Below are 1,153,433 nucleotides of genomic sequence, written 5' to 3' on the forward strand. Positions count from 1 at the left end.
CCCGATCACTCAAAATCTTTTTCACTCTATTTTTCCACCTCCAATTTGGTCTCCCACTTCTCGTTCCCTCCACTTCTGACACGTATATCTTCTTTGCCAATCTCTCCTCACTCATTCTCTCCATGTGACCAAACCATTTCAATACACCCTCTTCTGCTCTCTCAACCACACTCTTTTTATTACCACACATCTCTCTTACCCTTTCATTATTTACTCGATCAAACCACCTCACACTACATATTGTCCTCAAAAATCTCATTTCCCATACATCCACCCTTCTCCGCACAATTCTATCTATAGTCCACGCCTCGCAACCATATAACATTGTTGGAACCACTATTCCTTCAAACATACCCATTTTTGCTTTCTGAGATAATGTTCTAGCCTCCCACACATTTTTCAACGCTCCCAGAACTTTTGCCCCTCCCCCACCCCATGACTCACTTTCGCTCCCATGGTTCCATCCGCTGCCAAATCCAGTCTCAGATATCATCAGCGAACAACAACTGACTCACTTCCCAAGCTCTCTCGTCTACAACAGACTGCATACTTGCCCCCTCTCTCCAAAACTTTTGCATTCACCTCCCTAACATACCCATCTATAAACAAATTAAACAACAATGGAGACATCACGCACCCCTGCCGCAAACCGACATTCACTGAGAACCAATCACTTAACTCTCTTCCTACTTGTACACATGCCTTACATCCTCAATTAAAACTTTTCACTGCTTCTAACAACTTACCTCCCACACCATATATTATTAATTCCTTCCACAGAGCATCTCTATCAACTCTATCATATGCCTTCTCCAGATCCATAAATGCTACATACAAATCCATTTGTTTTTCTAAGAATTTCTCACATACATTCTTCAAAGCAAACACCTGATCCACACATCCTCTGCCACTTCTGAAACCACACTGCTCTTCCCCAATCTGATGCTCTGTACATGCCTTCACCCTCTCAATCAGTACCCTCCCATATAATTTCCCAGGAATACTCAACAAAATTTATACCTCTATAATTTGAGCACTTGCCTTTATCCCCTTTGCCTTTGTACAATGGCACTAAGCATACATTCCGCCAATCCTCAGACACCTCACCATGAGTCATACATACATTAAATAACCTTACCAACCAGTAAACAATACAGTCACCCCCTTTTTTTAATAAATTCCGCTGCAATACCATCCAAACCCGCTGCCTTGCCAGCTTTCATCTACAAACCGTTTAATACCTCTTCTCTGTTTACCAAATCATTCTCCCAAACCCTATCACCTCACGCACCACCTCGACCAAAACACCCTATATCTGCCACTCTATCATCTAACACATTCAACAAACCTTCAAAATACTCACTCCATCTTCTCACATCAACACTACTTGTTATCACCTCCCCGTTAACCCCCTTCACCGATGTTCCCATTTGTTCTCTTGTCTTACGCACTTTAATTTACCTCCTTCCAAAACATCTTTTTATTCTCCCTAAAATTTAATGATACTCTCACCCCAACTCTCATTTGCCCTCTTTTTCACCTCTTGCACCTTTCTCTTGACCTCCTGTCTCTTTCTTTTATACATCTCCCACTCATGTGCATAGTTTCCCTGCAAAAATCGTCCAAATGCCTCTCCCTTCTCTTTCACTAATAATCTTACTTCTTATCCCACCACTCACTACCCTTTCTGATCTGCCCACCTCCCACGCTTCTCATGTCACAAGCATCTTTTGTGCATGCCATCACTGCTTCCCTAAATACATCCCATTCCTCCCCCACTTCCCTTACGTCCTTTGCTCTCACCTTTTTCCACTCTGCACTCAGTCTCTCCTGATACTTCCTCACACAAGTCTCCTTCCCAAGCTCACTTACTCTCATCACTCTCTTCACCCCAACATTCTCTCATCTTTTCTGAAAACCTCTACAAATCTTCACCTTCGCCTCCACAAGATAATGATCAGACATCCCTTCAGTTGCACCTCTCAGGACATTAACATCCAAAAGTCTCTCTTTCGCGCGCCTATCAATTAACACATAATCCAATAACGCGCTCTGGCCATCTCTCCTACTTACATACGTATATTAATGTATGTCTCTCTTTTGAAACTAGATATTCCCTAATCAGCAGTCCTTTTTCAGCACACAAATCTACAAGCTCTTCACCATTTCCATTTACAACACTGAACACCCCATGTACACCAATTATTCCCTCAATTGCCACATTACTCACCTTTGCATTCAAATCACCCATCACCATAACCCGGTCTCGTGCATCAAGACTACTAATACACTCACTTAGCTGCTCCCACAACACTTGCCTCTCATGATGTTTCATCTCATGCCCAGGTGCATATGCACCAATATATATATATATATATATATATATATATATATATATATATATATATATATATATATATATATATATATATATATATACGAATAAAGTGCTTATGAACGCGCACCTTCACAGAACATACAAATCTCCAAAAGCCAGGATCGATTCCGGGACCCCTATACCTCAGGCGGGAATGCTACCCCTAGGATATGGCCCATATCCTCGCGGGGTATTCCCGCCTGTGGCACATGGTTCCCGGGTTCGATACTGGCTGCTGGAGGTTTGTATGATATATATATATATATATATATATATATATATATGTGTGTGTGTGTGTGTGTGTGTGTGTGTGTGTGTGTGTGTGTGTGGAGAACAGTTCCACCTTCCTTATGTCTAGTCTCCATAGTTGTGATGATGTCTTTGTGTAACCTTTCCCCATGTTCTTCGCTCACACTATCATGGTTAGAATTATGTGGAGACTTCAAACGGGGATAAAGGAAGTGAATTTTCAGACTCATATTTCAGCCGTTTTTTTTTTTCCAAATATGTTGAGCATTTTATTGTCTTATGTTTTTGTAGTTGGGGTATTCGTAATTACCCAGAATGTTTGGTTCACACTTCTGAATGCAGCCTGCTTCTTTCTCTGCTGCGTGTATCGCTCCTCCAAACTGGTCATCCAGTGTTATCTTTTTGATTTGCGGCCCAACAAAGTTGCCTTCTTTTCCTTTTTTCACAGGTAAGTTTTGGAAATTAATGGCAACTGTATCTAAAACAGTTTTATATTTCGTCCAGTGTTTTGACAAACTTGTTTCATCAACCCCAGCTTTATGTAGAGTGACGGTAATATAAAACTCAATTTGGGCCAATCATCTTTTTCGTGAATGATATTCTCTGAACCTGGAAGAGATATGTTTCTAGTGTGCCATTCCCCGTTTTTCCAGAGTAGATTTCTCGCCCCACAGTCCCACTGCCATGAGAATCTTGGCGTTTCCATGTACCCAGGCTGCTGACCAAACTTTTTAAATTTACACACACACAAACACACACACACACACACACAGTCAGTTGATGGCTACTGTATCCAACCATTTCCAAAAATCAGCTGCAGATTCCCAGAGACCTCCTCCAGACGCACTAAATGTACAACAAACACAGAATCATCTTTATTGCCATTGTGGAGAGGAAGGCATTCCTTTCAGACCAATTCCTTTTCACGTCCTACAATGCATGTACTCAACTTGGTTTGAATTAAAAGAAAGAAGCTTAAAAGACCTGAACCCTGTTTGCATGATATGTGTCGATGATTGTAGACCATATGTAGGTGATATGTATTTCTCAGTAAGATGTGTCATGAGAAAAACGATTTTTTTCTTTTATTCTGTACCCCTGGTATGGTAGGAATCCCTATAGTATCTTGAAACATTTTTTGTTGTATTCCAGTGAATTATCTATACCATAACTCTCGGGTCCTTTTACGAGATCAACGAGATTCTTCTCAAGTTTGTCACTTGCAGGCGGAGTCCGGTAACTCCATGTGTTTGGTTAATGGTCAATGAGTCTCATTAGAAGAAATGTCATCCTAACTTGTTTATTTCGACGTATCTAAACCCGCGAATGACAGACACCTTTGCAATGATGCCGAGCATTTATGAAGGTAGAATAAGCTTAAGGATAAATTTGAAGACACCTGCCCAGTAGAGGTGTTGTGGAGATAAGGCTATACGAGTGGACAACTCTCCCTCATACTGTAGGAAGTGCTATTTACAAACTTGAGCCTAATTTCTTAATTTTTTTTCTTCATTTCAAAAAAAGAAGATTGGTTTGATCACATCTGTATTTTCTGGTGTTTATGATTGTAAGTATAGGAAACATGTTTGTTTAAAGGAACTACACTCTCTCTCTCTCTCTCTCTCTCTCTCTCTCTCTCTCTCTCTCTCTCTCTCTCTCTCTCTCTCTCTCTCTCTGTATATATATATATATATATATATATATATATATATATATATATATATATATATATATATATATACATATATATATATCTTCATGTCTTCATGTGAGGAGATAGTCTGTCAAAAGGTGTCTGCGCTAAATTTGCTCTGACTATTTTAAGTATATTCTACAGATAATGAAGAATTGTCTTAAGTATTATTATTCATATTTGAGGACGATCGTTTACTTCCCTGTCAAATAGACTATATATAGGTCAGCATATTATGAGTTTGATATATATTCCCCAGAAAGTAAACAGAAAAACCAGACATTTCTGAGGAGACACAATGAGATGTAAATATTTAATGGCGATATATATTGAAAGGCAAACGTAGTTCCTGTTATTTCAATTTCGTCTAGGAAATTTATCAATATTGTATTTTTTCAATATTATTTGTACACAGTTAAGAATGTTTATAAAGGCATAGTTTACTTTTTGAAGAGTGTATATCTGTACCCTCAGTATTATTGGAACCAAACAAACAAGGTGAAGGGATTTCATTGTTAAAATAGTGTAAGTCAAGCTCCAAATTTGCTGCTGATAACTGGGACTGTATGTGTGCCCATTTATTGCTGATATGACTCTCATGAGTTAGGCAGTCATGAGAAACATGTTATCAAAAGAACAAGGAAGGATATTTAGGCACTCACGTCTGTCATTACGGGATGTAAATTCATTCTAGGCAGTACTTATTTTGCCGATATGTGGGTACCGGTAGGTCATACGGTATTATGCTAGTACTGCGTGTTGCAGTTCTGATGAAAGATGTCATGTGCCTTTGGCACCAGCTATTTTCCACTGTCGTCTTCATTGTGTTGGTTGTCATAGTAACTACAGTAGTTCATGATTGATTGTCTGGTGTGATGTCAGTTGGCCTCCGCATGGTTTACAGCCGGAGAAATTGAGTAATTTTGTTCTCCAATGCTGATACAGCTGTGAAAGATATTGATAACTGTGGGAGAGCATGATATTGAGCAGTGTATTTTATAGTTCCATATTATGGCAAGAGTATATGGGTTAAATAATGTAAGAGTAAGGGTGATTTGCCACTTTACCTCTGTATTGCTATAAGCTTTGAATAATGAGTGTTCTTACTTTGCACTATTAATTTTAAGTTTAAAAAACATAAGTTGTGGAGCATAATTAGAAAACTGCATCTTATTGGAGTGATGACAATAATTGTAAATGTTACGTATATCAGAGAAACTGTATCATTAGATGTTTGAGGATATGAAATCTGGGTTGTTAGAAAACTGAAATCACTCCAAAAGGATAATTTTCTGATGCACCCAATGAAGGTGAAGGAAAAAATGAAGTATCAGTTTAAGAGCACCATAGAAATAACTTATGCATTTGGATTAAGAAGTACATTAATGGACTCTTTTATTCTAGTTAAAAGTGATCTAGACTAGGGGAGTATGACCTGTTACATTATTGTTCTCATGAAAAGTATTAGAAGGGCTGTGATGATCAAGAAAAATGTGCAGCAAAGCTTTGTGAAACACTAGTATAAATCAATTGAACATATTAAAACCTCACATAACATCATGTAGAGGCTGAGATTTACCTTAGTATTTGATATCATACACATAATATTCCTGAAATATGTATCATTGTCAGCTTTCTGCTATATTGGTAGCATATTCTTGTAGGAGGAAAACTGAATATATTTAGGGAACAAAACTCCCTGCACCTTAGTACGAATGACATCATGACAATTTCCCAGGTAGCACCAAAATATAGATTTCAGTTGCTCAGGGTAATTAGATGATAATTCTTATGAAGTGTTTCCCTCTCATTTATCCCATATGTCCCCCCACACATACACAAACACTCTGTATTTTAATAGAAAATTTAATGCTCCCTCCAGATGATGTTCCCCAGTCTAAACTATTTCTTCTGAGTAGGTCAGACATGAATTTCTTCAAAATCCATGCATTGCTTCGGGTGTTTCCCTTAACTAATATGTTGCAAAAAAAGAGTGAGGAGAGTGAGGAAGGATTTAATTCCACAGTTAGGTTTCCTTTCCAAACATGTGACTGGTTTTCAAGTTGTAATAGTTAGGGTGAAAATATTGCATCTGATTTATTTGCATTAAAAGAATATATATATATATATATATATATATATATATATATATATATAGGGGATAGGGGATTAAGAATACTTCCCACGTATTCCCTGCGTGTCGTAGAAGGCGACTAAAAGGGGAGGGAGCGGGGGGCTGGAAATCCTCCCCTCTCGGTTTTTTTTTTTTTTTCAAAAGAAGGAACAGAGAATTGGGCCAGGTGAGGGTATTCCCTCAAAGGCCCAGTCCTCTGTTCTTAACGCTACCTCGCTAATGCGGGAAATGGCGAATAGTTTGAAAGAAAAGAAAGAAATATATATATATGTATATATATATATATATATATATATATATATATATATATATATATATATATATTTTTTTTTTTTTTTTTTTTTTTTTCATACTATCCGCTATTTCCCGCGATAGCGAGGTAGCGTTAAGAACAGAGGACTGGGCCTTTGAGGGAATATCCTCACCTGGACCTCTTCTCTGTTCCTTCTTTTGGAAAATTAAAAAAAAAGAAAAAAAAAAAAAAAAAAAAAAAAAAACGAGAGGGGAGGATTTCCAGCCCCCAGCTCCCTTCCCTTTTAGTCGCCTTCTACGACACGCAGGGAATACGTGGGAAGTATTCTTTCTCCCCTATCCCCAGGGATATTATATATATATATATATATATATATATATATATATATATATATATATATATTTTTTTTTTTTATTTTTTTTTTATACTTTGTCGCTGTCTCCCGCGTCTGCGAGGTAGCGCAAGGAAACAGACGAAAGAAATGGCCCAACCCCCCCCCCCCCATACACATGTACATACACATGTCCACACACGTGTATACATACCTACACAGCTTTCCATGGTCCACCCCAGACGCCTCACATGCCTTGATTCACTCCACTGACAGCACGTCAACCCCTGTATACCACATCGCTCCAATTCACTCTATTCCTTGCCCTCCTTACACCCTCCTGCATGTTCAGGCCCCGATCACACAAAATCTTTTTCACTCCATCTTTCCACCTCCAATTTGGTCTCCCTCTTCTCCTCGTTCCCTCCACCTCCGACACATATATCCTCTTGGTCAATCTTTCCTCACTCATTCTCTCCATGTGCCCAAACCATTTCAAAACACCCTCTTCTGCTCTCTCAACCACGCTCTTTTTATTTCCACACATCTCTCTTACCCTTACGTTACTTACTCGATCAAACCACCTCACACCACACATTGTCCTCAAACATCTCATTTCCAGCACATCCATCCTCCTGCGCACAACTCTATCCATAGCCCACGCCTCGCAACCATACAACATTGTTGGAACCACTATTCCTTCAAACATACCCATTTTTGCTTTCCGAGATAATGTTCTCGACTTCCACACATTTTTCAAGGCTCCCAAAATTTTCGCCCCCTCCCCCACCCTATGATCCACTTCCGCTTCCATGGTTCCATCCGCTGACAGATCCACTCCCAGATATCTAAAACACTTCACTTCCTCCAGTTTTTCTCCATTCAAACTTACCTCCCAATTGACTTGACCCTCAACCCTACTGTACCTAATAACCTTGCTCTTATTCACATTTACTCTTAACTTTCTTCTTCCACACACTTTACCAAACTCAGTCACCAGCTTCTGCAGTTTCTCACATGAATCAGCCACCAGCGCTGTATCATCAGCGAACAACAACTGACTCACTTCCCAGGCTCTCTCATCCCCAACAGACTTCATATTTGCCCCTCTTTCCAGGACTCTTGCATTCACCTCCCTAACAACCCCATCCATAAACAAATTAAACAACCATGGAGACATCACACACCCCTGCCGCAAACCTACATTCACTGAGAACCAATCACTTTCCTCTCTTCCTACACGTACACATGCCTTACATCCTCGATAAAAACTTTTCACTGCTTCTAACAACTTGCCTCCCACACCATATATTCTTAATACCTTCCACAGAGCATCTCTATCTATATATATATATTTTTTGCCGCTGTCTCCTGCGTTTGCGAGGTAGCGCAAGGAAACAGATGAAAGAAATGGCCCAACCCCCCTCCATACACATGTATATACATACGTCCACACACACAAATATACATACCTACACAGCTTTCCATGGTTTACCCCAGACGCTTCACATGCCCTGATTCAATCCACTGACAGCACGTCAACCCCGGTATACCACATCGATCCAATTCACTCTATTCCTTGCCCTCCTTTCACCCTCCTGCATGTTCAGGCCCCGATCACACAAAATCTTTTTCACTCCTTCTTTCCACCTCCAATTTGATCTCCCACTTCTCCTTGTTCCCTCCACCTCCGACACATATATCCTCTTGGTCAATCTTTCCTCACTCATTCTCTCCATGTGCCCAAACCATTTCAAAACACCCTCTTCTGCTCTCTCAACCATGCTCTTTTTATTTCCACACATCTCTCTTACCCTTACGTTACTTACTCGATCAAACCACCTCACACCACACATTGTCCTCAAACATCTCATTTCCAGCACATCCATCCTCCTGGGCACAACTCTATCCATAGCCCACGCCTCGCAACCATACAACATTGTTGGAACCACTATTCCTTCAAACATACCCATTTTTGCTTTCCGAGATAATGTTCTCGACTTCCACACATTCTTCAACGCTCCCAGGATTTTCGCCCCCTCCCCCACCTTATGATTCACTTACGCTTCCATGGTTCCATCCGCTGCCAGATCCACTCCCAGATATCTAAAACACTTTACTTCCTCTAGTTTTTCTCCATTCAAACTTACCTCCCAATTGACTTGACCCTCAACCCTACTGTACCTAATAACCTTGGTCTTATTCACATTTACTCTTAACTTTCTTCTTTCACACACTTTACTAAACTCAGTCACCAGCTTCTGCAGTTTCTCACATGAATCAGCCACCAGCGCTGTATCATCAGCGAACAACAACTGACTCACTTCCCAAGCTCTCTCATCCCCAACAGACTTCATACTTGCCCCTCTTTCCAAAACTCTTGCATTCACCTCCCTAACAACCCCATCCATAAACAAATTAAACAACCATGGAGACATCACACACCTAAACCTCAGCTCCCTTTCCACATCCAGGCCCCACAGAACTTTCCATCATTTATGCATTATTACATGACAGGTAGAGACTGAGTGTGAACGAATGTGGCCTTTGTTGTCTTTTCCTTGTGCTACCTCGCGCCCATGAGGGGGGGAGGTGGTTGTTATTTCGTGTGTGGCGAGGTGGCGATAAGAATGAATAAAGGCAGACATTATGAATTATGTACATGTGTATATATGTATATGTCTGTGTGTGTATATATATGTATACGTTGAGATGTATAGGTATGTATATTTGCGTGTGTGGACGTGTATGTATATACATGTGTATGTGGGTGGGTTGGGCCATTCTTTCATCTGTTTCCTTGCACTACCTTGCTAACGCAGGAGACAGCGACAAAGCAAAATAAATATAAATAAATATTTATTATTTATATATATGGGGAGAAAGAATATTTCCCACACATTCGCCACGTGTCGTCGAAGGCAACTAAAGGAGATGTGAGTGGGGGGCTAGAAACCCTCCCCTACTTGTATTTTAACATTCTAAAAGAGGAAACAGAAGAAGGGGTCATGCGGGGAGTGCTCATCCTCTTCGAAGGCTCAGACTGGGGTGTCTAAATGTGTGTTGATGTAACCAAGATGAGAAAAAAGGAGAGATAGGTAGTATGTTTTGAGGAAAGGAACCTGGATGTTTTGGGTCTGAGTGAAACGAAGCTCAAGGGTAAAGGGGAAGAGTGATTTGGGAATGTCTTGGTAGTAACGCCAGGTTTGGTGACAGGCCAAGAGCAAAGAAGGAGTAGCACTTCTCCTGAAACAGGAGTGGTGGGAGTATGTGATAGAGTGTAAGAAAGTAAACTCTAGATTGATATGGGTAAAACTGAAAGTGGATGGAGAGAGATGGGTGTTTATTGGTGCACATGCACCTGGGCATGAGAAGAATGATCATGAGAGGCAAGTGTTTTGAGCACGAGACTGGGTTATAGTGATGGGTGATTTGAATACAAAGGTGAGTAATGTGGCAGTTGAGGGAATAATTGGTGTACATGGTGTATTCAGTATTGTAAATGGAAATGATGAAGAGCTTGTAGTTTGTGTTCTGAAAAAGGACTGGTGATTGGGAATACCTAGTTTAAAAAGAGAAATACATAAGTATTCGTATGTAAGTAGGAAAGATGGTCAGAGAGCATTATTGGATTACGTGTTAATTGATAGGCATACGAAAGAGACAATTTTGGATGGTAATGTGCTGAGAGGTGCAACTGGAGGGATGTTTGATGACTATCTTGTGGAGGCGAAGGTGAAGATTTGTAGAGGTTCTTAGAAAAGAAGAATGTTGGGGTGAAGAGAGTGGTGAGAGTAAGTGAGCTTGTGAAGGAGACTTGTGTGAGGAAGTACCAGGAGAGATTGAGTGCAGAATAGAAAAAGGTGAGAGCAAAGGATATAAGGGGAGTGGGGGAGGAATGTGATGTATTTAGTGGTGATGGCTTGCGCAAAAGATGCTTGTGGCATGAGAAGCGTGGGAGGTGGGCAGATTAGAAAGGCTAGTGAGTGTTGGGATGAAGTAAGATTATTAGTGAAAGAGAAGAGAGAGGCATTTGAACAATTTTTGCATGGAAATAGTGCAAATGAGTGGGAGATGTATAAAAGAAAGAGGCAGGAGGTCAAGAGAAAGGTACAAGAGGTGAAAAAGAGGGCAAATGAGATTTGGGGTGAGAGAGTATCATTAGATTTTAGGGAGAATAAAAAGATGTTTTGGAAGGAGGTAAATAAAGTGTGTAAGACGAGAACAAGTGGGAAGATTGGTGAAGGGGGCTAATGGGGAGGTGATAACAAGTAGTGGTGATGTGAGAAGGAGATGGAGAGAGTATTTTGAAGGTTCTTTGAATGTGTTTGATGATAGAGTGGCAGATATAGGGTGTTTTGGTCGAGGTGGTGTGCAAAGTGAGAGGGTTAGGGAGATTTATTTGGTAAACAGAGGAGAGATAGTAAAAGGTTTGCAGAAGATGAAAGCTGGTAAGGCAGCGGGTTTGGATGGTATTGCAGTGGAATTTATTAAAAAAGGGGGTGACTGTGTTGTTCACTGGTTTGTAAGGATAATGTATGTATGATTCATGGTGAGGTGCCTGAGGATTGGTGGAATGCTTACATAGTGCCACTGTGCAAAGGCAAAGGGGATAAAGGTGAGTGCTCAAATTACAGAGGTATAAGTTTGTTGAGTATTCCTGGTAATTTATATGGGAGGATATTGATTGGGAAGGTGAAGGCATGTACAGAGCTTCAGATTGGGGAAGAGCACTGTGGTTTCAGAAGTGGTAGAGGATGTGTGGCTCAGGTGTTTGTTTTGAAGAATGTATATGAGAAATACTTAGAAAAGCAAATGGATTTGTATGTAGCATTTATGGATCTGGAGAAGGCATATGATAAGAGTTGATATAGATGCTCTGTGGAAGGTATTAAAAATACATGGTGTGGGAAACAAGTTGGTAGAAGCAGTGAAAAGTTTTTATCGAGGATATAAGGCATGTGTACGAGTAGGAAGAGAGGAAAGTGATTGGTTCTCAGTGAATGTCGGTTTGTGGCATGAGTGCGTGATGTCTCCATGGTTGTTTAATTTGTTTATGGATGGGGTTGCTAGGGAGGTGAATGCAAAAGTTTTGGAGAGAGGGGCAAGTTTGCAGTCTGTTGTGGATGAGAGAGCTTGGGAAGTGAGTCATTTGTTGTTCGCTGATGATACAGCACTGGCAGCTGATTCGTGTGAGAAACTGCAGAAGCTGGTGACTGAGTTTGGTAAAGTGTGTGAGAGAAGAAAGCGGAGAGTAAATGTGAATAAGTGCAAGGTTATTAGGTACAGTAGGGTTGAGGGACAAGTCAATTGGGAGTTAAGTTTGAATGAAGAAAAACTGGAGGAGGCGAAGTGTTTTAGATGTCTGGGAGTGGGTTTGGCAGCGGATGGAACCATGGAAGCGGAAGTGTGTTACTGGGTGGGGGAGGGGATGAGAGTTCTGGGAGTGTTGAAAGATGTATGGAAGTTGAGAACATTATCTTGGAAAGCTGAAATTGGTATGCTTGAAGGAATAGTGGTTTCAGCAATGTTATATGGTTGCAAGGCGTGGGCTATACATAGAGTTGTGCGGAGGAGGGTGGATGTGTTGGAAATGAGATGTTTCAGGACAATATGTGGTGTGAGGTGGTTTGATCAAGCAAGTAATGAAAGGGTAGAGAGATGTGTGGTAATAAAAGGAATGTGGTTGTAAGAGCAGAGGAGGGTATTTTGTAATGGTTGGTCACATGGAGAGAATGAGTGAGGAAAGATTGACCAAGAGGATATATGTGTCAGAGGTGGAGGGAATGAGGAGAAGTGGGAGATCAAATTGAAGGTGGAAGGATGGAGTGAAAAAGATTTTAGGCAATCGGGGCCTGAACATGCAGGACGGTGAAAGGTGTGCAAGGAATAGAGTGAATTGGAACAATATGGTTTACCAGGGTTGACGTGCTGTCAGTGGATTGAATCAGGGCATGCGAAGCGTCTGGGGTAAGCCATGGAAAGTTTTGTTGGGCCTGGATGTGGAAAGGGAGCTGTGGTTTCGGTGCATTATACATGACAGCTGGAGACTGAGTGTGAACGAATGTGGCCTTTGTTGTCTTTCCCTAGTGCTACCTCACACGCATGCGGGGGGAGGGGGTTGTCATTTCATGTGTGGTGGGGTGGCGACGGGAATGAATAGGGGCAGCAAGTATGATTCATGTACATGTGTATATATGTATATGTCCGCATATTTATGTATATGTATACGTTGAAATGTATAGGTATGTATATATGGTGTGTAGACGTGTATATATATAATGTGTGTGTGGGTGGGTGGGGCCATTCTTTCGTCTGTTTCCTTGTGCTGCCTCGCTAACATGGGAGACAGCGACATAGCATGATAAAAGGAATTATTTATTTATTTATTATACTTTATCGCATCAGTGATGTAGCACTAGAAAACAGACGAAGAATGACCCCTCCACTCATGTATACTTATATATACATAAACGCCCATAAATGCACATATACATGCATATACATATCAACATATACATGCACATACACATGCACAGAAACACATTCGTGTACATATTCATACTTGCTTGCCTTCCTCCATTCCTGGCACTATCCCACCCTGCAGGAAGCAGCATTGTTGCTCCCCTGCTTTAATAATGACACAAAGATCATTGAAGGCATTTCTGTTATTATCTTCCTTTTATACCTGTGGTTCCCAACCTTTGTTTTTCCAATACCCCTTTTCAAGAAGCAATGGTGGATGATTCCCTCCTCCCCCCAAAAAAAATCAAGTAGAGTTTACTTCAATTATACCATCTGTTAGATTTCAGAGGCAGTCTTTTACAAAGCCTTCCATGCCTGATGTTCCAGTATGATGTTACTTTTGAGTGTAAGTTGGCAACCATATCCTCCTGGATTTTCTAGCCGTAGATGTTGGTATATCTCTCCCATCTGCACTTCAGGGAGCATAGCCTTAGAGATTGCAGATGTTCCCAGTAATTTAGTTCCTCTACCATATTCATATGGGCTGTGAAAGATTTCCAAATGCTTTCTAATTCTGCAGTTTCACCTGCCTTGTAATATGATGGTAGAACATAGCAATATTTAGTCCATGAAAGAACTAATGCCTTGAATAATACAATTTGTTCTTCCACGCTTGTCTTTAAAGGTGCAGGATCTATCCCACCATCCTTTTGTAGGAGGCAGTTGTTGTTTTGTTGTGTTCAGTGAAGGTTAGGTCATTAGACATTATTTCAATGTCTTTCACATTTTTCAGTTGATTTATCATAGTGTAATTGTCTGTAAGTAGGAGAGATGGCCAGAGAGCGTTATTGGATTACGTATTAATTGACAGGCGTGCGAAAGAGAGACTTTTGGATGTTAATGTGCTGAGAGGTGCAACTGGAGGGATGTCTGATCATTATCTTGTGGAGGCTAAGGTGAAGATTTGTATGGGTTTTCAGAAAAGAAGAGTGAATGTTGGGGTGAAGAGGGTGGTGAGAGTAAGTGAGCTTGGGAAGGAGACCTGTGTGAGGAAGTACCAGGAGAGACTGAGTACAGAATGGAAAAAGGTGAGAACAATGGAAGTAAGGGGAGTGGGGGAGGAATGGGATGTATTTAGGGAATCAGTGATGGATTGCGCAAAACATGCTTGTGGCATGAGAAGAGTGGGAGGCGGGTTGATTAGAAAGGGTAGTGAGTGGTGGGATGAAGAAGTAAGAGTATTAGTGAAAGAGAAGAGAGAGGCATTTGGACGATTTTTGCAGGGAAAAAATGCAATTGAGGGGGAGATGTATAAAAGAAAGAGACAGGAGGTCAAGAGAAAGGTGCAAGAGGTGAAAAAAAGGGCAAATGAGAGTTGGGGTGAGAGAGTATCATTAAATTTTAGGGAGAATAAAAAGATGTTCTGGAAGGAGGTAAATAAAGTGCGTAAGACAAGGGAGCAAATGGGAACTTCAGTGAAGGGCGCAAATGGGGAGGTGATAACAAGTAGTGGTGATGTGAGAAGGAGATAGAGTGAGTATTTTGAAGTTTTGTTGAATGTGTTTGATGATAGAGTGGCAGATATAGGGTGTTTTGGTCGAGGTGGTGTGCAAAGTGAGAGGGTTAGGGAAAATGATTTGGTAAACAGAGAAGAGGTAGTAAAAGCTTTGCGGAAGATGAAAGCCGGCAAGGCAGCAGGTTTGGATGGTATTGCAGTGGAATTTATTAAAAAAGGGGGTGACTGTATTGTTGACTGGTTGGTAAGGTTATTTAATGTATGTATGACTCATGGTGAGGTGCCTGAGGATTGGCAGAATGCGTGCATAGTGCCATTGTACAAAGGCAAAGGGGATAAGAGTGAGTGCTCAAATTACAGAGGTATAAGTTTGTTGAGTATTCCTGGTAAATTATATGGGAGGGTATTGATTGAGAGGGTGAAGGCATGTACAGAGCATCAGATTGGGGAAGAGCAGTGTGGTTTCAGAAGTGGTAGAGGATGTGTGGATCAGGTGTTTGCTTTGAAGAATGTATGTGAGAAATACTTAGAAAAGCAAATGGATTTGTATGTAGCATTTATGGATCTGGAGAAGGCATACGATAGAGTTGATAGAGATGCTCTGTGGAAGGTATTAAGAATATATGGTGTGGGAGGAAAGTTGTTAGAAGCAGTGAAAAGTTTTTATCGAGGATGTAAGGCATGTGTACGTGTAGGAAGAGAGGAAAGTGATTGGTTCTCAGTGAATGTAGGTTTGCGGCAGGGGTGTGTGATGTCTCCATGGTTGTTTAATTTGTTTATGGATGGGGTTGTTAGGGAGGTAAATGCAAGAGTTTTGGAAAGAGGGGCAAGTATGAAGTCTGTTGGGGATGAGAGAGCTTGGGAAGTGAGTCAGTTGTTGTTCGCTGATGATACAGCGCTGGTGGCTGATTCATGTGAGAAACTGCAAAAGCTGGTGACTGAGTTTGGTAAAGTGTGTGGAAGAAGAAAGTTAAGAGTAAATGTGAATAAGAGCAAGGTTATTAGGTACAGTAGGGTTGAGGGTCAAGTCAATTGGGAGGTGAGTTTGAATGGAGAAAAACTGGAGGAAGTGAAGTGTTTTAGATATCTGGGAGTGGATCTGGCAGCGGATGGAACCATGGAAGCGGAAGTGGGTCATAGGGTGGGGGAGGGGGCGAAAATTCTGGGGGCCTTGAAGAATGTGTGGAAGTCGAGAACATTATCTCGGAAAGCAAAAATGGGTATGTTTGAAGGAATAGTGGTTCCAACAATGTTGTATGGTTGCGAGGCGTGGGCTATGGATAGAGTTGTGCGCAGGAGGATGGATGTGCTGGAAATGAGATGTTTGAGGACAATGTGTGGTGTGAGGTGGTTTGATCGAGTGAGTAACGTAAGGGTAAGAGAGATGTGTGGAAATAAAAAGAGCGTGGTTGAGAGAGCAGAAGAGGGTGTTTTGAAGTGGTTTGGGCACATGGAGAGAATGAGTGAGGAAAGATTGACCAAGAGGATATATGTGTCGGAGGTGGAGGGAACGAGGAGAAGAGGGAGACCAAATTGGAGGTGGAAAGATGGAGTGAAAAAGATTTTGTGTGATCGGGGCGTGAACATGCAGGAGGGTGAAAGGAGGGCAAGGAATAGAGTGAATTGGAGCGATGTGGTATACCGGGGTTGACGTGCTGTCAGTGGATTGAATCAAGGCATGTGAAGCGTCTGGGGTAAACCATGGAAAGCTGTGTAGGTATGTATATTTGCGTGTGTGGACGTATGTATATACATGTGTATGGGGGGGGGTTGGGCCATTTCTTTCGTCTGTTTCCTTGCGCTACCTCGCAAACGCGGGAGACAGCGACAAAGTATAATAAAAAAAAATAAATAATAATTGTCTTTATGGTATTTGTAATGTTTTTGATTTCCTTATTTTTTCCATACCAGAGGAGTTCAAACTTATCCCATTGAAAAGTTTGTTGTTTTCAGTTCCCCAGTAAAAGACTTCATTTTTGTCTGTTTTTAGCCTTTTAGCTTTCTTTTTTATTTATGTCTGTTTTTGGCCTTTCAGCTTTCTTTTTCATTTATGTCTGTTTTTAGCCTTTCAACTTTCTTTATTGATGTGATTTTCAAACTTATTCTTGTATTATCTCAAAAGATGATATGAAGGTGTTGCTCATGCATGTGTCATCGTCAGATATGATAATGAGCACTAGGAGAGATGCAAGTAGTTTTATTTGGGACTGAGCTTTTTAGTCTGGAGGCACTGGGGATGGCATGGTGCACAAACTATGTTGTAATCTGTTTTTGAAGAAATATATATTCATCACCCAAATTTTTCTGGGTATTTTCATCTTTCTTATTTTGTGTGCTATGTCACCACAGTCACATTTGTCGGGCTTTTGCATAGCGTGTGTAAATCATGTAAGCATTTTGTCAGTTTTTCAAAGCTTCAATAATCCTTTCATATTGGTCAAGAACTTAAAGAGGGAAGATATACTGCTCTAAAACTATGTCATCCTAGTTTACATAAATTGTTTGGCTCCATAGCTTCAGTCAATTTGCCTCTTTGGACACTTTTAAAGATTTTTATATTGTGTTAATGATATCAGTCAATAGGTTTTGAGACTGCTTTGTTTCCACCTCTGCATCCAAGTAAGTACAAGGTGGTGGTGATGGGAATTAAAGCCTCAGGATGAGTACAACATAGCAGGAAATGAATTACAGAATTCTGCATATAAAACAGATTTGCAGGTAAACTTGTGCCTAGTTTATTGCTGAGTACTCATTAGGAGAATTATGAAAGATGCAAACTGTCTGCTGACAAATATACGAATCACATTCAATTATATGGACAAGGACATGCTTGTAAAATATTGATCAAAATTGTAGTATGCCTCAAATGTTGTCACCATGACCAAAGAAGCACAAAGATCTGATTGAGTGGGTACAGAGAAATGCAGCAAAAATGGCCCTTGTTTTAGGAGAATTGAGCTAAAATGAGAGGCTGAGGGAAACAAAGCTATCCCATGGGTAAGGATGAGAGGGGGTTGTCTGATGACAGCCTTTAAGATTTAAATCAGGGATGAGAATGACCAGGAAAACGCTCTTCAAGAAATGCAGCCCAGAGGCCAAAAAAAAAAAAAAAAAAAAAAAAAAAAAAAAAAAAAAGGTTATTTTACAGGATTTTAAAAATTACGTTTTAAATGGTAGGGGTGGAAATATACTAACCAATGAAGCAATGAATGCGGGTTTTAAACCCTAGTTTGGGATAGAAGTTTGGAGATGGGGGGCCCCATGAGTGTAGAACTTTTTCCCCGTAGCATGAATGGTTTTACAAATTCACTTTTTTGTTTAGTACTTATATTGACAATATTAAAACTTTGAGAGCCCAAAGATAAAAGTTTACCCCATTAAATTTTAAATGATCTAACAACCCGGGACAAGTGCAGGGCGGGAAAGTTTTTGCTTCTCTTTTGTTGGGACCTTGCAAACTGCTGAGTTACTGGAGAACAAACAAAAATTTTGGGCCCTGTGTACACAAGCAGGAAAAATGTAAGCATAGTGTCAATAATAAAATGTGGGGCTTTTAGTTCATACCACTAAAATTAAAGCTATGTCATATCAAAAAAATGTGTTAAATTGAGGGTAACTAAAAAGACGGTGATGGATAAACAATTTTTACCGCAAATTGCAACACTTTGCAAACAGGCTATTTCCAGTGCCCCATGGTAAAACAGTTCTCTTTTTAAAGGGAACTAAACTTCATCCTTTCTGTTCTTATTTCTGTCTAGCTTGACACATGCAAAAGTCATCATTTCAATTTTTGCTGGTGATACGTGAATAAGTAATTTGTGTTTTCCGTAAAAAACCCAAAAAGGGTGGAAGATATAAAAAAAATGTCTGTTTCTAGAAAGCAGCAAAAAGGAAATTTGGAGCCAATAACCAACTTGATAAAGAAAATTTTGTAAGTTCCTTACAGAAAAAGGACTTATGCATCAAAGGAGCTGAGTATGAAGATATATTTCTGAAAAATGCAGATGAACCTTAAATTTTTGGTATCTACAAATTAATAGAGTCGTTACCCGTCGTTTGTCATTAATAGTTGAAAAAGGGGATTGTTCAAGACAAAAAAAAAATGGCAACATTTTTAAAACCTTCCCTTTTTTTACTGTATTTTTCAATTGAAGATGCAGCTCATGTGCTGCCATTTCCATTTTTAAGAAAAAAAAGTTTTTGAGTGTTGACATAAAAGGGAAGATTATTTGCACTAAATGGAATGACAGGAGAAAAAACATTTAAACCCCGATAGTTTATCAGGGACAGTAAAAGAGGCGAAAAAAGGAAAAGTAATCCCTTGTGCTGTTTTCAATGTTTTACTTTTACAGGGGAAAGGGTTCTGAAGAAATTTAAGCTTTTTTAAAATAACACCCATTTTCAAAAAGAGTAATTTAAAAACCCGCCAAAAAATTATTGTCCCGTTAGCCCAAAGCTGCTTTGGTTTAAAATTCTGGAAAAACCCTCATTTGGGGTAAGACTGTCACCCCTTTAGAGGATGTACTTGATAAAAAATTTTCATCATGGTTTTTGTGAAATTGTTCAGACTGACAATGTTTTGATTTTTATTGTTTCATCAACAAATGTAATAAAATAAACAGTTATCCCCCCTATTAGATTTTTTAAAAAGCATTTATAAAATTCCACCCCCAGGTTATGACTGGGGTAATTACTCATATAGATGGGGTTGTACTCCTTGGTTGGTTTTGGGAGATTGACTGTAAAAAAAGAATGGATTTTTGGTTTTTGCTTTTGAACGTTTTGACATAACAAGTGGTAACCAAAAAGTATTTTAAAAGCAAAAAGGGGGATGGGGAAAAAGACTTCGGGGCGTAATCTCTGGGGATCGAGAGCCAAGTAATCATTGCACAGAAGCAGTTGAAAGGGTGAAAAAAATTTTTTTGGGTTTATTATTAGGGAGGAGTGGTGGGGTGAAAAAAGTAGTTATTAGTGAAAAGAGAAGGGGCATTTGGCAATTTTTGAGGGAAAAAAAGAAAATTTGGGGGGGTGTATAAAAGAAAGAGACAGGAGGTCAAGAAGGGAAAAAGGGGAAAGGGAAAAAGAGGGAAATGAGAGTTGGGGTGAGAGATATCATTAAATTTTAGGGAGAAAAAAAAGAGGGTTTGGAAGGAGGTAAATAAAGTGCTTAAGAAAGGGGGCAAATGGGAATTCAGTGAAGGGGCTAATGGGGGGTGATAACAAGTAGGGTGATGGAGAAGGAGATAGAGTGAGTATTTTGAAGTTTTGTTGAATGTGTTTGATGATAGAGTGGCAGATATAGGGTGTTTTGGTCGAGGTGGTGTGCAAAGTGAGAGGGTTAGGGAAAATGATTTGGTAAACAGAGAAGAGGTAGTAAAAGCTTTGCGGAAGATGAAAGCCGGCAAGGCAGCAGGTTTGGATGGTATTGCAGTGGAATTTATTAAAAAAGGGGGTGACTGTATTGTTGACTGGTTGGTAAGGTTATTTAATGTATGTATGACTCATGGTGAGGTGCCTGAGGATTGGCAGAATGCGTGCATAGTGCCATTGTACAAAGGCAAAGGGGATAAGAGTGAGTGCTCAAATTACAGAGGTATAAGTTTGTTGAGTATTCCTGGTAAATTATATGGGAGGGTATTGATTGAGAGGGTGAAGGCATGTACAGAGCATCAGATTGGGGAAGAGCAGTGTGGTTTCAGAAGTGGTAGAGGATATGTGGATCAGGTGTTTGCTTTGAAGAATGTATGTGAGAAATACTTAGAAAAGCAAATGGATTTGTATGTAGCATTTATGGATCTGGAGAAGGCATACGATAGAGTTGATAGAGATGCTCTGTGGAAGGTATTAAGAATATATGGTGTGGGAGGAAAGTTGTTAGAAGCAGTGAAAAGTTTTTATCGAGGATGTAAGGCATGTGTACGTGTAGGAAGAGAGGAAAGTGATTGGTTCTCAGTGAATGTAGGTTTGCGGCAGGGGTGTGTGATGTCTCCATGGTTGTTTAATTTGTTTATGGATGGGGTTGTTAGGGAGGTAAATGCAAGAGTTTTGGAAAGAGGGGCAAGTATGAAGTCTGTTGGGGATGAGAGAGCTTGGGAAGTGAGTCAGTTGTTGTTCGCTGATGATACAGCGCTGGTGGCTGATTCATGTGAGAAACTGCAAAAGCTGGTGACTGAGTTTGGTAAAGTGTGTGGAAGAAGAAAGTTAAGAGTAAATGTGAATAAGAGCAAGGTTATTAGGTACAGTAGGGTTGAGGGTCAAGTCAATTGGGAGGTGAGTTTGAATGGAGAAAAACTGGAGGAAGTGAAGTGTTTTAGATATCTGGGAGTGGATCTGGCAGCGGATGGAACCATGGAAGCGGAAGTGGGTCATAGGGTGGGGGAGGGGGCGAAAATTCTGGGGGCCTTGAAGAATGTGTGGAAGTCAGAGAACATTATCTCGGAAAGCAAAAATGGGTATGTTTGAAGGTATAGTGGTTCCAACAATGTTGTATGGTTGCGAGGCGTGGGCTATGGATAGAGTTGTGCGCAGGAGGATGGATGTGCTGGAAATGAGATGTTTGAGGACAATGTGTGGTGTGAGGTGGTTTGATCGAGTGAGTAACGTAAGGGTAAGAGAGATGTGTGGAAATAAAAAGAGCGTGGTTGAGAGAGCAGAAGAGGGTGTTTTGAAGTGGTTTGGGCACATGGAGAGAATGAGTGAGGAAAGATTGACCAAGAGGATATATGTGTCGGAGGTGGAGGGAACGAGGAGAAGAGGGAGACCAAATTGGAGGTGGAAAGATGGAGTGAAAAAGATTTTGTGTGATCGGGGCGTGAACATGCAGGAGGGTGAAAGGAGGGCAAGGAATAGAGTGAATTGGAGCGATGTGGTATACCGGGGTTGACGTGCTGTCAGTGGATTGAATCAAGGCATGTGAAGCGTCTGGGATAAACCATGGAAAGCTGTGTAGGTATGTATATTTGCGTGTGTGGACGTATGTATATACATGTGTATGGGGGGGGGTTGGGCCATTTCTTTCGTCTGTTTCCTTGCGCTACCTCGCAAACGCGGGAGACAGCGACAAAGTATAATAAAAAAAATAAATAATAATTGTCTTTATGGTATTTGTAATGTTTTTGATTTCCTTATTTTTTCCATACCAGAGGAGTTCAAACTTATCCCATTGAAAAGTTTGTTGTTTTCAGTTCCCCAGTAAAAGACTTCATTTTTGTCTGTTTTTAGCCTTTTAGCTTTCTTTTTTATTTATGTCTGTTTTTGGCCTTTCAGCTTTCTTTTTCATTTATGTCTGTTTTTAGCCTTTCAACTTTCTTTATTGATGTGATTTTCAAACTTATTCTTGTATTATCTCAAAAGATGATATGAAGGTGTTGCTCATGCATGTGTCATCGTCAGATATGATAATGAGCACTAGGAGAGATGCAAGTAGTTTTATTTGGGACTGAGCTTTTTAGTCTGGAGGCACTGGGGATGGCATGGTGCACAACTATGTTGTAATCTGTTTTTGAAGAAATATATATTCATCACCCAATTTTTCTGGGTATTTTCATCTTTCTTATTTTGTGTGCTATGTCACCACAGTCACATTTGTCAGGGCTTTTGCATAGCGTGTGTAAATCATGTAAGCATTTTGTCAGTTTTTCAAAGCTTCAATAATCCTTTCATATTGGTCAAGAAACTTAAAGAGGGAAGATATACTGCTCTAAAACTATGTCATCCTAGTTTACATAAATTGTTTGGCTCCATAGCTTCAGTCAATTTGCCTCTTTGGACACTTTTAAAGATTTTTATATTGTGTTAATGATATCAGTCAATAGGTTTTGAGACTGCTTTGTTTCCACCTCTGCATCCAAGTAAGTACAAGGTGGTGGTGATGGGAATTAAAGGCCTCAGGATGAGTACAACATAGCAGGAAATGAATTACAGAATTCTGCATATAAAACAGATTTGCAGGTAAACCTTGTGCCTAGTTTATTGCCTGAGCTACTCATTAGGAGAATTATGAAAGATGCAAACTGTCTGCTGACAAATATAAGAATCACATTCAATTATATGGACAAGGACATGCTTGTAAAATAATTGATCAAAATTGTAGTATGCCTCGAGTGTTGTCACCATGACCAAAGAAGCACAAAGATCTGATTGAGTGGGTACAGAGAAATGCAGCTAAAATGGTCCTTGATTTAGGAGAATTGAGCTACAATGAGAGGCTGAGGGAAACAAAGCTATCCACCATGGAGTAGAGATGAGAGGGGGTTGATCTGATGACAGCCTTTAAGATTCTAAATCAGCTGGATGAGAATGACCAGGAACAGCTCTTCAAGAAATGCAGCACTAGAGGCCATAAAAAAAGGTTATTTTACAGGATTTTAAGAATTACTGATTTAATGGTAGGGTGATGGAATATACTAACCAATGAAGCAATGAATGCTGGTTTTAAAGCCTACGTGTTAGGATAGAAAGTTTGGAGATGAGGGCCCCATGAGTGTAGAACTATGTCTCCGTACTGCATGAATAGGTATTTACACACATTCACTCTTCTTGATAGTACTTATATTGCACAATATTAAAACATTTTGAGAGTCCCAAGATATAAGTTTACAACCATTATGGAATTAAATGATCTACACAACCCAGGACAAGTTGCAGGGCTGGAAGTTCTGCTTCTCTGTTGCTTGACCTCTGACAAAACTGCTGAGTTACTGGAGAACAAACAAAATGTTGGCCTGATGTACACAAGCAGGAAAAATGTAAGCATAGTGTCAAATCACATAAAATGTAGGCATAGTGTCATACCACATAAAATGTAAGCATAGTGTCATATCACATAAAATGTGTTAAATTGAGGGTAACTAGAAAGACTGGATGATGGATAAACAATTTTTACCAGCAAATTGCAACACTTTGCAAATCAGGCTATTTCCAGTGCCTCCATGGTAAAACAGTTCTCTCTCTCTAAGGAACTGAACTTCATCCTTTCTGTTCTTCATTCTCATGTCTAGCATTGACACATGCACAAGTCATCATTTCACATTCTTTGCTGGTGATACGTGGATAAGTAATTTGTCGTTTTCCAGTGAAAAACCAAAAGGGTGGAACGATATAAAGAAATGTCTGTTATCTGAGAAAGCAGCACATAAGAAATTTAGGAGACCAATAACCAACTTGATAAAGTAAATTTTGTAAGTCTCCTTACAGAAACCAAGAGACTTATGCATCAAAGTGAGCATGAGTATGAAGCATATATTGCTGAAAGTAGCAGATGAAACCTTAAGTTTTCTGGATATCCTACAAGTAATAGAGTCGTTACCCAGTCAGTTAGTCCATTAATAGTTGAAAATGGTGACTTGCTTCAAGACAACAAAGAATGGCAAACATTTTAAATCACTTCCTTTCTCATCTGTATTTACAATTGAAGATGCAGCTCATGTGCTGAATCCATTTCCATTGTTAAGAAAGGAAAAGTTTTGTGACGTGTTGACATAAGAGGTTAAGATTATATTAGCACTAAATGGAATGACAGGAGATAAAACATTAAGCCCAGATAGTTTATCCAGGGACAGTAAAAGAGGCAGAAAATGAGAAGAGATAATCCCTTGCCTGCTGTTTTCAATGTCACTTGCTACAGGGAAGGTTCCTGAAGAATTGAAGCTTTTTAATATAACACCCATTTTCAAAAAAGAGTAATAAAACTCTGCCAAAAAATTATTGTCCAGTTAGCCTAACGTCTGCTGTTGGTAAACTTCTGGAAACCATCATTTGGGATAAGACTGTCACCCATTTAGAGGACTGATACTTGATAAAAGATTTTCATCATGGTTTTTGATGAAATTGTTCATGACTGACAATGTTCTTGATTTTTTATTGATATCATCAACAAGTGTAATAAAAGTAAACAGTTATCCCACCTATCTAGATTTTCAAAAAGCATTTTATAAAGTTCCATACCCAGAGGTTACTGACTGTGGGTAAGTTACATCATATAGATGGGGTTGTACTCCCTTGGTTAGGATATTGGTAGATTGACTGTAAACAAAGACATGTGATTAATGGTTAAGCTTTAGAACGGTTAGACATAACAAGTGGTAAGCCAAAAGTATTTGAACTGCAAAAGGGAGATGAGGAAAAAGACTTCGGGGCAGTAATCTCTGGTGATCGAGAGCCAAGTAATCATTGCACAGAAGCAGTTGAAAGGGTGAACAAAATTTTTGGATTTATTATTAGGTAGTGAGTGGTGGGATGAAGAAGTATGATTATTAGTGAAAGAGAAGAGAGAGGCATTTGGACGATTTTTGCAGGGAAAAAATGAAATTGAGTGGGAGATGTATAAAAGAAAGAGACAGGAGGTCAAGAGAAAGGTGCAAGAGGTGAAAAAGAGGGCAAATGAGAGTTGGGGTGAGAGAGTATCATTAAATTTTAGGGAGAATAAAAAGAGGTTCTGGAAGGAGGTAAATAAAGTGCTTAAGACAAGGGAGCAAATGGGAACTTCAGTGAAGGGCGCTAATGGGGAGGTGATAACAAGTAGTGGTGATGTGAGAAGGAGATGGAGTGAGTATTTTGAAGGTTCGTTGAATGTGTTTGATGATAGAGTGGCAGATATAGGGTGTTTTGGTCGAGGTGGTGTGCAAAGTGAGAGGGTTAGGGAAAATGATTTGGTAAACAGAGAAGAGGTAGTAAAAGCTTTGCGGAAGATGAAAGCCGGCAAGGCAGCAGGTTTGGATGGTATTGCAGTGGAATTTATTAAGAAAGGGGGTGACTGTATTGTTGACTGGTTGGTAAGGTTATTTAATGTATGTATGACTCATGGTGAGGTGCTTGACGATTGGCGAAATGCGTGCATAGTGCCATTGTACAAAGGCAAAGGGGATAAGAGTGAGTGCTCAAATACAGAGGTATAAGTTTGTTAAGGATGTAAGGCATGTGTACGTGTAGGAAGAGAGGAAAGTGATTGGTTCTCAGTGAATGTAGGTTTGTGGCAGGGGTGTGTGATGTCTCCATGGTTGTTTGATTTGTTTATGGATGGGGTTGTTAGGGAGGTAAATGCAAGAGTTTTGGAAAGAGGGGCAAGTATGAAGTCTGTTGGGGATGAGAGAGCTTGGGAAGTGAGTCAGTTGTTGTTCGCTGATGATACAGCGCTGGTGGCTGATTCATGTGAGAAACTGCAGAAGCTGGTGACTGAGTTTGGTAAAGTGTGTGGAAGAAGAAAGTTAAGAGTGAATGTGAATAAGAGCAAGGTTATTAGGTACAGTAGGGTTGAGGGTCAAGTCAATTGGGAGGTGAGTTTGAATGGAGAAAAACTGGAGGAAGTGAAGTGTTTTAGATATCTGGGAGTGGATCTGGCAGCGGATGGAACCATGGAAGCGGAAGTGGATCATAGGGTGGGGGAGGGGGCGAAAATTCTGGGGGCCTTGAAGAATGTGTGGAAGTCGAGAACATTATCTCGGAAAGCAAAAATGGGTATGTTTGAAGGAATAGTGGTTCCAACAATGTTGTATGGTTGCGAGGCGTTGGCTATGGATAGAGTTGTGCGCAGGAGGATGGATGTGCTGGAAATGAGATGTTTGAGGACAATGTGTGGTGTGAGGTGGTTTGATCGAGTGAGTAACGTAAGGGTAAGAGAGATGTGTGGAAATAAAAAGAGTGTGGTTGAGAGAGCAGAAGAGGGTGTTTTGAAGTGGTTTGGGCACATGGAGAGGATGAGTGAGGAAAGATTGACCAAGAGGATATATGTGTCGGAGGTGGAGGGAACGAGGAGAAGAGGGAGACCAAATTGGAGGTGGAAAGATGGAGTGAAAAAGATTTTGTGTGATCGGGGCGTGAACATGCAGGAGGGTGAAAGGAGGGCAAGGAATAGAGTGAATTGGAGCGATGTGGTATACCGGGGTTGACGTGCTGTCAGTGGATTGAATCAAGGCATGTGAAGCGTCTGGGGTAAACCATGGAAAGCTGTGTAGGTATGTATATTTGCGTGTGTGGACGTATGTATATACATGTGTATGGGGGGGGTTGGGCCATTTCTTTCGTCTGTTTCCTTGCGCTACCTCGCAAACGCGGGAGACAGCGACAAAGTATAATAATAATGATAAAAAGTTTGTTGAATATTCCTGGTAAATTATATGGGAGGGTATTGATTGAGAGGGTGAAGGCATGTACAGAGCATCAGATTGGGGAAGAGCAGTGTGGTTTTCAGGAGTGGTAGAGGATATGTGGATCAGGTGTTTGCTTTGAAGAATGTATGTGAGAAATACTTAGAAAAGCAATTGGATTTGTATGTAGCATTTATGGATCTGGAGAAGGCATATGATAGAGTTGATAGAGATGGTCTGTGGAAGGTATTAAGAATATATGGTGTGGGAGGCAAGTTGTTAGAAGCAGTGAAAAGTTTTTATCGAGGATGTAAGGCATGTTTACGTGTAGGAAGAGAGGAAAGTGATTGGTTCTCAGTGAATGTAGGTTTGCAGCAGGGGTGTGTGATGTCTCCATGGTTGTTTAATTTGTTTATGGATGGGGTTGTTAGGGAGGTGAATGCAAGAGTTTTGGAAAGAGGGGCAAGTATGAAGTCTGTTGTGAATGAGAGAGCTTGGGAAGTGAGTCAGTTGTTGTTCGCTGATGATACAGCGCTGGTGGCTGATTCATGTGAGAAACTGCAGAAGCTGGTGACTGAGTTTGGTAAAGTGTGTGAAAGAAGAAAGTTAAGAGTAAGTGTGAATAAGAGCAAGGTTATTAGGTACAGTAGGGTTGAGGGTCAAGTCAATTGGGAGGTAAGTTTGAATGGAAAAAAACTGGAGGAAGTAAAGTGTTTTAGGTATCTGGGAGTGGATCTGGCAGCAGATGGAACCATGGAAGCGGAAGTAAATCATAGGGTGGGGGAGGGGGCGAAAATCCTGGGAGCCTTGAAGAATGTGTGGAAGTCGAGAACATTATCTCGGAAAGCAAAAATGGGTATGTTTGAAGGAATAGTGGTTCCAACAATGTTGTATGGTTGCGAGGTGTGGGCTATGGATAGAGTTGTGCACAGGAGGGTGGATGTGCTGGAAATGAGATGTTTGAGGACAATGTGTGGTGTGAGGTGGTTTGATCGAGTAAGTAATGTAAGGGTAAGAGAGATGTGTGGAAATAAACAGAGCGTGGTTGAGAGAGCAGAAGAGGGTGTTTTGAAATGGTTTGGGCACATGGAGAGAATGAGTGAGAAAAGATTGACCAAGAGGATATATGTGTCGGAGGTGGAGGGAACGAGGAGAAGTGGGAGACCAAATTGGAGGTGAAAAGATGGAGTGAAAAAGATTTTGAGTGATCGGGGCCTGAACATGCAGAAGGGTGAAAGGCGGGCAAGGAATAGAGTGAATTGGATTGATGTGGTACACTGGGGTTGACGTGCTGTCAGTGGATTGAATCAGGGCATGTGAAGCGTCTGGGGTAAACCATGGAAAGTTTTGTGGGGCCTGGATGTGGAAAGGGAGCTGTGGTTTCGGGCATTATTGCATGACAGCTAGAGACTGAGTGTGAACGAATGGGGCCTTTGTTGTCTTTTCCTAGCGCTACCTTGCACACATGAGGGGGGAGGGGGATGGTATTCCATGTGTGGCTAGGTGGCGATGGGAATGAATAAAGGCAGACAGTGTGAATTGTGTGCATGGGTATATATGTATGTGTCTGTGTGTGTATATATATGTGTACATTGAGATGTATAGGTATGTATATTTGCGTGTGTGGACGTGTATGTATATACATGTGTATGGGGGTGGGTTGGGCCATTTCTTTCGTCTGTTTCCTTGCGCTACTTCGCAAACGCGGGAGACAGCGACATAGCAAAAAAAAAAAAAAAGTATTAGGACTATTGAATTTAAGTCCTGGAAAATTATTCTTTTTCTCTATAAGTCACTGATGCATCCCCATCTTGAATCTTGCCTTTAATTTTGGTTACCCTTCTTGAAAAGAGACATAAATAGAAAGGACAGAGTACAAGGGCGAGCTACCAAGGTGATTCCTGGACTGAGAAACAAATCCTTTGTGAGCCCAGTAAATGACTTGAATCTAATTAGTTTAAAAAGAAGGTTAAGAGATGAACTGATGCAGACATTCATAATTTTGCAAGGCTTCAAGTATCTTGATCTAATGAACTACTTAATGATAGATTTGTCTGATTTCACTTGTAATTATGGCTATAAAATTTTGGGCAAATGTTTTACCTCAAATGATGCAAAGTATTTTTTCTTCCACAAGAGTGTTGATATATGAAGTGATTTACCAAATATAGTGTTTGAAAGTAGTATCATAGATATGTTTCAGAATAGATGCAATATTTTGTTTCAAATTCATGGCAGAAACTATTTGCTAAATGAAAAGTTTACTGTATTTTTGTATTGCAATTATGTGTCTTTTTACTTTTTCTACATAGATCTATGATTTTCATATCTCTTCCTATATCACAAACGTCCTTGATGGGACCTAGTGGTCTGTTTCTGTTTGAATTCCTTTATATTCTTCTGTATTTACACTTCGTAGGTGATTGTCTAGACCCCATAAAATCTCTAGAGCAGTTCGTGGGATTTGCAGACAATATATTTCACAGTTATGGAACTTGAATAGCAAGCTGTTCTATCTTATTGAACATACTGAACCATTTTGCAGCAATAAAACAATGAAAGTTGTAAATGATACTTGTGCTGAAAGGTAGAGTATTACTGTACTGATTACTATTTCCAAGATATTGTTTTTGTGAGTTGTAGTCTCATAATGTTTTGAATTAATTGAATTAACTAGTTCATAAAGTCACTGTATTGAGACCCTTCCCACTGGTGACAAGGATGGTTTGTATCAAATGTGACTCTTTTTCAGGGGGTGTGAACAAGAGTCCAAGATGACAGATGGAATGTTATCATTATCCTGGAATAATCATAGTACTACTTTCTGCCATACTCTGGCCTCACTCAGAGCTAAGGTAAAGTAACATGGATGCATTATTCAATTTTTTTTATTTACTTATGTTTATATCACATACCTTCAGTATATTTCCACACCTTTCTCAGGAGACTTAATACAGATAATTAGAACATCTTGCCAGAAACTCAGATGATATAAGGATGTTGTAGGCAGACTTACAAGCTGAATATTCATATCTGTGTAACTAACTGCCATGGAGCGTATTGTAAATAGATTGGACAAAAATATATACTGCCTAACCAGGTATCTAGAACGGTCATATAGTGTATGGCAAGGAGAAATCAGAAATGTGTAGAATAACTACAGAAAAATTTAAAAGAAAACTTGTCACCTGGTTGAAATCAGTCACAGATGAACCAAGAATTGATTACGGCAGTATGTGGTGTTAGGAGGTTTGATCAAGTAAGTAATGAAAGGGTAAGAGTGTAGTTGAGAGAGCAGAAATGGTTTGGACATATGGAGAGAATGAATGAGGAAAGATTGATAAAGAGGATATATATGTCAGAGGTGGAAGGAACAAGGAGAAGCAGGAGACCAAATTGGAGGTGTAAGGATGGATTGAAAAAGATTTAGAGCGATTGGAGCCTGAACATACAGGAGGGTGAGAGGCATGCAAGGAATAGAGTGAATTGGAATAGTATGGTATTCTGGGGTTGATGGGCTGTCAGTGGACTGAACCAGGGCATGTGAAACGTCTGGGGTAAACCATGAAAAGGTCTGTGAGGCCCAGATGTGGAAAGGAAGCTGTGGTTCCGGTGCATTACACATGACAGCTAGAGATTGAGTGTGAATGAATGTGGCCTTTTTTTGTCTGTTTTTTTGGCGCTACCTCTCTGAAGCAGGGTGTAGCAGTGCAGGGTAGTGCCTGGAATGGATGAAAGCAAGCAAATATGAATATGTACAAGTGTATAAAAGAAGGAACAGAGAAGAGGTCCAGGTGAGGATATTCCCTCAAAGGCCCAGTCCTCTGTTCTTAACGCTACCTCGCTATCGCGGGAAATAGCGAATAGTATGAAAAAAAAAAAAAAAAAAGTGTGTATGGGTATCTTTAGCAATGAATCTTGTTAGAGTCTATAAGTAAGAAATACAAAGAAGTTGTAATAATTTGCAGAGGCCTAATGATCGGATTGCACATTGCAGTTGATTTAAATGGAACTAATTAGTTAGATTCCACAGGCCAAAAAATAAGCATAATCTGTTCTAAAACTGCTTTAATGAGCACTAAATGTACAGGCTTACATCAACAAATACTGTAAATTAACACAATAAAGGAAAAAGCGAATGACAGTTCAACTTATGGCACATAATGAATCTTTAAACACAGAACTACTGGTAGTTTAGTCCTTTTTCCCTTCAGGTATATAATCTTACTTTTCAGCAGAGAACTTATCAAACATTTTGTCTTTCTTAAAGCATATCATCAATACCAAACCATATTTTTCAATGCCAAACAGAGTTGCATTATCAAATTCCTATGAATTTGACAATGGAAAATATCAGGTGTAAACCATGAGATGAAGTTAGTGTGAAAGTTTTCTCATGGCATGAGCAGGAATTACCCTCCAAGTGCACTGACCTAGAGATTCATGTGCTGTGATTGCCGACACTTAGCTTCAGATTATGAAAATTTTACCATTAGATATAGATAAAAGGTATAATAGCTGTACCCATGAATTTGTAAATGTGAATTTGAATTTTGTGAATTATTGTGACTCCACTGTAACATGTAAGTACAGGAGGTTAGAGAAATAGAATTAAAGTTTCAGTATATATTGATATTACTCATATCAGTTTACTGAACTTATAGTTTTTCTTTAAGTATGTACCTGATTTATAAATAGAAATTGGAAGATCTAAAGATGTGTGTGTTTATAAGTTTGACTAGAAGCATTAGAGGTCACTGTTTCAGCAACCTCAGGTTATTCTAGATATTTATGAGGGTCTCATAAAGTTTTATTTCTTTCTTCCTAACAGGAGAGGTACACAGATGTGACTTTGGCTTGTGAAGGCAAGTTTTATCCAGTTCATAAGTTAGTGTTATCAACATGTAGTGAATATTTTGAGAATGTGTTTGAACACACACCCTGCAAGCATCCAGTGATTGTATTAAGGGATGTCCAGTGTGATGAACTGGAGGCCCTTCTTAGTTACATGTATGCTGGTGTTGTGAGTGTTGCACAGACTGACTTGTCCCGACTGATTAAAGTGGCAGAGTTACTTGAAATTAAGGGTTTGGCAGTACCAGATGAACCACCCAATAGCAGTAAAACAGCATCATATAACCAGCGACTTAGTGATGATAGATCTAGTCCACATGTAAGAAGTAGACATTCCCATGGCTCTAATAGTGAGAGAAGTAGCCCATATCAAAAGACAAAACAATCACACATTTCTAATGATGACAGACTAAGTCCTCATCCAAAGCGACGAAGAAAAATGGAAAGTGAAACATCATCTCATGAAGATCCACAGTCAGCTAATAATTCTTCATCTAAAGGCACTTCACAATCAGTGGATGGTGAACATTTGGAAGAAGATCAGAGTGCATGGACTGAAGGGCATGATACCAGACAAAGGAGTGAAACAGAGTCAGAGGAGAGAACAGACTATCAGTCTGCCACTCGGGAATCTCTCTCTACCAAAGTTCAGGTTTGTATATAAGCTGTAGTTCCTTGTAAAGCTTGAGTGAAGGAATCCAGTATTAGTGCCTTCATCTGTTTCTAATCCCCATACTTTTACCCAGCTCACCCTCTTCTTGTTTTTCCCTAAGTCTACTGCCATGTACCTCAGTTTAGGCAGTCCTAAGGTCTTTGATTTACTCTTGTTATTTTTAACCAAGGAAGTAGTACTTGCTTCTTGCATGTGGTGGCCAAGCCAGCTGACAGAATTTTTATTGGGAGTCAGCCACTGCATTAAATCATCAGCTTATAGTCATAGTCATGTGGAATTGAAGCCAATAAATGAAGAGTATGCATTCTCTAACATGATGTAGATATTGGAAAAGAAATGTGATATCCTATAGAGAGAAAAGGGAAAGGTATTTTTTCAGAGTATAATTTTTCATCCTTAAACCAGAACATTGCATCATTCATTGTTTTATGATTAACAGCAGCCTGCAGAGCTCCCTTTCCTACAAGGGTTTTGAGCATACATGCCTTGACTAATGTATGCTATCTTACCAACCACTGCATCAAGTTTCAAGTATCCATGGTTTTCCATGGCATCATCAAAATTTTATATCTGCACTATGCAACTTACTTGTCCCTCAGCCCTACTGAAACTAATAACCTTGCTCTTATTCACATTTGCTTTCAACTTTCTCCTTTCACACACTTATACAAACTAGTCACCAACTTCTGCAGTTTCTCTCCCGAATCAGCCACTAGAGCTGTGTCATCGACGAACAACAACTAACTCACTTCCCAAGCCTTCCCATCCCAACAAACTGCATACTCAGTCTTGCTCCAAAACTCTTGCATTCATCTCTCTACTTACCCCATCCATATACAGATTAAACAACCATGGGGACATCACACATCCCTGCCACAGAACAACATTCACTGGGAAGCAATCACTTTCCTCTCTTACCTTACATCCTTGGTAAAAACTTTTCACTGCTTCTAGCAACTTGCCTCCCACACCATATACTCTAAAGACCTGCCACAAAGCATTTATATCAACCCTGTCATATGCCTTCTCCAGATCCATAAATGCTACATACTATAAACAGGTGTAAATAGCATATATCCTGTAGTAAGAAATGTTTGTAATTCAGACTTCTGATGATTGAAAGAATGCAAATTTAGCAGACTATATATAGCCCATAGAAGGTATTGTGCTGCGGTTTATGTGCCTGATTGATGGGGAAGAAATACCCTAGTATTAAAATACATAGTTTAGCAGAATCATTCCTTGTGGTTGAAAGAAATAACACCACACAAATAAGATTTTCTGAAAATTATTAGTACTTCCAATAATTCACAGTAACTTGGAAGGAGTGCAAAAATCACAAGAAAGGTGGGAATCTGAATTCAGACTAATATTGAAAGAAAAAAATCCCCTTTCTGCTAGCTATAATGCAAGTGATAAGGAGGATACAAATTCATGGACTTCCATTCTTTATAAATATCGTGTGTAGCAAATTGTTATTCATATATATAGGGATGAACGCTCAACTTTGCTGCCCTTTTCATGTTTTTGGCATATAATCTCATTCATTACCTAAAAGAATGAAATTTGGTACTCAAGTCTTCACATACATCTAATTTCATTTGCTAGCACCTCTTGGGCAGCTCTCATTATGGGTATATCAAAACAGGTACTTTCCTAAGAAATATAGGAATCCAAGTCGGGTGACATTACAGGGTAATGTATTCGACTGATGGACCTATTTGCATCCTCTGGTTTGAGGGTAACTAGTGTGGGCTGTAATTAGAAGTTTCAGCATGCAACTATGTCTTTTCTTGCTCCATCACCTCTTTCTTATGTAATATCTTATATCCTGTTAAAGTTTATGCAACTTGTCTCCAAGGTAATATTTCCCTTCCATTGCATTATTTTGCTGCCTCATTGTTACCTTCATGGTAATATTTGTACTTTTTAGAACTTTTCCTCTACATACTCTGCTATTCTAGTTTTTCCTACACTGAACCCAGTTTTGCTCCATTTCTTCCTCTGGTACTTAGTCCTTTATATTAAAGGACTTGAGGAAGATGTCTTTCTATTTCCATCTTGAATTTGCCATCAACATTATTAAGTGCATTATTCTTTTAAAATTACTAGTCTTCTGTCTCAGTCTTGGATTCTTGTAGCGGTTCTAACTCCGCTCTGCCCACTTGTGATCATGTGCCTCAGTACAGGTAGAAATAGAACTAGAGATAGGAAGACAGTCCTATTGTTGCCTTCAGGGCTGGTTAATATGGTGTCATTGTAGAGGCAGCAGAGAACTTTGAAAAGTTCTTTAATTTAAAACAGAGGGCTCCCAAACTCCTCTCCCTGATCTTATGATAGGGTTTACTTAAGAGTCTCTGTCCAAGAGAATATTCTTAAATTTCCTGTGGTCTTGGAACTGGTAGGAGGATATGAGGTATGAATGAAGATTCCTCCTACTATTATGAATGATGGAGGAATGCTGTGTTTTAAAGTTCATATTGTTATCACAAGCAGCTTTGGTGAAAATTCACTATCGACCATCAAAATTAACAATAACAACCAATGACATTTTGTGTATCCCTAAGTTTTTTCACGCTTAAGTCATTTTGAAAAGTAAATTGGATTATTTTTAAGATAATTTACTGTGGTAAACCTGGTCTTTTACATCATGGATGTAACTCATTGTGTCATTAATCATTTTTGAAGAAAGTTTTAATCAGTGAAAATATCAAAGGTCGATACTGAAAAATCATCCATCTCTTTGAAGTGTTTAGGGAGAGTTTATTTGTTAACCCCTGAAGGTTCAGTGACTGTTGGGGCAGTACAAAATTGATACATTGGAGAGTGTGTGTGTACAGTTTTGTGATAATGTAGATGTTGAAAATAGTGACTGCACTTACCACTGAATTCCTCATTAGGCCAGTAGTAAATGCTGTTGATGTGCAATGAAAATGCCCCTGTTTAGTACCCAGTTGCATAGGATATATTCTCAGATTGGTAACAGAGCAGAGCAAGCATTGACTGCATGTAATTTAAGCCTTAGAGTGACAGAATTACATAAATGACTAATTCAGTACAGAGTGATCAGATATCATGTTTGTAAAGGACGCTGCATTTTAAGATGTTTTACAAAATAACCAACAGTTCATAGTGAAGGCATAGACTGATTAGGCCAAATGAGGCAGTTAGCAGTGGATGGTGCAGGTTCAGAGTGACTAAAAGCCCGATGCTACAATCTCCAAAGTGACTTACCAACTCCTTTTGTACATTCATATGTTTTAGAAGTAATGCAGTAACTCAGTTTAAGGTGTTCAATGGTGCTTTTAGCTCTGCATGTACTTGTAACTTAGTGTTTCTTATATGGTGTACATTGCAGAAAGATTGTAATCTGTATAGGGCTTTTCTTAATTCAAAGTTAATTTCTCATGTACAGCATGATTGCATATATTTATCACATCATACTTTATGATCCACTTTATAAATGAAGAATGTAAAAGACTTTTCTTGAGATCCAGAGGCTACAGGAAGCTAATCATGGTTCTCATTCTCTATTCACCTTAATAGGTGTATGAAACCAGACATTCCATGCATATGATACATCCATTTTGCATATATCATCCAAATGTATATCCTGTACATTATTTATATTTATTTTTATTTATTTTCCTTTGTCGCTGTCTCCTGCGTTTGCGAGGTAGCGCAAGGAAACAGACGAAAGAAATGGCCCAACCCACCCCCATACACATGTATATACATACACGTCCACACACGCAGATATACATACCTATACATCTCAATGTACACATATATGTACACACACAGACATATACATATATACACATGTAAATAATTCATACTGTCTGCCTTTATTTATTCCCATCGCCACCTCGCCACACATGGAATAACATCCCCCTCCCCCCTCATGTGTGCGAGGTAGCGCTAGCAAAAGACAACAAAGGCCCCATTCGTTCACACTCAGTCTCTAGTTGTCATGTAATAATGCACCGAAACCACAGCTCCCTTTCCACATCCAGGCCCCACAGAACTTTCCATGGTTTACCCCAGACGCTTCACATGCCCTGATTCAATCCATTGACAGCACGTCGACCCCGGCATACCACATCGATCCAATTCACTCTATTCCTTGCCCGCCTTTCACCCTCCTGCATGTTCAGACCCCGATCACTCGAAATCTTTTTCACTCCATCTTTCCACCTCCAATTTGGTCTCCCACTTCTCCTCGTTCCCTCCACCTCCGACACATATATCCTCTTGGTCAATCTTTCCTCACTTATTCTCTCCATGTGCCCAAACCATTTCAAAACACCCTCTTCTGCTCTCTCAACCACGCTCTTTTTATTTCCACACATCTCTCTTACCCTTACATTACTTACTCGATCAAACCACCTCACAGCACATATTGTCCTCAAACATCTCATTTCCAGCACATCCACCCTCCTGTGCACAACTCTATCCATAGCCCACGCCTCGCAACCATACAACATTGTTGGAGCCACTATACCTTCAAACATAGCCATTTTTGCTTTCCGAGATAATGTTCTCGACTTCCAGACATTCTTCAAGGCTCCCAGGATTTTCGCCTCCTCCCCCACCCTATGATTGATTTCCACTTCCATGGTTCCATCCGCTGCCAGATCCACTCCCAGATATCTAAAACACTTTACTTCCTCCAGTTTTTCTCCATTCAAACTTACCTCCCAATTGACTTGACCCTAAACCCTACTGTACCTAATATATATATATATATATATATATATATATATATATATATATATATATATATATATATTTATAAGTATGAAGTCTGTTGGGGATGAGAGAGCTTGGGAAGTGAGTCAGTTGTTGTTCGCTGATGATACAGCGCTGGTGGCTGATTCATGTGAGAAACTGCAGAAGCTGGTGACTGAGTTTGGTAAAGTGTGTGAAAGAAGAAAGTTAAGAGTAAATGTGAATAAGAGCAAGGTTATTAGGTACAGTAGGGTTGAGGGTCAAGTCAATTGGGAGGTGAGTTTGAATGGAGAAAAACTGGAGGAAGTGAAGTGTTTTAGATATCTGGGAGTGGATCTGGCAGCGGATGGAACTATGGAAGCGGAAGTGGATCATAGGGTGGGGGAGGGGGCGAAAATTCTGGGAGCCTTGAAGAATGTGTGGAAGTCGAGAACATTATCTCGGAAAGCAAAAATGGGTATGTTTGAAGGAATAGTGGTTCCAACAATGTTGTATGGTTGCGAGGTGTGGACTATGGATAGAGTTGTGCGCAGGAGGATGGATGTGCTGGAAATGAGATCTTTGAGGACAATGTGTGGTGTGAGGTGGTTTGATCGAGTAAGTAACGTAAGGGTAAGAGAGATGTGTGGAAATAAAAAGAGCGTGGTTGAGAGAGCAGAAGAGGGTGTTTTGAAATGGTTTGGTCACATGGAGAGAATGAGTGAGGAAAGATTGACCAAGAGGATATATGTGTCGGAGGTGGAGGGAACGAGGAGAAGAGGGAGACCAAATTGGAGGTGGAAAGATGGAGTGAAAAAGATTTTGTGTGATCGGGGCCTGAACATGCAGGAGGGTGAAAGGAGGGCAAAGAATAGAGTGAATTGGAGCGATGTGGTATACCGGGGTTGACGTGCTGTCAGTGGATTGAATCAAGGCATGTGTATGGGGGTGGGTTGGGCCATTTCTTTCGTCTGTTTCCTTGCGCTACCTCGCAAACGCGGGAGACAGCGACAAAGCAAAAAAAAAAAAAAAAAAAAAAAAAAATATATATATATATATATATATATATATATATATATATATTTTTTTATACTTTGTCGCTGTCTCCCGCATTTGCGAGGTAGCGCAAGGAAACAGACGAAAGAAATGGCCCAACCCCCCCCATACACATGTATATACATACGTCCACACACGCAAATATACATACCTACACAGCTTTCCATGGTTTACCCCAGACGCTTCACATGCCTTGATTCAATCCACTGACAGCACGTCAACCCCGGTATACCACATCGCTCCAATTCACTCTATTCCTTGCCCTCCTTTCACCCTCCTGCATGTTCAGGCCCCAATCACACAAAATCTTTTTCACTCCATCTTTCCACCTCCAATTTGGTCTCCCTCTTCTCCTCGTTCCCTCCACCTCCGACACATATATCCTCTTGGTCAATCTTTCCTCACTCATTCTCTCCATGTGCCCAAACCACTTCAAAACACCCTCTTCTGCTCTCTCAACCACGCTCTTTTTATTTCCACACATCTCTCTTACCCTTACGTTACTCACTCGATCAAACCACCTCACACCACACATTGTCCTCAAACATCTCATTTCCAGCACATCCATCCTCCTGCGCACAACTCTATCCATAGCCCACGCCTCGCAACCATACAACATTGTTGGAACCACTATTCCTTCAAACATACCCATTTTTGCTTTCCGAGATAATGTTCTCGACTTCCACACATTCTTCAAGGCCCCCAGAATTTTGGCCCCCTCCCCCACCCTATGATCCACTTCTGCTTCCATGGTTCCATCCGCTGCCAGATCCACTTGATATAGGTATTAAGAATATATGGTGTGGGAGGCAAGTTGTTAGAAGCAGTGAAAAGTTTTTATCGAGGATGTAAGGCATGTGTACGTGTAGGAAGAGAGGAAAGTGATTAGTTCTCAGTGAATGTAGGTTTGCGGCAGGGGTGTGTGATGTCTCCACGGTTGTTTAATTTGTTTATGGATGGGGTTGTTAGGGAGGTAAATGCAAGAGTTTTGGAAAGAGGGGCAAGTATCAAGTCTGTTGGGGATGAGAGAGCTTGGGAAGTGAGTCAGTTGTTGTTCGCTGATGATACAGCGCTGGTGGCTGATTCATGTGAGAAACTGCAGAAGCTGGTTACTGAGTTTGGTAAAGTGTGTGAAAGAAGAAAGTTAAGAGTAAATGTGAATAAGAGCAAGGTAATTAGGTACAGTAGGGTTGAGGGTCAAGTCAATTGGGAGGTAAGTTTGAATGGAGAAAAACTGGAGGAAGTAAAGTGTTTTAGATATCTGGGAGTGGATCTGGCAGCGGATGGAACCATGGAAGCGGAAGTAGATCATAGGGTGGGGGAGGGAGCGAAAATCCTGGGAGCCTTGAAGAATGTCTGGGAGTCGAGAACATTATCTCGGAAAGCAAAAATGGGTATGTTTGAAGGAATAGTGGTTCCAACAATGTTGTATGTTTGCGAGGCATGGGCTATGGATAGAGTTGTGCGCAGGAGGATGGATGTGCTGGAAATGAGATGTTTGAGGACAATGTGTGGTGTGAGGTGGTTTGATCGAGTAAGTAACGTAAGGGTAAGAGAGATGTGTGGATATAAAGAGCGTGGTTGAGAGAGCAGAAGAGGGTGTTTTGAAATGTTTTGGGCACATGGAGAGAATGAGTGAGGAAAGATTGACCAAGAGGATATATGTGTCGGAGGTGGAGGGAATGAGGAGAATTGGGAGACCAAATTGGAGGTGGAAAGATGGAGTGAAAAAGATTTTGTGTGATCGGGGCCTGAACATGCAGGAGGGTGAAAGGAGGGCAAGGAATAGAGTGAATTGGATCGATGTGGTATACCCGGGTTGACGTGCTGTCAGTGGATTGAATCAGGGCATGTGAAGGGTCTGGGTTAAACCATGGAAAGCTGTGTAGGTATGTATATTTGCGTGTGTGGACGTATGTATATACATGTGTATGTTGGTGGGTTGGGCCATTTCTTTCGTCTGTTTCCTTGCACTACCTCGCAAACGCGGGAGACAGCGACAAAGCAAAAAAAAAAAGAAAAAAGAAAAAAAAAAAATATATATATATATTTGCGAGGTAGCGCAAGGAAACAGACGAAAGAAATGGCAAAACATCCAAAAGAGAGACTTTTGGATGTTAATGTGATGAGAGGTGCAACTGGAGGGATGTCTGATCATTATCTTGTGGAGGCTAAGGTGAAGATTTGTATGGGTTTTCAGAAAAGAAGAGTGAATGTTGGGGTGAAGAGGGTGGTGAGAGTAAGTGAGCTTGGGAAGGAGACTTGTGTGAGGAAGTACCAGGAGAGACTGAGTACAGAATGGAAAAAGGTGAGAACAGTGGAAGTAAGGGGAGTGGGGGAGGAATGGGATGTATTTAGGGAATCAGTGATGGCTTGCGCAAAAGATGCTTGTGGCATGAGAAGAGTGGGAGGTGGGTTGATTAGAAAGGGTAGTGAGTGGTGGGATGAAGAAGTAAGATTATTAGTGAAAGAGAAGAGAGAGGCATTTGGACGATTTTTGCAGGGAAAAAATGCAATTGAGGGGGATATGTATAAAAGTAAGAGACAGGAGGTCAAGAGAAAGGTGCAAGGGGTGAAAAAGAGGGCAAATGAGAGTTGGGGTGAGAGAGTATCATTAAATTTTAGGGAGAATAAAAAGATGTTCTGGCAGGAGGTAAATAAAGTGCATAAGACAAGGGAGCAAATGGGAACTTCAGTGAAGGGCGCAAATGGGGAGGTGATAACAAGTAGTGGTGATGTGAGAAGGAGATGGAGTGAGTATTTTGAAGGTTTGTTGAATGTGTTTGATGGTAGAGTGGCAGATGTAGGGTGTTTTGGTCGAGGTGGTGTGCAAAGTGAGAGGGTTAGGGAAAATGATTTGGTAAACAGAGAAGAAAGATGAAAGCCGGCAAGGCAGCAGGTTTGGATGGTATTGCAGTGGAATTTATTAAAAAAGGGGTGACTGTATTATTGACTGGTTGGTAAGGTTATTTAATGTATGTATGACTCATGGTGAGGTGCCTGAGGATTGGCGGAATGCGTGCATAGTGCCATTGTACAAAGGCAAAGGGGATAAGAGTGAGTGCTCAAATTACAGAGGTATAAGTTTGTTGAGTATTCCTGGTAAATTTTATGGGAGGGTATTGATTGAGAGGGTGAAGGCATGTACAGAGCATCAGATTGGGGAAGAGCAGTGTGGTTTCAGAAGTGGTAGAGGCTGTGTGGATCAGGTGTTTGCTTTGAAGAATGTATGTGAGAAATACTTAGAAAAGGAAATGGATTTGTATGTAGCATTTATGGATCTGGAGAAGGCATATGATAGAGTTGATAGAGATGGTCTGTGGAAGGTATTAAGAATATATGGTGTGGGAGGCAAGTTGTTAGAAGCAGTGAAAAGTTTTTATCGAGGATGTAAGGCATGTGTACGTGTAGGAAGAGAGGAAAGTGATTGGTTCTCAGTGAATGTCGGTTTGCGGCAGGGGTGTGTGATGTCTCCATGGTTGTTTAATTTGTTTATGGATGGGTTGTTAGGGAGGTAAATGCAAGAGTTTTGGAAAGAGGGGCAAGTATGCAGTCTGTTGGGGATGAGAGAGCTTGGGAAGTGAGTCAGTTGTTGTTCGCTGATGATACAGCGCTGGTGGCTGATTCATGTGAGAAACTGCAGAAGCTGGTGACTGAGTTTGGTAAAGTGTGTGAAAGAAGAAAGTTAAGAGTAAATGTGAATAAGAGCAAGGTTATTAGGTACAGTAGGGTTGAGGGTCAAGTCAATTGGGAGGTAAGTTTGAATGGAGAAAAACTGGAGGAAGTAAAGTGTTTTAGATATCTGGGAGTGGATCTGGCAGCGGATGGAACCATGGAAGGGGAAGTGGATCATAGGGTGGGGGAGGGGGCGAAAATCCTGGGAGCCTTGAAGAATGTGTGGAAGTTGAGAACATTATCTCGGAAAGCAAAAATGGGTATGTTTGAAGGAATAGTGGTTCCAACAATGTTGTATGGTTGCGAGGCGTGGGCTATGGATAGACTTGTGCGCAGGAGGATGGATGTGCTGGAAATGAGATGTTTGAGGACAATGTGTAGTGTGAGGTGGTTTGATCGAGTAAGTAACGTAAGGGTAAGAGAGATGTGTGGAAATAAAAAGAGCGTGGTTGAGAGAGCAGAAGAGGGTGTTTTGAAATGGTTTGGGCACATGGAGAGAATGAGTGAGGAAAGATTGACCAAGAGGATATATGTGTCGGAGGTGGAGGGAACGAGGAGAAGTAGGAGACCAAATTGGAGGTGGAAAGATGGAGTGAAAAAGATTTTGTGTGGTCGGGGCCTGAACATGCAGGAGGGTGAAAGGAGGGCAAGGAATAGAGTGAATTGGATCGATGTGGTATACCGGGGTTGACGTGCTGTCAGTGGATTGAATCAGGGCATGTGAAGGGTCTGGGGTAAACCATGGAAAGCTGTGTAGGTATGTATATTTGCGTGTGTGGACGTATGTATATACATTTGTATGGGGGGGGGTTGGGCCATTTCTTTCGTCTGTTTCCAATTCACTCTATTCCTTGCCCGCCTTTCACCCTCCTGCATGTTCAGGCCCCGATCACTCAAAATCTTTTTCACTCCATCTTTCCACCTCCAATTTGGTCTCCCACTTCTCCTCATTCCCTCCACCTCTGACACGTATATACTCTTTGTCAATCTTTCCTCACTCATTCTCTCCATGTGACCAAACCATTTCAAAATACCCTCTTCTGCTCTCTCAACCACACTCTTTTTATTACCATGCATCTTTCTTACCCTTTCATTTCTTACTCACTCAAACTACCTTACACCACATATTGTCCTCAAACATCTCATTTCCAGCACATCCACCCTCCTCCGCACAACTCTATCTATAGCCCACGCCTTGCAACCATATAACATTGTTGGAGCCACTATTCCTTTAAACATACCCACTTTTGCTTTCCAAGATAATGTTCTCACCTTCCACACATTCTTCCACGCTCCCAGAACTTTCACCCCCTCCCCCACCCTATGACTTACTTCAGCTTCTATGGTTCCATCCGTTGCCAAATCCACTCTCAGATATCTAAAACACTTCACTTCCGCCAGTTTTTCTCCATTCAAACTTACCTGCCAATTGACTTGTCCCTCAACCCTACTGTACCTAATAACCTTGCTCTTATTCACATTTACTCTCAGCTTTCTTCTTTCACACACCTTACCAAACTCAGTCAACAGCTTCTGCAGTTTCTCACACAAATCGTCCACCAGCGCTGTATCATCAGCGAACAATAATTGACTCGCTTCCCAAGCTCTCTCATCCACAACAAACTGCATACTTGCCCCTCTCTCCAAAACTCTTACATTCACCTCCCTAACAACCCCATCCATAAACAAATTAAACAACCATGGAGACATCACGCACCCCTGCTGCAAACTGACATTAAAGAGAACCAATCACTCCTCTCTTCCTACTCATACACAAGCCTTACATCCTCAATAAAAACTTTTCACTGCTTCTAACAACTTGCCTCTCACACCATATATTCTTAATACCTTCCACAGAGCATCTCTATGAACTCTCTCATATGCCTTCTCCAGATCCACAAATGCTACATACAAATCCATTTGCATTTCTAAGTATTTCTCACATACATTCTTCAGAGGAAACACCTGATCCACACATTCTCTACCAATTCTGAAGCCACACTGCTCTTTCCCAATCTGATGCTCTGTACATGCCTTCACCCTCTCAATTCATACCCTCCCATATAAATTCCCATGAATACTCAACAAACTTATACCTCTGTAATTTGAGCGCTTACGTTTATCCCCTTTGCCTTTGTACAATGGAACTATGCAAGCATTCCGCCAGTCCTCAGGCACCTCACTATCAGTCATACATACATTAAATAACCTTATCAACCAGTCAACAACTCATTCACCCCCTTTTTTAATAATTTGCACTGAAATAGCATCCAAACCCGCTGCCTTGCCGGCTTTCATCTTCCGCAAAGCTTTTACTACCTCTTCTCTGTTTACCAAATCATTCTCCCTAACCCTCTCACTTTGCACACCTCCTCGACCAAAACACCCTATATCTGCCACTCTATCATCAAACACATTCAACAAACCTTCAAAATACTCACTCCATCTCCTTCTCACATCACCACTACTTGTTATTATCACCTGATCTTCCCATTTGTTCCCTTGTCTTATGCCTTTTATTTACCTCACTGCTTCCATAAATATATCCCATTCCTCCCCCACTCCCCTTACGTCCTTTGTTCTCACCTTTTTACATTTTGTACTCAGTCTCTCCTGGTACTTCCTCACACAAGTCTCCTTCCCAAGCTCACTTACTCTCACCCCAACATTCTCTCTTCTTTTCTGAAAACCTTTACAAATCTTCACATTCACCTCCACAAGATAATGATCAGACATCTTTCCATTTGCACCTATAAGCACATTAACATCCAAAACTCTCTCTTTCGCGTGCCTATCAATTAACACGTAATGCAGTAACGCTCTCTGACCATCTCTTCTACTTACATGCGTATACTTATGTGTATCTCTCTTTTTAATCCAGGTATTCCCAGTCACCAGTCTTTTCAGTGCACAAATCTACAAGCTCTTCACTGTCTTTTTATTCAAACATCTTTTTCTTCTCCCTAGAATTTAATTATACTCTCTCACCCCAACTCTCATTTGCCCTCTTTTTCACCTCTTGCTCCTTTCTCTTGACCTCCTGCCTTTTTCTTTTAAACTTGTCCCAGTCATTTGCACTGTTTCCCTGCAAAAATCGTCCAAATACCTCTCTCTTGTCTTTCACTAATAATCTTACCTCTTCATCCCACCACTCACTACCCTTTCTAATCAACCCACCTCCCATGCTTCTCATGCCACAAGCATCTTTTGCACAAGCCATCACTGCTTCCCTAAATGCATCCCATTCCTCCCCCACTCCCCTTACGTCCTTTGCTCTCACCTTTTTCTATTCTGCACTCAGTCTCTCCTGGTACTTCCTCACAAAAGTCTCCTTCCCAAGTTCACTTACTCTCTCCACTTTCTTCACCCCAACACTCTCTTCTTTTGTGAAAACCTCTACAAAGCTTCACTTTTGCCTTCACAAGAGAATGATCAGACATCCCTCCAGTTGCACCTCTCAGCACACTAACATCCAAAAGTCTCTCTTTCACGCTCCTAACGACACATAATCCAGTAACGCTCTCTGACCATCTCTCGTATTTACATACGTATACTTGTGTATATCTCTCTTTTTAAACCAGGTATTCCCAATCACCAGTCCTTTTTCAGCTCTTCACCATTTCCATTTACAACACTAAACACTCCATGCACACCCATTATTCCCTCAACTGCCACATTACTCACCTTTGCATTCAAATCATCCATCACTATAACCTGGTCTTGTGCATCAAAGCTACTGACACACTCACTCAGCTTCTCCCAAAACACTTGCCTTTCATTATCTTTCTTCTCATGCCCAGGTGCACAGGCACCAATAATCACCCATCTCTTTCCATGCCCTTTCAGTTTTACCCATATCAATCTAGAGTTTACTTTCTTACACTCTATCACATACTTCCACCACTCCTTTTTCAGTATTGCTACTCCTTCCCTTGCTCTTGTCCTCTCACCAACCCCTGACTTTACTCCCAAGACATTCCCAAACCACTCTTTCCCTTTACCCTTGAGCTTCGTTTCACTCAAAGCCAAAACATCCAGGTTCCTTTCCTCAAACATACTACCTATCTGTCCTTTTTTCTCATCTTGGTTACATCCACACACATTTAGACACCCCAATCTGAGCCTTCGAGGAGGATGAGCACTCCCCGTGCAACTCTTTCTTCTGTTTTCCCTTTCAGAAAGTTAAAATACAAGGAGGGGAGGGTTTTTAGTTCCCCCGACACCTGTCCCCTTTAGTTGCCTTCTACAACATGTGAGGAATGCTTGGGAAGTATTCTTTCTCCCCTTTCCCCATGGATAGGGGATGTATATACATATACATATTTTTTTTTTTTTTTTTTTTTTGCTTTGTCGCTGTCCCCCACGTTTGCGAGCTAGCGCAAGGAAACAGACGAAAGAAATGGCCCAACCCACCCCCATACACATGTATATACATACGTCCACACACGCAAATATACATACCTACACAGCTTTCCATGGTTTACCCCAGACGCTTCACATGCCTTGATTCAATCCACTGACAGCACGTCAACCCCAGTATACCACATCGCTCCAATTCACTCTATTCCTTGCCCTCCTTTCACCCTCCTGCATGTTCAGGCCCCGATCACACAAAATCTTTTTCACTCCATCTTTCCACCTCCAATTTGGTCTCCCTCTTCTCCTCGTTCCCTCCACCTCCGACACATATATCCTATTGGTCAATCTTTCCTCACTCATTCTCTCCATGTGCCCAAACCATTTCAAAACACCCTCTTCTGCTCTCTCAACCATGCTCTTTTTATTTCCACACATCTCTCTTACCCTTACGTTACTTACTCGATCAAACCACCTCACACCACACATTGTCCTCAAACATCTCATTTCCAGCACATCCATCCTCCTGCGCACAACTCTATCCATAGCCCACGCCTCGCAACCATACAACATTGTTGGAACCACTATTCCTTCAAACATACCCATTTTTGCTTTCCGAGATAATGTTCTCGACTTCCACACATTCTTCAAGGCTCCCAGAATTTTCGCCCCCTCCCCCACCCTATGATCCACTTCCCCTTCCATGGTTCCATCCGCTGCCAGATCCACTCCCAGATATCTAAAACACTTCACTTCCTCCAGTTTTTCTCCATTCAAACTCACCTCCCAATTGACTTGACCCTCAACCCTACTGTACCTAATAACCTTGCTCTTATTCACATTTACTCTTAACTTTCTTCTTTCACACACTTTACCAAACTCAGTCACCAGCTTCTGCAGTTTCTCACATGAATCAGCCACCAGCGCTGTATCATCAGCAAACAGCAACTGACTCACTTCCCAAGCTCTCTCATCCCCAACAGACTTCATACTTGCCCCTCTTTCCAAAACTCTTGCATTCACCTCCCTAACAACCCCATCCATAAACAAATTAAACAACCATGGAGACATATATTTATATTTATTATTTTGTTTTTTTGTTGTCTCCCGCGTTAGCGAGGTAGCGCAAGGAAACAGACGAAAGATTGGCCCAACCCACCCACATACACATGTATATACTTACATGTCCACACACACAAATATACATATCTATACATCTGAACGTATACATATATATTTATACACACACAGACATATACATATATACACATGTACATAGTTCATACTGTCTGCCTTTATTCATTCCCATTGCCACCCCACCACACATGAAATAACAACCCCCTCCCCCCTCATGTGCGCGAGGTAGCGCTAGGAATAGACAACAAAGGCCACATTCGTTCACACTCGGTCTCTAGCTGTCATGTAATAATGCACTGAAACCACAGCTCCCTTTCCACACCCAGGCCCCACCAAACTTAGGCCCCGATCACTCGAAATCTTTTTCACTCCATCTTTCCACCTCCAATTTGATCTCCCACTTCTCCTCATTCCCTCCACCTCTGACACATATCCTCCTGATCAATATTTCCTCACTCATTCTCTCCATGTGACCAAACCATTTCAAAACACCCTCTTCTGCTCTCTCAACCACACTCTTTTTATTACCACAGATCTCTCTTACCCTATTATTACTTACTCGATCAAACCACCTCACACCACACATTGTCCTCAAACATCTCATTTCCAGCACATCCACCTTCCTCCGTACAACCTTATCTATAGCCCACGCCTCACAACCATATAACATACATATACATAGACATATACATATGTACACGTGTACCTATTCACTTGCGTACTTCATCCATTCCCATCGCCACTTTGCTACACATGAAATAGCATCCCCACCACGAGATAGTACTAGGAAAAGACAAAAAGGCCACATTCGTTCACACTCAGTCTCGAGATGTCATATGTAATGCACCGAAACCACAGCTCCCTTTCCACATCCAGACCTCACAAGACGTTTTATGGTTTTCCCCAGACACTTCATATGCATTGGTTCAATCCATTGACAGCACGTCAACCTCAATATACCATATTGTTACAATTCACTCTGTTCATTGCATGCCTTTCACCCTCTTGTATGTTCAGGCCCTGATCACTCAAAATCTTTTTCACTCAATTCTTCCACCTCCAATTTGGTCTCCCGCTTCTCCTCGTTCCCTCTGACACATATATCCTCTTTGTCAGTCTTTCCTCACTCATTCTCTCTATGTCCCCAAACCATTTCAACTCATCTTCTTCTGCTCTCTCAACCACACACTTTTTATTACCACACATCTCTCTTACCCTTTCATTAATTGCTTGATCAAACCACCTCACACCACATATTGTCCTCAAACATTTCATTTCCAACACATCCACCTTCCTCTGCAGAACCCCATCTATAGCCCATGCCTTGCAACCATTTAACATTGTTGGAACCACTACTCCTTCAAACATACCTATTTTTGCTTTCCGGGATAATGTTCTCGCCTTCCACACATTTTTCATCGCTGTCAGAACCTTCACCCTCTCCCCCACCCTGTTACTCGCTTCCGCTTCCATGGCAGAGTGAAATGAAGCTCGAGGGTAAAGGGGAAAAGTGGTTTGGGAAAGTCTTTGGAGTAAAGTCAGGATTTGGTAAAACTGAAAGTGGATGGAGAGAAATAGGTGATTATTGGTGTTTATGCACCTGGTCATGAGAAGAAAGATCATGAGAAGCAAATTTTTGGGAGCAGCTGAGTGAGCGTGTCTGCAGCTTTGATGCACGAGACTGGGTTTTGATGATGGGTGACTTGAATACGAAGGTGAGTCATTACTCACAGTTTAGGGTACAATTTGTGTACATGGGGGTGTTCAGTGAAGTATGTTTCTTGACAAAATATGTAAGCGTTCACTATTTCCTGCATGATGTGCTTTGAAAAGAAGAAACCTTGTTATGCTGTAAGATAAGATGATGACATACATGAAAAAAAATGATGTTGAATAGATGAAGTGAAAGATCTACAGGTGAAATATGAAGAGCATGTAGGTAAGAAAAAACTCTTGTGTTAAGCTTTTATTTGTAAATGAGAATCTTTGTCTTTGGTTTTTGTAAGTTGGTGGAGTTGCTAGCTCTTAAGTAACAGTCTTGGAGGAACCAGTAATGGCTTAAATGCAGCAAACATCCTTGAAAAATAGGTGGAATGTATTTAACATCTGGTTCCTGCCTTTGATCAAGGTGCCATATAAGTAGTGAAAATTTATATCTTAGATAAGTAACTGTGCCCAAAAATAAAAGAATAACCTTGGAGTTTTGATGTTGCAAGGTCTTTGGTGAATATGACAATGTAAGTTTCTTCCTCCTGAAGAATGGTAGGATGGATCCTGCAGACTTTCAAGACAAGAGAGGAAAACCATTCATACTCTTCAAGGCAGTGATTCTCTCGCAAATAGGATACTACAGTGTGATAAAATTATTTACAAGGCAGGCAGATTTGCCAAATTAGAAAGTGTTCAGAGATCTTTCATGGCCCATACCGATGTGGTAAAGGAATTGAATTACTAGAAACAAATGAAATCATTGAGGCTGCACTCCCTTGGGAATATCATTATATGCTCTGGAAATTCCTAGAAAGCATGGTCCCCAACCTACTTTCAGAATAATTCCCTTCTGGCACACCAGGCATGGAAGACAGTAAAATACTACCTCAAAAATCAAGAGGCAAAATATGAACAAAAAGAGAGAACACCTCAAACATCTGGGGCTCAAGATTCCATTGCATTACTTGTAACCATAATAAATACATGGGATGCACAGCAGAGAAATTTAGGAAGGCCAAGGACAAGTACAATATTTACAAAGTATTTGAGACCAGCGAGGCTTTTGTGGCTTTGCGGGCCTGGGGGCCATGGCTTCCAATGGCTTGGTTTAACACTGACTCAACCCAACAGCTAGGGCCCAGCCTGGGCTCAAACTTGGACCCTTGAAGGCTGCTCCAAGGTAACTGTCCAAGATGGTCACTCTTGCCAAAAACATTCATTTCTATCTGTTAACTTTTACATTGCAGTCTTCTCTGAAAAACTTTCAGTTTGAACAAAACTTGGAAGGAATTGCCCAAAGGTGGTACATTTTCAGAATTGTGTCCATTGATCCGGACAAGATGGCCACTCTTAGTAACAATAGTCCTCATATGTTCTTAAGATTTTTCACATTTCAAACCAGTCCTCTGAAACTACTGGGGCCAGTTTGAACCATACATGGTAATGATGGTTTTTGGATGGTCCCATTTCAAAATTATGTTTGTAGACTCTGTGTACCATCTGAGATGGCCGCCATTACTAAAAGTATCATTGTCCATCTGTTACATTTTCATTTTTCAGTTTTCTTTGGAACTACTTTGCCAATTTGAACCAATATTAATGTTGGTGCTTCTAGGGTGGTTTCCTTTTATAAGTGCCACATGACTTAAACCACCCTCCAAGATGGCCAGTGTTATTGAGAAAGTATGTTGTCTCTCCTTTACCTTTTCTTATTACAATTTCCATTTGTTAACATTTTTCATCATATCTTTTCCTTTGAAACTCGTGGTCCAGTTTGATCCAGTCTTGACAGGGATGATCCTTGGGTGATCATGTTTCAGATTTGTGTCAAGTGACCCGATCCACCATCTAAGATATCTAACTTTACTAAGAATAGAAATTTTTCACATAAGTATCACTTCTTTTTTTGGGAAGAATTCCTTAAATTTGGAGTATCTCCAAACAATAATGAGTTGTTTAACCTTTTTTTATTTGTGGTTTTCATCTTTATTCAGATTAGACCTGTTTTGGCAAAAATTCAGTTGCAAATCTTTTTTGAAACCACAGAGTTATCAGGGATGGTTCTTGGCCTTTTTCAAAATTGTGGTCAGTGATCTCTACTGTTACCATGATGAAAGCTGTTTCCATGAATAAGAACTTTATTTTCTTCAAGATAGCTTGAACCTTTGAGTTTCAGAGCAGAATTAGCTCAGATTTCAACTGTAGCTAAAGAATAGTAAGTTATGCACTGTGCATGTCTTTGTGTGAGACTTACAGTTTTGGCAGTGTTGAAAATGGGGCCTTTTTTGTAATAATTTCACTGAAAAATCTTTTCATCTGAAGCCATAGTGCCTATTTTAGATGAACTTGGCAGGGATATTTCTTGTGTGGTCCATATTTTAAAGTCTGGCAACTCTTATCATCCAATTTGGTTACTCTTGCGAGAAATTGACTTTTTTGCAATACTCAGGATTTATTTGTGATAGGAAAAGTTACCTCAAATTTGAACTGTAGCTACATGATTATGAGTTGTTTTTTAGTATAATTTTTTTGTGAATACATGATTTTTATTGGTTTTCTTGATACTGAAAATTGGTCATAGTATAACACAAGTTTGAAAACTGATACAGGCTCATTTGAACCTGTTGTTATGATGTCTGCACCTTATCATATTAATTACTTGGTTTCTGTCCTTCTGCCTTTCATCCACCCCATCAAGATTTTCATGCGGGCTGTCTTGGAAACTTGGTTTTGCTTTCACTCTTCAGCTTTTAAACATTCCACCTCGCAACTTTCTGTATCTCGTCTCCTCAACCTCAGCCAATTTAAGTTAAGTGCTATTCTACCTTTTAAAACATTTGTATGATCTGATAACCTTTGATACGATCCCCTCATAGACCTATAGTTTGCTCTCTTTTCATTTTATTCTTTCTTCATAAAAGGTTATTAGTCTTGCTCCTCTCTGCTTTAACATTCTTAGTAGTTAAACCACATGTATCTGTCTATATCCATTTGCTTAAAACAGCTTCTAAAAATTTCCTCTTTGGGGTTCAATCCCTCATTTATTCTTTCCAATCCTCTTTTGAAGAAATCTTGAATTTCCTCTGTCATTGCATAGGGCTTAAGCATATGTTACACTGGCACTAAAACTGACTTGAGACTTGTAATTGATAGCTTAGATTCCCTATATTCTTCCAAATCTAAGTACCACTTAACTTACAACATCCTTTACATGACATGGCTATTCTCTTTCTTTCATACTTGATCACCATTTCCCACGTTAACAAGATAGTGCCAGGAACAGATGAAGAAAGGCCACATCCGCTCCTATCTATTCTCTAGTTGTTTTGTGTAATACATCAAAACCACAGCTCCTTATCCACAACCAAGTCCCACAGGCCTTTCCATGGTTTACCCTGGACACTTCACATTTCCTGGTTGAGTCCTCTGACAGCACATTGACCTTTGTATACTACATCATTCCAGTTCACTCTACCCTGTGCACACCTTTCACCCTCCTGCATGTTCAGGCCCTGATTGCTCAAAATCTTTTTCATTCCATCTTTCCATTTCCAATTTGGTGTCACCATTCTCCTTGTTCCCTCCACTTCTGATGCATGCATCTTCTTTGCAACCTTTTCTCACTCATTTTATATGTCCAAACCAATGCAGTACACCCTCCTCAGCTTTCTCAACCAAACTCTTTTCATTCACCTCTATTTTACCCTTTCATTGCTCACTTGACCATTCCACCTCACATAACGTATTGTTTACAAACATTTTATGTTCAATACACCCACCCTCCTCTGCACAGTCTTGTCTATAACCCATACCTTATATCTATAGGTACACCACCGATTTTCTGGCACTCTTGGTTCCAAAGTCTTGCCGGATTAACCATTTTGTTGGACCAACCATGGTCACATAATGATAATTCATCAACACACCTCTAGCCCACTAATTTCCCATGTGTCCAAAGTATACCATGGACTGCTAGAAATTTAAATTTTACAAATATCAGATGTAGATTAAATAATGAACTACAGGTATTTGTACTCCATCACTCCGACGCTGTCGAAACCATTCCATCATCACTCAGTCGTGCTCAGTACTCTTACCATCTTTCATAGTTTTTCTAATCGTCATTTGCTTCTTGGAATTGCTGTCTGCATAGAATTGACACCATGTCTGACACTCTCATATGTCTTAGAAGCCATAGCTAGGGTTAAATTTAAGCAAAATAAACTAAGAATCTCACAGAATTGCGGTATCATCACAAACAAGTGCAGTGTAAATAATGTAAATGAGCGTGCCCTACACACAACGCCATCTGTGACCACCCAGTAAACTAGTCTGGTGGCTGCAATAATTTCAGTTTCCCTCACATAATTTTGTCCAGACTAAAGGCGGTGCCGAACCATCAGTTGCCAGAAATTCGATGGTGTACCTGTATATGATAACTTGTATATGATAATATTGTGACTATTGTACCTTCAAATATACCCATTTTTGCCCTCCCAGATAACAATCTCTCTTTCCTTTAATTTATGTGTTCCCTCTTCACCCACCATATGACTCAATTCCACTTCCATGGTTCCATTCACTGCCATGTCCACTCTCTGGTATCTAAGACACTTCACTTCCTCCATTTTCTCTCCATTAAAACTCACACCCCAGCTAAGTTGTCCCTTAACTCTGCTAAACCTGATAACCTTGCTTTCATTCACATGTACTCTCAGTTTCCTCCTTTCACACACCCTTCTAATCTCAGTCACCAACTTCTGCAGTTTCACACTTGAATCTACCACAAGTGCTCTGTCCTCACCAAACACCATCTGACTGACTTCTCCAGCCTTTTCATCCCTCATGGACAATATACTTGCCTTCTATCCAAGACCTCCCTTACCACCCCATCCAGAAACAAATGTGACATCACAAATCCCTGCCACAGACTAATCTTCACTTAGAAGCATTCACTCTCCTCTTTTCATACTCATACACATGCCTTACACCCTTGATAAATATTTCTCACAGCTTCTAGCAGCTTTCCTCTCATGACGTATGTTCTTAAGACCCTCCACAAGGCTTAAATGCTACAAACAAATCCACCTGTTTCTCTACGTGTTTCTTACACACATTCTTCAATGTGGACACCTTATCCATACATCCTGTACCACTTCTTAAACTGTACTGTTCTTCCCCGAGCTGATGCTTTGTACATGCCCTCACTCTCTCAATTACTGCCATCCCATACAACTTACCAGGTATGCTCAGCAAGCTTACACTTCTGTCGTTTTCATGCTTACCTTTATCCCCCCCTTCCCATCTTGTATGCAGTGGCACTATACGTTGATTCCATCAATCCTTAGGCACCTCACCATACATACACTGAAAATCCAGTCTATTCATACACCAACAGAGTCACTTCATTTCATATAAAATTCAAAAACAGTACCATCTACTCCAGGTGCCTTATCATATTTCTTCTGTTGTAAGGCTTTCACCACCTCTTCTTTCTTCAGTAAACCACTCACCATGACTCTCTCACTTTGTGTACCAAGCTGACTCAGACAACCTTTATCTGCCTCCCTATCATCAGACACATTTGACATTCCTTCAAAATACTCATCTCCTCACTTCATCACTACCTTTACCACTTCCTCATGAATAAACAACATAGGAGACCAGAAGAAAATGAGATAGAAGGCAAGAATGGGGATTTGTGTGCAGAACAAAATATGTCAGGCTAAGTAGCATTGCCCTCATTTAGTTCCATTTATTTTCTTGGAAGCATCTCTTCCCCCATGTACCCTAGATTAGGGCAGCATGCAGTATTTCCCAGATATATAAATGCTAATATAGCTAAAGACTTTTTGGAGAGAAAATACATGATTATTATTGTCTGAGATTATTATTTGTAAATCTAATGTTAGGAGAAGTATCTTTGGTAAAAACTAGGTGTAAGATGCAAAAGAAGCATTTTGAAATCATATGATTACTATGTTTATCAAAAAACTAAGGAAAGTTTCATTTTAGGTTACAGTTGATGAATCTCTAGTCAAAGAGGAAGTTATAGACGACCTAAGAGACGGTCACAATGACTCATCGGAACCTGGCCACAACTATGATGGCATGACAGGAGACTCATCTGGTGGGGGTCAAGACTCAATTGGTCTTGTGGCACCAAAGTATGATCACTTGCCTCCCGACCCAGAGATGCTTGTACCACCAGGACATGGTCAACCGCCTCCCCTCCATGAGGCTGTCATTGAAGCCTTAGCAGGACCTTCAGGAATGCAGGCAGTGAGTTACACTATTGTTGTTTTATTGCAGTATAGTAGGTACATGTATATAAAAATTTAATTCCCTTCCGTTTTTTATTGTAACATAATCATCATTTGTATTCCTGGACTCTACACCATTAACAAGAAGTCACCTTTGTTGAGCCTTTTCATTGTCAGTGGACAGAAAGGATTACAGTCTTGCTGATGATATCCTTGCATTAAATGAGTACTATACCCTTACTCCTTTGAGAAGTGCAGCCTTCAAACTACAGGAGCCTGTTAACAGTGGTTTTTGGGCTATAATAGTAGTAAATAAGCTAGTTCCTCAGTTTATATCAGAAGCTCATAACTTTTTCCAAGTGTTTTAGAAAGAAAGGAGTCATAGCAAAATGGACAGGGAGAAAGAATTCTACTCTGTATTGCCCATGTGTCATAAAAAAGTGACTAGAGGGGGCAGCAAGGGATTGCTGCACACCCTTTCCTTGTATTTCAATTACTTAAAGAGGAAACAGAAAAAAGAGTCAGGCAGAGAGTGCTCATCCTTCTTGAAAATTCACACTAGGGTGTCTGAATATGTGTGGATGTAACCAAGATGAGGAGAGGAGAGATAGTTAGTATGTTTAAGGAAAGAAACCTGGATGTTCTGGCTCTGAGTGAAACTAAGCTCAAGGATAGATGGAAGAATGGTTTCGGAATATCTTGGGAGTAAAATCAGGGGTTGGTGAGAGGACAGGAGCTAAGGAAGGAATAGCACTGCTCCTGAAGCAGGAGTTGTGGGAGTTTGTGATAGAGTGTAAGAAAGTAAATTCTAGATTAATGTGGGTAAAACTGAAAGTGGATGGAGAGAGATGGGTGATTATTGGTGCCTATGCACCTGGTCATGAGAAGAAAGATCATGAGAGGCAAGTGTTTTGGGAGCAGCTGAGTGAGTGTGTCAGCAGCTTTGATGCATGGGACCAGGTTTTAGTGATGGGTGATTTAAATGTGAAGGTGAATAATGTGGCAGTTGAGGGTATAATTGGTGTACATGTGATGTTCAGTGCTGTAAATGGAAATGGTGAAGAGCTTGAGGATTTTTTTTTTTTTTTTTTTCCAAAAAGAAGAAACAGAGAAGGGGGCCAGGTGAGGATATTCCCTCAAAGGCCCGGTCCTCATCCTCTGTTCTTAACGCTACCTCGCTAATGCGGGAAATGGCGATTAGTATAAAAAAAAAAACAAAAAAACATAAGTGTATGTATGTGAGTAGGAGACATGGTCAAAAGGCATTATTGGATTATGTGTTAATTGATAGGCATGAAAAAGAGAGACTTATATTAATGTGCTGAGAGGGGCAGCTGAAGGGATGTCTGATCACTATCTTGTGGAGGTGAAAGTGAAGATTTGTGAAGGTTTTCAAAAAAGAAGAGAAAATGGTTGGGAGAAGAGAGTGGTGAGAGTAAGTGAGCTTGGAAAAGAAACTTGTGTGAGGAAATACCAGGAGAGATTGAGTGTAGAATGGCAAAAGGTGAGAGTAAATGATGTGAGGGGAGTTGGTGAGGAATGGGATGTATTTAGGGAAGCATTGATGGCTTGTGCAAAAGATGCATGTGGCATGAGAAAGGTGGGAGGTGGGCAGATTAGAAAGAATAGTGGGTGGTGGGATGAAGAAGTAAAGTTGTTAGTGAAAGAGAGAGAGGCATTTGGATGATACTTGCATGGAAAGAGTGAAAATGACTGGGAGATATATAAAACAAAGTGGCAGAAGTTCATGAGAAAGGTGCAGGGGTTGAAAAAGAGGGCAAATGAGAGTTGGGGTGAGAGAATGTCACTAAACTCTAGGGAGAATAAAAGATGTTTAGGGAAGAGATAAATAAAGTGTGTATGACAAGAGAACAAGTGGGAACATCGGTGAAGGGGGCAAGTGGGGAAGTGAAAACAAGTAGAGGTGAAGTGAGAAGGAGATGGGGGTGAGTATTTTGAAGGTTTGTTGAGTGTGTTTGTTGATAGAGAGGCAAGTATAGGATATTTTGGATGGGGTGGTGTGCGAAGTGGGTCAGGGAGAATGGTTTAGTTAGGAGAGAAGAGGCAGTGAAAGCTTTGTGGAAGATGAAATCCAGAAAGGTCACGGGTTTTAATGGTATTGCAGTGGAATTTATAAAAATGGGGGTGACTGTGTCGTTGATTGGTTGGTAAGGATATACTCAGTGTATGTATGGACCATAGTGAAGTGCCTGAGGATTGGTGAATGCATTCATAGTGCCATTGTACAGAGGCACAGGGAATAAAGGTGACTGTTCAGACTACAAAGGCATAAGTTTGTTGAGCATTCCTGAGAAATCATATGGAAGGGTATTGATTCAAAGGGTGAAGGCATGTACAGAGTTTCAGATTGGGGAAGAGTGGTGTGGTTTCAGAAGTGGTAGAGGATGTGTGGATCAGGTGTTTACTTTGTAGAATGTCTGTGAGAAATATTTAGAAAAACAGATGGATTTGTATGTAGCATTTATGGATCTGGTTTATAGAGATGCTTTGTGGAAGGTCTTAAGAGTATATGGTGTGTGAAGTTAGTTGCTGGAAGCAGTGAAAAGTTTTTACCAAGGATGTAAGGCATATGTACGAGTTGGAAGAGAGGAGAGTGATTGGTTCCCAGTGAATGTCGGTTTACGGCAGGGGTGTATGATGTCCATATGGTTGTTTAATTTGTTTATGGGTGGGGTGGTTAGGGAGGTAAATGCAAGAGTTTTGGAGAGGGAGGTAAGTATGCAGTCTATTGGGGATGAGAGGGCTTGAGAAGTAAGTCAGTTGTTGTTTGCCGATGTTACAGCTCAAGTGGCTGATTCGAGTGAGAAACTGCAGAAGTTGATGACTGAGTTTTGGAAAAGCATGTGAAAGGAGAAAGTTGAGAGTAAATGTGAATTAGAGCAAGGTTATTAGGTTCATTAAGGTTGAGGAACAAGTTGATTGGTATGTAAGATTAAATGGAGAAAAATTGGAGGAATTGAAGTGTTTTAGTTATCTGGGAGTGGACTTAGGAGCAGATGGAACCATGGGAGCAGAAGTGAGTCACAGGGTGGGGAGGGAGTGAAGTTTCTTGGGGGCAATGAAGAATGTGTGAAAGGAGAGAACCTTATCTTGGAGAGGAAAAATGGGTATGTTTGAAGGAATAGTAGTTTCAACAATTTTTTGTTGGTTACAAGGCATGGGCTGCAGATTGGGTTGTATAGAGGAGGGTGGATTTGTTGGAAGTGGAATGTTTGAGGACAATATGTGGCGTGAGGAGGTTTGATAGAGTAAGTAATGAAAGGGTAAGAGAGATGTTTGGAAATAAAAAGAATGTGTTTTAGAGAGTAGAAGAGGGTGTGTTGAAATGGTTTGGACATATGGAGAAAATGAGTGAGGAAAAATTGACAAAGAGGTGGAGGGAACAAGGAGAAGTGGGAGACCAAATTGGAGGTGGAGTGAAATACGGACCTGAACATACATGAGGGTGGGAGGTGTGCAAGGAAAAGGGTGAATTGGAATGATGCGGTATACCAGGGTCGACGTGCTGTCAGTGGAATGAAACGGCATGTGAAGCATCTGGGGTAAACCATGGAAAGGTCTGTGGGGCCTGGATGTGGACAACAAGCTGTGGTTTCAGTGCATTACATGTGACAGCTAGAGACTGGGTGTGAATGAATGTCACCTTTTTTGTATGTTTTCCTGGCACCACCTCGCTAAATTCAGGGGGTACCAATGCTGCTTTCTTGGGGTGGAGTAGTGACATGAATGGATCAGTTCAAGCAAGTATGAATATGTACTTGTGTATGTATGTATATGTCTTTGTGTATATATATATATATATATATATATATATATATATATATATATATATGTTTTTATGTTTTTATCGAGGATATAAGGCATGTGTACGTGTAGGAAGAGAGGAAAGTGATTGGTTTCTCAGTGAATGTAGGTTTGTGGCAGGGGTGTGTGATGTCTCCATGGTTGTTTAATTTGTTTATAGATGGGGTTGTTAGGGAGGTGAATGCAAGAGTTTGGGAAAGAGGGGCAAGTATGAAGTCTGTTGTGGATGAGAGAGCTTGGGAAGTGAATCAGTTGTTGTTCGCTGATGATACAGCGCTGGTGTCTGATTCATGTGAGAAACTGCAGAAGCTGGTGACTGAGTTTGCTAAAGTGTGTGAAAGAAGAAAGTTAAGAGTAATTGTGAATAAGAGCAAGGTTATTAGGTACAGTAGGGTTGAGGGTCAAGTCAATTGGGAGGTAAGTTTGAATGGAGAAAAACTGGAGGAAGTAAAGTGTTTTAGAGATCTGGGAGTGGATCTGGCAGCGGATGGAACCATGGAAGCGGAAGTGGATCATAGGGTGGGGGAGGGGGCGGAAATCCTGGGAGCCTTGAAGAATGTGTGGAAGTCGAGAACATTATCTCGGAAAGCAAAAATGGGTATGTTTGAAGGAATAGTGGTTCCAACAATATTGTATGGTTGTGAGGCGTGGGCTATGGATAGAGTTGTGCGCAGGAGGATGGATGTGCTGGAAATGAGATGTTTGAGGACAATTTGTGGTGTGAGGTGGTTTGATCGAGTAAGTAACGTAAGGGTAAGAGAGATGTGTGGAAATAAAAAGAGCGTGGTTGAGAGAGCAGCTTTCCATGGTTTACCCCAGACGCTTCACATGCCCTGATCCAATCCACTGACAACACGTCAACCCCGGTATACCACATCGATCCAATTCACTCTATTCCTTGCCCTCCTTTCACCCTCCTGCATGTTCAGGCCCCGATCACACAAAATCTTTTTCACTCCATCTTTCCACCTCCAATTTGGTCTCCCACTTCTCCTTGTTCCCTCCACCTCCGACACATATATCCTCTTGGTCAATCTTTCCTCACTCATTCTCTCCATGTGCCCAAACCATTTCAAAACACCCTCTAATGCTCTCTCAACCACGCTCTTTTTATTACCCTTACATTACTTACTCGATCAAACCACCTCACACCACATATTGTCCTCAAACATCACATTTCCAGCACATCCACCCTCCTGCGCACAACTCTATCCATAGCCCATGCCTTGCAACCATACAACATTATTGGAACCACTATTCCTTCAAACATACCCATTTTTGCTTTCCGAGGTAATGTTTTCGACTTCCACACATTCTTCAAGGCTCCCACAATTTTCGCCCCCTCCCCCACTCTATGATTCACTTCCGCTTCCATTGTTCCATCCACTGCCAAATCCATTCCCAGATATCTAAAACACTTTACTTCCTCCAGTTTTTCTCCATTCAAACTTACCTCCCAATTTACTTGACCCTCAACCCTACCGTACGTAATAACCTTACTCTTATTCACATTCACTCTCAACTTTCTTCTTTCTCACACTTTACCAAACTCAGTCACCAGCTTCTGCAGTTTCTCCCATGAATCAGCCACCAGCACTGTATCATCAGCAAATAACGACTGACTCACTTCCCCAGCTCTCTCATCCACAATAGACTGCATACTTGTCCCTCTTTCCAAAACTCTTGCATTCACCTTCCTAACAACCCCATCCATAAACAAATTAAACAACCATGGAGACATCACACACCCCTGCCGCAAACCTACATTCACTGAGAACCAATCACTTTCCTCTCTTCCTACACGTACACATGCCTTACATCCTCGATAAAAACTTTTCACTGCTTCTAACAACTTGCCTCCCACACCATATATCCTTAATACCTTCCCCAGAGCATCTCTATCACCTCTGTCCTATGCCTTCTCCAGATCCATAAATGCTACATACAAATCCATTTGCTTTTCTAAGTATTTCTCACATGCATTCTTCAAAGCAACACCTGATCCACACATCCTCTACCACTTCTGAAACCACACTGCTCTTCCTCAATCTGATGCTCTGTACATGCCTTCACCCTCTCAATCAATACCCTCCCATATAATTTACCAGGAATACTCAACAAACTTGTACCTCTGTAATTTGAGCACTCACTCTTATCCCCTTTGCCTTTGTACAATGGCACTATGCACGCATTCCGCCAATCCTCAGGCACCTCACCATGAATCATACATATATTAAATAACCTTACCAACCAGTCAACAATACAGTCACCCCGTTTTTTAATAAATTCCACTGCAGTACCATGCAAACCCGCTGCCTTGCCGGCTTTCATCTTCCGCAAAGCTTTTACTACCTCTTCTCTGTTTACCAAATCATTTTCCCTAACCCACTCACTTTGCACACCACCTCAACCAAAACACCCTATATCTGCCACTTTATCATCAAATACATTCAACAAACCTTCAAAATACTCACTCCATCTCCTTCTCACATCACCACTACTTGTTATCACCTCCCCATTGGCCCCCTTCACTGAAGTTTCCATTTGCTCCCTTGTCTTATGCACTTTTTTTACCTCCTTCCAAAACATCTTTTTATTCCCCCTAAAATTTAAAGATACTCTCTCACCCTAACTCTCATTTGCCCTCTTTTTCACCTCCTCCACCTTTCTCTTGACCTCCTGCCTCTTTCTTGTATACATCTTCCACTCATTTGCATTATTTCCCTGCAAAAATTGTCCAAATGCCTCTCTCTTCTCTTTCACAAATAATCTTATTTCTTCATCCCACCACTCACTACACTTTCTAATCTGCCCACCTCCCACGCTTCTCATGCCACAAGCATCTTTTCTGCAAGCCATTACTGCTTCCCTAAATACATCCCATTCCTCCCCCACTCCCCTTACGTCCTTTGTTCTCACCTTTTTCCATTCTGTAATCAGTCTCACCTGGTACTTCCTCGCACAAGCCTTTTTCCCAAGCTCACTTACTCTCACCGCTCTCTTCACCCCAACATTCTCTCTTCTTTTCTGAAAACCTCTACAAATCTTCCCCTTCGCCTCCACAAGATAATGATCAGACATCCCTCCAGTTGCACCTTTCAGCACATTAACATCCAAAAGTCTCTCTTTCGCGCGCCTATCAATTAACACATAACCCAATAATGCTATCTGGCCATCTCTCCTACTTACATACATATACTTATGTATATCTCTCTTTTTAAACCAGGTATTCCCAATCACCAGTCCTTTTTTAGCACATAAATCTACAAGCCTGGGGTTAGGGGAGAAAGAGTACTTCCCACGCATTCCTCTCGTGTCGTAGAAGGCGACTAAAGGGGATGGGAGCGGGGGGCCAGAAACCCTCCCCTCCTTGTATTTTGACTTTGTAAAAGGGGAAACAGAAGAAGGAGTCACGCGAGGAGTGCTCATCCTCCTCGAAGGCTCAGATTGAGGTGTCTAAATGTGTGTGGATGTAACCAAGATGAGAAAAAAGGAGAGATAGGTAGTATGTTTGAGGAAAGAAACTTGGATGTTTTGGCTCTGAGTGAAACGAAGCTCAAGGGTAAAGGGGAAGAGTGGTTTGCGAATGTCTTGGGAGTAAAGTCAGGGGTTAGTGAGAGGACAAGAGCAAGGGAAGGAGTAGCAGTACTCCTGAATCAGGAGTTGTGGGAGTATGTGATAGAGTGTAAGAAAGTAAACTGTAGATTGATATGGGTAAAACTGAAAGTTGATGGAGAGACATGGGTGATTATTGGTGCATATGCACCTGGGCATGAGAAGAAAGATCATGAGAGGCAAGTGTTGTGGGAGCAGTTGAATGAGTGTGTTAGTGGTTTTGATGCACAAGACCGGGTTATAGTGATGGGTGATTTGAATGCAAAGGTGAATAATGTGGCAGTTGAGGGAATAATTGGTATACATGGAGTGTTCAGTGTTGTAAATAGAAATGGTGAAGAGCTTGTAGATTTATGTGCTGAAAAAGGACTGGTGATTGGGAATAACTGGTTTAAAATGCGAGATATACATAAGTATACGTATGTAAGTAGGAGAGATGGCCAGAGAGCATTATTGGTTTACGTGTTAATTAATAGACGCACGAAAGAGAGACTTTTGGATGTTAATGTGCTGAGAGGTGCAACTGGAGGGATGTCTGATCATTATCTTGTGGAGGCGAAGGTGAAGGTTTGTGGGGGTTTTCAGAAAAGAAGAGAGAATGTTGGGGTGAAGAGAGTGGTGAGAGTAAGTGAGCTTGGGAAGGAGACGTGTGTTAGGAAGTACCAGGAGAGACTGAGTACAGAATGGAAAAAGGTGAGAACAAAGGAGGTAAGGGGAGTGGGGGAGGAATGGGATGTATTTAGGGAAGCAGTGATGGCTTGCGCAAAAGATGCTTGTGGCATGAGAAGCATGGGAGGTAGGTTGATTAGAAAAGGTAGTGAGTGGTGGGATGAAGAAGTAAGATTATTAGTGAAAGAGAAGAGAGAGGCATTTGGACAATTTTTGCAGGGGAAAAATACAAATGAGTGGGAGAGGTATAAAAGAAAGAGGCAGGAGGTCAAGAGAAAGGTGCAAGAGGTGAAAAAGAGGGCAAATGAGAGTTGCGGTGACAGAGTATCATTAAATTTTAGGGAGAATAAAAAGATGTTCTGGAAGGAGGTAAATAAAGTGCATAAGACAAGGGAGCAAATGGGAATTTCAGTGAAGGGCGCAAATGGGGAGGTGATAACAAGTAGTGGTGATGTGAGAAGGAGATGGAGTGAGTATTTTGAAGGTTTGTTGAATGTGTTTGATGATAGAGTGGCAGATATAGGGTGTTTTGGTCGAGGTGGTGTGCAAAGTGAGAGGGTTAGGAAAATGATCTGGTAAATAGAGAAGAGGTAGTAAAAGCTTTACGGAAGATCAAAGCCGGCAAGGCAGCAGGTTTGGATGGTATTGCAGTGGAATTTATTAAAAAAGGGGGTGACTGTATTGTTGACTGGTTGGTAAGTTTATTTAATGTATGTATGATTCATGGTGAGGTGCCTGAGGATTGGTGGAATGCTTGCATAGTGCCATTGTACAAAGGCAAAGGGGATAAGAGTGAGTGATCAAATTACAGAGGTAAAGTTTGTTGAGTATTCCTGGTAAATTATATGGGAGGGTATTGATTGAGAGAGTGAAGGCATGTACAGAGCATCAGATTGGGGAAGAGCGTTGTGGTTTCAGAAGTGGTAGAGGATGTGTGGATCAGGTGTTTGCTTTGAAGAATGTATGTGAGAAATACTTAGAAAAGCAAGTGGATCTGTATGTAGCATTTATGGATCTGGAGAAGGCATATGATAGAGTTGATAGAGATGCTCTGTGGAAGGTATTAAGAATATATGGTGTGGGAGGCAAGTTGTTAGAAGTAGTGAAAAGTTTTTATCGAGGATGTAAGGCATGTGTATGTGTAGGAAGAGAGGAAAGTGATTGGTTCTCAGTGAATGTAGGTTTGCGGCAGGGGTGTGTGATGTCTCCATGGTTGTTTAATTTGTTTATGGATGGGGTTGTTAGGGAGGTGAATGCAAGAGTTTTGGAAAGAGGGGTAAGTATGCAGTCTGTTGTGGATGAGAGAACTTGGGAAGTGAGTCAGTTGTTGTTCGCTGATGATACAGCGCTGGTGGCTGATTCATGTAAGAAACTGCAGAAGCTGGTGACTGAGTTTGGTAAAGTGTGTGAAAGAAGAAAGTTGAGAGTAAATGTGAATAAGAGCAAGGTTATTAGGTACAGTAGGGTTGAGGGTCAAGTCAATTGGGAGGTAAGTTTGAATGGAGAGAAACTGGAGGAAGTAAAGTGTTTTAGATATCTGGGAGTGGATCTGGCAGCGGATGGAACCATGGAAGCGGAAGTGAATTATACGGTGGGGGAGGGAGCGAAAATTCTGGGAGCCTTGAAGAATGTTTGGAAGTCGAGAACATTATCTCGGAAAGCAAAAATGGGTATGTTTGAGGGAATATTGGTTCCAACAATGTTGTATGGTTGTGAGGCGTGGGCTATGGATAGAGTTGTGCGCAGGAGGGTGGATGTGCTGGAAATGAGATGTTTGAGGACAATATGTGGTGTGAGGTGGTTTGATCGAGTCAGTAATATAAGGGTAAGAGAGATGTGTGGAAATAAAAAGAGTGTGGTTGAGAGAGCATTAGAGGGTGTTTTGAAATGGTTTGGTCACATGGATAGAGGGTGTTTTGAAATGGTTTGGTCACATGGAGAGAATGAGTGAGGAAAGATTGACAAAGAGGATATATGTGTCAGTGGTGGAAGGAATGAGAAGTGGGAGCCCAAATTGGAGGTGGAAAGATGGAGTGAAAAAGATTTTGAGTGATCGGGGCCTGAACATGCAGGAGGGTGAAAGGCGTGCGAGAAATAGAGTGAATTGGAACGTAGTGGTATACCAGAGTCGATGTGCTGTCAGTGGATTGAACCAGGGCATGTGAAGCATCTGGGGTAAACCATGTAAAGTTCTGTGGGCCCTGGATGTGGAAAGGGAGCTGTGGTTTCAGTGCATTATTACATGACAGCTAGAGAATGAGTGTAAACGAATGTGGCCTTTGTTGTCTTTTCCTAGCACTACCTCGCACACGAGGGGGGAGGGGTTGTTATTTCATGTGTGGCGAGGTGGCGATGAGAATGAATAAAGGCAGACAGGGTGAATTATATACATGTGTATATATGTATATGTCTGTGTGTGTATATATATGTATATGTTGAGATGTATAGGTATGTATATTTGCGTTTGTGGACGTGTATGTATATACATGTGTATGTGGGTGGGTTGGGCCATTCTTTCGTCTGTTTCCTTACGCTACCTCGCTAACATGGAAGACAGTGACAAAGCAAAATAGATAATAAATAAATATAGGGATAGGGGAGAAAGAATACTTCCCACACATTCCTCATGTGTCGTAGAAGGCGACTAAAGGGGATGGGAGCGGGGGGCTGGAAACCCTCCCCTCCTTGTATTTTAGCTTTCTAAAAGGGGAAACAGAAGGAGTCACGCGGGGAGTGCTCATCCTCCTCGAAGGCTCAGATTGGGGTGTCTAAATGTGTGTGGATGTAACCAAGATGTGAAAAAAGGAGAGATACATGTTTGAGAAAGGAACCTGGATGTTTTGGCTCTGAGTGAAACGATGCTCAAAGGTAAAGGGGAAGAGTGGTTTGGGAATGTCTCGGGAGTAAAGTTAGGGGTTACTGAGAGGACAAGAGCAAGGGAAAGAGTAGCACTACTCATGAAACAGGAGTGGTGGGAGTACGTGATAGAGTGTAAGAAAGTAAACTCTCGATTGATATGGGTAAAACTGAAAGTGGATGGAGATAGATGGGTGATTATTGGTGCATATGCACTTGGTCATGAGAAGAAAGATCATGAGAGGCAAATGTTTTGGGAGCAGCTGAGTGAGTGTGTTAGTAGTTTTGATGCACGAGACCAGGTTATAGTAATGGGTGATTTGAATGCAAAGGTGAGTAATGTGGCAGTTGAGGGAATAATTGGTGTACATGGGGTGTTCAGTGTTGTAAATGGAAATGGTGAAGAGCTTGTAGATTTATGTGCTGAAAAAGGACTGGTGATTGGGAATACCTGGTTTAAAAAAAAAAGAGACATACTTAAGTATATGTATGTAAGTAGGAGAGATGGCCAGAGACCGTTATTGGATTACGTGTTAATTGATAGGCACACGAAAGAGAGACTTTTGGATGTTAATGTGCTGAGAGGTGCAACTGGAGGGATGTCTGCTCATTATCTTGTGGAGGCGAAGGTGAAGATTTGTAAAGGTTTTCAGAAAAGAAGAGAGAATATTGGTGTGGAAAGAGTGGTGAGAGTAAGTGAACTTGGGAAGGAGACTTGTGTGAGGAAGTACCAGGAGAGACTGAGTACAGATTGGAAAAAGGTGAGAACAAAGGATGTAAGGGGAGTGGTGGAGGAATGGGATGTATTCAGGGAAGCAGTGATATCTTGCCCAAATTATGCTTGTGGCATGAGAAGCGTGGGAAGTGGGAAGATTAGAAAGGGTAGTGAGTGATGGGATGAAGAAGTAAGAATATTAGTGAAAGAGAAGAGAGAGGCATTTGGACGATTTTTGCAAGGAAATAATGCAAATGAGTGGGAGATATATAAAAGAGGCAGGAAGTCAAGAGAAGGGTGCAAGAGGTGAAAAAGAGGGCAAATGAGAGTTGGGGTGAGAGAGTATCATCAAATTTTAGGGAGAATAAAAAGATGTTTTGGAAGGTGGTAAATAAAGTGCATAAGACAAGGGAACAAATGGGAACTTAAGTGAAGAGGGCAAGTGGGGAAGTGATAAAAAGTAGTGGTGATGTGAGAAGGAGATGGAGTGAGTATTTTGAAGGTTTGTTGAAAGTGTTTGATGATAGAGTGGCAGATATAGGGTGTTTTGGTCGATGTGGTGTGCAAAGTCAGAGGCTTAGTAAAAATGATTGGGTAAACAGAGAAGAGGTAGTAAAAGCTTTGCGTCAGATGAAAGCCGGTAAGGCAGCGGGTTTAGATGGTATTGCAGTGGAATTTGTTAAAAAAGGGGGGTGACTGTATTGTTCACTGGTTGGTAAGGTTATTTAATATATGTATGACTCATGTTTAGGTGCCTGTGGATTGGCGGAATGCTTGCATAGTGCCATTGCACAAAGGCAAAGGGGATAAAAGTGAGTGCTCAAATTACAGAAATATAAGTTTGTGGAGTATTCCTGGGAAATTATATGGGAGGGTATTGATTGAGGGGGTGAAGGTATGTACAGAGCATCAGATTGGGGAAGAGCAGTGTGGTTTCAGAAGTGGTAGAGGATGTGTGGATCAGGTGTTTGCTTTGAAGAATGTATGTGAGAAATACTTAGAAAAGCAAATGGATTTGTATGTAGCATTTATGGATCTAGAGAAGGCATATGATAGAGTTGATAGAGATGCTCTGTGGAAGGTACTAAGAATATATGGTGTGGGAGGCAAGTTGTGAGAAGCAGTGAAAAGTTTTTATCGAGGATGTAAGGCATGTGTACATGTAGGAAGAGAGGAAAGTGATTGGTTCTCAGTGAATGTAGGTTTGCGGCAGGGGTGTGTGATGTCTCCATGGTTGTTTAATTTGTTTATGGATGGGGTTGTTAGGGAGGTGAATGCAAGAGTTTTGGAAAGAGGGGCAAGTATGCAGTCTGTTGGGGATGAGAAAGCTTGGGAAGTGAGTCAGTTGTTGTTCGCTGATGATACAGCGCTGGTGGCTGATTCATGTGAGAAACTGCAGGAGCTGGTGACTGAGTTTGGTAAAGTGTGTGAAAGAAGAGAGTTAAGAGTAAATGTGAATAAGAGCATGGTTATTAGGTACAGTAGGGTTGAGGGTCAAGTCAATTGGGAGGTAAGTTTGAATGGAGAAACACTGGAGGAAGTAAAGTGTTTTAGATATCTGGGAGTGGATCTGGCAGCGAATGGAACCATGGAAGTGGAAGTGAATCATAGGGTGGGGTAGGGGGCGAAAATCCTGGGAGCCTTGAAGAATGTGTGGAAGTCGAGAACATTATCTCGGAAAGCAAAAATGGGTATGTTTGAAGGAGTAGTGGTTCCAACAATGTTGTATGGTTGCGAGGCGTGGGCTATGGATAGAGTTGTGCGCAAGAGGGTGGATGTGCTGGAAATGAGATGTTTGAGGACAATATGTGGTGTGAGGTGGTTTGATCAAGTAAGTAATGTAAGGGTAAGAGAGATGTGTGGAAATAAGAAGAGCATGGTTGAGAGAGCAGAAGAGGGTGGTTTGAAATGGTTTGGGCACATGGAGAGAATGAGTGAGGAAAGATTGACCAAGAGGATATATGTGTCGGAGGTGGAGGGAATGAGGAGAAGTGGGAGACCAAATTGGAGGTGGAAAGATGGAGTGAAAAAGATTTTGAGTGATTGGGGCCTGAACATGCAGGAAGGTGAAAGGTGGGCAAGGAATAGAGTGAATTGGATCGATGTGGTATGGTGGGGTCGACGAGCTGTCAATGGATTGAATCAGGGCATGTGAAGCGTCTGGGGTAAACCATGGAAAGTTCTGTGGGGCCTTGATGTGGAAAGGGAGCTGTGGTTTCGGGCATTATTGCATGACAGCTAGAGACTGAGTGTGAATGAATGGGGCCTTTGTTTTCTTTTCCTAGCGCTACCTCACACACATGAGGGGGGAGGGGGATGTTATTCCATGTGTGGCGAGGTGGCGATGGGAATGAATAAAGGCAGACAGTGTGAATTGTGTGCATGTGTATATATATGTATATGTATGTGTGTGTATATATATGTGTACATTGAGATGTATGGGTATGTACATTTGCGTGTGTGGACGTGTACGTATATACTTGTGTATGGGGGTGGGTTGGGCCATCTCTTTCGTCTATTTCCTTGCGCTACCTCGCAAAGGCGGGAGACAGCGACAAAGCAAAATAATAATAATAATAATTTCATAGGAATACTCAACAAACTTATACCTCTGTAATTTGAGCACTCACCTTTGTCCCCTTTGCCTTTGTACAATGGCACTATGCAAGCATTCCGCCAATCCTCAGGCACCTCACCATGAATCATACATACATTAAATAACCTTACCAACCAGTCAACAATACAGTCACCCCCTTTTTTAATAAATTCTACTGCAATGCCATCCAAACCCACTGCCTTGCCAGTTTTCATCTTCCGCAAAGCTTTTACTACCTTTACTGTGTTTACCAAATCATCCTCCCTAACCCTCTCACTTTGCACACCACCTTGACCAAAACACCCTATATCTGCCACTCTATCATCAAACACATTCAACAAACCTTCAAAATACTCACTGCATCTCCTCACATTACCAGTACTTGTTATCACCTCCTCATTAGCCCCCTTCACTGAAGTTCCCATTTGATCCCTTGTCTTACGCACTTTATTTACCTCCTTCCAAAACATCTTTTTATTCTCCCTAAAATTTAATGATACACTCTCACCCCAACTCTCATTTCACCTCTTGCACCTTTCTCTTGACCTCCTACCTCTTTCTTTTATACATCTCCCACTCATTTGCATTATTAATATTTATATATTATATATAAGTATTTATATATAGATTTATATATTTATTACTATGAGTCCACGGGGAAAATGAAACACGAAAAGTCTTCGTGTTTCATTTTCCCCTTGGACTCATAGGATTATATATTTATGTAAATTTATATAAATTTATATATAGATTTATATACAAGTTTATATATAAATATTTATATATAATTTATATATTTATACATTTTTTTTTTTTTTTTTTTTTTTTTTTTTTTTTTTATACTTTGTCGCTGTCTCCCGCGTTTGCGAGGTAGCGCAAGGAAACAGACGAAAGAAATGGCCCAACCCCCCCCATACACATGTACATACACACGTCCACACACGCAAATATACATACCTACACAGCTTTCCATGGTTTACCCCAGACGCTTCACATGCCTTGATTCAATCCACTGACAGCACGTCAACCCCTGTATACCACATGACTCCAATTCACTCTATTCCTTGCCCTCCTTTCACCCTCCTGCATGTTCAGGCCCCGATCACACAAAATCTCTTTCACTCCATCTTTCCACCTCCAATTTGGTCTCCCTCTTCTCCTCGTTCCCTCCACCTCCGACACATATATCCTCTTGGTCAATCTCTCCCCACCCATTCCCTCCATGCGCCCAAACCATTTCAAAACACCCTCTTCTGCTCTCTCAACCACGCTCTTTTTATTTCCACACATCTCTCTTACCCTTACGTTACTTACTCGATCAAACCACCTCACACCACACATTGTCCTCAAACATCTCATTTCCAGCACATCCATCCTCCTGCGCACAACTCTATCCATAGCCCACGCCTCGCAACCATACAACATTGTTGGAACCACCATTCCCTCAAACATACCCATTTTCGCTTTCCGAGATAATGTTCTCGACTCCCACACATTTTTCAAGGCTCCCAAAATTTTCGCCCCCTCCCCCACCCTATGATCCACTTCCGCTTCCATGGTTCCATCCGCTGACAGATCCACTCCCAGATATCCAAAACACCTCACTTCCTCCAGCTTTTCTCCATTCAAACTCACCTCCCAATTGACTTGACCCTCACCCCCACTGTACCCAACAACCTTGCTCTTATTCACATTCACTCTCAACTCTCCCCCTTCACACACTTTACCAAACTCAGTCACCAGCTTCTGCAGTTTCTCACATGAATCAGCCACCAGCGCTGTATCATCAGCGAACAACAACTGACTCACTTCCCAAGCTCTCTCACCCCCAACAGACTTCATACTTGCCCCTCTTTCCAGGACTCTTGCATTTACCTCCCTTACAACCCCATCCATAAACAAATTAAACAACCACGGAGACATCACACACCCCTGCCGCAAACCTACATTCACTGAGAACCAATCACTTTCCTCTCTTCCTACACGTACACATGCCTTACATCCTCGATAAAAACTTTTCACTGCTTCCAACAACTTGCCTCCCACACCATACATTCTTAATACCTTCCACAGAGCATCTCTATCAACTCTATCATATGCCTTCTCCAGATCCATAAATGCTACATACAAATCCATTTGCTTTTCTAAGTATTTCTCACATACATTCTTCAAAGCAAACACCTGATCCACACATCCTCTACCACTTCTGAAACCGCACTGCTCTTCCCCAATCTGATGCTCTGTACATGCCTTCACCCTCTCAATCAATACCCTCCCATATAATTTACCAGGAATACTCAACAAACTTATACCTCTGTAATTTGAGCACTCACTCTTATCCCCTTTGCCTTTGTACAATGGCACTATGCACGCATTCCGCCAATCCTCAGGCACCTCACCATGAGTCATACATACATTAAATATATATTTATATATATATATATATATATATATATATATATATATATATATATATATATATATATATATATATATATATATATATATATATATATTTGATGATGCAGTGGCAGATATAGGGTGTTTTGGTCGAGGTGATGTGCAAAGTGAGAGGGTTAGAGAGAATGATTTGGTAAACAGAGAAGAGTTAGTAAAAGCTTAGCAGAAGATGAAAGCTGGCAAGGCGGTGGATTTGGATGTCATGTATAATGCACCGAAAACCGCAGCTCCCTTTCCACATCCAGGTCCCACAGAACTTTCCATGGTTTACCCCAGAAGCTTCACATGCCTTGCTTCAATCCATTGACAGCACGTCAACCCCGGTATACCACATCGTTCCAATTCACTCTATTCCTTGCACGTGTTTTACCCTCCTGCATGTTCAGGTCCTGATCACTCAAAATCTTTTTCACTCCATCTTTCCACTTCCAGTATGGTCTCCCACTTCTAGTTCCCTCCACCTCTGACACATATATCCTCTTGGTCAATCTTTCCTCACTCATTCTCTCCATGTGACCAAACCATTTCAGAACACCCTCTTCTGCTGTCTCAACCACATTCTTTTTATTACCACACATCTCTCTTATCCTTTCATTACTTACTCGTTCAAACCACCTCACACCACATATTGTCCTCAAACATCTAATTTCCAGCACATCCACCCTCCTCCACACAACTCTCTCTATAGCCCACGCCTCGCAACCATATAATATTGTCGGAACCACTATTCCTTCAGACATACCCATTTTTGCTTTACGAGATAACATTCTCGCCTTCCACACATTTTTCATCGCTCTCAGAACTTTCGCCCCCTCTCCCACCCTATGACTCACTTCCACTTCCATGGTTCCATCCACTGCCAAATCCACTCCCAGATATCTAAAACACTTCACTTCCTCCAGTGTTTCTCCATTCAAATGTACCTCCCAATTGACTTGTCCCTCAACCCTACTGTACGTAATATCCTTGCTCTTCTTCACATTTACTCTCAGCTTTCTTCTCTCACACACTTTACCAAACTCAGTCACCAGCTTCTGCAGTTTCTCACCTGAATCAGCCTCCAGCGCTGTATCATCAACGAACAGCAACTGACTCACTTCCCAAGCTCTCTCATCCACAACAGATTGCATACTTGCCCCTCTCTCTAAAACTCTTGCATTCACCTCCCTAACAACCCCATCCATAAACAAATTAAACAACCATGGAGACATCACACACCCCTGCCACAAACCGACATCACTGAGAACCAATCATTTTCCCCTCTTCCTACTCTTACATATGCCTTACATCATCGATAAAATCTTTTGTACTGCTTCTAGCAACTTACCTCCCACATCATATACTCGTAATATCTTCCACAGAGCATCTCTATCATATGCCTTCTCCAGATCCATAAATGCTACATACAAATCCATTTGCTTTTCTAAGTATTTCTCACATACATTCTTCAAAGCAAACACCTGATCCACACATCCTCTACCACTTCTGAAAGCACACTGCTCTCCCCCAATCTGTTGCTCTGTACATGCCTTCACCCTCTCAGTCAATACCCTCCCATATATGAGTGTGTTGGCAGCTTTGATGCACGAGACTATGTTATAGTGATGGGCAATTGGAATGCAAAGGTGAGTAATGTGGCAGTTGGGGGTATAATTGGTATACATGGGTTGTTCAGTATTGTAAATGGAAATGGTGAAGAGCTTGTAGATTTGTGTGCTTAAAAAGGACTAGTGATTGGGAATTCCTGGTTTAAAGAGAGATATACATAAGTATGTAAGTAGGAGAGATGGCCAGAGAGCGTTATTGGATTATTATGTGTTAATTTTTAGGCGCATGAAAGAGAGACTTTTGGATGTTAATGTGCTGAGAGGTGCAACTGGAGGGATGTCTGATCATCATCTTGTGGGGGCAAAGGTGAAGATATGTAGAGATTTTCAGAAAAGAGGAGAGAATGGGGTGAAGAGAGTGGTAAGAGTAAGTGAACTTGGAAAGGAGAGTTGTGTGAGGAACTACCAGGAGAGATTGAGTGCAGAATGGAAAAAGGTGAGAACAATTGACATAATAGGAGTGGGGGAGGAATGGGATGTATTTAGGGAAGCAGTGATGGCTGGTGCAAAAGATGCCTGTGTCATGAGAAAAGTGGGAGGTGGTCAGATTACAAAGGGTAGTGATTGGTGGGATGAATAAGTAAGATTATTAGTGAAAGAGAAGAGAGAGGCATTTGGCTGATTTTTGCAGAGAAATAGTGCAGATCAGTGGGAGATGTATAAAAGAAAGAGGCAAGAGGTCAGAAGAAAGGTGCAAGAGGTGAAAAAGAGGGCAAATGAGAATTGGGATGAGAGAGCATCGTTAAATTTTAGGGAGAATAAGATGTTTTGGAAGGAGGTTAATAAAGTGCATAAGACAAGAGAACAAATGGAATATCGGTGAAGGGGGCAAATGGGTAGGTAGTAATAAGTAGTGGTGATGTGAGAAGGAGATGGAGTGAGTATTTGTGGTGATGTGAGAAGGAGATGGAGTGAGTATTGTGAAGGTTTGCTGAATGTGTTAGGTGATAGAGTGGCACATATAGGGTGTTTTGGTTGAGGTGGTGTGTGAAGTGAGAGGGTCATGGAGATTGATTTCGTAAACAGAGAAGAGGTTGTGGAAGATAAGAGCCAGCAAGGCAGCGGGTTTGGATAGTATTGCTGTGGGGGAGACTGTGTTGTTGACTGGTTGGTGAGGATATTCATTGTATGTATGGTTCATGGAAGTGCCTGAGGATTGGCAGAATGCTTGCATAGTGCCATTGTAAAAAGGCAGAGGGATAAAGGTGAGTATTCAAATTACAGAGGTATAAGTTTGTTGAGTATTCCATAAGTTTGTTGAGTATTCCTGGGAAATTATATGGGAGATCATTGATAGAGAGGGTGAAGGCATGTACAGAGCATCAGATTGGGGAAGATCAGTGTGGTTTCAGAAGTGGTAGAGGATGTGTGGATCAGGTGTTTGCTTTGAAGAATGTATGGGAAAAATACTTAGAAAAACAGATGGATTTTTTTGTAGCGTTTATGGATCTGGAGAAGGCATATGATAGAGTTGATAGAGATGCTTTGTGGAAGGTAGTAAGAGTATATGGTGTGGGAAGTAAGTTGCTAGAAGCAGTGAAAAGTCTTTATCAAGGATTTAAGGCATGTGTACGGGTAGGAAGAGAGGAAAGTGATTGGTTCCTAGTGAATGTCATTTTGCGGCAGGTGTGCATGATGTCTCCATGGTTGTTTAATTTGTTTATGGATGGGGTTGTTAGGGAGGTGAATGCAAGAGTTTTGGAGAGAGGAGCAAGTATGCAGCCTGTTGTGGATGAGAGGGCTTGGGAAGTGAATCACTTGTTGTTCTCTGATGATACAGCACTGGTGGCTGACTTGTGTGAGAAACTACAGAAGTTGGTGACTGAGTTTGGTAAAGTGTGTGAAGGAAGAAAGCTGAGAGTAAATGTGAATAAGAGCAAGGTTATTAGGTACAGTAGGGTTGAGGGACAAGTCAATTGGGAGGTAAGTTTGAATGGAGAAATACTGGAGGAAGTAAAGTGTTTTAGAAATCTGGGAGCAGATTTAGTAGCGGATGGAACCATGGAAGCGGAAGCAAGTCACAGGGTGGGGAGGGGGGCGAAGGTTCTGGGAGCGTTGAAGAATGTGTGGAAGGCAAGGATGTTATCTCGGAAAGCAAAAATGATCATGTTTGAATGAATAGTGGTTCCAACAATGTTATATGGTTGTGAGGGAAGGGCTATAGATATGGTTGTGCGGAGGAGGGTGGATGTGTTGGAAATGAAATGTTTGAGGATAATATGTGTTGTGAGGTGGTTTGGTCAAGTAAGTAATGAAAGGGTAAGAGAGATGTGTGGTGATAAAATGAGTGTGGTTGAGAGAGCAGAAGAGGGTGTATTGAAATGGTTTGGTCAACATGGAGAGAATGAGTGACGAAAGATTGACAAAGAGGATACATGCATCAGAGGTGGAGGGAACGAGGAGAAGTGGGAGACCAAATTGGAGGTGGAAGGATGGAGTGAAAAAGATTTTGAGCGATCGGGGCCTGAACATACAGAACAGTGAAAGGTTGCAAGGAATAGAGTGCATTGGAATGATATGGTATACCCAGTCGACGTGCTGTCAATGGATTGAATCAGGGCATGTGAAGCGTATGGGGTAAACCATGGAAAGTTTTATGGGGCCTGGATGTGGAAAGGGAATTATACATGACAGCTAGAGACTGAGTGTGAACGAATGTGGCCTTTGTTGTCTTTTCCTAGCGCTACCTTGCACACATGTGGGGCGAGGGGGGGGCGGGGAGTGTCATTTCATGTTTGGCGGGGTGGCGGCAGGAATGGATGAATGCAGCATGTATAGATATGTACATGTGTATACATGTGTATGTCTCTGTATGTATATGTATGTATATGTTGAAATGTATAGGTATGTATATTTGCGTGTGTGGACGTATGTATATACATGTGTATGGGGGTGGGTTGGGCCATTTCTTTCGTCTGTTTCCTTGCGCTACCTCGCAAACGCGGGAGACAGCGACAAAGCAAAAAAAAAAAAAAAAAATTATTTATTCATTATATATATATATATATATATATATATATATATATATATATATATATATATATATATATATATCTTCTGGAAGGAGGTAAATAAAGTGCGTAAGACAAGGGAGCAAATGGGAACTTCAGTGAAGGGCGCAAATGGGGAGGTGATAACAAGTAGTGGTGATGTGAGAAGGAGATGGAGTGAGTATTTTGAAGGTTTGTTGAATGTGTTTGATGATAGAGTGGCAGATATAGGGTCTTTTGGTCGAGGTGGTGTGCAAAGTGAGAGGGTTAGGGAAAATGATTTGGTAAACAGAGAAGAGGTAGTGAAAGCTTTGCGGAAGATGAAAGCCGGCAAGGCAGCAGGTTTGGATGGTATTGCAGTGGAATTTATAAAAAAAAGGGGGTGACTGTATTGTTGACTGGTTGGTAAGGTTATTTAATGTATGTATGACTCATGGTGAGGTGCCTGAGGATTGGTGGAATGCGTGCATAGTGCCATTGTACAAAGGCAAAGGAGATAAGAGTGAGTGCTCAAATTACAGAGGTATAAGTTTGTTGAGTATTCCTGGTAAATTATATGGGAGGGTATTGATTGAGAGGGTGAAGGCATGCACAGAGCATCAGATTGGGGAAGAGCAGTGTGGTTTCAGAAGTGGTAGAGGATGTGTGGATCAGGTGTTTGCTTTGAAGAATGTATGTGAGAAATACGTAGAAAAGCAAATGGATTTGTATGTAGCATTTATGGATCTGGAGAAGGCATATGATAGAGTTGATAGAGATGCTCTGTGGAAGGTATTAAGAATATATGGTGTGGGAGGAAAGTTGTTAGAAGCAGTGAAAAGTTTTTATCGAGGATGTAAGGCATGTGTACGTGTAGGAAGAGAGGAAAGTGATTGGTTCTCAGTGAATGTAGGTTTGCGGCAGGGGTGTGTGATGTCTCCATGGTTGTTTAATTTGTTTATGGATGGGGTTGTTAGGGAGGTAAATGCAAGAGTTTTGGAAAGAGGGGCAAGTATGAAGTCTGTTGGGGATGAGAGAGCTTGGGAAATGAGTCAGTTGTTGTTCGCTGATGATACAGCGCTGGTGGCTGATTCATGTGAGAAACTGCAGAAGCTGGTGACTGAGTTTGGTAAAGTGTGTGGAAGAAGAAAGTTAAGAGTAAATGTGAATAAGAGCAAGGTTATTAAGTACAGTAGGGTTGAGGGTCAAGTCAATTGGGAGGTGAGTTTGAATGGAGAAAAGCTGGAGGAAGTGAAGTGTTTTAGATATCTGGGAGTGGATCTGGCAGCGGATGGAACCATGGAAGCGGAAGTGGATCATAGGGTGGGGGAGGGGGCGAAAATTCTGGGGGCCTTGAAGAATGTGTGGAAGTCGAGAACATTATCTCGGAAAGCAAAAATGGGTATGTTTGAAGGAATAGTGGTTCCAATAATGTTGTATGGTTGCGAGGCGTGGGCTATGGATAGAGTTGTGCGCAGGAGGATGGATGTGCTGGAAATGAGATGTTTGAGGACAATGAGTGGTGTGAGGTGGTTTGATCGAGTCAGAAATATAAGGGTAGAGAGAGTGTGTGGAAATAAAAAGAGGTGGTTGCGAGTAGCATAGAGGGTGTTGTTTTGAAATGGTTTTGGGTCACATGGATAGAGGGTGTTTTGAAATGGTTTGGTCACATGGAGAGAATGGTGGATGAAAGATTTGACAAAGAGGATATATTGTCAGTGGTGGAAGAATGAGAAGTTGGAGCCCAAATAGGAGGTGAAAGATGGAGTGGAAAACGATTTTGGAGGATCGTGGCCATGAACATGCAGAGGGTGAAAGGCGTGCGAGAAAATAGAGTAATTGGAACGAAGTGGAAAACCAGAGTCGATGTGCTGTCATGGATTGAACCAGGGCATGTGAAACATCTTGGTAACCCATGTATAATTTCTGTGGGCCTGGATGTGGAAAGGGAGCTGTGGTTATCAGTGCAATTATTACAAGACAGGCTAGAGAATATTGTAAACGAATGTGGCCTTTGTTGTCTTTTGACCTAGCACTACCTCGCAACCACAGGGGGGGAGGGGTTTTTGTTATTTCATGTGTGTCGAGGTGGCGATGGAGAATGAATAAATGCAGACAGGGTGAATTATTAATACATGTGTATATATGTATAAGTCTGTTTGTGTTATATATATGTATAAATGTTGAGATGTATCGGTTATGTAATTTTGCGTTTGTGGACGTGTATGTAAATACATGTGTAGTGGGTGGGTTGGGCAATCTTTCGTTCTGTTTCCTTACGCTACCTCGCTAACAAAGGAATACAGTGACAAAGCAAAATAGATAATAAATAAATATAGGGATAGGGAGAAAGAAATACTTCCCACACATATCCCCTCATTGTCGTAGAAGGCGAATAAAGGGGATGGGAGCGGGGGGCTTGAAACCCTCCACTCCTTGTATTTTTAAGCTTTCTAAAAAGGGGAAACAAAGGAGCACGCGGGGATGCTCATCCTCCTCGAAGGCTCAGATTGGGTGTCTAAATGTTGTGGATGTAACAAAGATGTGAAAAAAGGAGAGATTACATGTTTGAGAAAGGAACCTGTATGTTTTTGGCTCTGAGTGAATACGATGCTACAAAAGGTAAAGGGGGAATAGTGGTTTGGGAATGTCTCGGGAGTAAAGTTTAGGGGTTACTGAAGACATGAGCAAGGGAAAGAGTAGCACTGAAACACATGAAACAGAGTGTGGGAGTACGTGAGAGATGTAAGAAAGTAAACTCTGATTGATAATGGGTAAAACTGAAAGTGGATGGAGATAGGATGGGTGATTATTGGTAGCATATGCACTTGGTCATGAAAAAAGATCATGAGAGGCAAATGTTTTGGGAGCAGCTGGTGAGTGTGTTAGTAGTTTTGATGCCACGAGACCAGGTTAAAGTAATGGGTGATTTGAAAATGCAAAGTTGAGTAATGTTGGCAGATTGAAGGGAACAATTGTGTTAACATGGGGTGTTCAGTGTTGTAAATGGAAATGGTGAAGAGCTTGTAGATTTATGTGCTGAAAAGGACTGTGGATTGGGAATACCTGGTTTAAAAAAAAAAAGAGACATACTAAGCTATATGTAATGTAAGTAGGAGAGAGGGCCAAAGACCGTATTGGATACTGTTAATTGATAGTCAACCGAAAGAGAGACCTTTTGGATGTTAAATGTGCTGAGATGTGTCAACTGAGGGATGTCTGCTCATTATCTTGTGGAGGCGAGTGAAGATTGTAAAGGTTTTCAAAAAGAAGAAGAAAATTGTGTGGAAAAGATTGGTGAGCAGTACAGTGACTTGGGAAGGAGACTTGTGTGAGGAAAGTACCAGAGAGACTTGAGGTACAGATTGGAAAAAGGTGAGAACAAAGGATGTAAGGTGAAGTGGTGGAGAATGGGATGTATTCAGGGAAGCCGTGATACTTGCCCCAAATTATGCTTGTGTCATGAGACGCGTGGGAAGTGGGAAGATAGAAAGGTTGTGAGTGATGGGATGAAGAAGTAAGAATAATAGTGAAGAGAAGATAGAGGCATTTGGACGATTTTTGCAAGGAAATAATGCAAATGAGGTGGTAGATATATACAAGAGGCAGAAGTCCAAGAAAGGGTGGCAAAGAGGTGAAAAAGAGGGCAAATGAGAGTTGGGTGAAGAAGAGTATCATCAAATTTTAGGGAGAATAAAAAGATGTTTAGGAAGGTGGTAAATAAAGTGCATAAGACAAGGAACAAATGGGAACTTAAGTGAATAGGGCAAGTGGGGAAGTGATAATAAAGTATTGGTGATAGTGTAGAAGGAGATGGAGTGAGTATTTTGAAGTTTGTTGAAATTGTTTGATGAGATGAGTGCAGATATAGGGTGTTTTGGTCGATGTGGTGTGCAAAGTCAGGAGCCTAGTAAAAATGATTGGGTAAACAGAGAAGAGGTAGTAAAAGCTTGCGTCAGATGAATAGCTCAGGTAAGGCAGAGCGGGTTTAGATGATTGCCAGTGGAATTGTTAAAAAAGGGGGTGACTGTAGTGGTTTTCACGTGTTGGTAAGGTTATTTAATATATGTTATGACTCATTTTAGGTGCCTGTGTATTGGCGGAATGCTTGCACATAGTGCCATTGCACAAAGGCAAAGGGGATAAAAGAGTGGCTCAAATTGACAGAAATATAAGTTTGTGAGTATTCCTGGAAAATTATATGGGAGGGTATTGATTGAGGGGTTGAAGTATGTACCAAGCATCAGATTGGGGAAGAGCAATGTGTTTTTCAGAAGTGGGGTAAGGATGTGGTTGGATCAGGTGTTTGCTTTAGAAGAATGTATGATGAGAATACATAGAAAAGCAAATGGATTTGTATGTAGCATTTATTGATACTGAGAGAAGGCATAATGATAAGTTGTTAAGAGATTCACTGTGGAAGTAACTAAGAATATACGTGGTGTGGGAGGCAAGTTGTGAGAATCCAGTGAAAAGATTTTATGAGGATGTAAGGCATGTGTAATGTAGGAAGAGAGGACAGTGATTGGTTTTTCTCAGTGAAAGTTAGGTTTGCGGCAGGGTTGTGTGATGTCCCATGGTTTGTTTAATTGTTTATGGAAGGGGTTTTTAGGAGGTGAATGCAAGAGTTTTGGAAAGAGGGGCAATTAGCAGTCTGGTTGGGGATTGAGAAAGCTTGGGAAGTGAGTCAGATTGTTGTTCGCTGATATACAAGCGCTGTGGCGATTCTTGTGAGAAACTGCAGGAGCTGTTTGACTGAGTTTGGTAAAGTGTGTGAAAGAAGAGAGTCAAAGAGTAAATGGAATAAGAGCATGGTTTAATAGGTACAGTAGGGTTGGGTTCAAGTCAATTGTAGGTAAGTTTGAAAGGTAAACACTGGAGAAGTAAAGTGTTTTAGATATCTGGGAGTGGAGTCTGGCAGCGAATGGAACCATGGAAGTTGAAGTGAATCATAGGCGGGGTAGGGTGGGGCGAAAATCCTGGGACCTTGAAGAATGTGTGGAAGTCGAGAACATTATCTCGGAAACAAAATGGGTAATCGTTTTGAAGGAGTAGTGGTTCAACATGTTTGTCTGGTTGCGAGCTGGGCTATGGATAGATTTGTGCGCAAGAGGGTGGATGTGCTTTAAATGAAGGGGTTTGAGTACCATATGTGGTGTGGAGGTGTTTGATCAAGTAAGTAATGTAAGGGGGGGGTAAGAGAGATGTGTGGAAATAAGAAGAGCATGGGTTGAGGAGAGCATAAGAGGGTGTTTTGAAATGGGTTGGGCACATGGAGAGAATGAGTGAGGAAAGATTGACCTAAAGAGGATATAAGTGTCAGAGGTGAGGGAATGAGGAGAAGTGGGAGACCAAATTGGAGGTGGGAAAGATGGAGTTTTTGAAAAAAAAAAAAAAAGGAAAATTTTAGTGATTGGGGCCTGAACATGCAGGAAGGTGAAAGGTGGGCAAGGGAATAGAGTGTATTGGATCGAATGTGGTATGGGGGTGGGGTCGACCGAGCTGTCTATGGATTGAATCAGGGCATGTGAAGCGTTGGGTAAACCAATGAAAGTCAGTGGGGGCCTTGATGTGGAAAGGGAGCTGTGGTTTCGGGCATTATTGCATACAATGCTAGAGACTGAGAGTGAATGAATGGGCCTATTGGTTTCTTTTCCTAGCGCTACCCTCACCACTACAAATTGTTTTTGAGGGGAGGGATGTTATTCCATGTGTGGCGAGGTGGCATGGGAATGAATAAAGGCAGACAGTGTGAATTGGTGTGCATGTGGTTTAATATGTATATTTATGTGGAGTATATCTATTGTTAACATTGAGATGTATGGGTATGTACATTTGCTTGTGAGGAAGTGTACTATATACTTGTGTATAGGGTGGGTTGGGGCATCTCGTTTCGTCTATTTCCTTGCGCTAACCAACTCGCAACATGCGGGAGACAGCGACAAAGCAAAATTAGTAATAATAATAATTATTCATAGGAATAACTCAACAAACTTTATAACCTCTGTAATTTGAGCACACACCTTTGATCCCCTTTGCCTTACGTACAATGGCACTATGCAAGCATTCCGCCATCCTCAGGCACCTCACCATGAATCATACAATACATAAATAACCTTACAACCAGTCACCAATACAGTCACCCCCTTTTTTATAAATCCCTACTGCAAATGCATCCAAACCCACTGCCCTAGCCATTTTCATCTCCGCAAGCTTTTTCTTACCTTTACTGTGTTTACCAAATCATCCCTCCCAAACCCTCCTTCACATTGCACACCACCTTGACCAAAACACCCTATATCCGCCACTCTAATCATCAAACAACATTCAAAACAAACTTCAAAATACTTCACTGCATCGTCTCCTCACTTACCAGTACTTGTTATCACCTCCTCATTAGCCCCCTTTCACTGAAGTTCCCATTTGATCCCTTGTCTTACGCATTTATTTACCTCCTTCCAAAACATCTTTTTATTCTCCTAAAATTTAATGATAGACATCACACCCCAACTCTCATTTCACCTCTGCAACCTTTCTCTTAGAACCTCCAACCTCTTTCTTTTATACATCTCCCACTCATTTAGCATTATTAATATTTATATATTATATATAAGTCATTATATATAGATTTATATATTTATTACTATGAGTCCACTGGGAAAATGAAACACGAAAAGTCTTCGTGTTTCATTTTCCCCTTGGACTCATAGGATTATAATTTTTGTAAATTTATATAAATATATAATAGTTTAAATACAAGTTAATATATAAATATTTATCTATACTTTATAATATTTAACATTTTTTTTTTTTTTTTTTTTTTTTTTTTTTTTTTATACTTTGTCGCTGTCCCCTGCATTAGCGAGGTAGCGCAAGGAAACAGACGAAGAAATTGCCCAACCACCCCCCCCATACACATGTACAACACACTTCCACAACACATCAAAATATAACATACCTACACAGCTTTCCATGTTTATACCCCAGACGCTTCACATGCTGATTCAAATCCACTGACAGCACGTCAACCCCTGTATACCACATGACTCCAATACGCTATTCCTTGCCCTCCTTTCACACCCTCCTGCATGGTTCCAGGGCCCCCGATCACAACAAGAATCCTCTTTCACTCCATCTTACCACCATCCAATTATGGTCCTCCCTCTTCTCCTCGATCCCTCCACCGCCGACACATAATAACCACTTGGTCAATTCTCTCCCACCCATTACCCTCCATACGCCCAAACCATTTCAAAACACCCTCTTCTGCTCTCACAACCACCTCTTTTTATATTCACACATCTACTCTTACCCATACTTTACTATATCTCCGATCAAACCACCTCACACCACACATTTCCACAAAACATCTATTTCCAGCACAACCTTCGCATCCTCGCGCACAACTCAATCCATAGCCCCCGCCTCGCCAACCTACAACATAGTTAGGAAACCAAACCATTCCCACAAACATACCCATTTTCACGCGTTGTCTCCGATATAATGTTCTCGACTACCCAACAACATTTTTCCAAGGCTCCCAAATTTTTCGCCCCCCCTCCCCCACTATTACCACTTCCGCTTCCATGGTTCCATCCGCATGACAGATCCACTCCCCGATATTCAAACCACCTCCCTTTCCTCCAGCTTTTCTCCAGTCAACTCACCTCCCAATTGACTGGAACCCTCACCACCCACAGTACCCCAACAACCCTTGCTCTTATTCACATTCCACTCTCAACTCTCTTGCCCCTTCACACACTTTACCAAACCAGATCACCACTTCTGCATTTTCTTCACAGAAATCAGCCACAGCGCTGTATCATCAGCGAACAACAACTGACTCACTTCCCAAGCTCTCTCAACCCCCAACAGACTCATTACTTGCCCCTCTTATCCAGGACTCTTCATTTAACCTCCCTTACAAAAACCCCATCCAAAACAAATTAAACAACCACGGAGACATCACACACCCCTGCCTGCAAACCATAATTCAACATTCAATGAGACCAATACTTACCTCTGCTTCCTACACGTAAACCATGCTTACAATCCTCGATAAAAACATTTCACTGCTTCCAACAACTTGCCTCCCACACCATACATTCTTAATAAACCTACCACAGAGCAATCTCATCAACTCTATCATATGCCTTCATCCAGATCACGCCCATAAATGCTACATACAAATCCATTTGCTTTTCTAAGTATTTCTCACATACATCTTCAAGCAAAAACCATATCCACCCATCCCTACCACTTCTGTGAAACCGCACTGCTCTTCCCTCAATCTGATGCTCTGTACATGCCTACACCCTCTCAATCAATACCTCCCATAATAATTTACCAGGAATACCAACAAACATATACCTCTGAATTTTGAGCACTCACTCTTATCCCCTATTGCTTTGTACAATGGCACTATGCACGCATTCCGCCAATCCTCAGGCACCCACCATGAGTCCTACATACATTAAATATATATTATATATATAAATATATATATATATATAAATATATATATATATATATAGATATTACATAAATATATATATATATATAATAGATAATATATTTGATGAGGCATGGCAGATATAGGTGTTTTGGTCGCGGTGATGTGCAAAGTGAGAGGGGTTATAGAGAATGTTTGTAAACAGAGAAGAGTTAGTAAAAGCTTAGCAGAAGATGAAAGCTGGCAAAGGCGGTGGATTTGGATGTCATAGTAATAATGCACCGAAAACCGCAGCTCACCCTTCCAACATCCAGGTCCCACAAACTTTCCATGGTTGACCCCAGAACTACACGATGCCATTGCTTTCAATCCATTGCAGCACGTCAACCCCGGTATACCACATCGTTCCTATTTCACTCTATTCCTTGCAACCGGTTTTACCTCCTGCAATTTCAGGTCCTGATCACTCAAAATCTTTTTCACTCCATCTTTCCACTTCCAGTAATGGTCTCCCACTCTAGTTCCTCTCGGCACCATCTGACAACATATATTCCTCTTGGTCAATCTTTCCTCACTCATCTCATCCATGAGACCAAACCATTTCAGAACAATACCCTCTTCCTGCTGTCTCAACCACAGTCTTTTTATTACCGACACATCTCTCTTATCCTTTCATACTTACTCAGTGTCAAACCACCACACACCAACATATTGTCCTCAAACATCTATTTCCAGCACACGTCGACCCTCCTCCACACAACTCCTCTATAGCCCAACCGCCTCGCAACCATATAATCAGTTTCGAACCACTATTCCTTCAGACAACCCATTTTTTGCTTTATTACGAGATAACATCTCGGCCTGTCCACACACATTTTTCATCGCTCTCAGAACTTTCCATCGCCCCCTCTCCCACCCTATGAACTCACTTCTCACATTCATGTTTCCATCCACTGCCAAATCCACTTCCATATATCTAAAACACTCACTTCCTCCATGTTTCTCCATTCAAAGTAACTATCCAATTGACTTGTCCCTCAACCCTACTGTAACGTAATATCCTTGCTCCTTCTCACATTTACTCTCAGCTTTCTACTCTCACAAACACTTTACCAAACTCATCACCAGCTTCTGCATTTTTCTCACCTGAATCAGCCTCTCACGCTGTATCACATCAACGTACAGCAACTGACTCACTTCCCAAGCTCTCCTCATCCACAACAGATTTGCATATCCTTGCCCTCTCTCTAAAACTCTTGCATTCAACTCTCCCTAACACCCCAGCTCATAAACAAATTAAACAACCAATGGAGACATCACAAACACCCCTGGCAATCAAACCGACATCACTGAGAACCAATCATTTTCCCCTTCTCCTGGACTCTTACATAGCCTTACATACATCGATAAAATCTTTTGTACTGCTTCTAGCAACTTACCTCCCACATCATATCCATCGAAATATCTCCACAGAGCCTCTCTATCATATGCCTTCTCCAAGATCCCATAAATGCTACAGACAAATTCCATTTGATTCTAAGTATTTCTCACATACATTCTTCAAAGCAAACACCTGATCCACACATCCTCTACCACTTCTGAAAGCACACTTGTCTCACCCCAATCTGTTTGCTCTGTACATGCCTTCACCCTCACAGTCAAAACCCCACATATATGAGTAGTGTTGGCAGCTTTGATGCACGAGAACTAATTTTTATAGTGAGGGGCAATTGGAATGCAAAAGGTGAGAATGTGGCAGTTGGGGTATAATTGTTATACCATGGGTTGATCATTATTGTAAATGGAAATGGTGAAGAGCTTGTAGATTTAGTGTGCTTAAAAAGGACTAGTGATTGGAATTCCTGTTTTAAAGAGAATAATACTACAGATGTAAGTAGGAGAGTTGCCATAGAGCGTTATTGATTAATTATGTGTTAATTTTTAGGCGCATGAAAGAGAGACTTTTGGATTGTTAATGTGCTGGAGAGGTGCATCTGGAGGGATGTTCTGATCATCATCTTGTGGGGGCAAAGGTGAAAGATAAGTAGAGAATTTCAGAAAAGAGGAGAGAATGGGGTGAAGATAGTGGTAAGATTAAGTGAACTTGGAAAGGAGATTGTGGTGAGGAACTCACCAGGAGAGATTGAGTGCAGAATGGAAAAAGGTGAGAACAATTGACATAATAGGAGTGGGGGAGGAATGGGATGTATTTAGGGAAGCAGTGATGGCTGGTGCCAAAGATGCCTGTTCATGAAACAGAGGGTAGGTGTCAGATTACAAAGGGTAGTGATTGGTGGGATGCATAATAAGATATTATTAAAGAGAAAGAGAGAGGCATTTGGCTGATTTTGCAGAGAATATGCATATCAGTGGAGGGTATAAAAGAAAGAGTCAAGAGGGTTTCAAGAAGAAAGGGAGCAAAGAGGTGAAAAAGAGGGCAAATGAGAATTGGTGAGAGAGCACATCGTTAAATTTAAGGGAGAATAAGATGTTTTGGAAGGAAGGGGTTAAAAAGTGCATAAGACAAGAGAACATATGGAATATCGGTGAAGGGGGCAATGGGTAGGTAGTAATAAGTAGTGGTGATGTGATAAGGAGATGGAGGTGAGTATTTGTTGGTGATGTACAAGGAGATGGAGTGAGTATTGATAAGGTTTGCTAATGTGTTAGGTGATAAGTGGCCCATTATATGGTGTATTGGTTGAGGTGGTGTGTGAAAGTGAGAGGGTCAATGAGAATGATTTTCGTAAACAGAGAAAGGTTGTGGAAGATAAGAGCCAGCCAGGCAAGCGGGATAGGATAGTATTGCTTGTGGGGGATGAACTGTGTTGTTGACTGGTTGGTGAGGATATTCATTGTATGTATGGTTCATGGAAGCTGCCAGAGGATTGGCAAGAATGCATGCATAGTGCCATTGTAAAAGCAGAGGGATAAAGGGAGATATTCAAATTACAGAGGTATAAGTTTGTTGAGTATTCCATAAGTTTGTTGAGTATTCCAGGGAAATTATATGGGAATCCATTTTGATCGAGAGGGTAAGGCATGTACAGAGCATGCAGATTGGGGAAGATCAGTGTTGGTTTCAGAAGTGGTAGAGGATGTGTGGATCAGTGTTTGCTTTGAAGAAAGTATGGGAAACAAATACTAAAAAACAGATGGATTTTTTTGTAGCGTTATGGATCTGGAGAAGGCATATGATAGAGTTTAATAGAAAGATCTTTGTGGAAGGTAGTAAAGTATATGGTGTGGGAAGTAATTGCTAGAAGCAGTGAAAAGTCTTTATCAAGGATTTAAGGCATGTGTAAGGGTATGAAGAGAGGAAAAGGTGATTGGTTCCTAGTGAATGTCATTTTGCGTCAGTGTGCATGATGTCTCCATGGTTGTTTAATTTGTTTATGGATTGGGGTGTTAGGGAGGTGAATGCAAGATTTTTGAGAGAGGAGCAAGTATGCACCTGTTGTGGATGAGAGGGCTTGGGAAGTGATTCACTTGTTGTTCTCTGATGATACACACTGGTGGCTGACTTGTGTTAGGAACTACAGAATGGGGGGTGACTGAGTTTGGTAAAGTGTGTGAAGGAAGAAAGCTGAGAGTAAATGTGAATAAGAGCAAGGTTATTAGTACAGTAGAGGTTGAGGGACAAGTCATTGGTATGTAAGTTTGAATTGAGAAATACTGAGGAAGTAAATGTATATAGAAACTCTGGGAGCAGATTTAGTAGCGATGGAACCTGAAGCGAAACAAGTCACAGGGTGGGGAGGGGGCGAGAGGTTCTGGTAGCGTTAAGAATTGTGGAAGGCAAGGATGTTATCCGGAAAGCAAAAATGATTCATGTTTGAATGATATAGTGGTTCCAACAATGTTATTATGGTTGTGAGGGAAGGGCAATAGATAATGGTTTGCGGAGGAGGGTGGATTGCTGGAAATGAATGTTTGAGATAAAATGTGTTGTGAGGTGGTTGGTCAAGTAAGTAATGAAAGGGAAGAGAGATGTGTGGTGAAAAAATGAGTGTGGTTGAGGAGGAGCATAAGAGCGGTGTAATTGAAATGGTTTGGTCAACATGGAGAAATGAGTGACGAAAGATTGACCAAAGAGGATTCATGCATCAGCAGGTGAGGGAACGAGGAGAAGTGGAGACCAAATTGGGAGTGGAAGTATGTAAGTGAAAAAGATTTTGAGCGATCGGGGCCTGAACATACAGAACAGTGAAAGGTTGCAAGGAATAGAGTGCATTGGAATGTATGGATAATCCCAGTCGACGTGCTGTCCAATGGATTGAATCAGGGCATGAGAAGCCGAATGGGGTAAACCAATGGAAAGTTTTATGGGGCCGGATGTGGAAAGGGAATTATACATGACACTAGAGACTGAGTGTGAACGAATGTGGCCTTTGTTGTCTTTTCCTAGCGCTACCATTGCACACATGTGGGGCGTAGGGTGGGCTGGGAGTGTCATTTCATGTTTGGCGGGGGGGCGCAGAAATGGATGAATGCAGCATGTTAGAGATAATTAACATGTGTATACATGTGTATGTCTCTGTAGTATAAGTATGTATAATGTTGAAATTGTATAGGTATGTTAATTTCGTGTGTGGACGTATGTATATACATGTGTATGGGGTGGTTGGGCCATTTCTTTCGTCTGTTTCCTTGCGCTACCTCGCAAACCGCGGGAGACACGACAAAGAAAAACAAAAAAAAAAAAAATTATTTATTCATTATATATAAACATATATATATATATATATATATATTATAATATATATTATATATATATATATACTAAATATATGTTCTGGAAGGAGGTAAATAAAGTGGCGTAAGACAAGGGAGGCAAATGGGAACTTCAGTGAAGGGCGCATATGGGGAGGTTGATACAAGTAGTGGTGATGTGAGAAGGAAATGGAAGTGAGTATTTTGAAGGTTTGTTGAATGTGTTAGATGATAGAGTGGCAGATATAGGTCTTTTGGTCATGAGGTGTGTGTCAAAGTGAGGAGGGTTAGGAAAATGATTTGGTAAACAGAGAAGAGGTAGTGATAGCTTTGGCGGAAGATGAAAGCCCGGCAAGGCAGCAGGTTTGGATGGTATTGATTTGCAGGTGGAATTTATAGAAAAAAAAGGGGTGACCTGTAATGTTGACTGGTTGGTAAGGTTATTTCAATGTATGTATGACTCATGGTGAGGTGCCTGAGGATTGGTGGAATGCGTGCATAGTGCCATTTAACACAGGCAAAGGAGATAAGAGTGAGTGCTCAAATTACAGAGGTATAAAGTTTTTTGAGTATTTCCAGTAAATTATATTGGAGGGTAATTGATTGAGAGGGTGAATGCTTCACAGAGCCATCAGATTGGGAAGAGATTGTGGTTACTGAAGTGGTAGAGGATGTGTGGAGATCAGGTGGTTCTGCTTGAAGAATGTATGTGAAAATAACGTAGAAAACGCAAAATGGAGTTTGTTATGTAGCATTTTATGGATCCGGAGAAGGCATATGAAGAGTTGATAGAGAGGCTCTGGGAAGGAATTAAGAAATATGGTGTGGGAGAAAGTTGTTAGAAGCATTGAAAAGTTTTTAATCAGAGGATGTAAGGCATGTGTATGTGTAGGAAGAGAGGAAAGTGATTGGTTCTCAGTGAATGTAGGTTTGCGGCAGGGGTGTGTGATGTCTCCATGGTTGTTTAATTTGTTTATGGATGGGGTTGTTAGGGAGGTGAATGCAAGAGTTTTGGAAAGAGGGGTAAGTATGCAGTCTGTTGTGGATGAGAGAACTTGGGAAGTGAGTCAGTTGTTGTTCGCTGATGATACAGCGCTGGTGGCTGATTCATGTAAGAAACTGCAGAAGCTGGTGACTGAGTTTGGTAAAGTGTGTGAAAGAAGAAAGTTGAGAGTAAATGTGAATAAGAGCAAGGTTATTAGGTACAGTAGGGTTGAGGGTCAAGTCAATTGGGAGGTAAGTTTGAATGGAGAGAAACTGGAGGAAGTAAAGTGTTTTAGATATCTGGGAGTGGATCTGGCAGCGGATGGAACCATGGAAGCGGAAGTGAATCATACGGTGGGGGAGGGAGCGAAAATTCTGGGAGCCTTGAAGAATGTTTGGAAGTCGAGAACATTATCTCAGAAAGCAAAAATGGGTATGTTTGAGGGAATATTGGTTCCAACAATGTTGTATGGTTGTGAGGCGTGGGCTATGGATAGAGTTGTGCGCAGGAGGGTGGATGTGCTAGAAATGAGATGTTTGAGGACAATATGTGGTGTGAGGTGGTTTGATCGAGTCAGTAATATAAGGGTAAGAGAGATGTGTGGAAATAAAAAGAGTGTGGTTGAGAGAGCATTAGAGGGTGTTTTGAAATGGTTTGGTCACATGGATAGAGGGTGTTTTGAAATGGTTTGGTCACATGGAGAGAATGAGTGAGGAAAGATTGACAAAGAGGATATATGTGTCAGTGGTGGAAGGAATGAGAAGTGGGAGCCCAAATTGGAGGTGGAAAGATGGAGTGAAAAAGATTTTGAGTGATCGGGGCCTGAACATGCAGGAGGGTGAAAGGCGTGCGAGAAATAGAGTGAATTGGAACGTAGTGGTATACCAGAGTCGATGTGCTGTCAATGGATTGAACCAGGGCATGTGAAGCATCTGGGGTAAACCATGTAAAGTTCTGTGGGCCCTGGATGTGGAAAGGGAGCTGTGGTTTCAGTGCATTATTACATGACAGCTAGAGAATGAGTGTAAACGAATGTGGCCTTTGTTGTCTTTTCCTAGCACTACCTCGCACACATGAGGGGGGAGGGGTTGTTATTTCATGTGTGGCGAGGTGGCGATGAGAATGAATAAAGGCAGACAGGGTGAATTATATACATGTGTATATATGTATATGTCTGTGTGTGTATATATATGTATATGTTGAGATGTATAGGTATGTATATTTGCGTTTGTGGACGTGTATGTATATACATGTGTATGTGGGTGGGTTGGGCCATTCTTTCGTCTGTTTCCTTACGCTACCTCGCTAACATGGAAGACAGTGACAAAGCAAAATAGATAATAAATAAATATAGGGATAGGGGAGAAAGAATACTTCCCACGCATTCCTCATGTGTCGTAGAAGGCGACTAAAGGGGATGGGAGCGGGGGGCTGGAAACCCTCCCCTCCTTGTATTTTAGCTTTCTAAAAGGGGAAACAGAAGGAGTCACGCGGGGAGTGCTCATCCTCCTCGAAGGCTCAGATTGGGGTGTCTAAATGTGTGTGGATGTAACCAAAATGTGAAAAAAGGAGAGATACATGTTTGAGAAAGGAACCTGGATGTTTTGGCTCTGAGTGAAACGATGCTCAAAGGTAAAGGGGAAGAGTGGTTTGGGAATGTCTCGGGAGTAAAGTTAGGGGTTACTGAGAGGACAAGAGCAAGGGAAAGAGTAGCACTACTCATGAAACAGGAGTGGTGGGAGTACGTGATAGAGTGTAAGAAAGTAAACTCTCGATTGATATGGGTAAAACTGAAAGTGGATGGAGATAGATGGGTGATTATTGGTGCATATGCACTTGGTCATGAGAAGAAAGATCATGAGAGGCAAATGTTTTGGGAGCAGCTGAGTGAGTGTGTTAGTAGTTTTGATGCACGAGACCAGGTTATAGTAATGGGTGATTTGAATGCAAAGGTGAGTAATGTGGCAGTTGAGGGAATAATTGGTGTACATGGGGTGTTCAGTGTTGTAAATGGAAATGGTGAAGAGCTTGTAGATTTATGTGCTGAAAAAGGACTGGTGATTGGGAATACCTGGTTTAAAAAAAAAAGAGACATACTTAAGTATATGTATGTAAGTAGGAGAGATGGCCAGAGACCGTTATTGGATTACGTGTTAATTGATAGGCACACGAAAGAGAGACTTTTGGATGTTAATGTGCTGAGCGGTGCAACTGGAGGGATGTCTGCTCATTATCTTGTGGAGGCGAAGGTGAAGATTTGTAAAGGTTTTCAGAAAAGAAGAGAGAATATTGGTGTGGAAAGAGTGGTGAGAGTAAGTGAACTTGGGAAGGAGACTTGTGTGAGGAAGTACCAGGAGAGACTGAGTACAGATTGGAAAAAGGTGAGAACAAAGGATGTAAGGGGAGTGGTGGAGGAATGGGATGTATTCAGGGAAGCAGTGATATCTTGCCCAAATTATGCTTGTGGCATGAGAAGCGTGGGAAGTGGGAAGATTAGAAAGGGTAGTGAGTGATGGGATGAAGAAGTAAGAATATTAGTGAAAGAGAAGAGAGAGGCATTTGGACGATTTTTGCAAGGAAATAATGCAAATGAGTGGGAGATATATAAAAGAAAGAGGCAGGAAGTCAAGAGAAGGGTGCAAGAGGTGAAAAAGAGGGCAAATGAGAGTTGGGGTGAGAGAGTATCATCAAATTTTAGGGAGAATAAAAAGATGTTTTGGAAGGTGGTAAATAAAGTGCATAAGACAAGGGAACAAATGGGAACTTAAGTGAAGAGGGCAAGTGGGGAAGTGATAAAAAGTAGTGGTGATGTGAGAAGGAGATGGAGTGAGTATTTTGAAGGTTTGTTGAAAGTGTTTGATGATAGAGTGGCAGATATAGGGTGTTTTGGTCGATGTGGTGTGCAAAGTCAGAGGCTTAGTAAAAATGATTGGGTAAACAGAGAAGAGGTAGTAAAAGCTTTGCGTCAGATGAAAGCCGGTAAGGCAGCGGGTTTAGATGGTATTGCAGTGGAATTTGTTAAAAAAGGGGGGTGACTGTATTGTTCACTGGTTGGTAAGGTTATTTAATATATGTATGACTCATGGTTAGGTGCCTGTGGATTGGCGGAATGCTTGCATAGTGCCATTGCACAAAGGCAAAGGGGATAAAAGTGAGTGCTCAAATTACAGAAGTATAAGTTTGTGGAGTATTCCTGGGAAATTATATGGGAGGGTATTGATTGAGGGGGTGAAGGTATGTACAGAGCATCAGATTGGGGAAGAGCAGTGTGGTTTCAGAAGTGGTAGAGGATGTGTGGATCAGGTGTTTGCTTTGAAGAATGTATGTGAGAAATACTTAGAAAAGCAAATGGATTTGTATGTAGCATTTATGGATCTAGAGAAGGCATATGATAGAGTTGATAGAGATGCTCTGTGGAAGGTACTAAGAATATATGGTGTGGGAGGCAAGTTGTGAGAAGCAGTGAAAAGTTTTTATCGAGGATGTAAGGCATGTGTACGTGTAGGAAGAGAGGAAAGTGATTGGTTCTCAGTGAATGTAGGTTTGCGGCAGGGGTGTGTGATGTCTCCATGGTTGTTTAATTTGTTTATGGATGGGGTTGTTAGGGAGGTGAATGCAAGAGTTTTGGAAAGAGGGGCAAGTATGCAGTCTGTTGGGGATGAGAAAGCTTGGGAAGTGAGTCAGTTGTTGTTCGCTGATGATACAGCGCTGGTGGCTGATTCATGTGAGAAACTGCAGGAGCTGGTGACTGAGTTTGGTAAAGTGTGTGAAAGAAGAAAGTTAAGAGTAAATGTGAATAAGAGCATGGTTATTAGGTACAGTAGGGTTGAGGGTCAAGTCAATTGGGAGGTAAGTTTGAATGGAGAAACACTGGAGGAAGTAAAGTGTTTTAGATATCTGGGAGTGGATCTGGCAGCGAATGGAACCATGGAAGTGGAAGTGAATCATAGGGTGGGGTAGGGGGCGAAAATCCTGGGAGCCTTGAAGAATGTCTGGAAGTCGAGAACATTATCTCGGAAAGCAAAAATGGGTATGTTTGAAGGAGTAGTGGTTCCAACAATGTTGTATGGTTGCGAGGCGTGGGCTATGGATAGAGTTGTGCGCAAGAGGGTGGATGTGCTGGAAATGAGATGTTTGAGGACAATATGTGGTGTGAGGTGGTTTGATCGAGTAAGTAATGTAAGGGTAAGAGAGATGTGTGGAAATAAGAAGAGCATGGTTGAGAGAGCAGAAGAGGGTGGTTTGAAATGGTTTGGGCACATGGAGAGAATGAGTGAGGAAAGATTGACCAAGAGGATATATGTGTCGGAGGTGGAGGGAATGAGGAGAAGTGGGAGACCAAATTGGAGGTGGAAAGATGGAGTGAAAAAGATTTTGAGTGATCGGGGCCTGAACATGCAGGAAGGTGAAAGGTGGGCAAGGAATAGAGTGAATTGGATCGATGTGGTATGGTGGGGTCGACGAGCTGTCAATGGATTGAATCAGGGCATGTGAAGCGTCTGGGGTAAACCATGGAAAGTTCTGTGGGGCCTTGATGTGGAAAGGGAGCTGTGGTTTCGGGCATTATTGCATGACAGCTAGAGACTGAGTGTGAATGAATGGGGCCTTTGTTTTCTTTTCCTAGCGCTACCTCACACACATGAGGGGGGAGGGGGATGTTATTCCATGTGTGGCGAGGTGGCGATGGGAATGAATAAAGGCAGACAGTGTGAATTGTGTGCATGTGTATATATATGTATATGTATGTGTGTGTATATATATGTGTACATTGAGATGTATGGGTATGTACATTTGCGTGTGTGGACGTGTACGTATATACTTGTGTATGGGGGTGGGTTGGGCCATCTCTTTCGTCTATTTCCTTGCGCTACCTCGCAAAGGCGGGAGACAGCGACAAAGCAAAATAATAATGATAATAATTTCATAGGAATACTCAACAAACTTATACCTCTGTAATTTGAGCACTCACCTTTGTCCCCTTTGCCTTTGTACAATGGCACTATGCAAGCATTCCGCCAATCCTCAGGCACCTCACCATGAATCATACATACATTAAATAACCTTACCAACCAGTCAACAATACAGTCACCCCCTTTTTTAATAAATTCTACTGCAATGCCATCCAAACCCACTGCCTTGCCAGTTTTCATCTTCCGCAAAGCTTTTACTACCTTTACTGTGTTTACCAAATCATCCTCCCTAACCCTCTCACTTTGCACACCACCTTGACCAAAACACCCTATATCTGCCACTCTATCATCAAACACATTCAACAAACCTTCAAAATACTCACTGCATCTCCTCACATTACCAGTACTTGTTATCACCTCCTCATTAGCCCCCTTCACTGAAGTTCCCATTTGATCCCTTGTCTTACGCACTTTATTTACCTCCTTCCAAAACATCTTTTTATTCTCCCTAAAATTTAATGATACACTCTCACCCCAACTCTCATTTCACCTCTTGCACCTTTCTCTTGACCTCCTACCTCTTTCTTTTATACATCTCCCACTCATTTGCATTATTAATATTTATATATTATATATAAATATTTATATATAGATTTATATATTTATTCCTATGAGTCCACGGGGAAAATGAAACACGAAAAGTCTTCGTGTTTCATTTTCCCCTTGGACTCATAGGATTATATATTTATGTAAATTTATATAAATTTATATATAGATTTATATACAAGTTTATATATAAATATTTATATATCATTTATATATTTATACATATATATTTATATTTGATGATGCAGTGGCAGATATAGGGTGTTTTGGTCGAGGTGATGTGCAAAGTGAGAGGGTTAGAGAGAATGATTTGGTAAACAGAGAAGAGTTAGTAAAAGCTTAGCAGAAGATGAAAGCTGGCAAGGCGGTGGATTTGGATGTCATGTATAATGCACCGAAAACCGCAGCTCCCTTTCCACATCCAGGTCCCACAGAACTTTCCATGGTTTACCCCAGAAGCTTCTTATGCCTTGCTTCAATCCATTGACAGCACGTCAACCCCGGTATACCACATCGTTCCAATTCACTCTATTCCTTGCACGTGTTTTACCCTCCTGCATGTTCAGGTCCTGATCACTCAAAATCTTTTTCACTCCATCTTTCCACTTCCAGTATGGTCTCCCACTTCTAGTTCCCTCCACCTCTGACACATATATCCTCTTGGTCAATCTTTCCTCACTCATTCTCTCCATGTGACCAAACCATTTCAGAACACCCTCTTCTGCTGTCTCAACCACATTCTTTTTATTACCACACATCTCTCTTATCCTTTCATTACTTACTCGTTCAAACCACCTCACACCACATATTGTCCTCAAACATCTAATTTCCAGCACATCCACCCTCCTCCACACAACTCTCTCTATAGCCCACGCCTCGCAACCATATAATATTGTCGGAACCACTATTCCTTCAGACATACCCATTTTTGCTTTACGAGATAACATTCTCGCCTTCCACACATTTTTCATCGCTCTCAGAACTTTCGCCCCCTCTCCCACCCTATGACTCACTTCCACTTCCATGGTTCCATCCACTGCCAAATCCACTCCCAGATATCTAAAACACTTCACTTCCTCCAGTGTTTCTCTATTCAAATGTACCTCCCAATTGACTTGTCCCTCAACCCTACTGTACGTAATATCCTTGCTCTTCTTCACATTTACTCTCAGCTTTCTTCTCTCACACACTTTACCAAACTCAGTCACCAGCTTCTGCAGTTTCTCACCTGAATCAGCCTCCAGCGCTGTATCATCAACGAACAGCAACTGACTCACTTCCCAAGCTCTCTCATCCACAACAGATTGCATACTTGCCCCTCTCTCCAAAACTCTTGCATTCACCTCCCTAACAACCCCATCCATAAACAAATTAAACAACCATGGAGACATCACACACCCCTGCCACAAACCGACATCACTGAGAACCAATCATTTTCCCCTCTTCCTACTCTTACATATGCCTTACATCATCGATAAAATCTTTTGTACTGCTTCTAGCAACTTACCTCCCACATCATATACTCGTAATATCTTCCACAGAGCATCTCTATCATATGCCTTCTCCAGATCCATAAATGCTACATACAAATCCATTTGCTTTTCTAAGTATTTCTCACATACATTCTTCAAAGCAAACACCTGATCCACACATCCTCTACCACTTCTGAAAGCACACTGCTCTCCCCCAATCTGTTGCTCTGTACATGCCTTCACCCTCTCAGTCAATACCCTCCCATATATGAGTGTGTTGGCAGCTTTGATGCACGAGACTATGTTATAGTGATGGGCAATTGGAATGCAAAGGTGAGTAATGTGGCAGTTGGGGGTATAATTGGTATACATGGGTTGTTCAGTATTGTAAATGGAAATGGTGAAGAGCTTGTAGATTTGTGTGCTTAAAAAGGACTAGTGATTGGGAATACCTGGTTTAAAGAGAGATATACATAAGTATGTAAGTAGGAGAGATGGCCAGAGAGCGTTATTGGATTATTATGTGTTAATTTTTAGGCGCATGAAAGAGAGACTTTTGGATGTTAATGTGCTGAGAGGTGCAACTGGAGGGATGTCTGATCATCATCTTGTGGAGGCAAAGGTGAAGATATGTAGAGATTTTCAGAAAAGAGGAGAGAATGGGGTGAAGAGAGTGGTAAGAGTAAGTGAACTTGGAAAGGAGAGTTGTGTGAGGAACTACCAGGAGAGATTGAGTGCAGAATGGAAAAAGGTGAGAACAATTGACGTAATAGGAGTGGGGGAGGAATGGGATGTATTTAGGGAAGCAGTGATGGCTGGTGCAAAAGATGCCTGTGTCATGAGAAAAGTGGGAGGTGGTCAGATTACAAAGGGTAGTGATTGGTGGGATGAATAAGTAAGATTATTAGTGAAAGAGAAGAGAGAGGCATTTGGCTGATTTATGCAGAGAAATAGTGCAGATCAGTGGGAGATGTATAAAAGAAAGAGGCAAGAGGTCAGAAGAAAGGTGCAAGAGGTGAAAAAGAGGGCAAATGAGAATTGGGATGAGAGAGCATCGTTAAATTTTAGGGAGAATAAGATGTTTTGGAAGGAGGTTAATAAAGTGCATAAGACAAGAGAACAAATGGAATATCGGTGAAGGGGGCAAATGGGTAGGTAGTAACAAGTAGTGGTGATGTGAGAAGGAGATGGAGTGAGTATTGTGAAGGTTTGCTGAATGTGTTAGGTGATAGAGTGGCACATATAGGGTGTTTTGGTTGAGGTGGTGTGTGAAGTGAGAGGGTCATGGAGATTGATTTCGTAAACAGAGAAGAGGTTGTGGAAGATAAGAGCCAGCAAGGCAGCGGGTTTGGATAGTATTGCTGTGGGGGAGACTGTGTTGTTGACTGGTTGGTGAGGATATTCATTGTATGTATGGTTCATGGAAGTGCCTGAGGATTGGCAGAATGCTTGCATAGTGCCATTGTAAAAAGGCAGAGGGATAAAGGTGAGTATTCAAATTACAGAGGTATAAGTTTGTTGAGTATTCCATAAGTTTGTTGAGTATTCCTGGGAAATTATATGGGAGATCATTGATAGAGAGGGTGAAGGCATGTACAGAGCGTCAGATTGGGGAAGATCAGTGTGGTTTCAGAAGTGGTAGAGGATGTGTGGATCAGGTGTTTGCTTTGAAGAATGTATGGGAAAAATACTTAGAAAAACAGATGGATTTTTTTGTAGCGTTTATGGATCTGGAGAAGGCATATGATAGAGTTGATAGAGATGCTTTGTGGAAGGTAGTAAGAGTATATGGTGTGGGAAGTAAGTTGCAAGAAGCAGTGAAAAGTCTTTATCAAGGATTTAAGGCATGTGTACGGGTAGGAAGAGAGGAAAGTGATTGGTTCCTAGTGAATGTCATTTTGCGGCAGGTGTGCATGATGTCTCCATGGTTGTTTAATTTGTTTATGGATGGGGTTGTTAGGGAGGTGAATGCAAGAGTTTTGGAGAGAGGAGCAAGTATGCAGCCTGTTGTGGATGAGAGGGCTTGGGAAGTGAATCACTTGTTGTTCTCTGATGATACAGCACTGGTGGCTGACTTGTGTGAGAAACTACAGAAGTTGGTGACTGAGTTTGGTAAAGTGTGTGAAGGAAGAAAGCTGAGAGTAAATGTGAATAAGAGCAAGGTTATTAGGTACAGTAGGGTTGAGGGACAAGTCAATTGGGAGGTAAGTTTGAATGGAGAAATACTGGAGGAAGTAAAGTGTTTTAGAAATCTGGGAGCAGATTTAGTAGCGGATGGAACCATGGAAGCGGAAGCAAGTCACAGGGTGGGGAGGGGGCGAAGGTTCTGGGAGCGTTGAAGAATGTGTGGAAGGCAAGGATGTTATCTCGGAAAGCAAAAATGATCATGTTTGAATGAATAGTGGTTCCAACAATGTTATATGGTTGTGAGGGAAGGGCTATAGATATGGTTGTGCGGAGGAGGGTGGATGTGTTGGAAATGAAATGTTTGAGGATAATATGTGTTGTGAGGTGGTTTGGTCAAGTAAGTAATGAAAGGGTAAGAGAGATGTGTGGTGATAAAATGAGTGTGGTTGAGAGAGCAGAAGAGGGTGTATTGAAATGGTTTGGTCAACATGGAGAGAATGAGTGACGAAAGATTGACAAAGAGGATACATGCATCAGAGGTGGAGGGAACGAGGAGAAGTGGGAGACCAAATTGGAGGTGGAAGGATGGAGTGAAAAAGATTTTGAGCGATCGGGGCCTGAACATACAGAACAGTGAAAGGTTGCAAGGAATAGAGTGCATTGGAATGATATGGTATACCCAGTCGACGTGCTGTCAATGGATTGAATCAGGGCATGTGAAGCGTATGGGGTAAACCATGGAAAGTTTTATGGGGCCTGGATGTGGAAAGGGAATTATACATGACAGCTAGAGACTGAGTGTGAACGAATGTGGCCTTTGTTGTCTTTTCCTAGCGCTACCTTGCACACATGTGGGGCGAGGGGGGGCGGGGAGTGTCATTTCATGTTTGGCGGGGTGGCGGCAGGAATGGATGAATGCAGCATGTATAGATATGTACATGTGTATACATGTGTATGTCTCTGTATGTATATGTATGTATATGTTGAAATGTATAGGTATGTATATTTGCGTGTGTGGACGTATGTATATACATGTGTATGGGGGTGGGTTGGGCCATTTCTTTCGTCTGTTTCCTTGCGCTACCTCGCAAACGCGGGAGACAGCGACAAAGCAAAAAAAAAAAAAAAAAATTATTTATTCATTATATATATATATATATATATATATATATATATATATATATATATATATATATATATATGTTCTGGAAGGAGGTAAATAAAGTGCGTAAGACAAGGGAGCAAATGGGAACTTCAGTGAAGGGCGCAAATGGGGAGGTGATAACAAGTAGTGGTGATGTGAGAAGGAGATGGAGTGAGTATTTGAAGGTTTGTTGAATGTGTTTGATGATAGAGTGGCAGATATAGGGTCTTTTGGTCGAGGTGGTGTGCAAAGTGAGAGGGTTAGGGAAAATGATTTGGTAAACAGAGAAGAGGTAGTGAAAGCTTTGCGGAAGATGAAAGCCGGCAAGGCAGCAGGTTTGGATGGTATTGCAGTGGAATTTATAAAAAAAAGGGGGTGACTGTATTGTTGACTGGTTGGTAAGGTTATTTAATGTATGTATGACTCATGGTGAGGTGCCTGAGGATTGGTGGAATGCGTGCATAGTGCCATTGTACAAAGGCAAAGGAGATAAGAGTGAGTGCTCAAATTACAGAGGTATAAGTTTGTTGAGTATTCCTGGTAAATTATATGGGAGGGTATTGATTGAGAGGGTGAAGGCATGCACAGAGCATCAGATTGGGGAAGAGCAGTGTGGTTTCAGAAGTGGTAGAGGATGTGTGGATCAGGTGTTTGCTTTGAAGAATGTATGTGAGAAATACTTAGAAAAGCAAATGGATTTGTATGTAGCATTTATGGATCTGGAGAAGGCATATGATAGAGTTGATAGAGATGCTCTGTGGAAGGTATTAAGAATATATGGTGTGGGAGGAAAGTTGTTAGAAGCAGTGAAAAGTTTTTATCGAGGATGTAAGGCATGTGTACGTGTAGGAAGAGAGGAAAGTGATTGGTTCTCAGTGAATGTAGGTTTGCGGCAGGGGTGTGTGATGTCTCCATGGTTGTTTAATTTGTTTATGGATGGGGTTGTTAGGGAGGTAAATGCAAGAGTTTTGGAAAGAGGGGCAAGTATGAAGTCTGTTGGGGATGAGAGAGCTTGGGAAGTGAGTCAGTTGTTGTTCGCTGATGATACAGCGCTGGTGGCTGATTCATGTGAGAAACTGCAGAAGCTGGTGACTGAGTTTGGTAAAGTGTGTGGAAGAAGAAAGTTAAGAGTAAATGTGAATAAGAGCAAGGTTATTAGGTACAGTAGGGTTGAGGGTCAAGTCAATTGGGAGGTGAGTTTGAATGGAGAAAAGCTGGAGGAAGTGAAGTGTTTTAGATATCTGGGAGTGGATCTGGCAGCGGATGGAACCATGGAAGCGGAAGTGGATCATAGGGTGGGGGAGGGGGCGAAAATTCTGGGGGCCTTGAAGAATGTGTGGAAGTCGAGAACATTATCTCGGAAAGCAAAAATGGGTATGTTTGAAGGAATAGTGGTTCCAATAATGTTGTATGGTTGCGAGGCGTGGGCTATGGATAGAGTTGTGCGCAGGAGGATGGATGTGCTGGAAATGAGATGTTTGAGGACAATGAGTGGTGTGAGGTGGTTTGATCGAGTGAGTAACGTAAGGGTAAGAGAGATGTGTGGAAATAAAAAGAGCGTGGTTGAGAGAGCAGAAGAGGGTGTTTTGAAGTGGTTTGGGCACATGGAGAGAATGAGTGAGGAAAGATTGACCAAGAGGATATATGTGTCGGAGGTGGAGGGAACGAGGAGAAGAGGGAGACCAAATTGGAGGTGGAAAGATGGAGTGAAAAAGATTTTGTGTGATCGGGGCCTGAACATGCAGGAGGGTGAAAGGAGGGCATGGAATAGAGTGAATTGGAGCGATGTGGTATACCAGGGTTGACGTGCTGTCAGTGGATTGAATCAGGGCATGTGAAGCGTCTGGGGTAAACCATGGAAAGCTGTGTAGGTGTGTATATTTGCGTGTGTGGACGTATGTATATACATGTGTATGGGGGGGGGGTTGGGCCATTTCTTTCATCTGTTTCCTTGCGCTACCTCGCAAACGTGGGAGACAGCGACAAAGTATAATAAAATATAAATAAATGTGTGTGTGTGTGTGTGTGTGTGTGTATGTTTAACAACTGGATCTTTCTTCGTCTCTTTCTTGGCCCTGCCTCACTAATATAGGAAATGGCAATCATGTATTATTATTATGTTATTATACTTGATTGCCGTTTCCCATGTCAGTAAGATAGCGTCAGGAAACATACGAAGAATGGCCCATCCACTTATATACACACATATATACATAAATGCCCATACGCACACATATAAATACATATACATTTCAACACATACATATACATACATGCAAGTACACAGACATATACATAGATACACATGTACATATTCATGCTTGATTGCCTTCACCCATTCCTGGCACTAACTCGCCCTACAGGAAACAGCATTGTTATCCTCTGCTTCAGTGAGGTAGTGCCAGGAAAATAGACAAATAAGGCCACATTCGTTCGCACTCAGTCTCTAGTTGCCATGATGTATAATGCACCAAAACCACAGCTCCCTACCCACATCCAGGCCTCACAGACCTTTCCATGGTTTACCCCAGACATTTCCCATATCCTAGTTCAGTCCATTGATGGCACATCAACACCATTATACCAATTCATTCCAATTCACTCCATATATATACATATATATTCCATACTTGACTGCTGTTTCCTGCTTGAGCAAAGATGAGAGTAAATGTGAATAAAAGGAAGGTTGTTTGGTTTAGTAAGGAAGAGGGACAGGTTAGTTGGGATTTGAATTTGAATGGAGATAATTTGGAGGAAGCGAAGTGTTGTAGATACCTGGAAGTGGAGGTGTTGGGAAATGCAGTGGTTGTTGGGATTGGTGAGGGAGGTCAAAGGCTTTGGCAGCATTAAAGAATGTGTGAAAAGAATGTTCATTATCAGGGAGGGCAAATTGGTCATGTTTAGATGTATAGTAATCCCAACAGTGCTGTATGGATCTAAAGCTTGGGCTATAGATGAGAATATGTTAAGGAGGGTAGATCAGATATTTCCATTGAAGAATGTGTGTGAGAAGTACTTCAAGAAAAAGAAGGATTTGTATGTGGCATTTACAGATCTGGAGAAAGGACTCTACAGAGTTGAGAGATGTTTTGTGGTAGGTCTTACAAATATATGGTATGTTATTAGTAATTGTGATTGATGGGGAGAGAGCTTTACACTCGTGTTGCCCTATCTTCTTAAACTTGAGTGCATGTGCATGTTTGGTGGGGGAGTCATTTGTTGTTTGCCAATAATACATGCAGTGTTGCTAATGGATCAGTTAGAAAATTGTAGAAACTGATGTCTGATTGTAGGAGGGTGTGCAAGAGGTGAAAGATGAGAGTAAATGTAAATTAAAGCAGAGTTATTAGAGATCTTGGGGGAAGTAGAGTGTTTTAGATGATTTGGAGTGGATTTAGCAACAAATGGATCCCTGGGAGGTAAATTGAACCATGGGGTGGGTGAGGGGGCAAAGCTCTTGGCCATTTTGAGGAATGTGTGGAAAGAGAGGTTACAGTCTTTATGGGGTAAGATGGGTATGTTTGATGGTATAGTAGTTCTGTCATTGCTGTATGGATGAAATGCATAGGCCTTAACAAAAAATATGGATAGGATGAATGTGTTTGAAATTAGATGTTTGATGACAAAATTTGATGTGAGGGGTGTTGATCAAATAAGAAATGATAGGGTAGGGAAGAGATGTGGCAGCAAGAACAGAATATATGAGAGCACTGAGGAGGCTTTGCAGAAATAGTTTGGACGTATGGAGAGAATGAGGGAGGAAAGGATGACTGAGAGAGTATACATGTCAGAAAAGGATGGAAGAAGGAAAAGGAGGAAACTTAGTAGATGGAAGGATGAAGTGGAAGATGCTTTGAAGGCTCAAGGCCTGAATATACAGGATGATGTGAGACATGTGAGGGCTAGAACAAATTTGATCACTGGGGGTTACAGGGAATGATGTGCTGCCACTGGGTTGAACTACGGCATTTGAAGTGACCTGGGGGCAACCGCAGAATGGTTTGTGGGGCTTGGTTTTGGATGGGAGCTCTGGTTTCAGTGAAAGCCAGAGACTAGATCTGAGTGAATGAAACCATTTCTTTGTCTGTTCCTTGCCCTACCTTGCTGACAAGGGAATGGCAAACATGTATAAAAAGAAAAAAAAAATCTTTGATAGCACTGGGCTGCACCAATACATCAAAACAAACAAGATGGCTCTCAGGCAGGCACCAAGAGCATCCTAATTTGTGACTGGTGAGATTATCAACTACACTAGCTCGCTCAGAATCTTGCAAGTGATCAGAAACTTTGAACATATTTTGAGTAGAATTCTTATCAGGATGCTGTATTATCGGCTTAAGATAATTTAGTACACCAAGATTTGTCATTGAAAACGTTTTGTAGAATTTTGTAGTATTTATTTTATTATACCTGATCGCTGTCTTCTTTGTCAGTGAGGTAGTGCCAGGAAACAGACAAAGAATGGCATTTCCCACTTATATATGCATAAATGCCCATATATGCACATACACATACATATACCTATCAACATATACACATATACTTACATTTACATACACATATCAAACACATATACACATGTATGTGTTCATACTTGCTTACCTTCATCCATGCCTGACGTCACCCCACCCCATAGGAAACAGCATCGTTACCCCTTGCTTCAGCAAGGTAGCACCAGGGAAACAGACAAAAATGGCCACATTTGTTCACTCTCAGTCTCTATCTGTATATGTAATGCACAGAAACCACAGCTCCCTATCCACATCCAGGCCTCACAGACCTTTCCATGGTTTAACCCAGTTGTTTCACATGCCCTGGTTCAGCCCACTGACAGCACATCGACCCTAGTATACCACATCGTTCCAATTCACTCTATTCTTTGCACGTCTCTCACCCTCCTGTATGTTCAGGCCCCGATCGCTTGCAATCTCTTTCACTCCATCTTTCCACCTCCAGTTTGGTCTCCTACTTCTCCTTGTTCCCTCCACTTCTGACACATGTATCCTCTTTGTCAATCTTTCCTCACTCATTCTCTCCATATGTTCAAACCATTTCAACACACTCTCTTCTGCCTCTCAACCACACTCCTTTTATTTCTACACATCTCTCTTACCCTTTCATTACTTACTCTATTAAACCACCTAACACCTTTCATTTCCAGTACATCCACCTTCCTTAGTACAACCCTAGCTATAGCCCATGCCTTGCAACCAATACAACATTGTTGGAACTACTTTGCCTTCAGACATACCCATTTTTGCTTTCCGAGATAATGTACTCTCCCTCCACACATTCTTCATAGCTACCAAAACCTTTGCTCCCTCCTCCACCCTGTGACTCACTTCCACTTCCATGGTTCCATTTGCTGCCAAGCCCACTCTCAGATATCTGAAACACTTCACTTCCTCCAATTTTTCTCCATTCAAAGTTACATCCTAATTAGCCTGTCCCTCAACCTTACTGAACCGTAATAACCTTGCTGTTATTCACAGTTACTGTCAACTTTCTCCTTCACACACTTTTCCAAACTCACTCACCAACTTCTACAGTTTCTCACTCAAATCAGCCATCAAAACTGTATCATCAGTGAAGAACAACCGACTCACTTCCCTGGCCCTCTCATCCCCAATGAAATGGGTGTCTGTGGGAAAATTGTGCCTCGATTCACATGTTTTGGGTTTGAGAAAGGCTTTTCATGGACAGAACCCTTTCATGAATTTGGGTCTATCTGTATTTACTTGTGCATCTTGGAACCTTGCAACCCCTCTCAGCAAGGTATATCTCTGCATAGATTGAGAAAATTCATTCTTTTTTCTAGGACTTTATGCTAAAACACATGGTGTTAGGAAGGTTTCACCTACCTTAACCTTCCTCAGAATCCTTTAGTTGGAGGAAATCAAGAAAAGGTGCCTTTGACCTTCATATGTCACCTTCATTGAGTAGTACTGCAGTTTAAATATTGCAAATCTAATGCTTGTGGTTGTGGGTATTCCTTTCAAGAGAGAGTTTCCTATGTGCTTGCAAATCACCTTTGAATTTATTGATATTTACTTTTGGGTTTAGTCTCATCTAAAAGTTCCCTTAACCCTCCTCTTTCACATGTGTATGCTCTCATGCTTGTGAGACGGACCACTGGGGAGAAATGTGTAGGTTTTGAAAGTGGAAAAAATGCATAGATGAGAAATGTAAGTTTTGAAGATGGAAAAAACTGTAGAGGAGAGAACCATGGGTTTTGAAAATGGAAACCTTTTGTCTTTAAGATGTCCCAGAGTGTTTTTTTAATTTCTCGTTTGTTTTCCATGCCTTACTTTTATCCCTTTTTAAGAAAATCTTTTCTTTGTACCATCTTTGACAGCTTTTGGGTTGATGCCTGTATGCTGCTGATTCTGAGCTGCTAGTGGCTAGCACTAAGTGGATCAATGACATTATTGTGATCTTTGATTGGCCAAAGGTGTGCTTAAAACAAGTGAGCAACCACAGTCTTGGTTGTGTGGTTAGTGAAAGATGGGGAAGACTTGTCCCTTCTCACTAGAAATACTGAGGATTGGTTAACCTTAATCATGATTTTATATAGGATATCTTAGATAATATGTCATATTCAGTTTTTCAGTTTTCAAAACCTACATCTTTTTATGTCTCATATGTTTGTTTTAGTATTTCTATTGGAGATTTTTATACTTTTGTTGTTGAAATTCTTAAGCTTTGTGCTGATTGTTTCATGGTGAGTTTGCTCTGGCAGTGCATGTTTTTGCTGCAATGGTAGTCCCCATCTTAAAGCCAAACTACTCTAGTAATTTGTATAACTAATGAAATTAAAAGAATGTCTTCCCAGGTTTATATAATTTTCAGAACATGTTTTGGGGAATAATGCAAGAACAGTGCAGTGAGTTAAATAAGCAAGATCAAATGAGGATTGAGGGTCCTCACCTGACCAACCCATGCCAGATTCCTCTAATTAGGTTTTACACCTGACCTTCCAGTACCTTAGTAACATGACCTCACATGTGAGGTCATGGGGTGTAGGTTTAGAATGGTTCTGCTATCAGACATTCAAATTGTATGCCATTTGATTTCTTAAAGAGTTCAGAATCCATAATGTCTATCAGTACCAGTAATTGTTGTTTCATGTTTCTCATTTAAGGCACTCATCTTCCTTTCTCTTACTTTCTATTCTTTCCAACATCATTTTTCAACTTGTGTCTACTTCCTAAGCCAGTATCTTTTTCATACATTGTTATTAAATGATGATTGCTTTTCTTAGGGTGTTGTTAAAACAGTATCCAGAATTCTTCAGTTGTTGCTATTGGACCCTTAGAATGCAAGATATGGAAATATAAATGGAATGTTTAAGAAGAAAGCTATAGATTTCAGAGACTGAAGTCCTAAATTGGAATGATTTTATGTTTTCCAGTGGCCTGGTGGGGGTGACATGGCCAGGCGGCTGACCCTTGGAGAAGGCTTTGGTGGTGAGGGCAGTCAGGACATGACTTCTCTGCCCTTGGGTCAGCCCGGTACGCAGGCACACCAGCTGGTGAGTGTTGTCTTCATTTTTAACAAGAAGTGGCTATTTAGGGGAAGAGAATTGTATTAATTTCATTTCTATCTTGCAGTAAGATTTATGTATATACTAAGAATTAAAGTTGATGTATTTTTTGTGAGAATTAAGTAAATGTTTAGTGAATTACAGGTATGAGGGATGAAATTCAGTAAGGTTGGTAGCAGGAAAGTACATACTGGATACTGAGGTATTTGAAGAAGAGTCAGAAGTGCCTTTAATCCCCTAATGAATGCGAAAACTTGATTATGGAATGTGTAAAAGGCTTATATGAAGAAGTGATTATTCTAGCTTTGCAGTTTCAGAAATGGAACTGGTGGTTTTTAGAGCAGGGGTTGGGAAAAAAAATTAAAGCATTAATAGATAGTATGAGAAATGTTATATTACTTAAGAGAGGTAAAGAGGGAAGTATATAAAGAGTGGAAGTATATGAAGTCAGGAATTATATTCTGGAGCTTCAAAGAATACATGCATAGATATATTTGGCAAGCTGTTCAAAGTGATGATTTACCGATTACAAGTTAGAGTGGAAAGTCATATATAGATCACACAAGGGTTGGATAGATTAGGTGAATATGTTTATAACAATGAAATGGCAAGCATGGTTCAAACATTCCACCACACAGTATGGAAAAAATTAGTAAGTAAATGAAATAGAAAAATAAGAAAAATCCTCTATGAAATGATAGATTAGCATCCAAAGGTACTGATCATGAGGTAACGCCAGGAAACAGACCTAGAAAGACCCATCCACTCTCAGATATGTACACATATACACACATACATGCACTTGTATTCATTTATATTTATTATGCTTCCCATGTATTCCCTTCATGTCATACAAGGCGACTAAAGGGGATGGGACTGGGTGGCTAGAAACGCTCCCCATCTTGTAGGTAAATTTCTAAAAGGAGAAAGTTGAGAGTAAATGTGAATAAGAGCAAGATTATTAGGTTCAGTAAGGTTAAGGGACAAGTTGATTGGGATGTAACTGTGAATGGAGCTGTGGTTTCGGTGCATTACACATGACAGCTAGAGACTTGAGTATGAATGAATGTGGCCTTTGTTGTCTTTTCCTAGTGGTACCGTGTGTGCACAGGGGGGAGGGGGATGCTGTTTCATGTGTGGGGGGGTGGCGACGGGAATGAACGAAGACAGCAAGTATGAATTTGTGCATGTGTATATATGTATATGTCTTTGTATGTATATGTATGTATACATTGAAATGTATAGGTGTGTATATGTGCCTGTGTGAACGTGTATGTGGGTAGGTTGGGCCATTCTTTCGTCTGTTTCCTTGCGCTACCTCACTAACATGGGAGACAGCGACTAAGTATAATACATAGAAATAAAAAACTTTGAATGGAGAAAAATTGGAGGAAGTGAAGTGTTTTAGATATCTGGGAGTGGACTTAGCAGTAAATGGAACCAGAAAACTGGGGATGGGGAGAAAGAATACTTCCCACGCATTCCCCATGTGTCGTAGAAGGCGACTGAAAGGGGACGGAGCGGTGGGCTGGAAATCCTCCCCTCTCGCTTTTAATTTTCCAAAAGGAGGAAAAGAGAAGGAGGCCAAGTGAGGATTTTCCTCAAAGGCTCAGTCCTCTGTTCTTATCGCTACCTTGCCAACGCAGGAGATGGTGAATAGTATGAAAAAGAAAAAAAAAAAAAAAAAATATATATATATATATATATATATATATATATATATTTTTTTTTTTTTTTTCATACTATTCGCCATTTCCCGCGATAGCGAGGTAGCGTTAAGAACAGAGGACTGGGCCTTTGAGGGAATATCCTCAATTGGCCCTCTTCTCTGTTCCTTCTTTTGGGAAAAAAAAAAAAAATATATATATATATATATATATATATATATATATATATATATATATATATATATATATATATATATATATATATATATATATATATATATTTTTTTTTTTTTCTTTGCTTTGTCGCTGTCTCCCGCGTTTGCGAGGTAGCGCAAGGAAACAGACGAAAGAAATGGCCCAACCCACCCCCATACACATGTATATACATACGTCCACACACGCAAATATACATACCTACACAGCTTTCCATGGTTTACCCCAGACGCCTCACATGCCCTGATTCAATCCGCTGACAGCACGTCAACCCCGGTATACCACATCGCTCCAATTCACTCTATTCCTTGCCCTCCTTTCACCCTCCTGCATGTTCAGGCCCCGATCACACAAAATCTTTTTCACTCCATCTTTCCACCTCCAATTTGGTCTCCCTCTTCTCCTCGTTCCCTCCACCTCCGACACATATATCCTCTTCGTCAATCTTTCCTCACTCATTCTCTCCATGTGCCCAAACCATTTCAAAACACCCTCTTCTGCTCTCTCAACCACGCTCTTTTTATTTCCACACATCTCTCTTACCCTTACGTTACTTACTCGATCAAACCACCTCACGCCACACATTGTCCTCATACATCTCATTTCCAGCTCATCCAACCTCCTGCGCACAACTCTATCCATAGCCCACGCCTCACAACCATACAACATTGTTGGAACCACTATTCCTTCAAACATACCCATTTTTGCTTTCCGAGATAATGTTCTCGACTTCCACACATTCTTCAAGGCTCCCAGAATTTTCGCCCCCTCCCCCACCCTATGATCCACTTCCGCTTCCATGGTTCCATCCGGTGCCAGATCCACTCCCAGATATCTAAAACACTTCACTTCCTCCAGTTTTTCTCCATTCAAACTCACCTCCCAATTGACTTGACCCTCAACCCTACTGTACCTAATAACCTTGCTCTTATTCACATTTACTCTTAACTTTCTTTTTTCACACACTTTACCAAACTCAGTCACCAGCTTCTGCAGTTTCTCACATGAATCAGCCACCAGCACTGTATCATCAGCGAACAACAACTGACTCACTTCCCAAGCTCTCTCATCCCCAACAGACTTCATACTTGCCCCTCTTTCCAAAACTCTTGCATTCACCTCTCTAACAACCCCATCCATAAACAAATTAAACAACCATGGAGACATCACACACCCCTGCCGCAAACCTACATTCACTGAGAACCAATCACTTTCCTCTCTTCCTACACGTACACATGCCTTACACCCTCGATAAAAACTTTTCACTGCTTCTAACAACTTGCCTCCCACACCATATATTCTTAATACCTTCCACAGAGCATCTCTATCAACTCTATCATATGCCTTCTCCAGATCCATAAATGCTACATACAAATCCATTTGCTTTTCTAAGTATTTCTCACATACATTCTTCAAAGCAAACACCTGATCCACACATCCTCTACCACTTCTGAAACCACACTGCTCTTCCCCAATCTGATGCTCTGTACATGCCTTCACCCTCTCAATCAATATCCTCCCATATAATTTACCAGGAATACTCAACAAACTTATACCTCTGTAATTTGAGCACTCACTCTTATCCCCTTTGCCTTAGTACAATGGCACTATGCACGCATTCCGCCAATCCTCAGGCACCTCACCATGAGTCATACATACATTAAATAACCTTACCAACCAGTCAACAATACAGTCACCCCCTTTTTTAATAAATTCCACTGCAGTACCATCCAAACCTGCTGCCTTACCGGCTTTCATCTTCCGCAAAGCTTTTACTACCTCTTCTCTGTTTACCAAATCATTTTCCCTAACCCTCTCACTTTGCACACCACCTCGACCAAAACACCCTATATCTGCCACTCTATCATCAAACACATTCAACAAACCTTCAAAATACTCACTCCATCTCCTTCTCAAATCACCACTACTTGTTATCACCTCCCCATTTGCGCCCTTCACTGAAGTTCCCATTTGCTCCCTTGTCTTACGCACTTTATTTACCTCCTTCCAGAACATCTTTTTATTCTCCCTAAAATATTTTATTTATTTATTTATTTTGCTTTGTCGCTGTCTCCCGCGTTTGCGAGGTAGCGCAAGGAAACAGACGAAAGAAATGGCCCAACCCACCCCCATACACATGTATATACATACACATCCACACACGCAAATATACATACCTATACATCTCAATGTACACATATATATACACACACAGACACATACATATATACCCATGCACACAATTCACACTGTCTGCCTTTATTCATTCCCATCGCCACCTCGCCACACATGGAAATACCATCCCCCTCCCCCCTCATGTGTGCGAGGTAGCACTAGGAAAAGACAACAAAGGCCTCATTCGTTCACACTCAGTCTCTAGCTTTCAAGCAATAATGCCCGAAACCACAGCTCCTTTTCCACATCCAGGCCCCACAGAACTTTCCATGGTTTACCCCAGATGCTTCACATGCCCTGATTCAATCCACTGACAGCACGTCAACCCAGGTATACCACATCGATCCAATTCACTCTATTCCTTGCCCTCCTTTCACCCTCCTGCATGTTCTGGCCCCGATCACTCAAAATCTTTTTCACTCCATCTTTCCACCTCCAATTTGGTCTCCCACTTCTCCTCGTTCCCTCCACCTCTGACACATATATCCTCTTGGTCAATCTTTCCTCACTCATCCTCTCCATGTGCCCAAACCATTTCAAAACACCCTCTTATGCTCTCTCAAACCTCGCTCTTTTTTTTTTCCCCACACATCTCTCTTTCCCTTACATTACTTACTCGATTAAACACTCACACCACCAATTGGGAGGTGAGTTTGAATGGAGAAAATGGAGAAGTGAAGTGTTTTGATATCTGGGAGTGAATCTGGCACCGGATGGAACTTGGAAGCGGAAGTGGATAATAAGGTGGGGTGAAGGTGGGCGAAATTCTTGGAAGCCTTGAAGAATGTGTGGAAGTCGAGAACATTATCGGAAAGCAAAAAAGGGTATGTTTGAAGGAATTGTGGTTCAACAATGTTGTACGGTTGCAAGGCGTTGGGCAAAGGAATAGAGTTATTCTTGTGCGCAGGAAGGAAGGATGGATGTGCTGGAAATGAGATTTTTTGAGGACAATATGTGGTGTGAGGTGTATGCTCGAGTAAGTAACGTTAAGGGGTAAGAGAGATGTGTGGAATAAAAAGAACGTGTTGAGAGAGCCAGAAGAGGGTGTTTTGAAATGGTTCGGCACATGGAGAGAATGAGTGCAGGAAAGACTGACAAGAGAATATATTGTGTTGGAGGTGGAGGGGAAACGAGAGAAGAGGAGGACCAAATTGGAGGTGGAAAGATGGAGTAAAAAAAGATTTTGTGTACCGCGGGCCTGTACATGAGGAGGTGAAAGTGAGGGCTAGGAAATAGAGTGAACTTGGATCGACTGAGGTTTACCGGGGTTCGACGTGCTGAATGTCTGTGGATTGAATAAGGGCATGGTGAAACGGTTGGGTGTAAACAATGGAAAGCTGTGTAGGTATGTTTATTTGGTGTGTGTGGACGTTATGTATTTTCTGTGTATGGGGGTGGGTTGGGCCACATCTTCATCGGTTTCCTGGTACCCCCCCGCTACTCGCAAATGCGGGAGACAGTGACAAAGCAAAAAAAAAAAAAAAATATTATATATATATATATATATATATATATATATAATAAAATAAAAATATATTATATATATATTTTTTTTTCTACTTTGTCGCTGTCTCCGGCAATTTGCGAGGATAGCGAAAGGAAACAGAACGAAAGAATGGTCCAACCCACCCCCCTACCACAAGTATATACATAAAGTCCACACACGCAATATACTACCTACACAGCTTTCCATGGTTTACCCCGAGCTTAACTGCCTTGATTCAATCCACTGACAGCACGTCAAAACCCCGGGATAACACATCGCTCAATTCACTCCTATTTCCTTGCACTCCTTTCTCCATCATGCATGTTCAGGCCCCGATCACACAAAATCTTTTTTACTCCATATTTCCACCTAATTTGGTCTCCCTCTTCCCTCGTTCCATCCACCTCCGCACATATTTCATCTTGGTCAATCTTTCCTCACTCATTCTTTCATGTGCCCAAACCAATTCAAAACAACACTCTTCTGACTCTCTCAACCACGCTCTTTATATTTCCCACACATCTTTAACCCTTTACTTTACTCACTCGATTCAAACCCACCTCACACCACACATTGTCCTCAAACATCTCATTTCCAGCACATCCATCCTCTGGCACAACTCTATCCATAGGCCCAGGCCTCGCAACCGGCATAAACCATTGTAGGAACCATATTCCTTCAAACATTTACCCATATCTAATATATATTATTTTGGAACAACAAGATGGGTGATGTTTGAACGGAATAGTGGTTCCAACATTTGTTATTATGGTGTGAGGCATGGGATATATATAGTGTGTGCGGAGGAGGGTAGATGTGCTGGAAATGAGATTGCTTTGTGAGTAGTGACAATATGTGGTGTTGAGGTGGTTTGATCAAGTAAAGTTAATGAAAGGTGTTGAGACGCGGATGGTGTGGTAATAACAAGAGTGTGGTGAGAGAGCAGAAGAGGGTGTTTTGAAATGGTTTGGGGTCACTGGAGAGAAATGGAGTGGGGAAAGATTGACAAAGAGGATTATGTTTCAGAGAGTGGAGGGAAGAGGAGAAGTGGTGAGAACCAAATTGAGAGGTGGAAAAGATCAAGTGAAAAGAATTGAGGTGATCGGGGCTTGAACATGAGGAGGGTGTAGGGCTTGCAAGGATAGAGAGAATAGGACGATTGTGGTACACCAGGGTCGACGTGCTGTCAGTGGAATGATCCAGGGGATGTGAAGCGTCTGGGGGTAACCAGGTAAAGTTAGTGGTGGCTCCTGGATGTGGAAAGGGAGCTGTGGTTTTGGTGCATTATGCATGCACCCCTATAGACTGAGTGTGATGGAATGTGGGGCATTTGTTGTCTTTTTCCTACGCGCTACGTGCACACATGTGGGGGGATGGGGTTTTAATTTCATGTGTGGCGACGGTGGCGATGGGAATAATAAAGGCGACTTTATGAATTATGTAAATGTGTATATTTGTCATAGTGTGTGTTATATTATATATGTGTTACAATTGAGATGTATTAGTATGTATTATTTGCGTTGTGTGGACAATGTATGTATTTACATGGGTATGGGGTGGGTTGGGCCACGCGGTAGACAGCGACAAGGCAAAAATAAATATATAAATAATGACTATATATAGATATAATATATATAATATATATATATATATATATTATATATATATATTTTATAGATATAGATAGATATGATAGGAACGTAGAAAGTAAATTCTCGATTAATATGGGTAAAATTGAATAGTTTGATGGAGAGAGGTGGGTGATTATTGGTTGAATATGCACTGGGCATGAGAGAAGAAAAGATCATGAGAGGCAAGTTTTTGGGAGCTGCTGAATGAGTGTTGTTAGCGGTTTTGATTTTGATGCACGAGGGACACGGGGTTATAGTGATGGGTGATTTGAAAAGCAAAGGTGAGTAATGTGGCAGTTGAGGGATAATTGGTATGAATGGGGTAGTTCAGTTGTTTGTTAAATGGAAATGTGAGAGCTTGTAGATTTATGTGCTGGAAAAAGGATGTTTGATTGGAATACCTGGTTTAAAAAGCGAGATTACATAAGTATACTTATGTAAGTAGGAGAGATGGCCAGAGAGCGTTATTGGATTACGTGTTAATTGACAGGCGTGCGAAAGAGAGACTTTTGGATGTTAATGTGCTGAGAGGTGCAACTGGAGGGATGTCTGATCATTATCTTGTGGAGGCTAAGGTGAAGATTAGTATGGGTTTTCAGAAAAGAGGAGTGAATGTTGGGGTGAAGAAGGTGGTGAGAGTAAGTGAGCTTGGGAAGGAGACCTGTGTGGGGAAGTACCAGGAGAGACTGTGTACAGAATGGAAAAAGGTGAGAACAATGGAAGTAAGGGGAGTGGGGGAGGAATGGGATGTATTTAGGGAATCAGTGATGGATTGCGCAAAAGATGCTTGTGGCATGAGAAGAGTGGGAGGTGGGCTGTTTAGAAAGGGTAGTGAGTGGTGGGATGAAGAAGTAAGAGTATTAGTGAAAGAGAAGAGAGAGGCATTTGGACGATTTTTGCAGGGAAAAAATGCAATTGAGTGGGAGAAGTATAAAAGAAAGAGACAGGAGGTCAAGAGAAAGGTGCAAGAGGTGAAAAAAAGGGCAAATGAGAGTTGGGGTGAGAGACTATCAGTAAATTTTAGGGAGAATAAAAAGATGTTCTGGAAGGAGGTAAATAGGGTGCGTAAGACAAGGGAGCAAATGGGAACTTCAGTGAAGGGCGTAAATGGGGAGGTGATAACAAGTAGTGGTGATGTGAGAAGGAGATGGAATGAGTATTTTGAAGGTTTGTTGAATGTGTCTGATGACAGAGTGGCAGATATAGGGTGTTTTGGTCGAGGTGGTGTGCAAAGTGAGAGGGTTAGGGAAAATGATTTGGTAAACAGAGAAGAGGTAGTAAAAGCTTTGCGGAAGATGAAAGCCGGCAAGGCAGCAGGTTTGGATGGTATTGCAGTGGAATTTATTAAAAAAGGGGGTGACTGTATTGTTGACTGGTTGGTAAGGTTATTTAATGTATGTATGACTCATGGTGAGGTGCCTGAGGATTGGCGGAATGCGTGCATAGTGCCATTGTACAAAGGCAAAGGGGATAAGAGTGAGTGCTCAAATTACAGAGGTATAAGTTTGTTGAGTATTCCTGGTAAATTATATGGGAGGGTATTGATTGAGAGGGTGAAGGCATGTACAGAGCATCAGATTGGGGAAGAGCAGTGCGGTTTCAGAAGTGGTAGAGGATGTGTGGATCAGGTGTTTGCTTTGAAGAATGTATGTGAGAAATACTTAGAAAAGCAAATGGATTTGTATGTAGCATTTATGGATCTGGAGAAGGCATATGATAGAGTTGATAGAGATGCTCTGTGGAAGGTATTAAGAATATATGGTGTGGGAGGCAAGTTGTTAGAAGCAGTGAAAAGTTTTTATCGAGGATGTAAGGCATGTGTACGTGTAGGAAGAGAGGAAAGTGATTGGTTCTCAGTGAATGTAGGTTTGCGGCAGGGGTGTGTGATGTCTCCATGGTTGTTTAATTTGTTTATGGATGGGGTTGTTAGGGAGGTAAATGCAAGAGTCCTGGAAAGAGGGGCAAGTATGAAGTCTGTTGGGGATGAGAGAGCTTGGGAAGTGAGTCAGTTGTTGTTCGCTGATGATACAGCGCTGGTGGCTGATTCATGTGAGAAACTGCAGAAGCTGGTGACTGAGTTTGGTAAAGTGTGTGGAAGAAGAAAGTTAAGAGTAAATGTGAATAAGAGCAAGGTTATTAGGTACAGTAGGGTTGAGGGTCAAGTCAATTGGGAGGTGAGTTTGAATGGAGAAAAACTGGAGGAAGTGAAGTGTTTTAGATATCTGGGAGTGGATCTGTCAGCGGATGGAACCATGGAAGCGGAAGTGGATCATAGGGTGGGGGAGGGGGCGAAAATTTTGGGAGCCTTGAAAAATGTGTGGAAGTCGAGAACATTATCTCGGAAAGCAAAAATGGGTATGTTTGAAGGAATAGTGGTTCCAACAATGTTGTATGGTTGCGAGGCGTGGGCTATGGATAGAGTTGTGCGCAGGAGGATGGATGTGCTGGAAATGAGATGTTTGAGGACAATGTGTGGTGTGAGGTGGTTTGATCGAGTAAGTAACGTAAGGGTAAGAGAGATGTGTGGAAATAAAAAGAGCGTGGTTGAGAGAGCAGAAGAGGGTGTTTTGAAATGGTTTGGGCACATGGAGAGAATGAGTGAGGAAAGATTGACCAAGAGGATATATGTGTCGGAGGTGGAGGGAACGAGGAGAAGAGGGAGACCAAATTGGAGGTGGAAAGATGGAGTGAAAAAGATTTTGTGTGATCGGGGCCTGAACATGCAGGAGGGTGAAAGGAGGGCAAGGAATAGAGTGAATTGGAGCGATGTGGTATACAGGGGTTGACGTGCTGTCAGTGGATTGAATCAAGGCATGTGAAGCGTCTGGGGTAAACCATGGAAAGCTGTGTAGGTATGTATATTTGCGTGTGTGGACGTGTGTATGTACATGTGTATGGGGGGGGGTTGGGCCATTTCTTTCGTCTGTTTCCTTGCGCTACCTCGCAAACGCGGGAGACAGCGACAAAGTATAAAAAAAAAAAAAAAAATATATATATATATATATATATATATATATATATAATATATATGGCCAGAGAGCGATATTGATTATGTGTTAATTGATAGGCGCGTGATTGAAAGTGAGACCTTTTGGGATGTTTAAAATGCTGAGAGGTGCACTGGAGGGAATGAGGATTTTGAAGGTTTTTGAATGTGTTTGATGATAGCAGGTGGCAGGATATAGGGTTTTTTGGGGTAAGGTGATTTAATGTATGTATGACTCATGTGAACGGTACCTGAGGATTTCGAATGGTTGCATAGTGCCATTGTACAAAGGCCAAGGGGGATAAAGGTTGAGTGCTCAAATTACAGAGGTTAAGATTGGTTGGAGTATTCTGGAAATTTTATGGAGAGGTATTGATGAACAGGGTGAAGGTTATGTACAGATTATGGAAAGAGCAGTGTGGTTTCAGAAGCAGTAGAGGGATATGTGGATCAGGTGTATTGCTTTTGAAAAATGTCGATATGTGAAAAAACATAGAAAGGCAATGGGATTAGTATATAGCATTATGGATATGAAGAAGGCAGTATGGTAGAGTTGATAGAAATGCTCTGTGGAAGGTTATTAATAGTATATGGTCGTGGGAGGCAAGTTGTTAGAAGCAATGAAAAGTTTTTATCGAGGATGTAAGGCATTTGTACGAGTAGGAGAGGGGAAAAAGTGATTGGTTCTCAGTGGAATGTAGGTTTGTTTTTTTTTTTTTTTTCTTTTTTTTTTTGTTTTTTTATTTTACGGCGGGGAGTGCATGATGTCTCCATGGTTGTTTAATTTGTTATGGCTGGGGTTGTTAGGGAGGTGAATGTAAGAGTTTTGGAGCGGGGGCAAGTATGGCAGTCTGTTGTGGTTGGTCGAGAGCTTAGGAAGTGAAATCAGTTGTTGTTCGGCTTGTGATACAGTGCTGGTGACTGATTAGGGTGAGAAACTGCAGAAGCTGGTGACTGACGTTTGATAAAGTGTTGTGAAAGAAGAAAGCCGAGAGTAAATCTGAAATTTCGTTAAGGACAAGGTTGTTAGTATGGTTAGGGTTGAAGGAAAGTCAATGTGAGGTATTTTTGAATGGAGAAAATAACCTTGGGGAAGTGAAGTTGATTTAGATAATCTGGGAAGTGGATTTTTTGGCAGTGGATGGAACGCATGGAAGCGGAAGTGAGTCATAGGTGGGGGAGGGCAAAAAGGTCTGGAGTGTTGAAAATAATGTTGTGGAAGAGAGGAAGAGACAAGTTATCTTGGAAGCCAAAAAAATGGTCTATGGTGAAAGGTATTGTGGATTCAACATGTGTTATATGGTTGCGAGGCGTGGGTTATAGATTGACTGTGCGAGAGTGGGGACATGCTGGATATGAGCTATTTGAGGTTTAATTTGTTTGGTGTGAGCGGGTTTGATCGAGTAAGTAATGAAGGGTAAGAGAGATGCAGGAGAGTGAATGATGCATGGAAATAGGGGTTTGTCATTTCATGTGTGGCGGTGGTGGCTAAAGGAATGAATAATGGCAGACATTATGAATTAAGTACATGTTTATATATGTATATGTCTGTGTGTGTATATATGTATGGTTGAGACGTATTGGTATGTGTATGTGCGTGTGAGGCGTGTTGTATGTATATAAATGTGTATGTGGTGGGCTAGGCCAATCTTTCATCTACTTCCTTGCGCTACCTCGCTAACGCAGGGACAGCGAATAAGTATAATAATTAATGAATAATATATATATGGAGGGGAGGAAAAGAATACTTCCACCCATTCCTGATGTGTCGTAGAAGGCTATAAAGGGGACGGGAGAGGGGGGATGGAAAGCCCTCCCATGCTTGTATTTTAACTTTCTAAAAAGGGGAAACAGAAGTTGACACGGGGAAGTGCTCTCCTCCTCGAAGGTCAGATTGGGGGGGTCTAAATGTGTGGGGATGTAAACCAAGATGAGAAAAAAAGGGGAGATAGGGTAGATATTTCGAGGACGAGGAACCTGGATGTTTTGGTTCTGAGTGACGATGCTCAGGGTAAAGGGGAAGAGTGGTTTGGGAATGTCATGGGAGTAATCAGGGGTTAGTGAGTGGACAAGAGCAAGGGAAGATAGTAGCATACTCATGAAACAGGAGTGGTGGGAATTTATGATGAGTGTAAAGAAAGTAAACAATAGATTGATATGGGTAAAAACTGAAAGTGGGAATGGAGAGAGATGGGTGATTATTGGTGCATTATGCACCTGGGCTGAGAAGAAAGATCATGAGAGGCATGATGTGTTTTGGGAGCAACTGAATGAGTGTCGTTTGTAGTTTTGATGCAGGAGTCCAGGTGTTAGTGAAGGGTGATTTGTAATGCTAGGTCTGTAATTTAGCAATTTTAGGGGGGAATGAATTGGGTCATGGGGTGTTCCAGTAATAGAAATGGTGAAATGCTTGTAGTGGGGGGGATTATGTGCCTGAAATAGGACTGTGTGATTGGGATATAACTGGGGTAATAAGAAGATGTGTACTGTAGGTTAAGTATGTATGGTGGGAGTTGTGTAGTGTGCGGTTGTGGGATTTCTGGGTATTTGTCAGGCATGAATGATTGTGGTACGGGGGGTAGGTTGGGGAGGTGTGTGGCTTCGGGGGTGGGTGGGAGGGGATGGTGGGGTGGGGTGGCGTAGGTGTTGTGGGGGTTGGAGGGGGATGTTTTGTTGAGTGTTGGGGGGGGGGTTGTGTGGGGGGAGTTGGTTGGGTGAGGGGGTTGGGGTTATGAGGCGTTTTGGAGGGTTCGAGGTAGGGAGTTTGTCGCAAAGAATGAGATGGTTAGGTGATTTGAAAGACGGAGTTTCAGTAGAGAGGAGTAGGGGGTAGGAAAGGGAGTAGGCATGTAGAGGGTATAGGCATGCGTAGGAACGAAATACGTAGTAGGGTAGGATAGATAGTGATTAAAGGTGGAAGAGGGAAAGAGTCAAGGGGTGACATTATTGAGAGCGAAGGTTAGGAGAGAGAGGAGTAGAGCTAGTGTAGTGTAGCGCTGAGGTAGAAAGATTGGAGGAGGGGTGTATAGTAATAAGGAGGACTAACATAAGAGACCGAGAGAGTTTAAGAAAGGTAGAAGTCGGAAATAGCGGTAAGAGAGGATGGTCAGGAGCTAGGGAGAGAAGTTAGTAGGCTTTTTTTAGGGGTAGTAGACAGACAGGAGTAGGGGCGAGTAGAGTAATAGGCAGGAAAAGAGTTGCAGTGGTGCTGGATACGAGGGGAGGGGAGGAAAGGAGGTTGAGTGCGTAGGAGGGGGGCAGAAGGAGAACGGGCAGTAAGGATTAGGTTCGAAGCAGGGTTGAGAGCGGACGAGTGTAGTTGTTTGAGAGAGAGTGGGTAAGAAGGGGGTAGGTTTGAGATTGGAGGAGTTTGAAGTACGAAAGAGGAAGCGGAGCGGAGGTGGGTGGGTGAAGGTAGATCAGAGGAAGACGAACGGTAAGACGAGGAGGGAAGGAGGAGTAACAATAAGATGAGGGAGGTAGGTAAGTGCAGAGAGGAGAGGGGGAGATTCGGTCAGAGAGAGAGGAAGAGAGCAAGAGGGGCGGAGAGGGAGTTCAGTAGAGCATTTATAGACGGAGTAGAAGGGAGAAAGGTTAGGCGTGGTGCGACGGGCGGAAGCTAGAAGTAAGGGGTCGTAATAATTCAGGAAGGAGCGGGTAGGATAGGGGAAGTAGGGGGGTCTCAAAGAGTTAGAGTATAGGAAGAGAGGCTGCAGGGGGAGGGTAATAGTGTTATAGGGAATGAGGTAGAGGTTGGAGGAGGAGAGGATAGCAGGGGTAGAAAAGAGTGGGGGGAATATTCAGACGAGGATTAAGGGTGTTGAGGTAGCGGGGTAGGTGTAATAGGAAGAAATATGCGCATAGAAGATTTGTGGCGACGTTAGTGATAGTATTATGAGAGAAGAAAAGCGTAGAAGTGAGTGAGAGTTGTAGGGGGCGTAGTCCGTGGGAATAACTAAGGGTGCAGAGGATAGGATAGGATTAAGTGCCTGCGTTCTTAGACATAATAAAATTGGGGGAGTTGCTCTTGATCTCTACCGATTAGGGCTTCTTATGCTTGAGTGCTTATTGAGACGAGTCGATTCTTGATAATATACTCTTCCTCGGACTATAAGAATAATCTGCCTTTCTTCTCTTGATTCGTATCTATTCTCACTGTCTGGTCTATTTATTACCTTTATATTTATTGCTCCTCAATATCTGCTACTGTCTCTAGATTGTGGTATCTTCTCTATTCTTTCTTTATATTTTCATTTGTCTGAATTACCTTTACTATCTCCCATTCCGCTCCCTTACTAATTCCTTAATTACACCTTCTTCTCTTCTGACTTTATTCTTATGACTCGTTTTCCATTGTATATTGCTTCGCTTCTGCTATTATTTCTTTAGGCTTTATTGTCTGCTAGACGCGCTCAGCACTGACCATTCCTGGTCCTATTCTTTTAATTATTCTTACTTCACGTTTACCTTATGTATCTTTCCTTATACTTGGTGCCTAGGGTCGGCGTACTTGCTTATTGGGGAGATGTATAGGTTCCAGAATAGGCGCGGGAGGAAGAGGATAGGATAAGACGATTATGATACGAGTATAGTTAGTGGGTGAAGGGATTTGTACAGGTAGATTGAGCTTAGCGAGACGAGTAAGTCGAGAGTCAGTTGAAGAAAGGAGATTAGATTTGTGAGGTGTAGGAGGGTAGGATTATAGAGGAGTGTTAGGAAAGGGAGGCGGTGGACGTGTAGTTTGATTAAGGAGCAAAAAAAGGTTTAGAGCGCCGCGGTGGTGACGAGGTAGGGATGTTGGAGTTGACGAGTCGAGAAAGTTGAAGATGATATGTATTAGCAGAACAGAGTTGTAGCGGGAGGGAAGGTGAGTATAAAAAGCGGCGGAGTAGCCGCGGAGAGGAGGTAATAAGCTCGAAGCACAGAGTGGAAGAGGGGAAGATCGGTAGACGCAGGCGTTAGATAGTGTTAAGTTGCTGAGGTATTAGGCGGAATATGAAGAAAGTGAGATCGAGAAAGGACGTAGAATAGGAGGGCCGCGAAGGGAAGACTTCATATAGGCTCTAGACCATGTATAGTGACCAAGGGATCTTAGGCAGTACTGACTCGAGACTTTATAGCGAAAGCTAAGTGACTCTTGCCTCTACTCTGTCTTACTTCTGCCCTATGTTTCTCTGTCTTTTCTTGTATTCCTTATTTATATTACGTCTCTTGCTCGTACTTCCTATTTACAGTACGTAATTTTTTGCTCTCATAGTGTAGATTCGAACTCGATTTACGTCGCTCGCTATCTAAATGATTTCGTTAAATGGACGCTTTATGCGATTCTTATAGATGGGTTACAGAACTGGCGCTTGAGGCTTTCAGAATGTCCTGCGTCGATTTGCCTGGCTCGGCTACTTATTGTTCTTGTGTAGAGCTTATAGTGGATAGTAAGGTTAAGAAGAGCAGAGTGTGAGAGCAGTCAATTGGTAGATAGACATGGATTCGTTAGTAGTAAGTGTTTGGTTAAGTCGGAACGAGGCGAGTGAAAGGAGTCGCAGGGGGTCGGGACTGGAAGTCATTAGTATCAGAAAGTAGTCGAGTAAATAGTATAAGTTGTGTAGGGAGTCAGTGCGAGGAAGATGCGTCTAGGGACGGAGCGTGGCAGAGTGGGAAGGATAGAGGATTAGTAGATAGTTTGTTATGACTGAACAGAGAGAGTTCAAGTAGTGAGAGTAGGGAAAATCAGGAGAGGCGTACAGAGAAGAGAGTCTACGGAGAGGGGGGAAAAGGAGGAAGAGGTAGACGGGAAGTAGAGGCGGAACAGGGAGGGGGAGGAATAGGGAGGGAGGGGAAGTGTAAGAGGTCGGGGAGGTATAGTAGACGAGGTCGGTAAAAGGAGGGAGGAGGAAGGGAGGTGGTCTGAGGAGTTGAGTAGAAGGGGAAGGGTATAGGGAAGGGTAGGGGTGGAGGATAGGGTTTAGGGTTAGAGGATAGGAGGCGAGGGGGGTCGAGTTGAGCTAGGATGGTTGAGTGGAGAGAAGGAGGTAGAGAGGGCGGGAGAGAGAGCGGAGGGCGAGTAGTAGGATTAGCCTGGGTTAGGGTTGAGTAGTAGACGGTTAAGTATAGTAGGAACGTTTAGGGAGAGAAGACTGTTGTAGGTAATTGATAGGATTGTAAGGTAGATGTACGTGAGGTAGCTGGGGCGGAAGGGGGTCTTGGACGTGGGTAGAGAGGTGAAATTAGAGAAGTAGTAAGAAGGCGGAGACGGCGCAGGGGAGCGTAAGACGTTCGCGTAGGCGGTGCGCCAGGTATATCGAAGAAGTTTGTGGTCGGAGTTAGAGTAGGATCTTTATACGTTTTTTTCATTCGTAATAGAGGCTTGTATTTCCTGGTGAGTAACTTAAGGCCGCTCTCGAGATTATGTTATCAGAGAGAGTATTTCAGGAAAGGTAGTCGGGAAAGTGAGTTGCGCGGCCTAGAATATTTTAGGGAGCCGGCATCGGCGCTCTCTAGTTACGACGTGCGGGGTCTGACGTGGTACGGGCAGAGCTCTCGGCGGTAAGCTCGGGGGTCGATGGAACTTATGATCCGTATTGAGACAGTGGCAGAAAAGGTAGGCGGACTACAGCGGTAGTGAAGGGAGGAAGTGAGAGTAGATAGCAGCAAGGGGTATTGATGTAGGGGGGGGAGGAGCGTTAGAGATTGCTTCTAGAGGAAATATTTCGAAGGTATGTAAGCCGCTAGCGAGGAGGTCTTGTCGAAACAGGGTTCCGACGGGTCTATAGAGTGTGATCGAGTCGAGAAGGCGGCAGAGGCGGAGGTGTGTGAGGAGTCGTACTGTTGAGCGGCAGGAGGAGTTCGCTTAGCGTAGGTAGAGAGTGAAGCAGGAGTGAGTAGCTCGAGGGATGGATATCGGGTTGTAGGTAGGGAGGTCAGATAGAAGTGCTACGGTCAGGAGTAAGAAGACATTGTGGGGAGTGGAGACTGTATATTGGGATAAGCACTGCTTTCGGACGATGACTTTCCGGTGTAAGCTGCGTAGACCTTGTAAGGCGCTGGGTCGGATTGTCTGCTCTCTTCCATATCATCTGTGTACGTTCCCTTTACTTGAAATTCGTGAGTGTGTCATCTATTGATTCATGCTCTTGTTCTTGCTTGACTCCCTCTGCCTTATACGATTTTCTTTTTTTTCGGCTCATGCTTGATTGTCTTTCTACTACTATATTGGGTGCTTGTGTCTTCTGTATCTAGATCATTGCATTCCGATTGCCCCTTCAGTCTGATCTCCTTGCTTTCTTATAGTCGATAATAGCTTGAAACATTCTACTTACTCGAATGATTGCGTACTGTGCCCAAATATATGCACTCGAAGAGTATGCGGACGTGAGGGATGGAGGTGTATCAGCGTCTATCGAGGTACTGCGGGTTGATGAGCGAGGCTGTTATTGATGGGCTCTTTTGGGGGGCGAAGGGCATAGCGGGCGATAGGGAGGGGGCGGTAGATTGACAGGGGGTGAGAGGGAGGAGAGGGCCGAGCAGGATTAGGGAAAAAGACGGATACAGTCGGTATGAGAGGTAGGGAGTGGGAGGGGGTGCGATTTAGGGGCGGAGGAAGGGAGTACATGGAGGAGCAATCTATGTCGAGGCGATAGGTTCGAGGGAGTGAGCGTAGTGATAGAGAGGGGACGGGAGGAGAGGAGAAGGGACACGGGTAGGTGGGAGATAGACGGGCAGAAGGTAGGCGAGAGGATGAAGGAGGGAGAGCGTGTGGGGCTGCAGAGGGGGGTGTGCGTGCGAGAGGGGAGAGCGGGGAGATAGGGAATTTGATAGAGTCCGAGATGGTAAGTTGTGAAGGGCGATGGAGAAGGGGAGTGGTAGTAGGTATAGCAAAGACAGAAGGGTGTAGGTGTATAGAGATTGTAGGGTACTCGAGGAGAGGACCGAGCGTCGGGCTTACGAGATGGAGACGTGGGCGTATAGGAAAAGTTTTACCGACGCTCGTAGGTGACGTAGCCTACATTACACGACTCCAATCTATCGATTAGATTATTCGAAGGGTTCTTCTTGCTCCTATGCCTCTTAATTGGTTCGTTATAATGAGCTTATCTATCTTGACGCTTACTTCTTGTTCTTTCTCTTTATCTGTTCTTTTCTACTCATATCCTGTCGTACTCCCTTTCTTACTTCCAATCTTGTTAACTTTTGATCTATTTTCTTGTATTATTCTTCTGTTTTCCTTCCTCTCTTGTGCATCTCTTCCTCCCTTCTCCTTGTGCTTGTGAGACTGCTTTCTACTTTTAACTTCCCCCCTTACTGCTTCTGTCTCATCTCCCACTCTCTTCTTCTCCTTACCCATCACCTGCTCTCTTCCACTCTTGATCAAATCTTAACTTTCTTCGCTTCATTGTTGATGAGGAAGTTTACCAGGAGAGACTGAGGCAGGAAGGAAAAAAGGTGAACGGCAAAGGAATAAGGGGGATGTGGGTGAGGAATGGAGGGTGAATTTATGGGAAGCATGATTTGGCTTGTGCAAAGATGTTCTGGATGAGAAGATGGAGGTGGGTAGATTGATGTGTTTTGCATGGGAATAGTGGCAATGATTTGGGGAGATGTCTAAAGAAGCTGGATGGAGGTCAAGAGAAAGGTGCACGAGGTAAAAAGAGGGCAATGAGAGCTGGGGTAAGAGGATATCATTTAATTTTAGGGAGAGAGGTATGAAAGATGTTTTAGGGTAAGGAGGTAATTAAAGTGAGTAAATCAAGAGAAACAAAGGGGAACAGCGGTGAAGGGGGCAATGGGAAGGGAGCGGGGGGGGGGGGGGGGGTCAATACAAGTGTGGTGATGTAAGGAGATGGAGTGGTATTTGAGGTTTGTTGAATGTGTCTAGTGTAGAGTGGCAGTTAAAGGGTGATTTGGTCGAGGTGGGTGTGCAAAGTGAGTGGGTCAGGGAGAGTGGTTTGGTAAACAGAGAAGAGGTAGTGGAAAGCTTTGCGGAAGATGAAGCTGCAACGCGGGCATGTTTGGATGGTATTGCAGAGTTTTTTTTTTTTTTTTTTTTTTTTTGTCTCCTCGTTTGCGAGGTAGCGCATGGAAAACAGGACGAAAGATTTGGGGCCCACCCCCCCCCATACACATGTATATAATATGTCCACACATGCAAATATACATACCTACAAGCTTTCCATGGTTTACCAGGACACTTCACATGCCCTGATTCAATCATGACAGCACTTTAAACCCCCGGTATACCAACATCGATCTATTCACTTATTTCCTTGCCTCCTTCACCCTCTGCATGTTAGGCCCCGATAAAACAAAATTTTTTCACTCCATCTTCTCCACCTCCAATTTGGTCGCCCATTCTCCTTCGTTCACTCCACTCAAAACAAATTTCCTCTTGGTCCATCTATCCTACACTTTTCTCATGTGCCCAAACATTCAAAACACCCTCTTCGCTTCTCAACCACGCTCTTTTTATTTCCACAAATCTCTCTTACCCTTACGTTACTTACTCAATCAAACCACATCACACACACATTGTCCTCAAAATCTCTTTCCGGCACATCCATTCCTCCTGCGCACAACTCTATCATTAGCCCAGCCTTGCAAAACCATACAAAAACATTGTTTGAACATATTTCTTTAAACGTATCCATTTTTGTTACCAAGAAATGTTTGACTTCACACATTCTTCAAGGCTCCAAGGATTTCGCCCCCCCCCCACCTTGATCACTTCCCTTCATGTTCCATCCGCTGCCAATCCACTCCAGATATCTAAAACAGTCACTTTCTCCCGTTTTCTCCATTCAAACATACCTCCAATTGACTTGTCCTCAACCCTACTGTACCTATAACTTACTTTATAACAGTTACTCTGCTTTCTTCTTTAAACACTTACAAACTCGTCACCAGCTTCTGCAGGTTCTCTCACATGAAGCAGCCACAGCGGCAGTATCTCAGCGAACATAATGGACTCACTTCCAGCTCTATCATCCCCACAGTCTTCATACTTGCCCTTTTCCAAAATCTTGCATTTACCTCCTACCAACCCGTCATAAAGCAAAATATAACAACCATGGATGACATCACACACCGCCGCAACTACATTCACTGGAGAACTAATCACTTTTTTTCTTCTACACGTACAGCCATGCTTACATCTCAATAAAAACTTTTCACTGCTTCTAACATATCTGCCTCCACCCATATATTCTTAATACTTCCACTAGAGCATCTTATCAATTATCATAAGCCTTCTCAGTCATAAATGCTACATACAAATCCATTAGCTTTTCTAAGTATTTTACATACATTCTTCAAAGAAAACCCTGGTCCACAAATCTTACCACACTGAAAACAACTTGCTCTTCCCAATTGATGCTCTTGTACATGCCTTCACCTTCCATCAAATCAAATCCACTCTTTAAATTGAGAAATACTCAAACAATCTCGCCGCTCATTCTGTAGGCACTCATCTTATCCCCTTTTTCCTTTGACCTGGCACTATGCAACATTCCGCCAATCCTCAGGCACCTCTCATGGTCATACATACATTAAACCTTACAACCAGTCAATAATACAGTCACCCCCTTTTTTTAAAAATTTCCACTGTGACTGTGTCTGTTGACTGGTGGTAAGGTTATTTAATGTTGTATGACTCATGCTGTGAGGTGCATGAGATTGCGGAATGCTTGGATGTGCCATTGTACAAAAGGCATAGGGGATAAAGGTTAGTGCTCAAATTGCAGGGTATAAGTTTGTTGAGTCTTCCTGGGGAATATGATATGGAGGGTATTGATTTGAGAAGAGAAAGCATGTACGGAGCATCAGATTGGGGAAGAGCAGCATGGTTTCAGAAGTGGTAGAGGATGTGTGGTGTCAGGTTGTTTGCTTTGAGGAATGATGTGAGAAAATATATTTAGAAAAGCAAATGGATTTGTATGTTAGCATTTAATGGATTGGAGAAGAATAGGCATATGATAGAGTTGACAGAGATGACTCTAATGAAGGTATTGAGAATATTTGGTGTGGGAGGCAAGTTTTTAGAAGCAGTGAAAAGTTTTTATCAAGGATGTAAAGCATGTGTACGAGTTAGGAAGAGAGGAAAGTGATTGGTTTTTAGTGAATGTTGGTTTTATGGGCAGGGGTGTGTGAGTCTCCATGGTTGTTTAATTTGTTTATGGATGGGGTTGCTTAGGAGGTGAATGCAAGAGTTTATGGAGGAGAGTGCAAGGATGCAGACTGTGTGGATGTAGAGCTGGGGAGTAAGTTGTTGGTCGCTGATGATTTACTGCGTTGGTGGCTTGATTCGGGTGAGGAAATGCAGAAGTGGTGACTGATTTTGGTAAAGTGTTGTGGGAAGAAGAATGCAAGAGAGTAAACTGTAATAAGAGTAGGCTATTAGGTACAGTAGGGTTGAGGGACAAGTCAATTGGGAGGTATGTTTGATGATGGAGGAATAACTGCGAGAAATGAAGTGTTTCTAGATATTCTGGGAGTGGATTTGCAGCGGATGGACCCATGGAAGCGGAAAAGTGAGTACAGGGGAGGGTGGGGGCGAAAGTTTGGGAGCGTTGAAAAATGTTGGCAAGTCGAGAACATTATCTCGGAAAGCAAAAATGGGTATGTTTGAAGGATATGGTAGAGTGGTTCAACAATGTTATGTGGTTGTGTGTGGGAGGGTGGAGGTGTTGTAAATGAGATGTTTGGGACAAATGTGGTGTGAGAGTGATTTATCGAGTAAGTATAAATAGGGTAAGAGAGATGTGTGGTAATAAAAAGAGTATGTGAGAGAGAGTAGAGGAGGTGTATTGAAATGTATTGGATTTTCACATGGAGAGATGAGTGAGGAAAGATTGACATAGAGATGTAAGTGTCAAAGGTGGAGGGAGAATGAGAAGTGGGAGACCAAATTGGAGGTGGAAGGTTGAAGTGCAAAAGATTCTGAGTGATCGCGGCCTGATGAACATGCAGTAGGTGAAAGGCGTGCAAGGAATAGATGTGAAATTGGAACAATGTGGTTTACCGGGTGTCGACATGGTGCCTGGGGGGATGTCAGTGCATTGAAGTAGGGCATGTGGAGCATTTGGGTAAACCATGGAAAGTTCTGTGGGGCCTGGATGTGAAAAGGGAGCTGTTGGTTTCAGTGCATTATAATGACAGTTAGAGACTGAGGTCGTGAACAATGTGGCCTTTGTTGTATTTTCTAGAACTACCTCGCAAGCATGCGGGGGGGGGGCGGGTTTGTTATTTTATGGTTGGGGTGGTGGACAGTATGATAAAGGCAGAAAGTATGAATCATGGTTCATGTGTATTTGTATATGTCTTTGTATGTATATATATATTATGTGTTATAAGTTGGACATGTATAGGTATGTATATATGCAATGTGTGGATGTGTTGTGTATTAATGAGTATGTGGGTGGGTTGGCCATTCTTTCAATCTGTTTCCTTGCGCTACCTCACTACCACGGGAGACAGCCACAAAGGATAATAAAAATAACTAATAGAATAAAATATTTTTTCTTTTTATACATATTCGCCATTTCCCTTGTCAGCGAGGTAGCATTGAGAAAAGAGGACTGAGCCTAAAAGGGAAAATCTTCACATGGCCCCTTCTCTATTCCTCTTTTGGTAAAAAGTATAAAAATAGAGGGGAGGTTTCAGTTTCACACCTCCAATTGAGTTGCCCTTTTCTCAACATGCTGGGAGTACATGGGAAGTATTCTTTCTCCCTATCCCCTGAGATAATATATATATATAATATATATAATGATATATATATATATATTTTTTATATATATATAGATAATATACTATAATATATATTATCCCTGGGATAGGGGATTAAGAATACCTTCCCGTATTCCCAGCGTGTCATAGAGGCGACTAACGGGGAGGGAGCGGGGGGCTGGAAAAACCTCCCCTCTCGTTTTTTTTTTTCTTTTTTTTTTCAAAAGAAGGAATAGAGAATAGGCCAGGCCGAGGGTATTCCCTCAAAGGCCCAGTCTCTGTTCTTACCGCTACCTCGCCTAATGCGGGAAATGGCGAATAGTTTGAAAGAAAAAGTGAGTCGTTGTTGTTCGCGGATGATCTAGCGCTGGTGGCTGATTCATGTGAGAAAAATGCAGAAGCTGGCTTGATGAGTATGGTAAAGTGTGTGTGGAAGAAGAAAGTTAAGAGTAATGTGAATAAGAGCTAGGTTATTAGGTACAGAAGGGTTGAGGGTCAAGTCATTGGGAGGTAGTTTGAATGGGAAGAAAACTGGAGGAAGTGAAGTGTTTGAGATTTCTGGGAGTGGATCTGGTCAGCGGATGGAACCCCTGGAAGCGGAAGTGGGGTCATAGGGTGGGGGAGGGGGCGAAAAATTTTGGGGCCTTGAAAAATGTGTGGATTGTCGAGAACATTATCTCTGGAAAGCAAAAAAAGGGGTATGTTTGAAGGAATAGTGGTTCCAACAATGTTGTATGGTTGCGAGGCGTGGGCTATGGGTAGAGTTTGTGCAGGAGGATGGATGTGCTGGAAATGAGATGTTTGAGGACAATGTGTGGTGTGAGGTGGTTTGATCGAGTAAGTAACGTAAGGGTAAGAGAGATGTGTGGAAATAAAAAGAGCGTGATTGAGAGAGCAGAAGAGGGTGTTTTGAAATGGTTTGGGCACATGGAGAGAATGAGTGAGGAAAGATTGACCAAGAGGATATTTGTGTCGGAGGTGGAGGGAACGAGGAGAAGTGGGAGACCAAATTGGAGGTGGAAAGATGGAGTGAAAAAGATTTTGTGTGATCGGGGCCTGAACATGCAGGAGGGTGAAAGGAGGGCAAGGAATAGAGTGAATTGGATCGATGAGGTTTACCGGGGTTGACGTGCTGTCAGTGGATTGAATCAGGGCATGTGAAGCGTCTGGGGTAAACCATGGAAAGCTGTGTAGGTATGTATATTTGCGTGTGTGGATGTATGTATTTATATGTGTATGGGGGTGGGTTGGGCCACTTCTTTCGTCTGTTTCCTTGCGCTACCTCGCAAATGCGGGAGACAGTGACAAAGCAAAAAAAAAAAAAAAATATATATATATATATATATATATATATATATATATATATATATATATATATATAATAAAAATAAATATATATATATATTTTTTTTTTATACTTTGTCGCTGTCTCCCGCGTTTGCGAGGTAGCGCAAGGAAACAGACGAAAGAAATGGCCCAACCCACCCCCCCATACACATGTATATACATACGTCCACACACGCAAATATACATACCTACACAGCTTTCCATGGTTTACCCCAGACGCTTCACATGCCTTGATTCAATCCACTGACAGCACGTCAACCCCGGTATACCACATCGCTCCAATTCACTCTATTCCTTGCCCTCCTTTCACCCTCCTGCATGTTCAGGCCCCGATCACACAAAATCTTTTTCACTCCATCTTTCCACCTCCAATTTGGTCTCCCTCTTCTCCTCGTTCCCTCCACCTCCGACACATATATCCTCTTGGTCAATCTTTCCTCACTCATTCTCTCCATGTGCCCAAACCACTTCAAAACACCCTCTTCTGCTCTCTCAACCACGCTCTTTTTATTTCCACACATCTCTCTTACCCTTACGTTACTCACTCGATCAAACCACCTCACACCACACATTGTCCTCAAACATCTCATTTCCAGCACATCCATCCTCCTGCGCACAACTCTATCCATAGCCCACGCCTCGCAACCATACAACATTGTTGGAACCACTATTCCTTCAAACATACCCATATCTATATATATATTATTTTGGAAAACAAAGATGGGTATGTTTGAAGGAATAGTGGTTCCAACAATGTTATATGGTTGTGAGGCATGGGCTATATATAGAGTTGTGCGGAGGAGGGTAGATGTGCTGGAAATGAGATGTTTGAGGACAATATGTGGTGTGAGGTGGTTTGATCAAGTAAGTAATGAAAGGGTGAGAGGGATGTGTGGTAATAACAAGAGTGTGGTTGAGAGAGCAGAAGAGGGTGTTTTGAAATGGTTTGGTCACATGGAGAGAATGAGTGGGGAAAGATTGACAAAGAGGATATATGTTTCAGAGGTGGAGGGAACGAGGAGAAGTGGGAGACCAAATTGGAGGTGGAAAGATGAAGTGAAAAAGAATTTGAGTGATCGGGGCTTGAACATGCAGGAGGGTGAAGGGCTTGCAAGGAATAGAGTGAATTGGAACGATGTGGTACACCAGGGTCGACGTGCTGTCAGTGGACTGAACCAGGGGATGTGAAGCGTCTGGGGTAAACCAGGGAAAGTTTTGTGGGGCCTGGATGTGGAAAGGGAGCTGTGGTTTTGGTGCATTATGCATGACAGCTAGAGACTGAGTGTGAAGGAATGTGGCATTTGTTGTCTTTTCCTAGCGCTACCTTGCACACATGTGGGGGGAGGGGGTTTTCATTTCATGTGTGGCGAGGTGGCGATGGGAATAAATAAAGGCAGACAGTATGAATTATGTACATGTGTATATATGTCTGTGTGTGTATATATATATATATATGTGTACATTGAGATGTATAGGTATGTATATTTGCGTGTGTGGACGTGTATGTATATACATGTGTATGGGGGTGGGTTGGGCCACGCGGTAGACAGCGACAAGGCAAAATAAATATATAAATAAATGAATATATATATATATATATATATATATATATATATATATATATATATATATATATATATATATATAGATAGATAGATAGAATGTAAGAAAGTAAATTCTCGATTAATATGGGTAAAATTGAAAGTTGATGGAGAGAGGTGGGTGATTATTGGTGCATATGCACCTGGGCATGAGAAGAAAGATCATGAGAGGCAAGTGTTTTGGGAGCAGCTGAATGAGTGTGTTAGCGGTTTTGATGCACGAGACCGGGTTATAGTGATGGGTGATTTGAATGCAAAGGTGAGTAATGTGGCAGTTGAGGGAATAATTGGTATGCATGGGGTGTTCAGTGTTGTAAATGGAAATGGTGAAGAGCTTGTAGATTTATGTGCTGAAAAAGGACTGATGATTGGGAATACCTGGTTTAAAAAGTGAGATATACATAAGTATACTTATGTAAGTAGGAGAGATGGCCAGAGAGCGTTATTGGATTACGTGTTAATTGACAGGCGTGCGAAAGAGAGACTTTTGGATGTTAATGTGCTGAGAGGTGCAGCTGGAGGGATGTCTGATCATTATCTTGTGGAGGCTAAGGTGAAGATTAGTATGGGTTTTCAGAAAAGAGGAGTGAATGTTGGGGTGAAGAAGGTGGTGAGAGTAAGTGAGCTTGGGAAGGAGACCTGTGTGGGGAAGTACCAGGAGAGACTGTGTACAGAATGGAAAAAGGTGAGAACAATGGAAGTAAGGGGAGTGGGGGAGGAATGGGATGTATTTAGGGAATCAGTGATGGATTGCGCAAAAGATGCTTGTGGCATGAGAAGAGTGGGAGGTGGGCTGTTTAGAAAGGGTAGTGAGTGGTGGGATGAAGAAGTAAGAGTATTAGTGAAAGAGAAGAGAGAGGCATTTGGACGATTTTTGCAGGGAAAAAATGCAATTGAGTGGGAGAAGTATAAAAGAAAGAGACAGGAGGTCAAGAGAAAGGTGCAAGAGGTGAAAAAAAGGGCAAATGAGAGTTGGGGTGAGAGACTATCAGTAAATTTTAGGGAGAATAAAAAGATGTTCTGGAAGGAGGTAAATAGGGTGCGTAAGACAAGGGAGCAAATGGGAACTTCAGTGAAGGGCGTAAATGGGGAGGTGATAACAAGTAGTGGTGATGTGAGAAGGAGATGGAATGAGTATTTTGAAGGTTTGTTGAATGTGTCTGATGACAGAGTGGCAGATATAGGGTGTTTTGGTCGAGGTGGTGTGCAAAGTGAGAGGGTTAGGGAAAATGATTTGGTAAACAGAGAAGAGGTAGTAAAAGCTTTGCGGAAGATGAAAGCCGGCAAGGCAGCAGGTTTGGATGGTATTGCAGTGGAATTTATAAAAAAAGGGGGTGACTGTATTGTTGACTGGTTGGTAAGGTTATTTAATGTATGTATGACTCATGGTGAGGTGCCTGAGGATTGGCGGAATGCGTGCATAGTGCCATTGTACAAAGGCAAAGGGGATAAGAGTGAGTGCTCAAATTACAGAGGTATAAGTTTGTTGAGTATTCCTGGTAAATTATATGGGAGGGTATTGATTGAGAGGGTGAAGGCATGTACAGAGCATCAGATTGGGGAAGAGCAGTGCGGTTTCAGAAGTGGTAGAGGATGTGTGGATCAGGTGTTTGCTTTGAAGAATGTATGTGAGAAATACTTAGAAAAGCAAATGGATTTGTATGTAGCATTTATGGATCTGGAGAAGGCATATGATAGAGTTGATAGAGATGCTCTGTGGAAGGTATTAAGAATATATGGTGTGGGAGGCAAGTTGTTAGAAGCAGTGAAAAGTTTTTATCGAGGATGTAAGGCATGTGTACGTGTAGGAAGAGAGGAAAGTGATTGGTTCTCAGTGAATGTAGGTTTGCGGCAGGGGTGTGTGATGTCTCCATGGTTGTTTAATTTGTTTATGGATGGGGTTGTTAGGGAGGTAAATGCAAGAGTCCTGGAAAGAGGGGCAAGTATGAAGTCTGTTGGGGATGAGAGAGCTTGGGAAGTGAGTCAGTTGTTGTTCGCTGATGATACAGCGCTGGTGGCTGATTCATGTGAGAAACTGCAGAAGCTGGTGACTGAGTTTGGTAAAGTGTGTGGAAGAAGAAAGTTAAGAGTAAATGTGAATAAGAGCAAGGTTATTAGGTACAGTAGGGTTGAGGGTCAAGTCAATTGGGAGGTGAGTTTGAATGGAGAAAAACTGGAGGAAGTGAAGTGTTTTAGATATCTGGGAGTGGATCTGTCAGCGGATGGAACCATGGAAGCGGAAGTGGATCATAGGGTGGGGGAGGGGGCGAAAATTTTGGGAGCCTTGAAAAATGTGTGGAAGTCGAGAACATTATCTCGGAAAGCAAAAATGGGTATGTTTGAAGGAATAGTGGTTCCAACAATGTTGTATGGTTGCGAGGCGTGGGCTATGGATAGAGTTGTGCGCAGGAGGATGGATGTGCTGGAAATGAGATGTTTGAGGACAATGTGTGGTGTGAGGTGGTTTGATCGAGTAAGTAACGTAAGGGTAAGAGAGATGTGTGGAAATAAAAAGAGCGTGGTTGAGAGAGCAGAAGAGGGTGTTTTGAAATGGTTTGGGCACATGGAGAGAATGAGTGAGGAAAGATTGACCAAGAGGATATATGTGTCGGAGGTGGAGGGAACGAGGAGAAGAGGGAGACCAAATTGGAGGTGGAAAGATGGAGTGAAAAAGATTTTGTGTGATCGGGGCCTGAACATGCAGGAGGGTGTAAGGAGGGCAAGGACTAGAGTGAATTGGAGCGATGTGGTATACAGGGGTTGACGTGCTGTCAGTGGAGTGAATCAAGGCATGTGAAGCGTCTGGGGTAAACCATGGAAAGCTGTGTAGGTATGTATATTTGCGTGTGTGGACGTGTGTATGTACATGTGTATGGGGGGGGGGGTTGGGCCATTTCTTTCGTCTGTTTCCTTGCGCTACCTCGCAAACGTGGGAGACAGCGACAAAGTATAAAAAAAAAAAAAAAAAAATATATATATATATATATATATATATATATATATATATATATATATATATGGCCAGAGAGCGTTATTTGATTATGTGTTAATTGATAGGCGCGTGAAAGTGAGACTTTTGGATGTTAAAGTGCTGAGAGGTGCCACTGGAGGGAATGAGTATTTTGAAGGTTTTTGAATGTGTTTGATGATAGAGTGGCAGATATAGGGTGTTTTGGTAAGGTTATTTAATGTATGTATGACTCATGGTGAGGTACCTGAGGATTTTCGGAATGGTTGCATAGTGCCATTGTACAAAGGCAAGGGGGATAAAGGTGAGTGCTCAAATTACAGAGGTATAAGTTTGTTGAGTATTCCTGGGAAATTTTATGGGAGAGTATTGATTGACAGGGTGAAGGTATGTACAGATTAGGGAAGAGCAGTGTGGTTTCAGAAGCAGTAGAGGATATGTGGATCAGGTGTTTGCTTTGAAAAATGTATGTGAAAAATACTTAGAAAGGCAAATGGATTTGTATATAGCATTTATGGATCTGAAGAAGGCATATGGTAGAGTTGATAGAAATGCTCTGTGGAAGGTATTAATAGTATATGGTGTGGGAGGCAAGTTGTTAGAAGCACTGAAAAGTTTTTATCGAGGATGTAAGGCATTTGTACGAGTAGGAAGAGAGGAAAGTGATTGGTTCTCAGTGAATGTTGGTTTGCGGCGGGGGTGCATGATGTCTCCATGGTTGTTTAATTTGTTAATGGATGGGGTTGTTAGGGAGGTGAATGTAAGAGTTTTGGAGAGAGGGGCAAGTATGCAGTCTGTTGTGGATGAGAGAGCTAGGGAAGTGAATCAGTTGTTGTTCGCTGATGATACAGTGCTGGTGACTGATTCGGGTGAGAAACTGCAGAAGCTGGTGACTGAGTTTGATAAAGTGTGTGAAAGAAGAAAGCCGAGAGTAAATGTGAATAAGAGCAAGGTTGTTAGGTATGGTAGGGTTGAAGGACAAGTCAATTGTGAGGTAAGTTTGAATGGAGAAAACCTTGGGGAAGTGAAGTGTTTTAGATATCTGGGAGTGGATTTGGCAGTGGATGGAACCATGGAAGCGGAAGTGAGTCATAGGGTGGGGGAGGGGCAAAAGGTCTGGGAGTGTTGAAAAATGTGTGGAAGGCGAGAAAGTTATCTTGGAAAGCAAAAATGGTCCTATGTGAAGGAATAGTGGTTCCAACAGTGTTATATGGTTGCGAGGCGTGGGTTATAGATAGACTTGTGCGGAGGACATGCTGGAAATGAGATATTTGAGGATAATATGTGGTGTGAGGTGGTTTGATCGAGTAAGTAATGAAAGGGTAAGAGAGATGCAGGAGAGTGAAAGGCATGCAAGGAATAAGGGGTTGTCATTTCATGTGTGGCGGGGTGGCAACAGGAATGAATAATGGCAGACATTATGAATTATGTACATGTTTATATATGTATATGTCTCTGTGTGTGTATATATGTATAGGTTGAGACGTATAGGTATGTGTATGTGCGTGTGTGGACGTGTATGTATATATATGTGTATGTGGGTGGGCTAGGCCATTCTTTCATCTACTTCCTTGCGCTACCTCGCTAACGCAGGAGACAGCGAAAAAGTATAATAAAATAAATGAATAATATATATATGGAGGGGAGAAAGAATACTTCCCACCCATTCCTGATGTGTCGTAGAAGGCGACTAAAGGGGACGGGAGCAGGGGGGCTGGAAGCCCTCCCCTGCTTGTATTTTAACTTCCTAAAAGGGGAAACAGAAGTTGTCACGCGGGAAGTGCTCATCCTCCTCGAAGGCTCAGATTGGGGTGTCTAAATGTGTGTGGATGTAACCAAGATGAGAAAAAAGGGGAGATAGGTAGCATATTTGAGGAGAGGAACCTGGATGTTTTGGTTCTGAGTGAAACGAAGCTCAAGGGTAAAGGGGAAGAGTGGTTTGGGAATGTCATGGGAGTAAAGTCAGGGGTTAGTGAGAGGACAAGAGCAAGGGAAGGAGTAGCACTACTCCTGAAACAGGAGTGGTGGGAATATATGATAGAGTGTAAGAAAGTAAACAATAGATTGATATGGGTAAAACTGAAAGTGGATGGAGAGAGATGGGTGATTATTGGTGCATATGCACCTGGGCATGAGAAGAAAGATCATGAGAGGCAAGTGTTTTGGGAGCAGCTGAATGAGTGTGTTAGTAGTTTTGATGCAGGAGACCAGGTTATAGTGATGGGTGATTTGAATGCTAAGGTCAGTAATATAGCAATTTAGGGAATAATTGGTGTACATGGGGTGTTCAGTAAATAGAAATGGTGAAAAGCTTGTAGATTTATGTGCTGAAAAAGGACTGGTGATTGGGAATACCTGGTTTAAAAAGAGAGATATACATAAGTATACGTATGTAAGTAGGAGAGATAGACAGAGAGCGTTATTGGATTACATGTTAATTGACAGGCGCATGAAAGAGAGACTTTTGGACGTTAATGTTCTGAGAGATGCAACTGGAGGGATGTCTGATCATTATTTTGTGGAGGCGAAGGTGAAGATTTGTGGAAGTTTTCAGAAAAGAAGAGAGAATGTTGGGGTGAAGAGAGTGGTGAGAGTAAGTGAGCTTGGGAAGGGGACTTGTGAGAGGAAGTACCAGGAGAGACTGAGTGCAGAATGGAAAAAGGTGAACGCAAAGGAATAAGGGGAGTGGGTGAGGAATGGGGTGAATTTAGGGAAGCAATGATGGCTTGTGCAAAAGATGCTTCTGGCATGAGAAGCATGGGAGGTGGGTAGATTAGATGTGTTTTGCAGGGAAATAGTGCAAATGACTTGGAGATGTATAAAAGAAAGCTGGAGGAGGTCAAGAGAAAGGTGCAAGAGGTTAAAAAGAGGGCAAATGAGAGTTGGGGTAAGAGGATATCATTTAATTTTAGGGAGAATAGAAAGATGTTTTGGAAGGAGGTAATTAAAGTGCGTAAAACAAGAGAACAAAGGGGAACAGCGGTGAAGGGGGCTAATGGGGAGGCAATAACAAGTAGTGGTGATGTAAGGAGATGGAGTGAGTATTTTGAAGGTTTGTTGAATGTGTTAGATGATAGAGTGGCAGATAAAGGGTGTTTTGGTCGAGGTGGTGTGCAAAGTGAGAGGGTCAGGGAGAGTGGTTTGGTAAACAGAGAAGAGGTAGTGAAAGCTTTGCGGAAGATGAAAGCTGGCAAGCCGGCAGGTTTGGATGGTATTGCAGAGTTTTTTTTTTTTTTTTTTTTTTTTTTTTTTTTGTCTCCCGCGTTTGCGAGGTAGCGCAAGGAAACAGACGAAAGATATGGCCCAACCCACCCCCATACACATGTATATACATATGTCCACACATGCAAATATACATACCTACACAGCTTTCCATGGTTTACCCCAGACACTTCACATGCCCTGATTCAATCCACTGACAGCACTTCGACCCCGGTATACCACATCGATCCAATTCACTCTATTCCTTGCCCTCCTTTCACCCTCCTGCATGTTCAGGCCCCGATCACACAAAATCTTTTTCACTCCATCTTTCCACCTCCAATTTGGTCTCCCACTTCTCCTCGTTCCCTCCACCTCCAACACATATATCCTCTTGGTCAATCTTTCCTCACTCATTCTCTCCATGTGCCCAAACCATTTCAAAACACCCTCTTCTGCTCTCTCAACCACGCTCTTTTTATTTCCACACATCTCTCTTACCCTTACGTTACTTACTCAATCAAACCACCTCACACCACACATTGTCCTCAAACATCTCATTTCCAGCACATCCATCCTCCTGCGCACAACTCTATCCATAGCCCACGCCTTGCAACCATACAACATTGTTGGAACCACTATTCCTTCAAACATACCCATTTTTGCTTTCCAAGACAATGTTCTCGACTTCCACACATTCTTCAAGGCTCCCAGGATTTTCGCCCCCTCCCCCACCCTATGATCCACTTCCGCTTCCATGGTTCCATCCGCTGCCAAATCCACTCCCAGATATCTAAAACACTTCACTTTCTCCAGTTTTCCTCCATTCAAACTTACCTCCCAATTGACTTGTCCCTCAACCCTACTGTACCTAATAACCTTACTCTTATTCACAGTTACTCTCTGCTTTCTTCTTTCACACACTTTACCAAACTCAGTCACCAGCTTCTGCAGTTTCTCACATGAATCAGCCACCAGCGCTGTATCATCAGCGAACAACAACTGACTCACTTCCCAAGCTCTCTCATCCCTAACAGACTTCATACTTGCCCCTCTTTCCAAAACTCTTGCATTTACCTCCCTAACAACCCCGTCCATAAACAAATTAAACAACCATGGAGACATCACACACCCCTGCCGCAAACCTACATTCACTGAGAACTAATCACTTTCCTCTCTTCCTACACGTACACATGCCTTACATCCTCAATAAAAACTTTTCACTGCTTCTAACAACTTGCCTCCCACACCATATATTCTTAATACCTTCCACAGAGCATCTCTATCAACTCTATCATAAGCCTTCTCCAGATCCATAAATGCTACATACAAATCCATTTGCTTTTCTAAGTATTTCTCACATACATTCTTCAAAGCAAACCCCTGGTCCACACATCCTCTACCACCTCTGAAACCACACTGCTCTTCCCCAATCTGATGCTCTGTACATGCCTTCACCCTCTCAATCAATACCCTCCCATATAATTTGCCAGGAATACTCAACAAACTTATACCTCTGTAGAGCACTCACTCTTATCCCCTTTGCCTTTGTACAATGGCACTATGCACACATTCCGCCAATCCTCAGGCACCTCACCATGAGTCATACATACATTAAATAACCTTACCAACCAGTCAATAATACAGTCACCCCCTTTTTTAATAAATTCCACTGTGACTGTGTTGTTGACTGGTTGGTAAGGTTATTTAATGTTTGTATGACTCATGGTGAGGTGCCTGAGGATTGGCGGAATGCTTGCATAGTGCCATTGTACAAAGGCATAGGGGATAAAGGTTAGTGCTCAAATTGCAGAGGTATAAGTTTGTTGAGTATTCCTGGGAAATGATATGGGAGGGTATTGATTGAGAATGAGAAAGCATGTACGGAGCATCAGATTGGGGAAGAGCAGCATGGTTTCAGAAGTGGTAGAGGATGTGTGGGTCAGGTGTTTGCTTTGAGGAATGTATGTGAGAAATATTTAGAAAAGCAAATGGATTTGTATGTAGCATTTATGGATCTGGAGAAGGCATATGATAGAGTTGACAGAGATGCTCTATGGAAGGTATTGAGAATATTTGGTGTGGGAGGCAAGTTTTTAGAAGCAGTGAAAAGTTTTTATCAAGGATGTAAAGCATGTGTACGCGTAGGAAGAGAGGAAAGTGATTGGTTTTTAGTGAATGTTGGTTTTTGGCAGGGGTGTGTGATGTCTCCATGGTTGTTTAATTTGTTTATGGATGGGGTTGTTAGGGAGGTGAATGCAAGAGTTTTGGAGAGAGGGCAAGTATGCAGACTGTTGTGGATGAGAGAGCTTGGGAAGTAAGTTGTTGTTCGCTGATGATACTGCGCTGGTGGCTGATTCGGGTGAGAAAATGCAGAAGCTGGTGACTGATTTTGGTAAAGTGTGTGAAAGAAGAAAGCAGAGAGTAACTGTGAATAAGAGTAAGGTTATTAGGTACAGTAGGGTTGAGGGACAAGTCAATTGGGAGGTAAGTTTGAATGGAGGAAAACTGGAGAAAGTGAAGTGTTTTAGATATCTGGGAGTGGATTTGGCAGCGGATGGAACCATGGAAGCGGAAGTGAGTCACAGGGTGAGGGAGGGGGCGAAAGTTCTGGGAGCGTTGAAAAATGTATGGAAGGCGAGAACATTATCTCGGAAAGCAAAAATGGGTATGTTTGAAGGAATGGTGGTTCCAACAATGTTATGTGGTTGTGTGGAGGAGGGTGGATGTGTTGGAAATGAGATGTTTGAGGACAAATGTGGTGTGAGGTGATTTTATCGAGTAAGTAATAATAGGGTAAGAGAGATGTGTGGTAATAAAAAGAGTATGGCTGAGAGAGTAGAGGAGGGTGTATTGAAATGGTTTGGTCACATGGAGAGAATGAGTGAGGAAAGATTGACAAAGAGGATGTATGTGTCAAAGGTGGAGGGAATGAGAAGTGGGAGACCAAATTGGAGGTGGAAGGATGAAGTGCAAAAGATTCTGAGTGATCGGGGCCTGAACATGCAGTAGGGTGAAAGGCGTGCAAGGAATAGAGTGAATTGGAACAATGTGGTTTACCTGGGGTCGACATGCTGTCAGTGCATTGAAGTAGGGCATGTGGAGCATCTTGGGTAAACCATGGAAAGTTCTGTGGGGCCTGGATGTGAAAAGGGAGCTGTGGTTTCAGTGCATTATACATGACAGTTAGAGACTGAGTGTGAACGAATGTGGCCTTTGTTGTATTTTCCTAGCACTACCTCGCAAGCATGCGGGGGGGGGTGGGTTGTTATTTTATGTGTTGGGGTGGTGACAGGAATGGATAAAGGCAGCAAGTATGAATCATGTTCATGTGTATATATGTATATGTCTTTGTATGTATATATATATATATGTGTATACGTTGAAATGTATAGGTATGTATATATGCATGTGTGGATGTGTATGTGTATACATGTGTATGTGGGTGGGTTGGGCCATTCTTTCATCTGTTTCCTTGCGCTACCTCACTAACACGGGAGACAGCCACAAAGTATAATAAATAACTAAATAGAATAAAAATATATTTTCTTTTTATACATATTCGCCATTTCCCTTGTCAGCGAGGTAGCATTGAGAACAGAGGACTGAGCCTAAAAGGGAAAATCTTCACATGGCCCCCTTCTCTATTCCTTCTTTTGGGAAAGTAAAAACTAGAGGGGAGGATTTCCAGTTTCCCAGCCCCTCCCCATTTAGTTGCCTTTTTCAACATGCTGGGAGTACATGGGAAGTATTCTTTCTCCCCTATCCCCAGAGATAATATATATATATATATATATATATATATATATATATATATATATATATATATATATATATATATATATTATCCCTGGGGATAGGGGATTAAGAATACTTCCCACGTATTCCCTGCGTGTCATAGAAGGCGACTAAAAGGGGAGGGAGCGGGGGGCTGGAAATCCTCCCCTCTCGTTTTTTTTTTTTTCTTTTTTTTTTCAAAAGAAGGAATAGAGAATTGGGCCAGGCGAGGGTATTCCCTCAAAGGCCCAGTCCTCTGTTCTTAACGCTACCTCGCTAATGCGGGAAATGGCGAATAGTTTGAAAGAAAAAAGTGAGTCAGTTGTTGTTCGCTGATGATACAGCGCTGGTGGCTGATTCATGTGAGAAACTGCAGAAGCTGGTGACTGAGTTTGGTAAAGTGTGTGGAAGAAGAAAGTTAAGAGTAAATGTGAATAAGAGCAAGGTTATTAGGTACAGAAGGGTTGAGGGTCAAGTCAATTGGGAGGTAAGTTTGAATGGAGAAAAACTGGAGGAAGTGAAGTGTTTTAGATATCTGGGAGTGGATCTGTCAGCGGATGGAACCATGGAAGCGGAAGTGGATCATAGGGTGGGGGAGGGGGCGAAAATTTTGGGAGCCTTGAAAAATGTGTGGAAGTCGAGAACATTATCTCGGAAAGCAAAAATGGGTATGTTTGAAGGAATAGTGGTTCCAACAATGTTGTATGGTTGTGAGGCGTGGGCTATGGATAGAGTTGTGCGCAGGAGGATGGATGTGCTGGAAATGAGATGTTTGAGGACAATGTGTGGTGTGAGGTGGTTTGATCGAGTAAGTAACGTAAGGGTAAGAGAGATGTGTGGAAATAAAAAGAGCGTGGTTGAGAGAGCAGAAGAGGGTGTTTTGAAATGGTTTGGGCACATGGAGAGAATGAGTGAGGAAAGATTGACCAAGAGGATATATGTGTCGGAGGTGGAGGGAACGAGGAGAAGAGGGAGACCAAATTGGAGGTGGAAAGATGGAGTGAAAAAGATTTTGTGTGATCAGGGGCCTGAACATGCAGGAGGGTGTAAGGAGGGCAAGGAATAGAGTGAATTGGAGCGATGTGGTATACAGGGGTTGACGTGCTGTCAGTGGAGTGAATCAAGGCATGTGAGGCGTCTGGGGTGGACCATGGAAAGCTGTGTAGGTATGTATATTTGCGTGTGTGGACATGTGTATGTACATGTGTATGGGGGGGGTTGGGCCATTTCTTTCGTCTGTTTCCTTCCGCTACCTCGCAAACGCGGGAGACAGCGACAAAGTATATAAAAAAAAAAAAAATATATATATATATATATATATATATATATATATATATATATATATATATATATATATATATATATATATATATATCTTTATTTATTTATTTATTTTGCTTTGTAGCTGTCTCCCGCGTTTGCGAGGTAGCGCAAGGAAACAGACGAAAGAAATGGCCAAACCCACCCCCATACACATGTATATACAAACACGTCCACACACGCAAATATACATACCTATACATCTCAATGTACACATATATATACACACACAGACACATACATATATACCCATGCACACAATTTACACTGTCTGCCTTTATTCATTCCCATCGCCACCTCGCCACACATGGAATACCATCCCCCTCCGCCCTCATGTGTGCGGGGTAGCGCTAGGAAAAGACAACAAAGGCCTCATTCGTTCACACTCAGTCTCTAGCTGTCATGCAATAATGCGCGAAACCACAGCTCCCTTTCCACATCCAGGCCCCACACAGCTTTCCATGGTTTACCCCAGACGCTTCACATGCCCTGATTCAATCCACTGACAGCACGTCAACCCCGGTATACCACATCGATCCAATTCACTCTATTCCTTGCCCGCCTTTCACCCTCCTGCATGTTCATGCCCCAATCACTCAAAATCTTTTTCACTCCATCTTTCCACCTCCAATTTGGTCTCCCACTTCTCCTCGTTCCCTCCACCTCCGACTCATATATCCTCTTGGTCAATCTTTCCTCACTCATTCTCTCCATGTGCCCAAACCATTTCAAAACACCCTCTTCTGCTCTCACAACCACGCTCTTTTTATTTCCACACTTCTCTCTTACCCTTACATTACTTACTCGATCAAACCACCTCACACCACACATTTTCCTCAAACATCTCATTTCCAGCACATCCACCCTCCTGCGCACAACTCTATCCATAGCCCACGCCTCGCAACCGTACATCATTGTTGGAACCACTATCCCTTCAAACATACCCATTTTTGCTTTCCGAGATAATGTTCTTGACTTCCACACATTCTTCAAGGCTCCCAGGATTTTTGCCCCCTCCCCCACCCTATGATTCACTTCCGCTTCCATGGTTCCATATATATATATATATATATATATATATATATATATACTATTCACTACTTCCCGCGTTAGCGTTAAGAACAGAGGACTGAGCTTTTGAGGAAATATCCTCACTTGGCCCCCCTCCTATGTTCCTTCTTGTAGAAAGCTAAAAACAGGAGGGGAGGATTTCCAGCCCCTCGCTTTCTTCTCTTTAAGTTGCCTTCTGCCAAATGCATGGAGTATGTGCTTGCACTTAACATGAAATCAAACCTTTAGTGATGATAATCCCAATGAAGATGCAACAACAGATTTACAACGTGCAGATTAAATCCGGTTCTAAGTATTATAATGAATAACCTTCTCAAAGTTGGGAGGATAGACTTTATGGAGTTCAGTATAGAATGTAGACTGGCTAATAAGTCCATATATTTTAGAAGTAAGCTTATTGTTTCACTCAAATTACGCATAAATGCCTGCAAGCATCTTTCTGTGAGAGAGATGATTATCAATTTCCTAAACTTCATGCACTTGTTTCTGCTTTACAAATGTCCATTTCTTTTGATCTCTAGTTTTAATCCTAGTATGATCAGAAGGAAATCTTTTTCACTCCATCCTTCCACCTCTGACACCTCTGACACATCCACCCTCTTCCGCACAACTCTATCTATAGCCCATGCCTTGCATGTGAAGCATCTAGGGTAAACCAGAGGAGGAGGGTGGATATGTTGGAAATGAGATGTTTGAGGACAATTTGTGGTGTGAGGTGGTTTCATCGAGTAAGTAATGAAAGGGTAAGAGAGATGTGTGGTAATAAAAAGAATGTGGTTGAGAGAGCAGAAAAGGGTGTATTGAAATGGTTTGGTCACATGGAGAGAATGAGTGAGGAAAGATTGACAAAGAGGATATATGTGTCATAGGTGGGAGGAACGAGAAGTGGGAAACCAGATTGGAGGTAGAAGGATGGAGTGAAAAAGATTTTGAGCGAATGGGACCTGAACATACAAGGGGGGTGAAAGGCAAGCAAGGAACAGAGTGAATTGTGATATTCCAGGGTTGACGTGTTGTCACTGGATTGAAGCAGGGCATGTGAAGTGTCTGGGGTAAACCATGGAAAGTTTTGTGGGGCCTGGATGTGGAAAGGGAGCTGTGGTTTCAGTGCATTGCACATGACAGCTAGAGACTGAGTGTGAATGACTGTGGCCTTTGCTGTGTGGGTGGAAGGGGGTGCCATTTCATGTGTGGCGGGGTGGCAGCGGGAATGTATGAAGGCAGCGTGTATGAATATTACATGTGTATATATGTATATGTATGTATACGTTGAATTGTATACATGTATGTGCATGTTTGGGTGTTTATGCATATACATGTGTATGTGGGTGGGTTAGGCCATTCTTTTGTCTGTTTCCTTGTGCTACCTCGCTAATGCGGGAGACAGCAACAAAGGGGAAACAGAAGAAGGAGTCATGCTGGAAGTGCTCATCCTCCTTGAAGGCTCAGATTGGGGTGTCTAAATGTGTGTGGATGTAACCAAGATGAGAAGAAAGGAGAAGTAGCTAGTATGTGTGAGAAAAGGAACCTAGATGTTTTGGCTCTGAGTGAAATGAATCTCACGGGTAAAGTTGAAGAGTGGTTTGGGAATGTCTTGGGAGTAAGGCCAGGGGTTGATGAGAGGAGTTGTGGGAGTATGTAATAGAGATTAAGAGAGTATCGGTAAAACTGAAACTGGATGGAGAGAGATGGGTGATTATTGGTGCATATGCACCTGGGCATGAGAAAAAAAGATCATGAGAGGTAAGTGTTTTGGGAGCAGCTGAGTGAGTGTGTTCGCAGCTTTGATGCACAAGACCAGGTTATAGTGATGGGTGATTTGAATGCAAAGTGGGTAATGTGATAGTTGAGGGTATAATTGGTGTACATGGGGTGTTCAGTGTTGTAAATGGAAATGGTGAAGATCTTGTGGATTTTTGTCCTGAAAAAGGACTAGTGATTGGGAATACCTGGTTTAAAAAGAGACATACATAAGTATATGTATATGAGTAGAAGAGATGGCCAGAGAGCATTATTTGATTACATATTAATTGATAGGCTTGTAAAAGAGAAACTTTTGGATGTTAATTTGCTGAGAGGGGCAGCTGGAGTGATGTCTGATCATTATCTTATGGAGGCAAAGGTGAAGATTTGTAGAGGTTTTCAGAAAAGAAGAGAGAATGCTGGGGAGAAAAGAGTGGTGAGAAAAAGTGAGCTTGGAAAGGAATCTTGTGTGAGGAAGTACCAGGAGAGACTGAGTGCAGAATATGGATCATGGTGAAGTGCCTGAGAATTGGCAGAATGCATGCATAGTGCCATTGTGCAAAGGCAAAGGGGATAAAGATGAGTGTTCAAATTACAGAAGCATAAGTTTGTTGAGTATTCCTGGGAAATTATATGGGATGGTATTGATTGAGAGGGCAGAGGTATGTACAGAACATCAGACTGGGAAAGAGCTGTATGGTTTCAGAAGTGGTAGAGAATGTATGTGAGAAATACTTAGAGTAACAGAGGGATTTATATGTAGCATTTATGGATGTAGAGAAGGCATATGATAGGGTTGATGGAGGTGCTTTGTGGAAGGTATTAAGAGTATATGGTAAGATGGGTAAGTTGCAGTGAAAAGTTTTTACCAAGGATGTAAGGCATTTGTATGAGTAGGAAGAGAGGAAAGTGATTGGTACCCAGTGATTGTCAGTTTGCGGCTGGGATGTGTGATGTCTCCACGAGTGTTTAATTTGTTTATGGATGGATGGTTAGGGAGGTGAATGCAAGAGTTTTGGAGAATGGAGCAAGAATGCAGTCTGTTTTGGATGAGAGGGCTTGGGAAGTGTCAGTTGTTGTTCGCTGATGATACAGCGCTGGTGACTCATTCGGATGAGAAAGTGCAGAAGTTGGTGACTGAGTTTGGTAAAGTGTGTGAACAAAGAAAGTTGAGAGTAAATGTGAATATTAGTAAGGTTATTAGGCTCAGTAGGGTTTAGGGACAAGTTAATTGGGAGGTAAGTTTGAATGGAGAATAACTGGAGGAAGCAAAGTGTTTTAGTTATCTGGGAGTGAATTTAGCAGCAAATGGAACTATGGAAGCAGAAGTGAGTCACAGGGTGGGGAAGGGGACGAGGGTTCTAGGAGTGTTGAAGGATGTGTGGAAGGCAAGAATGTTATCTTGGAGAGCAAAACTGGGTATGTTTGAGGGAATATTGGTTCCAACAATGTTATGCGGTTACGAGGCATGTGCTATAGATAGGGTTGTGTGTAGGAGGGTGGATGTGTTGGAAATGAAATGTTTGAGGACAGTATGTGGTTTGAGGTGGTTTGATTAAGTAATGAAAGGGTATGAGAGATGTGTGGTTATAAAGAGTGTGGTGGAGAGAGCAGAAGAGGGTGTGTTGAAATGGTTTGGACATATGGAGAGAATGAGTGAGGAAAGATTGACAGAAAGTATGTGTGCCCGAGGTGGAGGGAAGAAAGAGAAGCGGGAGACCAAATTGGAGATGGATGGATGGAGTGAAAAAGATTTTGAGCAGTCGGGGCCTAAACATAGAGGAGGGTGAAAAGTGTGCAAGAACAGAGTGAATTGGAACGATGTGGTATACCGGGGTCAATGTGCTGTCAGTGGATTGAACCAGGGCATGTGAAACATCTGCAGTAAACCTGGAAAGGTCTGTGGGACCTGGAATATATATATATCTACTTGTATATATATATATATATATATATATGAATGTGAATAAGAGCAAGGTTATTAGGTACAGTAGGGTTGAGGGTGAAGTCAATTGGGAGGTAAGTTTGAATGGAGAAAAACTGGAGGAAGTAAAGTGTTTTAGATATCTGGGAGTGGATCTGGCAGCGGATGGAACCATGGAAGCGGAAGTGAATCATAGGGTGGGGAGGGGGCGAAAATCCTGGGAGCCGTGAAGAATGTGTGGAAGTCGAGAACATTATCTCGGAAAGCAAAAATGGGTATGTTTGAAGGAATAGTGGTTCCAACAATGTTGTATGGTTGCAAGGTGTGGGCTATGGATAGAGTTGTGCGCAGGAAGATGGATGTGCTGGAAATGAGATGTTTGAGGACAATGTGTGGTGTGAGGTGGTTTGATTGAGTAAGTAACGTAAGGGTAAGAGAGATGTGTGGAAATAAAAAGAGCGTGGTTGAGAGAGCAGAAGAGGATGTTTTGAAATGGTTTGGGCACATGGAGAGAACGAGTGAGGAAAGATTGACCAAGAGGATATATGTGTCGGAGGTGGAGGGAACGAGGAGAGGTGGGAGACCTAATTGGAGGTGGAAAGATGGAGTGAAAAAGATTTTGTGTGATCGGGGCCTGAACATGCAGGAGGGTGAAAGGCGGGCAAGGAATAGAGTAATTGGATCGATATGGTATACCGGGGTTGACGTGCTGTCAGTGGATTGAATCAGGGCATGTGAAGCGTCTGGGGTAAACCATGGAAAGCTGTGTAGGTATATATATTTGCGTGTGTGGACGTATGTATATACATGTGTATGGGGGTGGGTTGGGCCATTTCTTTCGTCTGTTTCCTTGCGCTACCTCGCAAACTCGGGAGACAGCGACAGAAAAAAAAAAAAAAAATATATATATATATATATATATATATATATATATATATATATATATATATATATATATTTATTTATTTATTTTGCTTTGTCGCTGTCTCCCGTGTTTGCGAGGTAGTGCAAGGAAACAGACGAAAGAAATGGCCCAACCCACCCCCATACACATGTATATACATACACGTCCACACACGCAAATATACATATCTATACATCTCAGTGTACACATATATATACACACACAGACACATACATATATATACCCATGCACACAATTCACACTGTCTGCCTTTATTCATTCCCATCGCCACCTCGCCACACATGGAATACCATCCCCCTCCCCCCTCATGTGTGCGAGATAGCGCTAGGAAAAGACAACAAAGGCCCCATTCGTTCACACTCAGTCTCTAGCTGTCATGCAATAATGCCCGAAACCACAGCTCCCTTTCCACATCCAGGCCCCACACAACTTTCCATGGTTTACCCCAGACGCTTCACATGCCCTGATTCAATCCACTGACAGCACGTCAACCCTGGTATACCACATCGATCCAATTCACTCTATTCCTTGCCCACCTTTCACCCTCCTGCATGTTCAGGCCCCGATCACTCAAAATTTTTTCCACTCCATCTTTCCACCTCCAATTTGGTCTCCCACTTCTCCTCTTTCCCTCCACCTCCGACACATATATCCTCTTGGTCAATCTTTCGTCATTCATTCTCTTCATGTGCCCAAACCATTTCAAAACACCCTCTTCTGCTCTCTCAACCATGCTCTTTTTATTTCCACACATCTCTCTTACCCTTACATTACTTACTCGATCAAACCACCTCACACCACACATTGTCCTCAAACATCTCATTTCCAGCACATCCACCCTCCTGCGCACAACTCTATCCATAGCCCACGCCTTGCAACCATACAACATTGTTGGAACCACTATTCCTTCAAACATACCCATTTTTGCTTTCCGAGATAATGTTCTTGACTTCCACACATTCTTCAAGGCTCCCGGGATTTTCGCCCCCTCCCCCACCCTATGATTCACTTCCGCTTCCATGGTTCCATCCGCTGCCAGATCCACTACCAGATATCTAAAACACTTTACTTCCTCCAGTTTTTCTCCATTCAAACTTACCTCCCAATTGACTTGACCCTCAACCCTACTGTACCTAATAACCTTGCTCTTATTCACATTTACTCTTAACTTTCTTCTTTCACACACTTTACCAAACTCAGTCACCAGCTTCTGCAGTTTCTCACATAAATCAGCCACCAGTGCTGTATCATCAGCGAACAACAACTGACTCACTTCCCAAGCTCTCTCATCCACAACAGACTTCATACTTGCCCCTATTTCCAAAACTCTTGCATTCACCTCCCTAACAACCCCATCCATAAACAAATTAAACAACCATGGAGACATCACACACCCCTGCCGCAAACCTACATTCACTGAGAACCAATCGCTTTCTCTCTTCCTACATGTACACATGAAATAACAACCCCCTCCCCCCACGTGTGTGCGAGGTAGCGCTAGGAAAGACAACAAAGGCCACATTCGTTCACATTCAGTCTCTAGCTGTCATGTATAATGCATCGAAACCACAGCTCCTTATCCACATCCAGGCCCCACAGAACTTTCCATGATTTACCCCAGACGCTTCTCACGCCCTGGTTCAACCCATTAACAGCACGTCGACCCCAGTATACCACATTGTTTCAATTCACTCTATTCCTTGCATACCTGTCACCCTCCTGCATGTTCAGGTCCCGATCAGTTAAAATCTTTTTCACTCCATCTTTCCACCTCCAGCTTGGTCTCCCACTATTCCTCATTCCCTCCACCTCTGACACATATATCCTCTTGGTCAATCTTTCCTCACTCATTTTCTTCATGTGACCAAACCATTTCAATACACCCTCTTCTACTCTCTCAGCCACACTCTTTTAATTACCACACATCTCTCTCACCCTTACATTACTTGCTAGATCAAACCACCTCACACCACATATTGTCCTCAAACATCTCATTTCCAACACACCCACCCTCCTCTGCACAACCCTATCTATAGCCCATGCCTCACAACCATATAGCATTGTTAGAACCACTATTACTTCAAACATACCCATTTTTGCTCTCCGAGATAATGTTCTCGCCTTCCACATATTCTTCAACGTTCTCAGAACCTTCACCCCCTCTCCCACCCTGTGACTCACTTCCGCTTCCATGGTTCCATCTGCTGCTAAATCCACTCCCAGATATCTAAGACACTTCATTTCCTCCAGTTTTTCTCAATTCAAACTTACCTTCCAATTAACTTGTCCCTCAACCCCACTGAACCTAATTACCTTACTCTTATTCACATTTACTCTCAGCTTTTGAAAAAAGAGAAAAATAATACAATAATACTGGAGAATACGATACAGGGTAATAGATAGAATACAAGAATACTGTCGTTGCATTATTATATCTATTAGCACTTACTAGAGATTATTATTTGATAGATGATGTTCATGTGTGATTACCCTGGGGGTCTATAGCCATAATTTAAGTAAAACCCCTTAATTCAGACATTAATGACCCAACTAGGCCAATGGACTGCCAAGCATACTTGGACTACTCACTTTCTTGTAGGCTAAGGAAAAGCCAATAATCTCTTACATTTAATACCGAAACAGAATGACATAGGTACTCATAACCTGACAATTAAATATGCATAAGCATGCAGTGATTGAAATCTTAATATTTAACTGGTTGCAACACTACTAACATAATCATTATACATGAGTCCATGGACTCCATCCTACTAAGACCATATCTAACTACTCACAGTATCAAAAATGATGTGGCATGCATCCTAACACAAATGCTAATAGTAAATAACATCCTAATTCTTGTCCTCTGGTGCTGAAAGTTCACTTGATTGTGTAACACATGGTCTTAGTAGGATTTTTAGTAGCTAGACGGCAGTCAGGTCTTTGTGCGTGAGTGTGTCTTGCCAAGCAATGGCCCCACGTCCTCCACATCAGGTCAGTCCATCCATGCTCGCATTTCATACAACACCGTTGTCAGTCATGCCAGAAGCACATCCTTAATCTTCACACATGCTGCACAGGACACACCAGCTGCTTTCCACACCCATCGTGCAGCCCAGTTGGAATCAAATTTGTCATTGTCTCTTGTAGACACATTATTGGCTCCTTACCCTCACAGCGGGGGAGCCATACACACTGTATAAAGACACCTTTTGTAACAAATCGAGGTGTTAGCGTAAAGATCAGTGTGTTAGCTTACCAGGATTTCTTAGTGGATGTTCAATGCTATGCTCCCTAGGCTGGGTAACACGTAGGGTGCTGAACTGCCCCTTGAGCTGGGTAACGTCTTCAGTGATATAGGCTGTTGAACTGATCCCCTGAGCTGGGTACCTCTCTCTCTCAAATGGCATAGACAGTACTGAATTGACCTGTCACAACTGCATCTCGTCTGTATAATATGACTTGAAATCTTGGGTTGCCAAGGAGATCATTTCAGTTTCCCTGGTTAATTACTTGGCTGTGTCACTTTGTCAGTTTCCCACTTCACTTTTTCACTTCCACACTCGATACATTTGTGAGGTGACCTTATTACTGTCTGTACTTAATCAAGCACCGTAAATAATAAACTTTTGCACATGGAGTAATCCTACATGGAAACTGCTATGATGACATGTCCCATACAATTTGACTTCTATAATTACCCTACAGCTATACTCATGATACATGCTACGGGTTATTTTATGTACTAATTTCTTATATTATTCCTACAATATGATACTTTGTTCCTTTCTTGTTAAACAATATTAGAAGAAAGCCCATATGTGGCCTCTCTCTCTCTCTCTCTCTCTCTCTGGAGGGATGTGATGAGGAGTCAGTAGGTGGCTGTCAGCCACTTGCTGTTGACCCGGGCCACCGATGAACACTGTGTGGTTGCCAATGTATGATCACCCTCCTCCATATAGTGACTCTAGTAATAATGTATATTCTTAATTGTGAGATATGATATTCTCAACATATCAAAGAACAACTTGGAGTCAAAGATACTATACAGATTAGATAGATATGACAACCCTTGGCTCACTGTCGACCATCTGCTCAGTTGTTGACTCCATCTCTGTTTGTTTTGCTTGATAACGACATGGCTGTGCGATAACTTTAAGTACGCAGTCAGACCTCGCCTTGTCCAACTATTCTGTTCTCTTACATATATACAGTAAACCCTCGATTTGATGGACTCGGATATAATAAATTTCAGAAGCAATGAAAAAATAATGTACAGTAAAGTAGTTAATAATAATTTGAAAAATCTCAAATGCTGCACCATGCACATTTCGTATCACACTTCTTTTTGGTAGCATTAGGTAGACTTACTTTGTTTCGGTCTCAATCTTCCTTAAGCTATCGTGCTTGAGGCAGACTGTTTGTATAGTGTGTTTCTGTTATTTCAGAATTGTAACTTTATTTATTGACTAATTTTGCAATCCGTACAATTCAAAATGGCATCATGTGATTGTAAGAGATGCAATGAAAGCAGGTAGTCCATCCTCACTATATTATAGAGAAGTATCCTTTCACAGGAGAGGGATGGCATCACGTCTATCTTGGTGTGAGTCCTGCTTCCAACTGCGAGCATTCCCATGCTGCTGGGTGCCTGCCACCCAACTATCGTACCACACATTAAACCCTACAGTGATGAGGAGTGAAAAGAAAGTGTGGCATAGAAATATGTTACATTCGATTTAATGGATTTCGGCAAAAACAGACACCCCTTCCTCCCATTATTCCGTAAAATCAAGGATTTCCTGCTCATCCTCCTCGAAGGTTCAGACCGGGAGTGTCTGAATGTGTGTGGGCATACCAAGATGAGAAGAAAGGAGAGATAGGTAGTATGTTTGGGGAAAGAAGGCTGAATGTTCTGGCTCTGAGTGAAACCAAGCTCAAGGGTAACGGGGAAGAGTGGTTTGGGAAAGTCTTTGGAGTAAAGTCAGGAGTTAGTGAGAGGACAAGAGCTAAGGAAGGAGTAGCGCTACTCCTGAAGCAGGAGTTGTGGGAGTATGTGATAGAGTGGAAGAAAGTAAATTCTAGATTGATGTAGGTAATACTGAAAGTGGATGGCGAGAGATGGGTGATTATTGGTGCTTATGCACCTGGTCATAAGAAGGATCATGAGAGGCAAGTGTTTTGGGAGCAGCTGAGTGAGTGTGTTAGCAGCTTTGATGCACGAGACCAGGGTTATAGTGATGGGTGATTTAAGTGTGAAGGTGAGTAATGTGGCAGTTGAGGGTACAATTGTTGTACATAGGATATTCAGTGTTGTAAATGGAAATGGTGAAGTGCCTGTGGATTTGTGTGATGAAAGAAAACAGGTGATTGGGAATACCTGGTTTAAAACAGAGATATACATAATTATATGTATGTGAGTAAGAAAGATGGTCAAAAGGTCATTATTGGATTACATGTTAATTGATAGGCACGTAAAAGAGATACTTTTGGATGCTGATATCCTGAGGGGGGGCAGCTGGTGGAATGTCCGATCACTATCTTGTGGAGGCGAAGGTGAAGATTTGTAGAGGTTTTCAAAAAAAGAAGAGAGTATCTTGGGGAGAAGAGAGTAAGTGAGCTTGTAAAGGAGACTTGTGTGAGGAAGTACCAGGAGAGATTGAGTGTAGAATGGCAAAAGGTGAAAGCAAATGACATGAGGGGAGAGGTGAGGAATGGGATGTATTTACAGAAGCAGTGATAGCATGTGCAAAAGATGCATTTAGTATGAGAAAAGTGGGAAGTGTGCAGATTAGAAAGGATAGTGAGTGGTGGGATGAAAAAGTAAGGTTGTTAGTGAAAGTTAAAAGAAAGGTGTTTGGACGATACTTGCAAGGAGGGAGTGCAAAAGACTGGGACAAATATAAAAGAAAGTGGCAGAAGGTCAAGAGATAGGTGCAAGGGTTGGAAAAGAGGGCAAATGAGAGTTGGGGTCAGAGAGTATTATTAAATTTTAGGGAAAATATAAAGGTATTTTGGAAGGAGGTAAATAATGTGTAAGACAAGAGAACAAATTGGAACATCAGTTAAGGGGGTATGTGGGGAGGTAGTGATGAAGTAAGAAGTAGATGAAATGAGTATTTTGAAGGTTTGTTGAATGTGCCTGATGATAGAGTGGCAGATATAGGGTGTTTTGGTCTGGGTGGTGTGCGATGTGAGAGGGTCAGAGAGCAATGGTATGGTAAAGAGAGAAGGGGTAGTGAAAGCTTTGCAGAAGATGAAATCCGGCAAGGCAGTGGGTTTGGATGGTATTGCAGTAGAATTTATTGATAAAGGGGGTGACTGTGTTGTTGATTGGTTGGTAAGGATATTCATTGTATGTATGGAAAATGGTGAAGTGCCTAACGATTGGCAGAATACATGCATATTGCCATTGTACAGAGGCAAAGGGGATAAAAGGGAGTGTTCAAACTACAGAGCCATAAGTTTGCTGAGTATTCCTGGGAAATTTTATGGGAGGGTATTGATTGAGAGGGTGAGGGCATGTACAGAGCATCAGACTGGGGAATAGCAGTGTGGTTTCAGAAGTGGTAGAGGATGTGTGGAGCAGGTATTTGCTTTGAATATGTGTGAGAAATACTTAGAAAAACTGATGGATTTGTATGTAGCATTTATGGACCAGGAGAAGGCATATGATAGGGTTGATAGAGATGCTTTGTGGAAGGTCTTAAGAGTATATGGTGTGGGAGGTAAGTTACTAGAAGCAGGGAAAAGTTACCGAGGATGTAAGGCCATGGTTGTTTAAATTGTTTATGGTTGGGGTGGTTAGGAAGGTAAATGCAAGAGTTTTGGAGAGAGGGGCGAGTATGCAGTCTGTTGTAGATGAGAGGGCTTGGGAAGTGAGTCAGTTGTTGTTTGCCGATGATACAGCTGTAGTTGCTGATTCAGCTGATTCAAGTGAAAAACTGCAAAAGTTGGTGACTGAGTTTGGAAAAGTGTGTAATAGGAGAAAGTTGAGAGTTAATGTGAAGAAGAGCCTGGTTATTAGTTTCAGTAGGGTTGAGGGAAAAGTTAATTGGGATGTATATTTGAATGGTGAAAAATTGGAGGATATGAAATGTTTTAGATATCTGGGAGTGGCCTTATCAGTGTATGGAACCATGGAAGCGGAAGTGAGTCACATGGTGGGGAGGGGGCGAAGGTGCTGGGAGTGATGAACAATGTGTGGAAGAAGAGAACATTATCTTGGAGAGCAAAAATAGGTATGTTTGAAGGAATAGCAGTTCCAACAATGTTATATGGTTGCGAGGCTTGGGCTATAGATAGGGTTGTGTGGAGGAGGTTGGATGTGTTGGAAATGAGATGTTTGAGAACAGTATGTGGTGTGAGGTGGTTTGATTGAGTAAGTAATGAAAGGGTAAAAGAGATGTATGGTAATAAAAAGAGTGTGGATGAGAGAGCAGAGTGGGGTGTGATGAAATGGTTTGGGCATATGGAGAGAATGAGTGACGAAAGATTGACAAAGAGGATATATGTTTCAGAAGTGGAGGGAACAAGGAGAAGCGGAAGACCAAATTGAAAGTGGAAGGATGGAGTGAAAAAGGTTTTAAGAGATTAGGGCCTGAACATACAGGAGGGTGAGAGGTGTGCAAGGAATAGAGTGAATTGGAACAGTGTAGTATACCGGAGTTGACATGCTGTCAGTGGACTGAACCAGGGCATGTGAAACATTCGGGATAAACCATGGAAAGTTCTGTGGGGCCTGGATGTGGAAAGGGAGCTGTGGTTTCGGTGCATTACACATGACAGCTAGAGACTGAGTGTGAACGGATGTGGCCTTTTCTGTCTGTTTTCTTAGCGCAACCTTGCTGAAGCAGAGGGTAGCAATGCTGTTTCCTGTGGGGCTGGGTTGCGGCAGGAATTGATGAAGGTAGGCAAGTATGAATATGTACATGTATATATATATATATATATATATATATATGTATCTTTTCTTTCTTTCATACTATTCGCCATTTCCCGCGTTAGCGAGGTAGCGCTAAGAACAGAGGACTGGACCTTTGAGGGAATATCCTCACCTGGTCCCCATCTCTGTTCCTTCTTTTGGAAAAAAAAAAAACAAAAAAAAAACAAGAGGGGAGGATTTCCAGCCGCCCGCTCCCTTCCCTTTTAGTCGCCTTCTACGACATGCAGGGAATGCGTGGGAAGTATTCTTTCTCCCCCATCCCCAGGGATATATATATATATATATATATATATATATTTATATATATATATTTATATATATATATTTAATTTTCTAAAAGGGGATAGGGGAGAAAGAATGCTTCCCGCGTGTTCCCTGCTTGTCGTAGAAGGCGACTAAAAGGGGGGGAGCGGGGGGCTGGAAATCCTCCCCTCTCGTTTTTTTTTTTTTTTTTTTTTTTTTTTTTCCAAAAGAAGGAACAGAGAATTGGGCCAGGTGAGGGTATTCCCTCAAAGGCCCAGTCCTCTGTTCTTAACGCTACCTCACTAATGCGGGAAATGGCGAATAGTTTGAAAGAAAAAAGATATATCTCATTCTCTCCATGTGACCAAACCATTTCAAAACACCCTCTTCTGCTCTCTCAACCACGCTCTTTTTATTTCCACACATCTCTCTTACCCTTACGTTACTTACTCGATCACACCACCTCACACCACACATTGTCCTCAAACATCTCATTTCCAGCACATCCATCCTCCTGCGCACAACTCTATCCATAGCCCACGCCTCGCAACCATACAACATTGTTGGAACCACTATTCCTTCAAACATACCCATTTTTGCTTTCCGAGATAATGTTCTCGACTTCCACACATTCTTCAAGGCTCCCAGAATTTTCGCCCCCTCCCCCACCCTATGATCCACTTCCGCTTCCATGGTTCCATCCGCTGCCAGATCCACTCCCAGATATCTAAAACACTTCACTTCCTCCATGGAGAGAATGAGTGAGGAAAGATTGACCAAGAGGATATATGTGTCGGAGGTGGAGGGAACGAGGAGAAGAGGGAGACCAAATTGGAGGTGGAAAGATGGAGTGAAAAAGATTTTGTGTGATCGGGGCCTGAACATGCAGGAGGGTGAAAGGAGGGCAAGGAATAGAGTGAATTGGAGCGATGTGGTATACCGGGGTTGACGTGCTGTCAGTGGATTGAATCAAGGCATGTGAAGCGTCTGGGGTAAACCATGGAGGGCTGTGTAGGTATGTATATTTGCGTGTGGACGTATGTATATACATGTGTATGGGGGTGGGTTGGGCCATTTCTTTCATCTTTTTCCTTGCGCTACCTCGCAAACGCGGGAGACAGCGACAAAGCAAAAAAAAAAAAAAAATATATATATATATATATATATATATATATATATATATATAATATATCCCTGGGGATAGGGGATTAAGAATACTTCCCACGTATTCCCTGCGTGTCGTAGAAGGCGACTAAAAGGGGAGGGAGTGGGGGGCTGGAAATCCTCCCCTCTCGTTTTTTTTTTTTAATTTTCCAAAAGAAGGAACAGAGAATTGGGCCAGGTGAGGGTATTTCCCTCAAAGGCCCAGTCCTCTGTTCTTAATGCTACCTTGCTAATGCGGGAAATGGCGAATAGTTTAAAAAAAAAAAAAAGATATATATATATATATATATATATATATATATATATATATATATATATATATATATATGGGGCAAATGGGGAGGTGATAACAAGTAGTGGTGATGTGAGAAGGAGATGGAGTGAGTATTTTGAAGGTTTGTTGAATGTGTTTGATGATAGAGTGGCAGATGTGGGGTGTCTTGGTCGAGGTGGTGTGCAAAGTGAGAGGGTTAGGGAAAATGATTTGGTAAATAGAGAAGAGGTAGTAAAAGCTTTACGGAAGATGAAAGCCGGCAAAGCAGCAGGTTTGGATGGCATGGCAGTGGAATTTATTAAAAAAGGGGGTGACTGTATTGTTGACTGGTTGGTAAGGTTATTTAATTTATGTATGATTCATGGTGAGGTGCCTGAGGATTGGCGGAATGCTTGCATAGTGCCACTGTACAAAGGCAAAGGGGATAAGAGTGAGTGCTCAAATTACAGAGGTATAAGTTTGTTGAGTATCCCTGGTAAATTATATGGGAGGGTATTGATTGAGAGGGTGAAGGCATGTACAGAGCGTCAGATTGGGGAAGAGCAGTGTGGTTTCAGAAGTGGTAGAGGATGTGTGGATCAGGTGTTTGCTTTGAAGAATGTATGCGAGAAATACTTCGAAAAACAAATGAATTTGTATGTAGCACTTATGGATCTGGAGAAGGCATATGATAGAGTTGATAGAGATGCTCTGTGGAAGGTATTAAGAATATATGGTGTGGGAGGCAAGTTGTTAGAAGTAGTGAAAAGTTTTTATAGATGATGTAAGGCATGTGTTCATGTAGGAAGAGAGGAAAGTGATTGGTTCTCAGTGAATGTAGGTTTGTGGCAGGGGTGTGTGATGTCTCCATGGTTGTTTAATTTGTTTATGGATGGTGTTGTTAGGGAGGTGAATGCAAGAGTTTTGGAAAGAGGGGCAAGTATGCAGTCTGTTGTGGATGAGAGAGCTTGGGAAGTGAGTCACTTGTTGTTCACTGATGATACAGCGCTGGTGGCTGATTCATGTAAGAAACTGCAGAAGCTGGTGACTGAGTTTGGTAAAGTGTGTGAAAGAAGAAAGTTAAGAGTGAATGTGAATAAGAGCAAGGTTATTAGGTACAGTAGGGTTGAGGGTCAAGTAAATTGGGAGGTAAGTTTGAATGGAGAAAAGCTGGAGGAAGTGAAGTGTTTTAGATATCTGGGAGTGGATCTGGCAGCGGATGGAACCATGGAAGCGGAAGTGAATCATAGGGTGGGGGAGGGGGTGAAAATCCTGGGAGCCTTGAAGAATGTGTGGAAGTCGAGAACATTATCTCGGAAAGCAAAAATGGGTATGTTTGAAGGAATAGTGGTTCCAACAATGTTGTATGGTTGCGAGGCGTGGGCTATGGATAGAGTTGTGCGCAGGAGGGTGGATGTGCTGGAAATGAGATGTTTGAGGACAATATGTGGTGTGAGGTGGTTTGATCGAGTAAGTAATGTAAGGGTGAGAGAGATGTGTGGAAATAAGAAGAGTGTGATTGAGAGAGCAGAAGAGGATGTTTTGAAATGGTTTGGGCATATGGAGAGAATGAGTGGGGAAAGATTGACCAAGAGGATATATGTGTCAGAGGTGGAGGGAACGAGGAGAAGTGGGAGACCAAATTGGAGGTGGAAAGATGGAGTGAAAAAGATTTTGAGTGATCGGGGCCTGAACATGCAGGAGGGTGAAAGGCGGGCAAGGAATAGAGTGAATTGGATTGATGTGGTATACCGGGGTCGACGTGCTGTCAATGGATTGAACCAGGGCATGTGAAGCGTCTGGGGTAAACCATGGAAAGTTGTGTGGGGCCTGGATGTGGAAAGGGAGCTGTGGTTTCGGTGCATTATTGCTTGACAGCTAGAGACTGAGTTTGAACGAATGGGGCCTTTGTTGTCTTTTCCTAGCGCTACCTCGCACACATGAGGGGGAAGGGGGATGTTATTCCATGTGTGGCGAGGTGGCGATGGGAATGAATAAAGGCAGACAGTGTGAATTGTGGGCATGTGTATATATGTATGTGTCTGTGTGTGTGTGTATATATATGTGTACATTGAGATGTATGGGTATGTATATTTGCGTGTGTGGACGTGTATGTATCATTGTGTATGGGGATGGGTTGGGCCATTTCTTTTGTCTGTTTCCTTGTGCTACCTCGCAAACGCGGGAGACAGCGACAAAGCAAATGAAAAAAAAATTATATATATATATATATATATATATATATATATATATATATATATATATATATATATATATATATATATATATATATATATTTTTTTTTTTTTTTTTTTTTTTGCTTTGTCGCTGTCTCCCGCGTTTGCGAGGCAGCGCAGAGAAACAGACGAAAGAAATGGCCCAACCCACCCCCACACACATGTATATACATACGTTCACACACGCAAAATATACATACCTACACAGCTTTCCATGGTTTACCCCAGACGCTTCACATGCCCCAATTCAATCCACTGACTGCACGTCAACCTCGGTATACCACATCACTCCAATTCACTCTATTCCTTGCCCTCCTTTCACTCTCCTGCATGTTCAGGCCCCGATCACTCAAAATCTTTTTCACTCCATCTTTCCACCTCCAATTTGGTCTCCCACTTCTCGTTCCCTCCACCTCCGACACATATATCCTCTTGGTCAATCTTTCCTCACTCACTCTCTCCATATGCCCAAACCATATATATATATATGGGAGACAGCGACAAAAAAAAAAAAAATATATATATATATATATATATATATATATATATATATATATATATATATATATATATATATACCTCGCAAACGCGGGAGACAGCGACAAAGTATAAAAAAAAAAATATATATATATTTATTTATTTATTTATTTATTTATTTATTTTGCCCATGCCTCGCAACCATACAAAATTGTTGGAACCACTATTCCTTCAAACATAGCCATTTTTGCTTTCCGAGATAATGTTCTCGACTTCCTCACATTTTTGCTCTCCGAGATAATGTTCTCGACTTCCACACATTCTTCAAGGCTCCCAGGATTTTTGCCCCCTCCCCCACCCTATGATTCACTTCTGCTTCCATGTTTCCATCCACTGCCAGATCCACTCCCAGATATCTAAAACACTTTACTTCCTCCAATTTTTCTCCATTCAAACTTACCTCCCAATTTACTTGACCCTCAACCCTACTGTACCTAATAACCTTGCTCTTATTCACATTTACTCTTAACTTTCTTCTTTCACACACTTTACCAACCTCAGTCACCAGCTTCTGCAGTTTCTCACATAAATCAGCCACCAGCGCTGTATCATCAGTGAACAGCAACTGACTCACTTCCCAAGCTCCCTCATCCACAACAGACTTCATACTTGCCCCTCTTTCCAAAACTCTTGCATTCACCTCCCTAACAATCCCATCCATAAACAAATTAAACAACCATGGAGACATCACACACCCCCGCCGCAAACCTACATTCACTGAGAACCAATCACTTTCCTCTCTTCCTACACGTACACATGCCTTACATCCTTGATAAAAACTTTTCACTGCTTCCAACAACTTGCCTCCCACACCATATATTCTTAATACCTTCCACAGAGCATCTCTATCAACTCTATCATATGTCTTCTCCAGATCCATAAGTGCTACATACAAATCCATTTGCTTTTCTAAGTATTTCTCACATACATTCTTCAAAGCAAACACCTGATCCACACATCCTCTACCACTTCTGAAACCACAACGCTCTTTCCCAATCTGATGCTCTGTATGTGCCTTCACCCTCTCAATCAATACCCTCCCATATAATTTACCAGGAATACTCAACAAACTTATACCTCTGTAATTTGAGCACTCACTCTTATCCCCTTTGCCTTTGTACAATGGCACTATGCACGCATTCCGCCAATCCTCAGGCACCTCACCATGAGTCATACATACATTAAATAACCTTACCAACCAGTCAACAATACAGTCACCCCCTTTTTTAATAAATTCCACTGCAGTACCATCCAAACCTGCTGCCTTGCTGGCTTTCATCTTCCGCAAAGCTTTTACTACCTCTTCTCTGTTTACCAAATCATTTTCCTTAACCCTCTCACTTTGCACACCACCTTGACCAAAACACCCTATATCTGCCACTCTGTCATCAAACACATTCAACAAACCTGCAAAATACTCAATCCATCTCCTTCTCACATCACCACTATATATATATATATGGTGCGGGGGACGGCGACAGGGCAAAGTGAATAAATAGATAAATATATATAGGGGAGAAAGAATACTTCCCACATATTCCCTGCATGTCGTAGAAGGCGACTAAAAGGGAAGGGAGCGGGGGGCTGGAAATCCTCCCCTCACATTTTTTTTTTAAATTTTCCAAAAGAAGGAACAGAGAAGGGGGCCATATGAGGATATTCCCTCAAAGGCCCAGTCCTTTGTTCTTAACGCTACCTCGCTAATGCGGGAAATGGCGAATAGTATGAAAAAAAAAAAAAAATATATATATATATATATATATATATATATATATATATATATATATATATATATATATTTTTTTTTTTTTTTGGCTTTGTCGCTGTCTCCCGCGTTTGCGAGGTAGCGCAAGGAAACAGACGAAAGAAATGGCCCAACCCACCCCCATACACATTTATATACATACGTCCACGCACGCAAATATACATACCTACACAGCTTTCCATGGTTTACCCCAGACGCTTCACGTGCCCTGATTCAATCCATTGACACCACGTCAACCCCGGTATACCACATCGATCCAATTCACTCTATTCCTTGCCCTCCTTTCACCCTCCTGCATGTTCAGGCCCCGATCACACAAAATCTTTTTCACTCCATCTTTCCACCTCCAATTTGGTCTCCCACTTCTCCTCGTTCCCTCCACCTCCGACACATATATCCTCTTGGTCAATCTTTCCTCACTCATTCCCTCCATGTGCCCAAACCATATATATATATATTATATATGGGAGACAGCGACAAAAAAAAAAAAAAATATATATATAATATAATATATATATATAATATATATATAATATATATATAATATTATATATATATATATATATATATATATACCTCGCAAACGCGGGAGACAGCGACAAAGTATAAAAAAAAAAAAAAATATATATATATTTATTTATTTATTTATTATTTATTTATTTTGCCCATGCCTCGCAACCATACAACATTGTTGGAACCACTATTCCTTCAAACATAGCCATTTTTGCTTTCCGAGATAATGTTCTCGACTTCCTCACATTTTTGCTCTCCGAGATAATGTTCTCGACTTCCACACATTCTTCAAGGCTCCCAGGATTTTTGCCCCCTCCCCCACCCTATGATTCACCTTCTGCTTCCATGGTTCCATCCGCTGCCAGATCCACTCCCAGATATCTAAAACACTTTACTTCCTCCAATTTTTCTCCATTCAAACTTACCTCGCCAATTTACTTGACCTCAACCCCTACTGTACAAATAACCTTGCTCTTATTCACATTTACTCTTAACTTTCTTCTTTCACACACTTTACCAACCTTCAGTCACCAGCTTCTGCAGTTTCTCACAAATAAATCAGCCACCAGCGCTAATCATCATGAACAGCAACTGACTCACTTCCCAAGCTCCCTCATCCACCAACAGACTTATACTTGCCCCTCTTTCCAAAAACTCTTGCATTCACCTCCCTAACAATCCCATCCATAAACAAATTAAACAACCATGGAGACATCACACACCCCCGCCGCAAACCTACATTCACTGAGAACCAATCACTTTCCTCTCTTCCTTACACGTACACATGCCTTACATCCTTGATAAAAACTTTTCATGCTTTCCAACAACTTGCTCCCACACCATATATTCTTATACCTTCACAGAGCATCACTATCAACTCTATCATATGTCTTCTCCAGATCCATAAGTGCCAACATACAAATCCATTTGCTTTTCTAAGTATTTCTCACATACATTCTTCAAAGCAAACACCTGATCCACACATCCTCTACCACTTCTGAAACCACAACGCTTCTTTCCCAATCTGATGCTTCAGTTATGTGCCTTCAACCCTCTCAATCAATACCCTCCCATATAATTTACCAGAATACTCAACAAACTTATACCTCTGTAATTTGAGCACTCACTCTTATCCCCTTTGCCTTTGTACAATGGCACTATGCACGCATTCCGCCAATCCTCAGGCACCTCACCATGAGTCATACATACATTAAATAACCTTACCAACCAGTCAACAATACAGTCACCCCCTTTTTTAATAAATTCCACTGCAGTACCATCCAAACCTGCTGCCTTGCTGGCTTTCATCTTCCGCAAAGCTTGTACTGCCTCTTCTCTGTTTACCAAATCATTTTCCTTAACCCTCTCACTTTGCACACCACCTTGACCAAAACACCCTATATCTGCCACTAAAGTAATTGCATTCTGTCATCTAATCACATTCACAAACCTGCAAAATACTCAATCCATCTCCTCTCACAATCACCAACTATATATATATATATGGTGCGGGGGACGGCGACAGGGCAAAGTGAATAAATAGATAAATATATATAGGGGAGAAAGAATACTTCCCACATATCCCTGCATGTCGTAGAAGGCGACTAAAAGGGAAGGGAGCGGGGGGCTGGAAATCCTCCCCTCTCGTTTTTTTTTTTTTTTCCAAAAGAAGGAACAGAGAAGGGGGCCATATGAGGATATTCCCTCAAAGGCCCAGTCCTCTGTTCTTAATGCTACCTCGCTAATGCGGGAAATGGCGAATAGTATGAAAAAAAAAAAAAAAATATAATATATATATATATATATATATAAATATAAATATATATATATATAAATATATATAATAAATATATTTTTTTTTTTTTTTTTTTTGGCTTTGTCGCTGTCTCCCGCGTTTGCGAGGTAGCCGCAAGGAAACAGACGAAAGAAATGGCCCAACCCACCCCCATACACATTTATATACATACGTCCACGCACGCAAAATATACATACCTACAGACCTTTCCATGATTTACCTTAGACACTTCACATGCCCTGGTTCAGTCCATTGACAGCTCGTTGACCCCAGTATACCACATTGTTCCAATTCCCTGTATTCCTTGCACGCCTCTCACCCTCCTGTATGTTCAGGCCCCTATTGCTCAAAATCTTTTACTTTTCATCCTTCCACCTCCAATTTGGTCTCGCGCTTCTCCTTCTTCCCTCTACTTCTGACATATATATCCTCTTTGTCAATTTCTCCTCACTCATTCTCTTCTTATGTCCATAACATTTCAACACACCCTCTTCTGCTCTCAACCTCTCTTTTTCTTTCCACACATCTGTCTTACCTTCTCATTACTTAGTCAAACCACCTCACAACACATATTGTCCTTGATCATTTCATTTCCAGTACATCCACCGTGCTCTGTATGACCCTATCCATAGCCCATGCCTCATAACCACATAATATTGTTGGAACTACTATTCCTTCAAACATACCCAATTTTCCTCTCCGAGATAGTGTTCTCTCCTTCCTCTCAGCAAATTTTCCTTTTCCTTGTTTGTCTTGGCCTTCCCCTCCTTTATGGAAAACCTTTTCTCCATATTTTGTAAGTACCTTGGGTTGGTGCCATGAATCTGAGGATTGTGAGCTCTGAATGGCTAAGAGTGGGTGGTTCAGTGACATTGAGTTGATGGCGGTTGCTCATTGGCTGAGAGCAGGCCCATCATTCAGACAAAATCTTTGGTGATTCAAGGACTGACTGCAAAGAGGGTTGGAATGTTCCTGAATTCTATATTTCCAGAATGTCTCATTGCTTACAAAACACTACCATAGAGGGATAGGTTTTCAGCTTTTGAAACATACATTTTATATTTTTTAAGTCACTTCTGTTGCACATCCACCCTCACCACCCTGATGATTTTACCCCCAAGGTATTTGAATTCTGCTGTTTCTAATTGTATATGCTGGTTGAATCATATATTCAATAGTATCTGCTGATTAAATCGTATATTTCAAAATACTTGATTTCTTCCAAGTACCATCACCTCAGACTTCATTTAATTAATTTTTATGCCTTTGTCATTTTGTCATGTATTTATGCTGCTTCATGTAGAGATTCTGTTCTCAGTTTCCTGAGACAAATATCATCTGCATATGCATGAATTGTAGTTTGTGGTTCATGGTGTTGGTTTACATTATTGATGACTATATGTAAGTTAAGAATAGTAGTGGTTACAGTAAACTGCTTTTTCACTGGTTATATTGAAGCAATGTTTCATTTTAGAGAAAAGGTGTATTAGCTTTACTTAAGCAGAGAATATAAATACACCTTTTGAAAATGTAAATCATTTTGATATAACTAGTAGGGTGAAACAGGGTAGTGTAATGTTCCACCCTGCTATTCATAACATATTCAGATAAGATAATCAAAAATGTAAATCAGTGCAAACAAAAGAAATCACCGTTCACAAGTTGATGTTTGCCACAAAGAAGCAAATAGAGAATGTTTTCAAGTAGTAATAGAAGTATGGGAGAGATTATGAATGACTGTGGATTAAAAATTGACAAGATCAAGTCTAAGGTTATGGTATTTGGGAAAAATCAAGAAGTTTTAACACATTAAATCAGTAGACACTCCCACAAACAACAGAATTCCAATCCCTTGGAATCAGATCATCAGCCATGGGAGGGAAGGAGAGAAAGAGAGAGAGAGAACAGTTTAAGCATTCAGGTCCTGAAACTGGAGACAAGTGAAGCAGATAGCCCAAATAAAATACCACTATAAACAGGGAAGTCACTGTAACCATAATGAGGGCAAGTGTGCAAATGAGGCTTTGGAACCACAACATCGTATTTTCTATATGCATAAGGTCTCAAAGAAAGACAGTAGTGAAACAGTACTACAATATTGTAAGGTGGCCTAGTATTAGGCTGAAAGGGAAAATTGCTCATTAAAGCACTACAGGCGAAAAAAAAATTCAGGACTTTTCACTCTCAAAGATAAGAGAGCTTGCAACTTTTTCCATATATACGATTCAGAAGGAGAATAGGGGGTCACTCAACCCAATTCATGGTTTCACTTGAGTTCTTGGGGCAAGTATATAGCAGAGTTCTTTTGCATTGGGAATGGATCTGACATGAACAACAAACCTCATGATTAGCATGAAAGGGGCTAGTTGGGCACAGTTAGCCCCAGCAGAAATTTGTTCTTAATGTCTTTGCTTATGGGATTAGACCCTGTAAGGATGAAATTACCATTAAAATTAAAAGATCATATACATAAAATTGGAAAACATTGTAAGCATCTAGTGCCTTAAACTTTTTATGTGATTACCTTCAAGTGCAAGAAAGATTATGGTTTGTCCATTAGTGAACATCATAAAGTTTTTGATTAATATGGTTTAATGATTGTCTTATATAAACATGAACTGTTTACTCCTTCAGATGATGGACATCCGAATATTCTAATCATTGTATCATATAGACATGAACTGTTTACTCCTTCAGATGATGGACATCCAAATGTTTTAATAATTGTCTGTCTCGTGTAAACGTGAACTGTTTACTCCTTCAGATGATGAACATTGGCCAATTTGCTATGCTGGATTTGTGCTCAGATTGATGGATCCAATTTAAAGTTGACATACCTATGATAGTATAATTGATAATCAAATTTAATCAGCAACAGGTTTTGCATTATTGTGCATTTTAAAAGCAGAAGAATCTGTTGGTCATTTAATGGTTATGTAAACATAGCCTCATATTTCTATGGGTTTGAGAACATAGTTACCTGTTTTGCTTCCACTGTTGTCTCACTAATGAACTTTTACAAATTAAGAAATGAATTAGGAACAGCTGTAGTGACATGAGTGCTGGCAAGATTACCTACAAATTGAGCCAAGATAGGAAGATTTTCAGAAAGCATGAGAATCATTGCCAGGAAATTTATAGGCAAAGCCCAGCTTGATTATACATTCAAAAACTTGACCCAGTAATAACAATCAGGAGCTCAGAACATAGGGAGTGATAAGCGCTACTCTGGTAAATACAGCACATAGAAAGCAGCATTGGTGTCACATTTAGCATTACTGATCACACGTATGCAAGGGCTGTCCAGGGTCGAGTCGACATGAGTTTGAATCCTGGTTACGGTAGCTGGTCCACAGTCAACTTTGCAGTTTGTCCTCTTGGGTTGGTCAGTGAATTTGGCACCCAATTTAGGCTAAGGTATATACAGTTACTATACCATTTATTCGGAAAGTTTTGGACCAGAAGCAACCCGGATTTCAGGATTTTCCAATTTTTTGGAAAACGGTCTAATATATAAGTAGAATATGAAATAATGAAAAATAAATATCAAAATTATATTGGAAAAGATACAGATTGAAATCCTTCTAAAGGGGTCTATTTGACCTTTATTAATCCCTTTTGAATTCTTAAGATATAGAATATCATGTAAATTGTAGAATTAAAAATTTAAGATATACAGTGAAAATGAATTAAGAAAAATAAAGAATGAAATTGTTTTTACCACGTAGCTTCAAATATACCTCTTGAAAAACAGGGTCTGTTTAATCAGTTACTATACCATTTATTTGGAAAGCTTTGGACCAGAAGCGACCCGGATTTCAGGATTTTCCAATTTTTTGGAAAACGGTCTAATATATAAGTAGAATATGAAATAATGAAAAATAAAGATCAAAATTATATTGGAAAAGATGCAGATTGAAATCCATCTAAAGGGGTCTATTTGACCTTTATTAATCCCTTTTAAATTCTTAAAATATAGAATACTGTGTAAATTGTAGAATTTAAAGTTTAAGATATACAGTGAAAATGAATGAAGAAAAATAAAGAATGAATTTTTTTTAACACATAGCTTCAAATATACCTCTTGAAAAACAGGGTCTGTTTGATCAGTATTAATCCACTGATCTTCATCTGTAGACAGTTTAACATCTGGGGTGACAGGTACAGGAAGAGAAGAAACACAGGTATTGGAAGTCTAAGTTTAAGGCTCAGGCTGAACTTCACTCGAAAGTTTTTAATTGCTCTTTGCAAACATGTCCTGCAGATTCTGTTGTTTCATATACTTTGGTTTTTCTTTGATTAAAACCTCTTGTATTTCATAAATCAATATTATATGCTGCTCACTGATAAAATTCTTTTGCTCCAATCCCCAAGTCAGTTCCTTCATCAGACTGATGCACCTGTCTATAGACACTTTCTCTTCTTCTTTCAGTGCACTGGCCTCACCTTCATCATCATCACTCTCATCATATTTGTTCTTATCTGCATTCATTACCATGTCTACAATTTTACTGTCTGAGCTGGAGTGTCATTGTCAGTGTTTATACACTTCTGTATAGCACTTTCATCAAGTGACATGGCTACTTGACATGACGAACCTTTTGCATATTCCAGTAAATTCTTCACTATTTTTTTTTCTCTCCAGACATACAAAAACCACAAACATCAGGTTCATCATTATCATCACCTCCAAAAAATAAGGTGGATGGCCATAGTTTATGCCAACTGTGTATCAAAATATCCTTGGGTATATTGTCCCAGGACTTTGCAGCAGTCCAAAGTATGCCTTTAATAACAAATGCTTTCTGTAATATTGAATGTTTTCTGAAATGCTTCTATCCCTTTACCTTTCATGTATATCTCTAGCATTTTTGCAGAAATACGTCCATGTATCTGTACTTGAATACACAAAGAATGCCTTGGTTTACTCGCTGAATTGGGAGGCAAGTAAACAGCACGTGTTGTCCTTGATTCATACTTCAGCAAGAGGGTGTGCCGAACAATTACCAAGCAATAGAATAATTTTGCAGTCATTAGGTAGTCCCACCGATTTACAATGATCCTTGGCTTCAGGCACAAAGTTCTGTAGAAACCACTTGTTGAAAATCCTTCTTGTGATCCAAGCCTGCTTATTTCTCATATAAATCACAGGAAACACCCTGACACCCTTAAATGCTCTAGGATTCTGACTCTTCCCAACAGAGAGTAATTTGCACTTATGGATGCCGGCTGCATTCGAACATCTAAGAATCGTGTCGTTCCTTAGAATCCTTACACCCTGCTGATACTGGATCATCTGGTGTTGCATACGTTTTCCTTGGTATGTAATGCCAGAATAAAGCAGTTTTATCTGCATTGTACGTCTGTTCAGCTGACAGTCCCTCATCTGAAATCAACTTGGCAAATTCACCTAAATACGCCTCTGCAGTTTCGTGGTCTGCAGAAGCCTTTTCTCCACTTACCTTCAGTCTGTGAAAGCCATGTCTTTGTTTAGATCTATTGAATCACCTAGCAGAATATTCACATGGAGTTGTCAAATTTAATTCTTCATGAAAACATTTAGCTTGGGCTGATATAATGGAATGATTAAGTGGAAACTTTTCACTCTGATGCTGCCTAATCCTGTCAAGGAACACTTCATCCACATCTACACTCTTTGACTGGTGTAAAGTTTTTCAGTTGTCCATTCATTTAGTTACATCACTGTCACCGTAGAAATTAAGTATTTGTTCCTTCTGTTTCTTGATATCATAATTAGTAGATATACCAATACCATACTCCTCACTTAAATGCCACACTGAAGCACCTGTATCGAGTCTCTTCCGTAACTTAACTTTCTTTGATATACTGAGTGCAATATGTTTCCATTTTGGTTGTCCACTAGCAAATTGCCTTTCTTTTGGCCTTTTAGATATGGTATTATCTATGATAAACTGGGACAAATGATCTTGAATTTGTAGAGAGGGACAAGTGTCCACAGTGGCTGTCCTTCTTGAATTGCTGTGTGGCGTGTGCACCATGTCATATCAAAGCACAGTGACCGAGTGACGAACTACTACAAAGCCTGCCACATTCAAAACTAGCCAGTATCAAAAATATCCAGATTTCTGGAACTTCTGGGTTCTGGAATCTGGATGAATGGCTTGGTGTGTATATATATCTATATTGGAAAGGATCACAATTTTGTGCGTGATCAAGTATGTTTTCATGAGTCCATTGGGAAAATGAAATACGATAAGTTCCCAAGTGCACTCGTGTAATAATCACATCATCAGGGGAGAGACAAGAGAGAAATATAACAGTCAGTTTACTGAATGGCGTCCTAGCTACATCTCTTCGCTGTATATCAACTGACTGTTATATTTCTCTCGTGTCTCCCCTGATGATGTGATTATTACATGAAAGTGCACCTGGGAACTTACTGTGTTTCATTTTCCCCTTGGATTCATAAGAATATATTTATATATGCAAGACTTGTGGAGAGAGGGGCAAGTATGTAGGGGATGAGAGGGCCTGGTAAGTAAGTAAGTTGTTGTTCACTGATGATACAATGCTGGTGGCTGATTTGAATGAGAAACTACAGAAGTTGGTGACTGAATTTCAAAAAGTGTGAGAAAAGAGAAAGTTGAGAGTGAATGTGAATAAGAGCAAGGTTATTAGGTTCAGCAGGATTGAAGGTCAAGTCATTTAGGAGGTAAGTTTGAATGGAGAAAAATTAGAGGAAGTGGAGTGTTTTAGGTATCTGGGAGTGGACTTAGCAGCAGAAGGAACCATGGAAGTGGAAGTGAATCATAGTGAGTGGTAGGGGGCAAAGGTTCTGGGAGCGATGAAGAATGTGTGGAAGGAGTGAACGTTATCTCGGAGAGCAGAAATGGGTGTGTTTGAAGGCATAGTAATTCCAGCGATATTATATGGTTGCAAGGCATGGGCTATAGATAGGGTTGTACAGAGGAGGGAGGATGTGTTGGAAATGAAATGTTTGAGGACAATATGTAGTGTGAAATGGTTTAATCGAGTAAGTAATGAAAAGGTAAGAGAAATATGTGGAAATAAAAAGTTTGGTTGAGAGAGCAGAAGAGGGTGTGTTGAAATGGTTTGGACATATGGAGAGAATAAGTGAGGAAAGATTGACAAAGAGGATATATGTGTCAAAGGTGGAAGGAAAAAGGAAAAGTGGGAGACCAAATTGGAGGTGAAGGGATGGTGTGAAAAAGATTTTAAGCGATCGGGGCCTGAACATACAGGAGGGAGAGAGGTGTGCAAGGAATAGAGTGAATTGGAATGATGTGGTATACCGGGGTCGATATGGTGTCAGTGGATTGAACCGGGGCATGTGAAGCATATGGAGTAAACTATGGAAAGGTCTGTGGATCCTGGATGTGGATGAGGAGCTGTGGTTTTGGTGCATTACACATGACAACTAGAGACTGAGTGTGGCCTTTTTTGTCTGTTTTCCTGGTGCTACCTTGCTGAAACAGGGATAGCGATGCTGTTGCCTGTTGGGCGGGCTAGTGCAGGCAAGTATGAATATGTACACGTGTATATATGTGTATGTCTGTGTATGCATATGTATATATATGTTTGTGTGTATATGTTTTGTATATATACATGTGTATTTATATGTATAAGTATAGGCATTTATGTATATATATATATATTTATATGTATATGAGTGGATGGGTTGTTCTTCACCTGTTTCAAGGTGCCACCTAGCTGATGCAGGAAACTGCAGTCATGTATAATATATGAAATATATATAAATACAGTAAACCCCTAATTTAATGGATCCTGATATAACGGATTTTGGATTTAATGGACAAATGATATTACAGTACATTGATTAGTAATTTTAAAAATTTGAGAAGTAAAAAATCTCAAATGCTGCACCGTGCACATTTCATATGCACTTGTTTTTGGTAGCATGGAGTAGACTCACTTTGTTTTGGTCTTGGTCTGCCTCAGTCTATCTTGTGGTCTGTTTGTATACAGTGCTTTTGTTATTTCAGAATTGTGACTCTCTTTATTACACGATTTTGCTATCCTTACAATTCAAAATGGCATCAAGTGACTGTAAGAGGTGCATGGAAAGCAGGTAGTCCATCCTCACTTTATTATAAAGAAGTAGACTTTTGCAGGAGAGGGGTGGCATCACCTCTATCTTGGTGTAACTCCTTCCTCAACTACCCAGCGAGCATTCCCATGCTGCTGGGTGCCACACACTAAACCTTACAGTGATAATGGAGTTAAAAGAAAGCACGTGAACTTAAGTGTGGCATAAGAATTGGTCACATTTGATTAAACAGATTTTTCTCTGTAACAGACTCCCCTTCCCCCTGTTAGTCTCATAAATCAAGGGTTTATTGTACAGAATGGAAAAAGGTGAGAACAAAGGAGTGGGGAAGAATGGGATGTATTTAGGGAAGCAGTGATGGCTTGCGCAAAAGATGCTTGTGGCTTGAGAAGAGTGGGAGGTGGGCAGATTAGAAAGGGTAGTGAGTGGTGGGATGAAGAAATCAGATTATTAGTGAAAGAGAAGAGAGAGGCATTTGAACAATTTTTGCAGGAAAATAATGCAAATGAGTGGGAGATGTATAAAAGAAAGAGGCAGGAGGTCAAGAGAAAGGTGCAAGAGGTGAAAAAGAGGGCGAATGAGAGAGTATCATTAAATATCAGGGAGAATAAAAAGATGTTTTGGAAGGAGGTAAATAAAGTGTGTAAGACAAGGGAACAAATGAGAACATCAGTGAAGGGGGCTAATGGGGAGGTGATAACAAGTAGCGGTAATGTGAGAAGGAGATGGAGTAAGTATTTTGCAGGTTTGTTGAATGTGTTTGATGATAGAGTGGCAGATATAGGGTGTTTTGGTCGAGGTGGTGTGCAGAGTGAGAGGGTTAGGGAGAATGATTTGACCGGTAGTAAAAGCTTTGCGGAAGATGAAAGCCGGCAAGGCAGTGGTTTTGGATGGTATTGCAGTGGAATTTATTAAAAAAGGGGTGACTTTATTGTTGACTGGATGGTAAGGCTATTTAATGTATGTATGACTCATGGTGAGGTGCCTGAGGATTAGCAGAATGCTTGCATAGTGCCGTTGTACAAAGGCAAAGGGGATAAAAGTGAGTGCTCAAATTACAGAGGTATAAGTTTGAGTATTCCTGGGAAATTATATGGGAGGGTATTGTTTTAGAGGGTAAAGGCATGTAGAGAGTATCAGATTGGGGAAGAGCAGTGTGGTTTCACAAGTGCAGAGGATGTGTGGATCAGGTGTTTATGTTGAAAAATGTATGTGAGAAATACTTAGAAAAGCAAATGGATTTGTATGTAGCATTTATGAATCTGGAGAAGGCATATGATGGAGTTGATAGAGATGCTCTGTGGAAGGTATTAAGAATATATGGTGTGGGAGGCAAGTTGTTAGAAGCAGTGAAAAGTTTTTTTTGAGGATGTAAGGCATGTGTACGTGTAGGAAGAGAGGAAAGTGATTAGTTCTCAGTGAATGTTAGTTTGCAGCAGGGGTGTGTGATGTCTCCATGGTTGTTTGATTTGTTTATGGATGAGGTTGTTAGGGAGGTGAATGCAAGAGTTTTGGAAAGAGGGGCAAGTATGAAGTCTATTGTGGATGAGAGAGCTTGGGAAGTGAGTCAGTTGTTGTTCGCTGAAGATACAACACTGGTGGCTGATTCGCGTGAGAAACTGCAGAAGATGGTGACTGAGTTTGGTAAAGTGTGTGAAAGAAGAAAGCTGAGAGCAAATGTGAATAAGAGCAAGGTTATTAGGTACAGTAGGGTTGAGGGACAAGTCAATTGGGAGGTGAGTTTGAATGGAGAAGAACTGGAGGAAGTGAAGTGTTTTAGATATCTGGGAGTGGATTTGGCTGCAGATGGAACCATGGAAGCAGAAGTGAATCATAGGGTGGGAGAGGGGGCGAAAATCCTGGGAGCCTTGAAGAATGTGTGGAAGTCGAGAACATTATCTCGGAAAGCAAAAATGGGTATGTTTGAAGGAATAGTGGTTCCAACAATGTTGTATGGTTGCGAGGCGTGGGCTAGGGATAGAGCTGTGCGCAGGAGGGTGGATGTGCTGGAAATGAGATGTTTGAGGACAATATGTGATGTGAGGTGGTTTGATCGAGTAAGTAATGTAAGGGTAAGAGAGATGTGTGGAAATAAAAAGAGTATGGTTGAGAGAGCAGAAGAGGGTTATTGAAATGGTTTGGTCACATGGAGAGAATGAGTGAGGAAAGATTGACCGAGAGGATATATGTGTCGGAGGTGGAGGGAACGAGGAGAAGTGGGAGACCAAATTGGAGGTGGAGAGATGGAGTGAAAAAGGTTGTGAGTGATCAGGGCCTGAACATGCAGGAGGATGAAAAGCGGGCAAGGAATAGAATGAATTGGATCGATGTCGTATACTGGGGTCGACGTGCTGTCAGTGGATTGAATCAGGGCATGTGAAGCATCTGGGGTAAACCATGGAAAGTTGTGTGGGGCCTGGATGTGGAAAGGGAGCTGTAGTTTTGGGCATTATTACATGACAGCTAGAGACTGAGTGTGAATGAATGGGGCCTTTGTTGTCTTTTCCTAGCGCTACCTCGCACACATGAGGGGGGAGGGGGATGTTATTCCATGTGTGGCGAGGTGGCGATGGGAATAAATAAAGGCAGACAGTATGAATTATGTACATGTGTATATATGTATATGTCTGTGTGTGTATATATATGTGTACATTGAGATGTATAGGTATGTATGTTTGTGTGTGTGGACGTGTATGTATATACATGTGTATGTGGGTGGGTTGGGCCATTTCTTTCGTCTGTTTCCTTGCGCTACCTCGCAAATGCGGGAGACAGCGACAAAGCAAAATAAAAAAATAATATATATATATATATATATATATATATATATATATATATATATATATATATATATATATATATATATATGTATATATATATATATATATATTTTTTTTTTTTGCTTTGTCGCTGTCTCCCGCGTTTGCGAGGTAGCGCAAGGAAACAGACGAAAGAAATGGCCCAACCCACCCCCATACACATGTATATACATACGTCCACACACGCAAATATACATACCTACACAGCTTTCTATGGTTTACCCCAGATGCTTCACATGCCCTGATTCAATCCACTGACAGCATGTCAACCCCGGTATACCACATCGATCCAATTCACTCTATTCCTTGCCCTCCTTTCACCCCCCTGTATGTTCAGGCCCTGATCACACAAAATCTTTTTCACTCCATCTTTCCACCTCCAATTTGGTCTCCCACTTCGCCTCGTTCCCTCCACCTCCGACACATATATCCTCTTGGTCAATCTTTCCTCACTCATTCTCTCCATGTGCCCAAACCATTTCAAAACACCCTCTTCTGCTCTCTCAACCACGCTCTTTTTATTTCCACACATCTCTCTTACCCTTACGTTACTTACTCGATCAAACCACCTCACACCACACATTTTCCTCAAACATCTCATTTCCAGCACATCCATCCTCCTGCGCACATCTCTATCCATAGCCCACGCCTCGCAACCATACAACATTGTTGGAACCACTATTCCTTCAAACATCCCCATTTTTGCTTTCCGAGATAATGTTCTCGACTTCCACACATTTTTCAAGGCTCCCAGAATTTTCGCCCCCTCCCCCACCCTATGATCCACTTCCGCTTCCATGGTTCCATCCGCTGACAGATCCACTCCCAGATATCTAAAACACTTCACTTCCTCCAGTTTTTCTCCATTCAAACTCACCTCCCAATTGACTTGACCCTCACCCCTACTGTACCTAATAACCTTGCTCTTATTCACATTTACTCTTAACTTTCTTCTTCACACACTTTACCAAACTCAGTCACCAGCTTCTGCAGTTTCTCACATGAATCAGCCACCAGCGCTGTATCATCAGCGAACAACAACTGACTCACTTCCCAAGCTCTCTCATCCCCAACAGACTTCATACTTGCCCCTCTTTCCAGGACTCTTGCATTTACCTCCCTAACAACCCCATCCATAAACAAATTAAACAACCATGGAGACATCACACACCCCTGCCGCAAACCTACATTCACTGAGAACCAATCACTTTCCTCTCTTCCTACACGTACACATGCCTTACATCCTCGATAAAAACTTTTCACTGCTTCTAACAACTTGCCTCCCACACCATATATTCTTAATACCTTCCACAGAGCATCTCTATCAACTCTATCATATGCCTTCTCCAGATCCATAAATGCTACATACAAATCCATTTGCTTTTCTAAGTATTTCTCACATACATTCTTCAAAGCAAACACCTGATCCACACATCCTCTACCACTTCTGAAACCGCACTGCTCTTCCCCAATCTGATGCTCTGTACATGCCTTCACCCTCTCAATCAATACCCTCCCATATAATTTACCAGGAATACTCAACAAACTTATACCTCTGTAATTTGAGCACTCACTCTTATCCCCTTTGCCTTTGTACAATGGCACTATGCACGCATTCCGCCAATCCTCAGGCACCTCACCATGAGTCATACATACATTAAATAACCTTACCAACCAGTCAACAATACAGTCACCCCCTTTTTTAATAAATTCCACTGCAATACCATCCAAACCTGCTGCCTTGCCGGCTTTCATCTTCCGCAAAGCTTTTACTACCTCTTCTCTGTTTACCAAATCATTTTCCCTAACCCTCTCACTTTGCACACCACCTCGACCAAAACTCCCTATATCTGCCACTCTATCATTGTCCTCAAACATCTCATTTTCAGCACATCCATCCTCCTGCGCACAACTCTATCCATAGCCCACGCCTCGCAACCATACAACATTGTTGGAACCACTATTCCTTCAAACATACCCATTTTTGCTTTCCGAGATAATGCTCTCGACTTCCACACATTCTTCAAGGCTCCCAGGATTTTCGCCCCCTCCCCCACCCTATGATCCACTTCTGCTTCCATGGTTCCATCCGCTGCCAGATCCACTCCCAGATATCTAAACCACTTTACTTCCTCCAGTTTTTCTCCATTCAAACTTACCTCCCAATTGACTTGACCCTCAACCCTACTGTACCTAATAACCTTGCTCTTATTCACATTTACTCTTAACTTCTTCTTTCACACACTTTACCAAACTCAGTCACCAGCTTCTGCAGTTTCTCACATGAATCAGCCACCAGCGCTGTATCATCAGCGAACAACAACTGACTCACTTCCCAAGGTCTCTCATCCCCAACAGACTTCATACTTGCCCCTCTTTCCAAAACTCTTGCATTCACCTCCCTAACAACCCCATCCATAAACAAATTAAACAACCATGGAGACATCACACACCTCTGCCGCAAACCTACATTCACTGAGAACCAATCACTTTCCTCTCTTCCTACACATACACATGCCTTACATCCTCGATAAAAACTTTTCACTGCTTCTAACAACTTGCCTCCCACACCATATATTCTTAATACCTTCCACAGAGCATCTCTATCAACTCTATCATATGCTTTCTCCAGATCCATAAATGCTACATACAAATCCATTTGCTTTTCTAAGTATTTCTCACATACATTCTTCAAAGCAAACACCTGATCCACACATCCTCTACCACTTCTGAAACCACACTGCTCTTCCCCAATCTGATGCTCTGTACATGCCTTCACCCTCTCAATCAATACCCTCCCATATAATTTACCAGGAATACTCAACAAACTTATACCTCTGTAATTTGAGCACTCACTCTTATCCCCTTTGCCTTTGTGCAATGGCACTATGCACGCATTCCGCCAATCCTCAGGCACCTCACCATGAGTCATACATACATTAAATAACCTTACCAACCAGCCAATAACACAGTCACCCCCTTTTTTGATAAATTCCACGGCAATACCATCCAAACCTGCTGCCTTGCCGGCTGTCATCTTCCGCAAAGCTTTTACTACCCCTTCTTTGTTTACCAAATCATTTTCCCTAACCCTCTCACTTTGCACACCACCTCGACCAAAACTCCCTATATCTGCCACTCTATCATCAAACACATTCAACAAACCTTCAAAATACTCACTCCATCTCCTTCTCACATCACCACTACTTGTTATCACCTCCCCATTTGCGCCCTTCACTGAAGTTCCCATTTGCTCCCTTGTCTTACGCACTTTATTTACCTCCTTCCAGAACCTCTTTTTATTCTCCCTAAAATTTAATGATACTCTCTTACCCCAACTTTCATTTGCCCTCTTTTTCACCTCTTGCACCTTTCTCTTGACCTCCTGTCTCTTTCTTTTATACATCTTCCACTCAATTGCATTTTTTCCCTGCAAAAATCATCCAAATGCCTCTCTCTTCTCTTTCACTAATAATCTTACTTCTTCATCCCACCACTCACTACCCTTTCTAATCAACCCACCTCCCACTCTTCTCATGCCACAAGCATCTTTTGTGCAATCCATCACTGATTCCCTAAATACATCTCATTCCTCCCCCACTCCCCTTACTTCCATTGTTCTCACCTTTTTCCATTCTGTACTCAGTCTCTCCTGGTACTTCCTCACACAAGTCTCCTTCCCAAGCTCACTTACTCTCACCACCCTCTTCACCCCAACATTCACTCTTCTTTTCTGAAAACCCATGCAAATCTTCACCTTATCCTCCACAAGATAATGATCAGACATCCCTCCAGTTGCACCTCTCAGCACATTAACATCCAACAGTCTCTCTCGCGCGCCTGTCAATTAACACGTAATCCAATAATGCTCTCTGGCCATCTCTCCTACTTACATATGTATACTTATGTATATCTCGCTTTTTAAACCAGGTATTCCCAATCACCAGTCCTTTTTCAGCACATAAATCTACAAGCTCTTCACCATTTCCATTTACAACACTGAACACCCCATGTATACCATATATATATATATATATATATATATATATATATATATATATATATATATATATATATATGTATATATATATGTGGTGGGATGAAGAAGTAAGAGTATTAGTGAAAGAGAAGAGAGAGGCATTTGGACGATTTTTGCAGGGAAAAAATGCAATTGAGTGGGAGAAGTATAAAAGAAAGAGACAGGAGGTCAAGAGAAAGGTGCAAGAGGTGAAAAAATGAGAGTTGGGGTGAGAGACTATCAGTAAATTTTAGGGAGAATAAAAAGATGTTCTGGAAGGAGGTAAATAGGGTGCGTAAGACAAGGGAGCAAATGGGAACTTCAGTGAAGGGCGTAAATGGGGAGGTGATAACAAGTAGCGGTGATGTGAGAAGGAGATGGAATGAGTATTTTGAAGGTTTGTTGAATGTGTCTGATGACAGAGTGGCAGATATAGGGTGTTTTGGTCGAGGTGGTGTGCAAAGTGAGAGGGTTAGGGAAAATGATTTGGTAAACAGAGAAGAGGTAGTAAAAGCTTTGCGGAAGATGAAAGCCGGCAAGGCAGCAGGTTTGGATGGTATTGCAGTGGAATTTATTAAAAAAGGGGGTGACTGTATTGTTGACTGGTTGGTAAGGTTATTTAATGTATGTATGACTCATGGTGAGGTGCCTGAGGATTGGCGGAATGCGTGCATAGTGCCATTGTACAAAGGCAAAGGGGATAAGAGTGAGTGCTCAAATTACAGAGGTATAAGTTTGTTGAGTATTCCTGGTAAATTATATGGGAGGGTATTGATTGAGAGGGTGAAGGCATGTACAGAGCATCAGATTGGGGAAGAGCAGTGCGGTTTCAGAAGTGGTAGAGGATGTGTGGATCAGGTGTTTGCTTTGAAGAATGTATGTGAGAAATACTTAGAAAAGCAAATGGATTTGTATGTAGCATTTATGGATCTGGAGAAGGCATATGATAGAGCTGATAGAGATGCTCTGTGGAAGGTATTAAGAATATATGGTGTGGGAGGCAAGTTGTTAGAAGCAGTGAAAAGTTTTTATCGAGGATGTAAGGCATGTGTACGTGTAGGAAGAGAGGAAAGTGATTGGTTCTCAGTGAATGTAGGTTTGCGGCAGGGGTGTGTGATGTCTCCATGGTTGTTTAATTTGTTTATGGATGGGGTTGTTAGGGAGGTGAATGCAAGAGTTTTGGAAAGAGGGGCAAGTATGAAGTCTGTTGGGGATGAGAGAGCTTGGGAAGTGAGTCAGTTGTTGTTCGCTGATGATACAGCGCTGGTGGCTGATTCATGTGAGAAACTGCAGAAGCTGGTGACTGAGTTTGGTAAAGTGTGTGAAGAAGAAAGTTAAGAGTAAATGTGAATAAGAGCAAGGTTATTAGGTACAGTAGGGGTGAGGGTCAAGTCAATTGGGAGGTGAGTTTGAATGGAGAAAAACTGGAGGAAGTGAAGTGTTTTAGATATCTGGGAGTGGATCTGTCAGCGGATGGAACCATGGAAGCGGAAGTGGATCATAGGGTGGGGGAGGGGGCGAAAATTTTGGGAGCCTTGAAAAATGTGTGGAAGTCGAGAACGTTATCTCGGAAAGCAAAAATGGGTATGTTTGAAGGAATAGTGGTTCCAACAATGTTGTATGGTTGCGAGGCGTGGGCTATGGATAGAGATGTGCGCAGGAGGATGGATGTGCTGGAAATGAGATGTTTGAGGAAAATGTGTGGTGTGAGGTGGTTTGATCGAGTAAGTAACGTAAGGGTAAGAGAGATGTGTGGAAATAAAAAGAGCGTGGTTGAGAGAGCAGAAGAGGGTGTTTTGAAGTGGTTTGGGCACATGGAGAGAATGAGTGAGGAAAGATTGACCAAGAGGATATATGTGTCGGAGGTGGAGGGAACGAGGAGAAGAGGGAGACCAAATTGGAGGTGGAAAGATGGAGTGAAAAAGATTTTGTGTGATCGGGGCCTGAACATGCAGGAGGGTGAAAGGAGGGCAAGGAATAGAGTGAATTGGAGCGATGTGGTATACAGGGGTTGACGTGCTGTCAGTGGATTGAATCAAGGCATGTGAAGCGTCTGGGGTAAACCATGGAAAGCTGTGTAGGTATGTATATTTGCGTGTGTGGACGTGTGTATGTACATGTGTATGGGGGGGGGGGGTTGGGCCATTTCTTTCGTCTGTTTCCTTGCGCTACCTCGCAAACGCGGGAGACAGCGACAAAGTATAAAAAAAAAAAAATATATATATATATGTATACGCGGGAGACAGCGACAAAGCAAAATATAATAAATGAATAAATATAATACTTAATCACTGCGTCAGCGAGGTAGCACAAGGAAACAAACAAAGAATGGCCCAACCACCCACATACACATATATATACATAAACGCCCATACATGCACATATACGTGCACAGACATATACATATATACAAATGTACATATTCATACTTGCTGCCTTCACCCATTCCCATCACCACCGCACCGCACACAAAATAGCTTTCCCCCCTCCTCCTCCTCCCCCAGCAAGGTAGTGCCAGGAAAAGACAAAAAAGGCTGCATTCTTTCACACATATTCTCTGGCTGTCATGTGTAATGCATATCCAGACCCCACAGACCTTTCCATGGTTTACCCTGTATAGCAAAAGTGAAATAACTGCTATGGCATTCAGTTGCCCATGCCATCTCTGGTAGCATAAAAAAGATACTCTGTGAGTCATATATTGTTTTAAAAGCAACACAACCAGATGTGTCAACCCCTGTAAATTCTTTGCCACTTGATGTCCCTCATTAGGTATACCATGACATTTCTTTTATGAAACATGGAAACTTTATTTTAGACTTATCACATCTCCATAGGTCATTTATCATTGAAAGACATTACTCAACTTGTAAGAATATATGTAACGAATTAGTAAGGAGAGAATGACTTAAACCAAGAATTTGATTTAGTTAATTGGGAATGCATAAAGACAGCCTAAAGTGTAAGGACACAGTGAATTGTATAATTGCATCCTTTCACTTTGACTTTTTTCTTGCAAGCCAGTCTTTATCCCAGAAAGCTGAAAAATGTATAGGGCTACATACATAAATATATGCATATTTATGGTATTATGTAAATATTATTAAATTATTCATTAGATGAAAAAAGAAAATGTATACCAGATAGCTATTGAAAATTTTTATTATGAATTCAGTGTACATTTGTGATGTTACTTCTGCATTCACAACAGGGTAGCTGTAGCTGAGTCTTCTTAAAGTATTTCAATCACTCACAAATTTGTCAAAGCTTCAGCAGCAGATTTTAAACTTGTTAAAAAGTGTATACATAAATCAAGTTTGCTAGATTTTCAGTTTAGAGGAAACAGAGTTTCTTAAGATCATAGCAGTTGTGTTGAGAGTTATACTGATGATCTTTTGAATATTTGAATCCCCAAAATTGCCTCTTCTTTGTTACCACAGTAGCACTTGGCATTATGGAGATAGCCCATGTAACTTTGCTTTTGCTTCTTAAATGCTTTCAGTAGATTTTAGATTTTCTTCTATTAATTCATTATGCTAACTTGCTGTCCATTCTTTTGAAAAAATATCTTCTTATTTCACAATGTACAAGTAAGATTATATGTAAAGTTTATGTTAGCAATATGCTCATTCAGAAATATGTATTTTTTTTTATGCTATACCATCATTAAGTCCAGCATTGCTTGACACTTGACATATGTTGTAATCACAACAGATACTTGAATATTGGGATACTCACACTTCCCGTCAGTTTCTCATAATAATTACCACACATGGTTAAGTGTGGAGTGTTTAAAGTAGTCATCTAATGTTGTTGATTATTTTGTCATATATACGTATTATCACTGCACAGAGTCACTTCTGGTTACATACAGTAAGTGTTAGCTGTGCAGTTATGGGGTCAACATACATTATTTGCACTTATAGTCACCAAACATCTTTGCGTTATATGATATTGGCGTTTATCTGATGGATGTCTCTCTGGTTGTATAATGCTGTCCATAGTTGGATAATATGCTTTTGTAAACATTATTTAGTGTCAAGTGCAGGGTTAGAGCAAGTAGCATCAACACGGTGTTCAGTCTTAGGTTATCCACTTTGGAAATCATCACACTTTGTTATATATGTTTACATATTAATAAGTTTTTGCAAAAATTGGAATAAAATATTGAGTGAAAGAATTAGTGTTTTACCTAGAGATATAGAATGTGCCATGCATAGATTTGAGCCTACCACAGCATAGTACCTGCATTTGTTTGTGATGCTATTTACCACGCTATTCAATGCATTACTGAGGAAATTTTTCTGTAATTGATATGACAGAAACAAATCAGGAAACAAATATTTAGAAGCGTATATTGACTGTCATCTGACTGTCATCCTGAATAAGTACTGATGTTATATATATGATCCTCTGTTCAACTTAATGGTGGAGTCAAAAAGATTTTTTTTTTGTAAAGCAGACTGTGAAAAATCATAATGTAACATTATGAACACTCATGTTTCTGTGGTCATGTTTCCCTTGAGCCACATTTTTGTATCTTATGACTCATGTTACTTGGTCTTCTGTTTGCATTTAGGAAACTTTGAGAATACTGTGGCTGACCTTGTCAGTGTTTTACTCCAGTGGTTCAAATGATGTCGTATTGTCCTCATCTAGCTTTGTAATTACATCATTCAGACATTTTGTATCATCCAGCAAACAGTGAATCTTCTAACTAACACGTCTTAAATTTATCCTTTATGTATTCTATTATTTGCGATATTTTAATTATATATTTTTTCTGCCATGATTATTAAAAGAATATCTATTTGTTGCTCTTATCAGTCCATTACCTCTGTTGTAGGTATGTGATTAAATTACTCTTTCTAATATTATCCTGTAGATTCCAGCAAAATAGAATGCAAGTATTTATTTTATGTATGACTTTTATCTTCAAAATATTGTCTCAGCATCCTCATTTTGGGGGGACCTCATGAAGTTGAGCATTCTCAGTTAACCCCTACACTAGCCATTGCATTCCTGGCCAGTTACTGGGATTTTCAGTTATATTTCAAAGAGATGTTATCTCCAAGTTTATTTACATGAATATTAAACTCTTTCACTAACTGAGTTTCTACACTGCACAGTTGATTCTTGCCAGATTTTTGGATGCCTTAATATGCAGTGCGTTTTAGGCTATTAAGCATTTTTTTTTTGGGGTAGGAGGAGGTTAGGGTAAAGTTTGTGTTTCTTTATTGTTTTTCTGTTCTTTGTGCCCTGTCTTATGAGCATGAGAGATCTCCAGGATATTCCTCAGGAAAACAGGACTCAGACATTCAAAACTGCAGTGTTTTAGGTAAGAAAGCACAGGCTTTCCCCAACCCTTTGCTATCCACCCAACCAAAGTATCAGCAGTTAGCTCATTTTGGGCCAACTCTCAGCCAATTAGTGATAATCACAGAGATGACATCATTGACTTGGTCATTTCGAGATACCAAAGAGCTTAGAATTTTCTGAAGTTTAGAATTCTCTTGGATCGAATACTGACAAAAAATCCTTTTCCATACCTTGGGTCAGTAATCTTTTTCTTTCCTTTTTTTATAGTATAAAATCTCCTTTGGCTTCCCCCATATATCTTAGCTTCCTTACTGGTCTGTCTTAGGAGACTTTAACCTACCAATTAAATGGAGACATGCAGGAAATAACCTCGTAGTGGAAAATACACTGGAAGCAGCTCAGATAAACAGCTGCAAAGCAGAGTTATTCAGACCATGTGAAAAGGTCTCCCAAAGCCAACAAAATACAAAACCAGTCAGAGGAAATAACATTCTGGACTTAAGCTTCACAAAGTAATATGGACCTAATATGTGATATGAGTATCTTAAACACTCTATAACCTGATCACAACCTGATTGAAGTAAATACAAGCTTGGATGCTAAACCACCAAATCGGAACACACAAAACAGAGGAGGTGTTTTCAGTAACTTCAGTTTTAATAATAACCAGATAAACTAGGAGGATTTGATCAGTGAGAAACCCTGCTGAGTACCAAAACTTATTTCTAATTTTACTTTGTCGCTGTCTCCTGCATTAGCGAGGTAGCACAAGGAAACAGACGAAAGAATGGCCCATCCCACCCACATACACATGTATATACATACACGTCCACACACGCACATATACATACCTATACATCTCAATGTGTACATATATATACACACACAGACATATACATATATACACACGTACATAATTCATACTGTCTGCCCTTATTCATTCCTGTCGCCACCCCGCCACACATGAAATAACAAACCCCTCCCCCCTTATCTGCGCGAGGTAGCGCTAGGAAAAGACAACAAAGGCCACATTCATTCACACTCAATCTCTAGCCGTCATGTATAATGCACTGAAACCATAGCTCCCTTTCCACATCCAGGCTCAGCAGAACTTTCACTGGTTTACTCCAGACTCTTCATATGCCCTGGTTTAATCCATTGACAGCACGTCGACCCTGGTATACTACATCGTTCCAAAACAGGGGAAGAAATTGTAAATGACATGACCACTTTGGTACTCCAAACATGCAACAGACATATACCAGGGAGAGGAAAGCACTAAAGGTGTAAGCTAGAACAAGGAAGACGAACACTTAATTGGAGGCAAAAAAGATTTCTTTCTTTATATGTTAGCTGAGATGGCACAGGCAGCTGAGGTCCAAATCAAGGCAATCTTATGTATTCCCTGCAAGTCATGGAGGGCAACTAAAGGGGGTGGGAGCCGGTGGCTGGAAAACCTCCCTCCCTTGTATTTCAATTTCTAAAAGGGGAAACAGAAGGATTCTAGTGGAAAGTGTTCAACCTCCTCGAAGGCTCACATTGGGGTGTCTAAATGTGCGTGGATGTCACCAAGATGAGAAGAAAGGAGAGATAGGTAGTAAGTTTGAGGAAAGAAACCTGGATATTCTGGCTCTGAGTGAAACGAAGCTCAAGTGGAAAGGGGAAGAGTGGTTTGGGAATGTCTTGGGAGTAGATAAAGTCAGGGGTTGGTGAGAGGACAAGAGCTAAGGAAGGAGTAGCACTACTCCTGAAGCAAGAGTTGTAGGGGTATGTAATAGAGTGTAAGAAAGTAAATTTTAGATTGATATGGGTAAAACTGAAAGTGGATGGAGAGAGATGGGTGATTACTGGTGCTTATGCACCTGGTCTTGAGAGGAAAGATCATGAGAGGCAAGTGTTTTGGGAGCAGCTTTGATGCATGAGACCGGGTTTTAGTGATAGGTGTTATAAATGTGAAGGTGAGTAATGTGGCATTTGAGGGTATAATTGCTGTACATGGGGTATTCAGTGTTGTGAATAGAAATGGTGAAGAGCTTGTGGATTTCTGTGCTGAAAAAGGACTGGTGATTGGGAATACCTGGTTTAAAAAGAGATATACATAAGTATACGAATGCGAGTAGGAGAGATGGTTAAAGGGTGTTATTAGATTGTGTGTTAATTGATAGTTGTGTGAAAGAGAGACTTTTTGATGTTAATGTGCAGCTGGTGGGATGTCTGATCACTGTCTTGTGGAGGTGAAGGTGAAGATTTGTAGAGGTTTTCAAAAAAGAAGAGAGAATGTAGGGGAGAAGAGAGTGGTGAGAGTAAGTGAGCTTGGAAAGGAGACTTGTGTGAGGAAGTACCAGGAGAGATTGAGTGTAGAATGTGAAAACGTGAGAGCAAATAACATGAGAGTGGGTGAGGAATGGGATGTACTTAGGGAAGCAGTGATGGCATGTGCTAAAGGTGCATGCAACATGAGAAAGGTGGGAGGTGGGCAGATGAGAGAGGGTAGTGAGTGGTGGGGTGAAGAAGTAAAGTTGTTAGTGAAAGAGAAAAGAGAGGCATTTGGATGATACTTTCAAGAAATGAGTGCAAATGACTGGGAGATTTATGAAAGAAAGTGGGAAGAGGTCAAGAGAAAGGTGCAAGCATTGAAAAAAGAGGGCAAATGAGAGTTGAGATGAGAGAGTATCAGTAGACATTAGGGAAGATAAAAAGATATTTTAGGAGGAGGTTAAAACATGCGTAAGACAAGAGAACAAATGGGAACATTGGTGAAAGGGGCAGGGGGGCTAAGTATTAACAGGTAAGGATGAAGTGAGGAGATGGAGTGAGTATTTTGAAGGTTTGTTGAATGTGTTTGATGATAGAGTAGCAGATGTAGAGTGTTTTGGTCGGGATGGTGTGCAAAGTGAGAGGATCAGGGAGAAAGGTTCGGTTAAGATAGAAGAGATCATGAAAGCTTTGTGGAAGATGAAATCTGGCAAGGAGGCGAGTTTGGATGGTATTGCAGTAGAATTCATTAAGAAAGGGGGTGACTGTGTTTTTAATTGGTTGATAAGGATATTCAATATATGTATCGATCATGGTGAAGTGCCTGAGGATTGGAGGAATGCATGGATATTGCCATTGTACAGAGGCAAAGGGGATAAAGGTGAGTGTTCAAACTACAGAGGCATAAGTTTATTGAGTTTTCCTGGGGAAATTATGTGAAAGGTATTAATTGAGAAGGTGAAGGCATGCACAGAGCATCAGAATGGGGAAGAGCAGTATGATTTCAGAAGTTGTAGAGGATGTGTGGATCAGGTGTTTGCTTTGAAGAATGTATTTGGGAAATACTTAGAAAAACAGACGGATTTATATGTAGCATTTATGGATCTGGAGAAGGCATATGATAGGGTTGATAGGATGCTTTGTGGAAGGTTTTTAGAGCTTATGATGTGAGAGGTAGGTTGATAGAAGCAGTTAAAAGTTTTTACCAAGGATGTAAGGCATTTGTACAAGTGAGGAGAGAGGAGAATAAATAGTTCCCAGTGAATGTCAAGTTTGCAGCAAGGATGTGTGATGTCCCCATGGTTGTTTAATATGTTTATGGATGGGCTGATTAGAGAGGTAAATGAAAGTGTTTTGGAGAGAGGGATGAGTATGCAGTCCATTGGGGATGAAAGGGCCTGGGAAGTGAGTCAGTTGTTGTTGGCCAATGATACAGCTCTGGTGGCTGATTCAAGTGTGAAACTGCAGAAGTCAGTGACTGAGTTTGGAAAAGTGTGTGACAGGAGAAAGACAAGAGTATATATGAATAAGAGCAAGGTTGATAGGTTCAGTAGGGTTGAGGGACAGTTGACTGGGGTGTAAGTTTGTATGGAGGAAGAGTTGGGGTTAAGAGAGTATCAGGGAGAATGGTTTGGTTAAGAGAGAAGAGGTGATTAAAGACTTGCGGAAGATGAAATCCTGCAAGGTGGTGGATTTGGATGGTATCACCGTTGAATTTATTAAGAAAGGGGGTAACCGTGTTGTTGATTTATATTCATACTTGCTTGCCTTCATCTGTTCCTGTTGCTACCCCATTCTACAAGAAACAGCATCGTTAGGGTTGTATGGAGGAGGGTGGATGTGTTGGAAATGAAATGTTTGAGGACAATATGTGGTGTGAGGTGGTTTAATCGAGCAAGTAATGAAAGGCTAAGAGAGATGTGTGGAAAGAAAGAGTGTGGTTGAGAGGGCAGAGGAGGGTGTCTTGAAATGGTTTGGACATATGGAGAGAATGAGTGAGGAAAGGTTGAAAAAGAGGATATATGTGTTAGAAGTGGAGGAAACAAAGAGAAGTGGGAGACCAAATTGGAGGTGGAAGGAGGGAATGAAATAGATTTTGAGTGATTGGGGCCTGAACATTCAGGAGGGTCAGAGGTGTGCAAGGATTAAAGTGAATTGGAGTGATGTGTTATACTGGGGTTGACATGCTGTCAGTAGACTGAACCAGGGCATGTGAAATGCCTTAGGTAAACCATGGAAAGGTCTATGGAGCCTGGATGTGGAAAGGGAGCTATGGTTTCAGTGCATTACACATAACAGTTAGAGACTGAGTATGAATGAATGTGGCCTTTTTTTCTTTTTTCCTGGCACTACCTCGCTGAAGCAGGGGGCTGCGATGCTGTTTCCTGTGGGTTTGGGTGGCGCCAGGAATGGATGAAAGCAAGCAAGTAAGAATATGTATAGTGTATATATTCATATGTTCATGTATATATATATATATATATATATATATATATATATATATATATATATATATATATATATATATATATATATATATTTATTTTATTTTATTTATTTATTTTTTTTTATTTTGCTTTGTCGCTGTCTCCCGCGTTTGCGAGGTAGCGCAAGGAAACAGACGAAAGAAATGGCACAACCCACCCCCATACACAGTCTACACACACACACACGCCCACACACGCAAATATACATACCTATACATCTCAATGTACACATATATATACACACACAAACACATACATATATACCCATGCACACAATTCACACTGCCTGCCCCTATTCATTCCCATCGCCACCTCGCCACACATGGAATACCATCCCCCTCCCCCCTCATGTGTGCAAGGTAGCACTAGGAAAAGACAACAAAGGCTCCATTCGTTCACACTCAGTCTCCAGCTGTCACGCAATAATGCCCAAAACCACAGCTCCCTTTCCACATCCAGGCCCCACACAACTTTCCATGGTTTACCCCAGACGCTTCACATGCCCTGATTCAATCCACTGACAGCACGTCAACCCCAGTATACCACATCGATCCAATTCACTCTATTCCTTGCCCGCCTTTCACCCTCCTGCATGTTCAGGCCCCGATCACTCAAAATCTTTTTCACTCCATCTTTCCACCTCCAATTTGGTCTCCCACTTCTCCTCGTTCCCTCCACCTCCGACACATATATCCTCTTGGTCAATCTTTACTCACTCATTCTCTCCATGTGCCCAAACCATTTCAAAACACCCTCTTCTGCTCTCTCACCCACACTCTTTTTATTTCCACACATCTCTCTTACCCTTATGTTACTTACTCGATCAAACCACCTCACACCACACATTGTCCTCAAACATCTCATTTCCAGCACATCCACCCTCCTGCGCACAACTCTATCCATAGCCCACGCCTCGCAACCATACAACATTGTTGGAACCACTATTCCTTCAAACATACCCATTTTTGCTTTCCGAGATAATGTTCTTGACTTCCACACATTCTTCAAGGCTCCCAGGATTTTCACCCCCTCCCCCACCCTATGATCCACTTCCGCTTCCATGGTTCCATCCGCTGCCAGATCCACTCCCAGATATCTAAACCACTTTACTTCCTCCAGTTTTTCTCCATTCAAACTTACCTCCCAATTGACTTGACCCTCAACCCTACTGTACCTAATAACCTTGCTCTTATTCACATTTACTCTTAACTTTCTTCTTTCACACACTTTACCAAACTCGGTCACCAGCTTCTGCAGTTTCTCACATGAATCAGCCACCAGCACTGTATCATCAGCGAACAACAACTGACTCACTTCCCAAGCTCTCTCATCCACAACAGACTGCATACTTGCCCCTCTTTCCAAAACTCTTGCATTCACCTCCCTAACAACCCCATCCATAAACAAATTAAACAACCATGGAGACATCACACACCCCTGCCGCAAACCTACATTCACTGAGAACCAATCACTTTCCTCTCTTCCTACACATACACATGCCTTACATCCTCGATAAAAACTTTTCACTGCTTCTAACAACTTGCCTCCCACACCATATATTCTTAATACCTTCCACAGAGCATCTCTATCAACTCTATCATATGCCTTCTCCAGATCCATAAATGCTACATACAAATCCATTTGCTTTTCTAAGTATTTCTCACATACATTCTTCAAAGCAAACACCTGATCCACACATCCTCTACCACTTCTGAAACCACACTGCTCTTCCCCAATCTGATGCTCTGTACATGCCTTCACCCTCTCAATCAATACCCTCCCATATAACTTACCAGGAATACTCAACAAACTTATACCTCTATAATTTGAGCACTCACTCTTATCCCCTTTGCCTTTGTACAATGTCACTATGCACGCATTCCGCCAATCCTCAGGCACCTCACTGTGAGTCATACATACATTGAATAACCTTACCAACCAGTCAATAATACAGTCACCCCCATTTTTAATAAATTCCACTGCTATATTCAGCTAAAAAAATGCTCTAGAATTTGTCAGGTGTGAAAACGAGTATAGAAAATTCTTTGAAATCTTCATTGAAGGGAGTCAGAACATGTATAACATTAGATGTAAATGGATGGAAGAGAAGGTTGAGAAAGAGACATGGTTCATTAAAGAATGCCAAAAATAAAGTGATCAAAGATGTACTCTGAAGGAGATAAAAAACAACATTAGAACTGGTTAGCATGAAAGACATGAATAAGAGAACAAGTAATGAGTACTGCAAGATATGAAAAGGGGAACAGAAAGGACAAAATAGGGTTTTCTTTGCTATTCTCTGAACACATCCAGCGCTGTGGGGACATATACTTGTTTGACTATTGAAAGTTTACGGTTCATATGTTAAAAGTGTAAATATTTAATGCCCTTTGGAAAAATTTAGGGTGTAACAGAATTCAATTTCTGAGGGGGTCAACCCCCTTAAGAAATATTCTGGATGGGTTTCACCGTGCTATCTCAACTGCTCTTTCCTGAATCCCTTCAGTTAGATCTTTGTACTTCTTTAAGGGTGTTACCAGACTTGAAAGGCATAATCCAGTTTTGGTCTGTGTTGCTAATAGCATATCAGAAATTTTCCTGTCCATATACTTAAATGGGGTTGTAATTTTTACTAGCCTACAGCTTCTTTCTTTTATTGTCCTTTAGATTTGTAGCCTCAGCACTATAACAGACTTGGCTTGAACAGGTGACTGTATTGTTTCGTCTTATGAATAAGCATCTGCTGACCTTGCATGTTTTATTATGGTCAAAGGGAGTGAAGTTTCATGGATATAATCCCACCCTTTTTAACTGAGTTTTAATCCCATGTGAATAAGTGCTCTTGCTAATGCTCGTAGGGTTTTACCTTTTGTAGATAGATAATTTTCAGTCCTCAAAACCTATGCTTTATGTTGACATACAGATCAAAACAAAATTTTCTTGAAATTCTTTCTTCATATGAAAAAACTTTACTCCAATTTTCATTTGTTTGACTAGAAACTCTTTTGCAGTTTTTTGCCCCCAGCTGCTATGGTTGGGACATACAGTGTACCTGTTGTTCCTATGGGTTTATCTGTGTAACTGTGTTTGGGTTTGTGGTCAGATTTGTTTTTGTCCTCATGTTAGACAGTGTTGACCATACATTGATCAGTTTTTAAGGGGATTACATTGTTGCTGCTAGGACATCTATGTCTCTCGACACATTCCAAGTGGATATAGGTACTCAAGTATACCCATTTGCTTTTGTGGGTGGGGAGGAAAGTATTGAGATAACAGGATATAAAGTAATGGAAGCCTCTTTTGGGTTTGTTAGTTATGCATAAGTTATGTAACTTAGTTGTACTCATTTATGTTATCAAGGCTCCAGTCTTTTAACTAACGGAAGACATATGTACAATCATTGCAAAGTAAAGTTATATCCATCTTAAAACTAGCATTATGTTATATATTTCAAACTATACCATGCATATTAAGGTGAATTTTGATGAAGTGAAATGTGCATATTTTCATTTTGTCTAACCTGAAAAATAGATTCCACTTATGGTTCACATAGTAGAAATTGTATTTTGAAAGGCTGAATATTTTTGTTAGACTTGCTGATTGTGACTGAAAGCAGAGATAGAAGTGAACTAGTAATGATAATTGAGGAGTTGATCGAAATTAGATGAATTGGATGAAAATTTAGTTGAAATTACATTTTCTGAGGTAAGTACCCTCAGGAGGTGAAAAATGGAAAGTTACTGGTGAAAAATGGAAAGGTACCAGAGTATGATAAATTACCTGTATAGTTCATTAAAGCAGCTGGTCTAGGCACAATGAAATGGCTTAGGCTTATATTCAGCACTTCATGGTAATAAGTAATGACACGCTCATATTTGCAAAAAGCTATTATTTCTGCAGTCTCTAAGAAAGGAGAATAGCACAACTGCAGAATTACAGAGGAGCTATTTATTTTCATATCCACGGAGATGGCCAGAGAGTGTTATTGGATTACGTGCTAATTGATAGGCGCGTGAAAGAGAGACTTTTGGATGTTAATGTGCTGATAGGTGCAACTGGAGGGATGTCTGATCATTATCGTGTAGAAGCAAAGGTGAAGATTTGTAGAGGTTTTTAGAAAAGAAGAGAGAATGTTAGGGTGAACAGAGTGGTGAGAGTAAGTGAGCTTGGGAAGGAGATTTGTGTAAGGAAGTACCAGGAGAGACTGAGTACAGAATGGAAAAAGGTGAGAACAAAGGAGGTAAGAGGAGTGGGGGAGGAATGGGATGAATTTAGGGAAGCAGTGATGGCTTGCGCAAAAGATGCTTGTGGCATGAGAAGCATGGGAGGTGGGCAGATTAGAAAGGGTAATGAGTAGTGGGATGAAGAAGTAAGATTATTAGTGAAAGAGAAGAGAGAGTCATTTGGACAATTTTTGCAGGGAAATAATGCAAATGAGTGGGAGATGTATAAAAGAAAGAGGCTGTAGGTCAAGAGAAAGGTGCTAGAGGTGAAAAAGAGGGCAAATGAGAGTTGGGGTGAGAGAGTATCATGAAATTTTATGGAGAATAAAAAGATGCTTTGGAAGGAGGTGAATAAAGTGCGTAAGACAAGGGAACAAATGGGAACTTCAGTGAAGTGGGCTAATGGGGAGGTGATAACAAGTAGTGGTGATGTGAGAAGGAGATGGAGTGAGTATTTTGAAGGTTTGTTAAATGTGTTTGATGATAGAGTGGCAGATATATGGTGTTTTGGTCGAGGTGGTGTGCAAAGTGAGAGGGTTAGGGAGAATGATTTGGTAAACAGAGAAGAGGCAGTAAAAGCTTTATGGAAGACGAAAGCCAGCAAGGCAGCGGGTATGGATGATATTGCAGTGGAATTTATCAAAAAAGGGGATGACTGTATTGTTGACTTGTTAGTAAGGTTATTTAATGTATGTATGACTCATGGTGAGGTGCCTGAGGATTGGCAGAATGCTTGCATAGTGCCATTGTACAAAGGCAAAGGGGATAAAAGTGAGTGCTTAAATTACAGAGGTATAAGTTTGTTTAGTGTTCCTGGTAAATTATATGGGAGGGTATTGATTGAGAGGGTGAAGGCATGTAGAGAGCATCAGATTAGGGAAGAGCAGTGTGGTTTCAGAAGTGGTAGAGGATGTGTGGATCAGGTGTTTGCTTTGAAGAATGTATGTGAGAAATACTTAGAAAAGCAAATGGATTTGTAAGAGGATGTATGGATCAGGTGTTTGCTTTGAAGAATGTATGTGAGAAATACTTAGAAAAGCAAATGGATTTGTATGTAGCGTTTATGGATCTGGAGAAGGCATATGATAGGGTTGATAGAGATGCCCTGTGGAAGGTATTAAGAATATATGGTGTGAGAAGCAAGTTGTTAGAAGCAGTGAAAAGCTTTTATCGAGGATGTAAGGCATGCATACGTGTAGGAAGAGAGGAAAGTGATTGGTTCTCAGTGAATGTAGGTTTGCGGCAGGGACGTGTGATGTCTCCATGGTTGTTTAATTTGTTTATGGATGGGGTTGTTAGGGAGGTGAATGCAAGAGTTTTGGAAAGAGGGGCAAGTATGCAGTCTGTTGTGGATGAGAGAGCTTGGGAAGTGTCAGTTGTTGTTCGCTGAAGATACAGCACTGGTGGCTGATTTGTGTGAGAAACTGCAGAAGCTGGTGACTGAGTTTGGTAAAGTGTGTGAAAGAAGAAAGCTGAGAGTAAATGTGTATAAAAGCAAGGTTATTAGGTACAGTAGGGTTGAGGGTCAAGTCAATTGGGAGGTAAGTTTGAGTGGAGAAAAAGTGGAGGAAGTGAAGTGTTTTAGATATCTGGGAGTGGATTTGGCAGTGGATGGAACCATGGAAGTGGAAGTGAATCATAGGGTGGCGGAGGTGGCAAAAGTTCTTGGAGCTTTGAAGAATGTGTGAAAGTTGAGAACATTATCTCGGAAAGCAAAAATGGGTATGTTTGAAGGAATAGTGGTTCCAACAATGTTATATGGTTGTGAGGCGTGGGCTGTAGATAGAGTTGTGCGCAGGAGGGTGGATGTGCTGGAAATGAGATGTTTGAGGACAATATGTGGTGTGAGGTGGTTTGATTGAGTAAGTGATAATAGGGTAAGAGATATTGTGTGGTAATGAAAAGAGTGTGGTTGAGAGAGCAGAAGAGGGTGTTTTGAAATGGTTTGGTCACATGGAGAGAATGAGTGGGGAAAGATTGACCAAGAGGATATGTGTCAGGGGTGGAGGGAACGAGGAGAAGTGGGAGACCAAATTAGATGTGGAAAGATGGAGTGAAAAAGATTTTGAGTGATCGGGGCCTGAACATGCAGGAGGGTGAAATGTGTGCAAGGAATAGAGTGAATTGGAACGATGTGGTATACCTGGGTCGACATGCTGTCAATGGATTGAACCAGGGCATGTGAAGCATCTGGGGTAAACCATGGAAAGTTGTGTGGGGCCTGGATGTGGAAAGGGAGCTGTGGTTTTGGTGCATTATACATGACAGCCAGAGACTGTGTGTGAATGAATGTGGCCTTTGTTGTCTTTTCCTAGCGCTACCTCGCGCACATGCTGGGGGAGGGGGTTGTTATTTCATGTGTAGTGGGATGGCGATAGGAATGAATATAGGCAGACATTATGAATTATGTACATGTGTATATATGTATATGTCTGTGTGAGTATATATATGTATACGTTGAGATGTATAGGTATGTATATTTACGTGTGTGGATGTGGATGTATATACATGTGTATGTGGGTGGGTTGGGCCATTTTTTCGTCTATTTCCTTGTGCTACCTCGCTAACGCGGGAGACAGCGACAAAGTGAAAAAAAAAATATACTGAAGATGAGTCAATGAATGTTAGAACACTGATAAAGAGTGCAAGTACAAGATGATGGGTTAATAAGCTGCCAACATAGTCTTCAATCCAGTAGAGGACCAGTTGATTTAGCTTTTCCCATTAGAACTGTATTTGAAAAATGTTGGGAATGGAACAAGTAGCTTTAATAGAATTAGAAAGAGCTTTTGATAGGATTATTAGAAATAAAATCTGGAGGACATTAGAGAGCTTGGGAAGTGAGTCAGTTGTTGTTCGCTGATGATACAGCGCTGGTGGCGGATTCATGTGAGAAACTGCAGAAGCTGGTGACGGAGTTTGGTAAAGTGTGTGGAAGAAGAAAGTTAAGAGTAAATGTGAATAAGAGCAAGGTTATTAGGTACAGTAGGGTTGAGGGTCAAGTCAATTGGGAGGTGAGTTTGAATGGAGAAAAACTGGAGGAAGTGAAGTGTTTTAGATATCTGGGAGTGGATCTGTCAGCGGATGGAACCATGGAAGCGGAAGTGGATCATAGGGTGGGGGAGGGGGCGAAAATTTTGGGAGCCTTGAAAAATGTGTGGAAGTCGAGAACATTATCCCGGAAAGCAAAAATGGGTATGTTTGAAGGAATAGTAGTTCCAACAATGTTGTATGGTTGCGAGGCGTGGGCTATGGATAGAGTTGTGCGCAGGAGGATGGATGTGCTGGAAATGAGATGTTTGAGGACAATGTGTGGTGTGAGGTGGTTTGATCGAGTAAGTAACGTAAGGGTAAGAGAGATGTGTGGAAATAAAAAGAGCGTGGTTGAGAGAGCAGAAGAGGGTGTTTTGAAATGGTTTGGGCACATGGAGAGAATGAGTGAGGAAAGATTGACCAAGAGGATATATGTGTCGGAGGTGGAGGGAACGAGGAGAAGAGGGAGACCAAATTGGAGGTGGAAAGATGGAGTGAAAAGGATTTTGTGTGATCGGGGCCTGAACATGCAGGAGGGTGAAAGGAGGGCAAGGAATAGAGTGAATTGGAGCGATGTGGTATACAGGGGTTGACGTGCTGTCAGTGGATTGAATCAAGGCATGTGAAGCGTCCGGGGTAAACCATGGAAAGCTGTGTAGGTATGTATATTTGCGTGTGTGGACGTGTGTATGTACATGTGTATGGGGGGGGTTGGGCCATTTCTTTCGTCTGTTTCCTTGCGCTACCTCGCAAACGCGGGAGACAGCGACAAAGTATAAAAAAAAAAAAAAAAAAAAAAAAAAAAAATTAGAAAACTTTCACTGTGGAATAGAAATGAAATTAATGAGAGCAATGAAAAGTATGTACAATCATAAACAGTGTTGAGTCAAATATAGAGAGATTGACAGTAAGTAGTTTGAAGTAAAACCTTGAGTCAAAGAAGAATATGATTCCATCTTTAATTTATCATATATTTTTTTTTTTTTTTTTTTCCGCTGTCTCCCGCGTTTGCGAGGTAGCGCAAGGAAACAGACGAAAGAAATGGCCCAACCCACCCCCATACACATGTATATACATACGTCCACACATGCAAATATACATACCTACACAGCTTTCCATGGTTTACCCCAGACGCTTCACATGCCTTGATTCAATCCACTGCCAGCACGTCAACCCCGGTATACCACATCGCTCCAAATCACTCTATTCCTTGCCCTCCTTTCACCCTCCTGCATGTTCAGGCCCCGATCACACAAAATCTTTTTCACTCCATCTTTCCACCTCCAATTTGGTCTCCCTCTTCTCCTCGTTCCCTCCACCTCCGACACATATATTCTCTTGGTCAATCTTTCCTCACTCATTCTCTCCATGTGCCCAAACCATTTCAAAACACCCTCTTCTGCTCTCTCAACCACGCTCTTTTTATTTCCACACATCTCTCTTACCCTTACGTTACTTACTCGATCAAACCACCTCACACCACATATTGTCCTCAAACATCTCATTTCCGGCACATCCACCCTCCTGCGCACACTCTATCCATAGCCCACGCCTCGCAACCATACAACATTGTTGGAACCACTATTCCTTCAAACATACCCATTTTTGCTTTCCGAGATAATGTTCTCGCTTCCACACATTCTTCAAGGCTCCCAGAATTTTCGCCCCTCCCCCACCCTATGATCCACTTCCACTTCCATGGTTCCATCCGCTGCCAGATCCACTCCCAGATATCTAAAACACTTCACTTCCTCCAGTTTTTCTCCATTCAAACTCACCTCCCAGTTGACTTGACCCTCAACCCTACTCTACCTAATAACCTTGCTCTTATTCACATTTACTCTTAACTTTCTTCTTTCACACACTTTACCAAACTCAGTCACCAGCTTCTGCAGTTTCTCACATGAATCAGCCACCAGCGCTGTATCATCAGCGAACAACAACTGACTCACTTCCCAAGCTCTCTCATCCCCAACAGACTTCATACTTGCCCCTCTTTCCAAAACTTTTGCATTCACCTCCCTAAGAACCCCATCCATAAACAAATTAAACAACCATGGAGACATCACACACCCCTGCCGCAAACCTACATTCACTGAGAACCAATCACTTTCCTCTCTTCCTACACGTACACATGCCTTACATCCTCGATAAAAACTTTTCACTGCTTCTAACAACTTGCCTCCCACACCATATCATTCTTAATACCTTCCACAGAGCATCTCTATCAACTCTATCATATGCCTTCTCCAGATCCATAAATGCTACATACAAATCCATTTGCTTTTCTAAGTATTTCTCACATACATTCTTCAAAGCAAACACCTGATCCACACATCCTCTACCACTTCTGAAACCACACTGCTCTTCCCCAATCTGATGCTCTGTGCATGCCTTCACCCTCTCAATCAATACCCTCCCATATAATTTACCAGGAATACTCAACAAACTTATACCTCTGTAATTTGAGCACTCACTCTTATCCCCTTTGCCTTTGTACAATGGCACTATGCACGCATTCCGCCAGTATGGATAAATATTTGAAATATGCATGGGTGAAGATGAAGAAATAAGTTCACCATATGCTAATGATGTAGCTGTTATAACTGAAACTTAAGTAGACTTATATGATGCACTGGATAGGTGGGCAGTTTGTTTGAACAGAATCTAAGAAAATTAGTAGAAGTGAAATGGAAATAATGACCACCAGTAGAAACATAGGTGAGAGTGTATGGAAGACCACCAGCTGCAGCAGTTGAGTAATTTCAAATATTTATGATGAAACTCATCAGCAAATGAAAATAGACAACAGAGTTTTTAAATGCAATTTAAACTTCACTATGCTATACCCAGTACTGAAAGATAGAGATGTACCATTCATATGCAAAACATTCTTTCCCTTTCCTAAGACCCATTTCTGTTTATGGATCAGAAGCATGGTCACTCAAGACAAAAATAAGTCCAAGATCCAGGCTGCTGAAAAGAGAGCACTGAGGTTAATCAGAGACAAGATAAGAAAGCAAGATCAAAGAGGATGTTACAGCCATATTGGAAATAAATGAAATGAACAGGCTAAAATGGTATGGTCATGCACAAAGAATGGAAGACAAGATACGCCACTCCCTTCATGCAGATGTCGCGCAGAACATCCCAGGATGAAATGGACTGAGGACATCAAAAGCTAGCTCTAAAGAAAAGGGAATACACTGAAGGAAGTTGAAGAAAACAAAGAGGACAGGAGCAAGTGAAGAAGATTGACTGGGAGGCTGTTGACGGACAGACTTTATTTACCCATGTTGAGAAAGGTGAAAAACTTCTAAAAGAATCACATTTTGATAAAGTGATCAATTGACTATTTGTGTTCTCAATTAAAATGCACCCTGTTCATTACTTGTAAACATAAGATGCACAGAAATATATAAACATAGTTAATCTTCATGATACATCATTAATCTATATGCTTATAAAGTTGACTGCAGAAGTTAGAGACTGAAATATCAAAATGACATGAATATCTCCTCTGCAAAGGTAACTAATAGCAACCAAATAAAAGATGGCAGGCAACCACCAGTGAGGGAGATACTATTCCCATATATTAGGAGGGTTAGTTATGGCGGTGCAGTGAGCCAACACTGGAGCGAATGTCACATTTTCTCCCTTGACCAGGTTTCTGTGTTTCATGTGTGCTTCACCTACACATGGGTTGCTGGAACTCAGTCCGCAAGCACATACCGCCTTCATATCATGCATAACTTTTGATACTCATATACTGTATGGAAGAACATACAAAGTATGTTTCTTCAGCACTGTGTTGAGAAGAGTTGAGCTGTTCTTGGGGTTATGTTGACTGACATCAAGAGACTGGGATCCACTTCACCTCCACCAACATGGCTCTTGGACTTGGCTGTTTCTCTTTCCACCTCTACAACATTTGTGGTCTGAGAATCAACTTCCCCCTCTTGAATACTGGTACTCTGTTTCGTCACCTTATCTCTCTGAAACCCAGCTGGCCAAGGATGCCTCTCCACTTCACTATCACATCTCTAACAAAAATCTTTACCAACTTTTCCACTCCAAGTAGTGTCTGTGCTTAATGTAGTACAAAAATACAATTGCTTGCCTCATGGATTTGGATTCTCCCAATTTCAGAGCTACCTGGTTAAAATTTCTTTAGCATCTATATCGATACTTTTATGGTTTGTTTATTTTCCCTTCATTTTCTCCAATTATGTACAACTCACCAAGTATTTAGTTATCTTGCCATGAAGCATTGTTTTCTTTGTATCCATCTGAATCAACTAATTAAACACCAAACTTATGTTTTAAATTGTCAAGATCATTCCTTTTACATACTCAACATCTTTATACACACCTGAACCCTCCAACTGTAGGTGCAATATTTGTGTCCCCTGAGGGGACTTTCAATTAATACTTAGAGCTAGGCTTGTTCACACCCATTTCCCCTTACTCAGAACACCAACTCTGGCTGGCTTTTTGGATGGCTCAGTGGCCTTCCATGCACAGCTTTTGTACAGATAAGTATCACTTAAGGAATAGTTGTGCCACAGATTTATTTAATAATTGTATGGGCTTGGAATTCCACTGACCGAGGTAACACTGAACTTAGTGACTAGTTACAAGTGATGCAGTACGTACAAAAAATGAATCTTCAAAAGGGTTTTCCCTCTGTAAAATGACAGATTGGCATTCAAGAGACAGTACACAGAAAGTTATATTAATAGCTCTGCATTAGCCTGGTCCATTGCTGAGTGAGGAGTGGCAGCAAGTGTGGGTGAAACACCATACAGCTCCCAGTATGGGAGGACGTGGAGATGATTTTTTCTTTCTATTCACCTTGTTTACAGTTCCCAGTATGGGAGGATGTGGGGATGATTTTTCTTTTTATTTACCTTGTTTACAAACTGTACCATACATGATGCGTATATCCCCTCCTCCTACTAATCATCTCTACCTTCAACCAACAATGCCAGGCCACAAAAAGCAGCATCAGTTTTCAGAATTGGTAAGTATCCCATAGTAAAACTATGATTACTATTCTTAGGTTCTGTTTTGGTGTCTAGATTGTTTGAGCTGGCTGACTACCCATAGTAAATACTTGGAAAAAGTTGATGCTAATTAGATTGGGATTTTGGGTCATAATTCTGCTAGAGTACTTCTCAGTTACAGCCTGGGTTTTTGAGTAGATGATATTTACATTGAAATGTATCTTAGCTCTTAACATAAGGGATCCTTGAGAAAATTGAAATGTTGAATGAGAGTTCACTGCATGAACTCCTTTTTAAGAAGATATATTGTTGAATAAGTGAGTCATACCTTTACTGACTTTCCTTGGGACCATCATTGCTTTTTGGCTTGGATGCCACTATCCATACCAATCATACAGTGAAGCTCATTGTGACTGAGATAGAGTACTATGAGTCTTCTTTTGATAAATCATCTCCTAATCATGGTTTCATAGCCCTTGCTCTCATGGCTGTTGCAATAAGGACACAGTATATCAGGCCTTGAAGTTTCTTTTCTTGTGAATCTTATTTCTCTTTCCTTTCTGTTTGGAATCATTACAGAACTGTTCTCTGTAGTGTCAAACATGCCTTGATAATAAATCATGCTGGTTTGACTTCAACTGATTAATCTCTCTGGTCCTTACCCAAAAGTTTCTCAATAGCTTCTGCCATTGTACCTTTTGTTTTCTTTTCTGATCTTATCTGATCAATATATTGTTAACTCTCCAGCTGATAAAGCCACTCTTTTTATCCCTTTATTTTCCTTTAACTACTTTAGATGTTTCCACTCCTAGTCCTTCCCCAACTTCCTCCCTTGTGCAGGATCTTCCAGGTACTATTCAAACTTCAAGTGAGTAAGGCTTACAGCCCTGAAGGTATATTCCCTCATGTGCAAATAAAGTGCCCCTCTGAGCTAGCTCCAATCGTTCCTTATCGTTTGTCTGTCTGAAAATTCAAATTCTTGAAAGAATTACTTGGTGCAGTCTATCCCAAAGAGAGAAGATTATTTTAACTTTCTATCACTGCATTGCTCTCACTACCTTTTTCTCCAAAGTCTTTGAGATTCTTAACTCTCACTTTCTATAACACTTACAATTTCATTCCCTTCTTTCAAATCAGCAGTTTAGTTTTTGTAGTCCAAAGTCCTTTGATGGTCATCTCTGTGTCTCACCTCAGATCTTCCTCTCTCTGGATATTGGTGTATTTTTTCTCATGGCCCATGACATCTCCAAATCATTTGACAGTGCAACAGAAGCCCTTGCTTTCTAAACTTTCTTACCTTGGCTATTCTTCTTCTCACTTCTCTTTAATAAATGGCTTTCTTTCTACTTGTTCCATCACAGTAGACATTGTAGAAGCAACTTCTCCCTCTTTTGCAACACTTTGTGGTGTCCCTAAGTGTTCTGTCCTATCATTTACCCTCTTTCTTATCTCTGTGTATGATTTCTCTCAACTTCAACCCCTGTTCAGTATTAAACCTGTGTGTCTACATGCTTGAGCTCACTTTCCCTCCAGTTCTTATTCTGGTATTCATTCTTTTTCTCAAAATAAACATGATTTCTATCAATTTGGTCCTTTGCAGCATATGGGAATTGGGAAGCATTAACCTTGATAATTTCAGTCATGCAAAATTATGACTCATGCTTATATCTTTTTCTAAGTCTTGTTTCCTATTCCATTAAAACCTCTGTTATCTTTATATGAGACAACAGAATGTTCAAAACATGTTTTTCAATTTTGGTTGGTAAAGAAATATAAAAATATTTCAAATCACAACAATCAGTGTACTCACCCTCCCAGTTTATTGTAGCATTAGTGATTGTTTACCATCTCTAATGTGTTGTGTGCTGATCATAAACATTTGTTTATTTTGTGCACCTTAGATTACTTTTAGAGACATTGGCCCCTTTTTAGCATTGTCACTTATTGCATAACTTCTCCATGAAGCCATCTATATTTTGCACGAATTGCCTTGAAATGAAAATGGAATTGTGCAAGAGACTGGTTAAAGGCGAGTCTAAGGTGGCGCTTATGAAGGAGGAGCTGTGCAAGAGGCTGATTAAGGGCAAATCCAAGGTGACACTTGTGAAGGACTTTACAGTCATTTGTGCATTTGCTTGCTTATATTGATATATTATCTATGCAAAATATTTACAGATATGTAAGATATTTTCAAATATGATTTCTGAATGATTTGATGTATTAAAAAACTTTGAATAACGAGATTTTATCTAAAACTGCTGAATCTCCTAAATATTTTGTGTAAAAGAAGTTTTACTGTATTGAATTTCAAAACACTGTGATTTAGTCTTGCATTAATATAAACATGTGCTGAACATAACTGTATCATCTATACTGGTGACCCACTGTAATGGATATTACAAAATCTGTTTCCCCAAAGCTGGAGATGTTGTGTAGGTGCCACAGTTTTTTTCTTTGCTGATGGATGTTTCATATTTAGAGGGGTCTCATTTTCCTTAGTATGGAGTCCTGCTTGCTTATCTTGGGTGTCTCTTCCTTCATCTTCTTATATGGCTTATGAAACAGAAGCTTTTTGTTTCATTAACACTCCTGCTATAATCTGTTTTCAGTCGTCCCTTTTCATTTGGCATCATATTGCTTGCCTTTCTCTGTTCTCCATGTATTATTTTAGCCACTATTCCCATAAGCTTTTTGATTGTCTTAGCTGCATTGGCAACCACTTCCCATAGTCCTGTGTAGAGGCCAGCCATGCAAGGATTGACTTATATGGTACCTCCATGTTTTCTCAAACAGAAAAGCTGTGGAATTCTCCTCTATCTTTCTTCTTTTTCTCTCATTCTATAACTTTTTCATCCTGAAGTCAGGCCTACGAACATTCGAGGAGTTCAAACTCATTTTGTTGTATACTATTTTTGTCATGCCTTTCATTTTTCCATTCATCTGAGATGGCTATAGTTTAGGCATGTTTTTGCCTGTACCTTGTCAGCTACTATAGAAAAAATTATTACAGTTTCTTTAATAATTATGTGACTAACCTGAGAGATTTTTATGTTTTATGTAGTTTGTATGTTTGCAGCAATAAAGGATTAGAAAATGTATTTATTTTGTACAAGTTGAAGTAGACTTAGTGATAAGTCAAAGAACTGATGGAGTTCTGTACAAATATTTTATTTTTTTATTTTATTATACTTTGTCGCTGTCTCCCGCGTTTGCGAGGTAGCGCAAGGAAACAGACGAAAGAAATGGCCCAACCCCCCCCCCATACACATGTATATACATACGTCCACACACACAAATATACATACCTACACAGCTTTCCATGGTTTACCCCAGACGCTTCACATGCCTTGATTCAATCCACTGACAGCACGTCAACCCCGGTATACCACATCGCTCCAATTCACTCTATTCCTTGCCCTCCTTTCACCCTCCTGCATGTTCAGGCCCCGATCACACAAAATCTTTTTCACTCCATCTTTCCACCTCCAATTTGGTCTCCCTCTTCTCCTCGTTCCCTCCACCTCCGACACATATATCCTCTTGGTCAATCTTTCCTCACTCATTCTCTCCATGTGCCCAAACCACTTCAAAACACCTCTTCTGCTCTCTCAACCACGCTCTTTTTATTTCCACACATCTCTCTTACCCTTACGTTACTCACTCGATCAAACCACCTCACACCACACATTGTCCTCAAACATCTCATTTCCAGCACATCCATCCTCCTGCGCACAACTCTATCCATAGCCCACGCCTCGCAACCATACAACATTGTTGGAACCACTATTCCTTCAAACATACCCATTTTTGCTTTCCGAGATAATGTTCTCGACTTCCACAAATTCTTCAAGGCCCCCAGAATTTTCGCCCCCTCCCCCACCCTATGATCCACTTTCGCTTCCATGGTTCCATCTGCTGCCAGATCCACTCCCAGATATCTAAAACACTTCACTTCCTCCAGTTTTTCTCCATTCAAACTCACCTCCCAATTCTGTACAAATATTTTTGAAAATATACTTATGGCCAGCAGAATGTTATATACATATTTTCATTATGTATTTAAAAGATCTTCAAGAGTTTTATATTAATCTGTTAGCGGCTGCAAGAGGATGTGCTAAATGTACTTGAAATAAGTGCTGTACTGATTCATACAGCTGAAAAATTTTAGTCAGCAACTCATGATACTTTTTGTAATAATTTTTGATGGCCACCATATCTCTTGTACATCTCCAGTATGTAGTGAACAGATTAACATAGTTTTGATTCAGCTCATTGGTACTATTAAGAAAAGTTGAGTTGGTGTTTTCAGATTGAAAGTAATATATAATAATGTTGATGTTGGCGATTAATGATAAAGGGTTAGAATTCTGGTATTGTTTAAGGAAGAGTGCATCTAATATTGCTGGAGTCATGGAAACAAAGCTTACTGAAGAGATGACTTCTCTCTCTTCTTCACAAAAGGGCACATATAGTATGGAGGGCAAGAGAAGGCAAAGGAGGGGAAGGATTGGCCTTCTTGATAAAAATTAGCCTCAAGTTTCAGTAATTGTTCAAGGATGGCCTGTTCAGACAATACATAATGAGGAGAGTAAGTATAGATGTTATTGCATTTTCCTCAAAAAAATTTTAACTGTCAAGAACAAATATATTGATGACAATGAAGGAACAATTAGGACGATACATGAAACAGGAAAATACATTTCTCAGAGATGGTAATGATAATGGAGTATAAGTTTTAAAGAGGTAAAACGTATCCATGATCATTACTCATATGATCATGGATACTGAGATGATTATATATGATACACCAGTTGGAAAAAGTGATCACATATTAGTCTGGTTTAGCTATGCAGTGAGTGAAGATTTTAAAAGTGCAGAGTTAAGACAAAAAGGAGAGAGAATCATGGCAACTATGCAAACCTTAACAATTTCTTTAATAACATACGTTACAAAATGGATTTCAGTCACGAGGAACCAGGCAGGGCCTTGTGATGAAAGGTGCTTTGAAATTTATGATGAAAGAGTGGAAATGTGGATTCCTCAGGCCTCAGATACAAAGAGAATGTTAAGATAAGGGAAGATTTGTTCGGTAAAAGATGTCTGAAACAGAGGAGCTTTGAGCTGTGCAGTGGGAAAGACACAAGTGGCATTCCAGCCAGCCAGCATTTATAAAGTATAAGAGAGCAAGGAATGAGAACTTTAAAACTTTTCACAGTGGAAGACACTATAGTCTCAACACCAGTGGTGATTGTGCATTATTTTATTTTTATTTTCTATTATACCTAGTCGCTGTTTCCCGTGTCAGTGATATGGTGTTTGGAAACAGATGAAAAATGGCCCATCCCCTCATATACATGTATTTTTTTATTTTATTATACTTTGTTGCTGAAAGAATGGCCCATCCCACCCACATACACATGTATATACATACACTTCCACACACGCACATGTGCATACCTATACATTTCAACGTATACATATATATACATACACAGACATATACCTATATACACATGTACATAATTCATACTTGCTGCTTTTATTCATTCACTTTGCCACCCCGTCACACTTGAAATGACACCCCCCTCCCCCCACACGTGCGCGAGGTAGTGCTAGGAAAAGACAACAAAGGCCACATTCGTTCACACAGTTTTTAGCTGTCATGTATAATGCAGAAAAACCACAGCTCCATTTCCACATCCAGGCCCCACAAAACTTTCCATGGTTTACCCCAGACGCTTCACATACCCTGGTTCAATCCATTGACAGCATGTCAACCCTGGTATACCACATGGTTCCAATTCACTGTTCCTTGCATGCCTTTCACCCTCCTGCATGTTCAGGCCCCGATTGCTTAAAATCTTTTTCACTCCATCCTTCCACTTCCAGTTTGGTCTCCCACTTCTCCTCGTTCCCTTCACCTCTGATACATATATCCTCTACGTCAATCTTTCCTCACTCATTCTCTCCATGTGACCAAACCATTTCAACACACCCTCTTCTGCTCTCTCAACCACACTCTTTTTATTACCACACATCTCTCTTACCCTTTCATTACTTACTCTGTCAAACCACCTCACACCACATATTGTCCTCAAACATCTCATTTTCAACACATCCAACACTCCTTCAAACAACCCTATCTATAGCCCATGCCTCGCAACCACATAACATTGTTGGAACCACCATTCCCTCAAACACACCCATTTTTGCTTTCCGAGATAATGTTCTCGCCTTCCACACATTCCTCAATGCTCCCAGAACCTTTGCCCCCTCCCCGCCCTGTGACTCACTTCTGCTTCTATGGTTCCATCTGCTGCCAAATCCACTCCCAGATATCTAAAACACTTCACTTCCTCCAGTTTTTCTCCATTCAAAATTACCTCCCAATTGACTTGTCCCTCAACCGTACTGTACCTAATAACCTTGTTCTTTTCCACAAATTTTCAGCTTTCTTCTTTCAAACTACCAAACTCAGTCACCAGCTTCTGCAGTTTCTCACCTGAATCAGCCACCAGCGCTGTGTCATCAGCGAACAACAACTGACTCACTTCCCAAGCCCTCTCATTCACAACAGACTGCATACTTGCCCCTCTCTCCAAAACTCTTGCATTCACCTCCCTAACAACCCCATCCATAAACAAATTAAACAACCATGGAGACATCACACACCCCTGCTGCAAACCAGCAGAGGATTTGTGGATCAGATGTTTGCTTTGAAGAATGTATGTGAGAAATACTTAGAAAAACAGATGGATTTGTATTTAGCATTTATGGATCTGGAGAAGGCATATGATAGAGTTGATCTGTGGAAGGTATTAAGAGTGTATGGTGTGGATTGGCGAGTTGCTTGAAGCGGTGAAAAGTTTTTATCGAGGTTGTAAGGCATGTGTACGAGTAGGAAGAGAGGAAAGTGATTGGTTCCCAGTGAATACATGCATATATACATATATAGACATTGGTGAAAGGGGCAAATGGGGAGTTAATAACAAGTAGTGGTGAAGAGAGAGGGAGATGGAGTGAGTATTTTGAAGGTTTGTTGAATGTGTTTGATGATAGAGTGGCAGATATAGGGTGTTTTGGTCGAGGTGATGTGCAAAGTGAAAGGGTCAGGGAGAATGATTTGGTAAACAAAGAAGAGGTAGTGAAAGCTTTGCGGAAGATGGAAGCCAGCAAGGCGACTGGTTTAGATGGTATTGCAGTGGAATTTATTAAAAAAGGGGTGACTGTGTTGTTGACTGGATGGTACAGATATTCATTGTATGTATGGTTCATGGTGAAGTGCCTGAGGATTGGTGAAATGCATGCATAGTTCCATTATACAGAGGCAAAGAGGATAAAGGTGATTGTTCAAATTTCAGTGGTATAAGTTTATTGAGTATTCCTGGGAAATTATATGGTAGGGTATAGATTGAGAGGGTTAAGGCATGCACAGAACATCAGGTTGGGGAAGAGCAGTGTGGTTTCAGAAGTGGTAGAGGATGTGTGGATCAGGTGTTTGCTTTGAAGAATGTATGTGAGAAATACTTAGAAAAACAGATGGATTTGTATGTAGCATTTATGGATCTGGATAAGGCATATGATGGAGTTGATAGAGATGCTTTGTGGAAGGAATTAAGAGTATATGGTGTAAGAGATAAGTTGCTAGAAGCAGTGAAAAGTTTTTATCAAGGATGTAAGGCATGTATACGAGTAGGAAGAGAGGAAAGTGATTGGTTCCCAGTGAATGTCGGTTTGCAGCTGGGGTAAGTGATGGCTCCATGGTTGTTTAATTTGTTTATGGATGGGGTTGTTAGTGAGGTGAATGCAAGAGCTTTGGAGAGAGGGGCAAGTATGCAGTCTGTTGTGGATTAGAGGGCTTGTGAAGTGTTGGTTGTTGTTCGCTGATGATACATCGCTGGTGGCTGATTTGTGTGAGAAACTGCAGAAACTGGTGACTGAGTTTGGTAAAGTGTGTGAAAGAAGAAAGCTGAGGGTAAATGTGAATAAGAGCAAGGTTATTAGGTTTAGCAGGGTTGAGGGACAAGTCAATTAGGAGGTAAGTTTGAATGGAGAATCCTGGAGGAAGTGAAGTGTTTTGAATATCAGAGTGGATTTGGCAAGTATGCAGTCTGTTGTGGATGATAGGGCCTGGAACACAAGTCAGTTGTTGTTTGCTGATGATACAGCTCTGGTGGCTGATTTGGGTATGAAACTGCAATGGTTGGTAACTGAGTTTGGTAAAGTGTGTGAAAGGAGAAAGTTGACAGTAAATGCAAATAAGAGCAAAGTTATTAGATTCAGTAGGATTGAGGGACAAGTTAATTGGGAGGTAAGTTTGAAAGGAGAAAAACTGGAGGAATTGAAGTGTTTTAGGTATCGGAGTGGATTTGGCAGCGGATGGAACCATGGAAGTGGAAGTGAGTCATAGGGTGGAGAAGGGGGCAAAGGTTCTGGGAGCGATGAAGAATATATGGAAGGTGAGAACGTTATCTCGGAAAGCAAAAATGGGTATGTTTGAAGGAATAGTGGTTCCAACAATGTTATATGGTTATGAGGCTTGGGCTATAGATAGGGTTGTGCAGAGGAGGGCGGATGTGCTGGAAATGAGATGTTTGTGGGCAATATGTGGTGTGAGGTGGTTTAAGTAATGAAAGGGTAAGAGAGATGTGTGGAAATAAAAAGAGTGTGGTTGAGAGAGCAGAAGAGGGTGTACTGAAATGGTTTGGTCATATGGAGAGAATGAGTGAGGAAAGATTGACAAAGAGGATATATGTGTTAGAGGTGGAGGGAACGAGGAGAAATGAGAGACCAAATTGGAGGTGGAAAGATGGAGTGAAAAAGATTTTGAGTGATTGGGGCCTGAACACACAGGAAGGTGAAAGGCATGCAAGGAATAGAGTGAATTGGAACGATGTGGTATACCACGGTTGATGTGTTGTCAATGCATTGAACCAGGGGTACACCATGGAATGTTTTGTTGGGCCTGGATGTGGAAAGGGAGCGGTGGTTTCGGTGCATTACACATGATAGCTAAAGACTGTGAGTGAATGAATGTGGCCTTTGTTGTCTTTTCCTAGCACTACCTCGCCTGCACACAGGGGGAGGGGGGGTGCCATTTCATGTGTGGCAGTGTGGCGGCGGGAATGGATGAAGGCAGTATGTATGAATATGTACATGTGTATATGTGTATATGTCTGTGTATGTATATGTATGTACACGTTGAAATGTATAGATATGTATATGTGCATGAGTGGGCATTTATGTATATATATGTGTATGTGGGTGGGTTGGGCCATTCTTTCGTCTGTTTCCTTGTGCTAACACGGGAGACATTGATTTTTTTTTTTTTTTTTTTTTTTGCCGCTGTCTCCCGCATTTGCGAGGTAGCGCAAGGAAACAGACGAAAGAAATGGCCCAACCCACCCCCATACACATGTATATACATACGTCCACACACGCAAATATACATACCTACACAGCTTTCCATAGTTTACCCCAGATGCTTCACATGCCTTGATTCAATCCACTGACAGCACGTCAACCCCGGTATACCACATCGCTCCAATTCACTCTATTCCTTGCCCTCCTTTCACCCTCCTGCATGTTCAGGCCCCGATCACACAAAATCTTTTTCACTTCATCTTTCCACCTCCAATTTGGTCTCCCTCTTCTCCTCGTTCCCTCCACCTCCGACCATATATTCTCTTGGTCAGTCTTTCCTCACTCATTCTCTCCATGTGCCCGAACCATTTCAAAACACCCTCTTCTGCTCTCTCAACCACGCTCTTTTTATTTCCACACATCTCTCTTACCCTTACGTTACTTACTCGATCAAACCACCTCACACCACACATTGTCCTCAAACATCTCATTTCCAGCACATCCATCCTCCTGCGCACAACTCTATCCATAGCCCACGCCTCGCAACCATACAACATTGTTGGAACCACTATTCCTTCAAACATACCCATTTTTGCTTTCCGAGATAATGTTCTCAACTTCCACACATTCTTCAAGGCTCCCAGAATTTTCACCCCCTCCCCCACCCTATGATCCACTTCCGCTTCCATGGTTCCATCCGCTGCCAGATCCACTCCCAGATATCTAAAACACTTCACTTCCTCCAGTTTTTCTCCATTCAAACTCACCTCCCAATTGACTTGACCCTCAACCCTACTGTACCTAATAACCTTGCTCTTATTCACATTTACTCTTAACTTTCTTCTTTCACACACTTTACCAAACTCAGTCACCAGCTTCTGCAGTTTTTCACATGAATCAGCCACCAGCGCTGTATCATCAGCGAACAACAACTGACTCACTTCCCAAGCTCTCTCATCCCCAACAGACTTCATACTTGCCCCTCTTTCCAAAACTTTTGCATTCACCTCCCTAAGAACCCCATCCATAAACAAATTAAACAACCATGGAGACATCACACACCCCTGCCGCAAACCTACATTCACTGAGAACCAATCACTTTCCTCTCTTCCTACACGTACACATGCCTTACATCCTCGATAAAAACTTTTCACTGCTTCTAACAACTTGCCTCCCACACCATATATTCTTAATACCTTCCACAGAGCATCTCTATCAACTCTATCATATGCCTTCTCCAGATCCATAAATGCTACATACAAATCCATCATTGATAAAGTATAATAATGATAATAATGAGTACATACATTATTCATATACTATATGCATAGTACCATTGTACAAAGGCAAAGGAGATAAAGGTGAGTGTTCATACTACAGAGGCATAGGTTTGTTGAGTATTCCAGGGAAATTTTATGGGAGGGTATTGATTGAGAGGGTGAAGGCATATACAGAGCATCAGACTGGGAAAAACCAGTGTGGCTTCTGAAGTAGTAAAGTATGTGTGGATCAGGTGTTTGCTTTAAAGAATGTATGTGAAAAATACTTGGAAAAATAGATGGATTTGTATGTAGCATTTATGGATCTGGAGAAGGCATATGTTAGGGTTGATAGAAATTCTTTGTGGAAGATTTTAAGAGTGTATGGTGTGAGAGGTAAGTTGATAGAAGCAGTAAAATGTTTTTACCAGAGATATAAGGCATGTTTACGAGTACTAAGAGAGGAGAGTGAATAGTTTCCAGTGAATGTCTGTTTGTGGCAGGGGTGTGTGATGTCCCCATGGTTGTTAAATTTGTTTATAGATGGGTTGGTTAGGGGGGTAAATGCACGAGTTTTGGAGAGAGGTGCGAGTATGCAGTGTGTTGTGGATGAGAGGGCCTGGGAAGTGAGTTGATTATTGTTTGTCGAAGATACAGCTCTAGTGGCTGATTCATGTGAGAAACTTGAGAAACTGTGGAGGTTGGTGACTAAGTTTGGAAAAGTGTGTGAAAGGAGTAAGTTGAGAGTAAATGTGAGTAAGAGCAAGGTTATTAGGTTCATTAGGGTTGAGGGACAAGTTAAATGGGATGGAAGGTTAATGGAGAAAAGTAGAGGAAATGAAGTGTTTTAGATATCTGGAAGTGAACTTAGCAGTGGCTGGAACCATGGATGCAGAAGTGGGTCACAGGGTGGGGAAGGAAGCGATGAAGAATGTGAGGAAGGAGAGAATGTTATCTCAGAACAAAAATGGGTATGTTTGAAGGAGTAGTGGTTCCAACATTGTTATATGGTTGTGAGACAAGGGCTATAGATAAGGTTGTATGGAGGAGGGTGGATGTGTTGGAAATTAAATGTTTGAGGACAATATGTGGTGTGAGGTGGTTTGATCGAGTAAGTAATGTAAGGGTAAGAGAGATGTGTGGAAATAAAAAGAGTGTGGTTGAGAGAGCAAAAGAGGGTGTGTTGAAATGGTTTGGACATATGGAAAAAATGAGTGAGGAATGATTGACAAAGAGGATATATGTGTCAGAGATGGAGGGAACAAGGAGATGCGGGAGACCTAATTGGATCTGGAAGGATGGAATGAAAAAGATTTTGAGTGATCAGTGCCTGAACATACAGGAGGATGAGAGGCACGTTGAGAATAGAGTTGATTGGAACAATGTGATATGCTGGGGTCAACGTGCTTTCAGTGGACTGAATCAGGGCATGTGAAGTGTCCGGGGGAAACCATGGAAAGGTCTGTGGGGCCTGGATGTGCATAGGGAGCTGTGGTCTCGGTGCATTAAACATGACAGTTAGAGTGTGAGTGTGAACGAATGTGGCTTTTTTGTCTGTTTCCTGCCCTTGCCTCAAAATCTTTTTCACTCCATCTTTCCACCTCTTATTTGGTGTACTGCCTCTTGTTCCCTCCACCTCTGACACATATATCCTCTTTGTCAATCTTTCCTCACTCATTCTCTCCATATGTCCAAACCATTTCATCACACCTTCTTCTGCTCTTTCAACTACACTCTTTTTATTACCCTACATCTCCCTTACCCTTTCATTACGTACTCGATCAAATCACCTTGCACCACATATTGTCCTCAAAAATTTTATATACAACACATCCACCCTTCTCTGAACAACCCAATCTATAGCCTGCGCCTCACAACCATATAACATTGTTGGTACTACTGTTCTTTCAAACATTACCAGTTTTGCTCTCTGAGATAACGTTCTCTCCTTCCATACATTCTTCATCGCTCCCAGAACCTTCACCCCCTCTCCCAGCCTGTGACTCACCTCTGCTTCCATGGATCCATCCCCTGCTAAGTCCACTCCCAGACATCTAAAACACTTCACTTCCTCCAATTTTCCTCCTTTCAAACTTACCTTCCAATTAACTTGTCCCTCAACCCTACTGAATCTAATAACTTTGCTCTTATTCTCATTTACTGTCAACTTTCTCCTTTCACACACATAACCAAACTCAGTCACCAACTTTGCAGTTTCATGCCCAAATCAGCCATCAGAGCTGTATCATCGGCAAACAACAACTGACTTGTGTCCCAGGCCCTATCATCCACAACAGATTGCATACTCGCCCCTCTTTCCAAAACTCTTTCATTTACCTCCCTAACAACCTCATCCATAAACAAATTAAACAACCATAGGGACATTACACACCCCTGCTGCAAACAGACATTCACTGGGAACCAATCACTCTTCTCTCTTCCTACTCATACACATGCCTTACATCCTTGGTAAAAACTTTTCACTGCTTCTAGCACCTTACCTCCCACACCATATATAAAGCATCTCTATCGACCCTATCATATTCCTTCTCCAGATCCATAAATGCCACATACAAATCCATCTGTTTTTCTAGATATTTCTCACATACATTGTTCAAAGCAAACACCTGATCCACACATCCTCTACCACTTCTGAAACCACACTGCTCTCCCCCAGTCTGATGCTCCGTACATGCCTTTACCCTCTCAATCAATGCCCTCCCATATAAAATCCCTGGAATACTCATCAAACCTATGCCTCTGTAGTTTGAACACTCACCTTTATCTCCTTTGCCTATGTACACTGGTACTATGCATGCATTCCGTCAGTCCTTGATCAAGGCCTCAACTGCCTGTGCTTTCTCATCTAACATAAAAAAATGAAAAAAGTGTATGGCAGAGAAGAAAATTTGTGTGATGTCCTTTGAAGTAACTGTGGTGTTTGAAGTATAAGTATTATCTTGTTTGTTTGCCTATCATTTTCTTACAGTTCTCATCCATAGTTCAGAACAGCTTTTGTCATTATATGTCAGCATGAAATAGTTTCAGGTGATACACTTTATTATCTTGTACTTGAGCAAAGGTGTTGAGAAATTTTAAGGAAAAGATCATCAACATATTGAAGCCATCGTTGCTTGATATTGGTAATTCAATCTATTTATGTGCTGCCACTACAAAAATGTATATTTGACAATGTGTCATTACCCTTCTGTCTCAGTATTTGTGAGCATAATCTAAACATGATAATACACACCAGAAAGTTTTTCTGACACTGTAGTTACCCCCTGTTGAGGTGATAAAGTGATTAGATTATGGGATACATTTTTTTTTTTTTTTTTTTGCTTTGTCGCTGTCTCCCGCGTTTGCGAGGTAGCGCAAGGAAACAGACGAAAGAAATGGCCCAACCCACCCCCATACACATGTATATACATACGTCCACACACGCAAATATACATACCTACACAGCTTTCCATGGTTTACCCCAGACGCTTCACATGCCTTGATTCAATCCACTGACAGCACGTCAACCCCGGTATACCACATCGCTCCAATTCACTCTATTCCTTGCCCTCCTTTCACCCTCCTGCATGTTCAGGCCCCGATCACACAAAATCTTTTTCACTCCATCTTTCCACCTCCAATTTGGTCTCCCTCTTCTCCTCGTTCCCTCCACCTCCGACACATATATCCTCTTGGTCAATCTTTCCTCACTCATTCTCTCCATGTGACCAAACCATTTCAAAACACCCTCTTCTGCTCTCTCAACCACGCTCTTTTTATTTTCCCCACTCTCTCTTACCCTTTTTTTATTACTCGATCAAACCCCTCACACCACCAGTCCTCAAACATCTCATTTTCCCCACATCCATCCCCTGCGCACAACTCTATCCATAGTCCCCGCCTCGCAACCATACACATTGTTGGAACCCCTATTCCTTCAAAAATACCCATTTTTGCTTTCCGAATAATGTTCTCGACTTCCACACATTCTTCAAGGCTCCTGAATTTTCACCCCCTCCCCCACCCTATGATCCACTTCCTCTTCCATGGTTCCATCCGCTGCCAGATCCACTCCCAGATATCTAAAACACTTCACTTCCTCCAGTTTTTCTCCATTCAAACTCACCTCCCAATTGACTTGACCCTCATCCGATCTGTACCTTATAACCTTGCTCTTATTCACATTTACTGTAAACATACTTGTTGTGAACTTCTTCAGTCTTTCAAATGTATCAGTTCCTCTGAAATAAAAGTTTGAAAGACTGCTTTCTTTCATTATATATCTAAGAGTACACAGGCTTGCAGATCAGTTAATTCCATCTGTTACATATAAGTTGAATCTTCTTTTAACACTTCATATGGGTTCTGTAACATTATGTCCTTTCCATGTTTAAGGCAATTGTTTTATCTTTTCTTGAAATTTCTTTGCAGTGCAATTAGCATTTTATTGTTTTTTTTTTTTTTGATTTTTTGTTTCTCAGCTTTTTACTTGTATGATTCGTTAAAGAAAAATTATCAAAATATTTTTTCTCATGAATTAATACTAAGCATTTGAATTTCAGGAAAATACATGATTTATGCTGGATGAGCAGTCCTAAGAAAAGGTGCATGGGTGGGTGGATGGGAGGAGGTCCCTAGAAGGCACACAACTGCCTCCAGGCAGCTTAAGTGAATCATCTTTTGTCTGTTTGCCATACAGTGCATGTAAAAATCAATTTGTGGTGGGTAAAGTATGTGTGTAGATTGATGCTTATAGCACCATGCTCCATAACTTTAGACTGATGATCATAGCATGAAAAGGATTAACACAAATACAAAAGACTTCATATTAATGATAAATGGAGATATTACAGTCATATTAACTAAACTTATCCAGAAATAATTGTTACCTTTTAGAAATAATTTATCAATAACTGCTAATTAATATAAAACTAGAAATGTGACCACATTGAAAAATCCCCAGCTGGTAAACACAAAATTTCTGCACATTTCACACTGCTATTTAGTGTACCTTGATTTTTATAGTATGAAGAAATAAGAGAAAATTACTTGAAAGAGTAGAACTAAAATGGCTTAATATTTTGAAGCCAAAAATGTAATCAATCTTGAGAATACATGGTGCAGTAAAAGTAAAACATCTCAAATTACATAGTTAGTTAGTATGATCTTTGGGTTAAGTGTTATTAGAAAGAGTATTAACCTCAAGCTCTCTGTTTCTAACACATAATTTACAGATGTCAGTAAAGTTCATAAGTAAGGAAGTCTTTCCCCTCTTGATGAAGTTTGTTCACAAATGTGTATGCTGCCATTTACTGTAAACATACTTGTTGTGAACTTCTTCAGTCTTTCAAATGTATCAGTTCCTCTGAAATAAAAGTTTGAAAGACTGCTTTCTTTCATTATATATCTAAGAGTACACAGGCTTGCAGATCAGTTAATTCCATCTGTTACATATAAGTTGAATCTTCTTTTAACACTTCATATGGGTTCTGTAACATTATGTCCTTTCCATGTTTAAGGCAATTGTTTTATCTTTTCTTGAAATTTCTTTGCAGTGCAATTAGCATTTTATTGTTTTTTTTTTTTGTAATTCCTAATATCATTATAAATATAACTTATACATGCTAGAAAATTTTATGCAGACAGAATAGATGGCTACCCCCTGCGGAGTTGATAAAATGTTTAGATTCAGGGGCAGTTGATTGCACAGTTTTGCATGATTTTTGAATTCTAAGCATAACTCAACATGATAGAAATTTCATAATTATATCCTGTAGGTGATATGCTGATTAGATTTTAGGGCATGTAATTGCATAAATTAGCGTGTCAATTTGGGAAAGCTAATTTTGTGGCAAATTGTTGGTAGCACAGCAAAGTAGCAATAATACATGACAGAAACTTCATATTTACACTAAAGCTATCCCTTATGAAGATGACAAACTGATTACATTAGGGGCATGTAATTGCATTGTTTTTGGAAATTAATTAGATTTTTTCTGTTGAATTGTTACATCTAAGGGATATTGAATGATGGTAGTTCATATTTATAGCATATATGTACAAAGGCAAAGGGGATAAGAGTGAGTGCTCAAATTACAGAGGTATAAGTTTGTTGAGTATTCCTGGGATATTAGATGGGAGGGTATTGATTGAGAGGGTGAAGGCATGTACAGAGCATCAGATTGGGGAAGTGCAGTGTGGTTTCAGAAGTGGTAGAGGATGTGTGGATCAGGTGTTTGCTTTGAAGAATGTATGTGAGAAATACTTAGAAAAGCAGATGGATTTGTATGTAGCATTTATGGATCTGGAGAAGGCATATGATAGAGTTGATAGAGATGCTCTGTGGAAGGTATTAAGAATATATGGTGTGGGGGCAAGTTGTTAGAAGCAGTGAAAAGTTTGTATTGAGGATGTAAGGCATGTGTACATGTAGGAAGAGAGGAAAGTGATTGGTTCTCAGTGAATGTTGGTTTGTGGCAGGATGCGTGATGTCTCCATGGTTGTTTAATTTGTTTATGGATGAGGTTGTTGGGGAGATGAATGCAAGAGTTTTGGAGAGAGGGGCAAGTATGCAGTCTGTTGTGGATGAGAGAGCTTGGGAAGTGAGTCAGTTGTTGTTCGCTGATGATACAGCGCTGGTGACTGATTCGAGTGCGAAACTGCAGAAGCTAGTGAGTGAGTTTGGTAAAGTGTGTGAAAGAAGAAAGCTGAGAGTAAATGTGAATAAGAGCAAGGTTCTTAGGTACAGTAGGGTTGAGGGACAAGTCAATTGGGAGGTAAGTTTGAATGGAGAAAAACTGGAGGAAGTGAAGTGTTTTAGATATCTGGTAGTGGATTTGGCAGCGGATGTAACCATGGAAGCGGAAGTGAATCATAGGGTGGGGAAGGGGGCGAAAGTTCTGGGAGCGTTAAAGAATGTGTGGAAGTCGAGAATATTATCTCGGAAAGCAAAAATGTGTATGTTTGAAGGAATAGTGGTTCCAACAATGTTATATGATTGCGAGGCATGGGCTATAGATAGAGTTGTACAGAGGAGGGTGGATGTGCTGGAAATGAGATGTTTGAGGACAATTTGTGCTGTGAGGTGGTTTGATTGAGTAAATGATAAAAGGGTAAGAGAGATTGTGTGGTAATAAAAAAAGTGTGGCTGAGAGAGCAGAAGAGGGTGTTTTGAAATGGTTTGGTCACATGGAGAGAATGAGTGGGGAAAGATTGACCAAGAGGATATATGTGTCGGAGGTGGAGGGAACGAGGAGAAGTGGGAGACCAAATTGGAGGTGGAAAGATGGAGTGAAAAAGATTTTGTGTGATCGGGGCCTGAACATGCAGGAGGGTGAAAGGAGGGCAAAGAATAGAGTGAATTGGATCGATGTGGTATACCGGGCTTGACGTGCTGTCAGTGGATTGAATCAAGGCATGTGTATGGGGGTGGGTTGGGCCATTCTTTCGTCTGTTTCCTTGCGCTACCTCGCTTCGCGGAAGGACAGCGTCAAAGGAAAATAAATAAATATAATATATCAACATATACATTTACATACAGAGACATATACATACATACGCATGTACATATTCATTACTTGCTCTCCATCCTTTCCTTTCGTTACCCCACCCCACAGGAAAACAGCATTGCTATCCATTGCTTCAGTGAAGTAGCACCAGGGAATAGACAAAATAGGTCACAATCGTTTCACACTCTGTCTCTAGCTGTCATGTAATAATGCTCCGAAACCATAGCTCCCTTCACCCTCTCAATCAATGCCCTCCCATATAAAATCCCTGGAATACTCATCAAACCTATGCCTCTGTAGTTTGAACACTCACCTTTATCTCCTTTGCCTATGTACACTGGTACTATGCATGCATTCCGTCAGTCCTTGATCAAGGCCTCAACTGCCTGTGCTTTCTCATCTAACATAAAAAAATGAAAAAAGTGTATGGCAGAGAGGAAAAATTTGTGTGATGTCCTTTGAAGTAACTGTGGTGTTTGAAGTATAAGTATTATCTTGTTTGTTTGCCTATCATTTTCTTACAGTTCTCATCCATAGTTCAGAACAGCTTTTGTCATTATATGTCAGCATGAAATAGTTTCAGGTGATACACTTTATTATCTTGTACTTGAGCAAAGGTGTTGAGAAATTTTAAGGAAAAGATCATCAACATATTGAAGCCATCGTTGCTTGATATTGGTAATTCAATCTATTTATGTGCTGCCACTACAAAAATGTATATTTGACAATGTGTCATTACCCTTCTGTCTCAGTATTTGTGAGCATAATCTAAACATGATAATACACACCAGAAAGTTTTTCTGACACTGTAGTTACCCCCTGTTGAGGTGATAAAGTGATTAGATTATGGGATACATTTTTTTTTTTTTTTTTTATCGAAGATATAAGGCATGTGTACGTGTAGGAAGAGAGGAAAGTGATTGGTTCTCAGTGAATGTAGGGTCACGGCAGGGGTGTGTGATGTCTCCATGGTTGTTTAATTTGTTTATGGATGAGGTTGTTGGGGAGATGAATGCAAGAGTTTTGGAGAGAGGGGCAAGTATGCAGTCTGTTGTGGATGAGAGAGCTTGGGAAGTGAGTCAATTGTTGTTTGCTGATGATACAGCGCTGGTGGCTGATTCATGTGAGAAACTGCAGAAGCTGGTGACTGAGTTTGGTAAAGTGTGTGAAAGAAGAAAGCTGAGAGTAAATGTGAATAAGAGCAAGGTTCTTAGGTACACTAGGGTTGAGGGAAACATCAATTGGGAGGTAAGTTTTAATGGAGAAAAACTGGAGGAAGTGAAGTGTTTTAGATATCTGGAGTGGTTTTGGCAGCAGATGTAACCATGGAAGCGGAAGTGGATCATAGGGTGGGGGAGGGGGCGAAAATTCTGGGAGCCTTGAAGAATGTGTGGAAGTCGAGAACATTATCTCGGAAAGCAAAAATGGGTATGTTTGAAGGAATAGTGGTTCCAACAATGTTATATGGTTGCCAGGCGTGGGCTATGGATAGAGTTGTGCGCAGGAGGATGGATGTGCTGGAAATGAGATGTTTGAGAACAATATTTGGTGTGAGGTGGTTTGATCGAGTGAGTAACGTAAGGGTAAGAGAGATTGTGTGGTAATAAAAAAAGTGTGGTTGAGAGAGCAGAAGAGGGTGTTTTGAAATGGTTTGGTCACATGGAGAGAATGAGTGGGGAAAGATTGACCAAGAGGATATATGTGTCGGAGGTGGAGGGAACGAGGAGAAGTGGGAGACCAAATTGGAGGTGGAAAGATGGAGTGAAAAAGATTTTGTGTGATCGGGGCCTGAACATGCAGGAGGGTGAAAAGCGTGCAAGGAATAGGGTGAATTGGAAAGATATGGTTATACCGGGGTCGACATGCTATCAATGCATTGAACCAGGGCTTGTGAAGCATCTGGGGTAAAACCATGGAAAGTGGTTCCTGGATGTGGAAAGGAAGCTGTGGTTTCGGTGCATTATTACATGACAGCAAGAGACTGAGTGTGAAGGAATGTGGCCTTTGTTGTCTTTTCCTAGTTCTACCTCACACACATGAGGGGGTAGGGGTTATTATTTCATGTTTGGTGATGGGAATGAATAATGGAGACAGTATTAATTATGTACATGTGTGTATATGTATATGTCTGTGTGTGTATATATATGTTTACGTTGAGATGTATAGGTATGTATGTATGCCGTGTGTGGATGTGTGTGTGTATACATGTGTATGTGAGTGGGTTGGGCCATTTCTTTCGTCTGTTTCCTTGCGCTACCTCGCAAACGCGGGAGACAGCGGCAAAAAAAAAAAAAAATATATATATATATAATATATATATTATAAGTTGAGATGTATAGGTATGTATGTATGCCGTGTGTGGATGTGTGTGTGTATACATGTGTATGTGAGTGGGTTGGGCCATTTCTTTCGTCTGTTTCCTTGCGCTACCTCGCTTCGCGGAAGGACAGCGTCAAAGGAAAATAAATAAATATAATATATCAACATATACATTTACATACAGAGACATATACATACATACGCATGTACATATTCATTACTTGCTCTCCATCCTTTCCTTTCGTTACCCCACCCCACAGGAAAACAGCATTGCTATCCATTGCTTCAGTGAAGTAGCACCAGGGAATAGACAAAATAGGCCACTTTCGTTCACACTCAGTCTCTAGCTGTCATGTAATAATGCTCCGAAACCATAGCTCCCTTCACCCTCTCAATCAATACCCTCCCACATAATTTGAGCACCCACTCTTATCCCCTTTGCCTTTGTACAATGGCTCTATGCAAGCATTCTGCCCATCCTCAGGCACCTCACATACATTGAATAACCTTACCAACCAGTCAACAATACAGTCACCCCCTTTTTTAATAGATTCCTCTGCATTACCATCCAAACCCGCTGCCTTGCCGGCTTTCATCATCTGCAAAGCTTTTACTACTTCTCTGTTTACCAAATCGTTCTCCCTAAACCTCTCACTGTGCACACCACCTCGACCAAAATACCATATATCTGCCACTCTGTTATCAAACACATTCAACAAACCTTCAAAATACTCCATCTCCTTCTCACATCACCACTACTTGTTATCACCTCCCCATTAGCCCCCTTCACTGAAGTTCCCATTTGTTTATTTACCTCCTTCCAAAACATCTTTTTATTCTCCCTAAAATTTAATGATACTCTCTCACCCCAACTCTCATTTGCCCTCTTTTTCACCTCTTGCATCTTTCTCTTGACCTCCTCTTTCTTTTATACATTTTCCAGTCATTCGCATTTTTTCCCTGCAAAAATCATCCAAATGCCTCTCTCTTCTCTTTCACTAATAATCTTATTTCTTCATCCCAATCACCAGTCCTTTTTCAGCACATAAATCTACAAGCTCCTCACCATTTCCATTTATAACACTTAACACCCCATGTATACCAATTATTCCATCAACTGCAACATTACTCACCTTTGCATTCAAATCACCCATCACTATAACCCAGTCTTGTGCCTCAAAACCACTAACACACTCATTCAGCTGCTCCCAAAACACTTGCCTCTCATGATCTTTCTTCTCATGCTCAGGTGCATATGCACCAATAATCACCCATCTCTCTCCATCAACTTTCAGTTTTACCCATATCAATCTAGAGTTTACTCTCTTACACTCTATCACATACTCCCATCACTCCTGTTTCAGGAGTAGTGCTACTCCCTCCCTTGCTCTTGTGCTCTCACTAACCCCTGACTTTACTCCTAAGACATTCCCAAACCACTCTTCCCCTTTACCCTTGAGCTTCATTTCACTCAGAGCCAAAACATCCTGGTTCCTCTCCTCAAACATACTACCTATCTGTCCTTTTTCTCATCTTGGTTACATCCACACACATTTAGACACCCCAATCTGAGCCTTCGAGGAAGATGAGCACTCCCCGCTTGACTCCTTCTTCTGTTTCCCCTTTTAGAAAGTTAAAATACAAGGAGGGGAGGGTTTCTAGCCCCCCACTCCCATCCCCTTTAGTTGCCTTCTACGACACGTGAGGAATGCGTGGGAAGTATTCTTTCTCCCCTATCCCTAGGGATAATATATATATATATATATATATATATATATATATATATATTATCCCTGGGGATAGGGGAGAAAGAATACTTCCCACGTATTCCCTGCGTGTCGTAGAAGGCGACTAAAAGGGGAGGGAGCGGGGGGCTGGAAATCCTCCCCTCTCACTTTTTTTTTTTTTTTTTTTTTTTTTAATTTTCCAAAAGAGGGAACAGAGAAGGGGCCCAGGTGAGGATATTCCCTCAAGGGCCTAGTCCTCTGTTCTCAACGCTACCTCGCTAATGCGGGAAATGGCGAATAGTATGAAAGAAAGAAAAATATATATATATATATATATATATATATATATATATTATAGGAGATGGAGTGAGTATTTTGAAGGTTTGTTGAATGTGTTTGATGATAGAGTGGCAGATATAGGGTGTTTTGGTCGAGGTGGTGTGCAAAGTGAGAGGGTTAGGGAAAATGATTTGGTAAACAGAGAAGAGGTAGTAAAAGCTTTGCGGAAGATGAAAGCCGGCAAGGCAGCAGGTTTGGATGGTATTGCAGTGGAATTTATTAAAAAAGGGGGTGACTGTATTATTGACTGGTTGGTAAGATTATTTAATGTATGTATGACTCATGTATGCCGGCAAGGCAGCAGGTTTGGATGGTATTGCAGTGGAATTTATTAAAAAAGGGGGTGACTGTATTATTGACTGGTTGGTAAGGTTATTTAATGTATGTATGACTCATGGTGAGGTGCCTGAGGATTGGCGGAATCCGTGCATAGTGCCATTGTACAAAGGCAAAGGGGATAAGAGTGAGTGCTCAAATTACAGAGGTATAAGTTTGTTGAGTATTCCTGGTAAATTATATGGGAGGGTATTGATTGAGAGGGTGAAGGCATGCACAGAGCATCAGATTGGGGAAGAGCAGTGTGGTTTCAGAAGTGGTAGAGGATGTGTGGATCAGGTGTTTGCTTTGAAGAATGTATGTGAGAAATACTTTGAAAAGCAGATGGATTTGTATGTAGCATTTATGGATCTGGAGAAGGCATATCATAAAGTTGATAGAGATGCTCTGTGGAAGGTATTAAGAATATATGGTGTGAGAGGCAAGTTGTTAGAAGCAGTGAAAAGTTTTTATCGAAGATATAAGGCATGTGTACGTGTAGGAAGAGAGGAAAGTGATTGGTTCTCAGTGAATGTAGGGTCACGGCAGGGGTGTGTGATGTCTCCATGGTTGTTTAATTTGTTTATGGATGGGGTTGTTAGGGAGGTGAATGCAAGAGTTTTGGAAAGAGGGGCAAGTATGAAGTCTGTTGGGGATGAGAGAGCTTGGGAAGTGAGTCAGTTGTTGTTCGCTGATGATACAGCGCTGGTGGCTGATTCATGTGAGAAACTGCAGAAGCTGGTGACTGAGTTTGGTAAAGTGTGTTAAAGAAGAAAGTTAAGAGTAAATGTGAATAAGAGCAAGGTTATTAGGTACAGTAAGGTTGAGGGTCAATTCAATTGGGAGGTGAGTTTGAATGGAGAAAAACTGGAGGAAGTGAAGTGTTTTAGATATCTGGGAGTGGATCTGGCAGCGGATGGAACCATGGAAGCGGAAGTGGATCATAGGGTGGGGGAGGGGGCGAAAATTCTGGGAGCCTTGAAGAATGTGTGGAAGTCGAGAACATTATCTCGGAAAGCAAAAATGGGTATGTTTGAAGGAATAGTGGTTCCAACAATGTTGTATGGTTGCGAGGCGTGGACTATGGATAGAGTTGTGCGCAGGAGGATGGATGTGCTGGAAATGAGATGTTTGAGGACAATGTGTGGTGTGAGGTGGTTTGATCGAGTGAGTAACGTAAGGGTAAGAGAGATGTGTGGAAATAAAAAGAGCGTGGTTGAGAGAGCAGAAGAGGGTGTTTTGAAATGGTTTGGTCACATGGAGAGAATGAGTGAGGAAAGATTGACCAAGAGGATATATGTGTCGGAGGTGGAGGGAACGAGGAGAAGAGGGAGACCAAATTGGAGGTGGAAAGATGGAGTGAAAAAGATTTTGTGTGATCGGGGCCTGAACATGCAGGAGGGTGAAAGGAGGGCAAAGAATAGAGTGAATTGGATCGATGTGGTATACCGGGCTTGACGTGCTGTCAGTGGATTGAATCAAGGCATGTGTATGGGGGTGGGTTGGGCCATTTCTTTCGTCTGTTTCCTTGCGCTACCTCGCAAACGCGGGAGACAGCGGCAAAAAAAAAAAAAAAAAAAATATATATATATATATATATATATATATATATATACATATGAAAAATGGAAGAAATAATTTAGAAAACTGAAACTTCTAGCTTAAAATGAAATGAAAAAAAATGAATGTCACATAATGGTTCAACCTCTGGCTATGGAAAAGGGAAATGTATAGTTTATTTACACAAACGTCAATAGTAGTTTTCATCAATTTTACCACTGTATCATACTGCCTCGTCCACTTCTCTTATCATGAAACCGGAATATTGGCTTATGATGTTTCACAATTGTCTTCATTACACAAAGTACAACCATATCTTGGATACATGAGGATATATTCATTCATTCATTTACTTTTGTTTTGCTTTGTCGCTGTCTCCCTTGTTAGCAAGGTAGCGCAAGGAAACAGGCAAAAGAATGGCCCAACCCACTCACATGCACATGTATATACATACACGTCCACACACACAAATATACATACCTATACATCTCAGCGTATGAATATATACACACACACAGACATATACATATATACACATGTACCTAATTCATACTGTCTGCCTTTATTCATTCGCATCGCCACCACGCCACACATCAAATAACAACCCCTTCCCCTCGCATGTGCGCGAGGTAGCACTAGGAAAAGACGACAAAGGCCACATTCATTCACACTCAGTCTCTAGCTGTCATGTATAATGCACCGAAACCACAGCTCCCTTTTCCACATCCAGTCCTCACAGAACTTCCATGGTTTACCCCAGACGCTTCACATGCCTTGGTTCAATCCATTGACAGCATGTCAACCCCGGTATACCACATCATTCCAATTCATTCTATTCCTTGCATGCCTTTCACCCTCCTGCATGTTCAGGCCCCAATCACTCAAAATCTTTTTCACTCCATCTTTCCACCTCCAATTTGGTTTCCCACTTCTCATTCCCTCCACCTCTGACACATATATCCTCTTGATCAATCTTCCTCACTCATTCTCTCCATGTGACCAAACCATTTCAAAACACCCTCTTCAGCTCTCTCACCTCACTCATTCTCTCCATGTGACCAAACCATTTCAAAACACCCTCTTCTGCTCTCTCAACCACACTCTTTTTATTACCACACATCTCTCTTACCCTAATATTACTTACTCGATCAAACCACCTCACATCACATTTCCTCAAACATCTCATTTCCAGCACATCCACCCTCCTCTGCACCTCTCTATCTATAGTCCACGCCTCTCAACCACATAACATTTTGGAACCACTATTCCTTCAAACATACCCATTTTTGCTTTCCGAGATAATGTTCTCAACTTCAACACTCCCAGAACTTTTGCCCCCTCCCCCACCCTCTAATTCACCTCCACTTCCATGGTTCCATCCGCTGCCAAATCCACTCCCAGATATCTAAAACACTTCACTTCCTCCAGTTTTTTACTATTCAAACTTACCTCCCAATTGACTTGTCCCTCAACCCTGCTGTACCTAATAACCTTGCTATTCCCCCCTGCGCTGTCGTATATATATATAGAAAGGGTAGTGAGTGGTGGGATGAAGAAGTAACATTATTAGTAAAAGAGAAGAGAGGCATTTGGATGATTTTTGCAGGAAAATGATGCAAATGACTGGAAGATGTATAGAAGAAAGAGGCAGGAGGTCAAGAGAAAGCTGCAAGATGTGAAAAAGAGGGCAAATGAGAGTTGAGGTAAGAGAGTATCAATGAATTTTAGGGAGAATAAAAAGATGTTTTGGAAGGAGGTAAATAAAGTGCGTAAGACAAGGGAACAAATGGGAACTTCAGTGAAGGGGGCTAATGGGGAGGTGATAACAAGTAGTGGTGATGTGAGAAGGAGATGGAGTGAGTATTTTGAAGGTTTGTTGAATGTGTTTGATGATAGAGTGGCAGGTATAGGGTGTTTTGATCGAGGTGGTGTGCAAATTGAGAGGGTAAGGGAAAATGATTTGGTAAACAGAGAAGAGGTAGTAAAAGCTTTGTGGAAGATGAAAGCCGGCAAGGCAGCGGATATGGATGGTATTGCAGTGGAATTTATTAAAAAAGTGGTGACTGTATTGTTGAATGGTTGGTAAGGTTATTTGATGTATGTATGACTCATGGTGAGGTGCCTGAGGATTGGCAGAATGCTTGCATAGTGCCATTGTACAAAGGCAGAGGGGATAAAAGTGAGTGCTCAAATTACAGAGGTATAAGTTTGTTGAGTATTCCTGGTAAATTATATGGGAGGGTATTGATTGAGAGGGTGAAGGCATGTACAGATTGGGGAAGAGCAGTGTGGTTTCAGAAGTGGTAGAGGATGTGTGGATCAGGTGTTTGCTTTGAAGAATGCATGTGAGAAATGCTTAGAAAAGCAAATGGATTTGTATGTAGCATTTATGGATCTGGAGAAGGCATATGATAGAGTTGATAGAGATGCTCTGTGGAAGGTATTAAGAATATATGGTGTGGGAGGCAAGTTGTTAGAAGCAGTGAAAAGTTTTTATCGAGGATGTAAGGCATGTTTACGTGTAGGAAGTGAGGAAAGTGATTGGTTCTCAGTGAATGTAGGTTTGCGGCAGGGGTGTGTGATGTCTCTATGGTTGTTTAATTTGTTTATGGATGGGGTTGTAAGGGAGGTGAGTACAAGAGTTTTGGAGAGAGGGGCAAGTATGCAGTCTGTTGTGGATGAGAGAGCTTGGGAAGTGAGTCAATTGTTGTTTGCTGATGATACAGCGCTGGTGGCTGATTCATGTGAGAAACTGCAGAAGCTGGTGACTGAGTTTGGTAAAGTGTGTGAAAGAAGAAAGTTGAGAGTGAATGTGAATAAGAGCAAGGTTCTTAGGTACACTAGGGTTGAGGGAAACATCAATTGGGAGGTAAGTTTTAATGGAGAAAAACTGGAGGGAGTGAAGTGTTTTAGATATCTGGGAGTGGTTTTGGCAGCAGATGGAATCGTGGAAGCGGAAGTGAATCATAGGGTTGGGGAGGGGGCGATGTGTGGAAGTCGAGAACATTATCTCGGAAAGCAAAAGTGGGTATGTTTGAAGGAATAGTGGTTCCAACAATGTTATATGGTTGCCAGGCGTGGGCTATGGATAGAGTTGTGCGGAGGAGGGTGGATGTGCTGGAAATGAGATGTTTGAGAACAATATTTGGTGTGAGGTGGTTTGATCAAGTGAGTAATGATAGGGTAAGAGAGGTGTGTGGTAATAAAAAGAGTGTGGTTGAGAGAGCAGAAGAGGGTGTTTTGAAATGGTTTGGTCACATGGAGAGAATGAGTGGGGAAAGATTGACTAAGAGGATATATGTGTCAGAGGTGGAGGGAACGAGGAGAAGTGGGAGACCAAATTGGATGTGGAAGGATGCAGTGAAAAAGATTTTGAGTGATCAGGGCCTGAACATGCAGGAGGGTGAAAAGCGTGCAAGGAATAGGGTGAATTGGAAAGATATGGTATACCGGGGTCGACATGCTATCAATGCATTGAACCAGGGCTTGTGAAGCATCTGGGGTAAACCATGGAAAGTGGTTCCTGGATGTGGAAAGGAAGCTGTGGTTTCGGTGCATTATTACATGACAGCAAGAGACTGAGTGTGAAGGAATGTGGCCTTTGTTGTCTTTTCCTAGTTCTACCTCACACACATGAGGGGGTAGGGGTTATTATTTCATGTTTGGTGATGGGAATGAATAAAGGCAGACAGTATTAATTATGTACATGTGTGTATATGTATATGTCTGTGTGTGTATATATATGTATACGTTGAGATGTATAGGTATGTATGTATGCGTGTGTGGATGTGTGTGTGTATACATGTGTATGTGAGTGGGTTGGGCCATTCTTTCGTCTGTTTCCTTGCGCTACCTCGCTTACGCGGAAGACAGCGTCAAAGGAAAATAAATAAATATAAATATATCAACATATACATTTACATACAGAGACATATACATACATACGCATGTACATATTCATTACTTGCTCTCCATCCTTTCCTTTCGTTACCCCACCCCACAGGAAAACAGCATTGCTATCCATTGCTTCAGTGAAGTAGCACCAGGGAATAGACAAAATAGGTCACAATCGTTCACACTCTGTCTCTAGCTGTCTTGTGTAATGAACTGAAACCATAGCTCCCTATCTACATAAAAAAACTAAACATTTTGAACAGCCATTTTATTTTGAAACACCTTTTGGTCATTGATTTTGAAAATGATGTACAAAAATTTTGACATTTTTTCATACAACTTAAAACAGGACCATTGTTAGTTTAGGAAAATTATATTATCTACCATATTGGCCAATTTTGTATGAGCAAGTTACTTTGATTTTTGTTTCTCAGCTTTTTACTTGTATGATTCGTTAAAGAAAAATTATCAAAATATTTTTTCTCATGAATTAATACTAAGCATTTGAATTTCAGGAAAAATACATGATATGCTGGACTGAGCAGTCCTAAGAAAAGGTGCATGGGTGGGTGGATGGGAGGAGGTCCCTAGAAAAGGCACACAACTGCCTCCAGGCAGCTTAAGTGACTCATCTTTTGTCTGTTTGCCATACAGTGCATGTAAAAATCAATTTGTGGTGGGTAAAGTATGTGTGTAGATTGATGCTTATAGCACCATGCTCCATAACTTTAGACTGATGATCATAGCATGAAAAGGATTAACACAAATACAAAAGACTTCATATTAATGATAAATGGAGATATTACAGTCATATTAACTAAACTTATCCAGAAATAATTGTTACCTTTTAGAAATAATTTATCAATAACTGCTAATTAATATAAAACTAGAAATGTGACCACATTGAAAAATCCCCAGCTGGTAAACACAAAATTTCTGCACATTTCACACTGCTATTTAGTGTACCTTGATTTTTATAGTATGAAGAAATAAGAGAAAATTACTTGAAAGAGTAGAACTAAAATGGCTTAATATTTTGAAGCCAAAAATGTAATCAATCTTGAGAATACATGGTGCAGTAAAAGTAAAACATCTCAAATTACATAGTTAGTTAGTATGATCTTTGGGGTTAAGTGTTATTAGAAAGAGTATTAACCTCAAGCTCTCTGTTTCTAACACATAATTTACAGATGTCAGGTAAATGTTCATAAGTAAGGAAGTCTTTCCCCTCTTGATGAAGTTTGTTCACAAATGTGTATGCTGCCATTTACTGTAAACATACTTGTTGTGAACTTCTTCAGTCTTTCAAATGTATCAGTTCCTCTGAAATAAAAGTTTGAAAGACTGCTTTCTTTCATTATATATCTAAGAGTACACAGGCTTGCAGATCAGTTAATTCCATCTGTTACATATAAGTTGAATCTTCTTTTAACACTTCATATGGGTTCTGTAACATTATGTCCTTTCCATGTTTAAGGCAATTGTTTTATCTTTTCTTGAAATTTCTTTGCAGTGCAATTAGCATTTTATTGTTTTTTCCACATGTAACTTAGAATTCATTTTCTTGCTAGATATGACATTTTTATATTGAGAGGATTATGTAAAATTAATTTTACTTACCTGCTTCACAAAAATATTTATCTTGACCATAAAGGTATTCCTGTCAACATATATGTCGGACATCAGTTTCCCTTTACCCTGTAACATTAGGTTCAGATTAATCAAATGCTCTGTTGCATCACTTAGGAAAGCCAAATCCCAAATTCTATGTCCATTAGAAAATGTTTCATGACCTCTTTCTTTCTAATTGAGAAAGGTGTTAGTATCATGACGAAGAGCAAAAAATCATTTGAGGACCTTCCTCTGCTAAACCATCTAACTGGCATGATGTAAATGGTGCCTGTAGTTTGCACCTGTCTCAGACAAAAATGTTGGAAGTGATTGTCATGCAGCCCATGATACCTGATGAAATTCCTGCATGATACAGTACCACTCATCACATTATTCCCACCATAAAAATTACTGCCTGATGATGGGTGATGCAGAGAGCACTGCATTTGATTTTGGTATTGATTAATGAATTCTTGTAACTAAACCAGTTTTACTTGCTAACATATTTCTTGCACCATCAGTTGTCACACATTCAGTTGCACCCAGCTCATGATGAGCTTTTTTTCCAGATAATTACACCTTAAGAATAAGATTTCTGCAGTTGTAGTGCCTCTCAAACTCTTAAGTGTGCACATATAACTTAATTCTAGGTATAATCTATACCCCTCACAAAACTCTGTAATTGAAGATTGTCTATATATTATTGCTCTCATCCACTGCTAGAGAGAAATACAGGCACCTCTCAGTTTATGAGATAATTACATTTGTGGTAATGGGTAGGTAAATCAAAGATACATAAATCAAACAATGGAGATAATGGAGATTAGGGAGTTTCATTATTGATAAGACAGTACTGAATTACACCAGTGAAAAACCACAGTACACATGTACAAGGAAGTATTAAGCACTATGATACATATACTGGATGATGAATTCAATGAAAGCAGAAAATAAACTTAATTCCAACACTTGCATTTACTGCTGTTCCTGAAATGCTTGCTAGTGCTAATTGAGAGGGAGGAGGTGAATGGTGGAGTTCCTGGGGAAAGGGTTCATTTGGGTGAGATGATGTAGTTTGCGAAGGTGGTGGTGATGGTCAAGTGGGTTCAGCTTTTACATCTCTAGATGTTGATGGCTGGCCCTCTTTATGATTGTCCTTTTTCTGCAAAAAGAAATATTGTGTTGTCTGTTTGGCTTTCATTGTCTTCTCATAGAATTTTTTACAGTCCTTGATTTCAGCTAGGACATTTTGGGCCACCTTTGAACTGCTTTCTATGTTTGGGTCATCCTTGTCAGATATAGTGAGAGCAATGTCAGTGTAGTGAAATGCTTCAACTAACCACTTGTTAGTGACAGAACACACTTGTTCGACCTCCCTCTCTTCTGCTACCTCCTCTTTCTGGTGTTCTATCTCCTCCTGGAGAAGGTCATTCAAATGCCTCTTCCTTGTGCAATTCTTGCAACTACTCCATATCACCCTCCTTAACTTCCTCAAAGCCAGTTTTTTTTTGCCATTTCCACAGTGTGTGCATATGTTCTTGATACATAGATGATAACATCAAAACCCTGAAATCCATGAAGAAACTAAGGACAGAGCTTCCCCCACATTCCGTTCTTACAAACACTGATGACTCCCTTCCAGGTCTCACTGATGATCATGATGGGATCCCTGAAGGTGAAGGTCATTCTTTGCCCTCATGAGCCTTGCAGACGTTCTCCTTAAATAGTAGGCTTTGAAAGTAGATATCATCCCCTGGTCCATGAGCTGGATTTGAGATGTAGTGTTGGGCAGAAGAATGTTTTCTCTAAGGTCCTGTATTAAAGGTGGATGGACAGGGGCATTATAGATAACAAGCCAAAACTTGAAAATTATACATCCCTTCACACAGTACCCCTTCAGCTTTAGATGTAGCTTTGTAGAAAAATAATCACTGAAAATTTTGCCTGTTATCTACCCCATTGAATTAGAATAATCATAAGCAGACAAAAATTGTTGCTCATATCCCTTAAGATCCCTTGGATTTTCTGAATGGTAGGCCATTAATGGTGTGAGCTTGCAACCCTCTTTGGCATTGCACCTCCCTAGCAGTGTAAGGCATTCCTAGGTAGCTATGAATCCTGGTGCAGTCTTCTCTTCAAAGTAGACGTATGTTCTCAAAATCGTTATTCTTCGAAAATAATCTGGTCTTACATCCATTAAAAATTTGCTTAGGAGAATAACTGCCTTTCTTGATAATGGTTTTGAGTGTTCCCAGGAAATTTTTGGCAGCAACAGTATCAGCAGAAGCAGCCTCACCAGTCATCTTGATATTGTGATAATTGTAGTGTTTCCAAAAATTTGTGAACTAACCAGAACTTGCTTGAAATGTCTTCAGTGCTCCTTCCTCTACTACCAAGTCATTGAATATGGTACGGGCCTTTGCTTGCATTACAAGCAGGCTGTTGGGAACATTTTTATAAGTTAAGTATTCGATCCAAATGCTCATCATTCATTCCATTCTTTCCATGATTGAACTTTGAGAATAATAGGTCTCAGATGCAATCATTAATATACCAATCTTGGCACTCTTCTTGGTATTCTTCTCATTATCACAAATAATCCTTAAGGTAGATTCAATAAGTTCAAGTGCAGACTTCATATCAGCTGTTTGTTTATCTCTCATAGCATTTGAGCACCGTCATCTTAATCACAGTGGTGATGCCCTCACACCTATTAGCACCACTGGTACCGGAAGAACTTAAAGGATGCTTTGGCAGCATGATGCAAGTAGCAAAAAGACATGCATCATGCAGTATCGTGCAGCACTAAATGCTGTAGCATTTTTTGACTGCAGACCGTATCTACGCACAGAGGACTGCAATGTTGGAAGCTGCATACCCATTCCACATATGTGCACTTCTTGTATGGCACTGGCAATGCCACACCGTTGTGGTGCCAGCCCAGTGATGATCAAATTATTCCAAACATAAGTCTATTTAGATTAAAAGAAAAGTGTAAATGAACCATGCACATTATTCTAAAAATGGCATAAATCAAACATGCATAAATCAAGAGGTCCCTGTATTCACTATTTTTCTCCTTGTTAGTGAGTGTGCTGTGTAGCTTTCCTTCCTTGTTTTCAGCATGCCTGGTGATTGTAGATGCAGATAATTTGCAATCCTGATTCAAAATACCTTTTCAAGGTACATATCGTCTTTACTTTTCTCCTTATAATTCTTCACAAGCTCCCTATCAGTGATTGGTCTCTCACTTTCAACAGTGTATGTAGCCATATGATAACTAACTCACACAGGAAACAAGGTTTCTTTGACACACTTTTTAAGAATCTCTCTGTAGAAACAGATTTTTTAATGGAAGCTATCTTCTTCATTCACACCTCTCCTTGAAATTGTTGTTCTTGTCATGAGATGTGTTGAATACCCCTTGAATAAGGCATTTTCAAGGCACTTGAAATGATAATTACTTCTATCATTGAATTCACTATGATTTTCTCAAATTTTTGTGCTTATTCAGAGTAGAATTTTTTTTTGCAGGTATCTGTTTTTTAAACTAGCTTGAAAAAAAATATGTTGTTAATCCTTCTTAGGCAAAGAGTATATAGTCATTGTAAATAAGTTTAATGACAATATCATCATTGATTTGTGAAAAGTAGTGTAATTAAAGAGATGTGTGACATGACATAATTTTTCAGTTTTTCAGAACAAAAACTATTTAGCTCTGGAAGTATATATGTTAGCTTTTTTAATTGGAAATAAAATTAGGCATATATGGGGTAACATTTTGTATCAGTAAACTTGTCAGTAACTGCTTGTTCAGCCTTGAATTTTTTTGTATGAAAAAGTGTAATTGGGTCCTTTTCCTATTAACCAAACTCTTAATTTTGCTAAAAAAAATTATGGGTAATTGACTTTAATTTTTGAATATGCTTTTTAATTTGGTCTGAAATGTTTTCTTGGTAACTATATTTACATTTTCTTTAATTCACCACATTTATATACAGTAATTCAGTATTTGTGATCACCTTTAAAACTGTAGGATTGATAACCATGTAGCTAACTGAAGTCATTGGAATCCTAAGCCCAAACAATCCACAATGAAGTTTTCTTTTTGTTTATTACTGCAGTAGAAAATTAAAATCAACTCGACTGTGTTACAATAATTGTATGAATTGTAACTGATGGTGCAGCATGCCATTGATTCACAAGTTCAGCCAGAAGCACAATCATCATTAGTAAATCATTGAATGAATAAACTGAATGAAATACATTGGAAGTAGTGGGAAGAATCAGAGAATATTAGATGAGTAGAAAGTTCTCTACCTTGATATTGACTCCAATTAGCACTGGATAAATTCATGAACTTCAATATATGTCATCCCTCCCTGTAGATTTTTCTTTCCTCTTAGTTCAACCTACTTCCTTTTACCTGCACCAGTTTTCTAATCTGTCTTACTGCCAGTGATGATAGGTTAATTGTACAGCCAACAAAACCCTAAACCAGTTGTTTAGGTAATTTTGGTGGGGGATGTTGTGCTATTTCCCTTCTGAAACTTTACCCTCTCCTTCATTGTTCCAATGCCTTTCATGTTAGGGACATTGTAATACACCTTGATACTTTTCTCCTCCCCTGAATCTCATTCTGCTTTTTTCTTTTCTGCTTATAATCATTGCACAACTGTTCCTCATATAGTTCAGCATGCCTTCATATGAAGAAAGTGTACTGATTTAACCTCTTCTTCATCTGATGATGTTTTCTGGTCATTAACCAAAAGCATCTGCAATAACCACTGCAGTTTATCCTTCCATCGTTTCTGACTTGATCATTCTGTAGTCACTTTGTTTGCCATCTTACTTTCCTCTGACTTTACTCTGAATGATTTCACATCTAGTCCCACCTCTTACCACTGAATGTGTACCCTCTTTTATATTCTTCTTATGCATGGTCTTCCAAATACACTCCTAGTTATAATAGTTCAAGGCATACTTCCCAATGTCATACCTCCTTTATCCCCAAAGGAAGTGTGTCTCTGAGTTAGATCTGATTCTTTCTTGTAAATCGTTCCTTTTGCCTAAAAAGATGCATACTTTCTCTTCCTAGGAGTATGCTTTGGTGCACTGTGGTCTAACCCTTTTTACCTAATGTCCCATCAGTCTCACTTCCACTGTCTCCAAAGTCTTTGAAACTCCCCTCAACTCTTACCTTCTCAAACACTGAGATCATCTTTCACTTTCAGATCACCAACATGGGTTTAACAGTGCAAATTGTGCTGGTGACCTTCTCACTGTTGTGACCCACATTTGTTCCTCCTTTCTTAGGAATTTTGATGAATCTTTTGTCATGATCCTCAACATCTTCAAAGCACTTGACAGGGCTTATCATGTCATTGCCTTCCAAATTTCCTTCCTTTGGCTTTTCTGGTTCTTTTGTATTGACACAAACTTTCTTGTCCCAACCCACCCACATACTCATGTATATACATACACGCCCACATACGCAAATATACATACCTATACATCTCAACGTATACATATGTATACAAACACAGACATATACATATATACACATATACATAATTCATGCTGTCTGCCTTTATTCATTCCCATCGCCATCCCGCCACACATGAAATTACAACCCCCTCCCCCCTCATGTGCGCGAGGTAGCGCTAGGAAGACAACAAAGGCCCCATTCATTCACACTCAGTCTCTAGCTGTCATGTAATAATGCACCGAAACCACAGCTCCCTTTCCACATCCAGGCCCCACAGAACTTTCCATGGTTTACTCCAGACACTTCACATGCCCTGGTTCAATCCATTGACAGCACGTTGACCCCGGTATACCACATAGTTCCAATTCTCTCAATTCCTTGCATGCCTTTCACCCTCCTGTATGTTCAGGCCCCGATCACTAAAAATCTTTTTCACTCCATCTTTCCACCTCCAATTTGGTTTCCCACTTCTCATTCCCTCCACCTCTGACACATATATCCTAGGATCTTGGTCAGTCTTTCCTCTTTCATTCTCTCCATGTAACCAAACCATTTCAAAACACCCTCTTCTGCTCTCTCAACCACACTCTTTTTATTACCACACATCTCTCTTACCCTATTATTACTTACTCGATCAAACCGCCTGACACCACATATTGTCCCTCCTGTGCACAACTCTATCCATAGCCCATGTCTTGCAACCATACAACATTGTTGGGACCACTATTCCTTCAAACATACCCATTTTTGCTTTCCGAGATAATGTTCTCAACTTCCACACATTCTTCAAGGCTCCCAGAATTTTTACCCCCTCCCCCACCCTATGATTCACTTCTGCTTCCATGGTTCCATCCGCTGCCAAAGCCACTCCCAGATATCTAAAACACTTCACTTCCTCCAGTTTTTCTCCATTCAAACTTACCTCCCAATAGACTTGACCCTCAACCCTACTGTACCTAATAACCTTGCGCTTACTCACATTTACTCTCAACTTTCTTCTTTCACACACTTTACCAAACTCAGTCACCAGCTTCTGCAGTTTCTCACATGAATCAGTCACCAGCGCTGTATCATCAGCGAACAACAACTGACCCACTTCCCAAGCTCTCTAATCCACAACAGACTGCATACTTGCCCCTCTTTCCAAAACCCTTGCATTCACCTCCCTAACAACCCCATCCATATACAAATAAAACAACCATGGAGACATCACACACCCCTGCTGCAAACCTACATTCACTGAGAACCAATCACTTTCCTATCTTCCTACTTGTACACATGCCTTACATCCTTGATAAAAACTTTTCACTGCTTCTAACAACTTGCCTCCCACACCATATATTCTTAGTACCTTCCACAGAGCATCTCTATCAACTCTATCATATGCCTTCTCCAGATCCATAAATGCTACATACAAATCCATTTGCTTTTGTAAGTATTTCTCACATGAATTCTTCAAAGCAAACACCTGATCCACACATCCTCTACCACTTCTGAAACCACACTGCTCTTCCCCAATCTGATGCTCTGTACATGCCTTCACCCTCTCAGTCAATACCCTCCCATATAATTTCTCAGGAATACTCAACAAACATATACCTTTAATTTGAGCACTCACTCTTATCCCCTTTGCCTTTGTACAATGGAACTATGCACGCATTCTGCCAATCCTCAGGTACCTCACCATGAATCATACATACATTAAATAACATTACCAACCAGTCAACAATACAGTCACCCCCTTTTTTTGATAAATTCCATTGCAATGCCATCCAAACCCGCTTCCTTGCCGGCTTTCATCTTCCGCAAAGCTTTTACTACCTCTTCTCTGTTTACCAAATCATCCTCCCTAACCCTCTCACTTTGCACACCACCTTGACCAAAAACACCCTATATCTGCCACTCTATCATCAAACACATTCAGCAAACCTTCAAAATACTCACTCCATCTCCTTCTCACATCACCACTACTTGTTGTCACCTCCCCATTAGCCCCCTTCACTGAAGTTCCCATTTGTTCCTTTGTCTTACGCACTTTATTTACCTCCTTCCAGAACATCTTTTTATTCTCCCTGAAATTTAATGATACTCTCTCACCCCAACTCTCATTTGCCCTCTTTTTCACCTCTTGCACCTTTCTCTTGACCTCCTGCCTTTTTCTTTTATACATCTCCCACTCATTTGCAGTATTTCCCAGCAAAAATCATCCAAGTGCCTCTCTCTTCTTTCTCACTAATAATCTTACTTCTTCATCCCACCACTCACCACCCTTTCTAATCTGCCCACCTCCCACGCTTCTCATGCCACATGCATCTTTTGCGCAAGCCATCACTGCTTACCTAAATACATCCCATTCCTCCCCCACTCCCCTTACGTCCTTTGTTTTCACCTTTTTCCATTCTGTATACAGTCTCTCCTGGTACTTCCTCACACAAGTCTCCTTCCCAACATCATATATATATATATATATATATATATATATATATATATATATATTCCTATGAGTCCATGGGGAAAATGAAACACGAAAAGTTCCCAAGTGCACTTTTGTGTAATAAGCATATCATCAGCGGAGACACAAGAGAGAAATATAACAGTCAGTTGATGTACATCGAAGAGATGAAGCTAGGACGCCATTTGAAAACATGTGATTGTCCAAAACATATATATATATATATATATATATATATATATATATATATATATATATATGTATATATATATATTTTTTTTTTTTTTTTTTTTTCTCTCCATTCAAACTTACCTCCCAATTGACTTGACCCTCAACCCTACTGTACCTAATAACCTTGCTCTTATTCACATTTACTCTTAACTTTCTTCTTTCACACACTTTACCAAACTCAGTCACCAGCTTCTGCAGTTTCTCACATGAATCAGCCACCAGTGCTGTATCATCAGCGAACAACAACTGACTCACTTCCCAAGCTCTCTCATCCACAACAGACTTCATACTTGTCCCTCTTTCCAAAACTCTTGCATTCACCTCCCTAACAACCCCATCCATAAACAAATTGAACAACCATGGAGACATCACACACCCCTGCCGCAAACCTACATTCACTGAGAACCAATCACTTTCCTCTCTTCTTACACGTACACATGCCTTACATCCTTGATAAAAACTTTTCACTGCTTCTAACAACTTGCCTCCCACACCATATATTCTTAATACCTTCCACAGAGCATCTCTATCAACTCTATCATATGCCTTCTCCAGATCCATAAATGCTACATACAAATCCATTTGCTTTTCTAAGTATTTCTCACATACATTCTTCAAAGCAAACACCTGATCCACACATCCTCTACCACTTCTGAAACCACACTGCTCTTCCCCAGTCTGATGCTCTGTACATGCCTTCACCCTCTCAATCAGTACCCTCCCATATAATTTACCAGGAATACTCAACAAACTTATACCTCTGAAATTTGAGCACTCACTCTTATCCCCTTGCCTTTGTACAATGGCACTATGCACGCATTCCGCCAATCCTCAGGCACCTCACCATGAGTCATACATACATTAGATAACCTTACCAACCAGTCAATAATACAGTCACCCCCTTTTTTAATAAATTCCACTGCAATACCATCCAAACCTGCTGCCTTGCCGGCTTTCATCTTCCGCAAAGCTTTTACTACCTCTTCTCTGTTTACCAAATCATTTTCCCTAACCCTCTCACTTTGCACACAACCTCAACCAAAACACCCTATATCTGCCACTCTATCATCAAACACATTCAACAAATCTTCAAAATACTCACTCCATCTCTTTCTCACATCACCACTACTTGTTATCACCTCCCCATTTGCGCCCTTCACTGAAATTCCCATTTGCTCCCTTGTCTTACGCACTTTATTTACCTCCTTCCAGAACATCTTTTTATTCTCCCTAAAATTTAGTGATACTCTCTCACCCCAACTCTCATTTGCCCTCTTTTTCACCTCTTGCACCTTTCTCTTGACCTCCTGTCTCTTTCTTTTATACATCTCCCACTCAATTGCATTTTTTCCCTGCAAAAATCGTCCAAATGCCTCTCTCTTCTCTTTCACTAATAATCTTACTTCTTCATCCCACCACTCACTACCCTTTCTAATCAACCCACCTCCCACTCTTCTCATGCCACAAGCATCTTTTGCGCAATCCATCACTAATTCCCTAAATACATCCCATTCCTCCCCCACTCCCCTTACTTCCATTGTTCTCACCTTTTTCCTTTCTGTACTCAGTCTCTCCTGGTACTTCCTCACACAAGTCTCCTTCCCAAGCTCACTTACTCTCACCACCCTCTTCACCCCAACATTCACTCTTCTTTTCTGAAAACCCATACAAATCTTCACCTTAGCCTCCACAAGATAATGATCAGACATCCCTCCAGTTGCACCTCTCAGCACATTAACATCCAAAAGTCTCTCTTTTGTGCGCCTGTCAATTAACACATAATCCAGTAACGGTCTCTGGCCATCTCTCCTATTTACATACGTATACTTATGTATATCTCGCTTTTTAAACCAGGTATTCCCAATCACCAGTCCTTTTTCAGCACATAAATCTACAAGCTCTTCACCATTTCCATTTACAACACTGAACACCCCATGTATACCAATTATTCCCTCAACTGCCACATTACTTACCATTGCATTCAAATCACCCATCACTATAACCTGGTCTCGTGCATCAAAACCACTAACACACTCATTCAGCTGCTCCCAAAACACTTGCCTCTCATGATCTTTCTTCTCATGCCCAGGTGCATATGCACCAATAATCACCCATCTCTCTCCATCAACTTTCAGTTTTACCCATATTAATCGAGGATTTACTTTCTTACGTTCTATCACATACTCCCACAACTCCTGTTTCAGGAGTACTGCTACTCCTTCCCTTGCTCTTGTCCTCTCACTAACCCCTGACTTTACTCCCAAGACATTCCCAAACCACTCTTCCCCTTTACCCTTGAGCTTCGTTTCACTCAGAGCCAAAACATCCAGGTTCCTTTCCTCAAACATACTACCTATCTCTCCTTTTTTCACATCTTGGTTACATCCACACACATTTAGACACCCCAGTCTGAGCCTTCGAGGAGGATGAGCACTCCCTGCGTGACTCCTTCTTCTGTTTCCCATTTTAGAAAGTTAGAAAATACAAGGAGGGGAGGATTTCTGGCCCCCCCGCTCCCGTCCCCTCTAGTCGCCTTCTACAACACGCGAGGAATGCGTGGGAAGTATTCTTTCACCCCTATCCCCGGGGATAATATACATATATATGCATATATATATATATATATACATATACACATACATACGCACATATACACACATACACACATATACATATATATACATATGAAAAATGTAAGAAATAATTTAGAAAACTGAAACTTCTAGCTTGAAATGAAATGAAAAAAATGAATGTCACATAATGGTTCAACCTCTGGCTATGGAACAAAAAAAAAATTTATTTTGCTTTGTCGCTGTCTCCCGCGTTTGCGAGGTAGCGCAAGGAAACAGACGAAAGAAATGGCCCAACCCACTCCCAAACACATGTATATACACACACGTCCACACACGCAAATATACATACCTATACATCTCAATGTATACATATATATACACACACAGACACGTACATATATACCCATGCACACAATTCACACTGTCTGCCTTTATTCATTCCCATCGCCACCCCGCCACACATGGAATACCATCCCCCTCCACCCTCATGTGTGCGGGGTAGCGCTAGGAAAAGACAACAAAGGCCTCATTCGTTCACACTCAGTCTCTAGCTGTCATGCAATAATGCCCGAAACCACAGCTCCCTTTCCACATCCAGGCCCAACACAGCTTACCATGGTTTACCCCAGACGCTTCACATGCCCCGATTCAATCCACTGACAGCACGTCAACCCCGGTATACCACATCGATCCAATTCACTCTATTCCTATATATATATACGAGTGGATGGATCATTCTCCATCTGTTTCCTGGTGCTACCTTGCAAACATGGGAAACAGTGATCAAGTATGATAAAAAGTACCAGGAGCAATTTTAGAATGGCAAAAGGTGAGAGCAAATGACATGGGGGGGAGTGGGTGAGGAATGGTATGTATTTTGGGAAGCATTGATTGCATGTACAAAACATGCGTGTGGCATGAGAAAAGTGGGAGGTGGGCAGATTAGAAAGAGTAGTGAGTGATGGAATGAGGAGGTGAAGTTGTTAATGAAAAAGAAAAGAGAGGCGTTTGGATGATACTTACAAGGAAGGAGTGCAAATGATTGGGAGATGTATAAAAGAAAGTAGCAGGAAATCAAGAGGAAGGTGCAAGGTTGAAAAAGAGGGCAGATGAGAGTAGGGATGATAGAGTATTATTAAATTTGTGGGAGAATAAAAAGATGTTTTGGAAGGAGCTAAATAACTTGCAAATGACAAGAGAACAAATGGAGGCATTAGTGAAGGGAGAAGTAATAACAGGTGGTGATAAAGTGAGGAGATGGAGTGAGTATTTTGAAGGTTTGTTGAATGTGTTTGATTATAGAGTGGCAGATGTAAGGTGTTTTGGTTGGGGTGGTGTGCAAAGTGAGAGGTTCAGGGAGAATGGTTTGATTAAGAGAGAAGAGGTAATGAAAGCCATGCAGAAGATGAAATTCAGCAAGTTGGCAGGTTTAGATGATATTGCAATTGAATTTATTAAGGAAGGGGGTGACGGTGTTGTTGATTGGTTGGTAGGGATATTCAATGTATATATGGATCATGTTGAAGTGCCTGAGGAGTGGCAGAAAGCTTATATAGTGCCAGTGTACAAAGGTAAAGGGGAAAAAGGTGTGTTCAAACTACAGAGGCATAAGTTTGTTGAGTATCCCTGGAAAATTGTATTGGAGGGTATTGATTGAGAGGGTGAAGGCATGTACAGAGCATCAGATTGGGGAGGAGTAGTGTGGTTTCAGAAGTGGTAGAGGATGTGTGGATTAGGTGTTTGCTTTGAAGAATGTATGTGAGAAATACTTAGAAAAACAGATGGATTTGTGTATGGCATTTATGGATCTGGAGAAGATATATGATAGTGTTGATAGAGATGCTTTGTGGAAGGTCTTAAAAGTATATGGTGTGAGAGGTAAGTAGCTAGAAACAGTGAAAAGTTTTTATCGAGGATGTAAGGAATGTGTACGAGTAGGAGGAGAGGAGAGTGACTGGTTCCCAGTGAATGTCGGTCTGCGGCAGGGGTGTGTGATGTCTCCATGGTTGTTTGATTTTTTTATGGATGGGGTGGTTAGGGAAGTAAATGCAAGAAATTTGGAAAGAGGGGCAAGTATGCAGTCTGTTGTGGATGAGAGGGCCTGGGAAGTGAGTTTGGAAAAGTGTGTGAGAGGAGAAAGTTGAGAGTAAATGTGAATAAGAGCAAGTCTGTTAGATTTATTAGGGTTGAGGGACAAGTTAATTGGGAGGTAAGTTTGAATGGAGGAAATTTCCAGGAAGTGAAGTGTATTAGATATCTTGGGGTGGACTTGGCAGTAAATGGAACCTTGGAAGTGTAAGTGCATCACAGGATGGGGGAGAGGGTGAAGGTTCTGGGAGCAATGAAGAATGTGTGGAAGGAGAGAACATTATCTCAGAGAGCTAAAATGGGTGAGTTTGAAGGAATAGCAGTTTCTACAATATTATATGGTTGTGAGGCATGGGCTATAGATAGGGTTGTACGGAGGAGGGTAGATGTGTTGGAAATGAAATGTTTGAGGATATGTGGTGTGAGGTGATTTGATAGGGTAAATGATGTAAGAGAGATGTGTGGTAATAAAAAGAGTGTGACTGAGAGAGCAGAAGAGGGTGTGTTGTAATAGTTTGGATGTATGGAGAGAATAAGTGAGGTAAGGTTGACAAAGAGGATATATTGTGTCAGAGGTGGAGGGAACAAGGAGAAGCAGGAGACCAAGTTGGAGGTGGAAGGATGGAGTGAAAAAGATTTTGAGCGATCGGGGCCTGAACCTACAGGTGAGTGAGAGGTGTGTAAGGAATAGATTGAATCAGTACCATGTGGTATACCACGGTTGACATGTCAGTGGACTGAAACAGGGCATGTAAAACGCTTAGAGTAAAGCTGTCTGGGATAGCTTTCCTTCCACCTATCCATCAGCTAGAGTGGAATCATCAGCATTCCACCTTACTGCAAGAATTGAATCATAGTGTTCCACCTTATAAATGTTTCTGCTGTCATCACCTCTTTTCTACCATCCGTTTCCACTGGATGAGATATTGCTGTCCCCTCTCTGATCTGCAGGTATTACTTCAGCCACTGTTCTTGTGAGCTGTCTGTGTGTGTGTGTGTGTGTGTGTGTGTGTGTGTGTGTGTGTGTGTGTGTGTGTGTGTGTGTCCCAGCTGCTGCTTTCTTTAATGTCTGTGTGGAGATCAGCCCCTTGAGGATAAACCTGCATGATACATCCTTTTCTCATGAGCAAAGCTCAGGAATTCTTTTCCTTCTTTCATCTTTCCTTGTGCCTATGAGCTTTTCATCTGTGAGAGTGACTTATACAAACACCCATGAAGTTCAGATTAATTCCTAAGTTCTTTTATCTCATACTCTACATTTTTCCTTTCATGTAAGATGGCCAAGATTAGGGCATATGTTAGTCTGTTTCATGTTATCTGCTGTAAGAAAAAATTAATGATACTCATGACACTTGCCAGATGCTTCTGGTAGTATTGTACAAGGGTACCTAGTGACAGCACTAGGATCCCATTCCTTTATCAAGGAATAAAGTATTGAAATTGAATTGAATTGAAAACATATGAGAGAAACAATACCCAAAGTTCTGCCTTTGATTAAGTATCGATGGGAAACAAATATATACATCATGGGTGCAGTTGAAACCCTCAGCCACACAGAGGTTAAAAGACACAGATACTAGCTTCCTAGTTTTTTTTACCTGTGTTCCAACCTCAACTCGCTGTGAGTGACATGGACTTGAATCTGTCTCTGCTCTGATGATGTGATGATTGTATCTAGGGAGGGATAAATGTATACTCCACGAGTCAGATTCAAACCATGGAAAGGAGCCAACTTGGCCATGTGGTGGTTAAAAGACACTGGAATTAGTTTATCAATGTTTTCCCCACATATCAACCTTTTCTAAGTGGGGATGACCTGGACTTTGATATATCTCAGCCCGATTTTTGTGACATATTCATTTATGGAAAGACAAATGGAGTATTCACCTCAGGTTGTATTCAAACCGTCAGAGGGGCATCCAGCCACCTGAAGCCCACACAGGTTGAAAAACACAGGCATGTTCCCCAACATCAACTCAACTGATTTTGGTGTGACACAGACTTTAATCTGTAGCACTCTCAATGGTGTGACAAATGTATCGGGGTCACAGTAGATTAAAGTTCATGTTACCCTCTAATGAGCTGAGGTTGGGACATAGGAAAAACACTGGGGAAGTAGTGCCTGTGTCATTTGACCACAGTGTGGCCGTGGGGGTTGGTTGCACCTCCCAGGGTTTGAATCTGACCAGTGATGTATGTACATTTGTCTTTCATTCATACATTTGTTACACTGTTGTAGCTGAGATAGATTGAGGTCCATTTCATTCCCGCCAAGTTGAGGTTGGGACACAGGAAAACTCTGGGAAACTAATGTCTGTGTCATTAACCTTTGTTTGACTTAGGTAGCCAGACACCTCCTCTAGGGTTTAAATCTGTCAGTTTTGGTGGTTGAATTCAAAGGTGAAAGTCACAAGTAATATTCTTAAGGGGGTATAAAACTCATGTGGTGTAGCAATAGTGTTCCTGACCATGATGCATTCATGGGCCACTCATGGTCGAGCACATAGATTCACATCCTAGTTACAGCAGTCAGTCCACAGTCAACTCAGCTGTTCATCCACCCTTAGGGGTTGGTTGATAAAATGGGTGCCTGGCTCAGGCTGATTCAAGTAAGAGACTGCAGAAGTTGGTGATTGAGTTTGGAAAAGTTTGTGAAAGGAGAAAGTTGAGAGTAAATGTGAATAAGAGCAATGTTATTAGGTTCAGTAGGGTTGACAAGCAAGTTAATTTGGATGTAAGTTTGAAAAGAGAAAAATTTGAGGAAATGAAGTCTTTTAAATATGTGGGAGTGGACTTAGCATCGAATGGAACCATGGAAGTGAGTCACAGGGTGGGGGAGGGGGCAAAGGTTGTGGGAGCAATGAAGAAAGTGTGGAAGGAGAGAATATTATCTCGGAAAGCAAAAATGGGTATGTTTGAAGAAATAGTAGGTCCAACAATATTATATGGCTGGAGAGGCATGGGCTATAGATAGGGATGTGCAGAGGAGGGTGGATGTGTTGGAAATGAAATATTTGAGGACAATATGTGGTGAGAGATTGTTTGATTGAGTAAGTAATGTAAGGGCAAGAGAGATGTGTGGAAATAAAAAGAGTGTGGTTGAGAGAGCAGAAGAGGGTGTTTTGAAATGGTTTGGACATATGGAGAGAATGAGTGAGGAAAGATTGACAAAGAGGATATATATATGTCAGAGGTGGAGGGAACAAGGAGAAGCGGGAGACCAAATTGAAGTTGGAAGGATGGAGTGAAAAAGATTTTGAGTGATCAGGGCCTGAACACATAGGAGAGTGAGAGGTGTGCAAGGAATAGAGTGAATTGGAACGATGTGGTATACCGGGGTTGATGTGCTGTCGATGGACTGAACCATGGAAAGGTCTGTGGGGCCTGGATGTGGATAGGGAGCTGTGGCTTTGGTGCATTACACATGACATCTAGAGACTTGAGTGTGAACAAATGTGGCCTTTTTTAGTCTGTTTTCCTGACGATACCTCACTGAAGCATGGTGTAGCGATGCTGTTTCCTATGGGGCAGGGTAGTGCCAGGAATGGATGAAGGCAAGCAAGTATGAATATGTACATGTGTTTATATGTATATATCTGTGTATGTGCATGTATATGTATGTGTGTATATGTTAATACACCGCTTGAATTGAAGTAACTTTGTTTCAGCGTCATTTCAGGAATTAATATTTTAGATGGTTCCCACCTTTAAGAAAGAAGGGTAAATTTTCTTAATTTCAGAAAATTTTAATTGTACCCCAGAAAGAAAGTTAAAATGGAACAAGAAGTTGGAATTTTGTTTATGAATTTTATTTTGCATTTGCAGTGAATACAGATACTTCTTTACAATATAAAGAGACTTCCTAACTCGTAAAAGAAAATCTGCTGATTGAAGAACAGAAATTATGAAAGCAGGTTTGGATGGTATTGCAGTGGAATTTATTAAAAAAGGGGGTGACTGTATTGTTGACTGGTTGGTAAGGTTATTTAATGTATGTATGACTCATGGTGAGGTGCCTGAGGATTGGCGGAACGCGTGCATAGTGCCATTGTACAAAGGCAAAGGGGATAAGAGTGAGTGCTCAAATTACAGAGGTATAAGTTTGTTGAGTATTCCTGGTAAATTATATGGGAGGGTATTGATTGAGAGGGTGAAGGCATGTACAGAGCATCAGATTGGGGAAGAGCAGTGTGGTTTCAGAAGTGGTAGAGGATGTGTGGATCAGGTGTTTGCTTTGAAGAATGTATGTGAGAAATACTTAGAAAAGCAAATGGATTTGTATGTAGCATTTATGGATCTGAAGAAGGCATATCATAAAGTTGATAGAGATGCTCTGTGGAAGGTATTAAGAATATATGGTGTGGGAGGCAAGTTGTTAGAAGCAGTGAAAAGTTTTTTATCGAGGATGTAAGGCATGTGTACGTGTAGGAAGAGAGGAAAGTTATTGGTTCTCAGTGAATGTAGGTTTGCGGCAGGGGTGTGTGATGTCTCCATGGTTGTTTAATTTGTTTATGGATGGGGTTGTTAGGGAGGTGAATGCAAGAGTTTTGGAAAGAGGGGCAAGTATGAAGTCTGTTGTGGACTTGTGGGAAGTGAGTCAGTTGTTGTTCGCTGATGATACAGTGCTGGTGGCTGATTCATGTGAGAAACTGCAGAAGCTGGTGACTGAGTTTGGTAAAGTGTGTGAAAGAAGAAAGTTAAGAGTAAATGTGAATAAGAGCAAAGTTATTAGATACAGTAGGGTTGAGGGTCAAGTCAATTGGGAGGTAAGTTTGAATGGAGAAAAACTGGAGGAAGTAAAGTGTTTTAGATATCTGGGAGTGGATCTGGCAGCGGATGGAACCATGGAAGCGGAAGTGAATCATAGGGTGGGGGAGGGGGCGAAAATCCTGGGAGCCTTGAAGAATGTGTGGAAGTCGGGAACATTATCTCAGAAAGCAAAAGTGGGTATGTTTGAAGGAATAGTGGTTCCAACAATGTTGTATGGTTGCGAGGTGGGGGCTATGGATAGAGTTGTGCGCAGGAGGGTGGATGTGCTGGAAATGAGATGTTTGAGGACAATGTGTGGTGTGAGGTGGTTTGATCGAGTAAGTAATGTAAGGGTAAGAGAGATATGTGGAATTAAAAAGAGCGTGGTTGAGAGAGCAGAAGAGGGTGTTTTGAAATGGTTTGGGCACATGGAGAGAATGAGTGAGGAAAGATTGACCAAGAGGATATATGTGTCGGAGGTGGAGGGAACGAGGAGAAGTGGGAGACCAAATTGGAGGTGGAAAGATAGAGTGAAAAAGATTTTGTGTGATTGGGGCCTGAACATGCAGGAGGGTGAAAGGCGTGCAAGGAATAGAGTGAATTGGATCGATGTGGTATACCGGGGTTGACGTGCTGTCAGTGGATTGAATCAGGGCATGTGAAGCGTCTGGGGTAAACCATGGAAAGTTGTGTGGGGCCTGGATGTGGAAAGGGAGCTGTGGTTTCGGGGATTATTGCGTGGCAGCTAGAGACTGAGTGTGAACGAATGGGGCCTTTGTTGTCTTTTCCTAGTGCTACCTCGCACACATGAGGGGGGAGGGGGATGGTATTCCATGTGTGGCGAGGTGGCGATGGGAGTGAATGGGGGCAGACAGTGTGAATTGTGTGCATAGGTATATATGTATGTGTCTGTGTGTGTATATATATGTGTACATTGAGATGTATAGGTAATTTTATTTGCGTGTGTGGACATGTGTGTGTGTATACATTGTGTATGGGGGTGGGTTGGGCCATTTCTTTCGTCTGTTTCCTTGCGCTACCTCGCAAACGCGGGAGACAGCGACAAAGCAAAATAAATAAATAAATAAAATAATGTTTATAAAGATCCACATATTAAAAGGGTGACCTGTCACTCCTTTTCAATACTCATTATCGTAGTTCTTCTCCAGTCCATATCTCATTTGGGATTCTAACTTAGCTCTAATCCCTGCCTTTTTATCAACTTTGCCCCTTCTTTATCCATCAGGAATCTTTCAGATATGAGACCCATTCCTTCCCCATTGTCAGTCAGTGATTATTGGAATAGTTTGATTTGCACTTTTTATGAACTCTTACCTGCAAGAAATTACAGCCTTTTGAGATTTTCTGGATGATCCTTCATTTCATAAGCAATAGCATATGGTCTTATTTAAAATGTCAGAAAGGCCACCACTATCATGTCTTGAATCTTGAACTCTTAAACATATCACATATCATAATCAATGCATTTTTTGTATAATTTTCCTTGAAGAGACAATGAATGTTGCTACATACAGGTTTCCCCCTCTTTAAATGAATTTAAGGCTAAAAGACTTAACACCAAAAATTTAATATAAGCGATTTGGTTCTGAATTCAGCAGTTTAAGAGAGCAAAGCTAGCATATTGTTTCAAAATTTGTGCCTTGCATCTCTGTACAGCAAACAGAAGGCACTACAAATGATGCAAGAAGCATTTATTTAAGTGGAGTTTTTTTCTATGATTTTAAAGGCATAGCAGGATCTCATTCTCTGAAGTGACCAGATTACACTTATTGAGTTTTTAAGGTGTGCAGAAGATGGATGGCAGGTATGCAGCCCATTTGGATGTCTACCGCACAATACTAAACTCCAGTTTACTTGCTGTACTTATTTCTCCAAAGAAAGGAGCTGAAAAATAAGACCATGACTGACTGTCAGACTTCAGTTTACCAAACTGCACATTTATAATTGTGTAGAGTAGAGCAGTCAAGATTAAAGAGTCTGTTGCCCTGTCAGCTTCACCATAGGTGGAAATAACAATCAATGTAACAGCCACAGTAAAAAACAGTTTAATTGAGAAATTGGAGAAAGTGACTCTGCCACTGCTATTGAATGACCATCTATCCACTCCCTTAATGCTCCATTTTATACTACATGACAATCATCACTCATCCTGTGCATGAGAAAAACCAGCCTGTTTGGTGAGTATTCATTTATGATTTAAATTGCAGTGAATTATATTACCTAATATTGATGTCACTATATGTGTTTGCTATGTCAGTTAGTGAAGAGGTAGTGTATAGTATTGGGCCTTGGAAAGGATCTGGAACATGTCTTCCTTTGTTCTATGTTTTGAGTGTTTTGTTTTGAACAAATTTGTTTTGAACACAATTTTCCAGGAACACAACCCAAATTTAAAGTTGGGGAGACCTGTATTGCCAAAATTTGTTCTCTTGCTAGTATTAGGGAATACTAAAGGTAACACACAGGATATTGAAATCAAATAGTGCTGTACATAGTAATATGATAGTGACATATAGGCGGTGTATCGTTGTGTACCTCATACTTAGCAATGGCTTTGGTTTGAAATATAACAAAGTTGGTTTGCATACAGTGATCACACTACATGTAACTTGGGTTGAACATTATGTGCATTCTGTTAAAAGTAGAAAGAATACTTTAGAAGTACTGATCACTAAGAACTTTGTGTTGCAATGGCAAGATTTAAAGATGCTTCAGTCTGCAGCCCTTCCTCTTCTTATCCAATAAGCTATTTCCTTTATTTGAAGCATAGTGGCCCAACCAAAATCTTTTGTCAGTGTGATAAGTTTACATCTCACTTGCATTTATTTCCTGTGAATAATGTGCCTATATTAAATACAGTGATATCATAACTTGGTAAGTGTAGATATGTTTTATAGGTTTAGTTTTGATTAATCTAGACTTGAATGTCAGTTAATTTTCCGGTATGTCAAGTGTAGTAAGCGAGATATCTCCACAGGTGGGACTGGGCAGCAGGGATCAGAGGACTGGTGGAGGAGATGCCCCTAAGAAGAGGCACCAGTGCCCCTACTGTGTCTACTCCACTGCTAGAAAAGACCATTTGAAAAAGCACATACGTACTCACACTGGGGAGAAACCATTTGCATGTGCACACTGCCCATACCGCTCCTCACAGAAATATAACTTAAAGAGTCATGAGTTTACTCATAAATTTTGAAATATTTTGAAAGTGAAATTGTGATATATATCAGTATTATTTTTGAAAATCAAATGGCATGAAATCTCTAGCCTTTATGGAAAGAAGAAGAGGCCATATGTTAGATATAGATTTATATTTATCAGTATTCAGAATATTTCTAGTAATGAGATAACTTGCATATCTGTTTCTTCAGTCAGACTGGCTATGTTACAAATTTACCTGGGTTTGGTTTACTCAGGGTTGCTCAATTCCATTCCAAAAGCTATCCAATAGCTGCATATGGTATTACTTGGGTATGAAAATATGGCGTGATTGCTGTACAGTACTGTTATTATACTGTAGTCATTGAGATTGGATAATCATATATAGAAGTCTAATGAACTAGTTTTATTTCTTAGTTACTTTCTTTGTAGATTTTTGGAATAGAGATATGATATTCCACTAACAGCACTCTCTCTTTTGTGAAATATTTCTGCTTATAATGAGAGATCACCCAAACAAATTTTTTGCAATGTAGTGTTTGTGTAATAAGTATTTTTGATTACTTATTTGTCTTGCACAGGGAGGGAGTTTTACACACATAGGGCCCCATCTTTTAGACATTCACAACTATCATACAACTTCTTCGATTTATGTATGTTGTCTGCATTATCCATGCCCTCAGTCATCCTTTTCCATCCATTAACCTCTCCCATACTATAAAAGCACTTCTTTCCATCTTTTATAACAAGATTTTTGCTAAATTTCATATTATGTTCTGTGGTTGATCTATCCCTACATCTTTCGAGGAACTATTTTAAAATGTTATAGATTATGATAAGTTCACCCCTAGTGTTTCACTCTTGTGTGAGTGTTTGTGTGTGTGTGTGTGTGTGTGTGTGTGTGTGTGTGTGTGTGTGATTGCTGTTTTTGTGTTATGAGGAGAGAGTTTTACACTTGTGTAACTGGGAGAGAGTTTTATGCTCGTGTTACATGTGTGCACGTGTGTGTGATTGCATATTGTATGTACTGTATAGGGAGAGATTTTGACACTTATAGGGCCCCATTTCTTTAACTGTTTATCTCATACAACTTATTTCTGTATGCTGTCTGCAGTGACCATGTCTTCAGTCAGTTTATTCCATTCATCCACCATTTTGATAATATAAAAGTACTTCCTTACATCTTTTTGGTCATGTTATTTGCTTAATTTTGTGATATAACTTCTGGGTGTTCTACCCCTATGTCCCTCATAGAACTATCACTGTCTTGGTTGAGATTTTTTTGTGCCTCTCTTCTTTCTTCCTTGATAGTCAAATGTAAAGTCTCTAACATTTCCCTGTAACTCAGCTCTCTCAATTCTGGTACCTTCTTTCTTACCTCTTTATACTTCAATAGGTATGCTGACCAGACTTGAGTAGCATAGTTTCGTTTTGCCACATTTTTTATGTCAACTGCTTGTTGAACATTCCTTACCCATGAACTTGAATGCGATTCTGATATTTGCCAGCAGATAACTGGTCTCCTGAACTCTTCTTCTGAGGTGACTCTGGTGACAGGTTAGGGACACTGTTGTCTCCCAAGTCATTCTCACACAGATTCCTACAGCTTGTTTCTTATTGAATGAGTGTGTATGTGGTATAATTACATATTTGTTCCTACTTCTACTGTACTGGGAGGGAGTTTTACATTTGTGGGGTCCCAGTTCTTGAACATTCTCTACCATGATACAACTTTTAAGATTTCTATATGCTTTCAGCTTTTACCATGTCTTGATTTATTTTCTTCCATTCCTCCAAAACTCTTATGATATAAAAGTACTTTTTCACATCTCTTTTTATTAAGTTTCGAGTTTGATTTCATGTTATGTCCTCAGTTCTTCCATCCATACATATCTCAAAAAACGGTACACTGTCTGCATTATCACTCTGCTTTAAAATCTTAAAGATTGTAATTGGGTTACCCCTCACTCTTTTCTTCCAAGATAGGCAAATTTATGGCCTCTACCTTTCCCTGTAATTCAGCTGTCTAGATTCTGGTACAGTATTTGCTGCTATCCTTTGGACATTTTCTGTTAGTTACTTGAGTTTTTTTTTAGGTTCATTGACCAAACTTGAGAAGCATAATTTAGTTTTAGCTTATGTATAATGTGCTGAATGTTTTATCCATGAATATGATTGAATTTATGATATTTGCTAGCAGGTAGTTGGATCAATTTCTTTAACTATCTTCTTAAGGTGTGGCTGGCTCTGGCAATAGCTTGGGGGGATGTCCACTCTCAAGTCTGACAAATATGATTTTCCTGCAAACATATGGGTATACAGGTTGAACCTCTTTTATTTGGCAACCTTGGGACCTGTCCATTGCCGGATCACAGAAAATGCTGGAAAACAAAAATTGACCCCTAAGGGCACCCCCTATGCAAACATATCTCTGACCCCTAGTCTTGCCAGCTCAGTCCACATACATATTGTTGTGACCAAAGGCAGAACAAAGCTTAAATCAGGAAATAATACAACCATTAATGCTTCCAAACAAGGTTTTTTTTTACTGATATATCAAATTACATCAGAAGTATCCCCAGATGGAGACTCCTCAGTATCTTGGGCAAGGGTTTTTCGTAGCATATGATGTCAATACAGGGTAGATTTGTCAGCATTATACACTTATTCCGCTGCTACTAACTGTGCATATTTACCCACAAACTTTGTCTTAACTCTGTGATCAGTAGTTAATATAATGAATGGCCATAAGTTGGTAGTTGGCTTTGGTTGACTCTTGTTACTATTGTTGTTTTATTGATATTGTCAAGGCACCCAGCCTGCGCTGCGTCAGTCCCAGCCAGGCATCTGGCTCATACACTCTCTCTCTCGCCCTGTACATGTTGCTGTTGGTTGATTAATAGAGAATTAGAGTTTTTATCGATTCTTGTAATATGACTGTACACTGCAAGTTTTCATGTCAGCACCTTGCTTTTCACTGCACACACTGTGTATTGAAATTACATGTCTCTGTTTAAACTTATATAACCATCCTAGCAGATATTCACAGTCATAGTCTAGCTTTAGTTCTCTATGAAAAACTTTGGCCTGCTCGATAAGCATCTCCCCAGAAATGCTTACACCCTCATTACGTGGGAGTTTAAATTGATTTATATGTGCACTGCCCAGTTCTGTACTCCTAGCACCTTTCAAACCTTCCCAAAACTTTAAAGTTTTCTGGCTTTCATTTTATGCAAAAAAATAAGTGTAAGAAACTGATTAGCTTGGCTGTAGTGTGAACAGATTTTGGTGCCATAGCATTGCTAACATCACTGCCCTGGTGGCAGATCCACAAATTAACAGCAGCAGATTCAAAATGTGCCAGACCACAGAGTGCTGGATTAGGGAGGTACAACCTGTACTGATAAACTGTGCTCTATGATATTCATACAGTAATTCTTTCCACCTTTATGAGGCTTATGCAGCAATCAGGAAACCAGCCAGTTCCACTTATCAGAACTGCAGTTCATAATGTGTAATGATGTTGTGTGCGTGTGTGTATGAGAGTGCAGAGCAGTTGAGTCGTAAGTGCTTGGTATCTTCATAGTGGTTGCATTGTTGGCATGAAGGGTCTTGGGATGTGGTAAAACAGTATTTGTTGTGTTGTTGGAATGGGTGTTGTCTAGAGTGTAGACAGGAAATTATGAGTCATATTTATCTGGGGAACGTTACCTTTAATGGGTGTATGTCTAATGGGTAGGTCATAAAGTGTTGTAAAGTTGATGTTAGCTATTTGTTACTTATGGGGAGGGAGTTTTACAATTGTTGAAATAAAAAATACCATTTCTTGAACCTCTGCTATTATACAAGTTCTTGAATTCATATACTTATACTGTCTTTATTGAACCATGTCCTCACTCATTCAGTTCCATTCATCCACTACTGTCAAATAATGGAAGTATTTCTTTTTGTAACAATTTGCTTGCATAGTTTAATGTTGTGTCCTCCAGTTCCTCTATACTTACATTTCTCAAAGAACTGTTCACTGTCCTTATCATTGATCTGTTGTAAAAGTTTAGATACCATGATCAGGTCACCCATCATTCTTCTTTCTTCCAAGGTTGGCAAATTTAAAGCCTCTACACTTCCCATGTAACTTAGCTCTCTTAATTCTGGTACCGTCTTAGTTGCCCTTCCCTGCACCTTCTTTATTAGCTCTTTGTGCAACTTTATGTAAGGTGACCAAACTTGTGTCTTCATCTTGTGCAGAAGATGCAGGGCAATTGAGTAGTAAATGCTTGTTGTCTGCTTTATGGTAGTTATATCATGGACAAAAAGTGTCATGGAGTATGTTGAAATGTTGTTTGTAGTGTTATAGTGAAGGATGATGTCCAGAGCATAAGCAGGAGAGTTAGAATCTGCAGAAGTTGGTGACTGAGTTTGGAAAAGTGTGTGAAAGGAGAAAGTTAAGAGTAAATGTGAATGAGAGCAAGGTTATTAGGTTCAGGAGGGTTGTAGAACAAATCAAATTGGGATGTGAGTTTGAGTGGAGAAAAATTGGGAAGTAAAGTGTTTTAGATATCTGGGAGTGGACTTAGCAGTGAATGAAACCATGGAAGCAGAAGTGAGTCACAGGGTGAGGGAGGGAGCAAATGTTCTGGGAGCGATGAAGAATGTGTGGAAGGAGAGAACATTATCTTGGAGAGCAAAAATGGGTATGTTTGAAGGATTGGTAGTTCCAACAATATTATATGGTTGCGAGGTATAGGCTGTAGATAAGGTCGTATGGGGGAGGGTGGATGTGTTGGAAATGAAATATTTGAGGGCAGTATGTGGTGTGCAGTGGTTGGATCAAGTCTGTAATAAAAGGCAGTAAAAAAGGTGTGGTTGAGAGAGCAGAAGACGGTGTGTTGAAATGGTTTGGTCATATAGAGAGAATGAGTGAGGAATGATTGACTAAGAGGATATATATGTCAGAGGTGGATGGAACACAGAGGAGCGGGAGGCCAAATTGGAGGTGGAAGGATGGTGAAAAAGATTTTGAGTGATCAGGGCCTGACCACCAGGAGGGTTAGAGGTGTGCTAGGAATAAAGTGAATTGGAATGATGTGGTATACTGGGGTCGAAGTGCTGTCATTGGACTGAACCAGGGCATGAGAAACATCTGGGATAAACCATGGAAAGGTTGATGTGGCCTGGATGTGGGTGGGGAGCTGTGGTTTTGGTGCATTACACATGACAACTAGAGACTGAGTGTGAAAGAATGTGGCCTTTTTTGTCTGTTTTCCTGGTGCTACCTCACTGAAGAAGGGGGTAGCTATGCTATTTCCTGTTGGGCGGGGTAGTGCCAGAAATGGATGAAGGCAAGCAAGTATGAATATGTACATATGTGTGTGTTTGTAAATATATATATATATATATATATATATATTTTTTTTTTTTTTTTTTTTTTTTTTTCCATACTATTCGCCATTTCCCGCGATAGCGAGGTAGCGTTAAGAACAGAGGACTGGGCCTTTTTTGGAATATCCTCACCTGGCCCCCTCTGTTCCTTCTTTTGGAAAATTAAAAAAAAAAAAAAAAAAAGAGAGAGGGGAGGATTTCCAGCCCCCCGCTCCCTCCCCTTTTAGTCGCCTTCTACGACACGCAGGGAATACGTGGGATGTATTCTTAATCCCCTATCCCCAGGGATATATATATATATATATATATATATATATATTCCCTGGGGATAGGGGAGAAAGAATACTTCCCACGTATTCCCTGCGTGTCGTAGAAGGCGACTAAAAGGGGAGGGAGCGGGGGGCTGGAAATCCTCCCCTCTCGTTTTTTTTTTTTTTTTAATATTCCAAAAGAAGGAACAGAGAATTGGGCCAGGTGAGGGTATTCCCTCAAAGGCCCAGTCCTCTGTTCTTAACACTACCTCACTAATGCGGGAAATGGCGAATAGTTTGAAAGAAAGAAAAGATATATATATATATATATATATATATATATATATATATATATATATATATATATATATATATATATATATATATATATATATATATATATGATCCACTTCCGCTTCCATGGTTCCATCCGCTGCCAGATCCACTCCCAGATATCTAAAACACTTTACTTCCTCCAGTTTTTCTCCATTCAAACTTACCTTCCAGTTGACTTGACCCTCAACCCTACTGTACCTAATTACCTTGCTCTTATTCACATTTACTCTTAACTTTCTTCTTTCACACACTTTACCAAACTCAGTCACCAGCTTCTGCAGTTTCTCACATGAATCAGCCACCAGCGCTGTATCATCAGCGAACAACAACTGACTCACTTCCCAAGCTCTCTCATCCCCAACAGACTTCATACTTGCCCCTCTTTCCAGGACTCTTGCATTTACCTCCCTAACAACCCCATCCATAAACAAATTAAACAACCATGGAGACATCACACACCCCTGCCGCAAACCTACATTCACTGAGAACCAATCACTTTCCTCTCTTCCTACACGTACACATGCCTTACATCCTCGATAAAAACTTTTCACTGCTTCTAACAACTTGCCTCCCACACCATATATTCTTAATACTTTCCACAGAGCATCTCTATCAACTTTATGATATGCCTTCTCCAGATCCATAAATGCTACATACAAATCCATTTGCTTTTCTAAGTATTTCTCACATACATTCTTCAGAGCAAACACCTGATCCACACATCCTCTACCACTTCTGAAACCACACTGCTCTTCCCCAATCTGATGCTCTGTACATGCCTTCACCCTCTCAATCAATACCCTCCCATATAATTTACCAGGAATACTCAACAAATACTCAACACATTCTGCCAATCCTCAGGCACCTCACCATGAGTCATACATACATTAAATAACCTTACCAACCAGTCAATAATACAGTCACCCCCTTTTTTAATAAATTCCACTGCAATACCATCCAAACCTGCTGCCTTGCCGGCTTTCATCTTCTGCAAAGCTTTTACTACCTCTTCTCTGTTTACCAAATCATTTTCCCTAACCCTCTCACTTTGCACCCCACCTCGACCAAAACACCCTATATCTGCCACTCTATCATCAACCACATTCAACAAACTTTCAAAATACTCACTCCATATCCTTCTCACATCACTACTACTTGTTATCACCTCCCCATTTGCACCCTTCACTGAAGTTCCCATTTGCTCCCTTGTCTTACGCACTTTATTTACCTCCTTCCAGAACATCTTTTTATTCTCCCTAAAATTTAATGATGCTCTCTCACCCCAACTCTCATTTGCCCTCTTTTTCACCTCTTGCACCTTTCTCTTGACCTCCTGTCTCTTTCTTTTATACATCTCCCACTCAATTGCATTTTTTCCCTGCAAAAATCGTCCAAATGCCTCTCTCTTCTCTTTCACTAATAATCTTACTTCTTCATCCCACCACTCACTACCCTTTCTAATCAACCCACCTCCCACTCTTCTCATGCCACAAGCATCTTTTGCGCAATCCATCACTGATTCCCTAAATACATCCCATTCATATATATATGAGATGTTTGAGGACAATGTGGGGTGTGAGGTGGTTTGATCGAGTAAGTAATGTAAGGTTAGGAGAGATGTGTGGAAATAAAAAGAGCGTGGTTGAGAGAGCAGAAGAGGGTGTTTTGAAATGGTTTGGGCACATGGAGAGAATGAGTGTGGAAAGCTTGACCAAGAGGATATATGTGTTGGAGGTGGAGGGAACGAGGAGAAGTGGGAGACCAAATTGGAGGTGGAAAGAAGGAGTGAAAAAGATTTTGTGTGATCGGGGCCTGAACATGCAGGGGGGTGAAAGGAGGGCAAGGAATAGAGTGAATTGGATCGATGTGGTATACCGGGGTTGACGTGCTGTCAGTGGATTGAATCAGGGCATGTGAAGCGTCTGGGGTAAACCAGGGAAAGTTGTGTGGGGTCTGGATGTGGAAAGGGAGCTGTGATTTCGGGCATTATTGCATGACAACTAGAGACTGAGTGTGAACGAATGGGGCCTTTGTTGTCTTTTCCTAGTGCTACCTCGCACACATGAGGGGGTAGGGGGATGGTATTCCATGTGTGGCGAGGTGGCGATGGGAATGAATAAAGGCAGACAGTGTGAATTGTGAGCATGGGTATATATGTATGTGTCTGTGTGTGTATATATATGTGTACATTGAGATGTATAGGTATGTATATTTGCGTGTGTGGACGTGTATGTATATACATTGTGTATGGGGTTGGGTTGGGCCATTTCTTTCGTCTGTTTCCTTGCGCTACCTCGCAAACGCGGGAGACAGCGACAAAGCAGAATAAATATAGATATATCACTGGGGATAGGGGAGAAAGAATACTTCCCATGCATTCCTCACGTGTCGTAGAAGGCGACTAAAGGGGACGGGAGAGGGGAGCTGGAAACCCTCCCCTCCTTGTATTTTAACTTTCTAAAAGGGGAAACAGAAGGAGTCATGCGGGGAGTGCTCATCCTCCTCAAAGGCTCAGATTAAGGTGTCTAAATGTGTGTGGATGTAACCAAGATGAGAAAAAAGGAAAGATAGATAGTATGTTTGAGGAAAGGAACCTGGATGTTTTGGCTCTGAGTGAAACGAAGCTCAAGGGTAAAGGGGAAGAGTGGTTTGGGAATGTCTTGGGAGTAAAGTCTAGGGTTAGTGAGAGGACAAGAGCAAGGGAAGGAGTAACACTACTCCTGAAAAAGGAGTGGCGGGAGTATGTGATAGAGTGTAAGAAAGTAAACTCTAGATTGATATGGTTAAAACTGAAAGTGGATGGAGAGAGATGGGTGATTATTGGTGCATATGCACCTGGGTATGAGAAGAAAGATCATGAGAGGCAAGTGTTTTGGGACCAGCTGAGTGAGTATGTTAGTAGTTTTGATGCACGAGACCGGGTTATAGTGATGGGTGATTTGAATGCAAAGGGGAGTAATGTGGCAGTTGAGGGAATGATTGGTGTACATGGGGTGTTCAGTTTTGTAAATGTAATTGGTGAAGAGCTTGTAGATTTATGTACTGAAGAAGGACTGGTGATTGGGAATACCTGGTTAAAAAGAGAGATATACATAAGTATACGTATGTAAGTAGGAGAAATGGCCAGAGGGTGTTATTGGATTATGTGTTAATTGATAGGCGTGCGAAAGAGAGACTTTTGGATGTTAATGTGCTGAGAGGTGCAACTGGAGGGATGTCTGATCATTATCTTGTGGAGGCGAAGGTGAAGATTTGTAGGTGTTTTCAGAAAAGAAGAGAGAATGTTGGGGTGAAGAGGGTGGTGAGAGTAAGTGAGCTTGGGAAGGAGACTTGTGTGAGGAAGTACCATAAGAGACTGAGTACAGAATGGGAAAAGTTGAGAACAAAGGACGTAAGGGGAGTGGGTGAGGAATGGGATGTATTTAGGGAAGCAGTGATGGCTTGTGCAAAAAATGCTTGTGGCATGAGAAGCATGGGAGGTGGGCAGATTAGAAAGGGTAGTGAGTGGTGGGATGAAGAAGTAAGATAATTACTGAAAGAGAAGAGAGAGGCATTTGGATGATTTTTGCAGGGAAATAATGCAAATGAGTCGGAGATGTATAAAAGAAGGAGGCAGGAGGTCAAGAAAAAGGTGCAAGAGGTGAAAAAGAGGGCAAATGAGAGATGGGGTGAGAGAGTATCATGAAATTTTAGGGAGAATAAAAGATGTTTTGGAGGGAGGTAAATAAAGTGCATAAGACAAGGGAGCAAATGGGAACTTCAGTGAAGGGGGCTAATGGGGAGGTGATAACAAGTAGTGGTAATGTGAGAAGGAGATGGAGTGAGTATTTTGAAGGTTTGTTGAATGTGTTTGATGATAGAGTGGCGGATATAGGGTGTTTTGGTCGAGGTGGTGTGCAGAGTGAGAGGGTTAGGGAGAATGATTTGGTAAACAGAGAAGAGGTAGTAAAAGCTTTGTGGAAGATGAAAGCTGGCAAGGCAGTGGGTTTGGATGGTATTGCAGTGGAATTTCTCAAAAAAGGGGGTGACTGTATTGCTGACTGGTTGGTAAGGTTTTGTAATGTATGTATGACTCATGGTGAGGTGCCTGAGGATTGGTGGAATGCTTGCATAGTGCCATTGTACAAAGGCAAAGGGGATAAGAGTGAGTGCTCAAACTACAGAGGTATAAGTTTGTTGAGTATTCCTGGTAAATTATATGGGAGGGTATTGATTGAGAGGGTGAAGGCATGTACAGAGCATCAGATTGGGGAAGAGCAGTGTGGTTTCAGAAGTGGTAGAGGATGTGTGGATCAGGTGTTTGCTTTGAAGAATGTATGTGAGAAATACTTAGAAAAGCAAATGGGAAAAGCAAATGGATTTGTATGTAGCATTTATGGATCTGGAGAAGGCATATGATAAAGTTGATGGAGATGCTCTGTGGAAGGTATTAAGAATATATGGTGTGGGAGGCAAGTTGATAGAAGCAATGAAAAGTTTTTATCGAGGATGTAAGGCATGTTTACGTGTAGGAAGAGAGGAAAGTGATTGGTTCTCAGTGAATGTAGGTGTGCGGCAGGGGTGTGTGATGTCTCCATGGTTGTTTAATTTGTTTATGGATGGGGTTGTTAGGGAGGTGAATGCAAGAGTTTTGGAAAGAGGGGCAAGTATGCAGTCTGTTGTGGATGAGAGAGCTTGGGAAGTGAGTCAGTTGTTTGCTGATGGTACAACGCTGGTGGCTGATTCATGTGAGAAACTACAGAAGCTGGTGACTGAGTTTGGTAAAGTGTGTGAAAGAAGAGAGCTGAGAGTAAATGTGAATAAGAACAAGGTTATTAGGTACAGTAGGGTTGAGGGACAAGTCACTTGGGAGGTGAGTTTGAATGGAGAAAAACTGGAGGAAGTAAAGTGTTTTAGATATCTGGGAGTGGATTTGTCAGCGGATGGAACCATGGAAATGGAAGTGAATCATAGGGTGGGGGAGGGGGCAAAAGTTCTGGGAGCGTTGAAGAATGTGTGGAAGTCGAGAACATTATCTCGGAAAGCAAAAATGGGTATGTTTGAAGGAATAGTGGTTCCAACAATGTTATATGGTTGCGAGGCATGGGCTATAGATACAGTTGTGTGGAGGAGGGTGGATGTGCTGGAAATGAGATGTTTGAGGACAATGTGTGGTGTGAGGTGGTTTGATTGAGTAAGTAACGTAAGGGTAAGAGAGATGTGTGGAAATAAAAAGAGCGTGGTTGAGAGAGCAGAAGAGGGTGTTTTGAAATGGTTTGGGCATATGGAGAGAATGAGTGAGGAAAGATTGACCAAGAGGATATATGTGTCGGAGTTGGAGGGAACGAGGAGAAGTGGGAGACCAAATTGGAGGTGGAAAGATGGAGTGAAAAAGATTTTGAGTGATCGGGGCCTGAACATGCAGGAGGGTGAAAGGAGGGCAAGGAATAGAGTGAATTGGATCGATGTGGTATAGCGGGGTTGATGTGCTGTCAGTGGATTGAATCAGGGCATGCGAAGCGTCTGGGGTAAACCATGGAAAGCTGTGTTGGTATGTATATTTGCGTGTGTGGACGTGTATGTATATACATGTGTATGGGGGTGGGTTGGGCCATTTCTTTCGTCTGTTTCCTTGCGCTACCTCGCAAATGCGGGAGACAACGACAAAGCAAAAAAAGAAAAAAAAATATATATATATATTTATATGCAAGTGAGTCAGTTTTTGTTCGCTGATGATACAGCGGTGGTGGCTGATTCATGTGAGAAACTGCAGAAACTGGTGACTGAGTTTGGTAAAGTGTATGAAAGAGGAAAGTTAAGAGTAAATGTGAATAAGAGCAAGGTTATTAGGTACAGTAGGGTTGAGGGTCAAGTCAATTGGGAGGTAAATTTGAATGGAGAAAAACTGGAGGATGTAAAATGTTTTAGATATCTGGGAGTGGATCTTGCCGCGGATGGAACCATGGAAGCGGAAGTGAATCATAGGGTGGGGGAGGGGGCGAAAGTTCTGGGAGCCTTGAAGAATGTGTGGAATTCAAGAACATTATCTCGGAAAGCAAAAATAGGTATGTTTGAAGGAATAGTGGTTCCAACAATGTTGTATGGCTGCGAGGCGTGGGCTATGGATAGAGTTGTGCGCAGGAGGGTGGATGTGCTGGAAATGAGATGTTTTAGGACATTATGTGGTGTGAGGTGGTTTGATCGAGTAAGTTATTTAAGGGTAAGAGAGATGTATGGAAGTAAAAAGAGTGTGGTTGAGAGAGCAGAAGAGGGTGTTTTGAAATGGTTTGGTCATATGGAGAAAATGAGTGAGGAAAGATTGACCAAGAGGATATATGTGTCAGAGGTGGAGGGAACGAGGAGAAGTGGGAGACCAAATTGGATGTGGAAAGATGGAGTGAAAAAGATTTTGTGTGATCGGGGCCTGAACATGCAGGAGGGTGAAAGGCGTGCAAGGTATAGAGTGAATTGGAACGATATGGTATACCGGGGTCGACGTGCTATCAATGGATTGAATCAGGGCATGTGAAGCGTCTGGGGTAAACCATGGAAAGTTGTGTGGGGCCTGGATGTGGAAAGCGAGCTGTGATTTCGGTGCATTATTACATGACAGCTAGAGACTGAGTGTGAACGAATGGGGCCTTTGTTGTCTTTTCCCAGCGCTACCTTGCACACATGAGGGGGAAGGGGGTTGTTATTCCATATGTGGCTGGGTGGCAATGAGAATAAATAAAGGCAGACAGTATGAATTATGTACATGTGTATATTTGTGTATGTCTGTGTGTGTATATATATGTGTACATTGAGATGTATAGGTATGTATATTTGCGTGTGTGGACATGTATGTATATACATGTGTATGTGGGTAGGTTGGGCCTTTCTTTCGTCTGTTTCCTTGCGCTACCTCGCTAACGCGGGAGACAGCGACAAAGCAAAATAAATAAGTGAATAAATGAATAATATATATATATATATATATATATATATATATATATATATATATATATATATATATATATATATATATATATATATATATATATATTTCTTTTTCAGGCCCCGATCACACAAAATCTTTTTCACTCCATCTTTCCACCTCCAATTTGGTCTCCCTCTTGTCCTCGTTCCCTCCACCTCCGACACATATATCCTCTTGGTCAATCTTTCCTCACTCATTCTCTCCATGTGCCCAAACCACTTCAAAACACCCTCTTCTGCTCTCTCAACCACGCTCTTTTTATTTCCACACATCTCTCTTACCCTTACGTTACTCACTCAATCAAACCACCTCACACCACACATTGTCCTCAAACATCTCATTTCCAGCACATCCATCCTCCTGCGCACAACTCTATCCATAGCCCACGCCTCGCAACCATACAACATTGTTGGAACCACTATTTCTTCAAACATACCCATTTTTGCTTTCCGAGATAATGTTCTCGACTTCCACACATTCTTCAAGGCCCCCAGAATTTTCGCCCCCTCCCCCACCCTATGATCCACTTCCGCTTCCATGGTTCCATCCGCTGCCAGATCCACTCCCAGATATCTAAAACACTTCACTTCCTCCAGTTTTTCTCCATTCAAACTCACCTCCCAATTGACTTGACCCTCCACCCTACTGTACCTAATAACCTTGCTCTTATTCACATTTACTCTTAACTTTCTTCTTACACACACTTTACCAAACTCAGTCACCAGCTTCTGCAGTTTCTCACATGAATCAGCCACCAGCGCTGTATCATCAGCGAACAACAACTGACTCACTTCCCAAGCTCTCTCATCCCCAACAGACTTCATACTTGCCCCTCTTTCCAAAACTCTTGCATTCACCTCCCTAACAACCCCATCCATAAACAAATTAAACAACCATGGAGGCATCACACACCCCTGCCACAAACCTACATTCACTGAGAACCAATCACTTTCCTCTCTTCCTACACGTACACATGCCTTACATCCTCGATAAAAACTTTTCACTGCTTCTAACAACTTTCCTCCCACACCATATATTCTTAATACCTTCCACAGAGCATCTCTATCAACTCTATCATATGCCTTCTCCAGATCCATAAATGCTACATACAAATCCATTTGCTTTTCTAAGTATTTCTCACATACATTCTTCAAAGCAAACACCTGATCCACACATCCTCTACCACTTCTGAAACCATACTGCTCTTCCCCAATCTGATGCTCTGTGTGATCGGGGCCTGAACATGCAGGAGGGTGAAAGGAGGGCAAGGAATAGAGTGAATTGGAGCGATGTGGTATACCGGGGTTGACGTGCTGTCAGTGGAGTGAATCAAGGCATGTGAAGCGTCTGGGGTAAACCATGGAAAACTGTGTAGGTATGTATATTTGCGTGTGTGGACGTATGTATATACATGTGTATGGGGGGGGTTGGGCCATTTCTTTCGTCTGTTTCCTTGCGCTACCTTGCAAACGCGGGAGACAGCGACAAAGTATAATGAAAAAAAATATAATATATATATATATATATATATTTTTTTTATTTGCTTTGTTGCTGTCTCCCGCATTTGCGAGGTAGCGCAAGGAAACAGACGAAAGAAATATATATATATATATATATATATATATATATATATATATATATATATATATATATATATATATATAGACAATTTTCTTTTTTATTTTGTTTGCCATTTCCTGAATCAGCAAGTAATGCCAAGAACAGTCGAAAGGTAACATTTTTTCACATCCATTCTCTAGCTGTCTTATGTAATGCATTGAAACCACAGCTCCCTACCCACAACCAGATCCCAATGTTCTTTCCATGGTTCACCTCGGTGGTTCACATTCCCTGGTTCAGTCCATTGACAGCATGTCCACCCCTGTATACCACATCATTCCAATCCACTCTGTTCCATTTTCACCTTTCACCCTCAAGCATGTTCAAGTCCCAATCACTCAAAATCTTTTTCACTCCATCCATCCATCTCAAATTTGGTCTCTGTTCCTTCCGTTTCTGACTCATGTAACCTCTTTGTTGGCCTTTCCCCACTCATTCTATCCCTATATTCAGAACATTTCAGCACATTGTCTTCAGCTGTCTCAACGACACTCCTTATATAACCACACCTCTTTCTTACCCTTTTATTTCTCAGTCAGACCACCTCACAGTATATATTGCCCCTAAGCTCTTCATTTCCAACTCATCCACCCTCTGCATGTCTTTATCTGTAGCCCATGCCTCATATCTGTATAATATTTTTTGGACTACTATACCTTCAAACATATCCATTTTTGCTATCCCAGATAACAATCTCTTTTATCACACATTCTTCAGTTCTACTAGAACCTTTGCCTCCTTACCCACCCTATACCATTTTCCATTCCCCATGGTTAAAATTCACTCCCTCTTCCCACTCCTGGGCATTAAAAACATCACTTCACCCAGTTTTTCTCCATTCAAACTCACCCCAATATAACCTGTCCTTAACTCTGCTAAACCTAATAATTTTTTTTTACTAACATTTAGTCTCAGATTCCTCCCTTCACATAACCTTCCAAACTCAGTCAGCAACTTCTGCAGTTTGTCACGGAAAGGGCCCCACCGTGCTGTATCACCAGCAAAAACAACTGACTCACTTCCCAAGCTCTCTCATCCCAACAGACTTCATACTTGCCCCTCTTTCCAAAACTCTTGCATTTACCTCCCTAACAACCCCATCCATAAACAAATTAAACAACCATGGAGACATCACACACCCCTGCCGCAAACCTACATTCACTGAGAACCAATCACTTTCCTCTCTTCCTACACGTACACATGCCTTACATCCTCGATAAAAACTTTTCACTGCTTCTAACAACTTGCCTCCCACACCATATATTCTTAATACCTTCCACAGAGCATCTCTATCAACTCTATCATATGCCTTCTCCAGATCCATAAATGCTACATACAAATCCATTTGCTTTTCTAAGTATTTCTCACATACATTCTTCAAAGCAAACACCTGATCCACACATCCTCTCCCACTTCTGAAACCACACTGCTCTTCCCCAATCTGATGCTCTGTACATGCCTTCACCCTCTCAATCAATACCCTCCCATATAATTTACCAGGAATACTCAACAAACTTATACCTCTGTAATTTGAGCACTCACTCTTATCCCCTTTGCCTTTGTACAATGGCACTATGCAAGCATTCCGCCAATCCTCAGGCACCTCACCATGAGTCATACATACATTAAATAACCTTACCAACCAGTCAACAATACAGTCACCCCCTTTTTTAATAAATTCCACTGCAATACCATCCAAACCTGCTGCCTTGCCGGCTTTCATCTTCCGCAAAGCTTTTACTACCTCTTCTCTGTTTACCAAATCATTTTCCCTAACCCTCTCACTTTGCACACCACCTCGACCCAAACACCCTATATCTGCCACTCTGTCATCAGACACATTCAACAAACCTTCAAAATACTCATTCCATCTCCTTCTCACATCACCACTACTTGTTATCACCTCCCCATTTACGCCCTTCACTGAAGTTCCCATTTGCTCCCTTGTCTTACGCACCCTATTTACCTCCTTCCAGAACATCTTTTTATTCTCCCTAAAATTTACTGATAGTCTCTCACCCCAACTCTCATTTGCCCTTTTTTTCACCTCTTGCACCTTTCTCTTGACCTCCTGTCTCTTTCTTTTATACTTCTCCCACTCAATTGCATTTTTTCCCTGCAAAAATCGTCCAAATGCCTCTCTCTTCTCTTTCACTAATACTCTTACTTCTTCATCCCACCACTCACTACCCTTTCTAAACAGCCCACCTCCCACTCTTCTCATGCCACAAGCATCTTTTGCGCAATCCATCACTGATTCCCTAAATACATCCCATTCCTCCCCCACTCCCCTTACTTCCATTGTGCTCACCTTTTTCCATTCTGTACACAGTCTCTCCTGATACTTCTTCACACAGGTCTCCTTCCCAAGCTCACTTACTCTCACCACCTTCTTCACCCCAACATTCACTCTTCTTTTCTGAAAACCCATACTAATCTTCACCTTAGCCTCCACAAGATAATGATCAGACATCCCTCCAGTTGCACCTCTCAGCACATTGACATCCAAAAGTCTCTCTTTCGCACGCCTGTCCATTAACACGTAATCCAATAACGCTCTCTGGCCATCTCTCCTACTTACATAAGTATACTTATGTATATCTCGCTTTTTAAACCAGGTATTCCCGATCATCAGTCCTTTTTCAGCACATAAATCTACAAGCTCTTCACCATTTCCATTTACAGCACTGAACACCCCATGCATACCAATTATTCCCTCAACTGCCACATTACTCACCTTTGCATTCAAATCACCCATCACTATAACCCGGTCTCGTGCATCAAAACCGCTAACACACTCATTTAGCTGTTCCCAAAACACTTGCCTCTCATGATCTTTCTTCTCATGCCCAGGTGCATATGCACCAATAATCACCCACCTCTCTCCATCAACTTTCAATTTTACCCATATTAATCGAGAATTTACTTTCTTACATTCTATGACATACTCCCACAACTCCTGTTTCAGGAGTATTGCTACTCCTTCCCTTGCTCTTGTCCTCTCACTAACCCCTGACTTCACTCCCCAGACATTTCCAAACCACTCTTCCCCTTTACCCTTGAGCTTCGTTTCACTCAGAGCCAAAACATCCAGGTTCCTTTCCTCAAACATACTACCTATCTCTCCTTTTTTCACATCTTGGTTACATCCACACACATTTAGGCATCCCACTCTGAGCCTTCGAGGAGGATGAGCACTCCCCGCGTGACTCCTTCTTCTGTTTCCCATTTTAGAAAGTTAATACAAGGAGGGGAGGATTATATATATATATATATATATATATATATATATATATATATATATATATATATATATATATATATATATATATATATGTCTCTCTCTCTCTCTCTCTCTCTCTCTCTCTCTCTCTCTCTCTCTCTCTCTCTCTCTCTCTCTCTCTCTCTCTCTCTTTCTCTCTCAGTATTATTGCATTACTTACAAATTGATTAGCTTGCTGAAGAGAGACTCTTGTATATGAACTTTCTGCGAGGGGCAGCTGGTGGGATGTCTTTGAGGGTGAAGATTTGTAGAAGTTTTCAAAAAATAGGAAAAAGCATGTATGATGTGACTGGTGAAAATAAGTGGGCTTAGAAAAGAAATCTGTGGGAAGAATTATTTGGAGAGACTGCGTGTAGAATGGTAGAAGATTAGGGTAAGTGAAGCTAGGAGAGTGGGTGAAGAATGGAAGGTAATAGGGAAGCATTGCTGGCATATGTGAGAGAAGCAAGTGGTAACGTAAGTTGGGAGGTGGGTAGGTGTGAAAGGGTAATGAGTGGTGGGATGAAAAGGTAAAGTTGCTAATGAAAGAGAAGAGTGAGGTATGTGGGTGGTACTTACAGGGAAGGTGTGCAAATGAATGGGGGTTTATGAGGGAAAGCTGCAGGAGGTCAAGAGGAAGATGCAGGGCTTGAGAAAGAGTGTACAAATGAGGGTGTGGGTGAGTGAGTATCAGTAAACTTCAAGGAGAATAAAAACTTTTGGAAGAACGATATCAGTTTGAAAAAATAGGAGAACAAGTGAGAACATTGGTCAAGGGAGCAAATAGGGAATTGGTGAAGGGGTGAGGAGGAGATGGGATGATTGCTGAATGTGTTTGGTGATAGGGTGGCAGATGTAGGGTGCTTAGGCCAAGGAGGTATGCAAAGTGAGAGAGTCATGGCAAGTGGTTTGGTGAAGAAAGAAAAGGTGGTGAAAGATGTGAATGATGGAATGTGGCATAGCACCTGGAGTGGATTGTATTGCAGTTGAATTTCTTTAGAAAGAGGTTGACTTTATTGTTTATTGGTTAGTTGGGATTTTCAATGTATGTATGGATCATGGAGAAATGCATAAGGATTGGCAGAATGCATGTATGGCCGTTGTATAAAGGCAACAGGAACAAAGGTGAGTTGAGTGTTCAAACAACAGAGGTACTTGTTGATTTCTATGGGAGAGTGGTGATTGAGAGGGTGATGGCATGTCCAGAGCATCATATTGCAAAGAAACAGTGCAATTTCAGAAGTGGTAGAGGATGTATGGATCAGGCATTTTCCTTAAAGAATGCAAGTTTAAGAAAGAGAAAAAGAAGGATTTATATGTGTCATTTTATGAATCTGGAGAAGGCATATGATAGGGTTGATAGAGATGCCTTGTGGAAGGCCTTATCACTATATGGTGTGGGAAGAAATCTGCTGGAAGCAGGGAGTAAGTATTTTTCAAGGGTGTCTGGCATGTGTATGAGTAGGAAGAGGGGACTTTGAGTGGTTCCAGATGAAGGGTGGTCTGTAGCAGGGGTGTGTTATATCACCATGTCTATTTGATTTTTAATGGATGGTACGGTGAAGAGGTAAAGGCTGCAAGGGTCCTGGATAGGTGAGTATGCAGTGTGTAGGGATGAAAGGGTCTGGGAAGTGAGTCAGTCATTGTTAGCTGGTGAGACATCAGTGGATGGGAGATTCAAATGAGAAATTGCAGAAGTTGGTGACTGAATTTGGAGGAGTGTATAGAAGGAGGAAGTCGAGAGTAAATGTGAATAAAGATAGTGTTATTAGATTTAGCAGGGTAGAGGGACAAATTAGTTAGGGTGTAAGGATGAATGGAAAACAATTGGAGAAAATTAAATACTTTAGATACTTGGAAGTGGGTGTGGCAGGAAATTGACCTATGGAAGCAGGAGTCATAGGGTAGGTGAGGTGGTGACTGTTCTAGGAACATTTAAGAGTGTTTGGAAAGAGAGGTCATTATCTTGGATGGCAAAAATGGGTATGTTTGATGGTATAGTAATCCTAACGATGCTGAATATACGTGAGGCATGAGCTATAGATGCAGATGTATGGAAGAGGTTGGATTTGTTGAAAATTTGATGTTTATGGGCTGTATATGGTGTGAGGTGGTTTGATTAAGTAATAAAGGACATGAGAGAATTTTGGTAATAAGAAGAGTATAACTGAGAAAACTGAAGAGGGTGTGCTGAAATGGTTTGGACATATGGAGAAAATGAATGAAGAGAAGTTGATAAAGAGGATATATGTTTCAGAAGTGGAGGGGACAAAGAGAAGGGGAGAACAAACTGGAGATGGAAGGACAGAGTGAAAAACATTTTAACTGGTTGGGGAATGGACATGCAGGAGGGTGAAAGGCATGCATGGGATAGAGTAAAGTGGGACAAAGTAGTGTATAGGGGTGCAAGTGCTGTCAGTTGACTAATCCAGGGTGTGTGAAGTGGCCGATAGAAACAATGTGAAGGTCTGTGAGGCCTGGTTGTGGATAGGGGGCTGCAGATTGCACATGAAGGCTAAAGAATGGATGTGAGTGAATGCGAACTTTCTTTGTGTGTCCGTGGCGCTTCCCTGCTATTGCGGGAAGCAGGCAGACAATTACAAGTATATATATGTGAATTTGTATTTAATTTGCCAAGTAGATGTTTTTTTAAGTTAAATCTTCCTCAGTGATAAAACTTAATATGTTTAGTCACTGTTATTTTCATATCACTTTGCAATTGATAATATGTTACTAATAGAACAAGAGTTAGTTAATAGACATAGGGTGAGATTGAATCATGTACCAGTACCTGAAAGTAGTTCTTTTATAGATTGTTAAGTTAATTATTTAATTTATGAGAATTATTGTAATGAAAAGCTGTTATGTATAAAGTATTAGGTCTCTTAAATGTTTTGCATATGGTATCCATCCAGTAGTACAATCCTTTTAGTGTGTAGCATATACCATCCAGCCATTGGTGAAGTTTTAATGCCAGTGCATAAACCTCTCTGTTTAAAGATTGCCATGTGTAGTGCATCTTTTCCATATTGATAGACACAGGAATAGATTCAGGATTTCTCAAACATGAATACTTGTAAAATGTAACACAGGTAGAATATAAAGAAAGAACTGTATTTTTGAAAACATAAACTCCCAAAATTTGTCCTTCAGTGCATTCAGAATTACCATTAACTTAGAGCATGAGGTTCCAGAGTTGACTGCTGTTTTTATCTTGTGATACCATAGCCCACACCACCATTCTGACTGTCTCAAAAGATAATAGCAAAGTTCCAATCTTTTCCATATTATTTGTGTGATATTTTCTTGACTTTTACCCTGACAGTGAAATATAAAAAGTGTAGATGTTATGATGCTTGGAATAGTGTTGTGAAGAAGCACACTCTGCTTGAAATTGTCTGGAAAGTGGAAAACCTTTTGAGTAAGATGAAGATGAGGTACTGCATCACTTGAATGAGTCATATGAGGTTGGTAACACAACTGCATATGATATTGTGTGGCACAATGAAAAGTTGTTAAAATTCTAAACAGAGTAAATCTTGTAAGGGCATTGTAGACATTGATAAGTGTGTTGGAGTTGAAAAAGGAAGGATTGTGGGTTATTATTGTATAATAATTTCAGTCAATGTTTCTTGAATGTTTTATATGGTATATATATTTATATATTACAAACAAATAACATTCAGAACCTGCAATATGTATACAGACCACTCTGTAAAGGTTGTGGGATACTCTGCCCACAATTTAGGGCCTATATTTATAAGATCTGTAAAACTCCAAACTTCCCACTTTGCTTGCTTCCAAGGATCATGGATTTTCAATATTCTACCTGGACATATGTAAGGTAAAGTTTTTCTCATATTATCTAGAATTGGTGATATGTTAATGTACTGCCATATTTTTAAAGTATTTATAGTTAAATGTAGTATTTTACTGTAAGATGAAATGATTAGCCATAAAATGAATGATCATTTTTTTATCAAATAACATCTACTTTAAAGTAGAATTGAAAGTACAAGATGACTAAATATATATGATTTTATTTAGTAAATGGAACTTGTACTAACCACTTATTTTATGCATAATAAGAAGTGGTTAGATGAAACTGGAAAGAGTATGTTTCACATCTTTTAGCAGAATGACTGAATGTTGTATCAGAGTAGAATTTTAAGTCTTACTGGAAGGAACTCTTTTAACTGTGGATGTTGTTAATTTGTTATGGAAACATGACCAAATGGCTGTAAATTATGACTTTTTCTGTTCAGTGGAAATATATGTCATTTTTGCTATGATGATGTTAGAAATAAATGAGAATCATACCAAGTTTTGGGATATCGATAGTACCTTGTATTTGTAACACTCACAAAAATGATAGATACACCAAGAGATATTTTTGTAGTTCACAAATGATTCATCAGTTACCGTATCTTCCTTAGGCATTAAATAAGCTTGAGCCATGATTTACCATTACTTTAACAGTTCAGTTTTCAGTTCAGTTCATTGACAGCATGTCTACCCTGGTATACCACATAGTTTCAGTTCATTCTATTCCTTGCACCCCTCTCACCCTCATCCATGTTCAGGCCCTAATCACTCAAAATCTTTTTCATTCCATCTTGCCACCTCCAATTTGGGCTCCTGCTTCTTGTTCCCTCTGCCTCTGACACATATATCCTCATTGTCAACCTTTCCCCACTCATTCTCTCCGTATATCCAAACCATTTCAACACACCCTCTTCTGCTCTCTCAACCACACTCTTTTTACTTCCACACATCTCTCTTACCCTTACATTACTTAGTCAAACCACCTCACAGCACATATTGTCCTCAAACATTTCATTTCCAACACATCCACCCTCCTCTGTACAACCCTCTCTTTAGCCGATGTCTTGCAATCATATAACATTGTTGGAACTACTATTCCTTCAAACAACCCATTTTCACTCTCTGAGATAATGTTCTCTCTTTTCACACATTCTTCATTGCTCCCAGAACCTAACCCCCTCCCCTATGACTCACTTCCACTTCCATGATTCCATTTGCTGCTAAGTCCCATCCCAGATATCTAAAACACTTCACTTCCTTCAATTTTTCTCCATTCAAACTCACATCCCAACTAACTTGTCCCTTAATCTTGCTGAACCTAATAACCTTGCTCTTTTTCGCATTTACTCTCAACTTTCTCCTTTCACACACTTTTCCAAACTCAGTCACAAGCATGTGCAGTTTCTCACTTGAACCAGCCACCAGTGCTTTATCATCGGCAAACAACTCACTTCCCAGGCCCTCTCATCCCAACGGACTGCATACTCACCCCTCTCTCCAAAACTCATGCATTTACCTCCCAAACCACTCCATTCATAAACAAATTAAATATCCAAGGGGAAATCACTCTCCTCTCTTCCCACTTGTACACAAGCCTTATGCCCTTGATGAAAAACTCTCTGCTTCTAGTGGCTTACCTCCCACACCATAACTCATAAGACCTTCCAGAAAGCATCTCTATCCACCTGTCATATACCTTCTCCAGATCCATAAATGCCACATACAGATCCACCTCTTTCTGTGAATATTTCTCACACATTCTTCAAAGAAAACACCTGATCCACACATCCTCTACCACTTCTGAAACCACACTGTTCCTCCCCAGTCTGATGCTCTGTACATGCCTTCACCCTCTCAGTCAGTATCTTCCCATACAATTTTGTAGGAATACTCATCAAACTTATGCCTCTGTAGTTTGAACACTCACCTTCATCCCCTTTGCCTTTGTACAAAGGCACTATACATGCATTCTGCCAATCCTCAGGCACTTCACCATGTTCCATATGTGCATTGACTATCCTTACCAACCAATTAACAACACAGTCACCCCTTTTCTTAATAAATTCGACTGCAGTACTATCTAATCATGCCACCTTGCCAGATTTCATCTTATGAAAGGCTTTCACCAACTCTTCTCTCTTCACCAAACCACTCTTCCTTGACTCTCTCACTTCACACACCACCCCTATCAAAACACCCTACATCTGCCACTCTTATCATCATACATATTCAACAAACCTTCATAATACTCACTCCATCTCCCCCTCACTTCATCACCACCTTTTATCACTTGTGTGTGTGTGTGTGTAGGGTTAGGAGAGAAAGAATTTTATCACTGTATTCATTGCTTAACGTAGAAGATGATTAGATGGGGCAGGAATGAGGGGCTGGTCCCCCCTATGTATTTCAGTTTTAAGAGAAGGAACAGAAAGAACCAAGCAGAGGGTGCTTATCCTCCTTGAAGGCTGAGGCTGGGGTGTCTAAATGTTTGTGAATGTAACCAAGATGAGAAGAGAGGAGAGTTAGGCAATATGTTTAAGGAAAGAAATCTGAATGTTCTGGCTCTGAGTGAAACAGAGCTCAAGGGTAGAGGGGAAGAATGAACTGAAATGTCGTAGGAGTAAAGTCATGGGTAGGTGAGAGAACATGAGCTAAGGAAGGAGTAGCGCTACTCCTGAAGCAGAATTAGTGGGAGTGTGTAATATAGTGTAAGGAGGTAAATTCTAGAGTGATATTGATAAAAATGAAAGTGGATGGCAAGAGATGGGTGATTATTCATTCTTATGTATCTGGCCTTGAGAAGAAGGATATTAATGAGAGGTTTTGGGAGCAGCTAAATGAGTGTGTCAGCAGTTGAGATGTAAGATTTGAATGTGATTTAAATGTGATTTAAATGTGAAGGTAAGTAATGCAGCAGTTGAAAGTATAATAGGGACACATGGGGTATTCACTGTTGAAAATGGTGAACAGCATGTTGAGTTGTGTGCTGAAAAAGGAATGGTGATTAGGAATACCTGGTTTAGAAAGAGAGGTATACACAAGTACATGTATGTGAGTAGGAGAGATGGTCAGTGGGCAGTATTGGATTATATATTAATTGATAGGCATGTGAAAGAAAGACTTTTGGTTTTGGGAACATCGGTAAAAGGGGCAAGTAGTGAGGTTATAACAGGTTGTGAAGAAATGAGGAGATGCAATGAATATTTTGAGGTTTTGTTAAATGTGTTTGATGATAGAGTGGTAGATATAGGTTGTTTTGGTTGGGGTGGTGTGCAGTGAGAGGGACAGTGAGAATAGTTTGTCAAGTGGAGAAGAGGTAGTGAAAGCTATGCAGAAGATGAAATTCAGGAAGGTGGTGGCTTTGGATTGTATTCCAGTGGAATTTATTAAAAAAGGGGGTGACTGTGTTGTTGACTGATTGGTAAAGATATTCATTGTATGTATGGATTGTGGTGAAGTACCTGAGGATTGGCAGAATGCATGCATAGTGCCATTTTACAAAGGCAAAGGGGATAGAGGTGAGTCTTCAAACTGCAGAGGCATAAGTTTATTGAATACTCCTGGGAAATTATATGGGAGGGTATTGATTGAGAGGGTAAAGGCATGTATAGAGCATCGGATTGGGGAAGAGCAGTGTGGTTTCAGAAGTGGTAGAGGATGTGTGGACCAGGTGTTTTCTTTGAAGAATGTATGTGAGAAATACTTAGAAAAGCAGATGAAGTTGTATGTACCATTTATGAATCTGGAGAAAGCATATGATAGGGCTGATAGAGATGTTTTGTGGAAGGTTTTAAGAGTATATGGTATGGGAGGTAAGTAGCTAGAAGCTGTGAAAGTTTTTTCAAGGATGTAACACATGTGTACTAATAGGAAGAGAGGAGAGTGATTGGTTTCCTGTGAATGTTAGTTTGTGCCAGGGGTATGTGTTGTCCCCATGGTTGTTTGATTTGTTTATGGGATGGTTAGGGTGAAATGCAAGAGTTTTGGAGAGAGGTGTGAGTATGCACTTTGTTAGGGATTAGAGGGCCTGGGAAGCGAGTCACTTGTTGTTTGCTGATGATACAGCCCTGATGGCTGATTCGGGTGAGAAACTGCAGAAGCTGGTGACTGTGTTTGGTAGTGTGTGTGAAAGGAGAAAGTTGAGAGTAAATGTGAATAAGAGCAAGGCTATTAGGGTCAATAGAGTTGAGGGACAACATGATTGGGAGGTAAGTTTGAATAGACAAAATTGGAGGAAATTAAGTGCTTTAGATATCTGGGAGTGGACTTAGCAGTAGATGGAACCATGGAAGCGGAAATAAGTCACAGGTTGGGGGAGGGAGCGAAGGTTCTCGGAGTGATGAAGAATGTGTGGAAGGAGACAACATTTTCTTGGAGAGCAAAAGTGGATATATTTGAAGGAATAGTAATTCCAACAATGTGATATGGTTTAGGGGCATGAGCTATAGATAGGGTTGTACAGAGGAAGTTGGATGTGTTGGAAATGAAATGTGTGAGGACAACATGTGGTGTGAGGTGGTTTGATCGAGTAAGTAATGAAAGGGTAAGAAAAGAGACATGTGGTTTTAAAAAGAGTGTGGTTGAGAGAGCTGAAGAGGGTGTGTTGAAATGGTATGGACATATGGAGAGAATGAGTGGGGTAAGGTTGACAAAGAGGATATATGTGTCAGAGGTGGAGAGAACAAGGTGAAGTGGGAGACCAAATTGGTGATGGAAGGATGGAGTGTAAAAGATTTTCAGCAATCAGGGCCTCAACATACAGGAGGGTGAAAGGTATGCAAGGAATAGAGTGAATTGGAATGATGTGGTATACCGGGGTCAACTTGCTGTCACTGGATTGAACCAGGGCATGTGAAGCATCCGAGGTTAACAATGGAAATGTCTGTGAGGCCTTGATGTTGATAGGGAGCTGTGGTTTTGGTGCATTGCACATGACACCTAGAGACTGAGTGTGAACGAATGTGGCCTTTGTCGTCTTTTCCTAGCGCTACCTTGTGCACATGCAGGGGTAGGGGGCTGCCATTTCATATGTAGCGGAGTGGTGGTGGGAATGGATGAAGGCAGCATGTTTGAATGTATATATATGTATATGTCTGTGTATGTATACATTGAAATGTATAGGTATGTATATATGTGTGTGTGGGCGTTTATGTATATACATGTGTTTGTTGATGGGTAGGGCCATTCTTTCATTTGTTTCCTTGCGCTACCTCACTAATGCGGGAGACAGCGACAAAGTATAATAATGATATTTATTTTATATATGATTAATCGCTGTCTCCCGCATTACCAAGGTAGCGCATGGAAACATATGAGGAGTGGCCCAACCCACCCACATACACATGTATATACATAATCGCCCACACATGCACATATACATACATATACATTTCAACATATGCATACATATACATGCACAGACATATACATATATACGCATATACATATTCATACTTGCTGCCTTCATCCATTTCTGTTGCCACCCTGCCACACAAGAAATAGAATTTATTTTATATTTCATATTTTATATTTATTTTATATATACTTAATCGCTGTCTCCCGCATTACCAAGGTAGCACATGGAAACATACACGGAATGGCCCAACCCACCCACATACACATGTATATACATAAACGCCCACACACACACATATACATACGTATACATTTCAACATATGCATACATATACGTGCACAGACATATACATATATACGCATGTACATATTCATACTTGCTGCCCTCATCCATTCCTGATGCCACCCTGCCACACATGAAATAGTGCCAGGTAGCACTAGAAAAAGACAATAAAGGCTACATTTGTTTACACTCAGTCTCCAGCTAACATGTGAAATGCACTGAAACCACAGCTCCCTTTCCACATCCAGTCCCCACAGACCTTTTCATGGTTTACCCCAGACACTTCACATGCCCTGGTTTAATTCATTGACAGCATGTCAACCCCGGTATACTACTGCGTTCCAGTTCACTCTATTAATTGCACGCCTTTCACCCTCCTGTATGTTCAGGCCCCGATCCCTCAAAATCTTTTTCACTCCATTGTTTCCACCTCCAATTTGGTCTCCCACTTCTCGTTGTCCCCTCCATCTCTGACACATATATCTTTTTTGTCAATCTTTCCTCACTCATTCTCTCAATGTGTCCAAACCATTTTAACACACCCTCTTCCGCTCTCTCAACCACACTCTTTTTATTTCCGCACATCCCTCTTACCCTTTCATTACTTAATCAAACCACCTCACACCACATATTGTCCTCAAACATTTAATTTCCAACACATCCAACCTCCTCTGCACAACCATATCTATAGCCCATGCCTCGCAACTATATTACATTGATGGAACCACTATTCCTTCAAACATACCCATTTTTGCTCTGAGATAATGTTCTTACCTTCCACACATTCTTCAACACTCCCAAAACTTTCGCTCCCTTCCCCACCATGTGACTCGATTCCGCTTCCATGGTTCCATCCGCTGCTAGATCCACTCCCAGATATCTAAAACACTTCACTTCCTCCAGTTTTTCTCCATTCAAACTTACCTCCAAATTAACTTGCCCATCAACCCTACTGAACCTAGTAGCCTTGCTCTTTTTCACATTTACTCTCATCTTTCTCCTTTCAAACACTCTACCGAACTCAGTCACCAACTTCTGCAGTTTCTCACACGAATCAAACACCAGGGATGTATCATCAGCAAACAACAACTTACACACTTCCCATGCCCTCTCATCCACAGCAGACTGCATACTTGCCCCTTTCTCCATAATTCTTGCATTCACTTCCTTAACCACCCCATCCATAAGCAAATTAAACAACCATGGAGACATTACCCACTCCTGCTGCAAACCAATATTCGCTAGGAACCAGTCACTTTCCTCTCTTCCTACTCATACACATGCCTTACATCCTTGGTAAAAACTTTTCACTGCTTCTAGCAACTTACCTGCCACACCATATACTCTTAATACCTTCCACAAAGCATCTCTATCAACCCTATCTTATGCCTTCTCCAGATCCGTAAACGCTACATACAAATCCATCTGTTTTTCTAAGTATTTCTCATACATTCTTCAAAGCAAACACCTGATCACACATCCTCTACCACTTCTGAAACCACACTGCTCTTCTCCAATCTGATGATCTATACATGCTTTTACCCTCTCAATCAATACCCTCCCATATAATTTCCAAGGAATACTCAACAAACTTATGCCTCTGCAATTTGAACACTCACCTTTATCCCTTTTGCCTTTGTCCAATGGCAGTATGCATGCATTATGCCAATCCATTTTGTACATTTATTTATTTATTATTCTTAGTTGCTGTCTCTTGCGTTAGCGAGGTAGTGTAAGGAAACAGACGAAAGAATGTCCCAACCCACCCACATACACATGTATATACATGAATGCCCACACACGCAGTTATACATACCTATACATTTCAACAAATAAATACATATACGTACACAGAGATAAGCATATATGCACTTGTACATATTCATACTTGTTGCCTTCATCCATTCCCATCGCCACCCCACCACACATGAAAAACAGCACCCCCCTCTCTCCGCTTGCATGAGGTAGCACTAGGAAAAGACAACAAAGACCACATTCGTTCACACTCAGTCTCTATCTGTCAAGTGTAATGCACCAAAACCATAGCTATCTTTCCACATCCAGGCCCCACAAAACTTTCCATGGATTACCCCAGACACTTCACATGCCCTAGTCCAATCCATTGACAGCACGTCAACACTGGTATACCACATTGATCCATTTCACTCTATTCCTCACATACCTTTCACCCTCCTGTATGTTCAGTCTCCAATCGCTCCAAATCTTTTTCACTCCATCCTCCCACCTCCAGTTTGGTCTCCCACTTCTGCTCGTTCCCTCCACCTCTGACACATACATCCTCTTTGTCAATTTTTCCTCACTCATTCTCTCTATGTGACTAAACCATTTCAATACACCCTCTTCTGCTCTCTCAACCACTCTTTTTATTGTCACACATCTCTTTTGCCCTTTCATTACTTACTCGATCAAACCACCTCACACCACATATTGTCCTGAAATATTTCAATTCCAACACATCCACCCTCCTCTGCACAACCCTATCTATAGCCCATGCCTTGCAACCATATAACATTGTTGGAACCAATATTCCCTCAAATATACCGAATTTTGCTGTCCAAGATAACATTCTCGCCTTCCACATATTCTTCAATGCTCCTCTATCCTTCGCTCCCTCCCCCATCCTGTGACTCACTTCTGCTTCCATGGTTCCATCCAGTGCTAAATCTTCTTCCAGATATCTAAAACACTTCACTTCCTCCAGTTTTCTCCATTCAAACTTACCATCCAGTTAACTTGTCCCTCAACCCTACTCAACCTAATAACCTTGCTCTTATTCACATTTACTCTCAGATTTCTTCTTTCACACACTTTACCAAACTCAGTCACCAACTTCTGTAGTTTCTCACCAGAATCAGCCACCAGTGCTGTATCATCAGCAAACAACAGCTGCCTCACTTCCCAAGCCTTTTCATCCACAACAGACTGCATACTTGCCCCTCTCTCCAAAACTCTTGCATTTACCACCCTAACAACCCCATCCATAAACAAATTAAACAACCATGGAGAAATCACGCATCCCTGCTGCAATCCAACTTTCACTGAGAACCAATCACTTTCCTCTCTTCCTACTCGTGCACATGCCTTACATCCTTGATAAAAACTTTTCAATGCTTCTAGCAGCTTACCTCCCACACCATATGCTCTTAATACCTTCCACAAAACATCTCTGTCCATAAATGCTACATACAAATCCATCTGTTTTTCTAAGTATTTCTCACAAACATTCTTCAAGGCAAACACCTGATCCACACATCCTCTACCACTTCTGAAACAACACTACTCTTCAACAATGTGATGCTCCATACATGCCTTTACTCTCCCAATCAATGCCCTCCCATATAATTTCCCAGGAATACTCAACAAGCTTTATACCTCTGTAATTTGAACACTCACCTTTATCCATACATACATTGAATATCTGCACCAACCAGTCAACAACACAGTCACCCCCTTTTTTAATAAATTCCACTGCAATACCATCCAAACCTGCTGCCTTGCCAGCTTTCATCTTCTACAGAGCTTTCATTACCTCCTCTCTGTTTACCAAACCATTTTCCCCTGACCCTCTCACTTCGCACTCCACCACAACCAAAACACCCTATATCTGCCACTCTATCATCAAACACATTCAACAAACCTTCAAAATACTCACTCCATCTCCTCACTTCAACACTACTTGTTATTACCTCCCCATTTGCCCCCTTCAACTATGTTCCCATTTTGTTTTCTTGTTTTACGCACTTTATTTATCTCCTTCCAAAACACCTTTTTTTTTTTTTTTTTCAAACTATTTGCCATTTCTCGCAGTAGCGAGGTAGTGGTAAGAACAGAGGACTGGGCCTTTGGGGGAATATCCCCACCTAGCCCCCTTCTCTGTTCCTTCTTTTGGGAAAAAAAAGAAAAAAAAAAAGAAAAAAAAACATCTTTTTATTCTCCATAAAATTTAATGATACTCACTCACCCCAACTCTCATTTACTCACTTTTTCACCTCTTACACCTTTCTCTTGACATCTTGCCTCTTTCTTTTATACATCTCCCAGTCATTTGCACTGCTTCCCTGCAAAAATCATCCAAATGCCTCTCTCTTCTCTTTTACTAACAATCTTTCTTTCTTCAACCCACCACTCACTACCCTTTCTAATCTGCCCACCTCTCACCTTTCTCATGCTACAAGCATCTTTTGTGCAAGCCATCACTGTTTCCCTAAATACATCCCATTCCTCTCCCACTCCCCTTATGTTATTTGCTCTCACCTTCTTCCATTCTGCACTCAATCTCTCCTGGTACTTCCTCACACAAGTCTCCTTTCCAAGCTAACTTACTCTCACCCCTCTCTTACCCCAACATTCTCTCTTCTTTTCTGAAAACCTTTACAAATCTTCACTTTCACCTCCACAAGATAATGATCAGACATCCCTCCAGTTGCCCCTCTCAGCACATTAACATCCGAAAGTCTTTCTTTCATGCTCCTATCAATTAACACGTAATCCAATAACGCTCTCTGGCCATCTCTCCTACTTACATACGTATACTTATGTATATCTCTCTTTTTAAACCAGGTATTCCCAACCACCAGTCCTTTTTCAGCACACAAATCTCCAAGCTCTTCACCATTTCCATTTACAACACTGAACACCCCATGTACACCAATTATACCCTCAACTGTCACATTACTCACCTTTGCATTCAAATAACCCAGTCTCTTGCATCAAAGCTGCTAACATACTCACTCAACTGCTTCCAAAACACTTGCCTCTCATGATCTTTCCTCTCATGACCAGTTGCATAGGCACTAATAATGACCCATCTCTCTCCATCCACTATCAGTTTTACCCATATCAATCTAGAGTTTACTTTCTTACACTCTATCTTAACTCCCACAATTCCTGCTTCAGGAGTAGTGCTACTCCTTCCTTTGCTCTTGTCCTCTCACCAACTCCTGTTCACTCCCAAGACATTCCCATACCACTCATCCCCTTTACTCTTAAGCTTCGTTTCACTCAGAACCAGAAATATCCAGGTTCCTTTCCTCAAACATACTACTTGTCTCCTTTTTTCTCATCTTGGTTACATCCACACACATTTAAACACCCAAATCTGAGCCATCGGGGAGGATGAGCACTCCCCGCATGACTCCTTCTTATGTTTCCCCTTTTAGAAAGTTAAAGTACAAGGAGGGAAGGGTTTCTAGCCCCCCGCTCCCGTCCCCTTTAATTGCCTTCTACAACACGCGGGGAATGTGTGGGAAGTATTCTTTCTCCCCTATCCCCAGGGATATCATTATGTACATAAATATATATATATATTTTTTTTCCTCTTACATATTTGCCATTTCCTATTTTGATGAAGTAACATCAAAAACAGATGACTTAGTATTAGAGGGGAAAATCTTCACTTGGCCCCTTTCTCTTGTTTCTTCTTTTGGGAATGGAAACCACAAGGGGAGGATGTGTAGCCCCCTGCTCCCAGGAGTTAGTGTGAGGGTGCAAGCTAAGATAGGGATAGCTCAGCTACTGAAGGAATTGTGGGAGTGTGTTTAGGAATGTAAGTGAACCTCAGACTGATATGGGTAGAAATGAAAGTGGATCATGAGAGGTGGGTTATCATTAGTGGTGATGCACCTGGAAATAACAGGGTTAAGGAAGAGAAGCTAGTGATTTGGGAGAGGTGTGTGAGTGTATCAGCAGTTTGGTTGTGAGGGATGAGTATTAGTGCTAGAGATTTTAGTGCAAAAGTAGGTAATGTTGCACTTCAAGATATAATTAGGAGGCATGAGGTATTCATTGTTGAGTGAAAATGGTCAGCTTATGGAGTTGGTTGCTGAAAAAGGACTGGCAACTGGAAATACCTGGTTTGAAAAGAGAGATACATAAGTATACATGAGTGAGTAAGAGTGATGGAAAGCAGGCATTATTGGAGAGACTCTTGAGGAATACCAAGGAATTCAAAGTGTAGCTGACCAGTGGGCCCTGTTGAAGCTGTTTGTGATAGTGGAAGATATCAGAAACTGCATAGTAGTGTGGTAAAAGTAAAAAGGCATACAGATGATTCAAGGAGGAAATCCTTCCTAATGTTCATGTGACTAAAGAGGTGCAAATAATGTTAGTCATGAACTTGTAGTGAAATGTGCTTTAAATCTGCTTTAGAACTTATCTATGGTGCTGCTTTCAACCATTCCATATGTTAACACTCTTGTGTACCTCACCTGATTTGAGGAAACACCTTGGCCCACAAGTTTGCATCCATTACTACAAGTGAAATCGGATGAAGATTGAGATTGTCACCTTTTAGCCTTCACTTTTCTTTGCTAAAGAAATTTAAGTCATTTAATTGGTTCTCATAGGATTTGTTTCTTAGTCTGGAAATCATATTGTTAGCTCAGTGCCTTACTTCATTCTGTGTATATCTTTTCAAATTGGATGATCAAAACTAAACACAATATTCAAGATAGGACGGACAAGTCAGTGAATTGAGTTTGAAATCACTACCCATGAATCCAAGAATTTTGTTTACTCTTTTTACTGCTTCTAAGCACTGCTTAGTTGGCTTTAGGTCCCCAAATATTATCAAACCAGTCATTTTCCTCATTTACCTTTTGCAGTTCAACAGAATTTATATGGTAATTTATCTTTTTGTTTTTATTTCTGATGTATATACCTTCACACTTATCGATATCAAAATTCATTTGCCAATCTGAAGCTGTGGACGTTCAGGTTCAGTTGTAGATTTATTTCCCAGTTTAGAATCAACTACAAATTTTGGTAACTTACAATCCAACCTGTTATTAGTGTCATTTATGTATATGTAAAAGAGAAATGGTCCCAAGATTGACCGTGTAGCACCCCACTTGAACATCTAACCATTCTAAGGCAAAACCATTAATCACTACTCTTTGTTTATGGCAATTCTACCAATTTCATATCCACCAAAGTAAAATCCTGTCAATACCAAATGACTTTGATGCAGAATTTTATTTAATGCTTTTTGAAATTCTGCATAGATGACATCAGCTGCTTTACTTTCATCTAACATGCTGATTATGTCATGAAAGAAAGTAAGCAGATCCGTCAGACATGAGTAATTTTGTCAAAAACCATGCTGAGAATTGTTTGTTAAGTGGTGGTGTTGTAATAGGTTACAGTTTTGTCTCAAATGATAGTTTCCATAAATTTCCCAACTGCAGACTGTAAGTTATTTGGACAGTAATTTCCAGGCTGTGAATTATTACCTTTTTTGAATACTTGTGTTACCTTAGCAAAGATCCATTTCTCTAGAACTTTCCCTGTTGCAAGTGACTCATTGAGAAGAGGATTCAGAGCCTAATTATTGCATTTTTTGACTCTCATTCTCCTTGGATAAAACTTATCAGGGCTTGCCGTTTTGTTTACTTTCATTCTGTTTGTTGCTGATAGTATTTCATCAGCATTTATGTCAGTATATTGGAGCACATTCTATTTTTTTATTCCTTGGATGTGAATATGCAGAGAGGAGCAGATGGTGGGGTCTAATCATTACTTGGTGGTGGCAGATGCGTAAATTTATAGGGGCTTTAGGAAAAACCAGGCCAAAAATGAAAGAATTGCCGCAACCATCGTCGAGTAGTTAGCTGAGGGTGAGGAGGACTAGTGCTTTTCACCAGAGATACTGAGGGATGGAAGGGCTTAACCCCAATTTTCATAGAGATATCCTATAGAATGTCTGGCATACCCATGTGACACTACCCTAGATGGAAAGTTTTTGATTCCTGAAAACTATATTTTTTTAAGATCAGTGTTAAAAGCAATTTCATTATTAGTCCATCACTTCGCACTTCCACAGGTTATTTTCCCAACATTTGGTTTAGATAAAGTGTGTATAGCTACAGATTTCAGTGCCTTTAATTTTTTAACACTGTGATATATTGACCAATTATCTGACCAAATTTTTATGTCAGTCTAGGTCTCTGCACTGCCTTGTTAATTGTTGCAGATCACCAGTTAGATTTTCCATAATTTGTAACTACTTATTGTTTTGGTTGCTTCTTAGACTTTAATCCAATCACATGCACATGTATCAGTACCATGGGGTTAGCTTTCTACAAAACATGATATATGAAAGATGATACTGTTTAGAGCTCTAATCCACTTAGTTTACATAAGTAGTTTTCAGAAGTTTTCCTAGATAATTTTTAAGTCCTAGAATGAAGATGATCAAATTGATTGTAAGATGTACTCCAGTAGGTGATAGAGGGAAAAGGTGTGGATAAATTCATATTTTGATTTAGCTGAAGTATGTAAAACAGAAAAAGAAAAGTAACAGTAGTGGAAGATGAAATGATTGTAGTTTTGAGTCATTTGAAGGGAAAGGATGGAAAGGGAACTGTAAGTGGAGAGAATCAGTTTGATTTGTGTATGGAGTACAGTTTGTATATGACTTGCTATCATTACAGGGATAGATTAGATACTACAGATACATAGTTTGTTGATGGAAACAACAGAAATTTTTACAAGAAGAGAGACAAGTGTTTTAAGTGACTGCGTCTTCAGTTTTGAGACGAGATTGGGTATTAGTGATGGGCGATTTGAATTTGAAAGGTGAGAATGTGTAAGTTGACAGTATGGTTATGGAGCAAAGGGTATTTAGTGATATGTATGGAAATGATTAACAGCGTGTGTAGTTGTGTGCTGAAAAAAGACTGATGGTTGGGAATACTTGATTTAAAAAGAGGACATACATAAATATACATAGGTGATTAAGAAAGATAGGAAGAGGTAATTCTTGAATATTATACTAATTGATTGAGCAAAAGAGGGATTCATGGATGTGAGTATGCTGAGAGGGGCAGCTGGTGGAATGGTTTATCAGTACTAGATGGAGATGAGAGTGAATATTTCTTGAGGCTTTAGAGGAAGAGGAAATGATATTGGTGAGAAGAGAGTGGTAAAAGTAAGTGAGCTTAGAATAAAGGTTTTTGTGAAGAGCTGCCATGAGAGACTGAGTGTAGAATGGCAAGAGATGTAAGGTATAAGTAAAAGAAAGTATGGGAGTGGGTGAGAAATGGAAAGCATTTAGGGAATCAGTGATGTAGGGGACAAATGGGGAAGGGAATGGAGTGATTGCTTTGAAGGATTGTTGAATATGTTTGATTATAGGATGGCAGATGTGGGTTGTTTTCGTCAGAGAGGTATACAAAGTGAGATAACTATGGGATGTGGTGTGGTGAAAAGGGAGGAAATAGTGAAATCTTTGTATAAGATGAAATGTGGTAAGGCAGCTACAGTGAATGGTATTGTAATTGAAATCTTAAGAAAGGGGGTGACTGTGTTGTTGATTGTTTAGTTACAATTTTCATTGTATTTATGGATCATTATGGAGTGCCTGAGGACTGGTTGAATGGCTGTATAGTGCCACTGTATCAAGGCAGGGGAGATGAAGGTGAATATTCAAATTACAGAGGTGTAAGTTTTTTGGTGTCGTTGTTAAGTTATACAGAAGATTGTTGATGGTGATGGAGGGATTGTTGGCATGAATAGAGCATCAGATTAGGGAAGGACAATGTGGTTTTAGAAATAAGAGGATTTGTGGACCAAGCATTCACTTTAGATAATGTGTGCAAGAAATACTTTGAGAAATACAAAGACTTGTATATGGTGTTTATGGATACGGAGAATGTGTATGATGTAGATGCTATGCAGAAGGTGATGTGAATATTTGGTGTGGAAGGAAAGCTGCTAGATGCAGTGAAAAGTTTTCACAAAGCATGTGTGTGTGTGTGTGTGTGTGGAAGAGAGGAAACTGAGTGGTTCCAGTTGAGGGTGGGTTTGCATCACGGGTGTTTGAATTTGCCATGGCTGTTTAATTTGTTTATGGTTGGGGTGATGAGAAAGGAGAAAGCATTGGTCTTGGAGAAAGAAGCAGTAATGCAGTTTGGGGGGAATTTGAGTCTGTTGCTGCTTGATGATGACAAGGTGTTGGTTACAGGTTCAAGTAAGAAACTGGAGAAGCTGGTGTCTTTAAAAGGAGAAAGTTCCAAGTAAATGTGAATAAAGGCAATGTTATTAGGTTTAGCAGTGAAGTGAAACAGGTTATTTTGGAGTGTTACTTTGAATATGCAAAACTTGGAGGAAGTGGAGTGTTCCAGATACATGCGGATGGACAATGCAGTGAATGGAACTATAAGAGCTGAAGTGAGCCAGAGGTAGGTGAGGAGGTAAACATCCTGGGATCATTAAGGAATATCTGGAGACAGGTCACTGTCTTTAAGGGCAAAGATGAGTATGTTTGATGGTATAGTAGTCCCATCAGTGATGTATGGATGTGAGGCGTGGGCCTAAGGCAGATGTGTAAGGAGAGCATGGAAGTGTTAGAAATGAAATGTTTTAGGACAGTATGCATTTGAGACAAACTGATTGAATGAAAAGTGATAGGCTACAAGAGAGATGTGGTGGCAAGAGAAGTATGTGTGAGAGAGCTGAAGAGACTGTACTGAAATGGTTTCGACATATGGAGAGGATGAGTGAGGCGAGAATGACTAATAAGAGGGTATACATGTCAGAAGTGGAGGGAACAAAGATGAACAAAAAGAAGGTGGAAGGATGAAGTGAAAGATGCTTTGAAATAGAGTTGACTGAATCCATGTTGTTTATGGGGGACAACATGTAATTGGGTTGAGCCAGGGTATATGAAGCTGTCAGGGGAACCACAGAAAGTTTTTTAGGTACCTTGTTGTAGATATTGGACTCTGATTTCAGTGCCTCATGCATGAAAAATAAATGAGGCTATTTCTTCAGCTGTTCCTGGCACTTCCTTGTTGATGCAGGAAATGGCAGCTATGTATGAGAAAAAAATACTCTTGAGTGTACCAGCTTAGTTGCATGTGAGAGTAGTGATTGACAGGGTGGTTGTATGCACTGAACATCAGACTGGGGAGGAACAATTTGGTCTCAGGAATGGTAGAGGATATGTGTGTAAGGTGTTTGCTTTGAAGAATGTGTATGAGAAAGAGAAACAGAGGGATTTACATTTGGCTTGTATGGATCTGGGGAAAGCTTCTGATAGGGTTGATAGAGATAGTCTGTGAAAGATATTATGAATATATGGTGTGGGAGGAAAGCATTTAGAATCAGTCAGGAGTTTTTATCAAGAGTGTAAGGCATGTGTACTTGTAGATAGAGAGGAGGGTGAGTAGTTCCAGGTGAAGGTGCGTCATCGACGGGTGTGTGATATCACCATGGCTGTTTAATCTGTTTATGGATAGGGTGGTGAGGGAAGTGAGTGCAAGGGTTTTAAAGATGGGTAGGTATGTAGTCTGTTTGTGTGGGGGTGCTAGGAAGGTGAATCAGTTATTGTGATGACATGGCGATAGCAGATTCAAACGAGAAGCTGCAGAAATTGGTTTCTGAATTTGTGAGAGTGTGAAATTTAGAAAGTTGAGAGTAAATATAAATAAAAGCAAGGTCATTAGCTTTAGCACTGGAGAGAGACAGGTTAGTTGATGTGTAAGTCTGAATGGAGAAAACTTGGAAGACGTACAGTGTTTTCAGTACCTGGAAATGGACGTGGCGGCAAGTGAAACCATGGAAGCTGAAGTGAGTTATAGGGAGGTGAGAGGAAAAAGGTCCTGGGAACATTGAGGATTGTGTGAGAAGAGAGCTCATTATCAGGGAGGGTGAAAATGGACATGTTGGAAGATATAGTTGTCTTGATGGTGTTGTATGAACATAAGGCATGGGCTTTAAATGAGAATGAATGGAAGAGTGTGAATGTATCAGAAATGAAGTGTACAAGGACAACAGGTTGATTAAGATAGGGTTGTAGCAATAAGAGGAGCATGGTTGACAGAGCAAAAGAGATTTGCTGAAATGGTTTGGACTGATGGAGAGAGTCAGTGAGGAGAGGTTGACAAAGAGGATGTATATATCATAAGGAGGAGAAGGGAAAGACTGATTTGGAGATGGAAGGATGGGATGGAGGTTTTGAGTTCCAGGGCTTGAATATGCAGAAGGATGTAAGGCCTACATGAAATGGAGTGAATTGGAGGAATATGGAATGCAGGGGCTGATGCAGTATCAGTGGATTGAACCAGGGTATATGAAGCAGCTGGGGGAAACCCCAAAAAGGTCTCGGCCTGGTTGTGAATGGGGCTGTGGTTCTGATGTATTACACATGTTAGCTGAATGAGACCAGTTATTTGCATGTACCTGGTTCATCCTCAGTAAGATGAGTTATGGCAAACAAGTGTGAAGTGAAAATTGTTTTAGACGGCTTGTCTCTATATATGATTTCTCTTTAACCTTCAGCCTTATTCACTCTAATATTGAGGATTCTACTTAACACACAAAAACCCTTTTTCTCTCCCCTCATTTACATGTTCTCTTTCTGGCATTGAACTCCTTTCCTCCCTTGATTTGGACCTGTGCATCACTCGAAGTGGGGAAGCAGTAACCTAGTTAAATTCAATGGTGCTAAAATGCAGTATTCCCCTATATCCCCTTTAAAGTGTCACTTGTCCCATTTCAAAAAACCATAATTAATTGCTCTAATGACATAAGCTTGGGCATAGTCTTATCCTGCACTCTGTTCAGGAAACCCCACATAATCAGCTTCTCAGAGTTTGCTTCCTAACAGTTGGGTATGTTGTATAGGTGCCTATTATTTTTCTCATGGGCAGCAATTTTATATCTATAGGGGTTTTATTTGCATCAGTATGGAGTACAGGTACACCACTGAATTTCTGGCAATTGATGGTTTGGCACCTCCTTTATTCTGGACAAAATTACATGAGGGAACTTGAAATTACTGTGGCCAAACTTATTTACATTCTTTACACTGCACTTGTTAGTGGTGATATTGCAATTCTGTGAGATTCTTACCTTATGTTGCTTAAATTTAACCTTATCTATGGCTTCTAAGACATATGAGAGTGTCAGTCTTGGTGTCAAACGTAAACACCATTCCACATCAATCCAAGATAAAGTAGAACTGTTAAGAAAAATGGACTGTGGTGTTTCGGTGCATAAGCTGTGTGGCATCTACAGTATTGGCTCATCAACTGTTTATGATATAAAGAAGCAAAGGGAGAAAATATTGAAATTCTATGCAAGCAGCGATTCCAAGAAGCAAATGATGATTAGAAAAACTGTGAAAGATGGTAGGAGTACTGAGCACAATCGAGTGATTATGGAATGGTTTTGGCAGCGTTGGAGTGATGGAGTGGACTTGTCAGGTAGCATGATAATGGACCAGGCTAAGTTGTTCCATAAAGAACTTAAATTACAACATGAGCGTGACTATAGTGAACAATGGCTTCAAAGATTCAAGAAGCATTATGGAATTTCCATGAATAAAGTGTGCAGAGAAAAGCGGTTTGCAAACTATGAAGAAGCTGCTGAGTGTGTGGACGAATTTTTTAAACTTGTAGCTGATGAGCACTCCAGTCCTGAGCAGGTGTATAATGCAGATGAAACTGCATTATTCTTGTGATGCACACCTAGGAAAACACTAACAACAGAGGACGAAGAAGACCCCACAGGATTCAAACAATCTAAGGACAGACTTACCATCTTATGGTACTCAAACATTTAATATTCATTTAATTTAAATTTCTAGCAGTCCATGGTATACTTTAGACTCATGTGCAATGTATAATTAGTGGGTTAGAGGTGTGTTGATGAATTATAATTACGTGACCATGGTTGGTCCGGCAAAATGGTTAATCCGGTAAGGCTTTGGAACCAAGAGTGCTGGAAAATTGGTGGAGTACCTGTCCTACTTATATATCTTGGATGGTTCTTCATTCACCTCTCACTTAGAAGGAGAGGAATCAAAAGCCTTCCATATTTTCCCCAACAGCTCAGCTCTGATTGCTCTGATTTTGTTGCCCCTTTTCTTGCTTTATAATTATTCTTTTGGCCACTGCACCTAAGAACTGTCCTTATGTGTCCTTGTCGCCAAGGCTTGGGCCACAGACAGGCATATGGCTGCTGCTTACTTTAGTTTTGCATGGGAACTGGCCACAAGAGAATTGAGCATTATGATACTCCTTTCTTTCCTTGGAAGCAAAGTTTTGGAATTTTCATCCTTCTTTCATGTTTATTCTTCCTATGAATTATAATCTTTTTACCTTTAAGTGTCACATCTGCAAACATATGCAGAGCCATGATCAATTTCATTTTTTTCATAGTCTTTTTGTTTTCATGTAAGATGGCCTTGAGTGAGGTATGTTTTATCAATGCCATGTCAGTCACTGTAAAGAAAAATAGAAAAAGTGAAGGAGAGAGAAGAATGAACATTTTAGAAGTAATAAGTTAAAATTCAGAGAAATATGAGAAGGCATTTTGCCAAGCATGCATATATATATATATATTTTTGTGTTGCCTTTGGCAGTCTTTGAACAGAATACATTTAGTTCTTAATTGTTGTGTATGCCATACAACCTGTTGTGGTTTTCCTGTTAGACCATGTGTTTATCTCTATATGTATCTACTTTTTTCTATCAATGAATCTAGCACATAAGCATGATATTCATATAGAATCATTTCTAAATGCAACAATTGCACAACAACAGTGGGTGTGTAGTAATTTGTCACTGCTTTAAGATTATTCAGATTAATGAGAAATTAGATACATGGCATGTTAGCACGTACAAAATTTTAATTAATTTTTCATAGCACATACCTGCATACTCTGTTGTCTAAGAACCAACAGTAGTAAGTGGAATAGGAATAATTTCTCATGTCTGTAAAGAATTGGTGGTCAGTTTCCTGAGGGATGATGGGATGGTTGTTTGTAGTGACCAAGCAGTTTCAAAGGATTTTGCATGAATTATCCAGCTCTCACTATTTGAACATTGATCATGTAGAACTAGGTATAGATATCTTAACAACTGAACAGTATTGTATGTTAAGAACTGCTGTATATATTTTTTAAATAGTTCACTCTAATATTGAATTAGAACTCTACAGCAATCATATCTTTATACGTATTTTCCACAGTTTTAAAGGATTTGAAATTAGCATTCTCATCATCTTTACTATTGAAATTCCACATTTTAAAGTTAGCATTAGCAGTGATAGTGTAAACTGACTTGTGGTAGTGATTAAGGTGGCACCTGTTCCTCACAGGTGGAGTATGTTGGCCAGGGGGCCAGTAGAAGAGGACTCACCAGCAAGAGGCATCAGTGCCCCTACTGTTCCTACAACACTTCTAAGAAAGGGCACTTAACAGAGCATGTTCGAACTCACACTGGAGAGAAGCCATATGCCTGCTCACTCTGTCCTTTAAAGTTCTCTCAGAAGATGAATTTTAAGAGACATTTCCGTATTCACACTGGAGAAAAACCATATAAATGTGTTCAATGCCCTTATCAGTCTTCTCAAGGAACATCTTTAAAGAAACATATTTTTAACTACCATAAATCCACAAGCATATTTAATGTCCCTGTTGACTGATTTTTATGATAGGGTAAAATCTACAAATACTGAGATCTGTACTGTATTTAGTATGGAAGTGAGAATTTTAACCAAGTTTATGGAAAGTTTACTGAATAGAAAAAGCTCAAAATATTGCTGTAGGGTCATTAGAGAAACAAACAGGTAGCTTAGGATAGCAGGGCTGTAAGTCTACCCCAGTGAAATGATTATTCCTGCCATATGCTGTCTTTAAGGATAAGGGATGTGGATCCTAACTATGCAAATTCATTACCACTAAATTTGCAAGTCTAAAGAGATTTGATTCACCTTGTGTAATTGAGAAGAGAGTGTTTGAAAATAGGTAGAAGTATGAATGATAGTGTACTTCAGTAAAATAATGGTAAACACCTGATTATGGTGTTGGTCGTCCAAGATGAGCGGTACTAATTAGCCATCTTCTTCACTTCTATTGGCACCCTAAAGTTTTCTATGCATTTTATGTTTTGAGGTTCATTACATAAGCTCCTGTATCTGTTTGAAACACAATTAGGGATTACTATACTGTATCAATGAATTTTTTAATAATGTGTGATATGTATGTTTAGAAGTCTTTATTATCGTACATTATGTTGCTTTTTCCCTGCATTTATTGTATGGTAGCACATAAAGAATCTTCTTCAAGCATTTTGAATGCCAAGTGTTTCCACACTTTGGGTATTGGGTATTCAGATACTTTACTCAAAGCACTTGCTGAAGAATTTTGCACATTGATTTGAGTATCATTAGAGTGAAGCAATTACCACTTGCCTTTCAAAGAAATAAGAATTCACAGGTAAATGAAGGTTGCCTCAAGAAGTGTCAGTTAGGGTTCATCCCATGCAGAGGTTATTGTTACAGGAATATAAGCATTTTTCCCCTCTTCCTTCAAGACAACCTCTTCTTGAAGTCCAGGGTTCAACCGTACCTGTTCTGAGGTCATTCAGGCAAGGGATCAGGCACATCAGGCTTGGACAAATTCTCCTTCCTTCAACTCCCATTCAGCATTTATCACAATCTATAATTGAGGTGAATACAATAAACATGAGGCAAAGAATGGCTTTATTCAAAGGAATTGCAATAATCCCTCTTTCTGGTCTTTACCTATGTGCATTACATATGTCACTCTACCTTTCCTTCACTTTTCCATTCTAACAGTACTGTAGATGTCTCTCACATAGACAAAACAACTGTCTGTGGTTCCTGTTTCTCCTGTACGTCTTCCTTGGATGATTCTAACATTTCTTCACTAACATTACTAATCCAATGCCTCTTCCTGTAATCTCTTTTTGAACCATCCAAAAAATTCTTCTCTCTATGGACACAAGCAAGGTTATTGACCTGATGCTTCCATTCCCTTGTACTGAAAGTGTGCCTCTGAATTTTCACTTGTGCTTACTCATCTTTTCAGTTTTTCATTAGAAACCAGAACTTTTCCTTAGTCTTGGAAGCAGACACTGGTGCATCCCATTTGACATCTACCATTTCCTAAGTCTTTGAATCCCTCCTCAGTTCCCATATCCTCTGATGACTTGAATCTATTAGTCTTCTTTCTGATCATAAGGTAAGATCCACTGGTGATATTCTTTCCTATCTTGCTAATATCTGGTTATCATCCCTGAAAGATTTTGGGGAATGCTGTGTTGTTGCCATTGATATATTCAAAGCTGTTGATAGGGTGTGGCATCGGGGTGGAGACTATTTTGCTGTGTGGCCACCTCCTACATGGAAGAGAGTGGGCATCAGAGATATAGATAGATAGAAGCCAGAATTAGAATTTTAGAATTTTCTTCTCAAGTGTGGTCGCTACACCTAAAAAAAGCACAAAAAGCTAATAGAAAAGGTCCAGAAGAGGGGAACAAAACTGGAACAGAACCGGGAGAATTAAATTACAGGGAAAGGCTAAAGGCTTTAAGCTTCCTAACTTACAAGAGAGAAGAGTGAGGAATGACATGGTCACAACTTGTAAGTTTTTTTTAATAGATCAGTGACATGGACAGTGAACAGTTCTTTGAGAAGTGTAAGGATAGAGCAACCAGAAGACATAACATGAAACTGAGCAAGAAATTTGTTAAAAAAAGGATTCCAAAAAGTACTATTATAGTACAGGAACCTCTTGATATATGCATGTTTGGCTTATGCTATTTGCAGAATGAATTGCATGGTCCATTTACATCTTTATTTAATTTACATGGGATTATTTTTGGAATAACATAGTCGTTATTAGTCTAGCAGTGTAGTGATCTGGCATTGCTGGCACTTTGCAAGAAGCCCACATATAGGCACAGAGTGATACAGTTAGAGAATTTTTTACCACAGTATAAGATATAATGCATGTATTTTGTCTCTTGCATCATGCCACCAAAGCGTCTTATAAGTTTTTCTGGTACCATTGGTGCTAAGAAGCGAAAGGCCACCACCAATGATGTTAAGATGGATGTGCTCAAATGTTGTGAGAAGATCCTGGATGATTAGGCACTTAAAATCTTCAGAAATGGCAGGCAAATAGGCAAGAGAAACAGCTGAAATAGGCAAAAGTAGGCAACATAAAACCAAAAAAGGCATTAAATGTTTTACTTGATATGATTATAGAAATATTATGTATAGTATTACAACACATTTAGTAAAATAAATGATAGTTAACCATTCAACTTGTGCAAAATTGTAAATTGTTACAGCTGTACACTTGAAATCACTCTCATTGTTGTTAGGGGTCCCTGACATGCGCCAGGTCAGATGAGCTGAGTACCTTGTAAACACAGGTTGGTTACTCCTTTAACTTCTGTGTTTCCTTGTTTATGTTATGTTTTGCCAATCTTACTGATAAGTTAGAATTGTGGATAAGGTTTTCATAATGTTGGTTTTTCTGCTAGATGTGTATCTTGGCATGAGAGTAAGTGCTGTTGTTTATAGCTGTGCATGTTTTGTTACAGGATGTAACGGCAGTGCTATTGTTTGTGCAATAAAACTACAAGTCCTGTTATGCAGTTGGTTTGCTTCAGTTTATTGCACATATGATTTCTAAGAGGTCATGGAATGGTTTTTATGCCTTGACCGCTTTGATGTGGATCCAGACTCCCATACTGCTGTTAAGGATTGGAACCACTGCCTCAAGACGTCTACAAACTTTACCCTGGCTGTGCAAAAAAACTTCTCCCACGGAAGATTAGACCTGTTCTCTCAGACTACATTGCTTCATAAGTGTATGACTAGATAATGGACTGTGATATGTATGAAAAAATTGAGAAGGCCTTGACAGGATTGTATGTGATACCCAAAAATTAAATATTCATCATACATTTTCTCGCCACTCATAGACAAGAACCAGATGAGTCTCTTGACTAGTTTCTCCTGGAGTAGAAGCTCCTCTCTAAGGACTGCCAAGTTAAAGCTAATGGGCTAGCCTCAGGTCCAGTACATCACCAACTACTAGAAAACAAAGCCTTAAACTCATAGACTGCATATAAGCAGACCTGCACACTGGAAATGGCCCAGAAACATTCTGCCTCTTATTCTTTTGCTAAACCTATAAATGCTGCAGTGCCTCAATCACTGAGTCATGTGGATGATTTTGAAATCACAGAAAAGAAAGTTAATACAGTTTCTGCTGCTACAACCAGTGCTTTCTGTGTTTACAACCAGCACCCCTGCAGTCAGTGTCCCTTTAGGGAGGAGATGTATTTGAAATGTGAGAAAAAGGGGCATTAATGTTAAGGTATGGTGATAGGTGAAACAGTCAAATAGTCCCCTCATCTCGGAACACTGTGCCTCAATGCTTGCTACTTTAGCTGGAGCCACACCTTCATGCCTTGATAAATCTGTATGCCGTTTGAAAATCAACAGGATTCCTGTTGATGCTCTTATTGACACTGGTAGTTCAGAAAACTTTGTGCAGGATTACACAGTGAAACTGAACAAGTCAACCATACATTCTGACAAGGGAGAAGTTTCAGTGGCCGATGTATCACTTTCCTTGAAAATCTTTGGTCAGTGTACTATGGACATAGAGCTGCAAGGAGAAACTTACCATGGTGTTAAGCTCAAGGTGTTACCCAGCTTGTGTAGTGATGTGATTTTAGGTCACGAATTGTTACAAGATCATTCTGCACTGGAAGTGGCATTCAGAGGAGAAAGCTATATCTGCTACACTAACTCAGAATTGTTGTCCTGTGGCATTCTTCTCTCGTACTCTTTCTAATAGTGAATAGAAGCATTCTTTTGTAGAGAAAGAAACATATGCTGCAGTAGAAGACCTTAGGAATTGGAAATGCGTTCTTGTTGGACATCATTTCAAGCTTATTACAAATCAGTGCAGTGTAAAATTTATGTTCGACTAATCTGCTAACAAAATTAAAAATGACTAGATAGCAAGATAGCACATCTTGCTATCACTATGATATTGTGTACCAGCCAGGTGAAGAAAATATACCAGCAGTTGCCCTCTCATATGTGTGTGTGATGTTTCTACTACAGATAAACTTAGGGAAGTACATGAAAACCTTTGCCATTCTGGAATGTCTCAAATGGTGCTTTTTGTCCGTGGTCAGAATCACTGCATCTTGTCAAGTATATTCTGAAGTCAAACCTCATTTCCACAAGGTGGACTCTGACCAAGGTATGACGTCGATTCCTGTACCCTCAGTAGAATTGAAGCTATCTGTAGGGAGGAGGATAGTGTGTTTAATATAGACCTGTGAGACCATTTTAGTCATGATAGATCTCTATGCTAGGGACAGCCTTCACTTGAATGGAATACGGAAAGCCTACCTTGGGAGAGTACTTGATGAAAATATTAGGCATTTTTTTTTAATTGAGGTTAACTACTCAGAAGAGCAAATCACTTTCTTGCTAATGAAGGAAATAGGAGAGTGGGGGAGGATGAGGGTGTAGCTGAGGAAGGTGGGTTGTTGTAGAGGGAATGTGAGTGTGAATAGGATCTGAGGGACAAAGTGTCCAGTTTGACCTCTATAATGGTAGTAGTAGAGGATGGATGGGACCTCGGTGGTAGGGATCCTCAGGGAGTAGCAATAACTTCACAGGCAAAGTAAGGTCAAGTAGGGTCAGTTGGGGACAACTCAGGCAGTATAAGTAACATGTTAGTACAGCTACAGGTAAACTCGCTGGTAACTTTTAGGAACAAGGCTGGTAGGGTCCAGTGTGGGGAGGGTCACAGTAAGGCAGCAAACCCAAAACAGATGGAGAACAATCTCTCTCCCACTGCTGCACATGCAGACAATGACAGTGATACTTCAAACATGCATACTGACAGTGAAAAAAAAAAAAGGCAAATCCATTCCAGGAATCAGCTCCAGGGAATATAAGTTTGATATACACAAACACCTGGAGCATCATCACAGATCATGATGAACTTATATCCTATGCAGTTAATGAAGAACCAAACATATTGCAATATCAGAAACAAGGGTAAACTCTGAGAATAAATACTTAATCACCGAGTTAGCAATACCCAGATACAAACTATTATGAAAGGTATCATATACAGGGTAGATGGTGGAGTTTTGATTTACATTGATAACAGTCTAAGTGCTCTTTAGATAAGCAAAGTGGACACACACATGTATGACTCTATATTACCATTACTGACAAGTTCAAAAGTAAACTACGTCTTGGCTTTATTTACAGGCCTCTTAAGCAAAAAGATCATGATAATATGTACAGTGAAATCAAAGCTATAGTAAAGAGTAAAAAGGTTATGATAGAAGGAAACTTCAACAGTCCAAACATAAATTGGAACATGTTAACAAGTGACTTTGAGGGAACGAACTAATAGAACTAATTGAAGATGCTTTTCTAGAAGGGTTAATTAAAAAACCAACTAGAGGTAAAAACCATTCTTGAACTTGTCCTCACCAGTGACATAAATTAAATCAACTCTTGCAAAGTAGTCGAGAGTTTGTCAAACTGCAATCACCATTTGATTAGATTAGGGATAAATTTAGATTATGAAATAAAGGACAACAAACTCCTGATCCCAGATTACAGTTCAGCAAATTTTGCAAACATTAGACATGAAATTTGCAGTTCTCATCAGACAAAACTTCTTTAAGTTCACACAATAGAGGAAATTGGAATAATTCTAAAAATAGACACTCAAGATTGAAAATAAACATATTCCATAAATTACAAAGAGAACTTGCAATATTTCAAAACCGTCATGGATGAACAGGAGAATAGGACTAATTTCCCAAAAGAAAACACATATAAGAAATTAAATCAATTGGAACTGATGAAAATCATCAAGAATAATTCAAATTCCAAAGGGAATGTAAGAAGGTCATAAGACAGAGTCAACATGAGGAAGGGAAAAGAATTTCCTAGAAAGTTAAGAATAATCATAAGGAATTCTTCAAATATAGAAGACAAAGGAAGGCAGTAAAAGAAGGAATCAAGCCATTGCAAAACGAACATGACACACTAATTTATTCCTTTAACTCTGTATTCACAAATGAAGAAATATCTCAAATAGTGCAACCTGTGAAAATGTTTCAAGGATCTGATGAAGAAGAGTTGAAGGTTAGAGAAATAAAGAGCTCTGAAGTACTTAAATACATTGACCAGTTAAATTCTAACAAATCCAATGGCCCAGATAACTTAGCTTTATGATTTTTAAAAGAGGTTTGGAGACAGATGATATACCCCATAACAAAAAATTCAAATCTCTATCGGATGGTCAGGTACCAGCTGACTGGAAACTAACAGTTGTTACTCTTATATATTAAAAAGGAGACTGAAAGTATGCCTTGAACTACCACCCAATTAGCTTTATGTTAGTGGTGGGTAAAACGATGGAAAAAATAATACGGGATAAAATTGTCACATTTCCAGAACACAGAATTATCACAGAATTATATCAAACAACCAACACAGTTTCTGCAATAGGAGACTTTTTAATGTTAGTTATCAGAATTGGGATGAAAAAGTACTGTCTGATGTAGTATATATTGATTTCCAAAAGGCTTTTGATAAAGTACTTCACGAGAGACTTGTGCATAGAGTCAAAGCAGATGGAATCAGTGAAAAACTCTGTACATGGATCAGAGACTGGCTCACTGGAAGAAAGCAGTGTGTAGTGTTTGATGGCGAAGCCTCAGATTGGCTAGACTTAACAAGTGGTGTGCTACAGGGGTCAGTCTGAAGCCCAATTCTTTTCATAATATACATTAATGGCCTAGAACTTGGTCTCATATCTAAGATTTCCAAATTTGTTGACAATACTAATCTAGGAGGTAGAGCTGTAAAGAGCAGGGACTGCAAAATTATTCAAAGAGATCTTAACTTACTAGCAGAGTGGTCAGACAGATGGCAAATGAAGTTTAATTCTGACAAGTGTAGTTATGCACTTTGGAGACAAGAATATACTTCACGACTACAAACTATTTGGAAACTCTAACTAAACTAAATAAAGAAAAGGACCTTAGAGTTGTCATTAGCAACACTGAAGTATGCTAAACAATGTCAAGCAGCAAGTAAAAAAGGGAACCAAATGGTAGCCTTCATAGCCAGGAACAAAGATTACAAGACACCAGAAACAGTTCTCACACTTTACAGTTCTTTAGTAAGATCACACCTTGAACATGAAGTCCAGTTTTGGCCCCCAAACTATACAAAAGACATGGAAAAATTAGAGCAAGTTCAAAGATGCACCACAAAATTTATCCCTTCCCTTAAATATCTACCTTAAAAAACGTAGACCACAGCAACTTAATTTAAGTGTTCAAAATTTTGAACAAGTTCGATAAAGTAAATCACAAACATCTTTGAAATACAAGAAAATACAATTACCAGGACATATGGAATAAAACTCAAGCTAAAAGATGTAGTATGGATGTGTTTTTTGCTTATTCTCTGCTCTTTGTGAATGTGTAAGAAAATAATCGCCTATCAGTAGCATCTAGATTCAGTCAGGAATGGGGGTGATATCAAACAACCACAGATTGTCCACATAGGCAGCTGACATTGTGAGACCTTATCTTTCTAATGGTTCAGTATTACAGAAACTTCGTTTCATGTGCAAAATTATAAAGATATTGTATACATTACCTTCAGGCTGTGTGTATAAGTTGTACATGAAACAAGAATGGATTTTGTGTTTAGACTTAGGTGCCATCTCCATGATATCTCATTATCTGTTATCCATCATGACAGCTGTGGAAAACAGGATAGTATGGAAACAAACAAGTTAGAGTTGAGGCATACATACCTCAACGTTTTGACCATCCAACATTCCTCAGGAGATACTTATTCCAGCATTCAGTGAGACTGTGTTCCCTAGCAAGTGATGGTCACCTAGTTGGCCACCTTGGCATGTCACTTCCTGATTGGATAGGTTGTCCTGCTGCCTTCATCCATTCACAGCGATCTCCAATGCCTGACTTGACCAGCAGATGAACCCAGACCTTGTGTTAAAATTGCTTTTAATCCCTTCATCTAGGTAAGCTCTCACAATATCACTGAACGGTTTGTTACTTGCCTGTACTTGCCTTGGCATTGACCGTTTAGTGATAGTATGTAAGAACTTACCTAGAGGAAGGGATCAAGAACAATGTTAACACAAGGTCTGGGTTTATTTGCTGATCGCATCAGGCAGTGGAGATTGCTGTGAATGAGTGGAGGCAGCAGGACAAGTCGTCCAATCATAGAGCAACACACCAAGGCGTCCGCCAAATGCTGGAATCAGTATCTCCTGAGGAAGACTGTTGAACGGTCAAAATGTTGAGGTATGTCTCAACTCTAACCTGTTTGTTTCCATACCATCATGTTTTCCACAGATCTCATTATGTATAAGCAAATTATTTCAAAATCAGAAAAAAATCCAAAATTCAAAACACTTCTGGTCCCAGGCATTTTGGATAAGGGATACTCAACCTGTACTGTACTTGGTAACCTGACCTTCTTCATGCATCCTGGATATGTATCTTTATGGGCACACCGCTAAGTGTACTGTTTGCTGCTTTGTTATCATCCTGTTATTGACTTTTATGATATGATTCCTGGAAAACCCAGTCCAGTCTTATGATGCTCCAGACAACCAAATGTTCACCTATTCACTGTTCTACATATCATGTAAATTTACAACCAATAAATCTTTCATGTGATGTAGTCCTCCAGTTTTCAAAAAAGTAATCTCATAAGTCTAGGATATTTGGTCAGTGTCCAGTCTGAAAAAGTATATTTACCTCAGTTTTCTACATAGTGCTAAAAACAAATATTTTTGACTATGTAACCAGTAAGCTGATCTTAATCTCAAGAAGATAAACCAAAAGTACAGATTTTTAAAAACATCATTTAGATACAGTGTCATTTGTCAGATATGAGAACGAGAGACAGTAGAGGTGCAAGTATAGTTCCTTGGGGAACTGAGATTTTTACCTTAGGGCATTGAATATGTCCTGTGGGTACTGTTACAGCAGGATTATACCTCAAGAGAATGTGGAATGATAATGAGAGAGAGGAAAACATTACTAAGGAAGTAAGATTACAAGTTTAAATTTTGGGGTGTAAGATTTAGTGATGGCTAATCCCTTAATATTCTATACTGTTATCCTTTCCTATGCTCAAGTTGTTTAGAAATATATTTATTCACTTATAGTTTTAAAGATATTTTTAGAACAATGAGCAAAGTCACTTGGTAGTATATTTTGTCCACTACTTTATAGATGGCCCAGCACTGTGCTAAAAAGTGCGAAAGTTAGGCCTAAGTGTCAAGGAAGTTGCCACTGCACATGTTTTGTTATTCATTTTAAGTACATTAGAGTATTGATTACTGACAGTTGTTATGTTTTAGGCAATTAATCTTTTCTTGTTATAATCACTGATAATTTATCAACTCTAGAAAAGCTTATAGAATTATAAGCCACACAGTCAGATGCAGTGTTGTCAGGGTCAGGCAGGCACTGGCAACACTACTTCCACGTTTGCTAGAAAATCTTTTCCTAATTTATCACAGTCATCTCTTGATGCCTTAAGAGTCTGTCCAAAAAATCAGTCTTCATGTGGTCAAAAGACACGACATCATTGTCAAATGATTCAGGATCATCTTCACCTTCATCCTATAAACCTATTTAAAAGCTGATCAGTCTACCTTCCTGGGAAATTTAAGCAAATGTGCTCTCATTAGCATAGCTGGAGGACAGACTACAAAGGAAAGGGATTATTGTGTGCTACTACCATAGCCACCATCCAGACTCAGTGCATGGTCCTGAAATTATGGAGTAAATATCCATTCAGAGGCACCACCCAGCATGTGTGAATATCTGTGAAGAGATACTGAGGGGATAAAAGAAGTTGAATTTGTAGTTGGATTTATTTTGAAAGGGTGTATAGCATCATGGAAAAGTGATTATGTGCTTGATATTGAAACAAAGGTAGTCATTCTGTGTTCTGTTTAAACAGAATATAAATGATTTAAGCGGAAGTGAATCATAGGGTGGGAGAGGGGGCGAAAATCCTGGGAGCCTTGAAGAATGAGTGGAAGTCGAGAACATTATCTCCGAAAGCAAAAATGGGTATGTTTGAAGGAATAGTGGTTCCAACAATGTTGTATGGTTGCGAGGCATGGGCTATGGATAGAGTAGTGCGCAGGAGGGTGGATGTGCTGGAAATGAGATGTTTGAGGACTATATGTGGTGTGAGGTGGTTTGATCGAGTAAGTAATGTAAGGGTAAGAGAGATGTGTGGAAATAAGAAGAGCGTGGTTGAGAGAGCAGAAGAGGGTGTTTTGAAATGGTTTGGGCACATGGAGAGAATGAGTGAGGAAAGATTGACAGAGAGGATATATGTGTCGGAGGTGGAGGGAATGAGGAGAAGTGGGAGACCAAATTGGAGGTGGTAAGATGGAGTGAAAAAGATTTTGAGTGATCGGGGCCTGAACATGCAGGAGGGTGAAAGGCGGGCAAGGAATAGAGTGAATTGGATCGAAGTGGTATACCGGAGTCGACATGCTGTCAGTGGATTGAATCAGGGCATGTGAAGCGTCTGGGGTAAACCATGGAAAGTTGTGTGGGGCCTGGATGTGGAAAGGGAGCTTTGGTTTAGGGCATTATTGTATGACAGCTAGAGAATGAGTGTGAACAAATGGGGCCTTTGTTGTCTTTTCCTAGTGCTACCTCGCACACATGAGGGGGGAGGGGGATGTTATTCCATGTGTGGCGAGGTGGCGATGGGAATGAATAAAGGCAGACAGTGTGAATTGTGTGCATGTGTATATATGTATATGTCTGTGTGTGTATATATATGTGTACATTGAGATGTATGGGTATGTATATTTGTGTCTGGGGACATGTATGTATATACATGTGTATGTGGGTGGGTTGTGCCATTTCTTTCGTCTGTTTCCTTGCACTACCTCGCAAACGTGGGAGACAGTGACAAAGCCAAATGAATAAATAAATGATAAATGATTGTATGAATTAAGAAAGAATGACTTCATAGTACAGTGAGCAAAGTTGATGGCGAGATTATAATGAATTTTGTTGAAAAAATGACCAACAGTTTCGTAGGTGGTAATCAGGGCAGGTTTTGGAACAGAAGAGAATTAATAAACAGGATATTTTGCCCTTTGAGAGATAGATTAGAAAATTCTAAGATAAAGAATGCAATGGGTGCTCCATGATAGATGAATTATGATAGGAAAGGACTTTGTGAAGTTCCATTACTGTAGTGCGAATGGAAAACTTTCTTATGTTGTTGAAAGATGTTATAAAGGAAGAGTGCATGTGTGAGAGTAATTGGTGATATGAATAAGTGGTTTACAATGAATACAAGGGTTTGAATTGTACAGTTTTACCATTGAGGTTAATTGCTTTAGTGTGAGTGAATTCGGGGTGATATCAGTCTTAAGCTGAACCATGGCAGACCAGAATGGAAAATATCGCATTAAAGTATTAAGTCAGAGTAGGAGTACAATAGCTTGATACTTTGATTTATGATGTATGTAAGAGGATGATGATATTGAATTAAGTAAGCATAAGTAAGAGAAAAAATTCTGCGAGCAACATTCCACTGGGAAAACATAACCCAATAATGGTCATCTTGGGAAAAAGAAAATATTGTGAGAAAAAGAATGAATAAATCGATCAAAGCTCCTTATGTGTTTGTGAACCTAGATCTACAAGGTAGAAGAGTTGTAGAAATATGGAAAGACAATAAAAAAGATCATTTTAAAGCTTCACTGATTGAGGAAAGAAAGAGTTTACATGATGGCCAGTCCTGAGTGGCTGGTCTCCACATTGAAAGTATAGGAAACGGCAGCCAGGCATGAGCCATGGGTCCAAGTCTCAGAGACAGGAACGCTTGCAGGTGGCTCACCATAGCAGTTTTGAAATAAATGCAAGTAGAACAAGGAGTGGGCAGAAACATAACTGCAGATAGAAGGGGATGGATGGAGAGAGGTGGTACTGGGAAATTGATGAGACAGAATGCTTTTAATTCCACTCTAGCTGATACTGAAACAAAGGAAAAATTCATCCCAAGTTTGTGAGCAGTGGTCTATATTGAGGTACATAACATCCCTATAGATATGAAATAGCTGCTTAATTGAAAATGATTATCACACCCATACCATACCCTAAGCTTCTGGAAAGATTTTGTAATTTTGATTACATGAGGTATCCAGAGTAGAATAAAGGACATGGTTATGCCAGTCATGTTTATGTTATTATAGGAATGAATTATGGTGTTTTAGAATCTACTCAAAAATTAATGACATTTGGAAACAGATTTAGATAGAAATTCCATTCTAGCATTATTGAAGTTACCCAGGATACTGCTTCTCCATTCTGAAATGCTGTATAGGGCTGAATTAAGAGAGATATGTATGTTGTGAAAAAGAAAATAAGCACTTGAGTGAAGAGGGAAAATTAATTGAAGTATGTGGATTAGAATCATTAACATAGGAGAGAATAGGGTAAGATCTTTTATGGAGTGAAGAAAGAGAGGCAGCAGTAGGATAATACAATGAGGGACACCACTCTTGGTAAAATAAAAGGGAAAATTCACCACATCATTAAGTACTGCAGTGGACTGACTAAAGAGGAGGCTGTACATTAGAAAATGAAGAGGATAGAAAAAGCCAATGAAAGGAAGTTTAGAAAGGATAAGCTTATGCTATGCTCTGCCGATTGCTTTGGAGATGTTGAGAGCCACTACAAAAGACTCACCAAAATCCTTGTGAGAGAAAGATCAGAGATGAGTCATGTGGGAAAGAAAATCACCAGGAGACCATTTACTGTAAAAACCGTATTGGCAACCAGAGAGAAGGAAATAGGATTATAAGTGCTTGGGAAAGTGAGAGTTAAGGAAAGTTTTGAACATGTTTTAGTTTGTTTCCCTTCATAGATTCATTGGTGAGGACTTGCAGACACTGGATACACTGAGGACGGACATTCCCCGATCTCTCTCTCAGCTCAGTGAAGCCATATTTCAGAAATTCAGGCTTATACTGCAATTATTGTTTGCATTGAGCCATCGTTCCAACAATGTTATATGGTTGCGAGGCATAGGCTCTAGATAGGGTTGTATGGAGGAGGCTGGGTGTGTTGGAAATAAAATTTTTGAGGACAATATGTAGTGTGAGGTGGTTTGATCGAGTAAGTAATGAAAGGGTAAGAGAGATGTGTGTGGAAATAAAAAGAGTGTAAGGACAGGGATAAGTGGAGATCCTTTTGCCATGGCCACCCATTATTGGGAGTTCCTGGAGGGAACAGACGTCAGAGATACAGATAGATACATACATAGATCACAGCAAGATCAGAGGCACACTCCCCTTGGACTTGAGGAGGTATGCCATATGGGCCATGTTCCTTTTCTACTTGAAGGTAGGAAAGTGCTTGCAATACCCTATATAAGGAAAATAAAGGAAAAAGCAAGATTCAGTGGCAGGAGGTAGGGGAAGAGGATTAGATGCAATATCATCCAAAGTAGATTGAAAGGAGCATAAGGTAACAAAAAGTGCATCTATGCATTGGAGAATTAGCTATAGATTTATAAGGTTAGAAGAGATAAGGAAAGGTAGAATTACAGGAGATGCTTTTGGTTAATAGTGATGTAAATATATTGGAAGAGTAAGTCAAATCAACATGCTTGGTTTTATTTATTTATTTTTTTGTATTTTACTTTGTCACTGTCTCCCACGTTAGTGAGGTAGCGCAAGGAAACAGACGAAAGAATGGCCCAACCCACCCACATACACATGTACATACGTACATGTCCACACATGCACATATACATACCTATACATCTCAACGTATACATATATATACACACACAGACATATACATACATACACATGTACATAATTCATACTGTCTGCCCTTATTCATTCCCGTCGCCACCCCACCACACATGAATTGACAACCCCCTCCCCCACATGTGCACGAGGTAGTGCCAGGAAAAGACAACAAAGGCCACATTCATTCACGCTCAGTCTCTAGCTGCCATGTATAATGCACCGAAACCACAGCTCCCTTTCCACATACAGGCCCCACAAAACTTTCCATGGTTTACCCCAGACGCTTCACATGCCCTGGTTCAATCCATTGACAGCACGTCGACCCCGGTATACCACATCATTCCAATTCACTCTGTCACTTGCATGCCTTTCACCCTCCTGCATGTTCAGGCTCCGATCACTCAAAATCTTTTTCACTCCATCTTTCCACCTCCAATTTAGTCTCCCACTTCTCCTCGCTCCCTCCACCTCTGACACATATATCCTCTTGGTCAATGTTTCCTCACTCGTTCTCTTCATATGACCAAACCATTTCAAAACACCCTCCTCTACTCTCTCAACCACACTCTTGTTATTACCACACATCTCTCTTACCCTTTCATTGCTTACTTGATCAAACCACCTCACACCACATATTGCCCTCAAACATCTCATTTTCAGCACATCCACCCTCCTCCGCACAACTCTATCCACAGCCCATGCCTCGCAACCATATAACATTCTTGGAACCACTATTCCTTCAAACATACCTATTTTTGCCTTCCAAGATAACGTTCTCAACTTCCACACATTCCTCAACGCTCCCAGAACTTTTGCCCCCTCCCCCACCCTATGATTCACTTCCATTTCCATGGTTCCAACCACTGCCAAATCCGCTCGCAGATATCTAAAACACTTCACTTCTTCCAGTTTTTCTCCATTCAAACTTACCTCCCAATTCACTTGTCCCTCAACCCTACAGTACCTAATAACCTTGCTCTTATTCACATTTACTCTCAGCTTTCTTCTTTCACTCACTTTACCAAACTCAGTCACCAGCTTCTGCAGTTTCTCACCTGAAACAGCCACCAGCACTGTATCATCAGCAAACAACAACTGACTCACTTCCCAAGCTCTCTCATCCACAACAGACTGCATACTTGCCCCTCTTTCCAAAACTCTTGCATTTACCTCCCTAACAACCCCATCCATAAACAAATTAAACAACCATGGAGACATCACGCACCCCTGCCACAAACCAACATTCACTGAGAACCAATCACTTTCCTCTCTTCCTATTCGTACACATGCCTTACATCCTCGATAAAAACTTTTCACTGCTTCTAACAACTTGCCTCCCACACCATATATTCTTAATACCTTCCACAGAGAATCTCTATCAACTCTATGATATGCCTACTCCAGATCCATAAATGCTACATACAAATCCATTTACTTTTCAAAGTATTTCTTGCATACACTTTTTAAAGCAAACACCTGATCCACACATCCTCTACCACTTCTGAAACCAGCAAACACCTAATCCATACATTGTCTATCACTTCTGAAACCACACTGCTCTTCCCCAGTCTCATGCTCTGTACATGCCTTCACATCAATACCCTCCCATATAATTTCCCAGGAATACTCAATAAACTTATACCTCTGTAATTTGAGCACTCACTTTTATCCCCTTTGCCTTTGTACAACAGCACTATGCAAGCATTCCGCCAATTCTCAGGCACCCTCACCATAAGTCATACATACGTTAAATAACCGTACCAACCAGTCAACAATACAGTCACCCCCTTTTTTTATTTTAACAAATTCCACTGCAGTGCCATCCAAACCTGCTGCCTTGCCAGCTTTCATCTTCCACAAAGCTTTTATTACCTCTTCTCTGTTTACGAAATCATTTTCCCTAACCCTCTCACTTTGCACACCACCTCGACCAAAACACCCCATATCTGTCATTCTATCATCAAACACATTCAACAAGCCTTCAAAATACTCACTCCATCTCCTCACACCACCACTACTTTTTATCACCTCCCCATTTGCCCCCTTCACTGATGTTCCCATTTGTTCCCTTGTACCACGCACCCCACCCACCTCCTTCATAAACATCTCTTTACCCTTCCCAAAACCCAACGACATTATCTCACCTCAACTCTCATTTACCCCGCCTTTCACCTTCCGCACCCCTCTCTTGACCTCCTGCCTCTCCCCACTAAACATCTCCCTGTCACCTGCACCATTTCCCCGCAAAAACCATCCAAATGCCTCTCTCTTCTCTTTCACTAACAATTCCACTTCTTCATCCCACCACTCTCTACCCTTTCCAGTCTGCCCACCTCCCATGCTTCTTATGCCACAAGCATCCCTTGCGAAGCCACCACCACTTCCCCAAATATATCTCATTCCTCCCCAACTCCCCCTACTTCACCTGTTCTCACCCCTTTCCATTCCATACTCAGTCTCTCCTGGTTCTTCCTCACACAAGTCTCCTTCCCAAGCTCACCCACTCTCACCACTCTCTTCACCCCAACATTCTCTCTTCCCTCCTGAAAACCTCTACATATCTTCACCTTTGCCTCCACACGATAATGATCAAACATCCCTCCAGTTGCCCCTCTCAGCACATTAACATCCAAAAGTCTCTCTTTCACATGCCTATCAATTAACAGGTAATCCAATAACACTCTCTGGCCATCTCTCCTACTCACATACGTATACTTATGTATATCTCTCTTTTTAAACCAGGGATTCCCAATCACCAGTCCTTTTTCAGCACATAAATCTACAAGCTCTTCACCATTTCCATTTACGACACTGAACACCCCATGTACACCAATTATTCTCTCAACTGTCACATTAATCACCTTTGCATTCATATCACCCATCACTATAACCTGGCCTTGTGCATCGACACTACTAACACACTCACACAGCTGCTCCCAAAACACTTGCCTCTCATGATCTTTCTTCTCATGCCCAGGTGCATATGCACCTATAATCACCCATCTCTCTCCATCCACTTTCAGTTTTACCCATATCAATCTAGAGTTTACTTTCTTACACTCTATCACATACTCCCACCACTCCTGTTTCAGGAGTAGTGCTACTCCTTCCCTTGCTCTTGTCTTCTCACTAACCCCTGACTTTTCTCCCAAGACATTCCCAAACCACTCTTCCCTTTTACCCTTGAGCTTCGTTTCACTCAAAGCCAAAACATCCAGGTTCCTTTCCTCAAACATGCTACCTATCTCTCCTTTTTCTCATCATGGTTACATCCACACACATTTGACACCCCAATCTGAGCGTTTGAGGAGGATGAGCACTCCCTGCATCACTCCTTCTGTTTTCCCTTTTAGAAAGTTAAAATACAAGGAGGGGAGGGTTTCTAGCCCCCCCGCTCCCATCCTCTTTAGTCGCCTTTTACGACACGTGAGGAATGCGTGGGAAGTATTCTTTCTTCCCTATCCCCAAGGGAACAAATGGGAACATCAGTGAAGGGGGCAAATGGGGAGATGATAACAAGATGGGTGATGTAAGAAGATGGAGTGAGTATTTTGAAGGTTTGTTGAATGTGTTTGATGATAGAGTGGCAGATATAGGGTGTTTTGGTCGAGGTGGTGTGCAAAGTGAGAGGGTGAGGGAGAATGATTTGGTAAACAGAGAAGAGGTAGTAAAAGCTTTGCAGAAGATGAAAGCCGGCAAGGCAGTGGGTTTGGATGTTATTGCAGTGGAATTTATTAGAAAAAAGGGGATGACTGTATGTTAACTGGTTGGTAAGGTTATTTAATGTATGTATGACTCATGGTGAGGTGCCTGAGGATTGGCAGAATGCTTGCATGCAAGGTGCCATTGTACAAAGGCAGAGGGGATAAAAGTGAGTGCTCAAATTACAGAGGTATAAGTTTATTGAGTACTCCTGGGAAATTATATGGGAGGGTATTGATGTGAAGGCATGTACAGAGCATGAGACTGGGGAAGAGCAGTGTGGTTTCAGAAGTGGTAGAGGATGTGTGGATTAGGTGTTTGCTGGTTTCAGAAGTGGTAGAGGATGTGTGGATCATGTGTTTGCTTTAAAAAGTGGTATAAGTTTGTTGAGTATTCCTGGGAAATTATATAAGAGGGTATTGATTGAGAGGGTGAAGGCATGTACAGAGCATCAGGTTGGGGAAGAGCAGTGTGGTTTCAGAAGTGGTAGAGGATGTGTGGATCAGGTGTTTGCTTTGAAGAATGTATGTGAGAAATACTTAGAAAAGCAAATGGATTTGTATGTAGCACTTATGGATCTAGAGAAGGCATATGATAGAGTTGATAGAGATGCTCTGTGGAAGGTATTAAGAATATATGGTATGGAAGGCAAGTTGTTAGAAGCAATGAAAAGTTTTTCTCGAGGATGCAAGGCATGTGTATGTGTAGGAAGAGAGGAAAGTAATTGGTTCTCAGTGAATGTTGGTTTGTGACAGGGGTGCGTGATGTCTCCATGGTTGTTTAATTTGTTTATGGATGGGGTTGTTAGGGAGGTGAATGCAAGAGTTTTGGAGAGAGGAGCAAGTATGCAGTCTGTTGTGGATGAGAGAGCTTGGGAAGTGAGTCAGTTGTTGTTTGCTGATGATACAGTGCTGGTGGCTGTTTCAGGTGAGAAACTGCAGAAGCTGGTGAAAGTGTGTGAAAGAAGAAAGCTGAGAGTAAATGTGAATAAGAGCAAGGTTATTAGGTACAGTAGGGTTGAGGGACAAGTCAACTGGGAGGTAAGTTTGAATGGAGAAAAACTGGAGGAAGTGAAGTGTTTTAGATATCTGGGAGTGGATTTGGCAGTGGATGGAACCATGGAAATAGAAGTGAATCATAGTGTGAGGGAAGGGACGAAAGTTCTGGGAGTGTTGAGGAATGTGTGGAAGTTGAGAATGTCATCTTGGAAAGCAAAAATGGGTATGTTTGAAGGAATAGTGGTTCCAACAATGTTATATGGTTGCAAGGCATGGGCTATAGATAGAGTTGTGCAGAGGAGGGTGGATGTGTTGGAAATGAGATGTTTGCTGACAATATGTGGTGTGAAGTTTGATCAAGTAAGTAATGAAAGGGTAAGAGAGATGTGTGGTAATAAAAAGAGTGTGGTTGAGAGAGCAGAAGAGGGTGTTTTGAAATGGTTTGGTCACATGGAGAGAATGAGTGAGGAAAGATTGACAAAGAGGATGTATGTGTTCGAGGTTGAGAGAACGAGAAGTGGGAGACCAAATTAGAGATGGAGTGAAAAAGATTTTGAGTGATCAGGGCCTGAACATGCAGGAGGGTGAAAGGTGTGCAAGGAATAAAGTGAATTGGAATGATGTGGTATACCAGGGTCGACATGTTGTCAATGGATTGAACCAGGGCATGTGAAATGTCTGGGGTAAACCATGGGGGGCTAGAAATATTCCTCTCTCATTTTTTTTTAATTTTCCAAAGGAAGAAACAAGGGGGTGCTGGGTGAGGATGTTCCCTCAAAAGCCCAGTCCTCTGTTCTTAACGCCACCTCGCTAACGCGGGAAATGGCGAATAGTTTGAAAGGAAAAAAGAATATATATACATTTTTTTTCACACCATTTGCCATTTCCCGCGTTAGTGAGGTAGCGTTAAGAACAGAGGACTGGGCCCTTGAGGGAATATCCTCACCTGGCCCCATTCTCTGTTCCTTCTTTTGGAAAATTAAAAAAAGAACGAGAGGGGAGGATTTCCAGCCCCCTGCTCCCTTCCCTTTTAGTCGCCTTCTACGACATGCAGGGAATACGTGGGAAGTATTCTTTCTCCCCTACCCCCAGGGATAAGTATAATTGTAAGTATAAGTATATATATGAGGGGGGAGGGGGATGGTATTCCATGTGTGGTGAGGTGGCGATGGGAATGAATAAAGGCAGACAGTGTGAATTGTGTGCATGGGTATATATGTATGTGTCTGTGTGTGTATATATATGTGTACATTGAGATGTATAGGTATGCATATTTGCATGTGTGGACGTGTATGTATATACATGTGTATGGGGGTGGGTTGGGCCATTTCTTTCGTCTGTTTTCTTGCGCTGCCTCGCAAACGCGGGAGACAACGACAAAGCAAAATAAATAGAAAATGAATATATATATATATATATCGCTCCAATTCACTCTATTCTTTGCCCTCCTTTCACCCTCCTGCATGTTCAGGCCCTGATCACACAAAATCTTTTTCACTCCATCTTTCCACCTCCAATTTGGTCTCCCTCTTCTCCTCATTCCCTCCACCTCCGACACATATATCCTCTTGGTCAATCTTTCCTCACTCATTCTCTCCATGTGACCAAACCATTTCAAAACACCCTCTTCTGCTCTCTCAACCACGCTCTTTTTATTTTCACACATCTCTCTTACCCTTACGTTACTTACTCGATCAAACCACCTCACACCACACATTGTCCTCAAACATCTCATTTCCAGCACATCCATCCTCCTGCGCACAACTCTATCCATAGTCCACGCCTCGCAACCATACAACATTGTTGGAACCACTATTCCTTCAAACATACCCATTTTTGCTTTCCGAGATAATGTTCTCGACTTCCACACATTCTTCAAGGCTCCCAGAATTTTCGCCCCCTCCCCACCCTATGATCCACTTCCGCTTCCATGGTTCCATCCGCTGCCAGATCCACTCCCAGATATCTAAAACACTTCACTTCCTCCAGTTTTTCTCCATTCAAACTCACCTCCCAATTGAATTGACCCTCAACCCTACTGTACCTAATAACCTTGCTCTTATTCACATTTACTCTTAACTTTCTTCTTTCACACACTTTACCAAACTCAGTCACCAGCTTCTGCAGTTTCTCACATGAATCAGCCACCAGCGCTGTATCATCAGCGAACAACAACTGACTCACTTCCCAAGCTCTCTCATCCCCAACAGACTTCATACTTGCCCCTCTTTCCAAAACTCTTGCATTCACCTCCCTAACAACCCCATCCATAAACAAATTAAACAACCATGGAGACATCACACACCCCTGCCGCAAACCTACATTCACTGAGAACCAATCACTTTCCTCTCTTCCTACACGTACACATGCCTTACATCCTCGATAAAAACTTTTCACTGCTTCTAACAACTTGCCTCCCACACCATATATTCTTAATACCTTCCACAGAGCATCTCTATCAACTCTATCATATGCCTTCTCCAGATCCATAAATGCTACATACAAATCCATTTGCTTTTCTAAGTATTTCTCACATACATTCTTCAAAGCAAACACCTGATCCACACATCCTCTACCACTTCTGAATCCACACTGCTCTTCCCCAATCTGATGCTCTGTACATGCCTTCACCCTCTCAATCAATATGCTCCCATATAATTTGCCAGGAATACTCAGCAAACTTATACCTCTGTAATTTGAGCACTCACTCTTATCCCCTTTGCCTTTGTACAATGGCACTATGCACGCATTCCGCCAATCCTCATGCACCTCACCATGAGTCATACATACATTAAATAACCTTACCAACCAGTCAACAATACAGTCACCCCCTTTTTTAAATAAATTCCACTGCAATACCATCCATATGTATACATTCAGTAAGTGAGTACATAAGTAAGTAAGTAAGTGAGCTTGGAAAGGAGATTTGTGTGAGGGAGTACTAGGAGAGATTGAGTGCAGAATGGCAAAAGGTGAGAGCAAATGACATAAGGGTAGTGTGGGAGGAATGGGATGTATTCAAGGAAGCAGTGATGGCTTGCGAAAAAGATGTCTGTGGCATGAGAAAGGTGGGAGGTGGGCAGATTAGAAAGGGTGGTGAGTGGTGGGATGAAGTATGATTGTTAGTGAAAGAAGAGAGAGAGATGCATTTGGACAATTTTTGCAGGGAAGTAGTGCAAATGATTGGGAGATGTATAAAAGAATGAGGCACAAGGTTAAGAGAAAGGTGCAAGAGGTGAAAAAGAGGGCAAATGAGAACTGTGGTGAGAGAGTATCATTAAATTTTAGGGAGAATAAAAAGATGTTTTATCTCTAGGGATAGGGGAGAAAAAAGACTCCCCTCGTATTCCCTGTGTGTTGTAGAAGGCAACTAAAGGGGGCGGGAGTGGGGGCTAGAAACCCTCCCCTCCTTGTATTTTAACTTTCTAAAAGGGGAAACAGAAGAAGGAGTCAAACAAGGAGTGCTCATCCTCCTCAAAGGCTCAGATTAGGGTGTCTAAATGTGTGCGGATGTAACCAAGATGAGAAAAAGGAGAGATAAGCAGCATGTTTTAGAGAGGAACCTTGATGTTTTGGCTTTGAGTGAAACGAAGCTCAAAGGTAAAGGGAAAGAGTGGTTTGGGAATGCCTTGAGAGAAAAGTCAGTGGTTGGTGAGAGGACAAGAGCAAAGGAAGAACTAGCACTACTGAAGCATGAGTTGTGGGAGTATGTGATAGAGTGTAAGAAAGTAAACTCTAGATTGATATGGGTAAAACTGAAATGGATAGAGAGAGATGGGTGATTATTGGTGCCTATGCACCTATTCATGAGAAGAAAGACCATGAGGGGTAAGTGTTGTGGGAGCAGCAGAGTGAGTGTGTTAGCAGCTTTGATACACGAGACCAAGTTATAGTGATGGGTGATTTGAATATAAAAGTGAGTAATGTGGCAGTTGAGGGTATGATTGGTGTACATGAGGTGTTCAGTGTTGTAAATGGAAATGGTAAAGAGCATGTAGATTTGTGTTCTAATAAGGGACTGATGATTAGGAATGCCTGGTTTAAAAAGAGAGATATACATAAGAGTACGTATGTAAGTAGGAGAGATGGCTAGAAAGCATTATTGGATTATGTATTAATTGATAACGTGTGGAAGAGAGGCTTTTGGATGCTAATGTGTTGAGAGGGGCAACTGGAGGGATGTCTGATCATTATCTTGTGGAGGCGAAGGTGAAGATTTGTAGAGGTTTTCAGAAAAGAAGAATGTTGGGGTGAAGAGAGTGGTGAGAGTAAGTGAGCTTGGAAAGTAGACTTGTGTAAGGAATTACTAGGAGAGATTGAGTGCAGAATGGCAAAAGTTGAGAGCAAATGACGTAAGGGGAGTGGGGGAGGAATGAGATGCATTTAGGGAAGCAGTGATGGCTTGTGCAAAAGATGCATGTGGCATGGGAAAGGTGAGAAGTGGGCAGATTAGAAAGGTTAGTGAGTGGTGGGATGAAGAAGTAAGATTATTAGTGAAAGAGAAGAGAGAGGCATTTGGATGATTTTTGCAGGAAAGTAGTGCAAATGATTGGGAGATGTATAAAAGAAAGCGGCAGGAGGTCAAGAGAAATATGCAAGAGGTGAAAAAGAGGGTAAATGAGAGTTGTGGTGAGAGAGTATCATTAAATTTTAGGGATAATAAAAAGATGTTTTATCCCTAGGGATAAGATAGAAAAAATATTCCAAACATATTCCCCATGTGTCGTAGAAGGTGACTAAAGGGGGCGGGAATGAGGGCTAGAAACCCTCCCCTCCTTGTATTTTAAGTTTCTAAAAGGGGAAACAGAAGGAGTCATGCGAGAAGTGCTCATTCTCCTTGAAGGCTCAGATTGGGGTGTTTCAATGTGTGTGGGTGTAACCAAGATGAGAAAAAAGGAGAGATAGGTATTATTCTTGAGAGAAGAACCTGGATGTTTTGGATCTGAGTGAAATGAAGCTCAAGGGTAAAGGGGATGAATGGTTTGGGAATGTTTGAGGAGTGAAGTCAGGGGTTGGTGAAAGGACAAGAGCAAAGGAAGGAGTAGCTCTACTCCTGAAGCAGTTGTGGGAGCATGTGATAGAGTGTAAGATCTAGATCGATATGGGTTAAAGTGGATGGAGAGGGATGGGTGATTATTGGTGCCTATGCACCTGGTCATGAGAAGAAGGACCATGATAGGCAAGTGTTGTGGGAGCAGCCGAGTGAGTGTGTTAGCAGCTTTGATGCACGAGACTGGGTTATAGTGATGGGTGATTTGAATATAAAGGTGAGTAATGTGGCAGTTGAAGGTATGATTGGTGTACATGGGGTGTTCAGTGTTGTAGATGGAAATGGTGAAGAGCTTGTAGATTTGTGTGCTGAAAAAGGACTGGTGGTTGGGAATACTTGGTGTAAAAAGAGAGATATACATAAGTATATGTATGTAAGTAAGAGAGATGGCCAGAGAGCATTGTTGGATTATGTGTTAATTGATAGATGTGTGAAAGAGAGACTTTTGGATGCTAATGTGTTGAGAGGGGCAACTGGAGGGATGTCTGATCATTATCTTGTGGAGGCAAAGATCTGTTGAGGTTTCCAGAAAAGAAGAGGAAATGTTGGGGTGAAGAGAGTGGTGAGAGTAAGTGAGCTTGGAAAGGAGACTTGTGTGAGGGAGTACCAGGAGAGATTTAGTGCAGAATGGCAAAAGGTGAGAGCAAATAATGTAAGGGTAGTGGGGGAGGAATGGGATGCATATAGAGAAACAGTGATGGCTTGCACAAATGATGCTTGCAGCATGAGAAAGGTGGGAGGTGGGCAGATTAGAAAGGGTAGTGAGTGGTGGGATGAAGAAGTAAGATTGTTAGTGAAAGAGAAAAGAGAGGCATATGTAAGTAGGAGAACGTTATTGGACCATGTGTTAATTGATAGGCATGTGAAAGAGAGACTTTTCAATGCTAAGGTGCTTAGAGGGGCTGCTGGAGGGATGTCTGATCGTTATCTTGTGGAGATAAAGGTGAAGATTTATTGAGGTTTTGAGAAGAGAAGAGAAAATGTTGGGGTGAAGAGAGTGGTGAGAGTAAGTGAGCTTGGAAAGGAGACTTGCTTGTGTGAGGAAGAACCAGGAGGGATTGAGTGCAGAATGGCAAAAGGTGAGAGCAAATGATGTAAGGGGAGTGGGGGAGGAATGGGATGTATTTAGGGAAACAGTGATGGCTTGCATAAAAGATGCTTGTAGCATGAGAAAGGTGGGGGAGGGCAGATTAGAGAGGGTAGTGAGTGGTGAGATGAAGAAATAAGATTGCTAGTGAAAGAAAAGAGAGAGGCATTTGGACAATTTTTGCAGGGAAGTAGTGCAAATGACTGGGAGATGTATAAACAAAAGAGGCAGGAGGTCAAGAGAGAGGTGCAAGAGGTGATAAAGAGGGCAAATGAGAGTTAGGGAGAGCAAGTATCATTAAATTTTAGGGAGAATAAAAAGATGATTTGGAAGGAGGTAAATAAAGTGCGTAAGACGAGAACAAATAGGAACGTTGGTGAAGGGGGCTAATGGGGAGGTGATATCAAGTAATGGTGAAGTGAGAAGGAGATAGAGTAATTATTTTGAAGGTTTGTTGAATGTGTTTGATGATAGAGTGGCAGATATAGGGTGTTTTGGTTGAGGTGGTGTGTGAAGTGAGAGGGTCAGGGAGGATGTTTTGGTAAACAGAGGAGAGGTAGTGAAAGCTTTGCGGAAGATGAAAGCTGGCAAGGCGGTGGGTTTGGATGGTATTGCAGTGGAATTTATTGAAAACAGGGGGTGACTGTGTTGTTGATTGGTTGGTAAGGATATTCAGTGTATGTATGGATCATGGTGAAGTGCCTGAGGATTGGGGAAATACATGCATAGTGCCATTGTACAAAGGCAAAGGGGATAAAAGTGAATGTTCAAATTACAGAGGTATAAGTTTGTTGAGTATTCTTGGGAAATTATATGGGAGGGTATTGATTGAGAGAGTAAAGGCATGTACAAAGCATCAGATTGGGAAAGAGCATTGTGGTTTCAGACGTGGTAGAGAATGTGTGGATCAGATGTTTGCTTTAAAGTATGTATGTGAGAAACACTTAGAAAAACAGATGGATTTGTATGTAGCATTTATGGATCTAGAGAAGGCATATGATAGGGTGGATTGAGATGCTTTGTGGAAGGTTTTAAGGGTATATGGTGTGGGAGGTAAGTTGATAGAAGCAGTGAAATATTTTTAACCAAGGATGTAAGGCATGTGTACGAGTAGGAGGAGAGGAAAGTGATCGGTTCCCAGTGAGAGTCGGTTTGAGGCAGGGGTGCATGATGTCTCCATGGCTGTTTAATTTGTTTATGGGTGGGGTTGTTACGGAGGTGAATGCAAGAGTTTTGGAGAGAGGAGCAGATATGAAGTTTGTTGGGGATGAGAGGGCTTGGGAGATGAGTCAGTTGTTGTTCGCTGATGATACAGTACTGGTGGTTGATTCAGGTGAGAAACTGCAGAAGTGGGTGACTGAATTTGGTAAAGTGTGTGAAAGAAGAAAGTTGAGTGTAAATGTGAATAAGAGCAAGGTTATTAGATTTAGTAGGGTTGAGGGACAAGTTAATTGGGAGGTAAGTTTGAATGGAGAAAAACTGGAGGAAGTGAAGTGTTTTAGATATCTGTGAGTGGACTTAGCAGCAGATGAAACCATGGAAGCGAAGGTGAGTCACAGTGTGGGGGAGGGGTAAAGGTTCTGGGAGCATTGAAAAATGTGTGGAAGGCAAGAACCTTAGAGTGCAAAAATGGGTATGTTTGAGGAAATTGTGGTTCAAACAATGTTATATGGTTGCGAGGCATGGGCTATAGATAGGGTTGTGCGGAGGAGGGTGGGTGTGTTGGAAACGAAATGTTTGAGGACAATATGTGGTGTGAGGTGGTTTGATCGAGTAAGTAATGAAAGGGTAAGAGAGATGTGTGGTAATAAAAAGAGTGTGGTTGAGAGAGTAGAAGAGGGTGTGTTTAAATGGTTTGGACACATGGAGAGAATGAGTGAGGAAAGATTGACGAAGAGGATATATGTGTTAGAGGTGGAGGGAAGAAGGAGAAGCAGGAGACCAAATTGGAGGTGGAAGGATCGTAGCCTGAACATACAGGAGGGTGAAAGGTATGCAAGGAATAGAGTGATTAGGTATGTAAGGAATAGAGTGATTTGGAATGATTCGATATAACAGGGTTGAAGTGCTGTAAATGGATCAACTCTGTAATTTGAACATTCACTTTTATATCAACTGACTTATATTTCTCTCTTGTGTCTCCCCTGATGATGTGATTATTACACGAAAGTGCACTTGGGAACTTATCGTGTTTCATTTTTCTTGTGGACTCATAGGAATATCTTGATCACGCACAAAATTGTGATCCTTTCCAATATATATATATATATATATATATATATATATATATATATATATATATATATATATATATATATATAAACACACATATATATATATATATATATGTGTTTGATGATAGAGTGGCAGATATAGGGTGTTTTGGTCGAGGTGGTGTGCAAAGTGCGAGGGTTAGGGAAAATGTTTTGGTAAACAGAGAAGAGGTAGTAAAAGCTTTGCGGAAGATGAAAGCTGGCAAGGCAGCAGGTTTGGATGGTATTGCAGTGGAATTTATTAAAAAAGGGGGTGACTTTATTGTTGACTGGTTGGTAAGGTTATTTAATGTATGTATGTATGTATGTATGTATGACTTAGAAAAGCAAATGGATTTGTATGTAGCATTTATGGATCTGGAGAAGGCATATGATAGAGTTGATAGAGATGCTCTGTGGAAGGTATTAAGAATATATGGTGTGGGAGGAAAGTTGTTAGAAGCAGTGAAAAGTTTTTATCGAGGATGTAAGGCATGTGTACGTGTAGGAAGAGAGGAAAGTGATTGGTTCTCAGTGAATGTAGGTTTGCGGCAGGGGTGTTTGATGTCTCCATGGTTGTTTAATTTGTTTATGGATGGGGTTGTTAGGGAGGTGAATGCAAGAGTTTTGGAAAGAGGGGCAAGTATGAAGTCTGTTGGGGATGAGAGAGCTTGGGAAGTGAGTCAGTTGTTGTTCGCTGATGATACAGCGCTGGTGGCTGATTCATGTGAGAAACTGCAGAAGCTGGTGACTGAGTTTGGTAAAGTGTGTGAAAGAAGAAAGTTAAGAGTAAATGTGAATAAGAGCAAGGTTATTAGGTACAGTAGGGTTGAGGGTCAAGTCAATTGGGAGGTGAGTTTGAATGGAGAAAAACTGGAGGAAGTGAAGTGTTTTAGATATCTGGGAGTGGATCTGTCAGCGGATGGAACCATGGAAGCGGAAGTGGATCATAGGGTGGGGGAGGGGGCGAAAATTCTGGGAGCCTTGAAGAATGTGTGGAAGTCGAGAACATTATCTCGGAAAGCAAAAATGGGTATGTTTGAAGGAATAGTGGTTCCAACAATGTTGTATGGTTGCGAGGCGTGGGCTATGGATAGAGTTGTGCGCAGGAGGATGGATGTGCTGGAAATGAGATGTTTGAGGACAATGTGTGGTGTGAGGTGGTTTGATCGAGTAAGTAACGTAAGGGTAAGAGAGATGTGTGGAAATAAAAAGAGCGTGGTTGAGAGAGCAGAAGAGGGTGTTTTGAAATGGTTCGGGCACATGGAGAGAATGAGTGAGGAAAGATTGACCAAGAGAATATATGTGTCGGAGGTGGAGGGAACGAGGAGAAGAGGGAGACCAAATTGGAGGTGGAAAGATGGAGTGAAAAAGATTTTGTGTGATCGGGGCATGAACATGCAGGAGGGTGAAAGGAGGGCAAGGAATAGAGTGAATTGGAGTGATGTGGTATACCGGGGTTGACGTGCTGTCAGTGGATTGAATCAAGGCATGTGAAGCGTCTGGGGTAAACCATGGAAAGCTGTGTAGGTATGTATATTTGCGTGTGTGGACGTATGTATATACATGTGTATGGGGGTGGGTTGGGCCATTTCTTTCGTCTGTTTCCTTGCGCTACCTCGCAAATGCGGGAGACAGCGACAAAGCAAAAAAAAAAAAAAAAAGACTCATGGTGAGGTGCCTGAGGATTGGCGGAATGCGTGCATAGTGCCATTGTACAAAGGCAAAGGAGATAAGAGTGAGTGCTCAAATTACAGGGGTATAAGTTTGTTGAGTATTCCTGGCAAATTATATGGGAGGGTATTGATTGAGAGGGTGAAGGCATGTACAGAGCATCAGATTGGGGAAGAGCAGTGTGGTTTCAGAAGTGGTAGAGGATGTGTGGATCAGGTGTTTGCTTTGAAGAATGTATGTGAGAAATACTTAGAAAAGCAAATGGATTTGTATGTAGCATTTATGGATCTGGAGAAGGCATATGATAGAGTTGATAGAGATGCTCTGTGGAAGGTATTAAGAATATATGGTGTGGGAGGCAAGTTGTTAGAAGCAGTGAAAAGTTTTTATCGAGGATGTAAGGCATGTGTACGTGTAGGAAGAGAGGAAAGTGATTGGTTCTCAGTGAATGTAGGTTTGCGGCAGGGGTGTGTGATGTCTCCATGGTTGTTTAATTTGTTTATGGATGGGGTTGTTAGGGAGGTGAATGCAAGAGTTTTGGAAAGAGGGGCAAGTATGAAGTCTGTTGGGGATGAGAGAGCTTGGGAAGTGAGTCAGTTGTTGTTCGCTGATGATACAGCGCTGGTGGCTGATTCATGTGAGAAACTGCAGAAGCTGGTGACTGAGTTTGGTAAAGTGTGTGAAAGAAGAAAGTTAAGAGTAAATGTAAATAAGAGCAAGGTTATTAGGTACAGTAGGGTTGAGGGTCAAGTCAATTGGGAGGTGAGTTTGAATGGAGAAAAACTGGAGGAAGTGAAGTGTTTTAGATATCTGGGAGTGGATCTGGCAGCGGATGGAAACATGGAAGCGGAAATGGATCATAGGGTGGGGGAGGGGGCGAAAATTCTGGGAGCCTTGAAGAATGTGTGGAAGTCGAGAACATTATCTCGGAAAGCAAAAATGGGTATGTTTGAAGGAATAGTGGTTCCAACAATGTTGTATGGTTGCGAGGCGTGGACTATGGATAGAGTTGTGCACAGGAGGATGGATGTGCTGGAAATGAGATGTTTGAGGACAATGTGTGGTGTGAGGTGGTTTGATCGAGTAAGTAACGTAAGGGTAAGAGAGATGTGTGGAAATAAAAAGAGCGTGGTTGAGAGAGCAGAAGAGGGTGTTTTGAAATGGTTTGGTCACATGGAGAGAATGAGTGAGGAAAGATTGACCAAGAGGATATATGTGTCGGAGGTGGAGGGAACGAGGAGAAGAGGGAGACCAAATTGGAGGTGGAAAGATGGAGTGAAAAAGATTTTGTGTGATCGGGGCCTGAACATGCAGGAGGGTGAAAGGAGGGCAAGGAATAGAGTGAATTGGAGTGATGTGGTATACCGGGGTTGACGTGCTGTCAGTGGATTGAATCAAGGCATGTGAAGCGTCTGGGGTAAACCATGGAAAGCTGTGTAGGTATGTATATTTGCGTGTGTGGACGTATGTATATACATGTGTATGGGGGTGGGTTGGGCCATTTCTTTCGTCTGTTTCCTTGCGCTACCTCGCAAACGCGGGAGACAGCGACAAAGCAAAAAAAAAAAAAAAAAAAAAATATATATATATATATATATATATATATATATATATATATATATATAAAAAAAAAAATATATTATTATACTTTGTCGCTGTCTCCCGCGTTTGCGAGGTAGCGCAAGGAAACAGACGAAAGAAATGGCCCAACCCCCCCCCATACACATGTATATACATACGTCCACACACGCAAATATACATACCTACACAGCTTTCCATGGTATACCCCAGACGCTTCACATGCCCCGATTCAATCCACTGACAGCACATCAACCCCGGTATACCACATCGCTCCAATTCACTCTATTCCTTGCCCTCCTTTCACCCTCCTGCATGTTCAGGCCCCGATCACACAAAATCCTTTTCACTCCATCCTTCCACCTCCAATTTGGTCTCCCTCTTCTCCTTGTTCCCTTCACCTCCGACACATATATCTTCTTGGTCAATCTCTCCTCACTCATCCTCTCCATGTCCCCAAACCACTTCAAAACACCCTCTTCTGCTCTCTCAACCACGCTCTTTTTATTACCACACATCTCTCTTACCCTTACGTTACTCACTCGATCAAACCACCTCACACCACACATTGTCCTCAAAAATCTCATTTCCAGCACATCCATCCTCCTGCGCACAACTCTATCCATAGCCCACGCCTCGCAACCATACAACATTGTTGGAACCACTATTCCTTCAAACATACCCATTTTTGCTTTCCGAGATAATATATATATATATATATATATATATATATATATATATATATATATATATATATATATATATATATAGGTATATATAGGTATATATGTATATACCTACCTCACAAACGTGGGAGACAGCGACAAAGCAAAATAATAATAATGGATATATATATATATATATATATATATATATATATATATATATATATATATATATATATATATATATATATATATATATTGTACAGTATCCCTGGGGATAGGGGATTAAGAATACTTCCCACATATTCCCTGCGTGTCGTAGAAGGCGACTAAAAGGGGAGGGAGCGGGGGGCTGGAAATCCTCCTCTCTTGTTTTGTTTTTTTTAATCCTCCAAAAGAAGGAACAGATGGGGCCAGGTGAGGATATTCCAAAAAAGGCCCAGTCCTCTGTTCTTAACGCTACCTCGCTAATGTGGGAAATGGCGAATAGTTTAGAAAAAAAAATATATATTGTACAAAGGCAAAGGGGACAAAGGTGAGTGCTTAGATTACAGAGGTATAAGTTTCTTGAGTATTCCTGGGAAATTATATGGGAGGGTACTGATTGAGAGGGTGAAGGCATGTACAGAGCATCAGATTGGGAAAGAGCAGTGTGGTTTCAGAAGTGGTAGAGGATGTGTGGATCTGGTGTTTGCTTTGAAGAATGTATGTGAGAAATACTTAGAAAAGCAAATGGATTTGTATGTAGCATTTATGGATCTAGAGAAGGTATATGATAGAGTTGATAGAGATGCTCTGTGGAAGGTATTAAGAATATATGGTGTGGGAGGCAAGTTGTTAGAAGCAGTGAAAAGTTTTTATCGAGGATGTAAGGCATGTGTACGAATAGGAAGAGAGGAAAGTGATTGGTTCTTAGTGAATGTAGGTTTGCGGCAGGGGTGTGTGATTTCTCCATGGTTGTTTAATTTGTTTATGGATGGGGTTGTTAGGGAGGTGAATGCAAGAGTTTTGGAAAGAGGGGCATGTATGCAGTCTGTTGTGGATGAGAGAGCTTGGTAGGTGAGTCAGTTGTTGTTCGCTGATGCTACAGCGCTGGTGGCTGATTCATGTGAGAAACTGCAGAAGCTGGTGACTGAGTTTGGTAAAGTGTGTGAAAGAAGAAAGTTAAGAGTAAATGTGAGTAAGAGCAAGGTTATTAGGTACAGTAGGGTTGAGGGTCAAATCAATTGGGATGTAAGTTTGAATGGAGAAAAACTGGAGGAAGTGAAGTGTTTTAGATATCTGGGAGTGGATTTGGCAGCGGATGGAACCATGGAAGCGGAAGTGAATCATAGGGTGGGGGAGGGGGCAAAAATTCTGGGAGTGTTGAAGAATGTTTAGAAGTCGAGAACATTATCTCGGAATGCAAAAATGGGTATGGCAAAAATGGTATGTTTGAAGGAATAGTGGTTCCAACAATGCTGTATGGTTGGAGGCGTGGGCTATGGATAGAGTTTTGTGGAGGAGCTTGGAGGTGCTGGAAATGAGATGTTTGAGGACAATATGTGGTGTGAGGTGGTTTGATCAAGTAAGTAATAATATGGTAAGAGAGATGTGTGGTAATAAAAAGAGTGTGGTTGAGAGAGCTGAAGAGGGTGTTTTGAAATGGTTTGGTCACATGGAGAGAATGAGTGAGGAGAGATTGACCAAGAGGATATATGTATCTGAGGTGGAGAGAACGAGGAGAAGTGGGAGACCTAATTGGAGGTGGAAAGATGGAGTGAAAAAGGTTTTGTGTGATCGGGGCCTGAACATGCAGGAGGGTGAAAGGCGTGCAAGGAATAGAGTGAATTGGAATGATGTGGTAATCTGGGGTTGACGTGCTGTCAATGGATTGAACCAGGGCATGTGAAGCGTCTGGGGTAAACCATGGAAAGTTCTGTGGGGCCTGGATTTGGAAAGGGAGCTGTGGTTTTGGTGCATTATTACATGACAGCTGGAGACTGAGTGTGAACGAATGGGACCTTTGTTGTCATCCTAGTGCTACCTCGCGCACAGGAGGGGAGAGGGAGTTGTTATTTCATGTGTGGCGGGGTGGCTATGGGAATGAATAAAGGCAGACAGTATGTATTATGTACATGTGTATATATGTATATGTCTGCGTGTGTTTATATATGTATACGTTGAGATGTATAGGTATGTATATTTGCGTGTGTGGACTGTATGTATATACATGTGTATGTTGGTGGGTTGGGCCATACTTTCGTCTGTTTCCTTGCGCTACCACGCTAACGCGAGAGACAGCGATAAAGCAAAATAGATAATGAAAATAAATATATATATATGCTTGTATGGGTGTTTATGTATATGCATGTGTACGTGGATGGGTTGGGCCATTCTTTCGTTTGTTTTCTTGCTCTACCACGCTGACGCCAGAGACGGCGATGAAGTATGATAATGAAAAAAAGAGTATACTTTCACATACATATACATGTATACATCTGTAAATATTCATACTTGCTCACTTTCAACCTTTCACAATACCATCCTGCCCCACAGGAAACAGCACAAATGCATGAAGGGAAAGAAAAATGACAACATATACATTCTCATCTATACCCCAACACCTGAATGCTTCCCCTTGCATCAGGAAGGTAATTTCAGGAAACACAAAGGTGTACCTGACTTTACAAAGGCAGCTTTGCAGTGACTCCAAGCAGAAATGAAAGTCAGGTAGGATTCAGGGTAAGGGAAGAGTTTCGTAGCCCAATACATTTTGTGCTTAATGTGACTAGCATCATAGTAGGAAACTTCAAACCTTGATTAATAATGAAAGTTATGGTACATGGTGTGATGTAGGACTCCTTTCCAGCCAAATTAACCTCTGCTATATGGTTAGCACAGCTGTAGGTATTTTGGCCGGTGGAGCAGTACCCATCCCAAGGAAAGTCAATAAAGAAGCTGTGCAGTGATGACTGCTGAGATCTAAAGTGCCAGAGTTGGCATTTCAAGAGGAGATGGGGATGGGCAAGTTCAAATGGAAGTGCAAAGGATCTTTGTTTTTAAGGGGATAGTTATTTGTAGCATTGTAACAGAGCAAAGGGAAAATTGAAAGTTGTTGATGAGTTAGATATTTTGGAGTGATGATAAACCCTTTGAGTGCTGAGGCTGTATATGTATATCCTTATGTCTTTCCCATGTTCAAATAGTTCCATGCTTTCTAGAGGCTGGAAAGTCCTCAAGTATTAGATAATCATAGATCACCCATGCACAAATTTCGAAGAAGGTCCCATCTTGCTAATCCACGGTGAGATGGACAAGATTTTGTCTGCTCGGTTGATAATGACACTCAGCTGATTTGGACATAACAAGCGACCATAAGGAATGATTTTGAACATAATATTATAGGAAGACTCAATCAGTCTCAGACCTCTAGTTAAAGGAAAATTAGAGCTGAGAATAATGCACAGGGTAACGGTACATGCAGAGTGTAAATGATGGTGGTACATGCTTGCTCTGAATAGCTGTGGATGTTTATTCTTTCTTTTTACCTATATCTTTTATGCCTATTTCTTCTGAAGACTCCCTTTAAGGGGTGGCCATGGCAAAAGTCTCCACTTATCCCTGTCTGTTTAAATGGTTCAAAATCCTCTTTTTTTCCATATTGCTGAGACACCTCTTTTGCCCCAACAATAACTTGAAGGATCACAGAAGATGACCATGGGGAAATAAAAGTTAAAAGGGGAGTCACACAAAGGAGAAAAATTAAGGTGTAGAAAATACTATGATGAATATAGTTTGAATGTAGAGTGTGCAAGAAGCTTGAATAATATATTACTCTTCTGTCCCTCATGTAATGTATGGATTTGAAATGGTAATTTTTTTCTAGATCCAGAGAAGCATGTTGTGAGAGAAGTAAAGAATAGATATTTTCAGAGCATACAGTAAAGACTCCAGTAACCACATTAATTGGTGTGCAAAGAGTGTGCAGCAGCAGCTAAGAGAGCGATTCTTCCCAGGGGCTTGCAATAGAAAAATAATGTTTAATGAATTACATTAGAATTCACTTGTTTGCATGATGAGATAGATTACCTTATATTTTTTACTCAAATAGGAAAATGCTTGAAGAAGAGTACAGCTGCAAGAAAATACGTACACATTAGTACAAAAAGAAATGTGAAATACTGTCCTGTATATATACTGTATACTTACCAGTACTCTGTATATACTGTGTACTCACCGGTATTATCATATTAAGAACTTGAACTGAACTGTGAGACATGGAAGAAAAGGACATTAGATTAACTGTAATCTAGTAAAGTTTGAGTGATTTTGACCAAACCTGCTTACTCATTCTTGTCACAGATTGATGGCTACATGAATTGATTAGTGACTTAACAGAGGTGTGGCTTAAGGAGAACTTCTGTTGGTGGAATACATTAAGTAGGTAAAGATTAATGTGAAAAAGATACCATGTGGTAAAGGATGTGAAGAAATTGATAGAAAGATGCTTAGAGAAAAGCCTTTTTAGATGAAAATAACCACACAGGACATGAGAAATGGTAATTTGGTGATGAAAATATATGAATGTATGTATGTATGGTAATGCAAGAAAATGGACAGAAGCAGTGAGTTAATTGCTTAGGGCAAAAAAGTACATATTTCAGATAAGAATACAAATGGAATCACATTTGATCATTTGCAGTGGAAGCATTTTGTATGAGAATGGCATGAATGGAGTTGTTAATCTCTTCAGCTAACATATCAGCTTGATTTTAAGATGAAGCATGTATGCACTTGTATTAGTATGGAAACCTTTGTTCATTTCAGCACTTATGTATTAGTGATGTAATAGGCTGAATGCTCTTTATCCACCAAATATGAATGGGAGCAAGTATTTAGATAAATAGATGTATTGAATAGAATGAAATGCCAGCTACTCTTACTTAGTATGTTGCACTTATTCAGGACAGAGATTCACATAACAGATTTATGAAGTTGTGTTTTAAGTTACAGTTTTCTGGATTTCTATTGTTGAGGGAGGCCAGTTCTCAAGCAAATTTTCTTGTGGAAAGGGATTCTTAATAGAAATAGAACATATATTCCTTACTATCCAATGTAAAGATTATCTCTAGACTCATGTTTTGAAAGTTTAATATATACTGTAGATTGTTTTGGACAGTAAATGAAATGTGCGTCCCCAACAGGTAGGGACGGACAGTGATGGTCCAAGGACTGACGGGGAAGGAGTCTCAGGAGCTGGGCTGGATCTCATTGGCAAAAAGAAGATAAAAAAGTGTCCATACTGTACATACACTACAACTAGACTTTCCCATATGATTAATCACAATCGCACCCACACTGGTGAGAAGCCATACTCTTGCCCCATGTGCTTTTTTCAGACATGCAGGAGTGATAATCTAAGGAGGCATATTCGCAATCATGCTCGTGAAAAGCCATACGTTTGCTGTCAGTGCCCCTTAAGTTTTACCACAAAAGGTAATCTCAGTAAGCATCTTCGAACCCATGCTGTTCAAAATCCATTTTACTGTCCCCACTGCCAGTATCATTGTCCAACTCTGGAAATTTATAAGGAGCATATTTGTACTCACACGAGTTAGATGATATCTGTCATATGAATAGAGTTTTCTTTTTAGTTGTTATATTGTGTATAATAAAGAATTTATTTGTATATAGTGGCCTTCAATTTTTCCATTTGTAAATATGAGATTTGTTCTGAGGGAGATGAAGCAAAGGAAATTAGCCACAGCTATCATTTATTACAGAAGGTTTTGAAAGATAGATAGGTTGCAAGAGATATACTACTGAACATTATCACCTAAAAAGCTATCTTATAATTTTATAGTCATTCACTTTATCTATGCTAGAATATGATTAATCAGTAAGTAACAGATTATGACAACCTGTGCATTAAACTGAAAGTTTCTTTTATACCAAAAAATGAATGTATATAATCCAACTGAGTCCTATTTGAAACATTGAAACATTGATTGTATGTAACAGGAAAAATATGCAGCATTGATGGTGGAGGAGGGAAAGGCTAGACATAAATATTAGGGTAGAGTGGATTTAGAATTACATATTTCTTCTTTCATATTCACTAATACAGTTATTCCTGGCTTTTAGATAATGATACACTTCTTTATATAGGTTGCAGGAATTTATCAGAATCGCTACACAGTAATATGTAGTATCACATTGTAACTGGTGAATACTGCAGTTGTACTCAACCAGATTAGACTTCATGATGGTGCCTCTCATCATCTTCAAATAATTTGGTGTGATACTCAAATATGCAACCTCTTTAGTGTTAGGTGCCACCAGTAGCTTTCTGTATATCATTGGGCATGCTTGCAGAAATTGCATAAACTTGTAATCACAAGAAAATTACCATTAGAGAGTAGGAACAATAGCCCAATATGATTAAGAGAAATGCAGAATGGCACCGTATAGATTATCATGTGAACACAGAGGTGTCAGTTCTGTATTGAGAATGAATCTGAAAAAGGAAGTTTTATAGTTTTTCCATTTTACCCCAAAGTCTGTTAAAATGAGTTTGGTTTTATAAGGGACTTACTTACTGACTTTGTATATTTGTCATGATACTCTTTTTTTTGTGCTGTTTACGCTGCACTTAGATTCTTTTTGTATTGGAATTCAGATTCCAAAACCTTAATGTTGAAATTTTTTGCTTTTAGCTTTGTGTAGAAATAACACAAGCCAAGTCATAAGCATTTCCTTTGGCTCAAATGTATATCGCATCATTATTACTCTTAGACTTCTCCTTCCTCTACACAATCAGGGGATTATGCATTTAAAAAGCATTTCAGTTTCTAAAAGATGGAACAAAAGGAGTCAAACAGGGAGTGCTCATCTTCCACAAAGGCTCAGGCTGAGTTGTCTAAATGTGTGTAGATGTAACCAAAATGAGCAGAGATGAGAGAGGTAGTATGTTTAAGGCAAGAGACCTGGATGTTCTAGCTCAGACTGAAACAAAGCTGAAGGATAAAGGGGAAGAATGGTTTGGAAATGTGTCTGGAACAAAGTTGGGTCGTTGAGAGAACAAGAGCCAAGTTAGGAGTAGCACTAATCCTGAAGCAAGAGTTATGGGAGTGTGTGAAAGAGAGTAAAGGAGTAAGTTCTAGTCTGATGTGGGTAAGAATGAAAGTGGATGGGAGGAGATGTGTGATTATTAGCACTTATTCACCAGGTCATGATAAGAAAGATCATGAGGAGCTAAGTGCTTTGGAGTAGCTGAGTAAGTAAGTCAGCAGTTTTGATGTAAGAGATAAGGTTTTAGTGATTGGTGATTTGAATGTGATGGTAAGTAATGTGGGGGTTAAGGATGTGATTGGGGTGTATGGAGTACTTAGCTTTATGAATGAAAATGAAAAAGGACAAGTAATAGGAAATACCAGGTTTGAAAATAGGGACATATACAAGTAATACGTATGTGAATCTGAGAGATGATTAGCGGGTATAATTGAATTACATTTTAATTGATACAAGAGCAAAAGAGAGACTTTAGGATTGAAATGTGTTGAGAGGGGCAGCTGGTGGGATGTCTGATCATTATCTTTTAGAGATGAGGGTGAAGATTTGTAGTTCTTGAAAAAGAGATAACACAGTCAGTGAGAAGAGAGGGGTGAGAGTAAGTGGGCTTAGAAAAGACTTGTGTGAAGCAGTAGCAGAAGAGTTTGAGCATAGAATGGCAAAAGGTGAGAGTAAATGAAGCATGGGGAGTAGTTGAGGTATGGGAGGTATTTAGGGAAGTGGTGATGGCATGTGTGAGAAATGCATGTGGCATGTGAAAGGTGATAAGATTGGAGGATTTGGAAGGGTACTGAGTGGTGGGATGCAAAAGCAAAGCTCATAGTGAAAGAAGAAAGAGAATTTGGGTATTTTTTAGAGGGAAGGAGTGCAAATGATTGAGGGATGTATAAGAGAAAGTAGGAGGATGTCAAAAGGAAGGTGAAGTGGTTGAAAAAGGACTAATAAGAGGATATTTTGAAAGGTTATTAATGTAAAAAAAAAATAGGAACATTGGTGAAGGGGGCAAAAGGGGAAGTGTTAATAGGTAGTGATGATGTGAGGAGGAGATGGAGTGAGTATTTTGAAGGACTGCTGAATGTGTTTGATGATAGGATGGCAAATGTAATGTGTCTGGGTCAGGGTGATATGCAAAGGGAGAGAGTCAAGGAGAATGGTTTGATGAAGAGAGGAGGTAGTGAAAGCCATGCTTAAGATTAATTGTGGCAAGGCAGCTTGGGTGGTTGGTATTGTAGTTGAATATATTAAGAAAGGAGATGACTGTGTTGCTGAATATTTGGTAAGAATATTCACTATATGTATGGATCATGGTGACATGCTTGAGGATTGGCTGAATGCATGTATAGTGCCATTGTATAAAGGCAAATGGGATAAAGATAACTGTTCCAACTACAGAGGTGTAACCTGTTGAGTGTACCTGGTAAGTTGTATGGATGGGTATTGATTGAGAGGATGAAGTTATGTACAGAGCATCAGATTTGGGAGGAAGAGTGTGGTTTCAGAAGTGATAGAGGAAGTGTGGATCAGGTGTTTGCTTTAAGGAATGTGTGAGAAATACTTTAAAAACTGATGGATTTAGATGTAGCATTTATGGATTTGGATAAAGCATATGATAGGGTTGATAGAGATGTCTTGTGGAAGACCTTAAGAGTATATAGTTTGGGAGGAAAGATGCTACAAGCATTGGGAAGTTTTTATCAAGGGTGTAGGAGGTGTACAATTAGGAAGAGAGAAGAGTGAATTGTTCCAAGTGAAGATTGGTCAGCAGCAGGGTGTGTGATTTCACCATGGTTGTTTTATTTGTTTATGAATGGAATGATGAGGGATGTAAATGTGAGAATCTTGTAGTGAGGGGAGAGTATGCAGTCAGTGAGGGATAAGAGGGCCTGGGAAGTGAGTCAGTTGTTGTTTGCTGATGATACAGCACTGGTAGGAGATTCAAGTGAGAAACTGCAGTTGGTGACTGAAATTGGAAGAGTATGTGAAAGGAGCAAGTTGAGAGTAAATGTGAATAAAAGCAAGGTTAAGTTTAGCAGGTTTGAGAAACAGTTTAGTTGTGGTGTGAGTTTGAATGAAGAAAATTTGGAGGAAATGAAGTGTTTTAGATACCTGGGAGTGGATATAGCAGCAAATTGAACCACAGTAACAGAATTGAGTCAGAATGGATGAGATGGTGAAAGGTTTAGGAGTGCTGAATATTGTAAGGAAAGAGAGAATGTTATTTGGGAGGTTAAAAATAGATATGTTTGAAGTTATGATAGTCCAAACAATATTATATGGGTGTGAGGCTTGGGTTATAGATAAGGCTATGCAAGGTGGATGAATTGTGTTTGAAATTAAATGTTTGAGGACAATATGTGGTGTGAGGTGTTTTGCTCAGATGAGTAATGAAAGGGTAAGAGAGATGTGTGGCAATAAAAAGAGCTTGGTTGAGAGAGTTGATCAAAGAGGATGTGCTGAAATGGTTTGGACATATGGAGAGAATAATTGAGGGATGGTTGACAAAGAGGATATATGTATCAGAAGTGGATGGAACATGGAGAACAGGGAAACCAAATTAGAGGTGGAAATGATGGAATGAAAAAGATTTTGAGTGATCAGGGCCTGAACATGCAGGAGGATGAAAGGCACCCAAGGGATAGAGTGAAATGGGATGATGTACTGTCAATGGACAGAACCAGAGTATATAAAGCATCTGGGGTTAACCATGGAAAGATCTCTGGGGCCTGGTTGTGGATAGGGAGCTGGAGTTTCAGTGCATTACAAATGACAGTTAGGGAATGGGTGTGAGTGGATGTGGCCTTTCTTCGTCTGTTCATGACACTGCATCACTATCACAGGGAACAATGATCAAGTATGGAAAAAAAGGATAACTGATTCCCAGTTGCATGTTGAGATGCTCTCTCCAGTTTACTCTTAAAGAAGAGCCCAACTTAGAAAGGTGGAATGAGAGATAAAGTAAGGTCATTAGAAACTATTGTCAGGTGAATTATCTCTTGATAGTCATTCACACTCTTCTGAAGAAACTATTGTCAGGTGAATTATCCGTTGATAGTCATTCACAGTCCTCTGACTTCAAAGTGACAGAGAAATTTGTTAAGAAATATTAGAGCTAGTGTTGTTCATACAGCTGCATACCATCTCTTTCTTTTGGTGCCTAGTGAGTTACACTTGTAGGTAGACTGAATAGTGGGATGCAATAGGTAATATTACATTAATTTCGACAGCCATACTAAACTTAAGAAACAGATCTTACATTGCTGACAGTCTTTAAGTTCAGGATATGAAGCACACTCTTGTACCCAGTATAATCACCTCCTAGAAGAACACTGTGTGATTTTTTTCTTTTGCATTTTCCAGAAAGAAACCTAGAAGCTAGTGACAGCAGTTGAGAGTTTGTGTATAAGGAAAGAATTAAGAGCAAATGTGAACAAAAGTTAGTTAATGAGATGCAGGAGAAGATGAGATAGGTTAGTTTGAATATAAGTCTGGATGAGGAAGATTTGGAGGTAAGGAAGTGCTTTAGGTGTCTGGAAGTGGATAGCAGTGAACTGAACTATGGGGGCTAAAGTGAATCATAGGTTCGGAGTGGAGCTAAGATTCTGGGTGCATTAAGGAGTGTGTGGAAAGAGAGGTCACAGTTTGTAAGGGCAAAAATGGATATTTTTGAAGATAAAATAGTTCCAACATTGGTGAATGATACAAGTCTTGGGCCCTGAATACAAAAGAACAGAATGGGGACTTGTTAAAAATGATGTGCCCAAGGACAGGTTGTGGCATGAGGTAGGTTGAATATGTATAGATAGACAGTGTAAGAGTAAAGTGTGGAATGTAGTCTGATTGAGAAAGCTGACCAGGTCTGCTGAAATTATTCGGACAGATGAAGGATATGAGCGAGTAAAGATGAAGAAGACCTTTGTGTCAGATGTGTCGAGAGGAAGAGGTAGTGGGAGAACAAGCAGGAAAGAGAAGGCTAGATTGAAGGAGACATAGGAGTATTGGGGCTGGAACATTAAGGAGAGTGGTAGGCATGCATGGAATTGAATGAATTTAATTGATGTGATGTATAGGGGTGATATGCTGTCAGTGGGCTGAACTAGGGCATGTGGAGTGATCAAAGTAAACCTTTGAAATCTGTGGAACTTGATTGTGGATAGCAGGCTCTGGTTGTGGTGCATTATACATACATGATATCTGAGAATATCTGAGAAGTGTTGATTAGGTAATTGTTCATCTGTTCCTAACACTTCCTTTCTTAGGCAAGAGAAGCAATTGTGCATTATAAGAAAACAAGCTTCATCTTGTAGGATCTGTGCAAGAGCTGCTTATTCCAGCAGTGCTGCAACTATTTAATAACACCAAAAAATCAGAAAACATCAACTATGGCACCCCACTTGGGAAGTGTGATCATGTAGTCTTTGAATTTGAGTATGGATAGTGAAGGAATAATAGTAGAATCAGAAAGGAACCTTGACAATAAGAGATGAATGTGAAGAAATTATGCTGAGGTAGTACTTGATAGGCAGCCACCAACAAGGGAAGTATACTGCCAGCACTACCTGCCTGGGTATCGGGAGGGTTAGTGCCGGTTGCATAGTGAGCCAGCACTTTAGGTTGTCAAGTTGCACTCCTCTGACTTGGGTAGCTGTCTTTTCTTTCTGTCTCATCCACATATGGACTGCTGACATTGTATTCTTGAGCATGCAGTCTCTCTTTGTCACATGAAACACTTGACAATACTTAACTCACACAGTCATTCTTCATAACTAGATTTTCCTACAGGAAGCACTATGCGTTAGCCCTTTCTTTTGGCAAAATGGCTGGAGCAAGAGTTAGAAGTAGGTAGGAACATTAGGTAGGAGCATTAGTTGGACACATTAGGTAGAAGTGATAGGTTGGTACATTAGACAAGAACATTAGGTAAAATTGTTGGAAGGAACATGAGGTAGGAGCCTCTGGAAATATTGTGTTAGAGTTGCCCTCTGCCGGTGGCCTGTTAAGGGTGAGGCACTAAAGGCTAAGTAATGGCACTTGAGTTCACCAGTTATGAACTCTTTTGCTTTGGTCACCCCCCTTCAGGGAGTTCCCAGAGGGAATGGGCATCAGAGATATTGATAGATAGATAGGTATGCAGTGCTAAACATCTTTTTGTGGACCCTTAATTAGGACACAGAATTCAATATTCGTTGTGGAGAACAGTGTTACAAGAGGTTCTGTGAAGTACTTAAGGAGTCTGTAGTTAAGTACCAATTGTAGCTAGAGGGACAGATCAAAGAAGATACAAATCTTGATCTCCAGACATCAAAAGGTTTGAATCTTGACAGTTGAGTTTTATCTCATTCAACATTGTTTTTGGTGCTCAGATAAAGGTTTGATTGGAGTTCAGATGGTGACAGGTGTCTTATTAGCTCCCTCTGCTGTAGAGCCTACCTATGCTGATGCATCAAAGTGACACCATTGGCTAAAGAAATTTGTGGTCTTTAGTTGATAGTAAAAATTTGGCCTTCCTTATTCATTAATTATAGTTAAGAAGAGGTGTTTAAGATTGCAGAGGTTCTTGGCATACATCAAGAAAACATTGACAACCATAAATGTAGATAAAAGAATACTTTGCCCTCTGATGCAGTATAGAATAAAGTGCCCACAAAAAACATTGTGCGCCTCCCCATACATTTTCAAAAGCAATGTCACATCTACATTTAAGTACTGTGTATTTCTTTGGCCTTGATTAAAATCTGCAGACATCTGGGCATGGACTTGGCAAGGTTTCTGGTGTACTCTAAGTCCATGTTCTGGGTCCATTGGGTCTTGATCTCTTGAATGAGGTGAGGCAATGATGAGATGTTGTCGGAAGCAGCCACCTGATCTTGTGTTTTGGGCACCCAGTGAGCGTAGAAATCTCACATGTACCCACATTTTTTTGCTTCCAGGCAAAAAGTATTTAGCTAATATGATGTCAGATAGTGTTAGTTCAAAAAACTTAGCACATTTGACTTGGTAAAGATCTTTGAGAGAGAAACATAAAGACATTTGTCAAGCAAAGGCAAATCAAAATAACAAGAGGTAAAACTACAGTACACAGTGATGAGTGTATTTTGTTGTGAATGATTCCATGACAAGCTAGAAAACTTTGCTCAACATGGAATACACTGTTGCAAGTGTCAGTTCCAAAATCACTTTGCAGCTGTTTGAAAAACTAAGTCATTGAAGTTAAGGTGATTCAAGGTCATAATCTGTTTTGAGAGAACCCTGGTTGATATGTTTTTATTTTGCCGTTTGAAAAACTAAGTCATCAAACTTAAGGTGACTCAAGATCGTAATCCGTCTTGTGAGAATCCTGGTTAATATGTTCTTCTTTTGTGCACTTTGTGTCCAGCAAGCATAGCTATTTGTATATGCTCTCACCAGAACTTTTTACGTAAAGACCTAGGGTTTTAACATTTACAGATATCCAGGAGAAACTACATCCAGTAAGCCAGACGATGATTTGTGTTACTAAAACAGTCTTATTTGATTCCATCCATATCTCTCTCTGCCAGGTACTGGTCTTAATCTTTTGGGCAGAGACTGTTTACAAAAACTTAAAGTGGTCATTGGTGTATCATGTTGACTAATGGTTTTCCTAAATATGTTCTGAAAATTTCTTAAGTGAAGCATAGACAAAGTGTACTGAATAATGATCTACTTTGTATCCTAAGTTTTGTAAGCCTTAACCTGTACCACATATTTTGGGATTTAGTGTTGAAAAGGAACTAATTAACCTAAAAAATGAAGATATAATGAAATCTGCTGGGTTTTCCAATTGAACAGCACCTCATGTGCTGGTTTTATATCCAAACGATGAATTGATTATAGGTCTATGGAGCACAACACATAATTGTAAATCATGCACTTTCAGTTGATCCAAGTTCAAAAAATCCATTTTCTTATGGAACTGTATATGTATCATTACTGTCTCTCAGTCTTATATTTGATGTAAATGCAAATGCAAATTGTAGTTTCATATGATCCTTTGCAGACAGTATCAGAATAAGTAGAGAATTCTCTTCAGTAGCAAACAATGAAAAACTATTGACACAAGTCTTATGTTGTGGTGGGCTTTTGGTAAAAAGATGCTTTTTGATGGTTAAAAGAGTCAACTTTTCCATAGAGGAGGAAAGAAATTAGAAAGTGTGGAGTACCAAACAAAAACAAACTATATATATTGGAAGGGCAATGTAAAAGACAATAGAGTAATGATATTTGATGACCTTACATCAAGAAAACATAACAAAACAGTGGTTTACTCTTTCAAAAGGGTTTCATGCTGGATTTTAAGGACCTTCAAACCCAGGGAGCTGAAATGGAGGAGGATGTTCTACAGGTACTTATAATGACACTCTTCTGAATAGAATACCGCTATATGTTACCATCACATTTCAGGATAGGTAAAATTCAGGAGTTGAGAATATTCGGAGATCTTTCACAGCCCTCATTGTTGCTGCTAAGAACTTAATCTGCATGATACAACTGAAGGCACTGAGGCTGTTTTCTCTTAAATGCAGACAGGAGATATGTATTATAATGTACCCTTGGAAAATCTTGGAAGGTAGGGTTCCTAATCTGCTTTTGAAAAATTCTCAGACAGCACAACAGGTGTTGTAGACTAAACTTTCACCACCAGAATTGAAAGATGCAATAAGTAAGATTAGAGAAAAATGATCATGCTGGTCCCAAAATTGTGTAACTCATTGCTTGAAACCATAAGAAATGCTGTGGACCATTTAGTGGAGAAATTCAAGGGCTGTGACATGTATCTACTAAAGATGAACCAGATCAACCAGGATGTGGAAGTTATGTAGATCTTCATTCCGTAGCGAACAACAGCCTGAATGGGCAGAGGACTAGTATGACAGCATGGTTGTGGACTGAGCTGTACGTGATCTGAGAAAGCCAGTACAAGGTAAGGATTTTCAAAGTCACTGCAAGATAGGGTAAGTTATAACCAAACAGTTAGATTCACACCTAATGCACCAACCCACACCCTACTTATGAAGTGACTTCTGACCCAATCCAAAGACATCCCATCTCCAAAAGAACATGTAAACTTTCTCTTGAGACACTAATAACAAATTATTCATATTCCTAAACAGGAACTTATGAAAACCCTCACAAAATCCATAAAGAAACAACTGCTCACCCACCATTCATTCCCACTGGTACAAGCAGTGCAATGAAATCAGTATAGGACTTTCCTACAATAAGCCCCAGCATAACAAACTTTTTCATAAAACACTTTAGCCCTATTATAATCCAGATGCTTAAAGATATCTTCAACCACTCTTGGGTACTCAAAACTTCCCTAACACCTGGAATCTCTGCAACGCAGTACCACTCCTAGAACACTCTAAGCCACTGAACTCTCCCTCTTCCTATTGTTCGATATCACTTCTGTCTGGATTCAATATCCACACTCTTTAAAAAACAGATCCACAATAGGATCATGCAAAGTACCCTGCTCCCATGTATGCAACTTGGCTTATGGCCTACTCTCACATACACAACATGGCTTTAGACCCAATTATTTCACCATCACAAAACATATTGTAGAAGACTTCAATCAAAAACAATCCTCTCCCACGCATTCCTCACGTGTCATAAAAGGTGACTAAAGGGGACGTGAGCAGGGGGGCTGGAAACCCTCCCCTCCTTGTATTTTAACTTTCTAAAAGGGGAAACAGAAGGAGGAGTCACGCGGGGAGTGCTCATCCTCCTCAAAGGCTCAGATTGGGGTGTCTAAATGTGTGTGGATGTAACCAAGATGAGAAAAAAAGGAGAGATAGGTAGTATGTTTGAGGAAAGGAACCTGGATGTTTTGGCTCTGAAGCTCAAGGGTAAAGGGGAAGAGTGATTTGGGAATGTCTTGGGAGTAAAGTCAGGGGTTAGTGAGAGGACAAGAACAAGGGAAGGAGTAGCACTACCCCTGAAACAGGAGTGGTGGGAGTATGTGATAGAGTGTAAGGAAATAAACTCTAGATTGATATGGGTAAAACTGAAAGTGGATGGAGAGAGATGGATTATTGGTGCATATGCACCTGGACATGAGAAGAAAGATCATGAGAGGCAAGTGTTTTGGGAGCAGCTGAGTGAGTGTGTTAGTAGTTTTGATGCATGAGACTGGGTTATAGTGATGGGTGATTTGAATGCAAAGGTGAGTAATGTGGCAGTTAAGGGAATAATTGGTGTACATGGGGTGTTCAGTGTAGTAAATGGAAATGGTGAAGAGCTTGTAGATTTATGTGCTGAAAAAGGACTGGTGATAGGGAATACCTGGTTTAAAAAGAGAGAAATACATAAGTATACATATGTAAGTAGGAGAGATGGCCAAAGGGTGTTATTGGATTACATGTTAATTGATAGGCATGCGAAAGAGACTTTTGGATGTTAATGTGCTGAGAGGTGCAACTGGAGGGGTGTCTGATCATTATCTTGTGGAGGCAAAGGTGAAGATTTGTAGAGGTTTTCAGGAGGGAAGAGAGAATGTTGGGGTGAAAAGAGTGGTGAGAGTAAGTGAGCTTGGGAAGGAGACTTGTGTGAGGAAGTACCAGGAGAGACTGAGTACAGAATGGAAAAAGGTGAGAACAATGGAAGTAAGGGGAGTGGGGGAGGAATGGGGTGTATTTAGGGAAGCAGTGATGGCTTGTGCTGAAGATGCTTGTGGCATGAGAAGCGTGGAAGGTGGGCAGATTAGAAAGGGTAGTGAGTGGTGGGATGAAGAAGTAAGATTATTAGTGAAAGTGAAGAGAGAGGCATTTGGATGATTTTTGCAGGGAAATAATGCAAATGAGTGGGAGATGTATAAAAGAAAGAGGCAGGAGGTCAAGAGAAAGGTGCAAGAGGTGAAAAAGAGGGCAAATGAGAGTTGGGGTGAGAGAGTATCTTTAAATTCTAGGGAGAATAAAAAGATGTTTTGGAAGGAGGTAAATAAAGTGCGTAAGACAAGGGAACAAATGGGAACTTCAGTGAAGGGGGCTAATGGGGAGGTGATAACAAGTAGTGGTGATGTGAGAAGGAGATGGAGTGAGTATTTTGAAGGTTTGTTGAATCTGTTTAATGATAGAGTGGCAGATATAAGGTGTTTTGGTCAAGGTGGTGTGCAAAGTGAGAGGGTTAGGGAGAATGATTTGGTAAACAGAGAAGAGGTAGTAAAAGCATTGTGGAAGATGAAAGCCGGCAAGACAGCTGGTTTGGATGGTATTGCAGTGGAATTTATTAAAAAAGGGGGTGACTGTATTGTTGACTGATTGGTAAGGTTATTTAATGTATGTATGATTCATGGTGAGGTACCTGAGGATGGACGGATTGCTTGTATAGTGTCATTGTACAAAGGCAAAGGGGATAAAAGTGAGTGCTCAAATTACAGAGGTATAAGTTTGTTGAGTATTCCTGGTAAATTATATGGGAGGGTATTGATTGAGAGGGTGAAAGCATGTACAGAGCATCAGATTGGGGAAGAGCAGTGTGGTTTCAGAAGTGGTAGAGGATGTGTGGATGAGGTGTTTGCTTTGAAGAATGTATGTGAGAAATACTTAGAAAAGCAAATGGATTTGTATGTAGCATTTATGGATCTGGAGAAGGCATATGATGAGAGTTGATTGAGATGCTCTGTGGAAGGTATTAAGAATATATGGTGTGGGAGGCAAGTTGTTAGAAGCAGTGAAAAGGTTTTATTGAAGATGTAAGGCATGTGTACGTGTAGGAAGAGAGGAAAGTGATTGGTTCTCAATGAATATAGGTTTGTGGCAAGGGTGTGTGATGTCTCGATGGTTGTTTAATTTGTTTGTGGATGGGGTTGTTAGGGAGGTGAATGCGAGAGTTTTGGAAAGAGGGGCAAGTATGCAGTCTGTTGTGGATAAGAGGACTTGGGAAGTGAGTCACTTGTTGTTCGCTGATGATACAGTGCTGGTGGCTGATTCGTGTGAGAAACTGCAGAAGCTGGTGACTGAGTCTGGTGAAGTGTGTGAAAGAAGAAAGTTAAGAGTAAATGTGAATAAGAGCAAGGTTATTAGGTACAGCAGGGTTGAGGGACAAGTCCATTGGGAGGTAAGTTTGAATGGAGAAAAACTGGAGGAAGTAAAGTGTTTTAGATATCTGGGAGTGGCTTTGGCAGTGGATGGAACCATGGAAGCAGAAGTGAATCATAGGGTGGGGGAGGGGGCGAAACTTCTGGGAGCGTTGAAGAATGTGTGGAAGTCAAGAACATTATCTCAGAAAGCTAAAATGGGTATGTTTGAAGGAATAGTGGTTCCAACAATGTTATATGGTTGCGAGGCGTGGGCTATAGATAAGAGTTGTGCAGAGGAGGGTGGATGTGCTATACATGAGATGTTTGAGGACAATATGTGGTGTGAGGTGGTTTGATCGAGTAAGTAATGTAAAGGTAAGAGAGATGTGTGGTAATAAAAAGAGTGTGGTTGAGAGAGCAGAAGAGGGTATTTTGAAATGGTTTGGTCACGTGGAGAGAATGAAGAGGAAAGATTGACCAAGAGGATATATGTGTCAGAGGTGGAGGGAGCGAGGAGAAGTGGGAGACCAAATTGGAGGTGGAAAGATGGAGTGAAAAAGATTTTGAGTGATCAGGGCCTGAACGTGCAGGAGGGTGAAAGGTGTGCAAGGAATAGAGTGAATTGGAACGATGTGGTATACCGGGGTCGACGTGCTGTCAATGGATTGAATCAGGGCATGTGAAGCATCTAGGGTAAAGTTCTGTGGCGCCTGGATGTGGAAAGGGAGCTGTGGTTTCGGTGCATTATTACATGACAGCTAGAGACTGAGTGTGAACGAATGTGGCCTTTGTTGTCCTTTCCTAGTGCTACCTCGCAGACATGAGGGAGGAGGGGGTTGTTATTTCATGTGTGGCAGGGTGGCGATGGGAATGAATAAAGGCAGACTATGAATTATGTACATATGTATATATGTATATGCCTGTGTGTGTATATATATGTATACGTTGAGATGTATAGGTATGTATATTTGCGTGTGTGGACGTGTATGTATATACATGTGTATGTGGGTGGGTTGGGCCATTCTTTTGTCTGTTTCCTTGCGCTATCTCGCTAACCTGGGAGACAGCGACAAAGCAAAATAAATGAATATAAATAGATATCAACAAATCATCTGATGCTCCCCCGACACATCTTTACACAAAAAATAGTTGACACCACTGTCCATGAAAAATATTACTTAAAGTGGTTGACCGGATTCATAACCAGATGCCATACCAGAGTTGCTCACAATGGCTTTGCCTCTAAAACCCTTCAGCTCTACAACAAAGTTCTGTTTGTCCTGTTTTAAGGTGAAGGCTCGGATGTCTGAATGTATGAGGATGTAACCTGGATAAAGAGAGAGAGATAGTTTGTGTGTTTGGGGAAAGAAATTTTGCTTAAGGGGAAAGTGTTAGCTTTGGAATGTCCAAGGGGTAAGGTCTTCAGGTTAGTATGAAGGCAAGAGCAAAGGAAAAGGGTGGCACCTCTGCCAAAGAAGGAGTTGTGGGAATATGTGAGAGTGTAAGGAAGTGACCTTCAGACCGATGTGGCTGGAAATGAAAATGGACAGGGTTGTGGGTGACTGTTAATGCTTATGCATTTGGTAGTGACAGGGGCAAGGAACAGAGATGAATGTGTTAGAAGCTGAGTAAATAATCAAGTATGAGTGATGGGTGATTTGAATATAAGAGAGGAAAAATTGGCAGTTAGGATATAACTAGGGGTATGAGTTACCCACTTTGAATGAAAAATTGTACTGTGGCACAGTTGAATGTACAATTAGGGGAATTAGTGTACTCATTTATATTCACCTTACATGAAAGTGATGAACAGCTTTTGGAGATGTGTACAGAAGGACTGGTGATAGAGAATACTTGGTTTAGAAAAGGGAATATATAAGTATACATGGGTGAGTAGGGTTGGGGGTCAATGGGAATTTTTGGAGTATGTACTGATTGATAGATGTGCAAAGGAGAGAATTTTGGGTGTGAATGTGCTGAGAGGGGGATAGGATGTCTGATCACTCTTGATGGAGGCAAAGGTGAAAGCTTGTAGAGGCATTTGGAAAAGAGGAAATAATATAGGTGGGAAAAGGATGGTAAAAGTGAGTGAACATGTTTGAGGAGATACCAAGAGAGATTAGGTGAAGAATGGCAGAAGGTGAGAATACATGGTTTGTAAAAGGGAATGTATAAGTATACACAGGTGAGTAGCATTGGGTTTGATGGGAATTTTTGGATTATGTCTTGTTTAATAGGTGTGCAAAGGGAGAATTTTGGATGTGAATGTCCTGAGAGAGGGATGGGATGTCTGATCACTACTTGATGGAGGCAAGGATGAAAGCTTGTAAAAGCTTTTTGAAAAGAGGAAAAGGATGGTGAAAGTGAGTGAGCATGTGTGGGGAGATACCAGGAGAGATTGGGTGGAGAATGGCAGAAGGTGAGAATAAGCAAAACCAGAGGTGTGGGTGAGGAATGGAAAGTATTTAGGAAAGTCTTTGGCATGAGAAGTCTGTTTCTTGGCACTTCCTTCTTGATGCAAGGGGCGGCAATGCTGTTTCCTGTGGGCCAGGGTGGCACTGTGAATGGATGAAGGTGAGCAAGTATGAATATGTACATGTGTATATATGCATATGTATGTATGTATATATATTTATTTATGTTTAAGCATATATTACTATATTATGCTTTGTTGCTGTCTACCACGTTAGTGAGGTAGCGCAAGGAAAAGGATGAAAGAATGGCCCAACCCACCCACATAGACATGTATATACATACACGTCCACACACACACATATACATACCTATATATTTCAACGTATACATATATATATACATACACAGAAACATACACATATACAAATGTAAATGATTCATACTTGCTGCCTTTATTAATTTCCGTCGCCACCCCGCCACACATGAAATGACACCCTCCTCCCCCCCATACATGTGTGAGGTAGTGCCAGGAAAAGACAACAAAGGCCAGATTCATTCACACTCAGTCTCTAGCTGTCATGTGTAATGCACCGAACCCACAGCTACCTTTCCACATCCAGGCCCCACAGAACTTTCCATGGTTTACCCAGACGCTTCACATGCCCTGGTTCAATCCATTGACAGCATGTCGACCCCAGTATACCACATCATTCCAAATCACTCTATTCCTTGCACACCTTTCACCCTCCTGCATGTTCATGCCCCAATCACTCAAAATCTTTATCACTCCATCTTTCCACCCCCAATTTGGTCTCCCACTTCTCCTCGTCCCCTCTACCTCTGACACACATATCCTGTTGGTCACTCTTTCCTCACTCATTCTCACCATGTGACCAAACCATTTCAAAACACCATCTTCTGCTCTCTCAACCACACTCTTTTTATTACCACACATCTCTTACCCTATTATTACTTACCCGATCAAGCCTTCTCACATCACATATTGTCCTCAAACATTTCATTTCCAGCACATCCACCCTCCTCCGCACAACTCTATCCATAGCCCATGCCCCGCAACCATATAACATTGTTAGAACTACTATTCCTTCAAACATACCCATTTTTGCTTTCCGAGATAATGTTCTCGACTTTTACACATTCTTCAAGGCTCCCAGAATTTTCGCCCCCTCCCCCACCCTATGATTCACTTCCACTTCCATGGTTCCATCCACTGCCAAATCCACTCCCAGATATCTAAAACACTTTACTTTCTCCAGTTTTTCTCCATTCAAACTTATCTCCCAATTGACTTGTCCCTCAACCCTACTGTACTTAATAACCTTGCTCTTATTAACATTTATTCTCAGCAGCTTTCTTCTTTCACACACTTTACCAAACTCAGTCACCAGCTTCTGCAGTTTCTCACACGAATCATCCACCAGTGCTGTATCATCAGTGAACAACATCTGACTCACTTACCAAGCTCTCTCATCCACAACAGACTGCATACTTGCCCCCCTTTCCAAAACTCTTGTATTCACCTCCCAAACAACCCCATCCATAAACAAATTAAACAACCATGGAGACATAACAAACCCCCTGCCGCAAACCAATATTCACTGAGAACCAATCACTTTCCTCTCTTCCTACATGTACACACACACACACACACACACACACATATATATATATATATATATATATATATATATATATATATATATATATATATATATATATATATATATATATATATATATATATATATATTTTTTTTTTTTTTTTTTTATACTTTGTCGCTGTCTCCCGCGTTTGCGAGGTAGCGCAAGGAAACAGACGAAAGAAATGGCCCCCCCCCATACACATGTACACACACACGTCCACACACGCAAATATACATACCTACACAGCTTTCCATGGTTTACCCCAGACGCTTCACATGCCTTGATTCACTCCACTGACAGCACGTCAACCCCTGTATACCACATCGCTCCAATTCACTCTATTCCTTGCCCTCCTTACACCCTCCTGCATGTTCAGGCCCCGATCACACAAAATCTTTTTCACTCCATCTTTCCACCTCCAATTTGGTCTCCCTCTTCTCCTCGTTCCCTCCACCTCCGACACATATATCCTCTTGGTCAATCTTTCCTCACTCATTCTCTCCATGTGCCCAAACCATTTCAAAACACCCTCTTCTGCTCTCTCAACCACGCTCTTTTTATTTCCACACATCTCTCTCACCCTTACGTTACTTACTCGATCAAACCACCTCACACCACACATTGTCCTCAAACATCTCATTTCCAGCACATCCATCCTCCTGCGCACAACTCCATCCACAGCCCACGCCTCGCAACCATACAACATTGTTGGAACCACTATTCCTTCAAACATACCCATTTTTGCTTTCCGAGATAATGTTCTCGACTTCCACACATTTTTCAAGGCTCCCAAAATTTTCGCCCCCTCCCCCACCCTATGATCCACTTCCGCTTCCATGGTTCCATCCGCTGACAGATCCACTCCCAGATATCTAAAACACTTCACTTCCTCCAGTTTTTCTCCATTCAAACTCACCTCCCAATTGACTTGACCCTCAACCCTACTGTACCTAATAACCTTGCTCTTATTCACATTCACTCTTAACTTTCTTCTTCCACACACTTTACCAAACTCAGTCACCAGCTTCTGCAGTTTCTCACATGAATCAGCCACCAGCGCTGTATCATCAGCGAACAACAACTGACTCACTTCCCAAGCTCTCTCATCCCCAACAGACTTCATACTTGCCCCTCTTTCCAGGACTCTTGCATTTACCTCCCTAACAACCCCATCCATAAACAAATTAAACAACCATGGAGACATCACACACCCCTGCCGCAAACCTACATTCACTGAGAACCAATCACTTTCCTCTCTTCCTACACGTACACATGCCTTACATCCTCGATAAAAACTTTTCACTGCTTCTAACAACTTGCCTCCCACACCATATATTCTTAATACCTTCCACAGAGCATCTCTATCAACTCTATCATATGCCTTCTCCAGATCCATAAATGCTACATACAAATCCATTTGCTTTTCTAAGTATTTTTCACATACATTCTTCAAAGCAAACACCTGATCCACACATCCTCTACCACTTCTGAAACCGCACTGCTCTTCCCCAATCTGATGCTCTGTACATGCCTTCACCCTCTCAATCAATATCCTCCCATATAATTTACCAGGAATACTCAACAAACTTATACCTCTGTAATTTGAGCACTCACTCTTATCCCCTTTGCCTTTGTACAATGGCACTATGCACGCATTCCGCCAATCCTCAGGCACCTCACCATGAGTCATACATACATTAAATAACCTTACCAACCAGTCAGCAATACAGTCACCCCCTTTTTTAATAAATTCCACTGCAATACCATCCAAACCTGCTGCCTTGCCGGCTTTCATCTTCCGCAAAGCTCTTCTCTGTTTACCAAATCAATTTCCCTAACCCTCTCACTTTGCACACCACCTCGACCAAAACACCCTATATCTGCCACTCTGTCATCAGACACATTCAACAAACCTTCAAAATACTCATTCCATCTCCTTCTCACATCACCACTACTTGTTATCACCTCCCCATTTACGCCCTTCACTGAAGTTCCCATTTGCTCCCTTGTCTTACGCACCCTATTTACCTCCTTCCAGAACATCTTTTTATTCTCCCTAAAATTTACTGATAGTCTCTCACCCCAACTCTCATTTGCCCTTTTTTTTCACCTCTTGCACCTTTCTCTTGACCTGTCTCTTTCTTTTATACTTCTCCCACTCAATTGCATTTTTTCCCCTGCAAAAATCGTCCAAATGCCTCTCTCTTCTCTTTCACTAATACTCTTACTTCTTCATCCCACCACTCACTACCCTTTCTAAACAGCCCACCTCCCACTCTTCTCATGCCACAAGCATCTTTTGCGCAATCCATCACTGATTCCCTAAATACATCCCATTCCTCCCCCACTCCCCTTACTTCCATTGTTCTCACCTTTTTCCATTCTGTACACAGTCTCTCCTGGTACTTCCCCACACAGGTCTCCTTCCCAAGCTCACTTACTCTCACCACCTTCTTCACCCCAACATTCACTCCTCTTTATATGTATATATATATATATATATATATATATATATATATATATATATATATATATGGTGATGGTAAATTATATGGGAGGGTATTGATTGAGAGGGTGAAGGCATGTACAGAGCATCAGATTGGGGAAGAGCAGTGTGGTTTCAGAAGTGGTAGAGGATGTGTGGATCAGGTGTTTGCTTTGAAGAATGTATGTGAGAAATACTTAGAAAAGCAAATGGATTTGTATGTAGCATTTATGGATCTGGAGAAGGCATATGATAGAGTTGATAGAGATGCTCTGTGGAAGGTATTAAGAATATATGGTGTGGGAGGCAAGTTGTTAGAAGCAGTGAAAAGTTTTTATCGAGGATGTAAGGCATGTGTACGTGTAGGAAGAGAGGAAAGTGATTGGTTCTCAGTGAATGTAGGTTTGCGGCAGGGGTGTGTGATGTCTCCATGGTTGTTTAATTTGTTTATGGATGGGGTTGTTAGGGAGGTAAATGCAAGAGTCTTGGAAAGAGGGGCAAGTATGAAGTCTGTTGGGGATGAGAGAGCTTGGGAAGTGAGTCAGTTGTTGTTCGCTGATGATACAGCGCTGGTGGCGGATTCATGTGAGAAACTGCAGAAGCTGGTGACGGAGTTTGGTAAAGTGTGTGGAAGAAGAAAGTTAAGAGTAAATGTGAAAAAGAGCAAGGTTATTAGGTACAGTAGGGTTGAGGGTCAAGTCAATTGGGAGGTGAGTTTGAATGGAGAAAAACTGGAGGAAGTGAAGTGTTTTAGATATCTGGGAGTGGATCTGTCAGCGGATGGAACCATGGAAGCGGAAGGGGATCATAGGGTGGGGGAGGGGGCGAAAATTTTGGGAGCCTTGAAAAATGTGTGGAAGTCGAGAACATTATCCCGGAAAGCAAAAATGGGTATGTTTGAAGGAATAGTGGTTCCAACAATGTTGTATGGTTGCGAGGCGTGGGCTATGGATGGAGTTGTGCGCAGGAGGATGGATGTGCTGGAAATGAGATGTTTGAGGACAATGTGTGGTGTGAGGTGGTTTGATCGAGTAAGTAACGTAAGGGTAAGAGAGATGTGTGGAAATAAAAAGAGCGTGGTTGAGAGAGCAGAAGAGGGTATTTTGAAGTGGTTTGGGCACATGGAGAGAATGAGTGAGGAAAGATTGACCAAGAGGATATATGTGTCGGAGGTGGAGGGAATGAGGAGAAGAGGGAGACCAAATTGGAGGTGGAAAGATGGAGTGAAAAGGATTTTGTGTGATCGGGGCCTGAACATGCAGGAGGGTGAAAGGAGGGCAAGGAATAGAGTGAATTGGAGCGATGTGGTATACAGGGGTTGACGTGCTGTCAGTGGATTGAATCAAGGCATGTGAAGCGTCCGGGGTAAACCATGGAAAGCTGTGTAGGTATGTATATTTGCGTGTGTGGACGTGTGTATGTACATGTGTATGGGGGGGGTGGGGCCATTTCTTTCGTCTGTTTCATTGCGCTACCTCGCAAACGCGGGAGACAGCGACGAGGTATAAAAAAAAAAAAAATATATATATATATATATATATATATATATATATATATATATATATATATATACATTTGGACGATTTTTGCAGGGAAAAAATGCAATTGAGTGGGAGATGTATAAAAGAAAGAGACAGGAGGTCAAGAGAAAGGTGCAAGAGGTGAAAAAGAGGGCAAATGAGAGTTGGGGTGCGAGAGTATCATTAAATTTTAGGGAGAAAAAAAGATGTTCTGGAAGGAGGTAAATAAAGTGCGTAAGACAAGGGAGCAAATGGGAACTTTAGTGAAGGGCGAAAATGGGGAGGTGATAACAAGTAGTGGTGATGTGAGAAGGAGATGGAGTGAGTATTTTGAAGGTTTGTTGAATGTGCTTGATGATAGAGTGGCAGATATAGGGTGTTTTGGTCGAAGTGGTGTGCAAAGTGAGAGGGTTAGGGAAAATGATTTGGTAAACAGAGAATAGGTAGTAAAAGCTTTGCGGAAGATGAAAGCCGGCAAGGCAGTAGGTTTGGATGTTATTGCAGTGGAATTTATTAAAAAAGGGGGTGACTGTATTATTGACTGGTTGGTAAGGGTATTTAATGTATGTATGACTCATGGTGAGGTGCCTGAGGATTGGCGGAATGCGTGCATAGTGCCATTGTACAAAGGCAAAGGGGATAAGAGTGAGTGCTCAAATTACAAAGGTATAAGTTTGTTGAGTATTCCTGGTAAATTATATGGGAGGGTATTGATTGAGAGGGTGAAGGCATGTACAGAGCATCAGATTGGGGAAGAGCAGTGTGGTTTCAGAAGTGGTAGAGGATGTGTGGATCAGGTGTTTGCTTTGAAGAATGTATGTGAGAAATACTTAGAAAAGCAAATGGATTTGTATGTAGCATTTATGGATCTGGAGAAGGCATATGATAGAGTTGATAGAGATGCTCTCTGGAAGGTATTAAGAATATATGGTGTCGGAGGCAAGTTGTTAGAAGCAGTGAAAAGTTTTTATCGAGGATGTAAGGCATGTGTACGTGTAGGAAGAGAGGAAAGTGATTGGTTCTCAGTGAATGTAGGATTGCGGCAGAGGTGTGTGATGTCTCGATGGTTGTTTAATTTGTTTATGGATGGGGTTGTTAGGGAGGTGAATGCAAGAGTTTTGGAAAGAGGGGCAAGTATGAAGTCTGTTGGGGATGAGAGAGCTTGGGAAGTGAGTCAGTTGTTGTTCGCTGATGATACAGCACTGGTGGCTGATTCATGTGAGAAACTGCAGAAGCTGGTGACTGAGTTTGGTGAAGTGTGTGAAAGAAGAAAGTTAAGAGTAAATGTGAATAAGAGCAAGGTTATTAGGTACAGTAGGGTTGAGGGTCAAGTCAATTGGGAGGTAAGTTTGAATGGAGAAAAACTGGAGGAAGTAAAGTGTTTTAGATATCTGGGAGTGGATCTGGCAGCGGATGGAACCATGGAAGCAGAAGTGGATCATAGGGTGGGGGAGGGGGCGAAAATCCTGGGAGCCTTGAAGAATGTGTGGAAGTCGAGAACATTATCTCGGAAAGCAAAAATTGGTATGTTTGAAGGAATAGTGGTTCGAACAATGTTGTATGGCTGCGAGGCGTGGGCTATGGATAGAGTTGTGCGCAGGAGGATGGATGTGCTGGAAATGAGATGTTTGAGGACAATGTGTGGTGTGAGGTGGTTTGATCGAGTAAGTAACGTAAGGGTAAGAGAGATGTGTGGTAATAAAAAGAGCGTGGTTGAGAGAGAAGAAGAGGGTGTTTTGAAATGGTTTGGGCACATGGAGAGAATGAGTGAGGAAAGATTGACCAAGAGGATATATGTGTCGGAGGTGGAGGGAACAAGGAGAAGTGGGAGACCAAATTGGAGGTGGAAAGATGGAGTGAAAAAGATTTTGTGTGATCGGGGCCTGAACATGCAGGAGGGTGAAAGGCGGGCAAGGAATAGAGTGAATTGGATCGATGTGGTATACCGGGGTTGACGTGCTGTCAGTGGATTTAATCAGGGCATGTGAAGCGTCTGGGGTAAACCATGGAAAGCTGTGTAGGTATGTATATTTGCGTGTGTGGACGTATGTATATACATGTGTATGGGGGTGGGTTGGGCCATTTCTTTCGTCTGTTTCCTTGCGCTACCTCGCAAACGTGGGAGACAGCGACAAAGCAAAAAAAAAAAAAAAAAAAAAAAAATATATATATATATATATTCTTTTCTTTCTTTCAAACTATTCGCCATTTCCCGCATTAGCGAGGTAGCATTAAGAACAGAGGACTGGGCCTTTGAGGGAATACCCTCACCTGGCCCCCTTCTCTGTTCCTTCTTTTGGAAAAAAAAAAAAAAAAAAAAACGAGAGGGGAGGATTTCCAGCCCCCCGCTCCCTCCCCTTTTAGTCGCCTTCTACGACACGCAGGGAATACGTGGGAAGTATTCTTTCTCCCAGGGCCAGGTGAGGATATTCCCTCAAAGGCCCAGTCCTCTGTTCTTAACGCTACCTCGCTATCGCGGGAAATGGCGAATATTTATATATATATATATATATATATATATATATATATATATATATATATATATATATATATATGTATATATATATATATATTCACATCTACTCTTAACTTTCTTCTTTCACACACTTTACCAAACTCAGTCACCAGCTTCTGCAGTTTCTCACATGAATCAGCCACCAGTGCTGTATCATCAGCGAACAACAACTGACTCACTTCCCAAGCTCTCTCATCCCCAACAGACTTCATACTTGCCCCTCTTTCCAAAACTCTTGCATTCACCTCCCTAACAACCCCATCCATAAACAAATTAAACAACCATGGAGACATCACACACCCCTGCCGCAAACCTACATTCACCGAGAACCAATCACTTTCCTCTCTTCCTACACGTACACATGCCTTACATCCTCGATAAAAACTTTTCACTGTTTCTAACAACTTGCCTCCCACACCATATATTCTTAATACCTTCCAGAGAGCATCTCTATCAACTCTATCATATGCCTTCTCCAGATCCATAAATGCTACATACAAATCCATTTGCATTTCTAAGTATTTCTTACATACATTCTTCAAAGCAAACACCTGATCCACACATCCTCTACCACTTCTGAAACCACACAGCTCTTCCGTAATCTGATGCTCTGTACATGCCTTCACCCTGTCAATCAATACCCTCCCATATAATTTTCCAGGAATACTCAACAAACTTATACCTCTGAAATTTGAGCACTCACTCTTATCCCCTTTGCCTTTGTACAATGGCACTATGCATGCATTCCGCCAATCCTCAGGCACCTCACCATGAGTCATACATACATTAAATAACCTTACCAACCAGTCAGTAATACAGTCACCCCCTTTTTTAATAAATTCCACTACAATACCATCCAAACCTGCTGCCTTGCCGGCTTTCATCTTCCGCAAAGCTTTTACTACCTCTTCTCTGTTTACCAAATCATTTTCCCTAACCCTCTCACTTTGCACACCACCTCAACCAAAACACCCTATATCTGCCACTCTATCATCATATATATATATATATATATATATATATATATATATATATATATATATATATATATATACTCTGGGAAATTTTATGGGGGTGTATTGATTGTATTGTAACTTTCTAAAAGAAGAAACAGAAGAAAGGAGTCATGCGGGGAGTGCTCTTCCTCCTCGAACGCTCAGATTGGGGTGTCAGAATGTGTGTGGATGTAACCAAGATGAGAAAAAAGGGGAGATATGTAGCATATTTGAGGAGAGAATCCTGGATGTTTTGGCTCTTGAGTGAAATGAATCTCAAGTGTAAAGTGGAGAGTGATTTGGGAATGTCTTGGGAGTAAAGTCAGGGGTTAGTGAGAGGACAAGAACAAGGGAAGGAGTAGCACTACTCCTGAAACAGGAGTGGTGGGAGTATATGATAGAGTGTAAGAAAGTAAATTCTAGATATGGGCAAAACTGAAAGTTGATTGAAAGAGATGGGTGATTATTGGTGCATATGCACCTGGGCATGAGAAGAAAGATCATGAGAGACAAGTGTTTTTGGAGCAGCTGCGTGAGTGTGTTAGTAGTTTTGATGCCTGAGACCGGGTTATAGTGATTGGTGATTTGAATGCAAAGGTGAGTAATGTGGCAATTGAGGGAATAATTGGTGTACATGGGGTGTTCAGTGTTGTAAATGAAAATGGTGAAGAGCTTGTAGATTTATGTGCTGAAAAAGGACTGGTGATTGGGAATACCTGGTTTGAAAAGAGAGATATACATAAGTATATGTATGTAAGTAGGAGAGATGGCCAGAGAGCTTTATTGGATTACGTGTTAATTGATAGGCGCGCGAAAGAGAGACTTTTGGATGTTAATGTGCTGAGAGGTGCAACTGGAGGGATGTCTGATCATTATCTTGTGGAGGCGAAGTGAAGATTTGTAGAGGTTTTCAGGAGGGAAGAGAGAATGTTGGGGTGAAAAGAGTGGTGAGAGTAAGTGAGCTTGGGAAGGAGACTTGTGTGAAGAAGTATCAGGAGAGACTGAGTACAGAATGGAAAAAGTTGAGAACAAAGGACGTAAGGGGAGTGGGTGAGGAATGGGATGTATTTAGGGAAGCAGTGATAGCTTGCGCAAAAGATGCTTGTGGCATGAGAAGCGTGGGAGGTGGGCAGATTAGAAAGGGTAGTGAGTGGTGGGATGAAGAAGTAAGATTATTAGTGAAAGAGAAGAGAGAGGCATTTGGATGATTTTTGTAAGGAAATAATGCAAATGAGTGAGAGATGTATAAAAGAAAGAGGCAGGAGGTCAAGAGAAAGGTGCAAGAGGTGAAAAAGAGGGCAGATGAGAGATGGGGTGAGAGAGTATCATTAAATTTTAGGGAGAATAAAAAGATGTTTTGAAAAGAGGTAAATAAAGTGCGTAAGACGAGGGAACAAATGGAAACTTCAGTGAAGACGGCTAATGGGGAGGTGATAACAAGTAGTGGTGATGTGAGAAGATGGAGTGAGTATTTTGAAGGTTTGTTGAATGTGTTTGATGATAGTGTGGCAGATATAGGGTGTTTTGGTCGAAGTGGTGTGCAAAGTGAGAGGGTTAGGGTAAATGATTTGGTAAACAGGGAAGAGGTAGTAAAAGCTTTGCGGAAGATGAAAGCTGGCAAGGTAGCTGGTTTGGATGGTATTGCAGTGGAATTTATTAAAAAGAGGGTGACTGTATTGTTGACTGGTTGATAAAGATATTTAATGTATGTATGACTCATGGTGAGGTGCCTGAGCATTGGCGGAATGCTTGCATAGTGCCATTGTACAAAGCAAAGGGGATAAAAGTGAGTGCTCAAATTACAGAGGTATAAGTTTATTGAGTATTCCTGGTAACTTATATAGGAGGGTACTGATTGAGAGGGTGAAGGCATGTACAGAGCAACAGATTGGGGAAGAGCAGTGTGGTTTCAGAAGTGGTAGAGGATGTGTGGATCAGGTGTTTGCTTTGAAGAATGTATGTGAGAAATACTTAGAAAAGCAAATGGATTTGTATGTAGCATTTATGGATCTAGAGAAGGCATATGATAGAGTTGATAGAGATGCTCTATGGAAGGTATTAAGAATATATGGTGTGGCAGGCAAGTTGTTAGAAGCAGTGAAAAGTTTTTATTGAGGATGTAAGGCATGTGTACGTGTAGGCAGAGAGGAAAGTGATTGGTTCTCAGTGAATGTAGGTTTGTGGCAGGGGTGTGTAATGTCTCCTTGGTTGTTTAATTTGTTTATGGATGGGGTTGTTAGGTAGGTGAATGCAAGAGTTTTGGAAAGATGGGCAAGTATGCAGTCTGTTGTGGATGAGAGAGCTTGGGAAGTGAGTCAGTTGTTGTTCGCTGATGATACAGCGCTGGTGGCTGATTCTTGTTAGAAACTGCAGAAGCTGGTGACTGAGTTTGGTAAAGTGTGTGAAAGAAGAAAGTTCAGAGTAAATGTGAATAAGAGTAAGGTTATTAGGTGCTGTAGGGTTGAAGGTCAAGTTAATTGGGAGGTAAGTTTGAATGGAGAAAAACTGGAGGAAGTGAAGTGTTTTAGATATCTAGGAGTGGATTTGGCAGCGGATGGAACCATGGAATCAAAAGTGAATCATAGGGTGGGGGAGGGGGCGAAAATTCTGGGAGCCTTGAAGAATGTGTGGAAGTCGAGAACATTATCTCGGAAAGCAAAAATGGGTATGTTTGAAGGAATAGTGGTTCCAACAATGTTATATTGTTGTGGGGCGTGGGCTATGGATAGAGTTGTGTGGAGGAGGGTGGATGTTTTGGAAATGAGATGTTTGAGGACAATATGTGGTGTGAGGTGGTTTGATCAAGTAAGTAATGATAGGGTAAGAGAGATGTGTGGTAATAAAAAGAGTGTGGTTGAGAGAGCAGAGGAGGGTGTTTTGAAATTGTTTGGTCACATGGAGAGAATGAGTGAGGAAAGATTGACCAATAGGATATATGTGTCAGAGGTGGAGGGAACGAGGATAAGTGGGAGACCAAATTGGAGGTGGAAAGATGGAGTGAAAAAGATTTTGAGTGATCGGGGCCTGAACATGCAAGAGGGTGAGAGGTATGCAAGGAATAGAGTGTTTTGGAACGTTGTGGTATACCAGGGTCGATGTGCTGTCAGTGGATTGAACCAGGGCATGTGAAGCGTCTGGGGTAAACCATGGAAAGTTCTGTGGGGCCTAGATGTGGAAAGGGAGCTGTGGTTCCGGTGCATTATTACATGACAGCTAGAGACTGAGTGTGAACGAATGTGTCCTTTGTTGTCTTTTCTTAGCGCTACCTCGCACACATGAGGGCGGAGGGGGTTGTTATTCCATGTGTGGCGAGATGGCGATGGGAATGAATAAAGGCAGACAGTATGAATTTTGCACATGTGTATATTTGTATATATCTGTGTGTGTATATATATGTGTACATTGAGATGTATAGGTATGTATATTTGCGTGTGTGGACGTGTATGTATATACATGTGTATGTGGGTGGGTTGGGCCATTCTTTCGTCTGTTTCCTTGTGCTACCTCACTAACGCGGGAGACAGCGACAGAGCAAAATATATAAATGAATATAGTATTGATTGAGAGGGTGAAGGCATGTATATAGTATCAGACTAAGGAAGAGCAGTGTGGTTTCAGAAGTGGTAGAGGATATGTGAATCAGGTGTTTGCTTTGAAGAATGTATGTGAGAAATACTTGGAAAAGCAAATGGATTTGTCTGTAGCATTTATGGATCTGGAGAAGGCACATGATAGAGTTGATAGAGATGCTCCGCGGAAGGTATTAAGAATATATGGTGTGGGAGGCAAGTTGTTAGAAGCAGTGAAAAGTTTTTATCGAGGATGTAATGTATGTGTACGAGTAGGAAGAGAGGAAAGTGATTGGTTCTCAGTGAATGTTGGTTTGTGTCAAGGGTGTGTGATGTATCCATGGTTGTTTAATTTGTTTATGGATGGGGTTGTTAGGTAGGTGAATGCAAGATTTATGGAAAGAGGGGAAGTATGCAGTCTGTTGCAGAAGAGAGAGCTTGGGAAGTGAGTCAGTTGTTGTTCGCTGATGATACATTGCTGGTAGCTTATTTGTGTGAGAAACTGCAGAAGCTGGTGACGGAGTTTGGTAAAGTGTATGAAAGAAGAAAGTTAAGAGTAAATGTGAATAAGAGCAAGGTTATTAGGTACAGTAGGGTTGAGGGTCAAGTCAATTGGGAGGTAAGTTTGAATGGAGAAAAACTGGAGGAAGTGAGGTGTTTTAGATATCTGGTAGTGGATTTGGCAGCGGATGGGACCACAGACGTGGAAGTGAGTCATAGGGTGGGGGAGGGGGCGAACATTCTGGGATTGTTGAAAAATATGTGGAAGGCGAGAACATTATCCCAGAAAGCAAAAATGGGTATGTTTGATGGAGTGGTGGTTCCAACAATGTTATGTGGTTGCGAGGCGTGGGCTATAGATAGAGCTGTGCGGAGAAGGGTGGATGTGCTGGAAATGAGATGTTTGAGGACCATATGTGGTGTGAGGAGGTTTGATGAAGTAAGTAATGAAAGGGTAAGAGAGATGTGTGGTAATCAAAAGAGTGTGGTTGAGAGAGGGTGTTTTGAAATGGTTTGGTCACATGGAGAGAATGAGTGAGGAAAGATTGACAAAGAGGATGTATGTTTCAGAGGTGGAGGGAATGAAGGGAAGTGGGAGACCAAATTGGAGGTGGAAAGATGAAGTGAAAAAGATTTTGAGTGATCGGGGCCTGAACATGCAAGAGGGTGAAAGGCGTGCAAGAAATAGAGTGAATTGGGATGATGTGGTATATCGGGGTCGATGTGCTGTCAATGTATTGAACCAGGGCATGTGAAGCGTCTGGAGTAAACCATGGACAGTTTTGTGGGGCCTGGATGTGGAAAGGGAGCTGTGGTTTCGGTGCATTATATATGACAGCTAGAGACTGAGTGTGAACGAATGTGGCCTTTGTTGTCTTTTCCTAGTGCTACTTCGCACACATGAGGGGGGAGGGGATTGTCATTTCAAGTGTGGTGAGGTGGCGATGAGAATGAATAAGGGTAGTGAGTGTGAATTATTTTCATGTATATATATATATATATATATATATATATATATATATATATATATATATATATATATATTTTTTTTTTTTTCTTTTTTGCTTTGTCGCTGTCTCCCGCGTTTGCGAGGTAGCGCAAGGAAACAGACGAAAGAAATGGCCCAACCCACCCCCATACACATGTATATAAATACGTCCACACACGCAAATATACATACCTACACAGCTTTCCATGGTTTACCCCAGACGCTTCACATGCCCTGATTCAATCCACTGACAGCACATCGATCCAATTCACTCTATTCCTTGCCCTCCTTTCACCCTCCTGCATGTTCAGGCCCTGATCACACAAAATCTTTTTCACTCCATCTTTCCACCTCCAATTTGGTCTCCCACTTCTCCTCGTTCCCTCCACCTCCGACACATATATCCTCTTGGTCAATCTTTCCTCACTCATTCTCTCCATGTGCCCAAACCATTTCAAAACACCCTCTTCTGCTCTCTCAACCACGCTCTTTTTATTTCCACACATCTCTCTTACCCTTACGTTACTTACTCGATCAAACCACCTCACACCACACATTGTCCTCAAACATCTCATTTCCAGCACATCCATCCTCCTGCGCACAACTCTATCCATAGCCCACGCCTCGCAACCATACAACATTGTTGGAACCACTATTCCTTCAAACATACCAATTTTTGCTTTCCGAGATAATGTTCTCGACTTCCACACACTCTTCAAGGCTCCCAGGATTTTCGCCCCCTCCCCCACCCTATGATCCACTTCCGCTTCCCTGGTTCCATCCGCTGCCAGATCCACTCCCAGATATCTAAAACACTTTACTTCCTCCAGATTTTCTCCATTCAAACTTACCTCCCAATTGACTTGACCCTCAACCCTACTGTACCTAATTACCTTGCTCTTATTCACATTTACTCTTAACTTTCTTCTTTCACACACTTTACCAAACTCAGTCACCAGCTTCTGCAGTTTCTCACATGAATCAGCCACCAGCGCTGTATCATCAGCGAACAACAACTGACTCACTTCCCAAGCTCTCTCGTCCCCAACAGACTTCATACTTGCCCCTCTTTCCAAAACTCTTGCATTCACCTCCCTAACAACCCCATCCATAAACAAATTAAACAGCCATGGAGACATCACACACCCCTGCCGCAAACCTACATTCACTGAGAACCAATCAATTTCCTCTCTTCCTACACGTACACATGCCTTACATCCTCGATAAAAACTTTTCACTGCTTCTAACAATTGCCTCCCACACCATATATTCTTAATACCTTCCACAGAGCATCTCTATCAACTCTATCATATGCCTTCTCCAGATCCATAAATGCTACATACAAATCCATTTGCTTTTCTAAGTATTTCTCACATACATTCTTCAAAGCAAACACCTGATCCACACATCCTCTACCACTTCTGAAACCACACTGCTCTTCCCCAATCTGATGCTCTGTACATGCCTTCACCCTCTCAATCAATACCCTCCCATATAATTTACCAGGAATACTCAACAAACTTATACCTCTGTAATTTGAGCACTCACTCTTATCCCCTTTGCCTTTGTACAGTGGCACTATGCACGCATTCCGCCAATCCTCAGGCACCTCAACATGAGTCACACATACATTAAATAACCTTACCAACCAGTCAATAATACAGTCACCCCCTTTTTCAATAAATTCCACTGCAATACCATCCAAACCTGCTGTCTTGCTGGCTTTCATCTTCCGCAAAGCTTTTACTACCTCTTCTCTGTTTACCAAATCATTTTCCCTAACCCTCTCACTTTGCACACAACCTCGACCAAAACACCCTATATCTGCCACTCTATCATCAAACACATTCAACAAACCTTCAAAATACTCACTCCATCTCCTTCTCACTACACCACTACTTGTTATCACCTCCCCATTCGCGCCCTTCACTGAAGTTCCCATTTGCTCCCTTGTCTTACACACTTTATTTACCTCCTTCCAGAACATCTTTTTATTCTCCCTAAAATTTAATGATACTCTCTCACCCCAACTCTCATTTGCCCTCTTTTTTACCTCTTGCACCTTTCTCTTGACCTCCTGTCTCTTTCTTTTATACATCTCCCACTCAATTGCATTTTTTCCCTGCAAAAATCGTCCAAATGCCTCTCTCTTCTCTTTCACTAATAAACTTACTTCTTCATCCCACCACTCACTACCCTTTCTAATCAACCCACCTCCCACTCTTCTCATGCCACAAGCATCTTTTGCGCAATCCATCACTGATTCCCTAAATACATCCCATTCCTCCCCCACTCCCCTTACTTCCATTGTTCTCACCTTTTTCCATTCTGTACTCAGTCTCTCATGGTACTTCCTCACACAAGTCTCCTTCCCAAGCTCACTTACTCTCACCACCCTCTTCACCCCAACATTCACTCTTCTTTTCTGAAAACCCATACAAATCTTCACCTTAGCCTCCACAAGATAATGATCAGACATCCCTCCAGTTGCACCTCTCAGCACATTAACATCCAAAAGTCTCTCTTTCGCGCGCCTTTCAATTATCACGTAATCCAATAACGGTCTCTGGCCATCTCTCCTACTTACATACATATACTTATGTATATCTCACTTTTTAAACCATTTATTCCCAATCACCAGTCCTTTTTCAGCACATAAATCTACAAGCTCTTCACCATTTCCATTTACAACACTGAACACCCCATGTATACCAATTATTCCCTCAACTACCACATTATTCACCTTTGCATTCAAATCACCCATCACTATAACCCGGTCTCGTGCATCAAAACCACTAACACACTCATTCAGCTGCTCCCAAAACACTTGCCTCTCATGATCTTTCTTCTCATGCCCAGGTGCATATGCACCAATAATCACCCATCTCTCTCCATCAACTTTCAGTTTTACCCATATATATATATGTATATATATATGTATATATATATATATATATATATATATATATATATATATATATATATATATATATGTATATGTCTGTGTGTGTATATATATGTATAAGTTGAGATGTATGGGTAGGTGTATGTGCGTGTGTGGACGTGTATGTATATACATGTGTATGTGGGTGGGGTGGGCCATTCTTTCGTCTGTTTCCTTGCGGAACCTCACTAATGCGGGAGACAGCGACAAAATATAATAAAAATATATATATATATATATATATATATATATATATATATATATATATATATATATGTGTGTGTGTGTGTGTGTGTGTGTTTATGTGTAGGAAGAGAGGAAAGTGATTGGTTCTCAGTGAATGTAGGTTTGCGGCAGGGGTGTGTGATGTCTCCATGGTTGTTTAATTTGTTTATGGATGGGGTTGTTAGGGAGGTGAATGCAAGAGTTTTGGAAAGAGGGGCAAGTATGAAGTCTGTTGGGGATTAGAGAGCTTGGGAAGTGAGTCAGTTGTTGTTTGCTGATGATACAGCGCTGGTGGCTGATTCATGTGAGAAACTGCAGAAGCTGGTGACTGAGTTTGGAAAAGTGTGTGAAAGAAGAAAGTTAAGAGTAAATGTGAATAAGAGCAAGGTAATTAGGTACAGTAGGGTTGAGGGTCAAGTCAATTGGGAGGTAAGTTTGAATGGAGAAAAACTTTTTTTTTTCTTTCAAACTATTCGCCATTTCCCGCATTAGCGAGGTAGCGTTAAGAACAGAGGACTGGGCCTTTGAGGGAATACCCTCACCTGGCCCAATTCTCTGTTCCTTCTTTTGAAAAAAAAAAAACGAGAGGGGAGGATTTCCAGCCCCCCGCTCCCTCCCCTTTTAGTCGCTTTCTACGACACGCAGGGAATACGTGGGAAGTATTCTTAATCCCCTATCCCCAGGGATATATATATATATATATATATATATATATATATATATATATATATATATATATATATTCCTATGAGTCCATTGGGAAAAAGCAAACATGATAAGTTCCCAAGTGGACTTTCATGTAATAATCACATCATCAGGGGAGACACAAGAGAGAAATATAACGGTCATTTGATATGCATCGAAGAGAGAAAGCTAGGACGCCATTTGGTAAACATGCGATTGTCCAAGACAGACAGCGAGTGTTCATAAACTTATCTTTTTACAAATTTGATGAATCGCATGTTTACCGAATGGCGTCTTAGCTTCGTCTCTTCAATGTATATGAACTGACTATTATTTCTCTTGTGTCTCCCTTGATGATGTGATTATTAGACGAATATGCACTTTGGAACTTATCGTGTTTCATTTTCCCCATTAGCGAGGTAGCATAAGGAAACAGACGAAAGAATGGCCCAATCCCCCCACATACACATGTATATACATACACATCCACACATGCACATATACATACCTATACATCTCAACGTATACATATATACACACGCACAGACATATACATATATACACATGTACATAATTCATACTGTCTGCCCCTTTTTCATTCCCGTCGCCACCCCACCACACATGAAATAACAACCCCCTCCACCCGGCATTTGTGTGAAGTAGCACTAGGAAAAGACAACAGAGGCCACATTCGTTCACACTCAGTCTCTAGCTGTCATGTATAATGCACTGAAACCACAGCTCCCTTTCCACATCCAGGCCACACAGAACTTTCCATGGTTTACCCCAGACGCTTCACATGCCCTAGTTCAATCCAATGACAGCACATCGACCCCGGTATACCATATCGTTCCAATTCACTCTGTTCCTTGCATGCCTTTCACCTTCCTGCATGTTCAGGCCCCTATCACTCAAAATCTTTTTCATTCCATCTTTCCTCCTCCAATTTGGTCTTCCACTTCTCATTCCCTCCACCTCTGATGCATATATCCTCTTCGTCAATCTTTCCTCATTCATTCTCTCCATGTGACCAAACCATCTTAAAACACCCTCTTCTGCTCTCTCAACAACACTCTTTTTATTACCACACATCTCTCTTGCTCTTTCATTACTTGCTCGATCAAACCACCTCACACCACATATTGTCCTCAAACATCTCATTTCCAGCACATCCACCCTCCTGCGCACAACTCTATCTGTAGCCCACACCTCGCAACCATATATCATTGTTGGAACACTATTCCTTCAAACATACCCATTTTTACTTTCCAAGATAACATTGTCGACTTCCACACATTCTTCAACACTCCCAGAACTTTCGCGCCCCCCCCCCCACCCTATGGTTCACCTCTTCCATGGTTCCATCCGTTGGCAAAGCCACTCCCAGATATCTAAAACACTTCACTTCCTCCAGTTTTTTACAATTCAAACTTGCCTCCCAATTGACTTGTCCCTCATCCCTACTGTACCTAATAACCTTTCTCTTATTCACATTTACTCTCAGCTTTCTTCTTTCACACACTTTACCAAACTTAGTTACCAGCTTATGCAGTTTCTCACCCGAATCAGCCACCAGTGCTGTATCATCAGCGAACAACAACTGACTCACTTCCCAAGCTCTCTCATCCACAACAGACTGCATACTTGCCCCTCTTTCCAAAAGTCTTGCATTCTCCTCCTTAACAACCCCATCCATAAACAAATTAAACAACCATGGAGACATCACATACCCCTGCCGGAAACCAACATTCACTGAGAAACAATCACTTTCTTCTCTTCCTACACGTACACATGCCTTACATCCTCGATAAAAACTTTTCATTGCTTCTAACAACTTGCCTCCCACACCATATATTCTTAATACCTTCCACAGACCATCTCTATTAACGTTATCATATGCCATCTCCAGATCCATAAATGCTCTATACAAATCCATTTGCTTTTCTAAGTATTTCTCACATACATTCTTCAAAGCAAACACCTGTTCCACACATCCTCTACCACTTCTGAAACCACACTGCTCTTCCCCAATCTGATGCTCTGTACATGCCTTCACCCTCTTAATAAATACCCTCCCATATAACCACTACTTGTTATCACCTCCCTATTACCCCCTTCACTGATGTTCCCATTTGTTCCCTTGTCTTATGCACTTTATTTACCTCCTTCCAAAACATCTTTTTATTCTCCTGAAATTTAATGATACTCTCTCACCCCAACTCTCATTTGCCATCTATTTCACCTCTTGCACCTTTCTCTTGACCTCCTGCCTCTTTGTTTTATACATCTCCCACTCATTTGCATTATTTCCCTGCAAAAACCGTCTGAATGCCTCTCCTTTTTCTTTTACTAATAATCTTACTTCTTCATCCCACCACTCACTACCCCTTTGTAATCTGCCCATGTCCCACACTTCTCATGCCACAAGCATCTTTTGCACAAGCCATCACTGCTTCCCTAAATACTTCCCATTCCTCCCCCATTCCCCTTACATCCTTTGTTCTCACCTTTTTCCATTCTGTACTCAGTCTCTCCTGATACTTCCTCACACAAGTCTCCTTCCCAAGTTCACTTACTCTTACCACTCTCTTCACCCCAACATTCTCTCTTCTCTTCTCTTCTGGAAACCTCTACAAATCTTCACTTTTGCCTCCACAAGATAATGATCAGACATCCCTCCAGTTACACCTCTCAGCACATTAACATCCAAAAGTCTCTCTATCAATTAACAAGTAATCCAATAATGCTCTCTGGCCATCTCTCCTACTTACATACGAATACTTATGTATATCTCTCTTTTTAAACCAGGTATTCCCAATCAGCAGTCCTTTTTCAGCACATAAATCTACAAGCTCTTCACCATTTCCATTTACAACACTTAACACCCCATGTGCACCAATTATTTCCTCAACTGCCACATTACTCACCTTTGTATTCGAATCACCAGTCACTATAACCCGGTCTCGTGCATCAAAACTACTAACACACTCACTCAGCTGCTCCCAAATCACTTGCCTCTCATGATCTTTCTTCTCATGCCCAGGTGCATATGTACCAATAATCACCAATCTCTCTCCATCCACTTTCAGTTTTATCCATATCAATCTAGAGTTCACTTTCATACACTCTATCACATACTCCCACCACTCCTTTTTCATGAGTAGTGCTACTCTTTCCCTTGCTCTCGTTCTCTCACTAACCCCTGACTTTACTCCCAAGACATTTCCAAACCACTCTTCCCCCTTACCCTTGAGCTCCGTTTCACTCAGAGCCAAAACATCCAGTTTCCTTTCCTCAAACATACTACCTATCTCTCCTTTTTTGTCACCTTGGTTACCTCCACACACATTTAGACACCCCAATCTGAGTGTTCGAGGAGGATGAGCACTCCCCACGTGACTCCTTCTTCTGGTTCCCCTTTTAGAAAGTTGAAATACAAGGAGGGGAGGGTTTCTAGCCCCCCCGCTCCCGTCCCCTTTAGTCGCCTTCTGTGACACGTGATGAATATGTGGGAAGTATTCTTTCTCCCCAGTATAAGTTTGTTAAGTATTCCTGGTAAATTATATGGGAGGATATTGATTGAGAGGGTGAAGGCATGTACAGAGCATCAGATTGGGGAAGAGCAGTGTGGTTTCAGAAGTGGTAGAGGATGTGTGGATCAGGTGTTTGCTTTGAAGAATGTATGTGAGAAATACTTAGAAAAGCAAATGGATTTGTATGTAGCATTTATGGATCTGGAGAAGGCATATGATAGAGTTGATAGAGATGCTCTGTGGAAGGTATTAAGAATATATGGTGTGGGAGGCAAGTTGTTAGAAGCAGTGAAAAGTTTTTATCGAGGATGTAAGGCATGTGTACGTGTAGGAAGAGAGGAAAGTGATTGGTTCTCAGTGAATGTAGGTTTGCGGCAGGGGTGTGTGATGTCTCCATGTATTCCCCAGTGTCATAGAAGATGATTAAAAAAGTGCAGATGCTGGGCTGGTATCCCTCCCTTTTTCAATTTTTAAAAGAGAAAACAGGAGTCAAGCAGCAAGTGCTCATCCTCCTTGAAGGTTGAGATTGGGGTGTCTGAATGTGTGTGGATGTAACCAATATGAGAAGAAATGAGAGGTAGGTATGTTTGAGGAAAGAAACCTGGATGTTCTGGCTCTGAGTGAAATGAAGCTCCAAGATAAAGGGAAAGTATGATTTGAAAACATCTTAGAAGTAAAGTCAAGGGTCGGGGAGAGGACAAAAGCTAAGGGAGGAGTAGCACTACTCCTTTAACAGGAGTTGTAGGAGTGTGTGATAGAGTTTACGAAAATGATTTCTAGATTGATATGGGTAAAACTGAAAGTGGATGGCATGAGATGGGTGATTATTTTTATTGGTTTTTAAGCACCTGGTTATGAGAAGAAAGATCATGAGAGGCGAGTGCTTTGGGAACAGCTGAGTTAGTGTCAGTAGTTTTGGTGAGCAAGACTGGGTATTAGTGATGGGTGATTTGAATGCGGTGAGTAATGTGGCAGTTGAGGATATAATTGGTTCACATGGGGTATTCAGTGTTGTGAATGGAAATGGTGAAGAGCTTGTGGATTTGTATGCTGATAAAAGATTGTTGATTGGCGATACCTGGTTTAAAAAGAGAGATGTACACAAGTATACATATGTGAGTAGGAGAGATGGTCAACAGGCATTATTAGATTATGTACTAAGAGACTTTTGGATGTAAATGTCCTGAGAGGGGTATCTGTAGGGATGTCTGATCACTATCTTGTAGGGGCGAAGATGAAGATTTGTAGAGGTTTTCAAAAGATAAGAGAGAATGTCTGGGAGAAGAGAGTGGGAAGAGTAAGTGAGCTTAGAAATGAGAGTGTGTGAAGAAATACCATGAGAGATTAGGTGCAGAATGGCAGAAGGTGAGAGCAAATGAAGTGAGGGAAGTGGGTGAGGAATGGGATGTATTTAGAAAAGCAGTGATGGCATGTGCAAGAGATGCATGTGCATGAGAGAGGTGGAGGTTGGGTAGATTAGTAAGGGTAGTGATTGGTGGGATGAAGAAGTAGGTAAAGAGGAAGGTGCAAGGGTTGAAAATGAGGGCAAATGAGAGTTGGGGTGAGAGAGTGTCATTAAACTGTAGGGAGAATTAAAAGATGTTTTGGAAGGAGGTGAATAATGTGAGAAAGACAAGAGAACAAATGGGAACATCAGTGAAGGGGGGAACTGATAACAGGTAGTGATGAAGTGAGGAGGAGATGGAGTGAGTATTTTGAAGGTTTGCTGAATGTCTTTGTTGATAGAGTGGCAGATGTAGGGTGTTTTGGTCAGGGTGGTGTATGAAGGGAAAAGGTCAGGGAGGGTGGTTTGATGAAGAGAAAAGAGGTGGTGAAAGCCTTGTGGGAGATAAAATTTGGTAAGGCGGCAGGATTAGATGGTATTGCAGCTGAATTTATCAAGAATGGGGATGAGTGTGTTGTTGATTGGTTGATAAGGATGTATATTGTATGTATGGATCATGGTGAAGTGCCTGAGGATTGGCAGAATGCATGTATAGTGCCATTGTACAAAGGTAAAGGGGATAAAAGTGTGTTCAGACTACAGAGGCATAAGTTTGTTGCGTATACTTGGAAAATTGTATGGGAGGGTATTGATTGAAAGGGTGAAGGCATGCATAGAGCATCATACTGGGGAGGAGCAATGTGGTTTCAAAAGTGGTAGAGGATGTGTGGATCAGGCGTTTACTTTGAAGAATGTGTGTGAGAAATACTTAGAAAAACAGATGGATTTCTATGGCATTTATGGATCTGGAGACGGCATATGATGGGGTTGATAGAGATGCTTTTTAGAAAGTCTTAAGTTATAGTATGTGGGAGATAAGCTGCTAGAAGCAATGACATGTATTTATTATGTTACGAGTAGGAAGAGAAAAGAGTGATTGGATATCAGAGGAGGTTGGTCTGTGGCAGGAGTGTGTGATGTCTCCATGGTTGTTTAATTTGTTTATAGAAGGGGTGGTTAGGGAGGTAAATGGAGAGGTTTTGAAGAGAGGGGCATGTATGCAGCCTGTTGGGGATGAGAGGGCCTGGGAAGTGAGTCAGTTGTTGTTTGCCAATTATACAGCACTGGTGGCTGATTTAAGTGAGAATCTGCAGTAGTTTGTGGCTGAGTTTGGAAAAGTGTGTGAAACGAGAAAGTTGAGAGTAAATTGAATAAAACCAAGGTTATTAGGTTCAGGAGGGTTGAGGGACAAGTCAATTGGGATGTAAGTTTGGTTGAAGAAAAACTGACGGAAGTTAAGTGTTTTAGATATCTGGCAAACAAATTGGTGGAAGTGAAGTTTTTAATTATGTGTGAATGGAGTTAGCAGTAGGTGGAACCATGGAAGTGGACGTGAGTCATAGGGTAGAGGGAGGGTGGCAAAGGTTTTGGGAGCAATGAAGAATGTGTGAAAAGAGATAATGTAATCTCAGAGCAAAAGTGGGTATGTTTGAAGGAATAGTGGTTCTAACAATACTATATGGTTGTGAGGCATGGGCTGTAGATAGGGTTGTGCAGAGGAGGGTGGATGTGTTGGAAATGAAATGTTTGAGGACAATATGTGGTGTGAAGTGGTTTAATCAAGTTAGTAATGAAAGGGTAAGAGAAATATATGATCATAATAAGAGTGTGGTTAAGAGTGCAGAAAGGGGCGTGTTGAACTGGTTTGAACATACAGAGAGAATGAGTGAGAAAAGGTTGACAAAAAGGATATTTGTGTCAGAGGTAGAGGGAACAAGAAGTGGAAGACCAAATTAGAGGTGGAAGGATGGAAAGAAAAAGATTTTTAGCGATTAGACTTGAACATGCAGGAGGGTGAAAGGCGTACATGGAATAGAGTGAATTGGAATGATGTGGTATACTGAGGTCAATGGGCCATCAGTGGACTGAACCAGGGCATGTGTAACATCTGGGGTAAACCATGGAAAGGTCTGAGGGGACTGGATGTGGATAGGGAGCTGTGGTTTCAGTGGATTACACTTTCTTGTTGATGCAGGGGGGTGACAATGCTGTTTCCTGTGTGGCAGGGTGGCAGTGAGAATGGATGAAGGTGAGCAAGTAATTAACTTCAGCCGTGAGTCTGATTATAGAAAAGAGAGCTCTCTGAAAAGGAAATATCCTTTAGACAGGTTTGAGAGATTGTGTACAGGGGATAATAGGATTGACTTTTAAGAGAGTTTGACCTAGGTATACAGGAGAGAAAGATATTACAGAGCAGGTGAAAAGTATATATAGCATGGTAAGTAAATTGATAAAAAGTAAAGGTAGAGGTGAAGCTGAATTAATCTAATGTGCATATAAGCTATGAAAATGGTTATGTCCATGATGAGTTAATGTTCAGTTGTATAATGGTAAAGGAATTAAAAAGATTGTAAGAGGAGTAAGTCTTCATAGTGTAGTTGGCAAGATATGTATTGACTTTTTTTGATAGTGTGAAAAACAAGGGAGAAGAATTATAATTGTTAGTGATGTCCAGTAAAGATTGTGATGAGAAATGATAAGTTGAGGTTAGTTTCATGCAAGAGAGAAGAATTTAAGATGCAGCAAGAGTTTTGGTAGAGGGAATGAATTTAAGTATAGACCATTCTTGAAGCTTGCATGATGGGGTGCTTTTTTTCCAACTCTGATACAGTATATGGATATGAAACTCTTGTTTTCCTGTATCCAGATGGGTAAATAATAAAAGCAATAAAGATGGATGACATGTTGTGTAGCTGGAATTAAGAGAACAGACAGGGGAAAGAACGAAAATATAACAAAGGTTTATGATACAAAGAAATGATTAGGAAGAAGCATGTATGGAAACCTTTTAAGATAGCATAATCTAATAGGATGCAAGGCAAAGGATGGGTTCAGAAAGAGTTATCTTCATTATCTCTATTTCCAGTCACATGAGTTGGGTGAAATGCTTGCAGGCAATCACTTTTTCTAGGATTATTTATGCAGGTCAGGTGTGCTAAGCTAAGGTAGTGAAAGCTTTGCGGAAGATGAAAGCCGGCAAGGCAGCGGGTTTGGATGGTATTGCAGTGGAATTTATTAAAAAAGGGGGTGACTGTATTGTTGACTGGTTGGTAAGGTTATTTAATGTATGTATGACTCATGGTGAGGTGCCTGAGGATTGGCGGAATGCGTGCATAGTGCCATTGTACAAAGGCAAAGGGGATAAGAGTGAGTGCTCAAATTACAGAGGTATAAGTTTGTTGAGTATTCCTGGTAAATTATATGGGAGGGTATTGATTGAGAGGGTGAAGGCATGTACAGAGCATCAGATTGGGGAAGAGCAGTGTGGTTTCAGAAGTGGTAGAGGATGTGTGGATCAGGTGTTTGCTTTGAAGAATGTATGTGAGAAATACTTAGAAAAGCAAATGGATTTGTATGTAGCATTTATGGATCTGGAGAAGGCATATGATAGAGTTGATAGAGATGCTCTGTGGAAGGTATTAAGAATATATGGTGTGGGAGGCAAGTTGTTAGAAGCAGTGAAAAGTTTTTATCGAGGATGTAAGGCATGTGTACGTGTAGGAAGAGAGGAAAGTGATTGGTTCTCAGTGAATGTAGGTTTGCGGCAGGGGTGTGTGATGTCTCCATGGTTGTTTAATTTGTTTATGGATGGGGTTGTTAGGGAGGTAAATGCAAGAGTTTTGGAAAGAGGGGCAAGTATGAAGTCTGTTGGGGATGAGAGAGCTTGGGAAGTGAGTCAGTTGTTGTTCGCTGATGATACAGCGCTGGTGGCTGATTCATGTGAGAAACTGCAGAAGCTGGTGACTGAGTTTGGAAAAGTGTGTGGAAGAAGAAAGTTAAGAGTAAATGTGAATAAGAGCAAGGTTATTAGGTACAGTAGGGTTGAGGGTCAAGTCAATTGGGAGGTGAGTTTGAATGGAGAAAAACTGGAGGAAGTGAAGTGTTTTAGATATCTGGGAGTGGATCTGGCAGCGGATGGAACCATGGAAGCGGAAGTGGATCATAGGGTGGGGGAGGGGGCGAAAATTCTGGGGGCCTTGAAGAATGTGTGGAAGTCGAGAACATTATCTCGGAAAGCAAAAATGGGTATGTTTGAAGGAATAGTGGTTCCAACAATGTTGTATGGTTGCGAGGCGTGGGCTATGGATAGAGTTGTGCGCAGGAGGATGGATGTGCTGGAAATGAGATGTTTGAGGACAATGTGTGGTGTGAGGTGGTTTGATCGAGTGAGTAACGTAAGGGTAAGAGAGATGTGTGGAAATAAAAAGAGGGTGGTTGAGAGAGCAGAAGAGGGTGTTTTGAAGTGGTTTGGGCACATGGAGAGGATGAGTGAGGAAAGATTGACCAAGAGGATATATGTGTCGGAGGTGGAGGGAACAAGGAGAAGAGGGAGACCAAATTGGAGGTGGAAAGATGGAGTGAAAAAGATTTTGTGTGATTGGGGCCTGAACATGCAGGAGGGTGAAAGGAGGGCAAGGAATAGAGTGAATTGGAGCGATGTGGTATACCGGGGTTGACGTGCTGTCAGTGGATTGAAGCAGGGCATGTGAAGCGTCTGGGGTAAACCATGGAAAGCTGTGTAGGTATGTATATTTGCGTGTGTGGACGTATGTATATGCATGTGTATGGGGGGGTTGGGCCATTTCTTTCGTCTGTTTCCTTGCGCTACCTCGCAAACGCGGGAGACAGCGACAAAGTATAATATAAAAAAAAAAAGGTGTGCTAAGCCTCAACCCAGCAGGGTGGCTAAGGATAGGGATGTCCTATTCTTGGATGCTTTAGCTACTTTACCACCAAAGAAGATTTATGATGATATAATTGAATGGACTAAGATCAGAGGTAGACCATGGAATAGAAATGCAAATTCAGTGGGTGAAACAGATCATTAAAGGCACTTCAGGAGAGGATGCTGCTGTATTGACTTTTGACTGAATGTAATGTAGTTGTTTTGTTTTTAAAAGTGGACATATAGACAAATCATTTTGGTATGGGAAGAACATAATTAAGTAATGCTTATGTAAGCATGGAAGTCAGTGTTGTTCATTTTAGCACACTGGACTTAACTCCATACCTCCTCGATTAAGTTTCATTTCCAACCCTAGGAATCTCACAATTTTCAAATCGTATAAAAGATGTTCTTAACCTTACAGTTTCAAAGATAATCATAAGAAATGAAAACAAAATCATTTCAGAAATGTGTTTTGAATACCACTATCACTGTGATAATGTGTAGAAGTTTTGTAGTTGTGGCAGTGCAATGCCTTAGAAATTGTGAGAGTAGGGCATAAGTGTTAAGTGCAGTTGCCACTACATATATTTTGTTGTTTGTTTTACTCACATGCAAAATGATCACTGATTATGACTATGTTTCATTGTGTATGATGTCATTTCATGTCATAATCAGTGTAATTCAATAACTTTTTTTTTCACAAAAGGAGATTCATAAAAGTTTGCAAAATTACTAGCTGCGCTAGTCACATGCTGTGTTGTCAAGGTCAGATGGGTGCTAACAACACTACCTCTTCTTTTGCAAGAAACACCTCTTGCCAAAGCTTGGTCAGCTTTCAATGTTGTAAGGGTCAGTCTCCATAAAATTACTCTCCACACAATCCAAAGATCATCATCAAGTAATTCAGGATCATCTTCCATCTGGTCCTCTAAATGTAACTAAAAGCCATTCAGTTTCCTTCTTAGAAAACTTAAAAGAATGCATTGTCATTGTCAGGGGCAGTGGGTGACTGACTCTAGGGAGAAATTTTCACACACTACCAACTCAAGAACCACTCAGACTGGCAGATGGTCTTGAAGTAGAGGTGTGAAACTCAATGTGTATATTTTCATCTAGAAGATTTGCTTGCCTCACTTAGATATACATCCGGAGAAGTAGGGAGTTAAAGCAAAAGATCAAGAAATTATTTTACAGTGTCAGTGTGGAGACCAGTGTTCCTAAGTACTTTATATGAGATATAAGTTGAGGGTATGTCTGAGCAGAGTGAGAGACTGCACATACTTGATCTACCATATAGATGGGAATGGGGTGAAGGGTGACACAAAGATAAACAGCTGTTTATAAGAAAAGATAGATTTCTGTTACTTAGTTGTGAACAAAGGAAGTTCAGAGTCTGATTTATCTAAACAGTTCAGAAAGTATATCCATAGACACTACAGTAACAGCAAAATCAGAAGTGTTAACAGGGAAACAACTGCCAAATCATATTTTAAGACATCCAGTATTGAACAGAAACTTCATCATAGTTTTTGGTTGTAAATGTGGGTAATCTCCATAAGCATGACAGATACCTAGCATTTTAACAATTTTGGAGAACCACTGTCGAACATCTAGTCATCCTTAAAACTTGGGCAAACAAAATGATGATGAATATATTGTCATTTTGTTAAAAAATTCACAAGAAATATTTTTCCACAGTTCTTTTTGTATTATTGCTTTGATCATGTGCAAGATGTTTCCTATTCTCTTCATGAGTAGTGTGTGTGTGTGTGGTGGCTTGGAGGCAAGTGAAGACTCAACCCGTATTTTTAGACCATCCTCAGTGCTGGTCACATTGTCGCCTGAAAAATGCCTCTGTAGTGCCTCGTTGGCATTTTCTTACTGTTTTGTGTATTTCTGTAACGAGAGTTATTATTCTCAGTACCTCTAAGACTGAGAAGAGTGAGAAGAAAGGCAAGAATATTTAGAAAATATTGAAGGAAGCATCAGATAAAGTGATGTTAGGGGTTTCATCTTTATTTTCTCTCCCTTTCTCTTAAATTCAGTGTCACTTGTGCAGAATATTATAGAACAACCTATTACAGACAAATACATGTGAAAAGGATTTATGACTTAAAGCAACTGCAATATACACTAGTTTGTAAGCATTTATACATGAACATGTAACTATGGTGGCCAGTGGGTTCAACTTGGGTGTGGCCCGTGAGGTGCCTCTCATGGTTCACTAATGTTAAGCATCAGACACAAGTAGTTAGTGACACTAACAATTACTTTGGCCAACTGTGGAATCTGGATCATTAATCCACAAACTATGGAATATTTCTTTGAAGTTACTTAGTGACTGACAGCAAAACATGCTTTATGGTCAGTTGGCTCTGCATACAGAAATGAAGTTCAAACATGACCCCTCTTTAATTAACCAACACCTGATATCAATAAATACTGTTTGAGGTATTTGGTTCCTGTACACTGTAATCTTCAACTTTTATGATGACTCTAAGTAAGATTGGCATTTCCTGTAGGTAAGAATGGCATATGAAGATGAGATGACTGACTGTGTTGGAGCCCCAAGAATGAACAATGACCTTGCCATCAACAGCAAGAAGAACCAGTGTCCCTTCTGTGCATACATCACTAATAGAACATGGTACATGAAAAAGCATATGCTCACTCATACCGGAGAACGGCCATATGCTTGTCCACACTGTCCATATCAGGCATCAAGAAAGGATAGTTTGAAAATTCACCTTCGGATTCACACTGGTGAAAAGCCATATCTGTGCCCTCATTGTTCATATCGTAGCGTTAAAAAGAATAATTTAGATAGACATATTCAAACCCATGTAAATAAAGTCCAATGTTCTTCCTAGTCCAACTGTTATACTGTACCATCTTTTCTGTTTTCACTCAAGTAATTTCTGGAAACCTTCCTCTTCCTCGTTTTCCTCACTCAAATTTTCTGTGTAGAAAAGAGAATTCCTTTTTTTCATATGATTCTTTAATGAAATTTAAGATTCCTGCATATTTACTTAAAGTTCTTTTTGGAATTTTTCATTCTCGAGAGTATTGATAAGTGCCTTGGAGAGTTTTGTAAGTGGTTAATTAATATGTAGACAGTGTTTCAATAGCAAGGTAACAGTTTGCATATATGTATCATACATTTATGTCAATAAAACAGGAATTCTTGCTGAGAAGTTTACCATTTGGGTGGAAATCGTTCAGTAAAATGACTCATCAATTTCCTGTGATATGTGCAAGACTTATTTAAATTCAAATTTTTCATAATCCAGGAAATTGTGTATCATAAAATGACTGATATTTTTGATGTTTAATAACCATAAATTTTTCAATTTTAGTAAGATTGTTTTTACTGATGTCCTTCACACAGCACCACAAAAATATGTTGAGCTTTGAAATACTTGAAAAGTAAGGGGGCTACTTATCATCCTACCCTGAAATTGCCCTACGTATTTTAAAACATTTAGATTTATTCACATTAACAATGCTTTTGGTGTATAACTGTTTCTTCTACTTTTTATCCACAACTAGGGTTGCAGGATGTCTGTTATGTACAATTAACATTCATTATTCTGTAGAATGCTTATACTTTGCATTTTTTGGAAACAGGGAGTAATCATGCCAACATGATACTACAAACTTGAAAAAATTCTTGGTTTTACAACAATTTAATCTGATGAGCCATTTCTCCACATTTTGATATATTTTGGTGTCTTTATCATTAAATGTAAATGGGATATTTTTCTGACCATGAAATTGTCTGAAACATCTCTAATAAGTTAGAATCTCTGTAATCTATAATTTGAGACAGTGAAATGTTTAAAACATCATATGCTTTATGGTTTCGGTTGGCAATCCTTAATATCAGAAACAAAGTGGAAAACTAAAAAAGATGTAAAAATATTTCACATCATGCATGCACCACATCACAATGATTAGTGTATTCATCACCCTGAGTTTTGTGGTGCTGGTCCTTGTTTACCATCTCCTATGAGCTTTCAATTGCAGTTTTATGTGCTGGTCTTGCACATTTGTGTATTTTGTGCACCTTGATTACTATTTTGGATAGTGGCTCTTTTCAAGCATCATTAGCATTTAGGTGGTAGCTCCTCAAAGCCATGTATGTTTCACACAGAGGGTAAGAGGAACATCTGATGTCTCAAAAAGATGATGGACTTGTGCATGAAATTCAGTGTCATATATGCTTGCATATATTATTTCCTGTATGTAAGATACTTACAAATAGGTGAAATATTTTAAGATATTACAATTTCAGAATTTTGTAATGTAATGTTTAATTTGTTTATGGATGGGGTTGTTAGGGAGATGAATGCAAGAGTTTTGGAAAGAGGGGCAAGTATGAAGTCTGTTGGGGATGAGAGAGCTTGGGAAGTGAGTCAGTTGTTGTTCGCTGATGATACAGCACTGGTGGCTGATTCATGTGAGAAACTGCAGAAGCTGGTGACTGAGTTTGGTAAAGTGTGTGAAAGAAGAAAGTTAAGAGTAAATGTGAATAAGAGCAAGGTTATTAGGTACAGTAGGGTTGAGGGTCAAGTCAATTGGGAGGTAAGTTTGAATGGAGAAAAACTGGAGGAAGTAAAGTGTTTTAGATATCTGGGAGTGGATCTGGCAGCGGATGGAACCATGGAAGCGGAAGTGGATCATAGGGTGGGGGAGGGGGCGAAAATTCTGGGAGCCTTGAAGAATGTGTGGAAGTCGAGAACATTATCTCGGAAAGCAAAAATTGGTATGTTTGAAGGAATAGTGGTTCCAACAATGTTGTATGGTTGCGAGGCGTGGGCTATGGATAGAGTTGTGCGCAGGAGGATGGATGTGCTGGAAATGAGATGTTTGAGGACAATGTGTGGTGTGAGGTGGTTTGATCGAGTAAGTAACGTAAGGGTAAGAGAGATGTGTGGAAATAAAAAGAGGGTGGTTGAGAGAGCAGAAGAGGGTGTTTTGAAATGGTTTGGGCACATGGAGAGAATGAGTGAGGAAAGATTGACCAAGAGGATATATGTGTTGGAGGTGGAGGGAACGAGGAGAAGTGGGAGACCAAATTGGAGGTGGAAAGATGGAGTGAAAAAGATTTTGTGTGATCGGGGCCTGAACATGCAGGAGGGTGAAAGGAGGGCAAGGAATAGAGTGAATTGGATCGATGTGGTATACCGGGGTTGACGTGCTGTCAGTGGATTGAATCAGGGCATGTGAAGCGTCTGGGGTAAACCATGGAAAGCTGTGTAGGTATGTATATTTGCGTGTGTGGACGTATGTATATACATGTGTATGGGGGTGGGTTGGGCCATTTCTTTCGTCTATTTCCTTGCGCTACCTCGCAAACGTGGGAGACAGCGACAAAGCAAAAAAAAAAAAAAAATAAGAAAACCTCGAATAATTGGAAAATTTGGTATCCAAAACATCAGATTTCCCAAGCATTTCAAATGATAGAGGTTTTACTGTACACTGTGAAATTTGTGTGGAGAAAGATTCAAGCTACATTTTAGGCATTTGCTGGTTATATCTCCATTTGCGATAGTTCTGTTCAGTTTAAACTTGCCCACTGATGTCACTTTGGACTTTATTCAAGATATTTTCTTACCAGAATGGCTTATAGTAAACCTCACCTTAACACTCTCGCAATCCCTTGCCACAGCTTGCATCATTTCATAAACTTGTACATACATTCCAGCAAAATGTTTTGCATCATTTAAATTAAGAATTCATTGATAAAAATTTTGAATCATTATATTCCACACAATATTCAAATGGCACACCATGTATTCAAGAGGATCAATATAGATGTTTTGCAGGGCCTCATTAGGAAGTGAAGTACAATTATTAGGTATGCTGGTGATATAATTAGTGTTGGTGATGATGGTGGAGCAATTGGTGGTGTATTGGTTGTAAAATCATTGCTAGTGATATTGGTAATGTTATGGTGGGGATGTTGGAGATTGAGTGGTGATGATGTTGGTGTTGTTGGTGAAGTTAGTTTGGTGATAGAGATGGAGTGGAATTTTTCCAAATTGTTTGAGAAATAACATGAAACTGTTTATAATGCAAATTTTTTTGTACCATATGGTAGGAATTTTATGTACAAATATATATAAATGTGAAAAAAGTTATTGTACATTGAAAACAGCATAAAGATTCATATTGTATAAAATCATGCAACACACACCTCTAGCCCATCTACCTTTAGTTCACTATGGTGTAGGTTGGAGCATCAACCTCTAGAACTCATGAGTTATAAGTAATGAATGCTGTCCTTTGTGACACCATATAATAGATGTGTTACTCCAATGTAAACTACATTGCTTTTTTCAAACTTCTGATGCAGACATACAGGCATGTATCTTATGAATGGTCTGAAATGGAAAGAAAATTGCTTATAAGTATACATTTATGATACTTCAAAAGCTTTACATTTTTGTCTGAGACACCATATAGTAAGTCAGTCACGTTTCCCAAATTTCCAGTTGGGTAATGTTTTACATTATTTTTATTATGTAATGGATATGATATATAGGTTAGATACCTTACCTGAGGATTGGCATTATGCTTGTATAATGCCACTGTAGAATGGCAGAGGGGATAAAAGTGAATGTTCAGATTACAGAAGTATTAGTTTCATGGGTGTTCCTGGTAAGTTGCATAGGAGAATAGTGACTGAGAGGGTGGTGGCATGCATCGATCTTTAGACTGAGGAGGAGTAATTTGACTTCAGGAGTTGTAGAGAATGTATGAATTACATGTTTGCTCAGAAGAATATGCATGATAAATACTTAGAGAGAAACAGAGGGATTTGTATTTGGCATTTATTGGTCTGAAGAAAGCTTATGGTGGGGTTGATACAGATGCTTTGTGATAGGTGTTACAAAGTGGATCTGTGGCAGAGGTGTGATGTCACCATGGCTGTTTAATTCATCCATGGATAGGGTGGTAGGGTGGCATATGCAAGGGTTTTGAAGAGTAGAATTGCTCTGAAGGTTTTCAGGGATGAGGGGTCCTGGGATGTGAGTCAGTTGTTGTTTGCTGATTATAAGGCACTGGTGGCAGATTTATATGAAAAACTTCAGAAGTTGGTGTCTGAATTTTTGAGAGTGTGTGAAAAGAAAAAGTTTAGTGTGGTAGGCTGGCATATGCAAGGGTTTTGAAGAGAGGAGTTGGTCTGTTGGTTTTCAGGGATGAGAGGTCCTAGGATGTGAGTCAGTTGTTGTTTGCTGATTATAAGGCACTGGTGGCAGATTTATATGAAAAACTTCAGAAGTTGGTGTCTGAGTTTTTGAGAGTGTGTGAAAAGAGAAAGTTTAGTGTGATTGTGAGTAAAAGCAAGATTATTGGGCTTACCAGTAGAGACAGACAAATTAATGGGAATGTGAGTTTGTGTAAAGAGAATTTGGAGGAAATGGGATGTTTTAGTTGCCTGGGAGTGGACATGGCAGCAAATGGGACAATGGAAGCTGATGTGAGCCATAGGGTGGATATGGGGACTAAAGTCCTATGCACAGTGAGGTTTGTGTGGAAAGAGAGGTCATTGTTAGTGAGGGCAAAGATGGGTATGTTTGATGGAAGAGTGGTCCCCACAGTGATGTATGGATGCAAGGCATGGGATGTAAATAAGAAAGTGCAGAAGAGGGAGAATGTGTTGGAAATGAACAGGCCTAAGCTTGCATGGCAACCGATGAGTTTGAAAAAATGTGCTGTACATGGTCTAAAAATGGGTAACATGTAGAAACATTACTTGTGTTGTAACCATCAAGAATGAATAGGTAACTGAACTAAGATTGTATCTAGTTATTTGTTTTCTGTTTGTACTGCACAGGGAGTTTTACTCTTTTGGGGTTCTGTCTCTTGAACCATCTCTTCTTTCATACAGCTTTTTCAATATCTATATGCTGTCTGCATTTGCTATTTCCTCATTCGGTTTATTCCTTTCATTCACCCCACATATATCATAGAATTACTTCTAACTGGTATGTACATGGAGTCAACTGGTGTTTTGGGTGGCCAGTAACAAAATAAAACACATTGATTCATACTCTTAAGTACATTTTTTTATGGTAAAGTATAGTACTTAAAGACAAACATATGAAACATTAATTTGTGTATTTTCTTCATTATCTTCATATAGATAAAAGTATAGGACTGCATATATCTCATCTCTTAAGAGAACATCAGATACCAACAGTGATAATATGAATTACTATTATTATTATTTTGTTCATACTTGATTGCTATTTCCTGTGTTAGCAAGGTAGCGCCAGATACAGATGAAGAAAAGCCGTGTCCATTCACATCCATTCTCTAGCTGTCACATGTAATGCATGGAAAAAACAGCTTCTTGTATTTTTGTTTCTGAAAGACTGAACTATTATATTTATTTATTCATTATACTTTGTCGCTGTCTCCCGCATTAGCTAGGTAGTGCAAGGAAACAGACGAAAGAATTGCCCAACCCACCCACATACTTATGTATATACATAAACGCCCACACATGCACATATATATACCTATACATTTCAATGTATACATACATACACATACACAGACATATACATATATACACATGTACATATTCATACTTGCTGCCTTCATCCATTCCTGTTGCCACCCAGCCACACATGAAATGGCACCCCCTTCCAGCCGCGCACGTGTGAGGTAGCGCTAGGAAAAGACAACAGAGGCCACATTCATTCACACTTACTCTCTAGCTGTCATATGTAATGCACTGAAACCACAGCTCCCTTTCCACATCCAGGCCCCACAAAACTTTCCATGGTTTACCCGAGACGCTTCACATGCCCTGGTTCAATCCAATGACAGCACGTTGACCTCGGTATACCACATCGTTCCAATTCACTCTATTCCTTGCACGCCTTTCACCTTCGTGTATGCTCACGCCCCAATTGCTTATAATCTTTTTCACTCCATCCTTCCACCTCCAATTTGGTCTCCCACTTCTCCTTGTTCCCTCCACTTCTCACACATATATATTCTCTTTGTCAATCTTTCCTCACTCATTCTCTCCATGTGACCAAACCATTTCAGTATACCCTTTTCTGCTCTCTCAATCATTTTCTTTTCATTACCACACATCTCTCTTACCCTTTCATTACTTACTCAATCAAACCACCTCACGCCACATATCGTCCTCAAACATTTTATTTCCAACACATCCACCCTTCTCTGCACAACCTTATCTATAGCCCATGCCTTGCAACCATATAACATTGTTGGAACCACTATTCCTTCGAACATACACATTTTTGCTCTCCGAGATAACTTTCTCACCTTCCACACATTCTTCAATGCTCCCAGAACCTTCGCCCCCTCCCCCACCTTGTGACTCACTTCCGCTTCCATGGTTCCATTGGCTGCTAAATTAAGATATCTAAAATACTTCTCTTCCTCCAGTTTTTCTCCATCCACACTTACCTCCCAATTGACTTGTCCTTCAACCCTACTGAACGTAATAACCTTGCTCTTATTCACATTTACTCTCAGCTTTCTTCTTTCACACATTTTACCAAACTCAGTCACCAACTTCTGTAGTTTCTCACCAGAATCAGCCACCAGCACTGTATCATCAGCGAACAACAGCTAACTCACTTCCCAAGCCCTCTCATCCACAACAGACTGCATACTTGCCCCTCTTTCCAAAACTCTTGCATTCACCTCCCTAACAACCCCATCCATAAACAAATTAAACAACCATGGAGACGTCACGCACCCCTGTAGCAAACTGACATTCACTGGGAACCAGTCACTTTCTTCTCTTCCTACTCGTACACATGCCTTACATCCTTGATAAAACTTTTCACTGCTTCTAGCAACCTACCTCTCACACCATATTCTCTTAATACCTTCCAAAGAGCATCTCTATCAACTCTATCATATGCCTTCTCCAGATCCATAAATGCTACATACAAATCCATCTGTTTTTCTAAGTATTTCTCACATACATTCTTTAAAGCAAACACCTGATCCGCACATCCTCTACTACTTCTGAAACCACACTGCTCTTCCCAAATCTGATGCTCTGTACATACCTTCACCCGCTTAATCAATACCCTCCCATATAATTTCCCAGGAATACTCGATAAACTTATACCTCTGTGACTTGAGCACTCACCTTTATCCCCTTTGCCTTTATACAATGGCACTATGCAAGCATTCCACCAATCCTCAGGCTCTTCACCATGAACCATACATACATTGAATATTCTCACCAACCAGTCAACAACATCGTCACCCCCTTTTATAATAAATTCCACTTCAATACCATCCAAACCCGCTGCCTTGCCAGCTTTCATCTTCCCCAAAGCTTTCACTACTCTTCTCTCTTTACCAAACCATTCTTCCTGACCCTCTCACTTTACACATCACCTCATCCAAAAAACCCTATATCTGCCACTCTTATCATCAAACACATTCAACAAACCTTCAAAGTACTGACTCCATCTCCTTCTCACTTCACCACTACTTGTTATTACCTCCCCATTAGCCCCCTTCACCAATTTTTCTATTAGTTCTCTTGTCTTACGCACTTTATTTACCTCCCTCCAAAACATCTTTTTATTCTCCCTAGAATTTAACGATACTCTCACACCCCAACTCTCATTTGCCCTCTTTTTCACCTCTTACACCTTTCTCTAGACCTCCTGTCTCTTTCTTTTATACATCTCCCAGTCATTTGCACTATTTCCCAGCAAAAATCATCCAAATGCCTCTCTTTTCTCTTTCACTAACAATCTTACTTCTTCTTCCCACCACTCACTACCCTTTCTAATCTGCCCACCTCTCACCTTTCTTATGCCACATGCATCTTTTGCACAAGCCATCACTGCTTCCCTAAGTATATCACATTATTCCCCCACTCCCCTTGCATCATTTGCTCTCACCTTTTTCCATTCTGCACTCAATCTCTCCTGGTACTTCCTCACACAAGTCTCCTTTCCAAGCCCACTTACTCTCACCACTCTCTTCACCCCAACATTCTCTCTTCCCTTCTGAAAACCTCTACAAATCTTCACCTTCGCCTCCACAAGATAATGATCAGACATTCCTCCAGTTGCCCCTCTCATCACATTAACATCCAAAAGTCTTTCTTTCATGTGCCTATCAATTAACACGTAATCCAATAAAGCTTTCTGGCCATGTCTCCTACTTACATACGTATTCTTATGTACATCTCTCTTTTTAAACCAGGTATTCCCAATCACCACTCCTTTTTCAGCACAAATGTACAAGCTCTTCACCATTTCCATTTACAACACTGAACACTCCATGTACATCAACTATACCCTCAACTGCCTCATTACTCACCTTTGCATTCAAATCACCCAAACCCAGTCTCGTGCATCAAAGCTGTTAACACACTTACTCAGCTGCTCCCAAAACTATTGCCTCTGATGATCTTTCTTCTCATGACAGGTGCATAGGCACCAATAATCAGCAATCTCTCTCCATCCACTTTCAGTTTTACCCATATCAATCTAGAGGTTTACTTTCTTACTATCACATACACCCACAACTCTTGCTTCAGGAGTAGTGCTACCTCTTTCCTTTGCTCTTGGCCTCTCACCAACCCTTGACTTTACTCCCAAGACATTCCCAAACCACTCTTCCCCTTTAACCTTGAGCGTTGTTTCACTCATAGCCAAAACATCCAGGTTCCTTTCCTCAAACATACTACCTATCTCTCCTTTTTTCTCATCTTGGTTATGTTCACACACATTTAGACACCCCAATCTGAGCCTTCAAGGAGGATGTGTACTCCCCGCATGACTCCTTCTTCTGTTTCCCCTTTTAGAAAGTTAAAGTACAAGGAGGGGAGGGTTTCTAGCCCTTGCTCCTGTCCCCTTTAATTGACTTCTATGGCATGCAGGGAATGCGTGGGAAGTATTCTTTCTCCCCTATCCCCAGGGATAATTATCATTATAATTATTATTATTATCATTATTATTATTATCATTATTATTATTTGTTATTATTATTATTATTATTATTATTATGGTGACTGAGTTTGGTAAAGTATGTGAAAGAAGAAAGCTGAGAGTAAAAGTGAACAAGAGCAAGGTTATTAGGTACAGTAGGGTTGAGGAGGAAGTCAACTGGGAGGTAAGTTTGAATAGAGAAAAACTGGATTAAATGAAGTGTTGTAGATATCTGGGAGTGGATTTGGCAGCGGATGGAACCATGGAAGTGGAGGTGAGTCACAGGGTGGGGGAGGGGGCGAAAGTTCTGGGAGTGTTGAAAAATGTGTGGAAGGCGAGAACATTGTCTCGGAGAGCAAAAATGGATATATTTGAAGGAATAGTGGTTCCAACTATGTTATATGGTTGTGAGGCGTGGGCTATAGATAGAGGATGGTGGATGTGTTGGAAATGAGATGTTTGAGGACAATATGTGGTGTGAGGTGGTTTGATCAAGTAAGTAATGAAAGAGTAAGAGAGATGTGTGGTAATAGAAAGAGTGTGGTGAAGAGAGCAGAAGAGGGTATTTTGAAATGGTTTGGTCACATGGAGAGAATGAGTAAGGAAAGATTGACCAAGAGTATACATGTGTCAGAGGTGGAGGGAATGAGGAGAAGTGGGAGACCAAATTGGAGGTGGAAAGATGGAGTGAAAAAGATTTTGAGTGATCGGGCCATGAACATACAGGAGTGTGAAAGGTGTGTAAGGAATAGAGTGAATTGGAATGATGTGGTATACCGGGGTTGACGTGCTGTCAATGGGTTGAACTAGGGCATGTGAAGCGTCTGGGGTAAACCATAGAAAGTTTTGTGGGGTCTGGATGTGGAAAGGGAGCTGTGGTTTCTTTGCATTACACATGACAGCTAGAGACTGAGTGTGAACGAATGTGGCCTTTGTTGTCTCTTCTTAGCGCTACCTCGCATGTGTGTGGGGGGGAAGGTGGTTGCCATTTCATGTATGGTGAGGTGGCGATGGGAATGGATGAAGGCAGCAAGTATGAGTATGTACATGTGTATATATGTATATGTCTGTGTATGTATATGTATGTATACGTTGAAATTTATAGGTACGTATATGTGCATGTGTGGGGGTTTATGTATATACATGTGTATGTGGGTGGGTTGGGCCATTCTTTCGTCTGTTTCCTTGTGCTACCTCGCTAATGCGGGAGACAGCGACAAAGTATAATAGAGTCATTTTTTATTCATTTTTTTATCATCTAACACATTAAACAAAACCTTCAAAATACTCACTCCATCTCCTTCTTACATCACCACTACTTGTTATTACCTCGAACAGAATAAGTAGAATAAATAATTTTCAAATTTTGTTTCTAGCATGCATGAAAATTTATTGCATTTGCCTCACCAAAGCATTGATTCATCTCTCATTTTATTGAGTATATGGACAAAAAAAGCCCTAATATGCCAGTCAGTCCATGATGACAAAATGCAAGTGCCAGATTTAAGTCAGTTAAAGGATCTTTATTGTATTGCATACTATATTAGATTGATTCAAAAACAAAAGGGGCACAAATGATGTCCTTGGAAATGACAACTAGTTAAACAAAGTGCATTTCAAATATTTTATAATTGTTTTTTACTTCTAACGTTTACCTTGTTTTCGTTTAAAATTCAGATTCCAGTTGATATGAATTTGGATTTTCGAGTAGGACATGCATCAAGTGAATTAATATTGTATTATGATTTTTTTATACATCTTGTCACACTGGATAATGCAAGGATGTATACATGTGAAAGGATTATGCGAGGATATGGTCTTCATCTGCTCCCATACAGGGATGATAGAATTGATTAGTCCATATTCAGTTTGTTGGTAGATTTTGAACATCCCTGACTTGTATCACATTATTTCATGTGATTAACTTATGTATGTAGTATTTTTATGGTAATGAATCTTTATATACAAATCATAAATTTTGAAAAACTGTTCTTTCCCTTGATAATTTGCTTTTAAACAAATTACACTACTGTCTATCATCCAACAATTTTGGGGCCAAGCAGTCGCCAGGGTATGGGTATCAACATTATCAATGGGACATGATAGTGAAGCCTGTGGAATTTTATATTCCTAATAGATAAGTTGATAAAAGTCTTAAAGAACATTAGAAATGTAATTCTTTACCTACTGCCAGAAGTACTTAATCATACTTGAGTATGTTGATAGATGGTGCCAGAAATTTGAGAAAAATAAGGAATGACCAGGATTCATTCAACTTAGAGACTTCGACAGGTTCAGACTTGGTCACACATTTGATTTACTTTTTTACTGTGTGTGCAGGATATTTTCAAGTATTCTAAAAACATTTCTCCAAATGTTTGTTATTACAATTTATTATGAAAATTTTCTTAATAAAATGACATTCACCAGAACTTAATGAAACATTGTTTACATATGTACCCTTTGATTCATGTTGCTTTGTTGCCAGGCATGTGAGGTATTCCAGGAATACGGTCAAGTGTGTGTTTTGAAGTTTGTGGTATTTTTAGATGTTATTTTTTCCATAAAAAGAATATGATTACTGAGGGTCTTCATAATTAATAACAATATCTGTCATTTATCAAGAGCACCACAGCTTCACAAATTATTACGTAATGTTAGGATGCAGAGCTCGTTTAGGAGACTGATCAGTGTATAGAAAAAAATTGAAGCTGTAATATCTGTTAACATTGATTGGAGGTAGGAGGTAGTAGTTGGTAGGCAGCCTACAACCAGGGAGGTATATTTCCATTACTACCTACCTGGGTATTGGGAGAGTTAGTGACGGCTGTGTAGTGAGCCAGCACTTCAGTGGTTGTCAAGTTGCACTCCTTTGACCTGGATAGCTGTATTTTTTTCTACCTCACCCACTCATGGACTACTGACATTCTATCCACAAACATGCAATCTCTCCTTGTCCTTCATAACACTTGACAACTCACATGGCCCATTCTTTGAGACTCTAGATTTTCCCATGGTAAGCACTCTGGGTTAACCCTGCCTTATAGCAAAATGGTAGGAGCAATAGATAGACGTAGTAGACAGGAACATTCAGGCAAGAGAATTAGGTGTAAGTGGTTGGTTGGAACATTAGTCAGGAGCATTAGTTAGACTTAGTCAGTGGGAACATTGGGTAGGAGCCTCCACAAACACTGCACTAGAGTTGCCCTTTGCCAGTGTCCTGTTAAAGGTGAGGCACTGAAGACCAAGAAGTGGCACTGAAGTGCACTAGTTATGGAGACTGTTGCTGTGGCCATCCCCTTAAGGGAGTACCAGTTATATACAGGGTTCAGAGGTAAAGATGAATAGATAGGTGATTGGGATGCTACTATAGGCATTAACAGCCAAAGGTGGGCACCTGGTCCTCAAAAAGGACCAATGGTCCCGGTCCCTGTCCTTGACTCAAAATGGATCAATGATCCCGGCCACGGTCCTTCCTGAACAAGGGAACTAGGACCAACTTAGTCCTCAGTCCTTTCATTTATTATAAGTGAAGAATATTCATTTGAAATAAAACACAAGCTACCAAATGAAAACACTGGTACAAGTAATATAAGTAGTGATTCATAGTATTTGATACAAGTAACTACAATAACTGGCTGTCACTCAACCTTGATCTTTTCAGCTAGAGAACTTCATTCCCCAAAGACAAGAGCTGCTCTATGGTGACACTGGAAGGGATAGATGGTATTGAACCTCATGAGTAACTCTTTCACTGCTGGGATTGGGAATGTGTATTGTTGAGGATGAAGGGTTTCAAAAGCCTCTCGCTGAGAAATGTTTCCACCAACTTAGTCCCAATTTCTTTGCTTTATTCCCCTCCCTTGTAGACAGCCCCAATGAGGTCCTCATCCTGGTCATTCTCACCCTCACTGCTGCTGGGTTCCTTAGCCAAGTCTGTCAGAATCTTTTCCATCATAATCACCATCTGCTTCCTTATCTTGGCTGTGATCTCCTCGACATCATTCATGACTTTGTCCTCCAACAGTCTCACTCAGTCCAATTTCAAGTGAGGGTGTAGTGCAGCTGCCAGGATGAAGTCCATGTCCTCAAAAACGGGACCAAACCTGCTTTTGATACCATTCCAGACTGAAACTACCAGTGGCTGACACATCTTGACATCAGGCCTTTCCTTCATCTCCTTCAGCATTTTGAGAGAGATGGCCAAGGTGGGCAGAAGTGCCCCCACGTAGGCTTTGTCCTTCCTTTGCTTGGTGTACAATACCTTACAGACTGGTTGCATCACCTCAAGATACTCTTTGAAAAAGCAAATATCAGCTGAAAGAAAACCAGTAAATAATTTAGTCCTGTACTTAAATCTTTTAGTTTTTATATCGTGATGTATACTTCTAAGTTTTAATATTCATTCCTTTTGAAAGAGAAAAGTAAAATGCAGTATAAAAGAAAAGTAATGGATGGTGAGTTCCTCAAGGCTTGGTCAGTGTCGGAGGTGGCCACTACATTCATGATGTGGATGGCACACTTTGTGTGTTTTAACAGGACACATTAGAATCTTCCATGGAACTGGCTGAAAATAAATGTTAGATTTATTGAATTAGTATGTTTGAGTGAAAATGAAATACTTCACATGACTTGTAAAAAGTGAAAGAAATCAAGAAATAATCAATAATGCCCATTAACCTTCCAATACCAATGCCAGATCCTTAACCTGAACATCCAGATATTCGATCTGCCCCACACCATCTTCTACCTCTTCCTGGACCTCCTTAGGCAACTCCTCATTTGTTTTGCTAAAGACACTGCACAGTGAAACACAATTAACATACTTTTTTATTCATTGATGTAGAAAAATGAAAAAGTGGTGTTGCCTCTTCTCATCAAACCTTACAAAGTTTATTAAAAGATATAATGATATAAGATTATTAGTGAAAGAGAAGAGAAAGGCATTTGGACGATTTTTGCAGGGAGAAAATGCAAATGAGTGGGAGATGTATAAAAGAAAGAGGCAGGAGGTCAAGAGAAAGGTGCAAGAGGTGAAAAAGAGGGCAAATGAGAGTTGGGGTGAGAGAGTATCATTAAATTTTAGGGAGAATAAAAAGATGTTTTGGAAGGAGGTAAATAAAGTGCATAAGACAAGGGAGCAAATGGGAACTTCAGTGAAGGGGGCTAATGGGGAGGTGATAACAAGTAGTGGTGATGTGAGAAGGAGATGGAGTGAGTATTTTGAAGGTTTGTTGAATGTGTTTGATGATAGAGTGGCAGATATAGGGTGTTTTGGTCGAGGTGGTGTGCAAAGTGAAAGGGTTAGGGAAAATGATTTGGTAAACAAAGAAGAGGTAGTAAAAGCTTTGCGGAAGATGAAAGCCGGCATGCGGAAGATGAAAGCCAGCAAGGCAACAGGTTTGGATGGTATTGCAGTGGAATTTATTAAAAAAGGGGGTGACTGTATTGTTGACTGGTTGGTAAGGTTATTTAATGTATGTATGACTCATGGTGAGGTGCCTGAGGATTGGCGGAATGCGTGCATAGTGCCATTGTACAAAGGCAAAGGGGATAAGAGTGAGTGCTCAAATTACAGAGGTATAAGTTTGTTGAGTATTCCTGGTAAATTATATGGGAGTGTATTGATTGAGAGGGTGAAGGCATGTACAGAGCATCAGATTGGGGAGGAGCAGTGTGGTTTCAGAAGTGGTAGAGGATGTGTGGATGAGGTGTTTGCTTTGAAGAATGTATGTGAGAAATACTTAAAAAAGCAAATGGATTTGTATGTAGCATTTATGGATCTGGAGAAGACATATGATAGAGTTGATAGAGATGCTCTGTGGAAGGTATTAAGAATATATGGTGTGGGAGGCAAGTTAGAAGCAGTGAAAAGTTTTTATCGAGGATGTAAGGCATGTGTATGTGTAGGAAGAGAGGAAAGTGATTGGTTCTCAGTGAATGTAGGTTTGCGGTAGGGGTGTGTGATGTCTCAATGGTTGTTTAATTTGTTTATGGATGGGGTTGTTAGGGAGGTGAAAGCAAGAGTTTTGGAAAGAGGAGCAAGTATGCAGTCTGTTGTGGATGAGAGTGCTTGGGAAGTGAGTCAGTTGTTGTTCGCTGATACAGCGCTGGTGGCTGATTCATGTGAGAAACTGCAGAAGCTGGTGACTGAGTTTGGTAAAGTGTGTGAAAGAAGAAAGATAAGAGTAAATGTGGATAAGAGCAAGGTTATTAGGTACAGTAGGGTTGAGGGTCAAGTCAATTGGGAGGTAAGTTTGAATGGAGAAAAACTGGAGGAAGTAAAGTGTTTTAGATATCTGGGAGTGGATTTGGCAGGGGATGGAACCATGGAAGCAAAAGTGAATCATAGGGTGGGGAAGGGAGCGAAAATTCTGGGAGCCTTGAAGAATGTTTGGAAGTCGAGAACATTATCTCGGAAAGCAAAAATGGGTATGTTTGAAGGAATAGTGGTTCCAACAACGTTGTATGGCTGCGAGGCGTGGGCTATGGATAGGGTTGTGCATAGGAGGGTGGATGTGCTGGAAATGAGATGTTTGAGGACAGTATGTGGTGTGAAGTGGTTTGATCAAGTAAGTAATGTAAGGGTAAGAGAGATGTGTGGAAATAAAAAGAGTGTGGTTGAGAGAGCAGAAGAGGTTGTTTTGAAATGGTTTGGTCACATGAAGAGAATGAGTGAGGAAAGATTGACCAAGAGGATATATGTGTCAGAGGTGGAGGGAATGAGGAGAAGTGGGAGACCAAATTGGAGGTGGAAAGATGGAGTGAAAAAGATTTTGAGTGATCGGGGCCTGAACATGCAGGAGGGTGAAAGGCGTGCAAGCAATAGAGTGAATTGGAACGATGTGGTATACTGGGGTCGACGTGCTGTCAATGGATTGAATCAGGGCATGTGAAGCGTCTGGGGTAAACCATGGAAAATTCTGTGGGGCCTGGATGTGGAAAGGGAGCTGTGGTTTCGGTGCATTATTACATGACATCTAGAGACTGAGTGTGAACGAATGTGGCCTTTGTTGTCTTTTCCTAGCGCTACCTCACACACATGAGGGGGGAGGGGGTTTTTAGGCCATGTGTGGTGAGGTGGCAATGGGAATAAATAATGGCAGAAAGTATGAATTATGTACATGTGTATATATGAATATGTCTGTGTGTGTATATATATGTGTACATTGAGATGTATAGGTATGTATATTTGTGTGTGTGGACGTGTATGCATATACATGTGTATGTGGGCGGGTTGGGTCATTCTTTTGTCTGTTTCCTTGTGCTACCTCACTGATGCAGGAGATGGCGACAAAGCAAAATAAATAAAAATAAATAATGAATAATACACATGTTTTCTGATGTACATTCATTTGTCACTCAAAACATATATTTAATCATATATTTAACCTCAATAACTAGAACTATCCCTGGGGATAGGGGAGAAAGAATACTTCCCACGTATTCCCTGCGTGTCATAGAAGGCGACTAAAAGGGGAAGGAGCGGGGGGCTGGAAATCCTCCCCCCTTTTTTTTTTTTTAATTTTCCAAAAGAAGGACAGAGAAGGGGGCCAGGTGAGGATATTCCCTCAGAGGCCCAGTCCTCTGTTCTTAACGCTACCTTGCTAACACGGGAAATGGCGAATAGTTTGAAAGAAAGAAAGAAAGAACTAGAACGTGCATTCACAAGCGCTTATATCAATATGTTTAATGTGACCCTGAATCTCAATGCCTGCAAGGATAAAATAGCCAAAAAAATACCTGTCTTCGGTATGCTTAGTAAGCATCTGCCTAGACATTACATGTTGACCTTAAACACAGGTGCTGATGAAGTCCTTCCACAAATCAGAGTCGGTGATGTCAAGTAGTAACATGTCCACAAAGAAAATGATTAACTAATTGAAAAGGAATACAAGTTTATTATGTTTCATCATTAGTGACTGACATAAAGACTTTTAGACAAAGTTGAAAGAGTGTTAGTTAACTTTACTGACCTCTCCTGTATAGTTGGCTAAACCATAGTCCTCTGCCTCTTGTCGCTCAGGTGCTCCAGACAGTCACTTGGCCGCTTCTGCCTTTTCTAGATTGCCACCACATCCTTGATGCACAGGTCAAACTGGTTCTGAACGTGAGATTGGCATCTGAAGACATGTTGTTTGAGGTTGTTTTGGCTCTTGTTGCTTGCCGAGAGTAAGTTCTTATTTGGCAGACACAGCAAGCACCTGTATTCCAGGTTCTACTCACCCTTTGGACCCATGTATTCAAAATATTTATTCAGGTACGGCCAAGGGTTACTGGGCTCAGTTTTTCCGCTAGGAGCTCCAGTTTCTTGACTTGAGGTTGAAGCACTAACAACACTAGATTCTCCTTCACCTTCAGGCATAGAAACACATTTGATTTCAGTCTCAGTTTCTTTCTGAATCTTCTTGATGAAACAAGATATCGTCTTTTTCCAAATAATCTTTAATCACACCAGAATAGTTCAAAAAGACACTGTATGAAAGGTTACTGTATTGAGTTGAGTTTGTTATACTTAAGTTTATTGTGGTGAAAACTTGGAGTCAAAAAAAAAGGGGAACTGACAAGGAATGAAGAATGTCGGACCATCTGGAATTTATTAGAAATAGACTGTCGGTCCCCATTCCAGTTCTAACTGGGGAAAAGGACTGACTTTCCAGGTCATGGTCCTCATAATGAACCGAATTCCAGGGATTCAGTCTTTTTGGAACTCAGTCCTGCCCACCTTTGTTAACATCTGTATATTTTGCCTCAAGGTAGAGTGGCTGATTCAAGAATTTTGATAATACATGTAACCCACCTGCAGTGAAGAGAAAAGAAATACTGCAGCATGAACAGCCCAACTGCAATGAATTCAGCTTTACCAAATATATACAGAGAAGAGAAGATCGGACAAAGTAAAAAGAGGTCTTGATATGACTGTTGTTGTGGGAAATGAAGCACATTAAATCTATGTGTGTAAGGGTCTGAGGATCAACATGATACTCAGCCTATCTCATAAACTCCAGTTAAGGGGAATAATTGAAAAAGGTTGTTACAATTTTATCTGTTTTGTGTTTCAAGATTATGTATCTGGGTGTAGGTCACAATACTGTGCTTGTGATGAGAGACAGATAAGTAAAGAGGCCCATAATCTGTCTGTAGAGCAGTGGCAGTACACTCAGTATGCTAGGGGTTCATTTCTCCTTGTGGCTGCTGGTTCGAGATTTAGATACATAAAGGATGTTATAGCTGATGTTAGAGATAGGAAAAGGCAGTGAATCTTGATCAAAGTTATACTTAGGATGATAATGAGTGGTTTAGGGGATATAAAAGATGTAGACAAAGGAATGTCTGCACCTGGCTGAAACCCTTACCTTTTCATCTCTACCTGTATGGGATCTACTTACTACTAATTTGTCATATTCAACGGATATGAATTTCTCCATTCTTTTGCATTATTGAAAGTTGGATCCCCTTTCCTTGTCTATAGATGTTACAGTAAACCCTCTGTTATCTATAATTCAAGCCAACTAACCAATGTATTTTTTTTATTTTGAGTATCAACCCTCTATTATCTGAAAAAAATAGAAAAATTTGATTCTTTGAAATATATCAAACTGCATTCACACGAAACCACAGCAATTAGTATACTCACCACCATGTGTTTTGTGCCACTGATTATTGTTTACCATTTTCCATGTGCTTTCTAGCATGGAGTTGTGCCCTGGTTGCATATTTGTGTGTCTTGTGCACCCTGGATTACTATTGTGGACACTGGCCCCTTTTAAGCATTGCAAGCAATTTCCTGACAGCTCCTCAAATTAGCTGTCTTTCATGAAGCATCTTAAGCCTTGAGAAGAAGATAGAGTTGTGCAAGTTGTGATTAAGAGTAAGTCCAGGGCAGCACTTATGAAGGACTTTTATGTTATTAGCTTACATATACTAATATTTCCTCTTTGTAAAACATTAGAAAATTATTATTATTATATTATTATACTTTGTCACTGTTTTCAGAAAAGAAGAGTGAATGTTGGGGTGAAGAGGGTGGTGAGAGTAAGTGAGCTTGGGAAGGAGACTTGTGTGAGGAAGTACCAGGAGAGACTGAGTACAGAATGGAAAAAAGTGAGAACAATGGAAGTAAGGGGAGTGGGGGAGGAATGGGATGTATTTAGGGAATCAGTGATGGATTGCGCAAAAGATGCTTGTGGCATGAGAAGAGTGGGAGGTGGGTTGATTAGAAAGGGTAGTGAGTGGTGGGATGAAGAAGTAAGAGTATTAGTGAAAGAGAAGAGAGAGACATTTGGACGATTTTTGCAGGGAAAAAATGCAGTTGAGTGGGAGACGTATAAAAGAGAGACAGGAGGTCAAGAGAAAGGTGCAAGAGGTGAAAAAAAGGGCAAATGAGAGTTGGGGTGAGAGAGTATCATTAAATTTTAGGGAGAATAAAAAGATGTTCTGGAAGGAGGTAAATAAAGTGCGTAAGACAAGGGAGCAAATGGGAACTTCAGTGAAGGGCGCAAATGGGGAGGTGATAACAAGTAGTGGTGATGTGAGAAGGAGATGGAGTGAGTATTTTGAAGGTTTGTTGAATGTGTTTGATGATAGAGTGGCAGATATAGGGTGTTTTGGTCGAGGTGGTGTGCAAAGTGAGAGGGTTAGGGAAAATGATTTGGTAAACAGAGAAGAGGTAGTAAAAGCTTTGCGGAAGATGAAAGCCGGCAAGGCAGCAGGTTTGGATGGTATTGCAGTGGAATTTATTAAAAAAGGGGGTGACTGTATTGTTGACTGGTTGGTAAGGTTATTTAATGTATGTATGACTCACGGTGAGGTGCCTGAGGATTGGCGGAATGCGTGCATAGTGCCATTGTACAAAGGCAAAGGGGATAAGAGTGAGTGCTCAAATTACAGAGGTATAAGTTTGTTGAGTATTCCTGGTAAATTATATGGGAGGGTATTGATTGAGAGGGTGAAGGCATGTACAGAGCATCAGATTGGGGAAGAGCAGTGTGGTTCCAGAAGTGGTAGAGGATGTGTGGATCAGGTGTTTGCTTTGAAGAATGTATGTGAGAAATACTTAGAAAAGCAAATGGATTTGTATGTAGCATTTATGGATCTGGAGAAGGCATATGATAGAGTTGATAGAGATGCTCTGTGGAAGGTATTAAGAATATATGGTGTGGGAGGCAAGTTGTTAGAAGCAGTGAAAAGTTTTTATCGAGGATGTAAGGCATGTGTACGTGTAGGAAGAGAGGAAAGTGATTGGTTCTCAGTGAATGTAGGTTTGCGGCAGGGGTGTGTGATGTCTCCATGGTTGTTTAATTTGTTTATGGATGGGGTTGTTAGGGAGGTGAATGCAAGAGTTTTGGAAAGAGGGGCAAGTATGAAGTCTGTTGGGGATGAGAGAGCTTGGGAAGTGAGTCAGTTGTTGTTCGCTGATGATACAGCGCTGGTGGCTGATTCATGTGAGAAACTGCAGAAGCTGGTGACTGAGTTTGGTAAAGTGTGTGAAAGAAGAGAGTTAAGAGTAAATGTGAATAAGAGCAAGGTTATTAGGTACAGTAGGGTTGAGGGTCAAGTCAATTAGGAGGTGAGTTTGAATGGAGAAAAACTGGAGGAAGTGAAGTGTTTTAGATATCTGGGAGTGGATCTGGCAGCGGATGGAACCATGGAAGCGGAAGTGGATCATAGGGTGGGGGAGGGGGCGAAAATTCTGGGAGCCTTGAAGAATGTGTGGAAGTCGAGAACATTATCTCGGAAAGCAAAAATGGGTATGTTTGAAGGAATAGTGGTTCCAACAATGTTGTATGGTTGCGAGGTGTGGGCTATGGATAGAGTTGTGCACAGGAGGATGGATGTGCTGGAAATGAGATGTTTGAGGACAGTGTGTGGTGTGAGGTGGTTTGATCGAGTAAGTAACGTAAGGGTAAAAGAAATGTGTGGAAATAAAAAGAGCGTGGTTGAGAGAGCAGAAGAGGGTGTTTTGAAATGGTTTGGGCACATGGAGAGAATGAGTGAGGAAAGATTGACCAAGAGGATATATGTGTCGGAGGTGGAGGGAACGAGGAGAAGAGGAAGACCAAATTGGAGGTGGAAAGATGGAGTGAAAAAGATTTTGTGTGATCGGGGCCTGAACATGCAGGAGGGTGAAAGGAGGGCAAGGAATAGAGTGAATTGGAGCGATGTGGTATACCGGGGTTGACGTGCTGTCAGTGGATTGAATCGGGGCATGTGAAGCGTCTGGGGTAAACCATGGAAAGCTGTGTAGGTATGTATATTTGCGTGTGTGGACGTATGTATATACATGTGTATGGGGGTGGGTTGGGCCATTTCTTTCGTCTGTTTCCTTGCGCTACCTCGCAAATGCGGGAGACAGCGACAAAGCAAAAAAAAAAAAAAAAAAAAAACTTTGTCACTGTCTCCTGCATTAGTGAGGTAGCACAAGGAAACAGACAAAAGAATGGCCCAACCCACCCACATACACATGTATATACATACATGTCCACACACGCACATATACATACCTATATATTTCAACATATACACTTAAATACATACACAGACATATATATACACATGTACATAATTCATACTTGCTGCCTTTATTCATTCCCGTCGCCACCCCGCCACATGTGAAATGACAACCCACTCCCCCGCATGCACGTGAGGTAGCGCTAGGAAAAGACAACAAAAGCCACATTCATTCACACTCAGTCTCTAGCTGTCATGTATAATGCACCTGAAACCATAGCTCCCTTTCCACATCCAGGCCCCACTAAACTTTCTATTGTTTACCGCAGACACTTCACATGCCCTGGTTCAATCTATTGACAGCACATCGACCCTAACATACCACATCATTCCAATTCACTCTATTTCTTTCATGCCTTTCACCCTCCTGCATGTTCAGGCCCCAATCGCTCAAAATCTTTTTCACTCCATCTTTTCACCTCCAATTTGGTCTCCCACTTCTCCTCGTTCCCTCCACCTCTGACACATATATCCTCTTTGTCAATCTTTCCTCACTCATTCTCTCCATGTGACCAAACCATTTCAAAACACCCTCTTCTGCTCTCTCAACCACACTCTTTTTTTTACCTCACATCTCTCTTACCCTTTCATTACTTACTCGATCAAACCACCTCACACCACATATTTTCCTCAAACATCTCATTTCCAACATATCCATCCTCCTCTGCACAACCCTATCTATAGCCCACACCTCACAACCATATAACATTGTTGGAACCACTATTCCTTCAAACATACCCATTTTTGCTTTCCGAGATAATGTTCTCGACTTCCACACATTCTTCAATGCTCCCAGAACCTTCACCCCCTCCCCCACCCTGTGACTCACTTCCACTTCCATGGTTCTATCTGTTGCCAAATCCACTCCCAGATATCTAAAACACTTCACTTCCAGTTTTCTCCATTCAAACTTACCTCCCAGTTGACTTGTCCCTTAACCCTACAGTACCTAATAACCGTGCTCTTATTCACATTTACTCTCAGCTTTCTTCTCTCACACATTTTACCAAACTCAGTCACCAGCTTCTGCAGTTTCTCACCCGAATCATCCAACAGCGCTGTATCATCAGCGAACAACAACTGACTCACTTCCCAAGCTCTCTCATCCGCAACAGACTGCATACTTGCCCCTCTCTCCAAAACTCTTGCATTCACCTCCCTAACAACCCCACCATAAACAAATTAAACAACCATGGAGACATCATGCACCCCTGCTGCAAACCGACATTCACTGAGAACCAATCACTTTCCTCTCTTCCTACTCGTACACATGCCTTACATCCTTGATAAAAACTTTTCACTGCTTCTAACAACTTGCCTCCCACACCATATATTTTTAATACCTGCCACAGATCATTTCTATGAACTCTATCACATGCTTTCTCCAGATCCATAAATGCTACATACAAATCCATTTGCTTTTCTAAGTATTTCTCACAAAAGTTCTTCAAAGCAAACACCTGACCCACACATCCTCTACCACTTCTGAAACCACACTGCTCTTCCCCAATCTGATGCTCTGTACATGCCTTCACCCTCTCAGTCAATACCCTCCCATATAATTTCCCAGGTATTCTCAACAAACTTATACCTCTGTAATTTGGGCATTCACTCCTATCCCCTTTGCCTTTGTACAATGGCACTATGCCTGCATTCAGCCAATTCTAAGGCACCTCACCATGAGTCATACACACATTAAATATCCTTACTAACCAGTCAACAACACAGTCACCCCTTTTTTGATAAATTCCACTGCAATGCCATCCAAAACCGCTACTTGCCAGCTTTCATCTTCTACAAAGCTCTTACTACCTCTTCTCTGTTTACCAAATCATTTTCCCTAACCCTCTCACTTTGCACACCACCTCGACCAAAACACCCTATATCTGCCACTCCATCATCTAACACATTCAACAAACCTCCAAAATACTCACTCCATCCCCTTCTCACATCACCACTACTTGTTATCACCTCCCCATTAGCCCCCTTCACCAATGTTTCCATTTGTTCCCTTGTCTTACGCACTTTATTTACCCTTTTCCAAAGCATCTTTTAATTCTCAATAATATTTAATGATAATCTCTCACCCCAGCTCTCATTTGCTCTCTTTTTCGCCTCTTGCACCTTTCTCTTGACCTCCTGCCTCATTCTTTTATACATCTCCCAGTCATTTGCACTATTTCCCTACAAAACTCGTCCAAATGCCTCTCTCTTCTTTCCCTAATAATCTTACTTCTTCATCCCACCACTCACTACCCTTTCTAATCTGCCCACCTCCCACACTTCTCATGCCACAAGCATCTTTTGCACAAGCCATCACTACTTCCCTAAATACATCCCATTTCTCCCCCACTCCCCTTACGTCCTTTGCTCTCACCTTTTTCCATTCTGCACTAAGTCTCTCCTGGTACTTCCTCACACAAGTCTCCTTCCCAAGCTCACTTACTCTCACCACCCTCTTCACCCCAACATTCTCTCCTCTTTTCTGAAAACCTCTACAAATCTTCACCTTCACCTCCAAAGGATAATGATCAGACATCCCTCCAGTTGCACCTCTCAGCATATTAACATCCAAAAGTCTCTCTTTCACATGCCTATCAATCAACAAATAATCCAATAACACTCTGGCAATCTCTCCTACTTACATACATATACTTATGTATATCTCTCTTTTTAAATCTGGCATTCTCAATCACCAGTCCTTTTTCAGCACACAAATCTATAAGCTCTTCGCCATTTCCATTTACAACACTGAACACCCCATTATTCCCTCAACTGCCACATTAATCACCTTTGCATTCAAATCACCCATTTTCTAGAACCCAGTCTTGTGCATGAAAACTACATACACACTCACTCAGCTGCTCCCAAAACACCTGCCTCTCATGATTCTTCTCATGCCCAGGTGCATATGCACCAATAATCACCTATCTCTCTCCATCCACTTTCAGTTTTACCCATATCAGTCTTGAGTCTACTTTCTTACACTCTATCACATACTCCCACCACTCCTGTTTCAGGAGTAGTGCTACTCCTTCCCTTGCTCTTGTCCTCTCACCAACCCCTGACTTTACTCCCAAAACATTCCCAAACCACTCTTCTCCTTTACCCTTGAGCTTCGTTTCACTCAGAGCCAAAACATCCAGGTTCCTTTCCTCAAACATATGTAGAATATTTTTGAATATCAGAATTTTTAGATTTAATTGATTTGTTAAAATTCTTTGAATAACTGAAATTCTTTTATCTGGAATGGCTGATTCCTCCAAGGATTTCATATAGAGGTATTACTGTAGTTTGATTTTTGCTTAGAGTTTGTTGCTTGCATTCCTATGTCTTTAATTTGACCATACAAAACAAGTGTTCCTCTGTTTTCCACTGTGTTGGATTTTGAATTGTGGCAAATAATCAAAGATGTAAGTAATTATTTTAAGTGAATACATGATGGAAAACGTTAGGCACCAAGATCTCAACCATATCATGGAAAAAATAACATTAGATGTGTTGAGGCTGATATAAGTGATAGTAATAGTAATGATAATAATAGTAATAGTAATGATAATAATAGTAATAATAATAATGATAATGATAATAATAATAATAATATTATAATAATAATAATAATAATAATAATACGTTTATATATATACATGTGTATGTGGGTGGGTTGGGCCATTCTTTCATCTGTTTCCTTGCGCTACCTCGCTGATGCGGGAGACAGGGACAAAGTATAATGAAATATAATAAATGATAATAATAATAATAATGATAGTGATTGATTATTATGATGATGATTATGATTATAATAAAGGCATGCATAGGATAGAGAGAACTGGAACAATTAGGTATACAGGGCTCAAGAAGCTGTCAGTGAACTGATGCAAGGCATATGAAGGAGCTGGGGTTCTGTGGAACCTGGCTGTTAGTGGTTTTGGACATGACAGCTAGAGAATGGATGTAAGTGAATGAAGCATTTTTTCATTTGTTGCTGGCACTAGGTTGCTTACATGGGAAATGGTGAACATGTATAAAATAAGAAGAAATAGTAATAATGATGATAATAATGATAGTAATTATTATTATTGTTATTACCATTATTATTGTCATTATTATGTTTTATTATTATTATTTTTCATTATACTTTGTCGCTGTCTCCCACGTTAGTGAGGTAGCGCAAGGAAACAGATGAAAGAATGGCCCAACACACCCACATACACATGTATATACATACACGCCCACACGCACACATATACATACCTATACATTTCAATGTATACATACATATACATACATAGACAAGTACATATATACACATATACATATTCATACTTGCTGCTCTCAGCCATTCCCATCGCTACCCAGCCACACACATTATTATTATATGATAGAGTTGATAGAGATGCTCTGTGGAAGGTATTAAGAATATATGGTGTGGGAGGCAAGTTGTTAGAAGCAGTGAAAAGTTTTTATCGAGGATGTAAGGCATGTGTATGTGTAGGAAGAGAGGAAAGTGATTGGTTCTCAGTGAATGTAGGTTTGCGGCAGGGGTGTGTGATGTCTCCATGGTTGTTTAATTTGTTTATGGATGGGGTTGTTAGGGAGGTGAATGCAAGAGTTTTGGAAAGAGGGGCAAGTATGAAGTCTGTTGGGGATGAGAGAGCTTGGGAAGTGAGTCAGTTGTTGTTCGCTGATGATACAGCGCTGGTGGCTGATTCATGTGAGAAACTGCAGAAGCTGGTGACTGAGTTTGGTAAAGTGTGTGAAAGAAGAAAGTTAAGAGTAAATGTGAATAAGAGCAAGGTTATTAGGTACAGTAAGGTTGAGGGTCAAGTCAATTGGGAGGTAAGTTTGAATGGAGAAAAACTGGAGGAAGTAAAGTGTTTTAGATATCTGGGAGTGGATCTGGCAGCGGATGGAACCATGGAAGCGGAAGTGGATCATAGGGTGGGGGAGGGGGCGAAAATCCTGGGAGCCTTGAAGAATGTGTGGAAGTCGAGAACATTATCTCGGAAAGCAAAAATGGGTATGTTTGAAGGAATAGTGGTTCCAACAATGTTGTATGGTTGCGAGGTGTGGGCTATGGATGGAGTTGTGCGCAGGAGGATGGATGTGCTGGAAATGAGATGTTTGAGGTCAATGTGTGGTGTGAGGTGGTTTGATCGAGTAAGTAACGTAAGGGTAAGAGAGATGTGTGGAAATAAAAGGAGCGTGGTTGAGAGAGCAGAAGAGGGTGTTTTGAAATGGTTTCGGCACATGGAGAGAATGAGTGAGGAAAGATTGACCAAGAGGATATATGTGTCGGAGGTGGAGGGAACGAGGAGAAGTGGGAGACCAAATTGGAGGTGGAAAGATGGAGTGAAAAAGATTTTGTGTGATCGGGGCCTGAACATGCAGGAGGGTGAAAGGAGGGCAAGGAATAGAGTGAATTGGATCGATGTGGTATACCGGGGTTGACGTGCTGTCAGTGGATTGAATCAGGGCATGTGAAGCGTCTGGGGTAAACCATGGAAAGCTGTGTAGGTATGTATATTTGCGTGTGTGGACGTATGTATATACATGTGTATGGGGGTGGGTTGGGCCATTTCTTTCGTCTGTTTCCTTGCGCTTCCTCGCAAACATGGGAGACCGCGACAAAAAAAAGAAAGAAAAAAATTATTATTATTCTCTTTCTTTCAAACTATTCGCCATTTCCCGCATTAGCAAGGTAGCATTAAGAACAGAGGACTGGGCCTCTGAGGGAATATTATTATTATTATTATTATTATTATTATTATTATTATTATTATTATTATTATTATTATTGTTGTTGTTGGTAAAGTGTGTGAAAGAAGAAAGTTAAGAGTAAATGTGAATAAGAGCAAGGTTATTAGGTACAGTAGGGTTGAGGGTCAATTCAATTGGGAGGTGAGTTTGAATGGAGAAAAACTGGAGGAAGTGAAGTGTTTTAGATATCTGGGAGTGGATCTGGCAGCGGATGGAACCATGGAAGCAGAAGTGGATCATAGGGTGGGGGAGGGGGCGAAAATTCTGGGAGCCTTGAAGAATGTGTGGAAGTCGAGAACATTATCTCGGAAAGCAAAAATGGGTATGTTTGAAGGAATAGTGGTTCCAACAATGTTGTATGGTTGTGAGGCGTGGACTATGGATAGAGTTGTGCGCAGGAGGATGGATGTCCTGGAAATGAGATGTTTGAGGACAATGTGTGGTGTGAGGTGGTTTGATCGAGTAAGTAACGTAAGGGTAAGAGAGATGTGTGGAAATAAAAAGAGCGTGGTTGAGAGAGCAGAAGAGGGTGTTTTGAAATGGTTTGGTCACATGGTGAGAATGAGTGAGGAAAGATTGACCAAGAGGATATATGTGTCGGAGGTGGAGGGAACGAGGAGAAGAGGGAGACCAAATTGGAGGTGGAAAGATGGAGTGAAAAAGATTTTGTGTGATCGGGGCCTGAACATGCAGGAGGGTAAAAGGAGGGCAAAGAATAGAGTGAATTGGATCGATGTGGTATACCGGGGTTGACGTGCTGTCAGTGGATTGAATCAAGGCATGTGTATGGGGGTGGGTTGGGCCATTTCTTTCGTCTGTTTCCTTGCGCTACCTCGCAAACGCGGGTGACAGCGACAAAGCAAAAAAAAAAAAAAAAAAAATTATATTATTATTATTATTATTATTATTATTATTATTATTATCATTATTATTATTATTATTATTATTATTATTATCATTATTATTATTATCATTATTATTATCATTATTATTATTATTATTATTGCCCCTGGGATGGAGGAGAAGAATTCAACCTCCATATTCCCAGTGTGGTATAGAAGGCAAAGAAAGGGAGTGGGGGAAAGAATCAGAAGCTCCTCTTCTCATCATGTATTTCAGTTTCTAAATGATGAAGCAGAAGGAAGAACCAAGCAGGGAGTGTTCATCCTCCTCCAATGTGTGTGGATGGAACCAAGATCAAAAGACAGGAGAGATAGGAATATGTTTGAGGAAAGGAACTTGGATATTCTGGCTGTGAGTGAAACAGAGCTGCGGGAAAGAATGGTTTGGAAATGTTTCAGGCGTAAAGTCAGGGGTTGTTGTGAGGATAAGAGGCAAGGAAGAGGTAGCACTACTGCTGAAGCAGTTGTAAGAATTTGAAAGAGTAAAAGGAAGTGAACTCTAGACTGATGTGGGTAAAAATGAAAGTAGATTGTGAGAGATGGGTGATTATTAATGCTCATGTACCTGGCCATAAAAAGAATCTTGAGAGGTAAGTGTTTTGAGAGCATCTGAGTTAGGGTGTCAGGAATTTTGATGCAAGATACCAAATATTGATGATAGGTGATTTAAATGTAAAGGTTAGTGGCAGTTGAGGGTACAGTTGGAAATGATAATGGTGAAAAGTTTGTAGAATTATGTGCTGAGAACAGGCTGTGGATACAGAATACCTGGATTAAGAAGAGAGACATACACAAGTATATATATGTGAGTAGGAAAGATGGTTAGCAGGCATTATTGAATTACATACTAAATGATAGGTGTGCAAAAGTGAGATTTAGATGTGAATGTGCTGAGATGGGCAGCTGGTAGGGTGTCTTATTACTACCTTGTGGAGGCCATGATCAAGATTTGTTGGTGTTTTTGGAAAAGAGAAAATGATGTGGATGAGAAGGGAGTGGTGAAAGTAAGTAAGCCACGAAAAGAGACGTGTTAAACAATACCTGGAGAAATTGAGTGTAGAATTGCAAAAGGAGAGAGTGAATGAAGCTAGGGGAACGGGTGAAGAATGGGAGATATTAGGGGAAGCAGTGCTAGTGTGTGCAAGAGGAACATGTTGTATGCATAAGATAGCAGTAGCTAGGTTAGAAAGGGTAGTGAGTGGTGGGATAATGAAGTAGATTTGCTACTGGAAGAGAGAAGATAGGTATATAGGCAGTACTTGCAGGGAAGAAGTGCAGATTATTGGCGTAGTAGTTAGCGTTTCTGACCATGACACATTCCTGGGCTGCCCAGGGTTGGATGTATAGATGATGTGTGTGGCTACCTCAGGTCATTACTGTGTGAGAACCTCAGGTCATCATGGTGTGAGAACCTCAGGTCATCATTTTGGGAGAACCTAAGGTCATCACTGTTTGAGAAGTGCAGGTCATCACTGTGTAGAAATCTTAGATCATCACTGTGTGAGAACCTCAGGTCATCACTGTGTTAGAATCTTAGGTCATCACTGTTTGGGGACCTCAGGTCATCACTGCATTAGAACCTCAGGTCATCACACTGTGGGAACCTCAGATCATTACTGTCTGGGGACCTCAGGTCATCACTTTGTTAGAACCTCAGGTCATCACACTATGGGAACCTCAGATCATTACTGTGTGGGGACCTCAGGTCATCACTGTGTGAGATCCTCAGGTCATCACTGTGTGGGAACCTCAGGTCATCCCTGTGTGAGAACCTCATGTCATCACTGTGTGAGAACCTCTGGTCAACACTGTGGGAATCCAGCTGTTCCTCCACCCTGAGAGGTCAGCTGATAAAATGGGTAACTGGCTCAGGCTTGTGTATATAGCATTAAAGGGATGGCTTTGATTAGGGCCTTAGCTGCCTGTGCCATCTCAGCTAACAGAAAAAGAAATTAAGAGAAAGCAATAGGAAGTCAAGAGGAAGGTGCCAGAGTTGAAAAAGAGGGCAAATGAGAGTTGGGGGTCAAGTGAGTATTAATAATTTAAGGAAAAATAAGATTTTTGGAAGTTTAAAAGCGTGTAAATACAAGAGAACAAGAGGGAACACCAGTGAAGAATGGGGAAGTGATAACAGGTATTGATGAAATGAATAGGAGATGGAGTGAGTATTTTGAAGGACTGTTGAATGTGTTTGATGATTGAGTGGTAGATATGGGTGTTTGGGTTGGGGTGTTCTGTAAAGTGAGAGAAACATGGAGAGTGGTTTGATGAAGAGAGAAGAGGTGTTGAAGGCTTTGCATGAGATGAAATGTGGCAAAGGGGCTGGAGTGTATGTTATTGCAGTTGAAATTTTAAGAAAGGGGTGACTGTGTTTTTGATTGGTTAGTTAGGATTTTCAGTGCAAGTCTGTATCATGGTAAGGTGCCTGAGGATTGGCAGAATGCATGTATAGTGCCACTGTATAAAGGCAAGGGGTACAAAGGTGAGTATTCATTCTACAGAGGTATAAATTGTTGAGTATACCTGGTATGTTGTATAGGAGAGTGATGATTGAGAGGGTGAAGGCAGGTACAGAGCATCAGATTTGAGTGGAGTGATATGGTTTTAGAATTGACTGGATGTGTGCATAAGGTATTTGACTTAAAGATTGTGTATAAAAAATACTTAGAAGACAAGACATTTTGTATGTGGCATTCATGGATCAGGAGAAAGCATATGATAAGGTTAATAGAGATGCCTTGTGGAAGGTCCTGAAAATATATGGCGTGGGAGGAAAGCTGCTAGAAGTAGTGAGAAGTTAAGAGTAGGAGGAGAAGAGAGTGAGTGCTTCCAAGTGAAGGCTAGTCTGTAGCAGTGGTGTGTGATATCACCATGGCTGTTTGATTTATTTATGGATGGAGATGGCGATGGAGGTAAATGAAAGAGTCTTGGAGGGGGATGACTATCCTCTCTTTAGGGGATGAAAGGGTCTAGAAAGTAAGTTCATTGTTGTTTGTGATGTCACAGCACTGATGGTATATTCAATAGAGAGACTACAGAATTTGGTGATTGAGTCTGGGAGACTCTGTGAAAGGAGGAAGTTGAGAATAAATATGAATGAAAGCAAGTTTATTTGGTTTAATAGGGTGGAGGGACAGGTTGTTTAGGGTGTGAGTTTGACTGCAGAAAATTTAAAGGAAGTGGAGTGTTTTAGATACCTGAGAGTGAACATGGCAGCAAATGGAACCACGGAAGTGGAAATGAATCACAGGGTGGGTAAGGGGGAGAAAGTTCCAGTAGCATTGAAGAATGTGTGGAAAGAAAGGTTATTATATGGGAGAGTGAAAATGGGTATGTTTGAAGGCATAACAGTCCCAACAATGATGTATGAATGTGAGGCATGGGCCATACTGTAAATGAGGATGTGTGGAGGAGGGTGGAAGTGTTGAAGATCAAATGTTTGAGGACAATATGTGGTGTGAGGTGATTTGATCAAGTTAGTATTAAAAGGATAAGAGAGAGTTGTGACAATAAAAAGAGAGTGGTTGAGAGAGCTGAAGATGATGTGCTGAAATAGTGCTAAATATTTGGAGAGAATAGTGAAGAGATATTGATAAAGAGGATGTATGTGTCAGAAGTGGAGGGGATAAGAAGGGTGAAACCCAGTTGGAGATGGAAGGATGGAGTGAGAAAGATTTTGAGTGATTGGGGCCTGATCATGAAGAGAGGTGAAAGGCATGCTCGGGATAAAGTGAATTAGAACAATGTGGCATATAGGGGTCAGCATGCTATCAATGAACTGAAACAGTATAGGGAAATTATAGAAAGGTCTATGGGGCTAGGTTTTGGATAGGAGGTTGTTTTGTCAGTGTAATGCACATGACAGCAATAAAATGGATATGAGCAAATTTGGCCCTTCTTTGCCTGTTCCTGGCACTACCATACTAACATAGAAAGCAGCAATAAAGTTGGAAAAACATAATGATGATAATAATGATTTCATATTCATTTATTCATTATACTTGATCGCCTCTTCCCGCATCAGTGAGGTGGCACCAGGAGACAAATGAAGAAGGACCCATCCACTCATATACACATGTATATATACATAAACGCCCATACACATACATATACATATCAACATATACACATATACATACATATACATACCATACAGATTTGCTTTGCTTTGTCGCTGTCTCCCACATTAGCGAGGTAGCTTAAGGAAACAGACGAAAGAATGGCCCAACCCATCCACATACACATGTATATACACACGTCCACACACGCAAATATACATACCTATACATCTCAACATATACATATATATACACACACAGACATATATACACATGTACATAATTCATACTGTCTGCCTTTATTCATTCCCATCACCACCTCGCCACACATGAAATAACAACCCCCTCCCCCTCATGTGTGCAAGATAGCGCCAGGAAAAGACAACAAAGGCCACATTCGTTCTCACTCAGTCTCTAGCTGTCTTGTAATAATGCACCGAAACCACAGCTCCCTTTCCACATCCAGGCCCCACAGAATTTTCCATGGTTTACCCCAGATGCTTCACATGCCCTGGTTCAATCCATTGACAGCACGTCGACCCCTGGTATACCACATCGTTCCAATTCACTCTATTCCTTGCACGCCTTTCACCCTCCTGCATGTTCAGGCCCCGATCACTCAAAATCTTTTTCACTCCATCTTTCCACCTCCAATTTAGTCTCCCACTTCTCCTCGTTCCCTCCACCTCTGACACATATATCCTCTTGGTCAGTCTTTCCTCACTCAATCTCTCCATGTGACCAAACCATTTCAAAACACCCTCTTCTGCCCTCTCAACCACACTCTTTTTATTACCACACATCTCTCTTACCCTATTATTACTTACTCGATCAAACCCCCTTACACCACATATTGTCCTAAAACATCTCATTTCCAGCACATCCACCCTCCTCCGCACAACTCTATCTATAGCTCACGCCTTGCAACCATATAACATTGTTGAAATCACTATTCCTTCAAACATACCCATTTTTGCTTTCCGAGATAACGTTCTCGACTTCCACACATTCTTCAACGCTTCCAGAACTTTCGCCCCCTCCCCCATCCTATGATTCACTTCCGCTCCCATGGTTCCATCTGCTGCCAAATCCACTCCCAGATATTTAAAACACTTCACTTCCTCCAGTTTTTCTCCATTCAAACCTACCTCCCAATTGACTTGACCCTCAACCCTACTGTACCTAATAACCTTGCTCTTATTCACATTTACTCTCAACTTTCTTCTTTCACTGACTTTACCAAACTCAGTCACCAGCTTCTGCAGTTTCTCACATGAATCAGCCACCAGCACTGTATCATCAGCGAACAACAACTGACTCACCTCCCAAGCTCTCTCATCCACAACAGACTGCATACTTTCCCCTCTTTCCAAAACTCTTGCATTACCCTCCCTTACAACCCGATTCATAAACAGATCAAATATACATATAATCACGTACATATTCATACTTGCTTGCCCTCAATCCATTTCATTCCCAACATCAGAAAAACAAACAAAAAAGGCCACACTCGTTCACACTCAGTCTCTAGCTGTTATGTGTAATGTGCCAAGACCACAGCTCCCTATCTACATCCAGGCCCCACAGACCTTTCCATGATTTACCCCAGATGGTTCACATGCCCTGGTTCAGTCCATTGACAGCATGTCAACCCCACTGTAGTACATTGTTCCACTTCACTCTATCCCTTGCATGCGCTTCACCCTCCTGTATGTTCAGGCCCCAATCACTCAAAATCTTTTTCTTTCCATCTTCCATCTCCTATTTGGTCTCCCTACTCTCCTTGTTTGCTCCACTTCTGACACATATATCCACTTTGTCAACCTTCCCTTACTAATTTTTTCTGTATGTCCAAACCATTTCAGTACATCCATGTCCATCCTCTTCTGCTCTCTCAACCACACTTGGGGAAGAGGAGTGTGGTTTCAGAAGTGGTAGAGGATGTGTGGTTCAGGTGTTTGCTTTGAAGAATGTATGTGAGAAATACTTAGAAAAACAAATGGATTTGTATGTAGCATTTATGAATCTGGAGAAAGCATATGATAGAGTTGATAGGGATGCTCTGTGGAAGGTATTAAGAATATATGGTGTGAGAGGCAAGTTGCTAGAGGCAGTGAAAGTTTTTCTCGAGGATGTAAGGCATGGGTATGAGTAGGAAGACAGGAAAGTGATTGGCTCTCAGTGAATATCGGTTTGCGGCAGGGGTGCGTGATGTCTCCATGGCAGTTTAATTTGTTTATGGATGGGGTTGTTAGGGAGGTGAATGCAAGAGTTTTGGAGAGAGGAGCAAGTATGCAGTCTGTTGTGGATGAGAGAGCTTTGGAAGTGAGTCAGTTGTTGTTCGCTGATGATACAGTGCTGGTGGCTGATTATGGTGAGAAACTGCAGAAGCTGGTGACTGAGTTTGATAAAGTGTGTGAAAGAAGAAAGCTGAGAGTAAGTGTGAATAAGAGCAAGCTTATTAGGTACAGTAGGGTTAAGGGACAAGTCAATTAGGAGATAAGTTTGAATGGAGAAAAACTGGAGGAAGTGAAGTGTTTTAGATATCTGGGAGTGGATTTGGCAGCAGATGGAACCATGGAAGTGGAAGTGAGCCACAGGGTGGGGGAGGGGGGGAAAAGTTCTGGGAGCGTTGAAAAATGTATGGAAGGCTAGAACATTATCTTGGAAACCAAAAATGGGTATGTTTGAAGGAATAGTGATTCCAACAATGTTATATGGTTGTGAGGCATGGGCTATAGATAGAGTCGTGCGGAGGAGGGTGGATGTGTTGGAAACAAGATGTTTGAGGACAGTATGTGGTGTAAGGTGGTTTGATCAAGTAAGTAATGAAAGGGTAAGAGAGATGTGTGGTAATAAAAAGAGTTTGGTAGAGAGAGCAGAAGAGGGTGTTTTGAAATGGTTTGGTCACATGGAGAGAATGAGTGAGGAAAAATTGACAAAGAAGATATATGTGTCAGAGGTGGAGGGAACGAGAAGTGGGGGACCAAATTGGAGGTGGAAGGACGGAGTGAAAAAGATTTTGAGTGATCGGGGCCTGAACATGCAGGAGGGTGAAAGGCGTGCAAGGAATAGAGTGAATTGGAACGATGTGGTATACCGGGGTGGACGTGCTGTCAATGGATTGACCCAGGGCATGTGAAGCATTTGGGGTACACCATGGAAAGTTTTTTGGGGCCTGGATGTGGAAAGGGAGCTATGGTTTCGGTGCATTATACATGACAGCTAGAGACTGAGTGTGAACGAATGTGGCCTTTGTTGTCTTTTTCTAGTGCTACCTTGTGCACATACGGGGGAAGGGGGTTGTCATTTCATGTGTGGCAGGGTGGCAATGGGAATGAATAAAGACAGCAAGTATGAATTATGTACATGTGTATACATGTATATGTCTGTGTATGTATATATGTATATGTTGAAATATATAGGTATGTATATGTGCGTGTGTGGACGTGTATGTACATACATGTTTATGGGGGTGGGTTGGGCCATTCTTTCGTCTGTTTCCTTGCGCTACCTCACAAATATGGGAGACAGCGACTAAGTATAATGATAAAAAAAACATTTCTTACTCTTTCATGACTTATTTGATCAAACCATTTCATGCCACTTATTGTCTTCAAACATTTCCTTTCCAACACATCCACCCTCCTCTGCATAGCCTTATCTAGAGCTCGTGCCTTGTGTCCATATGATATTGTTAGGACTAGTATTCCTTCAAATATACCCATTTTTGCCCTCCCAGATATCAGTCTCCACATATTCTTTAGCCGTCCCTGAACTTTTGCCTCCACTCTTACCCCATGACTCACTTCCACTTCCATAGTTCCATTTACTGCCATGTCCATTCCCGGGTATCTAAAACAATTCACTTCCTCCAATTTTTCTCCCTTTAGTGTTCCTGACCTTGATCCATTCATGGGTTGCCCAGGGTCAAGCGCATAGGTTCGAATCCTGGTTACAGCAATCAGTTCACAGTCAACCCAGCTGTTCATCCATCCCTATGGGTTGGAAACAGAAGGAGTCATGCAGGGAGTGCCCATCCTCCTCGAAGGCTCAGTGGGGTGTCTGAATGTGTGTGGATGTAACCAAGATGAGAAAAAAAGGAAAGATAGGTAGTATTTTTGAGGAAAGTAACCTGGATGTTCTGGCTATGAGTGAAATGAAGCTCAAAGGTAAAGGGAAAGAACGATTTGGAAAAGTCTTGGGAGAGAAGTCAGGGATTGATGAGAGGATAAGAGCTAAGGAAGGAGTAGCACTACTCCTGACGCAGGAATTGTGGGAGTGTGTGATAGAGTGGAAGAAAGTATGTTACCATTACTTCCCAGCAAGGTATTGGGAGGGTTAGTGATAGCTGCTCAATATGCCAATACTTTAGTAGTTGTCAAGTTGCACTCCTTTGATGCAGGTAGCTGTCTTTTCTCTCTGCCTCATCCACACTTGGACTCCTGGGAATGTTTACACAAACATTTAATCTTTCCATGTCACACACTACGCTTGACATCAATTAACTCACACAACTAATTCTTTCTTAATCAGATTTTCCTGTGAAGAGTGCTATGCACTAACCCCTCCTTTTGGTGAAGTGGTAGGAGCAGTAGATAGAAGTAGTAGATAGGAACATTAGACAAGAGCATTGGGTAGAAATATCAGGTAGAAGTAGTAGGTAGGAGCATTGGTTGGGAGCATTAGGTAGAGATAGTTGGTAGGAACATTAGGTAGGAGACTCTGAAAACAGTACATCAGAATTAACCTCTGCCAGTTAAGGGTGAGACACTAAAGGCTGAGATGCAGCACTGGAGCCCAACAGCTATGGAAACTATTTTACCATAGCCATCCTGTTGAGGGAGTTCCTAAAAGAAATAGGTGTAAAAGATATATATAGATAGATAGAAGCCAATGTCATATCTTCCTCCAGCAGTTCTCATTTCTGTTTGACCCCATGTCAAAGTTAAAAAAAAATTAGATCACTTTTTTGTTCATTGCAATAGTTTGTATTATCATCCTCCCATAGTATAATCCTTATTGCCCATGCCACGTGGCATATGGCAGTAGCATTTCAATTGGGGGATGACATGGGTGATTATCCCTTTGAGCTATATAAAGCAAAATAAACTGACTCAATTGTAAATATGATTTATATGTTTGTATGGTTATTTTACACTTTTGATCCCTCAAAAGGAAAAGTAAACATACATATATGCATATTTGAATGTAGCAGTGATATACATCAGTGACCAATGAAAAAACTATGTACATTTCACCACCTTTCTAAAATGTTATCATGTGTTCATAATAAAAAAAACTCCATGCATCATATTAATTTATTTCACTGAACAACACTCTTTTGTTTACTGCTATCAGCTGTTTCATCTTATCATATATCATAAATTTATTTCTCTTCAGTAATGGCTATTACTCTCATGATAAATATACTTTTGTACAACAACTATATCTAATTTTAAGATAATTAGACTAATACAAGTATACTTATCATCTAAAGAGTCCTAGACTCTCAAAGATATAGCATGTTCTTATGTATTTTGAGGTTTCCATCATTATCTTGGTGAGTTCATAATTCACCCCTTTGACCAAATCCTAGATACACATCTGCCATGTGGTGATCTTTGCACTACTGGTTCTAGCAGTCTTTCCGCTAGTGATGATTTGCACACTTCTGGTGATAACATCAGCATCAATGCCCAAAGTGGTATTTGGCATTGTTAAGCAAATTTAGAAATTGTTTTGGAAGTTGGAATTTTCATTATCCCCAGTATGATGTACTGGTCATGCTGAACATACAAAATCCCTTCACACGGTATCATTAGTCTTTGATGTTTGAGTTATATTTGTTCTTTCAGGGTTTTGTTCTTCCTATTCCTCTCTGTATCTGTGTCTAAGCTTGTGATAGCTTCTTGCCCTCTCATGTCACTTTCCAGTTTTCTCTCCTCCATACCTGAGATGGTGTCTCTTATGACTGCTTGTATACTTCCCATAGTATCGTTTCCCATAGTATTTCGTGTCTCACTTTTCAATGCTGGGTCAGATTCTATGGTGCATTCCAGAGCACCTTCTGTTACAATATTTCCCATCTCTGTATCTATGTTTGCATTTGTGATGGTAGGATAAGTTCGTTATCCATTATTCACTGAATGATGGTAACAGTTTGGTAAATTTTTTTCTGTTGGGTATGGGAGAGTTCTTGACAGTACTTTTACATGAATCAAAGAATGTAGTACCTGCAGGACATATCAAAAATATGTAGTCTTCTCGAAGTGCGCTTCTGACTATTTTTACTTTCGTAGAGCTTATATTTGCATAAGGAAAGTTAAATATTTCCTGGCAAATCAAACATGTAATGCCTTGATTATGTCCTTTGGGAGTATACTTATACATAAAACAGTTATCTGTCACATTTCTTGTCCTTTCGATGTGTGCCTTCTCTTCTTACTCTCTCCTATGTTATGTTTCCAACTAAATTTTTCAATTATTACAGTAGTATTTATTACAAAGAATACAAAGTAATAGAAAAGAATTCAAACAGCAACAGATCTTTGAGTTCTTTTAAGGCTGTTTGTAATAGTGGATCAATCAGAAACTGACAGATTAGTGAGGACTGGGCAAAATCTGCTCTTTTAATTACTTCAGTTGTCTTCCTCTCTAATATGTTTATTACTTCCCTCCTTTCCTCTCTGATATATCATTTCACCTCTTTCTTCCTCTTTCAATCTTTCTCAATGGTTCCCAAGGCACTGTTGATCACCACAAATGACCAGGTTGCACTTCAATCTTCTTTAAGTCTTTCTCTTACTTTATTGAATGCCATCCCTCTACTTCCTGAGCTGATCTTGTATCTGACATCAAGATGTCCTTGGCTGTCTATTCTCTTAACTAATGAATCTTCATCAGGATTACCACATCAGTGGCAGTATTTGTGCACTAAACAATACAAAATCACCTCTTTCTCACCTCATGGGTCTCGAGTCTCCCAGCCTTGATGCCATCTGGCGTATAACCTTTCTTCATAAGACATCGTCCGTGTGTTTCATTTATTTCCTTCTCATTTCCTCCTACTATATTTAACTCTTCAACTAATTTAACTTCATGTGTCATGGTGTTCCTTTCCTCATATCAGTATGCTAAAGTCCTCTACACATGGTCTTTCATTGTACTCCACAAAGATTGGTGTGGCTCCGCTCAAGATGATCTTCATTTGAATAAGGTCCATTCTTTTTCCTTCCCTAATGATCTGGAACAGTTCATTAGATTCTCAACATGAGTTCATGGTCATCTTAGTCACTCCTCTAATACTTTACTCTTTTTCGCACTATAGATTCACTATTTCTGCTCCCTTGGGTTCTTTAAATCAGAGCCAAACACAATTCACATTCAAAACTGGGCTTGTCATATCCACCGTATATCCCTTTTTGAAAACAAAGGAATTCAAACAGCAACAGACCAATGGGTCCTAATAAGTAGCTGGTATAAGAGATCACAAACTCATAGAGTAGCGTAGTAAGAGTAGAAAGACACACATATTTCAAAGAGAAAACACGTAAACTTTTCATGCAACTAAGAAGGTGCAAATAATGTCAGTCATAAGTCTGAAGCAAAGTGTTTATCAGATCTTACTTAAAAGTGTATATGATAATTCTTTCAACCATTCTAACTGGTGAATCATTCTACATGTTAAAAGTCCTGTTCAAAAAAATTTACTTCACCTCATTTGAGGTAAAACATTTGCCCATGAGCTTTTTGTCCAATACTACAAGTAAAGTCAGATGAATCGATCCTTAAGTGGCTTGTTAGTTCGAGTTAATGGTAGCCTTTGATGATTTTGAATACCTGTATTAGACCACCGCTTAATTGTTTCTTTTCAAAGAAAATAGATTTAAGTTGTTTAGTCAGCTCTCATAAGACTTGTTTCTCATTCCAGGAATCACCTTGGTAGTTCACCTTTGTACTCACTGTTCTATCTGTCTGTCTTTTTAATTTGGGTGACCAAAATTACACACAATATTCAAATTGGGGATGCATCGATGACTTGAAAGGGGTGAGAATAATTTCCCTGGCCTTAGATTTGATAGCCCTATAAATCCAAGAATTTTGTTCACCCTTTTTACTACTCCTGTGCACTGCTTACTTGGCTGTAGGTCTTTTTCCTCATTTACTGTTTGTAGTTCAAGAGAATTCATACTGTAGCTTGCCCATTCATTTTTGCTACTGTACCAATGTGTAAAATTTTGCACATATTGATATCAAGATTCACATTCCATTTGTGAGCCCACTCCATTAGTTCCTGTATGTCTATTTGAAATTGCAGGCATTCAGTTTGTGTTGTAGATTTATTTCTCATCTTGGCACTGTCTGTGAATTTCAATATCTTACCATGCAGCCCAGTATCAAAATAATTGATATATATGAGAAAGAGAACAAGTCCCAAAACGGATCCCTGTGGCACACCAATTGTTACTTCTAACCATTATGAGGCTTGACCATTAATCACTACATTTGTTTGTGGCTAGTTGACCAATTTCCTAACCATTGAAGTACACCCTTATTTATACGTGTGACAACTTTGGTTTGTAACCTTTGATGTGGAACTTTATTGAATTCTTTTTGAAAATCTAAATAGGTGACAGCTTTTGCTTTACTTTCATCATATATGTTGATTATATTGTCAAAAAATCAGGCAGATTTGTCATACTTGAGGGATTTTATTTGAAACCATTTTCATGGAATCTTTTATCAAGTAATGGTCCTCTGAATGGTCAATAATCTTATCTCAAATGATGGTTTTCATAAATTCACCAGCTACAGATGTAAAGCCCATTTTTTTAAGTGGTAATTTCCTATCTATCTATCTATATCTCTGACACCCATTCCCTCCACTATTCATTAACATTACAGTATCATCCCAGATTTACCTGTCAAAAGCAATGCAAAGATTGGTAAAATTTGCAAGTCTAAGATATGGTACTTTTTCATGAAACATGTTTACCAGTATTACAGGCAATGTTGAAAGTTAACTCAAAAGTAATTTGCTGGTGATTACTTGTACCAAACTTTTCTCCAACTAGCCTTGTTTGTAGCGAGAACTAAATCTAACATTCTCATTGCATGTAAATTTCTCAGCTAATTGTATTATGTACTGTCAAGCAAATTTATATAGAACCCATGCCCAGAGCTACTGGAAAAGGATTCTCTCATATTAACTAATGGCTTTGATATGGGCTCAGTGGTCTTCCGTGCAATTATTCAACAACAAATTTCCTTGAGACTAGCACTTATTCACAGGCCAGGATGCCTCTAGATGTGCACATGTATAACAGGGACAAAGTTCAACATCCCCTCTAAATCTTTATCCCTTCAGTCATACTTGACTGAATTTTCTTTAGTGTTATCACGAGGACAGAGTGTATCAAGCTATTCATGTCTTCCTTTCTCTTGGATCTCATTCCATGTTCTTTTCTGCTTAGAAGCACTACAAAGTTAAAGGGCCAAATACACTTTTGATAACTATGCTGTGTTATTTGTGTTATTCATCAAATGGTAACTCTTCTTGTCTTAAACCAAGAGCATCTCCAACAACTGTAATTCATCCTTTCTTACTTCTTTTTTAACTGTGAGTTCATGGTTAACCCTCCAATTAATAAAGTAGATCTTTCTGACACCCATCGTTCATCTAACTACTTTAGTTGATTCCCTATCTTGTCCTTTACCCCTTCCCTACCTCCTCCTGCTGACTGTATGTCCCCTTCTTCTTGGACATGCTTTGGTCCAGACCATTGCTAAGAAGCGAGAATGTTATAGCCCTTCTGTTGCCTCACTGCTCTAATTTCTGCAGTGTCCAAGGTTTTCAAAACTCTCAACTCACTTTCTTAACACTCAGAATCTCATTCCCTTCCTTCAGATCACCAGTAAAGCTTACCTAGTGTAGAGGTTACCTCTTATTTTTTCTCCTGTTTCTTTCACTTTTAGTTCTTCTTTCATATGGTTATTGATGAACCTTTTGTAAAAGTCCTTGACATCTTTAAAGCATGTGTCATGTCATGGTATAGCACAAGAATTTGGTTTCTAAACTTTCCTCCTTTAGCTTCTCTGCTTCTTTCTGTGTACTGATATTTAGTTTCCCTTCTGGTCATTCCGTTGCAGTGCTGGTTGATGGAATGTCTTTTCCCCATTATCCTGTCAGCACTTATGCACACCTCTGTTCTCTTGCCTATGGGCTTTTTCCTCTCTATATTGATTTATTTTTCTTTGCCTCTAACCCTGTTTACTCTTATATTGATTCCACTCTCCAAACTTTTAATTCATTCTCCTCACTCCAGTGTTCACTCCTTTTCTAATACTTAACATATTCCCTCTCTTAACTCTAAGTTTTCAATAGCAATCCATATATGAATTTTTTTTTTCATCCTATCAAGGTTTTCATAAACAATTTGTGTTTGATCAATCACAAACCATGAAAAATTCAGTTTACATGTTTATATATATATATATATATATATATATATATATATATATATATATATATATGTATATATATATATATATATACTATATGGGAGGGTATTGATTGAGAGGGTGAAGGCATGTACAGAGCATCAGATTGGGGAAGAGCAGTGCGGTTTCAGAAGTGGTAGAGGATGTGTGGATCAGGTGTTTGCTTTGAAGAATGTATGTGAGAAATACTTAGAAAAGCAAATGGATTTGTATGTAGCATTTATGGATCTGGAGAAGGCATATGATAGAGTTGATAGAGATGCTCTGTGGAAGGTATTAAGAATATATGGTGTGGGAGGCAAGTTGTTAGAAGCAGTGAAAAGTTTTTATCGAGGATGTAAGGCATGTGTACGTGTAGGAAGAGAGGAAAGTGATTGGTTCTCAGTGAATGTAGGTTTGCGGCAGGGGTGTGTGATGTCTCCATGGTTGTTTAATTTGTTTATGGATGGGGTTGTTAGGGAGGTAAATGCAAGAGTCCTGGAAAGAGGGGCAAGTATGAAGTCTGTTGGGGATGAGAGAGCTTGGGAAGTGAGTCAGTTGTTGTTCGCTGATGATACAGCGCTGGTGGCTGATTCATGTGAGAAACTGCAGAAGCTGGTGACTGAGTTTGGTAAAGTGTGTGGAAGAAGAAAGTTAAGAGTAAATGTGAATAAGAGCAAGGTTATTAGGTACAGTAGGGTTGAGGGTCAAGTCAATTGGGAGGTGAGTTTGAATGGAGAAAAACTGGAGGAAGTGAAGTGTTTTAGATATCTGGGAGTGGATCTGTCAGCGGATGGAACCATGGAAGCGGAAGTGGATCATAGGGTGGGGGAGGGGGCGAAAATTTTGGGAGCCTTGAAAAATGTGTGGAAGTCGAGAACATTATCTCGGAAAGCAAAAATGGGTATGTTTGAAGGAATAGTGGTTCCAACAATGTTGTATGGTTGCGAGGCGTGGGCTATGGATAGAGTTGTGCGCAGGAGGATGGATGTGCTGGAAATGAGATGTTTGAGGACAATGTGTGGTGTGAGGTGGTTTGATCGAGTAAGTAACGTAAGGGTAAGAGAGATGTGTGGAAATAAAAAGAGCGTGGTTGAGAGAGCAGAAGAGGGTGTTTTGAAATGGTTTGGGCACATGGAGAAAATGAGTGAGGAAAGATTGACCAAGAGGATATATGTGTCGGAGGTGGAGGGAACGAAGAGAAGAGGGAGACCAAATTGGAGGTGGAAAGATGGAGTGAAAAAGATTTTGTGTGATCGGGGCCTGAACATGCAGGAGGGTGAAAGGAGGGCAAGGAATAGAGTGAATTGGAGCGATGTGGTATACAGGGGTTGACGTGCTGTCAGTGGATTGAATCAAGGCATGTGAAGCGTCTGCTGTAAACCATGGAAAGCTGTGTAGGTATGTATATTTGCGTGTGTGGACGTGTGTATGTACGTGTGTATGGGGGTTGGGCCATTTCTTTCGTCTGTTTCCTCGCGCTACCTCGCAAACGCGGGAGACAGCGACAAAGTATAAAAAAAAAAAAAAAAAAAAAAAAAAAATATATATATATATATATATATATATATATATATATATATATATTTATTTATTTATTTATATATATATATATATATATATATATATATATATATATATATATATATATATATATATATATATATATATGGGAGGGTATTGATTGAGAGGGTGAAGGCATGTACAGAGCATCAGATTGGGGAAGAGCAGTGTGGTTTCAGAAGTGGTAGAGGATGTGTGGATCAGGTGTTTGCTTTGAAGAATGTATGTGAGAAATACTTAGAAAAGCAAATGGATTTATATGTAGCATTTATGGATCTGGAGAAGGCATATGATAGAGTTGATAGAGAAGCTCTGTGGAAGGTATTAAGAATATATGGCGTGGGAGGCAAGTTGTTAGAAGCAGTGAAAAGTTTTTATCGAGGATGTAAGGCATGTGTACGTGTGGGAAGAGAGGAAAGTGATTGGTTCTCAGTGAATGTAGGTTTGCGGCAGGGGTGTGTGATGTCTCCATGGTTGTTTAATTTGTTTATGGATGGGGTTGTTAGGGAGGTGAATGCAAGAGTTTTGGAAAGAGGGGCAAGTATGAAGTCTGTTGGGGATGAGAGAGCTTGGGAAGTGAGTCAGTTGTTGTTCGCTGATGATACAGCGCTGGTGGCTGATTCATGTGAGAAACTGCAGAAGCTGGTGACTGAGTTTGGTAAAGTGTGTGAAAGAAGAAAAATGTGAATAAGAGCAAGGTAATTAGGTACAGAAGGGTTGAGGGTCAAGTCAATTGGGAGGTAAGTTTGAATGGAGAAAAACTGGAGGAAGTAAAGTGTTTTAGATATCTGGGAGTGGATCTGGCAGCGGATGGAACCATGGAAGTGGAAGTGGATCATAGGGTGGGGGAGGGGGCGAAAATCCTGGGAGCCTTGAAGAATGTGTGGAAGTCGAGAACATTATCTCGGAAAGCAAAAATGGGTATGTTTGAAGGAATAGTGGTTCCAACAATGTTGTATGGTTGTGAGGCGTGGGCTATGGATAGAGTTGTGCGCAGGAGGATGGATGTGCTGGAAATGAGATGTTTGAGGACAATGTGTGGTGTGAGGTGGTTTGATCGAGTAAGTAACGTAAGGGTAAGAGAGATGTGTGGAAATAAAAAGAACGTGGTTGAGAGAGCAGAAGAGGGTGTTTTGAAATGTTTGGGCACATGGAGAGAATGAGTGAGGAAAGATTGACCAAGAGGATATATGTGTCGGAGGTGGAGGGAATGAGGAGAAGTGGGAGACCAAATTGGAGGTGGAAAGATGGAGTGAAAAAGATTTTGTGTGATCGGAGCCTGAACATGCAGGAGGGTGAAAGGAGGGCGAGGAATAGAGTGAATTGGATCGATGTGGTATACCGGGCTTGACGTGCTGTCAGTGGATTGAATCAGGGCATGTGAAGCGTCTGGGGTAAACTTCCTCCAGTTTTTCTCCATTCAAACTCACCTCCCAATTGACTTGACCCTCAACCCTACTGTACCTAATAACCTTGCTCTTATTCACATTTACTCATAACTTTCTTCTTCCACACACTTTACCAAACTCAGTCACCAGCTTCTGCAGTTTCTCACATGAATCAGCCACCAGCGCTGTATCATCAGCGAACAACAACTGACTCACTTCCCAAGCTCTGTCATCCCCAACAGACTTCATACTTGCCCCTCTTTCCAAAACTCTTGCATTTACCTCCCTAACAACCCCATCCATAAACAAATTAAACAACCATGGAGACATCTCACACCCCTGCCGCAAACCTACATTCACTGAGAACCAATCACTTTCCTCTCTTCCTACACGTACACATGCCTTACATCCTCGATAAAAACTTTTTACTGCTTCTAACAACTTTCCTCCCACACCATATATTCTTAATACCTTCCACAGAGCATCTCTATCAACTCTATCATATGCCTTCTCCAGATCCATAAATGCTACATACAAATCCATTTGCTTTTCTAAGAGAAGAGGTAGTGAAAGCTTTGCGGAAGATGAAAGCCGGCAAGGCAGCAGGTTTGGATGGTATTGCAGTGGAATTTATTAAAAAAGGGGGTGACTGTATTGTTGACTGGTTGGTAAGGTTATTTAATGTATGTATGACTCATGGTGAGGTGCCTGAGGATTGGCGGAATGCGTGCATAGTGCCATTGTACAAAGGCAAAGGGGATAAGAGTGAGTGCTCAAATTACAGAGGTATAAGTTTGTTGAGTATTCCTGGTAAATTATATGGGAGGGTATTGATTGAGAGGGTGAAGGCATGTACAGAGCATCAGATTGGGGAAGAGCAGTGTGGTTTCAGAAGTGGTAGAGGATGTGTGGATCAGGTGTTTGCTTTGAAGAATATATATATATATATATATATATATATATATATATATATATATATATATATATATATATATATATATATATATATATTTTTTTTTATACTTTGTCGCTGTCTCCCGCGTTTGCGAGGTAGCGTAAGATATATATATATATATATATATATATATATATATATATATATATATATATATATTATCCCTGGGGATAGGGGAGAAAGAATACTTCCCACGTATTCCCTGCGTGTCGTAGAAGGCGACTAAAAGGGAAGGGAGCGGGGGGCTGGAAATCCTCCCCTCTCGTTTTTTTTTTTTCCAAAGGAAGGAACAGAGAAGGGGGCTGGATGAGGATGTTTCCTCAGAGGCCCAGTCCTCTGTTCTTAACGCTACCTCGCTGACGCGGGAAATGGCGGATAGTATGAAAGAAAGAAGATATATATATATATATATATATATATATATATATATATATATATATATATATATATATATATCAAAACAGTTTTGCTCATACATTTGGCAGCAGATCACATCTCCCTACCACCCATCTTTCCCCAAGGTTGTTCATTACTTTCTTGTTTTTGCTTATTTCTTCTATAATTGTAAGTTTATATACAAATGTTTTTGCATTAATTATTGTATCAACAATAATTAAGTAGATTTCTTGCAGCATACGTAATTCTACATATGATTATTATGTTTTCAATTCTTTTCAACTAATGATATAATGTAGAATTACTTCATTTCCATAAATATTCACTGAAAACAAATTCAAAATGAACTTTTTTTTTTTTTTGTTGGGGAGGGGATGGCAATATGTGCAACTCAGGACCATGAGACTAATTTGGACTTTTGTAGCATCTCTTAATGGGAAACAGTAACCAAGCCAGATTCAACACTGCAGTACTCTATTGAAGTGTCCTACATCTCTTTATGAGTGTCACTTGTTTTATACTGTCAGATTTCAAAATGCTATAATTCATCCTTGAAATAACAAATGTGTTACCCATAGCTATATCCCCAATTTTATCGTGGAGATTCCACACAATGAACTTCACAAAACATGCTTCCCAGAAGCTGGGGATGTTATACATGTGTTACTTTTATTTTTCTTTTGAGCAGCTATTCAATATGCACAGGATCTCACCTACCCAGGAAGAGTGAAATCAAAAGCATTTTGCATTCATAACCCTTCTGCTTTCACCCTTCTTCAACCATCCCTTCCTGTCCACTGTAAATGTTGCTTCTCCCTTTCTGTTTTACTGAGATTATTTTGGCTGGTACTGTTGTGAGTTGTCATCGTGTTTCTCAGCCCATAAGACTGATGGCATGCAATTGTCTGCTTCTTCTGAATGGAGACAAGCCACTTGAAAACTGACTGCTATGATACCTCCATCTTTCCTCATACAGCAAAATGCTGAAGTTCACTCTGTAGATTTCATATTTTTCTTTTCTCATAACCTTTCCACCCTCAACTCTTTGGTCTACAAATACCTTAGGAATTGAAATTAATCCCAGTTACATTTTTCCTGTTTTATATCAATTTTTGGATGAGTTGCATAAACTCAGCTTCAGTTACTATACAGCTGTTTCATGTGATATCTACTAATGTTTTTGATAGGAAAACATTTCTTGTCACAGTAGTTACCACTGAATTAACAAGCCCCTTGGTATTTTCCAAGTGGCCAATGTGATATTGATTATTAGAAGGTTTAAGAAAACAGTATTATATATGCTTGGACATGCTGATTAAAAATGAGAACTTTGTAGAAAGCTCTAAATCAGTTTTAGGTCCAGTGTAACAGCTGACTGAAAGAATCTTCCTTTGCATTGAAAACATTTTGTAATAGAAATTGATTATTTTAAAGGAAATCAAATGGAAGTGTTTATTCCAAACTGTTGAAGCTGAGTTTTTCTGATTGTCTGAAGGTTTTGGACCATGAGTAATGTAAAAATCTCCTACAGGTGGGACTGGAGCTCAGCGATCATTGGAGAGAGGAAATAAGACCCACACAAGCTGGTCACAGTGTTCCCATCGTCACCACTCACAAGGAACAATCAATTAATTCATGTGTCTTAAATCAGTCATTTGATGATGTAAAAAAGACAGTTTTTTATCAGAAAGTTAAAAAAGCATACTCATGTCCTTACTGTTCATTTCGTGCTTCCCATAATTACTTGTTGAAGTATCACATACGTACTCATACAGGTGAAAAGCCATATGCTTGCCACCAGTGTTCTCAAAGTTTTGCTACAAAGAGTACTCTTAGAACACATATCATGACACATACTGGTGAAAGACCATACTCTTGCAGTCTCTGTTCATGGAGTTTTTCTCGCAATAGCACTCTAAAATCTCATATGATGACCCATACAGGTGAGAAACCATACTCATGTGATCAGTGTTCATACCGGTGTGCACAAAAGAGTGATTTAAAGAAGCATTGCTTCACACACAGCAAGTAAAAGCTCTAGCTTTTGAAACTATATAACTAATACAGAACATAAAAATTTGACATTTAAATGTTAATTGAAAAAGAGAAACTACAAATTAAACTTTTTATGCATATTCATATTTTGATTGGAATGATCTTTGTATGGATAGTGTTGGTTTATGCAAATGATTTATTAATGAGTTGATAGTTAAAACATTTCTGTAGACTAATACATAAGGAGATGGGATTGAAGATGTATGAGTTCATAAAATTTTGACAGGCAGGAGTGTCATTAGTAGCTGAAAATATACTAACACAGGGTAATTAGGATGCTTATAAAATTTATGAAGAATATAGTATGATATACATGTATCTCTAATGTCATAGATTTGAGAGAAAAGATTTTATTGACTTAATGTCATGTTATCATATCAGGTTCAAACTGTGATCCTGTCATACTCAAGCATTCAAAATGTGAACACTGAAATTCTTTCACGCATATAAGGTAACAGTCTCCATCATTAATGAATGATGACATCCCAAGTGTGACTCTTAAGCTTTCATCCCTGAGTTGTTGAGGTGCTCAGCTTGATTATGAAATGTTTCAAAAAAAGAGAAATGCTGGTGAAGTATGTTATGTAGTGATACTGAAACCTTAGCATGGTATAGGACAAATGTCAGAAAATTAGTTTTGTATCAGCCATAATGGATATACTGCAAGCCTCAAGTACCTTGATGTCATATCAAAATGAGCCTCTCAAGACACCTGGTGGTGCAAAAGACCAATTTCTCCCTGAAAACAAAAAGAGCCCTCCATCTATCAGTATCCTATATAAAAAGAAATGAAGTTTAATCTCTATGAACAACCATTTCTTCTTAAAGAGGGAGTGAGTGATAAAAAGAGAGAGCTTTGCCCTTTTTTGGAAATTATAATAACCTGTGAGTACTCCCATCATCAGTACCTCATGACAGATCACCTTTTGCAAACTGCTACCTGCCGCTATCAAGGGAACACATTGTGTAATGAGTTGAAATCCAGATTTAGCAAACCCAAACTTCTGGAACTGTAAGAAAGTAAAAATGGAAAAAATAAATTTTTGCTGGCTGGCCCCTTCTTTAGAAGAAAAAGTCATTTTAGATCTAATTCAATTTTTTTCCTAACAGGAGTCAACCAGTGAACAAGGAAATGAGAGCATACCCAATTTAGAGCTGATGGGAATTTTAGGATCTTACTGTGGATATAGAGTAGTGAACAGTGGGCTTGAAAAAGATGCCTGCCAGACCCTCACATGCCATACGAGGAGTGCCTTGCAGTTCCAGACCTGGTCGAGGGTAAATAAAAGTGCTGGCCCAGATCTACAGCCCTTTAACATTAATCTCTTCCAAAAAGAAGTTCCTAAGACATGCTAAAAAGGAAGCCATCTTTCTGATATCATGGTCATTGGCTTTCAAGACAAATGGAAACTTCAGGATGTTTTTTTGTGTGGCATTGTCTCTTGTTGACCTAGGAAGTTTAGAGGTTAGAGAGAGAGAAAAGGATTATCTAGAGATGCCATCTGTGGAACCCACACAGGTTTTGAAAAAGCTTACTGGACAGAGATTGTGATGAATGTCCTTGTCATGTCCTTGTCTTTCCACTTGGAAATAACGATGCCTGGTTATTATTCATGAAGACTGAGAAGGTTGTTGTGATGAAACATGTAATGAATCATATGTACTTTATGTCCTAAAGCTGGAGTGAAGAGAAACAAGGACTATTGAAGTGAATCTATGATAGGAAAACTGGAAAAGAAAATTTTAGATTGTAGAGGATCTAGAATGAGGTAACTCTCAAATCTGGAACTTGGGGTCATCACTAAAGAAAAAAACAATGATTTGTCAGCTGTCCCACTGGTAAGATCAGCTTCATACTTACATGAATGGAGGTTTTGTGGTGCAGAAGTATCATTGTTTAAGGTATTGAGTAGTGTACCCTTGTTATGCAGGAGAGCAGCAAGAAAGTAAAAGGCACATGCCCTCTGAAATAGTGACTTGTGGCTCTGTTTTTACAAAATTATTAGAAGGGCCAACAAATTATTTATCTTCATGGCTTTTAGAGGTTCTGATATACTGAGCATGGTACTTGGCTATAAAGTTTTCTTACTGGGATTCTATAGCCAGAGAAGAGAAATTCTATACTTAAAATGTCCGAGACTGAGTATTTATACCTGGTATGGCCATCAGAGTTTGAGTAACTGGAGTAAAATTGGGCTGGATTTGAGCAGTGTTGAAGATGGTGAAGAATCAAGACCATGGCCTCCAGAAGAGTGATATTAGTATTACTTATGCCAAAATAAACCTAGAGAGAGGGTGTCTGTATTATGGTTTAGAAATCTTTTATTTGAAATGTGTATACCAGAAACACAGCATTGCATTTGGTGATGAAGTCTACCTGAGGAGAGATGCCTGGGGTAATGACCAATCTGAAAATTGTTTTCTCCTAATGCTGCATTTTAAACAGTGTCTTGGACGTGGACAGAGCATCAGCTCACCTGTGTTCTGGGAGCATTGAGGAATGTGTGGTAGGTGAGAATGTTATCTCGGAGAGCAAGAATGGGTATGTTTGAAGGAATAGTGATTCCAACAATGTTATACGATTGCAAGGCATGGGGAATAGATAAGGTTGTGTGGAAGAGGGTGGATGTGTTGGAAATGAAACATTTGAAGACAATATGTGGTTTGAGGTGGTTTGATCGAGTAAGTAATGAAAGGGTAAGAGAGATGTGTGGTAATAAAAAGAGTGTGGTTGAGAGAGCAGAAGAGGGTGTATTGAAATGGTTTGGTCACATGGAAAGAATGAGTGAGGAAAGATTGACAAAGAGGATACATGTGTGGAGGGAACAAGAAGTGGGAGACCAAATTGGAGGTGGAGGGATGGAGTGAAAAAGATTTTGAGCGATCGGGGCCTTAACATACAGGAGGGTGAAAGGCATGCAAGGAATAGAGTGAATTGGAATGATGTGCTGTCAATGGATTGAACCAGAGCATGTGAAGTGTCTGGAGTAAACCATGGAAAGTTTTGTGGGGCTTGGATGTGGAAAGGGAGCTGTGGTTTCGGTGCATTACACATGACAGTTAGAGACTGAGTGTGAACAAATATGGCCTTTGTTGTCTTTTCCTAGCGCTACCTCACGTGCGCATGGGCATTGGGGTGTGACATTTCATGTGTGGTGAGGTGGCAATAGAAATGGATAAAGGCAGCAAATATGAATATGTACATGTGTATGTATATGTCTGTGTATGTATATGTGTGTATATGTCTGTGTATGTATATGTATGTATATGTTGAAATGTATAGGTACGTATATGGGCGTTTATGTATATACATATGTATGTAGATGGGTTAGGCCATTCTTTCATCTGTTCCTTGCGCTACCTCGCTAATGCGGAAGACAGCGACTAAGTTTAATAAATGAATAAATGCACATATACATACATACATTTACATACACAGACATATACATATATACACATGTACATATTCATACTTCCTGCCTTCATCCATTTTCGTTGCCACCCTGCCACACATAAAATAGCATCCCTCCTCCAGTGAGGTAGCACCGGGAACAAACAAAATGGTCACATTCATTCACACTCAGTCTCAACCTGTCATGTGTAATGCACTGAAACCACAGTGCTCTTTCAACATCCAGGCCCCACAGACCTTTCCATGGTTTACCCCAGACATTTCACATGCCCTGGTTCAGTCCATTGACAGCAAATCAACCCCGGTATACCATGTTGTTCCAGTTCAATCTATTCCTTGCATGCCTTTCACCCTCTTGTATGTTCAGGCCCCAATTGCTCAAAATCTTTTTTTACTTCATCCTTCCACCTCCAATTTAGTCTTCCATTTCTTCTTCTTCCCTCCACCTCAGACACATATATCCTCTTTGTCAATCTTTCCTCACTCATTCTCTTCATGTGTCCAAATCATTTCAACACACCCTCTTCTGCTCTCTCAACCACACTCTTTTTATTACCATACATCTCTCGTACCCTTTCATTACTTACTCAATCAAACCATCTCACACCACATATTGTCCTCAAACATTTCATTTCCAACACATCCACCCTCCTCTGCGCAACCATATATATAACCCATGCCTTGCAACCATATAACTTTGTTGGAATCACTATTCCTTCAAACTTCCCATTTTTGCTCTCCAGGATAATGTTCTTGCTTTCCATAAATTCTTCAACGCTCCTAGAACCTACGCCCCCTCCTTCACCCTGTGACTCACTTCCACTTCCATGCTTCCATCTGCTGCTGAGTCCACTCCCAGATATCTAAAACACTTCATTTCTTCTAGTTTTTCTCCATTCAACCTTACCTCCCAATTAACTAGTCCCTCAACCCTACTGAACCTAATAACCTAATATATATATATATATATATATATTCCCTGGGGATAGGGGAGAAAGAATACTTCCCACGTATTCCCTGCGTGTCGTAGAAGGCGACTAAAAGGGAAGGGAGCGGGGGGCTGGAAATCCTCCCCTCTCGTTTTTTTTTTTTCCAAAAGAAGGAACAGAGAAGAGGTCCAGGTGAGGATATTCCCTCAAAGGCCCAGTCCTCTGCTCTTAACGCTACCTCGCTATCGCGGGAAATAGCGAATAGTATGAAAAAAAAAAAAAAAAAAAAAAAAATATATATATATATATATATATATATATATATATATATATATATATATATATATATATATATATATATATATATATATATATATCCCTGGGGATAGGGGAGAAAGAATGCTTCCCACATATTCCCTGCGTGTTGTAGAACGCAACTAAAAGGGGAGGGAGCAGATTGCTGGAAATCCTCCCATCTTGTTTTTTTCAATTTTCCAAAAGGAACAGAGAAGGGGGCCAGGTGAGGATATTCCCTCAAAGGCCCAGTCCTCTGTTCTTAATGCTACCTCGCTAACTCGGGAAATGGCGCATAGTATGAAGAAAAAAAAAAAGAGGATATATGTGTCGGAGGTGGAGGGAACGAGGAGAAGTGGGAGACCAAATTGGAGGTGGAAAGATGGAATGAAAAAGATTTTGAGTGATCGGGGCCTGAACATGCAGGAGGGTGAAAGGTGGGCAAGGAATAGAGTGAATAGGATCAATGTGGTATACTGGGGTCGACATGCTGTCAATGGATTGAATCAGGGCATGTGTAGTGTCTGGGATAAACCATGGAATGTTCTGTGGGGCCCGGATGTGGAGAGGGAGCTGTGGTTTCGGGCATTATTACATGACAGCTAGAGACTGAGTGTGAACGAATGGGGCATTGTTGTCTTTTCCTAGCGCTACCTCGCACACATGAGGGGGGAGGGGGATGTTATTCCATGTGTGGCAAGGTGGCGATGGGAATAAGTAAAGGCAGACTATGAATTATGTACATGTGTATATATGTATATGTTTGTGTGTGCATATATATATATATATATATATATATATATATATATATATATATACACATTGAGATGTATAGGTATGTATATTTGCGTGTGTGGATGTGTATGTATATACATGCATATGGGGATGGGTTGGGCCATTTCTTTCGTCTGTTTCCTTGCGTTACCTCGCAAACACGGGAGACAGCGACAAAGCAAAATAAAAATTAAAAATTCTTTCTTCTTTCTTTCATACTATTCGCCATTTCCCGCATTAGCGAGGTAGCGTTGAGAACAGAGGACTGGGCCCTTGAGGGAATATCCTCACCTGGGCCCCTTCTCTGTTCCCTCTTTTGGAAAATTAAAAAAAAAAGTGAGAGGGGAGGATTTCCAGCCCCCCGCTCCCTCCCCTTTTAGTCGCCTTCTACGACACGCAGGGAATACGTGGGAAGTATTCTTTCTCCCCTATCCCCATACGCAAATATACATACCTACACAGCTTTCCATGGTTTACCCCAGACGCTTCACATGCCTTGATTCAATCCACTGACAGCACGTCAACCCCGGTATACCACATCGCTCCAATTCACTCTATTCCTTGCCCTCCTTTCACCCTCCTGCATGTTCAGGCCCCGATCACACAAAATCTTTTTCACTCCATCTTTCCACCTCCAGTTTGGTCTCCCTCTTCTCCTCGTTCCCTCCACCTCCGACACATATATCCTCTTGGTCAATCTTTCCTCACTCATTCTCTCCATGTGCCCAAACCATTTCAAAACACCCTCTTCTGCTCTCTCAACCACGCTCTTTTTATTTCCACACATCTCTCTCACCCTTCCTTTACTTACTCGATCAAACCACCTCACACCACACATTGTCCTCAAACATCTCATTTCCAGCACATCCATCCTCCTGCGCACAACTCTATCCATAGCCCACGCCTCGCAACCATACAACATCGTTGGAACCACTATTCCTTCAAACATACCCATTTTTGCTTTCCGAGATAATGTTCTCGACTTCCACACATTCTTCAAGGCTCCCAGAATTTTCGCCCCCTCCCCCACCCTATGATCCACTTCCGCTTCCATGGTTCCATCCGGTGCCAGATCCACTCCCAGATATCTAAAACACTTCACTTCCTCCAGTTTTTCTCCATTCAAACTCACCTCCCAATTGACTTGACCCTCAACCCTACTGTACCTAATAACCTTGCTCTTATTCACATTTACTCTTAACTTTCTTCTTTCACACACTTTACCAAACTCAGTCACCATATATATATATATATATACTTAGAAAAGCAAATGGATTTGCATGCAGCACCCATGGATCTGGAGAAGGCCCATGATAGAGTTGATAAAGATGCTCTGTATATATATATATATATATATATATATATATATATATATATATATATATATATATATATATATGGGGATAGGGGAGAAAGAATACTTCCCATGTATTCCTTGCATGTTGTAGAAGGCAACTAGATGGGGCAGGAGTGGGGGCTGGAAACCCTTCCCCTTCCTTGTATTTAAATTTCTAAAAGGGGAACCAGAAGCAGTCAAGCGGGAAATGCTCATCCTCCTCGAAGGCTCAGACTGGGGTGTCTAAACGTGTGTGGATGTAACCAAGATGAGAAGAAAGGAGAGATAGGTAGTATGTTTAAGGAAAGAAACCTGGATGTTTTGGCTCTGAGTGAAACGAAGCTCAAGGGTTAAGGGGAAGATTGGTTTGGGAATGTCTTGGGAGTAAAGTCAGAGATTGGTGAGAGGACTAGAGCAAAGGAAAAAGTAGCACTACTCCTGAAGCAGGAGTTGTCGGGGTGTGTGATAGAGAGTAAGAAAGTAAATTCTAGACTGATGTGGGTAAAACTGAAAGTGGATGGAGAAGTGGGTGATTATTGGTGCCCGGTATGTCTGAGAAGGGGAAACGGATTTCGTGGCTCTGAAAAACACAGCTATAAGGGAATAATGGTTGGGGAATGTCTTGGGGGTAAATTTGAAGGTAATAACTAAGGAAGGGGTAGCAGCGATGCTTACGCGCCTGTAGATGAGAGGAGTTTAGTAGAGAGACGAGTGTTTTATGGGAAGATGAGTCAGTGTGCTAAGGTTTTTTTTTTTTTTCTAAGGATCATGTGTTAGTGATACATGATCTGAATGCAAAAGTGAACATTGTGGCAGGTGGTGGTTTGTATTGGGAAGCAAGGGCTACCCTCCATTGTGAATAAGAATGGTGAACAGCAGCTTGTGTAGTTGTGTGACGAAGAAAAGGCTGGTGATTGGGAATACCAGGAGATAAAAGAGGTATATACTGAACTCTAAGAGTGAGTGCTCAAATTACAGAGGTATAAGTTTGTTGAGTATTCCTGGTAAATTATATGGGAGGGTATTGATTGAGAGGGTGAAGGCATGTACAGAGCATCAGATTGGGGAAGAGCAGTGCGGTTTCAGAAGTGGTAGAGGATGTGTGGATCAGGTGTTTGCTTTGAAGAATGTATGTGAGAAATACTTAGAAAAGCAAATGGATTTGTATGTAGCATTTATGGATCTGGAGAAGGCATATGATAGAGTTGATAGAGATGCTCTGTGGAAGGTATTAAGAATATATGGTGTGGGAGGCAAGTTGTTAGAAGCAGTGAAAAGTTTTTATCGAGGATGTAAGGCATGTGTACGTGTAGGAAGAGAGGAAAGTGATTGGTTCTCAGTGAATGTAGGTTTGCGGCAGGGGTGTGTGATGTCTCCATGGTTGTTTAATTTGTTTATGGATAGGGTTGTTAGGGAGGTAAATGCAAGAGTCCTGGAAAGAGGGGCAAGTATGAAGTCTGTTGGGGATGAGAGAGCTTGGGAAGTGAGTCAGTTGTTGTTCGCTGATGATACAGCGCTGGTGGCTGATTCATGTGAGAAACTGCAGAAGCTGGTGACTGAGTTTGGTAAAGTGTGTGGAAGAAGAAAGTTAAGAGCAAATGTGAATAAGAGCAAGGTTATTAGGTACAGTAGGGTTGAGGGTCAAGTCAATTGGGAGGTGAGTTTGAATGGAGAAAAACTGAAGGAAGTGAAGTGTTTTAGATATCTGGGAGTGGATCTGTCAGCGGATGGAACCATGGAAGCGGAAGTGGATCATAGGGTGGGGGAGGGGGCGAAAATTTTGGGAGCCTTGAAAAATGTGTGGAAGTCGAGAACATTATCTCGGAAAGCAAAAATGGGTATGTTTGAAGGAATAGTGGTTCCAACAATGTTGTATGGTTGCGAGGCGTGGGCTATGGATAGAGTTGTGCGCAGGAGGATGGATGTGCTGGAAATGAGATGTTTGAGGACAATGTGTGGTGTGAGGTGGTTTGATCGAGTAAGTAACGTAAGGGTAAGAGAGATGTGTGGAAATAAAAAGAGCGTGGTTGAGAGAGCAGAAGAGGGTGTTTTGAAATGGTTTGGGCACATGGAGAGAATGAGTGAGGAAAGATTGACCAAGAGGATATATGTGTCGGAGGTGGAGGGAACGAGGAGAAGAGGGAGACCAAATTGGAGGTGGAAAGATGGAGTGAAAAAGATTTTGTGTGATCGGGGCCTGAACATGCAGGAGGGTGAAAGGAGGGCAAGGAATAGAGTGAATTGGAGCGATGTGGTATACAGGGGTTGACGTGCTGTCAGTGGAGTGAATCAAGGCATGTGAAGCGTCTGGGGTAAACCATGGAAAGCTGTGTAGGTATGTATATTTGCGTGTGTGGACGTGTGTATGTACATGTGTATGGGGGGGGGGGGGGGTTGGGCCATTTCTTTCGTCTGTTTCCTTGCGCTACCTCGCAGGCGCGGGAGACAGCGACAAAGTATAAAAAAAAAAAAAAAAAAAAAATACTGAACTCTACATGGGTAAGTAGGAAAGATGGGAAGCGGGCATTATTTGACTGTGTAGTTATGGACAGGCGTGCAGTGGGAAGATACTTTAATGTGAATATTTTGAGAGAGGCAGTCTGGTAGGATGGCTTGTGTGGCGGTGTGAGGTGAAGGTTGGGAAGAGATTTAGGAAAAAGCAGGGAGTATGGAGAAGGGGGGGGGGTAATTGTCCCTTCCTTGAGCTATACATTGTGCAGTACTGTACTGTGAAATAGAGATTATGATAATAATTAAAAGCTTTTACCATTAATCTAAGCCTTTTCGTCCATCCGAAGGAAGAATAAATGGACGAGTGTGTTTGCGGAAGTGTACTTGTGCGTCACGCTGGACATAATTTGCTTGGTTTGTTTCCTCACCTTCCCTGTACACTGATCATATTTCTATGAAGGAACTTTGTCTTTTGGCAAAAGTCGAGTATTTTCTTTCATTGAACATTACTTCCTTAATAAGAATGATCGGGTGTTTTATATTATCAAAGATTACAATTGCGGTAATTTAGTAAATTGGTGGACAGTCTCCATACATGATATTTCTCGTTTGGAAATTTGACAGTTATTACTAATGAACTATAATATCGAAATAACTCAGAAGGTGGTAACTTATCTCTTATATATAATGGTGTCGTAATATTACTTTATAGTAGAAAATAATTACAAGTTCTTTTCAAGTATATTAAGTCGACCTACATAATTACAGTGTTTATTCCTTGACAATGATGTTACTATCTTTAATATGACATAAGATGACCCTGCAGGGGTCAAGGGTCAACCCTGGTACACTACTGCTCCTCCCATTCGTTCGCCGCCTGGGTGAACCTCTGTCATTATAAGACTACCTTGTGCCGTTCCTAGATCAATATCATTCATTTGTCAGATAAGAAAGCTTGAAGACACTTGGTATTGAGTTTTATGGCGTTGGATAATGGCGTAAACTACCAGTTTGATGGTCAAACTACCGGGATGACAGTGACCCCTTTAGTTCTCGTCTCTCCTCAGTGCGAGTAAGACGTAGACTTTTTGTGTGTGTGTGCAGAGTCACTCATTCCTCTTCCAGTGTAATACATGATGATGGCGAACAAGGAAGTAACATTAACCTTAAATTTAAGTGATAATAGTAGTGACTCGTGTTTGAGGAGAGGAACACGTAATTATGCCGGCTACCATGTTAAAGACTTGAGCCAGCCACACGGGGAAAATTACAGTGCAAGTGATTTATTTATTTGAAAACACCTGGGATTTGATGTTGTTTAGAAAATATGATTATACTTCAGATAATGTGATGTGTTTTTGGTGAAAGATCCAGTAAATGGCTCGTGTGATCGAGTTAAGAAAGTGTAAATAATGAATACAAGTGTGCTGGTGTGGTGAGGAGGAGCAGGTCAGGGTGGCCTGGTTATAATGGCCATAACCTCACACCGTTACCCACGGCTCATGTCACGCCTCACTCATCGTGACCTCACACCGCTACCCACGGCTCATGTCACGCCTCACTCATCATGACCTTCACCCCCGCTACCCACGGCTCATGTCACGCCTTACTCATCATGACCTCACCCCCGTTACCCACGGCCCATGTCACGCCTCATCCATCATGACCTCACCCCGTTACCCACGGCTCATGTCACGCCCCACTCATCATGACCTCACCCCGTTACCCACAGCTCATGTCACGCCTCACTCATCATGACCTCACCCCCGTTACCCACGGCCCATGTCACGCCTCATTCATCATGACCTCACCCCGTTACCCACGGCTCATGTCACGCCCCACTCATCATGACCTCACCCCGTTACCCACAGCTCGTGTCACGCCTCACTCATCACGACCTCACACCGCTACCCACGGCTCATGTCACGCCTCACTCATCATGACCTCACACCGCCACCCACGGCTTATGTCACGCCCTCACTCATCATGACAAGGTGATGTGAAACTGGAAAAAGTTTCAAACCTAACCTAAACAAAACCAAACAAAACAAAACAAAACCAAACCAAAGCTAACCAAACCTAACCTAACATAACCAAACCAAACCAAATCTAACCTAACCAAACCAAAGCTAATCTAACCAAATCAAATCAAACCAAAGGTAAACTGACCAAACTAAGCAAAATAAACCAAACCAAAGGTAACGTAACAAAACCATACCAAACCTAACCTAACCTAACATAACCTAACCTTACCTAACCATACAACCTAACTTAACTTAATTTACGCACTCAGTGTTCCTAGTAAAGCCAGCATTAGAAAAAACTATAAGTCTGAAATGTCAATTCATTCACCGACATGTACTTGGGTTTAGGTAGAGTGGAAAGTGAGAATTGAAGACCAGGAAACATCAAAGAGTATACTGAAACGTCACACGATATGGTGAAATATTAGCAAAATTCTTTGATTGGTGAACAGAGAGATCGAAATCTTAGAAAGTTTTTCACAGTGCTAATCATTCCAAGTCTCATCACCTTAAGGTGACTGATGACCTCTTTATCCCTGAACCTGGCAGGTGATTGAAGGTAAGCGACATGATTATTTATTTAGTTTGTATAGTTTATTTGGAGCAACATATTGTATTGAATGATACTGAATGTGAGGCAAAAAGGATTCAATGTTTTAAGGAAAATGAGTTAATCTGAAAGTGGGTAATACACTGGTCAAATATCAACAGAGTTTAAAAATAACTTCATCCTATCTCCTTAGTATCTATATTGATGTAGAAATATTATATATATATATATATATATATATATATATATATATATATATATATATATATATATATATATATATATGTTAGTCATATTTGTTGTCTGTTTGTTGACATCTCATGCCATGTTGGTGGTATATTTTTATTAGAGTATAACATATATTTGTACTAGAATATTCAACAATATTGTATATCTTCCTGAAAGGTTATGTTAGGTTGTCATATGTTCTGTTAATTTTGTATAAGTACATTACTTACCGTTCCTTAAGTAACCTTGTTTCCTTGTTTTTTAACACTTTATCAGTAAAATTATCAGTATAACAATTGTGCAGCAGAGTCAGTTATTGTAGAACAAATTATGTATGTTAATTTCACATGATGAGTGAATTAATTTATCTACATTACAATTGCGAATTATCAATAAATATTTTGAGGTAAGTGACACACTACTAGAAAACGATTTCAGCAACCCAAACTGAGGTTAAAAATATATGAAAAACTTACATGCTTTGGTTTGATGCCCTTTTAAAAAAGGAAGTTGAAAAGTTAGATTGAGAGCAAGGAACATAAATGTAAGGAGGCTTACAGTATATATTTAAGTTTTTATATTTATATAACGAAATTGCATTTTTTTGTTTTTGTTTGGCAAATCGAATAATGAAAAATGCAATAATGCAAAATGAAAATCTAGCTTGCTAACAATGTCACAGCTGATATTAAGCATAAAAAGCCCATTCAAACGTTCCTGTCCCATAGTTGCATGGTGATCATTCTTTACCTGCTTCATCATTTTGAAGATACATTCACTTGAAGCCACAGATGCAGGTAGACTGAAAAAATATGCTATGCAGTTGTGATATTAGGACATATGCCAGTTAGTGTGAGTTCAAGTATTTCTTGAAGAACTTGTGGATTTCAATCCAGTTTGACGTTTCTGAATATATTCACATGAAGAAGACTGATTTGTCGCAGTTATTGTGATATATCCTTATTGTATTTTGTTGAAATTGTTCACCTGCAGAAAAAGACCATTACTCAGATTCTTTAATTATCAAAGGAATCCAAAGAGGTTACAAAAAGTTAGCAGTGCAAAAATGTAATTCCTGATCTTGTGGAGTCATTATTGACTAAAGAAGGTATTGACGTTTTAGTGCTGCTTGGCATGTAATTCAGTAGGTAAAGCAGGTAAAAGTCTTACTATTAGCTTTCACTACTTCAGGGTTGAATCCCATTGTTCACAAACTTTTGAATGATATTGAGAAGTCTTTCATTGTTGTCTCAACCTCAAAGGTAGTATTGCATGCTTCAAATATTAGATTATTTTGATGGATCATCGTAAGTAGCTTTAACCATGATGATGACATGAGAATGCATTCATGTGTAGATGTACTTCTGTACAGACTAAAGTTCAATTTGGGTCTGAGTAATAAGATTGAGATTTTTTTTTTTTTTTTTATACCTCGTCGCTGTCTCCCGCGGTTGCGAGGTAGCGCAAGGAAACAGACGAAAGAAATGGCCCAACCCCCCCATACACATGTACATACACACGTCCACACACGCAAATGCCTTGATTCAATCCACTGACAGCACGTCAACCCCTGTATACCACATCGCTCCAATTCACTCTATTCCTTGCCCTCCTTTCACCCTCCTGCATGTTCAGGCCCCGATCACACAAAATCCTTTTCACTCCATCTTTCCACCTCCAATTTGGTCTCCCTCTTCTCCTCGTTCCCTCCACCTCCGACACATATATCCTCTTGGTCAATCTTTCCTCACTCATTCTCTCCATGTGCCCAAACCATTTCAAAACACCCTCTTCTGCTCTCCCAACCACGCTCTTTTTATTTCCACACATCTCTCTTACCCTTACGTTACTTACTCGATCAAACCACCTCACACCACACATTGTCCTCAAACATCTCATTTCCAGCACCTCCATCCTCCTGCGCACAACTCTATCCATAGCCCACGCCTCGCAACCATACAACATTGTTGGAACCACTATTCCTTCAAACATACCCATTTTTGCTTTCCGAGATAATGTTCTCGACTTCCACACATTTTTCAAGGCTCCCAAAATTTTCGCCCCCTCCCCCACCCTATGATCCACTTCCGCTTCCATGGTTCCATCCGCTGACAGATCCACTCCCAGATATCTAAAACACTTCACTTCCTCCAGTTTTTCTCCATTCAAACTCACCTCCCAATTGACTTGACCCTCAACCCTACTGTACCTAATAACCTTGCTCTTATTCACATTTACTCTTAACTTTCTTCTTCCACACACTTTACCAAACTCCGTCACCAGCTTCTGCAGTTTCTCACATGAATCAGCCACCAGCGCTGTATCATCAGCGAACAACAACTGACTCACTTCCCAAGCTCTCTCATCCCCAACAGACTTCATACTTGCCCCTCTTTCCAAGACTCTTGCATTTACCTCCCTAACAACCCCATCCATAAACAAATTAAACAACCATGGAGACATCACACACCCCTGCCGCAAACCTACATTCACTGAGAACCAATCACTTTCCTCTCTTCCTACACGTACACATGCCTTACATCCTCGATAAAAACTTTTCACTGCTTCTAACAACTTGCCTCCCACACCATATATTCTTAATACCTTCCACAGAGCATCTCTATCAACTCTATCATATGCCTTCTCCAGATCCATAAATGCTACATACAAATCCATTTGCTTTTCTAAGTATTTCTTACATACATTCTTCAAAGCAAACACCTGATCCACACATCCTCTACCACTTCTGAAACCACACTGCTCTTCCCCAATCTGATGCTCTGTACCTGCCTTCACCCTCTCAATCAATACCCTCCCATATAATTTACCAGGAATACTCAACAAACTTATACCTCTGTAATTTGAGCACTCACTCTTATCCCCTTTGCCTTTGTACAATGGCACTGTGCACGCATTCCGCCAATCCTCAGGCACCTCACCATGAGTCATACATACATTAAATAACCTTACCAACCAGTCAACAATACAGTCACCCCCTTTTTTAATAAATTCCACTGCAATACCATCCAAACCTGCTGCCTTGCCGGCTTTCATCTTCCGCAAAGCTTTTACTACCTCTTCTCTGTTTACCAAATCATTTTCCCTAACCCTCTCACTTCGCACACCACCTCGACCAAAACACCCTATATCTGCCACTCTGTCATCAGACACATTCAACAAACCTTCAAAATACTCATTCCATCTCCTTCTCACATCACCACTACTTGTTATCACCTCCCCATTTACGCTCTTCACTGAAGTTCCCATTTGCTCCCTTGTCTTACGCACCCTATTTACCTCCTTCCAGAACATCTTTTTATTCTCCCTAAAATTTACTGATAGTCTCTCACCCCAACTCTCATTTGCCCTTTTTTTCACCTCTTGCACCTTTCTCTTGACCTCCTGTCTCTTTCTTTTATACTTCTCCCACTCAATTGCATTTTTTCCCTGCAAAAATCGTCCAAATGCCTCTCTCTTCTCTTTCACTAATACTCTTACTTCTTCTACCCACCACTCACTACCCTTTCTAAACAGCCCACCTCCCACTCTTCTCATGCCACAAGCATCTTTCGCGCAATCCATCACTGATTCCCTAAATACATCCCATTCCTCCCCCACTCCCCTTACTTCCATTGTTCTCACCTTTTTCCATTCTGTACACAGTCTCTCCTGATACTTCCTCACACAGGTCTCCTTCCCAAGCTCACTTACTCTCACCACCTTCTTCACCCCAACATTCACTCTTCTTTTCTAAAAAAGGAAGTTGAAAAGTTAGATTGAGAGCAAGGAACATAAATGTAAGGAGGCTTACAGTATATATTTAAGTTTTTATATTTATATAACGAAATTGCATTTTTTTGTTTTTGTTTGGCAAATCGAATAATGAAAAATGCAATAATGCAAAATGAAAATCTAGCTTGCTAACAATGTCACAGCTGATATTAAGCATAAAAAGCCCATTCAAACGTTCCTGTCCCATAGTTGCATGGTGATCATTCTTTACCTGCTTCATCATTTTGAAGATACATTCACTTGAAGCCACAGATGCAGGTAGACTGAAAAAATATGCTATGCAGTTGTGATATTAGGACATATGCCAGTTAGTGTGAGTTCAAGTATTTCTTGAAGAACTTGTGGATTTCAATCCAGTTTGACGTTTCTGAATATATTCACATGAAGAAGACTGATTTGTCGCAGTTATTGTGATATATCCTTATTGTATTTTGTTGAAATTGTTCACCTGCAGAAAAAGACCATTACTCAGATTCTTTAATTATCAAAGGAATCCAAAGAGGTTACAAAAAGTTAGCAGTGCAAAAATGTAATTCCTGATCTTGTGGAGTCATTATTGACTAAAGAAGGTATTGACGTTTTAGTGCTGCTTGGCATGTAATTCAGTAGGTAAAGCAGGTAAAAGTCTTACTATTAGCTTTCACTACTTCAGGGTTGAATCCCATTGTTCACAAACTTTTGAATGATATTGAGAAGTCTTTCATTGTTGTCTCAACCTCAAAGGTAGTATTGCATGCTTCAAATATTAGATTATTTTGATGGATCATCGTAAGTAGCTTTAACCATGATGATGACATGAGAATGCATTCATGTGTAGATGTACTTCTGTACAGACTAAAGTTCAATTTGGGTCTGAGTAATAAGATTGAGATTTATGATCATTTAAGACCTTTCTCAGTAAACAAAATTGCTACAAAACTGATTTAATGCCATTGAGCTATGCAGATCATATAATTGTGGACTTACTATGAGGTGAAACAGGAAGATATTGCTATAGAATTTCCTGTCTTTGTGGGCTACTGCTAAAGAGATTATACATTTGTTGAACAGTTAAAGGGAATTGCCTTCTTGCATGATTTAGCACATCCAACGCCTTCAAGATTTATTGTATGGTTTCCGCATCCAGAGAAGATGCATTTTGAATTTTGCTCAAGCAGAACTGGTTGTAAAAACAACAAACATGTTATCTTTACAGATGGGTTTGATGAATTTCATAATGAATCCTATGACTACAGTTGTCTTGATGGGGTTGGAAGGAGTAAATGATAGATGCATTTCTTAGTCAAGGTAAATGCTTGATATAGTAATGTTTGGAAGCAGTATACATTATGTTGTATACTTTGTTTTATGTTCATTGATTATTTTTTTCATACGTAATCACTGCTTCCTGTGTCAGCGAGGTAGTGCCAGGAAACAGATGAAGAAAGGCCTACCATTCACAAAGAGGGGCAAGTATGCAGTCTGTTGTGGATGAGAGCTTGGGAAGTGAGTCAGTTGTTGTTTGCTGATGATACAATGCTGGTGGCTGATTCGGGTGAGCAACTGCAGAAGCTGGTGACTGAGCTTGGTAAAGTGTGTGAAAGAATAAAGCTGAGAGTAAATGTGGTTATTAGATACAGTAGGGTTGAGGGACAAGTCAGTTGGGAGGTAAGTCTGAATGGAGAAAAACTGGAGGAAGTGAAGTGTTTTAGATATCTGGGAGTGGATTTGGCAGCGGATGGAACCATAGAAGCGGAAGTGAATCATAGGGTGGGGGAGGGGGTGAAAGTTCTGGGAGCGTTGAAAAATGTATGGAAGTCGAGAACGTTATCTTGGAAAGCAAAAATGGGTATGTTTGAAGGATAGTGGTTCCAACAGTGTTGTGAGGCGTGGGCCATAGATAGAGTTGTGTGGAGGAGGGTGGGTGTGCTGGAAATGAGATATTTGAGGACAATATTTGGTGTGAGGTGGTTTGATCAAGTAAGTAATGAAAGGGTAAGAGATATGTGTGGAATGAAAAGAGTGTGGTTGAGAGAGCAGAAGAGGGTGTTTTGAAATGGTTTGGTCACATGGAGAGAATGAGTGAGGAAAGATTGACAAAGAGGATATATGTGTCAGAGGTGGAGGGAGCGAGGAGAAGTGGGAGACCAAATTGGAGGTGGAAAGATGGAGTGAAAAAGATTTTGAGTGATCGGGGCCTGAACATGCAGGAGGGTGAAAGGCGTGCAAGGAATAGAGTGAACTGGAATGGTGTGGTATACCGGGGTGGACGTGCTGTCAATGGATTGAACCAGGGCATGTGAAGCGTCTGGGGTAAATCATGGAAAGTTCTGTGGGGCCTGGATGTGGAAAGGGAGCTATGGTTTCGGTGCATCATTACATAACAGCTAGAGACTGAGTGTGAACAAATGTGGCCTTTGTTGTCTTTTCCTAGCGCTACCTCGCGCACTTGAGGTGGGAGGGGGTTGTTATTTCATGTGTGGCGGGGTGGTGACGGGGATGAATAAAGACAGACAGTATGAATTATGTACATGTATATATATGTATATGTCTGTGTGTATATATATATATATATATATATATATATGTATATGTTGAGATGTATAGGTATGTATATTTGCGTGTGTGGATGTGTATGTATATACATGTCTATGTGGGTGGGTTGGGCCATTTCTTTTGTATGTTTCCTTGCGCCACCTCGCTAACGCGGGAGACAGCAACAAAGCAAAATGATAATATATGTTATCCCTGGGGATAGGGGAGAAAGAATATTTCCCACGCATTCCTCACGTGTCGTAAAAGACGACTAAAGGGGACGGGAGCGGGCGGCTGGAAACCCTCCCCTCCTTGTATTTTAACTTTCTGAAAGGGGAAGCAGAAGAAGGAGTCACACGGGGAGTGCTCATCCTCCTCGAAGGCTCAGATTGGGGTGTCTAAATGTGTGTGGATGTAACCAAGATGAGAAAAAAGGAGAGATAGGTAGTATGTTTGAGGAAAGGAACCTGCATGTTTTGGCTCTGAGTGAAACAAAGCTCAAGGGTAAAAGGGAAGAGTGGTTTGGGAATGTCTTGGGAGTAAAGTCAGGGGTTAGTGAGAGGACAAGAGCAAGGGAAGGAGTAGCACTGCTCCTAAAACAGGAGTGGTGGGAGTATGTGATAGTGTAAGAAAGTAAACTCTAGATTGATATAGGTAAAACTGAAAGTGGATGGAGAGAGATGGGTGATTGTTGTTACATATGCACCTGGACATGAGAAGAAAGATCATGAGAGGCAAGTGTTTTGGGAGCAGATGAGTGAGTGTGTTAGTAGTTTTGATGAACGAGACTGGGTTATAGTGATTGGTGATTTGAATGCAAAGGGGAATAATGTGGCAGTTGAGGGAATAATTGGTGTACATGGGATGTTCAGTGTTGTAAATGGAAATGGTGAAGGGCTTGTAGATTTATGTGCTGAAAAAGGACTAGTGATAGGGAATACCTGGTTTAAAAAGAGAGATATACTTAAATACATGTGTGTAAGTAGGAGAGATGGCCAGAGAGCATTATTGGATCATGTGTTAATTGATAGGCATGCGAAAGAGAGACTTTTGGATGTTAATGTGCTGAGAGGTGCAACTGGAGGGATGTTTGATCATTATCTTGTGGAGGCAGAGATGAAAAAGAGGGCAAATGAGAGTTGGGGTGAGAGAGTATCATTAAATTTCAGGGAGAATAAAAAGATGTTTTGGAAGGATGTAAATAAAGTGCATAAGACAAGGGAACAAATGGGAATTTCAGTGAAGGGGGCTAATGTGGAGGTGATAACAAAGTGGTGATGTGAGAAGGAGATGGAGTGAGTATTTTGAAGGTTTGTTGAATGTGTTTCATGATAGAGTGACAGATGTAGGGTGTTTTGGTCGAGGTGGTGTGCAAAGTGAGAGGGTTAGGGAGAATGATTTGGTAAACAGATAAGAGGTAGTAAAAGCTTTGCGGAAGATGAAAGCTGGCAAGGTGGTGGGTTTGGATGGTATTGCAGTGGAATTTTTTAAAAAAGGGGGTGACTGTATTGATGACTGGTTGGTAAGGTTATTTAATGTATGTATGACTCATGGTGAGGTGCCTGAGGATAGTGGAATGCTTGCATAGTGCCATTTTACAAAGGCAAAAGGGATAAGAGTGAGTGCTTAAATTTCAGAGGTATAAGTTTGTCAAGTATTCCTGGAAAATTATATGGGAGGGTATTGGTTGAAAGGGTGAAGGCATGTACAGAGCATCAGATTGGGGAAGAGCAGTGTGGTTTCAGAAGTGGTAGATGATATGTGGATCAGGTGTTTGCTCTGAAGAATGTATGTGAGAAATACTTAGAAAAGCAAATGGATTTGTATGTAGCATTTATAGATCTGGAGAAGGCATATGATAGAGTTGATAGAGATGCTCTGTGGAAGGTATTAAGAATATATGGTGTGGGAGGCAAGTTGTTAGAAGCAGTGAAAAAAAGTTTTTATCAAGGATGTAAGGCATGTGTACAAGTAGGAAGAGAGGAAAGTGATTGGTTCTCAGTGAATGTAGGTTTACAGCAGGGATGTGTGATGTTTCCATGGTTGTTTAATTTGTTTATGGATGGGGTTGTTAGGGAGGTGAATGCAAGAGTTTTGGAAAGAGGGCAAGTAAGCAGTCTGTTGTGGATGAGAGAGCTTGGGAAGTGAGTCACTTGTTTGCTGATGATACATTTGCTGGTAGCTGATTCGTGTGAGAAACTGCAGAAGCTTGTGAGTGAGTTTGGTAAAGTGTGTGAAGGAAGAAAGCTGAGAGTAAATGTGAATAAGAGCAAGGCTATTAGGTACAGTAGGGTTGAGGGACAAGTCAATTGGGAGGTAAGTTTGAATGGAGAAAAACTGGAGGAAGTGAAGTGTTTTAGATATCTGGGAGTGGATCTGGCAGCGGATGGAACCATGGAAGCGGAAGTAAATCCCATGGAGGGTGGGGGAGGGGGTGAAGGTTCTGGGAGTGTTGAAGAATGTGTGGAAGTCGAGAACATTGTCTCGGAGAGCAAAAATGGGTATGTTTGAAGGATAGTGGTTCCAACAATGTTATTTGGTTGCGAGGCGTGGGCTATAGATAGAGTTGTGCAGAGGAGGGTGGATGTGCTGGAAATGAGATGTTTGAGGACAATATGTGGTGTGAGGTGGTTTGATCGAGTAAGTGATGAAAGGGTAAGAGAGATGTGTGGTAATAAAAAGAGTGTGGTTGAGAGAGCAGAAGAGGGTGTTTTGAAATGGTTTGGTCACATGGAGAGAATGAGTGAGGAAAGATTGACCAAGAGGATATATATGTCAGAGGTGGAGGGAACGAGGAGAAGTGGGAGACGAAATTGGAGGTGGAAAGATGGAGTGAAAAAGATTTTGAGTGATTAGGGCCTGAACATGCAGGAGGGTGAAAGGAGGGCAAGGAATAGAGTGAATTGGATCGATGTGGTATACTTGGGTTGACGTGCTGTCAGTGGATTGAATCAGGGCATGTGAAGCGTCTGGGGTAAACCATGGAAAGCTGTGTAGGTATGTATATTTGCGTGTGTGTGGACGTATGTATATACATGTGTATGGGGTGGGTTGGGCCATTTCTTTCGTCTGTTTCCTTGCGCTACCTCGCAAACGCGGGACACAGCGACAAAGCAAAAAAAAAAAAATATATATATATATATATATATATATATATATATATATATATATTTTTTTTTTTGCTTTGTCGCTGTCTCCCGCGTTTGCGAGATAGCGCAAGGAAACAGACGAAAGAAATGGCCCAACCCACCCCCATACACATGTATATGCATACACGTCCACACACGCAAATATACATACCTACACAGCTTTCCATGGTTTACCCCAGACGCTTCACATGCCCTGATTCAATCCACTGACAGCACGTCAACCCAAGTATACCACATCGATCCAATTCACTCTATTCCTTGCCCTCCTTTCACCCTCCTGCATGTTCAGGCCCCGATCACACAAAATCTTTTTCACTCCATCTTTCCACCTCCAATTTGGTCTCCCACTTCTCGTTCCCTCCACCTCCGACACATATATCCTCTTGGTCAATCTTTCCTCACTCATTCTCTCCATGTGCCCAAACCATTTCAAAACACCCTCTTCTGCTCTCTCAACCACGTTCTTTTTATTCCCACACACCTCTCTTACCCTTACGTTACTCACTCGATCAAACCACCTCACACCACACATTGTCCTCAAACATCTCATTTCCAGCACATCCACCCTCCTGCGCACAACTCTATCCATAGCCCATGCCTCGCAACCATACAACATTGTTGGAACCACTATTCCTTCAAACATACCCATTTTTGCTTTCCGAGATGATGTTCTCGACTTCCACACATTCTTCAAGGCTCCCAGGATTTTCGCCCCCTCCCCCACCCTATGATCCACTTCCGCTTCCATGGTTCCATCCGCTGCCAGATCCACTCCCAGATATCTAAAACACTTTACTTCCTCCAGTTTTTCTCCATTCAAACTTACCTCCCAATTGACTTGACCCTCAACCCTACTGTACCTAATAACCTTGCTCTTATTCACATTTACTCTTAACTTTCTTCTTCCACACACTTTACCAAACTCAGTCACCAGCTTCTGCAGTTTCTCACATGAATCAGCCACCAGCGCTGTATCATCAGCGAACAACAATATATTTTTTTTTTGTCACTGTCTCCCGCGTTTGCGAGGTAGCACAAGGAAACAGACGAAAGAAATGGCCCAACCCACCCCCATTCTTGGTGCTACCCCACCCCAGAGGAATCAGCATCGATACCCCCTGCTTCAGCAAGGTAGTGCCAGGAAAACAGACCAAAAAGGCCACATTCATTCACACTCAGTCTTTAGCTGTAATGCACCAAAACCACAGCTCCCTGTCCACATCCAGACCCCACAGACCTTTCCATGGTTTATCCCAGATGCTTCACATGCCCTGGTTCATTCCTTTGACAGCACATTGACCCCGATATACCACATCATTCCAATTCTCTTTATTCCTTGCACACCTCTCACCCTCCTGTAGTTCAGGTCCTGATCGCTCAAAATCTTTTTCAGTCCATCCTTCCACCTCCAAAGTGGTCTCCCGCCTCTCCTTGTTCCCTCCACCTTTAACACATATATCCTCTTTGTCAATCTTTCCTCTCTCATTCTCTCCATATGTCCAAACCATTTCAACACACCCTCTTCTGCTCTCAAAACCACACTTAATTTCCACACATCTCTCTTACCCTTTCATTATCTACTCAATCAAACCACCTCACACCAAATATTGTCATCAAACATTTAATTTCCAACACATCCACCCTCCTCTGTACAACCCTATCTATAGCCCATGCCTTGCAACCATATAACTTTGTGGGAACTACTATTACGTTAAACATACCCATTTTTGCTTTCTGAGATAACATTCTCTCCTTCCACACGTTCTTTATTGCTTCCAGAACCTTTGCCCCCTCCCCCACCCTGTGACTCACTTCTGCTTCCATGCTTCCAGCTGCTTAGATAAACAAGTGAAAAATTTTAAGCCCCTTCGAACCCAAGGCCTGGGCCAAATGTCTTCCCCCCTTCCATGGTTTCTGACCTGTTTTGGTTTCTATACCCCTTGACCCCAGTGTAAGGAATTGCATACCCACTCTCAGTGGTGACAGTTTTTTCTTTCTTAGAATGCACTCTGTATTTCTATATAAATAAGTCTTACTAAACTTATGCAGTTTTTTGAATAAACCTTATGCGTCAAAGTAGAAGTATTCTTAAACAATACAGCCTATTGGCATTATACTGTTACCCATCTGAATGTGTGTCACTTTCCCCTTGGTGGTTCAGGAACTCCTCATCAGGAACCACTGCCTTTTATTATCAGAATTCATCATGCCACATGATTGTGTACAGGCATTTGATTTCCAGCACATCAACCCTCTTCTATTATTTTGCATTCAAGGCCCAAGATTCTCATACACAACACTGTTGGGACTACTGTACCATCAAACATATCTGCTGCTTTACCACCCTGTCACGATACCACCTTACTCTTGCACCACCCAGATGCTGCAGAAACAGGGTCAAGGTGGACTCTTCTTGAAACAAGATGTTTTTTGACTTTTTCTTCATCTGATAATAATACAGCCTTGCCAAGGTTTAGTGTAGGATTGTATGGAGGGGCTACAGGAGCCTTTGCTCCCTAAGCTAGATAGTGTATGATAAACTTCATGATTATGATATATTTTTACATTTATTCTAACCCCTCTAGTTCCTTGAAAGGAAATGTGAATGTACTTGTTTTTTGTTTTGCTGATTCGCATGCTGCAAATTAAGTACATGTCCATTTCTTCACCTTCCCAAAACCTTAACATTTTTATGATTACAAAACATATTCTGTATGCAAATACATGGTAATATCTTTCATCAGGCAAAACTTTCTTGAATTTCTTTCATCAAACAAAACTCTCATGATTATTGTTGTCAGGTGTTTCATGTTATTACTTACTATAAATTTACTTTCTTTTAGAAATGATATTCAGACTCATACTACACTTACTTCTCTGTAACATTTTTATTCAGTTTGATAAGAAATTGACCAATACTAGTGATTAACATCCATTTGAATCGAATGTTACTTAGATTTTAAACCTACAGTGTGGTCTTATTTATCACTGTTGTTTTAATCTTTTCAGCAATATTTGGCAAATTTGTATCCCCCTAACATACCATGGTTACATGCCTGGAAAAGAGGGAATGATATGGTTGGGAAGAGAGATGTGAAACTGAATGAACTGAATGTCTGTGAGAAGAGATACCATGAGACTGATTGTATAATGGTAATAGGGTAAAAGTAAATGAAGTTAGGGGAGTGGATGAGAAATAGGATGTTTTCAGGGAAGCACTGCTTACATGTATGAGAAGTGTGTGGCATGTGGGTGGAAGAAAGGGTAGTGAGAGTTGGGATGATGAATTTAGAATTCTTTGAGAAAGAGAAAGGAGAGGTGTATATGCATTATTTGCAGAGAATGGGTGCAATTGCTTTGTTGATATGCAAGAGAAAGTAGTAAGAGTACATGGGCTGGAAAAGAGGCAAATGAAAGTTAGGGTAGTGAGTATGAGCAAATTTTAGGGAGAATAAGGAAGTTTCAGGAAGAGGTTGATAGTGTGAGATGAAGTAGATAAAATGGGAACATCATTAAAATGGGCAAATGGAAAAGTGGTGACAGGCAGAAAAGAGAGGGAGAGTCGATAGAGTGAATACTTTGAAGGATTGTTAAATGTGCTCAGTGCTAGAGTGGCAGATGTGGGATGTTTTAGAGGTGGAGGTATGTGAAGTAATAGTCATGGAAAGTGGCTTGATGAAAAGAGGAAGAGGTGTTGAAAGTGTTGTGAAAGATGATATGCAGAAAATTGGGTGGAGTGGATGGGATTGTACTTGAAATTCTTTAAATAAATGGGGAGATTGTATTGCTGGCTGTTATGTTAGGATATTCCGTGTATGTGTGGCTCATGGTGAGGTGCCTGAGGATTGGGATTATGTATGTATAGTGCCATTGTATAAAGGCATGGGGGAAAAGTGAATGTTCAAATTGCAGAGGTACAAATTTGTTGAGTGTATCTGGTCAGTTGTATGGGAGGATAGTGATTGAGAGGATGGTGGCATGCAGAGAGTGTTCTTTGAAGAATGTATGAAAGAAATACATAGAGAAACAAAAGGACTTGTAATGGTATTTATGGATCTGAAGAAGCATATGATAGGGTCAATAGAAATGCCTTGTGGAAGGTTTTGCAAATACAGGTGCACCACCGATTTTCTGGCATTCTTGGTTCCAAAGCCTTGCCGGATCTACCATTTTGCTGGACCAACCATGGTCACGTGATAATGATTCATCAACACACCTCTTACCCACTAATTATACATCTCCCATGTGTCTAAAGTATACCATGGACTGCTAAAAATTTTAATTAAACATATTGATTGTAAGTTAGTAGATAAATGAAGTACATTATACACCTGCTCAGGACTGAGGTGCTCTTCAGCTACGAGTTTCGCAAATTTGTCCATATACTCAGCAGCTCCTTTGTGGTTTGCAGATCGCTTTTCTCTGCACACTTTATTCATGGAAATTCCATAATGCTTCTTGAATCTTTGAAGCCATCCTTCACTATAGTCACACTCATGTTGTAATTTAAGTTCTTTATGGAACAAATTAACGTTGTCCATTGTCATGCTACCTGACAAGTCTATTCCATCATTCCGATGCTGTCGAAACCATTCCATTATCACTCGATTGTGCTCAGTACTCTTACCATCTTTTATAGTTTTTCTAATCATCATTTGCTTATTGGAATCAGTGTCTGCATAGAATTTCAATATTTTCTCCCTTTGCTTCTTTGTCATAAATAGTTGATGAACCAACACTATAGATGTCACACATCTTACGCACCAAAACACCACGGTCCATTTTTTCAACAGTTGTACTTTATCTTGAGTCGATATGGACTGGTGATTATATTTGACACCATTACTGACACTCTCATGTCTTAGAAGCCATAGCTAGGGTTAGATTTAAGCAAAATAAGCTAAGAATCTCACAGAATTGCGGTATCACCACCAACAAATGCAGTGTAAAGAATGTAAATAAGCGCGCCCTACACACAACGCCATCTGTGGCTGCAGTAATTTCAAGTTCCCTCAAGTAATTTTGTCTCGACTAAAGGAGGTACCGAACCATCTGTTCCTGGAAATTTGGTGGTGTTCTTTTATATGGGATGGAAGGAAAACTGGCAGAAGTAGTGAAAAATTTATCAAGAAGGTAAAGTGTGTATGCAAGTAGGAAGAGAGGAGGGATTTGTGCTTCCAGATAAGGATTGGTCTGCACTGGTGTTGTGATTATTACCATGATTGTTTGATTTGTTTATGGATGAGGTGGTAAGGGTCTTAGAAAGAGGAGAAGGTTTGCAGGCTGTTGGGGTTGGGCGTCCTTGGAGGTGAGTCAGTCGTTTTTTGCTGATGACATGGCACTGGTGGCAGATTTCAAGTGTGAAATTGTAGAAGCTGATATCTGAGTTTGAGAGGATATGTGACAGGAAAAAGATTTATGTAAATGTAAGAGCAAAGTTATTAGGTTTGGCAGTGCAGTGTGACAAGTTACTGGAGCATGTGTTTGAACAGAGGGAACTTGAAGGAAGTGGGTGGTTTTAGATACCTGTGAGATGATTTGGTGGTGAATGGAACTGTGGAGTTGAGGCAAGCCATAGGGTGGATGAAGAGGCAAAGGTTCTGGGTGCATTGAGGGATGTGTGGAAAGAGAGATCAATGTTTTTAAGGGCTGAGATGGTTATGCTTCATGGTATATTAGTACCATTAGTGCCTGTGTGGATGTGAGGCATGGGCCTTTGGCAGAAATGTAAAAAAGAGGATGTATGTATTAGAAATGAAATGTTTAAGGAGGCTATGTGGTGTGAAAAGGTTGATCTATAGTAAATGGTAGGTAAGAGCGCTGTGTTGTTGTAAGATGAATTTGTGCATACCTAAGAGACCTTACGATGAGATTTTGTCATGGTGGTAGGGCTACTCTGTTGCACCTACCACTTGACTTGTATGTGATGAAGTATGTTTCTCTCAACTGCCCAGCCTCATTTCCTCACTTGTCCTGTGTGTTGTATAATTCTAGTTTTTCAGAAGCTACTCTTCTGGTGTACTTGTTTGTTTTATGTTCTACGGGTGTAATTAATTTTTATACATTCTATTGGTATTGTCTTCAACCATGAGTCTACTCTTCCTTTGAATGTTTCTGTTGTCACTTTGTATAAATATCTTAGATCATCCACTGCTGCATCGAATAATCATTCTAGCTTACTTGGGTATTCATGCATTTTTGTTATAAGTATTTTTGGTATGTGTCTAGGAATTAATTGACTGAATGATTCTATATCCTCCTTTTCTTGTTGAAAGGATAATGATTATATATGCATTTGGTTTCATCACTTTCCATGCCATGTAAAACTTTTTTTTTTTTTTTATACTTTGTCGCTGTCTCCCGCGTTTGCGAGGTAGCGCAAGGAAACAGACGAAAGAAATGGCCCAACCCCCCCCATACACATGTATAAACATACGTCCACACACGCAAATATACATACCTACACAGCTTTCCATGGTTTACCCCAGGCGCTTCACATGCCTTGATTCAATCCACTGACAGCACGTCAGCCCCGGTATACCACATCGCTCCAATTCACTCTATTCCTTGCCCTCCTTTCACCCTCCTGCATGTTCAGGCCCCGATCACACAAAATCTTTTTCACTCCATCTTTCCACCTCCAGTTTGGTCTCCCTCTTCTCCTCGTTCCCTCCACCTCCGACACATATATCCTCTTGGTCAATCTTTCCTCACTCATCCTCTCCATGTGCCCAAACCACTTCAAAACACCCTCTTCTGCTCTCTCAACCACGCTCTTTTTATTTCCACACATCTCTCTTACCCTTATGTTACTCACTCGATCAAACCACCTCACACCACACATTGTCCTCAAACATCTCATTTCCAGCACATCCATCCTCCTGCGCACAACTCTATCCATAGCCCACGCCTCGCAACCATACAACATTGTTGGAACCACTATTCCTTCAAACATACCCATTTTTGCTTTCCGAGATAATGTTCTCGACTTCCACACATTCTTCAAGGCCCCCAGAATTTTCGCCCCCTCCCCCACCCTATGATCCACTTCCGCTTCCATGGTTCCATCCGCTGCCAGATCCACTCCCAGATATCTAAAACACTTCACTTCCTCCAGTTTTTCTCCATTCAAACTCACCTCCCAATTGACTTGATCCTCAACCCTACTGTACCTAATAACCTTGCTCTTATTCACATTTACTCTTAACTTTCTTCTTCCACACACTTTACCAAACTCAGTCACCAGCTTCTGCAGTTTCACACATGAATCAGCCACCAGTGCTGTGTCATCAGCGAACAACAACTGACTCACTTCCCAAGCTCTCTCATCCCCAACAGACTTCATACTTGCCCCTCTTTCCAAAACTCTTGCATTTGCCTCCCTAACAACTTATGGTATGTAATATTTTTCTCTTGCCTAAAATTGTCACGATGTGTCTTCAACTTAAGCTGTTGATCTAAGATTGTACCTACTGCTGGTTCTGTTGAAGGCCATCAAGTTTGACATTTACTAAGAATTTTTAATGGATTTCCTCCAATATTTATAGCCTGCTGTAAAATTTTTATGGAAAGTTGGAGAACTGATGAAAGTGAAAAACCACTTATAAGGTTCAGGTTTATGAAATACTAAGCTTGTTCGCATAATTTTTGAGGAGGTACAAGACACTGCTGAGTAGCGGAAATGGCAGGTACAGTTTGTCAAGGAAGAGATGTTGCTGTTTTCGGTATGATTTGTCCAAACAGTGGTATCTGGCGAATACGTCTTAAGGATGGTGTGTGGGTGGGAGCCTTGCTAGTACTGAGTTAGCACCCAGTGGGCTGGATCCTATTGTAAAATGATGGTATATTAACAAACTCCTGACTAGAATATTTTGCTGCCTACTCATTCTCTGGCATTCCCTCAAGTTTTTACAAGAAAAGGCTTCTAGTTAGGTGATAAGAAATAAAAGAGCTATATCCCAGTCCCATGCTTTAAAGACAAAGGAGATGCATGCAGAAAGAAAGGAGAGCCAGCCTGAGATGATACAGCAACACAAACAGATAGCCCTTACTTCAAGGTGTAGAATATGCTTCACGTGGCTCGTTTCCTTGTTTAGAAGTTGTTTTACTTGTAGAACAATTTATGAAAGGCATTTGTTGCTCTGAAATGATTATTGATTGAATAAACTTTGATAGAAGTTTGCAGTTATTCATTTGACATTTGTTTAAGTGCTTTCCATCATCATGCCTCAAGACAGTGAATTTGGATGATATTTGTTTTCCATATTCAGGAAAGAGATTGCAAAAAGGTAGTGAGTGTGAATACTGCATTGGTACATATTCTATATGCGATACTCAGTTCAGCTTAACATTTAATGTATACCTATTCATTTTGTTGTCTGATTTATACTCCACAAATTATTCCTGAATGTCCATGAGTGATATTGTTATGTCAGATTGTTTTATTTGAAGATATGCTAAGATTTTGAGTAAATGATTTGCTCATACAATATTCAAATAAAAAACTGCTATAGCAGTTTAAGATTAATTAGTTTCGCAGAATTGCATTCCATCTTAAAAAACTAAAGCAAAACATATTGAGTGTTAGTTGCTAGTTGTCACTACTATTTGAAAGTTTATAGAGATGGTGACATCATTTTCCTAATTGATGGTACATCTTATCATTTTTAAAGTAGGTACATCAACTTTCTATTTCTTGAAGATGCCTTTATCAATGCCACCCAAAACACAAACATTGTTTGTTCCATTGGCTGCATGATCTTTGTTATCAAGCTTTTTTCAATATGGTTGTACTTCACAGCTTTAAAAAATCCATCATCATTACACCTTTGAAAAGTTACAAGATTTGAATATAAGCAAACAATTGTACCTTGGAGTTTACTGTAATATAGCCATCCCCAGCATCATATTTACTGTAATATTGTTTGAATCATCCAACAGCACACTAGATTTACTACTGCCAATGTAATTAATTTAATCATCTTTAAAATGAACTAAGATATTGTTTGTTATCTCTGTACACTTCTTTCTACATATCTTCATTTATGAACACATATTCGCGTCAGAAAAATTACTCTTATATTGATCAACCAAATGATAACAGTTACATATTGCACAATGAGAACTTTAGGATGATTTAATACTTGCTGAGGTCATGTGTCTCTTCTTTAAGTAAAACTGAGACCTTATATCAACATTTAATGTTGCTGTGGGCACAGATATTGTACATTTTTGGGGGGATCTGTGCCTTGCCAGATCAGAGTGTTTCGTACTTATTTCACACTTACAGTATTTGCAGTTTATTTTACTGGAATCAGTAGGCACTACAACAAGCCACTTCATAAATCATTCACCCAACAGCCATTCTTTTCTAAACTTATGTTTATACTGTTTAATCTTCCCCATCCTTAGCCCTGTAAATTGTTTAGATTCTTGTTGGAAAAATAGTTAGAATGCTTTAAAGCTCATATGTTCAAATTTAGTAATGAATGAATTTTCTAGTGTAATTTAAGGTCCTTATTTGAATCTGACACTCAAATTTTCCACAAATTACATTTATTGTATACAGTTGGGTTAGGTTAAGAGTGATTATAAAGATGTTTGGGGAAAGTTTGAAGGCCAGATTTGAATAAAGCACACTGAACTACACTAGAAAAATTTATTTATTACTAGAGATAAACAAATATCCTATAAAGCATCTTAGGGTTTCTTGAAAAGTTGAAAATAGAAGCTGAATGTTTCCTAAGAAGTAGACTGAAGTAGTCTGACATATTTGAAGGCCAAAAGAAGGCCCTCGTGAAGCACTGATCATTGAAATTTTACTTCATCACCTGAAAGTGTCAGTCTTCTACCATGATGCTGATTATAAAAGGTGGCAGCACCAGCCCAAACCCATCCTACAGCATGTTCAGTGAAGGTGATAGGCAAGAAGACTAGTTCTAGAGTAAGGTTAGGAATGGACCATGTCTGAAGTATTATTTGAAAATGAAGTAACACCTAAGTAGTCATGAATCCTGCTAAGGTCCCAAGAGAAGGACAGCTCTAGCATAGCTCAAGGTATACAACAAGCTGTTATGTTGTGCTTAATCCCAAAGAAAAGTGAAATTCATTTATCAATCTTCTAGTAGAAGGATAAGTAGCTGGATGGGCAGTGTACCATTTCTGTGTGCCAAAAATTGAATCTAAGCTGATGGTCATAATTCTGTAACTGCTGACTTTGCCAACAAGGAGTGTTTTGGAAAGTCACTATAAAGGGACTTAGTTTTTGGTCAGTGAAGGAAAAGCATCATGCATCCTTAGTGGGTGATGTTGATGATGGGAAAGGTTTGTTTGGCCAGAATTTAATGTGTCATTTGGGCTTTTAACTCGATCAAACCCAATTCTGATCATTGAGAAAACTGAGACAACATCCATGCTTTAATTCTGAGAACTGGTACTAGAACTGCAGAACTGTTATTGTTTCATCACAGCCACATCTTACAACATGATTATGTAAAGAGTTGTGCTTGGCAGAGCTTTATGTCCCTTGCCAGCTCTGAGCTAGAGGGAATGTGCTCACCTGTTGTACTTTTTTGAGTGAGATTTGGTAGAGAATCCAATTGCTCTTTGCTTGGGGTAACAAATCTTGCTGTTGGATGAGTTGTAGAGAAGATTTCTTTAATGCATGGCTCATAGATAGTATCGTGATTAGGCATTATTTTTGTGGTATCCTGTGGCAGTTCCCTAGTATACATTTTCAGGGCATTGATGACCATTCAGGTGGTTCTATTACTGTACTCAGAAATATGAAGTTGGGGGCAAAAATAGAAAAAAGAAATACAGGCCAAGTAAAGATTCTTTCTCAGCTTGAGAATTAGGATGAGACTCGACACTATTTATAAAGTTGAGCAATGTGAGCAAATAGGAATGGGGAACAGTACAAAGTGATCAGTGTGTTGAAAAGGAAGCTCATTTATAAGGAAGGTGAGAAATCATCATAGAAAACAAACCCAAATAAAACACACCCCTCCCCAGCGGTTGAAAGCACACAAACTGGTGGAGAGATGAAACATCCTCAAACAAAATACTGCTGTGAAAAGAGAAAATATTAGATAAGTCGATATGAATTGAAGATGAACCTTTTTGAAAGAAAATGGTTCTGGCTACAAAATCTTAGGCACAGTAATGTTATGGAATATAATGGCTAGGGAATGGAACTGTCCAAAGAGGAAAATGGATTGATTCATAAACTCTTAGGCATAGGAATTCTTTGGAATTTAGAAGAGGAATTGCTTTAGTTCAGCATAGGAACCATTAGGCAAGAGAATTACCCAAATGTGAACCACTGGGCTAGGGTGTTGTCTGAAGGATGACAGCTAGGTAGATTGTATACTAGATACATTATGTATACCTTACCAAATGCTTTAAAGCAAGTATGAAAGAAAAACACTTATACCACCAGCAAGATAAAGGTGACATAATACAGAAGACAAATTTTCACTCAGACTTGTATTGCAAGGGATTTTGTACTTCAAAGTGAATATTTTAGATATCAAGGCCATTTAAAGTAATAGCAGACAGACACATGAATTAAATCTTAAATTTCAGATTTCCATTTTTATTTAAATCTTTGCTGAGCAAAAAGGCTTATGGGATCAGTAGGAATTACAAATAGAAATGAATGGTAGACATGAGGTCACAATTTTAACTATGACTCAGAAAACCTTAGGAAACAGAAGTAGATGGAGCAAGGTATGGGTGAGAAAGGTGAGGCAGAATGGTCTGGACTGTCACCTGTCTGTGCATTCTCCACCTCTACACATCCCACCTCAGCCTAATGTAAATCAGTTTATTCTGTGTAAGTACATTATTATATGATATTTATTGTATGCATAAGTATATATTAAAGACAAATACATGTGTGTATATATAATTGTTTGCAGTAATAATGATAATGGTGTATGTGTGAAAGGTATCCATGAAATAGAAATATACATCTAAGAAATTACTTGTCTATTTGTTTTATTTTGAAAGGTATTCTTACAATTTAAAAACACATCTTTGGTGTAAATATACACAGCCTGAGTGAATTCTTTGCAGGTGGACCCCAGGTTGAAATAATTGCACTTCCTCATCGTAAATACTGTACTTGTGAAGGTGTTCAGTAAAATAGAGAGAGAATATTGTCTCTCTCAATGCAGATTTCATTTCATTCAAAAGAGTTTTTGAATACAGTTTTAAATGCTGACAAGATCAGAGAGTATGCTACAAGGGGACAAACAAAACTTTTTTGGATAAAAAGATATGAACAGCTAAAGCAAGAAATCTGAAAGGAAGGTAACCAAAGCTTCCAGCATATGTTGCTCTGATTGCACCCTGCAACAGTGGCCCCAAAATAAAAGTAGCAGAAATGAAAAAAGATGCCCTTGAACATGATTCCTTGGGTGAAAATGTACTGTAGGACACATTCATTCATGTTTTTCATGCCATAGATGAGTTTAAAATAAACAAGTTCAGTTGATTATGTTTTACCAAAAAATTGATGTGCAGTTCTGACTTGAATGGATAATCTCAACGTTATGCACACTTACATTTGATACTGTGGATATTACAGTGAATCATGGAAAGCACACCCTATCATCTGTCAGTTTGCTTATGATGCCTATTGTGTGAGGTCCTTCTCTTCTCTTTGGTCAGCCAAAAGGACTGCTAACAAAAAAGTTCCATGAATCAGTTAGACTCACTCTTAGCCAAGATTACATCAAGAGTGGGGAATCCACTGATGAAGTAAAAAAAATTATTGGCTGTGAGTGAAAGATCAAAATCGAAAGTTAGTTGCAATACCTCTGACAAGTGATCCCATGGTTTATTGCCTAAGTTAACATAAACAGTCTGAAATGGAGCAGTCAGAATGATAAAATCACCTACATTTAGCTAAAGTGAACCAGAAAATGTTGTGATGAGTGCAAGTTATGTTTTAAAGATAAAAGTATATTGGAGTAGACAATCGCCATAACTCACGGGGAGAGTGAAAGAACATCTCAAGCTCTTTATCTCTATTTTTCAAGATATTTTCAAGGGACATGACACAGAAACAGCACAGAATTATGTAAACAAAGTGGGGAACAAGGTCTCTTGCTTGATCCACAAATTTCTAAAGAACATGACCTCAGACATTTCCTCACATGATGTCTTGATGTGTCAAGTTTTGGAACAAGTGTAGACCTTTGTTCTTAAGATACTGGTGGGTCAAGCAAGGACCCATGATCTCCATTTATATTTTCTACATAAACCTTTGTAGTGTCTTCATGTCATTTCATCAGAGAGGTCTCCATAGTGATAATAATAATATTAATGATATTGATAATAATAATAATAATAATAATAATAATAATAATAATGATTATTATTTATTTTATTATACTTTGTCGCTGTCTCCCGCGTTAGCTAGGTAGTGCAAGGAAAGACGAAAGAATGGCCCAACCCACCCACGTACACATACATATACATACACGTCCACACACAGACATATACATGCCTATACATTTCAATGTATACATATATATACATACACAGACATATACATGTATACACATGTACATAATTCATACTGTCTGCCTTCATTCATTCCTGTCACCACCCTGCCACACATGAAATGACAACCCCTTCCCCTGCATGGGCGTGAGGTAGCACAAGGAAAAGACAACAAAGGCCACATTTGTTCACACTCAGTCTCTAGCTGTCATGTAAAATGCACCGAAACCACAGCTCCCTTTCCAAATCCAGGCCTCACAAAACTTTCCATGGTTTACCCCAGATACTTCACATGACCTGGTTCAATCCATTGACAGTACGTCAACCCTGGTATACCGCATTGTTCCAATTCGCTCTATTCCTTGCACGCCTTTCACCCTCCTGCATGTTCAGGCCTAGATTGCTCAAAACCTTTTTCACTCCATCCTTCCACCTCCAATTTGGTCTCCCACTTCTCCTCGTTCCCTCTACCTCTGACACATATATCCTCTTTGTCAATCTTTCCTCGCTCATTCTCTCCATGTGACCAAACCATTTCAAAACACCCTCTTCTGCTCTCTCAACCACTCTTTTTATTACCACACATCTCTCTTACCCTCTCTTATACCACATATTGCTTCAACATCTGATTTCCAACACATCCACCCTCCTCCGCACAACTCTATCTATAGCCCTCGCCTCACAACCATATAACATTGTTGGAACCTCTTTTCCTTCAAACATACCCATTTTTGCTTTCCGAGATAATGTTCTTGCCTTCCACACATTTCTCAATGCTTCCAGAACTTTCGCCTCCTCCCCCAACCTGTGACTCACTTCTGCTTCCATGGTTCCATCCGCTGCCAAATCCTATCCAAGATATCTAAAACACTTCACTTCCTCCAGTTTTTCTCCATTCAAACTTACCTCCCAAATGACTTGTCCCTCAACCCTACCGTACCTAATAACCTTGCTTTTATTCACATTTACTCTCAGCTTTCATCTTTCACACACTTTACCACTCAGTCACCAGCTTCTGCAGTTTCTCACCGGAATCAGCCACCTGTGCTGTATCATCAGCGAACAACAACTTACTTTCCAAGCCCTCTCATCCACAACAGACTGCTTACTTGCCCCTCTCTCCAAAAATCTTGCATTCACCTACCTAACAACCCCATCCATAAGCAAATTAAACAACCATGGAGACATCACACATCAATGCCGCAAACCGACGTTCACTGAGAACCAGTCAATTTCCTCTCTTCCTACTCGTACACATGACTTACATCCTCGATAAAAACTTTTCACTGCTTCTAGCAACTTCCCTCCCATACCATATATTCTTAATACCTTCCACAGAGCATCTCTATCAACTCTATCATATGACTTTGCGAGATCCATAAATGCTGCATACAAATCCATTTGCTTTTCTAAGTATTTCTCACATACATTCTTCAAAGCAAACACCTGATCCACACATCCTCTACCACTTCTGAAACCACACTGCTCTTCCCCAATCTGATGCTCTGTACGTGCTTTCACCCTCTCAGTCAATACCCTCCCATAGAATTTCCCAGGAATACTCAAATAACTTATACCTCTGTAATTTGAGCACTCACCTTTATTCCCCTTGCCTTTGTGCAATGGCACTATGCATGCATTCCACCAATCCTCAGGCACCTCACCATGAGTCATACATACATTAAATATCCTTACCAACCAGTCAACACAGTCACCCCCTTTTTTTGATAAATTCCTCTGCAGTACCATCCATACCCACTTCCTTGTTGGCTTTCATCTTCTGCAAAGCTTTAACTACCTCTTCTCTATTTACCAAATCATTCTCCCTAACCCTCTCACTTTGCACACCACCTCGACCAAAACACCCTATATCTGCCACTCAGTCATCTAACACATTCAACAAACCTTCAAAATACTCACTCCATCTCCTTCTCACATCACCACTACTTGTTATCACCTCCCCATTACCCCCCTTCACCAATGTTCCCTTTTGTTCTCGTCTTACGCACTTTATTTACCTCCTTCCAAAACATCTTTTTATTCTCCCTAAAGTTTAATGATACACTCTCACCCCAACTCTCATTTGCCCTCTTTTTCACCTCTTGCACCTTTCTTTTGACCTCCTGCCTCTTTCTTTTATACATTTGCATTATTTCCCTGCAATAATTGTCCGAATTTACCCTCTTATCTCTTTCACTAATAATCTTACTTCTTCATCCCACCACTCACTACCCTTTCTAATCTGCCACCTCCCATACTTCTCATGCCACAAGCATCTTTTGCATAAGCCATCACTGCTTCCCTAGATACATCCCATTCCTCCCCCACTCCCCTTATATCCTTTACTCTCACCTTTTTCCATTCTGCACTTCTTGTGCCATTTCCCCTGAAGAAATCTCAGAGGCAACTTTGGGAAGATGTATTTTGATTTTTTATGTGAGTTATGAGTATTCTTCAAGTAAGTTGTCTTCTGTAATTGTGACCACCATCAGAGTGATCACAGGCATATCCAGATTAAACTCAACATGAAATTACCTGCAGAAAACTAGGTAAGAATAGTATATGTAGAACATTAAGATCTCCCACACTCACTGAACATCATTTAGTCAAGTTGAAAGCTACCTGTGTTTGCGAATATTCTGTTTATCTGTCAATCTTTTAATCATTACTTTGTTTCCAATTAAATGGATTGGTCACACAACATCTGCAACATCACTCACACTCATCCTCAACTCATTTCCAGTGTGCTCAAGTAAAATATGGACTTCGTCACTTATAAAAGTGCTTCTTACTTTTTCACTTTGCCATTTGATTTTTTCACTTTTGACCAAAGTATCTATTCATATTACTTTCTTAAGCAAACCTTAAACAAAATACTTCCTCTGCATTTGATCCTAGGTAATCCTCAAAAACCACCTGGAATATCCCTAGACTAATCATTTCTCTTTACATCTATCCATCTCTTCTGTGTGAGATGCCATTAATCTTGGCCCATGTGGATCTTGGCTCATCCTTATCATTGATACAGCTATCATTAACTTATGAAACAGTGACTGATAATTTTTCTTATGATTTATTTAACTTTTGAAGGAAAGCACTTGTTCATATAAGATTTACAGATAAGTGAAATGTTGGATAGATAGATTTTAACCCAGCAATCACAGCACACTTTTGCCATTAATATTATTACTTTTGAGAGACCAGTGATGATTGATAGAACTTGTGAACTCTGTAAAAGAATGTGTTATCTAAGTAAGTCATGAATAGGGATTTGTAGGTAGTGGTATCAGGAGGTCAGTGACATCTGCTTAGTGAGCCAGCAGTTTATTGGTTGTCAAGTTGCACACCTCTGACTCAGGTAGCCATCTTTTTTTTTCTGCCTCACTAACATGTTGACCACTGGCATTCTGTCCACAAAAATACAATCTCTTGTCATATGTAACACTTGACAACACTTAACTCACTAAGCTCATTCTTCGTAACTACAGATTTTCCTTTGGTGAGCACTGTGTGCTAGTCCTGCCTTTTGTCAAAATGGTAGGAGCAGTAGTTAGAAGTAGTAGGTAGGAACAATTAGGCTAGAGCATTACATGGAAGTAGTCATTAGGAACATGCAAACACTGCACTTGTCTTGCCATAGCCAGTGGTCTATTAAGGTTGAGGCACTAAAGGGTTAGTTGCAGCTCTGGAGTTCTTTAGTATTGGAGAGTCTGTTGCCATGGCCACCCCTTTAAGGGAGTTCCAATTGGAACAAGTGTCAGAGATAAAGAATAGGAATTTGATCTTGCAAATTTAAGTGGGAGTGTCCATGTCTTCAGAACCACTTTACTTCTCCACTAATACTGTCATGATTTCACCTTGGTCTGGCCTACTCTCGTAATTTTTTAAAAGGTGAGCTTAAACACCACTGTTTTCTCCACTAATCTTTACTGTATTGTCAAGCTCTCTAATTTACATATCTCAAATGGCCATCATTTGTTGCACAACATTCTGTTTGAATTGGTAGTCAGAATTATTAGTACTTTATCACCAACTTCAAATTACTCTTTTCTCTCCGTTTTGTTGTAGCGATGCTTATACTGCTATGAAAAGTTCAGTTGATTTTCTGTACCTTATTTCAGGTCCTCAAGACTGCTCTAAAGATTAGTTACATATTCATAACCATTTTGTAACTCCTTTCTGCCCTGTCAGCCGTAAACAACTCTTTCAAAAGCTGTATGGTCCCATTCACAGTACTCTTACACCATCTAATTTATCTATATGTATATCTCTGATGCTTGTTCCCTCACAGAACTCTGGTCAAGGAGTTTGCCAAGGTAAAAGTCTCCACTTATCCCTGGCCGTATCTTCCTCCCTTTCATGTACCCTTCCTTGCATTCTTCCTCCATTTCTCTCCCAGTACCCATTACCTTTATTTTCCCATGTCACAAGCAGTCTCCCTCTCTCATCAACCTCTTTAATCATACTGTCATACACTCTACTTGTAAACTTCCCATCTTGCATTTTTTCCATGTGTGTAATCCACCTCAAAGAATTATGTTTTACCCACTCTACCACATTTCAGTTAATTTTCTCTGTATTCCCTACCATACCAAAAATCTCATACACCTCCTTATTTCTTTCTTCATTCCATAGCACATGCTTCTCTTAATTAACTCATTTCCTCAGTTGGATTCTTGACCTCTGCGACTCATTCATGTCCATGTTTTGGTTTCATAGGTCAAGGTTGGGAGGACTGTGCTGTTCCTTAATCCTTTCTTTGCATCCATGCTTACACCACCCTTCATTATTCCATTAAGGGACCCAGTGACTTTTCTATCCTAAACTGCCATCTCCCTTATCTCTTCTTCCATATCACCAAACTTACCTAAGATAATGTCACCTCTGCCTATTCCGGTCTATCTCCCCCCATATCTATAACACTGTACACTTTCTTCTTTCACTTTATAGGGCCTTGCAAAATCCGCACTCTCATTATGTTTACTTTCAAACACTATTACTTTACTTTTACTTTCATTGCATTTATCTTCAATCACCACTTATACTCATCACAAAATACACAGCTTTGTGCAACTTTTCTTCACTCTCAGCAAACAATATAGAATCATCTCTAAAAAGGACTAGTTACCATCACTTTCTATCCATGCACCCCTTTTTTGCTAGTTTTGCTTTTTATCTATGCAGTCACTCCATCCATACATATATATTTTAACTTTCTAAAAGGGGAACAGAAGAAGAAGTCACGCAGGGAGTGCTCATCCTCCCCAAAGGCTTAGATTGGGGTGTCTAAATGTGTGTGGATGTAACCAATGAGAAAAAAGGAGAGATTGGTAGTATGTTTGAGGAAAGAAACCTGGATGTTTTGGCTCTGAGTGAAACGAAACTCAAGGATAAAGGGGAAGAGTGGTTTGGGAATGTTTGGGGAGTAAAGTCAGGGGTTGATGAGAGGACAAGAGCAAAGGAAGGAGTAGCACTACTTTTGAAACAGGAGTTGTGGGAGTATGTGATAGAGTGTAAGAAAGTAAACTCTAGATTGATATAGGTAAAACTGAAAGTGGATGGAGAGAGATGGGTGATTATTAGGGCCTGTGCACGTGGGCATGAGAAGAAAGATCATGAGAGGCAAGTGTTTTGGGAGCAGATGAGTGAGTGTGTTAGCAGTTTTGATGCACGAGACCGGGTTATAGTGATGGGTGATTTGAATGCAAAGGTGAGTAATGTGGCAGTTGAGGGTATAATTGGTGTACATGGGGTGTTCAGTGTTGTAAATGGAGATGGTGAAGAGCTGGTAGATTTATGTGCTGAAAAAGGACTGGTGATTGGGAATACCTAGTTTAAAAAGAGAGATATACATAAGTATACATATGTAAGTAGGAGAGATGGCCAGTGAGCATAATTGGATTACCTGTTATATGATAGGCATGTGAAAGAGAGACTTCGGGATGTTAATGTGCTGAGAGGTGCAACTGGAGGGATGTCTGATCATCATCTTGTGGAGGCAAGGTGAAGATTTGTATGGGTTTTCAGAAAAGAAGAGAGAATGTTGGGGTGAAGAGAGTGGTGAGAGTAAGTGAGCTTGGGAAGGAGACTTGTGTGAGGAAGTACCAGGAGAGACTGAGCGCAGAATGGAAAAAGGTGAGAGCAAAGAACGTAAGGGGAGTGGGGAGGAATGGGATGTATTTAGGGAAGCAGTGATGGCTTGTGCAAATGATGTTTGTGGCATGAGAAAGGTGGGAGGTGGGCAGATTAGAAAGGGTAGTGAGTGGTGGGATGGAGAAGTAAAATTATTAGTGAAAGAGAAGAGAGAGGCATTTGGATGATTTTTGCCGGGAAATAGTGCAAATGAGTGGGAGATGTATAAAAGAAAGAGGCAGGAGGTCTAGAGAAAGGTGTAAGAGGTGAAAAAGAGAGCAAATGAGAGTTGGGGTGAGAGAATATCGTCAAAATTTTAGGGAAAATAAAAAGTGTTTTGGAAGGAGGTAAATAAAGTGTGTAAGACAAGAGAACAGATGGGAACATCGGTGAAGGGGGCTAATGGGGAGGTAATAACAAATAATGTTGATGTGAGAAGGAGATGGAGTGAGTATTTTGAAGGTTTGTTGAATGTGTTTGATGATAGAGTGGCAGATATAGGGTGTTTTGGCTGGGGTGGTGTGCAAAGTGAGAGGGTCAGGGAGAGTGATTTGGTAAACAGAGAAGAGGTACTGAAAACTTTGCGGAAGATGAAAGCTGGCAAGGCAGCAGGTTTAGATGGTATTGCAGTGGAATAATTATAAGAAGGGGGTGATTGTGTTGTTGACTGGTTGTTGAGGATATTCAGTGTATGTATGGCTGATGGTGAGGTGCCTGAGGATTGGTGGAATGCATGCATAGTGCCATTGTACAAAGGCAGAGGGGATAAGGTGAGTGCTCAAGTTATAGAGGTATAAGTTTGTTGAGTATTCCTGGGAAATTATATGGGAGGGTATTGATTGAGAGGGTGAAGGCATGTACAGAGCATCAGATTGGGGAAGAGCAGTGTGGTTTCAGAAGTGGTAGAGGATGTGTGGATCATGTGTATGCTTTGAAGAATGCATGTGAGAAATACTTAGAAAAATGGACTTGTATGTAGCATTTATGGATCTGGCAAAGGCCTATGATAGAGTTGATAGAGAGCCTCTGTGGAAGGTATTAAGAGTATATGGTGTGGGAGGCAAGTTGCTAGAAGCAGTGAAAAGTTTTTATCAAGTATGTAAGGCATGTGTACGAGTAGGGAGAGAGGAAAGTGGTTGGTTCTCAGTGAATGTCGCTTTGCGGCAGGGTTGCGTGATGTCTTCATGGTTGTTTAATTGTTTATGGATGGGGTTGTCAGGGAGGTGAATGCAAGAGTTTTGGAGAGAGGGGCAAGTATGCAGTCTGTTGTGAATGAGAGAGCTTGGGAAGTGAGTCAGTTGTTGTTCGCTGATGATACAGCGCTGGTAGCTGATTCGGGTGAGAAACTGCAGAAGCTGGTGACTGAGTTTGGTAAGTGTGTGAAAGAAGAAAGCTGAGAGTAAATGTGAATAAGAGCAAGGTTATTAGATACAGTAGGGTTGAGGGACAAGTCAATTGGGAGGTAAGTTTGAATGGAGAAAAACGGGAGTTAGTGAAGTGTTTTAGATATCTGGGAGTGGATTTGGCAGTGGCTGGAACCATGGAAGCGGAAGTGAGTCACAGGGTAGGGGAGGGGGCGAAAGTTCTGGAAGTGTTGAAAAATGTGTGGAAGGTGAGAACATTATCTTGGAAAGCAAAAATGGGTATATTTGAAGGAATAGTGTTCCAACAATGTTATATGGTTGCAAGGTGTGGACTATAGATAGGGTTGTGCAGAGGAGGGTGGATGTGCTGGAAATGAGATGTTTAAGGACAATATGTGGTGTGAGGTGGTTTGATGGAGTAAGTAATGAAAGGTGTAAAAGAGATATGTGGTGATAAAAGGAGCATGGTTGAGAGAGCAGAAGAGGATGTTTTGAAATGGTTTGGTCACATGGAGAGAATGAGTGAGGAAAGATTGACCAAGAGGATATATGTGTTAGAGGTGGTGGGAACGAGAAGTGGGAGACCAAACTGGAGGTGGAAAGATGGAGTGAAAAAGATTTTGAGCAACCGGGGCCTGAACATATAGGAGGGTGAAAGGCATGCATGGAATAGAGTGAATTGGAACGATGTGGTATACCGGGGTCGACATGCTGTCAATGGATTAAACCAGGGCATGTGAAGCTTCTGGGGTAAACCATGGAAAGTTTGTGAAGCCTGAATTTTGAAAGGGAGCTGTGGTTTTGGTGCATTACACTTGACAGCTACAGAATGAGTGTGAATGAATGTGGCCTTTGTTCTCTTTTCCTAGCACTTCCTCGTGTGCATGGGGGAGGAGGGGGGAGACATTTTTTTCATGTGTGGTGGGATGGCGACAGGAATGGATGAAGGTAGCAAGTATGGATGTATACATGTGTATATATGTATGAGTCTGTTTATGTATATGTATGTATATGCTAAAATTATAGGTATGTATATATGCGTGTGTGGGTGTTTATGTATATACATGTGTATGTGGGTGGGTTGGGTCGTTCTTTCATTTATTTCCTTGTGCTTCCTCGCTAATGTGGGAGACAGCGACCAAGTACAATAAAAATAAAACAGCATATATGTATAATTATTTTACTTTGATGCTGTCTCCCACATGAGCGAGGTAGCACAGGTAAATAGACGAAAGAATGGCCCAAGCCACCCACATACACATGTATCTACATAAATGCCCACACATGCACATATACATACCTATACATATCAACATATACATACATATACATAGACATATACATATATATACATGTACATACTCATACATGCTGCCTTCATCCATTCCTGTCACGGGAGACAGCGACAAAGCAAAATAAATAAGATAAATAGAATATATATATTATATATTATTATACTTATTATATTATTATACTTATTATTATATTATTATGTGGGTGTTTTGGTCGAGGTGGTGTGCAAAGTGAGAGGGTTAGGGAAAATGATTTGGTAAACAGAGAAGAGGTAGTAAAAGCTTTGCAGAAGATGAAAGCCGGCAAGGCAGCAGGTTTGGATGGTATTGCAGTGGAATTTATTAAAAAAGGGGGTGACTGTATTGTTGACTGGTTGGTAAGATTATTTAATGTATGTATGACTCATGGTGAGGTGCCTGAGGATTGGCAAGTTGTTAGAAGCAGTGAAAAGTTTTTATCGAGGATGCAAGGCATGTGTAGGTGTAGGTAGAGAGGAAAGTGATTGGTTCTCAGTGAATGTAGGTTTGCGGCAGGGGTGTGTGATGTCTCCATGGTTGTTTAATTTGTTTATGGATGGGGTTGTTAGGGAGGTAAATGCAAGAGTTTTGGAAAGAGGGGCAAGTATGAAGTCTGTTGGGGATGAGAGAGCTTGGGAAGTGAGTCAGTTGTTGTTCGCTGATGATACAGCGCTGGTGGCTGATTCATGTGAGAAACTGCAGAAGCTGGTGACTGAGTTTGGAAAAGTGTGTGGAAGAAGAAAGTTAAGAGTAAATGTGAATAAGAGCAAGGTTATTAGGTACAGTAGGGTTGAGGGTCAAGTCAATTGGGAGGTGAGTTTGAATGGAGAAAAACTGGAGGAAGTGAAGTGTTTTAGATATCTGGGAGTGGATCTGGCAGCGGATGGAACCATGGAAGCGGAAGTGGATCATAGGGTGGGGGAGGGGGCGAAAATCCTGGGGGCCTTGAAGAATGTGTGGAAGTCGAGAACATTATCTCGGAAAGCAAAAATGGGCATGTTTGAAGGAATAGTGGTTCCAACAATGTTGTATGGTTGTGAGGCGTGGGCTATGGATAGAGTTGTGCACAGGAGGATGGATGTGCTGGAAATGAGATGTTTGAGGACAGTGTGTGGTGTGATGTGGTTTGATCGAGTGAGTAACGTAAGGGTAAGAGAGATGTGTGGAAATAAAAAGAGCGTGGTTGAGAGAGCAGAAGAGGGTGTTTTGAAGTGGTTTGGGCATATGGAGAGGATGAGTGAGGAAAGATTGACCAAGAGGATATATGTGTCGGAGGTGGAGGGAACAAGGAGAAGAGGGAGACCAAATTGGAGGTGGAAAGATGGAGTGAAAAAGATTTTGTGTGATCGGGGCCTGAACATGAAAGAGGGTGAAAGGAGGGCAAGGAATAGAGTGGATTGGAGCGATGTGGTATACCGGGGTTGACGTGCTGTCAGTGGATTGAATCAGGGCATGTGAGGCGTCTGGGGTAAACCATGGAAAGCTGTGTAGGTATGTATATTTGTGTGTGTGGACGTATGTATATACATGTGTATGGGGGGGGGGTTGGGCCATTTCTTTCGTCTGTTTCCTTGCGCTACCTCGCAAACGCGGGAGACAGCGACAAAGTATAATAAAAAAAAAAAAATACTTATACTTTGTCGCTGTCTCCCGCGTTAGTGAGGGAGCGCAAGGAAACACAAGAAAGAATGGCCCAACCGGCCCACATACACATGTATATACATACACTTCCACACACACACATATACATACCTATACATTTCAATGTATACACATATATACATACACAGACATATACATATATACACATGTACATAATTCTTACTTGCTGCCTTTATTCATTCCCGTCACCACCCTGCTAAACATGAAATGACGACCCCCTTCCCCAGCATGCGCATGAGGTAGCGCTAGGAAAAGACAACAAAGGCCACATTCGTTCACACTCAGTCTCTAGCTGTCATGTATAATGCACTGAAACCACAGCTCCCTTTCCACATCCAGACCCCACAAAACTTTCCACGGTTTTCCCCAGACACTTCACATGCCCTGGCTCAATCCATTAACAGCATGTCGACCCTGGTATACCACATTGTTCCAATTTACTTTATTCCTTGCATGCCTTTTATCCTCCTGTATGGTTAGGCCCTGATTACTCAAAGTCTTTTCAGCCCATCTTTCCACCTCCAATTTGGTCTCCCACTTCTCGTTCCCTTCACCTCTGACACATATATCCTCTTTATCAATCTTTCCTCACTCATTCTCTCCATGTGACTAAACCATTTCAAAACACCCTCTTTTGCTATCTCAACCTCACTCTTTTTATTACCACACACCTCTCTTACCCTTTCATTACTTACTTGATCAAACCACCTCACACCACATATTGTCCTCAAACATCTCATTTCCAATACATCCACCCTCCTCCGCACAACTCTATCCATGGCCCACACCTTGCAACCATATAACATTGTTGGAACCACTATTCTTTCAAACATGCCCATTTTATCTTTCCGAAATAATGTTCTCACCTTCCACACATTTTTCAAGGCTCCCAGAACCTTCGTCCCCTCCCCCACTCCATGACTCACTTCCACTTCCATGGTTCCATCCGCTGCCAAATCCACTCTGATATTTAAAACACTTCACCAACTCCTGTTTTTCTCCATTCAAACTTACCTCCCAGTTGACTTGTCCCTCAACCCTACTGTACCTAACATCTCTACTCTTATTCACATCTACTCTCAGCATTCTTCTTTCACACACTTTGACAAACTCAGTCACCAGATTATGCAGTTTCTCACCCAAGTCAGCCACCAGCTCTGTATCATCAGCAAACAACCACTGGCTCACTTCCCAAGCTCTCTCATCCACAACAGACTGCATGCTTGCCCCCCCTTTCCAAAACTCTTGCATTCACCTCCCTAACAACCCCATCCATAAACAAATTAAACAACCATGGAGACATCATGCACCCCTGCCGCAAACCTACATTCACTTAGAACCAATCACTTTCCTCTCTCCCTACACCTACACATGCCTTACATCCTCGATAAAAACTTTTCACTGCTTCTAACAACTTACCTCCCACACCATATATTCTTAATACCTTCCACAGAGCATCTCTATCAACGCTATCATATGCCTTCTCCAGATCCATAAATGCTACATACAAATCCATTTGCTTTTCTAAGTATTTCTCACATACATTTTTCAAAGCAAACACCTGATCCACACATCCTCTATCACTTCTAAAACCACACTGCTCTTCCCCTATCTGATGCTCTGTACATGCCTTCACCCTCTCAATCAATACCCTCCCTTATAATTTCCCAGGAATACTCAACAAACTTATACCTCTGTAATTTTAGCACTCACTCTTATCGCCTTTGCCTTTGTACAATGGCACTATGCAAGCATTCCGCCAATCCTCAGGCACCTCATCATGAGTCATACATACATTAAATAACCTTACCAACCAGTCAACAATACAGTCACCCCCTTTTTTAATAGATTCCACTGCAATACCATCCAAACCTGCTGCCTTGCTGTCTTTCATCTTCTGCAAAGCTTTTACTACCTCTTATCTGTTTACCAAATCATTCTCCCTAACCCTCTCACTTTGCACACCACCTCGACCAAAGCACCTTATATCTGCCACTCTATCATCAAACTCTTTCAACAAACCTTCAAAATACTCTCTCCATCTCTTTCTCACATCACCACTACTTGTTATCACTTCCCCATCAGCCTCCTTCACTGATGTTCCCATTTGTTCCCTTGTCTTATGCACTTTATTCACCTCCTTCCAAAGCATCTTTTTATTCTCCCTAGAATTTTATGATACTCTCTCACCCCAACTATCATTTGCCCTCTTCTTCGCCTTTTGCACCTTTCTCTTGACCTCCTGCCTCTTTTTTTTTTACAGCTCCCAGTCATTTGCATTATTTTCTTGCAGAAATCATCTAAATGCCTCTCTCTTCTCTTTCACTAATAATCTTATTTCTTCATCCCACCACTCACTACCCTTTCTAATCTGCCCACCTCCCACGCTTCTCATGCAACAAGCATCTTTTGCACAAGCCATCACTGCTTCCCTTAATACATCCCATTCCTCCCCCACTCCCCTTACCTCCTTTGTTCTCACTTTTTTCAATTCTGTACTCAGTCTCTCCTGGTACTTCCTCACACAAGTCTCCTTCCCAAGCTCACTTACTCTCACCACTCTCTTCACCCCAACATTCTCTCTTCTTTTCTGAAAACCTCTACAAATCTTCACCTTCGCCTCCACAAGATAATGATCAGACATCCTCCAGTTGCACCTCTCAGCACATTAACATCCAAAAGTCTCTTTTTCGCAGACCTATGAATTAACACGTAATCCAATAACGCTCTCTGGCCATCTCTCCTACTTACATACGTATACTTATGTATATCTCTCTTTTTAAACCAGGTATTTCCAATCACCAGTCCTTTTTCAGCACATAGATTCACAAGCTCTTCACCATTTCCATTTACAACACTGAACACACCATGTACACCAATTATTCCCTCAACTGCCACATTACTCACCTTTGCATTCAAATCACCCATCACTATAACCTGGTCTCATGCATCAAAACTACTAACACACTCGCTCAGCTGCTTCCAAAACACTTGTCTCTCATGATCTTTCTTCTCATGCCCAGGTGCATATGCACCAATAATCACCCATCTCTCTCCATCCACTTTCAGTTTTACCCATATCAATCTAGAGTTTACTTTCTTACACTCTATCACATACTCCCAGGAGTAGTGCTACTCCTTCTCTTGTTCTTGTCCTCTCACTAACCCCTGACTTTACTCCCAAGACATTCCCAAACCACTCCTCCCCTTTACCCTTGAGCTTCGTTTCACTCAGAGCCAAAACATGCAGGTTCCTTTCCTCAAACATACTACCTATCTCTCCTTTTTTCTCATCTTGTTTACATCCTCACACATTTAGATACCCCAATCTGAGCCTTCAAGGAGGATGAGCACTCCCCGCATGACTTCTTCTGCTGCCACTTTTAGAAATTTAAAATACAAGGAGGGGAGGGTTTCTAGCCCCCCGCTCCCGTCTCCTTTAGTCGCCTACGACATGTGAGGAATGTGTGGGAAGCATTCTTTCTCCCCTATCCCCAGGGATAACTTGCTTTTTTTATGACATGGAATCACTGTTTTGTACAGTATATAAACTTTATGGCTGTGATATATTCCCTCACAGTTGTCAATGAATTTATAGTAGTTTGGTAATGCACAAGATGGAAAGATATATGTGTAAATATTTTTTCATTTCCCTGAATACAGAAATAGATGACTGTTAGGAAGCACTTTCATGCACTTTTCCCTGCAAATGTATTGAATTTAGGATAGAACCAGGAATTCTTTTATATTTTGATTTATACCATAACAATCTGTGTGCTTGTATTTGAGGTTCACTTGCAAAATCATCTTCATAGATTACAGTCACTGTGCAATATATTTCCTAGCAGTTGACTTGTATTTATCCATTCAGTCTCAACTTTATGTTTCAGAGAGATATTGTCACAGTTATGAGACAATGTCACAGTTATGATTTGGGAGAGGTTGTTAGGTTTGAAATCATGAAATGGCACCTCCACAGTTGAATACTTTCCATTTTTTTAAATTTTAAGATGAGCTTTACTCTGTGTACATTGACTTGCTTGAAGATAATCATTCGTCGTAAAGGAAGATTTTGAAACTTCCCATTCATGAAGTTCAATGGAAAAATTTGCTTTTGGCATAAAGAAAGCCTGTTAATCAAGGTTTGTTGATTTTTGTCTTGGTTCAGATGGCATAGGAATTGGGAATTCTTTACATTTTTCATAATTTCTAGCAGTATTGAGTTGTGTATGCATTGGCAGTACCTTCTTAAATGATCAGCCTTCCAGTCCTTTAAGACTGAGTATAAGACTATATTCTGGAATAGTACAATTTAGAAAGTTGCACATGACAAAATGCACCTAATTAATGGTAGAGATATATCTACTATGGTATATTACATGCCATTTATAGTTAAGGGTTCAGCTGTATTCACAACAGTAAGTTTATTTATACAATAATCGAATAAAAAATATATCTCCCTTCTGTTTTTTACCTGACCCTGAATAGAAAGACAGTCACCATTATCAAAAGCTCACATTCAGGATATTTAGTGTTACCAAAGTCTAGCGATAGATTAACAGCTGAGATTACAATGAACCGTATTTGCACTGTATTACATTTCATAATACACAATTTAAGATGGTGTGCAGCTGCATAATGCTTTTCCCTATTTACAAAATGTAATATTAGCCCCATTTAAAGACATTAGCATAGATATTTTTAGCTGTAATGACCGTCAGTAATGTAAACATTTCCAACAGGTAAGGCTGAAGGGCAGCGATCATAGGACGCTCAGAGTAGGACCTGCAGGGACCAGGCAGAATATAACCAGCACTTCCACCAAGAAGTTGTTTCAGTGCCCTTACTGTGCTTATCAATCAGATAAGAATATAAAGAGGCATATTCGTAGTCATATTGGTGAAAAGGCTCATCCGTGTCCATATTGTTCATACCGTGCTGCTCAAAGGAGCCAGTTGAAAAACCACTTGCGTACACATACAGGAGAAAAACCATATTCTTGCCATCTTTGTTCTCAGAGCTTTGCCTTGAGTGGTACCTTAAAGTCTCATATCATGACACACACAGGTGAGAAGCCATATGCTTGCCACCTCTGCCCTCAGACTTTTGCTCGACATAGCACTCTAAAATCTCATATTTTGACTCATACTGGTGAGAAACCATATGCCTGTGAACACTGTCCATATCGATGCTCTCAAAGAATTGAAATGAAGAAGCATATATCTACCCACATAAAATAAATTTTCACATATTCAACATGAAACCAGCTTGAGTATGAATTATATATTTATGCTGTTATACTAGGTTATGTCACTTGTGTAAACTGAATAAGAATGGAAGGAAAGAGAAAAGACGAGAAAGGAGAGAGAACATAAATACAGTCCATTATAAGAATCAAAGCTACAAACGCAAGGAATTTCGTATAATGTGACTATATGTACTTGTATGCACATTTACGACAGCTTAAGCTGTATTCTCAGAATGTACCAGTAAAGCATAAACTTGTAAATGTTGATTTTATGAAATGATAGTGTCAAGCAAACAGCTAATTTTCTTGTTTAAATGGAATAGGAAATACAGTTGCTAGTTAAGTGATAAAGTCACTGATGTTGATGTGCTTTCTTGTATTGTGTTCAGGATTTGTTTCAGAGGATTAAGTATTTTTTACAGGAATAGATTATTGCTGTAGAATGTAGATAATTGACAGTACATATATAGCATAAATGCAAATGAAAAAAAAGTGCAAATACAAGTCATGTTTTATGATATATGTAAAACTGAGGTATGCTTTTCGTTGTTGGCAAAGGGTTTTATTGCACAATGCACATTGCTCATATACCTCTAACCTTTTTAAGGATATATGAAGGAAGATGTAGTTCATGAAGCACTGTGCTTAATTGAAGTAAATGATTAATAGGAAAACCTGATGATTTTGATATGCATAGGAAATGAAGATTGTACAATAAATAGTTTAATTCGTAAGTGTGTTATGAATACTCTTTTTGCAGAAATTTACAAATCCAGACAACAATTAGTATAGTCTTAAAACCACTTAATATTATTCCTTCTCTTGCTTATGCATGATTGCACTAAATTCCTTTCACACTTTTTCTTCCCTGAGCTTTAAACTGTTGTAGTTTTTGCAAATTTTTTCAGTTTCGTTTTTGCATTTCCAAAGTTGCCAGTCATAATAACAGTACCAAATATTCTTCATCTTTAGATGAACCTCACCAAAATAATGAACATTGTTTTTGTCCACACATTATTGATTGTTACAATGCACTTGCTATATAGATTTATCAGCTTTTTTCCCATCATTCCATGAAAAAAAAGAATTGCAACATAAACCATATTATAGAGTAGGTAACAAGATGATTAAGCATTGACCTACATCGAATGTCCTATGTTAAGGACTTTCAGTTAATACATTGGTTGAAATGATGTTATTAAAGAAAGTTCTACTTCCCATAAGATACAGTGTCATAAGATGGTCTTGCTCCTAAGTACAAAATTCAGTGATTGCTACTCAAAATAGTTTAGTATGAAGACGGGTTATGGCTATGGTTGGAGATAAAGCAGACCTCTGAGTTTTGGAGCTTTGTAGAAAAGGGTGCCAGTCCTTGATAAAACTCATACTAAGTGGTAATGTGTGTAAGCCCTTCCCTAAGTAGATGGTGATGAAATTCACCGGATAAATGGGTAGGTATTTTTATTTATATTGTACATTTATGAAGAATTTCATGAAAATAAGGTTTGATGTCTGCTTGCTTATAGTGCAAATACTGTTGACATTGATTTTAGATATGAATGACTCAATATTTTGTGTTTTACTATACAAGAAACTTCATTCAGCCCATTTGATAACTAGATAACAAGAATGGTATAATCATTAAACTCCTTTATAGTTTTTCTATCACTTATATTGGTGGGATTTTAACATCATTAGGAATGATGTACATACATTGTACTATGTAGACCTTTAAATGAAATTACTGTATGGATTGTACAAGCATGTTAGTGTTAGCTTCATAGTTACTCTATGATATTAAAAGTATTGTAAGTGAAGAATTAGTTTTTACTTCCTTTGTTGTACCCATTGTTATGATAATGGTACAGACTAAAAAGGATCAAACATCAGAAGTCCAAAAAAAAATTTGTAGGTTATATTTACCCCAAAAAACACATATGTAAGTTGAAAAACTTTCCCTCTGTATGGAAAATGATTGGATAGAGTATTTTTCTATTATTTCAATTTGATTTACAAATATTGTGACATTTTGTAAATATTTTTAATGAGGAAAATAGCATAAGAGAAGGTTACTCTGTTGTCATATTGGTATTGGTGTGGTAACCTACACCAGTTTTACTCATTGGACAGCAAGTTGAATTTTGATGTTACTTTTTTCAAGTACACTTAAAAACTTGGAAAAATTAAAACATAGCATAGTCCAGTTCACAGACATTGTGGATGTTTAATGATATACCCATATTAATGGTTCTGTGAGCTTGAAGGGTGATGTACCATACTAATTGGTCTGTGAGCTTGTAATATTTGGTTTTCATTTTGAATATTCATGCCAGCAAAACTCTTTCCCTTTTACACTTGTCTTGTTTCAGTGGAATGCATGAAAACTGAGATATTCCTTTTGATTATATGCTGCCACTTAGTCTACCTTGCTGTTAAGTTGGGTTAAGGCCTGGATACAATCTACTGTCATGCATTTGTTTCTGTCACTTTGTCTATATACTCAGATTTGAGTTGTACTTTCTAAGCTGCTAATTGTCACCTAAAAATGTAACTTTTATTATCACACTCAAATCTTAGACATGTAATGGAAAATAAGTAATTTAATACCCTTTTTACTGTCTAGTACAAGCTATTTTTGTGAAATTCTTGGATCAGTGGATGGAGTCTGAAGAGTCCTGGTTTCCATTACATGTTTATTCTGATTAGGAATATTAATGCATTAATTTAGGAATTGTGGCTACAAATGATTAGTTGCTCAGACATACATGGGAGAATTGGTGAATTTCCATATCATGGCTGTGAGGGTATTTTTTTGTTTCATCAAACAAGAGCCCAGTTAATGAATGTAATATAATTCAGCTTCAGGCTTTGAGTTGCCATCAAGAAAGCACATGGTCTTTTCTGCAGTGTTGAGAAATAATATACCCTGTACTATGATTTAGGAAATTCACTTATAAGTACGGTATTTTTTCATTTATTTGACAATAATGACTCATTTAGTATATTAGGAAGCAACATTGACAAATATGGTAAGGAATTATTAATTCTGTTCTGGGATCAGTAAGTTCACGTGGTCTGTGTGGCACTCACTATCATTACAGCTTCATTGTGGCAGTTAGCAGTCAGAGATTATCTTTTATTTATTAATTTGTTTTGCTTAACCTCTAGTAGTTACATGTATTGGGAGAAATATTGGAAAATGGCCCCGCTGTTGATGGATGATAGCCAATCAAAGCATTCGTATTATGACTACATTAGAAGCATATCATTTGGGACCTATCTTTGAGAACTAAAGATCAATAACATTTTCATGGAATTTCTTCCCCACCTAGTGAATGGTTACATTTGACATTGCATTCATTTCTGTATATAGATTTTTAGAATTTTCAGAAAAAGCTTATGGAAGTTCCTGCCAGATGAGATGTTGCACACAAAACATCCAGTGATGATTTAATTTGCCACATACATCCTGTTTATCTGTCATTCATCAAAACCTCCACCCTCATTTTACATTGGTGGACTAGGTGTATACAGTTATTCACTTCTATTATAACATCCTCAACGTATGTCCAACAAGTAAAAGTGAAACATGAATTTCCATGCAAATATTACCACTGATTACTTTTTCACCAGCACACTAGGTTCATTCACGTGAGACCAAAATCTCCATTTATGCAGGGATTTCACATAAATTAGTTCCAGTGCACTCAAAAAAAGACCTCTGGCTTCTTTATCAGACATATCTTCAATTTAGATAAGTTATCTCACCACATTATCTTATCTCTTTTCCAGTCACCTTTTCTTGTAACTTCATCAATGCTACTATTGAACATGTTTTTCTGACAAGTCCATTATCTATCATATGTTCTTCCTGACCATACCATCTTTACAAGATTTCCAACTGTACATCTTTCTGTTAGTTTCATCATGCCACATATCCTATCCATACTTTCATTCTTTATGTGTCATCCTAATTTCAAGTATGCTCCACAGTTTATTTTCATCTATAGCTGTGATTTTTGCCTTATCCTGACCTATAGAAAATTGGGCTTCATATTCGTACATCAAAGTTCAGACAGATACTTCTTTCCATAAATTTCTTGCATATTCAACTCTCAGATTCTCAATGTTTACAGTTGCTTTCATTGTGCTTCTACATTTTGTCACTTGCATGGTTCTGCTATGAATTTCAGTTTATCCTCTTACCATCCTCATTGAACTTCACTTGCAGACACCTAAACTCATCCACTGGATAATGTGATGCATGTACTTTATTTTTCTTCTGTAAAGCTTTCCCTATATCCTACCTTATAAAAATTTGGTCTGCATGCCCTCTTACCTTCCTAACTTCGTTTTATGCTTCAACCATGTACTGCAGTCAGTCACAGTTATTTACCATACACATTGTTAACTAAGCTTACAAGATATATTCTTCTGTTATTTGCAGTCACCTTAATGTTTATTTCCATACACAGGAATAGTTACTGCCTTCATGCACTCATCAGGTTTAGATCAACAAATTAGTTAATGGCTAAAGAGGTATATTAGTAGATGAATAGTAACTAAATGAATAAATAGAAAATAAATGATAAATGGATCAGTTGGAAAGGAAAGCTTGATGGACATCTTAGAAGTTTCATATGATTGATATTAAGAGAAATAGAAGACATCAAATATTGAATAGGTATTGCTTCAAAGACATCAAATATTGAATAGGTATTGCTTCAAAGAAAATAAAGGCCAACCCAAATGGTGATAAGCAAAGCTCTGTCAAAAAGATAAAACACTGTTATGGTCTCTTTTGATAAAACTTTCAGGCAATACACCAAAACCTGTCAGAGATAAGTTAACCAAAGAATTACATCCTCTCCATGATGACTGGAAATGGATTTTTTTTTTTTAGTTCAATAAAGCATCTGTGATACGTGAGAAAGGGATCGTAAAGGGCTAAACATTAAGAGTGATTTTGTAAGTCATCATGAGAGGAAAGATAATGCTTTAACATCATCTGCCGAGCATCAGATATCCCAGACTGTGAGCTACAAAGCCTGAGATGAATGATATGGACCTCAGTGATAGCAACAGAAGTAGGATCAAGTTAATTTTAGGACCAAGTTAATTTTAGAATTTATTTAGGACGACATGGGAATAAATGAAGAAATGGACAAGCATACACAGAAAGAAATGAGAAGTGTTGCCTTATCAAAAAACAAAAAAATGGATCACTAAATGGCATGTTGTTGGGGTGGGGGACATAAAAATACTCTGCCTTACTTTATGGTTTTATTTTAACTTTGAGCATTTATATGCAATAGATTTAGTCCTGTCTGCAGCCAGTTCAGCTGAAAACAAAAGTAGGTGTTCAGATACCTTAAAAAAAGAAGCATTTTGCAAATGTTTGTCCAGCCATAGTTTAAAAGCTAGTTATGATGTTTATAATTTGGTACTCTAATGCCTTTTTTTTTTTTTTATTGGACTATACTTTTTATATAATGCTTTTTGAGTGAGTAGGAAATGAAATTTTACATAAATTTGAAAAACAACAAACACAAGCATCAAAAGAATAATCTGGATATTACATGATGTTGATTGAAAAAAAGGATTTGTTCAGTTTTATCAAAAATATGATATTATTTTAGTGAAAAAAGTGATGACATTACTTGTATACAATGGAGTTTTAGGGATTTAAAGGTGCAGAAACGTTTTTGAGAAAGTGAGGCTTTCCACTTAAACCAAATTTTCTTTTATCTATAGTGCACAGTGCACAGTGCCTGGAGCTTCAGAGGCCCCTCCACAGCTCTGGAACCCCATGGTGTAAGGAACTGGCATCACTAATTAGATTATCTCTGAATGAACCCCATCAAAATTTGATGTTATCAGCAGTGAGAGTAGGCATAGGCATGAACAAAATGTAGGTTGTGATATAATACCTATTTAATGTTCATTGTCCTGTTTTGCATGGTATTTTGAGTATACCTGCAAGCTCTTCAACTGCTTTTAACAGAATTTTTTTCCCTTGCTGAAGCCTTTTAACATTGAAAATGTTTGTTATTTAATGCCATTTCCCATAAGGGAAATGTTGCTTTCATTTAGACTGGGACTTTTTTTGGTCATTGTTGGTAATTATATGATGCATCTTTGAAATGCTTCCTCACTCAGAGTTAAGACATTCCCTTGTTGTTTTGCCACATTTGATGAGTAATGTTTCTTGATTCATTCCTTTCCATATATATTGAATATATATTTGCTAAACACAAATCCACAGTGGTGCCTGTTGTTTCCTGGTGGTTTAGGATCTGTGTCATTGTACCACAGATGTGTTGTGATATGATTGCAGTGTCTTTAAGATGATGGCAGTGCATATGAAATTTATGTAGATATGTGTGTATAATACGTACAGAAAGGTTCCCCACCAATAGATGGTTTCTTATCTATTTCCATCTTTGGTGTGATAAGTTGAAATCTCCTGATGAGTTAGAATTTGAGACTGGATTTCTATGGTTGTTGAGAAGAGATTCTGTATCCTTTAGATACTCATATCATTTGCTTAGACTACCTGTGGCATATAGATGAGTTAAGTTTTCAGTTTGATAGTTAAGGCTTCTCACATTGTTTGAAGATTGAACAGTTCAGCTGTTATATCCAAATATTTTATATACCACTCCATTCCCCATATGTTATTCCTATTCTGTCAATATTGCTTAGGTTGTAATTAGGAATCCATAGATTACAGCACTATGCATGTAGTCATATGAGATTTCATGATGGCTGCAGATAGTATATGTATTTGCTTGTCAGTAAGCTACTCATGGATTTAATTTTATCTGATGTAAATATTTTGAATCCCTTTATGCTGGTAAATGTAAGATGTTTGATATTTTGCTTCTAAGCCAGTTGAAGGAATTCTTAAATTCCTTAAACAGATACATACCTTTTCAATAGGAGTTTTTCAAGTCCAGGCAAGTGGAAAAATATTTCTCATATGAAATGAAAAGAACATTGTACGATAATATGAAAACATCAAAGAAAATGATATAGACCTCGCCTTACCCATTGTGAAATAACAAACTTGTGGTGGGAGCATATTTGATAATACAGTGATAACTTGTACACATTCTAGTGCTCACAACCTGTCTTGCACATTTGGAAATGTTGCCACTTTTTATATTGTTTTGAAACAAAGAACACCTATTTTCTAATGTTACAATTTATGCAATCATTCTGCTGTATTTATTCATGAGTCTTCCAAGGTGAGTGGTGTTGGAACTACTCTCAAGCCTTCTGATCTTTCCTACCTCTTTCTTTGTATACATTTTACATATTTTTTCTTCATAAAGCACTTCTTTTCTAGTATATTGAATCATTGTGTAGCTTTGGAAGATGTGGGACAAGTTTCCATGGTCTGTGACCTTAAATGATAGTATATGTCATGGGTGTAGTGTAGTGTGCAGATGTGGATGGCACTGCAGTTAAATTTCCTGAGAAAGGGGGTGACGTGTGTTGTTGATTGATTAGTTAGGACTTTTATTGTATGTATAGATCATAATGAGGTGCTTGAGGATTGGCAGCATGCATGTGTCGTACCATATAAAGGCAATGGGAGACAAAGCTGAATGTTAAACCTACAAAGGTATAAGTTTGTTGAGTGAACATGGTAACCTGTATGGAAGAGTAGTGATTGATGCTCTGCCATGTGCAGAGCATCAGAATGGGGAGGGAAAATGTGGTTTCAGAAGTGTTAGAGAATTTGTGGATCAGGTTTTTGCTTTAAAGAATGTGTGAGAGGAATACTTTGAGAAAGGGAAGGATCTGTAGGTCACATTTATGGATCTGGGGAAAGCATTTCATAGGGTTGATAGAAATGCTTTGTGGAAGGTCTTAGGAACATACAATTTGGGAGGAAACTGCTAAAATCAATGATAGATTTCAATCAGTGTTGTAATGCATGTGTATGAATAGGAAGAAAGGAAAATGCATGGTTCCAAGTGAAGGTTGTTATGTGGCAGGGGTATGTAATGTCACCATGGTCCTGTAATTTGTTTATGGATGGTCTGATAAGAGGGGTAAATTCAAGAGTGTTGGAGAGAGGGGAAATAATGCAGTCTGTAGGGTATGAGGGGCCTGGGTAGTGAGTTAATTGTTGTTTGCAGATCAAACATCACTAGTGGCAGATTCATATGAGAAACTTCAGAAGTTGGTGTATGAGTTTACATAAATGTGTGAAAGGAGGAAGTTGAGAAGAAAATAAAAGTAAGGTTATTAGATTTGATAGGATAGAGGGACAAGTTAGGTGGATTACAAACTTGAATGGAAAAAAAATGGAGAAAGTGAAGTTTTTTAGTTAACTATGAGTGGACATGGCAGCAAAAGGAACCATGGCAGTGAGTCATAGGTTTGGTGAAGAGAAAAAGGTTTTGGGAGCATTGAAGAATGTGTAGAGAGTTCATTTTCTGGGAAGGTGAAAATGGGTACCATTGAAGGTATAGTAGTCCAACAATGATGTATGGATTTGAGGGATGGGGTGTAGATGAAGATGTGCAGAGGAGGGTTGATAAGTTGGAAATGAAATGTTTGAGTATATGTAGTGTGAGATGGTTTGGTTGAGAAAGTAATGATGAAGTAAGGAAGAGGTGTGGTATTAAAAAGAGCATGGTTGAGATATATACATATCTATTTATTTATCATATTTAATCGCTGTTTCCTGCATCAGCGAGGTAGTGCAAGGAAACAGACGAAGAATGGCCCAACCACTCATATACACATATATGTATATACACAAAAAGCCCATACATGTGCATATACATACTTATACATTTCAGCATATACATATACATACACAGACATATATATATACACATGTACATATTCATACTTGCAGCCTTCATCCATTCCCATTGCCACCCCACCACACAGAAAATAGCCCCCCCTCCTCCTGCAAGGTAGTGCCAGGAAAAGACAAAAAGGCCACATTTGTTCACACTCAGTTTCTAGCTGTCTTGTGTAATGCACCAAAACCACAGCTCCCTTTCCTCATCCATGCCCCACAGACCTTTCCATAGTTTGCCCCAGACACTTCATATGCCCTGGTTCAATCCATTGACAGCACATCCATCCCGGTATACCACATCGTTCCAATTCACTCTATTCCTTGCACTCCTTTCACCCTCCAGTATGTTCAGGCCCCGATTGCTCAAAATTTTTTTCACTCCATCCTTCCACCTCCAATTTGGTCTCCTGCTTCTCCTTCTTCCCATCACCTCTGACACGTATATCCTCTTTGTCTATATTTCCTCACTCATTCTCTCCATGTGTCCAACCCATTTTAACACACCCTCTTCTGCTCTCTCAACCACATTCTTTTTATTACCACACATCTCTCTCACCCTTACGTTACTTACTCGTTCAAATCACCTCACACCACACATCGTCCTCAAACATTTCTTTTCCAATACATCCACCCTCCTCCGCACAACCGTATCTATAGCCCATGCCTCACAACCATATAACATTGTTGGAACCATTATTCCTTCAAACATATCCATTTTTGCTCTCCAAGATAATGTTCTCGACTTCCACACATTCTTCAATGCTCCCAGAACCTTCACCCCCACCCTGTAACTCACTTCCGCTTCCATGGTTCCATCTGCTGCTAAAGCCACTCCCAGATATCTAAAACACTTCACTTCCTCCAGTTTTTCTCCATTCAACCTTACCTCTCAATTAACTTGTCCATCTACCCTACTGAACTTAATAACCTTGCTCTTATTCGCATTTACTCTCAACTTTCCCTTTTCACACACTTTACCAAACTCAGTCACCAACCTCTGCAGTTTCCCACCTGAATCAGCCACTAGTGGTGTATCATCAGCAAACAACAACTGACTCACTTCCCAAGCCCCCTCATCCACAACAGCCTGCATACTTGCTCCTCTCTCCAAAACTCTTGCATTCACCTCTATAACCACCCCATCCATAAATAAATTAAACAGCCATGTAGACACCACACACCCCTGCCACAAACTGACATTCACTGGGAACCAATCACTTTCCTCTCTTCCTACTCGTGCACATGTTGTACATCCTTAGTAAAAACTTTTCACGGCTTCTGGCAACTTACTTCCCACACCATATGCTCTTAAAACCTTCCGCAAAGCATCTCTATCAACCCTATCATAAGCTTTCTCCAGATCCATAAATGCTACATACAAATCCATATGTTTTTCTAAGTATTTCTCATACATTCTTCAAAGCAAACACATGATCCACGCATCCTCCACCACTTCCGAAACCATGCTGCTCTTCCTCAATCTAATGCTCTGTACATACCTTTACCCTCACAATCAATACCCTCCCATATAATTTCCCAGGAATACTCAACAAATTTATACCTCTGTAATTTGAATACTTGCCTTTATCCCCTTTGCCTTTGTACAGTGGCACCATGCATGCATTCCGCCAATCCTCAGGCACTTCACCATGATCCATACATATATTGAATATCCTTACCAACCAATTAACAATACAGTCACCCCCTTTTTTCATAAATTCACTGCAGTACCACCACTGCAGTACCATCCAAACCCGCCACCTTGCCGGCTTTCATCTTCTGCAAAGCTCTCACTATCTTTACTATGTTTACCAAACCATTCTCCCTGACCCTCTCACTTTGCACATCTCTCTGTCCAGTACAACCTATATCTGCCACTTTATCATCAAACATTCAATGAACCTAAAAATACTCTCCATCTCTCTCTCTTTTCATCACTACTTGTTATTTCCTCCCCATTTGCCCCCTTCACTGATATTCCCTTTTGTTCTCTTGTCCTATGCATGTTATTTACCTCCTTCCAAAACGTCTTTTTATTCTTTCTAAAATTTGATGATGCTCTCTCACCCCAACTCTCATTTTTCCTCTTTTTCACCTCTTGCACCTTTCTCTTGACCTCCTGCCGCTTTCTTTTATACATCTCCCAGTCATATGTACTACTTCCTTTCAAAAATCGTCCAAATGCCTCTCTCTTTTCTTTCACTAACAACCTTACTTCTTCATCCCATCACTCACTTCCCTATCTAATGTGCCCACCTCCCACCTTTCTCATGCCACATGCATCTTTTGTGCAAGACATCACTGCTTCCCAAGATACATCCCGTTCCTCCCCCACTCTCCTCATGTCATTTGCTCTCACCTTTTGCCATTCTACACTCAATCTCTCCTGGTACTTTCTCATGCAAGTCTCCTTTCCAAGCTCATTTACTCTCACCACTCACTTCACCCCAAAATTCTCTCTTCTGTTCTGAACACCTCTACATATCTTCACCTTCGCTTCCACTAGATAGTGATCAGACATCCCTCCACTTGCACCTCTCAGCACATTAACATCCAAACGTCTCTCTTTTACATGCCTATCAATTAACACATAATCCAATAACGCCCTTTGACCATCTCCCCTACTCACATATGTATACTTTTGTATATCTCTAAACCAGGTTTTCCCAATCACCAGTCCTTTTTCAGCACACAAATCCACAAGCTCTTTACCATTTCCATTTACAACTCTGAACACCCCATGTAAGCCAGTTATACCCTCAACTACCACATTACTCACCTTTGCATTCAAATCACCCATCATTATAACCTGTTCTTGTACATCAAAGCTTCTAACACACTCACTCAGCTGCTCCCAAAACACTTGCCTCATGATCTTTCTTCTCATGACCAACTGCATAAGCACCAATAATCACCCATCTCTCTCCATCCGCTTTCAGTTTTACCCATATCAATCTAGAGTTTACTTTCTTACACTATCACATGTTCCCACAACTGCTTCAGGAGGAGTGCTTCTCCTTCCTTTCCTCTTGTCCTCTCACTAACCCCTGACTTTACTCCTAAGACATTTCCAAACCACTCTTCGTCTTTACCCTTGAGCTTTGTTTCACTCAGAGCAAAAACATCCAGGTTCCTTTCCTCAAACCTACTACCTGTCTCTCTTATCTTCACCCCAATCTGAGCCTTCGTGGAGGATAAGCACTCCCTGCTTGACAACTTCTGTTTTTCCTTTTAGAAATTTAAATATATATATATATATTATATATATATATATATATATATATATATATATATATTTTTCTTTCTTCTTTTAAACTATTCGCCATTTCCCGCGTTAGCGAGGTAGCGTTAGGAACAGAGGACTGGGCCTTTTTTGGAATATCCTCACCTGGCCCCCTCTGTTCCTTCTTTTGGGGAAAAAAAAAAAAAAAAAAAAACGAGAGGGGAGGATTTCCAGCCCCCCGCTCCCTCCCCTTTTAGTCGCCTTCTACGACACGCAGGGAATACGTGGGAAGTATTCTTAATCCCCTATCCCCAGGGATATATATATATATATATATATATATATATATATATATATATATATATATATATATATATAATTTTTTTTTTTTTTCTTTTGCTTTGTCGCTGTCTCCCGCGTTTGCGAGGTAGCGCAAGGAAACAGACGAAAGAAATGGCCCAACCCACCCCCATACACATGCCTTGATTCAATCCACTGACAGCACGTCAACCCCGGTATACCACATCGCTCCAATTCACTCTATTCTTTGCCCTCCTTTCACCCTCCTGCATGTTCAGGCCCCGATCACACAAAATCTTTTTCACTCCATCTTTCCACCTCCAATTTGGTCTCCCTCTTCTCCTCGTTCCCTCCACCTCCGACACATATATCCTCTTGGTCAATCTTTCCTCACTCATTCTCTCCATGTGACCAAACCATTTCAAAACACCCTCTTCTGCTCTCTCAACCATGCTCTTTTTATTTCCACATATCTCTCTTACCCTTACGTTACTTACTCGATCAAACCACCTCACACCACACATCGTCCTCAAACATCTCATTTCCAGCACATCCATCCTCCTGCGCACAACTCTATCCATAGTCCACGCCTCGCAACCATACAACATTGTTGGAACCACTATTCCTTCAAACATACCCATTTTTGCTTTCCGAGATAATGTTCTCGACTTCCACACATTCTTCAAGGCTCCCAGAATTTTCGCCCCCTCCCCCACCCTATGATCCACTTCCGCTTCCATGGTTCCATCCGCTGCCAGATCCACTCCCAGATATCTAAAACACTTCACTTCCTCCAGTTTTTCTCCATTCAAACTCACCTCCCAATTGACTTGACCCTCAACCCTACTGTACCTAATAACCTTGCTCTTATTCACATTTACTCTTAACTTTCTTCTTCCACACACTTTACCAAACTCAGTCACCAGCTTCTGCAGTTTCTCACATGAATCAGCCACCAGCGCTGTATCATCAGCGAACAACAACTGACTCACTTCCCAAGCTCTCTCATCCCCAACAGACTTCATACTTGCCCCTCTTTCCAAAACTCTTGCATTCACCTCCCTAACAACCCCATCCATAAACAAATTAACCATGGAGACATCACACACCCCTGCCGCAAACCTACATTCACTGAGAACCAATCACTTTCCTCTCTTCCTACACGTACACATGCCTTACATCCTCGATAAAAACTTTTCACTGCTTCTAACAACTTGCCTCCCACACCATATATTCTTAATACCTTCCACAGAGCATCTCTATCAACTTTATGATATGCCTTCTCCAGATCCATAAATGCTACATACAAATCCATTTGCTTTTCTAAGTATTTCTCACATATATTCTTCAAAGCAAACACCTGATCCACACATCCTCTACCACTTCTGAAACCACACTGCTCTTCCCCAATCTGATGCTCTGTACATGCCTTCACCCTCTCAATCAATACCCTCCCATATAATTTACCAGGAATACTCAACAAACTTATACCTCTGTAATTTGAGCACTCACTCTTATCCCCTTTGCCTTTGTACAATGGCACTATGCACGCATTCTGCCAATCCTCAGGCACCTCACCATGAGTCATACATACATTAAATAATCTTACCAACCAGTCAACAATACAGTCACCCCCTTTTTTAATAAATTCCACTGCAATACCATCCAAACCTGCTGCCTTGCCGGCTTTCATCTTCTGCAAAGCTTTTACTACCTCTTCTCTGTTTACCAAATCATTTTCCCTAACCCTCTCACTTTGCACACCACCTCGACCAAAACACCCTATATCTGCCACTCTATCATCAAACACATTCAACAAACCTTCAAATTACTCACTCCATCTCCTTCTCACATCACCACTGCTTGTTATCACCTCCCCATTTGCGCCCTTCACTGAAGTTCCCATTTGCTCCCTTGTCTTACGCACTTTATTTACCTCCTTCCAGAACATCTTTTTATTCTCCCTAAAATTTAATGATACTCTCTCACCCCAACTCTCATTTGCCCTTTTTTTCACCTCTTGCACCTTTCTCTTGACCTCCTGTCTCTTTCTTTTATACGTCTCCCACTCAATTGCATTTTTTCCCTGCAAAAATCGTCCAAATGCCTCTCTCTTCTCTTTCACTAATACTCTTACTTCTTCATCCCACCACTCACTACCCTTTCTAATCAACCCACCTCCCACTCTTCTCATGCCACAAGCATCTTTTGTGCAATCCATCACTGATTCCCTAAATACATCCCATTCCTCCCCCACTCCCCTTACTTCCATTGTTCTCACCTTTTTCCATTCTGTACTCAGTCTCTCCTGGTACTTCCTCACACAAGTCTCCTTCCCAAGCTCACTTACTCTCACCACCCTCTTCACCCCAGCATTCACTCTTCTTTTCTGACAACCCATACAAATCTTCACCTTAGCCTCCACAAGATAATGATCAGGCATCCCTCCAGTTGCACCTCTCAGCACAGTAACATCCAAAAGTCTCTCTTTCGCACGCCTGTCAATTAACACGTAATCCAATAACGCTCTCTGGCCATCTCTCCTACTTACATAAGTATACTTATGTATATCTCGCTTTTTAAACCAGGTATTCCCAATCACCAGTCCTTTTTCAGCACATAAATCTACAAGCTCTTCACCATTTCCATTTACAACACTGAACACCCCATGTATACCAATTATTCCCTCAACTGCCACATTACTCACCTTTGCATTCAAATCACCCATCACTATAACCCGGTCTCGTGCATCAAAACCACTAACACACTCATTCAGCTGCTCCCAAAACACTTGCCTCTCATGATCTTTCTTCTCATGCCCAGGTGCATATGCACCAATAATCACCCATCTCTCTCCATCAACTTTCAGTTTTACCCATATTAATCGAGAATTTACTTTCTTACATTCTATCACATACTCCCACAACTCATGTTTCAGGAGTACTGCTACTCCTTCCCTTGCTCTTGTCCTCTCACTAACCCCTGACTTTACTCCCCAGACATTCCCAAACCACTCTTCCCCTTTACCCTTGAGCTTCGTTTCACTCAGAGCCAAAACATCCAGGTTCCTTTCCTCAAACATACTACCTATCTCTCGTTTTTTCACATCTTGGTTACATCCACACACATTTAGGCACCCCAATCTGAGCCTTCGAGGAGGGTGAGCACTCCCCGCGTGACTCCTTCTTCTGTTTCCCATTTTAGAAAGTTAAAAAATACAAGGAGGGGAGGATTTCTGGCCCCCCGCTCCCATCAATATGTATATCTATATGTATATATATATTTTTTTTTTTTTATACTTTGTCGCTGTCTCCCGTGTTTGCGAGGTAGCGCAAGGAAACAGACGAAAGAAATGGCCCAACCCCCCCCCATAGACATGTATATACATACGTCCACACATGCAAATATACATACCTACACAGCTTTCCATGGTTTACCCCAGACGCTTCACATGCCTTGATTGAATCCACTGACAGCACGTCATCCCCGGTATACCACATCGCTCCAATTCACTCTATTCCTTGCCCTCCTTTCACCCTCCTGCATGTTCAGGCCCCGATCACACAAAATCTTTTTCACTCCATCTTTCCACCTCCAATTTGGTCTCCCTCTTCTCCTTGTTCCCTCCACCTCCGACACATATATCCTCTTGGTCAATCTTTCCTCACTCATCCTCTCCATGTGCCCAAACCACTTCAAAACACCCTCTTCTGCTCTCTCAACCACGCTCTTTTTATTTCCACACATCTCTCTTACCCTTACGTTACTCACTCGATCAAACCACCTCACACCACACATTGTCCTCAAACATCTCATTTCCAGCACATCCATCCTCCTGCGCACAACTCTATCCATAGCCCACGCCTCGCAACCATACAACATTGTTGGAACCACTATTCCTTCAAACATACCCATTTTTGCTTTCCGAGATAATGTTCTCGACTTCCACACATTCTTCAAGGCCCCCAGAATTTTCGCCCCCTCCCCCACCCTATGATCCACTTCCGCTTCCATGGTTCCATCCGCTGCCAGATCCACTCCCAGATATCTAAAACACTTCACTTCCTCCAGTTTTTCTCCATTCAAACTCACCTCCCAATTGACTTGACCCTCAACCCTACTGTACCTAATAACCTTGCTCTTATTCACATTTACTCTTAACTTTCTTCTTCCACACACTTTACCAAACTCAGTCACCAGCTTCTACAGTTTCACACATGAATCAGCCACTAGCGCTGTGTCATCAGCGAACAACAACTGACTCACTTCCCAAGCTCTCTCATCCCCAAAAGACTTCATACTTGCCCCTCTTTCCAATATATATATATATATATATATATATATATATATATATATATATATATATATATATATATATATATATTTTTTTTGCTTTGTCCGCTGTCTCCCGCGTTTGCGAGGTAGCGCAAGGAAACAGACGAAAGAAATGGCCCAACCCACCCCCATACACATGCCTTGATTCAATCCACTGACAGCACGTCAACCCCAGTATACCACATCGCTCCAATTCACTCTATTCTTTGCCCTCCTTTCACCCTCCTGCATGTTCAGGCCCCGATCACACAAAATCTTTTTCACTCCATCTTTCCACCTCCAATTTGGTCTCCCTCTTCTCCTCTTTCCCTCCACCTCCGACACATATATCCTCTTGGTCAATCTCTCCTCACTCATTCTCTCCATGTGACCAAACCATTTCAAAACACCCTCTTCTGCTCTCTCAACCACGCTCTTTTTATTTCCACACATCTCTCTTACCCTTACGTTACTTACTCGATCAAACCACCTCACAACACACATTGTCCTCAAACATCTCATTTCCAGCACATCCATCCTCCTGCGCACAACTCTATCCATAGTCCACGCCTCACAACCATACAACATTGCTGGAACCACTATTCCTTCAAACATACCCATTTTTGCTTTCCGAGATAATGTTCTCGACTTCCACACATTCTTCAAGGCTCCCAGAATTTTCGCCCCCTCCCCCACCCTATGATCCACTTCCGCTTCCATGGTTCCATCCGCTGCCAGATCCACTCCCAGATATCTAAAGCATATCTATAGATATATATTTTTTTTTTTTTTTTTTTTTTTTTATACTCTGTCGCTGTCTCCCGCGTTTGCGAGGTAGCGCAAGGAAACAGACGAAAGAAATGGCCCACCCCCCCCCCCCCCATACACATGTACATACACACGTCCAGACACGCAAATATACATACCTACACAGCTTTCCATGGTTTACCCCAGACGCTTCACATGCCTTGCTTCAATCCACTGACAGCACGTCAACCCCTGTATACCACATGACTCCAATTCACTCTATTTCTTGCCCTCCTTTCACCCTCCTGCATGTTCAGGCCCCGATCACACAAAATCTTTTTCACTCCATCTTTCCACCTCCAATTTGGTCTCCCTCTTCTCCTCGTTCCCTCCACCTCCGACACATATATCCTCTTGGTCAATCTCTCCTCACTCATTCTCTCCATGTGCCCAAACCATTTCAAAACACCCTCTTCTGCTCTCTCGACCACGCTCTTTTTATTTCCACACATCTCTCTTACCCTTACGTTACTTACTCGATCAAACCACCTCACACCACACATTGTCCTCAAACATCTCATTTCCAGCACATCCATCCTCCTGCGCACATCTCCATCCATAGCCCACGCCTCGCAACCATACAGCATTGTTGGAACCACTATTCCCTCAAACATACCCATTTTTGCTTTCCGAGATAATGTTCTCGACTTCCACACATTTTTCAAGGCTCCCAAAATTTTCGCCCCCTCCCCCACCCTATGATCCACTTCCGCTTCCATGGTTCCATCCGCTGACAGATCCACTCCCAGATATCTAAAACACTTCACTTCCTCCAGTTTTTCTCCATTCAAACTCACCTCCCAATTGACTTGACCCTCACCCCTACTGTACCTAATAACCTTGCTCTTATTCACATTTACTCTCAACTTTCTTCTTCCACACACTTTACCAAACTCAGTCACCAGCTTCTGCAGTTTCTCACATGAATCAGCCACCAGCGCTGTATCATCAGCGAACAACAATTGACTCACTTCCCAAGCTCTCTCATCCCCAACAGACCTCATACTTGCCCCTCTTTCCAGGACTCTTGCATTTACCTCCTTTACAACCCCATCCATAAACAAATTAAACAACCATGGAGACATCACACACCCCTGCCGCAAACCTACATTGTTTTTTTTAACTTCTAAAATGGGAAACAGAAGAAGAAGTCACGTGGGGAGTGATCATCTTCCTCGAAGGCCTCAGAACTGGGTTGTCTAATTGTGTTGGATGTAACCAAGATAATGAAAAAGGAGAGATAGTAGTAGGTTAGAGGAAAGGAACCTGAATGATTTTGGCTCTGAGAGAAAAACGAAGTCTCAAGTGGAAAAGGAATGAGTGGGTATTGGGAATGTCTTGGGAGTAACAGTCAGGGTGTTATTGAGAGACAAGAATAAGGGAAGGAGTTAGCAGGTACTCCTGAAAACAGGAGTTTGTCGATATTGATAGAATGTAAAAAAAGTAAATACTTTCTCGATTGAATGGGTAAAACTGAAAGTTGATTGAGAGAGATGGGTGATTATCGGTGCCTAAGCACCTGGCAAGAGACGAAAGATAAGAGAAGCAATTGTTTTGGAGCAGCTGAATGAGTGTGTTAGTGGTTTTTGATGCAACGATCCCGGTTTAAAGTGATGCGTGATTTGAATGCAAGGGTTATTAAATTGTGGCATTGAGTGGTAATAATTTGTAAACATGTGGTGTACATGTTGTAAAATTAATGGTGAAGAGCTTGTAGATTTATGTGCTGAATAAAGAAGGACTCTGTGATTGGGAAATACCTAACCTGGTTTTAAACACAGAATACCATAAGTATACTTATGTAATTAGATAGAAGAGCCAGGAGCTTATTGGATTACGTGTTAATTGACAAGCGCGCGAAAGAGAGAACTTTTGGATATTAATGCTCTGAGAGGTGCAACTTGAGGGATGCTGATCATTATCTTGTGGGAAGCAAAGGTGAAATTTGTATGGGTTTTCAGAAAAAAGAGGTGAATGTTGGGGTGAAGAAGGTGGGGGAGAGTAAGTGAACTTGGGAAGGAGACTTGTGTGAGGAAGTACAGAATGGAAAACTGTGATAACAAGGAAGTAAGGAGAAGTGGGGGAGGAATGGGATGATTTAGGGAAGCAGTGGATGGCTCTTGCGCAAAAGATCTGAGCATGAGAAGAGTGGGAGTGGGTTGATAAGAAAGGTAGTGAGTGTTGGGATAATGAAGTAAGATTATTAGTGGAAAGAGAAGAGAGAGGCATTTGGAACTATTTTTTTTGCAGGGAAAAAATGCAATTGAGTGGGATAATGAATAAAAGAAAGAGACAGGAAGTCCAAGAGAAAGGTGCAAGATGTGAAAAAGGGGGCAAATGAGATTTGGGGTGAGAGAGTATCATTAATTTATTTAGGAGAATAAAAAGATGTTCTGGAAAGGATGTAAATAAAGTGCTTAAGAACAGGGGAGCAAATGGGAACTTCAGTGAAGGGCGCAAATGGAGGTGATAACAAGTAGTGGTGAAGTGAGAAGGAGAGGAGGAGTATTTGAAGGTTTGTTGAATGTGTTTGATGATAAGGAGTGGCAGATATAGTGTGTTTTTTGGTCGAGGTGGTGAGCGCCAAGTGAGAGGGTTGGGAAAATGATTTGTAAAACAGAGAAGATGTAGTAAAAGCATTGCGTAAGATGAAAGCCGCAAGCATCAGGTTTGGATGTTAATGCAGTGTGAAATATATTAAAAAGGGGGTGACTGTATAATTGACTTGTTGGTAAGGTTATTTAATGTATGTTATGCTCATGGTGAGTGCGAAGAATTGGTGCGGAAATGCGTGCATAGTGCCATTGTACAAAGGCAAAGGGGAATAAAGAGAGTGCTCAAATTACAGAGTATAAGTTTGTTGAGTATATCCTGAAAATTATATGGGATGTATTGAACTGAGAGGTGAAGGCATGTACAGAGCATCAGATTGGGGAAGAGCAGTGTGGTTTCAGAAGTGGTAAGGATGTGTGGATCAGGTGTTTTTGCTTTGAAGAATTTGTGGAAATACTTAGAAAAGCAAATGGATTTGTATGTAGCATTTATGGATCTGGAGAAGGCATAAGATAGAGTTGAATAGAGATTGCTCCTGTTGGAGGGTATAACTAATATATGTGTGGAGGCAAGTTGTTAGAAGCAATTGAAAAGTTTTTATCGAGTATGTAAGGCATGTGTACGAGTGGAAGAAAGGAAAGTGATTGGTTCTCAGTGAATGTAGGTTTGCGGCAGGGGTGTGAGATGTCTCCATTGATGTTTAATAATTTTTATTGATGGGGTTGTTAGGGAGGTGAATGACAGAGAGTTTTGGAAAGAGGGTCAAGTATGGAAGTCTGTTTTTGGGAAGAGAGAGCTTTGGAAGAGAGACAGTTGTTGTTCACATGATAAAAAGTGCTGGTGGCTGATTCATGTGAGAATCTGCAGAATCTTGTGACTAGATATTGGTAAAGTGGTGTGAAGAAGAAAGTTAAGAGTGAAATGTGAAACAAAGAGCAAGGTTATTAGGTACAGAGGGTTGATGGTCAAAGTCAATGGGGGTAAGTATTTAAAGAATAAAAACTGGAGGAAAAGTAAAGTTGTTTTAGATATCTGGGAGTGGATCTGGCAGAGCGTGATGAAGCCCATGGAAGCTGAAGTGGATCATAGGGTGGGGGAGGTGGCGAAAATAACCCTGAGCCTTGAAGGATGTGAGTAAGTGAGAAACATTATCTCGTAAAGCAAAAAAGGTATGTTTGAAGGAAAGTGGTTCCAACACTTTTGTATGGTTTTGTGAGTCGTGGGCTATGGATAAGTTGTGCGCAGAAAAGGATGTGCTGGAAATGGAGATTGTTGTGACAAGTGTGGTGTGCGGTGGTTTGATCGAGTAAGAACGTCAGGGGTAAGAGAGATGTGTGAAAAAAAAAGAGTCGTGGTTGATAGAGCAGAATATGGAGTTTTGAAATGGTTTGGGGCACATGGAGAGAAAGAGTAAGGAAAGATTGACCAAGCGAAGTATATGATTTCGGAGGTGGAGGGAACGATGAGAATGGGAGACCAAATTGGAGGTGGGAAAGGAATGGAGTGAAAAAGATTTTGTGTGATCGGGGCCGAACAGCAGAGAGGGTGAAAGGAGGGCAAAAGGGAAAAGAGTAATTGGATCGATTTGTTACTGGGTTTGACGATCTGTCATTGGAAAAACAGGGCATGTGAAGCGTCGGGTAAACCATGGAAAGCTGTGTAGGTATGTATAATTGCGAGTGTGGACGTTAATTATATTTACATGTTTAAGTGGGTGGAATTGGGGCCATTTCTTACGTCTTGTTTCCTGCGCTGCCTCGCAACCTAGCGTGGCGACAGCGGCAAAAAAATATATATACATATATATAATATATATATATATATATATATAAAAATATATATATATATATATATATATATAGTATATATATATATAAATAAATAATAATAATATATATATATATAAATAATATAATATATAACAGACATTTATGTAATTATTTTATTTTGCTTTGGTCGCTTGCCTCCCCCGCGTTAGCAAAGGTAGCACAAGGAAAGGTGCTCATGTGGTATACCGGTTGAAACAAGTGCTGTTGGTGGATTGAATCAAGGCAATGTGAAGCGTCCTGGGGCAAACCATGGAAAGCTTTGGTAGGTATGTATATTATGCAGTGTGGACTAATGTATATAACCTGAGTATGGGGGGTTGGGCCATTTCTTCCGTCTGTTTTCCTTTCCATTGCGCTACCCTCTCAAACCGCGGGAGACAGCGACAAAGTATAATAAAAAAAAAAAAAATATAGATATATATATACTTATATATATACACACAACAACACACGACACACAAATACATATATACACATGAACATTTCCATGGTTTACCCCAGACGCTTCACATAGCCTTGCTTCAATCCACTGACAGCACGTCAACCCCTGTATACCAAAATGACTCCAATTCACTCTATTTCTTGCCCTCCTTTCACCCTCCTGCATGTTCAGGCCCCGATCACACCAAAATCTTTTTCACTCCATCTTTCCACCTCCAATTTGGTCTCCCTCTTCTCCTCGTTCCCTCCACCTCCGACACATATATCCTCTTGGTCAATCTCTCCTCACTCATTCTCTCCATGTGCCCAAACCATTTCAAAACACCCTCTTCTGCTCTCTCGACCACGCTCTTTTTATTTCCACACATCTCTCTTACCCTTACGTTACTTACTCGATCAAACCACCTCACACCACACATTGTCCTCAAACATCTCATTTCCAGCACATCCATCCTCCTGCGCACATCTCCATCCATAGCCCACGCCTCGCAACCATACAGCATTGTTGGAACCACTATTCCCTCAAACATACCCATTTTTGCTTTCCGAGATAATGTTCTCGACTTCCACACATTTTTCAAGGCTCCCAAAATTTTCGCCCCCTCCCCCACCCTATGATCCACTTCCGCTTCCATGGTTCCATCCGCTGACAGATCCACTCCCAGATATCTAAAACACTTCACTTCCTCCAGTTTTTCTCCATTCAAACTCACCTCCCAATTGACTTGACCCTCACCCCTACTGTACCTAATAACCTTGCTCTTATTCACATTTACTCTCAACTTTCTTCTTCCACACACTTTACCAAACTCAGTCACCAGCTTCTGCAGTTTCTCACATGAATCAGCCACCAGCGCTGTATCATCAGCGAACAACAATTGACTCACTTCCCAAGCTCTCTCATCCCCAACAGACCTCATACTTGCCCCTCTTTCCAGGACTCTTGCATTTACCTCCTTTACAACCCCATCCATAAACAAATTAAACAACCATGGAGACATCACACACCCCTGCCGCAAACCTACATTCACTGAGAACCAATCACTTTCCTCTCTTCCTACACGTACACATGCCCCACATCCTCGATAAAAACTTTTCACTGCTTCTAACAACTTGCCTCCCACACCATATATTCTTAATACCTTCCACAGAGCATCTCTATCAACTCTATCATATGCCTTCTCCAGATCCATAAATGCTACATACAAATCCATTTGCTTTTCTAAGTATTTCTCACATACATTCTTCAAAGCAAACACCTGATCCACACATCCTCTACCACTTCTGAAACCGCACTGCTCTTCCCCAATCTGATGCCCTGTACATGCCTTCACCCTCTCAATCAATACCCTCCCATATAATTTACCAGGAATACTCAACAAACTTATACCTCTGTAATTTGAGCACTCACTCTTATCCCCTTTGCCTTTGTACAATGGCACTATGCACGCATTCCGCCAATCCTCAGGCACCTCACCATGAGTCATACATACATTAAATAACCTTACCAACCAGTCAACAATACAGTCACCCCCTTTCTTAATAAATTCCACTGCAATACCATCCAAACCTGCTGCCTTGCCGGCTTTCATCTTCCGCAAAGCTTTTACTACCTCTTCTCTGTTTATCAAATCATTTTCCCTAACCCTCTCACTTTGCACACCACCTCGACCAAAACACCCTATATCTGCCACTCTGTCATCAGACACATTCAACAAACCTTCAAAATACTCACTCCATCTCCTTCTCACATCACCGCTACTTGTTATCACCTCCCCATTTACGCCCTTCACTGAAGTTCCCATTTGCTCCCTTGTCTTACGCACCCTATTTACCTCCTTCCAGAACATCTTTTTATTCTCCCTAAAATTTACTGATAGTCTCTCACCCCAACTCTCATTTGCCCTTTTTTTCACCTCTTGCACCTTTCTCTTGACCTCCTGTCTCTTTCTTTTATACTTCTCCCACTCAATTGCATTTTCTCCCTGCAAAAATCGTCCAAATGCCTCTCTCTTCTCTTTCACTAATACTCTTACTTCTTCATCCCACCACTCACTACCCTTTCTAAACAGCCCACCTCCCACTCTTCTCATGCCACAAGCATCTTTTGCGCAATCCATCACTGATTCCCTAAATATATATTATTCCTGGGGATAAGGGAGAAAGAATACTTCCCACGTATTCCCTGCGTGTCGTAGAAGGCAACTAAAAGGGGAGGGAGCTGGTGGCTGGAAATCCTCCCCTCTCTTTTTTTTTAATTTTCCAAAAGAAGGGACAAAGAGGGCCAGGTGAGGATATTCCCTCAAAGGCCCAGTCCTTTGTTCTTAACACTACCTCGCTGACGCAGGCATTGGCGAATAGTATGAAAGAAAGAAAAGAAATATATATATATATATATATATATATATATATATATATATATATATTTTTTTTTTTTTTTTTTTTTTGCTTTGTCGCTGTCTCCCGCGTTTGCGAGGTAGCGCAATGAAACAGACGAAAGAAATGGCCCAACCCACCCCCATACACATGCCTTGATTCAATCCACTGACAGCACGTCAACCCCGGTATACCACATCGCTCCAATTCACTCTATTCTTTACCCTCCTTTCACCCTATTGCATGTTCAGGCCCCGATCACACAAAATCTTTTTCACTCCATCTTTCCACCTCCAATTTGGTCTCCCTCTTCTCCTCGTTCCCTCCACCTCCGACACATATATCCTCTTGGTCAATCTCTCCTCACTCATTCTCTCCATGTGACCAAACCATTTCAAAACACCCTCTTCTGCTCTCTCAACCACGCTCTTTTTATTTCCACACATCTCTCTTACCCTTACGTTACTTACTCGATCAAACCACCTCACACCACACATTGTCCTCAAACATCTCATTTCCAGCACATCCATCCTCCTGCGCACAACTCTATCCATAGTCCACGCCTCGCAACCATACAACATTGTTGGAACCACTATTTCTTCAAACATACCCATTTTTGCTTTCCGAGATAATGTTCTCGACTTCCACACATTCTTCAAGGCTCCCAGAATTTTCGCCCCCTCCCCCACCCTATGATCCACTTCCGCTTCCATGGTTCCATCCGCTGCCAGATCCACTCCCAGATATCTAAAACACTTCACTTCCTCCAGTTTTTCTCCATTCAAACTCACCTCCCAATTGACTTGACCCTCAACCCTACTGTACCTAATAACCTTGCTCTTATTCACATTTACTCTTAACTTTCTTCTTTCACATACTTTGCCAAACTCAGTCACCAGCTTCTGCAGTTTCTCACATGAATCAGCCAACAGCGCTGTATCATCAGCGAACAACAACTGACTCACTTCCCAAGCTCTCTCATCCCCAACAGACTTCATACTTGCCCCTCTTTCCAAAACTCTTGCATTCACCTCCCTAACAACCCCATCCATAAACAAATTAAACAACCATGGAGACATCACACACCCCTGCCGCAAACCTACATTTCTTACATTTTTCATATGTATATATATGTATATGTGTGTGTGTGTGTATATGTGCGTATGTGTATATGTATATATATATATGCATATATATGTATATTATCCCTGGGGATAGGGGTGAAAGAATACTTCCCACGCATTCCTCGCGTGTCGTAGAAGGCGACTAGAGGGGATGGGAGCGGGGGGCCAGAAATCCTCCCCTCCTTGTATTTTTTAACTTTCTAAAATGGGAAACAGAAGAAGGAGTCACGTGGGGAGTGCTCATCTTCCTCGAAGGCTCAGACTGGGGTGTCTAAATGTGTGTGGATGTAACCAAGATATGAAAAAAGGAGAGATAGGTAGTATGTTTGAGGAAAGGAACCTGAATGTTTTGGCTCTGAGTGAAACGAAGCTCAAGGGTAAAGGGAAGAGTGGTTTGGGAATGTCTTGGGAGTAAAGTCAGGGGTTAGTGAGAGGACAAGAATAAGGGAAGGAGTAGCAGTACTCCTGAAACAGGAGTTGTAGGAGTATGTGATAGAATGTAAGAAAGTAAATTCTCGATTGATATGGGTAAAACTGAAAGTTGATGGAGAGAGATGGGTGATTATTGGTGCATATGCACCTGGGCATGAGAAGAAAGATCATGAGAAGCAAGTGTTTTGGGAGCAGCTGAATGAGTGTGTTAGTGGTTTTGATGCACGAGCCGGGTTATAGTGATGGGTGATTTGAATGCAAAGGTGAGTAATGTGGCAGTTGAGGGAATAATTGGTATACATGGGGTGTTCAGTGTTGTAAAAGGAAATGGTGAAGAGCTTGTAGATTTATGTGCTGAAAAAGGACTGGTGATTGGGAATACCTGGTTTAAAAAGCGAGATATACATAAGTATACTTATGTAAGTAGGAGAGATGGCCAGAGAGCGTTATTGGATTACGTGTTAATTGACAGGCGCGCGAAAGAGAGACTTTTGGATATTAATGCGCTGAGAGGTGCAACTGGAGGGATGTCTGATCATTATCTTGTGGAAGCTAAGGTGAAGATTTGTATGGGTTTTCAGAAAAGAAGAGTGAATGTTGGGGTGAAGAGGGTGGTGAGAGTAAGTGAGCTTGGGAAGGAGACTTGTGTGAGGAAGTACAGAATGGAAAAAGGTGAGAACAATGGAAGTAAGGAGAGTGGGGGAGGAATGGGATGTATTTAGGGAAGCAGTGATGGCTTGCGCAAAAGATGCTTGTGGCATGAGAAGAGTGGGAGGTGGGTTGATTAGAAAGGGTAGTGAGTGGTGGGATGAAGAAGTAAGATTATTAGTGAAAGAGAAGAGAGAGGCATTTGGACGATTTTTGCAGGGAAAAAATGCAATTGAGTGGGAGATGTATAAAAGAAAGAGACAGGAGGTCAAGAGAAAGGTGCAAGAGGTGAAAAAGAGGGCAAATGAGAGTTGGGGTGAGAGAGTATCATTAATTTTTAGGGAGAATAAAAAGATGTTCTGGAAGGAGGTAAATAAAGTGCGTAAGACAGGGGAGCAAATGGGAACTTCAGTGAAGGGCGCAAATGGGGAGGTGATAACAAGTAGTGGTGATGTGAGAAGGAGATGGAGTGAGTATTTTGAAGGTTTGTTGAATGTGTTTGATGATAGAGTGGCAGATATAGGGTGTTTTGGTCGAGGTGGTGTGCAAAGTGAGAGGGTTAGGGAAAATGATTTGGTAAACAGAGAAGAGGTAGTAAAAGCTTTGCGGAAGATGAAAGCCGGCAAGGCAGCAGGTTTGGATGGTATTGCAGTGGAATTTATTAAAAAAGGGGGTGACTGTATTATTGACTGGTTGGTAAGGTTATTTAATGTATGTATGACTCATGGTGAGGTGCCTGAAGATTGGCGGAATGCGTGCATAGTGCCATTGTACAAAGGCAAAGGGGATAAGAGTGAGTGCTCAAATTACAGAGGTATAAGTTTGTTGAGTATTCCTGGTAAATTATATGGGAGGGTATTGATTGAGAGGGTGAAGGCATGTACAGAGCATCAGATTGGGGAAGAGCAGTGTGGTTTCAGAAGTGGTAGAGGATGTGTGGATCAGGTGTTTGCTTTGAAGAATGTGTGTGAGAAATACTTAGAAAAGCAAATGGATTTGTATGTAGCATTTATGGATCTGGAGAAGGCATATGATAGAGTTGATAGAGATGCTCTGTGGAGGGTATTAAGAATATATGGTGTGGGAGGCAAGTTGTTAGAAGCAATGAAAAGTTTTTATCGAGGATGTAAGGCATGTGTACGTGTAGGAAGAAAGGAAAGTGATTGGTTCTCAGTGAATGTAGGTTTGCGGCAGGGGTGTGTGATGTCTCCATGGTTGTTTAATTTGTTTATGGATGGGGTTGTTAGGGAGGTGAATGCAAGAGTTTTGGAAAGAGGGGCAAGTATGAAGTCTGTTGGGGATGAGAGAGCTTGGGAAGTGAGTCAGTTGTTGTTCACTGATGATACAGTGCTGGTGGCTGATTCATGTGAGAAACTGCAGAAGCTGGTGACTGAGTTTGGTAAAGTGTGTGAAAGAAGAAAGTTAAGAGTAAATGTGAATAAGAGCAAGGTTATTAGGTACAGTAGGGTTGAGGGTCAAGTCAATTGGGAGGTAAGTTTTAATGAAGAAAAACTGGAGGAAGTAAAGTGTTTTAGATATCTGGGAGTGGATCTGGCAGCGGATGGAACCATGGAAGCGGAAGTGGATCATAGGGTGGGGGAGGGGGCGAAAATCCTGGGAGCCTTGAAGAATGTGTGGAAGTCGAGAACATTATCTCGGAAAGCAAAAATGGGTATGTTTGAAGGAATAGTGGTTCCAACAATGTTGTATGGTTGTGAGGCGTGGGCTATGGATAGAGTTGTGCGCAGGAGAATGGATGTGCTGGAAATGAGATGTTTGAGGACAATGTGTGGTGTGAGGTGGTTTGATCGAGTAAGTAACGTAAGGGTAAGAGAGATGTGTGGAAATAAAAAGAGCGTGGTTGAGAGAGCAGAAGAGGGTGTTTTGAAATGGTTTGGGCACATGGAGAGAATGAGTAAGGAAAGATTGACCAAGAGGATATATGTGTCGGAGGTGGAGGGAACGAGGAGAAGTGGGAGACCAAATTGGAGGTGGAAAGATGGAGTGAAAAAGATTTTGTGTGATCGGGGCCTGAACATGCAGGAGGGTGAAAGGAGGGCAAGGAATAGAGTGAATTGGATCGATGTGGTATACTGGGGTTGACGTGCTGTCATTGGATTGAATCAGGGCATGTGAAGCGTCTGGGGTAAACCATGGAAAGCTGTGTAGGTATGTATATTTGCGTGTGTGGACGTATGTATATACATGTGTATGGGGGTGGGTTGGGCCATTTCTTTCGTCTGTTTCCTTGCGCTGCCTCGCAAACGCGGGAGACAGCGGCAAAAAATATATATACATATATATATATATATATATATATATATATATATATATATATATATATATATATATATATATGTATATATATATATATATATATATATATATATATATATATATATATATATATATATACAGACATTTATGTATTTATTTATTTTGCTTTGTCGCTGCCTCCCGCGTTAGCAAGGTAGCACAAGGAAAGGTAGCTCATGTGGTATACCGGGGTTGACGTGCTGTTGGTGGATTGAATCAAGGCATGTGAAGCGTCTGGGGCAAACCATGGAAAGCTGTGTAGGTATGTATATATGCGTGTGTGGACGTATGTATATACATGTGTATGGGGGGGGTTGGGCCATTTCTTTCGTCTGTTTCCTTGCGCTACCTCGCAAACGCGGGAGACAGCGACAAAGTATAATAAAAAAAAAAAAAATATATATATATATATATATATATACACACACACACACACACATACATATATACACATGTACATAATTCTTACTCTCTGCCTTTATTCATTCCCATCGCCATCCCTGCCACACATGAAATAACAACCCACGCGGTAGTGATAGGAAAAGTCAACAAAGGCCACATTCCTTCACACTCAGTCTCTAGCTGTCATCTAATAATGCACCGAAACCACAGCTCCCTTTCTACATTCAGGCCCCACAGAACTTTCCATGGTTTACCCCAGATGCTTCACATACCCTGGTTCAATGCACTGACAGCACGTCGACTCCGGTATACCACATCGTTCCAATTCACTCTATTCCTTGCACGCCTTTCACCCTCCTACATGTTCAGGTCCCGATCACTCAAAATCTTTTTCACTCCATCTTTCCACCTCCAATTTGGTCTCCCACTTCTCCAAGTTCCCTCCACCTCTGACACATATATCCTCTTTGTCACTCTTCCCTCGCTCATTCTCTCCATGTGACCAAACTGTTTCAAAACACTCTCTTCTGTTCTCTCAACCACACTCTTTTTATTATTACACATCTCTCTTGCCTTATTATTACTTACTCGATCAAACCACCTCACCACATATTGTCCTCAAACATCTCATTTCCAGCACATCCATCCTCCTCCGCAGAACTCTATCCATAGCCCACGCCTCGCAACCATATAACATTGTTGGAACCACTATTCCTTCAAACATAGCCATTTTTGTTTTCGGAGATAATGTTCTCAACTTCCACACATTTTTCAACGCTCCTAGAACTTTTGCCCCCTCCCCCGTCCTATGATTCACTTCCACCTCCATGGTTCCATCCGCTGCCAAATCCACTCTCAGATAGGTAAAACACTTCACATCCTCCAGTTTTTCTCCATTCAAACTTACCTCCCAACTGATTTGTCCCTCAACCCTACTATACCAATAACCTTTCTCTTATTCACATTTACTCTCAGCTTTCTTCTTTCACACACTTTACCAAACTCAGTCACCAGCTTCTGCAGTTTCTCACATGAATCAGCCACCAGTGCTGTATCATCAGCGAACAACAACTGACTCACTTCCTAAGCTCTCTCATCCACAGCCGACTGCATACTTGCCCCTCATTTCAAAACTCTTGCATTCACCTCCCTAACAACCCCATCGATAAACAAATTAAACAGCCATGGAGATATCACGCACCCCTGCCGCAAACCTACATTCACTGAGAACCAATCACTTTCCTCTCTTCCTACACGTACATGTGCCTTACATCCTCGATAAAAACTTTTCACTGCTTCTAACAACTTGCCTCCCACACCATATATTCTTAATACCTTCCACAGAGCATCTCTATCAACTCTTATCATATGCCTTCTCCAGATCCATAAATGCTACATACAAATCCATTTACTTTTCTAAGTATTTCTCACACACATTCTTCAAAGCAAACACCTGATCCATGCATCCTCTACCACTTCTAAACCACACTGCTCTTCCCCAATCTGATGCTCTGTACATGCCTTCACCCTCTCAATCAATACCCTCCCATATAATTTCCCGGGAATACTCAACAGACTTATACCTCTGTAATTTGAGCACTCACTTTTATCCCCTTTGCCTTTGTACAATGGCACTATGCAAGCATTCTTCCAATCCTCAGGCACCTCACCATGAGTCATACATACATTAAATAACCTTACCAACCAGTAAACAGTACAGTCACCCCCTTTTTTGATAAATTCCACTGCAATACCATCCAAACCCGCTGCCTTGCTGGCTTTCATCTTCTGCAAAGCTTTTACTGCCTCTTCTCTGTTTACCAAATCATTTTCCCTAACCCTTTCAATTTGCACACCACCTCGACCAAAACACCCTATATCTGCCACTCTATCATCAAACACATTCAACAAACCTTCAAAATACTCACTCCATCTCCTTCTCACATCACCACTACTTGTTATCACCTCCCCATTAGCCCCCTTCACTGAAGTTCCCATTTGTTCCCTTGTCTTACGCACTCTATTTACCTCCTTCCAAAACATCTTTTTATCCTCTCTAAAATTTAATGATACTCTCATCCCAACTCTCATTTGCCCTCTTTTTCACCTCTTGCTCTTTTCTCTTGACCTCCTGCCTCTTTCTCTTATACATCTCCCACTCATTTGCATTATTTCCTTGCAAAAATCATCCAAATGCCTCTCTCTTCTGTTTCACTAATAATCTTACTTCTTCATCCTACCACTCACTACCCTTTCTAATCTGCCCACCTCCCACTCTTCTCATGCCACAAGCATCTTTTGCGCAAGCCATCACTGCTTCCCTAAATACATCCCATTCCTCCCCCACTTCCCTTACCTCCTTTGTTCTCACCTTTTTCTATTCCGTACTCAGTCTCTCTTGGTATCCTCACACAAGTCTCCTTCCCAAGCTTAGCTACTCTCACCACTCTTTTCACCCCAACATTCTCTCTTCTTTTCTGGAAACCTCTACAAATCTTCACCTTCGCCTCCACAAGATAATGATCAGACATCCCTGCAGTTGCACCCCTCAGCACATTAACATCCAAAAGTCTCTCTTTCGCATGCCTGTGAATTAACACGTAATCCAATAACGCTCTCTGGCCTTCTCTCCGACTTACAAACGTATACTTATGTATATCTCTCATTTTAAACCAGGTATTCCCAATCATCAGTCCTTTTTCAGCACATACATCTACAAGGTCTTCACCATTACCATTTACAACACTGAACACCCCATGTACACCAATTATTCCCTCCACTGCCACATTACTCACCTTTGCATTCAAATTACCCATCACTATAACCTGGTCTTGTGCATCAAAGCTACTAACACACTTACTCAGCTGCTCCCAAAACATTTGCCTCTCCTGATCTTTCTTCTCATGCCCAGGTGCATATTCACCAATGATCACCTATCTCTCTCCATCAACTTTCAGTTTTACCCATATCAATCTAGAGTTTTCTTTCTTACACTCTATCACATACTCCCACCACTCCTGTTTCAGGAGTAGTGCTACTCCTTCCCTTGCACTTGTCCTCTCACTAACCCCTAACTTTACACCCAAGACATTCCCAAACCACTCTTCCCCTTAACCCTTGAGCTTCGTTTCCTCAAGAGCCAAAACATCCAGGTTTCTTTCCTCAAACATACTACCTATATCTCCTTTTTTCTCATCTTGGTTACATCCACACACATTTAGACACCCCAATCTGAGCCTTTGAGGAGGATGAGCACTCCCCGCATGACTCCTTCTTCTGTTTCCCCTTTCAGAAAGTTAGAATACAAGGAGGGGAGGGTTTCCAGCCCCCCGCTCCCGTCCCCTTTAGTTGCCTTCTACGACACGTGAGGAATACGTGGGAAGTATTCTTTCTCCCCTATCATCAGGGAGATATATATATATATATATATATATATATATATATATATATATATATATATATATATATATATATATATATACATACACAGAAATGGCCAGACATGCACATAAACATATACTTATCATACACAGACATATACATATATACACATGTACATTTTCCTATTTGCTTGCCTTCATCCACTCCTGGCATTACAAAGCCCCTCAGGAAAGAGCATCACTACCTCCTGCTTCAGCGAGGTAGCGCTATGAATACAAACAAAAATGGCCACATTCGTTAACACTCAGTGTCTAGCTGTCATGTGTAATGCACCAAAACCAAAGCTCCCTATCCACATCCAGGTCCCATAGACCTTTTCAGGCTTCACCTCAGATGTTTCACATGCCCTGGTTAAGTCCATTGACAGCACTTCGACCCTGATATACCACATTCTTCCAATTCACTCTATCCGTGCACACCTCTTACCTTCTTGTATGTTCAGGTCTCGATCACTCAAAATCTTTCACAGTCCATACTTCCACCTCCAGTTTGGTCTTCTGCTTCTCTTTGTTCCCCACACCTCCAATGCATATATCCTCTTCGTCAACCTTTCCTCACTCATCCTCTCAATATGTCCAAACCATTTCAATACACCCTCTTCTGCTCTCTCAACCACACTCTTTTTATTACCACACATCTTTCTTACCTTTCATTACCTCCTTAATCAAACAACCTCACACCACATGTTGTTCTCAGACATTTAATTTCCAACACATCTACCTTCCTCCATACAACCCTATCTATCTCCCTTGCCTCGCAACCATATGATATTGTTGGAACTACTATTCTTTCAAACATACCCATTTTTGCTCTCTGAAATAACATTCTTTCCACACATTCTTCATCACTCCCAGAACCTTCGCCCCCTCCCCCACCCTGTGACTCACTTCTGCTTCCATGGATCCAATCGCTGCTAAGTTCACTCCCAGATATCTAAAATATACTTCACTTCTTCCAATTTTTCTCCATTCAAACTTACATCCCAATTATCTTGTCCCTTAACCCTACTGAACCTAATAGCCTTACTCTTGTTCACATTTACTCTCAACTTTCTCCTTTCACACACTTTTCCTGAGTCAGGTACCAACTTTTGTAGTTTCTCACTTGAATCAGCCACCAGTGCTGTATCATTGGTGAACAACAACTGACTCACTTCCCAGGCCCTTTCATCCCCAGCAGACTGCATACTTGACTCTATCTCCAAAGCTTTTGCATTTACCTTGCTAACCACTCCATCCATAAACAAATTAAACAACCGTGGAGACATCACTCACCCGTCACAGTCAACCTTCATTTGGAACCAGTCACTCTCCTCTCTTCCAACTCATACACATGCCTTACATCCTCGGTAAAACTTTTCACCGCTTCTAGGAACTTACCTCCCTCACCATATACTCTTAAAACCTTCCACAAAGCATCTCTATCAACCCTATCATATGCCTTTTCCAGATCCATAAATGCCACATACAAATCTGTCTGTTTTTCTGAGTATTTCTCACACATTCTTCAAAGCAAACACCTGATCCACACATCCTTTACCACTTCTGAAACTTCACTGCTCCTCCCTAATCTGATGCTCTGTACATGCCTTTACTCTCTCAATCAATACCCTTCCATATGATTTTCCAGGAATACTCGACAAGCTTATGCCTCTGTAGTTTGAACACTCACTTTTTTCCCCCTTTGCCTTTGTACATTGGCACTATACATGCATTCTGCCAATCCTCAAGCACTACACCATAATCCATACATCCATTGAATATCCTTACCAGAAAGTCAATAACATAGTCACCCCCTTTCTTAATACATTCAACTGCACTACCATCCAAATCCACTATCTTGCTGGATTTCATCATCCGCAAGGCTTTCACCACCTGTTCCGTCTTGACCAAACCATTCTCCCAGACCCTTCTCATTTCACACACCACCCTTACCAAAACACCCCACATTTGCCACTCAGTCATCAAACACATTCAACAAACCTTCAAAATACTCACTCCATCTCACTTCTTCACTACCTGTTATCACTTCCCTCCTTGTCCCCTTCACCGATGTTTCCATTTGTTCTCTTGTCTTTTGCACTTTATTTACTTCCTTCCAAAACATCTTTTTATTCTTTCTAAAGTTTATTGATACTCTCTCACCCCAACTCTCATTTGCCCTCTTATTCAACTCTTGCACCTTCCTCTTGACCTCCTGCCACTTTTTTCTTGATGGATTTCTCAGTCATTTGCACTCCTCCCTTGTGAATGTTGTTGAAACACCTCTTTTTTCTCATTCACTTACTTCTTCATTCCACCACTCACTACCCTTTCTATTCTGCTCTTCTCTCACCTTTCTCGTGCCACAAGCATCTTTTGCACATGCCATCACTGCTTCCCCAAATATCTCCCATTCCTCATGTTTATTAGGGCTTCAGCTGCCTGTGCCATCTCAGCTTAAAGAAAAAAAGGCATCCATTTGTGTCCTCATATTACATTTCCCATATGAACATGCATTCCTTAGGTCTCCAACATAGAAAAAAGAAAATGATGGCATGCATTTATGGCCTTCTCATATTACATTTACCTTATGAATATGCATTCCTTAGGTCTCCAACTCTTAATCCAGACATGAGCAAAAGGGGTAGCAATACTATAGTCCTTGAGTTAGGTTTGCTGTCTTGGATACACCACCTTTCAGATGTCAGAGAATCTTGAAATTAATTTCCAGAGAAAAGTTTCTTTTAGTGTTTTCTTTTTAAGAAAGTAGGCATTCCAGTAACTTATTTCTTCTTAACGTGGTTAGATAGCGTGCATTACTGATTTTTATGTAAGAAATGCAAGCATTTATACTCTAGTCCCTTTAGGAATACAAACAGTCAGCAGAAACAGTGCAAATGAAGTCAAGTTGTGTATTTAAAAGCCATTAAAGATGTATGTTTTTCATATTATGGATTTGGATAGATATATTACATTATATTTTCTGCTCTTTTGCTAGCTTTTATGACTAAATAACGTAAGCACTCCCAACAGGTAAGGATGGCTCGTGGAGATCATAGGACGGGCAAGTTAGGAGTTGCGAGAGACAAGCCACGACTCCCCAGCGGCCACATGAGACAGAAGCCATTTTATTGTTCTTTATGCCCCTATGAGATGTTAAATGACTCAAGAAAGAGTTACCATTGTCCTCACATTGGAAGCAAGCCTTATTCTTGTCCCTATTGTCCATTTCGTGCCTCCCACAATAGTAAAATCCAGTGCCATCTACGTACACATACAGGAGAGAAACCTTATGCTTGCCACCTGTGTCCTTCACGATTTGCTAAAAAGGGAAATCTTAAAACCCATATTAGAACTCATACAGGAGAAAAACCTTATGCATGTCCACATTGTCAGTACTGTTGTGCTCATAAGAGTGACTTGAAAAAGCACATTGTTGTTCATACTAGATAAACTCATCTATGTAATTTTTGAAATTTATTCAGAGTTTTGATGAGTTACTGTGGTAGAGTATATCCATCAGCTGCTGTATTGTACTAATACTCACAGTAAATACATCATTATTGAAAAGGATTATTGAAGCAGAGCAAAATTTTAAAGAATTAAGAGGATAGGATGACAGAAAAAGTGGAAAAGAGAAAGAACTGTTTAATCTTTTTGTTAATAATTCAGTTCTAAAGCAGTATAGAGAAGTAAAGCAGTTAGTGTTAATTCCCTCAGATAAATTTGTAAGTCTTTCATGTTTCAGCAGTCGTCTCTCTACAAGTTTTCAGTTTGCTATATTATGTTAAGTCTCATACCTTCAATAACTGACATCTTTTATGCCTCTTTTTTTAACTTGTGTGATTGTACCCCTCTCAAGTGAGGAGGGTTATCATGTTTCAGGATCTTTCACATGTAAGACTTACTGCAGCAGACAATACTTGCCAGTCATTACATTTATCAGTTCCAATTTCATGCTGCATCTCTAAGAAAATACTTCACAATACATAAATGATACTTTTTAGGAATGATGATCATAACTGCAAGCAAATTAAAGTTCACTGATTTTAAGCTTTAAAAGAACTAATTAGTTTATATTAGATATGTTACATTTGAATGAACAAGTTGTTGCAAACAGTCATGTTAGTATTTCTCCAAGACTTTTTTCATGGTATGGTATGAGAAGGTCAGGAATGTTTATTATAGTGCTTTTCATTTCAGTTTATTGGTTTAATTGATTAACTATACTCTTGTTTATTTATTTATTTGTTTATACTTTCTGGGGAGGGAACTACTACTTGTTCTTTCTATTTAGATTTGTCCTGTCATATATAATTCAAAAGAAACTCCTAACAGTGAAGATCTGAACAGCGTTAGTCAGTTTTAGTGGAGCAGTGGTTTTGTGAATAGAGAATTCATTGTCTTACCTTTCACTTGTAACCTCATATACAAACAATGTTTGTAGTATGAGGTGTACAGTTTTGTTCTGTATATGGAAATGTTTTAATGACTGTACTCAAATCTACATCTATTGAAAGTAGTGGTAAGAACATTAGTACATGCCTAGTTAAGAGAAATTCTTTTCATAGGTGTTCTCTCTGTTTACACTCTGTTTGTATGTAAAAGAGAATATAAAGCATGAAGATCAAGATTTTGAGACCCTTAGAAAAAGAAAAAAATAGAATGATAATAGCAGTTCTCTTACATGTGGTCATTGCAGTGTATGATGAAAATGGTGCATGGGTAAAAAGATTCCTTTCAAGAACTGAAATGATGGAAGACCATTTTTGCATAGCAAATAGCTTGGTTAGGAAGCTGCTGTGTATTATGGTGTGATTTATCCATTTTACTTGCTCCTTACAGCAGAATTGTTTACTTATGAAAAGTAGCAGTTTTCTCAGAGGATATAATATATAAAAATGATGCAATTTTATTCAAGGAGAGATATAAGCAAGGTGTGAGGAGAGTAATGTCACTGGTTTACCCAACACCTGTGTATCTGTCTATCTGCTAATTTTATAGATGTTCCTGTGTACATGGGGTAGATCAGATGCATTAAAACTTTTGTAATTATACATCTCTTATGTCCAGCATACTGAAGTGAGCAAGAGCTTCTGTGGTAATATTAACTCTTGAGTTTTTCACTTTGAACATTGTTGATTTTTCATGTAAGACTAACATTTTCTGTTACACCTTCACCCTTGCACACAAATCTCTATTTTATTAGGCCAAAAAGCATTCACTGTCATCTTCATATTAAATACCTTGAGCCCTTAGGCATGTCACATGCTGTGTCTGTCCACATCTTTTATGGTTTACCTCCTCTTGTATTTTCAGCCATACTTCTCATAGACATTTTGCACAGCCATAGTCTGCTGTACAGTCTGTTACTGTATTATCATCCAAGGAAAAGGTTTTGCTTTATTTGTCTTTATAATGGTTTCTTAGCACCACATATGTTTCTCATATTCTGATTTAATCAACTATTGTAATTCCAGATGCATTATGTAAATTGCTTATTGCAGATATTCTTTATTTCTCTTCTTTGTTGGTTTTCCATAAGAAATGGTATATCTCTCATTTTTTTTTCTTCTAATGCCCTCATCTAACCAGTGGGAAGTATAAGCATTAGTGATGATGTTACTAACCTGCTCACTCCAGGGGACTTATCTACCCAGCTGCTTAGAATTCCCTTAGATTATTTGAAGACTGAATGTACTACAGATATAGATTTTTTCCTCCATTTCTCACCTTTCCATGGATCAATGTAATTTCATAGTTTTGTAATGGTATGATGTACTGTAAGTATGCTTTGGTCAGATTTATAGATACACAATGTAGTTTATGCTTATTATTGTGTTATGAGCAGTTATTGTTGCCCATTTACTGTTGGCCCTCCCATGATTGCTGATGTTTATCTTCCTTCCTTCCTACATGATTGGTTTTTCCTTGTGTTTGGATTGTTTTTTCTGGTTCATTTGGAGGCTTAAGTTTATGGTCCCCATGCAAGGAAGTTTCTTTTTTGTATGGATTAGAATAATGTTATGTTTTAAAGTGAAACACTGATTCAAATACCGTTTAAATGTTATTTCGGGCTCAAGTGTTAAATGGCTAAGCCTCCATTATCCTTGATTCATTACATGAGACCTCATTTGACATTTAGGTAGACAGCCCCCACAATGTGGTTCTTGGGGAGGAGAGTGGCAGATTCATGGGAACTATCTTTTCAGAGCCAAGATGTTGGGAACAACTTGTAGATGAAGAAAACCCACTTAGTCACAGTAGGTAGGTTGATCCTTTTGCCTGTGATATCTGGCAAGTCCCATACCACGACTGGGGGGATGTGAACTATCTTAAGAACTCGGAAATTCAAATAACCTCGAGCAGGGCCAAAGTTTTTTAAATGAGGACTATATAGAGGAATTTTTTTGTGGGGCATCTTTTGTTGTGGTACCTGCCCCCTTTTGAGTCCTTCTTGTTGGCTGAATGACATCATCACACTCTCCCAAGGCTCTTTTTAGGGACAAAGACTGAAACTGAAGGAATTTTTTTTTCTTTTTAAGGCTCTTTTAGTGCTGTTGAATAAAGATAAATGAGTATGCTCTTATGTCAGGCATTATTGTCTGTCTAGTCCAAACTGTTTAGTGTTGCTAACTGTATGGTTTGCCTAGCACCAAGGAACCCCATGTGACATGAATTTATCATGTCAGCTTCTTAAACGACTAAATCCCCAGAGAGATATTTGCCATGTTGAAAGTGGGTTTCAGCACTTTGTTTTGGTGGCACACTTTTTGAACAGTTGCTAGTTCCTCAATTTACCTTGGTATGAAAGGTTGGATCTTTTGAGACTCCACTATATGAAATAAGGGCAGTAAGATTAGATTTCTCCTTGTTCATAGATTGATCAATGTTGGATACAAGATTTTGGGTTTAAAACTTTAGGTTTCTCTCAATTTGAGAAAACAGTTGAACCTGCCCTTACTTTGTCCAAGAAAAAGGTAAATCTTTACCACGTTAAAACCCTCCAATGGTCCCAGTGTAGAAATTTTATATATCTGTAGTTCCTTCTTCACAGCTACAAGGCCTATGAAGTTATGTTCTTTGTTCTTTCTTTATAATTGGAGAAAATTTTGGGGCCCCTCTTTCAGTTTAAGAGCTCCTTTCAGGTCATGGTAAATCATAAAGTTTGAAAACTCTGACTGATACTTCATGTAACAAGATGTCATTGGCTGAATGTGTTCTTGAGACTTGTTCTGCTTGGAGAAGAGCTCCTGTTTCAGGGAGACTAATTGCTACTGGATTGTTATTAAGTTAAACATCAAAATATGAAGAGAGAGGTTTTACTTTATGTCACATTCACTCTTCCACTATTATGATCCTGAAAATGAATCTTGTTTGATTCTCTTCTGAGTAGTTGCTCCGTTTATACAAGGGATTGATTTACACATACATACATATACATATCAACATATACACATATACATACACATACAAAGACATATACACATATACACATATACATTTTCATACTTGCTTGCCTTCATCCATTCCTGGCACTACCTCTCCCCACAGGAAAAAGCATCGCTTCCCCCTGCTTCAGAGAGGTAGCACCAGGAAAACAGACAAAAATAGGCCACATTCGTCCTCACTCAGTCTCTAGCTGTTATGAGTAATGTACCGAAACCACAGCTCCCTATCCACATCCAAGCCCTACAGACCTTTCCTCGGTTTACCCCAGACATTTCACATGCCCTGGTTCAATCCATTGACAGCATGTTGACCCTGGTATACGCTTATTTCTTGCACACCTCTCACCCTCCTCTCTGTTCATTCCCTGATCTTTTTTACTCCATCCTTCTGCCTCCAATTTGGTCTCCTGCTTCTTATTCCCTCCACCTCTGACATATATCCTCTTTGTCAACCCTTCCTCACTCATTCTCTCCATATGTCCAAGCCATTTCAACACATCCTCTTCTGCTCTCTCAACCACACTCTTTTTATTTCCACACATCTCTCTTACCCTTTCATTACTTACTTGATCAAACCACCTCACACCACATTTTGTCCTCAGACATTTCATGTCCTCCCTGTACAGCCCTATCTATATCTCATATAGATAGGGCTGTGGATAGGGAGCTGTGGATTTGGTGCATTACGCATGACAGCTTTGTGAACGAATGTGGCCTTTTTTGTCTATTTTCCTGGCGCTATATCGCTGAAGCATGAGGTAGCAATGCTGTTTCCTGTGGGGTGGAGTAGCACCAAGAATGGATGAAGGCAAGCAAGTATGATTATGTACATGTATATATGTATATGTTTATGTAAGTGTATATGTCTGTGTATGTGTATGTATATGTTGATGTGTATATGTGTACGTATGTATATGTGCGTGTACAGGCGTTTATGTATATATGTGTATATGAATGGATGTGCCATTCTTCGTGTTTCCTGGCGCTACCTTGCTGATGCAGGAAACAGTGATAAAGTATAGTTAATAGCTAATAGATGATATATATATAGTGGGGCAGTTGGGGATGGTAGTGATGAAGAGAGGAGATGGAGTAAGTCTTTTGAAGGTTTGTTAAATGTTTGATGATAAAGTGGCAGATATAGGGGCTTTGGTTAGGATGGTGTGCAAAGTGAGAGGGACAGGTAGAATGGTTTGGTATAGAGAGAAGAGGTAGTGAGAGCTTTGTGGAAGAATAAATCCGGCAAGGCAGCGGGTTTGGATGGTATTGCAGTGGAATTATTAAGAAAGGGGGTGACTGTGTTGTTGATTGGTTGGTAAGGATATTCATTGTATGTATTTGACCATGGTGAAGTGCCTGAGAGTTGGCAGAATGCATGCATAGTGTCATTGTACAAAGGCAAAGGAGATAAAGGCGAGTGTTCAAACTACAGAGGCATAAGGTTATTGAGTATTCTTGGGAAATTATATGGGAGGGTATTGATTGAGAAGGTAAAGGCATGTACAGAGTATCAGACTGGGGAAGAGCTATGTGGTGTCAGATGTGGTAGAGGGTGTGTGGATCAGGTGTTTGCCGTGAAGAATGTATGTGAGAAATACTTAGAAAAACAGATGGATTTGTATGTAGCATTTATGGATCTGGAGAAGGCATATGATAGAGTTGATAGAGATGCTCTGTGGAAGGTATTGAGAGTATATGGTATTGGAGGTAAGTTGCTAGAAGCAGTGAAAAGTTTTTATCGATGATGTAAGGCATGTGTACGTGTAGGAAGAGAGGAAAGTGATTGGTTCCCAGTGAATGTCGGTTTGTGGCAGGGGTGCGTGATGTCTCCATGGTTTAATTTGCTTATGGATGGGTTTGTTAGAGAGGTGAGTGCAAGAGTTTTGGAGAAAGGGGGCAAGTAAGCAGTCTGTTGTGGATGATAGGGCTTAGGAAGTGAGTGAGTTGATGTTCACTGATGATACAGCGCTGGTAGCTGATTTGGGGGAGAAACTTTAGGAGCTGGTGACTGAGTTTGTTAAAGTGTGTGAAAGAAGAAAGCTGAGAGTAAATGTGAATAAGAGCAAGGTTATTAGGTTCAGTAGGGTTGAGGGGCAAGTTGATAGGGAGGTAAGTTTGAAACAAGAAACACTGGAGGAAGTGAAGTGTTTTAGATATCTGGGAGTGGATTTAGCAGCTGATGGAACCATGGAAGCGGAAGAGAGTCACAGGGTGAGGGAGGGGGCGAAGGTTCTGGGAGCGTTGAAGAATGTGTGGAAGGTGAGAATGTTATCTTGGAAAGCAAAAATGGCTATGTTCGAAGGAATAGTGGTTCCAACAGTGTTATATGGTTGCAAGGCATGGGCTATAGATAGGGTTGTGGGGAGGAAGGTGGATGTGTTGGAAGTGAGATATTTGAGGATATTATGTGGTGTGAGGTGGTTTGATTGAGTAAGTAATGAAAGGGTAAGAGAGATGTGTGGTAATAAAAAGCATGTGGTTGAGAGCAGAAGAGGATGTGTTGAAGTGGTTTGGACATATGGAGAGAATGAGTGAAGAATGATTGAGAAATAGGATATATGTGTCAGAGGTGGAGGGAGCAAGGAGAAGCAGGAGACCAAATTGGAGGTGGAAGGATAGAATGAAAAAGATTTTGAGCAATCAGGGCCTGAACACACAGGAGGGTGATACGTGTGCAAAAAATAGAGTGAATTGGAATGATGTGGTGTACCGGGGTTGATGTGCTATCAGTGGACTGAACTAAGGCATGTGAAATGTCTGGGGTTAACCTTAGAAAGGTCTGTGGGGCTTGGATGTGGATAAGGAGCCGAGTTTTTGGTGCATTACACATGACAACTAGAGACTGAGTGTGAATGAATGTGGCCTTTTTTTGTCTGTTTTCCTGGAGCTGCCTCGCTGAAGCAGGGGGTAGCGATGCTGTTTCCTGTGGGATGGGATAGCGCTAGGAATGGATGAAGGCAGGCAAGTATGAATATGTACATGTGTATATATGTATATGTGTATATGTTGATACATTTATATATGTATATTGCATTTATAGGCATTTATGTATACAAATGTGTATATGGGTGGATGGGCTATTCTTCATCTGTTTCCCAGGGCTACCTCACTGATGAAGGAAACGGCTATCAAGTATAATTAATAAATAGATAAAAATGTATATACGTACATACAGTGAAGGTCATTCTGCTGCAGGGGTGTGTGATGTCACCATGGTTGTTTAATTTGTTTGTGGATGGTGTGGTTAGGGAGGTAAATGCAAGAGTTTTGAAGGGAGGGATGAGTATGCAGTCTGTTGGGGATGAGAGGGCCTGGGAAGTGAGTTAGTTGTTGTTTGCTGATGATACAGCACTTGTGGCTGATTCAAGTGAGAAACTGTAGAAGTTGGTAACTGAGTTTGGAAAAGTGTGTGAAAGGAGAAAGTTGAGAGTAAATGTGAATAAGAACAAGGTTATTAGGTTCAGCAGGATTGAGGGACAAGTTACTTGGGATGTGAGTTTTGAATGGAGAAAAATTGGAGGAAGTGAAGTATTTTAGATATCTGGGAGTGGACTTGGCAGCAGATGGGACATGGAAGTGGGAGCGAGTCATAGGTTGGGGGAGAGGGCGAAGGTTCTGGGAGCAATGAAGAATGTGTGGAAAGAGAGAATGTTATCTCAGAGAGCAAAGATGAGTATGTTTGAATGAATAGTAGTTCCAACAATATTATATGGTTTAGAAGCATGGGCTGTAGATAAGGTTGTATGAAAGAGAGTGGATGTATCGGAAATGAAATGTTTGGATGTTTGGGGAGAGTATGTGGAGTGAGGTGGTTTGATCAGGTAAGTTATGAAAGGGTAAGAGAGATGTGTGGTAATAAAAAGCGTTTGGTTGAGGGAGCAGAAGAGGGTGTGTTGAAATGATTTGAACGTATGGAGAGGATAAGTGAGGAAAGGTTGACATAGAGGATATATGTGTAAGAAGTGGAGGGAACAAGGAGAAGTGAGACCACCAGATTGGAGGTGAAAAGATGGAGTGAAAAAGATTTCGAGCAATTGGGGCCTGAGCATGCTGGAGGGTGAGAGGCATGCAAAGGAATAGAGTGAATTGGAACGATGTTGTATACCATGGTTGATGTGCTGCCAATGGATTGAACCAGGGCATGTGAAACGCGTGAGGTAAACCATGGAAAGGTCTGTGGGGCCTGGATATGGTTAGGGAGCTGTGGTTTTGGTGCATTACACATGACATCTAGAGACTGTGAACGAATGTGGCCTTTTTTGTCTTTTTCGGGTGCTATCTTGCTGATGCAGGGGGTGACGATGTTGTTTCCTGTGGAGTGGGATGGCACCGGAAATGGATGAAGGCCAGCAAGTATGAGTATGTACAAGTTTATATATGTATAGGTCTGTGTATGTATATGTATATTTCTTTCGTACTATTCGCCATTTCCCGTGTTAGCGAGGTAGCGTTAAGAGCAGAGGACTGGGCCTTTGAGGGAATATCCTCACCTGGCCCCCTTCTCTGTTCCTTCTTTTGGAAAATTTAAAAAAAACGAGAGGGGAGGATTTCCAGCCACCCGCTCCCTCCCCTTTAAGTCGCCTTCTACGACACGCAGGGAATACGTGGGAAGCATTCTTTCTCCCCTATCCCCTATATGTTGGTATGTATATAAATGTGCATGTATATGTATATGTATGTGTATGGACGAAGGTTCTAGGAGCATTGAAGAATGTGTGGAAGGCGAGAACTTTATCTCTGAGAATAAGAATTGGTATGTTTGAAGGAATAGTGGTTCTAACAATGTTATTTGGTTGCAAGACATGGGCTGTAGATAAGATTATGTGAAGGAGGGTGGTTGTGTTGGAAATGAAATGTTTGAGGACAATGATGAAATGATGTGGTATACCGGGGTCGACATGCTGTCAATGGATTGAACCAGGGCATGTGAAGCATCTGGGGTAAACCATGGAAAAGTCCATGGGGCCTTGATGTGGAAAGGGAGCTGTGATTTTGGTGCATTACATGTGACAGCTAGAGACTGAGTTTGAATGAATGTGGCCTTTTTGTCATTCCCTGGTGATACCTCACTTGGGTGGGGGATTGCCGTTTCGTGTGTGGCGGGGATGTGATGGGAATGGATGAAGGCAGCAAGTATGAATATGTACATGTGTATATATGTATATGTCTGTATAAGATTGTTAGTGAAAGAGAAGAGAGAGGTGTTAGGATTATTTTTGCAGGGAAGTAGTGCAAATGATTGGGAGATGTATAAAAGAAAGCAGCAGGAGGTCAAGAGAAAGGTGCAAGAGGTGAAAAAGAGGGCAAATGAGAGTTAGGGTGAGAGAGTATCATTAAATTCAAGGGAGAATAAAAATATATTTTGGAAGGAGGTAAATAAAGTCTGTAAGACAAGAGAACAAATGGGAACATTGGTGAAGGGGCAATTGGGGAGGTAATAACAAGTAATAATGAAGTGAGAAGGAGATGGAGTGAATTTTTTTGAAGGTTTGTTGAATGTGTTTGATGATAGACTGGCAGATGCAGGGTGTTTTGGTCAGGGTGGTGTGCGAAGTGAGAGGGTCAGGGAGAGTGGTTTGGTGAACATAGAAGAGGTAGTGAAAGCTTTGTGGAAGATGAAAGCCGGCAAGGTGGTGGTTAGGATGGTATTGCAGTGGAATTTATAAAAAAGGGTTGACTTTGTTGTTGATTGGTTGGTAAGGATATTCATTGTATGTATGGATCATGGTGAAGTGCCTGAGGATTGGTGAAATGCATGCAAAGTACCATTGTACAAAGGCAAAGGGGATAAAGGAGAGTGTTTAAATTACAGTGGCATAAGTTTGTTGAGTATTATTGGGAAACTATATTGGAGGGTATTGATTGAGTGGGTGAAGGCATGTAGAGAGCATCAGATTGGGGAAGAAGAGTGTGGTTTCAGAAGTGGTTGAGGATATGTGGATCAGGTGTTTGCGCTGAAGAATGTATGTGAGAAATACTTAGAAAAAAGATGGATTTGTATGTGGCATTTATGGATCTGGAAAAGGCATATAATAGAGATGCTTTGTGGAAGGTAAGTTGCAAGAAGCAGTGAAAAGTTTTTATTGAGGATATAAGGCATGTGTACGAGTAGGAAGAGAGGAAAATGATTGGTTCCCAGTGAATGTCGGTTTACGGCAGGGGTGCATGATGTCTCCATGGTTGTTTAATTTCTTTATGGATAGGGTGATTAGGGAGGTGAATGCAAGGGTTTTGGAGAGAGGGGCAAGTATGTAGTCTGCTGTGGTTGAGAGAGCTTGGGAAGTGAGTCAGTTGTTCTTCACTGATGATACTGCACTGGTGGTTGATTCAGGTGAGAAACTGCAGAAGTTGGTGACTGAGTTTGGTAAAGTGTATGAAAGAAGAAAGTTGAGAGTAAATGTGAATAAGAGCAAGGTTATTAGGTTCAGTAGGGTTGAGGGACAAGTTAATTGGGAGACAAGTTTGAATAGTGAAAAACTAGAGGAAGTGAAGTGTTTTAGATATCTGGGAGTAGACTTAGCAGCAGATGAAACCATGGAGGCGGAAGTGAATCATAGGGTGGGAGAGGTGGAGAAGGCCTGGGAGTGTTGAAGACTGTGTAGAAGGTGAGAATGTTATCTTGGAGAGGAGAAATGGGTATGTTTGAAGGAATTGTGGTTCCAACAATGTTATGTGGTTGCGAGGCATGGGCTACAGATAGTGTTGCACGGAGGAGGGTGGATGTGTTGGCAATTAAATGTTTGAGGACAATATGTGGTGTGAGGTGGTTTGATTGAGTAAGTAATGAATGGGTAAGAGAGATGTGTGGTAATAGAATGAGTTTGGTTGAGAGAGCAGAAGAGGGTGTGTTGAAATGGTTTGGACACATGGAGAGAATGAGTGAAGAAAGATTGACAAAGAGGATATATGTGTCAGAGGTGGGGGGAAGAAGGAGAAGTGGGAGACCAAATTGGAGGTGGAAGGATGGAGTGAAAAAGATTTTGAGTGATTGGGGCCTGAACATACAGGAGGGTGAAAGGCGTGCAAGGAATAGAGTGAATTGGAGTGATGTGGTATACCAGGGTCGATGTGCTGACAGTGGATTAAACCAGGGCATGTGAAGCTTCTGGTGTAAACCATGGAAAGTTGTGTGGGACCTGGATGTGGAAAGGGACCTATGGTTTTGGTGCATTACACATGACAGCTATAGACTGGGTGTGAACAAATGTGGCCTCTTTTGTCTGTTCCTGGTGCTGCCTCACTGGAGGGGAGGTGGGGGGGTGGGTGGGGGACAGTATTTCATGTGTGGTGAGGTGGTGACAGGAATGGATGAAGGCAGCAAGTATGGATATGTACATGTGTATGTGCTCATATGATTTGTATGTAGCATTTATAGATCTGGAGAAGGCATATGATAAAGTTGATAGAGATGCTCTGTGGAAGGGATTAAGAATATATGATGTGGGAGGCAAGTTGTTAGAAGCAGTGAAAAGTTTTTACCGAGGATGTAAGGCTTGTGTATGAGTAGGAAGAGAGGAAAGAGATTGGTTCTCAGTGAATGTTGGTTTGCGGCAGGGGTGCGTGATGTCTCCATGGTTGTTTAATTTGTTTATGGATGGGGTTGTTAGGGAGGTGAATGCAAGAGTTTTGGAAAGAGGGGCAAGTATGCAGTCTGTTGTGGGTGGGAGAGCTTGGGAAGTGAGTCAGTTGTTGTTCGCTGATGATACAGCGCTGGTGGCTGATTCAGATGAGAGACTGCAGAAGCTGATGACTGAGTTTGGTAAAGTGAGTGAAAGAAGAAAGCTGAGAGTGAATGTGAATAAGAGCAAGGTTATTAGGCACAGTAGGGTTGAGGGTCAAGTCAATTGGGAGATAAGTTTGAATGGAGAAAAACTGGAGGAAGTGAAGTGTTTTAGATATCTGGGAGTGGATATAGCAGCTGATGGAACCATGGAAGTTGAAGTGAGTCATAGGGTGGTGGAGGGGGCGAAAGTTCTGGGAGCGCTGAAAAATGTGTGGAAGTCGAGAACATTTTCTTGGAAAGCAAAAATGGGTATGTTTGAAGGAATAGTGGTTCCAACAATGCTATATGATTGCGAGGCATGGGTTATAGATAGAGTTGTGCGGAGGAGGGTGGATGTGCTGAAAATGAGATGTTTGAGGACAATATGTGGTGTGAGGTGGTTTGATTGAGTAAGTAATGAAAGGGTAAGAGAGATGTGTGGTAATAAAAAGAGTGTGGTTGATAGAGCAGAAGAGGGTGTTTTGAAATGGTTTGGTAACATGGAGAGAATGAGTGAGGAAAGATTGACCAAGAGGATATATGTGTCAGAGGTGAAGGGAACGAGGAGAAGTGGGAGACTAAATTGGAGGTGGAAGGATGGAGTGAAAAAGATTTTGAGTGATTGGGGCCTGAACATGCAGGAGGATGAAAGGCGTGCAACAAATAGAGTGAATTGGAACGATGTGGTATACTGGGGTCGACGTGGTGTCAATGGATTGAACCAGGGCATTTGAAGCGTCTGGGGTAAACCATGGAAAGTTGTGTGGGGCCTGGATGTGGAAAGGGAGCTGTGGTTTTGGTGCATTATACATGACAGCCATAGACTGAGTGTGAACGAATGTGACCTTTGTTGTCTTTTTCCTGACAATACCTCGCGTGCATGTGGGGGGAGGGTGTTGTCATTTCATATATGGCGTGGTGGTGATGGGAATGAATAAAGGCAGCAAGTATGAATTATATACATGTGTATATATGTATATGTGTGTATGTATATATATATATATATATATATATATATATATATATATATATATATATATATATATGTATATGTTGAAATGTATAGGTATGTATTTGTGCGTGTGTGGACATGTATGTATATACATGTGTATGTGGGTGGGTTGGGCCATTCTTTCATCTGCTTCCTTGCGCTACCTCGCTAACATTGGAGACAGCGACAAAGTATAATGAATAAATAAATAAATGTATATATTGGAAAGGATCACAATTTTCCACATCATCAAGCATATCCTTATGAGTCCAGTGGAAAAATGAAACATAAGTTCCTAAGTGCACTTTAGTGTAATAATTGCATCATCAAGGGAGATACAAGAAAGAAATGTAATAGTCAGTTGATATACAATGAAGAGACAAAGCTAGGACACCATTTGGTAAAAAAGTGTTTTGGTCAAGGTGGTTTGTGAAGTGAGAGGGTCTGAGAGAATGATTTGGTAAAAGAGAAGAGGTAGTGAAAGCTTTACGGGTGATGAAAGCCGGCAAGGCGATGGGTTTGGATGGTATTGCAGTGGAATTTATTAAAAAAGGGGATGACTGTATTGTTGACTGGTTGGTGAGGATATTCAGTGTATGTATGGTTCATGGTGAAGTGCTGAGGATTGGCGGAATGCATGCATAGTGCCATTTTACAAAGGCAAAGGGGATAAAGGTGAGTGCTCAAATTACAGAGGTATAAGTTTGTCGAGTATTCCTGGGAAATCATATGGTAGGGTATTGATTGAGAGGGTGAAGGCATGTACAGAGCATCAGATTGGGGAATAGCAGTGTGGTTTCAGAAGTGGTGGAGGATGTGTGGATCAGGTGTTTGCTTTGAAGAATATATGTGAGAAATACTTAGAAAAACAGATGGATTTTTATGTTGCATTTCTGGATCTGGAGAAGGCATATGATAGAGTTGATAGAGATGCTCTGTGGAAGGTATTAAGAGTATATGGTGTGGGAGGTAAGTTGCTAGAAGCAGTGAAAAGCTTTCATCGAGGATGTAAGGCATGTGTACGAGTAGGAAGAGAGAAAAGTGATTGGTTCCCAGTGAGTGTTGGTTTGCAGCAGGGGTGCGCGCTGTCTCCATGGTTGTTTAATTTGTTTGTGGATGGGGCTGTTAGGGAGGTGAATCCAAGGGTTTTGGAAAGAGGGGCAAGTATGCAGTCTGTTGTGGATGAGAGGGCTTGGGAAGTGAGTCAGTTGTTGTTTGCTGATGATACAGTGCTGGTGGCTGATTCTGGTGAGTAACTGCAGAAGCTGGTGACTGAGTTTGGTAAAGTGTGTGAAAGAAGAAATTGAGAGTAGATGTGAATAAGAGCAAGGTTATTAGGTTCAGTAGGGTTGAGGGACAAGTCAGTTGGGAGGTAAGTTTGAATGGAGAAAAACTGAAGGAAGTGAAGTGTTTTAGATATCTGTGAGTGGATTTGGCAGCGGATGGAACCATGGAAGTGGAAGTGAGTCACAGGGTTGGGGAGGGGGCGAAGGTTCTGGGAGCATTGAAGAATGTGTGGAAGGTGAGAATGTTATTTGGGAGAGCAAAAATGGGTATGTTTGATGGAATAGTGGTTCCAACAATGTTATATGGTTGTGAGGCATGGGCTATGGATAGGGTTGTGTGGAGGAGAGTGAATGTGTTGGAAATGAGATGTTTGAGGACAATATGTGGTGAGGTGGTTTGACCGAGTAAGTAATGAAAGGGTAAAAGAGATGTGTGGTAATAAAAAGAGAGAGCAGAAGAGGGTGTATTGAAATGGTTTGGTCACATGGAGAGAATGAGCGAGGAAAGATTGACAAAGAGGATATATGTGTCAGAGATGGAGGGAACGAGAAGTGGGAGACCAAATTGGAAATGGAAGGATGGAGTGAAAAAGATTTTGAACGATCGGGGCCTGAACATACAGGAGGGTGAAAGGAGTGCAAGGAATAGAGTGAACTGGAACGATTTGGTATACTGTGGTTGATGTGATGTCAATGGATTGATGCTTCACATGGCCTGGTTCAATCCATTGACAGCACGTCAACCCCGGTATACCACATCGTTCCAATTCACTCTATTCCTTCTACTCCTTTCACTCTCCTGTATGTTCAGGCCCCGATTGCTCAAAATCTTTTTCACTCCATCCTTCCATTTCCAATTTGGTCTCCCACTTCTCCTCGTTTCCTCCATCTCTGACACATATATCCTCTTTGTCAATCTTTCCTCGCTCATTCTCTCCATGTGACCAAACTGTTTCAATACACCCTCTTCTGCTCTCTCAACCACACTCTTTTTATTACCACATATCCCTCTTACTCTTTCATTACTTACTTGATCAAACCACCTCACACCACATATTGTCCTCAAACATCTCATTTCCAACACATCCACCCTCCTCCGCACAACCCTATCTATAGCCCATGCCTCATAACCATATAACATTGTTTTAACCACTATTCCTTCAAACATACCCATTTTTGCTTTCTGAGATAATGTTCTCACCTTCCACACATTTAACGAGATAATGTTCTCACCTTCCACACATTTTTCAACACTCCCAGAACATTTGGCCCCTCCCCCACCCTGTGACTCACTTCTGCTTCCATGGTTCCATCCGATGCCAAATCCACTCACAGATATCTAAAAAACTTCACTTCCTCCAGTTTTTCTCTTATGTAAACATACCTTCCAATTGACTTGTCCCTCAACCCTACTGTACCTAATAACCTTGCTCTTATTCACATTTACTCTCAGCTTTCTTCTTTCACACACTTTACAATACTCAGTCACCAGCTTCTGCAGTTTCTCACTCGAATCAGCCACCAGCACTGTATCATCAGCGAACAACAACTGACTCACTTCCCAAGCCCTCTCATCCACAACAGACTGCATATTTGCTCCTCTCTCCAAAACTCTTGCATTCACCTCCCTAACAACCCCGTCCATAAACAAAAACAAATTGAACAACCATGGAGACATCCTGCACCCCTTCCACAAACCGACATTCACTGAGAACCGATCATTTTCTTCTCTTCCTACTCATACACATCCCTTACATCCTCAATAAAAACTTTTCACTGCTTCCACATCTTACCTCCCACACCATGTACTCTTAATACCTTCCAAAGAGCATCTCTATCAACTCTATCATATTCCTTCTCCAGATCCATAAATGCTACATACAAATCCATTTGTTTTTCTAAGTATTTCTCACATACATTCTTTAAAGCAAACTCCTGATCCACACATCCTCTACCACTTCTGAAACCACACTGCTCTTCCCCAATCTGATTCTCTGTACATGCCTTCACCCACTCAGTCAATACCCTCCCATATAATTTCCCAGGAATACTCAACAAACTTATACCTCTGTAATTAGAACACTCACCTTTATCCCCTTTGCCTTTGTATTATGGCACTATGCATGCATTCTGCCAATCCTCAGGCACATCACCATGAGCCATACATACACTGAATATCATCACCAACCAGTCAACAAAACAGTCACCCCCTTTTTTAATCAATTCCACTGCAATACCATCCAAACCCGCTGCCTTGCCGGCTTTCATCTTCCGCAAAGCTTTTACTACCTCTTCTCTGTTTACCATGTCATTCTCCCTGACCCTATCAATTTGCACACCACGTCGACCAAAACACCCTATATCTGCCACTCTATCATCTAACACATTCAGCAAACCTTCAAAATACTCACTCCATATCCTTCTCACACCACCACTTGTTATTACTTCCCCATTACCACCCTTCACCGATGTTCCCATTTGTTCTCTTGTCTTACGCACTTTATTTACCTCCTTCCAGAACATCTTTTTATTCTCCCTAAAATTTAATGATACTCTCTCACCCCAACTCTCATTTGCCGCCTTTTTCACCTCTTGCACCTTTCTCTTGACTTGTCTCTTTCTTTTATACATCTCCCGGTCATTTGCACTATTTCCCTGCAAAAATCGTCCATATGCCTCTCTCTTCTCTTTCACTAATAATCTTACTTCTTCATCCCACCACTCACTACCCTCTCTAATCTGCCCACCTTCCATGCATCTCATGCCACAAGCATCTTTTGCGCAAGCCATCACTGCTTCCCTAAATACATCCCATTCCTCCCCACTCCCCTTATGTCCTTTGCTCTCACCTTTTTCCATTCTGCACCTAGTCTCTCCTGGTACTTCCTCACACAAGTCTCCTTTCCAAGCTCACTTACTCTCACCACTCTCTTCACTCCAAAATTCTCTATTCTTTTCTGAAAAGCTCTACAAATATTCACCTTCACCCCACAAGATAATGATCAGACATCCCTGCAGTTGCACTTCTCAGCACATTAACATCCAAAAGTCTCTCTTTCACGCGTTTACCAATTAACACGTAATCCAATAACACTCTCTGGCCATCTCTCCTACTTACATACATATGCTTTTGTATATCTCTCTTTTAAATCCACTTTTATACACAGTTATATACATACGAGCAGATACACATACATTTACATATAAACATATATACTCTAATACATACACATATATACACTTATACATACACATATATACACTTGTACATATTCATACTTGCTTGCTTTCATCCATTACTGGCATCACCCCTCTCCATAGGAAACAGCTTCGCCACACCCTGCATCAATGAGGTAATGCCAGGATAACAGACAAGAAAAGGCCCTATTCATTTGCACTCAATCTCTAGCTGGCAGGTGTAATGCACTGAAGCCACACTTCCCTATCCACATCCAGGCCCCTCTCACCTTTTCATGATTTACCCCAGACGTTTCACATGCCCTGATTCAGTCCATTGACAGCACGTCGACCCTGGTACATATACATATGTATATAAACACCCACACACACATACAGACATATGCAAGTACTTCTTGATTTATATGCTAATCATGGTTTTGTAAATAGTCATGTAAATAAAAAATGCCTGAATCAAAGAATGTTGATAGTGGAGATTATCCAGTTTTGTTGTTTAATGAGACAGTACTGAGTATCATACCACTGAAAAGCTACAGTCTATATGTGCCAGGAAATGAATGTTACTATGATACACATGCTGTACAATTAATTCTAGTAGATAACAGCAGAAAATAAAAAACTTAATTCTAAGACTTACAGCTTTTCTTGAGTTGCTTACTGGTGCTGATGGAGAAAGAGGAGGTGGTAAGTGGAGGGGACCAGATGAGGAAGGGTTCATATGGGTTGGATGACAGTTGGCAAAGTTGGTAGTGATAATCCAGTGTGCTTAGCTATTGTCACAAGATGTTGATGACAGGCTTAAACCATTAATGGTCTAAGCCTGCATTCACCTTTGGAGTTGCCCCTCCACTAGCAGTGTGAGATGATACTTGACAGCTTTGAATCATGGTGCAGTCTTCCCTTCATGGGAAATGTACATTCTTGAAGGCTTTCTCTTCCATAATGATCTGGTCTTGTCCCCATTAAAAATATACGTAGGAGAATAACTGCCTTTTTTGATAATGATGTTGAGGGCTCCCAGGAAATTTTTGGCAGGAATGACATTAGCGGAGACGGCTGTACCAGTCATCTTGATCTTGTGGTAATTATAGTGTTTCCTAAAATTTGCAAACCAACCATAACTTGCTTAATGTGTCATTGGTGCTACTCTTTCTGGTGCCAAGTCATCACATATACTCCTGGCCTTTGCTTGTATCACAAGTATGTTGATGGCAACATTTTCATGAGTCTGGTATATGATCTGTGTTCAACATTCCTTCCATTATTTCCAACATTAACTTTAGAAATACAAGGTCTAAGATGTACTGTTAATGCTTCTTTCTTGGCTTTCTCCTTGAACTTCTCTGCATCATCACCAATGGTCGATAAAGTAGATTCACTAAGTCTAAGGGCATGTTCACATAAGCTATTTGTTCATCTGTCTCATATATATGAGCACATTCATCTTAACTTTAGTGATGGCCTTACCCTTCTTAGCACCACTAGTACCAGGAGAACTTAATAGGTGGTTTGATGGCATAATGCATGGGACAAAACACATGCAGCATTTGGTACAGTATAGTGCAGCACAAAATACTGGAGCATTCATGAATGTAGACTGTGTCTACGTACTGAGAATTGAAAGATGGGAAGCTGCTCATTGATGTGACCCATAAGTTCTCTACTCTTCTTGCACAGTGCTGACAACTTTACATCATTGCACTGTGAGCTCAACAATGAAATTGTTATCCAGATTTAAGCCAACTTAGATTTAAAAAGGGTGTGAATAGACTTTGTGTGTTATTCTAAAGATGGCACAAATCAGATGCACATAAATCAAAAATTCCTTGTACTCGCATAACTGAATGACTCTCAAATACCCACACAGATAACAGATTTAGTACTTTTTCTCATTATACACTAATATTGATGCAATGAATTGAATTTTTGACCTTTAAACTATGTAAGACATACTGTTCAAACTTAAAATCAAGAGAATATTCCACTTATGAGTGAAGATATAGTGAAAAGTAGTCTTGATATGATGGCTGTTTTGAAATAGAAATCGCCTCTGTAGCTTGATATCTATAAACCTAAACATGAGTTTCCAGAATTTCTTAAATCACAAACTTTCTAAAAATGTGTAATTTAGAAAATGCTTACAAACACTCTAAACTACTTGCAGAGTACTATGCTTTTGATTCTGGCATTCCTCTACTTTTTATGGTTCCACTAGTCTTCCTCGTATGCCAGTGCTTAATTTTTCTCTTAGAATATTTGTGTACTTTCTGACATCTTGATTCCTAGAAGGTTCAAATTATGGATAACATAGTTTATATGGTTCTAAAGATACATTCCATAGATTTGGTTTTAATCTTGCATGAGCTTTTCAGACAATCCCTACTGACCATAAACTTTCTAAATACAATCCATTTCTAACCTGGGTGGCCTTTCACCATTCACATATAGACAAGAAAGCTTCGCCTAGGTTATCTTTAAAGGCATGGAAGCTTGACATCACAAATAACAAAGACATGATAACTTTCTTAAGCAATAAATACATCACTTAGAAAGACATCAGTAATAACAAACACACCGCCTTGGCTTCTCCAGTGCTCATTCATTTTCTGTTTTCATTTAGAATTTGACTCCTGGAAAGTTTGGCGGTCAAGTAGGAAAAAATGAAAGTGTGGTAAGTCAGCATCATTGTGGATATATCAAAAGTTTTGAAAAAGTTTGGCATCAGACTTTTTTCAGACGTTTTCCCCCAAAAACTTTCATTTGGCTGTCTTAATCCCCTCTACCCCTGGATCTTCTCTTTCCTAATTGTAGTGTCTGTGAAGTGTTAAGTGTTAAATACATCTCTTTGATAACTACTTTCCATTACCACAGGAGTTCTTCTGGAATTTTTATCTGATAATCTGATAAAGATAAAGACCCTACAAACACATTTGAAGCTTAGGACAATCTCTTTATTTACCCTGCTTAGTACCTCTTTACCAACACCCTCAGCAAGTACCTTGATACATTTTTCTTGACTTTTGTTCACAGCCAATACTGTGATGAATCAAACTTCTTTACATTTGAGGTATATAGAACCCAAGTACTAATTACTGATTATGGAAAGTTTTGAACTATCTGATCCAGAACATGACTCTGATTGCAGACTCTCTACCCACAATAACATTCTAGAACTAACATTAAACTGCATTTATCACACAGCTTTAAACTTGCTAAAAATACTTGTGAAAGACCTAGCTTTCTTTTTGCTACCCATTCTATCTTGCATCTTCCCATATGTTCATTCTTCCCAGAAATACTGTTCTTACATATGGGGAAATGTATCCAAATCCTCTTAGCCATTGCAAAATCCAGTTCATGGCTGTTCACTTTACAGATGACCGAACTTTAACTTCAAGCCTTTCAGCCTTTCATATTCACTGTTCTTTAGCCTCTCTTTGGTTTCACAGTTGGGCCTTCATATGAAATTTAGTCCATTATGTCTAGGTACTTGCAGTTTCAGTTCTTGTCATCTGTGTATTATTGATATCCTTTGCATGCAAACAATATCATCTCTTTTCATTACTTATTTCCTACAATTCCCATCACTGGAACTCCCTTCCTGTTCCAAGTGTTTCCTTCCTTAAATAACTGCAACTTTTCACCTGAGAAGTGTGTATAATTCTTGTGTTGTCTCATCTTCAGTGAAAAGCAAAGCAAAGTGATCTTTTACAAGATGAACAAAGTATATCACAATGAGTGTACTATAGTTATGTGCCTCTTTGCTACTTTTTTGATGAAAATGAAAATGATGAACAAGAAATTTTGTTTTCATAAGCAAAAGGTTGATAGTCTCTCACACACACCCAACTACACACACACAGAAAAAAGTCTGAAGAAATTTTCATTTGTGACTATCATGAACTAGAGTACTTTGGTTTGCAAGTTTTTAATTAGCACAACGTGCATCTCCAAACCTACCAATTTGAGAATCACTTCTATAAAACTTTTAACTTCCAGAGATTGTACTAATGTTTATCTCAGAGGTGTATATGCTGTTTTACTGTCCTGGGTTTTTCAGTTCTTGTAGTGAAGACTTTTTTTAATGAGAACTCTTTTAGGGTGTGATGAACTGCTGTTAATAGCTATACAAAGTTGAGTGGCTGTAACCAATACAGATTTAATACAAAATAAGAATTATGTCCTCTGTACTATGGAATATTCATCAGTGTGTTTTGCATAGATTTCATATTTTTAGCAATGTTACATATATCAAAGTCTCTAATATGTTTCAAAAGATATGATTTTTTCCTTGAGCTACTAATGAATATGTGCTTGAGCAAGCCCCGTACTCTTACATAGAACTGTAAAAAAAGCATGAATTAATGACTAAAATTAAGCACATCAGCTGTTGTAGATTAAATTCATTCACCACGGTTTCCTACAGGTTTTGGTGGAGAGTGGTGTCGAGATGCCAGTCGTGGGAGGACCCATTGCAACTGGAAACGCTGGGGCAGGTGGCAAAGGTTACCAATGCCATCACTGCTCTTATACAACACTCAGAAAATATGACCTCACCAGACATATGCGTACTCACACAGGAGAAAAGCCTTGGTCCTGTCCACACTGTAACCATCAGTTTGCTTTGAAACATAACCTAAAGAGTCACCTTCGCACTCATAAAAGAGAAAATCCATTATTTCTGTAGCAAGAAACCTCAAAGATCAGGAAAGTTATAGAAGTATGAGCAATGATATAGTTATCTGTTATTAATGTTGAATTTTATTTTAAGTGTAATTTTCTGACATGGTAATCCTTATGATTTCGTTCAGGGTACATTAAACAGGTGAAAGACAAATGTACTAAATGGTATAGATTGTGTCAATTGGCTTTTAACTGAGACATAATATGTTAAAGATATATCAAATTACACAGAACTATAGCATAATTGATGTGTGTGACAAATTGGTGTATAATTTGGAAGAATAAAAACTGTAGGTATATGGCTTTATAAGCACTGTTTATGTAATAGGATTTTAATTTGAAAATGATAAGCACAGATAGAGGATATGTGAATATATGGGCCATGGCATTGTTTTAAAGAATTTTTGTGGGAAATACTTAGAAAAACAAAAGGGTTTGTATGTGTCATTTATGGATGTGGTGGAAGCATGTAATAAAGATGCTTTGTGGAACGTATTACAGTTATATGATGTGGGAGGAAAGCTACTAGCAGCAGTGAAGAGTTTCTATCGAGAGATTAAGGTGTGTGTATGAGTAGAAAGAGAGGAGGCTGAGTGGTTCCAGTTGAAGATGAGTCTGCAGCAGAAGTGTGTGATGGCTTTTAATTTGTTTATAGATGGTTTGGTGAGGGGTGAATGCAAAGGTCTTGGAGGGAGGGTTAGGTCAGCAGTCTATTGGATGTGGGCTGCCTGGGAGGTGAGTCATCCCTGGTGGCAGTTTTGGGTGAGAAGCTGTAAAAGTTGAAATCTGTATTTGAGAGAATGAATGAAAAGGGAAAGCTGAGAGTAATTGTGAATGAGTAAGGTTATAGAGTTTAACAGTGGAGAGAGACAGGTTGGATGGAGTCTGTGTTTGAATGAAGAGAACCTGGAGGACGTTTTGGTGTTAGGAGTAATTATGGCAGTGGATGGAACCATGGGAGCTTATGTAAAGTATAGGGTGGAGGAGGGGCTAAGGTCATGGGCACATTGAGTGCTTGCAAAGAGAGGCCACCATCTGAGAACCAAGATGGGTATGTTTAATGGTATAGTCATCCCATAGTGTTGTAAGGAAATGCGGCATGGGCTCTAGATAAAAAGTATGGAGGAGGGTGGACATGTTGGAAATGTTTGAGCTCAAATTTTGATGTGAGGGACTGATTGATTAAGAAATTATATGGTAAAAGAGAGGTGTGATATCAAGATGTGTATGAGAGAATGTGATATGACCAGATAGAATAAAGAAGTGATGGGGTATATGAAAGATTTAGTATGGCTGGGAATGCAAGGGAAATGAATTATGGAGTGGTAGAATGGATGAGGTTTGGGTGTGTGGAAAGAATGTAAGTTGAGAAATTTACAAGGAGAGTGTATGATAGTATGATTGAAAGGGTTGGTGTGAGAGGAAGAACACCTGTGACTCGAGAAAATTGAGTGGAAAAGTTCATAAGGGAGAGAAATGCACGGAATGGTCTGTGGAATTGGATCAAGTGGAAACTCTTTTGCCATGGTCACCCACTTGGTAGGAATTCCCTGAAGGAACAGGCATCAGAGATATAGATAGGTAGTTGAATAGGATTTGCTGAAGTGATTTGGACGTATAGGGATGATGATGAAGAGACTATACATGTCATAAGTGAAGGGAACAAAGAGAAAGGGAAAACTGAGTAGAAGGAATGATGAAAATGAAAGTTGTTTTGAGTAGCTTGGGCCTGAACATACTGGAGGGTGTGAGGCATGCATAGGACTGAACAGAATAGAATGGTGTAGTATACAAGGGAAGACATATTAGGGCATTTGAAGTGGTCATGGGGAGAGGTCTTTGGGGCTTATCTGTGAATTGGGGTTTTGTATTCAGTGCCTTATGCATGACAGCTTGAGAGTGGATGTGAGCGAATGAGGCTTGTGCTACCTTGCATACAAGGAATAGAGTGAATTGGAACGATGTGGTATACTGGAGTTGACATGCTGTCAATGGATTGAACCAGGGCATTGATTGAGGGTATTGATTGAGAGGGTGAAGGCATGTACAGAGCATCAGATTGGGGAAAAACAGTGTGGTTTCAGAAGTGGTAGAGGATGTGTGGATCAGGTGTTTGCTTTGAAGAATGTATGTGAGAAATACTTAGAAAAGCAAATGGATTTGTATGTAGCATTTATGGATCTGTAGAAGGCATATGATAGAGTTGATAGAGATGCTCTGTGGAAGGTATTAAGAATATATGGTGTGGGAGGCAGATTGTTAGAAGCAGTGAAAAGTTTTTATCGAGGATGTAAGGCATGTGTATGTGTAGGAAGAGAGCAAAGTGATATGTTCTCAGTGAATGTTGGTTTGCGGCAGGGGTGCTGATGTCTCCATGGTTGTTTAATTTGTTTATGGATGGGGTTGTTAGGGAGGTGAATGCAAGAGTTTTGGAAAGAGGGGCAAGTATGCAGTCTGTTGTGGATGAGAGAGTTTATGAAGTGAGTCAGTTGTTGTTCGCTGATGATACAGCGCTGGTGGCTGATTCTGGTGAGAAACTGCAGAAGCTGGTGACCGAGTTTGGTAAAGTGTGTGAAAGAAGAAAGCTGAGAGTAAATGTGAATAAGAGCAAGGTTATTAGGTACAGTAGGGTTGAGGGACAAGTCAATTGGGAGGTAAGTTTGAATGGAGAAAAGCTGGAGGAAGTGAAGTGTTTTAGATATCTGTGAGTGGATTTGGCAGTGGATGGAACCATGGAAGCGGAAGTGAATCATAGGGTGGAGGAGGGGGCAAAAGTTCTGGGAGTGTTGAAGAATGTGTGGAAGTCGAGAACATTATCTTGGAGAGCAAAAATGGGTGTGTTTGAAGGAATAGAGGTTCCAACAATGTTATATGGTTGCGAGGCGTGGGCTACAGATAGTTGTGCAGAGGAGGGTGGATGGGCTGGAAATGAGATGTTTGAGGACAATATGTGGTGTGAGGTGATTTGATCAAGTAAGTAATAAAAGGGTAAGAGAGATGTGAGATAATAAAGAGTGTGGTTGAGAGAGCAGAGGAGAGTGTTTTGAAATGGTTTGGTCACATGGAGAGAATGAGTGAGGAAAGATTGACAAAGAGGATGTATGTGTCAGAGGTAGAGGGAACGAGAAGTGGGAGACCAAATTGGAGGTGGAAAGATGGAGTGAAAAAGATTTTGAGCGATTGGGGCCTGAATATGCAGGAGGGTGTAGGGCATGCAAGGAATAGAGTGAATTGGAACGATGTGGTATACCGGGGTCGATGTGCTGTCAGTGGATTGAACCAGGGCATGTGAAGCATCTGGGGTAAACCATGGAAAGTTTTGTGGAGCCTGGATGTGGAAAGGGAACTGTGGTGTTGGTGCATTAGACATGACAGCTAGAGACTGAGTGTGAACAAATGTGGCCTTTGTTGTCTTTTCCTAGCGCTACCTCATGCACATGCGGGGGGAGGGGATTGTTATTTCATGTGTGGCGGGGTGGCAAAGGGAATGAATAAGGGCAGACAGTATGAATTATGTACATGTGTATATATGTAGATGTCTGTATGTGTATATATATATATGTATGTATACATATGTTGAGGTAAGTTTGAATGGAGAAAAACTGGAGGAAGTGAAGTGTTTTAGATATCTGGGAGTGGATCTGTCAGCGGATGGAACCATGGAAGCGGAAGTGGATCATAGGGTGGGGGAGGGGGCGAAAATTTTGGGAGCCTTGAAAAATGTGTGGAAGTCGAGAACATTATCTCGGAAAGCAAAAATGGGTATGTTTGAAGGAATAGTGGTTCCAACAATGTTGTATGGTTGCGAGGCGTGGGCTATGGATAGAGTTGTGCGCAGGAGGATGGATGTGCTGGAAATGAGATGTTTGAGGACAATGTGTGGTGTGAGGTGGTTTGATCGAGTAAGTAACGTAAGGGTAAGAGAGATGTGTGGAAATAAAAAGAGCGTGGTTGAGAGAGCAGAAGAGGGTGTTTTGAAATGGTTTGGGCACATGGAGAGAATGAGTGAGGAAAGATTGACCAAGAGGATATGTGTCGGAGGTGGAGGGAACGAGGAGAAGAGGGAGACCAAATTGGAGGTGGAAAGATGGAGTGAAAAAGATTTTGTGTGATCGGGGCCTGAACATGCAGGAGGGTGTAAGGAGGGCAAGGAATAGAGTGAATTGGAGCGATGTGGTATACAGGGGTTGACGTGCTGTCAGTGGAGTGAATCAAGGCATGTGAGGCGTCTGGGGTGGACCATGGAAAGCTGTGTAGGTATGTATACACGTGTGTGGACATGTGTATGTACATGTGTATGGGGGGGGGGGGTTGGGCCATTTCTTTCGTCTGTTTCCTTGCGCTACCTCGCAGACGCGGGAGACAGCGACAAAGTATAAAAAAAAAAAAAAAAAAAAAAAAAAACATATGTTGAGATGTATAGGTATGTATATGTGCGTATGTGGACGTGTATGTATATACATGTGTATGTGGGTGGGTTAGGCCATTCTTTCATCTGTTTCCTTGCGCTACCTCGCTAACATGGGAGACAGTGACAAAGTATAATAAATAAAAATAAAAAAGATGTATATTTAATTTTTTTTCTCATTACTTACTTGTTTCCTGCATTAGCCTGGAAGCACCAGGGACACACAAAGAAAGGCAGCATCCACCCACCTACAATTTCTAGCTGTTATATGGAATGTGCTGAAAAAAATTTCCCTATCCTCAACAAGGCCCCACATACCTTTCTGTGGTTTACCTCAAAAGTTTCACATGCCCCGATTCAGTCCATTGACCGCACATTGACCTCTGGTATCCCACATTATTCCATTTTACTCTCCTATGCACACCTTTCACTCTTCTGCATCATTAGGTGCTGATCATTCAAAACCTTTTATGCTACATCTTTCCATCTCTGGTTTGGTCAGCCCCTTCAACTTGTTCCCTCCACTTCTGACACATATATTCTCATGTTATCCTTTCATCACTCATTCTCTCCATTTGTCCAAACCATTTCTGCACACCCTCTTAAGCTTTCTCAACCACATTCCATTTATTACCACACCTCTCTCTTACCCTTTCATTATGTTTTCGATCAAACCACCTCACACCATGCATTGTCCTTAGAATTTCCTTTTCAGCATATCCACCTTCCTCCACACATTCTCATTTATAGCCTGTGCCTTTCATCTATATGATATTGATATTGATGGAGCTGCTATACCTTTAAACACCCATTTTTGCCCTCAGTGGGAGGTATCTCTCTCCACACATTATTCAGTGCTCCCAGAACTTTCGCCCACATACTACCCTGTGACACGCTTCCACTTTCTTGGTTCCATTTGCTACCATGTCCACTCCCAGGTATCCAAAACACTTCACTTTCTCCAATTTTCTCCATTCAAACTCATAATCCAACTAATGTGTCCCTCAACCCTGCTAAATCCACTAACCTTGCTTCTGTTCTTATTTGCTCTGAACTTCCTCCTTACACACACTTCCAGCTTTCACCAACTTTTGCAGTTTCTCATTCAAATCCTCCATCATTGCTGTATCATCAGCAAACAACAACTGGCTCACTTCTCAGGCCCTCTCATCCTTCACAGTCCAAAGCAAAAAAAAAAATATATATATATATAGATCCCTGGGGATAGGGGATTAAGAGTACTTCCCACGTATTCCCTGCGTGTCGTAGAAGGCGACTAAAAGGGGAGGGAGCGGGGGGCTGGAAATCCTCCCCTCTCGGTTTTTTTTTAATTTTCCAAAAGAAGGAACAGAGAATTGGGCCAGGTGAGGGTATTCCCTCAAAGGCCCAGTCCTCTGTTCTTAACGCTACCTCGCTAATGCGGGAAATGGCGAATAGTTTGAAAGAAAAAGAAAAAGATATATATATATATATATATATATATATATATATATATATATATATATATATATATATATATATATATTTTTTTTTTTTTTTTTTCATACCATTCGCCATCTCCCGCATCAGTGAGGTAGCGTTGAGAACAGAGGACTGGGCCCTTGAGGGAATATCCTCACCTGGGCCCCTTCTCTGTTCCCTCTTTTGGAAAAAAAAAAAAAAAAAAAAAAAAAAAAAAAAGTGAGAGGGGAGGATTTCCAGCCCCCCGCTCCCTCCCCTTTTAGTTGCCTTCTATGACACGCAGGGAATACGTGGGAAGTATTCTTTCTCCCCTATCCCCAGGGATAATATTGGAATATATATATATATATATATATATATATATATATATATATATATATATATATATTTTTTTCATACTATTCGCTATTTCCCGCGATAGCGAGGTAGCGTTAAGAACAGAGGACTGGGCCTTTGAGGGAATATCCTCACCTGGCCCTCTTCTCTGTTCCCTCTTTTGGAAAATTAAAAAAAAAAAAAAAACGAGAGGGGAGGATTTCCAGCCCCCCGCTCCCTTCCCTTTTAGTCGCCTTCTACGACACGCAGGGAATACGTGGGAAGTATTCTTTCTCCCCTATCCCCTATATATATATATATATATAGATATATATACATTTTTATTTCATCCCTGTTTCCTGCGTTAGTGAGGTAGCACGAGGAAACAGATAAAGACACATCTACTCACATACACATGTATTGCAAGAGGTCACAGTGGTGCATATGATCTAGTATGTGGTGATAATCATGAGGAAAATGAGACACGATAAGCTCCCAAGTGCACTTTTGTGTAATGATCACATCGTCAGGGGAGATACAAGGCTGAGATAGAAAAGTTAGAACAGTCACTTGATATACAAGAAAGAGATGCAGCTAAGAAGCCATTGGTAAACAAGTATTACCAGATGGTGGTGTTCAGGTTGGTGGTGTTTGGGTTGAGGTGTTCGGGTTGGTGGTGTTTGGGTTTGGGTGTTCAAGTTGGTGGTGTTCAGTTCTGGCATTGTGTCTGTCATGATATTTTATTACGTGGACAGGAAAGGGAACTGTTCATATATTTTGCATGCGACAAAGCCAGCCACTTTGTGCTGATCATCACTAGTAATAATATTACAATTCTTTGTGTATTTGATAATAGAAGATTCACTATTTCTCGTGGTAAAGGAGTTACAGTTAATAACTGAATTAGTGTTACTCCAGTCAATACAATGGTCATAATTTTTAACATGATTAAACAAAGCATTTGATTCTGTAACTGTAATTTTGCATTTTGGAAAAGTACAGTAGATTATTTGATGATAATGTGAACATTTATAAAGGTGTAATGTATGCCAGTTTGTAATATTCAGCTGCTCCAGATTGTCCAAAAAGATTCATCAGTGCTATTAACAATTTGAAGAAAGATAATGAAGTACGTATAACTAAACTGATAAGGCTAACACAGTCGTGATCATAGAGAATGTTAATTATTTTTCAAATATGAAATATCTTTTATTTGATGATACAACAAACTTTAAGCTCAGTAGAAATCCCTTAGTAGCTGTTAATTCTCACTTTGATAGAGAACTGAAGTTGTTGTTGAAAGATAATGATTCTCTCATAAAAAGATTTTCCAATTCATTGCCATATATGTATGGACTTAACAAACACATAAGCCAGACTTTCCAGCAAGACCCATAGTGAGTTCAGAGGGCTCAGTCACATATAGATTATCAAGATGGATAGTTTTTTTTTATTAAGCCCACTGGTTGGTAATATATCAAAATTCGTTATCATGAACAATGTAGATTTAGTTAACAAGCTTAACGATATCCATGTTGCTTTTGATTTCAAACTGGTAAGTTTTGATGTTTCATCTTTGTTCACAAAGGTTCTAGTTGTTAACCTCTTAGAATATTTGGTTGATTTCGTAGATAATCTTGTTTTATCTGTTTCAAGTTCTGTCTGTTGAATTGACAAAATTGTGTCTAAAAGACTGTTTATTTCAGTTTAATGGAGAATATTATGCTCAGAAATTTGATAAGGTGATGGGTAACTCTCTTTTACCAGTATTAAGTATTATTTACATAGAATTTTTGAAACAAAATTACTAAGGGATATCTTACCCTCTAGAGCAATTTGGTTTAGGTATGTAGAGGATGTTCTTTGTGTATGGCCAACAAACAAAACTTTACAAACATTTCTCCCTTTATTTAACAGTTTAGTACCTTCTGTCAAATTTACTGTGGTAGTGGAAAATAATTGTATGTTACCATTTTTTGATTGTATGGTCCTCAGGGATAAAATCTTTTTTGATTGCATTATCCACAGGGATAAAAACATTTTAAAGTTTAGCATATATAGAAAACCCACCAATGTGTGTTCTTATATTCATTATTACTCAGCTCAACATGATAGTTAAACTATTGTTATTCCAGTTGATGTTCCTTTCGGCATTACATATATGTTGCCTGGAATTTATTGATGATGAGTTTTAAAAGATATATTCTATTGGATCCAAGTTAAAGTATCTTAGATCTTTTATTGATAAATCCTTTAAGTTGGCAAAGAAATAATTTTATAGAGTTAAAACCAAACCTCTCCTTGATACCAAGAATTTTTGAATTCTCCCTTTTTGTGATAGTTTTACATTATTTCTCAGGTTGCATAAATCCTTTAGTGTAAATGTAGCCTTCAGCAATATCAATACTTCAAAGAAGATATTAGTATAAAACTTGCCAGAAAATTGTAATGTTTAATGTTTAGTGTTGTAATGTGTTTTATAATGGGCAGACTGGTAAGGATCTTTATGTTAGGCTTAAGCAAAATAAGTATAGTATAAGAATAGGACAAGAATCAAATTCTTTGTTTAATCATAATAGAAATTATGAACACAGTATTGGCTGGAGTAACGCTAATTAAGTTATTAACTGTAACTCCTTTTCCACAAGAAATATCATTCAATCTTTTATTATTAGATAGAAAAAAAATTGTAACAATGTCAGTGAAAGTTAATACAAACTGGATAGCTTTGTCGTAGGCAAAATTTGTAAACTTCCCTTTCCTGTCCACATAGTATGGTTTTATGACAGTCATGATGCCAAACCTGAACAACACCATCCTGTAATACTTGTTTACCAATGGCATCTTAGCTACATCTCTTCCATGTATATCAGCTGACTGTCCTATGTCTTCTATCTTGTTCTTGTATCTCCCCTAATGATGTGACCATTACATGAAAGTGGCCTGGTGAACATATGTTTCATTATCCTCATGGCTATCAGCAAATGCCTATATATATATGTGCATGAGAAAGATGGGACATGGGCAGATTAGAAAGGGTAGTCAGTGGTGGGATGAAGAAGTAAGATTATTAGTGAAAGAGAGGAGATAGGCATTTGGACGTTTTTTGAAGGGAAATAATGCGAATGACTGGGAGATGTATAAAAGAAGGAGGCAGGAGGTCAAGAGAAAGGTGCAAGAGGTGAAGAAGAGGGCAAATGAGAATTGAGGTGAGAGAGTATGATTAAATTTTAGGGAGAATAAAAAGATGTTTTGGAAGGAGGTAAATGAAGTGTGTAAGACAGGAGAACAAATGGGAACATTGGTGAAGGGGGCTGATGGGGAGGTAATAACAAGTAGTGGTAATGTGAGAAGGAGATGGAGTAAGTATTTTGAAGGTTTGTTGAATGTGTTAGATCATAGAGCAGCAGATATAGGGTGTTTTGGTTGAGGTAGTGTGTGAAGTAAGAGGGTCAGGGAGAATGGTTTGGTAAACAGAGAAGAGGTAGTGAAAGCTTTGCAGAAAATGAAAGCCGGCAAGGCGGCGGGTTTGGACGGTATTACAGTGGAATTTATTAAAATAGGGGGTGACTGTGTTGTTGATTGGTTGGTGAGGATATTCATTGTATGTATGGCTCATGATGAAGAACCTGAGGATCGGTGGAATGCATGCATAGTGCCATTGCACAAAGGCAAAAGGGATAAAGTTGAGTGTTCAAATTACAGAGGTATAAGTGTGTTGAGTATTCCTGAGAAATTTTATGGGAGGGTATTGATTGAGAGGGTGAAGGCATGTACAGAGCATCAGATTGGGGAAGAGCAGTGTGGTTTCAGAAGTGGTAGAGAATGTGTGGATCAGGTGTTTGCTTTGAAGAATGTATGTGAGAAATACTTAGAAAACCAGATGGATTTGTATATAGCATTTATGGATCTGGAGAAGGCATATGATAGAGTTGATAGAGATGCTCTGTGGAAGGTATTAAGAGTATATGGTGTGGGAGGCAAGTTGCTGGAAGCAGTGAGAAGTTTTTATCGAGGATGTAAGACATGTGTATGAGTAGGAAGAGAGCAAAGTGGTTGGTTCTCAGTGAATGTTGGTTTGTGGCAGGGGAATGCGATGTCTCCATAGTTGTTTAATTTGTTTATGGATGGGGTTGTTAGGGAGGTGAATGCAAGAGTTTTGGAAAGAGGGGCAAGTATGCAGTCTGTTGTGGATGAGAGAGCTTGGGAAGTGAGTCAGTTGTTGTTCGCTGATGATACAGCACTGGTGGCTGATTCTGGTGAGAAACTGCTGACGCTGGTGACTGAGTTTGGTAAAGTGTGTGAAAGAAGATGACTGAGAGTAAATGTGAATAAGAGCAAGGTTATTATGTACAGTAGGGTTGAGGGTCAAGTCAATTGGGAGGTAAGTTTGAATGGAGAAAAACTTAGGGAAGTGAGTGTTTTAGATATCTGTGAGTGGATTTAGCAGAAGCAGGAGCAGAAGTGAGTCACAGGGTGGGGGAGGTTGCAAAGGTTCTTGGAGCATTGAGGAATGTGTGGAAGGTGAGAATGTTATCTTGGGGAGCAAAAATGGATATGTTTGAAGGAATAGAGGTTCCAACAATGTTATATGGTTGTGAGGCATGGGCGATAGATAGGGTTGTGCGGAGGGTGGTGGATGTGTTGGGAATGAGATGTTTGAGGACAATATATGGTGTGAGGTGGTTGGATAGAGTAAGTAATGAAAGGGTAAGAGAGATGTGTGGTAATAAAAAGAGTGTGGTTGAGAGAGCAGAAGAGGGTGTATTGAAATGGCTTGGTCACATGGAGAGAATGAGTGAGGAAAGATTGGCAAAGAGGATATATGTGTCAAAGGTGGAAGGATGGAGTGAAAAAGATTTTGAGTGATCGGGGCCTGAACATGCAGGAGGGTGAAAGGCATGCAAGGAATAGAGTGAATTAGAATGATGTGGTATACCGGGTTCGACTTGCTGTCAACAGGTTGAACCAGGGCATGCGAAGAGTCTGGGGTAAACCATGGAGTGTTGTGGGGCCTGGATGTAGAAAGGGAGCTATGGTTTCGGTGCATTAGACATGACAGCTAGAGACTGAGTGTGAACGAATGTGTGGCCTTTGTAGTCTTTTCCTAGCGCTACCTTGCGTGCGTGCGGGGGGGAGGGGATGTCATTTCTTTTCCTACCACTACCTTGCACGCATGCGGGGGGAGAGGGGTGTCATTTATGTGTTGCAGGGTGGCGACGGGAATGAATAAAGGCAGCAAGTATGAATTATTTACATGTGTATATATGTATATTTCTGTGTATGTATATATGTGTAAAAGTTGAAATGTATAGGTATGTATATGTGTGTGTGTGGACATGTATGTATATACATGTGTATGTGGGTGGGTTAGGCCAATCTTTCGTTTGTTTTGTCAGTTTCCTTGCACTCTCTTGCTTACGCAGGAGACAACGACAAAGTATAATAAGAATAAATGAATAAATGAATAGATACATAAATGGCATCCCAGCTTTGTATCTTGGATGTATATCAACTGACTGTTATATTTCTCTCTTCTGTCTCCCCTGATGATGTGATTATTACACAAAAGTGCACGTGGGAACTTATCGTGTTTCACTTTCCCCGTGGACTCGTAGGAATATATATATATATATATATATATATATATATATATATATATATATATATATATATATATATATATATATATTTTTTTTTTTTTTTTTTTTTTTTGCTTTGTCGCTGTCTCCCGCGTTTGCGAGGTAGCACAAGGAAACAGACAAAAGAAATGGCCCAACCCACCCCCATACACATGTATATACATACGTCCACACACGCAAATATACATACCTACACAGCTTTCCATGGTTTACCCCAGACACTTCACATGCCCCGATTCAATCCTATGACAGCACGTCAACCCCGGTATACCACATCGCTCCAATTCACTCTATTCCTTGCCCTCCTTTCACCCTTCTGCATGTTCAGGCCCCGATCACACAAAATCTTTTTCACTCCATCTTTCCACCTCCAATTTGGTCTCTCTCTTCTCCTCGTTCCCTCCACCTCCGACACATATATCCTCTTGGTCAATCTTTCCTCACTCATTCTCTCCATGTGCCCAAACCATTTCAAAACACCCTCTTCTGCTCTCTCAACCACGCTCTTTTTATTTCCACACATCTCTCTTACCCTTACGTTACTTACTCGATCAAACCACCTCACACCACACACTGTCCTCAAACATCTCATTTCCAGCACATCCATCCTCCTGCGCACAACTCTATCCATAGCCCACGCCTCGCAACCATACAACATTGTTGGAACCACTATTCCTTCAAACATACCCATTTTTGCTTTCCGAGATAATGTTCTCGACTTCCACACATTCTTCAAGGCTCCCAGAATTTTTCGCCCCCTCCCCCACCCTATGATCCACTTCCGCTTCCATGGTTCCATCCGCTGCCAGATCCACTCCCAGATATCTAAAACACTTCACTTCCTCCAGTTTTTCTCCATTCAAACTCACCTCCCAATTGACTTGACCCTCAACCCTACTGTACCTAATAACCTTGCTCTTATTCACATTTACTCTTAACTTTCTTCTTTCACACACTTTACCAAACTCAGTCACCAGCTTCTGCAGTTTCTCACATGAATCAGCCACCAGCGCTGTATCATCAGCGAACAACAACTGACTCACTTCCCAAGCTCTCTCATCCCCAACAGACTTCATACTTGCCCCTCTTTCCAAAACTCTTGCATTCACCTCCCTAACAACCCCATCCATAAACAAATTAAACAACCATGGAGACATCACACACCCCTGCCGTAAACCTACATTCACTGAGAACCAATCACTTTCCTCTCTTCCTACGCGTACACATGCCTTACATCCTCGATAAAAACTTTTCACTGCTTCTAACAACTTGCCTCCCACACCATATATTCTTAATACCTTCCACAGAGCATCTCTATCAACTCTATCATATGCCTTCTCCAGATCCATAAATGCTACATACAAATCCATTTGCTTTTCTAAGTATTTCTCACATACATTCTTCAAAGCAAACACCTGATCCACACATCCTCTACCACTTCTGAAACCACACTGCTCTTCCCCAATCTGATGCTCTGTACATGCCTTCACCCTCTCAATCAATACCCTCCCATATAATTTACCAGGAATACTCAACAAACTTATACCTCTGTAATTTGAGCACTCACTCTTATATATATATATATATATATATATATATATATATATATATATATATATATATGGGAGCGGGGGGGCTGGAAATCCTCCCCTCTCGGTTTTTTTTTTTTTTTTTCAATTTTCCAAAAGAAGGAACAGAGAATTGGGCCAGGTGAGGGTATTCCCTCAAAGGCCCAGTCCTCTGTTCTTAACGCTACCTCGCTAATGCGGGAAATGGCGAATAGTTTGAAAGAAAAATATATATATATATATTTTCGCTTTGTCGCTGTCTCCCGCGTTTGCGAGGTAGCGCAAGGAAACAGACGAAAGAAATAGCCCAACCCACCCCATACACATGTATATACATACGTCCACACACGCAAATATACATACCTACACAGCTTTCCATGTTTTACCCCAGACGCTTCACATGCCCTGATTCAATCCACTGACAGCACGTCAACCCTGGTATACCACATCGATCCAATTCACTCTATTCCTTGCCCTCCTTTCACCCTCCTGCACGTTCAGGCCCCGATCACACAAAATCTTTTTCACTACATCTTTCCACCTCCAATTTGGTCTCCCACTTCTCCTCGTTCCCTCCACCTCCGACACATATATCCTCTTGGTCAATCTTTCCTCACTCATTCTCTCCATGTGCCCAAACCATTTCAAAACACCCTCTTCTGCTCTCTCAACCACGCTCTTTTTATTTCCACACATCTCTCTTACCCTTACGATACTTACTCGATCAAACCACCTCACACCACACATTGTCCTCAAACATCTCATTTCCAGCACATCCATCCTCCTGCGCACAACTCTATCCATAGCCCACGCCTCGCAACCATACAACATTGTTGGAACCACAATTCCTTCAAACATAGCCATTTTTGCTTTCCGAGATAATGTTCTCGACTTCCACACATTCTTCAAGGCTCCCAGAATTTTCGCCCCCTCCCCCACCCTATGATCCACTTCCGCTTCCATGGTTCCATCCGCTGCCAGATCCACTCCCAGATATCTAAAACACTTTACTTCCTCCAGTTTTGCTCCATTCAAACTTACCTCCCAATTGACTTGACCCTCAACCCTACTGTACCTAATAACCTTGCTCTTATTCACATTTACTCTTAACTTTCTTCTTTCACGCACTTTACCAAACTCAGTCACCAGCTTCTGCAGTTTCTCACATGAATCAGCCACCAGCGCTGTATCATCAGCGAACAACAACTGACTCACTTCCCAAGCTCTCTCATCCCCAACAGACTTCATACTTGCCCCTCTTTCCAAAACTCTTGCATTTACCTCCCTAACAACCCCATCCATAAACAAATTAAACAACCATGGAGACATCACACACCCCTGCCGCAAACCTACATTCACTGAGAACCAGTCACTTTCCTCTCTACCTACACCTACACATGCCTTGCATCCTTGATAAAAACTTTTCACTGCTTCTAACAACTTGCCTCCCACACCATATATTCTTAATACCTTCCACAGAGCATCTCTGTCAACTCTATCATATGCCTTCTCCAGATCCATAAATGCTACATACAACTATATTTACTTTTCTAAGTATTTCTCACATACATTCTTCAAAGCAAACACCTGATCCACACATCCTCTACCACTTCTGAAACCACACTGCTCTTCCCCAATCTGATGCTCTGTACATGCCTTCACCCTCTCAATCAATACCCTCCCATATAATTTACCAGGAATACTCAACAAACTTATACCTCTGTAATTTGAGCACTCACTCTTATCCCCTTTGCCTTTGTACAATGGCACTATGCACACATTCTGCCAATCCTCAGGCACCTCACCATGAGTCATACATTAAATAACCTTACCAACCAGTCAATAATACAGTCACCCCCTTTTTTAATATATTCCATTACAATACCATCCAAACCTGCTGCCTTGCCGGCTTTCATCTTCTGCAAAGCTTTTACTACCTCTTCTCTGTTTACCAAATCATTTTCCCTAACTCTCTCACTTTGCACACCACCTCGACCAAAACACCCTATATCTGCCACTCTATCATCAAGCACATTCAACAAACCTTCAAAATACTCACTCCATCTCCTTCTCACATCACCACTACTTGCTATCACCTCCCCATTTGCGCCCTTCACTGAAGTTCCCATTTGCTCCCTTGTCTTACGCACTTTATTTACCTCCTTCCAGAACATCTTTTTATTCTCCCTAAAATTTAATGATACTCTCTCACCCCAACTCTCATTTGCCCTCTTTTTCACCTCTTGCACCTTTCTCTTGACCTCCTGTCTCTTTCTTTTATACATCTCCCACTCAATTTCATTTTTTCCCTGCAAAAATCGTTCAAATGCCTCTCTCATCTCTTTCACTAATAATCTTACTTCTTCATCCCACCACTCACTACCCTTTCTAATCAACCCACCTCCCACGCTTCTCATGCCACAAGCATCTTTTGTGCAATCCATCACTGATTCCCTAAATACATCCCATTCCTCCCCCACTCCACTTACTTCCATTAATCTCACCTTTTTCCATTCTGTACTCAGTCTCTCCTGGTACTTCCTCACACAAGTCTCCTTCCCAAGCTCACTTACTCTCACCACCCTCTTCACCCCAACATTCACTCTTCTTTTCTGAAAACCCATACAAATCTTCACCTTAGCCTTCACAAGATAATGATCAGACATCCCTCCAGTTGCCACCTCTCAGCACATTAACATCCAAAAGTCTCTCTTTCGCGCGCGTGTCAATTAACACGTAATCCAATAACGCTCTCTGGCCAACTCTCCTACTTACATATGTATACTTATGTATATCTCGCATTTTAAACCAAGTATTCCCCATCACCAGTCCTTTTTCAGCACATAAATCTACAAGCTCTTCACCATTTCCATTTACAACACTGAACACCCCATGTATACCAATTATTCCCTCAACTGCCACATTACTCACCTTTGCATTCAAATCACCCATCACTATAACCCGGTCTCGTGCATCAAAACCACTAACACACTCATTCAGCTGCTCCCAAAACACTTGCCTCTCATGATCTTTCTTTTCATGCCCAGGTGCATATGCACCAATAATCACCCATCTCTCTCCATCAACTTTCAGTTTTACCCATATTAATCGAGAATTTACTTTCTTATATTCTATCACATACTCCCACAACTCCTGTTTCAGGAGTAGTGCTACTCCTTCCCTTGCTCTTGTCCTCTCACTAACCCCTGACTTTACTCCCAAGACATTCCCAAACCACTCTTCCCCTTTACCCTTGAGCTTCGTTTCACTCAGAGCCAAAACATCCAGGTTCCTTTCCTCAAACATACTACCTATCTCTCGTTTTTTCACATCTTGGTTACATCCACACACATTTAGACACCCCAGTCTGAGCCTTCGAGGAGGATGAGCACTCCCCGCATGACTCCTTCTTCTGTTTCCCATTTTAGAAAGTTAAAAAATACAAGGAGGGGAGGATTTCTGGCCCCCCGCTCCCGTCCCCTCTAGTCGCCTTCTATATATATATATATATATATATATATATATATATATATATATATATATATATTTTCTTTTTTTCATACTATTCGCTATTTCCCGCGATAGCGAGGTAGCGTTAAGAACAGAGGACTATAATTACAGAGGTATAAGTTTGTTGAGTATTCCTGGTAAATTATATGGGAGGGTACTGATTGAGAGGGTGAAGGCATGTACAGAGCATCAGATTGGGGAAGAGCAGTGTGGTTTCAGAAGTGGTAGAGGATGTGTGGATCAGGTGTTTGCTTTGAAGAATGTATGTGAGAAATACTTAGAAAAGCAAATGGATTTGTATGTAGCATTTATGGATCTGGAGAAGGCATATGATAGAGTTGATAGAGATGCTCTGTGGAAGGTATTAAGAATATATGGTGTGGGAGGCAAGTTGTTAGAAGCAGTGAAAAGTTTTTATCGAGGATGTAAGGCATGTGTACGTGTAGGAAGAGAGGAAAGTGATTGGTTCTCAGTGAATGTAGGTTTGCGGCAGGGGTGTGTGATGTCTCCATGGTTGTTTAATTTGTTTATGGATGGGGTTGTTAGGGAGGTAAATGCAAGAGTTTTGGAAAGAGGGGCAAGTATGAAGTCTGTTGGGGATGAGAGAGCTTGGGAAGTGAGTCAGTTGTTGTTCGCTGATGATACAGCGCTGGTGGCGGATACATGTGAGAAACTGCAGAAGCTGGTGACGGAGTTTGGTAAAGTGTGTGGAAGAAGAAAGTTAAGAGTAAATGTGAATAAGAGCAAGGTTATTAGGTACAGTAGGGTTGAGGGTCAAGTCAATTGGGAGGTGAGTTTGAATGGAGAAAAACTGGAGGAAGTGAAGTGTTTTAGATATCTGGGAGTGGATCTGTCAGCGGATGGAACCATGGAAGCGGAAGTGGATCATAGGGTGGGGGAGGGGGCGAAAATTTTGGGAGCCTTGAAAAATGTGTGGAAGTCGAGAACATTATTCCGGAAAGCAAAAATGGGTATGTTTGAAGGAATAGTGGTTCCAACAATGTTGTATGGTTGCGAGGCGTGGGCTATGGATAGAGTTGTGCGCAGGAGGATGGATGTGCTAGAAATGAGATGCTTGAGGACAATGTGTGGTGTGAGGTGGTTTGATCGAGTAAGTAACGTAAGGGTAAGAGAGATGTGTGGAAATAAAAAGAGCGTGGTTGAGAGAGCAGAAGAGGGTGTTTTGAAATGGTTTGGGCACATGGAGAGAATGAGTGAGGAAAGATTGACCAAGAGGATATATGTGTCGGAGGTGGAGGGAACGAGGAGAAGAGAGAGACCAAATTGGAGGTGGAAAGATGGAGTGAAAAGGATTTTGTGTGATCGGGGCCTGAACATGCAGGAGGGTGAAAGGAGGGCAAGAAATAGAGCGAATTGGAGTGATGTGGTATACAGGGGTTGACGTGCTGTCAGTGGATTGAACCAAGGCATGTGAAGCGTCCGGGGTAAACCATGGAAAGCTGTGTAGGTATGTATATTTGCGTGTGTGGACGTGTGTATGTACATGTGTATGGGTGGGGGTTGGGCCATTTCTTTCGTCTGTTTCCTTGCGCTACCTCGCAAACGCGGGAGACAGCGACAAAGTATAAAGAAAAAAAAAAATATATATATATATATATATATATATATATATATATATATATATATATATATATATAAGGTTCGGCTCAGATTGGGGTGTCTAAAAGTGTGTGGATGTAACCAAGATGTGAAAAAAGGAGAGATAGGTAGTATGTTTGAGGAAAGGAACCTGGATATTTTGGCTCTGAGTGAAACGAAGCTCAAGGGTAAAGGGGAAGATTGGTTTGGGAATGTCTTGGGAGTAAAGTCAGGGGTTAGTGAGAGGACAGGAGCAAGGGAAGAATAGCACTACTCCTGAAACAGGAGTTGTGGGAGTATGTGATAGAATGTAAGAAAGTGAATTCTCGATTAATATGGGTAAAACTGAAAGTTGATGGAGAGAGATGGGTGATTATTGGTGCATATGCACCTGGGCATGAGAAGAAAGATCATGAGAGGCAAGTGTTTTGGGAGCAGCTGAATGAGTGGGTTAGTGGTTTTGATGAACAAGACTGGGTTATAGTGAAGGGTGATTTGAATGCAAAGTTGAATAATGTGGCAGTTGAGGGAATAATTGGTATACATGGGGTGTTCAGTGTTGTAAATGGAAATGGTGAAGAGCTTGTAGATTTATGTGCTGAAAAAGGACTGGTGATTGGGAATACCTGGTTTAAAAAGCGAGATATACATAAGTATACATATGTAAGTAGGAGAGATGGCCAGAGAGCGTTATTGGATGATGTGTTAATTGACAGGCGCGCAAAAGAGAGACTTTTGGATGATAATGTGCTAAGAGGTGCAACTGGAGGGATGTCTGATCATTATCTTGTGGAGGCGAAGGCGAAGATTTGTATGGGTTTCCAGAAAAGAAGAGAGAATGTTGGGGTGAAGAGGATGGTGAGAGTAAGTGAGCTTGGAAAGGAGACTTGTGTGAGGAAGTACCAGGAGAGACTGAGTAGGAATGGGATGTATTTAGGGAAGCAGTGATGGATTGCACAAAAGATGCTTGTGGCATGAGAAGCGTAGGAGGTGGGTTGATTAGAAAGGGTAGTGAGTGATGGGATGAAGAAGTAAGATTATTAGTGAAAGAGAAGAGAGAGGCATTTGGACGATTTTTGCAGGGAAAAATGCAAATGAGTGGGAGATGTATAAAAGAAAGAGGCAGGAGGTCAAGAGAAAGATGCAAGAGGTGAAAAAGAGGGCAAATGAGAGTTGGGGTGAGAGAGTATCATTAAATTTTAGGGAGAACAAAAAGATGCTTTTGAAGGAGGTAAATAAAGTGCGTAAGACAAGGGAGCAAATGGGAACTTCAGTGAAGGGCGCAAATGGGGAGGTGATAACAAGTAGTGGTGATGTGAGAAGGAGATGGAGTGAGTATTTCGAAGGTTGGTTGAATGTGTTTGATGATAGAGTGGCAGATATAGGGTGTTTTGGTCGAGGTGGTGTGCAAAGTGAGAGGGTTAGGGAAAATGATTTGGTAAACAGAGAAGAGGTAGTGAAAGCTTTGCGGAAGATGAAAGCCGGCAAGGCAGCAGGTTTGGATGGTATTGCAGTGGAATTTATTAAAAAAGGGGGTGACTGTATTGTTGACTGGTTGGTAAGGTTATTTAATGTATGTATGACTCATGGTGAGGTGCCTGAGGATTGGCAGAATGTGTGCATAGTGCCATTGTACAAAGGCAAAGGGGATAAGAGTGAGTGCTCAAATTACAGAGGTATAAGTTTGTTGAGTATTCCTGGTAAATTATATGGGAGGGTATTGATTGAGAGGGTGAAGGCATGTACAGAGCATCAGATTGGGGAAGAGCAGTGTGGTTTCAGAAGTGGTAGAGGATGTGTGGATCAGGTGTTTGCTTTGAAGAATGTATGTGAGAAATACTTAGAAAAGCAAATGGATTTGTATGTAGCATTTATGGATCTGGAGAAGGCATATGATAGAGTTGATAGAGATGCACTGTGGAAGGTATTAAGAATATATGGTGTGGGAGGAAAGTTGTTAGAAGCAGTGAAAAGTTTTTATCGAGGATGTAAGGCATGTGTACGTGTAGGAAGAGAGGAAAGTGATTGGTTCTCAGTGAATGTAGGTTTGCGGCAGGGGTGTGTGATGTCTCCATGGTTGTTTAATTTGTTTATGGATGGGGTTGTTAGAGAGGTAAATGCAAGAGTTTTGGAAAGAGGGGCAAGTATGAAGTCTGTTGGGGATGAGAGAGCTTGGGAAGTGAGTCAGTTGTTGTTCGCTGATGACACAGCGCTGGTGGCTGATTCATGTGTGAAACTGCAGAAGCTGGTGACTGAGTTTGGTAAAGTGTGTGGAAGAAGAAAGTTAAGAGTAAATGTGAATAAGAGCAAGGTTATTAGGTACAGTAGGGTTGAGGGTCAAGTCAATTGGGAGGTGAGTTTGAATGGAGAAAAACTGGAGGAAGTGAAGTGTTTTAGATATCTGGGAGTGGATCTGTCAGCGGATGGAACCATGGAAGCGGAAGTGGATCATAGGGTGGGGGAGGGGGCGAAAATTCTGGGGGCCTTCAAGAATGTGTGGAAGTCGAGAACATTATCTCGGAAAGCAAAAATGGGTATGTTTGAAGGAATAGTGGTTCCAACAATGTTGTATGGTTGCGAGGCGTGGGCTACGGATAGCGTTGTGCGCAGGAGGATGGATGTGCTGGAAATGAGATGTTTGAGGACAATGTGTGGTGTGAGGTAGTTTGATCGAGTGAGTAACGTAAGAGTAAGAGAGATGTGTGGAGATAAAAAGAGCGTGGTTGAGAGAGCAGAAGAGGGTGTTTTGAAGTGGTTTGGGCACATGGAGAGGATGAGTGAGGAAAGATTGACCAAGAGGATATATGTGTCGGAGGTGGAGGGAACAAGGAGAAGAGGGAGACCAAATTGGAGGTGGAAAGATGGAGTGAAAAAGATTTTGTATGATCGGGGCCTGAACATGCATGAGAAGCGTAGGAGGTGGGTTGATTAGAAAGGGTAGTGAGTGATGGGATGAAGAAGTAAGATTATTAGTGAAAGAGAAGAGAGAGGCATTTGGACGATTTTTGCAGGGAAAAATGCAAATGAGTGGGAGATGTATAAAAGAAAGAGGCAGGAGGTCAAGAGAAAGATGCAAGAGGTGAAAAAGAGGGCAAATGAGAGTTGGGGTGAGAGAGTATCATTAAATTTTAGGGAGAATAAAAAGATGCTTTGGAAGGAGGTAAATAAAGTGCGTAAGACAAGGGAGCAAATGGGAACTTCAGTGAAGGGGGCTAATGGGGAGGTGATAACAAGTAGTGGTGATGTGAGAAGGAGGTGGAGTGAGTATTTTGAAGGTTTGTTGAATGTGTTTGATGATAGAGTGGCAGATATAGGGTGTTTTGGTCGAGGTGGTGTGCAAAGTGAGAGGGTTTGGGAAAATGATTTGGTAAACGGAGAAGAGGTAGTAAAAGCTTTGCAGAAGATGAAAGCCGGTAAGGCAGGAGTTTTGGATGGTATTGCAGTGGAATTTATTAAAAAAGGGGGTGACTGTATTGTTGACTGGTTGGTAAGGTTATTTAATGTATGTATGATTCATGGTGAGGTGCCTGAGGATTGGCGGAATGCTTGCATAGTGCCATTGTACAAAGGCAAAGGGGATAAGAGTGAGTGCTGAAATTACAGAGGTATAAGTTTGTTGAGTATTCCTGGTAAATTATATGGGAGGGTATTCAAACTTACCTCCCAAGTCTCAACCACGCTCTTTTTATTTCCACACATCTGTCTTACCCTTACATTACTCACTCGATCAAACCACCTCACACCACACATTGTCCTCAAACATCTCATTTCCAGCACATCCATCCTCCTGCGAACAACTCTATCCATAGCCCACGCCTCGCAACCATACAACATTGTTGGAACCACTATTCCTTCAAACATACCCATTTTTGCTTTCCGAGATAATGTTCTCGACTTCCACACATTCTTCAAGGCCCCCAGAATTTTCGCCCCCTCCCCCACCCTATGATCCACTTCCGCTTCCATGGTTCCATCCGCTGCCAGATCCACTCCCAGATATCTAAAACACTTCACTTCCTCCAGTTTTTCTCCATTCAAACTCACCTCCCAATTGACTTGACCCTCAACCATACTGTACCTAATAACCTTGCTCTTATTCACATTTACTCTTAACTTTCTTCTTCCACACACTTTACCAAACTCAGTCACCAGCTTCTGCAGTTTCTCACATGAATCAGCCACCAGCGCTGTGTCATCAGTGAACAACAACTGACTCACTTCCCAAGCTCTCTCATCCCCAACAGACTTCATACTTGCCCCTCTTTCCAAAACTCTTGCATTTACCTCCCTAACAACCCCATCCATAAACAAATTAAACAACCATGGAGACATCACACACCCCTGCCGCAAACCTACATTCACTGAGAACCAATCACTTTCCTCTCTTCCTACACGTACACATGCCTTACATCCTCGATAAAAACTTTTTTTATATATATATATATATATATATATATATATATATATATATATATATATATATATATATATATATATATATATATATTCATATAAAAGTTCCCAAGTGCACTTCTGTGTAATAATCACATCATCAGGAGAGACAGAAGAGAAAGAGAAATATAAGTCAGTTGATGTACATCGAAGAGATGAAGCTAAGACGCCATTTGGTTGATAGAGATGGTTGTATATGGTATTATGAGTATGTGGTGTGGGAGACGAGTTGCTAGAAGCAGTGAAAAGTTTTTACCAAGGGTGCACGGCATGTGTACGAGTAGGAAGAGAAGAAAGTGATTGGTTCCCAGTAAATGTTGGTTTGTGGAAGGGGTGCGTGATGTCTTCATGGTTGTTTAATTTGTTTTGGATGGGATGGCTAGGGAGGTGAATACAAGAGTTTTGGAGAGAGGGGCAAGTATGCAGTCTATTGTGGATGAGTGGGCTTGGGAAGTGAGTCAGTTGTTGTTTGTTGATGATACAGAGCTGGTGGCTGATTCAGGTGAGAAACTATTGAAGTTGGTAGCTAAGTTTGGTAAAGTGTGTGAAAGAAAGAAGTTGAGAGTAAATGTGAATAAGAGCAAGGTTATTAGGTTCAGTAGGGTTGAGGGACAAGTTAATTGGGAGATAAGTTTGAACGGGGAAAACTGGAGGAAGCGAAGTGTTTTAGATATCTGGGAATGGACTTAGCAGCAAATGGAACCATGGAAGTGGAAGTGAGTCACAGGGTGGGGGAGGGTGCGAAGGCTCTGGGAGCATTGAAGAATGTGTGTAATGTGAGAATGTTATCTCGGAGAGGAAAAATGGGTATGTTTGAAGGAATAGTGTTTCCAACAATGTTATATGGTTGCGAGGCATAGGCTATAGATAGGGTTGTGCTGAGAGTGGATGTGTTGGAAATGAGATGTTTGAGGACAGTATGTGGTGTGAGGTGGTTTGCTTGAGTAAGTAATGAACGGGTAAGAGAGATGTGTGGTAATAAAAAGAGTGTGGTTGAGAGAGCAGAAAAGGGTGTGTTGAAAAGGTTTGGTCGCATGGAGAGAATGAGTAAGGAAAGATTGACAGAGAGGATATATGTGTCAGAGGTGGAGGGAACGAGAAGTGGGAGACCAAATTGGCGGTGGAAGGATGGAAGGATGGAGTGAAAAGATTTTGAGTGATTAGGGCCTAAACATACAGGAGGGTGAAAGGTGTGCAAGGAATAGAGTGAATTGGAACGATGTGAATATACCAGGGTCGACGTGCTGTCATCAGATTGAACCAGGGCATGTGAAGCGTCTAGGGTAAACAATGGAAAATTTTGTGGGGCCTGGATGTGGAAAGGGAGCTGTGGTTTCAGTGCATTAGACATGACAGCTAGAGACTGACTGTGAAGAAATCTGACCTTTTTGTCTTATCCTTGGACTACCTTATGTGCGCATGGGGGGGTTGACACAAATGGATGATGGCAGCAAGTACGAATATGTACATGTGTATATATGTATATGTCTGTGTATGCATGTATATGTATACATTGAAATGTATAGGTATATATATATGTGTGTGTGTGAGTGTCTATGTATATACATAAGTATGTGGTTAGGTCTAGGCTCTTTTTTCGCCTGTTTCCTTGCGCTATGTCGCTAACGCAGGAGACCAATTAAGTATAATAATGAATATATAATATTTATAGTTATTTTGCTTTGTTGCTGTCTCCCGCGTTTATGAGGTAGCGCAAGGAAACAGACGAAAGAAATGGCCCAGCCCACCCCCATACACATGCATATAGATACACGTCCACACATGCAAATATTCATACCTATACATCTCAATGTACACATATATATACACACACAGTACATATATATATATATATATATATTTATTTATTTATATATTTTGCTTTGTCGCTGTCTCCCGTGTTTGCGAGGTAGCACAAGGAAACAGACGAAAAAATGGCCCAACCCACCCCCATACACATGTATATACATACACGTCCACACACGCAAATATACATACCTATACATCTCAATGTACACATATATATACACACACACAGACATATACATATATACACATGTACATAATTCATACTGTCTGCCTTTATTCATTCCCATTGCCACCCCGCCACGCATGAAATAACAACCCCCTCCCCCTTATTTGCGCGAGGTAATGCTGGGAAAAGACAACAAAAGCGACATTCGTTCACACTCAGTCTCTAGCTGTCATGTAGTAATGCACCAAAACCACAGCTCCCTTTCCACATCCAGGCCCCACGGAACTTTCCATGGTTTACCCCAGACGCTTCACATGCCCTGATTCAATCCATTGACAGCATGTCGATCCCAGTATACCACATCGTTCCAATTCACTCTATTCCTTGCATGCCTTTCTTTCTCTTGCATGTTCAGGCCCCGATCACTCAAAATCTTTTTCACTCCATCTTTCCACCTCCAATTTGGTCTCCCACTTCTCGTTCCCTCCACCTCCGACACATATATCCTCTTGGTCAATCTTTCCTCACTCATTCTCTCCATGTGACCAAACCATTTCAAAACACCCTCTTTTGCTCTCTCAACCACAATCTTTTATTCTCTCCATGTGACCAAACCATTTCAAAACACCCTCTTTTGCTCTCTCAACCACAATCTTTTTATTACCACACATCTCTCTTACCCTATTATTACTTACTCGATCAAACCACCTCACACCACATATTGTCCTCAAACACCTCATTTCCAGAACATGCACCCTCCTCCGCGCAACTCTATCCATAGCCCACGCCTCGCAACCATATAACATTGTTGGAACCACTATTCCTTCAAACATACTCATTTTTGCTTTCCGAGATAATGTTCTTGACTTCTACACATTCTTAAACGCTCCCAGAACTTTCGCCCCCTCCCTCACCCTATGATTCACTCCCACTTCCATGGTTCCATTCGCTGCCAAATCCACCCACAGATATCTAAAACACTTCACTTCCTCCAGTTTTTCTCCATTCAAACTTGCCTCCCAATTGACTATTCCCTCAACCCTACTGTACCCAATAACCTTACTCTTATTCACATTTACTCTCTGCTCTCTTCTTTCACACACTTTACCAAACTCAGTCACCAGCTTCTGCAGTTTCTCACCAGAATCAGCCACCAGCGCTGTATCATCAGCAAACAACAACTGACTCGCTTCCCAAGCTCTCATCCACAACAGACTGCATACTTGCCCCTCTTTCCAAAACTCTTGCATTCACCTTCCTAACAACCCCACCCATAAACAAACTAAACGACCATGGAGACATCACACATCCCTGCTGCAAACCTACATTCACTGAGAACCAATCACTCTCCTGTCTTCCTACACGTACACATTCCTTACATCCTTGATAAAAACTTTTCACTGCTTTGTGGAAGATGAAAGCCGGCAAGGCAGTGGGTTTGGATGGTATTGCAGTGGAATTCATTATAAAAGGGGGTGACTGTATTGTTGACTGGTTGGTAAGGTTATTTAATGTATGTATGACTCATGGTGAGGTGCCTGAGGATTGGTGGAATGCTTGCATAGTGCCATTGTACAAAGGCAAAGGGGATAAAGGTGAGTGCTCAAATCACAGAGGTATAAGTTTGTTGAGTTTTCCTGGTAAATTCTATGGGAGGGTATTGATTGAGAGTATGAAGGCATGTACAGAGCATCAGATTAGGGAAGAGCAGTGTGGTTTCAGAAGTGGTAGAGGATGTGTGGATCAGGTGTTTGCTTTTAAGAATGTATGTGAGAAATACTTAGAAAAGCAAATGGATTTGTATGTAGCATTTATTGATCTGGAGAAGGCATATGATAGTGTTAATAGAGATGCTCTGTGGAAGGTATTAAGAATATATGATGTGGGAGGCAAGTTGTTAGAAGCAGTGAAAAGTTTTTATCGAGGATGTAATGCATTTGTACAAGTAGGAAGAGCGCAAAGTGATTGGTTCTCAGTGAATGTTGGTTTGTGGCAGGGGTGCATGATTTCTCCATGGTTGTTTAATTTGTTTATGGATGGGGTTGTTAGGGAGGTGAATGCAAGAGTTTTAAGAGCGGCAAGTATGCAGTCTGCTGTGGATGAGAGAGCTTGGGAAGTGAGTCAGTTGTTGTTTGCTGATGATACAGCAGTGGTGGCTGATTCGTTTGAGAAACTGCAGAAGCTGGAGACTGAGTCTGGTAAAGTGTGTGAAAGAAGAAAGCTTAGAGTAAATGTGAATAAGAGCAAGGTTATTAGGTACAGTAGGGTTGAGGGACAAGTCAATTGGGAGGTAAGTATGAATGGAGAAAAACTGGAGGAAGTGAAGTGTTTTAGGTATCTGGGAGTGGATTTGGCAGCGGATGGAACTATGGAAGTAGAAGTGAATCGTAGAGTGGGGGAGGGGGCAAAAGTTCTGGGAGCACTGAAAAATGTATGGAAGTCGAGAACATTATCTCGGAAAGCAAAAATGGGTATGTTTGAAGGAATAGAGGTTCTAACAATGTTATATGGTAGCGAGACATGGGCTATGGATAGAGTTGTGCGGAGTAGGGTGGATGTGCTGGAAATGAGATGTTTGAGGACAATATGTGGTGTGAAGTGGTTTGATTGAATAAGTAATGAAAGGGGAGGAGATATGTGTGGTAATAAAAAAAGTGTGATTGAGAGAGCAGAAGAGGGTGTTTTGAAATGGTTTGGTCACAAGGAGAGAATGAGTGAGGAAAGATTGACAAAGAGGATATATGCGTCAGAGGTGGAGGGGACGAGGAGAAGTGGGAGACCAAATTGGAGGTGGAACGATGTAGTGAAAGATATTCGTAGTGATCGGGGCCTGAACATGCAGGAGGGTGAAAGGCGTGCAAGGAGTAGAATGAATTGAAACAATGTGGTATACCGGGGTCGATGTGCTGTCAGTTGATTGAACCAAGCCATGTGAAGCATCTAGGGTAAACCATGGAAAGTTTTGTGGGGCCTGGATGTGGAAAGGGAGCTGTGGTTTCAGTGCATTATACACGACAGCTATAGACTGAGTGTGAACGAATGTGGCCTTTGTTGTCTTTTCCTAGTGCTATCTCGCGCACATGCGGGGAGGGGGTTGTCATTTCATGTGTGGCGGAGTGGCGACAGGAATGAATAAGGGCAGACAGTATGAATTATGTACATGTGTATGTATGCATATGTCCGTGTGTGTGTATATATACATGTATACGTTGAGATGGAAAGGTATGTATATGTGCCTGTGTGGACGTGTATGTATATAAATGTGTATATGGGTGGGAGACAGCGACAAAAGTATAATGAAATAGAATAGAAGGCGACTAAAGGGGGCGGAATCGGGGGGCTGGAAACCCTCCCTTCCTTGTATTTTACCTTTCTAAAAGGGGAAACAGAAGAAGGAGTCATGCAGGGAGTGCTTGTCCTCGTGGAAGGCTTAGATTGGGGTGCCTAAATGTGTGTGGATGGAACCAAGATGAGAAAAAAGGAGAGATAGGTAGTATGTTTGAGGAAAGGAACCTGGATGTTTTGGCTCTGAGTGAAACGAAGCTCAAGGGTAAAGGGGAAGAGTGGTTTGGGAATGTCTTGGGAGTAAAGTCAGGGGTTAGTGAGAGAAGAGCAAGGGAAGGGGTAGCACTACTCCTGAAACTGGAGTGGTGGGAGTATATGATAGAGTGTAAGAAAGTAAACTCTAGATTGATATGGGTAAAACTGAAAGTGGTTGGAGAGAGATGGGTGATTATTGGTGCATATGCACCTGGGCATGAGAAGAAAGATCATCATGAGAGGCAAGTGTTGTGGGAGCAGGTGAGTGAGTGTGTTAGTAGTTTTGTTGCATGAGACTGGATTATAGTGATGGGTGATTTGAATGCAAAGGTGAGTAATGTGGTAGTTGAGGGAATAATTGGTATACATTGGGTGTTCATTGTTGTAAATGGAAATGGTGAAGAGCTTGTAGGTTTGTGCTGAAAAAGGACTGGTGATTAGGAATACCTGGTATGGGAAGAGAGATATACATAAGTATATGTATGTAAGTAGGAGAGATGGCCAGAGAGCGTTATTGGATTACGTGTTAATTGATAGGCGCGCGAAAGAGAGACTTTTGGATGTTAATGTGCTGAGAGGTGCAACTGGAGGGATGTCTGATCATTATTTTGTGGAGGCGAAGGTGAAGATTTGTAGAGATTTTCAGAAAAGAAGAGAGAATGTTGAGGTGAAGAGAGTGGTGAGAGTAAGTGAGCTTGGGAAAGGGTAGTGAGTGGAGGGATGAAGAAGTAAGATTATTAGTGAAAGAGAAGAGAGAGACATATGGACGATTTTTGCAGAGAAATAATGCAAATGAGGGGGAGATGTATAAAAGAAAGAGGCAGGAGGTCAAGAGAAGGGTGCAAGAGGCAAAAAAGAGGGCAAATGAGAGTTGGGGTGAGAGAGTATCATTAAATTTTAGGGAGAAAAAAAAGATGTTTTGGAAGGAGGTAAATAAAGTGCGTAAGACAAGGGAACAAATGGGAACTTCAGTGAAGGGGGCTAATGGGGAGGTAATAACAAGTAGTGGTGATGTGAGAAGGAGATGGAGTGAGTATTTTGAAGGTTTGTTGAATGTGTTTGATGATAGGGTGGCAGATATATGGTGTTTTGGTCGAGGTGGTGTGGAAAGTGAAAGGGTTAAGGAGAGTGATTTAGTAAACAGAGAAGAGGTAGTAAAAGCTTTGCGGAAGATGAAAGCCGGCAAGGCAGCGGGTTTGGATGGTATTGCAGTGGAATTTATTAAAATATGGCTTGACTGTATTGTTGACTGGTTGGTAAGGTTGTTTAATGTATGTATGACTCATGGTGAGCTGCCTGAGGACTGGCGGAATGCTTGCATTTTGCCATTGTGCAAAGGCAAAGGCGATAATAGTGAGTGCTCAAATTACAGAGGTATAAGTTTGTTGAGTATTCCTGGGAAATTATATGGGAAGGTATTGATTGAGAGGGTGAAGGCATCAGATTGAGGAAGAGCAGTGTGGTTTCAGAAGTGGTAGAGGATGTGTGGATCAGGTGTTTGCTTTGAAAAATGCATGTGAGAAATACTTGGAAAAGCATAAGGATTTTATGTAGCATTTATGGATCTGGAGAAGGCATATGATAGAGCTGATAGAGATGCTCTGTGGAAGGTATTAAGAGTATATGGTGTGGGAGGCAAGTTGTTAGAAGCAGTAAAAAGTTTTCATCGAGGATGTAAGGCAGGTGTACGTGTAGGAAGAGAGGGAAGTGATTGGTTCTCATTGAATGTTGGTTTGCAGCAGGGGTGTGTGATGTCTCAATTGTCGTTTGATTGGTTTTTGGATGGGCTGTTAGGGAGGTGAATACAAGAGTTTTGGAAAGAGGGGCAAGTATGTAGTCTGTTGTGGATGAGAGAGCTTTGGGGGTGAGTCAGTTGTTATTCGCTGATGATACAGCGCTGTTGGCTTATTCCTGTGAGAAACTGCAGAAGCTGGTGACTGAGTTTGGTAAAGTATGTGAAAGAAGAAAGCTGAGCGTAAATGTGAATAAGAGTAAGGTTATTAGGTACAGTAGGGTTGAGGGACAAGTCAATTGGTAGGTAAATTTGAATGGAGAAAAACTGGAGGAAGTGAAATGTTTTAGCTATCCGGGAGTGGATTTGGTAGCGGATGGAACCATGGAAGCGGAAGTGAATCATAGGGTGGGGGAGGTTGCAAAAGTTCTGGGAGCGTTGAAAAATGTGTGGAAGTCGAGAACATTATCTCGGAATGCAAAAGTGGGTATGTTTGAAGGAATAGGGGTTCCAACAATGTTATATGGTTGCGAGGTGTGAGCTATAGATAGAGTTGTGCGGAGGAGGATGGATGTGCTGGAAATGAGACATTTGAGGATAATATGTGGTGTGAGGTGGTTTGATCGAGTAAGTAATAATAAGGAAAGAGAGATGTGCGGTAATAAAAAGAGTGTGATTGAGAGAGCAGAATAGGGTGTTTTGAAATGGTTTCGTCACATGGAGAGAATGAGTGAGGAAAGATTGACCAAGAGGATATATGCGTCAGAGGTGATGGGAACGAGGAGAAGTGGGAGACTAAATTGGAGGTGGAAAGATGGAGTGAAACAAATTTTGAGTGATCGGGGCCTGAACATGCAGGAGGTTGAAAGGTGTGCAAGGAATAGAGTGAATTGGAATAATGTGGTATACCGGGGTCAACGTGCTGTCAATGGATTGAACCAGGGTATGTGAAGCGTCTGGGGTAAACCATGGAAAGTTCTGTGGGGCCTGGATGTGGAAAGGGAGCTGTGTTTTAAGTGCATTATACATGACAGCTAGAGACTGAGTGTGAACGAATGTGGCCTTTGTTGTCTTTTCCTAGGGCTACCTTGTGCACATGCAGGGGGAGGGAGTTGTTGTTTCATGAGTGGCTGGGTGGTAATGGAAATGAATAAAGGCAGACAGTATGAATTATGTATATGTGTATATATGTATATGTCAGTGTGTGTATATATACATGTATATGTTGAGATGTATAGGTATGTATATTTGCGTTTGTGGACGTGTATGTATATACTGTGTATGTGGGTAGCTTGGGCCATTCTTTCGCCTGTTTCCATGTGCTACCTCGTTAACGCTGGAGAGAGTGACAAAGTAAATAAAGAAAAGATATATATATATATATATATATATATATATATATATATATATTTTTTTTTTATTTTGTAGTATACTTAATTGCCATCTGCATTAGCGAGGTAGCGCAAGGAAAAAGATGAAAGAATGGCCTTACCCACCCACTTACACATGTATATACATAGACTCCCACACACACATAATACATACCTATACATTTCAACGTATACACACATATTCATACATAGACATATACATACATACATATGTACATGTTCATACTTGTTGCCTTCATCCATTCTCGTTTCCACCCCGCCACACATGAAATAGCACACAACCTCTCCCCCCTGTGGGGTAGCACTAGAAAAAGACAAAACAGGCCACATTTGTTCATACTTAGTCTCAAGCTGTCATGTGTAATGCACCGAAACCATAGCTCCCTTTCAACATCCAGGCCTCACAAAAATTTCCATGGTTTACCCCAGATGCCTCACATGCCCTTGTTCAATCCATTGACAGCACATCAACCCCGGTATACCACATCGTTCTGATTAACTCCATTCCTTGCACGCCTTTCACCCTCCTTTATTTTCAGGCCCTGATCACTCAAAATCCTTTTCACTCCTTCCTTCCACCTCCAATTTGGTCTCCTGCTTCCCCTCATCCCCTCTACCTCTGACACATATATCCTCTTGGGCAATCTTTCCTCACACATTCTGTCCATGTGTCCAAACCATTTCAACACACCCTCTTCTGCTCTCTCAACCACACACTCTTTATAACCACACATCTCCTTTACCCTTTCATTACTTCCTTGATCACATAATTCAATAATTCCCTTTGCTATTTCTCCTACTCACATAAGTATACTTATGTATATTATATATATTATATATATTAAGAATATATGGTGTGGGAGGCAAGTTGTTAGAAGCAGTGAAAAGTTTTTATCGAGGATGTAAGGCATGTGTACGTGTAGGAAGAGAGGAAAGTGATTGGTTCTCAGTGAATGTAGGTTTGCGGCAGGGGTGTGTGATGTCTCCATGTTTGTTTAATTTGTTTATGGATGGGGTTGTTAGGGAGGTGAATGCAAGAGTTTTGGAAAGAGGGGCAAGTATGAAGTCTGTTGGGGATGAGAGAGCTTGGGAAGTGAGTCAGTTGTTGTTCGCTGATGATACAGCGCTGGTGGCTGATTCATGTGAGAAACTGCAGAAGCTGATGACTGAGTTTGGTAAAGTGTGTGAAAGAAGAAAGTTAAGAGTAAATGTGAATAAGAGCAAGGTTATTAGGTACAGAAGGGTTGAGGGTCAAGTCAATTGGGAGGTAAGTTTGAATGGAGAAAAACTGGAGGAAGTAAAGTGTTTTAGATATCTGGGAGTGGATCTGGCAGCGGATGGAACCATGGAAGCGGAAGTGGATCATAGGGTGGGGGAGGGGGCGAAAATCCTGGGAGCCTTGAAGAATGTGTGGAAGTCAAGAACATTATCTCGGAAAGCAAAAATGGGTATGTTTGAAGGAATAGTGGTTCCAACAATGTTGTATGATTGTGAGGCGTGGGCTTTGGATAGAGTTGTGCGCAGGAGGATGGATGTGCTGGAAATGAGATGTTTGAGGACAATGTGTGGTGTGAGGTGGTTTGATCGAGTAAGTAACGTAAGGGTAAGAGAGATGTGTGGAAATAAAAAGAGCGTGGTTGAGAGAGCAGAAGAGGGTGTTTTGAAATGGTTTGGGCACATGGAGAGAATGAGTTAGGAAAGATTGACCAAGAGGATATATGTGTCGGAGGTGGAGGGAACGAGGAGAAGTGGGAGACCAAATTGGAGGTGGAAAGATGGAGTGAAAAAGATTTTGTGGGATCGGGGCTTGAACATGCAGGAGGGTGAAAGGAGGGCAAGGAATAGAGTGAATTGGATCGATGTGGTATACTGGGGTTGACGTGCTGTCAGTGGATTGAATCAGGGCATGTGAAGCGTCTGGGGTAAACCATGGAAAGCTCTTTAGGTATGTATATTTGCGTGTGTGGACATATGTATATACATGTGTATGGGGGTGGGTTGGGCCATTTCTTTCGTCTGTTTCCTTGCGCTACCTCGCAAACGTGGGAGACAGCAACAAAGCAAAAAAAAAGAAGAAAAAAAAAAAATCTTTCTATTAAACCAGGTATTCCCTATCACCATTCCTTTTTCCGCACAAATCCACAAGCTCTTCACCATTTTCATTTACAACACTAAATACCCATGTACAACAATTATACCCTCAAGTGCCACATGACCCACCTTTGCATTTAAATCACCCATCACTATAACCTGGTCTCGTGCATCAAAGCTGCAATCACAGTCACTCAGCTGCTCCCAAAACACTTGCCTCTCATGATCTTTCTTCTCATGACCAGATGCATAAGCACCAATAATCACCCATCTCTCTCCATCCACTTTCAGTTTTACCCATATCAATCTAGAGTTTACTTTATTACACTCTATCACATACTTCCACAACTCTTGCTTCAGGAGTAGTGCTACTCCTTCCTTTGTTCTTGTTCTCTCACCAACCCCTGACTTTACTCCCAAGACATTCCCAAACCACTCTTCCCCTTTACCCTTGAACTTCATTTCACTCAGTGCCAAGACATCCAGGTTCCTTTCCTCAAACATACTACCTATGTGTAGATAACTGACAAACTGGACAAAAGTTTGACAAAGAGAATCATAGAACTTGTCTAACTTTAGAAATCACTTAATGTCCAATGGTTCTCTGGTGGATGTGGATGAATATGGATAACTGCTGAACTGGGGTGAAGCAGAAGTATTGTATAAAGGGGAAAGAGACATATGAGGAAGGAGTTAGTAACTTCCCCACATTAGCACGAAAGGTTTTAGTAACATAGGAAATGATATCATGAGCTGGTCATGAATGGTGACAAAGATTGTAGTGAATGAGGAGAGAAAAGCCAGCAAGTCAGGTGAGCTTCTCAGACAACAGTTTTTCAAGGCATCCAACTTGGTGATAAACACCTGCTTGTTTATATAGACCTACATCCCCAATTGTTTTACAATTTCTGAAGAAAACTTTTGTAAGTCGACACATTCATTAAATAAATCTCATGTTACCTTTGTTTTTTCTTTACAACCCTGTCCTCCATATTTAACCATGGAAGTGAACACAACAATATATGGACCTCTATGGTGTAGTGGTCAGTGTTCCTGATTGCAATGCATTCATGGGCTGCCCAGGGCCAAGCAAAAAGGTTTAAATCCTTGTTGTAGTAGTATGTCCTCAGTCAGCCCAGCTGTTCTTCCATCCCTAGGGGTTGGTCAATAAATGAAGTGGATACCTGGCTCAGGCAAGGATATATTGACTGGTTGGTGAGAATATTCAGTGTATGTATGGCTCATGGTGAAGTGCCTGAGGATTGGTGGAATGCATGCATAGTGCCATTGTACAAAGTCAAAGGGGATAAAGGTGAGTGTTCAAATTACAGAGGTATAAGTTTGTTGAGTATTATTAGGAAATTATATAAGAGGTTATTTATTGAGAGGGTGAAGGCATGTACAGAGCATCAGACTGGGGAAGAGCAGTGTGGTTTCAGAAGTGGTAGAGGATGTGTGGATCAGGTGTTTACTGTGGAGAATATATGTGAGAAATACTTTGAAAAACAGATGGATTTGTAAGTAGCATTTATGGATCTGGAGAAGGCATATGACAGAATTGATAGAGATGCTCTGTGGAAGGTATTGAGGGTATATAGTGTGGAAGGTAAGTTGATGGAAGCAGTGAAAAGTTTTTATCGAGGATGTAAGGCATTTGTACAAGTAGGAAGAGAGGAAAGTGACTGGTTCCCAGTGAATGTTGGTTTGCAGCAGGGGTGCATGATGTCTCCTTGGTTGTTTAATTTGTTTATGGATGGGGTTGTTAGGTGAATGCAAGAGTTTTGGAGAGAGGTGCAAGTATGCAGTCTGTTGTGGATGAGAGGGATTTAGCAGCAGATGGAACCATGGAAGCAGAAGTGAGTCACAGGGTTGGGGAGGGGGGTGAAGGTTCTGGGGGCGTTGAAGAATGTGTAGAAAGCGAGAATGTTATCTCGGAGAGCAAAAACCCTATCTATAGCCCATACCTCACAACCATATAACATTGTTGGAACCACTATTCCTTCAAACATACCCATTTTTGCTCTGCAAGATAATGTTCTCGCCTTCCACACATTCTGCAACACCTGATCCACACATCCTCTACCACTTCTGAAACCACACAGCTCTTCCCCAATCTGATGCTCTATACATGCCTTTACCCTCTCAATCAATACCCTCCCATATAATTTCCCAGGAATACTCAACAAACTTATACCCCTGTAATTAGAGCAATCACTCTTATCCCCTTTACCTTTGTAGAAGCTGGTAACTGAGTTTCGTAAATTGTATGAAAGAAGAAAGCTGAGCGTAAATGTGAATAAGAGTAAGGTTATTAGGTACAGTAGGGTTGAGGGAAAAGTCATTTGGGAGATAAGTTTGTATGGAGAAAAACTGGAGGAAGTGAAGTGTTTTAGATATCTGGGAGTGGATTTGGCAGTGGATGGAACCATGGAAGTGGAAGTGAGTCATAGGGTGGGGGAGGGGGCAAAAGTTCTGAGAGTGTTGATAAATGTGTGGAAGTCGAGAACATTATCTTGGAAAGCAAAAGTGGGTATGTTTGAAGGAATATTGGTTCCAACAATGTTATATGGTTGCAAGGCGTGGGCTATAGATAGAGTTTTGCGGAGGAGGTTGGATGTGCTGGAAATGAGATGTTTGGAGATGTTTGAAGACAATATGTGGTGTGAGGTGGTTTGATCGAGTAAGTAATGAAAGGGTAAAAGAGATGTGTGGTAATAAAAAGAGTGTGGTTGAGAGAGCAGAAGAGGTTGTTTTGAAATGGTTTGGTCACATGGAGAGAAAGAGTGAGGAAAGATTGACAAAGAGGTTATATGTGTCAGAGTGGAGAGAACGAGAAGTGGGAGACCAAATTGGAGGTGGAAAGATGGAGTGAAAAAGATTTTTAATTGATCAAGGCCTGAACATGCAGGAGGGTGAATGGTGTGCAAGGAATAGAGTGAACTGGAATGATGTGGTATACCGGGGTCGACTTGCTGTCGATGATTGAACCAGGGCATGTGAAGCGTCTGGGGTAAACCATGGAAAGTTGTGTGGGGCCTGGATGTGGAAAGGGAGCTGTGGTTTCTGTGCATTATACATGACAGCTAGAGACTGTGTGAACGAATGGGGCCTTTGTTGTCTTTTCCTAGCGCAACCTCGCGCATATGCGGGGGAGGGGGGGGGGTTATTTCATGTGTGGCGGGGTGGCGACGGGAATGAATAAGGGCAGACACTATGAATTATGTACATGGGTATATATGTATGTCTGTGTGTGTATATATATGTATACGTTGAGATGTATAGGTATGTATATGTGCGTTTGTGGACGTCGATGTACATACATATGTATGTGGGTGGGTTGAGCCATTCTTTTGTCTGTGTCCTTGCGCTGCCTCTCTAACGCAGGAGACAGCGACAAAGTATGATGATAATAATAATGATAATAATAATGATAATAATAATGATAATAATAATAATAATAATTATGATAATAATAATAGTTATATATATATATATATATATATATATATATATATATATATATATATATATATATATATATAGCAAGGTTATTAGGTTTAGTAGGGTTGAGGGATAAATTAATTGGGATGTAAGTTTGAATGGAGGAAAATTGGAGGAAGTAAAGTGTTTTAGGCATCTGGGAGTGGACTTAGCAGCGGATGGAACCATGGAAGTGGAAGTGAGTCACAGGATGGGGGAGGGGGCAAAGGTTGTGGGAGCGATGAGGAATGTATGGAAGGAGAGAACGGTATCTCAGAGAGCAAAAATGGGTATGTTTGAAGGAATAGTGGTTCCAACAATGTTATATGGTTGCGAGGCGTGGGCTATAGATAGAGTTGTGCGGAGGAGGATGGATGTGTTGGAAATGAAATGTTTGAGGGCAATATGTGGTGTGAGGTGGTTTGATCAGGTACGAAATGAAAGGGTAAGAGAGATGTGTGGAAATAAAAAGAGTGTGGTTGAGAGAGCAGAAGAGGGTGTGTTGAAATGGTTTGGACATATGTAGAGAATGAGTGAGGGAAGATTGACAAAGAGGATATATGTGTCAGAGGTGAAGGGAACAAGGAGAAGCGGGAGACCGAACTGGAGGTGGAAGGATGAAGTGAAAAAGACTTTAAGCGATCGGGGCCTGAACTTCAGGAGGATGAGAGGTATGCAAGGCATAGAGTGATTTGGAGCTATGTGGTATACCGGGATCGACGCGCTGTCAATAGACTGAACCGGGCATGTGAAGCGTCTGGGGTAAACCATGGAAAGTTTTGTGGGGCAGGATGAGGAAAGGGAGCTGTGGTTTGGTGTATTACACGACAGCTAGAGACTGAGCGTGAAGGAATATGGCCTTTTTTTGTTTTCCTGGCGCTACCTTGCTGAAGCAGGGGGTAGCGGTGATATTTCCTGTGTGGCGGGGTGGCGATAGGAATGGAGGAAGGCAAGCAAGTGTGAATATGTACTTTCTTACCTTTATCCATTCGTGTCGCAACCCCACCCCACAGGAAAACAGCATCACTGTCCCCTGCTTCATTGAGGCAGCGCCAGGAATACAGACATAAAGGCCCAATTCGTTACATTCAGTCTCTTGCTGTTATGTGTAATGCACCAAAACCACAGCTTCCTATCCACACCCAGGCTCCACAGACCTTTCTATGGTTTACCCTAGATGCTTCACTTGCCCTAGTTCAGTCCATCGAGAGCACGTTGACCCCGGTATACCACTTTGTTCCAATTCACCCTATTCCTTGCATACCTCTCACCCCCCCCTCCCCCCATGTATGTTCAGGCCCTGATCGCTCGATGTCTTTTTCACTCCATCCATCCACCTCCAATTTGGTCTCCCACTTCTCCTTCCCTCCACCTCTGACACATATATCCTCTTTGTCAATCTTTCCTCACTCATTCTCTCCATGTGACCAAACCATTTCATCACACCCTCTTCTGCTCTCTCAACCACACACTTTTCATTACCACACATCTTTCTTCCTCTTTCGTTACTTACTTGATCAAAGCTCCTCACACCACATATTGTCCAGGTCACCAAGAGACTATTGCCAGTTTGATGGTACATTGTCTAATAGTAGAACTGACAACTGTCTTGGTGGCACATGAAATAGTGAGGTTTTCACCACCACCATTAAGGAGGTTGGAGGGGATTAGGCTGGTTCAACCATTCTCCTTTGCCCATACTAGGCTCATGACCTTGCTCAGTGGCTAGTGACCAGATGTTGGGCTGACTAGTCCGATTCTTCCCTCTGTCCCTGGAGTGTAGAACTCTGTATAAGCTATTCATCTGACTGTGATCACTTATGTAGTAATTGTACATTTGATAATAGTGTATTCAGTGTGGAGTATTTGATATAACTGTATATTTGTGAAGATGCCTCTTTGAAGGTGAAATTAAATGAATCATTTTTATTAAACTGTGTTTGAACATTTACGCCTTGGTAGAGCACTGATAAGAAAATCAGAGAACATAAGGAAGATAGATCATTGTGAATGTGTTGTATTTAATAGCGCGTACATAACAGAAAATCTGCATATATATATATATATATATATATATATATATATATATATATATATATATATATATATATATATATATATATTTTTTTTTTTTTTTTTTTTTTATATACTTTGTCGCTGTCTCCCGCGTTTGCGAGGTATATATATATATATATATATATATATATATATATATATATATATATATATATATATATATATATATATATAATGCCCTCGAACAGCATGGATTAGAACCCAGAACTTTTGTGTGGCAGCTGGGAACGCTAACCTCTCGGCGATGATCGCCCCTGAGAGGGAAATTACTTCGTTAATACCTTTCGTCTCACATCCATGAACAGCAGGGTCTAGACCGGTCAAATCCCTTCAGGCTGACATGACCAGTGGTCAGCAGTTTTACAGAACTTACTGTCACTCACATGGAGGTATAGTAACACGAATATGATAATCGATTAGTAAGGACCCTGTTAGGAATGATCATAGCCGAGTGGTTATCGTTCCCAGCTACCACGCAAAGGTTTCGGGTTCGAATTCTTGCTGTTGGAGGGCATTATATGTTCTATGAAAATGTATGTTCATATGCACCATATTCGTGTTTATATACCTCCACACATGACAGTAAGTTCAGTAAAATTGTTGACTACTGGTAATGTGAGCCTGGTGGGATTTGATCGGTCTAGATCCTACTCTTCATGGATGTGAGACGAAAGGTATTCGATTACTAGTTAACGAAATAATTTCCCTATAAGGGGCGATCATCGCCGAGCGGTTAGCGTTCCCAGCTGCTACGCAATAGGTCCGGGTTCAAATCCTTTCTTTAGGAGGGCATTATGTGTTCTATGGAAAGCTCGTTCATATGCACTATGCATGTATGTGTCTTATATATATATATATATATATATATATATATATATATATATATATATATATATATATATATATATATATATAAAGTGGGTGTAACTGTGGGCCATGTAGAGTAGAAGGGATAATATACGCTGACTGGTCTTTCTCAGGGATGAAGATCAGGGAAGTACATGATGAAAGTTTCCCGGGATGAGCGTAAGGAAATGCAACTGTAAAGTAAATAATGTGTAAATTAAAGAACCCCTGGGAGGACAGTAGTGGAAGGACGGACCTCGATGCTCTCATGTTGTTGGAGACGCTTGGCGTCGCCCGGGAGAAGTTGGTACACAAAGCAGGGCGAGTGAGGGGAGGAAGGACGCTTCCCTCTACCATTATTGGCCAGAGTGAGGAAGGGGACGAGAGGTACGCCAAGTGGTATGAGGGCTTCCCACCACTGCTGTCTGACTCCGGGTGACTGCAGGTTGAAATTAAGGGATACTCATTGTACAACGTGCTGGAATAAATATTGGTATTTAGAGGTACCTTGTTATTTTTTGGGTTGGCACTAAGATAATCCCCAGCCCCCTTACATTATGGTGGAGATGTGGGGCATATAACGGCATAAAGTATTACCAACCCAGCTTGGATATGCAGCTAAAATCACCCGGAGTTGGAAGGTAGCAGACGAGAATGAGAGAGGACGCATAGCTGCGTAGCCAGTCAGGAGGGATGGATGGTTGAGCACGGCAGAATCTAAATCAGACACGGGCGTCACGCAGCGTGCCCCGGGGACCAGGAGCCTACGCGGGAATATCCCATCTGTCCCGCATCTCCACCATAAATGTAAGGGGGCTGGGGGTTATCTGTTAGTGCAAACCCCAGACGCTAACGAGACACTTTTACATACCAATATTTATTCCAGCACCTTATACAATGTCCGCTCTTAGATATCTAAAACACTTCATTCCAATTTTTCTCCATTCAAACTGAGTCCCAACTAACTTGTCCGTCAACCCTGCTGACCCTAATAATCTTACTTTTATTCACATTTACTCTCGACTTTCTCCTTTCACTCACACTTCCAAACTCAGTCGCCAACTTCCGCAGTTTTCAATGGAATCTGCTATCAACGCTGTATCATCAGCAAACGATAACTGGCTCACTTCTCAGGCCCTCGCATCCCTAATAAGGCAAAACGGATGTTAATGTTCATTAATAGGATTGTTAGCAATAAAACTCTTAGAGTATTAGCGCAACTTTATCTTGCGTTGGTGAGATCACATTTGCATTATGCGGTACAGTTTTGGTCTCCAAACTATGCAGATGATATAGATGGTTTAGAGAGAGCACAAAGGCGAAGGACAAACATGATCCTTGGAATTAGAAACCTCACTTACATATAGAAAAGTTAAAAAGACTGAATTTACACTCACTTGAGAGGGGGAGGGCTAGAGGGGATATGATTGAAGTTTTAAATGAGTGAATGTCATCAATAAAGGTAGCATGAATAACGTTCTTAGAATGGCGCCACCAGGATAGAACAAGAAATAATATATACAGGTAAAAAAAGAATAGATTCAGGTGGGATGTGGGTTGGGGAATAAGGTAGTAGACTGATGGAGCCAACTGCCAAGTACAGTAGTGGAAGGTACGTGGGTCAGCTTGAGGTAGCTTGGAACGAAGGTTGGATGATGTGTTTATGGATTGAGGTGGTTGATGGTAGGGTGGACTGACTCACGACCTGCCTACCATGGGCCAATATGCCTCTGGCTGTGTCCTCACTTCTTATGTTCTTACACTTACTGACCACGCTTGGTGACCTTGTTTCCCTCATATGTACTGACTACAGTTGGTGACCTTTTTCTTCTCACATGTACCTACTACACTTGGTGATCATGTTCTCCTGACATTTGATGGCAACAAAGGTTTTCCCAAAACTGCCGCAAACGTACAGTTGTTCAGAGAATCTACAGATTTGATGAACAGATTTATTTTAATGTTTACTCTCTCTCTCTCTCTCTCTCTCTCTCTCTCTCTCTCTCTCTCTCTCTCTCTCTCTCTCTCTCTCTCTCTCTCCGAGACAATGATGTGAAAGATGTTGGCTTGAAACAATCCATGAAAGAGCTTGCACGTAAAAGGTTGCGTTAATGATCTTCGTTATTTGTTTCAGGTGTTGCGGGAGGTTGGCGATGAGCGGCGAGAGGTAGGTGACAAGAGTTTCCACTGCCCTTATTGTGCCTACAACACGCTCAGAAGGTATGACTTCAATCGGCACTTACGGACCCACACTGGGGAAAAGCCGTTCTCCTGCCCGTACTGCCAGCAGAAGTTTACTCAGAGTCACAATCTGAAGCTTCACGTACGCAAACACAGCCAGGAGAAGGATTACCTCTGGCCAGCCTATAGCTTCAACTTGCCTCATAAAGATACTTATACTGACGACAACCTCACACACTGACTACAACCTCACACACTGACTACAGCCTCACACACTGACTACAGCCTTACACACTGACCACAGCCTCACACACTGACCACAGCCTCACGCACTGACCACAGCCTCCCACGCAGACCACGGCCTCACGCACTAACCACAGCCTCACACACTGACGACAACCTCACACACTGACTACAACCTCACACACTGACGACAACCTCACACACTGACTACAACCTCACACACTGACTACAACCTCACACACTGACTACAACCTCACACACTGACTACAACCTCACACACTGACGACAACCTCACACACTGACTTCAACCTCACACACTGACTACAACCTCACACACTGACTACAGCCTTACACACTAACCACAGCCTCACACACTGACCAACACCCTCACACACTGACCACAGCCTCACGCACTGACCACAGCCTCACACACTGACCACAGCCTCACACACTGACTACACCGTCACACACTGAACACAGCCTCACACACTGACCACAGCCTCACACACTGACTACACCCCCACACACTGACCACAGCCTCACACACTGACCACAGCCTCACGCACTGACCACAGCCTCACACACTGACCAACACCCTCACACACTGACCACAGCCTCACACACTGACTACAACCTCACACACTGACCAACACCCTCACACACTGACCACAGCCTCACACACTGACCACAGCCTCACACACTGACCAACACCCTCACACACTGACCACAGCCTCACACACTGACTACAACCTCACAAACTGACTACACCCTCACACACTGACCACAGCCTCACACACTGACCACAGCCTCACACACTGACCACAGCTGACACCTCACACACTGACCACAGCCTCACACACTGACCACAGCCTCACACACTGACCACAGCCTCACACACTGACCACACCCTCACACACTGACCACAGTCTCACAAACTGACCACAGTCTCACAAACTGACCACAGTCTCACAAACTGACCATAGCCTCTCACACAGACCACAGCCTCCCACACAGACCACAGCCTCACACACTGACCACAGCCTCCCACAAAGACCACAGCCTCACACACTGACCACAGTCTCACAAACTGACCATAGCCTCTCACACAGACCACAGCCTCCCACACAGACCACAGCCTCACACACTGACCACAGCGTCCCACAAAGACCACAGCCTCACACAATGACCACAGCCTCCCGCACAGACCACAGCCTCACACACTGACCACAGTCTCACAAACTGACCACAGCCTCCCACACAGACCACAGCTTCACACACTGACCACAGCCTCACACACTGACCACAGCCTCACACACTGACCACAGCCTCCCACACAGATCACAGCCTCCCACACAGACCACAGCCTCACACACTGACCACAGCTTCACATACTGACCACAGCCTCACACACTGACCACAGCCTCACACACTGACTACACCCTCACACACTGACCACAGCCTCACATACTAACCACAACCTCACACACTGACTACACCCTCACACACTGACCACAGCCTCACACACTGACTACACCCTCACACACTGACCACAGCCTCACGCACTGACGACAACCTCACATACTGACCACAACCTCACACACTGACTACACCCTCACACACTGACCACAGCCTCACACACTGACCACAACCTCACACACTGACCACAGCCTCACATACTGACCACATCCTCACACACTGACTACACCCTCACACACTGACCACAGCCTCACACACTGACCACAATCTCACACATTGACCTCAGCCTCACACACTGACCACAACCTCACACATTGACCACAGCTTCACACACTGACCACAACCGCACACATTGACCAAAACCTCACACAGACCACAGCCTCTCACTTTGACCACAGCGTCCCACACTGACCACAGCCTCCCACACTGACCACAGCATTACAGTCTGACCTCCATTTCACACACTGGCCCCAACTTCACACATTGGCCGCAGCTTCACACACTGGCCACAACCTCACACACGTACAACCTCACACACCGGGCACAACTTCACAGACAGGCCACAACCTCCTGCCCTGGACAAACGTCACACTGGCCACAACCTCACAACTGGCCACAGCTTCACACACTGGCCACAATGACCACAACATCGCAACTAGCCACAGCCTCACAGACTGGCCACAGCCTCACAGACTGGCCACAGCCTCACACGGTGGCCACAGCCTCACTCTGTGGCCACAGAGATACATTGGTTTTCCGTTTTCATTATAGCAGGTCAAAGGTCAATTGATCGTGACCTTGGGTGGATGGTGGCACAAACAAGACTGACCACCAGACTGGTACATCTTTAGTTAACGAGGCCGTTATCACAATTACCAATATTTTGTATACATTCTAGATTATTCGTCCTTGTAGATGATTTATCTTTAAACACTGGTTTACTTGCAAGATGTAGGTCTGTTCCTTACAAGAAAATAATGTATGATCTGTGTAGATTATATGAATACCTTTACTGGTACATTGTGATCCTTACTGGTACATTGTGATCCTTACTGGTACATTGTGATCCTTACTGGTACATTCTGATCCTTACTGGTTCATTGTGATCCTTACTGGTACATTGTGATCCTTACTGGTACATTGTGATCCTTACTGGTACATTGTGATCCTTACTGGTACATTGTGATCCTTACTGGTACATTGTGATCCTTACTGGTACATTGTGATCCTTACTGGTACATTGTGATCCTTACTGGTACATTCTGATCCTTACTGGTACATTGTGATCCTTACTGGTACATTGTGATCCTTACTGTTACATTCTGATCCTTACTGGTACATTGTGATCCTTACTGGTACACTCTGATCCTTACTGGTACATTGTGATCCTTACTGGTACATTGTGATCCTTACTGTTACATTGTGATCCTTACTGGTACATTGTGATCCTTACTGGTACATTGTGATCCTTACTGGTACATTCTGATCCTTACTGGTACATTGTGATCCTTACTGGTACATTCTGATCCTTACTGTACATTTGATCCTTACGGTACATTGTAATCCTTACTGGTACATTGTGATCCTTACTGGTACATTGTGATCCTTACTGGTACATTGTGATCCTTACTGGTACATTGTGATCCTTACTGGTACACTCTGATCCTTACTGGTACATTGTGATCCTTACTGGTACATTGTGATCCTTACTGGTACATTGTGATCCTTACTGGTACATTGTGATCCTTACTGGTACATTGTGATCCTTACTGGTACATTGTGATCCTTACTGGTACATTGTGATCCTTACTGGTACATTGTGATCCTTACTGGTACATTGTGATCCTTACTGGTACATTGTGATCCTTACTGGTACATTGTGATCCTTACTGGTACATTGTGATCCTTACTGGTACATTGTGATCCTTACTGGTACATTGTGATCCTTACTGGTACATTGTGATCCTTACTGGTACATTGTGATCCTTACTGGTACATTGTGATCCTTACTGGTACATTGTGATCCTTACTGGTACATTGTGATCCTTACTGGTACATTGTGATCCTTACTGGTACATTGTGATCCTTACTGGTACATTGTGATCCTTACTGGTACATTGTGATCCTTACTGGTTCATTCTGATCCTTACTGGTACATTGTGATCCTTACTGGTACATTGTGATCCTTACTGGTACATTGTGATCCTTACTGGCTCATTGTGATCCTTACTGGTACATTGTGATCCTTACTGGTACATTGTGATCCTTACTGGTACATTGTGATCCTTACTGGTACATTGTGATCCTTACTGTTACATTGTGATCCTTACTGGTACATTGTGATCCTTACTGGTTCATTGTGATCCTTACTGGTACATTGTGATCCTTACTGGTACATTGTGATCCTTACTGGTACATTGTGATCCTTACTGGTACATTGTGATCCTTACTGGTACATTGTGATCCTACTATACATGTGATCCTTACTGTTCATTGTGATCCTTACTGGTACATTGTGATCCTTACTGGTACATGTGATCCTTACTGGTACATTGTGATCCTTACTGGTTCATTGTGATCCTTACTGGTACATTGTGATCCTTACTGGTACATTGTGATCCTTACTGGTACATTGTGATCCTTACTGGTACATTGTGATCCTTACTGGTACATTGTGATCCTTACTGGTACATTGTGATCCTTACTGGTACATTGCTGATCCTTACTGTTACATTGTGATCCTTACTGGTACATTGTGATCCTTACTGGTACATTGTGATCCTTACTGGTACATTGTGATCCTTACTGGTACATTGTGATCCTTACTGGTACATTCTGATCCTTACTGGTACATTGTGATCCTTACTGGTACATTGTGATCCTTACTGGTACATTGTGATCCTTACTGGTTCATTGTGATCCTTACTGGTTCATTCTGATCCTTACTGGTACATTGTGATCCTTACTGGTACATTGTGATCCTTGCTGATACATTGTGATCCTTACTGGTACATTGTGATCCTTACTGGTACATTGTGATCCTTACTGGATACATTGTGATCCTTACTGGTACATTGTGATCCTTACTGGTTCATTCTGATCCTTACTGGTTCATTGTGATCCTTACTGGTACATTGTGATCCTACTGGTCATTGGTCCTTACTGGTACATCTGTGATCCTTACTGGTACATTGTGATCCTTACTGGTACATTGTGATCCTTGCTGATACATTGTGATCCTTACTGGTACATTGTGATCCTTACTGGTACATTGTGATCCTTACTGGTTCATTCTGATCCTTACTGGTACATTGTGATCCTTACTGGTACATTGTGATCCTTACTGGAACATTGTGATCCTACTGGTACATTGTGATCCTTACTGTACATTGTGATCCTTACTGGTACATTGTGATCCTTACTGGTTCATTCTGCTCCTTACTGGTACATTGTGATCCTTACTGGTACATTGTGATCCTTACTGGTACATTCTGATCCTTACTGGTTACATTGTGATCCTTTACAGGTACACTTGTGATCCTTACTGGTTCATTTATGATCCTTACTGGTTCATTGCTGATCCTTACTGGTACATTGCTGATCCTTACTGGTACATTGTGATCCTTACTGGTACATTGTGATCCTTACTGGTACATTGTGATCCTTACTGGTACATTGTATCCTTACAGGTACATTGTGATCTTACTGGTACATTGTGATCCTTACTGGTACACTCTGATCCTTACTGGTACATTGTGATCCTTACTGGTACATTGTGATCCTTACTGGTACATTGCTGATCCTTACTGGTACATTCTGATCCTTACTGGTACATTGTAATCTTACTGGTACATTGTGATCCTTACTGGTACATTGTGATCCTTACTGGTACATTGTGATCCTTACTGGTACATTCTGATCCTTACTGGTACATTCTGATCCTTACTGGTACATTGTGATCCTTACTGGTACATTGTGATCCTTACTGGTACATTGTGATCCTTACTGTTACATTCTGATCCTTACTGGTACATTGTGATCCTTACTGGTACATTGTGATCCTTACTGGTACATTGTGATCCTTACTGGTACATTGTGATCCTTACTGGTACATTGTGATCCTTACTGGTACATTGCTGATCCTTACTGGTACATTGTGATCCTTACTGGTACATTGTGATCCTTACTGGTACATTGTGATCCTTACTGGTACATTGTGATCCTTACTGGTACATTGTGATCCTTACTGGTACATTGTGATCCTTACTGGTACATTGTGATCCTTACTGGTACATTCTGATCCTTACTGGTACATTGTGATCCTTACTGGTACATTGTGATCCTTACTGGTACATTGTGATCCTTACTGTCATTGTGATCCTTACTGGTACATTGTGATCCTTACTGGTACATTGTGATCCTTACTGGTACATTGTGATCCTTACTGGTACATTGTGATCCTTACTGGTACATTGTGATCCTTACTGGTACATTGTGATCCTTACTGGTACATTGTGATCCTTACTGGTACATTCTGATCCTTACTGGTACATTGTGATCCTTACTGGTACATTGTGATCCTTACTGGTACATTCTGATCCTTACTGGTACATTGTGATCCTTACTGGTACATTGTGATCCTTACTGGTACATTGTGATCCTTACTGGTACATTGTGATCCTTACTGGTACATTGTGATCCTTACTGGTACATTGTGATCCTTACTGGTACATTCTGATCCTTACTGGTACATTCTGATCCTTACTGGTACATTCTGATCCTTACTGGTACATTGTGATCCTTACTGGTTCATTGTGATCCTTACTGGTACATTCTGATCCTTACTGGTACATTGTGATCCTTACTGGTACATTCTGATCCTTACTGGTACATTGTGATCCTTACTGGTACATTCTGATCCTTACTGGTACATTGTGATCCTTACTGGTACATTCTGATCCTTACTGGTACATTGTGATCCTTACTGGTACATTGTGATCCTTACTGGTACACTCTGATCCTTACTGGTACATTGTAATTTTTACTGGTACATTGTGATCCTTACTGGTACATTGTGATCCTTACTGGTACATTCTGATCCTTACTGGTACATTGTGATCCTTACTGGTACATTCTGATCCTTACTGGTACATTGTGATCCTTACTGGTACATTGTGATCCTTACTGGTACATTCTGATCCTTACTGGTACATTGTGATCCTTACTGGTACATTGTGATCCTTACTGGTACATTGTGATCCTTACTGGTACATTGTGATCCTTACTGGTACATTGTGATCCTTACTGGTACATTGTGATCCTTACTGGTACATTGTGATCCTTACTGGTACATTGTGATCCTTACTGGTACATTGTGATCCTTACTGGTACATTGTGATCCTTACTGGTACATTGTGATCCTTACTGGTACATTGTGATCCTTACTGGTACATTGTGATCCTTACTGGTACATTGTGATCCTTACTGTTACATTCTGATCCTTACTGGTACATTGTAATTTTTACTGGTACATTGTGATCCTTACTGGTACATTGTGATCCTTACTGGTACATTGTGATCCTTACTGGTACATTGTGATCCTTACTGGTACACTCTGATCCTTACTGGTACATTGTAATTTTTACTGGTACATTGTGATCCTTACTGGTACATTGTGATCCTTACTGTTACATTCTGATCCTTACTGGTACACTCTGATCCTTACTGGTACATTGTAATTTTTACTGGTACACTGTGATCCTTACTGGTACATTGTGATCCTCACTGGTACATTGTGATCCTTACTGTTACATTCTGATCCTTACTGGTACACTCTGATCCTTACTGGTACATTGTAATTTTTACTGGTACATTGTGATCCTTACTGGTACATTGTGATCCTTACTGGTACATTCTGATCCTTACTGGTACATTGTGATCCTTACTGGTACATTGTGATCCTTACTGGTACATTGTGATCCTTACTGGTACATTGTGATCCTTACTGGTACATTGTGATCCTTACTGGTACATTGTGATCCTTACTGGTACATTGTGATCCTTACTGGTACATTGTGATCCTTACTGGTACATTGTGATCCTTACTGGTACATTCTGATCCTTACTGGTACATTGTGATCCTTACTGGTACATTGTGATCCTTGCTGATACATTGTGATCCTTACTGGTACATTGTGATCCTTACTGGTACATTGTGATCCTTACTGGTACATTGTGATCCTTACTGTTACATTCTGATCCTTACTGGTTCATTCTGATCCTTACTGGTACATTGTAATTTTTACTGGTACATTCTGATCCTTACTGGTACATTCTGATCCTTACTGGTTCATTCTGATCCTCACTAGTATATTCTCATCTTTACTGGTACATTGTGAATCTGAAAAACTGTGTGAAGATAAATATCCTCATAATAAAGAAGTTGACTTTCACTTGAACTTTTATTTCATTTCCATCACGACCGCAGCTGACCCCATCCCCTACACCAGGCGAGGAGGTCAATATGGCTGGGTGATGTGATGGTTCAGGATGAAGGTGGTAGACTGGTTCAACCATCAGATGACGATAGATAGAGCAGGGGGTTCGGTAACCCTGGCCGCACGTGCCAGAGGTGGAACGCAGGATTTTTATGTTTTTGTGGTAGTAAGAATGATAATTGAAACCTTCAGCCCTGTTTTAGTGAGAATTGCTGCTTAATACTCTGAATTTACGTATTAGAGTAAAGTCTTTCAGTTATAGGAAATGTACATTTAAATTGTATCATATCGCATGATACAATTTGGAAGAAAAAAGAAAGTAAATTGGTCGGTGTTGTAAGGTCTGAGGGTAAGAGTGGCCACCAAATAGCAAGACGTGTGCCAGTCCCAGTGTCAGACATTTATATGAGTCCCTCTCGTGTCTTCAGCCGAGCCCTGACAATGCCGGTGTCTTTAGCCAAACCTTGGTAGATCCAGCCAAAGTCTTTAGCCAAACCCTGGTAGGTCCAGCCAGGGTCTTTAGCCAAACCCCAGCTTCGAAATACTGTTTGGGGGTCATTAAGGCCTGTAATTAATGATTATGATTTAATAAGATTGTGTCATTTATTAAGATAGTTTTCAAAATAAAACCATTTTTGGGCTAAAAGTACCCTGAAAATGCTTGCAGATTTTCGTATTTTCCGAGGTGACGATATTTCTTTGAAAACTTCATTATAAGGACTATTTTTCATACTGAATACGAATCAGAGACTGAAATTATGATTATGATTTTAAAAGATTGCCATTTATTGGGATCATATTAACCGCGTATATATCGGCCAAGTGAAGCATTATTACATATATTCCATGGTTATCTCAAATGAAGACGACCATACAGTATGTTAATCCCAGATTTGTATTGAACATGAAAAATAATACTTGTAATGAGGTTTTGAAGAAAATCTATTTTTCTGAGAAAAATACCAAAAATTACTCATGATTATTTCAAGTATAAAAGTGTTTGAATAGGGTATGTTTCAATTTTAATTTTTTTTTATTTTGAGCTGAAAAATACCCTGAACTGTTACCTGCAATTTTTCGTATTTTTTTTTTTTTTTGAGAAAAATAGATTTTGTTCAAAACCTCATTATAAGGAGTCTTTTTCATGCTGAGTACAAATCTGGGGTTAAGATGTCGTTTGGTTGTATTTATAACCTTTAGATAAGCTGTTAAATGACATTTTTACAACATTATCTCATCGTTTCCATTATATTTACTGGTTATGTATCGGTAACTGAGAACTTTATGATATATTTTTTCAAATATTATTCCAAGTATAGACATTTTAGAATGAAAAGTTTTTTGAGCTGAAAAATGTCCTGTAATTTTTGTATTTCTGAAAAATTTATTTCCTTCAACTCCACATTACGATTATTTTTCATGCTCAGTACAACTATGGGATTAGAATATCGTTTGTTCGTCTTTATGACCTTTCATTAAGCAGTTAAATAATATTTTTAAAGCATTATCTGATCATTTACATTGTATTAATGGTTATCTACCGGTATCTGAGAGTATTTTGATAAATTTTCCATTTTAGAAATAAAATGATTTTTGATCTGAAAATTTCTCTGAAATATTACCTACAATTTCTCGTAATATATTTCATTTAAAACCTTGTTATAAGTAAGGATTATTTTCATGCTCAATACAAATCTGGGGTTAAGATATAGTTTAGTCGTTTTTATGACCTTTAATTAAGTTGTTAAATGAAAGCATTTTGAAAGTATTATCTGATTATTTGCAATGTATTTACTGGGTATCTGTGGTTAACTGAGAGCATTACGATATATTTTCCAAGATTATTTCAAGCTTAGAAATTATACAATATGCCAAGTTTCTATTTTGAAATTTTTTTTTTTTTTAACTGAAAAACACCTTGAACTATTACCTGCAATTTTTCGTATTTTCTTCAGAAAAATAGATTTCCTTTAAAACCTCATTATAAGGAGTATTTTTCATGCTCAATACAAATCGTTGGTTTGAATATAGTTTAGTCGTTTATATGACTTTTGATTAAGTAATTAAAGGAAGTCATTTTTAATGTATTATCGTATCACTCTTCTTTTCTAGTTATCTATCGGAAATTGCGAGTCTTTTGATATATTTTCCAAGATTATTTAAAGCAGAGAAGTGATTGAATATGCTAAGTTTCAATTTTGAAATGAAAAGACTTTTGCGATGAAAAATATCTGCAATTTTTCGCATTTTCGTCGGAAAATTAGATTTTTTAAAAACCTTATTATAAGGAATGTTTTCATGCTAAATACAAATCTGGGGTTAAAATATAGTTTAGTCGTCTTTATGATCGTTAATTAAGTTATTAAATGTAGACATTTTTATTGTATCATCTGACGTCTTTTCTGGGTATCTATCGATAACTGAGAGCATTATGGTATATTTGCCAAGATAGTTTTAGGCATACAAGTGATTCAATATGCTAAGATTCAATTTTGAAAAAAAAAAGTTTTTTGAGCTGAAAAATACCCTGAACAATTACCTGCAATTTTTCATATTTTCGTCTGAAAAATAGATTTTCTCTAAATCCTCATTATATGGATATTTTTCATGGTCAATACAAATATGCGGTTAAGATATGGTTTAGTCGTTTTTATGACCTTAAATTTAGTTGTTGAATGAAGACGTCTTTAAAGTATTATCTGATCATTTACAATTTATTTATTGGGTATCTATAGGTAACTGAGAGCATTACGGTATATTTTCAAAGATTATGTCAAGCATGAAAATAATTGAATATGCTAAATGTCAATTTTCAAATGAAAAGTTTTCTAAGGTGAAAAATATCCAGAACTATTACCTGTAGTCTTTTGTACTGTGCTAAAAAATATAGATTTTCTTTAAAACCTCATTATAAAGAATATTTTTCATGCCCAATACAAAGCTGGGGTTAAGATATAGTTTAGTTGGCTGTATGATCTTTAATTAAGTTGTTAAATTGATATTTTTATTGCAATATCCGACCTCTTGTCTTTTCTGGGCATCTCTTGGTAACCTAGTGCATTATGATATATTTTGTGGATTATTTCAAGCATGAAAGTGTTTGAATATTTTAAGTTTCAGTTTGGAGATGAAATGTATTTTGAGCTGAAAAATAACTTGCAGTTTTCCGTATTTTCGTCAGAAAATTAGCTTTCCTTTAAAACCTCATTATAGGGAGTGTTTTTCATGCTGAATACAAATCTATGGATAAAATATAGATATGACCTCTAATTAAGTTGTTAAATTTAGACATTTTTAATGTATTATCTCACCATCTGTCTTTTCTTGGTATCTATCGGTAACTGAAAGCATTATGATATATTTTCCATGATTATTTTAAACACAGAAGGGATTCAGTATGCTAAGTTTCAATTTTGAAATTGATAGTTTTTGAGCTGGAAAATACCTGCAATTTTTTATACTTCCCTCATAAAAATAGATTTCATTTAAAACCTCAATTTATCCTTGGGGATAGGGGAGAAAGAATACTTCCCCCGCATTCCTCACGTGTTGGAGAAGGCGACTAAGGGGGACGGGAGCGGAAGGCTAGAAACCCTCCCCTCCTTGTATTTGAACTTTCTAAAAGGGGAAACAGAAGAAGGAGTCACGCGGGGAGTGCTCATCCTCCTCGAAGGCTCAGAGTGGTGTGTCTAAATGTGTGTGGATGTAACCAAGATGAGAAAAAATGAGAGATAGGTAGTATGTTTGAGGAAAGGAACCTGGATGTTTTGGCTCTGAGTGAAACGAAGCTCAAGGGTAAAGGGGAAGAGTGGTTTGGGAATGTCTTGGGAGTAAAGTCAGAGGTTAGTGAGAGGACAAGAGCAAGGGAAGGAGTAGCGCTACTCCTGAAACAGGAGTGGTGGGAGTATGTGATACAGTGTAAGAAAGTAAACTCTAGATTGATATGGGTAAAACTGAAAGTGGATGGAGAGAGATGGGTGATTATTGGTGCATATGCACCTGGGCATGAGAAGAAAGATCATGAGAGGCAAGTGCTTTGGGAGCAGCTGAGTGAGTATGTTAGTAGTTTTGATGCACGAGACCGGGTTATAGTGATGGGTGATTTGAATGCATAGGTGAGTAATGTGGCAGTTGAGGGAATAATAAGTATACATGGGGTGTTCAGTGTTGTAAATGGAAATGGTGAAGAGCTTGTAGATTTATGTGCTGAAAAAGGACTGGTGATTAGGAATATCTGGTTTAAAAAGAGAGATATGCATAAGTGTACGTATGTAGTAGGAGAGATGGCCAAAGAGCGTTATTGGATTACGTGTTAATTGATAGGCGTGCGAAAAAGAGACTTTTGGATGTTAATGTGCTGAGAGGTGCAACTGGAGGGATGTCTGATCATTATCTTGTAGAGGCGAAGGTGAAGATTTGTAGAGGTTTTCAGGAGGGAAGAGAGAATGTTGGGGTGACGAGAGTGGTGAGAGTAAGTGAGCTTGGGAAGGAGACTTGTGTGAGGAAGTACCAGGAGAGACTGAGTACAGAATGGCAAAAGGTGAAAACAAAGGACGTAAGGGGAGTGTGGGAATAATGGGATATATTTAGGGAAGCATTGATGGCTTGTGCAAAAGATGCTTGTGGCATGAGAAGCGTGGGAGGTGGGCAGATTAGAAAGGGTAGTGAGAGGTGGGATGAAGAAGTAAGATTATTAGTGAAAGAGAAGAGAGAGGCATTTTGACGATTTTTGTAGGGAAATAATGCAAATGAGTGGGAGATGTATAAAAGAAAGAGGCAGGAGGTCAAGAGAAAAGTGCAAGAGGTGAAAAAGAGGGCAAATGAGAGTTGGGGTGAGAGAGTATCATTGAATTTTAGGGAGAATAAAAAGATGTTTTGGAAGGAGGTAAATAAAGTGCGTAAGACAAGAGAACAAATGGGAACATCATTGAAGGGGGCTAATGGGGAGGTGATAAAATGTAGTGGTGATGTGGGAAGGAGATGGAGTGAGTATTTTGAAGGTTTGTTGAATGTGTTTGATGATAGAGTGGGAGATATAGGGTGTTTTGGTCGAGGTGGTGTGCAAAGTGAGAGGGTTAAGGAGAATGATTTGGTAAACAGGGAAGAGGTAGTAAAAGCTTTGCGGAGGACGAGAGCCGGCAAGGCAGCGGGTTTGGATGGTATTGCAGTGGAATTTATTTGAAAAGAAGGTGATTGTGTTGTTGACTGGTTAGTAAGGTTATTCAGTGTATGTATGACTCATGGTGAGGTGCCTGAGGATTGGCGGAATGCTTGCATAGTGCCGTTGTACAAAGGCAAAGGGGATAAGAGTGAGTGCTCGAATTACAGAGGTATAAGTTTGAGTATTCATGGGAAATTATATGGGAGGGTGTTGATTGAGAGGGTGAAGGCATGTACAGAGCATCAGATTGGGGAAGAGCAGTGTGGTTTCAGAAGTGGTAGAGGATGTGTGGATCAGGTGTTTGCTTTGAAAAATGTATGTGAGAAATACTTAGAAAAGCAAATGGATTCGTATGTAGCGTTTATGTATCTGGAGAAGGCATATTAAGAATATATGGTGTCGGAGGTAAGTTGTTAGAAGCAGTGAAAAGTTTTTATCGAGGATGTAAGGCATGTTAACGTGAAGGAAGAGAGGAAAGTGATTGGTTCTCAGTGAATGTTGGTTTGCGGTAGGGGTGCGTGATGTCTCCATGGTTGCTGAATTTGTTAATGGATTGAGTTGTTAGGGAGGTGAATGCAAGAGTTTTGGAAAGAGGGGCAAGTATGCAGTGTGTTGTGGATGAGAGAGCTTGGGAAGTGAGCCAGTTGCTGTTCGCTGATGATACAGCGCTCATGGCTGATTCGAGTGAGAAACTGCAGAAGCTGGTGACTGAGTTTGGTAAAGTGTGTGAAAGAAGAAAGCTGAGAGTAAATGTGAATAAGAGCAAGGTAATTATTAGGTACAGTAGGATTGAGGGACAAGTCAATTGGGAGGTAAGTTTGAATGGAGAAAAAGTGGAGGAAGTGAAGTGTTTTAGATATCTGGGAGTGGATTTGGCAGCGGATGGAACCATTGAAGCTGAAGTGAATCATAGGGTGGGGGAGGGGGTGAAAGTTCTGGGAGCGTTGAAAAATGTGTGGAAGTCGAGAACGTTATCTTGGAAAGCAAAAATGGGTATGTTTGAAGGAATAGTGGTTCCAACAATATTATATGGTTGCAAGGCGTAGGCTGTAGACAGAGTTATGCGGAGGAGGGTGGATGTGCTGGAAATGAGATGTTTGAGAACAATATGTGGTGTCAGGTGGTTTGATCGAGTAAGTAATGAAAGGGTAAGAGAGATGTGTGGTAATAAAAAGAATGTGATTGAGAGAGCAGAAGAGGGTGTTTTGAAATGGTTTCGTCACATGGAGAGAATGAATGAGGAAAGATTGACCAAGAGGATATATGTGTCAGAGGTGGAGGGAACGAGGAGAAGTGGGAGACCAAATTGGAGATGGAAAGATGGAGTGAAAAAGATTTTGAATGATCGGGGCGTGCAAGGAATAGAGTGAATTGGAACGATGTGGTATACCGGGGTCGACGTGCTGTCAATGGATTGAGCCAGGGCATGTGAAGCGTCTAGGGTAAACCATGGAAAGTTCATTGGGGCCTGGATGTGGAAAGGGAGGTGTGGTTTCGGTGCATTATACATGACAGATATAGACTGAGTGTGAACGAATGAGGCCTTTGTTGTCTTTTCCTAGCGATACCTTGCACACATGCGGGGGGAGGGAGTTGTTACTTCATGTGTGGCGGGGTGGCGACGAGAATGAATAAGTGCAGCCAGTATGAATTATGTACATGTGTATATATGTATATGTTTGTATGTATATATATATATATATATATATATATATATATATATATATATATATATATATATATATATATATATATATTATCCCTGGGGATAGGGGATTAAGAATACTTCCCACGTATTCCCTGCGTGTCGTAGAAGGCGAATAAAAGGGGAGGGAGCGGGGGGCTGGAAATCCTCCCCTCTCGTTTTTTTTTTTCATTTTCCAAAAGAAGGAACAGAGGGGGCCAGGTGAGGATATTCCAAAAAAGGCCCAGTCCTCTGTTCTTAACGCTACCTCGCTAACGCGGGAAATGGCGAATAGTTTAAAAGAAAAGAAAGAAATATATATATATATATATATATATATATATATATATATATATATATATATATATATATATATATATATATATATATACGTTGAGATGTATAGGTATGTATATGTGCGTATGTGGTCGTGTATGTATATACATGTGTATGTGGGTGGGTTGGGCCATTCTTTCGTCTGTTTCCTTGCGCTACCTCGCTATCGCGGGAGACAGCGACAAAGTATTATAAATGAATAAATATATTTAAACCCCATTACAAGGAATATTTTCATGCTCAATACAAATCTGGGGTTAGAATATAGTTTAGTCATATTCATAGCCTTTAATCAAGACATTTTTAATGTATTATGGGTATCTATCGGTAACTGCGAGTGTTATGATATATTTTCCAAGATTATTTCAAGCATAGAAGTGATTCAATATGCTAAGTTTCAATATTGAAATAGAAAGTGTTTTGAGCAGGAAAATACCCTGAACTATTACTTCGTGAGAAAAATAGATTTCCTTTAAAATCTCATTATAAGGAATATTTTTCTTGCTTAATAGAAATCTGGTATGTAGTTTATTCGTCTTTATGACCTTTATTTAAGCTGTTAAATGAAGATACTTTTAGAGTATTATCTGTTTATTTGCAATTTATTTACTAAGTATGTATTGGTAACTAAGAGGATTACAATATATTTTCCGAGACTATATCAAGCATAGAAATGATTGTATATGCTACGTTTCAATTTGGAATTAGATAGTTATTTGAGCTGAAAAACACCCTGAACTATTATTTGCAGTTTTTCGTATTTTCTTAAAAAGAATAGATTTCCTTTAAAACCTCATTATAAGGGGTATTTTTCATGCTCAATACAAATCTGAGTTTAAAATATAGTTAAGTCGTCTTTATGACCTTGAATTAAGTTGTTAAATATAGACATTTTTAATGTATTATCTGACCATTTGTCTTTCATCGGTATCTATCGGTAACTGAGAGCATTATGATATCTTTTCCAAGATTATTTCAAGCACAGAAGTGATTCAACTTTCTAAGTTCTAATTTTGAAATATAAAGTTTTTTGAGCTGAAAAACACTTGCAATTTTTCGTACTTTCCTCAAAAAAAAAAATAGATTTCATTTAAAACTTTATCATACGGAGTATCTTTTATGCTCAATCCAAATTTGGGATTGAAATATAGTTTAGTCGTCTTTATGATCTTTAATTAACTTATTAAATGATGACATTTATAATGTATTATCTTACCACTAGTCATTTTTTAGTATCTATCGGTAACTGCGTTTCTTATGATAAATTTTCCAAGATTATTTCAAGCTTAAAAGTGATTGAATATGCTAAGTTTCAATTTTGAAATAAAAAGTTTTTTGAGCCGAAAAATACCCAGAACTAGTACCTGCAATTTTTTGTATTTTCTTCAGAAAAATAGTTTTCCTTTAAAACCTCATTTTAAGGAGTATTTTTCTTGCTCAATACAAATCTGGTATTAGAATATAGTTTAGTCGTCTTTATGACCTTTGATTAACCTGTTAAATGAAGATATATTTAAGGTATCAGATTATCTAAAATTTATTTACTGGGTATGTATCGGTAACTGAGAGTATTACGACATATTTTCCGAGACTATATCAAGCATAGAAATGATTGAAAACTACGTTTTATTATTGAAATAAAAAGTTATTTGAGGTTAAAAACACCCTGAACCATTACCTGCAATTTTTCTTGTTTTCCTCAGAAAAATAGATTTTCTTTAAAACAACATTTATTATAAGAAGTATTTTTCATGCTGAATACAAATCTGGAATTTAAATATAGTTTAGTTGTTCTTATGATCTTTAATTAAGTTGTGTAATGAAGACATTTTTAAAGTGATATCTGATCATTTGCAATATATTCATTTTTCGTATTTTCGTTAGAAAATTAGATTTCCTTTAGAACCTTATTATAAGGAATGTTTTTCGTGTTTAATACAAATCTGGGGTTAAAATATAGTTTAGTCGTCTTTATGATCGTTAATTAAGTTATTAAATGTAGACATTTTTATTGTATCATCTGACGTCTTGTCTTTTCTGGGTATCTATCGATAACTGAGAGCATTATGGTATATTTGCCAAGATAGTTTTAAGCATACAAGTGAATAAATATGCAAAGATTCAATTTTGAAATGAAAAGTTTTTTCATCTGAAACTTGCAATTTTTCGTATTTTCATGAAAAAAATAATTTCCTTTAAAACTTCATTATAAGGAGTATTTTTTCTTGCTCAATAAAAATCTGTTATTAGAATATACTTTATTCGTCTTTTTTATCTTTGATTAAGCTGTTAAATGAAAATATTTTTAAAGTATCATCTGATTATTTGCAATTTATTTACTGGGTATCTATCGGTAACTAATAGCATTACGATATATTATCCGAGACTACATCAAGCATGGGAATGATTGAAAACTAGGTTTCAAATTTGAAATAGAAAGTTATTTGAACTGAAAAACACCCTAAAATATTACTTGCAATTTTTGGTATTTTCCTCAGAAAAAATATATTTCCTCTAAAACTTTATTTTGGGGAGTATTTTTCATGCTAAATACAAATCTGGGGTTAAGATATAGTTCATGCATTTTTATGACCTTTAATTAAGTTGTTAAATGAAAACATTTTTAAGGTATTATCTGATCATTTGCAATGTATTTACTGGGGTCTATATGTAAATGAGACATTATGATATATTTTCCAAGATTATTTCAGGCATAGAAATAATTGAATATGCTAAATTTCAACTTTGAAGTAAAAAGTTTTTAGAGCTAGAAATTCCCTGCAAAATTTTCTTATTTTCCTCAGAAAAATAGATTTTCTTTAAAACCTCATTATAAGGAGTATTAATCATGCTGAATACAAATCTGGGGTTAAAAGATAGTTTAGTCATCTTTATGACCTTTAATTGATTTATTGAATAAAATCATTTTCAATGTATTATCAGAGCATTTGTCTTTTCTGCGTATCTATCGGTAACTGGGAGCATTATGGTATATTTTCTACGATTATTTCTAGCATAGTATTACCTGCAATTATTTCTAGCATAGTATTACCTAAAATTTTTTGTATTTCCCTCAGAAAATAGATTTCTTTCAAAAGCTCATTGTAAGGAGTATCTTTCATGCTCAGTATAAATCTGGGTTTAGAATATAGTTTCGTCGTCTTTATGACCTTTAATTAAGATGCTAAATGTAGATATTTCTAATGTATTATCTCACCATTTATCTTTTCTGGATATCTATCGATAGATGAGAGAATTATGGTATATTTTCCAAGATTATTTCAAACGTGAAAGGGATTCAATATGCTAAGTTTCAATCTTGAAATAAAAAGTTTTTTGAGCTGAAAAATAGCTGCAATTTTTCGTACTTTCCTCAGAAAAATAGATTCCATTTAAAGCCTCATTATAAGGAGTATTTTTCATGCGTAATACAAATCTGGGATTAGAATATAGATAGTCGTCTCTATGACATTCAATTAAGTTATGAAATCAAGACATCTTTAATGTATTATCTGACCACTAGTGTTTTATGGGTATCTATCGGTAACTGCGAGCCTTATGATATGTTTTCCAGATTATTTCAAATGATTAAAAATTCTGAATTTCAATTTTGAAATAAAATAGTTTTTGAGCTGAAAAATATCCTGAACCATTCCCTGGCATTTTTCGTATTTTCTTCAGAAAAATAGATTTCCTTTAAAACCTCATTATAAGAAGTATTTTATTTGCTCAATACAAATCTGGTATTAGAATATAGTTTAGTGGTCTTTATGACCTTTAATTAAGCTGTTAAATGAAGATTTTTAAAGTATCAAATTATTTGTAATTTATTTACTGGGTATCTATCGGTAACTGAGAGTATTACGACACATGTTCCTAGACTAAATCAAGCATAGAAATGATTGAAAACCACTTTCAGTTTTGAAATAGGAAGCTATTTGAGCTGAAAAACACCCTGAACTATTACTTGCAATTTTTGATTTCTTTAGAAACATGGATATTCTCTAAAACCTCATTATAAGGAGTATTTTTCATGCTGGATACAAATCTGTGGTTAAAATATAGTTTAATCGTTTTTATGATTAATTAAGTTGATAAATGAAGACATTTTTAAATTTCATCTGATCATTTGCAGTGTATTTACTGGGCATCTATAGGTAAATGAGAGCATTACGATATATGTTCCAAGATGATTTCAAGCATAGAAGTGATTGAATATGCTAAGTTTTAATTTTGAAATAAGAATTTTTTGTGCTGAAAAATTCCATGAAGTATTACCTGCAAATTTTTGTATTTTCCTCAGAAAAATAGATTTTCTCTAAGAGTTCATTGTAAGGAGTATTTTTCATGCTGAATACATTGCTGGGGCTAGAATATAGTGTAGTCGTCTTTATGACCTTTGATTGATCTATTAAATGAAGTCATTTTAATGTATTATCTAACCACTTGTCTTTTATGTGTATCTATCGGTAACTGCGAGTCTTATGATATATTTTCCAAGATTATTTTAAGCGTAGAAGTGATTGAATATGCAAAGTTTCAATTTTGAAATGAAAATATTTTTGAGATGAAAAATACCCTGCAATTTTTCATATTTTATTCAGAAAAATAGATTTCCTTCAAAACCTCATTATAAGGAATATTTTTCATGCTTAATACAAATATGGGTTTAGAATATAGTTTAGTCGTCTTTATGACCTTTGGTTAAGTTATTAAATGAAGACATTATTAATGTATTATCTGACAACTAGTGTTTTCTGGGTATGTATCGGTAACTGCGTGTCCGATATATTTTCCAAGATTATTTCCACTAGTGATTGAATATGTTAAGTTTCAATTTTGAAAGAATTTTTTTTTTCAGCTGAAAAATACCCTGAACTATTTCTTGCAATTTTTCGCATTTTCTTCAGAAAAATTGATTTCATTTAAAACTTCATTACAAGGAGGATTTTCCTTGGTCAATAAAAGTCTTTTATTAAGATATACTTTACTCGTCTTTTTGACCTTTAATTAAGCTGTTAAATGAATTTTTTTTAAAGTATCATCTGATTAATTGCAATTTATTTACTGGGTATGTATCGGTAACTAAGAGCATTACGATATATTTTCCGAGACTATATCAAACATAGAAATGATAACCAGAACAGAGAAATGGTCAGATAATTCATTAAAAATGTCTACATTTAACAACTTAATTATAGGTCATAAAGACTACTAAACTATATTTTAATTCCAGATTTGTATTGAGCATGAAAAATAATCCTTATAATGAGGTTTTAAAGGAAATATATTTTTCTGAGGAAAATACGAAAAATTACAAGTAATATTTCAGGGTGTTTTACAGCTCAAATGACTTCTTATTTTAAAATTGAAACGTAGTTTTCAATAATTTCTGTGCTTGATATGGTCATGGAAAATATAATGCTCACAGTTACCGATAGATACCCAGTAAATGAATTGCAAATAATTAGATAATACTTTACAAATATCTTCATTTAACAGATTAATTAAAGGGCATAAAGACGACTAAACTATATTCTAATACCAGATTTGTATTGCACAAGAAAAATACTCCTTATAATGAGGTTTTAAAGGAAATCTATTTTTCTGAAGAAAATACGAAAAATTACAGGTAATAATAGTTAGCTCAAAAAACTTTATATTTCAAAATTGAAACTTAGCATATGTGCTTGAAATAATCTTGAATAATATATCATAAGACTCGCAGTGACCGATAGATACCGAGATAAGACTAGCGGTCAGATAATACATTAAAAATATCTTCATTTAACAACTTAATTAAAAGTCATAAAGACGACTGATCATATTTTACCCCAAATTTTTATTGAGCGTGAAAAATCTTATAATGAGGTTTTAAATGAAATCTATTTTTCTAAGGAAAGTATGAAAAAATTGCAGGTATTTTTCAGCTCAAAAAAAAAATTTATTTCAAAATTGAAACTGAGCATATTCAGTCACTTCTATGCTTAAAATAATCTTGGAAAATATATCGTAATGCTCTCAGTTACCAATAGATACCTAGAGAAGACAAATGGTCAGATAATACATTAAAAATGTCTACATTTAACAACTTAAAGGTCACAAAGAAGACTATATTCTAATGCCAGATTTGTATTGAGCAAGAAAGATACTCCTTAAAATGAGGTGTTAAATGAAATCTATTTTTATGAAGAAAAGAAAAAAAATGCATGTAATAGTTCAGGGTATTTTTCAGATCAAAAAAGTTTTTTATTTCAAAATTGAAACTTAGCATATTTGATTACTTCTATGCTTGAAACAATCGTGGGAAATATATCATAAGACTCAGTTACCGATAGATACCCAGAAATGACTAGTGGTGACATAATACATTAAAAATGTCTTCAATTAACAACATAAAAGTCATAAAGACGACCGATCTATATTTAAACCCCAGATTTGTATTTAGCATGAAAGATACTCCTGATGATGAGGTTTTAAAGGAAATCTATTTTTCTGAATGAAATACCAAAAATTGCAGGTAATAATTGAGGGGATTTTTCAATTAAAAAAAAAAATTGTTTAGAGATTGAAACTTAGTATATTCAATCACTTCTATGCTTGAAATATTCTTGGAAAACATATCATAATGCTCTCAGTTACCGATAGATACCCAGAACAGAAAAATGGTCAGATTATACATTAGAAATGTCTACATTTAACAACTTGATCAAAGGTCATAAAGACGACTAAACTATATTTTAACGACAGATTTGTATTGAGCATGAAAAATACTCCTTATAATGAGGTTATAAAGGTAATTTATTTTTCTGAAGAAAATACGAAAAATTGCTGGTGATACTTAAGGGTGTTTTTTAGCACAAAAATTGTTTCATTTCAAAATTGAAACTGAGCATATTCAATCACTTCTATGCCTGAAATAATCTTGGGAAATATACCATAATGTTTTAATTACCAGTAGATACCAGAAAAGACTAGTGGTCAGATAATACATTAAAAAATGACTTCGTTCAATAAATCATATAAAGATAATAAAGACGACTAAGCTATATTATAACCCCAGATTTGTATTCAGCATGAAAAATACTCCTAATAATGATGTTTTCCTCAGAAAAATAGATTTTCTTGAAAACCTCATCATAAGGAGTAATTTTCATGATGAATACAAATTTGGGGTTATCATATAGTTTAGTCGTCTTTATGACCTTTGATTTACTAACTGAAGTCATTTTTAATGTGTTATCTGACCACTTGTCTTTTTTGGTATCTATCGGTAACTAAGAGCATTATGGTATATTTTCCAAAAAATTGCAGGGAATTATTGAGCTCAAAAATTGCAGCTAATATATTAGTTCAGGGAATTATTGAGCTCAAAAAACTTTATATTTCAAAATAGAAACTTATCACATTCAATCACTTCTATGCTTGAAATAATCTTGGGAAATATATCATAATGCTCTCAGTTACCTATAAATACCCATTAAATACATTAGAGAATTACTTGAAAATGTCTTTCTTTAACAACATAAAAGTCATAAAAACAACTAAACTATATTTTAACCCCAAATTTGTATTGAGCATGAAAAGTACTACTTATTAGGAGGAAATCTATTTTTCTAAAGAAAATACGTAAAATTGCAAGTAATATTTCAGGTTTTTTTTCAGCTCAAATAACTTTTATTTCAAATCAAAACGTAGCATATTCAATCATATACTGTGCGTGATATAGTGTCGGAAAATATATCGTAATGCTCTCAGTTACCCAGTAAATAAATTGCAAACAATCAGATAATACCTTTTAAATTTCTTCATTTAACAGCTTAATTAAAGGTTATTAAGACAACTTGAATATATTCTAATACAAGATTTGCATTGAGCAAGAAAAATACTCCTTATAATGAGGTTTAGATGGAAATCTATTTTTCTGAAGAAAATACGAAAATACGATATATTTTCAGGGTATTTTTCAGCTCAAAAAACTTTTCATCTCAAAATTGAAGCTTAGCATATTCAATCACTTCTGTTCTTGAAATAATCTTGGAAAATATATCATAAGACTCTTAATTACCAATAGATACCTAAAATAGGCAAGTGGTCAGATAATACATTAAAAATGTTTACATTTGATAACTTAATTTCAGGTCATGAATACGACTAAACTATATTCAAACCAACGATTTGTATTGAGCATGAACAATACTTTTTATAATGAGGTTTTAAAGGAAATCTATTTTTCTGAAGGGTATTTTTCACATAAAAAAAATCTTTATTTCAAAATTGAAACTTAGCATATTCAATCACTTCTATGCTTGAAATAATCATGAAAAATATGTCATAATGCTGTCAGTTACCGATAGATATCAAAAAAGACACGTGGTCAAATGATACATTAAAAATTCTACATTTAACAACGAAATTAATGGTCATAAAGACGACTAAACAATATTTTACCCCAGATTTGTATTGAACATTGCAAAGACTCCTTGTAATGAGGTTTTAAAGGAAATCTATTTTTGTGAGGAAAAAACGAAAAATTGCAGGTATTTTTTTTTTTTTTTTTAGCCAAAAAACTTTTCATTTCAATATTGAAACTTAGCGTATTCAATCACTTGTGTGTTTGAAATACTCTTGGAAAATATATCGTAATGCTCTCAGTTACTTATAGATACCCAGTAAATACATTGCAAATGATCTGATGATACTTTAAAAATGTCTTCATTTGACAACTTAAAGGTTATAAAAACGACTAAACTATATTTTGGCTCCAGATTTGTTTTTAGCATGAAAAAATACTCCTAATGAAATTTTAAAGGAAATTTATTTCACTGACGACAATACGAAAAATTGCAGGTAATAGTTCAAGGTACTTTTCAGCTCAAAAAACTTTTTATTTGAAAATTGAAGCTTAGCTTATTTAATCTCTTCTATACTTGAAATAATCTTGGAAAGGATATCACAAGATTCAGTTACCGATACATACCCAGAAAAGACAAGTGATCAGAAGATACATTACAAACGTCTTCATTTAATAACTTATAGGGAGGTTTTAAAGGAAATCTATGTTTCTGAGGAAAATACGGAACATGATATATTTACCAAGATTATTTCAATTATAGAAGTGATTGAATAATCTAAGTTTCAATTTTCAAATGAAAAGTGTTTTGAGCTGAAAAATGCCCTGAACTATTTCCTGCAATTTTTCATATTTTCTTCTGAAAAATAGATTTCCTTTAAAACCTCATTATAAGGAGTATTTTTCGTGCTCAATACAAATCGTTGGTTTGAATATAATCTAGTTGACTATATTACCTTAAATTAATTTATTATATAAAGACATTTTAATATATTATCTGACCACTTGTCTTTTCTGGGTATTAATGGGTAACTGCGAGTAGTATGATATATTTTCCAAGATTATTTCAAGCATAGAAGTGATTGAATATGCTAAGTTTCAATTATGAAGTAAAATATTTTTTGAGCTTAAAAATTCATGAAAATTTTAAATTTATCGTATTTTCCTCGGAAAGATAGTTCTCCTTTAAAACCTCATTATAAGGAGTATTTTTCATGCTCAATACAAATCTGGGCTTAACATATAGTTTTTTATGCTGTAAAATACCTGCAATTTTTCGTATTTCCCTCATAAAAACAGATTTCATTTAGAACCTCATTATAAGGAGTATCTCAATAAAATTCTGGGGTTGAAATATAGTTTAGTCGTCTTTATGACCTTTAATTAAGTTACTGAATTAAGACATTTTTTATGTATTATCTGGCCACTAGCCTTTTCTGAGTATCTATCGGTAACTGCGAGTCTTTTGATATATTTTCCAAGGTTATTTCTGGCATAGAAGCGATTGAATATGCTAAGTTTCAATTTTGATATAAAAAGTTTTTCGAGCTGAAAAATACCCTGAACTATTCCCTGTGATATTTCGTATTTTCTTCAGAAAAATAGTTTCCTTTAAAACCTCATTATAAGGAGCATTTTTCTTGCTCAATGTAAATCTGTTATTAGAATATGGTTTAGTCGTCTTTATTACCGTTCATTAAGCACTTAAATGAAGATATTTTTAAAACATTATCTGATTATTTGCAAATTATTTACTGGGTATCCATCGGTAACTGATAGCATTACGATATATTGTCCGAGACTATATCAAGCATGGGAATGATTGAAAACTACGTTTCAATTTTAAAATAAAAAGTTATTTGAGCTGAAAAATACCCTGAAATATTACTTGCAATTTTTCGTATTTTCCTCAGTTAAAATAGATTTCCTTTAAAACCTCATTATAAGGAGTATTTTTCATGCTGAATAAAAATCTGGGATTGAAATATAGTTTAGTCGTTTTTATGACCTTTAATTAAGTCGTTAAATGATGACATTTTCAAAGTATTATATGATCGTTTGCAAATTATTTAATGGGTATCCATCGGTAACTGAGCGCATTACGATACATTTTCCAAGATTATTTCAAGGCTAGAAGTGATTGAGTATGCTAAGTTTCAATTTTGAAATAAAAAGTTTTTTGAGCTGAAAAATACCCTGAACTATTACCTGCAATTTTTCGTATTTTCGTCAGAAAAATAGATTTTCTTTAAAACCTCATTATAAGGAGTATTTTTCATGCTGAATAAAAATCTGGGGTTGAAATATAGTTTAGTCGTTTTTATGACCTTTAATTAAGTCGTTAAATGATGACATTTTCAAAGTATTATATGATCGTTTGCAAATTATTTAATGGGTATCCATCGGTAACTGAGCGCATTACGATACATTTTCCAAGATTATTTCAAGGCTAGAAGTGATTGAGTATGCTAAGTTTCAATTTTGAAATAAAAAGTTTTTTGAGCTGAAAAATACCCTGAACTATTACTTGCAATTTTTCGTATTTTCGTCAGAAAAATAGATTTTCTTTAAAACCTCATTATAAGGAGTATTTTTCATGCTGAATAAAAATCTGGGGTTGAAATATAGTTTAGTCGTTTTTATGACCTTTAATTAAGTCGTTAAATGATGACATTTTCAAAGTATTATATGATCGTTTACAAATTATTTAATGGGTATCCATCGGTAACTGAGCGCATTACGATACATTTTCCAAGATTATTTCAAGGCTAGAAGTGATTGAGTATGATAAGTTTCAATTTTGAAATAAAAAGTTTAGTCTTCTTTATGAACGTTAAATAAGCACTTAAATGAGGATATTTTTAAAGTATTATCTGATTATTTGTAATCTATTTACTGGATATCAGTCGGTAACTGAGAGCATTACAATATATTTTTCGAGGCAATATCAAGCATAGATATGATTGAAAACTACGTTTCAATTTTGAAATATAAAATTATTTGAGCTGATAAACACCCTGAACTTGCAATTTTTTGTTTTCCTCTGAAAAAAGTAGATTTCCTTTAAAACCTCATTATAAGGAGTATTATGGTTTATTATAATAGTTTATCAGATTTTATTATAGTTTATTATAGATTAGTCGTTTTTATGACGTTTGATTAAGTTGTTAAATGAAGATATTTTCAAAAAGATATCTGATCATTTGCAATGTATTTACTGGGTATCAATAGGTAACTGGGAGCATTACGATATATTTTCCAAGATTATTTCAAGCAAAGAAGTGATTGACTATGCTAAGAATCAGTTTTAAAGTAAAATGTTTTTTGAGCTGAAAAATTCCATGAATTATAAATTTTTCGTATTTTCTTCAGAAAAACAGATTTCCTTTAAAACCTCATTATAAGGAGTATTTTTCGTGCTCAGTACAAATCGTTGGTTTGAATATAATTTAGTCGACTATATGACCTTAAATTAATTCAGTAAATGAAGACATTTTAATATATTATCTGACCACTTGTCTTTTCTGGGTATTAATAGGTAACTGCGAGTAATATGATATATTTTCCAAGATTATTTCAAGCATAGAAGTGATTCAATATGCTAAGTTTCAATTTTGAAATAAAAAGTTTTTTGAGCTAAAAAATACCCTGAACTATTACCTGCAATTTTTCGTATTTTCGTCAGGAAATTAGATTTTCTTTAAAACCTCATTATAAGGAGTATTTTTCATGCTCAATACAAATCTGGGGTTAAAACATTGTTCGGTCTTTTTTATGACCTTTAATTAAGTTGGTAAATGAAGACATTTTAAAGTATTATCTCATAATTTGCAATGTATTTACTGGGTATCTGCAGGTAACGGAGAGCATTATGATATATTTTCCAAGATTATTTCAAGCATAGAAGTGATTGAATATGCTAAGTTTCAATTATGAAGTAAAAAGTTTTTTGAGCTGAAAAATTCCCTGAGTTTTAAATTTATCGTATTTTCCTCGAAAAAATAGATTTCCTTTAAAACCTCATTATAAGGAGTATTTTTCATACTTAAAAGAAATCTGGGCTTAAAACATAGTATTTTAAGCTGCAAAATACCTGCAATTTTTTCGTACTTTCCTCAGAAAAATAGATTTCATTTAAAACCTCATTATAAGGAGTATTTTTCATACTTAATAAAATTCTGGGGTTGAAATATAGTTTAGTCGTCTTTATGACCTTTCATTAAGTTATTGAATTAAGATATTTATTTATGTATTATCTGGCCACTAGTCTTTTCTGTGTATCTATCGGTAACTACGACTCTTTTGATATATTTTCCAAGATTATTTCAAGCATAGAAGTGATTGAATATGCTAAGTTTCAATTTTGAAGTAAAGAGTTTTTAGAGCAGAAAAAGTCCCCGAAAAAAAACTCCTGTAATTTTTGGTATTTTCCTCAGTAATATAGATTTCCTTTAAAACCTCATTATAAGGAGTATTTTTCATGCTGAATAAAAATCTGGGGTTGAAATATAGTTTAGTTGTCTTGATGACCTTTAATTGATTTATTAAATGAAGTCATTTTTAATGTATTATCTGACCACTTGTCTTTTCTGTGTATCTATCATTACCTGAGAGCATTATGATATATTTTCCACAATTATTTCAAGCATAGAAGTGATTCAATATGCTAAGTTTCAAATTTGAAATTAAATTTTTTTGAGCGAAAAAAACACCCGAAATTTTTCGTATTTTCCTCAGAAAAATAGATTTCCTTTCAAACCTCATTATAAGGAGATTTTTTCATGCTAAATACAAATCTGGGGTTGAAATATAGTTTAGTCGTCTTTATGACCTTTAATCAAGTTGTTAAATGTAGACATTTTTAATGTATTATCTGACCATTTGTCTTTTCTGGGTATCTATTGGTAACTGAGATCATTATGATATGTTTTCCAAGATTATTTCAAGCATGCATCTTTTTGCGCAAGCCATCACTGCTTCCCTAAAGGCATCCCATTCCTCACCCACTCCCCTCACTTTATTTGCTCCTGCCCTTTGCTATTCTATACTCAATCTCTCCTGGTACTTCCTCACACAAGCTTCCTTTTCAAGCTCGCTTACTCTCACCACTATCTTCTCCCCAACATTCTCTCTTTGTTTGTGAAAACCTCAACAAATCTTCACCTTCGCCTCCATAGAATAGTGATCAGACATCCCTCCACCTGCCCCTTTCAGCACATTAACATCCAAAAGTCTCTCTCTAACATGCCTCTCAGTTTACTTATAATCTAATAATGCCCTTTGACCATATCTCCTGCACACATACGTATACTTATGTATATCTCTGTTTTTAAACCGGTATTCCCAATCACCAGTCCTTTTTTCAACACACAGATCCATAAGCTCTTCACCATTTCCATTTACAACACTGAACACCCCATGTACACCAATTATTCCCTCAACTGCCACATTACTTACCTTTGCATTCAAAGCACACATCACTATAACCCGGTCTTGTGCATCAAAGCTGCTGACACACTCACTCATCTGCTCCCAAAACACTTGTCTCTCATGATCTTTCTTCTCATGACCAGGTGTGTACTGTAGTGGTGCTGGAAGGTGTAATGAACACGTTAGTCGACTGGTAGGGGGATGAAGGACCTCACTAGTCGACTGGTAGCGGGGTGAATGACCTCACTAGTCGACTGGTAGGGGGATGAAGGACCTCACTGGTCGACTGGTAGCGGGGTGAATGACCTCACTGGTCGACTGGTAGCGGGGTGAATGACCTCACTAGTCGACTGGTAGGGGAATGAAGGACCTCACTAGTCGACTGGTAGGGGGATGAAGGACCTCACTGGTCGACTGGTAGGGGGATGAAGGACCTCACTGGTCGACTGGTAGCGGGGTGAATGACCTCACTAGTCGACTGGTAGGGGAATGAAGGACCTCACTAGTCGACTGGTAGGGGGATGAAGGACCTCACTGGTCGACTGGTAGCGGGGTGAATGACCTCACTAGTCGACTGGTAGGGGGATGAAGGACCTCACTAGTCGACTGGTAGGGGGATGAAGGACCTCACTAGTCGACTGGTAGGGGAATGAAGGACCTCACTGGTCGACTGGTAGCGGGGTGAATGACCTCACTAGTCGACTGGTAGGGGGATGAAGGACCTTACTAGTCGACTGGTAGGGGGATGAAGGACCTCACTAGTCGACTGGTAGGGGGATGAAGGACCTCACTAGTCGACTGGTAGGGGGATGAAGGACCTCACTAGTCGACTGGTAGGGGGATGAAGGACCTCACTAGTCGACTGGTAGGGGGATGAAGGACCTCACTAGTCGACTGGTAGCGGAGTGAAGTGCTTTACCCCTGATCTCTCGTACGTATAGCGCGAGAACCTGCAGGTAGAGAGAAAGAGAGACAGGGTCACTACAGGTGATACGTGGCAGTACAAGGGAAGGTGGGCTACCAGGAGAACTGACGGTGCCTGGTACGGTCGTTTGTGTCTCCAGATACTAGGAAGGAATAGGGTAGCGAATCAGGTGTCAACCCCACACTGTCTTCTCCCGGCTGCTCAGCTGTTGGCAGGGGAGGTAATGGGTGCTCAGCTGTTGGCAGGGGAGGTAAAGGATGCTCAGCTGTTGGCAGGGGAGGTAAAGGATGCTCAGCTGTTGGCAGGGGAGGTAAAGGATGCTCAGCTGTTGGCAGGGGAGGTAATGGGTGCTCAGCTGTTGGCAGGGGAGGTAATGGGTGCTCAGCTGTTGGCAGGGGAGGTAAAGGATGCTCAGCTGTTGGCAGGGGAGGTAAAGGATGCTCAGCTGTTGGCAGGGGAGGTAATGGGTGCTCAGCTGTTGGCAGGGGAGGTAATGGGTGCTCAGCTGTTGGCAGGGGAGGTAATGGGTGCTCGGCTGTTGGCAGGGGAGGTAATGGGTGCTCGGCTGTTGGCAGGGGAGGTAATGGGTGCTCAGCTGTTGGCAGGGGAGGTAATGGGTGCTCGGCTGTTGGCAGGGGAGGTAATGGGTGCTCGGCTGTTGGCAGGGGAGGTAATGGGTGCTCGGCTGTTGGCAGGGGAGGTAAAGGATGCTCAGCTGTTGGCAGGGGAGGTAATGGGTGCTCAGCTGTTGGCAGGGGAGGTAATGGGTGCTCGGCTGTTGACAGGGGAGGTAATGGGTGCTCAGCTGTTGGCAGGGGAGGTAAAGGATGCTCAGCTGTTGGCAGGAGAGGTAAAGGATGCTCAGCTGTTGGCAGGGGAGGTAAAGGATGCTCAGCTGTTGGCAGGGGAGGTAATGGGTGCTCAGCTGTTGGCAGGGGAGGTAAAGGATGCTCAGCTGTTGGCAGGGGAGGTAATGGGTGCTCAGCTGTTGGCAGGGGAGGTAATGGGTGCTCGGCTTTTGGCAGGGGAGGTAATGGGTGCTCGGCTGTTGGCAGGGGAGGTAATGGGTGCTCAGCTGTTGGCAGGGGAGGTAAAGGATGCTCAGCTGTTGGCAGGGGAGGTAATGGGTGCTCAGCTGTTGGCAGGGGAGGTAATGGGTGCTCGGCTGTTGGCAGGGGAGGTAATGGGTGCTCGGCTTTTGGCAGGGGAGGTAATGGGTGCTCGGCTGTTGGCAGGGGAGGTAGTGGGTGCTCGGCTGTTGGCAGGGGAGATAATGGGTGCTCGGCTGTTGGCAGGGGAGGTAGTGGGTGCTCGGCTGTTGGCAGGGGAGGTAGTGGGTGCTCGGCTGTTGGCAGGGGAGGTAATGGGTGCTCGGCTGTTGGCAGGGGAGGTAATGGGAAGTGACACCATCTCGTTGATAAGGACACTGTTGGTATAATCGAGTGATCGGTGAAGGTATGACACGGTCCTTGCCACCTGACGGATCACCCTCGCCCTGGGAGCAAGACCTGCTCAAGGCTCATCCATGCAACAAGAGTGTCTGTCTGGCCTGGATCTGAAGGTGATGTGGTCTTTGCATGGTCTTCATCTCGAGGTGGTCTGTTCCCGTGTTGTGACACGGTACACATGATACAATGTCTGGCCCACGTTCTTATAACATCCACATCCTTTCATCTTCGTGACATTTCTCTGTGGAAATTGAAGTTCTGTCTAAAGGCAGATTAAAGGGTGGACCTGAAAATAAGGGATAGGCCAGAGAGTAATGGGTAGGTCTGAAAGTAAGGGGTAAGCCTGAGTATAAGGGATAGGTGTGAGAGTAAGGGTTAGGTGTGAGTGTAAGGGGTAGGTGTGAAAGTAAAGGGTAGGTGTGAGAGTAAGGGGTAGGTCTGAGAGTAAGCGAAAGGTCTGAGAGTAAGGGGTAGGTCTGAGAGTAAGGGTTAGGTGTGAGAGTAAGGGGTAGGTCTGAGAGAAAGGGATAGGTCTGAGAGTAAGGGGTGGGTCTGAGAGTAAGGGGTAGGTCTGAGAGTAAGGGGTAGGTCTGAGAGTAAGGGGTAGGTCTGAGAGTAAGGGATAGGTCTGAGTGTAACGTATAGATCAGAATATGAAGTGTGGATGATGATGTATCTTAAGATATATGGTTTGGGTCGGGATGTGAGGTGTGGGTCAGATGGTCGTCACGTGGGCAGGTTATATATATATATATATATATATATATATATATATATATATATATATATATATATATATATATATATATTATCCCTGGGGATAGGGGAGAAAGAATACTTCCCACGTATTCCCTGCGTGTCGTAGAAGGCGACTAAAAGGGAAGGGAGCGGGGGGCTGGAAATCCTCCCCTCTCGTTTTTTTTTTAATTTTCCAAAAGAAGGAACAGAGAAGGGGGCCAGGTGAGTCCTCTGTTCTTAACGCTACCTCGCTATCGCGGGAAATGGCGAATAGTATGAAAAAAAAAGATATATATATATAGTCAAGTTATGCAGCGGCCACGCCAAGTCTGAGGAACAGCTGGGTGGTACAATGTACCAGTATATGAGGGGGATGGAGGGCGTGGTGGTGGTGAGCTCACCTGTACTCACTGTAGTAGCGGACGTCCGGGTAGACCACCTGGCCGCCCGTGAGGTAGGCAGACCAGAAGCCGTAGCTTCCCAGCGTGACGATGCTGTGGTTACATGAGGAGAGCACTGCCAGGTCCAGCATGGCCGAGGTACCTGTGTATGAGAGGCAGGTTTACCCTGGTACACAGGAAACGGTACACTCACCTACCACAGGACCAGGTGAACATGCTGTGGTACACAGGAAACGGTACACTCACCTACCACAGGACCAGGTGAACATGCTGTGGTACACAGGAAACGGTACACTCACCTACCACAGGGCCAGGTGAACATGCTGTGCTACACAGGAGACGGTACACTCTCCTACCACAGGACCAGGTGAACATGCTGTGGTACACAGAAGACGGTACACTCACCTACCACAGGACCAGGTGAACATGCTGTGGTACACAGGAGACGGTACACTCACCTACCACAGGACCAGGTGAACATGCTGTGCTACACAGGAGACGGTACACTCACCTACCACAGGGCCAGGTGAACATGCTGTGGTACACAGAAGACGGTACACTCACCTACCACAGGACCAGGTGAACATGCTGTGGTACACAGGAGACGGTACACTCACCTACCACAGGACCAGGTGAACATGCTGTGCTACACAGGAGACGGTACACTCACCTACCACAGGGCCAGGTGAACATGATGTGGTACACAGGAGACGGTACACTCACCTACCACAGGGCCAGGTGAACATGCTGTGGTACACTAGTAACCTCGCCAGGTGACCCTCTGCTGACTCACGGGGGGAAGGACTCACCTGGCGCGAAGTAGACGTCGTCATGTTGGCCCAGCCTGGAGGTGATGAAGGACACGTCGTCTGAGGCAGCGATGAAGACCGCCCTCCCAGGGAACACCTTCCTGAAGTGGGCCAGAGCCCGCGCGAAGTAGGGCGCGTCGGGCAACGTCGCGTTGAACATTCTCTGTGGTTGAGGGAGACGATGTTGACACAAGCCTCTCCATCATCATCCCCTCCACCTACCCGAGGAATGTGTGTGTGTGTGTGTGTGTGTCTGTGTGTCTGTGTGTGTGTAGCCTACTGGCTGCTCAGGTACAGGACAGGTGAGTGTACTACACTGATGACTGCTAGTTAACATCGGTCATCACTAGATGACTGCTAGTTAACATCGGTCATCACTAGATGACTGCTAGTTAACATCGGTCATCACTAGATGACTGCTAGTTAACATCGGTTATCACTAGATGACTGCTAGTTAACATCGGTCATCACTAGATGACTGCTAGTTAACATCGGTCATCACTAGATGACTGCTAGTTAACATCGGTCATCACTAGATGACTGCTAGTTAACATCGGTCATCACTAGATGACTGCTAGTTAACATCGGTCATCACTAGATGACTGCTAGTTAACATCGGTCATCACTAGATGACTGCTAGTTAACATCGGTCATCACTAGATGACTGCTAGTTAAGATCGGTCATCACTAGATGACTGCTAGTTAACATCGGTCATCACTAGATGACTGCTAGTTAACATCGGTCATCACTAGATGACTGCTAGTTAACATCGGTCATCACTAGATGACTGCTAGTTAAGATCGGTCATCACTAGATGACTGCTAGTTAACATCGGTCATCACTAGATGACTGCTAGTTAACATCGGTCATCACTAGATGACTGCTAGTTAACATCGGTTATCACTAGATGACTGCTAGTTAACATCGGTCATCACTAGATGACTGCTAGTTAACATCGGTCATCACTAGATGACTGCTAGTTAACATCGGTCATCACTAGATGACTGCTAGTTAACATCGGTCATCACTAGATGACTGCTAGTTAAGATCGGTCATCACTAGATGACTGCTAGTTAACATCGGTTATCACTAGATGACTGCTAGTTAACATCGGTCATCACTAGATGACTGCTAGTTAACATCGGTCATCACTAGATGACTGCTAGTTAACATCGGTCATCACTAGATGACTGCTAGTTAACATCGGTCATCACTAGATGACTGCTAGTTAACATCGGTCATCACTAGATGACTGCTAGTTAACATCGGTCATCACTAGATGACTGCTAGTTAAGATCGGTCATCACTAGATGACTGCTAGTTAACATCGGTCATCACTAGATGACTGCTAGTTAACATCGGTCATCACTAGATGACTGCTAGTTAACATCGGTCATCACTAGATGCCACCTTGAACTAGAGATCTATAGAACAAGAACTCGTCCCTGTTACGTTCTACCCTCTGAGTGTTCACGAGAACAGTTACCACGATATGGTAGTGACCATCTTCTGCCGTCTGAGATGATGGCTTTCAAACTCTAACTGGCCATCTTATATTGCTCATGGGTGTGCTCTGTAATATACTTAGTCAACATAAAGAAAACGCCAAAGGATAACTTTCTAAAGAGGAGAAATTATCAAAGTGCGAGGCAAGATGGTTTTAGGGGAAGGAGGTCATGTGTGAGGAACCTTTTAGATTTCTACGAGAAAAGGAGCTCTGGTTGGGAAAGCATTTGACACTGTGCCGCACGGGAGCCTGATTACTGATCTGGATCACCAGACAGGAATGAAGGACCGACTCCTGTAGTGGAGGGGATGAAAGGACGTACGGCAGAGAAGCCTTCTCCAAACGGGTGAAGGTCACCAGCGGAGTGGCTCAGACTTCTGTTCTCAACTCGATCTACGTGAACAACTTACCGCAAGATGTGGACGCCTGCCTGACTATGTTTGCAGATGATGCTAAGGTCTTGAGGGAAGTGAACAGAAGCGATGAGGATTGCATCAGCTTACTACGGGACCTAAAAGACTCCAAACTTGGTCTGATACATGGCTGATGGAATTCAACTCCAAAGTTGTTCTCATACATGGCTGATGGAATTCAACTCCAAAGTTGTTCTCATACATGGATGATGGAATTCAACTCCAAAGTTGTTCTCATACATGGCTGATGGAATTCAACTCCAAAGTTGTTCTCATACATGGATGATGGAATTCAACTCCAAAGTTGTTCTCATACATGGATGATGGAATTTAACCAGAGGAAATGTACAATCATGAGGCTGGGACAGAGTGAGAGACGACCTCACCGTGATTATGTGTCAGACTCCCACATCAGAAGTGTGAGGGATTATGTGCCAGACTCCCACATCAGGAGAAGTGTGAGGGATTATGTGCCATACTCACACATCAGGAGAAGTGTAAGGGATTATGTGTCAGACTCCCACATTAGGAGAAGTGTGAGGGATTATGTGCCAGACTCCCACATCAGGAGAAGTGTGAGGGATTATGTGCCATACTCACACATCAGGAGAAGTGTGAGGGATTATGTGCCATACTCCCACATCAGGAGAAGTGTGAGGGATTATGTGCCAGACTCCCACATTAGGAGAAGTGTGAGGGATTATGTGCCAGACTCCCACATTAGGAGAAGTGTGAGGGATTATGTGCCAGACTCCCACATTAGGAGAAGTGTGAGGGATTATGTGTCAGACTCCCACATCAGGAGAAACGTGAGGGATTATGTGTCAGACTCCCACATCAGGAGAAGTGTGAGGGATTATGTGTCAGACTCCCACATCAGGAGAAGTGTGAGGGATTATGTGTCAGACTCCCACATCAGGAGAAGTGTGAGGGATTATGTGTCAGACTCCCACATCAGGAGAAGTGTGAGGGATTATGTGCCAGACTCCCACATCAGGAGAAGTGTGAGGGATTATGTGTCAGACTCCCACATCAGAAGTGTGAGGGATTATGTGTCAGACTCCCACATCAGAAGTGTGAGGGATTATGTGCCAGACTCCCACGTTAGGAGAAGTGTGAGAGATTATGTGCCAGACTCCCACATCAGGAGAAACGTGAGGGATTATGTGCCATACTCCCACATTAGGAGAAGTGTGAGAAATTATATGCCAGACTCCCACATCAGGAGAAGTGTAAGGGATTATGTGTCAGACTCCCACATCAGAAGTGTGAGGGATTATGTGCCATACTCCCACATTAGGAGAAGTATGAGGGATTATGTGCCAGACTCCCACATCAGGAGAAGTGTGAGGGATTATGTGCCAGACTCCCACACCAGGAGAACTATGAAGGATTATGTGTCAGACTCCCACATCAGAAGTGTGAGGGATTATGTGCCATACTCCCACATCAGGAGAAGTGTGAGGGATTATGTGCCAGACTCCCACATTAGAAGTGTGAGGGATTATGTGCCAGACTCCCACATTAGGAGAAGTGTGAGGGATTATGTGCCATACTCCCACATTAGGAGAAGTGTGAGAGATTATGTGCCAGACTCCCACATTAGGAGAAGTGTGAGAGATTATGTGCCAGACTCCCACATTAGGAGAAGTGTGAGAGATTATGTGCCAGACTCCCAAATCAGGAGAATAGTGAGGGGTTATGTGTCAGACTCCCACATTAGGAGAAGTGTGAAGGATTATGTGCCATACTCCCACATTATGAGAAGTGTGAGGGATTTTGTGTCAGACTCACACATCAGAAGTGTGAAGGATTATGTGCCAGACTCCCACATCAGGAGAAGTGTGAGGGATTATGTGTCAGACTCCCACATTAGGAGAAGTGTGAGGGATTATGTGTCAGACTCCCACATCAGGAGAAGTGTGAGGGATTATGTGCCATACTCACACATCAGGAGAAGTGTGAAGGATTATGTGCCAGACTCCCACATCCGGAGAAGTGTGAAGGATTCCCTTAATCTCCTGGCAGATGTTAGAACAGCTTTCAAGTATGTGGATGAGGCAAAACTTAGCAAGCTGTTCATGTCGTACATGAGGCAACACTTAGCATGCTGTTCATGTCCTACATGAGGCAACACTTAGCATGCTGTTCATGTCGTACATGAGGCAAAACTTAGCAAGCTGTTCATGTCGTACATGAGGCAACACTTAGCATGCTGTTCATGTCCTACATGAGGCAACACTTAGCATGCTGTTCATGTCCTACATGAGGCAAAACTTAGCATGCTGTTCATGTCCTACATGAGGCAACACTTAGCATGCTGTTCATGTCCTACATGAGGCAACACTTAGCATGCTGTTCATGTCGTACATGAGGCAAAACTTAGCAAGCTGTTCATGTCGTACATGAGGCAACACTTAGCATGCTGTTCATGTCCTACATGAGGTAACACTTAGCATGCTGTTCATGTCCTACATGAGGCAAAACTTAGCATGCTGTTCATGTCCTACATGAGGCAACACTTAGCATGCTGTTCATGTCCTACATGAGGCAACACTTAGCATGCTGTTCATGTCCTACATGAGGCAACACTTAGCATGCTGTTCATGTCCTACATGAGGCAACACTTAGCAAGCTGTTCATGTCCTACATGAGGCAACACTTAGCATGCTGTTCATGTCCTACATGAGGCAACACTTAGCATGCTGTTCATGTCCTACATGAGGCAACACTTAGCAAGCTGTTCATGTCGTACATGAGGCAACACTTAGCATGCTGTTCATGTCCTACATGAGGCAACACTTAGCATGCTGTTCATGTCCTACATGAGGCAACACTTAGCATGCTGTTCATGTCGTACATGAGGCAACACTTAGCAAGCTGTTCATGTCGTACATGAGGCAACACTTAGCAAGCTGTTCATGTCGTACATGAGGCAACACTTAGCAAGCTGTTCATGTCGTACATGAGGCAACACTTAGCAAGCTGTTCATGTCCTACATGAGGCAACACTTAGCATGCTGTTCATGTCCTACATGAGGTAACACTTAGCAAGCTGTTCATGTCCTACATGAGGCAACACTTAGCATGCTGTTCATGTCCTACATGAGGCAACACTTAGCAAGCTGTTCATGTCCTACATGAGGCAACACTTAGCATGCTGTTCATGTCCTACATGAGGCAACACTTAGCAAGCTGTTCATGTCCTACATGAGGCAACACTTAGCATGCTGTTCATGTCCTACATGAGGCAACACTTAACAAGCTGTCCATGTCCTACATGAGGCAACACTTAGCATGCTGTTCATGTCCTACATGAGGCAACACTTAGCAAGCTGTTCATGTCCTACATGAGGCAACACTTAGCATGCTGTTCATGTCCTACATGAGGCCAGAAGCATAACATGTTTCTCATGGTTGGTCACCTCTGCTGGTGACGCACAAAGTGCTTACAGAGAAGATCCAGAGAACAGCAACAAACATGGAACGTAAATCAATAGCAACAAACATGGAACGTAAATCAATAGCAACAAACATGGAACGTAAATCAATAGAAATGAGTCACAGGGGAAACACGGGTCCTCGAACCTGCCCACCATACTACAAGAGAAGAGTCAGGGGTGATTTGATCACAACATTCAGGTTTATAAACCAGACTGACGTAGATAGAGAACAGATCTTCAAAAGACGTATCGACAGAGCAAATGAAGAACATAACATGAAAGTAGATCAACTTGATAAAAAGGAAAAAGATGCCAAGGATAAGTGTGGTGGATGAATGGAACAGACTGAAAGAAAATGTGGTAACTGTGGTAGACACTGAGTATGTGGAGGTTTAGAAGGTTGGACGATATTGTGGAATGTTCAATAGATGGTGAGCCCCACGAGTGTACAACTCCCTAGCCGTACAGTACAAAGAAGTTAATTACACACACATACACACACGGGGTTACATAAGAGTACAACTGTCTACCCATAACACGAATCACAAATAGTAATGACACATAGAAAGGTAGAGCACAGCAGCAGGAACAGAGAGGAGACGAGGTGTATTGCTATGTAATGCTACTTCGCACAAGAGACCATCAGTTCACAGGTAGGAGCCGGGCACCAGTATATGTATAGGGACTCCAGAGGGATTTCCGGGGTAAGTACTGACGAAGACATGAGAGAAAATACCTAACGAATCATGGTAGGATTTGTGTTTACACCGCCGTGAGGGTCAGTTGTCCACTGTGACAATCCACTGCTCTCATGACTCCACCTCATCCACAAGTCAGACATTAATGAGAGGGAAGTAACATATATCAACAAGGAAGGCCATTATTATGGTTCGTGGGTAAGAAGGGTTCTGAACATCAGTAAGACAGAAAAACAAAACATGATGGAGTTGATTACTTAAATTGGCAAATGCTGAGACTTGCAGCTTTCGTGTCTAGGTTGAGGGAAGTTATTTTCATTGCTTCTGAGCCATGTGGCAGACAGAGAAATGATCCTTGCCAGTTTGTGGAGCCTGATAAGGTCACTATCATTACATGAACCAGACATGACCATTATTTAGGAGCACAAGGAAGCGCAGTGGGATGAAACACACTAGGATGGATTGACAGAAACGCAAGGCACATCTGATGGTCAGTCTCCACCCCGAAACTGGTAAGATGTAAGGTTACAGTAACCGTGAAGCAAGACAGTGAATTCACTTTTCTTCCGAGACAACTGGACAAGAGTTAAGACATTTGCACTGCACGAACCAGGTCAGTTGGTTTCCATAAGGGAGAATGTAGTGAGCCACTTGAAATACTGGAGGATGTATAAGTCCCCGACACCCGCGTAGCCCTCATCCAACTCAGGTCAAACAACACTCTGGAGATCTGACACAAGAAAGCAGAAGAAAACGAGACGAGGACTGAAGAACACGAGACAAGGACTGAAGAAAACGAGACAAGGACTGAAGAACACGAGACAAGGACTGAAGAAAACGAGACAAGGACTGAAGAACACGAGACAAGGACTGAAGAAAACGAGACAAGGACTGAAGAACACGAGACAAGGACTGAAGGACATTTAAGTTTTCAGGGTCACGCAGGAGAAGCTGTCAGTGAGGTGGAGATGAGGGAAGTGAAGGTGACACTCGAGCCGTGGCTGAAGTCAGTAAGTTTAAGCTTAGGATGTCCCACATGGGGGACACGGCGAAGCAACTGGGCCACATCGCTCAGGAACTGTGACGGGACATGATGATACATAAAGTGATGTTGTTGATGAATAATGTGATGTTGTTGATGAATAATGTGATGTTGATGAATAATGTGATGTTGTTGATGAATAATGTGATGTTGTTGATGAATAATGTGATGTTGTTGATGAATAATGTGATGTTGTTGATGAATAAAGTGATGTTGTTGATGAATAATGTGATGTTGTTGATGAATAATGTGATGTTGATGAATAATGTGATGTTGTTGATGAATAAAGTGATGTTGTTGATGAATAATGTGATGTTGTTAATGAATAATGTGATGTTGTTGATGAATAATGTGATGTTGTTGATGAATAAAGTGATGTTGTTGATGAATAATGTGATGTTGTTGATGAATAAAGTGATGTTGTTGATGAATAATGTGATGTTGTTGATGAATAATGTGATGTTGTTGATGAATAATGTGATGTTGTTGATGAATAAAGTGATGTTGTTGATGAATAATGTGATGTTGTTGATAGATAAATAAAGTGATGTTGTTGATAGATAAAGTGATGTTCTCGCTAATGTACACAATGGACAAATGTAGACTAGGCGAGGCAAGAGCTAGGCGGTGACCCTGGGGCTGAAGATGCCCACACAGAAAAAGGTCATGAAAGAGGAAAATGATGTCTGTTATCATGAGACAGGCTGAGCGGAAGATGGCATATCGCCAGTCAAGAGGCTACGTACAGTACCACAGAGACAGCGCTGGTCCTCAAGGCAGCAGCGTGTGCACGCACAGTGGATGGAAGACTTAACATGGCTCACGTCGTTCAGCACAGCTGCGAGGCGATGAGGAAGCAGCGATAAGATGAATGAGATCTTTCTGGTGAGACAGATAGCAACAAGGAGGTGAGGACATGATGAAGAGGGAGGGAGTGGACCTGTCTCTCGAGGTAAAAAAAAAAAAAAAAACTGGTCTTAAACTTGAAGGAAATACAAGTGTATACGCCATGCAAGGAGTCCATCATAGGATACGTATGTAAAGCAAATTGTTTTTGATACAGTATTGATCGTTTACAAGTCTATGACGAAGTTGCTTAGTGATGGCGGAACGTCTGGGGAAGCAACGAGGAACACACGTCTCATAGATACTCAAGTTTTAATAACAGAATTTTAATGATGAAGAAATAGACTGACACTCGTTTGAGATTTATGGAGACTTAAGTTGATGGTTTAGATCAGGAACTGTCCCGTGCTGTGTTAGTGGGCAACATGAAGTCTGGTGAGGTTGATTCGCTACTGCAGTATGTGCGAGATCTTCTGTGTCCGTAACAGAGGACACGTCAGGTAGCAGGAAAGCTCCTGGATGTATCATGAAGGCATCACAACAGACAGACGATGTTTGACGAGGTTACAAGAAAATGTGAATAGTAAGATAGAGGAGGAGCAACGTAACTTTAGAAACAGAATGAACAACGGAGATAAATAGACACGACTGTTTCATAATAGTCACGACTATTTCCTAAAATCCTTAGGAGAAAAGAGTCGGGTAACGGCCCTGATATCCAGGTAACGGCCCTGGTATCCGGGTAACGGCCCTGGTATCCGGATAACGGCCCTGGTATCCGGGTAACGGCCCGGGTATCCGGCTGAGGGAGGGATTTAGATGGGAGGGTTGTTCAAGGCGACGAGAAACTATGGGAGGGACTGAATGATACCTTGAGGAGGACGACCAGAGAAGGACGGCACAGAAACCACCCCCTCAGCGCCAGTCACCTGGGCTGGCCGGGATAGAAAGCGTCCAGCCCGCTACAACCCACCATAAGGTGACTAACGCAGGGCTCTTGCTGCATGTAATGCCTATGTTCGTGATGATGCCTCTCCCTCAGCAGCAGACAGAAACACTTGACGAACTGCTGGAAATGTTTGAATCAAAGCCATTGGAAAGTGGGTGTTGTGGTGCCAAGGGAGTTAAAAGAAAATGCAAATATTGTGCTGATCTTTAAGAATGGAGGTTGGGAAATCGAAACGGTATTTTTGGTTCGTGTGGTCTATGAAATACTGGAAAAGATAATCAGAAAGTGAATGGATCATTACTTGCAAAGGAGAAACTGTAAGAAGCAAGGATATAGCATGAGATCAAAGGAAACAAATGCATCATGAGACTTGTAGATTTGTACGATAAGCTGAGCTCAGATTCCGAAAAGGGAAGAGTTGTTTGGGTGAACTGTGCGTCTGGGGGGCTGCTAGAAAGCATTTGACACCGTCCCACATGTCTTCTTGCCTTTCCAGGCAGACACAGACATTCCGATGACTAAGGGAACACAAGACGCACGTCAGAGGAGGTGGGATGGGGTTACGTCTGGCGTGCCTCAAAGCAAGGTCTTGGAACATTGATCTTCTTGATCTTTGTAAACCACTTGTCAGAAGGTCTGGACTCCGTCTGAAGATGTATGCGTATGATGCTGTGGTCGGCAGAGAAGTAAGCAATAACTAGGCTTGCAGCAAACTTGCAGAAGGCAGTTTGATAAGCAACAGATCATGTCATGTACATGGTTTATGAAGTTCAGTCTATGCAAATGAAGTCATGAATATGAAATACGTTAGGAAAAAAAAAAAGAAGTGGGGGGGGGGGGGGCTTCGATACGACTCTATCCAGTAGAAAACAAGCTAAATGAATCCGGATTGGAAAGGTATTGGTGGTCGACACCGCAACCAACCAATCGCCAGAGCAGCGCTTCAGGCAAATTGTGAAGCAGACAAATTATTTGTCATTAACATTATGATTAGATGTACCGGTTATAATTAGATGTACCGGTTATAATTAGATGTACCGGTTATAATTAGATGTACCGGTTATAATTAGATGTACCGGTTATAATTAGATGTACCGATTATAATTAGATGTACCGGTTATAATTAGATGTACCGGTTATAATTAGATGTACCGATTATAATTAGATGTACCGGTTATAATTAGATGTACCGATTATAATTAGATGTACCGGTTATAATTAGATGTACCGATTATAATTAGATGTACCGGTTATAATTAGATGTACCGGTTATAATTAGATGTACCGATTATAATTAGATGTACCGGTTATAATTAGATGTACCGGTTATAATTAGATATACCGGTTATAATTAGATATACAGGTTATAATTAGATATACCGGTTATAATTAGATATACAGCTTGTAATTAGATATACCGGTTATAATTAGATATACAGGTTGTAATTAGATATACCGATTGTAATTAGATATACCGGTTATAATTAGATATACCGGTTATGATTAGATATACAGGTTGTAATTAGATATACCGGTTATAATTAGATATACAGGTTGTAATTAGATATACCGGTTATAATTAGATATACAGGTTGTAATTAGATATACCGGTTATAATTAGATATACAGGTTATAATTAGATATACCGGTTATAATTAGATATACAGCTTGTAATTAGATATACCGGTTATAATTAGATATACAGGTTGTAATTAGATATACCGATTGTAATTAGATATACCGGTTATAATTAGATATACCGGTTATGATTAGATATACAGGTTGTAATTAGATATACCGGTTATAATTAGATATACAGGTTGTAATTAGATATACTGGTTTTAAAAGATGGTCCTGGAAATGAGAGGCGTGAGTCACGGGGAAGTTACATAGCAGAAGAGTAAGGGGAGAATTGATCACCTCCTCCAAGTTTCTAAAACATGACAATGTCCAGAGTGATAAGTTCTTCCAAAGTTGAACAGAGAGGTTGACAAGATATCAAACAAGAATCGTCTTCAAAAAAAAAAAAAAAAGAGGTAAAGAAATACCTTATTACTATAGAGAAGTTGTGGTTGAAAGGAATAAGCGATGTAGATGAGAAAGCTGTCTGTGCAGCTTGTATACACATGTTTCAACAGTTGTGTGACATGAAATGTTCCATAGATGGGTCCCCACGAGTGGAGAATACCCTCCCTGAGCAGCTACGTGACTTCACAGGTGAGCAAGGACCGACCTTGGCGTGGTCCGCGTAGTCTCGTCGTCTGACGTGGAAGCCAACGAAGACCGGGTCGAGGTGACCAGTTCCTCTCCTGGTGTCTGTCACGTTGGAGAGGAAGGCTTGCACCTGGTGGTCAGGGAAAACACGTTACGCGTAGCTGTTCACTATACATATCGGCATTATGATGATATATATATATATATATATATATATATATATATATATATATATATATATATATATATATACAGGCAGCAGGTTTGGATGGTATTGCAGTGGAATTTATTAAAAAAGGGGGTGACTGTATTGTTGACTGGTTGGTAAGGTTATTTAATGTATGTATGACTCATGGTGAGGTGCCTGAGGATTGGCGGAATGCGTGCATAGTGCCATTGTACAAAGGCAAAGGGGATAAGAGTGAGTGCTCAAATTACAGAGGTATAAGTTTGTTGAGTATTCCTGGCAAATTGTATGGGAGGGTATTGATTGAGAGGGTGAAGGCATGTACAGAGCATCAGATTGGGGAAGAGCAGTGTGGTTTCAGAAGTGGTACAGGATGTGTGGATCGGGTGTTTGCTTTGAAGAATGTATGTGAGAAATACTTAGAAAAGCAAATGGATTTGTATGTAGCATTTATGGATCTGGAGAAGGCATATGATAGGGTTGATAGAGATGCTCCGTGGAGGGTGTTAAGAATATATGGTGTGGGAGGCAAGTTGTTAGAAGCAGTGAAAAGTTTTTATCGAGGATGTAAGGCATGTGTACGTGTAGGAAGAGAGGAAAGTGATTGGTTCTCAGTGAATGTAGGTTTGCGGCAGGGGTGTGTGATGTCTCCATGGTTGTTTAATTTGTTTATGGATGGGGTTGTTAGGGAGGTGAATGCAAGAGTTTTGGAAAGAGGGGCAAGGATGAAGTCTGTTGGGGATGAGAGAGCTTGGGAAGTGAGTCTGTTGTTGTTCGCTGATGATACAGCGCTGGTGGCTGATTCATGTGAGAAACTGCAGAAGCTGGTGACTGAGTTTGGTAAAGTGTGTGGAAGAAGAAAGTTAAGAGTAAATGTGAATAAGAGCAAGGTTATTAGGTACAGTAGTTGAGGGTCAAGTCAACTGGGAGGTGAGTTTGAATGGAGAAAAACTGGAGGAAGTGAAGTGTTTTAGATATCTGGGAGTGGATCTGGCAGCGGATGGAAACATGGAAGCGGAAGTGGATCATAGGGTGGGGGAGGGGGCGAAAATTCTGGGAGCCTTGAAGAATGTGTGGAAGTCGAGAACATTATCTCGGAAAGCAAAAATGGATATGTTTGAAGGAATAGTGGTTCCAACAATGTTGTATGGTTGCGAGGCGTGGACTATGGATAGAGTTGTGCGCAGGAGGATGGATGTGCTGGAAATGAGATGTTTGAAAACAATGTGTGGTGTAAGGTGGTTTGATCGAGTAAGTAACGTAAGGGTAAGAGAGATGTGTGGAAATAAAAAGAGCGTGGTTGAGAGAGCAGAAGAGGGTGTTTTGAAATGGTTTGGTCACATGGAGAGAATGAGTGAGGAAAGATTGACCAAGAGGATATATGTGTCGGAGGTGGAGGGAACGAGGAGAAGAGGGAGACCAAATTGGAGGTGGAAAGATGGAGTGAAAAAGATTTTGTGTGATCGGGGCCTGAACATGCAGGAGGGTGAAAGGAGGGCAAGGAATAGAGTGAATTGGATCGATGTGGTATACCGGGGTTGACGTGCTGTCAGTGGATTGAATCAAGGCATGTGAAGCGTCTGGGGTAAACCATGGAAAGCTGTGTAGGTATGTATATTTGCGTGTGTGGACGTATGTATATACATGTGTATGGGGGTGGGTTGGGCCATTTCTTTCGTCTGTTTCCTTGCGCTACATCGCAAACGCGGGAGACAGCGACAAAGCAAAAAAAAAAAAAAATATATTGTATCAAATAGTCCGATGCCAGTATCAGATGACTGCCTCCTGCTAGTAAGTGGAGGTAGGAGCCACTCACCTGCAGGTGGGTGGAGGTGGGAGCCACTCAAATGCAGGTGGGTGGAGGTGATACCCACTCACCTGTAGGTGGGTGGAGGTGATAGCCACTCACCTGCAGGTGGGTGGAGGTGGGAGCCACTCACCTGCCGGTGGGTAGAAGTGATAGCCACTCACCTGCAGGTGAATAGAGGTGATAGCCACTCACCTACAGGTAGGTAGAGGTGTAAGCCACTCACCTGCAGGCGGGTGGAGGTGGGAGCCACTCACCTACAGGTGGATGGAGGTGATAGCCACTCACCTGCAGGTGGATAGAGATGATAGCCACTCACCTGCAGGTGGGCAGAGGTGGGAGCCACTCACCTCAGCTGCGTAGGAGGGAGCCAGAGTAAATTCCCGGCGTATCTCGTCCCTGAACTGGTTGAACATGTGGATCTCGAACGCGAAATCTGGAATGTATTGAGAGGTTAGGGAAGCTGTGGTCACACGGGTGTTGGGGGTCTACTGCTGGGCCTGGCTGATGGTAGGCTAATGGTGAAGGAAGGTAGCTGTACAGAGATGTTCTACAAGAGGCTACAGCTGGTGGTGAGGGAAGGTAGCTGTACAGAGATGTTCTACAAGAGGCTACAGCTGGTGGTGAGGGAAGGTAGCTGTACAGAGATGTTCTACAAGAGGCTACAGCTGGTGGTGAGGGAAGGTAGCTGTACAGAGATGTTCTACAAGTGGCTACAGCTGGTGGTGAGGGAAGGTAGCTGTACAGAGATGTTCTACAAGAGGCTACAGCTGGTGGTGAGGGAAGGTAGCTGTACAGAGATGTTCTACAAGAGGCTACAGCTGATGGTGCGGGAAGGTAGCTGTACAGAGATGTTCTACAAGAGGCTACAGCTGGTGGTGAGGGAAGGTAGCTGTACAGAGATGTTCTACAAGAGGCTACAGCTACAAGTGCGCGACTTTCATTACTTGTGCCACTACAGTCTAACCTTTACCACACTGATCTGTCAGTGTCTGGTATATTCCACTGCCACAAACAGCCTAGAAGGACCCAGTGGTCTGTTGCTTCCCTGAATTCTTTATGATTCTTCATTATAATGAAGTTCCCGAGGATGGGCGGACTACGTGTCCCCACATGGTGTCCCCACGTAGAGGCAATGGAGAGAAAGGTGAGGGCTCGATTTACAGGCTCTCACGTTTGTCGAGTAGATCAGGTAAGTCGTGTATGGTAGTGGTGATGGAGTGGGTGGTGACACACACACACACACACACACACACTCACACACACACATTAAATGAAAACAGGAGGGGAGGATTTCCAACCCCCCGCTACCTCCCCTTTTAGTCGCCTTCTATGACACGCAGGGAATACGTGGGAAGTTTTCTTTCTCCCCTATCCCCAGGGATTATATATATATATATATATATATATATATATATATATATATATATATATATATATATATATATATATATATATATATGGATTTATGGATCTGGAGAAGGCATATGATAGAGTTGATAGAGATGCTCTGTGGAAGGTATTAAGAATATATGGTGTGGGAGGCAAGTTGTTAGAAGCAGTGAAAAGTTTTTATCGAGGTTGTAAGGCATGTGTACGTGTAGAAAGAGAGGAAAGTGATTGGTTCTCAGTGAATGTAGGTTTGCGGCAGGGGTGTGTGATGTCTCCATGGTTGTTTAATTTGTTTATGAATGGGGTTGTTAGGGAGGTGAATGCAAGAGTTTTGGAAAGAGGGGCAAGTATGAAGTCTGTTGTGGATGAGAGAGCTTGGGAAGTGAGTCAGTTGTTGTTCGCTGATGATACAGCGCTGGTGGCTGATTCATGTGAGAAACTGCAGAAGCTGGTGACTGAGTTTGGTAAAGTGTGTGAAAGAAGAAAGTTAAGAGTAAATGTGAATAAGAGCAAGGTTATTAGGTACAGTAGGTTTGAGGGTCAAGTCAATTGGGAGGTAAGTTTGAATGGAGAAAAACTGGAGGAAGTAAAGGGTTTTAGATATCTGGGAGTGGATCTGGCAGCGGATGGAACCATGGAAGCGGAAGTGGATCATAGGGTGGGGGAGGGGGCGAAAATCCTGGGAGCCTTGAAGAATGTGTGGAAGTCGAGAACATTATCTCGGAAAGCAAAAATGGGTATATTTGAAGGAATAGTGGTTCCAACAATTTTGTATGGTTGCGAGGCGTGGGCTATGGATAGAGTTGTGCGCAGGAGGGTGGATGTGCTGGAAATGAGATGTTTGAGGACAATGTGTGGTGTGAGGTGGTTTGATCGAGTAAGTAACGTAAGGGTAAGAGAGATGTGTGGAAATAAAAAGAGCGTGGTTGAGAGAGCAGAAGAGGGTGTTTTGAAATGGTTTGGGCACATGGAGAGAATGAGTGAGGAAAGATTGACCAAGAGGATATATGTGTCGGAGGTGGAGGGAACGAGAAGTGGGAGACCAAATTGGAGGTGGAAAGATGGAGTGAAAAAGATTTTGTGTGATCGGGGCCTGAACATGCAGGAGGGTGAAAGGAGGGCAAGGAATAGAGTGAATTGGATCGATGTGGTATACCGGGGTTGACGTGCTGTCAGTGGATTGAATCAGGGCATGTGAAGCGTCTGGGGTAAACCATGGAAAGCTGTGTAGGTATGTATATTTGCGTGTATGGACGTGTATGTATATACATGTGTATGGGGGTGGGTTGGGCCATTTCTTTCGTCTGTTTCCTTGCGCTACCTCGCAAACGCGGGAGACAACGGAAAAAAAAAAAAAAAAAAAAAAAAAATATATATATATATATATATATATATATATATATATATATATATATATATATCTCCCATGTTAGCGAGCTAGCGCCAGAATTAGAGAAAGAAAAAGCCTTATTTGCATATATCTGTTCTCCAGCTGTCATGTGTAAAGTCCCGAAACCACAGCCTCATAGTTCCCCACTCCACATCCAGGCCCCTCAGACCTTTCCATGGTTTACCCGGACTGCTTCACATGCCCTGGTTCAGTTCAATGACAGTACGTCGCCCCCTGTATAAAACGTGGCTCCAATTTTCTCTATCCCGAACGAGCACACCTCTCATCCTCCTGCATCTTCAGGCGCCGATCACTCACAATCTTGTTCACTTAATTCTACCTTCTCCAATCTAGTCTCCCCCTTTTCCTTGTCCCATCCACTTCTGACAAATTCATCCTGTATGTAAACCTAGAACCTTCGCCTGCTGTCCCAACCCATAACTCCCCTCCGCTTCCATGATTCCATTCGCTGCCATGTGTACTCGCAGGGTATCTAAAGCATTGCACCGCTTTCTCCAGATAAACTCACACCCCAGCTGACCTGTCCCTCACTCCTGGTAAACCTGATAACTTCGCTCTTATTCACCCTCACTTTCTCCTTTCACACATTCTACGAAACTCATACACTTAAATCAAGGACCAGCGCCGAGTCATCAGAAAAATAATTGATTGGCCTCCCAGCCACTCTCCTTACTGACCCACTACAAACTGCATACTCTCCAAGACCCTTGCATTAACCTCCCTCACCACCCCATCCATAAGCAAATTAAACAGCCGTGGTGACACCACACACCCCTGCTGCAGACCAGCCTTCACCTAGAAGCACTCACTCTTTTCTCTAACTCCTCGAGCAAACGCCTTACTCTCTCGACGACAACACCTGGTCTCTTCCAGTAGCTATGGTAACACCATCTCTATCAACCTTTCGTAGCACCATCCACAAGGCATCTCTATCAACCTTTCGACGTTCTCTCCAGATCCATGAATGCCACAGATAAATACATTTGTTTCTCTGAAGTATATCTCACACACATTCCTCAAAGCAAACACCTGATCCACACATCCTCTACCACTTCTGACACCACATTCACCCTCCCCAGTCTGACGATCTGTGCTTACGCTTTTGTAGTTTGAACACTCACCTCCATCCCCTTTGCCTTGGTACAATGGCATTATGCATGCATTCCGTCAGTACTCAGGCACCTCACCATGAACCATACATACAGTGAATATCCTCACAAACGAATCAACAATATACTAACCCAATTTCTTGTGAAGTTCAACCGCAATCTCGTCGACTTCAGCCACTTTGCCACATTTCATATATATATATATATATATATATATATATATATATATATATATATATATATATATATATATATATATATATATATCCCTGGGGATAGGGGAGAAAGAATACTTCCCACGCATTCCTCACGTGTCGTAGAAGGCGACTAAAGGGGACGGGAGCGGAGGGCCAGAAACCCTCCCCTCCTTGTATTCTAACTTTCTAAAAGGGGAAACAGAAGAAGGAGTCACGCTGGGAGTGCTCATCCTCCTCGAAGGCTCAGATTGGGGTGTCTAAATGTGTGTGGATGTAACCAAGATGAGAAAAAAGGAGAGATAGGTATTATGTTTGAAGAAAGGAACCTGGATGTTTTGACTCTGAGTGAAACGAAGCTCAAGGGTAAAGGGGAAGAGTGCTTTGGGAATGTCTTGGGAGTAAAGTCAGGGGTTAGTGAGAAGACAAGAGCAAGGGAAGGAGTAGCACTACTCCTGAATCAGGAGTTGTGGGAGTATGTGATAAAGTGTAAGAAAGTAAATTCTAGATTGATATGGGTAAAACTGAAAGTTGATGGAAAGAGATGGGTGATTATTGGTGCATATGCACCTGGGCATGAGAAGAAAGATCATGAGAGGCAAGTGTTTTGGGAGCAGCTGAATGAGTGTGTTAGTGGTTTTGATGCACAAGACCGGGTTATAGTGATGGGTGATTTGAATGCAAAGGCGAGTAATGTGGCAGTTGAGGGAATAATTGGTATACATGGGGTGTTCAATGTTGTAAATGGAAATGGTGAAGAGCTTGTAGATTTATGTGCTGAAAAAGGACTGGTGATTGGGAATACCTGGTTTAAAAAGCGAGATATACATAAGTTATTGGATTACGTGTTAATCGATAGGCGCGCGAAAGAGAGACTTTTGGATGTTAATGTGCTGAGAGGTGCTACTGGAGGGATGTCTGATCATTATCTTGTGGAGGCGAAGGTGAAGATTTGTTGGGGTTTTCAGAAAAGAAGAGAGAATATTGGGGTGAAGAGAGTGGTGAGAGCTTGGGAAGGAGACTTGTGTGAGGAAGTACCAGGAGAGACTGAGTACAGAATGGAAAAAGGTGAGAACAAAGGAGGTAAGAGGAGTGGGGGAGGAATGGGATGTATTTAGGGAAGCAGTGATGGAGTGCGCAAAAGATGCTTGTGGCATGGGAATCGTGGGAGGTGGGTTCATTAGAAAGGGTAGCGAGTGGTGGAATGAAGAAGTAAGATTATTAGTGAAAGAGAAGAGAGAGGCATTTGGACGATTTTTGCAGGGAAAAAATGCAAATGAGTGGGAGATGTATAAAAGAAAGAGGCAGGAGGTCAAGAGAAAGGTGCAAGAGGTGAAAAAGACAGCAAATGAGAGTTGGGGTGAGAGAGTATCATTAAATTTTAGGGAGAATAGAAAGATGTTTTGGAAGGAGGTAAATAAAGTGCGTAAGACAAGGGAGCAAATGGGAACTTCAGTGAAGGGGGCTAATGGGGAGGTGATGGCGAGTGGTGGTGGTGTGAGAAGGAGATGGAGTGAGTGTTTTGAAGGTTTGCTGGGTGTGTTTGGTGATGGAGTGGCAGATATAGGGTGTTTTGGTCGAGGTGGTGTGCAAAGTGAGAGGGTTAGGGAAAATGATTTGGTAACAGAGAGGGGGTAGTGGGGGCTTTGTGGAGGGTGAAAGCTGGCAAGGCGGCGGGTTTGGGTGGTATTGCAATGGAGTTTGTTAAAAGAGGGGGTAACTGTGTTGTTGACTGCTTGGTGAGGTTATTTATTGTATGTATGACTCATGGTGAGGTGCCTGAGGATTGGCGGAATGCTTGCATAGTGCCATTGTACAAAGGCAAAGGGGATAAGAGTGAGTGCTCAAATTACAGAGGTATGGGTTTATTGAGTATTCCTGGTAAATTATATGGGAGGGTATTGATTGAGAGGGTGAAGGCATGTACAGAGCATCAGATTGGGGAAGAGCAGTGTGGTTTCAGAAGTGGTACAGGATGTGTGGATCGGGTGTTTGCTTTGAAGAATGTATGTGAGAAATACTTAGAAAAGCAAATGGATTTGTATGTAGCATTTATGGATCTGGAGAAGGCATATGATAGAGTTGATAGAGATGCTCCGTGGAGGGTGTTAAGAATATATGGTGTGGGAGGCAAGTTGTTAGAAGCAGTGAAAAGTTTTTATCGAGGATGTATGGCATGTGTACGTGTAGGAAGAGAGGAAAGTGATTGGTTCTCAGTGAATGTAGGTTTGCGGCAGGGGTGTGTGATGTCTCCATGGTTGTTTAATTTGTTTATGGATGGAGTTGTTAGGGAGGTGAATGCAAGTGTTTTGGAAAGAGGGGCAAGTATGCAGTATGTTGTGGATGAGAGAGCTTGGGAAGTGGGTCAGTTGTTGTTCGCTGATGATACAGCGTTGGTGGCTGATTCATGTGAGAAACTGCAGAAGCTGGTGACTGAATTTGGTAAAGTGTGTGAAAAAAGAAAGTTAAGAGTAAACGTGAATAAGAACAAGGTTATTAGGTACAGTAGGGTTGAGGGTCAAGTCAACTGGGAGGTAAGTTTGAATGGAGAAAAACTGGAGGAAGTAAAGTGCTTTAGATATCTGGGAGTGAATCTGGCAGCGGATGGAACCATGGAAGAGGAAGTGAATCATAGGGTGGGGGAGGGGGCGAAAATTCTGGGAGCCTTGAAGAATGTTTGAATGTCGAGAACATTATCTCGTAAAGCAAAAATGGATATGTTTGAAGGAATAGTGGTTCCAACAATGTTGTATGGTTGCGAGACGTGGGCTATGGATAGAGCTGTGCGCAGGAGGGTGGATATGCTGGAAATGAGATGTTTGAGGACAATATGTGGTGTGAGGTGGTTTGATCGAGTGAGTAATGTAAGGGTAAGACAGATGTGTGGAAATAAAAAGAGTATGGTTGAGAGAGCAGAAGAGGGTGTTTTGAAATGGTTTGGTCACATAGAGAGAATGAGTGAGGAAAGATTGACCAAGAGGATATATGTGTCAGGGGTGGAGGAAACGAGGAGAAGTGGGAGACCAAATTGGAGGTGGAAAGATGGAGTGAAAAAGATTTTGAGTGATCGGGGCCTGAACATGCAGGAAGTTGAAGCGCGTGCAAGGAATAGAGTGAATTGGAACGATGTGGTATACCGGGGTCGACGTGCTGTCAATGGATTGAACCAGGGCATGTAAAGCGTCTGGAGTAAACCATGGAAAGTCATGTGGGGCCTGGATGTGGAAAGGGAGCTGTGGTTTCGGTGCATTATTACATGACAGCTAGAGACTGAGTGTGAACGAATGTCGTTTTTGTTGTCTTCCTAGCGCTACCTCGCACACATGAGGGGGGAGGGGGTTGTTATTCCATGTGTGGCGAGGTGGCGATGGGAATGAATAAGGGCAGACAGTATGAATTATGTACATGTGTATATATGTATATGTCTGTGTGTGTGTATATATATATGTATACGTTGAGATGTATAGGTATGTATATGTGCGTGTGTGGACGTGTATGTATATATATATATATGTGTATGTGGGTGGGTTGGGCCATTCTTTCGTCTGTTTCCTTGCGCAACTCGCTAACGCGGGAGATAGAGACAAAGCAAAATATATATATATATATATATATATATATATATATATATATATATATATATATATATATATGTATATGTATATATATATATATATATATATATATATATATATATATATATATATATATATATATATATATATATATATAAAATCTTCGCCCACTTACTTTTCATAACAAACAGGTTTGGTCCCAGCAGTCCCGCAGCTGCCAACTCCACGGGGACGTAATTGTAGAGGCTGCCAATGTTGGTAACACTGCGCCACTCGTTTTCTGTGTACGTTCCTGCAGAACCAAGAAACTTACCACCTTACACACACACACACACACACACACACACACACACACACACAATATTTCACATATTAAATGTAAAGCTTCAACATTTTACATAAAAGTTTAGGAATGTCAGCCAATGGCTCAGATGTCTTCCATATATACAGTTACATTTCCTGATGGCTGACGCCTGCACTACACTGCGCGGTGTGAGTACCTTACACCTGCTGCACATCTGTGTGTAGGGGGACTCACCTGGCTGGTCAGGCAGGCTGGTGTAGGGTGACTCACCTGGCAGTTCAGGCAGGCTGGTGTAGGGTGACTCACCTGGCAGGTCAGGCAGGGTGATGTTGGGGAAAATGGCGGTGATGTGCTTCCTCATCTTCGGGTGGACGACGACGGAGACGTTGTAGAGGTACCTGATGGCGTACATGGTGGCGTACTCCCCCAGCACGTTGCCCAGGCGGCCCATTGGGTAGCAGGTGAGCACGGGCAGGGGCAGGTCACGCCACTTCTGCTGGTACTTGATCCAGGCTGTGGGCGTCACTGCTGTCACCGCCAGCTTGGAAGGGTCCCCCTTCTACACACACACAGACCCACACACACACGGAGGTAGAGAGTCATGGAGACACAAGTATCTCGAAGGTAAACACAACATTTACCATACTAGTACGTCACTGAACATACTAGGATGAGATAGATTGAAAAAGATCTTGCCTTCACATATAATAGCTTAGATACTGAGAATATCATACAGTGTACGATGCACCAGTGGGGAATATTATTGTTCGTGTCATGCTGTAGTTTGTGGTGAGCGGCGACATATATCTTAGAGAGGAGAGGTGGGACAATACATGAAGACCAGATATGATTGTGGGGAAGAACACGAACCTTGACACTTTATGATAACGTCGATTGTGAAATGGAGTTCAGTAGCCAGGAGCCAGGGCTGTGTGGTGTGAGGATCTGTGACATTTGCAACGGAGTACAGGCATGGGTAGCTCTAACATAGATACAAAGGGAATGGTAGGAAAGAGGAGGGAATGGTTTAATAAATGGTTTCATGAGATAAAACAGTTTCGAGATTTGCAATGGTAAAGATGTAGGCTCCAGCCAGCTAGCGTCTGCAAAGTGTAGAGAGGGGAAGGCACGAGTAGAGCAGGATGGGAAAGGAGGAACAAAGTAATATAAAGAAAATTTGTATACAAGGCAGGAGATGATCCAAGACCTTTCCTTAAGTCATCGGGAATCAATTGTCGTTTAAAAAGCAGCTAATCAAGATTACGTATTCAGGATGATGTAAGGCTTTGTGAAGAACCGATTGACATGTTCAAAAGTGTTTTCACTGTGGAAGACAGTGTAGCCCAGACACCAGTCAGATAGGATGGGGGAGGAGGTTTAGAAAACATTTTAAGATATCGAGGAAGACATTAAGAGAACACCAGAAGCTCTTGAAGTATACAAGGCTCTTGGTCCTGTTGGAACACCACCCCAGGTGCTGGAACTGTGCACAGGCAAGCTGAATAAACCTCTTGTAATGCCGTTCAAGATGTCACTGGAGGGAGAGAGAGTGCCAAGGGAGTGGAAAAGGGGCAAACGTCTTGCCCAGCTAGAAACCAGGAACAGGTCCTGACGAGTGTGGTGTGTACGGTTCTGGAGGTGATAGTTAGAGCAGATCATTGTCCAGAGGAGAGGTTATCTAGGGATAAGTCATGTGTAAGGAACCTCTTCAATTTCTCGGAGAGAGGGAGCTCTTTCTTCGACAAAAGGAAACGTTAGATGGAGTGTCTGGATATGGACTGCCCAAGATCATTTGGCACCGCACCGTGAGGTAGGATGATTAACTAGCTGGGTCAGTAAGCAGGAATGAGGAGAGACACAAGGGCACACGTCCGAGGTGAGCATCAGAGTAGCCCCAGGTTGTGTTACGGGACCACGACTCTTCTTGCTCTGTGTAGATCACCTGCTGGAAGGTGTGGACGCCGACCTGAATGTGTTTGCAGATGATGAAGGGAAAAGCGGTGAGGATTGCCTCAGCTTACGAGGGCACCTATACAGACACCAAAGGTGGCCTCAAACATAGTTTGCGCAAGTTCAACATGCGCAAATGAGGATGGGACTAGGTGAAAGACGGCCACATTATTATTATTATTATTATCATTATTATTATTATTATTGTTGTTGTTGTTGTTGTTGTTGTTGTTGTTGTTATTATTATTATTATTATTATTATTATTATTATTATTATTATTATTATTATTATTATCTACCAGGAGATAAACTTTGGGGGTTGATGTGTGAGAAGGACTTGAAAGTCGACACCGGCTGTTAACACGACGCCAGAGTTCCATATCAGAAGACTAGGTAAGGCGACCAAGTGTCTGCTGGTAAATATCAAAATAGATTTCAAGTATATGGATGGGGGAATATTGTTAGCAAGCTCTTCATGCCCTACATAAGGCCAAAAGTAGCATGTACTTCTCAGGTTTGATCACCACACTTAAAGAAGCAGGAAGAACGAATGAAAAGGGTTCAGAGGAGTTCAACAAATATGGTAACGAAAATAAGAGAAGTGACTTAAAGAGGGAAAGTCTGAAGGCTTTAGATTTACCCATCTTGGAAGATAAAAGACTTAGGGGTGACCTCATCAATACAGTGACCTCATCAGTACAGATCAATGACATGAACATTTCTTCCAAAGACTTAAGGGCAGAACAAACACAAGACACAACATGGAATTAAGCAAGAAACTTTTTAAGAAAGAAGAGATGTCAAGAAGTACTTTTTTTTTTATATAAGAAGTCCAAAAGTCGAATAGAATGACTGAGGATATGGTTAATACAGACACCATACATGACTAAGAAGTTGTATGATCGTGGAGATGTTGAAGAGATGGCTGGGGCACATGAGTGGGAAACTCACTCTGACCAAGGGAAGTACACATGCTGGGACACTGGGTAAGGGAAGTACACCAGTACTGGGACACTGATCAAGGGAAGTACACCAGTACTGGGATCACTGACTAAGGGAAGTACACCAGTACCAGGACACTGACCAAGGGAAGTACACTAGTGCTAGGGTCACTGACTAAGGGAAGTACACCAGTACTGGGACACTGACCAAGGGAAGTATACCAATACTGGGATCACTGACTAAGGGAAGTACACCAGTGCTGAGGTCACTGACTAAGGGAAGTACACCAGTACTGGGACACTGACCAAGGAAAGTACACCACTACGGAGATCACTGACTAAGGGAAGTACACCAGTACTGGGATCACTGACTAAGGGAAGTACACCAGTACTTGGACACTGACCAAGGAAAGTACACCAGTACTAGGATCACTGACTAAGGGAAGTACACCAGTACTGGGGTCACTGACTAAGGGAAGTACACCAGTACTGGGGTCACTGACTAAGGGAAGTACACCAGTACTGGGACACTGACCAAGGGAAGTACACCAGTACTGGGACACTGACCAAGGAAAGTACACCAGTACTGGGATCACTGACTAAGGGAAGTACACCAGTATTGGGACACTGACCAAGAGAAGTACACCAGTATTGGGATCACTAAGGGAAGTACACCAGTACTGGGACACTGACCAAGGGAAGTACTTCACTATTGAGACGACACTGATCAAGGGAAGTACATCAATACTGGGACACTGACCAAGGGAAGTACACCAGTACTGGAACATTGACCAAAGGAAGTACATCAGTACTGGGACACTGACCAAGGGAAGTATATCAGTATTGAGACGACACTGATCAAGGGAAATACATCAGTACTGGGACACTGACCAAGGGAAGTACACCAGTACTGGAACACTGACCAAAGGAAGTACATCAGTACTGGGACACTGACCAAGGGAAGTACACCAGTACTGAGACATTGACCAAGGAAAGTACACCAGTACTGGGACACTGACTAAAAGAAGTACACCAGTACTGGGATCACTTACTAAGGGAAGTACACCAGTACTGGGACACTGACCAAGGAAAGTACATCATTACAGGGACACTGATCAAGGTAAGTACATTACAGGGACACTGACCAACGGAAATACACTAGTACTGGGATCAGACTAAGGGAAAAACACCAGTACTGTGACACTGAATAAGGGAAGTACACCAGTACTGTGACACTGACCAAGGGAAGTACACCAGCACTGGGACACTGACCAAGGGAAGTACACCAGTACTGGGACACTGACCAAGTGAAGTACACCAGTACTGGGACACTGACCAAGGGAAGTACACCAGTACTGGGATCACTGACTGAGGGAAGTACACCAGTACTGGGTCACTGACTAAGGAAAGTACACCAGTACTGGGACATTGACCAAGGAAAGTACACCAGTACTGGGATTACTGACAAAGGGAAGTACACCAGTACTGGGACACTGACCAAGGGAAGTACACCAGTACTGGGACACTGACCAAGAGAAGTACACCAGTACTGGGATCACTAAGGGAAGTCCACCAGTACTGAGACACTGACCAAGGGAAGTACACCAGTGCTGGGACACTGACCAAGGGAAGTACACCAGTACTGGGGTCACTGACTAAGGGAAGTACACCAGTACTGGGATCACTGACTGAGGGAAGTACACCAGTACTGGGTCACTGACTAAGGAAAGTACACCAGTACTGGGACATTGACCAAGGAAAGTACACCAGTACTGGGATTACTGACAAAGGGAAGTACACCAGTACTGGGACACTGACCAAGGGAAGTACACCAGTACTGGGACACTGACCAAGAGAAGTACACCAGTACTGGGATCACTAAGGGAAGTCCACCAGTACTGAGACACTGACCAAGGGAAGTACACCAGTGCTGGGACACTGACCAAGGGAAGTACACCAGTACTGGGATCACTGACTAAGGGAAGTACACCAGTACTGGGACACTGACCAAGGGAAGTACACCAGTACTGGGACACTTACCATGGGAAGTACACCAGTACTGGGATAACTGATCAAGGGAAGTACACCAGTACTGGGACACTGACCAAGGGAAGTACACTAGTGCTGGGATCACTTACTAAGGGAAGTACACCAGTACTGGGACACTGACCAAGGGAAGTACACCAGTACTGGGACACTGAACAAGGGAAGTACACCAGTACTGGGACACTGACCAAGGGAAGTACACCAGTACTGGGATCACTAACTAAGGGAAGTACACCAGTACTGGGACACTGACCAAAGGAAGTACATCAGCACTGAGGCAGTGACCAATGGAAGTACGTCAACACTGGGACACTGACCAAGGGAAGTACACTGGTTGGATGTGGTGGGTGCGGGAGCTGGAGAGAGTTTTGCACTGGTGTTGTCTCGTCTCAACCTGGTGTATATATGTCAATGGATTGAATCAGAGCATGTGAAGCGTCTGGGGTAAACCATGGAAAGTTCTGTGGGGCCTGGATGTGGAAAGGGAGCTGTGGTTTCGGGCATTATTACATGACAGCTAGAGACTGTGAACGAATGGGGCCTTTGTTGTCTTTTCCTAGCGCTACCTCGCACACATAAGGGGGGAGGGGGATGTTATTCCATGTTTGGCGAGGTGGCGATGGAAATAAATAGGGGCAGACAGAATGAATTATGTACATGTGTATATATGTATATGTCTGTGTGTATATATATATGTGTACATTGAGATGTATAGGTATGTATATTTGCGTGTGTGGACGTGTATGTATATACATGTGTATGGGGGTGGGTTGGGCCATTTCTTTCGTCTGTTTCCTTGAGCTACCTCGCAAACGCGGGAGACGGCGACAAAGCAAAATAAATAAATAAATAAATAAATAAATATATATATATATATATATATATATATATATATATATATATATATATATATATATATATATATGCACCATGTCATTACACACACACGCACACACACACACTTCAGTCCGGTTTGTGATCTGGTACAATAATGTCTCTCCAAAGATCTGAACTACCATTATAGTTACTTGGTCAAAATGATCTCAGTTATAGTTACGTGATATGTTTTAGTCAAATACGTATTACAACTGCCTCCAGCTTTACTCATAATGGGTTATGAGTACAGGACCTGACTCATACGTGAGTCATGAGTGCTTTTGGAGTCGTTGTGTTTTTGAGTGTCCTTCATAATGCCATGGTACCATAACGTACAGGAACTGAACTTGGACAGCGAAATACAATAACAAATATAAAAAGCTCAGTTACAGTCGTGATTACTGACTCAAAATCATGGAACTGGTTACAATGAACTGAGATGACATTCACCCCAAGCCTGTTCACCAGCCCTGCCGGTGGCATGCGTCTCTTCCCGGACCCCATGCATGACACCATCATTCATGCTACCATGCAGCCTCCCCCTCTCCCGTCTCACTGACCCACCACTCCTCCTCCTCCTCCTCCCGTTGCTTACCGAGGTGAGGCACTCCACCCGCATCATGGGACTCTTCTTCCGCAGGTCAAAGTTCTCGTTCAGGACACCTGCAGGGAGGGAGGGAGGGAAGAAACGTGGATGATTGCTGTTGGGCTGGTCTGCACTACGCTGCTGCTGCTCGTGTGCGTCATGTGACGCAACCATCGCTCGTGTTATTCTGTTTACAAGGAATTGTGGTCCTTTGTTTCATGTACAAGTCGGAATGACCCAGACATCTTTGCACAATATATAGAATATCTAGAACATACAAACCTTCAACAGCCAGGATCGAACCCTGAACCCCTGCGTGGCAAGGGGAACGTTACTGCTAGGCTATCCTGAATGTAGGAGGTTTACACATGACAGCTAGAGACTGAGCGTGAACGAATGTGGCCTTTGTTGTCTTTTCCTAGCGCACATGAGGGGGGAGGGGGTTGTTATCTCATGTGTGGCGGCGTGGCGACGGGATTAAATAAAGGCAGACAGTATGAATTATGTACATGTGTATATATGTATATGTCTGTGTGTGTATATATATGTATACGTTGAGATGTATAGGTATGTATATGTGCGTGTGTGGACGTGTATGTATATACATGTGTATGTGGGTGGGTTGGTCCATTCTTTCGTCTGTTTCCTTGCGCTACCTCGCTAACGCGGGAGACAGCGACAAAGTATAATGAATGAAATATATATATATATATATATATATATATATATATATATATATATGTGTGTGTGTGTGTGTGTGTGTGTGTGTGTGTTATCTCTTTATGCCGCGTCTTTCCAATTCACTCCATCCCGTGCACGCTTTTCACCCTCCTGCATGTTCAGGCCCCGATCGCTCAAAATCTTTTTCACTCCATCCTTCCACCTCAGATTTGGTCTCCTGCTTCTCCTCGTTCCCTCCACCTCTGACACATATATCCTCTTTGTCAATCTTTCCTCACTCATTCTTTCCATGTGACCAAATCATTTCAAAACACCCTCTTCTGCTCTCTCAACCACACTCTTTTTATTACCACACATCTCTCTTACCCTTTCATTACTTACTCGATCAAACCACTTCACACAACATATTGTCCTCAAACATCTCGTTTCCAACACATCCACCCTCCTGCGTACAACTCTATCTATAGCCCACGCCTCGTAACCATATAACATTGTTGGAACCACTATTCCTTCAAACATATCCATTTTTGCTCTCCGAGATAACGCTCTCGCCTTCCAAACATTCTTCATCGCTCACATGTTGCATGTGTGCACAATGAACACCTACGTTTGCGATAGTCCAAAAGACTGGGTCAAGCCTAGCACACCTAAGTACAGTACATCAACCTAAGTACAGTCATTCCTAGTACATCCTCTGTCATCCTTAGTACAGTCGCACAGACGTGGTTGCATCACACGCAACCACGTCTGTGCACAGCTGATAATGATGTGTCACCATGCAAGATGTACGAGACGTCAGCAGCAGCGGGGGAGGAGGGGAGTGCAGGTGTGATGTTATCTGGCATATACGCGCTTGAACATAAACACAGAAAGAAAATTATGACATGTGACTCAGAAACCTATCATCATCATTCAGGTCAATACGGAACGATGAATTACTGAAGTATATATATATATATATATATATATATATATATATATATATATATATATAGATAGATAGATAGATAGATAGATAGATAGATAGATAGATATAATCAATGAAAAATAGCGAACGTGGTTACTGCTATCAGCTTTCTTTCAAAAGTGGTTGCCGATCTCATAAAACATTTTGGAACACTTTGTCATTCAATTTTGAGACTGTGATAACAGCAGTTTACCCGCCAAGTTACTCGAATAATAAAAGCGCTTCCTTCTGAGTGATCAAGTATGGTCGTTACTGATCCTGGTTTGGATTTTTTTTTTTTTGACGTGTCTTAGCGAACTTTGTAGTTTGATCCCTCCTTCCCTTCCTCGTGAAGTACATGATTCGCCCCAACTTACATGTACTTGATTCGCCCCAACATTAAAAAAAAACATGATTCGCCCCAAGCCCCCTTCGAAAGTACATTAATCGCCCCAAGTTAAAAGTACATGATTCGCCCCCTTCGAAAGTATATGATTCGCCCCACCTTAGAAATACATGACTCTTCCACCTTCAAAGTACATGATTGTCCCCCCCCCCCACCCCCGAAAGTACATGATTCACCCCTTTGAAAGTTCATGATTCGCCCCATTGGAAATGCATGATTCACCCCCTTGAAAATACATGATTCGCCCCATTGGAAATGCATGATTCACCCCCTTGAAAATACATGATTCGCCCCATTGGAAATACATGACTCACCCCCTTAAAAGCACATGAAAGCACCCCCATTGAAAGTACAAGATTCGCTCCGCTTGAAGGTGCATGATTCACCCCTCTTGAAAGTACATGATTCGTCCCCTTGAAAGCAAAAGACTCGCCCCATTGAAAGTGCATGATTCGCCCCATTGAAAGTACAGGATTCGCTCCTTGAAAGGACATGATTCACCCTCCTTGAAAGGACGATTCACCCTCCTCGAAAGGACATGATTCACCCTCTTGACAGGACGATTCACCCTCCTCGAAAGGACATGATTCACCTCAACTTAAAAGTACATGATTCGCCCTCATTGAAAGTACATGATTCACCTCATTGAAAGTATATGATTCGCTCTCCTTGAAAGTACATGATTGCCCCCCCCCCCCCTCTTGAAAGCACATGATTCACACCCTTAAAATTTCATGACTCGCCCCATTATGAGTACATGATTCACCCCTTGAAAGTACATGATCCCCCCCCCCCTTTGGAAATACATGATTCCCCCCCTTTGGAAGTACATGATTCACCCCCTTCAAAGTACAAGATTTGGCCCATTGAAAGTACATGATTCGCCCCGCTTGAAAGTACATTATTCAACCTCTTGTAAGTATCGTGCACAAGTGACGGTAAGTGTCGCACGCTAGTGACGGTATGTGTCGTGCACAAGTGACGGTAAGTGTCGCACGCTAGTGACGGTATGTGTCGTGCACAAGTGACGGTAAGTGTCGCACGCTAGTGACGGTATGTGTCGTGCACTAGTGACGGTAAGTGTCGTACGCTAGTAACGATATGTGTCGTGCACTAGTGACGGTAAGTGTCGTACGCTAGTGACGGTAAGTGTCGTGCACTAGTGACGGTAAGTGTCGTACACTAGTGACGGTAAGTGTCGTACACTAGTGACGGTATGTGTCGTACACTAGTGACGGTAAGTGTCGTACACTAGTGACGGTATAGTGTCGTACACTAGTGACGGTAAGTGTCGTACACTAGTGACGGTATGTGTCGTACACTAGTGACGGTAAGTGTCGTACACTAGTGACGGTAAGTGTCGTGTACTAGTGACGGTAAGTGTCGTACACTAGTGACGGTAAGTGTCGTACGCTAGTGACGGTAAGTGTCGTACACTAGTGACGGTAAGTATCGTGCACTAGTGACGGTATGTGTCGTACACTAGTGACGGTAAGTGTCGTACACTAGTGACGGTATGTGTCGTACACTAGTGACGGTAAGTGTCGTACGCTAGTGACTGTACGTGTCGTACACTAGTGACGGTATGTGTCGTACACTAGTGACGGTATGTGTCGTACACTAGTGACGGTAAGTGTTTTACGCTAGTGACAGTATGTGTCGTACACTAGTGACGGTAAGTATCGTACACTAGTGACGGTAAGTGTCGTACACAAGTGACGGTATGTGTCGTACACTAGTGATGGTATGTGTCGTGCACTAGTGACGGTAAGTGTCGTACACTAGTGACGGTAAGTGTCGTACACTAGTGACGGTAAGTATCGTACACTAGTGACGGTAAGTGTCGTACACTAGTGACGGTATGTGTCGTGCACTAGTGACGGTAAGTGTCGTACACTAGTGACGGTAAGTGTCGTACACTAGTGACGGTAAGTATCGTGTACTAGTGACGGCATGTGTCGTGCACTAGTGACGGTATGTGTCGTACACTAGTGATGGTAAGTGTCGTGCACTAGTGACGGTATGTGTCGTACACTAGTGACGGTAAGTGTCGTACACTAGTGACGGTAAGTGTCGTACACTAGTGACGGCATGTGTCGTACACTAGTGACGGCATGTGTCGTGCACTAGTGACGGTATGTGTCGTACACTAGTGACGGTAAGTGTCGTACACTAGTGACGGTAAGTGTCGTACACTAGTGACGGTAAGTGTCGTGCACTAGTGACGGTAAGTGTCGTACACTAGTGACGGTATGTTTCGTACACTAATGACTGTACGTGTCGTACACTAGTGACGGTAAGTGTCGTACACTAGTGACGGTAAGTGTCGTACACTAGTGACGGTAAGTGTCGTGCACTAGTGACTGTATGTGTCGTACACTAATGACGGTAAGTGTCGTACACTAGTGACGGTAAGTGTCGTGCACTAGTGACGGTAAGTGTCGTACGCTAGTGACGGTATGTGTCGTGCACTATTGACGGTATGTGTCGAGCACTAATGACGTTGTGTCGTGTACTAGTGACATGTGTCGTTCACTAGTGACGTTGTGTCGTGCACTAGTGACTTGTGTCGTGGATTAGTGACGGTAAGTCATGCACTGGTGATGAAGGTGTGAGATGTGCACTGGTGATGAAGGTGTGTCGTGCACTGGTGATGAAGGTGTGTCGTGCACTGGTGATGAAGGTTTGTGTCGTGCACTGGTAATGAAGGTGTGTGTTGTGCACTGGTGATGAAGGTTTGTGTCGTGCACTGGTGATGAAGGTTTGTGTCGTGCACTGGTGATGATGGTGTGAGATGTGCACTGGTGATGAAGGTTTGTGTCGTGCACTGGTGATGAAGGTTTGTGTCGTGCACTGGTGATGAAGGTGTGTGTCGTGCACTGGTCATGATGGTGTGAGATGTGCACTGGTGAAGGTATGAGACGTGTACTCTTGATGAATGTGTGTGTCGTGCACTGGTGATGAAGGTGTGTGTCGTGCACTGGTGATGAAGGTGTGTGTCGTGCACTGGTGATGAAGGTTTGTGTCGTGCACTGGTGATGAAAGTTTGTGTCGTGCACTGATGATGAAGGTGTGTGTCGTGCACTGGTGATGAAAGTTTGTGTCGTGCACTGGTGATGATGGTGTGAGATGTGCACTGGTGATGAAGGTGTGTCGTGCACTGGTGATGATGGTGTGAGATGTGCACTGGTGATGAAGGTGTGTGTCGTGCACTGGTGATGAATGTGTGTGTCGTGCACTGGTGATGAAGGTTTGTGTCGTGCACTGGTGATGAATGTGTGTGTCGTGCACTGGTGATGAAGGTGTGTGTCGTGCACTGGTGACGAATGTTTGTGTCGTGCACTGGTGATGATTGTGTGTGTCGTGCACTGGTGATGAATGTGTGTGTCGTGCACTGGTGATGATGGTGTGAGATGTGCACTGGTGATGAATGTGTGTGTCGTGCACTGGTGATGATGGTGTGAGATGTGCACTGATGATGAAGGTGTGCGTCGTGCACTGGTGATGATGGTGTGAGATGTGCACTGGTGATGAAGGTTTGTGTCGTGCACTAGTGATGAATGTGTATGTCGTGCACTGGTGTTGAAGGTTTGTGTCGTGCACTGGTGATGAAGGTTTGTGTTGTGCACTGCTGATGAAGGTTTGTGTCGTGCACTGGTGATGAAGGTGTGTGTCGTGCACTGGTGATGAAAGTTTGTGTCGTGCACTGGTGATGATGGTGTGAGATATGCACTGGTGATGAATGTGTGTGTCATGCACTGGTGATGATGGTGTGAGATGTGTACTGGTGATGAAGGTGTGTGTCATGCACTGGTCATGATGGTGTGTGTCGTGCACTGGTGATGAAGGTGTGTAGATGTGCACTGGTGATGAAGGTGTGTGTCGTGCACTGGTGATGAAGGTGTGTGTCGTGCACTGGTGATGAAGGTGTGTGTCGTGCACTGGTGATGATGGTGTGAGTGTTGCACTGTGATGAATGTGTGGTCGTGCACGGGTGATGAGGTTTGTGTCGTGCACTGGTGATGAAGGTTGTGTCGTGGATGCACTGGTGATGAAGTGTGTGTCGTGCACTGGTGATGAATGGTGTGAGTCGTGCACTGGTGATGAAGGTTGTGATCGTGCACTGGTGATGAGGTGTGTGTCGTGCACGGTGATGAGGTTGTGTCGTGCACTGGTGATGAAGGTTTGTCGTGCACTGGTGATGAAGGTGTGTCGTGCACAGGTGATGAAGGTGTGAGATGTGCACTGGTGATGAAGGTGTGTGTCGTGCACTGTGATGATGGTGTGAGATGTGCACTGGTGATGAAGGTGTGTGTCGTGCACTGGTGATGATGGTGTGAGTCGTAGCACTGGTGAAGAATGTGTGTCTGTGCACTGGTGAGAAGGTGTGTGTCGTGCACTGGTGATGAAGGGTGTAGTGTCGGTGCACTGGTGATGAAGGTGGTGAGACGTGCACCTGTGATGAATGTGTGTGTCGTGCACTGTGATGAAGGTGTGTGATCGTGCACTGGTGATGAAGGTGTGTTCGTGCACTGGTGATGAATGGTTTGAGAGTCGTGCAACTGGTGATGAAGGTGTGAGTCGTGCCACTGGTGATGAAGTGTGTGTCGTGCACTGGTGATGAAGGTGTGTGTCGTGCACTGGTGATGATGGTGTGAGTCGTGCACTGGTGATGATGGTGTGAGATGTGCACTGGTGATGAAGGTGTGTGTCGTGCACTGGTGATGATGGTGTGTGTCGTGCACTGGTGATGAAGGTGTGTGTCGTGCACTGGTGATGAAGGTGTGTGTCGTGCACTGGTGATGAAGGTGTGTGTCGTGCACTGGTGATGAAGGTGTGAGATCGTGCACTGGTGATGAAGGTGTGTGTCGTGCACTGGTGATGAATGTGTGTGTCGTGCACTGGTGATGAATGTGTGTGTCGTGCACTGGTGATGAATGTGTGTGTCGTGCACTGGTGATGAAGGTTTATGTCGTGCACTGATGATGATGGTGTGAGATGTGCACTGGTGATGAATGTGTGTGTCGTGCACTGGTGATGAATGTGTGTGTCGTGCCCTGGTGATGAAGGTGTGTGTCGTGCACTGGTGATGATGGTGTGAGATGTGCACTGGTGATGAAGGTGTGAGACGTGTACTCTTGATGAATGTGTGTGTCGTGCACTGATGATGAAGGTTTGTGTCGTGCACTGGTGATGAAGGTGTGTGTCGTGCACTGGTGATGAAGGTGTTTGTCGTGCACTGGTGATGAAGGTGTTTGTCGTGCACTGGTGATGAGGGTGTGTGTCGTGCACTGGTGATGAGGGTGTGTGAGAGAGTTTGTACAGAGTGGGAGAGTTTGTACAGTGTGAAAGAGTGTACAGTGTGAGAGAATTTGTACAGTGTGGGAGAGTTTGTACAGTGAGGGAGAGTTTGTACAGTGTGAAAGAGTGTACAGTGTGAGAGAATTTGTACAGTGTGAAAGAGTTTGTACAGTGTGAGAGAGTTTGTACAGTGTATGAGAGTTTGTACAGTGATTGAGTTTGTACAGTGTGAGAGAGTTTGTACAGTGTGAGAGTTTGCACAGTGTGGGAGAGTTTGTACAGTGTGAGAGAGTTTGTACAGTGTGAGAGAGTTTGTACAGTGTGGGAATTTGTACAGAGTGGGAGAGTTTGTACAGTGTGAGAGAGTTTGTACAGTGTGGGAGAGTTTGTACAGTGTGGGAGAGTTTGTACAGTGTGGGAGAGTTTGTATAGTGAGGGAGAGTTTGTATAGTGAGATTGAGCGTTCCCAGTGAAGCTAGTGTTGTCAGCGGTCACCACATACGAGGTGTGGTATGCCACGTTGCTAGGGTGTGGCCTGACGCACGACGCTATTCATGTTCGTGGCACCTACTACTGTAATTATCATGTTCGTGGCTCCAGCTACTGTAGTTATCATGTTCGTGGCTCCAGCTACTGTAGTTATCATGTTCGTGACTCCTGCTACTGTAGTTATCATGTTCGTGACTCCTGCTACAGTAGTTATCATGTTCGTAACTCCAGCTACAGTAGTTATCATGTTCGTGGCTCCAGCTACTGTAATTATCATGTTCGTGGCTCCAGCTACTGTAGTTATCATGTTCGTGGCTCCAGCTACTGTAGTTATCATGTTCGTGACTCCTGCTACTGTAGTTATCATGTTCGTGGCTCCAGCTACTGTAGTTATCATGTTCGTGACTCCTGCTACTGTAGTTATCATGTTCGTGACACCTGCTACTGTAGCTATCATGTTCGTGACTCCTGTTACCGCAGTAATCATGTTTCTGGCTCCAGCTACTGTAGTTATCATGTTCGTGACTCCTGCTACTGCAGTAATCATGTTCCTGGCTCCAGCTACTGTAGTTATCATGTTCGTGACTCCTGCTACTGTAGTTATCATGTTCGTGACTCCTGCTACTTTAGTTATCATGTTCGTGACACCAGCTACTGTAGTCATCATGTTCGTGACACCAGCTACTATAAGTCATCATGTTCGTGACACCTGCTACTGCAGTAATCATGTTCCTGACTCCAGCTACTGTAGTTATCATGTTCGTGACTCCTGCTACTGTAGTTATCATGCTCGTGTCTCCTGCAACTGCAGTAATCATGTTCGTGACTCCAGCTACTGTAGTTATCATGTTCGTGAATCCTTCTACTGCAGTAATCATGTTCGTGACTCCAGCTACTTTAGTTATCATGTTCGTGACACCAGCTACTGTAGTTATCATGTTCGTGACTCCTGCTACTGTAGTTATCATGTTCGTGACTCCTGCTACTGTAGTTATCATGTTCGTGACTCCAGCTACTGTAGTTATCATGTTCGTGACTCCTGCTACTGCAGTAATCATGTTCGTGACTCCAGCTACTGTAGTTATCATGTTCGTGACTCCCGCTACTGTAGTTATCATGTTCGTGACTCCAGCTACTGTAGTTATCATGTTCGTGACTCCTGCTACTGTAGTTATCATGTTCGTGACTCCTGCTACTCAGTAATCATGTTCGTGACTCCAGCTACTGTAGTTATCATGTTCGTGACTCCTGCTACTGTAGTTATCATGTTCGTGACTCCAGCTACTGTAGTAATCATGTTCCTGACTCCTGCTACTGTAGTTATCATGTTCGTGACTCCTGCTACTGCAGTAATCATGTTCCTGACTCCAGCTACTATAGTTATCATGTTCGTGACACCTGCTACTGTACTTATCATGTTCCTGACTTCTACTACTGTAGTTGTCATGTTCGTGACTCCAGCTACTGTAGTTATCATGTTCGTGACTCCTGCTACTGCAGTAATCATGTTCCTGACTCCAGCTACTATAGTTATCATGTTCGTGACTCCTGCTACTGTAGTTATCATGTTTGTGACTCCTGCTACTGCAGTAATCATGTTCCTGACCCCAGCTACTATAGTTATCATGTTCGTGACTCCTGCTACTGTAGTTATCATGTTCGTGACACCTGCTACTGTAGTTATCATGTTCGTGACTCCAGCTACTGTAGTTATCATGTTCGTGACACCTGCTACTGTAGTTATCATGTTCGTGACACCTGCTGCTATAGTTATCATGTTCGTGCCTCCAGCTACTATAGTTATCATGTTCGTGACTCCAGCTACTGTAGTTATCATGTTCGTGACACCTGCTACTGTAGTTATCATGTTCGTGACTCCAGCTACTGTAGTTATCATGTTCGTGACTCCTGCTACTGTAGTTATCATGTTCGTGACTCCAGCTACTGTAGTTATCATATTCGTGACACCTACTACTGTAGTTATCATGTTCGTGACACCTGCTACTGTAGTTATCATGGTCGTGACATCTGCTACTGTAGTTATCATGTTCGTGACACCTGCTACTGTAGTTATCATGGTCGTGACACCTGCTACTGTAGTTATCATGTTCTTGACACCTGCTACTGTAGTTATGTTCATGACTCCTGCTACTGTAGTTATCATGTTCGTGACTCCAGCTACTGTAGTTATCATGTTCGTGGCTCCAGCTACTGTAGTTATCATGTCGTGACACCTGCTACTGTAGTTATCATGTTCGTGACACCTGCTACTGTAGTAATCATGTTCGTGACACCTGCTACTGTAGTTATGATGTTCGTGACACCTGCTACTATAGTTATCATGTTCGTGACTCCTGCTACTGTAGTTATCATGTTCGTGACACCAGCTACTGTAGTTATCATGTTCGTGACACCTGCTACTGTAGTTATGATGTTCGTGACACCTGCTACTGTAGTTATCATGTTCGTGGCTCCAGCTACTGTAGTTATCATGTTCGTGACACCTGCTACTGTAGTTATCATGTTCTTGACACCTGCTACTGTAGTAATCATGTTCGTGACACCTGCTACTGTAGTTATGATGTTCGTGACACCTGCTACTGTAGTTATCATGTTCGTGACTCCTGCTACTGTAGTTATCATGTTCGTGACACCTGCTACTGTAGTTATCATGTTCGTGACTCCAGTTACTGTAGTTATGTTCGTGACTCCTGCTACTGTAGTTATCATGTTCGTGACACCAGCTACTGTAGTTATGTTCGTGACACCTGCTACTGTAGTTATCATGTTCGTGACACCTGCTACTGTAGTTATCATGTTCGTGACTCCTGCTACTGTAGTTATCATGTTCGTGACACCAGCTACTGTAGTATCATGTTCGTGACACCTGCTACTGTAGTTATCATGTTCGTGACACCTGCTACTGTAGTTATCATGTTCATGACTCCTGCTACTGTAGTAATCATGTTCGTGACACCTGCTACTGTAGTTATCATGGTCGTGACTCCTGCTACTGTAGTTATCATGTTCGTGACTCCAGCTACAGTAGTAATCATGTTCGTGACACCTGCTACTGTAGTTATCATGTTCGTGACTCCTGCTACTGTAGTTATCAGGTTCGACAGTGTTTCACTCCGACCTATTTACTGAAGGTGGTGTTGTGTGCTCTAGCGCAGCAGCCCAGTTGCTGGCCTGCGTCTGCCAAGTGGGTGCTTTCGCTGGGCATGATGATGAGGATGATGAGTGGGGAGGAGGCGGACTTACCTGTTAGCATGAGGACGGCGAGGCAGAAAATGAGGAAGCTGAGGTAAGGCTTATGCGCACCCGACATCCTCTTGAACCATGAGGAACGGCTCCTGCCGGAGGAGGGGGACCATGGCCATGTTAGTACCCTTGGGTCACGCATCATACTGACGCGCGGGACTGGCTGGCCGCCCTTTCAGACGATAGGTGTGGTGATGAGGGCGTGACCTCTGACCCAACCCTACGACAAAAGTCCGTGGGCTGAGGTCACACACACACCACACACAGGATATCGCTGTAGATGGGCCACTCAAATAGTGAGATCAGACGGACTGCTACACAATGTTATCTGGAGACATATTATCTACATATAACTTGACACTTTCCTACATTGGGAAGTAGAGTTCAGTAGTCAGGAACCTGGCTATTATGGTGTAAGGTTCTGTGAAATTTACAATAAGACATTGCGAACCTGGATACCTCAAGCCTTAAATATGGAGGGACAGTTGATACAGAAGAAGAATTGGTTCAATGAAAGGTATTAAAAAGCAAAGGAGCTGTAAGATGAACTATGAAGCTAGAGAGTGTCGTAAGATGAACTATGAAGCTAGAGAGTGTCGTAAGATGAACTATGAAGCTAGAGAGTGTCGTAAGATGAACTATGAAGCTAGAGAGTGTCGTAAGATGAACTATGAAGCTAGAGAGTGTCGTAAATATCTTCCTGTAGTAAACTCGCGCACGAACAAAAAATACTTTTATCTTCCCGTGCATTGTTAAGATACGGAATGATTTAGTGATCAGTGTGGGGACGAACCAGCAGCCTGCGTATCTTTGAGAATAAACTTGATAAATCATTGACATACCTGTTCGTTTCTACTTCCATCGCAGAGATCTACTTCCACCACAGTGATCTACTACCATCACAGAGACCTACTTCCACCACAGTGATCTACTTCCACCACAGTGATCTACTTCCATCACAGAGATCTACTTCCACCACAGTGATCTACTTCCACCACAGTGATCTACTTCCATCACAGAGACCTACTTCCACCACAGTGATATACTTCCACCACAGTGATCTACTTCCATCACAGAGATCTACTTCCACCACAGTGATCTACTTCCACCACAGTGATCTACTTCCATCACAGAGACCTACTTCCACCACAGTGATCTACTTCCACCACAGTGATCTACTTCCATCACAGAGATCTACTTCCACCACAGTGATCTACTTCCACCACAGTGATCTACTTCTATCACAGTGATCTACTTCCACCACAGTGATCTACTTCCACCGGTCATCTACTTCCACCACAGAAATCTACTTCCACCACAGTGATCTATTTCTACCACAGTGATCTACTTCCACCACAGTGATCTACTTCCACCACAGTGATCTACTTCCACCACAGTGATCTTCTACCACAGTGATCTACTTCCACCACAGTGATCTACTTCCACTACAGTGATCTACTTCCACCACAGTGATCTACTTCCACCACAGTGATCTACTTCCACCACAGTGATCTAGTTCCACCACAGAGATCTACTTCCACCACAGTGATCTCCTTCTACCACAGTGATCTACTTCCACCACAGTGATCTACTTCCACCACAGTGATCTCCTTCTACCACAGTGATCTACTCCCACCACAGTGATCTACTTCCACCACAGTGATCTACTTCCACCTCAGTGATCTACGCATATCTTATCACTCCTACTATGCCCAACAGCGTCGGTTTCTGCATGATATTCGCCCGTCCGTTTGGTTGTGGTGTAGCCTCGTAATGACTAATGCAAACTCGCTATTTACTGGGGTCTTGAGCACGAGTCTTATTATTATCGTTATTATTATTATTATCATTGTTATTATTATTTTTATTATTATCATTATTATTATTATTATTATTATCATTATTATTAATATTAGTATTATTATTATTATTATTATTATTATTATTATTATTATTATTATTATTATCATTATTATTATTATTATTATTATTATTATTATTATTATTATTATTATTGTTGTTGTTGTTGTTGTTGTTGTTGTTGTTGTTGTTGTTGTTATTATTATTACGTAGTTACTTACATGTCTCCAGGCCTAGTAGCTGAGGGAGGACTGGTTAGGGAGATATTCCGGCCACGGGAGAAACCCTCGCCTTAACTGTGACGTTTCCGCTGGGGCTCGGGTTGACAGCTGCACTAACCTGTACAGTTTCCCAAGCTCATCATACATGGTAACGATGGGCGACAACAGGTGTGTTCGAACCTTCGCAGGTGTGTGTTTGTGTAAGGTGTTGACACGACTGGATCTGGTTCCAACCAGTGCCAGCTGGCCACACACCTCAGTTCTGCAGTGCGCGAACATTTGTGACACTCGGATCAATTGTCAGTCTGATAGCGTCATTGTGTTGGATAGCAACATTACAAACAATTTTTTAGAACATGTCGTAGATTAGCTAATTTAAGACATGTTCGTAAAAAAACTGTCCGGTGTGAGGTGGTTTCATTGAGTAAGTAATGAAAGGGTAAAAAAGATGTGGTAATAAAAAAGAGTGTGGTTGAGAGAGCAGAGAGAGTGTGATGAAATGGGTTGGAGAGAATGAGGGAGGAAAGATTGACAAAGTGGATGTATGTGTATCAGAAGTGTAGGGAACAAGAAGCGGGAGACCAAATTGGAAACGGAAGGATGGGGTGAAAAAGATTTTGAGTGATCGGGGCCTGAACATACAGGAGGGTGAGAAGCATACAAGGAATAGAGTGAATTGGATCGGTGTGATGTACCGGGGTCGACGTGCTGTCATTGGACTGAACCAGGGCATGTGAAGCGTCTGGGGTAAACCATGAAAAGGTCTGTGGGGCCTGGATGTGGATAGGAAGTTGTGGTTTTGGTGCATTACACATGACAGCTATAGACTGAGTGTGAGCGAATGTGGCTTTTTTTCTGTTTTCCTGGCGCTACCTCGCTGAAGCAGGGAGTAGCGATGCTGTTTCCTGTGGGGCAGAGTGGCGCCGGAATGGATGAAGGCAAGCAATATGAATATGTACATTCATATATATATATGTATATGTCTGTGTAGGTGTATGTATATGTGTTTATGTTGATATGTATATGCATATATATGTGCGTCTATGGGCGTTTATGTATATATACATGTGTATATGAGTGGATGGGTCATTCTTCGTCTGTTTCCTGGCGCTAACTCGCTGACGCGGGAAACAGCGAGTAAGTCTAGTAAATGAATGAATAAATGATATATATATATATATATATATATATATATATATATATATATATATATATATATATATATATATAGGCCCATAGCCTCGCGGTAGCATTCCAGCCTGTGGCACAGGGGTCCCGAGTTCGATCCTGGCTGTTGGAGGTTTGTATGCTATAAGATATATATATATATATATATATATATATATATATATATATATATATATATATATATATATATATATATATATGTTATCTATTTACTATACTTTGTCGCTGTCTCCCGCGTTAGCGAGGTAGCGCAAGGAAACAGATGAAAGAATGGCCCAACCCACCAACATACACATGTATATACATACACGTCCACACACGCACATATACATACCTAAACATTTCAACGTATACATACATATACATACACAGACATATACATATATACACATGTACATATCCATACATGCTGCCTTCATCCATTTCGCCGCTACCCCGCCACACATGAAATGACACCCTCTAGGCAAAGACAACAAAGGCCACATTCGTTCACACTCAGTCTCTAGTGTCATGTATATATGCTTTGAAGAATGTATGTGAGAAATACTTAGAAAAGCAAATGGATTTGTATGTAGCATTTATGGATCTGGAGAAGGCATATGATAGAGTTGATATAGATGCTCTGTGGAAGGTATTAAGAATATATGGTGTGGGAGGCAAGTTCCTGGAAACAGTGAAAAGTTTTTATCGAGGATGTAAGGCATGTTAACGTGAAGGAAGAGAAGAAAGTGATTGGTTCTCAGTGAATGTCGGTTTGCGGCATGGGTGCGTGATGTCTCCATGGTTGTTTAATTTGTTAATGGATGGGGTTGTTTGGGAGGTGAATGCAAGAGTTTTGAAAAGAGGGGCAAGTGTGCAGTCTGTTGTGGATAAGAGGGCTCGGGAAGTGAGTCAGTTGTTGTTCGCTTATGATACATCGCTGGTGGCTGATTCGCGTGAGAAACTGCAGAAGCTGGTGACTGAGTTTGGTAAAGTGTGTGAAAGAAGAAAGCTGAGAGTAAATGTGAATAAGAGCAAGGTTATTAGGTACAGTAGGGCTGAGGGACAAGTCAATTGGGAGGTAAGTTTGAATGGAGAGAAACTGGAGGAAGTGAAATGTTTTAGATATCTGGGAGTGGATTTCGGAGCGTTGAAAAAATGTGTGGCAGGCGAGAACATTATCTCGGAAAGCAAAAATGGGTATATTTGAAGGAATAGTGGTTCCAACATTGTTCTATGGTTGCGAGGGGTGGGCTATAGATAGGGTTGTACGGAGGAGGGTGGATGTGTTGGAAATGGGATGTTTGAGGACAATATGTGGTATGAGGTGGTTTGATTAAGTAATGAAAAGGTAAGAGAGATGTGTGGTAATAAAAAGAATATGGTTGAGAGAGCAGAAGAGGTTGTACTGAAATGGTTTGGTCACATGGAAAGAATGAGTGAGGAAAGATTGACAAAGAGGGTATATGTGTCAGAGGTGGAGGGAAGAGGAGAAGTGGGAGACCAAATTGGAGGTGGAAGGATGGAGTGAACAGATTTTGAGCGATCGGGGCCTGAACATGCAGGAGGGTGAAAGGCGTTCAAGGAATAGTGAATTGGAACGATGTGGTATACCGCGGTCGACGTGCTGTCAATGGATTGAACCAGGGCATGTGAAGCGTCTGGGGTAAACCATGGAAAGTTTTGTGGGGCCTGGATGTGGAAAAGGAACAGTGGTTTCAGTGCATTATACATGACAGCTAGAGACTGAGTGTGAACGAATGGGGCCTTTGTTGTTTTTTCCTAGCGCTACCTCGCGCGCGTGCGGGGGGAGGGAGTTGTCATTTCATGTGTGGCGGGGTGGCGACGGATATGAATAAATGCAAGTATGAATTATGTACATGTGTATATATGTATATGTCTGTGTATGTATATATATGTATACGTTGAAATGTATAGGTATGTATATGTGCGTGTGTGGACGTGTATGTATATACATGTGTATGTGGGTGGGTTGGGCCATTCTTTCGTCTGTTTCCTTGCACTACCTCGCTAACGCGGGAGACAGCGACAAAGTATAATAAAATAGAATATATATATATATATATATATATATATATATATATATATATATATATATAAGCCAGACCGAAAAAACTGTAACGGAGTAGTATTATTTGCACAGTCATGCAGTCAGCACGCAGGGAAGACCACACAAATGTGATCGCTAAACATTGTCATGGAAATTATCAACCATACATCTTGAAAATCCCATTATTCCACACCCCACTGATGATTATGCCACACGTAACGTCACTGAATATCTCAATTGCTAATACTAAGGACTTTAATTTGTCCCATGGCATCTTTAATAATCAGCTTATCATGAACCAAATCATTATGAGAGAAATGTCAAAATACAATAAAAAAAAAAAAAGTGAAGACACACCCAGGTCAACCCCCGCCACCTGAGCCTCCTTAATCACTCTCCCCTGACAACGGTTACTGCCAAAGCAGCAGTGGTGGTGGTGTGCATTGATTGGTGCTGGACGGCGGTACTCTGTGTGATGTTGCTATTTCTATAACTTTGTTAAGTACTGGCATCTGATGAGGTGGACTGTCTCCACGAAACATGTTGTGCCACACGGAGAGAAAAATTACATTATGTTTTTTGCGCCGAATTATTTGCTATGGATCGAGCCACCGATTCCATAATCGCTTCAAATCAGGTTAAAGCAGTCATTTTTTCCGGCCCTTCTTAAGGCAATATACTCTGGCCACACAGAGTCAAATGCAATTCAGGGCAACATTTCTAATCAACTTGATACCTATAATAGATATATTATCTTGCTCTGGATGGCTAGTAGGTCATTGTAATATATACGGCAATGAACAGGCAGACAAACCAATATTATCTTGCTCTGGGTGGCAAGTAGGTCATTGTAATATATACGGCAATGAACAGGCAGACAAACCAATATCTGTCTTGCTCTGGGTGGCTAGTAGGTCATTGTAATATATACAGCAATGAACAGGCAGACAAACCAATATCTATCTTGCTCTGGGTGGCTAGTAGGTCATTGTAATATATACGGCAATGAACAGGCAGACAAACCAATATCTATCTTGCTCTGGGTGGCTAGTAGGTCACTGTAATATATACGGCAATGAACAGGCAGACAAACCAAGTCGACGTCAGAACTCGCGAAGGTCGTTCGGATCCCCCGGGAGCTGGGGTGGAGTCCTGCCTTTCCCCGGGGATGAGATCGATCCATCTTCTGTGGCAGAGTCAGTGGACCAGCCTGACCACAAATACAAGCAAGAAGTGGCGGGCTGGTCGACCTCATACCGCAAGGTCATGCTGGCCCGCCTCACAATGAACAACACCTGACCATTACTCATTATGCTGCCGTATACAAACCAGAATTTCCCACCAATATGTCATCAATGCCAAGAACATGTAACAGTAGAACATGTACTCCTCCGATGCCGTAGAATTCATCAATATAGAAGGAAATTACTAGATCACATCAGCGAAAACCTTTAACATTATTAATGTACTTGGGGATAACCTGAGTGCGATTGACAAATTGATGATGATCTTCCTCAGGGAAACAGAATGATGTACGATGGTTCATGGCGGGGGGGGTTGGCTTCGGTGTGAGGCTCCTCTGATTAGGTTGGTCGCATGGTGGGTGGATATGTCTACACACTAGGCGGTGATGATCCCCGGGGCAACTGTGCCATGCAGTTGAGCCGGTGGACCTGCGAGTAAGTTAGTTATGCTGTATGTGCATGTCGTGGTGGAGGACTATCCCTAGTGTGTCGTACCTTCTCGCAATCTTGGGTCAACTGCAAGTATGATGCTGTGTCGACTGGGCGGTGTTTGCTGCCACCTGGGCTCAATACACACTTTAAAAGTCTTGTCCTTCCATTATTTATCATCATTATTACCATTATCATTGTTATTATTATCATTATTATTATTATTATTATTATTATCACCATCATTATCATTTATCTTTATTATTATAATATCATGTTATACCGTTTTAGATAGGTATTTGAGGATGACTTCAGTCGTATATCAATTAGGGTTGCAGGCCTAATCACCTTCCTTATAGGCTGATGGCCGTAGAACCCGTAACAAACAGCTGACTAACAAGCCAGCGCAGATAAATCCTTGCCAGGTTTGATACCAACATGACTGTTTACATTGTCATCTGGTTACAATATTATCAATGATGACGATGTTGGACGTTAGGCCAAGCCGCCGGCGGCAGCAACCCATACCCTGCCCTGCGCCGCAGCTCCTGAAGAGACGAGAGGCTGTGCCGCACGAACATTGCCGCGTGCGGTGCCGCCCCTCACCATCAGCCGCAGACTTGTTATACCAAATCAGACTAAGTTCATTCAGAGATCTTACATCATGGAAAAGCATGAGCAACGTACAGGAAAATGAAGTGCACCAACTACTAACACTAATGTTTTGACTTCACATCGCATTTGTTAGGCTTCCTTGTGATAGAGTTATTTCATGAGTACAAAGCAAGGTACATTAGTATGATGTGTTTGACACTGATACTTATTGCTTGCTCAAACTTAACCTGGTTATTTATACTCATTCACAAAATCCAGGTTGACATCATCAAGGCCGAATGGTGATCGTGGGTTTGGTAGGGGTCCTGTGATCGTGGCTGCCCTGCCAACGTGGAGCTTCCTGTAGGAGGATAGTACGAGACTAACGTCAAAATCATCACTAGTTGCAGTGATCGGAGGAGACTACACAGATACAAGAAGCCATTCACATTAGAGAGAAAGCACCTGTCAACCAGACAACTATGACTACTGCCATACAGCTCTTTGATGGCCCACCAATAGACCATACAGGTCTTTGATGGCCCACCAATAGGCCATACAGGTCTTTGATAGCCCACCAATAGACCATACAGGTCTTTGATGGCCCACCAATAGGCCATACAGGTCTTTGATGGCCCACCAATAGACCATACAGGTCTTTGATGGCCCACCAATAGGCCATAGAGGTCTTTGATAGCCCACCAATAGACCATACAGGTCTTTGATGGCCCACCAATAGACCATACAGGTCTTTAATGGCCCACCAATAGGCCATACATGTCTTTGATGGCCCACCAATAGGCCATACAGGTCTTTGATGGCCCACCAGTAGACCATACAGGTCTTTGATGGCCCACCAATAGACCATACAGGTCTTTGATGGCCCACCAATAGGCCATACAGGTCTTTGATAGCCCACCAATAGACCATACAGGTCTTTGATGGCCCACCAATAGACCATACAGGTCTTTGATGGCCCACCAATAGGCCATACATGTCTTTGATGGCCCACCAATAGGCCATACAGGTCTTTGATGGCCCACCAATAGACCGTACAGGTCTTTGATGGCCCACCAATAGGACGTAGACCTAATGCTGTTTTAGGACGGATGGGACACGTCATTGACCCGCCACAAGCTACCGAGTCCGCCTGTTCTGGACAGGAGGAACGCGGCGCTGACCAACCCAGTCCTGGGTTACAAAAGATCAGAGAGAATGATACGAGCCCAACCAGACCTCAACTCCACATGCGAACAGTAACAGTCTCGCTTGGCCCAAGTTAGTGTAAGTGTATCTAGTGGACTTCCTATATTTCTACGTCGTTTAATTATTCTTCTGTGTTTCCTCAACTGTAAGTTTTTCTATATTTCTTTTTCCATATTTTGTATTTAGATTGTAACTCATACTACCCTTCATGATATTGTTAATTTGTTTTGTTTTAAGGGTTTTCTTTTATGTGCTATGTGCTGTGTTTTTTTTTTTCATTTCTATATTTTGTTTCCGTTTTACATTTCATATCCAAATGTAGTGACGCAATTTTTTCTCTTTATTGCAGGTTCCTGATGATGCCTCTGTCAAGGCGAAAGCTTGATTAAGATAAACGGATAACTTTGGACAACTGATGTTTGATCACCCGCCTAATGGTAGAATAATGCTGAGAAAATTAGAGAACATATACCCTTAACATAGTCTGGCAACTGATAATCTCACTTGATCAATGATGTGAGAAAAGAATTTACTTTTATATCTTGGATCAAGATAGATTGCAACTCTGTACAAATCTTCACTTTCAAGCCAGGAAAAAAATTATTCAGCATAAGCTCGCATTGTTTGTTTCATGATGTTTACTACCTGTGTTGCTTTTTCATCTTGCCGTGATATCTGGTTCAGAGGCAGAAACTGAGGTATCAGTTACTTGAGGAACTTGTGATGTGCTTGGCTGCAGAATGGTTTTCAAGGACACTACAAGAGGTGTCACATCACCGATTGTGGACGTTCAGTCACTCATTCATGTTGTGATACCTTCATAAGGTTCGAGTGTTTTTGTACATTTTATTCATTATCAACTGTTCAGTGGTACTGACTTGCTTTATTTTGGTGTTGGTTTTTTTTTTTTTTTTTTTTTGCTTTGTCGCTGTCTCCCGCGTTTGCGAGGTAGCGCAAGGAAACAGACGAAAGAAATGGCCCAACCCACCCCCATACACATGTATATACATACGTCCACACACGCAAATATACATACCTACACAGCTTTCCATGGTTTACCCCAGACGCTTCACATGCCTTGATTCAATCCACTGACAGCACGTCAACCCCGGTATACCACATCGCTCCAATTCACTCTATACCTTGCCCTCCTTTCACCCTCCTGCATGTTCAGGCCCCGATCACACAAAATCTTTTTCACACCATCTTTCCACCTCCAATTTGGTCTTCCTCTTCTCCTCGTTCCCTCCACCTTCGACACATAAATCCTCTTGGTCAATCTTTCCTCACTCATTCTCTCCATGTGCCCAAACCATTTCAAAACACCCTCTTCTGCTCTCTCAACCACGCTCTTTTTATTTCCACACATCTCTCTTACCCTTACGTTACTTACTCGATCAAACCACCTCACACCACACATTGTCCTCAAACATCTCATTTCCAGCACATCCATCCTCCTGCGCACAACTCTATCCATAGTCCACGCCTCGCAACCATACAACATTGTTGGAACCACTATTCCTTCAAACATACCCATTTATGCTTTCCGAGATAATGTTCTCGACTTCCACACATTCTTCAAGGCTCCCAGAATTTTCGCCCCTTCCCCCACCCTATGATCCATTTCCGCTTCCATGGTTCCATTCGCTGCCAGATCCACTCCCAGATATCTAAAACACTTCACTTCCTCCAGTTTTTCTCCATTCAAACTCACCTCCCAATTGACTTGACCCTCAACCCTACTGTACCTAATAACCTTGCTCTTATTCACATTTACTCTTAACTTTCTTCTTTCACACACTTTACCAAACTCAGTCACCAGCTTCTGCAGTTTCTCACATGAATCAGCCACCAGCGCTGGTGTTGGTAGCAGCATATAACGTAGCGACTCCTTTATTTCTAGTGTTCTTTTCATCATGTTCAAGGTGGTGTGCCACTTGGTGTGGGTGTGTCATGGATCTTTTCTAGTTCATCTTGTGTCATCGTTGGGTGACGAAAATGAGTGGCAATGCTGCGACATTTCTAAATCATCTCGTCTCTTTCATCCTGTGATGATATTCCAGTTTTAACAACTTGTCTTTTATGCACATCACAATCCAAATTATTTACACCTGACAGCAATCGAGTTCTATTCGTATTTGCTCCGGCGCCACGCAAAACGCAGTGCACATTTATCCTAGCAATGTCCGCGTCATCAACACATCATCAAACTTTCTAGATATACTCTCGTGTGTGCCGTTCTTGTAATGGTTCAGCGCTTAACACAAAGTTCATTCTTTCAAAGTCCTTAATGATAGCAAGTGCAGTTAGAGTCTGCAGTGAAACATCTGCTGAGGTATCTGACCACACATCATTTGTTAAGGAAATCTTGCTGTCCTGCTTCACTACACATCATTTGATCTTTTTATTTCATTGAAATCAGACTCATACATGTCATTGTATATCAATGGGGACTAAAAGTTTCGTTGCTTCAGCCTGTATTGTGAAGCAGCTTCAGCCATCAGACTCATGAATCCTATGTCCTCAACATGACTGATTGTTAGATCATCCATCCCTAACATTTCTGCTACACACATCCAATGTCTTTGATGTAAAGTTAGAAGCATCCCATAGTTTTCCACTTTGAAACTAGGCTTCAACATTGCTTAATGTCTGACATAATAATGGTAGTCACGGCGATGGCATTATCGCTCTTTATCGTACATGGTGTTTTCGGGAAAGATGGAGCTCTCTTTCCCTTTAAGTTTGATTATAAGTAACGAACTTATGCGTTTATATAAGATTATAGACGATGGTCTATTGTCAAAGACCATCAGTTTCTTCTTCCATGATCTATGTATAAAGTTGCTTTTTCTCCATTTTCTTAGGTTTTGATCTTACACTATTCTTTACACTTTCTCCTTTGACATTTCTCCTTTACACTTTCTACTTTGACATTTCTCTTAACCTTAACTCTTTTATTATTTTTCATCCAAGTAGCTGGCTTGAAGTTGCTTCTTTACATATAGTCTTTACCATTATCTTTATCTCCTGCTGTTCTCTTCATCTGTTTACTTTCTTCTCATACAGTATGCAATACAAATTGTATTTGCTTCTCTTCAGTTCTTGCCTCCATAGTTTGGGCTCCGATGTCACCTCTTGTGCATTGCTACAGTTCCTCCTACTGTGTCAGGAGTGGAGGGAACGAGAACAGGGAAACCAAACTGGGGATGGACAGATGGAGTGAAAAGGATCTTGAGCGATGGGAGCTTGAACATGCAAGAGGGTGAAAGTGTGCACAGGATAGAGTGAGCTGGAACGATTTCGTATGCTGTCATTGGACTGAACCAAGGCATGTGAAGCGTTCGGGGTAAACCATAGGGTCTGGTTGTAGGTAGGGTGCTGAAGTTTCGTTGCATTGCACATGGCAGCTGAAGAATTGATACGTGCAGATGTGGCCTTTCTTCGTCTATTCCTCGTTAGCGGGAAACTGCGATCAAATACTAAAAAATCTAAAGACTTTATTATTTATCTACTGCAATTCAATTACATCTATTTGTGTTGGTATAGTTGGTAAAGCTACATTCTTCCTGATTTTTTTTTCCAATTGAAATGTTACACAGCTTCGGCCCAATACAGGATAACAGATTTAACATATTTGCCGTCCGTCTCCATGAATACTTTTTTCATTCTTATGAGGTCTGTCATTAAATCATGCTGCCTTTCTACATACATAATTTTATTAATAGCAATTTGAATATCTTTGTTCCCAATTAATCCATTTGACTTATTGTGATATTAGTTTAAGATTATTCGAATGTGTGTTGATGGATCGCATGGCGTTAGGATTTTGTTCGTTGTCTCCCGCGTAAACAACAGCTGATCCGCTCGCTTACGAACTGCTCAGGACACCCTAGTTGTGTTGACGTCCATCAGATTCAGTTAATAAAGATGGGAGTTCGCGATGACAGCAAAAATCAGAATCTACCCTGGTAAGCAGAGGAGGTCACGGGAATACATCTGAAAGCAGGGATGGGTTAGGCGGGTTTTGTGCTTTAAATTGTAAACATATAATCTGGGGGTCTGACATGATCTTTAAACTGATGTCCTTTCAGTCTCAGTAAATACAGGACGACAAGACTATATAAATAGTGTGAATATCTTGTAAGACTTTGCGTGGTAAATATTTATCGTAGCCACGCATTCAAACTACGTATAGAAATATTCAGACTACCTATAGAAATGACTAGATGTATTACGGTTGCTTTTTATAGATAACTTTGAAATTACAAAAATACTTAGCATAATTTGGGACAACACACATTATCGAGTATGAATAGGCGGCATTAGTTTAATCAGAAGTGTAGAATCACGTAAAACCTATGAAAATCGTCACAGTTAAGATTTGTTCATAGTCAATCTTAGTTCTGCATGGTTAATGGCCCTGAATATTGACTTAATTGTCCTCTTCATTGTTTAGTATATAGAAAGAGTATTGTGTTAGATGTGGGGCATGATTGAAAACATTATACTTTATTACATTAGATAATGCGATTAGGGTTATGTATCTTCGGAAAAATGTGGGTTAAGTAATGTAAAGCTGTTGGAAGCTGCAGCCTGCAGGCCCACATATCTCCCACAGCCTGGCTTGGCTTGGTACATATAGGAGGCACTTTCGTGTGAGCTGAGATGGCATGGGCTACTGAAACCCTAATCAAAGCCATATCATTGCTTTATATTTATGTTTGAAGGAATAGTGGTTCCAATAATGTTATATGGTTGCGAGGCATGGACTTCAGATAGGGTTGTGTGGAGGAGGGTGGATGTGTTGGAAATTAAATGTTTGAGGACAGTATGTGGTGTGAGGTGGTTTGATCGAGTAAGTAATGAAAGGGTAAGAGAGATATATGTGATTAAGAGAGCAGAAGAGGGTATGTTGAAATGGTTTGGACACATTTAGAGAATGAGTGAGAAAAGCTTGGCAAAGAGGATACATATATATATATATATATATATATATTATTTATTTTGCTTTGTTGCTGTCTCCCGCGTTTGCGAGGTAGCGCAAGGAAACAGACGAAAGAAATGGCCCAACCCACCCCCATACACATGTATATACATACACGTCCACACACGCAAATATACATACCTATACCTCTCAATGTACACATATATATATATATACTCACACAGACACATACATATATACCCATGCACACAATTCACACTGTCTGCTTTTATTCATCCCCATCGCCACCTCGCCACACATGGAATACCATCCCCCTCCCCCCTCATGTGTGCGAGGTAGCGCTAGGAAAAGACAACAAAGGCCCCATTTGTTCACACTCAGTCTCTAGCTGTCATGCAATAATGCCCGAAACCACAGCTCCCTTTCCACATCCAGGCCCCACACAACTTTCCATGGTTTACCCCAGACGCTTCACATGCCCTGGTTCAATCCATTGACAGCACGTCGACCCCAGTATACCATGTCGTTCCAATTAACTCAGTTCCTTGCACGCCTTTCACCCTCCTGCATATTCAGGCCCCGATCACTCAAAATCTTTTTCACTCCATCTTTCCACCTCCAATTTGGTCTCCCACTTCTCCTCGTTCCCTCCACCTCTGACACATATATCCTCTTGGTCAATCTTTCCTCACTCATTCTCTCCATGTTACCAAACCATTTCAAAACACCCTCTTCTGCTCTCTCAACCACACTCTTTTTATTTCCACACATCTCTTACCCTTACATTACTTACTCAATCAAACCACCTCGCACCACATATTGTCCTTAAACATTTCCAGCACATCCACCCTTTTGCGCACAAATCTATCCATAGCCCATGCCTCGCAACCATGCAACATTGTTGGAACCACTTTTCTTTCAAACATACCCATTTTTGCTTTCCGAGATAATGTTTTCGACTTCCAAACATTCTTCAAGGCTCCAAGAATTTTTGCCCCCTCCCCCACCCTCTGATTCACTTCCGCTTCCATGGTTCCATCGCTGCCAGATCCACTCCCAGATATCTAAAACACTTTACTTCCTCCAGTTTTTCTCCATTCAAACTTACCTCCCAAATGACTTCTCCCTCAACCCTACTGTACCTAATAACCTTGCTCTTATTCACATTTACTCTCAAGTTTCTTCTTTCACACACTTTACCAAACTCAGTCACAAGCTTCTGCAGTTTCTCACATGAATCAGCCACCAGCGCTGTATCATCAGCGAACAACAACTGACTCACTTCCCAAGCTCTCTCATCCACAACAGACTGCATACTTGCCCCTCTTTCCAAAACTCTTGCATTCACCTCCCTAACAACCCCATCCATAAACAAATTAAACAACCATGGAGACATCGCACACCCCTGTCGCAAACCTACATTCACTGAGAACCAATCACTTTCCTCTCTTCCTACACGTACACATGCCTTACATCCTCGATAAAAACTTTTCACTGCTTCTAACAACTTGCCTCTCACACCATGTATTCTTAATACCTTCCACAGAGCATCTCTATCAACTCTATCATATGCCTTCTCTAGATCCATAAATGCTACATACAAATCCATTTGCTTTTCTAAGTATTTCTCACATACATTCTTCAAAGCAAACACCTGATCCACACATCCTCTACCACTTCTGAAACCACACTGCTCTTCCCCAATCTGATGCTCTGTACATGCCTTCACCCTCTCAATCAATACCCTCCCATATAATTTACCAAGAATACTCAACAAACTTATACCTCTGTAATTTGAGCACTCACTCTTATCCCCTTTGCCTTTTTACAATGGCACTATGCAAGCATTCCGCCAATCCTCAGGCACCTCACCATGAATCATACATACATTAAATAACCTTACCAACCAGTCAACAATACAGTCACCCCCTTTTTTAATAAATTCCACTGCAATACCATCCAAACCTGCTGCCTTGCCGGCTTTCATCTTTCGCAAAGCTTTTACTACCTCTTCTCTGTTTACCAAATCATTTTCCCGAACCCTCTCACTTTTTACACCACCTCGACCAAGACACCCTATATCTGCCACTCTATCATCAAACACATTCAACAAACCTTCAAAATACTCACTCCATCTCCTTCTCACGTCACCACTACTTGTTATCACCTCACCATTAGCCCCCTTCACTGAAGTTCCCATTTGCTTCCTTGTTTTACGCACTTTATTTACCTCCTTCCAAAACATCTTTTTATTCTCCCTAAAATTTAATGATACTCTCTCACCCCAACTCTCATTTGCCCTCTTTTTCACCTCTTGCACCTTTCTCTTGACCTCCTGCCTCTTTCTTTGATACATCTCCTGCTCATTTGCATTTTTTCCCTGCAAAAATTGTCCAATTGCCTCTCTCTTCTCTTTCACTAATAATCTTACTTCTTCATCCCACCACTCACTATCCTTTCTAATGTATCCACCTCCCACGCTTCTCATGCCACAAGTATCTTTGCGCAAGCCATCACTGCTTCCCTAAATACATCCCATTCCTCCCCCACTTCCCTTACCTCCTTTGTTCTCACCTTTTTCCATTCTGTACTCAGTCTCTCCTGGTACTTCCTCACACAGGTTTCCTTCCCAAGCTCACTTACTCTCACCACTCTCTTCACCCCAACATTCTCTCTTCTTTTCTGAAAACCCCTACAAATCTTTACCTTCTCCTCCACAAGATAATGATCAGACATCCCTCCAGTTGCACCTCTCAGCACATTAACATCCAAAAGTCTCTCTTTCGCGTGCCTATCAATTAACACGTAATCCAATAACGCTCTCTGGCCATCTCTCCTACTTACATACGTGTACTTATGTATATCTTGCTTTTTAAACCAGGTATTACCAATCACCAGTCCTTTTTCAGCGCATAAATCTACAAGCTCTTCACCATTTCCATTTACGACACTGAACACCCCATATATACCAATTATTCCCTCAACTGCCACATTACTCACCTTTGCATTCAAATCATCCATAACTATAACCCAGTCTCATGCATCAAAACTACTAACACAATCACTCAGCTGCTCTCAAAACACTTGCCTCTCATGATCTCTCTTCTCATGCCCAGGTGCATATGCACCAATAATCACCCATCTCTCTCCATTCACTTTCAGTTTTACCTATATCAATCTAGAGTTTACTTTCTTACACTCTATCACATACTCCCACCACTCCTGTTTCAGGAGTAGTGCTACTCCTTCCCTTGCTCTTGTCCTCTCACTAACCCCTGACTGTACTCCCAAGACATTCCCAAACCACTCTTCCCCTTTACCCTTGAGCTTCGTTTCACTCAGAGCCAAAACATCCAGGCTCCTTTCCTCAAACATACTACCTGTCTCTCCTTTTTTCTCATCTTGGTTACATTCACACACATTTAGACACCCTAATCTGAGCCTTCAAGGAGGATGAGCACTCCCCGCGTGACTCCTTCTTCTGTTTCCCATTTTAGAAAGTTAAAATAGAAGGAGGGGAAGGTTTCTCGTCCCCTTTAGTCACCCTCTACGACATGTGAGGAATGCGTGGGAAGTATCTTTCTCCCCTATCCCCAGGGATATATATATGTATATGTATATAAATTTTCTTTCAAACTATTCGCCATTTTCCGCATTAGCAAGGTAGCGTTAAGAACAGGGGCTGGGCCTCTGAGGGAATATCCTCACCTGGCCCCCTTCTCTGTTCCTTCTTTTGGAAAATAAAAAAAAAACGAGGGGAGGATTTCCAACCCCCCCGCTCCCTCCCCTTTTAGTCGCCTTCTACGACACGTAGGGAATACGTGGGAAGTATTCTTTCTCCCCTATCCCCAGGGACACCAAACAGGTGACTGTGGCAGCATCAAAATATATATATTTATATATATATATATTTATATTTATTTTGCTTTGTCGCTGTCTCCCGCGTTAGCGAGGTAGCGCAAGGAAACAGACGAAAGAATGGCCCAACCCGCCCACATACACATGTATATACAGGCACGTCCACACATGCAAATATACATACCTATGCATCTCAATGTACACATATATATACACACACAGACATATACATATATACACATGTACCTAATTCATACCGTCTGCCTTTATTTGTTCCCATCGCCACCCCGCCACACATGGAATAACAACCCCCTCCCCACTCGTGTGTGAGGTAGCGCCAGGAAAGACACCAAAGGCCCCATTCGTTCACACTCAGTCTCTAGCTGTCATGTAATAATGCACCGAAACCACAGCTCCCTTTCCACATCCAGGCCCCACACACTTTCCATGGTTTACCCCAGACGCTTCACATTTTTGCTTTCTGAGATAACGTTCTCGACTTCCAAACATTCTTCAAGGCTCCCAGAATTTTCGCCCCCTCCCCCACCCTATGATTCACTTCCACTTCCATGGTTCCATCTGCTGCCAGATCCACTCCCAGATATCTAAAACACTTTACTTCCTCCAGTTTTTCTCCATTCAAACTTACCTCCCAATTGACTTGACCCTCAACCCTACTGTACCTAATAACTTTGCTCTTATTCACATTTACTCTTAACTTTCTTCTTTCACACACTTTACCAAACTCAGTCACCAGCTTCTGCAGTTTCTTACATGAATCAGCCTCCATATATATATATTATTATTTTTTGCTTTGTCGCTGTCTCCCGCTTTTGCGAGGTAGCGGAAGGAAACAGACGAAAGAAATGGCCCAACCCACCCCCATACACATGTACACACACACACGTCCACACACGCAAATACACACACCCATACATCTCAATGTACACATATATATACACACACAGACACATACATATATACCCATGCACACAATTCACACTGTCTGCCTTTATTCATTCCCATCGCCACCTCACTACACATGGAATACCATCCCCCTCCCCCCTCATGTGTGCGGGGTAGCGCTAGGAAAAGACAACAAAGGCCTCATTCGTTCACACTCAGTCATGCAATAATGCCCAAAACCACAGCTCCCTTTCCACATCCAGGCCCCACACAGCTTTCCATGGTTCACCCCAGACGCCCCACATGCCCCGATTCAATCCACTGACAGCACGTCGACCCCGGTATACCACATCGTTCAAATTCACTCTATTCCTTGCATGCCTTTAACCCTCCTGCATGTTCAGGCCCCGATCACCCAAAATCTTTTTCACTCCATCTTTCCACCTCCAATTTGGTCTCCCACTTCTCGTTCCCTCCACCACCGACACATATATCCTCTTGATCAATCTTTCCTTACTCATTCTGTCCATGTGCCCAAACCATTTCAAAACACCCTCTTCTGCTCTCTCAACCACGCTCTTTTTATTTCCACACATCTCTCTTACCCGTACATTACTTACTCGATCAAACCACCTCACACCACACATTGTCCTCAAACATCTCATTTCCAGCACATCCACCCTCCTGCGCACAACTCTACCCATAGCCCACGCCTCGCAACCATACAACATTTTTGGAACCACTATTCCTTCAAACATACCCATTTTTGCTTTCCGAGATAATGTTCTCGACTTCCAAACATTCTTCAAGGCTCCCAGGATTTTCGCCCCCTCCCCCACCCTATGATTCATGTATATATATATATATATATATATATATATATATATATATATATATATATATATATATTTATTTATTTATTTGCTTTGTCGCTGTCTCCCACGTTAGCGAGGTAGCACAAGGAAACAAACGAAAGAAGGGCCCAACCCACCCACCTACACATGTGTATACATACACGTCCACACATGCAAATATACAGACCTATACATCTCAACGTATACATGTATATACACACACAGACATATACATATATACATGTGTACATAATTCATACTTTCTGCCTTTACTCATTCCCATCGCCACCTCGCCACACATGTAATACCAACCCCCTCCCCCCTCATGTGTGCGAGGTAGTGCTAGGAAAAGACAACAAAGGCCACATTCGTTCACACTCAGTCTCTAGCTGTCATGTAATAATGCACTGAAACCACAGCTCCCTTTCCACATCCAGGCCCCACAGAACTTTCCATGGTTTACCCCAGACGCCCCACATGCCCTTGTTCAGTCCATTGACAGCACGTCGACCCCGGTATACCACATCGTTCCAATTCACTCTATTCCTTGCACGCCTTTCACCCTCCTGCATGTTCAGGCCCCGATCACTCAAAATCTCTTTCACCCCATCTTTCCACCTCCAATTTGGTCTCCTATTTCTCCTCGTTCCCTCCACCTCTGACACATTTATCCTCTTTGTCAATCTTTCCTCACTCATTCTCTCCATGTAACCAAACCATTTCAAAACGCCCTCTTCTGCTCTCTCAACCACACTCTTTTTATTACCCCACATCTCTCTTACCCTTTCATTACTTATTCGATCAAGACACCTCACACCACATATTGTCCTCAAACATTTCATTTCCAGCACATACACACTCCTCTGCACAACTCTATCCATGGCCCACGCCTCGCAACCATATATCATTGTTGGAACCACTATTCCTTCAAACATATCCATTTTTGCTTTCCAAGATAATGTTCTCGACTTCCACACATTCTTCAACGCACCCAGAACTTTTGCCCCCTCCCCCACCCTGTGATTCACTTCCGCTGCCAAATCCACTCCCAGATATCTAAAACACTTCACTTCCTCCAGTTTTTCTCCATTCAAACTTACCTCCCAATTGACTTGTCCCGCAACCCTAGTGTACCTAATAACCTTGCTCTTATTCACATTTACTCTCAGCTTTCTTCTTTCACACACTTTACCAAATTCAGTCACCAGCTTCTGCAGTTTCTCACCCGAATCAGCCACCAGCACTGTATCATCAGCGAACAACAACTGACTCACTTCCCAAGCCCTCTCATCCATAACAGACTGCATACTTGCCCATCTCATCAAAACTCTTGCATTCACCTCCCAAACAACCCCATCCATAAACCAATTAAACAACCATGGAGACATCACGCACCCCTACCGCAAACCAACATTCACTGAGAACCAGTCACTTTCCTCTCTTCCTGGGGATAGGGGAGGGAGAAAAATACTTCCCATGTTTCCCTGCGTGTCGTAGAAGGCGACTAAAAGGCAATGGAGTGGGGGGCTGGAAATCCTCCCCTCTCGTTTTTTTAATTTTCTAAAAGAAGGAACAAAGAAGGGGGCCAGGTGAGGATATTCCCTCAAAGGCTCAGTCCTGTGTTCTTAACGCTACTTCACTAATGCGGGAAATGGCGAATAGTATGAAAGAGTGCATTTCTCACATGTCGTAGAAGGCAACTAAAAAGGATGGGAGCAGGGGGCTAGAAACCCTTCCCTCCTTGTATTTTAGCTTTCTAAAAGGGGAAACAGGAGTCATGCGGGGAGTGCTTATCCTCCTCAGAGGCTCAGATTGGGGTGTCTAAATGTGTGTGGATGTAACCAAGATAAGAAAAAAATACAGCTAGGTAGTGTGTTTGAGGAAAGGAACCTGAATGTTATGGCTCTGAGTGAAACGAAGCTCAAGGGTAAAGGGGAAGAGTGGTTTGGGAATGTCTTGGGAGTAAAGTCATGGGTTAGTGAGAGGACAAGAGCAAGGGAAGGAGTAGCACTACTCCTGAAACAGGAGTGGTGGGAGTATGTGATAGAGTGTAAGAAAGTAAACTCTAGATTGATATAGGTAAAACTGAAAGTGAATGGAGAGAGATGGGTGATTATTGGTGCATATGCACCTGGGCCATGAGAAGAGAGATCATGAGAGGCAAGTGTTTTGAGAGCAGCTGAGTGATTGTGTTAGTAGTTTTGATGCATGAGACTGGGTTATAGTTATGGATGATTTGAATGCAAAGGTGAGTAATGTGGCAGTTGAGGGAATAATTGGTGTACATGGGGTGTTCAGTGTTTTAAATGGAAATGGTGAAGAGCTTGTAGATTTATGTGCTGAAAAAGGACTGGTGATTGGGAATACCTAGTTTAAAAAGAGAGATATGCATAAGTATACATATGTAAGTAGGAGAGATGGCCAGAGAGCGTTATTGGATTACGTGTTAATTGATAGCTGTGCGAAAGAGAGACTTTTGGATGTTAATGTGCTGAGGGGCAACTGGAAGGATGTCTGATCATTTTCTTGTGGAGGTGAGGGTGAAGATATGTAGAGGTTTTCAGAAAAGAATAGAGAATGTTAGGGTGAAGAGAGTGGTGAGAGTAAGTGAGCTTGGGATGGAGACTTGTGTGAGGAAGTACCAGGAGAGACTGAGTACAGAATGGAAAAAGGTGAGAACAAAGGACGTAAGGGGAGTGGGGGAGAATTGGGATGTATTTAGGGAAGCAGTGATGGCTTACGCAAAAGATGCTTGTGGCATGAGAAGTGTGGGAGGTGGGCAGATTAGAAAGGGTAGTGAGTGGCAGGATGAAGAAGTAAGATTATGAGTGAAAGAGAAGAGAGAGGCATTTGGACGATTTTTGCAGGGAAATAACGCAAATGAGTGGGAGAGGTATAAAAGAAAGAGGCAGGAGGTCAAGAGAATGATGCAAGAGGTGAAAAAGAGGGCAAATGAGATTTGGGGTGAGAGAGTATCACTGAATTTTTGGGAGGATAAAAAGATGTTTTGGAAGGAGGTAAATAAAGCACGTAAGACAAGGGAACAAAGGGGAACATCAGTGAAGGGGGCAAATGGGGAGGTGATGTGAGGAGATGGAGTGAGTATTTTGAAGGTTTGTTTGAATGTGTTTGATGATAGAGTGGCAGATATAAGGTGTTTTGGTCGTGATGATAGAGTGGCAGATATAAGGTGTTTTGGTCGAGGTGGTTTGCTAAGTGAGAGGGTTAGGGAGAACGAGTTGGTAAACAGAGAAGAGGTAGTAAAAGCTTTGCGGAAGATGAAAGCCGGCAAGGCAGCGGGTTTGGATGGTATTGCAGCGGAATTTATTGAAAAAGGGGGTGACTGTATTGTTAACTGGTTGGTAAGGTTATTTAATGTATGTATGACTCATGGTGAGGTGCCTCAGGATTGGCAGAATGCTTGCGTAGTGCCATTGTACAAAGGCAAAGGGGATAAAAGTGAGTGCTCAAATTACAGAGGTATAAGTTTGTTGAGTATTCCTGGGAAATTATATGGGAGGGTATTGATTGAGAGGGTGAAGGCATGTACAGAGCATCAGACTGGGGAAGAGCAGTGTGGTTTCAGAAGTGGTAGAAGACGTGTGGATCAGGTGTTTGCTTTGAAGAATGTATGTGAGAAATACTTAGAAAAGCAAATGGATTTGTATGTAGCGTTTATGGATCTGGAGAAGGCATATGATAGAGTTGATAGAGATGCTCTGTGGAAGGTATTAAGAATATATGGTGTGGGAGGCAAGTTGTTAGAAGCAGTGAAAAGTTTTTATCGAGGATGTAACGCATGTGTATGTGTAGGAAGAGGGGAAAGTGATTGGTTCTCAGTGAATGTAGGTTTGTGCCAGGGGTGTGTGGTTGTTTAATTTGTTTATGGATGGGGTTGTTAGGGAGGTGAATGCAAGAGTTTTGGAAAGAGGGGTAAGTATGCAGTCTGTTGTGGATGAGAGAGCTTGGGAAGTGAGTCAGTTGTTGTTCGCTGATGATACAGCGCTGGTGGCTGATTCATGTGAGAAACTGCAGAAGCTGGTGACTGAGTTTGGTAAAGTGTGTGAAAGAAGAAAGTTTAGAGTAAAAGGGAATAAGAGCAAGGTTATTAGGTATAATAGGGTTGAGGGTCAAGTCATTTGGGAGGTAAGTTTGAATGGAGAAAAACTGGAGGAAGTGAAGTGTTTTAGATATCTGGGAGTGGATTTTGCTGCGGATGGAACCATGGAAGCGGAAGTGAATCATAGGGTGGGGGAGGGGGAGAAAATTCTGGGAGCCTTGAAGAATGTGTGGAAGTCGAGAACATTGTCTCGGAAAGCAAAAATGGGTATGTTTGAAGGAATAGTGGTTCCAACAATGTTGTATGGTTGCAAGGCGTGGGCTATGGATAGAGTTGTGTGCAGGAGGGTGGTTGTGCTGGAAATGAGATGTTTAAGGACAATATGTGGTGTGAGGTGGTTTTATCGAGTAAGTAATGTAAGGGTAAGAGAGATGTGTGGTAATAAAAAGAGTGTGGTTGAGAGAGCAGAAGAGGGTGTTTTGAAATGGTTTGGTCACATGGAGAGAATGAGTGAGGAAAGATTGACAAAGAGGATATATGTGTCAGAGGTGGAGGGAACGAGGAGAAGTGGGAGACCAAATAGGAGGTGGAAAGATGGAGTGAAAAAGATTTTGAGTGATCGAGGCCTGAACATGCAGGAGGGTGAAAGGCGTTCAAGGAATAGAGTGAATTGGAAGGATGTGGTATACCGGGGTCGACCTGCTGTCAATGGATTGAACCAGGGCATGTGAAGCGTCTGGGGTAAACCATGGAAAGTTGTGTGGGGGGCCTGGATGTGGAAAGGGAGCTGTGGTTTCGGTGCATTATTACATAACAGCTAGAGACTGAGTGTGAACTAATGTGGCCTTTGTTGTCTTTTCCTAGCACTACCTCGCACACATGAGGGGGAGGGGGTTGTTATTTCATGTGTGGCAAGGTGGCGATGGGAATGAATAATGACAGACAGTTTGAATTATTTACATGTGTATATATGTATATGTCTGTGTATGTGTATATATGTATAAGTTGAGATGTATAGGTATGTATATTTGCGTGTGTGGACGTTTACGTATATATATGTGTATGTGGGTGGGTTGGGCCATTCTTTCATCTGTTTCCTTGTGCTACCTCGCTAACCGGGGAGACAGCGACAAAGCAATATATATATATATATATATATATATATATATATATATATATATATATATATATATAATATATATATATATATATATTGTATATATTTTTTTTTTTTATATATATATATATATATAAATATATATATAAATATATATATATATATATATATATATATATATATATATATATATATATATATATATATATATATATATTATCCCTTGGGATAGGGGAGAAAGAATACTTCCCACGTATTCCCTGCGTGTCGTAGAAGGCGACTGAAAGGGAAGAGAGCGGGGGGCTGGAAATCCTCCCCTCTCAATTTTTTTTAATTTTCCAAAAGAAGGAACAGAGAAGGGGGCCAGGTGAGGATATTCCCTCAATGGCCCAGTCCTCTGTTCTTAACGCTACCTCGCTAACGCGGGAAATGGCGAATAGTATGAAAAAAAAAAATATATATATATATATTTTTTTTCTTTTTTTTATACTTTGTCGCTGTCTCCCGCGTTTGCGAGGTAGCGCAAGGAAACAGACGAAAGAAATGCCCCCCCCCCCCCATACACATGTATATACATACGTCCACACACGCAAATATACATACCTACACAGCTTTCCATGGTTTACCCCAGAGGCTTCACATGCCTTGATTCAATCCACTGACAGCACGTCAACCCCGGTATACCACATCGCTCCAATTCACTCTATTCTTTGCCCTCCTTTCACCCTCCTGCATGTTCAGGCCCCGATCACACAAAATCTTTTTCACTCCATCTTTCCACCTCCAATTTGGTCTCCCTCTTCTCCTATAATATATATATATATATATATATATATATATATATATATGGATTGACCCTGGGCATATGAAGCGTCTGGGGTAACCATGTTGTGTTCACTTTTGTGAGCTCTGGATGTTGAGAGGGAGCTATGGTTTCAGTGCATTACACATAACAGCTAGAGACTGAGTATGAACGAATGTGGCCTTTGTTGTTTTTTCTTAGCGCTTCATCACTTGTGCGTAGGGGGAGGGGGATGCATTTCATGTGTGGCGTAGTGGCGACGGGAATGGATGAAGTTAGCAAGTATGAATATGTACATATGTTTATATGTATATGTCTGTGTATGTATATGTATGTATTCGTTGAAATGTATAGGTATGTATATGTGCATGTGTGGGCGTGTATGTATATCCGTGTGTATGTAGGTTGGTCGGGCCATTCTGTCATCCATTTCCCTGTGCTACCTCGCTAATGCGGGAGACAGCGACAAAGTATAATAAATGAATAGATGATAATATATATATATACATTAAATATATACCTTGCTTAGGTAGAGTTAGAGGAGAAACGGGAACCAAAGAGCATTGTTTTGTCTACAGGAAAGATAGCTGTAGCAATAGTACCATCAAAATAATAAAGTGAAGGAAAGTAGAGCAACAGAAGTTGTTAGAGATGCCCTTAGCTAAAGACCAGAAAGACCTATCATCGGATGTCGAGGAGAGGTTATTGCACTTCCTTTGAATATAGGAACACTTAGCCTTTGGGATAACTTGCTTGCAGTGATCATGGGCAGTGATAAAAGCTAAATGGTTGCTAGAGGAAGGAGAGTTTTTCCTAAGCCTGATATTCCTGATCCCTTGTCTAAATGGCCTCAGAACAGGAACAGATGAACCATGGATTGGAGGAAGAGGGGATAAATGCATCCATTCCCACAAGAATAACTTCTGCTATGCATTTGGCAGTTATAGAAGCATCACCACATAAAAGACAGTAATTTACCCAAGTAATTTACCTGAGAAAAGTCAGAAAAGAAGTTATGTAAGTTATTTTAGTTTGGCACAGATGCACAGTAGGTGGGGGTTCCAACTTTCCACCTCCATGACCCTCATGTTATCCTGTGGTACTGATTGGTCAAGAAATGTGGACACATGAAAACATGGTAAATGCATGAGTTCACCCCTGCTTCCCCCATGACCATCTTCATATCATCCTGTATAACTGGGTCAGGGTTTGATTCTGATTGATCTAATGTGAAAAGGTAGAAGAGGCAGAAGCACACACATGTTAAATCTCATACATTTATAGCATAACAAACACAGTATATCTTGACATTTTGAGGTACATTAGTTACATGAATAATGACAAAAACAAATAGAAAAGAAATGACTGAATCTTTGGATGGATGGCAATGGTCAGCTGAGTGAATCATTGTTTATGTATGAGGTTTCAGTCAGCCACCATGTTTTGGGACAGCACCTTACAAGACCCTGTGTCATTTCCTGGTTAGAGGAGGTTCAGTGAACCATTTGCGATTTATGTACTCATTTTATTAACAGCTGTGGACTTTTGTTGTATTTCTCCGTGAGAAGAAAAATTTTGTTCCTTATGAATTACATGATAGGGTTGATAGAGATGCTTTGTGGATGTCTTAAGAGTATATGGTGTGGGAGGAAAGATGCTAGAAGCAGTGAAAAGTTTTTATCAAGGAAGTAAGGCATGTGGACAAGTAGGAAGAGAGAGTGATTGGTTCCTAGTGAAGGTCAGTCTACAATAGGGGTGAGTGATGTCCCCATGGTTGTTTGATTTGTTTATGGATGGGGTGGTTAGGCAGGTAAGTGCTGGAGTTTTGGAGAGAGGGGTGAGTATGCAGTCTGTTGGGGATGCAAGGTTCTAGGAAGTAAGTCAGTTGCTGTTTGCCAATGAGACACCTCTAGTGGCTGATTCAAGTAAGAAACTACAGAGGTTGGCAACTGAGTTTGGAAAAGTGTGTGAAAGGAGAAAGTTGAGAGTAAATGTGAATAAGAGCAAGGTTATTAGGTTCAGTAGGATTAAAGGATAAGTAAATTGGGATGTAAGTTTAAATGGAAAAAAATTGGAGGAAGTGAAGTGTTTTAAATATCTGGGAGTGGACTTAGCAGCGAATGGAAGCAGAAGTGAGTCACAGGTGGGGGAGGGGCCGAAGGTTCTAGGAGTGGTGAAGAATGTATGGAAGGAGAGAACTTTATATCAGAGAGCAAAAATGGTATGTTTGAAGGAATAGTGGTTCCAACAATTTTATATGGTTGCAAAGCACGACCTATAGATAGGGTTGTACAGAGGAGGGTGGATCTGTTGGAAATGAGATGCTTGAAGACAATATGTAGTGTGAGGTGGTTTGATCGAGTAAGTAATGAAAGGGTAAGAGAGATGTGTGGAAATAAAAGGAGTCTGGTTGAGAGAGCAGAAGAAGGTGTGTTGAAGTAGTTTTGGATATATGGAGAGAATGAGTGAGGAGAGATTGACAAAGAGGATATATGTGTCAGAGGTTGAGGCAATAAGGAGAAGCAGATCATAATAGAGTTGGAAGGATTGAGTGAAAAAGATTTTGAGGGATTGGGGCCTGAAGATACGGGAGGGTGAGAGGCATGCAAGGAATAGTGTGAATTGGAACGATGCGGTATACCTGTGTCGACATGCTGTCAATGGACTGAACCAGGGCATGTGAAGCGTCTGGGGTAAACCATGGAAAGGTCTGTGGAGCCCTGATGTGAATAGGGAGCTGTGGTTTTGGTGCATTACACATGATAGATAGAGACTGAGTGTGAACGAATGTGGCTTTTTTATGTTTTCCTGGCACTATCTTGCTGATGCAGGGGGTAGCGATGCTGTTTTCCTGTGGGGCAGTGTAGTGCCAGGAATGAATGAAGCCAAGCAATTATGAATATGTATATATGTATATATGTATGGGTCTCTGTATGTATATGTGCATGTATGGGTATTTATGTATATATATGTGTGTTTTTTTTTTTTTTTTTTTTTTTTTTTTTTTCCCAAAAGAAGGAACAGAGAAGAGGTCCAGGTGAGGATATTCCCTCAAAGGCCCAGTCCTCTGTTCTTAACGCTACCTCGCTATCGCGGGAAATAGCGAATAGTATGAAAAAAAAATGTGTTTATGAGTGGATGGGCCATTCTTCATCTGTTTCCTGGCATTACTTCGCTGACGCAGGAGACGGCAGTCAAGTATTATGATAATAATGATGATGATAATAATATAATGAATTACAGCCACAAGATTAACAATGAATGGTACTCAGATGAGTGTGATCTTTTCTGGTTATTGTTCATGAATTTATCTCCTATCCTATTTTTACCACAACTTTTCTTTACTTAAAGATTTCATTAATGAAGGACATTTTGGTGCATCAGACTAGTAATGCTGGGGTTGTTTTTGGTGCAGACCTCATATGTTTATAGATATCCTGGTATTAAAGGGAGCCTTTCTATTGCACATTACGTGAAACCATCATGAATAAATCATGCTTTGTGATGGAGGACTTGCAGTGATATATGGATTACAATTATATTAGATTTAAAGTAGCAGTAGAAGCTTTGGACCAGAGAGAAGGATGGGTAAAAATGCAAGACCTTATCATTTCATTGAAGTGTACTAAACTGATTAGTAAATGTGCATAAATCATTTTTATAGCTCTGAAGATAGCTTTCATAGATAACAGTTTTGTTTTGCCTACAGTTAGCTTTCCAATAAGAATATCAATGATTTTGAAACATGTAAGTTTGTGCATTAGAAAACTTTTAACTACTCTGGCATGTGATTTAACAGGGTGGAGAAATACCGACCCCAGACTCTTCAAGACCTGATCTCACATGAGGACATCATTGCCACAAGTGAGTGCTTAAGGTTGTTTTTGAAACACTGAAGTTACAGAATTGTACTGGCATGTTACTTCAATAGATTTGAGACACTCATGGAAAATTTTAATGATTTATCCTGCCTCCAAGAAGTTAGTTTCTGTTTTTGTAACAACTTAGCAAATGTAGAATCATATAATGTTAGTTTCAATCCTTGGATTTGCTGTTAAAATAACTTGTCTAATGTTGGTTTTTCTAGACTATGAAGTTCTTCAGACTGATAACATAGCATGTCTCATATTGTAGTCATTGCTTATGTATTACATATTTTTCCACAGTTAAAAGGTTCATTGATGAGGATCACTTGCCACACTTGCTCTTTTATGGTCCACCAGGAACAGGCAAGACTTCTACCATCCTAGCATGTGCTCGCAAGCTTTATAGTCCCAAGGAGTTTAATTCTATGGTAGGTTAGATTTTGAATGCAGTGTTGTAGGTCTCTAGACAATTTTGTACACTTAGATAGCATCAGAAAAAGTTAAAAACAGGAAATCCCTTTAAAGCATATATTTTTCAGCTTCCAATTTTTGTAAGGTCCTATAAAATGAATGTTATGACGTGCCTTATAGTAATTGGTCTTTCTGTTCATCTCTTCAATCATCTATTCACAATTTAGTTTTAGCAGGACCCATTTGCTGTCACTAGTACCACCACCTTTGCCATTACAACCTTTTAGACTTCCTGGTTTGTCATCTCTCTGCTGTAACACCCTCCATCATTTCTTCCACCACCATAGTGCAGTTTTCCTCCTCTGTTTTGTTGAGGACACAGGTAACTGTACATTATGTTTAAAAATTCATGATGACATTCCTATCTGATACAAAGGATGTTAGTGACTACACTGTCTTGCTGGCTGTGGTGACTTAATACAGTTAAGAAAATGCTGCCACTCACCATATCTCCCAGACCACGATTATTAGCACTCTGCAAAGTTTTCAACTGCTTAACAGTAATGGCCTTTTCTTTTCGCCCATTTATGTGTTCACAATATAGTTTCCAGAGGATAACTACAAAAACTACTGCCCAGTTGTATTAAAGTTTGGTGTGAAGATAATTTAGAGGAAAAAAAATAATGCCCTTGAGTTTTGGGTCAAAAGTTCAAATCTGGTTTGGAGAAAAACAAAGGGGCATTGATCAGATATCAAGGTCACTGCTGCATTTTGAATTCATTTCCTAGTTTCATTGCAGAATCCATCGAGCAGTTTTATAATAATTCAGTATGAATACTTTAGAAAAAAACAGAGGAGGGGTGTTGGTGTTTGGGTCAGAAAGTTAATGAATTAGGTCATTAATGCACTTTGAGTTGAATTAAGAGATGATTACAATTATGCCTAGCATCTTAAGTTTACTGGGGAGTACTTCAATCATAATGTTTGTCTTTGTACAAGAAAAGTACCAGTTAATTTCCAAGTCAATAGGTTTGTGGCACACTTGTAGATGATTTCATTTCCACACATTAACATTATTTGTGCAGCATTTATATCATTAAGACTTGGCATGTATATTTCACTTTGAGAAAAGATTTCTTTTTTATATTTCACTTTGGGAAAGGAAGATTTCTTTATATTTCACTTTGGGAAAGGAAGATTTCTTTTTTATATTTCACTTTGGGAAAGGAAGATTTCTTTTGATTTGAGTTCGAAGCCAAAGATCAGGGTCTCCACGTTATTTGTAACTGTTTGCGTACTCATTGAAAATAGGTTTATTGGATGAAATTCGTTAAGACCTAGCATGTGGTACACCCTTAGTGTAAGGAACCTCATTTTAAGTTTAAAGTCCTGAGATAAAAGTCACTGCTGCATATGAAGATGATACAGGTAAACAAAAGAAATCCAGAATTCTGGAGGCTTAGACATTGTTGAAATATTCTAGTTTCCTGATTACATGTACAAAAATATTGAAAACATAGACATTGCTACATTCTAGATGTGTGAGTACATTTAGAAAAATATGAAAAATATAAAATGCAGTTCACTGAGTAAGTCTGTTCAAGGTTACGACACTAGTATGATAGGATACTTTGCAGGATTTTCATCATTTTAGGTATATGCACAACATCTCAGTCCTTTTAAACTGAATAAGAATGGTAGAAATGTTGCATTACTACAAAATCATTAGCTTTACAAAATTTTCAGAATTTTTGAAGTTTCTGGATTGCATAGGTTTGAATTTTTGATGAAGTAGTTCCTTGCTTCTTTGCCATAACTCAGGTACTGCATGGCGGATTTTATTAAGGCTTCTAAGGTCTAGCTTAGCACATACAAATTATTTTATCACAGTTTTAGTTGTGTAAATCAGGATATCAGATTTTCATTTTTTTTAACTTTTGGGAATCATGTTTTTCTCTTGCAAGAAGGGAAACCCAGGTGATGATTACCCATCACTGTAAGTTTTGATATAGAATGACCTCTGCAGGTGTTAGAACTGAATGCCTCAGATGATCGTGGAATTGGTGTGGTGCGGCAACAGATCCTTAGCTTTGCTAGCACTCGCACCATATTCAAAGCTGGTTTCAAGCTGGTCATCTTAGATGAGGCCGATGCTATGACGAATGATGCCCAGAATGCTTTAAGGAGAGGTGAGGATATGTTTTAGTATCTTGACAACATACCCAGGTTAATATTGCATATGCAGTAATTTTTTTCATGTACAATGTTTTTCAGATTGATCTCATCTGTAGGTATGGTTTGTATGTCAGTGTGAATGATCAGTAATTACTTTCAAGTTAATCATAATATTAGCTTGGCATTGATTTGGGAAAAGGCAACCATTCCATGTTATTTCTTGTAAAGAAGTTTCATGATTATGAGAATTCTTCTGGCTCTCATTATATTTGCATAATAGTTTGGTATTTCTTTTCAATTACTGACCAACAAAGAAGCCCTTTGAGCATCTGAGAGGGCATCTTCTGGTGGAGTTTAAAGCACTGGCTTATCTCAAACTAGGGTGTATCCATGAGGATTCACCCTGTTGGACCACAATAATTTAGTGGTAATAAGGCTAATAGATATGACTTTTTAGGGACAACCAGTCATATATTTACCCACTGAGGTGTATTATGACTTGATGCACGGGTTAGTTAGTACAACACAACCAACTACCACCATGATTCACTTGTTTCAACTAGTGTAATGTAGATCTGTCAATTATTATGGATTTCTGTTAATGGTGTCTCTACCTTCACTTCTGGCCCTCAAAGTTGTAAGGTCTGCATTTTTTTTTTTTTTTTTTTTTTTTTTTTTTTTTTTGCCGCTGTCTCCCGCGTTTGCGAGGTAGCGCAAGGAAACAGACGAAAGAAATGGCCCAACCCACCCCCATACACATGTATATACATACGTCCACACACGCAAATATACATACCTACACAGCTTTCCATGGTTTACCCCAGACGCTTCACATGCCTTGATTCAATCCACTGCCAGCACGTCAACCCCAGGTATACCACATCGCTCCAAATCACTCTATTCCTTGCCCTCCTTTCACCCTCCTGCATGTTCAGGCCCCGATCACACAAAATCTTTTTCACTCCATCTTTCCACCTCCAATTTGGTCTCCCTCTTCTCCTCGTTCCCTCCACCTCCGACACATATATTCTCTTGGTCAATCTTTCCTCACTCATTCTCTCCATGTGCCCGAACCATTTCAAAACACCCTCTTCTGCTCTCTCAACCACGCTCTTTTTATTTCCACACATCTCTCTTACCCTTACGTTACTTACTCGATCAAACCACCTCACACCACATATTGTCCTCAAACATCTCATTTCCAGCACATCCATCCTCCTGCGCACAACTCTATCCATAGCCCACGCCTCGCAACCATACAACATTGTTGGAACCACTATTCCTTCAAACATACCCATTTTTGCTTTCCGAGATAATGTTCTCGACTTCCACACATTCTTCAAGGCTCCCAGAATTTTCGCCCCCTCCCCCACCCTATGATCCACTTCCACTTCCATGGTTCCATTCGCTGCCAGATCCACTCCCAGATATCTAAAACACTTCACTTCCTCCAGTTTTTCTCCATTCAAACTCACCTCCCAATTGACTTGACCCTCAACCCTACTGTACCTAATAACCTTGCTCTTATTCATATTTACTCTTAACTTTCTTCTTTCACACACTTTACCAAACTCAGTCACCAGCTTCTGCAGTTTCTCACATGAATCAGCCACCAACGCTGTATCATCAGCGAACAACAACTGACTCACTTCCCAAGCTCTCTCATCCCCAACAGACTTCATACTTGCCCCTCTTTCCAAAACTCTTGCATTCACCTCCCTAACAACCCCATCTGTAAACAAATTAAACAACCATGGAGACATCACACACCCCTGCCGCAAACCTACATTCACTGAGAACCAATCACTTTCCTCTCTTCCTACACGTACACATGCCTTACATCCTCGATAAAAACTTTTCACTGCTTCTAACAACTTGCCTCCCACACCATATATTCTTAATACCTTCCACAGAGCATCTCTATCAACTCTATCATATGCCTTCTCCAGATCCATAAATGCTACATACAAATCCATTTGCTTTTCTAAGTATTTCTCACATACATTCTTCAAAGCAAACACCTGATCCACACATCCTCTACCACTTCTGAAACCACACTGCTCTTCCCCAATCTGATGCTCTGTACATGCCTTCACCCTCTCAATCAATATCCTCCAATATAATTTACCAGGAATACTCAACAAACTTATACCTCTGTAATTTGAGCACTCACTCTTATCCCCTTTGCCTTTGTACAATGGCACTATGCACGCATTCTGCCAATCCTCAGGCACCTCACCATGAGTCATACATACATTAAATAACCTTACCAACCAGTCAACAGTACAGTCACCCCCTTTTTTAATAAATTCTACTGCAATACCATCCAAACCTGCTGCCTTGCCGGCTTTCATCTTCCGCAAAGCTTTTACTACCTCTTCTCTGTTTACCAAATCATTTTCCCTAACCCTCTCACTTTGCACACCACCTCGACCAAAACACCCTATATCTGCCACTCTATCATCAAACACATTCAACAAACCTTCAAAATACTCACTCCATCTCCTTCTCACATCACCACTACTTGTTATCACCTCCCCATTTGCGCCCTTCACTGAAGTTCCCATTTGCTCCCTTGTCTTACGCACTTTATTTACCTCCTTCCAGAACATCTTTTTGTTCTCCCTAAAATTTAATGATACTCTCTCACCCCAACTCTCATTTGCCCTTTTTTCACCTCTTGCACCTTTCTCTGCATTATTTTCTTTTATTTGGATTTCTTAACATGAGCTGCTAACACTTGATTGTCTTTTGAGAATGAGTTCATTTGGGGACATTACCAATGCCAGTTGCTTCACATGACAGTTACCATAGACATTCATTATGTAGATGATAGATCAGCATTCCCGCTACTTTTTGCATTATTTTATATTTCTTTTTAGTATTATTTTTTCATAAAATAATTATGTCATTATTGGCATATTTGATGTGATTTTTTTTTAGATATTTTGTTGTGAGGTGTGTTGTATCAACCTAGGAACATTGTCACACTCGAGGCATGAATATTTTTCATGTGGTTGATACCACATTGTGTCTAAATCTCTGGGACATTAGTTTAACCAGTAAGTGGTTAACTTTTAAGCTAGATGATCCATCAGCTGACTCCAGGTATTTAGTTTTTTATAGAGGGCAACTCTAGTGCAGTGTTTTCCAGTTATGTAGTTTTTTATAGAGGGCAACTCTAGTGCAGTGTTTTCAGAAACTCTTACCTGATATTCCTGCTTGATGTTACAACGTACTACTTCTACTGAATGATCCCAGCTAATGCTTCTATCTTCTACTACTACCTAATGTTTCTGCTTAATGCTACTACATAAATGTTCCTACATACTACTGTCTATTGGTCCTGCCATTTTGCTTGCCATAGGAAAATGTAGAGTTGTTAAGAATTAGTTGTGTGAATTAAGTGTTCTCCAGAGTTATATGTGACATGGAGAGATTGTATGTTTATGTACAGAATACCAGCAATCCACTTGTGGGTTAGACAGAAAGAAAACACAGCTTCCTGGGTCAAAGGATTGCACCTTGACAACCACTGAAGTGCTGGCTTACTACACAGTCATCACCAACCCTCCCAGTACCCAAGCTGGTAGTACAGATAATATACCTCCCTGTTCAGTGGCTGTCTACCAGCTGCTACCTACCATTCCTCAATTGGTATACTGATGATCCCCTTGAGAAACAGTCAGAGTGCATCTCCTCAGAACTATCCCATGCATATCTTATTATTCTTATTTTATGGAACCAATAGAGCTTTATCATTAGTGAAAAGAACTCTGGTTGTTAAGTGGTGTTTTGCTCAACTTTTACTGAAGTTGAGATGGTCTCATAAAGCTATGTCATTGGGATTGAAGAAGACCCCCAGATCTAAGGCCCCATACCCTGACAACTGTACAAATGATACTGGAGGGCAGAGTTGCCTAATTTTTTTGGTTCTTGCAATCCTTGATGAGATTTGTCTCTGTGCATCTTCCACATAAAAAATGTCACAGTAAAAAAAGGAGAGCTTTATTCTGTATAAAACCATATCTGGTAAAAACACTGCTATTCGTTGCTAAATAAGCATAATGAGTCACTTTTCAGCTTATCCAATGGTAATGTCTGGTGATAATGTAGTTTTAAGACTATCAGAGATCCAATCTTCTTGTAAGCTGAAGAAGCTACATTGATTTCCAGCCAGTACCAGGGAAATAAGATAATGATGTCATGAGCCACTTTTGGCAACCACTTCATAATTATTCATATCATTCTAAACCCTGTTTGGATATTAACTGAAGCATTTTGTCCATTTAGGAGCAGACAGGAGTGCAAAAGCAAGATGTTGAATTAAGAGTATATCCCAGAGACCCTTCATGCACCTCCAAGGGGCTCAGATACATGTGTTACCTGTTTGACAAATCTACTCTTGTGGAACCCAGTCAAAGTGTTTCTATGTGGAGTCTTTTTTTGAGCCTTATTGGATGTGTCCATTGTGAAACCTTGAGTAGGGTTGGATTGCCTCCAATACACAGTACCCTAGTTGCTGGTGTACTGCTCAGCTTTTACTTAAAATCTTATATTAATCCTGTGTCATTGTTCGGGAAGGCATAAACCTAAGGTGCCATGCCCCAACTAGTCAACTGTACTAACAGTGTACACTAGGGGAACCGAGTTTGATGATGTCTTCCCCTGGAAAGTCCTTTTAATACTGGTTCCTTAAGGGGAAATTTTATTGTGGAGCTTCCGTTGTCCACAGCACTTGGGATATTAGTGGTTGCTAGTGTACTGTGTGACAGTAGATTAGACTCAGAGAGAAACTACACAGCTAAAATTTTTTGGAAAGCATGAATTAAGGGTTGCAGTTCTGTAGCCATTAGATTGATCATTATTATGGAAGGTTCTGTGAAACCTATAATGAAGTTGTTAGAACATTGTTACCTTTGGCTGGAAATAAAAAGGGAAGATTGGAAAAAAGAAAGTGTGCTGCCTGGAAATCAATTATTGCAGAGATTGTTGTCATAGACCAGTTTTTAGGATGATAACACACATCAGTCTATATTGCTTAGTTTATTTGTGACAATGAAACCTGAAAAAACAACACTCATTTTAACATCTTGGGCAAACAATCCAAATTATTATATACCATACATCTTTATCAAAATAAAGACAGCATTCCCTAACTCAGGTAACTAATATGTATACATACAGTTGCGTGATAGATACTGTTTAAACAAAAGAACAAATCAGTAAATTCACTTCTAACTCCTGTAATCACCCAGCCTGGTGGTCAGTAACAGGTTTCCTTCTACAGTGAGTGTTTATGAATGAAACAGCCCACATCAAAACTGTTGAGTAAATGAGGACCATCTTTGCCCATAAAGGAGTAGCCTGTCTGCCATAACTCCCAAACTAGAGTCTGTGTAGGACTTTCTTAGCAAAAGTAAATCTCTCTATGAAATACATGGTAATAACATTATTTTCAACATTTGAGAGTGATACCGACATATAAGAAATCCATACATGAACATTTTAATGGCTCTCCAAAATTGTTGTGATAATTCAAACAATCCGTGATTAAGATATATAACTTGCTGTAATTTGTATTGTAAACATCAAACACTATCTCATAAGTTATAGTGTACAAAAATACCCCTTACAGTGTACAAAGATATTCATTACACTGTACAGAAATACTCTACAGTGATTCACATATCACAGTGTGCTTTCTATTTAATGGAATATCGTGTATTTCATACTACATAATCAGACTCTTTATGTATGTGATTACACCAGGGCTGTATCATTGGGATTACAGTCTTGTGAAAGAACTTGTCACTCGAAAGTAGTCCATATTTCACTGCTGTTGGAAGAAGTACATCCATAGATTGCAGCAGCCACTGGAAAGAGGTCCTGGGTAACACCAGGTGTCTTTCTTAGAAAGAAGTCCAGAGTTAATTGTAAATAAACATGAAGTTAATGGAAATGGTGCACAGCTAACAGAGTTGAGATAAAAAAGAATTGCTGTTTAGGAAAATCCAGTTTGAAAAGAGGGACATACTATATGAATATACATGGTATATGTATATGTAAAAGGGCATTGGGGAATTACATGATCACTGATAGGCCTGCAACACGTGAATGTATTGAGAACGGCAGTGGGTAGGATTTCTGAAAATTTCCTGGTGGAGGCAAGGGTGAAGATATGTGGAGGTTTTTAGGAAAGCATGAGAAGAGGATGGTGAAATTTAAGTAATTGTTTCTTTCCCTACACCTCAAAACTTTGGAACTCCACCCTTTCATGGCTTTCCCAATAACTACAGCCTTGCATAATAGATTTTTCACTTCTTTCCAAATTGGGTAAATATTTTGCCTTTTCTGTTCTTTTTCACTTTTATTAACCTTTGTATATTTCAATTAAGGCCCTGAGCTTGATGTGGACTTCTGTCCGTGACTGGACTCCAATATAAAAAAAAGAAAAAAGTGAGCTTGGGGAAGAAGTGTGTGAAAAATTACTAGGAGAGATTGAGCGTAGAACGGCAAAAGGTGAGAGTAAATAATGCAAGGAGAGTAGGTGAAGAATGGAAGATGTTTGGGGAAGCAGCACTGGTATGTGCAGGAGAAGTATGTGGGAGGTGGGTAGGTGACAGAGGTTAGTGAGTGGAGGGATAATGAATTAAAGATGCTAGTGAAAGAGAGATGAGGCTTGTACAGGTGGTACTTACAGGGAAGGCATGCAAATGATTGAGAGATATAAAAGAGAAAGTGGCAAGAGATTAAGAGGGAGGTTAAGGAGTTGAAAATAGGGCAAATGAGAGGAAGGGTGAGCAAATATCAGTAAACTTCAAGGGGAATAAGATATTTTGGAAGGAGGCTGAGAGTGAGAAAAAAAAAGCAAGAAAAAGGGTGACTGGGGAAGTGGTAACAGGCAGCTATGAGGTAAGGAGGAGATGAAGTAAATATTTTGAGGGATTGTTAAATACATTTGATGATGAGGTGGCAGACATAGGGTCTTTAGTTCAGGGATGTTTGCAAAGTGAGAAAATCATGGAAAGTGGTTTGGTTAACAAAGAAGAGGTAATGAAATCCTAGTCTAAGTTGAAATGTGGCAAGGTGGCTGGAGTAGATGGTACTGCATATGAACTTCTTGAGAAAGGGGATGACTTTGTTGTTGATTGGTTAGTTAGGATTTTCATTGTATATATGGATCATGGTGAGCTGCCTTAGGATTGGCGGAATGTATGTATGGTGCCATTGTATAATGGCAAGGGGGACAAAGATGAGTTTTCAAATTACAGTGGTAAAAGTTTGTTGAGTCTGCCTGGTAAGTTGTATGGCCATTCAGGCAAGTGATCAGGCACATCGGGCTTGGAAAAACTCTCCTTCCTCTGGCGCCCATTCTTCATTTATCACTGCCTGTAATCATTGCAAGTATGTTATACATAAGGCAAAGTGTTCCTTTATTCAAAGGAAGTCCTATAACCTTTCTTTGTCATCAACTAATAGGTCTGTCTGGTCTTTAACTAAGGATATCACTAAACTTTTGTCGCTCTACCTTTCCTTTACTTTTCCATACTGATGGTACTTTTGCTGTCTCTCTCATAGACAAAGCAGCTCTTTGGTTAGGTTAGGTCTCATCTCTAACTCTACCATGGATGACTAACATTCCTTCACTCCATGATTCTTCTTTTGCCAATAATGTGCTATTTCCCATAATCTGTTTTTGAAGTGTCTGAAAAGCACTTCTATCTGTAGATACTGGCAAAGTTTAGGTCCTGATGACATCCAACCCTATGCACTGAAAGAGTATGCCTCTGAAATTGCTCCTGTGCTTACTTGTCTCTCCCATTTATGTTTAAAAACTTGAACTTTACCTTCATCTTGGAAACTTGCATTGGTACATGCCAGTCTTAAGAAGGGTGACGATTCTAACCCCTCTATTTATCGTCCTGTTGCTTTGACACCTACCATTTCCAAAGCCTTCGAATCCCTCCTGAAATCTCATATCTCAGATATCTTAAATTTTACAGTCTTCATTCTGATCTCTAGGATGGTTACTGTAAGGTAAGATCCACTGGTCATTATCCCTGAAAAATTTTGGTGAATCATATGTTGTTGCCCTTGACATATCCAAATATTTTGACAGGGTGTGGCATCAGGGTTTCATCTCTAAGCTCCTCTCTTTTGGCTTCCCTCCCTCACTTTGCTTCTTCATATCTAGCTTCCTCTCTGGTAACTATCTTTGTGGTTGTTGAATTAACCTCTTCTTTCTTCAACAGCAGTGCCCCTCTAGGTTCTGTCCTGTCTCCTACATTTTTCTCCTATTTATCAACGATTCTCTTTCTTCCACAAATAACCAAATGCACTCATACGTTGATGACTAATCACTGCATTCCTTCACATCCTTCAATTCTGCTCCATCTCTCACTTGACCTGCATCTTGTCTCAACACAACTTCCTTAGTAAACTCAGACTTGGACAGGATATCTCAGTGGATAGACAAAATTTGGTTAAGTTTAATTCCTCAAGACCTAGTTTCTACCAATCTATTGAAAATTCCTCATAACTTTCCTCTGTCCCTTGATGATACTGTGCATCCACTCTATCATGAAACCCCACGTTTTGGGAATATCTAAGTCTGCCTTTAAGAAACTGAAAGTCCTGTTTAGATGTCGAAATTTTTTCCAAACATTTGTTTATGCCAAGGATTGATCCAACCTTGTATGAAGCCCTCCTGTCATGTGTGGAGTGGTTCAAGCTCTGCATCTTTACTTGAAGGGGTTGAACTGAAAGCAGTCTGAGTTATAAACTCTCCCAGACTAACTTCAAAACTTGCCCTGCTTCCTTACACTGCAATGACGGTTCAGTTTTCCTTTTCTACAGGTATTGCTTTGCTTTTTGTGCCGAGAATTGACTGTGTCTCCACCATTATCCAGACATGCAGTACTTGGCAAACTGTTGCATCACATGATTACTGTGTGGCCATTAGCAACTCAAGGGTGGGCTGTTTTGTTGACTTTCTTTGTGTACACCTCAAAACTTTGGAACTCTCTACCCTCTCATGTCTTTCCCAATAACTATGACCTGGCTCATTTTGAAAAATTTTACACTTCCAGAATTTGTATATACTTTCCTCTGTGTCTTCTTTATCCCCTTCATTAACCTGTATATTTTTGTCCACAAATGGAGCCCCCAGTGTAAAGAAAGAAATACTTCTTGCATTCTTTCTGTTTCACATCATTTGCAAACACTTCTACCTCTCCTCTTCTCCCAGATCCTCACCTCCACAAGAACTGCAGAATGGTCAAAATCTCCAAATAATCCTTTCACAAACTAGCATCTGGCACAACCTTTTTTAGCCTTTCTTCCACTGCCTTATAGTCAGTCAAACTCATTTGTTTTTATCTTCCATCATTTCTCATCCATGTATTTCTCTGGATGATTTTGTGCTGAAAAAAAGGTATTAGCAAGGAATAAACCCCTCTTATCACAGACATCCACAAGATAACTCCCATTCTCATTTACTCCATTTACCAACCATCTTGCCAATTTCATCACATCCTACCTTCACTTTTACATCACCCATTACAACCACCTTTCTTTCCTCCTCAAACCCATTTATACAATCAGCCAAACTTCTCCAAAAATGCTTCATTTCAACTTTACCTCTCATAATCTTTATATTCACATATGCATGTACACATATCCATGCATACCTCACAATTCCAGTCTTTCCTTTAACCCACACATTTCTTGATCCATTCCATACATGCTCTCTAACACCCTCCCATACTTTTGGTGATAGCATAATTGCACATCTTTCTTTTCAACTCTCCTGATGATTTTCATTTATTCCCATCTATACCACTCCTTCCTTGCCCTTCCACAACTTAATTCATCATTTCCATTTCACTCCATAACCCTTGCCCAAGGATGTGGGTTTCCCCAATCCCCAACTCGTTTAAACCATAACTTTTGAATTTCTCCACAAGCTCCCTACTTTTACTCTCATCGAGGATGAGTCACTAGCCCCTTTTACTTCCCTTCATAGTTGGGGTATATGATGTTCAGATCTCTTAACCTATTTCCTTGGTCTTTCTGATCTATTGCTTTAATCACTCATGTTATCTACAGAACATCATACTACAGCATAACATGTACATTCACATCAGACATAATTTCATTTAGAAAGCCTTTGATCCATTTTCTTCTATTTCTCTTAATGGTTTGCTTTGCTTCTTTCTTTAGTTGATTTCATGATTTAGTTTGTCAGGTGCTTTTGCAACATCTACAAGAACATTTTCCATTCTTTTCCCTCTCACTAGAGATTTATTTACATCATGATAATCTTATGCTGTCAAAGTAAGCTTTTGATTGTGTTTGCAGTGATGATTATCATTGATTCACCCCCAGCTTTGTGGTGGTTAAGTATAGATAAACTTATTGGGAGGAAAAGCTCTTTTAGATGGATATGGAGTTCTGCCTTTTTGAGGTAAAATAAAGGGTTTTCATTCTTTAAAAGCCATATATCACTTCCAGTTCTTCCTTGCACCTCTTCAGTAATTTTGTCATTTACCCAGTCCACCTTAATATTCTGCTTTTCTTTGAAACTACCTGTCTGATATCTCCAAATCCATTCTTATGTGTATGGGTTAGATCAGGTAGGGAAAAGGGCAGGAATGCTCATTTTGCAGAGTAAAACTTGCTCTCTGACTACTTAATATTGTATCAGTATTTCAAGTAATATAGAAAATTTGTTTGTTTCACTACTCATACTGTCACCATTCTTTTAAGTTTATCTCATAGGAAATCAGGTTCAGCTGCTTTCCCTCTACAAATAACTCTGCAGCTGTAAATTTTACTAATTTATAATATGCATTATTGTAGGCTGGTGAGCATTACCAAGCCTTTCTGAACCAGATGGCTCACTTGTTTTTGATACTGATTGCAATATATTCTTTTCCTTCACTATTTTTCGATGAGACAAATGATTTTTTTCATTTCATATTTTTTCTCCTGATTCTTCTGTTTTAAACTTCTTTGTTACATTTGCTCCTTTACCACTTAAAAATGGATAAGGTATGAAACTTCTTCTAGAACTATTTTACAGTCATGAAAGCATGTTTGTTCTTTTTGCATATTAGTTAGTTAATTTGAACAAGACCTAAAGCTTTAGTAAGTCTTTCCAAACCAGATAGCTCACTTGTTTATGGTATTGAATGCATTATATTCTTTTCCTTCACTGGAGACTGTATATTTTTTTTTTTTCTATTTTTTTCCTGATTCTTCATTTTTGAACTTCTTTGTTACAGTTGCTCCTCTATCACTTAAAAATGGATAATGTATGAAACTTTTTAGGACTATATTACAGTCATGACAGTATATTTGTTCTTTTTGCATATTAGCTAGTTAATTTAAACGAGACCTAAAGCTATGTCATTTCTTATAAATTTTTATGATAAAGAAAAATTATTTTTAAGAAATATGAATCACTAAACTTTTTTTTTTTTTTTTTTTTTTTTGCCGCTGTTTCCCGCGTTTGCGAGGTAGCGCAAGGAAACAGACGAAAGAAATGGCCCAACCCACCCCCATACACATGTATATACATACGTCCACACACACAAATATACATACCTACACAGCTTTCCATGGTTTACCCCAGACGCTTCACATGCCTTGATTCAATCCACTGACAGCACGTCAACCCCGGTATACCACATCGCTCCAATTCACTCTATTCCTTGCCCTCCTTTCACCCTCCTGCATGTTCAGGCCCCGATCACACAAAATCTTTTTCACTCCATCTTTCCACCTCCAATTTGGTCTCCCTCTTCTCCTCGTTCCCTCCACCTCCGACACATATATTCTCTTGGTCAATCTTTCCTCACTCATTCTCTCCATGTGCCCGAACCATTTCAAAACACCCTCTTCTGCTCTCTCAACCACGCTCTTTTTATTTCCACACATCTCTCTTACCCTTACGTTACTTACTCGATCAAACCACCTCACACCACACATTGTCCTTAAACATCTCATTTCCAGCACATCCATCCTCCTGCGCACAACTCTATCCATAGCCCACGCCTCGCAACCATACAACATTGTTGGAACCACTATTCCTTCAAACATACCCATTTTTGCTTTCCGAGATAATGTTCTCGACTTCCACACATTCTTCAAGGCTCCCAAGCTCCCAGAATTTTCGCCCCCTCCCCCACCCTATGATCCACTTCCGCTTCCATGGTTCCATCCGCTGCCAGATCCACTCCCAGATATCTAAAACACTTCACTTCCTCCAGTTTGTCTCCATTCAAACTCACCTCCCAATTGACTTGACCCTCAACCCTACTGTACCTAATAACCTTGCTCTTATTCACATTTACTCTTAACTTTCTTCTTTCTCACACTTTACCAAACTTAGTCACCAGCTTCTGCAGTTTCTCACATGAATCAGCCACCACTAAACTTTTACATTGTGAATTATTTGTGTTTTATGTAGTTATACATTTAAAACCAATGTTATATATTTTTTCACTTCTTTTTTTTCAGTGATTGAGAAGTTCACAGACAATGTTCGTTTCTGTCTTATCTGTAACTACCTAAGTAAGATCATCCCAGCCATACAATCTCGTTGTACACGCTTTCGATTTGGGCCATTGTCATCAGACCAGATCCTTCCAAGGCTTGACCATGTCATTGAACAAGAAAAGTAAGTACTTTTGCATTGACATATACCAAATGGATAAGGCATGAGAGTGGTATATGATACCACTTGCTTCTGCGACCGATGTCTTGTTATGGAGTTTATACGCAAGATGGTTGCAGGGATGAATAAATCTGTAGAATGAAGGGTAATATATTTTGTTTTATTTTATGGTTTAAAAGTTATTTTATTTATTTATTATACTTTGTCGCTATCTCCCGTGTTAGCGAAGTAGTGCAAGGAAACAGACGAAAGAATGGCCCAACCCACCCACATGCACATGTATATACATACACATCCACTATGCACATATACATACCTATACATAACAACGTAGTTAAAGTGCGTAAGACAAGTGAACAAATGGGAACTTTAGTGAAGGGTGAAGGGGGCTAATGGGGAGGTGCGCATGTGGGGGAGGGGGGATGTCATTTCATGTGTGGCGTGATGGCAGCAGGAATGGATGAAGGCAGCATGTATGAATATGTACATGTGTATATATGTATATGTCTGTGTATGGATATGTGTGTGTGTGTGTGGGCATTTATGTATATACATGTGTATGTGGGTGGGTTGGGCCATTCTTTTGCCTGTTTCCTTGCGCTACCTTGTTAATGTGGGAGACAGTGTCAAAGTATAATAGATATAAATAAATAAGTAATATGAGCATATATTGGTAGGTTTTCTGTATATGCTAAACTTAAACTTATTTCCTTGCCTATGAATCATGCAATCTAAAAATGGTAACATCCCATTATTTTAATTTTCTACAGTAAATTTGATGGAAGGTACTAAATTGTTAAGTAAGGGGAGAAATGTTTGTAAATTTTCATTTCTTGGCCAAATGTAATGAACATCATCTACATACCTAAACCAAATTGCATTAGAAGGTAAGATTATTATTTTTTTATTATTATACTTTGTCGCTGTCTCCCGCGTTAGCGAGGTAGCGCAAGGAAACAGACAAAAGAATGGCTCAGCACATCCACATGTATATACATACACATCCACACACGCTCATATACCTATACATCTCATTGTATACATATATATACACACACAGACATATACATATATACACATGTACATAATTCATATTGTCTGCCCTTATTCATTTCCGTCGCCACCCCGCCACACATGAAATGACAACCCCCTCCCCCCGCATGTGCGCGAGGTAGCGCTAGGAAAAGGCAACAAAGGCCACATTCATTCACACTCAGTCTCTAGCTGTCATGTATAATGCACCGAAACCACAGCTCCCTTTCCCATCCAGGCCCCACAAAACATTCCATGGTTTACCCCAGATGCTTCACATGTCCTGGTTCAATCCTTTGACAGCACGTTGACCCCAGTATACCACATCGTTCCAATTCACACTGTTCCTTGCACGTCTTTCACCCTCCTGCATGTTCAGGCCCCGATCACTCAAAATCTTTTTCACTCCATCTTTCCACCTCCAATTTGGTCTCCCACTTCTCGTTCCCTTCACCTCTGACATGTATATCCTCTTTGTTAATCTTTCCTCACTCATTCTCTCCATGCGACCAAACCATTTCAAAACAACCTCTTCTGCTCTCTCAACCTCACTCTTTTTATTACCAAACATCTCTCTTACCTTTAGTAATTTTATTTCAAAAAATTCCATATAAAGTACTTAGTACAGATGAAAGAGGGTTACCCATTGCCATACCAAATTTTTGAGCATAATAATTTCCATTGAATTGAAATATACTGTTTTTTACACACAATTTTATCAGTTCAATGAAAATAGACTTTGAAGCAGGTAAATGAATATCATCCAAAACTTCAAATAAATATTCTAAAAGGTCATCAACTGGAACTTTTGTGAAAAGTGAGGAAACATCAAAGCTAACAAGTTTGAAATCAAAATCAACATTGATATTGTTAAGCTTGTTAACTAAATCTACATTGTTCTTGATAGTAGAATTTGATATCTTACCCAATAAAGGGCTTAATAAAGAAACTAACCATTTTGGCAATTTATATGTGATGGAGCCTACTGAATTCACTATAGGTCTTGATGAAAATTTTGTCTATGTGTTTTGATAAGTCCATCTTTTAAACTCAGTAAGAATCCCCTAGAAGCAGTTTATTCCGATTTCAATAAAGAACTGAAGTTGTTGTTGAAAGGTAATGGTCCTCTTATCAAAAGTTTGTCATCTTTGTCCCCTTCATTGCCATATATGTATGGACATATCAGAACACTTATCCTCTTTACTTCCCATGTTGCTTAAATCCTTTAATGTAAATGTTGTCTTCAGCAAGAATAATACTATAAAGAATATCTTTATCAGGAACTCACCAGAAAATTCTCCTGGGTGCATCTATAAAGTGCCATGTAGAAATTGTGATAAGTTTTATGCTGGGCAGACTGGTAAGGATCTTTCTATCAGACTTAAGCTACATAAATGGGGTATAAGAACGGGAAAAGAATCAAATGCCTTGTTTAATCACGTTAAAAACTATGATCATTGTAGTGACTGTATATACATAAATGCCCACACATGCACATATACATAAATACCTATACATTTCACGTATACATACATATACTTACACAAACATATACATATATACACATGCGCATATTCATACATGCTGCCTTCATCCATTCCCGCCGCCACCCCACCACACATGAAATGAAACCCCCTCCCCCCAAGTGCGCGCCGGGTATCACTAGGAAAGGACAACAAAGGCCACATTCTGCCACACTCAGACTCTAGATGTCATGTGTAATGCATCGAAACCACAGCTCCCTTTCCACATTCAGGCCCCACAAAACTTTCCATGGTTTACCCCAGATGCTTCACATGCCCTGGTTCAATCCATTGACAGCACGTCGACCCCAGTATACCACTCTATTCGTTACACGCCTTTCACCTTCCTGTATGTTCAGGCCCCTATTGCTCAAAATCTTTTTCACTTCATCCTTCCACCTTCAATTTGGTCTCCCACTTCTCATTCCCTCCACCTCTGACACACATATCCTCTTTATCAATCTTTCCTCATTCATTCTATCCATGTGACCAAACCATTTCAATACACACCTCTTCTGCTTTCTCAACCACACTCTTTTTATTACCACACATCTCTCTTCCCCTTTCATTACTTACTCGATCAAACCATCTCACACCACATATTGTTCTCAGACATCTCATTTCCAACATGTCCACCCTCCTCCACACAATCCTATCTATTACCCATGCCTCACAACCATATAACATTGTTGGAACTTCTGTTCCTTTAAACATACCCATTTTTTGCTTTCCGAGATAATGTTCTCACCTTCCACACATTCTTCAACGCTCCCAGAACCTTCGCCCCCTCCCCCACGTAGTGACTCACTTCTGCTTCCATGTTTCCATCTTCTGCCAAATCCACTCCCAGATATCTAAAACACTTCACTTCCTCCAGTTTTTCTCCAATCAAACGTATCTCCCAATTTACTTGTCCCTCAATCCTACAGAACCTAATAACCTTGCTCTTGTTCTCATTTGCTCTCAGCTTTCTTCTTTCACACACTTTACCAAACTCAGTCCAACTTCTGCAGTTTCTCACCCAAATCAGCCACCAGCGCTGTATCATGAGTGAACAACAACTGACTCACTTCCCAAGCCCTCTCATCTCCTACTTGCCTCTCTCTCCAAAACTCTTGCATTCACCTTCCTAACAACCCCATCCATAAACAAATTAAACAACCATGGAGACATCACACACCCCTGCTGCAGACCGACATTCATTGGGAACTAATCACTTTCCTCTCTTCCTACTCGTACACATGCCTTACATCCTCGATAGAAGCTTTTCACTGCTTCTAGCAACTTACCTCCCACACCATATACTCTTAATACCTTCCACAGAGCATATATATATATATATATATATATATATATATATATATATATATATATATATATATATATATATATATATTTTTTTTTTCTTTTTTTTCATACTATTCGCCATTTCCCGCGATAGAATATATATTTATATATATATATTTTTTTTTTTTTTTTTTATACTTTGTCGCTGTCTCCCGCGTTTGCGAGGTAGCGCAAGGAAACAGACGAAAGAAATGGCCCAACCCCCCCCCCCATACACATGTACATACACACGTCCAGACACGCAAATATACATACCTACACAGCTTTCCATGGTTTACCCCAGACGCTTCACATGCCTTGCTTCAATCCACTGACAGCACGTCAACCCCTGTATACCACATGACTCCAATTCACTCTATTTCTTGCCCTCCTTTCACCCTCCTGCATGTTCAGGCCCCGATCACACAAAATCTTTTTCACTCCATCTTTCCACCTCCAATTTGGTCTCCCTCTTCTCCTCGTTCCCTCCACCTCCGACACATATATCCTCTTGGTCAATCTCTCCTCACTCATTCTCTCCATGTGCCCAAACCATTTCAAAACACCCTCTTCTGCTCTCTCGACCACGCTCTTTTTATTTCCACACATCTCTCTTACCCTTACGTTACTTACTCGATCAAACCACCTCACACCACACATTGTCCTCAAACATCTCATTTCCAGCACATCCATCCTCCTGCGCACATCTCTATCCATAGCCCACGCCTCGCAACCATACAGCATTGTTGGAACCACTATTCCCTCAAACATACCCATTTTTGCTTTCCGAGATAATGTTCTCGACTTCCACACATTTTTCAAGGCTCCCAAAATTTTCGCCCCCTCCCCCACCCTATGATCCACTTCCGCTTCCATGGTTCCATCCGCTGACAGATCCACTCCCAGATATCTAAAACACTTCACTTCCTCCAGTTTTTCTCCATTCAAACTCACCTCCCAATTGACTTGACCCTCACCCCTACTGTACCTAATAACCTTGCTCTTATTCACATTTACTCTCAACTTTCTTCTTCCACACACTTTACCAAACTCAGTCACCAGCTTCTGCAGTTTCTCACATGAATCAGCCACCAGCGCTGTATCATCAGCGAACAACAATTGACTCACTTCCCAAGCTCTCTCATCCCCAACAGACTTCATACTTGCCCCTCTTTCCAGGACTCTTGCATTTACCTCCTTTACAACCCCATCCATAAACAAATTAAACAACCATGGAGACATCACACACCCCTGCCGCAAACCTACATTCACTGAGAACCAATCACTTTCCTCTCTTCCTACACGTACACATGCCTTACATCCTCGATAAAAACTTTTCACTGCTTCTAACAACTTGCCTCCCACACCATATATTCTTAATACCTTCCACAGAGCATTTCTATCAACTCTATCATATGCCTTCTCCAGATCCATAAATGCTACATACAAATCCATTTGCTTTTCTAAGTATTTCTCACATACATTCTTCAAAGCAAACACCTGATCCACACATCCTCTACCACTTCTGAAACCGCACTGCTCTTCCCCAATCTGATGCTCTGTACATGCCTTCACCCTCTCAATCAATACCCTCCCATATAATTTACCAGGAATACTCAACAAACTTATACCTCTGTAATTTGAGCACTCACTCTTATCCCCTTTGCCTTTGTACAATGGCACTATGCACGCATTCCGCCAATCCTCAGGCACCTCACCATGAGTCATACATACATTAAATAACCTTACCAACCAGTCAACAATACAGTCACCCCCTTTCTTAATAAATTCCACTGCAATACCATCCAAACCTGCTGCCTTGCCGGCTTTCATCTTCCGCAAAGCTTTTACTACCTCCTCTCTGTTTACCAAATCATTTTCCCTAACCCTCTCACTTTGCACACCACCTCGACCAAAACACCCTATATCTGCCACTCTGTCATCAGACACATTCAACAAACCTTCAAAATACTCATTCCATCTCCTTCTCACATCACCGCTACTTGTTATCACCTCCCCATTTACGCCCTTCACTGAAGTTCCCATTTGCTCCCTTGTCTTACGCACCCTATTTACCTCCTTCCAGAACATCTTTTTATTCTCCCTAAAATTTACTGATAGTCTCTCACCCCAACTCTCATTTGCCCTTTTTTTCACCTCTTGCACCTTTCTCTTGACCTCCTGTCTCTTTCTTTTATACTTCTCCCACTCAATTGCATTTTTTCCCTGCAAAAATCGTCCAAATGCCTCTCTCTTCTCTTTCACTAATACTCTTACTTCTTCATCCCACCACTCACTACCCTTTCTAAACAGCCCACCTCCCACTCTTCTCATGCCACAAGCATCTTTTGCGCAATCCATCACTGATTCCCTAAATACATCCCATTCCTCCCCGACTCCCCTTACTTCCATTGTTCTCACCTTTTTCCATTCTGTACACAGTCTCTCCTGGTACTTCCCCACACAGGTCTCCTTCCCAAGCTCACTTACTCTCACCACCTTCTTCACCCCAACATTCACTCCTCTTTTCTGAAAACCCATACTAATCTTCACCTTAGCCTCCACAAGATAATGATCAGACATCCCTCCAGTTGCACCTCTCAGCACATTAACATCCAAAAGTCTCTCTTTCGCACGCCTGTCAATTAACACGTAATCCAATAACGCTCTCTGGCCATCTCTCCTACTTACATAAGTATACTTATGTATATCTCGCTTTTTAAACCAGGTATTCCCAATCATCAGTCCTTTTTCAGCACATAAATCTACAAGCTCTTCACCATTTCCATTTACAACACTGAACACCCCATGCATACCAATTATTCCCTCAACTGCCACATTACTCACCTTTGCATTCAAATCACCCATCACTATAACCCGGTCTCGTGCATCAAAACCGCTAACACACTCATATATATATTTATTGTACTTTGTTGCTGTCTTCTGCGTTAGAGAGGTAGCGTAAGGAAACAGACGAAAGAATGGCCCAACCCACCCGCATACTCATGCATATAAATACATGTCCACACACTCGCATATACATACCTATACATTTCAACGTATACATACATATTCATACATGGACATATATACACATGTACATAATTCATACTTGCTGCCTTCATTCATACCCGTTACCACCCCGCCACACATGAAATGACAACCGCCTTCCACTCATTTGCACGAGGTAGCGCTAGGAAAAGACAACAAAGGCCACATTCCTTCACACTCAGTCTCTAGCTGTCATGTGTAATGTACGGAAACCACAGCTCCCTTTCCACATCCAGGCCCCACAAAACTTTCCATGTCTTACCCCAGACGCTTCACATGCCCTGGTTCAATCCATTGACAGCACGTCGACCCCGGTATACCAAATTGTTCCAATTCACTCTATTCCTTGCATGTCTTTCACCCTCCTGCATGTTCAGGCCCCAATCACTTAAAATCTTTTTCACTCCATCCTTCCACCTCCAGTTTGGTCTCCCACTTCTCCTCGTTCCCTCCACCTGACACATATATCCTTTTTGTCAATCTTTCCTCATTCATTCTCTCCATGTGACCAAACCATTTCAATACACCCTCTTCTGCTTTCTCAACCACACTCTTTTTATTACCACACATCTCTCTTCCCCTTTCATTACTTACTCGATCAAACCATCTCACACCACATATTGTTCTCAGACATCTCATTTCCAACATATCCACCCTCCTCCACACAACCCTATCTATCACCCGTGCCTCACAACCATATTACATTGTTGGAACTTCTGTTCCTTCAAACATACCCATTTTTTGCTTTCCGAGATAATGTTCTCACCTTCCACACATTCTTCAACGCTCCCAGAACCTTCGCCCCCTCCCCCACCTTGTGACTCACTTCTGCTTCCATGTTTCCATCTTCTGCCAAATCCACTCCCAGATATCTAAAACACTTCACTTCCTCCAGTTTCACTTCCTCAGTTTTTCAGTTTTTCTCACACCACATATTGTTCTCAGACATCTCATTTCCAACATATCCACCCTCCTCCACACAACCCTATCTATCACCCGTGCCTCACAACCATATTACATTGTTGGAACTTCTGTTCCTTCAAACATACCCATTTTTTGCTTTCCGAGATAATGTTCTCACCTTCCACACATTCTTCAATGCTCCCAGAACCTTCGCCCCCCTCCCCCACCCTGTGACTCACTTCTGCTTCCATGTTTCCATCTTCTGCCAAATCCACTCCCAGATATCTAAAACACTTCACTTCCTCCAGTTTCACTTCCTCAGTTTTTCTCCAATCAGACATACCTCCCAGTTTACTTGTCCCTCAATCCTACAGAACCTAATAACCTTGCTCTTATTCTCATTTGCTCTCAGCTTTCTTCTTTCACACACTTTACCAAACTCAGTCACCAACTTCTGCAGTTTCTCACCCAAATCAGCCACCAGCGCTGTATCATGAGCGAACAACAACTGACTCACTTCCGAAGCCCTCTTATCTCCTACTTGCCCCTCTCTCCAAAACTCTTGCATTCACCTTCCTAACAACCCCATCCATAAACAAATTAAACAACCATGGAGACATCACACACCCCTGCTGCAGACCGACATTCATTGGGAACTAATCACTTTCCTCTCTTCCTACTTGTACACATGCCTTACATCCTCGATAGAAGCTTTTCACTGCTTCTAGCAACTTACCTCCCACACCATATACTCTGAATACCTTCCACAGAGCATATATATATACGTGTTTGATGATAGAGTGGCAGATATAGGGTGTTTTGGTCGAGGTGGTGTGAAAAGTGAGAGGGTTAGGGAATATGATTTGGTAAACAGAGAAGAGGTAGTAAAAGCTTTGCGGAAGATGAAAGCCGGCAAGGCAGCAGGTTTGGATGGTATTGCAGAGGAATTTATTAAAAAAGGGGGTGGCTGTATTGTTGACTGGTTGGTAAGGTTATTTAATGTATGTATGATTCATGGTGAGGTGCCTGAGGATTGGCGGAATGCGTGCATAGTGCCATTGTATAAAGGCAAAGGGGATAAGAGTGAGTGCTCAAATTACAGAGGTATAAGTATGGTTGCGAGGTGTGGGCTATGGATAGAGTTGTGCGCAGGAGGATGGATGTGCTGGAAATGAGATGTTTGAGGACAATGTGTGGTGTGAGGTGGTTTGATCGAGTAAGTAACGTAAGGGTAAGAGAGATATGTGGAAATAAAAAGAGCGTGGTTGAGAGAGCAGAAGAGGGTGTTTTGAAATGGTTTGGGCACATGGAGAGAATGAGTGAGGAAAGATTGACCAAGAGGATATATGTGTCGGAGGTGGAGGGAACGAGGAGAAGTGGGAGACCAAATTGGAGGTGGAAAGATGGAGTGAAAAAGATTTTGTGTGATCGGGGCCTGAACATGCAGGAGGGTGAAAGGAGGGCAAGGAATAGAGTGAATTGGATCGATGTGGTATACCGGGGTTGACGTGCTGTCAGTGGATTGAATCAGGGCATGTGAAGCGTCTGGGGTAAACCATGGAAAGCTGTGTAGGTATGTATATTTGCGTGTGTGGACGTATGTATATACATGTGTATGGTGGTGGGTTGGGCCATTTCTTTGTCTGTTTCCTTGCGCTACCTCGCAAACGCAAGAGACAGCAGCAAAAAAAAAAAAGAAAAAAAAGTTTGTTGAGTATTCCTGGGAAATTATATGGGAGGGTATTGATTGAGAGGGTGAAGGCATGTACAGAGCATCAGATTGGGGAAGAGCAATGTGGTTTCAGAAGTGGTAGAGGATGTGTGGATCAGGTGTTTGCTTTGAAGAATGTATGTGAGAAATACTTAGAAAAGCAAATGAATTTGTATGTAGCATTTATGTATCTGGAGAAGGCATATGATAGAGTTGAAAGAGATGCTCTGTGGAAGGTACTAAGAATATATGGTGTGGGAGGCAAGTTGTTAGAAGCAGTGAAAAGTTTTTATCAAGGATGTAAGGCATGTGTACGTGTAGGAAGAGAGGAAAGTGATTGGTTCTAAGTGAATGTAGGTTTGCGGCAGGGGTGTGTGATGTCTCCATGGTTGTTTAATTTGTTTATGGATGGGGTTGTTAGGGAAGTGAATGCAAGACTTTTGGAAAGAGGGGCAAGTATGAAGTCTGTTGGGGATGAGAGAGCTTGGGAAGTCAGTCAGTTGTTGTTCGCTAATGATACAGCGCTGGTGGCTGATTCATGTGAGAAACTGCAGAAGCTGGTGACTGAGTTTGGTAAAGTGTGTGAAAGAAGAAAGTTAAGAATAAATGTGAATAAGAGAAAGGTTATTAGGTACAGTAGGGTTGAAGGTCAAGTCAATTGGGAGGTAAGTTTGAATGGAGAAAAACTGGAAGAAGTAAAGTGTTTTAGATATCTGGGAGTGGATCTGGCAGCGGATGGAACCATGGAAGCGGAAGTGAATCATAGGGTGGGGGAGGGGGCGAAAATCCTGGGAGCCTTGAAGAATGTGTGGAAGTCGAGAACATTATCTCAGAAAGCAAAAATGGGTTTGTTTGAAGGAATAGTGGTTCTAACAATGTTGTATGGTTGCGAGGCGTGGGCTGTGGATAGAGTTGTGCGCAGGAGGGTGGATGTGCTGGAAATGAGATGTTTGAGAACAATATGTGGTGTGAGGTGGTTTGATCGAGTAAGTAATGTAAGGGTAAGAGAGATGTGTGGAAATAAGAAGAGCGGGGTTGAGAGAGCAGAAGAGGGTGTTCTGAAATGGTTTGGGCACATGGAGAGAATGAGTGAGGAAAGATTGACCAAGAGGATATATGTGTCAGAGGTGGAGGGAACGAGGAGAAGTGGGAGACCAAATTGGAGGTGGAAAGATGAAGTGAAAAAGATTTTGAGTGATCGGGGCCTGAACATGCAGGAGGGAGAAAGGCGGGCAAGGAATAGAGTGAATTGGATCGATGTGGTATAACGGGGTTGACGTGCTGTCAATGGATTGAATTAGGGCATGTGAAGCGTCTGGGGTAAACCATGGAAAGTTGTGTGGGGCCTGGATGTGGAAAGGGAGCTGTGGTTTCGGGCATTATTGCATGACAGCTAGAGACTGTGTGTGAACGAATGGGGCCTTTGTTGTCTTTTCCTAGCGCTACCTCGCACACATGAGGGGGGAGGGGGATGTTATTCCATGTGTGGCGAGGTGGCGATGGGAATGAATAAAGGCAGACAGTGTGAATTGTGTGCATGTGTATATATGTATATGTCTGTGTATGTATATATATGTGTACATTGAGATGTATGGGTATGTATATTTGCGTGTGGGGACGTTTATGTATATACATGTGTATGGGGGTGGGTTGGGCCATTTCTTTCGTCTGTTTCCTTGTGGTACCTCGCAAACGCGGGAGACAGCGACAAAGCAAAATAAACGAATAAATATATATATATATATATATATATATATATATATATATATATATATATATATATATATATATATATATATATTCAAACTATTCGCCATTTCCCGCGTTAGCGAGGTAGCGTTAAGAACAGAGGACTGGGCCATTGAGGGAATATCCTCACCTGGCCCCCTTCTCTGTTCCTTCTTTTGGAAAATTAAAAAAAAATTGAGAGGGGAGGATTTCCAGCCCCCCGCTCCCTCCCCTTTTAGTCGCCTTCTACGACACGCAGGGAATACGTGGGAAGTGTTCTTTCTCCCCTATCCCCAGGGATAAGATATATATATATATATATATATATATATATATATATATATATATATATATATATATATATATTATACTTTGTCGCTGTCTTCTGCGTTAGAGAGGTAGCGCAAGGAAACAGACAAAAGAATGGCCCAGTCCGCCCACATACACATGCATATAAATACACATCCACACACGCACATATACATACCTATACATATCAACGTATACATACATATTCATACATGGACATATATACACATGTACATAATTCATACTTGCTGCCTTCATTCATTCCTGTTACCACCCTGCCACACATGAAATGACAACCGCCTTCCCACGCATTTGCACGAGGTAGCGCTAGGAAAAGACAACAAAGGCCACGTTCCTTCACACTCAGTCTCTAGCTGTTATGTGTAATGTACGGAAACCACAGCTCCCTTTCCACATCCAGGCCCCACAAAACTTTCCCTGTTTTACCCCAGACGCTTTACATGCCCTGGTTCAATCCATTGACAGCACGTCGACCCCGGTATACCACATCGTTCCAATTCATTCTATTCCTTGCGTGTCTTTCACCCTCCTGCATGTTCAGGCCCCGATCACTTAAAATCTTTTTCACTCCATCCTTCCACCTCCAATTTGGTCTCCCACTTCTCCTCGTTCCCTCCACCTCTGACACATATATCCTTTTTGTCAATCTCCTCACTCATTCTCTCCATGTGACCAAACCATTTCAAAACACCCTTTTCTGCTCTCTCAACCACACTCTTTTTATTACCACACATCTCTCTTACCCTTTCATTACTTACTCGATCAAACCACCTCACACCACATATTGTCCTCAAACATCTCATTTCCAACACATCCACCCTCCTCCACACAGCTCTATCTAGAGCCCACACCTCGCAACCATATAACATTGTTGGAACCATTATTCCTTCAAACATACCCATTTTTGCTTTCCGAGATAATGTTCTCACCTTCCACACATTTTTCAATACTCCCAGAACTTTCGCCCATCCCCCACCCTGTAACTCACTTCTGCTTCCATGGTTCCATCTGCTGCCAAATCCACTCTCAGATATAACACTTCACTTCCTCCAGTTTTTCTCCATTCAAACTTACCTCCCAATTGACTTATCCCTCAACCCTACTGTACCTAATAACCTTGCTCTTATTCACATTTACTCTCAGCTTTCTTCTTTCACACAGTTTACCAAACTCATTCACCAGCTTCTGTACTTTCTCACCTGAATCAGCCACTAGCGCTGTATCATCAGTGAAGAACATGTACATATTCGTACTTGCTTCCCCTCATCCATTCCCAATGCCATGCCGCCCCACAGGAAACAACATCCCATCCTCTGTGTCAGCAAAATAGTGCCAGGAAAACATACAAAAAAAGGCCACATTTGTTCACACTCAGTCTCTAGCTGTCATATGTATTGCATCAAAACTACAGTGCCCGATCCACATCCAGGCCCCACAGTCTTTTTCATGGTGTACCTCAGATGTTTCACATGGCCTGGTTCAGTCCATTGACAGCACACCGACCCCAGTATACCACATCGTTCCAGTTCACTCTATTCCTTGCGTGCCTCTCACCCTCCTGTATGTTCAGGTCCCAATCACTCAAAATCTTTTTCACACCATCCTTCCACCTCCAGTTTGGCATCCCCCTTCTCCTTGTTCCCTCCACCTCAGACAAACACATCCTCTTTGTCAACTTTTCCTTACTCATTCACTCCATATGTCAAATCATTTCAACACACCCTCTCCTGCTATCTCAACCACATTTTTTTTTTATTACCACACATATCTCTTACCCTTTAATTACTTGATCAAACCACCTCACACCACATATTGTCCTCAAACATTTCATTTCCAACACATCCACCTTCCGCCATTCAACCCTATCTATAGCCCATGCCTCGCAATCATATAATGTTGGCAGCACTATTCCTTCAAGCATACCCAATTTTGCTTTCCAAGATTACATTATCTCTTTCCACACATTCTTCACTCTCAGAACCTTCACCTCCTCCCCCACCCTGTGACTTGCTTCCACTTCCATGGTTCCAGTCACTGATAATTCCACTACCACATATCTAAAACACTTCACTTTCTCCAATTCTTCTCCATTCAAACTCACATCCCAACTAACTTGCCCCTCAACCCCCATTCAAACTCACATCCCAACTAACTTGCCCCTCAACCCTGCTCTTATTCACATATACTCTCAACTTTCTCCTTTTACACACTTTTCCAAACTCAGTCGCTAACTCCTGTCGTTTCTCACTCGAATCATCCACCAGTGCTGTATCATCAAGTAACTGACTTTTCCCAGGCCCTCTCATCCCCAACAGACTGCATACTCGCTCCTCTCTCCAAAACTCTTGCATTTATCTCCCTAACCCCCCCATCCATGAACAAATTAAACAACCATGGGGACATAACACACCCTACACAGGAAGACCTTCACTGTGAACCAGTCAATCTCCTCTCTTCCTACTCATACACATGCCTTATACCCTTGGTAAAAACTTCTCTGTTTCTAGTAGCTTACCTCCCTCACCATCTACTCCTGTGACCTTCCACAAAGCATCTCTATCAACCCTATCATATGCCTTCTTCAGATCCATAAATGCTGTATACAAATCCATCTATTTTTCTAAGTATTTCTCACAACACTGTTCAAAGCAAACACCTGACATACACACCCTCTACGATTTCTGAAACCACACTGCTCCTCTCCCCAATCTTATGCCCTGTCCATGCTTTCATCCTCTCAGTGAATACCTTCCCATACAATTTCCTAGAAATACTCAACAAACTTATGCCTCTAGTTTGAACACTCACCTTTATCCCCTTTGCCTTTGTACAATGGTATTATGCATGAATTCTGCCAAGCCTCAGGCACTTCACCATGATCCATATGTACATTGAATAGCATTACTAACCAGTCCACAACACAGTCACCCATTTTCGAATAGATTCATCTGCAATACCATCCAAACCTGCCGCCTTGCCAGATTTTATCTTCTGCATTGCTGTCACTACCTCTTCCCTCGTAATCAAACCTTTTTTCCTAACCCTATCACTTCACACACCACCCCAACCAAAACACCCTACATATGTGTGGTAATATAAAGAATATGGTTGAGAGAGCAGAAGAGTGTGAACTGAAATGGTTTGGACATATGGAGAGAATGAGTGAGGAAAGGTTGACAAAGAGGATATATGTGTCAGAGGTGGAGGGAAAAGGAGAAGCAGGAGAATGAGTGAGGAAAGGTTGACAAAGAGGATATATGTGTCAGAGGTGGAGGGAAAAGGAGAAGCAGGAGTCCAAATTGGAGGTGGAAGGATGGAGTGAAAAAGATTGTGTCCTGAACATGCAGGAGGATGAGAGGCTTGCCCGGAATAGAGTGAATTGGAACAATGTGGTATACAGGGTCAACGCACTGTCAGTGGACTAAACTAGGTCATGTGAAACGTCTGGGGTAAACCATAGAAAGGTTTGTAGGGCTTGGATGTGGATAGGGAGCTGTGGTTTCGATGAATTACACATGAGAGCTAGAGACTGAGTGTGAATGAATGTGGCCTTTTTTTGTCTATCTTCCTGGTGCTACCTTGCTGACACAGGGGGTAGCAATGCTGTTTCCAGTGGGGCAGGGTGGCACTGGGAGTGGATTAAGGCAAGCAAGTATGAATATGTACATGTGTATATATGTATATGTCTGTGTATGTATATGTTGATATGTATATGTATGTATATGTGCGTGTATGTGCGTTTATTCATATATATGTGTATATGAGTAGATGGGCCATTCTTCATCTGTCTCCTGGCACTACCTTGCTGATGCAGGAAATGGCAATCAGGTTAAAAAAAAAATTATGTCAGTGTCTGCATTCAGTTATTCACCTACCTTGTTCTGAAATGATCTCATGTAATTTCTCCAATCGTCGCCCTTTTGAATCTTTAGTTGTTATTTTTATATCTATCCATCGATCTATATCTCTTCACCTGCTTCCACCTGGAACTACCTCAAGGGGGTGGCTATGGTAGTAGAATCTTCATAATTAGTGAACTCCACTGCTGCTTCTTAGCCTTTAGTGCCTCACTTTTAAGACTTTATGCACACTTACTGCTCCTCTTGTGGTATGCTTTTGTCAAGCAACAGTCATTCCAGTCCACTTTTGTTGTAGACTCTCTAGTGTCAGTGAATCTGGCGGTGGGAGAAGATGGATTATCCTTCATCTGTGTTGGTTATGATTGCCATAGCCCTGGATGAGGAGGAAAAAGGAACAAACAAACAAAATAGGAAAGGGAGAACTTGGCAGCCTCCATCCATTGTTGGAGGAGAGTAAAATTGAGGGGGGAATTTCATACCCTCTGTCCTCATCTGATAGATGATGAGAGCAAATTCTTTCATTATCCCACACAGGTGGTTTCTTGGGATCATAGGGAAGTATGGAGAAGCTAGCCTCCCACCTCACTGTTGACTGGTCCGAGACTGGAGCAAGACCTTTGGGTAATGAACACTGTTGCTCTCGCTCTGGTCATGATCTGCTCCCGCTCCACTAAAAATATCTTTTGGATGACCGTTGCTTGTGCATGATTGGAGTGAGAGCAAACTTTGAGCGATAATGTTCATGCCCCCATTGAAGTGTATGTAATAATATGTAACTGGAGTGAGAGCAGACTGGGACAGGAGCTATAGTGTGCATGAGGCCTTAAAGGCCACTGGCAGAGGTCAACTCTAGGGCAGTGTTTGCAGAGGCTCCTACATAATGTTCCTACTGACTCTGTCTACCTAATGCTCCTGCCTGATATTATTGTGTATTGTGTTCATTATTACTATTGAATTTTGTCTAATAAAATTTTTTGTAGTGTTACAGTAACAGAAGATGGAAAAAAGGCTTTATTGGCTCTCTCGGCTGGTGATATGAGGAGAGTGCTGAATGTCCTTCAGTCCACAGCTATGGCTTTTAAAGAAGTAAGATTTATAATTTACATTTTAAGTTTTGATAGGCTTCTCTCTCTCTCTCTCTCTCTCTCTCTCTCTCTCTCTCTCTCTCTCTCTCTCTCTCTCTCTTTCTCTCTCTCTCTCTCTCTCTCTCTCTCTCTCTCTCTCTCTCTCTCTCTCTCTCTCTCTCAAGCTGTTCCAACTGGAACTCCCTCAAGAGGGTGGCCACAGCAATAGTCTCCATAACTAGTGGACTATAGTGCCACTTCTTAGCCTTTAGTGCCTTACCCATAATAGGCCACTGGCAGAAGGCAACTCTAGTGCAGTGTTTGCAGAGGCTCCTTCTTAATGTTCCCACTGACTGCTACTCCTTAATGTGTCTACCTAATGCTCCTACCTACTACATCTGCCTAATGCTCTTGCCTAAATGTTCCCACCTACTACTGCTATCTGATGCTCCTACCATTTTGCCAAAAGGCAGGGCTAGTGCATACTGCTCTGCAGGAAAATCTTGTTATCAAGAATTAGCTGTGTAAATTAAGTGTTGTCAGGTGTTATGTGTAACAAGGAGAGATTGTATGTTTGTGGATAGAACACCAGTAGTCCACATGTTGGTGAGGCAGAAAGGAAAAATGGCTACATGGGTTAGAGAAGGGCATCTTAACAACCACTGAAATGCTGGCTCACTACGCAACTGTCACTAGCCCTCCCAGTACCCAGGCGGGTAGTACTGGTAATATACCTCCCTAGTCGTTGGCTGCCAATCATCTGCTACCTACCTGTCTTGTCTCCTGCACATTTTCTCCTTTTTATTAATGATTTCTACTTCACAGATAACCAGATGCACTCATATGCTGATGACTCAACTATGCATTCATGCACATTCTTCAGTCCTGCTCCTTCTTCTCTCATTCAGTCTGCATCTCATCTTGATACAGCTTCCTCAATAAACTCAGACTTGGACAGGATATTTCAGTGGAGTAGGTGAAATCTAGTTGTGTTTATTGCTTCCAAGACCCAGTTTCTACCCATCAGTGTATCAAAACTCTCACAACTCTCGTCTCTCCTTTGACGGTTTTGTAATTCCACCTCTTGACTCAGTGAACATACTTGGTATTACTGTAACATCCACCTTTTTAGGAAACCCCACATTATGGAAATTGCTAAATCTGCCTTTAAGAAGCTAGTAGTCTTGTTTAGATGTCAGAATTTCTTTTCTTCTGAACAGTTGCTCACATCAGGGTTGTTCTAATTCTGCATCCTTGCTTGACAGAGTTGAGGCAAATGCATTCCAACTCATAAACTCTTCCAAGGCTGACTTTAAAACTTGCCTTTCTTGCCCTGTTAAGTTTTTGCTCCCAGGAGCTGGCTGTTTCTGTGTCCCCACCTCTAGCTAGACAACTCAGTACTTGGCAAGCTGCTGCATTACATGATTATTGTGTGGCCATTGGCAACTCAGGGGTGGATCTTTTTGATAACTGTTCTTTCCCTACACCTCAAAGCTTTGGAACTCTATATCCTCTCATGTCTTTCCCAATAACTATGACCTGGCACATTTTAAAAGCGAAGTTTTACACTTCCTCCTAAATTCGTAAATACTTTCCCACGTCTTTTCTTTTTCCCTTTCTTAATCCTCTCTGTGTTTCAAATAAGGCCAAGCCTTGATATGGACTTTTGTCTGTGTCTGGAGCATCTAACTAAAGAAAAAACATATTTGTTTGTGACCAAAACACCAGAAAATACCACACATCTCATGAAGTATGCCTGAACGTTCACCTGGCATACCTCAAATACCTGGCAGGGAGCTGTGTAACTTAAAGGATGCATAATGCACATTAGCAGTTGTCCAACATATTGAGTTGTATATCATTTTCTATTTATCTCTTTATATCTATGATGCCTGTTCCCTCCTGTAATTGTCTCAAGAGGGTGGCCACGCCAGTTGTGTCTCTGTAACTAGTAAACTCTGGTTTATGTCATTTTATGCAGAAAATTGTTTAACAACATAATGGACATGATTTTTTTATCTATCTATATCTCTAATGCTTGTCCCAACTGGAACTTCCTCAAGGGGGTGGCCATGGCAATAGAGTATCCATAACTAGTGAACTCCAGTGCTGCTTCTTAGCTTTAATGCCTCACCCTTAACAGATCACAGGCAGAGGGCAACTTTATTGTAGTATTTGCAGAGGCTCCAACTTAATATTCCTACTGACTATTACAACCTAAAGTTTCTGCCTAATGCTCCTGCCTAAATGTTCCTACCTACTACTGCTGCTCCCATTTTGCCAAAAGGTAGGGTTAGTATATAGTGCTCACCACAGGAAAATCTAGAGTTACAAAGAATAAGCTTTCTGAGTTAAGTGTTGTCAAATGTTATGTGTAACAGGGAGAGATTGTCTGTTTGTAGAAAGGAAGCCAGTTGTCCATGTGTGGGTGAGGCAGAAAGGAAAGACGGCTACCTGGGTTAGAAGAGTGCAACTTGACAACCACTGAAGTGCAGGTTCGCTGCATAACTGTCATTAACCCTCCTGATACCCAGGTGGGTAGTACTGGTAACATACCTCCCAGTTTGTTGGCTGGCCTACCAACTACTACCTACGAATTTTTTTATTATTACCTAAACACAGTTTGTAGAGTGGAATTTAGGCCTCCTTTCACAAAAGAGTTCAGGAAGTTAGGGGCCCAGTAATATTTTAACATAGCTGATGTTTATGTATATACATGTGTATATGGGTGGGTTGGGCCATTCTTTCGTCTGTTTCCTTGCAATACCTTGCTAATGTGGGAGACAGCGACTAAGTATGATAAATAATAAATAAATAAATAGCTGCTTCGAATATCTCTGTTAGGACCTGCATAAATCTTTCTGCATTATTGATGTTATTAATATTATTTGTAATTAACATTTTGTAAATATCAACTTGTCCTGTATGGGGAAGAGTTTGATATTCTTAGGAATGAATTATATGCTCATAGGACCTTATCTCTTGAAACTTCTTTACAATAATACATCATTTTGAACTTGTAAATACTGTCCACATTTATTACAGTATTTCATATTCAGTCTGTTCCTTTCATTCACCACTCTTATACTGTAGAAATACCCCTTTATATCTTTTTGACAAGTTTCTTGCTTAATTTCATATTATGATGTATGGTCGAATCTGTATCTTTTGAAGAAGTGTTCACTTTCTATATCATAGCTCATCTCTCACTCTTCTCTTTTCAGTGGTAGGCAAAAGTAAAACCTCAAGCATTCCCGTGCAACTCAGCTTTCTTATTTCTTGTATCATTTTTATTGCCATCCTGTGGACCTCCTCTATTAGCTCTTTGTTGAACATTTCTTTATCCATGAACTTGAACGTAATTCTAATACTTACCTGGAAACAAGTGGTCTCTATAACTATTCTCATAAGGTGGCAAGTCATTCATATAGATCAAGAAGAGTAATGGTTCCATAACAGTACTCTTTGGCACTCTGCTGGTGGTCTCAACCCATTTCAAGAAGGCTCTTCTGACATGCCTCCTTTGTTCCCTTTCACAAAGATAATCTTCTATCCATTGTGCAACATTTTCTCACCAATGAGAACTTTTGGATAGATTTAGTGGACCAGGCTGAAGATGCCCCAAAATTAATTGACAATAAGGATATGCCTTTGGATTGTGTAGATATATATTTTATGGACACTTGACTCATTCAGCATCAAAAGCTGATGACGATGAGGCAGGAAAAGGTGTTCCTGCAAAAGTTAAGGCATTGTTGTCTGTGTCCACCTGACTAACAACACATTGTCTGACTGGTGCAGCTGGTAATTTCACAAACATTATCAGTAATGACATTGATTACTGCAAGGAACAATTTATTACATAAGATAAATAATAGAAATCTGTATTTAGGTGTAAACAATAAAATGCACCATCGCAACTTGCATAACAGTGAAGGCCTTACACGTGCACTTTTTAGTGCATTATGCTGAAACATACACAAAATTTCACTGTATTACAGTGAATGCAGTGGATAAAAATACTTCCAAAGTGATAACTTAAATGGGATTTTAAGGGCTTAATCAGTCTCCTATGCATTACGGCATCAAATGCTTTCTGGTTGTCCAGCCTTCTCTTTTGTTACACATTAAGTGCAGAGAATGTTAATAAATGGACACCTGAATGATACACCTCATGAATAGAATCATGTAGTATACACTAGATTGTTCCACTACCAGTTCTTTAAGACCAAACATTCATCTGAAATTACACAAGACATTGATACAACTGTTCTAAGCAGTTTTTGCTCTTTTTAAGTCTTCAATCCAGGGGCTTTGCTCTGAGAGCATACTTTGCCTTCTCTGCAGTATTCAATGGTAATGCAATATTGGGAATCTGGTCCTGCTTTCGTAGTAAATATTGTCATCATTTATTAAGTAGGCAATAATAAGTTTTTGTTGTTACTTAATGTTAGTTGAAATCCATTTTGTCTGTCTTTCCTGAAGAATAAAGATCAAAGGTCATTATCGCTTATCATCAGTGAAAGTGTCACTTCTAATGTTAATGGTAAGGGATGATTGTTTCTCTGAGCTTTGTCCTTTGCGTTAATTCTTAGTCACGGTGGTAAACACCTTCTCAAAATAAGTAATTATATGTGGGTGTACATGAATTATGTCTGATTTTATTTCTCAGATACTATATTTAACTTAATTCAATTCAAAGAAGATACTAAGGAATTATAGCCGAGTCCCAGTTTCTCACTGAATTATATTTTTCACTTCTTATCTTTCCATGTGAGAATTTCAGTTGTAGTTTCCAAAGACTTTTTATCCATTTTTTCACCAGAAATAGTTGTACTTTTTTGTTAATGATTAGTATTGACAGCCAGTGAATCATAAACTCTTAAGCCTTTAGCCTTGTAAGGTTAGTTAGTTATCCACATCTCAGTGGACAGGGCTGGTGGCTGTCATTTCATTAGTCTTGGTAGGTGATTTCTCTCTCCTGAAAAGTTTTCATTTTGAGCAAGTGGGATGAGGTAGGAATGATGTTATTTGTTCCAAAAAGTGTACTCCTTTTCACCTCTGCTATTCTTTATACCTTACTATTTTGTGTTATTTCATATTTATTTTCTGCCTCCTAAAATATTTGTTTGAACAAGATACCTACACTCATGCTAGCCTCACCAAAAATGTAAACCGTATATTTCATATATTCATATGCTCTCATGGGTTACCCTTTTATGATGATTATGATTATGAAAAATTACCTTGACATGGTGAGGCTGGTTGTATACAACTAAACGGTGACATATATTAATGAACAAAGTCATGTTCTGTTAATTATATGGTTCTTTTATGTTTTATTTCAGGTGACGGAGGACAATGTATACACATGTGTAGGTCATCCACTTCGTTCAGACATCACAAACATCATAAACTGGATGTTGAATGAGCAGTTTGAGACTGCTCACAGAAGTATCCTTTTGCATTCAGAAGTAGGCTTACCTACACCAGCAACTAATCATCCTCTTCCTTTCCAGTTTACACGTGCCTTACTTTTCCATTAAAAATGCTACCGATAATCTTCGTTGTTAACATAGCAGATAATTCTTGATAACCAGGTAATGCCATTACAAACTTCTTTGCATATTGTAAGTACATTTCTGCCATATAACACCTTTCACAAGACATTTTTAGTAACCTTATTGCACTTTCACAAGATTCATATATACATGCAAATCACCCTTTCTCCAAGTATTTCTCACAAATTCTTCATAGCACATTGTAACTGTTGCTGTTTGTACCTTCCTGTGAACTCTTCTTATACAAGAAGTTAGTGAACCAAGGTCTAGAATTCTGTACCAAGTCACTTGACTAGTGAAATATCATTTTATATAATGAGCATATATATTTTGAAATATCTTTCATTGGTAATGGTATGAAAAGTTATTATCTAATACATACTGTTTATGATTCAGAAGGAGCAACACCAAACGTAGGAATTCATTGGTCTCGTAACATTGTACACTACTTTACATTTACCTTCCAGTCCAAGGAACCCCTTGTACAGGGCTCATGCAGTGCTGAAGAAACTGGCTACATCCACTGGGTGCATAGCAATACAGGTCAAAAAGTGTGCTGGTGTTTGTATGTCTTTATGGGGTGAGCACAGGACTATGTGGAAGTAAGCATTCAGTGGCTTTAGTATGAAAGTTTCACTCTGGGCATGAGGTTCCTTGAGATATATTGATTGGGTATTTGTAATATTGGAGAGATGGGTGGTGTGTACAACACAGAGGAGAAAGACTAAAATGCACATGCCTGAGGAAATTAGATTCAAATGTATGTATGTGTGGTGTATTGGTATTGAACCCTTCTCATGCACACTTAAAGACAAGCTGTCAGAGCTCCCATACACATTAATTGGCTAAAATGGATTGTAAAAGCATTAGTTATCATCAATTGTAAGGAAAAGTATGCAGGCTGTGGTTGTGAAGGACAGGGAATGACATGATTGAAATGCATGCAGTCTCCCAGTGTTAGCCACAAATACACATTTCACATACATTTATGAGAATTATATACATATTTTTCATGATTTATGAGCCAAGGACTTGGTCATTGTTAGTAATGCCCTGTCAAGACTCATTACCAGAATTTCTCTGGTAAATGATAGACATGACCACTACATTTCTTATTTATATAAATAACATGCATAAGACAAGAGAACAAATGGGAACATCAGTGAAGGGATAAAAGGGGAAGTGATAACAGGTAGTGATGAAGTGAGGAGGAGATGGAGCAAGTACTTTGAAGGATTGTTGAATGTGTTTGATGACAGAGTGGCAGATTTAGGGTGTTTTGGTTGGGTTGGTGTATGAAGAGAGTCAGGGAGAGTGGTTTGGTGAAGAGAGAAGAGTTGGTGAAAACCTTGCAGAAGATGAACTCCAGCAAGACAGTGGGATTTGATGGTATTGCAGTTGAATTTATTAAGAAAGCGAGTGACTGTGTTGTTGATTGTTTGGAAAGGATATTCATTGTATGTATGGATCATGGTGAAGTGCCTGGGGATTAGCAGAATGCATGTATAGTGCCATTGTACAAAGGCAAAGGGGATAAAGGAAAGGTGTGTTCAAACTACAGAGGCAAAAGTTTGTTGAATGTTCCTGAGAAATTATATTGGGGGTATTGATTGAGAGTGTGAAGGCATATACAGAGCATCAGATTGGAGAGGAGCAGTGTAGTTTCAGAAATGGTAGAGGATGTGTGGATCAGGTGTTTGCTTTGAAGAATGTGCAAGAAATACTTAGCAAAACAGATGGATTTGTGTGTGGCATTTATAGATCTGGAGAAGGCATATGACGGGGTGGATAGAGATGCTTTGTGGAAGATCTTAAGATTATACAGTGTGGGAGGTAAGCTGCTAGAAGCAGTAAGAAGTTTTTATCATGGGTGTAATGCATTTGTATGAGTAGGAGAGTAGTTGGTTCTCAGATTAGGTCAGTCTGCTGCATGGGTGTGTGGTGTCCCCATGGTTGTTTAATCAATTTGTAGATGGGCTGGTTAGGGAGGTATATTTAAGTTTTGGAGAGAGCAGCCTGCAAAGTAAGTCATTGTTTGCCAGTGATACAGCTCTGGTGGCTGATTCAAGTAAGAAACTGCGCAAGATGGTGACTGAATATGGAAAAGTGTGTGAAAGGAGAAAGTTGAGAGTAAATGTGAATAAGAGCATGGTTAATAGGTTCAGCAGGGTTGAGGAACAAGTTAGTTGGGATGTGAGTTTACATGGAGAAAAATTGGAGGAGGTGAAGTGCTTTAGATATGTGGGAGTGGACAGCAAATGGAACCATGGGAAGTGGAAGTGAGTCATAGGGTGGGTTTGGAGGTGAAGCTTCTGGGAGCGGTGAAGAATGTGTGGAGAGAACATTACCTCAGAAAACAAAAATGGGTATATTTGAAGGATTAGTAGTTCCAACAGTATTTTATGGTTTTGAGGCATGGGCTATAGATATGGTTGTACAGAGGAGGGTGGGTGTCAGAAATTAAATGTTTGAGGACAATGTGGTTTGATCAAGTAAGTAATGAAAAGGTAAGAGATGTGTGGTAATAAAAAGAATGTGTTTGAGAGAGCAGAAGAGGGTGTGTTGAAATGGTTTGGCATATGGAGAGAATGAGTGAGGAGAGGTTGACAAAGAGAACATATGTGTCAGAGGTGAAGGGAACATGGAGAAGCAGAAGACCATATTAGAGGTGGAAGGATGAAGTGAAAAAGATTTTGAGCAATTGGGGCCTGAGCATGCAGAGGGTGAGAGGCATTCAAGGAAGAGAGTGAATTGGAACGATGTGGTATACCGGGGTTGACATGTTGTCAGTGGACGAACCAGGGCATGTGAAACACCTGGTGTAAACCATGGAAAAGTGTGTGGGGCCTGGATGTGAATAGAGTTGTGGTTTCAGTGCATTACACATGACAGCTAGAGATGAAGTGTGAATGAATGTGGCCTTTTTTTGTCTGTTTTCCTGGTACTACCTCACTGACATGGGGTGGCAATGCTGTTTCCTGTGAGGCTGGTTGGTGCCGGGAATGGATGAAGGCGAGCAAGTACGTTAATGTATATGTCTCTGTATATGTTGGAATTGTGAAGTTCTGAGCTCAATGATTATAGTTACATGGTGGAAATAGGGACCTTTTTGAATTGCTAAGGAAACTTAAAAAGGAAGTAGGCCTAAATAAAATATTTTTTCATCATTGTTGAATTTATTTATCTTCAGATTGAAGATAATGCAATGAGACCAACTTTTGGACTGGAAGTGAAGAAAGATTGTAGTTGTTGACAGGAAATCATTCAAGTTGGTGATGAAGTTGTCTTCACTTGCTTAAGAATTTGACAATATTATTTTTTACAGTAATTATTATTCATAGTATTTGGATGCCGTTAGTTTTATAGAATTGTCAGATTATTTTAACTGAAAGTGGATGGACAAAGTTGGGTAATTATTGGTGCCCATGCACCTGTTCATGAGAAGAAAGATCATGAGAGGCACGTGTTCTGGGAGGAGTTGAGTGAGAGTATTAGCAACTTTGATGCACGAGACTGGGTTATAGAGATGGGTGATTTAAATGCGAAGTTGAGTAATGTGGCAGTTTAGGGTATAATTGGTGTACATAGGATGTTCAGTGTTGTAAATGGAATTGGTGAAGAGCTTGTGGATTTGTGCTGAAAAAAGGCTGGTGACAGGGAATACCTGGTTTAAAAAGAGAGATATACCTAAGTATATGTATGCTAATAGAGAGATGGTCAAAGGGCATTATTGGACTACATTTTAATTGAAAGGCGTGTAAAAGACAGACTTTTGGATATTAATGTGCTGAGAGGGGCAGCTGGAGAGATGTCTGATCACCATCTTATGGAGATGAAGGTGAAGATTTGTAGAGGCTTTCAAAAAAGAAGAATGTTGGGGAGAAGAAAGTGGTGAGAGTAGGTGAGCTTGGAAACGAGAGCTGTGTGAGGAAGTACCAGGAGAGACGAGTGTAGAATGGCAAAAGTTGAGAGCAAATGACATGAAGGGAGTGGTTAAGGAGTGGGATGTATTTAGGGAAGCAGTGACGGCTTATGCAAAAGATGCATGTGGTATGAGAAAGGTGGGAGGTGGGCAGATCAGAAAGGGTAGTGAGTGGTTGGATGAAGTAAGATTGTTAGTGCAAGAGAAAAGAGAGGCGTTTGGATGATATTTGCAGGGAAGTAGTGCAAATGACTGGGAGGTGTATAAAAGAAAGTGGTAAGGGGTCAAGAGAAGTGTGCAAGAATTGAAATAGAGGACAAATGAGAGTTGAGGTGAGAGTATCATTAAATTTTAAGAATTAAAAAATGTTTTCGGAGATAAATAATGTGCATAAGAAGAGAACAAATGGGAACATCAGTGAAGGAAGCAAGTGGGGAAGTGATAACAGAGTGAGTATTTTGAAGGTTTGTTGAATACACTTCATAATAGAGTGGCAGATATAGTGTGTTTTGGTCGGGGTGGTGTAAGGAGTGAAAGGGGTCTGGGAGAATGGTGAATGCTTTGCAGATGAAATCCGGCAAGGCAGCGGGTGTATTGTATTGCAGTGGAATTTATTGAAAAGGGGGTGACTATGTTGTTGATTGGTTGGTAAGGATATTCAACGTATGTATGGATCATAGTAAAGTGCCTAAAGATTGGCAGAAAGCATGCATAGTGCCATTGTACAAAGGCAAAGGGGAGAAAGGTGGGTGTTCAAACTACAGAGGCATAAGATTGTTGAGTATTCCTGGGAAATTATTTGGAAGGATATTGATTGAGAGGGTGAAAGCATGTACAGAACATCAGATTGGGGAGGAGCAGTGTGGTTTCCGAAGTGGTAAAGGATGTGTAAATCAGGTGTTTGCTTTGAAGAATGGATGTGAGAAATACTTAGAAAAACAAATGGATTTGTTTGTAGCATTTATGGATCTGGAGAAGGCATGTGATAGGATTGATAGAGATGCTTTGTGGAAGGTTTTAAGAGTATATGGTGTGGAGGTAAGTTGTTAGCAGTGAAAAATTTTTTCCAAGGATGTAAGCTGTGTATGAGTAGGAAGAGAGGAGAATGATTGGTTCCCAGTGAATGTTGGTCTGCAGCAGGGGTGTGTGATGTCTCCACGGTTGTTTAACTTGTTTATGAATGGGGTGGTTAGGGAGGTAAATGCAAAAGCTTTGGAGAGAGGGGCAAGTATGCGTCTGCTGTGGATGAGAGGGCCTGGGAAGTGAGTCACAGTTGTTGTTCGCTGATGATTCAGCTCTAGTGGCTGAGTAGTGTGAGAAACTGCAGAGGTTGGGGACTGAGTTTGGAAAAGTGTGAAAGGAGAAAGTTGAGAATAAATGTGAATAAGAGCAAGGTTTATTAGGTTCAATAGGGTTGAGGGACAAGTTAATTGGGATGTAAGTTTGAATGGAGAAAAATTTCAGGAAAAAGTGTTTTATATATACTGGAGTGGATTTAGCAGCAAATGAAACCATGGGAGTGGAAGTGAGTCACAGGGTGGGGGAGGGGGCAAAGGTTCTGGAAGCAATGAAGAATGCGTGGAAGGAGAGAACGTTATCTCAGAGAGCAAAAATGGGTATGTTTGAAGGAATAGTAATTCCAACAATGTTATATGGTTGAGAGGCATGGGCTATATATATAACGTTGTACGGAGGAGGGTGGATGTGTTGGAAATGAAATGTTTGAGGACAGTATGTGGTGTGCGGTGGTGTGATCAAGTAAATAATGTAAGGGTAAGAGAGATGTTTGGAAATAAAGAGTATGGTTGAGAGAGCAGAATAGGGTGTGCTGAAATGGTTTGGATATACGAAGAGAATGAGTGAAGAAAGATTTAGAAAGAGGCGGGGTGAACAAGGAGAAGCGGAAGACCAAATTGGAGGTGGAAGGATGGAGTGAAAAAGATTTTGAGCTATCAGGGCCTGAACATACAGGAGGGTGAGAGGTGTGCAAAGAATAGAGTGAATTGGAATGACGTGGTATACCTGGGTCGACATGCTGTCAGTGGACTGAACCAGGGCATGTGAAGCATCTGGGGTAAACCATGGAAAGATCTATGGGGCCTGGATGTGGATAGGGAGCTGTTTTTTGGTGTCTTACACATGACATCTAGAGACTGAGTGTGAACGAATGTGGTCTTTTTGTCTGTATTCCTGGCACTACCTCGCTGAAGCAGGGGAGAATGATGCTGTTTTCCTGTGGGGTGGGGTGGCGACAGGAATGGATGAAGGCAGCAAGTATGAATATGTACATGTGTATGTATATGTTGATGTGTATATGAGTGGATGGGACATTCTTCATCTATTTCCTGGTGCTACCTAGCTGACGCGGGAAACCAATTATGTATAATAAAATAAATGTTATTATACTTGATCTCCATTTCCCATGTCAGCAAAGTGGCTTGCCTCCAGTCCATTCCCAGCGCCACCCCACCTCACAGAAAACAGCTTTGCTGCCCCCACTTCAGTGGGGTAGCTCCAGGAAAACTCAAAAAAGGCCACTTTCATTCGCACTCAGTCTCTAGCTGTCATGTATAATGCACCGAAACCATAGCTCCCATTCCATGGTTTACCCCAGACGTTTCACATGCCCTAATTCGGTTCTGTCCATTGACAGCACATCATCTCTGGTATACCACATTGTTCCAGTTCACTCTATTTCTTGCACACCTCTCACCCTGATGTATTATCAGGCCCCAGTCACTCAAAATCTTTTTCAATCCATCCTACCACCTCTGGTTTCCCACTTCTCCTTGTTCCCTCCACCTCTGACACATATATCCTCCTTGTCAGTATTGTTTGCTGGACTTAAGAGAAACCTGTCATTTTCAAGGAAAAAGGGTATGAATTATTTCACTTATAAGACAAGATAGTTTCACTCATATGGGGGTATTAGATTGAACCTCTTTTTCTGGGGAAATGTTAATGATATAAAGCTTTCAACCTTTCAGAGGTACATACATTATAATGGAAATGAAAGTTTACAAATCCTGGTAAATTCTTTAATTAATGTCAGCTGATAAGTATTTATTCTATATTATTATTTTATTCTTTGTCGCTGTCTCCTGCTTTTGCGAGGTAGGGCAAGGAAACAGACGAAAGAATGGCCCAACCCACCCACATACACATGTATATACATACACGTCCATACACGCACATATACATACCTATAAATTTCAAATTTCAACGTCTACATATATATACATACACAGACATATACACATGTACATAATTCATACTTGCTGCCTTTATTCATTCATGTTGCCACCCCGCCACACATGAAATGACACCCCCTTCCCCCTCACGCGTGCAAGGTAACGCTAGGAAAAGACAACAAAGGCCACATTCTTTCACACTCGGTCTCTATCTGTCATGTATAATGCACCGAAACCACAGCTCCCTTTCCATGTCCATGCCCAACAAACCTTTCCATGATTTACCCCAGACGCTTCACATCCCGTTTCAATCCATTGACAGCACGTTGACCCCGGTATACCACATCGTTCCAATTCACTATATTCCTTGCATGCCTTTCACGCTCCTGCATTTACAGGCCCTGATCGCTCATAATCTTTTTCACTCCAACCTTCCACCTCCAATTTGATCTCCCACTTCTTGTTCCAATCACCTCTGACACATATATCCTCTTTGTCAATCTTTCCTCCCTCATTCTCTCCATGTGACCAAACCACTTCAGCACACCCTCTTCTGCTCTCTCAACCACACTCTTTTTATTACCACACATCTCTTACCCTTTCATTACTTAATCAAACCACCTCACACCACATATTGTCCTCAAACATCTCATTTCCAACACATCCACCCTCCTCTGCACAACCCTATAACATGTCTCAACCATATAACATTGTTGGAACCACTATTCCTTCAAACATACCCATTTTTGCTTTCCAAGATAATGTTCTCGCCTTCCACACATAATTCAACACTTCCAGAACTTTTGCCCCCTCCCCCACCCTGTGACTCACTTCTGCTTCCATGGTTCCATCTGCTGCCAAATTCACTCCCAGATATCTAAAACACTTCACTTCCTCCAGTTTTTTCCCTTCAAACTTACCTCCCAATTGACTTGTCCCTCAACCCTACTCTACTTAATAACCTTGCTCTTATTCACATTTACTCTCAGCTTTCTTCTTGCACACACTTTATCCAACTCAGTCACTAAGTTCTGCAGTTTCTCACCCCAAATCAGCCACCAGCGCTGTATCTTCAGCGTACAACAACAGACTCGTTTCCCAAGCCCTCTCATCCACAACAGACTGCATACTTGCCCCTCTCTCCAAAACTCTTGCATTCACCTCTCTAACAAACCCATCCATAGACAAATTAAACAACCATGGAGACATCACACACCCCTGCTGCAAATCGACATTCACTGAGAACCAATCACTTTCCTCTCTTACTACTCGTACACATGCCTTACATCCTCGATAAAAACTTTTCACTGCTCCTATCAACTTGCCTCCCACACCATATACTCTAAATAATGGGGGAGTTTCTCTTTGGATTTTTTTTTTTTTTAATTTACTTATATCTAATTGAATTTGTTGCCCATGTCAGTGACTAATCCTTAACACTGTTAACAGAAGTAACAGAACTGAAGACAGCCAAAGGTTTTGCTCTTCAAGACATTTTGACTGAACTGCACCGGTACATCCATAGAAGTAAGTAGTATTTTTAGAATTAACATTGAAGATCCTTATAAAAACCATAACTGGAAGTACAAGATGATTTTGAAACCACTATGCAGTCACCTTTTAGTATCTTGTCATTAATTCTTGAAATCCTAAATTTATATAAATTCAAGTTTGTAGTGATACTCTCCTAATTTTGTCAAAACAGCATTTTGAGTCTCTTTATATATTATTTATCATACTTTGTTGCTGTCTCCCGTGTTAGCAAGGTAGTGCAAGGAAACAGATGAAAGAATGGACTACCCACCCACATACACATACCTCATCCACTCATGTCGCCACCTTGCCACACATGAAATGGCACCCCCTCCCCCCACGTGTGTGCGAGGTAGCGCTAGGAAAAGACAACAAAGGCCACATTTGTTCACACTCAGTCTCTATGTACATATTCATATTTACTTGCCTTCATCCATTCCTGTTGCTACCCCAGTACTCAGGAAATAGCATCGTTACCTCCGCTTCAGTGAGGCAACAACAAGGAAACGGACAAAAAAGGCCACACTAAGTCTTTAGCTCCCTTTCCATGGTTTACCCCAGACACTTCACATGCCCTGGTTCATTCCATTGTCAGCATGTCGACCGCAGTATACCACATCATTCCAATTCACTTTATTCCTTGCACGCCTTTCACCCTCTTGTATGTTCAGGCCCCAATTGCTTAAAATCTTTTTCATTCCATCCTTCCACCTCCAATTTAGTCTCCTGCTTTTCCTTGTTCCATTCACCTCTGACACATATATCCTCTTTGTCAATCTTTCCTCACTCATTTCATCACACCCTCTTCTGCTCTCTCAACCACACTCTTTTTATTTTTACACATCTCTCTTACCCTTTCATTACTTACCCGATCAAACAACCTCACACCAAAAATTGTTCTTAAACATTTCATTTCCAACACATCCACCCTCCTCCATACAACCCTATCTATGGTCCACGCCTTGCAACCATATAACATTGTTGGAACTACTATTCCTTCAAACATACTTACTTTTGTTCTCTCAGACAATGTTTTCTCCTTCCACACATTCTCCAGGGCTCCCAGAACCTCCTTCCCACTGCGATTCACTTCCACTTCCATGGCTTCATCTGCTGCTACGTCCACACCCAGATATCTAAAACACTTGACTTCATCCGTTCAAACTTGTCGCTCCACCCTACTGAACCTTGCTCTTATTCACATTCACTCTTAACTTACACTTTTCCAAACTTGGTTCACTAAAGCTGTATCATTGGCGAACAACAATAGACTAGCTTCACAGCCCTTCTTACTCACATCAGACTGCATACTCGCCCCTCTCCAAAACTTGCATTTACCTCCGTAACCACTCCATCCATAAACAAATTAGACAGCCATGGAGACATCACACATCCCTGCTGCAAACCAATCACTCTCCTCTATTCCTACTTGTGCACATGCCTTACGTCCTTGGAAAAAACTTTGCTTCTAGCAACTTCCCTTGCACAAAGTATCTCCATAAATGCTACAAACAAATCCATCTATTTTTCTAAACATTTTTCAAAGCATACACCTGATCTACACAACCTCCACTACTTCTGAAACCACACTGATCTTCTCCATTCTGATGCTCTGTACATGCCTTGACTCTCAATAAATACCCTCCCACATAATTTCCCAGGAACACTCAATAAACTTATGTCTGTGTAGTTTGAACACCTTATCCACACAAACATTGAATATCCTTATCAACCAGTCACCTTTTTAAATAAATTCCAATGAAATATCCAAACCCACTGCCTTGCTGGATTTTTATCTTTTATCTTGAAGCTAAATAGAGAAATTAGTGATCCTTTTTCATCACTTTAGTGAATTTTACCAAAGTGCATCCTTTACCCCTCAGTTGATTTCCCAGTAGAAGTTCGTGTCCATCTGGTGCAACAACTGTCAGATGTGGAGGTGAGGTTGTGTGCAGGAGCATCTGAAAAGCTACAGGTATCTGCAGTTGTAGCAGCATTTGCTCAAGCCAAGCATATGGTGGCAGCTAAAGTGGATTCCTAAATGATGATGTAAATGCTTGGTTATTTTCCGTTGTTTGGTTTCCATTAAAGGTATTACATATCTATTTTTAAAGTTACCCTTTTTTTTATAGAATGAAATTATTCCAAAACATTAGTGTTCATTATTTTTCATTTGAGGAGTCATTTGTCATTGCAATGGGACCATCATTTTGTATGTTTACTTGTATCATTGCTCCAGTCTACTTAAAGAAATATGCTATAAATTATTACCCTGGATGCGATACAAATAATAAATGTAAATGCTATCCACTTCAGCTAAAGTAGCTAAAAGATGAATGAACATCTTGTAATTTTTCAAGTAAATTTTGGTTCTTTTTCATGAAAGAATATATTTCCTTTAAGGTTACTACATAATTTATTTATATCTGGCTATTATAGAATAAAATTATTCTGTAACTTTTTCATTTTCTTCATTTTTCATTCGAGGAGAGTCTATGTTAATTGTAACAGGACCATCATTTTGTATATTCACTTGCATCATTGCTCCAAACTTCCCATCTGCAAAAAGAAAGATATACATTAAACAATTTTTTTCTTAAAGTGACTCAAATCATAAATATAAATGCTATCCCTGGGGATAGGGGAGAAAGAATACGTCCCACGCATTCCTCACGTGTCATAGAAGGCAACTAAAGGAGACGGGAGCAGGGGGGCTAGAAACCCTCCCCTCCTTGTATTTTAATTGTCTAAAAGGGGAAACAGAAGAAGGAGTCATGCTGGGAGTGCTCATCCTCCTCGAAGGCTCAGATTGGAGTGTCTAGATGTGCGTGTGTGGATGCAACCAAAATGAGAAAAAAGGAGAAAGAGGTAAGGAACCTTGATGTTTTGGCTGAGTGAAACGAAGCTCAAGGGTAAAGTGGAAGAGTGGTTTGGGAATGTTCTGGGAGTAAAGTTAGGGGTTGGTGAGAGGCCAAGAGCAAGGGAAGGAGTAGCACTACTGAAACAAGATTGGTGGGAGTATGTGAAAGAGTGTAAGAAAGTAAACTCTAAATTGATATGGGTAAAACTGAAAGTGGATGGAGAGAGATGGGTGATTATTGGTGCCTATGCACCTGGGCATGAGAAGAAAGATCATGAGAGGCAAGTGTTTTGGGAGCGATTGAGTGAGTGTGTTAGTAGTTTTGATGCACGAGACCGGGTTATAGTGATGGAGGATTTGAATGCAAAGGTGATTAATGTGGCAGTTGAGGGAATAATTGGTGTACATGGGGTGTTCATTGTTGTAAATGGAAATGGTGAAGAGCTTGTAGATTTAAGTGCTGAAAAAGGACTGTTGATTGGGAATACCCGGTTTAAAAAGAGATATACACAAGTATACTTATGCAAGTAGGAGAGATGGCCAGAGAGTGTTATTGGAGTAAGTGTTAATTGATAGGCACATGAAAGAGAGACTTTTGGATGTCAATGTGCTGAGAGGTATGTCTGATCAGTATCTTGTGGAGGCAAAGGTGAGGATTTGTAAAGGTTTTCAGAAAAAAAGAGAGTGGTGAGAATAAGTGAGCTTAGGAAGGAGACTTGTGTGAGGAAGCACCAGGAAGATTGAGTGCAGAATGGAAAAAGGTGAGAGCAAATGACATAAGGGGAGTGGGGGAGGAATGGGATAAATTTAGGGAAGCAGTGATGGCTTACACAAAAGATGCTTGTGGCATAAGAAAGGTGGAAGGTAGGCAGACTAGAAAGGGTAAAGTGGTGGGATGAAGTAAGATTTTCAGTGAAAGAGAAGAGGCAGGCATTAGGATGATTTTTGCTGGGAAGTAGAGCAAATGACTGGGAGATGCATAAAAGAAAGAGGTGAAAAAGAGGGCAAATGCGAGTTGGGGTGAAAGAGTATCATTGAATTTTAGAGAAAATAAAAATGTTTTGGAAGGAGGTAAATAAAGTGCGTAAGACAAGAGAACAATTGGGAACATTGGTGAAGGGGCAAATGGGGAGGTAATAACAAGTAGTGAAGTGAGAAGGAGATGGAGTGAGTATTTTGAAGGTTTGTTGAATGTGTTTGATGATAGAGTGGCAGATATAGGGTGTTTTGGTTGAGGTGGTATGTGAAGTTAGAGGGTCAGGGAGAATGGTTTGGTAAACAGAGAAGAGGTAGTGAAAGCACTGCGGAAGATGAAAGCTGGCAAGGCAGCAGGTTTGGATGGCAGTGCAGTGGAATTCATTAAAAAAGGGGGTGACTGTGGTGTTGACTGGTTGGTAAGGATATTCAATGTATGTATGGTTCATGGTGAAGTGCCTGAGGATTGGCAGAATGCATGCAAAGTGCCAATGTACAAAGGCAAAGGGGATAAAAGTGAGTGTTCAAATTACAGAGGTATAAGTTTGTTGAGTATTCCTGGGAAATCATATGGGAGGTTATTGATTGAGAGGGTAAAGGCATGTGCAGAACATCAGATTGGGGAGGAGCAGTGTGGTTTTAGAAGTGGTAGAGGATGCGTGGATCAGGTGTTTGCTTTGAATGTGAGAAATACTTAGAAAAAACAGATGGATTTGTATGTAGCATTTATGGATCTGGAGAAGGCATATGATAGAGTTGATAGAGATGCTTTGTGGAAGGTATTAAGAGTATGTGGTGTGGAAGGTGAGTTGCTAGGAGCATGTGTATGATTAGGAAGAGAGGAAAGTGATTGGTTCCTAGTGAATGTCAGTTTACTGCAGGGGTGTGTGATGTCTCCATGGATGTTTAATTTGTTTATGGATGGGATTGTTAGGGAGGTGAATGCAAGTTTTGAAGAGAGGGGCAAGTATGCAGCATGTTGTGGATGAGAAGGCGTGGGAAGTAAGTCAGTTGTTGTTCGCTGAAGATACAGCGCTGGTGGCTGATTCGGGTGAGAAACTGCAGAAGTTGGTGACCGCGTTTGGTAAAGTGTGTGAAAGAAGAAAGCTGAGAGTAAAATGTGAATAAGAGCAAGGTTATCCTATAGGTTCAGTAGGGTTGAGGGACAAGTTAATTGGGAGGTAAGTTTGAATGGAAAAAATGAGAGGAAGTGAAGTGTTTTAGATATCTGGGAGTGGATTTAGCAGCGGATGGAACCATGGAAGCGGAAGCGAGTCACGGTGGGGGAGGGGCGAAGGTTCTGGGAGCTTTGAAGAATGTGTGGAAGGCCAGAACATTATCTCGGAGAGCAAAAATGGATATGTTTGAAGGAATAGTGGTTCCAACAATGTTATATGGTTGCAAGGCATGGGCTATAGATGAGGTTGTGCGGAGGAGGGTGGATGTGTTGGAAATGAAGTGTTTGAGGACAATATGTGGTGTTAGGTGGTTTGATCGAGTAAGTATTGAAAGGGTAAGAGAGGTGTGAAGTAATAAAAAGAGTGTGGTTGAGAGAGAAGAGGGTGTATTGAAATGGTTTGGTCACATGGTGAGAATGAGTGAGGAAAGATTGACAAAGAGGATATATGTGTCAGAGGTGGAGGGAACAAGAAGTGGGAGACCAAATTGGAGGATGGAGTGAAAAAGATTTTGAGCAACTGGGGCCTGAACATACAGGAGAATGAAAGGCGTGCAAGGAATAGAGTGAACTGGAACAATAAGGTATACCAGGGTGGACATGTCAATGGACTGAACTTGGGCATGCGAAGTGTCTAGGGTAAACATGGAAAGTTTTGTGGGGCCTGGATGTGGAAAGGGAGCTGTAGTTTTGTTTCATTGCACATAACAGCTAGAGACTGAGTGTGAATGAATGTGGCCTTTGTTGTCTTTTACTAGCGCTACCTCACGGCGCACACGGGGGGAGAGAGGTGCTGTTTCATGTGTTGCAGGGTGGCAATGGGAATGGATGAAGGCAGCAAGTATGAATATGTACATGTGCATACACGTATTTGTCTCTGTAAGTATATGTATGTATACATTGAAATGTATAGGTATGTATATGTGCATGTGTGGGTATTTATGTATGTACATGTATATGTGGGTGGGTTGGGCCATTATTTCGTCTGTTTCCTTGCCCTACCTTGCTAACGCAGGAGACAGCAACTAAATATAATAATAAAAGAAAAAATACCAACCGTGTGTTGGTGCTATAATTCCTACAAAGCACCTGAATGCTTAGTAACACTGGCCCAGAGGCCATTTATTCAAGATGATAATGATGTCTGGCAACTTTCCATGCCCAAAGTTCATTTAAATCTTTGGTACAAAATAAAGACCATAAGTATACATCATATTCTATCTGTCCCCAACACATGAATCTGTGTTACAGTCTACTTGGACTTTACTATTCTTCTCATGTGGGGCTCTGGCAACAGGTTAGGAACAAAGTTGACTTACAAGTCTTTCTCACACACAGAAACTTAAGCTTATTTCTTGATGCACAATATTCATACCAAGGCATTCTTGTACATTTTCTGAGGCTGAATTTCATCAGACATGTATCAGACCAACTTTTGAAGCTGTTAGGTCACCTTGTAAGTTGATGCAATCCTTCTTACTTTTCATTTCACTCATGACCTTTGCATCATCTGGAAACACATTCAGAAAGGAGTCTGTATTTCCATACCTTCACGCAAGCCATTCACATACATTAAGGAGACCTCCATCCATATGGTGCCACATGAAGTCTCCTCTGACATATGTACTTTGTTTCCTTCCACCACAGTAATCTATCCATCGGAGAAGTCTCCCACTTATTCCTGCTCAGTGATCCAGCTTCCCATGTGGTACAGAATGAAATGATTTCTGTCAATGTAGAAACAAACAATCCACTCGGTCTTCTCTTTTCCCCAAGACGAGGCTCACTTTCTCTCAAATTCTGGAAACGTTCACTATAAATATTGTTTACATAACACCATGCTGTCTCTCATTAGGTAATTTCATCCATTTGCTTTTAGTATCTTGCACACCACACTCATCAGGGAAATTGGTGTATACTTCAGCACCTTTTGTGTTCATTCTTATAGATGGTATGATATCTGCCCTTTCCCACTCCCATGGTACAATGCCTTTCTCCAGTAATATCCCCAACATTATTTCACAAGGTCTCTCTGATGTATCCATACATACCTTCAGTACGTAGAGATATTTCATCCAACCATGACCCTTGTTTGAGCTTGACCCTTAGTATGCTGTTAATGTCTTTTTTTTTTTTTCGCTGCCTCCTGCGTTTGCGAGGTAGCACAAGGAAACATAAGAAAGAAATGGCCCAACCCACCCCCATACACATGTATATACATACGTCCACACACGCAAATATAAATACCTACACAGCTTTCCATGGTTTACCCCAGACGCTTCACATGCCCTGATTCAATCCACTGACAGCACGTCAAACCCGGTATACCACATCGATCCAATTCACTCTATTCCTTGCCCTCCTTTCACCCTCCTGCATGTTCAGGCCCCGATCACACAAAATCTTTTTCACTCCATCTTTCCACCTCCAATTTGGTCTCCCTCTTCTCCTTGCTCCCTCCACCTCCAACACATATATCCTCTTGGTCAATCTTTCCTCACTCATCCTCTCCATGTGCCCAAACCACTTCAAAACACCCTCTTCTGCTCTCTCAACCACGCTCTTTTTATTTCCACACATCTCTCTTACCCTTACGTTACTCACTCGATCAAACCACCTCACACCACACATTGTCCTCAAACATCTCATTTCCAGCACATCCATCCTCCTGCGCACAACTCTATCCATGGCCCACGCCTCGCAACCATACAACATTGTTGGAACCACTATTCCTTCAAACATACCCATTTTTGCTTTCCGAGATAATGTTCTCGACTTCAACACGTTCTTCAAGGCCCCCAGAATTTTCGCCCCCTCCCCCACCCTATGATCCACTTCCGCTTCCATGGTTCCATCCGCTGCCAGATCCACTCCCAGATATCTAAAACACTTCACTTCCTCCAGTTTTTCTCCATTCAAACTCACCTCCCAATTGACTTGACCCTCAACCCTACTGTACCTAATAACCTTGCTCTTATTCACATTTACTCTTAACTTTCTTCTTCCACACACTTCACCAAACTCAGTCACCAGCTTCTGCAGTTTCTCACATGAATCAGCCACCAGCGCTGTATCATCAGCGAACAACAACTGACTCACTTCCCAAGCTCTCTCATCCCCAACAGACTTCATACTTGCCCCTCTTTCCAAAACTCTTCCATTCACCTCCCTAACAACCCCATTTATAAACAAATTATACAACCATGGAGACATCACACACCCCTGCCGCAAACCTACATTCACTGAGAACCAATCACTTTCCTCTCTTCCTACACGTACACATGCCTTACATCCTCGATAAAAACTTTTCACTGCTTCTAACAACTTGCCTCCCACACCATATATTCTTAATACCTTCCACAGAGCATCTCTATCAACTCTATCATATGCCTTCTCCAGATCCATAAATGCTACATACAAATCCATTTGCTTTTCTATATAACTTTTTTATTTTTTTTTTTTATACTTTGTCGCTGTCTCCTGCATTTGCGAGGTAGCGCAAGGCAACAGACGAAAGAAATGGCCCAACCCCCCCCATACACATGTATATACATACGTCCACACACGCAAATATACATACCTACACAGCTTTCCATGGTTTACCCCAGACGCTTCACATGCCTTGATTCAATCCACTGACAGCACGTCAACCCCGGTATACCACATCGCTCCAATTCACTCTATTCCTTGCCCTCCTTTCACCCTCCTGCATGTTCAGGCCCCGATCACACAAAATCTTTTTCACTCCATCTTTCCACCTCCAATTTGGTCTCCCTCTTCTCCTTGCTCCCTCCACCTCCGACACATATATCCTCTTGGTCAATCTTTCCTCACTCATCCTCTCCATGTGCCCAAACCACTTCAAAACACCCTCTTCTGCTCTCTCAACCACGCTCTTTTTATTCCCACACATCTCTCTTACCCTTATGTTACTCACTCGATCAAACCACCTCACACCACACATTGTCCTCAAACATCTCATTTCCAGCACATCCATCCTCCTGCGCACAACTCTAACCATAGCCCACGCCTCGCAACCATACAACATTGTTGGAACCACTATTCCTTCAAACATACCCATTTTTGCTTTCCGAGATAATGTTCTCGACTTCCACACATTCTTCAAGGCCCCCAGAATTTTCGCCCCCTCCCCCACCCTATGATCCACTTCCGCTTCCATGGTTCCATCCGCTGCCAGATCCACTCCCAGATATCTAAAACACTTCACTTCCTCCAGTTTTTCTCCATTCAAACTCACCTCCCAATTGACTTGACCCTCAACCCTACTGTACCTAATAACCTTGCTCTTATTCACATTTACTCTTAACTTTCTTCTTCCACACACTTTACCAAACTCAGTCACCAGCTTCTGCAGTTTCTCACATGAATCAGCCACCAGCGCTGTATCATCAGCGAACAACAACTGACTCACTTCCCAAGCTCTCTCATCCCCAACAGACTTCATACTTGCCCCTCTTTCCAAAACTCTTGCATTTACCTCCCTAACAACCCTATCCATAAACAAATAACATTTATTTTTATCTATTATACTTTGTCGCTGTCTCCCGCGTTTGCGAGGTAGCGCAAGGAAACAGACGAAAGAAATGGCCCAACCCCCCCCATACACATGTATATACATACGTCCACACACGCAAATATACATACCTACACAGCTTTCCATGGTTTACCCCAGACGCTTCACATGCCTTGATTCAATCCACTGACAGCACGTCAACCCCGGTATACCACATCGCTCCAATTCACTCTATTCCTTGCCCTCCTTTCACCCTCCTGCATGTTCAGGCCCCGATCACACAAAATCTTTTCACTCCATCTTTCCACCTCCAATTTGGTCTCCCTCTTCTCCTCGTTCCCTCCACCTCCGACACATATATCCTCTTGGTCAATCTTTCCTCACTCATTCTCTCCATGTGCCCAAACCACTTCAAAACACCCTCTTCTGCTCTCTCAACCACGCTCTTTTTATTTCCACACATCTCTCTTACCCTTACGTTACTCACTCGATCAAACCACCTCACACCACACATTGTCCCTCAAACATCTCATTTCCAGCACATCCATCCTCCTGCGCACAACTCTATCCATAGCCCACGCCTCGCAACCATACAACATTGTTGGAACCACTATTCCTTCAAACATACCCATTTTTGCTTTCCGAGATAATGTTCTCGACTTCCACACATTCTTCAAGGCCCCCAGAATTTTCGCCCCCTCCCCCACCCTATGATCCACTTCCGCTTCCATGGTTCCATCCGCTGCCAGATCCACTCCCAGATATCTAAAACACTTCACTTCCTCCAGTTTTTCTCCATTCAAACTCACCTCCCAATTGACTTGACCCTCAACCCTACTGTACCTAATAACCTTGCTCTTATTCACATTTACTCTTAACTTTCTTCTTCCATACACTTCACCAAACTCAGTCACCAGCTTCTGCAGTTTCTCACATGAATCAGCCACCAGCGCTGTATCATCAGCGAACAACAACGGACTCACTTCCCAAGCTCTCTCACCCCCAACAGACTTCATACTTGCCCCTCTTTCCAAAACTCTTGCATTTACCTCCCTAACAACCCCATCCATAAACAAATTAAACAACCATGGAGACATCACACACCCCTGCCGCAAACCTACATTCACTGAGAACCAATCACTTTCCTCTCTTCCTACACGTACACATGCCTTACATCCTCGATAAAAACTTTTCACTGCTTCTAACAACTTTCCTCCCACACCATATTTTCTAAATCCTCTTCATCCTCACACTACAGTTGACTATGAAAACCCTATTATGTGTAATTACTGGATTGTACTACATGGGGAGGGAGTTTTATACACCTGGGGCTCCATCAATGTATGCGCATATTTGTAATCCTCATCCTATGATCATGTAAAGCCTTTTCACATTTAATTTTATTTGATGTGACATTTTAGCAACAAACTGCATCACAAATGAGATTGTGTAAAGAAAAAAAATTATCTATGAAGTACATACAAATGACAAAGCAATGTGCAAAGGAGAGAAGTGTTTTCCTTAATTTCATCAGAAATCAATAAAGATTCTGCTACAAAACCATTTCTGTATTTTTACTATACTATATCAGGTTAACGTAATGAATTTGCTTGCAAGTCAGACACGAAGAATATAAAACAAAATATTCTACACTGGGACACCAATGTATTCAGCTCTGCTGAGGAAAATTTCTAATGTGACCAATTAGGCAATTAAAAGATAAAAATACATGATAAAAAGCTTACCTTTGATCTTATCACTACTGTATTGTTTGCTTAAATGAGTCATAAAGTCTTCATAAAACTTCTCTGCTGCCTCACCACCCATTGCATGACGATAGTCTGGTTTGTTTCCCTTCAGCTCGCAGTATAATGTGAACTGAAGTGTAAAATAACACTGTAATATATGCAATGGTGTTGTATATTTACAAGTTTATTAATATCATGTGTTGATGAAAAAAATTTACCTAATTTCATTCTCACATATGCTTAATGAACAAGAATAAATATTTCATAACCATGAGGAAAATATAGTTAACTGGTCAAACACAAACTATGAAAATGACTGTAAAGACATCCATCTCTTTATAATTCTTGTCTTGTGTTACCAGACTCCATCTGCTTGTGGTTACAAGTGTGAAAGTCACCTCAGGCATGGCTGTATCATTGTCAAATGACAGAAGGTAGTACAACCTTGTTGAGGAACTTTTCACTTTTGATCTAATCTAACCTAACCAGCTACAATCTGTGGTGAACATCAATAAAACCTTGTTTTTATGTCTGCTTTTCCATTTCCTTTAGCCCATTTTTAAATGTTTGAACAGCTTTCAGCCATTCCATAAGAGCAAGGGTGAAAAGGAGTGCAAGTAACCTGGTCAATTCCCATTTTTCTCCATAAATTGGTCAAATTCATAACTGGTAAACTGGTTCCTATGATCACTAACTAACACTCAGGGCAGCCCATAAGTGGTAAAAATATACCTTAACTCAGCAGTGGTTGCATGTGCTGATGTATTCATAAATCTTACCTCTAACCATTCTGATTAGGAATCAATGAGAACCAAATACATATGCCCCGTAAATGGTCTGAAGAAATCTACTTGAACTCTTTCCCATGGCTTATTGGGTTTACCTCTATTCACTTGATAAATCTCTTAAGTTTCTCCCACTGTTCAATGTCCCTATCTAAATTAGGCCACCAAACATATGATCTAGTTATCCCTCTCATGTGAAGATACCTGGATGAGCCTTTGCTGTCCTGCTGGAGAAACCACTATCCTGTTCCCCCACATTATGCAACCTTCCTCTGTACTAAGTTCATCTCTACATACATAAAATGACTAAACTCTGGAACCTGAGCAGCTTCTGACCAACCATTCTTGATTAGAAAAAAAAAAATTAGCATATACTGGGTCATGTGTTGTCCATCTCCTGACGTGTTTAGCTGCAACTGGCGAATCTTCAATGTGCTCCACTCAATTGGTCAGCATTTGCATTGTCATGACCATTTCTAAATTTCAACAGGTAATCATACTGGACAATGTCTTGTGTTCAGTAAAAGAGGAACTGGCCTTGTGGTCTGTGACTAATGTGAATGATCTTCCCTACACATAGTTATGAAAATGGCGCACCCCCAAACACTACTGCCAAACTCTCCCTGTTAATTTGTGCATAATTTTTGTCAGCATCATTCATTTTGTGTGAAGCAAAGCGATAGGTAGTTCTGATCAATCTTCATTTTGGTGTACTAGCACTGCATCGCATGACAAAACAAAGAGGCCTATCTGGATCATAATGTGCCAAAACCTCACTAGAAATACCATCTGCTTTGCTTTTGTAAGTGCAGCTTCTTGTGGGTGCAACCACTGCCATCTTTAATAACATATACAATGGCGCAAGCACTGAGGAGGTTTCTCAGAAATTTACCATAAAACTTTATACCTCCTGAGAATTATCACAATGTTTGCACATCTATTGGTCTTGATGCACCCTTAAATTTTTACTTTACTTTCTAATACATAAATGCCCTGTACAGCAGTGTTATGTCCCAAATAATGTAGCTTCAAACCTTTTTCATTTAACCTCGTCACCACCTTGGTCAAGTTTGCTCTATGTTCTGCTTCAGTGTTTCTAAAGATCAAAAGAGTATCTAAATATACAACAGTGTGTGGAATATCTTAATTGTAAATTTTTCTGAAAAATCCCACATGCACTCTTGATCCCATTGGGTATTCTCTTAATACTTCTTTGACTCTTCATCCAATAACATCTGTTGATAAGCACTTAAGTCCAATTTTGAGAATGACTTACATCCTTCCAAATTGGTCAAGTAATCAATTTTGGAACTGGAAAAGTGTCCTTCTCAGTCACCAGGTTTCCTGTCACTTTAAAGTCTCCACAAATTCTAACTTGTGAGTATAGCTTGGACATAACCACTATCGGAATGGCCCATTCTGAGCTTTCTACTGGTGTGTGTTCCATTTTCCACAAGCCTGTCCAATTCTATGTCTGTAGCCTCTCTCAAAGAAAAAGGCAGTGGGTGAGCTTTTAAAGAATTTTGGCTTTAATTTAGCATCTACATAAATTTTTGGCCTTCCCTCCAGTGTGTGTACCCAAACCTTCCTCAAGTAAACCAGCATACTTCATTTTCAAATCCTTCACAAACTCTTCGTTGCTGTCCAACTGTTCCCATTCATTAAACACTGAATTCTTCCACTGGAAGACCAGGAGTTTACAAGGTTTTTTTTTTTTTTTTTTTTTCATACTATTCGCCATTTCCCGCATTAGCGAGGTAGCGTTAAGAACAGAGGACTGGGCCTTTGAGGGAATATCCTCACCTGGCTCCCTTCTCTGTTCCTTCTTTTGGAAAAAAAAAAAAAAAAAAAAGAGAGGGGAGGATTTCCAGCCCCCCCGCTCCCTCCCCTTTTAGTCGCCTTCTACGACACGCAGGGAATACGTGGGAAGTATTCTTTCTCCCCTATCCCCAGGGAGAACAAGGAGTATGTATGATAGTATAATTAAAGGGGTTGCTTTAAGAAGACCACCTGTGACATGGGCAAATAATGTGGAAGAATACTGGAGAGAGAAATGGTGGAAGAATGCACGGAATGGTGTACGCAAGGAAGTGGGGACTCTCTTGCCATGGCCATCCCTTGATGGAAGTTCCCAGAGATACAGATAGATAGATAGATAAGCTTACCTGAGAAACACTGAGAACCTCCAAGCCAGCATCCTTAACACCCAGCTGCCATCGTTTTCCATTTTTATCTTCAAACAATCGCGTGTTAAGAACTTTCCTCACTCTGCAAACAAAACATTCCTATTCATTAATACCCTTATGTAAAATCTGATGATCAGAAATAAAAATCATAAATATATGATTGAATTTAGTTAATATTTTGATCAACGTACAGTTAAAGTAAAAAAAATAATCAATGAAACAGTACTAAATATTATACCAGTGAAAAACTACAGTAAACACATACCAGGAAATATAAAATACAATAATAAACATACAGAAGAATGAATACTATTTGTAAAAAGAAATAACAAAACAATGTGGTCTTATTTCACATGAAGAATGTGCTTAGGAGAATAAATGCCTTCCTTGATTATGGTCTTGAGGGTTCCGAGGAAATTTTTGGCAGCAACATCAGCAGAAGCAAACTCATCAGATGTAATAATTGCAGCATTTTCTAAAATTTGTAAACCAACCAGAACTTACTTGAAATATCTTCCCTGCTCCTTCTACTGCCAAGGCATCGTGTATATTCTGAGCTTTGCCTAGGGCACAAGCATGCTGATGGGAACATTTTCATCATGAGTCTGGGGCCTAATCCATGTATTCAACATTCATTCCATCTTCCCCACAATTAAACTTTGGAAATACAAGGTCTTTGATGCACTGATTACTCTTCCATTCTTGGGACTCATCTTTATCTTCTTTGCACTATCACAAATAGTTTGTAAAGTAGATTCACACCTTGATCTTCCCTGCACTATCACGAATAGTTCGTAAAGTAGATTTACCAAGTCCAAGGGCACACGATATCAACTGTTTGTTCACCTCTCTCAAAACATATGAACTTTAGTCACACCAAGCAAGACCCAAAACACATGTAATATACAATATATTGAAGCACTCCATTACTATAAACTGCATCTACACCATGCATATGAATGCTTATCGTATGAGACTGAAAACACCACACCACCATAATTCCAGCCCAATGATGATCGTGTTATTCCAAACAACAGCCCGTGTAAATAAAACATGTGTAAATGGACTGAGTGCATTATTCTAAAAATGGCATAAATCTAATACACATAAATAGAAAGGTCTAAGTACACATACACCTTAGCCTAATCCAGTTTATCAACCAACACTTGGGGAGGACAAAAAGCTGGGTAGACTATGGACCAACTGCCATGTCCAGGATTCAAACCTTTGAGCTCAATTCCATGTGACCCCTGAATGCCTCATGGTCAGGAATGCTAATCACCCCACCATAGCACAAGACAAACCCCATCCCAGTCAACGCACAAAATATAAAGTAAGAGGACTACAAATTACGTAAACAACCCCCTAAAACCTATTTTGTTCAACCCCCAATACCTATCTTGTTATTTGCCCTATTAATATTTTTATGCATTTGTTTTCCTGAAATCACCTTTTCCTGCACTTTGGATCATACATGTAATGAATGTCGTGTGTCAATGTTGCAATGCTGGTCGGTCATGTAGTTTTTCTTAGTTCATAATCCAGACAATCTTCTCAGTTTTCATTATTGTTTTAAAATTTTCCTAACTTTTTTATTTGGGGCACTTATTCTTTTGTCATTGGATATAATCCAATTTTAGATACCTGAAATTATGTTTGCCATAGGTGATATTTACAAGACAAAACCATACTTTTTTTTCACTAATATTCTGTATCTATATCTATGTGTGTTACCCTGGGGACAGGGGAAAAAGAATACTTCCCACATATTCCCTGCATGTCGTAAAAGGCAACTAAAAGGGGAAGGTTTAGGGGACTGGAAATCCTCCCCTCCAGTTTTTAATTTTCCAAAAAAAAAAAAAGGAACTGAGAAGGGGACCAAGTAAGGATATTCCCTCTAATGTTAAGTCCTTTGTTCTTAATGCTACCTTGCTAATGCAGGAAATGGTAAATATGTATGAAAAAAAAAATGCATTTTTTCATACTTGTCCACCATTTCCTGCATTAGCAGGGTAACACCAGGAACAGACAAAGAAAAGGACTATTTTGCTTGTATACATTCTCTAGCTGTCAGGTGCAATGCACTGAAACTATGGGCCCCATCCACAACCAGGCAACATAGACCCTTCTAGGGTTTCTGACGGCTGCTTCACATCCCTTGGTTCAGTCCAATGTCAGCAAGTCATCCTTTGTATAACCCATTTCAGGCACAAATATCCTCTTTGTCAACCTCTCCTCACTCATTCTCTCCATATGTCCAAACATTTTAGCACACTTTTTCAGCTCTCTAAACCATACTCTTCTTATTACCCTAACATTCTTTACATGATCAACCCTCCTCAAACTACATATTGTCCTCAAACATTTTATTGCCAACACATTAACCCTCTTCCATACATTCTAAGCAAAAGCTTAAGCCTTGCATCCCCACATCACTGTCAGGAACATTATACCTTCAAACATACCCATCTTCACCCTCCCAGATATAACTCTCCTTCCACACTCCTCAATGCTCCCATGACCTTTGCACCCCCCAACCACCAAGTGACTCAGCTTGATGGTTCCCTTCACCAGCCTGTCCATTCTGAGATATCAAAAATGTTTCACTTCCTTCAGGTTTTCTCTATTCAAACTCACAACCCAACTACCTTGTCTCTTTGTCCTTGCTAAACCTAATAATCTTGCTTTTATTCACATTTATTCTCAACTTTCTCCTTTCACACACATTTGTTTCTTTGTGAATAAAAGCACTGATAAAATGTCAATCTAGAAGTAAAGTTACAAGCACGTGTTTTGATGCTGTAGCCACATGTACAGTGTGTTACTGATAAAGAAACCAAAGGCTATATGGTGTCACTGTCTGTCCCACTTCATTGATAATCTGCTAGTTTTTAGTGCTATAACTTCACTAAACCCGAGCTAAAATGGGTGAAAATGTCCACCTCAATGATAACTGTTCCTGATGGAAGAATAAACTGCATGGGAACTGTTATGCTAAGATTAATTTAGATGTAAGGCTGACTAAGCATAGGCAGCACTGATGAGGAACCTCCTGCATGTGAGAGAAATCCTATAATTTTTTTTTTATTCCTAGACATTCCCTGCTAAATTATGGGTGCATCTAATATGTCGGTGTACCTAATACAGCATAAAATACATTATTTTATGAAAGGTGAATTATTTACCCTTTCCAGATGACACAGCTCTGGTGGCAGATTCCAAAAAACTCCAAAAGCTGATGTCAGAGTTTGTTTGTGTGAAAGGAGAAAGTTGAGAGTCACGATAAACTACAGTAAGGTAAAGAGGTGCAGCAAGATGACACAAATGATTTAACAGTAAGTTCGAAAGGGAAGGACCTAGAAGAAGTAGAGTGCTTTGGGCACTATACCTGCAAATGGATACAGCACCAGAGGGAACTATGGGGGATGAAACGAGTCACACATAAGCCCTGGATATATTTAGTGTGTAAAAGGAGAGGTCAAAGTTTGTTAGAGCAAAGATGCATATGTTTCAAGGTATAGTAGTCCTTAAAGAGTTTTGGTCTTAAGACGAAAGAATGGAAGAGGGTGAATGAGTTGGAAGTGAAATGCCTGAAGACCATATGTAATGTGAGGCAGATTGTTCGCATGAGGAATGACAGCATGAGAGAGAGAGATGTGGTAGTAAACAAAACCTGATCAAGGGAGTTGACCAGGATGTGCTGCAATGGTTTTGACAAATGAAGAGGATGAGAAAAGGAAGAACATCTAAGATGATCTATGTGTCAGAAGAGAAGGGAGGATGTGAAAGGAGAAAGGTAAGATGTGGGCTGAAGCAGGGTATATGAAGTGGTCAAGATAAACTATGATGAAAAAGTGTGCGAGGCTTGACTTGTTTATGGTAAGCACTGGTTTCATAGGTGTTTGATAGGTTGGCTGTTGTTTGGTTGTTCCTGATGAGGCAACATTATGGTGGGATAAACAAATGGGTGTAAAAAAATATTTCTAACAGAGGATGAAAAGAATGTTATTAGGACCACACTTTTACTCTCCCTTGTTCTAGCTTCTTAAATCAATGATGGCGGGCAATTATCATCAATGAGCATTAAGGAAATGCAAAATACTGAAGTTTTAGCATATACATGAATAATTTCATCTGTAAGGGTTAGCTTAGCTGCCGACAAGACTGAAAGGATGATGAAAATCAGTCTAACTGGAACAGAAGTGAACACACTTGGAAAATACAGCCCACATAAGCATACATCAGTGAGAGTGATGAGGATTAATCTGATTAAAATTCTACTTACTGGTTGTATAAGAAACTCACATGAACTCTATATCTGCCTGGGTATCATTCTTGTGGATGCCAACTAGGACACACACACCTCGCCCGATGGAGCTGATCACTTCTTCCCCCACTGTTGATGTTAAGGATATGCTACATAAGTGTAAACAATATAATTTCCCATTATATAATAAATATTCAAATCCAAACTGCTGTCCCTGTGGTAGTAAAGCTGAAATTCAAAGACACAAAAATGTGTTATGAGTAATAGCTTGTACATGGTTTGCTTAACATGAAGACCTAAAATGTAAGTGCTGAAGGATGAAAAACTGCTTCTCTCCAGGGAAGTGTCCTGTAAACCTTTAGAGAATCTCTAGGATCCCCTGGAGTTAGAAAACCTTTTAAACCCCTACATTCTAGGAAAGTAAGTATCTCTTAACCCTAGTTAATCATCTTAGACCTAGCAGACTAATGGTTCAGCCCAGGTCAACCCATCAACAAATCAGTAAGATCCTCTGAGCACAATTGTCATCATCCCCTGATAGTTGGTGCTGACTTGCTTTATAATTCTTGGAACATAGGTGTCAACATAATGGTGTTCACAATTGGTTAACCCTTTGACTGCTTCATTTCTTCATATGACACTCTCTTAGCTCAAATCCCTGGCCATCATGCAAAGTCTTGATAGCTCCCAGCCTCATCTGAAATCCCAGCTGATGTTTGATTCCACTAATTACCTATAAATATCACTACCAGCTTCTGACTACAGCTAGAAAAGAAAATCATGCACCTAAGGTACCCAGGTATTGTCACAGGGGTTGAATATTAATAGATTTGGCATGATGCTACATCTACATGCCCACTATCAAACAATATGCAAGATACAATGGATAACGTATGAATAAAGTAATGAAGACGAAAGTTGGTAAACACTGTAATTTTCACCTGAAGGTGAATAGGAAGAAAGCTATATGTTAGTATACAGTAGAACTAAAACCAAAACAACTAGAATATTTCTAGGTGTTTCTGATAATGAAACACACAATTTGTGCATAAAAATACTTTGAGTTTTGTTAGATTATACCTTTAACTGGTCTTCAGAGTCATATAAACTGGGCAGTCATAAATTCGTTACATGATCTGCAGTTACAGATAATCATAAAGAAAGCTTCCTTATGAGCCCATCCTCTATTACCCACATAAACATCAGGAAGGTGTTATGGTTTCACTTAGTTTTAGAATAATAAAACAACTACTCTAGTATTAGTGCTTACACGTTTAGGCAAATTGGAGGTGGAAGGATGGAGTGAGGGGGATTTTGAGCGATCGGGGCCTGAACATGCAGAAGGGTGAAGGGTGTGCAGGGAATTGGGTGAATTGGAACGATGTGGTGTGCCAGGGTCGGAGTGCTATCAGTGGATTGGACCAGGGCATATGGGGAATCTGGGTTGAACCATGGAGGGTTTTGTGGTGCCTAGGTGCGAAGGGGGAGCTGTGGTTTTGGCGTGTTGCATGTGATAGACAGAGACTGAGTATGAACAAATATGGCCTTTGTTGTCTTTTCTTAGTGCTACCTCACATGCGCACAGGGAGTGGAGGGTGCCATTTCATGTGTGGCGGGGTGGCATGGGAATGGATGAGGGCAGCAAGTACGAATATGTACATGTGGAAGGTACTAAGAATATATGGTGTGGGAGGCAAGTTGTTAGAAGCAGTGAAAAGTTTTTATCGAGGATGTAAAGCATGTGTACGTGTAGGAAGAGAGGAAAGTGATTGGTTCTCAGTGAAGGTAGGTTTGCGACAGGGGTGTGTGATGTCTCCATGGTTGTTTAATTTGTTTATGGATGGGGTTGTTAGGGAGGTGAATGCAAGAGTTTTGGAAAGAGGGGCAAGTATGCAGTCTGTTGTGGGTGAGAGAGCTTGGGAGGTGAGTCAGTTGTTGTTCGCTGATGATACAGTGCTGGTGGCTGATTCATGTGAGAAACTGCAGAAGCTGATGACTGAGTTTGGTAAAGTGTGTGAAAGAAGAAAGCTGAGAGAAAATGTGAATAAAAGCAAAGATACAGTAGGGTTGAGGGTCAAGTCAACTGGGAGATAAGTTTGAATGGAGAAAAACTAGAGGAAGTGAAGTGTTTTAGATATCTGGGAGTGGATTTGGCAGCGGTTGGAACCATGGAAGCGGAAGTGAGTCACAGGGTGGGGGAGGGGGTGAAAATTCTGGGAGCGTTGAAGAATGTGTGGAAGTCGAGAACATTATCTCGGAAAGAAAAAATGGGTATGTTTTAAGGAGTAATGGTTCCAACAATGTTATATGGTTGCGAGGTGTGGGCTATGGATAGAGTTGTGCAGAGGAGGGTGGGTGTGCTGGAAATGAGATTTTTGAGGACAATATGTGGTGTGAGGTGGTTTGATCGAGTAAGAGAGATGTGTGGTAATAAAAAGAGCGTGGTTGAGAGAGCAGAAGAGGGTGTTTTGAAATGGTTTGGTCACATGGAGAGAATGAGTGAGGAAAGATTGACCAAGAGGATATATGTGTCAGTGGTGGAGGGAACAAGGAGAAGTGGGAGACCAAATTAGAGGTGGAAAGATGGAGTGAAAAAGATTGTGAGTGATCGGGGCCTGAACATGCAGGAGGGTGAAAGGTGTGCAAGGAATAGAGTGAATTGGAACGATGTGGTATACCGGGGTCGACGTGCTGTCCATGGATTGAACCAGGGCATGTGAAGCGTCTGGGGTAAACCATGGAAAGTTCGTGGGGCCTGGATGTGGAAGGGAGCTGTGGTTTCGGTGCATTATTACATGACAGCTAGAGACTGAGTGTGAATGAATGTGGCCTTTGTTGTCTTTTCCTAGCACTACCTCGCACACATGAGGGGGGAGGGGGTTGTTATTTCATGAATGGCACGGTGGCGATGGGAATGAATAAAGGCAGACAGTATGAATTATGTACATGTGATATATGTATATGTCTGTGTGTGTATATATATGTATACGTTGAGATGTATAGGTATGTATATTTGCGTGTGTGGACGTGTATGTATATACATGTGTATGTGGGTGGGTTGAGCCATTCTTTCGTATGTTTCCTTGCACTAACTCACTAACACAGGAGACAGCAACAAAGTATAATAAGATAAAATAAATAGATAATGTTTAAGCAATAAATAAACACATTTCTGTCTACAAAAAATGATGTGTCAATATATGTGTAATGTGCTTAGAGTAAACAGTATGAATTCATGCTTGGAAAGTAATCACAAAGTGAGACTGTGTACCCAAATGGTACATACCTCATGATGTTTTATGTAAACGCTTCCCCTCTTACCCTGTAAAAAGCACCACTGAAGTAATGAAAATTTAGCTTCAGAATAATGAATCGCTTTAGTTTTATGCTTCTATCCTTGGTGATAGAAAAAAATTGTAGTTGCCTATACCAACAAAGTTCTGCCTTTGTAAAATATACATAAATACTGCTGGCACAGGGTAGAAGGAATTCTACCTCTACATTCCCTGCATGTCCTTCAAGGCAACTTGAAGGACATGTGAGGTTTTGGAGGCCCCCCTTCCCCCTTTCTAGTATTTCAATATCTAAAAGATGGAAATGAAGAAGCCAAGGAAGATTATACTCATTCTCCTTGACAGCTCAGGCTGGGGTGTTTAAAGGTGTGTGGATCTAAACAAGATGAAAGAAGAAACAGGTAGTATGTTTGACAAAAGGAACCTATGAGTTCTTGCTCTGAGTAAAATAGAGCTCAAGGGTAAAGGGGAGGAATGGTTCAGAAACGTCTTAGGAGTAGAGTCGCGTTGCTGCTGTGAGGGGAATAGCTAAGGAAGGGGTAGCACTACTGCTGAAGCAGTTGTGGGAGTGAGAGTGTAAAGCAGTGAGCTCTGAACTGATTACGGTAAAAGAGAAAAGGGATAGCACCTTGCTATTAGAAAGATCAAGAAAGGCATCTGTTTTGGGAGCAGCTGAGGGAGTCCATCAGCAATTGTGATTCAAGAGACTAAGTAGTACTAATGGGTGATTTAAATAAGAAGTGAGTAATGTGGTGGTTGACAGAATAATTGGAGGGCATAGGTATCACACAATTAGAATGGAAAAGGGGAACAGTTTGTAGTGTTGTGTGCTGAAAAATGGCTGGGATACCCGGTTTAAAAAGAGGGTTGTACACATACGTACATAGGATATATGGTCAGCACGCATCATAGGATTACATACTAACTGCAAAAAGAGACTTTTGGATGTGAAAGTGTGATGAGGGCAGATGGTGGGATGTTTCTTTTTATTACCATGTGGAGGCAAGGATGAAGATCTGTAGATAGTTTCAGAAAAGAAAAACATTATGGGTGAGAAGAGAGTGGAGAAAGTACGTGAGCTTGGAAAAGAAACATGTGAAGAAATACAAGGCTGAGAGTAGAATGGCAAAAGGTGAGAGTAAAGAAAGCTCATAGAGTGGTTGAGGAATGGGAGATATTTTGGAAAGCAGCACCAGCATGTGGCATGCATGAGGTGGGAGGTAAGCAGGTAAAAAAGGGTAGTGCGTGGTGAGATACCAAAGTAAATTTGCTCGTGAAAGAGAAAAGAGAGATGTATGGGCAGTACTCACAAGAAAGGAGTGTGAGCAATTGGGAGATGTACAAGAAAAAGTAGTGAGAGGAAGGTGCAGGGGTTGAAGAAGTTGAAAAACAAGAGGTGCTATGAGCTATTATCATTAAATTTCTGGGAGAATAAGATGTTTTGGAAGTAGGTTAACAGTGTGAAAAACAAAAGAACAAACGGGAACATCTGCAAAAAGGGCAAATGGGAAAGTGGTAAAAGGTAGTGATGAAGTGAGGAGGAGATGGAGTGAGTATTTTGAAGGACTGTGGAATGCATTTGATGAGAGGGTGGCAGGTTGTTATTTGCTGATGAGACACCAATGGTGGCAGATTAAAGTGAGAAACTGCATAAGGTAGTAAGTGAGTTTGGGAGAGTGTGAGAAAGAAGGAATTTGAGAATAACTGTAAATAAATTCACCCCCTGAATTAAGTGATTCAGCATCTGTTGCCAAATCATTGGTAATCTAGACTTTCCATAGCCCTTTAAAGCTCTCTGATTATCTGAATCAAACACTATCATCTCCTTAAGTATACCCTCCAAGTAGTAACATCAAGAGACCTCTGACAATCTTAAACCCTGGAGCCATCTTTTTCTTCCTTGCTAACGAGTACCCTGGCTGGCATTCTTTTCCTAAATACGACAGTCTCATCCACACTATTCATATGACGGGGTGTGTAACCTCCTTTCTCAATAATTCTTTATAAATGCACAAGATCAGGTAAAGGCAAGATAACCATGGTAAGAAAGTTTACTAAAACAAAAGTTTTTGTTTAAAAGCACACTGCAAGAGGGTGGATTATTCATCCAAATATATTTTGCTAGTACTTGTGGGATATGAATATAAAATCATAATCTTATATCATAAATGATGGTACGACTAAAAACCCTATAAAATCTTGAAATATTTCATTACTGAAGTAAAAGGATACAAGATACAGTAACTCAAAAACTGAAGAGAAATGGGATATGGGAGGAAGAATACCACCCTCATGTCTCCAGCATGCCACAGAAGTTAACTAAAAGGGGCAGAAGATAGGGACTGGGAACCCTCAACTCCTCATATTTCATTTCTTGGAAGTAGCTACAAAAGAAGGAGCCAAGTGAGGAGTCCTTCATGAGGGTCAAGCTGAGCTGGCTGAATACACATGAACGTAACCAGGATGGTAATAAGGAAGAGAAAGAGTAGTATGTTTGCAGAAAGGAATCTGAATGTTCAGGCCCTCATTGAAACTAAGCTCAAAGGAAGGGGTTTAGAATGGTTTCAGAATATCTGAAAAGTGAACTCTGGGGTTAGTGCAAGAGCAAAAGCAAAGGAAGAGTTGGCTTTTCTGTTGGAGTTGTACGAATGTATTAAGGAGCATGAGGAAGAAAGTTCCAATCCAATGTGAGTGAAACTGAAAGTATATAACAAGAGGTGGGTGACTCAGTGCCTATGCACACAGTAGCATGAGGACTAACAGTAAGCTTTTTGGAAGGTGTTGAAAAACTGTGTCAGCAGTTCTTACACAAAGGATCAGGTATTAGTGATGGGGGGACTTGAATTCAAGATTGGGTGGCATAGTAGTTGCAAGTATAACTGGGAGCATGGGCGATATATAATAAATGTACCCTGTTTAGTTGAAAAAGAATTAGTGACAGGAAACATCTGGTTTAAAAAAGCAACATACATAAATAAGTACACATGGGTGAGTGGGGTTGGGAGTCAATGTGCATTACTGAATTATGTACTCACTGACAGACAAGCAAAGGAGAGCCTGACAGTTGTGAATGACAGAGCGGGGCACCTAGTGGGGTGTCTTGTCACTTGTTAAAGGAGGCGAGTGTGAAAGTTTGTTATTGTTTTATGAAAAAAAAGAAATGAATTGGATGGGAAGAAGGTGATAAAAGTGGCTTATGTGCAAAAATACCAAGTAAGATTGCGTGAACAGATAATATAAGAGTAAAGAAACTAGGGGCGTTGGCAAAGAATGAAAGGAATTTGGGAAGCACTACTCAAATATGCAGGTGAAGTGTGTAGTATGCAGAAGATGAGATGTGGGTACTTGAGAGAAGTGCCCAAACAGAAACTACCTACTACTTTTTATATCCAATATGCTGTTTCCACAACTCAAAATAGAGTGACCTATGCATCATGGAAAAAGGAGTTGCCCTTTAACCTCTCAACAGACTTTTCTGTCCACCCTTGTATGACCCCTTTTTCTCAGTGTATAAATGCATTCATATCTTCACAGAATAAGAAATAAACAATATAAGAGGAATTCTTGCCATGTACAGTCCATAGATAAATTATTGTGCCATCAGTACTACAGATAAAGCTAACACTTGTCATTAAGGCCTGTTTTAATATTTTTTCTAGCTATATGTTACTGGAATGGCTTTTGCTTTTACTGTTATAATGACAATAATATGTATGTATACTCTGTACATAACAATTATTGGGGTACATATGTAAAAGCAAAAGCAGAAAAATTTTGACAAGTTGCATCAACAACTATGCAAACTGTGTAATACCTCCCTCTTCCATCCCTGGAGGAGAAATGAGCATGATTTGTCCTGTGAAGGTATTCAGCACCCATTCACCCTCCTTTCCAACCTAGATTTTAGTCTTCAAACTGTGACCGGAAATCTCAGTTTGTAAATATACAATCATTTATATGTGGTTAGCGTGGCTGAATGGTTAAGTCAAAGAGGTTCAGTTCGAGGAAGGGGACCTTTCTCCTTTAAGTCTAATTCATGTTATTTACTTTAATAACTATTTACAATGTTTTGTCAGTTCTCAACTCATCCAACTTCAATCTTACCTGTGACAGATGCCTGACGCACTCGTTGTAATACGACCCTCATAATCTTCAAAACACTGTTACTGTTTAAAATAGATGGTCTAGTATTCACCAGTCTGTTGTACTACCCTGCCAAAGATTAAATCATCATTACAAATCATATTTCTGTGTATGTCTCAAGCAAATACAGTATTCAGTAGGTCTAAAGAAAATACAATAGTGAAGAATCTTCTCCATGTACCCAGAAAAGAGCATTTACAAATTAGCAGTACATTTCTCTCAAAGCAATGACAAAAATATGTGCCTCTGCTACAGGTGGAAAGAAAAGGCATATAAACCAAATGTTGCCACTGTTCTTCCATAATAAACATGGCAATATGGCCTTCTACATATTCTTGGTCTTCTTAAAAGTGCTGATAAGTAAGTTAAAGGTGAGCTTGAAATTTTACTTATCATTTCATAAAGAAGCATACCATTCCTTGATATATTTTCTTAAATGTGGTTTTACATGATTCACTTGTTCAGCACAAAAAATTTAAAATTGCTTCTGCATCACAAAGCATTTAATACACTGTTTCATGTAAGAATGTAATAACAAAAGGTTTGCATGATCTAATACATATATTTCTGAGATATCCTGAGATATTGACCATGCTATAGTGATCTAAAACTTGATTAAAAGAAATCTTAGCTTGACCTATTAAGTTTTCTTTTCTCAATAAATAAGTTTACTGAGTGAACTCATAAAGCAACTGCAACTCAATATATAAAAAGTTTATATTCCTGAGCAAAAATCTTTTGTAATTAACTTTGAAGTATGTAATATATACAAAAACTTAACCCTTTTGATGCTCCCTTCCATGATCATAGCAAGGTGCTTCCCACCACTGTATGAAGTTTCTGTAGAGAAATGGCCACTTTCCATAACACCAACTGTTCCCTTACCCAATCCACTCATGCAAATAGCAGGGAACATAACATAATAAGGATAATAATGTGCAACATTGTAAAATACCAAGAGACATGTACTTCTCTGATATTCCAACAGTGCAATGCAATTAGCAAATGATAGTAATACAGTACATGATCTGAAAACACAAATACCAAAGTGCAATATCAGTGATGCAACTATATTGGTTACTAGTGACTAATGAACGACAAAATAATACAATAATATTGAGGATAGGCAAGCAAGTATGAATGTTTTTTTTTTTTGTTTTTTTTTTCAAACTATTCGCCATTTCCCGCGTTAGCGAGGTAGCGTTAAGAACAGAGAACTGGGCCACTGAGGGAATATCCTCACCTGGCCCCCTTTTCTGTTCCTTCTTTTGGAAAATTAAAAAAAATTGAGAGGGGAGGATTTCCAGCCCCCCACTCCCTCCCCTTTTAGTTGCCTTCTACGACACGCAGGGAATACGTGGGAAGTATTCTTTCTCCCTTATCCCCAGGGATAGTATATGTATATACATGTATATGTCTATGTATGTGTATGTATATGTTGATATGTATATGTATGTATATGTGCATGTATGGGCATTTGTGTATATGTATGTGTGTATGAGTGGATGGGCCGTTCTTCATCTGTTTCCTTGTGATACCTCGCTGACATGGTAAATGGTGATCAAGTATAATAAATATATAATTGATTACATATATATCTTTTTATCCTTAACCACCGTTTCTCATGTTAGCAAGGTAGTGCCAGGAACAGACAAAGGCCACACCAGCCCTATCCATTCTCTAGCTGTCATGTCAAATTCACTAAAATCACAGCTCCCTATCCACAACTAAACCCCACTGACATTTTTATAGTTTACCCGACACTTCACATGCCCTTGTTCAGTTCGCTGACAGCAAGCCAACCTAAATACACCACATCATCACTCTATCCTGTGCATGCCACACACTCCTGTATGTTCAGGTCCCAATCACCCAAAATCTTTTTTACTCCATCCTTCCACCTCCAATTTGGTGTCCCTGTTCTCCTTATTCCCTCCACTTTTGACAAATATATCCTCTTTGTCAACCTTTCCTCACTCATTCTCTCTGTATGTCCAAACCATTTCAGCACATTCTCTTCAGCTATCTCACCACACTCTTTTTATTACACTTCCCTCTTACCCTCCTCTGCACATCCTGATCTATACACCAAGCCTCACATCCACATAATATAGCTGGACTATACCTTCAAGCAAACCCAATTTTGCCCTTAAGGATAACAATCTTTCTGCACATTCTTCAGCACTCCCAGGGCCTTCATCCCAACCCACCCTATAACTCACTTCCACCTCCATGGTTCCATTTACTGCCATGTCCACTCCCTGGTATCTAAAACACTTCACTTTCTCTAATTCTTCTCCATTCAAACTCACCCTGACTAACCTGTTTCTCAACCCTACTACACCTAATAACCTTACTTTTATTTAGATTTACTCTAAACTTCCTCCTTTCACACACTCTTCCCAACTCAGTCACCAACTTTTGCAGTTCCCCTCAAATCTACCAGCAGTGCTGTATCATCAGCAAACAACAACTGACTCACTTCCAAGGCCCTCCCATCCCCTACACACCACATACTTGCCCCTCTCTCCAAGACTCTTGCATTTACCTCCCTTACCACTCCATCCATAAACAAATTAAACACCCATAGTGACATTACACACCCCTGACAAAGACCAACCTTCACTTGGAACCATCCATTCTCCTCTCTTCCTACTCACACTCATGCCTTACAACCTTGATAAAAAACTTACTGCTTCTAGCAACTTTCCTCTCTTACCATATAATCTTAATATCTTCCACAAGGAATCCCTTTTAACCCTATCATAAACTTTCTCCAAATCCACAGATGCCACATAAATTCCACGTTTTTCTAAATATTTCTACCACACTCTTTAAGGCAACAACCTGATCCACATATTCTCTACCAAATCTGAAACCACACTGCTCCTCCCCAGTCATGCTTTGTACATGCCTTCATCCTCTCAGTCACTACTCTCCCATGTAACTTACCAGTTAATCTCTGCAAACTTATATCTCTATAGCTTGAAAACTCATCTTTATCCCTCTTACCTTTATACAGTGGCACTATACATTCATTCTGCCAATCTTCAGGCACCTCATAATGAAAATCCTAACTAACCAATCAACAACAAAGTCACTTTTTCTTAATGCTTTCAACAGCTACAACATCCACTCCAGCTGCCTCACCACATTTCAACTCACATAAAGTTTTCACCACCTCATCTCTCTTCACCAAACTGCTATCCATGACTCTTTCACTTCACATATCAACCTGACCCAAACATCCTACATCTGCCACTCTATCATCATATAAAGACCTGACCCAAACACCCTACGTCTGCCACTCTATCATCACATACCACCCTGACCCAAACACCCTACATCTGCCACTCTATCATCACATACCAACCTGACCCAAACACCCAACATCTGCCACTCTATCATCACATACCAACCTGACCCAAACACCCTACATCTGCCACTCTATCATCAAACACATTCAACAATCCTTCAAAATACTCACTCCATCTCCTCCTCACTTCATTACTACCTGTTACCACTTCCATTTTGTCCCCTTTCACCAATGTTCCTATTTGCTCTCTTGTTTTCTGCACTTTATTAACCTCCTTCCAAAACATCTTATTCTCCCAAAAGTTTACTGATGCTCATCCCCCTAATTCTCATTTGCCCTCTTTTTCAACCCCTGCAACTTCCTCTTGACCTTCTACCACTTTCTCTTATCCATCCCCCAGTCACTTACTCTTATAAGTACTGCATGAAAGCCTTTCATACTACCTTTTCTAATATACCCACCTACCATCTTTCACATGCCACATGCATCTCTCGCACATGCTACAAATGCTTCACTAAATACTTCTCACTCCTCACTTGCTCTCATTGCTTAATCTACTATCCTCTTTGCCATTCTACACTAATTTTTTTTCACACGTCTCTTTTCCAAGTTCACTTACTCTCACCACACTCTTCTTAATGATATTGTTTCCTCTTTTGCAAAAAACTATAAATCTTCAATCCTTCAATTAGGCCCGGCCTTGATGTGGACTTTTGTCCATGACTAGAACCTTCAATATAAAACTCTCTACCTTCTCATGTCTTTCCCAATGAGTATGACCAAGTAAATTTTAAGACGGGTTTTTCACTTTCTCAATAATTCATAAATACTTTCTCGTCTTTTCTTTTTGCTTCATAATTCTCTCTATACTTCAATTAGGCCTGGCCTTGATGTGGACTTTTGTCCATGACTGGAACTTTCAATATAAAAAAAATGAGGTAAAAGATTACAGCATAATAATCTCTGTTGACCTACATGTAAGCAGTACATAGAAGCAGTGAATTACACACACAAAATTTTTGGTTTCACAGAAAGCCTTCAAACTTAAGCCCCAAGAAATATTGAATACTGTGTTCAGTTTTGGTCACCCTACCAAAAAAAATTACATAGACAAAATGGAGACTACTGCATCAAGCTACCAAAATGATTCCTGGACTGAGAAATAAATCCTGGATCAGATAAAACTAACTTATTTAGCTTATAAAAGAGCAAGTTGAGGTGATCTAAGTATTCATAATGATCAATAGCTTTGATAATCTTGATCTATCAAGTTGCGTGAGACTTGATTAGTCTGATTTTACTCATAGTATTGGATACAACCTCAACAAACAATTTACCTCGAACATATGGAGCGATTTGCCATTTATGAATGGTCGAAAGCAGTACCACAGATACATTTAAGAAAAGGCTTGGTAAATACTTCGCTTCAAGACCAAGACTTTCAGTATTTGCACCTCCACAGTCAAAATGACAATTTGCAGCTTAATTCTCTTTGAATTATCTGTATTCCCTCTAACTTTTACCACATACTGTGTTTCTTATATTCTTTCACTATCACAGTCTCGAAAGGACCCAATAGTCTATTAGTTTGAATTTTTTTGTATATCTTAGTCATCAGATGATGACATTACTTGGTGACAGTGGACTACTGCAGCTAATTCATAGAAGTGGACTACATACAAGAAACCTTATAAGCTATCATCACAAAACATGGAATACCTGCTGTAGTCGGTAACACTGGTCCCCATTTCTCACATCAAGTCCTTCACGAGTACTTGGAACTTTAGTCATGAGGCGTTTAGCACTTGCCACCCCCCCCCCCCCCCACGAAAAAAAGAAAAAAGCACATCTCAAGGCCTTAACACAAAACGTACAGCGACTATGGGAAAGTCATGTGTAGACCCTCAGACTGACCACAAGGGGATGAACAGGGTAGGATAAGCTGAGGAAATAAGAGAACGAATGGAAAAGATGAAGGTGCTGCTGCTACAGACTGACACAACCTTACAAATCCAATGCCACTATTGGTAAGCCAGACAATATGGGTATGGCTAATAAGTGACTAAGACCTAGGAAGAGGTTACTTCTTGCATGATGCACGACAGCCGAACTTACGAGGTCACTACAACAAATGGATTTAAGTACAGATTCTTGAGACCTTCAACCCATCAAGAATTGCACCACACCAGCCACTAGAGTCAACATGGATGATTCACACACAGGAATAAAGCTCAGAAACATTTCCTTGAGAGAACATAAACCCGTAACAGATGTAGTAACACCAAGCCAACTGAAATATGCTAGTCAGAGTTGCCAACTTTAAATTTCAGATGGCGCTACATTCACTTCCGGAACGTGCTAAAAAAATCTAAGATTTACTTAAATGACAGCGAAAAAAAATGCTCTTCGAATATTTCTGCCTTTTGACGTGCCAAATTATTAATAACAGGTACGAATGACTGCTTTAACACAAACACTCACCATTATTCCAGATCTAATTACCACTCAGCAATCTCTTGGTCCTCGGGGTTCTGTGGGTTGTGGTCATGTGAAGCTCCTGGTTGTGTTGGCCATGACTCGTATCCTTCCAATGACCCAATTTTTTCCGTACTTCCTTTAGCAGTTTATAATCATAACAGCAGTTTCCACTTCTTATTAGCCCATACCTGATAGTTAGTGTTGCATTTAAACTGTTGATAGTCTATTTCGAAGCTTTGACTTCACGATGTTCATGAGTAAAGATACGTTCTACATCAGCGTTGAAGTGAGGCCATGTCAGCACAAGAACGCCAGCTGAGAGAGGTCACTGAAGGGATTTTCTCCTGTTGCATCCATGAACGGGGCTATTTCAGCCCAGAGTGCTGGGGTGTCAGTTTTGTTTCCATAATGGATGATGAAGCTTCCTCCACTGGAACTCAATGCGTGTGAGAATTTCTTCGTTATCAGTAAACATCTTTGCTAATTCCAGTATTCCAGGATTTATGGGTTGCAGACATTCACTTGCACTCAATGATGATATTGACTGTAACACTTGGACATTGTCTGACAAAATGTTGACGAAACTGTTTCACCAACTCTACTACAACTGTAGGAATCTTCCTCGAATATTCTTATCAACAGGAAACTTACATTGTGTCATCTTTTCAAACTCGTACCCCAAGTAGGTCTAAGTAGTTCTCAAATGAATCTCTTTCATTTGATTTTCTGCCTGGGATGACGACCTAAGAATTTATAGAATAAGTTGAATAAGGTCAATTGGCAGTTTGGTTGGATCCTGTACCTCTGCTTCAATTTTCACATTTACACGCTGAACTTCACCAAGAATATGATTCAGGAATATCAGGATGGCATGGTATTTTCTTGTCACATAACATTTCATAGAGGATCTGAGCTGTGTAACATATCTCACCATTTCTTGCCATTTCAAAGCGAGTCTTGAGTTCAACCCAGTGGTGCAGTATGCTGACAGTTGCTGATTCAATCGACAGCCATCGTGTCTGGCTCAGATGTATTAATTTCAACAGAGCTTGATCATCACTGATCAAAGAAAATATCTCTATGTACCTTGCTTGGCGAATGACAGAGTGGGAGAGCCAATGATAGGTCTCTCTGATCATAAAATCCAGGTTCCTAGGAAGACACTCAGCTGCAGCATGAGATACAGTTAGCTGTAGAGAATGACACACACTTGATCAGGATCAGATGAGGAACTTGAGTTTAGCACACACACACACACACAGCGTTGTTAACACCTGTCATCACAGAAACATTGTCCGTGCCAATTACATGGTTTTGTGACCCCAACCCATTATTATTCAAGGACTTCTTGATGGCATCACATATTAACATTACAGTCACTCAGCTCAACAAGATCCAAGAAAGTCACTACAATCTTCTTATTTTCACAACAGAACTGGATAGCGATACGCAATTGTTACTCTCAACAATTAAGAGATGATCAACAACACGTAATGAACAGCTGAGTGATCAACAACACGTAATGAACAGCTGAGATGATCAACAACACGTAATGAACAGCTGAGTGATCAACAACACGTAATGAACAGCTGAAATGATCAACAACACGTAATGAACAGCTGAGTGATCAACAACAAGTAATGAACAGCTGAGTGATCAACAACACGTAATGAACAGCTGAGATGATCAACAACACGTAATGAACAATGTTCTACGATGAATAGTGATCTACTTCCTTGTCTCCCGTGCGTCATCACTCTCTTTTTTCAAACGGAATTGTGGTGTACTGAATGGCTCTTAGCTTTCTTGTGTTTACTTGTTTTGCTGTGTCTTTCGATGTCACTAAGATTAGCAGGCAGCTGGCAACTGCAGTACTTACAAAGACATTTTGTGTCATCCCCTTCTACTTTTCTTAAGCACTTCATATTTGAGGGTTTCCAACCACTCCACTTTAAAATGTTGAGTATATTTCTCACTCACGGATAATTCTGTTACCACCGAGAGTCCCACTGAACCTGAACTGGACAGGGGCCCTGAGGTGGGGAACCCCAAAAATATATCCGAACCGAACCGGTTCAAAAAATTTTCGAGCATGTTCATTTCGATGAGAATGAATTACGTGTAATATCTGTACTGTTTTCCTTGTTATTTCAACAGGTTTCTAATAAACTTCCCAAGTCACTTTAGCATTTTAATTGATATCTGAACTTCCTCATATATTGAAATAACGCTAACTTTGGAGCAGATATCTAAAACACTTCAATTCCTCCAGTTTTTCTCCATTCAAACTTACCTCCCAATTAACTTGTCCTTCAACCCTACTGAACCTAAAAACCTTGCCTCTTATTCACATTTACTTACATTTACTTCTTCTTTTACACACTACCAAACCCAGTCACTAACTTTTGCAGTTTTTCACCCGCATCAGCCACCAGCACTGTATCATCAGCAAACAACAACCGACTCACTTCCCAAACCCTCTCATCCACTTGCCCCTCTCTCCAAAACTCTTGCATTCAACTCCCTAACAACCCCATCCATAAACAAATTAAACAACCATGGAGACATTATGCACCCCTACCGCAAACAGACATTCACTTGGAACCAATCACTTTCCTCTCTTCCTACTCGTACTTACATCCTTGATAAAAACTTTTTACTGCTTCAAGTAACTTATCTCCCACACCATATACTCTTAATACCTTCCACAGTAAATCTCTATCAACTCTGTCATATGCCTTCTCCAGATCCATAAATGCTACATACAAATCCATCTGTTTCTCTAAGTATTTCTCACATACATTCTCTAAAGCAAACACCTGATCCACACATCCTCTACCACTTCTAAAACCACACAGCTCTTCCCCAATCTGATGCTCTATACATGCCTTTACCCTGTCAATCAATACCTCAATAGTTCCTACATACTAAAATTCTCTCATCTCTTCTAGTCTTTCTCCCCCACATCCAAGACACAGTTTAGTATACTTTCTTTTTTCATTTGGAAAATCTACACTTTCACTGTTTCCTTTGAAACATCAATACTTTACTTTTCCTCGCATTTACCTTCAATCATGTACATTACACACATTGTAAAACACATGTACAACCTTCTGCATCTCCTGTTCACTCTCAGCAAACAACACAGTATCATCTACAAACAGACTTGCCACTAACCAACATACCTCACTGCCACACTCCATCTCTGCACCTGCTTTCCCTAGTCTTGCTTTCATCTCTTATCACTCCATTCACAAACACATCAAAAAGACATGGTGACATCACCCAGCCCTTGCCTCACATCCACATGTACACAGAAATTTTCACTCAGCTCTCCATCCACACTTACACATGCATTTGTTCCTCTATAGAAGGCTTTGATGCTATCCAGCAGTTGGTCCCCCTACCCCACATATCTTTAACACATCCCATAAATCACATATCTTTAACACATCCCATAAAGCATTCCACTCAACTCCGTCATATGCTTTCTCCAGATCCATAAAAGCTAAATACAATTTCTTACATCTTGCTGAATACTTTTCCAAAATCATCTTTACATCCCTTACCTTTCCTAAAACCCCATTGCTCCTCTCTTATCTGCAATCAGTCACGTCCATCCCTTTTATCAATCAACATTCTAGCATACACTTTTCTCGTTATACTTAAAAGATTTATTCACCTATAGTTGCTACATACATCCTTAGCACTTTTTCCTTTGAACACAGGAACAATGATATTTAGGGGAACAGGTGCTGAGGATTTATGTAGCAACTATAGGGGAATAAGTTAGTTAAGTGTACTAGGAAACGTGTATGCAAGAATTTGATTGAACGAGTAATGGAAGTGACTTAAGTGCAAAAAATTGAGGAGCAAGGGGGTTTTAGGAAAGGTAGGGGATGTGGGGATCAGATTATTGTCTGAAATAATACCTGAGAATATACCATAAAGAAAACAAACAAAAATATATGAGAGTCTAGCATGAAAGTTGAATTGTTCACTGTAATTCCCACAAAATAAAAAAACGTGCAAGGAACAACTGAAGAAACATGGGTGGGTCAGTCTCTGATAAACTTCAGATCAAAAATTAAGAAAGGTGTGTGACTGAGGAAAGACCATTATTATTCATCAAACAAAACATGCAATGGATGCTCTGCACAAGCCTTACCTTTTTGGTAAAATTTCATCATATGAAGATATGTAGTTATTCTTCTGATTATGGATTGTCTAAATGGACCTTCTTCCAATATTTAAGGCTGCCCCTTTCACCTCTTAAATGCCTGTCCATAGTAAATGATGTACTCTTAAAGAAGGGAAACCCACATCAACTGACATGTTAGACCTTTCTTCCTCCGTTTACATATCCAGCTAACTTATTATACCATTAGTAGCTGATAAAGAGTTTCTTATGTCGCTAAAAGAGCGCAAAACAATATCCTGTTCTCCTCACTCCTACAACCACCAATATAACTACACAGTCGTTGATCTGTAGGTCAGGCATATACAGTGACCCTAAGGAAAAAATGTTGGATGACCAAATAACGAAAAATGATGTGTAACTTTGTAAGGAAAGCAAAGAACAAGAGAAATGTGAAGAAATAAATGGATTAGTGACTAAGTACAAATGCAAAGGAAGGGAGGCCTGCATGGGAGGCTCCCACCAACCTTAAGCTTGTGGAAGAAATTATGTAAAAACTGCACCTCATTGTCTTTATGTAATCATGGGGTAACAGAGGACTTTGGTCAAAAGTGATGAGCTATATGATTTTCTAAGATAAACATCTCCAGTATGTCCCCCCCCTCATACCACCCATTCATTATCCTCATATCTAGAGTGAAAGGTACAATTTTTCTTAATATATTCATGTTATTTACAAACAATGCTGTGCCAGTGTATAAAATAAGAGCATTGTGTAAAATTAAGTTCAAGATAAAAGAAAATTTAATCCCTCAAATCCTCCCTAAACTTGCCTCAATGATCTTTAGTAAAAAAGTTATATGGGATGGGATGCAAAGGCATTCTTCCATGAGGAAGGGTTAGCCTGGGTTCTTAGAGGTAAGTAGGTGAGTAGTAAGAACTGATTACAGCTCAAAGGCAGACTCCCTTAGAAATTGAGAAGGGTCACATGGCTTGTTCACTTAGAGCTGAGAGAGTCCTATACTTGGCAAACCTTATGCAAGGAAAATATAGATGGCATGGGTTGAATGGGAGGACATGGAGGCAAAAGATTGGAAGCAGAATCATCCAGAGCTGAATAAGATGAAACTACAAATGCTAAAAAGATTGGATTTATCAGTTGGAAAGTTAGCTATAGACTGATCAGGTTGGCAGGGGAGGGGAAAATGATGAATTACAAAAGTTGAGACAATTTTGGTTAAGGACCAGAAATATGTAAAAGAAGAAAGCAAATCAGCAACTTTTATTTTTGTGCAGGGGTGTTTGATTTTACAAAGAACAGCTCTGCGGTAAGTGATAACAGAGGGATTCAGGGGAGAGCAAAAGTTTCATGGCCTGATATGCTGTGGCATCAGAGCAGAAGCAAATACACAATGTTTTGGTAAAGAAAATCTAGTATGAGACAGGGACTGCCGACTCCATTGCAGCTGAGATAAACTCCACTTTGCATTCAGCACCTGAGGCACACTGGCCAGCAAAGAAGTAGTTGTCCCAGGGAAGGTCAGAAAGGAAGCCATGCTTCTCTCCTACAGTGCCAAAGTTATTGTTTTGAAAGAAGGATATATGGTGGGCATGCCCAGTTAGTAGTGACAGAAGTAAGATTGTGGTTAGAGGACCCTAAAGGGGAAGATATAGTGTACTTACCAAGGAAAGGTAAAAAGAAAAAAAAGAAATCCAGTGTGTTGGTAGAGTGGTCATGATGGTTGGTATTTGAATATATGCACTAGACTGTTAAGGAGGGAAAAGAAAAAGCCTTGGCTCTGCAGGGATCATCCCAAGTAAAGCCAAACAGATCCTTATGATGTACATTGAAATCCCCTGCATTGAGGATTTCAGCATGTGGACATAAAGAAAGCAATGCTTTCATGGTTGGAAGTCAAATAGCTAAAAAAAATTGTACGTGGCTAGAGGAACTGCAGGAATATGTGAAAAATAAAAGTAAGGTTATTGAGGCGAGTAAAATATTGAGTTAAAAGACTCAAGAATTAGGGAAAGCAACAAGAAATTTTGCATGACAGTAGGCATAACCACCACTTGGTGATGGGGAACTTAGACAGAGATTTGTTAGTGTAACTGGGAAGCAACAATGAACAACATGGTTTCAGAGATATCAAGAAAGGAAATGGAAAGATAGCAGTTTACAGAGGGAAGGTTAGACCTGATATTTTGAAACTTGCAGAAATGAACAGAGAAAGACCAAGATCTGGGAGCTGTGCCTAAATGAGTTGGATAGGCTGCAGATGCATAATGACGATCAAGGGGACCCTGAAAACCATTCAGCCTTCCCCAGCTGATGGCGCCATTTGAGTTCTATGCTGAAAAATCTGAATGAAAATGTACTGCCATAAGCTTTATCAAAGTGAAAGGAAAAACTGCAGTAAAGCATACAGAATTGTGTTATCAAGTGGTGTGTTTGAGGAGTGAATGTGATCTATGGGATGAATGCCAGCAACCTACATGTAGATGTGGTGGTGAGAGAGACAAATCCTGAGCCAAGGAGGGGAATATGAGGGACAGCACAGTCCTGGCGCAATGTTACGCTATCACTATCCCATTGCCCAGGTGGTAATACTTTCCTGGTTGTTGGATGCTACTCTACCATTGAATACTCTGGATCATGCCTAGCATTTAAGGATCAAATGGGCCAGTCCCCCACCTCCTTTGTTTTCCCTTTTCATCCTTACTAACACGTATCCCTCTTGACAGATTGGATCTCATTTGTTAAGTTTTGTCTCCAATACAACAAGAACGTCATGTCTATTTTCCCTAGTTCATTCCTTGAATTTCAATTCTTTTCCATTTACTACTAGTCCTTCTGCATTTGAATACGTTTTCAATATGGCATTCCTATCACTTAATGTTTTCAATTCTTTGAGGTGCTAGCAGGGATATTCCACCCTCTAGCTACTTTTGATATCTCCTGTTTTTTACCTTCCATTTGTATTCTTTATTTCTCTCTCTCTTCCCTGTGATGAATACCCAACTGTATTCCTCCTTGCTTGCAAGTTTCCTATCAGCTTAAATATACATAAATCTAAAAAGAATAAAATCTTCACCGATTCCCCTGTCATGTCATTACTGCAAATACCAGTTCTCTATGTTTACCTCAGAAAATCCATTTTGCTTGTTTAAAGCTTCTAGTGGTCTCTGAATTAGTCAGTATATCATACTTTTTCAGACTTTCCTCTTCAACTGAAATGTGGTCTTCTTCCAGTTCAAAAATCATCACTGATTTACATCTGTCTGTCTCCTGCCTCACAAACTATCTTCATTTTATTGCAACACTCTTGTCAGCTACTTCTTACAGTGTGACTCATCAACATCCATGTCTCTTTTCTATGATCTTTTTTTCCAACATGCACTGATCCCAAATACTATGTATGTGTGTGTGTGTTTGTGTATGTGTAATTAACTAATTATACTGTACAGGGAGGAAGTTTTGCAATCACAGGGCTGCATCTCTTGCACATTCTCTTCTAATAGATAACTTATGAAATCAGGTACGTTATTTACATTAACCATATTTTCAGTCATTTCATTCCATTCATCCACAACTCTTAAACAGTAATATGGGACTATGGTGAAAATTGAGAACGATATTGTTGACTCTCAAGTCCTTCTCCCACACACAGTCCTGAAACATACTTCATGACGAAACCTAACATCAATATGAGACCAGGCAGCATGTCATAGCCAAAGTGGCAGCAGAAATGGCAGCACACAATTGGAGGATTAAAGAAAAAATGAAAGCAGTAGCAACCTAATTAAATGACTTGACATAGCTCCACTCAATTTCCTGGGTGTAAGATTTATATGAATAGCATGTAGCATGAGAAGAAAGATCATGAGAGGCAAGTGTTTTGGGAGCAGCTGAATGAGTGTGTTAGTGGTTTTGATACACGAGACCGGGTTATAGTGATGGGTGATTTGAATGCAAAGGTGAGTAATGTGGCAGTTGAGGGAATAATTAGTATACATGGGGTGTTCAGTGTTGTAAATGGAAATGGTGAAGAGCTTGTAGATTTATGTGCTGAAAAAGGACTGGTGATTGGGAATACCTGGTTTAAAAAGCGAGATATACATAAGTATACGTATGTAAGTAGGAGAGATGGCCAGAGAGCGTTATTGGATTGCGTGTTAATTGACAGGCGTGCGAAAGAGAGACTTTTGGATGTTAATGTGCTGAGAGGTGCAACTGGAGGAATGTCTGATCATTATCTTGTGGAGGTTAAGGTGAAGATTTGTATGGGTTTTCAGAAAAGAAGAGTGAATGTTGGGGTGAAGAGGGTGGTGAGAGTAAGTGAGCTTGGGAAGGAGACTTGTGTGAGGAAGTACCAGGAGAGACTGAGTACAGAATGGAAAAAGGTGAGAACAATGGAAGTAAGGGGAGTGGGGGAGGAATGGGATGTACTTAGGGAATCAGTGATGGATTGCACAAAAGATGCTTGTGGCATGAGAAGAGTGGGAGGTGGGTTGATTAGAAAGGGTAGTGAGTGGTGGGATGAAGAAGTAAGATTATTAGTGAAAGAGAAGAGAGAGGCATTTGGACGATTTTTGCTGGGAAAAAATGCAATTGAGTGGGAGATGTATAAAAGAAAGAGACAGGAGGTCAAGAGAAAGGTGCAAGAGGTGAAAAAGAGGGCAAATGAGAGTTGGGGTGAGAGAGTATCATTAAATTTTAGGGAGAATAAAAAGATGTTCTGGAAGGAGGTAAATAAAGTGCATAAGACAAGGGAGCAAATGGGAACTTCAGTGAAGGGCGCAAATGGGGAGGTGATAACAAGTAGTGGTGATGTGAGAAGGAGATGGAGTAAGTATTTTGAAGGTTTGTTGAATGTGTTTGATGATAGAGTGGCAGATATAGGGTGTTTTGGTCGAGGTGGTGTGCAAAGTGAGAGGGTTAGGGAAAATGATTTGGTAAACAGAGAAGAGGTAGTAAAAGCTTTGCGGAAGATGAAAGCCGGCAAGGCAGCAGGTTTGGATGGTATTGCAGTGGAATTTATTAAAAAAGGGGGTGACTGTATTGTTGACTGGTTGGTAAGGTTATTTAATGTATGTATGACTCATGGTGAGGTGCCTGAGGATTGGCGGAATGCGTGCATAGTGCCATTGTACAAAGGCAAAGGGGATAAGAGTGAGTGCTCAAATTACAGAGGTATAAGTTTGTTGAGTATTCCTGGCAAATTATATGGGAGGGTATTGATTGAGAGGGTGAAGGCATGTACAGAGCATCAGATTGGGGAAGAGCAGTGTGGTTTCAGAAGTGGTAGAGGATGTGTGGATCAGGTGTTTGCTTTGAAGAATGTATGTGAGAAATACTTAGAAAAGCAAATGGATTTGTATGTAGCACTTATGGATCTGGAGAAGGCATATGATAGAGTTGATAGAGATGCTCTGTGGAAGGTATTAAGAATATATAGTGTGGGAGGCAAGTTGTTAGAAGCAGTGAAAAGTTTTTATCGAGGATGTAAGGCATGTGTACGTGTAGGAAGAGAGGAAAGTGATTGGTTCTCAGTGAATGTAGGTTTGCGGCAGGGGTGTGTGATGTCTCCATGGTTGTTTAATTTGTTTATGGATGGGGTTGTTAGGGAGGTGAATGCAAGAGTTTTGGAAAGAGGGGCAAGTATGAAGTCTGTTGGGGATGAGAGAGCTTGGGAAGTGAGTCAGTTGTTGTTCGCTGATGATACAGCGCTGGTGGCTGATTCATGTGAGAAACTGCAGAAGCTGATGACTGAGTTTGGTAAAGTGTGTGAAAGAAGAAAGTTAAGAGTAAATGTGAATAAGAGCAAGGTTATTAGGTACAGTAGGGTTGAGGGTCAAGTCAATTGGGAGGTGAGTTTGAATGGAGAAAAACTGGAGGAAGTGAAGTGTTTTAGATATCTAGGAGTGGATCTGGCAGCGGATGGAAACATGGAAGCGGAAGTGGATCATAGGGTGGGGGAGGGGGCGAAAATTCTGGGAGCCTTGAAGAATGTGTGGAAGTCGAGAACATTATCTCGGAAAGCAAAAATGGGTATTTTTGCTTATGTTTGAAGGAATAGTGGTTCCAACAATGTTGTATGGTTGCAAGGCGTGGACTATGGATAGAGTTGTGCGCAGGAGGATGGATGTGCTGGAAATGAGATGCTTGAGGACAATGTGTGGTGTGAGGTGGTTTGATCGAGTAAGTAACGTAAGGGTAAGAGAGATGTGTGGAAATAAATAGAGCGTGGTTGAGAGAGCAGAAGAGGATGTTTTGAAATGGTTTGGTCACATGGAGAGAATGAGTGAGGAAAGATTGACCAAGAGGATATATGTGTCGGAGGTGGAGGGAACGAGGAGAAGAGGGAGACCAAATTGGAGGTGGAAAGATGGAGTGAAAAAGATTTTGTGTGATCGGGGCCTGAACATGCAGGAGGGTGAAAGGAGGGCAAGGAATAGAGTGAATTGGAGCGATGTGGTATACCGGGGTTGACGTGCTGTCAGTGGATTGAATCAAGGCATGTGAAGCGTCTGGGGTAAACCATGGAAAGCTGTGTAGGTATGTATATTTGCGTGTGTGGACGTATGTATATACATGTGTATGGGGGTGGGTTGGGCCATTTCTTTCATCTGTTTCCTTGCGCTACCTCGCAAACGCGGGAGACAGCGACAAAGCAAAAAAAAAAAAAAAAAAATATATATATATATATATATATATATATATATATACATATGGATGGAGTGATATGCAAGATGAAAGCAAAACTTTAGGAAGTGGGCACAGAGATGGAGTGTGGCAGTGAGGTATGTGGCTAGTGACAAGCCTGTTTATGGATGATACTGTGTTGTTTGCTGAGAGTGAAAAGGACTTACAGAAGATTGTAAGTGTCATTTATGATTTATGCAGGCATAAGTGACTGAAAATAAATGTATGTGAGAAATACTTAGAAAAGCAAATGGTTTTGTATGTAGCATTTATGGATCTGGAGAAGGCATATGATAGAGTTGATAGAGATGCTCTGTGGAAGGTATTAAGAATATATGGTGTGGGAGGCAAGTTGTTAGAAGCAGTGAAAAGTTTTTATCGAGGATGTAAGGCATGTGTACGTGTAGGAAGAGAGGAAAGTGATTGGTTCTCAGTGAATGTAGGTTTGCGGCAGGGGTGTGTGATGTCTCCATGGTTGTTTAATTTGTTTATGGATGGGGTTGTTAGGGAGGTAAATGCAAGAGTCCTGGAAAGAGGGGCAAGTATGAAGTCTGTTGGGGATGAGAGAGCTTGGGAAGTGAGTCAGTTGTTGTTCGCTGATGATACAGCGCTGGTGGCTGATTCATGTGAGAAACTGCAGAAGCTGGTGACTGAGTTTGGTAAAGTGTGTGGAAGAAGAAAGTTAAGAGTAAATGTGAATAAGAGCAAGGTTATTAGGTACAGTAGGGGTGAGGGTCAAGTCAATTGGGAGGTGAGTTTGAATGGAGAAAAACTGGAGGAAGTGAAGTGTTTTAGATATCTGGGAGTGGATCTGTCAGCGGATGGAACCATGGAAGCGGAAGTGGATCATAGGGTGGGGGAGGGGGCGAAAATTTTGGGAGCCTTGAAAAATGTGTGGAAGTCGAGAACATTATCTCGGAAAGCAAAAATGGGTATGTTTGAAGGAATAGTGGTACCAACAATGTTGTATGGTTGCGAGGCGTGGGCTATGGATAGAGATGTGCGCAGGAGGATGGATGTGCTGGAAATGAGATGTTTGAGGAAAGTGTGTGGTGTGAGGTGGTTTGATCGAGTAAGTAACGTAAGGGTAAGAGAGATGTGTGGAAATAAAAAGAGCGTGGTTGAGAGAGCAGAAGAGGGTGTTTTGAAATGGTTTGGGCACATGGAGAGAATGAGTGAGGAAAGATTGACCAAGAGGATATATGTGTCGGAGGTGGAGGGAACGAGGAGAAGAGGGAGACCAAATTGGAGGTGGAAAGATGGAGTGAAAAAGATTTTGTGTGATCGGGGCCTGAACATGCAGGAGGGTGAAAGGAGGGCAAGGAATAGAGTGAATTGGAGCGATGTGGTATACAGGGGTTGACGTGCTGTCAGTGGATTGAATCAAGGCATGTGAAGCGTCTGGGGTAAACCATGGAAAGCTGTGTAGGTATGTATATTTGCGTGTGTGGACGTGTGTATGTACATGTGTATGGGGGGGGGGGTTGGGCCATTTCTTTCGTCTGTTTCCTTGCGCTACCTCGCAAACGCGGGAGACAGCGACAAAGTATAAAAAAAAAAAAAAAAAAAAGTAAAGTAATGGTGTCTGAAAGGAAACAGTAAAAGTATGGGTTTAGCAAAACCCTAAGGAGTAAAGGAAGAAAGTGTACAAAACCATGTTATAGATATGGGGGGAAGCAAGACTCAAAGAGGTGAGAGAACTTAAGTATTTAGGAGCTATCTTCAGTAAGTTTGGGGATATGGAAGGAAAGATAAGGAACAGAGAAGTACAGGGTAAAAGAGTCACTGGGTCCCTTAACAGAATAATGAATGGTAGAGGTGTATGTATGGAAGTAAAAAAAAAGGTTTAAGGGGTGGCATAGTCTTCCCAACCATGACCTATGCAGCAGTAACATGGTTAGGAAAGGAGTCACAGATGTCAAGAACCTAAGATGTGGAAATGAGATATCTGATAGGAGCATTTGGTATGACTGGATGGAATGAAGAAAGAAATGAAGGGGTGAATGAGAGATGTGGTATGACGGGGAATGGAGAGGGAATGAATTGTGGAGTGGTACAGAGGGTGAAACATAATACCTTTACGGTGGTTTGAGCATGTGGACAGAATGCAAGATGGAGTTTACAGGGATAGTGCATGATAGGATGGATTATCAAGTTTAGCAGAGTAATGAGACAGGTTAATTGGGACATGAGTTTGACTGGAGAGAATTTGGAGGAAGTAAAGTGTTTAACATGCAGTTGGGTAGGGATAAAGCATGAGATAGGTACAAAAAAAAATTTCATGCAGTCTCAAATTGTGCTATTTTGGGGCATCCATTTCCATGTGAAAAAAAATGGGGGTTTGGGACCAGGGAAACAAACTTCATATACTCAAAATGTTATGGAAACAATGTACCCAACAATATACAATACATACAGAATATGACAAACAGATATCTGTCTGTAAGTCACATCCACATTTCTATGGGAATCCGGGATAGGTTACGTAAGATTTTTCCAATATTCTTTTTGAATATGTAACTAATTTAGTCCATGCATTAGGTAAGAACATTCTGACAAGAACTGTGAAAAATATGTATAAAGAATACAGTAAACTGTATCATTCACCAAGGTGTTCATATTGAACCATAACAAACTACTCAGCTCCCTGAATTGGAAAATCTTTAAATTGTAGACTGTTATATTGCCCACATTTCTCTTGAAATCATTTTGTTAATACTTAACATAATCCATTTCTAGTGTAAGAATTAATCATGAAAACAAATGATGTGACCCCAGGTGCTAGATAATGTTTTTTTAGATCCTTTTATGAATAAGTAGATAACCATTAGGTCATGCATTAGGAAAGAACTTAGTGAAGACAACTGTGTTAAAAAAAATTCCAAAGTCTACAATTTACCACAATGTTAAACAAGTACGATAACTTCAGCCATGAGATGACCGACCACTTGCTTCTTTAAACTGTAAACATTTTAAAACATACACTACTGTACCATCCATATTTCTGCTACAGTATTTTTCTTCTGTTGTACTTTGGGTAATTAATCTTTAATGCATGAATTAGTCAAGAGCCTGTAAAACAGAACTGCATTACAAAAATTGTGATAAAACATTTTACTATATCACATGGAGTGGATTTAGCAGCGGATGGAACCATGGAAGTGGAAGTGAGTCACATAGTGGAGGAGGGGGCGAAGGTTCTGGGAGCGTTGTAGAATGTGTCGAAGGCGAGAACATTATCTCGGAGCAAAAATGGGAATGTTTGAAGAATAGTGGTTCTAACAATGTTGTATGGCTGTGAAGCATGGGCTATAGATAGGGTTGTGCAGAAGAGGGTGGATATGTTGGAAATGAAATGTTTGAGGACAACATGGGGTGTGAGGTGGTTTGACCATGTATGTAATGAAAGGGTAAGAAAGATGTGTGGTAATAAAAAGAGTGTTAGTTGAGAGAGCAGAAAAGGGTGTGTTGAAATGGTTTGGGCACATGGAGAGAATGAGTGCGGAAAGATTGACAAAGATGATATATGTGTCTGAGGTAGAGGGAATGAGGAGAAGTGGGAGACCAAATTGGAGATGGAAGGATGAAATGAAAAAGACTTTGAGAGATTGGGGCCTGAACATGCAGGAGGGTGAAAGGCATGCAAAGAATAGAGTGAATTGGAATGATGTGGTATACCGGGGTCAACGTGCTGTCAATGGATTGAACCTGGGCATGTGAAGCTTCTGGGGTAAACAATACGCGGTGTGAGGTGTTTTGATCGAGTAAGTAATGAAAGGGTAAGAGAGATGTGTGGTAGTAAAAACAGTGTGGTTGAGAGAGCAGAAGAGGGTGTATTGAAATGGTTTGGTCACATGGAGAGAATAATTGAGGAAAGATTGACAAAGAGGATATATGTGTCAGAGGTGGAGGGAATGAGGAGAAGTGGGAGACCAAATTGGAGGTGGAAGGATGGAGTGAAAACGATTTTGAGTGATCGGGGCCTGAACGTGGAGGAGGGTGAAACACGTACAAGGAATAGAGTGAATTGGAACGATGTGGTATACCGGGGTTGACGTTCTGTCAATGGATTGAACCAGGGCATGTGAAGCGTCTGGGGTAAACCATGGAAAGTTTTTGGGGTCTGGATGTGGAAAGGGAGCTGTGGTTTGGGTGCATTATACATGACAGCTAGAGAATGAGTGTGAATGAATGTGGCCTTTGTTGTCTTTTCCTAGCGCTACCTCACACACATGCAGGGAGAGGAGGTTGATATTTCATGTGTGGCAGGGAGGTGATGGGAATGAATAAAGGCAGACAGTATGCATTATGTACATGTGTATATATGTATATGTCTGTGTGTGTATATATATATATGTATACGTGGAAATGTATAGGTATGTATACGTGCGTGTGTGGATGTGTATGTACATACATGTGTATGTGGGTGGGTTGGGCCATTCTTTCATCTGTTTCCTTGCGCTACCTCGCTAATGCAGGAGACAGCAACAAAGTATAATAAATAAATAAATAAATATATATATATATATTCATTTATTTTGCTTTGTCGCTGTCTCCCGCGTTAACGAGGTAGAGCAAGGAAACAGAAGAAAGAATGGCCCAACCCACCCACGTACACATGTATATGCATACACGTCCACACACGCAAATATACATACCTATATATCTCAAAGTATACTTATATATACACACACAGACATATACATATATACACATGTACATAATTCATACTGTGTGCCTTTAATCATTCCCATCGCCACCTCGCCACACATGAAATAACAACCCCCTCCCCCCTCATGTGTGCAAGGTAGTGCTAGGAAAAGGCAACATACATATATATATTTATTTATTTACTTATTTTGCTTTGTCACTGTCTCCCGCGTTTGCGAGGTAGCGCAAGGAAACAGACGAAAGAAATGGCCCAACCCACCCCCATACACATGTATACACATACACGTCCACACACGCAATTATACACACCCATACATCTCAATGTACACATATATATACACACACAGACACATACATATATACACATGCACACACTTCACATTGTCTGCCTTTATTCATTCCAATCACCACCCTGCCACACATGGAATATATATACATATATATAATATATATTTTTTCATGCTATTCGCCATCTCCGGCGTTAGCAAGGTATCATTAAGAACAGAGGACTAAGCCTTTAAAAACGAGAGGGGAGATTTCCAGCCCTTCGCTCCCTCCCCTTTTAGACGCCTTCTATGACATGCAAGGAATATGTGGGAAATAATCCTTCTCCCCTTTCCCCAGGAATAAAGATGCCTCTCAGACATACGGCCAAGTTCCGTACTGACCAAGTAGGACCTCGAAATGAATGTATGTCAGCATGGCATGAAGAATTCTTATACCTATACAGCTTTCTTTTATCCTAATCAATTTCTATAGCGATTATCTTATTTTTCATTAACCAGCTTTATCATATGATTCTGTAGCTTCTTTTTACCTTTTATGATTCTTTAGTTCATGGAATGATTCATCCAAAATTCCAATGAACCTTTTGGCAGCTTCTCTGTCTGTACTTGCTGCTTCATCTGTGACTCGAACTTTGTGCAAGCTATATCTTCTTTTAAATCTATTGAACCATGACTTACTGCAAAGTTCTCAATGTAATCCTTTCCTCCTTGCCTTTCAAAGTCATAAAAGACTTCAAGCTTTCAACTGAATTGTTAGTAAGCTTAGTGGTACGTGTTTTTTAATTTGATCTTACATCCACAGCATCAACAACTTTTCCATTTCGGGATGGGCCCTTGTCATTGCTTTATATTATCATAGACTTAATACTTGCCGAGCCTTTCACTGCTTCACGTATTTTTTCTTTGAACTTTATAATTGTGGAGACCATCAAATGGGACAACTGCAGATCACGTGCAATCACATTAACTTTCTTCTCCTTCATACTGGGTGATTACCTTCAATTTCAATTTCAAACTGAGCATCTTTCTTGGTTCTTACCGGATCTAACGTCATCTTCTTTGGGGTTTCATACAAAAATAGTTTGATCCAGCATGAAAATTCATTAGATTCACTTGAATAATGCACACTTACTGAATGGTAACTGAGAGCAAGAACTGAGAGATGCTGCAATGTAGACAAAGCTGGGATCGTCTGACATTCACTATCATATGCATGCAGCCATTAGCACTGGTGGACGTACAACCAAGCATAATCCTTATATTTACATATATCTTTTAATTAACATTTTCTTAGGTAATATGTATGGATGGTCATAAGTCCCACAGGTCATAAGTCGGGAGCATAGTGGGTGTCAGTAGACTCCACCTGCTTGATCTGACACTGCATGTCAAGAATCCCCTTTGGAAAGGCTTTATTGCTGGGAGTACTTGTTTTGTCAAAGAATTTCTCACTAAATAGGAGTTTCATTTCTTTGATACTGAAAGTAGTGCAGCCTTGGGCTGCAAAGTCGTCCTGGATACCTTCGTGAATTTCTTAAAAGGCGATCCTAGGGTAATTATAAACAAATACAGTGGGTATTCAGGCCATTTAATCTTTTTCATGATCCTGAGAGGCTGAGAAGGTGTACGGAAACAAGGGTGACATCAAAGCTTTATTGATAACGACAAAGTGGTGAAGCTCAGGAGCAACATGCTATTGATGGTGCAGAAACTGGCTGGTGTGACAGTTGTCCAATTATGTTGGGACAGGAGAGATGGCTTGATATCACTGAGCTCCTGCAAGAAGGAATGGGTCAAATTATAATGACAGTACATGGCCTTAAGAACAGTTTATGCATTTGCATATTTGAGAGCCAATGACAGCTCATCCCTACAATAATTCATCAACTAACACATTATCAATACCACCAAACAAGCTACCAAAAAACATATACTACGAGAATATAGAGAGACATATAACTCAAACTTCTCACAATAAGCAGCCTCATAAAGCAAAGAAGTATATTCAGACAAAACTATCAACTATAAACTGAGACAACATAACAAATCCAATCTCTGAACTAAACCATCGCAACCTATTCACTGAAATGTAGACAGCATACTGGCACTCCTTCCTTAATAATATGAATGACAAAACCAACAGTAACCAACTCTGGTGCAGGAAAAAGAAACTTCCCATCACACCAGTCCCCACTCATGAAGCTATCTAATGCAAACCAACAATAATCCTTATTCCACTGAAAAAAAAAATGCATCTTACAGCAAAAAACATATTTTGAAACACCACCACTCAAAAATTAGCCACAACCCTAAACAAGAGTTATAACCACTAAGGAAAATTCAGCATGAAACAAATGCTCACCCATTCTTCACTTCTAGTGACATTCAGAACAGAAAGAACTCCACATAAAAAACTTCCACATATATGACTTCAGCCCAATAGCAACTAAAATACTATCATATATTCAGCAACAACTGGCTATACAACAAAATTCCAAATATGCCAACATAGTACCCATCCTAACACCCTTAGCCGTTCACTTGGATTACCACTATCCAAACTCATCAAAAAACTGATCCACAACAGAGTTAACTAAACAGTCCCACTACTAACCACGCAGCATGGCTTCAGACTAAATCAACCCACTACCACACTGCACTTGAACCCTCACAATATGACCTAGAAGGCTACCTGACCACTGTACTCTGTACTAATGGGATATTAAAAAAATTATTTAACACTCCTTCATACACAAAATGTATTTCACACCACCTTCTACAAATATGAAAAAAAGTGGTTAACCAACTTCATGCATGGCTACGATGTCTAACACATTCATAACAACTTCACCTCCATAAATCATGAGACTCTACAATGGGGTTCCCAGGGAGAAGTTCCTTCCCCAACATCTACAATTTCTTCCAATATGATCTCCCATCTTCTAATGACTAATGTCATGATTACCTCATAATTACATCACATGACACTACTCAAACAACAACAAACATACATTACACCCTGCAATTAAAATGCAAGCTAACCCATGAGAGAATGTTTCCATCATCAAAGACAGCCACCATCATGCTCTTAACCCAGGACAAACATTAATCCAAACTACACCATTCTATAACCCTGACTAGTCAACCACTTTTACTTAATAAAACTCCAACTACACTATGTAATCACTTTCAACACACATAACATTTACTTCACAAATCTCAAACATCAACACAAAAGCCATAAACAAACTAAAGGCTTGGGTTTTGGAAGAAAGAAGAATCCCCTTACTAACCTCTATATTAAGTTCATCCATTCTAACATAAACTTTGCCTCATCTGCCTGGTCATCCACCAAGAAAAAACAAACAAAACAGCTAATTACACAAAACAAAAACCTTAGAATAATCACAGGCTGCATCACAACCATAAACACTCAACAACCAGCACAATACAACAAAATCATTTCCAATACAATATCACCTCTATACACTTATCATCTAATTCCTTGCAAGAGCCCTGTAAGCTTCTCATCAAAACTACAGAACAACCATTCTACAAACGTAGGTGGAAATTAAAAAAAAAAACAATTACCCTTCTTCACTCTTCAGTACTCTATATTCACATATTCCCCCTCTCCCCCAAAAATTATATCATGTATACACAATCATGACTTGATAAGCACTAAAACAAATTCCTAACCCAGTGGATATATGCTACCACACCAGACATATACCCACCTGAAATTCCCTCTCCAGTTATGTACAAGTGACACTAGCCTGTGTGTGTCTGTATCCTGGACACCACTTACCTCCACAACCATAAAATAGAGAGATTTGACATAGCTATCATGTTCTCTGTCATGCCTGAGATGTAGATTCCATTTTGAAGACACTTTGAGAACTTTCTCTTTAATTGTCCTGCACTCAAATCATTATACACACATTACTAACACACTTCTCAACCTGTAGTCCCACTCAGTAGATGTGGCTGTATGGGAGCTTCATAGATGGGGCCCCTGTGGCAGGAGTGTGTGTGTATGTGTACAATATCCTACTTGTATTGGGTGGGGAGGGAGTTTTACACCCATGGGGTCCCATCTCAAGACAATTCTTTGTCATACAACTTTTTAAATTTCTGAATGCTTTATGCATTCATGTCTTCATTAATTTAACTCAATTTATTCACCACTCTTGTGCTGTAAAAGTAGTATTTTACATTCTAAAAAGTTTCTTTATTAATTTCAAGTTATGGTTTCAAAGAACAAGAAAAATTTGTTTTTTGCATCAATATTGCAGATACCCCATACAGATGCATCAGTGGATAAAATGAACTCCTTGTCTGGATCAGGTTGATGCAATAGAAGCTTATAGCATATGTATGATCTAAACTCCTGGGAGGTTTGCTCTGATATCTCTGACCAAGTGATCCTGTTTGGTATATTTTCTGGAGCAGCTCATAAAACGATTAAGTAATGGTGGCAAAGTTGCTGCTAAATTACCAGTATTATCCCATCAGGTCCAAAAATAAGTAGCATACTTGCCTCTTCATGGAAGGATGTGGAGCATTCTGGATCTTCTTCAATTTGTCCTCCTGTCAGTGTTTAAATCAGTTTCCCATCATGTATCCAGGGAATTCAGCCTATTCCTGAGCAAAGTTGCATTTACTGGGCTTAATGTTTATATAATGATTCTTTAAACATTGTAGGATTTGCTTTAGAAGAAATATGTGTTGTTCATACCTGCTGCTATGGGTTAGAATGTTGTCCACAACCAAATCTACTTCACATTTGTCAACCAAAATTTTCATCATCTTGTTAAAGACCACTGGGGACTTTGTCGAGCTGAATGGCAATACGCGAAATTGGTGCAGGTCCCTTGGGGTGCTAGAGGCATTAAGTTCACAATGTTGAGGAGTAGACAAATTTTGGAAAATCCCTTGGCCAGAACTGTTTTGGAAAACTCAATGTAGTTTCTTGTAATCAGACATAAGTTCAGCATCAAATTTAGTGATGGTGTTTAATATCCTTATATAGCCACAGATATGTACACTTTAATCTATCTTGTTCACTATTGCTGCAGGACTGCAATAGGATGATGTACTGGACTTAACTAAAACTGGTCTCAACCATAATTGAGACTGTGTTAGCTACAGCTATATGTATGTTATGAATAATATGGTAGGGTTTGGACTTAACTGGAATTTTGTTGATGAGCTCTACTTATGTGGCTCTACTTATGTGGCTCCACTGATGCAACCTTAAACTTGTCAGAGAAGACTTTGTAATTTCATCCTGAAATTGCTATATCTGATGTTTACTCAGCTGGTCATTCATGTGTATGTCCTGGCCCATTTTGCTTCAGCTTAAGTCAGGAACCACTGGTTGACCAACTTCTATAGAAGCTACTATCACTGTACCTGCACAGGTGACTTAAGGGTTTCCACATATCTATAATGTCCCCTCGCTAACTCCAGACAGTCTAACTGCTCTTCTGCCCAACCACTCAAATACATAGAGCTCATAGCAGCTTGCAACTTGTAATTCTTTTCAGCATGACAACACAGAACCATTTCAGTTGGTTCCCATGTAGATAATTTGGTTGGTGTGAGAAGAACATGCCCACAGTGCATGAACCCTTCCAACAAGCTAGCATCTTACATTGCTTGAACATTCGATTACAATATTTCTTCTGGACTTCTTGTGCCTTAAGTAACACTTCCTTTGCTAGCTCACAGTTTTCAAAGACATGATTCCAGACCTTGGCATTCTGGTAAGCAGTTCTGACCTCCGGCAATTACTCACCAACCCATACCTTCCATGGAACTTGTAACTTACTACCCTTCCACACAATAACTCAAAGGGTGAAAAATTCAAACTGTTCTAGGGTGCTTCCCTGCAGCTAAATAAGAGAGGATCTCTGTATCTCAACTACTCCTTTGGCTGTTCGGTGGCTGCACACTTCAGCATCTTTTTCAGAATCCATTGCTCCTGGGATGATGGGGGTGCTATCTTCAATCCCTTGATTGGAAGAGTCTCTCTGAGCACTTAATCTATAAAATCGGAAGTGAACTGAATAGATGTCACTGAGCTCGTTTCAGAATTCCTAACCTACATAATATTTGGATCAGTGCCTCTGCCACATTAACTGCGTCGGTAGACTTGAGAGGCACCACTTCCAGCCAACTTGGGGCAAAGTTCATAAATGTCAGTGAACATAGAACTTTCAGTAGCTAGTGGTTTAATGGGTTTCAATAAATTAATCGCTATACACTCAAAAAGGTTTGGAGATATCATGTAAATATTGGTGTTGTGGTTGTGAACCCTTCCCTTATCAGAGGTCTGTTGAACAATGTCACTTGAATGGCACATTCTCATGATGTCCTGGCCCACATTAGGTCTGAAGAATGATGTCTATGTACTGTTTACAGTCTTCCAGTGTTCCATGTATCCTCTCAAGAGATATTATGTCCCATCTTGTGCACAATGATGCAATGTTTTACTGGCACCACCAACTGGAGCTTGATCTTACCATATATTAGCATAACCTGACAGCAGACTCATAACTGCTTCTTTAGGTAATGAACTGTGTGGTCTCCTCTCTGAAAGACTTGCTCTTGACTCATGTATAATGAATCTTCACTGCAGTGTCATCCATTCATTGGCCCTTGCTTTTGTTGGTTCCCTTCATGGAGTCACTTGCTGTTGCTACCAGAAGAGGGTCTAGTTCCTTCAGTTTGGCTGCTTTAGCTCGGTGAAAACTGTAAGAAAACTTTGCAGAACTCCTTCAATGACAGCTCTGTCTGCTTATATTAACCAGCTGGAAACCCTCCCCTCCTTGTATTTTAACTTTCTAAAAGGGGAAACAGAAGAAGTCACGAGGGGAGTACTCATCCTCCTCGAAGGCTCAGATTGGGGTGTCTAAATGTGTGTGGATGTAACCAAGATGAGAAAAAAGGAAAGATCGTTGTATGTTTGAGGAAAGGAACCTGGATGTTTTGGCTCTGAGTGAAACGAAGCTCAAGGGTAAAGGGGAAGAGTGGTTTGGGAATGTCCTAGGGAGTAAAGTCAGGTGTTAGTGAGAGGACAAGAGCAAGGGAAGGAGTAGCACTACTCCTGAAACAGGAGTGGTGGGAGTATGTGATAGAGTGTAAGAAAGTAAACTCTAGATTGATAAGGGTAAAACTGAAAGTGGATGGAGAGAGAGAGGGGTGATTATTGGTGCGTATGCACCTGGGCATGAGAAGAAAGATCATGAGAGTCAAGTGTTTTGGGAGCAGCTGAGTGAGTGTGTTAGTAGTTCTGATGCACGAGACCGGGCTATAGTGATGGGTGATTTTAAATGCAAAGGTGTGTAATGAGGCAGTTGAGGGAATAATTGGTGTACATGGGGTGTTCAGTGTTGTAAATGGAAATGGTGAAGATCTTGTAGATTTATGTGCTGAAAAAGGACTGGTGATTGGGAATACCTGGTTTAAAAAGAGAGATATACATAAGTACACATATGTAAGTAGGAGAGATGGCCAGAGAGCGTTATAGGATTACATGTTAATTGATGGGTGCACGAAAGAGAGACTTTTGGATGTTAATGTGCTGAGAGGTGCAACTGGAGGGATGTCTGATCATTATCTTGTGGAGGCAAAGGTAAAGATTTGTAGAGGTTTTCAGAAAAGAAGAGAGAATGTTGGGGTGAAAAGAGTGGTGAGAGGAAGTGAGTTTAGGAAGGAGACTTGTGTGACGAAGTACCAGGAGAGAATGAGAACAGAATGGAAAAAGGTGAGAACAAAGGACGTAAGGGGAGCGGGGTAGGAATGGCATGTATTTAGGAAAGTGACGGCTTGTGCAAAAGATGCTTGTGGCATGAGAAGCTTGGGAGGTGGGCAGATTAGAAAGGGTAGAGAGTGGTGGGTTAAAGAAGTAAGATTATTAGTGAAAGAGAAGAGAGAGGCATTTGGACGATTTTAGTAAGGAAATAATGCAAATGACTGGGAGATGTACAAAAGATATAAGCAGGAGGTCAAGAGAAAGGTGCAAGAGGTGAAAAAGAGGGCAAATGAGAGTTGGGGTGAGAGAGTATCATTAAATTTTAGGGAGAATAAAAAGATGTTTTGGAAGGAGGTAAATAAAGTACGTAAGAAAAGGGAACAAATGGGAACTTCAGAGAAGGGGGCTAATGAGGAGGTGATAACAAGTAATGGTGATGTGAGAAGGAGATGGAGTGAGTATTTTGAAGATTTGTTGAATGAGTTTGATGACAGTGTGGTAGATGTAGGGTGTTTTGGTCAAGGTGGTGTGCAAAGTGAGATGGTTAGGGAAAATGATTTGGTAAACAGAGAAGAGGTAGTAAAAGCTTTGCAGAAGATGAAAGCCGGCAAGGCAGCAGGTTTGGATGGTATTGCAGTGGAATTAAAAAAGGGGGTGACTGTATTGTTAACTGGTTGGTAAGGTTATCTAATGTATGTATTACTCATGGTGAGGTGCCTGAGGATTGGCGGAATGCTTGCATAGTGCCATTGTACAAAGGCAAAGGGGATAAGAGTGAGTGCTCAAATTACAGAGTTATAAGTTTGTTGAGTATTCCTGGGAAATTATATGGGAGGGTATTGATTGAGAGGGTGAAGGCATGTACAGAGCAACAGAGCATCAGATTGGGGAAGAGAAGTGTGGTTTCAGAAGTGGTAGAGGATGTGTGGATCAGGTGTTTGCTTTGAAGAATGTATGTGAGAAATACTTAGAAAAGCAAATGGGTTTGTATGTATCGTTTATGGATCTGGAGAAGGCATATGACAGAGTTGATAGAGATGCTATGTGGAAGGTATTAAGAATATATGGTGTGGGAGGCAAGTTGTTAGAAGCAGTGAAAAGTTTTTATCGAGGATGTAAGGCATGTGTACGTGTAGGAAGAGAGGAAAAAGATTGGCTCTCAGTGAATGTAGGTTTGCGGCAGGGGTATGTGATGTCTCCATGGTTGTTAATTTGTTTATGGATGGGGTTGTTTGGGAGGTGAATGCAAGAGGTTTGGAAAGAGGGGCAAGTATGCAGTCTGTTGTGGATGAGAGAGCTTGGAAAGTGACTCAGCTGTTGCTTGCTGATGATACAGCACTGGTGGTTGATTCGGGTGAGAAACTGCAGAAGCTGGTGACTGAGTTTGGTAAAGTGTGTGAAAGAAGAAAGCTGAGAGTAAATGTGAATAAGAGCAAGGTTAATAGGTACAGTAGGTTTGAAGACAAGTCAATTGGGAGGTAAGTTTGAATGCAGAAAAACTGGAGGAAGTGAAGTGTTTTAGATATCTGGGAGTGGATTTGGCAGTGGATGGAACCATTGAAGTGGAAGTGAGTCATAGGGTGTTGGAGGGGGCGAAAGTTCTGGGAGCGTTGGAGAATGTGTGGAAGCCGAGAACATTATCTCGGAAAGCAAAAATGGGTATGTTTGAAGGAATAGTGGTTCCAACAATGTTATATGGTTGTGAGGCGTGGGCTATAGACAGTTGTGGGGAGGAGGGTGGATGTGCTGGAAATGAGATGTTTGAGGACAATATGTGGTGTGAGGTGGTTTGATCGAGTAAGTAATAATAGGGTAAGAGAGATGTGTGGTAATAAAAAGAGTGTGGTTGAGAGAGCAGAAGAGGGTGTTTTGAAATGGTTTGGGCACATGGAGAGAATGAGTGAGGAAAGATTGACCAAGAGGATATGTGTGTCAGAGGTGGAGGGAATGAGAAGTGGGAGACCAAATTGGAGGTGGAAAGATGGAGTGAAAAAGATTTTGAGTGATCGGGGCCTGAACATGCAGGAGGGTGAAAGGCGTGCAAGGAATAGAGTGAGCTGGAACGATGTGGTATACCGGGGTCGATGTGCTGTCAATGGATTGAACCAGGGCATGTGAAGCGTCTGGAGTAAACCATGGAAAGTTCTGTGAGGCCTGGATGTGAAAAGGGAGCTGTGGTTTCAGTGCATTATTACATGACAGCTAGAGACTGTGAACGAATGTGGCCTTTGTTGTCTTTTCCTAGCGCTACCTTGCACACAAGAGGGGGGAGGGGGTTGTTATTTCATGTGTGGTGGGGTGGCAATGGGAATGAATAAAGGTAGACAGTATGAATTATGTACATGTGTATATATGTATACGTCTGTGTATATATATATACAGGTATACGCTGAGATGTATAGGTATGTATATTTGCGTGTGTGTATGTGTATGTATATACATGTGTATGGGGGTGGGTTTGGCCATTCTTTCGTGTGTTTCCTTGCGCTACCTTGCGAACACGGGACACAGTGACAAAGCAAAATAATAATAATAAAAAAATAATAACAACAAAGTTCCAAGATGAATGACTGCACACTTCAGAACAGAATTTCCCTTTCAGAAACAGGGTATCAGAGGAAATTTTGGCTTTGGTGTACTCATTGCAGAGACCACTGAATTATTTTGTTATTATGATCTTCCCTATAACCTGATGAGGCTTCATTTCTACCATCTCTCCTTCGACTAGTCTTTGTGGCAGTTTAGGATGAACAAATCTTCATCACCAGTACAGTCAGCAACTGTCTGGTGATTGTCCTTGACCATTGTCTGGCTTGTGTTGCTGGTCAGCTTCACTTTCCGGTAGTTGCACTTATTGGCACTATGGTTGTCTCTCTTGTACGTCCTGCACCATTTCTTGGTCTTCAAGTAAGGATGAGAATTGACTGTGACCCATGGTTGGTTCTGAACTTGCTTTGTGTTGCTGCTGAGTTTGGTTCATCTGGGATGGTAGTTGTAGCATATGGTTCTTCCAGGTTGAGCCTGTGGAAATTAGGCTGTTTCCTCATGAAATACCTGCAGGCCTTGAAATATGTACCTAATGCAACCATCATTCCTCAGAGGGTTCTGATTTTAGGATAAAGCAAGCCATCAAATCTGAACAAGACTTCTCAAACTGATAACATAGGATCATGTTGCATTCACCTTCCCTGGTATTGATAGCCTTTGATTTACTGAACCTGTTGAGATACAAGTCAAAAAGATGTACTCAAAACTGATTACGTATTTCGTTTTTCTGAAAGCTTGTGATAAGGTATAACTCCCTGACTACTAAACTATAACACCACAAACCTTGAGCTAAGCTTCCTCTGTGAAGTTATAGTTGTTTGACTTGTCGAGGTGGCTAAGGATCTTGGCAGCCTTGCTTTCAAACATGGCCTGGAAATACATTTTAGCCCTCTCATTGTATTTATAACCCTGAGCCAGTCCGCAAAATAGTCGACAAAACCAATGATCTTGTCAGTTTCTTTAAATTTTTTGTAAGTTAAGATAATTTCAGGGTCACCCTACTAATGCCAACCAAAGGAGGAGTAGCAGGGTCAGGAGCGCTCAGTTGAGCTGGAGCTTAGGCCTGAACCATGACTCCTTGGTGAATTGTTTTCAAATGTGATCTTGTCACAACAGCTGCTCCTGTTATCATTTCTACTCTTCATGTTCCTGATGATCTTCTTCCCTCCGAGCTTCATGCTGACCTTTCCTCTCATCAAATTCTTTGTCTAGCTTTTCCAAGATACATGCCTTGGCTCTTGAAGTTAACATCCCCACAGAGCTGCCTCTAGGGGTTTTTCCAATGTGAAATAAGTCAGTCACTACACAGAACCGAGATATCTTATTATCCTAAGCTAATTTCCTCATCACGGTCGAAACTTATCAGTGCACTCCAGAGTAAACTTCAATGTGCACTGTACTGTATAACAGCTGAAGCTACTTGAAGAAATATCAGCAAACTAGCCATCATGTAAAAAATTCCTACTTCCAGCAAAATTATTCACAATCAATCTGAGAGTCCCTCTGGGCACCAGATATGTCATACATGAGCAAAATAACATAGAATTCAAATGAATTGTTCACCAGAGTGTCATGGATACCTCAAACTGATGTCAATACCCTTTGCATACTTTGCAAAGGAGGGAACAGAGAAGGGGGCCTAGTAAGGATATTCTCTCTAAGGCTCAGTCCTCTGTTCTTAACGCCACCGCGCTAATGTGGGAAATGGCGAATATGTATAACATATATGTATATATATATATATATATATATATATATATATATATATATATATATATATATATATATATATATATTTTTTTTATTATACTTTGTCGCTGTCTCCCGCGTTTGCGAGGTAGCGCAAGGAAACAGACGAAAGAAATGGCCCAACCCACCCCCCATACACATGTATATACATACGTCCACACATGCAAATATACATACCTACACAGCTTTCCATGGTTTACCCCAGACGCTTCACATGCCCTGATTCAATCCACTGACAGCACGTCAACCCCGGTATACCACATCGCTCCAATTCACTCTATTCCTTGCCCTCCTTTCACCCTCCTGCATGTTCAGGCCCCGATCACACAAAATCATTTTCACTCCATCTTTCCACCTCCAATTTGGTCTCCCTCTTCTCCTCGTTCCCTCCACCTCCGACACATATATCCTCTTGGTCAATCTTTCCTCACTCATTCTCTCCATGTGCCCAAACCACTTCAAAACACCCTCTTCTGCTCTCTCAACCACGCTCTTTTTATTTCCACACATCTCTCTTACCCTTACGTTACTCACTCGATCAAACCACCTCACACCACACATTGTCCTCAAACATCTCATTTCCAGCACATCCATCCTCCTGCGCACAACTCTATCCATAGCCCACGCCTCGCAACCATACAACATTGTTGGAACCACTATTCCTTCAAACATACCCATTTTTGCCTTCCGAGATAATGTTCTCGACTTCCACACATTCTTCAAGGCCCCCAGAATTTTCGCCCCCTCCCCCACCCTATGATCCACTTCCGCTTCCATGGTTCCATCCGCTGCCAGATCCACTCCCAGATATCTAAAACACTTCACTTCCTCCAGTTTTTCTCCATTCAAACTCACCTCCCAATTGACTTGACCCTCAACCCTACTGTACCTAATAACCTTGCTCTTATTCACATTTACTCTTAACTTTCTTCTTCCACACACTTTACCAAACTCAGTCACCAGCTTCTGCAGTTTCCCACATGAATCAGCCACCAGCGCTGTATCATCAGCGAACAACAACTGACACTTCCCAAGCTCTCTCATCCCCAACAGACTTCATACTTGCCCCTCTTTCCAAAACTCTTGCATTTACCTCCCTAACAACCCCATCCATAAACAAATTAAACAACCATGGAGACATCACACACCCCTGCCGCAAACCTACATTCACTGAGAACCAATCACTTTCCTCTCTTCCTACACGTACACATGCCTTACATCCTCGATAAAAACTTTTCACTGCTTCTAACAACTTTCCTCCCACACCATATATTCTTAATACCTTCCACAGAGGATCTCTATCAACTCTATCATATGCCTTCTCCAGATCCATAAATGCTACATACAAATCCATTTGCTTTTCTAAGTATTTCTCACATACATTCTTCAAAGCAAACACCTGATCCACACATCCTCTACCACTTCTGAAACCACACTGCTCTTCCCCAATCTGATGCTCTGTACATGCCTTCACTCTCTCAATCAATACCCTCCCATATAATTTACCAGGAATACTCAACAAACTTATACCTCTGTAATTTGAGCACTCACTCTTATCCCCTTTGCCTTTGTACAATGGCACTATGCACGCATTCCGCCAATCCTCAGGCACCTCACCATGAGTCATACATACATTAAATAACCTTACCAACCAGTCAACAATACAGTCACCCCCTTTTTTAATAAATTCCACTGCAATACCATCCAAACCTGCTACCTTGCCGGCTTTCATCTTCCGCAAAGCTTTCACTACCTCTTCTCTGTTTACCAAATCATTTTCCCTAACCCTCTCACTTTGCACACCACCTCGACCAAAACACCCTATATCTGCCACTCTATCATCAAACACATTCAACAAACCTTCAAAATACTCACTCCATCTCCTTCTCACATCACCACTACTTGTTATCACCTCCCCATTTGCGCCCTTCACTGAAATTCCCATTTGCTCCCTTGTCTTACGCACTTTATTTACCTCCTTCCAGAACATCTTTTTATTCTCCCTAAAATTTAATGATACTCTCTCACCCCAACTCTCATTTGCCCTTTTTTTCACCTCTTGCACCTTTCTCTTGACCTCCTGTCTCTTTCTTTTATACATCTCCCACTCAATTGCATTTTTTCCCTGCAAAAATCGTCCAAATGCCTCTCTCTTCTCTTTCACTAATACTCTTACTTCTTCATCCCACCACTCACTACCCTTTCTAATCAACCCACCTCCCACTCTTCTCATGCCACAAGCATCTTTTGCGCAATCCATCACTGATTCCCTAAATACATCCCATTCCTCCCCCACTCCCCTTACTTCCATTGTTCTCACCTTTTTCCATTCTGTACTCAGTCTCTCCTGGTACTTCCTCACACAGGTCTCCTTCCCAAGCTCACTTACTCTCACCACCCTCTTCACCCCAACATTCACTCTTCTCTTCTGAAAACCCATACAAATCTTCACCTTAGCCTCCACAAGATAATGATCAGACATCCCTCCAGTTGCACCTCTCAGCACATTACCATCCAAAAGTCTCTCTTTCGCACGCCTGTCAATTAACACGTAATCCAATAACGCTCTCTGGCCATCTCTCCTACTTACATAAGTATACTTATGTATATCTCGCTTTTTAAACCAGGTATTCCCAATCATCAGTCCTTTTTCAGCACATAAATCTACAAGCTCTTCACCATTTCCATTTACAACACTGAACACCCCATGTATACCAATTATTCCCTCAACTGCCACATTACTGCCACATATATATATATATATATATATATATATATATATATATATATATATATATATATATATATATATACATTATCCCTGGGAATTGGGGAGAAAGAATGCTTCCCACGTATTCCCTGTGTGCTGTAGAAGGCGACTAAAAGGCAAGGGAGCAGGGGGCTGGAAATCCTCCCCTTTCCTTTTTAAGTTTCCAAAAGAAGGAACAGAGAAGGGGGCCAAGTGAGGATATTCCCTCAAACTCAGTCCTCTGTTCTTAAAGCTACCTCACTAATGTGGGAAATGGCGGGGTGGCGATGGGAATGAATAAAGGCAGACAGTATGAATTATGTACATGTGTATATATGTCTATGTCTGTGTGTGTGTATATATATATGTATACGTTGAGATGTATAGGTACGTATATTTGCGTGTGTGGGCGTGTACGTATATATATGAATGTGGATGGGTTGGGCCCACTCCCTCACTAACGCGGGAGACAGCGACAAAGCAAAATAAATAAATAAATAAATAAATAATATATATATATATATATATATATATATATATATATATATATATATATATATATATATATATTTTTTTTTTTTTCTTTTTGCTTTGTCGCTGTCTCCCGCGTTTGTGAGGTAGCGCAAGGAAACAGACGAAAGAAATGGCCCAACCCACCCCCATACACATGTATATACATACGTCCACACACGCAAATATACATACCTACACAGCTCAATGTACACATATATATACATACACAGACACATACATATATACCCATGCACACAATTCACACTGTCTGCCCCCATTCACTCCCATCGCCACCTCGCCACACAATGGAATACCTTCCCCCTCCCCCTCATGTGTGCGAGGTAGCACTAGGAAAAGACAACAAAGGCCCCATTCGTTCACACTCAGTCTCTAGCTGCCACGCAATAATGCCCGAAACCACAGCTCCCTTTCCACATCCAGGCCCCACACAACTTTCCATGGTTTACCCCAGACGCTTCACATGCCCTGATTCCATCCATTGACAGCACGTCAACCCCGGTATACCACATCGATCCAATTAACTCTATTCCTTGCCCTCCTTTCACCCTCCTGCATGTTCAGGCCCCGATCACACAAAATCTTTTTCACTCCATCTTTCCACCTCCAATTTAGTCTCCCACTTCTCCTCGTTCCCTCCACCTCCGACACATATATCCTCTTGGTCAATCTTTCCTCACTCATTCTCTCCATGTGCCCAAACCATTTCAAAACACCCTCTTCTGCTCTCTCAACCATGCTCTTTTTATTTCCACACATCTCTCTTACCCTTACATTACTTACTCGATCAAACCACCTCACACCACACATTGTCCTCAAACATCTCATTTCCAGCACATCCACCCTCCTGCGCACAACTCTATCCATAGCCCACGCCTCGCAACCATACAACATTGTTGGAACCACTATTCCTTCAAACATAGCCATTTTTACTTTCCAAAATAATGTTCTCGACTTCCACACATTCTTGAAGGCTACCAGGGCTTTCTGCCCCCTCCCCCACCCTATGATTCACTTCCACTTCCATGGTTCCATCCGCTGCCAGATCCACTCCCAGATATCTAAAACACTTTACTTCCTCCAGTTTTTCTCCATTCAAACTTACCTCCCAATTGACTTGACCCTCAACCCTATTGTACCTAATAACCTTGCTCTTATTCACATTTACTATTAACTTTCTTCTTTCACACACTTTACCAGACTCAGTCACCAGCTTCGGCAGTTTCTCACATGAATCAGCCACCAGCACTGCATCATCAGCAAACAACAACTGACTCACTTCCCAAGCTCTCTCATCCACAACAGACTTCATACTTGCCCCTCTTTCCAAAACTTTTGCATTCACCTCCCTAACAACCCCATCCATAAACAAATTAAACAACCATGGAGACATCACATACCCATGCCGCAAACCTACATTCACTGAGAACCAATCACTTTCCTCTCTTCCTACACGTACACATGCCTTACATCCTCGATAAAAACTTTTCACTGCTTCTAACAACTTGTCTCCCACACCATATATTCTTAATACCTTCTACAGAGCATCTCTATCAACTCTATCATATGCCTTCTCCAGATCCATAAATGCTACATACAAATCCATTTGCTTTTCTAAGTATTTCTCACATACATTCTTCAAAGCAAACACCTGATCCACACATCCTCTACCACTTCTGAAACCACACTGCTCTTCCCCAATCTGATGCTCTGTACATGCCTTCACCCTCTCAATCAATACCCTCCCATATAATTTACCAGGAATACACAACAAACTTATACCTCTGTAATTTGAGCACTCACTCTTATCCCCTTTGCCTTTGTACAATGGCACTATGCACGCATTCCGCCAATCCTCAGGCACCTCACCATGAGTCATACATACATTAAATAACCTTACCAACCAGTCAACAATACAGTCACCCCCTTTTTTAATAGATTCCACTGCAATACCATCCAAACCTGCTGCCTTGCCGGCTTTCATCTTCCGCAAAGCTTTTACTACCTCTTCCCTGTTTACCAAATCATTTTCCCTAACCCTCTCACTTTGCACACCACCTCGACCAAAACACCCTATATCTGCCACTCTATCATCAAACACATTCAACGAACCTTCAAAATACTCACTCCATCTCCTTCTCACATCACCACTACTTGTTATCACCTCCCCATTTGCGCCCTTCACTGAAGTTCCCATTTGCTCCCTTGTCTTATGCACCCTATTTACCTCCTTCCAGAACATCTTTTTATTCTCCCTAAAATCTAATGATACTCTCTCACCCCAACTCTCATTTGCCCTCTTTTTCACCTCTTGCACCTTTCTCTTGACCTCCTGTCTCTTTCTTTTATACATCTCCCACTCAATTGCATTTTTTCCCTGCAAAAATTGTCCAAATGCCTCTCTCTTCTCTTTCACTAATAATCTTACTTCTTCATCCCACCACTCACGACCCTTTCTAATCAACCCACCTCCCACTCCACTCATGCCACATGCATCTTTTGCGCAATCCATCACTGATTCCCTAGATACATCCCATTCCTCCCCCACTCCCCTTACTTCCATTGTTCTCACCTTTTTCCATTCTGTACTCAGTCTCTCCTGGTACTTCCTCACACAAGTCTCCTTCCCAAGCTCACTTACTCTCACCACCCTCTTCACCCCAACATTCACTCTTCTTTTCTGAAAACCCATACAAATCTTCACCTTAGCCTCCAAAAGATAATGATCAGACATCCCTCCAGTTGCACCTCTCAGCACATTTACATCCAAAAGTCTCTCTTTCGCGCGCCTGTCAACACGTAATCCAATAACGCTCTCTGGCCATCTCTCCTACTTACATACGTATACTTATGTATATCTCGCTTTTTGAACCAGGTATTCCCAATCACCAGTCCTTTTTCAGCACATAAATCTACAAGCTCTTCACCACTTCCATTTACAACACTGAAAACCCCATGTATACCAATTATTCCATCAACTGCCACATTACTCACCTTTGCATTCAAATCACCCATCACTATAACCCGGTCTCGTGCATCAAAACCACTAACACAGCCATTCAGCTGCTCCCAAAACACTTGCCTCTCATGATCTTTCTTCTCATGCCCAGGTGCATATGCACCAATAATCACCCATCTCTCTCCATCAACTTTGTTTTACCCATATTAATCGAGAATTTACTTTCTTACATTCTATCACATACTCCCACAACTCCTGTTTCAGGAGTACTGCTACTCCTTCCCTTGCTCTTGTCCTCTCACTAACCCCTGACTTTACTCCCAAGACATTCCCAAACCACTCTTCCCCTTTATATATATATATATATATATATATATATATATATATATATATATATATATATATATATATATATATATATTTTTTTTTAATCATTATACTTGATCACCGTTTCCTGCATCAGCGAGGTAGCACCAGGAAACAGACGAAGAATGGCCCATTCACTCATGTACACATATATACAAATAAATGCACATACATGCACATATACTTACACTGACATATACATGTATACATATGTACATATTCATACGTGCTAGCCTTCATCTATTCCCAGTGCTATCCCATCCCACAGGAAACAGCATCACTACCCCCTGCTTCAGTGTGGTAGCACCAGAAAAACAGACAAAAAGAGGTCACATTCATTCACACTCAGTCTCTTGCTGTCATGTGTAATGCACCGAAACCACAGCTCCCTATCCACATTCAGGCCCCACACACCTTTCCATGATTTACCCCAGACACTTCACATGCCCTGATTTCAGTCCATCGATAGCAAGTCGACCCCGGCATACCACATCGTTCCAATTCACTCTGTTCCTTGCAAGCCTCACCCTCCTCTATGTTCAAGCCCTGATCGCTCAAAATCTTTTTCACTGCATCCTTCCTCCTCCTATTTGGTCTCCTGCTCCTCCTTGTTCCCTCCACCTCTGACAAATATACATCCTCTTTGTCATTCTTTCCTCACTCATCCTTTCCACACGCCCAAACCATTTCAACATATCCTCTTCTGTCTCTCAAACACACTCTTTTTATTTCCACACATCTCTCTTACTCTTCTATTACTTACTCGATCAAACCACCTCATGCCACATACTGTCCTCATACTTTATATTTCCAACAAATCCACCCTCCTTTGTACACCTCTATCTATAGCCTATATAAATAGAGTTGATAGAGATCCTCTGTAGAAGGTATTAAGAGCAAATGGTGTGGGAGATAAGTTGCGAGAAGCAGTGAAAAGTTTTTATCGAGGATGTAAGGAATGTGTACGAGTAGGAAGAGAGGAAAGTGATTGGTTCCCAGTGAATGTCAGTTTGCGGCAGGGGTGCGTGATGTCTCCATGGTTTTTTACTTTGATCAGGGATGGGGTTGTCAGGAAGGTAAATGCAAGAATTTTGGAGAGAGGGGCAAGTATGCAGTTTGTTCTGGATGATAGGGCGTGGGAAGTGAGTCAGTTGTTGTTTGCTGATGATACAGTGCTGGTGGTTGATTCGGGTGAGAAACTGCAGAAGCTGGTGACTGAGTTTAGTAAAGTGTGTGAAAGAAGAAAGCTGAGAGTAAATGTGAATAAGAGCAAGGTTATTAGGTTAAGTAGGGTTGATGGACAAGTCAATTGGGAGGTAAATTTGAATGGAGAAAAACTAGAGGAAGCGAAGTGTTTTAGATATCTGGGAGTGGATTTAGCAGCGGATGGAACCATGGAAATGGAAGTGAGTCACAGGGTGGGGGAGGGAGCAAAGTTCTGGGAAATTTGAAGAATGTGTGGAAGGCGAGAACATTATCTCGGAAAGCAAAAATGGGCATGTTTGAAGGAATAGCGGTTCCAACAATGTTATATGGTTGTGAGGCATGGGCTATAGATAGGGTTGTGTAGAGGAATGTGCTGGAAATGAGATGTTTGAGGACAATATGTGGTGTGAGGTGATTTGATCGAGTAAGTAATGAAAGGGTGAGAGAGATGTGTGGCAATAAAATGAGTGTGGGTGAGAGAGCACAAGAGGGTTTATTGAAAAGGTTTGGTCACATGCGGAGAATGAGTGAGGAAAGACTGACAAAGAGGATATATGTGTCAGAGGTGGAGGGAACGAGAAGTGGGAGACCAAATTGGAGGTGGAAGGATGGAAAGAAAAAGATTTTGAGCGATCGGGGCCTGATCATACAAGAGGGTGAAAGGCGTGCAATGAATAGAGTGAATTGGAACGATGTGGTATACCGGGGTCGACTTGCCGTCAATGGATTGAATCAGGGCATGTGAAGCATCTAGGGTAAACCATGAAAAGTTTTGTAGGGCCTGGATGTGGAAAGGGAGCTGTGGTTTCGGTGCATTAAACACATGACAGCTAGAGACTGAGTGTGGACGAATGTGGCCTTTGTTGTCTTTTCCTAGTGCTACCTTGCATGCATGCATGGGGGGGGGGGGCATTTCATGTGTGATGGGGTGGCAACAGAAATGGATGAAGGCAGCAAGTATGAATATGTACATCTGTATATATGAATATGTCTGTGCATGTATATGTATGTATACGTTGAAATGTATAGGTATGTATATGTGCATGTGTGGGCGTTTATGTATATACATGTGTATGTGGGTGGTTTGGGCCATTCTTTCATCTGTTTCCTTGTGCTACCTCGCTGACACGGGAGACAGTGACTAAGTGTAATTAATGAAAATATATAAGTGTGTGTGCAAGATAAAGAGGGAGACAGAGAGAAATGTGTGTTACTGGATTCTGCATGCATGAGATCATCCTGCAAGTGAAAAGTCACCTTTGTCAAGGCTATCACTGTGAGTCATCAAAACAAGAGTCTTATGAAAGAGCCTCTTGTTTCAAAGAAGTACACATATCTCTGCTATGCACTGTAGTGCAACCTTGGATTATACAAGCCTCTGTAACAGCGGCCCTAAAGTAACACCAGAACACTTTCAGAAAGGGGACCTGGGGTAATTAGAAGTAAAATAATCAATGAAACAGATGAATATGTTGATAAATGCAATGATAGTCATGTTTACTTACTTGAATGACAGGTCCTCCCAGTGCATGAAATGTAACAGTTTATGAACCTGGGTAGCGGCAAAATCAAACACAAGTATAATTTCTAATATGTATAATATGTATATGTATAATAAATAAATATATACTCTTTTTATTATACTTTGTCGGTGTCTCCCGCGTTAGCGAGGTAGCGCAAGGAAACAGACAAAGGAATGGCCTAACCCACCCACATTCACATGTATATACACGCTCACACACACATATACATACCTATACATTTCAACATATACATATATATACATACACATACATATATACACGTACATAATTCATACTTACTGCCTTTATTCATTCCCGTTGCCACCCCGCCACACGTGAAAGGGCAACCCCCTTCCCCAGCATGTGCGCGAGGTAGCACTAGGAAAAGAAAACAAAAGCCACATTTGTTCACACCAAGTCTCTAGCTGTCATGTATAATACACTGAAACAACAGCTCCCTTTCCATATCCAGGCCCCACAAAACTTTCCATGGTTTACCTCAGATGCTTCACATGCCCTGGTTCAATCCAATGGATATATATATATACATATATATATATTCATTTATCTATTTATTTTGCTTTGTCGCTGTCTCCCGCGCCTGCGAGGTAGCACAAGGAAACAGACGAAAGAAATGGCCCAACCCACCCCCACACACGTGCACACACACACACATGTCCACACACGCAAACATACACACCCACACATCCCAACGTACACAAATATATACACACACAGACACACACATATACACACATGCACACAATTCACACTGTCTGCCCCTACTCACCCCCATCACCACCCCGCCACACATGGAATAACATCCCCCTCCCCCCTCATGTGCACGAGGCAGCGCCAGGAAAAGACAACAAAGGCCCCATTCGCTCACACTCAGTCTCCAGCTGTCATGCAATAATGCCCGAAACCACAGCTCCCTTTCCACATCCAGGCCCCACACAACTTTCCATGGCTTACCCCAGACGTTTCACATGCCGATTCCATCCATTGACAGCACGTCGACCCCGGTATACCACATCGATCCAATTCACTCTATTCCTTGCCCGCCTTTCACCCTCCTGCATGTTCAGGCCCCGATCACTCAAAATCTTTTTCACTCCATCTTTCCACCTCCAATTTGGTCTCCCACTTCTCCTCGTTCCCTCCACCTCCGACACATATATCCTCTTGGTCAATCTTTCCTCACTCATTCTCTCCATGTGCCCAAATCATTTCAAAACACCCTCTTCTGCTCTCTCAACCACGCTCTTTTTATTTCCACACATCTCTCTTACCCTTACATTACTTACTCGATCAAACCACCTCACACCACATATTGTCCTCAAACATCTCATTTCCAGCACATCCACCCTCCTCCGCACAACTCTATCCATAGCCCACGACTCACAACCATACAACATTGTTGGAACCACTATTCCTTCAAACATAGCCATTTTTGCTTTCTGAGATAATGTTCTCGACTTCCACACATTCTTCAAGGCTCCAAGGATTTTCGCCCCCTCCCCCACCCTATGATTTACTTCCGCTTCCATGGTTCCATCCGCTGCCAGATCCACTCCCAGATATCTAAAACACTTTACTTCCTCCAGTTTTTCTCCATTCAAACTTACCTCCCAATTGACTTGACCCTCAACCCTACTGTACCTAATAACCTTGCTCTTATTCACATTTACTCTTAACTTTCTTCTTTCACACACTTTACCAAACTCAGTCACCAGCTTCTGCAGTTTCTCACATGAATCAGCAACCAGCAATATATCATCAGTGAACAACAAGTGACACTTCCCAAGCTCTCTCATCCACAACAAACTGCATACTTGCCCCTCTCTCCAAAACTCTTGCATTCACCTCCCTAACAACCCCATCCATAAACAAATCAAATAACCATGGAGACATCACACACCCCTGCCGCAAACCTACATTCACTGAGAACCAATCACTTTCCTATCTTCCTACACGTACACATGCCTTACATCCTCGATAAAAACTTTTCACTGCTTCTAACAACTTGCCTCCCACACCATATATTCTTAGTACCTTCCACAGAGCATCTCTATCAACTCTATCATATGCCTTCTCCAGATCCATAAATGCTACATACAAATCCATTTGCTTTTCTAAGTATTTCTCACATACATTCTTCAAAGCAAACACCTGATCCAAACATCCTCTACCACTTCTGAAACCACACTGCTCCTCCCCAATCGGATGCTCTGTACATGCCTTCACCCTCTCAATCAATACCCTCTCATATAATCTACCAGGAATACTCAACAAACTTATACCTCTGTAATTTGAGCACTCACTCTTATCCCCTTTGCCTTTGTACAATGGCACTATGCAAGCATTCTGCCAATCCTCAGGCACCTCACCATGAATCATATATACATTAAATAACCTTACCAACCAGTCAACAATACAGTCACCCCCTTTTTAATAAATTCCACTGCAATACCATCCAAACCTGCTGCCTTACCGGCTTTAATCTTCCGCAAAGCTTTTACTACCTCTTCTCTGTTTACCAAATCATTTTCCCTAACCCTCTCACTTTGCACACCACCTCGACCAAAACACCCTATATCTGCCACTCTATCATCAAACACATTCAACAAACCTTCAAAATACTCACTCCATCTCCTTCTCACATCACCACTTCTTGTTATCACCTCCCAATTAGCCCCCTTCACTGAAGTTCCTATTTGCTCCCTTGTCTTACACACTTTATTTACCTCCTTCCAGAACCTCTTTTTATTCTCCCTAAAATTTAATGATACTCTCTCACCCCAACTCTCATTTGCCCTCTTTTTCACCTCATGCACCTTTCTCTTGACCTCCTGCCTCTTTCTTTCATACATCTCCCACTCAATTGCATTTTTTCCCTGCAAAAATCGTCCAAATGCCTCTCTCTTCTCTTTCACTATATATATATATATATATATATATATATATATATATATATATATATATATATATATATATATATCATATTTTTATATTTATTTTGCTATGTCGCTGTCTCCCGCGTTTGCGAGGTAGCGCAAGGAAACAGACGAAAGAAATGGCCCAACCCACCCCCATGCACAATGTATACACACACACGTCCACACACGCAAATATACATACCTATACATCTCAATGTACACATATATATACATACACAGACACATACATATATACCCATGCACACAATTCACACTGTCTGCCCCTATTCACTCCCATCGCCACCTCACCACACATGGAATAACATCCCCCTCCCCCCTCATGTGTGCGAGGTAGCACTAGGAAAAGACAACAAAGGCCTCATTCGTTCACACTCAGTCTCTAGCTGCCACGCAATAATGCCTGAAACCACAGCTCCCTTTCCACATCCAGGCCCCACACAACTTTCCATGGTTTACCCCAGACGCTTCACATGCCCTGATTCAATCCACTGACAGCACGTCAACCCCAGTATACCACATCGATCCAATTCACTCTATTCCTTGCCCTCCTTTCACCCTCCTGCATGATCAGGCCCCGATCACACAAAATCTTTTTCACTCCATCTTTCCACCTCCAATTTGGTCTCCCACTTCTCTTCATTCCCTCCACCTCCAACACATATATCCTCTTGGTCAATCTTTCCTCACTCATTCTCTCCATGTACCCAAACCATTTCAAAACACCCTCTTCTGCTCTCTCAACTACGCTCTTTTTATTTCCACACATCTCTCTTACCCTCACATTACTTACTCGATCAAACCACCTCACACCACACATTGTCCTTAAACATCTCATTTCCAGCACATCCATCCTCCTGCGCACAACTCTATCCATAGCCCACGCCTCGCAACCATACAACATTGTTGGAACCACTATTCCTTCAAACATACCCATTTTTGCTTTCCGAGATAATGTTCTCGACTTCCACACATTCTTCAAGGCTCCCAGAATTTTCGCCCCCTCCCCCACCCTATGATCCACTTCCGCTTCCATGGTTCCATCCGCTGCCAGATCCACTCCCAGATATCTAAAACACTTCACTTCCTCCAGTTTTTCTCCATTCAAACTCACCTCCCAATTGACTTGACCCTCAACCCTACTGTACCTAATAACCTTGCTCTTATTCACATTTACTCTTAACTTTCTTCTTTCACACACTTTACCAAACTCAGTCACCAGCTTCTGCAGTTTCTCACATGAATCAACCACCAGCGCTGTATCATCAGCGAACAGCAACTGACTCACTTCCCAAGCTCTCTCACCCCCAACAGACTTCATACTTGCCCCTCTTTCCATATTTGAATATGATGGCATATTAAGAGTTATTAATCTTCTTAAGTTCTCTAATTTTCTCAGTATCATTTTACCGATAAGTGGGAGCTCAAACAACAATTGCCCATACTTATCCTTAAGAATAAAGAACCAAATGGATTCACAGCTTCCCTAGATGTGGAGTCTCTCTTCACAAATGTACCACTCGAGAGGACAATAGACATAATCCTGGAATATGTTTACCAGCACCATGTCTTTCCTCCCCTGAAGATGCCCAGAAATATAACAAGAGAAATATTTCATGCCTGCACCATGGAAGCACTTCTCAGATGTCAGTAAAGCATGCTTTATAAGCAGGTGGATGGAATAACAATGGGGTCTCCTCTGGGAGTTCTCTTTGCACAGGTATTTATGTCCTATGTCGAAACTACATCACTACAACCTGAGAGCTTGACACTCCAGATTCATTGCAGATATATAGACGACATTTTCATTTGTGTTGATAACTCAAACTCACTGGAAACCACCGTAACCAATTCCAAGAAACTTCAGGATTAAGATTTACAGTAGAGATGAAAAATAATGGTAAAATTCCTTTCTTGGATGTAATGGTGAGTGCCACAACAGGATCTTTCATCACTGACGTTTACAGAAAGCCCACTAACCAAGGTAAATGTATGAATGGAATAAAAGAATGTGCTCAAAATTACAAGAAGAGTGTCATTCGTGCATACATGAGGAGAGCTATTAAGGTGTGCTCAACCTGGCAACTTCTACACCAAGAACTTTGGCATGTCCAGAAAATATTAATCAACAAAGGATATTCAAATACTGAATTTGATACCACTGTGAACAAACATGCTAGGGCAATATCTCATGGCAAAGAGACAACCTTAATGTGACAGTAATAAAATTTACTACCGGAACACCATTATGACAACATATTGAAAGAACGAGAAGGCCATGCAAGATATCATGGCCAGAAACTACAAACTGATTGAGAGAAGACAAGGATATCAGTACGATAATATACTACTCTTTCACCAACAACTTTACCTCCTCATCCCTTCACTCACTTTCCCTTCTGTGTGTGGTGTTGCAAAAGAGAATACCTTATGCACTAAAGGTTCAGGGACTGGGCTTCAATGACTGAATTACATTTTAGGTTATATGAGAAAAATGTAAACAAAACTGGGCCACAATGAATGAATTAATCTGCAGTTTACATAGTAGGTGAAATGTTTACAAGCACTGAACACTGACTAGCTTTTGGATTCAGATATAAAAAAGTGAATTATTTACAAGAAAAAGCAAAGCTAGGATATTTTTCAAGTATCTGAGGAAGGACTTTGTTATGGATGAGGTGTTTACACATATTTTGTAATGTTTGGTTCAAATCATCTCTGACCTCACTAATTTCACAACAGTTAAATAATGTTGCAGAGTGTGGGTGTAGCTTGGCTGTTAAATTTCATGTGTGGTTTGTTTATTATCTACAGAAGGAGCAAACTCCCATGAATATCTATAGCTCAGCCTGATATGGACAAATGCAACATCATGGCATCTACAGAGCCTCTAGTGGAACCTTATATAATGGTTCTCTTACATGACATGATGGTAGATGGGTCTGACTGTGCTGATTTCACTCAACCTTGAGTCAAAAAGATTTTGTTCCTTCTGAATAATTCTTTTTGGCTACTCACAGGCAGAAGTTTTTGCTAACCTATTAGCTTTACCAAGCATTCTGAGCCCAATATGTGAAGAAAAAATTCAGAGCCTGGACTCTAAATCCATCAATGGACAAGCATATTACAACCACACTGAAGAGAATTTGATGCAGTTGGTGAGAAAAGAGAATCACCTGTCCTCTATCTTAGAATTCTGAACAAACATAAGGTGCCTAAAAATAACAAATAGTTCCATGTAGAGTGTGGATGCCCAGTTATTGACCCTGAGTCCCACGTCTTCATAAAAATCATGAGTATGTATTACAACAGTACCTTTACCAGCCATACCAGTGGTTTGTTATAAAAACCCATCTGTATATATAATATGTGGGAGATTAGGTTCAGTAATAATGGTATCACTGCAATAACTGGCACTCTTATTGACTCTTAATACTAACCCAGCTGTGATCTGCCATGAGGGAAAAGTGGGTACAGTGATATCATAGTGGTTAATTTCCTATGGTGCTGGGAAGTAAAATAGTTGTCTCCATGGCAAAGTTCATCAATACTATACTTTCAGAGCCCAGTAACAATTGTAATAATCCAACTGGATGGATGTCTGGCATCTACAAAGGTACAGATGATTTCTTTGCATGGACTGGAATGTGTTTGTCTAAGCATTCAGATCCCAATAAGACTGAATTCAGCTGTTATATCTCTGACATTAGGAAGACCAAGCTCTTTCCTTATGTTTAAAATCTTTCTTATTTTCAGGCACCCTAGCACAATTCTCAAAGCTTAGTTCTATAGTTTCTCAAGCCTTCCAAGCCTTCTGTCATGTGTTATAGCAAACAGAGGCACAGCATAATCAATTACTGTCCATTTCATACTGTAGTTTCTCAAGCCTTCCATGCCTTCTGTCATGTGTTATAGCAAACAGAGGCACAGCATAATCAATTACTCTACATTTCATACTGTAGTTTCTCAAGCCTTCCAAGCCTTCTGTCATGTATTATGGCAAACAGAGGCACAGCATAATCAATTACTCTCCATTTCATACTGTAGTTTCTCAAGCCTTGCAAGTCTTCTGTCATGTGTTATAGCAAACAGAGGCACAGCATAATCCATTACTCTCCGTTTCATACTGTAGTTTCTCAAGCTTTCTGTCATGTGTTATGGCAAACAGAGGCACAGCATAATCAATCACTCTCACACTGGTTCCATACCGTGGACTGGGACCAGTTACAGTTTTGAGAGTTCTAAGCTTCCATCTTCAATGATGGTTAAGTCTAGTTATAATAGTTCCAGATATTTTGGCATATCATACCAAGGTACCAGCACTGTTTTACATAATCAATGTGTGAACCATTACTCAACCACATTTCTCTGGTAAAATCCTTTTTTTTTTTTTTTTTTTTTTTTTTTAGAGAGAGAGAGAGAGAGAGAGAGAGAGAGAGAGAGAGAGAGAGAGAGAGAGAGAGAGAGAGAGAGAGAGAAGAGGGGGGGGGGGGTCTGTTAAGGATTTTAGGTTTTGTCAGCAGAGGTGACAAGCCCTAATCTTTCATAGACATCTGATACAAGGTTAAGTACAGTAATTGAATTATTAAACGCAGAAGTGTTGAACAAGATATCATCAGTATAACAGAGTATATGAAGTTCGGTAATCACAGACATGGACTGCCAAAGGGCAATAATGAGAACACTATACATGGTGGGGCTAAGTAACACCCTGCAGAGTGCCAAGTTATCTGACTGCACTTCTGTGTCCCTGAAACAGAACAGATGATTTTCTGTCAGCCAAGTAGCCATAGATCCAGTGCAAAAGCCAGCCTCTTGTATCCCTTTCAGCTAGTTCATTAAGGGCAAGGTGATGTAACTATGCCTAGTATAATAGTTAACAAGGTATTAAACTATACCCAGTATAATAGTTAACAAGGTGGTAATGCAGTGATGCATACTCTTTTTATGCATAAAATCATGTAGATCGGGGGACAGGTGCTCTATAATTCTAAACAAAAGATGACAGTATCATCCTTCCAAAGGCTTTAAATTAACAAATGTGTAACATGTATATCTAAAGGCATCATGTTGGTTGGGATTGGGTACTTGAATGATACAGCTGTTCATCCTGGTGACATGCAGAACTTTCACAACTTTCTGAATATTAATAGGAAAATGAACTATAGTTTGCCTGATGTACTGCATACATGAGTTACATGATCTATGATACTGAGATGACTAAGGATGATTGTGATACTGGAGGAAGAGTCAGAAAGATGTGTGCTCCTCAATAAAATCATCCTAGGGTGAGGGCTCACAAGATGCTGTAGAGGGGGATTGAGAACTTGCAATGGTTGCAAGATTAAGAAAATGTCATGGGATCTTCTATGACAAAGAAGTATGGCTAAAGAATCATCACTGTACCAAACAGAGCTTGGAATGACGATTGGCTGCTGGTGCTGCCCATCTCTGAGGAAAAACTCAATCCACAATCTTAGTGTCCCCTAAATTTTCTAGAAGTTTGGGGTATGAGCACTTGCTAAAACACATGCCTTACAATCACCTCATTTCTTGCATTGTTATTTAACAATAGACATACACCATAATGACACCTCAATGATGCAGTCCTCTTACCTCTTGTCAAATGATCTAATAACCCAACTTTTTGGCTCAAAGCTCTTTTTTCTGCTTTTTGTACTACTTTCACTTGTGCCATTCTCTTTACATTTAGGAGCACTGATTAACCATTTTACTGTGCATTCTTTCTCCCACACACAAATTATCTCTATATCTTATGTTGTTGAAGAAAATAACCAAAAGTAACATACTTTCCTCCATATTAGTGTGGGAGGGTATTGAAGTGATGAGCTGTAAGCAAAGATCATCATTACTTATGTTACCATATGATGATTCTGGGTAATCTCTGGGTGTATTTCAATTCTAAATAAACCTAAACACATTACACATTTTCTCTTTACTATAAACAATGATTTCACATATCCCGTACATATTTACATATCTTTATACATCATATGCATTATTTACATATTCACTTATCATTCCCACAGACAGGACATTACTTACATGAATGAATTAATGTGAAAAATAACCATATCATATAAAAAATTTAAAGAATACTACAAGCAAAATGTAAAATCTATTTACAATCATGACTTCAAAATCTGTACTTTCTGATAAGTTTCAGTTCCCTTGTCAATCAAGAATGTCTATGATGCATGATATTTCTTTGGGCTGAATTGTTAAGTTCCTTGTGACATCTATGGATAAGATTTGGAAACATGCATCAGCTGAGAATTTAAACAAGGGTAAGAAGGTTCATACAAACAATGGTGGCAAAGTCCACTATACTACATACAGGTACACCGCCGATTTTCCGGCACTCTTGGTTCCAAAGCCTTGCTGGATTAACTATTTTGCCGGACCAACCGTGGTCATGTAATAATAATGCATCAACACACCTCTAACCAACTAATTATACATCTCCCAAGTGTCTAAAGTATACCATGGACTGCTAAAAACCTAAATTAAACAAATATTAAATGTTTGAGCACCCTAAGATGGTAAGTGTGTCCTTAGATTGTTTGGATCCAGTCAAGTCTTCTTTGTCTTCTGTTGTTGGTGTTTTCCTAGGTGTGCATCATCAGTATAATGAAGTTTCATCTGCATTATAAACCTGCTCAGGATGGAGGTGCTCATTTTGCAAATTCGTCCACATACTCGGCAGCTCCTTCGTGGTTTGCAGACTGCTTTTCTTTGCACACTTTATTCATGAAATTTCCATAACGCTTCTTGAATCTTTGAAGCCATCCTTCACTATAGTCAAGCTCATGTTGTAATCTAAGTTCTTTATGGAACAACTTAGCCTGGTTCATTATCATGCTACCTGACTAATCCACTCCATCACTCCGACGCTGTTGAAACCATTCCATCATCACTCAATCGTGCTCAGTACTCTTACCATCTTTCACAGTTTTTCTAATTGTCATTTGCATTTGGAATCGCTGTCTGCATGAAATTTCAGTATTTTCTCCCTTTGCTTCTTTAAATCATAAACAGTTGATGAACCAGTGCTGTAGATGTCACACAGCTTACGCACCAAAACACCACAGTCCATCTTTTCAACAGTTCTACTTTATCTTGGATCGATATGGACTGGTGTTTACATTTGACACCACAACTGACACTCTCATATCTGTTAGAAGCCATAGCTAGGGTTAAATGTAAGCAAAATAAGCTAAGAATCTCACACAATTGCGGTATCACCACCAAGTACAGTGTAAAGAATGTAAATAAGCGCGCCCTACACATAACGCCATCTGTGGCCGCCCAGTAAACTAGTATGGTGGCTGCGGTAATTTCAAGTTCCCTCACGCAATTTTGTCTAGACTAAACCATTAGTTGCCGGAAATTTGGTGGTGTAACTATAATACATGGGTCTCCCCCACGTTACAAAGGAGATATGTTCTTGAAAAAGTATTTGTACTGCATATTTCCATAATGTGAACCATCTTGTCCCATATACTCCCATACAATGTGTGAAAAGTAAAAGTAATAAAAACACTAGTAAATGGTTATATGCATATGTATGTATGTATGTGAACATGTGTGCATGTATGTATATATATGTGTATATGAGTGGATAGGTCTTTCTTCCTCTGTTTCCTAGCATTACCTCGCTGACATGAGAAATGGCAATCAAGTACAATAAATAAAGATAAATAAATTCATAAACATAGACATAATCTAGATTTTATTTATTTATTTATTTTGCTTTGTTGCTGTCTCCCGCGTTTGCGAGGTAGCGCAAGGAAACAGACTAAAGAAATGGCCCAACCCACCCCCATACACATGTATATACACACACGTCCACACACGCAAATATACATACCCATACATCTCAATGTACACATATATATACACACACAGACACATACATATATACCCATGCACACAATTCACACTGTCTGCCTTTACTCATTCCCATCGCCACCTCGCCACACATGGAATACCATCCCCCTCCCCCGCTCATGTGTGCAGGGTAGCGCTAGGAAAAGACAACAAAGGCCTCATTCGTTCACACTCAGTCTCTAGCTGTCATGCAATAATGCCCGAAACCACAGCTCCCTTTCCACATCCAGGCCCCACACAGCTTTCCATGGTTTACCCCAGACGCTTCACATGCCTTGATTCAATCCACTGACAGCACGTCAACCCCGGTATACCACATTGATCCAATTCACTCTATTCCTTGCCCGCCTTTCACCCTCCTACATGTTCAGGCCCCGATCACTCAAAATCTTTTTCACTCCATCTTTCCACCTCCAATTTGGTCTCCCACTTCTCGTTCCCTCCACCTCCGACACATATATCGTCTTGGTCAATCTTTCCTCACTCATTCTCTCTTTGTGCCCAAACCATTTCAAAACACCCTCTTCTGCTCTCTCAACCACGCTCTTTTTATTTCCACACATCTCTCTTACCCTTACATTACTTACTCGATCAAACCACCTCACACCACACATTGTCCTCAAACATCTCATTCCCAGCACATCCACCCTCCTGCGCACAACTCTATCCATAGCCCATGCCTCGCAACCATACAACATTGTTGGAACCACTATTCCTTCAAACATACCCATTTTTGCTTTCCAAAATAATGTTCTCGACTTCCACACATTCTTCAAGGCTCCCAGGATTTTCGCCCCCTCCCCCACCCTATGATTCACTTCCACTTCCATGGTTCCATCTGCTGCCAGATCCACTCTCAGATATCTAAAACACTTTACTTCCTCCAGTTTTTCTCCATTCAAACTTACCTCCCAATTGACTTGACCCTCAACCCTACTGTACCTAATAACCTTGATCTTATTCACATTTACTCTTAACTTTCTTCTTTCACACACTTTACCAAACTCAGTCACCAGCTTCTGCAGTTTCTCACATGAATCAGCCACCAACGCTGTATCATCAGTGAACAACAACTGACTCACTTCCCAAGCTCTCTCATCTACAACAGACTTCATTTTTGCCCCTCTTTCCAAAACTCTTGCATTCACCTCCCTAACAACCCCATCCATAAACAAATTAAACAACCATGGAGACATCACACACCCCTGCCACAAACCTACATTCACTGAGAACCAATCACTTTCCTCTCTTCCTACACGTACACATGCCTTACATCCTCGATAAAAACTTTTCACTGCTTCTAACAACTTGCCTCCCACACCATATATTCTTAATACCTTCCACAGACCATCTCTATCAACTCCATCATATGCCTTCTCCAGATCCATAAATGCTACATACAAAGCCATTTGCTTTTCTTAGTATTTCTCACATACATTCTTCAAAGCAAACACCTGATCCACACATCCTCTACCACTTCTGAAACCACACTGCTCTTCCCCAATCTGATGCTCTGTACATGCCTTCACCCTCTCAATCAATACCCTCCCATATAATTTACCAGGAATACTCAACAAACTTATATCTCTGTAATTTGAGCACTCACTCTTATCCCCTTTGCCTTTGTACAATGGCACTATGCACGCATTCCGCCAATCCTCAGGCACCTCACCATGAGTCATACATACATTAAATAACCTTACCAACCAGTCAACAATACAGTCACCCCCTTTTTTAATAAATTCCACTGCAATACCATGCAAACCTGCTGCCTTGCCGGCTTTCATCTTCCACAAAGCTAGATAATTTTATCATTACTTTCTCCAATAATAATAGTAAGTGCAGAAAAAATATGTAAGTTTTATCAACCAGAGATGGTGCTGAGTAGTGTGTCAGGTGACCCATCTTCAAAGCTTACCTATGATTTTATCAAATTGTACCGAGTCATTGCTTACTTGAGTTATTAATTGAGAACTGTACTTCAGGAAAACATCAGCCCCACAGCAATGGAGAGAGCAACGTTTCTTTGGTGGAAACAATATTTCTTGGGGATAACAACAGGACCTTTGCCAGTGTTCCTTAGCTGGTTGTAAATATTGTGTGTATCACTCTCCAGACAGCGAGTGTTTATATCGGCTGAAGCAAATGCCAACAAGTAATGTAACTCACTACTTTCCAGAGTGAGTGTTTGTCTTAACTGAACCGTAAGCTAATATGAAATGAAATGGATGAGTAATATGGTGAGTGAAGTGGTTACACAGGCAGTGATAAAATACAGCCAATGTTTACCTTCATTACTTGACAGTAATGTTATTGAAACATTGCTTATCTGTGCTATCATTAACAAAAAAACAGTAATTCATGAAAAAACAAGCATGTAGCTGGAGAAAAAACAAATATTCCTTAAGGGGAAGCAGTGTTCCTTAGCAGGAAATGAAGGCTACGTTCACTGCTCCAAAGACAGAGAGCCCCAACAAAGTACAACTATTCTAGCTTCAGTACAATACCTCCATCATCTTATAGTTCTTGCTTGTCACAACGTGTTGAAATTGGCATCCTAAAAGTGAGTGACTACAAAAGATTTTGGAGGTCTTCGACTCCTACAGCCAAGGATAAGATCAGGTTCCTGAGTTGAGTTGTTGATTGACCAGGTTCCTGGGCTGAGTTGTTGATTGACCAAGATAGAGAAAGCCACAGCCTCTAGGCCCACAGGGATTGTACAGCCTGGCTGTTCTGGTACACTGACTTCTTTAATGTCCCTTTGTAGCTTTTCTGCATCCTCTACTGATATGATTTTTATAATCACTCCTGTATTATGTGCAATGGATGATAAGGAACTGTGGTTAGTACTTGCATGAATGTCAGATATAAGGAGGAGGAGGAACACATGGCATGCTTTACAACTAAGTGATGTTATCTGTTAGTTAAAAAGTTGTATATCCATCTCCCAATTATTCCAGTTGTCCCTATCGTATGCATTTTAAGTGCTATGACACTAAGGTCATATTTGTCAAATGCTGTGCAAAGTCTATGTAAATCACATCCCCATTTTCTATTTCTTCCACGGATTAATCATTTCTATCATTGTGGTCAGGTATCTGAGACAGGCAAGATCATCCTGCCCTACAACCATGTTGTCCTGGGTTATGTAGATTGTTTAGTTCCATATACTCAGTCAGTCTGTCTCTTAGGATGCATTCACCAATGATTTTAATAATGTGCAATGTTAATGACATTGGCTGACGCTTATGGGACTGCTATGCAATCCATCTTTGTGAAGTGGGGCAATGCAAGTCAGCTTCAAACTCTCAGGAAAGATGCCAAAATCTAGACTTACTCTCCAGAGAATATTTTAGTGTTTATGCTAAAGGTGTTTTGCATTTCCTTATGAAGACCGAGTTCCATGAGTCTAGGTTCAGGGCTGAAAGCATGGGCATGCTCACAATGGCCCTCTCAAAATCCTACATTGAGGTGGTGATATCTGCGATGTGCAAATACTAGGAGATTACTGTTCATTACATCAGCTTTCATGTGGTTTTAACTCACTGAATATCAATTCATATTGCCTTTTTAAAATCTCACTCATCTTCTATCAATCCTCTGTAAAAATACATCTGTTTTTAGTAGGCCATTGGAGTTTGTAGTCCTTGATTTCCATTTTCCATATGAGTAAAGTTACTTCTAGTACTTTCATTTTTGTTTTTTTCCTCTTCTTTTTCTTGTATTTCATATCACATTCTGATTTTATTATCTAAATCCAATAATTCAATAAATAGGTTTTCTTTCCATTGCTGGGTGAGCTGTGGCTTCTTTCAAGGTCTGAAATTCTTCTTCAGCTCCAGTAAACTGCTCTTCTTTTTAGTTCTATCCCAGACCTTTTGCCCTTTCTTCTTGCTGTCTATAACAAAAAGGTTGAGTTTTTGGTTGATGGCATGGCACCAGTGGGACCACCAGCATGTGACGCAACACTTTGTTTACCAAGCACACATTCCAAAGCAGTTGAGGATTCTGTTGCATTTTCACCATCATACAGGTAAGATATGGTCTCTGTTTCCTTCCTATTCATAATACAAAAGTGCATTTCATCTATAACTGCACTACTCAGCGAGTTCTAATGAATGACACTCCCCACCTACAATAACAAATGGAAATGTTTCAAATGAACTAATCTACAACTGTAAATGGGCTGTTTTTGATGTGTCTATGTTTTATCATTTGATTAGTAACCATTTCTCTCTGTCAGTTCAGCGTTCCTGAGCCTGATACAGGAGATATATGATAAACAAGAATATTTTGGGTCAACAGTTTCTTGACATCACCAGTTACTTAATCATACAAAGGAATACTTGCACCTGAACTTCATAGCCTCTTTGCAGACAGCTTGAGAGGGTATACAATGCAGAGAGAAGAATAATCTTACATGAACAACTACTAGATGAGGAAAGGCAATACCTGACAAGTTGGTTGATTAAAACTCAAGCCTGCTGCATACATCATTGATGCACCTGATTATGCCAAGAATGCAATCTAAATTTTGAAGAAAGCAATTTTAGTTTTGGCCATGTTATTTTTCACACTGTGTTTAAGAAAGCTAAATACTTTATGTAAATTTCAATAAGAGCAACCTTATGCTCTGTATTACAAATTTAGTGGTAGTAATTTACAATTTCTGTAAGGGCAAGTTTCCATTCCCTAAATGTCCATAATGTGGGAGACCCATTTACTATGATAGTGGCAAATATGCACCAAAAGGATTAAGGACAAAACTCATGGGAAAATAAAATATACAATATTCCAGTGGATTGCCAAAAATAAAATATACAATATTCCAGTGGATTGCCAAGTTCATATGTATGCATGGCAAAAGTCAGATAAAGAGTAAGAGTGATGGGCTTGCATCCTGTCATGGACTGTGGGTGATGTGGCAGGAAAGGGAAGGATGCTTTGGAAGCATAGGGAAACAAATGACAAGATGCCACAGGCATAAACTCATTAGTCATAAATCTTAAATGAGTTAAAACAAATATAAAGAGACCCCCTCCCTAAGAACAATTAAAATTGCAAACACTAAATCTACATGTGTGAGAGGAGATAGTATCAATTCAGTTCCCGATCTCATCATATTTCTGCATGTGTCCTGGCCACTAAGAACTGGATTTACAGAACATGTCCAGTAGGTGCTTCCCTTAGCTTGTGTGTTGCAACTCCTTGCAAAGTGAAGCACTGGAAATCTCTTCCAACTTATGTCTTCTCCTCTTACTAAAACCTTCCCATCTAAAGACTTGGGTATACGAACACCTGAGGATCTGAAATCAATCCTTGCTGCATCTTTTTTCTCATACCTACTGTCTTACCTTTCTCCAAGGTGAATACGACTGCAGCAAAGTTTTGCCCAAGAAATGTTGGCCACTATAAAAAAGTACACATTAATTCAAAACTACTAAAAAAAAAGGTAAAAGCATCAAATTACTATCCCTTAATCTACTTTAACCATCATCACATGGTGATTCAAAGGTTCCCACCTGTTTAAAATCACAGCTGTTTGCTTCCACCGATTATCCATATGTATCATAGCTGGATAAAATGTTACCTGTCTCAATTACCCACTGAATATTATCTGGGCATGCTGCCAGATATACACCTTCACTATCTTAGCTAAGCTAATTTCAAAATAAAAACATCTTCTACGGTAATGGTGTTGAAATTTTGTTATTTGTTCACTTATTCAAATGGATAAAGTTATGCTTGTGTACATATACATGAAAAACATGTATAAGTACAAAAGTAAAATTTTTGACAAATACATATGTGCAGTATGAAATAAATGAAAAAAATTTGAACAGTGTAATGTGATTAGATATATACAAAATAAAATTATGCCAAGAAAAAAAAACCTCCCACACCAACACAAAGAAAAGTAAACTACTTGAGCACTTTTTTTTTTTTTGATAAAGTATAATATTGACATATTCTGAAAGTTTTAGTTTTTTGGAACATACTGTATGAGGATGAACCAGGAAGAGAAGAGTACTGTTTAAGGGCCAATACATTAATAAGAGAATAAATAAAACATGGTAATGCATTATACTAAAATAAGTTAAAGGAAAGTACACTTGTGGGTATCACAATAAATTATGGAAAATAAAAGACTATCGATGTGCAGAGTACCAATGCCAGTTGCCAAAAGGTAATTAATGTATGAAGGAGTACAATGAAACCCACAAAAATTGTAAAAATGCTTCTACAAGTCGCAAAAAATAGATGTTAACCCTTAAAATAAAGCTAGAAGTAATCAAAACACTAGAGGATGGTGAGGGGACCTTAGCATTTGGGTGCGAACATAACATCTGCAAGTCTAATAACATCAACATTGCAAACGGCTCTGTAGTTCTTCACACTTGCTTGATGCCAACCTCTCCTAATGAAAAAAAGTGTGGTAGTGATTACATTACACTCATTCATAAAGCTAATTCTATTGAACTTACATTACCTTATTATTAAACTGCTATCAGCATAAGCATGAAAACTTAATATTGTACAGACTCTTCATGAAAATGGGGACTTTGGCACAGACTTGGAATAAAACCCTATTTCTATTATGAAAAACAAACTCATACCAAATTCACTTATACTAGCCTTTCCTAAGAATAAAATAAGGGGCACCTATATGCAATGGTGAAATGTACAGATTTGGGATGTATAAAACAGATACTTGAGGAATAACTTGAAGTGGTTTAGTTATATGAAGAAGATACACAATGATAGGCTGGTACAGAACATACAAATAAGCGAGATCAAATGGAAATGGTGAGTTGACACTGGGGAGGAGATATTAGGGATAGGATCTGAAAAGGTGGCCAGGGTTAGGAGAATATTCAAGGTATGTGTTTAGACAGGCAGCCTGGAGACTTTTCTGTTGCACCCACATCCATTTTCTCCACCCTATGGGGAGTTCCTAAGAACAATGGAGCATCAGAAACTTTGATTTATATATATATATATATATATATATATAAAGAATATAGTTTCTGCGAAATTTTTTCATGTTTATATTCATTCTGGTATTATCTGTATAAAATGATACAGTAAGGAGTTTTTCTGATATGTACAAGTTCCTTGAGGAACAAAACTTTTGAACATAAAGACATCTGAAATTGCATGATTTACAATTTGTTGGGAACTTTTACTACTAGTTAAGATGCTCTATAACCCTCGTCCCATTTTTCTAGTTATTCCTATTTTGTGAGCTATGATGCCATGGTCATATGTGAAAAAAAAAATGCATTTTGTTTGTTGTCTTGTGCTTCTACAACTTTATCTTGCAAGATAAAGCAACAAAAGGCATGATAAAAGAAAATGTGTTTCCCTGGGTCATCTAGACTGTTTGATTCAAAGAAATCAATCAGTTTACATCTTGGTACTCCAAAAATTCCCGTGTGCCATTTCAGTGCTTCTGGCCAGAAGCTTTTTTCTTTTTTTTCTTGGCTTCCTCCTTAAATGAGTTTACATCTTGGTACTCCAAAAATTCCCGTGTGCCATTTCAGTGCTTCTGGCCAGAAGCTTTTTTCTCTTTTTTTCTTGGCTTCCTCCTTAAATGAGTAAGGCTGTCAGTCAACCTTAAACCATTTGGGACTGTGATCATGTCTAGGCTCCCTCTCCATAAGACACTTAGTTCACATGCAAAACTTGTTTTGCATTCTTTTAAAAAACAGGTTTCCAAGAGTCTGGTTCTGGAGCAGAATGCAAGGACATACTGTCAAAGGCATTCTCAGTCCTGTGGCATGATGACAAAATCAGCATTGTAAGATGGGGACTGTTCACCTAGAAGAAGTCACATTATGTAATCATAGGCACACTGAGCAGCAAGAGAAACTGCTTTTCAGGTATCTTATCATTCATGTCCAAGAATACTACCTGTTCCATTCTAAGCAGGCCAAAGGTACTTGAGGTCCTTAATTCACTTTTTTGCAAAGAGTAATATCTTGGCTTCTGGGTCACTAATGGATCTCTGTCCATTTTCTACTGAATTCTGTATGTTTTCAGCTTACAATCACCACCTTCCACTTCTTTAACATGTTTCTTATCTTTGCTGAGTTAACTGTGGCTTTTTGAGGTCCATAACTCATTTCTGTCTCCTAAACCTTTCATATTTCTTCTCACTGTGAGTCTGGTACACATCTGAGGTATTTCTATAATCCACTTGTTTCTACTTTACCAATTCTGCCAATGTATAGCTCCTTTAGTTCCTCTCAAATGTATACTGTAGAAATAAAATCTGCTGAATTCACCCTCATAGGCAGGCAATGTTCTGTGGTGATTTACTATAAATAAATGTCTACACCCACATACTAGGTTGTGACCTGAGTTGTTTGTCTTTGAGAGGGTAATTTCATATCATTTACTGCATATGCAAAATGCAGGATGAGAAGACTCTGTGTCTAGTTGGTCCCCCTACCTGTTATGAAACTATCACACAGTCCAAGGTTCCGCTTTGCATGACTACTGATATATACTATGCACTTCTGGTGAAATCTTCAGCCAAACAGTCCACAATGATGTTTCTTAACCATTTCCACTTTGTGTGCTAAGTTGCAATCTTGATAGGTACTGCGACTGGATTCCTGATATCAAGATATAGTTCACTCTTTAATTGTTTCAAAAATTCCTGTGGTCTTGCACTAACAGTGTGAGTTCATATGGTATGATGCATTTGCTGTTGTAAAAATTTCATGTTCAATCATTACAAGCAAATACTGTAATAATAAACTGAACTACAAAGGTTTAGCAAGTAAAAAAAATAATAGTTTTTGTATAAGTGTATTAAGCTCAACTTTAACACAATACAAGTGCTGGGACATTTCAAATTATTTTCATAGTCTTCAATACAGATACAAATAGCATCACTCTGGTTTATGATCCATTAACTGACAAATCCTGGTAAAACAGTTAACCTACTTTAGCATATAATTCAGCAGTGAAGAGCAACTGAGGGAATTTTTTTAACAGAAAATTTAAGGAAATATAAATGTTACACTTCTATCAGAATCCAGCTAGCTACCTGATTTGATGACAATTTTGAAACGACACTCGTGAATCCTTTGAAGCTCATTGCTGTAATATCTAATTATTTACATACAGGCTGAAATACAGACTGTTTAAGTCCTCAAACAAAATGTGCTAATCAACAATGCCTACCAGCATTCATACACCACAGTTGAATTTTCACTTCAAATAGTTATAGGGCATGTTTTTCTTTTTGTTTGTTCTGGGAAACTAGTAATAAGCTATCATACAGCACAGATTTATTGTTCTAACATCACAGTAAATTAATAAATGTTCTAAACATTTTGGGAAGCTTATATGAAAATTCTCCATAACCTTAATTAGAACTCTTAACTTTTATTGAACGTGTGTGAAACGTAAAGAACAGAAGGTGAATTTCTATCATCATAGAAACATGAATGAAATCCTCAATATAAAACCAATTATGATCAAAAGCATCAAAATTTGTACTTAAATAATGGTTAAAGATGTGATACCACTACTACAAAACAACATTATGTTATCAGCTAGTATCTTAGATTATACTAGTTCAAAATCACAAACATAACTAATTCACCTGTATTTAACAAAAAGCTATGAGATAAGGAAAAAATTGCTGTAAAATTTGCTTACATCATATTGTACCTATTACTACTCATATAACAATATGCACAAGTTGAACATCATCAAAACTGAGTAATGTATATCGAGAAACATTCAAAAATGTTGATTGAAAAAAAAATGAGTGGAAGATAAATACACTTGAGTAATGAGGACTTATAACTTACCTTTGTGCTACACTTATTACTGACAGAGGTTCAAAGAAAATTGTACTGAGTTAAATTTCAGAATACCTAACATTCTTAGGCAACAACCTACCACTGTAAAAGTATGCTTCGGTAAAAGAAATTACTTTCAAATGAGAACAAAAAAATCATAATCTACACACCTCAAAATCTTTTTAAATTTCAAAATAACTAATATATCCACTATTATGTACAACATTCAGGAGCACAATTGACAAAACAGGCACGACAATGAAATTCTCATAATAGAATTGGACATGGTGACTTTAGAAATATGGCTTAAAATAAAATAATTCAGCACTAACATGAAATTATTGTTAATGCTTCATGTTTTGCAGATAGTTCTTTTATGAACGTAGAATGTGATTCCACCATGGCTGAAACTCCCTGTGTACTGCTAAGTTCTATTTTACTTAGTCTGAGGGAAGAAATTCCATTGGCTTCACTTTCATATTTCTGAGAAAATTTGCAGAAAAATCACAGTGCATCAATACACATGACAGGTAAAAGTCCTAACTTCTGTAATTTCAAATGTCCCTTAAATAGGTTCACACTTCAGGACCCCAGTAACTTCTTCAGCCTGATAAAGATGCTATCTTCTGTGAACTGCATTATGGTATAGTTCTTCTTTTGCATTTGAATTCTTCATCAAATTTCACAATGGAATACATCTTCAACTGCAGCCAATGGTTAGAGCAAACTGAAGAGAGTATTTCGTTCCAAAGATGACAAAGAAAGCAATGCAGGCACACTTGTCAAAACTCACTTTATCTCTTGGAATACGCCAAGATAATAAAACACATAAATCACTGGTTTGAGTATAGGTGTCAATTTGGAATTTCTTCAACAGATGTGTCCATCAGCATGAGTTTGATATGCCAAAAACAGGCTTTCTTGCATCATCTTCAAGTACCACACACTTTAAATAATATCTTATGGAAGCTCTTCTATACATCTCACAAGCATTCACCAAACTGATCATTTTCCCAATAGAGTAACCTTTTTACTGCATTAATCTTGAAAGTTTCCTTGATAATGCAAGCACATATAGGAACTACAATAATGATGATTTACTTCCAAACTTACTTTACAGTTTTTAACATACCATCAAATGTATATTCATATATTTCAAACAGATTGGTTCTTACCTTAAATCAATCATTTTATATATATATATATATATATATATATATATATATATATATATATATATATATATATATATATATATATACACATATATATAATCTTGTCAGGAAATGAGATGATAGAAGTCACAGTGAACTGGTGGCAGCATTTTCGAGAAACTTTTCAAAGAACCACAAGTTATTACCCAACCAGTGATTACTTCTTTTATATTTAAGATCTATGTATGTTCATATATGTACACATATCACCCACACTGCATTATTCAAATTTAATATTCTTTTCTAATAAAAAAAAATTCAAGAAAATACAAGCATCACTTACTTGTATTATACCCACACCTCTCAGTATCTGCCAAGTTTCCTATTGGTTTGTTTCCTTGGAGACCTTCCACGATGTCTTCCTGGAGAAGGTGAGCGTCCACGCTTCAAAGGAAGTGGTAAATTATTTTTACCTCTAGGATGATGGTCTTTCTTATCCCATAACTCCTTCTCCTGTCGAAGTTTAGTTTCATCACTTAGCACTGTCTTGTTCTTCTCTAGCTTCCACAACCTGAACTCTGTCTCAATACTTTCTTCTTCCAGCTGCTTTATTTTCTCTTCGACCTTTTGTTCTCTGAGACGCAACAATTGAACTCGCAAATCTTCATCATCCTCTTCTTGTTTGCTTTTTTCTCTAACTGGAGTCCCTTCAATATCGATGTTTCTTGCAGCATTTGCAACTGATCTATCAATTCCTAAATGCTTTGTATTATCATAATGCTCCATGATATCAGTTGATTTCCTATTTCCATTCTGCGGGATAAATGTGTCCTTTCCTTTGCTTCCTGTCCAGCCATCCTTGGGATAATACATCTTATCCATGCTCCTTCTATTAGGGCCTGTTTTAAGTTCATCCTGCTTCTTGCTGTTCAAAACATCCTCAGATTCCCAGCGTTCAGATCCTTTTCTTGATTCCTCCTGAATCCTTCTTGTTCTGTCTCCCCTCTCTAAACTCCTACAACCACGGGAAACATCACTAGAAGAAGAGTAAAGTCTTCCCACATCCCTGCTATTGCTATGTCTCTCTTTCACTGGTTCATGATGTACCTCTAGCCTTGAGTAACCTTCTGGTGAAACTGGAGAGCAACGCTGATGCAAGTGTACAGAGTGCTGTTGTATCTGACTTTCTCTTCTAAAATCACTTGAAGCCCTCTGAGAGCCTGTTTGATGACTAACATGAGAGAAAGAATTCTGATCCTCTGAACAATGTAGTATGGACTGTGTTGATACAGGTGAACAACCTCTATGAAGAGTATCGGGTGATAATGACCTCCCACTCCCCATCTGAGGTGAACTTAAGCCCTGATATGCTTTAGGTCTGGGAGACCAAAATTTGGTGGATCTTGGTGAAAGTGAAACTTCTTCAAACAGTGGAGATCTATCTATCCGCCCCATTCCAAAATGTTTGTCAGATTCAAACTGTGGTGATTTTTCTCTTGCAGATCTTGGTGATCTTCCTCTTGCACCTAGTCCTGATGATCTTCCTCCTGTATATGATGCTGGAGATTTTCCTCTTGCAAGTGGTCTTGGAGATCTCGTAGATGGACCATTAGATCTTCCTCTGGAAGATAGACCTGGAGATCTTCCTCTGGAAGAAAGACCTGGAGATCTTCCTCTAAAAGCTGTACCAGGAGATCCTCCCCTAGCTAAAGACCTTGGAGATTTACCTCTTGCTGATGAACAAGGCGATCTTCCTCTTGCTGATGAGCTTGGAGATCTTCCTCTAGCAGGCACCCCTGGAGATCTTCCTCTTGTAGATAAACCTGGAGATTTTCCTCTTGAAGATGGACCAGATCTTCCTCTTGCTCTCAGTACTGGAGATTTTTCTCTAGACATACCTGGAGATCTTCCTCTTGAAGATGGACCTGGAGATCTTCCTCTTGAAGATGGACCTGGAGATCTTCCTCTTGCTGCTTGAGCTGGTGATCTTGCTCTAGCTGTGCGAGCTGGAGACCTTCCTCTAGCTGAAGGACTAGGAAATCTCCCTCTAGCATGTGGACCTGGAGATCTTCCTCTTGTAGATGGGCCTGGAGACCTTCCTCTTGCAGATGGGCCAGGGGACCTTCCTCTTAAAGATGGGCCTGGGGACCTTCCTCTTACAGGTGGGCCTGGAGACCTTCCTCTACCTGGCTGACCTGGAGACCTTCCTCTTGTTGCTGATCCTGGAGATCTTCCTCTAATTTGTGGATCTGGAGATCTTCCTCTCATTGGTGGGCCTGGTGATCTTTCTCTAGTTGATGGACCAGGAGATCTTCCTCTTGCAGATGGTCCCAAAGCTCTTCCTCTCCTCAATGGGCTTCCAGACCTTCCTCTTGGAGATGGACCTGGAGACCTCCCTCGAGGAGGAGGGCCAGGGGATCTCCCTCTTCCAGTGAGACCTGGAGATCTCCCTCTTCCAGGTGAAACTGGCGACCTTCCTCGAGCTGGTGGACTTGATCTTCCTCTTCCAGATGGACCTGGAACCCTTCCTCGAGTAAGTAGGCCTGGAGATCTTACTCTGACAATGGGTCCAGGAGACCTTCCTCTCATTGGCAATTCTGGAGACCTTCCTCTATTACGCTGTGAGCAGATTAGTGGTGACCTCCCTCCCTGTAAAGGACCTCTCATCTCTGAGGAATGTGATCTTTGCACTGAAGACCTGTTAGGATCAATTGTTTCAAAGGAAGATCTTGTCAGCCTCCCAGAATCAGGAGAATATTTCCCAGGGAAAGGTGAAAACCTTTTCCAATTTCTGGGTATATCATTAGAGGAATCAAAATAATTGCTGCTGGCCTGTGTCTGATATTCTACAAACTGCTCATCACACACAGGTGTTCTGCTTTGAGGAAGGCCTCTGTACTGGGTGGGTGCATCCCTGAAATTATCAGAACTGTCTCCTTTACCTACTTGGGCAAAAGATGGTGATAGCTTTGGTCTTTTAGCTTTCAGCATACCAGGTACCAAAGAAAAATCATCTTCATGTCCTAATAATGAAGCATCATAGTTTCGTTTTTGAGCAGATCCTTGGTTACCTGTTGTTTCACTATCCCACTTCCAAGATGGTTCATTCATTCTTCTTTGTCCTTGTGAGCCAGACTCTCTACCATGAAAGCTCTGTAATGGAGGCTCTGCACGAGAACTGCTTCTAGGCTCACCAAACCTCTTCTCAAATTTTTCTTCATGGGTGTCTCCTCCAGCAAAGGTGCTGCCTGAATAATTCCAATCTGCTATATTAGCTGGTCTTGATGTTCTACCCGAGGGATCTGCATTTGGTTTGTAGTTGTCACTCTGGGAATAGGGATGAGGTGAAGAAACTGATTTATCACTATGTTGCTGACTGATGACTGGTGTCTCTCTTTCAACCATAAATGAATCTGTTGGCATATTCATCTTTAACCTCCATGATCTGAGGTAATCAAAAGCTTTTAAGCTTTTCTCTCGCTGTGGGGCTCCTTGAATTCCCGAAGCCCTACTTTCATCCATATTTTGTGACCCACCTGTCCAAGTCAAACTAGGAGTAAGTATATGACTGGAGGAGTCATGAGGTCTTGCTGATGAATCTAAGCCTTTTGATACATTAAGCAAAAGATCCATGCCTTTTCTAACAGGACCAAAGCCAATTTCTGAGTCACATGATAAATCTGAAACCCCAGATTTGTGTTGACCACCATCTTGGGATGGATACCCGCTTCTCTTTTGTCCAATTTCATCTTGGTAATTCATCCTCAAATGAGACTGTCCACTAGACTCTTTGGATGAAGGACCAACATCTGCCACTGGTCTATGATTATAGTCACAGACATTTTCAACTGGTTTCAATCTTGTTTGTCCATGCATTCTTGATTCTGGATACAGTAAGTCCTCTTGCATTCCAGAATCTAAGTAAAGCCTCATGTCCCCTTGCATTCTTGAATCTGGAAGCGTCCTTAAATATTCTGACAATCCTGGCTTTCCAAGTATTTCTGACTCCCCTGGCATCACTGAATCCACAAACATTCTTGATTCTCCTGATTCTGAATACATTCGGGAATCTCCACGCATATCTGGTTCAGGATAAAGTCTGGACATTCCTTGCATCCACAAGCCTCCCTGCTGTCTTGAGTTCCCAGGTACTCTTGCATCCCCTAACAATCTGAAGTCCCCATGCCTCATTGAATCTCCAAAAATTCTTGAATCCCCAAACATTCTTGAGGTAGCTTGTGTCCTTGACTCTCCAAAAATTCTGGATTCCCCCAACATCCTTGTACCCCTCTGCATTTTTGAAGGATCTGTAGCTCTGATTCAAAAGTTAACAAATCTAAATAGGAGCTACTTTTACTTTCATTTCAGCTTGAACTTTCAAAAAGCCATCAACCTACTACACAATCTTGTACCAAGCATACTGACTTGTAGTTTTAGTCTTTGTATTCTTGTATAATGAGTAAAGTTTGTCATCTGTGTTGGCAAATCCTTTAGAAACATTCAATACACTTGGTGGTTCATGTTCTGCTCTCACTTAACAAGCTGAAATCTCAGTATATCAGCTGTTATTCCCGATTGTTTCTTTGTTTCTCAGCTTGTTTTGAAGCATTCATATCACTCACTCATCCTAAAACTGTCAAAAGTTAGATTCAGTAATCCAGCTTGACTTATTATGAGTATTAACTTCTGCCATCAATTACTCTTAAAAATTCTAGCATTCTAGGAAACCCAAAAGTTCTACTGTGCCAATTCCTGGCAAAATCAACAAAAGTTCTGTTGATTCATCAAGCACAAGTTCATTAAAACTGCAGAAGTCTGGTCACACACGATTATTTTGTCGTCACAACTTGCCAAAGATTACAGTCCACTCAAACCTGTGCGACCTGCAAGAAAGTGATGGGCGCATATAAGGAGTGATATCATTATTACCAAAACCAAGTACACTGAGGAACCAAGTAAGTGCACCCATCTTCAAATTTTAAATATATAACTTATCTAAATATTCACACAGCCGTAAATGCTTCGCTAAAATGTTTCATGAAAAAGTTTCTTTAAATGGGAACTTACTATTTCTCAAAAGAAAGTTGCAATTTGCATCTCATTCAATGCTATTAGCTAAAACTTAGTTTCCACATGTTTCTTGCTGTATCAGCATACTTTAATAAAAAAAAATGTTTCTTCACATAATGACCCCCAATACACTGCTTTAAAAATCTGCTTGAAGCAGGAAAGAAAACTAGGGAGAATTCTCCAGTCTAAATATGGAATTAGATACTAAAGTAATAAAATGCATAATATGGGGTGGGCATATTACATTCCATATCTGAGTATGTAAAAGACCCAGGGTGAAAGTTCTTTACTGAGAGCCCACAAGAACATGCCCAACCCTCTTAATGTGATAACATTTGCCTTTCTGCTTTCCACAAATTAATATCTTTCTTATATTCCCAAAGCTAATGCTGAACTATGAGAACCCTTTTGAGGATGATATACTTCACTTACTAAACAAGGGAAAACAGAGTATCATCTTAAATTCAATGGCAGCATGTGCTTGTTAACCTTAAAAGCCATAGTAAGGAAAAATAATTAATTTAACCAATCTCTTTTCAAAGAGCACATGAAAATTTCCTAGATATCAGCAATGCAGTACATCATTCTAATGTTATAACTTCCTGCTATTGTTATTGACATCATGTTCTACAATTATTTATCAAGTTAGTTCTGTCAAAAACAGAGTAAAGCCAGCAGCTGGTGGCATTTGCCATATTTTCCTGGTTTTTGTACTAAATTTCTTTCCTTAGAAAAACAGTTCATAAGATAAAAAAATATCAATGATCTATTCAAAATATGAGAAACTACCTAACCTTCCTGCCCAAGGAATTCTCTCTATGTGACTCCTGCAGCACTTAGGAAATAGGACATGTTTGGGTAGGACCACAGGTCATGAAGTTTGGTGACATTTGTATGTGTCTCAGTCGGGTGAGCAGAGGTCAAATGAGGAGTAAGTGCTCATTATTTTTAGTATGGAAGTTGCATCTTAGGCAAGACTGGTCTTGTGGTGTAATAAAATGGTGTTTGCAATGTTGAGGAGACAGGTGGTGTCCACAATACAGACAAGAAAGGATAACTTGTACAACAAACACTAAAACCATCCTTACATTTCTGTTACACAATATGTTAAAATAGGCAACAGATTTTGACCAATGCTCTAAGGTTTTGCCTCACACTGATAGCCTTGCTTTCCTGAAATACATACACACACACATTCCTTGCATGTCGTAGAAGGCGATTAAAGGGGATGGGAGCGGGGGGGCTGGAAACCCTCCCCTCCTTGTATTTTGACTTTCTAGAAGGGGAAACAAAAGAAGGAGTCACGTGGGGAGTGCTCATCCTCCTCGAAGGCTCAGATTAGGGGGTTTAAATGTGCGTGGATGTAACCAAGATGAGAAAAAAGGAGAGATAGGTAGATTGTTTGAGGAAAGGAACCAGGATGTTTTGGCTCTGAGTGATACGAAGCTCAACGGTAAGGGGGAAGAGTGGTTTGGGAATGTCTTGGGAGTAAAGTCAGCAGTTAGTGAGAGGACAAGAGCAAGGGAAGGAGTAGCAGTACTCCTGAAACAGGAGTGGTGGGAATATGTGATAGAGTGTAAGAAAGTAAACTCTAGATTGATATGGGTAAAACTGAAAGTTGATGGAAGAGATGGGTGATTATTGGTGCATAAGCACTTGGGCACAAGAAGAAAGATCACGAGAGGCAAGTGTTTTGGGAGCAGCTGAATGAGTGTGTTAGTAGTACTGATGCACGAGACCGGGTTATCGTGATGGGTGATTTGAATGCAAAGGTGTGTAATGTGGCAGTTGAGGGAATAATTGGTATACATGGGGTGTTCAGTGTTGTAACTGGAAATGGTGAAGAGCTTGTAGATTTATGTGCTGAAAAAGGACTGGTGATTGGGAATACCTGGTTTAAAAAGCGAGATATACATAAGTATACGTATGTAAGTAGGAGAGATGGCCAGAGAGCGTTATTGGATTACGTGTTAATTGACAGGCGCGCGAAAGAGAGACTTTTGGATGTTAATGTGTTGAGAGGTGCAACTGGAGGGATATCTGATCATTATCTTGTGGAGGCAAAGGTGAAGATTTGTATGGGTTTTCAGAAAAGAAGAGAGAATGTTGGGGTGAAGAGGGTGGTGAGAGTAAGAGAGCTTGGGAAGAAGACTTGTGTGAGGAAGTACCAGGAGAGACTGAGTACAGAATGGAAAAAGGTGAGAACAAAGGATGTAAGGGGAGTGGGGGAGGAATGGGATGTATTTAGGGAAGCAGTGATGGCTTGCGCAAAAGATGCTTGTGGCATGAGAAGCGTGGGAGGTGGGTTGATTAGAAAGGGTAGTGAGTGGTGGGATGAAGAAGTAAGATTATTAGTGAAAGAGAAGAGAGAGGCATTTGGATGAGTTTTGCAGGTTAAAAATGCAAATGAGTGGGAGATGTATAAAAGAAAGAGACAGGAGGTCAAGAGAAAGGTGCAAGAGGTGAAAAAGAGGGCAAATGAGAGTTGGGGTGAGAGAGTATCATTAAATTTTAGGGAGAATAAAAAGAGGTTCTGGAAGGAGGTAAATAAAGTGTGTAACACAAGGGAACAAATGGGAACTTCAGTGAAGGGGGCTAATGGGGAGGTGATAACAAGTAGTGGTGATGTGAGAAGGAGATGGAGTGAGTATTTTGCAGGTTTGTTGAATGTGTTTGATGATAGAGTGGTAGATATAGGGTGTTTTGGTCGAGGTGGTGTGCAAAGTGAGAGGGTTAGGGAAAATGATTTGGTAAACAGAGAAGAGGTAGTAAAAGCTTTGCGGAAGATGAAAGCAGGCAAGGCAGCAGGTTTGGATGGTATTGCAGTGGAATTTATTAAAAAAGGGGGTGACTGTATTGTTGACTGGTTGGTAAGGTTATTTAATGTATGTACGATTCATGGTGAGGTACCTGAGGATTGGCAGAATGCGTGTATAGTGCCATTGTACAAAGGCAAAGGGTATATGAGTGAGTGCTCAAATTACAGAGGTATAAGTTTGTTGAGTATTCCTGGGAAATTATATGGAAGGGTATTGATTGAGAGGGTGAAGGCATGTACAGAGCATCAGATTGGGGAGGAGCAGTGTGGTTTCAGAAGTGGTAGAGGATGTGTGGATCAGGTGTTAGCTTTGAAGAATGTATGTGAAAAATACTTAGAAAAGCAAATGGATTTGTATGTAGCATTTATGGAGCTGGAGAAGGCATACGATAGAGTTGATAGAGATGCTCTGTGGAAGGTACTAAGAATATATAGTGTGGGAGGTAAGTTGTTAGAAGCAGTGAAAAGTTTTTATCGAGGATGTAAGGCATGTGTACGTGTAGGAAGAGAGGAAAGTGATTGGTTCTCAGTAAATGTAGGTTTGCAGCAGGGGTGTGTGATGTCTCCATGGTTGTTTAATTTGTTTATGGATGGGGTTGTTAGGGAGGTAAATGCAAGAGTTTTGGAGAGAGGGGCAAGGATGCAGTTTGCTGTGGATGAGAGAGCTTGGGATGTGAGTCAGTTGTTGTTCACTGATGATACAGCGCTGGTGGCTGATTCGTGTGAGAAACTGCAGAAGCAGGTGACCGAGTCTGGTAAAGTGTGTGAAAGAAGAAAGCTGGGAGTAAATGTGAATAGGAGCAAGGTTATTTGGTACAGTAGGGTTGAGGGGCAAGTCAATTGGGAGGTAGTTTAGAATGGAGAAAAAGTGGAGGAAGTGAAGTGTTTTAGATATCTGGGAGTGGATTTGGCAGCAGATGGAACCATGGAAGCAAAGGTGAATCATAGGGTGGGGGAGGGGGTGAAAGTTCTGGGAGCGCTGAAGAGTACGTGGAAGCCGAGAACATTATCTCGGAAAGCAAAAATGGGTATGTTTGAAGGAATAGTAGTTCCAACAATGTTATATGGTTGCAAGGTGTGGGCTATGGATAGAGTTGTGCGGAGGAGGGTGGATGTGCTGGAAATGAGATGTGGTGTGAGGTGGTTTGATCGAGTAAGTAATAATAGGGTAAGAGAGATGTATGGTAATAAAAAGAGTGTGGTTGAGAGAACAGAAGAGGGTGTGTTGAAATGGTTTGGTCACATGGAGAGAATGAGTGAGGAAAGATTGACAAAGAGGATATATATGTCACAGGTGGAGGGAACGAGAAGTGGGAGACCAAATTGGAGGTGGAAAGATAGAGTGAAAAAGATTTTGAGTGATTGGGGCCTGAACATGCAGGAGGGTGAAAGGCATGCAAGGAATAGAGTGAATTGGAACAATGTGGTATACCGGGGTTGACGTGCTGTCAATGGATTGAACCAGGGCATGTGAAGCGTCTGGGGTAAACCATGGAAAGTTCTGTGGGGCCTGGATGTGGAAAGGTAGCTGTGGGTTCGGTGCATTATTACATGACAGCTAGAGACTGAGTGTAAATGAATGTGACCTTTGTTGTCTTTTTCTAGTGCTACCTCCCGCACATTTGGGGGGAGGGAGCGGTTATTTTCATGTGTGACAGGATGGTGATGGGAATGAATAAAGGCAGACAGTATGAATTACGTACATGTGTATATATGTACATGTCTGTGTGTGTATATATATGTATATGTTGAGATGTATAGGTATGTATATTTGCGTGTGTGGATGTGTATGTATATATATGTGTATGTGGGAGGGCTGGGCCATTCTTTCATCTGTTTCTTTGCGCTACCTTGCTAACGCGGGAGACAGTGGCAAAGCAAAATGAAAATAAAAAAAAAATATATATATATATCTGTTTAAATTATTTATGGATGGGGTTGTTAGGGAGAGGCAAGTATGCAGTCTGTTTTGGATGAGAAGGTTTGAAAAGTGAGTCAGTTGTTGCTCACAGATGATACACTGCTGGTGGCTGATTCAGGTGAGAAACTGCAGAAGCTAGTGACTGAGCTTGGTAAAGTATGTGAAAGAAGAAAGCTGAGAGTAAATATGAATACGAGAAAGGTTATTAGGTACAGTAGGGTTGAGGGACAAGTCAACTGGGAGGTAAGTTTGAACGGAGAAAAACTGGAGGAAGTGAAGTGTTTTAGATATCTGGGAGTGGATTTGGCAGCGGATGGAAATATGGAAGCAGAAGTGAGTCACAGGGTGTGGGAGGTGGCGGAGGTTCTGGGAGCATTGAAAAATGTGTGGAAGGTAAGAACATTATCTCGAAAAGCAAAAATGGGTATGTTTGAAGGAATAGTGGTTCCAACAATGTTATATGGTTGCGAGGCGCGGGTTATAGATAAAGTTGTTCGGAGGAGGGTGAATGTGTTGGAAAAGAGATGTTTGAGGACAATACATGGTGTGAGGTGGTTTGATTGAGTAAGTAATGAAAGGATAAGAGAGATGTGTGGTAATAAATTGTGGTTGAGAGAGCAGAAGATGGTGTTTTGAAATGGTTTGATCACATGGAGAGAATGAGTGAGGAAAGATTGATAAAGAGGATATATGTGTCAGAGGTGGAGGGAGTGAGAAGTGGGAGACGAAAATGGTAGCGGAAGGAGGGAGCGAAAAATTTTTTAAGCGATAGGGGTCTGAACATGCAGGAGGGTGAAAGTCATGCAAGGAATAGAGTGAATGGGAACGATGTGGTATACCGGGGTGGATGTGCTGTCAATGGATTGAACCAGGGCATGTGAAGCGTCTGGGGTAAACCATGGAAAGTTTTGTGGGACCTGGATATGGAAAGGGAGCTGTGGTTTTGGTGCATTATACATGATTGCTAGAGATTGAGTGTGAACGAATGTGGCCTTTGTTGTCTTTTCCTAGTGCTACCTCGCATGCGGGTGTGTGTGTGTGTCATTACATGTGTGGTGGGGTGGCGACAGGAATGAACAAAGGCAGCAAGTATGAATTATGTACATGTGTATATACATATATGTCTGTGTATGTATATATATGTATATGTTGAAATGTATAGGCATGTATATGTGCGTTTGTGGACATGTATGTATATACATTTGTATGTGGGTGGGTTGGGCCATTCTTTCGTCTGTTTCTTTGTGCTACCTCGCTAATGCAGGAGACAGTGACAAAGTATAATAAATAAAATAAATAAATAAATAAATTTTCTTTTTTTATTTTGCTTTGTCGCTGTCTCCCGCGTGTGCGAGCTAAATATATATATATATATATATATATATATATATATATATATATATATATGGAAAGAGGGGCAAGTATAAAGTCTGATGGGGATGAGAGAGCTTGGGAAGTGAGTCAGTTGTTGTTCGCTGATGATACAGCGCTGGTGGCTGATTCATGTGAGAAACTGCAGAAATGGTGACTGAGTTTGGAAATGTGTGTGAAAGAAGAAAGTTAAGAGTAAATGTGAATAAGAGCAAGTTTATTAGGTACAGTAGGCTTGAGGGTCAAGTCAATTGGGAGGTAAGTTTCAATGGAGAAAAACTGGAGAAAGTAAAGTGTTTTAGATATCTGGGAGTGGATCTGGCAGTGGATGGAACCATGGAAGCGGAAGTGGATCATAGGGTGGGGGAGGGGGCGAAAATCCTGGGTGCCTTGAAGAATGTGTGGAAGTCGAGAACATTATCTCGGAAAGCAAAAATGGGTATGTTTGAAGGAATAGTGGTTCCAACAATGTTGTATGGTTGCGAGGCGTGGGCTATGGATAGAGTTGTGCGCAGGAGGATGGATGTGCTGGAAATGAGATGTTTGAGGACAATGTGTGGTGTGAGGTGGTTTGATCGAGTAAGTAACGTAAGGGTAAGAGAGATGTGTGGAAATAAAAAGAGCGTGGTTGAGAGAGCAGAAGAGGGTGTTTTGAAATGGTTTGGGCACATGGAGAGAATGAGTGAGGAAAGATTGACCAAGAGGATATATGTGTCAGAGGTGGAGGGAACGAGGAGAAGTGGGAGACCAAATTGGAGGTGGAAAGATGGAGTGAAAAAGATTTTGTGTGATCGGGGCCTGAACATGCAGGAGGGTGAAAGGAGGGCAAGAATAGAGTGAATTGGAGTCAGTGTGGTATACAGGGGTTGACGTGCTGTCAGTGGATTGAAGCAAGGCATGTGAAGCGTCTGGGGTAAACCATGGAAAGCTGTGTAGGTATGTATATTTGCGTGTGTGGACGTGTGTATGTACATGTGTATGGGGGGGGGTTGGGCCATTTCTTTCGTCTGTTTCCTTGAGCTACCTCGCAAACGCGGGAGACAGCGACAAAGTATAAAAAAAAAAAAAAAAATATATATATATATATATATATATATATACACATATATATATTTTGCTTTGTCGCTGCCTCCCGCGCCTGCGAGGTAGTGCAAGGAAACAGACGAAAGAAATGGCCCAACCCACCCCCACACACATGCACAAACACACACACGTCCACACACTAAAACATACACACCCACACATCCCAACATACACACATATATACACACACAGACACACACATGCACAAAATTCACAGTCTGCCCCTACTCACCCCCATCGTCACTCCGCCACACACGGAATAACATCCCCCTTACCCCTCATGTGTGTGAGGCAGCACTAGGAAAAGACAACAAAGGCCCCATTCGCTCACACTCAGTCTCTAGCTGTCATGCAATAATGCCCGAAACCACAGCTCCCTTTCCACATCCAGGCCCCACACAACTTTCCATGGTTTACTCCAGACGATTCACATGCCCTGATTGAATCCATTAACAGCACGTCGACCCCAGTACACAACATCGATCCAATTCACTCTATTCCTTGCCCGCCTTTCACCCTCCTGCATGTTCAGGCCCCGATCACTCAAAATCTTTTTCACTTCATCTTTACACCTCCAATTTGGTCTCCCACTTCTCCTTGTTCCCTCCACCTCCGACATATATATCCTCTTGGTCAATCTTTCCTCACTCATTCTCTCCATTTTAAAACACCCTTTTCTGCTCTCTCAACCATGCTCTTTTTATTTCCACACATCTCTCTTACCCTTACATTACTTACTCAATCAAACCACCTCACACCACATATTGTCCTCAAACATGTAATTTCCAGCACATCCACCCTCCTGCGCACAACTCTATCCATAGCCCAAGTCTCGGAACCATACAACATTGTTGGAACCACTATTCCTTCAAACATACCCATTTTTGCTTTCCGAGATAATGTTCTCGACTTCCACACATTCTTCAAGGCTCCCAGGATTTTCGCCCCCTCCCCCACCCTATGATTTACTTCCGCTTCCATGGTTCCATCCACTGCCAGATCCACTCCCTGATATCTAAAACACTTTACTTCCTCCAGTTTTTCTCTGTTCATGCCTTCACCCTCTCAATCAATACCCTCCCATATAATTTACCAGAAATACTCAACAAACTTATACCTCTGTAATTTGAGCACTCACCTTTATCCCCTTTGCCTTTGTACACTGGCGCTATGCATGGATTCCGCCAATCCTCAGGAACCTACCATGAGTCATATATACATTAAATATCCTTACCAACCAGTCAACAACAACACAGTCACCCCCTTTTTTTAATAAATTCCACTGCAATACCATCCAAACCTGCTACCTTGCCGGCTTTCATCTTCCGCAGAGGTTTTACTACCTCTTCTCTGTTTAGCAAATCATTCTCCATGACCCTCTCACTTCGCACACCACCTCGACCAAAACACCCTATATCTGCCATTCTATCATCTAACACATTCAACAAACCTTCAAAATACTCACTCCATCTCCTTCTCACATCACCACTACTTGTTATTACCTCCCCATTAGCTCCCTTCACTGAAGTTCCTATTTGTTCCCTTGTCTTACACACTTTATTTACCTCCTTCCAAAACATCTATTTATTCTCCCTAAAATTTAATGATACTCTCTCATCCCAACTCTCATTTGCAATTTTTTTCACCTCTTGCACCTTTCTCTTGACCTTCTGCCTCTTTCTTTTATACATCTCCCACTCATTTGCCCTATATACCTGCAAAACTCGTCCAAATGCCTCTCTCTTCTCTTTCACTAATAATCTTACTTCTTCATCCCACCACTCACAACCCTTTCTAATCTGCCCACCTCCCACGCTTCTCATGCCACAAGCATCTTTTGTGCTAGTCATCACTGCTTCCCTAAATACATCCCATTCCTTCCCCACTCCCCTTACGTCCTTTGTTCTCACCTTTTTCCATTCTGCACTCAGTCTCTCATGGTAATTCCTCCCACAAGTCTCCTTCCCAAGCTCACTTACTCTCACCATTCTCTTCACCCCAACATTCTCTCTTCTTTTCTGAAATCCTCTACAAATCTTCACCTTCGCTTCCACAAGATAATGATCAGACATCCCTCCAGTTGAACCTCTCAGCACATTAACATCAAAAAGTCTTTCTTTCATGCGCCTATCAATTAACATGTAATCCAATAATGCTCTCTGGCCATCTCTCCTACTTACATACACATACTTATGTATATCTCTCTTTTTAAACCAGGTATTCCTAATCACCAGTCCTTTCTCAGCACACATAATGAGAGTAAAAGAAATGATATAATATACAGTATCCTGTCTTCAGACAGTTATAATGCATCTTATCAATATGTTGTTTTGAGAATACTATTCAGAGCAGCATCCTTAATCATTAAAAAATGCATCTACTATTCAAGCTTACCAACTCTACTGAGACAACAGGAATCGTGTTAAATTTCAATTCCATCAGATCCACCTATAAAGACACTTCATTAAGTGGGTGTACAAGTCTGGGGAGTGTAGTTTCAGATGGCAAGTGCGTGTTTAAAAATGAGATGAAGAGGGTATTTCTTTAGCAATTTTCAGGTCATTTTAGTGTGTATGTCTTGTCACTATTGTGTTAACTGAGGTATGGGAATCTATGAGGTAGGTTATGGAAGTGCAAGGCTAGGATTAAATTGTAGAGGTGTAAGGCATGGGTTTTCTTGTATTTATTTCTAAATTGGAAGTTGATGGCTGGTTTTGGAGGGATCTGGAGGGGAAGGGTCTAGTGCTGATGCAAAGTACTGTGTGCAAAGCATACTGAGGCAAGTTTGTACAGGATGTATTTTTATTTCATTCTGTAGTTGTAAAATGTTTGTAGCTGCTAGAATACCAGTGGTTGTTCTAAGTGCTTTGCTCTGTGTGGTTTGCAGCTTTGTTATGTTTGCTTTAGACAGAGTGGATTACAAGGTAGGTGTAGTGTAATTTAATGCTGGTAAGCATTGAGGGTGTTTAGTTTGTTTTAGGCCTTTGTGATGTGGAGTAAACATCAAATGTGATACCCAGTATTACTGGAATTCTGGTGAGTGGAAGTGACTGACCATTTAGGTTATGGCAAAGTGATGGATTAGATTTGTGTCTGTCAGGAATCAAAAGGATGACAAAGAATTTCTATGGGGATGGAGACATTTTATTTTGTCTGAGCCAGTTCTCTAATTGGATGGCAGGATTATCACTGTGTGGTTTGTGGGAGGTGATGGGGGGGATGAATAAAAAGACTGAAGGTTAGAGAAAAACTGCTCCATGGGGAAACCCACAGCAGAATCTGAGTTTTGAAGGTGAAGCCTTTATAAATGCCTCTGGCTTGTCAGCGAGCAATAAATAAGTTAAACAAATTTTTGTCATTTTTGTGGAGGATGGTATCAAGTATCTTTTGCATGACAGTAGTTCCAGGCACTCGATGAGATGACTGGTGTGTGACCTAGCAGGTCTGACACTACCAACATGCTAGCCTGGATATTTCAGAAGGCACTGCCAACTGTTCTCTCTGGTCACATCTAATGCTACAGTATTTATTCATTTTCTTTTAAGCCATCCAAGATGTGCAGTATGAAGTATGTATGCAGTCAGTATTAAAGAGACTTAGTCTAAATCTGTGTGGTGTGAGTGCGAGAAGCAGCTTGCTTCTACCATGGATCAATTTTTCAAGGAATTCAGATAGCAAAAAGAGCATTGATGTAAAGTGACAGAAAGAGGAGGATTTTGGGGGCTTCATGATGTTAATATGGGCACTATGTCAGCAAGTTTCAAGATATTTGGGATTTTGTCACATAGTCAGTAGCTGAAAACATGTGAGAGCTCAGATTGCATATGGACTAAAATGTTTTATGTGGAAGTTTAACAGAGTATCTACTCTGGGCCACTTACAGTGAAGTTCCTTGAAGCTTTCATTGCATTTTGAAAGTCAGTGGGTGTGAAGGGTGGGTGAGCATTTACAGAGGATTTTCTGTTATAACCTATTTGTACTCTACAGAGAGAGAACTTTACACTCATGAGGCCCCATCTCCTGCACATTCTCTACTATCAGACAACTTCTTAAATCTATGTATGCTATGTACTATGTCTTTATTCATGTTATTCCAATCATCCAGCACTTTTATCCTGAAAAACTTCTTTACATCTCCCATAACAAATCTAGTGCCTAATTTCATGTTATCTCTTCCTGTTCACTGTCTACATCAACATTCTGTTTTAAAAACTTAATGCCTGTCACAAAAAGTTTTCCTGTCCAACCTCTAAAGTTCACAATGTTTAACTTGTTCGAATAATGTATTCAACATGACAGTTTCAAACATATTAATATAACGATAATAAAATATCAATTCAAAAGTATATTTCAGACACTACTTTCACAGAAATAATGAGTAGAGATTTTGTTTATGTTTCAGCACTACTTAATAAAAACAGCAAGTGCCTGAGTGTCAAGAAAGTTACCACTGCATATATTTTCATTCATTTTACAAACACTGAATACTTTTATTGATTACTTTTACATTTTAGATGACAAACTTTTTTTTTGTTAAACCGATGCTCATTGGTAAATTTTTTCATCACAGCAACACTTAAACGTTTGTAAAATTACCATCTGCATCAATCAGTTACAATTGTTGTCAAGGTCTGGCAGGTGTTGGCAACACTGCCTCCACTTTTGCTAGAAAATCCTCTTGCCTTATCTTGGTAAACTTTCACTGCTGTAGGAGTCAGTGTCCATAAAATCACTCTCCATATGATCCAAAGATAGATCACCATTTTCAAATAATTCAGGATCATGTGCCTGGTCCTTTTAATCTAAAAAAAAAAAAAATAAAGACTTTCCTTCCTTAAAAACTCTAAGAAAATGTGCTATCATTGGTAAGGATGAAGTCTGACTGACTGTGGGGAGAAATTATTGGAGACTGCCACCTCAGCCACTACCCAAGCTTAGCAAGCAGTCTTGAAATTGAAGAGCAAAACTCATTATGTAAATATCCACCTATAACATCACTCAATTCACATAAATATCCATCTGACGGCATTAGAGGGCTTATGGTTGTGATTGGGTCAACCTTCCCTCTTCTCTCTCCCTAAGTGTGGAAATGTAAGGCCTATAGTCTTTTCCTATATATCAACTTTCTTAATTCTGGCACTGTATCATCTTTGTTGCTCTACTCTGGATCTTCTCTACAAGCTTTTTGTGTTTTTTTAAGAGCATTGCCTGACCATGACAAGCATATTCCAGTTTTCGCCTTTGGTATGATGTGAACAGCTTGCTCAATATATCCTTCTCCATGAACTCAAATTCAATTTTAACACTGCTAACAGACAGTTGGCCTCCTTAACTATTCTCCTAAGGTGCATGTAATTACTGTAAGGAGAGGGAGTTTTAAACCCGTGGGACCCCATCTTTTTACCATTCTCCATCATACATCTTCAATTTGAGTAAGGAGTCGGCATTAACCATGCACTCAGTCATTCATTTCCATTTGTCTTAAAAAAATATTTAAAAATATCTTTTCTCTATCTAGTTTAACAAGTTTCTTATCTATCCACAAAAACGATCTATTTAAAAAACTTGTGATCAGATTAACCCTCATTCTTCTCTTTTAAAAGGTGGGCAAATTCAAGGCTTCCAGCCTTTCCCTATAATTTCTCTCTCTTAATACTGGTATCATTTCTGTACCCCTTCTCTGGGCATCCTCTAATTGCTCTTTATGCCTCTTTAGGTGTGGTGACTATACTAGAGAAGCATATTCAATCTTTGGCCTTACATAGGATATGAACAGCTTGCTATATATTTCCTTATCCACATATGTGAATATTATTCTAATATTTGCCTGAAGGCAATGCGTCTCCTTAACAATTCTCCTAACGTGGGACTCTGGTGATATGTTAGGGATGGTATCAATTCCCAAGTTCTTATACAGACTCCTATGCTTATTTTCTGCTCAATAATAATAATATTTTTGCCTTTTTTGCTTTTTCCTATCCTCATTACTTTACATCTGCTTGGGCTGAATTTCATCCAACACATCAGAACAACTTTGGAGTAAGTTAAGGTCCCCTTGTAAGCTGATGCAATCCTGCTTACTTTTCATTTCCTACATGACCTCTGCAAACATATTTAAGTAGGAGTCCATACCTTCAGGTAAGTTATTCACATACATCACAAAAAGTAATGGTCCTAAAACAAAACCTTGTGGCACTTTGCTGGTCACCTTGTACCATTTGGCAAAGATTCCTCTGACATGCATCCTCTGGAATAATCTTCCATCCACTTGTACATTTCCTCTATTGTGCAATTCTAATTGCTTTGTAGTGATGTTAGAACACAGCAATATTCAGTTCCTGAAAGAATTAGAGCCTTGAATACTATCAGTGTTCTCTTGTCTTGAAAGTCCATAGGATCTAGCTCATCGTCCTTCTGTGTAAGATGAAGGCTGGGTTATTAGACATTATTAATCCTAGGTCATTCACTTCATTCAACTTGTTTATGATAGCATTTGCCTCTGTCCAATACTTTGTATTGTTTTTATTTCTTCATTTTCCCTATACTGGAGAGGATGAAACTTATCTCCATGGAAAAGCATCTTATTCTTAATGTCCCAGTTAAGACTCCATTTATGTCTCTTTGTAGCCTTTCAGCATCCTCTACTGTGATTTTCATTCTTATTACCATATCATATATATATGATGATATGAAACTGTGGCTCATGCTTGCTCACACTTAGATATGAGAATAAGGAGGGGTGCAAGCACATTCCCTTTGAAGGCAAATGAGATGGCATGATTTACAACTATGAGATATTATCTGTTGGTTTCAATCCCAATTTTTCTGATCACTCCCATCTTTCACAATTCATGTGCTATGACACCATGGTCACATGGGTCAAATGCTTTTACAAAGTCTGTGTATACCATGTCAATATTTTGTTTGTTTCTACGGAGCTTCAATAATCCTACAAAAGTGTTCAAGTAACTGTGAAATGATAGATCTTCCTGCTCTGAATCCATATTCTCCAAATGATAATCTTGCTCTGAATCCATATTCTCCTGCATTATGTACCTCGTTCAGTTCCATAAATTCAGTCACTTTGCCTCTTAGGACTCTTTCGAAGACTTTACTATAGTGTAATGTTAATGTAATTAGTTGCTGACTTTTTCTCCTAGGAATGTTTAGCGCTCATGCTAACAGTGCTTTGTATCTTTAAGAGGTCTGCATGTCTTAAGAACCAAAGAGGTCATGTCATTTACACAAGAGTTCCTGTTTTAGTATTCAGTAAGGTTTCCCACTGTCACAGATAACTCACTGATCACATCCTACCATCTTATTCATATCCTATTATCTTATGTATCTACTTCCAAAACTCTTATTTATAAATGCACCTCCACTGTTACATATTTTCTGTCTAGGCAGACTGGCATACAAACTTGTTTTCACTTCAATTAGGTTGTGATCAGGGTAAAAAGTGTTACAGATGATAATATCCCAAGTTGGGTCCACATTATTTCTTCTGGTTGGTTTTCTTATTTGTTGACAGAAGGAAAGCTTTTCACATACGCTGAATAACTCACTTTTTGCAGCTTCTTGTCCAAGCTGCTTCATGTCAGTAGTTTCAGTTACACTATTATTTCCTGCCTGCCTCCATTTAAAGTGTAGTAGGTTGAAGTTTCCTAAAAACAAGTAAATATGGGACTGGGTTTCCAGAGAACCAAGATATAATTCTCCATTTCTTAATTGTTATATAAATTGTCGAATCTTTGCATCTGGTGGTGCACAGATTGATGCAAAGTACATCATGAGAACGTTATACCTTAGACATATTTGTTCTACAAAAGTATATAGAAATGATGTACAAAATTACACAGAAAAGCAATGAAGAAATAATACTGAACAAAATGATGGCAGTACATCACCCCTGATGTTTTGCTTTTGCCCTCTTTACTCCCACAATGCAGCCAGCCAGCTATGTCACACAAAATGTTTCCTCATTTTTCTTCATGGACCATAGTGTTGATTCACTAACACCTAAGTGTTACCCAAAAAAATAATGTACTTTCACCATGTACATAGCAAATAAATACATTGTACTTTCACCATATGCAAGGCAATGAAAATAAGTTCAACGTTTGCACTAAGACAAATAAGTTCAATGTTTGCACTAAGACATCACTTTTCTTTGCCCCCTTGGGTTAGCACAACTTGCATACCTCATATAGCCTTTGACAGTCTTCAACCCCAAAGCCCAGGCTGGATGACCAAGCTGTTGGAAGCTACAGTCCAGAGTGAAAGTGTGTATGGTCTTAGAATTATCTTTAAACCTAAAGGTGGTTAATGACCTTGGCAGCTGATAGGCCTAAAGCCCAAACCACCACCCAACCACAGCCCTCATATCCCCCACAGCTTGGCTGGTCTGGTACACTTTGTAAGTAGTCCAATGCACTCTTGAACTTCTCTACCATGCATCCCATACTGTTGCTGTTGGTAGACAGCATGGTGTTACAGAGTCTTGGGTTCCAGACGCTTAAGGTATTCTCTCTTTTTGTGCATATGGCACCTTTGGATTTCAGAGACATTTCATAAAGTCTTCCATGCCTGTCATGCTAGAAGGATGTTAATTTTGAATGTAGAATGTAAGATAGGAAATATATCTTCTAGGATTTTTCAGGAGTAGAACTCCAGGGAGTATAGCCTTTGTGATTTCAATCATTCCCAGTAATTTAGTTCATTTATCACAATAATATGGGCTGTGAAAGATCTCTGGGCACTTTCTAAATCCAAAAATTTTGCCCACCTTATATGAAGATGTTAGAATGCAACAATATTCAATCTGTGAAAGCATTAGTGCCTTGAATGATATCACCACTGGTTTTTCTTCCCTTGTCTTGAAGGTCCACAGGATCCAGCCTACCTTCCCTCCGCATGAGGCAATCATTGTTTTGTTGTGTTTGCTGAAGGTTAGGTCATTAGATATTATTACTCCATGGTCTTTCACACTCTTTATCTAGTTTATAACAGCGTCTGTGTCTGTCCAGTATTCTGTGAAGTTTCTGATGTCTTTATTTTTGCCATTGCAGAGGAGTTGAAATCTATCTCAACTGAAAAGAATGTTGTTTTTAATTGCCCAATTAAAGATTTTTAATTGGGCAATTAATTTGTAGCCTTTTGACATCATCTACTTATGCAATTTTCTTACCTATTCTTGTATACTCTGCAATAGATAATATGAAACTGTGGCTTATGTTTCCATCAATGTCAGACATAAGAATGAGGAACAGGAAGGGTACAAGTACAGCTCCTTGAGGGACTGACCTTTCTACTATCGCATAACTGGAGATGGCATGGCTTACAACTGCATGTTGTCATCTCTTAGTTAAAAAGTTGTATGTACATCTACTAATTTTTCCATTTCATATTCATCTTTCACATTCTATGCACAATGACACCATGGTCACATTTGTCAAGCACCTTTGTAAAGTCCGTCTAAATCACATCAGCATTTTCTTTATTTTCCAGAGCTTCAACAGTCCTACTAAAATGGTTAAGCTACCGGGAGAGGCAAGATTTTCCCAACCTGAGTTATGTGGCTTGTTCACTTTCATAAATTCACTCAACTTGCTTCTAGAGCCCTTTTGAAGATTTAATGGTGTGTGATGTTTCAATGCTATTTGTCCACAGCTTTTTGACTGCTTTTCTTCCACTTCTATGAAGTAGGGCAATGTGGATCAGTTTCTGACTCCTGGGAGTGAGGACAGAATCCAGACTCCCTGAAGCACATAAGGGAAAAGTATTATCATCATCTAAAACTGAAAAATCCTGGAAAGTATGGTTCCAACTTACAATGGAAATAACATCCTACTAGCATGACAGGCATAGAAGACTGTAACATTCTACCTCTGAAATCCACAAGTGCAATATGCACAAAAACTTGCCATCTATCATTACAAACAGCATGAGATGCTCAAATGAGAAGTTTTGGGGTGCAATGGACAAATAAAGTGTATCTGACCAGCCAGGATATGGAGGTTATGTAGACCAGCGGGCTGCAACTTCTAAAGGCTAAGTTGGCCAATGATCCACACAGCCTGAGCCGTTGGGGTGAAGATCCTCAGAGACTTTACTAAGTATCAAGGTTTGCTATCACACTCCGATTAGAAAACAGCCTTGGGGACTGAGATAGTCCCACTTTCTGCCTGCGCTCAAGTATAAATCTTTTGCTGGTTAAGGAAAAGTCTAAAAGTTTGTGCAGAGTCTTGAAAGTTAAGTGGAATGACTGCTAATGATAGTATGGAGTTCACATTTAGTCAGGTGTAGTTCAAGTGCTTCAATGCCTGGGCCAATTAGCACAATGTAAAAGCAAGTGGGGAGGCTGTTAGTACTTCTTTATATTTCCTTAATGATTTCCTGAGCTACAAACATTCCAACATTTCTTTCATACTTGATCACTGTTTCCTACATTAGTAAGGTAGTGCTAAGAACAGAAAAAAAGGCCACATCCATTCACATACATTATTTAGCTGTTATGTGTAAAGCATCAAAACCATGCACACTCACACACATAAATACAGGTACTACCCGACTTACAGTGGGGTTGCATTCCGATAAACCCATTATAAGTTGTAAATATATTTAATACTGTACATCTACCCTACAGACCATCATAGCTTAGCCTAGCCTGCCTTAAAATTTCTCAGAACACTTACATTTCTCATCCACAATTATCATATGCAGCTCTTCCTTAAAAGCCTTAGCACCTTCAGTATTGGCACTTGCTGCCTCACCACTAACCTTTACATTATGAAAATTATGATGCCTTTTGAAGCATTGTAACCATCCATAACTTGCTGTAAACATTTGCATATAAATAGGATCATCGGCACGCCATTTTAGCGTATCAAATATACTTTTTGCCTTAGCCTGGATTGACAAAAGGCTACGCTTTTGTTTCTGGTCTTAAATCCACGACAAGTAATTTTTCCATATCATCAATCAGCCTGGCTCTTTTCTTTGTGATGACAGTGGATTTAACCAATGCTGAAAATTTCACTGCATCTCTGATTTGCTTCTTATCACTTAAGATGGTCAAGACTGTCGATTGCAAAAGTCCTAACTCACATGTGATGGCCATTATTAGCTTGCCACCTTACATTGGGGAATTATATTTAATTTCATCTCCAGGGTAACTGCCACCCTCTTCTTTTCACCAGATGGAATGCAAAAACACAAAACACAAAATCCAAAAAACGCTGGCAACACAGAACAATGTAGAGTACTGGTTGTTTACACATGATTGTGCAGCTGACTGAAAGCTTCATTTCGCTGCCACTGCACAACTTGAAGAGAGAGTACTGTACCACATATCGCTAGCATGGGAAAAGATCAAAATTCAAAATTCAAAGTACAGTTTCTATTGAATGCATATTGCTATCGCACCATCGTAATGTTGAAAAATTGTAAGTCAGGGAGTACCTGTATATGTACAAATCTATATTTCTGATGCCTGTTCCCTTCAGAAACTGTCATGAGGTAGGACATGGCAAAACAGTCCCCATATCTGGTGAAACTTGAGTGCTGCTTCATAGCTTTTTGTGCCTCACTCTTAACAGATCAATGGCAGAGGGCATCTCTAGCACAGGGTTTCCAGAGGCTCCTACCTAATGAACAGACCAACTAGTTTTATCAAATATTTGTGCCTAATGTTCCAATCCATTACTTCTACCTAATGCTCCTAACTAACCAACCATCATGCCAAAAGGCAGGGCTAGCACACAGCACTCATCACAGGAAAATCTAGTTATGAAAAATGAGTTGTGCAAGTCAAAAGCTGTCAAGCGTTAAGTGTGACAGGAATTGTATGTTTGTGGACAGAATGCCAGTAGTCCACTTGTGGGTTAGGCAGAGAGAAAGGACAGCTGCCTGAGTCAGAGGGATGAAACTTAACAACCACTGAAGTGTTTGCTCATTGCGCAGCCGTTCATAACCCTCCCAAAACCCAAGCAGGTGGTACCAGTAATATACCTCCCTGCTTGGTAGGTGCCTACCAACTACTACCTACCTGTAGTAACGTATGGATATGGTGCTCAATGTAAATACAGATAATCAAAGGGCTAACATGAGGTGAGAAGGATTATTTCCACACAAAGCTAAATAGACAAAAGGGGTGGATGAATCTGGTTATGGTTTTAAACAATGTGTCACCTGCTGATTAACTCACCGACTGATAAACCTCACACATACAGTAAATCCTCAATTCAATGGACTAATGGGGGGAAGGGGTGTCCCTTAATACCGAAAGTTTGTAAAAACTGAATCCTATTTCTGTGCTACATTTAAGTTCACATGCTTTCTTTTAATTCCTTTATCAATGTAGGGTTTAGTGTGTAGTAAGATAGTTGGGTGGTGGGTACCCGGCAGTGTGGGAACATTCACCGGGCAGTTGGAAGCAGGAGTTAGACTGAGATAGAGGTGATGCCACCCCTCTCCTGTGAAAGGATAAGATGAGGACAGACTACCTGCTTTCACCACACCTCTTACAATCACCAGATGCCATTTTGATTTGTAAGTATTGCAAACTTATATAATAAATAAAGTTACAATTCTGAAAGAACAAAAACACTCTGTATGCAAACTGAACTCAGAGTGAGACCAAAACAAAGCAAGTCTACCAAAAACAAGTGCGATATGAAATGCACATGGTCTGGCATTTGAGCCTTTTTAATTTTGCTAATCATTATTCATTAATGTACTGTATTATCATTTGTCTGTTAAATCTGAACTCCATTACATAAGGGTATGCTAAATGGAGAAAGTGAAGTGTTTTAGATATCTGGGAGTGGACTCAGCAGCAGATGGAACCATGGATGCAGAAGTGAATTACAGAGTGAGGGAGGGGGCGAAGGTACTCGAAGCACTGAAGAACGTGTGGAAGGCGAGAATGTTATCTAAGAGAGCAAAAATGGGTATGTTTGAAGGAATATTGGTTCCAACATTGTTATATGGTTGTAAGGCATGGGCTATATATATGGCTGCACAGATGAGGGTGGATGCGTTGGATATGAAATGTTTGACGACAATATGAGATGGGAGGTGGTTTGATTAAGTAATGAAAGGGGGGGGCGGGGATTTCATGTGTGGTGAGGTGGTGGCGGGAATGGATAAAGGGAGCAAGTATGAATATGTATACGTATGTATATGATGAAATGTATAGGTATGTATATATGCGTGTGTAGGTGTTTATGTATACACATGTATGTGGGTGGATTGGGCCATTCTTTCATCTGTTTCCTTGCGCTATCATGCTAATGCAGGAGACAGCAACAAAGTATAATAAATAAATAAAATAATTTTTCTTATTATACTCTGTCACTGTCACTTGCATTGAAGATGAACATGCTTTGTGGATGGTCTTGGGAATGCATGGCATGGGAAGCAGATTGCTAGAAGCAGTGAAAAGTTTTTATCAAGAATGAATGGAATGTGTACAAGTAGGAAGAGAGGAGAGTGACTGGTTCCCAGTTAATGTCGGTCTGTGCCATGGGTGTGTGATGTCCCCATGGTTGTTCAATTTGTATATGGATGGGGTGGTTAGGGAGGTAAATGCAAGAGTTATGGAGAGAGAGAGGGGCGAGTTTGCAGTCTGCTGGGGATGAGAGGGCCTGGGAAGTGAGTCAGTTGTTGCTCACCGATGATACAGCTCTGGTAGCTGACTAAGTGTTTAACTGCAGAAGTTGGTGACTGAGTTTGGAAAAGTACGTGGTAAATGTGAATAAGATCAAGGTTATTAGGTTCAGTAGGGTTGAGGGACAAGTTAATTGGGAGATAAATTTGAATGGAGAAAAACTAGAGGAAACAGTTTTAGATATCTGGGAGCGAACTTAGCAGCAGATGGAACCATGGAAGCAGAAGTGAGTCACAGGGTGGGGGAGGGGGAGAAGGTTATGGAAGCAATTGGGAATCTGTGGAAGGGGATAACATTATCTCAGAGCAAAAATGGGTATGTTTGAAGGAATAGTAGTTCCAACAATGTTGTATGGTTGCGAGGCACTGGATATAAATAAGGTGCAGAGGAGGGAGGATATGTTGGAAATAAAATGTCTGAGGACAGTATGTGGTGTGAGGTGGTTTGATAAAGTAAATAATGAAAGGGTAAGAGAGATGTGTGGGCATAAAATGTGTGTGGTGTATGGTTGAGAGAGCAGAAGAGGGTGTGTTGAAATGGTTTGGACATATGGAGAGTGAGGGAAGATTGACAAAGTGGATATATGTGTCAGAGGTGGAGAGAACAAGGAAAAGCGGAAGACCAAGTTGGAGGTGGAAGGATGGAGTGAAAAAATTTTTGAGCAATCTAGGCCTGAACGTACAGGAGGGTGAGAGGTGTGCAAGAAATAGAGTGAATTAGAACAATGTGGTATACCAGGGTCAATGTGCTGTCAATGGACTGAAACAGGGTAGGTGAAGCATCTAGGGTAAACCATGGAAAGGTGTGTGGGGCCTGGATGTGGATAGGGAGCTGTGGTTTCAGTAAATTACACAGGACAGCTAGAGAGTGAGTGTTAACGAATGTGGCCTTTTTTGTCTTTTCCTGGCACTACCTTGGTGAAGCAGGGGGTAGCGATGCTGTTTCCTATGGGACAGGGTAGCGCTGGGAACGGATGGTGGCAAACAAGTATGAATATGTACATGTGTAAATATGTATATTTCTGTGTATGTATGGGTGTTTATGTATATATACATACATGAGAGGATGGGTCGTTCTTTCTTCGTCTCTTTCCAGGCGCTACCTCGCTGACGCAGGAAACAGCAATCAAGTGTAATAAGGCAGCAGGTTTGGATGGTATTGCAGTGGAATTTATTAAAAAAGGGGGTGACTGTATTGTTGACTGGTTGGTAAGGTTATTTAATGTATGTATGACTCATGGTGAGGTGCCTGAGGATTGGCGGAATGCGTGCATAGTGCCATTGTACAAAGGCAAAGGGGATAAGAGTGAGTGCTCAAATTACAGAGGTATAAGTTTGTTGAGTATTCCTGGTAAATTATATGGGAGGGTATTGATTGAGAGGGTGAAGGCATGTACAGAGCATCAGATTGGGGAAGAGCAGTGCGGTTTCAGAAGTGGTAGAGGATGTGTGGATCAGGTGTTTGCTTTGAAGAATGTATGTGAGAAATACTTAGAAAAGCAAATGGATTTGTATGTAGCATTTATGGATCTGGAGAAGGCATATGATAGAGTTGATAGAGATGCTCTGTGGAAGGTATTAAGAATATATGGTGTGGGAGGCAAGTTGTTAGAAGCAGTGAAAAGTTTTTATCGAGGATGTAAGGCATGTGTACGTGTAGGAAGAGAGGAAAGTGATTGGTTCTCAGTGAATGTAGGTTTGCGGCAGGGGTGTGTGATGTCTCCATGGTTGTTTAATTTGTTTATGGATGGGGTTGTTAGGGAGGTAAATGCAAGAGTTTTGGAAAGAGGGGCAAGTATGAAGTCTGTTGGGGATGAGAGAGCTTGGGAAGTGAGTCAGTTGTTGTTCGCTGATGATACAGCGCTGGTGGCTGATTCATGTGAGAAACTGCAGAAGCTGGTGACTGAGTTTGGTAAAGTGTGTGGAAGAAGAAAGTTAAGAGTAAATGTGAATAAGAGCAAGGTTATTAGGTACAGTAGGGGTGAGGGTCAAGTCAATTGGGAGGTGAGTTTGAATGGAGAAAAACTGGAGGAAGTGAAGTGTTTTAGATATCTGGGAGTGGATCTGTCAGCGGATGGAACCATGGAAGCGGAAGTGGATCATAGGGTGGGGGAGGGGGCGAAAATTTTGGGAGCCTTGAAAAATGTGTGGAAGTCGAGAACATTATCTCGGAAAGCAAAAATGGGTATGTTTGAAGGAATAGTGGTACCAACAATGTTGTATGGTTGCGAGGCGTGGGCTATGGATAGAGATGTGCGCAGGAGGATGGATGTGCTGGAAATGAGATGTTTGAGGAAAATGTGTGGTGTGAGGTGGTTTGATCGAGTAAGTAACGTAAGGGTAAGAGAGATGTGTGGAAATAAAAAGAGCGTGGTTGAGAGAGCAGAAGAGGGTGTTTTGAAATGGTTTGGGCACATGGAGAGAATGAGTGAGGAAAGATTGACCAAGAGGATATATGTGTCGGAGGTGGAGGGAACGAGGAGAAGAGGGAGACCAAATTGGAGGTGGAAAGATGGAGTGAAAAAGATTTTGTGTGATCGGGGCCTGAACATGCAGGAGGGTGAAAGGAGGGCAAGGAATAGAGTGAATTGGAGCGATGTGGTATACAGGGGTTGACGTGCTGTCAGTGGATTGAATCAAGGCATGTGAAGCGTCTGGGGTAAACCATGGAAAGCTGTGTAGGTATGTATATTTGCGTGTGTGGACGTGTGTATGTACATGTGTATGGGGGGGGGGTTGGGCCATTTCTTTCGTCTGTTTCCTTGCGCTACCTCGCAAACGCGGGAGACAGCGACAAAGTATAAAAAAAAAAAAAAAAAAAAAATATATATATATATATATATATATTCCTATGAGTCCAAGGGGGAAATTAAACACAAAAAGTTCCCAAGTGCACTTTCGTGTAATAATCACATCATCAGGGGAGACACAAGACAGAAATATAACAGTCAGTTGATATACATCGAAGAGACGAAGCTAGGACGCCATTTGGTAAACGTGATTGTCTAAAATATGTTTACCAAATGGCATCCTAGCTTCGTCTCTTCGATGTATATCAACTGACTGTTATATTTCTCTCTTGTGTCTCCCCTGATGATGTGATTATTACACGAAAGTGCACTTGGGAACTTTTCGTGTTTCATTTTCCCAGTGGACTCATGGGAATATCTTGATCACACGCAAAATTGTGATCCTTTCCAATATATATATACATATATATTGGTGTGAGGTGGTTTGATCAAGTAAGTAATAAAAGGGTAAGAGAGATGTGTGGAAATAAAAAGAGCGTGGTTGAGAGAGCAGAAGAGGGTGTTTTGAAATGGTTTGGGCACATGGAGAGAATGAGTGAGGAAAGATTGACCAAGAGGATATATGTGTCGGAGGTGGAGGGAACGAGAAGTGGGAGACCAAATTGGAGGTGGAAAGATGGAGTGAAAAAGATTTTGAGTGATCGGGGCCTGAACATGCAGGAGGGTGAAAGGCGGGCAAGGAATAGAGTGAATTGGGTCGATGTGGTATACCGGGGTAGACGTGCTGTCAATGGATTGAATCAGAGAATGTGAAGTGTCTGGGGTAAACCATGGAAAGTTCTGTGGGGCCTGGATGTGGAAAGGGAGCTGTGGTTTCGGGCATTATTACATGACAGCTAGAGACTGAGTGTGAACGAATAGGGCCTTTGTTGTCTTTTCCTAGCACTACCTTGCACACATGAGGGGGGAGGGGGACGTTATTCCATGTGTGGCGAGGTGGCGATGGGAATGAATAAAGGCAGTGTGAATTGTGTGCATGTGTATATATGTATGTGTCTGTGTGTGTATATATATGTGTACATTGAGATGTATGGGTATGTATATTTGCGTGTGTGGATGTGTATGTATATACATGCGTATGGGGGTGGGTTGGGCCATTTCTTTCGTCTGTTTCCTTGCGCTACCTCGCAAACGTGGGAGACAGCGACAAAGCAAAATAAATAAATAAATAAATAATACATATATATATATATATATATATATATATATATATATATATATATATATATATATATATTTTTTTAAACTATTCGCCATTTCCCGCATTAGCGAGGTAGCGCTAAGAACAGAGGACTGGGCCTTTTTTGGAATATCCTCACCTGGCCCCCCTCTGTTCCTTCTTTTGGAAAATTTAAAAAAAAAACGAGAGGGGAGGAATTCCAGCCCCCCGCTCCCTCCCCTTTTAGTCGCCTTCTACGACACGCAGGGAATACGTGGGAAGTATTCTTAAACCCCTATCCTATATATATATATATATATATATATATATATATATATATATATATATATATATAAACATCTGGGGATAGGGGAGAAAGAATTCCCTAATTGTATTTCAATTTCTAAAAGGGGAAACATAACAAGGAGTCAAGCGGGGAGTGCTCATTCTCTTCAAAGGCTCAGGATGGGGTGTCTGAATGTATGTGGATGAAACAAAATGAGAAGAAAGGAGAGATAGGGAGTATGTTTGTGGAAAGAAACCTGGATGTTCTGGCTCTGAGTGAAACAAAGCTCAAAGGTAAAGGGGAAGAGTAGTTTGGGAATCCCTTGGGAGTAAAGTTAGGGTTGGTGAGAGGACAAGAGTTAAAGGAGGAGTAGCACCACTCTTGAAGCAGGAGTTATGGGAGTATGTGATAAAATGTAAGAAAGTAAATTCTAGACTGATGTGGGCAAGACTGAAAGAAAGATCATGAGAGGCAAGTGTTCTGGGAGCAACTGAGTGAGCGAGTCAGCAGCTTTGATGCATGAGACCGGGTTATAGTGACAGGTGATTTAAATGCTATGGCGAGTAATGTGGCAGTTGAGGGTAAAATTGGTGTACGTGGGGTGTTCATTGTGAATGTAAATGATGAAGAGCTTGTGGATTTGTGTGCTGAAAAAAGACTGGTGATTGGGAATACCTAGTTTAATAGGACAGATATACACATGTATGTGAGTAGGATGGATGGTCATAGGGCATTATTGGATTATGAGTTAATTGATAGGCGTATAAAAGAGAGACTTTTGGATGTTAATGAGTTGAGAGGGGCAGCTGAAGGGATGTATGACCACTATCTTGTGGAGGCGAAGGTGAAGATTTGTAGAGGTTTTCAAAAAAGAAGAGAGAATGTTGGGGAGAAAAGAGTGGTCAGAGTAAATAAGCTCGGAAAGGAGACTTGTGTGAGGAAGTACCAGGAGTGTGGAAAGGCAAAAGGTGAGTGCAAGTGACATCTGGGGGAAAGGGTGAGGAATGGGATGTATTTAGGGAAGCAGTGATGGCTTGTGCAAAAGATGCAAGTGGCACAAGAAAGGTGGGAGGTGGGCAGATTAGAAAGGGTAGTGACTGGTGGAATGAAGAAGTAGTTAGTGAAAGAAAAAAGAGAAGCGTTTGGACAACACTTGCCAGGAAGGAGTGCAAATGAATGGGAGATGTATAAAAGAAAGTGGCATGAGGTCAAGAGAAAGATGCAAGGGTTGAAAAATAGGGCAAATGAGAATTGGGGTGAGAGAGTATCATTAAACTTTAGGGAGAATAAAAAGATGTTTTGGAAGGAGGTAAAATGCATAAGACAAGAGAACAAATGGGAACATTGGTGAAGGGGGGAAATGGGAAAGTAATAACAGGTATTGATGAAGTGAGAAGGAGATGGAGTGAGTATTTCACAGGTTTGTTGAATGTGTTTGACGATAAAGTGTTAGACGTAGGGTATCCTGGTCGCAGTGGTGTGCAAAGCGAAAAGATCAAGGAGAATGGTTTAGTTAAGAGAGGAAAGGTAGTGAAAGCTTTGTGGATGATGAAATCCAGCAAGGAGGCGGGTTTGGATGATACTGCAATAGAATCTATTAAAAAAGGGAGATACTATGTTGTTGATTGGTTTGTAAGGATATTCAATGTATGTATGGATCATGGTGAAGTGCCTGAGGATTGGCAGAATGCATGCATAGTGCCATTGTACATAGGCAAAGGGGATTAAAGTGAGTGTTCAAACTACAGAGGCATTAGTTTGTTGAGTATTCCTGGAAATTTATATGCGAGGGTATTGATTGAGAGGGTGAAGGCATATACAGAGCATCAGACTGGGGAAGAGCAGTGTGGTTTCCAAAGAGGCAGAGGATGTGTGGATCAGGTATTTGCTTTGAAGAATGTGTGTGAGAAATACTTAGAAAAACACATGGATTTCTAGGTAGCATTTATGGATTTGGAGAAGGCATATGATGAGATGCTTTGCGGAAAGTCTTAAGAGTATATGGTGTGGGAGGTAAGTTGCTAGAAGCAGTGAAAAGTTTTTACCAAAGATGTAAGGCATGTGTATGAGTAGGAGGGGAGGAAAGTGATTGGTTCCCAGTGAATGTTGGTCTGCAGCAGGGGTGTGTGATGTCCCCATGGTTGTTTAAATTGTTTATGGATAGGATGCTAAGGGAAGTTAATGCAAGAGTTTTGGAGAGAGGGGTGAGTACGCAGTCTGTTTGGGATGAGAGGGCCTGGGAAGTGAGTCGGATGTTGTTCGCCAATGATACAACTCTACTGGCTAATTCTTATGAAAAACAGCAGAAGTTGGTGACTGAGTTGGGAAAAGTGTGTGAAAGGAAAAAGTTGAGAGTAAATGTGAATAAGAGCTCGGTAATTAGGTTCAGCTGAGTTGAGGGACAAGTTAATTGGGATGCAAGTTTGAATGGAGAAAAACTGGAGGAAGTGAAGAGTTTTAGATATCTGGTAGTGAACTTAGCAGCAAATGGAACCATGGAAGCAGAAGTGTGTCACAGAGTGAGGGAGGGAGTGAAGTATCTGGGAGCGATGAAGAATAAGTGGAAGAGAAAATTATCTTGGAGAGCAAAAATGGTTATGTTTGAAGGAATAGTAGTTCTGACAATGTTATATCGTTGCAAGACATGGGCTACAGACAGAGTTGTACAGAGGAGGGTGGTTATGTTGTTAATGAAATGTTTGAGGACAATATGTGGTGTGAGGAGGCTTGACTGAGCAAGAAATGAAAGAGTAAGAGAGATGTGTGGAAATAGAAAAGTCTGGTTGAGAGAGCAGAAGAGGGTGACTGGAAATGGTTTGTACATATGGAGACAATGAGTGAGGAAAGGTTGACAAAGAGGATACATGAGTCAGAGGTGGAGGGAACAAGGTGAAGCAGATCAAACTGGGAGTGGAAGGATGGAATGAAAAAGATTTTGAGGGATTGGGGCCTGAACATACAGGTGGGTGAGATGTATGCAAGGAATAGAATGAATTGGAACGATGTGATATATCTGGGTCGACGTACTGTCAATGGACTGAACCAGGGCATGTAAAACATCTGAGGTAAATCACAGAAAATCTGTGGGGCCTGGATGTGGACAGGGAGCTGTGGTTTTGGTGTATTACACATGACAGCCTGAGACTGAGCGTGAATGAGTAGGGCCTTTTTTGTCTGTTTTCCGGGCGCTACCTCACTGAAGCAGGACATAGCGATAGATAGATAGATAGATAGTAACATAACATTACATACATGGGTGAAATTTTCATATGAAGAAATTTTCAGGCTGAATTAATGCCAGGCATACAATGCATTCCCCTAATGATGTAACATGCCTACATAACACCATGATATGTTATACTTCCCAATAATATATTACATTTATATACATCTATATATATAATCTATATCAATTAATATAAATTTGCTTTGCTGCTTGGACAGCATAAAAATTATGAAAACCCTCCACAGACTAATGTATAGACCTATGGCAGTAGTACCATATAAAGGCTCAGTGCATACATTACCCAATTAAATATGCCTACAGGCAGTTCAATCTAAAACATCCTATTTGATGTCTGTAGTGAACAACTTAACCACATGGACTTCTACGGAAAATGACGTACAATTTTACATTGCAAGATACTGTTTGCATATGTTATGCTTCCTTTAATTTATGCTGCTCCACTAACAGGCATATGTGGTACTCAGGAGTATTTTCTTGCATATTGTAATATGTGAGATGTTTTGGTATGAGTTTTTGTTGCAAGCTAATATGATAAATTAGGTGTTTCATCGTTAATATCTGTTATCTTTTAAAAGTGACACATTTTCAAAAATTTATGTATAAAATGAGGATGCAGATCTTTAACAGGATTCCTCAGCATTTACACAATAAACAAGCAAGTATATATAAATAACTCAAGCACATGAGATGCCACTAGAAGCAGTAATGACTGTATATTTTGCCTTGGACGATTAAAAATCTACAAAGTAAATCTGCAGTGAAAAATAAAAATTTACTATGATGTATATGCCCAGCTCTCTGTAAATACATAAGTGATGGGTGAAGGGCCATCAAGATCAGGGAACACATGAAGTTAAATGACAAAATATCAAGTGAAACATTTGTAGGAACCAACAAAACCTATGAAAACCTCACCTAACTTCCCCTAATGGCTGAGACATTTATCTTTAAGTTGTAGAAAAAGCATAACAGACACATCAATAATCACAGCACTGCACTAACTTCTTAAAAAGGTAAACATTTATATACATCTGGCTGGAGGCGGATCCACTGTCTAGCTTCCCATCAAAGTCATTCCATAGTCACCAGCAGATCACTACCTTAACAATACTACATTACCACTACAAAAAAAAAAAAATCTCAGCAGCTTGGAAAACTGAGAGAAGTTTTTGTATTTCTTCTTTCTTTCATACTACTCGCCATCTCCCGCATTAGCGAGGTTGTGTTTAGAACAGAGGGCTGGACCTTTGAGGAATATCCTCACATGGCCCCCTTCTCTGTCCTTCCTTTTGGAAAATTAAAAAAAAACCGAGAGGGGAGGATTTCCAGCCCCCCCCCCCGCTTCCTTCCCTTCTAGTCGCCTTCTATGACACGCAGGGAATACGTGGGAAGTATTCTTTCTCCCCTATCCCCCAGGGATATTTCTATTTTCATAAAAATTACACCTACTTTTAGGGTAACCCTACATTTTCCCTAATCTTCAATGCTATTGTAATTATGTAACCCCAAAACCTCTCCCAGGAACTTGTAAAGCTTCAAAGCTGCACTAAAATCAGTAGCAAGGAAAGGATGGACGACTTTAGAGGGAGAAGTCCTCCAATGATTTTCTGTTAGATGATACAATCTCGCTGACAGTGAACTTTAGCTTGTAGCATGACCAAAAAAATGTGGAGTCTTGTAACACTATTCACTTAGTATTTACAGAATATGATAAGTTACATGGTATGATTCTGAGCATTATAATATACTAAATGATATCAAAATAAGATGACAATAGTAAGGGGAGTGGATATTGTTTTGTTTTCATTTTTTCATATATCATCAAAAGAAATGTTTTTTGTTTTGGGTAGTATCCCTTAATGTACTATTACCTTTTCTCATAGATTTGGAGAATGATGTAAATCTATTCTTTTGTCATTTTACTGACGTTATTTTTGTTATATAAATCATGATTAAAGTATTGTGAAAATTATAGCTATTACTTTTCTGTATAATGAAACACTTATGTTAATACAATAATTCTGGAAGCTAAAGCTAGAAAGCTGAAAAGCAGATTTGATCTCTTTGCTCGTTGTTTGCTGACTAGATGTGCACAGAGGTTTCTCTATATAATCAGGTTGCATTTGACCTTATTATTGTCATCTATCCTTAATTATCTGTTATATCAAAGGATAAGGGTATAAGCACTATTCATAGAAGGAAAGACAGCAGTTTTATGAGAAAATGTAAATTTCAGATTTAATTAGAATAATGTTTTGGTGGCTAGTCCACCATAGTGTCCATCTTGTGTTTGAATCATAACTTGTATTTGTTATTACTTGTAATACACTGCTTTGTTGAGTGTCTCAAGTGTTTTAGTGATCCTGACCTATTCATTTTTTGAAATGTGATAGGTATAAAGTTGGGTTAAGTGTTTAAAGATGTCACTCTCAACTTTTACCTAAAGGAAGCTGCATCTACATAGCCTAGTCTATCAACCAAAACAGTTGAAGGTGGTTGGGGTCATGACAATATCTGGAACGGTGTGGAGCTACTAAATATAAAATTACTGAAAGCAAAGCACACATGAAAAATCAACAAACCCTATGAAAATTGTAACTAGTAACTAAAATGCACAGTAGAATCATACCAACATTAATTTAGTATCCTACTAGGGATCACATGGTTACTTAGATGACACTTAAGAGGAATATATGCAACCTTGATCATGAGAGGGACTAGCATATTTCTCCTATGATACTGAACATTAAGATAACTCCTGAATACCACAGGATATTGAACATTAAATAAAAATCCTGAATGTTAAGGAAGTTAGGTATGCTTCTAATATTTTCTGTTGATTATATGCAAGTCCATTACCTACTTTACATGAACACTTTCAGAGTGCAATTGGGATTTTTTTTTTGCCACAAACCTTGTCGGGACACTGGTAAGAAAAGGTGGACTACTTGTTTTTTCAAAAGTATTAAGACCTAAATGTTCAAACTTTAGGAAAACATGTTAGCTACCAGACTGTTCCAACTTAAAAGTGCAAGTTACACTCAGTCCATTAAATCACCCAAATGAGTCAAATGAGTCAGTTTACCCATATGAAAGTATAATGAACCTAAATGAAGTTATTGTTTCTCAAAATGGGCTAAATCACATCAAGATGTTATTATAGTGTATAGAGTGCATAGAAGTCAAAAGAATCATTTATGCCATCCGGTACCTGATCAGCAGGATACCATACATAAGCGTAAGCTAATTAAGCTATGACATGCATGGTCATCACAGGCTTAGGGTAAGTTTTCATATCCTAGGGTAAGTTTATTTTATCCTTGGATAAGTAGACTTGGCCTAAATTCAGTGATGGTACGTTATGCTAGGTTTGCTTGGTTAAGATTTCTATAAGTTCTATATTATACAATTATACACTTATCTACATGACCTAAAATTTACCTATTCAATATTTTCAATATCTTTACGGAGTTCATTTGCCTCATAATTAAGAACTCAGTTTACTGCCAGTGTTAAGAGTATGAATGGATTTGCCTTGTTGGTATGAAGGAACTGCATAATGGAAAAGACTTGTATTTGCTGGGCTGGGAAGGACTGTGCAGGTCTGAATGAAGTTGGTTGTACAAATACTTGCATTTGCCATGCTGGTAGAGGTTGTAAAGATGGAATGTTGGATGCAAACTGGACTCTTAGGAAAGATGGTCAGGGCTGTGGTGAAGACAGGATCATAAAGGGTCTAGAAGATTGTCTACCTTTATAATCATTATGTTTGCTAGGTTAAGATTCTAAAGTTCTATATTATACAGTTATACACTTATTTATATGACCTAGTTTATAAGTGAATAAGAGCAAGGTTATTAGGTACAGTAGGGCTGAGGGACAAGTCAACTGGGAGGTAAGTTTGAATGCAGAAAAACTGGAGGAAGTGAAGTGTTTTAGATATCTGGGAGTGGATTTGGCAGTGGATGGAACCATGGAAGCGGAAGAGAATCATAGGGTGGGGGAGGGGGAGAAAGTTCTGGAAGTGTTGAAGAATGTGTGGAAGTCGAGAGCATTATCTCGGAAAGCAAAAATGGGAATGTTTGAAGGTATAGTGGTTCCAACAATGTTATATGGTTGCGAGGTGTGGGCTATGGATAGAGTTGTGCGCAGGAGGGTGGATGTGTTGGAAATGAGATGTTTGAGGATAATATGTGGTGTGAGGTGGTTTGATCGAGTAAGTAATAATAGGGTAAGAGAGATGTGGGGTAATAAAAAGAGTGTGGTTGAGAGAGCATAAGAGGGTGTTTTGAAATGGTTTGTTCACATGGAGAGAATGAGAGAGGAAAGATTGACAAAGAGGATATATGTGTCAGAGGTGGAGGGAACGAGAAGTGGGAGACCAGATTGGAGGTGGAAAGATGGAGTGAAAAGGATTTTGAGTGATCGGGGCCTGAACATGCAGGAGGGTGAAAGGCATGCAAGGAATAGAGTGAATTGGAACGGTGTGGTATACCGGGGTCGACATGCTGTCAATAGATTGAACCAGGGCATGTGAAGCATCTGGGGTAAACCATGGAAAGTTGTGTGGGGCCTGGATGTGAAAAGGGAGCTGTGGTTTCGGTGCATTATACACGACAGCTAGAGACTTGAGTGTGAAAGAATGTGGACTTTGTTGTCTTTTCCTAGCACAACTTTGTACACATGAGGGGGGATGGGGTTGTCATTTTATGTGTGGCGGGGTGGGGATGGGAATGAATAAAGGAAGACAGTATGAACTATGTACATGCGTATATATGTATATGTCTGTGTGTGTATATATATATATATATATATATGTATACGTTGAGATGTATAGGTATGTATATTTGCGTGTGGAGGTGTATGTATATATATGTGTATGTGGGTGGGTCGGGCCATTCTTTCATCTGTTTCCTTGCGCTACCTCGCTAAAATGTGAGACAGCAACAAAGCAAAACAAATTAATAAATAAAATATTTACCTAAATATCTACCTAAAAAGAGAAAAGGTAGTGAAAGCTTTGCGGAAGATGAAAGCCAGTTAGGCAGCATGTTAGGATGGTATTGCAGTGGAAGTTATTAAAAAAGGGGATGAGTGTGTTGTTGACTGGTTGGGGAGGATATTCAATGTATGTATGGTTCATGGTGAAGTGCCTGAGCATTGGTGGAATGCATGCATAGTGTCACTGCACAAAGGCAAAGGGGATAAAGGTGAGTGTTCAAATTACAGAGGTATAAGTTTGTTGAGTACTCCTGGGAAATTATATGGGAGGGTATTGATTGAGAGGGTGAAGGTATGTACAGAGCATCAGATTGGGGAAGAGCAGTGTGGTTTCAGAAGTGGTAGAGGATGTGTGGCTCAGGCATTTGCTTTGAAGAATGTACGAGAAATACTTAAAAAATCAAATGGATTTGTATGTAGCATTTATGGATCTGGAGAAGGCAAATGATAGAGCTGATAGAATTGCTCTATGAAAGGTATTATGAGTATATGGTGTGGGAGCTAAGTTGCAAGAAGCAGTGAAAAGTTTTTATTGAGGATGTAAGGTATGTGTAGAGTAGGAAGAACGGAAAGTGACTGGTTCCAAGTGAATGTTGGTTTGCGGCAGGGGTACATGATGTCTCCATGGTTGTTTAATTTGTTTATGGATGGGGTTGTCAGGGAGGTGAATGCATGAGTTTTGAAGAGGGGCAAGTATGCAGTCTGTTGTGGATGAGAGGGCTTGGGAAGTGAGTAAGTTGTTGTTCACTGATGATACAGCGATGGTGGCTGATTCAGGTGAGAAACTGTAGAAGCTGGTGACTGAGTGTGGTAAACTGTGTGAAAGAAGAAAGCTGAGAGTTAATGTGAATAAGAGCAGGGTTATTAGGTTCAGTAAGGTTGAGGGACAAGTCACTTGGGACATAAGTTTGAATGCAGAAAAACTGGAGAAAGTGAAGTGTTTTAGATACCTGGGAGTGGATTTAGCAGCAGGTGGAACCATGGAAGCGGAAGTGAGTCACAGGGTAGGGGAGGGGGCAAAGGATCTGGGAGTATTGAAGAATGTGTGGAAGGCGAGAACGTTATCTTGGAAAGCAAAAATGGGTATGTTTGAAGGAATAGTGGTTCGAACAATGTTATATGGTTGCAAGGCATGGGCTACAGATAGGGTTGTGCAAAGGAGGGTGCATGTGTTGGAAATGAGATGTTTGAGGTGTCACAATATGTGGTGTGAGGTGGTTTGATCGAGTAAGTAATGAAAGGGTAAGAGAGATGTGTGGTAATGAAAAGAGTGTGGTTGAGAGAGCAGAAGAGGGTGTCTGGAAATGGTTTGGTCACATGGAGAGAATGAGGGAGGAAAGACTGACAAAGAGGATATATGTGTAAGAGGTGGAGGAAACAAGAAGTGGGAGACCAAATTGGAGGTGGAGGGATGGAGTGAAAAAGATTTTGAGCAATTGGGGCCTGAACATACAGGAGGGTGAAAGGCATGCCAGGAATAGAGTGAACTGGAACAATGTGGTATACTGGGGTCAACGCGCTGTCAAGGGATTGAAGTAAGTCATGTGAAGCATCTGGGAAAAACCAGGGAAAGTTTTGAGGGGCCTAGATGTGGAAAGGGAGCTGTGGTTTCGGTGCATTACACATGACAGCTAGAGACTGACTGTGAACAAATGTGGCCTTTGTTGTCTTTTCCCAGCGCTACCTTGAGTGCGCGCAGGGGAAGGGGGGTGCCATTTTATGTGTAGCGGGGTGGCGACGGAAATGGATGAAGGCAGCAAGTATGAACATGTACATGTGTACATATGTATATGTCTGTGTAAGTATATGTATGTATAAGTTGAAATGTATAGGTATGTATATGTGTGTGTGTGTGGGCATGTATGTATGTACATGCGTATGTGGGTGGGTTGTGCCATTCTTTCGTCTGCTTCCTTGCACTACCTCGCTAATGCAAGAGACAATGACAAAGCATAATAAAAAAATAAAATAATTTACCTATTCAATATTTTCAATACCTTTTCCTGGTTCATTTGCCTCATAATTAAGAACACAGTTTGTTGCCAGTTACTTCCCTTGATGTCAGTGGCACAACTGACTTCTCAGCCTATGGTGATCAGGCAGTAATATAAAAAACTGCTTTAATTCTGCACATAATCTGTATGTACTTTGGCCCATTTCTAGCAAGCATAACTTCGCTTGGGTAAATTAATGCAGAATCAAACTTGTGGAAAAGTACATGTTTCAGTTAAGTCAATTAGCACACTTCTATGATCGACATGTATGAGAACATTAGCACAATGAGGGTTATCAAAAATATTCCCTAGTATACATAAACTGCCTTAATACTGCCATATTCAATATCATTCAATACAATATTATGCTCAAAATCATGCTCTGCAACCGTTATTGTATTCTCTAAACACTACACAAAAACTGCAGAATAAAATTACACAAAATCCAACACTAATAGTCACAAAGAGCAAAAGTAAACTCTTAGAACATAAACTAACCTTTATCATACTTCATTGAACAAAGAGACACAATACCTCTAAAGAGATCTCTTTCAAGCAAAGCATAAGAGTCTGCAGCTGCAGCTTTATTTTTACCTTTATTTATTCAAAACTGAAGATTATACCATGTTTCTCTCACTTTCACTATCATCTTCAGGTGTGGGGGAGTCATATGCAAGATGGATATTTGTGCAACGTCATCACTTCTATTAATGAAAGGATATATCAATCGTGCTATTCATTTCTTTTTCTGAGACTACCATCCATTATATTTCATAAAAACTAAAGTTGTTCATAATGCAACATGAGTCTAAATCAGTTTGATACATGTAATGAGTCCATTACTACATATTTCTTCCAAATCCATGCATCATTTAGGTAAAGTTCCAGACAACTGGCACCACAGAAATAACTGACGGATATGGATAAAACATTTCAGCAGACGATTTACACTTAGTATATGTAATTTAAACAATAGGAGCAGAGGCATGATTTATACCATTATTCCTCTAAAAAAATAAAAGTGATAGAAAAGATGTAATATGTGATGAACAGTTAAAATGAGAGGTTCACGTCTGTGGAATGCTAGTATAAATCGAAAGAATCAAAGAAATCCTCACTTAATTCCACTTGGAGTTGATGATTTTCCTTAATACTGTCATAGCTGATACATGATTAAGAACTTGCCATCATATTCCTAGTTGTGTGCAGTTGGAGGAAGTAAACAATAAACACATGCATCAAGCAAAACCCAGCTAACGAATGCTCGTGAAAACCTGCATTCCTTTTAGATATCGATGTATCTAGAAAATTTAGATGGCTTGAGAAAATTAGGTAAGGTTTTTCTATGTTCTGTTGACTTCTAGATATATTTTGCTATTATCCCACACTTCTCCAAATCATCATGGCCCTCCCAACCGTCAAAATCTAATAAAATACCAACAGACATGAGGTAACACTTCAAATTCCATTCCCCGGTTTAAGTCTCATTACCTAATTATGAAGTTCATTGATACGCATTTCTTCCTAAACCATATCTTGCTCCTGTGGTACCTTTAACTGGAACTTCACCATGAATATTTCTGTGGTGTCCCTAAACTGGTACATTACCCTGGAATTCTATTCCCAGTTGTTAAAAGCCTAGCCATAATTATCCCAAAAATCTAAAAAATTATCAGAATGTTGACACCATGCTCATAAACTAAAACTTTACATATATACTTTTGAACACTTTTGATATTTTCAGATAGTATCAGAGCAGTAATAAGATGCCACTGTCTGACTGAAGGAACCTGCAACAGCCAAGACAAATATCATGCTGTACTCTACACCAACACAAACATGATCATCAATTATGTTGAGGTTGAGGTGATACGAGAGTGACCACCACCACCTGAGCGTTGCTACCATCCCCGTTGAGGAGACGAAGGAGGGAGCACCTCCACCTGGACCCTGCTAACATCACTGTATGGGAGAGGAGGGAGGAAGCACCACCACCCAACCCTCTCATTAACATCACTGCTGGGGAGATGAGTGAGGAAGCAACACGACATCACTGTTGGGGCAACAAGGGAGCAAGCAATACCACCTGACCATCTGAAACATCAATGCTGGGGAGACGATGGAGGGAGCACCACCACCTTGACCCTTGGGGGAACCACGACTAGCATCACTCTTAGGTAGAAAAAGGAAGGGAACACCACCACTTGACCATCACTATTAGGGAGATAGGGAGCATCACCACTGACCCAGGATAATATCAATATTGGGGACACAAGGGAGGGAGTACCACCGCCTGACCCTCGTTAACAATACTGCTGGGGACACCACGGGGAGAGCAAGACCACCTGACCCACGCCATCATCACTACTGGCTAGGCGAGGGATGAAGTACCACCCCTTAATCCTCAATAACCTCATTCATGGGGAGACGAGGGAGTGTTACCTGACCATCGCTAACATCACTGTTGGGGAGACTGATGAGAGGGAACACCACCACCTGACACTCGCCAACGTCTCTCATGCAGGTACGACGGAGGGGGCAAGACCACCTGACCCTTGCTAACTTCACTGTTGAGGGTGATGAAGGAACAAGCAATACTGTTAGGGAGACCAAGCTAATGAGAAAACCCACTTGACGCAAGTAAACCTCACCAGTACAAGTGTGAAGGTGAGGAAAGGAGAATCCTCACCTACACACGCCCTCTTAACATCCTCGACATAACTTTCCTTAACAGATACTATTTTCAGCCATACCTTTATGTCTTCACGAGGCGGGTCATGATCCCAGACTTGTGGTGGAAGGTAACGTCCACGTCTTAAGAGCAATACATGGAGTTGGTATTCATAAAAACAATAATAAACAAGAACGGATCGCTCCTACTTACACCCACGATGCTCCCCACTTCTCTACTAAAATCCATATAATAATGTCCTTTCTGATCTATCATCAAAAAAAACAAAATAAAAAGACGAGAAAAATTCTCTCGTGACGGTTTTTAAATTCTTTCTCATGATATTACAAAATTACCATATCATTTTGTGCTGGTAAAGGGGTTAAAGACATATTACCAGACGAAGCCTCAACTTTCAGGATTGTTAATATTTCTTAAATCATTGCATCATTCTAGGTTAACATTCACAAATGAGAATCTAAAATATAATACATAAATATGCATACCCATCCTCTGACAGGTGGCGTAACATAGCTGGGGTGTCCCCGGGCCAGCTTGGTACATGCCGGAATGAACCACACTCACTGCTCCCCAACCACAACAGACCAGTTCATAATAAAGGTGTAGACACGCCACAAATTTCTCGTTATTTCAGATAGCATACGATGTTAATGACGATATAAATGTCATTGATCACTTTAAAGTTTTTTTTTTTTTTACGAATTTTTGGTCCGAGAATGGTGATGGCTCCACTCGGCCTTTGGTTATGCAGGTAACTTAATTCCGGCATGTACCACTTCACACTACCACACCACACGTGTTTCATGCTATGGTAACCACGTGTGTTTCATGTTATAATAACCACGTGTTTCATGTTATGATATCCACTGGCTATTTAGGCCCTAGGCCAATGAACTACCAAGGTCATCAAAGCCGTCAAGGTTAAATTCTGTTCACCACCTGATATATCTTTAACACTTTCCTCAGGTAACAAAAATACTTCTACATCCACAGACACTCTTAATGTGCACATTTATTTTTTTCCCGCATGAGAGGGAGACAGTCAAGGCTGCCGGATAACCAGACTTAAGGCAGGAGTGGGCATGGCGGAATGAGACCTATTAAAACAGTTACCACATGAATACCTATTTAAAAGTAATCAATCAATATGTGTATAAAAGTTATATTTTACCTCGGTGGTGTATCGCTTAGGAACAAATGTATAGCGTTAGGGTGACGCATTCACGGGCCGACCAGGCTCGTGTGCATCGGTAGTGTACCCTGCTTGTGGCAGTTGGTCCTGTCAACCCAGCTGTTCATCCACCCCTAAAGATCGATAGAATGCGTACCTGGCGAGGGCACACACACATTGACAGACTTGCTATGCCATTCAAAGTATTCAGTTTATGTAGATCACTTGTGAATCGTTAAACAGTCTTCCCTCGTTTATTTAACTGGAAAGCTTTAAAATCTTACTGGTTTGTCCCATCTCCAGATCACCGACAATATATATATATATATATATATATATATATATATATATATATATATATATATATATATATATATATACAGTGGTCTCCCAAAGTGGTCGATAAAGACCTCTAGCGATCGATGGAACTGTGTAATGGGGTCGATAAATGTTTAGGGGTCGAGAGGGTCGTTAAAATTATAGGGGTTAAAAAGTTTAAATAGTTAATTGTATATAAGATAAGGGAAAGGCAGAGCCAAGTTTCTGTTCCTCATATGATAAGATGGAAGACTGTGCCCTAATAATGACCATTCCCCTCATCAAGCATATAAACTTCATCAATTACAAAATATATTACATTATTTAGTTTTGTTCGTTCTACACTTGTTCAGTTTCACTGATCTTATATATATATATATATATATATATATATATATATATATATATATATATATATATATATATATATATATATATTCTTTCATACTATTCGCCATTTCCCGCGTTAGCGAGGTAGCGTTAAGAACAGAGGACTGGACCTTTGAGGGAATATCCTCATCTGGCCCCCTTCTCTATTCTTTCTTTTGGAAAAAAAAAAAAAACGAGAGGGGAGAATTTCCAGCCCCCGCTCCCTCCCCTTTTAGTCGCCTTCTACGACACGCAGGGAATACGTGGGAAGTATTCTTTCTCCTCTATCCCCAGGGATAATATATATATATATATATATATATATATATATATATATATATATATATATAATGTGTGTGTGTGTGTGTGTGTGTGTGTGTGTGTGTGTGTGTAATCATTATTTACTGAATACGTGACTGGGGTTCGACACAGCAGACTTACACCTCTAGTTCGAACATTCACCTTTGTCCCCCCTGCCTTCATAGAGTGATACTATAAGTACATCTTACTGAATGTTAAGAACTTCAGCATTATCCATACATCCACTGAAAACACTACCTAACCGATTAACACAACAGTCACCCCTTTCTTCTGAGATTCAGCTGCAGTATTCAGCTGCACCATCCACTCCTCCCGCCATGACACATCTTCCGCAAGGCTTCCACCACCTCTTCAACACCAAACTACTCTCCATGACTCTCTCACTTTGCACATCACCCCGACCAAAACACCATACATCTGCCTCTCAAAAACTTATTCGACAGTCCTTCATAATACTCCATCTCTTCACTACCTGTTAACACCCCCGTTTGCTCCCTTCACCGATGTTCCCATTGTTTGATTTTCTCGCATTATTAACCTTCAAAACATTTGATTTTTCCTGAAGTTTACTGATACTCGCTCAACTTCGTTTTTTCTGTATTCTTTTCCAACTCCTGCACTTTCCTGACATTCTGCCGCTTTCTCTTATCCATCTCCCAATCATATACACTCCTTCCCCGTAAATACCGCCTATACCCTTCTCTTTTGTCTTTACTAACAACTTCACGTCATCCCACCATTCACCAACCTTTCTCCACTGCCTGCCTCCCATGTGCCACCACTTCTCTCGCATATGACAGCACTGCTCCCCTAAATGTCTATTCCTCACCCACCCCTTTACTTATTTTTCACCTTTTGCAATTCTCCACTTAAACGCTTCTGGCAGTTCTTCTCACACTTCTGTTTTCCAAGCGCACTTACTTTCATCACCCTCTCTGTTGTGGATGGTGCTGTCATGGCGGTGGAATAGAAATATTCGGCCTTCTTCTTGGACATTACTAAAATAAAGAAAACGTTATACAATTTTATGGGGAAACTATGACAAACGTACTACATACACATAAAATCAAACCTCTTATAACAAAATTTATCCAATTTTACTTTGGATACAGGTTTTGTAAATATCTCCAACATATTCTCTGAGGGTACACACTGCAATTTGTACTTCTGATCTAACAAAATGAAATTTAATATCTGTGTCTTGATCTTTGATGAACATGATTTTTGGCTAATGCTATTGCTCCCTGATTATCAACATACAAAGAAAAACTCTTTGTCACACCCTTGCATATCTACAAACAAGTCTCAAGAAATTAGCCTCTTGCATAGCACAAGTCAAGGTCATATACTCTGCTTCACATGAAGATAATGCTACAATTTTCTGCTTTCTACTTTCCCATGAAATCAATGGTCCAATACGTTTTACCTGTTAACTATAACGTGTACTACTAACTCTATCTTCTGATGCACTCCAGTATGAATTACAAAAACCAATCATTTTCAATGTGCTATCTGATTTTGTAAATTGTAAATCATAACTCGTTGTTTGAGTACATCCTTCACATTACAGTGTCCTAAAAGTCTTGGCCACTATTCTACAGTGCGTACTTCTTTTTAAAGATGATTTACATTATTAAGTAAATACAACATGCCATGCTTCTCAATACTGAAGACTGTACCATATGCAGCCCTTGATTCTGCTAACTTTGGAGTAAAACTCACTGAAGCACCTTTTTCCTTTCGTGTCTGTACAGAAAATATATCATTCTTATGGGAAGGTACACACAAAACATTTTCTAACATGACTCTCTGAAGACTACCATTTTCATCATGTAATAAGACACTTGCATTACCTCTGCCTAACAGAACACCACTTGTCCTACTACCATCATCTAATTCTATAAGTGGCTTGAGGAATCAAAATCTTTACCAAATTTCACAAACTAGGATCTGTCACTTACGATATGAGCTTTTGCTTCAAAGTCTACCAACAAACAATGTACATATTCATAGGATCAGTGCTAGGTCTAACTGTGAATGAAAATGAATGAAGATTGTCACTGTTATCACCACTGTTATCACTTACAGAAATGAATGAATTATTTTTTTTCTTTAGCAAAATTTTGTGTGATGAGTACGAGACGTGATAGTCACAACACAGGATTGCTGCCACTGGTAAGTAGGCTCTGGCTTATCTTTGTACACAAACTTTTTAATGACCAACTTTGCCACACGAAAAGCATGTAGGCCTAATACTTGAATCTTGACATGGCATTCATGACATAATCCTAAGCTGTGCATCGTCGCTGTTCAAAATTTCTTAGTGCATTCTTAAATTCACTAACAGTTATTGGTGTTTCTTTTGAGCCACTACAACAGAAAAAGTTATAAATCTGGGGGTTGGCCTTTCAATGCCATTCCATGAGTAGGCTGTCACTGATAGTTTCACCTGCTGTCTTCAGTGAAGTTGTCAAGTTGCCGTTACCTCTGCCCGAATCACATAATCAATAGCGTTTTCTTCGCTGGTCATCTTCAGTGAGGTCAACTCAAGTGTATAAAGCAATGATTCCTAGGCTTACTTCTGCCTAAACAATGGTCACGCAGAACTGTCAATGCTTTCTTACCGTCGCCCTTAGCATCTCTGATGATGAAGGATAGGCTATGCTCGTCTAACAATTGCACAAGCTCGGCAAACATGTCGGCAATTTTGTCCGCGTCGGGAGTTCCAGTGAAGGTAATCATATCAAGTAGCTTTTGAAATCTTAAATGGCCATTAAACGTCACTTCCCACAACTCGTACTTTTCCTCATCATCGTCAAATACTAGGCGCTTGCTGGGCCCATAACCTGTTGTGGATGGTGCTGTCATGACGGTGGAATGAGAAAATCTGGCCTAGCCTACCTTTTAGACTTTATTACTCAAAACAAACTTAGTTAAACAATGATGATGTAAAGGGCGTTACTACAATGAAACGTAGTTTTTTGGGGAAACTGAAACAAACTATATACATGAAATCAAATTCATCATATATACTATAGTAACACCACTGCCCACCTCCCACCTTACGCATGCCACCACTTCCCTCACACATGCCAACACTGCTTCCCTAAATATCTTCTATTCCTCACCCACTCCTTTAGTTGCGTTTCCTTTCACCTTTCGCCATTTTCTCCACTTAAACTCTTCTGGTATTTCTTCACACAAGTCTATTTTCCAAGCTCACTTACTTTCATCACCCTCTTCTCAATCATATAATTTCCTCTTTTCCGAAAACCTCTACAAACCTTCAGCCTCGCTTCCATCAGTCAATGGACTGACATACCACCAGCTCCCCCTGTCAAACACATTCACATTCAATCATCCAATAATGACCTCTTGCTATCTTTCCTCTTCACCCACGTATATTTAAGTCCCTCTTTTTAAATCATCTTAAGTCGCATTCGCTTTCGCATTAAATCATCCATCCCTAATACCCTGAACTCCTACATCAAACTGACACACTCAGCTACTCCATAAACGCTAACTCCCCCCTCCCACCCCTCATAATCTTCTTTTGGCCTCGCTCAGGAAATATTGTCTGATCTCGACAAACAAGGGAAAGTGGTTTTTTTTCTTTCTTTATTCCTTATGTATGATTTAAGCAAAGGCTTCGACCTACGTGATCATACCAACTACAAGTCGCCTGTTAGAGCTAGTTTTAAGGTCCTCCTTAGCTAGATGGTTTGTTGGCTCTTTCCAGCGACCGTCCCCACAGAGTACGTACCCCTGAGTCCCCCTCAGGACGTATGAGCAGTTCAAACTACACTTCCTGTGGCCCCGTCAAGGAACTCTCTATGTTCCTATCGTGTTCTTGGCAACGATCAGTGGAGCGGCACGACGCCTGAAGTACGTAGATGACCTCCATCCATGAAACATGATCACTCGAACACCTTTCTGAGGAAAACACCTTGCAGGAACAACTCAGCTGCTGTGTACATGGACGTCAGCAAGCGACATCAACGTCAAGTGCCACGTAATGTATATGACAAAAACCACCAGTTGTACCAAGTGTATCCACTGGGAACACCAGCATTCCAGTGGTAAACAGCTGTAAACTGTAAGGAGTCACTAAAGTGTTAGGAGTTACTCTAGACTCTCACCTGACCTGGGCTAAACACACACGTAACCCAACATCACGAGCATCCCCCACTTCTCTCCACGCCACACGTGCTGGGGCAGTACAATACCCTGTCCCATCAACTGGTCAAGACGTACATAACGTGATGACACACCACCTGCCCTGCAGTATTCCTGGCCCACTCACTCTTCAAGCTAGGCTCCCCGCTCACCAGCCTCGATGGATCGGGAAGGTGCAGAAGAGAGCCATGAAGATCTGCTGTGGGTATGAAATCTGGTCATCAAGAAGCCCCTCACACAGTCCTGCTTACAGACACTTGTCACAAGGAGGGAGGAACTGACCTTGAGGTCTGCGAAGGGGACTACTCAGTGACGGTGGTCACAGAGACCTCCTACCTCCTGCTGGCACGTGTAAAAAGGTCGTGTATGCCATATATAATGACAGGACTCTGACTGTAGTGGTCAGCAACTTTGTCGTATTAAGAAACTGCTGCATGTAAATGTAAATCTTTTACATTTCTCTCCGGTTCATTATTAACATATTTCTACAGTATTTTTTTTTTATAGCAAATGACTCAAATTATCTTTTATTAGTTATTGCTAACTGCACACGTGTCGTATGGCTCTTGCATCCTCAATCATCTAATTTTATCGAAATAAACAGAATTATCTGTCTATCAGGTGCATTGCAGTTCACACACACACACACACACACACACACACACACACACACACACACACACACACACACATATATATATATATATATATATATATATATATATATATATATATATATATATATATATATGTATATATATATATATATATATATATATATATATATATATATATATATATATATATATATATATATATATATGACTGGGAGATGTATAAAAAAAGAGGCAGGAGGTCAAGAGAAAGGAGCAAGAGGTGAAAAAGAGGGCAAATGAGAGTTGGGGTGAGAGAGTATCATTAAATTTTAGGGAGAATAAAAGGATGTTTTGGAAGGAGGTAAGTAAAGTGCGTAAGACAAGGGAACAAATGGGAACTTCAGTGAAGGGGGCTAGTGGGAAGGTGATAAAGTAGTGGTGATGTGAGAAGGAGATGGAGTGAGTATTTTAAAGGTTTGTTGAATGTGTTTGATGATAGAGTGGCAGATATAGGGTGTTTTGGTCGAGGTAGTGTGCAAAGTGAGAGGGTTAGGGAAAATGATTTGGTAAACAGAGAAGAGATAGTAAAAGCTTTGCGGAAGATGAAAGCCGGCAAAGCAGCGGGTTTGGATGGTATTGCAGTGGAATTTATTTAAAAAAAAAAAAAGGAGGTGACTGTATTGTTTACTGGTTGGTAAGGTTATTTAATTTATGTATGATTCATGGTGAGGTGCCTGAGGATTGGCGGAATGCTTTCATAGTGCCATTGTACAAAGGCAAAGGGGATAAAAGTGAGTGCTCAAATTACAGAGGTATAAGTTTGTTGAGTATTCCTGGGAAATTATATGGAAGGGTATTGATTGAGAGGGTGAAGGCATGTACAGAGCATCAGATTGGGGAAGAGCAGTGTGGTTTCAGAAGTGGTAGAGGATGTGTGGATCAGGTGTTTGCTTTGAAGAATGTATGTGAGAAATCTGGAGAAGGCATATGATAGAGTTGATAGAGATGCACTGTGGAAGGTATTAAGAATGTATGGTGTGGGAGGCAAGTTGTTAGAAGCAGTGAAAAGTTTTTATCGAGGATGTACGTGTAGGAAGAAAGGAAAATGATTGGTTCTCAGTGAATGTAGGTTTGCGGCAGGGGTGTGTGATGTCTCCATGGTTTTTTAATTTATTTATGGATGGGGTTGTTAGGGAGGTGAATGCAAGAGTTTTGGAAAGAGGAGCAAGTATGCAGTCTGTTGTGGATGAGGGAGCTCGGGAAGTGAGTTAGATGTTGTTCGCTGATGATACAGCGCTGGTGGCTGATTCATGTGAGAAACTGCAGAAGCTAGTGACAGAGTTTGGTAAAGTGTGTGAAAGAAGAAAGCTGAGAGTAAATGTGAATAAGAGCAAGGTTGTTAGGTACAGTAGGGTTGAGGGTCAAGTCAATTGGGAGGTAAGTTTGAATGGAGAAAAACTGGAGGAAGTGAAGTGTTTTAGATATCTGGGAGTGGATCTGGCAGCGGATGGAACCATGGAAGCGGAAGTGAACCATAGGGTGGGGAAGGGGGCGAAAATCTTGGGGGCGGTGAGGAATGTGTGGAAGTCGAGAACATTATCTCCTAAAGCAAAAATGGCTATGTTTGAAGGAATAGTGGTTCCAACAATGTTGTATGGTTGCGAGGCGTGGGCTATGGATAGAGTTGTGCGCAGGAGGGTGGATGTGCTGGAAATGAGATGTTTGAGGACAATATGTGGTGTGAGGTGGTTTGATCGAGTAAGTAATAAAAGGGTAAGAGAGATGTGTGGAAATAAAAAGAGCGTGGTTGAGAGAGCAGAAGAGGGTGTTTTGAAATGGTTTGGGCACATGGAGAGAATGAGTGAGGAAAGATTGACCAAGAGGATATATGTGTCGGAGGTGGATGGAACGAGGAGAAGTGGGAGACCAAATTGGAGGTGGGAAGATGGAGTGAAAAAGATTTTGAGTGATCGGGGCCTGAACATGCAGGAGGGTGAAAGGCGGGCAAGGAATAGAATGAATTGGATCGATGTGATATACCGGGGTCGACGTGCTGTCAATGGATTGAATCAGGGCATGTGAAGCGTCTGGGGTAAACCATGGAAAGTTCTGTGGGGCCTGGATGTGGAAAGGAGCTGTGGTTTCGGGCATTATTGTATGACAGCTAGAGACTGAGTGTGAACGAATGGGGCCTTTGCGGTCTTTTCCTAGCGCTACCTCGCACACATGAGGGGGGAGGGGGATGTTATTCCATGTGTGGCGAGGTGGCGATGGAATGAATAAAGGCAGACAGTGTGAATTGTGTGCATGTGTATATATGTATGTGTCTGTGTGTATAAATATATGTGTACATTGAGATGTATGGGTATGTATATTTGCGTGTGTGGACGTGTATGTATATACATGTGTATGGGGGTGGGTTGGGCCATTTCTTTCGTCTGCTTCCTTGCGCTAGCTCGCAAACGCGGGAGACAGCGACAAAGCAAAATAAATAAATGAAAATATATGTTATACTATTTGCCATTTCCCGCGTTAGCGAGGTAGCGTTAAGAACAGAGGACTGAGCCTTTGAGGGAATATCCTCACTTGGCTCCTTTCTCTGGTTCCCATTTGGAAAAAAGAAAAAAAATAAATGAGAGGGAAGGATTTCTAGCCTCCCGCTCCCTCCCCTAATAGTCGCCTTGTACGACATGTAGAGAAAACGTGGGAAGCATTCATTCTCCCCAATCCTCATGGATAATACATACATACATACATACATATATATATATATATATATATATATATATATATATATATATATATATATATATACTCAGAACATTGCTAAACTACATAAAATCGTCATAAAGTACATCAATAAAATGTTCATAGCTTTATTACTTCGATAATGTATTTGACACGCGAATATCATACTCCAAGAATATCAGTTGGAATGATGCAAAGTAAAATTCAACTGTATGGTACAAATGGCACTACCTTTATGGACAGCTATGGCGTTTCTGTCGACGACTCTCTGTGGAGGGCAGATGACTGGTGTGTTTGGATAAACAGAGCATATAGCTTTTCCTGTGACACAGCACACCTGTTGGCTGCACATGTGTTCAGCATCCTCTCTGCCAGACTAGTTGATACATCTGTTGCCAGAAGGATTAGGAGAAATGTCACGTTGGCAAAGATGCTTCAATTGTCCTTGCAAATGTTTACTGCTGATGATGCTGTTCGTAGTGCATTATCACGTAGACCATTTTTTCCCATATCTTTAATTCGGTCTTCACATTACATTCAACGGGATAAGTTTCCAAAGGAGATTCATGTTTGGGTGTCTAAGTCTTTTATCATGCTAAGATTTAGTGGCCACTAGCCTTGCAATGATGCAACTGAGCTTAACAGACAACTGCTTTTGTATGTGTGTGTGTGTGTGTGTGTGTGTGTGTGGGTGTATGAAATTTTTCATAAACATCTGAGTACAACCACAGCTGCGATATACAAGGTAATTCGATAGTACACAGGCTGCCTGGGATTACACACCCACGTTTGAACCCTGGTCGTGGTGGCGGGTCCACAATCTACCCAGCTGCTCCTCGTATCCTGGAGGTTGGACGACAAATATGGCTACAGCTACGCTGTGTGTGAGTGAATGCAGATATATACAGGATTAGACACTGGGTATATATATGCATTGAAGGTCAAGAAAGCAGATAACATGAGTGTAAAATCCCTCCCGGTATCATACAAAGAATAATACCAAATGATAAAAATGCTTATATTCCTCTGACCATTTTGGGAAAAATATCATAGATTGATTTCGTTGGCAGGCCGTAATTGTGGTATTTAACTGATATAAACCCGCTCAGGGAGCACCACAACAGATAGACTTACTACTGCCAAACAAGAACTCCCGTCAATGCGGAAGAAATGCAAAACATAATTTTCTATTATCTATCATCAAGTTACGGCAGAGGAGGTGAAAATAAAGCACGTCTCTCTCTTTCCAGTCCCATCATCGTAACACCAACTGAACCCAAGCAAGATAATGTAATTTGTGTGCGTGGTAACGCCACACCACGGCGGTCCGTGCCGACCCATGTGTTCACGTGTGAATCTCAATGCAGTGTTGTGGTTATCGCTGAAGGGAGTGACAAATAATGTTAAAGATATTATTACAGTCATGCATCTATGCTTTATGAGCAAACTAATATGATAGGTAAATATAGATAGATAGTGGCAATTGGCATGATACAAGCATTTCTGATGTACAGACTGGGATGCATTTTGAGTAAAGCTTGTTGCGCGAGAAATGCTGTGATATGAATCTACTTCCGGCACATTTTCACATATAAAACTGCTCCTAAAATCATACTTAACATGGCAGTTGCTTCATTATGGCCTTGCCCAAAGCAATAACTGTCATTTGACGTAAACCTATCAGTCTCTGGTACCATGACGATAATACAAAGTGTACCGACACTGGCGTGCACAGTTACCGCTCGCTAAACTATACCTAGCACGAGTACTGGTCCCACTGTGGCGCGATACAACCTGTACCACCATCATTATGTTTGAAATATCTGTCGGCCAATATCATTTGCTCTCTCGTCCACCGGAGATCTTGATCTTGATCTTGCTGATACCGTATCATGAATCATGCATGTTCTGGGGCAAATGATATGTACTGTAACAATTTACAAATATGTTAGCTAGTATACCCCACTTGTGTTCAGTAGCAGACCAAACATCACAAAGAATGGATGAAGGTAAGTGAGTATGAATATGTACATGTGGATATATGTATATGGCTGTGTATGTGTATGTTATGTGTATATGTGTATACGTACGTGTATGAGCTTGTGTGTATATGTGTATATGAGTGGATGGGTCTTTCTTCGTTTGCTTCCTGGCGCTGCCTCGCTGACGTGGGGAACGGCGATCAAGTATCATTTCATTATAATTATATATATATATATATATATATATATATATATATATATATATATATATATATATATATATATTATATACTTTGTCGCTGTCTCCCGCGTTAGCGAGGTAGCGCAAGGAAACAGACGAAAGAATGGCCCAACCCTCCCACATACGTGTGTACACAAGTATATACATACACGTCCACACACGCACATGTACATACCTATACATTTCAACGTATACATATACATACATACACAGACATACATACACACACATGTACATAATTCATACTTGCTGCCTTCACTCATTTCCGTCTCCACCCCGCCACACATGAAGTGACAACCCCCTCCCCCCGCATGCGCTCGAGGTAGCGCCAAGAAAAGATAACAAAGGCCACATTCGTTCACACTCAGTCTCTAGCTGTCATGTATAATGCACCGAAAACACAGTTCCCTTTCTACATCCAGGCTCCACAAAACTTTCCATGGTTTACCCCAGACGCTTCACATGCCCTGGTTCAATCCATTGACAGCATGTCCACCCCGGTATACCACATCGTTCCAATTCACTCTATTCCTTGCACGCCTTTCACCCTCCTGCATGTTCAGGCCCCGATCGCTTAAAATCTTTTTCACTCCATCTTTCCACCTCCAATTTGGTCTCCCACTTCTCGTTCCCTCCACCTCTGACACATATATCCTCTTGGTCAATCTTTCCTCACTCACTCTCTCCATGTGACCAAACCATTTCAAAACACCCTCCTCTGCTCTCTCAACCACACTCTTTTTATTAACACACATCTCTCTTACCCTTTCATTACTTACTCGGTCAAACCACCTCACACCACATATTGTCTTCAAACATCTCATTTCTAACACATCCACCCTCCTCTGCACTACTCTATCTACAGCCCACGCCTCGCAACCATATAACATTGTTGGAACCACTATTCCTTTAAACTATATTCAAAAATACCCATCTTTACTCTCCTAGATAACGTTCTCTCCTTCCACACGTTCATCGCTCCCACAAACCTTAACCCCCTCCCCCACCCTGTGACTCGCTTCCGCTTCCATGGTTCCATCCGCTGCTAAGTCCACTCCCAGATATCTAAAACACTTTCCTTCTCCAATTTCTCTCGGTTCAAACTTACATATTTGCCATTTCCCGTTTTAGCGAGGTAGCGTTAAGAACAGAGGACTGGACCTTAGAGGGAATATCCTCACCTGGCCTCCTTCTCTGTCCCTTCTTTTGGAAAATCAAAAACGAGAGGGGAGGATTTCCAGCCCCCCGCTCCCTCCCCTTTTAGTCGCCTTCTACGACACGCAGGGAATAAGTGGGAGGTATTCTTTCTTCTCTATCCCCAGGGATTTATATATATATATATATATACATATATATATATATATATATATATATATATATATATATATATATATATATATACAGGGTGTCCCAAAAATGCATTCACTTTTTGACACCCTATAACTCACTGAATATTTGTAAACGCATTCAATTTCATTTGATTCATTTTAACCATTAAACTTGTTTCTAATAAACACTGTTTATTGTTATTTAAAGAGCGAGTACATATTTTGGGACCTTTGCCATTTTTAGGGTCAATTAGATCTGAAAAAAGAAAAAAAGTTAGAGTATCAAAAAGTGAGTACATTTTTTTGGGGACACCCTGTATATATATATATATATATATATATATATATATATATATATATATATATATATATATATATATATATATATAATATAACCTAGCCTACGCCATTCTATCGACCAACTCCAATGGGTGGATGAACAGCTGGGTTGACTGTGTACCAACTGTCGCAACTATGATCCTCTCAAACAGTTACTGCTTGAAAGCGACATGAGTTGCTTCTACTGGGCACCGTAACAAAATGTCTGGTTTCCATCATTCTCCTCATTAATCAAGTAATCATTTTCAAAGAGTATAAACCCATGATCACCACGCCCAAGTAGGGCCATTCATCGGGACAGCACACAACTTTTCCAGTGGCATTACTCAACACGGGACGTCACGGTTGTGCTCAGTAGTGCACTGATGGAGGTCGGCTTGGACCTTGTGGGAGTTGGATAGAATCAATATACCTAAACTAACAGTAGCCACAACTTGTGAGGAAGTGGCTAATGTTATTCTTCGTCAGGCGTCTGGGGTCTTGGAGGTTCAGCCTCCACACCTTGACAGTGTTTGCGTCCGACAGCTTTAACTTTCTTGATCTCATGTTTGCAGTTATGAGTAAGCTTGAGAGAACACTTATAACAAAATACCTTCAGTAGAATAATATGTTTATATCCTAATTCTAATGAATTATCATATATCACATATTTCTTCCTGTTGGTCTCATCAATTGAACAAGTTCACGCCTAATGACCTTCCTCATGACTGCTGGTCATTAAATCAAACCATGAAACACGCATGACTGAATTTATATCAGATGAATCATTCATTATAATGTACACAACACACACACACACACACACACACACACACACACACACACACACACACAAACACACACACACACACATATATATATATATATATATATATATATATATATATATATATATATATATATATATACACCTTAGAGCCCACTGCACTACACTTACACCAGCGCCGCCCTGTGCTGGTATTAGCACCCTGAGCACACATCCCCGACCTGTGCCAGTAATGGAGGCAACACACACCCGACCTGTGCCAGTAATGGAGGCAACACACACCCGACCTGTGCCAGTAATGGAGGCAACACACACCCGACCTGTGCCAGTAATGGAGGCAACACACACCCGACCTGTGCCAGTAATGGCAAACCCAAGAACGCATTGTAATTTTCAAGAACTCATGCCAAATCTAATCTTGGCGGCGCTTAACACACACACACACACACACACACACACACATCAAATAATCATTACTTGGCTTCCTCTACAAAAGGTCAAACCGCCAGTGAAAAGTCACCTTAGGAGAGGCAGGACCACAGGGAGTGCTGACTCGTCAAAGAATTTCACTCTAAAGGAGTCTACATGTAATTTCTCTGCTACTGAACGTAGCGCAGCCATGGGCTGCGGGAGCCTTTAAAAGAAGTCTTAGCAACACCAGGATTTTTTTCATAAAAATTATTCCTGGGGTAATTATGAATGTATGAATACATGTCAAAGTTTTTGAAAATGTATGTTAACCAGTTACTTTATGCAGTGCCTATTTTGGTTCTAAATTTGGAAAAAAAAAAAACCTTCAATTATGCTGTATTATATGAGTAAAGGTTACTGTGGTTAATAATTACCTGATCTTAAGTCCATCAGTGTATGTACCAGCGACCCCACCTGACTGGAAACGTTACCAGATATTCCTTGACCTTAACACATGACACACACTGGTCACCACACCTTGTGGGGACAAGAAGGTTGATGTTATGTCACTAGGCTCTTTCCCTTACTGCATCCAGGATTTATTCCCTTGATTGTATCTTTTAAACAGTTCATAATACAGTATAACAGCAACTAATTAACTTGACAAGGAGGAATACTGAATGTGAGAAAATAATAACACAAGATAAACAAAATACTTCCACGAGTTTGAGTGTCTATTTTGTTGACCCATTCAACGTTAGTACCCGAATTATGGCGACAGAATCACACATTTCCTCAGGGAAAGGTGACATTTTGTCCTGTCTGGTACCCCTGCCATTATGACAATGAGCCCACAGTGATCACCCGAGCGGGTTGACAAGAAAACAATTACCTTAACTCCATTAACTTGCACGCCCGTAACTTCCCCGAGTCTGCTAATAACATTCCCTACTGTAGTTTTGGGTCACCGTGCACTCAGTGTTCGCCTGGGACTGACTGACCCACGCATCTTTCTCGGGACTATTTTCTGCCATTACTCTGGTAAAAGAAACAATTCCATTATGCCAAGTTAACAAGACCTAGTACAACAGTTGTACTTCACAGTAACACTTTCATCACTGAATATCTCACCACCAACACCTAACTCTGATCATAGTTGATCTTGTTCTGTCATATATTGCTGCTGTAAAGTCGTCAATGACACTGAACTGTGCTGTACTGACGACATATTTATTAGCAACTCCTCACATGAGAGACATCAAGTCCTTGATAGGTTCACGCATTTGCCACTCAGTAGCTATGTCATGAAGAGAATCCTAATTCATGATAAGTTCGTCAGAAATGAAAATTAATTGTCTTATGCTTCACGATGATATGGTTAAATCATATTCCTCATACACCTACCTTGGTATCAATACTGATACCCTCAGTGACTCACTAACCTGTGTATATGGCCTGGAAACCTTGGTCGACTACTACAACCTCTACGTGCCCTACCAGGCAGGCAAGAATACTGGTATAAATGTTGACATTGCTGACAACCTTTACCTACTGCATGTACTACCTGTACTTGCTTATCACGCCATCCATCTGTCTACCGTTGACCCAAAACCTCGTCCCCGTGATGCTGTACAAAAGAAAACTGTGAGACTAATATCAGAATGTTCTATATTGACGATGGTAATAGATATGAAAGCCCACCTTACCCTCCCTATAATCACTGGCTTTATGAAAGGTCTCAATGTTAAGTGCCAAGTGATCCAGAAATCCGACCTCCACCTCCACTTGTGCCCAACACCTACAAGTCATTAATGACCCAAACTCCCTTCATGAAATAACGCGGTATCATTCATCAGTTGGCTCGGCCTTAGCCACTATGTTAACCTGTAACATTAGATTATGTACCAGTATGACACATCAGTCCCCTTCAAATCGATTCCATGAGGTCATTCTGGTCAGCTCAGTTCTCACATCCCACGTGAACAACTAGATAGTGTGCTAACCAATATACCTGACTATATGCTGTCTCTGTATACTGATGGATCATTGTGGTATAACAGTAAATGTGAGTGCAGGTTGTGCTGTCCACACCAATAACATCATTAACTCTGTCAAAAGTCTTTGGTCCAGTTCTACCATCTGTGAACGTTGTAGTATTCTCATAGCACTGAGGGGAGGTTGCCAGGGTAATGGTGGATGTTTCGTGTCTTAGCCGTCTTGATTTGCCATGTAAAGTGTGAAGTGGTCATGAGGAAAGTGGAGGTGAGGCACATTTGCCTCATCTTATATGTGTGCCGACCCGCGTGTAGCTCAGAGCTCCTCAGAGCTCCGAGATTCATTGTCAAACATTTATTATGCAACACATCCAACCTCCTCAAAATTGCATCTACCTTTATCATTGATAAACATTTCCTATCGACAGCCCAATGTGATCCAGAGAAATACTTTAAGACATTTAGCGGTTTACTGAAATTACAAGTTAATTGACATATGGCCAAAATGGAAACTAGAAATTTCACGTAATTTCGTGGGAGAATTGAGCTATCAAATGAGAAAATTAGGAATTTTGATCTTAAGTGTCAAAACAATCACAACACTTCTATTTTCTATAGAAGAGGGTCCAAGAAAATTGCAAGACTTTATAATAAGTCTGTGATAGACTCATGTTATTTTTGCATTCACAGTTTTGTCCTATAGTTATCATCAGCTGATAACTTTTGTCCCGGTACGCGTTAATACAGTTAATACAGATAAACAAAACACATGTATTTGGGGGCTTAGTCTTGGATTACTTTCCGGTAGCGGCTTTTTGTTCATTCATATTCTACCTACTTCCAAAGATAACGTAGTTTCTGATGGGCCGATGATAGGGTAGTTGTGTGTGTGTGTGTGTGTTGGAGGAACTGATATCTACTTTCCACTCAAATGTCCATGTGTGGGTTTCTCCCGTCACATCTTTTGTCAGCGTGTTCTGCCAGTACCGTGTGCTAACCTACCAGTACCCTATGCTACCCTGTGCTAACCAACCAGTACCCTTGCTCCCCTACCGATATCCTGTACTAACCTACCAGTACCCTGTGCTACCCTACCGGTACCATGTGTTAATCTACCAGTAATCTCTAGCACCCTACCAGTACCCTGGGCTAACCTACCACTACCCTGTACTACCCTATCGGTAACCTGTGCTAACCTACCAGTACTCCCTGGCACCCTACCAGTACCCTGTGCTACCCTACCGGTCCCATGTAAAGTTTCGCACACAACAGCTGGCCACAGGAGTGGGCCATTATCTAGCTTGGCTTCTTCAGCTGGCAATTAAGTAATGTGACACCTCACTCCTCTCGCTGGGCAAGCGGAATCAAATAAGCAGACATGTGATACAATTCTACCAATCAATTAATCGTCCAAGTACCCAAGGTCAAACTATTGGCAGTCTGAATAGGGATCCAAGCAACTAATCTACGTATCTTAATCAGGTACGTAAAAGCACTTCAAGAAGGGACCTGCTGGCACCATAGCATTTCTGGGTTAATACACACTCGCACTCACACACCACACGCATTGTATTTCCCACAACTGTTTTCCGGGTTAATACAAACTCACACCCACACACAACACGAATTGTATTTCCCACTACTGTATTTCCTGGTTAATACAAACACACCCACACACCACACGCACTGTATTTCCCACTAGTGTATTTCCAGGTAAATACAAACACACCCACACACCACATGTATTTCCCACTACTGTATTTCCAGGTTAATACATACTCACACTCACACACCACACGCATTGTATTTCCCACTTCTGTTTTCTAGGTTAATACAAAATCACACCCACACACCACACGCATTGTATTTCCCACTACTGTATTTCCAGGTTAATACAAACTCACACAAACACACCACACACATTGTATTTCCCACTACTGTATTTCCAGGTTAACACAAACTCACACCCACACACCACACGAATTGTATTTCCCACTACTGTATTTCCTTGTTAATACAAACACACCCACACACCACACGCACTGTATTTCCCACTAGTGTATTTCCAGGTAAATACAAACACACCCACACACCACATGTATTTCCCACTACTGTATTTCCAGGTTAATACAAACACACCCATACACCATACGCATTGTATTTCCCACTACTGTATTTCCGGGTTAATACAAAATCACATCCACACACCACTCGCATTGTATTCCAAACTACTGTATTTCCATGTTAATATACACGCACCCACACGCATTTTATTTCCCACTACTGTATTTCTAGGTTAATATACATCCACACACTACACGCACTGTATTTCTTACTTCAGTATTCATTGTTATATATTAGCATGGCCTCGCTAGTGCAGACATCAGGGAACCATGGAATATGGAGTAGTTATGGAACTAGATTTACCCAAGTTTATGCATACCAAATGAACAATTTTGGCCCAACAGTCTTAACTTAGGGGTAACTGTTGACCTGTCACCCCAATGAGACCCGAGAACTTCCTCCTTAAATCGCGGAGGAAGAGAAGCAGCGTGATCGTGAACCTCACAAGTGGGAGTGTGAACGCGAAGAATGGCTGCACAATTAGAGGATGTTCTTCCTTAAAGAGAAGGAAGATAAGGAAGCCAACAGATTTGCTTTAGATCTGGCTGCAACTCAGCCTACCAAGTAGTCGACCACTACTGTACTCAAGTTCTTTAACTACCTCCATATGAAGAGGGAGACACAACTGAGCTATTCATTGATAAGTTTGAGGATTCAGCTGAGGCCTTCGGGCTCTCACAGAAATTAAGAATGCTGCTCTTAACTGAAAGAAAGGCAGCTGAGATCCTCAACCGACTCGACAGAACTACAAAGTCCAGCGATAGGATGAAGGAAGCGTTGTTGGAAGCCCACAGTACGAGCTCATGGAGGAGTAAGCTAAATGCCAATTTCCAATTGCTTTTCTCCGAGCCAAGACTGGCCGATTTCAGAAGTTGGTTCTGTGGCTACCTCTCTGGTTAGCTAGCTAAAGCCAGCGTGCCAGGCAATAGGGCATGTGGAGGAAGTGGTCTTAAGGACAGTTTGAGAGGTGCGGTCGTAGACGTTAATACGTTAATATCCTATTTGAACTAGGAGGATATTAAATCATCATCCACTAGGAATTAGAGGGCTGGCGGTTACTTTAAGGCATAGAGCTAAAGCACACGCCATCTAGCCAAACCTCAAAAGTACAATGGTCCAATATATCGAGTCACCAGTGTCCAAACTTTACAACGAGGTTGTGCAAAGCCTAGCCTAATCGAAGGGCTACCCACAGCTCAACCAAACTACACATTACAAATTAAGATATAGCATGATTTCCACCTGGCTAACTCCACAGAAACGGTGTTCAGTTTAAAAGTTAACTCCCGAGATCCAATATTTAATTTCCCAATAACCTGCACACAAATGCTGCTTCACCAACTTCCCATGGACGCGAGTGTTGTTTTGGCAGCCTGCACCGTCCCTGGTAATGTGTTCACAGCCCCAGCTGCTGCTTCATCACCCAATGGGAGACGATGGTTATCATCAACGAGCCGCTACACTCTTGCTAACCATTGATGGACAGCCCTGCATATCCTCACTTGGCTTACCTACCATGCACTCTATAGCAGTTTCCCCCAGTTTGTGAATCCACTGCAATCGCTCATGGTACTCTTGTGTTATGCTTAGCCTCAACTTTCCACAGTGCCCTGCACTGTTTAATTTCTCCTTGTTCAATCTGGATAACAGGTAGAGAAGCTGTGTTGTACGGGAGAGTTGCTTATACCAGCAGATATGTTAAGTACAGTCGTACTATATCATGAAGCTTTATGTCTGTTTTCAGGCCATGCTACACGGGAGGGGTGAATATTGCAGTCATGTCACCCTATGTTTGTCCTTATACTTAGGAATATCCAAGGCAACAGAAATACCTGTACATGTAACACCAGCACTCAGATCATAATTTCTATGGGAACAACAATCTCAGCCACAATGAATGGTCACCTTAACCACTCAGTTAATAAGCATCTGCTGGGCATTACCTCTGTTGTCGTGCCATACACTAACTCATCAGAATTCTAGTTATCTCCTACGGTGCATTTTTTTTTCACGAGTACAGATCTGGAGATTCTAATGCTGCTGTCTAAGAAGTCTACAGTGCAGCTCTGCCTAATTTGAATAGATCAAATGAATCATTACACTTGCAACTTCCCCGGTTGAGAGTATTGCCACATTGTCGTGGGAGGCAGTGTACCACAACGCTGAAAATGTTGCCAGAGTCGCCACTCATATTCCACTAGAGCATGTTATCTCCTCAGCAGCTGCTGGATTGGCGCACCCTACTAAACGAACACCGTTACGGTAGTGGAGATACAAGGCGAAAATTCCAGCTGAAAATACATCTCGCCATGCAACTCACCCCCCCCCCCCCACCCTTATGCTGCAACGTTGTCCCTTAGGCACAGTGCATCTGTACAACCAAAAAACACACCTGCTCTTGCAGCTGCTCTACCACAATTAAGTGCTGTTGCAGTATCAGTTTATGACAGCTTCCTTCCAGCTTCAATACTACTGCTGTTTCTGAGCAGTAATCCAGCCTTCTATCAAAGGACCCCCTGCTTACTGCAGAGCGTCAGCAATTCTTCACTGCTTTAGCAGTCCACCTTTGTCATGCAGCAAGAGAAACAACAAAGGCAGTAAGTTCTGTAAGTCCACTTACCGTCAAAACTTTCCTTTGCAGACTCGAAATGGATTCCACAACCCACTCTCCTGGAATGACCAAGAAGAACGTGTTTTTTTTTTTTTTACATGACAGGTTTCCACGCTGCAGGTTGTGACTGCGTAATTAACTATTTGTTTCTTTGTACTGCGACAGGGAGGGAGTTTTGCACTCGTGGGGCCCCATCTCTAGAACATTTTCTACCATCACATAACCTTAGATATATGTATATTGCCTGCCTTAGCCAAGTCCTCAGTCATCTTCCATTAATTCGCCACTTATACTACATAAAAGTATCTCTTTACACGTGTTTTAACGTTTCTTACTTAAATTTCATATGTTCTGTGGTTTCTCTACCCCTCTCTCGAGGAACTGATCACTATTCAACTTCATTGCTACCATAAGAATTTATAAATTGTCATCGTCATCCCTCACTCTTCTTTCATCCAAGGTGGGCAAATCTGAAGCCTCTAGCCTTTCCCTGTAGCTCATCATCTCAATTTCGGTACCATTTTTGTTGCCTTGTATGTGGACTTTCAGCTCTTTGTGCTTCTTTTAGGTGTGATATCCAAATTTATCCTCGTGTTGGCCTTATGTATGATATAAAAATCTTACTATTTCATCAAAAGCTGTTCTAATATTTGTCAGAAGACAGTTTGTCTCCTTAACTGTTCTCCAAATGTGGGACTCTGACAGCAGGTGAGGGATAATGTTGACTCCCATTTCCTTCTCACACAAAATGCTGAAGCTTATTTTTTGCCAGATGCTAAAATCATATTGAGGTCTTCTTTCATTTGTCTCGCCTTCATGACTTTACATTTGCTCTGGTTGAATTCCATATTCCAAATATTACACAAACTTTGGAGTCTCTTTAGGTCCCTTTATAAGTTGATGTAATCATCCTTGCCTTTTACTTCCTTCTAGACCCTTGCATCATCTGCAAACATACCTGTAGGTTAGTTATTTACATAGACCCATTTAGGAAAGGCTCCTCTGATGTCATGTGTCATTATCAAAACCACAGCTTCCTATCCACAATCAGGCCCCAGAGACCTTTTTATGGTTTACCATGGACACTTCACATGCCCTGGTTCAGTCTACTGACAGTACATCAACCCCACTTTACAACATTGTTCCAATTCACTTTATCCCATTCACACCTTTCATCCTCCTGCATGTTCAGGTTCCGATAACTCAAAATCTTTTCACTCCATCCTTCCATTTACTCTGATCCTACGACTCTTTTCTGCTTCCCTTCACTGCCACATCCACTTCCAAGTATGTAAAACACTTCACTTCCCCAAATTTTTCTCCATTCAAACTTATACCCCAATTAACCTGTCCCTTAACTCTGCTAAACCTAAAGAACCTTTCTTTCGTTTGCAGTTACTTTCAACCTTCTCCTTTCACACACTCACTCAAACTGTCACCAACTTCTGCAGTTTCTTACTCAAATGTGCAAACAACAAACAACTCACTTCCCAGGTCCTCTCATCACCTACATACTGCATACTCGCCCTTCTCTCCAAAACTCTTGCATTTACATCCCTAACCACCTCGTGCATAAACAAGTTGAACAACCATGGTGATATTACACATTCCCTACTGCTGACCAACCTTTTCTTGGAACCATCCACTCTCCTTTCTTCCTACTCATACATATGTTTATACCCTTGATAATGATTTCTTATTGCTTCAAGCAGCTTACCTCGCACACCATATATTCTTAAGACCTTCCACAAGGCATCTCTTTGAAGCAAACACCTGGTTCCCAGTGAAGGTCTGTCTGCAGCAGTGGTATGTGATATGACCATATTTGTTTAAATTTGTTCATAGATGGGCTTGTGTGGGAGATAAACACAAGAGTCTTGGAGAGAGGGGCGAGTATGCAGTCTTTTGGGGATGTAAGGGCTTGAGAAGCAAGTCAGTTGTTCATCAATGATAAAACACTGGCGGCTGCTTTGAGTAAAAAACTCAGTTGTTAACTTCTGCAGTTTCCCACTCAACCACCAGTGCTGTAACATCACAAACAACAAGTGACTCACTTTCCAGGCCCTCTCATTCCCAACACACTGCATACTCAACCCTCTCTTCAAAACTCTTGCATTTACCTTTCTAACCACCCCTTCCATAATCAAATTAAACAACCATGGGGACATCACACACCCCTGCCACAGACCGATATTTACTGGGAACCAGTTACTCTCCTCTCTTCATACTCGTACACATGCCTTACAACCTTGATAAAAACTCCTCTCCTTCTAACAACTTACCTCCCACACCATATACTCTAAAACCTTCCACAAAGCATCTCTCTTAATCCTATTATATGCTGTCTGCAGATCCATAAATGCCACATAAAAATCCATCTGTTTTTCTAAGTATTTCTCACACATTCTTAAAAGCAAACACCTGATCCACACATTCTCTTCCACTTTTGAAACCATACTACTCCTCACCAATCTTATGTTCTGTGCATGCCTTCACCCTCTCAATACCATCCCATACAATTTTCCAGGCATACTTGAGAAACTTATGCCTCTGTAGTTTGAAGACTCCTTTACCCCCTTTGCCTTTATGTAATGCCACTGTACATGTTTTCCACCAATCCTCAGGCACTTCACCATATTCCTTACATACACTGAATATCATTACCAACCATCAGCAACATAGTCACCCGCTTTCTTAGTTGAATCATCTGCAATACCATCCACTCCTGCTGCCGTGCCGGACGTCATCTTTCACAAGGCTTTCACCACTTCGTCTCTCTTCACCTACCCACTCTCACTTCATACACTACCCTGACTAAACACCCTACATCTGCCATGCTGTCATCAAGCATATTCAACAATCCTTCAGAATGCTTACTCCAACAATACCTGTTATCACTTCCCCTTGCCCCCTTCACTGACGTCCACATTTGTTCTCTTGTCTTTAGCATATTAATTAACTCCTTCCAAAACATCTTTTTATTCTCCTGAAAGTTTAATAATCCTCTCTCGCCCCAACTCATTTGCCCTCTTTTTCAACCCTTGCACCTTCCTTTAGACTGCATGCTGTTTCCTCTTATACATCTCCCAGTCATTTGCACTCCTTCTTTGTACATACCGTCCAAACGCCACTCTTTTCTCTTTCACTAACAACTTTGCTTCTTCATCCCACCACTCACTACCCTTTCTAATCTGCACACCTCCCACCTTTCTCATGTCACATGCATCTCTTGCACATGCCATCACTGCTTCCCTCAGTACATCCCATCCTCATCCACACAAGTCTCCTTTCCAAGCTCACTTATTCTCACCACTCTCTTCTCCCCTAGATTCTCTCTTCTTTTTTGAAAATGTCTGCAAATATTCACCTTCGCCTCCACAAGATAGTGATCATACATCGCACCAGTTGCCCCTTTCAGCACATTTACATCCAAAAGTCACTCTTTTGCACACCTATCAATCAATACGTAATCTAATAATGCCTGTTAACCATCTCCTACTCACATACATATACTTGTGTATACCTCTCTTTTTAAACCAGGTGTTCCTAATCACCAGCCATTTTTTCAGCACACAAATCCACAAGCCCTTTACCATTTCCAAACACAACACTGAACATCTCAGCTGCCATATTACTCCCCTTCGCATCCAAATCACCCATCACTGATACCTGGTCTCGTGCACCAAAACTGCTGATACGTTCATTCAGCTGCTCCCAAAACACTTGCCTCTCATGATCTTTCTTCTCATGACCAGGAGCAAAAGCACCAATAATATAATCACTCATCTCTTGCCATCCACTTTCAGTTTTATGCACATCAGTCTAGAATTTACATTCTTACACTCTATCACACATGCCCTCAACTCCTGCCTCAGGAGTAGTGCTACTCCTTCTTTAGCTCTTGTCCTCTCACCAACCCCTGACTTTACTTGCAAGATGTTCCCAAACTGTTCTTCCCCTTTACACTTAAGCTTTGTTACACTTAGAGTCAGAACATCCAGGTTTCTTTCCTCAAACATACCACCTATCTCTCCTTTCTTCTCATCTTGGTTTCTTCCACACACAATATATATATATATATATATATATATATATATATATATATATATATATATATATATATATGTATATATATTCTGGGAGCCTTGAAGAATGTGTGGAAGTCGAGAACATTATCTCGGAAAGCAAAAATGGGTATGTTTGAAGGAATAGTGGTTCCAACAATGTTGTATGGTTGCGAGGCATGGGCTATGGATAGAGTTGTGTGCAGGAGGGTGGATGTGCTGGAAATGAGATGTTTGAGGACAATAAGTGGTGTGAGGTGGTTTGATCGAGTAAGTAATAATAGGGTAAGAGAGATGTGTGGTAATAAAAAGAGTGTGGTTGAGAGAGCAAAAGAGGGTGTTTTGAAATGTTTTGGTCACATGGAGCGAATGAAAGAGGAAAGATGGACAAGGAGGATATATGTGTCACGTGGAGGGAACGAGGAAAAGTGGGAAACCAAATTGGAGGTGGAAAGATGGAGTGAAAAAGATTTTGAGTGATCGGGGGCCTGAACATGCAGGAGGGTGAAAGGCGTGCAAGGAATAGAGTGAATTGGAACGATGTGGTATACCGGGGTCGACGTGCTGTCAATGGATTGAACCAGGGCATGTGAAGCGTCTGGGGTAAACCATGGAAAGTTCTGTGGGGCCTGGATGTGGAAAGGAAGCTGTGGTTTCAGTGCCTTATTACATGACAGCTAGAGACTGAGTGTGAACGAATGTGGCCTTGTTGTCTTTTCCTAGCGCTACCTCGCACACATGAGGGGGGAGGGGGTTGTTATTTCATGTGTGGCGAGGTGGCGATGGGAATGAATAAAGGCAGACAGTATGAATTATGTACATGTGTATATATGTATATGTCTGTGTGTGTATATATATGTATACGTTGAGATGTATAGGTATGTGTATTTACGTGTGTGGATGTGTATGTATATACATGTGTATGTGGGTGGGTTGGGCCATTCTTTCGTCTGGTTCCTTGTGCTACCTTGCTAATGTGGGAGACAGCGACAAAGCAAAATAATTAAATAAATATATTAATATATAAATATATTAATATATACATAAGTATACTTATGTAAGTAGGAGAGATGGCCAGAGAGCGTTATTGGATTACGTGTTAATTGACAGGCGTGCGAAAGAGAGACTTTTGGATGTTAATGTGCTGAGAGGTGCAACTGGAGGGATGTCTGATCATTATCTTGTGGAGGCTAAGGTGAAGATTAGTATGGGTTTTCAGAAAAGAGGAGTGAATGTTGGGGTGAAGAAGGTGGTGAGAGTAAGTGAGCTTGAGAAGGAGACGTGTGTGGGGAAGTACCAGGAGAGACTGTGTACAGAATGGAAAAAGGTGAGAACAATGGAAGTAAGGGGAGTGGGGGAGGAATGGGATGTATTTAGGGAATCAGTGATGGATTGCGCAAAAGATGCTTGTGGCATGAGAAGAGTGGGAGGTGGGCTGTTTAGAAAGGGTAGTGAGTGGTGGGATGAAGAAGTAAGAGTATTAGTGAAAGAGAAGAGAGAGGCATTTGGACGATTTGTGCAGGGAAAAAATGCAATTGAGTGGGAGAAGTATAAAAGAAAGAGACAGGAGGTCAAGAGAAAGGTGCAAGAGGTGAAAAAAAGGGCAAATGAGAGTTGGGGTGAGAGACTATCAGTAAATTTTAGGGAGAATAAAAAGATGTTCTGGAAGGAGGTAAATAGGGTGCATAAGACAAGGGAGCAAATGGGAACTTCAGTGAAGGGCGTAAATGGGGAGGTGATAACAAGTAGTGGTGATGTGAGAAGGAGATGGAATGAGTATTTTGAAGGTTTGTTGAATGTGTCTGATGACAGAGTGGCAGATATAGGGTGTTTTGGTCGAGGTGGTGTGCAAAGTGAGAGGGTTAGGGAAAATGATTTGGTAAACAGAGAAGAGGTAGTAAAAGCTTTGCGGAAGATGAAAGCCGGCAAGGCAGCAGGATTGGATGGTATTGCAGTGGAATTTATTAAAAAAGGGGGTGACTGTATTGTTGACTGGTTGGTAAGGTTATTTAATGTATGTATGACTCATGGTGAGGTGCCTGAGGATTGGCGGAATGCGTGCATAGTGCCATTGTACAAAGGCAAAGGGGATAAGAGTGAGTGCTCAAATTACAGAGGTATAAGTTTGTTGAGTATTCCTGGTAAATTATATGGGAGGGTATTGATTGAGAGGGTGAAGGCATGTACAGAGCATCAGATTGGGGAAGAGCAGTGCGGTTTCAGAAGTGGTAGAGGATGTGTGGATCAGGTGTTTGCTTTGAAGAATGTATGTGAGAAATACTTAGAAAAGCAAATGGATTTGTATGTAGCATTTATGGATCTGGAGAAGGCATATGATAGAGTTGATAGAGATGCTCTGTGGAAGGTATTAAGAATATATGGTGTGGGAGGCAAGTTGTTAGAAGCAGTGAAAAGTTTTTATCGAGGATGTAAGGCATGTGTACGTGTAGGAAGAGAGGAAAGTGATTGGTTCTCAGTGAATGTAGGTTTGCGGCAGGGGTGTGTGATGTCTCCATGGTTGTTTAATTTGTTTATGGATGGGGTTGTTAGGGAGGTAAATGCAAGAGTCCTGGAAAGAGGGGCAAGTATGAAGTCTGTGGGGGATGAGAGAGCTTGGGAAGTGAGTCAGTTGTTGTTCGCTGATGATACAGCGCTGGTGGCTGATTCATGTGAGAAACTGCAGAAGCTGGTGACTGAGTTTGGTAAAGTGTGTGGAAGAAGAAAGTTAAGAGTAAATGTGAATAAGAGCAAGGTTATTAGGTACAGTAGGGTTGAGGGTCAAGTCAATTGGGAGGTGAGTTTGAATGGAGAAAAACTGGAGGAAGTGAAGTGTTTTAGATATCTGGGAGTGGATCTGTCAGCGGATGGAACCATGGAAGCGGAAGTGGATCATAGGGTGGGGGAGGGGGCGAAAATTTTGGGAGCCTTGAAAAATGTGTGGAAGTCGAGAACATTATCTCGGAAAGCAAAAATGGGTATGTTTGAAGGAATAGTGGTTCCAACAATGCTGTATGGTTGCGAGGCGTGGGCTATGGATAGAGTTGTGCGCAGGAGGATGGATGTGCTGGAAATGAGATGTTTGAGGACAATGTGTGGTGTGAGGTGGTTTGATCGAGTAAGTAACGTAAGGGTAAGAGAGATGTGTGGAAATAAAAAGAGCGTGGTTGAGAGAGCAGAAGAGGGTGTTTTGAAATGGTTTGGGCACATGGAGAGAATGAGTGAGGAAAGATTGACCAAGAGGATATATGTGTCGGATGTGGAGGGAACGAGGAGAAGAGGGAGACCAAATTGGAGGTGGAAAGATGGAGTGAAAAAGATTTTGTGTGATCGGGGCCTGAACATGCAGGAGGGTGAAAGGAGGGCAAGGAATAGAGTGAATTGGAGCGATGTGGTATACAGGGGTTGACGTGCTGTCAGTGGATTGAACCAAGGCATGTGAAGCGTCTGAGGTAAACCATGGAAAGCGGTGTAGGTATGTATATTTGCGTGTGTGGACGTGTGTATGTACATGTGTATGGGGGGGGGGGTTGGGCCATTTCTTTCGTCTGTTTCCTTGCGCTACCTCGCAAACGCGGGAGACAGCGACAAAGTATAAAAAAAAAAAAAATATATATATATATATATATATATATATATATATATATATATATATATATATATATATATATATATATATACCTAATTACCTTGCTCTTATTCACATTTACTCTTAACTTTCTTCTTTCACACACTTTACCAAACTCAGTCACCAGCTTCTTCAGTTTCTCACATGAATCAGCCACCAGCGCTGTATCATCAGCGAACAACAACCGACTCACTTCCCAAGCTCTCTCATCCCCAACAGACTTCATACTTGCTCCTCTTTCCAAAACTCTTGCATTCACCTCCCTAACAACCCCATCCATAAACAAATTAAACAACCATGGAGACATCACACACCCCTGCCGCAAACCTACATTCACTGAGAACCAATCACTTTCCTCTCTTCCTACACGTACACATGCCTTACATCCTCGATAAAAACTTTTCACTGCTTCTAACAACTTGCCTCCCACACCATATATTCTTAATACCTTCCACAGAGCATCTCTATCAACTCTATCATATGCCTTCTCCAGATCCATAAATGCTACATACAAATCCATTTGTTTTTCTAAGTATTTCTCGCATATATTCTTCAGAGCAAACACTTGATCCACACATCCTCTACCACTTCTGAAACCACACTGCTCTTCCCCAATCTGATGCTCTGTACATGCCTTCACCCTCTCAATCAATACCCTCCCATATAATTTACCAGGAATACTCAACAAACTTATACCTCTGTAATTTGAGCACTCACTCCTATCCCCTTTGCCTTTGTACAATGGCACTATGCAAGCATTCCGCCAATCCTCAGGCACCTCACCATGAATCATACATACATTAAATAACCTTACCAACCAGTCAACAATACAGTCACCCCGTTTTTTAATAAATTCCACTGCAATGCCATCCAAACCTGCTGCTTTGCCGGCTTTCATCTTCCGTAAAGCTTTTACTACCTCTTCTCTATTTACCAAATCATTTTCCCTAACCCTCTCACTCTGCACATCACCTCGACTAAGACACCCCACATCTGCCACTCTATCATCAAACACGTTCAACAAACCTTCAAAATACTCACTCCATCTCCTTCTCACATCACCACTACTTGTTATCACCTCCCCATTTGCCCCCTTCACTGAAGTTCCCATTTGCTCCCTTGTCATACGCACTTTATTTACCTCCTTCCAAAACATCTTTTTATTCTCCCTGAAATTTAATGATACTCTCTCACCCCAACTCTCATTTGCCCTCTTTTTCACCTCTTGCACCTTTCTCTTGACCTCCTGCCTCTTTCTTTTATACCTCTCCCACTCATTTGCATTTTTTCCCTGCAAAAATCGTTCAAATGCCTCTCTCTTCTCTTTCACTAATAATCTTACTTCTTCATTCCACCACTCACTACCTTTTCTAATCAACCCACCTCCCACGCTTCTCATGCCACAAGCATCTTTTGCGCAAGCCATCACTGCTTCCCTAAATACATCCCATTCCTCCCCCACTCCCCTTACCTCCTTTATTCTCACCTTTTTCCATTCTGTACTCAGTCTCTCCTGGTACTTCCTCATACAAGTCTCCTTCCCAGCTCACTTACTCTCACCACTCTCTTCACCGCAACATTCTCTCTTCTTTTCTGAAAACCCCCACAAATCTTCACCTTTGCTTCCACAAGATAATGATCAGACATCCCTCCAGTTGCACCTCTCAGCACATTAACATCCAAAAGTCTCTCTTTCGTGCGTCTATCAATTAACACGTAATCCAATAATGCTCTCTGGCCATCTCTCCTACTTACATACATATACTTATGTATATCTCGCTTTTTAAACCAGGTATTCCCAATCACCAGTCCTTTTTCAGCACATAAATCTACAAGCTCTTCATTTCCATTTACAACACTGAACATATATATATATATATATATATATATATATATATATATATATATATATATATATAGGCATGTGTACGTGTAGCAAGAGAGGAAAGTGATTGGTTCTCAGTGAATGTTGGTTTGCGGCAGGGGTGTGTGATGTCTCCATGGTTGTTTAATTTGTTTATGGATGGGGTTGTTAGGGAGGTGAATGCAAGAGATTTGGAAAGAGGAGCAGGTATGAAGTCTGTTGGGGATGAGAGAGCTTGGGTAGGGAGTCAGTTGTTGTTCGCTGATGATACAGCGCTGGTGGCTGATTCATGTGAGAAACTGCAGAAGCTGGTGACTGAGTTTGGGAAAGTGTGTGAAAGAAGAAAGTTAAGAGTAAATGTGAATAAGAGCAAGGTTATTAGGTACAGTAGGGTTGAGGGTCAAGTCAGTTGGGAGGTAAGTTTGAATGGAGAAAAACTGGAGGAAGTAAAGTGTTTTAGATATCTGGGAGTGGATCTGGCAGCGGATGGAACCATGGAAGCGGAAGTGGATCATAGGGTGGGGGAGGGGGCGAAAATTCTAGGAGCCTTGAAGAATGTGTGGAAGTCGAGAACATTATCTCGGAAAGCAAAAATGGGTATGTTTGAAGGAATTGTGGTTCCAACAATGTTGTATGGTTGCGAGGCGTGGGCTATGGATAGAGTTGTGCGCAGGAGGATGGATGTGCTGGAAATGAGATGTTTGAGGACAATGTGTGGTGTGAGGTGGTTTGATCGAGTAAGTTACGTAAGGGTAAGAGAGATGTGTGGAAAAAAAAAGAGCGTGGTTGAGAGAGCAGAAGAGGGTGTTTTGAAATGGTTTGGGCACTTGGAGAGAATGAGTGAGGAATTTGACCAAGAGGATATGTGTGTCGGAGGTGGAGGGAACGAGGAGAAGTGGGAGACCAAATTGGAGGTGGAAAGATGGAGTGAAAAAGATTTTGTGTGATCGGGGCCTGAACATGCAGGAGGGTGAAAGGAGGGCAAGGAATAGAGTGAATTGGATCGATGTGGTATACCGGGGTTGATGTGCTGTCAGTGGATTGAATCAGGGCATGTGAAGCGTCTGGGGTAAACCATGGAAAGCTGTGTAGGTATGTATATTTGCATGTGTGGACATATGTATATACATGTGTATGGGGGTGGGTTGGGCCATTTCTTTTGTCTGTTTCCTTGCGCTACCTCGCAAACGCGGGAGACAGCGACAAAGCAAGAAAAAAAAAATAAATGGCCCAACCCAATCCCCATACACATGTATATACATACGTCCACACACGCAAATATACATACCTACACAGCTTTCCATGGTTTACCCCAGACGCTTCACATGCCCTGATTCACTCCACTGACAGCACGTCAACCCCAGTATACCACATCGATCCAATTCACTCTATTCCTTGCCCTCCTTTCACCCTCCTGCATGTTCAGGCCCTGATCACACAAAATCTTTTTCACTCCATCTTTCCACCTCCAATTTGGTCTCCCACTTCTCCTCGTTCCCTCCACCTCCAACACATATATCCTCTTGGTCAATCTTTCCTCACTCATTCTCTCCATGTGCCCAAACCATTTCAAAACACCCTCTTCTGCTCTCTCAACCACGCTCTTTTTATTTCCATACATCTCTCTCACCCTTATGTTACTTACTCGATCAAACCACCTCACACCATACATTGTCCTCAAACATCTCATTTCCAGCACATCCATCCTCCTGCGCACAACTCTATCCATAGCCCACGCCTCGCAACCATACAACATTGTTGGAACCACTATTCCTTCAAACATACCCATTTTTGCTTTCCGAGATAATGTTCTCGACTTCCACACATTCTTCAAGGCTCCTAGAATTTTCGCCCCCTCCCCACCCTATGATCCACTTCTGCTTCCATGGTTCCATCCGCTGCCAGATCCACTCCCAGATATCTAAAACACTTTACTTCCTCCAGTTTTTCTCCATTCAAACTTACCTCCCAATTGACTTGACCCTCAACCCTACTGTACCTAATAACCTTGCTCTTATTCACATTTACTCTTAACTTTCTTCTTTCACACACTTTACCAAACTCAGTCACCAGCTTCTGCAGTTTCTCACATGAATCAGCCACCAGCGCTGTATCATCAGCGAACAACAACTGACTCACTTCCCAAGCTCTCTCATCCCCAATAGACTTCATACTTGCCCCTCTTTCCAAAACTCTTGCATTCACCTCCCTAACAACCCCATCCATAAACAAATTAAACAACCATGGAGACATCACACACCCCTGCCGCAAACCTACACATTCAATGAGAACCAATCACTTTCCTCTCTTCCTACACGTACACATGCCTTACATCCTCGATAAAAACTTTTCACTGCTTCTAACAACTTGCCTCCCACACCATATATTCTTAATACCTTCCACAGAGCATCTCTATCAACTCTATCATATGCCTTCTCCAGATCCATAAATGCTACTTACAAATCCATTTGCTTTTCTAAGTAGTTCTCACATATATTCTTCAAAGCAAACACCTGATCCACACATCCTCTACCACTTCTGAAACCACACTGCTCTTCCCCAATCTGATGCTCTGTACATGCTTTCATCCTCTCAATCAATACTCTCCCATATAATTTACCAGGAATACTCAACAAACTTATACCTCTGTAATTTGAGCACTCACTCTTATCCCCTTTGCCTTTGTATAATGGCACTATGCACGCATTCCGCCAATCCTCAGGCACCTCACCATGAGTCATACATACATTAAATAACCTTACCAACCAGTCAATAATACAGTCACCCCCTTTTTTAATAAATTCCACTGCAATACCATCCAAACCTGCTGCCTTGCCGGCTTTCATCTTCCGCAAAGCTCTTACTACCTCTTCTCTGTTTACCAAATCATTTTCCCTAACCTTCTCACTTTGCACACCACCTCGACCAAAACACCCTATATCTGCCACTCTATCATCAAACACATTCAACAAACCTTCAAAATACTCACTCCATCTTCTCACATCACCACTACTTGTTATCACCTCCCCATTTGCGCCCTTCACTGAAGTTCCCATTTGCTCCCTTGTCTTACGCACTTTATTTACCTCCTTTCAGAACATCTTTTTATTCTCCCTAAAATTTAATGATACTCTCTCACCCCAACTCTCATTTGCCCTCTTTTTCACATCTTGCACCTTTCTCTTGACCTCCTGTCTCTTTCTTTTATACATCTCCCACTCAATTGCATTTTTTCCCTGCAAAAATCGTCCAAATGCCTCTCTCTTCTCTTTCACTAATAATCTTACTTCTTCATCCCACCACTCTCTACCCTTTCTAATCAACCCACCCCCCCCTTTTCTCATGCCGCATCTTTGCCATCCATCATGTTCCCCTAAAATCCCATCCTTATCCAAAAGTCTTTTCCCCAAAGCCCTTATTTTCCCACCACCTTTTTCCCCCAATTCTTCTTCTTTTTTAAAAAACCCCAAATTTCACCTTGCCTCCAAAAGTATGTTTTAAATCCCCAGTTGCCCTTAGACTTTTACTCCAAAAGCCCCTTTTTGCCCCTTAAATAAACAAACCCAAAACCCTTTCATCTCCTACTAATATTACTTTGTTATTTTTTTTAAACCCGGTTTCCCCAACCCAGCCTTTTTCAGCAAAAATCAAAACCCTTTTACTTCCCCCAAAACACAAAATGTTTTAAATCTCACTCCCCTTTCTCCCCTTGAAACAAACCCCCACCCTTCCGGTTCGTGCAAAAAACCCCAAAATTTCATTCGCTGCCCCCAAAAAATTCCCTTATGATCTTTTTTCAGCCCGGAGAAAAAGCCCCAATTTATATAAATCATCTTTCCCATCCCTTTAGTTTTTGCACACATCTGAATTTACATTTTACATTTCCCATCCCCTACTCCTCCCTGGGGAGTGTCTATCTTCTTTAGCTTTTGTCCTTCACCCAACCCCGACTTTACTTCAAAATGTTTCCCCAAAAGTTCTTCCCCTTTTCCCCTTTAAATTTGTTACACTTAGAGAGAAATCCGGGTTTTTTTCCTCAAAAATACCCCTATCTCTCCTTTTTTCTCATCTTGGTTTCTTCCCCAAAAAATATATTATATATTTTTATATTTTTTATATATATATATTTTTATAATATATTATAATTTTTTCTGGGGGCCCTTGAAGAAAGTGTGGAAGTCGAGAAATTATCTCGGAAAACAAAAATGGGTATGTTTGAAGGAATAGTGGTTCCAACAAAAGTTGTTGGTTGGGGATGGGCTATGGTAGGTTGTGTGCAGGAGGGTGGATGTGCTGGAAAAGAGATGTTTGGGCAATAAAATGGTGTGAGGTGGTTTGTGAGTAAGTAAAAATAGGGTAAGAGAGATGTGTGGTAATAAAAGAGTGTGGTTTAGAGAGCAAAAGAGGGTGTTTTGAAATGTTTTTGGCACTGGAGGAATGAAAGAGGGAAAAATGGAAAGGAGGATATTGTGTAGTGGATGGAAAAGAGGAAAGTGGGAAACCAAATTGGAGGGGAAAGAGGGTGAAAAAAATTTTTTTGGGGATCGGGGTGAACAGCAGGAGGGTGAAAAAGGGTGCAAGGAAAAGGTGAATTGGAACGATGTGGTATCCCGGGGGGGACGTGCTGTCAATGGATTGAACCCGGGCATGTGAGCGTCTGGGGTAAAACCATGGAAAGTTCTGTGGGGCTGGAGTGGAAAAGGGGCTGTGGTTTTAGTGCCTTATTAATGACAGTAGAGACTGAGTGTGAACGAAGTGGGCCCTTTTTGCTTTTCCCAGCGCTACCCGCACCATGAGGGGGGGGGGGGTTTTTATTTATGGTGGCGAGGTGGGTGGGGGAAAAAAGGCAGACAGATGAATTTGTACGTGTATATTGTATAGTCTGTGGGTATTATTGTATCGTTTAGATGTATAGGTATGTGTATTTAGTGTGTGGATGTGTATGTATATACTGTGTAGTGGGTGGGGTTGGGCATTCTTTCGTCTGGTTCCTTGTGCTACCCTTTTAAAGGGGAGAAGCGACAAGCAAAAAAATTAAATAAATATTTAATATATTAAAATTATTAATTTTCTAAATATACTAGTAAGTAGGAGAGATGGCCAGAGAGGTTATTGGTTACGTGTTAATTACAGGCGTGCGAAAAAGAGACTTTTGGATGTTAAAGTGTGAGAGGGAATGGGGGGATGCTGTCATTATTTGTGGAGGCTAAGGTGAAGATTAGTTGGGTTTTAGAAAAAGGAGTGTTTTTGGGGTTTAAGAAGGTGGTGAGAGTAAATGAGCTTTTTGAAGGGGACGTGGTGGGGAGTAAAGGGAGACTGTTCAGAAAGGAAAAGGTGGAACAAAGGAAGTAAGGGGAGTGGGGGAGGAAAAGGGAGTATTTAGGGGAAAAGTGATGGATTGGGAAAAGATTTCTTGTGGTGAGAAGGTGGGAGGTGGGTGTTTAGAAAAGGGGAGTGAGTGGGGGAGAAGAAGTAAGGTTTAGTGAAAGTAAGAGAGAGGATTTGGACGAGTTTTAGGGAAAAAAGCAATTGGGGGGAAGTTAAAAGAAAGAGACAGGAGGGAAAAGAAGGTGCAAAGGTGAAAAAAGGGCAATGAGGTTGGGGTGGAGACTATCAGTAAATTTTGGGAGAAAAAAAAGATTTCGGGAAGGGGGTAAATGGGTGCAAAGAAAAAGGGAGAAAGGGGGAATTTCAGTAAGGGCGTAAATGGGAGGTAAAAACAAGTAGGGTGATGTAAAGAAGGAGGGGAATGGTATTTTAAAGGTTTGTTAAATGTGTCTGATGACAGGGGGAAAGATATGGGGTTTTTGGGGTCGGGTGGTGTGCAAAGTGAGAGGGTTAGGGAAAAAATGTTTTGGTAAAAGAGAAGAGGAAAAGAAAAGTTTTTTGGGAAGTGAAAGCCGGCAAGGCAGCGGTTTGGGTGGATTGCAGTGGAATTTTTTAAAAAAGGGGGGGTGATGATTGGATGGTTGGAAGGGTTATTTAATGTATGTAGATCATGGTGAGGTGTGAGGATTGGCAAAATGCGGCATATTCCATTGTACAAAGGCAAAGGGGATAAGGTGAGTGCTAAAATTCGAGTTAAGTTTGTTGGTTTCCCTGGTAAATTATAGGGGAGGGTATTTTTGAGAGGGTGAAGGCATGTACAGAGCATCGTTGGGGGAAAGAGCAGTGCGGTTTCAAAATTTGGTAGAGGATGTGTGGATCGGGGTTTTTGCTTTAAAGAATGTATTGAGAAATATTGAAAAGCAAATGGTTTTGTATGTGCTTTTTATGGATCTGGGAAGGTATGATAGAGTTGAAGAGATGCTTGGGAAGGTATTAAGTATATGGTGTGGGGGGGAAGTTGTTAGAAGCAGTGAAAAGTTTTATCGGGATGAAGGATGTGAGTGTGGGAAAGAGGGGAAAGTGATTGGTTCTCAGTGAATGTAGGTTTGCGGCAGGGGTGTGTGTGTCCCCATGTTGTTTAATTTTTTATGGTGGGGTTTTTTTGGGGGAAAAATGCAAGAGTTTAAAAAAAGAGGGGGCAAGTATAAAGTTGGGGGGGATGAGAGAGCTTGGGAAAGTGAGTCAGTTGTTGTTCGCTGTGATACAGCGCTGGTGGGATTCATGTGAGAAACTGAGAAGCTGGTGACTGATTTTGGTAAAGTGTGTGAAGAAGAAGTTAAGGGTAAATGTAATAAGAGCAAGGTTATTAGGTAAGTGGGTTGAGGGTAAGTCAATTGGGAGGTGAGTTTGAAGGAGAAAAACTGGAGGGGAAATAAGTGTTTTAGATTCTGGGAGTGGATTGGCGGGATGGAACCCTGGAAGCGGAAGTGGATCATAGGGTGGGGGAGGGGGGGAAAATTTGGGGGCCCTTTAAAAATGTGTGGAAGTCGAGAACATTATCTCGGAAAGCAAAAATGGGGATGTTTGAAGGGAAAGTGGTTCCAACAAAGTGTATGGGTTTCGAGGCGGGGTATGGATGAGTTGTGGCAGGGGATGGGTGTGCTGGAAAAGAGATGTTTGAGGGGCAAAGTGTGGTGTGAGGTGGTTTGATCGAGTAAGTAAGTAAGGGTAAAGAGTGTGGGAAATAAAAAGAGCGTGGTTGAGGAAACGAAGAGGGTGTTTTTTAAATGGTTTGGGACATGGAGGAAAGAGTGAGGAAAGATTGACCCAAAAGGATAATTTTGTCGGAGTGGAGGGAACAGGAGAAGAGGGGGACCAAATTTTGGAGGTGGAAAGATGGGTGAAAAAGATTTTTGTTTTTATCGGGGCCCCGAAAATGCAGGGGGTGAAAGGAGGGCAAGGAATAGAGTGAAATTTGGGCGTGTGGTATAAGGGGTTGAGTGCTGCAGTGGATTGAACGGCATGTGAAGGTTGGGGTAAACCCTGGAAAGCTTTTTAGGTAGTATTTTTGGTGTGTGGACGTTTTATTAAAGTGTATGGGGGGGGGGGTTGGGGCCCTTTTTTCGTCTGTTTCCTTCGCTACCTCCAAACGCGGGAGACAGCGACAAAGTATAAAAAAAAAAAAAAAATTATATTTTATATTTTTTATTTATATATATAATATATATATTATTTATTATATTTATTATCCAAATTTCCCTTGCTTTTTTCACATTTCTCTTCTTTTTCTTTCACACACTTTACCAAATCAGTCACCAGTTCTCAGTTTTCAATGATCAGCCCGCGCTGTTCTCAGGACAAAAGACTCATTTCCCCAAGCTCTCTCACCCCCAAACAGACTTCATACTTGCTCTTTTCCAAAACTCTTGCTTTCACCTCCCTAACAACCCCATCCTAAAAAAAATTAAAAAACCCATGGGACATCAACCCCCCTGCCGAAAACCTCTTCACTGAGAACATCCTTTCCTTCTTTACACGTACACATCCCTTACCCCTCGAAAAAAACTTTTCCTGCTTTAAACAAATTGCCCCCCAACCCCATATATTCTTAATACTTCCAAGGCTCTCTATCAATCTATCATATGCCTTTCCAGATCCAAAATGCTACATACAAACCATTTGTTTTCTAAGTATTTTCCATAATTTTTCAAGCAAACATTACCCCAACACCTCTACATTCTGAAACCACCTCTTTCCCCTCTGATGCTCTGTACATCCCTTCACCCTCTAATCATACCCTCCCATAAAATTTACCGGGAAATATCAAAAACTTATCCCTTGTAATTTGAGCACTCACCCCTCCCCCCTTTTCCCTTTGTAAATGGCATTGAAAGCATTCCGCCAATCCTAGGCACCTCACCTGATCATAATCTTTAAATAACCTTACCAACAGTCAACAACAGTCCCCTTTTTTTAAAAAATTCCCTGCAATCCATCCAAACCTGTGTTTTTGGCGGTTTCATTTTCCCGAAAGCTTTTATACCTCTTCTCTATTTCCCAAATCTTTTTTCCCTAACCTCTCATTGCAATCCCCCTCGACAAAGACACCCCACATCTCCCACTCTATCATAAACCTTAAAAAACCCTTAAAATACTCATCCATCCCCTTCTACTCACCATACTTGTTATCACCCCCCCCTTTGCCCCTTCACTGAATTTCCCCATTTGCCCCCTTGTATACGCTTTATTTCCCCCCTTAAAAATCTTTTTATTCTCCCTAAAATTTAAATGATACTCTCCCCCCCAACTCTCATTTGCCTCTTTTTTCCCCTTCTTGCACCTTTTCTTGACCCCCTGCCTCTTTCTTTTATACCTCCCCCATCTTTGCTTTTTTTCCCCTGCAAAAATTTTCAAATGCCTCTTCTTCTCTTTCACTAAAAATCTTACTTTTCTTTCCCACCACTCACTACCTTTCTAATAAACCACCCCACGCTTTCACCCCAAAAAGTCTTTTGCGAAGCCATACTCTTCCTAAATAATATTCCCCCCCACTCCCCTTACCTCTTTTTCCCCTTTTTTTCTTCTGACTGTCTCCCCTGGTATTCTCATACAATTTCCCCTTCCCCAGCTACTTACTCTCCCACTTCTTCCCGAAACTTCTTCTTCTTTTCTAAAAACCCCCCACAAATCTTCCCTTGTTTACAGATAATGATCGACTCCTCCCGTTGCACCTCTAGCCATTAACATCCAAAAATTCTCTTTGTGCGTTATAATTAAACGTAATCCAAAATGCTCTCTGGCCCTCTCTCCACTTCTACATAATTGTATATCTCGCTTTTTTAAAACCCGGTATTCCCCAAACACCAGTCCTTTTTCAGCAATAAATCTACAAATTTCATTTTCCCTTTACAACACTGAACATATATATTATTATTATTATATATTATATATATAAAAATATATATATATATATATAGGCTGTGTCGTGTAGAAGAGAGGAAAGTGATTGGTTCTCAGTGAATGTTTGGGTTTTCGGCAGGGGGGTTGATGTCTCCATGGTTGTTTAATTTGTTTATGGATGGGGGTTTTTAGGGAGGTGAATGCAAAGTTTGGAAAGAGGAGCAGGGTTTAGTCTGTTGGGGTGAGAGGCTTGGGTTGGGATTTGTTGTTCGTGATGATAAGGTGGTGGTGATTCATGTGAGAAATGCAGAAGTGGTGACTAGTTTTTGGGAAAATGTGTGAAAGAAGAAAGTTAAGAGTAAATGTGAATAGAGCAAGGTTATTGGTACAGTAGGGGTTTAGGGTCAAATCAGTTGGGAGGTAAATTTGAATGGAGAAAACGGAGGAAGTAAAATGTTTTGTATCGGGAGTGGGTTGGCAGCGGATGGAACCCTGGAAACGGAAGTGGTATGGGTGGGGGAGGGGGGGAAAATTCTAGGAGCCCTTTAGAATGTGTGGAAGTCGAGAACTTATCTCGGAAGCAAAATGGGTATTTTGAAGGAATAGGGTTCAACTGTTTAGGTTGCGAGGGTGGGTATGGTTTGAGTTTGGCAGGGGGGGATGTGCTGGAAATGGATGTTTTAGGACAATGTGTGGTGTGAGGTGGTTTGATGGAAGTTAGTAAGGGTAAGAGAGATGTGTGGAAAAAAAAGAGGTGGTTTAGAGAGCAAAAGAGGGTGTTTTGAAATGGTTTGGGCACTTGGAGAGAATGAGTGAGGAATTTGACCCAAAAGGTATGTGTGTCGGAGGTGGAGGAACGAGGAGAAGTGGGAGACACAAATGAGTGAAAGATGGAGTGAAAAGTATTTTTGTTATAGTGGTCTATAACATGCTATAGTGAAACCAAATATATGAGTGAATTGGGGATCGATGTGGTATCCGGGTTGATGTGCTGCAGTGGATTGAATCAGGGCATGTGAAGCTCTGGGTAAACCATGGAAAGCTGTGTAGGTATGTATATTTTCATGTGTGGACATATGTATTTACATGTGTATGGGGGTGGTTGGGCAATTTCTTTTGTTGTTTCCTTGCGCTACCTCGCACGCGGGAGACAGCGACAAAGGAAAAAAAAATAAAGGGCCCAACCAATCCCCATACACATGTATATACATACGTCCACACACGCAAATATACATACCTACACAGCTTTCCATGGTTTACCCCAGACGCTTCACATGCCTGATTCATCCACTGACAGCACGTCAACCCCGTATACCACATCGATCCAATTCACTCTATTCCTTGCCCTCCTTTCACCCTCCTGCATGTTCAGGCCCTGATCACACAAAATCTTTTTCACTCCATCTTTCCACCTCCAATTTGGTCTCCCACTTCTCCTCGTTCCCTCCACCTCCTAACACATATATCCTCTTGGTCAATCTTTCCTCACTCATTCTCTCCATGTGCCCAAACCATTTCAAAACACCCTCTTCTGCTCTCTCAACCACGCTCTTTTTATTTCCATACATCTCTCTCACCCTTATGTTACTTACTCGATCAAACCACCTCACACCATACATTGTCCTCAAACATCTCATTTCCAGCACATCCATCCTCCTGCGCACAACTCTATCCATAGCCCACGCCTCGCAACCATACAACATTGTTGGAACCACTATTCCTTCAAACATACCCATTTTTGCTTTCCGAGATAATGTTCTCGACTTCCACACATTCTTCAAGGCTCCTAGAATTTTCGCCCCCTCCCCCACCCTATGATCCACTTCTGCTTCCATGGTTCCATCCGCTGCCAGATCCACTCCCAGATATCTAAAACACTTTACTTCCTCCAGTTTTTCTCCATTCAAACTTACCTCCCAATTGACTTGACCCTCAACCCTACTGTACCTAATAACCTTGCTCTTATTCACATTTACTCTTAACTTTCTTCTTTCACACACTTTACCAAACTCAGTCACCAGCTTCTGCAGTTTCTCACATGAATCAGCCACCAGCGCTGTATCATCAGCGAACAACAACTGACTCACTTCCCAAGCTCTCTCATCCCCAATAGACTTCATACTTGCCCCTCTTTCCAAAACTCTTGCATTCACCTCCCTAACAACCCCATCCATAAACAAATTAAACAACCATGGAGACATCACACACCCCTGCCGCAAACCTACACATTCAATGAGAACCAATCACTTTCCTCTCTTCCTACACGTACACATGCCTTACATCCTCGATAAAAACTTTTCACTGCTTCTAACAACTTGCCTCCCACACCATATATTCTTAATACCTTCCACAGAGCATCTCTATCAACTCTATCATATGCCTTCTCCAGATCCATAAATGCTACTTACAAATCCATTTGCTTTTCTAAGTAGTTCTCACATATATTCTTCAAAGCAAACACCTGATCCACACATCCTCTACCACTTCTGAAACCACACTGCTCTTCCCCAATCTGATGCTCTGTACATGCTTTCATCCTCTCAATCAATACTCTCCCATATAATTTACCAGGAATACTCAACAAACTTATACCTCTGTAATTTGAGCACTCACTCTTATCCCCTTTGCCTTTGTATAATGGCACTATGCACGCATTCCGCCAATCCTCAGGCACCTCACCATGAGTCATACATACATTAAATAACCTTACCAACCAGTCAATAATACAGTCACCCCCTTTTTTAATAAATTCCACTGCAATACCATCCAAACCTGCTGCCTTGCCGGCTTTCATCTTCCGCAAAGCTCTTACTACCTCTTCTCTGTTTACCAAATCATTTTCCCTAACCCTCTCACTTTGCACACCACCTCGACCAAAACACCCTATATCTGCCACTCTATCATCAAACACATTCAACAAACCTTCAAAATACTCACTCCATCTCTCTCACATCACCACTACTTGTTATCACCTCCCCATTTGCGCCCTTCACTGAAGTTCCCATTTGCTCCCTTGTCTTACGCACTTTATTTACCTCCTTTCAGAACATCTTTTTATTCTCCCTAAAATTTAATGATACTCTCTCACCCCAACTCTCATTTGCCCTCTTTTTCACATCTTGCACCTTTCTCTTGACCTCCTGTCTCTTTCTTTTATACATCTCCCACTCAATTGCATTTTTTCCCTGCAAAAATCGTCCAAATGCCTCTCTCTTCTCTTTCACTAATAATCTTACTTCTTCATCCCACCACTCTCTACCCTTTCTAATCAACCCACCTCCCACTCTTCTCATGCCACAAGCATCTTTTGTGCAATCCATCACTGATTCCCTAAATACATCCCATTTCTCCCCTACTCCCCTTACTTCCATTGTTCTCACCTTTTTCCATTCTGTACTCAGTCTCTCCTGGTACTTCCTCACACGAGTCTCCTTCCCAAGCTCACTTACTCTAACCACCCTCTTCACCCCAACATTCACTCTTCTTTTCTGAAACCCCATACAAATCTTCACCTTAGCCTCCACAAGATAATGATCAGACATCCCTCTCAGCACATTAACATCCAAAAGTCTCTCTCGCGCGCCTGTCAGTTAACACGTATTCCAATAACGCTCTCTGGCCATCTCTCCTACTTACATACGTATACTTATGTATATCTTGCTTTTTAAACCAGGTATTCCCAATCACCAGTCCTTTTTCAGCACATAAATCTACAAGCTCTTCACCATTTCCATTTACGACACTGAACACCCCATGTATACTAATTATTCCCTCAACTGCCACATTACTCACCTTTGCATTCAAATCACCCATCACTATAACCCGGTCTCGTGCATCAAAACCACTAACACACTCATTCAGCTGCTCCCAAAACACTTGCCTCTCATGATCTTTCTTCTCATGCCCAGGTGCATATGCACCAATAATCACCCATCTCTCTCCATCAACTTTCAGTTTTACCCATATTAATCGAGAATTTACTTTCTTACATTCTATCACATACTCCCACAACTCCTGTTTCAGGAGTACTGCTACTCCTTCCCTTGCTCTTGTCCTCTCATTAACCCCTGACTTTACTCCCAAGACATTCCCAAACCACTCCTCCCCTTTACCCTTGAGCTTCGTTTCACTCAGAGCCAAAACATCCAGGTTCCTTTCCTCAAACATACTACCTATCTCTCCTTTTTTCACATCTTGGTTACATCCACACACATTTAGACACCCCAGTCCGAGCCTTCGAGGAGGATGAGCACTCCCTGCGTGACTCCTTCTTCTATTTCCCATTTTAGAAAGTTAAAAAAAATACAAGGAGGGTAGGATATATATATATATATATATATATATATATATATATATATATATATATATATATATATATTTTTTTTTTCTTCATACTATTCGCTGTTTCCCGCGATATTCTTTTTTTATCCCTGGGGATAGAGGAGAAAGAATACTTCCCACGTATTTCCTGCGTGTCGTAGAAAGTGACTAAAAGCGGAGGGAGCGGGTTGCTGGAAATCCTCCCCTCGTTTTTTTTTTTTTTTTTAAATTTTCCAAATGAAGGAACAGAGAAGGGGGCCAGGTGAGGATATTCCCTCAGAGGCCCAGTCCTCTGTTCTTAACGCTACCTTGCTAATGCAGGAAATGGCGAATAGTTTGAAAGAAAGATATTCTTTTTTATTATACTGTGTTGCAGTCTCCCGTGTTAGCGAGTTAGCGCAAGGATACAGATGAAAGAATGGCCGAACCAACCTACATACACATGTATTTACACATAAATGCCCACACACGTACATATACGTACCTGTACATTTAAACGTATACATACATACACATATGCAGACGTGTACATATATACACATGTACATATTCATACTTGCTGCCTTCATCCTTTCCTGTCGCCACTCCGCCATACATGAAATAGATGTTTTGGAAGGAGGTAAATAAAGTGTGTAAGACAAAGAGAACAAATGGGAACATCAGTGAAGGGAGCAAATGAGAGGGTAATAACAAGTAGTCATGGTGTGAGAAGGAGATGGAGTGAATATTTTGAAGGTTTGTTGAATGTGTTTGATGATAGAGTGGCAGATATAGGGTATGTTTGGGTATGTTTGAAGGAATAGTGGTTCCAACAATGTTATATGGTTGTGAGGCATGGGCTTTAGATAGGGTTGTGCAGAGAAGTGTGGATGTGTCGGAAATGAAATGTTTGAGGACAATATGTGGTGTGAGGTGGTTCGATTAAGTAATGAAAGGGTAAGAGAGATGTCTGGTAATAAAAAGTATGGTTGAGAGAGCAGGAGAAGGTGTGTTGAAATGGTTTGGTCACATGGAGGGAATGAGTGAGGAAAGACTGACAGAGGATATATGAGTCAGAGGTAGAGGGAACGAGGAGAAGTGGGAGACCAAATTGGAGGAGGAATGATGGAGTGAAAAAGATCTTGAGCAATTGGGGCCTGAACATTTACTCTGAACTTTCTTCTTTCACACAGTTTACAAAACTCAGTCACCAGCTTCTGCAATTTCTCACCGAAATCAGCCACCAGCGCTGTATCATCAGCGTACAGCTGAATCACTTCCCGAGCCCTTTCATCGACAACAGACTGCATACTGGCCCATCTCTCCAAAAATCTTTCATTCACCTCCCTAACAACCCCATCCATAAACAAATTAAACAACCATGGAGACATCATGCACCCCTGCCGCAAACCGACATTCGCTGGGAACCAATCACTTTCCTCGCTTCCTACTCGTACATCCTCGATAGAAACTTTTCTCTGCTTCTAGCAACTTACTTCCCAAACCATATGCTGTAACACCTTCCACAATGCATCTCTATCAACTCTATCATATGCCTTCTCCAGATCCATAAATGCCACATACAAATCCATTTGTTTTTTAGTATTTCTCACATACATTCTTTCATAAACGATTTTGCATCAAAAGATCTGTCCATAGGAGCTGTGCTTCATACTCTGTTAAAAAGTTTGAGAGATATACTATCTCTATCTTGACATTCCCACCACTGACCTCACCTGCTCCTACCCTGCACCAATCATCCACTCAAACTTTTCCGTTACCTCACTACTTCAGAATATATGAGCTGGTGCTTTGATGTAGTTAGTCCATGACATGACAAAGCTCATGAGAAAGAAGACATTGTCATCTCCAATAAAGGACTTCTCCTTAACTTCGATGATTCATACATTACTGTTAACTTCCTTAGGGTGTACTTGTACCTATGACTGCATTGTCATGATGTTGGTTAATAGTTCATTTTCTGATATCTCCTTTCATTTTGAGCTGAGTATTGATTTGTATTGTTCAATTACTCATGCATATTTCCTTGTGAACATAGACTGACAGACTGGGAAGGAAATGGAAGGATGGAGTGCAGGAAGCTTTGGGGTATTGAGGCCTTAACATTCGGGAGGGTAAGAAGCATGAATCAGATGACATGAATTGGCTTGATGTGGTGTATGAAGCCTGACATGCTATCATTGGGCTGAAACAGGACACATGAAGCAGTCAAGGTAAACTACAGAATAGTCTATGGGTTTTGGCTATGGATGGGAGATGTCCCTTTATGCACATTATACATGACAGCTAGAGAGTGGATGTCTGTAAATGAGGTCATTGTCCATATTTTCCAGATGCTAGCTTGACAAAATGGGAGAAGCAATTGAGAAGGAACATTAGGCTGAGCATTAGTTAGAAATATTAGGTAGAAGTAGTAGGTAGTAGTAGTAGATTGGAACATTAAGTAGAATGAAGTAGCTGGTAAAAACATTAGATAGGACCTTCTGCAAACACTGTGTTAGAACTGTCCTCTGTCAGTGGCCTATCAAGGGTGACACTAAAAGCTATGAAGTGGCACTGAAGTTCACCAGTTACATTGACAGTTTCGCTGTGGCCAACCCCTTGAGGGAGTTCCAGAAGGAAAGGGCATCAGAGACGTAGATAGACATAAAAAATGACGAATAGATAGTGATTAACCTAAAAATATTATATAGTAAATGATTTTTTAGTTGTGGAGGTAAGTGAAACATTAAACATAACTGTAAGTCTGCTTAACATGAATTTTATTGTTTATAAAATCTCTGTTCACAATAGAATATAGTACACTATAAAATCTTTACAAGCCATGCCTTTGAAATAAATAGAATTTGAATGAATTGTAATTAAGCAAAATCAAAATATTCAGACAGACCCATTCAGATATAAATTAGTGAGGTAAAATAAAACAGAAATAGATATCCAATATGAAACATAACCATATCCCTTATTATTGAAACAGGAATATGAAAGAAATATAGATATCTTATAGCATTATCAATAAGTCAATAAAAGAGGTTATCAAAAAAAATTTTTTTAATTACACTGTTTTTGTAAATTAGTGATTAGTGACCTGTGAAAAGCATACATAGACTGTTGTGACCAAAAATAACACCGACAGTATGATTTTTTTCAAGTGTCTAAGATAAATACTTAGTCAGTCTTGTATGATTAATATTCAGCAGCATATATTAATGTCTAATTTCCACAGGCACTTTCCTTTTCAATCAAGAAAATATCATCTTGTCTTCTGTATTAGAAACAGAAAGAATCAGTTTCACATGAATGCAAGGAATATATTCTTAAAGACTTTTTGGCAAAAATATTTGTGCAAAATGCAATAGAAATGTATTCTCGTGATCCATTATAAAATTCATTCTTAAAATTTTAACAAGGAAAATAAAATTCTCCCTTGAAGCTTTTACATCCATACACTCAAACCTTGATGGTGAGCAGTGTTAGCTAAGGCAGTTGAGTTCCATGGCTAATAATCTGAAGATTCTTCATGAACTTTTTGAAAAAAAAAATCCAGAACTCGTTTGAATATGTTGGTAAGGCTGAATCTGCATTCAAATTCAGCACATAAATACTGCTATTTGGTAACTATATAATTAGGTAAGCATAAATTTAGATATAAATTGCATTATAAAAGTTTATAACAGTACTATGGCAAGAATTCATGTCTGATGCTATTTCAAGCTTTCTTTAAAGTACAAAAATTTATTCCACCAACTTTAAAATTCTAATTAGATATCCAAAATCAGGATATGCACCATCCTAAGTCTGTACAATAAATGTCTTCTGGTACTGGCCTATCTTGGTAGCAACAAGGAATGAGGAGCATAAATCAATTCATAATTTACTGCTGGCACTGGCTTGGTTTGGTAGCCTGATGGAATGAAGTCCAGACAGCTTCAACCTAATGACTTTTTTCATTAGGGGAATAACACACACAAACACACACACACATATATATATATATATATATATATATATATATATATATATATATATATATATATATATCCTATCCCTGGGGATAGGGGAGAAAGAATACTTCCCATGTATTCCCTGCGTGTAGTACAAGGCAACTAAAAGGGAAGGGAGTGGGGGGCTGGATATCCTCCCCTCTCGTTTTGTTTTTTTCATTTTTTTTTATAATTTTTCCAAAAGAGGGAACAGAGAAGGGGGCCAGGTGAGGATATTCCCTCAAAGGCCCAGTCCTCTGTTCTTAACGCTACCTCGCTATCGCGGGAAATGGCGAATAGTATGAAAAAAAATATATATATATATATATATATATATATATATATATATATATATATATATAATCCCTGGGGATAGGGGATTAAGAATACTTCCCACGTATTCCCTGCGTCGTAGAAGGCGACTAAAAGGGGAGGGAGCGGGGGGCTGGAAATCCTCCCCTCTCGTTTTATTTTTTTTTAATTTTCCAATAGAAGGAACAGAGGGGGCCAGGTGAGGATATTCCAAAAAAGGCCCAGTCCTCTGTTCCTAACGCAACCTCGTTAACGCGGGAAATGGTGAATAGTTTAAAAAAAAGAGTAAATGTGAATAAGAGCAAGGTTATTAGGTACAGTAGGGTTGAGGGTCAAGTCAATTGGGAGGTAAGTTTGAATGGAGAAAAACTGGAGGAAGTATATGTATATATGTATATATGTGAATATATACATATATATGGGGTTGTTAGGGAGGTGAATGCAAGAGTTTTGGAAAGAGGGGCAAGTATGAAGTCTGTTGGGGATGAGAGAGCTTGGGAAGTGAGTCATTTGTTGTTCGCTGATGATACAGCGCTGGTGGCTGATTCATGTGAGAAACTGCAGAAGCTGGTGACTGAGTTTGGTAAAGTGTGTGAAAGAAGAAAGTTAAGAGTAAATGTGAATAAGAGCAAGGTTATTAGGTACAGTAGGGTTGAGGGTCAAGTCAATTGGGAGGTAAGTTTGAATGGAGAAAAACTGGAGGAAGTAAAGTGTTTTAGATATCTGGGAGTGGATCTGGCAGCGGATGGAACCATGGAAGCGGAAGTGGATCATAGGGTGGGGGAGGGGGCGAAAATTCTGGGAGCCTTGAAGAATGTGTGGAAGTCGAGAACATTATCTCGGAAAGCAAAAATGGGTATGTTTGAAGGAATAGTGGTTCCAACAATGTTGTATGGTTGCGAGGCGTGGGCTATGGATAGAGTTGTGCGCAGGAGGATGGATGTGCTGGAAATGAGATGTTTGAGGACAATGTGTGGTGTGAGGTGGTTTGATCGAGTAAGTAACGTAAGGGTAAGAGAGATGTGTGGAAATAAAAAGAGTGTGGTTGAGAGAGCAGAAGAGGGTGTTTTGAAATGGTTTGGGCACATGGAGAGAATGAGTGAGGAAAGATTGACCAAGAGGATATATGTGTCAGAGGTGGAGGGAACGAGGAGAAGTGGGAGACCAAATTGGAGGTGGAAAGATGGAGTGAAAAAGATTATGTGTGATCGGGGCCTGAACATGCAGGAGGGTGAAAGGAGGGCAAGGAATAGAGTGAATTGGATCAATGTGGTATACCAGGGTTGATGTGCTGTCAATGGATTGAATCAGGGCATGTGAAGCGTCTGGGGTAAACCATGGAAAGCTGTGTAGGTATGTATATTTGCGTGTGTGGACGTATGTATATACATGTGTATGGGGGTGGGTTGGGCCATTTCTTTCGTCTGTTTCCTTGCGCTACCTCGCAAACACGGGAGACAGCGACAAAGAAAAAAAAAATATATATATATATATATATTTATATATATATATATATATATATATATATATATATATATATATATATATATATATATATATATATGGCGAATGGTATGAAAAAAAAATATATTTATTTATTTATTTTGCTTTGTTGCTGTCTCCCGCGTCAGCGAGGTAGCGCAAGGAAACAGATGAAAGAATGGCCCAACCCACCCACATACACATGTATATACATACACGTCCACACACGCAAATATACATACCTATACATCTCAAGATATACATATATATACACACACAGACATATACATATACACACATGTACATAATTCATACAGTCTGCCTTTATTCATTCCCATCGCCACCTCACCACACTTAATATATATATATATATATATATATATATATATATATATATATATATATATATATATATATATATATATGATTGCCGTTTCCTGCATTATCAAGGTAGCACCATGAAACAGATGAATAAAGGAACATTTGCTCATATACACATGTATAGCACATATTTAGACATATATATACATGTACACATGCATTCATACTTGTTTGCCATCATCCATACCCGATGCCACCCTGATCTACAGGAAATAGCACAAATGAATGAGAAAAAAAAAATGTATACTCTTCTCCCCCTGACCTGATTGCTGCCCCCTGCATCTGAGGGAGTGCCAGGAAATAGACAAAGAAAGGTCACATCTACTCGTATAAATAAATTATTTGTCTTAGATGGAAAATTCCTCATTTGACTCCGTACTCTGTTCGTTCATTTGCAAAGTAATAAAAGAAGGTAGGATTTCCTACCACCCATTCCCACCCCTCTGAGATGCCTTTTACAACAAGCAGGGAATACGTGAGCAGTATTCTTTCTCTCCTATCCCCAAGGATAATACACACACAAATATATTTCACGAGTGTGAGTGGATGTGGCTTTTTTTGTATGTTTCCTGGTGCTACCTTTGCTGATGTGGGGGTGATGCCGGGAATGGATGAAGGCAAGCAAGTATGAATATATGTGAATATATACATATATATGTACTGTTTGTCCTTTTAGAAAGTTAAAATACGAGGGGAGGGTTTCTAGCCCCCTGCTCCCGTCCCCTTTACTTGCCTTTTATGACACACGGGGAATGCGTGGGAAGTATTCTTTCACCCCATCAACAGGGATAGAATTGGTAAACCATGGAAAATTTTGTGGGGCCTGGATGTGGAAAGGGAGCTGTGGTTTCGATGCATTACATGAGACAGCTAAATAATGAGTGTGAACGAATGTGGCCTTTGTTGCCTTTTCCTAGCACTACCTCATGTGTGCGTGTGCGCTTGCTGTTTCATGTGAAGTGGGGTGGCGACAGGAATGGATGAAGGCAGCAAGTATGAATATGTACATGTGTATATATATATATATATATATGTATATGTCTGTGTGTACATACCTTGAAATGTATAGGTGTGTATGTGTGTGGGCGTTTATGTATATGCATGCGTATGTGGGTGGGTTGGGCCATTCTTTCATCTGTTCCCTTGCACTACCTCGCTAACGCATGGATAGCGACTAAATATGAAAATGATAAAAATAAATGTATATGTATATATATGTATCCCTGGGGATAGGGGATTAAGAATACTTCCCACGTATTCCCTGCGTGTTGTAGAAGGCAACTAAAAGGGGAGGGAGCGGGGGGCTGGAAATCTCCCCTCTCGTTTTTTTTTCATTTTCCAAAAGAAGGAACAGAGGGGGCCAGGTGAGGATATTCCAAAAAAGGCCCAGTCCTCTGTTCTTAACGCTACCTCGCTATTGCAGGAAATGGCTAATAGTTTAAAAGAAGAAAGTATATATATGTATACGTGTGCTCATATATATGTGTATACGAATGGATTGGTCTTTCTTCCTGCTCATGAAAGGTGTATGATCAACTCAACAATAGTGGAACATGAAGAAATGTAGTTATTCCCCTAAGTAACTTCGTCATTCAAGCATATGAGCAAACTGTACTTACGCAACACTGACAGTCTAACAAAAGTATTGAATTGTGACAAGTAAGCTGTATAACATGGACAGAAGAAACCAGAGAAGCAGGAAAACTTTTTCATCTGAAACAAGTATATAAATATACTACATAGACAAAAGTAAGCATGAAGCAAAAGATAAAATAAGAGAAAATCATCCAAAGGATGAAACACTACAAAAAAGAAAAAAAAAAAAAATTGTTGCACATATAGAGAAAAATCATAAAAACAATTGCAAGAAAATAATCTAATCATTATTATTACATTTCTGTATTATATCACTATTATTACATAACTATACAACCACTTTTCAGGGACTTCTGCAGCTTTAAGGCTGCATTTCACACAGGAGCAGGTTAAAGTGGTCTTCTTTGGGTGAGACTGTCCTTGATGGTCCTTTACTCTTTTCTATCAACTGATGATGATACATCCTTGTTGAAAGTGACTTTTTGCTCCCAATGTTATCACCTACAGGTGAAGTGCCATAAAATCATTAAGAGGCTATATCACCACATGGACATGACAGGAAGGGGAACAAGGAAAGGGAGCATGGTAACACTGCTCGTCTCCCTTGTATTAAATGCCATACAATGGTTTAATAACATGAAAAAAAAATAGCTTGAAATGCATCACACTGCCCGAGACCTCTAAATCTATGAACCCAAAGATATTTTTGAAAGACCCCTAACCATGCTGACTTTTCATTCTTTCCTAATGATTGGTGTTTCTTGTTGAAATAAATATTGTCATGCCACCAAATAAAAGAAAATGAGGGTAGAAGAAAGTGAATAAGAAAGATATAATGAATAAGTAATTCAAACATTCAGTAGAATTGGTTCTTAATGAAGAAAAAGTTTGAATGTTTATGAAATCAATAAATATTAGTTAATCACTGATAAAGGTAGCAATGAATTGTATACAGTATAAAACTAAAAGTTCTGAAGATAATATGTAATTACATATATATCAAATCTGGAGAAGGCATATGATAGAGTTGATAGAGATGCTCTGTGGAAGGTATTAAGAATATATGGTGTGGGAGGCAAGTTGTTAGAAGCAGTGAAAAGTTTTTATCGAGGATGTAAGGCATGTGTACGTGTAGGAAGAGAGGAAAGTGATTGGTTCTCAGTGAATGTAGGTTTGCGGCAGGGGTGTGTGATGTCTCCATGGTTGTTTAATTTGTTTATGGATGGGGTTGTTAGGGAGGTGAATGCAAGAGTTTTGGAAAGAGGGGCAAGTATGAAGTCTGTTGGGGATGAGAGAGCTTGGGAAGTGAGTCAGTTGTTGTTCGCTGATGATACAGCGCTGGTGGCTGATTCATGTGAGAAACTGCAGAAGCTGGTGACTGAGTTTGGTAAAGTGTGTGAAAGAAGAAAGTTAAGAGTAAATGTGAATAAGAGCAAGGTTATTAGGTACAGTAGGGTTGAGGGTCAATTCAATTGGGAGGTGAGTTTGAATGGAGAAAAACTGGAGGAAGTGAAGTGTTTTAGATATCTGGGAGTGGATCTGTCAGCGGATGGAACCATGGAAGCAGAAGTGGATCATAGGGTGGGGGAGGGGGCAAAAATTCTGGGAGCCTTGAAGAATGTGTGGAAGTCGAGAACATTATCTCGGAAAGCAAAAATGGGTATGTTTGAAGGAATAGAGGTTCCAACAATGTTGTATGGTTGCGAGGCGTAGGCTATGGATAGAGTTGTGCGCAGGAGGATGGATGTGCTGGAAATGAGATGTTTGAGGACAATGTGTGGTGTGAGGTGGTTTGATCGAGTAAGTAACGTAAGGGTAAGAGAGATGTGTGGAAATAAAAAGAGCGTGATTGAGAGAGCAGAAGAGGGTGTTTTGAAATGGTTTGGTCACATGGAGAGAATGAGTGAGGAAAGATTGACCAAGAGGATATATGTGTCGGAGGTGGAGGGAACGAGGAGAAGAGGGAGACCAAACTGGAGGTGGAAAGATGGAGTGAAAAAGATTTTGTGTGATCAGGGCCTGAACATGCAGGAGGGTGAAAGGAGGGCAAAGAATAGAGTGAATTGGATCGATGTGGTATACCGGGGTTGACGTGCTGTCAGTGGATTGAATCAAGGCATGTGTATGGGGGTGGGTTGGGCCATTTCTTTCGTCTGTTTCCCTGCGCTACCTCGCAAACGCGGGAGACAGCAAAAAAAAAAAAGAAAAAAAAAATGTAAAATAGTAATTTGAAAGTGATTATTACAAAAGCTATATTACAGAGGTAAGGACCCAGTGAAAGGCTTTGAGAGTACAAGAAAATAAAGTGACGATCTTTTAAAAAGGTATTAATTGGTACATGGGATAACACCATTTGGAGACTACATCATTAAATTGTAAAATAAAAATCAGTAGCTAAACATATCTGTATAATCTATTTTCTCACCACTAGCCAGAATCATGGGGAAGTGTAAAAGATGTTATTACTATTATCAAATTTTGAATGAGAAAACCTCCATGTGTCAAGCAGTAGTCATCCTAATCTCATAATCAAGAGATCTTACTTACTGTAAATGTATCCTAATATGTACTTCTTGAAATGACAAGGATTTCTAAAATCCTCATTCAATCATTTTAGCTTTATCTACATGACACCTTGTTATACGTTTTACATGCTTCATAACTATCCTCTACATATTCAAAATTTGCGTTCTTTCATGTAAATCCAACACATTTTGATAATAAATTCTATTGCTTAAAAATATCCATATGGCATTATGCTATGCTTCACTCTGAAAATTTCAATTATCTTAAAAACAGAAAGATATTATTGAAATTACTTAATGACAAAACATCTTGAAAAAAGGTCTAACCCTGTTTTTAAGACTTTTTATGTTTACTAGTCAATTTAGAAATATACTCGTACATACATGGAAACTATAAACAAGGTATTTGGAGCTATCAACCATGATCATATAGATTCAAGACCTAGATACCAGTTTCAGAAGGCAGTGCAATTAATATCATTAATAATCTGTGCAAAATCATCTACGGCAGCCAACTGAGTATTGATTCATCAAGTAAAATAACACTTGATAGCGACAGTCTGTAAAATAGATAGACACACAGACATATACACAAATACTCCAGACTAAAATTACTATATAGTCAGCTGGGAAAATGGTTAATACTTGCTCCAACTGACTACTATACATTTCTGCCTTTATGGTTATTTTTCAGTGACACAGCTAAGTTAATGAATGTAAATGCTCCTCACCTGTTAATCTAGATATATATTAGGATATTCAAATAACTGAAACTCAAAAAATCATTGGCCGGTAAATAAATATACAAACAGTGTCTGATCAAATGTAAATATTACACTACATCTGAATTAAAAGATCAAGAATGGCAACACAAGCAAAAGCATGAATCACCATTTTATAATGAATGAAGCTAGTATATACATCTCAGTGATTGATTTACATTTCAGTGCTCTCTGAATTTTATATACATATTGTTATCCCTGGGGATAGGGAAGGAAGAACACTATCCACATAACACCTCCTGCCTGTCACAGAAGGCAACTACATGTGGTAAATGCAGGAGGCTGGAAATCCTCCCTCTGTTTATCACTTTCTAAAAGCAAAATTGAAGAACAAGCCAAGCAAGGCTTCTTCCTTGGCTCAACTGAATGAGCCATAGATTGTGTGAGGGAGCAAAGGTCTTAAGCTCACTGAAAAATGAGTGGAAAGAGAGTTTACTGTCTTTAAGAGCAAAGATGGGTATGTTCGATAGTATAGTAATCCTATTGGTGCTGTATGGATCTTAGATAAAATTGTAAAGCAGAGGGTGAAAGTTTTGGAAATGAAATGTCTAAGGACAATACGTGGTATAGGGAAGGTTCATCAAAAACAAAATCATAGGGCAAGAGAAAGTATGGTATAACAGGAGTGAGAGCTGAAGAGGCTGTGCAGAAATGATGAGGACATATTCAAGGGATGAGTGAGTTGAGGGTGACTAAGAGGGTATATATGTCAAAAGTGGTGGGAACAAGGAAAAGGGGAACCAAGGAGGTGGAAGGATAAAGCAGAAAATGCTGTGAAAGTTTGGGGCTCCAACAAGCAGGAGGGTGTGAAACGTGGAAGGAATTGAGCAAATTAGAGCAATATGGTATGCGAGGGATGACAACATGACAATGAATTGAACTAGAGCACATGAGGCAGTTAGGGGAACCCACGGAAAGTTCTATGTGGGGCTTATTTGTGGATAGGGGGCTGTGGTTTTGGAAAGTTGTACATGAAAGTTATAGAGTGGATGTGAGCAAACAAGGCCATTTCTTTGTCTGTTACTGGCACTGTCCTAATACAAGATATGACAAACACGTATATATATATATATATATATATATATATATATATATATATATATATATATATATATATATATATATATGGACGGAACAAGGGGCTAGGAATCCTTCCCTTCAGTTTTACTTATCCATAAGAAGTAACAGAGATGGGGCCAAGTGAGGAGTTTTTCCTTTAAGGTTTAGTCATCTGTTCTTGAACACTACCTTGCTAACACGGGACATGGCAAGTATGTATGGAGGAAAAAAAAAATATATATATATATATATATATATATATATATATATATATATATATATTTATATATATATATATATTTTATACTTTTTTTATTCTTTATTTATTTATTTTTTTTTGCTTTGTCGCTGTCTCCCGCATTTGCGAGGTAGCGCAAGGAAACAGACGAAAGAAATGGCCCAACCCACCCCCATACACATGTATATACATACGTCCACACACGCAAATATACATACCTACACAGCTTTCCATGGTTTACCCCAGATGCTTCACACACCCTGGTTCAATCCATTGACAGCACGTCGACCCCGGTATACCACAACGTTCCAATTCACTCTATTCCTTGCACGCTTTTCACCCTCCTGCATGTTCAGGCCCTGATCACTCAAAATCTTTTTCGCTCCATCTTTCCACCTCCAATTTGGTCTCCCACTTCTCCTCGTTTCCTCCACCTCTGACACATATATCCTCGTGGTCAATCTTTCCTCACTCATTCTCTCCATGTGACCAAACCATTTCAAAACAACCTCTTCTGCTCTCTCAACCACTCTCTTTTTATTACCACACACTCTCTCATAACCTATTATTACTTACTCGATCAAACCACCTCACACCACATACTGTCCTCACATATTTCATTTCCAACACATTCACCCTCCTCTGCACAACCCTATCCAGAGCCCATTCCTCGCAACCATATAACATTGTTGGAACCACTATTCCTTCAAACATATCCATTTTTGCTCTCTGAGATAATATTCTCGCTTTCCACACATTCTTTAATGCTCCCAGAATCTTCTTCGCTCCTCCCCCCACCATTACCCGATAAGTGGGGCAGTGCTAGGAACAAACAAAGAAATGACTTCTTTCACTCATGTCCACTCTCTAGCTGTCATGTATATTACCCCAAATCCCCCCCCCCCCAACCTTTGTCCCCTTCCCCACCATTACCCGTGTAAGCGAGGCAGGGCTAGGAACAAACAAAGAAACGACCTCTTTCACTCATGTCCACTCTCTAGCTGTCATGTATTTTACCCTAAATACATCCCCCCCCCACCTTTCCAATGTTTCCTTGGCTGCTTCACTTCATATGTCCTGGTTCAGTCCACTGACAGTAATGTGTATACATTTTTCTTTTTTCATTCATATTCGCTATTTCCCACATTAGCGAGTTAGCATCAAGAGTAGATGACCGAGTCCTGCAGTGAATAATCCTCACTTGGCCTCCTTCTTTGTTCCTTCTGTGTGTGTGTGTGTGTGTGTGAGTGAAGGGGCAGGGTTTTACACTAGTGTTGCCATTTCTTAACCTTGCATGCATACACACACACATACACACCTCAATGTGTATGCGTGTGTTTTTCTCAGCATTCACCTGTAAGTGGGAAGGCACCTTGAATGAGGTTGTATCATTTTCAGTGGGCAGAAAGAGGTACAGCCTTTTTTAGAACCTTCCTACCAAAAAGAAGCCCACTTACCCTGATCATATGTAGAGTGCAGCCTTAAAGCTGCAGAGGCCTTAGTAAATGAGGTCATTGGGTTATGTATCTATATAACTATCCAGTTGTGATATGGAGCTCAAGTAAATAGCTTGGGAAGTAATTATTTTCAGTGACAACTAATTTTCACACATCCTATCTTAATAATACTGGGAGATGTGAAACAGTAAGAAAGTTCCTGATAATGAAAACAATTTTCATGGGACAGAACCATGAATAGTACCAACTCTATATTTTCTATAAATGTCATTCACAATGATGTACATATACTGGAACATCATACTTTGTTCTTCTAGTGTAGTATGACTCTTCAGCACATGTAATACAATATCATACACATTAACAAATAAATGAATTCCAATATGGTTAAGCCTCAAAAATGAGCTCAAGCATATGAATATCAAGCTCCTCCTCAAGATGAATATCACTTTCTCTCTTCAAACCTATATGATATATAATCAAACCGATATGATATGTAATCCAACTGCACCAGTGAATGTGATTTCCACTATCACAGTACTGTATTGGATTACTATTATCATACATGAAAAGATTTTAACTTGATACAATATGGCATGAACAAACTATGAAATTCTTATTCAACATGTATTCATGCCCTTACTACATTACATACTCCCTCACTAAAATGTGAGTAATCCAATTAATATACATGGTATATGTATTTCAAAATTAATATTAATTAATAATTCCTTTATCATGCATTCTGTCTCCCATACTATGTAGAGTGTTCCCTACAGGTGAACAGTGGCTAGTCAGAGGGCCGAGTTATGGTGGCAGTGACAGACTGCTTTAAACATTTTAACAGCTTGCAGCATATATATTATCCAACTAGATATAAAGAACACTAAGCAAAGTTAACTCTTTTAAGTTACTTGGTGCACAAAGAGATGAAATGAAATTGCTCTAACATTACTGAAGAATTCTATCTTTTTTCGACACAATGTCATAAAAAAGTGGATATAAGTTCCTCCTGATGAAAGAAGAATCATATTCATTCAAGATGTGGTCAACAAAATATATGATAAGTAAAATCAAATATACTTTTAACTAGTTATGGGTAATTAAAAAAAGCATCTAAAAGAGATAAAACATTCTATGGTAAACATTACTGTACAAGTACCATTTTGTACTCATAAACTAGGGACCTTGTTTGTTTACAAGGATAAGCACATCACATTCATTCATTTTTGTCACCAACTGAGCCCTAACTACTTAAATCGTCATGTTTTATGTGAATGCCACTTTCTGCAAAAAAAAAACCACTTCAGCTAAAGAACTGTTATCTGACACAATATACTGTGAAAGCACTAAATGACTGTGTATAGTGAGATAATCCCACAAGTGAGTATGAAAATACATATAAATATAAATTACTCTACAACTACTAATTAAGACATACTAAAGGTTAGAAGTTTGCTAGAGATTATCTCACTGCCAAGATCATGCTGAATACAGCCAGCAATTAACTAATGGTACTTCAAAAAATAAATCTTCAACTATTCTGTAAGAATGAAAACTTCACAAGAGTAATGGTAATATACTATCTAATCATAAATCCACTAATGTGTCACCAAACAAAGAAATCACATCATGACCTGTCTTCGAGGTGTTAAACAAGGGTAGTAATATCAAAAAGGCTCTGCTATGGCCTACAGTGTGATTTTCATTCATATCACAAATCAGCTGTCACAGCATAAGTATTTCTGTACTTTTTTTACATTATGTAGATAAAAAGGCACAGTATCAAGGTAATGATTCAAATGTACTGTCAGCAACTTCAACAACATGAGTATTATTCAATTTCAGTGAAAATGATTCTGTAATAAAAATATTCTTCAACAGAATATACCTGTAAAACTATGTGAAGTTCTATAATTGAATGAATCTTATTAGACATTAATGGTCACTATAACCTAGTACATGTATTATCTGCAGCAACAGCTGGATCAGGATGAGTGAGCACCATCACAGCATCATGTGTAGAGTGGAAAATGAGCTCAGGAGGTATGATTTTAACAGTTCCACATTCTTCCAGGGTTTCCAACACATTTTCTGCAAAGTACATTTTTTTCATCTTGATGGTATAAATATTTCTCTATAATTTCTACCAATAATTTCTTAAGTAATACTTCTTAAAGAATAAAATCCTGTATGAATATTCTTAAAAAGTCTATTAAAACAAAACACTTATGCTAACTGCTGTATTCAAAATATGTTGACGGAAGCACAATTCTCTCAAAACACTTTAACAACCACACATCATTTAGTCCTTAACAACTTGAATAGCAAATGTGAAACATTCTCTGGGACAGAAGTAAGGCTGCAATAAAATGATAAAAAACAAAAGAAAATAATTACCCAGAGACATATCATTATCCTATCATTTTATTTTGTTCATGCAGAACATAAAGAATCCAGATATCAGAACTCTGGCAATTCAAAAATAATGAAATATCTTTTTAAGACTCTGTTAAGATAAATTTTATTTTATGCATTACTTAGTCACTCTTTTTCAGTTTACAAACATTATGACATTGTTCATATATCTAATATGAGAGACAGACAGAAGGAAACTATACTTTTGTACTGGTGTGATAGCCTAGAAAGCATTTACTCAATATATGATAAGTTTGAGCTTTTTTAGACAAATCCAAAGAGCTGGAATAATCAAGTCTAGAGTGTTTACATTACAAGCATTCTAGATTTCTGAAGGTACACCTGTATTACTCATCCATACTCATGATTGAGTGATATGCAGAATCAGTCTACAAATATATTTCAGTTAACTGGCAATGGGGATGCCATATAGGAAAAAGAATTGGGTTTTGATGAATCAATTCCAGAATAGTATAAACTAAGAAAAAATATATATATATATTATTATGTGATTTATACATATATGTATACCTTGCCTTACTTTTCTGTCCCCGAGTTCCCCTCTATGGGGCTCCCGCAGCACTAAGGAAGTAAGCCACATTATATAAGGGATGGTAGGTCAATAAGTGTGATAGTGATGTGCTTATGTCTGTGTGGGGTGAGCACAATGAACTGAAGAGTAAGCATTCGATGTCTTCAGTGTGGGAGTTGCATCCTGGGCATGGGGAGGTCTTGTGATATGCTGAATTGGTATTTGTAATGTTGGAGAGAAAAGTAATGTCCAAAACAGAAATACTTAAGCATAAAATGCACATGCCCAGGGAATATATTTAAGACTGGATTAAATGACAAATATTTAACAACTGCCATGTTATTACAGTGTGTATATAGTGTGTCAATGTTTTGTTTGCTGGGGAAAGGATGATCTGTAGACATGGATTTCTGAAGTGTGAGGCTGGAGAAATCTTTACAATTCTTCCTAAGAGACTGGTTGGTTGTGAAGAGGTTTTGGAAGACAGTTAAGTGAGAACTTTTGCGATAATAAGAAACTATAATGGAAGGAGGTGAAAAAGGAAAGAGGTGGACGTAAGAGTGGAAAAGTTAATGTGAGAAGTAATGAAGGGGAGTTGCGGAATCAAGAGTATTATGAAGAACTGATGAACAAGGCAGAATGGGAGGCAGCAGTTTTTACATGCATGGGTATGGAGGATGAAAGGAAGAGGATACAAGTGCAAGGGCTTATAGTAAAAAGGGAGGTAAGAAAGGCAATAATGAGGCTGAAGGTAGAAAGACACCTGGAGTGGATGGGATTATGGCTGAAATGCAGAAGTATGGAGGAGAAAATGTAACAGGGAATGCATCTCATATGTAATTTAGCATGGAAACAGAAGGTTGTGCCTGAGAACTGGGTGAAAGCTATTAATTGTTCTTCCTTTCTTCAAAGGAAGAGGTGATAAGGATACATGGAGCAATTATAGGCAAATAAGTTTTCAGGAAAGGAAGGGGATGTGTGAATCAGATTTTTGTGGTAAAGATGACTGTGGAAAAGTATTTAGCAAAAGATAAGAAGTTGTATCCAACTTTTATGGGTCTGAAGAAAGCATATGACAGAGTCGAGTGGAAAGCTATACACTGTGTTAAGGATACATGGGGTAGGGGAACAACTGAGAGATGGTGTAAAAGCCTTCTATTGAGGAGCAAATGTATGTTTAAGAGTGGATGGAGAGTTAAGCGAATGTTTTGGTAAATGTGTAGGTGTGAAACAGGCCTGCATGATGACACTGTGGCTTTTTAATGTATATATGAATGGAAGGATAAAAAAGATGAAAGAAGAACTAGGTAAAAGGGGGGCAGAGATGCAGTGTGGCAGTGAGATATGGTGGCTATTGGCCTGTTTGCAGTTGGTACTGTTTTGTTTGCTGAGAGTGAAGAGGAGTTGCAGAAGGTTGTGTGTTTTATGTGTGTAAGCTTAGGCGACTGAAGGTAAATGCAAGTAAAAGTAAAGTAGTTATGTTTAAAAGGAAACTGAGTATAGATTTTGTAAAACCTATTAAGTGAAAACAGAGAGTGTACTAAACTGTGCTTTGGATATGGAGGGAGAAAGACTAGAAAAATGAGAGAATTTAAGCATTAAGGAGCTGTCCTAAGTAAGTTTGGAGTTAAAGATTGGATTGGAAGGAGGGTTGTTTCATACTTGTCACAAATCCATGATATATATATGGTTTGTCAATGTTGCATTTGCTCAAGGAGGAAGATCTACTGATACAAGTTGATGGTGTAAAGCAGGTGTAAACTTTTCATTTCAACATGGAAGGTGTGGTTGGTTACGAAGTGGTTTGTATGGAATCTAATACAAGGAAAAGAGCACCAAGCAAATTGAGGCGAGATTGCCCTGGAAGTATTTTTGTTTCACTGTGCATGTATAGAATGTATGTGGGCATTCAGCAGCAAGTGACTGTTCTGAGTACTCTATCTTGTGTTGTTGGCAGCTGTTGTAGCTGCTTTTGACAGGATGGATGAAGGCAAGGCATAATATAAGATGAAGTGGATAAATTTATAAATTTTTTTCATACCAGGAACAGATGGACGATGGCCTCATTTACTCGCATCAATACTAAATCTGTCATATGTAATTCATCCAAAACCAGCATCATCCCAAACCAAGCCCTACAAACTATTCCATGGTTTCCCCTGAATAATTCACATGCCATGATTCAGCATAGTTACCACACTGATCCATTTCATTCTGTCCAAGAATACCTCTCACCCTTCAAAATGTTCAAGCCATGATACCCTAAAGCCTACTTCATCCTATCATCTCATCTCCTTCCTGGTCTTCATCTTCCCATTACTCCCGCTTCTGACATGAATATACTCTTTGCCGGTCTTTCTTTGCTCATTGCTTTATGTCCAAGCCATTTTACCACGCTGTGGTCAGCTCTCTCAATCAAACTGCATTAACTACCACAACTTGCTATTACACAGTCATTTCTTTACATGACTGGCCTAACAAGACATGATGACATCAAATATTTAATTTCCAACATGTCTACCCCAGTTTCAAATCCCATTTTCACATCCATAAAACAACAATGGGACTACTATATCTTCAAATATATCCAACATTGCTTGTGGTCAGGGATTTGGACACAAACTGGAATGCTATATCTTGGAATATGAAAAATGGAGCCTATTTGGGATAGATTTGAGCAAGCACTGTAAAGGGTGTCACAGCACCTTGTTGTTAATGACAGGATGCCTGAAGTTTTGAGTTTGTATCCACTTTTTGCATTTGGTTGGTAAGGCTCACTGTGTGGAACTGTGTAATGTACATAATGAAATACCTGTTATGAACTGTAACGTCCTATGTAATATCAACCCACTGGGGTCTGACTATGACCCTCTGTGACCCCTGTAATTCTTTTGCGCTATTGCTCACAGGATGAGCATGGGATGCACAATGAATTTGCCGTGGTTGCCAGCACAAATCAAATCTACTTCTCTCAAGACCTCTTCATTCAATTATATACTCAAATCTTTCCTTTTCATCCCTCTGCTGCACCTATCATGCGGTTTTTGCACAAAATCAATATCAACTGTCTTCTTTCACACACTTTTCCAAACTCTGTTACTAGCTCAAACAAATATTGTTAGTTTTAAAATATTCATTTGCACACATACCACTCCTGAATATTCTCTCTTAAATTTCCATTTCCTACTCAATAAACCAGTCAAGGTTATACAATGAATGTGTCCAGACTTCCCCTGGATTCTCCCTATAGGTATAAGGAAAAGATTCCTCACATAAACTTTTACATGCCACCTAAACTGACACACAAGAATTATCCAGTCATAATAAAGTTGAAGATAAAAAAAGATGGCTTTACTTCATATTCTACCCCTTGAAAAAATTGAGTCAGAATTCATCAAAAACATTTATCTGAGTTTCATGAAAAAATAAAAGACAATAAGTACAACAGCTCCACAACAACACTTGTCTACTCACTCATCTGAATGTTGAAGAGATAAGGGCAACATTAACCAAATATACAAGAAAATAAGCAACTAAATTAAGTGCATATACCATGGTATACATTATATAACCTGATAGCAGAATATATGAAGAATTTCATCAATACCAATAATATGATGGACATATCTCAAGGAATTTATCTTAGCTTTGAAAGAATTGGCCTAACATTTGAGTCTAACTAAAGATTGCTATATGATGAAACTTGACCTTCCACAGATAAAGATTAACACTGAGATAATTCTTAGATAGAAAGCTATATTCTTAAAAAGAAAATCAAACTATTTGATTATGAAAATCACAGCAAAAGAAGTCTGTGACATATCAAGGAGGTGATTTCACAAGTTCTAAAATGACTTCAGAATGCTCAGCTTTTGACTCGTTCACTGAAGCTGTCGTGTAAATGTGACAAATAAATCATATGCCTGGTAGCACCTACTGTCCTAAAACCTTACCTGACGGCTCTTTACACCTGTAAATGCCACATGGGACAACTTCAGGCTTTAAGCCTCTGATTGTGAATAAGTTACAATCTAGATGAAAACTTACAAAACTTTACCACTGGTATCTCTATCACTGGAGTATGATTTAAGTTCTTCACAGTGAAGTGCCATGTATGGAGAATGATGGGGAATGAAAACAAATTCTGTTACATAACAAGAGATACATCTTAACAACCCATCATGAATGTGGTGAACATAGTGCATAACAAAATGTTTCATGTTACATGACAAAGCACACTCTTGAATACTGACTATGAATACTGTTGATTCATCACATCAAGGTGGTTGTAACAGGAAAGCAATGAGTATCTGATCAGCTTTGCATTCATAATGTATATTTCAATCAATGTAAGGTTTTCCAATGTTTAATGTTACAACTAATCAATCAAAGAAATGTTACATATTTGCAGTCCAGAGTTTATTGAAGATGAGTTTCAGAAGATATATTCAACTGGATCTAAGTTAAAGTACCCTAGATCTTTCATTAATAAATCCCTTAAGTTAATAAAGAAATCATTCTATAGAGTTGAACCCAAACCTCCCATTAACACCAAGAATCTTTAAGTTCTCCCTTTTAAAAATAATTTTGCTTTACTTCCCATGTTACTTAAATCCTTTCATGTAAATGTTGCCTTCATCAACAATAATACTATATACAATATCTTAATCAGGAACTCACCAGAAAATTCTCCTAGATGCATATATAAAGTGCCATGGAGAAATTGATGTTTCATGTTGGAAAGACTGGTAAGGATTTTTCTGCTAGACTTAAGCAACATAGATATAGTATAAGAACAGGAAAAGAACCAAATGCCTTGTTTAATCATGTTAAAAACTATGATCATTGTACTGAGTGGAGTAATGCCATCTCAGTTATCAACTCTTACTCCAGTACCACGAGAAATATCATTGAATCTTCTATTATTAAATAAACAAAGAATTATAACCTTAATATCAGTGAAGGTCTATACAAATTGGATAGCTTTTTGTTGATAAAATTCATAAACAATTCACCTTGTCCACATAATAAGTTTATGATGTGCTCATGGTCTATCTTGGACAATCACTTGTTTGCCAAATGGCGTCCTAGCTATGTCTCTTTGTTGTATATCAACTGACATATTTCTTTCTTGTATCTCCCCTGATTATGTGATTATTACATGAAAATGCAATTGGAAACTTATCGTGTTTCATTTTCCCTGTGAACAAACAGGAATATACTTGATCACGCACAAAATTGTGAGCCTTTCCTACATACATGTACATATCAACCTATACATACATATACAGACATAAACATATATATGCATGTAAATATTCATACTTGCTTGCCTCCAATCCATTCCCAGTGCCATCCCATCCCACATGAAACAGCATCGCTTACCTCCACTTCAGCGAGGTAGCAATAGGAAAACACAAAAAAGGCCTTATTCATTCACACAGTCTCTAGCTGTCATGTGTAATGCACTGAAACCACAGCTCCCTATCCACATCCAGGCCCCAAACACATTTCCATGGATTACCCCAGACGTTTCACATGCCCTGGTTCAGTCCAATGACAGCATGTCAACCCCAGTATAATAATGATGATAATAATAATAATAATAATAATAATAATAATAATAATAATAATAATGATTTGGTAAACAGAGAAGAGGTAGTGAAAGCTTTGCGGAAGATGAAAGCCGGCAAGGCAGCAGGTTTGGATGGTATTGCAGTGGAATTTATTAAAAAAGGGGGTGACTGTATTGTTGACTGGTTGGTAAGGTTATTTAATGTATGTATGACTCATGGTGAGGTGCCTGAGGATTGGCGGAATGCGTGCATAGTGCCATTGTACAAAGGCAAAGGGGATAAGAGTGAGTGCTCAAATTACAGAGGTATAAGTTTGTTGAGTATTCCTGGTAAATTATATGGGAGGGTATTGATTGAGAGGGTGAAGGCATGTACAGAGCATCAGATTGGGGAAGAGCAGTGTGGTTTCAGAAGTGGTAGAGGATGTGTGGATCAGGTGTTTGCTTTGAAGAATGTATGTGAGAAATACTTAGAAAAGCAAATGGATTTGTATGTAGCATTTATGGATCTGGAGAAGGCATATGATAGAGTTGATAGAGATGCGCTGTGGAAGGTATTAAGAATATATGGTGTGGGAGGAAAGTTGTTAGAAGCAGTGAAAAGTTTTTATCGAGGATGTAAGGCATGTGTACGTGTAGGAAGAGAGGAAAGTGATTGGTTCTCAGTGAATGTAGGTTTGCGGCAGGGGTGTGTGATGTCTCCAAGGTTGTTTAATTTGTTTATGGATGGGGTTGTTAGGGAGGTAAATGCAAGAGTTTTGGAAAGAGGGGCAAGTATGAAGTCTGTTGGGGATGAGAGAGCTTGGGAAGTGAGTCAGTTGTTGTTCGCTGATGATACAGCGCTGGTGGCTGATTCATGTGAGAAACTGCAGAAGCTGGTGACGGAGTTTGGTAAAGTGTGTGGAAGAAGAAAGTTAAGAGTAAATGTGAATAAGAGCAAGGTTATTAGGTACAGTAGGGTTGAGGGTCAAGTCAATTGGAAGGTGAGTTTGAATGGAGAAAAACTGGAGGAAGTGAAGTGTTTTAGATATCTGGGAGTGGATCTGGCAGCGGATGGAACCATGGAAGCGGAAGTGGATCATAGGGTGGGGGAGGGGGCGAAAATTCTGGGGGCCTTGAAGAATGTGTGGAAGTCGAGAACATTATCTCGGAAAGCAAAAATGGGTATGTTTGAAGGAATAGTGGTTCCAACAATGTTGTATGGTTGCGAGGCGTGGGCTATGGATAGAGTTGTGCGCAGGAGGATGGATGTGCTGGAAATGAGATGTTTGAGGACAATGTGTGGTGTGAGGTGGTTTGATCGAGTGAGTAACGTAAGGGTAAGAGAGGTGTGTGGAAATAAAAAGAGCGTGGTTGAGAGAGCAGAAGAGGGTGTTTTGAAGTGGTTTGGGCACATGGAGAGAATGAGTGAGGAAAGATTGACCAAGAGGATATATGTGTCGGAGGTGGAGGGAACGAGGAGAAGAGGGAGACCAAATTGGAGGTGGAAAGATGGAGTGAAAAAGATTTTGTGTGATCGGGGCCTGAACATGCAGGAGGGTGAAAGGAGGGCAAGGAATAGAGTGAATTGGAGCGATGTGGTATACCGGGGTTGACGTGCTGTCAGTGGATTGAATCAAGGCACGTGAAGCGTCTGGGGTAAACCATGGAAAGCTGTGTAGGTATGTATATTTGCGTGTGTGGACGTATGTATATACATGTGTATGGGGGGGGTTGGGCCATTTCTTTCGTCTGTTTCCTTGCGCTACCTCGCAAACGCGGGAGACAGCGACAAAGTAAAAAAAAAAAAAAAAAAAAAAAAAATAATAATAATAATAATAATAATGTTATTATAATTATTAATTTGTTTAGGGATGGGCTTGTTAGGGAGGTGAATGCAAGAGTTTTGGAGAGAGGTGCAAGTATGCAGTCTGTTGGGATGAGAGGGCATGGGAAGTGAGTCAGTTGATGATACAGCGCTGGTGGTGGATTTGAGTGAGAAACTGCAGAAATTGGTGACAGAGTTTTGGTAAAGAAAGCAGAGAGTAAATGTGAATGAGAGCAAGGTTATTAGGTTCAGTAGGGTTGAGGGACAAGTAAATTGGAAGGTAAGTTTGAACGGAGAAAAACTGGAGGAAGTGATGTGCTTTAGGTATCTGGGAGTGGATATAGCAGCAGATGGAACAGTGGAAGCGGAAGTGAGTCACATGGTGGGGGAGGGGAAGAAGGTTCTGGGAGTGTTGAAAAAATGTGTGGAAGGCGAGAACATAATCTCAGAGAGCAAAAATAGGTATGTTTGAAGGAATAGTGGTTCCAACAATGTTATATAGTTGTGAGGCATGGGCTATAGATAGGGTTGTGCGGAGGAGGGTGGATGTGTTGGAAATGAAATGTTTATAAGGACAATATGTGGTCTGCGGTGGTTTGATCAAGTAAGTAATGAAAGGGTAAGAGAGATGTGAGGTAATAAAAAGAGTGTGGCTGAGAGCAGAAGAGGGTGTACTGAAATGATTGGTCACATGGAGAGAATGAGTGAGGAAAGACTGGCAAAGAGGATATATGTGTCAGAGGTGGAGGGAACGAGGAGAAGTGGGAGACCAAATTGGAGGTGGAAGGATGGAGTGAAAAAGATTTTGAGTGATTGGGGCCTGAACATACAAGAGGGTGAAAGGCGTGCAAGGAATAGAGTGAATTGGAACGATGTGGTATACTGGGGTCAACGTGTTGTCACTGGATTGAACCAGGGCATGTGAAGTGTCTAGCGTAAACCATGGAAACTTTTATGGTGCCTGGATGTGGAAAGGGAGCTGAGGTTTCGGTGAATTACACATGACAGCTAGAGACTGAGTGTGAATGAATGAGGCCTTTGTTGTCTTTTCCTATTGCTATCTTGCACATGGGAAGGAGGGGGCTCCTATTTAATGTGTGACAGGGGGTGGCGGCAGGAATGGATGAAGGCAGCAAGTATGAATATGTACATGTGTATATATGTATATGTGCCTGTGTCGGCATTTATGTATGTACATGTGTATGTGGGTGGGTTGGGCCATTCTTTTGTAAGTTTCCTTGTGGTACCTCGCTAACGTGGGAGACAGCGACTAAGTATAATGAAAAAGAATATAAATAGAAAATAATAATAATAAAAATAATAACAACAATAATTATACCATCATTACTATTATCATCATCATCATTATTCAACCACAGGACTCCTTTTATAAGGCTCCTGCAGTTTCAAGGCTGCACTCTATGCAGTAGCAGGGAAATTATGGTTTCCTTTAGAGCACTAAGGTCCACTACAAAATTGTATGTGTTTCTGTCTGTTGATAATGATATGGCCTCTTTATAGGAGACCTCTCATTTGTGGTTTAACTGTCTGTTGGCAAAGTCTGGTTACATTCCCTAATCATGTGCATATATAAAGTCACACACATAAGTAAGTTCAAAGATGGTACCAAAATTACAAGAGATGAGTTACAGGAGGACTATCGGCTTTAAATAGGGGCCACCTCGGAAGAAAGGAGAGTGAAGGGTGATGTGGCATCTCAAGTAGATCACCAAAAATGTATTCTGAGATGGGTAACTTTTAAGTGAATCATGATGTAACAGTCTTAGTCACTAGCTATTTGTCATGTGGCACAGGGTTTGATCCCGGGCACATGTTGGTGAAATGATTTACGTTGATTCCACATGCTATTACATGTTGGAGATACAGATGGATGACACCTGAGTTACTTGTCTTGATTCAAAATAAAACCTTCCAAGTGTGGTGGTGGGTTACTCCCTAGGTCACAGGTCATCTGACAGATGTGTTCTGAGATGGATAACTTTTAAGCCACCTATGATGATCTTAGTCATAGGCTAACATTCATATGGTGACAGGTTCTATCCTGGCAATATTCTGGTGAAGGGGGATATATCGATTCTACAAGTTACAATGTGTTGGAGATATAAATTCCTCAATATTTTTTGCAAGGGGTAAAAGCTACAAGAATCAGACCATGAAAAGGAACTAGGATAAAACATTAGGCATGACTTATCCTAAGAAAAGCATGTAAGGAGACAAATCATACTGCTGTTAGCACAAAAACTGGCAATAAGCATACAGACAATGAGATGCTCATGGCAATACGTGAGATGTACGTACATTCAACCCAGTATAGAGAAGGTTTTACTGGATAAGTCTTCCAACAGTATGTCGCACACAAAAATCAATTACAAATGTGCCAGATTTAAAAGGGATGAGCTATGGTGAAAGAATAGGAGCCCTTGAGCTACTCAAATTAAAGGAAAGATGGTTAAGGCGGCAAAAATAACAACTGCCAAAAATCCTATATGTCATAATGTTGATGATGTTGACCAATCCTTCAGAACAGACATGTATATCACAACTAGACTCTACAGATCTCCAGTTCAAGACTGCCAAAAAGAGTCAGGAAGGACAAAATATGATAGTCATGGAATAGGTGAGAGGTGGAATGAGCTATCTGGAGAAAGAGACATTCCTCAAAGTAATGAGAAATTTAGAAGCTTATCTATCATGAACATTAGATTGTGTTGGAGCATTAAGAATATAAAGCCCTAAATCTGCTTTCAAACATGTTGCCACAAAGTAAAGGAGAAAGCTACAGGGAGATGACAGCAGCTACAGACTTGCCCACATGAGAAGAATGGAAGAAAAGAGAAAACATGATTACAGCTTAAACTTTTTATTCAGTATCATGGTTTAGCAGCTTTTTGAAACACGAAGGATACAATCATATAGAGGGCACTGTGGAATGGCTACCAGACTGCAGCTGCAACTTTCTTCAAAACATGTGGATAATGGAGAGAGCAAAATGAGGAATAGGAAACCATAGGATGATATAAGTGGGGAATCATTTGTATCTAAAGGAAAATATGAGAAAACATGACTGGGAAAGGTTAGCTGTACTAGATATAGAAAAAGACTGAGGGGAAGGGAAATTTGGAGGAACACAGTAAGAGAAAACATTTGTGAAAAGGGAGACTTGGGAAGATTACTGCTAGGGTCTGCAGATGAGGTTCTGCCTAAACTACCTTACTCTGCAGTGGGAAAATGAATTGAGGATACAGCTACATAGTAAATAATTAGACAAAACAATATGACATACCTGAAAGTGCTGCTAGACACAGTGTGATTCCTGCCTCCTTATACTCTTTATGAAGCTGAGCAAGAAGATTACCACCACTTGAATCTGTATAGCTGACACCACTCATCTCAATCACTAGCCACTGTACTTCCTGCAGAATAATTCATAACATAATTTAGAAAACATTCCTAATTACCAAAAATTTTATTTTGCAATTAAAACCTTATAGTGCAGCTTTCATGTACCTATTCTCAGTACTCCATAGTATCATCTAATCACTAGGTAAATTCAGACTTTTTCTAACAACTCTCATCAATGTTCATGTATTGGCTAGAATAGAGAAATAAAGGCAGGGAGGTATCTGGAAGGCAATTTCATGCTTCTGTATTATCAAAGATTACATGAAATGCCACTGATATTCTGCTCAGTTTCAAGTGAAATGTTAACAATTCCAAAATAAGGGTAGAGAATATTCATTTCAAAGTCAGATCACTTGTAATATGAAGAGGTTGCATGAAAAAACAAAATAGGCAAGGCAGTTTATGTTAGCTGAAACAGTGACTGTAATCTCTTCTTTGATTTCAGTGGTACTATTCAACTTTAAGTCCAATAATTTGTCCAAATTCCTGGAACTTTAACTCCCATGTGATGAATATCAGATATAAAAAATATCAGATGTAAAAAGTGTTAACTTCAAATAACACAATCTGCTTATTCTTCTTCCTTTTCCTTACAAAGTTCCATTTCACAAATGTAAATTTCATGCCACCTCAAGCAATCTACTGTGCTCGTGATCCGTTATATATCAAATACAATAATTCCATAGTTTGTGTTAAACTACTCCAATGAATAACTTTTTTCAACAAATACCACTTACTCTATCATCTTCCTCAACACTTTTCCAAAAATGATATTCAAATAAAATATTGATCTGTAAATCGTAAAAGTTTTATCTTTTTTTTTTTTAAAGTAGTGTATGATGCAATAAAAAAATTTGCAGAAGTAAGAATGATGCAAAAAAGGATGCATTTATCATTCAAAAACTAATATGCTTATGAAATTAGTCCTTTTGCTAAATTCATATAAAAGATATGGGAAGACAAATTCAAGAACTTAAACAGAATTCATGCTTAAACACTTAACCACAATATATATATATTTTTTTATATTTATTTTGCTTTGTCGCTGTCTCCCGCATTAGCGAGGTAGTGCAAGGAAACAGACGAAAGAATGGCCCAACCCACCCACATACACATGTAAATACATACACGTCCACACAAGCAAATATACATACCTATACATCTCAATGTATACATATATATACACACACAGACATATACATATATACACATGTACATAATTCATACTGTCTGCCTTTATTCATTCCCATTGCCACCCTGCCATACATGAAATAACAAACCCCTCCCCCCTCATATGCACGAGGTAGCGCTAGGAAAAGACAACAAAGGCCACATTCGTTCACACTCAGTCTCTAGCTGTCATGTAATAATGCACCGAAACCACAGCTCCCTTTCCACATCCAGGACCCACAGAACTTTCCATGGTTTATCCAAGACGCTTCACATGCCCTGGTTCAATCCATTGACAGCACGTTGACCCCAGTATACCACATCGTTCCAATTCACTCTATTCCTTGCACGCCTTTCGCCCTCCTGCATGTTCTGGTCCCGATCACTCAAAATCCTTTTCACTTCATCCTTCCACCTCCAGTTTGGTCTCACTTCTCATTCCCTCCACCTCTGACACATATATCCTCTTGGTCAATCTTTCCTCACTCATTCTCTCCATGTGACCAAACCATTTCAAAACACCCTCTTCTGCTCTCTCAAGCACACTCTTTTTATTACCACACATCTCTCTTAACCTATTATTACTTACTTGATCAAACCACCTCACACCACATACTGTCCTCAAACATCTCATTTCCAGCACATCCACCCTCCTGCGCACAACTCTATCCATAGCCCATGCTTCGCAACCGTATAACATTGTTGGAACCACTATTCCTTCAAACATACCCACTTTTGCTTTCTGAGATAATGTTCTTGACTTCCACACATTCTTCAAGGCCCCCAGAATTTTCGCCCCCTCCCCCAACCTATGATCCACTTCCGCTTCCATGGTTCCATCCGCTGCCAGATCCACTCCCAGATATCTAAAACACTTCACTTCCTCCAGTTTTTCTCCATTCAAACTCACCTCCCAATTGACTTGACCCTCAACCCTACTGTACCTAATATCCTTGCTCTTATTCACATTTACTCTTAACTTTCTTCTTCCACACACTTTTCCAAACTCAGTCACCAGCTTCTGCAGTTTCTCACATGAATCAGCCACCAGCGCTGTATCATCAGCGAACAACAACTGACTCACTTCCCAAGCTCTCTCATCCCCAACAGACTTCATACTTGCCCCTCTTTCCAAAACTCTTGCATTTACCTCCCTAACAACCCCATCCATAAACAAATTAAACAACCATGGAGACATCACACATCCCTGCCGCAAACCTACATTCACTGTGAACCAATCACTTTCCTCTCTTCCTACACGCACACATGCCTTACATCCTCGATAAAAACTTTTCACTGCTTCTAACAACTTTCCTCCCACACCATATATTCTTAATACCTTCCACAGAGCATCTCTATCAACGACATCATATGCCTTCACCAGATCCATAAATGCTACATACAAATCCATTTGCTTTTCTAAGTATTTCTCACATACATTCTTCAAAGCAAACACCTGATCCACACATCCTCTACCACTTCTGAAACCACACTGCTCTTCCCCAATCTGATGCTCTGTACATGCCTTCACCCTCTCAATCAATACCCTCCCATATAATTTACCAGGAATACTCAACAAACTTATACCTCTGTAATTTGAGCACTCACTCTTATCCCCTTTGCCTTTGTACAATGGCACTATGCACGCATTCCGCCAATCCTCAGGCACCTCACCATGAGTCATACATACATTAAATAACCTTACCAACCAGTCAACAATACAGTCACCCCCTTTTTTAATAAATTCCACTGCAATACCATCCAAACCTGCTGCCTTGCCGGCTTTCATCTTCCGCAAAGCTTTCACTACCTCTTCTCTGTTTACCAAATCATTTTCCCTAACCCTCTCACTTTGCACACCACCTCGACCAAAACACCCTATATCTGCCACTCTATCATCAAACACATTCAACAAACCTTCAAAATACTCACTCCATCTCCTTCTCACATCACCACTACTTATCACCTCCCCATTTGCGCCCTTCACTGAAGTTCCCATTTGCTCCCTTGTCTTACGCACTTTATTTACCTCCTTCCAGAACATCTTTTTATTCTCCCTAAAATTTAATGAAATTTAAAATTTAAAATTTAATATATATATATATTTTTTTTTTTTTTTATACTTTGTCGCTGTCTCCCGCGTTTGCGAGGTAGCGCAAGGAAACAGACGAAAGAAATGGCCCAACCCCCCCCCATACACATGTATATACATACGTCCACACACGCAAATATACATACCTACACAGCTTTCCATGGTTTTCCCCAGACGCTTCACATGCCTTGATTCAATCCACTGATAGCACGTCAACCCCGGTATACCACATCGCTCCAATTCACTCTATTCCTTGCCCTCCTTTCACCCTCCTGCATGTTCAGGCCCCGATCACACAAAATCTTTTTCACTCCATCTTTCCACCTCCAATTTGGTCTCCCTCTTCTCCTCGTTCCCTCCACCTCCGACACATATATCCTCTTGGTCAATCTTTCCTCACTCATTCTCTCCATGTGCCCAAACCACTTCAAAACACCCTCCTCTGCTCTCTCAACCACGCTCTTTTTATTTCCACACATCTCTCTTACCCTTACGTTACTCACTCGATCAAACCACCTCACACCACACATTGTCCTCAAACATCTCATTTCCAGCACATCCATCCTGCTGCGCACAACTCTATCCATAGCCCACGCCTCGCAACCATACAACATTGTTGGAACCACTATTCCTTCAAACATACCCATTTTTGCTTTCCGAGATAATGTTCTTGACTTCCACACATTCTTCAAGGCCCCCAGAATTTTCGCCCCCTCCCCCACCCTATGATCCACTTCCGCTTCCATGGTTCCATCCGCTGCCAGATCCACTCCCAGATATCTAAAACACTTCACTTCCTCCAGTTTTTCTCCATTCAAACTCACCTCCCAATTGACTTGACCCTCAACCCTACTGTACCTAATATCCTTGCTCTTATTCACATTTACTCTTAACTTTCTTCTTCCACACACTTTACCAAACTCAGTCACCAGCTTCTGCAGTTTCTCACATGAATCAGCCACCAGCGCTGTATCATCAGCGAACAACAACTGACTCACTTCCCAAGCTCTCTCTTCCCCAACAGACTTCATACTTGCCCCTCTTTCCAAAACTCTTGCATTTACCTCCCTAACAACCCCATCCATAAACAAATTAAACAACCATGGAGACATCACACACCCCTGCCGCAAACCTACATTCACTGAGAACCAATCACTTTCCTCTCTTCCTACACGTACACATGCCTTACATCCTCGATAAAAACTTTTCACTGCTTCTAACAACTTTCCTCCCACACCATATATTCTTAATACCTTCCACAGAGCATCTCTATCAACTCTATCATATGCCTTCTCCAGATCCATAAATACTACATACAAATCCATTTGCTTTTCTAAGTATTTCTCACATACATTCTTCAAAGCAAACACCTGATCCACACATAACTCTACCACTTCTGAAACCACACTGCTCTTCCCCAATCTGATGCTCTGTACATGCCTTCACCCTCTCAATCAATACCCTCCCATATAATTTACCAGAATACTCAACAAACTTATACCTCTGTAATTTGAGCACTCACTCTTATCCCCTTTGCCTTTGTACAATGGCACTATGCACGCATTCCGCCAATCCTCAGGCACCTCACCATGAGTCATACATACATTAAATAACCTTACCAACCAGTCAACAATACAGTCACCCCCTTTTTTAATAAATTCCACTGCAATACCATCCAAACCTGCTGCCTTGCCGGCTTTCATCTTCCGCAAAGCTTTCACTACCTCTTCTCTGTTTACCAAATCATTTTCCCTAACCCTCTCACTTTGCACACCACCTCGACCAAAACACCCTATATCTGCCACTCTATCATCAAACACATTCAACAAACCTTCAAAATACTCACTCCATCTCCTTCTCACATCACCACTACTTGTTATCACCTCCCCATTTGCGCCCTTCACTGAAGTTCCCATTTGCTCCCTTGTCTTACGCACTTTATTTACCTCCTTCCAGAACATCTTTTTATTCTCCCTAAAATTTAATGATACTCTCTCACCCCAACTCTCATTTGCCCTTTTTTTCACCTCTTGCACCTTTCTCTTGACCTCCTGTCTCTTATATATATATATATATATATATATATATATATATATATTCTTTTTTTTTTATTATACTTTGTCGCTGTCTCCCGCGTTTGCGAGGTAGCGCAATGAAACAGACGAAAGAAATGGCCCAACCCCCCCCATACACATGTATATACATACGTCCACACACGCAAATATACATACCTACACAGCTTTTCATGGTTTTCCCCAGACGCTTCACATGCCTTGATTCAATCCACTGACAACACGTCAACCCCGGTATACCACATCACTCCAATTCACTCTATTCCTTGCCCTCCTTTCACCCTCCTGCATGTTCAGGCCCCGATCACACAAAATCTTTTTCACTCCATCTCTCCACCTCCAATTTGGTCTCCCTCTTCTCCTCGTTCCCTCAACCTCCGACACATATATCCTCTTGGTCAATCTTTCCTCACTCATTCTCTCCATGTGACCAAACCATTTCAAAACACCCTCTTCTGCTCTCTCAACCATGCTCTTTTTATTTCCACACATCTCTCTTACCCTTACGTTACTTACTCGATCAAACCACCTCACACCACACATTGCCCTCAAACATCTCATTTCCAGCACATCCATCCTCCTGCGCACAACTCTATCCATAGTCCACGCCTCGCAACCATACAACATTGTTGGAACCACTATTCCTTCAAACATACCCATTTTTGCTTTCCGAGATAATGTTCTCGACTTCCACACATTCTTCAAGGCTCCCAGAATTTTCGCCCCCTCCCCCACCCTATGATCCACTTCCGCTTCCATGGTTCCATCCGCTGCCAGATCCACTCCCAGATATCTAAAACACTTCACTTCCTCCAGTTTTTCTCCATTCAAACTCACCTCCCAATTGAATTGACCCTCAACCCTACTGTACCTAATAACCTTGCTCTTATTCACATTTACTCTTAACTTTCTTCTTTCACACACTTTACCAAACTCAGTCACCAGCTTCTGCAGTTTCTCACATGAATCAGCCACCAGCGCTGTATCATCAGCGAACAACAACTGACTCACTTCCCAAGCTCTCTCATCCCCAACAGACTTCATACTTGCCCCTCTTTCCAAAACTCTTGCATTCACCTCCCTAACAACCCCATCCATAAACAAATTAAACAACCATGGAGACATCACACACCCCTGCCGCAAACCTACATTCACTGAGAACCAATCACTTTCCTCTCTTCCTACACGTACACATGCCTTACATCCTCGATAAAAACTTTTCACTGCTTCTAACAACTTGCCTCCCACACCATATATTCTTAATACCTTCCACAGAGCATCTCTATCAACTCTATCATATGCCTTCTCCAGATCCATAAATGCTACATACAAATCCATTTGCTTTTCTAAGTATTTCTCACATACATTCTTCAAAGCAAACACCTGATCCACACATCCTCTACCACTTCTGAAACCACATATGTATTACAATGTAATCATGCATGTATGTATTAGGTTCTAAAGACTAGAGCTGTATTTCAAATGGCATCCCCAAGCCCCTCAAAATGGTTACTCATATATTCTTGCTACAACTAATGACCCTGAATCACCTCTTTATTCTCCCTCTGAGTTTGACAAAGTTCAGGAATGTGAAATATATATGCAGAGAACACCCTGAAAGTAAAGAATATACATCACAGTGCATACATATTTCTTTAGGGGCACTAAAGTGTTCTGAGGAAATTCAGTTTGTTTAAGGTCTTAGTGTATATGTATTTCTGGTGTTCATGCAGAAAATTGTGGCTGACAGTTTATACATGTTATCTATCTGCAAATAAAGCACACTAAAGTAACACATCAAATTGAGCTTATGTAGCATGAGTATGATTTACCAGAGAATATTGCACAAGCAAAGTTAAAGTTGGGCTTTGTGTTTATGTCTGTGGTGTTGGTAATTAAAATCATGTATATGCATTGTACATGATGCCCCATATTGTTTGAGCTTTACTGAGTAGGAATGGATGACAATTTAGGGTGACAGGAGGGTGTAGGTTGTCCTTAAGTCTGTCAAATTGAAAGGGCGATGAATGACTTTTTCGGTGATACAGACAATCTTTCTTTTTGTGAGCCAGTGTTCTAAAAAAGCGAAATAGTGATGTATTATTGTTGTTTCTTAAGAAGTGATAGGATGCCATGATGTGACTGTGAGGTCATCTGCAAAACTGAGGATTTCCATGCTGAGATCTACAGGAGGTAAAGTTAAGTCACACAGTCAGTGACAGAAAAAGTTTGGAAAAAAAGTTTCTCCTTGGGAATTCCCTTGTACAGCTTGAGGATTTTAGGAAAACCTTTGTGAGAGACTGTGGTTTAGTGGCCAGCTATGAAGCTAGATAATATATTAAAAAAGTGAGAAATAACAACTTTAATATTCTCTTAACCCTCTCACTGCAGTTATGCACAGTTATGTGAGGACAAATCAATCCCCATTCATCACAGGAGTGCACCTATGCCACAGACTTCAAAAAGTTTTCTAAAATTCTACACTTGCACCCCCTTGACACCCACCACAGTAATGAATGGCCAGGGTTGTCCAGCAAGTGCTCCCAACTTGGTGTAATGAATTAAATCCAGATGCAGCTGAGCTGTATGCCACCCATACAGGGGTGTTTACCTCCCATAGCACAGAATGGCCATAATTGTCCAGTATGTGTTGCAACCTTCTGGAGTGGTAAATTACATCCTGATGCATCTGAGTTGCATACATGATATCTTAAAGTAATCAATGATTAGATATGAAAATTTTAAGGTCTTTTCATACCAGAAAAGTAATCAATTATTTAAACTGAACTCTCATTTTCTATGGGAACCAACAGTTCAACAATATGCTGCAACAGAAGGGTTAAATGCCTGACAATATATATACTGAACAGTTCTTGAAAATTCATAAGAACCAGAAAAGAAGAGGCAACTAGAACTAACTAAATATGAGAAAAGTGAAAAAAAAAGAAAGAATACGTCTATGGAAATAAATAACAGAAAAATGTATCTAACTGGAGCTAAATGCAGGAACAGTGAACACAATGCATTGAAATGTTCAAGAATCTGAGTTATAGGAAAGAAAGGTTAAGAAACTGGGCCCAGCAAGTTTGAAAATTCCTACTGGTATGCAAAACTAGGTACATCCAAGTAAGTAGGTGATTAGAGTACTTGCAGGCAAAGGAACTCAATTATCTATGACATTCTAATACTGCAATGAACTGCTGATACATTGCAGATTTGGTATTATGTAATACATCATCGATACCACTGCATTCTAAGAAGTTTAACATGTGTACCATAACAAAATTATATAATCTAAGTACACCAACTTTCTGTCTTCACTTTGCACTAAATAAATACATGAAATTGCAAATGGTGAATAAATCTTACACAACTGTTGATCAACAAATCTTACACAACTGTTGATGAAAAAAACAGCAAATACAACCTAGGCATTTTGGCACTATACTGCAGCAACAGGAATTGTAAGCAGATTTCTGCAAGAAGTTTAGCTCAATAACTCAACCTTAACCCTGTTGGAATGACTTTTTATATTTCAAAAGCATTGCAAACTAGATATCTTTCAAATCTACTAGGTACAGCTAACATCTTTTACTTTCTCAACCATTACACAGTATCTCCAAAGAACCAAAGAATCTATCTAAAGATTTCAGTGTAATGTAATGATCTGCATAATGCAAGTTACAATGAATAACTTCATGCCAACCGCCTAACCTAAAAAGAAACAGGCTTTGAATGTAGATGATTACCACTGATTACTGCTTGGTACACTATGCACTGCATCATATTTAAGAAACATTCAAAAACAGTTAAATCATAAGCTCTATATCAACCCAGCACAATATCAGAAAACTAGAATTCCTTGAAACATATGGTCTTACCGGTACATCAAGTGTCACATTCTTGGACTTCTTGGCACTGATTTTTTTGATGAACTTCACAATCTTGTTCGTTTCCTCAGTGACCTCAACTGTGGCACTTCCATTGATTTCCTATTGTTTGATACATTAAATGTTCTCTATGAGATATGCACACAGAATTCAACAACAAAATATAAAAATATGTAAGTAAAGAAATAGGTTACTTTTGTAACCCTTTGCCATTTCTTAACAAATCCATTATTACAAATATACATTAGCAAGACATATATAAAACAAATGAGTTAGTTCTGTGAATATGGACTTTGCTTTCATAGAAGATATTCATTTTTGTACCGAACGATTGGGCACATAAACCAGAAAAATTTAGATATCTATCAAAGCAGAATACAAAAAGTAGTTTCTCAAAACAATGATCATCTGTTTAATCACTACATGGACTGCTCTTTTAAAAAGAACTGAACACATCCTGTAACTTTTGCTCTTTCAAAAATGAGCTACTGAAAAATATGAAAACATGTAAAACTCTTTGATATAAAACTACCTGTTTTCACTTGCTATATTAATTGTAATACATCCTTAAAACTGATATGTGCCAATCTATTTCACAATCTAAAAAAAGAAAAACATTCTTATTTTACTTTGAGAAATGATATCACTTATACTTCAACCTCTTCATGGCAAAGGGACAAAATAAAGCACTAAAACAAAATGAAGAAATAAATGATGTATATACAAAATCATGGTGCTGTAAAATTTCAATGTGATTACTAAAGTATATGGTTTTGCGCAAAATTAATTTGTATTTCACTTCATACTACCACAAAACTCAGCAGCAAAAGAGATAGGCCTTATGAAGTGCACATGCAACGCCAGTGCCACAATAAAGAAATATCTTACTGGGTCTGCCTGTGTAAAGAGAAATGTTTGTATAACCACAATGTACAAGATGCAAAAACATACAAAATTTTGCAATTAACACTACTACTCACCCACCCTTCACTGCCACTGACACTCAAAACTCATTTAAAACTCTTCACAACTCATCTGCAACAGGCCCTGAAAAACATATCTTAAAGGAAAAAAAAACACTTTGGTCCAATTGTAATCTTCTGTAGGCCAAGAGGTGTGCATAACACTAAATGAACTGGAATGATGTGGTATATAGGGATGATGTACTACTGATGAGCTAAACCAGGGAACATGAGGTGGGCAAATTAAACCATGGAGTAGTCTGTGGGGCTTAGCTTTGGATGGTAGGCTCCATTTTCAGAAATAATACCTGACAACAAGAGTGTAGATGTGTGCACATGAGATCACTGTTTGTTGTTCTTGATGCTACCTTAGTAAGTTGGGAGAGTCGATCAGTATCAAAGAAAGAAAAAACATACCACAAGTACTTTTATCAATATGACTGAGTTTCTATATCTTGCTGTTGACTGTGATTTGTTCTGTGCTGAGTGGTGTTAGCATGTGAAATGTGAAATGTTTTGTTTATGGTTATAGAGTCATACAGTGATTGAGCTATCGAAGGGAGAGGATGTGGATGTGGGTGTAAATCTGGTTTCTTGGACGGGGGCTAGATGTATGCTGTGTTCTTGGAGTAGGTTGAGTACTTCTGCATGTTTGTTTAGTAATGCTGAAGAGATGGGTGGTGTACAGGGTGTAGAAAAGAGTGTAACTTCAGATGAGAATATGTTCTGGTGGAGTGCAGTTTAGAACTGGGTTGTGATAGCAGTTGTTTAGTGCTTGGTGTTAAATTACACTGTGAATAAATTTTCTGCTTGAGTGTTGATGGTTGGTTTGAGTGGAATGGGTCTCATACTGTTGCAAAGAATTAGATGCCAAGACTGTCAAGTTGTGATTACACAAGAAGCACTTTTGTCTTATTAAGCAGAGCAGTTGTTGAATGTTTGTGATTGTTAAGTAACTAGTAATTGATTTAAGCACTTTTTGTGAGGTTTGCAATGACATTACACTTGCTCTTGAAACAGTGGTTGAATGGACAGGTGAAGTATAATCTAAGTTGGAGCATATGAACTGTTTGTGATGATACTGGGGGATTTTCTTCACATCCAAAGTCAATGCCTGTAAGGGTTCTGATGGCGTATGATTTGTTTTTAAGGTCTTTATGTTGATGTTAACAGTGGATAGAACAAACATCAAGTGTGTGTCTTATGTGGCACATAGTATGGTTGGGGTTTTGCCAAGTGGGGAATGTTGATTATTCAGGGTTAAGGAATGATACACATTAGAATGATGTGCTGCTAGGGGTCAAGACAAGGATGGTGAACTTCTGTGGGGATGCAAACTACCAAAAGACCCCTTATGCCTAAGATGCTACTTCCATAATGTACTCATTGAACTCTTCCTCCTCAACTGTCCTACGCTCACTTTGCAAAGACATGCACATAACATAATCACATTTCTTGACATGTGGTCCAGCCTCATAGATGTGGCCACTTTTCTGAGAACTACAGGAGCCCCAGAGAAGGAGATCTGGGAAAGGAAGGTAAAATATGGTATATACAGGCATTAACTGATTAAGGGGGTAAATAATTTACTTTCTAGCTTCGAAATTCCCTAAATACGTGAACACCGAGATGTTCTTAAAAGCATTTATGGCATATTTGAGACCCAATATGCTTCACCAGTCTGGTCATCCCACTTGGGGGTACAAACTGACCTGCCTGAGAAGTACCAGAGGCAGGCAACAAAGATTGTCCCAGAGGAAGGTGATGGAAGGAAGAGAGGAGAGGAATGACAAAATAACAATATGCAAGTTCCTAATGACATTTGATGAAGTTCCACAAATTAAGAATTACAGCAGACAAAAGAATTTAGCTGGAAACTAAACATAAATTCAATTTCATGAGGAAAAAGAATGCTTCTCAAGTAAGAAAACTGTAGCCAGGTGGGTCATGCTGAAGTGAAACTGGAAATACAGGCAGTATAATAAGTTAAAAAAACCTTATGATACAAAAGAAAGCTTAAGAGACAGGGTCCATACATGTGAAACTCTCTCTGTATTGTGCAAAAAGGCTGTCATAAATGGATAATTCCATGCAATTTCAAAGGTAGCAGTTTATCACAATTTTGGAAAAGCAAGCCTATCCCAAAAAAATGTGCTTGTAGCTATGATTCACAAAATTCAGTATAATCTAAAACTTTTTGAAATTCCATTCCAGTCATAGTAAGAACCTGTAAATCTCAACCTACCTTACTGGGTTGAGTGGTAAGATCTGGTTCAGGAAGCTGCTGTTTTTGGATTAATGACTTGGTGGCAGCAATTGCTGATGGTTCTAGGCCAGTTACATTAATCAACTGCTGGCGGAAGTACTCACTGTTTGCAAAGTGTAAAGGTCCACAAAACTGGAAGATACTCACAGATGGAATTTCCACTGCCTGTGAAAAATATCAAAAGAAATACTTATAAATCAGCCAGTTTACCGCACTCTTAATTAACACATATAACAGAGATATCACTTACATCAAAACTTCATCATAAACAATAATGTTGCCCTTAATTAAATCTACACACTAAAGCATCACACATCTAAAAATTCAATTTCTTTATCCATACTGTATCGCTGTTTTGATCTACCTGGCACTAATCTAACTGGCATATTGTATAGATATCTTCCAGTCTTACCTTTAGATAATATCCTGGGAAACTGGGTCATCCCCCTCAAAATGATGGACAAGAACAATAACATATTTTTAATAAGCTCCTCATCAGTCACAGAAGAAAAACAGGTGCCCAGTATAAGGAAAACATAGGCAATACAATGTTTGTACTTTACTGTAATTTGCAAATGTGGACAAGGAATAAGAAAAAAAAATTATGTCTTGCATCACATAATAGTCAACCACCAATGAGTCAACCAGTGATCACATACTCCATATTCAACAAATCGCCAACCTCCAAAATTAGCCTTCATAGCACATACCTTAAGCAAAATAAATGTTTTGTATTTAACAAAACTTTTGTCATGCAGTATATTTATTAGACAAAAATAATAGACTAGAATTCAATTTCCAACCTTCTCGAAAAAGCAGAAGAGAAAATGGTAAAGGACAAGGAAGGTAGCCAACTTAATTCTAGAATTACTCTAATGTTACTGTGTCATACTGGATAAATCTGTATGCTTCACACATAATATCCTATTTCTCTTTATTCAATTCTAGTCCCTTAATCACTCTTATACCTTCTTATTATGAAAAATTATGAAGTGTTCTTTCACTTCCTTTGACATTTATTAGGTATTTATACTGCATTCTTTTACAGATTAACAATAACCATTGACAAGTCAACGGTGACACAAAGTTGAATTTCCTCTTATGTAACTCCCTTTCATGCTTAACATTTATCTATTACCCTTAGAATAATTTCTACAACTACATTAGTGGGGACAGAATACTTATCACATTCATGCATTTTCTTGGCATTAACAGCGTATTTCATCTTTTGTTTAAATAAACTGATATGTATACATAGAATCATTCATTATCTTCTTTGAATTATAAACTCTGTCACTATCATTTTCATGATACTCAAAAGTCTGAAAGCCTGAGCAATGTCTTTTGTTCTTTATATCACAAATATTCCTACTGAAGATGTGACCATTCCTAACTCTTTTGAACATGACTAGTTTTCCATTCTCTTGAAATCAACTTCAACTTCTAGTTTTACGTCTAAGGATCTGATTTATAGTTTTATAATGCTAAGATAATTAAAAATTATGTTTTCTTTCATGTTATTACACATTTTATACAGTTTTCTTTGATCCAGTCACAATAGCCATTGGCTATTATGGCATGACATTTACTAAATTCAATGCCTATTGAATGATAAATGTGAACTTATCACCACTTTCATAAATTTTTTTTAGCATTACTACTATATTCTATCTTCTGTTTATAAAATGATATGCATCCAGAGCATCCCTCATTCTGCATTAATTTTTCATTGTTGCTGTCTAGATTACTTTAATTGCACTTACAAGCATGGAAGTCTGAGCAATGACTTTTATATCATCTTTTACCAGCAAGCCTCACTTGGTGACAAGGTTACATTCCTGGAGATCTGTCTTGACAGCAACCAGCCATCATACAAGTAATTGAAACCCATGTTATAAGGGGGTTGTTTCAAAGAAAAAAATTTCCCAATCTTAGTCATGTGTATAAACAACACCTGAAACAATTTATCATACCACCAATATAACACATTTCATCATGATGTAATTCAGATGATATCTAAAAAAATCTTATGAAAAAGGGTACTGAAAAAGGTGGTATTGAGAGCTGGTGAATGGAATGGAATGCAAGGAGCACTTACTAATGAGTAATTGTATGAACTTTTCCATTAAGGCAGGGCTAATGAATGGTGCTCACTGCACCATGAAGGTTACTTGGAGGTACAGAGAGGGGACTTGGCTTGTCTGTGTCATCCCAAAAGTATTTAATTCAGGTAATGCTGATGAAAGTTAATGAGTACTCATCAAGAATGGTGGTGATAAGGGCATGAGGTGTTGCTAGAGTAGGATGGGGTGGAGTGATTTTCTGTCTTTGCCACTCTCTGAACTATCTGATTCTGTAACTGTTGCCAAATCACAAGTAATGAAGATTTTTCCATAATCCTATGATTTTCTGAATGAAATACCTATGGCTTTCTTATGCTCACAATCTCCAGCAGTTTTTCCTTTAAGTATTACCATCCAGCGATCTCTCATAGTCTCAAACCTTGTTTCTTTCCTGCTAATGAATGTCCTGGCAGGTATTCTTTTCCAAAATAAGCCAGTGTCATTCACACTAAACATATGCTGAGCTACGTAACCTCCTTTCTCAATAGTTTTCTCTAGATATGCTTAAAATAGCAGGTAAAAGCAAGAAAACTGTAGCAAGAGTGCATGTTGTATCACAAACTAGTGAGTTGGATACAAATCCAGATATATTTTGCCAGTGCTTGCAGGATATCTAATCCTTTCACCATGCAAATCAACTAATGTCAATCTTTTTTTTGTCAGCTTTTGCTGAAACTGGCTTTTTCTCCAAGGCTACTGAAAAAAAATTTCCACTTCCAATGTGGTTGATTACAGTCCTTAGGATACTAAGCTACAACAAAAAATTGGTTGCACTACCATCTGCCAACAGGACTGATAATGGGACAGGTGCATAAAAAGCGATTATATAATGAAGCCAGAGCATCCTTATGATTGAGATTTTGTGTATCCATTATATTTTCACCAAAAATATGGGTACGTTATGGCATCATTACATCTGTAGATACAGCAGAAACATTTATATCAATTATTACTCTACATGACAAAGCAACTGATTAAGTAAATAATGGACACTTAGAGAAATATGATAGCAAGCTTTTCCAGTGCCATAACACCCTCAAGTGCACTTTTCTTTTGATAGATATTTCTTTTTTCCCTTCCAGGGGCCAGTAACACAATAGGAAGTTGATAGAACTCTCTTAGCATATATCCATTTATGCACTGAATTTTCATTCTTTGCCTAATACTGTATTATCTATCTTTATCTTTGATGCCTGCTTCCATCAAGAACCCCCTTAAGGGGGTGGCCACAGCAACAGAGGCTCCATAACTAAAAAAAAATACAGTGCTGCTTCTTAGCTTTTAGTACCTCACCCTTAATAGGCCACTGGCAGAGGGCCAGTCTAGTGCAGTGTTTGCAGAAGCTCCTAAATAACGTTCTTACTGACTACTTTTACCTAATGTTCCTACCTATTGCTCCTGCCTATTCATACCTGTTCACCATTATCCATTCCTGATTCCACCCACCCCACAAGAGACAACACAAATGCATGAAACAAAAATGATAATGTATACAATCTTATCTTTTCTTCCACACCCGATAACCACCCCCTGCGTCAGCAAGGTAATCTAAATCTTTTTTCTTATCCCTGGAGACAGGGGAGAAAGAATACTGACCATGTATCTCCTGCATGAAGTGAACACTACCTCACTCACACAGGAAACAGTGAAGGTGCATGAAAATCTTTTTTATAAGGATGATAATTGCTCTGCAGTTATATGGAGGTAGCGCAAAGAAACAGACGAAAGAATGGCCCAACCCACCCACATACACATGTATATACATACATGTCCACACACGCAAATATACATACCTATACATCTCAACATATACACATACATACACACAGAGACATATACATATATACACATGTACAAAATTCACACTGTCTGCCTTTATTCATTCCCAACGCCACCTCGCCACACATGAAATAACAACCCCTTACCCCCTCATATGTGCGAGGTAGCACTAGGAAAAGACAACAAAGAGCCACATTCGTTCACACTCAGTCTCTAGCTGTCATGTAATAATGCACTGAAACCACAGCTCCCTTTCCACATCCAGACCCCACAGAACTTTCCACGATTTACACCAGACGCTTCACATGCCCTGGTTCAATCCATTGACAGCCCGTCAACACCGGTATACCACATCGTTCCAATTCACTCTATTCCTTGCACGCCTTTCACCCTCCCGCATGTTCAGGCCCCGATCACTCAGAATCTTTTTCACTCCATCTTTCCATCTCCAATTTGGTCTCCCACTTCTCCTCGTTCCCTCCACTTCTTACACATATATCCTCTTGGTCAATCTTTCCTCACTCATTCTCTCCATGTGCCCAAACCATTTCAAAACACCCTCTTCTGCTCTCTCAACCACGCTCTTTTTATTTCCACACATCTCTCTTACCCTTACGTTACTTACTCGATCAAACCACCTCACACCACACATTGTCCTCAAACATCTCATTTCCAGCACATCCATCCTCCTGCGCACAACTCTATCCATAGTCCACGCCTCGCAACCATACAACATTGTTGGAACCACTATTCCTTCAAACATACCCATTTTTGCTTTCCGAGATAATGTTCTCGACTTCCACACATTCTTCAAGGCTCCCAGAATTTTCACCCCCTCTCCCACACTATGATTCACTTCCGCTTCCATGGTTCCATCCACTGCCAAATCCACTCCCAGATATCTAAAACACTTCACTTCCTCCATTTTTTCTCCATTCAAACTTACCTCCCAATTGACTTGACCCTCAACCCTACTGTACCTAATAACCTTGCTCTTATTAACATTTACTCTCAACTTTCTTCTTTCACACACTTTGCCAAACTCAGTCACCAGCTTCTGCAGTTTCTCACATGAATCAGCCACCAGCGCTGTATCATCAGCGAACAACAACTGACTCACTTCCCAAGCTCTCTCATCCACAACAGACTGCATACTTGCCCCTCTTTCCAAAACTCTTGCATTCACCTCCCTAACAACACCATCCATATACAAATTAAGCAACCATGGAGACATCACACACCCCTGCCGCAAACCTACATTCACTGAGAACCAATCACTTTCCTCTCTTCCTACACGTACACATGCTTTACATCCTCGATAAAAACTTTTCACTGCTTCTAACAACTTACCTCCCACACCATATATTCTTAATACCTTCCACAGATCATCTCTATCAACTCTATCATATGCGTTCTCCAGATCCATAAATGATACATACAAATCCATTTGCTTTTCTAAGTATTTCTCACATACATTCTTCAAAGCAAACACCTGATCCACACATCCTCTACCACTTCTGAAACCACACTGCTCCTCCCCAATCTGATGCTCTGTACATGCCTTCAACCTCTCAATCAATACCCTTCTATATAATTTCCCAGGAATACTCAACAAACTTATACCTCTGTAATTTGAGCACTCACCTTTGTCCCCTTTGCCTTTATACAATGGCACTATGCAAGCATTCCGCCAATCCTCAGGCACCTCACCAGGAATCATACATACATTAAATAACCTTACCAACCAATCAACAATATAGTCATCCCCTTTTTTTAGTAAATTCCACTGCAATACCATCCAAACCCGCTGCCTTGCTGGCTTTCATCTTCCGCAAAGCTTTTACTACCTCTTCTCTGTTTACCAAATCATTTTCCCTTACCCTCTCACTTTGCACACCACCTCGACCAAATCACCTATATCTGCCACTCTATCATCAAACACATTCAACAAACCTTCAAAATACTCACTCCATCTCCTTCTCACATCACCACTACTTGTTATCACCTCCCCATTAGCCCCCTTCACTGATGTTCCCATTTGTTCCCTTGTCTAACGCACTTTATTTACCTCCTTCCAGAACATCTTTTTATTCTCCCTAAAATTTAATGATACTCTCTCACCCCAACTCTCATTTGCCCTCTTTTTCACCTCTTGCACCTTTCTCTTGACCTCCTGCCTCTTTCTTTTATACATCTCCCACTCATTTGCATTATTTCCCTGCAAAAATCGTCCAAATGCCTCTCTCTTCTCTTTCACTAATAATCTAACTTCTTCATCCCACCACTCACTACCCTTTCTAATTTGCCCACCTCCCACGCTTCTCATGCCACAAGCATCTTTTGCGCAAGCCATCACTGCTTCCCCAAATACATCCCATTCCTCCCCCACTCTCCTTACGTCCTTTGTTCTCACCTTTTTCCATTCTGTACTCAGTCTCTCCTGGTACTTCCTCACACAAGTCTCCTTCCCAAGCTCACTTACTCTCACCACTCTCTTCACCCCAACATTCTCTCTTCTTTTCTGAAAACCTCTACAAATCTTCACTTTTGCCTCCACAAGATAATGATCAGACATCCCTCCAGTTGCACCTCTCAGCACATTAACATCCAAAAGTCTCTCTTTCGTGTGCCTATATATTAACACGTAATCCAATAATGCTCTCTGACCATCTCTCCTACTTATATACGTATACTTACGTATATCTCTCTTTTTAAACCAGGTATCCCCAATCACCAGTCCTTTTTCAGCACATAAATCTACAAGCTCTTCACCATTTCCATTTACAACACTGAACACCTCATGTATACCAATTATTCCCTCAACTGCCGCATTACTCACCTTTGCATTCAAATCACCCATCACTATAACCCGGTCTCAAGCATCAAAACTACTAACACACTCATTCAGCTGTTCCCAAAACACTTGCCTCTCATGATCTTTCTTTTCATGCCCAGGTGCATATGCACCAATAATCACCCATCTCTCTCCATCAACTTTCTGTTTTACCCATATCAATCTAGAGTTTACTTTCTTACACTCTATCACATACTCCCACCACTCCTGTTTCAGGAGTAGTGCTACTCCTTCCCTTGCTCTTGTGCCTCTCATTAACCCCTGACTTTACTCCCAAGACATTTCCAAACCACTCTTCCCCTTTACCCTTGAGCTTCGTTTCACTCAGAGCCAAAACATCCAGGTTCCTTTCCTCAAGCATACTACCTATCTCTTCTTTTTTCTCATCTTGGTTACATCCACACACATTTAGACACCCCAATCTGAGCCTTCGAGGAGGATGAGCACTCCCCACATGACTCCTTCTTCTGTTTCTCCTTTTATAAAGTTAAAATACCCATATATATATATATATATATATATATATATATATATATATATATATATATATATATATATATATATATATATTTTTGCTTTGTCGCTGTCTCCCACGTTTGCGAGGTAGTGCAAGGAAACAGACGAAAGAAATGGCCCAACCCACCCCCATACACATGCATATACATACGTCCACACACCCAATATACATACCTACACAGCTTTCCATGGTTTACCCCAGACGCTTCACATGCCCTGATTCAATCCACTGACAGCACGTCAACCCCGGTATACCACATCGATCCAATTCACTCTATTCCTTGCCCTCCTTTCACCCTCCTGCATGTTCAGGCCCCGATCACACAAAATCTTTTTCACTCCATCTTTCCACCAATTTGGTCTCCCACTTCTCCTCGTTCCCTCCACCTCTGACACATATATCCTCTTGGTCAATCTTTCCTAACTCATTCTCTCCATGTGCCCAAACCATTTCAAAACACCCTCTTCTGCTCTCTCAACCACGCTCTTTTTATTTCCACACATCTCTCTTACCCTTACGTTACTTACTCGATCAAACCACCTCACACCACACATTGTCCTCAAACATCTCATTTCCAGCACATCCATCCTCCTGCGCACAACTCTATCCATAGCCCATGCCTCGCAACCATACAACATTGTTGGAACCACTATTCCTTCAAACATACCCATTTTTTCTTTCCGAGATAATGTTCTCGACTTCCACACATTCTTCAAGGCTCCCAGAATTTTCACCCCCTCCCCCACCCTATGATCCACTTCCGCTTCCATTGTTCCATCCGCTGCCAGATCCACTCCCAGATACCTGAAACACTTTACTTCCTCCAGTTTTTCTCCATTCAAACTTACCTCCCAATTGAATTGACCCTCAACCCTACTGTACGTAATAACCTTGCTCTTATTCACATTTACTCTTAACTTTCTTCTTTCACACACTTTACCAAACTCAGTCACCAGCTTCTGCAGTTTCTCACATGAATCAGCCACCAGCACTGTATCATCAGCGAACAACAACTGACTCACTTCCCAAGCTCTCTCATCCCCAACAGACTTCATACTTGCCCCTCTTTCCAAAACTCTTGCATTCACCTCCCTAACAACCCCATCCATAAACAAATTAAACAACCATGGAGACATCACACACCCCTGCCGCAAACCTACATTCACTGAAAACCAATCACTTTCCTCTCTTCCTACACGTACACATGCCTTACATCCTCGATAAAAACTTTTCACTGCTTCTAACAACTTGCCTCCCACACCATATATTCTTAATACCTTCCACAGAGCATCTCTATCACCTCTATCATATGCCTTCTCCAGATCCATAAATGCTACATACAAATCCATTTGCTTTTCTAAGTATTTCTCACATACATTCTTCAAAGCAAACACCTGATCCACACATCCTCTACCACTTCTGAAACCACACTGCTCTTCCCCAATCTGATGCTCTGTACATGCCTTCACCCTCTCAATCAATACCCTCCCATATAATTTCCAGGAATACTCAACAAACTTATACCTCTGTAATTTGAGCACTCACTCTTATCCCCTTTGCCTTTGTACAATGGCACTATGCACGCATCCTCAGGCACCTCACCATGAGTCATACATACATTAAATAACCTTACCAACCAGTCAATAATACAGTCACCCCCTTTTTTAATAAATTCCACTGCAATACCATCCAAACCTGCTGCCTTGCCGGCTTTCATCTTCCGCAAAGCTTTTACTACCTCTTCTCTGTTTACCGAATCATTTTCCCTAACCCTCTCACTTTGCACACCACCTCGACCGAAACACCCTATATCTGCCACTCTATCATCAAACACATTCAACAAACCTTCAAAATACTCACTCCATCTCCTTCTCACATCACCACTACTTGTTATCACCTCCCCATTTGCGCCCTTCACTGAAGTTCCCATTTGCTCCCTTGTCTTACGCACTTTATTTACCTCCTTCCAGAACATCTTTTTATTCTCCCTAAAATTTAATGATACTCTCTCACCCCAACTCTCATTTGCCCTCTTTTTCACCTCTTGCACCTTTCTCTTGACCTCCTGTCTCTTTCTTTTATACATCTCCCACTCAATTGCATTTTTTCCCTGCAAAAATCGTCCAAATGCCTCTCTCTTCTCTTTCACTAATAATCTTACTTCTTCATCCCACCACTCACTACCCTTTCTAATTAACCCACCTCCCACTCTTCTCATGCCACAAGCATCTTTTGCGCAATCCATCACTGATTCCCTAAATACATCCCATTCCTCCTCCACTCCCCTTACTTCCATTGTTCTCACTTTTTCCCATTCTGTACTCAGTCTCTCCTGGTACTTCCTCACACAAGTCTCCTTCCCAAGCTCACTTACTCTCACCACCCTCTTCACCCCAACATTCACTCTTCTTTTCTGAAAACCCATACAAATCTTCACCTTAGGCTCCACAAGATAATGATCAGACATCCCTCCAGTTGCACCTCTCAGCACATTAACATCCAAAAGTCTCTCTTTCGTGCGACTGTCAATTAACACGTAATCCAATAACGCTCTCTGGCCAGACTTACATACGTATACTTATGTATATCTCGCTTTTTAAATCAGGTATTCCCAATCACCATTCCTTTTTCAGCACATAAATCTACAAGCTCTTCACCATTTCCATTTACAACACTGAACACCCCATGTATACCAATTATTCCCTCAACTGCCACATTACTCACCTTTGCATTCAAATCACCCATCACTATAACCCGGTCTCGTGCATGAAAACCACTAACACACTCATTCAGCTGCTCCCAAAACACTTGCCTCTCATGATCTTTCTTCTCATGCCCAGGTGCATATGCACCAATAATCACCCATCTCTCTCCATCAACTTTCAGTTTTACCCATATTAATCGAGAATTTACTTTCTTACATTCTATCACATACTCCCACAACTCCTGTTTCAGGAGTACTGCTACTCCTTCCCTTGCTCTTGTCCTCTCACTAACCCCCGATTTTGCTCCCAAGACATTCCCAAACCACTCTTCCCCTTTACCCTTGAGCTTCGTTTCACTCAGAGCCAAAACATCCAGGTTCCTTTCCTCAAACATACTACCTATCTCCCCTTTTTTCACATCTTGGTTACATCCACACACATTTAGACACCCCAGTCTGAGCCTTCGAGGAGGATGAGCACTCCCCGCGTGACTCCTTCTTCTGTTTCCCATTTTAGAAAGTTAAAAAAAAATACAAGGAGGGGAGGATTTCTGGCCCCCCGCTTCCGTCCCCTCTAGTCGCCTTCTACGACACGCGAGGAATGCGTGGGAAGTATTCTTTCACCCCTATCCCCAGGGATAATATATATATATATATATATATATATATATATATATATATACATATACACACACATACACATACATATGCAAATATACACACACACACATATACATATATATAAATATGAAAAATGTAAGAAATAATTTAGAAACTGAAACTTCTAGCTTGAAATGAAATGAAAAAATGAATGTCACATAATGGTTCAACCTCTGGCTATGGAAAAGGGAAAATGTATAATTTATTTACACAAACGTCAATAGTAGTTCTCATCAATTTAACCACTGCATCAATATATATATATATATATATATATATATATATTTTTTTTTTTTTTTTTTTTTTTTTTATACTTTGTCGCTGTCTCCCGCGTTTGCGAGGTAGCGCAAGGAAACAGACGAAAGAAATGGCCCAACCCCCCCCATACACATGTACATACACACGTCCACACACGCAATATACATACCTACACAGCTTTCCATGGTTTACCCCAGACGCTTCACATGCCTTGATTCAATCCACTGACAGCACGTCAACCCCTGTATACCACATCACTCCAATTCACTCTATTCCTTGCCCTCCTTTCACCCTCCTGCATGTTCAGGCCCCGATCACACAAAATCCTTTTCACTCCATCTTTCCACCTCCAATTTGGTCTCCCTCTTCTCCTCGTTCCCTCCACCTCCGACACATATATCCTCTTGGTCAATCTTTCCTCACTCATTCTCTCCATGTGCCCAAACCACTTCAAAACACCCTCTTCTGCTCTCTCAACCACGCTCTTTTTATTTCCACACATCCCTCTTACCCTTACGTTACTTACTCGATCAAACCACCTCACACCACACATTGTCCTCAAACATCTCATTTCCAGCACATCCATCCTCCTGCGCACAACTCTATCCATAGCCCACGCCTCGCAACCATACAACATTGTTGGAACCACTATTCCTTCAAACATACCCATTTTTGCTTTCCGGGATAATGTTCTCGACTTCCACACATTTTTCAAGGCTCCCAGGATTTTCGCCCCCTCCCCCACCCTATGATCCACTTCCGCTTCCATGGTTCCATCCGCTGACAGATCCACTCCCAGATATCTAAAACACTTCACTTCCTCCAGCCTCTCACCATTCAAACTCACCTCCCAATTGACTTGACCCTCAACCCTACTGTACCTAATAACCTTGCTCTTATTGACATTTACTCTTAACTTTCTTCTTCCACACACTTTACCAAACTCCGTCACCAGCTTCTGCAGTTTCTCACATGAATCCGCCACCAGCGCTGTATCATCAGCGAACAACAACTGACTCACTTCCCAAGCTCTCTCATCCCCAACAGACTTCATACTTGCCCCTCTTTCCAAAACTCTTGCATTTACCTCCCTAACAACCCCATCCATAAACAAATTAAACAACCATGGAGACATCACACACCCCTGCCGCAAACCTACATTCACTGAGAACCAATCACTTTCCTCTCTTCCTACACGTACACATGCCTTACATCCTCGATAAAAACTTTTCACTGCTTCTAACAACTTGCCTCCCACACCATATATTCTTAATACCTTCCACAGAGCATCTCTATCAACTCTATCATATGCCTTCTCCAGATCCATAAATGCTACATACAAATCCATTTGCTTTTCTAAGTATTTCTCACATACATTCTTCAAAGCAAACACCTGATCCACACATCCTCTACCACTTCTGAAACCACACTGCTCTTCCCCAATCTGATGCTCTGTACATGCCTTCACCCTCTCAATCAATACCCTCCCATATAATTTACCAGGAATACTCAACAAACTTATACCTCTGTAATTTGAGCACTCACTCTTATCCCCTTTGCCTTTGTACAATGGCACTATGCAAGCATTCCGCCAATCCTCAGGCACCTCACCATGAGTCATACATACATTAAATAACCTTACCAACCAGTCAACAATACAGTCACCCCCTTATATATATATATATATATATATATTACATACTCGATAAAAACTTTTCACTGCTTCTAACAACTTGCCTCCCACACCATATATTCTTAATACCTTCCACAGAGCATCTCTATCAACTCTATCATATGCCTTCTCCAGATCCATAAATGCTACATACAAATCCATTTGCTTTTCTAAGTATTTCTCACATACATTCTTCAAAGCAAACACCTGATCCACACATCCTCTACCACTTCTGAAACCACACTGCTCTTCCCCAATCTGATGCTCTGTACATGCCTTCACCCTCTCAATCAATACCCTCCCATACAATTTGCCAGGAATACTCAACAAACTTATACCTCTGTAATTTGAGCACTCACTCTTATCCCCTTTGCCTTTGTACAATGGCACTATGCACGCATTCCGCCAATCCTCAGGCACCTCACCATGAGTCATACATACATTAAATAACCTTACCAACCAGTCAACAATACAGTCACCCCCTTTTTTGATAAATTCCACTGCAATACCATCCAAACCTGCTGCCTTGCCGGCTTTCATCTTCCGCAAAGCTTTTACTACCTCTTCTCTGCTTACCAAATCATTTTCCCTAACCCTCGCACTTTGCACACCACCTCGAACAAAACACCCTATATCTGCCACTCTATCATCAAACACATTCAACAAACCTTCAAAATACTCACTCCATCTCCTTCTCACATCACCACTACTTGTTATCACCTCCCCATTTGCGCCCTTCACTGAAGTTCCCATTTGCTCCCTTGTGTACGTGTAGGAAGAGAGGAAAGTGATTGGTTCTCAGTGAATGTAGGTTTGCAGCAGGGGTGTGTGATGTCTCCATGGTTGTTTAATTTGTTTATGGATGGGGTTGTTAGGGAGGTGAATGCAAGAGTTTTGGAAAGAGGGGCAAGGATGAAGTCTGTTGGGGATGAGAGAGCTTGGGAAGTGTCAGTTGTTGTTCGCTGATGATACAGCGCTGGTGGCTGATTCATGTGAGAAACTGCAGAAGCTGGTGACTGAGTTTGGTAAAGTGTGTGAAAGAAAAAAGTTAAGAGTAAATGTGAATAAGAGCAAGGTTATTAGGTACAGTAGGGTTGAGGGTCAAGTCAATTGGGAGGTGAGTTTGAATGGAGAAAAACTAGAGGAAGTGAAGTGTTTTAGATATCTGGGAGTGGATCTGGCAGCGGATGGAAACATGGAAGCGGAAGTGGATCATAGGGTGGGGGAGGGGGCGAAAATTCTGGGAGCCTTGAAGAATGTGTGGAAGTCGAGAACATTATTTCGGAAAGCAAAAATGGGTATGTTTGAAGGAATAGTGGTTCCAACAATGTTGTATGGTTGCGAGGCGTGGACTATGGATAGAGTTGTGCGCAGGAGGATGGATGTGCTGGAAATGAGATGTTTGAGGACAATGTGTGGTGTGAGGTGGTTTGATCGAGTAAGTAACGTAAGGGTAAGAGAGATGTGTGGAAATAAAAAGAGCGTGGTTGAGAGAGCAGAAGAGGGTGTTTTGAAATGGTTTGGTCACATGGAGAGAATGAGTGAGGAAAGATTGACCAAGAGGATATATGTGTCGGAGGTGGAGGGAACGAGGAGAAGAGGGAGACCAAATTGGAGGTGGAAAGATGGAGTGAAAAAGATTTTGTGTGATCGGGGCCTGAACATGCAGGAGGGTGAAAGGAGGGCAAGGAATAGAGTGAATTGGATCGATGTGGTATACCGGGGTTGACGTGCTGTCAGTGGATTGAATCAAGGCATGTGAAGCGTCTGGGGTAAACCATGGAAACCTGTGTAGGTATGTATATTTGCGTGTGTGGACGTATGTATATACATGTGTATGGGGGTGGGTTGGGCCATTTCTTTCGTCTGTTTCCTTGCGCTACCTCGCAAACGCGGGAGACAGCGACAAAGTATAATAAAAAAAAAAATAATATATATATATATATATATATATATTTTTCAGCTCTGGAAGACTTTCTTTCACATTTTATGGAAGACATATTCTCTAGCAGCATCTAACCCTTTGCGTTATGGAAGACAAATTTTCTTTCCTGAGAGGCAGACCTATTCTTTCTTTAATGCTGCTACAATAATAGTTCATTTTTCATGACTTACATATTAAGGCAGTATAATCTGTTGATTCACCTCCCATTTTCAGTCATATAAATTCTAAAAGATCATTATTTCCCTGAAAAAATAAAGGTTCTTCTACCTACAGTAAAGACTACAAAATTTATCTGCTTATAAAACATGCATATTAACATCTAACACATACCACATATTTTTCCACATTATAAGGTGTATTGTCTTAAAAATACTTCCAACTGACTCTTCGGTATTCAAGCTAAGAAGTTTGAGTTAGGGTACAAATGCATATGAAAAAAAATACAGTAAGAGTGTAAGATCAACTTCATTGCACTTTATGTTCAAGGCACAATATTCCCAATATACAAGTCAACATTTATCATCTTAGCCCAACTGGCTGTAATTAATGGAGTTGTAGATGATGCTAGAGACTGTACCAAGCAATCTTATACAGTTCCCATCTGGGATAGCTTATTTTGCAATGTAGGAGGCAATTTGCCACTGACTGAGTAGGATGTGATCGTACCAGAAGCCTCAGTAAACACCATCTTGGGAGAATACTGTATTATATAGAAGTTACTTTTAAACTGGTTATCTATAATGCATGGATTATGCTTTTGGTGCATTTTTGGCATTATTTTTCATACATGTTTGGCATTCCCACTATCAGTGAGGTAAAGCCAGGAACAGTGTATAGTTCAACCCATGTTCCTGCACTCCTTTTTCATATGAAGGTCAGACACTTATCCATTTCCATTCCCTTGGCATTATGCTCTTCTCCAGTAACATCTTAAACAATAATTCAAATGATTCATCTGGCATATCTGTATATATCTTTAGTACATATGATGAACTTTCATCAGGACCATGAGCCTTGTATGAATCAAGTCCTTTCAGTATTATGTTAACGTCTTTTCTAGGTATCAGCAATTTCCAAAACCTCTTCCCCATTCCATCTCACTGGTGTTGGGGGCTAAAGTGTTTTCCACTGTGAAAGCTTTTATGAATCCATTATTCAGTTCCTTACATATCCTTACACCATCCCCTACAATTTTCCCCTCTGAATCCCTTCGCCTGATTAACTGCTCCTTAACTGAAAACAGACTGCTGATGAATTCATGGAAAAGTTTTGGATTTTCAGCCGTCTTGTCTATAAAATTCTTTTTAAAGTTTCTTTGTTCCTCTTTCCTTATCCTGCTAAACTTTTTTTGTGCTCTCTTATTCCTTGCAAATACTGGCTGGCTAAGTGCCTTTTATATCTTTGTCACTGCATATCTCAAAGCTGGTTTGTTTTACATCTCTCATTAAACAGGCATCAGAGATGTATATATATACAGATTGTCTGTGTGAAGTGAGGCGTTACAAATTTCACAGAACCTCTCAACAGAAAGCCCTGGTTACTGAATTCCATTTCCCATTCTACATTACCAAAGAATATTACTGAGGTTTTTGTAGTTTTCACAATTATCCCTCTTCCTTGTTTCCTGTATCACCTCTGCTCTTTTAAAGTCCTTTTCTACTACATAAACTTGAGCATTACATGATCACTTCTTCCAACTGGAGTATCATATATAATGTTCTTAATATTCACGCTAGCATATGTAAAGATAAGTCTTGTAATAATGGTGTATCAGTCCTATCATCCTAGTCTACTCCATGACATGTCCATAAAGGAAATTTTCCAGTATACACTCCACAAACTTGTATATACACTCCACAAACTTGTATCTGCATGAGTATCCAAATTTCCTCAGTCTATTTCATTATAACTGAAATCTCCCATTATCAGAACCTTTCCATCTGTAAGAAGTTAGTGTATCACTGCTTTGTGTACCATTCTGATTGTTCCTTCATTGTTAAAATTGCATCTCCATGACTCCTTATCTCCATGAGCATCCAAATTCCTCCAGTCTATCATTCCCTCATTGTTATAATTGTATCTCCATGACTCCCTATTTCCATAAGCATCTAAATTCCTCCAGTCTATCTCATTATAACTGAAATCTCCCATTAATTATCAGAACCTTACATTCTCTAAGAAGTAGGTGTTTCACTGCTTCATGTACTATGCTGATTGTTTCCTCATTTGTTCTGAATCACTGCAATTCTTTGGAGGATTATAAAGTAACAACACTACAATGCTCTTCTTCCTTACAGATACCATTCCCATTTTGTTTTGTCAGAATTGACCACCTTCCATCCATTCTTCAAACTTCAAATCTGCCTTTAATTGCCTCAGCTCACATACATCATTAAGCACACTTACAACCATCTGCAACTCCTTTTCACTCTCAGTGAACAACAAAATATCATCCACAAATAAGCTCATTACTTGACACCATATATCACCAACATACTCCATCTCTGCACTTACTTTCCCTAGTGTTGCCTTCATTTCTCTTATCACTCAATTGCCCTGTACTGTCTATACATAGGGGCACACAAAACATCATAACCTATGACCTGTGATCCAACTGGTGGATGTAGCCAGTTTCCTGGCAGAAGCCTAATAAAGACAGAAGGGACTCCTCGGGCAGAAAGTATGTAAATGCTGAGTGAGTATGTCAACAGTTTTGATGCAAGAGACAGGGTACAAGTGAAGAGTGATTTAAATGTGAATCTGAGTAATATGGTATTTGAAGGTATAACTGAGGAGCATGGGGTATTCAGCAATATCAATGGAAAAGGTGAACAGCTTGTGGAGTTGTGAGCTGAAAAAGGACTGGGGACTGGGAATACCTGGTTTAAAAAGAGGGACATACACAAGCATACATATGTGGGTAGGAACGATGGTCAGTGGGCATTACTGGATTACAAATCAATCGAGAAACTTTAGGATGTAATGTGGAGAGAAGGGCAGCTGATGGGATGTCTGATCACTACCTTATGGAGACAAGGGTGAAGATTTGTAAAGGCTTTAGGGCAAAAGGAAACAATATGGTGAGAAGAGAGTCATGACATTGAGCTTGGAAAACAGACCTGTGTGCACAAATGACAGGAAAGACTGAGTGAAAAATATAAAAAGTGAGTGTAAACAAAGCTTTCGGAGTGGGTAAGGAATGGGAGGAACTTAGGGAAGCCATGATGGCATGTGCATGAGATGCATGTGGCATGTAAAAGGTGGGAGGTGGACAGATTAAAAAGGGTAGCAAATGATAAAAGAGAGGTATATGGGCACTACTCACAAGAAAGGAGTGCAAATAACTGGGAGATGTGCAAGGGAAAGCAGCAAGAGATCACAAGGAAGATGCAAGGGTTGAAAAAGAGGACAAATGGGAGCTTTATCAGCAAACTTTAGGGAGAATAAGATGTTTTGGTAGGAGGTTAACAGTGCCAAAAACAAGAAAACAAATGGGAACATCAGTGCAGGAGGCAGATGGGGAAGTGGTAACAGTTAGTGATGAATAGAGGAGGAGATGGAGTGAGTATTTTGAGGAACTGTAGAATGTGTTTGATGGCAATGTTGCATATGTAGGGTGTTTGGGTGGAAGTGGTATGTGAAGTGAGATAGTCAAGGAAAGTGGATTGGTAAAAAAAGAGAGAAGAGGTAGTGAAAGCATTATGCATGACAAAATGTTGCAAGTCAGTAGAAATGGATGGTATGGCAGTTGAATTTCTTAGGAAAGGGGGTGACTGTATTGATGACTAATTAGGTAGGATTTTTAATGTCTGTATGGATCATGGTGAGGTGCCTGAGGACTGGCAGAATACGTGTGTAGTGCCACTAGATAGAGGTAAGGAGGATAAAAGTAAATGTTCAAACTACAGCATGTGTGAGAAATACTTTAAGAAACAGATTTACTTGTATGCGGCATTTAAGGACCTGGAGAAAGCATATGATAGGAATGACAAAGATGCCTTGTGGAAGATCTTAGGAATATATGGTATGGAAAGAAAGCTACTAGAAGCAGTGGAAAGTTTTTAACAAGGGTGTAAGGTAGGTGTGTGTGTGTGTGTGTGTGTGTGTGTGTGTGTGTGTAAAGTAGGAAGAGAGGAGAAACAGTGGCAGGGGTTTATGATATCAACATTGCTGTCTAATTCATGTATGGATGGGTGGTGAGGGAAGTAAATGCAAGAGTCTTGAGAAAGGGGGCAAGAATGCAGTCTATAAGAGCTAAGGGGGCTTGGGTAGAGTCACTTATTGTTGTTTGCTGATGATACAGCACAGGTGGGAGATGAGAGAAATTTCAGAAGTTGGTACAGATTTTGACAGCAAAAGTGAAAAAAACAGGCAATTAGGTTTAGCAAGTAAGAGGGATAGTTAGCTGGGGTGTGGGTAAAAAGATGGAGAAAATGAACTGTTTTAGATACCTGGGAGTGGACATGGCAGCAAATGAAACCATGAAAGTGGAAGTGATCATAGAGTGGGTGAGGGGGCAAAGATTCTGGGAGCACTGAAGAATGTGGAAAGAGAGTTAGTGTCATGGAAGACAAAAATGGGTATGTATAAGAGTCCCAACAATGTTATATGAATGCGAGACATGGGCTACAGATGAGGATGTGCAGAGGATGATGGTGGCGTTGAAAATATGATATTTAGGACAATTTGTGGTGTTAGGTGGTTTGATTGAGTAGGAATAAAAGAATAACAGAAAAGTGTGGTAATATAAAAAAAAAAAGTGTAGTTGAGAGAGTTGATGAGGGTTTGCTGAAATTATTTGGACACATGAAGAGACTGAGTGAGAAGTTGACAGAGAGAATATATGTGTCAGATGTGGAGGATACAAGGAGAAGAGAAAGGTATGCACAGAACATAGTGAATTGGAAGGACATGGTATACAGGGGTCAATATGTTGTCAATGGACTGAACAAGGGCATGTGAAGCAGCCAAGGAAACCATAGAAAGGTCTGTGGGTGTTTGTTGTGGATAGAAAACTGTGGTTTTCATGCATTACACATAACAGCTTGAAAAAGGATGAGTGAAAGTGGCCTTTCTTTATCTGTTCCTTATGCTACTTTGCTTATGTAACAAACAGTGATCAAGTATGAAAAAAATCATAAATAAAAAGTGTGGGTAACAACTACACTATCTATTTATGAATCTATATTTGCATGCTACTTGAAGTAAAGCAGCCTTGGGCTGCAGAAGCTTTTAGAGAAGTTCTGGGTAACACAAGAACTCTTTCACAGATACTGATCCAGGGGTAATTTTCAATAAATGATGAAAAAAGTATTCATCTCTGGACACTATACTTCTCTATGTACACTGAAACATTAAACTAACAAGCAACTAATGTAGAGACAATCTTTTACCTTAGTCTTTGGGCATAAGTTAATGAACTTACCGCAGAATATTTGCTGACATCCAAATAAAGATCAGTATTTGGAACATGACCAAGACGTGCAGTTTTGGGTTGTTGTGAGCGGCCTAGAAGGACAAGCAGTGATGCAATGATGCCCATCAACAGTCCGTAATCTATGTCAATGATTACCACTCCAAGAAATGATGTTATCCATATCATGGCATCAGCACGAGAGACAGCCCATATTTTCTTGAGGTCACCAAACTGCAAAAACATCCCCTTCAAAGCCACGACGATGATGGAGGAAAGGACACACTGTCGAAGAAAATTTCATGGAGTATTTAGGTAAAGAAAAATACATCATATACATTGTGATATACAAAATAAAAGCTTCAAATAGTCTACACTGTTTTCCCCCCTTTAGGAAAGGTGACACATGGAACATTTTTTGAAATATTTGGGTTATTCAACATCACACCTATTGTCAAAGGCCTAACAGAAAATATCTTATCATAAGCTGAAGAGTTCAATAGCTATCATTTGCTTCTGTGATGTACTGGTTAGCACAGCTGAACATCAGTCATGCATGGGTCAGTTTATGGGCAAGGCAGTCATAACATAACCAATCTTGTTGCTCATTCTCTCTTTGGAGCTAGCAGTAAATGGCTACCTGGCTTATGTTTGGGTATTCAATCACATAAATACACCTAAAATTTTTGTGTAGTAGTAGTTACTGTTACTGGCTGTCAAGCATGCATGGGCCAATTGGAATCAAACCACATAGGTTTGAATCCTGGTTGTGGAAGTCAGTCCACGGTTTATCCAGCTGTTCATCTTCTAGGATTTGGTCAATAAAATGGGTTCCTAACACAGGATAGAGTGTGTGTGTATCCGTGCAAACACAGGAGTAAAAAAATGGTGCAAATATACAAAGTTACGAGACAGTGCAACACAAGTGTAAAACTCTCTCCCTGTAACACACAAATAATCTCATACACACACACACACACTCACACACACACACACACACACACACACATACATGTCCATTCAGACATTACATAATAGGAATAGGATCTGTATGGAAGAGCATAGTGAAGTTATCATCATATAATCATCCAAAGAACTGGAACAAATATACAATGATCACATTGAGGGAACAATCAGGATGGTATATGAAGCAGTGAAATACTCACTTTTTAGAGATGGTAAAATACTGAGAATGGGGAATTTCACTTATAAAGAGACAGACTGAGGGAATTTGGATTCTCATGGTGTTAGGGAGTCATGACACAAGTTTTTAGAAAGTATAAAGAATATTTCCTTTACCAACATGTTTTGGAGAACACTATGATGAAAGGGACTGATGCACCATCATTAACAGATCTAACCTTCTCATGTAAAAGCATGGATATTGACAACATTAAATACAATACATTAGTTAGAAGATGTGATCATGTAATGCTCAAATATAGACATGTGGTAAAAGAGGACAATAAAACAGCAGAGGTGACAGGGGAAATAAAATGGAGATATAACCATGGAAACTACACAAACCTCAAATATTTCTTAGGTGACATAGACTGGGAAAAAAAGTTGAGTAGCCAGGAACCAGAACTCTGTGTTGAGAGGTTTGGAAAAATTTACAATAAAGGAGAAGAGGCATGGGTACCTCAAGCCTCTAATACAGAAGAAACGATAAAAAAGAGGATGGGATGGTTTAATGTTATAAAGCAAAAGATCTTTGAGATACCCAGTGGTGAAGATATACACAGTACTCTAGCCAGCCAGCATTTGCAATGTATAAGAGTGCACAGAGTGAGTGTAACAGTATGAAGAAAGACAAAAAAGAAACTGAAAAGAATTTTTGTGGACAAGGCATGGGAACATCCAAAACTTTTCCCTACATTCATCAGGAGTCACTTGTCAGTTATGAAGCAGCTAATCAGGCTAAGAGATTAAAAGAGAAAAACTGTAGATGCTGTAAGGATATGTGTGGAATTGAATAACAAATTTGAAAGCATTTCCACAATGGAAGAAACTCCAGCCCCAACACCAGTGTGATGAAATGGGGAGGAGGTTTTAAAAACACTGAGGTATCTGGAAAAAATATTAACAGAATAACAAAATTAACAAAATACAAGGCTGATGGTTCTGAAGAAATTTCACCATATGTACAGAAGATGTGTGCAGGTACACTAGATAAACCTCTTGAAATACTCTTCAATATGTCACTGGAGGAAGGCATGGTGCCAGGGAATGAAAGAGGGCTAATGTTATACCTTTCAATAAGAAACAAGACTAAGAGCAATGAACTAAACCTGTCTTTCTAATGAGTAGTCTGAAAGGCTCTAAGAAAAGAAAATCAGAAAGCAAATGGATGTCTCTCTACAGCGGAGAAAATACCTGTGTGAGACAGAGCAAGGTCTTTAGGTAAAGGAGGTCATGTGTATCATACATCTTAAATTTCTTTGACAAAGTGAGCTCTGTCTTAGACAAAAGGGAAGGCTGGGTTGATTATTTGTATCTGGACTGCCAGAAAGCATTAGAAACAGTGCTACATGGGAGGCTTATTAAAAAGCTGAATCAAAAGGCAAGAATAATGAGGAAACTCTTTCAACGGACAAAGATGATTTCAGAGGAAGGAAACAAAGGATGCATGTCAGAGGAACCTTTTCTAACTGGGTCAATGTGACCAATGGAGTGCCACAGAGATCTGTTATACAATCATTACTCTCCTTGATCTACGTAAATGACTTGCAAATGATGTAAAGGTCACGAGGGAAGTGAAAAACATGGAGGATTGCATCAACCTACAAGGGAACTTGAATAGAATCCAATGTTGGTATGATACATGGATGATGAAATTCATCCTAAGCAAAAGTAAAGGATAAGACAAATTGAAACATAGCCTCAATATGATTATGTATTATCTACCTAGAAATAAGCTTTAGGATTCTGTACAAGAACCAATGCAGAGGTTTTAGAAATAATTCAGCCATCTGGATGATAAGATATTCACAGATAATAAAAGGTCTCAACCCATAGAAGACTTATAATCCTGATGAAATTTCACCATATGTGGTCCAAGTGTGTACAGATACACTTGAGAAACAATTTGAAATACTGTTCAAGATACCAGAAAGCATCTGACACTGTACTGCCTGGGAGACTAACCAACAAGCCATATCATCTGGCAGGAATCAAGAGGGAAATTCCTATGATGGATAGAAAATCATCTCGGTGGGAGGGAACCAAGGATACATGTGAGGGAAGTCTTTTCCAAATGGGTTGAGGCGACCAGTGGTGTGCCATAGGGTTTGGTTCAGGGACCATTACTCTTCCTGATCTATCTTAATTACTTAATTACCTGAATACATGTTCTATGATGCAAAAGTCATGAGGAAAGTGAAAAAAGAGGAAGATTACATAAGCTTACAAGGAGACCTAAAGAGACTCCAAATTTGGTCTGAAAAATGTTTGATGAAATTCACCCCGGGAAAATGAAAAATGAAGAAGATGGGACAAGGTGAAACACAGCCTCAATACTATTATTACCAAGGGGAGAATAAGCCTTAGGATACTGTGTGTGAGAAATAATTGGGAACTGAAACTGTCCTGTGAGGAACTGTCCTGAACCTGTAGCCAGAGTCCCACAAACTATCCACTGTCCACTGGCAAATATCAGAATAGCTTTCAAGTATATGGATAAGGAAATAGTTAACATTGAGGTAGCAGTTGGTAGGCAACCAATGACCAGGGAGCTATATTACCAGTACTATCTGCCTCGGTATCAGGAGTGTTAGTGACATCTGCTTAGTGAGCTGGCATTCTATTCACAAACATACTTGACAACACTTTACTCACACAGCTTATTCTTCGCAACTCTAGATTTCTTGTGATAAGTGCTATGTGCTAGCCCTGCCTTTTCGCAAAATGGTACATAGGAGCAATAGACAGTAGTAGTAGGTAGGAACATTTAGGAAGGGCTATTAGGTAGAAACATTACACAGAAGTAGCAGGTAGGAACATTAGTAGTAGTCAGAAGGACCATTAGGTAGGAGCTCCGCAAACACTGCACTAGACTGGTCCTCTGTCAGTGGCTTGTTAAGGGTGAGGCACTAAAGGCAAAGAAGCAGCACTGGAGTTCGCTAGTTATGGAGACTCTATTGCCGAGGCCATCCCCTTGAGGAAGTTCCTGAAGGGAACAGGCATCAGAGGTACAGAATAGTTACCAAGCTGTTCATATCCTCCATATGGCTAAAACTACATTTCTCAGGTTTGGTCACTGCACCTAAAGCACAAAGAGCTACTAGAGAAAGTTCAGTGGATGGCAACAAAGATGGTAATGAATCAAGAAAGCTAAGTTGCAAGAAAAGGCTGGAAGTTTTGAATTTACCCTTCTTGGAAGAGAGAGAGAGTGGTGGGTGACCTGATCATGACACTGAAGTTTTTAAATGGGATGAACAATATGAACAGTCAACAATTCTTTGAGGAATGTAGGGATAGAGAAACCAGAAGATCCATGTTTGCTCATTTTTGACTTGCCTTGTTCCAAGAAAAGAATGTTTTACAATTTCTGTTTTATCAATTTTCTTGTTAGGTCCATTAACATCTCTAATGGAAAATGGTTTGTATCTATGTTATCATTACTGACCTCATTCTGCTACTGACTTCTTTCATCTGATCTATTTCCTATTTTTCTTCATTCATTATTTCTGAAATTCCAATCTGTTCTCTGACTCCAAGTCCTTTCATTTATCCTCTGACTCCCAAAGCTGTCATCACTCTTTGTGATTTCCCTTTGCATCCCTCTTTGTGCCCATTCTTGCTCTCTATATCTGTGCTGATCATTTATGTTTCTACTTGCTTTCTATATCTGTGAGGATCATTTATGTCTCTACTTGCTTCCTATATCTGTGAGGATCGTTTATGTTTCTACTTGCTTCCTATGTCTGTGAGGATCGTTTATGTTTCTACTTGCTTCCTATGTCTGTGAGGGTTATTTATGTTTCTATTTCCTTTCTATATCTGTGAGGATCATTTATGTTTCTACTTGCTTTCTATATCTATGATGATCATTGATGTTTCTACTGTCTTTTTCACTTGCCATTTTCCTTTGACTGCAGGTTCCACCATGAGCATATCTGGCTCTATTAGTCCAGCTAGATTCAGAATCTATAACTGTTAGCCCATTAACATTCTTCAAGTCTATCAAAGTGTCTGCATACCTTGGGGTGTGCATATTCACAATTATCATTTATACAACCTTTTGCTTTACAAGTGCCAAAGTCATGCATATTTCTACATAGTCCTGGATGTTGATTTTTGGATTTTCCCCTTTGGTAAAGTTCACATAACTCATTTGTCTCAGCAATAGTTTCATCTACTTCCTCCATATCTTTCTTCACTGCTGGCTTCTATTCAAACCTTGTATTTTACTGATAATAGTTCTTTGGTAATTTCTTCCTCCTACCTTCAGGGTTTTGGGCAGCTAACTAGCTTGAAGCTCAGTTCCTTATCTATACTTGCTGGACAATTGCTGTCTTGCATCTCTATGCACCCCATCACATTTTCTATCTCCCCTACCTTCGCTTACAGTGTCTGTATCTTACACAATTTTTGTTTCATCTATCAGAAAGGTTCCTTTGCATGTCTTGCAAACATTAAAATAAACACTAACACTGTCTTTAAATCACATATTTCAACACTTAAACAGTTATGCAATTCAGTGTTACAATGTACTACTTCTTACAGTGTTTGCACTTGCTGGTCAGAAGTGCTTCAACATTCTTAAAAATTTCACCTAAAGCTCTTGCACCTAAATCTCTCTTATTCTGTGCAATTTTTTTCTATCTGGTAAGCGGCCAACGGTGTGAGAGTACAGGTTTGAGTATCTCCTATTCTAAATGCCTGGAACAAGAAGTGTTTTGGATTTTGGATTTTTCGGATTTTGGAATATCTGCATATACACAATGAGATATATTGGGGATAGGACCCAAGTCAAAACACAAAATCCATTTTGTGTTTCATATAAACCATATAAACATAACCTGAAGATAATTCATACAAGATTTTGATTAATCTTGTGCATGAAAGAAAGTCTGTGTAACACTGAACCATCAGAAAGCTAAGATGTCACAACCTCAACCACCCATCGACAAGCTGTGGTTGTTTGGCATCACCTTCTTTTCTGACTCTTAATTTATATGCTACTGATAAGCTACCATTTTCTTACACTTATTCACACATAATTACTTAACAGCAAAAAATATGAAATACCATTGATAATTTTTCTACTCGTAACATCATGTTGCCACTCAAAAACTTTCGGATTTGGTAGCATTTCAAATTTCGGATTCAGGGATGCTCAACCTGCATATCACCAGTACTACCCGTCTGGGTATCAGGAGGGTTAGTGACCGCTGCATAAAAAGCCAGGACTTCAGTGATGTTAAGTTGCACTCCTCTGACCCAAGTAGTTGTCTTTTCTTTCTGCCTCACCCAAATATGGACTGCTGGCATTCTGTCCAGAAACATACAATCACTTTACTCACACAGCTCATTCTTTGTAATTCTAGATCTTTTGTGGTGAGCGCTATGTGCTAGCCCTGCCTTTTGATAAAATGGAAGGAGCAATAGATATAAGCAGTAGGTAGGAACATTAAGTAAAAGCCTCTACAAAAACTGTGCTAGACTTGCCCATTGCCAGTGGCCTGTGAAGGATAAGGCACTAAAGGGTAAGAAGCAGCAATGAGTTCACTAGTTATGGAGACTATTTCCATGACCACCCCCTTGAGGGAGTCACAGAAGGGAACAGGCATGTCTTACTGTCTAGGAACTGTATTGACTTATTTATCCAAAATAACTTTTTATAACTGTTTATTGACTTTTTTATTCAGAGTAACCTTTTATAACTGTTAATGAATTTTCATGTAAAATAACCTCTTATAATTGTTTATTCTAATCATTCTATCTACATCAAATGACTCCTCTTAGTATGGACTGTAACACTATCATTCAGCTTATCTCTCTATCATTCATATGTTTAGCCAAACTCTATATTTTCTAAGTCTTTTTGATGCTGCCTTGGTATATGTCCAAAACATTTTGTAAAAGAGTGTTCAATGACACATACACTGATTCTGCTCAGCTTGCCTTCCATCAATTGCAAATGGCTCTTGGTGAAGGTTAATGCTTAGATTCATATACTTGAATTTCAATTTCTAAAAGATGGAACAGAAGAAAGATCCCAGTAAGGAATGCTCATTCTCCTTGAAGGCTCAGAGTGGGATGTCTGAATGTGTGTAGATGCAAACAGGACAACAATAAGGAAGAGAAAGAATGCATGGAATGGTGGTGTGACAGGTATGTGAGGACAGGGATAAGTGGAGACTTTTGCTTATATCTATGAGATATAAAAGGATAGATAGAGAGAAAGGTAGTACATTTGGGAACAGAAAACTATATTATGGCCCCGAGTGGAATAAAGCTCAAGGGGAATGGGGAAGAATAGTTTCAAAATTCACTATGGGTAAAGTCTGTGGTTAATGTAAGGGTGAAAGCACAGGAAGGGGTGGTGCACTTCTGTTGAAGGAGATGCTTCCTCCACAGCCATAAATGCTACCTACAAATCCTTGTTCCTCCAAGTACTTCTCACACAAACTCTTCAAAGTGAACAAATGATCCACACATCCTTTACCACTCATGCAACCATATTGTTACATATCATTTACAATGTACATATCACATACATTATTCCTGGGAACAGCAGAGAAAGAATACCGCCCAAAGTATTCCCTGCATGTTGAAGAAGGAGATTAAGAGGCACCAAAGTGGGGGCTGGAAATTTTCCCTTCCTGTATTACTTTCCAAAAGAAGGAGTAGAGTAAGTAGCCAAGAAAGGATTTTTCCTCTTGGGCTCAGTCATCTGTTCTTGAAACTACCTTGCTCATGTGGGAAATGGTGAACATATATGAAAAAAAATCATGTGTATATGTATTAAGTTTGAATGGCTATTGTAGTTGTACTTCAGGTGATAGACTTGTGCTCCTTAAGCTTATAGCTCCTAAATTTCCAGTGACCCATGTCCCTTGACTACCCCTCGTTCCAACCTTAGTGCTCATAAAGCAAGGATGGAGAAATACATCATCTTAATCTTCCCCTAGAGGTAATGAGGCGGGGATATGTGATTCAAGACATGAGATACTCTTTCATAGTGTGTATACACTTCATTACATATATGTAATACTGGCAACACAGCTAGGAAGTGTAATACAAAACATGTGAAATATTCTTTCAGAGCATAGGACATACTCCACAGTGTTCATATTCTTCATTACTGGTATGTAATATTGTCAATGAGAGTGAATGACTCCAAGTAGCAGCCTGGACATGAGGGACAGCTGTCATAATTCCTTTCACCTGTGCTTGCTTGCCTGTTCCATTTCCATTTAGGAACCAAAACTTTTCCTTCTTCTTGGAAGCATGTGTTGATACATCCCATCCCTAAGAAGGGTGACTGTTCTGACCCCTGAAATTACTGTCCTAGTGCTTTGACATCTACCATTTCTAATGTCTTTGAATCCTTCCTCAACTCCCATATCCTTCAATATCTTGAATCTCATAGAGTCTGGCTTCCAATAGGCAAGATCCACTGGTGATATTCTTTCCTATTTTACTAATGTGAGGTCATCATCTCTGAAAGATTTTGGGAAGTCTTCTCTAGATACCCTCAATGTATCTAAAGCTTTTGATAGGGTGTGGCATCAGGGTATCATTTCTAAGCTTCCTCTTTTGGCTTCCCTTCCTTACTTTCCTCCTTCATATCTACCTTCCTCTCTGTCCATTCAATCATTGTTATTACTAATAAATCAGCCTTGCCCACTTTCTACATCAACAGCAGTGTCCCTCAAGGTTCAATCCTTTCCCATACACTTTTTCTCCTTTCTATCACCAATTTCCTCTCTTCCATAAATAATCAAATGCACTCGTATGCTGAAGACTCAACACTGCATTCATCCACATCCTTCAATTCAGCTCTTTCTTCTCTTACTCAATCTGCATCTCATCTTGACATAGATTCTTCAATAAACTCAGACTTAGACAGGAAATCTCAGCGGGGTAGACAAAATCTAGTAAAGTTTAAATGCCACCAAGACCAGTTTCTACCCATCTCTCGATTGAAAAATCCTTACAACTCTCATTTCTCCTTTGATGGTTCTGTAATTCCAACTCTTGACTCAATGAATATACTTGGTATTACTGTAACATCCACTCTTTCTTGGAAACCCCACATTACAGAAATAGCTAAGTCTGCATCAAAGAAACAGGAAGTCCTGTTTATATGTCAAAACTTCTTGTCTTCTGAACAGTTGCTCTGTTTAAACAAAGGAATGATTTGTCCTTGTATGGAGTACTGCTCTCACATCTTGGGTGGTTCTAGCTCTGCATCCTTACTTGCATTAGTCAAGTTGAAAGTGGCCCAACTTATACACTCCCCTGGCTGACTTCAAAACTTGACCCGCTTGCCCTACAATACACTAGGAACAATGATAAAACACACTAGGGTCCTTCACCATGAGGTGGAAATACATGGAAACATGCAAAAGTGTCATGTGAACAAACTATCACAAAAAATGGGTCTACCACCACTTCAAAAATCTTTTGAAAAGACTTATTTCAAGGGCGACCAAATAAGTGGGGACACCTGACTCTTCAATCATTTCTACTTCTCCCACACTATGCCAGTCAAACATCTGGACTTAGGTGCTGAAGATCCAACAACTGTGCAAGGGGGCAGGGTGTTACCACCATGGACTGCTGGAGGCATTCCAACCTGAATATTAGAATTATAGTTCCTACATGAACACTGTACTCTTTCAGAAGTTCTATCTTATCTTACTAACAACTCCAATTCTGTCTGGTCTGCATCTGTATAAAAAATCCTAACCAATGATCAACATTCATGCATACTGTATATTTGCCATGAATTCTATCTCAATAGGTTAAAAGAAACTGTAACCTCTAAACTTTATAAAATGGAGGAAATGTTATGTATCAATTTTCATGTATATATTCATTTTTTTTTATACATATTCGCCATTTCCCATGTTAGCGAGGTAGCATTAAGAACAGAGGACTGAGCCTAAGAGGGAAAATCCTCATTTGGCCCCCTTCTCTGTTCCTTCTTTTGGAAAAGTAAAAACTGGGGTGGAGGATTTCCAGCCCCCCAACTCTCTCCCCTTTTAGTTGCCTTTTATGACACTCAGTGAATATAAGGGAAGCATTCTCCCCTATTCCCAGGGATAATATATGCATTGTATATAAGTATATATTATATGCATTTAGTTTTAAAGCATGAACTAGCAGTTTAAAGTTCAAATGATTGTTGTATTTCAAATGTTCCTATTCTTCTGATACTGATAACCCCTATGCTCCCAGAGTGATCCATAGTACCTGACACTTCTTGCTCCATCCATAGTGCTTGTAGAATACAAAAGCATAATTACATCATCATATTTCCCCCCTGAGTTAATACATATGGAATATTCTTTAACAGTGTGGATTAAACACTACAATGTAGGTTCAAAGTACTTCATGAAGCAGTGGTGAGGAGGTTTAAGCTCTTGCGGTTTAGCCTTAATTATATCAAAGACAATACAAATCAAGTTTGTTCAAGCTGAGATATTATTCTAATAGAGGAAAATTACCACAGATTCTACTGAGCTTCACAAAGATTTAAAAAAAAAGATACATTGTCATTAAAACTTGACAGGGACATAATGCATTTAATATCAAGGAAATCATACTGATGAAACCAAACTACATATTTCAAATCATCATTCAATCAAACAATTGCAATAAATATCCAATATAGCCATTTTTGATCAGAACTATGAATAATGGATTGAACCTATCTGATTTTTTCTTTTCTTTCATAACTGATCACCAATTCCCACATTATCAAAGTAGGGCCAGAAACACAAAAAGAAAGGCCACATTTGTTCACATCCATTCTTAAGCTGTCATGTGTAATGCACAGAAACCATAGCTCCCTATCCACAACCAGGCCCCATTGACTGTTCCATGGTTTACCCCAGCCACTTCACATGCTCTGGTTCAGGTCACTGACAGCACATCAACCTCTATATACCTAATCATTCCAATGCACTCTATCCCATGGACACCTTTTACCCTCGTGCATGTTCAAGCCTCAACCACTCAAAATCTTTTACACTCCATCCTTCAATCACCAGTCTGGTCTCTCCCTTCTCTTCACTGCCTCCACCTCTGAAATGCATATTCTTTTTTTTATTATTATTTTGCTTTGTTGCTGTCTCCCGCGTTAGTGAGGTAGCGCAAGGAAACAGACGAAAGAATGGCCCAACCCACCCACATGCACATGTACAGACATACACGTCCACCCACGCAAATATACATACCTATACATCTCAACGTATACATATATATACACACTCAGACATATACATATACACACATGTACATAATTCATACTGTCTGCCCTTATTAATTCAAATCGCCACCCCACCACACATGATATAACAACCCCCTCCCCCCTCATGTGTGCGAGGTAGAGCTAGGAAAAGACAATAAAGGCCACATTCGTTCACACTCAGTCTCTAGCTGTCATGTAATAATGCACTGAAACCACAGCTCCCTTTCCACATCCAGGCCCCACACAACTTTCCATGGTTTACCCCAGACACTTCACATGCCCTGGTTCAATCCATTGACAGCACGTCGACCCCGGTATACCACATTGTTCCAATTCACTCTATTCCTTGCACGCCTTTCACCCTCCTGCATGTTCAGGCCCCGATCACTCAAAATCTTTTTCACTCCATCTTTCCACCTCCAATCTGGTCTCCCACTTCTCCTCGTTCCCTCCTCCTCTGACATATATATCCTCTTTGTCAATCTCTCCTCACTCATTCTCTCCATGTGACCAAACCATTTCAAAACACCCTCTTCTGCTCTCTCAACCACACTCTTTTTATCACTGCACATCTCTCTTACCCTATTATTACTTGATCAAACCACCTCACACCACATATTGTCCTCAAACATCTCATTTCCAGCACATCAACCCTCCTCCGCACAACTCTATCCATAGCCCACGCCTCGCAACCATACAACATTGTTGGAACCACTATTCCTTCAAACATATCCATTTTTGCTTTCCGAGATAAAGTTCTTGACTTCTACACATTCTTCAACGCTCCCAGAATTTTCGCCCCCTCCCCCACCCTATGACTCACTTCCGCTTCCATGGTTCCATCCACTGCCAAATCCACTCCCAGATATCTAAAATACTTCACTTCCTCCAGTTTGTCTCCATTCAAACTCCCAATTGACTTGACCCTCAACCCTACTGTACGTAATAACCTTGCTCTTATTCACATTTACTCTCAACTTTCTTCTTTCACACACTTTACTAAACTCAGTCACCAGCTTCTGCAGTTTCTCACTTGAATCAGCCACCAGCGCTGTATCATCAGCGAACGGTGGCTGATTCAGGTGATTCAACCTTTCCACACTCATTCTCTACCTAAGTACATACCTTTTCAGCACACCCTCTACAACTCTCTCAGCCACACTTTTTATTACTAACCATACCTCTCATTCACCTTTCATTACTCACTCAAGCAAATCACCTCACACCACATATTGTCCTCAAACAATTCATTTCCAACACATCCACCCTCCTCTGCACATCTTCGTCCATGGCTCATAGAATATTCATATAATATTTTTGGGACTGTACCTTCAATGATACCCATTTGTTCCCTCACAGTTATTGATATCTCTTTCCACATACTCTTCAGTGCTCCTAGAACCCTTGCCCCCTCACCCACCCTATGACTCACTTCTGTTTCCATGGTTCCATTTGCTGCCATGTCCACTTCTAGGTACCTAAAACACTTCATTTACACCAAATTTTCTCCATTCAAACTCACACCCCAACTAACCTGTCCCTCAACCCTGCTTTTACTGACATTTATTCTCAACTTCCTCCTTTCACATCTCTTCCAATCTGTCACTATCTTCTGCAGTTCCCAGGCCCTCTCATCCCCTATAGATTGCATACTTGCCCCTCTCTCCAAGATTCTTGCAATTACCTCCCTCACCACACCATCTATAAAGAAATCAAAAAGCCATGGGAACATCACAAACCCCTGCCACAGACTAACCTTTACTTGGAACTATTCACTCTCCTCTCTTCCTATATGTACACATGCTTTATACCCTTGATAAAAACTTTCACTGGTTCTAGCAGCTTTCCTTCCACATCATATATTCTTAAGACCTTCCACAAGGCCTCTCTGTCAACCCTATCATATGTTTTCTCCAGATCCATAAATGCCACATACAAATCCATTTGTTTTTCTAAGTATTTCTCACACACATTCTTTAAGGAAAACACCTGATCCACACAACCTCTACCACAACTGAAACCACACTGTTCCTCCCCAATCTGATACTCTGTACATACCCTTGCCCTCTCAGTCATGACACTCCCAAAAAAACTTACCAATTACACTAAAAAAACTTATACCTCTGTAGTTTGAACACTCACCTTTATCACCCCTGCCTTTATACGCTATACACAAAAGCACTATACATGCATTCTGCCAATCCTCTGGTGACTCAACATGATCCATACATACAATGAAAATCCTAACTAACCAATCAACAACACAGTCAACCCCTTTCTTAAGAAATTCAACTGCGATACCATCCATTCTGCTTGCCTTGCCACATTTCATCTTACGTAAGGTTTTCACCATCTCTTCTCTTCACCAAATCACTCTCCATGATTCTCCTACTTCACATACCATCTCCAACCAAACACCTTAAATCTGCCATCATATCATCAAACACATTCAATAGTCCTTCAAAGTACACACTTCTCACTTCATCAGTACCTGCCACCACTTTCCCCTCTGTCCCTGTTACCAACGTTCCATCTATTGTTTTTCACACCTTAGTAATTTCCTTCTAAAGCATCTTATTCTCCATAAAATTTACTGATACTCATTCACCACAACTCTCATATGCCCTCTTTTTCAACACTTGCACTTTCCTCTTGACTTTGTGCTGCTTTCTCTTATACATCTCCCAGTCATTTGGACACCTTCCCTGTAAGTATCACCTAAATGCCTCTCTTTTCTCTTTCACTGGTAACTACTTTTTCATCCCACCTCTCACTACCCTTTTTAATCTGCCACCTCCTACCTTTTACATGCCACATGCATCTCTAGCACATTGCTTCCCTAAATATCTCTTATTCTCATCCACTCCCCTAGGTTCATTTACTCTCACTTTTTGCCAGTCTACACTCAGCCTCTCCTGTTAAGTTTTCACATAAGTCTCTTTTCTAAGTTTACTTACTCTCACCACTCTCCTCTCACCAATAAAGTTTCTTCTTTCCTGAAAACCTCTAAAATTCTTCACCCTCATCTCCACAAGATAGCGATCAGACATCACACAAGCTGTCCCTCTCAGCATGTTCATATCCAAAAGTCTCTCTCTTAAATGCCTATCAATTAATATATAATCTAATAATGACCACCAACCACCTTTCCTTCTCATAAATGTATACTTATGTTATGTCTCTCTTTTTAAACCAAGTATTCCCAATCATCAGTTCTTTTTCAGCACACAGTTCTACAAGGTGTTCACCATTTTCAATCACTTTACTGATTACCCCAAGCCCCCTAGTTATACCCTCAACTGCCATACTACTCACATTCACATCTAAATCGTTTATCACTACTACCTGGTCTCTTGCATCAAAACTGTGGACATGCTCACTCAGCTGCTCCTTAAGCACTTTCCTCTCATGATCTTTCTTCTTATGGCCAAGTGCATAAGCACTAATAATCACCCTCTCTTGCCATCCACTTTCACTTTACCTACATCAATCTACAGCTCACTTCCTCACACTGTTTAACTTGCTCCAACAACTGCTTCAGCAGTAGTGCTACTCCTTCCTTAGCTCTTGTGTTCTCACCAAACCCTGACTTTACTCCTAAGACATTTCCAAACCATTCTTCCTCTTTACCCTCAAGCATTTTTTCACTGAGCCAGAACATCCAGGTTTCTTTCCTCAAGCATGCTACCTATCTCTCCTTTCTTCTCATCTTGGTCACATCCACACACATTCAAACAACCCAGCCTGAGCCTTCAAGGATGATGAATATTCCCTGCTTTGCTCTTAAAAGAGCTGATCATTTTTGATATAACAAAAAGTTATAATGTAAGGAGAATCATGTTTGAGAAACTGAAATTCAAATGATGAAGATACATTGTATTCAAAGTAGAGTATTATTTTACACCATCTTCAATAAAGAATATATTACATTTAAAGCAAACTAGGCTGGATTTTCACACTGCAATGACATTATGGCAAGGATATTTGACTAATGATCATCATTTACACTAGTATCAGCCATTAACTTGGCTTTCAAACATACGATTCAATTTAAGAGCATTTAAACAGAGACTACTCACATTGGGAAGAGTTTCAAACACAGGTCCCACAAACAGTAAGACAAACAGAAGAATACTGCAGCAGACAAATGAAGTTATCTGAGTGACACCACCAACAGCTTCTTGAATTAGTGATCGGGAGAGAGAAGCAGCTACAGGAGCACATCCGAAGAACGATCCACAAACATTGCTCAGTCCCTGTAAAAAGGAGTAATTGCATAATATGTATAAACAAAAGTACAAGAAGTACACATACATTTATCTAATTTGAAAATTTATGATTACAAATTATCTATCTTAATTTTTCATAATCAACTGCTTCTCCTGCCTTACCAAGGTAATGTCAGGAACAGATACAATACAGCCTTACACTCATCTGCTCAAATTTAAACTCAAAAATATCATGTATAATACAATGAAACGAAAACCTACCATCACAATCAAGCCCTACAGATTATATGCCATGAGTTCAGCCCACTGACGCTATCAATGCTGCCACCCAAATACCACATCAGTCCTATTCATTATATCCCATGTATGCCTCTCACCCTACTGAATGTTCATGCCTCAATACCCCAAGGCCTCTTTCATTATATCATTACATCCCAGTCTTCCCTTCCCCTTTCTTACCACCAATTCTGGCATGTAGATCTTTTTAAATGGGTTTTCTTTGTTCATCTTCTCCAAATGTAAAAACCACTTCAGTACATCCTGGTCGATTTACTCAGTTATAATGTACTTGGAACTGCACCTCCCTCTTACACTGTCATTCCTCATATGATCAGCCCACCTCACATGGAAAACAGTCATCAGCCATTTCATTCCAACATGTCCACCCCTTCTATTCTCTTACATTCAAAGCCAAAAACTCGCAGCCATACAAAACTCCTGGGACCACTATACCTTCAAACATGCCCATCTTTGTCCTAGCATACACTAACCTCTCCTCCCACGTACTGTACTTCTCAAAGCACTCAGGACCTTAGCCCTGTCTCCCATCCTATGACTCACTTTAGCACCATAGTTTTAATGATTGCCACGTCCACTCCATATATGTAAATTACTCCAATCCCTCCAAATCCTCCACATTCTAACTTATGTTCAAACCTTCCAGTCTAATCTACATGCTATACCTCATTACGATAATTTTTTCATATTAACTCTCAGCTTCCTCCTTTCACACATTATCCTTAACTGTCACTAGCATCTGGAGTTGCCTCAGTAGCTGTGTCATCTGTAAATTCAATATTTGTAAAAAAAAAAAAAAAACCTTGTCTGCCTCCCTAAACATTTTAAAAGATGATGTCACACTTACATTCTAGTGCTTTGTCATCTCTCCTCTGGCCTTGATTAACACCTGCAAATGTTTGGGCACAGATTTGCCAAGGTTCCTGAAGTATTCTAGGTCTATGTTTTGGGTTTACAGGGTCTTGATCTCCTAAAACAGGTGAGGCACTGATGAGGTGTTGCAGGAAGCAGCCAACTGATCACACATTCCGAATGCCCAGAGCACCTAAAAATCTCAATTGTACCCACATTTTCTTGCTTCCCCTATAGAAAGATATGAGCCAACCATCTTGAAGCACGTGTAGAAGAAATATAGTGCCTAGATGCAAAATACCCAAAATGAAATGGCAGCCAAGAAGACTTAAGAAAGAACACCCTTTCCTTAAGATAGCCTAAGGCACACTGTACAGGGTTGCTGGTGCTCACACATCATGAAATCTTCAAGGGTCTTCATCCCCACAGCCAGGGAAAACCTATCAGCTATCATATGTATGTTAATTTCAACTGTAAAGTGTCATAAGCTTGTATCCACAATAAGCCTTAGCTGTGTATTGCCTCTGAAAATATATGGGGGTCAGACAATGCTTATTGCAGAAACAGTTATAACTCCTTCACTTCCCATGCTCCCCAAACCCCCAGGATACTGGAGATCTGCCCCTGGCTTTAAGACATGCATTTTACTCTCTCATCAGCCTATCCACAAACAGATTAAAGAGCTACAAAGATAATATTTTGATGCTGACCCACATCCACCAAGAACCACTCACCCTCCACACTTCCTACCAGTTAAAACTCCTCACTGCAGACAGTAACTTTCCATTTACCTTGTATATTTGCAGCACCTTCCACAAGGCTGCTTTTTCAACACTACCATACGTTTTCTCTAGATCCATAGATGCAACATACAATCTACTTTTTTCTCCAAATATTTTCAATACATATAATTCAAAGCAAGTATCTGGTCCACATCCTCTACCTCTCCTCATGCCACACTATGAATCCTTCCTGATTAGATGTTCTGTGTATACACCACCCTCTTAATCATCAATTTTCCAGACACCTTACCAGATATACTCAACAAACCTATAACTATATTGTGAGCAACCACTCTTTCTCCCTGCCTTTATATCAGGACATTATACATGCACTCTGTGGGCTTCAGGCACCTAACCCTCAGCCATACAAAATTGGATAATTTGAGTAAACATTTTCACCCACTTCCCTGAGAAACTCTACAGCAAATACATCCACTTGTCCAGCTATGCAACACTTCATCTTACATATGGGTTTCACTAAATCATTCATCAAGATTCTCTCATTCCACATACCAACTTGTACCAAATACATCATATTTGCCATCGTATCACCAATCCTTCAAATTATTCAATCCCTTTTTTCACCTCTGCTCGTTACCATTTCCCAAATCTGTTCCCCTTACTGTTGCTCCCATTCATTCTCTTGTCCTTGTCACGCTATTCACTTCATTCAAAAACATTTTCTTATCCCCTCTAATGTTCCCCAATTCTTTTCCATTTCATCTCTCACTTGCCCCTTTTTCAGTTCCTGTATCTTTCTCTTGACTCCCTGCCATCATCTCTCGTAGTCTTAGTCTCACACTCCTTCCTTACAGATACCATCCATATACCTCTCTTTTGACTTTCGAATGCAAATAAAATTCCTCATCCGACCACTCACCTGATGCCTACATCCCACCTTTGGCATTCCACATTTCACCTGCACATTTAAGTGCTACCTCCCTAAATACCTTCCATTCCTTACCCACTCCTCTTGTTTCATTTACTCTCATCCTATGCCACTCTTTAATCAATCTCTACTCAAATTTCTTTTTATCTCTACACACAGGCCTTCTTAACAAGCTCATTCACTTTTACCACTTCTTTCACACACATGTCAGTTCCTCCTCCTAAAACCATTACAAACTTTCTCACTTGCCTCCACCAACGATTATAAGACACCCCATCTCCTGCCCCTCTTAGCAATTTCACATTCAAAAACTTTTCCACTGCATGCTTATAAATTAGCATGTAATCCAATATTGCATGTTGATGTCCTACCCCTCTTACTCACAAATGCTTATGCATGCACTTTATCAAACCATGTACTCCTAATTATCAATCCCTCTGCAACACACAGTGCAACCAACTTCCCCCTACTTTTGTTTACAATGGATACCCCATGTACCCTAACTATATCCTCAACTTCCATATCACTCACCCTGGCATTTGAACATCCTACAACCAATATAAAATCTCTTGCATCAGAATAACTGAGACACCTACTTGGCTCCTCCCAAAAGGTACACTTTTTCACTCCCTTCACTACTAGGTGCATAGGCATTAATAATCACCAACCTCTTGTGTTTTCATTCCCAACCGTATCCATCTTAAACTCACTTCCTTACACTTTCATGGTCCCACAACTTCTCCTTTATCAGATAAGCCACCCCTTTCTTTGTTCTTGCCCTCACACTAACCCCAAACTTTATCCCCTGAACATTTACATACCATTATATCCCTTTCCATTTCAATTCAGAACCACTAAGAGCCAAAACATCCATGTTCCTCCCATCAAACATACTATTTATCACTCTTGTCTTCTAATCTTGGTTACATCCACGCCTAATCAGACACCCAAGACTGGGTTTAGGAGAAATCAATATTCAGCTCTTTTTACTGTTCCTGATTTTGGAAAGTGATTTCAGTATGGACTGCATAAAAAAAAAAGTCACTACAGGTCAAATAATAGCATTTACTAATGACTCCTTACAAAAATATTACTGCTTCTGTCATGTTACTACCTATCATATTTTCCAGCATCCTGGAAAATATGTTACAGTAAGATCTCATTTTATCATTTCTCCTAGGAACATGGTGCAAAGTATTTTCTTACCAAAGCATACAGTTCTTGAGTTGCATCGACATTATACTTCTGGCGCTTGGCAAAGATCTTGGCCATTGAAAATGATACTGTGTAGGCGACAATGCTGATGACAAAAGAGTCAATGGCCACTGCAGGTAAAAGTTCAAAAGGTGGTGGAGTGGGCTCAGGTAGTCTGAAATAATACATACAAATGGTTGGTTCAACTTCCTTGTAAACTGCATTGTCTTCAAATTCTTTACAAACAAAAATGTCAAGCCTGTCAATAATTCACATCATCACATTAGACATACGACAAAGATCTTACCATAAAATTGGTAAATTAGTGCAGTGAAAGTAAAAAATCTTCTTAATCCCTGTTTTATTTGCCTCAAAAGAAATCAGTGTAACATAACACAGTAAAAAATATATAATAAGAGCAAACACAGCTCCAACTGCACTGTTTGTTCTATCTCTGCCACTGATTGCATATTGCAACAAATTATAAAAGTGCATCATACCTATCATAAGTCTATCCATCTATCTATATCTCTGATGCCTGCTCCTTTCGGGAACTCACTCAAGGGGGTGGCCACAGCAATGGAACCTCCATAACTAACAAGCTCCAGTACCGCTTCTTAGCTTTTAGAGCCTCACCCTTAACAGGCAACTGGCAGAGGACAAATCCAGTGCAGTGTTTGCAGATGGTCCTACATAATGTTCCTACTCACTACTTCTACTTAATGTTTCTGCCTAATGCTCCTATCCAAATGTAGTCAAATGTTATGTGTGACCAGCAGAGATTCTGTGTCTGTGGACAGAATACAAGTAGTCCTCATGTGGGTGAGGCAAAAAGAAGACAGCTATCAGGGGTCAGATGAGTGCAACTTGACAACTACTGAAGTGCTACCATCATGAACCCTCCCAATACCCAGGTAGGCAGTACTGATGGTACAGCCTCCTTGTTGTTGGCTGCCTACCAATGACAACCTACTGATATTATAAGTCATGTTCTTCTATTACTCTAACTTTCCATATAAAAACGACATACACTGTAAACTGACAGTGGCACAAGAGTGATCACTGCTCAATACCCTACAAATAAAGTCAGTTTCATGTGAAAGAACTAGATTTAGTCATAAAAGACATATCTTTAGCTATGTTATCGTAAGTGGTTTGTGTGCAAATGCTTACTGGAAAGTCAGGAGGATATTTTATGCATCTTGTAACAAGAATGTGAAAAAAGGATGATAGGTATAAATGTTTGGTGTTGCCCTATTCTCCTAACTTAGCTAATGTAAGACAGGTACTTAAAAAGCAGTGCTTTTAATGTTGCCTTCCAATACAATTACACTATCATTAAGACCTGAATTAAAATTAGGCCACTGAGAGATGCTATTAGCAGTCATTCAGCATGCATGGATAACCAGTCATGTGGTTACTAAACACTGGCTTAAAAACATTCACCTGTAGACCTTAAAAACCCAATCACACTGTATCCCTCATCTGATTATCCTACCTGTGATGTCATCGAATCTGTCTTAATTACTAATACCACAATCTTTAATTTGTCCCCAGGGAACTTTGAAGTGCATCTTATTATCAACCAAATCATTAAGAAAGAATTATCAATAAACAACAACATAAAAATGTTGAACACATCTTGTTACCCAGGCTAACCTCCCCCACACCACAAGACACCCCCACTTTCCCTTCAACGGTCAGGTCAGTGTATTATCTAGCACGGCATATGGCACATGTATAATGCACTGAAACCATAGCTCCCTATCCACAACTAGGCCCCAAAGAACTTTCCATGGTTTACCCAGGATACTTCACACACCCTAGTTCAGGCCACTGACAGCACGTCGACCCTAGTTTACCATGTTGTTGCAATTCACTCAATCTCTTAATGTCTTTCACCCTCATGCAAATTCCGGCCCCATCACTGAAAATTTTTTTCACTCCATTCTTCAAACTCCAATTTGGTCTCTATCTTCTAGGTAACAACATGAACAGGTGAAGAAATGTCCTCATTCTCTCACATCCAATATCTAGCTGTCATGTATAATACACCAGCACCAATGCCCCATTCTCAACAAGGCCCTACGGACCTTTCCATTGTTTCCCCTGGTTTCTGCAAAAAAGGCAGCACTGTTCTTTGTATACCACATCACTCCAATTTGCTCTATCCTTTGCATACCTCATGCCCTCCTACAAGTCCAGGCGCCTAACCTTCAAAGCGTTTTTCACTCTGTAAAGCCACCTTCTCCTTGGTTTCTCTCCTTTTCCTTGTTACCTTAAATTCTAATGTGTGTACCCTCTTAACCATTCTTTCTTTACTCATTCTCTTCAAATGTCCAAACCATTTCAGCACAATGTCTTCAGCTCTATCACACACATTCCTTTGCTAACACACCTCTCTCTTATCCTATCATTTTTTATTTGATCAACCCTTCACATACCATAAATCATCCTCAAACATTTCATATCCATCACATTTACATTTACTAACTTCTTTACATTTTTGTCTACAGCCCATAGTTCATACCATATAGCACCAACAATACTACTATACCAATCTTTGTCCTTGAAGACAGTGAACTGTTTCCACATATTTCTTAATGTACCAAGGACCATTATCCCCTCATCCAATCTATGGCTCACCTCAGCCCCCATAGTTCCATTTGCTGCCATGTCCACACCCAGGTACCTAAACCACTCAATTCCAAATTCTATCCAATAAAACTCACATTCCATAAACCTCTTATTTAACTGCTAAACCATATACTCTTGCTTTTATTCATATTCATATTCTCCTTTCACACACTCTCAAACATAGGCATCAGCTTCTGCAGTTTCTCAGTTGAATCTGCCACTAGCATCTTGTCATCAGCAAACAAATGACTCACTTCCCATCAGACTGCTTACCTGCGTCTTTCTCCAAACCTTTGTATTCACCTCCTTTAGCACTCCATCGATAAAGAGATTAAACAACCATGACATTACACACCCCCCTGCCATATACCCAGCTCCATTTGGAACTACTCATCTTCCTCTCTAACTGCTTGCAAACATGACTTACTCCCTTGATAAAACTCTTCACTGCATCTAATGACTTTCCTCCCACACCATATATCATAGCACCTTCCACAGAACATCTCTATCAACCCTATCATGTGCAATGTGCACTCATAAATGTCACATACAAAGTCCTCTGTTTCTCTAGATATTTCTAACACACACCACCTAAAGCAAACAACTGATCCATTATCCTCGACCACTTTTGAAACCATACTGTTCTTTCCCTGTCTGATGCTCTGTGCATGCCACCACCCTTTCAATTACCATTCTTCCATACAACTTAACATATAAACTTGACAAACTTATATGTGTTCTGAACCCTTTGCCTTTATAAAATGGCACTATGCAGGCATTCTGCTAATCCTCAGGCATCTCTGCATTAGTTATATATACATTGTAAATCCTAGCTAACTACTCAGTAACATGCACCCCATTTCTTATGAAATTTAACTGCAGTCCCATCCATTCCAGCTGCTTTGACATTCATTTCTCACCTGTCTACCTCCCTCTACCGCACGCCATACTCTTCTCTCAAACAAATAAGCAGTGTTTTTCCAAACACTTCCCATTCCTCAACTACTCCCATACCTTTACTTCCTTTCACCGTTTGCAATGCTGCACTTAACGTCTCACACAAGCCTCTTTATCAAACTCTCACTTTCACAACCCTCTTACCACCCTTATCATCTCTTTTCCTAAGGCCCCTATAAACCGTCACCCTCATCTCCATCAAGCAATGATCAAACATCATGCCAGCTGATCCCCTCAGCACATCCACAGCCAAGAGACTGCTTTGCACACCTATCAATTAGTATATGGTTTATAAATGCTATGTGTATGTCTCTGTAGGGAGAATGAAGGATAATTGGGTAGTAAGTACTCAGTGTCTTCACTAAGGCAACTGGTTCATAGGCAGAAAGGTTTTGAGATATGTTGAACCAGCGATTGTAGTGTTACTGCGATGGGTGATAACCAGAGTATAAACAAGTAAGTGTAACTCATTTTTGTCTGGGGAGCATGGTTTCAGAGAGGTGTGTGACTGGTGGGATGGTGTTTGAGGCTGAGTTGGGAGAGCAGTTGTTTAGTGCCTGTTGAGTCATTTTGGTAATGCAAGTTTTGTTACTGTTGTGTTTGCTGGGGGAAGGGAGACCTGTAAGTATAGTCTACTGAAGTGTGAAGCAGGGGTAAGCTTTTCGTTTCTATTTGGGGTGTGTACTTAGTTGAGGAGGGGTTTGATGGAAAAAGCCTAGACCTGTTGCAGAGAATATCATGCTGAGCATATTGGGGTTAGACTGGATTTGGAGGATGTTTGTTTCATTGTGAAGGTGCTGAGTGTTCATGGTTGCTGGGTCAATTTTGTATGGTTTGCATTTTAATTATATCTGCCTTTAATAGGGAGGATGATCAAGTAGGTATTATAGATATTCTAAGCATTACAGATATTAGGTTCTAAAGACCAAGGATGTTTCTCAAATGATGCACCATTAACTGAAAACAAATACATTCCTACAGTGACCTCTGACCCCTATCCACCCCCACCCATTCTATCCTTAGCTGGAGAATGGAAGAATAAAGATGCAGAACTACATTCTCTCCTTAAGGTTGTAATATGATAAACAGATAAGGAATATATCTTCACAGCATAGGAAATTTACACTAAAGTGTATATATTTACAATGTAGTTACATGGAGATCTATAGAATATAACAGGATCTGTATGGATGAACAACAACTGGCCTCACTGGTATTAGGTTGGTCAAAGAGGGTGAATCCTTATCAATTCAACCTATTCAGAGGGAAGAAACAATGTCTTCATGTCTTAACCTAAAAGTGTGTGCTCTTTCAGATGCTCATAAAATGTTCAATTCATCGAAACATAATTTCTAAATCTTTATTAATGTGGGAAAATAACTTACCCTGTGGGTATTTCACCAACAATTCTGATGTCATAATTGCCATGGAGGTTGCCGAAGTAAGATGCAACAGTTCCGAGAATGACGACAATCAATTCAATAGGTATAGGGATTTTTGTTTTTGTGCGAAACCAGGGCTGATGAAAATTAAAGAAAATTAATAAGAGACAAAACAATGCATATTTTACATAGGTCTATACAGTATTAGCAATTCTTAGTAAATGAAGCGAATGGTATCACTCAGAACTTAGACTTAAATCAGGCTAATATATAATTTACATTACTATAACTTTTGTTGATGAAGAGCCATGATATGAGTGACAAATTACAATAAAACAAAATGAGAAAGTTCCAAAAGGTATTCCTCATCCAAGATAAAAAACTTCAAGTTGTATAACAAAGGTAATATGTTCATCAGAGTACAATAATGCTAAGCTTATTACTAATTTTCCATGACTTTCAGCCTTCTATCACTACAACCCTTCCTTAAACAAAAATGTTTTCCTATAGCATTCCTGATATATCATTCTCAGAATGTTTGTATCTATTTACCTAACTATCTATCTATATATGCATCAATACATTCACCAGTCTGTTTGTCTTTCTGTCTATCTATCTATGTATCTATCATTAAAACTCCATTAACAATCTAAGTGGGTAGACAAGTTACATACAGTCCCTTAAAATCTTCCCATTCATCCTCAACCCAAGTCCATTGCATTAAAGAGAAACATGGACTACCACACTCACAAAAATACTTCTTACTTCTGCAATCATATGACCTCCATGCCCAAAATATTTTAATCATGTCTAATCGCTCATCATTTCTCTAGTGTTTTTATTTGATATATCCCTAGCCCTAAACAAATGTCTACAACTACCCATCTCTCTTAAGTATATCTTATCCACTTTGTACCCTTTATTGTACCAGGAGAGACTGAGTACAGAATGGAAAAAGGTGAGAAAAAAGGACGTAAGGGGAGTGGGGGAGGAATGGGATGTATTTAGGGAAGCAGTGATGGCTTGCGCAAAAGATGCTTGTGACATGAGAAGTGTGAGAGATGGGCAGATTAGAAAGGGTAGTGAGTGGTGTGATGAAGAAGTAAGAGTATTAGTGAAAGAGAAGAGAGAGGCATTTAGAAGATTTTTGCAGGGAAATAATGCAAATGAGTGGGAGATGTATAAAAGAAAGAGGCAGGAGGTCAAGAGAAAGGTGCAAGAGGTGAAAAAGAGGGCAAATGAGAGTTGGGGTGAGAGAGTATCATTAAATTTTAGGGAGAATAAAAAGATGTTTTGGAAGGAGGTAAATAAAGTGCTTAAGACAAGGGAACAAATGGGAACTTCAGTGAAGGGGGCTAATGGGGAGGTGATAACAAGTAGTGGTGATGTGAGGAGATGGAGTGAGTATTTTCAAGGTTTGTTGAATGTGTTTGATGATAGAGTGGCAGATATAGGGTGTTTTGGTCGAGGTGGTGTGCAAAGTGAGAGGGTTAGGGAAAATGATTTAGTAAACAGAGAAGAAGTAGTACAAGCTTTGCGGGAGATGAAAGCCGGCAAGGCGTTGGATTTGGATGGTATTGCAGTGGAATTTACTAAAAAAGGGGGTGACTGTATTGTTGACTGGTTGGTAAGGTTATTTAGTGTATGTATGACTCATGGTGAGGTGCCTGAGGATTGGCAGAATGCTTGCATGGTGCCATTTTACAAAGGCAAAGGGGATAAAAGTGAGTGCTCAAATTACAGAGGTATAAGTCTGTTGAGTATTCCTGGGAAATTATATGGGAGGGTATTGATTGAGAGGGTGAAGGCATGTACAGAGAATAAGACTGGGGAAGAGCAGTGTGGTTTCAGAAGTGGTAGAGGATGTGTGGATCAGGTGATTGCTTTGAAGAATGTATGTGAGAAATACTTAGAAAAGCAAATGGATTTGTGTGTAGCATTTATGGATCTGGAGAAGGCATATGATAGAGTTGACAGAGATGCTCTGTGGAAGGTATTAAGAATATATGGTGTGGGAGGCAAGTTGTTAGAAGCAGTAAAAAATTTTTATCGAGGATGTAAGGCATATGTACACGTAGGAAGAGAGGAAAGTGATTGGTTCTCAGTGAATGTAGGTTTGCGGCAAGGGTGTGTGATGTCTCCATGGTTGTTTAATTTATTTATGGATGGGGTTGTTAGGGAGGTAAATGCAAGAGCTTTGGAAAGAGGGGCAAGTATGAAGTCTGTTGTGGATGAAAGAGCTTGGGAAGTGAGTCAGTTGTTGTTCGCTGATGATACAGCGCTGGTGGCTGATTCATGTGAGAAACTGCAGAAGTTGGTGACTGAGTTTGGTAAAGTGTGTGAAAGAAGAAAGTTAAGAGTAAATGTGAATAAGAGCAAGGTTATTAGGTACAGTAGGGTTGAGGGTCAAGTCAATTGGGAGGTAAGTTTGAATGGAGAAAAACTGGAGGAAGTAAAGAGTTTTAGATATCTGGGAGTGGATCTGGCAGCGGAATGGAACCATAGAAGTGGAAGTGAATCATAGGGTGGGGGAGGGGGCGAAAATCCTGGGAGCCTTGAAGAATGTGTGGAAGTCGAGAACATTATCTCGGAAAGCAAAAATGGGTATGTTTGAAGGAATAGTGGTTCCATGAGATGTTTGAGGACAATATGTGGTGTGAGGTGGTTTGATCGAGTAAGTAATGCAAGGGTAAGAGAGATGTGTGGAAATAAAAAGAGCGTGGTTGAGAGAGCAGAAGAGGGTGTTTTGAAATGGTTTGGGCACATGGAGAGAATGAGTGAGGAAAGATTGACCAAGAGGATATATGTGTCGGAGGTGGAGGGAACGAGGAGAAGCGGGAGACCAAATTGAAGGTGGAAAGATGGAGTGAAAAAGATTTTGAGTGATCGGGGCCTGAACATGCAGGAGGGTGAAAGGCGGGCAAGGAATAGAGTGAATTGGATCGATGTGGTATACCGGGGTCAACGTGCTGTCAATGGATTGAATCAGGGCATGTGAAGTGTCTGGGGTAAACCATGGAAAGTTCTGTGGGGCCTCGATGTGGAAAGGGAGCTGTGGTTTTGGGCATTATTACATGACAGCTAGAGACTGAGTGTGAACGAATGGGGCCTTTGTTGTCTTTTCCTAGTGCTACCTCGCACACATGAGGGGGGAGGGGGATGTTATTCCATGTGTGGCGAGGTGGCGATGGGAATAAATAAAGGCAGACAGTATGAATTATGTACATGTGCATATATGTATATGTCTGTGTGTGTATATATATGTGTACATTGAGATGTATAGGTATGTATATTTGTGTGTGTGGACGTGTATGTATATACATGTGTATGGAGGTGGGTTGGGCCATTTCTTTCGTCTGTTTCCTTCCGCTACCTCGCAAACGTGAGAGACAGCGACAAAGCAAAATAAATAAATATATAAAAATATATATATCCCTGGGATAGGGGAGAAAGAATACTTCCCACATATTCCCGGCGTGTCGTAGAAGGCGACTAAAAGGGGAGGAAGCGAGGGGGCTGGAAATCCTCCCCTCTCATTTTTTTTGTAATTTTCCACAAGAAGGAACAGAGAAGGAGGGCAGGTGAGGATATTCCTTCAAAGGCTACCTCGCTAAAGCGGGAAATGGTGAATAGTATGAAAGATATATATATATATATATATAAAAGGGGAGGGAGTGGGGGGCTGGAAATCCTCCCCTCGTTTTTTTCTTTAATTTTCAAAAAAAAGGAACAGAGAAGGGGGCCAGGTGAGGATGTTCCCTCAGAGGCCCAGTCCTCTGTTCTTAACGCTACCTTGCTGATGCGGGAAATGGCGAATAGTTTGAAAAAAAAAAAAAAAAAAATATATATATATATATATATATATGTTTTTTTTTTTTTTTTTATACTTTGTCGCTGTCTCCCGCGTTTGCGAGGTAGCGCAAGGAAACAGACGAAAGAAATGGCCCAACCCCCCCCATACACATGTATATACATACGTCCACACACGCAAATATACATACCTACACAGCTTTCCATGGTTTACCCCAGACGCTTCACATGCCTTGATTCAATCCACTGACAGCACGTCAACCCCGGTATACCACATCGCTCCAATTCACTCTATTCCTTGCCCTCCTTTCACCCTCCTGCATGTTCAGGCCCCGATCACACAAAATCTTTTTCACTCCATCTTTCCACCTCCAATTTGGTCTCCCTCCTCTCCTTGCTCCCTCCACCTCCGACACATATATCCTCTTGGTCAATCTTTCCTCACTCATCCTCTCCATGTGCCCAAACCACTTCAAAACACCCTCTTCTGCTCTCTCAACCACGCTCTTTTTATTTCCACACATCTCTCTTACCCTTACGTTACTCACTCGATCAAACCACCTCACACCACACATTGTCCTCAAACATCTCATTTCCAGCACATCCATCCTCCTGCGCACATCTCTATCCATAGCCCACGACTCGCAACCATACAACATTGTTGGAACCACTATTCCTTCAAACATACCCATTTTTGCTTTCCGAGATAATGTTCTCGACTTCCACACATTCTTCAAGGCCCCCAGAATTTTCGCCCCCTCCCCCACCCTATGATCCACTTCCGCTTCCATGGTTCCATCCGCTGCCAGATCCACTCCCAGATATCTAAAACACTTCACTTCCTCCAGTTTTTCTCCATTCAAACTCACCTCCCAATTGACTTGACCCTCAACCCTACTGTACCTAATAACCTTGCTCTTATTCACATTTACTCTTAACTTTCTTCTTCCACACACTTTACCAAACTCAGTCACCAGCTTCTGCAGTTTCTCACATGAATCAGCCACCAGCGCTGTATCATCAGCGAACAACAACTGACTCACTTCCCAAGCTCTCTCATCCCCAACAGACTTCATACTTGCCCCTCTTTCCAAAACTCTTGCATTTACCTCCCTAACAACCCCATCCATAAACAAATTGAACAACCATGGAGACATCACACACCCCTGCCGCAAACCTACATTCACTGAGAAACAATCACTTTCCTCTCTTCCTACATGTACACATGCCTTACATCCTCGATAAAAACTTTTCACTGCTTCTAACAACTTTCCTCCCACACCATATATTCTTAATACCTTCCATATTTTTTTTTTTTTTTTTTTTTTTTGCTTTGTCGCTGTCTCCCACGTTTGCGAGGTAGCACAAGGAAACAGACGAAAGAAATGGCCCAACCCACCCCCATACACATGTATATACATACGTCCACACACGCAAATATACATACCTACACAGCTTTCCATGGTTTACCCCAGACGCTTCACATGCCTTGATTCAATCCACAGACAGTACGTCAACCCCGGTATACCACATCGCTCCAATTCACTCTATTCCTTGCCCTCCTTTCACCCTCCTGCATGTTCAGGCCCCGATCACACAAAATCTTTTTCACTCCATCTTTCCACCTCCAATTTGGTCTCCCTCTTCTCCTCGTTCCCTCCACCTCCGACACATATATCCTCTTGGTCAATCTTTCCTCACTCATTCTCTCCAAGTGACCAAACCATTTCAAAACACCCTCTTCTGCTCTCTCAACCACGCTCTTTTTATTTCCACACATCTCTCTTACCCTTACGTTACTTACTCGATCAAACCACCTCACACCATACATTGTCCTCAAACATCTCATTTCCAGCACATCCATCCTCCTGCGCACAACTCTATCCATAGTCCACGCCTCGCAACCATACAACATTGTTGGAACCACTATTCCTTCAAACATACCCATTTTTGCTTTCCGAGATAATGTTCTCGACTTCCACACATTCTTCAAGGCTCCCAGAATTTTCGCCCCCGATGGGAATGAATAAAGGCAGACAGTGTGAATTGTGTGCATGGGTATTTTTGTATGTGTCTGTGTGTGTATATATATGTTTACATTGAGATGTATAGGTATGTATATTTGCGTGTGTGGACGTGTGTGTATATAAATGTGTATGGGGGTGGGTTGGGCCATTTCTTTCATCTGCTTCCTTGCACTACCTCGCAAACGCGGGAGACAGTGACAAAGCAAAATAAATAAAAATAATATATATATATATATATATATATATACATATATTTTTTTTGCTGTCTCCTGCGTTTGCGAGGTAGCGCAAGGAAACAGACGAAAGAAATGGCCCAACCCACCCCCATACACATGTATATACATACGTCCACACACGCAAATATACATACCTACACAGCTTTCCATGGTTTACCCCAGACGCTTCACATGCCTTGATTCAATCCACTGACAGCACGTCAACCCCGGTATACCACATTGCTCCAATTCACTCTATTCCTTGCCCTCCTTTCACCCTCCTGCATGTTCAGGCCCCGATCACACAAAATCTTTTTCAATCCATCTTTCCACCTCCAATTTGGTCTCCCTCTTCTCCTCGTTCCCTCCATCTCCGACACATATATCCTCTTGGTCAATCTTTCCTCACTCATTCTTTCCATGTGCCCAAACCATTTCAAAACACCCTCTTCTGCTCTCTCAACCACGCTCTTTTTATTTCCACACATCTCTCTTACCCTTACGTTACTTACTCGATCAAACCACCTCACACCACACATTGTCCTCAAACATCTCATTTCCAGCACATCCATCCTCCTGCGCACAACTCTATCCATAGCCCACGCCTCGCAACCATACAACATTGTTGGAACCCCTATTCCTTCAAACATACCCATTTTTGCATTCCGAGATAATGTTCTCGACTTCCACACATTCTTCAAGGCTCCCAGAATTTTCACTCCCTCCCCCACCCTATGATCCACTTCCGCTTCCATCCGCTGCCAGATCCACTCCCAGATATCTAAAACACTTCACTTCCTCCAGTTTTTCTCCATTCAAACTCACCTCCCAATTGACTTGACCCTCAACCCTACTGTACCTAATAACCTTGCTCTTATTCACATTTACTCTTAACTTTCTTCTTTCACACACTTTACCAAACTCAGTCACCAGCTTCTGCAGTTTCTCACATGAATCAGCCACCAGTGCTGTATCATCAGCGAACAACAATTGACTCACTTCCCAAGCTCTCTCATCCCCAACAGACTTCATACTTGCCCCTCTTTCCAAAACTCTTGCATTCACCTCCCTAACAACCCCATCCATAAACAAATTAAACAACCATGGAGACATCACACACCCCTGCCACAAACCTACATTCAATGAGAACCAATCACTTTCCTCTCTTCCTACACGTACACATGCCTTACATCCTCGATAAAAACTTTTCACTGCTTCTAACAACTTGCCTCCCACACCATATATTCTTAATACCTTCCACAGAGCATCTCTATCAACTCTATCATATGCCTTCTCCAGATCCATAAATGCTACATACAAATCCATTTGCTTTTCTAAGTATTTCTCAAATACATTCTTCAAAGCAAACACCTGATCCACACATCCTCTACCACTTCTGAAACCACACTGCTCTTCCCCAATCTGATGCTCTGTACATGCCTTCACCCTCTCAATCAATACCCTCCCATATAATTTGCCAGGAATACTCAACAAACTTATACCTCTGTAATTTGAGCACTCACTCTTATCCCCTTTGCCTTTGTACAATGGCACTATGCACGCATTCCGCCAATCCTCAGGCACCTCACCATGAGTCATACATACATTAAATAACCTTACCAACCAGTCAACAATACAGTCACCCCCTTTTTTAATAAATTCCACTGCAATACCATCCAAACCTGCTGCCTTTCCGGCTTTCATCTTCCGCAAAGCTTTTACTACTTCTCTCTGTTTACCAACTCATTTTCCCTAACCCTCGCACTTTGCACACCACCTCGACCAAAACACCCTATATCTGCCTATATATATATATATATATATATATATATATATATATATATATATATATATATATATATATATATATATATCCTGTAGACACAATGTTACCTGACACTGGCTACTTGAGGATATAGTGCAAGCAAAGGTGTATCATCTGCTGATGAAAGATAGTGCAGACTCATCAATGAAATTCTCACTTAAAAGGAGTCCATCCTCTCCCTACTATTGGTTGTAAAGCATCTTTGGGGCTGCAAGAGCTCCTGGATGGATGGGGGGATCCTTGGGTTATAGCTCCAGGACCCCTTTGAGAAAGGGATATTAGGGTAGTATCATAATAGTATTTTTTTCATCTTTCTTCACCATTTCCTGCATTGATGAAGTAATACCAGCAACAGATATAGAAAGGCCTCATTCACTTACATACATTCTCTAGCTGTCATGTATAATGCACTGAAACCACAGACCATTCATAACCAGGACCTACATAACTCTCCATGGTTCCCCCTGGCTGCTTTCTATGCTCTGAGTCTGTCCACTAACAGCACATCTCCCTCTAAATACCACATCACTCCAATTCACTCTAACCCAAGCATGCCTTTCACCTTCCTACATGTTCAAGCCCTGATCACTCAAAACATTTTTCCCTCCCTCCTTCCATCTCCCATTTGGTGTCACCCTTCTCCTTGTCCTCTCTACTTCTGACACATATCCTTTCTCAACCTCTCCCCACCAATTTTCTCCATATGTCCAAACCATTTCATCAGTCCACTTCAGATCTCCCAACCACAATCTATTTATTACCACACCTCTCTCTTACCCTTTTAGTAATCATTCAATCAAACTACCTCATCACATATTGTCCTCAAACACTTCATTTCCAACACATACACCCTCCTACACATATCCTTGTCCACAGATTATGCCTTGCATCCATACAACTCTGCTGGGAGTACAATGCCTTCAAACATATCCATTTTTGCCCTCCTAGATAACAAGCTCCTTTCCCTACATTCCTCAATGTTCCCAGAACCATCACTCCCTCAACCATCGAATGACTCACTTCCATTTCTAGGGTTCCATTCATTGCCATGCCCATTTCCAGGTATCTAAAGACTTCACTCCCTCCAAATTTTCTCCATTCAAACACACACTACAAATGACCTGTTCCTCTGCCCAGCTAAACCTAATAACCTTGCTCCTTGCTTTCATTCACGTTGAAAAAGAAGGCAAATAAGAGTTGGGGTGAGATAGTATCACAAAACTTTAGGGAGGATAAAAAGATGTTTTGAAGGAGGTAAATAATGTGTGTGAGACAAAAGAACAAATGAGAACATCTGTAAAGGGGGCAAGGGGGGAAAGTGATAACAGGAAGTGATGAAGTGAATATTCTGAAGGTTTGTTGAATGTGTTTGATGATAGAGTGGCAGATGTAGGGTGTTTTCATTAGGGTAGTGTGCAAAGTGAAAGGGTCGGGGAGAATGGTTTGGTAAACAGAGGAGGTAGTGAAAGCTATGCAGAAGATGAAAGCCAGCAAGGTAGCAGGTTTGGATGGTACCATAGTTGAACTTATTAAGAAAGGGGGTGACTGTGATATTGATTGGTTGGTAAGGATATTCAATATTCAATCATGGTGAAGTTCCTGATGATTGGCAGAATACATGCATAGTGCCATTGTACAAAGGCAAAGCTGATAAAGGTGAGTGTCCAAACTATAGAGGCATAAGGTTGTTGAGTATTCCTGGGAAATTGTTTGGAAGGGTCATGACTGAGTGGGTGAAGGCACATACAGAGCATCAGATTGGGGAAGAGCAGTGTGGTTTCAGGAGTGGTAGAGGATATGTGGATCAGGTGTTTGCTTTGAAGAATGTATGCAAGAAATACTTAGAAAAACAGATGGATTTGTATGTAGCATTTATGGATCTGAAGAAGGCATATGACAGCATTGACAGAGATGCTTTGTGGAAGGACTTAAGAGGATATGGTGTGGGAGGTAAGCTGCGAGAAGCAGTGAAAAGTTTTTATCAAGGATGTAAGGCATGTGTAGAAGTAGGAAGAGAGGAGAGTGATTGGTTCTAAGTAAAAGTTGGTCTGCAGCAGGGGTGTGTGATGTCTCCATGGTTGTTTCATTCGTTTATGGATGGGAAGGTTAAGGAGGTAAATGCAAGAGTTTTTGAGAGAGTGGCGAATATTCATTCTGTTGGGGATGAGGGGGCCTGGGAAGCGAGTCAGTTGTTGTTTGCCGATGATACACCACTGGTGGCTGATTTGAGTGAAAAACTGCAGAGGTTGGTGATTCAGTTTCAAAAAGTGAGTGAAAGGAGAGAGTTGAGAGTAAATGTGAATAAGAGCAAGGTTATTAGGTTCAGCAAATTTGAGGGACAACTTAGTTGGGATGTAAGTTTGAATGAGAAATATTGGAGGAAGTGAAGTGTTTTAGACATCTGGGAGTGGACTTAGCAGCAAATGGAGCAAATGGAGCTATGGAAACGGAGTCGAGTCACAGGGTGGGGGAGGGGGCAAAGGTTCGGGGAGTGATGAAGAATGTGTGGAAAGAGGGAATGTTATCTCAGAGAGCAAAAATGGGAATGTTTGAAGAAATAGTGGTTCCAACAACATCATATGGTTGAGAGGCATGGGCTAAAGATAGGGTTGTACTTAGGAGGGTGGATGTGTTGGAAATGAAATGTTTGAGGACAATATGTGGTGTGAGGGATTTGATCGAGTAAGTAATGAAAGGGTAAGAGAGATGTGTGGTAATAAATAGAGTGTATTAAGAGAGCAGAAAAGGGTATGATGATATGGTTTGGACATATGGAGAGAATGAGTGAGGAAAGAATGACAAAGAAGATAATGTGTGTCAGAGGTAGAGGGAACAAGGAGAAATGGGAGACCAAATTGGATGTGGAAGGATAGAGTGAAGAAGATTTTGAGTGCCGGGCCTGAACATACAGGAGGGTGAGAGGCATGCAAGGAATAGAGGGAATTGGAGCAATGTGGTATACACTAGAGACTGAGTGTAAATGGATGTGGTCTTTTTGTCCACTTTCCTGGTGCTACCTCGCTGAAGCAGGGATTAGCAATGCTATTTCCTGTGGGGCAGAGTAGCGCCAGGAATGGATGAAGGCAAGCATGAATACGTACAATTGTATGTATGTATATGTCTGTGTATGTATATGCATGTATATGTTGACATGTATATGTACGTATATGTGCATGTATAGGCATTTATGTATATGTATGTGTATATGAAAGGATGGGCTGTTCTTTGTCTCTTTCCTAGTGCTACCTCGCTGACATGGGGAAAAGTGATCTATTGTAATAATAACAACAATACGAGGAGAAGTGGGAGACCAAATTGGAGGTGGAAAGATGGAGTGAAAAAGACTTTGAGTGATTGGGGCCTGAACATGCAGGAGGGTGAAAGGTGTGCAAGGAAGAGAGTGAATTGGAACGATGTGGTATACCGGGGTCGACATGCTGTCAATGGATTCAACCAGGGCATACGAAGTGTCTGGGGTAAACTATGGAAAGTTTTGTGGGGCCTGGATGTGGAAAGGGAGATGTGGTTTCAGTGCATTATACATGACAGCTAGAGACTGAGTGTGAACGAATGTGGCCTTTGTTGTCTTTTCCTAGTGCTACCTCGCGCACATGCGGAGGGAGGGGGTTGTCATTTCATGTGTGGCAGGGTGGCGACGGGAATGAATAAGGGCAGACAGTATGACTTATGTACATGTGTATATATGTATATGTCTGTATGTGTATATGTACGTATACGTTGAGATGTATAGGTATGTAAATGTGCGTGTGTGGACGTGCATGTATATACATGTATGTGGGTGGGTTGGGCCATTCCTCTGTTTCCTTGTGCTACCTCGCTAACATGGGAGACAGAGACAAAGTATAATGAATGAATAAATAAATAAATACATATCTAGCAGTGATCTAACAATGTCATTTTCATTTACCTTTATAATCTCATTGTTGAAGGCAAGAACAGAGATTGTAAGTCCAGAAATCACCATGGCAGCTGGATTGGAAGTAAATAATTGGCTGATGACATCTCTGTATGTCTGTAACAAAAAAGTATGATGACATTTCCAAAAAATATCATAAACATTGATTACAAATCATACTTTATAATCATAAATCATCAGGAAAATATAGCTTATAAGGTTTTATATTGATTCACAAACAGGAAAATCTTATCATTAGCCCATAGAGTTTAGTAAGTAGCATTTAAACAGAATTTCATATACAACATAAGCTGTTCCATATATACACCCTATATACACCTGATCCCCTACTTATGACTTATGCGACATGATGATCTGTACATACAGCTGAAAAAAAAAAAAATATATAAATGATGAAATATGAGTTAAAGAAACTTAAATAAAACAAAAAGAAACTACAGAATCATACAATAAAGCTGGTTAATAAAAAACGAGATGATCATGATAGAAACTGAGGAGGATAAAAGAATGCTGTACAGGTGTATGAATTCTACATGCAATGCTGACATGCACCCAACTTACATCCATTTTGAGATACGAGTGGTTGGTCAGAATGGAATTTGGACATATGTTGGGGAAAGGGTGTACAATGTTGGCAAAAATAATGTACTTGTATGGTCTACTTGTGGTCACTTTATGTACTTAACATCTATTCATATAAAGTTAAAATGAGGATACCATTCCATAAATTGAGAACACACTGGAATAGGCAAAAAAATATTCAAATAATCAAGCCACTGTACATCTCTGCATTTTCTAAAGTCAGAGACTGAATGGGAACACTTGATATCTAATAAGGAACTACAGTGCTTATCTTGGTTAAATCATATGCAAAGCAGTTGTTTTGACTTGGAACACAGCATTAAAAATGATCAAATTGTGAAGTTTTCCCTTGGTTAGATGAGAGGGAAGATGGGAGACATATACTCGAAATGTTTTCATACTTCCTTTCTAAATGGCATGGAAACATCTATACATGTCTGTTTGTTATCCATTTCACTTTTCATGATCAATAGACACTGCTAAGGAAGAGTAAGGGGAATATATGAGAAATGGGGCAGGTCATTTGCTTTAAGACTGAACTGAATTCTAAAACATGCAGCAGACCACTAATTCTTTTACTACAAAATACATATGAATCTGAACAACCATATATAATCCTTAGCTAAATTCAGATTTACCTGATGGCCATAAACAATATGACAACATTCAGTTCCTCTCCAGTTAAGTTAAACTGATTTTATGATACAAGACTTTTACAAAAGTAGGTAGTAGCTGGTAGGCAGCCAGCGACCAGGAAAGTATATTTATCAGTACTACCCTGAGTATCTAGAGGGTTAGTGACATCTGCATAGTGAACCAGCACTTCAATGGTTGTCAAGTTGCACTCCTCAGACCTAGGTAGCTGTCTTTGCTTTCTGGTTCACTCACACTTGGACTACTGGCATTCTGTCCATAAACATACAATCTCTCCTTGTCATACTTAACAAGTGACAACAGCTCATTATTTGCAACTATAAAATTTTCTGCAGTGAGTACTATGTGTTAGCCCTACTTTTGGCAAAATAGTAAGAGCAGTAGAGAGAAGTAGTAAGTAGGAACATTTAGGCAGAAGTAGTAGGTTGGAGCATTAGGGTGTAGTCAGTAGGAACATTAATCAGTAACCTCTGTAAACATTATGCTAAACTTGCCCCGTGCAAGTGGCCTGTTATGCGTGAGGCACTAAAGGCTAACAAGTAGCACTGGCTTTCTCTAGTAATGGAGACTGTATTGCTGTGGCAATCCCTTGAGGGAGTTCCAGTTGGAACAGGCATCACAGATGTAGACAGAGAGAGAGATAAACATAGATAGATAGATAGACAGATATAGATAAACAGATAGATAGATAGATAGACATACAAAGTTTTGTTAAAATATCTGAATGTTTAATTCAGCTTCAAATTTACAGTATACATCAAAATTTGCATTACCTATTTTCTGACCACTGTGTAAGGCACTTAAAGTTTTGTTCACAAATCCTGCACAAACTTGTTATAAAAATGTAGGTGACATAGCTTTACATCATTTCAGTATCATCCTTTGCATTTTTAATGACATAATTTCAGTATCATCCATTACATCTAAAGTTAAAATCACATATAAAAAGCTTATAGATTTATGTGCTGAAAAAGGACTGATGATTGGGAATACCTGGTTTAAAAAGTGAGATATACATAAGTATACTTATGGAAGTAGGAGAGATGGCCGGAGAGCGTTATTGGATTACGTGTTAATTGACAGTCACGCGAAAGAGAGACTTTTGGATGTTAATGTGCTGAGAGGTGCAACTGGAGGGATGTCTGATCATTATCTTGTGGAGGCTAAGGTGAAGATTTGTATGGGTTTTCAGAAAAGAAGAGTGAATGTTGGGGTGAAGAGGGTGGTGAGAGTAAGTGAGCTTGGGAAGGAGACTTGTGTGAGGAAGTACCAGGAGAGACTGAGTATAGAATGGAAAAAGGTGAGAACAATGGAAGTAAGGGGAGTGGGGGAGGAATGGGATGTATTTAGGGAATCAGTGATGGATTGCGCAAAAGATGCTTGTGGCATGAGAAGAGTGGGAGGTGGGTTGATTAGGAAGGGTAGTGAGTGGTGGGATGAAGAAGTAAGAGTATTAGTGAAAGAGAAGAGAGAGGCATTTGGATGATTTTTGCAGGGAAAAAATGCAATTGAGTGGGAGATGTATAAAAGAAAGAGACAGGAGGTCAAGAGAAAGGTGCAAGAGGTGAAAAAAAGGGCAAATGAGAGTTGGGGTGAGAGAGTATCATTAAATTTTAGGGAGAATAAAAAGATGTTCTGGAAGGAGGTAAATAAAGTGCGTAAGACAAGGGAGCAAATGGGAACTTCAGTGAAGGGCGCAAATGGGGAGGTGATAACAAGTAGTGGTGATGTGAGAAGGAGATGGAGTGAGTATTTTGAAGGTTTGTTGAATGTGTTTGATGATAGAGTGGCAGTTATAGGGTGTTTTGGTCGAGGTGGTGTGCAAAGTGAGAGGGATAGGGAAAATGATTTGGTAAACAGAGAAGAGGTAGTAAAAGCTTTGCGGAAGATGAAAGCCGGCAAGGCAGCAGGTTTGGATGGTATTGCAGTGGAATTTATTAAAAAAGGGGGTGACTGTATTGTTGACTGGTTGGTAAGGTTATTTAATGTATGTATGACTCATGGTGAGGTGCCTGAGGATTGGCGGAATGCGTGCATAGTGCCATTGTACAAAGGCAAAGGGGATAAGAGTGAGTGCTCAAATTACAGAGGTATAAGTTTGTTGAGTATTCCTGGTAAATTATATGGGAGGATATTGATTGAGAGGGTGAAGGCATGTACAGAGCATCAGATTGGGGAAGAGCAGTGTGGTTTCAGAAGTGGTAGAGGATGTGTGGATCAGGTGTTTGCTTTGAAGAATGTATGCAAGAAATACTTAGAAAAGCAAATGGATTTGTATGTAGCATTTATGGATCTGGAGAAGGCATATGATAGAGTTGATAGAGATGCTCTGTGGAAGGTATTAAGAATATATGGTGTGGGAGGCAAGTTGTTAGAAGCAGTGAAAAGTTTTTATCGAGGATGTAAGGCATGTGTACGTGTAGGAAGAGAGGAAAGTGATTGGTTCTCAGTGAATGTAGGTTTGTCGCAGGGGTGTGTGATGTCTCCATGGTTGTTTGATTTGTTTATGGATGGGATTGTTAGGGAGGTGAATGCAAGAGTTTTGGAAAGAGGGGCAAGTATGAAGTCTGTTGGGGATGAGAGAGCTTGGGAAGTGAGTCAGTTGTTGTTCGCTGATGATACAGCGCTGGTGGCTGATTCATGTGAGAAACTGCAGAAGCTGGTGACTGAGTTTGGTAAAGTGTGTGAAAGAAGAAAGTTAAGAGTAAATGTGAATAAGAGCAAGGTTATTAGGTACAGTAGGGTTGAGGGTCAAGTCAATTGGGAGGTGAGTTTGAATGGAGAAAAACTGGAGGAAGTGAAGTGTTTTAGATATCTGGGAGTGGATCTGGCAGCGGATGGAACCATGGAAGCGCAAGTGGATCATAGGGTGGGGGAGGGGGCGAAAATTCTGGGAGCCTTGAAGAATGTGTGGAAGTCGAGAACATTATCTCGGAAAGAAAAATGGGTATGTTTGAAGGAATAGGGGTTCCAACAATGTTGTATGGTTGCGAGGCGTGGGCTATGGATAGAGTTGTGCGCAGGAGGATGGATGTGCTGGAAATGAGATGTTTGAGGACAATGTGTGGTGTGAGGTGGTTTGATCGAGTGAGTAACATAAGGGTAAGAGAAATGTGTGGAAATAAAAAGAGCGTGGTTGAGAGAGCAGAAGAGGGTGTTTTGAAATGGTTTGGGAACATGGAGAGAATGAGTGAGGAAAGATTGACCAAGAGGATATATGTGTCGGAGGTGGAGGGAACGAGGAGAAGAGGGAGACTAAATTGGAGGTGGAAAGATGGAGTGAAAAAGATTTTGTGTGATTGGGGCCTGAACATGCAGGAGGGTGAAAGGAGGGCAAGGAATAGAGTGAATTGGAGCGATGTGGTATACCGGGGTTGACGTGCTGTCAGTGGATTGAATCAAGGCATGTGAAGCGTCTGGGGTAAACCATGGAAAGCTGTGTAGGTATGTATAATTGTGTGTGTGGACGTACGTATATACATGTGTATGAGGGTGGGTTGGGCCATTTCTTTCGTCTGTTTCCTTGCGCTACCTCGCAAACGCGGGAGACAGCGACAAAGGAAAAAAAAAAATAAAAAGAAAACTAACAACACAGATGTATTTTTTTTTTTTTTTGCTTTGTCGCTGTCTCCCGCGTTTGCGAGGTAGCGCAAGGAAACAGACGAAAGAAATGGCCCAACCCACCCCTATACACATGTATATACATACGTCCACACACGCAAATATACATACCTACACAGCTTTCCATGGTTTACCCCAGACGCTTCACATGCCCTGATTCAATCCACTGATAGCACGTCAACCCCGGTATACCACATCGCTCCAATTCACTCTATTCCTTGCCCTCCTTTCACCCTCCTGCATGTTCAGGCCCCGATCACACAAAATCTTTTTCACTCCATCTTTCCACCTCCAATTTGGTCTCCCTCTTCTCCTCGTTCCCTCCACCTCCGACACATATATCCTCTTGGTCAATCTTTCCTCACTCATTCTCTCCATGTGCCCAAACCATTTCAAAACACCCTCTTCTGCTCTCTCAACCACGCTCTTTTTATTTCCACACATCTCTCTTACCCTTACGTTACTTACTCGATCAAACCACCTCACACCACACATTGTCCTCAAACATCTCATTTCCATCACATCCATCCTCCTGCGCACAACTCTATCCATAGCCCACGCCTCGCAACCATACAACATTGTTGGAACCAATATTCCTTCAAACATACCCATTTTTGCTTTCCGAGATAATGTTCTCGACTTCCACACATTCTTCAAGGCTCCCAGAATTTTCGCCCCCTCCCCCACCCTATGATCCACTTCCGCTTCCATGGTTCCATCCGCTGCCAGATCCACTCCCAGATATCTAAAACACTTCACTTCCTCCAGTTTTCTCCATTCAAACTCACCTCCCAATTGACTTGACCCTCAACCCTACTGTACCTAATAACCTTGCTCTTATTCACATTTACTCTTAACTTTCTTCTTTCACACACTTTACCAAACTCAGTCACCAGCTTCTGCAGTTTCTCACATGAATCAGCCACCAGCGCTGTATCATCAGCGAACAACAACTGACTCACTTCCCAAGCTCTCTCATCCCCAACAGACTTCATACTTGCCCCTCTTTCCAAAACTCTTGCATTGACCTCCCTAACAACCCCATCCATAAACAAATTAAACAACACAGATGTATACAAATGAAACTTGTTCATTTGATTCTGACATGAACTTGCTAGAGCATCCCCGCGCCCCACTTCAGCGAGGTAGCAACAGGAAAATAGACATGAAAGGGGCCACATTCATTCACACTCAGTCTCTGGCTGTCATTTGATGCACCAAGGTCACATCTCCCTGTCCACATCCGGGCCCCACAGAACTTTCCACGGTTTGCCTCAGACATTTCACCTGCACTGGTTCAGTCCATTGACACAATATCGACCCTGGTATGCCGCATCATTCCAATTCGCTCTCTTCCTTGCATACACACACAAAGAGGATATGGGGGATGCTATTTTGCGTGTGGTGACAGGAATGGATGAAGGCAGCAGGTATGGATATGTACATGTGTATGTCTGTGTATGTATATGCTGAAATGTATATGTATGTATACGTTAAAATGTATATGTATGTATATGTGCATGTGTGGGCGTTTATGTATATACATGTGTATGTGGGTGGGTTGGGCCATTCCTCGTCTGTTTCCTTGCACTATCTCACTAATGCGGGACATGGCGGTCAGGTATAATAATAATGATGATGTATTTTTTCATACACATTTACCATTTCCCGCTTTAGCAATGTAGCATTAAGAACAGAGGACTGAGCCTTAGAGAGAATATCTTCACTTGGCCTCCCTGTCTGTTACCTCTTTTGGAAAAGTAAAAACTAAAGGGGAGGAATTCCAGACCCCGCTCTCTTTCGTTTTAGTCGCCTTCTATGATACGCATGGAATATGTGGGAAGTATTCTTTCTCTCCTATCCCCAACGCACCCACATACAAATGTATATACATACACGTTCACACACGCACATATACATACCTATACATCTCAATGTATACATATATACACACACACAGACATATATATATATATATATATATATATATATATATATATATATATATATATATATATATATATATACACACACATGTACATAAATCATACTGGATGCCCTTATTCATTCCTGTCGCCACACCGCCACACATGAAATAACAACCCCCTCCCCCCTCATGTGCGCGAGGTAGCACTAGGAAAAGACAACAAAGGTCACATTCGTTCACACTCAGTCTCTAGCTATCATGTATAATGCACTGAAACCACAGCTCCCTTTCCACATCCAGGCCCCAAAAAACTTCCAGATGCTTCACATGCCCTGGTTCAATCCATTGACAGCACGTCGACCCTGGTATACCACATCGTTCCAATTCACTCTATTCCTTGCACACCTTTCACCCTCCTGCATATTCAGGCCCCGATCACTCAAAATCTTTTTCACTCCATCCTTCCACCTCCAATTTGATCTTCCACTTCTCGTTCCCTCCACCTCTGACACATATATCCTCTTTGTCAATCTTTCCTCACTCATTCTCTCCATGTGACCAAACCATTTCAAAACACCCTCTTCTGCTCTCTCAACCACACTCTTTTTATTACCACAATCTCTCTTCCCCTATTATTACTCAATCATTAATAAAGGCAGACAGTATGAATTATGTACATATGTATATGTCTGTGTGTGTTTATATATGCTGAGATGTAGATGTATGTATATGTTCGTGTGTGGACGTGTATGTATATACATGTGTGTGAGGGTGGGTTGGGCCATTCTTTTGTCTGTTTCCTTGCACTACCTCGCTAATGCAGGAGACAGCGACAAAACAAAATCAAATAAAAAATATATATATATAGAAGGCAACTAAAGGGGACGGGAGTGGGGGACTAGAAACCCTCCCCTCCTTGTATTTTAACTTTCTAAAAGGCGAAACAGAAGGAGTCACGCGGGGAGTGCTCATCCTCCTCGAAGGCTCAGATTGGGGTGTCTAAATGTGTGTGGATGTAACCAAGATGAGAAAAAAGGAGAGATAGGTAGTATGTTTGAGGAAAGGAACCTGGATGTTTTGGCTCTGAGTGAAATGAAGCTCAAGGATAAAGGGGAAGAGTGGTTTGGGAATGTCTTGGGAGTAAAGTCAGGGGTTAGTGAGAGGACAAGAGCAAGGGAAGGAGTAGCACTACTCATGAAACAGGAGTGGTGGGAGTATGCGATAGAGTGTAAGAAAGTAAACTCTAGATTGATATGGGTAAAACTGAAAGTTGATGGAGAGAGATGGGTGATTATTGGTGCATATGCACCTGGGCATGAGAAGAAAGATCATGAGAGGCAAATGTTTTAGGAGCAGCTGAATGAGTGTGTTAGTGGTTTTGATGCACGAGACCAGGTTATAGTGATGGGTGATTTGAATGCAAAGGTGAGTAATGTGACAGTTGAGGGAATAATTGGTATACATGGGGTGTTCAGTGTTGTAAATGGAAATGGTGAAGAGCTTGTAGATTTATGTGCTGAAAAAGGACAAGTTATTGGGAATACCTGGTTTAAAAAGCGAGATATACATAAGTAAACGTATGTAAGTAGGAGAGATGGTCAGAGAGCGTTATTGGATTATGTGTTAATTGATAGGTGCGCAAAAGAGAGACTTTTGGATGTTAATGTGCTGAGAGGTGCAACTGGAGGGATGTCTGATCATTATCTTGCGGAGGCAAAGGTGAAGATTTGTAGAGGTTTCCAGAAAAGAAGAGAGAATGTTGGGGGTGAAAAGAGTGGTGAGAGTAAGTGAGCTTGGGAAGGAGACTTGTGCGGGGAAGTACCAGGAGAGATTGTGTACAGAATGGAAAAAGGTGAGAACAAAGGACGTAAAGGGAGTGGGGGAGGAATGGTATGTATTTAGGGAAGCAGTGATGGATTGCACAAAAGATGCTTGTGGCATGAGAAGCGTGGGAGGTGGGCAGATTATAAAGGGTAGTCAGTGGTGGGATGAAGAAGTAAGATTATTAGTGAAAGAGAAGAGAGAGGCATTTGGATTATTTTTGCAGGGAAATAATGCAAATGAATGGGAGATGTATAAAAGAAGGAGGCAGGAGGTCAAGAGAAAGGTGCAAGAGGTGAAAGAGGGCAAATGAGAGTTGGGGTGAGAGAGTATCATTAAATTTTGGGGAGAATAAAAAGATGTTTTGGAAGGATGTAAATAAGGTGCGTAAGACAAGGGAACAAATGGGAATTTCAGTGAAGGGGGCTAATGGGGAGGTGATAACAAGTAGTGGTGATGTGAGAAGGAGATGGAGTGAGTATTTTGAAGGTTTGTTGAATGTGTTTGATGATAGAGTGGCAGATATGGGGTGTTTTGGTCGAGGTGGTATGCAAAGTGATTTGGTAAACAGAGAAGAGGTAGTAAAAGCTTTGCGGAAGATGAAAGCCAGCAAGGCAGCGGGTTTGGATGTTATTGTAGTGAAATTTATAAAAAATGGGGTGACTGTGTTGTTGACTGGTTGGTAAGGTTATTTAATGTATGTATGACTCATGGTGAGGTGCCTGAGGATTGGCGGAATGCTTGCATAGTGCCACTGTACAAAGGCAAAGGGGATAAAAGTGAGTGCTCAAATTACAGAGGTATAAGTTTGTTGAGTATTCCTGGGAAATTATATGGGAGGGTATTGATTGAGAGGGTTCCAACAATGTTGTATGGTTGCGAGGCGTGGGCTATGGATAGAGTTGTGCGCAGGAGGATGGATGTGCTGGAAATGAGATGTTTGAGGACAATGTGTGGTGTGAGGTGGTTTGATCGAGTAAGTAACGTAAAGGTAAGAGAGATGTGTGGAAATAAAAAGAGCGTGGTTGAGAGAGCAGAAGAGGGTGTTTTGAAATGGTTTGGGCAAATGGAGAGAATGAGTGAGGAAAGATTGACCAAGAGGATATATGTGTCGGAGGTGGAGGGAACGAGGAGAAGTGGGAGACCAAATTGGAGGTGGAAAGATGGAGTGAAAAAGATTTTGTGTGATTGGGGCCTGAACATGCAGGAGGGTGAAAGGAGGGCAAGGAATAGAGTGAATTGGATCGATGTGGTATACCGGGGTTGACGTGCTGTCAGTGGGTTGAATCAGGGCATGTGAAGCGTCTGGGGTAAACCATGGAAAGCTGTGTAGGTATGTATATTTGCGTGTGTGGACGTATGTATATACATGTGTATGGGGGTGGGTTGGGCCATTTCTTTTGTCTGTTTCCTTGCGCTACCTCGCAAACGCAGGAGACAGCGTCAAAAAAAAAATATATATTTGGACGATTTTTGCAGGGAAAAAATGAAATTGAGTGGGAGACGTATAAAAGAAAGAGACAGGAGGTCAAGAGAAAGGTGCAAGAGGTGAAAAAAAGGGCAAATGAGAATTGGGGTGAGAGAGTATCATTAAATATTAGGGAGAATAAAAAAAAGATGTTCTGGAAGGAGGCAAATAAAGTGTGTAAGACAAGGGAGCAAATGGGAACTTCAGTGAAGGGCGCAAATGGGGAGGTGATAACAAGTAGTGGTGATGTGAGAAGGAGATGGAGTGAGTATTTTGAAGGTTTGTTGAATGTGTTTGATGATAGAGTGGCAGATATAGGGTGTTTTGGTCGAGGTGGTGTGCAAAGTGCGAGGGTTAGGGAAAATGATTTGGTAAACAGAGAAGAGGTAGTAAAAGCTTTGCGGAAGATGAAAGCCGGCAAGGCAGCAGGTTTGGATGGTATTGCAGTGGAATTTATTAAAAAAGGGGGTGACTGTATTGTTGACTGGTTGGTAAGGATATTTAATGTATGTATGACTCATGGTGAGGTGCCTGAGGATTGGCGGACTGCGTGCATAGTGCCATTGTACAAAGGCAAAGGGGATATGAGTGAGTGCTCAAATTACAGAGGTATAAGTCTGTTGAGTATTCCTGGTAAATTATATGGGAGGGTATTGACTGAGAGGGTGAAGGCATGTACAGAGCATCAGATTGGGGAAGAGCGGTGTGGTTTCAGAAGTGGTAGAGGATGTGTGGATCAGGTGTTTGCTTTGAAGAATGTATGTGAGAAATACTTAGAAAAGCAAATGGATTTGTATGTAGCATTTATGGATCTGGAGAAGGCATATGATAGAGTTGATAGAGATGCTCTGTGGAAGGTATTAAGAATATATGGTGTGGGAGGCAAGTTGTTAGAAGCAGTGAAAAGTTTTTATCGAGGATGTAAGGTATGTGTACGTATAGGAAGAGAGGAAAGTGATTGGTTCTCAGTGAATGTAGGTTTGCGGCAGGGGTGTGTGATGTCTCCATGGTTGTTTAATTTGTTTGTGGATGGGGTTGTTAGGGAGGTGAATGCAAGAGTTTTGGAAAGAGGGGCAAGTATGAAGTCTGTTGGGGATGAGAGAGCTTGGGAAGTGAGTCAGTTGTTGTTCGCTGATGATACAGCGCTGGTGGCTGATTCATGTAAGAAACTGCAGAATATATATATATATATATATATATATATATATATATATATATATATATATATATATATATATATATTCTTTTTTTTTTTTTTTTGTCACTGTCTCCCGCGTTTGCGAGGTAGCGCAAGGAAACAGACGAAAGAAATGGCCCAACCCACCCCCATACACATGTATATACATACATCCACACACGCAAATATACATACCTACACAGCTTTCCATGGTTTACCCCAGACGCTTCACATGCCTTGATTCAATCCACTGACAGCACGTCAACCCCGGTATACCACATCACTCCATTTCACTCTATTCCTTGCCCTCCTTTCACCCTCCTGCATGTTCAGGCCCCGATCACACAAAATCTTTTTCACTCCATCTTTCCACCTCCAATTTGGTCTCCCTCTTCTCCTCGTTCCCTCCACCTCCGACACATATATCCTCTTGGTCAATCTTTCCTCACTCATTCTCTCCATGTGACCAAACCATTTCAAAACACCCTCTTCTGCTCTCTCAACCACGCTCTTTTTATTTCCACACATCTCTCTTACCCTTACGTTACTTACTCGATCAAACCACCTCACACCACACATTGTCCTCAAACATCTCATTTCCAGCACATCCATCCTCCTGCGCACAACTCTATCCATAGTCCATGCCTCGCAACCATACAACATTGTTGGAACCACTATTCCTTCAAACATACCCATTTTTTGCTTTCCGAGATAATGTTCTCGACTTCCACACATTCTTCAAGGCTCCCAGAATTTTCGCCCCCTCCCCCACCCTATGATCCACTTCCGCTTCCATGTTTCCATCCGCTGCCAGATCCACTCCCAGATATCTAAAACACTTCACTTCCTCCAGTTTTTCTCCATTCAAACTCACCTCCCAATTGACTTGACCCTCAACCCTACTGTACCTAATAACCTTGCTCTTATTCACATTTACTCTTAACTTTCTTCTTTCACACACTTTACCAAACTCAGTCACCAGCTTCTGCAGTTTCTCACATGAATCAGCCACCAGCGCTGTATCATCAGCGAACAACAACTGACTCACTTCCCAAGCTCTCTCATCCCCAACAGACTTCATACTTGCCCCTCTTTCCAAAACTCTTGCATTCACCTCCCTAACAACCCCATCCATAAACAAATTAAACAACCATGGAGACATCACACACCGCTGCCGCAAACCTACATTCAATGAGAACCAATCACTTTCCTCTCTTCCTACACGTACACATGCCTTACATCCTCGATAAAAACTTTTCACTGCTTCTAACAACTTGCCTCCCACACCATATATTCTTAATACCTTCCACAGAGCATCTCTATCAACTCTATCATATGCCTTCTCCAGATCCATAAATGCTACATACAAATCCATTTGCTTTTCTAAGTATTTCTCACATACATTCTTCAAAGCAAACACCTGATCCACACATCCTCTACCACTTCTGAAACCACACTGCTCTTCCCCAATCTGATGCTCTGTACATGCCTTCACCCTCTCAATCAATACCCTCCCATATAATTTGCCAGGAATACTCAACAAACTTATACCTCTGTAATTTGAGCACTCACTCTTATCCCCTTTGCCTTTGTACAATGGCACTATGCACGCATTCCGCCAATCCTCAGGCACCTCACCATGAGTCATACATACATTAAATAACCTTACCAACCAGTCAACAATACAGTCACCCCCTTTTTTAATAAATTCCACTGCAATACCATCCAAACCTGCTGCCTTGCCGGCTTTCATCTTCCACAAAGCTTTTACTACCTCTTCTCTGTTGGACGATTTTTGCAGGGAAAAAATGCAATTGAGTGGGAGAAGTATAAAAGAAAGAGACAGGAGGTCAAGAGAAAGGTGCAAGAGGTGAAAAAAAAGGGCAAATGAGAGTTGGGGTGAGAGACTATCAGTAAATTTTAGGGAGAATAAAAAGATGTTCTGGAAGGAGGTAAATAGGGTGCGTAAGACAAGGGAGCAAATGGGAACTTCAGTGAAGGGCGCAAATGGGGAGGTGATAACAAGTAGCGGTGATGTGAGAAGGAGATGGAATGAGTATTTTGAAGGTTTGTTGAATGTGTCTGATGACAGAGTGGCAGATATAGGGTGTTTTGGTCGAGGTGGTGTGCAAAGTGAGAGGGTTAGGGAAAATGATTTGGTAAACAGAGAAGAGGTAGTAAAAGCTTTGCGGAAGATGAAAGCCGGCAAGGCAGCAGGTTTGGATGGTATTGCAGTGGAATTTATTAAAAAAGGGGGTGACTGTATTGTTGACTGGTTGGTAAGGTTATTTAATGTATGTATGACTCATGGTGAGGTGCCTGAGGATTGGCGGAATGCGTGCATAGTGCCATTGTACAAAGGCAAAGGGGATAAGAGTGAGTGCTCAAATTACAGAGGTATAAGTTTGTTGAGTATTCCTGGTAAATTATATGGGAGGGTATTGATTGAGAGGGTGAAGGCATGTACAGAGCATCAGATTGGGGAAGAGCAGTGCGGTTTCAGAAGTGGTAGAGGATGTGTGGATCAGGTGTTTGCTTTGAAGAATGTATGTGAGAAATACTTAGAAAAGCAAATGGATTTGTATGTAGCATTTATGGATCTGGAGAAGGCATATGATAGAGTTGATAGAGATGCTCTGTGGAAGGTATTAAGAATATATGGTGTGGGAGGCAAGTTGTTAGAAGCAGTGAAAAGTTTTTATCGAGGATGTAAGGCATGTGTACGTGTAGGAAGAGAGGAAAGTGACTGGTTCTCAGTGAATGTAGGTTTGCGGCAGGGGTGTGTGATGTCTCCATGGTTGTTTAATTTGTTTATGGATGGGGTTGTAAGGGAGGTAAATGCAAGAGTCCTGGAAAGAGGGGCAAGTATGAAGTCTGTTGGGGATGAGAGAGCTTGGGAAGTGAGTCAGTTGTTGTTCGCTGATGATACAGCGCTGGTGGCTGATTCATGTGAGAAACTGCAGAAGCTGGTGACTGAGTTTGGTAAAGTGTGTGGAAGAAGAAAGTTGAGAGTAAATGTGAATAAGAGCAAGGTTATTAGGTACAGTAGGGGTGAGGGTCAAGTCAATTGGGAGGTGAGTTTGAATGGAGAAAAACTGGAGGAAGTGAAGTGTTTTAGATATCTGGGAGTGGATCTGTCAGCGGATGGAACCATGGAAGCGGAAGTGGATCATAGGGTGGGGGAGGGGGCGAAAATTTTGGGAGCCTTGAAAAATGTGTGGAAGTCGAGAACATTATCTCGGAAAGCAAAAATGGGTATGTTTGAGGGAATAGTGGTTCCAACAATGTTGTATGGTTGCGAGGCGTGGGCTATGGATAGAGATGTGCGCAGGAGGATGGATGTGCTGGAAATGAGATGTTTGAGGACAATGTGTGGTGTGAGGTGGTTTGATCGAGTAAGTAACGTAAGGGTAAGAGAGATGTGTGGAAATAAAAAGAGCGTGGTTGAGAGAGCAGAAGAGGGTGTTTTGAAATGGTTTGGGCACATGGAGAGAATGAGTGAGGAGAGATTGACCAAGAGGATATATGTGTCGGAGGTGGAGGGAACGAGGAGAAGAGGGAGACCAAATTGGAGGTGGAAAGATGGAGTGAAAAAGATTTTGTGTGATCGGGGCCTGAACATGCAGGAGGGTGAAAGGAGGGCAAGGAATAGAGTGAATTGGAGTCATGTGGTATACAGGGGTTGACGTGCTGTCAGTGGATTGAATCAAGGCATGTGAAGCGTCTGGGGTAAACCATGGAAAGCTGTGTAGGTATGTATATTTGCGTGTGTGGACGTGTGTATGTACATGTGTATGGGGGGGGGGTTGGGCCATTTTCTTTCCTCTGTTTCCTTGCGCTACCTCGCAAACGCGGGAGACAGCGACAAAGTATAAAAAAAAAAAAAAAAAAAAAAAAAAAATAATTTGCCAGGAATACTCAACAAACTTATACCTCTGTAATTTGAGCACTCACTCTTATCCCCTTTGCCTTTGTACAATGGCACTATGCACGCATTCCGCCAATCCTCAGGCACCTCACCATGAGTCATACATACATTAAATAACCTTACCAACCAGTCAACAATACAGTCACCCCCTTTTTTAATAAATTCCACTGCAATACCATCCAAACCTGCTGCCTTGCCGGCTTTCATCTTCCACAAAGCTTTTACTACCTCTTCTCTGTTTACCAAATCATTTTCCCTAACCCTCGCACTTTGCACACCACCTCGACCAAAACACCCTATATCTGCCACTCTATCATCAAACACATTCAACAAACCTTCAAAATACTCATTCCATCTCCTTCTCACATCACCACTACTTGTTATCACCTCCCCATTTGCGCCCTTCACTGAAGTTCCCATTTGCTCCCTTGTCTTACGCACTTTATTTACCTCCTTCCAGAACATCTTTTTATTCTCCCTAAAATTTAATGATACTCTCTCACCCCAACTCTCATTTGCCCTTTTTTTCACCTCTTGCACCTTTCTCTTGACCTCCTGTCTCTTTCTTTTATACGTCTCCCACTCAATTTCATTTTTTCCCTGCAAAAATTGTCCAAATGCCTCTCTCTTCTCTTTCACTAATACTCTTACTTCTTCATCCCACCACTCACTACCCTTTCTAATCAACCCACCTCCCACTCTTCTCATGCCACAAGCATCTTTTGCGCAATCCATCACTGATTCCCTAAATACATCCCATTCCTCCCCCACTCCCCTTACTTCCATTGTTCTCACCTTTTTCCATTTTTCCATATATATATATATATATATCACATTATGAAAAACTTACGTATATTATCTTAAATGGGCCACTATATCGTTGGACTTGAATACCAAAGAGGTACTTGATTTGTGATGTCAGGACATGAACTGCTGCTCCTGTGGTGAAACCTGACACCAACATATCCGAGAGGAAAACACAAAGACTTCCAAGCTGGAGCACTCCCAGAATCACCTGTAGAAATTGATGAGTGAAAAAGCAAAATGTTAATCACATATACATAAATATTCACAAGTGTACGAGGCATAAATGTGATAGACTGAACTGGGTTAAAGTTGAGTAGTATGCAAGAGTAGAGGGTATGCTATTAGCATAATGAGCCAAGCACATTAAGTGGTCAAGGAAAACCATGGAATAGTCTGTGGGGTTTGGCTGTGGATGGTAGGCTCTGGTTTCACAACACCTACACAACAAAGTACAGATTCTCCAAATACAATCCTATCTTATTATGATTGACATTCAGTTCTTTCCAACGACACTAAACCCAACTCATCCAAATCACTCAGTAACTAACCACCGGACCCTAAGTAAAAACTGAAAGCTTACTAATAATGCCTACTTTACAACCTATATTCACAGACCCCTCCAACTGCAACAAAGTCAACACTGACAAAACAAACACACACACCAAAATGACCCAATAATCACTTGAAAAATACCTCATCAGACACATAAACATCTGACGCTACACAAGAGATACTATGTCATCTGCACTCTGGACACCACCAATCTCTACAACACTGCTCACAATGCAGCTTCCACACTGAAGACAATGAACATTTACTCCTAAATTGTCCTTAACACACCTTACACAAAAATACACACATTACCATACCCCTTGACCTATGGTACTGTCCAGTGGATGAGGCTGGTCTCCATACTAATACCATGAGATTACTGCTTTATACAATACAAATATCACCTTTTATGGCTAGTAAAACTGGAAAGTTAGAATGTTTGCAAATATCTTTCACAACCTGTATGGGCGTGGTAAAGGAACTGAACTACTGGGAATGACTGAAATCACTGGGGCTGTACTCTCTGGAGTGCAAATGGTTACTTACTTCAAAAAATCCTTGAAAGCTTGGTCCTCAACCTATGCTCAAAAATAATTCCTTAACTGCTGTGGTAGACCCTATATCACTCCTAAAATCAAAAGGTGTGCTATGCACAAAAAAAAAGAAAATACCATAAATACCTGGGGCCCAAGAATATTCAACAAATTGCCTACACCCATTAAACACATTATCAGATGCACTGCGATAGAATCTGAGAAAGCTAAGGATTGGATAAGTACTGAATTTACAAAGTGAACCAATCAAGCCAGGTTGTGGTGGTTATGTGGGTTTAAGGGCAGCAGCTTCCAACAGCTTGGGTGACCAATGACCCACCTCAGCAGTCTAGACCTAACCTGAGCATTGAGGGTTGAAGACCTCCAAAGAATCCATACATGGGTTCCTGGGGCAGGAAGGTAAGGGAAATTACAATTAGCATTGTCATTATTTCCTTATTTGCGAAATTGTTTGCTATTCCCTGCCTTAGCAAGGTAGCATCGGGAACAGGCAAGTGCTTGGGTGAACACTGAGACATCAACTTTTGAAGATGCTCTCTAATTCACCATAAGCACTGTATCATCAGCAAACAACAAATGACTAAATTCACACCCCACACACCCAATGGACTGTATACCTACCACTCTCCCCAAGATCCTTGCATTAAACTACCTTTGCAACCAATCCATGAACAAATCAAACAGCAATGGTGATATCACACATCCCTGCCACAAACCAAGCCTCACATGGAACTACTCACCCTTCTCTCTACCTTCTTGCACACATGCCTTACTCTCTTGATAAAAACTCATTGCATCTAATAGTTTTTTCCTACACAATATGAGGTGCTTGGAGCCAGTGATGAATCAACCAACCATCTAATGTCAAGAATGAGGTTCCAAGTTGTGTGGCACATGTTTCTCTAACCAGCCAGATGGAAAGGGAATGAATATTTGTCAATGAGTGGGAATCCATCTGGCTGGTTTGATAAGTATGTGGTGGACATTTTAGAACTTCAATCTCTACATCAGGCAGTCAGGTGATTCATCACTGTGGCTCCAAGAACCTCATACATTTGTAACTTCTACCACAAAGTATCTATAACAACCCTGTCACATGCTTTCTCTAGATCCATAAATGCCACATACATACTTCTGTTTCTCTGATTATTTCTCACACATACCACTTTTGAAATTACATTGTTCCATCAGTTTAATGTTCTGTTCATGCCACCACTCTCTCAATCACCACTCTCCCATACAACTTACCAGGTACACTCAACAAACTTATACCTCTGTAATCTGAACACTTGCCTTTGTCCACAGTGCATTTATACAGTAGCACTATACGTGCATTCTGCCAATCCTCAGGCACCTCATCATGATCCATACATACTATATACTGAAAATCCTAACTAAATAATCAACAACACAGTCACTCACTCCCTTAAGAAATTCATTTGTAGTACTATCTACTTCAGCAGCCTTGCCACAGTTAATCTTACACAAAATCTTCCATGACTCTAATTTCACGTACCTTCAAAATACTAACTGGATTTCCTCTTCACCTCATCAGTGCCCATTACCAAATCTCAATTTGCCCCCTTGACCAATGTTCCCATCAGTTCTTGTTTTCTCACACTATTAATCTTGCAAATGTTTTCTTATTCTCCCTGAAGTTTATTGATAATCACTCACACCAACTCTCATTTGCCCTCTTTTTCAGTCCTTGCACCTTCCACTTGATTTCCTGTCACATGCTGTCATTATCTATTTAGGACATCTAATCACTCACACTCCTTCTCTGTAAGAACTGCCCATACACCTCATTGTTCTCAATGACTAGTAATTCAACTTTATCATCCCACTATTCACTACCTATTGCCACCTGCCCACCTCCCATCTTCTATATGCCACACACTTCTCTCCTGCATACTAGCACTATTTCCCCATATACCTACCATTCCTCAACCACTCTCCTAACTCTTTTACTCTCACCTGTTGCCATTTCACACTTAATTTCACCTAGCATTTCTTTACACAAGCCTCTTTTTTAAGCTCACATACTTTTCAACCTTCTTCTCACCCACATAATTTTTCTCTTTCCCGAAAGCCTTCTCAAATCTTCACCCTCACCTCTAACAGGTAATGATCAGACATCCTAGCAGCTGCCACTCTCAGCATAATCATATCCAATAATTTCTCTTTTGCATGCCTATCAATTTGCAAATAATCCAGAAATGTTTGCTTACCATCTTTCCTACTTCATGTATACTTATACATGTCCCTCTTTTTTCTAAATCAATTACTCCCAATCATCAGATTGGGAGTAATCTCCACCAGATGTTCATCATTTCTATTCACATAAATGAATCCCCCATGCCCCTTTCATAATAACTTTAACTAAATCATTATCCACTTATGGCATATATCCCTGTGTACTGAAAGAGTGTGCCTCTCAACTTGCACCTGTGCTTGCTTGTCTATTCTGTTTCTGTTTAAAAACCAAACCTTTTCCTTCTCCTTGAAAACATGCCTCAATAAGTCCATCCCTAAGAAAGGTGACCATTCTGACCCCTCTAACTATCATCATATTGTTTTGACATCTACCATTAACAAAGTTTTTGAATCCCTCCTCAACTCCCATATCCTTAAACACCTTGATAACCACATTCTTCTCTATGGTCACCAGTATGGCTTATATGTAAGGTGAGATCCACTGGTGATGTTCTTTCCTATATATTTTGTGGAGTCGTATGTAGTTGCCCTTGACATATCTATGGCTTTTGCCGTTTTGGCATTGGGGTCTCATCTCTAAGCTCCCCTCTTTTGGCTTCCCTCCCTCATTTTGCTCCTTCATATCTAGCTTCCTCTCCAGCAGCTCTATCTCTGTGGATGTTAATGGATCAGCCTCCCCATTTTCTCCATCAACAGCAATGTCCCTCAAGGTTTTGTCTTGTCCCTTACACTTTTTCTCCTCTTCTCCATGATTTCCTCTCCAGATATAATCCAATGCACTTATATGCTGATGACACAGCACTGCATTCATCCACATCCTTCAATTCTGCCCCTCTTCTCGCACTCGATCTATATCTTGTCTTGACACAGCTTCCTCAATAAATCCAGTCTTAGAAAGGATATTTCAATAGGGTACACAAAATCTTGTTAAGTTTGATGCCTCCAAGACTTAATTTCTACCCATCTTTCTATCCAAAACCCCACACAATGCTCATCTCTCCTTTGATGTTCTGTAATTCCACCTCTTGACTCAATGAACATACTTGGTATTACTGTAACATCCACTCTTTCTTGAAAACCCCACAGTACAGGAATAGCCAAGTCTGCCATTGGGTGTCCTCTTTAGATGTCAAAATTTCTTTTATTATACAATTATACAGGGGAATGATTCTTCCTTGTATGGAGTACTGCTCTCACATTTGGGGTGGTTCTAGCTCTATATCCTTACTTGATAGAGTTGAAAGCAGTCCGACATAAACTATCACAAGCTAACTTCCAAACATGACACTCTTGCCTTATGCTTCAATGTTGGTTCACTTTCCCACTTTGGCTTTTGCTCCAGAGAGCTGGCTGCTTGTGTGCCCCCACCACAAGCTAGACCACAAAATACTGGGCAAGCTGCTACATCACATGATTATTGTGTGGCCATCAGCAACTCAAGGGTGGGCTGTTTTGATACCTGCTTCTTTCCCTACATGTCAAATCTTTGGAACTCTCTACCTTCTCGTGTCTCTCCCGATAACTGTGACCTGGCACATTTCAAAAGACAGGTCTTTCACTTTCACAAAAATTTGTGAATACTTTCTCTTGTCTCTTCTTTTTCCACTTCATAATTCCCTCCATAATTCAATTAAGGCCCGGCCTTGATGTGGACTTTAGTCTTTGACTGGAGCCATCAACATACACTATCATTTATCACTCTCATCATACTTAAATGCCGTTTCCCGCATCAGCGAGGTAGCACCAGGAAACAGATGAAGAAAGGCCCATCTACTCATATACACAGATATATACATACATGCACATTATATTTATTTATTCGTTTTGCTTTGTCGCTGTCTCCTGCGTTAGCGAGGTAGCGCAAGGAAACAAGAAAGAATGGCCCAACCCACCCACATACACATGTATATACATACACGTCCACACACGCAAATATACATACCTATACATGTCAACGTATACATATATATATATATATATATACACACACAGACATATACATATATACACATGTACACAATTCATACTGTCTGCCTTTACTCATTCCCATCGCCACCCTGCCACACATGAAATAAACAACCCCCTCCCCCTCATGTGCATGAGGTAGTGCTAGGAAAAGACAACAAAGGCCTCATTCGTTCACACTCAGTCTCTAGCTGTCATGTAATAATGCACCGAAACCACAGCTCCCTTTCCACATCCAGGCCCCACACAACTTTCCATGGCTTACCCCAGACGCTTCACATGCCCTGGTTCAATCCACTGACAGCACATTGACCCTAGTATACAACATCGTTCCAATTCACTCTATTTCTTGCACGCCTTTCACCCTCCTGCATGTTCAGGCCCCGATCACTCAAAATCCTTTTCACTCCATCTTTCCACCTCCAATTTGGTCTCCCACTTCTCCTCGTTCCCTCCACCTCTGACACATATATCCTCTTGGTCAATCTTTCCTCACTCATTCTCTCCATGTGACCAAACCATTTCAAAACATCCTCTTCTACTCTCTCACACATGCACATATATCTATATATTCATTTATATAATCTCTGTTTCCTGCATCAGTGAGGTAGCACCAGGAAATAGATGAAGAATGGTCCATGCACTCCTATACATACACACACACACACACACACATATATATATATATATATATATATATATATATATATATATATATATATATATATATATATATATATTCTTTTCTTTCTTTCATACTATTCGCCATTTCCCGCATCAGCGAGGTAGCGTTAAGAACAGAGGACTGGGCCTCTGAGGAAACATCCTCACCCGGCCCCCTTCTCTGTTCCTTCCTTTGGAAAAAAAAAAAAAAAAAAAAAAAAAAAAAAAAAAACGAGAGGGGAAGATTTCCAGCCCCCCCGCTCCCTTCCCTTTTAGTCGCCTTCTACGACACACAGGGAATACGTGGGAAGTATTCTTTCTCCCCTATCCCCAGGGATATATATATATATATATATATATATATATATATATATATATATATATATATATATATATATATATTTTTTTTTTTTTGCTTTGTCGCCGTCTCCCGCGTTTGCGAGGCAGCGCAAGGAAACAGATGAAAGAAATGGCCCAACCCATCCCCATACACATGTATATACATACGTCCACACACGCAAATATACATACCTACACAGCTTTCCATGGTTTACCCCAGACGCTTCACATGCCCTGATTCAATCCACTGACAGCACGTCAACCCCGGTATACCACATCGATCCAATTCACTCTATTCCTTGCCCTCCTTTCACCCTCCTGCATGTTCAGGCCCCGATCACACAAAATCTTTTTCACTCCATCTTTCCACCTCCAATTTGGTCTCCCACTTCTCCTCGTTCCCTCCACCTCCGACACATATATCCTCTTGGTCAATCTTTCCTCACTCATTCTCTCCATGTGCCTAAACCATTTCAAAACACCCTCTTCTGCTCTCTCAACCACGCTCTTTCCATTTCCACACATCTCTCTTACCCTTACGTTACTTACTCGATCAAACCACCTCACACCACACATTGTCCTCAAACATCTCATTTCCAGCACATCCATCCTCCTGCGCACAACTCTATCCATAGCCCACGCCTCGCAACCATACAACATTGTTGGAACCACTATTCCTTCAAATACCCATTTTTGCTTTCCGAGATAATTTTCTCGACTTCCACACATTCTTCAAGGCTCCCAGGATTTTCGCCCCCTCCCCCACCCTATGATCCATTTCCACTTCCATGGTTCCATCCGCTGCCAGATCCACTCCCAGATATCTAAAACACTTTACTTCCTCCAGTTTTTCTCCATTCAAACTTACCTCCCAATTGACTTGATCCTCAACCCTACTGTACCTAATAACCTTGCTCTTATTCACATTTACTCTTAACTTTCTTCTTTCACACACTTTACCAAACTCAGCATATATATATATATATATATATATATATATATATATATATATATATATATATATATATATATATATATAAACTATTCGCCATTTCCCACATTAACGAGGTAGCGTTAAGAACAGAGGAGTGGGCCTTTGAGGGAATACCCTCACCTGGCCCAATTCTCTGTCCCTTCTTTTGGAAAATTAAAAAAAAAACATGAGGGGAGGATTTCCAGCCCCCCGCTCCCTCCCCTTTTAGTCGCCTTCTACGACACACAGGGAATACGTGGGAAGTATTCTTTCTCCCCTATCCCCAGGGAACACATATATATATATATATATATATATATATATATATATATATATATATATATATATATATATATATATATATATATATTTTTTTTTTTTTATTATCATTTTGCTTTGTCGCTGTCTCCCGTGTTTGCGAGGTAGCACAAGGAAACAGACGAAAGAATGGCCTAACCGACCCACATACACATGAATATTCATACACGTCCACACACGCAAATATTCATACCTATACATCTCAACGTATACATATATATACACACACAGACATATACATATATACACATGTACATAATTCATACTGTCTGCCTTTATTCATTCCCATCGTCACCTTGCTACACATGAAATAACAACCCCCTTCTCCTCATGTGTGCGAGGTAGCGCTAGGAAAAGACAACAAAGGCCACATTCGTTCACACTCAGTCTCTAGCTGTCATGTAATAATGCACCGAAACCACAGCTCTTTTTCCACATCCAGGCCCTACAGAACTTTCCATGGTTTCCCCAGACTATTCACATGCCACTGACAGCACGTTGACTCCGGTATACCACATCGTTCTAATTCACTCTATTTACTTGCACACCTTTCACCCTCCTGAATGTTCAGGACCCGATCACTCAAAATCTTTTTCACTCCATCTTTCCACCTCCAATTTGGTCTCCCACTTCTCCTCATATTGTTGCTATTATCATACATGATCACCTTTCCCCGTGTCAGCGAGGTAGCACCAGGAAAGAGACGAAGAACAGCCCATCCTTTCATATACACATACATATACATAAATGCCCATACATGCACATATACGTACGTATACATATCAACATATACATACATATACATACGCAGACATATCCATACATACACTTGTGCGTATTCATGCTTGCCTTCATCCATCCCCAGGGATGGGGATAGGGGAGAAAGAATACTTCCCATACATTCCTCACGTGTCGTAGAAGGCGACTAAAAGGGAGAGGAGCGAGGAGCTGGAAACCCTCCCCTCCTTGTATTTTAACTTTCTAAAAGTGGAAACAGAAGAAGGAGTCACGCGGGGAGTGCTCATCCTCCTAGAAGGATCAGATTGGGGTGTCTAAATGTGTGTGGATGTAACCAAGATAAGAAAAAAGGAGAGATAGGTAGTATGTTTGAGGAAAGGAACCTGGATGATTTGGCTCTGAGTGAAACGAAGCTCAAGGGTAAAGGGGAAGAGTGGTTTGGGAATGTCTTGGGAGTAAAGTCAGGGGTTAGTGAGAGGACAAGAGCAAGGGAAGGAGTAGCACTACTCCTGAAACAGGAGTGGTGGGAGTATGTGACAGAGTGTAAGAAAGTAAACTCTAGATTAATATGGGTAAAACTGAAAGTGGATGGAGAGAGATGGGTGATTATTGGTGCATATGCACCTGGGCATGAGAAGAAAGATCATGAGAGACAAGTGTTTTGGTAGCAGCTGAATGAATGTGTTAGTAGTTTTGATGCACGAGACCAGGTTATAGTGATGGGGGATTTGAATGCAAAGGTGAGAAATGTGGCAGTTGAGGGAATAATTGGTGTACATGGGGTGTTCAGCGTTGTTAATGGAAATGGTGAAGAGCTTGTAGATTTATGTGCTGAAAAAGGACTGGTGATTGGGAATAACTGGTTTAAAAAGAGAGATAAGGGGATAAGAGTGAGTGCTCAAATTACAGAGGTATAAGTTTGTTGAATGTTCCTGGGAAATAATATGGGAGGGTATTGATTGAGAGGGTGAAGGCATGTACAGAGCATCAGAATGGGGAAGAGCAGAGTGGTTTCAGAAGTGGTAGAGGATGTGCGGATCAGGTGTTTGCTTTGAAGAATGTATGCGAGAAATACTTAGAAAAGCAAATGGATTTGTATGTAGCATTTATGGATCTGGAGAAGGCATATGATAGAGATGATAGAGATGCTCTGTGGAAGGTATTAAGAATATATGGTGTGGGAGGTAAGTTGTTAGAAGCAGTGAGGAGTTTTTATCGAGGATGTAAGGCATGTGTACGTGTAGGAAGACAGGAAAGTGATTGGTTCTCAGTGAATGTAGGTTTGCGGCAGGGGTGTGTGATGTCTCCACGGTTGTTTAATTTGTTTATGGATGGGGTTGTTAGGGAGGTGAATGCAAGAGTTTTGGAAAGAGGGGCAAGTATGCAGTCTGTTGTGGATGAGAGAGCTTGGGAAGTGAGTCAGTTGTTGTTCGCTGATGATACAGCGCTGGTGGCTGATTCATGTGAGAAACTGCAGAAGCTGGTGACTGAGTTTGGTAAAGTGTGTGAAAGAAGAAAGTTAAGAGTAAATGTGAATAAGAGCAAGGTTATTAGGTAAAGTGGTGTTGAGGTTCAAGTCAATTGGGAGGTAAGTTTGAATGGAGAAAAACTGGAGGAGGTGAAGTCTTTTAGATATCTGGAAGTGGATTTGGCAGCGGATGGAACCATGGGAGCGGAAGTGAGTCATAGGGTGGGGGAGGGGGCAAAAATTCTGGGAGCGTTGAAGAATGTATGGAAGTCGAGAACATTATCTCGGAAAGTAAAAATGGGTATGTTTGAAGGAATAGTGGTTCGAACAATGCTATATGGTTGCGAGGCATGGGCTATGGATAGAGTTGTGTGCAGGAGGGTGGATGTGCTGGAGATGAGATGTTTGAGGACAATATGTGGTGTGAGGTGGTTTGATCGAGTAAGTAATGTACGGGTAAGAGAGATGTATGGTAATAAAAAGAGTGTGGTTGAGAGAGCAGAAGAGGGTGTTTGAAAAGGTTTGGTCACATGGAGAGAACAAGTGAGGAAAGATTGACCAAGAGGATATATGTGTCAGAGGTGGAGGGAACGAGGAGAAGTGGGAGACTAAATTGGAGGTGGAAAGATGGAGTGAAAAAGATTTTGAGTGATCAGGGCCTGAACATGCAGGAGGGTGAAAGGCATGCAAGGAATAGAGTGAATTGGAGCGATGTGGTATACCGGGGTGGACGTGCTGTCAATGGATTAAAATGGGGCATGTGAAGCGTCTGGGGTAAACCATGGAAAGTTCTGCGGGGCCTGGATGTGGAAAGGGAGCTGTGGTTTCGGTGCATTATTACATGGCAGCTAGAGACTGAGTGTGAATGAATGGGACCTATGTTGTCTTTTCCTAGCGCTACCTCACACACATGAGGGGGGAGGGGGTTGATATTCCATGTGTGGCATTGTGGCGATGGGAATGAATAAAGGCAGACAGTATGAATTATGTACATCTGTGTATATATGTATATGTCTGTGTGTGTGTATATACGTATACATTGAGTTGTATAGGTATGTATATTTGCGTGTGTGGACGTGTATGTATATACATGTGTATGTGTTTGGGTTGGGCCATTCTTTCGTCTGTTTCCTTGCACTACCTCGCTAATGCGGGAGACAGCGACGAAGCAAAATAAATAAATAATACATATGTAAGTAGGAGAGATGGCCACAGAGCATTATTGGATTACGTGTTAATTGATAGGCGCGCGAAAGAGAGACTTTTGGATGTTAATGTGCTGAGAGGTGCAACTGGAGGGATGTCTAATCGTTATCTTTTGGAGGTGAAGGTGAAGATTTGTAAAGGTTTTCACAAAAGAAGAGAGAATGTTGGGGTGAAAAGAGTGGCGAGAGTAAGTGATCTTGGGAAGGAGACTTGTGTGAGGAAGTACCAGGAGAGACTGAGTACAGAATGGAAAAAGGTGAGAACACAGGAGGTAAGGGGAGTGGGGGAGGAATGGGATGTATTTAGGGATGCAGTGATGGATTGCGCAAAAGATGCTTGTGGCATGAGAAGTGTGGGAGGTGGGCAGATTAGAAAGGGTAGTGAGTGGTGGGATGAAGAAGTAAGATTATTAGTGAAAGAGAAGAGAGAGGCATTTGGAAGATTTTTGCGGGGAAAGAATGCAAATGAGTGGGAGATGTATAAAAGAAAGAGGCAGGAGGTCAAGAGAAAGGTGCAAGAGGTGAAAAAGGGGGCAAATGAGAGATGGGGTGAGAGAGTATCATTAGATTTTGGGGAGAATAAAAAGATGTTCTGGAAGGAGGTAAATAAAGTGCGTAAGATGAGGGAACAAATGGGAATTTCAGTGAAGGGCGCAAATGGGGAGGTGATAACAAATGGTGGTGATGTGAGAAGGAGATGGCGTGAGTATTTTGAAGGTTTGTTGAATGTGTTTGATGATAGAGCGGCAGATATAGGGTGTTTTGGTCGAGGTGGTGTGCAAAGTGAGAGGGTTAGGGAAAATGATTTGGTAAACAGAGAAGAGGTAGTAAAAGCTTTGCGGATGATGAAAGCTGGCAAGGCAGCAGGTTTGGACGGTATTGCAGTGGAATTTATTAAAAAAGTGGGTGACTGTATTGATGACTGGTTGGTAAGGTTATCTAATGTATGTATGACTCATGGTGAGGTGCCTGAGGAATGGCAGAATGCTTGAATAGTGCCATTGTACAAAGACAAAGGGGATAAAAGTATATATATATATATATATATATATATATATATATATATATATATATATATATTTTTTTTCAAACTATTCGCCATTTCCCACGTTAGCGAGGTAGCGTTAAGAACAGAGAACTGGGCCACTGAGGGAATATCCTCACCTGGCCCCCTTCTCTGTTCCTTCTTTTGGAAAATTAAAAAAAAATTGAGAGGGGAGGATTTACAGCCCCCCACTCCCTCCCCTTTTAGTCGCCTTCTACGACATGCAGGGAATACGTGGGAAGTATTCTTTCTCCCCTATCCCCAGGGATAATATATACATATATACATATATATATGATAGGGTTGATAAAGATGCTTTGTGGAAGGTTTTAAGAGTATAAGGTATGGGAGATAAGTTGCGAGAAGTGAAAAGTTTTTACTAAGGATGTAAGGCATGTGTACAAGTAGAAAGATAAGAAAGTGATTGGTTCCCAGTGAATGTTGGTTTGCGGCAGGGGTGCGTGATGTCTCCAAGGTTGTTTAATTTGTTTATGGATGGGGTGGTTAGGGAAGTGAATGCAAGAGTTTTGGAGAGAGAGAGAGGAAAGTATGCAGTCTCTTGTGGATGAGAGAGCTTAGGAAATGAGTCAGTTGTTGTTCGCTGATGATACAGCATTGGTGGCTGATTCCGGTGAGAAACTGCAGAGGTTGGTGACTGAGTTTGGTAAAGTGTGTGAAAGGAGAAAGTTGAAAATAGATGTGAATAAGAGAAAGGTTATTAGGTTCTGTAAGGTTGAGGAGCAAGTTATTGGGAAGGTAAGTTTGGAGAAAAACTGAGGGAACTACTATTCCTTCAACCATATCCATTTTTGCTCTCCAAGATAATGTTTTCTCCTTCCACACATTCTTCATTACTCTCAAAACCTTCTCCCCCTCCCCCATCCTGTGGCTTACTTCCACTTCAATGGTTCCATCCACTTTTAAGTCCACTCCCAGATATCTAAAACACTTCACTTCCTCCAATTTTTCTCCATTCAAACTTACATCCCAATTAACTTGTCCCTCAACCCTACTGAACCTAATATCCTTACTCTTATTCACATTTACTCCCAACTTTCTCCTTTCACACATTTTTTCCAAACTCAGTCACCAATTTCTGCAGTTTCTCACATGAATCAGTAGAGCTGTATCATCGGCGAACAACTAATTCACTTCCTAGGCCCTCTCATCCCCAACAAACTGCATACTCGCCCCTCTCTCCAAAACTTTTGCATTTACCTTCCTGTCCACCCCATCCATAAACAAATTAAGCAACCATGGGGATATCACACACCCCTGCCATAAACTGACATTCACTGGGAACCAATCATTCTCCTCTTTTCCTACTCATACACATGCCTAACACCCTTAACAAAAACTTTTCACTGCTTCTAGCGACTTACCTCCCACGCCATATACTCTTAAAGCCTTCCACAAAGTTTCTCTATAAACCCTATCATATGCCTTCTCCAGATCCATAAATACTACATACAAATCTATCTGTTTCTCTAAAAAATTTTCACATACATTCTTCAAAGCAAATGCCTGATCCACACATCCTCTACAACTTCTGAAACCACACATCTCTTCCCCAAACTGATGCTCTGTACATGCCTTCACCCTCTCAATCAATACCCTCCCACACAATTTCCCAGGAATACTCAAGAACCTTATACCTCTGTAGTTTGAAGATTCAACTACCCCCTTTGCCTTTGCACAATGGCACTATGCATGCATTCCACCAAAATATATTCAGTGAAGTATAAATCTTGTATATCAACATGCAATAACTTCTTACCTCCACAATTCCATTCATTAAAGCCACAGCAGCTGCAACTTGATTGGGAGAATAAACTGACGTATTTTCGATTGGTATGTCATCAGTTATGCTGCCAGCTGATGATACTTGCACCATCACTTGGGTCTGTAGCTAAGTCTCCCACAACTTTTCCCGTCATTAAACACACAACAGCAAATGTACCTGCCAAGAGTATTCAACATATGAAATATATTACATGACATATTTTCAAAGGCTTTGTATAATGACACTAAAACCAAAATTGTACTTTTTGAAAACAGAAAACCTTTTCTTTCCCTAGGAATATAACTATCTGGAACTTCCAACCCTCGTTATTTCCAGAGTGCACTCAACCTTTGATAACTGCTTGCTTGTTCCTTAGGCAATTGATGACCACCACATGGCTGAAATCATTGAACCACTTATTTTCAGCCTATAAAAGATCACATCATGCAGAATGTATAGAGAAAAAATTCTCCAAAATGGGTAAAGGCAAGATAAAAAATGCTTTAAGGACCTTATCTCCATACAGAAAATGTTTTCAGTTTTTTTAAACAACATTTCTCTCCTTTACAGTCAGTCACACAAGCATGAGAAGTCCAGGGTAACACTAGAACTCTTTCAAAGATAGTTAAGAGGAAAAGAGAATGCACAGAAGGGGTAGGACTGGCCCTCTTAGTAAAAGATAGCCTCAAGTTTCAAGAATTAATGGAAAATGGTCCATCCAGACAATATATAATGAAAAGACTAACTATAGGAAAGAAGTTCATTTCGGTGTTAATAGCATATAATCATCCAAAGCATTGCTTTGATCTAAAATAAATATACAATGACATTACTGGATTATATATTATTTAATGAGCATGTAAAAGAGAGACTTTTAGATGTAATGGTGGTTAGAGGGGTAGCAGGTGAAAAGTCTCCTCACTATCTTGTGGAGGCGAGTGTGAAGATTTGTAGATGTTTCTGAAAAAAGAGGAAACTGTCAGGAAGAAGAGAATTGTGAAAGTAAGTAATCTTGGAAAGGAGACGTGTGAAGAAATACCATGTGAGGTTTAGAGAAGAATGGCAAAAGGTGAGAGTAAATGAAGGGAGGGGAGTGGATAGGGTATTTCGGGCATTTATTGAAGAAATGATGACAAGTGAAAGAGACGCATGTAGCATGAGAAAGGTGGAAGGTAGGCAGATTCAAAAGGGTAGTGAGTGGTGGGATGAAGAAGCACAGTTGCTAAGGAAAGAGAAAAGAGTGGTGTTTAAGCAATGCTTACAGGGAAAGAGTGCAAATAACTGGGAGATGTATAAGGAAGTGGCAGGAGGTCAAGAAGGTGCAGGGGCTGAAAAAGAGGACAAATAAGAGTTAAGGTGAGCCAGTATCAGTAAACTTTGGGGACTATAAGATGTTTTGGAGGGAGGTAAATAATGTGTGAAAGACATCAGAACAAATGGGAACATCGGTGAAGGGGGCCAAAGGGGAAATGCTAACAGGTAGTGATGAAGTGAGATGGAGTGAGAATTTTGAAGGACTGTTTATTGTATTTGATCAGACAGTGGCAAATGTATGATGTCTCATTCAGGGTGGCATGTAAAAAGAAAGTCACGCAAAGTGAAGAGAGATGAGGTGGTGAGTCAGTTGACGTTCACTGGCGATACAGGTCTAGTGGCTGGTTCGTGTTTGAAACTGCAGAGGATGGTGAAAAAGTTTGGAAAAGTGTCTGAAAGGAGACAGTTGAGTAAATGTGAATATGAGCTAGGTTATTAGGTTCAGTAGGGTTGAGGGACAAGTTAATTGGGATGTAAGTTTGAATGGAGAAAAATGGGAGGAAGTGATGTGTTTTAGATATCTGGGAGCAGACTTAACAGCAGATGGAACCATAGAGGCAGAAGTGAGTTCACTTCCGCTTCCATGGTTCCGTCCGCTGCCAAATCCACTCCCAGATATCTAAAACACTTCACTTCCTCAAGTTTTTCTCCATTCAAACTTACCTCCCAACTGACTTGACCCTCAACCCTATTGTAACTAATAACCTTGCTCTTATTCACATTTACTCTCAGCTTTCTTCTTTCAAACACTTTACCAAACTCAGTCACCAGCTTCTGCAGTTTCTCACATGAATCAGCCACCAGTATTGTATCATCAGAGAACAACAACTGACTCACTTCCCAAGCTCTCTCATCCACAACAGACTGCATACTTGCCCCTCTTTCCAAAACTCTTGCATTCACCTCCCTAACAACCCCATCCATAAACAATTTAAACAACCATGGAGACATCACGCACCCCTGCAAACCACTATTCACTGAGAACCAATCACTTTCCTCTCTTCCTACACGTACACATGCCTTACATCCTCGATAAAAACTTTTCACTGCTTCTAACAACTTGCCTCCCACACCATATATTCTTATTACCTTCCACAGAGCATCTCTATCAACTCTATCATATGCCTTCTCCAGACCCATAAATGCTACATACAAATCCATTTGCTTTTCTAAGTATTTCTCACATACATTTTTCAAAGCAAACACCTGATCCACATATCCTCTACCACTTCTGAAACCACACTGCTCTTCCCCAATTTGATGCTCTGTACATGCCTTCACCCTCTCAATCAATACCCTCCCATATAATTTCCCAGGAATACTCAACAAACTTATACCTCTGTAATTTGAGCTCTCACTCTTATCCCCTTTGTCTTTGTACAATGGCGCTATGCAACCATTCTGCCAGTCCTCAGGCACCGCACCATGAGTCATATATACATTAAATAACCTTACCAACCAGTCAACAATAGTCACCCCCTTTTTTTAATAAATTCCACTGCAATACCATCCAAACCCACTGCCTTGCTGGCTTTCAACTTCCGCAAAGCTTTTACTACCTCTTCTCTGTTTACCAAATCATTCTCCCTAACCCTCTCACTTTGCACACCACCACCCTATACCTGCCACTCTATTATCAAACACATTTAAGAAACCTTCAAAATACTCACTCCATCTCCTTCTCACATCACCACTACTTGTTATCACCTCCCCATTAGCCCCCTTCACTGATGTTCCCATTTGTTCCCCTGTCTTACACACTATATTTACCTCCTTCCAAAACATATTTCTATTTTTCCTAAAATTTAATGATACTCTCACCCCAACTCTCAAATGCCCTCTTTTTTGCCTCTTGCACCTTTCTCTTGACCTCCTGTCTCTTTCATTTATACATCTTCCAGTCATTTGCATTATTTCCCTGCAAAAATTGTCCAAATGCCTCTCTTCTCTTTCATTGATAATCTTACTTCTTCATCCCACCACTCACTACCCTCTCTAATCTGCCCACCTCCCACACTTCTCATGCCACAAGCATCTTTTGTGCAAGTCATCACTGCTTCCCTAAATACATGCCATTCCTCCCCCACTCCCCTTACATCCTTTGTTCTCACCTTTTTCCATTCTGTACTCGGTCTCTCCTGGTACTTCCTCACACAAGTCTCCTTCCCAAGCTCATTTACTCTCACCAATCTCTTCACCCCAACATTCTCTCTTCTTTTCTGAAAACCTCTACAAATCTTAACCTTCGCCTCCACAAGATAATGATCAACCATCCCTCCAGTTGCACCTCTCGGCACATTAACATCCAAAAGTCTCTCTTTCGCGTGCCTATCAATCAACATGTAATCCAATAACACTCTGTGGCCATCTCTCCAACTTACACATGTATACTTAGGTATATCTCTCTTTTTAAACCAGGTATTCCCAATCACCAGTCCTTTTTCAGCACATAAATCTACAAGCTCTTCAACATTTCCATTTACAATACTGAACACCCTATGTACAACAATCATTTGCTCAACTGCCACATTACTCACCTTTGCATTCAAATCACCCATCACTATAACCTGGTCTTGTGCATCAAAACTACTAACACACTCACTCAGCTGCTCCCAAAACACTTGCCTCTCATGATCTTTCTTCTTATGCCCAGGTACATATGCTCCAATAATCACCCATCTCTCTCCATCCACTTTCAATTTTACCCATATCAATCTAGAACTTATTTTCTTACACCCTATCACATACTCCCATCACACCTGTTTCAGGAGTAGTGCTACTCCTTCCCTTGCTCTTGTCCTCTCACTAACCCCTGACTTTACTCCCAAGACATTCCCAAACCACTCTTCCCCTTTATCCTTGAGCTTCGTTTCACTCAGAGCCAAAACATCCAGGTTCCTTTTCTCAAACATACTACCTATCTCTCCTTTTTCTCATCTTTGTTACATCCACACACATTTAGACACCCCAATCTGAGCCTTTGAGGAGGATGAGCACTCCCCATGTGACTCCTTCTTCTGTTTCCCCTTTTAGAAATTTAAAATACAAGGAGGGGAGGGTTTCTAGCCCCCCCGCTCCCGTCCCCTTTAGTCGCTTTCTACAGAACGTGAGGAATGTGAGAAGTATTCCTTCTTCCCTATCCCCAGATATATATATATATATATATATATATATATATATATATATATATATATATATATATATATATATATATTTATATATATATATATATATATATATATATATATATTATTATTAGGTACAGTAGGGTTTAGGGTCAAGTCAATTGGGAGGTAAGTTTGAATGGAGAAAAACTGGAGGAAGTAAAGTGTTTTAGATATCTGGGAGTGGATCTGGCAGCAGATGGAACCATGGAAGTGGAAGTGGATCATAGGGTGGGGGAGGGGGCGAAAATTCTGGGAGCCTTGAAGAATGTGTGGAAGTCGAGAACATTATCTCGGAAAGCAAAAATGGGTATGTTTGAAGGAATAGTGGTTCCAACAATGTTGTATGGTTGCGAGGCGTGGGCTATGGACAGAGTTGTGCGCAGGAGGATGGATGTGCTGGAAATGAGATGTTTGAGGACAATGTGTGGTGTGAGGTGGTTTGATCGAGTAAGTAACGTAAGGGTAAGAGAGATGTGTGGAAATAAAAAGAGCGTGGTTGAGAGAGCAGAAGAGGGTGTTTTGAAATGGTTTGGGCACATGGAGAGAATGAGTGAGGAAAGAATGACCAAGAGGATATATGTGTCGGAGGTGGAGGGAACGAGGAGAAGTGTGAGACCAAATTGGAGGTGGAAAGATGGAGTGAAAAAGATTTTGTGTGATCGGGGTCTGAACATGCAGGAGGGTGAAAGGAGGGCAAGGAATAGAGTGAATTGGATCGATGTGGTATACCGGGGTTGACGTGCTGTCAATGGATTGAATCAGGGCATGTGAAGCGTCTGGGGTAAACCATGGAAAGCTGTGTAGGTATGTATATTTGCGTATGTGGACGTATGTATATACATGTGTATGGGGGTGGGTTGGGCCATTTCTTTCGTCTGTTTCCTTGCGCTACCTCGCAAACGCGGGAGACAACGGCAAAAAAAAGAAAAAAAAAATATATATATATATATATACATTTCTTTTTCTTTCTTTCATACTATTCGCCATCTCCCGCATTAGCGAGGTTGCGTCAAGAACAGAGGACTGGACCTTTGAGGGAATATCCTCACCTGGCCCCTTTCTCTGTCCTTCCTTTTGGAAAATTTAAAAAAAAAACGAGAGGGGAGGATTTCAAGCCCCCCGCTCCCTTCCCTTTTAGTCGCCTTCTACAACACGCAGGGAATACGTGGGAAGTATTCTTTCTCCCCTCTCCCCAGGGATACATATATATATATATATATATATATATATATATTATTTATATTATTGTTTTGGGAGCAGCTGAATGAGTGTGTTAGTGGTTTTGATGCACGAGACCGGGTTATAGTGATGGGTGATTTGAATGCAAAGGTGAGTAATGTGGCAGTTGAGGGAATAATTGGTGTACATGGGGTGTTCAGTGTTGTAAATGGAAATGGTGAAGAGCTTGTAGATTTATGTGCTGAAAAAGGACTGATGATTGGGAATACCTGGTTTAAAAAGCGAGATATACATAAGTATACTTATGTAAGTAGGAGAGATGGCCAGAGAGCGTTACTGGATTACGTGTTAATTGACAGGCGCGCGAAAGAGAGACTTTTGGATGTTAATGTGCTGAGAGGTGCAACTGGAGGGATGTCTGATCATTATCTTGTGGAGGCTAAGGTGAAGATTTGTATGGGTTTTCAGAAAAGAAGAGTGAATGTTGGGGTGAAGAGGGTGGTGAGAGTAAGTGAGCTTGGGAAGGAGACTTGTGTGAGGAAGTACCAGGAGAGACTGAGTACAGAATGGAAAAAGGTGAGAACAATGGAAGTAAGGGGAGTGGGGGAGGAATGGGATGTATTTAGGGAATCAGTGATGGATTGCGCAAAAGATGCTTGTGGCATGAGAAGAGTGGGAGGTGGGTTGATTAGAAAGGGTGGTGAGTGGTGGGATGAAGAAGTAAGAGTATTAGTGAAAGAGAAGAGAGAGGCATTTGGACAATTTTTGCAGGGAAAAAATGCAGTTGAGTGGGAGACGTATAAAAGAAAGAGACAGGAGGTCAAGAGAAAGGTGCAAGAGGTGAAAAAAAGGGCAAATGAGAGTTGGGGTGAGAGAGTATCAGTAAATTTTAGGGAGAATAAAAAGATGTTCTGGAAGGAGGTAAATAAAGTGCGTAAGACAAGGGAGCAAATGGGAACTTCAGTGAAGGGCGCAATTGGGGAGGTGATAACAAGTAGTGGTGATGTGAGAAGGAGATGGAGTGAGTATTTTGAAGGTTTGTTGAATGTGTTTGATGATAGAGTGGCAGATATAGGGTGTTTTGGTCGAGGTGGTGTGCAAAGTGAGAGGGTTAGGGAAAATGATTTGGTAAACAGAGAAGAGGTAGTAAAAGCTTTGCGGAAGATGAAAGCCGGCAAGGCAGCGGGTTTGGATGGTATTGCAGTGGAATTTATTCAAAAAGGGGGTGACTATTGTTGACTGGTTGGTAAGGTTATTTAATGTATGTATGACTCACGGTGAGGTGCCTAAGGATTGGCGGAATGCGTGCATAGTGCCATTGTACAAAGGCAAAGGGGATAAGAGTGAGTGCTCAAATTACAGAGGTATAAGTTTGTTGAGTATTCCTGGTAAATTATATGGGAGGGTATCGATTGAGAGGGTGAAGGCATGTACAGAGCATCAGATTGGGGAAGAGCAGTGTGGTTTCAGAAGTGGTAGAGGATGTGTGGATCAGGTGTTTGCTTTGAAGAATGTATGTGAGAAATACTTAGAAAAGCAAATGGATTTGTATGTAGCATTTATGGATCTGGAGAAGGCATATGATAGAGTTGATAGAGATGCTCTGTGGAAGGTATTAAGAATATATGGTGTGGGAGGCAAGTTGTTAGAAGCAGTGAAAAGTTTTTATCGAGGATGTAAGGCATGTGTACGTGTAGGAAGAGAGGAAAGTGATTGGTTCTCAGTGAATGTAGGTTTGCGGCAGGGGTGTGTGATGTCTCCATGGTTGTTTAATTTGTTTATGGATGGGGTTGTTAGGGAGGTGAATGCAAGAGTTTTGGAAAGAGGGGCAAGTATGAAGTCTGTTGGGGATGAGAGAGCTTGGGAAGTGAGTCAGTTGCTGTTCGCTGATGATACAGCGCTGGTGGCTGATTCATGTGAGAAACTGCAGAAGCTGGTGACTGAGTTTGGTAAAGTGTGTGAAAGAAGAAAGTTAAGAGTAAACGTGAATAAGAGCAAGGTTATTAGGTACAGTAGGGTTGAGGGTCAAGTCAATTGGGAGGTGAGTTTGAATGGAGAAAAACTGGAGGAAGTGAAGTGTTTTAGATATCTGGGAGTGGATCTGGCAGCGGATGGAACCATGGAAGCGGAAGTGGATCATAGGGTGGGGGATGGGGCGAAAATTCTGGGAGTCTTGAAGAATGTGTGGAAGTCGAGAACATTATCTCGGAAAGCAAAAATGGGTAAGTTTGAAGGAATAGTGGTTCCAACAATGTTGTATGGTTGCGAGGCGTGGGCTATGGACAGAGTTGTGCGCAGGAGGATGGATGTGCTGGAAATGAGATGTTTGAGGACAATGTGTGGTGTGAGGTGGTTTGATTGAGTAAGTAACGTAAGGGTAAGAGAGATGTGTGGAAATAAAAAGAGCGTGGTTGAGAGAGCAGAAGAGGGTGTTTTGAAATGGTTTGGGCACATGGAGAGAATGAGTGAGGAAAGAATGACCAAGAGGATATATGTGTCGGAGGTGGAGGGAAGGAGGAGAAGAGGGAGACCAAATTGGAGGTGGAAAGATGGAGTGAAAAAGATTTTGTGTGATCGGGGCCTGAACATGCAGGAGGGTGAAAGGAGGGCAAGGAATAGAGTGAATTGGAGCGATGTGGTATACCGGGGTTGACGTGCTGTCAGTGGATTGAATCGGGGCATGTGAAGCGTCTGGGTAAACCATGGAAAGCTGTGTAGGTATGTATATTTGCGTGTGTGGACGTATGTATATACATGTGTATGGGGTGGGTTGGGCCATTTCTTTTGTCTGTTTCCTTGCGCTACCTCGCAAACGCGGGAGACAGCAAAAAAAAAAAAAAATTATATATATATACATATATATTTTTTTTTTTTTTTTTTTTTTTTTATACTTTGTCGCTGTCTCCCGCGTTTGCGAGGTAGCGCAAGGAAACAGACGAAAGAAATGGCCCAACCCTCCCCATACACATGTACATACACACGTCCACACACGCAAATATACATACCTACACAGCTTTCCATGGTTTACCCCGGACGCTTCACATATATATATATATATATATATATATATATATATATATATATATATATATCTTTCTTTTCTTTTAAACTATTCGCCATTTCCCGCATCAGCGAGGTAGCATCAAGAACAGAGGACTGGGCCTTTTTTGGAATATCCTCACCTGGCCCCCTCTGTTCCTTCTTTTGGAAAATTAAAAAAAACGAGAGGGGAGGATTTCCAGTGCCCCGCTCCCTCCCCTTTTAGTCGCCTTCTACGACACGCAGGGAATACGTGGGAAGTATTCTTAATCCCCTATCCCCAGGGATATATATATATATATATATATATATATATATATATATATATATATATATATATATATATATATATATATATATATATTTTTTTTTTTTTTGCTTTGTCGCTGTCTCCTGCGTTTGCGAGGTAGCGCAAGGAAACAGACGAAAGAAATGGCCCAACCCACCCCATACACATGTATATACATACGTCTACACACGCAAATATACATACCTACACAGCTTTCCATGGTTTACCCTAGACGCTTCACATGCCTTGATTCAATCCACTGACAGCACGTCAACCCCGGTATACCACATCGATCCAATTCACTCTATTCCTTGCCCTCCTTTCACCCTCCTGCATGTTCAGGCCCCGATCACACAAAATCTTTTTCACTCCATCTTTCCACCTCCAATTTGGTCTCCCACTTCTCCTCGTTCCCTCCACCTCCGACACATATATCCTCTTGGTCAATCTTTCCTCACTCATTCTCTCCATGTGCCCAAACCATTTCAAAACACCCTCTTCTGCTCTCTCAACCACGCTCTTTTTATTTCCACACATCTCTCTTACCCTTACGTTACTTACTCGATCAAACCACCTCACACCACACATTGTCCTCAAACATCTCATTTCCAGCACATCCATCCTCCTGCACACAACTCTATCCATAGCCCACGCCTCGCAACCATACAACATTGTTGGAACCACTATTCCTTCAAACATACCCATTTTTGCTTTCCGAGATAATTTTCTCGACTTCCACACATTCTTCAAGGCTCCCAGGGTTTTCGCCCCCTCCCCCACCCTATGATCCACTTCCGCTTCCATGGTTCCATCCGCTGCCAGATCCACTCCCAGATATCTAAAACACTTTACTTCCTCCAGTTTTTCTCCATTCAAACTTACCTCCCAATTGACTTGATCCTCAACCCTACTGTATCTAATAACCTTGCTCTTATTCACATTTACTCTTAACTTTCTTCTTTCACACATTATACCAAACTCAGTCACCAGCTTCTGCAGTTTCTCACATGAATCAGCCACCAGCGCTGTATCATCAGCGAACAACAACTGACTCACTTCCCAAGCTCTCTCATCCACAACAGACTTCATACTTGCCCCTCTTTCCAAAACTCTTGCATTCACCTCCCTAATAACCCCATCCATAAACAAATTAAACAACCATGGAGACATCACACACCCCTGCCGCAAACCTACATTCACTGAGAACCAATCACTTTCCTCTCTTCCTACACGTACACATGCCTTACATCCTCGATAAAAACTTTTCACTGCTTCTAACAACTTGCCTCCCACACCATATATTCTTAATACCTTCCACAGAGCATCTCTATCCACTCTATCATATGCCTTCTCCAGATCCATAAATGCTACATACAAATCCATTTGCTTTTCTAAGCAAATATATATATATATATATATATATATATATTTTTTTTTTTTTTTTTTTTTTTTTTTTATACTTTGTCGCTGTCTCCCGCGTTTGCGAGGTAGCGCAAGGAAACAGACGAAAGAAATGGCCCAACCCCCCCCCCCCCATACACATGTACATACACACGTCCACACACGCAAATATACATACCTACACAGCACGCTTCACATGCCTTGATTCAATCCACTGACAGCACGTCAACCCCTGTATACCACATGACTCCAATTCACTCTATTCCTTGCCCTCCTTTCACCCTCCTGCATGTTCAGGCCCCGATCACACAAAATCTTTTTCACTCCATCTTTCCACCTCCAATTTGGTCTCCCTCTTTTCCTCGTTCCCTCCACCTCCGACACATATATCCTCTTGGTCAATCTCTCCTCACTCATTCTCTCCATGTGCCCAAACCATTTCAAAACACCCTCTTCTGCTCTCTCAACCACGCTCTTTTTATTTCCACACATCTCTCTTACCCTTACGTTACTTACTCGATCAAACCACCTCACACCACACATTGTCCTCAAACATCTCATTTCCAGCACATCCATCCTCCTGCGCACATCTCTATCCATAGCCCACGCCTCGCAACCATACAACATTGTTGGAACCACTATTCCCTCAAACATACCCATTTTCGCTTTCCGAGATAATGTTCTCGACTTCCACACATTTTTCAAGGCTCCCAAAATTTTCGCCCCCTCCCCCACCCTATGATCCACTTCCGCTTCCATGGTTCCATCCGCTGACAGATCCACTCCCAGATATCTAAAACACTTCACTTCCTCCAGTTTTTCTCCATTCAAACTCACCTCCCAATTGACTTGACCCTCACCCCTACTGTACCTAATAACCTTGCTCTTATTCACATTTACTCTCAACTTTCTTCTTCCACACACTTTACCAAACTCAGTCACCAGCTTCTGCAGTTTCTCACATGAATCAGCCACCAGCGCTGTATCATCAGCGAACAACAACTGACTCACTTCCCAAGCTCTCTCATCCCCAACAGACTTCATACTTGCCCCATACTTGGTAAATTATATGGGAGGGTATTGATCGAGAGGGTGAAGGCATGTACAGAGCATCAGATTGGGGAAGAGCAGTGCGGTTTCAGAAGTGGTAGAGGATGTGTGGATCAGGTGTTTGCTTTGAAGAATGTATGTGAGAAATACTTAGAAAAGCAAATGGATTTGTATGTAGCATTTATGGATCTGGAGAAGGCATATGATAGAGTTGATAGAGATGCTCTGTGGAAGGTATTAAGAATATATGGTGTGGGAGGCAAGTTGTTAGAAGCAGTGAAAAGTTTCTATCGAGGATGTAAGGCATGTGTACGTGTAGGAAGAGAGGAAAGTGATTGGTTCTCAGTGAATGTAGGTTTGCGGCAGGGGTGTGTGATATATATATATATATATATATATATATATATATATATATATATATATATATATATATATATTTTTCTTCTTTTAAACTATTCGCCATTTCCCACCTTAGCGAGGTAGCGTTACGAACAGAGGACCGGGCCTTTTTTGGAATTATCCTCACCTGGCCCCCTCTGTTCCTTCTTTTGGAAAATTAAAAAAAAACGAGAGGGGAGGATTTCCAGCCCCCCGCTCCCTCCCCTTTTAGTCGCCTTCTACGACACGCAGGGAATACATGGGAAGTATTCTTAATCCCCTATCCCCAGGGATAATATATATATATATATATACATATATATATATATATATATATATATATATATATATATATATATATATATATATATATATATATATATGTTCATTATCTATTTCACATTTCATTATATCTTATCGCTGTCTCCCATGTCAGCGAGGTAGCGCAAGGAAACAGATGAAAGAATGTCCCAACCCACTCACATACACATGCATATACATACACGTACACACACACACATATACATACCTATACATTTCAACGTATACATATATATACATACATAGACATATACATATATGCACATGTACATAATTCATAATTGCTGCCTCTATTCATTCCCCTTGCTTACTCACCACACATGAAATGACGTCCTCCTTCTCCCGCACGTACACTAGGTAGCACTAGGAAGACAACAAAGGCCACATTCATTCACACTCAGTCTCTAGCTGTCATGTATAATGCCCCGAAACCACAGCTCCCTTTCCACATCCAGGCCCCACAAAACTTTCCATGGTTTACCCCAGACGCTTCACATGCCCTGGTTCAATCCACTGACAGCACGTTGACCCCGGTATACCACATCGTTCCAATTCACTCTATTCCTTACACACCTTTCACCCTCCTGTATGGATCAAGGTTAGGTGCCTGAGAATTGGCAGAATATATGTATATTGCTATTGTATAAAGGCAACGGGGACAAAGGTGAGTGTTTTAATTACAAAGGTAAAAGTTTGGTAAATGTACCTGATAAGTTGTAGGGAAGAATGGCAATTGAGATGGAGGTGGCATAAACAAAACATCAGATGGGAGGAACAATGTGATGTCAGAAGTGGCAGAAGATGTTTGGATCATGTATTTGCTTTAGAGAATGTGTGCAAGAAAACCTTAGAGAAAAAGAAGGTTTTGTATAAGGAATTTATGGGTCTGGTGAAAGCATAAGATGGGGATGATAAGAGATGTTTTGCAGAGGAAAGTTATGAGAAGCAGTGAGGAGTTATTATCAAAAGAGTAAGTTGTGTGTGCAAGTAAGTAGAAAGGAGGATGAGTGATTTCAGGTGGGGCTGGATCTGCAAAGTGGTGTGTGATGTCACCATGACTATCTAACCAGTTTATGGATAGGGCAGTAAAAGAGGTAAATGCAGAGTCTTGCTTGAAGAGAGGGGCAGCTATGCAATCTGCTGTGGGTAGGAGGGCCTGCAAGGTGTGCCACTTGTGTTTTGCTGATGACTCTATGTTGATGTCTGAGTTTGAGAAAGTGGGCAAAAGGAAAAAGTTTAGAGACGGGTTAGTTGGGATATGAGTATGAATGGGGAAACATGGAGGAAATAAAGGGTTTTAGATACCAGGAAGTGGACATGACAGCAAATAGACCCATGGGAGGAGAGGTGAATAATAGAGTGGGTGAGGGAGCAAAGGTCCTGAGAGCACTAAGGAGTGTATGGAGAGAGAGGGTACTCTCTAAGAAGGTGAAGATGGGTATGTCTGAAGATACAGTAGTCTTGACAGTTTTGTATGGATCCAAGGCATGGACGATACATGAAAATGCATGGAAGAGGGTGAATGTGTTCAAAATGAAATGTATGAGGACTACTTGGTGTGAGGTGGGTTGATCTAGTAAGAAATGATACAGCATGAGAGAGGTATGGTAATGGGAAGAACATGGTTGAGAGAGCTCAAGAGGGTGTGCTGAAATGCTTTGGATATAAGGATAGAACGAGCGAGGAGAGGTTGACAAGAGGATATAACTGTAAGAAATGAAGGGGAACACTGAACTGGAGAAAGAAGGATGTACTGAGTAAGGTTTTGAGTGCTGGGGCCTGTAAAAGCAGGAGGGTGTAAGGCTTGCAAGGGACAGTGTGACATGGAGTAATGTGGTACACAGGGGGTAACATGCTGTTAATGGACTGAATCTAGGAGTGTGAAACAGCTAGGGAAGACAGTGGCACTATTTTGTTAACATGTGAGAAGGTGAGCAAAAGTGTCAAAACATTTTTTTCTTTTTCTCAAACATATTCACCATTTCCCGCATTAATGAGGTAGCGTTAAGAACAGAGGACCAAGCCTTACAGAGAAAATCCTCACTTGGCCTCCTTCTCTGTTCCTTTTTTTTTTTTTTGAAAATTTAAAAATTGGAGGGAAGGATTCCCAGCCCTGTTCCCTCCCCTTCTAGTCGCATTCTAAGACACGCTGGAAATACATGGGAAGTATTCTTTCTCCCCTATCCCCATAAATAATAATCACTACATTACCAGAAACAAAATATTTACCCTAACAAAATCTACACATAAAGTATACATATGTTTACAGTTCTCCTTCAACAGGAAGAAATTGCAGCCTCTCTCTTTGAACAACTTTCTTTTAAAACTAAATGCTCTTTTAATGTGATACAGCCTGATTTTTTTCTTATACTTGATCAGTTTCCCAGTTTGCAAGGTAGCACCAGGAACAGACAAAGAAATGCCTTATCCACCCATCATTCTCTGGCTGTCATGTGTAATAAAATGAAACCACAGTTCCCTATCCACAAGCAGGCCCCACAGATCATTCTCTGATTTACCCCATATGCTTTACATGCCCTGGTTCAGTCCACTGACAGCACGTAAATTCCTGTATACCACATCATTCCAATTCACTCTATCCTGCGCATACCTTTCATCGTCCTGTTCAGGGTCTGATTGCTCGAAATCTTTGTCACTCCATCCTTCCATCGAGAGTTAGGTCTCCCATTCTCCTTGTTCCCTTCACCTCTGACACATATATATTTTCTTTGTCAACCTTTCCTCACTCATTCTCTCTATATGCCCAAATCAATTCAACACACCCTCTTCTGCTCTCTCAACCATACTCTTTTCATTACCACACATCTCTCTTACCAGTTTCGTTACTTACTTGATCAAACCATCTCACACCACATATTGTCCTCAAACATTTCATTTACAACACATCCATCCTCCTTTGCACAGCCTAATCTATGGCCCATGCCTTGCATACATATAATATTTCTGGGTCTACTATACCTTCTAACATACCCATTTCCCTCCTCCCACATAACAATCTCTCTTTTCACATATTCTTCTGCATTCTCAAAACCTGTGCCCCCCTCATCCACCCTATGACTCACTTCTGCTTCCAAATTTCCATTTGCTGCCAAGTCCGTGGCCAGTTATCTAAAACACTACTTCCTCCAATTTTTCTCTATTCAAACTAACATCCCCAACTAACCCATTCACTGACCCTGCTAAACCTAAAAACCTTGCTTTCATTCACATTCATTCTCAACTTTATTTGATGCAGTCTTCCAAACTCAGTCACCAACTTCTGTTCAATAACTTATTGAATTCTTTAAACAGCAGTAGCAACATAATCAATAAGCATAGAAGGAGCTGCTACTGCAGTAGAGAACTCAGTGATTGAGAAACATTAAAATTCTGTGCCTTGAGGGGATACTCTAGCTTTCTAGAGTATTGAAGCCTCACCCTGCCTTCCCATGGTGACCTCATTACTACACCCTTAAGGATGGAATGCCATCATGGCAACAGACTTTAAAACAGATAAACACTTGAAGTGTACAGATTTTTTTTTTTTGGATAATCTGAGTCCTATTTTCTTTGGTAAACACTGTAATGGAGTTGCCCTTTGCCAGTAACGTGTCATGGGTGAGGCACTAAAGGCTAGGAAGTGGCACTGGAGTCCACCAGATATGCTGGAGAGTTTGTATAAGAGACTAGCAATTGAGGGTTATGGCTCTGAATGTTAATGAGATGACTGATGAGAGTAAAATTAGGGAGCTTGAGGAAAAATTTAAAAGTTATTGTTTGGATACCCTGAGGATTGGGGAAACCCATAACCTTGGAAGGATGTATGGAGAGAAAATGAAAATGATGAATGCATGTTGTGGGAAGGCATGGAAGAAGTAGCATGAACGGGAATAAATGAAAATGATCAAGGAAGAGGGAAAGAATGATGCGCAATTGTGCTATCATCAACAAGGGCATGGAAGGGTGTTACAGTGTATGGAATGAACAAATCAAGAATACCATGGGTGAAGAGAAAGAATGAAACTGTGAAATATGATGAATATGTGTATATGTGCCTGTGAATATGAAGACTGCAAGGCAAGATGAAATGAAGCATTTCTGAAGATCTCTAAATGATTATATAAATGGATTTAAGAATAGAAAGATGGTTGCAATGGGTGATATGAATATGAAGGTGGGGTAATAAGAAAAGGGTGAGATAGTTGATAAATGGGGAATGCCTTTAATAAATGAGAATGAAAGTTATTTTGAGGCTGTCTGTGCTAAGAGGGGTTTATTTCCTGTAAACACCTTTTTCAGCTCAAGATGATGCACACACAAACACACACACACACATATATATATATATATATATATATATATATATATATATATATATATATATATATATGTGGATGAGAAATCATGGAAGAGAAGAATAACAGGATTTGACTGACCATCTTGCGGCTATCGTGGAAGTGAGGATCAGGGAAAGGTGGTAGTATGGCAAAAAGGAGGAATGGAGAGGTAAAAATGTTGACAAACAAGAAGATGAATTAGAAAGAATGCAAGGAGGAGTGTGAAAGAAGGGTGACTGAAGGTTTAGATGAAAGTGCAGTAAATGTTGGGGTGCAGTCATGTGTTAATGAGATGTTTAAAATGCTTAAAGAACAACTGTTAAAGGTTATGAAATTAGTAGTTGGATACAGTCATAAGATGCAAGAATAAAAGGGAAAGTGTATGGTGGACATATGAGATTAAAAATATGGTAGACTGCTCAAAAGGAATGTATTAGTGGAAGCTCAGCAAAGGAAGGAAGAATATACGATGTTTAAGCAGACTGTTATGTAGCTGATACAGAAAGGAAAGATAGAATAGAAGATCTTGGAAAAAAGTTGAGTAAAGAGTTCAGGTAAATAAGATTTTGTACTGGAAGGAAGTTAAAAAGAAGAGAGGTGGATGTAAGAGTGGAAGTGTATGAGTAGAAGTAAGGAAGGGGAGTTGCCAAATCAAAAGGAGGGCGTGAAAGAAAGATGGAAAGAGTATTTTGAACTGATGACTGTGGAAGAAAAGTGAGGCAGCAGTTGTGACATGCATGGGTATAGAGGATGGAAGGAAGAGGATACAAGAGCAAAGGCCTATAGCAAGAAGGGAGGTAAAAACAGCAATAATGAGATTGAAGGTAAGAAAGGCATCCTGAAGTAGATGAGATTACAGCTGAAATGTTGGAGTATGGAATAGAGAGTGTAACAGAGTGGATGCACTTGCTATGCAATTTAGCATGGAAGCAGAAGGTTATGCCTGATAATTGGTTGAAAGCTATATATTGTTCCTTTGTTCTAAGGAAATGGTGCTAAGGATGTATGTAGCAATTATAAGGTATAAGGTCTGTTAAGTATACCAGGAAAAGTGTATGCAATAGTGTCCATTAGTAAAGAGATGGAAGTGACTGAATGCAGAATAAATGAAAGGTAGGGGATTAGTGGATCAGACTTTTATGGTGAGCATGACTGGAAAAGTAAGATGATGTACGCAGCTTACATGGACCGAGAGAAAATGTATGACAGAGCTGAGTTAAATGCTTCATGGGATGTGATCAGGATATATGGGGTAGAGGGACAACTACTGGATGACATGAAAGCCTTCTACAGAGGAGCAAATGCATGAGTAAGAGCAGATGGAAAGTTGAGTAAAAGCTTTAGTATACATGTGGGTGTAAGGCAGAGATGTGTGATGTCATCATGGCTTTTTCACTTACATATGGATGGAGTGATTGGAGATATATAAGCAAAACTAGGGAAGGAGAGTACAGAGATGGAGTGTGGTGGTGATGTTTGGTGGCTAAGAACAAGCTTGTTTGCTAATGATACCGAGTTGCTTGCTGAGAGTGAAGTGGAGTTACAAAAGGTTTGAGAGAGAGAGAGAGAGAGAGAGAGAGAGAGAGAGAGAGAGAGAGAGAGAGAGAGAGAGAGAGAGAGAGAGAGAGAGAGAGAGAGAGAGAGAGAGAGAGAGAGAGAGAGAGAGAGAGAGAGAGAGAGAGAGAGAGAGAGAGAGAGAGAGAGAGAGAGAGAGAGAGAGAGAGAGAGAGAGAGAGAGAGAGAGAGAGAGAGAGAGAGAGAGAGAGAGAGAGAGAGAGAGAGAGAGAGAGAGAGAGAGAGAGAGAGAGAGAGAGAGAGAGAGAGAGAGAGAGAGAGAGAGAGAGAGAGAGAGAGAGAGAGAGAGAGAGAGAGAGAGAGAGAGAGAGAGAGAGAGAGAGAGAGAGAGAGAGAGAGAGAGAGAGAGAGAGAGAGAGAGAGAGAGAGAGAGAGAGAGAGAGAGAGAGAGAGAGAGAGAGAGAGAGAGAGAGAGAGAGAGAATTTAAGAAAATTTTGGAGCTATTGTGGGTAAGCTAGGTGATATGGAAGGAGAGGTAAGCGTGAGAGAACTACAGAGTGGAAGGGTCACTTAAAAGAAATGTGAAAGGTAGAGCTCTAAATATGGAAGTGATGAAAGGATAAGAGACAGCATGGTCATTCCATCCCTGACCTATGCTGTCAAAACATGGACATGGAATGAGTCACAAAAGTCAAGAATCAAGAATGTGGAAATAAGCTATCTACAAGGAGCATGTGGTATGACTAAATGGAATGAAGAAAGAAATGGGTTTATGAGAAATCTAGTATGGCAGGGAATGCAATGGGAACGAATGAATTGTGGAATGGAAGAGTGGGCGTTTTGGGCATGTGGAAAGAATGCAAGACATGGAGCTTCCAAGGAGTGTGTGATAGTACAATTGAAGGGGTTGGTGTGAAAGACCACCTGTGACATGGGGAAGCAGAGTGGAAGAGTACTGGAGGGAGAGAAATGGTGGAAGAAAGTGCGGAATGTTGTTTGTGAGAAAAGCATGTAAGGATAAGGATAAGTGGAGAATCTTTTGCTGTGATCACCCCACTGATGAGAGTTCCCACAGAAAAGAGGTATCAGCTCCAGAGAATTCTTGTTGACACTTGAAAAACAATTCAGATCTTACATTCTATAAGAATATTCTACTCTTTGATTGAATTGAAAATAAAGTATTGTTTTTCTTGCAATACATACCGAGTTCTATGATAAGGTTTTATATCATTTATTATACTTTGTCGCTGTCTCCCGCGTTAGCGAGGTAGCACAAGGAAACAGACAAAAGAATGGCCCAACCCACCCCCATACACATGTATATACATACACGTCCACACACGCACATATACATACCTATGCATCTCAATGTATACATATATATACACACACAGACATATACATATATACACATGTACATATTTCATACTTGCTGCCTTTGTTCATTCCCGTCGCCACCCCACCACACATGAAATGAAAACCCCCTCCCCCCACATGTGCGCGAGGTAGCGCTAGGAAAAGACAACAAAGGCCACATTCGTTCACACTCAGTTTCTAGCTGTCATGTATAATGCACCGAAAACACAGCTCCCTTTCCACATCCAGGCCCCACACAACTTTCTATGGTTTACCCCAGACGCTTCACATGCCCTGGTTCAATCCATTGACAGCATGTCGACCCCGGTATACCACATCGTTCCAATTCACTCTATTCCTTGCATGCCTTTCACCCTCCTGCATGTTCAGGCCCCGATCACTCAAAATCTTTTTCACTCCATCTTTCCACCTCCAATGTGGTTTCCCACTTCTCCTCGTTCCCTCCACCTCTGACACATATATCCTCTTTGTCAATCTTTCCTCACTCATTCTCTCAACATGACCAAACTTCACTCCCTCCAGTTTTTCTCCATTCAAACTTACCTCCCAATTGACTTGACCCTCAACCCTACTGTACCTAACAACCTTGCTCTTATTCATATTTACTCTCAGCTTTCTTCCTTCACACACTTTACCAAACTCAGTCACCAGCTTCTGCAGTTTCTCACAAAAATCAGCCACCAGCACTGTATCATCCGCGAACAACATCTGACCCACTTCCCAAGCTCTCTCATCCACAACAGACTGCATACTTGCCCCTCTTTCCAAAACTCTTGCATTCACCTCCCTAACAACCCCATCCATAAACAAATTAAACAACTTTGGAGACATCACACACCCCTGCCGCAAACCAACATTCACCACGAAGCATCTCTATCAACTCTATCATACGCCTTCTCCTGATCCATAAATGCTACATACAAATCCATTTGCTTTTCTAAGTATTTCTCACATACATTCTTCAAAGCAAACACCTTATCCACACATCTTCTACCACTTCTGAAACCACACTGCTCTTCCCCAATCTGATGCTCTGTACATTCCTTCACCCTCTCAATCAATACCCTCCCATATAATTTCCCAGGAATACTGAACAAACTTATAGCTCTGTAATTTGAGCACTCACTCTTATCCACTTTGCCTTTGTACAATGGCACTATGCAAGCATTCCGCCAGTCCTCAGGCACCTCACCATGAGTCATAATACATTAAATAAGGTACTTATATCTATTCTCCTTTTTATAGGTGTTAACTTCATCTGAATGAGTATATAGTAATATAAAACACTCTGAAGGAAAGAGCAAGAGAGTATAAGTAACCAATATTCACAAAATGAAAACAAACAGTAAACTTACCCATGGAGCAATGGCGAGAAGTACCGAAAAAAGCATAAATAAGAACAGGAAAGAATGCCATGTACATCCCAGTGATAGGAGGAAGACCAGCGAGTAGTGCATATGCCATCCCTAGAAAATAAATTTTGTACTTAATAGTGAAAGATGTTAGCAGAAAATTTACATCATTATTTACATCATAATACTACATGAAATCTTAGAATGCATACATATACTTCACCCATACAAGGTAAAAGTAAACAAAGAAAGGCAAATACTTCAGTCATTTAATGACTTTCCTGAAAATATACTATATCATTTTCTGAGCTCATATCTCAGCCATCAATATCATGGCTCTTCAGACTTATCATGTCTTGAGAATATTTCTCTGTACACCAGATAAAAATGGAAACATCTATCCACTTATCTATATATCCAGATGTGAATACATATATATATATATTTTTTTTTTTTTTTTTTTTTTTATATATATATATTTTTTTTTTTTGCTTTGTCCCCTGGGCATAGGGGAGAAAGAATACTTCTCACGCATTCCTCACGTGTTGTAGAAGGCGACTAAAGGGGACGGGAGCGGGGGGCCAGAAACCCTCCCCTCCTTGTATTTTAACTTTCTAAAAGGGGAAACAGAAGAAGGAGTCACACGGGGAGTGCTCATCCTCCTCGAAGGCTCAGATTGGGGTGTCTAAATGTGTGTGGATGTAACCGAGATGAGAAAAAAGGAGAGATAGGTAGTATGTTTCAGGAAAGGAACCTGGATGTTTTGGCTCTGAGTAAAATGAAGCTCAAGGGTAAAGGGGAAGAGTGGTTTGGGAATGTCTTGGGAGTAAAGTCAGAGGTTAGTGAGAGGACAAGAGCAAGGGAAGGAGTAGCACTACTCCTGAAACAGGAGTTGTGGGAGTATGCGATAGAGTGTAAGAAAGTAAATTCTAGATTGATATGGGTAAAACTGAAAGTTGGAGAGAGATGGGTGATTATTGGTGCATATTTGGTGCATATGCACCTGGGCATGAGAAGAAAGATCATGAGAGGCAAGTGTTTTGGGAGCAGCTGAATGAGTGTGTTAGTGGTTTTGATGCACAAGACCAGATTATAGTGATGGGTGATTTGAATGCAAATGTGAGTAATGTGGCAGTTGAGGGAATAATTGGTATACATGGGGTGTTCAATGTTGTAAATGGAAATGGTGAAGAGCTTGTAGATTTATGTGCTGAAAAAGGACTGGTGATTGGGAATACCTGATGTAAAAAGCGAGATATACATAAGTTTACATATGCAAGAAGGAGAGATGGCCAGAGAGCGTTGTAGGATTACGTGTTAATTGATAGGCGCGCGAAAGAGAGACTTTTGGATGTTAATGTGCTGAGGGGTGCAACTGGAGGGATGTCTGATCATTATCTTGTGGAGGCGAAGGTGAAGATTTGTCGGGGTTTTCAGAAAAGAAGAGAGAATGTTGGGGTGAAGAGAGTGGTGAGAGTTAGTGAGCTTGGGAAGGACACTTGTGTGAGGAAGTACCAGGAGAGACTGAGAATAGAATGGAAAAAGGTGAGAACAAAGGAGGTAAGGGGAGTGGGGGAGGAATGGGATGTATTTGGGGAAGCAGTGATGGCTTGTGCAAAAGATGCTTGTGGCATGAGAAGCGTGGGAAGTGGGTTGATTAGAAAGGGTAGTGAGTGGTGGGATGAAGAAGTAATACTATAAGTGAAAGAGAAGAGAGAGACATTTGGACGATTTTTGCAGGGTAAAAATGCAAATGAGTGGGAGATGTATAAAAGAAAGAGGCAGGAGGTCAAGAGAAAGGTGCAAGAGGTGAAAAAGAGGGCAAATGAGAGTTGGGGTGAGAGAGTATCATTAAATTCTAGGGGGAATAAAAAGATGTTCTGGAAGGAGGTAAATAAAGTGCGTAAGACAAGGGAGCAAATGGGAACTTCAGTGAAGGGGGCAAATGGGGAGGTGATAACAAGTAGTGGTGATGTGAGAAGGAGATGGAGTGAGTATTTTGAAGGTTTGTTGAATGAGTTTGATGATAGAGTGGCAGATATAGGGTGTTTTGGTCGAGGTGGTGTGCAAAGTGAGAGGGTTAGGGAAAATGATTTGGTAAGCAGGGAAGAGGTAGCAAAAGCTTCGCAGAAGATGAAAGCCGGCAAGGCAGCAGGTTTGGATGGTATTGCAGTGGAATTTATTCAAAAAGGGGGTGACTGTATTGTTGACTGGTTGGTAAGGTTATCTAATGTCTGTATGATTCATGGTGAGGTGCCGAGGATTGGCAGAATGCTTGCATAGTGCCATTGTAGAAAGGCAAAAGGGATAAGAGTGAGTGCTCAAATTACAGAGGTATAAGTTTGTTGAGTATTCCTGGTAAATTATATAGGATGGTATTGATTGAGAGGGTGAAGGCATGTACTGAGCATCAGATTGGGGAAGAGCAGTGTGGTTTCAGAAGTGGTAGAGGATGTGTGGATCAGGTGTTTGCTTTGAAGAATGTATGTGAGAAATACTTAGAAAAACAAATGGATTTGTATGTAGCATCTATGGATCTGGAGAGGGCATATGATAGAGTTGATAGAGATCCTCTGTGGAAGGTATTAAGAATATATGGTGTGGGAGGCAAGTTGTTAGAAGCAGTGAAAAGTTTTTATCGAGGATGTAACGCATGTGTACGTGTAGGAAGAGAGGAAAGTGATTGGTTCCCAGTGAATGTAGGTTTGCGGCAGGGGTGTGTGATGTCTCCATGGTTGTTTAATTTGTTTACAGATGGGGTTGTTAGGGAGGTGAATGCAAGAGTTTTGGAAAGAGGGGCATGTATGCAGTCTGTTGTGGATGAGAGAGCTTGGGAAGTGAGTCAGTTGTTGTTTGCTGATGATACAGCGCTGGTGGCTGATTCATGTGAGAAACTGCAGAAGCTGGTGACTGAGTTTGGTAAAGTGTGTGAAAGAAGAAAGTTAAGAGTAAATGTGAATAAGAGCAAGGTTATTAGGTACAGTAGGGTTGAGGGTCAAGTCAATTGGGAGGTAAGTTTGAATGGAGAAAAACTGGAGGAAGTAAAGTGTTTTAGATATCTGGGAGTGGATCTGACAGCGGATGGAACCATGGAAGCGGAAGTGAATCATAGGGTGGGGGAGGGGGCGAAAATTCTGGGAGCCTTAAAGAATGTTTGGAAGTCGAGAACATTATCTCGGAAAGCAAAAATGGGTATGTTTGAAGGAATAGTGGTCCCAATAATGTTGTATGGTTGCGAGGCGTGGGCTACGGATAGAGTTGTGCGCAGGAGGGTGGATGTGCTGGAAATGAGATGTTTGAGGACAATATGTGGTGTGAGGTGGTTTGATCGAGTAAGTAATGTAAGGGTAAGAGAGATGTGTGGAAATAAAAAGAGTGTGGTTGAAAGAGCAGAAGAGGGTGTTTTGAAATGGTTTGGTCACATGGAGAGAATGGGTGAGGAAAGATTGATCAAGAATATATATGTGTCAGAGGTGGAGGGAACGAGGAGAAGTGGGAGACCAAATTGGAGGTGGAAAGATGGAGTGAAAGAGATTTTGTGTGATCGGGGCCTGAACATGCGGGAGGGTGAAAGGCGTGCAAGGAATAGAGTGAATTGGAACGATGTGGCATACCGGGGTCGACGTGCTGTCAATGGATTGAACCAGGGCATGTGAAGCGTCTGGGGTAAACCATAGAAAGTTCTGTGGGGCCTGGATGTGAAAAGGGAGCTGTGGTTTCGGTGCATTATTACATGACAGCTAGAGACTGAGTGTGAACGAATGGGGCCTTTGTTGTCTTTTCCTAGCGCTACCTCGCGCACATAAGGGGGGAGGAAGTTGTTATTCTATGTGTGGTGGGGTGGCAATGGGAATAAATAAAGGCAGACAGTATGAATTATGTACATGTGTATATATGTATATGCCTGTGTGTGTATATATATGTGTACATTGAGATGTATAGGTATGTATATTTGCGTGTGTGGACGTGTATGTATATACATATGTATGTGGGGTGGGTTGGGCCATTCTTTCGTCTGTTTCCTTGCGCTACCTTGCTAACGCAGGAGAAAACGACAAAGCAATATATATATATATATATATATATATATATATATATATATATATATATATATATATATATAGATAGATAGATAGATAGATAGATAGATATTTAGTCACACGGTGGTGGAGGGAGTGAAAGTTCTGGGAGCGTTGAAAAATGTGTGGAAGGCGAGAACATTATCTCGGAAAGCAAAAATGGGTATGTTTGAAGGAATAGCAATTCCAACAATGTTATATTGTTGCGAGGCATGGGCTATAGATAGGGTTGTGCGGAGGAGGGTGGATGTGTTGGAAATGAGATGTCTGAGGACAACATGTTGTGTGAGGTGGTTTGATCGAGTAAGTAATGAAAGGGTAAGAGAGATGTGTGGTAATAAAGAGAGTGTGGTTGAATGGTTGAGAGAGCAGAAGAGGGTGTTTTGAAATGGTTTGGTCACATGGAGAGAATGAGTGAGGGAAGATTGACAAAGAGGATATATATGTCAGAGGTGGAGGGAACCAGTAGTTGGAGACCAAATTGGAGGTGGAAGGATGGAGTGAAAAAGATTTTGAGCGATCGGGGCCTGAACATGCAGGAGGGTGAAAGGCGTGCAAGGAATTGAGTGAATTGGAACGATGTGGTATACCGGGGTCGACGTGCTCTCAATGGGTTGAACCAGGGCATGTGAAGCGTCTGGGGTAAACCATGGAAAGTTTTGTGGGGCCTGGATGTGGAAAGGGAGCTGTGGTTTCAGTGCATTATACATGACAGCTAGAGACTGAGTGTGAACGAATGTGGCCTTTGTTGTCTTTTCCTAGCGCTACCTCGCGCGCTTCCGGGGGGTTGGGGTTCATTTCATGTGTGGCGGGGTGGCGACGAAAATGAATAAAGGCAGCAAGTATGAATTATGTACATGTGTAAATATGTATATGTCTGTGTATGTATATGTATGTATACGTTGAAATGTATAGGTATGTATATGTGCGTGTGTGGACGTGTATGTGTATATATGTGTATGCAGATGGGTTGGGCCATTCTTTTGCGTGTTTCCTTGCGTTACCTCGCTAATGCGGAAGACAGCGACAAAGTATAATAATAATAATAATAATAATAATAATAATAATAATGATTAATATATATATATATATATATATATATATATATATATATATATATATATATATATATATATATATATGTCTAAGTATTTCTCACATACATTCTTCAAAGCAAACACCTGATCCACACATCCTCTCCCACTTCTGAAACCACACTGCTCTTCCCCAATCTGATGCTCTGTACATGCCTTCACCCTCTCAATCAATACCCTCCCATATAATTTACCAGGAATACTCAACAAACTTATACCTCTGTAATTTGAGCACTCACTCTTATCCCCTTTGCCTTTGTACAATGGCACTATGCACGCATTCCGCCAATCCTCAGGCACCTCACCATGAGTCATACATACATTAAATAACCTTACCAACCAGTCAACAATACAGTCACCCCCTTTTTTAATAAATTCCACTGCAATACCATCCAAACCTGCTGCCTTGCCGGCTTTCATCTTCCGCAAAGCTTTTACTACCTCTTCTCTGTTTACCAAATCATTTTCCCTAACCCTCTCACTTTGCACACCACCTCGTCCAAAACACCCTATATCTGCCACTCTGTCATCAGACACATTCAACAAACCTTCAAAATACTCATTCCATCTCCTTCTCACATCACCACTACTTGTTATCACCTCCCCATTTACGCCCTTCACTGAAGTTCCCATTTGCTCCCTTGTCTTACGCACCCTATTTACCTCCTTCCAGAACATCTTTTTATTCTCCCTAAAATTTACTGATAGTCTCTCACCCCAACTCTCATTTGCCCTTTTTTTCACCTCTTGCACCTTTCTCTTGACCTCCTGTCTCTTTCTTTTATACTTCTCCCACTCAATTGCATTTTTTCCCTGCAAAAATCGTCCAAATGCCTCTCTCTTCTCTTTCACTAATACTCTTACTTCTTCATCCCACCACTCACTACCCTTTCTAAACAGCCCACCTCCCACTCTTCTCATGCCACAAGCATCTTTTGCGCAATCCATCACTGATTCCCTAAATACATCCCATTCCTCCCCCACTCCCCTTACTTCCATTGTTCTCACCTTTTTCCATTCTGTACACAGTCTCTCCTGGTACTTCCCCACACAGGTCTCCTTCCCAAGCTCACTTACTCTCACCACCTTCTTCACCCCAACAGCGACAAAGTATAAAAAAAAAAAAAAAAAAAAAAAAAATATATATGTATATATATATATATATATATATATATATATATATATATATATATATATATATATATATATATATATATACTATACTATAAACGTACGTATATATACATATCAATATTTATATTTATTTATTTTGCTATGTCGCTGTCTCCCGCGTTTGCGAGGTAGCGCAAGGAAACAGACGAAAGAAATGGCCCAACCCACCCCCATACACATGTATATACACACACGTCCACACACGCAAATATACACACCTATACATTTCAATGTACACATATATATACACACACAGACACATACATATATACCCATGCACACAATTCACACTGTCTGCCTTTATTCATTCCCATCGCCACCTCGCCACACATGGAATACCATCCCCCTCCCCCCTCAAGTGGGCGGGGTAGCGCTAGGAAAAGACAACAAAGGCCCCATTCGTTCACACTCAGTCTCTAGCTGTCATGCAATAATGCCCGAAACCCCAGCTCCCTTTCCACATCCAGGCCCCACACAACTTTCCATGGTTTACCCCAGACGCTTCACATGCCCTGATTCAATCCACTGACAGCACGTCAACCCCGGTATACCACATCGATCCAATTCACTCTATTCCTTGCCCGCCTTTCACCCTCCTGCATGTTCAGGCCCCGATCACTCAAAATCTTTTTCACTCCATCTTTCCACCTCCAATTTGGTCTCCCACTTCTCCTCGTTCCCTCCACCTACGACACATATATCCTCTTGGTCAATCTTTCCTCACTCATTCTCTCCATGCGCCCAAACCATTTCAAAACACCCTCTTCTGCTCTCTCAACCACACTCTTTTTATTTCCACACATCTCTCTTACCCTTACATTACTTACTCGATCAAACCACCTCACACCACACATTGTCCTCAAACATCTAATTTCCAGCACATCCACCCTCCTGCGCACACATCTATCCATAGCCCACGCCTCGCAACCATACAACATTGTTGGAACCACTATTCCTTCAAACAAACCCATTTTTGCTTTCCGAGATAATGTTCTCGACTTCCATACATTCTTCAAGGCTCCCAGGATTTTCGCCCCCTCCCCCACCCTATGATTCACTTCCGCTTCCATGGTTCCATCCGCTGCCAGATCCACTCCCAGATATCTAAAACAGTTTACTTCCTCCAGTTTTTCTCCATTCAAACTTACCTCCCAATTGACTTGACCTTCAACCCTACTGTACCTAATAACCTTGCTCTTATTCACACTCACTCTTAACTTTCTTCTTTCACACACTTTACCAAACTCAGTCACCAGCTTCTGCAGTTTCTCACATGAATCAGCCACCAGCGCTGTATCATCAGCGAACAACAACTGACTCACTTCCAAAGCTCTCTCATCCACAACAGACTTCATTTTTGCCCCTCTGTCCAAAACTCTTGCATTCACCTCCCTAACAACCCCACCCATAAACAAATTAAACAACCATGGAGACATCACACACCCCTGCCGCAAACCTACCTTCAGTGAGAACCAATCACTTTCCTCTCTTCCTACACGTACACATGCCTTACATCCTCGATAAAAACTTTTCACTGCTTCTAACAACTTGCCACCCACACCATATATTCTTAATACCTTCCACAGAGCATCTCTATCAACTCTATCATATGCCATCTCCAGATCCATAAATGCTACATACAAATCTAATTGCTTTTCTAAGTATTTCTCACATACATTCTTCAAAGCAAACACCTGATCCACACATCCTCTACCACTTCTGAAACCACATATCAATATATACATGCATATACATACACAGACACAGGCATATACATATATACACATGTACATATTCATACTGGCTCGTTTTCAATCCATTCCCGGCGCCACCCCATCCCACAAGAAACAGCATCATTACCCCCTGCTTCAGCAAGGTAGTGCCACGAAAACAGACAAAAAAGGCCACATTTGTTCACACTCAGTCCCTAGCTGTCATATTTAATGCACATCCAAGCCCCACAGACCTTCCCATGGTTTACCCCAGACGTTTCACATGCCCTGGTTCAATCCATTGACAGCACATTTACCCTGGTATACCACGTTGTTCCAATTCACTCTTATTCCTTGCCTGCCTCTCACCCTCCTGTATGTTCACTCCATCCTTCCACCTCTAATTTGGTTTCCCGCTTCTTCTTGTTCCGTCCACCTCTGACACATATATCCTCTTTGTCAATCTTTCCTCACTCATTCTCTCCATGTGAACAAACCATTTCAATACACCCTCTTCTGTTCTCTCAACCACACTCTTTTTACTTCCACACATCTCTCTTACCCTTTCATTACCTCCCTGATCAAACCACCTCACACCACATACTGTCCTCAAACATTTCATTTCCAACACATCCACTCTCCTCCATACAACCCTATCTATAGCCTATGCCTAGCAACCATGTAATAGTGTTGAAACTAATATTCCTTCAATCATACCCATTTTTGCTCTTCGAGATAACGTTATCTCCTTCTACACATTCTTCATCGCTCCCAGAGCCTTCGCCCATGCCCCACCCTGTGACTCACTTCCGCTTCCATTTGCTGCTAAGTCCACTCCCAGATATCTAAAACACTTTACTTCCTCCAATTTTTCTCCATTCAAACTTACCTCCCAAATCACATGTCTCTCAACCCTGCTAAACCTAATAACCTTGCTCTTATTCACATTTACTTTCAACTTTCTCTTTTCACACACTTTTCCAAACTCAGTCACCAACTTCTGCAGTTTCTCAATTGAATCAGCCTCCAGTTCTGTGTCATCGGCAAACAACAACTGACTAACTTTCCAGGCCCTCTCATCCCCAACAGACAGCATACTCGCCCCTCTCTCCAAAACTCTTGCATTTACCTTCCTAACTACCTCATCCATAAACAAATTAATCAACCAAGGGGATATTACACACCCCTGCCACAGATCGCCCTTCACTGGGGTACAATCACTCCCCTCCTTTCCTACTCGTATTCAAGCCTTACATCCTTGGTAAAAACTTTTCACTGCTTCTAGTAGCTTACTTCCCACACCATAAACTCTTAAGACCTACTTCAAAGCATCTCTATCAACGCTATCATATGCCTTCTCCAGATCCATAAATGCTACGTACAAATGCATTCGTTTTTCTAAGTATTTCTCACACACATTCTTCATGGCAAACACCTGATCCACACATCCTCTACCACTTCTGAAACCACACTGCTCCTTCCCCAATCTGATGCTCTGTACATGCCTTCACCCTCTCAATCAATACCCTCCCATATAACTTACCAGGAATACTCAACAAACTTATGCCTCTGTAGTTTGAACACTCACCTTTGCCTTTGTACAATGGCACTATACAGGCATTCCGCCAATCGTAAGGCACCTCACCATACATACTTTGAATATCCTTACCAATCAATCAACAAAGTCACTCCTTTCTCAATAAATCCAACTGCAATACCATCCTAACCCGCTACCTTACCGAATTTCATCTTCCGGAAAGCTTTCACCACCTCTTCTCTCTTAACCAAACCATTCTTCCAGACCTTTTCACTTTGCATACAACCCCGACCAAAACACACTACATCTGCCACTCTATCATCAAACACATTCAACAAACCTTCAACTTACTTCATCTCCTTCTTACTTCATCACTAACTGTTACCACTTCTCCCCTTGTCCCCCCCGGACCAATGTTCCCATTTGTTCTCTTGTCTGACGCACATTATTTACCTCCTTCCAAAACATCTTTTTATTTTCCCTAAAGTTTAATGATACTCTCTCACCCCAACTCTCATATGGTTAAAACGTCCCGGAAAAGGAGCGCATTCACCGCATGCTTCTTAGTGTACTATGAGCATCTGCTGGTATGTATCTCTGGTCTGGCCTGACACACACACACACACACACACACACACACACGTCACGAATTTCGTAAGGGGGAAAATCTGTTATTTCTCAGTTTTTCCTAAGTTTCCGTCAAACATTAACTCGATCAAATCAGATCTTATTTCTTTAACAGGACCAAACTAAATGACACTGGCTTAGGGATTCCTTGATGCTTCATCCAAACCAACAATATCTATCAAGCTTAATTCTAGTTAAGCTTGCCCAATGCCACGATGAAGTTCAGGCAAATCTTTCATTATATTTCGTCATATGTAGATAAGAATCGGACAAAACCAGGAACAATTTAGTCGTTGCTCTGTACATGTACGTATACTCAAGTTCACTTTACACTCGACGGCTAATGCAGTTTGATGCCAAACGTAATAGGATAATACATAAAGTAATTACCACGACACAGAAAGTAAACCAAAAGAGAAAATGTTATTATATAATCGAAGAAAAGATCGCTCGTACACTACGAGGTCAGCTGACGCGTCGGCCATTACACTAGCGTTGGTACCCGGGTAACGTAGTGATTCATTATGTATGTACGTACACGTACAGCTTACATTTACGGTTTACGTAATCTACTGCAAAAGGCAAAAGAACAATATATACAATTATCAAGACTAAGAAACCAGGCAAAGATGGAGAATGTTATTGTGTAATCATTACGAAGAGAAAACACTGCACTATGATATCAAGCTGCGGTCAGCCACAATTATAAAGGCGAGTTCACTCACCCAACTTTACCATTAGGCTTTATTTAATTTGCTGAAAATAGTTATAAAACGATAATAAAAACTTAAAAAAACTAATCAAATAAAAAGAATGACTGAACAATCGACTGTAGTTCGCCCTTGTTCAGTTGGACACACTGATTTTGGCCTAAAACCTTCCCTAACTTGACTAGTTATAACATTCAAAACCCTCGTCTATGGATTCCAAAAACCACTCGCTCCCTCATGAGTTCAGTCCTGCTAAATATACGCTTTCTACACCCACACTCCTGGAGAAAGTAGCCATTATAGAGATGCGTAATAAAGACGCTGCTGCTGTGAACAAAATGTGTACTTAATTTTTGGTCAACTATTGCGAGGCCTGCATTCGTACAGCAGGTGATGACATACTGAACTGAATCAATGTCTTAATAGGAAAGCCATACTGCACCGTACTGTGAGAGAAAGGGAAATAATCCTACACTCACCATATGCAGATACCACACTGTACCCACACTGCCTCATGAGCACTACACACCTGTCACTCCCGCATCTTTATATATATATATATATATATATATATATATATATATATATATATATATATATATATATATTATCCCTGGGGATAGAGGAGAAAGAATACTTCCCACGTATTCCCTGCGTGTCGTAGAAGGCGACTAAAAGGGAAGGGAGCGGGGGGGGGGGGGGGGGGGTGGAAATTCTCCCCTCTCGTTTTTTTTTAAGTTTCCAAAAGAAGGAACAGAGAAGGGGGCCAAGTGAGGATATTCCCTCAAAGGCCCAGTCCTCTGTTCTTAACGCTACCTCGCTATCGCGGGAAATGGCGAATAGTATGAAAAAAAAAAAAAAAAAAAATATATATATATATATATATATATATATATATATATATATATATATTTTGTATATTTTTTTTTCTTTCATACATTTTAGCCTTATCCCGCGTTAGCGAGGTGGCGTTAAGAACTGAGGAGTGAGCCTTAGAGAGTATATCCTCACTTGGCCCACCTCTCCGTTCCTTCTTTTGGAAAATTATAAACGGGGGGAGGGGGGGAGGATTTCCAGCCCCCCGCTCCCTCCCCTTTTAGTCACCTTCAACGACACACAGGGAATACGTGGGAAGTATTCTTTTTCCCCTATCCCCAGGTATATATATATATATATATATATATATATATATATATATATATATATATATATATATATATATATACCAAAGTTCTGTGAAGATGATGTCAATAAATTTTTCCGTACGTGTGACAATATGGCTAATCATATGTCTTGACCCAAGAAGTCTTGCTGGATTTCGTTACAAACTGTTCATTGTGGTGAGGCTCAGATCGCGTACTTGGCGTTGCCTAGTGTCCATGTAGTGATCATGAAGCAGTACAGGATGTGGTGCTGAAGTTCACAGACGCAAGTTTAGCAGTAAGCATACGAACCCTGACCAGACCTATGGAGAATATTCCCATGAAAAGAGCGATTTCTTCACGCAGTGGCTTCGCTCCGAACAAGTTTGTGAATTTGAAAAAAATTAAAAAAGAAATTAATGTTACTCGAAGAATGTAAGCGGAGTGCACCGCTGGAAGTGATGATTTAGTGGGTTGAAAGAGAAAATTAACTATGTTGGACGAGGCTGGCTTAATAGCAGGCCAGTACGCGCTACTCTCCAACTTGGTATTGGAGAAACCTTCCAAATATTTTTGGTGACCAGGAAAACTTTAATAATCACGTAACCCCATCTAAATCCAACCCCCTTTGCCGTATGCTCCTAGAACAAGAGTTTGGAACCCCGAGAGGGTTAGGTCAAGTTATCATGGTGACAAAGACGGACGTCAGGTGAGGGAGTGCTCGAGTAAACTGAAAGAATCTAAGAGATTTTATGAAAGGTTAGCCAGTGAATCTGGTCTCAACCCTGGGGCCCACCTTGTGATGCAATCGTGGCTAACCGCTCTCACTATGAGAGAGAGAGAGAGAGAGAGAGAGAGAGAGAGAGAGAGAGAGAGAGAGAGAGAGAGAGAGAGAGAGAGAGAGAGAGAGAGAGAGATGTAATAAGTCATTTTAGCGAGGCTGCATCACCGGGAGTACTGGCTAGTCAATGAGCTTCTCATTCTAAACGAGTCTACATTTCCCTGCTTCTGGAAGCAGCTTACACCTGGGCTGCAGGAACCGTGTACAGAGGTCTGGCATGAAATCAGGATTCTTTCTTAGTACTGTAGTTAGTCATGGGATAAAAAAAGCCTTGTATTTCAATATGTAAAGGATGGAACAGAAGGAGTCACGCGGGGAAGTGCTCATATTGGGGTGTCTGAATGTGTGTGGATGTAACCAAGATGAGAAGAAAGGAGAGACTGGTAGTATGTTTGAAGAAAGGAACCTGGATGTTTTGGCTCTAAGTGAAACGAAGCTCAAGGGTAAAGGGGAAGAGTGGCTTGGAAACGTCTTTGGGAGTAAGGTCAGGGGGCTGGTGAGAGGACAAGAGATAAGAAAGGGGTAGCACTACTATTAAGGCAAGAGTGGTGTGGGTGTGTGAGTGTAAGAAAGCGAGCTCCAGACTAAAGTGGATAACAACTAAATGGACTACAAAAATAGAAAGACCGTGAGAGGCAGGTGTTTTGGGAGCAGCTGAGTGACGTATGCCAACAGCTTTGGTGCACGAGACCAAGTATTAGTGATGGGTGATTCAAATGCGAAGGTGAGTAATGTAGCAGTTGAGGTTATAACTGGGGGGGATGGGATAATTCAGAAGAGTGAACAGAAATGGTGAACTGCTTGTGGAGTTGTGTGATGAAAAAGGACTGGTGCTTGGGAATACCTGGTTTAAAAAGAGGGACATACACAATCATACATATAGGTCTAGGAAAGATGGTCATCGGGCATTGCTGGATTGCACACTAATTGAAAGACGTGCAAAAGACAGACTTTTGGATGTTAATGTGCTTAGAGAAGCAGCTGGTGAGATGTCTGACCACAATCTTGTGGAGGCGACGGTGAAGATTTGTAGAGGTTTTTAGAAGAATGTTGGGGTGAAGAGAGTGGTGAGAGTAAGTCAGCTTGGAAGAGAGACTTGTGTGAGGAAATACTACGAGAGATCGAGTTTAGAATGGCAGAAGGTGAGGGTAAACGAAGCTAGGGGAGCGGGTGCGGGAATGGGAGGTACTTTAAAATGCAGTGTGGCATGTACGAGAGATGAGTGTGACATGTTTATGGTATGAGGTGAGCGGATCAGAAAGGGTAGCGAGTGGCGGAATGATGAAGTAAAGCTGCTAGTGGTAAAGAGAGGTATATAGGTGGTACTTACAGGGAAGGGGTGCAAGCGATGGGGAGTGATATATATATATATATATATATATATATATATATATATATATATATATATATATATATATATATATATATGGGGTTGTTAGGGAGGTAAATGCAAGAGTTTTGGAAAGAGGGGCAAGTATGAAGTCTGTTGGGGATGAGAGAGTTTGGGAAGTGAGTCAGTTGTTGTTCGCTGATGATACAGCGCTGGTGGCTGATTCATGTGAGAAACTGCAGAAGCTGGTGACTGAGTTTGGTAAAGTGTGTGGAAGAAGAAAGTTAAGAGTAAATGTGAATAAGAGCAAGGTTATTAGGTACAGTAGGGTTGAGGGTCAAGTCAATTGGGAGGTGAGTTTGAATGGAGAAAAACTGGAGGAAGTGAAGTGTTTTAGATATCTGGGAGTGGATCTGGCAGCGGATGGAACCATGGAAGCGGAAGTGGATCATAGGGTGGGGGAGGGGGCGAAAATTCCGGGGGCCTTGAAGAATGTGTGGAAGTCGAGAACATTATCTCGGAAAGCAAAAATGGGTATGTTTGAAGGAATAGTGGTTCCAACAATGTTGTATGGTTGCGAGGCGTGGGCTATGGATAGAGTTGTGCGCAAGAGGATGGATGTGCTGGAAATGAGATGTTTGAGGACAATGTGTGGTGTGAAGTGGTTTGATCGAGTGAGTAACGTAAGGGTAAGAGAGATGTGTGGAAATAAAAAGAGCGTGGTTGAGAGAGCAGAAAGGGTGTTTTGAAGTGGTTTGGGCACATGGAGAGAATGAGTGAGGAAAGATTGACCAAGAGGATATATGTGTCGGAGGTGGAGGGAACGAGGAGAAGAGGGAGACCAAATTGGAGGTGGAAAGATGGAGTGAAAAAGATTTTGTGTGATCGGGGCCTGAACATGCAGGAGGGTGAAAGGAGGGCAAGAAATAGAGTGAATTGGAGCGATGTGGTATACCGGGGTTGACGTGCTGTCAGTGGATTGAATCAAGGCATGTGAAGCGTCTGGGGTAAACCATGGAAAGCTGTGTAGGTATGTATATTTGCGTGTGTGGACGTATGTATATACATGTGTATGAGGGGGGGGGGGGGGTTGGGCCATTTCTTTCGTCTGTTTCCTTGCGCTACCTCGCAAACGCGGGAGACAGCGACAAAGTATAATAAAATAATATATATATATATATATATATATATATATATATATATATATATATATATATATATATATATATATAAAGTGGCAGGAGGTAAAGACGAAGACAAAGGAGTTTAAAAATAATAGCAAATGGGAGTTGGAGTGGGCGAGTTTCAGTATATTTTAAGGAAAGTAAGATGATGACTTGGAAGACGATTAACAGTAAGCAAAAGACAAGATTAACAAATGGGAACATCGGTGAGCAGGGCAGGGAAGGGTGGGGGGTGCCTGTTACGTTCTCAGGTCTCGCTAGTGACTAATGTGGGATTTGAAAAGAGCATTTTTGAAAAGAGAGAGAGAGAGAGAGAGAGAGAGAGAGAGAGAGAGAGAGAGAGAGAGAGAGAGAGAGAGAGAGAGAGAGAGAGAGAGAGAATCCTCGCTTAATGGCCATTTAAAGATGGTTGTCATGAAAGGCAAGACTTTGCCATCTGTCAGACCCAGAGAGAAGAAACATAATTAAGGTGAACATGGCTATAGCCAACCTCGCAATACATATACACGTACATTCTAAGACGCAACTATCTTCCCAGTTCTGTCCGATGATTAGTTAAACACATCGAAACATTATGGCACTCAACTGGTGGGTGAGTGGTTGGTATACCTGATTGGTTGGCATTTCGTATATATTTGTATAATATTTTGAAACAGTCGAGCAAGACGAATGTGTGAGGATGATTAATATTACTGACTACGTGGTAGAGATACCTCATTAACCTTTATGACATAATTGTGTAATGAAATGAAAACGTGATACTATAATAAGCTATCAAACCTTGGCAAGTATTTGATGTGTTCAGGTTAGTGTGGATGTGTATAATAAACACTGAACGATATAGGGTCTCCTCATACACCTGACACTACCTCAATCTACACAAGTGTTGGTCATATGAGAATGACTCAAATTCGCAAAGGTAGTAAATAACTGAGCACCATCCACCAGCGACGGCTCCCAGGGCTGCCACCTGTACACAAGTGTGTCACACACACACACACACACACGTGTGTACACTGACTCAACCTTCTCGTTAAGTCTTCATCAATGTCAGGGATGACACTTGTGTCTTGGAGTGTACACACATGGCTACACAGAGAGTCATGCTAGCAGTACACTGCATTACTGTATTGGGTAACATTATGGCCTCTACTGACTCACCATTTTACGTGACCATATTGGGTAACATTATGGCCTCTACTGACTTACCATTTTACGTGACCATATTGGGTAACATTATGGTCTCTACTAACTTACTATTTTACGTGACCATATTGGGTAACATTATGGTCTCTACTAACTTACTATTTTACGTGACCATATTGGGTAACATTATGGTCTCTACTGACTTACTATTTTACGTGACCATATTGAGTAACATTATGGCCTCTACTGACTCACTATTACGTGACCATATTGGGTAACATTATGGCCTCTACTGACTTACTATTTTACGTGACCATATTGGGTAACATTATGGTCTCTACTAACTTACTATTTTACGTGACCATATTGGGTAACATTATGGTCTCTACTGACTTACTATTTTACGTGACCATATTGGGTAACATTATGGTCTCTACTGACTTACTATTTTACGTGACCATATTGGGTAACATTATGGTCTCTACTTACTATTTTACGTGACCATATTGGGTGTCCTTATGGCCTCTACTGACTTACTATTTTATGTGACCATATTGGGTAACATTATGGCCTCTACTGACTCACTATTTTACGTGACCATATTGGGTAACATTATGGCCTCTACTGACTTACAATTTTACGTGACCATATTGGGTATCATTATGGCCTCTACTGACTTACTATTTTATGTGACCATATTGGGTAACATTATGGCCTCTACTGACTCACTATTTTACGTGACCATATTGGGTAACATTATGGTCTCTACTGACTCACTATTACGTGATCATATTGGATAACATTATGGCCTCTACTGACTTTCTATTTTACGTGACCATATTGGGTAACATTATGGTCTCTACTAACTTACTATTATACGTGACCATATTGGGTAACATTATGGTCTCTACTGACTTACTATTTTACGTGACCATATTGGGTAACATTATGGTCTCTACTGACTCACTATTACGTGACCATATTGGGTAACATTATGGCCTCTACTGACTTACTATTTTAAGTGACCATATTGGGTATCATTATGGCCTCTACTGACTTACTATTTTACGTGACCATACTGGGTAACATTATGGTCTCTACTGACTTACTATTTTAATTGACCATACTGGGTAACATTATGGTCTCTACTGACTCATTATTACGTGACCATATTGGGTAACATTATGGCCTCTACTGACTTACTATTTTACGTTACCATATTGGGTAACATTATGGCCTCTACTGACTTACTATTTTACGTGACCATTTTGGGTAACATTATGGTCTCTACTGACTCACTATTACGTGACCATATTGGGTAACATTATGGCCTCCACTGACTCACTATTTTACGTGATCATATTAGGTAACATTATGGCCTCTACTTACTCACCATTTTGCGTGACCATATTGGGTAACATTATGGCCTCTACTGACTCACCATTTTGCGTGACCATATTAGGTAACATTATGGCCTCTACTGACTCACCATTTTGCGTGACCATATTGGGTAACATTATGGCCTCTACTGACTTACTATTTTACGCGACCATATTGGGTAACATTATGGTCTCTACTGACTCACCATTTTGCGTGACCATATTGGGTAACATTATGGCCTCTACTGACTCACCATTTTGCGTGACCATATTGGGTAACATTATGGCCTCAACTGACTCACCATTTTACGTGACCATATTGGGTAACGTTATGGCCTCTACTGACTCACCATTTTACGTGACCATATTGGGTAACATTATGACCTCTACTGACTCACTGTTTTACGCGACCATATTGGGTAACATTATGACCTCTACTGACTCACTGTTTTACGCGACCATATTGGGTAACATTATGACCTCTACTGACTCACTGTTTTACGCGACCATATTGGGTAACATTATGACCTCTACTGACTCACTGTTTTACGTGACCATATTGGGTAACATTATGGCCTCTACTGACTCACCATTTTACGCGACCATATTGGGTAACATTATGACCTCTACTGACTCACCATTTTGCGTGACCATTATGACAGCAGGAGTGAGGTGTGTGCAGCCGTGGACTCACCTTGAGGGATGTGCATGATAGCGACGGTGAGGCCAGATATAATGTCCCCGAGCAGATCCGTGCGCGGGTTGTAGGAAGGCAGCCATGAGAGGATGGGGAGGCGACTGGTGATGGCCGACTTGACGCATGCGCCAGAGCAGGCGCAGCACTGCGTCACCTTCGTGTGCAGGGTCTCCACCACACCTGTAACAGTACCATACATATATGGCTGTATATCTACCCCAGGGGCCGTATGCAGAAAACTTCTTAGAATGCTAAAGTATGCTTAACCCCAAAGAATTCTACTTTAAGAATTTTGCTAAGCATGTTTCTGAAAGCTGCCCTACGCTTAAGTATTTGCTTAGCAGACGACAAATATTTTGACCCAAACTGCAATTCATACTTCTTAAATCTTATGCTTAAGTTTTGCTAAGCATCGTGCTTAGTCCTTTTCTGTGTGGCACTTAAATCACTTGCTCAACTAAGCATAAAAATAAGCAGAAATCCAAGAATTTTTCTGAATACGGCCCCAGGACCCCATTCTGAAAGGGTCCTAGTGTTCCACCACGACCCCAGTTCTAAAAGGGGCCTCCTACAGCCCAAGGATACACTACACTCAGTAGAAGGGAGAGGTGGACTCCTTCGAAGCAAAAGTTATCTGACGAGACTGTACAAGTGTCGTCTGCTGACGATGTTATACTCCGGCCAAAAGTGACTCTTGACTCTGTGTGACCTCTGGTAACACACACACACACACACATATAAACAAAGTGCAATATGAACGCGCACTTTCATAGAACCTAGCCTAGCAGAAGCTGCTCCCTCCTGCTACGCAGGGGTCCCGGGTTCGATCCTGGCAGTTGGAGGTTTGCATGTTTTATATATATATATATATATATATATATATATATATATATATATATATATATATATATATATATATTATTTTTAAACTATTCACCATTTCCCGCGTTAGCGAGGTAGCGTTAAGAACAGAGGACTGGGAATATCCTCACCTGGCCCCCTCTGTTCCTTCTTTTGGAAAATTAAAAAAAAAAAAAACGAGAGGGGAGGATTTCCAGCCACTCGCTCCCTCCCCTTTTAGTCGCCTTCTACGACACGCAGGGAATACGTGGGAAGTATTCTTTCTCCCCTATCCCCAGGGATAATATATATATATATATATATATATATATATATATATATATATATATATATACCATCATGCTGAAGGGGTTAACGTTAACTTCACGTTAATAAGAGGAACAGTGGTGGAAATCAGGCAATGTATGTGGTGAGCGGCCGTCCAGTATTTGCCCCAGACACTGACCAGGTCACCGGCACACACGTAGCCTGGTTGTAGACGTAGGGTTATAACAGTGTTGTGACCCACCATCATGACGAACACCAGGTCAGTGACACTTGAGAGGACGCTCATATACGGCTGAGAGGGTGTCACAGTATCAAGGAAGGAGTTAGGACAGGCGAAAAAGATATGAAAAATGTGTACAGTTACGAGAGCCATGGGTTAAAAACAAGGGAAAAACACTGGTAGTTGGGTGCCAGGCCTTGAGCCACATAACATCAGTGTGGGGGTCTCAAGGTCCTCGGGGCGTGCAACAGGTGTGTTGGTGCTGGAAGGAGCACAGACGACCCACTCTGAGCTGGAGAGGCGATTGCAGGTTAAAGCTGGATATAAGAAAGGGACGAGTAAGAACGTCATCAGACAATGGAGTCTAAAAAGGAAGTCAGATATTATGAGAGGTAGTAGACAGAGGGTGTTCGTGAGGAGAGGTTACGAGAGAGAGAGACCATGAATGTTGGTGTAGTGAACACAAGAAGAGGCAGGTCTAACAGAGAGGGAAAGGTCGTGGTGTGGGCCGGTACCACTGCTGCCAGAACCCTCCCTCGCATTGGTAGTGGAGTCAGGCGGGAACCTGGGGTTCATAGCACCCCATGACGCCAGGGACTGGGGGCCATACACAGTGCAGAGAGGGGGAGTCAAGAGAACTATGGGAAGAAAATAAGTGAGGTGTGAGTCGGCGTGAGGCGCGACCAGCCCGGTAGTGCCTTAATCAGGAAGTAAGACCAGCAATTCTGACATGGAGGATGGAAGATGGTTCCGGCAACCACTGTAACATTCCTCAGTCAGGAGGGTAGTGCCAACCTGTTACCTAATGGGTTACTCCAAGGGTAAAGGACGGGATGATCCTCGGAGTGAGGTGAGGTATTGGGAGGGGCCAGTACACTACCACCTGGGCCCTCCCTCTCACCGGTGGCAGCTGAGCTACACAACAGAGTGTGGTCAAATAAGTAGTACATCTTAAATTTACAGGGTCGTGGAAGGGGCCATTACTTTACTACCCGAGCCCTCCCTCTCATTGGCAGCAGAAACACCATATATAATAGAAAGAGACAGGAGGTCAAGAGAAAGGTGCAAGAGGTGAAAAAGAGGGCTGATGAGAGTTGGGGTGAGAGAGTATCATTAAATCTTAGGGAGATAAAAAGATGTTTTGGGGGGAGGTAAATAAAGTGCGTAAGACAAGGGAGCAAATGGGAACCTCAGTGAAGGGGGCAAATGGGGAGGTGATAACAAGTAGTGGTGATGTGAGAAGGAGATGGAGTGAGTATTTTGAAGGTTTGTTGAATGTGTTAAATGATAGAGTGGCAGATATAGCGTGTTTTGGTCGAGGTGGTGTGCAAAGTGAGAGGGTTAGGGAAAATGATTTGGTAAACAGAGAAGAGGTAATAAAAGCTTTGAGGAGATTAAAGCCGGCAAGGCAGCGGGTTTGGATGGTATTGCAGTGGAATTTATTAAAAAAGGGGGTGACTGTGTTGTTGACTGGTTGGTAAGGATATCTAATGTATGTATGACTTATGGAGAGGTGCCTGAGGATTGGCGGAATGCATGCATAGTGCCATTGTACAAAGGCAAAGGGGATGAAGGTGAGTGCTCAAATTACAGAGGAGTAAGTTTGTTGAGTATTCTTGGGAAATTATATGGAAGGGTATTGATTGAGAGGGTGAAAGCATGTACAGAGCATCAGACTGGGGAAGAGCAGTGTGGTTTCAGAAGTGGTAGAGGATGTGTGGATCAGGTGTTTGCTCTGAAGAATGAATTCTTCATTCTTCAACGCTCCCCGATCCTTCGCCCCTCCCCCACCCTGTGACTCACTTCCGCTTCCATGGTTCCATCCGCTGCTAAATCCACTCCCAGATATCTAAAACACTTCATTTCCTCCAGTTTTTCTCCATTCAAACTTACCTCCCAATCTACTTATCCCTCATACCTACTGAACCTAATAACCTTGCTCTTACCCACATTTACTCTCAGCTTTCTTCTTTCACACACTTTACCAACTTCTGCAGTTTCTCACCCGAATCATCCACCAGCGCTGTATCATCAGCGAACAACAACTGACTCACTTCCCAAGACCTCTCATCCCCAACAGACTGTATACTTACCCCTCTCTCCAAAACTTGCATTCACCTCCCCAACAACACCATCCATAAACAAATTAGACAACCATGGAGACATCACGCACCCCTGCCGCAAACCTACATTCACTGGGAACCAATCACTTTCCTCTCTTCCTACTCGTACACATGCCTTACATCCTTGATAAAAACTTTTCACTGCTTCTAGCTTTTACCTCCCACACCATATGTTCTTATTACCTTCCACAGAGCATTTCTATCAACTCTATCATATGCCTTCTCCAGATCCATAGATACTACATAGAAATCCATTTGTTTTTCTAAGTATTTCTTACATACATTCTTCAAAGCAAACACCTGATCCACATATCCTCTACCACTTCTGAAACCACACTGCTCTTCCCCAATCTGATGCTCTATACATGCCTTTACCCTCTCAATCAATACCCTCCCATATAATTTACCAGGAATACTCAACAAACTTATACCTCTGTAATTTGAACACTCACTCTTATCTCCTTTGCCTTTGTACAATGGCACTATGCACGCATTCCGCCAATCCTCAGGTACTTCACCATGAACCATACATATACTGAATATCTCACCAACCAGTCAACAATACAGTCACCCCGTTTTTTAATGAATTCCACTGCAATACCATCCAAACCTGCCGCCTTGCCGGCTTTCATCTTCCGTAAAGCTTTCACTACCTCTTCTCTGTTTATCAAATCCTTCTCCCTGGCCCTCTCACTTCCCACACCACCTTGACCAAAACAACCTATATCTGCCACTCTATCATCAAACACTTCCAACAAACCTTCAAAATACTCATTCCATCTCCCTTTCACTTCTCTACTACTTGTTATTACCTCCCCATTTGCCCCCTTCACCGATGCTCCCATTTGTTCTCTTGTCTTACGCACTTTATTTATCTCCTTCCAAAACATCTTTCTATTCTCCCTAAGATTTAATGATACTCTCTCAACCCAACTCTCATTTGCCCTCTTTCTCACCTCTTGCACCATTCTCTTGACCTCCTGCCTCACTCTTTTATACATCTCCCAGTCCTTAGCACTACTTCCCTGTAAAAATCGTCCAAACGCCTCTCTCTTCCCTTTCACTAACAATCTTACCTCTTCACCCCACCATTCACTACCCTTTCTAATCTGCCCACCTCCCACCTTTCTCATGCCACATATATCTTTTGCGCAAGCCATCACTGCTTCCCTAAATACATCCCATTCCTCCCCCACTCCCCTTACGTCATTTGCTTTCACCTTTTGCCATTCTGCTCTCAATCTCTCCTGGTACTTCCTCACACAAGTCTCCTTTTCAAGTTCACTTACTCTCAACACTGTCTTCTCCCCAACATTTTCTCTTCTTTTCTGAAAACCTCTAAAAATCTTCACCTTCGCCTCCACTAGACAGTGATCAGACATCCCCTCTCAGCACATTAACATCCAAACGTCTCTCTTTTACACGTCTATCAATTAACACGTAATCCAATGTTGAATGTGTTTGATGATAAAGTGGTGTGCGAAATGAGAGGGTCAGAAGGAATGGTCTGGTGAACAGAGAAGAGGTAGTCAAAGCTTTGAGGAATATAAAAGCCGGCAACGCGGCAGGTTTGGATGGTATTGCAGTGGAATTTATAGAAAAAAAAAGGGGGGGTGACGGTGTTGTTGACTGGTTGGTAAGGATATTCAATGTATGTATGGATCATGGTGAAGAGCCTGAGGATTTGCGGAATGCATGCATAGTGCCACTGTACAAAGGCAAAGGAGACAAAGAAGAGTGCTCAAATTACAGAGGTATAAGTCTGTTGAGCATTCCTGGGAAATCATATGGGAGGGTATTGATTGAGAAGGTAAAGGCATGTACAGAGCATCAGATTGGGGAAGAGCAGTGTGGTTTCAGAAGTGGTAGAGGATGTGTGGATCAGGTGTTTGCTTTGAAGAATGTATGTGAGAAATACTTAGAAAAGCAAATGCATTTGTATGTAGCATTTATGGATCTGGAGAAGGCATATGATAGAGTTGATAGAGATGCTCTGTGGAAGGTATTAAGAATATATGGTGTAGGAGGTAAGTTGCTAGAAGCAGTGAAAAGTTTTTACCAAGGATGTAAGGCATGTGTACGAGTAGGAAAAGAGGAAAGTGATTTGTTCCCAGTGAAAGTCGGTTTGCGGCAGACGGGTGTGATGTCTCCGTGGTTGTTTAATTTGCTTATGGATGGGGATGTTAGGGAGGTGAATGCAAGAGTTTTGGAGAGAGGGGCAAGTATGCAGTCTGTTGTGGATAAGAGGGCTTGGGAAGCGAGTCGGTTGTTGTTCGCTGATGATACAGCACTGGTGGCTGATTCGAGTGAGAAACTGCAGAGGTTAGTGACTGAGTTTGGTAAAGTGTGAGAAAAAAGAAAGTTGAGATTATATGTGAATAAGAGCAAGGTTATTAGGTTCAGTAGGGTTGAGGAACAAGTAAATTGGGAGGTAAGTTTAAATGGAGAAAAACTGGAGGAAGTGAAGTGTTTTAGATATCTGGGAGCGGACTTTCCAGTGGATGATACCATGAAAGCGGAAGTGAGTCACTAGGTGGGAAGGGAGCGACGATTCTGGGAGCGTTGAAGAAAGTGTGAAAGGCGAGTATGTTTGAAGGAATAATAGTTCCAACATTGTTATATGATTGCGAGGCATGAGCTGTGTGGAGGTGGGTGGATGTGTTGGAAATGAGATGTTTGAGGACAATATGTGGTGTGAGGTGGTTTGATCGAGTAAGTAATGAAAGGGTAAGAGAGATGTGTGGTAATAAAAAGAGTGTGGTTGAGAGAGCAGAAGAGAGTGTGTTGAAATGGTTTGGACACATGGAGAGAATGAGTGTGGAAAGAATGAAGAAGAAGATATTTGTGTCAGAGGTGGAGGGAAGGAGAAGCGGGAGACGAAATTGGAGGTGAAAGGATGGTGTGAAAAAGATTTTGAGCGATCGGGGCCTTAACATACAGGAGGGTGAAACGCGTGCAAGAAATACAGTGAATTGGAATGATGTGGTATACCGGGGTCGACGTGCTGTGAATGGATTGAACCAGGGCATGTGAAGCGTCTGGGGTAAACCATGGAAAGCTTTGTGGGGTGAGGATGTGGAAAGGGAGCTGTGGTTTCGGTGCATTACACATGACAGCTAGAGAGTGAGTGTGAACAAATGTGGCCTTTGTTGTCTTAACCTAGCGCTGCCTCGCGCGCGCGCGGGGGAAGGGGTGCCATTTCATGTGTGGCGGGGTGGCGACGAGAATGGATAAAGGCAGTAAGTATGAATATGTACAAGCGTATATATGTATATGTCTGTGTATGTATATGTATGTATACGTTGAAATGTACAGGTATGTATATGTGCGTGTGTGTATGTATATACATGTGTATGTGGGTGGGTTGGGCCATTCTTTCGTCTGTTTCCTTGTGCTACCTCGCTAACGCGGGAGACAGCGACAAAGTATAATATATATATATATATATATATATATATATATATATATATATATATATATATATATATATATATATATATAACAAGGAGTACTGAAATATAAGGACAAGGAAAATGTTTATGAAGGTGTTGGGTGAGTGAACGGCGAGAGGTAAAGCAGGAGTGGACATAACCACTGAAGTGTTCAGGCTGGTACATATGAGGGTACCACTGTGGAGAACACTGTGTACTCCTTAAGCTACATTGGGTCCGAGAGTTTGAGGTACAGCTGGTCACCTACACCTGACACCCTCCAGTGGATGATGACAGTATAACCAGACACACTCTAGTGGATGATGGACAGTATAACCAGACACACTCTAGTGGATGATGACAGTATAACCAGACACACTCTAGTGGATGATGACAGTATAACCAGACACACTCTAGTGGATGATGACAGTATAACCAGACACTCTCTAGTGGATGATGACAGTATAACCAGACACACTCTAGTGGATGATGACAGTATAACCAGACACTCTTAGTGGATGATGGTAGTATAACCAGACACTCTCTAGTGGATGATGACAGTATAACCAGACACACTCTAGTGGATGATGACAGTATAACCAGACACTCTCTAGTGGATGATGACATTATAACCAGACACACTCTAGTGGATGATGACAGTATAACCAGACACACTCTAGTGGATGATGACAGTATAACCAGACACACTCTAGTGGATGATGACAGTATAACCAGACCTCTCTAGTGGATGATGACAGTATAACCAGACACACTCTAGTGGATGATGGACAGTATAACCAGAACACTCTAGTGGATGATGACAGTATAACCAGACACTCTCTAGTGGATGATGACAGTATAACCAGACACTCTCCAGTGAATGATGACAGTATAACCAGACACTCTCCAGTGGATGATGACAGTATATCCAGACACACTCTAGTGGATGATGACAGTATAACCAGACAACTCTAGTGGATGATGACAGTATAACCAGACAAACTCCAGTGGATGATGACAGTATAACCAGACACACTCTAGTGCATGATGACAGTATAACCACACTCTAGTGGATGATGGCAGTATAACCAGACGCTCTCTAGTGGATGATGACAGTATAACTAGACACTCTCTAGTGGATGATGACAGTATAACCAGACACACTCTAGTGGATGATGACAGTATAACCAGACACTCTCTAGTGGATGATGACAGTATAACCAGACACACTCTAGTGGATGATGACAGTATAACCAGACACTCTGTAGTGGATGATGACAGTATAACCAGACACTCTCTAGTGGATGATGGTAGTATAACCAGACACAGTGCAGTGGATGATGACAGTATAACCAAACACACTCTAGGGGATAATGGTAGTATAACCAGACACTCTCTAGTGGATGATGGCAGTATAACCAGACACTCTCTAGTGGATGATGGTAGTATAACCAGACACTCTCTAGTGGATGATGACAGTATAACCACACTCTAGTGGATGATGTCAGTATAACCAGGCACTCTCTAGTGGATGATGACAGTATAACCACACTCTAGTGGATGATGACAGTATAACCAGACACTCTCTAGTAGATGATGACAGTATAACCAGACACTCTCTAGTGGATGATGACAGTATAACCAGACACTCTCTAGTGGATGATGACAGTATAACCAGACACTCTCTAGTGGATGATGACAGTATAACCAGACACTCTCTAGTGGATGATGACAGTATAACCAGACACTCTCTAGTGGATGATGACAGTATAACCAGACACTCTCTAGTGGATGATGACAGTATAACCAGACACTCTCTAGTGGATGATGACAGTATAACCAGACACTCTCTAGTGGATGATGACAGTATAACCAGACACTCTCTAGTGGATGATGACAGTATAACCAGACACTCTCTAGTGGATGATGGTAGTATAACCAGACACACTCTAGTGGATGATGACAGTATAACCAGACACTCTCCAGTGGATGACAGTATAACCAGACACTCTCTAGTGGATGATGACAGTATAACCAGACACTCTCTAGTGGATGATGACAGTATAACCAGACACTCTCTAGTGGATGATGACAGTATAACCAGGACACTCTCTAGTGGATGATGACATTAACCAGACACTCTAGTGGATGATGACAGTATAACCAGACACACTCTAGTGGATGATGACAGTATAACCAGACACACTCTAGTGGATGATGACAGTATAACCAGACACTCTAGTGGATGATGACAGTATAACCAGACACACTCTAGTGGATGATGACAGTATAACCAGACACACTCTAGTGGATGATGACAGTATAACCAGACACACTCTAGTGGATGACAGTATAACCAGACACTCTCTAGTGGATGATGACAGTATAACCAGACACTCTAGTGGATGATGACAGTATAACCAGACACTCTCTAGTGGATGATGACAGTATAACCAGACACTCTCTAGTGGATGATGACGTATAACCAGACAACTCTAGTGGATGATGTAGTATAACCAGACACACATGAGACAGTATAAACCTAGTGCAGTAAACCCTAGAGGACAAACCACCTGTGGATGATGAGTTACCAACTCGTGGATGATGACGAACAGCCAGTGGATAAAGAACCTCTCAGTGATGTGACATATAACGACACTCTGATGTGAATAACAGAACTTTATGGAGAGAAGTATAACAACCTAGATACGTTACACACTCTGTGGGATCAGTATAACCACTAGTGATATGATAACCAACTGATGAGACATAACAGACACTCTCTAGGATGCATAACCAGACCTATGTAGATACCACTCTGTGGATATGCAATAACCACCTCTAGGTGATGATTAACACACCTATGAGATGAATATACAACACCTGTGGATGACAGTAACAGAACCTCTTGGAATGACAATAACACTCTGTGGTGAGTATACGACCTGTGGATGAGACAGTAACCACACTAGTGGATATGAGATAACAACACTAGTGGATGATACAGTAACAACACTCTGGGTGGTATACCGACCTGGAGATGCGTATAACCGACATCTTAGTGGGAATTACCACACTCTTGTGATAGAACACTAGGGATGATGCAGAAACCACACCTCAGTGGATGATGAGTAAACCACACTTATGATGATGCAGTATACCAACACCTCTAGTGATGATGGTTAACAGAAAACTATGGATATGCAGTATAACCGCACCTCGGTGACAGTATAACACACTCAGTGGATATGCAGTATAACCACACTCTCTATATGATACAGTATAACCAGACACTCTAGTGGATGTGACATAAACCAGCACTCTAGTGGATGATGACTATAACCAACACCTCTAGTGGTGATGACAGTAAACCAGAACCTGTGGATGATACAGTATAACACACCTAGTGGATGATGAGTAACCAGACACCTTAGTGGAAGACAGTATACACACTCTTATGGATGATGCGATAACAGAACCTCAGTGGATGATACAGTATAACAGAACCTCAGTGGTGTGAGTTACGACACTCTAGTGGATGATGAGTATAACAGACACTCTAGTGGATGATGACGTTAACCAGACACTCAGGGATGACGTATAACAGAACCTCTAGGGATGAAGTAACCGACCTCAGTGATGATGACAGTTACCAACCTTAGTGGATGAGACATTAACAGACACCCAGTGGATGATGACTTAACCAGACACCTCAGGGATGAATAACCAGACACTTAGTGTATGAAGTATACCGACACTTAGTGGATGATGACGTTAACAGACACCTCAGTGGATGAGACAGTATACAACACTCTAGGGGAGAAGTATAACCACTCTAGTGGATGAGGTATACAACACTAGTGGATGAGCAGTATACACTCTGGGACAGTAACACTCTATTGAGTATAACACACTCAGGATGTGCAGTATACAACACCTAGGATGGACGTATAACCGCACTCATGATATGACTATACACACCAGGGAGATGACTACAGACACTCTAGTGATATATATACAACTTGGATGGCGATAACACACTCAGTGGGCGTAAACACTCTAGTGGTAGATTAACACACTTTGTGTGATAACCAACCTCTGTGGTGCTATAACCAGACTCTAGTGGATGATGAAGTACACACCTGTGGATACTTACCACCTTAGGGGATGACAGATAACACACTGGATAAGTAAACCTGTGGAGATGACTAACACTCTATGATGAGATTAACCGCACCTCTAGTGTGCATATACCACACTAGGATGACAATACACACTTAGTGATGATCAGACACACAGTGAGGAGTTACACCCTAGGTGATATAACCGACACCTGGTGGTAACACACTAGTGGTGATGCATAACCAGACACTTGGTACAGTAACGACCTTAGGATGAGACCACACTGGTGAGCAGAACAACCTGGATGATGGATATACAACACTCTAGTGGATGAGACATACCAGGGATACAGAAACACCTCTAGTGGATGATGGCAGTATAACCAGACACCTAGTGGATGATGACAGTTAACCAGACACCTGATGATGACAGTATAACCAGACACACTAGTGATGATGAAGTATAACCAGACCACTCTTAGATGACAGTATAACGACATTATCCAGGATGCTCGTATAAAGACACTTCTCAGAATGATGGATAGATAAAACACACTCAGTGGATGTGACAGTATAACCAGACACTCTCAGGGATGAATATAACCAGACACTCTTAGTGGATGATGACAGTATAACCAGACACTCTAGTGGATGAGACAGTATAACCAACACTCTCTAGTGGATGATGACATAAACCACACTCTAGTGGATGATGCAGTATAACAGACACTCTCTAGTGGATGAGACAGATAAACCAGACACTCCTAGTGGATGAGACAGTATAACCAGACACTCTTAGTGGATGATGACAGATACCAACATGTGATGATGACAGTAAACCAAACTCTATGTGGATGATGACAGTATAACCAAACACACTCTAGTGGATGATGGTAGTATAACCAGACACTCTCTAGTGGATGATGGAAGTATAACCAGACACAGTGTAGTGGATGATGACAGTATAACCAGACACAATCTAGTGGATGATGACAGTATAACCAGACACAGTCTAGTGGATGATGACAGTATAACCAGACACTCTCTACTGGATGATGACAGTATAACCAGACACACTCTAGTGGCTGATGGTAGTATAACCAGACACAGTGTAGTGGATGATGAGAGCCTTAACCTAATATGCCTACTTATTTAACATGATATATCACAATTCTACTGACCCGTTATGACAGAGCGACTCTCAACCCACACAAAATAAAAGAAATTGTTAACTGTGAAGTGAAGAAGCAGAAGGCAGCGACGCACATTGTATCAAGACATTAATTAAACGACTGAACACTAAACTGGCACACAAGGACAGCCTCCTCATTGGTCGTCCATCCTCGTTAACTACAAGGCAAGAGTGGATGATTGTGTGGTGAGACGTACGATTACATGATGGTCTCCCCAACGAGGCAGTTTGAAGATCACCATTGTTATAATTCATTTGCATCCATCAGTCATCAGAGATACTCCCATCCTACTACACATGTTTACATGATACACTGATGACAGACGTCAGGGTATACTGGCTTGTGACACACACACACACACACACACACACACACACACACACACAGTTATGACGTACGTATATGCATATATAAGAGAGAGATAAAGCACTATGGGATATACAAAGAAATTAAGTGAGAAACTTGCTAAAAAACAAAAATTAAAGTAGTACAATCATCATATGAGTGGTGGATAAATGGTATATGGTGACTGAGGATATGGTTAATATAGGCATTATATATAAATTTGAGCAGATGTGTGATAACAGAGAATGTTCAAGAGATGGGAGGCGACCATGAGTGTATACAACACTCTCCCCGGTACTGTCCACACACACACACACACACACACATTATACCCGTGCAGACACAGTGGTGGTAGAGGTGATCACCTGGCTTGTGTTGTGGGAGGTAGTGGTAGTTCTTGGATCGCTGGGTGACGTTGAGGGTGGGTCGTACCACACACACCTCACACCCAGCAGCAGTTCCTTCTCCTCCGCCTCCTCCAGCCGCATCACACTGCTCAGTGTGACCCATACCCGACAATATAGTGGCGCACGTCCCCGCCTCACTGTAAACAAAAGACAAACATCAATTATAATCAACAAACTCTCTAACCACAAACAACTACCACAACAAAGCATGAACTACGATCCATTCACAAAAAAAACAATTCAGGAACGAAATGTTAAATGCACGGGACATATAACCATCTTCCCAGTGTTGCAAACTATGGCTAAAGTCACCACACTGGCGACAGGTTGACAACACTGCAATATTCCTGTGTACCCGGGTGTCACGACCCAGCCCCCCCCCCCCCCCTGCTGACCTCACCCCCCCCCCCCACACAGCAGGTCGGCACATGACCAAGGTCTAGGTGATCAAGTGTCTAGTGAGAGGTGGTATAATCAAGTGTCCTTCAGTGGTCATGATCAGACGCCAGTGTGTCAGGCACAACAGTGGGTAACTGTCCTCATGATCCACATGTGTGTCTCCACACCTGCTGACACACCCTGTACCTCAGCAGGTCACATCCACCCACATCTAGGCTGACACACCCTGTGCATCAGCAGGTCACATCCACCCACATCTAGGCTGACACACCTTGTACCTCAGCAGGTCACATCCACCCACATCTAGGCTGACACACCCTGTACCTCAGCAGGTCACATCCACCCACATCTAGGCTAACACACCCTGTACCTCACCAGGTCACATCCACCCACATCTAGGCTGACACGCTACACCACACTATACACCACACTGCTCTCCATCTTACTCCACCTGCTCTCCATCAAGTAGCGAATGAACGCATACAAGAACTCTTAACTTAAATCCAACTTATTGCCCTTGTTTTTCATATAAAAATATCATGACTCCTACACTAAAACAGATATATATATATATATATATATATATATATATATATATATATATATATATATATATATATCTTTCAAACTATTCGCCATTTCCCGCGTTAGCAAGGTAGCGTTAAGAACAGAGGACTGGGCCTCTGAAGGAATATCCTCACCTGGCCCCCTTCTCTGTTCCTTCTTTTGGAAAATTGAAAAAAAAAAAAGGGAGGATTTCCAGCCCCCTACTCCCTCCCCTTTTAGTCGCCTTCTACGACACGCAGGGAATACGTGGGATGTATTCTTTCTCCCCTATCCCCAGGGATAATATATATATATATATATATATATATATATATATATATATATATATATATATATATATATATATATATATATATATATCGGTAGAACTTTATGATGGTTTGTTTATATATATATATATATATATATATATATATATATATATATATATATATATATATATATATATATACATGGAAATATTCTCACGTAGGTCGAGCAGTCCTTGCACAGGACACATGTGGCTTGTCATTGTCGCTGAAATAAACGTGGGAGTGAGTCATGCACAGGCATGCAAACACTAACTGGGTCCCTCCCAGGCTGCATGTGAAATATATATATATATATATATATATATATATATATATATATATATATATATATATATATATATATATATATATATATATATATCAATAACGTACAAACGTGTAGAGAAGAAATATAAATAAAACATCATTATACTTAGGATGGCTTGCAAGACGACCCGGAGGAGACAAAGCGAACGAGAAAAATGGGAAAGATAATGTCTAAGAAATCATGACGACCTCCACAAGTGGTTAACTGGCCAGACAAGAACAGGAGGTGATCCAAGTCAGTGTGGTTGTGACAGCGACGCCTCGTACACACACGTCGGTCGGAAGACTAGCCGAGTACCGGGAAGTAAACAACCAGTAATCTTCAATTCAAAATAAATGCCCACCCATATTTCGCAACTTACATATATCACCAATTAAAAAGACATGGCAACAGTTACGGTCAAACGTAATAATGAGATTACAATATTCCTTTACATAACGAGAACAAATGTTTATCTGAAGTTAGGGAAACACAGATGGCGTTACAATCATCACATCCAATTAACAATATCTGGTATAATATAGTGTCACGTATTACCAAATCATCCATAAATATCTAGAGGGAATCCATGCAAATAAATGGGTGGTCGTTATTTTACAATTTCATTTCAATATTTTGAATTGATCAGTAATCTAAAGTTTATTAAACGAGTCATTGTATTGTAGAGTAGCAAATAAGGTCACAACTGAGAATAAACACAAATACAACAGTCTACCTTACACATCATACCATAGAAAACCAGGTCAGGGCCCCCCCACACACAGACCCCCACGTTGTACATACATAAACATCTTTAACTACTTTCAATGATTTCCAGTGATGGCAGTAAGGGTGGCATGGTACCGGCGCTCACCAGGAAATAAAATATAGGTGTGGATCCGAAATTTGCATATTCATCACGTCATACACGTATGACACATGTCACGCGTCATGCCCACTGACCCTGGGTGGCCACGCCCCTTCACCTCCCTCCCCAAACTAGGAAAAAAACAATAAAATAACCCAAAATCAATTTACGAGAAATGTATTATACTTATCTTGCTCTTGTAATGTACAGCAAAATGATAACTGTTTTCGACTTCTGATCAAAAATGCTCCTGCATTTTATATCATTAACAAATATAAAATATTTGTTTCTAGAGATATTTTTGAAAATGATTTTATTTACAATTACCCCAATATCTCCTTCCACACGTTCCTGCTTCCCATAGCTGCGCTACTTCCAGTAACAGGGAAACGTGGACTCTTATCGAAATGAATTCTTCAGCGAGGCTGTTCTTACCGTGACATAATGTCAGCTGTCACTCGTGGAGGCGGAGTCCGGTAACAAATATAAATGTTACCAACATCTCATGTCGCCGGGAACCTTTCATTAATCGCCCTAGTGTGTCTTCATTAACAGTTCCAGTCACCCATCAACTCCCTGTCATTCTCCTAATTATAGGGTAATGATAGTAATCCTCCAGTCAGTCACGGGAAGGTGACACTGTCACATTTCCTGTAAGCCACAGATTGACGGACCAGCCATTGTCTTAATGTTAATCATATTGCTCACCTCACCAGCTCGACCAATCGCTCACTCCAGGCTCTTCATATATATACATAAGCCTCATACTGTATTTCAGACGGACATCAAGAAAATACGGGTCCTAAATATATTTTTGTAGGCGCAGTTTTCTACGCCAGGGAAGCTAAAAAAAAGAAAAAGAAAATTAATATACGTTCGGGAAGGACGCCATGAACCGGGACGTTGGTTCTTGCCTCGCGTAAACTGGATCACAGACACGATCAGAAACTCCTGGTGATCATGGGTGGACCGGGGACATCCAGGAGAGAGAGAGAGAGAGAGAGAGAGAGAGAGAGAGAGAGAGAGAGAGAGAGAGAGAGAGAGAGAGAGAGAGAGAGATTCATCTCACTGGCAGACACTTCCTGACTGGCAACTCGCCACACACGAACGTCAGTCATGGCGACCATCAACACCAACTGATGATACCATGAAATGGCGAACCTTGCCCCACACACACACGTCACAATATGTACACAGGCAGCTCCATGTGTGTGGGTTTGGTGTATCACAACGGTCGCCTCAAAGTCTGTCTCCCGGCAACAGCCCTGGTGGTTGCTGGGCGGGCGGCAGTTTCCACCATTACCCAGATATAAATGCCAAACTAGTCCGTCTCTGGCCCTCCAGCAGCAGGGAGCAGTGACATGTCATTATGTGCGTTGACCGTGCGTGTAACGACGACGCCTGACTTAACGAATGAGCAATCAGTAGTAACGTCTTCGTTTAACACCACACACAAGACACAGGGGTCAGTGTAGCCAACACAATGAGAGACCCTGGGGGTATTGTGTGTACATTGTAGTGGACCAGATTGTTCACACACACAAGATAATGTTATACCTGACTGTTCTTTGACGGGGACGTTCTGACAGTTGTTCTAACATGAACAATTTGTTGTTCTTCTTGTTTTTATCATGATGTAAGGCTGTCCTGTGACCAGGGATGAAAGTAACTCATAGTGCATTGGTGAGGGCCAGCTGGTGTCTGCTGTGAGGGAAGCCTGTTGGTCGTCCATGCTGGCAACACTGGCCTAGCCAGCCGTGCCTGACTGCCCACCCACCCACGCTGAAAGGTCGTGTAACACAGTGACCGTGCATGACATGACGGAAGTGACCGTGCATGACATGACGGAAGTGACCGTGCATGACATGACGGAAGTGACCGTGCATGACATGACGGAAGTGACCGTGCATGACATGACGGAAGTGACCGTGCATGACATGACGGAAGTGACCGTGCATGACATGACGGAAGTGACCGTGCATGACATGACGGAAGTGACCGTGCATGACAAGGATGAAGTAAACGTGCATGACAAGATGTAAGTGACCGTGCATGACTAGATGTAACTGACCATGCATGACACAAGTGACCATGCATGACACAAGTGACCATGCATGACACAAGTGACCATGCATGACACAAGTGATCCTGCATGACAAGATGTAAGTGAACTTGCATGTACATTACCAGACGTAATCACGTACGAGTCATTAAGTAATCATAATGGTTAGTTTGCTCATTAAAACCACTAGTTGCTAATATATCCAAGCCGATTTGCATTTCAAACTTGTTTAAGTTTTGATGTTTACACAAAGTTTCAGTTGATGGCCTCTGACAATATGTGGTTGATGTCTTGGGTAATCTTGATTTATCTGTTTCAAATTCGGTGTTTCTGGAACTGATAAAATTAGGTATATCCAAAAAAAATTGTGTATTTCAATTTAATGGAGAATATTAAGTGAACTAATTTATATATATAGAATTCTTTGAAACAAAATTAAAAAGGGATATCTTACCCTCTCAGGCAATCTGGTTCAGGTATGCAGATGTGTTTGGACAAACGAAAAGTAAAAAAAAAAAAAAAAAAATTGCCGTTGCTTAATTCAAAACTTTGATCAAATTTACTGAGGAAATATAAAATGCCTGTGTGATCAATTTTAGACTGCATGATCCGTGGGGTTGGAAACATGTTTAAGTTTGACATATATACATAAAACCCAACAATGTTTGTTCTTATATTCATTATTACTCTCCTCAAAATGAGAAAATTAAAGAATATTTATTCCAATCAATGTTCATACAGGTATCACGTACACGAAACTGCACTCGGGACTAATCGTTCTTCATTTTTTCGCGTAATATCACATATATGTCTTTTATTCTTTATTTTTATTATACTTAGTCGCTGTTTCCCTTGTTAACGAGGTAGCGCAAGGAAACACACACACAAAATAAATGGCCCAACCCACCCACATACACATGTATATACATAAACGCCCACACACGCACATATACATACCTATAAATTTCATCTATACATACATATACATACAGACATATATACACATTTACATAGTCATATTTGCTTCCTTCATCCATTCCGTAATATATATATATATATATATATATATATATATATATATATATATATATATATATATATACATCATAAATATATCAATAAATATATATCCACAAAACTTGATAAATTCAAGTGTGCATGCAGTTCCTACCTCTGAACTGACTCATTTCCCACCATTCGCTTTCAGAACATTTCAACTTATGGATAAGACGAACATGATGGGCATCACACCTGCTCGTGACTGCCTACAAAACGCAACATAATGACCCTGGCAAACTCTTATCTGCCAGACACAGGGGCACATGTGTACATGTTGTCATGACTCTTGTGAGCAGCTGGTGTGTACCTACAGGGGTCGTACACGTCCCAAGATGGAGTAGTGCTCACATGTGTGGCTGGGATGGCTCATCACCTCTCTCTCTCTCTCTCTCTCTCTCTCTCTCTCTCTCTCTCTCTCTCTCTCTCTCTCTCTCTCTCCAACATGGCCAGTGGTATGGAGAGTCTTGGTCCTGGCTGGCATCACCTCACTCCAGCCATCCCTCACCGTCCGCACTGGGGACTGCTTCTCTCTCTGTTGTACATGTCTCATGTTGCCCACTTGGCGGGTGAGGCGTGGCCAGAGCCAGGCTGCTGCTTCCGACACATTATGTGTTGGAGGTGAGCCATACGAGGAGGGACTGTGGTCACAACCTCCCTCACCTCCTCCTGCCACACCAAAACGGTGTCACAGTCGCTTGCATTCTTATCTGTCTTTCCCAAACCGTTCCACGTTCCAGAGTCGGGTCTAAAGCTAACGACGGGATAGAGAGAGAGAGAGAGAGAGAGAGAGAGAGAGAGAGAGAGAGAGAGATAGAGAGAGAGAGAGAGAGAGAGAGAGAGAGAGAGCCCAGTCAGTCCTTCCCATATTCCTCTCTCGTATACCCGTCATTCTAACATCCAACATGGCCCTAACCTGGACACCTATTCGTCCATGTTATGTCATGTTAGAGAAAGATATATATATATATCCTACGATATCTCACCATGAGCCACTGCGAGACTATCGTAGCAAAATATATAGATTTATTTTGTCAAAATCATATCAAAAAACCAAGCAGCCAACACGACACAAAGGCTCGTAAAAATAATTTTTTTCTTCCTATCCTGTTTGTCATGACCAGGTTGTGTGGACGTGTGAGGTGCTCATGATGTCATGGATGACATGATCATGGATGACATGATCATGGATGACATGATCATGGATGACATGATCATGGATGTCATGATCATGGATGACATGATCATGGATGACATGATCATGGATGACATGATCATGGATGTCATGACCATGGATGACATGATCATGGATGTCATGACCATGGATGACATGATCGTGGATGACATGATCATGGATGACATCGTGTGTGGGGGGGGGATATCGTAACGTGATAACATGGTTGTATCATGTTGTGACAGAGGTGGTGGTGGTGGTAACACGTCCAGGGTTGATAACGGTGTTACAGGAGGATGTTACAACGCCGGCCACCATGACTGTGCCTCATGACACATTACCGTCACTCATCCACCCTCTCATTCCTCCTCCTCGTACTAGCCAATGAGGCGACCACAACTAGCTACCGACACTAGCTAACGAGGCCGCATGCCAATTACACCGTAGCACACCGTTAACAACCCATAACCACCCACAATCCACTCGTGGCAGCACCGTACAGGTGTGTGGGGGGAAACTCGTCCACAAATCCTGGACTCACAATGTTGCAGTAAGTCGTCCTCACAGGTCGCATGAGGCGGCTTGTGAGTGTGTGAGGGAAGGTCTCCACATCGGCTGAGGTAACACGTCAGTCGGAGATGCTGTTACGAGTGGCATCGGAGACGATATATGTGGCTCGAGAGACGATATATGTGGCCCGAGAGACAATATATGTGGCCCGAGTGGGGTCCGGTGTGGCGCGGAGGGGGGTTCGTGGTGTGGGAGGGCCCGCGTCCCTGGCAGGCAGGTCGGATCAGGTCGCCTCCCATATACAGACATGGTGCCGGACTGGTCGTGCCACGTCCCATCTTAACGTGATCTACGACGTGTACTGCTTTACCTCGTCCTGCTCTTAACAACACGTAAGTTTACAACCCAAGCTACGACACACACACACACACACACACACACACACACACACACAAACCAAGGAATGGAACAAGAAAGGCACCGAACCTTGACAGGATAAGGTAGGAAACGATAAGGATGAGTGGAGGAGAAGCGACACGTCCTGACCTACGAGTGACGTGTATCCTGAGCCGTACTGACGACCGGACCTCCAGTTATACTAACTACCGGACCCTCAGCTATACTAACTACCGGACCCTCAGCTATACTAACTACCGGACCCTCAGCTATACTAACTACCGGACCCTCAGCTATACTAACTACCGGACCCTCACCTATACTAACTACCGGACCCTCAGCAATACTAACTAACGGACCCTGAACGATACTAACTACCGGACGGACCCCCCGCAGCAGTAACTACCGGACCCCCAGGCAATCGTCATGGTGGGTATAATGTGTGACACTAAGATAATGTTCTCTTGCTTCATCATCATCATCATCATCATCATCATCATCATGTCAACATCATCATCATCATCATCATCACTCTAAATCAAACATAACATCTTCTCTCTCTCTCTCTCTCTCTCTCTCTCTCTCTCTCTCTCTCTCTCTCTCTCTCTCTCTCTCTCTCCCTCTCTCTCTCTCGACTGATTATAAATTTTTCGCGTTTGAAGGTAACAAAAAGTAAGGTGTGTGTGTGTGTGTGTGTGTGTGTGTGTGTGGTAAGGGAGGGAGGGAGGGAGGGAGGGAAGGGGGGGAGGGAGGGACCACCAGCTGGAGCCAGATGTACCCAGCAACCTTTACACCACGAAGATACGACCTTGAATACGACGGTACGACCCTTGATGCACGACGTACGACCCTTGAATACGACGGTACGACACTTGATGCACGACGTACGACCCTTGAATACGACGGTACGACACTTGATGCACGACGTACGACCCTTGAATACGACGGTACGACACTTGATGCACGACGTACGACCCTTGAATACGACGGTACGACACTTGATGCACGACGTACGACCCTTGAATACGACGGTACGACACTTGATGCACGACGTACGACCCTTGAATACGACGGTACGACACTTGATGCACGACGTACGACCCTTGAATACGACGGTACGACACTTGATGCACGACGTACGACCCTTGAATACGACGGTACGACCCCTGATGCACGACGTACGACCCTTGAACATGGAACACGATGGTAAGATATAGACCAGTGGAACATGGAACATGATGGTCAGATATTGACCAGTGGAACATGGAACATGATGGTCAGATATTGACCAGTGGAACATGGAACATGATGGTCAGGTATTGACCAGTGGAACATGGAACATGATGGTCAGATATTGACCAGTGGAACATGGAACATGATGGTCAGATATAGACCAGTGGAACATGGAACATGATGGTAAGATATAGACCAGTGGAACATGGAACATGATGATCAGATATTGACCAGTGGAACATGGAACATGATGGTCAGATATTGACCAGTGGAACATGGAACATGATGGTCAGGTATTGACCAGTGGAACATGGAACATGATGGTCAGATATAGACCAGTGGAACATGGAACATGATGGTCAGATATTGACCAGTGGAACATGGAACATGATGGTAAGATATAGACCAGTGGAACATGGAACATGATGGTAAGATATAGACCAGTGGAACATGGAACATGATGGTAAGATATTGACCAGTGGAACATGGAACATGATGGTAAGATATTGACCAGTGGAACATGGAACATGATGGTCAGATATAGACCAGTGGAACATGGAACATGATGGTAAGATATTGACCAGTGGAACATGGAACATGATAGTCAGATATAGACCAGTGGAACATGGAACATGATGGTAAGATATTGACCAGTGGAACATGGAACATGATGGTCAGATATAGACCAGTGGAACATGGAACACGATGGTCAGATATTGACCAGTGGAACATGGAACATGATGGTCAGGTACTGACCAGTGGAACATGGAACACGATGGTAAGATATTGACCAGTGGAACATGGAACATGATGGTCAGATATAGACCAGTGGAACATGGAACATGATGGTCAGATATTGACCAGTGGAACATGACGGTAAGATATAGACCAGTGGAACATGGAACATGATGGTAAGATATTGACCATTGGAACATGGAACATGATGGTCAGATATAGACCAGTGGAACATGGAACATGATGGTCAGGTATTGACCAGTGGAACATGGAACATGATGGTCAGGTATTGACCAGTGGAACATGGAACATGATGGTCAGATATTGACCAGTGGAACATGGAACATGATGGTCAGATATTGACCAGTGGAACATGGAACATGATGGTCAGATATTGACCAGTGGAACATGGAACATGATGGTAAGATATAGACCAGTGGAACATGGAACATGATGGTAAGATATTGACCAGTGGAACATGGAACATGATGGTCAGATACAGAACAGTGGAACATGGAACATGATGGTAAGATATAGACCAGTGGAACATGGAACATGATGGTAAGATATAGACCAGTGGAACATGGAACATGATGGTCAGATATTGACCAGTGGAACATGGAACATGATGGTAAGATATAGACCAGTGGAACATGGAACATGATGGTAAGATATAGACCAGTGGAACATGGAACATGATGGTAAGATATAGACCAGTGGAACATGGAACATGATGGTAAGATATAGACCAGTGGAACATGGAACATGATGGTAAGATATAGAGCAGTGGAACATGGAACATGATGGTAAGATATAGACCAGTGGAACATGGAACATGATGGTAAGATATAGACAAGTGGAACATGGAACATGATGGTCAGATATTGACCAGTGGAACATGGAACAAGATGGTAAGATATAGACCAGTGGAACATGGAACATGATGGTAAGATATAGACCAGTGGAACATGGAACATGATGGTAAGATATAGACCAGTGGAACATGGAACATGATGGTCAGATATTGACCAGTGGAACATGGAACATGATGGTAAGATATAGACCAGTGGAACATGGAACATGATGGTAAGATATAGACCAGTGGAACATGGAACATGATGGTAAGATATAGACAAGTGGAACATGGAACATGATGGTAAGATATAGACCAGTGGAACATGGAACATGATGGTAAGATATAGACCAGTGGAACATGGAACATGATGGTAAGATATAGACCAGTGGGACATGGAACATGATGGTAAGATATAGACAAGTGGAACATGGAACATGATGGTCAGATATTGACCAGTGGAACATGGAACAAGATGGTAAGATATAGACCAGTGGAACATGGAACATGATGGTAAGATATAGACCAGTGGAACATGGAACATGATGGTAAGATATAGACCAGTGGAACATGGAACATGATGGTCAGATATAGACCAGTGGAACATGGAACACGATGGTCAGATATAGACCAGTGGAACATGGAACATGATGGTAAGATATAGACAAGTGGAACATGGAACATGATGGTAAGATATAGACCAGTGGAACATGGAACATGATGGTAAGATATAGACCAGTGGAACATGGAACATGATGGTCAGATATAGACCAGTGGAACATGGAACATGATGGTCAGATATAGACCAGTGGAACATGGAACATGATGGTAAGATATAGACCAGTGGAACATGGAACATGATGGTCAGATATAGACCAGTGGAACATGGAACATGATGGTCAGATATAGACCAGTGGAACATGGAACATGATGGTCAGATATAGACCAGTGGAACATGGAACATGATGGTAAGATATAGACCAGTGGAACATGGAACATGATGGTCAGATATAGACCAGTGGAACATGGAACATGATGGTCAGATACAGACCAGTGGAACATGGAACATGATGGTCAGATACAGACCAGTGGAACATGGAACATAATGGGAGACAAACATCATGTCCTGGACGGAGGGGACACGTCCTCGCCAGACAGACTGGGGACGTTAGTTCCCCCCCAGGCAGGGAACATGATAGTGACCTTACAGTCCAGTGACGCTGATGATACATGATCCACACTTAATGTCACTTTCATGTTCAACAAACTGGCATAAGACGATTATGTACACACCTTTACTAAGTGGTCTGGCAAGATGCCGCCACTGGACGCCCCCCCACCCATCATCCACCAAGATCAACACGGGTCATAATGATGGGACATCCACCGACCACACACTGCCAGGATCTGGCTATGTGGCATCGACCACACACTGCCAGGATCTGGCTATGTGGCATCGACCACACACTGCCAGGATCTGGCTATGTGGCATCGACCACACACTGCCAGGATCTGGCTATGTGGCATCGACCACACACTGCCAGGATCTGGCTATGTGGTGGCCATGATGGCAGGGCTCAAGGCCAGGCGACCTCAAAGAAAAGGTCCGATTTATTCTAACAGAAAATATCGAGGCAGAAGAATACATTAGTATTGAGGAGATCCACGGGGGGACACACACACACACACACACACACACACCACTCGCTCAACCCACGAGATAAAAAAAAAAATAAATTCATTATACATTCGGAAGATAATTATTCAGAACTGGTTGATGGGTGTAGCGGGGAGATAACTGGCCCAGAAATTTTATGATGATAATGAAGGTTAGGGAGGGAGTGAGGGAGGGAGGGAAAGTGTACTGAAACACGAAAGTAAATATGTGGGGAGTGGAATGCCAGGTTGTGTGGTGTGTGTTGACAGTGGTGGTGGAGCCGTCACCCACTGTGGCAAGCCTGGCCTGGCCTAGCCGGGCAGACTCCACGTTGTTAAGACTTGAACATGATACAAAGATAAGAAAGTCTTACCTGAAGGATCTTGTTGAACGTTACATCATAATTCACAAAGGCCCCTGAACACTACGAACCCACCATTATGGCCCCTGAACACTACGAACCCACCATTATGACTCCTGAACACTACGAACCCACCATTATGGCCCCTGAACACTACGAACCCACCATTATGACTCCTGAACACTACGAACCCACCATTATGGCCCCTGAACACTATGAACCCACCATTATGGCTCCTGAACACTACGAACCCACCATTATGGCCCCTGAACACTACGAACCCACCATTATGGCTCCTGAACACTACGAACCCACCATTATGGCCCCTGAACACTACGAACCCACCATTATGGACCCTGAACACTACGAACCCACCATTATGACTCCTGAACACTACGAACCCACCATTATGGCTCCTGAACACTACGAACCCACCATTATGACTCCTGAACACTACGAACCCACCATTATGGCTCCTGAACACTACGAACCCACCATTATGGCCCCTGAACACTACGAACCCACCATTATGGCCCCTGAACACTACGAACCCACCATAATGGCCCCTGAACACTACGAACCCACCATTACGGCCCCTGAACACTACGAACCCACTATTATGGCCCCTGAACATTATGAACCCACCATTATGGCCCCTGAACACTACGAACCCACCATCATGGCCCCTGAACACTACGAACCCACCATTATGGCCCCTGAACACTACGAACCCACCATTATGGACCCTGAACACTACGAACCCACCATTATGACTCCTGAACACTACGAACCCACCATTATGGCTCCTGAACACTACGAACCCACCATTATGACTCCTGAACACTACGAACCCACCATTATGGCTCCTGAACACTACGAACCCACCATTATGGCCCCTGAACACTACGAACCCACCATTATGGCCCCTGAACACTACGAACCCACCATAATGGCCCCTGAACACTACGAACCCACCATTATGGCCCCTGAACACTACGAACCCACCATTATGGCCCCTGAACACTACGAACCCACCATAATGGCCCCTGAACACTACGAACCCACCATTACGGCCCCTGAACACTACGAACCCACTATTATGGCCCCTGAACACTATGAACCCACCATTATGGCCCCTGAACACTACGAACCCACCATCATGGCCCCTGAACACTACGAACCCACCATTATGGCCCCTGAACACTACGAACCCACCATAATGGCCCCTGAACACTACGAACCCACCATTATGGCCCCTGAACACTACGAACCCACCATTATGGCCCCTGAACACTACGAACCCACCATAATGGCCCCTGAACACTACGAACCCACCATTACGGCCCCTGAACACTACGAACCCACTATTATGGCCCCTGAACACTATGAACCCACCATTATGGCCCCTGAACACTACGAACCCACCATTATGGCCCCTGAACACTACGAACCCACCATCATGGCCCCTGAACACTACGAACCCACCATCATGGCCCCTGAACACTACGAACCCACCATTATGGCCCCTGAACACTACGAACCCACCATTATGGCCCCTGAACACTACGAACCCACCATTATGGACCCTGAACACTACGAACCCACCATTATGGTTGAAGTTCACAACGTTGGTAAGTGACGCGTCGTGGTGGTCGTGAGGCAAGATGGCCCATCCATTATTCTGAGTATCTTGGGCAAAATCATCAATGTTTGGGCGACATCTTGAAGCGGTGAGAGAGAAGCGTTTAGGAAAGTAGGTCGGTGAGAACTGAACACGCCCGACCATATACATTAACCCACACCTCACGCCTACAACTCCACCAATACCAATGAAAAAAAAAAAAGAAACTTACATTTTTCCTTAAACTTTACTTTTAAATATCAACGGTGTTCTAGCCTACTGTATTACAACATAAACGTACAAAAACCAATGTAACAATTTCCAAACTTCTTTACGTTATGAACTTGATTATTTGTGATGACGTCATTCATTCCATTATACACCTCACACACACGCATAACACACGCCTCAATTACAGCCCACTACACTCACGTTTACCACGGGCCGCCCTGCACCACACCGAGCACACACACACACACACACACACACACACACACACACACACACACAACCAAGAGCATATATCAAGCTTAGTCTTGACACACACACACACACACACACACACACCTCATCACTGACAGTGAGACACAGTGTTTGCTCCCGTGGGTCGTCCGGAGATCACTCGCTTACCTTACACCACGAGAAGACACATGTTATGTTCATCATCACACACTAGTGTGGGACAGGTGGGTCAACTTACCACTTCATCATACACTAGTATGTACAGGTGGGTCAACTTACCACTTCATCATACACTAGTATGTACAGGTGGGTCAACTTACCACTTCATCATACACTAGTATGTACAGGTGGGTCAACTTACCACTTCATCATACACTAGTATGTACAGGTGGGTCAACTTACCACTTCATCATACACTAGTATGTACAGGTGGGTCAACTTACCACTTCATCATACACTAGTGTGGGACAGGTGGGTCAACTTACCACTTCATCATACACTAGTGTGGGACAGGTGGGTCAACTTACCACTTCATCATACACTAGTATGTACAGGTGGGTCAACTTACCACTTCATCATTCACTAGTGAGGGACAGGTGGGTCAACTTACCACTTCATCATACACTAGTGTGGGACAGGTGGGTCAACTTACCACTTCATCATACACTAGTGAGGGACAGGTGGGTCAACTTACCACTTCATCATACACTAGTGTGGGACAGGTGGGTCAACTTACCACTTCATCATACACTAGTGAGGGACAGGTGGGTCAACTTACCACTTCATCATACACTAGTGAGGGACAGGTGGGTCAACTTACCACTTCATCATACACTAGTGAGGGACAGGTGGGTCAACTTACCACTTCATCATACACTAGTGAGGGACAGGTGGGTCAACTTACCACTTCATCATACACTAGTGAGGGACAGGTGGGTCAACTTACCACTTCATCACACACCAGTATGTACAGGTGGGTCAACTTACCACTTTAATCCATAACCCTTCTCACTGGGCTGTTGTGGACCCGGGCTGTTAGGTCGGCCGGTAAAATCTTGTCTTTTCACCGGTACCCGCATCCTCCACTGGTCTTATATATATATATATAATTAGTTAAGTCTCGATCACTCGACACCCGCACACGGCCCAAGCCGCTCCACTTTCTCTGATAATGATATGGTTTATCCTGAGATGGTGGCCGAGGTGGCTCTCTCTCTCTCTCACTACGGCTGCTGCCTCCTCTGGGCCCCGCTGGCCTCACTATGCCAAGAGCACCGCGGACGCACGGCCAAGTGCAGCAGACCTACAAAGCCAAAGAACAAGGACAGTGCGCAGCGCGGCCTGCGCAGGCGAGGACTTCGCCGAAGGATACCCCTCAGGTTCCACACGGCTGGCGACCACACGTTTGATCTTTGGTCCACCTGCACGGAGCCACCCCACACCACACCACACCACACCACACCACACCACACCACACCACACCACCGCTGACGTACGTGAGCACGGCTTTATCCCACTGCTCATGATGGAAGGTTTAACACTGGAATTCTCTCCAGTGGAAACGGATGTGTGTGTGTCTGGCAACGACATCTTCAGGTGTAGGTTCACCCTCAGCACACACCCACGTACACACCACCACCACCACCAGCAGGTCTAACAAGAGATAACCATCTCGTTAATCGATCAGGTTAATGACATGCAAGATATACAGCAAATATGTAAGGAAAAAAAGGGTTTGTGAGCGTTCCGTGTCTCTGTAACCTTGATCAGGAAAAGTTTCTGAGCGTTCGCCACGCCACTTTAATGGCCTTCGGCGCCGCTAAAGGGGCTTTGGAATTAAATCTAAATTTACGCCACGTATCACAGTAAAAGCTAAAATGGTTCATCTGTTCTTAGGTCCTCCTGTACTACTGCCATCACACGTGTATCTATAGATATGACGTCACTGATGTACGGAGGGGGGGTACAACTGTGAGGTGGGCCCCCCCCACAGTAACACTATGAATGGCAGGATCCCTCACCACAACACACTATGTATGGGAGGATCCCTCACCACAACACACTATGTATGGGAGGATCCCTCACCACAACACACTATGTATGGGAGGATCCCTCACCACAACACACTATGTATGGGAGGACCCCTCACCACAACACACTATGTGGAGGATCCCTCACCACAACACACTATGTATGGGAGGATCCTCCTCCACAACACACTATGTATGGGAGGATCCCTCACCACAACACACTATGTATGGGAGGATCCCTCACCACAACACACTATGTATGGGAGGATCCCTCACACAACACACTATGTATGGGAGGATCCTCACCACAACACACTATGTATGGGAGGATCCCTCACCACACAACACACTATGTATGGGAGGATCCCTCACCACAACACACTATGTATGGGAGGATCCCTCACCACAACACACTATGTATGGGAGGATCCCTCACCACAACACACTATGTATGGGAGGATCCCTCACCACAACACACTATGTATGGGAGGATCCCTCACCACAACACACTATGTATGGGAGGATCCCTCACCACAACACACTATGTATGGGAGGATCCCTCACCACAACACACTATGTATGGAGGATCCCTCACCACAACACACTATGTATGGGAGGATCCCTCACCACAACACACTATGTATGGGAGGATCCCTCACCACAACACACTATGTATGGGAGGATCCCTCACCACAAACACACTATGTATGGAGGATCCCTCACCACAACACACTATGTATGGGAGGATCCCTCACCACAACACACTATGTATGGGAGGATCCCTCACCACAACACACTATGTATGGGAGGATCCCTCACCACAACACACTATGTATGGAGGATCCCTCACCACAACACACTATGTATGGAGGATCCCTCACCACAACACACTATGTATGGGAGGATCCCTCACCACAACACACTATGTATGGGAGGATCCCTCACCACAACACACTATGTATGGGAGGATCCCTCACCACAACACACTATGTATGGGAGGATCCCTCACCACAACACACTATGTATGGGAGGATCCCTCACCACAACACACTATGTATGGGAGGATCCCTCACCACAACACACTATGTATGGGAGGATCCCTCACCACAACACACTATGTATGGGAGGATCCCTCACCACAACACACTATGTATGGGAGGATCCCTCACCACAACACACTATGTATGGGAGGATCCCTCACCACAACACACTATGTATGGGAGGATCCCTCACCACAACACACTATGAATGGCAGGATCCCTCACCACAACACACTATGTATGGGAGGATCCCTCACCACAACACACTATGTATGGGAGGATCCCTCACCACAACACACTATGTATGGGAGGATCCCTCACCACAACACACTATGTATGGGAGGATCCCTCACCACAACACACTATGAATGGCAGGATCCCTCACCACAACACACTATGTATGGGAGGATCCCTCACCACAACACACTATGTATGGGAGGATCCCTCACCACAACACACTATGTATGGGAGGATCCCTCACCACAACACACTATGTATGGGAGGATCCCTCACCACAACACACTATGTATGGGAGGATCCCTCACCACAACACACTATGTATGGGAGGATCCCTCACCACAACACACTATGTATGGGAGGATCCCTCACCACAACACACTATGTATGGGAGGATCCTTCACCACAACACACTATGTATGGGAGGATCCCTCACCACAACACACTATGTATGGGAGGATCCCTCACCACAACACACTATGTATGGGAGGATCCCTCACCACAACACACTATGTATGGGAGGATCCCTCACCACAACACACTATGTATGGGAGGATCCCTCACCACAACACACTATGTATGGGAGGATCCCTCACCACAACACACTATGTATGGGAGGATCCCTCACCACAACACACTATGTATGGGAGGATCCCTCACCACAACACACTATGTATGGGAGGATCCCTCACCACAACACACTATGTATGGGAGGATCCCTCACCACAACACACTATGTATGGGAGGATCCCTCACCACAACACACTATGTATGGGAGGATCCCTCACCACAACACACTATGTATGGGAGGATCCCTCACCACAACACACTATGTATGGGAGGATCCCTCACCACAACACACTATGTATGGGAGGATCCCTCACCACAACACACTATGTATGGGAGGATCCCTCACCACAACACACTATGTATGGGAGGATCCCTCACCACAACACACTATGTATGGGAGGATCCTTCACCACAACACACGGATCTACAATTAAGAATTTCATTCATATTTGGTAAGTGTGGGAGGGCGTACCGTGAGGAGGGAGAGAGGAGGAGGAGGTGGGTAACAAGAGCGCGCGCTACCTGGTTCGCCTTGATGGTGGGCACCCCAACGTACCTCCTCCTACCCATCCCCAGCCTTGTGAAAGCATAGACACACACACACACACACACACACACACACACGCGCGCGCGTCTCCTCACGTAACCGTAAGAAGTAACATGTTAAATTACACTTAACCTTGTAATCACGAGGGCACGGTTCTTGAACACAAGGGCACGGTTCTTGAACACAAGGGCACGGTTCTTGAACACGAGGGCACGGTTCTTGAACACAAGGGCACGGTTCTTAAACACGAGGGCACGGTTCTTGAACACGAGGGCACGGTTCTTGAACACGAGGGCACGGTTCTTGAACACGAGGGCACGGTTCTTGAACACGAGGGCACGGTTCTTAAACACGAGGGCACGGTTCTTGAACACGAGGGCACGGTTCTTGAACACGAGGGCACGGTTCTTGAACACGAGGGCACGGTTCTTAAACACGAGGGCACGGTTCTTGAAAACGAGGGCATGGTTCTTGAACACGAGGGCACGGTTCTTGAACACAAGGGCACGGTTCTTGAACACAAGGGCACGGTTCTTGAACACGAGGGCACGGTTCTTGAACACGAGGGCACGGCTCTTGAACACATGGGCACGGTTCTTAAACACGAGGGCACGGTTCTTGAACACGAGGGCACGGTTCTTGAACACAAGGGCACGGTTCTTGAACACGAGGGCACGGTTCTTGAACACAAAGGCACGGTTCTTGAACACGAGGGCACGGTTCTTGAACACGAGGGCACGGCTCTTGAACACGAGGGCACGGTTCTTGAACACGAGGGTACGGTTTTTGAACACGAGGGCACGGTTCTTGAACACGAGGGCACGGTTCTTGAACACGAGGGCACGGCTCTTGAACACGAGGGTACGGTTTTTGAACACGAGGGCACGGTTCTTGAACACGAGGGCACGGTTCTTGAACACGAGGGCACGGTTCTTGAACACGAGGGTACGGTTTTTGAACACGAGGGCACGGTTCTTGAACACGACAGTACGGCTATGGAGGAACAACAGCTTGGCCCTTGGCTGGCGTGAAGACTTCAAAGATCGTCACACGATAGGAAAGTTACGGTAGCCACGTCTTGTAACGTCGTGTCACACAACTCAGGTCAACCACGAGTGACGTACACACACACACACGGCCTTGGTGTTGAGAAGGTGACTAACAAGGCACAGGTGACGACCCGTAACGGTCACCGCTTTAACGACCGGGCGGCCACACCTGCGGCAGGAGCCTTACGCCCGCCGGCCCAGGCCACACCACACACTCCACCACCACCATCACACCCGGCTGCCCTAAACCTCCCTCCAGACTGATTTACGATCATAATGTGTTATCCCGGCCCTCTGTCCTGACCCCCAGACCACGGAGGTAATCATCGCGTCTTCAGAAAGGCATTTCTAAATGGTGAACACCTCCGCTGCGAGGACCAGACGCCCTCTACACAGACCATCTGGACTCTTAACCTCACACTTCGTGAGTCTTACATCGACCCCACCTCCCCTCCATCTCCCTACCCGACACACAGATGGAAGCAGACCCATCCATCATCACTACCCTTCGTGAGGCTCGTTAAGCTGTGGGCGACACAGACACCTCATGAAAGAATGTACAGAAACTAGGCAGAGCAAGAGCGGTTCCAGGCCTGGATGATCCAGCCTCCCCCACACCTGCAGGATCCACCACTAGGGGTAACAAGACGTGCTGACGTACACAAGACTTGGCCGGAGAATATGATCCACGGGACCATGACGGCTCAGTATACAGACTACAGAGAAAAGGAATAACCTGGACAATTGTGAGATTGATATAAAACGTCTCACCAGATCACAATACGGAAATGTAAATCATCTTTTTTTTTTTCCCCAAGGTCGAATGCAATGCTCATTTTCCCCCAGGGAGCTGCACTTGGTCCGCTTCTGTTCCTTTCTTATACACGACACACACGTCACACTTCCACGATCAAGCTTTGTAGATACTAATGGAATATGAAAATTTTGTTACTGGAACTGCCAGACGAAGGCGAGGCTATAGGCACTACTGGCGCTTTGGTCTAACTGGAGATGTTAACTGTGTGGATTGTAAACTTTGTGGTCAAAGATTTGGACACTAACTAGAACACTGTGTCTTAGACTGTGAGAGAGAGAAAAAAATAGAGCCTTTTAGGGACATATCTAAACAAACCCTGCAAGAAATGTCACAACACCTTATTGTTAATAACAAGATACTTGAAATTTTAAGACTGTATCCACTTTTTTGCATCTAGTGGGTCAAACTTACCATATGAAACTATGTAATGTATGTACTGAAATACGAACTGTAACATCTCATGTAATATCAACCCACTGAGGTCTGCGTAAGACCCTTTGTGACCCCTGTAATCCTTTTGCGCAACCGCTCACAGGATGAACATGGGGTGCACAATGAATATGCCGGGGACACCGGCACAGATCAATCAAATCATCGTCACGGTAAAACTACACACACACACACACACACACACACACACCATCACCTCACGAGTGAACAATGTGAAGCATCGTGAAGTAAAAATGTCCACCAACACAATAAAGCAACAGTCGCCTCTTGCACAAAGATGACTGGACGGATCTTGCAGACTTTCAAGACAAGAGAAGAACAAAAAACAACAATCATGTTCTTCAAGGCGTTGTAACGCTAACAAACTGCATGTTCCTGTGTGCTCACACTGCCCAAACAGGCGGCCTGATATTACTGGCAGAATCAGAGAGTCCAGAGATTACATACGACCCGTTATGACGCCGGAAAGGAACGGAACTTCTGGGAACGACTGAAATTACCGAGGTTAAAGCCTCTGGGGTGTAAACAAAAGAGGTATATTGTCATCTACACTTACAAAATCCTCGACCGCACATCCCCAACATATACTCAAAAAAATTTACTCCCTGTTAGCAGGATAGCCATAGAATTCTTTCTTAACTATTACAACTGAAACAAAAAAGAAACGTGAAGTACAAACAGGACCATCTTGACCTCCTGGGGTGCGAGACTATTTATCACATTACCTACAACTGTCATAAACACTGAGATCCACAGTGGAGACATATCAGAAAGACTCTAGTGAAGTATATGATAAACTTGCCACACCAGCCAGGCTGGGGCTATTACGTAGGCCTGCGGGTCGCGGCTCCGAACAGAATGATCGGCCAACAACCAAATTATGTACCCCGACCCCTCCCAGCTGTGAGGGTAAAAGACGTCCGTAAACGACGCCAGGTATATACATATTCTCTCTCATGCCTGGGGCATGAAAAAGGTGGGAGGTGGGCAGATAAGAAAGGGTAGTGATTGGTAGGATGAAGTAAGATTGTTAGTGAAAGAGAATAAAAAGGCTTTTGTACGATTTTTCCAGGGAAATAGTGCAAATGACTAGGAGATGTATAAAAGAAAGAGGCATGAGGTCAGGAGAAAGGTGCAAGAGATGAAAAAGAGGGCAAATGAGAGTTGGGGTGAGAGTATCATTAAATTTTAGGGAAAATAAAAAGATATTTTGGAATGAGGAAAATAAAGTGCGTAAGACAAGAGAACAAATGGGAACATCGGTGAAGGGGGCTAATGGGGAGGTAATAACAAGTGTGGTGAAGTGAGAAGGAGATGGAGTGAGTATTTTGAAGGTTTCTTGAATGTGTTTGATGATAGAGTGGTAGATATAGGGTGTTTTGGTCGAGGTGGTGTGCAAAGTGAGAGGGTTAGGGAGAATGATTTGGTAAACAGAGGTAGTGAAAGCTTTGCGGAAGAAGAAAGCCAGCAAGGCAGCGGGTTTGGATGGTATTGCAGTGGAATTTATTTAAAAAAAAGGGGGTGACTGTGTTGTTGACTGGTTGGTAAGGATATTCAATGTATGTATGGTTCATGGTGAAGTGCCTGAGGATTGGCGGAATGCATGCATAGTGCCATTGTACAAAGGCAAAGGGGACAAAAGTGAGTGCTCAAATTACAGAGGTATAAGTTTGTTGAGTATTCCTGGTAAATTATATGGGAGGGTATCGATTGAGAGGGTAAAGGCATGTACAGAGCATCAGATTGGGAAAGAGCAGTGTGGTTTCAGACAGGTGTTTGCTTTGAAGAATGTATGTGAGAAATACTTAGAAAAACATGAAGCAATTATGGATCTGGAGAAGGCATATGATAAGAGTTGATAGAGATGCTCTGTGGAAGGTATTAAGAGTATATGGTGTGGGAGGTAAGTTGCTAGAAGCAGTGAAAAGTTTTTATCGAGGATGTAAGGCATCTGTACGAGTAAGAAGAGAGGAAAGTGATTGGTTCCCAGTGAATGTCGGTTTGCGGCAGGGGTGCGTGATGTCTCCATGGTTGTTTAATTTGTTTATGGATGGGGCTGTTAGGGAAGTGAATGCAAGAGTTTTGGAGAGAGGGGCAAGTTTGCAGTCTGTAGTGGATTGAAGGCTTGGGAAGTGAGTCAGTTGTTGTTCGCTAATGATACAGCGCTGCTGGCTGATTCGAGTGAGAAACTACAGAAGCTGGTGACTGAGTTTGGTAAAGTGTGTGAAAGAAGAAAGCTGAGAGTAAATAAGAGCAAGGTTATTAGGTTCAATGGGGTTAGGGGAAAAGTTAATCGGGAGGTAAGTTAGAATGGAGGAAAACTGGAGGAAGTGAAGTGTTTTACATATCTGGGAGTGGATTTAGCAGCCGATGGAACCATGGAAGCGGAGGTGAGTCACACGGTGGGGGAGGGGGCGAAGGTTCTAGGAGCGTTGAAGAATGTGTGGAAGGCGAGAATGTTATCTCGGAGAGCAAAAATGGGTATGTGTGAAGGAATAGTGGTTCCAACAATGTTATATGGGAGACAGGGAGAAAAAGATTTTAAGCGATCGGGGGCCTGAACATACAGGAGGGTGAAAGGCGTGCAAGGAATAGAGTGAATTGGAACGATGTGGTATACCGGGGTCGACGTGCTGTTAATGGATTGAACCAGGGCATGTGAAGCGTCTGGGGTAAACCATGGAAAGTTTTGTGGGGCCTGGATGTGGAAAGGGAGCTGTGGTTTCGGTGCATTATACATGACAGCTAGAGACTGAGTGTGAACGAATGTGGCCTTTGTTGTCTTTTCCTAGAGCTACCTCGCGCGTGTGAGCGTCGTGGCTATGAAGTTGCAGAGGCACAGGTGTGCGCGCGTACGTTACACCTGTGCCACCACCAGCCTGTTACCAGCGGCAGCGTCGGCCCTTCTGTGACGCCCTACCACACAGCGACGCCCCTCACATCCCCCACTGATGACGGAATCTGAGGAAATAATAACATGGACATCAAATATTTCCATTACGTTTTCTTCGGATGGTGATCAAGTGGGAAACGGTTCACTTCCGTTTTCCATGTGTGGGGAGACGAGGGATCTCCGGAACTCTCGTGTGTGTGTGTGTGTGTGTGTGTGTGTGTGTGTGTGGCGGAGTAAAGTTGAAGGATGGCGCGGAAAACATAATGTCAGCGTCCGAGACTCCTGGTGGTGGTGGTGGTGGTGGCGGTGCGAGGTCGCGTGCACCACATACACACACACACACATTGCCGCCTGCGACTGAGTTACTTTCCCAATACCAAGGCTGTTAAATCTTCCGCCACCACCGCTACCCTCACTCCCTCCCGCTCCTACACAACCTGTTGCTCTCCCTCCCTCCCTCGCCCGCCCACCTCACTCCCGCAGGAGGGGATGCTACAACACCCACGTCCTGACCCCTTGACCAACAACACATCATTCCTGAGCATAACTCATAAGTGTTATGGCCTGGCCTTTGACCTGACTCGTATGAGTCAAGTCGAAGGCCAGACCAAAGAGTCGAACTTAAGGGTAGTCCCGTCCTGCTCAAGGTTCGTATCGTCGTGCTGAAAGGTCGTACAGTCGTGCTCACGGGTCGTACCGTCGTGCTGTAAGGTCGTACCGTCGTGCTGAAAGGTCGTCTCGTCGTGCTGAAAGGTCGTACCGTCGTGCTTAAGGGTCGTACCTTTGTACTCGAGGGTCGTATCGTCGTGCTCAAGGGTCGTACCGTCGTACTTAAAAGGTCGTATCGTCGTGCTGTAAGGTCGTCCCGTCGTGCTCAAGCGTCGCATCATAATGCTCTAAGATCGAACCCTCGTGTTCACTATTTCTTTCATTATTTTTCTCCATGAAGGACACGAGGCTGATGCAGGAGGGAGGGAGGGAGGGAGGGAGCACTACACCCCACATGTGGGCAGCACACGTACGACATGACGCACGACGGCGCGAGGTGCATCGTGTTTCCAAGCATCGTGCGATGATGGCCGAGGGGTGGAGTGGTGGTGGTGGTGGGAGTGAGGCACCTGGCGCTGGCCTCATGCTACTGCTGCGTCCGCCCGTCGTCGTCCCGGTAACGTAACACACCACCACGGGTTTGGCTGCTGACGTCAGGAGGTTGACCTATCCCAGAGTTCCTGGTGGAGCTGGCGGAAGACACGAGAGCCACTGGCGGATGGACCCAGTTACTTCCCCTGGCGTGACGCTGCATCTAGCCATCCACATGACCGACCTAAATGCTTCCTGTACCAGTCAGTTACTACACTCGCCAATAACTTCCTCTACTTCCCCGACCTTGAGATATCGGTCAGTGTCAAGCACCAGTGAAAGTCAACGCCTCTCCAGCCATGCATATTTGGTGGGAAGATGGGGAGCCAAGGTGGACGTGTTGTACACGAACCAGGAACAACACGAAGAACGCGTCGTCCGTCCACTGTCGCCTCCGTCAGTGTTTGTCTACAGGCCTGAGCTGTGGGGGTCTGCGCCCGTGACCTTGACGGACCATTCAATATGAATCGTCTTGAGGACCATCCTGTCCACGTGGTCTGTGCGTTCGACGACCCACGCAAACCATCGTAACTGGTTTTTTCTGCCAACGACCCTTTAGGGCGCGACCAGCCTCATGCTGTAGCGCAGGTTACTACTACCACCAGGCATGGAACACAGTACAAGTACCTGCTAGTGCCAGGCATGGAACACAGTACAAGTACCTGCTAGTACCAGGCATGGAACACAGTACAAGTACCTGGTAGTACCAGGCATGGAACACAGTACAAGAACCTGCTAGTACCAGGCATGGAACACAGTACAAGTACCTGCTAGTACCAGGCATGGAACACAGTACAAGTACCTGCTAGTACCAGGCATGGAACACAGTACAAGTACCTGCTAGTACCAGGCATGGAACACAGTACAAGTACCTGCTAGTACCAGGCATGGAACACAGTACAAGTACCTGCTAGTACCAGGCATGGAACATAAAACAAGTACCTGCTAGTACCAGTCATGGAACACAGTACAAGTACCTGCTAATACCATGCATGGAACACAGTACAAGTACCTGCTAGTACCAGGCATGGAACACAGTACAAGTACCTGTTAGTACCAGGCATGGAACATAACACAAGTACCTGCTAGTACCAGTCATGGAACACAGTACAAGTACCTGCTACTACCATGCATGGAACACAGTACAAGTACCTGCTAGTACCAGGCATGGAACACAGTACAAGTACCTGCTAGTATCAGGCATGGAACACAGTACAAGTACCTGCTAGTACCAGGCATGGAACACAGTACAAGTACCTGCTAGTACCAGGCATGGAACACAGTACAAGTACCTGCTAGTACCAGGCATCGTACACAGTACAAGTACCTGCTAGTACCAGCAACGGCAGAACAGTACAAGTACCTGCCTAGTACCAGGCATGGGAACACAGTACAAGTACCCTGCTAGTACCATGGGCATGAACACAAGTAAAAGTACCTGCTAGTACACAAGGACACTGGACAAGTACCCTAGTACCACATTGAACACAGTACAATACCTGCTAGTACCAGGCATGGAACACTAGTACAAGTACCTGCTAGTACCAAGGCAATGGACACAGTAAAAGTCCTGCTAGTACCTAGGCATGGAACACAGTAAAAGTACCCTCCTAGTACAAGGCATGACACAGTACAAGTACCTGCTAGTACCCAGGCATGGGAACACAGTACAAGTACTGCTAGTACAGGCATGGAACACAGTACAAGACCTGCTAGTACCATGCATGGAAAACAGTACAAGTACCCTGCTAGTACCATGCATGGAACACAGTACAAGTAACGGCTAGCTACCAAGGCACGGGAAAACAGTACAAGACCTGCTAGTACCAGGCATGGACACAGTACAAGAAACCTTGCTAGTACCAGGCATGGAACACAGTACAAGTACCTGCTAGTACCATGCATGGAACACAGGGTACAAGTACTAGCTAGTACCTATGCACTGGAAAACAGTACAAGTACCTGCTAGTACCAGGCATGGAACACAGTACAAGTACCTGCTAGTACCATGCATGGAACACAGTACAAGAAACCTGCTAGTACCAGGCATGGAACACAGTACAAGTACCTGCTAGTACCAGCATGGAAAACAGTACAAGACCATGCTAGTACAGGCATGGAACACAGTACAAGAAACCTGCTAGTACCAGGCAGGAAAACAGTACAAGAACCTGCTAGTACCAGGCATGGAAACAGAAACAAGACCTGCTAGTACCAGGCATGGAACACAGTACAAGAACTGCTAGACCAGCATGGAAAACAGTACAAACCTGCTAGTACCAGGCATGGAACACAGTACAAGAACCTGCTAGTACCAGGCATGGAAAACAGTACAAGAACCTGCTAGTACCAGGCATGGAACACAGTACAAGTACCTGCTAGTACCAGGCATGGAACACAGTACAAGACCTGCTAGTACCATGCATGGAACACAGTACAAGTACCTGCTAGTAACAGGCATGGAACACAGTACAAGAACCTGCTAGTACCAGGCATGGAACACAGTACAAGAACCTGCTAGTACCAGGCATGGAACACAGTACAAGTACCTGCTAGTACCAGGCATGGAACACAGTACAAGAACCTGCTAGTACCAGGCATGGAACACAGTACAAGTACCTGCTAGTACCAGGCATGGAACACAGTACAAGTACCTGCTAGTACCAGGCATGGAACACAGTACAAGTACCTGCTAGTACCAGGCATGGAACACAGTACAAGTACCTGCTAGTACCAGGCATGGAACACAGTACAAGTACCTGCTAGTACCAGGCATGGAACAGTACAAGTACCTGCTAGTACCAGGCATGGAACACAGTACAAGTACCTGCTAGTACCAGGCATGGAACACAGTACAAGTACCTGCTAGTACCAGGCATGGAACACAGTGCAAGTACCTGCTAGTACCAGGCATGGAACACAGTACAAGTACCTGCTAGTACCAGGCATGGAACACAGTACAAGTACCTGCTAGTACCAGGCATGGAACACAGTACAAGAACCTGCTAGTACCAGGCATGGAGCACAGTACAAGAACTGCTAGTACCAGGCACAGAAAACAGTACAAGAACTGCTAGTACCAGGCACGGAAAACAGTACAAGAACCTGCTAGTACCAGGAATGGAGCACAGTACAAGAACCTGTTAGTACCAGGCATGGAACACAGTACAAAAACCTGCTAGTACCAGATATGGAACACAGTACAAGAACCTGCTAGTACCAGACATGGAACACAGTACAAGAACCTGCTAGTACCAGGCACGGAAAACAGTACAAGAACCTGCTAGTACCATGAATGGAACACAGTTCAAGTACCTGCTAGTGCCAGGCATGGAACACAGTACAAGTACCTGCTAGTGCCAGGCATGGAAGACAGTACAAGAACCTGCTAGTACCAGACATGGAACACAGTACAAGAACTGCTAGTACCAGGCATGGAACACAGTACAAGACCCTGCTAGTACCAGGCATGGAACACAGTACAAGAACTGCTAGTACCAGACATGGAACACAGTACAAGAATTTGCTAGAACCAGGCATGGAAAACAGTACAAGAACTGCTAGTACCAGGCATGAAACACAGCACAAGTACCTGCTAGTACCAGACATGGAACACAGTACAAGAACTGCTAGTACCAGGATGGAAAACAGTACAAGATCCTGCTAGTACCAGGCATGGAACATAGTACAAGTACCTGCTAGTACCAGGCATGGAACACAGTACAAGTACCTGCTAGTACCAGGCATGGAACACAGTACAAGTACCTGCTAGTACCAGGCATGGAACACAGTACAAGTACCTGCTAGTACCAGACATGGAACACAGTACAAGAACTGCTAGTACCAGGATGGAAAACAGTACAAGATCCTGCTAGTACCAGGCATGGAACATAGTACAAGTACTTGCTAGTACCAGGCATGGAACACAGTACAAGTACCTGCTAGTACCAGGCATGGAACACTGTACAAGAACCTGCTAGCACCAGACATGGAAAAAGTACAAGAACCCGCTAGTACCAGGCATGGAACACAGTACAAGAACTGCTAGTACCAGGCATGGAAAACAGTACAAGAACCTGCTAGTACCACACATGGAACACAGTACAAGAGCCTGCTAATACCAGGCATGGAACACAGTACAAGAACCTGCTAGTACCAGGCATAGAACACAGAACAAGAACTGCTAGTACCAGGCACGGAAAACAGTACAAGAACCTGCTAGTATCATGCATGGAATACAGTACAAGTACCTGCCAGTACCAGGCATGGAACACAGCACATGTACCTGCTAGTACCAAACATGGAACACAGTGCAAGTACCTGCTACTACTAGGCATGGAATAGAGTACAAGAACCTGTTAGTACCAGGCATGGAACACAGTACAAGAACCTGTTATTAACAGGCATGGAACACAGTGCAAGTACCTGCTACTACCAGGCATGGAATACAGTACAAGTACCTGCTAGTACCAGGCATGGAACACAGTACAAGAACCTGCTAGTACCAGGCATGGAATACAGTACAAGTACCTGCTACTACCAGGCATGGAATACAGTACAAGAACTTGCTTGTACCAGGCATGGAACACAGTACAAGTACCTACTACTACCAGGCATGGAATACAGAACAAGTACCTGCTAGTACCAGGCAAGTACCTGGCAGTACTACCATACAACAGGTAACATACCACAAGTCTGGTAGTACTACCATACAATAGGTAACACACTACCACAAGTCTGGTAGTACTACCATACAACAGGTAACACACTACCACAAGTCTGGCAGTACTACCATATCAGAGGTAACACACTACCACAAGTCTGGTAGTACTACCATACAACAGGTGACACACCACAAGTCTGGTAGTACTACCATACAACAGGTAACACACTAACACAAGTCTGGCAGTACTACCATACAACAGGTAACACACTACCACAAGTCTGGCAGTACTACCATACCACAGGTAACACACTACCACAAGTCTGGCAGTACTACCATACAACAGTTAACACTCCTGCCCAAGCGATGATGATGAATGAAAATATAACACATACGAATGAGAAGATTATGTATCAAAGTTATATTACTGGAGTCTGTATTATTACTTACTGCTGTGTTACTGTAATTCACTGACGTGACATTCATCAAATATTGCCTTGGAGAGAGAGAGAGAGAGAGAGAGAGAGAGAGAGAGAGAGAGAGAGAGAGAGAGAGAGAGAGAGAGAGAGAGAGAGAGAGAGACGCATTCCTATAGAGGTCGAATCTCGTTTTCTAATTATAAAATACAATATTTTACCACTGCCTCCTATCCAGTACCTTTGAATGTTATCACTTGTTTAGTGACAGAGGGGGCAAGTATGCAGTCTGTTGTGGATGAGAGGGCTTGGGAAGCGAGTCAGATGTTCGCTGATGATACAGCGCTGGTGGATGATTCATGTGAGAAACTGCAGAAGCTGGTGACTGAGTTTGCTAAAGTGTGTGAAAGAAGAAAGCTGAGAGTAAATGTGAATAAGAGCAAGGTAATTATTAGGTACAGTAGGGTTGAGGGTCAAGTCAATTGGGAGGTAAGTTTGAATGGAGAAAAACTGGAGGAAATGAAGTGTTTTAGATATCTGGGAGTGGATCTGGCAGCGGAAGTGAATCATAGGGTGGGGGAGGGGTCGAAAGTTCTGGGAGCGTTGAAAAATGTGTGGAAGTCGAGAACGTTATCTTGGAAAGCAAAAGTGGGTACGTTTGAGGGAATAGTGGTTCCAAAAATGTTATATGGTTGCGAGGCATGGGCTATAGATAGAGTTGTGCGGAGGAGGGTGGATGTGCTGGAAATGAGATGTTTGAGGACAATATGTGGTGTGAGGTAGTTTGATCGGGTAAGTAATGAAAGGGTAAGAGAGATGTGTGGTAATAAAAAGAGTGTGGTTGAGAGAGCAGAAGAGGGTGTTTTGAAATGGTTTGGTCGCATGGAAAGAATGAGTGAAGAAAGATTGACAAAGAGGATACATGTGTCAGAGGTGGAGGGAACGAGGAGAAGTGGGAGAACAAATTGGAGGTGGAAAGATGGAGTGAAAAAGACTCCGAGTGATCGGGACCTGAACATGCAGGAGGGTGAAAGGCGTGCAAGGAATAGAGTGAATTGGAACGATGTGTATACCGGGGTCAACGTGCTGTCAATGGGTTGAACCAGGGTATGTGAAGCGTCTGAGGTAAACCATGAGAAGTTTTGTGGGGCCTGGACGTGGGAAGGGAGCTGTGATTTCGGTGCATTATACATGACAGCTAGAGACTGAGTGTGAACGAATGTGGCCTTTGTTGTCTTTTCCTAGCGCTACCTCGCGCGCGTGCGGGGGGAAGGGGTTGTCAGTTCATGTGTGGCGGGGTGGCGACTGGAATGAATAAGGGCAGACAATATGAATTATGTACATATGTATATATGCATATGTCTGTGTGTGTCTATATATGTATACGTTGTGATGTATAGGTATGTATATGTGCGTGTGTGGACGTGTATGTATATACATGTGTATGTGGGTGGGTTGGGCCATTCTTTCGTCTGTTTCCTTGTGCTACCTCGCTAACGAGGGAGACAGCGACAAAGTATAAAAACAAATATATATATATATATATATATATATATATATATATATATATATATATATATATATATATATATATATATTACACTTTGTTGCTGTCTCCAGCGTTATCGAGGTAGCGCAAGGAAACAGATGAAAGAATGGCCCAACCCACCCACATACACATGTATATACATACACGTCCACACACGCACATATACATACCTATACATTTCAACGCATACATATATATACATACACAGACATAGAGATATACACATGTACATACTTCATACTTGCTGCCTTTATTCATTCCCCTCACAACCCCGCCACACATGAAGTGACAACACCCTCTCCCCTCCGCATGCGCGCGAGGTAGCGCTAGGAAAAGAACAAAGGCCACAATCGTTCACACTCACTCTCTAGCTGTCATGTATAATGCACCGAAACCACAGCTCCCTTTCCACATCTAGGCCCCACAAACTTTCCATGGTTTACCCCAGACGCTTCACATGCCCTGGTTCAATCTATTGACAGCACGTCGACCCCGGTATACCACATCGTTCCAATTCACTCTATTCCTTGCACGCCTTTCACCCTCCTGCATGTTCAGGCCCCGATCGCTCAGAGTCTTTTTCACTCCATCATTCCACCTCCAGTTGGATTGTCCCTCAACCCTACTGTACCTAATAACCATGCTCTTATTCACATTTACTCTCAGCTTTCTTCTTTCACACACTTCAGCAAACTCAGTCACCAGCTTCTGTAGTTTCTCACCCGAATCAGCCACCAGCTCTGTATCATCAGCGAACAACAACAACCGACTCACTTCCCAAGCTGGTGACTGAGTTTGGGAAAGTGTGTTGAAGAAGAAAGCCGGTAGTAAATGTGAATAAGAGCAAGGTTATTAGGTCCAGTAGGGTTGAGGGACAAGTCAATTGGGAGGTAAGTTTCAATGGAGAAAAACTGGAGGAAGTGAAGTGTTTTAGATATCTGGGAGTGGATTTGGCAGCGGATGGAACCATGGAAGCAGAAGTGAGTCACATGGTGGGGGAAGGGGGCGAAAGTTCTGGGAGCGTTGATGAATGTGTTGAAGGCGAGATTATCATCTCGGAAAGCAAAAATGTTTATGTTTGAAGAAATAGTGGTTTCAACAATGTTATATGGTTGCGAGGCGTGGGCTATAGATAGAGTTGTGCGGAGGAGGGTGGATATATTTTAAATGAGATGTTTGTAGACAACATGTGGTGTGAGGTGGTTTGATCGAATAAGTAATGAAAGGGTAGGAGCACGTGTGGTAACAAAATGAGTGTGGTTGAGAGAGCAAGGGCAGAAGAGAGTGTATTGAAATGGTTTGATCACATGGAGAGAACGAGTGAGGAAAGATTGACAAAGAGGATATATGTGTCATAGTTGGAGGGAACGAGGAGAAGTGGGAGACCAAATTGGAAGTGGAAAGATGGAGTGAAAAAGATTTTGAGCGATCGGGGCCTGAACATGCAGGCCGGTGAAAGGCAAACAAGGAATAGAGCGAATTGGAATGATGGTATACCGGGGTCGACGTACTATTAATGGATCGAACCAGGGCATGTGAAGCGTCTGGGGTGAACCATGGAGAGTTCTGTGGGGCCTGGATGTGGAAAGGGAGTGTGGGTTCAGTGCATTATACATGACAGCTAGAGACTGAGTGTGAACGAATGTGGCCTTTGTTGTCTTTTCTTAGCGCTACCTCGCGCGCGTGCGGGAGAGGGGGGGGGGTTGCCTTTCCTGTGTGACGGAGTGGCGACGGGAACTGATAAAGGTAGCAAGTATGAATTATGCACATGTGTATATATGTATTTGTCTGTGTGGGTATATATATATATATATATATATATATATATATATATATATATATATATATATATATATATATATATATGTATACTTTGAAATGTATGGGTATTTATATGTGCGTGTGTGAACGTGTATGTATATGTACATGTGTATTGTGTATGTGTGGAGTGTATGTATATACATGTGTATGTGGGCGGGTTGGGCCATTCTTTCGTCTGTTTCCTTGCGCTACTTCGCTAACGCGGGAGACAGCGACAAAGTATAATAATATATATATATATATATATATATATATATATATATATATATATATATATCATATTTGCTACAATTCGTCGCTGTCTCACGCATTAGCGGAGTAGCGCAAGGAAACAGACGAAAGAATGGCCCAACCCGCCCACATACACATGTATATACATACACTCCACACATATGCATATACAGACATAAATGCCCACACATGCACATATACATAGCTATACATTTCAACGTATATATACATATACATACACAGACATATACACAATGCACATGCACATATTCATACTTGCTGCCTTCATCCATTCCCACCGCCACCCCGCCACACATGGAATGGCACCCCTCTCCCCCCGCATGCGCGCGAGGTAGCACTAGGAAAAGACTACAAAGGCCACATTCATTCATTCACACTCAGTCTCTACCTGTCATATACAATGCACCGAAATCACAGCTCCCTTTCCACATCCAGGCCCCACAAAACTTTCCACGGTTTACCCCAGACGCTTCACATGCCCTGATTCAATCCATTAACAGCACGTCGACCCCGGTATACCACATCGTTCCAATTCACTCTATTCCTCGCACACCTTTCACCCTCCTGTATGTTCAAGCCCCGATCGCTCAAAATCTTTTTCACCCCATCCTTCCACCTCCAATTTGGTCTCCCACTTCTCCTCGTTCCCTCCACCTGACACATATATCCTCTGTCAATCTTTCCTTATTCATTCTCTCCATGTGACCAAACCATTTTAATACACCCTCTTCTGCTCTCTCAACCACACTCTTTTTATTACCACACATCTCTCTTACCCTTTCATTACTAACTCGATCAAACCACCCGACACCACATATTGTCCCCCAAACATCTCATTTCCAACACATCCACCCTCCTCCGCACAACTCTATAGCCTATGCCTCGCAACCATATACATTATTGGAATCACTATTTCTTCAAACATACCCATTTTTGCTTTCCGAGATAATGTTCTCGCCTTACATTTTTCAACGCTCCCAGAACTTTCGCCCCCTCCCCCACCCTGTGACTCACTTCCGCTTCCATGGTTCCATCTGCTGCTATATCCACTCCCAAATATCTAAAACGCTTCACTTCCTCCAGTTTTTCTCCATTCAAACTTACCTCCCAATCGACTTGTCCCTCAACCCTACTGTACCTAATAACCTTGCTCTTTTCCACATTTACTCTCAGCTTTCTTCTTTCACACACTTTACCAAACTCAGTCACCAACTTCTGTAGTTTCTCACCCAAATCAGCCACCAGCGGTGTATCATCCGCGAACAACAACTGACTCACTTCCCAAGCCCTCTCATCCACAACAGACTGCATACTTGCCCCTCTCTCCAAAACTCTTGCATTCACCTCCCTAACCACCCCATCCATAAACAAACCTACATTCACTGAGAACCAATCACTTTCCTCTCTTCCTACACGTACACATGCCTTATATCCTCGATAAAAACTTTTCACTGCTTCTAACAACTTACCTCCCACACCATATATTCTTAATACCTTCCACAGAGCATCTATCCATCTATCTATCTATCTATATATATATATATATATTATATATATATATATATATATATATATATATATATATATATATATATATATATATATGAAAAGTCATAAAGCATCACAGGTTAAAATTATTTATGAAAATAAATATAAATGAAGCAGGAGACATCCTGGCCTGGATTTGTTAGTGGGACATCAATTCTAGTCCACACACACGGCATCATAACGCTGTACATTGTCCAGCGAAATATCTGACCCACGAAAGAAATGACCACAGAACAAGTGAGTCTGCACACGGGCTGCGCACACGGGCTGCGCACTGCCACCAAGTCATATCTTTTCTTTCTTTTCTTTGTTTTTGTGAGGGTGATCAGCTGTTCAGCAGGTTCAACAGCGATTATCAAGTACAGAATGACACAGCGCTTCTTTATAGATATTTTCTGAGAGAGAGAGAGAGAGAGAGAGAGAGAGAGAGAGAGAGAGAGAGAGAGAGAGAGAGAGAGAGAGACTTGAAGCTATGAAGCTATGGGCTACACCAGCCACACCATGATGGTCGTGTTACCAACACATCATCTATCGTCTTCAAACTTCCTTTGCTTTTGCTACGACCACAACCCCTCTCGTCATTATCTTTAATATACATCTTCAATTCAGGCCCACAGCTTTGATACATTATGTCCACTGGCAACATTTTTTGCGTAGTAAGTGTCATCTCTGAGGCAGGAAGCATTTAACATATATTTTCTATAGGGAATCGCACCAGAAATGTGGTAAATACCAAACCGATGGTTTACGGCACACTCTCCTAGAGCATCAGACAGTAACGTCAACATCGTCATATCAGACGCAACAAAGTAATAATGTATATAATACACTATGTAAATGGTACAGGCATGCTAGGAATTAGCAATGATGGTAAAATGTCATCACAGGGCAATAATACTACAGTTTAAGTCCTCATCAGGCATGCTATGAGAACTTATTGCCAGTCATCAATTTCGCAAGCCCACACAGTTCGCTCATAACCAGGTTATATCATTAACGCATTACGGCAAGATAGTTATCATAACACCGGGCTATTCACACGGTTGGGATAAATCCCGAATCTGGTGGTAAATAAATAGAAGTTAATAATCATAATCAACGCAGGTCTATCAAAACTGTCGTACTGGACAGAAGTCTTCCTAATTCATCGCGTCCTGTCACCCATCTCTGAATGAGAGGGTGAGAGATTCTCTTTCAACGGGATCAATTTAATTTGTATCTAATTCAGTGACTTTCATGTCAAAAGTTGTGCCACGAATCTGTATGATGTTGAAAACTGGCTGGTGTACGGAACATACCATTATGAACCCAGCGTTAGCGAGGTAGCGCAAGGAAACAGACGAAACAATGGCCCAACCCACCCACATACACATGTATATACATACACGTCCACACACGCACATATACATACCTATACATTTCAATGTATACATACATATGCATACACAGACATATACATATATACACATGTACATAATTCATACTTGCTGCCCTCATTCATTCTCGTCGCCACCCCGCCACACATGAAATTACACCCCCCCCCCCCCCACGCGCGCGAGGTAGCGCTAGGAAACAACAAAGGCCACATTCGTTCACACTCATCCTCTAGCTGTCATGTATAATGCACCGAAACCACAGCTCCCTTTCCACATCCAGGCCCTACACAACTTTCCATGGTTTACCCCAGACGTTTCACATGCCCTGGTTCAATCCATTGACAGCACGTCGACCCTGGTATGCCACATCGTTCCAATTCACTCTATTCCTTGCACGCCTTTCACCCGATCGCTCAAAATCTTTTTCACTCCATCCTTCCACCTCCAATTTGGTCTCCCTCTTTTCCTCGTTCCCTCCACCTCTGACACATATATCCTCTTGGTTAATCTTTCCTCACTCATTCTCTCCATGTGACCAAATCATTTCATCACACCCTCTTCTGCTCTCTCAACCACATTCTTTTCATTACCACACGTCTCTCCTACCCTTTCATTACTTACTCGATCAAACCACCTCACACCACATTCTACAAATACAAAAAATTCTCTTGCTTTGTGTTTTCAGCGCACGCTCCACCTACTTACAGACGCTTTCGAATCGGGTGAAAGTAGGTGGGACGCCAGGGAAAAAATTTCTATACAAAACACTTAAAAGACCTTAAGAATTACTTTTTTTTTTTTTTCTTTTACTGAGAACTGGTGAAGACAATACAGCGCAATACTTCCGCTAGACTCAAGGTCAGTAGTGGCAACCCTGTAAAAATAAAGCCTAGCTACACCCGGGGACGCCGACGAACTGACCCATCAATTTGACAGTCTGACACCATCCCAGTTTGAGGAGTTCCGAGGGTTGAATCTTGCGACAAACCTCGGTCGTGGTGGCCATGACTATACGTGATTTCATGAGGTACTTCGTGAGCGACTCTGCATGGTGAAGCTGCATGAGAAATATGCCTAACAATGTTTTCATCGTTTACATTGACCACGAATCATGTAAACCGTGAACTGTTGCATCTTATAACGACACACAAACTGTATTGTACAGATATTATCAGTAATTATTCATCTTGAGGGCCCAAACATCAGCCACCCTCAGGGTCGGCCATAGCCTATTGAGAGGCCCTAAAGCTGGGTCTCTTTAGGGGCCTTTCCACCCTCCAAATTACCCTCCCCCACTCCCTCCCTTAATCACGAGCTCTATGCAGTTGGAGGAGGGGATGAGGGGAGGGAATGCCCCTACCCAGGAAACCTAAAAATTAAGAGTGTCTGTGGAAGCCACACCTAGATACTGAAGGCTCCTATATCACGGTCGGAGTCCTGGCCACGCTCCAGATGAACTATATCATCAAAATGATCAAAATTTCGTCTAATTTCTCTTACGTACTTGACTGAACATATCATAATCCGTGGGTCGTCGGTGCGTCTCCAGCTATATACCACTGATGCTCTTCGTAACAAGTTCAGATAACTTTAACCACATAAGATACTGGCCCAAGTGTTTGTCTTCTCTGTACTGCATTTGTCGAAGGTGTGGAGACGTTCAGCGGGCCGACTCCACGGCAACTCCCCCAACAAGTCAACGGCAAGTCTCCTCACACAAACGTAGTGACGTTATTGAAGCATTGAAGGCTAGTAACACAGACCCCCACCTGATCCCGTGGCATCGTAAACATAACAAGGACATAATTCTCGTACCGCACCGTAACATCACATGTTGTCCACAGCTCGACTGGCACTAGACGTCTACTTACAATACGTTTGGCAGTGCAATAACAGTACAATGAAACAAACAACAGAAAAATAAGGGTAAAATTACAGTTTCGAGCGTTAACAGGTTTGAGAGAAAAATGAAGGCCAGAATCGTTCAAAAGACATCATAAACCATCGGTAAAACACTTTCAACCAAACTAAACCTGATAGATTTGCCGGATGTTCGAAACGGTAATAACAATACCCCCCCCCCCCAAAAAAAAAGCCAGGTTTACAAGAGGTAAACTTATGCTACAAGAAGCTGCCGGTGCTGACACCACCATCCCAGCCCTACATGATTTCGGACAGTGTTTCCATGTAAGTGACAACACTCCCTTATGATACCCACTCTGAGCAACACCCCAGATGCTTGTACTGTTGTTAACACACGACGTTTGCCTGTCAGCCACTTACCTCAATTTCCTTGCCACCGTCTACACAAAGATTACCAAAATGATCGTCCTTGACGCCGCTAGATTTTTAGCTGTTTCATTATATATCCCATCACAGACTCGAATGTAACCAGATGATAAATCTAATATCTTTTAAGTTACTAAGAATACCCGTTCACACTCCCCTGCCTCCTCTTTCATCGTGTAGCGAAGCCTGAACAAGCAAGGAGCGCATGCACAGTGTGCAAGCTAATATGTAATACTAACATCTGTGACGGAACACTTGTTCTGGCTGGGAGGTGAGGAGATGGTCTCACCTTGCACGACGCCTCCTCCCAGTAATACTGCTACGCTCCTCAACCCTGTCATGAAACCCCCCCTGTCTCTTCTTAATGGTGTGTGACGTATGACAGTATATCCAGCGGGTGTGACTGCCACGACATGATCCAGCCGTTCACAACACAATATACACCTTTCACTCTGGGGGGGAAGACTCGTACGGAGCCACTCAAAAATAAAACGAGTTTGGGTCAAAGTTGCTCCGATACATCATACAAGAAGCCAACACCAGCAAAACCACCAGCTTCAGTAAACCGTTGGCTCACGTATCAAGAGCAAGGCAGCCGGGGCCGACACAGGAGCAGACCAACAACAACACAATGCAGGAAACCTGACGACAGAACCACACGAAAATCATACATTCGCTGGAGTGCGGGAGGCTCCGGCAATATTTTCTTTCGTTTCCACGATATCTTAAACTCCCTCTTGATGTAACTGTTTTCATCAGATATTCAGGAATCTACACGAAAACACTTTCACATCCTGAAAATACGAACGGAGATGGCAATACACACTAAGATCCAATGATAAAAACTGTACTTGTCTTGTGAATAGCTGTAGCCTGAATTTCGGCTCATTGCAGTTCAAGAAATCCCTTAATTATCTTACCCCGGCAGCAACGTGCGTCAACACTGGAGGAGGAACCCACTGGCCAGGTGGCCAAGTGATTACAGTCATTCCCACATAACGCAAATGTTGACTGAGGATAAAAGTAAATATTGGAATCGTAATATATTTTCGCTTATCAGATTAAACTCAACTTTCCTTTGTGCCACAGCTAATATTCCACAGTGTGTTGCCATCACCAGTTATATGATAACAGACTATATAGACCATATAACCTGGTCACTCGGTAAAGTACCAATTACCCGGGCCAGTCCTGGCAGCACTTCATTTACCATATCAATATTCTTAAAAATGTAAACAATGTCAGTAAACCCATATATTATTTACAGTACAAAAAAATGGTCTTTCTTCACAGACACACACACACACACACACACACACAGACAGTTCCTGAGCCATAGCCTAACCCACCTGGGTTATGATGAAGTACACACTGGGTGTAGACCGGAGCAGCAGAGCGAGCCAACCCGATGCCCAGCCTCGTCCCTGCTAACTGAGCAACGCTCGCTCGCCTCGTATTCCTGGGCTTCCAGCTATAGTATTAAGGATTCGCGGCATTCCTCATACACAGCCTTGCCCACCTCGTGAGGACTTGCATGTCAACTGCACTACCGGTGTGAGGAGACGACGACACACGAGCCCCTTGCTTACTGAGCCTGCCATATACATACAGACATACATACAAACATACATACAAACATACATACATACATATTCCAGGGACAACAATGTGTGTGTGTGTGTGTGTGTGTGTGTGTGTAAGAATCTATTTAACTGACGTCAACAAAAAGGTCATTTTCGGCATACATCAGTTTTTCAAAAACTACGAAAAATAAAAGAATTCAAAATATCAAAAATTCTCATATATATAATTCCTTTCTCAGGGGTAAAACTATGGATTTTGACGAGAGGAAAACGAGATACTTCGTTGTCTTGTTCTTGGCGCTACCTCGCTAGACGAGAAACGGCGAAATTACATTTCACAACTAAAATCCACTAAAATCAAACTACATGTTGTATGAAACATAAAATCAAAAACATCACAGTCTTGTCCCTGTCCTGCGCACATAAAATAGTATGAAAAAAAAAAAAAAAAAAAAAAAAAAAATATATATATATATATATATATATATATATATATATATCTTTTCTTTCATAATATTCGCCATTTCCCGCGTTATCGAGGTAGCGTTAAGAACAGAGGACTGGGCCTTTGAGGGAATATCCTCACCTGGCCCCCTTCTATGTTCCTTCTTTTGGAAAATAAAAAAAAAAAAAGATGGGAGGATTTCCAGCCCCCCGCTCCCTCCTCTTCTAGTCGCCTTCTACGACATGCAAGGAATACGTGGGAAGTATTCTATCTCCCCCCTATATATATATATATATATATATATATATATATATATATATATATATATATATATATATGAGAAAAGCCGTTCTTCGTGTGTTCCAGCAGCTGGACCCTCTGTACACTCTGCATCCTCTTCTGCAGCACCCAACACCACCACAAGATGGGTCGCAGTGCACAATCAATCTAGCTGTTCATCGCAAAAAAATAAAAAGAATCAATCTTCTATTCCTGGCGCTAACTCGCTAACGCGGGAAACGGCGAAGCATAATATATACATATTTTCTTGATACTTTACAATTACAGCATATATATATATATATATATATATATATATATATATATATATATATATATATATATATATATATATAGGAATATATATATATATATATATATATATATATATATATATATATATATATATATATAGGAACAGTGGTTCCAACAATGTTGTATGGTTGCGAGGCGTGGGCTATGGATAGAGTTGTGCGCAGGAGGATGGATGTGCTGGAAATGAGATGTTTGAGGACAATGTGTGGTGTGAGGTGGTTTGATCGAGTGAGTAACGTAAGGGTAAGAGAGATGTGTGGAAATAAAAAGAGCGTGGTTGAGAGAGCAGAAGAGGGTGTTTTGAAGTGGTTTGGGCACATGGAGAGAATGAGTGAGGAAAGATTGACCAAGAGGATATATGTGTCGGAGGTGGAGGGAACGAGAAGAGGGAGACCAAATTGGAGGTGGAAAGATGGAGTGAAAAAGATTTTGTGTGATCGGGGCCTGAACATGCAGGAGGGTGAAAGGAGGGCAAGGAATAGAGTGAATTGGAGCGATGTGGTATACCGGGGTTGACGTGCTGTCAGTGGATTGAATCAAGGCATGTGAAGCGTCTGGGGTAAACCATGGAAAGCTGTGTAGGTATGTATATTTGCGTGTGTGGACGTATGTATATACATGTGTATGGGGGGGGGGGCCATTTCTTTCGTCTGTTTCCTTGCGCTACCTCGCAAACGCGGGAGACAGCGACAAAGTATAATAAAAAAAAAAAAAAAAAATATATATATATATATATATATATATATATATATATATATATATATATATATATATATATATATATTCCTATGAGTCCACAGGGTAAATGACACACGATAAGTTCCCAAGTGCACTTTCGTGTAATAATCACATCATCAGGGGAGACACAAGAGAGAAATATAAGTCACTTGATATACATCGAAGAGACGTGTAGATATTATATATAATGTATCCATGTACATACCCTGTGTCTGTCATAGCTGTGTCTGTGGATCCTAACTCCACAATCTGCCACTACGGAGGGAGGTAAGATGAAACCCCACGTCAGCTATACAAGTGTGTGGACCAGCAGTGTCAAGGCTGGTGCACACGACCAGGTAGGAGGGGTCGCCCCAGGTCTGCCCTGTGTGTGTGTGTGTGTGTATGTAGGGTAGTATAACTGCTACCCACACTTAACACGCAACCCCACTCCCCACTGCTAAACCCCCACAGTGGGCAAGGTCATGTACACTGCTACCCTTGCACTACTAGGTGGGGGCAGTAATGCTCACTTACAGAAAGGTCAAGGGAAGAAGATTTACTGAGGTCACATAATAATCATTTAAGGAGGAGCTTTGAGGTGACCCCACCCCGTAATTCCTACTTGGCATCTCGATAAATGTCAAGTATGGGGGACCAACACACACACACACACACACACACGCGGCGCACGCGCACACACGACGGCTGATCCAGCGACGGGACCCACCAGAAGGGCCAGTCAGTCATCTGACATCATGTTTCCCGCCTCACAACCTCAGGCGTGACCCACCCTACATTACATCAACTATAAAGAACGAATACAGAACATTCTCGAGTGGATGTGACTATGAAAGTTGAAGGTTTGGTGTGTGAGTGTATGAGTGTGTGTGTGTGTGTGGCTATTCACTGCATGAGGCGGATGTCTTCATGTTGTCTGCTCAGGAACTCATCACACTAACCATCAATGTAAAGGGTAATTAATGTGTTATAAACATCCCTGGTTAACATTCCAGTTTAGAATATAGGGACAATAGAACTAATCTATAATACTCATACTGTACAAAATTCACTTGTCATATACCTTGTTATAATAACCAGTCACTGTTGTTCTGCTATGGTGAACATTCATATAGCTAATTTCTGGCTGATTAATCCTATCATACACTCTACCCTCTTATACCCTATGCTACAGACAGGGTAGCAGTACTATAAACTTACTGCTCTTACGCCAAAAATCACATTCCAATTTGGGATACATTCATTTCTTTTTTTCCTCGCGTCACCACACGACCTGACCCGTCATCCTCACAAGGTGTACATACTGACCCGCTCTTCCCCAGGATGTGACTCTCCTCACGGCCACGTATTGGTCCAGCAGGAGACGTGACCACCAGCACTGTGGCCAGCGACCCGCCCAGGAGACGTGACCACCAGCACTGTGGCCAGCGACCCGCCCAGGAGACGTGACCACCAGCACTGTGGCCAGCGACCCGCCCAGGAGACGTGACCACCAGCACTGTGGCCAGCGACCCGCCCAGGGAGAAGCCTGGGGCGTCCAGCGGCTGTTACTAGTCATGTCCGCGGGTGATCCCACACACCAGCATCACCCAGCCATACACATCCACCACCCAGCCTTCACCCACCCATACATACCCACCACCCAGCCTTCACCCACCCATACACACCCACCACCCAGCCTTCACCCACCCATACATACCCACCACCCAGCCTTCACCCACCCATACACACCCACCACCCAGCCTTCACCCACCCATACATACCCACCACCCACCCTTCACCCACCCATACACACCCGCCACCTAGCCTTCACCCACCCATACACACCCACCACCCAGCCCTCACCCAGCCATACACACCCACCACCCAGCCTTCAAGCACTTATTAACTATTCTCTGGTGTCCACCTGACTACAGAGCCAGTAATATATCAAGTAACAAACGAGAAACATTAATGAATTTCATTTAAGTCGTAATAAATCATGAACACCGTAATGCAATGGGTGTGCACATTGTAGATACAGAATAATGTACGTTATTCATATACTCTGTTATTCAATTACGTGTAAGGAGCGCTACAGTGTTGGCCGGAACCATCTTCCATCCTCCATGTCAGAATTGCTGGTCTTACTTCCTGATTAAGGCACTACCGGGCTGGTCGCGCCTCACGCCGACTCACACCTCACTTATTTTCTTCCCATAGTTCTCTTGACTCCCCCTCTCTGCACTGTGTATGGCCCCCAGTCCCTGGCGTCATGGGGTGCTATGAACCCCAGGTTCCCGCCTGACTCCACTACCAATGCGAGGGAGGGTTCTGGCAGCAGTGGTACCGGCCCACACCACGACCTTTCCCTCTCTGTTAGACCTGACTCTTCTTGTGTTCACTACACCAACATTCATGGTCTCTCTCTCTAGTAACCTCTCCTCACGAACACCCTCTGTCTACTACCTCTCATAATATCTGACTTCTGTCTAGACACCCATTTGTCTATTGTTTTCACCCGCTCCTTTTCCTTATCCAACTCTAATCTCCAATCGCCGCCTTCCCGGTTCACAGGTGGTGTCTGCGTTCACTGCAACATCAACACACCTGTTGCAAGCCTCAAGGACCTGAGTTCCCAAACTCTAATATGTGGCTCAAGGTCTATCTGTCTCCCAACTAACACACTTTCCTTCTGTCTAATGCTCTTCTATATTTCTACATTTATTTTTCATTTTTCTTTTACCATCTAAACTCCTGCCATGAGACTGTGACATCTTACCCACAAGCCGAGATCCTCTACCTCAGGCATTTCAACGTTCACCATAGGGAATGGTTGAATTTCTCCCATACGGATGGTGGAGGGATCGAAGCCCTCACGTTCTCCATTCTCAATTTAGAGCAAATTCTCTCCCATCCTACCCATATCCCTGACCACTGTGGCCACTCTACGAATATTCTGGATTTGTTTTTCACCTCTAGTATCCCGCTGTAAGTACACAATCTCGCCCACAATTGGTTCATCAGATCACACCCTCATAAACGTATCTATCCCCCTCCAGCAGCCCCTTCTCAGCGTAAATACTGACAGCTCTACAAAGATGGCTGGATTAACTTACGCAACTCCTTTTCTGACTTTCCTTGGGTAAATTACTGTCTTTTATGTGGTGATGCTTCTGTCTCCGCCAAACGTACAGCAGATGTTCTGAGGCCATTCAGGCAAGGGATCAGGCATGTCGGACTTGGAAAAACTCTCTTTCCTCCAACTCCCATTCAACTCTTATCACAGCCCGTAATCAATGAGAGCACATCATCCGGGAGGCGAAGCGTTCCTTTATTCAAAGGAAGTGTGATAACCTCTCCTCGTCATCCACTGATAGGTCTTTCTGGTCTTTGACTAAGGGCATCTCTAACAACTTCTGTCTCAACCTTCCCTTCACTTTTCCGTTCTGACGTTATCATATCTGTCTCTCCCGTAGACAAAGCGACTCTATTTGGTTCCCGCTTCTCCTCTGACTCCACCTTGGATGACTAACATTCCTTCACCCCCTGATGCTCCTCTTACTAATCCTATGTCTCTTCCCGTCATCTCTTTTCGGACTGTCCGAAAAACACCTACTCTCTCTGAACACAAGCAAGGCTTATGGTCCTGATGTCATCCATCCCCGTGTACTGAAAGATTGTGCCTCTGAGCTTGCACGTGTGCTTGCTCGTCTGTTCCGTTTCTGTATAATAACCAGAACTTTTCCCTCTTGGAAGCATACATTAATACATCCCATCTCCATGATGGGAGACCATTCTAACTCTTCTAACTATCGTCCTATTGCTTTGACATCTACCATTTCCAAAGTCTTTGAATCCCTCCTCAACTCCCATATCCTTAAACACCTCGAAAATCACAGTCTTCTCTCTGATCACCAGTATGGCTTCCGTAAGGCGAGATCCACTGGTGATATTCTTTCCTATCTTACTAATGTCTGGTCATCATCACTGAAAGATTTGGGGGAGTCATGTATAGTCGCCCTTGACATATCCAAAGCCTTTGACGGTGTGGCATCGAGGTCTCATCTCTCAGCTCCCCTGTTTTGGCTTCCCTCCCTCACTCTACTCCTTCATATCTAGCTTCCTCTCTGGCCGATTTATCTCTGTGGTTGTTGGTGGATCAACCTCACCACCTTCCTCCATCAACAGTGGTGTCCCTCAGTGTGCTGTCCTGTCCCCTACACATTTTCTTTCTTTCAACGCTCTCCTCTCCTGCACAAATAATCCAACGCATTCATACACTGACGATTCAACACTGCATTCCTCCACGTCCTTCCATTCTGCTCCTTTTCTCTCACTGGATCTGCATCTCGTCTCCCCATAACTTCCTCAGTTAACTCACACTTGGACAGGATATCTCAGTGAGGCAGACCAAATCTGGTTAAGTACAATTCCTCCAAGACTCCAGTCTCTAACCATCTCTCTATCGAAAACTCCTCACAACTGTCCTGCATCTCCAACACAGTCATGTCCTCTACCTCCAACACAAGCATATCCTGCACCTCCAACAGTCATGTCAACTCCACATCATTCAAGACTCATCTCTAACTCTGAAGGTTAGTTTTTTCTCAATGTTCTCTGAAGTCCTTCCATTAATCTAATGATAAACATGATTCATTCCTATCCGTTATCAATGTTCTTATTTGTAATATATATATATATATATATATATATATATATATATATATATATATATATATATATATATATACATATATATATATATATATATATATATATATATATTATTTCTTTTTTATCTTTATTTTTCGTTTTATTATACTTAGCCGCTGTTTCCCGCGTTAGCGACGTAGCGCAAGGAAATAGACGAAAGAATGGCCCAACCCACCCACATACACTTGTATATACATACACGTCCACACACGCACATATACATACCTATACATCTCAACGTATACATATATATACACAACCAGACATACATATATACACATGTACATAATTCATACTTGTCTGCCCTTATTCATTCCCGTCGCCACCCCGCCACACATAGGAATATATATATATATATATATATATATATATATATATATATATATATATATATATATATATATATATATTGGCATATGTACATGTTCAACAGTGACCACAACAGACTAGGATTTCTACCACACTTGGTAACTATGTTGTTATGTTATATTCTTTCCATCGGTTTGAGAAATCAGGAAAGTTCATAACAAGATGACTGACGGCTACACTACCGGACTGCCAGATGCAACAGCGATGAATGACACAAGAGAGAACAAGAGCTTCCAGTGTTGGTCAAGACGTGAGGGAACAACCCCCCCCCCCGGGTCATGGGTCACGCGAGGTCATGCAGCAAGGGGGGGGGGGGTATTCAGGCAGCTCAAGAAACGTTAAAAAAAGAGGTCAAATTGAGTGAGGTCTTCACCACATACTGAGGGAGAGTGGGTTGACCAGCAGGTGGGTGGGTCAAACCTACAGTGTTGAGGGAGAGTGGGTTGACCAGCAGGTGGGTGGGTCAAATCTACAGTGTTGAGGGAGAGTGGGTTGACCAGCAGGTGGGTGGGTCAAATCTACAGTGTTGAGGGAGAGTGGGTTGGCCAGCAGGTGGGTGGGTCACACCTACTTTTAAATGGTAAAAAAAAAAAAAAAAAAAAAGGGAGACTTTAGATGAGTTATGAGGTGAGACTGACCCCAGCCAGCACCAAGGAGAGGTCAAGGTCAGGGTGATAAAGGTCAAGAGATGGTCTATCATCAGGTGTGTACACACACACACACACACACACACTCGTGGGCAAACGTATTACCTCAAATGAGGGGAGTAACTTTCTCCCTCAATACGATCGTGTTAACACATGGAATGATATGGTAATGAGAGTGACTGAAAGTAGTATTACAAACACGTTAACGAAGACACTAAACACATACTTCGTTATAAGTCGACGACACGCATTATTCGCACCATCACAGTCCCAGCAAGAGTTTTGCAGGTAATTCTCTCGATGGTGTGGACACCTTCGAACTTTGACCACACTGATGTGTTGATCCCTTCCACAAACACCATCGAAAGGAACCCAATGCTCTGTTGCTGTCTGAATTCCTTGGTATCTTTGGCACAGTTACGTCCGACTGAAAGCAACGTATGCAGATGCTGATGGCTCAGGGGTAAATGAGAAACCGCACATATTACTGCTGAAGTTGTGGACACACATGTTTAATAAGGAGATAAGACTTCACCGGGTCAGACCAGAGGGATACAATGACTAGTGACGGGAAGATAAGACACGGGAGGAGGACTGGCCCTCACAGCCACAAGCAGGAGGGAGTAGTGTGAGATGGTCCACACTGACCATACTAGATGACAGGAGGAAGTGTGGGAAACTAGCACAGACTGGATTGGAACGATCCTGAGGAGATATTGATAACAATGAAGGAACGAAGGTACGTGAAGCAGGAGAAGAAGCAATTCTCAAAGATGATAAAGTACTGATAATGAAGGGATCTTAATTATAAAGAGCCAGACTGGGACAGTTGAGGAATCTTAAATATAAAGGGACAAACTGGAGTAAGTTGGATTCTCGTGGTAACGGAGTCAGAGAGACTCAAGGTTTGAAAATGTAAACAGAAAAATCTTTTATACCACCGTGTTAGGAAGGCCAGTAGGATGGGAGGGACTGACACACCATCACGCAGGGATCTTATCTTGGCTCGTAAGGGCAAGGAGACTGAGGATATCATGTATGATACAGCAACTGGCGAGTGATCATGTGAGGCTCAAGTCTGTGATGATAACGAGGTTTGAAAGAAGACAGAGAGACGAGGAAATACAGAGAGGAGCAACCAAGACAAGTGAGTGAATGAGACATACATCTCACTACATCTGGGTGGACGACCTCAGCTAACTTAGATAATATAGGTTAGGAGTTGATCTAATAAAAAACAATCGAAATTATGATAGGCTTTGATAATCTCGATCTAGTAAACTAACTAAGACTAGGTTATGAATTATCTGATTCACTTTGAAGTGATGGACACACACACACACTCGCGGGCAAACGTTTCACTTCCAATGAGGTGAAGTACAATATTCTGCTGAGGGATTGGTCACACACACACACACACACAAGGAAGGATCAACAAGGCGAGAGTGGTCGAGAGCAGCATCGTAAGAACGTTATAACAACAGACCAGACCAACACTTCCCATCTCATCCTCCACGACCCACAAGACCAACACTTCCAAATCTCATCCTCCACGACCCACAAGACCAACACTTCCCATCTCATCCTCCACGACCCACATGACTTGTGTCTTGTTACATACACAGTTCACAGGTTGAGTCTCCATATGTCATCTGTTTCCCTGTCCTCCTGTTACCTCACTAATAATACCTACGTTCCTCATGTCTCCTACCTCACTAGTAACCCCTGCGTCCCTCATCTCTGCTATCATGACCAACTGCCTCATAATGACCCACTGGTCACTTGAGTGCCTGGCCACAGATGACTGTAGTTCATCATGTGTCATCATCACTACATGTACCATTACATAATGATGAACGAAGGATGTCTATATTCCTCTCACCACATCCTACCTCCTCCCGCACTCACCACATCCTACCTCCTCCCGCACTCACCACATCCTACCTCCTCCCGCACTCACCAGACCCTACCTCCTCCCGCACTCACCAGACCCTACCTTCTCCCGCACTCACCACATCCTACCTCCTCCCGCACTCACCAGACCCTACCTCCTCCCGCACTCACCAGACCCTACCTCCTCCCGCACTCACCACATCCTACCTCCTCCCGCACTCACCAGACCCTACCTCCTCCCGCACTCACCAGACCCTACCTCCTCCCGCACTCACCAGACCCTACCCCCTCCCGCACTCATCATATTCGACCGCATGCGGCCTGGTATTATATGCGGCTGGGAACGCTCCACATGCGGCTACGGACGCTCTACATGCGGCTGAGAACGCTCCACATGCGGCTACGGACGCTCTACATGCGGCTACGGACGCTCTACATGCGGCTGGGAACGCTCCACAACCAGCTAGGAACGCGCCACATGCGGCTGGGAACGCTCCACATGCGGCTAGGAACGCTCCACAACCAGCTAGGAACGCTCCACATGCGGCTGGGAACGCTCCACTTGCGGCTGGGAACGCTCCACATGCGGCTGGGGACGCTCCACATGCGGCTAGGAACGCTCCACATGCGGCTGGGGACGCTCCACATGCGGCTGGGGACGCTCCACATGCGGCTAGGAACGCTCCACATGCGGCTAGGAACGCTCCACATGCGGTTAGAAACGCTCCACAAGCGGCTGGGAACGCTCCACATGCGGCTGTGAACGCTCCACATGCGGCTGTGAACGCTCCACATACGGCTAGGAACGCGCCACATGCGGCTACGGACGCTCCACATGCGGCTACGGACGCTCCACATGCGGCTGGGAACGCTCTACATGCGGCCGGGAACGCTCCACATGCGGCTGGGAACGCTCCACATGCGGCTGTGAACGCTCCACAAGCGGCTGGGAACGCGCCACATGCGGCTAGGAACGCTCCACATGCGGCTACGGACGCTCCACATGCGGCTGGGAACGCTCCACATGCGGCTGGGAACGCTCCACATGCGGCTGGGAACGCTCCACATGCGGCTGTGAACGCTCCACATGCGGCTGGGAACGCTCTACATGCGGCTGGGAACGCTCCACATGCGGCTGGGAACGCTCCACATGCGGCTAGGAACGCTCCACATGCGGCTAGGAACGCTCCGCATGCGGCCAGAGGAGAAGACAGTACAGCAGAGGTGATGATGTGTGGACGACCGGCTTGATGAAGATTGACCTGAGTAACAGCATTTTGGGTCAAGACGAAACACAAGACGAGCGGGCGAGCAGCAGCAGACGACCCCCCCAGCAGATGGTGAAGGCATCGTATTACATCATCAACATCAACAACGTGGCAGGGGTTTCATCTGGTCATTTATTTCCACATGTGGATTGTCCTTTATTTCCACATGTGGATTGTCCTTCATTTCCAATCAGTTTCATTCGTGACGTGTGATCTTTCGTCTCGTATAGCTGACGTCTCCTGATTCGTGTGGAGCAGTTTTTACAGCAGCCACTAATGATGATAATGATAATGATGATAATGATGATGATAATGATGATGATGAGTAATTACTGGGGCACTTTACTAGTTCATCATGATGGGTAGGGCCGCTGCACTAGACGGCTCCAGCCCCCTAACCCAGGGGAGGGACCATGTATGTTGTCGAACTGGATACATTCGATACATTTCGTATCAGTTCAACCCATGATAACCTACCTTATCTCATGTGATCATGATAACCTACCTTACCTCATGTGATCATGATAATACACATTATCTCATGTGATCATGATAACCTACCTTATCTCATGTGATCATGATAATACACCTTATCTCATGTGATCATGATAATACACCTTATCTCATGTGATCATGATAATACACATTATCTCATGTGATCATGATAACCTACCTTATCTCATTTTTTTTTTTTTTTTTTTTTATACTTTGTCGCTGTCTCCCGCGTTTGCGAGGTAGCGCAAGGAAACAGACGAAAGAAATGGCCCAACCCCCCCCCCCCCATACACATGTACATACACACGTCCACACACGCAAATATACATACCTACACAGCTTTCCATGGTTTACCCCAGACGCTTCACATGCCTTGATTCAATCCACTGACAGCACGTCAACCCCTGTATACCACATCGCTCCAATTCACTCTATTCCTTGCCCTCCTTTCACCCTCCTGCATGTTCAGGCCCCGATCACACAAAATCTTTTTCACTCCATCTTTCCACCTCCAATTTGGTCTCCCTCTTCTCCTCGTTCCCTCCACCTCCGACACATATATCCTCTTGGTCAATCTTTCCTCACTCATTCTCTCCATGTGCCCAAACCATTTCAAAACACCCTCTTCTGCTCTCTCAACCACGCTCTTTTTATTTCCACACATCTCTCTTACCCTTACGTTACTTACTCGATCAAACCACCTCACACCACACATTGTCCTCAAACATCTCATTTCCAGCACATCCATCCTCCTGCGCACAACTCTATCCATAGCCCACGCCTCGCAACCATACAACATTGTTGGAACCACTATTCCTTCAAACATACCCATTTTTGCTTTCCGAGATAATGTTCTCGACTTCCACACATTTTTCAAGGCTCCCAAAATTTTCGCCCCCTCCCCCACCCTATGATCCACTTCCGCTTCCATGGTTCCATCCGCTGCCAGATCCACTCCCAGATATCTAAAACACTTCACTTCCTCCAGTTTTTCTCCATTCAAACTCACCTCCCAATTGACTTGACCCTCAACCCTACTGTACCTAATAACCTTGCTCTTATTCACATTATCTCATGTGATCATGATAATACACATTATCTCATGTGATCATGATAATACACCTTATCTCATGTGATCATGATAATACACCTTATCTCATGTGATCATGATAATACACCTTATCTCATGTGATCATGATAATACACCTTATCTCATGTGATCATGATAATACACATTATCTCATGTGATCATGATAATACACCTTATCTCATGTGATCATGATAATACACCTTATCTCATGTGATCATGATAATACACATTATCTCATGTGATCATGATAACCTACCTTATCTCATGTGATCATGATAATACACCTTATCTCATGTGATCATGATAATACACCTTATCTCATGTGATCATGATAATACACCTTATCTCATGTGATCATGATAATACACATTATCTCATGTGATCATGATAATACACCTTATCTCATGTGATCATGATAATACACATTATCTCATGTGATCATGATAATACACATTATCTCATGTGATCATGATAATACACATTATCTCATGTGATCATGATAGTACACATTATCTCATGTGATCATGATAATACACATTATCTCATGTGATCATGATAATACACCTTATCTCATGTGATCATGATAATACACATTATCTCATGTGATCATGATAATACACATTATCTCATGTGATCATGATAATACACATTATCTCATGTGATCATGATAATACACATTATCTCATGTGATCATGATAATACACATTATCTCATGTGATCATGATAATACACATTATCTCATGTGATCATGATAATACACCTTATCTCATGTGATCATGATAATACACATTATCTCATGTGATCATGATAATACACATTATCTCATGTGATCATGATAATACACATTATCTCATGTGATCATGATAATACAACTTATCTCATGTGATCATGATAATACACATTATCTCATGTGATCATGATAATACACCTTATCTCATGTGATCATGATAATACACCTTATCTCATGTGATCATGATAATACACATTATCTCATGTGATCATGATAATACACCTTATCTCATGTGATCATGATAATGCACCTTATCTCATGTGATCATGATAATACACCTTATCTCATGTGATCATGATAATACACCTTATCTCATGTGATCATGATAATACACCTTATCTCATGTGATCATGATAATACACATTATCTCATGTGATCATGATAATACACCTTATCTCATGTGATCATGATAATACACATTATCTCATGTGATCATGATAATACACATTATCTCATGTGATCATGATAATACACATTATCTCATGTGATCATGATAATACCAGTTCTGGCCACGTTCTGCTCATGTAAATAACATCATAGTTTGTAAACACCTTCCGTTCTGCAATTACTTGCATTACATAATTATTTACTGCCTTCTCTCCAGCCTCCTGCTTATCCTTGAATAATTTGCCTCACTTCACATTGCCTCGCTCCTGAGGCCCTCACTCCCTCGCTCCTGAGGCCCTCACTCCCTCGCTCCTGAGGCCCTCACTCCCTCGCTCCTGAGGCCCTCACTCCCTCGCTCCTGAGGCCCTCACTCCCTCGCTCCTGAGGCCCTCACTCCCTCGCTCCTGAGACCCTCACTCCCTCGCTCCTGAAGCCCTCACTCCCTCGCTCCTGAGGACCTCACTCCCTCGCTCCTGAAGCCCTCACTCCCTCGCTCCTGAAGCCCTCACTCCCTCGCTCCTGAGGCCCTCACTCCCTCACTCCTGAGGCCCTCACTCCCTCGCTCCTGAGGCCCTCACTCCCTCACTCCTGAGGCCCTCACTCCCTCGCTCCTGAGGCCCTCACTCTTGTCTTTATGAGTGAGCCAGTTATACACTTTGTGATATTGTGTATTATTGCTTCCTTGCTTTACAATCACCATTGTAATAGTATCTTCCACTGTGAAAGTAACACTCACTGTTGGACATATATATATATATATATATATATATATATATATATATATATATATATATATATATATATATATAACAAGTAGTGGTGACGTGAGAAGGAGATGGAGTGAGTATTTTGAAGGTTTGTTGAATGTGTTTGATGATAGAGTGGCAGATATAGGGTGTTTTGGTCGAGGTGGTGTGCAAAGTGAGAGGGTTAGGGAAAATGATTTGGTAAACAGAGAAGAGGTAGTAAAAGCTTTGCGGAAGATGAAAGCCGGCAAGGCAGCAGGTTTGAATGGTATTGCAGTGGAATTTATTAAAAAAGGGGGTGACTGTATTGTTGACTGGTTGGTGAAGTTATTTAATGTATGTATGACTCATGGTGAGGTGCCTGAGGATTGGCGGAATGCTTGCATAGTGCCACTGTACAAAGGCAAAGGGGACAAAGGTGAGTGCTCAAATTACAGAGGTATAAGTTTGTTGAGTATTCCTGGGAAATTATATGGGAGGGTATTGATTGAGAGGGTGAAGGCATGTACAGAGCATCAGACTGGGGAAGAGCAGTGTAGTTTCAGAAGTGGTAGAGGATGTGTGGATCAGGTGATTGCTTTGAAGAATGTATGTGAGAAATACTTAGAAAAGCAAATGGATTTGTATGTAGCATTTATGGATCTGGAGAAGGCGTATGATAGAGTTGATAGAGATGCTCTGTGGAAGGTATCAAGAATATATGGTGTGGGAGGCAAGTTGTTAGATGCAGTGAAAAGTTTTTATAGGGGATTTTGAGTGATCGGGGCCTGAGCATGCAGGAGGGTGAAGGGCGGGCAAGGAATAGAGTGAATTGGAACGATGTGGTATACCGGGGTCGATCTGCTGTCAATGGATTGAACCAGGGCATATGAAGCGTCTGGGGTAAACCATGGAAAGTTCTGTGGGGCCTGGATGTGGAAAGGGAGCTGTGGTTTCGGTGCATTATTACATGACAGCTAGAGACTGAGTGTGAACGAATGGGGCCTTTGTTGTCTTTTCCTAGCGCTACCTCGCGCACATGAGGGGGGAGGGGGTTGTTATTTCATGTGTGGCGAGGTGAATGAATAAAGGCAGACAGTATGAATTATGTACATGTGTATATATGTATATGTCTGTGTGTGTATATATATGTATACGTTGAGATGTACAGGTATGTATATTTGCGTGTGTAGACGTGTATGTATATACATGTGTATTTAGGTGGGTTGGGCCATTCTTTCGTTTGTTCCTTTGCGCTACCTCGCTAACGCGGGAGACAGCGAGAAAGCAAATTAAATAAATAAATAAATCTTTTATACTATTCGCCATTTCCCGCGTTAGCGAGGTAGTGATATATATATATATATATATATATATATATATATATATATATATATATATATATATATATATATATATATATATATATATTCCTGAGAGTCCACGGGGAAAATGAAACACGATAAGTTCCCAAGTGCACTTTCGTGTAATGATCACATCATCAGGGGAGGCATGTGTCACGTCAGGCAGGTCGTCTACAGGCTGGATCATTTCTCGTATCAACATCTTTTCGTTCTTGCCCCGAGTCTCTACTGACCTGGGCCATGACGGCTGACCTGTTCCTGGACAGCAACACCCTCACACCCTCCTCATGACCCCGGCCCTCACCTCCCCTTGTGTATGGTCTTCCCGCCCTCCTGTCATTCCTAACTTCCTGGTGATGGTGGTAACACATCCTCCTGCCACTTCACAACTCTACCAATCCTCCTGCCACTTCACAACTCTACCAATCCTCCTGCCAGTTCACAACTCTACCAATCCTCTCGCCAGTTCACAACTCTACCAATCCTCCCGCCAGTTCACAACTCTACCAATCCTCTCGCCAGTTCACAACTCTACCCATCCTCGAGTAAACATAACGACGCAAGCTTTCACTGTGGCACCAGCTGCCCCTGGACACTGGCGCCTAACCCCCACCACCTTCCTGACGGAGTTGGTGTCATCCGTTGCGATCACACAGCAACTCAGGTATCGCCCGCTGCCTGTGGTGACCTCATCCCCCCCCCGCAGCAGTGGATGTTGGTCTCCTCCGCTGTATAAGTCCACCACACAGACCCCCGGCAGACCTAGTGAGCGAGGAGGGTGTTACATAACCCAGGCGACGCCTCGCCATCCCTCATCACATGAATTAAAGAGCAACATCGACATCTTGAGAGCGTGTGTGGTGTGGTATGGTGTGGTGTGTGCCCGTCTGCGGCAAGAGGCTTAGCCATTCCTGCACAGCAACCATTTAATGGGTCGTCTCGAGACCAGTGGAGTAGGTTATCCCGTGCACATGACTGACGAGGAGCGAGTCGTCTTCCCACAAACACAACTGGCCAAGGTTGCTTCTCCTCCACACACCAGATCTCCGACCACACACTCCCGACCACCATCTCCACATGCAAGGGCAGTGTTGGTGCTTCCTGCTGTACAGAAGCATCCACTGCTCGCCTCCTGAGTCCCCCGGCACTTGAGGCCAACTGGCTCAAAACGTCTCTTTCCTCCACAACTTCACTCATCGCTCGCGTCACTCCTCCCACCAAGGACCACTCATCGACCACTTGACTTCCTGCCACCAAACCTGACGCTCGTCACATCGACCTGCTGAAATCCACTCCGCAGGGGATGTCAACGCGCGCACCGCAAGCACTGGCTGGCCTCACTTCAGGGTGATTCCAGCAGACCTGAAGTCTTGTTCTTGTTCTTTTTCTGCTCTTTGAAGATCAAACATCTGACATGAGTTCTTCACTATCACTACCAGTCTTCCAGCTCCAGCTCACTCGAACTCTTTTGTCCCTCTGACCCCCCCCCCCCCTCCCCCGCCTCATAAATGCACCATTTGTATCCCCCTTTCGGGTCCTTGGGACATAGTCCCATCTCTTATCATCAGTCGGGCATCCCATCCATTCTCCCACGTACCACGATACGTCAACTCTGGCACTGTGAGACACCCCTACGCTCATCCATAGCCAACGCCTCTATGGACTTTCTTGAGGTGGGTGTAGCTTGGCTGGCGGCCTTGCCTTCCTCCAGCTGTGCTGACCACACAGCGGAGGTAATCGTGGCTGGGATGGAGTCGTTAAGTCCACTTCACCAAATCTCTCTCTTCCAATGATAGTTTTATCGCTCCTGCTCTGATGCCTGCCGCATGAGAGAGAGAGAGAGAGAGAGAGAGAGAGAGAGAGAGAGAGAGAGAGAGAGAGAGCTTTAGACCGTGAAATTCTTTCCATGACGCCCACTCTGCCACTCATTTCTGCCTGGAATCACTTCAGGTATGTGTTCTACCTGCAGTCCAGCGCACCCTCACGGGACGACCGTGTTCAATGGTGTAATCATGTCCTCACGTGATAAATCTTAATGGTTCTGAAATCAAAAGTATTTCCATCAACGTCTGTACATCAACGTGTCTTCCTTCCTTGTGACCCCGATCAATCTAGTGCTAACTCTCCAACTGCCAGAGCCGCTCTCGGTCAATGCTTCACTCACCTCTCACTCTTGCCTCCATATGTAGTCCTCCATCTCCTCCCATGATACCTTTACCCCTTGCCCTATATTCATAATACAGGCCCACCTGGCTGCTTCCCCAGCTTCAAGTGGACGAGGCGTTATGGCCAAAATGGCCTTCCTTCCCCAGCGTCAAGGTAGCGTACCTCCGAGCTATCTCAGATGTTTACGTGTCCAAAATTTTGTCAGCCTAAAAGCCACCATTTTCGGCAGTAGGCTCCGGCGCAGCCCGTCCATCTTTCAGACAGGACACCGTCCATATCTTCCCACCGACGCCTCGCTGCTCTCACTCCTCCTGTGTCCAAAGATTTGGCAACTCGAAGTAACTCTCACTTTCACAAGACACTTCCAATCCCATTCCTTTCTTCCAGATCACCAGCACGGCTGCCACACAGACCCGTCCACTGGTGATGATGACCCTCCTCCTCCTCCTCTGCTATGTGACTCAAGGCGAGTCTTCCTACGTCAGGCGTTTTGGTGATTATTCAATGTTGTTGTGACCCTGGACCCCCAAGCAATTAGATGGGCGTGGCAAAATGTTTTTTGTTTCCTGAACTTAATTCCTTCAGCTTTGCTGCTTCTCTCTGTTCTCTGAGGGACAGCTTCCTCTGCAGCTGGTCCCGTGCAACTGTTGCTGAGGGAGTGACTTCCTTCTGGCTTGCCATCTGTATGGTGGCCGGCCACACGAACACCGACCATAGTGATCCATCCGTCTCTACTCGGAGAATGAAGAAGCTACAATGTATGAATACTTTCAAATTTTTATGGATTATTTTCGTGTTACAGTGAAAAATAATCTTGAAGTTCCACCGGCTTACAAAGTTCACAAACTTCAATGGAAGAGCAAAGTTGTGGAACAGTGTCTCTCATTTCGTGTTCCCCACTTCCTTGTGGCCTTTGTTTACGACAGGATCAGGTTTGTCTGTAAACACCTGTGGAGCTCCGATTCCTTCCCTCTCTCCTCGTCTCTTACCCTATCTATCTCATCCTTCCCTACGCCCAACATGTCCATCACTGGGCCATGTTTTGCCCACCGTAAAAAATAAAGGAAGATCTGCTTCTCAGAAACACCAGGTGGCAGTGTCAATGGTTTATATCAGGTCTGGATAACGTCCCAAATATCTCTCACCTCCATTGCTACAATAACTTTGGCTGTCTGCGTTATAAAATTGTTACTGTCACCCCAACCCATAAATCAGTTTTTGCAGACACAGACCAAGAGCGAGACAGACAGACACACACACACACAAGTGACCATGAGGACGGGTCCCCGTGGGATCAAATTCTAGGTCTGAACCCAACATGTTCAACTGTTCATCCTCACCTGGAGACTGGGGTACCTGGCTGTGGCTGGGGTGCGAGTGTTTGTGTGTACACACATGATACATGCAGACAACACGGGGCAACACCAGTGCGAAACTCACTCCCCGTCACACACAGATGGTAATCATACACGCACACACACACACACTTACAAGATGGGACAGGGGGAGACCATAGAAAGCATTAATAAAAAATTTTTAGGAAATACAAGACTCATAGAGGATTGTGAGACATTAAACTTAAGGTACCGTGATGGTGTACGGCCCTCTGGACTCTGCCAGTGTGGCCAGACTATAGCACACAGCACACCGCAGGACGCCTGCTCGAACATCACATCTGTCCCAGGGAAGTAGAGGACAAATATCGTACTCAGCTTCAGGGAAGGTGAGAGGGAAGATTGGACAGCTACAGACCAGTGTCTTGGACTAGCCTGGATGGTGGTTGTTGCAGAGCCAAGGGGTCTGGTCCTGTAGGAAAGACTCTACCAGGGTGAGAGGCAGTATGGGTACCAGGGTGAGTGAGAGGCAGCAAGGGTACCAGAGTGAGAGAGAGGGAGGAAGGGCACGAGAGTGAGTGTGAGGCAGCAAGGGTACCAGAGTGAGTGAGAGGCAGCATGGGCACCAGAGGCAGCACGGGCACTAGAGTGAGAGTAAGCATGGACTGTGAGGGACGACGCCACACCTCATGTAGCGTGTCGACCCACAGGTCACTAAGCAGTAACCTACACCACACGACCCAGGTCTGTGTGTGTGTGTGTGTGTGTGTGTGTGTGTGTGATCCTGGACACCCAGACGTCATCAACCCTGTCCCCTGGAACAGCCTGGGTGGAGGCTGGAGTTCCAGGCAGGCAGGCAGAGGGAACGCTTCCAGGTGGATCACCCAGCATGGGAGTGTGAGGGAACCTAACCTGACGACCCATGTAGGAGGTGACCTCCCTACATGGCTCACACTGTGACCTCCAGCTCCTAACCTAAGCCAATTCCTGACCTCAAGGTCATACACTCAACGATTCTGAAGGTCATGTTCAACGCACGATCGAAGGTCATCATCACACATTACAGCCTGAAATACAAGACGACCTACGCCACTGTACGTCATGATCAACGCTTGACCAACGAAGGTTACAGTCATGATCAACGCTTGACCAACGAAGGTTACAGTCATGATCAACGCTTGACCAACGAAGGTTACAGTCATGATCAACGCTTGACCAACGAAGGTTACAGTCATGATCAACGCTTGACCAACGAAGGTTACAGTCATGATCAACGTTTGACCAACGAAGGTTACAGTCATGATCAACGCTTGACCAACGAAGGTTACAGTCATGATCAACGCTTGATCAACGAAGGTTACAGTCATGATCAATGCTTGATCAACGAAGGTTAGTCATGATCAACGCTTGATCAACGTAGGTTACACTCATGATCAACGCTTGATCAACGTAGGTTACACTCATGATCAACGCTTGACCAACGAAGGTTACAGTCATGATCAACGCTTGATCAACGAAGGTTACAGTCATGATCAATGCTTGATCAACGAAGGTTAGTCATGATCAACGCTTGATCAACGAAGGTTACAGTCATGATCAATGCTTGATCAACGAAGGTTAGTCATGATCAACGCTTGACCAACGAAGGTTACAGTCATGATCAACGCTTGATCAACGAAGGTTACAGTCATGATCAATGCTTGATCAACGAAGGTTAGTCATGATCAACGCTTGATCAACGTAGGTTACACTCATGATGAACGCTTGATCAACGTAGGTTACAGTCATGATCAACGCTTGACCAACGAAGGTTACAGTCATGATCAACGCTTGATCAACGTAGGTTACAGTCATGATCAACGCTTGACCAACGAAGGTTACAGTCATGATCAACGCTTGATCAACGAAGGTTACAGTCATGATCAATGCTTGATCAACGAAGGTTAGTCATGATCAACGCTTGATCAACGTAGGTTACACTCATGATCAACGCTTGATCAACGTAGGTTACAGTCATGATCAACGCTTGACCAACGAAGGTTACAGTCATGATCAACGCTTGATCAACGAAGGTTACAGTCATGATCAACGCTTGATCAACGAAGGTTACAGTCATGATCAACGCTTGACCAACGAAGGTTACAGTCATGATCAATGCTTGACCAACGAAGGTTACAGTCATGGTCAAAGCTTGACCAACGAAGGTTACAGTCATGATCAACGCTTGATCAACGAAGGTTACAGTCATGATCAATGCTTGACCAACGAAGGTTACAGTCATGATCAACGCTTGACCAACGAAGGTTACAGTCATGATCAACGCTTGATCAACGTAGGTTACACTCATGATCAACGCTTGACCAACGAAGGTTACAGTCATGATCAACGCTTGATCAACGAAGGTTACAGTCATGATCAATGCTTGATCAACGAAGGTTAGTCATGATCAACGCTTGATCAACGTAGGTTACACTCATGATGAACGCTTGACCAACGAAAGTTACAGTCATGATCAACGCTTGACCAACGAAGGTTACAGTCATGATCAACGCTTGATCAACGAAGGTTACAGTCATGATCAACGAAGGTTACAGTCATGAGAACACGGGCGGGGAGTATGTGATCATGTCTGTGTGGGGTGGGCCAGTCCTCTCACACATGGCCCACTTGTATAAACATGACCACCACTTCATGTGTATATGTAGTGGCCGATCTTACGTCATGGTAGAACACGGGGGAAGTGGGGCGGGTCCAGACCTGGTCCACACGGTAGCTGAGTGACCCAGGACACGTAACACGTCATCAGTCGCTTACGTTACCATACCAGACCCCCGACCCGACCTGGGGTGCATGTTATTACCACACCTGACCGACCTTGTGGACATGTTACTGCCATCTTAAGATTGCATGATCCATAGAGATGGAAACTTAAGTTTAGCACATACAGAATACCTACACCAATGTATGCTCATATATCCATTATTACTCATCTCAACACAAGAGTTAAATTATCATCATTCCTGTCTATGTTGCGTAGGGCATTGAGTATTTGCAGTCCAGAGTTTATTGATGATAAGTTTGAGAAGATATATGCTATTGGATCCAAGTTAAAGTACCCTAGATCTTTCATTGATAAATCCCTTATGTTAGCAAAGAAATCATTTTATAGAGTTATACCCAAACTTCTCCTTGACATCACGAATCTTTTAGTTCTCCCTTTTAGTAATAATTCTACATTACTTCCCATGTCGTTTAAATCCTTTAATGTAAATGTTGTCTTCAGCTACAACAATACTATAAAGAATATCTTAATCAGGAAATCACCAGAAAGTTCTGCAGGCTGTGTTTATAGAGTACCATGTAAAAATTATATGTTTTATGTTAGGCAGATTGGTAAGTATCTTTCTGTTGGACTTCAGCAAATAAGTATAGTTTAACAACAGGATAAACATCAAATGCTTTGTTTACTCATGTTAAAAATAATGATCATTGTATTGATTGAAGTCTTACCATCTCAGTAATTAACTAACTCCTGTACCACGAAAAATATCACTGATGGTCTATAGAAACTGGATAGCTTTGATGTTCCCTATCTTGTCCACACAATCAATGTTATGATAAGCATGTTACCAGACCTGAACGCACCCAACCTACATTCGGGAAGTCACTTGTTTACCAAACGGCGTCCTGGCTACGTCTCTTCCTTGTATATCAACTGACTGTTATATTTCTCTCTTGTGTCTCCCCTGATGATGTGATTATTACAAGAAAGTGCACTTGGGAACTTGTGTTTCATTTTCCCTGTGCACTCTTAAGAGTATATATATATATATATATATATATATATATATATATATATATATATATATATATATATTAGATAGATAGTATTGTGCGGAGGGTGGATGTGTTGGAAATGAGATGTTTGAGGACAATATGTGGTGTGCGGTGGTTTGATCGAGTAAGTAACAATAGGGTAAGGCATGTGTGGTAATAAAAAGAGTGTGGTTGAGAGAGCAGAAGAGGGTGTTTTGAAATGGTTCGGGCACATGGAGAGAACGAGTGAGGAAAGATTGACCAAGAGAATATATGTGTCGGAGGTGGAGGGAACGAGGAGAAGAGGGAGACCAATACTATGGCGAATACTATGAAAAATGATTGTATATATATATATATATATATATATATATATATATATATATATATATATATATATATATATATATATACCTCGCAAACGCGGGAGACAGCGACAAAGTATAGTAAATATATATATATATATATATATATATATATATATATATATATATATATATATATATATATATATATATATATATATATAATTCACGATCATTCTATATTTTCTTTTCCCCCCAGAACTTACCAAGGTTGCCACACTCTAACAGACCTGATCTGACCTTGAAAATATGTATCATTGTGAAATACAAAGACAGAATATTTATTTCATGAAACATTTGGGTGAAAAACATTCTTGTGGTTTGGTAACATCGGCAGCTGCAGCCACGGCCTTCTGAGAACTGATGACAGCTGGGGTGTGGGGCCCTCGACCTCATGTGGGGCCCTCGACCTCATGTGGGGCCCTCAACATCATGTGGGGCCCTCAACCTCATGAGGAGCCCTCAACATCATGTGGGGCCCTCAGCCTCATGTGGGGCCCTCAACCTCATGAGGGGCACTCAACATCATGCGAGGCCCTCAATCTCATGTAGGGGCCCTAAACATCATGTGGGGGCCTCAACATCATGTGGGGCCCTCAACATCATGTGGGGCTCTCAGCCTAATGTGGGGCCCTCAGCCTCATGAGGGGCCCCCAACCTAATGAGGGGCACTCAACATCATGCGAGGCCCTCAATCTCATGTGGGGGCCCTAAACATCATGTGGGACACTCAACATGATGAGGGGCCCTCAATCTTATGTGGGGCCCTCAACCTCACCTCCACAGTAGCCTTCACTGCACCACCAGACTCTACCACATGCGCACCACCAGCCGCTACCACATGCGCACCACCAGCCTCTACCACATGCGCACCACCAGCCGCTACCACATGCGCACCACCAGCCTCTACCACATGCGCACCACCAGACTACCACATGCGCACCACCAGACTCTACCACATGCGCACCACCAGACTCTACCACATGCTCACCACCAGCCTCTACCACATGCGCACCACCAGCCTCTACCACATGCGCACCACCAGCCTCTACCACATGCGCACCACCAGCATCTATCACATGCTCACCACCAGACTCTACCACATGCGCACCACCAGCCTCTACCACATGCGCAACACCAGCCTCTACCACATGCTCACCACCAGCCTCTACCACATGCGCACCACCAGACTCTACCACATGCGCACCACCAGACTCTACCACATGCGCACCACCAGCCTCTACCACATGCTCACCACCAGCCTCTACCACATGCGCACCACCAGCCTCTACCACATGCGCACCACCAGCCTCTACCACATGCTCACCACCAGACTCTACCACATGCGCACCACCAGCCTCTACCACATGCGCACCACCAGCCTCTACCACATTCGCACCACCAGCCTCTACCACATGCGCACCACCAGACTCTACCACATGCGCACCACCAGACTCTACCACATGCTCACCACCAGCCTCTACCACATGCGCACCACCAGCCTCTACCACATGCGCACCACCAGCCTCTACCACATGCGCACCACCAGCCTCTACCACATGCGCACCACCAGCATCTATCACATGCTCACCACCAGCCTCTACCACATGCGCACCACCAGACTACCACATGCGCACCACCAGACTCTACCACACGCGCAACACCAGCCTCTACCACATGCGCACCACCAGCCTCTACCACATGCGCACCACCAGCCTCTACCACATGCTCACCACCAGCCTCTACCACATGCGCACCACCAGACTCTACCACATGCTCACCACCAGCCTCTACCACATGCGCACCACCAGCCTCTACCACATGCGCACCACCAGCCTCTACCACATGCTCACCACCAGCCTCTACCACATGCGCACCACCAGCCTCTACCACATGCGCACCACCAGCCTCTACCACATGCGCACCACCAGCCTCTACCACATGCTCACCACCAGACTCTACCACATGCGCACCACCAGCCTCTACCACATGCGCACCACCAGCCTCTACCACATGCGCACCACCAGCCTCTACCACATGCGCACCACCAGACTCTACCACATGCGCACCACCAGCCTGTACCACATGCGCACCACCAGACTCTACCACATGCGCACCACCAGACTACCACATGCGCACCACCAGACTCTACCACATGCGCACCACCAGCCTCTACCACATGCGCACCACCAGCCTCTACCACATGCGCACCACCAGCCTCTACCACATGCTCACCACCAGACTCTACCACATGCGCACCACCAGCCTCTACCACATGCGCACCACCAGCCTCTACCACATGCGCACCACCAGCCTCTACCACATGCGCACCACCAGACTCTACCACATGCGCACCACCAGCCTGTACCACATGCGCACCACCAGACTCTACCACATGCGCACCACCAGACTACCACATGCGCAACACCAGCCTCTACCACATGCGCACCACCAAACTCTACCACATGCGCACTACCAGCCTCTACCACATGCGCACCACCAGCCTCTACCACATGCGCACCACCAGACTCTACCACATGCGCACCACCAGCCTCTACCACATGCGCACCACCAGCCTCTACCACATGCGCACTACCAGCCTCTACCACATGCGCACCACCAGCCTCTACCACATGCGCACCACCAGACTCTACCACACCAGATGGCCTGGCTGGCACTAAATCACGTCGTAACGAGTGCTTCACAAACGACCAATTACATGGTTAACCCTTTAACTGAGGATCTGAGTCGAATCCAAATATACAAATTACAGAGAAATTGGGAGGGTATGGGGGGTGGGGGGCGATCACCACCGAGTACAACCGTACTGTATCATACCAGGCCACAGCTCCGGCTGGCCATACAGACGGTCATCACTACCATCACCAGGTACTGTAGCTGACCATACAAACGGTCATCACCACCATCACCAGGTACTGTAGCTGGCCATACAGACGGTCATCACTATCATCACCAGGTCCTGTAGCTGGCCATACAGACGGTCATCACTACCATCACAAGGTGATGTAGCTGGCCATACAGACGGTCATCACTACCATCACAAGGTGATGTAGCTGACCATACACACGGTCATCACTACCATCACCAGGTACTGTAGCTGGCCATACAGACGGTCATCACCACAATCACCAGGTACTGTAGCTGGCCATACAGACGGTCATCACCACCATCACCAGGTACTGTAGCTGGCCATACACACGGTCATCACTACCATCACCAGGTACTGTAGTATGCCATGCAGACGGTCATCACTACCATCACCAGGTACTGTAGCTGGCCATACAGACGGTCATCACTACCATCACCAGGTACTGTAGTATGCCATGCAGACGGTCATCACTACCAACACCAGGTACTGTAGCTGACCATACAGACGGTCATCACTACCATCACCAGATATTGTAGCTGGCCATACAGACTGTCATCACTACCATCATCAGGTACTGTAGCTGACCATACAGACGGTCATAATCACCATCACCAAGTACTGTAGCTGGCCATACAGACGGTCATCACTACCACATCAGGTACTGT

General features: G+C 41.1%; 6 protein-coding genes across 22 annotated transcripts; 2 read left to right on the top strand and 4 right to left on the bottom strand.

The window, feature by feature from the left end:
* Positions 1 to 4,781: 4,781 nt before the first annotated feature.
* Positions 4,782 to 545,115, top strand: LOC139755988 (uncharacterized). Of its 11 annotated transcripts, XR_011714233.1 has the most exons (7): positions 4,782 to 4,844; positions 29,854 to 29,956; positions 31,933 to 32,607; positions 55,288 to 55,554; positions 108,668 to 108,787; positions 539,004 to 542,841; positions 543,676 to 545,115. XR_011714233.1 is itself a non-coding variant. In XM_071674896.1 (6 exons), the coding sequence occupies exons 2-6, from the start codon at positions 29,876 to 29,878 to the stop codon at positions 539,262 to 539,264; spliced, it is 1,404 nt and encodes a 467-aa protein (XP_071530997.1). In that variant the 5' UTR covers positions 4,782 to 4,844; positions 29,854 to 29,875; the 3' UTR covers positions 539,265 to 543,119. The 11 variants fall into 11 exon arrangements, 10 of the variants coding, with proteins under 10 accessions (XP_071530997.1, XP_071530993.1, XP_071530992.1 ...); XM_071674896.1 differs by lacking the exon at positions 543,676 to 545,115 and having other exon boundaries at positions 539,004 to 543,119; XM_071674892.1 differs by lacking the exons at positions 539,004 to 542,841; positions 543,676 to 545,115 and adding an exon at positions 516,923 to 518,516.
* Positions 545,116 to 609,782: 64,667 nt separating this feature from the next.
* Positions 609,783 to 655,987, bottom strand: LOC139755989 (galactoside alpha-(1,2)-fucosyltransferase 1-like). Of its 2 annotated transcripts, XM_071674902.1 has the most exons (10): positions 655,688 to 655,987; positions 653,607 to 653,698; positions 642,529 to 642,596; positions 636,427 to 636,679; positions 635,992 to 636,108; positions 628,486 to 628,571; positions 626,161 to 626,271; positions 615,029 to 615,191; positions 614,220 to 614,361; positions 609,783 to 611,657 (listed from the first exon to the last, which is right to left on the bottom strand). In XM_071674902.1, coding segments are annotated over exons 1-10 (1,098 nt in total). In that variant the 5' UTR covers positions 655,690 to 655,987; the 3' UTR covers positions 609,783 to 611,593. The 2 variants fall into 2 exon arrangements, with proteins under 2 accessions (XP_071531003.1, XP_071531002.1); XM_071674901.1 differs by lacking the exon at positions 655,688 to 655,987 and having other exon boundaries at positions 653,607 to 654,315.
* A 10,228-nt stretch (positions 655,988 to 666,215) lies between these two features.
* On the top strand, positions 666,216 to 731,274 carry RfC3 (replication factor C subunit RfC3). Its single transcript, XM_071674908.1, has 9 exons — positions 666,216 to 666,369; positions 682,743 to 682,807; positions 683,110 to 683,237; positions 685,247 to 685,409; positions 697,921 to 698,080; positions 714,522 to 714,627; positions 719,954 to 720,059; positions 728,729 to 728,806; positions 730,696 to 731,274. The coding sequence occupies exons 1-9, from the start codon at positions 666,329 to 666,331 to the stop codon at positions 730,851 to 730,853; spliced, it is 1,005 nt and encodes a 334-aa protein (XP_071531009.1). The 5' UTR covers positions 666,216 to 666,328; the 3' UTR covers positions 730,854 to 731,274.
* Positions 731,177 to 762,490, bottom strand: Dtd (D-aminoacyl-tRNA deacylase). Of its 3 annotated transcripts, none has more exons than XM_071674914.1 (6): positions 762,454 to 762,490; positions 754,742 to 754,849; positions 747,383 to 747,473; positions 743,057 to 743,159; positions 740,104 to 740,236; positions 731,177 to 731,371 (listed from the first exon to the last, which is right to left on the bottom strand). In XM_071674914.1, exons 2-6 carry the CDS (start codon positions 754,782 to 754,784, stop codon positions 731,259 to 731,261), a joined length of 483 nt encoding a protein of 160 aa, XP_071531015.1. In that variant the 5' UTR covers positions 754,785 to 754,849; positions 762,454 to 762,490; the 3' UTR covers positions 731,177 to 731,258. The 3 variants fall into 3 exon arrangements, with proteins under 3 accessions (XP_071531015.1, XP_071531014.1, XP_071531013.1); XM_071674913.1 differs by lacking the exon at positions 762,454 to 762,490 and adding an exon at positions 760,578 to 760,732; XM_071674912.1 differs by lacking the exon at positions 762,454 to 762,490 and adding an exon at positions 760,212 to 760,402.
* Positions 762,491 to 778,015: 15,525 nt separating this feature from the next.
* Positions 778,016 to 863,599, bottom strand: LOC139755990 (uncharacterized). Of its 4 annotated transcripts, XM_071674905.1 has the most exons (3): positions 862,790 to 862,920; positions 819,952 to 824,491; positions 778,016 to 778,152 (listed from the first exon to the last, which is right to left on the bottom strand). In XM_071674905.1, the coding sequence occupies exon 2, from the start codon at positions 823,902 to 823,904 to the stop codon at positions 819,972 to 819,974; it is 3,933 nt and encodes a 1,310-aa protein (XP_071531006.1). In that variant the 5' UTR covers positions 823,905 to 824,491; positions 862,790 to 862,920; the 3' UTR covers positions 778,016 to 778,152; positions 819,952 to 819,971. The 4 variants fall into 4 exon arrangements, 3 of the variants coding, with proteins under 3 accessions (XP_071531006.1, XP_071531005.1, XP_071531004.1); XR_011714234.1 differs by lacking the exon at positions 819,952 to 824,491 and having other exon boundaries at positions 862,790 to 862,928; XM_071674904.1 differs by lacking the exons at positions 778,016 to 778,152; positions 862,790 to 862,920 and adding an exon at positions 863,214 to 863,599 and having other exon boundaries at positions 817,435 to 824,491.
* Positions 863,600 to 917,005: 53,406 nt separating this feature from the next.
* LOC139755991 (prestin-like) lies at positions 917,006 to 1,101,839 on the bottom strand. The gene is given in 16 exon segments (XM_071674906.1): positions 917,006 to 923,233; positions 934,776 to 934,905; positions 944,110 to 944,220; positions 947,326 to 947,511; positions 967,284 to 967,556; positions 982,779 to 982,955; positions 986,955 to 987,117; positions 991,922 to 992,055; positions 1,003,724 to 1,003,828; positions 1,019,761 to 1,019,925; positions 1,033,532 to 1,033,646; positions 1,033,648 to 1,033,714; positions 1,054,261 to 1,054,371; positions 1,072,906 to 1,073,088; positions 1,085,835 to 1,086,013; positions 1,101,415 to 1,101,839. Coding segments are annotated over 16 exon segments (2,337 nt in total). The 5' UTR covers positions 1,101,507 to 1,101,839; the 3' UTR covers positions 917,006 to 923,087.
* Between the last annotated feature and the right edge of the window lie 51,594 nt (positions 1,101,840 to 1,153,433).

This window comes from Panulirus ornatus, chromosome 20 (genome assembly GCF_036320965.1).
Source record: "Panulirus ornatus isolate Po-2019 chromosome 20, ASM3632096v1, whole genome shotgun sequence".
Lineage (NCBI taxonomy): Eukaryota > Metazoa > Arthropoda > Malacostraca > Decapoda > Palinuridae > Panulirus > Panulirus ornatus.

Excerpts from the sequence above, each read along its gene's own strand:
- LOC139755988 (XM_071674890.1), top strand. The coding sequence starts at position 29,876 with ATGACAGATGGAATGTTATCATTATCCTGGAATAATCATAGTACTACT. Across the intron at positions 32,608-55,287 it reads CTCTCTCTACCAAAGTTCAG|GTTACAGTTGATGAATCTCT; the intron begins GTTTGTATATAA and ends GTTTCATTTTAG. Across the intron at positions 55,555-108,667 it reads GACCTTCAGGAATGCAGGCA|TGGCCTGGTGGGGGTGACAT; the intron begins GTGAGTTACACT and ends TATGTTTTCCAG.
- LOC139755989 (XM_071674901.1), bottom strand. The coding sequence starts at position 653,751 with ATGATGCGTGACCCAAGGGTACTAACATGGCCATGGTCCCCCTCCTCC. Across the intron at positions 636,680-642,528 it reads GGGTGGAGTGCCTCACCTCG|AAGGGGGACCCTTCCAAGCT; the intron begins GTAAGCAACGGG and ends GTGTGTGTGTAG. Across the intron at positions 611,658-614,219 it reads CGCTACTACAGTGAGTACAG|GTTCTCGCGCTATACGTACG; the intron begins GTGAGCTCACCA and ends CTCTACCTGCAG.
- RfC3 (XM_071674908.1), top strand. The coding sequence starts at position 666,329 with ATGGGAGTTCGCGATGACAGCAAAAATCAGAATCTACCCTG. Across the intron at positions 683,238-685,246 it reads CCAAGGAGTTTAATTCTATG|GTGTTAGAACTGAATGCCTC; the intron begins GTAGGTTAGATT and ends TGACCTCTGCAG. Across the intron at positions 714,628-719,953 it reads CAGCTATGGCTTTTAAAGAA|GTGACGGAGGACAATGTATA; the intron begins GTAAGATTTATA and ends GTTTTATTTCAG.
- Dtd (XM_071674914.1), bottom strand. The coding sequence starts at position 754,784 with ATGAGGGTCGTATTACAACGAGTGCGTCAGGCATCTGTCACAG. Across the intron at positions 747,474-754,741 it reads GCGTCAGGCATCTGTCACAG|TGGGGGAAGAAGTGATCAGC; the intron begins GTAAGATTGAAG and ends TAACATCAACAG. Across the intron at positions 740,237-743,056 it reads AGGTTCTCAGTGTTTCTCAG|TTCACATTATACTGCGAGCT; the intron begins GTAAGCTTATCT and ends TTTACACTTCAG.
- LOC139755990 (XM_071674905.1), bottom strand. The coding sequence starts at position 823,904 with ATGCAGAGGGGTACAAGGATGTTGGGGGAATCCAGAATTTTTGGAGAG.